Source organism: Equus asinus, chromosome 24 (genome assembly GCF_041296235.1).
Source record: "Equus asinus isolate D_3611 breed Donkey chromosome 24, EquAss-T2T_v2, whole genome shotgun sequence".
Taxonomy (NCBI): domain Eukaryota; kingdom Metazoa; phylum Chordata; class Mammalia; order Perissodactyla; family Equidae; genus Equus; species Equus asinus.
The window spans coordinates 56,853,316-57,911,057 of record NC_091813.1 but is presented as its reverse complement, the minus strand read 5'-3'; the positions used below and the strand labels follow the sequence as shown (position 1 = coordinate 57,911,057).

At 37.1% G+C, this 1,057,742-nt stretch overlaps 1 protein-coding gene and 1 pseudogene across 4 annotated transcripts; both read right to left on the bottom strand.

Annotated features, from left to right (window-relative positions):
* Window positions 1-88,492: 88,492 nt before the first annotated feature.
* Window positions 88,493-95,576, bottom strand: LOC106838728 (protein lin-28 homolog A pseudogene; annotated as a pseudogene).
* A 4,512-nt stretch (window positions 95,577-100,088) lies between these two features.
* Window positions 100,089-1,019,628, bottom strand: NKAIN2 (sodium/potassium transporting ATPase interacting 2). Of its 4 annotated transcripts, XR_001399934.3 has the most exons (8): window positions 1,019,428-1,019,628; window positions 595,848-595,985; window positions 522,959-523,039; window positions 267,255-267,455; window positions 126,914-126,974; window positions 106,825-106,906; window positions 106,091-106,179; window positions 100,185-102,640 (listed from the first exon to the last, which is right to left on the bottom strand). XR_001399934.3 is itself a non-coding variant. In XM_014852938.3 (7 exons), exons 1-7 carry the CDS (start codon window positions 1,019,479-1,019,481, stop codon window positions 102,631-102,633), a joined length of 627 nt encoding a protein of 208 aa, XP_014708424.1. In that variant the 5' UTR covers window positions 1,019,482-1,019,628; the 3' UTR covers window positions 100,089-102,630. The 4 variants fall into 4 exon arrangements, 1 of the variants encoding a protein (XP_014708424.1); XM_014852938.3 differs by lacking the exon at window positions 106,091-106,179 and having other exon boundaries at window positions 100,089-102,640; XR_006519185.2 differs by lacking the exon at window positions 595,848-595,985.
* Between the last annotated feature and the right edge of the window lie 38,114 nt (window positions 1,019,629-1,057,742).

The window sequence follows — 1,057,742 nt, the reverse complement described above, 5'->3', positions numbered from 1 at the left end:
GATTTTAGTTTCTCTTCACTTCATCCAATTTTAAATCCTTCAAAAAGGGAGTTCAGAGAAAGAGTGCTGGGGATTATTAGTTCAAATGCTGTATATACAGCTCTCCGTTTCCTGCCTAACGGGGTAGGAAGGATCTTTGAAACCCACAAATAAGCCAACAAGTACTTTTAACCTGCTCTTCCAACTGGAATCCTTGTGGGAGCTGATAACTAATTTAAGATTTATCCGGTTTTCCTCCTCTTTAGTGTTCTCTTAGGAACTTTTTTTAACCCTTTAAATATTCCAAACTGGGTAGCACCTGTAGTAAGATGATCTGGCCTAATTAATAAGCTGAGTCGTTGGTAGAACTCATGAGGCGTTTCATTAGCATAACCATATTTATCCCCCAAACTGTTTCCAAGACAACAATTTATTTGAGCCAGAACTTAATTATGTGTTGATCTGTATTTTACAGGAAGTATTAGTCACCCAGACTGGTGTGTTTTAGTTCCCTAAAGCCAATGAAAACATTTTTGGGAAGCCAACCCTTGTTTTTTCATCTCGAAGGGAATTCAATTTACACATTCATGTAATAGGAAGGAGCTGTGAAGTGTGTAGAATTTTTTTATCTTGAAGTTGTTATTGGGTTGTTCTAAAATAGTTTTCAAATCAAAAAGGGGACTAGCTATGTGGTCCCAAGAAAGCAGCGTAACACGGAAGAGCATCTCCATCAGGTGCGTCTTGTGCTCAGTTGCACCCCAAAGGGATGAGTCGGATCAATCAGTCTAAATGCCACCTCATTTATCAGTCTGACCCAAGAATGAAGAATTCCTATTTGGAAGATTACTGTCATTCAGGGATTTTTTTGATCTTGGCTAATTGATTTACTGGTAACTGCTGTTTTCTCCAAATGATACTGCTAATGTTTGTTGTTTTAAAGGCAGGGACAAGAAGCCCACATGAGTGTGCCTTTTGTGTATGCCATCTGAAAACAACTCCTTTGTTTTTTCAAAAGAAGAGATATAAAAGATCTGTGTTTTCTAGGTGACAGCAGGCCTAAAGTAAGACCAGGGTAGCAAGAATGGGTGCAAACAAGTATATCTCCATGTAGGAATCTACAGGAATCAAACCCCTCAAGGTCCTCCCTTAGTTTGGGGGATCCCTCCCCCACATTCAGTTGTCATAGGTGTTCCCAGAACTTGTTCCTGCAGTGCCCACCATTTTATTCCTCATCCTTCAGATTCCTGTTCACTGGCAGTGGCTTTCCTTGCCACAGAACCAACTAGAAGTCACTGCTAGAACTCCTGAAGGCTGCCCACAGTTCTGTGCCCTTCTTGCTGTGACTTCCTTCCTAGGGGATTCATTGGCCTTTGTGAAAATAGAACCATGGCATGCCATATCTTCACCCAGAGAGACACAGACTTGCCTGAATCCTGGGCCTAGTACCCCTGGTGTTCAATCTGGGACCCATGGAACCCCAACAGCATGGAGATGAGTTAAAATGCGAGGGTAGAATATGATGCTTCTATCAGTTCCCCTGAAATGAAATTCATGAAGCGTCTATGATGATTTGCTGATAGGGTTCATTTCTTTAAACGATTGGTTGAATGTATAGCTACCATAGCAAAAATTTCACTTATCTACCACAAGCTGAATATTCTCAAAACTCAAACCATCTGTTCCATGTAAGCTATAAACAGTTGTTAATACAACATGAGCACTATCTCCCACTACCAGTTTCAACTCTGAGTATCTCCTCACCTGCAGTGAGCTTTGCACAGTCTCTAAAGGCAAAACCAGTATCAGGAGACAACTTTCAAGAACTGACATAGTCAACTGCTTTAGTCATTAGTAAACGTTATCTTTGCTATTACCACCTTCGCCATCCTGGCCTTTAAACGTGACTTGTTTTGGTTACCTGGAAATTTTTATTCAGACGTTAATTCAAAAATGAAAGAGCCTATATATATTAACTTGTTAGAAAAATGTTATGAGATATCAAAAAAGCTGTGAATCATTTTAATTTTACATATTAAAGGTAAAACTAATTTCCTCTTAACTGTTGTGGAGAAGAAATACATAATGTTTAAATACCATGAAATAATTATACAGCAAATACCTGACTTGTTTTTCTACCTGTCCTTCAACTATCAGAACAGGTAAAAAGAAATAGAAATCATTTAATTTTTTTAAAAGTTCACTTCCTGAAGAGGAATGAGCTCTGGTTTTCTGGGTCTGTTTCAGAAAGACAGAGTGGAATGGTGGGCCTCACCTTCCTTTTCTCTCCTCTTCACCCGGAGGAAGAGAACTCAGAATCATTAGGGACAAAGGGCATCAAGTAGAAAAGAAAGGAAGACAATCGTTTCACTTTCTTTTTCCACCTAAAATTTCCTCAGGAAAATCCATATAGCATACTTTTATGAAGTAAAGTTAAAAATAAAATAAAACAGTGTATTCCTTCAAATTATAAAATAAAAGCCCAAATGCTTAGAAAGCCAAGAATAAGGAGGATGAGGAAGGGGTAAAAAGAAAGAAAGGAAGGAAGGCAGGATGGAAGGAAGGAACGAAGGAGGGAGGGAGGAAGGGAGAGAGGAAAGGAAGAAAGGAAGGAGGGAGGGCGGGAGGGAGAAAGGGAGGGAAGAAAGGAAGGGAGGAACTTCATTACCCACTACCCAAAATAAACACTTAAACTACTTTAACCTACAGTTATACTTCATTCTAGTGTTTGCATTTGTGTGTATAAAAAATATGTTAAATGGTATATGCTCTTTTTTCTGCCTTTTTTTACTTAATAATTTATTCTGAACGTTTTTCATACTATCAAAACATCTGTATGTCATGATTTGTGACCACGTAGAATTTTATTGTATAAATGATCATAATATATTTAACCAATTCAATTTTATTTTTAAAAATTAGATCCTTTATGATTTTAAGAAAATAACACAATATATGTTACTATATGTTATAGTAACATATAACATAACCTTTGTGTACATTCCTAATGTACCGTGGCATAAAGTCCTAAAAATTAAATTGCTGCAGAAAAGTGTAGCTGTACTTTCGAGGCTTTCGGCACACATTATCAGAGAAACTTAGCACCGGTTTATAATCCCATCCATAGTGAGGAGAGGAGAGAGTCTACCTTCCTAATCATTCTAAGGAGATTTTTAAAAATTAAAAATGCTATAAATAACATCTCAGTTTTTAATTAATGAGCACATTATTTTAAGCCAAAAGGACAAAATCAAATATGAACTGTTGATTCCCCTTTCGATATTTACGATTAGCACTACATGTCATGGATCTCTGTTCCTGAGGTTATGGTTCTGACAGCTTCCCTTCCTCCTCTTGGTTTGAATTTCCTCCTTACCTCTTGCAGGGACAATAATGCTCAAAAATGTTCAGTGATAAACTCAGTTGATATTTCTCAGTCCATAATACCAATCCCTCATTTCCAAAATACAGGTGAGTTTATTCGAGTGCCCCAAACTCATTCCCACATGAATACTGGGCCAAAGAAATCATCTTTCAACCTGCCCTGTGGAAGCTCTTTGAATTAAGACGAGAGGAGGTCCAGGAACAGTGCCAAATTGACCCTTCCTGACCTGAGAGAACCAGTTCCCTCTTCCCTGATAGAGTCACCAAGACCTTGCAGTTTAAAGGCAACTCAGAGTTTCCACTCCAGTGGCTTTGGTTTACCAGAAAGATGTCAGCCTGGCTCTGCTTTTAGAAATCCCCAGTTTCCTCAAGACACATAGTGACATGGACACAGGCACGTTCTCTCTGTTCCTCAGCTTCCCTTTCTGAAAGTGCTGTTAAGTCACAGCCTCCCTGTGACAGGCTTTGTTTATAGCAGGAGTCAGAAAAATTTACAGCCTGCCTCCTCCCTGGCCCGGAGACTGGAATCCCTCATTGGTTCAGTAAGCAAGAGCAAGCTCAATCTCTTCTTGCATAGCCCTCAGCGCCATCCTTGCTTGGCAATCACAGTGAAGAAAAGAAAGGATCAAAGTAACATCAAAGTAACAGCGCTGAAGATGCGCTTGTGCGAAACGACACTTTTACTTCTGAAAATAGTAGAGATATTCTTAGCAAAGGAAAAGTACATCTCTTCCAAATTAGGGAAGAAGTAAAAGGTGATTTAGAGAAGATTTATTTAGAACAGTGGAGAAATGCTTACAAAACTACTTTAAGCGAAACAAGGCAGGACCAATATAATGTACAATATGATTACAGCTGTGTAGGCATGCATATGATAAAATAAGGACAAAAGTAATAGGAGTTATTGTATAAGGGTGACGTGGTTATGATTCTCTTCTCCACTTCCTAAAATTTCTAAAATATTGTGTTGCTTTTATAATGGACAAGAGAGAAAAGGAAGATTTTTTTGTTTTCGAGTGAAACAGTTTTCATCCTAATGAGCAGAGAAATATGTTAATAGATGCTAATTGCATGCACACTCATGACAGTTTAGGTCAGCAAGTCCTCCTATTTGTGTTACAATTCAATTTGACAAGCATTTCCTGACTATCTATTAGATCCTGTGTCAAGCTCTGGAAAATTCAGTTTACTAATTTATTCAATGAAGAAAATAATCCTCTCCCCAAATTTTCCTTTACTATTAACTTTATAACCTCTGTGAAAAACTTTAAGCTGACCAGAGCATATCTCACCTACAGGTGGAAGCCTAGTTGCTAGCATTCTGCATATTTAGTTTATTTATATTTATTTTTATATATAATTATATATTTTTTTATTTTATCATATTTATTTAGAACATATTTAGTTCTCAACAAAGCATTTTTAAAGGACAGAAACACCGAAAAATGGTCCTCTGTAGTAACTTCAGCATTATATAGAACTGTGGTTCTCAAGCTATGTGCCAAGGTGCCCTGAGGCACATACCCCTAAATACGATAGGATATTTAAAATCCTGCAAGGAATCACAGCATCATCTGTTGGACATCATGCAAACTACTGCTCTTCAGTTGTTTGGACCTAATTACTATTAGGAATTTCTTTTGGCCTAAAGGGCACCATGAAAAATAACTGAGACACAAGGGTGCCATAAACCAAGAAAATTTGGACCCTCAGATTGCAAACTTCAGGTATAGGACAGAAACAACAGGATAGAGACCCTAATTTCTTAGAAATTTATATTTTAAATTTATAAGAGACACTTGTATAGTAAAGGATTAACCTTGCCTAAAGAAAAGTTGGTCCGCGTCTCCAGCTCCTGGGAGGTAACTTCTAGATCCTGATTGCAGGTGAGTCTCTTTGTTTACTTGGGGTCCTTAGGCCATGTGACATAGTCAATGTTAACAATGTGATTTATGGTGGGGGCCTTGGGTCACATCATATCAGATTGACCTCTGGAGGGGCTGAAAACTAAGGTCAGCCACATGAGTGGTCAGCCATGTCCACATCACTGACTTCCAATAAAAACATTGGACACCAAGGCTTGGTGAACTTCTGTAGTGGGCAATATTCCATGCATATTGTCACGCTTAGTTGCTGGGGGAAGTAAGTGCTGTCTGCTCAACTCTACTGGGAGAGGACAACTGGTGGCTCCATTCCTAGTCTCTCCTGGCCCCTGCCCCATGTACCTCTGCCTGATGCTGATTTTAATCTGTGTCCTTTCACTGTAATAAACCATCACTGTGAGCAGACAGCTTTGCTGAGTTCTGAAAGTCCTTCTAGAGAATTATCGAACCTGAGGGTGGCCTTGGGAACTTCCTGAACTATACCACTGCAAAAATGGAAGTTCATTAACTTTTATAGGTTTTCATTTTTCTTGTTTTCCCAAGTAGAAAGATGTCATTGAGAAGGTATGGTATCCACTCTTGCAACAATAAGGCAAGTTGAATATAAAAAGAGAATCAGAGAAAATGCGTTACCTTGTTCTTGTGGCACAAGAAAGTTGATCCTCAGATAATATAGATAACTAACTGGCTCTTTTGATTTATGGGCTGCTTGAAATTGGTTTTGGCATTTTGCTTGACAAAATCCAGCTAAGGATTAAATGATTCTGAAATTTTCTCAGCTGATAGCTGAAGTCGTTCAGCTATATTTCTTTTTAAATTATGGCAAATAATTTGATCTATTTGTCTCTTAACACACTTGCTACCAAGTTGGAATGGGAGAACCCAGCTGCCTTTGGGGGATGTTAAATACCACAAGCTGTTTCTCAAACATTGTGGAATCAATAAAGCTCAAAATATTTTCTCAAATACTTTTAAAAAATTTCTCAAATTGCAAGTATCTTGAAAAGCTTTCTATTCACATATTCCTAACTCATTTTCATTTTATTCTTTCTTATCTTTATAACACTTTGGAGTTATGAGCTTTGTAAGAATAATGCTTTATTCCATAATTATATAATGGGTAAAGCACCAGACTGGGCAAATTAATGTCTGTATCCTCATTCTATTTCCATTAATTATCTATTTCTTGGCCTCAGTTTTTACTTCTGTAAATGGGAAGATTGAACTGGGTGACTCTAAGTTTCATTTCAATACTAAAATTACTATTTTCAATTTAACCAATAAGTATTAATCCCTATTTTGTGCTGACTGTTCTAAAATGTATAGGGCTTATACATGGTGAATATAACTCATTCCATGCCCTGAGGAATCTTGCAATAAATAGTGAAGACAGATGACTAACTACAATATCAGACAGATTTTGGTGGATGCTATCGTAGGACTATAAACTCAGGACTATGAGAGTTGTAATGTAGGGAGGATCTCTGCCTAGGTGGCTTGTAGAAAGTGTCATGGGGAGCCTGGAAGATGAGTTCGATTTTTACAGATGGAGAAGGTGGTAAGGATAGTAAACATTTCAGTAGGGGGACTATAAGAGCAAATACATGATGGCAGAACATGTGTGGTGCCATGAGTGGCAACTAATGGTCCTGGGTGTCTGATCATATGCAACGTGGAGAAAGGACAGGCGATGAGACAGGAAAGATAAGTTGACACAATTGTTTAGAGATTTTGTGCTAGATAGTTCTATTTGTTCCTTTAGATCCCTTTCTGCTTTTGTCTGCCCTCAGTGCCCCTAGAGGCTTGACCCATAGGGGCACACATCAGTGGCCTCAATTGCCCTCTGCCTGCCAATGCAGTTCAACCAGGGGAAGGCACTGGCAAGTCATCAGAGGGTTGGGGTGTTTATTTTTCTGACTTTCAACCTGCCGGGTCCCTGTGTTCTGTCTGTGCCCCTCTATCAAAGGCCATAGGGACTATCATCTCTGGGTTATGAGAGTTCCTCCCTTCACGCCAAAGGGAGGCATATTCCTTTCCTAGGGTTGCTGTAACAGAGTATGCAAACTGCATGGCTTAAAACAACAAAAATTTATTATCTTGTAGTTCTGGAACCTAGAAGTCTAAATCAAGGTGCCAGCAGGGCCATGCTCCCTTAGAAATCTGTGGGGGAGGATCCTTCCTTGCCTCTTCTAGCTTTCTGTGTTTGCTAGCACTCATTGGCATTCCTTGCCTTGTAGGAGCATCGTTCCGATCTTTGCCACTGTCATCACATGGTCATCTTCTCCATCGTGTCTCTCTCTGTTTCTTCTCCTCTTCTTATATGGACATCAGTCATAATGGATTAAGGGCCCACCCTACTCTGATATGACCTTATATTAAGTAAACACATCTGCAATGACCCTACTTCCAAACAAGGTAACATTCTAAAGTACTGAGGGTTAGGAATTCACCTGTCTGTTTGGGGGACACAATTCAACTCATAACAAGAGGTAAGGCTCCTCACAGTTTCTAATCCCAGGGTACCCCTCTATCTCTTATGCAAGTCCTAAACCCTGTCCACACCTCTGTAGTTTGTCCCATTACTAAGCTTTCCTATGTTACCCAGTTTGTTTGTACCGTCCGTTTTCTTCAGAGATTCTGATGCTGTAGATTTGATTGCCTTGACTGATTTGACCAGGTGTTTGTTTTGTTTTAGATACTGGGCTATATTTAGTAGAAGAGTAATGATCAGTTCTGGTCTTAAGAAAGACAGATATTGTGACAAAGTACAATATGCATTAGGGGAAATAGACACAGGAGGCAAGATATGAGATAGTAGCCTTTTGTTATGTTGAGACATGATGGGATCTGAAGTGGGAAGGGGCACCAATGGCTTCCTGTACCGCAGAGTAAAATCCAAGACTCCTTAAAGCCTTTTGTATGGTGCCCCCTTTTCCCACCCCCGCCCTCACTCACTATGCAGACTTACGGGTCCTTTGCTCTTCCTCAAATGTCCCAATCATGCTCCTACCCGGGGTCTTGATCCATGTTCCCTCTGCTTGGAGCGTTCTTTTTTTTTTAAAGATTGACACCTGAGCTAACATCTGTTGCCAATCTTCCTCTTTTTTTTCTTCTCCCCAAAGCCCCCCATACATAGTTGTATATTCTAGTTGTGGGTCCTTCCGGTTGTGCTATGTGGGAGGCCACCTCAGCGTGGCCTGAGGAGTGGTGCTGGGTCCGCACCCACGATCCGAACTGGCAAAACCCCTGGGCCACCAAAGTGGAGCATGCAGACTTAACCACTCAGCCACCAGGCTGGCTCCTGGAGTGTTCTTGCTTCTGTCATATGCAGGGCCCCCCCTCACTTTCTTCTGATCTCTGTTCAAAATGTCCCTTTGTTACAGAGACCCTCCTTAACCAACCTCGATAACTGCCATACCCCGATACCTCATCCCCAGTCATTTCTAATCCTTTATTTTTCCTTATAGTACTCACCAAGTGACATAGTATATATTTATTTATTTATTTGTTATTTGACTCCCCCATCTTAGATTTTAAGCTCCATGAGAACAGGGACTTTTTCTGTTTTGTCTGCTCTTCTGTCCCCAGTGGGTGGAACTATGCCCTGGCACGTAGTAGGTACTCAGTAAACATTTGTTAAATGACCATCACCATTAGAGATAGAGTCTGTGGGATGTGGTGGGAAGTGTAATATGGTGACAAGGATGACAGAAAAGGCATTAAATATGGCTCCAAGGGATTTTTTTCCTCTTACGTAAACCTGATTTCATACAAGTAATTTTTATGCCTTTCTAAAACAAGATTTGCTAACCCAGTTTAATTACTTTGCATTTTACATTTTAAAAAGTTTCTTTCATTTCCAACGTCATTTTAAAAATCCTAAAGTTAGTCATAGAAATCAGTAATTCCTATGAGAAATGTGAGTAGGGTGTGAGTCATAAATGCATTTTTAAGATTGTGCTTCTGATTTGTATTCTATTAACAGATCCTATTGATACTGTTCTATCTGTGGGTTGTGGCTGAGAGTTCTAGGGCTTTTTTTTTCTTTCTCTTAACTTCATGTAACAGTCTTATTATGCCTATGCTTTATCAGTTGACTCTATGCTTCCCCCTCTACATCAGATAGTTAAGTTAGAGAATCAGTCAATGTGTTTATGATGATTATCCAGCTTGTTCGGTGATGCATGATATTTGTTATTTAATTACTTGCTTCCAATTTTAGGCATGAGTAAGAGACGTTGTGAAATTACCACACAACAATGCTCTATGGCACAGGCTTTCCCACACCTAAGAAACCGTCTGGCATGGTGCCAGCATTTCTCAAAATGGCATCTGTGGATAAAATTCTATGGGCATATGGGCACACAATCAACTGACCTCCAGTTGTCATAGTGAGTCAGGGATCTGCAAAACCTCTCAGACCTTGTAATCTAGAGAGTATTTATGTTATTATTTTAAGAATAATCCATTTAAAGTCATAGGGAAAATTAAGTAATAAAATTAGGATAATGTTTAATGTTACCAGTGATAAATAACTGTCAGTGAACTTGAATCAAACAAGACTTGACTCTTGGGAAAACTACCTTCTTCATTTCCCCCAGAAAATATTATGATTAATGAAGCATCTTAAAGTCTAGATATAATTCTTACTTATTTATTTCTTTTTTTGCTGAGGAAGATTAGTCCTGAGCTAATATCTGTTGCCAATCTTCCTCTTTTTTTGCTTGAGGAAGATTAGCCCTGAGTTGACATCTGTGCCAATCTTCCTCCACTTTATATATGGGTCACCACCACAGCATGCTGACAAGTGGTGTAGGTCCCCACCCTGGATCCGAGCCGGTGAACCTGGGCCACCAAAACAGAGCACACCGAACTTACCTGTTACGCCATGGGGCCAGCCCCTTAATTCTTACTTTTTGTATTCATTAAAATGCAGCAGTGAAGACTCAGAATGTATGATCGTTCATTTTATTATTTACAACACTCCTTTGAAAGACTATTAAACAAAAGTTAAAAGTACAAACTTATAGAGAAATTCAATTTTTTATTGAAAGATTATGTTAAAATAAAATTGTTTAAAAAGTCAAATGATGGCACCTTCCTGGCTAGGGAGGATTATGACTGTTGGTTTTGTGCCGTGTTTCTCTAACTCCAAAGCAGCTAGATTATTTTTACTAAGGTTAGCTTTGGAAGAATATTGTGAAGTAGGCAATGTGTGTGTTGGTGTTTCCTCTACCTTGCCTTGCTCATGGTATAAGTGCTGGGATCTTATACTGGTACTTAGAAAATAGTGTCGCACACCACGTTAATCTGGCGAGACTCAGAATTTTCCTTCATCATTCATTCCCTCCATCAAAAATTACCTCACCGATGTTCAGTTCTCTCAGGCATTTGTACTGCCCTTCAATTGACAAGGGGTAATTATCATCATTAATAATAGTATCATGCATATCTATAGCATGATTTACAATGTATTTTCACATGCATTGTCTCATCTGATTCTCCAACATTATACAATAGGAATGTCTAATATACAGAAATCAGCAAACTATAGCCCACCTCCTGTTTGTGTATAGCCCTTAAGCTAAGAATGGTTTGTACATTTTTAAGGTATTGTTAAAAAAAAGAGAGAGAGAGAATATGGAACAGAATGTTGCCCACAAAGTCTAAAATATTTACTGTCTGCCATTTTATAGATAAATTTTCCCTATCTCTGGATTAGTACTGTAATATTTATTAAAAGATGCTTAAACAGAGGCAAAGCTACATATAGCTCAAGAGCAAGAAGTCTTTTGATTTTAAATCTATTAACAATGCCAAGAAACTAGTGTGCTCGCTTTCTTTCTCTCTCTCTCCCTCCATCTCTCTGTCTCTCCAAGTTTCTTTTGCTTAGAAAGGAATGAGAACAACTGCTCTCTTCTCATTATCCATAGCCTGAGCCCCTTCTGACCTTATCCTGCTTACTTATCTGTCTCTTTGAAGCTGTATTAGGGAGAAGGCAATGGAATAGCAGAGATAAACAAGACAAGAGGAAAAGAAAGGATAGGAGTATGAAAGAATTGTTCTATTTGAGAACAAGAATAAAATAAAAGATTCCGAAAAAGAACAGGAGTGCTACTTTCTCTCGTTCTTCCTGAATTCGGCTGTGTCCTGAGAGTACGAGCGATTAAAAATAAGAAGGATGAGAAGTGGGAAGAAGATGAAGAATGGGTACTTATTGAACACTGACCTTGTACCAAGAACTTGAGGATGTGCTTTTATAAACATTATCTAACTTAATTCTTAATTTATACCAGTATTATCCTATGCATATCAACTACTCAGGAATGTTCTTTGATTCTTAGCAGCTCATGAATATGGTCCTAAAGACATCCAACAGAAAGATAGGGTACACAGAGTTAGAAATATGTAGTGATATACTGCAGAAGCAAAATCCCTAGGATGTGATCCAAATCGCTCTTATTGGACATGCAACATCAGGAAACTGTCTAATTCCCATCTGTGCTAATCTTTAAATTAACATAATCATTTGGTCTTCAATTTCTCAACTGCAAATTAGCGGGTTTACCTGGATCACTTGAATCTACTCCATCTCTAAGGGCTCTAAGTCTGAAATGCCACCATGGGCTAAACTGTAGATAATTACATCCTTCCAAGTCTAAAATATACCAGGAGTTAAGAAAATAAAATGTTGCAAGGGGGTTGTATCATCACTTTGACTCTCTTGAAGGTATAAAAATAAACTGGGATCAAGTTCAATAGAAAATACAACTTTCAAAATTCACATCTACTTTCCTTGACATCTTAGACACTATAGTTGAACTTTTTCTCCTTGAGACATAACAGTTCTACATGTTTTTAAAATTTCAGAAACTGACAACCAAGTTCTGCTTCCCTAGCCATGTAAGTTCCTAGTGAACTGACCCCCCCATATAAAACAGCTATAAACTCTGAGTCAAAACCAAAAGCAAAACAACAGCACGAGACCAAAAAACCCTCAAACAGCTACTTGAAAACTCTAGGCAGTGAGCAAAGCAGGCAGATTCTGGAAGAGAGTTGACATTGAAAGAAGGAGCTGGCTCATGATGAGTCTTTTGTTACTATGGCTTCAAGCTGAGGACAGACCTATGGTCTGTGCTACACAGGGTGACAGAAAACTTGTTAGAAAACTCAGAGGTTTGAAAGACCAGAGGACAGTTTAGGGCAACGTCAGCTTCCAGAAAGTGAGAGAGAAATCCCATAAAGAGAGAGTCAGAGGGGAAAGCCACAAATTCTATGGACTAATTCTACCAAAATCTCTGAGTGACCCTGAAACACACATGTATGGGGCAGACTGTAAGCAGCCCAGCTAAGGGTAAAATCATTAAACTGAGATGGAAGCTGCTACAAAGAGACAGCATTTATAGTTTGAATCCAGCCAAGTGAAGTGTTTGCTAAAACAAAATCAACGAGCAATTAATAAACATTCAAATCCAAATATCTCAAAATATCAATTTGGAGAAATATGAAGAATTGAGAATTTCTACAAAATATCATTCCCAATGTCCAGGATGCAATCCAAATTTCCTTGATTTGAACACCAAAGAAAAATGACTCATTTTCAGAAGACAAAACAATCAACAGAGACCAAATACAAGATAACCCAGATGTTGGAATTAGCAGACAAGAACTTTAAAGCAGAAATTATAATTAAAGCAGACGTTATAATGAATTTTAAAATCTCAGCAAAAGTACAGAAGCTGTAAATCAGAACCAAATGAAAATTCTAGCTGAAAAATACAATATCTGAAATTTTAAATTACACTGTATGAGCATAAAACTGAATAGAGATGACAGTGGAAAGAGTCAATAAGACTTGAAGATAAATGAATAAAAATTGTTTAATCTGAAAAAGAGGAAAATAATTTTTAAAAAACAGCAAGAGCTCCAGCTACCTGTAGGACAATAGCAAAATATCTAATTTTCATGTAACTGAAGTCTTAGAAGGAGAGGAGAAAGGTTTGGGGATAAAAAATATTTAAGAAAATAATGTCAAAAATTTTCTTAACTTAGGGGCCGGCCCGGTGGTGCAGCGGTTAAGTTTGCACTCTCCGCTTCAGCGGCCCGGGGTTCATCGGTTCGGATCCTGGGTGCGGACATGGCATCGCTTGTCAAGCCGTGCTGTGGCAGGCGTCCCATGTATAAAGTAGAGGAAGATGGGCATGGATGTTAGCTCAGGCCAGTCTTCCTCAGAAAAAAGAGGAGGATTGGTGGCGGATGTTAGCTCAGGGCTAATCTTCCTCAAAAAACCCAATTTTCTTAACTTAGTAATCAAATATTTCAGCAAACTTTAAGCAGAATAAATAAGAACTTCTGCTCATTATAGTCAAATTGTTGAAAACCAAATATAAGAGAAAAAATTTAAAACAACCGGAGAAAAATGACGTTACATACAGGAGAACACTACTTCAAATGATCACTGACTTATCTGAAACTATGGAGGCCAGAAGATACTGGAACAACATGTTTAAAGTGTTAAGAACACTAACACTAAAGTGTAAAACAAAAATAACAGCAACAACAACAAAAAAACCCCTGTCAACTCAGAATCATATAGTCAGTGAAAACATCCTTCAAGAATAAAGGTGAAATAAAGACATTTCAGGTAAAAGAAGGAAGAGAAGTCATTACCAGCAAAGCTACCTATAGTATAAGTAATGCTAAAGAAAGTTCTTCAGGCTGAAGAGAAAGGATACTAGAAAGAAATCCCTATACTAATGAGGAAATTAAGAGCGTCAGAAATGTGAAGCATTATATAATTTAAGTATAAAATATTTTGCTTTTTAATTTCTTTAGACTATGCACAAATGTTTAAAGCAAAAATTTTAACATTGATTTCTGAGAAATCTCTTTTGAGTTTGTTCTCTCTTATTTTTCATTTTTAAATTTTCTTTCTTACAAGACAAGAGTGTCCACTTTCACCTTTCTAGACATCATTATATAGAAAGTCGTAGTTAGTTCAGTAAGGAAAGAAAGGGATATTAGAGAAAAAGAAGCTCTCCTGCCTTTATTCACAGATTACATGATTTTTTACAAAGAAAATCCTACAAAATCTACAAAAACGTCTTTAGAAATAACAAGTGTATGTAGAATGTCATAGCATACAAACTTACTATATAAAAATGTATTATATTTTTATGTATTAGCTGTGAACAATTATAAAATGAAATTGAAAAATCATAGTGTCAAAAACATAAAATACTTGGTAGGAAATTTAACAAAAGATGTCAAAGGCCTCCACATTGAAAATTACAAAATATTGCTTAGAGAAATTAAAGAAAAGCTAAATAAATGCAGAGAGAGACCATGTTTGTGGATTGAAAGCCTCAGTATTATAAAGAAGTTAATTCTGCTCAGTTCATCTATAGCTTTAATACAATTCCAATCATTAACCCAAAGGCTTTTTGTTTTTGTAAAAATTAACAAATTAATTAAAAAATTATATGGAAATGCAAAGGACCTGAGCATCCAAAGCAATTTTGGAGAAGAAAAACAAAGTTGGAGGACATACGTTACCCGACTTCCTGACTCATATAACTTCGTGACTCTTCATAAATTAAGACAGTGTGGTATTGGCATAAAGACCAACCAATAGAGTAATGGAACAGAATGAATATCTCAGAAATAAACCCAGGTTTTAAACAGTCATTTGACTTTTTACAAAAGTCCCAATGGATATAATGAAGAAAAAAGGTATTTTCAATAAATTGTGCTGGAACAACTGGATATATATTTGGAAAAAAACGAACTTTGACCCTTACTCTCATACTATACATGATAATTAATTGGAGTTGGCTCTTAGACTTAACTATAAAATCTTTAATCATTGGGCTTTTAAGGAAATCATGGGAAGATATTTTTGTGACTTGAGCATAAGCAAAAACTTCTTAGAAAGATTATGGAACACAATAACTATGAAAAACAAATAGTAAATTATCAATTTACCAAATTTAAATATTTCTCATCAAAAGACACACGTTAACCAGCAAATTGATGTCTGGGAGAATATATTTTAAAAACATGTGTGTGATAATAAAAGACTGGTATCCAAGTTCTATAAGTAACTTCTCTGACTTGATGATAAAAAAGTCAAATCACCAAGAAAAAACAAGCAAATAGAAAATTTCATAAAAGAAGATATATGAATGACTAATAAGCACAAGAAAAAGTGTGTCCGTCATTAGTTGTCAGAGAAATGCAGATCAAAGCCTCAAGGAGATGCCTCTGCATAACCATCAAATGTTTGTGAGGAAGTTGAGCAAGTGGAATTCTCATACATACTTGCTGGTAGTGTGAAAGGGTATAAATACTTCATAAAAAGTTATATATAACAATTTACTATAAAACTAAACATATACCTATCCTACCCAGTAATTCCAATCTAAGTATTTACCCAAGAGAAACAAAAACATAGGTCTACAAAAAGACCAGTACAAGATTGGTTGTAAGAGTTTTATTCATAATAACCAAAAGCTGGAAGTATAAGGAAATGCATTTAAAAATCTATGGTATATTTATATAATATAAATAATAAAAATTTAAAAAAAGAATGAACTATTGGTACACACATTAACATAGATAAGATTTTTAAAAATATGCTGAGAGACACCTTACACAAAAGAGTACCTACTGTATTATGCTGTTTATATGAAGTCCTACAACAGGCAAATCTAATACACAGTAGGAAGGAAATCAGAGCAGTGGTTGCCTTTGGGGATGGAGGAAGGGATTGCTAGGAAAGGAACACGAAGAAATTTTCTGATGGGATGGTACTGTCTTGGTAAAGGGTTGGATTACACCAATATGTTCATTTGTCAAAGCTCAGAAATAAAACAATAATGGTAAATAAATATCACACGATAAATATGCAAGCTCAAATACTTGACGGAAAGGTACAGATGTCAGTAATTTACTTAAAATTGTATCAAAAACATAAGAGCGATTGATAGATGGAAAGTTGAATGGATGGATAAATATGTGACACAACAAGCTTATAAATGTTAAGGAATTATATTGTGGGAATGACCGAAACGTCATCTTATTTTAAAATCTTCACAACTAGAAGGACTTACAGCTAAAAATACACAACTCTGTACCAGGGGGCTTTGGGGAAAAAAAGGGAAAAATAAAATCTTTAAAAAAAAATCTTGAGTTTACTTAAAAGGCATTTTGGAAAGTCTCTTTAAAACCTATGCATCTATAAGTACTTGAAGGAAAATTCAATTCCATATTAATCTATAGAATCTTAAAGTTAATTCTAAAGATATTATTCTAAAATTACAAACAACCCCCTTAGTAATTTACAGTTAAAACAAAACGAATTCTTTATAAACGGGAGAAAAACGTACAAACAAGATACTATAAACTGAATGTTTGTGTCTCCCCAAAATTCATATGTTGAAATCTATTCCCTCAGTGTGAGAGTATTTGGAGGTAGGGCTTTTGGGAGCCCTCATGAATGGGATTAGTACCCTTATAAAGGAGACTCCGGAGAGCTGCTTTGTCCCTTCCATTGTGTGAGATTACAGTGAGAAGACAGCCATGGAAACCAGGAAACAGGCTCTCATGGACACCAAATCTGCTGGTGGCTTGATCTTGGACTTCTAAGTCTCCAGAACTGTGAGAAGTAAATTTCTGTTTATAAGCCACCCAGTGTATGGTATTCTGCTATAGCGGCCTGAATGAACTAGGACACTAGGCCTAATTGCTTTATATAGAAGTTCAGGTTTAATCCAGAGTGAAAACTTGAGAAGATGGGCTCTGGGAGAAATGTGACCAGACAGGTTCTCGTATGAAGAGAAAGCTCAGGGCCCCTGAAAGGCATTGTGCAATAACAAATGTCTTCTTTCTCTATCTGGCTGTCTACAGGAATTTAGACATAAAAGCATGGAATATATTTTGTTTTTTTAAAATATAAATGTTGTAATAATTGCATCTGTGCAGCTCCTTTGATCACTTAGAAAAGGAATTTTCCAGCTATTACTAAACCATCTTATGATTAGCCTTGAACCAGAAGACAATAAATGATCTACTAAGCAGTTGGCATACGTTTACAACATGTCTCCTATGCCTGAGCGATCACAGGATGTATGGCCTTCCTCACGGAGCGTTTTCAGTGAAATATTTTAAGTAACACTATGATGCTACTGATTTTAGATACTTTTCTTTTTCTCCAAATATATATTTTCTAATGAAAGTTCTGTTGCATTGTATTTTATTACCTATCAACAGCATCACGTTCTCAGTTTTAGGAAAAGAAAAATTTAGTTAGTTGGAATAATTGTGTCTTTAACTAAACAAAGAGTCCTGTCATTTTTCACATCCTCTCTGGCTTGATTTGAAGTTGTTCTTGGGTTGCATCCATGTTCACTTTCACTGCTCAGTGCTTACCTCTAACGCAGCAATTGTTTCACTATCTTGTAATTATTTGTTGGCTCATCTCTCTTCCCCAACATACCATAAGCTCCTTGAATGAAGGGCCATCACTTAGACATTTTTCATCACCAGTTCATAGCATAGAATCAGTTGGATAGTCAGAAACTCAATAAATGTTTGTTGATGAATAAATGAATACAGTTTGTTAATTCACTCAAATTTAACTAAGCTCTTACATGATGATATAAAGCTAAGAAAAGTCACAGTGGAGTTGCAAAAAAGGCAAACAAAGTAAATATTAATTTATAGTTTGATCCAAAGATGAAATTCCAGGAGTCCCAACTAATGCACCAGTTTGCTGAGGTCCCTCCCTAGGGCACCTCCCTTCCTTGTATCAAGTACCAGGAAAGCTGAAGCTTCAATCTGGAGATGGCTTGGGTATATATTTAATCTAGCCTCTGCAGAGGCACCCCTCGTCTGTAAAGAACACATTTCTCCAGTGATCATCTTCATGACCCTCAGATCCGTTGTCTCTGAGCTTTAAGCAATACTGGCTAAGCCTTGACAGATATTGTGTTTCTGAATGTGTCCCTTTTGCTAATCATCCAGTTTCTAATGACACATTCAGTAAATGTGTTTATGTTGTGGAATGAAGCATTAGTATCATAAACAGTGCAAAGATTCAGATCTCTGATTTTGACAAAGACCCACGTGATCTGGCTCTTGTCCACTCTTTCAACTTCATCTCACAATGTCCTCTCCTTCCCACACTGTGCTCCATACCTATGGGCCTTCTAGTCTCCTAAAATGCCCACCTTATTCCTACCTCAGGGCTTTTGCACTTGCTATTTGTCTGCTTAAAATGTGCTCCTCCAACACCCATCTATGCGTGGCTATTTTCTTCTCCACATTCAAGTTTCAGCCCACATGTAACCATCTCAGTCATTCTCCATCACATCACCCAGAGTCACTTTCTTCATAGCACTTACTGCCAGATGAAATTATCTTTTTTATTTATTTGCTGACTTTTCCTTTTGAATGCAAACTCCGTAAGCACTAGGACCTCATGTATTTTCTTCAATGCCATAAAGCCAGCTCCAGTGCTTAGAAAATCATCTGACATATAGCAGACCTCAAAAAATTTGTTAAATGAATGACTAAAGATAAAAGTCTGCTTCCTCCCATCACCTGTTGACATTTAGACTGGCTTTTGTAGTCCTAGGAACATTTTCAGCATACAACCTCCTTACCTTTTTTACACCCACTAATCTCTTCAATTTATTCCTAGCTCCTCTGCCAGTCCATCCATTGTTATCTCTGGGTAATTGTAAGTACTTCGAGGTTTAGGTCTTCTTTTTAAGTCTGCACTATTGTCTCTCCAGTAGTGAATGTGTGTTTATTGTTTGATGGTGCTCCATGAAGGGGATGCCCTCTGGACAGCTGGAAATATGGAACTACTCTGTGGTAAGGAACAGGGCATTCAGATTGGGATTATTGAGATAGGGATGAAGCCATGGGGCAAAACTCTCTTGGGCAGTTGAGTTCAGAGGGAAAAGAGCAGAGAATCCTAGCCAAGAACACTGTGGAGGTAAAGCACAAGAGATAAGAAGGAAAATAGGAGCATACCCACTTGGTGGAAGAGAAAATGTGGGAGTGGGGAAGTAATGTATAAAAGAGGATAGAATTTTAAAGAGTGATGAATAGCAGTGGATTTGACTAGAAGAAATAGTTTCTCTAAAGCCGTGGAATCAAAACATTGCTACAAAGAGTTCTGGAAGAGGGTGAGTGTTCAGCCAAATATTTGGCATTAAAAACTCCTTCTTTACTTCCTTAGCAAGCAAAATATTGAATAAATTATTGTGACTTAATATACTAAGTTGTCTGATCTGATTTTCCAGAATGAATATCCACACAAATGTATTTCTGTTGCCTTGGATTTATTGGTTCCCAATGTAATTGTATCTGGATGTTCTCCATTTATCTGCGCTTTTATTCATTTCCTTTTTGTGATAACTTCATACTCTTTAATGCCTTCCCTTTTGATGTAGTCCTGCCTCTACACCACTCCCGAAGTCATTTTAAAACACCCAGTGGAGTTGACAGTTCTTTGAGAAATACTGAAGAGATCTCAGAGAAGACACTTAATGTCCATAGAGAAGGAAGTGAGCTACAGTAGATAACATAGCTCCATTCTGCCCTTAAGAAAGGAAGAAGGATGTGTCTACTGAAGAGCTACCCAAGGTATGTTGGGATGCCCTTGAGAAAATGCCTGGGTGGAGAGAATATCTTTCCGGGAACATTTGACCCTTGGAATGAATGTGAAAAAACAGGTAGAATTGTACCTCTTTTCAAAGCAATTAATTTGTCAATCCTTTCAAGTTGAGGTTTAGCAGGTCATAGTGGTCTAGTACCAAATCTGTCATGAACTGGTTATATGATTTAGACAAGTCATTTAGCTTTCGTGTCTTTAGTTCTCATGTATGAGTGAGAGCTGTTGGGCACAGCAATCACTAAGGTCTCATTGAGATCTAACATTCTGTGATTCCTTGGAGAAGAAAGTTTGAACATGGCAAAATCAATAATAAAATAAACAGCTGGACAAATCAGCCTGTTAGCTTTCCTGTGTAGATAGAGAGTCCACTGAACAATCTTTCTTTTTTTAAAGTTTCCACATTTCTAGATCCCTTAATCATTTCTTAATTTTTCAATTATTTTCATTGAGAAATTTTAAATTTCTTCTCTTTACTGCCAGATAAATAAAGCACATAACACACTAGAAAGAATTCTTAAAAACTAATGGAGAAGACACAACTAGAAGGACCCACAATGAAGAATATACAACTATGTACCGGGGGGCTCTGGGGAGAAAAAAAAAGGAAAAAATAAAATCTTAAAAAAAAAAACTAATGGAGAAGATAAATGGCAAATACAAAGTTCCCAACTCAGGTTTTTACTAAATTATGTTTATTGTTAAAGACTAAAACTTCACAGTCAAAACAAAAGGGGGAGTTGAGGCAATGATTTTGGTTCCTGTAAAGATAAAAGGAAAAAAGTTTCCAAGAATGATGCAACAATGTAGAGAGACACATGCTCCTCCTGTCTAGTCCTTTGAATTTACTGAACCCCTCCTCCCTTTCCCAAGTAGCTTGTATTCTTTGATTGCTAGCAACATCGAACGTCTTGGCATATCTTTATTCACTCTTCGTAGTTTTCCTATCATAATCTTTAGTCATTTTGCCATTTATTGATTTATGTATCTTAAAGATATAACCTGTTGTCTATATGTATAAAACCTGTTGTCTAATATATTAATTTGCTTTGTACAGCAGCAATTTAATGATAGCCAATCACATTTTATTTTATTCACTAATTGTCTCTTAAAGGCATTCATGATTTTATCCTTGCAAGAAATCAGATTTCAGGCTGTAGGTCAGTAGTCATAGGAAATATCTCTACAGGTCTCACATGCACTTTTTAATAAGCTATAGTTTTCAAGCTCTCCCATTACTAACTCAGACTGGCAGGATTATAGCACAGTGCTTTCACTGCAAATCCAGTTAAGCTGGCCTCTACTGCCTCTCTATGCCTCATGGCCCCTTCCCAAATACCCGTGTTTGATGTGTTATACTTATTCTATGAATACTCCCCAGCATGCAGGACTTTATCCTTCAAGAATTTGAAAGTATTAAAATTGCCAGAATTTCAACAGGGACCTGAAAAAAGAAAAGGAAAGAGAAGAACCATTGTTGGCAATGAGGGCAAAGAAATGGAAGAGACTACGATAGATGAATTATCTTGACTTTATGTCACCACTCAAATAGTCCAGTAAAATGAGAACATAGTTTTAGAAGTAGAATTGTAGAATCAGAATGAATAGATTTTGCCCAATTTTATGTTCTTTGGAAAAGGTTTTAGAGAAATCTAAGGTTGTGATCTAATTTACTGGGAGCTGCAATCACATGAAAAAATCCACACACTAAGAACAATTTTTTGTTTTATAAAGAAAGAACCATTGGGCAATAGTTTTTTATTCTATATTGAAATTAAAAATGTAATACTTCCATAGTATTACATGATAAACAGCAGGCAGACAAAAACTGTAACCAAGAAGCAAACGAATTATAACAGAAATCATTAAATTAACCAGCTGTTCATTCTAATATACAAGTGAATGTTGGAATAAATTAAGAATAAGTCACTGTATTATCCAAATTAGATCTTGTGTAATTCTCAACAGAACAGCTTATCATTTCCCACTTTTCTTTCTTTTTTTTCTTACTTGAAGCCTTATTAAGCACCGAACATTTGTAAAAAATTCATTTAGAGTAATAACATTACAAAATCCCATTTCATCATTCAGAACATGAGTTTCACAATATTAATAATTTAAAAATATTCTAGAAGATAATCAAATTAAGCAATTAAATATGATCAATCTGTATGATTACATGGGATGGCTCAAATTTGCCATTTAATTATATTTCTCTTCTCCTTCAGGCAAAAATTTCAGAATTAGATGAAAAAAAAAATTCCTTATACTTACATGAATGGCTGAACTAAAACTTCCTTCATCACCTGAATGCATATAATCTGTTTCCTAAAGAAATTTACTTTCTTCTGCAATGCTTCTTTGTTAATTATAGTATGAATCTTCAAACAATGAGTTAGCAGCTAAATTTAAACAAATTTAAAGTTAATTCCTCATGTGATATAAGTCCAAAAATTATATTATCTTTGAATAATGAGGTAAAAAATTGTAGTTTACGGACTCACTCTTATTTCTTTTGAATAGCTTAATCTCCAGGACATATAGTCTACATATCTTTTACATTTCATTTTAAATAAGTCAATAATGTCTTTAAAAACTGACCAGGTAACCATAGTCAGATTAATCACAATGTTAGAAATGATTTTTAGATTGAATTTTTCTCAATTTCTTTTTATGCCCTAGCACATGTAAGCAATTCTGGGGAAGGTCTTAGTGGCCTGGTCCGCTGGGATGTACTACAAACTGGAGCTGGGGTGATGTATATCTCCCCCACCCCAAATTAAAATCACTCTTCTATGTCATTGCTTCACAATTTTGTATTTGAGACACCCATTTGAATACAAAAATGTTGTTGAAAATTTGGAACCATTAAAAGGCTCAAATAAGTCAGCAAAACTGACAATAAAAACATCCTGCATATAACAAGATCCCACAGAGTTTAGAAAAGCATGTATAAAAACCTCATTATTTATTTGATGGCTTTCTGAAATATGCCTTTGATAAAAATTCTTTACTGTTCTAAGCTCTGTCGTACACTCACAAAGCAAATTTCATGGCTATCCATGTAAATACGTGATTTTTCTCTAACATCAGTTGGACATTACATTAAGCTTTCTTATCTTTTCCTTAGAGCCAGCTCTATCTCATTTTATCAAACCTACTCCTCTAAGTGCTCACATTGTAATATTATGTAGCTTCATTTCCAACAGAACTGACTTTTTCACACCATAAAGCATTTCACAGTACTCTACAAAGCACTTTGAAGTTCTCAGTAACACTGTGGATCACAGCACGTATGGTTGAGAAACACTCTTGGAGAATCTAATCTGCTTATGTGCCGGTTTCCTTTTCTCCTGATTTGTGCTTTTGTGCTTTATCTAAATTTCCTATTCTTCTGCATCAATTAATATTTTCCAGACATGTAGTGAACTTTGCTTCATTTCCTCTTTCTTGTTGCTGTTGAGCAGTCAGCCTTTTTAATTCTCCTTTTTCTAAATCCACTACAGATGATTACTTTTCTTTGGACTAATTCCAACTTTTGTAGTTGGTGTCTAATAGAGGTAGAAGGGAGATTAAGAAATCCTTGGATCTAGGCTCCTCTGATAGGGGCAGAGAGACGTATTGGTATTTGGGGTATGCTCTTCTTTTCCATTCCTGACATAGTCTAAAATCTAGACCATCCGAGTGGTTCTGGAGGGAGTGCCATTTAGGGGCAGGGAGACTTGGCAAACCAAGGTCCAAAACCACAGTGTTACGGGGTCTCCTGCGTCACGAGCATGACTCATCATGACAAAGAAACCGCTCCACTGTACAAATACCAGTTTTCAGTACTATCTGGGCTCTAACCCTTTCACTCAAGCAAGGGCGATATTGTACCTTGCTTGCACTGCCTGTCTGGAAATAACAGTGCGAACAGCTTGAGGTCTGGATGATGGCCAACCTTCAGCCTTTCTAAAACTGCCAAAGAGCTCACTGTTTTTGCGGAATTGTGTCTGTGGACCCACATTTCCATTAGACTGGAGGACCTCCAGGTGTTTGCTTAAGGAAGTCATTGAAATTCAATGCAAATTAAGGCCAGATTTCCAGGAGAAGAAATTGAGCAGCAAGAATTTTCCAGGCCCAAGGTTTCAAGAGACATTATTTAGATGTTTAATATATGCTTATAATGTGAGGAGTAGAAATAAGTTTTAACTTTTAAATATAAGCCCTTTTGCAGTTTGAAATAAGAAACACTTTGATTGGGGTATATAATACAGCATATAAAGAAATTTTTAAGTTCAGGTGAAATTTGTTCAATGGAGATATAATAAAATTGTATCATTTTCCAGAGACTTGTTGAAGATGTAATTTTCCACTGAGAATTTAAAACAAATAAATTGTCATATAGAAAAATCAAGAAAGTTTAATTTTAGAGGAATGTAATAAGGATGAATAAACAAATAATATTAATTTTAAAAATTCATTTTTCACTCTCCATGGGGCTAATCAGGTGTTACCTATGAAAGAAGACCTGACATAAAATGTTACAAAACCAATAAGTTAAGGGACACATTGGAAAGTCAGACTAAAAGACTAAATGAGTAAATGACATGCTATATAAATGCTAAGTTGAGTGTTTACAACCTATCTAGATACAATATTTCTAGAAAAACACCTATCATTTTCCATCTAGCATCTTCATTTTGTAGATGAGGGAAGCCTAGGAGGAGATGGGTCAGAGATTCACTTGCTGTCACACAGCTGGCATGGTTGAACTGACTTCTTGGCTCCTGATCTAATGCTACGTAGATCAGATCATAAAAAGTTATGCATTAAAAAATAAATTCTTGAGCCAGCCCTGATGCCCTAGCAGTTAAATTTGGCATGCTCTGCTTCAGTGGCCCAGGTGTGGTTCCTGGGCATAGAACCACATCACTTGTCTGTCAGTAGCCATGCTGTGGTGGTGGCTCACATAAAGGGACTAGAAGGACTTACAACTAAAGTACACAGCTGTGTACTGGGGCTTTGGGGAGAAAAAGAAATAGAGAGAAAGATTGGCAACAGATGTTAGCTCAGAGCAAATCTTTGGGAAGAAAAACCCAAAAACCAAATTATTCAACTAATAATGTTAAATAGTTATACATTTGCAGCATTTTGATTAGAAAACATATGTTTTACATGTTTGTAGTAATTAGTTCCCAATGACATCCTAATCAATACATTCATATGAGTTTTTAAGCAAACTTGTAAATACTGATAATAATATGGAGAAAACACATAAAAAACATTGGCATAACTAAAATGATTGGTTTCATTAAAAAATATTAATGTAGCATATTTAATTGCAAAAAATGCCACATCATCCTAAGACATACTGAAGCTGAGACTATTTCCCTGTCAAAAATTTGAGTTATTTTCTCTTGCAGGTGTTTTAAGACAGAAACAGCGGTCTTTTCAGAAAGAAGATAGGTGCTTGGGAAAAGGCACATAGAAAAGATAGGCACAGAAAGCCATAGAAAAGATAGAAAGAAAAAAACAAAAGAACACACAGTTATCCTTTGTAAACTAGTAGTTTAAGAAAGTCACTGTTTTTTAAAATAAAGTAGTTTTTAAAAACAAATCAGATCAAGGGGCTGGCCCCGTGGCCGAGTGGTTAAGTTCGCGGGCTCTGCTGCAGGCGGCCCGGTGTTTCGTTGGTTCGGATCCTGGGCGCGGACATGGCACTGCTCATCGGACCATGCTGAGGCGGCGTCCCACATGCCACAACTAGAAGGACCCACAACGAAGAATATACAGCTATGTACCAGAGGGGCTTTGGGGAGAAAAAGGAAAAAATAAAATCTTTAAAAAAAAAAAAAAATCAGATCAAGTCTTGCTCTTGCTCAAAATTATTCACTGGCTTTCTGAAGCTAAGTAAGTAAAACAAGAAGTCTTTACCATGGCCTGTAAGGTCAGTCTGCCTCCTCTAAGATGACCCTTCTCCCCTCCTGCTCCACTGTGGACACCTGGGCTTTCCCCCCCAAGTCATTTCCTCCTTGGGGCCTACCTACTTCTCTTCCTGCTGCCTTTCATGCTTTGCCCCCAGACATCAGCATGGCCGACTCCTGCACACCAGTAAGGTCTCTCCACAGATGTTGCCCTTGTAGAGCTCACTTCCTTGTCTAGAACATCCTTCCCACACAACTCTATCCGTCTTTATCCTGTTTTATTTTACTGCCCAGCACTTATTGCTACCTGGAATTAGGTTATCTGTTGCCTGTATCTCTCATGAGAATATAACCTCCCTAAGGGGAGAAAACGAATACTTTATGAGAACATATATGCTTTTGCTTATATGAGAATAGTGAGATTTCTTTTGCATTTACTGTAATCCCTGCATGATAAGCGCTTTCCATTCGTTTTCTCAGTTTATCTTCATAATAAGCTTACTAGAAAAATACTATTATCATCATGATTGACAGATGGCAAAACTATAGCTTGTAGACATTAAAAAATTTGCTTTAAGTCACACAGATATTAAATATTTGGGACAGGAGTCACACGTAGGTCTTTTTGGCTTTAGACCCTGAGCTGAAAATGAGAGAAATGGGGTTTCAAGGCAGGCAAGTGACATAATCACCCTTATATAATATACAAAGTGGTAGATCTTAAAGCAGAATGTAGGTGTAACACTCTCAGGCAATAGGATCACAAAGAGAAATTTTTCATAGACTACTAAAAAAAGATGTATTACATCATCTAAGATAAACAGAGCTGAACACATAGTAAGCTCGCACAAAATGGTTGCTTCCTTGATGCAAAAAATTATTCATGCTATTATCAAGTCAATTATACCATCATGTCTGAATACAGAGTTATAGACTCTTAGAAGTGGACAGTGTTTTAAGATCTCCTCATGCTCTGGCTTCCTACATCATTGAGGCTAACATCTAAAATATCATAGACAGACTGCTTTCGTATATTAAATATTCCTGGAGTAGATTTTTCTTTTCTTCCTTTTAATCGAATAAATTCTACCCTCTTTTAACTTGTACTTAACTTTTCTGAACAAAGTTTCTTTCTTTGGATGAGTGTTTTTGTGGAGTTGGGAGAACAATAGATCTGTGTTTCCCCATCATAACTCATCTTGGTCATAGGTGTACTTCTATCTAGTAGAACTTCGATCCTCTTCTACTGGCAGTAAAGAGACTCTTTGACTGCTCAGTAACTAATTCCTCCCTTTTCATGAACCATATAGCTTAAGAGCTGCCTGCCCGGTGTGCGAGAGTATCTCTCATCAGTGAAGCAGGTGCGAAACTGCACACTGGTTTCTGGAGTAAGCATAGTTTCTTGGTTATCCCTTTGAGATTCTCAAGTATCCCTGGTACATCATCAGAAGACTTCTTGGCAGCACAAAAACTGCAGCATCAACTACCAGTCATCAAATTATAGGACTGGAATGGAAGATGAATACATTTTGGTTGAATAAGTCTGGTCAAAACTAGTCCCTCCAAGTCAGCCTTCTGTTTAAATGCACAAATTATGAGCTAATTATTCTACATGAAACACAACTTGCTCATTTGCCTTTTGATGCTCAAATGGAAAACCAATAGTGTAGATTGGTTCAAACTAACTTCAGTGAATCATGCATCCTATAGAATTAGCCAAACAATTACATCTAGTACTGGCCCAGACATGCTCTCAGGGATTTTTGAGTAAATGACATAGTGATTAAGAATGGGAGCAATGGAGCTAGACCATGCAGGCACATCTCTGCTAACCGTAAATATTTCTTTTCATAGAGCATAGAGTAATTCTTGTCTTTAAAATCTCTCATGAAATCCCTAAAAGCACGGAATATAATTAATTCAGAGTTTTTCAGATGATTGAGGTTGTCTGTGTGAATAAACATGTGGTTCAATTGGACTGGCTTACAAATTCCTTGGTTGGTTTGTCTGTATTTGCTCTTGCTGCTCAGAGTGCTTTAAAATGGTCCAGTGAAATCAGACTGTCCAAATGGTGAGGTTGGCTGTTTGATTTACCCATGCCGCATGAACCCACACAGACTGTCATGAATGCCACATTTGAGAAAATCTCCCATTTGTGAAAACTTATTGGGTCACATTAAAAAGGAGATTAAATGAATCCCTTTTTCAAAAAGTTTTTGGTAGGTAGAAAGGAATGCTGAGGTGACGCCTGTGTAATGGCAGAACTACAGATGTCTCTTTCTCCTGGAAATATGCTCTTTGAGGTAAATTTCATCATATGGGGGAGGGGAGAACTATAAGAAACATGCTTCAAATTACCCTGAAATGGAAGCCTGGCAAATTAAATCCTGACCTTCTGCAGGGTATTTACAGTGCCGAGCAAGAAACAGCCCACACATTTCCAAAAGAAACTCCATTGTGAGCTTAGCTGTACCTTAGCACTGCCAGGAATGCTGTCCTTCACTGTTCTACATCGTAGAATGCAGGCAATTAAGTGTGTGGCCCACTTATTTTACTCCTATCATTTACTGCAGGTACACTATGTTTAAAAGGTCTCAATTCCATTGCTTTTAAAAGGAATTATAGGGGCGGGACCAGTGGTGTAGTGGTTGGCTTCTGTGGCCCGGGGTTCACAGGTTCAGATACTGGGCATGGACCTAGCACCAGTCATCAAATCACACTATGGCAGCATCCCACATAAAATAGAGGAAGATCGGCACAGATGTTAACTCAGGGCCAGTCTTCCTGACACACACAAAAAGGAATTATAAAGCCAATGGATTTAAATGTATATGTAAGTGTATCATGCGGATGTGTCCTAAGTTAGATAAGATGGTGTTTTATAGAAACCAGAGTGTCTTCCAGAGTGGACTGTGCCACAATGTCCGGCAAGGTGCATGTGAGAGCATAGGATGACTAATGACTATTTCTGGGGACCTTAATTTATGGGGAACACTGGGGATGAGGAAAGGGATGGGATGGTCAAGATTGAGCTACATCCTTCAATTTAGGGACTCTCAATGTAGGACCAGAGTCAGGCCCTTAAGGAATGATTCTCAATACTAGGAGCTCTGTTGTAAGTAAAATGATACTGATCAGATAAATATCTTCAATTTTCTTGAAATAATTACTCATAATCCTAAAACTGAATTTTAATTTTAAATTAATTTTAAATTTCACAAGCAGCTAAAAGGTTTAAGTGATGTACCATTTATTAAAATGACTTATTTGTGTCCTTTAACATAATTTGCTTATCAAGTGAGTCCTATTGGAGTCATATCACAGCTACAGTTTCAAACCATTACTACGACTACTGCATTGTTGGAGTTTAATGGGACAAGACTTGTTCATGTTGCTCTTCAGGAGCTCTGTGTTTAGTAAACTTCTCACACTTAATTTTGTTTTTGCCCCTTTAATATTACAAATCAAGCTATTTTCCATCTGGTCTAATATGTCATTTAAGGTCAATGTTTTCCTATTGATTTTCTGTCTGGATGATCTATCCATTGATGTAAGTGGGGTATTAAAGTTTCCTACTATTATTGTATTTCTGTCTATTTCTCCCTTTAGGTCTATTAATATTTGCTTTATATATTTAGGTGCTCCTATACTGAGTGCATAAATATTTACAAATGTTATAGCTTCTTGTTGGATTGACTCCTTTGTCATTATGTAAGTCTTTCTTTGTCTCCTATTACAGTCTTTGTTTTAAAGTCTATTTTGCCTGATATAAATATAGCTACTCCAGCTTTCTTTTGGTTTCCATTTGGGTGGAATATTTTTTCCATCATTTTACTTTCAATTTGTGTGTGTCCTTACACCTTAAGTGAGTCTCTTGTAAGCAGCATATAGATGGGTCTTGTTTTTTTTAATCCATTCAACCACTGTATGTCTTTTGATTGGAGAATTTAGTCCATTTACATTTAAAGTCATTATTGATAGGAACGAATATATCGCCATTTTGTTAATTATTTTCTGGCTGTTTGGTATTTCCTCTGTTCCTTTTTTTTTTATTAATGTTATGATAGATTACAACCTTGTGAGATTTCAGTTGTACATTTTTGTTAGTCATGTTGTGGGTACACCACTTCCCCCTTTGTGCCCTCCCCCCACCCCCCCTTTTCCCTGGTAACCACCGATCAGATCTCCTTGTCAATATACTAACTTCCACCTATGAGGTGAGTCATATAGAGTTCATCTTTCTCTGACTGGCTTATTTCGCTTAACATAATACTCTCGAGGTCCATCCACGTTGCTGTGAATGGGCCAATTTTGTCTTTTTTTATGGCTGAGTAGTATTCCATTGTGTATATATACCACATCTTCTTTATCCAATCATCAGTTTATGGGCATGTAGGTTGGTTCCACGTCTTGGCTATTGTAAATAATGCTGCGATGAACATAGGGGTGCAAGGGACTCTTGGGATTTCTGATTTCAGGTTCTTAGGATAGATACCCAGTAATGGGATGGCTGGGTCATAGGGTATTTCAATTTTTAACTTTTTGAGAAATCTCCATACTGTTTTCCATAGTGGCTGTACCAGTTTGCATTCCCACCAACAGTGTATGAGGGTTCCTTTTTCTCCACAACCTCTCCAACATTTGTCGCTCTTGGTTTTGGATTCCTCTGTTCCTTTCTTCTGCTCTTGCTTTCTTCCTTTGTGGTTTGATAATTCTCTTTAGTAGCATGCTTAGATTCCTTTCTTATTATCTTTTGTGTATCTATTATAGGTTTTTTTCTTTGTGATTACAATGTGGCTTACATTTAACAACCTATATTTGTAACAGTCTATTTTAAGTTGATAACAACTTAAGTTTGAACACATTCTAAAGCTCTGCATTTTTACTATCCCCCTGTTTTGTGTTTTTGATGTCACATTTTTCATCTTTTTATTTTGTATATCCCTCACTTAATTTTTGTAGTTGCAGTTATTTTCACTACTTTTGTCTTTTAACCTTCATACTAGTTTTATAAGTGATGAATCCACTACTTTTACTATATATTTACCTTTATCAGTGAGATTTAGATTTTCATATGTTTTCCTGTTACCAATTAGTGCTCTTTCTTTTCAACTTAAAGAAGTCCCTTTAATATTTCTTGTGAGGTCAGTTTAGTGGTGATGAACTTCTTTAGCCTTCACTTGTCTGGAAAATTTTTATTTTTCCTTCAATTCTGAATGATAGCTTTTCTGGGTAGAGTATTCTTGTTTGGAAGTTTTTTCTTTCAGCACTTTGAATATATCTTGCCACTCTTTTCTGGCTTGCAACATTTCTGCTTAAAAATCTGATGACAGTCTTATGAGGGTTCCCTTGTATGTAACAAGTTCTTTTTGTCTTATTGCTTTTAAGATTCTCTCCTTGTCTTTAATTTTTGACATATTAATTATAATGTGTCTTGGTGTGAGTCTCTTTGGGTTCATCTTATTTAGAAGTCTCTAGGCTTCCTGGATCTGTATATCTATTTCCTTTCCCAGGTTATGGAAGTCTTCAGTAATTATTTCTTCAAATAAGTTTTCTACCCCTTTCTCTCTCTCTTCTCCCTTTGGGACTCCTATAACGTGAATGTTAGTCTCTACCTGTTCTCCTATAAGTCCCTTAAGATATTTTCACTTTTTAAATTCTCTTTTCTTTTTTTGCTACTCTGATTGGGGTGAGTTCCTCTGCTCTGTCTTCTAGTTTACTGATCCTCTCATCTGCTTCATCTAGTCTGTTGTTGAACCTCTCTAGTGTATTTTTCAGTTCAGTTATTGTATTCTTCAGCTCTGTGACTTCTGTTTGGTACTTTCTTATGTTTTCTATCTCTTTGTTGAAATTCTCACTGTGTTCATTCCTTCTTCTGCAAAGTTCAGTGAGCATCTTTATCACCATTACTTTGAACTCCTTATCAGGTAAATTACTTATTTTTATTTCATTAAGGGTTTTTCTGAGGTTTTCATCTTCTTCTTTCCTTTGAAACATATTTCTGTGTTTCTTCATATTGCTTGACTTTCTGTGTTGGTTTTTATGCATTAAATAAAGCAGCCACTTCCCCCCGTCTTGAAGCATTGGCCTTGTGTAGGGGATGCATTTTATTGTTCAACCCTCCCTTAGCTCTTGGTTGTCTCTCAGACCTTTGTGGTTGTCCAAGCAGCCTATTTTATTTTTAATGACTCCCAGCAGTTGAGGGTGTGCCAAGATCAGTCAGTGTTCCAAAGGGGAGGATCTCAACCAGCACCAAGATTCAGACTGATTAGAAGCCAGACCTTTAGGAAGCAGCTTCTAAAGAATGCAAATATATACAGTCAGATGGGACCATAAGTGTAAGCCCCACTGGCCACCAGAACCAGGTGATCTGGAGGTGACTTTTGGGTGGTAGTCACAAAAATTGGGACTCCAGGTGAGTGCATAAGCACTTTTCTGGGAGATATTGGTGAGCTGTAGTAAGGCTGAGGGAGAGCGCAAAGATAGGATCCCCCAGCCTGTGTTCCCTGAGATCAGCTCTGCAGCTTCTAGATATGTGCCAAACCTGAAGTCTGCCTGAAGTCTGTCCTTAAAGCTGAAGCCTCAGAACAAGCAAGTATGCTTCTTTCATAGAAAGTCTGGGGAGGTGTTTCACTCTGCTGTCGGTGCAATGCCCTAGGATGGTAGCCTGCCAAGAACTGTCTCTCTGATTGTTACAGTCCTGTGGGACCCAGCAATGCAAGCTTACCTGGCCACCAGAGCCAGGTGATAAAGGGGTATTCCCTGGGTGACAGCCACAAAAACCAGGGCACCAGACATAAAAACTGGAGTAGAAGACACATATAAGAGCTCCCCTCTCAGAGAAGCTGGTGCTCTGGAGCACTGCAGAATAAAGCTTGAAGATAGTGCCTGTCCTCCAAGGTCTCAGGAAAGGTTTACAGTCAGCCCTTAGATGTGTGTTTAATTAGAAGCTAGCCCCTCAGGCTGCAGCTATGATGATAAGCTAATAGATCTCTTTCTCAGAATGACTGAGCTCCTGGGTTTGTTGCCTCTTGCTGTGCCCTGGAGGTGGTAGCTGTTTGAGAACTCTTTCTCCATTGGTTACAGTCCCGTAGGATCCGCCAGCCACTAGAGCCAGGAGATGTAGAAGTGTCCTCTGCGGCAGCTGCTTCAATGTGGTTTCCCTCTCATTTGCCTGATGTGAAGACATTGCTCTGCCAGTTTGTAGGTTTCTTTCAGAGAAAATTGTCCCATATATAGCTGTAGATTTGGTGCATAGGTGAGAGGAGGTGAGTTCAGGATCTTCCTATGTAGTCTTCTTGAACTGGAGCCATCAAGCTATTTTTAAACCCAAATTCTTAGTGTTTGAAGCACTAATTTCATAGAGTGAAAAAGACCTAAGCAAAAAGAACAAGCTAATGTTGTTTATTGTTACAAATTTTCCCTCTCAGACAGGAAGAAAGTGGGAAACTCAACCTAGAACTGGAAAGAAAATCTTCTCTCTGATCCATTTGTCAAATCCTTGACACTGTTAATCTACCCGTATAGCCCAGACGAGTTGAAAATCAAACACATATGAAAGGTACATTTCATTTGTTAAGTCTCTGGGATTGTGTCTGCAAGACCCTAAACATGTAAAAGAATATATGTAGATGAGAATGGATATGGTACATTTGAAGGTGTGTCTGGAGGGTGGCCAAACATAGCAAAAACATGCCTGGCCATGGGTGGCTTTAACAGTAGGGGCTGCTGGCCAGGCAGATTCCCTTAGTAGCGGCATGAGCCTGGTCAACATGGAAAGTGTCCTAAACTCAGCATTATATTTCTAAAAGAGACAATGGATCTTGGAATGCCACTCCCTACAGAATAGTCTCTGGTGTCACTGATCTGTATTGGGCCTTATCCAAGAAAGTACTAGGTAGATGTATCAAAGAGATTAATTTGGTTTTCAAGTGATTTCTCCCAAAAGGCAGATACATTGCAAGGATTTAAAGGTCAGCATGATTATGAGTCTATTGTTTTATTTTATTATTTGGGAATGTACAATTTAGCTCTGTAACCAGCTGCCATAATAGGACTATATTTTAAGCAGTAATTTAATTCTTTGAAAAGTGGTGATAACCTTTATATCAAGAGAATATTTTCGTGAGTTCCTGGCATGTAAGGGTGGAAAAAGATAATAATCTTATTTTCAAATTCCAAGATCATAACCAGATTTTTTCCCCAAACAGATGGGACCTCATACATTGTTTCTTAAAGGTTACAAAATGTTGAAAACAGACAAACAGAATATCTTGGCAATAGAACTTATAGCAGAGGTAGAATTTACTAAATTACATATTTCATGATAGCACAACAACTTAAATATATTGCAGAATAAATTTAGAGAATAAATGTAAAAGTTTACCATATCAATTATAAGAAGTATCTGAAAAATAAGAGAAACATTCAAAGGAATTCCTATTAATGTGTGCTTCACTTCCAGTTTACAATCATGACTCAAACGTTTATTTGAAATCTCAGGACTTAGAGACAACTTTGTAAAAAATCATTCACACACAATCAATCTTCCATCTATCCATAGAAAATTTGAAGATGTGTATAAATTGTCTAAAAAGTGGCAATGCTTAGATAAATACACTTATCATGGCTATTGTTCTGTGCGATGATCTTTTTAAAAATAAAATTAACAAATACTCTTTGAATGCATGGAGAAAGCTTGATAATACATGATAGGCAGATGATCTAATACTTTTTTCTTTTTAAGGAACTAACAATCCTTAATAATACGAGACAATATACCCTAAGGAGTCAAGTAAGTGGTAGATGTGGGGAATGTCGTATAGTCAGTAGAGGAGTTCAGTAGGGGGTGATCCATAGAGAGGAGGATCTAATTGTAGAATGATCAAGAAGAACTTATGCAAAGAATGAGGGTTCCAGTTGGATCTTGAGATGACTGAGGGCCCCTCCCCCCGACCCAGTGAAGGAATTTAAGTGAGACGTGGACAAGAGAAGACTGCATAGGATCTGCAAAAAAAAAAAATAGAAATAAAGATGGTGATTTCTGCCCTCATGGAACTTACATGTAACTGAAAGACTATGTGTACAGAAAAAATCCCAGGAAATACTTAAAAGAACCATATTTTATGGACAATGCAAATTAATATTGTGGGCTCTCTACACTGCTGAGGAAGCCTTAAGATGGCAGCGACATTCTGGGGTAACTTCTGGGAGGATTGTGGAGGAACTGGGTTTAGAGTTACAGTTTAAAGAGAGCCTTTGGTTTGAATTTCTTAGACTTAATTCAACATTCTCACCAAAGTATTTGACTGTCCAGTAAATATATCTTGACTGCTCATTTTGTCGCAGGTTTTCAGACCCTAATAAACTGAATTTGAAAGGTTTTTCCTTTTATTGTTCATTATAAATGTAACTTGTAATTGCTACAATGAACCATAATTACCTGAAGCCAGATTAGATGAAAACTAAGTGTCATTACTATCTTCCTTAATTAGAGAAGGCAAGCTCAGGGGAAAAGGAAATGGATCCTGTGATGCTGACTTTTATTTAAGCAGAGCAAGGATACTCACAGGAAGTCAGACTACAATATTCTAATTCCAACTTATTAATGCATTAAACATTTACCATGTAAGAACTATGATTACTGCTATTCTGAAGTCACATCTCAATTCCCCGAAACCTCTAGTTTGGCTTTTTCTGTAAAAAGCTTTTTTTAATGGGTGTGTCCTCTGAAAATCCTTCTTCTGACAACCAAATATAGAAAGAGAATGACTTCATGATTGGAACCAATGAATGGGCTTCCCAAATTTTATATTTATGTAGTTCTTTTTCTTTTAAATCATATGCCAATTTTTTCATGTTTTTCCAGTATTCTGATTTGTAAGGGAAGATAATTCTAACCTAGCTTAGATGGAGGAGACAAAAGAAATGGCCTTCTGTTTTTGTGCAGAGAAAATAATTCTGCCAACGTAAAGACTCGCCGTATTTGCTTTCTTCTTCCATAGCTCTCTTTTATTACTGAAGTGGTAGTAAATAATTCTTAAGGAATTATATAGATGAACTGCTTCCAACTTTCAAGAAAATAAAACCCAAACCAAACAAACAAGGCAAGAATGGTGCAGATTTTCAACTTGTGCCTCTCAGAGCATAATTTCCCCACTGTGTCTGTCACGAAGCAAGATCTTCCCATGCAGCCCAGGTTCCTCAGGGACTGTCATCACCGGTCTCAGAAGGCCCAGCAGGAGCATTGGAACATGTTTTATTACAGCTGGGAATTTTTCACTTTTCTTTCAATAATCAGGGTTTCATTATGGTCACACAGGGGCTCAAGAACTTTTTCTGATGAATTAGTCAAAAGAGGGTGAAGGAGGTAAAGACTTCTCTTCTGCATATTTTACACTGGAGTTGGGATACAAGACAATAGGATGCCTAAGCGTGTAACATTTGCAGTAAGAGAATTCAGGACCTGAACTACTCTTGCTGTTTGACCTTGGAGATCTCTCTCTTTTTCTTTTAAGCAAAACATTTCTGCTACAAAACAATGCCTTACAGATCACATCTAACAAATATAGAGTAAAAATTCATAATTTCTTTTTGTCTTTCACTCTTACTGTCTAGAGGAAACCATATTTACAGTACGACCATAGGGACCTTTTTCTATATACATCCTTTTTCTATCACATGGATGCTATTTTTTTTAAAACAAAAAAGGGAATTTCATTTACCTGACAGAAATACTTCTACTGAAAATTTATGTAATTTTGTGGGTGGATTATTTAACTTCTCCAAGCCTTGGGGCCCTCAACTTTAAAAGGGGATGTTAATTCCTATTTCAAAGAAGTTTGATGAGGATTTGATGAGTTAACAAAAGCAGAACGGTTGGCAGAGAGACTCAAATATAGAAAGAGCTCAATAAATACTGAATGTTATCCACAGACCTTGCTCACTTTCTCTTCTCTGGTTGCGCATCACTTCCAGGGTTCCGGGGTTGCACAAGCCTGTGTAACTCACCTACAGCTTCCTAAATCCTGGAATTGCCCACAGCTCAGGGAAGATGCTTAATCAGTGATTGCTGAGTGAATGAACACACCAAAAGTCTAATACATACTAAGCTGCTTTGCAAAGATTATGTCAAGTTCCTTTCATGCCGAAAGCTCCTTGAAGATAGTCGCTTCCTTGTCCGTTTTCCTCTGGTCATCACACAAAGTGGGTCTTAACCAATACTTGGTAGACATTGGTTTTAAGCATGCTCCTAATCTAGTCAGGCCCAGAGCTAATCTTTACTTCAGTGGGAAGGAATCTGAAGGAGTACATTCTAAGCCCTATTTGGGATAGAATGAGAGCCTCATAGCCTCATTTTTCTCAGGCAGGATGTCATCATTTTAAAACACCAAAGAGTCCTTTCCAGCTCCTTGTGAAATTTTGTATTTAGAATGTTTGAGGACTACAAAGGAAGGGGGAGCTGATGCCCAGACAAATGACTCATCTTTGAGAGAAGCCACAGGGGAGAGAGGATTCATTGACAGTTGAGAAAAAGCCAAAGGTCTCTGGGTCCTTTTGGTTGATCTCCAGGCTTGGATTCAGTTCTCTCCTATACTCTTCCGGATTCTTGGAGAAAAAAATCTTGACTGAACAGAAGGCACTATCTCTTTATTTTCATTTTAAAGATTGCTCTAGTTAACTAGCTTTCCAGTCTGGGTATATAGCCCTTGGGATTTATCCCGAGGAATTAACTGGTTTTCAACATATTATTTATATTAAAATCTTCTAGTTGATTTTCCAGAATTTCCTAGAAGCCCTTTTGTTTCTTCCTAGTGCCACATCATCTGTTTACCTACCCTGGAGCATAAACCCACTGATACAAGCAACAATTACCAATATTTCTAGATCCCCTATCATAGCCTCCATATGCCCCAGAAGCCTTCAATTACATGTAATTTTTTATTCTACACAACATATGTAGAAGTTTCCATTTAGTAAAATATTATTATATTTGAGACAATAAAAAGGGCTTTTAAAAAATTAGTGGTAAAATATACATAATGTAAATCTTACCATTTTAATCATTTCTTTTTTTTTCTTCTTCTTCTTTTTTTTTTGAGGAAGATTAGCCCTGAGCTAACATCTGCCGCCAATCTTCCTCTTTTTGCTGAGGAAGACTGGCCCGGAGCTACCATCCATGCCCATCTTCCTCTACTTTATATGTAGGACGCCTGCCTCAGCACTGCTTACCAAGCAGTGCCGTGTCCACACCTAGGATCCAAACTGGCAAACCCCGGGCCACCAAGAAGTGGAACTTGCAAACTTAACCTCTGCACTACCGGGCCGGCCCCTTAATCACTTCTAAGTGTACAATTCAGTGGCGTTAAGTACATTCATAATGTCATGTCACCATCACCACTACCTATTTCCAGAACTTTTCCATCATTCCAAACAGAAACTCAAAACAGCTTTTGTTTTCTTTTTTTTTGTTTAGCAGATTTTATTTTTTAGAGCAGTTTTAGGTTCACTGTAAAGTTGAGTAAAAAGTACAGAGATTTCCCATATACCTAATGCCCCCGCAAGTTACCAAAATCGAAATGGATTCCCTCCTGGTGAGTTAAATCAGACTCTCCACCAGCTGTAGTTGTCTCACAAAGTGAAATATTTTTGCAGAAAATCGGAGACCATGAGGAATCACTTCCAGAGTCATGGTGTCCCCAAACAAAGGGAAGCAGGGACTTTTATTTTGGATGGGGAATGAATATTCAAAGGGGAGAAGTGAGTATTAGCTTGTGCAGGCTCAGTTGGAAATCATGCTTCCACATACAGTGAAGGTTATGGTAATAAAGCATAAACTCCTCCTGGAGAGATCTCAGCATTAAAAATAAGGCAAAGGTCATAGGCATTTCTCTTGTGGTGAGGCCTGGTCTGGTTCAGGGAGATTGGTGATTGCATCTCCTTAACATAACAAAAGGGAAAAGAACAATTTGGGAAAACAATTAAAATATCCAAACCCAACCCACCTTTGAGTTCCTGGGGGTAACTAGTCAGTGACACACACGCATAGCCTCCCCCATTATCAACCTCTCCCACCAGAGAGGCACATTTGTTACAAGTGATGAACCTACATTGACACATTAGCCAGAGTCCATAGTTTACATTATGGTTCACTGTTGGTGTTGTACATTCTGTGGGTTTGCACAAATGTATAATGACATGTATCCATCATTATGGTATCATGCAGAGTATTTTCACTCCCCTAAAAATCCTCTGTGCTCTGCCTATTTGTTCCTCCCTCCCCCTAGCCCCTGGCAACCACTGATCTTTTCACTGTCTCTATCGGTTTGCCTTTTCCAGAATGTCATATAGTAGAAGTCATATAAAATGTATCCTTTTCAGCTTGGCTTCCTTCACTATGTCATATACATTTTAGGTTCCTCCATGTCTTTTCACCGCTTGACAGCTCATTTCTTTTCAGTGCTGAATAATATTCCATTGTCTGGATATACCACAGTTTATTCATCCACCTATTGAAGGATATCTTGATTGCTTCCAAGTTTCAGTAATTATGAATAAAGTTTCTATAAACATCCATGCACAGGTTTTTGTGTGGACATAGGTTTTCAGCAATTTTGGGTAAATACCAAGGAGCATGATTACTGAATCATATGGCAAGAATTTGTTTGGTTTTGTAAGAAACTGCCAAACTATCTTCCAAAGTGGCTGTACCATTTTGCAGTCCTGTTGACAATGAATGAGAGTTCTTGTTGCTCCATATCCTTGCCAGAATTTGATGTTGCCAGTGTTTGGAATTTTGGCCATTCTAATGAGTGTGTAGTGATATCTCATTGTTTAAATTTGCATTTCCCCGATGACATATGGTGTGGAGCATCTTTTCATATGCTTATTTGCCATCTGTATATCTTCTTTGATGATGTGTTAAAATAGAGTTAACATTGTATAACAATGTAACAATGTCAACAGTGCAAACAATGTGTTAAACATTTTAATAAGATTTTTGTTTTTAATCAGTAATTCAGAAAGCATGTTGAAAAAATTTATGCAGTTCTTCCTCAAAGATGGGAAAGCACACAATGAGACAAAATATAGAATATTATCTAAGCAGTTATGTTTCCTTTTTTAATTGCAGCTTTTAAAATAATGTAAAAGCAGATTAGAAATATCCTATCTCGCATATAGAACAAAGGTAGAAGTAGAAGGCAGAAGAACCAATTCATCAACAAATATACCTCTCCTCATTTTGGTTTCCTATTTTTTTAGACTTAGTTCAAATTGTACTTCCTCAAGGAAATCTTCCTTGTTAGCCTTCCTTAGAAATAATTTCTCATTTCTCTGAAATCTACTAGTTATTAGTTTCTTTCATTGTACTTTTACTTTGTATCTCATTTAGAATACATTTTCCTCACCAGAGAACTAGCTTCTTGAGAACAAGTTCCTATTCATTCATGAATAGAATATTCTATTGTATGTCTATGATAAAATGCTTACCTTAATCTTACCTTTAAGTATGTTTACTTCTGCATTAAAAAATTATTTTTTCCCTAATAACCGAAATAATATTTAAAAAGAAGAAGAAATTTGGAAGTCTCACACTTTCTGATTTCAAAATTTACTGCAAAGCCACAGTAATCAAAGCAGTGTGGCACTGGCATAAAGACAGCTGGATAGATCATTGGAACAGAATAGAAAGCCCAGAAATAAATCCTCGTGTACATGGTCAAAAGATTTTGGAAAAGAGTGCCAAGACCACTTAATGGGGAAAGGGCAGTTTTTTCAACAAACAGTGTTAGGAAAACTGGATATATACGTGCAAAAAAATGAAGTTGGACTCCTACCTTACACCATCTACAAAAATTAACACAAGATGAATAAAAACCTAAACATAAGAGCTAAAATTATAAATCTCTTAGAAGGAAACACAGGGAAAGATCTTCATGACATTGGATTTGATGATGATTTCTTAAATATGATACTAAAAGCATAAGAAACAAAAGAAAAACATAAATATGTTAGACCTCATCAAAATTAAAAACTTTTATGGATCAAAGGACACTAGCAACAGAGTGAAAACGTAACCCACAGAATGGGAGAAAAAAATTGCAAATCCTATAGCTGATAAGAGATTGATATGAGGATATGTGAAGAACTGATACAACTCAACAACAAAAAAACCAAACCAGGGGCCGGCCCTGTGGCCAAGTGGTTAAGTTCTCCCACTCCGCTTCGGCGGCCCAGGGTTTGGATCCTGGGCACAGACATGGCACCGCTCATTAGGCCATGTTGAGGCGGCATCCCACATACCACAACTAGAAGGACCCATAACTAAAATATACAACTATGTATTGGGGGGATTGGGGGAGAAAAAAAAAGCAGGGAAAAAAAATTGAAGATTGGCAACAGTTGTTAGCTCAGGTGACAATCTTTAAAAAAGCAAACAAACAAACAAAAAGCCAAACCATCTGATTGAAAAATGGGCAAAGGACTTGAATAGACATTTCTCCAAAGAAGATATATGAATAGCCAACAAGCCCATGAAAAGATGCTCATCACTTGTCATTAGGGACACGAAAATTAAAACCACAGTGAGATACCACTTCACACCCATTAGAATAACTATTATGAAAGAAACAGAAAATAACAAGTGTTAGGAAGGATGTGAAGAAATTAGAACCTTTGTGTATTGCCGGTGGGACTATAAAATGGCTCAGCTGCTGTGGAAAACAGTGTGGCAGTTCCTCAACGAATTAGACATAGAATTGCCATATGATCCAGCAATTCGGTTTCTGGGTATATTCCTCAAAGAAGTAAAACTCATATTGATATTTGTACACTCTTATTAATAGCAGCATTATTCACAATAGCCAAAAGGTGGAAGCAGCCCAAGTGTTCATTGACAGATGAATGAATAAACAAAATGTGGTATATATACATACAATGGAATATTCAGTCTCAAAACGGAAGGCAATTCTGATACATCTTACAATGTGGATGAGCCTTGAAAACATTTTAAGTGATAAAGCCAATCACAGAAATATAAATGCTGTATGATTTCACTTATATGAGCTTCCTAGAGTAGTTACATTCTTAGAGACACAAAGAAGAATGATGGCTGCCAGGAACCGGAGGAGGGAGTAAAGAGTTTCAGTTGGGAAGGAAGATGGAAGAAGATGAATGGTGGTGACGTTTTCACAATAATATGACTATACTTAATGCCACAGAACTGTAGACTTAAAAACAGCCAACTTGCAAATTTTATGTTATGTATATTTTACCACAAAAATTTCATTTTTGCTGTTCAGTCTTATATGCTTTATTTTCCCTGATGTCTAAAAGTAGATTTGATGAGAAGTAAAGAGAAATTTTTTCTCCTTATCTTTTTGTTCACTAGCATCTTCTGGACCTTGTCCTTGAACAAAGATGATCTAGTGAGATTTAATCAATTACACTCTGGAAGCATCTGTGATGTCTATAATTTTTCCCAGAACGGAAAATCAGCAACAGAATCCTTGAGCTCAAAGGTAATTGAATCTAACTCTGAGGTTTACAGACAGAGATGCTGAGACCTCAGGGATTTCATGACTTGAGGAGATAACACAGCTGCTCTCTGATGCTGTGGATCCACTGGCGTTCCTGCTTTAACAGAAGCCAGGAGGTTTACAGGCTGTGTATTACTTGTGGTGCAAATCATATTAGCTAGGAAAACGAAGTACTTACGAATTCAGTAAACAAAACAGCCATTAGGAAAACAGGATTAGGAAAGGGCTCAAAGAAGCCTCAAGGCAGCACGTTTTATGATTTCAGTCTTTGATCCCCAGTCTCAGCCCTCAGCAGTTGCAAGACCAAGGGCTCTAAACTGCTCACTTCCATCTGCTGCAAACTGAGTTTAACTGCCGGGCATCATCATGGCGCTCCCACGAGGTAAACTGAGATAGGGCATATAGAGTGTCTGGCATGGAATGTAAACCCTGTTAATGTTAGCCTTTGCTATATATAATCCAGTTATCTATTTCATAAGGAAAAAATGAGCTGGATCTTTTGTTTGCTTTTCATAAATCATCAGAACATAAGGGAATTATTTAATGGCAATACATTCTTGAAGAGTAAAACTATTTTCCCCTGGGAGATCAGGTCAGACTCATGTAAGAGGAAATGGCCAGGAGCACAGGAACTGGAACTTTGGGTAAAGCCTCCTTTAAACTGGCCCCTTACCTTTTGTTTTCTGATCGACCTCAGGACCTTGCAGCTTCCTTCCCGTCAACACTGTGACAAGCTTCCTGTGGCTCCTCTCTCCCATGGGCCAGCCAGGCAAGAAGACATCATATCTCAGACGCCCCTTTCTTGGTGGTCACTAAACAAGCATGTGAGCCCTTTTCATTTGAAGGGTTTCATTACTGTTCACTAAAGAAAAACAAAATAAGATGTTGAAGAGGAGTAAAAGTTTAGGGAATGTCAAAGGCTCTCACAGGAGACACGCCCTGGGTTATGCTGAACAACAAATGGAATTAGGTTTGCCTTCTCCTGAGCCGGTTTCTTCTTTTAGATGGCCCTGTGGAATGACCTATTATTGCTGTTTCTGATTCTTTTATTCTGACAATGGAGCAACCCAAATTCATAGAAAAGCTATGATATCATAACCTTAACAATGTGAAATTATTGTGCTGCCATCTCCACTTCTCTTTTTTCTTATTTATGGATTTTGTTCACCAAATTGCTGCCTTAAATGTCTGGGAGATTGTGCTAAGAGATATCATTCTTAGATATTCTCTGAAGTGATTGAAAGACTTAAGAAGTATTAAATAGCAAGCTTATTCATAATACTTATACCTATTAGAAACTAACTAGCCATGGTAACTTGAGGTTTGCAGGTGCAACCCAAGAGTGGACTGTAAGATCTTTAAAGAAAAGAATATCATCTCATCCATCTCTCATAGTAGTTGTATGCCAACAATAGATGTTGTTGATGGTCAAATAAATAAAAGGATGAATAGAAAAATAATGATCTGCCTGTTCATTCCTTATTAATATTGATAGAGCCTTGATTATTTTTTCTATTGCACATCTCCCAGGCATCTTTTATGTACTAGCATTTTGATTAAGTTCTTTCATTAAAAAATTAGTTAAGGCAATATTGCCACAATACTGGGCATCCTTTAACCCCAGGCTCAATATCTCTGTTCTATGGGAACAGATGAATCCTAACCACAATCCTGTATCCTGTGTCGATTAACAACATTTTGGGTCATCCCAGGGATTGAAGTTGGCAAAAGAGCAGGACATCCCAGAATGAATTGAAACAAGGAATTTTTTAGGTATGCAGGACTAGGTCCCAGGCTTCTGGTGACATCAGTGAGGGTCAGATACCCATGCGGACTGGTCTGAAAAAATTGCCAACTGGTTTTCTTTCTATCATGAACGTGCTTTCTTTTATGTCTTTAGCCATCCTAATCGATACACTTTTTTACATTAATTTATATTAGTCTGATTGTCAATTTTTTCTTTTCCTCCTCACTTTCTGTTTTTGGTCATTTCCTTTATCATAAAAAAGATAAAATTTCCTTCTAGCACCATCTTCTGTTCCTCAAAGCCTATAAGAACATTCACAAAGTGCAATTACTTTGTGAAAGAAATGTTGCAGAAATCTAACGTGATTTACAATCGTTTTGGAGCTGGAGCAGGACCCAGAGCTAGTCATGTAGAGAAAAGAAAACATTGTGTTTGCTGCTGTCTGGGAAACAACTACTAAGTCTACTGTTCTCTATGATTCTCCTGAAACTTTTCCAAGAAAGGGATTACTGTCATCACAGAAACTAAATTTGTGGTCATATATCACTGCTAGGAAAAATAATTATTATCTCCATTTGACAGAAGTGTGTATAAATGTTCAGAAAATATAGAGGCATAATTAAATAAGAAATTTCTAAAAGCCTAGTCGGCTAAACAATTTCATATCTGAACTCTTTTACTTTTAAAATAAGAAGAACTTTAGGAATTTGGTTGATGGGAAGGAAAGCAGAGAGTGTCAGGACCTCCGTGCCCCTCGCGATGTCTTTCTCGAGCACCACATTATCAATAACCTCACAGCCCTCTCGTAATTCAGAAGTGGATTCAGTCACTGAAATTATCTCCTGAGAATATTGGCTCACGTTTCTGTTTTCTAACTTTCCCATTGTCTATTTTAGAACTGGTCCATCTGAAGAATTTCGTTTTTCATTCCAGAAAGTGCTACTTGAGTTATTACTGAATTTCACGTTACCTCCATGAAGCTCCCCTTTCAGTGCATGCTGACATCAGGTTTAGGGGCAATATCCAGATATAAGGGCTGCTAGTTTCCCAACTACTCTCTGCCAAGGTTTCACTAGCATTTAGTTAAGGTGATTCAGTGACGAGCATGGGCATCTACTCACCAAGGAGATGAGTGCAGTCGGCAATATAGCGTTCAAGGGAATAGTGGAGGAGCTCATCCAAGGACATGGAGAATGTGATGGGTGGAAGCAGGTGGCAAAAGGCACCTACGGAAGGGCTGCTAATTATTTGTCCTTGATACAAATGGAGATTTTATGATAATGAAATCTCTCTCCTAGTGATAGGCTTGCTTGTTCTAGAACAAGATGGAGGCCAGGGTAGCTGGAGGGGAATGAGTGAAGGGGACGGATAATAGGAGTTTACATCAGAGATAGGTAACAGGATCACTCTAGCATCTGTGTTAAGAAAGGACAAGAGGCAAAAAAGTAGAATCAAAGATGAACAGGTAGGAGACCATTACGATAAGCCTGTGTAGAAATGAGAGTGACACAGATTCAGTGGTAAGTGGTCAGATACTGGGTGGGTTTCAAAGGAGTCAACAGGACTTGCTGATACATAAGATGTGGAAATTGAGAGAAAGACAGGATCCATTCTCTACTTGTTGAGTCAGTATATGTGTCAGACATTGTGCCAAGTACCTTGGCCTAGAAAGATAAAAAAGCACAGTCCCTCCTTTTAAGGAGCAGATGACCTAGCACTTTTCAAACTTTTTGACTGAAGCAGTAAAAAATAAATTTTATCTTACGACTGAGTATGCACGTACATATATCTGCATAACTGAAACAAAGGTTTCAAGAAATTATATTTACCCACATAATATAAAACAGAAAATTAATGTAAAATAAGATTTTAGTAATATAAAAATACAATATTGTTTTATATTCTATTTCATTTAAAAAATGCTGGTCACAATCCATTAGATCAGTGGTTCTTAAACATTTTGGTCTTAAGAACTCTTTGTACTCTTAAAAATGGTTAAAGACTCTAAAAAGCTTTCATGTATGCGTGTTATACCTCTTAATATTTACTATATTATAAATTAAAATGAGTAACTAAAAAATTTAATTTATCTAAAAATGACAATAATAAACCCATTATACGTTAACATTACTTATTTATTTTTTTTTGGTGAGGAAAATTGGCCCTGAGTGAACATCTGTTGCCAATTTTCCTCTTTTTGCCTGAGGAAGATTGTCCCTGAGCTAACATCTATGCCAATATTCCCCTATTTTGCGTGTGGGATGCCACCACAGCATGGCTTGATGACTGGTATGTCTATCCACCCCCAGGATCCAAACCCTCGAACCCCGGGCTGCCGAAGCTGAGTGCGTGAACTTAACCACCATGCAGCCAGGCCACCCCCAGCATTGCTTATTTTTAAAGAAAAATATTTTTAAGGAAAGCCACACAAAAAATGGTGAGAAGGGACCTTATTTTACATTTTCAAATCCCTTTAACGTCTAAGACAGCTAGATTCTCATACCTGCTTCTCTGCTCAGTCAGCTGAGATGTGTTATTTAGACTGAAGGATGTGAAGAAAGTCCGGCCTTACACAGATGTGTAGTTAGAAAAGGGGGGTGGCGCATTTTACTAGCCTCTCGAAGATAATTGGGGATATCCCTCATTACACCAAAATTTGATGAGTGTTAGTTTCTTAAAGGTTACTTGCAGCATGAAATCTGAAACTGTGTCAATGAACTTTCAGTCCACTTTTATTAAAATCCGTTGGTCTGTCTTGCATTTGCAATGGATCTTTTACCCATGCAAGATTTTGGAATATCATGCATTGGTCATTTGGAAAATATTGATTCGCTAAGTTAAGAAAATTTTTATACATTTTATGTTTATACATTTCATTATAAAATATCAAAAAATTACATTTCTTAGTATCACCATCCATCTCATCAGAAAAGTCATTAAGTAGCAGGAAGTTGTCAAGCTCACAGTATTGAAGACAAGTTTTTAAAAATTCCAACTTTTGCTAGAAATTTTGAATTTTTATAATGGCAACAATGATTTGTTCAAATTCAAGACAGTGGTGGTCAAATACCCTGGTCTGAGTGACAATAGTTTCTCAGTTGTTCTTTCAGGTAAAAATGGTGTGTCATTTAAAAAGGTTGTGGTTCATCTCATAGTGCAACTGCACAAGAATTTTCCTTGAGACAGCATTTTCCTTCGCTATTGCCATATTGTCACTGAGAATATTGAAAGGATGCACACTTAAGGTTGAGATTTAATAAAATTAATACTTTTACCGTTTCATCAAGGACATCCCTAAAGGAAATTGGCAATTTTTTTTTAACTGTCTGTGCATTGCAGTGAAGAATATAGTGGCTCCTAGCAGAGGTTGGTGCTACTCCTTTGATTTTTGCTAAGGGCATGCAGTTTTACCCACTGTTTCTTCTGCACCATGGTTTTGGAATATCATACACTGTGTTACGTGTCAACACAGTGGGAAAGGCAAAGAACATCTTAGGATTATTATGAAAGTGGTTTTGACCTCATGGATCCCCTGAAAATATCTTGGGACTTCCCTGCCCAGGGTTCCACAGACCACATTTTGGGAACACCAGTGCTAAATTGGCTTGGCAACCCACTAGCAAGTAGCAAACCATACTTTGACATAGAGAACACACCAAGGCAGGAAAATAAAAAAATATAGAAATTTAGAGGAAATGAAAGAAACATAATTGAACTAGACTTTAGTTTTATCCCCACCAACTGGGTCATGGCAAATAATTGGATGAGAAGAAATTCAATTTAAGTTTACCCAATTTAAAAGACCATATTTTTTTCCAATATAAATGCCATTCTTTCAAAGGAAAATGCTGTGAAAAAATAATCATTTACTTTTTCAAAAAATATTTATTTAGTACCTGCTGTAAGCCAGATGTTATTCTATTATCAGGATTCCTATTATTCTAGGTATCAAAACAGGCAAAGTCTTACTGTTTGACCAGTGGTAGCGATATTAAAAAAAACAAGTAGATTAAAACCAGAAACAAAATATTATCTCAGATAGTGTTAAAGTCTATGATTGGAGTGTAGGAAAGTTAGAACAGTACCACCAAGACCCCTTACTTTAAAGGACTCCACGATGGCCCTCCAGCCTTACCTCTGTCCACAAAGCAAGAAGTCCCTGGGGCCAAGGGTCATGTCCACCCCACATCAGCAATCCCAGAATTTCCCACTCCTGGGGCCTCCTAATGGTGTTTGTACTCTAAAGGGTGTGCTCTACAGGTGTGCACATTCCTAGGACGATTTCTGGAAGCACGGAGGGTGGACTGAGCTATCCATAGGTAAGAGCGTGGGGTCTTTCTTGGTACAGGATGAAGTGGAATGGGAAGGAAAGTGAGCATTGGGCAAGAGCCTCCATTTATACTCTGCCTTGTCCTGTAAATGTTGAGGATGGTCCCAAGTAAAGGGATAGAGAGACTGGGTACGTGGTTTGGAACCTGCTTTTAGTTACGTAGATCAGTAGGTTACATGTGAAGATAGACCAGACCCTCTTGTAGGGGCCCCATCTCACATCACATCAAATGTATCAAAAACGTACACATTTTATATTAATTTTAATTTTTTAATAGTTTTTTTTTTTTTTGAGGAAGATTAACCCTGAGCTACCATCTACTGCCAATCCTTCTCCTTTCGCTGAGGAAGATTGCCCCTGAGCTAACATCTGTGCCCATCTTCCTCTATTTTATATGTGAGATGCCAGCCACAGCATGGCTCGATAAAGGGTGTGTAGGTCCATGTCCTGGATCTGAACTGGCTAACCCTGGGCCACTGAAGTCGAGCATTCTATCTTAACTGCTATGCCACCAGGCCAGCCCCTTATAGTTTTGCTTTTTAATAGAATTTGGCCATAAGAAACTCACTTAATTTACAATTGGCTATGATTTGATTTTTTGGCAATTATCGTGTATACTTGGAATTCTTGTGAAGAGGAAAAATATAAACAACAAATTATTTGGAAACATAATGTAATTTTCCTGAGTTCTTAAATAATTTTTAAAAATGGACAAAATATGTTTTGCAATATTTAAACATGTATTAATTTTGATTTTGAGGTTTGTTGTTATCTTGTAATAATATTTTTTCAGCCCTCATATATTTTTCCAGGTCCTTGAAAATCTTGTTGTGTTTAATGGGTTGAACCCTCATAACATCATTTGATAGCCTAGGGCCCAGACTTAGACTAACTACATGTGGCTATTTAAATTAAAATTAAGTAAAATTAAGTAAAATTTAAAGTTCATTTCCTCAAATGCATTAGCCACATGTCATGTCCGATAGTCATGTGGGTTTAATGGCTACCATATTGAGGAATACAAGTATAGAACATTTCCATCATCATAGACAGTTTTATTGGACAGTACTGATCTAGGCGAATATTAGCCCTGGAAGTACAGACACTGATGCTATCTGTAGACTAGAAATTAAGTTAGTTATGAAGTATTCAAAGTTCTCTCAACTGGATTGTAACAGAAAAGCGTGTGAAGAAGACAGACAATGTTTGCAGAATGCTTTGGAGGATGGTCTCCAAACCAAGTGCAAATGACGTAGAACCGAGTCCAGAATGAAAAGAAAGGCTGAAGGGAAATATGAACAAAGAAGTGAGTGGAAAAAGTGATATTAACAGACAATAAAGAAAAATTCAAGACTGAAAATGAGAACTTGTGACACATAGGAAAATGAGAGCCCATTTAATCAAAGACCAGAAAATCTGATTCAGGTATCTGTCTGCTGCACTGAGAGGAAGGAGCAGATCTTGGAGATAATACAGAGGAAATAGCAGCAGAATTTGGCAACAGATTAAGTGTGATGAGGGGATAAAAAGCTTTCAGGAGACTGAAGAGAATGGAGAGCTGGTTCTATAGAGTTGGCACAATTGAGAAGAGTCCTGTTTGTGAGACTGGACAAATCTTGGGAGGAAATGGAGACTTTAGTGTTTATCCTTTTCAATGGAGAGGGTGCTTAGAGGGTGTCACCATTCAGAAAACAGGAAGAAATGTGGGACTTGATGGGGTCAGGGGTTAGTGAGTAGATCATTCACAAAAAACGATGGTTAAAGACCTGAAACAGATGGGCTTTCTCAAGGAAGGAAGAAAATAACCCACAATTCTTGGTCGGAGGGTGCTCTGCTTGGTGAGAGGAAGGAAAAGCAATGCCAAAAGGAAAGCGTAGGAAAGGTCAGTGAGGGTGGAGAGTCCAGAAGAGGAGCAGTTCCGAAAGCCATAGGAAGGTCTTAGGGAAAAGGACTGACATAGTGAACCATAGTAGAAAAAACTTTGAGATTAGAATAGAAAATGAATAGACTTGCACTTACAATTACACCACTGAAAACCTTTCTCATAGTGCTTGACTATGAGGCAAGAAAATGCCTTGGCCCTAGGGCATGATGGATCACATAGAAAATTCTGGAATCAGGACTTTTCGTCACAACAAGGACGTGAGCATTGATTCATGGGGTGAGAGCAGAGGGGATATGCTTCCGTAAGCCAGTGTTTAAAAGAGTGGAGGCTATGATTACGGTTATTTAGTAAGAACAACTAAAACTTGCGAAACACTGTTATTGTTTCTAGAGTGCTCTTCTTGAACATATTATCTAAGTTTCTTCATGCATCCTGTAAAAAAGGCATTACTCTTACACCCATTTTGTGCATAGATAATAAAGTAACTGAGATAAGATGATTATTTGTTTGGGACTATCAATTCTATCTTTGTGGCCCTTCTGGTTCTTCCTTCCACATTCCTAAGGCTGCATTTAAGGGTTTGTAACATATTTCCCTTGTAATAACAACATTCCACCTGTCTGTTTTTTTGAACCTGCTGAATTGAATCTAACTGCCGCAGGACTATGTAATGCTTTAAAAATTCACCCTTTGCCAGGAAAATGTAGAAAGAAAAGAGTTTTCAAAGTTGCTTTCCTGACTGTGTTCTTGTGTCACAAAAGTGGTTTATATTTTGGCTCAAACCTATTGGGAGTGCCTTAGGCCTGGTGTAGATTTTGTATCTTTCTGATCTTAATGAGGCTGTTTTGTCATAGAAAGAGAGGAAGGGTTTGGACCCCTACTGGCAGCAATAGACTTTGGAATAATAAAGGAAACTTACAGTTGGACGAAGCCACACCTTCCTGGTAACTCCTGCATAAAAACTATTGAGAACAAAGCATATTTCTTTAAGAGCAAAATAGCGCAGCAATTTTCATTCGAAAGCGTTAATCAAGACTAGTTCTCTCATTAAACACAGGACTTGAAACTTGTGCTTTTATTTCTGTTTCTGCTGTGAGCATAAGAGATGTGAAAGAGAGTCAGAGGCAGTAAATCTGATTTAAGGGTTTCAAAAGACTAACTAAGGGAAAACCGTTAATTATCACTAACAGTTTAAAGAAGATGAACAGCACCTCATCACGTCACTTCTCCAGTTAAAACATTCCTGGGACTCTTATCTCCTACAGGGAAAGATTTAGATCTCTTAGCTTGGGATGTTGCTCCCAACCTCTCTTTCCAGTCCCATCTCCTGTCAGTTTTAATCTTTACTCTGCATCTCAACCACACAGAAAACCCCAAACACACAACCGTGTTTTGTGCCTCTGTCTTCAAGATCCACCTCACATATCATTTCCTCTGTGAATCTGCCAGAACTCCCTGAGGCTGAGTCTTTCTCCATTATGCTCACACAGAGCTTCCTATGGACTACTTCTCCAGTGTTTATTACTCCATTCAGTCACTATTTGTTTATGCATTTTCTCCATCTCTAGTTTTTGACTCATGGAGGCAAAGGATCCTGCCTTAATAACTTTTGTGGCTAAATGACAGCCCCAAAATATTTTAATACCAAACATCATTTGATTTATAAACTAGGTGAGCACTGAAGAGAGCCATGACACTATGATAGTTGTTGAGTGAATTTGAAAGAGAACAGTCATGTCAAGGAATTGTAAGGGAGATAGCAGTGTTGATGTCTGTGAAAAATTTGCTCTAGTATTTCCATTTTTAAATAGTTCACATGCAGTTGACTTCATAAATAGTTCAATTTGAACGGAATTTTAATTGGTGTCTCATTCTGATAAGGCCTAGGCCTTGTGTTTTGGGTCACTTGAAGAAGGCACCTATGGTGGTGGTGGAATCGCTCAGTCACTTCAGTGGAAGAACTCATATGGAAGAATAACAAAGCCTCTTGGGCCGAACTTGAAAACATACTTTAAAGTGGTGGCAAGTGTTGCAGCAGCCAAAGCATAGCGGCCCAATGTAGGGGGCTAATTAAAAAAAAAAAAAAAGTAATTTTTAATTTGAAAATTAATGCCAAATGCTTTTAATTTGATGATAATTTTTCTTCTAGTGCAGTTTAGGTATGCTCTAAATTTGTGACTTCTAAAGAGTGTTTTAAAGAACACAGCCTCTGTAGAGTATTAATAAGTATTACGCTTTTTAAAAAAGTTCATGGTCAACTTTGGGAAACATTGGGTTAAAAGGAATGACGGTGGTTTCTCTACTATTGTTTTAATACTCGATGTGTTATGAATCTCCAAGAGGTGTATGTGGGGTAGTGTAGCTTTACATTTTCTTCACAACAGACCTCTCTCTCTTTTTCTCTCTTTAATGTGACTTGATGTCTTAGTCCGTTCAGCTGCTGTAACAAGATACCACAGACGGGGGGGTTTATGAACAACAGAAATTTATTTCTCACAGCTCTGGAGGCTGGAAGTTTAAGATCAAGGTGCCAGTACGGTCACGTTCTGGTGAGGGCTCTCTTCCTGGTTCGTAGATGGCACTTTCTCGATGTGTCCTCACATGGCAGAAGATGTGTCCTCTTTTATAAGGTACTAATCCCACTCCTGCGGGCTCCACCCTCATGACCTAAGCACCTCCTGAGTCCTCATCTCCTACTCCCATCATTTTGGGGAATTAGGATCTCAACGTATGAATTTTAGGCAGACACGAACGTTCAGATCATAGCATTCGAACATCCCAGAAAGCTGTCTGTTATGGGTGCTCATTTGGATATAAATTGTAGAGGCATTTACTCTTCTGTCTTCCCCTGATTTAAAAGGAAAAAAAGAAAAAGATGTAAGCAAATTGACATTACATGATGCCGTGGGATTTTTAAGAGATGTCCTTTGAACTATAATCATTCTTGGCCTCGCCAGCAGAAGTGAGAAGCTGGAGGCTGGATACGTAGTGTTTATACATGTTTGCTTGAGACAAAATGTTACAACTGGTATAATATGTGTTTATGTGTTGTAGTTGTAGGGAACTAAATTCTTATAAAGCTTTTAATTTAGAAGAGCATTTCCCAAAGAGTGTTTTATTCAACGGTAGAACCCTCTAGATGTATTATGAGAGATAGAAGGAGAGACATCGTTTGACTAAAGAGGCAGTGAACAAGTCAACAATTTTAAGGAATTTTTGGGCTTGGGACATACCAAGAACACTTTGAGTAGGCAGAAATAGCTGAGACTTTCAGGCTACTGCTCAAAGGATTTGAATAGCCCTGATATGGAAGTATTAAATATTGTAAATTAGAGGTAGAGAGAGTAAGAGCGAGAGAATCATCTAGATAATAAGGCAAAGGATCCATCTAGTTGTATGAATTTATTTTTTTTCAGTTCTGGTGTGGAAGAACATTTTAGAACATTTTCCTTTCTTAAACTAAACACCCACATCTGTGTCAACTGAAGATTTCCTACTTTCGCAATAAACAAAACAAGGTAGGGATGAGAATGGAGAGAAAAAGGAATGTTTTTTAACAATAAATCACCCTGGACTTGATAGAAGGTGTAAACCTTTCCAGAAGTGAAATTTATTTTGAGCAATGGTTGCAAGATGGAAATGCCAGTGTATTTCACAACATAAGTAGAGTATTTGACCATAAGAACAGTACAATACAAAAGCAACCACGTTAAGAACGAGATTATTGTGGAATAATGCTTGTCTCTCTAATAAAATTTTCCTGATCAAATTTCACAGGACAATTTGTACCTTTCTATTTTGGGCTGTTTGGGGGATCTTCCTTGAACGAATCTGACAGGAAATGATTCTTGCCACTAAGTCAAAGGGGGTGTATTTACATAGTTCCTCATGATGTGACCAGGAAATCCTGTGTAGAAAAATGTTGCAGAAAAAGGAGGAAAAAAATGTAGCCTGCTTATGTTTTCTTAAACTTCTCCTGCCCCACCCCTGGAGCGATTTAAAATAAAGTCTCACTGTTTTTTGTGTTCTAACCATAGATGTCAGTACCAAGGCTCATATTTCTGGGTTCGCTTGTCTCTTGTGGATAAAAACCTGAGAAGGTGGAGATTTCAGTAGTGTTTTTTTCTCCTTCCTGGTGTGTCCAGTCCCAACAGGGATGGCTGGATCTCCATGTGCAGGCAAGGCCATTCCTGTTTTGCAGATTTTTAATCTCTTGCCTGACACACCATCAGGTCTCCTGCTGACGTCCGTGAGCTGCACGTCAAAGGCAGAAAGGATACAGACTCTGTGATCTCTCTCCTGAATGACAGTGACACTACCAGCCAGGAGGGGGCTGTCACTTCAGATTCCACAGCAACTTGAGCAGCTGCAGCTGCTGCCTTAGGGAAAGCCAGATGCACCAATATTTTGAACGTGTTTCCAGGTTTGCTAGGAATGTACAGACTTGTTGCAGTTGCTTTGCAGGATTCTGGTGTTTGAAATCTGTCACAAAGCCAATTCCAATTTGGGCAATAATATGATCGCTCTTGAGCACTAGGTGCCATGTACTAAATTTCACATGAGGGTTCACACATTCTTACTGACAAGTTCTGTGAATCCCGTGTTATAAATAGGAAAACTACCCAGCATGTCTAAGGACACTCGGTGAGTCAGTTCTATAAATGGTAATCCGGTGGCACATCTATTCTCCCATAACTTTCATCCATTTGTGTTCCACCTATAACATATTCTATTGTTGGGAAGGATGGGGGCCATTTATTATTACCACCTGGGAATGAAGAATTAGCAAGTTAAATCAATTGCTCTAGAAAAATTTTATTTGGAAGGAAACATTATTACGTGATCCAAAGACAGAAAATTGCGCCTTTTATGTTATATATATTTGTTTCTGGTGGTTATTGGGCATTCAAATGGCACTCACTCTCAAATCCCCTTTCTTTGTAAAGAAAGCAGACTTTGTTCTCTCCTGATCAGATTCTCTCCTTCCATAGTTGTTTCAAAGTTTGCTGTTTTTGTCACTTTAGAAAGTGTGAGCCTGACCATTTAAGAAGGCCATCATGCTTCCTTGCTTTATTGACCGAGTATCTTGACCCTCAACCTGAGTGGTATATGATACTTTTGAAACTTAGTTGAATTCTTTGATCAGCTAATAAGGATTTTCATTCAGCAAAAAGTCCTAATGTGATGAACCTCCCTACAGGAAGAGTTTATCTCTAAGGAGAAGACGTGAGCGTGTTGCATAAACAAGGATGCTGTGTGCCTTGTTCTCCTGTATCTCTGGCACATAGAACAGCTCCTGGCATAAAGTAGGGACTATCTAATATTTATTGAAAGAAAGAATGAACGAATGAATAAGCAAATGAATAAATTGCAGACATTCATGAGGAGCATTTGATGTTAATCTGGGAAGAGAAAGGAAGAAGACTGGGAAAACTCTTCCAGCCATTTCTTTTTTCCTCATCTTTAATAGCATAAATGTATGTTGCCTGCAGGAGAGGGGCTAAGATAAGATTGCTGCCCTTGAGCCATTTACATAACAGCTACTGATTCAGATGGCGAGCTGCAAGTCCTTGGGCATTCCCAGTAAGTGTTCTCCTATGCTGTTCCCAAGACTCAGAACGTGAACTTTGTGGTTTGCGTCATTGTTTCTCACTGTGGGGTTTCCTGCAGCTCTAATTCCTTATACATATTTGGTGTTCTATTAGTATTATGGTTGAGCTGAATTACTAAATTTCAAAAGCATATTTTTAAAGAAAGCTATAATAATATTTCCACTTAGTATAAATAGCTGTTTGATCACTTTCTGCCAAATAAGGATGCTTAGAGCATCCTCAAAAAGTTCCTTTACCATTGAACTTATTTTACATGGGCATTAGTAAATTTTTTCCTGTGTATATATTTATTTTTTTCTTTCCAGCTTCAGTGTCATGTGTCTTTTTCTGACTCTCGGTTTCCTCAGGTATAAAATGGGGATAATATTTACCTTCTGAAGAGTTAGCAGTATTCAAGTCAGCCCATATAAAAACACTAAAACTCCTGCACATTATAAGTACTCTGCTCAAAGTTGCCAATTATTAGTATTATATGGGATTACTATGTGGGATATTGGGATATGCCAGAGATACTAAAGTGAAAAACACATTGACTTTACTCTCAAGCGGTAACCGTCCCAGCACTTAAATGATTGAATCACAACACAACTATGCGATAATAAGAAATAAATAAGTTCTTAGGCATTTAGCGATGAACTTCATCAGGGCTATTCCACCAAGACTTCCCAGAGCGTGGGAATTTTGACTTCAGACTTGAAGAATGGGTATAAGCGTGCCAGGCAAAGAAAATTAAAAGGGTCATTGTGGGCAGTGGAAACAGATTCGCGAAGACTTGCTATATGGGATGTTCATAAAATAGAAGTTCAGAGTAACCGGAACTTCAGTGAGGATTCAGACAGTGGTGGTTAGGGAGCTGTGGTTGAAGAAGTGGGGAAAGTTTGTTGCAGATAGGTTGTGAAAGAACTTGTATGTACTTGTATGTAAGGTACCCCAAGGAATTCGATTTGATTTTCTGTCATTAGATCTTTGTTTTAGGAAATTAGCTCAGGAGGGAATGTGGATGCTAGCGTAGTGATTAAAAGGATACATTCTAGAGCCAGAGTGCTTAGGTTAAAATCTTGCCTCAGCTGTTTACTAGTTTATGAATTTAGGGCAAGTTACTGCAACTCTCTGTGCCTCAGTTTCCCCATCTGTAAAATGGGGATAGCAGAAAAATCATACCTCATAAAGTTATTGTGTGGTTTAAATGATTTACCCATGGTTAGAACAGTAGCAGGCGCATAATAAGTGTCATATATAGGTGTTGCTTAAATAATTATATAAAGCAGAATGTGCGTAGCATGAAGGCAAAGCTCAGATGAGAGGATTTCCAGTGCACCAGGTGAAGAGCAGGTCTAGGATGGACAGTAATTTCGGTGGATTGAAGTAATGCAGAAGGAAATTTCTCTGGTCCAAAACATAGAAAAATCTGAATAAAACACAATGTTTCTTAAAACACAAATGAGCTTGAAACCATCAGTGAGTGGGTGCAAATACACAAAAACGCATAGGAGGATCCAAACAAATCTGGGTCCTCTTGCTTAGGACTGGGACCAGCAAGAGATGGAAAAGCCAAGCTCCAAGACATGTGCACATAGAGAGCTGAAATTAAGCTATCTGTATAAATCTAGACGCAGCGAAGAGCTACTCAAGCTATGAAAATGGTGCCAGAAAACCTTTATGTATTGGCCTGGGACATGTGACAAAAACATCTTTATTTTGTACAGTTCCATAAATGGAAAAGTGTCACCTGCAAAAAAATAGGTATGCAAAGCAGCTATGGGATCCTAATTAATATTGCCACAACGTATGGAGATTTTAAGCCAATAAAATGAACATAAAAACTTTTCCTGAACAACTCAACTGTATGCTATTTATAAGAAACACACTTCAAATTCAAAGATGTGGATATTGAAAGTAAAAAGATGGAAAAAGATATACCGTGCCAATGTTAACCAAAAAGAAGGAATTGTTCTATTAATATCTGATAAAGTAGACTTCGGAGCAATGAAAATTACTAGCACAAAGGAAGGATATTACATGAAGATAAACGGACCGACTCGCCAACAAGACTTAATAAAACTCATTGTATGCACACCAAACAGCATATATGAAGAACAAAAAAGCAAAAATGATAGAATTGGAAAGGGATGTAGACACATCCTAAATTATAGTTATCTGGGATATAGAAGATATAAACAATACAATCAACCCGTGGGAGTGGTTGACATCTACACAGCACTTCACTCAACGACAGCAGAATACACTTTTTTTTAAGCCTCCATGGAAAAGAGGAACCAAGATGGGCCATACTCTGGGCTATAACACGAAGAACTGAAATCATCTGGATTCTGTATTCTCTGACCATAATGAAATCAAACAGAAAGTAGTAACAGAAATACAGTAGGAATACCTTCAGACGGTTATAAATTAAACAACACACTTCTGCTAATCCAGGGGCCAAAGAGTAAGTCCAAAAGGAGAAAACAACAGCAAAGAACAGAACGATAAACGAAAATGCAGCACATCAAAATGTGTGGGACGTAGTTAAAGCAGTGCTGAGAGGGAGATTGCAGCATTAAACACTGACATGAGAATGAGGGAAATTGTCAAATCAGTAAGGTAAGTTTTTACCTCAAGAAACTAGAAAAAGAAGAGCAAAATAATCCAAAGCAAGCAGAAGAAAGAAAATAATAAAGAAAAGAAATCAACAAAGCTGAAAATAGAAAAACAATAGAGAAATTTAATGAAACAAAAAGTGGGCTTTTCAAAACAAAAACAATAACATTGATAAACCTCTAGCAAGACTGGTAAAAAATAAAAAGTGAAAAACAGAAATCAACAATATCAAGACTGAAATAGGTAACAGCACTTCTTATGCTGCAACCATTAAAAGGATAATAAGAGAATATTGCAAACAATATTATGCTCATAAATTCAACAGTTTGAAAGAACAATTTCTTTCGAATTCTTTAAAAACAAACTAGTACAACTCAACCATGAAGAAATAGTTAGGGGGCCGGCTCCGTGGCCGAGTGGTTAAGTTCTCGCACTCTGCTGCAGTGGCCCAGGGTTCGGATCCTGGGTGTGGACATGGCACCGCTCATTGGGCCACGTTGAGGCAGCGTCCCACATCCCACAACTAGAAGGACCTGCAGCTAAGATATACAACTGTGTACGAGGGGGGGTTGGGGAGATAAAGCAGAAAAAAAAAATTGGCAACAGTTGTTAGCCCAGGTGCCAATCCTTAAAAAAAAAAAAAAAAGAAATAGTTAATCTGAGTAGTCCCATAACGAGTAAAGAAATGGAATTTATAATTAAAAAGCTCTTATAGGAAGATATCTAGGAGCCAGCCCGGTGGTGTAGTGGTTAAGTTTGTGCTCTCTGCTTTGGCGGCCCAGGGTTCTCAGGTTCAAATCCTGGGTGTGGACATATACACCACTCATTAAGCCACATTGTGGCAGCATCCCACATAAAATAGAGGAAGACTGGCACAGGTGTTAGCTCAGGGACAATCTTCCTCAAGCAAAAAGAAGAAGGTTGGCAACAATGTTAGTTAAGGGTCAATCTTTCTTGCAAAAAAAAAGGAAAGATCTCTAGGCCCAGGTGGTTCACTGGTGAATTATACCAAATATTTAGAGAAAAATTAACACCAATTTTATACAATCTCTTTCAGAAAATAGAGGAGGATAGAACACTTGACAATTATTTTTATGAGGCCAGTGTTACTCTGATAGTAAAACCAGACAAATATGGTACAAAAACATAAAACTACAGATCAATTTCTCTTATGAACCCAGATGCAAAAAACATTAGCAAATGAAATCTAACAATGTATAAAAAAATTATACACTATGACAAAGTGGGATTTGTTTCATGTATGCAAGGCTAGTTCAACATGTGAAGATCAATTAATGCAATCTAACAGACTAGAGAATAAAAATCATATGATCACATCAGTTGACACAGAAAAAGGCATTTGACAAAATCTAACAAGTATTTATGATGAAAAAAACTTAGCTCATTAGGAACAGAGGAAATTTACCTCAACTGGTTAAAGAATAAATACAAAAAATCCATACCTAATTTCATATCTGAGTTGAAAGACTGAATAAGATAGAGAATAAGGCAAGAATGTCCACTATCGCCAATCTTAATTCAACATAGTCCTGGAAGTTCTAGAGATGGTAATAAGGCAAGAAAAAAGAAATAAAATGCATGCAGGTTAGAAATGAAGAAATAAAACTGTCTCTATTTGAAGATAAAATTATTGTCTATGTAGAATATGCCAAGGAATTTACAGAAAAACTCCTATCACTAATAAGTGAGTTCAGCAGAGGGTTTTATGATACAAGAATCAATGGTATTTCTGTATTTGAACAATGAAGATGTGGATGCAGAAATTAAAAAGGAAAGAACGTTTATAAATATTTAAAAAAATTAAATACTTACATATACACTTAACAAAATATGTACAGTATCTATATGCTGAAAATTAAAAAATGCTGATGAAAGAAATCAAAGAAGACCTAAACAAATGGACATACCTCGTTCATGGGTTGAAAGACTCAACACGATAAAGATGTCAGTTCTCCTTAAATTGATGTATTGATTCAATGCAATTCTTATCAAAATTCCAGATTTAGACAAGTCTATTTTAAAAATTATGCAGAAGGGTACAGGACCTTGAATAGCTAAAACAATCTTTACAAGCTATTGATAAGGCTCACCACAGCGCTACAGTAATCAAGACCGTGTGGTTGGCACAGGGGTACACACAGACCAATAGAACAGAACAGAGAAACCAGAAATAGACTCACTCAAATGTGCTCAACTGATTTTTGACAAAGGTACAAAACAATTCAACAGAGGAAGGCTAGTCTTTTCAACAAATGGTGCCAGCGCAATTGGACATTCACAGGCAAAAAAATGAACATTCACATAAATCTCACATTTCATATGAAATGTGACTCAAAATGGCCTTAAATGTAAAAGATAAATCTATAAAACTAAATATATATATTTATATGTGTAAATAACATAAAACACACAGAGGGTCACAGAATTTGGGCATTTGTAAAGCCATAGGAATGTGCCCCTAAACTTTAGCAACCAGGAGAAATTATAGAAGGGTGTGACAGAGGGAAAAATGACACCTCCCTTCACAGTTCTCAAACATTTTTATAAATCAAAAATGACATATCGTAATACACTGGGAAATCTTTTAAATACTTGTGTATATTCAGATATATGAGTGGACATGCTGTTTATAAACATGCATTGGAAGAAACATTCATGCTAATAAAATGAGAGTTCATATTGCATTTGGAACAAAAAATAAATTATTCCATATTTAAATCTTTGAATGTAGACTCAGAATTCTTTTGCTGTCTTTATTTTATAATTTAGGTATTTGTGGTTCAGAATTTGCTTATTTGGAAAAGTTAATAAAGTTTTAGCTTTAAGGTGGCTGGAGTTTGTATTCCAATCTTAGAGCGCCCTCGTCTGGTTACTGGTAGATAGGAGAATTTCCGAATTTTATCAATGGATTCCAAAATTTGTGTTAGAATTTCTATTTCCATATTTTTATAATTAAACTTTTGAAATGTGACTGCAGATCACTAGTTTTTATAGTTAGTGATTGACCGGTTTACCTGAAATCCAGTGTGTGATGACCAGGCACCATCTGTATGCACCAGGAAACTCTAAGAGGCTTATATCTGGGACCAAGATGCTTTGAATTTCAGAGGTCAAAGGGGAACACCATAAGGGAAGAAGAAAAAAGGAAGAAAACTGATATAATTTGGCAGTTAGTATATGCCAGGCAAAGAACTAGGTATTCTGTAGCCATTATCTCAGAGTCCAATGGCTACTGGTTTGACAAAAGGGAAACTGACGTGCAAAGAGTTAAAACCACTTTCCCAAGATCACAAGGCCTTCTTGGTCCAAATCCTGTCCTCTCTCCACTAATACATGACAAAGGGTAGAGAAAGAGAGTGATGTACGACAGAGAAGAGTTTGTGCCTCATTTATTCAATTACTCATTTTACTGCATGATTAGATTGGTAGATTGTAGAGTATATATTATTAAAATAATTTAAATATATTTTAATTTGTAATATTTTAGTGGGAAGATAGATTGAGTTATAAATATTGTTGGATGTCAGATAATGTCGTCATTATAAGTCCTAACAAATTGTGTTCTTCTTATTTTTAACACAAAAAATTGTTTTTTTCTTATCCCTCAGGGGAGAGAGAAAGAAAAAGATAGAATGGATAGAAAGACACTGATTTTTACGTAACGCTGACTAGATGCTAAGCCTTTTATGTATTTTATTTTAAATTTTCTCAACAATCCTGTGGTGTGAGGAATTGATTTTTAATTATGCTGACAAGATAACCATACATCCTGGCTTGTCAGACAGTCTTGGTTTACTCCTGGTATCCCGGAGGTAATTATCAATAGCACCAAATTTCACCCTTCAAAATATCCCAATTTGGACAATGTGTTATCTGTCCTTCTAATTATCCATGTTTTATATTTGTGGGAGGCGAGGCCCAGAGAAGTTAAGCAACTTGCGCAAGGTGACCAGTTGGTGAATTGCCAACTAAGGACCAGGAGAGAATCCTACCTGATCCTAAAGGCCATACTCTTCCTGCCGGAACGAGGTTGCATCTGTCGAAACACCTTCAGGATTTCTTCAGGGCCTTTTTGGCTCTCCCTTGCCCATGAGGCATATGATTTATCACTTATCTTGCAGGTGTTATAGGCGAAGTTGTAACTGTGATTAAACTTTCCACATAAAATAGAATTCCATTTTCAAAATGAAACACAGATCTTGCTGATATGACTACTCATGAAGGCTAACAGCTTTTTTACCAGCTACATTTGGTTTCTTTGAAAAGTGATCACCATACAATGCTTTACTAGGTTGTATCAAAAGGCTCTTAGGATATTAACAGGCTGTGTAATCTGTATTTGGTATCCTGCCCTTTCTGGAGAGATCTATCACTTCAAGGTGTTGAATAATAATTCTATGAACGAGCTCCTGGTAAAATTGTGTCATTGTCAGAGAGGTGAGAGTCTTTTGTATTAAAACTTTCAAGGCTGGGGTCATCAAATGGATAGATCCTTGAAATTAACCCTCAGGAAAATTGTGCAAGGCTGAAACAGACTGTATGAAAAGAGGGTCATTGGTGGAGGATGGGGAGAGCCCCTTTGGGGAAAGAGCTCATGAAAAGGCAGCCTAGGGGGCATATAAGAGGTGTGTGCCTGATGAGAAGCAGTTTCACCTCCTTTTTCTTAAAGACAGTGGGGAGCTCCGAGCAGTCGGATGGTAAGATTCTCTACTTGATAAAACTCATTGACTGTAATGTGACAACACTTTTCTTCTCCCAAGAATATTTGAATTTTAAAAAATGATATGGTAGACAGAACTCTGAGCACTGGCTGACAGCCTAGACAACGATATGCGCGTATTTCAGTGAGGGATCTGCCTGGAAAGTCTCAATTCCAAGGTGAGGGCTAGCTACTCTGACAATTGCTGGGTGCCTCCCAGGACAGCGCTGTGCATTTAGATAGCCTGGAAGAAACATTGTGAATGACGATTTTAAAAAGCTGCCCTCTTTCTGGGTTTCGCTCGTGACATAAGAATCCAAATCATATACTCATTTTCTTTTCTCTCTTGGCTGAAAATAACATATACATAACACAGGTATGTCATAAACTTTCTTTCTTTCGTGTGAGAAACACTTTTGTATTTTATGTGGTGGGAAAAGGACGTTTTTGTGGATAATGAGGGAGAGGAGAGAGAAATATTTCAAAATCTGTACCTCGTATGGAGAAAAACCATCCTGAATTTTGCAAAAGCACTTCTACAAAGTCAGCTAGCTGAAAACCTGTCCGATTTTTGCAAAATCCAACTGGAAAAATTCCTCTACCATTTTATCAGCATCTTCTTTTACGGATTGTCAAAATGTCTTCCAACGTACATTAAAAGAAGCCTCCCTTTCTTTTTCTACCCGCATGTCCTGTGTCTAGCCTCTTAATAGCCCATAATCAGGTGAATTGTTTATGCTGCAGTTATGGGAAGACGGCCTTATCCTGGAGGCACCCTGGTGTGTTGCCATGGAAATGCCACGATCACTGATTCAGCATTAGGATTTTTGGCCACACTATGGAAATGAGCATAGAGAGAAGGCAACTTGAGATTTTCTTTAAAAGGATCCAAAATAACCCCAGTTATACTTGTTCCCTGCTTATGCAATAGACATGTCCTTTAAAGAGTTTATTTTTTATATATAACTTAAAAAAATAAAAGCCTATTGTAGATTTATTAAAGTAGCCGGAATAGCTATAGTTGGCTAGTCTGGGAACAAAGAGTATGGCGGTTTTTGTTGTTGTTATTGCTGTTAGCGATGACAGTACCTATCCCCTGGTTATATTATTTTAGGATAATTAAATACCACAATGTATGGAAAGCATTCAGCATGGCTTTTAACCATGTTGTAGGCAGATTTCTAAAGCTGTTGCCTTAAGATTCCCATCCTCTCATTATTCAACCAAACCTTGTCTCCACATTTCTGTGAAGAGGATCTACAGATGTAATTAAGGTTACTAATCAGCTGACCCTAAAATAGAGAGATTGTCCTGGATTATCCGGTTGGACCCACTGTAATCTTATGAGCCCTTCAAAGCAGAAGAGGAAGGCAGAAATGTCAGCCACAGAGGAGGCAAAAGAAGAAGTCAGAGATATTTGAAGCACGAGAAAGACTCAGTCCAGCGTTGCTGTGAGCCGAGAGAATGTGGGTGGCCTCTAGAAGCTAAGAACAAATCCTGGACAACAGCCAGCATGGAAACAGGTATTCCAGTGCCACAACTGGGTGGAACTGAATTCCAGCAACAACCTAAGTGACCTTGGAAGCAGATTCCGCTCTGGAATGGAATGCAGCCCTGCTAACACCTTGATTTGAGCATCGTGGGACCCAGAGAAACTATCTGAACTTGTAGGACTTCTGACCTCCAGAACCATGAGAAATAAACTTGTATTGTTTTAAGCAGCTAAATTTGTGGTAATTTATGATGGGAGGAACAGAAAACTAATACAGACACAAAGGAATGACTAATAGATGTCTTTCCTTTTCTTCCTCTTTCCTTGCCCCCATCCCTGTTTCATCATTGCTATCTTCCTCCTTTATCGGTATCATTAATTTTCTTGCTGTTGCTCACACACTAGCAAGCAGAGGGAGTGAGAGAAAGAGAAGCCTTGTCCGTTTCTAGAGGGCCCTTCTCAGAGCGCTTATGCTCCCACATGCCCCCTTTTTTCCTCTCCTCTTGTCATGTTTATTCCCCTCTTCCCCCAGCAGGTTCAAAGTGATAGATAGGTTGTTGTGGCTGGGAGTAGACCAAAATTATTTGGGAGACGGGGGAAGAAACATTTCACTTGTTTCTTCATACACACAAAAAAATCCCGATACCCTGTTCTTTAGGTTAAAGCAAATCTGTGATAGAGAGGACTCAGTGTGGGGCGTGAAGAGATCTGAGTGCTGCAAAAGGTCTATTACAGCAGATGCTCTTTTGCCCCTCGCCACGTCTCCTTGGTCTACGTCTGATTTCAGTCATTGGGAGGTGGGCAACTCTATATGAGCTCACGCTCAACTGGTGCTGTTCCATCTTAAGGGTGTAATGTGTACCTTTGCACTTTCAGGGTTTTCTCCAATGCCATGAGATCCTACTTGGTGCATGGGTAAGTGAAGCTCAGCAGTGCAGGGGGATTTAGAGTACCCCCGAGGCAACACTCATCTAAAAGGTGATGATGGGAACCAGAGGACGAATCCTCCAGATTCCAGTTCTCCAAGTGGTAGTTTTAGGAAGGTGTTCTCTACCCATCTCAGAGGATCAGAGGTGAGAACCAAGTCCCTATTGCCAACAGCTTTTGTTTCCTTCCTGCTTCCTGGGATGAACGTCCCAATAAACAGCCAGCTTCTAAGCCCTTGAACTCTTTCAGAAAGCAAATGTAGCAGAAAAGTAACGACACCAATGCTGGAATTCACCAGAAGATGAATTTGAAGGGTAACTCCTATTTGCATATTTCAGTTTATGCGTGTATCTTTCAAAATGTGTGACTAAATAATGTATCTTTTGGGAAGGTCTTCTACACGACAACAGTTTGACTTTAGTTCTCTTAATATTATTAGTATCTTTGAAGTTGCAGACTGTAAATCTGCACAGGACTTTTATACGTTTTTGGTGATGTATGCAACTTGAAGAGCATATTTGTGTATGTGACTCATGATAAGGTGGCTACTTATCACTTTTTAAACAATTACATTTTACTGGATATTTTCTCATAATTACTTTATAAACTGGGTAGATATTATTAATTTCTAGATTCATTTTTATGAAGATAATGTGCCTTAGAAAAGGTAAGTTTCTTTCCTAAGATCACATAGCTGTTAAGTGGCTGAGACAGAATTTAAGTCTAGGCATTTCTGTCTCCAGTGTCCGTATTCTTATTATATCTTAAAAGACATTATTAGGAAACCCTAAAATGAATGTTTATCATGCCTGGAATAGGTATAATCAGACCTAATATTTCCTAACATAATCAGAGCAATCATAGAAACAAAATTTTGGAGATGGATGAGAAATAAGAGATTATTGAATATTTTATTTAACCATCACTACATAGTTGATGGTATTGAATATATTAATAACAAGATATTAGATAATAACAGTATATATTAACACGTTAAGTGGCTTTTAAAATTTTACCTAGAGTCATTCAGGGAGATTAAATCATACTGCAAATTTGCTAACAAAAGTAGAGAAATAGTAAATTAATGGTAGACTTTCACCCAGAGAAGAGTCAGAGATCCTGGGCAATAAGTCATCTGGGATTGTCACCCACATTAAAATAACAAAAAACTCACTATTTTGCTTTCTGATTTTATTTGATTTAAAGGATGGACGAAAATCAGTGAGTAAAAGACAGACTCACCATACCTGAGAATTTAGAGTCAAATAATCACACAAATGGACATAAAAATTTCCTGTGGGAGAGAGGGCTCTGCCCCAGCTTTGAGGGAGCTTCCTGTGGGATGAGGACTTTGAGCAAGATCCCTTTAGTATCTAACGTTGGGTAACAAATTAGCACAATTTGGTGACATAAAACAACCATTTATTATGCTCATAAATTCTGTGGGTCGTGAATTTGGTCAGAACACACTAGAGATTTTTGTCTCTGCTCCACGATGTCTGGAACCCCAAATGGAAGACTTTAAGGCTGGTGTGTGGGAGTGGGTGGGTGTGGTGAGGTGAATGAGTTTTTAGCCTGGAATCTGGAATCATCAAGTGCTCAGCACTCAGCTGGCTGAAGGCCGGGACTTCAGTTGGGAGTCTTGACCAGAGCAACCACATGCGGCCTCTTCATAAAGCCTGGACTTCCTCATAGCACAATGGCTGGTTTCCAAGTGCAAGCATGTTGAGGGAGAAAAAGCCAGACAGAAAGCTGTATCATGGTGTTGCTTCTATTACATTCTGTGCTCAAGGCAGTCACAAAGGTCAGCCCAGGTTCAAGGAAGGGGAAATAGACTCCACCTCTTTATGGGAGAAAGACAAGGTTCTGGGGAAGCTCATGTGGAACAGGAAGTATTGTTGTGGCCATTTTTGTGAAGAACAACCCTCCACAGATCTGAAGAATAAGTGGAAATTAACTGAACTAAGAAGGAGGGAGTGAGATGGGATGAGGAGTAAGACCATTCTAATGGAAGAAAAATGGATCCCAGGCTCTACTTGAGGGGCTGCATAGTTTTAAAGCAGGGAACCAATAAAGGAGGCAAGATTATTAGGTAGGCAAAGCCAGGGCATGTAGGACCTTGTAGACCATGTTAAGGATTTTGCCTTCATTATAAAAGAAATGAGAAGCCTAGAAGCATTCTAAATGGAAGTGAGCATGTGCATGTGTGGGATGTTGTGGTGGAGGAGGGGATAATGTGGCTGATCTGATTGGCATTTTTAAGATATCACTTTGGTTACAGTGGAGTGTGGAGTGCAGGCAGATAAGGATGGGTGGCATGTTAATAGGCAAGTGTGATGGACCTTTGGTAACTCAGACCTGAGAAGTAATGAGAGAGATGGAAATAAATAGAGTAGCTTGAGTGTGGTCAGAAGATGAGACTGTCAGCAATGTTTGATTTACTTGTTTTACAGGGTAAAGAAGCAAGAACATTCAGGAATGACTCTTAGGTTTCTGATTTGCACACCTGGAGGGAAGAGTGGTACTATTTAATGAGACAGGAAACACTAGTTTTGGGCGAAGATCAAGTATAGATCTTGGGTTGAAGGTGCCTTTCAAACATCAAATGCAAACAGCAGTTTGCAGTGCCAGGAGCTCAATATATTTCTTCAGAATATATCAGATAGATTTTCTGTGGTTTGGTCCCCATTTAAGAACTGTACACTGCAGCCTTCACTACATTACTGTCTGTCATATCAAGACATCTGATCATTCCTTTATCTAACAAGTATACGTTGAGCACAATATATACCAGTCACTGTTGTAAGCACAAGGGTTAACTGTTGGGAAGAAATCAAAGTTCCTGTCCACATGGAACTTACATGCCAATGATGGAGACATTCAATCCACAGGCCAATAAATATAAATTATGATTGTAAGTGCTATGAAGAGAACGGGTAAGGCAGGTACAGTAGCAGACAATGACAGATGGCAGTCATTTTAGACCTTGAGGGAGGACATCTTTAATAAGATGATCTTTAAGGGCAATCTGCTGACAGGGATCATGGGGGATGAGCTAACCAAGGCCAACGGAGGCCCAAGGGCGCTGCTGCATCATCTCACCTGGGCAGGACTCTGTTTAGAGGTGTTCAGTCATAATCCCACAGATGGTAGCTTTGCCCCCTTGGCTCCTCAGCCAAGCACATACATCAAATGGTGATGACTTGATTGAAGTAAGAGTGCCAGCCTGCAAATATCTGGGGACACAATGTTCAGGGCAAAGGGAAAAGCAGCTGTCAAAGCTTGAGTTAGGAGATTCCTAAATATTCGAGAAAGATCAAGGGGCCAGGATGACTGGAGAGAAAGTGGTAGGGACTGAAGTTGTCGCTGGATCCAGGGATCAGCTCATGGAGGGACTTTTAAGACATGGGAAGGAAGGTTGTTCTTATCCTAAGTGTAATAGGAATCTATCAAAATGTTTTAGGTCAAAGAGTGAGATTTAAAATGGATCCATTTGGCTGCTGTGTGAGAACAATCTAGAAGCACCAAGAATGGGACCAAGGAAGCTGGTTAGGAGTTTACTGCCATGATCCAGGAAGAGAAATAGTGGCTTGGACCAGAGTGATGGAGGCAGAGATGCTGAGAACAGTCAGATTTGGGGTACAGTTTGGAGGTGAAACCTACAAAGAAGGCTCTTTCTGGTCATCATGAGCCATATCGTTGTTTCTATCTCACCCCACTCACATTCACCACCCCAAATGAGCTCGTTTTAATTGCTTCCCAGGCCACTATGCTCATCTCATGCTGCTCCCTTGGTCCATAAAATGCCACCTCCCGTCACATCATATGTTGCCTCCCTGAAGCAGGGAGAACATAATTCCAGCCCCTCAGACACGACTCAGGGTGCCGGCCCCAGCATGTGTGCCCTGACTCTGTGTTTCTCTAGAGTGATTTTTCTCCCAAGGATGCTCCTTGGTCTCTCAAGCAAAAAGACCCTGTTGATCCCACCCCTCTGCTCTCCAGGCAGTCCTGAATGTGTCACGTTGGGACACTATCCAGTGACAGCCTCCTCCCCAAGAGCCAGCTGAGGTGGTGTGGGCAAGAGAACACTGAGAATCTGTGTGGTATAGTTATCTTTAAGTTCTGGTATATTTGTTAATTATTTTCAAAATTGTAGGAATCTTAGAACTTTAAAAAATAAGACTGGCTTATCGTGAATTGCACAATGAAAGATTCCCTGTCTCATATCTGAAAGTATTTGCTCCTCCTCTCGTAATGGCACTCATTTATTTAATATTCAAATGTTCTCCTTGTCTTTGCCTTCCTTTGTGCTTTAGTCTGAAAAATTGTCCTTTAAATCTATAAAATGCCCCAAGGATTGTTGGAATCAAGAAATGACTTCAATATTAAATGAATGAACAATGAATATCCAAGTAAATAAACTACTTTGCCTTACAGGCTTTGCAGCGAAGACCTAGAAGAAAGAAACAATTATTTACCTTACAGAAGAAACCTTCACGAGGCATCTTAAAGCTTGTTTTTCATGTACATGAAAGGGAGTAAAGCCTAATATTGATTTTCTTTGAACACAGGGCCTCAGAAAATGATCCCGGGTGTTTATTATAAACACCCAAGAATAGAAGAGGTATTTGTTAGGAAGAATTTCTGTACAGAGAAAATTGCAAAATATTGGAAAGGATTAAGGAAGGTAGTTGTGATTGGGACTTTTTAGAAGATTCTTTAAAATAAGTTGTTTTCATCTGCTTGACACTACTTGATGGCAATTCTTTGTGGAAAAGAACATAGAATAGATGGGCTAAATAAAAGTGATTTTTACAAATGAAAGATGTAATTATTATGTGACTTTCCAATTTATTTTTGGAAAAATAAAAAAATAACATACAGTTTCAAAATGTTCCAATGATAAAAATTTTGGTATGTAATAGCATTATATCACATTTGAAGCAATTTTTTTTCTTTTTCTTTTTTTGAGGAAGATTTTTTTTGAGCTAACATCTATTGCCAATCGTACTTTTTTTGCCTGAGGAAGATCTGCCCTGAGCTAACATTTGTGCCAGTCTTCCCCTATTTTGTATGTGGGTGGCGGCAACAATGTGACTGATGAGGCGGCTAGGTCTGAGCCCAGGATTCCAACCAGCGAACTTGGGCCATCGAAGCAGAGCGTGCACAATTTTAACCACTTGGCCATGGGGGTGGCCCCTTGAAGCAATTTTTAATGGGAGATTTAAAGGAAAAAATTATGACTGATGAGCAAGACACAATATCTAGTCAAATTTATGATTCTTTTTCTTTCTTATTGTCTCTATAAAGCTTGAGGACTAGTGTTCTAATTGACTATAAGTAAAAATTGACAGCCTAGATTCAACCATCCACTAAAACCAGAAAATAATTTAGGGTCAAAGATGAATAATTCAAGAAATATTTCCGTAAGCTCTTTTAATATTGCAACTCTAATCAGCAGGTGGAATTTAATAGCACCCGATAAAGCAGAAACTAACGAGGTAAAAATTGCTTCCTCTCTCTACACAACAGTTTTCTCATTTGCAGTGGCTCTTTTTAAAGGGAGAAATCACTCAGAGTGAATTTATTGAGTATCTAGAATGTCTAGCAAAATAGTAGGAAGAAAAGATGTGTACTTATGGATCAGAGATGAATTCACTGAAAAATGCACTCTTTTGGGTTCTAGTCAGAGAGGCTTATCTGTGTTGCTTGTCACTTAAAATACACAGATTCTCGCGTACACCCCCACACACCTGCTGCTACTGATGCTATCTGATATTCGGTTTGAATCAAGGAAATTTCCAGCCAGGCACTACTCACTTGCTTGAACTTCCTGTTCTCCTTCCCTGGGGTTACCTGGAGTTCAGCAGGCCACACTGTTGACTGATAACTTCTTGAAATAACTTGTCCAATATTTCCATAACTTCCAGGTGGACGGTAAAGATTTAGTTCTATAATACCTGGTATAGTGGCTGCTGGCCTGTGCAGGCCTGGAGTGGACTGAGCAGTCTGGGAGTGGTTGCCCCTGGAGAGACAGACAAACTGAGAGGTGGGTGACTGTGTGACCAGGTCTCCTAGGGACTGAAGAGTGAGCATCGGCTGGGCTCAAGAGGACCAGTGTCCAGTGAGAGTCATCGCTCCGTGCCACTGCTGCATCCTTAAAAAAGCCTCTGTGAGCCGAAGGGAGTGCAGTGTGTTACTCTAAGTTTTAAAACATTAACCTGGAGTAAAAACACCATGATGTCTTCGGGATCTTGTGGCGTTTGTAGCACGTGTTGCTTTTAAAAAATTTGTAATTTGTTTTGATTTTGTTTTAGTCTAAATCCTCTGAATATAAGTGTAATATGAGTTCAGTAGCATGTGAATTCAGCTGTTTTATATGGCCAATGAATTAATAATAAAGGAGGCGAAAGGATGAGTCTGTTGCCTATCTGTTATTTCTCATGTTGACTTTAAAGAAATGTTTTCATTTTTAGTTTTATGTTTCACATATAACAATAATTAGTTCAAATAAACCCTTGTTTTGTTAACCTAGTATTGTTTGTTATAGGATAAAAATGGGAAAGCCAAACAAGCTATGTTATTTTGATAAAATTAAAGAACTTAAGCATCTGTTTTTGGTGACGACGATAATAAATCTACTGATTTACTGAACAATATTTTTGCTTTTAATAGAGTTATAAAGTTAGTCATCAACAATAAATTATTATCTAAAAAGATGTCATATGCAGCTTAAATTCAACTATATTTGAATAAAACATATCCTTCTAGACCTAAGAGTCTACAAAGAGGGGCTTCCCCGTGGCCAAGTGGTTAAGTTCAGGTGTTCAGCTTCTGTGGTCTGGGGTTTCGCCGGTTTGGATCCTGGGTGCGGACCCAGCACCACTCGTCAGGCTATGCTCAGGCAGCGTCCTACATAGCAGAGCGAGAAGGACCTGAAACTAGAACATACAACTGTGTACTGGGGGGCTTTGGGGTGAAGAAGAAAACAAAAAAGATTGGCGATAGATGTTAGCTCAGTGACAATCTTTAAAAAACAAAAAAAGAGTCTCTGAAGAAAGGGTATCTGGTTGGGCATTTCCATGAGAACTAATTTCTTTGTCTTATGGCACCTGAGGTTCCAACTGACATCTCCTGTCAGAGTAGTGAGAGAATTTCTCCTATTGCATGAGAATTAATTTAATTTAATTCCTAGAAGCTTATGTGGGTTTACAATAATTATTTTATTGTCAATATTTAACGTAAAATCTTGGATGTAGATTTAGAACCAAAGAATAGATGTTGACAAATAATTAAAACTAAATTGTGTGTTTATTTATTATATCTTTGACGTCTTTTAAACACTAGATGGCACTAAAAATATATCATGATAAATTCTGTCATTCATCAGACGGGACTAATTTATGATCTCATAAGATGATGCATTCTTTGTTTATATTTTTTCAAATATTTAAAACAGTTTAAGTAAGTGCTACTAGGGCAATTGATCACTGAAATAGCTAATCAGATTTCCAAATGGTGGAAATACATAATTCATAATTACAATTATTCTAAGTGTTATCTCAGTGGCCCACAGACAATGCCTTATCACAAGCTTCTTCATCATATGAAATTGCTCCCTCCAAGTTCACTAAAGGAAAGAAATATGCTGCAAATGGAAAGAATGTATAGGTGCTTGAACTGTCTGATAATCTGATTAACAAAGGTATGAGTCATATGAACATACTGATAAAAGATTTAAATTCTTAACATGCAAAGCTTCCTCCACAAAGATAACACCACTACATGAGGACATCAGTGACCCATGATTAATTTGTCATCAAGCCAAGGAATATTTACAATTAGTCACTGCATAGAATACTTTGAAATGACCTGAAATCTCACATTTTAGAGGGTTTCCGAAATTTGATAGTCGCCCTAAAAATTGACTCATCATCAATAATATTTTGTGAAACTGAAAGAAACGTTTAGATACTATTGATAATAAACAAATTTTGGTCATTTGTGACAGAGGAAAGGCTGTTGCCTTCAGTGTCATCCGGAGACGCGACTGAAGAGTGTGGCCTGTCAACGGGGAGAGGTGCGTCAGACAGCAACACAATCCAAGTGCTTCCACAGTTTCGGGATCTTGCGATATTTGTAGTATTTGACTGCTTTTAAAAGTGTCTAGTTTGTTGTAACTTATTTTCTCATTCCAAATGCATATTCATTTTTCTATGTAATTTTGCATTCTTTTTCTCAAATAGGGCTCAGAAAAACTGTGTAAACTTCAGGCTGTGCAAACCTGGATCCCCTCTGCTCCAACCCCTTTTGTAAGTCCTGCTAATGCCTTGGTCCTACTTCACTCTCTGGTCTTATCTACATTCAGCCCTAACCTTGTGTTCCTATAACAGGTAATTATTCGTTGTATTCCACACAGTCTATGCCTTTTTTCTCTTATTGGACTTTTGCTTATCTTGTTCTCTTTGTTTGTGATGCCCTCTCTCTTCATATTGCCTCTCTAATTTCTACTTGCTGAGGTCTACAAGACCTCGTTCATATATTATTTCCTTCACAAAAGGGGCTCTGATCTCTCTCCCAAATCCCCATATTTTCTCAAGCCAGTCAAGAGTAATTTCTCCCTCATCTAGAAAAATGGATCCTTATTTCTTTTGGGACACATTCCTTGAATACCTTGCATTATATATATTTTTGAATATACGTTATTTTCCTTATTGGGCTCTTAGCTTCCTGGTGAAAGAGTCTAAATCTTCCCCATATTTGCATCCCTTATGGTACCTAGCACAGTAACTTATTCATCACGGGCAATCCACAAATAGGTGTAATACAAATTAATGAATGCGTGAACACTGTCTGATCTAAGAGTCACAGCGTATGTTTTTCTCCACCTGCTTACTTGAACTTTCAGTACTTTGACCTTAGCGGCTGCTTATATGTAACAACCAGAGAGTCATGGAGAAAATAAGGAAGGGTGTATTCTTCTAAGTTTACAGGAAAACATGGCTCTGTCTCGATATACACAACTTTACCAGACCATAGTCACCTCTTCTACCATATTTTTAATCTCTATCAGGACTCAGCAAACTACAGCCCACAGGCTAAGTCCAACCAGCTGCCTGTTTATGTAAATAAAGTTTTATTGAAACACAGCTACACCCATTCGTTTTTGTCCTGTGTATGGCCAATTTCAAGCTACAACAGCAGAGTTGAGTAGTTGAGACAGAAGTCTCAGTGAGCAAGTATAGTGAGCAAGCCTAAAATCTTTACTGTCTAGCATTTTAGTAAAAAAATTTTGCTGATCCCTGGTCTAAATCTTTTTGGTACCACTAGGTAGCCAGATGACGGGTAAAAAGAGCCCAAAAAGTTTTCTTTAAAAAAAAATCAGTGGGGAATGAGAGAATTACTACAATTTCATTTTTCGATCTTTCATGTTTTCAGAGTGAGAGGCTAGTGTTCTGTTGGTGCATAGACACCCCATTGGATAGCAGGAATTGTTCCACAGAAGAAGGAGAAGGAAGTGGGGTATGCTAGCGTTTTTGTTTCTCTTTGCTCAATTTTGGCTTTAAATCAGGGTTAATTTCTCTTAATGGAATCCAGACGTAAATCCTGAAATAATTCACCGGATTTTTCTTAGGCCTTTTGGAAATGGATAAAGTTGTACCATCTCCCCTAAAATAGATGATGTATTCATAGCCAAACCATGAGTACATTAACATGAAATATACCCTTTCCTATAGTGTTAATGAACTAGTGTGTTATAAACTTATACATATTTGTAAATAAATGCAATAGAAAGAAAGCTGACACCAGATTTTTATATATATATACACTGAAAGAATCTGTTTCTTCTTATATATCTTAACTTAGTGCTCTAAAAATTGGCTCCTGAGCACTCAGTTTAAAAATCCAACCAGCTGTCTTAGACCTTATTTTTTATGATTTCCCTAAAACTTTTATCACTGTTGACGTTCTCCGCCTTCTCCAAACACCCTCTTGGCTTCTTTGATGTTGCACTTTTGTCATCTCCATCCACCTCGTGGATGATCCTTACCTACGTGGCCTTTTGCCTCTTCTTCTTTCCCTGAAACTATCAATGTATCAGAAGCCTCAAAGCTGGTCTTATGTTTCTCCCTTTATTCTCATTCCTAGAGAGCTCTTCTTTTTTCGTAATTTCAGCTTGTATCCCTCTGTAAATGATCCTCAACCTTTTATTTCTATATCTCTTTTTCTTTAATTTCAGCTCCACAACTGTAAATGCCAACTAGAATGTATAAATTCAACTATCTTGCCACTCAGGAACCTCCTAATTCTGTCATTTTCTTAGTAATTAAAACTCAAAGTGTTATCTCGGTCCTGTCTCTGGCTTCCTTCTTTCATAACATCTCATCATCTCCCGCAGTGAAACAAAGGTTTCCCCAATATCTTTGCTAGCATCTTGGTCCAAATCAAAATGATTCCACACTTGTGTGATACTGAGTATTTTGACTAGATTCCCTGACTCTTTCCGTACCCAATCCATTTTACAACTTATATTCAACTTACTTATTTAATACAGTCAAGTGCCACAGACTGACATTCTGGTTCATGACAGACCACATATATGATGACAGTCCCACAAAATTAGTACCATAAAGCCTAGGTGCACAGTAGGCTATACCATCTAGGTTTGTGTAAGTATACGCTATGATGTTCGCACAATGATGAAATTACTAACCATGCATTTCTTAAAATGTATCCCTGTAGTTAAGTGCTGCATGACCGTATTTGAAGGGAAATAAAGATTCCAGAAAATGCATTCTCTTCATTAATATTATTCATAATTAAATCAAGAGGAATAATTTAATGATAGAGGGTTTGTTCATTCATTTAATATTTAATTTAATAGCTTTGATATGCCAGGTCTATTCTAGACTCTGGAAATAACATAATAAATAAATAAAAAAAAGTCTCTGCCCTAATGGAGTTTATGTTCTAGTTGGAGTAATAGATGGGAAATGAGATCAAGAAATAGATTTATGATATGTTAATTATATGTCCTAGGGAGAAAAATTAAGAGAGTAGGAAGATATGAAATGTCGAAGGAAGATTCCACTAAAACAGTGACTCTTCAGTAAAGAAAGGAAGAAAGTATAGGAGACAGCCATGTGAATATATGGGCGAAGAGCATTCCAGGCAGAAAGGCAACCAAAAACAGAGAAAAGATGCCTAACATATTTAAGGAATAACAAAGAGGCCAGTGTGACAGGAACAGAGTGTACAAAACTGAGAGGATTAGGGACGAGGACAGAGAAAAGGCAAGGGGGCCAGATCTTGTTGGGTCTTGTAGGTCATCGTAAGAACTCTGGCTTTGTTCTGAATGAGAGAGGGATCCTCTGGAGAGTTTTGTGCAGACAAAAGGAACATTATCAAACTTAGATTTTAAGAGACTTGCTCTGACTGCTGTGTTGAGAACTAGGGGAGAAAGGATAGAAAGAGGAAGACCTGTTAGAAGGCTACTCCAATTCTGTTGTTTAATTTAGGCTTCCCGGGAAGCAGCCTCTGAGATTAGTGTGAGAGGTTTATTAGTTCTTTTGAAACTGACAACTGTGGAAGGGAAGGGAAGAAAGCAGGATTGGACAATGGCAAGGGTTGTGTTGTCATGTAATGTCCACAAATTCTCAGCCAACCCAGAAGGGGATGGCCACTCAGACTTGTCCTGCCTTAAGGTAAGAGGACTGGGCCTCTGTCCTCCCATGTTGGCTAGTGACTGCATGTGGGATGCCCCCAAAAGAGAATATGACCTTGAGTGAAATGGCTTTCTTCAGTGAAGGCAATTTCCAAAAAGGGCCAGCAGCTGAGTTTCTGTCTGCCAGAAGAACTCCCAGTGGCTGGGGAAACTAGTCCTTCAATCCTGAAGGGGATCTGGGTGGTGCATCACTGCATCCACTGCACCAGGTGAGAGATATTGGTGGTTTGGACTAGAGTATGGGCAGTAGGGTGATGAGAAGCTGTCAGTCTGTGGATACGTTTTGAAGGTAGAATACGTAGGGTAGGATCAACTTAGCATGTTCTGATGGATCAAATTTGGGGCCTGAGAGAAAGAAAGGAGACAAAACTGACATCATAGCTTTTGGCTTCAGCAATTGGTAGAATGGATATGTCTTCAACTGAGGTGAGGAAAACTGTAGAAGGAGCTTGTTTGGGAATGGATATCAGGAGCTAAGTTTACACATACTTAGTTGTGGATATCTACCAGGCAGTGAAATGAATATACTGTTCTGGACTTCAGTGAGATGGCCGGGCAGGAGATGTAAATTTGAGTTGCCAGTCACGAGACTGGGTAAAACCCTAAAGGTGATGGCGTAAATTGACAAGAAAAAATCCAGGGACTGAGCACTGGGGCACTCTGACATTTGGAACCTGGAAAAATAAAGAATAACTAACAAATGACACTGAGAAGGGATATTTAGAAAGCTAGGAGGAAAATCAGTTGAGTGTCATGTCCTAAAAGCCAAATGAAGAGAATGGTTCAATAGGAGAGAAGGCAGTGTTTCAAATGCTTCTAACAGGGCAAGTAAGAGGAAGACTGAGAGGTGGTTTAGCAATGTAGAAGTTTAGTAACTTTGACCAGAGCAATTTTGGTGTAATGTTAAGGGCAAAAACTTGTTTAAAATGAATTAAAGGGATAACTGTGGAAAGCGTAAGTATGTACAACTCTTTCAAAGAGTCTTTCTCTAAAGGGAAGGATAAAAATCGAGCGTTAGGTAGAGGAAAAATAGGGACAAGAGGAGGAATTTTTAGATAGAAGAAATAACAAGTTTTATATGCAAATGAGTAATGATCCAGTACAGTATGAAAGGTTGATGATAGAAGAAAGAGGTGACTTGCTGATGTTTATGTAAAGCTATATAATTACTTATATTTAGTAAATAATATTAAATATCTGGTAATGATGGCTTAAGATACAGAACCTACACTCATGTGCACATAATGACATGGACCACATATATGACAGTCGTCCTATGAGATTAGTACCATATAGCCTAGGTGTACAGTAGGCTGTACCATCTAGGTTTGTGCAAGTACAGTCTATGATGTTCATACAATGACTAAATTGCCTAATGACACCTTTCTCAGAAGGTATCCCCATTATTAAGCGACATATGATTGTATTTAATCTTTTACTTCAATACATTTCTATTATTTTATACAATGGAATATAAATTATTGCTACAAGAAACTTCACATGCAGATCATTGTTTTACCCTGGCTTCCTCTTAAAGCAACTCTGAAACACAGGCTGGAGTGTAGATAGTTGAATTGGAGGGTGATCCCATCAAGCACAAGTGCAGGCAGTGGGGTAGGAAACAGAGAAAATAAAACAGTTGGTAACATATGTGATGAAAGCTGTGGGCTCTGTCTGTGCCATTAACCAATTTATTGCCCCTTCTCTCCAAATCCACCCTTCATTACCCACTTTGCGATAAGGGGTTGGAGCCTTTAAGCATGTCTCCTCTGCAACAAGCATGATATTAAGCTTCGCAGTAGAGGGTGCTGGGGGACCTTACAGGAACAAGGAGATTCTCTCTCTGGTTCCAGTGTGCTCCTCTCAACAGCTTCCTGCAGCGTGTTCTTTTTTTGGTCTTTGATGGGTGGCCAGCAGCACACAGCGCCCTCTTGTGAGTAGTTTCTCATGTAGAGCCAAGGTTAAGGATCACTGATCTGTAAGGTAAACCCAGATAAAGTTCAGAGAATTCGCTGAACTTCAACACTTATGTAAACTCTCAGCAAACTAGGAAAAAATGGAAATTATTAAAAACGATAAAAGGAATCTACAAAAACCTTATAGCTAATGTCCTACTCAATGTTGAAATATTCATCACTTTTCCCTTGAAATTGGGGAAAAAACAAAGAATACCCACTATCAAGATTTCTACTCTAGACTGCATTAAAGTTGCGAGTCAGTACCTTTATTTAAAAAGTCAATAAAAGATATTGATATTGAAAGAAGGAAATAAAATCACTGTGTTGCGGAAGATATGGTTGTGTACATAGAAAATACAAGAAAACCTACAGATAGGTTAATAAGTTTAGCAAGATTTCTGAATACAAAGTCAACATACAAAAACCAATTTTATTTCTACATATTAATTTCTATATATTTTGTTTTTGTATATTTATTTGTGTATATACACACATATGTAAAATAGTACACAAAAACTATCAAATACTTTGTAATAAATCAAAAGAAAGATGTACGGATTATACACTGAAAACTGAAGTATTTCTGAGAGAAATGAAAGAAAATTCAAATAAATGGGGAGATATTCAGATACATTGACTGGAAGACTCAATTTTCCCCAAATTCATGTATAGATTCAACATCATACCAATCAGCATCAAGTGGATTTTATTTTGATTTTTTTAAAGAAATTGGTATGCTGCTTCTGCCTTTTATGTGGGAATGAAAGGGACCTAGACTAGCTTAGGTAACCTCGATGAAGAACAAAACCGTAGGACACGTGCTACCAAACGTCAAAGCTTTTGATAAACTTGGAATATTTAGGATGATGTACTGTTGCTGCAAGGATAGACAAACAGACCAAGGGGACAGAATGCAGAGCCCGGAAGTGGATCCAGATATATACAGTCAACTGGCTTAAAATAAAGGGGCAACTGCAATTTAGTGGGAGAAGAACGGCTTTTTTAATAAATTGATACCAGAGCAATTCAATATTCACTTGGAAAAAAATGATTCCTTACTCTTACCTCACGCCACACAAAAAAACCAATTCAAAATGTCTCGTAAACCTAAATATTAAAGGAAAAGGAATGAAGCTTTGGAAGGAAACATAGAATACCTTTACGACGTTGTGGTAGGCAAAGAGTTCTTAAACAGATATGAAAAGCACTAACCCTAAAAGGAAAGATTGATAAACTGGACTTCATTAATTTAAGAATTTCTTTTCATTAAAAGACAATGGAAAGAGAAAAAGACAAGCCAAATCACAGAGTAGGACAAGATATTTGCAATATACATATTAAAAAGATTTGAAAGAGAAATATATAAAGCACAGAACAAAATAAAAAAATAAAGACTTTGCAGAAGAAGATATCCAGATTACCAAGAGGCAACTGAAAAGGTGCTCAACATCACTAGTCATCAGGGAAATACTAATAAAAACCATATTTAGACACACTACATATCCACCAGAATGACTAAAATTATAAGGGCTTGCGAACAATAATAACTCTTGGGGAGGATGTCGAGTATCTTTGCTGATTGGAGAGTAAATTGGTACAAAAGCTTGGAAAACCATTTGGCAGTATCTTTTGGGAACAGAAAGATAGGGGCCAGCCTGGTGGCGTGGCAGTTAAGTTCGCATGTTCCACTTCTCAGCGGCCCAGGTTTCGCCGGTCTGGATCCTGGGTGCGGACATGGCACCGCTTGGCAAAAGCCATGCTATGGTAGGCGTCCCATGTATAAAATAGAGGAAGATGGGCATGGATGTTAGCTCAGGGCTAGTCTTCCTCAGCAAAAAGAGGAAGTTTGGCAGTAGTTAGCTCAGGGCTAATCTTCCTCAAAAACATACAAAAAAAAGATAGACAGTGACAGATAGATAGATAGATAGATGATAGTTAGAGAAAGGATAGACTGATAGATGATAGATAGATAGATAGATACTGCCAAGCAGTTTTCAAAAGAACCAATTTGTGTTTATATATGTATCCAATATTTGGTGTCTATCTATCTATCTATCTATCTATCTATCTATCTATCTATCTATCTATATCTATCTCCAATATTTGAGCAATTCCACTCCTGAATATGTATCCATGAATCTTTGTTAGCAGTGTTATTCATAACAGCTTCAATCTGGAAACTACCCAAGTATCTTCAGTAGCGGAAGGAATGAATACATTGTGGTACATTCACACAATGCTGTGTTAAACAGCAAGAAAAATAATCAAATACAGCCTTTGGAAACAACCCGGATAATCACAGACATAATATCGAGCAAAAGAATGCTGGCACAAAAGAGTGTATGCTGTGTGATCCCATTTACATGAAGTTCAAGAATAGGCAAAACTAATTTATGATCATTGAGACTGGAGTAGTGGTTTATTTGGAGGGATAAGGAAGGGGCATGACACACAGATGGGACAGGAGGGAGCCTGCTGGAAATTATATCTTGATCTGGGTGGCTGTTACACAGGTGTAATCCGCATAAAAACCTTTTGAGCTAAACACTACAGATTTTTATAGTTTACACTATGTAAGTTATACTTTAATTCAAAAGATCATGTACTGAGAATGGGAGGGGAGTAGCAAAAGAGGAGGTTTTGAGACATACGCAGTATATTTGAAATAGTTACTGTGAAGACTGAGAGAGTAAGCTAACCAAAACAAAGAAGGGCCATCGAGAGCCCAGTGCAGTTGAAAATCATAGATTTTTACAGGAGTTCTCTCACTGCCTTTGGTATAAGTCTAGAGATGGTACATAGTTGAATCTCAGATAGATTTAGTGGGGAAACATTTTGGAGTGAATATCAGATATTTGCAATAGAGGGGTTAGAATTCTGCACCTTGGAATTTCCCTGGACAAGAAAAGCAGTAAAGACAGGGGAGAATGATGGCAGTGATGAGGCAGAAGAGTCAAGGAGCTGGTGATTTATGTAATCACTAAACAAGCGTAAAGGGAATATCTTCATGAGGGGGCTGAAGTGAGAGAGCTGTAGTAAGAGAGAGATTTGGCTAAACTGATATTTCAAATACGCAACAGTTTTAGTTATTAATATGGTCACAGGTCAATTTTCCTAGGAAGCAGTGTCTGAGAGAGAGAGAGTAGAGTGCAGGAAATTTACTGAGGAGGGCTCTGGGAATTAACATCTAAGAGAGAGTGAAGGAGCAGGACTGGGCAGAGAGAGAAGTTGACCTGTGACGCAAACAAAACAAAAGCCTCAGTTGACTCCACACGGAGCTACGAGGTTAGTATGATGCTTCAAAGCTGAGGCAAGGGGGCTGGGCTTTTATGTTTCCATACTGAGCAGTCATTGATTATGGGCTTTGGTGAGGGGAAAGTGGTGTGATCTTGGGTTTGGTGGCTTTCTTCAGCCAAGGAGATGTCCCAGGGAAGGTGTTGGTAGAAAGCTGTGAGCCACCAGTGCTTTCAGGTTCTGGAGGAATGAGTGCTGCAGCCCTGAAGGGAGATTCAGGATAGTGTGCCACAGCATCCCCCCACTGCTGATAGTCTAGGGTTGGCCAGGAGCTAGCTAAAGAGAAGGGTGGGAAAGATCCCTAAAGATCAGGCAATCAGAGAATCGAGAGGCCAGAGGGTTGGACAGATTATTCACATGGATATAAAGTCATCAAAGATGACGTAAGGAAAAAGGAAATGTTACGAATTGAACTAGGTGCTATGTTCTCATACATTACATTAACTTCACGGCTGGGATGTGGTTAAATGCCCTCCTTATTTCCCAGGAATTGTTGCTTCATAGACCTTGATTTCTCCCCACCCCAGCTTCAGTTTTATGCTAATCTGCTAGGCTCACATCAGTTCCTCCTTCATCAATGACCTCAGCTCAATTATGGGCCTCTGGATCATGATCTTCTTTAATATACAGAGTCCACAGGTCATCCTCAGTAACTCAAGCTTCCATGTAAATATCCCATCAAATAACCTAGCTGCTTGGTTCCTTGACTACCTTACTTTCAATGACTTCTGTCTGCACCCACTCCAACTTAGCCACCCACACTCCCATGGCCACATAAATGCAAGAGTGACATAAGCATCGAAGTAAAACCATTGATGGGCAGTGACATAGACCCATCTGAGATTAACGAGTATGAGTTTTTAGTGGCACCAGTCAGCAAGATCCTAGAATTTTTTCTTTTTCTTTTAAAAAAATCTTTAGCAGTATTTAACAAAAAGTAGTAGAGAAAAGTTTTGCTCCATGAGAGTGACTGGAAGCTAAGTATGCTGAATAATTCAAGGCACAGCTAATGGTCTGGGAGCCCATGATAACTAGGGAATTAAGAAAGCTCAATAAGGAATTGATAGTCTAGGAGATAATGGAAGGATCAGTGGACTTCTAGTCTCATCTCTCTGAGATGAAAGGCTGCATAGTGGTCTTGGGGACATGAGAGGACAGCAATGACAAGAAAGTGTGGTCAGAGTGGACAACTGAGGTTTAATGTTTCTGGGATGGAGCAGATCCTGGTTATGACAAAATCTAGGAGGTAGCCTGAGAGTAGCTGGAGTAGAAATGGAGGTGACAGCTCTACTCTAGGTGGGACCATCACTTCTGGTGTTTGGATGTATAGAAAGAGTTCTGATTGCTGCCAGAACTTCCCTGAGACTTGTGGAGAAGAATGTGTACAGTTTGGTGGTGAGAGGTCTCTAACCCAAGAAAACTAGTAATCTGAAAGCTAATCCCTCTTAATATTTGAAGAAATGAATTCTTTAAAAAGGTTGTTAAATTGCTTGCTCTTTCCTTCTACAACTCTTGAAAATTTTATATGACTTCAAGTTAGCATTTAATTATATACATTATATGCATATATACATAAAATGACTTTTAAACTGTTTCTTGTAATTTAATTTTTATCCCCCTTGAGATAGTATACCTCTGGATGGCAGGAAGTTTTATTCAAATCGCCAGAATGATTTTTCTATTTCTCTGGTTTCTTCCATAAAGATAGGCCTGAGAAAGGATATGGAATAGGGATACAAGAAATACAGGACATTTTGGTGGTTCCAACTTTATTATTGTATGCTTTCTGCACATATATGTATTTATAATTATTGGAGTTGGCTTTAACCTCCAGGGGACTATTGGCCTAATTGGGTCTTCTGGACAAGCTTCACTTTATCGTGAGGTTTAGGAAAGTGAACAGGTTAACTTGAAGACCTTTGCTCTCACCTTTGCAATCCACAGTTAACGTTTTCTTCAGATTTACCTTCTCCAGGAAGGCATTACTGACAACATCCTCCCAATGCCAATTGCTCCTTTGCCCCGGTTCCATTTATCCTTGTGTAATCACTTCCTATGAAAATCACATAATTTTATTTTCTATTTATAAATGTATTTTGATTCATTTTTTTCTTTGGACTATAGGTTGTGGGATGTAGCTTGATTCTTCCTCTTAAGCTTGGGTATCAATACCAGATAATTTATGTTGGAACTTGGAGTGACATGAAAGATAATGTAATTCACATTATCTACCCCTTCATTTTATAAACATAGAAACTGACACAGAGAATAGGTAAAGGATTCAAAGACTTATCTGTGACCACACAGCTTGTTAGTGTGTAATCTCAGTTGTGCAGTGTATATGCTAGGGCATCCCCATGGTCATTCTGTATGTTAAACCCTGTCAGAGCTAGCCCTCAGCAAAGGATGGAGGGGTTAGGGTACATTGCAGCAAGTAGCTGGATGGTAGCAAAAGGAAGATCAATTTAGAGCAGGTGAATCAGAAGAGACCCAGAAGGAATATAGGAAATAAAGGCTGAGCTACAGTGCGATGAACCAGGCTTCACAGTCTGAGAGCGGGCCTTGGCAGGAGGATGACTGGGCAGCAGAGATCAAGAGGTACTGGATCTCAAGGCAACTAGCAGGAATATGACCTTAGGAGAAACTGATGGCCTCAGAAGTCAATGAAGGAAGAAACCAGGGTGAAGGATGGATCATCTACACGGATGTTGAAGTCTTCAGGAATAAGGGTGGAATTAGGCTGGAGAGAGAGACTGAAGTCAACACTAAAAGACGGAAAGAGACTAGGACATACAAGATGATAAGTACATACCTACAAGAGTGGGGTGTGGTAAAGTCTAACTAATGAGCACTTCAGATGATCTGGGGCTTTCGAAATAAGAATGACGAGGAAAGGAATGGAGTGTTGTTGGTGAGAAAGGATACACTCAACCAGTATGCCCTAAGAAATGGGAGGTAGGGGAGAGAAAGAGCCTTCACATGTGAAAGGAAAGTGAGCCCTCAGACATTTTCATAGGGAGTGGTCCTTAAAATGTGGTCCTTGGATAAGTAGCATTGGCATACTCTGTGAAAATTCATCGCTTCATCCCCACCTACTGAACCAGAATCTCTGGGAACGGGGCCTGGGACAATGTTCTAACAAGCTCTTCAGGTGATTCTTTTTTTCAGTACCACTAAGTCTTTATTTATTCATTGTATTTTCCCAGGGAAAGAGAGGGGAAGGGAGAAGGGTCAGCATGTGTGTTACAAAATGATAGCAAATGGGAAAGGAAACACTTGGAAATCAACCATCAAATAAACACTCCCCAGTGATGAGGTCACCAAAAACAAGGGCGCTCAGTCTCCTGCAGTTCAGAAATGAGAGGACGGGCTCAGGGAAAGAACAGAGAGGCATATGTTTTCCTACCCTCCCTCCCTCCCCATAAATTCAGGATATCACACAAAGCTTTGGTTTCTAGCAATAAACAAGGAGTTACAGCCATCTCTCTCCTATAAAAAAATCTTGTGGCCACTTTGACATGTTTCTTACACTTGTATGAAAGTTCCTGAGTGACTTGAATATACATTCATTTTCCCTTCCTTGGTCTTCTATCCCCACTTTCTACATGGAAGCCCCCCTCCCCTCCTTTGCTTCTCTCTACTCTATGATTAGAGATTAAAGGAGAGTTGATCCGTCCAAATAAAGCAGAGTAAGTGTTTGGAATGAACCATGTCAAGGAATGGTCTTGACTCATGAGGTTGGAACAAGAGATAGAGTGTTTCTAACTTCTTCAGGATTTTTGTGCAAATCATTGAGTTGTGAAGACATCCCACAAATTAAATGTGCATGTGTGTGGGTGTCTGGGCTTTTTGGGAGGAGATGGAGGAGGGAGTAGAGTAGGATTCAAGTTTTTAGGACAGAAGAGCTGGTCAAAAATAGAAACTAGGGGGAGGAGAAGACCAAAGAAAGGATGGTTCAAGATCCGCACTTCAAGGAAAGGAGCCCCCACCCTTGTATTTCAGATCCTTTGCCTAGTGCAGAAGCTTTTGTCAAAGATGCTTTGGCCATTTGTCTCTCAATACAAAAGGAAGTCTGTAAACAATAAAACCCTAAAAGAACATGGAGAAAGACCAAATATATTTACACAAAGTAGGCCACCTAGCAATCACCAAATCAACGACTTGTGAAGTCCTACAAAGCTCAGAGGAATACAATAACCAGAGGGGGCAGCAGATGAGGGAGACAAGAACCCAGGATCAGACACACGTCACTGATTGTTTTCTATTCCATTCTCCCTCTTCCGACACAGTGAGGTGGGTTTGCGGTGATCTCACAGAGTGTAAATGAAACCCCGTTTTCTCCTTTAGCTCTCAGGACATTAATCACTGTTGCAGCAAGGCAGGACCCTGGCTCTGGGCACCACAAAGAAGCCATCGCTTATGGTCTGGAAGCGAAGGAAGAAAAGCCTAGAATTTGAAAAGGTTAAGGATTTTAGACCTTACTTCACGTGTCCATCCCTGGGCAGCACAAGATGAGTACAGGGGTATCCTTCTTAAAACCTATCCTTACCAATTCACATTTTTTACAAAAACACACACATACACCCTTTGTGCATGGTAGGCCTGGCCCAATCCAGTGAAGGATGGATCTTCTATGTACAGTGAGTCCTGGGCCCTGGGATTGGAGGTCTGGAACAGGAAGCCATTATTAAGGATGTAGACACCCTTCACCCAATCTTGGCTTCCCCTCTGCACCGTCCACTTGGCCCAGGCTCTCCTAACCTCTCTGTACCAGCTTTCCTGGTCAGACTAATTTCCAATCTTCCAGTAGGAGATAAGTCATGGGGAAACCCAGTTTAAACCTAGTCTCCTATGAAACACTGAAGGTGAAGGGATTTCAAGCACACTATGGCAGAATATCCAGCTCTAGCTGGCAAAAATGAGGAAGTTCCAGAGGCTACACACTCCGAACAGTTGTCTCTGTGGTGATACAACCACAGGAAGTATTCCTGCTGTGCAGACCAGAGCTGCTCCCACTTATCCCTGAGATGCCTCATGTGGCTGAGAACACAGTGTGGGAACAAGGGCCTTAGATTGAAATGCACAAAAATACTAAACCAGAATGTTTATATTAGAAAAAAAGGTTAAAATGAGCAGGATGCAGCACTCGCAGAGGGCAAGTGCAGTTGGACCGCTGAGAAAGTGGGACCCGAGGTGCAGTTATTCAAAGGAGCAAATGCACAAATCGCATTGGCCCAGAAGGGGGTGGGAGCGAGCTTAGGAGCAGCCATCTGCAGCTCTTCCCACAACCACCCCATTGCCTATCGTCACAACCCAGTGCTTGGGACTGTTCTTGGTGCCCCAGGCCAAGGGTGGGTTATGAAAGAACAAGACGGTTATGAGGGAACAAGACGTGGAAAACCCCTGCCTTACCCCTGAGAAAGTCGCTCCCACAGAAGGTGGTGGCTTGTACCCGTCAATCAGGCGTCAGGCTTAATCTTTTCACTCTGCTATGGGAAATGTTATAACACATCCTGCTTTAAAAGGAAAACAGCTTCCCTATCCAGGCCACTTTCAGAACCTGGAGATTCTGGGGCTGGAGACTCAGATAAAACATGCAGGGAGGAATTTGCCCAAAGCCCTCACATGTGTTTTTGGTTAGAGCACGGATGGAGTAACTTTGCCTCAATCCCACAAAGAGGGAAGAGGAGGTGATGTTGTGGACACTGGCCTGAGGCAGGAATCAGTGCCAGCTGCCCCCTATCCACCCTGTACCTACTTTCTCCCTTCTGCCAATGGATACTGGTCCCTTGAAACTTCCTGATCCCAAAAGCATAGCCCCTGTCTGCTGCAGCTCATTTTTGGGCCTCTGGGAGCAGGGCAGGGCTGTGAATCTCTTCTTCCTCCCAAAAGTAGGCTGGCTTTCCCTGGGAGCTGGGGGCCAGCGGGCCTTCAGTGGACACGAGGCCACCAGGTGGCCGATTCTCCTGCAGAAGGGGCACTTCTGGGGCTGGGGTGGCAGCTTGCATTCCTTGGCGATGGTCTAGTCCTCCATGATTGTAGCATCTGTCTTTCTTTGATTTGTGCTTCTGCATGTTCTTCCCTTTTGGACGCCTCGCACTCCCAAAACAGAACACCACTAGGTTCAGAGCCAGAGAACCAGAGAGACTGTAGCCCTTAGCCTACTTCTTAAAGGTGGACTCCACTGCCTCACCCCCTTCAAGCTCTGGAAGCCCTCCATGTGCAGTTTACTCTGGGCACAAAGACGTCCACCCGAGGGTCCAATCTGGCCCCTGAGCCGGTGGCCGTGGACAGGAAGCCCAACCCCACGCACACCGTGACCTGCTTACAGATTGCTGCACCATGCTGCAGCTGCGGCTCCTCGGCTGCCCAGGCCGTGTCCTCCCACCCTCCGCAGCCTTGGCGCTCCCACCTGCAAACTGCTGACGGGACACGGAGCCCACAGCAGTCGGCTGAGCCCGTGGTCCTGGGCCCCTGGTCAAGCAGCTGCTGGCCCCTGAGAAGTCCGGAGGCAAAAGGGTGGCGGGAGAAGAGGCTGTGGCAGCTTCTCCAGCACTCCAGGTGATGCTTATGATGCAACCATTTGAAAACCACCACGGAGAACAAGAGGGTGAGGAGCATGTTTAGAGAAGCCTATGAGGATATAGGAGAGTTTGCCTATGATAGACCTGTGGACTCCAGAGTGCATACTGGATGGGGTCCGGGGAGGGGAGGGGGAATGGGTTGGAGGTCAGATGGGGTGATGGGCAGGACATAGATATTTAGCATCTGGACTCTGGGACAGCTCTGGGAGGGCGGACTTGGGCCCAAGGCACTTGGGAAGAATCTCACTAACAACCGTTAGAGTCCACGTGTCTGAAATATTTCAGATCAGAATAAGATGGCAGTTAGCTGTGAAAAACACACTTCATTCAAGATCAGGTCATAACGGTAGATCTACTGGCTCCCACCCAGGTCTCATTGCAGTGGCACCTAATTGAAGTTTTTATTACCTGAAGAAAAACATGCCATTCAACTTCTCGGGTTTTCATCTTCAAGTGTGTCTAACATGAAAACTAATGTATTTTTTCTAATATCTGAAATAGAGAACATTTCATTTTTAATTTTGAGCCCCCTTAGGTCTGAATCCTCTAGAACTAGTCAGTTTACACATGTTGGTGTCGAGCCCTCTGGCGTGCAATAAATAGAACCAGCACAGGGGTTTCTGATTCTCCAGCTATTTTGAAAGTAAGACAAAACAATACAAAAAGATAGAAAACCTTTGCTTAATTGCAAATTATTTTGCTCTATGCTTCTCTCTCTTTCTCTCTCTCTCTCTTTGTAGTAGCCTAGAGGAGAGAGACAAGATGGGATAGGAAAAAAATGAGAGAAAAATGAGTTTTACATTTTCTACAGTTGACTGCTTTGTTCTTTCTACTGTTTAATGATACTAGATTATGAGCAATTTCTAAGTTTTTTTGTAATGTAAGTGCCTGTCTTCATCAGAGGTATTTTGAGGTGTTTTATTTTTCCTAAGACCATTCACTCTTGTTTAGCTAAATCTCAGTAACATGCATAAAAAACAAATCATTGAAATTTAGACCACTTGTTTTTAGCCATAAGTGGCTCTCATGAGAACTCACGTCTATTGCACTCAGTGCATATTTACTACGCATTATTAATTCTTTATGTTCACTAAGGCAGATATCTCAGTCTTAAAACTCCTTTGTATTCCATCGGAGTTCATAGTACATAGATCCTCAATATGTATGAGTCGATTTGTGCAGCTATGAACAATAGGATGGGTTCAAATTCATTGATCATCCCAGTTGGAAAATTTGAGATCTGTTCACTGCACATGGCTAGGTTAATGAGCATTTATAAGTGAAATGTCTGGTGAATAATGTGAGATAATGTGAGAATATTCCAGCAAAAAAAAAGGATTTCTGAAAAGTGGGCAGTTATTCACACAAGAAATTTACAAAAGAATAATGATATATTGCAAAGTATAAGATTTGTACTTTTAAGCATTTTCCAAAGTTAGAGAAAAAAATATCTATTATAAATCCTTTTTGGAATCAAATATGTGTTTGACTACACTCTTTATTGTAATTTGCATACATCTATACTCTGCAGAGACCTTTTGTTATCAATTTCTCCTTGTTTATTTATTTATTTTTCTGAGGAAGAGTAGCCCTGAGCTAACATCTGTGCAAATCTCCCTCCACTTTATATGTGGGTTGCCTCTGCAGCATGGCTGACAAGTGGTGTAGGTCCGTGCCCAGGATACGAACACCCAAACCCAGGCCACTGAAGCAGAGTATGCCGAACTTAACCACTATGCCACTGGGCCAGCAGCTCCTGTCAATTTCTCCTTGTTGATGAAGACAGAGCAGTTGCTGCCTCCCTTGTGGACCTCAACTTTTACCCTTACTGCATCTGTCAGTCACATGGTATTTCTCTTCTGTGTGCCCCATCCTAGAAAGTACCCATATATGATTTTCTTTGCCTTGTTTCTGGACATAAATGTTTCTCTTGCTTATCTGTTACATCAAAGATTGGGGTTATTTTGAAATATTAAGAAACAAATGGAAACCCATATGGCAGAGATTTCTTAAAGAAATATTTGTCACCCCTTTTGGAATGATAAGCAGCCATTCTGTCCTCACTGAAGACAAAGCCATTGTCCATATGCTTAAGTTGCTGGAAAGTGCACTTAGAATTGGCATAAAGAAGAGTTTCTCTGCAGAGCATGTGGCTGGGCCCTCGGATGGCTGGCGTAATTGGTAGGTCGAATCAGAATAGATTTTTATTAATAAATCTTGGCTGGCTTCCTTAATAAAATCTGAATTATCTTAGACAAAAGTACATTTCTCATATTTTGGAAGTAAAAAAAACAAAACAAAAAATTATCACCAAAATGTCCTTCTTTAAAAGGCCTCAGTTCTTCCTGGAGCTGGTGATAATCAAATCGTGTAGAGCAGATTTCACCGAAGACTGTGAGGGCTGCCATGGAAAGATCATCAAGGTATTGTGTTAAGTAAAAAAAAAGCAAGACGCACCCAGGGGATGTCTAACTACGGCTGCTTCAAAAAGAGAAGTGGGGTGTTAAAGGACAGGGTTGTGAGAGAGACTTATTTGATTTTGAACCAAGTGCATATATTACCTATTCTGAAATAAATGAAAATGAAAAAATTTTTTAAAAATACTAAAAAAAACCACCAAAAGGACAAAACCACAACCCTGAATCCATCTAATGTTGACCAATAGGGGAATAGTTAGATAAATTATTGTGCTCTATATAATGGAATATACTCTGCATCTATTACAAAGGATTCAGTTCAGATCCCGAGTGTGGACTTACACACTGCTTGGCAAGCCATGCTGTGGCAGGCGTCCCACATATAAAGTAGAGGAAGATGGGCACCGATGTTAGTGCAGGGCCAACATTCCTCAGCAAAAAGAGGAGGATTGGTGGCAGATTTTAGCTCAGGGTTAATCTTCTTCTTCTTCAAGAAAATGAGGTAGATGGGCATAGATAAATTAGTAAGTGATCAAAAGAAAAGCACAGTTTGTACACTTTCTTTCTGTGCATTTTTAAAGTTCACACAAAGAACATTATGTACATTTGCTATTCTATACATTAATGTTCTTTTCTAGAAAAACACACATGAAAGGATAAATAGGGATTACCCTTAGGGAGAGGAAATAAAGTGAATGTATGGGGAGGATGACTTTTATTTGTCATTTTATACATTTCTGTAATATTTGTATTTTTAATGTGTATATATTATTTTTATTTAGTGAACACTTAAAAGTTAACTTGTCATGCTTCTGCGAAAAATGTTCAATGTCATATTCCATATTTTCCTAAGCTGATCTTAATCCAAATGGATGAGTCATATAATAGAAAATTTCTGTAAAATTTTCTCAAGGAGATAGATAGCTAATCCATTCTAGAGACCTTCTTTTTCTTTTCTTTTTTTCAGTCACAGTCTGTAGAAATAATTTATAAAAAATGGGTTGGATTTTACAAATTATTAGCAGCAGTATGATGAGGTGGAAATAGCAGTGGCCTGGGAGTCTCCCTGTGGCTCTTCCACTTGGGCGCCTTTAGCCTAAGAGAGGACAAGCTCCTATATTAAAGGAAGGGGGTGACTAATTCATCTTTAAGATTCTGTCCCACCTTAGAATTCCAGGATCCTAACTCCTATTGCTAGAAAGCAGAGGATTTGATGCTAATTTAAGCAGTTCTGTGAACCCTTTAAGTTTTTAATGTCCTGCATGATATTACATGTCAGCAATTAGGAATGCTGACTCTCAGTAGGAACATTGTACTCCAAGGTGTGTTGAGCAGTACCTAAGTAGAGACTTAGATGATTATGGTCAGGAGAACGATGGCCTCCAATGATATTCGTGTCTTCATCCCTGAAAACTGTGAATATGTTACCTTACGTGACAAGTGGACTTTCATATTCCTTTTTGCAGATGTGACTAATTTAAGGATTTTGAGATGGGAAGATTATCTTGGATTATCCCATGTAATCACAAGGGTCCTCCTAAGAGGGAGGCAGGACGGTCAGTGTCAGAGAGGGAGATGTGACCACGAAATCAGAGGTCATAGAGTCAGAGAGAGATTTGAAGATGCAATACTTCTGACTTTGAAGATGGACAAAAGGGCCTCTGGCCAAGGAATGCAGGCGCCCTCTAGAATCTGGAAAAGGCAAGGAAATGGATTCTTTTCTTGAGCCTCCAAAAGAAAAAAACCCTGATCTCCACAAGAGTATCTTAATATCTTGATAAGGTTATGTTCTTTTAAATCACCAAGTTGTGGTAATTTGTTACAACAGCAATGGGAAATGAACACAGTGATTTATATGTAGAATTAAAATTTGAGGGTCATATAAATTGTATGTGTTTTCATCTCCTTTAATACAAATAGAAATTGTCAGCCAAAGCAAAACTGAAGAAAATTTGTGGCCACCCACTAACAATCAATAATATACATAAAATGCTGTTGTCTTTTATGGGCAAGCTATAAGAAAAGATCCATCAGTAGGTAAGTATTTTTAAGAAATATGTATATATTTTTATTTTAGTTCAGATGCCTGGCTTTTAATTGTAAATGTACACTATTTAAGAAGGAGAAATTGCAATAGGTATTTGATGAGACTAAGAATGAGGAAATTCAATTATGCTTGCTGTGAATGGTGGAAAACTTTAGGGAATTGTTTCAGTTTCTGTCTAGCCTTCTAGTGTAAGTAGTCCTTTAGGAAGATATGACATTTTTAGTGATATTAAATCCTTTCTGTAAGAATGAATGACACTGGCAACAAATACTTAACAAGTCCTGGTTTACTGCCCAACCATAGCCCTTTTTACTCTGGCTCAGCACTTCTCTGTTAGTTTCAATTTTATGTGTCAGGCACAACCAAAGTGGGACTTATGGAGAAAGGAATCTATAAACACAATATATTACAAGTGTCTTGTTTTCCTTCAGAGTTGACCAAGTTTACCAAGATTTACTGTGCTTTTATTTCTCGCTGCACAGACAGGGAGAGAACGTTGGTGAGAGAGGTCTCAATGGTCTTGATAGGACTGTATTTAAGCCAAGGTGACTCTTAGGGAGGGATAATTCCAGAGTCTTCCCCTTAAGTCCACCCTCTGCCTAATGGCCTTTGTTGTCAAGAAATCCCATTTCATGTCTTAATGGAGGGCATGTGAGGAGGTGGAGTGGATGGGAGGAAGCAAGTTCCTTGAACAGGATCAGACTACATATTCTGTGAGTGAATGAAAAAGGATCGACTATAACCAGAGAGACAGATCTTCTTCGATGTCAAAGGAAAACATATCTACACACACCTGCATACTGCCCTCTGGAGATTTTGTTTATTAGAGGTTAAAACTGTGGGCTCTGCAGACAGACTGTGTTTGAGATTTCGATCTGTCACTTACATGCTGTGACCATGTAGAGTATTGCATGACACTTACCATATCTTTAATATTATCTTTCATTGCAGAATGTTGAAAAATAGAAAAAGGAGTAAGGGAGGGGACTTCGCCATACTAGTGCTTCCAATATATGCCCACATAGAGAAATATAAAGGAAGAAACTATCCCTCAATTACATAAAATACAGTCATTTCAATTCACTTTTTTGACGCATAGTGTTTTGACTCATGATGCATTGTAATTAGGTATGTTTTCAGTGTCTAAATGCATTTTAACAATAAATCCATCTTATTTTAAATATATTGGATATCACTAACCTTGACACTTCTTATTTTAGAATTTTCGTGGGAAGGATTGAGAAACAACCATTGCTGTTATTCTTGAAATTTATTCTTAAACTTGCGTTACTAGATTGAATTAGAGCCATGAAATGTTGGTGCCCATGCACTGTAATGGGTTTCAGTTATCCAAACAAAATCTCTTTCTTTAACAGACGTGTAGTAAAAACCTGGCTAATTATGCATATAACCAGATATTTGATCCAATTCATTGGAAAGTCTGAAGATACTGACCAGCCTGGATATCCAAGGTATCTAACCTATTCTTTTTGTATTTTATTCTTTTTTGAAACATAATCATTCTTTCATTCTTAGAAAAAACATCCCAGTACTGTTTTTAATAATAAGTAAAATATGTCCTGATTCCACTTATTCCAGTTACAAAATGGGGGTAAGTTTGAAGTGGGGGTAGAGGTAAAAGAATTTTTTACTCTTGGCTGCTATAGCAAGCAGGGCTGGCTTTATGGGCTTGTGACATGTGTCATCGCACCTGGTTCCCATGCTCAGAGGAGTTTGGTGCTTGGTTTTAAGCTCTACTATCCTCTTGATGAAATTCTTAATATATTATTTTTGAGCATGTGGTGAGCAGAGGAGATATCCCGGGGTGACAGCCCTTGTGAATGTTTGTGATCTACCAGCAGTACCCCATGGTTCTGGCTCAGGCCCGTGGGCACAGTGTGCAGCATGCAAAGCAACTGGCCTGGCCTCAGGGCAATCCAAGGAGCCACTGGGCTGAGTGGGTGACTAGGGAAAGACTTGGAACCAGACTGGCAGTGTTGATAGTGGCAGCAACAGCAGAAGTGGCAGCTGCACTCCAGGGGAAAGCAGAGGGCCCTGGCAGCCCCAGGAACTGCGGGAGGCCAGCGTGTCCATTCATTTCCCAGGAGAGCTGGTCCCTGAAGCTTCTGCCAAATATTAACTATGGTTTAGCGCTGGGACAGGAACTGCTGGTGCTCAGGCAGTAAACTTTGCTGGTAAATTATTACAAGATAAAACATACACGTGGACATTGCAATGAAGCAAATCAGAAAGTCATTAGAATTAGTCAAAGAGTTTGAGTCTCTGGTTTTGAAAACTGCCACAATATTGTGAAACAAACATCCATAGGCTTGCCAATAGCAATTAAACTTAAAGACTATAGCATTAGCAGTAGACAGAAAACCCTATTTTCATATGAAGCTTCAGATGAACAAATTATTAACAAGGAAGATGATTTTTAAATTATTTTCTTGTAATTGAAGATATAACAATAGAATACATAAGTAGGTGTTTTCAGTTATGGAGAAGCCATGAAGCCATTTTGAACTTCCTGAATAACTCCTATGAGTTACAGAAAATGTCAGAGAAAATACTAAAATGCCACAGTATAATTTTTATTTAAAATTAAATTCAGACTCACACAAAACTTATTTATTTATTTTTTTTGAGGAAGACTAGCCCTGAGCTACCATCTGTTGCCAATCCTCCTCTTTTTGCTGAGGAAGACTGGCCCTGAGCTAACATCCATGCCCGTCTTCCTCTACTTTATATGTGGGACGCCCACCACAGCATGGCTTGCCAAGCGGTGCCATGTCCACACCCGGGATCCAAACTGGCGAACCCCTGGCTGCTGAAGCGGAATGTGCAAACTTAACCGCTGCGCCACCAGGCCGGCCCCCACACAAAACTTATTTTTAAGAAGAGTTAAATCTTTTTAGAAAAATTGCTCTGTGAACTATTAACTCAAATGACTAAAATTTGTATTTGAAAATAATCTGTCAGAAATTTATCCCAATGTTATCACTGTTTACAAAATATGCTTCACAGCTCCAGAAGGATTCTTCTCAAAATTAAAAATTATTGAAAATCAATTGTGATGCATTTGTCAAAACTGATGGACATCATATTCACTTATATTGATTGAAAATGAATTGGCTAAAGTATACATTTTGATGAATTCATAAATAAAGTTGTAGAAAGGTTAGTTAAAAATCTTATGATCAATCAAGATATCTCATTAATAAAGTATTCATTTATTGAATTACTTAAAATTATAACACCAAAATATTATTTTTATAGCATATTTTATATTATTTGTGTTACTATTACTTTATTTTACAGGAATAAAATATTTTTAAAGAAAAATCTTTATATTTTCGTACCTTCAGCAGCTCTTTTCCCTACTCTTTGAACAAGTGGCCCTACATTTTCATTTTGCACGAAGCCTCACAAACGATGTAGCCAACGCTGAAAGCAAGATTTAATGTTGATGTTCCTTTCCAGGCATCTTCTCCTTGAATCCTTGCTTTTTACAACTTAAACTGACAGGCCCAGTAGAAATAGGAATGTTCCACGTTTCAGAACATTTGCCTTTCAGCACCCAAAACAACGTAATCACCAAATATGTTTTGTTTTCTTTTGGATTATTAGCATAGCCCCCAGCCTCTCAGCCCTCTGGCTCTGTCCTACCTACCTGCTTTTGGAGATGGGAAGGCTTGTTCCCGGGTATTTGGAGCGCAAGGTTGTTACATTCTTACCCATGGAGGATTTTTTGTGGTCTTCTCTCAATTTGATACTTGCCTGTCGACTTGCCATTCATTACTCAGTGTCCGGTTGTTTGACTTCGTCCTGAGAGAGTCTTGGTCAGCTGGAGATAACAATGACAAGAGGCTCAGGTGTTCTGGTGGCCTCCAGTTCGAAGCTTGGAAGATTTATGTCTAGACAGCTGTGTGCAAAACCTCTCTGCACATGGAGATCAACATATCCCCAAAGGATATCACGAGTAAAACTAGGAGAATAATGAAGAAAAATGACAGGCGCATGGAAGGGGAATAAACAGGGTATGCTTCTGGTAAATAACTCCCTGAAGGACTCTTAGAAAAGACTTACTGATTAATTGAATCAATCCATCATCCTTGGGGGTGACAGCATCAATTTGCAATCTTTTTTTGGAAGTTGTTTTATTCCATTGCTGCAACAGTTTAAATTCGTAGGAGTGTAGAATGAGAGGTTAAAAAATATACCTGTTTTATTATTAAGGTGCTACAATTCTGTGCTCTCATTACAGAAAAGGCTCACATTAATTTTAATAACCGTTTAGACTGTGTCAGAGCATCAACATGTGGCTTCTAAAAGGAGTTTTCCTCTCTGAATTTATCTTCAGAAATCAACTTTGATTACCCATGAAAATTTTAAGCTCATCTGCTTCTAAACTCCATAATGTTTAAGGAATTTTTAAAAACAACCTTCACTATGATTCTAGAGAATGTAAAAAGATCTGCCTTTATTTCTTTCAGGAGGAACTCACTTTGTTTTCTTTGTTGTCATTGGCAATCACGACTCATGACACTTCTGCAGATTTTGGTGGTAAATGAGACCCTTGAAGGTATTATCTAGTTGAAGTTTTTGTTGAATTAAAAGACATAGAATATATAAAAGTCTTAGAGATTTTACTCTCATAGCTAGCAAAAGTGATTGTTTCGAGATGCTACCCTATTGAAATTGGACATAATGTATCAATCACAGATTTTGTTCTCTCTTTTCTTGGGAGTGGGTGCAAGGTAGATGTAATGCAATGTAAACAGGATTGAACATGGATCCTAAGCAAAGACTCACAGGTGGTGAGAAAAACGGGGGCTTCATTTTTTATAATTTAAGGATCTTGACATCAAGATCTAGCTCTCAAATATTAGCTGTTCGTAAATGTATTATAAAAGAAGTAGAAAAACCTCTAACCCTGAAACTGAACATAATTGATGCATTAATATACAAAAATATATCATGTATATGTTTACATATGGGTATGAGTTGGTTTTTAAAGAACTATAACGTAACAAACCATATTTAACATTGAGCCTATACTGAACTGAGTACACAATAATTCAGAAGCATTTTATGATCTTATGTTGTTTTAGGGTCTTCCATGTCAGAGTTCATTCTGATTTACACAGTCCCGGGCCAGTTGATAGTGTCTGGGATTTATTTTCCTCTATTCTGATCAGAGTACACATACTAGAACTTGTCGTAGAATGGTGAGTTATTTGCATTTTCAGTGTATATGGTAATCTTGAGTAATTTCTTAACCTCTGTGTTCCTTAGTTTATTGTCTCTATAATGAATGGGCTTGGATCTCACAAGTTTGTTCTACAATGTGACCTATTTAAAATGAATTTGTATTTCTGAGTTTAAAGGGTCCACTTATTATAGTACAGTGGAATGTTGGCTATTCGCTTCACTGTATCAGAGATTATGTTTTTTAATAGTTTTCAGATCAAGATCTTGCTAGGTACCACCTGTTATTTACTGACTGCACACCCTATTTAACTGAGAACTCCAGAAGAAGGAATCTTTTCTTCAGGGTATATAAATCATTGCTCTATTAACTTTGGTCTCGTTATATGCAACTGAGATGTATGCATTTGATCTCACAGTATGAAGTGACCTCCTGACAACCATCCACATCTTCTTCAGTGAACCCACATCAGCAAACTGTCACACAGGGAACAAAAGTGAAAACAGCCTTGATCATTTACAAGGCTCTCACCATGTGGCCAAGAAGTCAAATACTACAAGGTGATCTTCAACTTCTTGGAATGCTGCCTCAAAACCTTCCTTGTTTTCAATCAACTTCAGCATTTTGGCTTCTGGGGGCGGACGTGTGTCTGTGTGCAGTGAGAGGAAGGGCACGACCCCACCAGCAGCCCAACTCTGCTGCCCTCCATCCCTTTAGTCCATACAGTGAACCTCAGCTGACATTATGGTTGTAAAATGCCAGGGGTTAACCTTTTCTATTTGTCTATCCTACCCCAACATGTTTCACTAGAGGTGTCATCAAAGACTATGTCATCAAAGAGCAATAAATGAGGATCTTAAATTGTTTTATTTTTCATAATTTCACCTATAAAAAGCGAAAAACCCTACCTAGGTTAACCAAAGGTTTTAACAGACTGCCCTAACACCTCTGTCAGCTATTAGCCTGATGCTAACTCTAAATTCCAGAGAGATGGAAAAAAACATTCTCCAAATGACAGCGAGTGTATTCCAGGCAGTCTTGTAGAAGAACCCTTAGTGTCAGGAGATAATGAAAGCACGTGTTACCTGTGACTGAGCTCAAATGGTGCCGTGACCCGGCAATTTCTTTTTACTGCTGGCACATCCCTGCACAGCATAGGACATCAGCGTTGCCTTCATGTCAATTTAATAAGGTTTCTCTGTCAATGACATAATCAAATACACAGTGGGAAGGAGCAGGGGCTTTCAGGGATGGCTCGGAAACTTTACGGTTTTTCCATTTATTTTTAAAATGCAAATTACACTAGTAAGTCAAAAAAATCACTCTGTTAAAAATACATTCAGAATTAACAAACGCAAAAACGAAAAAAAAGACACATCAGGATTGTAACTCTTGCCTTCTGAATATTAGGTTTATAACAAAAGCTCAGCCTAGAAAAATAGCATTCTTCACCGGATTTTGAGGAGGATACAGCCGTACAACTTAGGTGTTTTTCCAGATATAATCACGCTACTGTGCTCACTGCTCTCAAAAAAAGACCTGTCCACTGATTACTTTTTAGTAGTCAACAACTGTTTTTGAAAATTTTGGTGGTGATGATCGGAGTGATTCGGTGGTAACTTGGCTGCAACTCAAAGCAGGAATATGAGGGCTAAATCTTTGTGCACCGAACTCTCTATCCATATACACGTCCTAGAAGGTGGAATCTCATCACAGCATGAATGTACAGTGAAACCTCATTTTAATAGTCACATTAATAGTCACGTTAGAATAGTTTCTGGCATGTATAGTATTTATATTTTAAGAATCAAAGGACAATACATTGGTAAATAGTTTTCTCATACGTTAAACATGCATGTCACTATAAAATTATCATATGAGGTTTCACTGACATGATTTAATTGGATATTTTATAAGTGTATGTATGGACAAACATATACAAACCACTGAGAAAATTCAAGCACAAGAGCTGGAACCTTTTTTCGTAGTTTATGTTCCAGTAGTAACCTTTGTTCCTTTATCATTTTCAAATGTATATGTGTGTATATCACAGACATCCATGCAAACACAGTAATGGGACTGGTTTATGTGGGTCTGGATGGGTTAAGGTCCAAGGTAGGTTAACCCAATAACTTAAACTTCATAGAAACCAAGAGAAAAAGTTGCTCCATGCCAATTTGTAACTTTTCAAGTCTGAATTTCACCGCATTTAAGGATGATGTATTAGTTAAAAAAAAATTGATTTTAGTGTCTCAGGTGGATCCAAGAAAAACCATGACTCATCTGAGTTCCTGACAAGCCTGAGCTAATTATGTTTCCCACTAGTGAAAACCAAATAATGCTTGAATATATAGAACAAAATTTCCCAGGAATCCAGAATATTCCATAAACACATTGATCTACTATTAAGTTTCCAAAGGCATCTTGTTGCCAACTACGTTAACAGCACAGTTTTTCTGCCACAATAATACAGGAGGATTAAAATACACTCTAACACGCAACAGATCCCCCGAATACCACAAAGAGATCTCAAATATTTCACCAAGGTAACTATTGCTCCCCCCGCCCACCCAAAAAATAATCTCGTACGCTGAAGTTAGGAAAAAAAGTTCACCTACATAGGGTCTTCAATTTGAATTAGATATAAAAGAGTAAACATAGCTAATACATATTCAGTTGGCCTCTGTCGATAGAAATCCACAGCTGTTTCTGTGTTAGTAAAAGACATTTGTAGATACTTTTAAAAGCACCTAGAGTGCGATAAATACAATCAGTGAGTTAAGCCATTGCTGCTCTCTGCTTCCAGTAGATTAAGGAGTTTAGTAGAGTAATAAGTTTTACTTTGTCCCACTCAACCCCATCAGAAGACCATGGTTAAGGATTATAAAGATGACGATTATTGTTGTTGTGGTTATTGTTACTTGTCTCTTTTTGGCCACCACGGAGGCTCAATGGGAAAGCACTTTGCTGACAGCTGGCGGTTTCGTACACAGACACACTGGAGCTGCTGAGCTAAGCAGTCTTGTTCCTCGACATGAAACACACAGACTGGAACCCACTCGGAATTAATAGCAGTGTGTTAGCCTAAAGGAAGTGACTCGGGGATGTCTGCACTGAGATTCTTGGGCGCACAACGTAGGTGGGTTAAGGCAAGTATGTACGGTACAGCCTTTAGGGCCAACAACCTGCCATTCGGACTTGGGTGACAAGGGCATCATGGCATGTTTTGTTTGTGGTTTTTGCAATTACCTTGCCTACATAACCATGGTGCTATCAAGACGTATGGAGTGCAGAAGACAGGGCTCTCAAACTAATGTGCCCTGGATGACTTCACAGCTCACAGAGGCCGACGGGCTGGGCTGCGGAGGAGTTAGTGACGGCCAGCAGAGGGCACCAACATGTCTCCTTAGGAACTTTCCAAAGGCCTGGGAGAAAGAAACCTGCTTTCAGGAAATCCAAAATGGGCCTGTCCTGCATATTTGTCTGTTTCAGTTAGAAAGAGGAGGCCAAGAGGAATTGGTGTGTGCCTGTGTTTGTATCTGTGTGTGTGTGTGCGTGTGTGTGTGTCCCAGTATGGAAGCTTTATGTTTGTTTTGTAAATATGTATGTATATTTAAACTCAATTGCTTCTTGCTCTTCATAAAATGCAGGAGGCCACTGCGAAACAAGTTCTTTGAAAGGTCCAGGAGCCGACGTACTGAAGCCATCTGTATTATTTCGACCTAAGAGAGGGAGAGAAGAGAGGTTTTAGTTGAGGGGGAGAGCTCAGCACCTTTCCGCCCCACCGCCAAGCACAAGAACAAGACCCCGCCCCCGAAAAATGAAGTCCAAGCCCCAATTGTGCTTAAAATAGACAATTTTCCTCTCCTTTTCTTTTTTTCTCAGTGTGACCTCCTGGATAGAAAGGCCACTCATGGTAATTTAAAATCCACTTCTGGGGACAAATGAAATGAATATGTATTGCTGTACAATTAGGCTACCAAAAAGAATGTGATGTTTTCAAATGTTGTCTAACAGACCATGAGACATTCTCACAGTTGATGCTGCAGGGAGCCCAGACAGACCCACACGAGCCATGGCACACAGGTCAGCGGTCGTCAAAGCAGCTACTTTGTTAGAAAATTAACCTGTGGACACGAGAATGTTTTTGTGCAGCAACTTCGTAGCTATTATTTGTTTCTAAGAGGCTTACCAAACTATAAGAAAAAAACGAGTGAAAACCTTTCCTTTTTAGATGGATTATAGATCATCTAAAGAATTACAGGCCAAGAACATTCACTCAACTTAACGGAAAAAAAAAAAAAAAAAAGAGGACCGTCTATTGATTGACTACAGGAACTGAAACATAGCTGTGAATGGAAATCAGTAAGGGCAGTGTTTTCAAAGCTTTGTCCACGCTCTCGGCCACAGAAGATTTGCTGGGGATAATGGAACCCCCACAGCTAAAAGTGCACATTGCTTTTAAGCGTTTGCTTCCTTCTAAGGAACAGCTTTTATTTCCAGTTGCTATACAATATCGTTAGAGTGCTTGAACTGGCCCATGATGTTCAATTACTCTTAATTTACAACACTTATTTATGGTAGGTTGACAGGAGGAGGTACACCCCAAAGGACAAAGACACGGGAGACGCTCAGGTCTCTGCCTTTCAGCAGCGGATGAGGGTTATGTGTGAATCAGTTTTGGTTTTTCATAGGATTTGAGTAGGCAGTGGCTCTCCAATAATAGGTTTTGAGGGCTCCAAAGTTGAAAGAGCCCTTCATTCCGCACTGTATAATGTTTTCACGTTATATCCCATGAAATTCACATGAAATCCTATGAAAAGGGAAGAAAGGGAATGCAGAAAAAGGGGAGGGGTGCAGGCAGGTATGGAAGCATGGCAGCTACGTTAGCGTGGAGAAGGACAAATAAATAAATTAAAAATCGGGGGATGTAATGCCAGCGCACACTCACAGTCCGTCTGAGAATTTGGAAGAAACATTGAACCAAGGGGTCAGGAAAACTGGTTAATAATCAAATTGTGTGACTGTTTTTCTTTCTCTTGGTTCATTTTCCTCAACTGTAAAATAAAACCTTATGTTCGAGTATTTGAAGGGGGGTGCTTTGTGGAAGGGATGGTAGTGGTATTTTGGCTGATTTGATATATACCTTAAGTATTTCTAGTTTCCTAAATTTGAATTCCATTAAACATTTAACTTATTTTATGGGCAGTGAAACTGGGAAGCTCTCATATAGTTTTACCATTCCCAGACAGTAAGCAGAAAAAAAGTATTTTTATTATTTTTGGTTTGGCATTTAAAGGATTCTATTTAATGCAATCGTGGGAAGGTTTGTCCTCCAGGAATTCAATGCTGGATATTAAGTTTGCAGAGTCCCCTCTTTAAAGACACTAGAATTATAAATGCCGGATTTGAAACCATATACTTGATTATAAATAGCATTCTCAGGTTTTTATCATAGCTGGTCCTTACATAAGTGGTTACATCTAATTTATTATAGCTTGATCATATTCACCGATCATTCCTATTGACCAACATAATGAAATACTATGTGATAAAAATGTTATGTGATATTGTCCGAAGCGAGCAATTGCAAGCCTTGTAGATGTTCTGATCTACTCTTGAGCACAAACATATTGTGACATGTTATTGGGCTGATTCGTATGTAATATACTGTTTACAGAGAAAATCCTTTGGGAATGAAATATAGCATATGTTTGATTTCTGACTTGATAGTCTTTCCATGAGTAATATTGGTTAAAATAAGCATTGTTCCAACTAATGATAAATTGTTTAGTAAGCTCTTACTATGTGACAGGTTTTATGTTTTATATGCTTTACATGCATTATTTCATATAAATTCAGAACAACTATATGAAGTACATATGCTGTCATCTCTACTTTGCAGGCGAGGACACTTAGACTTGGCGAGAATAAATAAAGTTATTCAAATAAAGGTATATGTCCAAGGTCATGAAGGATTTTTGCTCAGGCAGTCTGCCTTCAGTAGGTCGTCTTAACCACTACTCCTTACTGCTTTGCCTTTGCTTTTTAATAGAACACTTTACACAAGGCAATACTGATACAATACTGAGAAGAATGGTAAAGAATTTAAAGGATTTATAACTTTTAATTTTTGTTTAAGCTGTCAAGTGTTTCTGGGAGGATAGGAAACATATGGTATAAATAGAAAACAACTGTAGTACAGGGCAAAGGAAAAAAGAGATGTTTTATACGGGAAATATATTTTAAGATACAATCTGAACGACAGTATGGTTTCAGAGTAGAATTTGGAAAAAGAGATGTTTGGTGTCAAGAGAACAGCATGGACAATTGGAAAAATACATATAATACTTGCAAAAGGCAAGAATTCTAGCTTGTCTGGAAAAAAAAATGGCTAAGGGGAGAAATTAGACTATTTATGTCCTCAGTAGATTTGAAGCTTCAGGAGGACGGGTGCCAATTCTTATTCATCATTACATTTTCCTAGTGTTTCCCAGCATTATCTGCGTATGGTTGGGACTCAAAAGTTATTAAGAGTTGAAGAGAAGGATAATATTTCAACAGAACATTGGGGCTGGATCACAGTAGACTTGCAGGCTATGCTAAGGAGTTTGGACATTGTTCAGTAGGTAATAGGGAGTCATTGATAGTTTTGGGGCAGGGGAGTCAAATTATCAGAGTGGTATTTTAGGAAGATTAATTTGGCAGCCACATGGAAAATGGGATAGGGTTTCCAAAGTAAGAAAGAGACTGAAAAACTTAAGGCAATGAATGCCCAAATTAAGGTACTGGTTGTGGGGGTGTAAAAGAGGGCACGTATGGGTACCGTTTACAGAGGGAATGCTTTGAATGACACACAGTATTGGCTGATTTCTGAACTGATAAAGTCTTTTTTATGAGTGGTGTTACCAAATGCTTCCAGGGAACCACAAGGGACACAAAGAAAAATGCAGGCATGATGCATTGATTATTCCCTTTTTAAAGAGAAGCTTAAAAGCAGTATATAAAGATTACTTTAATCTCTCTGGAGGATAAATACTCCAAAAATCCATTTATTATCCTACACACTAACAATATCTAAAGGTAAAATGATTCAATGGTGGAGGACAACGACGACAAACACATATCTTCAAAGAGAGAAGCTCACATTTCAAAATGAATTGGAATCTTACTTTCTATTTTGATCTTCGCTTGCAATTCAGCATATCACTTGATGCTGATATATAGAATTTGTTATCAGTTGTTATCCAAGGGAATTTGCCTAAACACAGATATAAAAATCAGGCTTTGATTGTTTGTCTGCTCTCTTGAGTGCTAGAGTTAAGGGTCTGATAAGTTTCAGGGTTAATATTCTGGTTTCATTTTCACTTTTCTCAGCAGAAAAATGCTAGAGAAAGAGTATTATTGCTCAGTTTTTGATATTTTTAACACTGTATAACTAGGGTGATAACCTATCACTTATCATCCAAACGAGAACATTTTCGGGAGTAATGAGTGCTGGTAATAATATACCAGGGCACCCCACGTAAACTGAGACTATCTTGAGAAAACCAGAACATATGGTTTATATAGTTACATATAACCACCTACAATGTTGTAACATTTTCAAAATATATAACTTTGGGTTAACGCAAAGAAGCCATATATTATATAGGTTTTTTAGCCATAGAGTCAATACCATGACTAAAGGTTATTTTAGAGATGGCATTTCTGATAAGTTAAATTTTAAGAAAATTATGAAGGAAATGTTATTAGAATTATCCCAATCAAAACAATATTAATAGAAGGGAAAATACTGGAAGTAAACAACTGAAGGAAAGCCGCATGCATCTATTTTGTGCACAATGTCGTTTACTTAATCCTCTTTCAGTATCCCAGAAGAACACCTCCAAAGTAAAGCACTTACATGTACATAGGCTGTAGTTGTAAATGAGATGTCTTCTGAGGGCCTTGATAGCCATAAGAGTCAAAGCCACCTATGAAATCAACTGAAAAGGGACAATTGCCTTCATTAGTTAACTTTTCAGAAGAGATAAACATGTACGTTCAAGATCTCACACAGGTTACTAATATAAACCTTTTAATAATCTATTAAACTCAAAGTGACTAATTGTGCAGAAAAAAATCCTTCAAGATAGTGATTCCCCCCCTCCGCAACTGTTAGATTCAACTATTGCTTTCCAAGAATCTATTTACTTGGGAGAAGGAATTATGTACTCCTCTCAAGCATCCAGGACATAATTGGAGCAGAAATTCACTTGCACATTAAAGATGCTGTATGTCTTTTTCGTTAGCATGGAAATTTTCTGCAAAACATTACAAATGTAAAAAATAATGATCGCTCAAATGCATGTATCTATCAGCAATTGCAGTGCTAGTAACAATATTATGTACTATGATTGTCAAAGTACAAGGTGCTGCGATGGAGCTCATGTAAATTCACTCAACACAGCTGTCCCTGCCATTATGTGGTTTATAATCTGAAATAGACAATCAGAAATAAAGATGTGGAGCAAAGTCTAACCAAACATTCAAATGCAAAACATACCTAGATATTTAAAGTAAATAACATATAACGAGAGTTACTGTGGTAGATTTTATTATCCAAAATGGCTGCAACAATATCTCCTATTCCATATCTGCTTGCGATGTGACCTTGACACTCTTTCCATCTGGTGGTTTGGGCCTATGTCCCTTCCCCTTGAACCTAGGTAGACCTTTGTGCCTGTTTTGATCACCAGTAGAGTATGGTAGAAGTGATGCCATGTGACTTCCGATGCTAGATCATATGTCATGCACTTCCCTTTGCTCTTTTGGGATGTTCTCTTTTGGAACACAGCCCCCATGCCCAAACTAGGAATCCCATACTAGCCCAGGTGGAGAGATGAATGGAGAATCCGTGGATATGTATTTTGGCTGACAGGGTAGCTGAGGTCCCAGCTGATAGCGTCTACCCTCAGACGTATGAGAAAAAGTGCCTCCAAATGATTCCAGCTCCAAGCTGTAGAGTCAGTCCAGACTTGGAGTCTTCCTGGCTGAGGCCCCTGACATCAGGGATCAGGAACAAACCATTCTTGCTGCCGTCCCGTGGCCAAGTGGTTAAGTTTGCGTGCTCCACTTGGTGGCCCAGGGTTTCCGTGGTTCGGATCCTGGGCGTGGACGTGGCACCGCTCATCAGGCGGCATCCCACATAGCACAGCCAAAGACACTCAAAACTAGAACATACACCTATGTACTGGCGGGCTTTGGGGAGAAGAAGAAGAAAAAAAGAAGAAGAAACAAGCCATTTTCACTGTGCCCTGTCTGGGTTCTTCACCCACAGAATCCAGGAGCATAATAAATGGTTTACATCACTAAGTTGTGGAAGCAATAGTAGCTGGGACACTGAATACTAAGAGGTAGAGTGAAAAAGTTTTGCTTTTGTTTTTTCTTTTCCTCCTGGATATAGAGCTTGTGTGATGGGGATAAAAGAGGCAAGACAACAGAAGGCTGACAAGATAGATGACAGGCGGGAGAAAGAAATGGAAGTAGAGGCTGAATTAGGATGCCAGAGGATAACCTTACTTTTACTTGGGCTTAGCTTTGACTAGTTTCTGTTCTCTTTTTAACATCCTAAGTGCTACAGGTAGGAATTAGAGCAAGGAATGAAGTAACGTAAAGTCCATGATGTCTATTTGTTTGTTTAGTAGGGAATTTTTTTTATTAGATTTTATTTTTTAGAGCAGTTTTAGGTTCACAGTAAAATTGAGCAGAAAGTACAGAGAGTCCTATATACCCTCCCATCTTCACACAGGCACAACCTCCCCTACTACCAACATCCCACACCAGAGAGGTGCATTTGTTACAATCAATGAACCTACACAGAGATGACATCGTCACCCAAAGTCCATTTACATTGGAGTTGACTTCTGGTGTTTTAAATTCTATGGGCTTTGACAAATGTATAATAATATGTGTCCACAATTTTAGTATCATACAGAGTAGTTTCACTGCCCTAAAAACTCTCTGTGCTCTCGCTTTTTATCCACCCCCCCTTAACCTCCAGCAATCACTGATCTTTTTACTGTCTCCATAGTTTTGCCTTTTCCAGAATGTCATACAGTTGGAATCATACAGTATGTAGCCTTTTCTGATTGGCTTCTTTCACTCAGTACTATGCATTTAAGGTGCCTCCATGTCTTTTTTTTTTTTAAAGATTTTATTTTTTCCTTTTTCTCCCCAAAGCCTCCCGGTACATAGTTGTGTATTCTTCGTTGTGGGTCCTTCTAGTTGTGGCATGTGGGATGCTGCCTCAGCGTGGTCTGATGAGCAGTGCCATGTCCGCGCCCAGGATTCGAACTAACGAAACACTGTGCCGCCTGCAGCGGAGCGCGCGAACTTAACCGCTCGGCCACGGGGCCAGCCCCCCTCCATGTCTTTTTATGGTTTAATATCTCATTTCTTCTTAGCATGAAAATGCTTTTATTGAAGCAGAGTTTCTCTTCTCATCAAAAGTGAAAAGAACAGAGACCATGATATTAGAAGGATCAGAGTTCAAATACCGCTTTGACCACTTGCCAGCTGTGTGACCTTAAACAAATCACTTAACATCTCTTAAAACAGGAATTGTAATACTTATCTCATACAATTAGTGTGAGGATAAAAAGGATAAGGAATGTAGAGCTCTGGGTGAGACATATTGTATGGAAGGAGAAAATTAAAACCCCTGAAAAAATTCAGCATTTTCTTTATAATTCTTCTAAGCCACACATTGTAGGAGAAAGACAGACAGAAAATGTTTAATTTGAGACAACTATAGAACTATACAAGAATATTTTATAGAGGATGAATTAAAAGAGAGTGAATCTCTTTTATTTTCTGAATTGCCCACATTTGCTAATTAGCTAATGTAAATGGTACCAGAAGAGTTATACAATAATTGAATGGTGACTATATTTAAAGTTGGTGTTTTGAGAAAATGTTGTCCAATATTGAGAAATATTGAGAAAATATTGACTGGGGATTCGTTGAAGATAGTGCTTAAATTCCCATTCATTTGGTTTTGCTCTTGTCAACATTGAGACTTAATTAAGGACTAGCTTGATGAAAAGTATTCACAGCATTAGAGTTTCCTTGTTCTGAGGTTCCCTTTCAGTAGCGTGGTCCCACCTTGGTGCTGGAGAATAAAGGGCGTTAGATCAAGATCAGGGCGAATGTAAACAGTAAGGTCTCCTGCACTGAAATCGAGATCCAAGTCAAGCTCAGGTTTATCAGTGTTGTTGTTTTGAAATATCTCCTTAGCTTATTTCCCGGGGGTTTGAGATGGATGGCAGAAAAAGCCAGATGGTAATTACAAGCCGACAACTGTAGAGTGAGCTAAGGAAAAACCTGAAGAAACCAAGATGAATCTTCAAGACCAATGGATAGAACCAGGACCAAAAATGGGAAACAAAGCTTGAGTCAGGAGCAAAGAATACTTTCCTAAGACATGAGAAAAGGCCAGAAGGGAAATGAGGTGTGTCTTGAACATGGGTTGTGATGGAGCTTGAGTTGTCTGAGGCTTGCTCTTATTAGCCATGTTCTGTCTCGTGTGTGGGTTGGTAGAGCTGGCTACAACTGCCCAATTGGAGAGAATAGCTCTAAATCTCTGATGGAAGGATTGTGATTGTTTTGATCATTCTGATCATTTAGATTAGCCCGGGCCGTGGAAGAGGATCCAGCAGCAGGACACTCAGAACCAAGATGAGGAAAGAAGAGGATCTGAATGTAACCAGGGTGGATTTTTACCATTTCACCCATAAGGGGACATTCAAATTTATACCAGAATCAAAGGGCATATTTTCTGTAGCATATTTTACATACATGCCTGAGTTCACAGCCAAGGAAATGCGTAAGGTCCATTTCCACATTCATTCATCCTCAGAAACTGCTTAGATGTCTTCCTAAAGACCTCGGGGAGAGGAATAGGAATACGTTGGCTTCAACTGACCACTACAGTTAGGATTATGGTGGTCAGAGTAGATAGACTTGATTCCTAGTGCTTTTTGCAGAAAGGAGCTTTAACTCCATCTGGAAATCTTTGGGGTACCATTTGGGTGAAGAGGAGAAGTAGGAGAAGCTATTTTTTTCTCTCTCAAAAAACTGAATTACTAGGGTGAGCTTAAATTTTTGAAATACCCTTAATGCGACTTTGGTCTGTTTTCTATTTCTTTTATATAATCACATTTATTTAGGCCTGAAGAGGTTACTGCATCCTGTAAAACTTCTGAGCAACAGGGCTCATGAAACATCTGACCGGTCCTTCTGCAAGTAATTGTGATGGCACTAGATGTTCGGCTCATAGCTTATCTCTGTATTATTTAGAAAAAAGTACTTTTTATTAATCAGGAATCTCCTTAATTCCTGAAAATAAAAACAAAATAAATTCCTGACAATTGCAAAATACTTAATAGTTCCTAAGCCTTTTCAGGTGACATCATTTATCTTTATGATAGTACTGTGAGGTGGGTAGCAACAATTATCTTCACTTTACAGATAAATACAGATTTACCTGACCGCTTGGGGATACACAACAGCTGAGGACGGGATTAGAAGCCAGGTAGTCTCTTTCCCTCCTAAGTATATTGAAAAAGTGATTTCTGCTTTTTACCCATGCCATTCCAGTAAATTCCTGGAAGGTTATCAAAGGTTTTGCATCACATTTTGGATTCAGTCTAAAATCTTCAGGCTTTTGTTTTCTTTTAATATTATTCATTTAATAAAAGTTTTTGAGTTTTTGCTTTGAGTCTTTTATTGGCTGTAGATGCCTCCCTTTGTTCTTTATTCTCCAGCATCTTTCCTCTGTTCTCTCTAGAAAATTTACTCTTCCATCTTCGTCTCGTCTCCAATCTAATACGCTAGGTGTATCCCCACGGGAACAGTAATCGATGCAAAACCACCTGTGCTGGGTTTGCAGGTGGTGGTTACTAACAAGATGTCTTGGTTTTCTGTAACATATCTTTAAGAGGGGATGAGGCCAGCATCCTTCAAGGTTTAGTCCATTTCTTTTGTGTCTGATAACTTCTGCAGGACACCATATAAACATTTAAGCAATCCTTTCTTCTGAAAATTATTTATATTCTCAGCCCCATCTTGCATAACTCTGATTACAGTGATGTTTTTCAAAGTAAGGAGGGATGTTTTCTTTACAGCCACTTGGCTATTGTCTATGTTATTTCAATGCTTATCAGAAAATGTGAAAGACGGAGGAATTACTGAAGGCCTGAATTAGAATTAGGAGAATGAGAAAGGAAAGATAACAATGAGTGCAAGATAAATGGAGAAAGAGGTAGAAAACAGAGGACATGCCGAGTTTTTGAATATGGATGAAGGGATGGAAAAGGCAGGATTTAAAGCTGGCTCTTAGAAATTTGTTGGCTAGGGGAATGTTGCTGCCTTTAACAGGACAAAAAAGAATGTCAGGAGGGAGTTGGGGTTTGACTTCATTTGGAAATGTAGTAGGTAAGTTATAAGTGGCACATGCAAGTGGCAAGGACCAGGAAACACTTGAAAAAGGGAAATGTAACTGTGATTGGTGCAAGGTGAATCGGGGACACGCCGGGATTTTAGAGATGAACTTCTTTCTCCTCATTCAGCTTTGTTGTGCTTCATTGCAACCTATCTCCACCTGACCTATTATAAGTCTACTTGTTTCTTTGCTGATTCCATCACGACAATGTCAGCTGCATGGGATTTACTGTATATTACCGTTTACTACAGTAGCCCCAGAACCCAGGACAGTGTCTGGCTCATGGGAGACCCTCAATATGTCTTTACTGAATGAACTCTGTAGACCCTGTAGGCTGTAAAGAAAAAGGAGGAAATCAATTAGAGCATGGAAGATGCTGGTAAAATTTCTAAGGGAAATCTGAGTGCTTTCACCTTTTCCTCCATAAAGCCTTGAATAATAACAAAAATAAGACCTTTTATAGAAGATCTAGAATGTTAGTTGTGGCCTGGGTCCCGTGAGATAAAAGAAACTCTTTTATACCAATGGAAAGAAGCCACCACTGTAGTCTCTTTGGCCTGGAGGAATGGAAGGAAAGAGGCTAGGACATCCTTTAGCATGAAAATGGCTGGAGTGAGAGGGTCATTCATTGACAAATGCTATCAAGTGTCACAAATGTTGATAAAATTAGTAGGAAAAACATTGTTCGTTCTCTGGCCAGTTCAGAGTATTGTAAACAGAGGTACACAAGTGAGCAGAAGGTGACAAAACAAAATAAAATTGGAACTTGCTTAATCTTCGCCTCATTGGGAAGATTTGCCTTTGGTTCTCTGAAGACAACTCAAGAACGTTATCATTTTCTTTGCAATTGTGACAGCGTTTTCTCTTTACCTTAGTTTTCTTATCTGCAATATGGGTATGTTTATATCTACTGACCTATAGAGGCACAGGGTGGTCCAATTATTTTAAATTAACAAAGTGCCATATCAGTTTAATAACTGTGATCTAATAACATTAATAATAATGGAATTTAGAAATTACCTAGTAAGAGAAAAATGCTTTTTGAATAAATATGCTTCACTAAAATATATTCCCTGTTGTGAATTTCCCTTTCATATAAACCTTTTGATCACGAATACTGAGTTCAGTGAACCTAAAACTGCCTTTTAAATACATGTTGGCAGCGAGGTATTGTAATAGAAAATTGTACGTTGGTTGTTAATGACAAAGCCACTAGTCAACATACTCTGTTTTGGAGACAGAGCTGGAAAAGACCATGAGGGGAAACTTTAAAAGGCAGTTCACAGAAAGCTAAGCCTAAATATTTAGAAGAACTCATTGAAAGACATGAAAGAGTTTGTGTGTGCCTATGAAAATGGAGCGTATATCCATTATCTCTGCAGGTAAGAATTTTAGGGGTACTTATCTCCAGTTGCACAAAAAGAACTTAGAGCATAACCAACTGTAGGCCAAATTCAAAAGAAGCACCTTCCCCCCGTGCAGACTTATTTGGTGATGGCAATTCAGCTTATTGTGTGAGCCTGAGGTATTCGGTCTGGGCTAAATGCCCTGAGTGGACTCTGAACTATTTTTTTTTTTCTAATTAGGAAAACACAGCCCTTTGTAGGGGTACTTTATCTGGTTGTTGCCTGAAAGGTCACTAAATTGTTTCGCTACAGAGAGCTTCTGGCAGGTGAAGCATGTTGTGAATGAAATGAGACGACTTAGCGAAATCGCTGCCCATGCTTCACTTCCTAACCTGGTTCAGCAAATACATTTCCTCAGGGTCCCTCTGAGTTGTATCAGAAACAGATCTTCAATATTTTAAACTTGGTGACACATTTACATACGCTAAAAAATGAAAGTGAAAAGCAATGACTACAATGGTATCCGAATAAATAAAATATTTCTTTAGTTAGAACTAGTTTGAGTAATCACTTTAAGTTTTTGGGCCTAAAAACTCCAAAATGAAATATAACTTCTACTTGATAAGCTTTTTTTTTTTTTTTTATTCTTGCCCGTTTCTGCCAATTCTCAGGGAGGGCGATGCCTTAGGTGAGATTTGGTGAAACACATACTGGTATTCTGCTGAGACCAGGATCCCGGCATCTGATAGTTTTCTAATAATTGAAGCCACCACTGGATACATCACAGGGAAGCTGTGACGTGGCGTAAAGATTGAGGGCTTTGGAGTCAGAAGACCTGGGCTCATGTTGTGCGTGCACTTCTTAGCAGCGTCGTACCCATAAACAGATCACAACTGCTCCGAGCCTTCCTTTCTTCCTCCATAAAGTGGGGATAATAAAACACCTTCAACTTCACAGGGTTACTGAGAGAAGCATATGTGTGCCATACTTAGATGCTCGTATATTAAAGATACGCTATGGATAGATTTGGGATCTCATTTCTTTTTGAAAGGGATTTATACAAAGAGAATGATTTGAATTATGCTTTAAAATGCATATTGAGTTTCTTTACTGAGAGGATGAGAACTTTGTATTAGAATTTACTAGAATTTTGTGTAGAATGACATAAGCACAGAAGGCATCAGCAGAAGCTGAGGAGAGCTGAGATAAGGCTGCGGAAACCCTTGAAACGTCCATTTAGTTGGTTGAGAGGACTGTGGTCTGAGAAGAAAGAGGAATAGCCTGTGTGACACATGTAGAAAAAAAAGGGAAGATATTTTATATTAAAAAAAAAACTACATAGAACTGAGTTTCCATATTTTCAATGTTTTTGGAAACTACCTCTTATATTATTTGAAAGGACAGAGACAGAGAGACTGGGACCAGCGTGGTTTGTGGTCCATGAGGTCTGACCCGTCTGTGTCCAATGGAGTGGGTGAGAATAAAGACGCTGAGAGCCCGTCCTCCTGGTTTAGGCAGAGGGGATGAGGTCAGCGCTTGGTGGAAGGACCACTTGGAGAGGAAAAGCTTAACTGTTCCTCTCAGACTCGGGCAGGGCTGTGAGGAGACAAAAGGATAATTCCAGTACAGAGAATTGTTGAAGATCTGGGGGAAAAACAGAAGGACTTTATGTTTGATAGCTTTGATGTTCTCAGGTTTGAGCACTAGGCTTATGGAGCCCAGAAAGGTTTGGATCAGGTCTTGTGGCAAGTCAATGGGAGAGGAGTGAAAGCATTGTCAACAACAGAGGAGTGAAAGCATTGTTGAGCAGGAGAAAGTATCCAGCAGAGTTTGCTGACTTTCTCCAGCAATATGCAGCAAGCCAGAATTAGAAGTGGGGAAACTGAACCTGAGCCTCGTCAGGCACGGATGTCGGAAATCCAAGCATGATGCAAGTGCAGGCAGGGAAGGAAACCAAGGGTGCTAGAGAAAGCATCACGGCAATTACTAATCCTGGAGATAGAGGATGAGTTGAAAGAGCCCAAGTATGAGAAAAACAAAGGTTCCAGTGGAGGAAGCTCCTAAATAAAGGTGAAGAAAAATTTCTCCAGGAGGGCAGCAGGAAAGCAAGGTGGGAGAAAAGATAGAAGCGTACAGTCAGGCAGAGAATTTAGAATTGGTGATTTTGGGGAAGTCTCCCTTCTCCATAATGAAGGAAATCCAAATGAGCCTCCCTGATGAAGGAAATCAAACAGGTAGATGAAGGGAGTGGTGATGAGGGTGGTAAGAATTGAGAAGGCCAAGAAATTGTAAAGTGAGAGTCAGAAAATCATGTATCCAGGTATCTTTAACACTTTGGATAGATGTGGAGAAGCATGCAGAATATGATGAAATAACTAAGCAAACTTCACCTTAGAGATGCCTGGGCTCACTTCTTGCCAATGCCATTTGGGTGGATTAGATTCACAAGTCCTTTCTTTTTTTGGTGAGGAAGATTTGCCCTGAGTTAACATCTGTGCCAATCTTTCTCTGTTTTGTATGTGGGAAAATCGAAAAAGTAGTCCCTTTAAAAAAGGTACACTTATTTTTGTTAAATTCTATGTATGCCTCTGATTTATCTCGGAGGTTTCAGCTGAAATGTCACTCCCTCAGAGAAGAATTTCCTGGTCTTCTTAATTGGACGAGGTGCCCCTGGGGTGCATGTCCACCCCACCTCTTCCTTCTCCTTGTCCAAGCTCTTAGTACACCTTAGTATAATTCCTCGTGTGAGTTGTGTGCTGGACCGTAAGCACCATGAAGGCAAAGGCAGCATCTGTTTGGTTTCCTGCTCCTCTAGTGACTAACACCCAGTGTACCAGAGAGTGGTTACTCCATAAATATGTGTTGAAAGCATCTATTTCAAGTACCACAGTGAAGTGATGTGGGAAGTAACCTTAGGAGATTTAAGTTCCACTCCCGGTTCTTTCTCTACATAACTGACTTGGAGCAAGTCAATTCGAGAGTTCCTTTCCTCAATTGTAAGATCAGGAGATTAAAGGAGGTAATTGCTAATACTGTTCATAGCTCTATGCTTCTGCGCAATTCCATATTTCTGGGATTGGTTTATATACCAAAGGTGGCAATAAAATATTTAAAATGAGCAAACCACCCAAAGGCATAGTGAATGGGAAAAATTAATACAGAGGAGTTAATTCCCTCTGGCTGTCACTACTATTATGCACTGACTTTGGTAAGCAAGTTTCCAGGGAGAGGAGCTGATGAATACAATACATAAATATATGGCCTTTGGAACCAGAGACATGGCAATTCCCAATTGGAAAACAGTGATGTAAACGGTGGAATCTGGGAGAGGGGAGTAGGATTGACAGGTTTGGAGCCAACAGAAATACTGCCCCCCATTCAATTTCCCTCCGTGAGGAAGGTGTGTGGATGTGTGACTCTATGCTTCCCTTTGCCTCTCTCCTCTTGGGAATTCCTTTACCATCAACTTCATTAGTTACAAAGGCAGCAATCCATATCCAATTTTCTTTTTGTCAGGACTGTTCATGTATAAACTAGTCTCCTTTGTTGGAAACATTTGCAATTAATCCTATAAACCAACAAACAAAAAATGCAAATCTTGTGCTGCCTGCCCCAGCCAACCCCAAGGACTCTAAGGCCTGACCACCATCTATTATACACAAAAACGAACTGAAAGTCCCACTTTGGGCCTAACCTAATTTTCAAGTGATAATAGACATGCATTCCCAGAAGCTCTCTATGCCTCTTGATAGCAACATCCTAATTTCCTTTCTGGTAAATGTTTTAAATAAGAGTTTAGCACCAAAGGAAATTAACCTTTAAATTAATTGTAATTATAAAATGCCATCACTGATTTTTGTCTTCAGCCTAATTACTTTCTATTATTTAAACAAACCTCACCTCCGGTGAGCTTTAAGTTTGTTTCTCTTTCATTCCCGGCCACACAATGCCAACCAATCCTAGCAAAGGCTTCCCTGAGTCTCTGCCGCTAGAGCAGCCTCATTTAAATGTCACACAGGATGTAGGGTTTGCCCCGTGCTCCCTGGTTTACGAGACCCTCGTTCAGCGCTACGTGAAGGCTGCTCAGCTCAGATGTTTTCGTTCTGCATACCTAGCGGCCATGCTTAGAGATGCAGTGTGTTTCAGTTCTCCTGTTAAGGAGCTAGCTAAGCCCAGCCTTCTGTTTCTATTAGATGTCACTTGCAAAACTAAAGCACAACTGGACGTAATGAAGTGGACACGTGCCAGCATCATTTATCAACAGACTTTGAATGTGCAGTCTTCTTTCTCAGCATGTCTCTGCCATGGAGGGCTCTCAGAGTTGTTTCCTGTGCCAGCTCTTTGTCTTGTTCTCATTTATTCTTTTAAGATGGGACTAAGGGATCCCAGCAACTTTATTTTGTGAGCATGTATATCTACATTCGGGTGCTAAAAGCATCCTATTCTTTTGCCACTTAGCTGCTTCCTTTCTCATGTTGTTATCAGTGTGAGTCTAGAGAGAGATGGAGGGGAAATGAGCAGAGAGCACCCATTACAGGTGGCCTGGGTATCTGCAGAATTGGAATAAGCAGCAGAATAATCAAAATGGAAGATTTTTCTTCTAATCGTTTCTGTAAATTTCACCACTTCTTCCATTCACATGCTCTGGCTTTCTTTTCTGTTGAGGCTGATTAAAACAACTTAGGTGGTCTTCATCAACTGGATAACTTCTGTTCAATCCGGACAGAAATATTTTCTGCATAAAATAACTCCGTTATTACACCCTAGTTAAAGGTCCTTCTTTGTTAGTCTGAATTGTGTTACCTCAACATTGATCTAGAAACAAGGTCCTGATTGTTCTGAATCAACAGAGGATAGAAAATGAATCAATTTCTTTCACCCATATTTTTGACTTAGGAATATTAGATTTACTTAAAGATGATCATAATATGTGTGTGTGTGTGTATGAGTGAAAAGCAGTATAGTATAATGGAGAAGAAATTATGAGAAAATAAGAATTAGTGGGTGCTGAGGAATCAGACTCAACTTTGACCCGAATATCTAAATTTAAAAATAAAGCTCATATATTTTCTCCTTAGTACCACAAGGGGGAGTAATTTAACAGCAGGCTGAAAAAGAGACCAGTGCAAGCTAATTTTGAAGACAATGGGAAAACTACACGTCTCCCTGTTAGGCAATGCTCTTGTCACCGGTGGGATCCTGCGTGTGATTGACAGGAGGCAAATGTGTATGCAGGGGTTTGTTTCAGGTGTTGATCATTTATTCAGGCTTTTATTTTCACATGCGACAACATTTTTTTTTCCTTTTCTTTCATTTGTTTAGAAAATGACAAAAGGTGCTTTATTATAATTGGTTATTGATTTACTTAGAATAAACTGGGGTCTAAGGACACGTCACATTTGTTCAGCAGTTTCCATATAGTCCAAGAAATCTTTGTGGAGAGCTGACGGCTTGATGCATTTATTTCCCAGATACTTATTGAGCTTGGTTCCAGGTTGGGGATATGCTAGACGCTGAGGATATAGCTGTGGTCAAGACAGGTGTGGTCCCTGACGGCCTTCCCTCAAACTCTCTCATCCTGAGGGAGTCAATAGGTGCTGTATTCGTGTCAGAAGCTCACGGATAAGCTCAGTGACCTTGGGAAAGTCACTGAATCTTTATGGGTCTATCAAATTAAGGTGTTGAAATAGAGCAGTGGGCAGTATTCCATCATCTAAAACTCTGCAGTATCTTAGTCCAAAAGAAATCTTAAGCAGAATAAAAAGTTGTAAAATTAAATAAATGCAGAGCTCCTGTGCTTTGGGGGTTTTGGGAAGGAGCAAGGTGGCACTTTCTATCTTGGCCCCACTAAAATTCTGTAGAGCATAGCTAGAGATTAGTAGTGTTCAAAGTCTGGGGCTCCAGGCTCTAATAGTATGCGTTTCTGTTGAGTGATGGGGAAAGAAATGGCAAGTTCAGGTTTTGTGGGAGGCTGGCAGATGCAGATAAGATGATTTTATTCAGTCACCTTCAAAATCACAACACAAATGTTATAAAGAGATCATGAAACAATAACATACTAACGATATATCACTCTTTCATTTGATTGCTTGAGTATGATACTTGAAAAGTAAAATAGACACATCATTCTTACAACTCTACCTATCATCCTGGCACCCAAGACCTTGGCACCTTTTTTGAACTGCTAATTGCCTGTCCCTAAGGTTACCTTTGAAGAGCGATTTATAAATAACAAGAAAGAAAGCTCAAGTTACCAAACAGAATGTGTAGTATGGCCCTAACAACCAGATAGAGTGGTAGATAGATAGATAGATAGACAGACAGATAGATAGATAGATAGACATGGAAGGAGGGAGGGTGGGAGGGAGGAAGGAGCCGGAGGGGAAGGTAAGAAGGAAGGAAGGAAGGAAGGGAAGAAGGAAGACTAGGAGAAATATAATACTCTGAAATGTTACCTGAGAACCAGAATTCAGAATTACGGGTCATTCTAATTTTCTATGAGTTGTTTTTGTTTGTCTGTATTTTCTCTACATTCTGCAGTAAACTTGCATTCCTTTATAAGCAGAGAGAAACAAGTATTTTTAAGTGGGGCGTCCTCCTCCTTCCCCCACAAGTGAGAGTGTGTGTGACTGTGCTCAGAGAATCGCATCCAAACTCCAAGATCATGACAGACTGGAAAAATGATCAAAACATAGAGCGTGGAGTTCAATACACAGAAGTGTAGGCCAGCAGGCTTTAGAGGAAAAATCAAACAAAAATAACAGAAAATTATTAGCCTCAGAGAAGTGAATAATTTCCTGTGGTTTGCTTTTCAAATGAAAGAGTCTATCAATCGATCGAGACTTTTATCCCCAGGCCAGTTGATTTTGGAGAATTCAGGACAGGTTTTTGTGCATTTGTGCTTGGTTGACGGGTTTGTGCATGTGTGTATCTACAAGTATAAACATCCAGAGTTCATTTTTTAATGTTTTTTTTTCAAAGTAGGTCCCCTTAGGATATTATTTTTTTTAAAATAACATTCTGTATCTTTCCCCAGATGATTTGAATATTTAATAACATTTGCAAATACGTTGAATTTCTTTTAGTAAAGATAGTGACTACTTAGAAAAATGGACTCATTTTCCAGAGGACCAGTATTCAGTTTTAGTTTAACTATTAAGCCAAAGGTTTATGAGAAAACATAATAAAAATTGAGAATTCATATGATGATTTTTTCTATTCTGGATTAGTGATGTTTTCCATGGCTGCATGTCTTCCTTTCTTTCTTTCCTTCTTTTTTTTGTGTGAGGAAGATTGGCCCTGAGCTAACATCTGTTGCCAATCTTCCTCTGTTTTATGTGGGATGCCACCACAGCATGCCTTGATGAGTGGCGCTATGTCTGTGCCCAGGATCTGAACCTGGAAACCCTGGCCTGCTGATGCAGAGAACATGAACTTAACCAGTACGCCACAGGGCTGGTCCTGCATGTCTTCGTTTTTGTTTTCCTAAGATTGGCCCTAAGCTAACATCTGTTGCCAATTTTCTTTTTTGCTTCTTCTCCCCAAAGCCCCCCAGTACATAGTTGGATAAGCTAGTTGTAGGTCCTTCTGGTTCTGCTACGTGGGACGCCACCTCAGCATGGCACGATGAGCGGTGCTAGGTCCGCACCAGGATCTGAACCAGCGAAACCCTGGGCCACCAAAGTGGATCTTGTGAACTTAACTACTCGGCCATGGGGCTGGCCCCTGCATATGTTCCTTTTAATTGTCACGTCTAACAATGATGACGAAGCAGAGAGATAGATTCTTAGTTCTATCACTTTAAGTGGACATCCAACTGTGGAGCAGAAGAGCTAAGAATTGAGTGAGAGAAGAGCCACGTATATAATAAAAGGCACAGCGGAGAATATTGTAAAAGAGAACAAGTAGAGGGAAATGGAAAAGGCTGGAGGTCAGAAGGAGAACAGCTTGGCTGGTAACATGATACAGTGAAGAGCCATCCACAAAGAAGCTCAGCGAGGGACGCCCGCTCTCCTGGAGAAAGCCTTTTCTCTTAAGACATATCACTGCCTTTTCATGAACAAATATATCAAAGTATGTTGTGATGGTTGTCCCACTCAAATAGGGTTCAAGTGTCCAGGCACACCTTCTGGAGCAGGGTCCCTGCTTTTTTACTGGTGAGGAGTTACTCATCTGAAGACAGATCACCCCACCCTACAGCGGGAGATGCTGACCGGAAACTCCTGCCTGGTGGCCATGAGTGTGGAGCCTGGGAGGCGGGTAGCATTACAGCCTGGAGCCTCTTACCCACAGGCATTTGATGAGCCAGGGAGCCATACCTAGTCCACTCTGTTCCCCACAGGTATTTTCAAATATCCAGGAGTCACATGGTGTGTGTGTGTGTGTGTGTGTGTTTGGATATGGGATGTTATGGATTGAATTGTGTCCCCCCATATTTATATGTTGAATGCCTGACCACCTCCCTACATGATGCATTTGGAGATGGGGCCTTTAAAGAGGTAATTAAGGTTAAATGATGCCATAAGGGTGGGGGCCTGGACTGGTGTCCTTATAAGAAGAGAAGAGACACTGAGGGCATGCACAGACAGAGAAAAGGCCATATGAGGACACAACGAGAAGGCAGCTGTCTATAAACCAAGGAGAGAGGCTTCAGAAGAAACCAAACCTGCTGACACCTTGATCTTGGCCTTGTAGCCTCCAGAATGGTGAGAAATAAATTTCTGCTGTTTAAGCCCCCTAGTCTGTTGAATTTTGTTATTCCAGCCCCAGGTAACTAACACATGGGGGCAGGTGTGCCCCCATCTTCCTATTTGGCACCTCTGCCCCGAAGGTGGTTGTTGTCTCCTGGCAGGCACAGCAGAGGGCAGTGGTGGTCTGTGAGCTTGCACATTGGCCAGCTATCACGCTGCGGCTCTGGCTTAGATAATGAAAGGGCTAGAGATGGAAACTTCAAGGTCCAGTCTTTTTCATTGTAAAAACAACAACTTTGCATTAAAGTATCTATATAAATATTAATCAAACTTGGCTCTAGAAAGGTAAGTGTGATACTTTTTAAAAGGAGAAACAAAGAAAAGAAACTTCTCAGGCATTTGCTGTGCCCGCAGTCTTACTCCCTATAGGTCAACGATGAGTCATTGCTGTTTCGTGGAGTCCCGGTTTGAGTCTTTGCTGATGGAGCCTGAACCCTCTCCACTGCTCCCCAGAAGTTTCTCCTCTGAAGCTATCTGGCTACACTTGCTGCTGAGGCCTGAAGTATCAGAACAGAGCACATCGCTGGTCAGCTTCCTATTAACATCAAAAATACTTTACTCTTTCAGTTGCCACAATTGGGCCCTTATCTCCACAATCCTTTCTCAGCACAGATGCAGAACCAAAACCGTTCTCTGTTTCTCACGAGGCTCTGAGGAACGGAAACTGAACTAATTAGGCAAGCGGAAAGCTAGCCCCTGCCCCTGCACTCCACTGCCATCTAGATGCTTCACTCAAATCCACAGCAGGTCTGAATAGACACACAGAGATCCCTTCCCTGTTCACATAGACACTGAACTTTCCCCATACTTTAGGGCTTACTGTCTGAGAGCATTTGTGTGTATTTTACTTTCATTTTGCCAGAATGCTTTCAAAGGATTAAAATAATTTTCTTTATAATATAATGACCCAAAATTAGAAATTTCAAACCTTTTTTATACTCTTGAGCATTGGAAGCCACATGTTCTAGGCAGTGTCTGGAGGTGAACATACAGACAAGTGACCAAGACAATGATAATACATGGGAAATATCAGTCCACAGCATTGTTCTCAACGAATACTCATAACTGTCTTGTGTGAATGACCACAAGTAAATGTACCTAACTGGACAGAGATTTGGCCCAAAGGAGCATGTCCTTCAGGCTGGTTAGTGGCCCCAGGAATGTCTTAGGTAAGCTTCAGTCTACTTGCATGTAAAAATAAAAGTAGTTCCTATCTTACCCACTGAGCAAAAAGACTAAAATTAGAAAAATTATCTATGAGAAGTCTGCTTATGTTTTAGATTAACAAAGGCAGATAAGGGGTTGCGGTCAAAATATATATAAAGACATAAGCATTATTTTTTGGAGTTTTTGGGAAAATAGTTTATTAGATGCTTGAAAGATAAAACTGACCTTCCAAAAGGTATTTGTGACTTCACAAACCCTTGGATTTACACGGCTTTGGTCAACATTTGATCTAGAACAGAATTCCCTAAAATAATTCCCTTATTCTCTGGAACATGAAGATTTCTTGTGAAAAAGAGTTTTGTGTTTGCATGTTTGGGATATTAACCAAACTTTTGATTTCTATAAATTGATGCCTTAGCAGCTACAAAATGACCACTGGCTGCTTCCCAACTAAACTTAGCTCACCTAAAACCTCTGGCGACTTTAGATAGCCTCAAGCCATATTCTCTAACAGTTGCGGGAACACGAGTTTCATGGGGTGCCCCTTTCAAACTGCTGGCCAATCCTGAACCCACTTACTCTGCATTCCTTTCCCTGGAAACCACAATAAAGGCGCTTGCCCACAGTTCTGCTCTCTCTCTGCCTTGTCACCAAACCTACTGCTTCCTGAGTGGCCCCGCGTGGCATGTGATGTTCTCCCCAGGGAACTGTGAGTATAATGAAACTGGAAAACTCTTTCTGGTTTCTCTCTTTCATCTGCATTGGCTTCTCTCTACCTCACCCACATAATATGGTTAAAACAAAACTGTGAATTAGGAAAAATCAAACATATTTCTTTACTGCAGGACTCTCAGAGATGTTAATATGTAAATGTGCATTCTAAATTTTCACTGATAAACTTACTTGGCTTTGGAATCTCTTTTGAACGGTATATCTTATGGATCTAGCTTTACTGAGATCCCCTTGGGGAGGCACTATTCTAGAGAGATACTGATTATCTGTCTAGGAGACTTGGTGTGTCAGTATTTTCTGAAGACAAAAATGCACGGGTATCATTGTGAAATGAAATCAAACTATATAGTCTAAGGAAAGCTCAACTCCTATATAAAATTTAATCTGTAGACTTTCCCTTCATCAAGGATTTGTCACAGCAAAGACACTGAATGGTGAAATCTGAATCAACTTACATAGTTTGTGGAGTCCATACATTATAAAATCCATATATCTATTACCCTTCCTAACCTTTGACTAAATCTTTTGTGCACAAGACAAGTGCTTACTAGATGCCTTGTCTTGTATATTCATAAGGCACCTCAACCTCAACTTGTTCAAACTGAACCAATTATCACATCCCCGTTCTATTTTCCTCAAGAGCACTTCCACTTACCCACTCACTCATACCAGAAACCCAGGAATCTTATCAGTCTCTTCCCTGTCCCTTACATGGTACCCATCCACAGCCCCTTAATCACTTTGTTTTAGCATGTCTCATATCATATCTGTCCTCTCCATTTCCAATACTGGTCTTAGTCCGGAACCTCATCATCTTGTACCTTAGTCATTTTCATGGTGTCTAAGTAGACTCTCTTGCCCTAATCTTGCCCCCATCCCAAAGTCTTCCCTTCATACTGATACCAATGTGATTTTTCTAAAGAACATTTCTGATTATATTACTCTCTTTTTATAAGCTACCTGCTAATTGATTTGCCAGCATGTTATACAAAATAAAATCCAAACTCTTCACTCTGTCATAACCATTTTCTACTATCTCATCCATGCTCTCTTTTCCACTCTTCTCTGGGTGCCCACCTCTAGCACAGGATACAATCCAGTCATATTATCTGGCTGCTCTGCCCCCAACATGGCAGGCTGTGATATGCCTTGGTGCTTTTTCACTTTTTGCCTGGGTTCCCTTACTCCCATATCAGGTACCCAACAAATGCCTATTCATCTTTCAAGAGCAAGCTCAAGAGTGTTCTTCCCTCTGAAATCTTTCCTAGTCCCTTTCCTGTCTCCCCTGAGTATGCACTCCATGAAGTTTTATTGTACTTATTTGTTCACGTGTTTGCTTTTCCCTACTAGATGGCAAATTCCTAGAGGTGAAAGATTGTGTATTACTAATCTTAAAATCTCCAAAGCCTGACACAGCACTTGACACACTGAGGAGTATTTTACAAATGTTTATCTAAAGGACCATCATTTCCTTTTACACACAAAATAATGTAAACTATGCATTGTATATTCCTGATTTTCCATCAAATTGAGTGTGATTGAAAAAGAGCCTCTTCTAATTCATCACTTGAGACTGCCTCCTCCTTTCTAGTATGATTGGAAAGTGAAAAAGAAACACACATTTCTCTTTGGGTCTTTTCCTCAAATCATCCTGTGTCAGAGCAGTGGACTCTTGTCTTTTTCCCCACTGTCGAAACCCCAATTGTTAGGAATATTTTTGGAAACCAAGAAAAATGATTCCCAACTCTGATTTTTCCTCAGAGTAAATATAGCTGCACGGGTAAGTATGCTTGATATACCCAGAGAACAGAATTACTGCTTCCAGCCCTCCTATTTCACATCCTCAGGGGGCAAGGAAGGATGAAACCTTCTACCTGCAATTTTTAGAAGAGCAGAGGACAAGGGAGCCACTTGGAGGCTTGTAAGAGAGCATCGCGGTCGACACCCTGGATCAAGCAATAGCACTAAATGCTGAAACTCAGACATAGAGTTCTGGCCATGTGTATCAAATTGTAGGAACAAAAAAGAAATAACGAACATTTGGTTTCCTGAAGACAAATTTCTTGAATTAATCTGAAGTCTGTTCTTTGGAGAATTTTAGTAACTATTGCAAATGGTTGATTATTGAAATTTGTAGCCCTGGGTGAAACTGATTAGTTATCAATACCTAATAAATGAGTTATAAAAAAGAAAACAGGTTAACCACATTTAAACATCACTTCTGTCTCCAATTTCCTCTCTATATTCTCCACTAGCATTGTCATAAGAGGAATAGACTAAAAATATTTTTCAATGAAAAGAAAGGAATATGTTTTCCAAACGGGTGTTTCTGCATCTCTTCAATATGCTGGATACTTTTATGAAAAACATTTCAGCCCGACTGGTACAAATGGCTTATCCCCTGTTCTAATGCTGTGTTGGGGAATATTGTTTGAGAGGTAGGAAGGCTTGGTAGAAGGCAGAAAAGAAGATGCTTTGAACTTGAAAGAAACAGAATAGAGCTTTAATACTCACAGCTGTCCTCTTCTTCAGTTATACATTTCACAACATAACAGGCGTAGATGAACCCTGCCAGCTGAAACAAAACAAAGACGCTTTAGACGTGAGGCAAAGGCAACAGTACCGGACCTCACTGGGGGGTGGCTTTTCAAAGGCATGCAGTTTACGACTAGATTCTGCGTCCAAAATGTTTTATCAGGCTGGATCTTGACTCCAGTGTGGATTCTTGATCCAAGTGACCTCTCTGCCTTATAAACAAACATATTGCTCTGTTTTTCTCTGACCTGAATTTTTGTGTAAGATTTGTTAATTGCCAAGCAATCTAAAATAAGTTATTTGAGGTGCATGAAGAAAAAAGAATTATGGTCATTCGTTAATGTAATAGCATTTCCATTTGTGCCAATAAACTTCTCATTTCCCTTCATTTGCCAAGAGCCTTAGATTCTAAAATTGGACTCTCACTGACCATCAGAAAAATGTTTTGAGGGAAAAATATTAAGGAGGTTCCATGGTATGTTGCATGGACACTTTGTAAGTAAAAAAAAAAAATCTTATTTAGACTTGGACCAGGAACCAAAGCATCCAAGGGTAATTAGGACAACATGCTACAGAGAAGCGCTGCGGTGGACCCTGTGGGTAAGGAGCATCACAATGCATTGAACTGGGATTGCACACATCAAATCATCTTTTCTGAAACATCCTTACAGAAAGGTCCCTATGGTCAGGGAAGTCTTTGCTCAGGGAAATTGGTACCTGTAAAGGAGCATAGCGAAGTCTTTTGATATCCATTCCCTCAGATTGAGCGGTTTTGTATTCCCTCATATCAGTATAATATTTATTTAGTCAATATGAGTGTTGATGGAAAGAAGGAAACTAACATAATTTCCTGATAAGCAGAAAAAAATGTTTTTTCCCCAAAATAATACAGTTTGGGGGAAAATCTTTAAAGATATGCCAGTTTCATCAGAATGATGATCAGAACAGTGATGAAGATTATTCATGATGACAGTTCAGAAAGGCATTGCTCCGGCTGAGTATTGACTCTACATGGTAGTATTTGGTGTGGGGAAGGGGCTGTTAGGAAAGGCTGCAGTCTTCCATCAGGAGGTTAAGGCACAGAGAAAAAAGGAGCTGCCCTGATGGCCTAAGGAAGCCTAATGAAGCTGTTTTTCATCAGCTGAGAGATAACGATCTTTTTGGAAGGTATGAGCAGAACATTTTACGTCAGAGAGTACACTGATAGCTATTTAATGAGCACAGAACTGTTTGGAGACAAAAAGAGATCCAGTTAAAAGGAACTTCAGAAAATCTTTATTGGGGTTTGAAGGAGAAAGCATGTTCTGGCAGATTCTAGCTCTCTTCCAAAGAGAACTAGCATAGGATCAAACAGTGGCTCCTGGAACAGAAGCGGCGACCTTACTTGGGGGAGGAAATGATGGAATAGAAGACCTGCGTAACACATTCCTCAATGGCCTTTCTTTTCAGATCTGGGAGAAGAGGGAGTGCGCACTCCCTCCCCCTCCCCCCGTGTAGTATCTGACCCTGAGCATATGACAGAGAGAGAAATGAAAACAGCACTGATGCTATATTAGCAGTTAGTTTTCTTTTTTAAAAAAATATCAAATTAGCGTTTTTCACTTTGACTTATATGTTGCTGTTGGCAATAAAATAGTGATAATAAGAACTCTTTCCTTATATAAGAGGATCATCAGGATCATTGTTTTTATCTTTAGAATACAGAGTACTATTAAAAACCAGTGTCTCCCATTTGGCTTTAGAAAAGATTTTGATTTGCTCAAACAAAATCACGATTTATAAAAAGAAAACAGACAAGTTAACCACATTTTTGTGATTTGGGCATTTTTATGGGTACTAGAAAAATAGACTAGGCTAACACTTCTTAATTTTTTATCCACAAAGACCCATGAAAATGCTCTAATCACTGAGTGACCCAGTCCAATGGGTACTCTGTCATTGGTACCTGGATCTGGCTATGGTTAGGTGAAGAGGCTATGCATTTTGTTCAGTCCCCTGGGTACTGTCTATAGCTCCTCCCTTTCCTCCACATGAAGTCCTCGCCATCATGGTTCAGTGCTGAGGATTTATCAGTAGTTTAGCTCTTATTTTCCGTTTTAGGTACTTGTTACTTGCATTATCTATAAAGCAATTTTTTCCCAATCACGATTTTTTTTTTGATTCTTACTCATCACTTCATTCCTTTGAAATAAAAATCTAGGTAAAGAGCATTGATGAATTCTGAGATTCAGGACCAATAAGTTTAGATTCCTCATTGAAGTGTTACTAGTTTCTAGATTATTAACTGAACTACTCTCCCAGATGCAGCCCAGACACTGTATTCTGCTCACCAGAGACCTTTTCATTGTATTTGGTTGCATTCTTTAACTATCAGGGGACCTCCTTTGATATAAAAGGAAATCCTACTGCATTTCATTACAAAAGCTTGCTGATTAAGGGCACTTTAACTTTTAAACTGGTTGCTTCTAAAGACAGATGGAAATTTATTCCTCCAAAATTAATCAAGATTCATAAACCTCTGTTATCTTCCAATTTTCCTACATCATATAAATTTCTATTTAATTTTTACTTCCTTATAGCATTTATAAAATTTGCCTACAGAAAAGGGGTTTCCAATCATTTTTAACAACTCTGAATGCCTCCTGTGATGTGCAACTCTGCTATTTGCTACCTGGGCTGTAAAGATGAGCTAAGCCAAGGTTTCTTAACCTTGGCACCATCGACATTTTGGGTTGAGTAATTCTTTTTTCGTGGGGTCTGTTCTGCATTATAGGATGTTTAATTAGTAGCATCCTACAAACAAGACAGTTGACAACTGAGACAACAAAAGTGTCTGCAGACATTCCCATATGTCTTCTAAAAGGCAAAATTACCACAGGTTAGAGCCACTGCTTTAGACACAGTCCTATCCTGATGGAATTTGCAATTTCATAGCAGGGATATGTGTGTGATTGTAATTTGAAGTAGATTAAGATAAGCACCAGGAGGAAGGAAGAAATTGATTGTCTAGTAAGTGACAAACAGTAAACTGGGGGCTTTCACACATTAGCTCATTAATTCTCACAACCACTCTTGGAAGGATGCTATACGTTTTTGCAGAGGAGAGGTAAAATGGCTCTTGCTTTTCCAGAGTGAGTTCAAGTGGGAAAGCTATGGGTTGTGTTCAGGGAAGAGCCAGTAGTTCCATCTGAGAGTTTGGGGACCTCATACTAGAGCAACAGAAATAAAAGCTGTGAAGGCACATTTGGGCTATAATTGGAGAGCTTTGAGTATGTATCAAATTGCAAATCTGTCATTTTCTACACAATATACTTAAGGAGCACCCTGTCTTCTACTGAAAAAGTGTAAAAGTTTTCATGAAATAAACATCCTTCCTAACGTGATCCTTAGCTCCTTTTCTAGCCTCCTCCCCATCACTCCCGGTCTCAGAATTGATGCTGTGGGGACCTGGAATTGGCCACCCCAAGATATGTCTCTTTGGCATCAGGATTATTTGAGGCTGATTGCTTTTGATAAACTGGGACAGGCAAGGAGGCTCTGAGGAATGGAACTTGCCCTTTGTTAGGACACCTTTACATTTGTAAGGTAATCTCTATCTGTAAAAGGTGCCTCCCTCTCTGTACCAGAAAGAAGAAAGGAGATGACCTTCTCTCTAAAAACTCTTAATTAATACTAAAGGCAAGGACTTAAATCTGCATTTTATTGTGCTAGTCTGGTAACCTCCTGTAACTAACTTCCCTCCCCCTCCCAACGTTGGCATTTCTTTAAGGATTAAGCATCTTTCCTTAGGCTAGGAACTGATTGCTGCGCTCACCTGTGACCGCCCAGCTCCAGACAATAGACTTGCCTCCGGCTACGCCCTCTGAGATAGCCGACCACTACCTGCTGTGTCCATCAGGGCAATCTTGTGACTATTGTGGGAGGGACATTTCAATCACATGTGAAACATCCTGTTTGGGGGTATATAACCACTATGTGCACCCCACTTCTTTGGTGCCCTTTCTTCCTTTGGGAAGAAAGGCCCCGGGCCATGGTTCCTCATAAAGCTTTGTTTAATTTTCTCTTGCTATTCTGTCTCATGTGAATTTAATTCATTCTCCAGCCAGACGAACCCCCATTTGGGAAGAGGAAATGTTCTCCTCCCCTACAATGCCAATATTAAGCTGTTGGTGGTTTGTTAACAAATATAAAGTGGTTTCCCTCCTCTGTTCTTTAACTCATTAACATATTCTGCCAACAAAGCTTGCGAATGCTCTATACCTGCTCCCTCCCCTCCTTGCTCAGCCTTGCACCTTTGAGTAACTGGAACTCATCCTCTAAGACTGAATTGACGTGTTGTCTCCCCAAGAACTGGCAAGTCGTTCCCGGGGTAGGTTGTAGGTTGCACTTTGGAGACGGACCTCGAGAGGTGGGAGGGCTTTGAGAGGGAACGACAAGGGGAAAGCAGAGGACACGTTCCAAGCAGAACTCAGGACAGCTCTGGGAAGACGTGGATTATGTTCAGAGAGGAACAAGTGGCCCCAGGTCAGAGGAGCTGGGTGAAGTGAAGGGAGTAACGGTGCCAAAGCAGAGAACAGTGACCCATGTTGTCATAATAGATCTGAGTACCTGGAATTAAAATAAAATTATTTATTTTAAAGATAGAATAACAATGAAAGGTACCAGAGGTATTACACTAGGCAAACATACAATTATCCACGTGTAAGAAAACCAAAATATTACAGTTGTCTTAGTCTTTGGCATTCAAAGCAGAGCTAAACCTAAATCTTTTTATTTTTATTCATCTTTTCACCTCAATACATATAATATGATTTGTTCACTTCTAATTCACCTGATGGGGAATTACTATCATCTTGATATCATTACCGGCTGAAAGAAAGGATATTTTCTCTCTATAACTAAATCAGGTTAAAATTCTTTTTCGTATCTACAAACCATATTATGATTGTATGTCCCAGAAATTCACTTAGAAGCTAATAGATAAGGGGAAACCAAAGCCTTTGGTAAGTATTTAAAAAGATTCAATTGTAGTAATTGAAAATATAACAACCTTAGTTTCTAAAATAGTATCTTTTGGACTTTTGTTTCCAGGAAGTTGGAGTAGACATCTTTTTCCCCAACCCTCCCAATAAGTACGACTAAATCCCCTGGACATTACACACACACACACACACACACACACACACACACACACACACGTATATGTAGATAAAACACACAAAGGAAGACCCCGAAAGGTGGAAAGAAGGTAGACTGTTTAGGAATCTTGGGACCAAAGGAAGGACATGGGACTGAGTTTTCTATTTTTCTTTTGTCTCATATATACTAGACTTGGAGCTCAAGAAGCCCACAATCCAGACATGCCAATGGGCACAGATAAAAAAGCTGAAACAAAAGCCTGCTTTCTGTAGCCAGAGAATCAGGAAAGGGATAGCTTAGCAAGACGAAAAATTTTTAAGATAATAACAGGTCTTCTTTAGCCAACAACATGGAAAAAACTGCAGCCCCCCTCCCCAAGCACAGCAGCAAATAGTGGAGAGCAAAGATTCCTCGTCAGGCCAGGCTGTGGTGCTGAGAAGTCAGGCAGGAAGCCTAGACTTTTGTTCTTGCCAGGAAGGAGGAAGTCCCCCTCTCTAGTGTCAGTAGGCACCACATGGGGCATCTAGACTTCTAGCCTCATCCTGTAGTAAGAAGGCACTCCTCCCCTCCTAACTCTGGTGGTGTCAGAGGAGCCCTACTGGAGAATCAGAACTTGTATTAATGCCGAGCAGTATTAAGGCCAATCTCATGCCCCTATGGTGTCAGACGAGCAGGAACAAGGCACTCCTACCCCTCCTAGCCTTAGTGGTATCAGTGAAAGCTGAGTAGAGAGCAGGAATTTCCACTCCGTCTCAGCCTTAATGAGAAGCCCTTCCCTCCTTGGGTCTCAACAAAGTCTGAGTGGGGATCCTGGACTTCTAAACTCCACTTGGCAGAAATGAGTCCGTGTCTCTCCTTCCCGTTTCAAAGTGGTATCAAAGGAAGCCAACTAAAGCAGAAGGTTTAGGGAAAATCTAGTCTCATGACACAATACCCAAAATGTCCATGTTTCAATTTAAAATTACTCATCACACCAATAAGGATGAAGATCTCAGCCCGAATGAAAAAAGACAATGAAGGGAAGCTAACACAAAGCTGCAGGACAGAGATGTCAGAATTTCCTGACAAATATTTTAAAGTAGCAATCGCAAAAATGCTTCAACAAAGCAATTATGAACGTGCTTGAAATAAATAAAAAATAAACAGTCGTAGCAAAGAAATAGAGGATATAAAGAAAAACCAAATTGAAAATTTAGAACTGAAAAGATGCAATAACCAAAATAAAAGAAACAACTGCAGAATGGAGGATACAGAGGAAAGAATGAGAGAACTTGAAGACAGAACAATAGAAATACAATATGGACAAGAGAGAAAAAAGTAGACTGAAGAAAAATGAATAGAGACTCAGGGACTTGTGGGACTACAATAAAACATCTAACATTTATGTCACTGGAGTCCTGAAAGGAGAGGAAAAAGAGAGCAGTACAGAAAAAGTACTTGAAGAAATCAAAACTGCTTAAATTTGACAAAAGACCTGAACTTACATATTCAAGAAGCTGAGTGAAACCCAAACAGCATAAACCCAAAGAAATTCACACCAAGATACATGATGTTCAAAATTTGGAAAACCAAAGACAAAAATCTTGAAAACAGAAAGAGGGAAAGATTTATGTATAGCCACTTTGGAAAAGAGTTTCGAGGTTTTTTATAAAAAAACTACATATACAGGGGCTGGCCCCGTGGCTGAGTGGTTAAGTTTGCGCGCTCCGCTGCAGGCGGCCCAGTGTTTCGTTAGTTCGAATCCTGGGCGCGGACATGGCACTGCTCATCAGACCACGCTGAGGCAGCGTCCCACATGCCACAACTAGAAGAACCCACAACAAAGAATACACAACTATGTACCGGGGGGCTTTGGGGAGAAAAAGGAAAAAATAAAATCTTTAAAAAAAAAAAAAAAAAACTACATACACAACTACAATACAACCCAGCAATTGGGCTCTGGGTCATTTGTCACAGAGAAATGAAGACATGTTTACACAAAAAACTGTACACAGATGTTTATAGCAGCTTTATCCATAATAGCCAAAGACTGGACACAACCTAGCTGTCCTTCAGTGGGTGAATGGTGAAACAAACTGTGGTATATTCATATCATGGAATACAAGCAATAAAAGGAAGGAACTATTAATATATGCAACAACCCGCACGAATTTCCATAGAATTACACCAAGTGAAAAAAGCCAATCCGAAAAGGATTGCACAACTCCACTTACATAACATTCTTGACATGACACAACTATAGTCATTATAGATTAGTGGGTGCCAGCGAAACTGGGTAAAGAGTATATAGGATCTTTCTGTATTATTTCATACAATTGCATTTTGTATGATAAAATACAATTATCTCACATAAAAAGTTTAATTTAAAAATACTACATTTTAGGGTACTATTAGTTATGTTAAAAATATTTTGTATTATGAGTTCTAAATTTGCAAATATATTTAAACAAGGTGGATACACTTGTTTTCTTAAGTACAAAGACACATTTTAATTCTGAGTCCTTAGACCAGCATAGAAGGCCACAATAGTTTTTGATGTTGATACAATGTGGAATCCTTATTCAACACTCTTTTTTGGCTGGGAGTGGAGATGGGGAATAGCAAACACCAGTTTTTATCTGCAATTATCTCATTCTCATATAAATTAGTTCTATATTTCATTTAAATTAAATCATCTATTTTTGTTCTGAATTCATATCAGACGCTATAAGCCCATGCTTTTTGTAATATGAATTTGAACAGAAGGATATTATGCCCTCACAAAATATACTTTTAAGTTGCAAACGATTTTACTTGCTCTTTTGCACCTTATTCCATTTCCATAATTTGAGAGAGCTTCAGCAAAGGATTCTAATATGATTATATCAGTGTTATTAATGAAGGTCTTTTATGTGAAATGTTTTTTATGTGGGCTGGTGTATCATCTCTGTGGTCCACCAGATGATTTTTATCCCATACTATTCCACTGGCTGGACTCTCAGGAGCATGTTGCAAATTTTCTTTGCTACGAGTAATCCAGGTGCAGTTATCAACCTACAATAACTCATGGAGGATTGCCTTTAGGGCTATTGTGACTGTTCACAGCCTACTGAGTCAGAAAAGCTTTTCAGAGGATCAGAAACATATCTTAACCCTAGCCTTTAGGTATTGCGCCGCATCATCGAGCATGACTGTATCAAACACTTTTTCAAAGATTTAATAAAAGTAGACGTACATGCAAACTTGTATCATCTACTGAAGGCTGGGAAATGGACTGAACCAAATGCAACACTGGCTTAACCAGTCATTCCCGTTATAAACTGCCCTCGGGAGACTGGGAGATTTCTTCAGGCCAAACCCACCAAAAAGTTACCCGAGTTCAAATGAGTCTAATGTATTAGTCAAGCCAGCAGAGCAGAAGGTATTCAGGCAGGGTGAAAGACAGCTAACAAAATTCAAATGTCATCATGGTTAATACCTCTCTCAGAGTTTAAATATCTGATTAATTTTAAAAACTGTATTGACAGCAGTAGTTCAACGATTCTATACATATGTCAGTTGGGAAGAGATCAAACAAATAGCTGATCTAGTGCAACAGAACAGCCACAAGATGCATTCAGTTTTTGAGATAGGAGCCATAAGGGGAATCCTTAACTAAAACTGCTCATTGAAAATAATTGGCATTATGTTGTACACCTAAAACTAATACAATGTTATATGTCAATTATATCTCAACAAAAAGAGAAAATGATTGGGAAATGCAAAAAGCAACTTATTGACAACATCCTACTATTTTAATAGTAAAACTAAGTTTAAGATTATATATATTTCACATATTTGGATCCTGATTCATTTATAATGAAGCATTAGAGAAAGAAAGTGCAATTTTAAAATGTTCTGTAAAATGTAAACAATGAATATGTCTGGCCGAAATTTTGAACAAAATGAAATGAACACCTCCACCCATGCTAGATTAGTAAATATCTCTTATTCCTCCATGTTAAAGTAACAATGATGAAATGCAGCAGGCTAGTTAACATTTTGGGCATGATAAATAAGACACTATATTTGGTCTCTAAGATTCTGTCTTGTCCACATTTCTAGAGGAATCTGGGGCCATCTAGGATCCCTAGAATAACAGAGATGTATATATGTGAGCAAAAGGCCCCTGTTTGGGTAGAAGTCATTCCTTCCAATTTCATCTGAAGATATTAAGTAGATTCAATAGAAATCTTTCTGGAATTGACCAGTTGTCATCTTCCAGACTAGAAGTTGACCTCCATTTAAGTGTTTCTTTATATAAAAAAGGGCTGAGTCAAGAAATATAGCAGAGATTCATAAATCTCACTAGGCAAACTATAAGTCTGCCCTAAAGCTCCTTGCTGGTTCTATGGATTTTTGGCATGGACAGCTGGGATGTCCCTATGGCTTAGAAGCACATGTTATTCTCTCATAGTTCAGAATCCTTGGTCCAGGCTGTTTGGTTATGTGGTAGGATGTAAGAAAGAGTTAGTTACCCAACTTTGACGAATCTTCATAAAGCATCTTTTCCTTTGGCAGATAATGTGTGCCAGAAGAGGTGTTAAATGACAAACTCATCATTATAAAAAATAGTTTATTGATTAACATTATATAAAAATAGTGCCAACAAAAATAGTATTCTCACTGTTCTAAAAAGAAAAATCTAAATGAAAAGAAAACATCAGAACATATCAGCTAGAGAGAAAAGTTGCTTCAAAATGTTATAGTACACTTAGATGTATTATTAGGGCTTGGAAAATATAGTTAAGTAGGAACCTTAGAGCAGTTGGTCTCTTTACCATGACATCTGTGGGAATAAGCTTTATGAACTACGAAAAGGTATTTTATGTTGCATTCAATGAAGCTGGCTTCTGAAGCAAAGTACTTGCTGCAATATGTGGTAGAGGAAGATGAATGGGAGTGAAGAGAGTAACAGAAAAAGATCCCCCAAGGGGAATAAGATGTGCATTGGCGAAGACACAAATTTGAAGACTATTTTTTTCTCAAAGCAATTTTAAAAGGCACGAAACTGAATCAAAGTGTCACATAAAAGGCCTGTCAACCCTTCCCATGTGTAGCAGTAATCTAGGTAGACTGAATAACTTTGGAGTCAGAACTTGGCTATGATTGGTGTTCTTCACTGACTCTTTCTTCCCTTCTATCTGAGTTACCTTCTTTTGAACATAAATCCTAGATTATCTTCTTCTACATAACTCATAAACAAATAGGAGGGTGAAAGACAATGCATCAACTACCTCAGAATGAAAAGATTTCACCAGTTACTGGTAACATGATCATTACCATTTGGGAATAAACTAGGAAAAACTGTAACCATATTTGTATGTTTTACTTTTTTATTTTCCACGTTTAAATCTCAAAACAACCAGTCATCTAACTAACCACTCACTTCCCAGGAAGTAGGTAAGGAAAGGCTAATGATTAACAGTCAAGGTAATAGTTAGCATCGCTGAAGTGCTCACTATGTTCTGGGCACATGCTAACAACTTTATAGCTATTGCCCTATCAATTCTTTCCAGAAAAAAGGAGAGAGTTTCTGTCATCATCCATGATTTATAAATGAGAAAACCGACACTTACTGGAATTAAGTGATGTCCCAAGATAAAGAGATAGTTAGGAGAGGACTTGAATCCATGTCTACAAACTTGAAATCCTGTATTTTTCACTCTTACATGGCATTGTTAACTTATCCAACAGGCAAAACTGACAACACTTTTAAGTGAAGGGAACTTGAGATTCTAAAAATCTGAATGGATTCACATTCAGAAAAAAAATCTTAGAGACTTCATTATCATGGTGGCTGAGAGGATTCTTTTTGTCTATCCCCTTCAATCTATAACAAGTAGAACATCTATAACCCAACAAAGGCTACATTGCACAATACACCAGGATACTGGAGAGATCCACACATTGGTACACAAAATGGTGGGTGAATTAAAGCACATAGAGGAGGCTAAATGGAGGAATAGCAGAGACAGAGCCCAGGATCCTGGATCCCCAGCTGCAGTAGCTGACCCAGCTGCCTCTAGCTATAGAGGACTTAGTGGGCATCATCAGAGGGCACACGTGTGACTCCAGCCAGAAAGCCACAGTGGCACCTGTGGCCATGGGAAATGGAGCAGCAGTGGAGGCAAAGCCCATGCTCCTGGCCTGGCCATAATTCATAGCCTAGTGTTAGCAGTGGAGGTACGCACAAGATTTTGCTATCCCAACAGCAGTGGTGTCTGTCGTAAGGGGCAATAGCTGAGGCAGTGCCTGCAGAATGTGGCTCCCTCTCCACCACCCCCAACACCGCCCCGCCATGGTGTGGAAGCCTCTAACCCGGTGATCCTGGATGCATCAGCCATCCCCGTGCCCCTGGCAGCAAAACCGGTGACTGCTGCAAGACCAGCAACAGCAACCCATCAGTGACCCCAAGAGGTGAAGGGAGTAATGAGGAGAGTGCTAGTGGCAACCCAAATAGAGGGAGTGGAGGGTGGAATGTGTAGATCCTCAAATATAGCCAGAGGCAGCTCAGTTAAGAGAAACCAAAAGCTAGTGCTATAGCGCCATCTATTGAAAAATAAAAGAAAGTCTTGTAACCTCCAAGTGGTTGAAAAGTTTGAATCAAAACAAACAAAGCTAATAATTAACAAGACAGGGAACAACAAGTGTTGGAGAGGATGTGGAGAGAAGGGAATCCTCGTACACTGTTGGTGAGAATGCAAACTGGTGCAGCCACTGTGGAAAACAGTATGGAGTTTCCTCAGAAAACTAAGAACAGATCTACCATATGATCCAGCTATTCCACTGCTGGGTATTTATCCAAAGAACACGAAAACACAAATGCGTAAAGATACACACATCCTTACATTCATCGCAGCATTATTCACAATAGCCAAGACTTGGAAGCAACCTAGGTGCCCATCAAGGGACGAATGGATAAAGAAGATGTGGTATATATACACAATGGAATACTACTCAGACATAAGAAATGATGAAATCTGGCCATTTGTGATAACATAGATGGATCTTGAGGGTATTATGCTAAGTGAAATAGGTCAGAGGGAGAGAGTCAAATACCGTATGATCCCATTCATAAGTAGGAGATAAAAAATGACAAACAAACATATAGCAATGGAGATTGGACTGGTGGTTACCATGGGGAAGCAGGGGGAGGGAGGAGGGTGAAAGTGGTGATTAGGCTCATATGTGAGGTGATGATTTATAATTAGTCTTTGGGTAGTGAACATGATGTAATCTACACAGAATTTGAAATATATTATGATGTACATCTGACAGTTATATAATGTTATAATCCAATGTTACTGAAAAAAATTAAAATTTTTTTGTTGTTTAAAAAAACACAAAACAAACAAAGCTATACCTAAATAAGAAATGTGTTTGCTACAACAAAAGTGTTGGCAGAGGAATAGCTCAGCAAGCACCACAAAAAGCCCCAGTAACATGGGATCTCACAAAGAAAATAATAGCTCTCCAGAAACCAAACATAAAATCATGGAAGATTGTTATCTAACTGATAAAGAATTCAAAATAGCTGTTGTGAAGAAACTCAACTAGTTACAAGAAAACTCAGAAAGGCAGTTCAATGAGCTCAGAAATAAAACCAATGAACAGAAGGAACAGTTTACCAAAGAGATTAAAACTCTTAACAAAAGAACCAAACAAATTCTGGAGCTGAAGAACTCAATAAATGAGATGAATAATGCAGCAGAAAGCATTGGAAATAGAGTAGATCATATGGAATAGGGAATTAATGAGCTTGAAATGGAAAACCAGAAATGATTCAGGTGGAAAAGGAGAGAGAACTAAGACTTAATAAAATGTAGAAATTCTATGGGAATTATCTGACTCTACTAGAAAAGGAAACATTAGGAGAATGGGTATCCCAGAAGGAGAAGAGAGAGAGAAGGGAACAGAGAACTTAACTAAAGAAATAATATCTGAGAACTTCTCAAACCTGGGGAAAGAACTGGTCATACAAATCCAGGAAGCTAATAGAACACCCAGTTATCTCAATTCAAAAAGACCTTCTCCAAGACCCATGATAATAAAATTGCCAAAAATCAATGACAAAGAAAGAATATTAAAGTCAGCCAAGAAAAAAAGAACAATAATCTGCAAGGGAACTCCCATTAGACTATCAAGAGGTTTCTCAGCAGATACACTATAGGCCAGGAGAGAGTAGAATGATATATTCAGAATATAGAAATATAAAAACTGTCACCCAAGAATACCCTATCCAGCAAAGTTGCCTTTCATATATGAAGGAGAAATAAAGACTTTCCCAGACAAACAAAAGCTAGGGAACTCATTGCCACTAGATCTGATTTACAAAAAATGTTGAAAAGAGCTCTCCTACCTGAAACAAAAAGGCAAAGGTTTACAAAGCTTTGAGCAAAGTGATAAATAGACAGAATCAGAAAATTGAGACTCTGTATCAGAATAGGTTAGTAAACAATTGTAACATAGAAGCCAAAGGGAAAAGAAGCATTAAAAATAACTATAACCACTTCAATTTGATAATGAATTCACAATACAAAAAGGGATAATTTACAACAACAAACACATAGAAAGGGAAGAGGAAAACTACAGAACCTGCAAAGGCAACTGATACTATGATGCTATCAGCAGAAAAAGAACTATTTATCTATGAGAGCTTTTATACAAACCCTATGGTAACCAAAAAACAAAAATTCAGAGCAGAGACACAAAACATAAAAAAGAGGAAAATGAGATACATATCACAGAAAACCACCACACTGAAGTGGCAAACAAAAAAAACAAGGAAAAAGTGAAAAAAGGAAAGATAAAATGGCAGTATTAAGTCCTCATATATCAACAATCACCCTAAAAGTAAATGGATTGAACTTGCCAATCAAAAGACAGAGTGCCTGGATAGATTAAAAAACAAGACCCAACAATATGCTGCCTCTAGCAGACCCATCTTATCTCATAGGTTCAAAGTGAAAGGATGGAAGATGATACTCCAAGCAAATGGCAATCAAAAGAATGTGGATGTAGTCATACTTATATCAGACAAAATAGGCTTCAAGCCAAAAAAATTAACCTGAGACAAAGATGGACATTATATAATGATAAAAGGGGTGATCCATCAAGAAGATATAACATTTATTACCATATATGCAGCTAACATAGAAGCACCAAAATATATAAAGCAATTATTAACAGAACTAAAGGGAGAAATTGACCTCAACACAGTAAGAGTACGGGACTTTACTACCCCACTTACATCAATGGGTAGATCATACAGACAGAAAGCCAACAAGAAAACATTGGCCTTAAATGAAGCACTACTCCAGATAGAATTAGTAGATATACATAGAATATTCCATGTAGAAACAGCAGAAAACACATTCTTCTCAAGTTCACATAGGACGTTCTCAAAGAAAGACCATGTGTTGGGAAACAAAACAAATTTAAGAAGATTGAAAACATATCAAGCATCTTTTCTGACCACAATGGTATAAGACTAGAAATCAACTACAAGAAGAAAGCTGGAAAAGTCACAGACATGTGGGGACCATACAACATGCTACTGAACAACTATTGGATCAACAAAGAAATCAAAGGAGAAATCAAAAACTATCTGAAGACAAATAAACATGAAAACACAACACACCAAAATATAGCGGATGCAGGAAAAGGAGTACTAAGAAAGAAGTTTATAGTAATACACTATAAATTTTTTGTTGCTTGTTGCTTAAGAAACAAAAAAAATCTCAAGTAAACAATCTGACGCTACACCTAAAGGAACTAGAAAAAGGACAAATGAAGCCCAAAGTCAGTAGAAGGAAGGAAATAATAAAAATCAGAGCAGAAATAAATGAAACAGAGACTGAAAAGACAATAAAAAAGAACAATGAAACTGAGAGCTGGTTCTTTGAAAAGATAAACAAAATGGACAAACCTTTCGCCAGACTCACCAAGGAAAAAAAAGAAAGACTCAAATAAATAAAATCAATAACAAAAGATGAGAAATTACAACAGATACCACAGAAATACCAAGGATTATAAAATAATCCTATGAGAAGCTATCCACTAACAAATTAGATAACCTAGAAGAAATGGATAAATTTTTAGAAGAATATAAGTTTCCAAAACTGAATCAGGAAGAAATGGAGAATCTGAATAGATTGATCACTAGTAAGGAGATTGAAACTGTAATCAAAAACCTCCCAAAGAACAAAAGTCCAGGACCAGATGGCTTCTCCGGTGAATTCTACCAAACATTCAAAGAAGACTTAACACCTATCCTTCCCAAACTCTTCCAAAAACTTGAAGATGAGGGCATGCTTCCTAGCTCATTTAATGAGGCCAACATTACCCTGATACAGAAACCAGACAAGGATGATGATACAAAAAAGAAAACTACAGGCCTGTATTGCCAATGGACATAGATGCAAAAATCTTCAACAAGATATCATCAGATAAATACAACAATACGTTAAAGGGATTATACACCATGAAAAAGTGGGATTTATTCCAGGGATGCAAGGATGGTTCAGCATTCACAAATCAATCAACATGTACACCACATTAACAAATGAAGAATAAAAAATCATATAATCATCTTGATAAATGGAGAGAAAGCATTTGACAAGATTCAGCGTTCATTTATAATAAAAACGCTCAATGTAATGGGTATACACCTCAGTGTAATAAAGGCCACATATCACAAACCCACAGCTAACATCATACTCAAGTGACAAATTGAAAGCTTTCTCTCTAATAACAGGAACAAGACAAGGATGCCCATTTCTGTCACTCTTGTTTGGCATACTGTTGGAATTCCCAGCCAGAGCAACTAGGCAAGAAAAAGAAATAAAAGAGATCAAAATTGGAAAGAAAGAAGGAAAACTGTCAATGTTTGCAGATGACATGATTTTATATACAGAAAATCCTAAAGAATACACCAAAAAACTATTAGAAATAATAAATACAGTAAAGTTGCAGGTTAAAAATAAGCATACAAAGTCAGTTGTGCGTCTACACACTAACAGCAAACTAGCAGAAAGAGAAATCAAGAATACAATCCCATTTACAGCTGCGACAAAAAGAATAAAATACGTAGGAATATATATAACCCAGGAGGTGAAAAACCTGTATGCTGAAAACTATGAGACTGTTGAAAGAAATCAAAGAAGATACAAAGAAATGGAAAGATATCCCATGTTCATGTATTGAAAGAATTAACATAGTTAAAATGTCCATATTACCTAAAGCAATCTATAGATTCAATGTAATCCCTATTAAAATCCAAATGACATTTTTCACAGAAATAGAACAGAGAATCCTAAAATCTATATGGGCAACAAAAGACCTCAAATAGCCAAAGCAATTCTGAGAAAAAAGAACAAAGCTGAAGGTGTCACACTCCCTGATTTCAATGAATGCTATAAAGCGATAGCAATCAGAACAGCATGCTACTGCAGAAAAACAGACACACAGACCAATGCAACAGAATCAAGAGCCCAGAAATAAACTCATACATTTATGGACAGCTAATTTTTGACAAAGGAGCCAAGAACATATAATGGAGAAAAAAATGTCTCTTCAATAAATGATGTTGGGAAAACTGGACAGCCATGTGCAAAAGAATGAAACTAGACCACTATCTTACACACCACACACAAAATTTAACTCAGAACGGATTAAACACTTGAATGTAAGACCTGAAACCATAAAACTCCTAGAAGAAAACATAGGCAGTATGCTCTTTGACATTGGTCTTAGCAATATCTTTTAGGATATGTCTCCTCAGGCAAGGAAAATCAAAGAAAAAATAAACAAACGGAACTACATCAAATTAAAAAGCTTCTGCACAGCAAAGAAAACCAGCAGCAAATATTTTCAAATTGTATATCCAATAAAGGGTTAATATCCAAAATATAAAAAGAACTCATACAACTCAACAACAACAACAAAAAACCATTAAAAAATGGACAGAGGATCTGAACTGACATTTTAGCAAAGAAGATATATACACAGCCAACAGGCACATAAAAAGAGTTCAACATCAGGGAAATGTAAATCAAAACCACAATGAGATATCACCTCACACACAGCAGGATGGCATTATTAAAAAGACAGAAATAACAGCTATTGGAGAGGCTGTGGAGTAAAAAGAGCCCTTATACATTGCTGGTGAGAATGTAAATTGGTACAGCCACTATGGAAATCAGTATTGAGATTCCTCCAAAAATTAAAAATAATATTACCATATGATCCAGCTATTCCACTTCTGGGTATTTACCCAAAGAACACAAAAACACTAATTCAAAAAGACATATGCACCCCTATGTTCATTGCAGCATTATTTACAAAAGCCAGGACTTGGAAATCATGCAAGTGCCCATCAACGGATGAATGAATAAAGGAAATGTGGTATATATATATATATATACACACACACACACAGTGGACTATGACTCAGCAATAAAAAAGATGAAGTCTTGCCATTTGTGACAACATGGATGGAACTTGAGGGTATTAAGCTGAGTGAAATAAGTCAGACAGAGAAAGAGAAATATCATCTGACTTCACTCATACATGGAAGATAAAAAAAATAATAAACACATAGATACAGAGAACAGATTGTGGTTACCAGAGGGGAAGAGGGTTGCGGGGAGGAGAAAAGGGGAAAAGGGGCACATTTGTACCATGTCAGATGGAAATTAGACTTTCGGCGGTGAACATGATGTAGTCTATGCAGAAGTCAAAACATAAGGATGTACACCTGAAATGTATATAATGTTATAAACCAACGTTACCTCAATAAAAAATAGATTTAAAAAATCCTAAAATTAATTTCACCTAGTTTTCCAGGCTGAAAATTTGAATACAGAGGATCGTATTGAGCTTTGGGTGAGCAGAATTTGGAAATCAGCAACAAACAAACTGGCTCAGCTACCAGACAAACCACAGAGGACTTGAACGCCGCTCTTGGGAAACCTGGAGCTTGTAGAAGAACTGGCCAGTTCCTCCCGCTCATTTAATTATCATTTCACTTCTGTCTCAGTGGTTCCAACTCATCATGATTTTATAGTCCTCCTCTGAATTGTTTATATGTGCTCCTAAACACCAGAGTGGGCTTCTTTTATTAGAAATATATTGGTGAGCCACTAATTACCTTCAGTTTACTACTGGTGAGCAAGGCGAGCCTCACATTAGGTGGATAGTCACAGGAGTGGTATGGTTCTAAGAGCCTGAAAATCTAATCAATGGCTCCCCTTGCTCACGAGATAAAGAACTGATAACAAAGCATCTAAGAATATATGTGATTTGGCTCAAGCCTACCCTTCTAGCCCCAACTCTCGTGGCTCCCCTTGAATTTCCCACATTAAATCTCCAGGAAGTTGCCCCAATATACATGCCATGCTGTTTGATACCATCATGCTTTTGAATATGGCATTTCTCTATCCAACAAACAAAATTTAACAACATTTAGTGAGTGCCTACATGCACATGGGCTATTTCAAGACTACTTTTCAGGGAAGTGTTTCCTAAATGTCAAAAGGCACAGATAGGTACTCTTCGCTCTGTACTCACATAGCACCCTGTTAAATACCTATATTATACAACTTAATTTATTTTATTATGATTCATTTTCTGCATATTAACTCTTAAACTGGGCTATGAACATTCTTAAGAATCCCCAAGAATATGTCCATTATCTCAGAAAGTTCGCCCTTGACCCTTTTTCATCACCATTCCTCCATCCTCACCCCAGCCACCAGGCAACCACTATTCTGATTTTAATAACCATAGAATAATTTTGCTGGGTCTTGAACTTCATAAAAATAGAATAATGCTTTTTGTCTGGATTCTTTCATTGAGCATACTTTTTTTGACATTAATCCAAGATATTGCATGTATCAGTAATTTATTCTGTATTATTTTCAACTGGCATTCCATTGTATGAATATTCATATATCAGTTAACTTTTGCTACATAACAAACCACCCCAAAATTTAGGATTTGAAACAACAGCCATTCATGTTTTGTTCATTGTTCTGTGGGTTGGCAATTTGGGCTGAGTTCAGATGGGCAATTCTTTTGCTAGACTAGGTTGATTTCACTCATGCATCTGTGGTTGACTGTCAATCATCTAGGCAGCTCTTTTCCTCTGTGTTGGCTGATTGTTAGTTGAGGTGATGAAGACAAATGGACCACATATTTGTGGTCTCACATATTTAATCATCCATCAGGGCATTCTGGCTTACTCAAATTGATGTGGCAGTTTGCAAGAGCAGTAATAGTAGGGTGAATTTTTCAAGTCTCTATATTATCTTTGCTATCATCCCAATGTCAAAATGAATGGGTGACCACTACAGCAAAATTCTCCCATGATATCTCAATTTATTTATCTATCTATCTATTGAAGCACCTTGGAGTTGCCTCCAGGTTTGGGCTACTATGAATAAAACTGCTTTAAATATTATCTATGGATCTTTTCGTGAACATATATGTTCATTTCTCTTAAAGAAATGCCTACTAGTGGAACTGCTGGGTCATTGCAGGGTAGGAACCTGGCTGGACAGAAGTGGTCTGGGCTTCTGGAGATAATTAGTAGAGAGAATAAACAGTAGATTCTTCAGGAATATAAATTGCTATTGTCCAAATTTTATTTTAAATTTTTGGTATGTTTATACAATGTGATCATCTTCCCACCATCTCATTACACTCGAAATTTCAGTTAAGTTTTGCCATGCATTCTTGTGTGAGCAGCACTTTGTGGAGCTGAAGGAATCAAAGTGACAATGTACACAGATGAAATGTAAAGAGATAATCGAGAATTCAGTTGAAAGAGTGGAGTTAGGGGAGTCAAGAAAGGTCCCAGGAATCCTCCAGGGGTACTCCAGAATACTTTGTATACGAGATGGGAGTTTGAACTCTTTTTTAATCCCAAAGAACAAGTTGATCCCAGTGGATGGAAGGCTTTTGCTGACAAATACATCATAAGCATAATGCCTAACATTTAGTGAGCTCTCAAGCAAGGATCAGCTAGTTCCTGTTTCCAGCTAGTTCCAATCTTGTATCTTGCTCTAATTCATTTAAATAACCATATTTTAGAATTCCTGATTAAATAGTGAGAGGAAGATATGTTCCACGTAGTTTACAGGTCCATGTGAAGATAAATGAAATCTTAACTATGAATGTACTTTGAGCTCCTAGGGGAAACATCGTATGATCCAGTCATTCTCCTCATCGCTAAATGTTCATCACACTAGACTCTATGCAGCCATCTCCCGAAAAAGAAAGGTGGTCCCTTTATTTCTTTTTTGTCTTCGGCATTTGTTAATTGTCTCAAATGATTTGCTTTTTTTTTTTTAACTTTAAGGGTGTAGAAATTGAGAACTGTCAGCTAATTTAGAGATTTTTAGGGAAACACCTTCTACAATTGAAGTTTAAATGTGAGATTTAGAATTGTTTCTCTTACCCCCCAAATTTTAAAAGTCCTTTAAATAATAATAAGTGAATATGAATATGTATTCACTTATTATTTATTGGCAAATGTCATTCATATTTCTAAGGTTTAATAGCTTTAATTCTTTCTATACTTATGTCAAATTAATTCTATATGGATTATCAGTTCTTATTTTAGTGATAAAACTTTATCACTGGTTTTTCAATATATTCTTGTCAAAAATCATCAAAGAGATTTCAACATTGATGACTCCATTAAAGAAATAAGAAGGGAGGAGAAAACAAAAGAGAAAGAAAAGGATTTCATAAGTATGTAAAGATATTAAAAAAAAAAAAAAAGAAACTGCTGGGAATGGCTCCCATGCAGGGATTAAAAAAAAAATTCATTTTTTAAAAATTGTGATCCAGATGCTGTAAGACCCACGTTTTCATTCCTTTAATTGAGCATATTAGTATTTACACTGACTTGTAGTTTTTTTCACCCTAATCCAGGAAAATATGTTTTTTTATCCCATTATATATATTTTTATTACATTTGAAAAGATACAAAAAAGCATGCTCATCTTAGCCACAGCATCAGAACTCAGAGGGAGAGAAAGCCATCTGCTTTCGTCCTATACTTAAAGATGCTGTCGTTATCTCATTATCTGTTGTCGTTATCAGTTGTTCTCCCAAAAAAGTAAGGCTTCGGGACAATCCATCTCTACACTTTACCTTAATGACGTCAAAACTGCTGAAACCTCAGGGCTGAATGTCATTGCTGTGTGCCTGTGTGTACGTGTGCACATGTGTGCGTCAATGTGGGTCTTAAGAAAGCAAGAAATACTGAGAGAGAGATGACATTCTGTTGATGTTCATGGTCTCTTGTGAAGGTTGACTGAGTTCTTCTAAAATTAGCCTCCATCTGCTTTTGCAGCTCAATTTCCTAAAATTAAGTCTAAGAGATATTTTTCTACATCTCACTGCTCCCCTCCACTTCAAAAGTCCCCATCTAGAATTGGTTTGTGACTAAGTGTGATTCCTTTTAAATCCCTTTCTTCAGAAAGCTGATTCCCAACTACTTGCAATGTCACTATCCCTGTCACATGCCATGTTCAATCTTTACAGCTTCCTGAAAAGCAGGTGGATTTTGCTTCCTTGTCTCTGATGAACAGAGTCAATCTGAGTACTAGTGACTAACAATAATTAACATTTATATAGCACTCAGTTTGTGCCAGGCAGTGTTCACACATAAACTCTTTTACTCACAATCACCCTATGAGGTAAGTATAATTGTTATACTCACTTTATAGATGAAGAATTTGGGGCATAGGGGGGTTAAATAACTTCTTAGATGCCACCTGCTAGCAAGTAATAGAGCTGGAATTCAAAGCCAGGCTGGCTAGCTTCAGAATCCATGCTCTTACCCACTACACTATGCTGCCAACCCAGCCGAGAGCCCAAAGGCTGCATTCTCCCTGGCACAATGGCTTTTTAGAATATCTACTTCATGTATTAAAATTTGTCCTTTGAAATGCAGCTGGCAATAAAAGCAAACATAAATAAATACCAAAAAGCATAACTTTCTTTCTGGGCTTTAACATTATTTTTTTATTAGAAATCCTGAATTAGGGCCCAGCCCAGTGGTGTGGTGGTTAAGTTCATGCACTTTCCTTCAGTGGCCTGGGGTTCATGGGTTCCAACCCCAGGCACAGACTTAGGCACCACTCATCAAGCCATGTGGTGGCGGCATCCCACATACAAAATAGAAGAATATTGGTACAGATGTTAGCTCAGGGACAATCTTCCTCAAGCAAAAAGAGGAAGATTGGCAATAGACATTAGCTCAGGGCAAATCTTCCTCACCGAAAAAAAAAAATCCTGAATTAAAGACAATATATTTTCTTATATTTAAATCTCCAGGCAATTAAAAAAAAATCTGACCACATGACAATATATTTTCTTGACTACATTTTATTTTGTAGAGGTAAAAACTTCAAGTTCACATCAACTATTTCTACTTACGAGTGACAATTAATGGAACAAACAGCTAAGCCTCTAACCTAAATGGCATTATCTACAAGTAAGATGAAATAATCTATGATAAAGGTGAAACATAGACATTCAGCAGGAGAAAGAAGAGAACTTTTAATTTTCCTAAAGGTGAAGTAACTCAGAAAAAACGACATGGCACAAAAATACATAAATAATTGTTAACATAGAGTTCCTATAACTTGAAGGTGCACTTTCTCCCTTACCTTTGTGTGGCTATGATTCCTTCTCCCACTCTAGGGGGTGTATTGAGTAACTGGAGGGTGAATGAAGAGCAGAAGTGAAACAGTCTACTTATTCTCAGTTCTTCTAGCCTAGAATTTCCATTCTTTTTCAAACTGAATAATGTCAGCCTCAAGTATGGTGTCTTCAGTAAAAACGGGGAATTGGGTACAATAAACTCGAGGGCACTGGAATTATCAGAGAAACTCAGATGTTATACTTTCGGGTAGAACTATGAAGTCCATAGTTAACGCAAATATATCTGTGGAGGCTGAATGAACAATCAAGGCAAATTAGATGTAATCATTTCTCACAGGATGGACTGAGTGTGAACACGGACCTCTGCATAAGGTTTCAGAACAAAAATTCCGCAAAACAAAACTGCAAATGGGAGGATGGGAGGATGAGGTTTGATTTTCTTCTCTGCCAGAGATGCCAGCCTCACTCAAAAGGAGCAGAATATTGAAGCTGGCACAGCAAGTTGGGGCATTTTCACACTATGGAATCTTCCCAGGCTGGACCACTTTAAATTTCTCTTTTGGTCCTCTTGGCCCTGACTCTTTGAATGCTCTTGGTACTTCAGCAGCTTGACCTCTCTAAGAGTACAGAAATGTTCGGGATAGTAAAAGAAAAAAAAAAAAAAAAGGCTTTATTTCAATTAAACCGGTGTCAAGAGGACTCTGAAGCCGCCCCGTGCAATAACCCTGATTGACAGGGTTTGGTTCCTCGCAGCATTATCACAGCTGAAATGGCAGGGTCGCTGCTCACGTTGAACGAAAGATTGAAGCTAAGGGCGTTTTCCTACTTTAGAGATAATCTCTTTATGTTCACATGGAATTATAATACATTCTTTCAAAATAAATCGCAAAGTTTTACCTGTATACAACTCTGTCCTATTCAAAGAGCTCTTGGGGAAAAATGAAGTGGGATTAAATAAACAGAAATAATGTTTTCTGGCTGGTCAAAGTTTCCTAAATAATTTAGAATGTAAATATATTATTTGAAGATAATCTCAATTTATAATGTAGGTTTTTAAAAATCTGTCATGTATGAACTTCTTACTTAAAACCAGTAATCCAATGGATGAAAATAGAAGTTCCTTTGAGACTAAAGGCTGGCTTCATCCCAAGACAGCTGCAAAAGAAGGTTCAGAATGACTTGGCCCAATTAGTCTCCTGAGAAATGGGTATATGCAGAACTAGCTTCTGAGTTCCATTTTTGCCTGTGTCAAAAATCATCTGAACACATGCTCTTGCCTTTACCGCTCAACCCATTGAATACTTAATATTCCCAAATCCTGTAGTTAGAAGAGATGAAGCATGTTCCCTTCAGGGAAGTAAAGAACAGTCTCGAATTATTTGATTATCAAATATTGACTGAGCCCCTTCCGCATGCTATGTTCAAGTGTAGTGGGCTTACGAAAGATTGAGGGGTCAGGAAACAAAACCTTCCTCTTCTGTTCCCTGTAGAATTGGAAACTTTACTTTTAAAAGTGGTCATCAAATTCCTTGACAGTATCTCTGGAGCTTCATAGTTGTGTTTCCAACTGCCCACCACGCATCTCCCCTTTGGTGTCTTAGACTTTGCAAATTTACCATGTCCCAGAATAAACTCCTGCTCTTCTCCCTAATGCTTGAGTGTACCCACGGCCTTTCTGTTTCCAGTGATGACAATGCCGTCTTTCCAGATGTTAAATTCCAAACTGTGGACTCATCCTTGAGGCTTCTTTCACATCACAGAACCAATCTGTCAGGAAATACTGTAGGTTTTGCCTTCAAAGGTATCCAGAATCTGACCACTTTTAACCACTGCTGTCTCCTAGGTCCAAGCTGACATTTCTTTCACCTGGATTAATGCCACAGCCTCCTAACTCATCTTCTCCCCACTTCCAACCATTCCCTTCCACCTATAATCTACTTGCAACACAGTAGCCAGTGTGATTGTTTAAGAATCTAAGTTAGATTCTCTGTTCAAAACCCTCTTTGGGTCTCCAGTTTACTCAGATTAAAGGCCAAAGTCACCAGATCTGTCCCCCCATTAACTCTCTGATGGGATCTTCACCTCTTGTTTCCCTTGCTCACTCTTCTCTAGCCATCATGAGTTTTCTTGCTATTACTTGAACAAACAGACCCATGGCAGCCTTTAGGCACTGGATATTCTCTCTATACCTCTTTTCAGGTTTTGTTCAAGTGTCACCTTCTCAGTGAGACTTACCTCTCTGCTCTATTTTAAACTAATCTCTCCTTGGCACTCTCAATACCTCTAACCCTTTTCTGTTATTTTTTCATAGTAATTTCATCTGCTGCATGAACAAGTCTTTTTTATTTCTTTTCTAAAGTTAATTATGTGGTTAATCTGGGTTATTTTGGCACTAATAGTGTGGATAGAAATTTCTTGGTCTGGTCCCTGTTGGGGAAACTGGATATAAGTTGTAGTTTAGTCCTGTTATCCTACTTAGAGAAAACACTCCAGAATTTCTTCCACATTCAAAGTTACCTCCAACCCTGTTCATGCTGAAGGCCCATGATCCCATTTCCATTCCATCTTCATCCTCTGGGCCATAGTTGATCCTTTTACCATGGTTCAGATGTTGCATCCTCTTGCTTCTTTTCTTCATCAACTACCTTTACCTCCACCTCTACCTTTAAATGTTCCCAATCCACTGTTGGAAAAAACACTGAAATTTTAAAAAGCTCTCCATTGATCTCTCTCTCTCTCCTCTTCCCATTTATAGCCAGGCTTTCTGAAGGTTTATTCTACACTGCTCTTCATATGTCTTTCATTCCACAACCCAGAACAGTCAGGCTTTCACTTTCTGCTGTATATTAAAACTTTCCACACTAACATGATATCCAATGACTTTCAGGATACTAATCTCATGGACAGTACTCAGACCTTATTTTACTTGGCTTGGCTTTAGTACAACATTGTTGAAAACCCCACTGTGAGTTGAAATTCTCACATCTCTTAGCCTTAATGGATGGATTTTTTCCCATCTATTGGTAAATTTCATTCTCCTTTCTGGGTTCTTCTTCTCTTAACAGAACATTAAGTAATTGCGATCCAAAGTTATCTCCTGGGCCCTCTTTGCTATCACTTCACATACTCTCATACGTTCACTCTCACAACTTGCACTGCCTATGTGCAAGTTCACATCTGCTGCCCAGGTCTACCACCAAGGCTACAGACTCTGATGCGCAGCTTTCCATGGCACCACCATTTTCCTGAGTTGGGGCTATCTCAGATTGATCCTATTCAGTACTGGGCCCTCTTTGCCCTCAACTCTAGCCCTCCTCTTTTGCTCCCGGTCTCAGGAATAGCATTAATCTATTTCACTGTATTAGCCTGAATCCCAGAAATTATCACTGACACTTGCACCCTCTCCTCCAACCTATGAAGTCCCGAGTTTGTACTTACAAAAGATCTATACACTCGGTTCTCATTTTTCCAACCACATCGCCACTGCATTCATCTAGGATCTCGCTGTTTCTTGCCCAGTGTACTGTAATAGGTTGCCAATTTATTTTCCACAGTGCTGCAAAAATGCAATCCTATCATGTCAGTCTTCCTTTAAAAAATCCTTCACATTCCTTCAGGACAAAATTCAAACTCTTTCACCTGGCATATGTTGTATTTCAAGATTTGTCTCCTGCCTGTCACAGCAGTTTTATTTCTATTGCACTGTTTGTTCTAGCCACACTGAGCTACTTGCCGTTGTTCACAAAGATCATGCTAACAATGTCCCCAACATCTAACAGCCTCGCCCCTGCTGTTCCTTCTGCCAGAAAGGGAATGACTGCATTTACCTTGTGAACTCTTCCTGTTTCTTCAAAGCTCTGCTTAGATGTCACCTCCTCAGTCTTTGTAGGAGGTCCTTACTTAATGAGACAAAACTTTTTTTGTTTTTGAGGAAGATTAGCCTTGAACTAACGTCCACTGCCAATCCTCCTCTTTTTGCTGAGGATGATTGGCCTTGAGCTAACATCTGTGCCCATCTTCCTCTATTTTTTATATGTGGGATGCCTGGCACAGCATGGCTTGATGAGCTGTGTTTAGGTCCATGTCTGGGATCCGAAGCAACAAGCCCCGGGACACTGAAGTAGAGCGCGTGAACCTAACTGCTACACCACTGGACCGACCTGACAAACCCTTTGTTTTAAAATTTGGTTTAAATTTCATTAAGTTCAAAATTAAGTTATGCTCACTCCAAAAACACCAGAAAGAGAAAAATAGAAATTACTCATAATTCTGCCATTTACTTAATCTCTGTTAACATAGTTTTGTCTATCTTATCTATCTAATAAAATGCTTTTCTGATATACACATAAAACCTCAATTTTTCAAAAATGTTAAATACTTTTGTATTATATATGCTATTTGAAACCAATCCTTTTCCTTCAGCAAACATGGTGAAAATCTTTCAATGACAACAAATGGAACTCTTGATCATTTTTTTGTAATGGTCACATATATTTCATTATATAAATGGAGCATAATTCACTCAATTCCCTATTATTTTCAGGTAGCTTTAATTTTTTTGATTAAAGACATCCTATTAAAACACACATGTTGGTTCAATTATCAAATTATTTCTTTGGGACACATGCAGAATGGAATTGCTGAATCATGGACACTAATACATTTCACACCTTTAGCAAAATTTCACTTGATCCTTCTATAAACAATTTCAAACTCCATTTTAAACATAGCTTAAACTTGATAAAATAGATCATAACACTTTTAGAACTACTTCAAAGGCACAAGTTCTCCAAAATGCCTGTGGATGAAGAAACTGTCTTAGACAACACTCATTTTTCTGTTAGTTCTTGAGGAAATGAGGAGCAAGAACTCTTAGACTGGTCAAGATGCTCACGGAGTCAGGACCTTCAGAGGAGCCTTAGGGGATTCTAGAAGTATTAAAAACAGAAACTCAGAATTATCAGTAGCTGTTGACTTATGGTGAGAAGAGCCATTCTTAGATTTCCTATTGCTCTCTTTTCTTCACAACTGAATAGTCCTCCCGATGTAGCAAAAGGAAGATGAACTGTGGATAATATTTTTTTGGTATTATTTTAATAACAGGGATGATATAGTGTATGCTTGGAAAGAAAACCTTAATGAGGGCATCAGATAGAAGACAAGTGAGAATCACGGGGCTAATGTGAGAGTACCCATCAGTTCTCTGGAGGTTTAATAGTCTTTTAAGTAGCCTCCGATGGACTTAAAACAGTCAGATGATAAGAAGTGAAATAATGAATCAGAGAGCAGTTAACAAGAGAAGGAAGGCTTTTGGCAGTAAAGAGAATAGGGGAAAAAAATAAAAAGAAGAGAAGAAAGGAAATTAAAATGTGTAAATTACAAATGAAATCTTGAAATAGATGACATTCAGAGGCAGTTAAAATAAAAGATACTGTCATCCTGAAAAATGGAAGCCAAACCACTTAATATCTCACTCCAGGAAGTCCAATTCTGCAGGGAAATGGGATGAGATTTTAAGGTGTTTGTCAGCACATTGTTCAGAGATACACAGCTAGAATTTTGCTAAGAGATTCCTGAGGTTTTATCACCTCCTTTCCCTCAAAGACGAAAATGAGTTTCAGGGTGTGAATGGAGACCAATAGGCAGGAAACAGAAAATTCTCAAGGGGAAGAATGGCAGGAGAGAAGCCGACCCCAGTGGGGGAAGGGTTGGAGTCATGCCTAGGTAGGTGACACCAACATCATGTTGCAAGATTTAGTTAGGCATTTTTAACTTTACAACTTGATGCTTTCCTATATTTAAAAGAACGTGCTTAGTTTGCTCTTGTTTTCCTCTTTTTCTGCTAAAGCAAATATGTACTCTGTTTTCTCTCACCCTTATTGAATGTGACTGCTCTCATTTGAGGGAGCTATTGAAGTGCTGACAGATCTGGTCTCCAGAGAGGAAGCCTACCTGCCTTCAACCAAGTTGAAGGTAATAAAGGAAAGGAGTTAACTCCTGAATTCCCCAAAGAAGGTGAAGGATAACATTATATACACCATCCGTCCTCCTTCCCTGCTCCTCTACCTAAAACAAGAGTGTCAATATAGAGTGTGCTCCAGGGACCTCAAAACTGTCTACCCAAGTTATGAATCACCATGTTAGGTTCAGGATTAAGGGTTTGCTGTTTAAAAGCAAATAGGTCTTGAAGTTGCCAGATCAACCCATCAATCACTTGTAATTAATCTAGCAATCTCAACTGTCCTGAATATATTTCAGTTCCTTTACTGTTTAATGCGCAGGAATGAGAACAATAAATAACATGAATTAATAAAATGAATGAGTGTGTCTTTTAGGCATGTTGCTTGAAATAGGGAAAACAAGCTTCCTCATGGGGAGATGTGGAAAATTCTAAGCCCTTTTATAATCTTTCAAAGTTAATCAAGTTGATATTTCCACACAGCAGACAAAGAAAAGAATTCCCAGTAAATAGATATTTAAAAATTATCGTTCTTCCCTTTCTGAATTCTTTATTAATATGAAAAACTATAGAGGCAGAGGGTCGGGGCTCGAGGGACAAGAGCACACACAGCATGTGAGAGTTCTGTTCTGAAGGGTTTTTCAGCACTAAGCATTCTAAACATTTTTTTGTCTACTTTGTCTTTGGAGAATGCTACAGAATAGTTTAATCATTTGGCTTTGGTATCTGACTGCCTGGGGCAGCTGTAGGCTTTCTTATCATTATGTCTCACGGTGTGTCACCTTTCCCAGACAGCTATAGGATCAGGACAAGAAAAATTGTTTCTTTATGCTGTAGATCTAACCAAACCACAGGCTGCTCACAGCCCACCAAATGAATGACTAGCATTTAAAATTGACCTGAATTAAATGAAGCAGTTGATTATAAATGCTAGACACTCAATTTAGAAACTGCGGCTTAAAGAAAGAAACAACATATGACTGTGGAGGGTTCATTTTGCATGAGAGGAAAAAAAGAATGTTATGACCAGAATGAAATATTTTCTGAGAGGTGAGTGAATTCCAATGATTGAAGTGACCCAAAACATCTTAGTAAATGTGACAGTGTAATACGGGTATTTAAATGGCAATTGCATCAATATTTCTATCTCTGGAAAGAAGCACAGGCCAGTAAAGGACAAGATATAAATTTTTATTTCATATAACATGCCAATTATTAAAATGCTGCAAATAAGGCAGAGAAAATAACACAAAAGGTTTTTTCCCTCTAGGTAGGAAAATTTTGTAGTCTGAGTAATTAGACAATTCCTATATCTAGGAAATGATTGACAAGGTTTACTTGGTGATTGACATTTGTTTATAGTTGCCTCGAAAGTGTTACATATGAAGATTTTGATATTGCTTTTTAGCTTAAGGAGCACTGTAGGATCAGGACAGTCTGGTTTGTTATATTTCTGATAGTGAAGGTTAGGAGTCTGGGCTCTCAAATGGCTAAGACAGAAGGACGCTTCATAGAATGGCCAGTGAGCGCTGCTGAGATGACAGATTAGACTGATGTCTTGATAGAGAGGAAAGAACTTAGCCAAGATGACTGTTCAGCATTCTCGGTGGGAAAATTTATTATTTCTCCACACTGACAGAAAAGTCGAGTTTGTACATGCTTTCCTTTGCAATAAGGTTGGATATAGAAGCTTAAGAAAGAGTTAATTTATTCCATCCTGATCTGTTATATTCAATACTGTCACACATTATGGTAATACACCATCCAAAAATGACATAAATTTACACTTAGTTTTTTAAGACATTCTTTTGAATCTAATGATTAGAATTTTTATTTTAAATGTCTTACGCTTTTTTTCTATCTGTAGAATGGGGACACAAACATTCTATTTTACTTTTAATGTATTGCAAAGATTAATTTGATTATAATTTTAACTAATATAAATCCATTGTCACATGGCATGATCTAAAATGTTAATAGTTAGTAACTACTCCTGAAAATCTACTATTTGCTATGCGTGGCATCATGTATTCAAATACAGTGGTGCCAGATAAGGAATTCGTTTTTCCAGAGAAGCCAGGCAAAGATATAAGTAAACTATGAACGATCCAATAAGTAAATGGGCAAGCACAGTGTGGATCAGCTAAAACTGAAGAAGAAAACCAAAGCCTTTTTTGCCTCAGAGGTCAGAGGATGGGTTCAGGACCTCCAGAGTGTTGGAAAGGAGAGAGAAACAGTGAAGGATACCAAAGTCTACTTATAAAACTCTTTCAAATCCTTGGCTAACTCCTTTCCTGCATATGTACATATGATGTTCCAAGTTGTCCAGGGAGAAAATAATGGCTGCTTCCATTATTTTTAGCTCTTCCAGCTGAAAGAGCTGGGCAGAGAGTTCAACTGCAGAAGTAAGAAAATTTGGAGTTCAAGTCCAGCCAAGCTGATGGGGCTTGGTAAATACTCAGACTTTTCATTCAGAATAAGGAATCCATCCTAGGACTAGGTGATTAACTTGGATTAGGAGACAAATCAATATAGTCTCACTCTAACAAAGAAGAAAACCAAACCTCTACAGATTTAGTATAATCTGCCAGTCATTTAACTCCTTGGTAGAAAAGAATGCATCAATCTTTAGGGGAAATTGAAAAAATCCTAAGATTTTACAACACATTATTTTCAATGTCTAGTATACACCAGGAATTACTAGGCATGTGAAGAAACAGAAAATGTGAGAAAGAGGAAAATAGAAACAGAATTAAAAATAGCACAGATTTTGGAATTTTGCAATAATTAAAAATTACTATTAGTAATATGTTAAAGAATCTATATAAAAAGATTGTTATAATAGATGAAGAGATAAGGGAATTCCAGGAAAGGTTTTTAACAAGAGCCAAATAGAAACCTTAGAACCAAAAAATGCAATATCTGAAATCAAATATTTGTTGGATGAGACTAAATGCACTCTATGTAAAAACAGAAGAAAGGATCATTATACTTGTAGACAGTACAACATATATACCATCCAAATTGAAGCACAGAGAGAATAAAATGAAAACAATTAAAAGAGAGATTCAGTGATGTTTGAGATAGTATCAAACTGTCTTACCTAGATATTATTGAAGTCTGAGAAAGAAAAGAGATGGAGGATGGGACAGAAAGAAAACAAAGAAATGTTGGTAAATATTCTTAAATTTGTTTAAAAAAATTCACAAATCAAATAAACTCAGTGAATATTCAATACAAAGACATGCAATTAAAATTAAGCCTAAATACAGGTGAGTCAAACTGCTAAAAACTAAAGATAAAGAGAAAATCTTAAAAACAGCCAGGGGGAAAATGATAAGAAAGGTCATTGACTTTTCATCAGAAACAATAGAGGCTAGAAGACAATAGAATGTCATATTTAAAGTACCGAAGGAAAAAAAAAATTTGTTGATCTAGAATTTTCTATTTTTATGTCAAGGGAAAATTTTTTTACCAATAAAGAAGGTGATAAATTTTGAGTAAAATTGTTGCCAGCAGATCTTCACTATTAAAATTGTTAACAGGAGTTTTTCCACTTGAAGAGAAATGATACTAGGATATACATTAAAGAAGAAAGATCACTGGAAATGTTAGACATGTAGATAAACATAAAATATTATTTTTCTCTCTTTTCTTCCATCCTTTAAAAGACAATTGGTTAACACAGGCAGAACAATGAAAATGACCCCCTATCTTACACCAGTCACAAAATTAACTTAAATGGATCAAAGATTTAAACATAAAACCTGATACTATAAAACTCCTAGAAGAAAACACAGGGAAGAAGCTTCTCCACATTGGTCTTGGCAATGATCTTTTGGATGACACCAAAAGCAGAAACAACAAAAACAAAACTCAACAAACGGGATTACATTAAACTTGAAAACTTTTGCACAGCAAAAGAAACAACAAAATGAAAAGGCAACCTACAGAATCGGAGAAAATATTTGCAAATCATATAACTGATAAGAGGTTAATATCCAAAACAAATAAAGAACTCATACAATTCAATAGCAAATAAACCAAACAATCTGATTAAAAAATGGGCAGAGGATCTGAATAGACATTTTTCCAAAGAAGACATACAAATGGCCAAAAGTACAAGAAAAGATGCTCAACATCACTAATAATCAGTGAAATGCAAATCAAAACGACAATTAACTATCACCTCACATCTCTTAGAATGGCTATTATCAAAAAGACAAGAAATAACATGTTGGCAATGATGTGGAGAAAAGGGAACCCTTGTGTACTGTTGGTGGGAATGTAAACTGGTGCAGCCACTATGGAAAATAGTACGAAGTTTCCTCAAAAAATTACAAATAAAACTACCATATGGTCCAGCAATTCTACTTTTGGGTATTCATCCAAAGGAAATGAAAACACTAATTTGAAAAGATATATGCACCTGCATCTTCATTACAGCATTATTTACAATAGTCAAGACATGGAAACAAGCTAAGTTTTTGTAACTGTGTATGGTGATGGATGTTAACTGGATTTATTGTGGTGATCATTTTGCAATACATACAAATATCAAATCATTACATTGTACACTTGAAACTAATATAATCTTGTCAATTATACCTCAATTGTAAAAAAATGGTCTTATCTTGAGCTTATTTTGTTTTTATGACAAATCTTTAAAAGAATCTTGCTCATGCAAACATCTGAATAATTTTTATCTGGGTATTTTATGATTTGACTTTATTAAGTGTTTACTCATTTATTCTTCTGGAATTCATTTTGGTGAGAGATATGAATTTAGTGTATATTGCACATAAATTACTGGTTTCTCAAATTATTATCCAGCTATCAACTTGTTATTTAATAAACGGTTTTTCTCTTAAAAATATATATTGTGAAATTAATAATGTGTTGATTAATAATCGACATGTTGATGAATAATTCCTATCCAAAAAATGGGAATTATTTAAATGGGATTGTGTTTTTCTTTAAAGATTTTTATAATATATGTGAAATAGTATAGTTTTAATTTATGTTAGACTGTGGCAAATTAAGGATGCATATTGTATCTTTACAGTAATCCTTATATAATACAAAATGGCATAGCTAAGAAGCAGTAGAGGACAGAGAATGGAAAATCTAAACATAAAAGTGTCAAATTCTTAAGTATTTAAATTATACAGAGTATGTTCCCTGACCACAACATAATTAAATTATGAATTAATAATAAGATATTTACAGAATTATTAGATCTTTAGAAATTTAACACCACACTTCAAAATAGCCCATGGGTCGAGAAAAATCACAAGGTAAACCAGCAAATATTTTAAAATTAATGTCAATGAAATCACAAAATGATAAAATTTATGAGACACAGCTAGAGTTGCGATTAAAGTTACTTTTCTAGCTTTCAAAGAAGAGAGGTTTAAAATCAATAATCTAGGTTTTCACTAAAAATTTTTCAAAAAAGACAAATAAACCCAAAGAAAATAGAAGAAAAGAAGTAGTATAGACAAGAATGACAATTAGTGAACTGGAAAACAGCAAAAAAATGGACAATATCCATTAAGCCAAATGTTGGCTGGAAAGATTAATGAAATAATTATTAATAAATTTGACACACCCCCAGAAAAATGTATCAAGAAAGAAAATCAAAGAAAAATATTGCCAGTATCACAAATGATACAGGAAACATCACTACAGTCCCTGTATTTATTGAAAGACTAATAAAAGAACATTATGCTAATAAATTTGACAACTTAGATAAAAAGGAAAAAATTCCTTGAAAAACACAAGAGCAACGTACCAAGACTAACGCAACTACGCTGAGCAAGAGAAGGCAAATGTGGAAGAATACATATGGTATGATTGCATTTCTATCAAGGTGTTAGCATTGGCAAATGAAGTTATACTGATAGAAATAAGAACAGCAGTTGCCTCTGGTGGTGGGCTAACAAAGATTAATTAGAAAGAGTGCACAAAATATGTCCATTCTATTTTATGTAAATTATACCCTAATTAAAAGAATAAATATAAATAGACACAATATTTCAGATAGTGATAAATATTATGAGAAAATACAAGGGGCCAGTGTGATAAAGGTTGACTGTATGTGTGGGAAGAATTAGATTTGGGTTGGGTGTCACTGAAGACTTTTCCGAGAAGGTAGCATTTGAACTGAGACCTAACTGGCAACAAAAACCAGCCATGGGAAGATCTGGTGACAGAGCTTTCTAGGTATAGGGCCAAGCAAGTGTAAAGGCCCCAAGGTAGGAAAAATTCTGGCATTATTTGACACCAGAAAAAAAATCAGTGGAGTTAGCACTTCTTCCTGAGTGTGGTGGGAGCTGAGGTTGAAAGGGGAAGCAAGGACTAGTTAGGAATTTTTTAAAAAGCCTTAAATATAAGAACGTGAATTTGAAATGCTGTTTTAAGTCTATAGGAGGATATCAGTACTTAATTATATCAGTAATTGGCCATCTACTTTTTACATATCTGAACACAGCTAAGGGTTCATCTAACATTTTTACCTGGCATAATTAAAATTAGCAGATGAACTCTTGGAACCTATATAAAGAGAAATTGTGTGAAGCTGTCTAGTTGGCTAGAATGGCAGAATACAGAGAAAAGATGGAGGAGGAAGGAAAGGGAGCACATGGCAGAAAGATGGCACTTGAGAAGAACCAGGTGAGAAGAAAAGCATTGCAGAATCTTCTACAAGTGGTGTATGAGTGAGTGAGAGAGAGAGGGAGGACGAGCACGGGGAAGAAGGAAGCATCTTTGAGCACTTGACATCTTACATACCCCTCCTCCAATATTTACAAGTACAACAAACAGAATATTCATGTGGAGTTTGAATGTGACATTGTCCTTAACCATGAAAGCAAAAGCACATTCCATTGCCTTCTTGCTATGAGTACTTCTTGGGTGGATAAGACCATATGGAATCGCAAAGCAAAATCTATTTTACATTGAGTAGTGTTTTAGAACAGCATTGTCAAAAAACAGGAAAGGGAACAGTGTTGCTTCTTTTCCTTCTTCTCCCTCATTAAACCTGAAGTAACACAGGAAGTTGGTGTGAGGCACAGTTTGAGACACGTGGAATACAAAGTGTGCCCTGTACTTCACAAAAAAGGCGCCTCAGAGGAAAATACTCAAAGATGAGGAAGGCTTCTCAATCGTCTCTGTTTTCCATTCCTTTGCCTAAAAATTTTAAACTCTTCCTTCTGTTAAATCTGTTAAAATCTCAATCTTTGGATTGAGAACACTTAATCAAGAGAGTCAGTTGGAAAAGCATATAGTCTAGAGCCTATCTTCCTGCATGTTAATATTTTACTACATCAGAAACTGCGTCAGCAAACATGAAGCAAGGGCTGCCTGTACTTTTACAGTCTCTGCAATATGGGCAACGTTCTCTAAGTGTGAAATCACCTCAGGGGTGGGGGACTGGAGCACTAAGTGTCCGAATGAATGTTTCAGCAGAAACAGAAAGGAACGTCGGCCCTTACCCAATACGAGACTATGATTCTGTTGGTAGGCAGAGGAGAGCATGTGTGGAAGGGACAAGTGGCTGAGAACGAGGAGGCCTCAGAAGTTGGTGTGTGTGTGAGTGGAACTGAGCACCACACAACCAGGGCATCTTGTCCCTGTGCCCACTCTTACAAGGCAACCTTAGGTCCTCTTCCTCTCAATGGGGCAACAAAAGTAAAATTCATCTTGACAACCTCAACCGTCTGAAGAGGCACTTTAAACAAGTGTTTTAGAGAAGGCCCCGCAGTCTCCTGCGAGTGCAGGTGCAGCTGGCTTTTCATGGAAAGCTAGTACCTTGGTGATAATACGGAACCCACCAAAAGCTCAGTTATTATACCTGATGTTTTCTTTAAAATAAAGGCCCATTATCTTAGTTGTGTCCTATGAAACATTCTGATGGGGGAAGAAAAGTTGAGGCAGAGTGCAGGATGCAAAACATGCCAAATAGCAAATATCTAGATAGCTCACAAAAATTTAATTTTAATTTAGATGTGTAGCAGGATAGAAACCATTTTATACAAACACAAGATAGAATCAATTATTGGTCCTCAGAGCCCCCTAAGAGGACCAATTTAAGAGCCTCCGTTCAGCTCCTGTATGCCTGATCTGAAATTCAGTTGGCACAGTGCTATAATAATATAATAAAGGGAATCTCGCCTTTAACATGTTTTTGGTAGTGCTATAATTTAATTTAATAAGATTAAAGAGGACTCCTCAGTTTTTAGAGATTCAGGTAATAGTACACAAAGGGAGGAACTTCTGCAAAGAAATTCAGTTATCTACGGCAGAGGCTGGCAAGACCAGGCATTAATGCTTGTGCACGCTCATATTCTCCATGAGGCCTTCCACATGATTTCAAAGAAGAGCTTAAGAGGAGTGTGACCTAATCTCAGCCCGAACCTCTTTGGCAGGAATAAAGGCTGGAGAAGATAATTTAATTGGCAAGACATAAGAGGATCCAGTGTGACTCTGTGAAATGGTATCCAAGTCACACAGGCGTCTTTCAGCCCAGAAGTGCTGTGCAGCAGCTTGATAAAACCAGGCACTAAAGTGAGCCAAGAAACAGCAAAACACACATTTCCTTCTTGATTGTTAAGGTCTCTCTGTCAATGCAGTGAAATCACTAAGGAAGGCTTTGAATAGTGTTGGACACACTAGTCAAGGGCTCATTTGATAGAGCCGTTGGAATTTTAGCAAACTCCTCACTGAGACTTTATGACTTCTCACGGAAAGGAAGAGGAGCAGGCATTTCCACTGCAGCACGCTTTGATTGCATTTTCCTATGTTCCAGTCATTTGAAAAGAATGTCAAATGTTTCGGTGAGATCCGAACATCCAACTATTTGCGAAAGTAATAATGATTGTAGTTTGTACTTACATAGCAGCTTCCATCTGAGGAGCTCAGACATTATTTCATTACCTTTAAAAATATTATCTGGAGGCTGGTTAAGTGGAAGCTATATATTTACATTTTATCCCTAGTGGAACTCAGTGAAAAGATGTGCCACAGAGTTGCAAGCGTTCAGGCAACCTTGTGATAAGTTCATTCAATATGCTGAATTTCACTTCAAAGTAATAAAAACCAAGAGAATAAATAAAGTGTTTTTTTGCATTAACATTTAATTGATGGAATTTTCCTTAGTGTGCTTTACTCCTCTCAACCTGATTTCTTCCTGCCTGTTCTGACTCCAGGGTAAACTAAATAAAAGAATCCATTTACAGTCAACTTTCAAGTGATAAGAAGCTGTCTAGGAAGGCTCAGAGGGATCGACTCAAAGAAGTCTGATAAATACAGAAATACATGGTTTAGTAGTCAAAGCAAAAACCTCAATACAGGTTTCTTACAGCAAGGAGGAGCAATAATACAAGGAAGGTCTCTCCCTCTCCCAATACCTGATTAATATATGGACTCCTTCTAAAGCATCGGTTCTTAATCATTTTTATCCCATAGACGCCTTTGGCATTCTGGTGTACCTTACGAAACTCTTCTCCCAATAATGTTTTTAAAAGCATAAAAATTAAACTTAAAGGCTTACAGAGAAACCCAATTATACAGAATTATAATAATCAAAATATTTAAAAAATCATAATATTTAATATAAGTGCATCTTTATTAACTCAATAAATAATAGGACCTAGCATCAGGTTTGACAACTTCTACAGTTTTGAATTAGTGATGAGCACAAAAAATATCCAAAGTTTTCACAGTAATTGTAATGCCCTATCAAGTTATCTGCCTGTTTTGCCATCAACATTCATTTTAGAAAGAAATGTCATCTTTCAGTTAGAAATTAGTGAAAATAAAATATGTAATTATTTTCTCTTCTGTCTTTAAGAACTCCACATTAAGAATCTATAAGCTAAAGAAAAATTATTTTCTTCAACTCCTGAGAATAACTCCATGGATGCCTAGGGAACTAAAGGCCATAGTTTAGGAAACACTGATAGAAGGGACCCAAGGGTGTTAAAATTTGTGAAAGGCGATCATGTGACTAAAGTAAATCATTGGTTTGGGCTCTTAAGGATTAGAATAGGAAAATTTCAACTGAGTTTGGGGTGCTATTATGAAATATGAAATGTTCAAACATTTGGGGGGAGCCAAATGTTTTATGATTTAGATTTCATTAATACAGAGTTTCAAAATATGAATGATACATGTAAATAACAGAACCATCAAGAGTACTTTGACCTTAATACTTTCCTGTTACTGACAGAGTAAAATCCAAATTCCTCAGCAAGAGAGTGAAGCCCTAGCCAGCTTTTCCAATCTTTATCCCTCTACACTTCTTCCTACCCAAGGGGCACCCCTGCTCCTGCTCTTGCAAATCACCACTCTCCAATATTCAACGTTCCAGACAGACCAATTCTCTATTCTTTATCCTACGCTTTCCTGCCATTGGGGATGTGTGCAATTTATTCCCTTCATCTCTTCTCCCATTCTACTGCGTAGTCCTATCCTTGAAGCCAAATTGTATCCTCCTGTGGTCTAACTCATATCCCACTACTTTCCAATAAGAAATGACAACCAAACATCTAACCAATCATGACAAGAACGTGCCATACGTATTATTCACTATATTTATCATAACATACATTGAATTATATACTTCTGTGATTGTATTGTTCTCTACCATGAGCTGTTATGAGCTGAATTGTGTCCTTTCAAAATTCATATGCTGAGGTCCTACTCCCGGTACCTCAGAATGTGATCAGATTTGGAGACAAGACCTTTAAATAGGTGATTATGTTAAAATGAGGCCCTTAGGGCAGGCCCTAATCCAATCTGACTGGTGTCCTTATAAGAAGAGGAAGTTTGGGCACAGAGAGAGACACCAGAGGTGTAAGTGCACAGAAGAAAGATGATGTGAGGACAAGTGAGAGGGCCATAATCTGCCAGCCAAGGAGAGAGACCTCAGGAGAAAAGAGGCCTGCTGGCACCTTGATCTTGGATTTCTAGAATCCAGAACTGTGAGAAAACACATTTCTGTTGTTTAAGCAGGTATAGTCTATAGTATTTTGTTATTGCAGTCCTAGTAAACTAATACAAGCTATAAACGCTTATACATTGAATACCTGTTGATTCTTTCTAAAGACAAAAATAGAGAGAAGGCAGAGAGGAGGAGGGAGAGTGAGAGAGAGAGAGAAGAGCTGAATGACCCTGAAGTCAGATAAAGTGTGTATCTGCACATTTTGAAGACATCCTTCCCATTTCTGTTTCTCCAGAATTCAAGATGCCTTAGTCAAATGGATTTATAATAAAAATACTACAGAAGTGATTATTAATATAAAATTCTAACTCCCTTTTTTCTCATTCAGATTGCTAATAGACATTGTGTGGTTATCATCACAAAGATGTATGTTGCAACATACTAGTTTGATAAATTATATTGCACTTATAAATAGAAATGCTATAATGAAAAGAGAAGTCATGTTAGAGAGTGCCAATTAAAGAAAACAAAGTAAGAAAGTGCTAACATGTTTGAAAAAATATTTCTCAGAAGGTAATTTATAGGAGAATTAAGGGACTATTTGGCATAAGAGAGAAAGAAAGGCTTTGTTGTGCAAAAATATGTAATATTATGCAATAAGAAGAAAAGACATCCTTGAGAGCTGATGAGTGAAAGCCTGTTGATGAGGGTCAGAAAAGATTATTAGAAAACAGATGAATGGCATCTTTCCACTAGTGGCAGAGTACCTTAGAAATAGCAAGAAGTTAAGAAGAACCTCAGTGTGAAAGCATGATGTCATCTATAAATAGGGTCACATAAGGTCAGGTAGGGCCAAGCGTATGAAGCAAAAGAGAAGCACGTAGCCAGCTCATCATGTGCAATAACTATTCTGAATCTGCAACAACAAATCAATAAAGTGATAGCAAGATATTTCATACTATAATTTTAAAAAGGGATTTTGAAAGGTGATTATTATAAGGAATTTTGTTATTATTATCAGCTCATTCTCATGGCTGCAAAATATATAAATGATTAAATCAGCAATAAACTCATATTAAAGTACACAACTCTTGTATCTTTACTGATGATACAGACATGAGAGAAACAACTGAGGGCAAGACTTTTCATAGATTGGCAATGTTTCGTTTATTCATTCACACAATAAACATTTATTGAGTGCCTACCATGTGCCAGGAGCCATCCTACGGTACTTGGATGCAACAGTGAAGAAAGTGGAGAAAAATTCTGGTTCATTCCCAAGGTTTGTTGACAGCCCCCATTTGATAGGCTGTAAACTCATAGAATATTAGGAAGTGAATGAAGATTTGGGGGGGTGGTGTGGTTTGAACAACTCATTTCTATTGCAGATGTGGACAGATAGCCTCAAACACCTTTCTAAGATTGTCCCAAGCATTGGCTCTTATACGAACTCATTGTAATATTGGATATATCATTCTTTACCTGACTCAGCTGCAGGGGAAACTTATTAACACGCAACTCCCACACAACAGAGTAATTTAGTGTCAGTCACAGTTGATTAATAGACTAATATACACTGAACTCCCACAGACCCGAGGGTGGACTGAGAAAGTCCAATTGGGATGGTCCTGAAGGCTCTTCCTTTTAGAGAGAGTAATAGGAATCTAGCTTAATGGAAGCTGCCTATTTCTAACAAGGCCATTCTCTGATCAGGAGCTCTCATTGTTAACAGTCAACTAGGTGTTCCCTGTTCCCTCCGCATCTCCTGAGATTATGTAAAATAGCTCAAGGGTAATGTTCCTTTTTAGTTTGTGCATTCAGTCCAGGTTTGCCTAAGCTTGCCTCTCTGTGGGCTAATGAGGGTGCATGGGATCATGTTTCTTCTGTCACTTCTCTGCTTGTAAATTTCCTTTTCAATAAGTACTATATTACATTTACTATGGTGCTCTATTTGTGCAAATATACTCTTTGGATGTAACTGTTCTCATGGAATTTACATTCTGGTGGGGGAAATAGACAATAAAAACATAAGTAAGCAAACTATTTATATGTTGGATAGTGGTAAGTGCTAAGGAGGAAAATAGAGCAGGAAAGGGAAATAGGGCGCGCGCGTGTGTGTGTTGCAATATTAACTAGGATGGCTGGAGCAGACCTCGTTAAGAAAGTGTCATGTGGGCAAAGACCTGAAAGAAGTGAGGAGAGAATTAAGGGAATTTCTGCAAGAAGGATAAGCATTCCAGGCATAGATCACTTGAAAGACTAAATGTTAAATTAACACTTTATATATTTATAGTCTAGATTTATTAGTTAACATTTATTAAATTAAAATAATTTTGTGGATTCTTGCTAGGACTTGGTGGTATACAAATTTTTTATCCAAACTATGTTATAATATGAGATTGAAGAATTTTTTTGGACTTAACTTCTGAAATTCTATTGTAATGTCAGTAGCATTGTGCTTGGCACATATTGACTATTTGACAAGTCTTTGTTGAATACACAAATAAATAGATGATCAGCCACTGTTTGCCTGGCACTGTCCTGGTTACTGTGGGAGATGTACTCTAGAGTTAGATGCTATATCTACTCTCCCAGAGCAGAAGTGTGGACACCAGGGACATGGCAAATAGAAAACAACCAGGACACAAAGTACAATACAAGAAGAAAAAATGATCGGTTTGTTAAGAAAGGAATATATGATTGAAAAATTAGAAAACTTGCTTTTACAGAGATAGTATTTAAACTCTTGTTGAAGGATAGGCTCCTGACAGAGCCAAATAAAAATGATGCCCTGGAGCAGAGAAAAATACTGGAAAATGTGATATAATACAAACTGCTCAATTTGCTGGAATATAGAGTTTGAGTGAGAGAGTTGAAAGTGATATGCTGAGGAGATAGGTTGGAGCCATATTGTATAAGGCTTGGAGTTCTGGGTTGAGACATTTGTAGTTAATTCAACAGAAATGGGGAGCCATTGAACGTTTTTGAAAAGAGAGAAAAATAAGACAATCTGAGCTGTAATTTAAGCAGAATTTTCTGGCACATTGGACGGTGCAGAGAACAGAGAGATTAACCAGTGAGCCTCTGCCATGGGTGTGAGGTAGATACTGGGGTCTTATCAAGGTGCAGCTTCTGGAATGCCTTTGTTGGTAACAAGGAAAATTAGAGGGGAGGCCATTGTGCTATGGCGGAAAGGGGGCAGGTGCTGGGTGGAACTGTTGACAGCCATTTGGATACTTGGCAGTTAGAACTAGAGTTTGAACCTGAGTCTTCTTTCAAAACGCTAAAAAAATGTAAGCCTTGGATAATGCACTCACAACACAATAAATGAAATTTGGGGATATATCACCCTACTGTTCATTTGCCAGTTTACTTACTGGACTGGAATGCTTACAACCATAAAAAGAAATTCAGAGACTGTAGGTATTCACACTTTGCTCTCTTTTATATTATTCTATTTTCCCTTAATAAAGAGAATCTCATAAAGCAACAATACTTTATTTGTTCAAAACTCAATAAATATGGTATTGACACTTATATTGAAGTGTAGATTATTTTATGCTAAACTTCAATAACAGTGACTTTTCTTTAACATTTCAATTTGAGCCCATGCTGTTTAAGACTATTTGGCTCTATTTAATTTAGTGTGCTGGCATATTTTATATTTCCAAGATAACAAGTCACTCCTCATTAGAGTAGCTCATTTCTGGATAACCCTACACAAACTTGTATGCCCCAGGATGCTCTACTTCCATGGGAACCATTATCTTTTAATGACTATAGCCTGTCATGCTTTACTGCTTTGGAAAATGTAACATGTATCCTAGAGAAGCCTGTTTTAATTCTACAGACATACATCAGTATACAGGTTGGTCTAAACTTAGATGAAACATCCTATCACTGTCATACTTACTCTTGTCTCCGATGAACTACAATTTACAAGTGGATGTATCTGGTTTCATTTCTGATCATGTTTACTTGAATAAAATGTAAATGGTATCTTGTGAATCCTTCACAAGGTACATGCATCTTGGAAATTTGGGGAAAAAATGAGAACACGGATCCCAGTACATAACAATATGAATCAATATATGATAGTGACAGGAAGGTTGAGGTGTGCAAAATAATAGCAAGGCAAATGAGGTCCCTAAATGGCCAAACAAATCTATACTCTAACAAAAGGAAATGCAGGAAAAACAAATGTGGAAAATGAAAGGAAGATAGCATCAGAGGTCAGATAAATAAATGATGTTTCAAATACATATTTTAAAGCTAGTAAGGGATGAAATGACCTCTGATATAAAATTCCAATTTGTTAGCAACAGAGTTGTTCTTTGCCAATAAAAAGGAGGAAGGTAGAAGGAATAGAAAAAAAATGACAAATAAATACATAGAGTTCTAACAATGTCTCTAAAATTTTCTTCACACTGATTTTATACAAAATATGAATGCAAAGTAGGAAAAACAAAAATGAAGCAAATAATTTATTTTTGAACATATGTAGAAAAATATTGAAAACTATATGAGAACAATATAAATACTAAAAAATAAGCAAATATTTTTAAAACATTTAAACGTTTCCAACCAAATATCAAAGAAATAAAAATAAATGAGATGCTTCTATAGTATATAACATGAAGGAAGACCAATGACATGAAAGGAAACAAAGATAAAGAAAAGGAAAGAAAAACTTTCAAGAGTCTGAAAATTCCAGAGCTTATGGTTTAATTACGGCCACTTCTCTGATCTACTGCAAATTCCACCACTTTACTTCTTGATTTTCTTTACTGTAAGTTGCCTTTTCTCCATTTAAATATTCTTTTAGTATCCACTGGTATAGAGGGATAGCACTCTTGAGTTTGGGTATTTGCAGAGGTTGGTCATAGCGGGAGAGTAGGGAAAGTCCTAGATAATAATCTTTCCCCCTTTTCCAAAGAAAACACCAATGAGTTTACTCCAGTGCCTTTAGAAAGTCTAGCGTTGAAAGCAGAGGAAGGACTCTTTCCTCACACTATGGCCTCACTCTCGCACTTAAGAATGAGGAAGGGGCCCCAGGAAATCAGCCCTGGCTTTTAGTTAATTTAGGCTTTCTATCCAGAAACTCTGGAATACAACAAGGTGGAAGAGCTTGGGTAACACATCGAAACCATCACTTCTTTTGCTTGTTTGCGTATTTATTTACTTATTTTATTTAGAAATATATCTTTTGTAATGAGTACCTTGAAGCAAAGGCACAAAGTGAGCTTATGGAAACTAAGGCAATCTACTGAATGTGTTAGTCTCTAGCATGGACATTCATCCATCAGTTAATTCATTCAATAAATATATATATATGTGCCAGACATTGGTTTAGGTATCAGAGCATGAAATGAAAGAAAATACATAATCTTTAGCCAGAAAGCATTTCAAAGAGGGTAGAAAATCAGACCTTATTTAGTATTTTCATTTTTTATTTCCAGCAATTACTTGGTGACCAGCAGATAGGAGACTCTGATTAAATTCTAATGTAATGAATTAAAGGATGTGATGAGAAATCAAATGAGACAAGGAATTCAGTGTAGCAATTAGACCAGTTTGCTGTTAGCATTCTTCAGAACTGTTTATTATACTGAATTTTGTATTAACTACATTTACCACCATAAATACCGACTGAGCTCATCCCAAATGACTTCTGGTTCCCAAGGTTCTCGGGCAAAACTCTCAATAGTTGCAGTGCACACTGCAAGCTCAATTAATTGGAACCTGCTACTGATGCAGGTGCATAGTAGAAGCAATTGAACAAGCGTTTTGAAAATTGAGCCTCTGAGGAACTTACTGAAAGAGTCGTGGAAATTAGAGCTGAGAAAGATCTGAGTGTGCTATGTAATTCATCCATGAGGACTGGTATGAGATTGTCTTTTACAGTCTATTTTTCCATATATTTTCCTACTTGAAGTTTGAATGACTCAAACAAAAGGCCTTCTAATTCTTCCATTGGGACAATATTATAAAAGATCTCATTGTTAAGAAGTGTTTCCTGATATATATCCTGAATTTTTCTTTGCTTAATTTCATCCCATTAACCCCAATTACACCTCCCTGGGGCAACAATAAACAATTTCAGCTTCTCTCTGAAGTTACACTCTGCAGAGATTCCTCATTCCTTCCTGGCATGATGCAGCCTGGCTGTGCACCTTGGTTCCTTGATTTTGTGTTCATGAGCCAATTGTGGCCTTCTAATCACTTTTACTTCTTTTCTTTGAATGCCCTATAATCTCTAGGAATTTTGACTCTTGGTATAAATCCTCATATACTTTATATCCATTGTGGTCCGTGCATATGAACCCTGATCATATAATAAGCCATTTTTCTCCAGGTTGAATTGGTAATAGGAGTGTAAAAAATATCTTAGTGTAAATGGCATGCATGAAAAACTAAACTGACAGAAATCACATTCTTGTTAGGATTTTCATCTTGCTGAATACAATTTTATGCTAAAGAGATTATTTTAGGAGGTTGTGTCTGCAGTACTGTTATTGTACTGGTTGATTTATAATCAGAGTGTGCTATTTAGCAAAGCCACACGCTTCATTCAGAAAGAGATTTTGCTCTACAGACAAGGTGACATAAAACACTTGCCCTTCTAAAAGAGGATTAGAGACTTTTACATTTTAAAGCCCATTTTAGTACAATCGCTAACATGAAGCCAGTTTCCAATTTCACATGAGAAAGATCTCTAAGGAGATATCCAGCTTAATTAACTGAGAAATGACGAATGCGACAAAATTTCACACTGATAGAGTGTGACTTATTGTAAAGACCCTAACCTCACCTGACCTCTTCACTGAGAACTGGTTAAAAAAAATTATGCCTGAACATTGGCATTAAGAGCAAAGACAGCAAGAAAAAGAGGAAAGAGTAATCCAAAATTTAGATATTTTCGTGTTCATTTTGTTGATGTGTAGTCTATGAGATACTTGAAATATTCTTAGCATATATGTCAGAATTCATTTCACAAGCATAATTTCATTAATAGCATTTATTTCATAAAAAGAATTCATTCATTTCATAAGCAGAATTCATTTCTCCCTTTATAGAATACGTGCTTAGACATATAGACTTTTGTTGAATCTGTCATTGTATAATGAGCATAGGAAGGTGTGTATGAGCTCTGCTGACCTAACCAGAGCTCTAGTCAAGCTCTGCCAAGTGGTCATTAAGTAGCAGACAGGTAATCGTGGGATTGTTTCCCTATATAAAATTAGTTGGTTATTATAAACCCTCACACTTTCCAAACATACGGGCATGAATGCACACACACACACGTACCAATATATCATTTGATAACCAGAAAGTTTGATCACCTTCAGAATGGAAGAAATAACAAGGAGCAGATGGGAGTATGAATGGAGAGAAAAATAAAAGAAAACCAGAGGAAAATAAAAGAAGATACACTGGGAAGAAGAGAAGCAAATAACTTTTCTCCCCGTACTTCCCACTTTTTACTTAATGCCTGGGGTATGTTTCAGGAAATTGTAGACTCAAGAACTTTGACTAACTGTGAAGAGTAAAGAAAAAAAGCTTAAAATATTAGGATTTGAAAATTCTTCTGGAAGATGCCTAAGGTTAATTGCAATGCTCTCTCAAGAGCAGTATCTGAGCTCTCCCTTCTATATGACTCGCTTTTGTAACTGGAAGAACAGAAAGGAAGTGAGGACATGGACCATCTAGTGAGACTATGACCTCCACTGCCTTTTAGTTGAAAATGGGAGTTGAAAAGCAAAGGTATATATTTTCTGAAGCAATAACATTTTCTGATATATAGACACTTCTGCATATATGTTCATATGAAACCAGATTTAAAACTCTATTTTTTAACCCCAGTATTTCTTTACACCTAAGGATTTGGGCATATACCTACACCAGCTCAGCCAAGGGCTTGCTTGGTTCAATTTGCTTGTCAACGGACCTACTGAGGTGCACCATGATGGGTAGATTCTATTAAGGAATTTACTCACCCATGCCTATCCTGTTTTTCAAGGGACATGTCTAACTCATCCCCCCTGATCCAGAAATAAACATTTAGGCTTTTGCTCACCAAGAGGGCCTTAACATTCCCCTCGGCTTGACTAAAGTTTAGATACACTTCTTCCAGACTCTGACCTCCCTTTCCTTAGGGCACTTACTTTACAAAATTTGTATTTGTAAATTCTTTCTCTGCCCCTTTAGGATGTAAATCTTTTTAAAAGCTTCTTGCCAGTTTGACAACTCAGGAATGTCTTTCTCAAGGTCCTGGGGAGCCATCTCTTTGAAATAAAATCATCAAAGAAGTATTACCCCTATCTCCTAGTTTCTGTGGGAGGATAGGAGCTTACCTTCTTGGGCATCTTCCACCAAGTTGTAAAACTATCTTGTGTCGTAGAAAGTTTACTTTTCCTTTGGCTAAGGCCAATTAGCAAACACGGGTAGCTTTGATACTACGAACTCTCCAAATATTTATTATGTTTAGGTGAGCTCTTGACGCTTTCCTGTGTACTCATCTGGCTTTCTAAGAATCAGCTCCTGCCTATCTAGAAATCCTAAATATTAGCTGTGTTTTCTTTTAAATCATAGCATCTTTTTTGATCACTCTGTCAAACTGCACTGAACACCCACCATGTATAGAACGCAGAGCCTTGTTTGAATGAAGGTAACAAAGAAACGAAAGACACAGGCTTCTAGAAATTTACTATGGTTACAGGGATAAAAATACAAAGACACAGACATCGACATTTGGTAAGCAAGACAGCAAAAGAGATAGAAAGATAAAATAACACATAGTCAGAATGGTGTACTTACAAGATAGGTATATTTAATTTCAATTCAGCATATATTTATTAAATATGTACTTCGTATTAGTTACTGTGCTAGGTTCTATATTCATCCATGCATCCATCCATCCATTCATCCATCCATCTTTCCATCCATCCAAAACTTTTATGAAGTGACTAATTTGTACCTTTTGCTGGGGGCAGTGGTCAAATGACAAATGAGACATTCTTGCACTCAAGAAGTTCAAAATGTACTAGAGGGCACAGATAGGTGTAGACATTACCACTAAAATATGATAGTACTAACTACACATGCTCATGGAAGAGCAAACGCTGAAGCTTAACTATATCTGAGGAGTATATCTGAGGACAACTTGACAGAAGAGGCAGTGAGCTGAGATCTGCAGTAAAAATGAGGTTTTTTTGGGGAAAACAAGAACTAACATTTAGTCAAGGCCTAAATATTACAGATATTGTGTTATATGCTTTTATGTACATTGTTTCCAAGCCTCAAAACATCCCTGGGAAGTAGGTTTTGATAATCCCATTGATTCCCCAGGCAAAGGAGGCTTCAGCGGCTTCAGGTCTGGTAAGTAGTAGAGTGAGTAGTTCAAATGCAAATCAAAGTGGCTTCCAAGCTCATGCTATTTTGGTTATACCACACGTCCTCACAGAGAAGGGCAGAGGAAGTTCCGTCCAAACAGAAAGAAGAGGATGAGCAAAAGGAAGCATCAAAAGACCCAGAATTTTGCAATATTTTGGTACGTTGTAGGTGATGAGTAGGAAATTGTAAGAAATGGGGCTATTGAGTAAGAAATGGGCCCAAATTGTGAAGAATCAGATTTGACGGACAAAATAAATTGGAGTTTATAGTGTGGAATTTGGATCTATAATAAATAATTTTAGGCAGAGGTCTAGGGTGTGAGTTAACTATGGCTGCTATCTGGAGGTTGCATTGGAACTGGGAGAACATTTGGGGAAGAATTCAATAGACCAGGTGTACAAACACAGCATAGACCCCACCCTAAAAGCTCTTAGAACCTTACTGGAAGTCCTCATATAAGATTAGCACCTTATCCAAGGATGAAATTTAATAACATATTTTTAATATTCTTTTTTACCCAGCATAAATTCATGGACTTCTTGTTATGTTAGGCAGAGTTAGATCCCTAAAGATGTCACCTCATATTGCCTGGAGCCTGTGAATGCTACATTACATGCCTAAAGGAACTTTGCAGATATGATTAAAGTTGCAGATCTTGAGATGGGGAGTTAAGTAACCTGTATTATCCAGGTGGGCCCAGTTTAAGCACATGAGTCCATAAAAGCCTTTCCCAGTGAGGGTCAGAGAGATGCAGCATGAGAAGGACAGCATCCACCTCTGCTGGATTTGAAGATGAGGGAAGGAGACCACACGCCAAGGGAACTGGTGGCATTTAGAAGCTGGGAGGAGCCGTCCGCTGACAGCCAGGGAAGGGGGCCCTCAGCCATACAACCTCAAAGAACTGGATACTTCCAACGACCTGAATGAGCAAAGACACAGATTCTCCCCCAGAGCCTCGAGAGAATAATACAGCCCTGCTGACACTATGAGTTCAGCTCAGTCAGACCGTGTTGGACTTCTGACCCAGAGAAGTTGTGAGATAATAAATTTTTGTTGTTTTAAACCGTCAAGTTTACGATAACTTGTTACAGCAGTAATAGAAAATTAATACACTTGTATACTTAATGTCAGAGCTGAGGAAAGCAACCAATGGCTCCAGGAAAAGATTTAAGAAGCATTTTCACAGAGGTACAGTAAACCAAATGGGGGAAAATAAAGGTACAGGACCCCAGAGTTTTTATGATCTCCAAACAATAGGAACCAAGAGGCCAAGTCTATGCTTTATTCTGGAATCTCTTAAAGGAAGTGAGGAGAGCATGGGAGCTGGTCCAGGCGTTAGACAGGTGCTCAGAGGCCTTAAACGCGGAAATGCTTATGTCCCTTTGTGCTTCATTCATTCATGCATCCATCCACTCATTCATTCAATAAATACCTGCTGAGGACCTCTGAGTGTCAGGTGTTGGCTCTCCCTTTACAGAACTCCCAGTCTAAGGTGGGGGGGGGGGGTGTATAGAACTATAGACAAACAGCTACAGTGTAGAAAAAGCAGAGAGAAGTTCTTTTGTGGTAACTGTTGATCACAGTGCTATTCAAAATTGCCTGTCTGGATGTTGTGTGTTATTGGTCTGCGATGGCAACGTGCAGAGCTAAACGTTAAGAAACTTGATAGCAAATTGACAGAGTGATTTCATGTCTGCTGAATCTAATAATAAAAATGGACTTATTTTTATGTTTTTTTAAATTTAATTTTTGTAGTAATTTGTTTTTCCTATGCTTTATAAAAACATCCATTGGGATTGATTGAGAAAATAAAAAACCCACAGAGAGTTTGAGAAGCACTGGTCTAGCATTTAAAATAGGTATCAAGACTGGGTGGAAATAGAGGGAAAGAAGGGAGGTCAGGGCTGTCCTGTCTCAGCTTTTGCTTTGGCCTGCATTTTACATATTTTCACGAGGTCACGTTATGGAAAATTTTGCAGAAGCAACGCTTCTTCTCTGTTAGCGTAGGGGCTCTCTCTCCTTTATTCGTCCTGTTGGCCCAGTTCTTTGGAGAAGCTTTCATATAGCAAAAATTTATGCAACTATTCATCCCATCAATTAAAGATTTTCAAGTAATTCCTGTTTAAGCAACACCCACACACTAGCTGAGCATGTTTTCCTCTTCGCCTTCTGTACTAGGAGCTTGTGCTAATCTTCCTGGCACTTTCACACCCCTGGCTTCAGCATAACTTCTCTCCTTCACACTAAGCTATTCTCTGATAAGGTGCAGCTGGGGAAATCCGTTGCTCTCTGGACCAGTCAGGTTTTCACATCAGTTAAGTTAATCGACAGAGGGCTTAACATATTTCTTAATTATGGCTGCAAAGTCATTACCGGAAGAATCCCCAAATCATAGAAAAACAGTGTTTTCTGATTAACTGGTTAGGAAAATGGCACACACAAAAAACTGCAAGCCACAACCTGACGGGATTGTTAGAAGTGAGAAAGGGCAGATGGAAGTCAGGGATCAGGGCACGTGCGTTCCCCCAGCTCAGACCTTATGCAGCATCTCTCCACCTTGGGTGGTGTTGTCTACAAATCTTACGGGGCTATTATTAAAAATATTGAATACCGTCTTTGAAATTGTTTTGGAAATTTCATATTATTATGAATAGAGGGAAATGGCCAGTGAATCGTGGTTTGCTATATCGCCTTAACGCATATGCTTAAAGCATATGTGATAACTCTTGTTGCTACTAATACTTCAACTAGTCTTTGTTTTCTTTGGGTATCACGTGGTTAGTAATACATTATAAATTCATAGGATTATAGAGTGAAAGTGACCTTAGGAGGTGACGTAGTTCAATTCGCTCCTTTTATGGATAAGAAAGCTGAGACTCAATGAGATTAAGTGACTCCTCATAGGTCACTTACTTATTAACGGTAGAACCAAGTCTAAAAGTTTTCCTATTTCTTGGCCTTGAAAATTTTCTTTGTGTGCTTATAAAAGTGGTACATACTCCTTGTAGAAAACTTGGGACCTACAAAAGGTATAAAAATAAATGAAAATCCTGCATAATTCCACAATTTGGAGCTAAGCATCCTGAATGATTTCTTACTGTGTGTAGGTATAGATATAAACTTTTCCTCTAAAATTGAGATTTAATTGCATAGTTTGGTATCCTCCTCTTTCACTCAACGTTAATCTGTCAAAACTTTTTTCACAGTCATCAAAAAACTCTCTAGCCTGTTTTTAATAACTGAACAATACTCTTTGTCAGCGTGGTCCAATAAGTATAAATATCTTTGGTCACTAGTGAAGGGAAGGCTTTTAGCTCCTTGTACTTTTTTTAAAACTAGTCTGTTTTTTCCTTTGTCTATTTTGCTTGTTTTTGATCATGTAATTCTTTCTCAGTGATTTATAAATGTTCTTTACCTATTAAGGATAATTCTCTTTTCTCCCAACTTCATAAAGAGAGTATTAGAACGTTTTAATTTGTCTTATGACTCAGGATCATGGTTTTGAATTTCAGCTCTTACCACAGGCTCTATGACAGGTAAGTAACTTGCTGAGATCATACAGCTAAGAGGCAGACCTGTCACTGAAGAGCAACAGTCACGCCAAAACCTAGCGCTTCTTGCCACACCACACCGCTTTTCCGTACAGCTGAGATCTAAGGTAGGGCTTCTACCCAAATTGCTAGACAGCTACTGAAAGTTCTACAAGACAACTGGTAAACCATTCTGACAAGAAGTAACTGGCAAGTCAATATCTTGTTTTTACTTTTCATTTTAATTCTCTTTGATTCCTGGAACTGAAAACATCCCCATACTGTTCAATCTTGAGATTGGCATTCAGTTAATAACTCTTAACTTTTATTTTCCGTTAATGCCATACAATGTCTCAAGATTAATGAACAACTTAATGACATATTTGTTATTATTATTTTGATAAGTGGGCAATTTTATACGATTTGTGCACTAATGATTTGTCTGATCTTTGGAACACAGCAATGTCTAGATTAAGAATATACAGAAATACAATTGAGAAATAACGGTACCATTCATACCTTTTTGGAGACATGAATGTTTTTCTTATTTCAGTATCTATGATTGTACTAAATTTGATATTTTGTCACAGATCTCAGAAAACAGTTTTAAAAATAATATTTAAAAGAAAGGACGTGTACAGTAATTTGAAAATTTGTGATGTTATCATGTTTTTATTCCATAACAATTTTTGTTTTGAAAAATAAAGACAATTTAAATATTATTACAGATTCATATTTCAAAATATAAGGAGATTTCAGGAAAATTCTGATACCCATAAAATTTCCACTAATGGGAAATATCCTAAATATTAGATTCATCTTTAAATTTAAATTTCAGAAATTCTGTCATATTAAATGTTAAAATACCATCAGGAGATGGACAAATTGAATGCCTCAAAGTGTTTGTACATCTTCTCTGATATATTCATTTTTTAAGCCTTTTTGTAAGATCATTTTTAACTTTAAGTATGTGAGAATATTTACATATTCTGTCATTCACTTTCCCAGTTTGATCTAGTTTCGATTAAATTCCTTCCTTTGGGAACTGGCCATATCTTTTGCAGTAATTGAACATTTTACAGTATCCTGCATTAGACTAATTTATCTTCTCTGCTACAGTATGAGGTGTCTGAAGGAAATTAAATGGGAAAAAAATCAGAAGAGAATCCAAAGATCGCCAGCAATTTGAAAGTGGTTGGCGCTCAAGCCAGGCATTTTATGGGCTGATGGAATCTTTGTTAATTGTGTGACATTTGCCCTTTACTGGAAAATGGAGTTAACATGTAGCCAAGGATGACATCTTCCCTGTTTGAACTTGACCATCTTAAGGACGTTTCTTGGAAAACATTTTAGTTTTATGTTTCTAAATGGATAGCATCTATCTCTTTAGTGCTGATAAGAAGTGCTGATAGAAAGATGTGTCGGAAAACATCTCTGCTAAAATCTGTGTATTCCACAATCATGACAATTTTTATCCTGGTAGAAAGGATTTACACCATCATTCATCAATTGATGGGGCCCCTATGTGACCCCAAAGGCACAAATAAAATAGATGTAATGTTACTTGCTTTTAAAGTGGTTTGGAATTAATTTATAAGTTATAAACTTTCTGGAAATGTCTGATGGTCACTACATGAGTATAAAGTGAGGCCTCTCCCCACCCCCAAAGTTTGAGAGAAAACAGAAAAAATAAATAGATGCAGGCCTACTAATTTTTTTTTTTTTTTTTAACAGAGTAGCAGAGGAAATTTGGGAAGTCACAAGTTCAATCAAGTCATTTGGATGAAATATGAAGGAGGCACTACAATGTGAGTAACCAGAAAAGTTATACATAATCACTATCATAAGTGACTCAGAGGTCTTCTTGTAATCCAGATCCACCCCTCTCCCACCAAATAAAAAAAATAATAAAAGGACAGAGAGTAAGGATTTGTCTGTGTTCCTTCAGTACATAAGTACATAAGCCAGGGGAATGTGTGTGCAGTGGAACTAAAAATGTTATTCTAGTTTATCCCTACAGTAGCAAGGGGTGTTTAGACTACCCTGGTATTATTTGTTTTTGTTTTTGGTGAAGAAGATTCATCCTGAGCTAACATCTGTTGTCGATCTTCCTCTAGTTTGTATGTGGGTGGCTGCCACAGCATGGTCACTGATGAGTGGTGTAGGTGCATGCCTGGGATTTGAACCCACAAACCTGGGCTGCTGAAGAGGAGCAGAACTTAACCACTGCACCATGGGGCCAGCCCTAGGGCTACCTTGTTTTAATTCCATCAGCCACTAATCAAAGTAACCATTATACTCTGTTTCTAAGCTCATCCTCAAAGAAAACAGAAAAAAAAGGAAACAAGAATTTTTCTTGCTATAACCTGCTCTTTAATGTAGATTTTTCTAATAAAACCAGCTGATTGGGGGCTGGCCCCAAGGTTAAGTGATTGGTTAAGTTTGCACACTCCACTTTGGCATCCCGGGATTTGCCAGTTCAGATCCTGGGCACAGACCTACACACTGCTCATCAAGCCATGCTGTGGTGGTGTCCCACATAGAAGAACTAGAAGGACTTACAACTAGGATGTACAACTATGCACTGGGGCTTTGGGGAGGAAAAAAAGAGGAAAATTGGCAACAGATTTTAGCTCAGGGCCAATCTTCCTCACCAAAAAGCATACCTTAAAAAAAAAACAAGCTAAACATCTTTAAAAAAAAAAAACAGCTGATCACAATTATCTTGTCTTCTGTGTAGTTTTAGTTTTCATTATAAATTAATAAATTCATCATTATTAACATTTTTATAAATTAATAAATTACCATTGGTTTTACAGCAAACTCTTCCAGCTGTGGTCTACGTCAATGAATTTAGTGAGTCTCTTGACTCTGATTTCCTCTGGCAAACTTGAATGTCTGAGAACCTTGAAGCCTGAGCTACATAGCGGACTGTGATGGTAACAGATAATATCCCCTTCTTTGGGTTGGAGGGGCAGTGAATTTACCAAAAAAACCTCTAATTTCAACACTGCCTCTAAGGGACACGGAATTCATGGAATGGGAGAAACAGGATAGACAGCAGAAGCAGCTGCCTAAATCTTAGCTCGGGTGCACCATTTTGAAAGATGGAATAAATGTGGAGGCAGTGATTTTAACTCATCACATACATAACATTCTCAATTCATAAATAATTCACCATCAATATCTAAAACACATTGAGGTCTCACAACATTTTAAGTTTTATTTGTGTGGTGATATACTGAATCTAGCAAAAATCTGGCGCAGGTACTATCTGTTTTCACAGACCACGATATTGAAGTACAGAGAGGTTAGGTAATTTGCTAAGGTCACATGGCTAGTAAGGGGCAGACGGATGGTTTGTCCCAGTGGCTCTGACACCACAGTATGTACTTTCAACCACTATACCCTGCCTGCAAGATGCCACGGTGTCTAGGTGTCTATTTATTGATGGTCTACAATGCGCCGGGCCTAATGCCAGATGTTGAGTATGAAGCGGTGAACAAGACTGACAGGATCTCTACTCTTAGGCTCAAGTTAACACTTCTGAATTCTGAAGGAATTAATTTTTGAATTATAATTTTACTGTTTTGATCATGTTATGTTACAAAATCTCCATTATCTTTTTTTTTAAATTCTTTTTTTGGGGAAGATGAGCCCTGAGGTGATATCTGTGCCCGTCTTCCTCTATTTTTTTTTTCCTTCTTCTCCCTAAAGCCCTCAGTACATAGTTGTGTATTTTGGTTGTGGGTCCTTCTAGTTGTGGCATGTGGGATGCCGCCTCAGCATGGCCTGATGAGCAGTGCCACGTCTGCACCCAGAATCTGAACCAGCAAAACCCTGGGCCGCCGAAGTGGAGCACGCGGACTTAACCACTCAGCCACAGAGCTGGGCCCCCCATTATCTTTTTTGAAAATAATAGCCCTGTGCTTTTAAAATCTGACCACCTTCCAGGAAGCAGAACCTCAGACACACACGGGCAGGGGCTGGGCTGATGTCCTGGGCGGGGGTGTAATGGAGGAGGTGAAGAGGTGCTTGCTGGAGATCTGCAGCGGAAACTGCTAGGGCGAGGATGTTTCCTGAAGACACACTGCATTTGTGATAGCAGTCGGGTTAAGACAATCGACCTAAACTATAAAATCAGAGCAAGAGACACTTGTAATCCAGAGAAGGCATCATTTGCTGCGTTTTATAGGGTAGCTATGGCTTGGGGTATGAGAAGTGAGGAGTCAATGAGGGCAATATCCCAGCCTTAACATTGACCCTGTCAGAATATGAACCCTCTACTCTTGTTGTTGGCTTGCTGGATATCAAAGGACAAGTCGATGATCCTCCCTAGGCCTCTACTCTCTGCTGATAAAATTAAACTTGTACCATTTACCTATTAACTGACTCAACTTGCTCATTATAAAACATTGTTGTTTTGATTTGTGTTCTAAGGAGGATCAAAGTGGCTTACATGTTAAAATACATGTGAATTAGAACAATAAAAAAAGACCGAAAGGCATATAAATAGAGTAGACTGTGATGGATTAGTAAAATCAATTATAAAGCAGTTTGCTTTTACAAATTGCAATGTAAGGGTACAATACAGAATCATAATCACAGTAAATAACAACAATAGCCGTCTTCAGCTGCTTTTGCCCTGAGGTTCAGTGGAAGTTCAGCTCCTCATTTTCTATTCTCACCTGACTTAGTGTTTCTAGGCAGAGATAAGCACACATTGCATTTCTATCTGAGGGGCTGCGTATTTTGATAGCGGATTAGTCAGAGCCTGGGGAGCAGTATTTGTGATTCACACTGGTATTATTTTCAGCCTTCATCTCCAATACTTAAAAATCTTGAGTTATAAGTCCTGTAAAATCAGGGAACAGTTTCTAGACTAGAAATTCTAGAACTAGAATTTCTACTTTGATTTCAAATGAACTTTAATGAAGAAAATTTGAGTCATTATCTTTTAATATTCAATCTCATGGATCCAAACAATATCCAAATACTGATGAATTCCAAATTTCTATTTCCAGCACTGACCTTTCCACTGAGCTCAGCTTAATATAGTCACCTGCCTGCTCAGCCTCTCTGCTTGGTTGTATCATAGACATCTAACTTGAGACGTTCAGCAGAGCATTCTGATTTTTCTTCTTCTGACTCTACTCCTTCACATCTTCCCTGTCTCAGTAAACGACGTCACTATTCAACTGTCGCCCATTTACAAGTTATTTGTGATTTCTCTCCTTTTCATGTGCATGTTTTGGGCAGATTTCAATATATAGCCAGAATCTGAACCTTTTTTGCCACCTCCTCTGCCCTACCATCCTGGTCTCAGAAACCATCTTTTCTCAGCTAAATTACTTTAATTGCATCCAAATGGGTCTCTCTGTGGAATTCCACTCTTGACTTCCCACAATCAATTCTTTGCACTGTGGTTCAAAATCTTTAAAAAGCTTCCTATTAGATAATTAGATCAAATCCAAAGTCTTAATCACAGCCTTCACTGTCCCACTTGATCTGGATTCTTCTCTAATTTTATCTTCTACTATGTTCCTTCTCACTCATTCCTCTTCGCAGACACTGGCTATCTTGCAGTTTCTTGAGAATGGCAAACTCGTGGCCATCTTAGGACTTGCTCTTTCTTAGCTTGGAACTTTCCTTCCATAGATAGTAACATGGTTCACTTCATCACTTCATTCAGGTCCTTGCTCAGATGTCATCAGAGATGACTTCCCTGCCCTTCCACATCTGAATAGCCCCTCCCACCATCTTCCTTTTGTTTCTGTACATTGCTCTATTTTTCTTCATAGCACCTGTTGTTACCTGACATTATATTATGTCCATGTTTATTTCCTATCTCCTTCATTTGAAAGTGAGCTCCATGAGGGTAGGGCCTTTGTCTGTCCTACTCTCTAAGGTATTCTTTGGGCCTCAAACAGTGACTGGTACTTAGTAGGCACTCAAAAAAATATTTGTTAAAATGAATAAATACTTACCTACATAAGTTCTCTGGGTGTAGATTATGTGGGCTATGAATTAAGCTTGTCTTCACTATTGGCTCCTTACCATTACTCTTTCTTCCTTAGTTATTATAATACTTACACTGCACATTTCAATCATAGTTATGTGATGATGGAAAGGAAAAAAGAGGCATAACCAAGTTTTGGTTATTTTGGGTGGGAACCTTTGAGGGAAGACTAGAGGAAATGCAGTTGACTTCTGTGCACAAATGGAAGCACCAGCCATTAACTAAGTGCCTCTCTAGGCCACTTTGTCTCAGACAAAATGAAGCTGGAGGGCAGCCCCAAGACCACAGAGCACTCAAACCTTCCCCATGCTTTCCTTCCTGCTGGGAGCAGTCTACCTCCTATCCACCTTTCCCTTGCTTGAAGGTGAAGGAGCTTCTCAGACACCATGAGGCCTCCTTAGGAACCTGAACCATCCCATAAAGAGACAACAAGAACACACAGGCTCTTTGTGAATCATGAAGTGTTTTGGTCTGGTGGCCTAGCATCAGGGTGTTTGTAGTACTTACCTTTTGATTCCATTTCTGACCTGGTTGAAAATATCATAAGCCAACCCATCTTCAAGATGTGTATGGTGCCTCTTCATTGCTTTTCATTGCTCCAAATACAGTCAACTAAGCCACATGTCGTCTACCTCCCCCTACCACCGCCAGGACACATGCTATGATGACAACAGAATGTGTAGCCCTGAGCTGGCCCCAATGATTACTAGTAATGTCTCAATGATCACAGTATGGAAGGGCCACTGGCCACAGTGCTCCATAACCCACCACTGCAAGTCACTTCCTAGTTATTTGTGAAGGATAGTACAAAGAGACACACACAAAGGGAAGAAAACAGAGTTTACCTATGATTAAATTTTGCCTATGCTCACCTTGGCTGCCACTGCCTCCAGAATCAAAATCTGGAAAGGCAATGATAATTCTTCATAAATTTTTCAATAATTCCTTTTGGTAGTCATAAGCATTATGTAGTATGTAGTATGTAGCCAGCCATGGTGCTCTAGTGGTTAAGATTTGGCACCCTCACCACTGTGGCCTAGGTTCATTTCCAGGTCAGGGAACCACACCATCCATCTCTCGGTTGTCATACTGTGGCAGCTGCATGTTGCTGTAATGCTGCAAGCTGCGCCATGAGTACTTCGAATACCAGCAAGGTCACCCATGGTGGACAGGTTTCAGTGGAGCTTCCAGACTAAGACTAGGAAGAAGGACATGGCCACCTACTTCCAAAAAAATGGACCTTGAAAACCCTACGAATAGCAGTGGAGTATTGTCTGATAAAGTGCCGGAAGGTGAGAGGATGGCACAAAAAGACCAAGCAGGGCTCTGCTCCACTGTCCACAGGGACACGAAGAGTCAGAATCGACTCTACGGCACTAACAACAAAGCGTTATGTCAAAATATCAATTTAAGAGAAGGTATTAAATAAACTGATAGACAAACTGGAGTTAATAAACATAGCTTTGAGTTAAAACTCATCGGGAATCACTGGGGAAAATACTCTTTTAAAAATAAACAAAGAAATATAATAATTGCTAACATGCATAGGACATTGCAAGTTTCAAACCATTTTCTCACACAATTTATCTTTTAGCTCTTATAGCAATGCTACACTGGAGATACTGAGCTCCATTTTATGATGAAGAAAATGAGATTGAAAGAGATTAAGTGAATTTATCAAAATGACTCTCAGAGCCAGGACCCCAACCAAGGTCTTCCGGTAACTTCATAGATGCACAGGCTAGGTGAAGAGAAGTTGCATGCATACTAAAACTTCATGATTGATAATTAAGAAGAGTACAAAATATTGCTAAATGATACAGCAATAATTTCCATTGTTTTTCCACGTTTAGACACAAAAATATTGCATTTACAAGGTATTATTTTAATTTTGCTTTGTGGAATATAGATAGGGAACATATTGTTTAAAGGCTATACATTACTGAAACACTTGTTGGACATTTAAAAATAATTTTATTTTTAAAGTTCTTTTCTTTTTTTTTCTTGTTATATTTTATTATCCAAGGGGAAGAACTATATTCATACTATCTTGGCTTATTTAATTAGATTGCTTATGTAATAACTTTTCAAATGACAGACATTTTGCTAAACATAGTAAAAATATTTAAAAAATTGGTTGAGCTTGCTGTTTGTTATAGCCAACAATATTACCACTTTTTTAATATTCAAGGTTTGATGCAAATTGATCTAATGCTAATATCAAATTGGATATGGATGGAGATAAATATGAAACCAGGATTTTCTTTTTTTCTTTTGAGGAAGATTAGCCCTGAGCTAACACCTGCCACCAATCCTCCTCTTTTTGCTGAGGAAGACTGGCCCCGAACTAACATCTGTGCCCATCTTCCTCTACTTTATATGTGGGATGCCTGCCACAGCATGGCTTGACAAGCAGTGCGTAGGTCCACATCCGGGATCCGAACCGGCAAACCATGGGCCACCAAAGCAGAATGTGCGAACTTAAGCACTGTGCCACCAGGCCGGCCCCAAACCAGAATTATTTTTACAGGATCCAAGTTCAGGGTTAGATCACGTTTTTTTAAATATTCCTTAGACCTCAAAGACCATTTGAACCTTAAATCACGTTTTACTTTACTCTATTTTCCCTTGAAGTATTTATGACCTCATTTATTTGCATTATCCCGCTCTTCCCCTATGTTTGCGCATATTGTTACTTATTATGTTGTTATAATGCCGTTGGGATTTGATCTTTGGAATGGCTTCTTTAACTCAGTTTAATATATCTGACAAACTGAATGAAGTTCTAAATTCCTAGGGTTTATTTTTAACCATGGCAAGCCAACACATTATAATCACTTTTTGGCTAACCTAGACTGGAAGATACTATCTGACAGAGTAACTATCGTTGGCCGATCCATGTGGATAACTGCAAGTGAGACTACATCATGCTGTGCAGCTCAAACAATTGGTTTGCTGCTGTTATAAACGTGGGTTACAGGTGAAAATAAGAATTCTTTTCTCAGGAGGGCTCCTCTTACCTGCTCTTCCTTATATATTTTCACACAGTTCTAACAATTTTTGAATTTTGAGAAAAGCTATTTGTGAAAGTGTTGGTGTACCATTTTGGATGCTTCTTGTCAAGGTTAATGATGTGTTTGCTTAACTTCCACCAAGACTGGAAGGCAGCAATTTGTTAGGACTCACAAATTGGAAGTATATGTTATAAAATCATTTTTATTATTGAATGTTTTGTAATTCTGCTTTCTTCAAAAGATTCTGGTTTATTTTAATACTTCACTATACTTGTTTGCAAAGTACATTTAAGCTTAATGGGAGAAAAATGCTAAACTTCGCTGTCAATGAAAAATCGTGCTAATTCTGATCTCCAGGCCCCTAGTTATGTAACTAACACCACCCCCCACCACCTGACGTGTACTTCCTGTTCTTCTGGAGTCCATAAGGTCCTCCCCCCCGTCAATCTCACTTCGTCTGGTCTCTTCCATCAATGGACACCTATAATTTTCTCTAACAAGCATTTGGCATGCAATTATCTCCTGCCTCCCAGGGTTACTTAGCTGCTTCATGTCTGGATCACGCTTCTGAAGATCACGATCCCTTTTCATATTTTTCATGTCTTTATGGCATCCCTTAGCATAATGCTTAGAAATTGCTGTCACTACACGTTCAGTAAATCAAATTGTACCATTTGCTACTTCTTATGTTTAAGATAGTCAAGTAATAATGGACAAGAAAATAAGTATCTCATACTTCCAAACAGAATGGGTTTATAATTTGGATAAGAAAACTGCCAGCCGAGCATCAAGCAGGGGCAGAATTCCCCGAAGGTGGGCATTTGGCAAAAGGAAAGAGAACTGTGGCAGCTGTGCCAGGAACTCTTTGTGATCTCGAGTAACTTCATCTGTGATTTACCTCTGTTCCTCTGTGAAATGAGGAGGTTGGTTTAGATCTCTTTAAGTTCTGCCTATGGATCTGTGAGTATTGAGTACCTTTTCTACACCAAGGACTGTGGCAGAGACTTTTACAGATATTATCTCAAGGTCAACAAAAATCAGAAGAAAGGTAATAGCGTTGAAAAGCATATGGAATTATTCAGGCAACCTCAGTTCTGGTCCCAGAGACGCTTATGTGAAAATGCAAGGAAACAGCTGAAGAGCAATATCCCAGATGGCAGGGCACCCAGGGGGCTGTGCAATAGGGGGAGATGGGAAACATCATTCAGTCAATGACTTCAGCACAGTGGGCTGTATTTAGCTTGGAAGCAGTTCTATTCCTGCCAAAAACCATAACAGCACTCAAATCCTTCCAGTCACCCTTGCAGGCAGGGCTGGTTTCATGGGCGAGAGATCTGTGCACACAGAACCTCATGCTCAGGAGGGCCCAGTACTGGATTTAATGTGCTGCTGTCCTCATCTTGAAATTCTTAATAATTTTTGAACAGACTACACATTTGCATTTTGCACTGGGCCTCACAAATTAGGTGGCTGGTCCCCTTTGCAGGTCAGAGCGAGACTGAATAGAGATGAGTGAGCATAGAAACAGAGCAGGCACAGATCAGCTTGAGAAAGCTGTCCAAACTACAACGGGTGCCAGGCTTTTGGCAGAGGATATTCTTCCCAGTGAAACCTCGGCACAAGCCCAGACAGGAGTTAGCATCAAGAGATAATCAGAATTATTGGAAGATAGTTGGGGAAGAACCTATACTTCATGTTTCCAACTCTGAGCCATTGCAGAAGGAAGGACAGAAAATGCTGGGCAATTAAAATAAAACCCAGGTTTCAAAAAAGTTATTTTGATGCAAGATGATATGGTGCAGACACAGGATAGAAAAGAATAAGTGAGAAAGAAAGAATGACAATGATTAAAAAAACAAAAAGATAAGGATTTAAAAAAATATATATTTTCACTGTATTTTTCTAATGAGTAAAGCATATGTCACATTATCTAATTGTATAAATGTATATTAACTCTACTTTGTGTTATTTACATATACTTTCTTACATACATGTTCATTCACTATGTATCTAGAAGTATGTACCTAGGCATGTATGCATGCATATATACATATAAAGTAAAGGTAACTTAGTTTCTCTCTTTCTCTCAATTTCACAGCCTGGATTCAGTCACCACATCACTCTAACTCTGTGACTAATAGCCCTGTGAGTCCAGGCAAGTAATCTGACTTTCCTAGGCTTTGGTTTCCTCATCTATATTAGGAGAAAATTAAATTAGATCTGTCAGGTTCTTTGTGTATGTAAAGTTTTGTTTTTTTTTCTCTGAGGAAGAGAAGAAGATAGTAATCTAGTCATTTTCAAAATGTGCATATTGTTAAAAATAAGAATTTCACTGCAGGAGGGACAGAAAGCTGTCAGCTTAAGGTCACCCAATCTAACTTTTGGCTGGTGATAAGAGAATATGAACTTGGCTCCTGGGCTCCTGTTCCTCACACTGCTGGGCAGCTCTCTCCCTGAATTTATGAACAGAGCCAAGGGTTGTTAAAAGGTTGTATGTTGTAGATCTCTTTTCTGTTGTGCCTTTGTGGTCCTATGATCTCTCTTTAATAGAATGCACTGTGGAACCTCCCCATTCACACAGTCACTATGTTTCTAGAGCAGCGTATATTTTATGCTCTGTGAATACATTCTGTACAGTACATTTGCACTTTTATAATCTTTTGTTCACTTTTAATAACCTCTCAGCAGTTCTACCCTGAATTATGCCCTCTAAAATATGTTTCTATTGTGCTCTAAGAGTTTTTCTTGGCCTATTACAAAGTAATCTCATGCTTTACTTTCATTTTGCTTGTGAATTTAGACTATTTTCATCTTGAATGGGATATTTTTCTCTGAAGTACAATAAAATGTTTGTGTATTTTCCTGGGGGGGACCAAAGAGAATATGAATCTCATGAGTCTGTTCTCTTGTAAATTTCAGTACTACCAAACAGTGAAACTTCTATGTGATTTGACTCTTTCTAAAATTTTATTTGCATATGTTTCAAAGAGTGCTATATGGTAACTTCATTGCTTATATAAGGACGAGAAGTGTATCTACTCCTCTTTCCTTGAAAAATTAACAACAAAATCTGCTCTCTCTCTCCTTCTGTGTGTTTGTATATAGTACCTACATGTACATGTCCATATAACCATATACACATAAATATGCACAAACATGCAAATATATAAACACACATATAAACACATATACGTATTTTGTATATGCGTATATAAATTCTGAGCTTCTCTATAGATCGAGAGATAATTGAGGGAAGGATGCATGCCATATTCCTGATATTTAATATAGTACCAGGCACAAAGTAGGATAAATAAATGTTTAATGAATGAATAAATTATTACCTATGATTAGCTACTTAATCTTATCTTTAAAAAGATTACTACATTATGACATTTTAGCAGTACTCAAACTTGTCATTTTGAACTAGTTGTGATAGCCCATAAGGTCATTTAACTTTTTGAACTTAGTATCACCCCTGATTAAATGGGAGATTAATCCCACTAGCATCCTCATTGGCAACAATCTTGATATCAGAATGGAAAAGCATCCGTGAATGTCTACCAGGAACAAAGAAATATGCCAGGGTAGAGGAGTAAAGCCCTTGCCTTAAAGCTCCTATAGTTTTGTGTGAGGAAAGGGAGAATAAACGATAAAAAATAAATAATCAAATTGTTCCATGTTACATGAGCCAAGTGAATGAATACGAAAACAAGTGCCACACGTATTTGGAGTGAGAAGTTTGCAGGTGTCAGTGAAGCTTCATGGAGGAAGTCTAACGCTTTCCACTGAGATGCTTTGAAGGACTCTGAAAAACCAGGACTAAGTAAACATAAACCAAAACTTCGGTTAGAGAGCTTTTAAAAACAGGCTATAGCATTTAAATTTTATACCTTGGGCAATGGGAGGCCACTAAAAATTTTTGAACAGAGTGGCAAAAACGCACTGCAGTTTGCCTTGGAAGGAAAGATAGGCTAGAGTAGATGTGAAGACCCTTAGTAAATTATGGCAATAGTTAAAACACTAGCATGCAGTGCACACCACAAAGAACCTGATGAATGGGTGCAGACAACGGAGAACCAGGAATACAAAGGTTTCAGAAATGTCAGCAAGGATTCTAAACCTAAAGAACTGAGTAAGTCCAGAGGAGGAGATGATTTGATTAAAGTTTGATTTCAATAATAGTTACAGGTTGAAAAGAGATGTTGACGTGCTAACCCTGAATACCTGTGAATGTGACCTTATTAGGAAATAGGGTTTTGTATATGTAATCAAGTTAAGATGAGGTCATTAGGGTGGGTCCTGATCCAGTATGATGATCGGTGTCCTTAAAAAAGAAAGGAAATTTGGACAGAGAGATGAGAATATCACATGATGGAGAAGCAGAACTTGGAGTGAGGCAGCTACAAGCCAAGGAATGCAAAAAATTGACGGCCACCGCCAGAAGCTCGTAAGAAGCAAGGAAGGATCCCCCTTACGGGTTTCAGAGGGAGCGTGGTCCTGCTGACACCTTTATTTCAGATTTCTAGGCTCTGGAACTATGAGAGAATACATTTTTTTGTTGTTTTAAGCCATCCCAGCTTGTGACACTTTGTTATGGCAGCCCTAAGAAACTTATACAATAATTCTGAGCCTGAGGTCATAGCAGGATGTCTACGTGGAAATATTTTCCAGGTAATTAAAGACAACAATGAAGTTAAGAAGTGGGTTTAAGGCTAGAATTTTTTTAAAACCACTTCATTGAGGTATGATTGACATATAAAAAGCTGTACATATTTAATGTATGCAACTTAAGTTTGATAAATATACACCTGTGGAACCATCACCGCCATCAAGGCTATAGACATATCTATCATGTCCCAAAGTTTCCTCTCACCTCCATTGTTATTATTAATAATGGGTCACTACTATTATTGTGTATGTGTATGGACAAGAAGACAATATAAGATCTGCCTTCTTAGAAAATTTAAGTATACAATATAGTATTATAAGCTATGGGCACTATATCGTATAGTAAATCTCCATAACTTATTTATCTTGTATAACTGAAACTTTGTACACTTTGACCATCACTTCCCAATTTCCCCCTCCCCACCAGCCTCTGGTAACCATCGTTCTACTCTCTGCTTCTCTGACTTTGACTATTTTAGATTCTACACAGAAATGAGATCACAGAATATTTGTCTTTCTGTGTCTGGTTCACTTTACTTAGCATAATGCCCTGCAGGTCTATCCAGGTTATCACAGATGGCAGAATTTCCTGCTTTTTTAAGGCCGAAAAATATTCTATTGTATGTATAGATCACATTTTCTTTCTCCATGCATCCATCCATAGACGTTTAGGTAATTTCATATCGTAGCTATGTAATTCTGCAAGGAACATAAGAATGAAGTTATCACTTTGAGATCCTGATTTCAATTCCTTTAGATATATACCAAGAGGTGTGATTACTGGATTGTATGGTAGTTCTATTTTTAATTTTTTAAGGAGCTTCTAGACTGTTTTTCCATAATAGCTGTACCAATTTACATTCTCCCCAACAGTGTACACGTGTTCCCTTTTCTCCACATCCTTCCCAACACATATCTTCTGTTTTTTTATTAATAGCCATCCTAACAGGTGTGAGGTGATATCTCATTGTGGTTTTGATTTACATTTCCTTGATAATTAGTAACATGGAGCACTTTTTCATATAACTGTGAGCCATCTGTATGTCTTCTTTGGAGAAATGTTTATTCAGATTCTTTGCCCATTTTAAAATCAGATTACTATTATTTTTGCTATTGAGTTGTATGAGTTTCTTATATATTTTGGATATTAACCCTTTATGACATATATAGCTTGCAAATATTTTCTCCCGTTCTGTAGGTTGCCTTTTCATTTTGTTGATTATTTCCTTTGCTGTGCAGAAGATTTTTAGTTCAAGATATAGGAGAAGTTTGAGTTTAAGTGAGAGTGGAAACCATGAGAATGGATGAGTTTCTTAAGGGAGAAAGCTCACACCGAACCAGAGTTAAGGCTTGGGCCAGTGATGTGCTCATAAATGTTTACGCTCTCCAAGAAAAAAAAGCCCTAATTTCCAGCATTTGTGCATTCCACATTGTAAATACGTCCATCATGGCTGATGTCACTGGCTTTCAAAATTCACAAAAATGTTACAGTTGACTCCTTGTCAGCTGGTTCCAGCACATCACTGCTGTGGTATATTCATATTTAGGGCACATGTGGAGGAAATGGTACCAAGGAAGTGGCTATACAGATACTAGGACCAGGATGGTGATGATCACAACGGAAATTGTAAGAAAGATTTTTAACAGGATAGTTTAGGCTTTCTATCCTTTATTCCTAACTTGCATCTAATATTAACAGCACAACCACGCTCCCTAGAAAAACTGATCTACTATTTGTTTCTTCCAACATTCCATTACTTTTATTTTTAACTCTGTACCTTTGTTAGCATTAACAAAACAAAAGGACAATGGCATTGTTTTTAAATAACTAAAATTTCTAGAGTGATTACTGTGTGCTAGAATACTTTGTAGAAATATTTCACGTATTCTTCACAATAACCCTTTTGTTGAGAGATTATTATTATTCCAACTTTATAGCTGAGGAGAGTGGGGTACAGAGAGTTTATCTAATACGCCTAGATCAACCCTGTTGGTAACTGGCAGAACCAAGACTCAGAAAAGTCTGACTCAAACTCAAATGCCTTCAAGAGGTGAGTCAGGTAAGTAATTGAATGGATTTGGCCCTATGCAAGCGCCACTCTGTTCTCATTGAATGTTGCCGTGCTGAAATGAAAGCTCTCGATCACAGATCTTGCCATTTTTCAAGGGAGGGCAGAAATCAGATTTAAATGTAAATTCTCCATTTTTTAAAATGTTGCTCAAATTTTTATCACTTAAACATTGTGGTGACCAAAAAACTATGAGTGTGTGCCATCAGATTAAATTCTGCACTATTAATGGTTGTGCCGTTCAGCCTTTCTAAATACATCATGTGAAGCATTTTCAAAATTCTGAAAGAGAATTTCAATGCAAAATATATAAAGCACATACTATGTGTAAAGTAAATTATTATCTTTTCCCATGAATGGTGACATAAGCAGTAATGACCTTATATCCATTATCTTACTTTTTTGGATTGATTTCAGTTCTCTACAATAAATATTTATAGAGCATTACCTATTTATTCCAGTGCCTGGAAATAGGTGGTGTCTATCATTTGCCTGCTACTAATTTTCTTGTTATTTCACCAACTTTCCTCATTTATTTCCACTACCTACTCTTGGATTGTCAGTCAATGTATGTTAGGAGGTCTCTTCTGGAAGTTCCCTGGATGTAAGCTGTTTTTTTCCTGGTTTATAGGATGTCTGGGTTCTGTCAGGGAAAATACACTGATAAAGTAATCTGGGGTCAGATTATAAAGGGCCACACTAAGGAATTTGGGGTGTGAGAAGCCGTGTAAGAATTTTAAGCAGAAGAGAAGCATGGCGAGGCCTACATTTGAAGAGGTGACTCTGGGTCACTTTGTAAACTACAGTGAACTGTATTTAAGGCTGAAGGCAGGGGGCCCAGTTCTGGGGCTCTGATAGTAGTTCAGGGGGAGATAATAAAACCCAGCACAGATAATAGTACATAGGGTCAAGATCCAAAAGACGTACATTTAGAGTGGAATTGACATACATATTAGATATAGGAAATGAGGGTTATAATCCAACACTACTCTTATGGGCTGAATGTCTGTGTTGCCCCTCCCCCTGAATTCATATGCTGACACTCTAACTCCCAATATGATGGTATTTGGAGAGGGGGCTTTTTGGAGGTAATTAGGGTTAGATGAAGTCATGAGGGTGAGAACCTGAACTGATGGGATTCATGTCCTTGTAAGAAGAGGCACTGGAGAGCTTGCTCTCAATGTGTATGCACTGAGTAAAAACCACATGCTATAGTTTTGCCTTTTCCAAAATGCCATATAATTGGAATAATACAGTATATAACCTTTCTAACTGGCTTCTTTCACTTAGTATATGCATTTCAGTTCCAACTGTGTGTTTTTACAGCTCATTTTCTTTTATTGCTGAATAATATTCCATTGTATGAATGTACCAGAGTTTGTTTATCCATTCCTCATTGAAGTACATATTGGTTGCTTTCAACTTTTGGCAATTTTGAATAAAGCATTTATAACATTAGTTTGCAGATCTTTGTGTCGATATATTTCCAAATCAGGTGGGTAAATACCTAGTAGAATGATTAGTGGATGACATGGAAAGATTATGTTAGCTTTGTAAGAAATTGCCAACTCTCTTCCAAAGGGGCTGTACCAGCTTGCATTCCCACCAGCAATGAGTAGGATTTCCTTTTTATTCATATCTATGCCAGAATTTCTTATTGTACATTAAAAAAAATGTTAGCCATTCTCATCAGTGTGTAGTAGTTACTTAAACTTTTAAAATAATTGTTATAATAAATACAAACAGAATACTTACTTTAAAGCCTGGCAAAATCCTTGTATTCCAGTTAATCAGAGTTAGGCTATTTTCCAAGTTGAAAGTCATTGTAAATACATTTAACTTTTCAGTCCTTTAAATTAAACCCAAGGGTTGATTAAACACACTTATGTGGGGGATCAGTAGTATAAATAATCCAAAGGGGGATTATCTAAATATGATTTGTATATGGCCTTTGAAGCATTTTCTGATCTGTTTTGTAATGGCAAACTTACTATTATAATTAACCTTAAGAGTCATAGCAATATGTTGCCGAAACAGCTGGTGAGTAGAGGTTCAACTTTTATTATGAGTTTCTTAATCTATACTTACCAGTTCGCATGGTTAATTTAATTTACTGCTTTTATCTTTAACTTTTTGAGTTAGCATTGTATAGCTTCAAGTTTTGGCAAAATTAAAACAGTTGTTGTGTTCTTTCTACACATCAACTAACAGGAGCAGATGGAGTGATGATTCTAGAAACCACCTTGGATTAAGCAGCTCCAAAGATACCACAATATGCAAGAAGCAAGAGTTGGCTACATTGGATTTCTTACGGAAATACACTAATAAAAAGTTAAAACTGAACTAGATGCTGAAGAATTGAATTCCTATCTTGCAAACATATTGGTGACTTTTAAGAACTTTGTTTATGATATAAACAATTCTACAATATACTGATTTAATCTTAGTTGATGATATAAGATTTGATGTCGATAATTCATTATCATCATCACTAGAGTCTTAAAATTTAGCATAGTGGAAATTTAAGATTCTCTTGAATATTATGTATGTTTATTTTTATGAAAATAAAATTTTTGCAACGTAACAATTTTTATTGTTATACAATGAAAACTTCAAAATAACAGCAAAATAATATAAATATTGTTTCAGTGTATTAAGCTCTGCTCATTTGGAAAAAAATTAGATATTAAAGTTGGAAGATCCAGATGCTCCATTAGAAATTGAAATTGATTTTAACTTATTTTATGCTGTTATTTATGGTTCCTATTTCCACTTCAGCTCAGTTTCTTATCTCTACCTCATTATATTGCTGTTCTTTCTGAGGGAGGTATAATTTAAATAATGGCAATTTGCTAATGATGTGTGGGTTGCCTGCACCCATTGACCTAACTACTAAGTATTGTTCTATAACATCTAGAAGTGGTGCTAAATAATATGAAATATTTTATTTAAACAAATGCCATACATAGAATGGCAATAACATAGAGTCAAAATCAGTAATTAGGGTGAGCAGTAGCTAGGAAAATGCTGACTTCTCATTCAAGGTGAACTGAACTCTTACTGGGTGTCCACAAGGCTCTTGACTTTGCGGTCAACTTTGCCATGGCTAGTGTCTTCTCCATATTCCCAAGCCAAGCACGGAAAACAGCCACAAATAATACAATCCATACTTCTAGGCTTGAAATTCCTCTAGATTTTAAAAAAGCAGCCAATTGATAAACTCTTTGTCTGCATTAGAAAGTCATGTGAATTTCAAACCATATTCTAACACAGAGATGTCGGATAAAAATCCCATGAGTCTAGGGTACTCTAGAGTGCTAATGGTACTTTTACTCTTTGTCGAAGCTCATTTCTGATTGCAATCTTCCTGTGGAAGGACTGCAGGAGGAATAAGCAAATACCATTAGTTCTCTGGTGCTTATCATGCAGGGAAAAAAATGTGTGTAGATCAATGTGCTAAGGAAACCTTTCATGACTAATGAGTAAAAAATGTCATCTTGAAACTGCTCAGCGGTTTTCCTAAGAGACCAAACTTGTAGTATAGCCTGCGAATAGAGTGAGGGACCTAAATGTAAGAAAAGAAACCATACAGGTACTGGAAGAAAATAGGGGTAAATTGTTCTTTAACATAGATGTATAATGAAAGGCTTTCTATGACTCAAACTTCCAGAAGTAAAAGTGAAAACAGATTAATATCTTTGGCTACACAAAATTATTTTTTTACGTAATTAAAAACACAATAAATAAAGAGAAAAGACAAGCACAATTAGGTCAAAATATTCACAACATATATAACCAACAAAGGGCTTGTATTTGTAATATAAAGAATTCCTGAAGATTGAAGGTATACTTTTTACAGTTTCCCCCAAAGGTAGCATCTTGCAGAACTGTAGTAAAATATCACAACCAGGATATTGACATTGGTACAATCTACTGATCCTATTCAGACTTCACCAGTTTTACTTGTACTCATTTGTGCCATATGTTTTTAATGAGGAACTACAGAAAAATGAAATTTTTGCATCTCATTCTGCTCATCTATAAAATGAGGAGTAGTAATACCACCTTTGTTAGGCTCTTGAAGAGGTTAAATGGTCCAATCATGGAGCATGCTTACCACAGTGTTTGGCCCATGGGACCATTCAAATATCCATGTTCCATGCCATCATCATGACCAATCCTCTGTTCTTACTCCCCTCCTAGCCTTAGCCCTGTGCTTCATTTGTCTCCTATTTCTCATTTCACCAAACTCTGTCCTATTTTTTTGTTTGGTTTTTTGGTGAGGGAGATTGGCCCTGAGCTAACATCTGTTGCCAACCTTCCTCTTTTTGCTGAGGAAGACTGGCCCTGAGCTAACATCCATGCCCATCTTCCTCTACTTTATATGTGGGACACCTACCACAGCATGGCTTGCTGAGTGGTGCCATGTCCACACCCAGGATCTGAACCGGTTGACCCTGGGCTGCCGAAGCAGAATGTGAGAACTTAACTGCTGCACTACTGGGCAGGCCCCCTTTTTTTTTCTATGAGATAGATTGGCCTTGAGCTAACATCTGTTGCCAAACTTCCTCTATTTGCTTGAGATAGACAGTTGCTGAGCTAACATCTGTGCCAATCTTCCTCTATTTTGTATGTGGGACACCAACACAGTATGGCTTGATGAGCAGTGTGTAGGTCTGCAGCCGGGTTCTGAACCCATGAACCTTGAGCAGCTGAAGTGGAGTGTGTGAACTCAACTACTATGCCACTGAGCCGGCCCCCAAACTCTGTCCTATTCCCCATGTCCCTGTGAAAGCCTATGTCTCCACTCCTTACTCTGTCTGTCGTATCTAATATGTTCCAACAGTTCTGGTCCAGAACACCTAGAAATGAACCAGAGTTGAGGGAGGTGGTTCCCACTCAAAAGGCAAAGAGAGGGCAGGAGAAGGGGGCCCTCATTGTGCTAAAGTCAGAGCAGAGACAGATGTGTTTCTTTCATCCTTAGTTTGAAGTTCTGTAGAATTTTCATGAGAAATATTTTGATAAATAGAGGTTAGAGCATATGATACTGTACTCTTAGCATAATAATTCATCCACATGTACGTTAAGTAAAGTAGGCTTTTAAAGTATTGCCTGAGATCCATTTATTATTTTCATTCTAACAACTAACATTAATTTAGTCCTTACTCTGTGTTTATTTTATATTGACTTTACAGACACTGTTATGTACATATGACTCATAGTTATATAGACACTCTTGTTATAGATATTGTTATTTAGACACTGAGTAAACTGAGTGATTCAACATGGCTTCTCAGAGGAAAGGCAGGCAGATGATTGGCAGCAGCTACAATAAAGCAAGTAAAGGAAGTCCCTACCTTCATGAAACTTCCATCTTAGTTTTTATTTGGACTAGCATTCTGGGGTTTAAACAAATGATTAAACTCTCAGAATACAACTCCATTGCTGCCCTTGGAATACTCTTGCTTTAAAGGAAATGTAATAGCCAGGCTTGTGTAATAAAGGAAAGATAACTTGGAATATGTTATCCAGAGGAAGATAGGATAAATGAGAAGTCTTTTCTTCAAGAGAGAACTAGAAAGAGAAGAGGATACAGAAATGTTCTGGGATGAGGAAGCTTAAGTAAGGGATAGCCCTCAAACATAGCATAATGCCAACAGCCAAAGCCAGTTTATCAAGATGCAAACCATGAGCTAAGAGTGGGGTATGTGTGGTAGTGGGGATGGGAGGATGCTCTGGTAATGCAAGGTAGCTACTTAACAGGCAGGCTCCTTGGAAAAAAGTGCAGGTACCCCCAGTGGGTCTAAGTCAAAAGCTATAGAAAAAAGCAAGAGAGAAGACAGAATCCTTAGTAGAGTCCAAGAAAATTGCAGCAGAGCTGGTGAGAGAGGTGCATAAAAAATCAATCATTGTAGTTTTATAAGAGACCCCCAACCCTAAGAGAATAAAACAGTGATTAAAAGGGAATAACTCAACCCGGGACTGGAAGAATTTAGGGTAGATTATCCAGAAGAACAAGAAAGCCAAGGGCAAGTTCTGTGAAGGTTTACGTACCAAGGGAGAATATTTAAACCTAGATAAAACTAACCCAGCAAACTCTGCATAATTCATTCATGCATTTAGAGATTACTACTTTATTACATGCACAAACTGTGCTAAACACACAGGGTGTATGCATATAAATAAAACGTAATTCCTACCTTTAATTCTTTATATTATTAATGAACTACTCCCTATTGTTGTAACTGTGTATATATCATCTCCTTTACACACACATACGTGTATATATTCCTTTACACTATAGTCAAAAGTAGTTGAGTACACTATCTGTGTAAGCTGTACTGCAGTGGATTGAACTAGAATAAAGGGAACAAGCAATGAAGAAAGGCAGGGACATACAGAGTAATCAATAGAAGGAGAAATAGCTTTAATTTTACCCTTGGGCGGAGGCACTGAATGGTGAATATGAAATATATTCTAGTAAAGATGTAATAACTTATAATATCTGTTCTTTAAATACCTCTGAGAGCAAATTTTTCTGCAGCGAATTGGCAACTGCAATTGTTAAGCCATGACGGACAAGTCGAGGTGCCATCCCATGCTGTGCTCTGGTTTAGGTCAGTGGTTGCTTTTGATCAGAAAATTATTCATCAATTTCTAAAAGCCACATAGAGGCTTAGCATTTAAAACCTCCGAGAACAGCAGACTGTTTAGTTGGAATGATATAAAACTGGAACAAAAGGCAGCCACTCTTCCTGGCTGCCTTGGCGTTGGCTCATTGGATTCCACGGTTCAGCGACTCATATCCGAACAGTGCGAAACTTTATCACAAAGAATTTTATTCTGCTTTAAACCTGCAGACGAAAAGTAATTTAGTTCATATGCTGCAGTGATGCAAATCAAAACCCATAACGTTTTTATTAATTGCTGAAAGCAGACAGGGTTTCAGAAGCACAAAAGTACCAGCACAGAACTACAGAAACAATAAATCTGAAGGCTAGGTTTGGAAAGATGCCCAGTATCTTGGAAGTGAAGGATCTGCTTATACATGATTTTATAAGTGTAATTTTGCTGATGCAAAATCAGTAGAAGTAGGCTAAATTTTTAGAAATTCTTCAGCATAAACTAAAGCTTCTTAATTCGAATCTTGACATAAAGCATCTTTTAACTTATTCTTCACTTACAGTGAAAAGTGATTTTATTCCTGTGAGGACTATGTTCCTACCCACTGTCATTTTGGACACAGTTTCATTTTGGTCCCTCAGGTCTTGTCTCATGATAAACAAGCACCTTCCAAATAGCTAAGGTCTAAAGCACTGTCTTCTCTGTTTGTAGAAAATAAACAGTGCCAGCACAGTAGTTAGTGTGAAGTACTCAAATGACAATAAAAGAACTGAAATGTCACCTCTGATTTTTACTGCTCAAAAGAAGGGAAATGGATAAAAATAAAAATCTTTGCCAGTGCAGCAAGTCAGAGATCATTATATAGGTCACACATACACACAAACATACCCCAAATGAACACGATGGAAGTGCTTATATTTTTCCATCAATTCAGTGATGATAACAGTAACATTCAGTGACACACAGTAAACTGTCACTGTGTGGCTCAAGGACTTAGTTATGCTTGTGAAATTACACATCTATATAGGTGACAAATTGCTAGTTGTTTCTATATAAGCTCTGTTTATTTATCCAGATAAACAGTGAGAGTTTTTATAGCAACTATTCTACTCTGCACAGTATCTGTAGGATTGGCTGGTGTATTCTTTCCTACTTTGAGGTATTTTCACATCACATCCATCCAATATGGTAAGTTGCATGTCAAAAGTCCCTAAAAGAATAACCTAAGGAACTCGTTAAAATATTGCTCAGGCCCAATCCCCAGAGATCTGATTTCAGAATCTGGCTGTTTCTAATATGTTTATGAAGTGATTCTAATCATGTCATTTGCAAACCACACTTTGAGAGACTGTCTAAAATAGTAGGTCTAAATATGAGCTGCTGCTTCTCACCCCTTAGGATGGCTACTCTCAAAAAGACAGAGAATAACGAGTATTGACAAGGATGTGGAGAAATTTGAACGCTTGTGCATTCTTTGTGGGAATGTAAAATGGTGTAGCCAGTAAGAAAAACAGCATGGCAATTCCTTAAATAATTAAAAATAGAATTACCATATGATCCAGCAATTCCAGTTTTGGGTATATACTTAAAAGAATTGAAAGCAGAGTCTTGAAGACCTATCTGTACACCCATTTCATAGCAGTTTTATTCACAATAGCTGAAAGATAAAAGCATCCCAGTATCCATTGATGATGAAATGGATGAACAGATAAGCAAACTATGGTAGACACATACAATGGAATATTATTCAGTCTTAAAAAGAAAGGAAATTCTAACACATGCTACAACTTAGGTGAACCCTGAGAACATTATGCTAAGTAAAACAAGCCACACAAATAAACAAATACTATCTGATTCCACTGTTATGAGGTACCAAGAGCAATCAATTCATAGAGACAGAAAGTAGAATGGTGATGTCAGGCTCTAGGTGGAAGGAGAATGGGGCGTTGTTGTTTATTTGGTATAGAGTTTCAGCTTTACAGATTAAATAAGTTCTGGAGATTGGTTACACAACAATATGAATGTACTTAACACTACTAAACTGTTACACCTAAAAGTGGTTAAGAAAGTACATTTTATGTCATATTGTCTGTGACAGGAAAGTGGGGATGGGCAGCAGTTTGAAGGAGAATAAAGATGACATTTCTTTTTCAAATGGAAGAGAATTAAAAAAGGCTGTAAAATGAAGGAAAGGATTCAATGAAGAGAGAAATGTTGATAATGCAAGGAATATAAATATAATATAATACATGTGAAATACATTTTTAATTCACAAGTAAAACTTGGTACCTAGTAGGCTCTCAGTATCCTTAATCCTCCCACATGCACTTTGCATCAGAGAGTGAATTAGGTGAAACGTTGCAGGGACTCTAACTTTCCATATTTCCAAGATGTAAATGAAAGTGGGCAGGTATCATGGTTAAAAGTCCTTCCTGCTTATCTTACTGGAACCATGCTAGCATTGAAATACAGAATTTATTACAATGTTCAGAAATGCCAAACAGGAAAAGAGGTTCACTTCTTTGTTCTTGCACTGCACACTCCTCTTCATAAAGTGAGTTAATGATACTGATTCCATGAATAAAATGGCGACCAGTATTTCAAAACGTAATGATCTTGGCAATTCCACCATACTGCTGAAGATAAAAAATACAAATTCCAATATTGGCATCAAGATTTAATTTTATCTCCTTCAGAGTTTACAAATATTCTTATACTGAAGTTTGTAGATCCTGCCATTCTTTTCTGCAATGGAACAGCCTGCCTCCCAAGCTTCTCTGGGCTTTGGGGAGGCAAGGTCATGTGGTGCTGAAGGCATTCTCTGCCCATACAATGCTGAACTACAACATCCACTTAGCGATCTGAATGTCCAGCCTCCTAGGTTTTTAGAGAAAATCTAAAGAAGTCTCTATGCTTAGAGCACCGTTAGAACACTGTGAAGTAGATGCTATTTTAAGCGTGGCATGTATTTCCCCTAAAAATTTTAAAATATGCTTGACACAGTGAAAGGTAGCAATTCAGATATTTCAAGGTTCCAAATAAGCTTAATTTTGCGTGTGTTGAAATCATTTAAACCATACATATCTCTTTTTTCCATTACAATTTGCTCCACTTAATTTATCACAGCTTACAATTAATTGATCTACTCTCCTATACTTAATGAAACAAACTAACTAACTTGTCAATTCTTGGTTGAGGTGAGATGCCCCCAATGAGTCCAGTGAATCATAAAGAGGACTAAAATTTTCTGACAGCTACGTTGGTCTTTGCAAAAAGTTTAAACTCCCTCCCATCTATTACTATAGAAGAATCTGACATATGCTTCTTGTGCTGCTTAATTACACATTTCTTTTCCACTCCAGTTAACATATTTCACTTATTTGTCATTTCTAATATTTTAGCTAAAATTATGCCATTTTTCTTCCTTTCAGTTTGACTGATAGCATGAATCTTGATTGCTAGGAAAAAAATGGTTCCTTCCTTTAAAGAAAGAATGAGGATCTAATCAACGAAAAATCCTGAAAGAACTTGACATTCTCTTTTGAGGATGATTGGCCACCCATAAATGGGAGCATGTGTGGGAAACTTCCTTAAGTCTCTGTTATTTGATTAACTTGTAAAGGCTAAGATCAACTGACAAATTCAATTATACAGTCAAATTATATTTCTAAATTGGCTTAATTTTTTAAAGTGATGAATGAACCATAGGGGAAAAATTCCATTACGATATGAACAAGGAGAACTAAGTCCCACCACTAATACCATGCCTGTGCACACAAACTTCCCTATTTCTCTTGATTAGCAGGATAGGCTTAATGAACAGAAATATACGGTTTATAGGTCAAATGTGGTGTTTACTTTCAAGGAAGATAAAGCTTTTTAGTGTACAAATGAGAAAAAAAATGATGATGTCCTTGGAAAAGCAATAAAATGTCCTCTTGGGCTGGTTTTACCCTAATAAAGCAGACCATAAATAAAGAGAACTATCTACAGATTATCTTTAAAGGTATAGAATTTGCTAATGTCTGCCTGGTAGGAACAATTCGGAAGAAGTCATTGCTGATTGCTAAAGACATTTCTGAGTAGATTGTAATGCAGTCACATGGTGATAAGTAACATGTTGCTAAACATTGGCCCCCTCTAGAGACTTAATGTACCATAGTTAGAAAAAAACGAGTAATATGCCCTGTATATTCTCATATGAAAGTTCGAACCATTGTCAACACTTGAATACAATAAATTTGTATTTATGGAAAAGGAATAAATTCCTTTTATGGAATAGGTTAAGACAAGACTGTTTCATAAAAATTGATTTTTACACAAAATGGAAATTAACAATTTATCCTAAGAAGGTTATTGAAAAAAATGGTCTATTTGACTTATGATAGATGATAAATCACACTACTATTTCTCCTTTTTCCTTCTATATTGATAAATTAGCACACACAAAAAACTCAGTGAAATTACACTTAAACTCATAAGCATTACTTAAATCTTCTTTACTAGTCAGTTACTTTCATTCGTCAAAAACGGCATGTTAAATTGAATTTTTACTCTATTAACAAATGTTATGGAGTGAAGTTTATTATTTTTTATTCCTCAAATTTTTCCTGCAAAATTTAGATTATTTAAATTGACCCAGAAAGGGAGCACTTCCCAACTAGCCATCTTGTAAGTCAGCTGTGAAGACAGACACGGGCTAGAATGTTTGGAAGTGTTTTGAGTTTCCTGCATAAAATCACTTTTGAGTACTTACTTTTTGCCAGGACATGTTGCAGATTAGAAAGTAGATTTATGGTTCCCCCTTCCCTGGGAGGAGGCAGGGATGGGGAGTGACTGCTAATGGGCATGGGGCTTCTTTTTGGAGTTATAAAAATGCTCTAAACTTAGATTGTTGTGATGAGTGCACAAGTGTGATTATACTAACAATCATTGAATTGTACCCTTTAAATGGATGCATTTTATGGTTGTAGATATCTCATTAAGATGTTAAAAAATAATTCCCTTATTAAATGTCACAATGATCCCATGTTTTCTCTTCATTTTACAGTATTAAGTAGATGGGTCCTTAGAGATGAAACCGTTTAACTCAGAGACCAATTGTGAAATGCCTGGAAATCACACCTGTGCTAGAATTCTGAAAAAATCAGCATTCCTTCTCATTCCCCTTTACTCTCTTGTTTTACAGAAAATATGCAAGGTAGACCGTCCTCCAGGAGACCAGGAGAGTACCCTCCCAAAAGCCAGAATACGAATGTGCTAACCTCTCATGCTTATGAATCCACAGAACACACAATTAATTCATAGAAATAGGCCTTAAATGGTAGAATTCCAGTCATCTTGGGAGAGAGATACCTTTTAATATAATGTGGCTAAATTAGTGCTATTCCTTTCAAAATAATAACCAAGGAAGGGTCTGTACATTCTCTAAATATGTCTATTGATTTAAATGCTTATTATTGCTACAATGATCAATATTACCACTCTCTAATTGTTTTAGAAAGTTTTTATACTTTCTCTTGAATAGTGGAAATAACTAATTCTTTGGGCTGAATTTTATTTTTGAGATATTCTAAGTTATTTGAACTCAAAGCAAACGAATATGACTAGTAATCACAATGAGTAATGCCACTGGGGTTCAGAAATCCATATCTATCCAGTTTCTCCAAAAGAAGAATTTCCAATTATTTTGGGTAATTGCTGTGTAATTCACTTGATATTTTACATATATTTATTAGGTATCAACAATTGTCTTAGACATTGGGAATATGTATTGTTATACAAGGTGACCTCAAAATAGAAAAGTAATAAACATTTATTGGTACAACAATTTATAAAATGATTTTATATAATTCATCTCAAAAAATTCTTCAAAAACTCTGCAAGATTTTTTTTATCCTGCTTTAATTGAATGTGAGGAAATTGTACAAATACTGTGGTGAGACAGTGATAGAGCAAGGCTCAAAACCACGTGTGTGCAGCAGTTCTGGACTTTTCTCTTTAACTGAGATATTATCTTGTACTACAATTTTATAAGACACTTGTTTAGATACACCTATACATATACGATGGTACTCATTCATTCAGTCATCCAACAATTATTTATTGAAGGCCTACTATGTGTCAGGTGCTGTTCTAGGTGCTAAGAACAGCAGAGAAAAAACAAGCAAAACTCCCTGCTTTCAAGGAGTTTACCCTCTAGCAGAGAAAACGACCATAAACATGATAAATTGGTGAACTCCACAACATGTTAGATGGCACAAGTGCTATGGAGGAAAAGAAAGCAAGAAGTGAGGGAGAAAGCCATGTGGGATAAGCAGAGGAAGAGAGGTGTAGGCCGAGGGAAGAGCCGGTGCTCAGCCCTGAGACCAGAGTGTTCTTGGTATGTTCGAGGAGAGGTGGTCAGAGGGACAACAGGGACCAGATGATGAAGGAGATGTAGACACTACATTGAATTTGGCTTTAACTAAGTGATATGGGGAAAGCCTTTTAAAGAGACAAGTGTTACAATTATAGCCATGCTTTAAAAGGACTGTTGCTGCTGTGTTTAGACTGAAGTGGAAAGGGCATGTTTCCTAAGGATTCATCTCATTACTCTGGATCCCAAAAGATATTCTCAGACTTGGGGTTTTTTTTTGAGGAAGATTAGCCCTGAGCTAACGTCTGCTCCCAATCCTCCTCTTTTTGCTGAGGAAGACTGGTCCTGAGCTAACATCTGTGCCCATCTTCCTCTACTTTATATGTGGGACACCTGCCACAGGATGGTTTGACAAGCGCTGCGTAGGTCAGCACCCCGGATCCCAACCAGAGAACCCTGGGCTGCCGAAGCGGAATGTGCGAACCTAACCACTGCACCACCAGGTGGCCTCTCAGACTCAGCATTTTTAATACTCCTCAAGCCACATTTTGGACCCAGGTGTCTCTTGCTTTGCCCATTCCTAAAGTTCTCCCAGCTTCTCTGGGTGCTGCTGTAGGGAGTATGTACAAGGTTGTTCAGGAACACAAGGAGCCTACAGTGGAAACAGCCCTGTGATTCCTATATCTGATGGATGCAGTAGATACGGGCAGAGGAATGTCCATAATTTAAAAATTATGTCCTGAACCTTGAACCCTGATCACAAAGCAAGATGAGATCTCAATTATATAGGTCTCCTGATTCTTTTAGCATCTTATGTTATCTGTGTGTGTGTGTGTTTTAATAAATAACTTCTGTGTGCTAATAGATCTCCAATCCCTGGTTTCAGAGCCTATTGCTATGAAAAGAGGGACCAAAAAGAAACTTTATCAAGCTGATGGCAAAGTACCAAGAATAGCCCCAATGGGAGGTCTTACTTGTAGACATTGCTGTTATTCTGGGGGAAAATGTGTGGTGGAATTATTTCAGGGAACAGCTCCTCCAACCACCATATTTCCTTAGCCCTAGGCAATATGCAGCATGAACGTAATAGCTTTTGCCAGAATCTAGATGTTATATTTTGCCTTTGGTTTTTGTTATGTTGGTGGAAGAGAGGAAGAGCAGGGAAGGCAGAAGACGAGAGAGATGGAAGGAAACCAGGTGGCAGTTATTGGAAGTCTGGTGGGAGCAGTGACAAGGGGCGGAGGTTGATGGGCAAGGGCTGTAGTCTGCATAGGCCACTAGGAATACCCATCGTGACGTGATTCTCTCAACCGGTGCCCCTCAATGACTCTTCCCTGATCATGCTGCTGACTGCCTTGGGTGGGATTGCCCAATGGTGTCAAAACAGCCTGATTTCAGAAGGGACATAGTCAAGGCCCTCAGCCCAGGCCTCTTCCTGGATTCTTTCTAGATCTGCCTACAGAGTGACCGGTGGTGGGAGGGTGGGAGGCTCATGGCAATAGAAGGTGATCAGAGCTCAAGGCTGATCCTCCAGCTCTGGCAGCACAGGGAGGGGAGAGGAAAAGGGGACATGAAGAAGCAGGGCAGAATGAGAGAAGCAACTAGGTGGTGGAGCAGCCCTCTCACCTTTCACTTCCAACCCCACCCCCTTCCTCAGAGAGGTGGGCAAGCATCCATGTCTGGGATGGCAAGCCTTGTTGAAGATTGTTCTGGAGTATGGAGGGAGATTCTACAGCCCCTTCTCATTCTTTTTATTGTGTGTGAAGAAGACTGGTCCTGGGCTAACATTTGCCACCAGTCTTCCTCGATTTTATGTGGGACGCTGCCACAGTGTGGCTTGACGAGTGGTGCTAGGTCCATGCTTGGGGTCCGGACCTGTGAACCCTGGGCCGCTGAAGTGGAGTATGTGAACTTAACCACTATGCTCCCTGGCTGCCCCTACACTTCTCATTCTTAACAGCAACAAACTGGGGAAAGTAGCAAGTGTAACCTGGCCAGGAGAAGAGAAAATGGAAACTGTCTGTCCTCTAGAGGGTTCCAGGGATGAAGAGCCACAAGGTGGAATGGAGGGAAATCCACTTTTTCACAGCATTTGTAGGAAGTGGATGGCATTAATAGGGTTAAACTGCCTAATGAATTCTGGAGCCTGAGTGTTCAGCACTCTGAATCATTCTGTCTTCTCACGGTTCCTGGGACGGCTGGCAAGGCTCCTCTGACATGAAAAAGTGCCGCCTGCCACCACTGGGCTCTGGCTCACCCAGTTCAAATGAGGAGCCTCCCATTACTCAGTCAGGCATCTCTGCTTCCTGCTTGGGAGCCTCTGTTTCTTGGAAATAGCCTGTCAGGTCCCATCTGCTTCATGAAGCTGCCAGTCCCCTGAGAATAGGACCTCAACTCAGATCTCCTGTCAGATGCTGGAAACCCAGAGGGGAGTAATCCTTCCAATCTGCCAGAAATTGCTTTTGTGATATCAAGGCCTGCCTCAGGGAACCACAATATACTGTACTCAGATGAAAATTAGATTTGTAAGGACACACTTTCTTCTCTGGGTGGCTTGCAAAACTTCTCACCTTCGTTTGTAGGGAGGGCTGCAAGAGCTTTAAATTTATACCCATTAATAAGCAGGATTCTGCCAAACACAAATATTGTTTTCCTAGATCAGGCAGGTGCAGAGAAAGCCCCAGAATAGACAAAAGGCTTTTCACTAGTGAAAAATGAAAGTTAAACTTCCACGTCAGCTCTAAGCATGAAGTGGATTATAGCAGGTGCAATTAATTGCCATTACATTTATTGGAACCTTGAAAACAATTAGCAAGTGTCCTAGTTGATGTGACAGATTCATTAATCATTTAATATATTCCTGCAAATTGACTTATCAATCAAATAGCTACCCCTGGTTGAATAACTCATGACTGTGCTTATGGCTCTATTCATAACGCTGGTTTTCTAAAGGAAACCAAGAGGATTTAGCTTAATTTAGATCCCTCAGTTTCAGTGTGTCGTTACGTAGATTACATCTCAGTTTCTTGATGTTAGAGCCACCACAGCAATAGAAGGGGCTCACAAAGTAGACATTTAAAAGGGCTGCAAACAACGTGTCAGGGTCAGATATATGTTCTTCAGGGGCAGAAATGGCATTGACAGAAAGGACCTATTCAGGAGAATGTCTTGAGGACAATGCAGCTGGGCCTCAGGAGCAGCTAGATCTTGTCCAAGTCAATTTTAAAGTTGCTAGTTGAGTAAATAGGCTTCTTGGAGGTTTAAACTACTCAAGGTCACTTACCCATCCTCCTTATAGCATCTCTGACAGGTGACCAGACAACATCTCCTTGAATCTTTATATTGATGGAGTGCTTACTTCCATTATATTTTGGAATGATTTTGATTATCAGAATTATTTCTTAGTCAGTGTAATATTTTGCCTCCTACCCTGGGAACTACACAGTGAACCTACACTTCTTCCAGGTGACAGCCTTTCTAATATTCAAAGACAGCCGTCCTAGTCTCCAGAGTTTACTGGGCTCAAGGACACGATTTTTCACGCATGACGGCTCTCAAGTCTCCTCCGCATCTCCATTTTTAGATGCATTTCCATTTCCTCAAGTTTCACCTAACACGTGATGTCCAGAAGTGACCACCATACTCTAAATGTGAAGGAGTGAGCTCTAACCACCTCCATTGTTTGAAAGTCTGAGATCTTTTAATGCACCTTAAGCCTGTTTTATCTTTGTTTGAAAATTTTAGTCACATTGGTTACTCATATTGAGCTGGTTTTCAACTAAAAATTTACAAGGCATTTTCCTGTGATCTGTTAAACCATATATACCCTACTCCTACTATATTTGAGGCTATTCTTACAAGCTTTTTGAGGAGGGAACAAAGCTTAATGCCAGTTTATTACGGTGATTAAGAGAAAGAGTTTCTGGATTTGACAGTATGCTCTTCTACTTAACAGCCTTGACCAGATATAAGGAACTTAACCTTGCTGAAGCTCGGTTTTCTTATTTACATAACAAGGATCATAAGAACACCTATATCATTGGATTGCTGTGAGGATTAAATGAGCTTTGTAAAGTGTTTCTTTGGAGTGTTTGATACATAGGAAGCACTCCATAAATGTACACTATTGTTATTATTTTAAATGTTCACTCTGTCATGCATCACATTGGTTTTTTCTCCTTCTATCTCTACTATTTATTTATGTAAGGCAGAGATAAATATGTTGAATATAACTGAGCAAAACCCCCCCAAAACCATAATTAAAGACCTAAGCCTCTTTTTTTCCTACCTACCATGAAACCTGACCTCTCTTTGTGCATAGTTAGATGTAATGCTATTTTGTTTAACAAATAGAATTTCTTAAAATAAAACCAGGTGTAAAAAAAGAAAAATCCCTTTAATAAGTTCAGCCATCCTATCAATTTAATTTAATTTAACGAATTTCTTTTTTTCAGTTGGACACTCATTATGTCCCAGGTATTGTGCTAGGGTTAAGTAAAAGTCTGGTGCCATGTTGTTGTGGGGGCCACACTGAGTGCCTTGATGCTCTTTGGCAGTTTTCTACCTACTTCCACTAGCCCTTATTCCTGCATTCAGCTCCTTGGGTCTGAATTCCTTTGAAAGTGTCAGTTTATTCACTTTATTCCCTGGAATTTCCAGATTTTCTGATACCTCTGCCTGGATTTCCTGCCATTCACTCTTTTTTCTTGGGACCTCCACAGAGCAAAGAAAACTATCTCAGTTGTCACAGAATCAGGCTTCTGTCAAGATGGAAAGTTGCTCATTGTTGTAAAAGATCTAATAACACTGGTAAAGAGCTTAAGGCTTTGGATCAGACAGCCTTGGACTTGAAGTAGAACTTCCCTATTTATTACCCTATTTATTAGGGGTGACCTTGGCTAAGGACCTGCCTAAGCCTCATTTTCTTATCTGTAAAATAGAGGTAATAATAATTACCTAGACCTTAGAAGGTCGTTGTGATGATGAAGTAAAATAAGGCATTAGAAGATGTTTAGACAATTCTAGATCAGTTATTATTATTAGCTATTATTCAACTAAATTAAAACATATTGATGTGGCACTAGGTACTAGGTACTGGACCATACCAAGGAACAAAATGAAAATGGTTCCTGTCCTCAAGAGCTTATGGATCAGTGACCCTACCATCATCACCATCATCATCGTCGTCATCTTTGTTGCTGTTGTCATGGTCCTCATTGCCTTGTCTTTGTTGTCGTCATCATCAATCTCTCTAAAGACCCAGTGCCACCAACAATGCATGTAGGGGAATCTGTGGGTCCCTTAATTTAGTGAGTCACATTGTCTCTAAGCTTTCCTCTGCTGCCTTAGTTTTTAATGCTATTTCTTTCTCTTTTTTCTTATACATGACATATGCTTAATTAAGTCATTTCCGTCAACTCTTTTCCAGCCCTTACTATTTTGAGCTTTAGTGATTGCCATCTCCATTAGGTGTTCAAAATCTCGAGTTTAATAGTATATTTTATGATTTTGCTGTGATGCTAAAAAGCTTATTTGTCTTTTTCTCCCTTGAGAAATCTTCTTTTTATAGCTTTTGAAAATCAGTACATAATTTCCTGTTTCTAGTCTTCCAATCCCTACATCTTTATAATTCCCCCAAAGCTACTGATAGGATCTCAGCAGTCTTCTTCCCAAACTTTTTCAATATGCGGGGATGCAATTTTTCCTCAGCAAGAGACTTGAATCCATGTAGGGTTTCCAGGCACTCTTCTTTTCTCCACTTAGGGTTCAATTCTCTCTTACCAATGTTCTCTTTTCCCCACATCAGTCCATGACAAAGCAGTAAGAACAAGAAAGCAGCTGGAAATGTCTGCATTTTCCATGTCATCTCATACCATTTTGTCAACTATCTTAACAGCAGATTATTCCTCTCTTATTTGCATCTTGTTCTAAACATACTAAAAAAAAATTCATTTTTCCTATTCTACTTATTTTTCAAAAGCTTCAGCTTGCTCTACTTAATAACAACTGAAGTGCTTCCAATCTTCTATCTGAATTCCTTTTCCATGAGAGCTCATAGAGAACATAAATCCAGAATCATTCACCTACTAAGCTAACTACTCCTGATATTATCAAATTTGTCCTTGTATGATCAGGATTTTGTTCTGGGGAACATCTAGTTCCTTTCTGAGCAATATTCATTTAAGAGCTTTTGCCATTGTCTCATATCTATCTTTTAGCAGAACTTTTCAAAGAGCAGAGGACATATTTGTGACTAAATCAAGCGTTTCTTTCCATGGCTATTATAAACATTAAGATCATGTTATTACATTCATAGAGAGTTGCCATGCTTCCATTTTAACTATTAATTGGTCCTTGGGTGGTCAGGATGAAGTGCAGATAACACTCCCCCTGTTGCTTCCTCTTCCTGCTGAGAGGTAAAATCATTGGGAAGGTAAGTAGTGTGTTAGATGCTGTGGTTCTTTCGGGATGTAAACCATAGTAGAGGTCCAGATAATGAAAGTCTGTCAGAATGAAGACATTTTGTCTTGTATCTGGTATTAGGAGAATCTAACCATCTAACCAGAAGGACTGTAGCGTACTTTCATCGTGGGGTCACTTCTCTTGCAATCTCTCTCTCTGTCTCACTCTTGCTCTCACTCTCACCTTTTGTTCCCAATCAAATGCTGTCCATTATTCTCCCACAGTAGGATTATGGTTTGCCCTTATAGTTACATATTTCTGATATACACTCCTTCTTCTCCATTAAGATCTTTTGGGGAACCAGTTAGCCTTCCTTTGCCGTTCACTAGTCACAAGCCATTCTGGTCAGTCTTGAGAATACCTATGGGATTACGTTTGTAATCTTGCATTTAAATTTCAGTTTACATTGTTTCTTTAATTTCTATGAATTGGAATATAGATATTGTAGTCACAGCATTTGTGACCAGTGCTTTTTATTTCTTCTTTCTATAGTCTTCTCTGATTTTTTTCCCGAACGTTTTTGTAGGAAGTTCCTAACACAATGTCTGCTATATAGGATTATGTCAATAAATGATTGAATGAATATTTTAATTTTTATGCTTCAATCTCTGACATATTTCTCATTGGTTTTAGTTCAGTGAGGGGGTGCATTTTTCTCTTTCAAATTCTCTTCAATGCTTTAGCGAGCATCTTCTTACAATATTCTTTTGGGCCATCCTTATGATTAATGTGAGTATTTTCTAGGAACTCCCATTTTGGTATCTGCAATCTTGGTCCAGAAAAACAAATACCACTCTCCAGCTTTATATATATAGTCCGTACTTTGTTTCTCCCTTGTTATTTATCTACTTTTTGTCCATATGCACTACTTTCAAATGGTAGAGAGAAAAGTCCTACATAGGTGCTCCAAAGCCTTTTTCTTTCCTATATGACATTGAATTTACTAAACGTTATTTCCAGATCTTTTCTGGCACATTCCAGATTTACCCACAAACTAGCAGAAGTAAATATCTGATAGTGAGTTTTATGTTTCTTGGTAAGTTCTCAATTATGGCTCACATTTGTACTCTGGCAAGATAGCTTATCTCCTAACAGACACGTCAGAGCTAGTGTAGGGTATTTCCTTACTCCTAAGCTAAAGGAACTAACCCTCATGGCTAGTCTTGTGCTCCTGGGACTAAAAACTATTTTCCATACACTTGACAGAGCTGCCAGTTTTTAGACTGTACAATCTTACAGGGCTTTTTTCCCCTCTTGCTAGTAACCCTGTAGATTAAGGAACAGTTGAACGCATGAATTAATGTAGCTATTAAAGCACCACATGAAAATCAAAGAAATGTGTGGATTAAATAAGCCAATGAAAGAGCAGAATTTTCTGCTATATAAAAATCATCATAGTCAAACAACTTCCAAAGTTGCCCAAGAAAGGAAAGGATGGTAGGGAATAATCAGTGCTCATGGTTCAAAGATTACGGCGATTTTTTGAGGTCTGATTTTTTGAGTTCTAGAAGAAATGTTCCCACAAATTAATTGCTTTTGCTCTTTATTTTTTTCAGCCATTCTCACTTTGGAGACCCCCACAGTAAACCCGTCAAAGGTAATCTTGAAGGATCATTGGTTTGTTCCAGATCGGAGTTTTTGTCTTTCGGTGACAATACATTTGTGAAAGGTTTATGACTTTCCTGACAGACACAATGCTGGCTGAATCTAAATTTAAATACACCCAGTAGAATGATGGAAACAAGTAGTAATGTCCTTTTCTTGCATGCAACATTTACTCTATTCGGCACATGAGCTCAAGATGACTTCCAAGCCCACAGAGCTTATTTTTAATTCGTTTTTAAATAAAAATGTTATCATGTGAGTAAAGCAGCGAGCCAAATTTAACTGTATGAAACCATATATTTAAGGAATATATTCGATTTGGAAAATTACCCACATAGCATTGAAATAATCTCACTGTATTTCTAATGCCATGTTTGCATTTTTAATGACTAAAGAGATTCTGACCACCTTTGAGGCACAGATATATAATGACCAATGTCAGGGCATTTGTGCTGTCAGTTCAGCCTTTGAAATTTTTCATTCTGCTGCTCCCAGAAAGCTAATAAGCATTGCCGATTTAACAGGAAAAGGACAGAACTAGCATCCAGGCAGGCGGACTGGGAGTGTGATGAATATGGAAGTGGGAATGAAGGATCATGAGTCTGTTTTTTCTCCCCCTTCTCCACATTTCTTGGCTACAAATTGCCTTTTTCTGACACTTTACTTAAACTCTGTAATGTATCTAAAGAAGCCCCATTGTGAAAGAAAATGAAAACAATGTTGGCAAGAATTTGCTGGCCGTTCCTATTAGCCAGATATGAGATCCATGAAGACAATTTTCAATGCTTACTAATCATTCAAGTCAACATGAAGGGTCTTTTTGTTTTTTGTCTGAATACATTTTAAGTGCAAATATGTCATACTCCAAAAAGTAGAACTTTCATATTTAGGATTTGTAAGATGAAGATTTCCATGAAATTCAAAACATGATATACTTATCCATACAGAAAATAGATATTAAATATTCAGAAAGAATTCTTAAGCAGTTCAGAATGCTTCCTGTGTCTAATTTTGGTATTTTATGCCATTTTCTTCATGCATATTTAGTATATAGGCAAATATGTACGTATAGCAGTACTTGCATTTATTTGTATCTGTCAGTTAAACGTAACCCAGTTTTAAACTAGTCTCTGAGGAGGAATGTTTTAAACATATGAATGGTTAAAATTGTAGCCATGTCTGAGGTCTCTGAAGCTGTCCTGTGTGGGCTCACTGTAGTTCCAGAGGTCAGCACTAATTCCTAGGCCAATTTGGGATGGAAGTACAGAGCTAATCCCCTTCCCAAAGCATCCTAAAACCATGTAATGCCTTTATTAAGACATGCGCTACTGGGTTATGCAATAATCCTGGTAAGTACATAAAAACCAAGTGATTGGTCCTCATGGCAGAACTGGTGATGGACAGAAGTAATTCCAAAAGCTTTTAGATTCTTCATGTGAAAAACACAAAGACTCAACTTTGGTAACGACCCAAAGAAAAGTAACATATGTAAATGTATGTCACCGTTGATTAGAAAAAGAAAATTTTGTTTACATTTATCATCAAGTTTCTTTTTCATCTGAGAAACTGTTATTAAATCAGTGTTATAAATAATAGATCTAACTTATTTCTTCCACTTGCTTCTCTGCTTCTTTTAATTAGTTGTTTCTCAGTTTATGTTTTGATTGTATTATGTCATGTTGCTTAATTTTATAAACCTATCTCAAATTTTTCGTAGACAGAGAACAAACTGTAAATAAATACACGCATAACTATATTTTTCAATAATATGTATAAAACTCATATGCACAGATGTTTGACGTTAAGCAGCTCAAAGAAAGTCATGGTCAATGAATTGTCCTTAAGAAAGACTTTCTAAGATCACACAGTTTAATGTCCTTTCTCATAGACCAGAGGAAATGAAACAAAGGGGAAAAAATTATAAAAAAGAAATGAAATCCCAAACTTGTGGCCCATTTTATATGTGTGTGTGCGTGTGTGTGTGTGTGTGTGTGTGTGTGGTCTGGTTTGCATATGGATATATCTTTAGTTTTATCAACCAGGATTTCAGTTTTTATGCTAAGAATTCTAGATGACAATATTCCACCAATAAATAAAATAATTTACAAAAAGCATAGTTTTGAAGGTTTATGGGACTTAGTCTCCACAGTTACAAAATTCTAAAGCATATTTTAAAATGTTCTAATTTCAGTATTTATATATCAGGAAAGCGATGATTTCTCCAGGAAGCGCCTGATCCAGCATATTCCTTTATCTTGAAATCCAAGGAAAGCCCCCTAATATTCTGTTGTCTGAGTTTGGAAAATGAACTTCCGTGTTAGGGCACCCAGTTATTTTAGGTATATTTTTCTCTCTTAGTTTAGTTTCTGTCAAGTATTTTACGTTTTGCTTGCTCTAAATGCCTGCAAGCCAGCTTCTAGGTAAACATCAGTGGGCTGACTTGCAATTGTTTTTTGGGGGCATGCTTTAGCATCTTCGGTCAGTGATGGCTTCTATCATATAGTGTTCATATATTAGTTCATCTTTGAAGAAGGCTGGTAAAAATAAAATTATGTATCCATTTGCAAACTGAAGCCCAAGTCAGTTATCTGACATTCACAAGGGGCTGAGCTGTGTTTGGGACATCAAGTCCTCCATCTCGTGACTATAATTTAATCTCTCAGTTGTGACGAACCTCTTGCTTTTGGCAGGGTTAATGATATAACTCAACACCTTGGGTTTTCATTAATGAGATTCTGAGTGAACAAAAGTAATACTAATCAATTCAGAAGGAAGTATATTTTTAAATGTTCTTTCCCACCTCTGGGTGAGATCTTACTGAAAATTTACTGCATGGGTTATTTTTCCTTGTGACTCCCATGATTTTGCCTGATTTTCCATATAATTCCCATAATGCTCATCTGTAGAACAATGATTAGAATCACTCACTTAAAGAGTGAAAATAGGTTATTCTAAATATTAGCAATGAAGTGTGTTGGAAGCAATCAAAATGTGAAATTAAACATATATCAATTAATCATTTTTTAACACATTTCTTTTAATATTTGCTATGAGCAAAGAATTCTGATAGATTCTAAATCCTCCTTAACCACCTCAGCGCAAGAAAACGTAAAGAAAACTTAAATCTCTCTCCATTTGTTTTTAGTTAGAATACCGGTGAAACTGTACTTTGTCAACATTGTTTATCTTTACTATTTTTTGGCAGCATTTTTGGTTATAAGAATAAGATTTTGCATATCAAATTGAGTTCTTTTTCTGGCAATGTGACGTTCAAGATAAAAATATTATGCTTTGACCCAAGAGCTGTTTTAATTTTTTAAAACAAGATAATCTTTTCATTACTTCTGTAAGATTTTATATATACTATTGGGACTGACTCATTACAGACTGGAGATTCCACATGCCATGGCCAGTCCTCACAGGTAGAGGCAGTGGGGGACTAGTGAAGGGGCACAGAAGGAATGTATTGAGATTCAGCAATAGGGAAAGCTGCTCCTTAAGAGGAAGAATTCCACAACCTATAAACTATGAAGAATATGAAGAGAGTGAATAATTACATATTCACCCAAACACAAAAAATCAGGAAATGTTTCCTTTCCCCTGTCTGCAAGAGTAGGCACAGATTAAAAATGTTAATTTTGAAATACTGGAAAAAAAGTGATCACGGTTACAAAGAGCAGAGATGATAAAGAGATCAGGATACAGTCCAGAATATTCCAGAATGTACCTGGAATATTAATACCCAATATTTATTGAGGGCTCGAGATATGCCAGGCGCTGTTCTAGATATTTGCTTAGTATTACTAACTCATATAATCCTCCCCAAACTTTATGAACTAGATACTATAATTGTTAGCCTATGACAGATTTTATTTTCCAAATATGATTACAATGACCTCTTTCATCCTGCATGCTCTTCTACAACATGATCTTGCCACTCCCTCGAGGATGTGGTGTCTAACTCTTCACCACATGAATCAGACTTCCAAGTCTAGGTCATAAAAGCCTGGCAGCTTCCTCCTGGGTCTCTAGAAGGCACTCCCCTGGGATGCTTTCTCTCTCCAAGCTAAGCTGCCATGCAAGGAGAAGTCCAAGTACATGGAGAGGCCATGAGGAGGTGCTCTGGTTCACCTCCCAACTGAGCCTCCCGCAGCGGCTAGTGTCAACCGGCACCCATATGAACCATCTTGGATGCTCACTCCAGATGACTCCAGTCCCAGGCCCAGCCATCAAGTCAGAACCACCCAGCTGAGCCTGGTTAACGAACAGAACTCTGAGAGATAATTAATAAATTGTTGCTTTAAGCCACTAAGCTTCAGGGCCAATATACAACTACAATTAACTGGATTGCATTCCCCTTTTACAGATAGGGAAGCTGAAGGGCCAAAAAGTTGAAAAATTTGCCCAAAGTTACACAGCTAATAAGTGGAATTGCTAGGACTGGAACACAATTAACTTAACTCTCAACCTTTATCCTACACTCCCCCTCCATCTTTCTAGAAAACATTCTATATTGTTACCGGCAGTGACAGAACTGTGGACTGCATGGATGACTCTGATGACCTTCTATGACAATTCTTCTGCTCCTAAATAACTTCCCTTCCTGTTTTCTATTGACAGTGACTTTTTTTCCCTGATGAAACATTGGAGTTGGACAGGGAAATTAAAATGGCAAATCTGATACAGCTTTGAAAAATACAGTACATAAATTACGATCACATTAAGATGATTACAGCACAGGAATGACAGTCAAAAGTAATGAGAAAAAGACCTCTTTTCTAGAGAGCAAAGCAATTATCCTGCATGATTGTAAGTTGGCTGTAAATCTAAGATACACTGCCTGCCTACTTCTCACGCAGATCTGGTGTTGCTATGTCATTGCTATGTTATTTAATGATACCAATTATTTAAAAATTAAGCACAGGGTACTTCATGACATGGTATTTATTATATCCAAGTGGAGCTGACTTCAACTTTGCTTCAGGGTAGCACAGGCTTTCATGACTCCTTCCATTGCCTTTCTTTTTTTCCCTGGAGCTGTATTTTTTTATTCTACCACATTTAGTGGAAATTTCTGACATAAAAAATTAAAAAGGTCAATTTTATGATGAAGCATAGTAGCTTAGATATTCTAAATGGCACCCTAGACTCGAGAAGCTAATTGCCTTTTCATAGCACAACTCTCTGAAGTGCCCACACTGCAAACTGGTCTGGACAAAAACCAGGATGCATCTCTCTCTTCTGTTTCAAGGTCCACTGGGCTTTTTTGAGATGAGTGAAACCACAAAAAAAATAGACATTGCCTGGTGTCTATGAAAATTACAGTCGAGTAAAACTACAATTATGACAATCCTAATCCATCTGTCTCTGTATATTCACTCCACATGTCTTCACCTGTTTGGTCACAGGTGTATATTTAATCAAATCAGAAATGTCTTGACCACCCCACCAAACTAAAGCTTCTGAGTGTAGGACACACACGTGTCAGTTATGGCTCATTTAGATAGACCAGCTGCAGAGATGGGTCACAAGTACATGCACTGCCAGTTTATGGGATACAGAAACTTTAAGGGCAAGACTAAGGGAATGCCTGGCTTCTTCCTAGAGGAAGTGTTTTAGGAAATAATCTCTTACTGACTTTTGTTAGTATACAATATAAATAGTACTATCTGTATCCTTTATAGGAACAATAAAATTTGCAATTTGAGGTAGAAAGAATATAGGCAGGAAAAGTTAGCTGAAGTGCTATAAGTAACAAATGCCTGTTAACCTACATTGATTTTGCAGACCTGAAATCCTACATTAGTTTCTGCAGGAGTTTATAAAAGCCTTGCTTATGCAGAGTAAGTGTTCAAGTGTCACACTGTTTATCATTTAGGAAGGCTCTAGTGTGATAAGGACACATAAGTGCACTTATAACTTCAATATAAAAAATAAATATTTCATATAATAGAAGAAATTATGAGCTAAAAACTCAAGATCTAAGTTAGGAATTAGATGGCTAATGAGCCACTAGATTAAAAACCTATTGAGTAAGCAAAGATTAACTCAGAAATACTATCATGTCCTTAATTATATTCATCAAAACAAAATGTATTTTCCTTATTCTTCTTCCGATTCCCACACCTCATTCTGTCACGATATTTGTCATATTTGTTGCCTTTGACCAGTTACCTTTCCATTCTGAAAATCTGGTTGATTTTTTTGGCCACTTTAAGGCCTAGGGATTCTGCAGAAGCTCAGGTTATGTGTTCAGACTATTAGACTTCTAATGATTTTACTGCACTTGAATTTTAAAAAGTCCTTCAAGACTTAAGAAAACCCTGGGAGAAAACCAATTAATATTATGATTTCTGGTTTTAAATGGAGATGACAGAGGCTATGTGAAAACAACTCATGGACGGCCATGCAGTGAGTCAACAGAAAAGATTCCATTTTTCTAGCCTTCTTTGCTTACTGAGGCTCTCACTTACTAAGTCCCGAGCGAGCTGTTTTGGAACCCACATTCATAAAAGTGACAAACAAATAACAATAGTTTAAATAAGTCCTGGTCCTGCCAGCTGTTGGATAAATTCCCTAAATTGTTTTATTTCAATCTTGACCTATACAGCCATTGCTAGTTACTTTCCTGCATGAGATAGATCCCTTTACTGTTTTGTACATATATATACAATCGAACCCATGAGACAATGTGTCAGTTGCTTTGGTTCTCAAGAAGGGATCTAAAAGTGGTTGTGGTTTCAGCAATTTAACTTGTTGGGGGAACACAGAGAGTTAAGTGTTTGTTTCTGTTACTGGGGATTTCTTTGGCTTCCCATGAGGACTGCACAAGAAAGGCCTGCTATCTAACACTATCAGGCAGGGAGGGGAACTCCCATTACCTACCCGAAAAGACAGCAAACCTGAGGGCGTATTTTCAACCCCACAGGCCCCAGGGCACTGGAGGTAGCTCGTAGCAAGGACACAGGGCATGGAGAAAACTCTGAAGGGAGATCAGTTTGGCCCCTTTCCTATATGAACTCTCCCACTTTGAGCCCTCCCACTTTGGCAGAATTTTTCTTTTCTTTTAATGTGATTCTAAAATGGAGTATTTTTTTTTTGTATCATTGTCTTTTGGGAATAAATGCCCTTTCAAGTCACAAGGCAGGTTGCCCAGAATCCTCCAGGACTCTTGGTTTAGGATGGACACAGTCTAGGATTTGGTTTCTCAGGGCACTGTTATCAAGGTGGAACTCCTGTACTTTGTGAATGCACAGAACAATATTTCACTCTTTTAAAGCTCTCAAAAATCAAATCAAGAAGTGGGATTGCATGGAAAATATCTGGAAGAGAGTGATGGAATGTTTATATTTTTCTGAGACTCATTCCATTGGCCTGGTAAGACTAGACTTGCCCTGAGAATCCCGTCAGTGAGTTTAGGAGGCTGGGATTCTGGGCTAGTCCAAGTCTCTGATATTTGTATATATCTAAATTTTCTGCAAAATAAATCATTTTCAGAAGCAGAGGCAGAGACGGCATTGATTGATTCCTAATAGACCACAAGGTACTGTGCATATTAACAATCTGTTTTTCCTGAACTGGCTACAGAGGCAGTAAATCCTATTAACCTGGTCAAAGTCAAATGAAGACATTAAAAGAAACAGAGAACCAGTCCTTCCAAGTACTAATGAAAAAACACTGCCCACAAAGAGGGAAGGAGAGGAGGTTGAAAGGTATATATTACATATGATAAAAGTATTGCTAGAGTAAAAACGAACAAAAAAAACTCCACAAAAAAAGAAAACAAAACTGCTATTCACCCATTCATATATTTCAGGTAAAACAAAATTCAAATATTTCTATTAAATCTACTGGCACACTTAGCTGACTGTGCAAATATAGTCTTCACTTTTGTCAATAAATATTCATGTTAATTTTCTGCATAAAAAAACAATTTCATGCTAGCTGGAAGACTGTCGAAAGTGGCTAGATTAAACTATGGCTCCGGGCTCCACGTTTCCAGCACCAAAAATAACCATATGGCATTGAATGTGTGCAGGTCACTCTGGAGCTTCACTGTAATTATGTCACGATGTGCTTATTGTTACGGATTCAGCCGCCTTTCTTGCCTCTCTACCTGCTTTGTTCCAGAGCAGCTGCTGGCTTCAAGCTGTTGTCTGTTTCCAGCACAGAGGCTGAATGAAGAAATGCTTTCGAGGGAAGTCATGTTCCAAAGCAGGAAAGGCAACAATAAACAGACTCAATGGGGGAACATAAAGTTCACTGGGCAAAAGTCTAGTAATCAGCTGGTGCTAATTTAATGCTGCCAGTTCCAATTGGTAAATAACACTGCCTATGCAATTTATGCAGAGTTGAAAAGGATGGGGGATGCATTTAATGGACAGAAGAATAGAACACTGCCTTGCAGAGTGCCTGATTGTGATGGTTTCATTAAAGTGATTGCATGAGTGAGTCTCAACTACCTTTCCCACTCACCATATGTGCCAGAACAGCAGAATCGTGGATGCCAGGGTGCAAAGCATTCCTCTATTTTTTGCTAAAGATAATGCTCAATAAAGATATATATACACCCATATACTTGTTTAACTACATACCATATATTAAGTGTTCATATATACAAACAGAGGTGCTTTTAAGCAAATACCTAAAACCCTTGATAGAATGGCACGTATGAGACACAGATTTATGGTAATTGCTTTGGGTTACTGATTTTAATGGTATCTGTTTTCCCTCTTTTTTTAAAAAAAAATGTGTTTAAAAATTCTTTAAAAAATGTGCCTTTGTCTTTCTTACAGTTTACAAGCAAGTAGGTAGGATTGAGACAGCTGCAACTCAGGGGACTTTATTTCTCATGTCAGGTCCCTTTGGATTCTTAGGGTGTCCTGTCCCCATGGGTCCTTACACAGAAAGTGTATAATTAATGAGGGTGATAAGGAATGACATGCTCACATGTGCACATCGAGTGTCTCTGGTCCTCTTTGGCTTCCACCAGTTGTCTCCCTCAGTGCACTGGCAATGTTCCAGTCACACAAAGCCTGGCCTTTTCCTTTTCCTCTTCACCTGCTGCTTCTGGATAACTCTTTCTCATCCTTCCAGACTGAGTCACGGGTACCTCACCCACACCTCTGCTTTCCTAATCTCCCCCGGGTAGAGTAAGTGTTCCTTATCTGATCCCATATTGTCTTGACTTTTTTCCATAACACTACTTGTCACACCACCCGGTAATATTTTTCTTCAATCTGGAATACACTCCCAAGGGCAGGGAATTTGTTTACAAAATGATGCTGTCCTTAGTGGATACTTTTCTAAGAATGTGACTTGAGAGAAATGTACAGCGTACATCACTGCAGTAAAGTAGAAGCTAGATCGTGCTTCCCTAACACCTGCATTGTGACACGGACCACTCATTGTAATGTGTTCAAATTATACCAGTTGCTCCAAAGAATTGGTTGGGTATTTAAAACCACAAAAAATTACAGTTCTCATATCAAATGCATAGCTTATCTTGTGTTAACACTGGAGCCTGCACCATATAACGGGCTTTTTCATAGTAAGTGATTATAATATGTGGGGTCCCAAGAGTCTTCATCATAATCAGAAAAAAATCTTAGTTTTTATAAGGAAAAATAACCACCTTAGTTTTTAAAAATTACCTCATTTCATGCCCACTTACCTCACTTAGCTTTATGTTTATTTTTAGATTATGATATGGGAGAGGGGCAAATAGTACCTTTATGAGGATATGAATACTTTGTCAATGACTATTATGTCATCTATAAAGCCTGAAGTCATTTACATAAAACTCTGAGAAAAATGGAAGGATATTTTGTTTATTCCTTCTACCCTACTTTTATGCCTCATGAAAATAATTTAAAAATAAAGCTTTCATGGAATATTACTTCTCTGATACATTGGTGAATTATAACTAACTAGTTAGAATAGGAGTTAAACTAGTATTTCAAACAGAGGCAAAATATATTAGTAAATGTAGTAGTACATTTTGTAATAGAGGTGGTTTTAGGTCCCTTTGATAAAAGATAGATAATACTCAGTTTTATCCAAATATTGCATTCCAGATTTTTACCCTGTACCTTTAAGTATCAAAATATAACTAACATTTTAGTTATATATATCAAAATAAACTAACATTTAGCATTTTGATCATCTGATGACTATGGGGCAATCACAGCACACCAGACACAGGGAAGAGGTCTGAAAGCAGTGATCTGATTCCTTTAAGACCTATATTCAAAAGAGAAGCTATGAAGAACATTGCTTGCTACCATGTGCTTTTTTCCATTTTGTGTTTCCTGACTGGGCTTGTTCCATTTGTAAGAGGAGGTGGCATGAGGGAGGGCTCACCTGTTACCACTGGGGTGAATATCTTGCAGTTGAAAGATCAAACAGGTCAAACTCTTCTATGGGTAATGATGGGTGTATGACTTTCCCCATCCTTATTTGGTCAGGGTGAACTTTCTGAAGGAGTAGACATGAAAAGTAAGCTTGGGTGATGCAGAAGAAAAAAGAGAAATGTAAAGTCGCGAACTGATGCAGGAACCAGTGGCTATACAACCCAAAAATAAGGGATAAAGATGGAAGCAACATAAGAGACCATGGACCTTCATTTGCTTGAACTCCCTACGGAGGCACTCATCTGAAAGGACAGAAAAATGAATTGTGAAGAATTTGAATTTTATACAGAAGTGACAGGGATTAAAAACGGGGTTTAGGAACTGGCGGGCAATAAAGCTGGCTTTGGCAGCAGTATTTTGTGCCGATTGGAAAGGAGATAGGCTGAGAGCGGCGAGGTTAAATGGAAATTAAGTTGAAGTGGTCCAGGAGTGTAGTGATGAGAATGAAGATCACCATCTGGTCAACGGGGATGGAGAGGCAATTTCTAGAGAACTTTTGGTAGAAGGGGTCCGGGATTTTTGGACAGTTTGAATGTGGCATAAGAAAATATGGAGGTAAAGACAAGCCTAATTTCATGCTTGGAATAAAAGGAAGGTTTCCTATAATGCAATTTGGAAAAGGGGAAATTTAAAGAGAAATATAAAAAATTACAAGGTAAACTGCTGTCTTTCTTGTGTCCTTTTTCCTTTTCCTTTTCCTCCTTTCCTCCCTCCCTGTCTTCCTTCCTTCCAGCCTGCCTGCCTGCCTGTCTGCCTCCAAATCATTTTAAACACCTACTCCAGGCAGAGTGAGAAGTTGGGAGAGTAAGATGGGGAGAATGGATAGAGGGTCTTGAATATTTAATTCTGAAATGATAGGTAAAAGAAATCCATGTGACGGTATGAACACAGTGCCTAGGAGGAAAAGTGTGACTATGATGTATAGAACAACAGAACAGAAGAGGGAGGAAGTGGAGTCAGTATTTTCGAGGAGAAGCGTGTTATAACCACCCAGGCGAGACGCGATGAGACAGCAATGGTGGTACTAGGGAGGAAGGCTCCACCTAAGATGCACTGTAGAGGAAGAACAGATGGGAGGAGCCCAGCTGGAGCAAAAAGGGACAGGAGATAAAGTTCTCAAGGTTAAAAAGACCTGAGAAACCAGAAAAGGGTGTGGCTCAAAAAGATACATTCAAACTTAAAGGCAGAGTAGAAGGATATAAAAGTCAAATAAGTTGAAGTAAAGCACCAAATGTGATAAAAGAAGAATACTTGGTGATATCGTTATTTTTGTTAAAACTTGGTAAATAGCAGAAAGCGAAAAAAAAGTTTACAGAAAATCAGTGATATCATTCAATTGGGGACATTAGAAATGTTTTGTATCAAGAGGACCCTCCTACTTAGAGCAGAGGAAAATTGACCTGTGATGAATAACGTTGGTTACTAAATTGTTTTCCAAAAAAGTAATAGTCAGTTGATTGCTGGAAGCAAGAAAAGAATAATTAATCAGTGATAAAAGAGCAGGATTATTGAATAAATGGGAGTTCTATAAGACAGATAGCAGACAGACTCTAGGAGGGTCCCCATGATTCCTCCCTTCTGATGATCACGGCTCTGCATAGTTTTTGAGTGTGGCCTGAGACTTGCTTCTGAATAAAAGAATACAGCAAAGGTGATGGGAAGTATGTGATTACATGTTCATGATTACCTATAGAAGATCTTAAGGCCTGTCTTGCAGGAGTCTCACTCTTGCTTGCTGGCTGCCATATTGTAGGATGCCTATGTCAGGAGGTGTCTTTGTCAGTTTGGGTTGCTATAACAAAGTGCCATAGACTAGTAGCTTATAAACAACAGACATGTATTTCTCACAGTTCTACAAGTTGGAAGTCTTAGTTCAGGGTGCCAGCATGGTTGGGTTCTAGTGAAAGCTCTTTTCTAGGTTGCAGACTGCCAACTTATTGGCATTCTCACATGGCTGAGAGCAGAGAGAGCTAGTGAAAGCTCTCTTCTCTCTTCTTATAAGGGCACTAAACCCAATCATGTGGGGTCTACCTTCATGACCTCATTACCTCCCAAAGAACTTACCTCCTAATTCCATGACACTGGGGTTTAGGATTTCAACACATGAATTTTGTGGAGACACAAACGTTTAGTCCATACCAGGGGGCCCACAAGATGATGAATTGCAGGCAGCCTCAAGGAGCTGAGGCTTCTGACTGAGCCAGTGGGAAACTGAAGCCCTCAGTCCTATATCCACACAGAACTGAATTCTGCCGCCAACCTCACTAAGCTTGGAAGTAAATCTTTCCCCAGCTCATCCTCAGATGAGACCGTAGCCCTGGCCAAAACCTTGATTGTCACCTCGTTGAAAAATTCTGAAGCAGAGGACTCAGCCACACTGTGCCCAGAATTCTTTCCCACAGAAACTGTGAGATAATAAATTTGCATTATTTTAAGCTGCTAAATTTCTGGGAAATTGATATAGCAGCAGTAGATAATTATTACAGACGCCAAGGTTTATCGAAGAAGTTTCTGGCCTAGTGAGAAGAGAATGGTATTTTAGTAGTCAAGGTACTTTACCTGAGTCATGGTTTGTCTTACTTGTAAAATGAAGGAGTTCGACTAGAATAACTCTCATTTCCTGTATAGTCTGAGTTTGATCTAAACAAAGGGTTCTCAGGATCATCTCAGGATGATCTAAAGAAGAGCATTTATCATACAGTCATTTTATAATGTAGAACTTTTCACATTGTGTGTTTATATCTTGTGCCAGGCTCAATGATCATCGCTTTTCATACATTTTCACTTTGATTTCCCAAAACTCTTTATTGTTATCCCCATTTTAAAAGATGAGAATGCTAAGGTTAGAGGACATTCAACTATTTAACAAATGCACAGAGCTGGTGAGTGTTGGAACTAGGATTTGCATGTGGATCTGTACAATTACAAAGCCCATGCTATTAACGGACCTCTTCCTTGAGAAGATACAATGATTCCAGGACTATGTAGGCCAGAAGTAAGCTTTGTCTTTATGGATTCCTGAGGAAGCCAGGGCCAAGGAGACTTCGGGATAGGATCTATGACGTTGACATACAATAAACATGAATGTAGAAATTCTTTGAGGACATTACATGTATGTCATATCTCTTATACCAGTTTCTAGTTTCTCTGGTCAAGGGTCTAATAACTCTTTTTATGATCCTGGTTTTGGGTTTGTTCTCCATGTTTGGCTTTTTCTTTTTTTTTTAAAGCAACCTTTCTGAAGTTACCTCACTTTCATGGCAGGTTGACAAAAAAATCTCTTCCAGTTTCTATGTTTTAAGTTTGTATCACAACTAGGTTGATTCACTTTGCACAACTTCTTGCAAGCAATCTCATATATAATAGGATTTGCAATTTTTAAGTGTCAGTTTTGAACAATGACAAATGGATCTGCTTGATGGAGAAAGAGGAGTGCGAGCGGAATAATGTTTTAGAATAAGGAAAAGCATGTTCAAGTTTCAGAAGCACCAAAGCATAGAAAGTGAGACGCGTGAAGCTGGATCTTATGTCCTTAGGGGTTATGGCAGTTGGATATGATTATTTGTCCTTCCCTATTGCTTATGTCCAAATGTAGCAGGTACCCAGTAAATATTGGTTAAGTGACTGGCTGGCTAATGAACGAGCCTGGGACATAGACGGGGAGCATACTGTGAAGAACTTTGTGTGTCAGACTAAGGAACTTATATTTTATCCCTGGGTTAGAAGAAACCCATTGCAATTATTAAATTTGTCAGATTGTCTAGATTCTCTTTCATGGGTTCTTATATGTTTTAGGAAATTTCTCTCTATTCACTTTCGCCCCAAATGTTTCAAAATAATATGTGGTGGGAACGGTTTATTAACCTTTTGCTTTTGCTAAAGCAGTGGTTGTCAAACTTTAGTGTGCATCAGACTCACCTGCAGGAGCTGTTGAAACAGATTGCTGGGCCCCATCACACAGTGTCTGATCTAGCAGTCTGGGGTGGGGCCGGAGAATTTGCATTTTAACAAGACCCCGGGTGCTGCTGATGCTTCTGGTCCAGGGGCCACACTTTGAGAAACCCAGTGCTGAGGAAACTGCTCCAAGTTGTTAGGCTAACCGCTGTTCTATATATTTTTTTAATGTAAAATATTTTCAAAACATCCATGAAAACACAAAATTTCGAACAGAGATATAGTTATTTTGTTATTACCTTTGAAGACATCAGATTGCAGGTGTAACCAATTTTATGGAATTGGTACATTTCTGCAACTTTATTCATATGTTGAATTCCATTTTACATCACTAAGAAACAAACCTTTAGTTGAATCCTCAAGAGAGAAAAATATTTTATGATATAAATGCTCAGCACTAATTTGTTGGTTTGTGTGTTTTTATTTTTGAAACTCAGTGGTTTCTTACGTGGAGACTCACCTGTGAAGAATCCATCTTCCTTTAGGAAGGTAGAGATTTTGACTGGATTGGAGGGAGCCCCGCTTTCCATAGTACTCTCAGAATCCCACGTAGATGAGCCAGAACCATGTGGGCTGCGCCACTTACTGTCAAGTCCCAGCTCTCTTTTCATAGTGACTGTTTTTCCCACTTGCTGTGAATAAGAACAGCTGCCCCTTTTGTCTCTGCTTTTGAAGCCAGTGCATGTGCTTGAGTGATTGAATAGAGGCTGATGTTGGCTCTTCATGTGCTAAAGCAGGAGGGGGACCAAATGCGGTGCATGCACGCTGGTCAAGCGCCCACCCACGAGGCTGATTAGGATGTGTGATGAGCCGCTGCTCAGCCCTGACAGACTGTCCTCCATAAGGGATTCCTATCTCTCCGAGCCTTTCATGTGGAATCTACTTGGTAGATGCATTACCAAACTCCCTTTTTCTAGTGAACTCTACGCAAGGAAAGCAGCTTCTCTGAATTGAGGACTGACATGTGGACAGCACAAGGAGATTGAGATGACAAAGGGTTCAGAGATGGATGAAGAGAAAATTCAGATAAACACAGACAATTGAAAGCATATGGAGATGTAAAGTAGTCTTGTTTAAAAAGTCCCCATTTGGGGCCGTCCTGTGGCTGAGTGGTTAAGTTCACGTGTTCTGCTTTGGTGGCCGGGTGTTCACCGGTTCGGAGCCTGAGCGCGGACCTCCACACTGCTCATCAAGCCATAGTGTTGTGGCATCCCACATAGAAGAACTAGAACGACTTACAACTAGGATATGCAACTATTTTCTGGGGCTTTGGGGGGAAAAACATCCCCATTGGGCCCACATTAAAATACCTAGACTTAACCTGCGGCCCACAGGAACAGAAGTTTCTGTTCTCTGTGGCTATGTTAAAAGCCATGGGAACATGTGATCCTTTTTCTGCTAATGGCATGTGACCTCAGTAGTGAATTAATACTTTCTACTTATGGTTCATTCTGGTTCCATGAATGGCACAGGTAATATTTCACTCGTCAAGTATTCACTTATGTTTGTCCCAAAATGTGTTTGAGGAAGAGGGTGGGTGGGAAATCGAGCTTAATCTTGATGAGAGAACAGTGTGTCTTCTCTCTACTTAGAGAGTTGAAAATTTATCATGACATATGCTGGCTGCACAGTCAAAACTTATCACCTCCCACAACTTCAGAAGCACGACAGGAGAACTCTGTAGGAGCCGCTCCCTCGGCAGATGTGGTTTGATATGTCAAATGCAGGACCTAAGTAATGCAAAGAGGTAGTCCTTTTAGCTGGGCCTTCCCTATGTATGAAGTGACTAGGGAGGTTTCATTAATCTTGCTTCATAAAATTTTTTTTAAAAAGCGTTGTTTTATCCAGTTTATAGTTCTGAAGAGAATTGGTCATGATTTTAAGTTGGACTATATCAATCTTTATATTAGGAAACATTGATTTATACTGTCCTTGAAAATGTAGATCAAGAGGAAAAATTTTATTCAAGTCAGCAAATTTTGTTTATATTTTATCATAGGTACTGGGAGTATTTCTCCCTCTGGACTGACGTGACTTCCAATACTATTTTGCTTACACAATCCTTTTTGGGACTTAATATTAAGTTGATATAATAATATCCTATGGTTGTGAGTTTTGAGAAAGATATTGGCCTCTACCAGCAGAACTTTATGTCACATAATCTAAAAGTTAAAATTTCAGCTAATAAAAGATTTTTAATGTTTATACCCCTAGTCAAACATTGTGACCTTTTTATATATCATAAATGTTTTAACAGATTAATATTGTGAACACTTTCAAGTATATGGTGTCAGCATCTCTTTCAAAGAGGCTTTTTGAAGTTTTCTAACTTATGACCACAAGGTTCTCCTTCCCGCGCCAGATACTAGTCATTAAAATTTGGGAGCTCTCTGATCATAGCTCTCTGGCTCTTTAATGATTATCCATTTCATGATAATTTGCCCTCTGAATCTGTTCACCATTTCATTTAAGTGTGTTACTGATAATTTTTATTCCTAAAAGAAAAGCTTGGATTAATAATGTTTTTGGAATTTGAAGTAAACCTTAGCTTCTTTGAAGGATACGTGCATTGTATCCTTTTCCAGTGCTGGCTCTCTTCTTTACGTTTCTCTGACATTTTCCTTGCCTTTCCTATGCCATTGTTTCCTCCTTCTGTTCTTTTCTTTCACAGTGTTTCTCTTTCCTGCAAATTTGTCTGCTTCACTGATGCTCCACATATCAAGTCTGAATTTCAACTCTCTCTTAAGCCTTTATTTCTACTTCTGGCTTCTCACCTGTTTACAGGTGAGGGTGCTTAGAACGATAGACTTACAAGAAATACAGAAGATTTTCTCACATGGAAAGGAAACCAGAGGGATTCTAAATTACATCCAATTATAGATTTTCCAAGCATTCATTTTCTCCATCCCCATATGTCTCAATCTCCACTCTTCGTTGCTATCTATAGCAGCACAGCATAAATGCTGTGTATATTCTTTGGCCATATGCAAAGTAACGACGGTAAAACAACATAAAAAAATTACCCCCTCTGAAAACTACATCATTCTACAGCAAGCATAAGTCAAAGGCCACAGAGACATTTATCTGAAAATACCAAATAAATTACTAGGTTAACAGTATACCAACATACTGCATCAAATTACTGTTCTACAAACTTAGATATTTGAACTACACATAATCTATATTCATTCTGAGATGTTCTTTTTTCTAAATAATGTTTTCCCCAAGAATAAGTGGAAGACAGTTAAGTGATGTGATCTATATCAAACAAGATAATATTCTTAGTGGGAGGGAGAAAGGATGGAAAAAGGATGTTAAAACAAATTTCCACTGCTTTATGGTTGACCTTGGAATTAGATAATATGTCAATAGAGCCCTAGGTCATATTTCTTACTGTGTTAACAAAATAGTATGTGAATTTTAAAATCGATAGAAGGATTTGCAAAGAATATAGGGCAGCAGAATAGGACTGAGTTCTAGCTCAGTCTCGAACTAACTAATGGACTGGTCAGCAAAATAGGGTTTTCATAGACATGTAACAGGGAAATATGTACTGTTGGGGTTTTATTTCTCTATATAAACACCTTGCTTATCTTAAATTGCTTCTTAACTAAGGTCATTAACTAGAATGTGGTCACAAGTCAAGAAATGTGCAAAAAGACACTGAGCATCTAAAACATTTCACCAATCCTGTGCATTTTATTCAAGGGGAGGCCCTCCGTGACTCAAAAATGAATTATGGTTTTTTTTTAAATAATTCAAATAATCTCAGTTTTCCATTCCACAGAAGACTAAAAATAGGAAGCATATAGAAGCTGAAGAAGAGGAAAAAGATAATTTTGGTCAAATGAGGCAGAAGTAACTCAACAAAAATGACTTATGATCAACTCATTGTAAGAGAACAGACAAAAATATAGATAGCATATATAAGGACACAAAAATTCCTATCCATAGCCATGTGATTTAAGAAAAACATCCCAACACATTTCCAATTGGCCTTGAATATGCTGTCGTATTTCAAAATGCTTCATCAAATAACGGATATCTTTACTGAAGGTCTATGGTGTAGTATGTTAGTTGCTTAATAGATGTTACTTTTAATTTTTCAAATAACCTTTTCAAAATCTTGAAAATAATGTTTGTAATAGTATCTAAAAATATTTTAAGGTAAATAATATAATATTCATTTTGCATATGGAGAAACTGGAAACTGAATGGTTATTTGCTCAAGTGTCAAGAGCAAGCGGCAGAGCTGGACCTAATATTCCATGACAACAGTACTCTTTTTCCTATATCTGGTTTGGAAAATGATTTTTAAAAAGGATAGAATTATATCCATTTTTGTCTGTTTAATAAATCATGAAGATTATAATATATTATAGAACAACTTCTACCAAAATCATTACCGTCATTTATAAGAGACTCTTAGTCAATATGGTGAATGGAACATATACGGGAATTCCCTCAGATAAAATATAATCAAAATGAAAGCCATAGGTGCTGACCCATGGCCGAGTGGTTGAGTTTGTGTGCTCTGCTTTGGTGGTCCAGGGTTTCACAGGTTCAGATCCTGGGCATGGACCTAGCACTGCTCATCAAGCCATGCTGAGGTGGCGTCCCACATAGCAGAACCAGAAGGACCCACAACTAGAATATACAACTATGTACTGGGGGGCTTTGGGGAGAAGAAGAAGAAGAAGAAGAAAAAGGATTGGCAACAGATGTTAGCTCAGGGGCAATCTATAAAAAAAAAATGAAAGTCACAGCTAAGTTTAAAAGGAAAGAAAGGCCAAAAAAAAAAAAAAAAGGAAAGCTTTAAGTCCAATGCACAAAGTGGGATCTTCAGAGGCAAGACATGCATGGTGCTAAAATTGTAATTTTTAGGGGTATAGAGATTAAATATGCCCCCTAGGGTATAGAAGAGTTTTATTATGCCATGGGAATTGGGATCAAAAGACCCAGGTACAATGAGGAAATGGAAATATGCTTTCTTCCAGAACAAGAGGGGAAACAGAAAGTGATAGTTTTGATCCTGAATGTGGACTGACCCAAGGATTGGCCCCTGAATCAGAAGTTCATGGAGTCAGTCATCATGAAAACGGAAGCCCTGTGCTTCAGCCATGCATGAAAGTGGGGTCTAGATTTGGACTGCATGTGTGGCTGTGGGATATTAGGCTAGGGAAATGCAAAACTGCCTTCCCAGCTTAGTGCAATGGTAGAGCCTTACTCAAGACAACTCCTGATAAAGAGATGCTCACAGATAGTGACTACAGCGTGTGTAAGGTAACCCTCAGCTACAGAACAGATAGCAGATGTAGCAAAGATCCCCAGTCCAGGAACTGCAGATGATGGAGCAACTAAATTATACTTTAAAACCAATGTGGTTAAAATATGCAAAAAAGATAAAGGAATAAACACCAAAAGAAAAAGAAAAATATTTGAGAAATAGAGCAGATTTTTAAAAGAACTAAGAAGAAATTACAAAAATATATATATTCATTAAAATTTTAAAAGTTCATCACAGAGAGAAAAAAGATATAAACATGAAATAAAAGTTAAGAACAAGAAGCTTCAACACAGAGTTAGATTTCCAGAAGATAAAACAATATTTGAAAAGAAAATGGTAGAGCATTTTCCTGAATTAAAGAAGGATGTGAAGAGGCAAGTGCTGAGGGTTGAGTAGGAAATGATTTTTAAATACCCACATCTAATTATGTCCTTCAGTGATAGTTCAGAACATTAAAGAGAAAGACAAAATTTTTAAAAGAAATAGACACATTACCAACAATGCAATGACAAGTGGACTCAGAGCCAACTTCTCCTTAGGAACAATTGATTCTAGAAGACAACAGAATAATAGTTCCAAAGTGCTTAGGAAAAATAGCTATCAACCTAGAATTCTATACCAAATAAATTATTATTAAGAGGTAAGAATAAAATAAACATTGGTTTGATATATGAATACTGAACATTCATTACGCACAGAAGCTTGTTTAAGAGAGAAATGACATACTAGCAATAAGAAAATTGCTTGTAGAAGAATAGAAGGGAACACTAAGAAACAAGAGAAGACAAAGAGTTCTTCAAAAATGTGGGACAACATAAAAATTTAAAATAAAAAAAGTAATAGTGAATTAGGAGAGTTATAAAAATAAAGTAGATGTAAAATAATAGATGACAAATCATGGGATACAGAAAGTTAGGGTGTTTGGGGGAACTTAGAGCATTATAAATGCTTTGCATGATTCAGGAGGATGCTGAAGATACTGATCATATACAGTTTTGTTAAGGATGTAGGGTAAAACGTAGGGCTAACCACTGCTAAAAGCAAAATAGAAAATATAACTTCCTATGAAGTACAGAATAAAAGAAGAATGTAAAATTCAAAAATCCAAAATAAGGCAGTCAAAAAGAAAGTAAAATAAAAGGGGCTGGCCCAGTGGCGCGGCGGTTAAGTTTGCATGTTCCGCTTTGGCGGCGCAGGGTTCACAGGTTTGGATCCTGGGTGAAGACCTACACACTGCTTGTCAAGCCTTGCTGTGGCAGGTGTCCCACATATAAAGTAGAGGAAGATGAGCACAAATGTTAGCTCAGGGCCAGTCTTCCTCAGCAAAAAAAAAAGAGGAGGATTGGTGGCAGATGTTAGCTCAGGGCTAATCTTCCTCAAAAAAGAAAAAAAGTAAAATAAAAACTCCCATAACGTGGTAAATAAAAAACATGAAAGGAGATAGTAAGTAGGGTAAACATCTCAGTAATTCCTCAGAGGTGTTTTTAATCCTGCTGTATACTGTTTACATAATGTCATGGTACTGAAAATAAAGTAATAGAATTAGATTTGTAAGCAAAGATTAAGAAAAAGCTGATGTGGCAATAATAATTCTTGGCCCCAAAGAATTAAATATGAAAGAATTAATAGAGGTAAGGAACCACTATATAATGATAAAAGAATAATCCATAAAAAATTATTAGGTGTTTAGAATTTTAAAATAAACCCAAAACATATAAAGTAAATACTGACTCAATTGTAAAGAAAAATAAAAAAAATCAACATATTCATAAAGATAATAAGAGTTTAACAAATTATCAACATTTGATATACTAAGAAAACTAAAAAAAATAGTTAGGATATAAAAGCTTTAAACAATACAATAAGCAAATTTATATGATAGCTATGGTACAGAAGCCTGCATCTAATATAAAGAGAATATACTTTATTAAAAAAAAAAATAGTACATTTACAAGGATTGACGATACAGTAGGGTACCATGTAAGCTGAACAAAAATACCTAAGGAAAAATTATCTGATCAAAATGGAGCAAATTTTGAAATAAAATAAAACCCTCTTTATTTTTGAAAACCAAAGCACAAAACTTCAAATTAATGCCTGAATTAATGTAAATTACTAATTGTTTAGAACTGAATGACAAAATATTATATCGCAAGTCTTCAGTAAAGCAGCTAAAAGTATCCTCAAAATTTTTGAATTAGAAAACAATGCAGATAATAGGGCAAAGTTATAACTCAAAGAGCTGGAAAAATAATGGCAGAAAAAAATCCAGTAAAAGTTAAAGTAAATAATGATAAAAGAAGATTTCCTGAAGTTTTTAAAAAATAGACAAAAGGTGATTCTTTAGAAAGAATAATAGACAAACTTCTGGAGAGATTAATAAAGAAAAATAAATTGAAGTCAAAACACATAGCATTATAAAAAGAGGACATCATTTATGAAATGCATATTTAAAAAAGTAAGATAGGACGAAATATTTTGCCAAATCTTTTCAGAATTTAAATAAAGTGAAGAATTTTTAGAAAGGTATAAATTGTCAATTTCTGTAGTCTCAAGAAGCAATAGAAAATATGAAGAGATATATATAGTCATGCCTCACTTAATGATGGGGATACATTCTGAGAAATGCATTGTTAGGCAATTTCATTGTTGTGTGAACATCATAGAGTGTACTTACACAAACCTAGATGCTATTGCCTACTACACACCTAGGCTGTATGGTATACATCTTGTGGAACCACTGATCGGGTCCACCGTTGACCCAAAAGTCATTATATGGTTCATGACTGTATAACAATTAGGTATATTAAATTCATGGTAAGAAATCTGCACCCTCACTTCACTTCCACAAAGGGAGGAGGCCAGTATTTTTTTCTGGCAATTTTAATGAACTTTGAATATACAGAAAATATCTATGCTATATGACCTCTTCCAGGATGTCGAAAGAGAGGAAATATGATCCAATGTTTTTGAGACTCTAGTACGGCCTTAACACCACTAGTAGTGACAGATTGTAACATAGAAAATCATAAGACAATTTAATTTATAAATACAGATTAAATATCCCAAATAAAATATTATCATATTTAATCTAACTAGTTATCGATACCAAGACAACAACAACATGAAAATGTATGATTTATCCAAGGAATAAAGGATAGTTCAAGCTAGAAAATTTATCATGATTAACCACACTAAAGATTCAAGGAGATAAATTATACGATCATCAAGATAAATGGAAAAATGTTTAATAAGTTTCACAAATACTCTTAGCAAAGAAGGAAGAGAAGGGAACTTGACTTGATAAAGAATATAATACAAAAAAAAAAAGCAAAAAAACCCAGCAAACATCTTCCTTAACACTAAATTTTAGAGCATTTACAATAAAGGCCAGAACAAGACAAGCATGCCAGATTCCTACTATTAGTTCTATAATTCATTATCTTTCTGGCAGATATAAGACCACACAAAAGTATAAGGTCAAAGGAAAAGCCAGGAAGGAACCATATTATCATTATTTGCATATGATGTGTCCACCTACATTGAAAATCCAAGAAAATCTACAGGCGTACTTTTACAACTTAAGAGTTCATCAAGGTTGCTGGACACAAAATCAAAATTATTCCTAAATCCCAATATTTTCAGTTAGAAAAAGCAATAGAATTTTTAAAAATCAAATTCATAGTTCTAATAAAATTTCAGTTATCTAGAGATTTTTCCTAGTATAATAAGAGCTGTGCTAGTCTTTTATAGAAATAATTATTTAATTTGTTGAATTACATAAACAAAGATTTGAAAATTGTAGAGATGTAACATTCATAGTTGGAAATAATTATATAATGACACAAATTCTTTTCTACTCAACATTGTAAGATGTTATTTATCCTCTAATCAATCTGTATATTTAGTGAAACTTCCAACAGTGATTTTCACAGAACTTGATGCACTAATTTCAAATTCATACAGAGGCATGAAAGCCTATGAAGAGGCAAATGATCTGGAAGAAAAAAACAAGAAATGAGAACTTCCTCTATCAGATATCAAAATATATTCAAAGGCTATCGTAATTAAAGGATTTAGTCATAAGTACAGGGATGGCTAAACAGATAGGTGGAACAGAGGAGAGAGCCTGGAAACAAACCCAAGCATACAGGTAAATATGGTTTATTACAGAAATAGAATTACCAATCAGTTGAGAAATAAAAGATTTTTCACTAAATGATGTCTAGTCTTACAGGAGAAAAATCAATTAGGTATTGTTCAAATATCATACTAATAAAAAAAGTAAATTCGAGATAAAGATGTAAATGTGACAAGCAAATATTTAGAACGTTTGTTTTAGGACAAATATGAGTGTATTTTTTAGATATCTAGGTGGTAAAATATTCCTTAAATAAGACTTAAAAATCACATGCCTTGATGGATATGTTTGATAAATTTGACTACATCAAGAGAAAATATTTTGCACAATGGAAGACAACATAACAAGGCTAAAAGACAAGAGAAAAACTGGAATAATAACCTCAAAAAGATGAGTTTTCAGAATATGTATTTAAAACTAACAAATAAATATTAAAAAAGTAAACATAGGGCCAGCCCAGTGGCATAGCAATTAAGTTGGCATGCTCCCTTTTGGAGGCCTGGGGTTCACAAGTTGGGATCCAGGGCACGGACGTAGCATTGGTCGTCAAGTCATGCTGTGGTGGCATCTCACACCAAGTAGAGGAAGATTGGCACAGATGTTAGCTCAGTGACAATCTTCCTCAAGCAAAAAAAGAAGATTGGCAACAGATGTTAGCTCAGGGCCGATCTTCCTCACACCCTTGCACACACAAAAAGTAAACAAACCAACTGGAAAATGAACAAAGGTATGACTAGCGAGTTAACAGAAATGTAAATTTCTACAATGCATACGAAAAGATCCTTATCTTTCCTAGTAATCAAAGAAACACAGATTGAAACAAGATAACGATGCACACCTGTAGACTGCCAAGAAATTTAAAAGTCTAACATTTCTGAGCTTTTAAGGCCCTTGAGAGGACGAGAGCTACATTAGCATTTGTCTTGGTTTTAATCATTTCCTAATTGACCTGTCAGCATTCAGAGGCATCAGCCAGCTGCACAACAGGGTGGGTGGTAACAGGAAATGACGAATGGAAAAAGATTGTGGTGGTGAGCGGTGGATGTGCCCAGAGCTTGGGAAAGAAAACTGCCAAGTGCTGGCCTATTGTTTGGGTAAAAATCTCCAAAGCGGGCCTGATGTGAAGTTGGCACCAGATGTGGAAAAAACTTTTTCCTTCTGAAAGGACCTGAAGAATGACCAATGTTTTTAATAAGGGTAATCAAATCTTGCTGAACTCTTCATAGGATCCCTATATACTGGTAATAAATGACTGATACACACAGCTCCAGTTGGAGACCCCTTTATTTAATCTCCCTCAACATGTGTTCTTATCATTTAAAGACTCACTCTTTGATTACAAAATAAAAAAGCAAAATAAAAGTGAAATAGAATTTCATCATGGGTGAAATTTGTAATCAAAATGCCTCATGGGCCTGCAATCTTACCCCAGACAGAGGATACAAAAGGGCGGGATAGACTTCCCTTTGGCTGGACTGGAGCCTGGGCAACACTCTGAGACAGGGGTTTGAGAACATGATCTTCCTTCTGCTTCCAGCCAGAGTGAACAATGCCACCTCTGGGATACAGGAGCAAATCCCTCAACCCGCTGGAGATTCCCAACTTCAGCCTGAGATGTGAAAGTTGTTTGGGTAAAAAACTAATCATCAAATGTGTTGAACTCTTCTGCCAGTCTCTGTTCTTGGTGCAATGAAATGTCCATCAATTTCCAATTAAATAATGAAAGTATTGTCTAGCTCAGAGCAGAGTGGCCTTTTCAAGATGGCAGATTACAAACCAGTTAGTTGGACAACATTTGCTGAGCTGGGTTTGTTTTTGGACAAGGCTGCTAATGTTAAATTGCTGACTCTACAGGGATAAGACTCCATAGTCATGAAGGCCCAAAACCACATCCCCTCAGGGATAATGGATAAACTGAAGGGCAGTTAGCTTGGAGAAGAGAGCCTTGGTAGAAAGGGAAAGATAGAGGGATATAATAGTACCTAGAGCAGATACGTTTACTGGATGCTTTCTATTAGCCAAGAACTATTTAATGCCCTTTACAGGTATTAAGTAATTTGAACTTCACAATAATCTTGTAAAGTCAGTCCCACTATTATCCTCATTTTAATAAATGAAGTATTTAATGAAAAGGGATTTGGGAAGTATCTGGCATCATGAAATTTCAGTCGAAGGTGGTGATAATAATGGTGAATATTATTGTTGTTGAGTAGTGTTTCCAATTGTGAGAAAAAGGTAGTCAGCCACAGGGAATGATTAAAGAATGCCTTGAAAACATTCTCCAGCCAGAAGCAACATCCTTATTTCCTGCCATGGTAACTCAATTCTACTATCAAAATTCATTCTTCTGCCTTCTAAAGAATTTTCTTCATTCTAGAATCCTATATTGATTTGCAAATTTTTTACCCCTGTGAGAAGTTGGCTAGCGTATGTTCCCGATGTCATAGCTGGCTGATAGTATTCTGTATCTTAAAATAAATATTTATTAAGTACTAATCAATTCTAAGTAGTAGCTAGGTTTAAGCGATATAAAGATGCTCTATCCACCATTTCATCTGGAAGGAGAGCAGGAAGCAGAATGAACATCTGGGTTTAGGAGAGGGAAGGGCTCAGCGGCACCTCCCAAGGAGGGGAAAGAGACCTGAAGGAAGCTTCTGAAAGCAATTTGTGTTCATCTTCTCTTTTCTCCTATAGTCAACATGGTTTTCAACTCTTTGGTTTTATAAACAGAAGTCATAAAATTTTTCAAAAGATATTTTTTCTATATGAAAGATAAAAGAAATTGTTGACTAAGGAAATAACCTTTGGAATTTCAAAGTAAGAATGGAAGGAATGTGTCTTGTGGCACAGAAGACCATGCTTGTAGTCCCAACCCTGGAACCTCTCAGCTGTATGACTCAGTGTTCTCATCCCCGAAAAAAAGAAATTACACTAAATGCTCTCTATGGTCTGTTCCAGTTTTTGATGCTTTAGAGTAGTGTTTAGAATGAGATTAACTGGAATCATTTGTCTTATATTGCTATCTAGCTGCATATTTTGGCTTACTTTTTTTTTAAGTATGAAATGAAAGTATATCTTAAATATACCCATTTGTCAGTTTCTTTTCTTATTTTATTTTATTACTATTTTATAATTGAAGTTAGGTAAAACGTCTTACTGCACTTCTAAGGGAGAGGACGATCACTTTGAAATTTGCTTTCAGTCCTAATTCAGCACAAGTATTATTTGCAGAGTATTGCAGAGTATTATGTGTTCTATAAAACTCCTTATTTCTTCCTGTGGAAGTATGAAGTAAAAACAAGAAAAAACAAATATGCCAAATCCTGGGCTGTCTTGTACTTCCTTTGCCTACCTGTGTGGATGATGTTTTGTATGTATGTGTTCAGTATTTGAATTTATAAACATATTTCAATTTGTGTGGTCTTTCAAGGAGAGTCATCTGAGTGCCAAGTACCCCTGAGAAGTAAAATCTAAGAATTTGGTACCCGCTTGTGGGCACGTTGGCATCCATGCCAGTATACCGTGTGGACTAGAAAGTGTGATTGGCTCTGATGTAAACTTTTCATACCTGAGTGCTCTACTTTGAAAAGGCTCGCAACCAGGTTTCAAGCTAATTATTCACCATTAACTAAATGGAAATTCCACTCTCAGACATACACTGATTCTGTCTTTGACTCTGGCCAAGTCACCAGCAACCAGGATAACATCTGTTTGCCTCTCCTTTTGGAAATTTGAAGGAATCAACACGTCTTGGAAGGTCTGTGATAAACTTTCTTTAAGGAGAAACATTCTATAAATGGTGAATGCTATCACTAATTTTTCCTTTTTTAAAGTCCCATATTCGAATAGTCATTGAGTTTTGGGTTTTACTTAGGTCATTTTATAACTGGAATATTATGGAGGAATCTTTAGTATAATAGAGGAAAAAATTAACTATTATCACTTAATAGAAAATAAGGTAGGTAAGTAAGAGAATGATAAAAAATTTGGTGGCTCAGGATAATGAATAAACAAAGATATCTCTTGTCTCCTTATCTGTTCAGGAGCTTACAGCAATTTCTCTCATCTTTAAAATCACATCTAAGCATTTTGCCTAACTTTCAGATTCCTTTATCAAATGACACCCTCGAATTTCTTAACTCCCTTGTGAAAATCCCTAATGGTCACTATTTTTGCTTTTTCCAAATAACCCTGTCTGCTTCTTTTCACACATTAATAATGACAACAACAATAATAGCTAATTTTTACTGAATACATATTCTGTGAAGGAAATGGAGATGTTTTTAAAACATTCATTATCTTATTTTATTCTTACACACAAAAGAGGTAGGGTTGTCAGGTGATGTCAGAGATGTCAGCAAGATGGTGGAATAGGAAGCCCCAGACCGTCCTTCCCTTCAGAGACATACCAATTCAACAACACAAGAGTAATAAGGAAACAGAGAACTTCAACAATGCTATAGACCAAATGGTTCTAACAGACATATACAAAATATTCCATCAGAGAGCAGCAGAATGCTCATTGTTCTCAAGTGCACGTGTAATCTCCAGGATAGATCACATGTTCGGTCACAAAACAAGTCTTAACAAATTTAGGAAGACTTATGTCATATGAAGTGTCTTTTCTGCCCACAATGGAATGAAATTAGAATTCAACAGCAGAAGTAAAACTGGAAAATTGGCAACATGTGGAAATTAAACAACATATTCTTGAATGACTAATGTGTCAAAGAAGAAATCTAAAGGGAAATTAGAAAATACGTTGAGACAAATGAAAATAAAACCACAATACACCAAAACATATGGGATGCAGCAAAAGCAATACTTAGAGGAAAGTTTATAGAAGTAAAGGTCCACATTAAAAGAGAAGCAAGATCTGAAGCCTGGCCCAGTGGTGCAGCAGTTAAGTTCACATGTTCTGCTTTGGTGGCCTGGGGTTCACCGGTTTGGCTCCTGGGTGCAGACATGGCACTGCTTAGCAAGCCATGCTATGGCAGGTGTCCCACATATAAAGTAGAGGAAGATGGGCACAGATGTTAGCACAGGGCCAGTCTTCCACAGCAAAAAGAGGAGGATTGGCAGCAGATGTTAGCACAGGGCTAATCTTCCTTAAAAAAAGAGAAGAAAGATCTCAACTAAACAACCTAACTTACACCTTAAGAAACTAGGAAAAAAAGAATAAACTAAGCCAAAACTTAGTATAGGAAAGAAATAATAAAGATTAGAGCAGAAATAAACAAAATAATAGACAGAAAAATAAGAGAAAAAATCAATAAAACTAAGAGTTGGATTTTTAAAAACATCAACAAAATTTTAGCTCATTTTAGTTCGACTAACCAAGAAGAAAAGATAGTGCTCAAATAAAATCAGAAATGAAAGAGGAGACACTACAACCGATGCCACAGAAATAAAAAAGATCATGACACTATTATGAAAAATTATAGGGGGTCGGCCTGGTGCACAGTGGTTAAGTTCACATGTTCTCCTTGGGTAGCCCAGGGTTTGCCGGTTTGGATACTGGGTACGGACCTAGGCACCACTTGTCAAGCCATACTGTGGCAGGCATCCTACATAAAATAGAGGAAGATGGGCATGGATGTTAGCTCGGGCCAGTCTTCCTCTGCAAAAAGAGGAGGATTGGCGGCAGATGTTACCTCAGGGGCTAATCTTCCTCAGGAAAAAAAAATTATATGCCAAAAAATTATACAACCTTGAAGAAATGGATTAATTCCTAGAAACATACAGCCTACCCAGGTTGAATCATGAAGAGACAGAAAATCTTAACAGACATATAACTGTTAAGATGATTGAGTCATTAATCAAAAACCTCCCAACAAAGGAGAGCCCAGGACCAGATGGCTTCACTGGAGAATTCTATCATACATTTAAAGAAGAATGCCAATCCTTCTCTAATCTTCCAAAAAATTGAAGAAGAGAGAGCACTTCTAAATGCAGTTTATGAGGTCATAATTATCGTGACACCAAAGTGTCTTAAACACTTTGGGTGGTTATAAATGAATACAACAGGTTGAGTGGCTTACAAGCAACAGAAATGTATTTCTCACAGTTCTGGAGGTTAGAAGTACCAGATCAATACATCAGAAGATTTAGTGTCTGGTGAGACCGCACTTGCTGGGTGCAGATTGCTGACCGCTCCCTATGCCCTCAATGACAGAGAGGGTGAGAGAGCTCTCTGCTGTCTCTTTTATAAGGGCACTAGTTTCATTCACGAGGGCTTCACCCTCAGGACCTAATCACATCCCAATGACCCTGTCTCCTAATAACAACACATTGGGGGGTAATATTTCAATATACCAATTTTGGGGGGACACAAACATTCAGTCCATAACATGCCACTCTGGTTCCTCAAAATTCGTGTCTTTCCCACATGAAAAATACATTCATTCTATCCCCAGCCATAAAAGTTTTTATTCATTCCAGCATCAACTCTACAGTCTAAAGCTTAAAGTCTTATCTAAAAATCAAATAAATCAGATATGGCTGAGACTTAAGGAACAATTCATCCTGAGGAAAATATTAAAAATCTCTGAAAGTAAAGAGTTACGTACTTCCAAAATGCCTTTAAAATTCTGTTCATGGTTATTTAGGTTTTTTTCCAGCATGTACCTCAAAACTCTTCCAGCCTCTACCCATTGCCCAGTTCCAAAGCCACTTCTACATTTTCAGATATTTGTTACAGCAGCACCCACTTTTCAGTAGCAATTTCTGTCTTAGTCAGTTCATGCTGCTATAACAAAATGCCATTGATGTGTGGCTTACAAACGACAGAAATTTACATAGTTCTGGAGGCTGGAAATCCAAAATCAAGGTGCCCACAGATTTGGCGTCTGGTGAGGGCCTGTTTCTTGTTTGCAAATTGCTGACTTCTCTGAGTCCTCATATGGCAGACAGGCTAAAAGAGCTCTCTGGTGTCTCTTTTTTTCTGTTTTTGAGGAAGATTAGCCCTGAGCTAACATCCACTGCAAATAGTCCTCTTTTTGATGAGGAATATTGGCCCTGAGCTAACGTCTGTGCCCATCTTCCTCTAATTTCTATGTGGAATGACTGCCACAGCACATGGCTTAATAAGTGGTGCATAGGTCCACACCTGGGATCTGAACTGGTGAACCCCGGGCTACCAAAGTGGAGCGCACTAATTTAACCACTACACCACTGGGCTGGCCCCTCTGATGTCTCTTTTATAAAGGCACTAATCCAAGTCATGAGGGTTCCACCTTTATGACCTAACCACCTCCCAAAGGTACCATCTCCAAATACTATTACATTGGGGGTTAGGATTTCAACACATCAAATTTGGTGCTGGAGGGACATAAACATTTAATCCATGATACAAAGTCAGACAAAGACACTATAAGAAAAGAAAACTACAGGCCAATATCCCAGAGGAACATATGCAAAAGTCCTCAACAAAACACTAGCAAACTGAATTCAACAACACATGAAAAGTATCATACACCTTGACCAAGTGGGATACAAGGATGGTTCAACGTGAAAATCAACAACGTTATACAACACAATAACAGAATGAAGGACAAAAATCATATGATCATCTCAATAGATGCAGAAAAAACATGTGACAGAATTCAACACACTTTTGTGATAAAAACATTCAACAAACTAGGAATAGAAGGAAATTATCCCAACGTAATAAAGGCCAGTTTTGAAAAGCCCACAGCTAACATCATATTCAATGGTGAAAAACTGAAAGGTTTACCTCAAAGACCAGGAACAAGGCAAGGAAGCCCACTCTTGCCATTTCTATTCAACATAGTACTGGAAGTTCCAGCTACAGCAATTAGCTAAGAACAAGAAATAAAAGGCATCCAAATAAGAAAAGAAGAAGTAGAATTATCTCTGCTCACAGACGAATATGTTCTTATGTGTAGAAAATTCTAAAGATTCTACAAAAATACTGTCATAACTAATAAATGCATTCAGCAAAATTAAAAGATACAAAATAGACATACAAAAATCATTTGCTTTTCTATACACTAACAGTGAATTATCTGAAAAGGAAATTAAGAAAACAATTCCAAATCTGGGGATGGCAGTGGCCACTGAGCAGACCAAAGTGGCTCACTGAGGCAGGTGAGGAAGCCCAAAGCAGACAAAGTGGGAGAAGAGACCACCAGTGCAGATCTGTCTGCCATGAAATACTTAAAAGAAAAGAAAATCCCATTTAAAATACTATGAAAAAGAATAAAATACTTAAGAATAAACTCAATGCATGAGGCAAAAGTGTTGTATACTGGAAACTACAAACATTGTTGAAAGAAATTTAAAAAGACACAAATAAAAGGAAAGACATCCTGTGTTTTAAACCGAAAGACTTATTGTTAAAATGTCCATAGTACCCGAAGTAATCTACAGATTCAGTGCAATCCCTATCAAAATCCTGATAGAGTTACGGGTCACTTAACGACAGGGATACATTCTGAGAAATGTGTTATTAGGTGATTTTTGTCATTGCACAAACATCCTAGAGTATACTTACACAAACCTAGATGGTATAGCCTGCTACACATCTAGGCTGTGTGGTACTAATCTTATGGGACCACTGTCATATGTGTGGTCTGTCGTTGACCAAAAGGTCATCATGCGGCCCATGACTCTGGTATTTTTTGCAGAAATAGAAAAAACACTCTAAAAGCTGTATGGAGCCACAAAAGACCCTGAATAGCCAAAGCAATCTTGAGAAAGAAGAGAAAGCTGGAGGCCTCACACTTCCTGACTTCCTAACATATTACAAAGCTACAATAATCAAAACAGTGTGATACTGGCATAAGGACAGACATATAAAACAATGAAACAGAGTAGAGAATCCAGAAATAAATTGATGCATATACAATGAACTGATCTTCAATTAGGGTGTCAAGAATACATAATGGGGAAAGGATAGTCTCTTCAACAAATGATGTTGGCAAAACTGGATATCCACATGCAAAAGAATGAAATAGGACTCACTTCTTAGACTATACACAAAAATCAACTCAAAATGGATTAGAGACTTAAACATAAGACCTGAAACTATAAAACTCGTAGAAGAAAACACAGGGGAAATGCTTTGAAACATTGGTCGTGGCAACAATTTCTTGGAAATGACACTGACAGCATAGACAAAAAAGCAAAAGAGACAAGTGGGTCTACATTAAACTAAAAAGCTTCTGCACAGCAAAGGAAACAATCTACAGAGTAAAAAAGCAACATACAGAATGGAAGAAAATATTTTTAAGCCATATATTTGATAAGGGGTTAATCTCTAAAATATTTAAGGAACACCTATAATTCAATAGCAAAACATACTAATAATCCAATGAAAAAAAGGTAAAATATTGGGCCTGCCTGGTGGAGTAGTGGTTAACTTTGTGTGCTCCTCTTCAGTGGCCCAGGGTTCACAGTTTTGAATCCTGGGCATGGGCCTATACATTGTTCATCAAGCCATGCTGTAGTGGCATCCCACATACAATAGAGGAAGATGGCACAAATGTTAGCTCAAAGCCAATTTTCCTCCCCAAAAAAGAAAAAGGTAAAATATTTGAATAAACATTTCTTCAAAGAAGACATACAAATGGTCAACAGGTATATGAAAAAATGCTCAATGTCTGTAATCATAGGGAAATTTAAATCAAAACCAAAATGAGATATCACCTCACAACTGTTGGGATCACCTCACAACAATTATTAAAAAACAAAAAAGACAATAAATTGGAACACTTGTTCACTGTTGTTGAAAAGGTGAAATGGTGCAGCCATAATGGAAAATACTATGGAAGTTTCTCAAAAAAATTAAAAATAGAATCAACCCCATATGATCCAGAAATCTCACTTTGGGTATTTATCCAAAAGAATTTAAAACAGGATCTCAAAGAGTTATCTGTCATTCTGTGTTCACAACAGCTGACAGGTGGACACAACCTAAATATTCATTGATGAACGTATGGATAAAGAAAATGTGGGATATACATACAGTGGAATTATTCAGCCTTAAAAGAGGAGAAAATCCTGTCATATGTGACAACACGAATAAACTTTGAGACATCATGCTAAGTGAAATAAGCAAGTCACAGAAAGACAAATACTGCCTGATTTCACTTATATGAGGTATTTAAAACTGTCAAACCTACAGAAGCAGAAAGCAGAGTGGTGCTGCCAGGAGCTGGGAGGAGGCGGGAACTGGGAGTTGCTGTCCAGCAGGGATAGAATTTCAGTCAAGCAAAATGAAACACTTCTAGAGGCCTGCTATACAACCATGTACATACAGTTAACAATACTGTATTTGTACAATTAAAATTTTTTTAAGAGGGTAGGTTTCATGTTATGTGTTTTTTACTATAATAATTAAAAAAAACCCAATGACGTAGACACTCTTGCTATGCCTGTTGTGGATGAGGACACTGAGGCTTAGAGAAGATGCCTAATGTCTGTCTCTGTGCCGTTCACACACAGTTTCAATCATCTGAAATGGCGACTCCTCTCCTTTGCCATCCATATACATATTTTTTTTACCTTATTCAATATCCAGTTACACCTACCTCACTCAGTCCTCTCCCTCATTCCACACTCAGTAAGGCTCATGGTCAAAGACTTACTGTTTCTCTTTTCTTTTAACATTCCCCGGAGAGCCCTGAAGAATATTTGGTATAATTACTCGTTAAAGTTCATCTAACTGACTTGCAGAAAATAAAGACACTTCAACTAAAGGTCCTCTTGTTCTTGGGATATTCCCATTCCTTCCATAGTTTCAATGACATAATGTTACAAGCACTGTCCCACAGTCACAAAATAGAAATCTGATTGATTGACAAGGATTCAGAAGCAGACATAATTTAGCAAAACCCAGTCCAGGGTTTGTTTTTCCAAAAAATTCCCTTTTATATGTTAGAAAGGTGAAAGAGATGGAACAATGCTCACATTCAACATTCCTGGAGACTACTCTGGCAGGAATTTATTTTGTACCCAATATTCTTGAAAATCATCATCGTAATGATGAAGGCGAAGATAAGGGAGGAAATTTAGTTTCCTGGCTCACAGGATTTGATTTCCTCTATTCGCTGGAGGCATGCATCACTGCTCAAGATTTGAAAGTCCTTCATATCACCTCTCTGAGTCTTATAGCAATATCTACAAGCCTCACCAAAGAGTGTTAATGAGGCACGAAAAGATGGTCAGTGGACTTTTCTCCTTCAGGCTAAGAATCTAGTCAGTGGTAGAGGAGTTAAGAATGGCATTCTTGTTCACCCCTTACATATTTAGACCAGTTTCCTCTCACTTTTTCAAGTATGTTCATTGTCAGGAGAAAGCAAAATATTGTCTAGTTCTTGGTGGCCGATCTAATATTAAAGGTAACTGTCCCTCTCTGTACTTAAAATGACCTCAATTTGTAAGCATCTGGATTGCATCCAGAGTCATCTATAATTTGATTATATTTATCCCAGCTCACCTAGAAGAACTCAAAATGAAATGGTGACTTTGGTTTGTGAGGTCAGAATCAATAGCTATTAAGAGAATGAGGAGATTTTTAAATCTAGGAAAACAGCAAGTACTTAAAATATCCCTTGCATCAGCTTCAAAATTCTGGGCACTCAGACAAAGCAGATATGATGGAATTTTATCATGGTGCATGATCCAGCTTTAATGCCTGGAAAGGTAGGAGTTAATGAAAGAACTGACTGTCAATCAGAATAAAAGCTAAAAGTTCAGCTTTCAGAGTATTTTGGACTTCTGCGGCACATTTAGAGAAGCAGACAGATCCTGAAGAAGGACTGAAATAGACGAAAGCCATAAGATAAGAAGAAAATTCTATGTAAGCCAAGTGTATGCGTTTCTCTAATCATGTCATTGGCATCATGAAAATGCCAGACACCATTTTATACACGGCTTAGATATAGCAGATGTTAGCATTTAAGTATAGGTTGCTATGAGAGAAAATTGCCCTTGAATGGAAGAGGAAGTTTACTGGCAAAGAAAAATGATTTTCTCAGTTAACAGTCATAACCCCAATAATAGAATTGTTTTCAACCAGAGGTTGCAGGGTGGGAAAGGAGGAGAGATATAATGATACCTCAATTCCAATCTAAAAAAGAACGAAAATCAGCTTCAGCTTAAATTGCAGATGTGCGGGTTGTATACATAGAACCTTCTGCTCCCTCTCTTCTCAGACCTCAAGACTTCATGTTCAATGGAACAAATCACATCCTTCGTGGTTCTGCTCTGTTTGGTACAGCTGCTTGCTGCAGGTGGTGCCCTAAAAATATATTGCTTGTTTATTTTCAAGATAGCAGTCTGCAGAGTGGTACCTAGAAGTGCTCCAGCTCTCTTCTTTTTCTGTCAGTGAACCCAATGATGAAAGATGGAGACCTCTGCCAAACCTAGCATGAAAGGGCCCGAATAAGAGGCCCAGGTAGCGCTCCAGCCTCCGCGCCCAATAAGTTCCATTTTCTTTGGATTCTTGAAGCAAAGCTGACAAGCAGACTATCTGTCATCAGAACTCGGACTGGGTTTCAGCGAAGCAGAGCCAAGCAACAAACCACCTTTGTCGGGGAATCATTGTGCTTCCCTGGAGATTAACATCCATAAGCATAGGGGGTTTAAAGGGAAAAAGAATCGCTAACGGATCAGAAAAAAATAAAAGTGGAGGTTAATCTCAGGTAAATGTTCATGCAGATATATTTAAATAGAGCTTTCAATGATTTTTTTATTTATAACTTAAATGGTCAAATACTTTTTTCAGCCACACTGGCAGGACTCTCAGAGTTAATACTGTTTACCTCACAGAGTTGTTGAACACAACACAGTAACATATGCAAAAATATTTTATATACTATAGTTAAAATAATCACACATGATTTAGATTTTCATGAATACTGTTCTAGACTTGTCTGATTGATGAACCTTTAAAAAACCCCTTCCTCCCCCAAATTTCAAGGTTTATATAAATTCATTGGTACAGAGGGATCACTGATGATAATGAGTCATGCCAATCAATCTTTGGCAAGCATCGTTTACTGTAAAATCTTACTTAACATTAAGGGAATTGTGATGAATGGATTTTACAATCTAATAGATGAATAAGTAAAATGGAATACTAAGAGGGATTTTCCAGAAAAACCTTGAAAAATATTGACTTCTAACAAGCAAATAACTAATGTTACTCTAAAATTTAGTGAGGGAAATGCATTTGAATTATTACTATGGGAGGAGAGAGAGCACCAGAAGAGTGAAGATGATGTCATGATTCCAACCTTCAGAAACAGGGATGATATTGTTTATCATGACAGTGATGGAGAGAAGGATAGAGGGTGAATACTTGAGTGGGGCGTAATAAGATCACCGTCAGGATTGTCAGGCAGACAGAGACAGATAAATGGAAGAAGACATGGAGTGTAAAAAGAGTTTAAAAAATAAATCTAAGAGGGCTGACCCAGTGGTATAGTGGTTAAGTTCATGCGCTGCTTTGGCAGCCCAGGGTTCATGGGTTCAGATCCCAGGCATGGACCTACACACTGCTCATCAAGCCATGCTGTGGTGGCATCCCATATACAAAACAGAGGAAGATTGCCACAGATGTTAGCTTAGGGACAATCTTCCTCACCAAAAATCAATCAATCAATCAATCAATCAATCTAAGGCCCATGCAAATGTGGGAAATAGAAAGTGGGAGAATGACCAGATTCTGAAGGAAAAGTGTTGAGCATTTTAAAGAAAGAGAAAAATTTAAATAGACTGAAGGCAGAGAGAGGAAAAAAGAGAGATACAGATAAGCCAACCTACTTTTGAGGATGGTGACCGGGCTTTACTGACTGTAGGTTGGCGACTAGGTTACACATGGTCAGAGCTCCAGATACACTCTCATGAGCAGAGATCACTCTCTTTACTTTTCTCTTACCTGGAATGTTCTTCTCCCAAATATCTACGTGGCCCAGCTCTCACGGCCCTCAGAACTTGGCTCAAAAATCACCTACCAGAGTGTCCTTCCCTGGCCACCTCTGGCAGCTCTCTTTTATCCTACCCTGCTTTACTCTTCAGGAGAGCACTTGTATGGGGCATACTATATATATTCATTAATCCCTCCTGGTAAGAATTTAAGCTCTATGAGACTAGGGGGAGGCATTCAGCAAATATTTGCTTAGTGACTGAATGAATGCAAAGCTGTTTTTCGCTCCAAGCAGTTGAAAGTACGGAGGAATAAAATCCTTTTAAATTTGAATCTTTAGATTGAATCTGCACAACCTTAAACTACCACTTAAAAACCTCAAACTTCTACCCACTGGTAAGGCATGGTGTCTAACAGACTTCACTGAATTACGGACTGTATTTTTTAATTGAATGATTAGCTTGGCTTTGTGTCATTTCAGTTTGGCCTCTCTCCCAGGCGCAGTATGTCAGGGGAGAGCTCTTTGGCCTGCAATACAGAGCCCAACAGGTGACGAATTGAAATGAGAAAAGGAAATTATCTTTCTCTATGGGTGTGAGTCTATGTGTCAATTCCATATAAATGAAATATGTGTGCAGGGTTAATAACTGAAGGAAAGGTGCATTTTGCATAGAGCTCAGTTACGACCACTGGGAAAGGAATAGAAATTCGAGAACATGCGGGATGACCAATCATCTGGATTTGCTCAGAACCATTGGTCACCCTAAATCCAGTCTCTGATGAAGCTCCTGAATGTATTAGAAGATAGCAATTATGACCCATTACTACACATGCTATCCTGGCAATAAGTTGTCATGGGGATCCTATTATATAGCTACAATATTTTGCTAGTAGATGAATCCATTCCACTTCTGGAGTATGGTTCCTCCAACTCAGTCCCTCATTAAGTACCACAGCAACTCCGAAGGTTTTAGAGCATAAATTTGAAACAAAGGAAATGTGGGCACTTCCTGGCTATGTCATTCCAATTCAGATCCCAGACTGACCGTTAAAGGACAATAAAAGAGTGGCCAAACACATTTTCTCATCTAGTTTTGGCCAGTCCTTTGCTATCTTTTTAGTATCCAGCTTCCTTTGATAACTTGTCTTTAATATTTTAATTTGCAAGCAACACAGAATTTCCTAAATTTGTGAAATAAATACATTGGTGAAAATGAATGCATGAACATCTATTGAATCTCTGACATGGAACTTTTCTGTACCTCGTGGTATAATTTCACTTAAAATTGGTTTACATTGTAACATACATAGTATATTAGTTGAAATCAAATTAAACATGGCATGTGACTAATAGGATGGCGTGAAATTACAACAAAAATTATTTGTAAGATTGAGAAATTCAAAAAAGAGGGAGAATCTACCCATAATTCTGTGATGAAGAAATCAGTAAGTTATGGAAAAGGGGTAGGAAAAGTGAAGATAAGTGACTAGAAGACACTTATGGTGAGAGGTAAAAGGAACAATCTGTATTTATAAAGTTGCTGATAAGAAGCTGATGAAACTTAAAAGGTGGAGAGATTGAGAATCAATAAGGAGAGTAGAGCAATGCAGACACTTTGGAATAAAAGAAGAGATAAAGAAACCCAAAACATCCTTGGAGCTATGATACCCTCTAATTCAGATCTCAACTTTGGAGCCGTATTTGCAATTAGCATTAACCAAGCTAATCATGGGACAAAAAGCTGCTTAATTAAGTACAATAAAATAAAATATCGTGAATTACTTAGGAGAAGATTACAAGTGATAAACATATGTGTGTAAAAAGTTGTGATCTTGACTCTCAGAGTTACCGCTTTAAACGAATTTAACATTGCGTGAGAGGCAGGACAGAGGTCAGAGAGGAACAAATGGCAGGAACAGAGCACAAAGGCGGCCAGGATGCCACAGGATGGGAATAGGCAAGAGAATGATCAGACTAGGAATCATATACTCAGTTGTGTTGAAGAATGTGTGGATTGCAAATAGAATTTAAAATGCTATTTACAGGATCAGTAAAGCAAAGGTACAGAAGGCATATTACAGATGGCTCTTTTTCTACTGTGTAAACACTAGTTAGTTTAAGTGTGTTTGCCCATATTTTTATTCTTTTTCACTCAAGTATAACATGCTAAACAATAAATTATCCCTCATATTATAGCTGTCATTATACATCATCTTTACATCCTTCCTTTGAGAATGCCTTGCTGTTATCTGAAAACATTAACACCTTTTACTATTATGATTCTATCTATCACTGCATTTAGAAGTTCCTTTGAAGAGGAAATTGCCATCAAAGACTTATTTCTTAAAAAAATTTTATCATAGTAATTGATCATGACTGGAAAGACATTCTAAAAGACAATGATATATATTACAAAGGAAGATGGTAACCTTTTGTTCAAGCCCAACAGCTTGTCATATTTTTCAAAAAATACTCTATTTCAGTATATTTACATGTATTTTATTCCTTTCTTTCTGAAATAACTTATGATTTAATATATTTTACTATTTCATTCTGAAATAATTTTATAATTATAAAATTCAATATAAGAAGTGAGTTTGCACATGGTTCATTGCATAATATTCTATGTAGACAATTTCAACTTAAATCTCATATTATTAAAGAAAACCCAATTACTGATGATTTATTGTAGCCTATAATCCTCACCACCATCTTAACTGTATTGATATTTTTATTCCATGATGTCTCCAAGCATTCTCATAGGTCAAATGATATTATGCTTCAGGGGCAAGCCAGAGCTTCAAATATTACATATAGAAGCAGATATTGCACACTGATGATAATGGTTGACATGGGATAAACTGGGCTCTGGGTAGACTAGTGTGTCGGTTCTCTAAATAGTATCATACTGGCCTTAAGAATCACCGTTCTTTCTGGGGAGTAAGTAAATTTAGTAGGATTTAGTTCATTTTTGCACATCACCAGGAGTTAGCCTGAAAAAATAGTATTCTCAATGAGCAGTGGAAGAAACTGAGCTAAGGAGAAAATAAATAATACCACCACCTTTATTGTTTTCAAGGCAGTTTCTTAAACATTATCTCATTTAGTTCATAATTACAAAATAGTTTATTATACAGCTGGGTGTAAGATTTAAGGATTGTTACTCCCAAACTGTGAATATTTTACCTTATATTTCTGAATTTGCATGTAGGGAATACCAGAGAATATTAAAGGCAAAAAACTCTTAGACTTAATTTGACTTTAGAGGCTGTTCAAGTTCTTGCACTCTGCTTGTTCATGGGCTCACAGAAATAGTCACCAATTTACAAGGACACCTTTCAGGATTAAAGCAAAATAAATAAAGGGCATGAGAACTGATTCTTCAGGGTTTATTTTTACCAAAGCTTGATTGACATCTGTGGGTAACGCATGGGGGTGTTATGCTCTGAAGATATAGTGTTCAAATGACTCTGTTGTTGTCTAGAGGAATTGAGAATAGGTACAAAATTAAACATGTACCCATTTCAGAAGTAGCAATAGGTCTTGATATTTCTTACTATTCAGGGATAAGTCCAGTTGGGGTTCTAAAATTAGTTTGTGGATCTTTTTTTATATGTTTTACAGCACTCAATTGTGCCAAGAAGTGTCCTTTCGCGATTCTATTTACCATCTTCATTCTCCAATTTCAGAAACTTTGTCGTTGGAAAAATCCCCTGTTCACAATTGTGATTTGGTTCTTATATTTTTGTGATTATCTGAGTAAACTATTCTGATTACAGAAGAACGGATCACATTTATTTTGCTTGTTGGGTTATTACTTTTTGACAAGTAGGTCTGCATATCTGAGTACCCAGGAGAACTAGAGTTGGGGCGGCATGTATAGTATTCAAAGCCAAGCAGTAAAGCTATTCAACCATCGTGGGAGCCAAGAAAGAAGCCGAGTGCTTGTCATTCTGCCCATTTCCATCTCAGGAGCAAGCAGTTTTGTCCTAAGAAGAAAACTGTTGTACAGTCTTGGACACTGGACTAGAAATCAGAAGACTCAGTTTTCAGTTCCAGCTCAGTTATCAGTTCAATTCACTCTGTAGTGTGGAGGTACAGTAGACACAATGTACGTACACGGATTCAGTATTCGATAACAGGCTAGTTCTGTGACAGGCTTGACCCTGCAGTACTGGACGGGAAATGACTCTGAAGGCCCAGAAACGAGTTGATAGAGCAACCGGAGGTGAGGGACCATTTTGGTATTATACATCTTCCTGGCCAAACACCATGTGTTCCTGAGGAATTCAGGGCAATAGAGGGATCAGTAGTGAAAAGAAAGGGAAGGCACTAACATTTCAGGTGAAAATGTTGAAAATTACACCAACTTAGGCCCTACCTCAGGCTTAAGGACACAAAATTTCCAGAAATAGGTCACATTTATGGCAATTCTTTAAACAAGTGAGAAAGTAATTTCTTTTCTGAGCTGGCATTAAGAACCACTGCTTCAGAGTAGTGGCCTTGAAGCATTTCTACTCCCTATGTCCTGAAAGAATTTTTAAAAATTCACTTGAAAACAGTGAACGTTTGAAATTGATGTTTGATATTTTTCATCATTAGTTTAAATGGCTGCAAAAGGGCTGTTTATTTGAACACATTATAATTATTAATACATTTTAAAGAGATATATTAGTTACTCTTTTAAATATATCTGCTGAAATTTGAATACCACTGTGATTTGAAATTCACCTTCTTTCATTTAAAAACACATGTACATATTATTCTCTTATGATCATAAATTGTATGTAGTTGCTTTTCTTTTTGAACTTGTATTTCCATGTGACTGCTTCCACAGAAATTTCTCCTAATGTTTATTTACTTGAAAGCTTTATATTGATCATTCTATCATAATTTTCTGCAACAATTATATATGCAGATACGCAAATTTGTATATGTGTTAAATTAAGTAGGTATAAATTTAAATTTGATTTTTCTTTCCCATGTCATAAGGCATTGTGTTAAAAATGCATTCTTTCTTTTTGAAATTTTAAGTTTGTTTCAGCTTTATTTAGGTATAACTGACAAAATTGTAAGATATTTGAAGTATATACTGTGGTGAGTTGATATACAAACATTGTGAAAGGATTCCCATCATCTAGTTCAATAACACATCTATCATCTCACATATTTGTCTTGGTCGTCATTGAGAACATAAAAACGCATTCTTATTTGAGTTATCGTCACAATTAAGATTTTACACACTTGATCAACACAACGTAGGCTACTACAAATGTTGATCAAAAGCGCTTGGTACCAAAATAAAATTTTATTTGAAATGCATTTCTTATTAGTACTAGAATGAAGCAGAGTTCAGCATGAATTCTATTCTAGGTTTTTAAAGAATTTCTTTAAATTTTTCAATTTAAGCATGGAAAAACCTTATCCTCTAAAAAAAAGGGAAGTATTAGAGACATTTTGTGATAATAACCTCACTCAACTCCTACAACTTCTGAGTTGGGTGCCACAATTTACATAATTATCTATCATAAAAGTTATTTCAAATAATCTACCAACTGACAAATCTATTAGGTTTTCCTTCAATTTTAATGAAAGCAAAGAATTGGAAATTGCCCAGTTTGCAAAAACAATTTCTGGAAAATATGCCCAAAACACTATCAAGGCATAATAAACAACCATTAATTATGCTCCTAACTCTTTCTCTTAAAGGCACCTAAGTTAATCTGATATATATAAAAAAAAGTATGGGAAATACAGAAATATTATTTAATTTCAATCTATTTGTTGACATAATATTTTTTGTCAATTTTTAAAAAATCATGTGCTTTGAGAATATTTTTTCATTAAACTGTGGAGCTGCAGATCTGGCTAATTTAGTTTGTAAAAAGTGGCAAAACCAATAACTTATAAATTAAATGGCTAAATAATTTTTCATTGTGAAATAAATCAAACATTTTTTTCTTAAAAATTCTGTCAGTTTTTTCAATTCAAATAAATGTGACGAAGAATATTCAGCTGGCAACTACGTCACTTCTGAAGGCAGCAGTAGAGGGTCATCAGCTCATACCACTGCCCCAGTCATCCCTTTAAAACAATGCAAGTTCACAACTTAGATTTACTATTTACCACTTTAAGAGCAATGTCCTAGGCTACTTGAAAACCAGGACTCAAATCTTTGACAATCAAATCTTCGTGAATGTGTTTCCAGATTAAAGGAGGAGTCAAAATGCAGCGTGAGTAATAAGGCCATTCACTGTCATCCATGCACCACACACCTCAGCAACATCCAAAGAAATCCTCATGTCATCTCACTCCCAACACAACCCCAAAACAACTGGGATAAAGGCATTCACAGTTTTGAAAATTTCTTCACCATTGGTGTTCCTAGGCAAGTCTTAGTAAGCCAAGTGGCAAATATATATCGCTAACTGGGAATAAGTGGAAACTTCTGTGACCCCATCCATGTGAAGGCATATATTTTATCTTCAAAAAATTTTTACCATGGGGCTGGCCCTGTGGCTGAGTGGTTAAGTTTGCGCACTCTGCTTCAATGGCCCAGGGTTTTGCTGGTTCAGATCCTGGGCACGGACATGACGCCATTCATCAGGCCATGCTGAGGTGGCATCTCATATAGCACAACTAGAAGGTCCTACAACTAGAACATACAGCCACGTACTGAGGGGCTTTGGGGAGAAGAAGAAGAGGAAAGAAAAAGAAGATTGGTAACAGATCTTAGCTCAGGTGCCAATCTTAAAAGAAATATATATTTTTACCATAATCTGTTGAATGATAATTTCCATGTACTCTAAAAAGTACAAAGTTTTCTCCCAAAGAATACATAGGAAGACTAATAGAAATAATTAACAACCACAGTAAAGTTGCAGGGTACAAAATCAACTTACAAAAATCAGTTGCTTTTCTATACCCCAATTAATGAACTTACAGAAAGAGAACTCAAGAATACAATTCCATTTGCAATTACAACTAAAAGAATAAAGGACCTAGGAATTAATTTAACCAAGGAGGTGAAGGACTTATACAATGAAAACTGTAAGACATTACTGAAAGAAATTGATAATGACATAAAGAGATGGAAAGAGATTCCTTGCTCATGGATTGGAAGCATAAACATAGTTAAAATGTCCATACTATCCAAAGCAATCTACAGATTCAATGCAATCCCAATCAGAATCCCAATGACATTCTTCATGGAAATAGAGCAAAGAATCCTAAAATTCATATCAGGCAACCAAAGACCCCGAATTGCTAAGGCAATCCTGAGAAAAAAAGAACAAAGCTGGAGGTATCACAATCCCTGACTTCAAAATGTACTGCAAAGCCATAGTGATCAAAACGGCATGGTACTGGTATAAAAACAGGCATGCAGCTCAATGGAACAGAACTGAAAGCCCAGAAATAAAACTGAATATCTACGGACAGCTAATCTTCAACAAAGGTGCCAAGAACATACAATGGAGAAAAGATAGTCTCTTCAATAAATGGTGTTGGTAAAACTGGACAGCCACATGAAAAAGAATGAAAGTAGACCATTATCTCCTGCCATACACAAAAATAATCTCAAAATGGATCAAAGACTTGAAGATAAGTCCTGAAAATATAGAACTCCTGGAAGATAATATAGGTAGTACACTCTTTGACATTGAACTAAACTGGATCTTTTTGAATACCATGTCTTCTCAGACAAGGGAAACAAACGAAAAAATAAACAAGTGGGGGTTCATCAGACTAAAGAGCTTCTGCAAGGCAAAAGAAACTAGACTGAAAACAAAGAGACAACCCCCTAAGTGGGAGAAAATATTTGCAAATCATATATCTGACAAGGGGTTAATCTCCATAATATATAAGGAACTGACACAACTGAACAACAAAAAAACAAACAACCTAATCAAAAAATGGGTAGAGGATATGAACAGACATTTTTCCAAAGAAGAGATACAGATGGCCAATAAACACATGAAAAAATGTTCAACATCACTAATCATCATGGAAATGCAAATCAAAACTACACTAACATACCACCTTATGCCTATTAAAATGGCTATAATCACTAAGATTAAAAATAACAAATGTTGGAGAGGGTGTGGAGAAATGGGAACCCTCATGCACTGCTGGTGGGAATGCAAACTGGTGCAGCCACTATGGAAAACAGTATGGAGATTCCTCCAAAAACTAAAAATGGAACTACCATATGACCCAGCTATCCCACTACTGGATATCCATTGACTGATGATTGGATAAAGAAGATGTGGTATATATATACAATGGAATACTACTCAGCCATAAAAAGACAAATTCATCCCCTTTGCAATAACATAGAAGGAACTGGAGGGAATTTTGCTTAGCGAAATAAGCCAGACTGCGAAAGACAAACACCAGATGATTTCACTCATATGTGGAATACAAACAAACACATGAACAAAGAAAACAGTTCAGTGGTTACCAGGGGAAAGGAGGTAGGAGGTGGGCACAGAGGGTGAAGGGGAGCACTTAGGTGGTGACAGACAAGAAATAAGGTACAACTGAAATCTCACATCAATGTAAACTATCACGAACTCAATAAAAAGAAAAAGAAAAAACAGTACAAAGTTTTATGAATAGGGAATAGACACAATTGAAGGGTGAACTTGACCATGAACCTATTTTTAGCTACTAACAGTGTACCAGGTATTAGAACCTTTTCTAAAGTCTTCTACGACTTTCCTGCTAATTTGTATATGGTTTCTAAGCCAATTTTAACAGCTGCGGGAACTAGTAAGCTTATTTACGTTTTTACCAATATCCTCTGCTGCTCTCCTAAAAATATTAACAGGCAATCTGCTATGAACTTAAAAATGTGTTGGAAGTAAAAGAAATAAAGAATAACAAAACCCAGCAATTTGGGTTGGAGAGCCTTATATTAAATTTAGAGATATTGGTCCTCTGGAGGTAGCTAGAGATAAGAGGGATTAAGTATTGCTTTTGGTCTTTTCCAATGAATTATTTGGAATTTTAACATATATTCTAAAATATAAAGTTACTTCAGCCATTGTAATAAATGTCTTCCCTTAAAGCTTCATTTATTTACATTCCTTTGTGAAACAGCCTCCCTTTTCATTGTGTTGGTTACAGGAAGTGAGGTATAATGTGTGCATAACAAATACAAGGCACACACACCTCCATTCCCCTCACTCATGGCCGACACAGCTATTCAATCTTGACCTTCTTTGCCACTGAAGAACTCCGAATTTTTGGGTTTCAGGAATCTGTTACTCATGAGCTGGTGCTGGCATGCAGGTTGAAGCCTATTTCCTATTCTTGGTACCAGAGAAAGACTTAGGGCATCAGGTCCATCCTCCCTATTTACTCGCTAAGAAATCGTGGGAAAGGTTTTTAACCTGTTCTGCTGTCCTCCCTGGACTGTTAAACAAGTCAAAGATTTAATTTCTGTGAACACATTTAGTAAGTGTGGATTTTTAAAATTTTTGGTTTTATTAAAACTCTGCACACCTGTATTCCTTTTGAATGTGATCTCTGATACTAACTAAAAGAAAAAGCTGCTGGAGAAGGAAAAAGCTGGAAATCTCACACCTGGCTCATCATTATGGGGTTCTGGCAGTCCTTTCTGCTTGGTTGGAGGCTGTGTGATTAATCACCCCTCTTCCCAATTATACGGATATTATGCTCGTCTTCCTTTGGCTGTAGATGGAAGATATCTTATGTATGTGCCATGCAAATGTGGGCTTTGTGAATGCTAATTTCAAAATCAGCTAGGAGGTGATTGACACAAAACTGAACAATAGGGTGACAGGCGTGCCAGGGGTCAGGAATCTGTGAAAGAAAGGCTGAGTGAAGGTGGAGAAAAAGAGCTAGAGAGATTTAGAGTTAATCAAGAGCAGCAGCTGGGAGAGCAGCAGTTTATGAAAGCAGATCTAAGACAGATATCCTGGAAGAGACGGCAGCTTCAAAGAATGGTAAAAACAATGAGAAGAGCGAGAGTTTAGCTGACTTGACAAAAAGCAGGATAGAACTAAGAAGCCAACATTATGCCTTAAACTGCACAAACTATATTCTCTGTCTATTACATCCCTGAAATGTGCCTGTTTGCACCTGGTCTGTATCCTGAGGAACCTCGCCCCATTTTTGACTGTGACATCCTCAAGGTCAGGGATCCTGTCATTTGTTTCTCAAGGTGCCAGCAGGAGACCAGCACTCAGGAAGTATTCACTGGACTGGACTGAACTGAACATTGGATTGTCAGGGGGATAATTTGGGCAACATGAAAAGGTGAGGAGCAGAGATTCAAGACACTATTTCATCTCAATAATGACAGCAGAAGTGGTCGGAATGACTATGGGAAAATGTAGTTGGAAATTTTCCAACAACTAGGTGGAGCAAATTGTTCAAGATAAGCCCCATTTTGGTATGCATTCTGAAACTCTAGTTAAGATTTGCTATGTTTTCTGCACAGCAGATGCCTTCAGCCCAAGGCTGGCTAGACAATACCAGCCCAAAGACAGACAGGGGGTTGAAACTTCTCCAAATAACTGGCTGGGGTACAATGTTGCTAACTTATTCTCAGGTGATCCAACCTTGACATTGCAAAAGAAGAATGCCCCTGAAAGGAAGAACAGGTGGCAAGGGGAGAGGTAAAGATACCACATCCTGGGATGGTTTGCTCAAACCATTTCTCCACTCAGTTGGGGGCAATGTAGACAGAAGTGAGAGCCAGTCGCTTGAAATATTGGTCACATCTGCTCTTAGGGACACTCCATCCATCTTCTTTGCACTCTAGCCTATTTGCTTTTATAGATGGTTTTTACTTATGTAAAAATGTTTTTTATTTGGGTGGTGTGACAGCCTCAACATATGCTTCTGTGTCCAAATGTATTTTTTAGCAAATTACCTATGCGACAAAATTTTACGTGGGGTTTAATAAATCTGTGAATATAGTTTATACATACACACATCAATTCAAATATCTCTCTGAAATAGTCACACATAACCATCCATGCACATAAACTATATCTTTATATCATCCTTGACATATAAGTGGAAGTTTTCCAAAAAGTGTGGGTGCAATAAAAAAGGGAGTTCCAACAAAGGAATATTTTCTCTAAAACCCCTGTCTAACACATATATGAAGACATATTATCTGCCCCAAATCCCAGAAATATTTCACTTTTCCTAGGTGAGAATGAATCCTTCATTTAAATGGATTTTAAATACTGAAATGGCTACTTCCATCCCATCAAATCTAACCTATCTTTATTTCAAGATAATAAAAATGAACAGTTTTACAGTTTAAAAGTATATAGAAAAAATTATTTATTAAGTGTCTCAGGTGAGTTGAGTAGTCTTGAGAACACAGGATCTCAGCAACACCTTTCTCACTCTGTGAACCTTCTAGAGCACGGGGCCTGGGTCAGCACCATGGACAGGTCCTCCCTATTCCATGGGAAGAGTAGATCCCCTCTCAGTTGACCCTGGGCAGAGCAGACAAGGCACGAAGGCCAGAATGAAGGCTGAGCTAGTGGTGACCATCATAGGACAGCCATGCAGCTTGCACGTATTCAAGAGAGATCATTCGGTGCTTTAGGCAAAAACGTAATTCAAATATTGTGGAAATAATTTATGCTGATCTCTAAGCATTTACAGTTCCCCATCTTCCTGCCATTTTGTGATTGGGTGGGGCTGTGTGACTAGTTCTGGACAATGAACTGTGAGCAATGAGCTATTCCTCCCAAGGAGGAGCACTTTTGGGCCAATGGAGACACTCCACATCTATCTTTGCTCTCTGGTATGGCAACCGATGATAATTGAGATGGTTGCTGCTCCACTGGCCTTGTTTCCTTAGTGGCAGTGGTGACACTGATTGGTAGAATTTTCTGCTAATCCACAATAAGAAACCTTTGTGGTTTTTAGTTACAGGGATTTGGGAAGTATTTACCAGAATCGCATACTTAGCCTATTGTAATTTATTTAAATATGTGTGTGTCTAGGTGTATATATATTCCTCACTTAAAAAAATCTAATATCTATATATTAGTTATCTAATCTAATAAACACATACTTGCATAGTTTTTTTTTTAATTCCAGAAGAATTTTATGTGAACTAATTGGAACCATTCTACCTATAACCTGTTATGTTTTGTTGTTTAAGAACTGTGAGTTAGTATCATTCTGAAAGTAATTAAATGAAGAAAGAAGTAAAAAGCAGATTTTGCTTGCATTATTTGTTCTTAACAATTTTAAGACTATGCACATCAATTGCAGATCTACATACGTTCTAAGAAAAATATAGGTAGATCTGTACATATAGTATCTGCAATAAATAAATGGAGACATATACAATAAAGTTGCCTTCACTTTATAAATTCCACAAAATTATGCACTTAACCTTAGTAAAAGTTCTTCTTGAGAAAAAGGTGTGTTATTTATCTCTCTGTCATAGTGATACAATGTAAAATATTATGTTTTATGTAACATAGGCATATATTATACAAATATGCTTTACAAATACACAAATACAAAGGAGTTATTTATAACTCCTACTGACTCCTGGTAGAGGGAGAAATCTTTATCAGCATAATACCATGCAAAATAAGGCCATGATAGTCTAGAAGTAGAATTGTTAGAAAAGCTGAATTGTTTTGAAAAAGTGAGAGAAAATAGAAGGTGACGGATGGTACCTTAGGGAAATTTAGGAAGAAGTAGATAGGGCAAATGGAGACGAGAATTCCCCAGGACCAGCAGCACAGCCAGAAAGAAGCATTGGGGGAGAAAATATCTACTGAAATCTTATAAATTGGGGACTGTAGCATGTTAGTTGTGAAATCTCTCTGATCTTCCTTCCAGAATCTTTGGAAAACTCTACCAAAAGCCAAATAATCAAACCTTGAGTGGTTGGATTTCTTACTTAAAATGCTGAAGATGCCAGTCTATTTACTGATTGCTGACAAAATTCGGCACACTCAGTCCAGGGCCTGGCCTGGTGTAGCCTGACGAATCCCTACTAAAAGTGGCATTAATTAGGAAAAAGCAAATAGCCATACTTTACCAGCAGATTCCATTTGTGTGCACTGAGTTTGCACAGAAATAAAGCAATTCCGGAAGCACTAGAAGGAGTGGTTGGCTGTCAACACTTACTGCGAGGACAATCTGCAGGGAACTATGAGCCACTTCTATGTACTGGTACTCCAGAAAACACCCTGAGACCGTGATGTAGCGATGGTCTTCTGGGGCCCAGTCTGGGGCGGGTGTCACTGATGTCACCGTACATCCTGGTCCATTCTCCATCCACCAAGATCGGTGCATTGAAATATTAAAAGTCAGGATAAGGTCTGTTTCCTGCAAGAAGGCAATTTATAAGGATGAGAATTACTTTATAAATGTTCGTTACTTTATTTGGACTGACTTGCTTTCATTGGAAATGTGGTTATTTTTCCCTTCCTTTACTGTATTTTACAGGCAGAAATGAAGCATCTGAAGAAGAGCTATCAGTTCCACCTGAAAATTATATCTATGGACTCCAGTTAGGAAGGTTTTTCTGCCTACAATAAAATAAATAAAACGTTTTATTCATAAAATTATAAATGATTTACATTAATTGTAACAGTGAAGATTCCTTGCCTTTTAGGACTTGTAAATACTACAAAGGGAGTGATTTACACTATTTTATCAAGCGAAGTTCATCTTATTTTAAATCTGCTATTTTCCTCTGCCTCAGAATATTTACTTTTTGCATATTTTAAATATTATAGTTATACTTCAGTTTAGCAAGATTTAACATAATGTTGTGGCTAATGCTAAAATTTGGAAGACCATAATTTATAAAACACAGTATTACTTGTCCCCAGCCCCTTCCTATTGTTTGAGCAAATCAGGGTCTTTTCAACTTGCCAGCTCCTACTGTGAAAGTAGTCATAATATTGCCTAGAAATATCGTTAGCAACATCTTGCCGGGTGGAGATAGTAAATCAATAAATCTTTAGATTAGGATCAGCATGGCGTGTGGTCTGCACGATAAATGAAATAAAAGGTAGAGTGTTGGCACTTAGAGAGCTTGCAATCATATCCACAAATGTGGAGCTATCAATAGCACATGGACTAATGTTGTTTTCAGGAAGAGAATGGCTAGAAGGAATGTATGAAGCACATTCTATTACTCAGCAAGTCATGAGGGAAGATGAATTCTAATAGGGAGGGTCAGGGGTGGAAAATGGAATTATTTTAGCCTCAGTGATAGAGCTGCAACATAATAGATGCCAACTACTCTCACTCCAAAAGGAGGTGCTAGGCTGACAAGGAAGATCCTGCATAGAAAATATCTTACGGCAAGTTTTGTGACCTCGAACTGCTCCCTCACACTGGACATATGAAAGAGTTGAGCTGAAGTGGCCAGGGAATTTGGAGACTGGAAGGAGGATTCCTTGGGAGAGAGCTGCGTGATGAGTCTTATCATTTCCTTAGGGAGGTGGTGGTGGATGGTGTAATTTCTCTTCTCCTCAAGCCTATTGAGAAAGGCTTCAAGTATCCCTTGGAACCTGGGAGAGACAGCGGACTAGTATCTGACTCAGGCCTGATGCATCTCAAAATAAAGCCTGTGGCAGGAGTTACTTGCTCGGTGGCCATATAAAAAGTAGGCTATGTCTGGCAGGAAACTGCATTGCTATGATCCTTGGGAGCAGATGTGGGCCATCATGAGAGAGAGCTAATATGGGCTTTTTCTCAATGCTTTCAAGAAGACTAGAGGATGATGTGATAATGGCCGAATCTGTACTGCACACATCTCCAGGGTCTAAGGAAGGAAGTGTAATAGAGTAAGAAGGGAGGATGTACCAACCTACCGGTGAGATATTTAAAGTAATTCAGGGTCTCTGAAAAACTCAGAAAAAAGTCTTGAGAAAGAATCAATTTCTCCACCCATCATTCTGGTAGTACCCATTCAGGTAAGAACTTTCCTGTCCCTTATCTCCTCTCCATTACTCCAAGTAGGGAGGAAGCTTAAATCTCAGATAATAATTGCGAGATAGGGAGGGAGTAGGTTAGTAAAGACAGAAGAAGTCAAACACGGAGCATACGACTCTTCTAGGAAAGGAGAAGTTTAATTTTGAGTGAATTTTGGACTTTTTTTAAATTATAATGCCAACAGCCACATTAATTTCTGAACAGAGACTATTTGGGGGACTACAGTGACTTTGGATGACTTCATCTGAGAGTCATCACAAAAAGAGGAGCCCTGCCATGTATTTTATCCAGTGGCAGCAGAAGAAGCAGGTCCATAGGTAGGCTTGCAGGGGCAATCGTGAGAAAGGAATAGTGTTTGTTTCTTTCTCAGAATCTTGATCATTTAATGTGTTGGTTACTAAAGCAAACTGGATAAGTCACAGGGTCTAAGAGAAAGAAGAAGACGGTTCTAAATGGCGACCAAGAAGAGACTAAGTTGTGAAGACAGCCAGGCTTGGACAGTCCAGCAAGAACACAGTCTGGTTCCTAATGACTAGTGATATTTAACATACATTGCTCAAGGTCTCAGCAAACCTCCCTCTCTCATAGGATGCCCAAGACAAGCCTCATATGTAAATTCCCTTATTAAACCTGCCACCCACCAATCTGAAGAGGTCCGCCTCTCTCTTCAGTCATTCCTTGCCCTCCATGTATGGAGGCCAGGTTTCGAAGTAACAGCTTGTAGAGTCGTCACTCAGAACTCTGCCTTCATCTCACATGGCATTCTTCTTGTGTACATTTCTGTGTCCTAATTTCCTCTTTTTATAAGGAAGCCAGTCAGACTGAACTAGAGCCTCCTCTAATGATCTCATCTTAAATAATTACATCTGAAATGACACTATTTCCAAATCAAGGTCACATTCTGAGGTACTGGGGATTAGGGCTTCAATGAGGCAGACGCAATTCAACCTATAACATGGACCTCTAATTTCTAAAGATCATTTGGGCTTTAATGTTTGGATGACAAATACTATATTTTATTACTTCATATATTTATTTATTTGCTCTCTTTATTATTTATTTTTTATCTAGAATACTAATTATACATAGTTTAAAAACTCTAATTACCATAAAGCATTCCTTTTCCATGGTTTTCTCCATCTCCTGGTACGCTGTTGATAAGGCAAACAGTTTCACATTTTAAAACTGTTTCTTTAAGTATTTATTTTCATTTTATAAATATTATGCTCATTTAACATTATTCATTTATCATTTAAATGTTATTTACTGATTTCTACTATGGAAGGTGTAAGTAGTATTCTTATATTGCATACTTCTCTTTCTCTCCCCCATTGTGCTGTACAACTTTCTCAAAAATTTGGTTCTATCAATGTAATATTTATGACTATATAAGTATTTTTATGGCTGAGCCAAGAAGTGAGTTATGACAGCAATTCCTTTTTCGCATAACTTTTTGTTTTCCCTAGAGTTAATAATTCTTTCATATTTTTAAAAAGTAAACTTTTTTAGAGCTGTTTTATGGTCACAGCAAAACTGAGCAGAAGGCTCAGAGATTTCTCATATACCCTCTCCCTGCCACGTATGCACAGCCTCCCCCATCCATATCCAGCCTAAGAATGGTACATTTGTCAATTAATGAACTGTCATCGACACATCATTATTACTCAAAGTCCATAGTTAACATTAGGGTTCACTCTTGGTGATGTGCATTCCATGGGTTCTTGACAAATGTATAATGACGTGTATCCACCGTTGCAATGTCATACAGAACAGTTTCACTGACCTAAAAATCCTCTGTTTTCACTGTTCATCGCTCCCTCTCCCCTAAACTCTAACAATCACTAATCTCTTTATTGTATCCATAGCCTTTTCCAGAATGAAATATAATTTGCCTTTTCAGATTGACTTTCTTCACGTAGTAACATGCATGTAATATTCCTCCATGTCTTTTCATGGCTTGATGGCTCATTTCTTTTTAGCACTGAATAATATTCCATTGTCTGGATATACCACAGTTTATCCATTCATCTACTGAAAGACATCTGGATTGCTTCCAAGTTTGGGCAATTATGAATAAACCTGCTATGAACATTGTGTGCAGGTTTTTGTGTGGACATATATTTCCAGCTGGATCGCATAGTAAGAGTATGTTGAGTTTTGTAAGAAATCTCCAAACTCTCTTCCAAAGTGTCTGTATCACCTTCCATTCCCACAAACAGTGAATGAGAGTTCCTGTTGCTCCACATCCTTGCCAGCATTTGGTGTTGTCCATGTTCTAAATTTTGACCACTCTATTAGGTGTGCAGTGGTATATCATTGTTATGGAGGAGAGGTAAGAGGGGACATCCTTGCCTTGCTCTTGATCTTATCAGGAAAGCTTCTAATTTATCATCACTAAGTATTATGCTAGGTATAGAATTTTTGTAAGTATTCTTTATCCAGTTGAGGAAGTTCCCCTTCATTCCTAGAGTTTTTATCATGAATGGGTGTTAGATTTTGTCAAATACTTTCTCTGCATCTATTGATATGGTCATGTGATTTTTCTTGTTTAATTTGTTGAGGTGATGGATTACATTAATGAATTTTTGAATATTGAACCAGTCCTACATACTTAAGATAAGTCTCACTTGGTTGTGGTGTATAATTCTCTTTGTACATTATTGGATTCATTTTGATAATTTTTTTTGAGAATTTTGATATCTATATTCATAAAAAGTTTTGGTCTGTAGTTTTGTTTTCCTGTAATGTCTTTGTCTGGCTTTGGTATTAGATTAATGCCTGCCTCACAGAATGAGTTAGGAAGTTTTTCACTTGCTTTTATCTTATGGAAGAGATAGCATAGAATTGGTATATTTTCTTTCTTAAGTGTTTGGTAGAATTCACCAGTGAACCCATCTGGGCCTGGTGTTTTCTATTTTGGAAAGTTATTAATGATTGATTTAATTGCTTTAATAGATGTAGTTCTATTCAAACTATTTCTTCTTGTATGAGTTTTGGCACATTGTGTCTTTAAATAATTTGTCTATTTCATCTAGATTATGAAATTTGTGGGCATAGAGCTATTAATAGTATTTCTTTATTGTCCTTTCAATGTCCTGGCTTCCGGAATGACGCCCCCTCTTTCATTTCTGATGTTAGTAATTTGTGTCTTCTCTAATTTTTTCTTAGTGAGCCTAGCTAGGGGCTCATCAATTTTATTGATCTTTTCAAAGAACTACATTTTGGTTTCATTGATTTTCCCTATTTATTTCCTGTTTTCAATTTCATTTATTTATGCTCTAATTTTTATTGTTTCTTTTCTTCTGCTTTCTTTGGATTTAATTTGCTCTTCTTTTTCTAGTATCTTAAGATGGAAGTTCCGATTATTGATTTTAGATCTTTCTTCTTTTCTAATATGTCCATTCAACTCTATACATTTCCCTCTAAGCTCTGCTTTCACTGCATCCCACAAAATTTGGTACATTGTATTTTCATTTTTGCTTAGTTTAAATAATTTTTATAAGTTTTACTCTCTTGAGATTTCTTCTTTGACCCATGTGTTATTTTGAAATGTATTACTTAATCTCCAAGAATTTTGGGATTTTTCCAGCTCTCTTTCTGTTATTGATTTCTTCACATTTTTGTGGATATTTTTTACTATGTGTCTGTAGCATATCTATCACTAATTCTTTTTAAACTGATCAATAGAATTGTAAAGACTCATTCAATATTAATTTCTACATGGTTTAGCACTTTAGAATCAATCAATTCCTTTTTTATTTGTTTGTTCTTTTCCTGGGGACCACTGACCTAGAATCCTACAAGCTTCTGTTCCCATCAAGCTCTATGTGCTTGATGGATGGAATTGGACATGGGACTTCACTAACATCATTAGTTTTCTCTTATGCTGGATCCTCAGTTTCCTGCTTGACTAAGATGAGCTTAACGTTCCCTTTGGTTTGACTAAACAGGTTTCTTCTTTAGTATAGAACTCTGACCTCACTTTCCTTCGAGCATTTACTTTAGAAAACTCGTAATTGTAAATTCTTTCTCTTCTCTTTCGAGACGTAAATTTTCTAAAACTCAAGAATGTTTTTCTTAAGGCCCTGGGAGCTATTCCTTTGAAATGTAATTGTCAAGAAAGATAGCATCCATCTCTCAGTTTCTGTGGTTGGGTAAGAACCTAAGATTGATAAGCAACAATTAACAAACATGGATGGTCTAATCACATTGACTAACTTCCCCTCTAATGTCCTCTAGTATTTTTCCATTAGCTCACCCCAGTGCTCAAAAATCCTTCCAACTTTTGTTTCACTGGAGTTGAGTTCAATTTCTCTCCCCTATTACAATGGTCTCAAATAAATTCTTCCTTGCCGGTACAACTTGGAGTTGAGCTCAGTTCTATACTGAAGTCTCTCTTCCCTACTGCAACAGTTAAAATAAAATCTGTCTTGCCATTTTTAACAAAAGTCCAATGCAATTTTTTCTTAACAGCTCTATGTCTTTCTCTTACTTAGTTTGCTCTCTTGTTTTCCAGAGTACATAGTTCACTAGTTTCTTAAGAAGAGGTGAATGATTTTAAGTTTGACATGTTTTCATCCTACTTTTATATTAAATGACTGATATTTGGGCTGGATTTATGCTTCTTGGTTGGAGATCATTTTCTCTTAGAACTGGGTGGACATTTTTCCATTATCTTCTAGTTTGCATTATTACAATTAAGAAATTTGATGTAATTTTGTTTCCTGCAATTTTTTATGTAACATGTTTTCTTTCTTTTGGTCTCTTGCATCTTTTTGTTTTAAATAGTAAAATATTTCAAAAACAGTGAAAAGTGTAGAGGATATTATAAAAACGTCATCACACCTACCACTCAGCTTCATTAAATCTTATATTTGAAGTCACTTTTTAAATAAAATTTTATACATATAAATGACGTCTCCTCCTATAAAATATTTCTCTCTCTCCCTCTCCACAGATAAAGACTATCATGATTTTGGTATTAACATTCTCATGAAAGTGTTTTGTAGTTTTACTAAATATTTACATATTCATTAATAATATAAAATGCTGTTTTTGTTGGTTTTAAAATTTATATATACTCCATAAATTTTATTGGTTTCATATTATATTTTTTGAGGTATATCTATGTAGAAAATCTTTTCAGCTTCAGGTTCTGAAATTCTGTAAGACAGTTCCTTGATGCGTTTTCTTTTTTCATTTGGTTTGTAGTGTTTCTGGCGGGCTTTTCAATGCAAGAGTCCTTTCCCTCCAATCTTGGAAATATCCTCTCTTATGTCTTTAATTTTTTTTTCCTCTATACTTTTTCTGTTACTACAGGAACTACTATTAGTCAGACATTGGACTTCCAGGATCGACCTCTTATGTTCTTATCTTTTCTATTGTTCATATCTTATATTTCTTTTTATTCTCTTGGAGATTATCTTTACCAAGTCTTCCCAATCTTATATTGAACCATATCCTTTATTTTTAATATTTTGAACATATAAAAGTTAATTATTCTTTTCCAATTGTTGTTTTTGTATAGTTAATATTTTTGAATTGTTTCTGGACTATACCTTTTTTTAGTTCTCTGAATTATTATTGTTTTTAAATTGTGTTTCCTACATTGTTTTTGCTTTACTCAAGTTACACATTTTCAATAAACAAATAAGTATATAAATGAGTAAATAATATTTAAAATAATTATCAAGGGTCTACTATGTACCATAGGCAACATTCCTGACCTTATGAGTGTTCATTTTGGGATGTGGGAAATGAGTAATAAATATGTAAACATATCAAAATATCTGTGAAGTGATTAGTATACAGAGAAAAATAAATTCAAGTAAGGAAATAGAATGACCTAGAATTGTGTAGTGGGGGAATGTAACAAAATTTTAGATAAAATGGCAAGAAAATATACCTCATTATTTTGTACTTGAACAAATTCCTGAATGAAGTATAAGAGTAAATAGAGCAAAGATTGGGAAGAAATTTTCAGCAGCCAGTGGGAATGTCATGAATATTTTCTATTATGTTTATTTTTGTGTTTGACTTTAATGTTGGAGCCTTTCTTTAAAAGTCTGGTGATCCCTGGTTGTCTTTTCATATCAAAGAGGAAAAATTAAAACTTGATTGGCAGTTTGTTATGTGTTAGTGGACTGGTCAACTGATATTCTTCACATATGATGACTGAGCAGTGCCTTCCAAATGCTAGATCTGTAAGCAAATGTGGGACTTTGCTCTGTGTCTTCCAGTTTATTTATGGGGTAGACACCAGACCCCCTCATCCTTGGGCTGAACTCGGAAGGAGCTGGTGCTTTTGCTACATAGTAAGCAGATTTTTTTTTTCAGTATGCAGTCTCCAAATTAATCTTCATGAGTTCAGAAACTTAGCTCATGCCTACCTGTGCCTCAAGAGTCTTGTCTGTCCAGAGGAGAAGCCTGGCTGTGTAGACCAAGAGAAGAGCCTGCGGCAGTCTGACTGCTCCTCGGAGATTGTTCCATTCATTCTTGTTTTCCGTACTCTACCTCACACCCTTCTTCCACTTCTAAATTCTGATTTTTGGAGGGTTTTATGGGTCAAATCTGGACATTGGAACCCTCCTCTGCATGTTCGTACATTTTAGGTTTTTCCACTTTGCTGTCATTAACCAATCCTCCATCTACTTTCTTTCTTCCCAAAATTGTTGACACTTCTTGTCCAATTTGTCCCTCTCTCATTCTCTTTGTACTGTGGGTTTATCATTTTTTATTCTTAGTATCACTTGGTGGGGTTTCAGGATGAACTGTAAGCACCTATCTTCACCCAGCAATCATTAACTGGAAGATTCCTAGCATTATCTTCTATTTTCATTCATTCATTCTTATAGACATTTAAACAAAAAGTCTCTTCATGTATGTGCATATGGCATCATTTTAATCATAAAATATAAATTCTTGGTTGTAAAACTGACAGTAGAAAGGTCTGCTTCGAGTCCTCTTTTAAATACAACAGGAATTCCTGAGTGTGATCTGCTCCATGCAGAATCAATAGGTTATGTAACTCCCATATATTGTGTAATTTTGAGCTAAAAATTATAAGGACTTTTGAGACAAAGAACAAGTCTTGATAGCACAAAATAAGGCAGAAAACCACGAACCAAATCTTGTATGTTATGGATGAATTCATATTGAAAGAAATTACCAAATGGGTTCAAAACTGTGATTCAAAAACTTGTAAATCTAAAATAAATTTACTTAATTATATGTTCAGATCAGTATAGTGACAAAAAAATCTTTGTATCAATATAGTCATTCACCTCTCTTAGTAAGTCTTCAAAAAGTTCAGATAAAAGGACCCCATCATTCGTCATGTCGTTTTTCAAAATAACAGGGTCTGATGTGTTACATGAAAGCTGTTATTAGCACTAAAAAGTTGTTTCTGACAGGGCTGTGTGTATTCAGGTCAACAGAAGAAGCCTAATTGTTCAACAAATAATGTGTTTAATAAAAAAAAAAGTTGACAAGTAAATGAGAAAATAACACTAGTAACATCTCAGAATTTCAATAAAAATCTAAAATTTACTTTCTCAGTTTTATGGCATTTGAATTAAAGCACACATGCATTTATTTGTTGTGCTAGTAAGCAGTGGAGGCTGTATTGCAGAGATGAGAATGTAGAGGGTGAGAGAGAGAAGTTTTGAGTTGCAATTCAAAAACCTGAAATATTTTCTTAGATTTCTAGACTTTTCTATTACTTAATTCTTCTTTTGGAATAATAATATTGAAAATAGGTACTTTCTCATTTCTGGACTGCTTGTGTGGGGACCTGGAATTGGCCACCCCAAGATATGTCTCTTTGGAATCAGTATTATTTGAGGCTGATTGCTTTTGATAAACTGGGACAGGGAAGGAGGCTCTGAGGAATGGAACTTGCCCCTTGTTAGGACACATTTACATTTGTAAGGTAAATCTCTATCTGTAAAAGGTGCCTCCCTCTCTGTACCAGGAAGAAGAAAGGAGAAGACCTTCTCTCTAGAAACTCTTAATCAATACCAAAGGCAAGGACTTAAATCTGCATTTTATTGTGCTTGTCTGGTAACCTCCTGTAACTGACTTCGCTGCCCCTCCCAACGTTGGCATTTCTTTAAGGATTAAGCATCTTTCCTTAGGGAAGGAAGTGATTGCTGCGCTCACCTGTGACTGCCCAGCTCCAGACAATCGACTAGCCTCCTGCTACGCCCACCGAGATAGCTGACCACTACCTGCTGTGTCCATCAAGCACTGTGCCGACAGAGCAATCTTGTGACTATTGTGGGAGGGACATTTCAATCACATGTGAAACACCCTGTTTGGGGGTATATAACCACTCTGTGCACCCCACTTCTTCGGTGCCCTTTCTTCCTTAGGGAAGAAAGGCCCCGGGCCATGGCTCCTCATAAAGCTTTGTTTAATTTTCTCTTGCTATTCTGTCTCATGTGAATTTAATTCGTTCTCCGGCCAGACGAACCCACATTTGGGAAGAGAAAATGTCTTCCTTCCCTACGCTTGCTTACTACCTGAAAGGCTAGAAACCGTACTTCTTAGTAAATGGAAATCAGGTTATAGTTATTGGTATAGTTACTAACTAGTATTAATTATTGATACACCACATGCAAAGCACTCTACCAGGCCATAATGAGGTGAAGAGATATATGATGTGATCTCTAACATTATGGGACTTGTTGTCTCTTTTGGGGGACAAGGTATGAAGAGAAAATGTAACAAGACAAGGAAGCATCTGATAGGTAGCTAACGAGAGGTGTGAACAAGCTATTCAGAGGAATTCAGAGGGTAGGATGCTTGTGGACTCTGGTGGGACAGCCTCCGAAGGATGGGAACTCTAGCTAGGGCCTGAAAGAAGGGTCAGGCTTAAATAGGCCCACAGGCTGGGAGAAAAAGACCATTTTAAGTAGAGGGGACCAACTTATCAAAATTGTAGAGCTGTGACAACTGGTATATTTAAGGACCAGTAAGTGCCTTATTTTTATGCGATGAGAGTTTGGAAGAAGGAATAGTATAAAAGAGTTTTGAAAAAATGATTTGGGGCTAGGTTGGGGAGAGACCTAAATGCCAGACCAAAAATCTTGGCTTATTGAAGGATTTTTGACCAGGAGCAGACATTGGCACTGTCAAACATGAACCAAGAGGTATTACAATAAACACAATCCAGTCTCTTTCAGGACTGGATCCACAATGCCGTAAGCGTGTGGTAAGACTAGTGCAGGTGCAGTATTGAACAACAGTCATTAGGGAGGTGAGGACACCGATGCTATAAAATCCAAAAGCTTGAGCTGAATCTTCCCAGACTATTGTCCTGAGTTCCACAAGGGTCCAGGGAGGTAGGACCAGGACCATTGCTTTCAACACTTTCAGAGTAAGAACAAGAACAAGTCAGCATTCTCCTTACCTTAAAACATACTTCTTGTGATGATATTAGAGGAATGCCAAGCACAGTTAATGGAAAGAAGCAAATTTTAACAACAGCAAAAATACCCTTGGAGGTCAAAATGTTTATATTAATAAAAGAGTGTATATTTAGTCATTAGGACTAGGAGAAGTAGTTAGGAAACTCTGTGATTAAATGACATCCTGTAATTAGCTGAGGATGCAGGAGTTGACATAGTGGAGAAGGCTGTATTTATTTGACACTAAGAATCACTGTTTTCAATGAACTCTTATTTATTTACAACCAATATACACTGGGTTAAAGTTTAAAATATCAGGAAGCATTGTGCTATATCTCATTGCCACTATCTACATATAGATACTAATTCATAGGAAACTGAAAAATCCTTAAAAATTATCATTCATGGTTTGTTTCTTGTTCATGAACTTAATACTCTAAACCCAAACATCACCTTTTTTCATTAATATATGCATAGATCTATGCAAACCTGCTTATACATATAAAAACCCCAATGCTAAATTTATCTTAGTAACATGAGAATCAGTGAAAGCAAATCATATTGTTCAAGATGCTAGGAGGAAGGAGCTGAGAAAATATGGTTTTGAGAAGATAAGCAAAATTACAAATGCACTTCATTTAACAGGTTGAATGAATGTTGCTTATGCTGGAATACGGCCCACGACATAAGGAAGTTCATATCTACCAACTCCAAAATCCAAAGATGTGATTCATCCTACTAGATCAAGAACTTAAGAGGAGTAGATGGAGCATGTCACATACATTCATGCTCCTACTTTTTTCTAGAGTCTTTAACCATGGGCAACTTTGGGATTTGGCTGAATTATTGAATTATGAATCATAATTCAACACTACCCCATAGCTAGTGCTAACTCAAGTCCCTGGGTCCCATTGTTAGTTATTCAAGAAAATATTTGAAAAACTGTTTGTGTCAGCATGGAAAACTTTACAAGGATTGCTTTAAAAACAGATGAGGAAAGTCCAATGGTATTTGAATTTCTAAAATCTAAAGTCTTAAAACAAAATGTCTTTCTCCCCACTATGTAGAAAGATTCACTAAAGATTTAATATAAAACGTTTAGGGTTCATTGCTATTAAGCGTTTTCATTGTTTCTTTGCTGAAAACAAGGTTTCTCTTGTCTGTGTTCCAACAAAGGCTGTTATTTCACTTTTCTAGATCTTATCCTGACTGCCTTCTTAGCCCAGACAAATGTTTTATGTTATTCCATACTTGATCTGTAACTTCTGTATCCAGAACATTGCTGCAAAAATCGCATTTTAATAAAATTCTCCTGAATACCTCCTATTAACACCTTGTATATCTCTCTGCATTTAAATTAATACTTTGGGCTACCCCCCCAGGAAGCTTTTCGATTAATTCCACTCTTTTTTCAACATCATAATGTTATACCTAGTACTTCTTTGTATTTATATGAATAGCGGTATTATCTTGGTCAATTGCTTTCTTCCTATCTGTAATGGAGTATGTTAAGCACAATATAGTCCCTGTTCCTGCTCAAGAAATGCAGATTAACTCTCAGATGGAGAAGAAAGTCTGCATCTGGAACATAAAGAATTTTATTTTATGGTGATCCTTGTAATGTTCTGAAAGGGAAGGAAGGAAAGAAGATAAGGAAGGAAAAGGAGAGGAAAAGAAAGAAAGAATTCAGTAAGGAAGCCTCCATGCTTTGTTAAAGTTAATTGAATCTCCATCCTCAAAACTCTTAATTTATTTTACCTCTAAAGTTAGGACTCATCAGCTACGAGTGGGATCTAAGTTTGGCAAAATGAGTCTTCTCTCTTTCACACCCTTCCTAGCAGATGCTAGAGGCAGAATTTTCTCAGCTGGTTACAATAGTGAAAGATCAACTTCTCACTGACTTTATAGTTTTCGATGTACTGAAACCTCTTCAGGCAGCTTTTCCTGCTGTTCTCTCACTTTCCCATTCGTTCCCTCCCTGCAGGTATCTTTCCCTGTCTTGAGTGTCCCTTTCCCGTGTAAGAGCTCTGAAAAGTGATCTGCATTCACTCTGGGATCTCAGGGAGGCAAAGAACATGTTGGCTATTCCAAGAGAAGATGTTACCGCCATTTTAGCAATCACCTGAAGGCCACCATTTCATTTGTTTTTAAAGCACATTTATGTGGATTTTTAATTGGTAGGGAGGCATAGATGCATTGATGATATTGAAGACTTGGAGACATTTAAGGAACACTGATATGTCCTCCTCAATAGTCCCCCACCATTACTGCAAGCCATTATCCCACCTACATGTGCAGCCTACCCCTGGTATTGACACTATCATTTTCCCAAAGTCAGGCATTCTGACTCGACTAGCATCTGTGCTTGTCTCCAAGGATTTCAACTTATCAACACAATAGAATCGGGAAGCTGATCTCATTTTGATCCATAGTTCAAAATGTCTCTTGGTTAAAGTTTTTAACAGAGATGCTAATAAAGTTGTATGTCCTTCCCTTTCTTCATTCATTTTCTGGAAGACAACAATTCACGGGAAGATGACCAAAAATGATAGCAGATAGAGAAGAGTGAAGTGTTAATATAATTGGTGATAGACATCATAGTCGTTTTTTAGTTAGTGAGAATGGCCATAATTGGAGATGCAATGAAATACTAATTAACAGAAAATTTCTCTGCAAAATCTCTATAAATCTTTTTGTTTTGAAGATAAGTGTATCTCCTAGTTCATATAAATTCTGCAACTTATTGTTAAATTCGAGGAAATATATACCACCACAAAGAAAGGAAATAAAATTTATGTATTCACTACTTCGTATATAATACAACATTTAGAAGTAGGAATTACTATCCCTATTTAACAGAAGAGAAAACAAGGCTGAGAGTGCATATATAACTTCATCAAGTTATTTTTATTAGGGATGAGACTGGGTTTCAAACCTATTTTTGTCTGACTTCATGCCTTCCCACAGAACCTTGTTGCTTCTTAAGGAAATTCTCTTGGCCACCCAATCAATCATTGCCAAGACACCATATTCGTTACTCTTTAGTGAAATGGACTGGAATAAAAAATAGTGGACAGATAATTCATACAACTTATTTCAAAAATTTCCAAATACTATTCAAAACTCTTCTCAGCACTATAAAAGACCTTTGCGTGTCCTCCTAGATGTTTTGCCAACTCAAATCCAAAATTCATTGTACCCTGCATTTACAGGAGAGTTATATTTGCCACGCATTCGGATGAAGAAGCTTTTAAAGATATTTTAGTTGTACTTTATTCTCATGAGAGAATTTTTTTAAGTGGTAAGATTTGTCTCTTGTCTTGTTTTATCCTGGCAAGTACATAGATCAATATTGCTTAGAATTTGTGGAGACAAATATAAATAAACCTCTAAATCTAAATAAAACAACTTTAAGTATATGTACCTATTTTATTTGGATTGCTTCCAAACAGCTCTTTGCAGCTTTTGTAACACATAAGGCTACTGGTGGAAAGGTCACTTTCTAGAAAAAACATTAAGAAACAAAGAAAAATATTCCTCATCACTTTTATATGGAGAGAACACGTAGTTCCCTAGTCTGCTTCAGGAAGAGAGGATATTTTCCCTAGCAGTACAGAAGGAGACAGAAGTGGAAATTGGGGGCACAAATATGAGGAAAGAAACAATTCAATCATTTTGTTGCAGTGGTGGAAAGATAAAGGTGGATGGGGATGGTAAGCAAGACAGTAGTTCATTCTAGAATTGGTGCTGATATTGCAGGAGCATCAGCCACAACTTAGTCCTTCTTATTTTAAAAATGTGCTTCCTTCCAACTCCTTTTTTGATTCATTTTGCTTACAGAAATCATCATTATTTATCAAAATATTCTTTTCTATTTATTGATGATTTTTCTTCTTCTTTTTTTTTTCGTGAGGAAGATTGGCCCTGACCTAGCATCTGTGCCAATCTTCCTTTATTTTATGTGGGATGCTGCCACAGCACAGCTTGATGAGCAGTGCATAGGTTTGCACCCAGGATCTGAACCCACAAACCCAGGGCTGCCACAACGGAGTATGCAAAATTAACCACTATGCCACTAGTCTGGCCCTGATGATTCTCTTCTTAAGAGTTCAAAAATGACTTGAGAAGTCTTATGAAAAGGAATAGCTTAATAATTCCTCATCCAAAAGTGGTTGTTCCTAGCCATAAGCCAAGGAGCCATTTGAATTTACACCATATATGTTAGCATATCCAATATGAAATTGGAAATCACATGAAGAAAAACATTGTGATATGATTTTAAGTTGTAGGTAGATTTTGTTAAGCTGCTTCAATAAAGGAACAATAAAATAACCAGCTCTTTTCCTACAGGGGCATAGGAACTGTGTGACATCTCATCTTGTCATATACCTAAGAGATCTTTTATAGGTTTCGGAGCAGACATTGTTTTGGGGTTTGCATCTGACACTCATGAAATTACATACTGATTCTGTGTGCAGGGCGGTTGTGGGAGCTAAAAACAATATCATATGAGGAACTTTGAGAGAATTTTGTTTGAATTGTCTGGAAAAGAAAGGAACAAGAGGGATCTTCATAATTACCTTAAAATATTTAAAGAAATATCAAAAGTCGGGGGGATCAGACTCGTTATTTATAGTTAACTCCAGGGAGGCAGTCAAAGATTCAAGCTGATGAATTTATCTAGAAGGTAAAGCAGACGAGCCCAAAGGATTACAAGTGCCCCCAAATAGAATGGGTGGTTCTCCGAGTAACGAATTCCTGTAGCGAGCGGTATTCAAACAAAGGTTGGATGGCCCTTTAAGAGTGAAGGCTGCACTCAAAATGTGTACAATCTCTTCCCAAAATGATTCTGTGATTATATGAGTAGAGAGAGACTAAAGATTGTATATAACATGATTTCCTGTTGCCTAGGTTTCTTCAGTACTACTTAAATAGGGGAATGTAAACTTCTGAGGTGATCACTCTGTCCAGCTCATATGAAATAAGTTAGAAAAAGCTCACTTAATTTTAAGTCTACAAAGGACCAGTGTATGTCCAGCTGTTAATAATCTGCTTCCACTGACAAGTCCTGCTCTTCGCTCTTAAATACCGCACTATGCTGTATTTGACAATTATACATAAATTCTCAGACTCGGGGCACTTAAAGAATCTCTTTAGGAGTATCAAAAACACAAACACTCTTGTGAAAAGGAACAATTTCACTAAATTTTCACCAATCAGTGATTGCTCACAGCTAGAACCACGGGATCCACTCAAATTTACACAATGAATATGAGAAGATTCCTACAAAAATTCAAGCAATTTAAGAATTAATCTAGTTAGAAAATTTTAAAAGTTCCTGTTATAGAATACGGCTACATGATTTTGAGTCACTTTGCACTTTAAAAAGTTCAGTCACAAAAGAACTGAAATTTACTGCAGATCCTAAGGCTAAAGTCAAACCTGCCATATCTGACTCCTTTTACTCTAAAATGCAGTAATTAATTTTCCATCGTGCTATATTGTCACTTAGCATGGACTGAGGCTTTAGTTTTTATTCACTGCATAATTTGATTTCTCCCTAGTTGAGTCCGTGTTAATCATTCTCCATAAAGAGAGATGTATGCACCTGACTGAGATCATTGAGAATAAGAGAAAAGGAAAGAGTAAAAGTATTTCATGTTCAGGAAAATTTTGAAAGAGCTCGTGTAATTCACAGTAATCACTTTTTTTTTCCTAGTGGAAATTATCCAGGTAATTATGTAATTTCTCTGCTCTGTTTGCCAGTGGAAACTAAGAGAGTAGGGCTCGTGAGACAAGTAAGGGACTGAATGAGAAGACATGAGCTAATGACCAACGGCATCGTTCTCTATATTGCTTCCTCATTCAGTAATGCAAAGGAGAGAATGACAATCCCTTTCCAGGTAATTGAGTACCAGAGAAGTCAAATGTGGATCGTTACCTTTAATCAGGATGAATTTGGTCTTGGCGGGAAAGCTCTGTAGGATATTGAAATAATGAGATATCTGATGATTTGTAATAGTTAACCATTTTCATCTGAAGAATTCTACCTTCAAATGAGGATTAGCACGGAGCTTGAGAACTTCTTCCCAACACTTGAAGACACTTCCTACTACAGTATAGGACAGTCTTGACATGCTTTTGTCAGTATTGCTGCCCAGATCCTGTTCCCTGGCTACTCTACTTGGTCTCTTTGTCCACAGTGCTCCCCGCGCCCCTATCCTGACCCCTGCCTAAGTGGAAGAAGCTATATTTGCCTGCGTATGTTTCTAAACAGAATATTGGCTTCTCTGCGTTGCTCTAAACCTTCTTCTCTCCACTCTAACCTAACACCCCAGACTCCATATGGGGAACTGTAGTACTGCCATGACGACTCTTCCTATGCTGCTTGTATTCCTGCCTGTAACTTCCTGCCATCAAGGTTGTCTTCAGATCCTGGGCCTGACAGTCCTTCACCAACTGCTTTCCAAGACACAATGCACATCAGCTTAGAACCTAGAGTCTAAACATCGAGTCAATGTGTCTCATGTACGTGCAATGAATGTATTGTGGTCGTGCGAGCTCTGTCTCTTTAAGACTTGGTTTAACAATTCTTTTCGACTAAAATGGATTTCTGGAAAGTATATCATTTTTTTTGCAATATCTTAATGTTGGAAAAAGCTTTATGTGTATCAGATTTAAGCCATAAACAAAAAGAGGCTGAAGGAATTGAACAAGAAACTTGTGTTCAATTAGATTAATGACTACCAGTAGGTGTGTCTTTACCTCTCTTAAGCTCCAGGGTACTTATTTTCTTCCTCAACATAAGCAGAAAACAATATTTCTCATGTGCACAGGAGTAAATTATTCCTTCCCATGGGGAAAATAAATAAGAAAAAAAATCTTGATACACTAGTTTTTTTGGGGGGCACAATTTGAGATGGGAAATAGAATTGAGTATGAATTTTGGAGCTGGAGGAGTCTGATAGAAATCATTTCAGAGCCTTCTAGAGGCAAAAGAGAAACTATCAGTGTCTGAGGAAAACACCTAAAATTGCAAAAGTTAGGTTTGGGGTCAAAAGCCCCCTGAATGTGGGAGGACTGTTCTGGTCAACTTCTGATCCTCTCCCTTCTGCAGATTATTATAACCCCTTCTTAGACTCAAAAGATTAGCAGAAAAGAAAAGGTACTAACGGCCCACTTTTCAGCTTTTCAGAGATGAAAAAGAATTTCCATTTCATTCCTCCTCAGGGAAAAGGTTGGGAGAATATACCTCCCACGTCTCTCTTTCCTCTCCCTTAGCTCCAACACTGCCATGCAGAGTGACTTATTTGATGGATACGTTTGGGAAACAGACTGAGCATACTCAGTTCAGTCACCCCCTCCTCTTACTTGGAGCCAGCCTATCTGTAGAACGCACACAATTTTTATAACTTCATGGGGTGACATCAGAGGCATATGCTATACCATTTTTGAGTAAAATTCATATGGATATTTTAAAAAGATATATTCATATTTTTATATTGTCATCCTTTATAAAAAATGCAACTCAACTAAATTTATGCCTGGAACCTGAACAATACTGAACTGGAGAATGGGGCATGGAAACAGGAGGCCCAAGGAAAGTATTGGAGAGAAATCTATAATACTCAAAGGGCCCGCCATACCCACAGCCCCTGTCAAGGAATGCTGAGTTTCGGATCCCAAATCCCTGCCTACAGCTATTGGATTATGCATGTAAACCTTATAGTACAAAAAGCAACAGAATGTTAGCTTTTGTCCAGGTTGAATATAGTACATTCAGATGCAATTATCTGTATATCATTAAAGATACATCTCCAAGTCATTTAAGGTATTCTAAACATGTCTTGGTTCCTGGGGACCTAAAGGACCTAACTATTTCATGAAAATTAACTAAGATTATAGTTCTTCAAGGTAATGAAGGCCATCACTGTGAAGGATAAAATATAAATAAGACCTGATTCTAGCCTTCAAAGACTGTGCAGTCTGATATGCAGGCAAACAATATGAGTAACTCCATCATAAGGTAGAATATGGCTATAACCTGAGGAAAGATTTAGACACCCCTACCCCCCACTTTTGAAGTTAAGGTCACATCCCTTTACGTTATCATGAGAGGCTTAATAGGGAAGTTGATGTTTTAACCAGGCCTTAAGGAACAGAGAAGATTTAAGTAGGAAGGGATGTAAGATGGAATTGTGAGCAAAAGAAGTTACAAAATGAATTACTTAAGAAATGGTAAGTTGGTCTTTGGGGCAACAGTGGTTTGCTTTTGTATGTGTGTGAGTGTCTATGGGCGTGAGTGTGTAAATGTATGTGAGTGAGGGTATGCATGTGAGTGTGAGTGCATGAGTGTGTGTGTATGCACGTGCCCCCGGGACAGTCACTCTGGGGCGGTGAGGCAGCAAGTGGGGTGCGCTATGGGGAAGATGAGAATCATGGGGCACTAAAGTAGAAACTAAACCTAAGATGACCAAGTACCTTGGGATCGATGGAGTATCCTTTTGGATGTTACCCACATGAACCCAGCACTTTGAGTTTGCACAATCTAGAAGCCAGCTTGGACGACTGAGGATTTAGACTTGCATTGCATCAGGAAAGGTGCTGGATGGAAACTAACATCTGTTGACAACTTTATAGACATAATCTCATTCCATTCTTACTACAGTCCTTTAGATAAAACATTCTTACATACAGCGAGAGAAAATTGGAGCTGAGCTATGAAGTGACTTGCAAAAGGACAACTAGGACCTGGACTGAACTCATATTCATCTTTTGCCATAGGCAATGGTTTCCCAATACCAGTGACCGTCGAATTTTAATTGTTTACGTAATATCTTCCTTGGTTTGCCTTTCTACCAGTTGCACTAGTTTCTTAATATTTTTCTTGTAATTAAATCACACATAATTTAATTAATTTATTTTGAAAAGGAAATTCAGATCACTATTTGATGTGCTGTTTACGCTTTTCTAATACAAACTGAACATTCTAGTATAAGATGGCAGCCTGCAGCTAGCATATAAGGTATCTTTTGCAATAAAAAGCTCCCACTCCCGAGGATGCTGGCCTGGCTTAGCTCTGACTAAAGATATAGGGCTTGCTGAGCAAAACTAAGACCGTATTTCAGCCTCCCCTTGTCCCTTCAGGCAGGTGCCTTGGGGTATCATACAACCTGCACAGCTGGAGGAGGTGACCCTGAATAACTGAAAAAAGCAAAAACAAAAAGCCAGCCTGGCCATGTACCCCATGATATAATCTAGCACGCTTTCGGAAATACTGCATTTCACAGAATAATGGGGGTCTGTCAGTTGTTTTGATATCTGTGAACTCCTCATTTAGACTACTACTTACATACGGGAAGCATTTAATGATGCATGAGTCATTTCACAAAATGGATTTCCTGGATGTTTAATGCATCTTTAAATGCGTGTTAAATAGATGGATTTAGACACTTGGATATGTAAACGCTGCTTCTTTGGTCCATGAATCTCCACTGTATTACGTCGATGACGGCACAGGTATCCTTGGACCTGCCCCCTAATATGACTACATCATGACTGTGACTCATTTACTATATATTTTATCAGAAGTTTCAGAAATTCCTCAATTCAGAGTTGATCTCAACACTCCCACAAACTCAGGAGAAAGCTTTTTGAAGGGGACTGTTGGAACCAGACCCTTGCTTCATGCAAGACGCAAAGAATATTCTTTTTTTCTATTTTCAAGTGGTAACACAAAGTAAATCCACGTTCTTTTGTTTTTTTTAGGAAGACAATGTATTACAGTAGAAAGAGTAGGGACTTTAGAAAAAGACACTTTGAATCAGGCATTTGGTGGTTTCTAACTGTGTAACCTTAGCCAAGTTAATTAACCTTTCTGTCCTCCTCTTTAAAATGTGGATGACACTTTTAAGCTTTTCTGTGAGACCAAAAAACAAAGTATCTGCAGCACAAAGTAGGTCCTCAATGCAAATAAGGTCTTTTCTCCTTTTATAACAACTTTACGTTGTAAAAGTGAAGTAAGTTATTCAAGAATTTTGAAAAATACTTTTGCTGTACCAGTGGTTCATATCTGACTATTCGGCATTATTAAACTAACCGGATATTTCCCATTTGCTATCATTTCAACAAACTACTCACCTGACAAAAAATCAAACAAAGGACTATGATTTCACATTCCTGAATTGTAAGTTCTAGCATTTTCCTTCCCTGGTCACTAGAGTCACAGCCCCGGCAAAGAGCAGCACGTGCTTGGGCACCTCGCTCCCCTGCTGTGGCAGGGGTGGAACCTTTACTCAAGAAACCAACATGTAGTCAAATCTTCCATCCAGCTGCTCCCTGTGTGGTTTAAAGATTAGATTTTTAAGAGAAGATATGTCCCAGGGAAAGAAAAAAATTATGCTCAACTAGGGCTTCATGATTTATGTTTAGCCTTTTTGATGATTGTATTTAGTGCCTAAGTGGAATGAAGGAAACTCTAGTGTCAGGAAGATAGAAGAGGCAAACGCAGATCAATATTGCAGGGGATGCTCAAGGAAATGACTTTTCTTCCTACTTGGTATTTTTGATACATGAATGATGCATCTTAGCAATTTAATTCTCTTAGTTTAGAACATAGCCAATAGAGAAAAACTGGATTTGAGAAAGCTATAAGTTAAGATGGAAAATTTTCAGAAACTAAGCAATACAAATGAGCCACTTTAGTCTATTTAAAAGAAATGAGAAAATACAATGATGGATTTCATTTTTTATTTAAATAACTTATAACCATTTGCTCAAGTGATATTTTCAGATCCAAACCTTCAGTTTTAACAGGTACATACTCTGGTTCAAGACAAACACATACCACAAATAGACTCAAACTTCTTGAGGACAATATATTGCCAGAACTAAAAGTTCTATCTTAAAAAGGTGTAATTCTTTTTTTTTTGTTTTTTGGCCAGGAAGCATTTGCCTTGAGCTAACTTCTGTCACCAATCTCTCCCTCTTTTTTTCTCCCCAAAGCCCCAGTACATAGTTGCATATTCTAGTTGTAAGTCCCTCTAGTTCTGTGTGAGCTGCCGCCATAGCTTGGCTACTGACAGACGAGTGTAGGTCCACGCCCAGAAACCACACCCAGGCCGCTGAAGCAGGGTGTGCCAAACGTTAACCACTAGACCATCAGGGCTGGCTCTACAATGTGTAATCCTGTGCGAAAGTATAAGTGTGAAAAATAAGTAATATTCCGGCCATAATTTGTAAGGTTTCCTCAGATTTGGGATTTTTAAAAAAAATTTAGGTGTAACTATGAGAAGATCTTTTGCTAAACTTATATCCTTTCACTTCAAACCATCCCACCATCTCATGGTAGGATAAGAAAATTGCTATTTAAGCACTAGAACTAAGCTCACTTTATTTCCGTCTTCTCCGATTTGTGTAATCCTTGGTCTTAAAGTCACAAAGGACCTCCGAAATTATGTTATGTGCTGTAAGTAGCAGAACCAAAGGCAAATCCCAAATCTCCTAGGTCTTAATCCAGTATTCCTTTTTATACTTCGATTCTTCTGGAGTGGACAAATACGCATTCTTATCCTATTGCCTTTACAGAGATCATCACTGAAGCAAAATGCCCTCCCTTTTCTCTTCCTTTCTTCAACGGCTGGAATTTGCTATCTGTAAATAAGCTCACTAATCACTTCTATTGATCCCTTAGACTGATGTCTTCACTTAACATAAGAGTCCAGGAGGCTTGCTCTTCTTACGAGCATGTAACTGTGTATGGGTTACTATTACTCACTTGACACCCATCTTTCTTTTTTCCAATAACAGGAATACTATGTTGTTTTGAGAACTGCCTTTCCACGTGATGTTAAGTTGACCAAAGTGCTTCATCTTCCTAAACACAATGATTTGTAAAAAGGAAAGGCCCTGTTTCAAGTAGAGACAATCAGAGTTTATCTGGGGGACTGAAACGGACCTCGGAAGAAAGAGAGTCTCTCCTGAGATGGAAAATACTAAAGACTGAGAAAGCCTGCAGAGGCCTGGTGCCATCTCTCCCACCACATTAGGAGGCACGTCTGGGAGTGAAGCAATAACACAGGGGCAAACAAACCAGAAACACAATGAAGAGAAGGAAAGACAAATTCTTAGGGATTCACACCCCTCATATCTTTAGATTCTGCTGATCCTGAAGTTAGCACCACCTCCTTAGACTTTTCCAGTTCACGAATCAATACCTTCACTCTTTTTCTCCTAAGCCAGTTTGAATTGGGTTGTTTTACTTTGGTTTCAAGAATTTTAATGCAATATTATTCTTTCTTTACAACCTCAAATTTTCTACAGCTAATTGTACTTGTTATTACACGCAATCCTCATTCTCTACAACTTTAAGAACTAAGGAACTATGTCACTTCTTTTGTGTTTCCTTTTCCTCTTACATTTTAAAGTTCAGTGTTGTATGTGGTGCCCTGAGGAATTACTTTTAGTTTTCCACAGAGGAGCTGTACATGCTCAGGGAGCTTCCTGTTCTTACAGTTGAGTGTTCCCTTTCTCTACATTTGAGATGTCTATGCTACTCCTTCTGTTGCAGCCCTCTCATGCACGTGACTAGCCAAAGAACAGTTCTAAAGTGAAAACCTAAAATGTGTCTCATTTCCCAGGATAAAACGGCCAGAAGCTGAAGGGCAATGAGCATTGTAATGGGTTAAATGGTGGCCTCCCCCCCATATCCATGTTTGAACCCCTAGAATCTGCGAATGTGACCTTATTTGGAAGAAGGATCTTTGCAGATGTAATTAAGTTAAGGAACTCAAGACGAGATCATCCTGGGTTATTCAGGTACACTCTAAATCCAATGACAAATGTCCTTATAAGAGCCAAAGGGGGAGAAGACACAGACACAGAGGAGAAGATCATGTGAAGACGGGGGCTGAGACTGGAGTTATGAACGCCAAGGAATGCCTGCAGCCACCAGAGCTGGAAGAAGCAAGGAAGCATTCTTCCCCAGAACCCCAGTGGGAGCATGGCCCTCCCAATGAGCACACCTTCATTTCAGACTTCTGACCTCCAGAATTGTGAGAAAATAAATTTCTGTTGTTTGTGGTAATTTTTTACAGCAGCCACAGGAAACGAATACAGGCATTATAAAACATAAAGGTGAAAATCAATTATTTCAGAACCAATGAACGTACAGGTTGTTATTTTTGTCACTGAAGTTCCCAGCCTGGGACACATCCCTGGTCTGCCCTTGGACAGAGCTGGCTCTGGAGCAAAAAGAGGGAAGGGCAAGTGGTTGCGAAGCAGTGAGGAAGGGAAGTGACTGCAGCCACAAAGTTGGGAGAGGTTTCAAATATAAGCAAAGTCTTTTTTAGGGATCTCTTTATTTCCTAAATTCTTCACTAGGAAAGAAACGTTTTCTTCCGGTCAAACTGGTAATATTTTCTGGAGGCAGTGCTGTATAATAAAAGGTGGCTGAACACTTAACCAGACAGGTCTGAGTGCAAATTACAGCTCCACCCTCAACTCTGAGATCTTGAAGTCTCTGATCCAATCAGAGCACAGGAGACTTCTGATCAGAGTCTGAGAAAGAAACCCTCGCTCCTTTTACGGATTTGAACGTGAGAAGAATGAATGTCGAGAGTTGCTGACTTATCTTCTGACTCTGAAGGGACATATTGTCTTAGAATGGAGCCAACCAGGAAAATTGGAACAGATTTGGGGAGAAGGGAGACATCAGTTATATGATTTAAGATTTCAGGTTCGGTTCTGCTATGTCCCCAGACTTTTTAGTTACAAGACCCAACAAACTACATTTTGTTCAAAACACAACCCAAAGAGCATTGCTATACTATGTAAAGCCACTTAATATAATCCCTGAAATGTAGTATATACCTTATAAATATTAGTATCCTATTAGCATGGAATTCCATCGATGTCTTGCCAAAGGAGTTGTCTTAGAGTGGTGGTGTTTCAGCCTTGGCTATGCAATAGAATCACCTGAACAGTTTTTCAAAATTCTGAATCCCAATAGCATTCTATACCGATTAAAACAGAGTTTCTGGGGCTGGCCCCGTGGCCAAGTGGTTAAGTTCGTGTGCTCTGCTTCGCCGGCCCAGGGTTAAGCTTGTCCGGATCTTGGGCGCCAACCTAGCACGGCTCATCAAGCCATGCTGAGGCAGCGTCCCACATGCCACAGCTAGAAGGACCCACAATTAAAATGTACAACGATGTACTGGGGGGTCTCTGGGGAGAAGAAGAAAAAGTAACAAATAAAAATAAATAAAAATATAATCTGAAGAAAAACAGAGTTTCTGGGAGGGAGGTTCAGGCCTCACTATGTTCTTCAAGTTTCCCAGGTGATTTCAATGTGCAGCCACAGCTGAGAACCACTATTTGGTGGCTGACTCGCAAAAAGGATTTGTAGGAAAAGAAAAAGAAAAAGAAGGCTTTTACTTTAAATAGCAACCCTAAGTATTGCCTATTTATTGTGTCAAGGTTTTGAAGTTCACTACCTCTGTGGAGACAGCTTCTAATCTTGTTTTTTCCCCTCTGGCAAACTGTGGCTCGTTTGCTTTCGCAGGAGTTAAGGGAATATCTTTTTAGCCTCGGTAGGCTACGTTCATTTATTTTTATTCTTTGACAACCCCTCCAAGCTTTTGAGCTTGTTATTTTATTAGGGACTAATAAATTTAACTTGACCATACACACTGCCCAAAACCTTAGTGTTTCATGTGAGGCAGGCCAACAGACTGTGTTATCTTTAAACTCTTCAGCTTAGTTTACAAAAAGATATTGTTGTTACACTAATAGCCGATGTCAAATTGTAGGCAAGTTATGGATTTCTTAAGTCCCAGCCTCTATGAGCATATTGTACTGGAGATCACTTAGGATAAACCTTGGAAACTTCTAGAACAGTGGAAATTTGAAGCTAGCATGTGGCAAAAGAAAGAGCACTGGATTTAGAGTCGTAAGACAAGTCTTTTTACCACTGAGGAGCTGTGTTTGCCATTCTGAGCTTCAGTTTTTTTCATTTTTAAAATGAAGTGAATACTATTTCACCCATGAATCTTACAAGATAAATAAAATGTAATTATTTGCATGGAGGAGGTTTGTAAACCAAAAAATAAGGATAAAATATGCTAGAATTTTTTGAAAAATAGGATTACCGTACATGTAAGTTTTGCCTGTATGATTTGAAGAATAAAGATGGTTCAATAAATGCGAAAGTAATACTTTCCCAAAAATTGTGCCTCATGGATCAGAGAAGAATCGGAAACCTGCAGAGATTATCTGGGTCTATGGTGTTGGCCACATGTTTCTGTTCAATGTCAGCCACGTCAAAGGGAAAAGGACTCCAATATCTGTGGGCATCTATAATGAGCCAGGAAGTTTGAAAACATCATTTATTGGTTCAACATTATTTATTTGAGTACCTGACACATGCCAGACACTGTCCCATTTAATCCTCACAACAAGCAGGTGAGGAACTCAAGGCCCAGGGATGTGAAGAAACGCAGGGTTATATTGCAAGTAAATGGCAGAACTGGAATTTAAAATCAGTTCTAACTCCATAGGCATTTGCTCGCAGTGATGTCACACTAATTCTCAGTTCTAGCACATAGACAGTTTCACCTAAAAAAGGGCTAGGAAACACTGACACACATTATCACACATTTTTTTCCTGCCAATTATTTTTTATACTTCAAGTTTAGAAGGTAGAATTCAATGCAGAAAATGCGCTGGTTGAGATTTCTTGTTCCCAAAGCCAAACCACTTGTCAGATTTTCGTTTGTCATCTTAGCATCTCTGATGCTCTTATCACCAAAGTGGTAATGCTTTTCAGAGACACTGGCCTCTGTAAAAGGACATGATTTTACAAACTGTAGGCATGCTAGTTTCTAAGTCCAAATATTCTCTTAGGAATTTTGGGCTTTCCCCCCTCAAGTGAAGTGGAATTACCAGGTCAAAGAACTGAATGCTTTTAATATGTATTGAACTTGTTTTAGAGACCATACTGTGAAAATGAAATATTTTATTATCTCAGTTTCACAACAAAGATTTGAGGCTTAGAAATTTGCAGAAATGGAAGAAACATATCTCAGAACCAGTTAAAACCATTTCTTTACCCACAATCCAGAAATAATCCTGTTGGCTCCCAAGGAGTATAGAAAAATGATTTATTTGGTAGAAAACCTCCTCTTCCATTTTAACAGGAATGGAATTATAATGATAACATGGCACAGACTGAGCATCTCTGCAAACCTAAGGAAATGTGGTTTCCCCACATGCATACCCACCCTTGAGCTCAGGGCCCTATTGTATCAATTTGATCTTCTGGTAATGAATCAAAATTGTATATAATTTGGTCTTCATGTTCTAATTACGCAATGTGATTCTCTTCCTTTAATGTGATGATTAACGTGGAAACCTTTCCAGGAACTTTTGGGAGAAGAGGAAGTTTTTTCCATTTTTAGGAAGTTTTGTAGAAATCTTACATATAGTGCTTTCTTATTTTAAATTCATCTAAAGGAGACCAGGTTTTTACTTTAAAAACTCATTTACACAGAAACCCCTGGCCCAGAAGATGATTAACATATCAATAAGGTCACAACAAACTACTCAGAAGAAGTGGTTTATGAATAAAATATATGAACCACTTTTATCTCTGTCTCCTTCACATTTAGTGGGCCCACAATCTTGACATGCCACAGTCTCAAAAGTATCTTTTCATTAGCTGCTTTTTCCACCCTGCTCATCAAGGCATTAAAATAATAAACAAATTGCTTCTCATAGCCACAATGTTCCCCTTCTTCTATTTATCTCTGTCTTTTGGAGTTGTACTATATATTGTTCCTGTCAAAATTTAGATTCATCGTTAAGAGAATTCCAGACTTATTGGCTCTTGCCTTATGTGGAGAACAACTTTATAATGGCAGGAACTTCTAAGTATCTAGCTATGGATAAGGAAAGGAATTTGTAGGGAAATGCAAAAAAAGAAACTGTTCTTTATTCAAATAATCCAAAATAAGATATTAATAACCTTACTACTGGAATCACTCAGTGAAAATTAGTGAAGAATTGCTGACTTTTAAACAGGTGCAATTGCTGATATGAACTTGGGCAGAAATTGCGCTCTGTGATTCATTATATTCATTTTTTGAATAAAATATTTGCTTTTGCATTCATTTGTCCAACTGCAAGAAACAAATCCTTCATCCTTTGCCTTCTCTACTCCAGAGCTGTCTTAATTAGATTGTTCTTTAAGCCCAAGTAACCCTCAGAATTTTCTTATTTGGATGTTTAGGTTCAGCTGGCTAATGGAATCATCCACAGATAGTTATAAATAAGAAAAAATTAATCTTTTATTAAGCCCATACTTATTAATATACTTCCTCAATATAATTCTTCTAATTTGTGGTACTCAAATCACAGAGCGTTATCATAGTTACCATTTGTGACCATACTAAGGTTTTAGAATTCATAATCCCAATCACGATTTTTATAAGCAGCATGTATACTATTTGTTCATTCATCCACTGAACATATTTGATGTGAGTGAGTCCTTGCACTGAAGGAGCTGGTAATTCAGCAAATAAGGCAGCTAACCTATGCCTATAAAGTATTATAACATGACCTAGAACCTAATAGGAACATAACATAAAATTATGTTGAAGAGATTCACAGGGAAGGAAGATCATAGAAGGATTTGGCGTGGATATAATATTTAAGCTGGTCCTTGAGGGATATTTAGGAATTGATCAAGCAGAATTGAGGAAAAGAAAGAATGGTTTGAACAATGCTATTGTGCTGGGCAAGTGTGAGAGACATGTTTTAGTTATAGAGAACTGTGTGATTTGAATTGTGTAGATGAATAAGAAAAGTATCAGAATAGATAGGAAATTAATTTGGGACCAAATCAAGGAAGACCTTGAATCTAGGAGGAAGAGTTTTGTTTTTGTGTCTTCTATTTAAAAACAGCTGCCAGTTACTAGGCACTGACTATATACCAGGAACTAAGAGAGCCACTTTATTTGTAACATATCTGTCAATTCTCATAAAGATTCTTTGAGATACACATTATTCTCCCTATTTAATGTGATAAAATTAATACACAGGTGAACATTTTGCCCAAGGTTGGTGGCAGATCTTGAACTCAAACCCAGATTTACTTGATTCAAAAGGCTACGTCCTTTCCATGTCTTTTCCATACAACCACACTCTTGGAATTTATTCTTTAGGAAATGGAGAGCTGTTGAACACTTCTGAAGAAGGGCATATCATGACCAGAGCCATTCTCTTGCACAATCTTTAAAAAATAACATGACCATAGCTATGCACCAAAGAGGATATTCTGCCAGTGGTATGTTGGATGAGGAGCAAGTGTCTTAAATAAACATACGCACGAGGTAAGGAGAATTTTACTCCAAAAGATGGCAGGAAGGAATAAGTTCTAGAGGAAATGAGAATTTATGAAAAATAGGATTTAGGCAATGAATACTTTCAATTAAAACAAGAGAGATTGATTTAGTTTCTGATATAGTCAAATAAGTTCCTACCAGACCAACACTCCTTCAAGAACAACTATAAACTTTAGGCAAAATACAAAAAGCATAAAAGAACTGGAGAGTGAAAAAATGCAGGTAAAAGTGGAGAAAAGTTGACAGTTGGAAGAAGGGAATGGCATACTACATGCAGTATATAAAATTCTAATAAAAACTCATAGAGTTTTTGGGTGGAAGAACCAGATGACAGGGCTCAGGGCAACTACAGATGCAGGAAATAAATATAAAAAAGGAGACAGCCAGAGAGGTATACCCCTAATTTCTGTGTGCATATCTGCCCAAATCTCTGGCTGTGCCTTGAACCACACATGCACAGGGCAGAGTCCAAGCAGTAAGATGAAGAATTGAAGAACTAAATGGACATTTGATCTACTGCTCAAGGAACAGAATTTGATTTGCAGTTTGAACCCAACCAAGTTAATTGCCCTCCAAAACTAATAAACAATGAAAAGTCAACATCCTCGGAGTAAGATAACAGAACCCCAAGTTTCTACAATATAAAAATGACAACATCCAGGTTAAAGTCCCTAGTAAACCCACACATTAAGATTCAAGAAAATATCACTCATTCTGAAGAGGAACATCATCAACTTAAATCAGCCCTCTGGTAACTCAGATTTTGGAATTAGTGGCAGGATTTTAAAGCAGTTATTATAAATATGGTTAATGATAGAAATGAAAATATGCTCATAGTGAAGGAAAAGATAGAAAATATCAGCAGAGAAGTAGAAACCGTAAAAAAAGTTTCCAAATGGAAATTCTGGAATCAAAAAAAACAATATATGGTGAAAAAATACCCACTGGACAGGCTTAACAGCAGATCAAGGATGGCAGAGAAACAACTCAGTGATCATGAAGACAGAGCCAAAAAAAAGTTTCTAAACTGAAGAACAAAGAGAATTAAAATGGAAATGACCAGAATCTTAGGAATTTATGCTACAATATCAAAAGGTAATGTCCATGTTATTGCAATCCCAAAAGGAGAGGTAAAATAGATTGCATGGGAAAAAAATACTTGAAGATGTTATAGTTGAAAATTCCCAAATCTGGGGAAAGACATACAAATTCAAGCAGCATAAATACAAAGAAAACCATATCTAAGCACCGCATAGATAAGCTGCTAAAAAGCAAAGATAAAGAGATTTCTCATGACATACTTTGCATCAGAAACAATGGAATTGAGATGACTTGCTTAATATTAGCACAGCAATGAAATTGAAAGACTGAAGTGGTAGCAAGTGTGAACAAGCCCATTTATTCCACATGTATTTAATGGCATCTTCTATGTTTCAGGCACTGTACTAAGTACCTGACAAAGAGTGATGAATAAAAACAAGTCTTTGCCTTTCTGAATCTTACATTCTTGTGGGAGATAAAAAAAAAATTTATTATTTAGTAATTCTGCTTGAAGTCCTGACATATATTGGGTCAGTATAGCTTGAAAGATACTCATTGTGCCATCATATTTGGGCATCCTTCTACTCCAAATTTAACTGGGCCCCTACCTATATAAAATAAGATTATTTAGATTCTCTTGGTGGAATTTCTCTCTGCACTTATAAAAAGCTTGATAAATGAAGTGTTATGTAAAGAAAAGTCAGTTGAATCTGAGTAAGAACTCACTGGGCAGTGCCTTGATTAACTGCCTCATCCAAAAATCTGGCCCAGTGCTTTGAATGACCGGACATTTCTTGGTATCCATCACTTCTCACGCCCTGAGTGTCGATTTTGTTAACTAAATGTCGTATAAGATTGGAGTATTTATTTATTAACTTATAATGAGCAATATACTTATATATAGAATAGTCTGATCTCCTGGCCTGATGTCCTCCCTGTGATCAAGCACATGGGAAGCCAAATCATAATCAGAAACCCATTTTAATTTTCCACAAGAAATTATGGTGATAGGGACAGGAAGCATTCAAAGGGTGTATCCTCACTGCACTTTCTCCCAGTAGGCAGTCATGCATGAAACGCTAGCTTATGATCAGAAAGTAGCTTGGTGAGCTGGAAGTCAGAGCAAGGGGAGTCGGATGAATGGAAAGTCTAATAGCATCAGGGTAAGATAACCTGATGTATTCATCTCACAATGGGCTTGTTATTGACATGGAATTACTTAAAGCACTCTTCTCACTTCCCACTGGATTATGCTTGCATGGGCCCTGCCACCATTTGTGCCCTAACTCTCCTTTTTCTATTCTTCCATGGCTGATTAATTCTACTACTGCACATTCATGCTTTGGATATATTGAAACATTCAAAAAGTTACACTGCCATCCCGCTGGCATGAGAGCCACCTGCTCTCCTTTAGGTGACTTTGTATTTCTCGGCTCTTGAACATGTTGATTTGACAGTGTAATTCCCAAAAGATTATCCTATTTCCTTCATTTTTGTAGTTGGTTCTCCCAGCAGTCAGATGTTCCTCCAGACTCTCCCGTGGAAATAAGAGATAATAAACCATATCAGTAATCATCATCAGAGTTACATAGCTGGAAATGATTTGAAGCTATACGCTCTTTAAGATTTCTACTCATTTGGGGGCCTTGTGATTATGTCTTTCCTGGACCTTTATTTTATTCTTTTAATCCATATATTCATAAAGCTTAAAAGTGACCTTGGAGATCATCTGACTCAACAACTTCTCTTTATAAGAAAGAAAAGTGCTGCTCCAGAGATTTTTAAGCCATACAATATGTAAGGTGTACATAGTGGAAACTAAAGTCAGGGTCCACTGACTTACAGCCTCCCCTATTCTCTGCTGCCTTAGGGGCATAAGACTTCAAGAATTAGATTTCCACAGAGATTTCTCCTGTATTCTTTAGGCTGGTAACTCCATCTTTTGAATATTTGTGTTTCTTAATACCTCTACCATAAAAGGAAGTAAGTTCAAGCTAGTCAATATTTGTCAGTTATGTGAATTTAATTTCTCTAAAATAAATTGCTGCTGTATCACAAAACATAAGGAAGGGGAGAATTTCTCTTTTAATTAATGCAAAGCAACCTGTGTTACTTGACTCTGGAATTTTTTCCTGGCAGTTTTCACATAAAAACTGTGTTCCTATAAATAAGACCTTCATCTATTCCAAAAACATGGAGTGATTCAAACGAAAACCCAACACAAATTATATAGTCAAACCAAAATGCCTATAAATTATGGGAAGAAGATGAATATTTATTTAAAATATAAATGGCAATCTTCACACGAACTTTGAAAATGAATGGTAGTTCTAAGAAGTAAGAAGAAATGAAAAAAACAGTGGAAATACCCACTACTTGTCTCTCCAGGTGTGAGATTGAAATTCAATTGATGTCTACATACACTGTAGAATTTAAAGTTAATAAAAGAAATAGTTTATCTTCTAAATTATACTGAGAGTAAAGCACTCAAAATTTCTCCCACCTTGAGTCCTTGTCACACTCTGGAGATCTCAGGAGAGAATGGCATGTCTAGTTTAGCCCATACAGATGCCTCAAGAGAGTCACACTTAAGTAATCTTAGCAAAGCTCATTATATCATAAACAGCCAGGGATAAGGGAGACCAAAATTTCTTTTAGTATATATGTCTACATATCTCTTTGGTTACATATATCCACACACACACACAATTATTTCATCCTGCCCTACCTATTCTGTCTGTAATTTAAAACAGAATGTTCACCTAACTTGTTTTTAATGCTCTTTATTTTCTTTATCTCTTTCTGCTCCAAAGTAAGTGATTCCCATTCCTTTAACTAATGTCTTAGGCCAAATTTCCAGCCCTATAGTCCTGATGCACTAATGTCACTAAAAAAGGATGACCAAACTAATAACAACAGTAGTAAACTAAAGAAATATTATTTTAGAAGTAGAATAATATTTAAATGAACTAGTTCCAATTTAAAAAATAGAGTTAAAGATGCTTGGTTGAAGTTTTTCTGGCATGAAACAGTGTTTTTTAAACTTTTCTGAGTGGCCTTTGGTTAAATGCAAGTCAGAGCGTTTTAGATTGAAGTCAGGAATTCAACTATGACAAGAAAATTCTATCCTTTATGTGTATATTTATTAAAATAGGTCAATAATGATGCATAGGTTACAATGGAACTTACTCTGAGTCAGCTTTTCTGATATATAAATATTCTATTGATGGTCAAGCATCTTTCTTTGAAAAAAAGTCGTAAAATATACTGCATCAGGAGAAGTGCCACTTAGAGTTTTACTCATTTTTTATTTCATCTACGATGTGGTCAAATTTACTGATCTCGTGAGAGTGAAGTAAGTAAAGTTGCTATGTGCTTCCTCTTTCAATGTGAATCTAGAGAGAACAGGGTTATGAATGGGAGATAAGGCCCTAATGAGACTTTTGTAGTCCAGAAAGCTATTGTCAAACGCAGCAATATTATGAACTTACAGCAGAGCATGTGAATAGATTCTATTTAAAATTGGAAAAGTTAGAGTTTACTAATGAAAGGGAGAGAAATGGTAATATAAACCATTATTTTACCCAGTACAGATAATATTACTGTGGAAAAGATATCAGAGCACCTTTTGCTATGACAAATATCAAGTCAAAACCACAAAAACACAGTATGGGTTCCAATGTACATTTAATCTAAATGCAAGGCACGAAATAGCGTGAGACTCAAACTCCCCACGCAGGTCCTTACTCATTCATTCATCAAACTGACATATTTTGAGGGTCTGTTATGTGTTAGGCACTGGGATAAGTTCTGGATAATACACCAAAAGGATGTAATCTTGTTTGTTCTCTGAGTAGCCTACAGTTTAGGAGGATGTGTAAGTAAATATTATAATACATCATCTTCAGCATTTGTGAGTAAAAGGTCAAATATAGCAGTTTCTTTTAGACAGCAGGTGCCTGACAGTGCTATCAACCAACTTTGGCTTAGGACTCAGGTCCAGCTTCACAGAAAAGGGGATGTGAGAGATAATAAGAAGTCTTGGCACTACACTCTGTTTAGTACCTGGCTAGAACTCTTCTAAGCCTTTATGTCTACTAATTAATTTAAGCTCCAAAGCCTACCCTGCAGGTAGGTACTACTATTGTCTTCATTTAAAGACAGGAGCCTGAGGTACAAGGTCACATGGGGAGGAAGGGATGGAGACAGAGGAAAAACCCAAGGCAGTCTGGCCCCAGGGTCTGAGCCTCAACCATTACCTCATTTTGTCTCTTTTAATGCCTTTTGGAGATGGATTTTGAAAGATGAACAAAGGAGTTTTCAGGTAGAGAAGAGTCTCAGACACGTGGATGCAAAATCTGAGTTCAAAAAGGGTGTGTTGTGTTCATGGAAAAGTAAGAAATGTGGGACTTGTGGAGGCTGGCAGCACATTAGTGAGAGCAGCAGAGGAGGCAGGAGGCGAGTGGGGGACGGAACAGGAGATGCACGTTCATCGTCTTCCCTCGTCCTCCCACCCCCCCATGCCAAACTTTCCAGGTGTCTTTTTAAAATTTCCCCTATATCATAACGTCTAGGCAACTGACAACCAAGTGAGTTTTAGAAATATTCTATTAAAAAATTTCCAACATTTGAAGATTCTATGATTTCTCTTCATTCCGGATTCTTTCAAATCATCCTGTAAAACCATCCTAGGGTGAATGATGAAAGAATAAAGTAAAACTGACTTTAGCCTCCAGCTTTCTAAGATTGTTTTGGCTGTCTTTCTTTTCTTTTCTTTTCTAATTTATACTCTCTAAATATGGCCATAAGAGGATTTTTGCCTTCTCTTGGAGCTGTGAGAAACAGTATTTGTTTTTCTTCATCAAATCACTTAAATTGAAGGGAAATATTGGTCAAGTAACTAGGAGTATTGTTTGTGTTCCAGACAACAACTGAAATTAGAAGTGGCATTCTGGTTTCCTGACTCACCCATACCTCTCCTCCCTGAACAATTCTTATATTCACTTACATTAAGGTTTGCAAGCTCTTAACCCACAAACACTCCTAACCCAGAGTTTCACCAAACAAACCACAACGACAAATAAGAGTCAGCTGTTTTTCAGCCATTATGAGAATATACCACAGACTGACGGATCTTCATGGACATGTGCATTTCCTGACTCAAATGTCATTAATGCTACTACCCTATACCCAGGTGACAGCAAGGTGAAGAATTAGAGTTGATGGGCACCTGCCTGTGGCCAGCAGTGCTGCCTAATAAACACACTGACCCTCTTGGTGGGCTTTTCCATTCCCCTAAGTGAGGTCGAAAACTGTCAGCCCTGGGACTGGCTGTGAGCCAGAGAAATATTTTGTCAGGGGCAGCGTTTTTAAAAGTATTTCAAATTGTTTGCCAACAAGAAAAATCAGAAGTTTCCACATAAACATTGGAAGGCCTAGCTCTTTGGAACCCTGGGAAGATTTGGCAACATGGGGTTCTGCAGGAAATCAATCAGAACTGAGTGGCCCCAGCCGCATTTAGGCCAAGCGTACTGGCTCCACTCTCATCACCAGCCCCCTTCATGGCCAGGCTGCCTGCTGAGCTCTAGCAGATCTTTGAACTATTGCCCTCGGTTGTTCTGCTACTTCAGATGGCTATATCTCCCTCCCCTCCAAATATATTACCTTCTATTGTCTCCATCTTTTTGAAGGGGATGATAAGGGAGACAATTCAGTTCAATTCATGAAACATTTACTGAGTGCCTGGTTTGTGACAGTAATATTTTAAGTGCTAAAGACAGGGGGAACTTGACATGAGAAAAATGTAATTTTTATCCTTAAAGAGCTTATAGACTAATAGTAGAAGGGAAACAAACAATATTGACGAGAGATCATGGTAAAGCCGAAAAGTTTGATTCATTTGGTAATGAAAACATGAATGTTATCCCAGGTCGTTCCTTAAGCAGTTACTTCTGCAGCTTATGCTTGTGAGAAAGACATCTATATCTACACATCTATTTATCTTTATATATATATAAGTATATATACTATACATGTATTTGTTCATATACAAACACATATGTACATATACATGTGTGTACAACAAAGATTAACTTTAGTAAGTTGAAGATCATAGATACACAGTAAAATCATACTTTATCAGCATTTGAAATGAGCATTAGGGTCTAGTGTCTTTAGAGAAACTGACTGAATCATTCCAAAACTAATATACATTATAAGTTACAACAGGTTTTTATAGCATTTCAAGTTCATTTCTCTCTATTCCACTTCATTTTTATTTTCCAGGATAACTCTAAGTCCAACAAGCTTCAAACTTTCCTGCCACGATTTCACTTTTCTCTGTTGCTGACAGCTCATCCCAGCTCACATTGATGAAGGACCTGACAGTGCCATCTGCCTAGTAGCCTAGGAAATGATAATTCCCCATTTATGTGAGCCAACTGTTGTCCTATGTAATTGTTAACCAATTTAACCAGGGTCCTTTCTCGAAATGTAGTTCAAAATTATAAGCACGGATTCTAAACCCATTCTTTGGAAGGAGCAAGAATGGGGCTGGTGATGTAAATAGAATCACACGGATGACAAGGTCACTGATTTACTCTTACTAATTCTATTGACTATTACTCTTAGTGATTTGCTCTTACCATTACTGACTGACTTCATGAAGATAAAACTATTATGAATTCTCTTTCTTTTTACTTCTCCACTTTTCTTCATTTCATGTATCTTGCTATTAAAGTGTATTTTTGAAAGAACATATTATTATTTCTATTATTGTTATGCATTTATCACTTACATTAAATGCTAGAAATTTCAAAATTTTGATTTTTTTCCTCAGTGCAAAGTTCTCTTCCATTTGGATATGTCTAATAGGTGTACAAGAAAGAAGATTTTTCATAAGTTTTATGAAGCTGTTCAATACTTCAATGTAAAACTCCCTTAATAGTTGTGTTTTTACACAACTATTTTTACTAACTAAAAGCAAAGAGCAAGTAGACCTGTGATTTTGAACTTATTCAACCTTTTGCTTCTGTTCCTTCCCTCTGTAAAAAATAACTTTCCTTTGGACAGGAAATGAGGTTGGCAGGAAATTTTTTTAAAAAAAGCAGAAGTCTCCTGGGAAAAGTCATCCTGGGATGCTATCTGCTTTTCTTTGCTCTGAGATCACGGTATTTCCAAGAAATCAAATATTTATGAATACAGAGTTGTAGGAGGTGAGGGGAGGTACTACCACTTTGGGAAGATTTAAAATAGAGGCCGAGCGGAAATTTTAAATATGTATAAAACCGAAGTGGTGAAAAATAGGACCAACCTAAATTGAGATCTTTGCTTTGAGAAATTCTTTCCTCAAGTCCAAATCATTATGTTTCAAAAGCTTTGGCATCCCCAAAGAGTTCATCACAAGGAAAGATGTGGACAGTGGGAACAGTGCCCAGCAACCAAACCACTGGAGGCGAGGGTCGCCTTGGACTCCCTGCTGTAGCAACTCCACTAAACAGACTGTCCCTGTCCTGCAATATCTTTAAACTAAAGGGATTTGGTACAGACATCGTCAGCAAACACAAATATTTTTAAAGGAAATCATGTTGTATAATACAAAGTTGTTTTTTTTTCTTTTAGGTAGCTGTGGTAGCCTGTCCTAAATTCATGAAATAGAGGATTCTTCAAAATAATCTACAAAGAAAAACTCTGATACAGAATCACATTTTCTCATCATGTTGAGCTAATAAATCTATTGGGGAAATACCCCCAGGATATTCCCCGTAATAGAATTTGAAATCTTGTGTATTCCATCTTCAATTAATTTTGGCATGCTTCATTATACTGGCAGCCAATATCAATCTTTCCCCCTCTGACTTCTAGTAGTTTGGAATTATTAATGGAAAATGTGCTTAATTATATCCAATTTAGCAATTTGCTGTACACAGTCTTATATTGCTCCTTAATTGTGCTCTGAATCTTGCCTTCCATCAAGGTTGCATGCTACAGAGGAAGGGAATACGTCATGTACTTTATCTCTTTCAAATCAACTATGCCATTTTTAAATAGTACCATGCAAACAGTAAGGGCTTAATAAATGCTTAGTAACCATGCCTCTCAAAGCTTCGTAACTATACCGCCAACCTTCTCACAGTCTCAGGGAATAAAAATAATAACGAATCTGTACGTTTCCTGGCAATACTTCAAATTATTTGTTTCTACAAAACATTCTCTTTTATTTTCAAAGTCATAACACCTACAAAGGTTGAGCCTAGTTGTTAAAACTATTGTTACAAAGCCACACAGAGCAGTCATTATTCTTCTCCTTTGTACCGTGAAAGGGTCTCTTTATGCTTTTGATTCGCTCTTGAGCCCAGTGTGTCAAGTTAACAGGAAGCTCAGGTTTCCCTTCTCCTCTGTTCATTCATTTGACAAATATTAATGGGTGTCTTCCCTGTACAAGACATTCTGCTAGGAGCTATTCAGGATACAATGATGGATCAGCAGAGATCTTGCCCTCAAGTCTCATGATGCTTTGTTGTAAGGAGTACTGTCAAAGCCAGGTGGCAAGGCCACTGAGCCTCGAGGCCTGAAATCTGTAACCCACAGATTTCCTACAGCATTACATGCAAATGAATAAAGTGACTGGGAGAGCAGATTTCATTTTTCAATTCAAATAGATAAAATGCTTAGAGGAGTACCTTTTAGTTGGGGAAAGGAGTATATATTGACACTTTTCCATTTTATATTTTTATTAATGTTTATTAAAAACACATTTTATATTTTTCTGGCAGAGAGAACGAGGGAAAATGATCAGGGATGGAGAGAAAGATCTAGTGATGATCCATCTATTTCTTATGAGAAGAGGAAGAAGACAGAAAAAGGAAAGAAAAGGAGAACAGAAAAGAAGGGAGGGAAAGGGAGAGACAGAAACACTAGGAAAGAATGAATTTTAGAAAGCCTGAAAATGCTTTAATTCAACTCAAATTTATGGGTAAAATGCAAATTAATGGAAGGTTTTGACACTTGTTAAGAGCACAAATAAGCCAAGGAAAGGGCTAAGAAGGAGCAGTTAGGGATTACACTATATTATTTTAGTATTTGTATTTAATTTAAATCAGCGGTTCTCAACATGCAATATGAATATGAATCACTTACGGATGGAGTCTGGGACTCACCCAGTGGTCCTCAGCTATGAGAACTACAAGAAACAATGCTATGAGCCTGTTCTGGTTTCATCCTTGGGGAGAAAGCTCTCATCTTGATCCTCCAAGAAAAAAATGCATCCTTCACACTCTTTATATCTCAGGCCTACAACTGTAACATTGCTGTCCTCTGAGAGCAGCAAAACCAATAGCCGAGGCTGTCTTGAGAAAGCGACTAAGCCCCTGTGAAGGTGCAGTTTTGTGGTACTGCATCTCCTGAGACCAGCATTGTGGAGAACTCTCCTGGACTGATCTTTCCAAGCATAGGTAAGGGGACACAATCACATTCATTTGGTCTAATGTGACATCGGTCTACAGTGACCACGTGTCTTGGTTTGCCCAGGACAGTCTGCTTAGCCTTGTTCTCCCATTTTCTTGTCCCTTTCACTGTCAAAGTGCACCAGTTTGGACAATAAGTTATATGGTCACCCTATGTAAACAGAAAGGAGGGGAAACTAAAACTGTGAAAACTCTAATTTGTAGAACAACTCAATGAGGAATAGTAAATTTTGAGGCAGTTTAATTCATCAAATGTTCTATCATTTTATATCATTTTGAGCTGACATATAAACACAGAATGCGTTAAATTAAGGAATTAATTTCTTAATTTTATATACATGAGATCCTGATAGTTGAAATGAGTAATTCTTGATTGAATTCTCTTAAGAGAATTAAGTATTGTTAACCAAAATATATGTAATTAAAATGGATGTGCAGAAACTTAAGGAAAATCAGTTATCAAAATTGACTATCAAGAAAACCATTGCAAATGACAGTCATAATTTGAGTATATATATATTTCCATAAGAGCACCATTTTGCTTTGAAGGCAGTCATGACATGCTACCATGCAGAATCATTGTCAGTAGTGTGGAAGAGAGAAAATATCAGGATACATGGAGTTATTAGATCTTGTGAAATAAAAGCTATGTGGCTCTTGTGGGTTTGCATTCATTTAATCTTTGTGACGGTCCTTTTCTTCTTCTGTATAATCGGGACCATATGTCCTAACAGGGTTGTTGTGATGATTAAATTTTGAAGGTGAAATAAAGTAGCATAGATCATAAATGCTCTATAAATTCTGGTTGCAAAGCACAAGCCTTTCTAATCTTCACGGTCTGTTATGTCCATTGTGCAGTGTTTTGTCACTAGACTCCTTAATGAGGTATGACAGTAGTTGAAAGTTCTTTTCAAGTGTACTGATTTTAGATCAAATATCATTAGCAGCAAACTATTATTCCATGACGAGGACAGTGTGGAGACAGAGGGGATGTGAAGGGGCTTGGTTTTGATGAGCTTGTGGACAATGAAAGCACTACATACCAGAATGTGGGGGATGCGGGTAAAGAACTATCGGGGCCATTTTTATCCTCAAATACATATATTAGGAAAAAAAATGCAGATCAACAAAGCCTGAGTTTCCAAAGTAGGGAGTTAAAAGCAGAACAAAGAATAAAAGTGTAATCCTGAAGAAAATAAAAACAAAAGAAAACAAAAATTCCTTCACCATCATAGTTTTGGGACTTTTCCTTAGCTTTTTCTTTTCTTTTTCCTTTTCATATCTTGTCTTCTTTTCTCCTTTTCTTATGCAGAGTACTATAGCCATGCCTTTATTTCAACCTTCAAAGTTCTAAAAGTGGCTTGAGATGTGCTATCAAAAAAAGTTATTTCTAAGCGAACCCTGGTAAGTAGCTGTTCAGTAATCATCACTTATACCTGTTACAAATAGGTATAAATTCTGGTACAAAAATGAACCAGAATAAAAAGATGTTAAATATAAAATACAAACATAATTTTTATGCAAAGAAATCTTTAAGACTGTTTAGCCTTCACGATATCAAATAGGAATTCTTTTCTCAAATGCAGTTAGTATGAAACATCTACTGATATAGCTCAGTTTTAAAATTACAAATACCTGAGACCACATAAAACCTTAGAGCCACTGTACTCCACTCATGCATTTATCCACTCATCAATCCAATGTACCTTCAGATTTATAGAGTGCCCATCACATGCTAGGGACACAGGTAGAGGACCCCAAACACAGCGCATGGGCACATTCAGCCTCCAGGCATGTTCTATGATGCCTACACAATGGTCCCAATACCTAGAAATTGGGAGATTCACATCAATATCCAAATGTACACTTTTTTTTCTAATTAGAAGGAATGACAGCACTAGTTCTAAACTCCTACTTGGGAACAAATGGCTGGACTTGAGCTGCTGCTGCTCCCATTGGTTAGACTCTCCAGGTTTCTATAGCACCAATCCTCATTAGGAGACTGTTAAGGACACACTTGTCACTCATTTGCTTTACAAGCCTGGCCCATGTCAATTCTACAATCTAAGCATCACTGGAATTCCTTCATTTTCCATACATCTCCATTGCGTGTGCCCTAGTCCAAAGCGCCGTTATCTGCAGATTGGATATCTTCAGCAGCCTTCTAACTGGTACCTCTGCTTTCACTCTTTCCCCACCAGAGACCCACATTTCCTAACCAAGTAGCTACTCTTCAGACACACTGCACTTCCTATAATGAAAATCTGACACTTTACAATGGCTCCCCTCTTCCTGGACTGGGCCTTCTATTTACTTCTGCAAAGTCCGTGGTTGGCGCTTCTGAATTGTACACTCTAACCATGGGAAATAAGCTTGAAATGTGGTATTTCTAAGAGTATTAAGATAAAAACATTTGTCTCAGATGGACAAGCTGATTAATTTGAACAAAGAGTTTACTGGCTAATCCAGCACTTCAGTAGCCCAGAATCGTGTAAGAACTAGGCAGGATAGTTGTCAATGGACACAGGCATCAGAGCTTCAGTTCAAAAGATCAAAATCGATAGCATTAGAGGGCATTCTTTTCAAAGCATGGTAATGGTATAACTCCCATTGGCTTTAATGGAAGTCATGAAGATAACATGCCATGTAACCTTTTTAAAATGGAAGGATTAGCATTCAACTGGAGCTGCCTCATGGTGCGTCTATTGACAGAGCATTATGCACAGAGCTGGAATTGATCAGTGACTTAAATTTCTTCTCTTTCCTCTTGTATAAACCGAGTACCATATGATCCTCCCTACCTATGTGATAATGATTTGGACCTTCGGAATGGAACACAATGGGGATTCAAAAAATACCACCTGCAGCAGGAGGTCTATGTTTCTAATATATGACTCATATAGCAGTAGAAATGTCATTTGGGAAATTATATTTAGATCATCATTTTGTCTGGTGGTGTTTCTCCTTCACTGATTCATTTAATAAAAATATAGAGAAGGCCTATTAAGCACAGAGCACCGTTATTTATTAACAAAAATACTACTGGTCAAAATTGAGAGACTATCTCTGACTCTTCTACTTATGAAAATGTTTGCTTTCCAAAAGTGTAACTGAATTATTATCTACAAAGGATTTACATAAATTTTTTTCTTGAGTAAATTATGAAAAGGGAGTTAATCAAAATATTCTGCTATTGTAAAAATTCAAATATCAAAAACACTCTAGAGAATTTTAACCCTTTGGATTTCATCTGCAGCTACCCATGGATTCTTCAAACACTGAAATAATTTCAAAGTAAATTATCTTCTTTTAAAAGACCAAACATAAAAATGAGAATACAAAAAATGAACTGTAAACATGGATTCCTGAAAATAAATATATTTAGTAGGGTTCTGGGGCAGCTCACTGTCACATAAAATGTTTCATATGACATAAATCATGATTCAAAAATAAATTTCCTTTGTAAAAATAAAATTTAAGTTCAATAAGGTTGACTGCTTTTATATTATAAGAGCACATAAATATGCCATTGGTTTCAGATGCTTTTACAGGTTGGCTTGAAAAATAGCTGTTTCCACTTGAAAAAGCTACATATATGGATGGCATTTAGAACTTAGCTGAATGCTAACCTCTAAATGTTCACTAACCTGTGGGTGTCCATAAGCAGTAACGTGTTACATCCTTCTATAAACAATATCCATAACTGCAGTCATGGTGTGCAGTCACATCACAGCTGCCTGCTTCACTGAAGTGAGTATTAACACTCTCCTTCACTCACTGTAACATGGTTCTGACTTAAAGAGTGGCCCAATCCTTCTGCTTTCACATATATTCTCCAAGATAATGAAATCCATTTGGGACCCCTGGGAACCTTAACCAGCATAGATTCAAGAAGACATGCTGCCAGACCCCTTAACAGGGTATTTGATGCTCTGCCCCACTTTTGATTTAGACAGAGCCTCTGACACAAACAGGGCATGCCTCACATATTCCAGAGCCTTGTGTTCTGTTTCATCATACTCCAAGGGTGTCACTTATCATCACCGTTGGTCACACAGAGCTGAAAGAACAGGAGAGGTAGATGTGCTCTGCCATTCACAGTTGGTCCCTTTTGGCTGCAAAAGAAAGCTACTTGACACATTGTGGACCATTTCTTAGCCATTCGATGATATTCTAAGAAGAACAAAGAGCACCTTTTATAAAAATGATATTTCAACGACTCTATCTTTTCTGATTTCTAGGCCTCGTCGAAGAAGTATCCACCATCCTAAGAGAGCTCAGTTTCGAAGGGTGCTCAGGGTACAAGGTTCATGGCTGTGTCTCTGCCCTCACACATAGATTAAAGGTAATTTCTATTCTGAGCTGTAGTACCAGGTGCTCTTTTTCAGCAGGGTATTTCTGTGGAATCTCATAGCACGGCTAAGAGAAGAGACTAAATGGAAGTATGATGTCTTGCACCAATTAAAAATGTTTTGCTAAAATCCACACTCACTTCAAGCTGTGAACAGATGATTTTTTTTTACAAAAAATCTCCATGATTCAGTCAGTTTTTATCTTCCATACATCAATCTACCTGATTTACCTTTGGTTTCTCTTACTCCTCATCACCTTTTTTAGTTAGAGTTATTATTTTTCAATATTATTTTTATTAAGATAAAAAAATGTAAGATCAAATGTCCAGGACTATAGGGGTTTGGTGGGAGATAAAGACAGGAAGTAATCATTAGCTTTTCCAGGAAGACATCGCTGGTTGGCAAGAGGCTGTTTGCACTCCCTGTGATGAGATTTTAGGTTCTCTTTCATGTTAGGTTTTAGGTTTAGGTTGATTGTTGTTCAATCAATAAGTTTGTGTAACTCGTTTTCTTTACTGGTCCATGAATTTGAACATTCATGCGCCACATAGCGATGTTTCAGTCAACAACCAACTGCATGTATGATGGTGGTCTCTTAAGATTAGTACCATGCAGCCTAGGTGTGTGGTAGGCATTACCATCTGGGTTTGTGTAAGTACACTCTATGATGGTTGCACAAAGACAAAGTCACCTAACGATGCACTTCCCAGAGCAAATCCCTGTCATTAAGTAATGTATGACTGTATTAGTCCCCTTAAAGTGATTCTAGAAATATTTGATTCATTTTCTTCCTGAACAAAGAGATAGAAGGGGGTAACATCTGTAAGAGAGGAATTTGAGAAGCTACAGTATTTAGGAGCATGTCTGCCCATATCCATAAGATGGGGTCAAGTACAAATGAAAAGAAAATCTATGAACAGATAATTAGGAAGCTGTGTTCCAATCATGGCTTTATTAATAACCTACTTGTGAATTTGGTCATGTGGTTTAGTTTCTTACTTGCTTTGGGCTTTAATTTCCTATATTAAATAGCATGATTTTTTTTTCTTTAAAATACTCACTGACTACTCTGTTGGGCTCATCCCTACAGAGCCCTCCTGGGTGCCCCTCCCTGTGTAAGGAGTATACTTCCAATCCCATTGAGGTCAGCTGTGGCTGTGGACTTGCTGTGGGCAATGGAATGTGAGTTGAAGCTACATACGCCACATCCAAGCAAAAACTTTAGACCCATCACGTGGTTCACCATTACTCCTTTTTCCTCTGCATCAAGAACCATACATCCCAGTAACGGGATATTAAATATGAAGAGAAAAGATGCCAACAAAGCCCATTTGTCTCAAGAGTGTTAAGCCTAATGGTAGTTTGGACACCGATTAATTCATGAAGTGATGTAGAGCTGACACTTTTATGGATCATGATAAAACCAAAGAAGTTTTATGCTCTTGATTCCTTCTGAAAGAAAAAGTTGATAATTACAATTTTAAGTGTTCAGTTATTTAGCGAGATTTCACTAGTAAACATAGAGATATTTCAACTGGCAAGATTCACAACTAGTTTTTCCTGGAAATGTAGTAATTAAAATGGTTTCAATGGTAGTTTCTCAGAAGCACTTTTGAAGGAAGAAGTCACTCTATCTAGGTAATTTTTCATAAAGTGAACTTACACTTTGAATTTTCTCAGAAAAGGTTAGACAGCTTCAAAGTTAGATGTTTTAAGAAGACAGAACTAATGACTGCTTGACAGGTTTAAAAAGTCGTACTTGACAGCATGGTTATAGCGTTTGATAGTAAGACTTAGATGTTCTGCTTTATTGAATGTCAGGCAGCAGAGCTGAAAGATCATCCGAATAACTTCTCTTCTTTAAAAGCAGCGATTTTTCATTAAAATCACAGGAGTAGTTTTAATCAAATGATGATCCCTAATATCCTTATAGCTCTAAAACTCTATGATTTTATGAGCTCAAACCATTTGTTCGGGGTTAGAAGAAGCCAGAATTTCAGTTCTGTTATTCACTCTGCACTGGAAGTCCGGATATCCTAACTCCCTTAAAATTCTGATGGTGGCTCTGAGGTGGGGAATTAAATAATATTATAACTTCCTTCTCAAATGTTAACACGTAAACAACATGCATTATTGCTTGCTATTCCCAATATGTTTCCATTGGAACAAACGAAAGAAATACAATTATTTTTTGTATATAGTGTGTCAAATGAATGAAAAAAGCACGTCTGTCTCATTTCCTAACTCAAATTATTACTCATTTTGGTATAGGGAATGGTAGTAGGGTTGCCAGAAAAAGTAAAGGATGCCCAATTAAATTTGACTTTTAGATAAATAATAAATAATATTTTAGTGTTAGTATGTCTCAAATATTGCATGGCTCCCTTAACATCTTGGTCTGATTAAATAGGTTTTCAGGCATTGTCAGCTTTTAAGAGTCTTAATCTAATTACGAAGACAAATTCTGTTCATTCTGACATTGGGATTGTGTGATAGTTAATTTTATGTGTCAACTTGACTGGGCCACAAGGTGCCAGATATTTGGTTAAAATTATTTTGGGGTGTGTCTGTGGGAGTGTTTCTGGGTGAGATCAACATTTGAATCAGTACACTGAGTAAAGCAGGTTGCCCTCTGCAATGTGGGTGGGCTTCATCCAATCTGCTGAAGACCTGAATAGAACCAAAAGGCTGAGTAAGGGAGAATTCACTCTCTGCCTGACGATCTTTGAGCTGGGTCATCGGTTTTTCTCCTGCCTTTAGACTCAGACTAGGACTGGAGCTCACACCATTGGTTCTCCTAGTTCTCAGGCCTTTGGACTCAACTGAAGCTATACCATCAGTGGCTCTCCTGGGTCTGGACTTGTCAGCCTCCATATTCGTGTAAGCCAATTCTTCATAATCAATCTTTTTATATATATACATCCTATTGGTTCTGTTTCTTTGGAGAACCCTGACTAATAGAAATGAGAAAAAGAAGAAAAGAAATACCCATTCTTTGTATAATTGATGATAGCAAAGTTGCTATACCCTCTATTGGTCTGCTCCACTGATCTCACTTACTGTGTATGGCCTCGTTGTGGGTGGGTGGAGACCTCTGTATGGTCTGCTGCTGGGAGGACTCAGTCTCAAAGAACTTTCCTAAGCATAGGTTGTGTCTTCTGACTCACAGCCACAACTAGCAGCCTACTACCACCTGGCGTTCTCCACAGCATTCTTCTGATGTGTAAGTCTTTCTCCCCATCCTGCAAGTCCACAACTCCCAATCTCAGCTAGGACCCAATTCTGGGCAAGCATGGCAAGATTCACCTCACAGACATGTTGGGCACTGGGAAGTCTAGGGGGTAATATTTGATGTCCTCCACCTGCCTCACCAATGTTCCTCCCCATATTTAGATAGTAACTGGGCAAGTCATCAAGGACCAGGCTAAGCAGACACCAGTTGGAGGACCAAGGCATCAATCCTTTCTTCTTGCAGAAAATCTAAGTATTCTCAATAACTGTTGTGGTTCCCATTTATTTATTTATTTTTTCTCTAAGGAGAACAACTAATCCAGCCTCTAGGAGGTCACTGCTAGAGGTGAGAGGAGATTTTATGGATATTGTGCTCTCCCAAATGGAGAATTCTTTGCAGTCCCCTCACTCCCTGCCCCTAACTTTAAATCTATCATGGTCAAGGCTGCTAAATCAGTTTGGTTTCTCTAGTTGCTGGGAACCCTGGTAGTTACACCTTAAAAAATAGGCCTGGTGTGAAATTGGCCCTGGCGAACTCAGTAACATCATTCTTGACGCTCCGCTGTAAAATCTGCACTACTCACTTCTTACCTGGGTGGGAAAGACATCAATAAGTAACAGACAATGTGGTAGCACCAAAAAGAGGTTAAATTTTATTGGAAGGTGAATTCCCTATTAATGTTTAATTTTGTTTTTATATTCCCTTCCCTTTTCCCAAAGTTTATATGTTAAAGTGAATTTAACATTGTTTTGGGGAAAAAATAACGCCAAGAAGTTCCTGGAGATATCTGGAGACACCTCGGGTTTCACCGAACCAGGAATGGTGAGCGCTTGCTCAGAAAATGGTTGTTCTTTCATATCCTCAAGTAGGTCTCGGCTGGGGGCCTGACAACCAAACAAGAGCTTTCCAGCAGTTGTCAGAATGTCAGGGGGATCAGAAGTCAGGTCCTACAATGTTAACACAACCAGGAAGGAGCAGGCAGGGTCTGTGGACACGGCCAGATAAGAGGTCTGGAGTCGCAGTTTGAAGAAGTGCTGAAGAGGCGTGCAGACTTGCGAGGCTGGGGTCAAAGGTGAGTGGTCCAGGTAAAGGGGAAAAGCACAGAGATCAGAACCTAGACTAGCAGTCCAAATGAGTACCATGGGCATCAGCAGTCAGAAGAAAGAGTCATCCTGAATAACAATTGATGCTGTGGAAAGAAGCCACCGCAAATTGATGATTTCTAATTTTAGTTGGGTCCTTAGGATGACCCCAAAATCTTCTTACATAAACCTAGACAGCTCTTCTTTTACTCTGCTTTTATTTCAAACTTTCAGATTTCTCTTTACATTTTCAACACAACTACTTTTCACCTGTCTCTCAGTTGATGACTCCAACTCTCACTTCACTGAGCTCATCAGGAGAAAAGTATCTCGATTTTCTTCCTTATCAACAATATTTATATCCCTCCCTGTGCTTATCTTCTCTCCTTCCTTCTTGTGACAAAGGAGGAGGTGCTCTTCTTCCTGTCTGATGTAATCCCTCCTTGTCTCTGAATCTCCATCCTCTCCTCTATTCCCAGGCTCCTCCACTCTACCCTCTCTTGCTCTGCTACAAGCAAGTATACTTAAGTCCCTCTACTTAAAAAGAAAAGAACTCACATTTCCATCCAGCTACACTCTCTTATTCCCCTCCCAACAAAAATGTGCAGCTCTTATTTTCTTATTTCCTCTTCTCTGCAGACCTCAACATGCCTAAATCAGGTATGAAATCCTACTACTCCATGGAAATATCCCTGGCTATATCAACCTCCTCTTTTTGACCTGATAAAGTACACACACTTCAATCCTTATTCTAATTGAACTTTCTGCCACATTTTACAGTGCTGACATTCATTCCCTCCTTTTTTAAACTCTTTTCTCTTAATGCCAGTGGTTATTGTCTGAATTTCTATCTACCATGTTTCATCTTTCTTAGGCTCCTCTCTCTGCCTCCTCCCTAAATGTTGATTTGCTCATGGCTTTGTTTTTGGTTCAGTTATCATTTCATTCCATTTACTTAAACTCTACTTAACTGTGTTTACATTTAAGTAGATTTAAGGACTTAAATTCAAGACTTTCACTGTACTTGAGACTCTTCAATCCGTGGTTCCAGGCTAACGTATTTTGTTGAGTGTTGAGTTCTGCATATCTGACTGGATGTCCTGCAGGGGCCCCAAGTCTAACTCAGCAAATCCAAAACTCAATTGATCATCTGTGTTCACCTTTCCTTGCTCCCTCACACTGACCTTAACCCCCAGGTACAGTCAGTATTTCTGCAAATAAAAGACTTCATACCAGGAATGGTTTAAGGCACTTTAAATGTACTAACTCATTTAACCCTTATAATAACCCTATGACTTAGGAGCTCTAATTATGACAAAATATAATAGCATCAGTATTTACCTACTTGCTCAAAACAGAAACCTGGAGGTTACTTTGGGCTCCTCTCCCATCAACACCCTAGACATTCCCCAAGTCTTTGTTAATCTACTTCCATAATATCTCTCAAATTCTCCCTTTATCTCCAGTCTAATTGGGTATAGCCTTAAGTCATGTGTAGCAACAGTTTCTGGAACCTTCCACAATGTAGTCATAGTGATCTAAAATTCAAATTTGATTACTTCTCCCCAGTGTTCAAAATCCTTGAGTAGCTCCCTATAGCTTTGAGAATAAAGTTCAAATTTCTCAGCTTAGACGACTCTTCATGAACTGATCTCTTCCTATTTTTCTGCCAATTTTCTCACTTTGGAAGAAAGTTTCTCTCCCTCTTTCTACTTCCCTAGAGGTGCATAAACTGTGAACTCCAGCCCTTTGGGAGGTGACAGAATGGAAGCTTCTGCCTTCTGCCTACACTGCCCACTTCCTCCTTTCCCTTTCTCAAACTAAGTAATAAGACTGGGGAAAAGGTTAGTAGGAATTAATAATTAGGATATACGCAGAGTGGTACTGCCTGATGACATAAATCTTGGGGAAAGCAAAGCTTTTAGACAAGAGGGTAAAAGAGCAGGGTCACGAAGAATAAGAAGAATGCTGAAAATCCTTTAATCTTTCTTCATCTTTTTGGCCTATTGATAGGTGAGGCACAAAATCCCTCCTCATCTTCTTTGGACGGCTGAGCAGAAAGCACTGTACTTAGAGTAAAGCTAAATTTCAGTTAAGAAATTGAGGTAGAAGAATTGTTTTGGGAAGAGACTAGGGGTTTTGAAGAGTTTGTTTACAAGGAAAGTGAAGTTCCAGAGGGCACAGAGAATAGGATGTGGACAATGGGCAACAAAGGGAGGGTGTTAGCAGAGTGAAGAATACAATGGTTTGCTGATAGAATATAAGAAAGTAGGGATCTTTGGAGGGACTTTCAGTTGGACTTTGGCGGAGGAATAGCTAGTTTAAAGTTCAAAGTAATTATGATATCTAGCATTTTTGAGTTCTTACTACATGCCCAGTACTTGCCCAAGCACTTTACATAAAATATTACGCTTTCATTTTCCAGGTGAGAAAACTAAAGCAGAGGCCCATGCCTAAGTTTGCACCACTGCAATGTGGCCACTCCAGATCCAAACCTGACCACTGCATGATAAGAGAAGTGTATTGTGAGGTGAGCATATTGCTCGCATGGTTTGGGCCCAAGTATTGGTGAATAAATACTTTCATTGCCTCTGCAACTTAACTCTGGGTGAAAAGAGAAGGTGAATTAGATCTCTTTAAAATTCTATAAAGTAGAGGTTTCCAAACCTTCATAGCTCAGGCAAACTTTAGCTTTCCTCATAGTCGGTCTATGCCCTTCCAATAGTTAAGTGTTAGGAATCACAATAATTATGCAAAAGAGTTTGCAAAATGACTCTAGTATGGTTTAAATAATGACCTGTATATTTCCGGGGTTAAGAGGTTCCTCAATTCTTGCATTTTGCCAGTGACAGTAGCTGTGTATTAATGTAAACCGCCACTGAAACATTTTCTTACATGTAACAGATAGTGAAGAAAATATTATGTATATAAGTACATGATAATACAAAAACAATTATCTAAAACTCTGAAAACTGGCCCATACTTAAAATATTTTTGTTGTTGTTGTTTTGTTTTTCCCTTAAGGAAAATGAGTCTAATCTCTATGAGACTCCAAATTTAACGCAAACTCTATAGTCAAGGACATTTTCATTAGAGTGGACTTTTTTCATCCTCATCAAAGTTGCAGAAGCATAAGGCCTTGACTCTTTTGGGTCTATTCTCTGTAGAAGAAAGGTTGGTCTAGTGGAAAGTGTATGGATTTTTATTCATCAAGACCTAACCTTAGCTTTACACTTTACTAACTGTGTGAAACTATGTGACCTTAGGCAGGTCACTCATATTCTAAGCTGTGATTCCTTAAGTGGTTAGGACTTTAACAGAGAAGATATCCTTGCTTAGTTCTTTACCCTTCCCTCTCCTGTTTCGCGCAACCCCTGTGACAGGCTTTCCTTGGAATGTACTCCCTGATAAACCCCACACATTAAATCTTTGTCCCAGACTCTACTTCTAGGGAACTTGGCCTAAGACACTTGGCGCACTCCCACTCTTGTTTTACTGTTAGTGTTGCTGATAGTGGTGGGGACTTTGCTTTGATTTGGTTTTTAGCTAAGAATGTCCTTTTCTGTGAACACTTGGCTGATTCCCTGACCTTGACCAGTGCTCTTTCTTCTAGATTTCTGATGTACTTGGAATAGACTTAATATTGTAACAATTATGCATTTTCATTGTGATTCTGTGCATATCTCTCCCCTAGACTGTCCGCTCCAAGAGGACACTGCAATCACTTTTCCTTTTTTTAGCTTCAGAGCTTGGCAGAGTTCCTTATTCATGGAATATGTGAAATAACAGTGGAATACACAAGGACAGAGGGGAAGAGAAAGAAGAGGAAAAATATTTATTACCTGTCTGGCTTTCTATTATTTTTATTGATATCCTCAACAACAGCAGCATCAAAAACAACAGGAAAAATAAAACCCTTTCAAATTGCTTTGAAGAGAGGCAGAAAATTGTATGGGCAATGGGTAGTGGCAAGGATTGATAGGGAAAGGGAGCAGATAAACCAATCTCGGCTGAAGAAAGGACAGAGTGTGGCTGGAAATGTCTCAAGGCCGTGAAACATCCAAAAAGAACATAAGGTCTTGAAGGCTTGCCTCTCACAGTTCATCACTCCTTCATCCTCCTGCCTTCTTCATATTGAATTTCACACTCTCCCTAGAGTTTTTGTCTCCAGCCCTCACACCCAGTCAGATCAGTTCTTTCCAGTCTGTCATATGGACATTTCTGTCATCCTTCTTTCAAGAGTTTCTTGTCCCAGGAGTTGTAAACAATTGACTTATAAATAGACCTTTGGCTAAATCTGTGTTTTTCCTTACAAAGATGGTACATTCCAGGTTGTGACACCATGGACTTTGAAAACAATCCTGTGCTTGTCATTTCTCAACCCTTCTAGAATTTCCCAAGTTCTTACAAGAGAAGTGGGCACAAATGGGCTCAGACTCAAGAGATCCTTATCAAGAAGCAAATCAAGTCGTCTTTATCTCCCTCCCCACTCTTGGTGATGGCTGGGATTGCTCCTTGTTGCTGAAATAAGGGATAAATCCAGACACCATGTAACCCTTGAGTGATTACATTCTCTACTGTTATCTTGTTGATCCAGTTAGAAAATCTAGGCCTTTCCAAAATTTCCCTTCAGGCACTCCAGTTACCAGCTAGAACCTTGCCACCTAAGTGGAACCCCACCCTGCTTCTCTGGAGCTTGAAGACGTTGGCCAGCATTGTCATCTACTTGGGGTGATGGAAGTTCCCTCCTTTATTTATTTATTTATTTTTTGCTGAGGAAGATAAGCTTTGAGCTAGCATCAATTGCCAATCTTCCTTACTTTTTTACTTGAGGAAGATTTTCCCTGAGCTAACATCTGTGCCAATCTTCCTCTACTTTATATATGGGTTGTTGCCACAGCATGGCTGATGAGTGGTGTAGGTCTGCACCTGGGATCCAAACCTGTAAACCCAGGCTGCCGAAGCAGAATGCGCCAAAATTAACCACTACACCATGGGTCTGGCACCATGTTCCCTCCTTTCTTAAATCCCCTGTGAAGCCACTGGCTGAAGTCTTGTCATGAAGAACCCACGCCAATGCTTTCTTCATAACTTTCAGAGTCACCTCGGACTTCGTTTCTCACTCTCTCTCACTCCCTGGAAACACCACTGTAATACTTGCCACAGATATGGGGCACTGTTCCAGGGGCCTCAAGGCCACTGGTCCTGGTGGCAAGGTGAAAGAGACATCCCGTCCCTCCTTCTCCCTAGTTCCTGTTTCTCACATATCCTTGTCCCTGTGATCCCAGTGTATCTCCTGACAGAGCCAGCTCTGAAATGAAGGTATAGAGTGTCGACATTTCACATATTTCTTTCAAGCAATGAGAGCACAGGACTGTGCAGACTTCAGGAGTCTACATAAAATGCCTTCAGAAACCCTAATGTAGTTAACGCCATTCATCCAGGGTGCAAGTTCCTGGCAATTCTAGTCCATTGGAATGTAGTCCTGACACTGGGTATGATGCAAAACCTTTGAGCAGAGAAGCAGTTGTCACAGAACTTCAGCACTGAATGATGACCTTAGGGTCTCATGGAAGAAGACTCTGGCTGCTACAATTTAGCACATAATTATTGATTAGTTTGCTATCTGCCTTTCCCAACTTACAGCCAGCTGCTCAGGGAAGAAGCAAAATAGAAGGGAACGGACAGGAGTTTACACTGGAGGCAAAATGAGTGAGAAGTGACAACCGAGAATCCAGTGACCAGTGAGGAGAGGACCCAAAGAAAGAGCAATTTGCTGCATATTGGAGAACATTTTAGGAATTAATACAGGGTTTCTGCATTTGAAGATGTAATTTCCTCACACGTTTTAATGCTTTGAAATGGACACGTATGCATCTTGTCAATGAGTGTATATAATATTGCTGTATTTGGTTTTCTTGGAAGACTTGTTTTTGCAGCAACGGTACTTCCTAATACGAAGAAGTCACCCCGTGGAGAAAATATGGTATTAATAGTGACCCCAAATTACCAAGAAAAGTTTAAATTGTGGTCAAAATTTTTACTTAGGAAGATCTTACAATATTTAAAAAAATATTAGAATATCTCCCACAGGGGAAAGACGTTAAACAAGTAGTTTTGAAGATTATTGAAATTATAGTTCAGATATCTGGAAAATTCACTTATGGAATTCTGCAGCAGGAGCAGAAAAGTGAAGCTTTATGCTGAAAAAAACCTTTGCTTTAGCGTTTGTTCTCCTTTAACAAGTGAAAAGAAAACACTCTGCAAAACGACCTGTATTGTTTCAAAGCATTTCTGCGCAATTTCTGTTCCTTTTGATACTGATTTATAAAAGATTAGCATGCCATATTTAACCACAAAAACATATATTTCTCTGATTATGAGTTTATCTTTTGCCTTTTGCTTTTAAAGGATTATATACCAGAGAGATGTTTGTATTCTATATACAGATGAACAAGGAACACAGCATCACTATAAAATGACATTAAGGAAGTATAATGTATTATTTACCATAATGAGAAAATACCCAAAATAGGTCACTGAAGTAGATTTTCCCAATTGTGAACCATACTTTTTTATTATAAGTCAAGATAGGAAATATTTTCCAGAGGCTGCACAAACAGACTAAACCACAGAAATAACATTATTTCAGATAAATGATCAATCTCTCTACGGTTCCCGAGGCTTATTTTAAAGGAGCTTTCAGCTGGGGGTACACTAGAAAGTCTGTGATGCATGTAATAGAATCAAGAGCTCCATTACAATCCCAAATTGGAAGCACCTCTGAGTATCTCTGGGCTCACTTTCTTGAGAAGGATATATGGGCCCCAAGTCCCAAGTAACTTACCATAGCTCACTCAATTATTAGTATACATAATTGAAAGGGAATTGCATTTATTGAGCTGACCCGTCCTACAGGTTCATTTTTGAACCTGAAATATCATTTAAAATGGCGGCAAAAATTCAAAAATAGTGAATCCAAAGAAAACATAAGTATGTTCAGTGAATAGGTGTATGGTGATTACTGTAATAATTATTAATTTAGGTTTCAGATTTTTAAATTCCTATGGTCAATTTTTCCCAAGTTCTCATTGTCCATAAATATTTTCAAATAAAAGGTTTTCTTAAATTTTAAGAATCTTAGCAAATTCTTGGGAGCAGAGGGATGTGATGGGTGAAGAAAATCAAACTACAGGAAATTCATATTTACAGCTATAGTACACATCATCATTTTAATAGAAGCAATTTTTAATTAATTATCCCTTCATGATACTGTATTAAACACTATTCATAGATAATTAAATAGACATGATCCCTGGCTGCTATAAAATTTGTACCTATGTGAAATCACCGAGACTTAAATGACACGCAGTCAAGTGGATATTGCATTGGAACCTACATCATTTACTCGGGCCATGAATAAGCAATGGAGCATGCTCATTTAGTGATTTCTTACAGGAAAAAGAGTTTCCTAGAGATAGTGCTATTAGGAGGATTGGGCACTTGCTGCAACATGCCCTTTTTAAAAGCACTGCAGTCAAGTCAATTGATAGAAAAGTTCCATCATCCCCAAAATTCCCCTGTGCCCCTTTGTGGTCAACTTCTCCTCCACCCCAGGCCCTGCAAACCACGGATCTGTTTTCGCCTCTGCAGTGTGCTTTTTCCAGAATATCGTCTAAGTGCAATCACGTCAATGGAATCGTACCCTTTTTAGTGTGGCTTCTTTCACCGGGCATAATACATGTGAGAGCCCTCCATGCTGTTGCATGTATCAGTAATTTGTCCCATTTTATTGCTGAGCAATATTCCATTGTATGGAAGTATGGAAGTTTATCCCTTCAACAGTGAAAGGAAATTTGGGTTTTCCCAGTTTTTGATGACTATGAATAAAGTTGCTATAAATATTTACATACAGATTTTTGCATGACCATAAGTTCTTATTTCACTTAGGTAAATATCTAGGAGTGCAGTTGCTGGGTCTTACAGTAACTGTATATTGAACTTTATAAGAAACTGCCAAACTGTGCTCCAAAGTGGCTGTACCAATTTGCATTCTGATGAGCAGTGTATGAGAGTTCCAATCACTTTGCATCCTTGCCAGTACTTGATATTGTTGTTTTTCTCCATTTTAAACATTCTAGCCATTTTAACAACTGTGTAGTGATAGCTTACTGTGCTTCTAATTTGTGTTTCCCTAGTGATTAATAATTTTGGACAGTTTTCATATCCTAATTTGCCACATGTATATCTTCTTTAATCAAGTGTCTGATCAATATTTTGCTCTCTTTTTTTAAAAGATTTTATTTTTCCTTTTTCTCCCCAAAGCCCCCCGGTACATAGTTGTGTATTTTCAGCTATGGGTCCTTCTAGTTGTGGCATGTGGAATGCCGCCTCAACGTGGCTTGATGAGTGGTGCCATCTCCGTGCCCAGGATTTGAACCAGCGAAACCCTGAGCTGCCAAAGCAGAGCGCACGAACTTAACCACTCGGCCATGGGGCTGGCCCTGCTCATTTTTTTAACTGAGTATTTGTTTTCTTATTTTTTAGTTCTGAGAATTCTTGATATAGTCTGGCTATAAGTTCTTTATCAAATATATGATTTGAGAATATTTCTTCTTTATTTGCTTACCCGTGTTTGGAGAAGAACAGAGGTTTAAATTTCGACAAAGTTCAATTTATGATAGTTTTCTTTTATGGATAGTGCTTTTGGTGTCTTATCTAAGAAATATTTGCCTAACCAAAGGTCATGAAGCTCTTCTCCCATGTTTTATTCTAAGAGTTTTATAGTTCTGGGTTTTACATTTAGGGCTATAATCCATTTTTACTTATTTTTTGTATATGTTTTGAGGAATGGATCTTCTTTGACTCACTACTATATTCAATAATTATTAATTTCTTAAAAGTTATTTGCAATGTACAAATATTTGCAACACTACCAATGAACTTTTCATTGTTTGTTACAATAAAATTTGTTGGTTTATCTTACACTTACATGAATCTTTTACCATCCATGATTTTGTGAAATTATATATTGCTCATTTGGAAAATATTGGTTCACTGAACTATTTAAATTTTTCAAAATCTTGACACACTTAATTGCAAAATATCAAAAAATCATATATTTTAATATTACCAAGAATCTCATCAAAAATGTCTTTGCATATTTCCAAGCTGTCAGGCTTACTGCGGTTGATGTAAGTTCTAATTTTTGCTTGAAAGTTCGGATGTTATCATTGGCATGAAATTTGTTTTTTGCCTTGAAATGACATGTGCTTTTGTTCATTTTCTCAAAAATGTCTGCCAAATATCTAAGTTTGTATAACATATTTTATCTGTCAGTTGTTCTCTACAGTAAATATCATGTTCTGTGAAAAAAGTCCTTAGTTCAGTTTGCAACTCAATCACACAAATGCTTTTCCTTCCAGACAACCGTCATACTCCCGTATCCAATAGGAGTGTTTTATGCATAATTACCATTTTCTCACATAGAATATTAAAAAGATGTGTCATCAGGTGTTGAAATTTAATAAAGATTAACAATTTTTACTGCTTTTGCTGCTTAGGATATTACTAAACGAAACTGGCTTTCTTTTTCTCTTCTGTGAATGCATGTTGGTAAAGAACACAGTTTCTACTAGAACCACTGTCTACTCGTGCGAAGGTGCCAGTAGTTTAATATACCATTGCTTTTGCCCCTTCAATGCACATGTTAACACTGTGAAAAAGGTAAATAACATCTTAGCATTAAAAAGAAAATAATTTGTACCTCATTGCCCCCTAAAAGATTCTTGGGACTCCCAGGGGTTCACGGACCACACTTTGAGAACCACTGGCCTAGGATATTGAAAAGAGGAGGAGAATAAGAGAGAAGCAGCACCAGCTTGAGAAACATCAACTGAAGCTTCATTTCAGGATTCTACTGAAAGAAATACAGATGACGAAAGAATCTTCCTTAGAAGGCAAGTTTCATAGGCATTAGCAATTCCTTTGCAGGAGGCATAGGAAGCAGGCCTGGTGGCACAGGCCTGAAATGGCTGCTCACAAGAGAGAGCAGAGCCATGTCACTAGACAGAGCACACACTCAGTGCAGAAGCAGGGTGCCAGAAAGTCATGGCTGAAAGGGAAAATGGAAAGTCAGGAAGTTTCAGAAGGCAAGCAACCACCTTAGAAGTGGCCTGAGGACTGAGTTCCTACCATTCCTGGATTCTAGACATTGCAACAAGGCAGCGATTTTGCAAATACCACTCAAAGAGAAAAGACAGTTTGCATGGATGAATTTATTTTTAAATCCAGGGTATGACAACTGTATACACCTGAAACAACATACAATGGAAAGATGGGATTTTCAGAGATCTAAGAAAATAAACAATGGAAGAGTTGAGGTTTTGATGCCCCTGGCACTGTGAGATCTGTAGATCTCGGAGGCAGGACAGATTCAGAATGGCCATCTTCCCTAAGGTCTAGCGGCCCAGTTTTAAACAATAAGCTTACAAAAGGAAGTTGTTTCCCTTCATTTTTTTTAGAAAAAGAACTTTGCAGTTTAACTCTAGATGATTTAAGCAGGGAAATAGTTTGGTTTTATATCTGGTATCTCTAATATACACCTATGGCAGATTTTTATACACTAATGTGGAGGTGCTCCATACTGCGACGTTCACAGAAGAAACTCTAATCCTTCAGCCCTTGAGAGACATTCTGAATAAATCTGTAACTCAATGTATCTTACAATGCCGACAGGCAGACGAGTAGTGAAAAGCAGCATTAATCCACCCTTCACTACGTACTAGGCATTTGAGTACTTTAAAAAGAAAGTAGTAATTCCAATAACCACATGAGCTGTGTTGAATTTCATAGATGAGGAGACTGGGCTTAGAGAGGTTAAGTAGCTCAAGATGCCACTTCCAATTTAATTTAATTGTAATTAAACCCAGATCTGTCAGACCACAAAGCTCACAAATTTTCCATTTTCACCAGTATTTTTCAACATATTTTTTGTTTGTTTTAGCAGACAATTTTTAAAAAATAAAACTTTAAGCAGAACACTAAAATGTTCAACTTCCTTATATAGCATCAGCATCCATGAAATTCTAATCAAATATTTAAAGAACCTCAAAAGCACTTCCAAAGGGCTCTCCACATAGAAAACAGCTGCCCCGCAGCTGCCTACACTATGTGCTGTCTCTAGTTTAACATCTGCTACTTGTTTTTTTCGCCTGTCTCTCTCTCTCTTTTTTAAATCGCCCCCAACGCCTAAGATTGTTCATGCCGATGCATGGAGCTTTTCCAATTTATATCCAAGCTGAAGGAACTGCTTCTGGTTAAATCTACCTTTTGTAGCTTAACTGAACATGAGTAAAAAAGCTTCTGTTAGCAGAGCAAATAAGCCTTTACCTCTTTGTTATCCAAACTGGAATACACAATGGCTTTTCCACCCAGCCTAACTCAGAATAAAATTAGTTGCACGGTCAGGAGGATTTGAGTGGAGCATTTTACCTAGAAGGAGGATTTAACATTAGTGCAATCCCCTTCTATATATCACACACTGTGCTGTACATCATCTACAAATTTAGTATATGTAATACTATGCTGGGTGCTCTATGTATTATGTCAGGCCTCAGCTTCATATGCGAGAGGGGATGGCGCTGGATTATTCTGCCTTAAAATGCATCTTAAAATTCTTTTGATGCGAAGCTATAAAAAAATTCAAAACAGGACGAAAAACAGGAGCAGTTTTGCATTTTAGAAGTATCATTTTGTCAAGAATTTAAAATGATAATTAGACAGAGATAAGGTTAAAGGCAAGAAAACCATTTCAAGAATCTGGAAAAAGAGGTAAGATATGAGGAGTTAGTTTCAACAGTTGAAGAAGAAGGCAGAAGAGGGAAGTGAAGAGTGAGAAAGTCAGGAGAGAGGAATTAGCAGGTCTCAGTGCGTGGAATGGAAGAAATAACGAGGAAGACTTCCTGGCCTTCTAGTTCTTGGTTCCACCAACTCCAATAGGAAATACTGAAGGAAGGGCATATGCTGGAGCCAGAACATCCCAAACAACATTGGATAACAGTGAAATCACACGCAACGCATTGTCCCACGTCTTTGTGTCTATGGTGTGCCATTGACTCGAGTTAAACAGATATGCTTTCTGTTAGTAGTTCAAAAGTATTCATAGTATTCAAAAGTATTCAGAGTATCCAAAAGTATTCATAGTTCAAAAGTATTCACAGTATTCAAAAGTATTCACAGTTCAGAAGTATTCGTTGCATCCAAAATTATTCACAGTATTCTTGGCATTCACGGTCCAAAGAGCTTTTTGCAGAATTGGGTATGAAATCTTATTAAATACTTTTATTAAATTAATTGATATAATTATATAATTGAAGCTCATATTATAAAATATCTCGATATTGATCTAACCTTACATTCCTGAGATAAACCTTACATAGTCAAGATAAATGATGAATTCTTATAATATAATCAGATTACATTTCATAGGGCTTTATAGACATTTTTAGTGCAGCTATTCATAAGTGGAGCAGTTTCTCTTTTTGTGCATGCCATTTTTATCACTTTGGATGTTCAAACTCTGTCCTTGTAAAGGAAATTGGGATTAGCTGCTCTTTGAAAATAAGAAATAATTTACCAGTAAGATTATCTGGGATCCCACATTTTCTGAGAAGTATTTCTTCAATTATTTTCTGGATTTCTTGTTTAATTATCACTTATTTTACTTCCTCTTGTATTAATTTGGTAAATTTATACTCCACAAAAATATATCTTTTCAATTTAAAAATGCCCAATTCTTCTATAAGTCTTAAATTCCTCTGTGTTTGATAGAACTATTGGTAGCCCTTTTTTTTCTTTTTGTCCATGTTTTATTGAAATACAATTTCCTAGGTTGTTTATAGCATTTTTGTACATTTTTTATTAATTATATCTCTTGTAAAGAACAGATTAGATTAAAACCAAAAGATTTATTACTCTTTGATAAGGCAGTTTAACTTGCTTATATTTACTGTCAATACATGAAAGTTGGTCTGACTTCTCCATCTTTGATTTAAATAATGTTTTAGTTCTATTTTTATGTTTTGTCTTTTTTTAAAAAAATACAGGTTTACTTCCTATTCTGCAAAGATTTGGAAATTAGACAGTCTTTTAAAAAATTTTTGGTTGTAACTTATTGTGTTACTAAATCTTATTAAATCAATATTTATTTAATTCTAAAATTTGAAAATAAAACAATAGCTGAAGAATTCCATTTGTAGAAGATGAAGAGTTTAACTATTTTACCTTCGCTATTCCGTTTTCCTTTGTCTGGTCTCTATTTATTTTGGGATCAGAAATCCCATTTGAAAAATTAAATTTTCAGTTTCTAGATTTCTTTGACTACTTTTGTGTTCACGGTCAAAGCAGTCATTTCATCTGTGTGAGATCAAGAGTTGCCTTTCCTATCTGGAATCAGATAGTAATCTGATTTCAACACCTCACACCCTATCTGGGATGATGAAAGAGTGTGTGAAATGTGTGCCTAGTCTATGCTGGTCTAGACTGAGAAGCCATGACTCCCACTAGCTTTGTAGGCATCCCTCTGAATCAGTGGCCTTCCAGTGGTGCAGGATGGAAATCCAGAAAAGGTAGTTGAGTGAGCTGTCAAAATAAGGAGGCCGAAATGCACATCCCGAGAGCCAGAAAGTTCAGCCAACAAGAGTAAATCAGAAGGAGAATTTTGCTGGGTAAATATCTCAGATGAGAATGTCTCTTTCTGGCACATATTTGGGGGAGGACTGATTGCCTTTAGGGATTCTGGAATGGGGCAGAAAAATACATTTATATTTTAGAATCCATTTCTTCTTCACAGCCACATTATTGAGTTTTAACTTTGACTCATTTCTTGATAATTTCTTTGGAAGCTTTCCCTGAACATTTTTCACCTCAAACTGCTTCCTTCCTACCCCTGCTACTCTCATTCCGTATAGAATCTAGCTAAGTCATTACTTCTCTGCAATTCCTCCAAACTTTGTGGGTTATTTATTTCTTTACTGCAGTTATCAAGTGGAATTCAGCAACTGTTTACTTTCTGCCACTCCTGCCAGACTATGAGTCTGCCAGTGTTGGGTAATATTTTGTTCATCATGGTATACAGTGGCTGGGACCAAGTAGGTCCTCAACAAATGGTGCTGTATTGAAAATCCTTATGCATTACTTAGAGAAAGCATGCAGAGAGAAGAGGGGAGAAAATGCTTGTATGTTGGCAGGAAGAAGAGAAGCCACCAGAGATAGAATAGAGAGTCCTAGAAGGTAACAGAAGAAGCAGCAGAGTGCAAGAATCAAGAGAGGAAAAGTGGGGCGGCCTGGTGGCGCAGCAGTTAAGTGCTCATGTTCCACTTCGGTGGCCCGGGGTTTGGTGGTTCGGATCCCGGGTGCAGACACGGCACTGCTTGGCAAGCCATGCTGTGGTAGGTGTCCCACATATAAAGTAGAGGAAGATGGGCATGGATGTTAGCTCAGGGCCAGCCTTCCTCAGCAAAAAGAGGAGGATTGACAGCAGTTAGCTCAGGGCTAATCTTCCTCAAGAAAAAAAAAAAAGAGAGGAAAAGGGCTTGAGCTGAAACATGTAGGGTGAAATACTGAGTGTTGTCAGAGAATGAGGACTAGGAAAATATCACTGGCGTTGGTAGTGGGCTGGTCACTAATCAGTTTCAAAGTAGCAGATCAAACAGTGATGGAGACAGAAACCATACTGCCAAGGGCAGAGTGAGTGAGAGAAGAGGAGAGAAATAAGGAGAAGATAGCCTATTTTTGAAAAGCACTGTGGTTAGAAGAAAGAGAGATTCTGAGTCAGTAGCTTGTGGGAGTTATGAGGTTGAGAATTCTTTTGTTCTAGATTAAGAATACATGTATATGTTTACACGCAAAAGAAAAGGAGAAAAAAGAGAGAATGGAATGTAAGAAAAATGGATAATTGATGGAAAGTGATGGAGCTGGAGAGGAGGAGATGAGATTAAACAAATGTGAGGAGAAGGTGAACACAAGATGCAAGGAGAACACATTAAATTTTTTCTAAGTCAAAATAAAGCTAAATAGGGAAGTAGAAACTTTCTTTGGGTTTTCAGGTAGAAAGAAATCTGTGAGAGTTGGCATCAGATGGTATCTATCTCAGTGAATTAGGAGTGAAGCCATCTCCTGGGGTGGAGTTGGTGGAGTGGAATTGGGGTCTGCAGAATACAGAATTTACAACAGCCAGGGGGTAGGCGTGGGCTTAGAAGCAATCAGTAAGAAAAGAAGGGCAAGATGAAATGCAGCAATGAGGGCCAACATAAGTGTCATTAGTGTGAATCATTTGTGGTCTCAGATAGGGTTTATTGAAAGTCTCCAGCACTTTTTGTCATCCTGGGTAGCATAGATGATCAAATGAGTGTGAGATTCTAGATGGTAAGTGAGGGCAGTATCGACAGGATTAAGCCTGGATTCCAAACCTGATGGAGATGGAATAAGGCCCAAATGGGAAATTGCGTAAATGTTAGGAAATGGAAGAGAGAACAGATTAAGAGCTTGTGGTCAGGAATAATGAGTGTTGGGTGTTTATTCACCCCTTTTAAATGTGCTTAAGTATTTATGGATTTATTTTAATAAAGCCTTTCCAGGAAGTTCCTTCTTTTTTTGACACATTTCTGGCAATAATATCAGAAAACAAAAGCTGAACAAAGATCTTTTTTCCCCCTTTCTGTTGACATCATCCTTAGTAAATAGCCTACAGAATCCCTCTTTCACCACTAGGTGACCACCCTGCCTTTGTAGGAGGCTACACAGATTGATTTCATGGAAGCCAACCAGGAGCGATGGAAATGATGTGTATTGAGAATGATAAATTCAGTATTATCAGGGGTGAGAAGAACTGAACCCAGATTTTGGAAAGTGACAGAAGTCTAACTTAATATTAATTGACCCCAGAAAATTACTTAAACTCTGTGAGACTCAGTTTTCTCACCCGTAAGTGGAAATAATATTAGCCATCCCAAACAGTTGTTATAAGAATTGGAAAAGATAATAGATGTAAAAATGTTTACCATGGCTCCTGTTTGCTGTATCTTGACCATGGTTAATTTTATAGTTATTGCAGAATTCCTTCCTTCATTTGTTAAATACTTATTAAGGACCTACTGTGTGTCAGTTGCTCTTCTCAATACTCAGTATACAATGATGTGGGGGGATTGATTATTGGTCCCAATTCTTTACCACTCGCTGTATCCATACCCTTTGCTACACATTTTTCTGTCCTTCTACTACAGGCAAAGTGAGCCTCCCACAAGGAGAACGTGGGCTCAGCCAAGTGACTTACTTTGGCTAAGAGTAAGGGTTGAAGTCTCAGTGACCCAGTTCCAAGCTTAGGCCTTAAGAGGCATCATGTGTTTTTACTCGTTCCCTTCTGCTTTCAACATTGCCATGAGAAGAGCATCCCCGGGGCCCCAGAATGCACACTTATGAAATGAACCAGAGCCTCACCTGCAGCAAACAGTCAAGCTCAACTAGACACACAGCTGGAAGCAGAGGTGCCCAAGCAAACAGTCTAGATCAGGGGATGGCAAAGGATGGCCCAGGGTCCAATCCAGCCTGAGGCTTGTTGTTGTATGACTCACAAGCTAAGAATGTTTTTTGTATTTTTAAAGAGTTGTTAAAAAAAAAAAAGTAAAATATGTGACAGAGACCATGGTTGGCTTGGAAAGTCTAGCATATTTACTACCTGACCTCTAAAAGAAAAAGTGATCCCCATGAGATCAGCACAGCCGCCCCTGCCAAATTCCAGTTATGAGAGAAGCAAATGCTTGTGGTTGTCTCTCACCATGGCTAATTGTTTGGCAGCATTATTGTGACAAATGCTAAGTGGTAGAAATGAAAATATGCATGGACTCTACCCTCATGGAGCTCATGTTTTGGTTAGGGAGATAGCTATTAAATAGTGACAAGAACAAACACACGAGCATAAATTTGATAAATGTTATGAACAGAAATGTGAGAGATTGGAGGTTTGAAAATGGAAAGTGCGTGTTTGAAATAGTCACTGAAGTGAATGGAGAGTGAAATGATCAGAGATGCACAGTAGGATTGCTGGATAGCATTGAAGGCCCAACTAACTGGTGATCATGAATTTAGAGTGATACCCATCTGCATTGTGTCCCATTGTTCAGCTACAGCACATTACTGGTTTCATCCAGGATTGGGTTTTCCAACCAGGGTTTGATAACAGAGCCAGAATATATAGGAACTTAGTCAAGATTATTGAAATGAGAATGGAATCTGAGCCCCAAGAAGAGGGCTGATGGATTGGGAAAATCCTGAGAGGTCAGTGGCTTAAAGGCAGTGAAGAATTTAAAGAACAGATTGAATGAGTACAGCTCACAATGAAGCCAAAGAACAAGAGTTTGTGGTTAGAATACACGTTTCCATTGATGACTGTGGATTGTACATTTTTACAATTAATCATGGAAATTCCTTCCTTCATTCCCTCCTTCCTTCCTTCCTTCCTACCCTCCATCCTCTCTCCCTCCCTTCCTTTCTTCCTTCTTTTCTTCCTCCTTCCTCTTTTTTTCTTCCTTTTTCTTTCTGAACATCACAGAACTATACTTCTTGGAAGAATTTGTGTGTGTGTGTGTGAAATACTAAATTACGGCTTTCTTTATATTCAATTTTGCCTCCCTAAGAGTTCACCCTAGTTTAATTCTTGAAGATTTAAAATACATATTAGTATATTAAATTCTAGGAAGTCCTGCAGTAGAGAGTCTTGTAAAGGTTTGTTTAACTCAGCATTTCACAGACTTTTTTGACTACTAAAATCTTCTATTGCTTAATGCCCACTAATATCCTGCACAGGAAAACATTTTAGTAAACAATGGTGTCAGTTAATCAATTGTATTAACGTAGCTGAGGAAATAGTGTGTCAACTGGAGGAAAGAGGGATTCGCGGAGTCAAAAAGAGGCACCCTGGAGCAATTCATTTACTGATTCACCCATTCAATATTTTCTGAGCCCCTGTTATATGCCATTCCCCATGGAACACAAGGAATACAACTTTTTCTCTACTCACAATCTAATTAGAGAGATAGAGACACAAACTAACAAAAAGAATTGCCACAAAGAATAGGGAGCACTAAAAAAGGTTTATGCTGAGTTCTCTCCAGGAAGAGGACCTATGCCTCTGGGTGGTTGGGGCTGAATGAGGACAAGAAAATGCCTTTAGGAGGAGGCAAGACTTGAATTAGGCTGCCATATCTGTGATTTACTTTAAAATGCTTGAATACGGGCAAGGGGATACTAAGTGCTGGTTGGTTTAAGTTTGCATTTTGGGAGCAATCAGTATCGGTGAGCATCCTCACTCCGGCAGTAGTTAGTAGCTAGTTTTATTGCTAAGGGACGCTCCAGAAGTGGCTCCAGTAGAGGTGACTACTAAGTCTTCCATTATCCAGATCTTGTAGTTCCAGATCAGCAGTCTTTACTGCTTAGCATAGTAAATACGTTTTTATTTGAGATCTGAAGAATTTACCCCTTGGAATCAAACTGCCAACACCTTCCCATAGAAATCCTGTATCCAGTCATCATTATAAGCTTTCCTGTCTCACTCACCTCAAGCTTCTTTATCCACTACCCTAACCCACCAAAAAGAAACCTAGCTAAGGCCAAATCATGGGGGGATCGGTGCCTAACAAATTCTGTAAAGATGCAGAAGCATGAAACAGCACTATAAAGGCCAGGAACTCTAAGTAGTTTCACACAGAATGAAGGAGGAAGTGAATTGAAAGAGGGAGAGATTAAGTCTCTAGCACTATCCCCGGAAAATTAGGTCTTAATCAGATATTGAGATATAATATCTTTTTAGAATGGCAATAGACACATCAGGTTACTGTAGCCTGATAAAACACCCATTTAGATGATCCCGTTGATTTCCTTTGCTTTGATTATATGTTGGCTTCTCATGTAGATTGTATTAAGGTAAGCGAATGTACTAACCAGTTAACGCAATTATTGAAGTCTGTTTGGAAGTCATAGTACTCAGCAAAAGGTAATGCACTTGCATTCTAGTTTATGTGCAGTCTCTTTGGGGAGCTTAATATCAAACATTCCACGGAGTCTGGTCAATTCCACCTGCACTCAGAGAATCAAGTTTCTGTGCAAGCAAAGTGGAGGGTCAGAACCTTTGAAACAGTCCCTGCAGTGCCCTGGGAGACCCTCCCTGAGCCTGAGTTCAGCGACACTCCCAGCCTCTGCTCCCAGATAAATCACTTGCCCTTAGGGTAACAGTTGGAAAAATGGGAAAATGTGGGAACCTTTATAGAGACTGGTGGGATCTGAGTGGTCAAATTTGAAAAGTTGGTAGTCTTTTAAGCAATAAAAGTCAGTCTGAGAAAATTGGGGGAGAAAGAGTAACTGGAGTGATAATATTTCGGTTCTATTTCCTTTACATATATTTAACGTGGAGAAACAGTCTCTAAGAAGATTCATGTCTTGCCTTCTTGCAACTATTTTGCTAATTATAAACACATCAATCTTGCTTTCATCCTGGAAAGGATGAGAGGAGGGTATGGACCGGAGAGAATGCAATCCAAGAAGAGCTTCAGAGAAGTGAAGTACAATTTTAAGGTGAAGTACGTTTTAAAAATAGAAAGATTACCTTGAAACAAAATATGTCAAGGGACTCGATTAGTGCTACTGTTGTTTTAGGTGTCAGCTTGCAACTAATCAAAATAATACTAATGATCACAAATTATCCAGGGATTCAAATCTGGGAAATCTCTACAGAATCAAGTGCGGAGATCTAAAAGTGTGATCCAGGGACGCTTTCTTTGAAACAATTTTCATAATAATACTTTGACTTCACTTGCCTTTTCTGTTCTCTCCTAAATGCATAGAGGAGTTTTCCAGAAACTACCTGATGTGTGATACTGCAGATATCAAACATTACAAAGTGAATGCAGAAACAGATATCAAAATGAGGAATCTTCTATTAAACCAGACGATAAAGAGATTTGCAAAAGGTAAAACAACACCACTCTTTTCATGAATGTTATTGTTCTAGAAAATTATTTTTCATGAAATGTGTTGCTTATAGTAAACTATAATGGGTTTATTTTTGATCTTTTTAAATAAATTGATAGATAACATTTTTAAATATTTTTAGTTTTAATTGTTAATATGGTAACTGATAAAGGCTGAGGTCCTCAATAATTTTTAAGAGAGCAAAGAGGTCTTGAGAACAAAAAGTTTGAGAACCTCCAGTACAGTCAAATAAAGCTTTCAATATTTGACATTATCTATTTATTTTCTTCTATATTAAATAAACTAAACCATGGGGGGAAAAATCAGTTTCATGTGTGTGCCTTAGCTATTGTAGTTGTTGATCTAAGAGAGTCTAAAGGTATTGGCGAGTTTGCACTTCATTTTTTACTTGAATAAGATGGTGTCTCAATGGCACTAGCATGGAGGAAAAAACCTTTTTAGTCTTTGCACAATGGTAAATTTCTCTTTTTGATGACTTAGCATATCCAGCATCCATTCCACAGTATTATGTGAATTTCCAAGCGCTGAAATTTAAAAGGAATTTGTGTTGATTGTTAGACCCTCAGAACTAACTTGAAAAGTCACTACACATTTACATGACTATGAACCGAGCTTTCAGAAAACTCCCAAGGGCACCAGATTCCAGAGACTTAAATCTTAATGGTAAATTTCTCCCCAATGACAGATACTAAAACGCTGCAGAGATAAAATATGAGATCTGCCCAGACTGAAGTCAGCTCACTTGAATGTAAGGCGCTGTGTGCATTGCTTTGACTTATTATGTGAAGAATTCACGGCCATGCATTTGCTGACTGCTATCCAGAGAGCGGACGGCTGCGGATGGATCTTCTTGTTGTTAATAGTGCAAAGTGCAGAGGAGGCACCCAGCATGTTTTAAAAACATGGGCTATTTCGGCAGAAAACAGTACGAGACTTGTGTCCTTTTAGGATATATTTACTATGAAAATAATACAATGGAACTACACAAAAAACTGTCTCCCACCTACCTGCCCCAGTTTGTAGGGTAAATCTGTTACTCTTCTTTTTCCAGTCAGACATCAACAAAAATACAAAATAGCACATCTTATTAACAGTACACCTTATTAAATCTTGTTATATAGAGAATGGTATGGAGAGAGAGGGAGAGAATGAGAGAGAGAGAGAGAGAGAGAAAAAATGAGAGAGACACTCAGCTAAGCAACAAAAACAAATTTTACTTTTTTTAAATATTTTTTTCTACAGACCAGATTGCAATTTACAACCTTGCCATTCCATCAAATGCTATGACACTTCACAATGCTGCCTAAATGCAAAATTGGCCAGGTTTAACATAATAGTTGGCTGCGTGAAACATGAGATTGCAAATGTCACAGGAAAGAGATGATGAATGTCTGTGGGGTATTTATATACACTATATAGATATGTTGGCTAAACTGCTTCAAGAAAATCTGTTAAAACCAATTATTTCAGTTACAGGTTTGGACCAACAATGGTTTCTGGATTGCAGGCATTTAGGAACCTAAGGTCTCCTAGGGTAGGATGGTTTTACTTTTCTCTAGTAATTGCTCTGTTTGCATCTATGTTGTTCTGTGCCCCGAAGCAAGACAGTGACTCACATCCAGGCTGATGAGGGCACTGTTGAGAACTTAGCCTTTGCTTCCAGGTGACCTGCCCAGAATCTTGCTTTCCTATCACCTCTGTGTCTAGAATGTTGCTAGGCCTGGTTTAGAATGTCTGCTGCCTTAATCATCTGCTTACTTCTGTAACTTCTTCCAAGAAGCAGTCACATTCAGGATGTGAAAGTATTTAAATGATCTTGGCATTAAATGATATGCTCATTCTCTTTCATTACATTAGTTTGATGTTGGAATTTTTGCATATAGAATTTAGTGTTATGACAATAATAGCTAATCGTTGTATCATGATTACTATGTGTCAGGCACAGTTCTCGTTTAATCCTTACATTATACACATGGGTAGCCTCATTGTTATATTCACTTTAAACATGAGGAAACTGAGACATGGAAAAGGTAAATATCTTTAGCAAGGTCACACAGCTAATGAGTATGAGAGTCAAGATTCAAGCTCAGACTGGCAAAGAGTGAATGCTTTTAATTATCATGCTGTACTGCCTTGTCAATAAATAATACAATAGTCAAAAACATAATGCCGCATTTGTAATATGATATATATTCACTAATCTCATCTTCTGACCTAAAGGTCCCTTGAATGGATGCTAATATTCTGCTACAGGACTTGAGGCAGCACAAATTGAAGTGTGGGCAGACGTATGAGTCACAATAGGCTAAGTTATGCTGTGGTAATAAACAGCCCCATTATCTCGATAGCCTAAGGCATCAAAGATTTATTGCTCACTTGTGTTGCATGTCTATCATAGGCTAGCCGGGAGCTCTGCTCCACAGTGCCATTGTCCTCACACCAGAACATGGGATGACCCTGCACTTGGCATCCACACCATTGTAGCACAGTTGGGGGAAGAAAGAATGTGACAAAGCATTTGCCAACTATTAAAGCTGCTGCCTGGAGGACTTGTATGTCTTTTTTCCTTACGTCATATTGGCCTAAGAGAATCACATTACCCCACTTAACTCTGAGAGGAAGTATAATCTTCTCACGTGCCCAGAAGGAAAGAAAGTTGGGATATATGTAAGGAATATCGCAGCAGAGTCACCATGTTGAAGAGGGGTGAGTTGAGACAGCAAAGGATAGTCTTTCACCAAGGCCTGGGAACATTGATCCATGACACTTGAGAGTCACCTTAGTCTCAGCTAGTCACTTCTTTGGGACAGCTTTTATGACTACTCAAAACTAGGTTAGATGCCCTGTTATATACTCTCACAACACCTGCTTCCTCTTTGATAGCTCTCATCATATTTCTCATTATTTATTCACTTCTGTGGAAGATTTTATATAAGCTCCATGAAGGCAGGGAATGAATTTGTACTAGTCATTGTTGCATCCAGCCACCTTCCACTCAACCCTGATACTTCAAGATTCAAATTAGCCCAATAAATATTTATTAAACCAGTAAATATGTATTAAGCTTGGAAGAGTAAACAAGAAAAGGAATCTGTGCCTGGCACACGCTGACTTCGTAAGCCAGTTTCACTTAAGTACCTTAAATGATTAAACAGACCCATCCTCTCAGTTGGCCAGTCTAAATCTTAGCATAATTTCTGAGACAAAGAGAAGGTTCTTTTCTTTCTGCCCACCACTCCTTAGGCCATCTTGAGCAGGATACCAGGTTTTTCCTTCCACGAATAGAGCTTAAAGGAATAAAGGTGCAAATATCTAGGAGAGTTAACTTATCAACATGAACTACAATCAAAGTAATTATTTTCCCGGTTTGATAGAAAAAAGAAAGAAGAAAAAAGTAGAAAAAAGAGTCTGGAGGTAGAAGACTAATTTGGAATTTTAAATGTTGCCATAAGCCTCAGCTAAGTTCACCTATTCAACCAAACATCTTCCATTACGTCTCAATTCAAATGTAATTATAATTTCCTATTTCATGCAGTGTCTGAATACCTTCATGGGAATTTTAGGCACTATACATAAATCACGAGCAAGACTGGAACCTGATGCAAAGAAACAAAAGCAGTATGTCTGGCCTTTTTCAATAACATCGCCACCTGTTGCTTTCCGCCACCCAGCCCCATCACCGTCATAAACTGCGCAGAGAAAGGTTCAGATCTAGACGAAGTTCTCCTGAGAAAGAAGAGTTAATGGATTTTGGAGCACAAAGCGTAACACACTGTCTTTTTTTTTTGATCCAAAAAAGGAATGCATTCCATGTCGTGTAATACATGGGTTACTAGGCCATGTGCAAATTTAGGGTGATTACTAATATTTAAACTCAGATTTCTGTGATAATTTAAAACCATAGCACCTTCATTTTCATCAGAATAAGTCACTTTAGAAATCTAATAGTATTAAGTGAAAGTGATGCACTGTTAATAACAGAGGGGGAAAAAGCTTTTCTAATAAGAAAGCCTTTTCTTTAAACCAACCCTACATAAAAGAACAAGGTAGGAAGCTTCTAGTTTTCGTAAGCAGTCAGTCATCATAAATTATGTTTCATGTCTGACCTCAAATAGAGCAGAATTATCTCAGAGGACAAGCTAAATAAACATTAAAAAGCGCAGGTTACACAGAATCCTGCAGAAAGTACCAAGGTGGAAAAAAGTCACTGATAGTGCACCTTGAGTCCTCTTTTTTTCCCCATCAAGGTTCACATTGTCTATGGGGACAGTACTAATCCGTTAAAAAATCAGTTAGAGTAGTTTGGGGGCTTTTGTTCTGGTCTGTTTTGTTTGGCTTAATCAGCACAATTACTTGAATCAAAAGGGAGTCTTTGTCCACACAGTCAGAATAGTAGGATTACCTTGAAAAAGGAAAATTGTGCCTTTAGTGTGAGGTTATAAAGCAAAATGTAACTCAAAGAGTTTTTTCTAGGGAAAGGCAAGCCATCTTTAGAAAAATCTCTATTTCTTTGTACCCTGAATATTAAATTCTCAGATGGTAAGATCACATTTCCACTATGAACTGTTTGATGAATCAAGGAGTAGAGGCATTTCTCCATAATGGGACTGTGCTCACCATGAGTTATTGCAGCCAATCTGTAAAACCACAAGAAAGTCATCAATATTTGCCAATGTTAATGTTATGTGTGAATCTTCTATATCTTACTGTGCAATATGTATGTGGTATTAGTGTCAGAAACAATAGTGACCAGATCTCTGTTCTGTTGTTTATCAAAGTCAATTATTAACTAATGTATTAGCTTAGATAGCTTTATATCATGCAAGATGCTTTGAAACAATGATAAAGAGAAAAGAATAAGATTTTTCAAACATATATAAGCATATTTTCAAACCGTTTCTCAACTGTAAATTTTTTTAAGTTATAAATTGAACAGTTAAGTTTTGGTTGACTAAGTGGGGATTTTTGTTTGCTTTAAAATGGAAACACTCATGGTGGAGCTGAAGGAGTACTCGATATAGCGTTTGAAAGCTGGATTCTTAACCCCAGCCTTACCAATTACTGGCTACAGGACCTTAACAAACTAAGAAACTTTATAAATGTCAGTTTCCTCATCTGTAACACATATAATACCTACTTTGTGGAGGTTAATTTTACATTAATTCTACCCTACCTCTCCCTCAAGTTTGCAGTGGCTAAGAAGGACATACGTGGAACAATATTAATTTCTAACCTGGTGTCTTTGTTTTGACTCTTTGTTTCTTTCTTTGACTCCCTTCGGATTCGAGTAACTTCTGATTAAGGCAAACAAAACAGGAAATGGAAATGATTAAGCATCACATTGGTCTTTGAGCTTCCTGCACATCAAGATAAAAGTGGAAATAGGAGAAATACACAGACTAATAGAACAAGGAGGACGTAGGCTAAAAGTAGGCTAATTTCTCAAAAGATGCAGATGTTTTCCTATTAATAGATTCTATATTTTCACATGGAAAACTCAATAATATAATGGAAAATATTGAAGCAAAATTGGAAGAAGTTTTTATATGACTTTCCTATTGATAAAAGCCAAGGGCACCATTTAAAGAACTCACTAAAGGTCAAACTGAGTATCATTCAACTTGCTGGTGACTTAACACATAGGCGAAAGGCTAAAGCATGGTGACATCAACCTTCACTTCGATAAAAGTTTCCTTTCTTGGTCTAGTTTTGACAGGAGCTACGTAGAAGACAGTTTTCGTTCCTTTAGTCCCTCCAGATCCTTTAGTGAGAGCAGATTGGACCAAATAATTTGTGTAATTCAGAAGCCAGCTTAGGTAGGTTGTCTGGATTGACAATCAAGTGTAATATGTTTTGACCACCTTAGTACGTTTTTTGGTCTATTAATGTATTTGCCTTCTCTTCAGCCAGGATCATCCATTTGCCTTTGGGAAAATTAGGATACTTGAAGCAGAAATGCAAAGAAAAACAAAAAGACAGAAGTAAGTGTTTGAGATATGAAAGAGAATTCTGAGTCACAGGAATACATCATTTTGAAATCCATGGTTTAGGGAAAGAGAACATGATTTTGGATTTTTTCCATCATCTGCTTCTATGTTAAGAGTCAGGCTTTGCCAAGGACATTGTAGACTTTTACATGGGAGGGGTAGAGAGTACATCATGGAATTTTATTGCCTATCAAAGGTGGAGAGAACTTTGGTAAGTCCTTGCCACAGAGTATAGGGAGATAAAGTCTACTTCTTCACCTCTGGGGACTGTGCGACAGAGGCAAGAGAGACAGGCTGTCAGTCACGTCCAAAGTCCCAGAGGCAACAGGTGTTTGAGAGGCTTCATGGAAAGCTAAAAGCAGGGGGGGACTCTTGCCATGTTCTCTGTTTGGCATCCAGGGACCAACAGCCACCCCACCGGGGGTAGTCCTGCACCGAAATCCTGTTCACAGCATGGAAGTGATCGTGAGGTTGCTATGGAGCCTAAGAGGGACCGGGAAAGAAGCTGGGATTCTAGGTGAGGAAGGTGCCGAGGGCCTGCAGGAGAAGCGGTCCCAGATCTGAAGGTTTCACTGTGGGCTGTTCAAGGAGCCTAATAAGAACCAGACCCAGGGGGCATTTGGAGCACAGATAACAAGAAGTGATGGCCAAAGTTTCAAGGCAGAGACTGGGCTCTGAGTTGTAGCAGCCCGAGGGACTCAGCAGCAGATGCCAGCAGGATGCACAGAAAGACCACCTCCTGGGCTTGCAGATGAGACCAGCAGGCAGACCACTGCAAAATCAGAGGCTCCTCCTTTGCCTGCCTTTAAGCCTGAGGACCCTGCACTGGCCCTTCCTGAAGCTCAGAGACCATCTGGGGAAGAAGGAAGAAGAAAGGGGAAACGGGGCTGGTCCTGAGCGGAATTTTGAACTGGCAAAAATTGTAGCAAATTGAACCTATTTTTAACCGAAAAGAGATACCAGTAACTGGCAATTTTAAATTAAGTGCTTTCCTTCCCATTGTGGTGGGGCTCATGAGGAAAAACTAGCATCAGGTATGGAAAATAATAAATTTACGTTTTCCTACAACATCTGGGTTGTGTGGATAAAATATCGACAGAAAATTCAAGAAGACTAAACAGTGCCTTTTGGATTCTGGTGCTCTTCTGGGCAGGAGCACATAGCCAGGCTACCTAGAGGCAGCCTAGGGTCCCTCTGCAGGAGGAAAAGTTTAGATCGGTTTGGGCTCTTAGATAAACATATGACTGAAACGCCACGTTCCCTTCAGAGAACACAGCAGAAATGGTTTTGGCTTAAAAGCGCTTCACACTGGGAGAACTCTCCCCGACACTGGCAGCAGAAAAGCGGCAGCAGGGCTTCTAAGAAATGTCTGATTTAGAGCAGCCCTGATTCTCAGTATGCCAGCCAGGAGCAGTTAGCTGTGAAACGCACCCCCAGTAAAGGAAGGTTCACTTGCTTGGTAGAGTTATTTGGAACTGACCAATTGAATTCTGAAGAAAGTTTTAGCAAAACCAATAATTTTAGTTTTGGCATAATTAAAGTTGAGCTATTCGTTCTGTCTGTGGTTTTTTACCATAATCAACTGCCTCTGGGGGATGCTCCTGTTTAACATAGTAAAGTTTTGTCATTGGCATAAAGGAGAAGACTTATCTTCCCATTTTCCTGTTGTGAAAGGGCATACTCCCGTCTTAAAAACAATGCCAGTTTATTAAAAGTATATGATAAAGAGAGGATGGTCTTTTGGTGATTTAATGGAATAATGTTTTAAGAGGTATCTGTACCTGTCAAGATATACTCTCCTGTCCCCCCTCACAACCTTTCCCAGGAAAACTGTTTGCTGAATCAAAATACTTTCTACTAGATGCAGGTAAAACCTTTGGAGTTGGATAGAATAGGGATTAAGATAAACTGTGCTGTGTGACATCGGCCAAGTTACTTCCTTGATGTAAATGCAGCTGAATAATGGGGCTAATGTTCCAATAACATATCTTTCATTGGGTTTCTGTGAAGATCAAGTGAGATAAGTGTATAAGATTCCCAAGTGTCTGGCACAGCATAAACGTTCTGTCCCTCTTATCTACTAGAATATAACCTTGGCCAAAATTCTGACAACCAATCAGAAATCATTTGAAGTTCTGCCCAATAAGGATTCGTTGCTGAATTTCAAAGCATTTTGCCAAACGAACTCTGATTTTGAAATTTCCCCTCTACTTGTTATTAAACATATTTGAGCACAAAGAAAGGACTAGGAAATACATAGCATTTCTGTTTCCTTAAAAAATTTCAAGGCTGGCCCAGTGGTGTAGTGGTCAAGTTTGTGTGCTCCGCTTCAGTGGCCCGGGGCTCATGGCTTGGATCTGGGGTGTGGACTCACAAGTCATGCTGTGGTGGTGTCCCACATACAAAATAGAGGAAGATTGGCACAGATGATAGCTCAGGGACAATCTTCCTCACCAAAAAAAAAAAAAGTTTCAGAGGGAAGATTTTGGTTTTGTTTTTCAGTCAAGGAGAGGAAAAGAATTAGATTTTTTTTTACCCTTCTCTTTGCCTTGTAGAGTACATTCTTTATTTGAGCAGTTTGAAGTAAATGACTGTGAAATATAAAATTATTTAAATAATGGCCCCAGAGCAGCATTTCTTTTAAATTGTTATGAATTACTAGTTGGATAAATATGTTTTGGACCAAGTATTATGCCTAAACTTAATCCACTGGGATGTTCAGGCTCTGATCTGTAGACTGGGAAATGAGTGATTAATTTGTTTTTCAGAAAGCTAATTGCTTGACCCTTAGACTGTGATTCTGAGATTCTCTTTCCTTTTGTTGGCCAAGTGAGCATCAAGAAGATTGTTTTCTCTCTGAAAATTCAACTCAGTGGCTTCACTGGCTGGGCTTCACTAGCTGTATATTATTGGGAAATTCATTTAACTCTCTTTGGATAATTTTTTATCCCTTTATATAAAAGAATATGCCAGACTAGACAGTCTTCAATGTTTCTTCCACATCTAAAATACTGTGAATCTGTGTAGACCTATCTGTGTGTAGAAAGAAGTGGTCTGAGTTGGCAACTAACTTAGATTCAAAAGAATGTGAAATAAAGATTGTTCCAACTTCTTTAACTTTGGATATCAGAGAAGTGCTTGTCTGACTCGTTCTGATTTAAGTGACTGCCATGCGGTCAGCATCTGCCAGACTCTGAGAATCCAAGGAAAACAGTCTCTACTCTCGCGGGCTTTGAAGTTTAGTTGAGAGAGGCAGATATAAAACTAACACGTACCCTAAGGTAAGTATATGATTTAGTTAGAGCACAGAGAGAGCGTGAGAATAATACCTGTAGCATCCCTGATAGATAATTGAAATTAGAGTTTCTGCATGTCAAGGAATGTTTCTTTTAGCAAATTTTCTCTTTTCAGAGCTGTTAATAGTGTTTTCAGGTCAGGACCAAGTCCAGTGAGAAGAGGGTGGATAAGACTGAGACTTCTGCTCAGTATGCTATTGTGCAATGGGTCATGCTCAGTTTCTAACGATCATCAAACTGGAAACCAACTTCATTAACCACTGAGTAATTACTAGCACTCTCATGAATAATGGTCAAGGTAATTTTAGAAACAGCCATTTAGCTGACACATCAAAGGTGACCAAACATGTCTCACAAAGTAATGACTCTGACCAGTGAAAAATTAAACCACATCCTCTCATCAATTTGTTTTCACATCCGTTAATGGAGTCTTCTACAGGATAGGTTTTATTTTTACTTTTCTGGCTTTATTTATATGACCTTGATTGGAAATAGAGGAAATGTATTCAGATAGAAGATTGGCAATGATGCTGTCAGTGATTCTCAAACTTGTTATTCTGATGACCTTGTGGAAGCTCACCATGATTTCCCAAGCTTAATATCACCTTCTCCCTGACAAAGACTTGAGTGAGATATCTGTGACTTTGCAAGCAGGTATACCATTTTTTCTTTTGCTTGCTTCAACTGTTTAGGAAATGATTGTGCTCTCACCTGAGAAATGGTCTTGAAGTATTGAGATTTGGTAGAAAAAAAGGGTGATGAAAGAAAAGAAATGTCAGAGACTAAGACAAATAAGAGATAGGAGGTCAACTGATAAGGTCAAGGGATGAAAACATAGGGAAGATGGTAGCACTGCCGGTATGGACTCTATTTAAAGGGAAAAGAAAGAACCTGATAGAGATTCTCTACCATTCTCAATTGCAGATACACAGTCCTCACCTAAATTATATACATGAATTCTTAGCTATAAACAAAACCAATTTTTTTTCCTATGACAACAGATTGATAACATACCACCATTTTATCCCTTCTATTCCCTTATTCCTTTATCCAGTTTAATCCCATGGTTCACCATTACAACACTGAAACAATGACTTACAAATACCTTTCTCTCGCTTGCCCACTTCCTTCTCAATTACGGTTATCTGGAAAAACCTCAGTTCTAGGTTAATCAAATTTATCTGCCTACTCCACGCCTGCATCAGACAAACATACTGTGACATTTTACATTTATGACCATAAATCCCAAAATGGCAATCCATGAGGCCCAACAGTTCTACCTTAATTCCTTAATATATTAGGTTTCATGCTCTCCAACACCTTTTCTCTCCTCAAATTTCCATCACTTTCCTCCTTCACTTTTAGCCAATGACCTTGCCTAATAATTCATTAACAACACCAGAAAATAAATAGGAACTTTCTCACTTTCTACCAAAATTCAAATCTATTTGAATCTAAGCCAATAGTCTCTCTTTTCCTCTGTTAGAATGAACAGTGACCCACTTTTTATCAAAGGCCAACCTCTCCACTTGTGCTCTGGAGCTCATCACCATTTCCTTCTCAAGGAGTTTTTTCCTAAAAGTATTACTACTCCTCATAATCAATCTCTCACTTTCTTTTGGATAAAAAAGGTAGATACAAAAACTTTTTTATCTTTCATCTTAAACATCCCCCTTGAGACCTGAAGCAATGACACTATGGTAGCAATGAGCACACCTAGGGCCAGAAGGCAGTTTCTAAATACTTTTCTCCAGTAAGGGAACCAGGGCTCCTTGGAGAATTGGTTGATTCCAGGGCTGAGTTGGGGAAATAGATGATGAGCATTTTATGGTGCCAGAAAGTAAGAAAATGTACATACATACAAGTACACACACACACACACATAGAAAAGAAAAGATAAGAAGAAAAATGAAAAGAATTGGGGCATATAAAAAGGTCACAGGAGGGAACCTGAAAGAGTCTCCAATGGGTAGAGTTGAACAACCTGAACAACAGAATAAATATTGATAGTAATGGATTATAAGCAAAAGAATATAATAAATACCCAAGAGTTCATACTGATATAAATTAATAACGAAATAACTAATGAGCTAACTAAACAAATGAGGAAGAAGCGACATCTCTTCCCTACAGAGGAATTTCAAGTAATAAGTGTAGAATGAGTGAGGAAAACAAAAATTACCATTAGAATGCCACAGTAATATTTGCCACAGGCAAGATCCACCAGTGGAGGTAAACTTAATGAGCAAAAGTTTAAGGAGAAAGGAGATCCTTGCATGCTCTCAAAGAATCTCCACCAAAACATTTAGTGATTATGAAAGGAAAAATAGTGACTTCACAGAGGAAAATCATGGAAGACACCACCTTAGTCGAGTAGTCATGGTCAACATCACCAGGAATACAGTTTGACATCATGTCTTCCTGATTTGATGCACTGAGAAGGGCACATCGCCTTTGTGGTATCCTCTTCAGTAATACGTACCCTCAATCCAATCATGAGAAAACATCAGAGAAACCCAAACCGAGGGACGTTGTATAAAATAACCAACTTGGACTCTTCAAAAGTGTTAAAGTCAAAAAATGCAAGGAAAGACTGAGGAACTGTCACAGATGGGAACAGACTAAGGAGGCATGACAACTAAATGTGATATGGGATCCTGAATCTGATCCTGGAACAGAAAAAACGTTGGTGGACACACTGTATTAGTTATGCACGTTAGTTAATAATATTGTACCGAGGGTAATTTTTTAGTTTTGAGAAATGCCCTATAGTTATATCAGATATTAACATAAGAAGAAGATGGGTAAATGGTATACAGGACCTCTGTACTATTTTTGTAATTCTTCGGTAAATCTAAAATTTTCTTAAAAAAAGCCACCCTTAACCTAAAATCTCCTTCCAGCTACCATTTAGCAAAGCTCCTTGAAAGGGCAGGGCGTGTCTCCTGTCTCTGTCTCCTCACCTCCCATTTCCCACACTTCTGTCAGGCTTTGGTTGGACCTATTGTCTAAAACTGTTATCAATCAGTTCCATCTTTGGCAAAACTGATGGTTCTGTCTTTAGCCTCATCTACTCTGTATTTCAGCCTCAGTAGTTTACAAAGTTGGTAACACCCTCCTCCTTGAAAAGCTATCTTCTCTGAGCTTTCATGTCTCCACGCATTCTTGGGTTCCTATCTGGCTTACTAGGGGCTCCTTCTCCATCTCTCTGATTCAGTCTCCTCCTCTGTAAATGCAGGAGTTTCCAAAGTTTGGTCCTTGGCTCTCTTCTCTTCTCTGTGCTCCCTCTCTCCATTATTTATCCACTCCCATGGTTTGAAAAGCTGTATATATGCTTATATCTCCAGCCCTGACCTTCCCTCTCCCTATACGAAGGGAACAATCTTTGAATGCCTGAAGGATGCTGACTTTCTTCTTCAGCAATGAGATATGGATGAGGAAAGAGTGGGCACCTGAGTTTTGTGGCTGTATCTCTGGAATATTCTCCAAGCTTCCTTTTCAGGGAAGGGGAAGGGAAGAGCTGATCCTTTCAGTATTTTCTAGGACGAATATCATATGCCATTGGAAAAACTTAATTGCATTCTTTGCCCAATCCTTTTAGGACTTGCACCCATGAAATCTCATCCTTTCTTCTAGTTGCTTCATTTGTAATTCAAAGAAACAGGAGGACACATATACTAAAAGCACAAGTTAGTAGGATTCCTATACAGATGAATTTCTACTTCAGGGATGAGATTATTTATGTTTTATTCCCCAAATGATGATTTGGACTGGACTGGATCAATTTCTTGGCATGTTTTGCTTAGAAAACGTGGCAATATGGTAATAGGCTCTGCTGCCATAAGAAAGAGGAAACAACACATGGTTAGCATCATAGGCCTTTGAGGGTTCATTTTGAGATTTTACTGCAAATTTCATATAAAAATAACGTTGAATCCAAGAAATACTAGGAGCAAATTTGTAACATTATCAAAAAGAAATTCATGATTTTCCACTGACCTGAATTGCTATCAGTTTGCTTGTGTTGATGTCGTGGTGGGGGGGGGGGGGTGGCGGGAGGAGGTGGAAGAGGAAAGGGGAATGGGAAGCAATTAGTCAGGCTCCTGGGCTTTAGTTCAGGCAATGGTGTTAGAATTGAACCAGCAGCACCGTAAGTGAAAAGAGAGGCACAGACGCTACAGACACATTAGACCTTACTCTTACCAGGTTATCAAGCACCCAGACTGATCTCCGCCCCTTACTTGATTCTTACAGAAAACTTTTGAACACCATTTTCAGGAGACAAAAACATATACCAAGACATCTGACAAAGAAATAATGTACTACTGGGGTTTAAGTGCAATTTTTAAACTACTGCCTCTGTGTATTACAAATGTCAGTTTTAGGCTCCAGCTGTTCCAAATAGGTTTGTTCTTAAGGTACTGGCTGAACAAATGCAAAGGATAATTGTTTTGTAATGTTCCAGACTTTAAAAAATTTCTGTATGTATTTATAGTTGAATGGTCAATTCTTCCAAATGTTATTACATACCCAAAATGTTATAGCAAAACATAATTTAGAGACGCTGAATACTTCATATCATTCAATTAGTTTTTGTGTATTGGATAATTCCATCAAAAAGCAATAGAATGCTCTTTTTCTACTTTATTTAAGCTACTAATAAATCAAGGATTTTAGCAAAAGCAAAAAAACCCCACAAAAACCTGGTCATATTTTAACAGTTTATGGTTTCCTTGTCCATTTTAAGCATTTAGCTTTCTCAAATATGTTTTGCAATGAATAACAATTTCTTACTTTGTTTCCCTTTACAATGTAAAAAAAAAATTTGTTTTCATATGATTAACTAAAAAGAACCACGTAGCCTGTGTCCAGAAGAAAATGTGAAACAAGATCTTAATGTTCATTTAGAATAGCCCTATGACTTGCCAGAGGTTCATCCATGTTCAGATATTCGGTGTGCTGAGTTCACCCGGCTTGTCCATTAGGAAAGGAAACATTGCTCTGCACTTCACATTCAGAAACTTCAGTGATCCTCATCTCAGAACTGTGACACTGAGAACGTCCCTTTAGATGCTTTCAAAATGAGTCATCCACTTTCTCTTAGTTGCTTCTCCACCTGGAATATTCTTCTACTCACTACTGCCTCCCCTGTCTGCACCCCCACTTTCCCAACCAAAAGCATTATTTCTTCTTTAAAGCCCAATTTAAATATTTCCTGCTCATTGGTGACTTGAGTTGTCAAGCCACGAGTTCTCTCTAGTCTCCCCTAAGACTTTGTTCAATCAGGTTGCAAATGTCTTGAGGGTGTGCTATGGACTGGATGTTTGTGTCCCCTGAAAACTCAGCTGTTGAAGCCTAACCCCCAAGGTGGTGGTATTTGGAGGTGGGGCCTCTGGGAGGTGATTGGGTCATGAGAGTGGAGCCCTTGTAAATGAATGCCTTTTATAAGGAGAGACACCAGAGAGCTTACTTCCAGTCTCTCTACTTTCTGCCATGTGAGGATACAATGAGAAGACTAACACTGCAAACCAGGAAGCAGGTTCTCACCAGACACCAGATCTGCCAGCACCTTGGTCTTGGACTTCCTAGCTTCCATAACCATGAGATATAAATATTTGTTGTCTAAACCCTTCAGTCTAGGGTATATTTGTTACAGCAGCCTGAACTGTCTAAGACAGGGTGGAATCATATTTACTTCTATTACATCTTTGTAGTCTCTCAACAAGTTCAATAAAGAAAGATGTACTCAGATTATACTAGGTGAGATAGGATGGAGATTATATATTATGCTAGATAATTTGAGATTCTTATTCAAGGACACAAGTTCTGACTTTGCTGGAGAATGTGGCTTGCTGGTGATATATAAAAAGCAGTTACTCTACAAGTGCTCAGCAGTTTTCTTAACTCAAGGTGGATAATATCTGCATGGAGAGTATCACCAGTAACTGCTTTCCATGTTTGGCAACTGAGGAACCACACTGGGGCATTAAGGGAACAAACTGAGAGAACAAAAGCCACACCAATATGCTCCTCTTCTCCTGCTTCTACTAAGTTCTGTATCCTCGGCTCAACAAACCAGAAATTTGATGCATGTGGGAGCTCAACAATATCACTTGCACCTTGATCCATATATTATTCCTTATCCATACTGTTCTTTCATTTTATATACAACACCAGAACTTTGATCAGAAATAAGGATGAAAAAGAAATCAGGAAGCAACAAACTTGTGTTTTTCTGCACTGTTATTATTATTTTTTTTTCCGGGAGAGCTGGTTCAAAATAGAACATTAAAAATAGTTGGAGAAGAGAGAGCAGTCTTTGAATTCTGCTGTTTACTTCTAATGTGTCATTAGAGTATACAGTATCTGTCACTAACACAGAATCAAATAATCAAATTTCATGGCAGAATTCCTGAGACTAATGTTTGTGTCATTTCATTTTGTAGTTGTTTTGCGGGTAAGTGAAAGCCAATTTTACCAATTATATTACCATCATTTAGAACATTGCACATAAACAACTATATCAGTGTCATCAAGTAAAGTGGTTAGCATTTGATGGGTGCACACAAAGGTAGGGAATCAGCTCTAATAATAAAAATAATTATATATATATATATGTATCTCCTAGATATATACTCTGCAGATTATTCATTGTAAATGTGGAAATGGAGAAAATAGTTAAAAAGTTGACTTAAATTATGTTTGTCAAATAATAAACATGTAGAAAGGACAAAAACTACCTGTGTTGTAAATAGTCTCAGTCATCTAAAGTATCTCACTATAAGATTTGCTGCTATAAGCTAGCTGGGTTGCTGACACGTCTTTGATGTTACCCCACCAATAATCTTCTCTCTTGCATGGATTTAATCCATTGCTTGTCTTTATGGGAAGACGTTATAGCTTTAGCCAGGAGAAGAGAATAACATTCTTGAATTATTTTTCATTGTTTCTAATGAAAAGACGCTAGCTCCCTTCCTAAGCGTTTGAAATTATTTTCAAGTCAAACAGCTTCCGGTTTCCACTTAAAGAGCAAGTGACTCAAAGTTAAGCTATTTTCAGGGCAGGCATTGGAGCAGTGCTGTGTACACAAGATGCACCTTAGTAAATCGAATTCAGTCCCAGACCTCTGGAGGCAATTCAATTGATGTAAATTTTGGATAATTTTCCTCTCCTTTTTAAATGAAGTGAGAAGGGCTTACAGTATCCTAATAGAAGAGTTTTAAGTCACTGCCCAGAGAAGGAAAATTATTGATTCTTCCATAATTCGCTTGATTTGTCACAGACTTAAAGGGATCTACTCATGCAATTGTTTGTCATCAAATTATATTCATCTTCATCTAGAGACACACAAAAGCACTTTTGAACGGTACTAGGATTTAAAGTGCACTTTAAAATGTTGATTCTATCGCTTCATAGTCCTTAATTTAAAAGCTAGAAATCTTGAGTTTAGGAAGTTTTGAAATTATCAGTAACCCATTTTTTGTTTAACTATAAGAATTGTAACTGGTATGTTGAAAAGGTAGGACCCATTGAATTTAATCAGACACCATCTAATTTTTTCCTCCTCCTTTCACTTCCAATTTATTGAGGTGAGGAAAATATTCCCTGCGCCTGGATTAGAACACAGGCTGTTCTGTGACATTTCTGCTCTCTGTTAGTTACTAAAAAGCTCACTCTTTAAGTGGTGAAACACAAATTCCATTCTATAATTAGAATGCCCAGTTCCATACAATTTTCAAAAGCTTTATATTGATCCCAAATTGCTGTTGCTGCACTTTCCACAGCTGTACCTGCTAAAGGAGAAAACCTGGGGCAGATGAAGAGGGGGCTGGGGGCTGCCATTCTCTACTGCACAGATCCTTATCCTCCATCTGGCAGAGAGAGATTCCTGACCCTTCTGAGGTTGGAGATCTAGCTGAGCGGTGAAGAGTGAAAAGAGAAGCAAGGACGCTGAAAAGTTCTTACTTGACTGCAGTGTCACGGGCTGGCTTCCTGCTCTCTGGGCCTGATAGCTATTTGGAGCTGGGTCTCTGAGGGTTCTTCAAGGACCCCAATCCCTGGTGGGTCTCTCACCATGCAGTTTATTTGACCAGTGCAAATGCACTCTATTCCACCCCAGGATTCTAATGGCCTACTTGCAGTTCCTTCTCTATCAAGAACGCTTCACCTCTAGGAGGCATCATTTGATAGAATTTAATGTGATGCTTGGTTGGTTCTCACTCTTAGGGGTGACCTGCATCTGCTCCTTGGAAAACAAACATGCATCTTTATCTCAAGAAACACTGGGAACTGGCTGATCCCAATGCAGAAGCAGCTCTTCTCGCTGTTGGGTCAGCAGTCCTTGCTTTGTCTTTGTCTTAGACACTTCTAGGCAGGGGTCAGATACTAGCCCAATGTGCCCACTAATTGCAGAGCTCATAGCTCAAGTTTTCCAAGTGGCCCAGTGGAAGACCCTTCTAATCTTCAGAAGTACCACATCCCTTTCCTTGGGGGTGTGGGACTTTCCTCCTACATGTCTCCATTGAAACCCTCTTCACTGTCTGCTCTCAACTCCCATAATCTCACCCCCATCTGCTTAATGTAGACTAGAGTTTTTGTACTACTTTTCTAAGTCTACATATGGTCTTGTACCATTTCAGAATTCAGCATCTTTTATGTTTTGGCGCATCAGACAAAATTTCTAATTTAACACTGTATTACACTATTTATTTAAATCATCTAATGCTAGTCAACAGAAGACTTTTCCCCTTAAGAATTTTTATTAAACATCAATTGGGGTCATAGATTGGTAAACTGTATTTTGTTTTGAAGTTATATCTGATAAAAATAAACATCAGTTTTCTTATTACAATGAAGAGCTCATCAAACATGTAGGCAATTAGTATTGAAATTAAGTGCATAATGAGTCATTTACTAATCTATATTTTATGATGCACTTGTAAAGGTATTAATTATTTGGTTAGGTAGTGAAAGGATCAGTTGTATAACAGCATGTAGGGTTTCCCAAGGAAAATGGAATGCAATTTTGATTAAGATGACAAAACATCAACCACATTTCTTAATTTTTAGAACAGTTGGTATGCATAGTGTATACCATTTAAATTCTGTTAAAATTGTAAACATGGGGGAAAATATCTAGTAAAAAGAAATATTCCTTTGACTTCACAGTGGTGTTTTGATTATTTTTTATTATTATTTAATATCCACCGAGCAGACATGCTGAGCAAAGCTCTAATTTAATGTTTATCAAGTGCTGTGAAGTACTTAAATAAAGGGGACCAATCTAATATTATCGTATTTCGAAATTCAGACTATCTATTCATCAAAATGCTTGGTGAACACATAGTTTTCTTTTTTTATTACTTCTCATTTCATTCTTTTTCAAGTTTGACTATTACGAATATTATGTTTTCACAGCCACCTCTTTCTGTAGTTTATTGATGACAAGATAAGAACTGTAGTAGCTGTTGCATTATACTGATGACCGTGCACTTACGATAAACAAAGTGGAAGGTAAGAGGCTACTATATTGGATTGGGGCCTGTAAAGACTCTTTTGTAGTCATCCAATCTCTTCTCACATCTTTGCCATTTTAAACAAGCAATGTTCTTATTGCACTGAGGATTTTAAGACTGAGAAGGGCCTTTATCTAATCTAAACTTGTAGTCTGTATCTTGTTTTTCATTTTTTGTTAGGCAATTGTGAAGATGTTCAAAAGAACCTGGAATCAGAAGACCTGGGTTTGTGTTTCTGCTCTACCTTTTACCAGTTGGCCAAGACACCTATCTGTGTTTCTTCGTTTAAGTGAGGCTAAAAATACCAAACTTTCAGAGACAGGAAATAATTTATACAAACAAAAACTATAAAATATTATGCCAATGTTAAGTATTTTTATTTTTTCGCTTTGCTTACCACCACAATTTCTCTTCCTTGAACCTAAGAGAAAACAAGAGATTCTAGAGTATTTTGACTTTTAAACTCTAGTTTTATTTAACCAAAAATGAATGGCATAGCTATAAAACATGCTATATATTTAAATCATGAAAATAAGGCTGCCCCTAAAGGTGGACAACACGTATTTTTTGCAAACATCTCATTTTCCTTTTACCTTAAATTTATATCAGTGTTTATCAATTTTTCTTATGTTTTGAAATTCATAGTCAATTTTATTTATATCTAAAATTTAGTTTTTAAATAAATTTCTTATATTCAGAAGACAAATTGCTAAATTTATAGTTGTCTCCTGTCTAGATAGTCAACATGCTCAGTCCTTATGCTTATATCATTAAAAAAGGGGCATATATCCCATGAAGCATTATTTATTATAAACAAGCTTAAAGGTAGAATGAAAAGCAAATGTTGTATTGTCTGTCAATGAAATTTAGCAATAGGCTGATCACATATTGGTCCCATCCAGATGCAACTTGAAAGATGTTAACACAAGACTCTGACGGATGTCTCCAAGGAGACGGATGCCAGCGTTAGAAAAATGACTTAACCAACTGCTAACTGGGGTCTCTCTAATTTGTGTTCCAGACGGGATTGGCAGAAAATATTGGTGGGTGTTTTAAAAACATGACCTAATCTTTCCCTAATTGAGGAGGCTTCTAATTGTGTAATAATTGGTTTTCACAGTTGAATGTCACAGTATTGAAGACATTTGCCAATGTATTAGCACTCACACCAAGCAAAGCCTATACTTTCTCTCAAATGCATCTTTCTATAGACAAGTTTGCAATGTTTATCTTATAAGAATGGTCATAATTATAGGAGATACTGTTAACTGAGTACTTAGTATGTTCCATACATCGGGGTACCCCTTCATATGGATTAATCCACTCAGCAACTTATAGAGTTCCGTTATCTTTTTCATTGTAAGAATGAGGAAATTGGGGTTTAGAGAAGTTTAGTTGCTCATGCTGCTGTCTATCTCACCCTTATGTATCTGACTGAAATTATCAAGGTGCTAACCTCTATGGTACACTGCCTGCCAGGCTAACAGTTGCATCATTCTCGTCTGGAAAGGATTGTAAGGAGTCAATAAGCAAAGTATTTTAAACAATCATTAGTAAGAGCATACATGTTTTAGAAATACAGGTTAAGACAAGGGTGTCTACGTGTGTGTGTAAAAGTGGAAATAACTCTAGAAAGAGCTAGGTAATATTTACGGAATACTAAATACTACACATCTCATTTTCTCTTCATAAAAACACTATGGAGCATTTATTCTTATCCCAGTTTCACAGACTTGTTAACCGAGGCTTAAAGGAGCGGGGTAACTTAGATGCTATGGCATAGTTAACACATGCTAAGCTAGGATTGAAACCTAGATCTGCTTGACGGCAATACTTCGTTCTCAATCACTCTGGTGAACTCTATTTCCTTAAAAGAAAAGGAGCACAGATCATTACAGACATGCAAAAATTATTAGTGATAACAAGGAGAGAGAAAGACAGCTTTCTAAGTGCTGGCATATGTAATTGAAGGAAACTATTTTCCAAGAAAAAAGTAAATTACAAAACCAGCTGATTTAGACCTATGAGCCTTAATTTCTTAATTTGAATTTTTTAATTGCCTATCAGTACATCAAAATAACTGGAGCTGTGCTCTGTGAGGAAGTTGCCTTGTCATTGGAAATTTGTCTGAAATTTAATTCATGAAACTTTTAAGTATTTGCACAAATTACTTAAATTGGTTTCTTTATAGCCCACTATATCCTGTTATGCTTTCTGGCTACATCATTAATTTGCTTAGAAATCAAATGTAAAATCCACATCCTTTCTGCTACAGAAGACACTGAGCATGTTTAATACATAAATATTTTAAAACCTGGGTGTTTAAATAACAAATTTAAGGTTGACTAGAATATGGCTTGCAAATTCATAATGGATCTTGCCATTTTCTTTCTTTAATCACTGTTAAACCTATTTATTAAAACAAATAAATTAATCAAAACATACAATTTTTCTTGTTGAATTTTAACAAAATATTTATTTTAAAGTAACAAACACATTACTAAAATTTACTTCAAGTTATAAAATATGATGCTATGCGGAGAATTTATTCCAGATAATTAATTTGATTATTTTGTATGCATGCAAAAGGAAAATCCTAAAAATGAAGGAAAGCATACACGCACGTATGAATAAATGAAGGACTGAATGAAAAAAGAGTATTTTCTTTTAAAGAAGATTTTACTTTTTTCCTTTTTCTCCCCAAAGACCCCCAGTATACAGTTGTATATTCTTTGTTGGGGGTCCTTCTAGTTGTCGCATGTGGGATGCCGCCTCAGTGTGCCTTGATGAGCAGTGCCATGTCCATGCCCAGGATTCAAACTGATGAAACACTGGGCTGCCTGAAGCAGAGCGTGTGAACTTAACCACTCGACCATGGGGCCAGCCCTGAAAAAGGAGTATTTTCAGGCAGAATAGAGTAAAGGCAGCTGGAGAGGCATTTGCTTCACTCATAGCTCTGACCCAGAGTATCTGTTTAACTGAGAAAGTGAGGGAATTAAGCTGAGTGTCAGTGCTCTCATCATTGAACAAGAGCAGTAGCAGACTATGTGCTCTCTAAACTCTAGATGAACATTACGTATCTCTGATTATTCAAAAAGAGAACATTGATATATTTATTCATGAAACATTTTTCTGAATCTCTACTAAGTGCCAACGTGTGCTATGCAGCAGAATGTAGAGATGTAAGATATGACCCTCACCTTACCTGTCATTCCAAATGAAATTTCATGGAAAAGTCTAACAGATTATGTAAAAGTATATTAAGAAGCTCCATGTGATAAATGAAGGAATAGCTTTCATGAAGAAAGAGCAATACTGGGGCCAGCACCCTGGCTGAGTGGTTAAAGTTCCATGCACTCTGCTTCATTGCGCTGGGTTCACGGGTTCAGATTCCAGGTATGGACCTACTCCACTCACCAGCCATACTGTGGAGGCATCCCACATATGAAAAATGGAGGAAGCTTGGCACAGATGTTAGCTCAGGGCCAATCTTCCTCAAGCAAAAAAAAAGAGGAGGATTGGCAGCAGATGTCAGCTCAGGGCAAATATTCCTCACCCAAAAAAAAAAAAAAATAAAGAGCAAAAGCAATATTATAAAAGAAAAACAAGTAGAAACAAAACAAGAAAAATTGACTATGAAATATACAATTAAATATTTTGAAAGTTAAAAATATAGTAATTGAATAAAAAGGAACTAAATATGTAACAAATATATTAGAATATAGCACTGCAGAATTTATTCAGAACACAGCATGAAAAGATACAATCGTTAAAATTATACTAAAAAGTAGTTGAGACACAATTAATGGTCTGAGAGTTTTTCCAAAGGCAAAAATGAATTCCCAATAAAGAGAATGGAGGCAACGGCAGAGAAACAACATCTGAAGAATAACAACTGAGGATTTTCCAAATGAGTATGTTCTCAAATCGAAAAGTGTTTTTCAAACATTAGGTGGATGCTACATCTAAATATACCATAATGACATTCAGGGTGAAAAAAGAAACAAGCAAACTACAAGATGGAAAGGAAAGACTATTTGCAAAGCAATGACAAGCAGACCAAGAACAGATTTTTTTCACATGCAACAATTGACGCCAAAAGAGAACAGAGTAGTATCTTCACCCTGCTAAGCAACCTTAGACGTCTTTACCTAGCTAAACTATCATTGGGATCAACGTAAAATAGAGACACTCTCAGAAAAGAACTGAAGCAGCTGGCCCTACAGACCCTCCCCTGAAAAATCAATTATTAGAAGATGAACTTACCAAGAAGAAAAGTAGACGCAGAAGAGAAAATGGACCGTAAGAAAAAAGAGAGCACATACAAAAGCAGACTTATAAAACTTGCTAAATGTAGTTAACTAGGGTCTATAAAAGGATGGGAAAAGAGGACATTAATTAAACTATTTGAAATAGCTGAAAATACAGCCATAATGACAATAAACTAAGTCAATTTGGCTTACATTTAAAAGCAGAATTATAAAAGTGAATAAATCAACAAGATATTATTTATTATTATACTCATTGCTTAGAAAACATATATGTAAAAACCCCAAATTGCATGAAAATATTAAAAATAAAGCAATTAAAAAGATTTACCAGGCAAACACTAGTGATAACAATGACAGCCACCACCAAGATGCAGCAGCATTATTCTCAGTCATTACAGAATTTAAGCAAAAAGCATCAGTAGGGATAAAAAGGCATACTACATATGAATAAAAGGAAATATTTACAAGAGAGATATAATCATGATAAACTTGTATCTAATGCATAGCCTAATATAGATAGATGTTTGCATGTGTATGAGAGAGAGAAAGAGAAATGGGTAGGAAGAAAGAATCCAGCAGAATTTGATAAAACAATTGACAAATCCACAATTATAATGTCAGAAAGTGAAAAAGAAAGCACACACAAAAGATAGTAAACATATAGATTTGAACAACAAACCTGTTTTAACACCCACGGAGATGTACACATATATACCTGTGTGGGCATAAAATTATTTCACCCAATAAAGTGAAAATGTGCATTTTTGAAAGCATAAATAAAATATTTAGTAAAGCAAGCAACAGAGTTCACAGAAAAAAGAAAATTTGTGGGGTCATAATGGGGGACACTGACCCCAGATTTGAAGCAGGAAAGCACAGGGGCTGGCCCAGTGGCGCAGCAGTTAAGTTCACACATTCAGCTTTGGTGGCCTGGGGTTTGCCAGTTCAGATCCTGGGTATGTAGGTCCGCTTGTCAAGCCATGCTGTAGCAGGTGTCCCACATATAAAGTAGAGGAAGATGGGCACGGATGTTAACTCAGGGCCAATCTTCCCCAGCAAAAAGAGGAGGATTGGCAGCAGATGTTAGCTCGGGGCTAATCTTCCTCAAAAAAAAAAAGGAGAGGACAATACTGAGTCTGTGAACATTAAGTTATTATTTGTCAATTTTATCACATGTAGAACAGACTAAATCAGGATCAATAGATTAACACTCCAGCTACGCGCTATGATTTGAGGAATTTTAATTTCCTCTTCCACCAGCTCTAATTCTCAATTTAGGAGAATTTTCCAACATTCTTTCTGAGACCCGGTTTGTCAATAGGAATGAAGCAGTAGCGAGCTCCTGGTGTCCATGCATGGGGAGACAATAGCACAGTGGCTTTGCAGACAAAAGTACAACACCTATGGGCCGTTTGTCTCCATTTTATAGGAACTGTCTCTCCCCTTCCACACATTCACAGAAGTGGCAGCTGAGGTAACATTAGTTGGGGCAGGGGCAGCCATTATTATTAAAGTGCGTCCAAACAGTGGCCTTTTCTCATAAAGCTGAAGATTCAAATAAGTGGCTCTCACCCCTGGTTGCTAGCTATGTAATGCACACTTCACTGAGAGTCATGCTTATTTGCTTTTGTTTTGAATTTGTTTTGCCTTTTTTGTGTATTTGTTTGTTTGCCACATGGATCCCTAGAGGAAGATATTTCATGGAGACAGAAAAAGATGAAACCAAAATCTTGTGAGATGCAGCAAAGGAGCCTGAGAGAGAGTCTGAGGATCTGCAATTCCAGTCTTTGAAGCCTAGCAGCCTCCTAGCTCTTGAAGTGCATGAAACACCCCTGCATCCTTGTGATAAATTCTCCTTTTGGGTTAGCCAGCTCATGCATTTTTCTGTTAGTAGCAATCCAGAGAGTCCTAATGATTCAGGCAAGATTCAAAAAGAATGGGGCTGACATGCTTGGCAGGGGTCGGGAGACAGGAAGGGTTCAGGGCACAAGACACCGGGCACAGCTATGGAGCATCCCCACGCAGGACGTGGGGGTTCAGCAGGCAGCACAAGGGCACTGAGGAGGCTTAAGATGAACCCAGCTAGAGGACCGGGAGGACACTGGAGGTCGTCATTTCTACTTGAGAAGTTTTGCCCAGAGTTGACCTGCTGAAGGTGTAAACAAATAAATAAATCATATACAATAAAGACAGTTGCAAAGAGCTCCAGGGCAGAAAATATTTACGAAGACTTGACAAAGAGAAACGATTTCATGTTCACAGTTTTATAATTCTTCCTCATTGCCCTTGTTTCTTCTGTTTCTTGCGTTCAATAGTTATTACTTGGGAGTTTGAATTTTTTATTGAGTAATTTCTAGTTCAGTAGTTCTCTTTTACTTGCAAAGTCCAGCGTTGCCCTCTGCTGCATCGATCCGTGGAAGGGCAGTCTCCCAGGCCTGCTCTCTGACCTGCCATGACCAGCCGCCCATCAGCAGGTTGTGCATCAGCATCTTATGCCTTATCACAAACGTAAAATAATGATTCATTTCTTCCTCAGCCAGAACTGTTGCTTCCTGCCTGAGGGAAGCAGCAAGGAGGAAGAGAGAGAATTCACAGGCCTGTCTTCCTGAACTGCTCCTGCTTCTTCTTGACTAGGCCAGCAAAAGGGAAACTTGCCGGCTGCTGGCAGTGTAGCAATTTGAGCTCCAGGCATCTTTCAGCAAAAATTGAACTTTCATCAGAAGCAAACTTACGTGACAATTATTTCAGGTCACTGGTATTATCATTGTATTCTTCAGTGTAAATAGGCACATGGAAGTGACAGTAAGTCTAATGAACTATTGGTTTTGGAGGATTTAAACAGCAAAAATCCAGTACTTCTTAAGGGCAACCTGGTGATTCATACACTGTAATTTCAAAGGCTTTCTAATTAAAGGAAGTCGTTGGCTTGGTTTACTTTTTCACTCCAATAAACAATTCAGAGGTTCTGCACCACAGTTGACACTCTGCAACATAACCGTTATGCTTTAAAGGCCAGTGGTAGAGCATTGCAAAATATAACTACTGACTTGAGTACTGACTACAAATAAACTAGTAAATTGAGCTACAAATTTAGAAATTCAATGTGATTTAATTAGTAAACCCGTCTTTGCTCAGAGCCTCCTGTGAACTCAGCAGTGTGCTAACTACCGTCCTAGATAAAGAATGGATTGGATGTGGTCCTTGCCCTGAGGCAGCTTAAAATCTAGTTGAAAAGATACAATTAGTACAGGTAAAGCCTTAGTGGAAAAAGATAAGAGCCAACTGTTATGGGAAGATTTTCAAATGCAATAAGAGTTGAGCGCCGCCGTTAGGGTGGGCTGGGGAAAAGAGAAAGTTTCATGAAGGCAGTTGCTACTAAAGGACTGATGAAGTGGGACAAGGGAGGGAGAGAAGGTGGGGACGCTGGGCAGAAGTAAGAATGTGAATGAAGTCCAAGCATCTTTCTTACACATTCCAAAGTCTGCTTCCTAGGACAAACACTAAGCTATCCTGAAATCCAAACCAACTACCTGTCATTCTCAGAAATAGCTATCAATTTTTGGTATCACATGCATTCAGTAACCAGCTATTCTCCACGAAGGATTGGGCTAATTTCAACTTAATTAGGTGGAAAAGACAAAAACACACATGCAGCGCAGAAGCACTGATGGCCGTTATTTCCGGGCAATTATACTGGCCCAAAAATGCAGGACCGAGCATCTCTGTGCTGAACACTGGGCCAACTACTTCACATACATTATTTATTCTTCACACTCTGAGTTAGGTATTCTTATTAGATCCACTTACAGAAAAAGAACCTGAGGTACTGACAGGTGTCATACAGACACTGAATGGTGGAAGAAAATATAAATCCTGGCCACTAACCCTCTCTTACCACCCATGGAAGGAATGTCAACTAATCAGCAGGAACTTTTCAATTGCCATTATCTGCCCAACACTGCCCTAGGTGCACTAGTGGATACAAAATATATTGTACCTTACTATGCCTTGTGCCACTTATTTACCTGAGTTAAAATGTACATATGAGAAAGCTAGTGATAAAATATATGTTAGTCACGGGGGCAGGCAGAAGGTTTTGAAGGAACTCTGAGAGAAGCAATATGGGTTCCAGTAGGTGAGAAAAAACTTGGATGACTTAAGCTTCAGAGGATGTGTATAGTTGGAGAGCTGATTGAGACAGGCACTTCAGCGGAAAGACCAAGAGAAGCAGGAGACAATATGAGCATCTAATGTTCATATGACATTTTATTGGAATAATCATTATTACTTGTAGACTACAAGTAACCCAGATTAATCAAAGTGGAGGGAATTTGTTCGCTTGGGACAAGTTACGTGTTTCAAGACTAATCAAAGTGGAGGGAAGCTTGGGACAAGTCACATGTTTCAAGAGTGGCATCAAATTTTAAGTGCAAGGGATTGGCTAAGCCAGGAGAAACTATAAAAAGACAAGCAGTGAGACAAGGCAGCAGAGCCAGAGGCCACCAGTCGCTAAAGAGCTAAGTGTCCGGGGCGAGGGACACGTTGAAGTGCAGCAGACAATCTCCATTAGATCTTCACGCATGTGAGGGAGAGCTTTGAAAAAACCAGGAACAAGGCAGGTATACCAGACACCTATTGTCTCCGCCTCACATCCTCTTGGCCTCATTTCTGACTCCATCTCTGGCTGCAGCAGACAGTTCCAATACAGCTTCACTGTGAGCTGACATCACCTTGTCTCAAATATGCATTACTGTCCTTTGCTTTCTGGTTTGGGGTCTCTTGGGAAAGCAGGAATGTCTGTGCCCCAAATGAAAATCATCTACAATGGTGGAGGGACCCATAGCGACAAGCTACTCCCTGTCATCCTCAGGCATTCTAAAGATTCCTCAGAAGGTCCTGGTGAAATCTCACCCCGGTTGCCTTGTGAACACAATAATTCACCTGCTTATTAGCTTTTCTCCTTCTTTATTTAATTTTTCTGGTCTCTCATTCCTGCTCCTTGGGATCACTTCCCCAACAACTACTCGCATATAAGTCTTTGTTCACTTTTTGCATTTGAGGGGTACCTAGGCTGAGCACAAAGCAAGAAGAGACCCCAGAAGGGAGGGCCATTTATTAAGGAAGCGGTCAGGTTAGGGGTAAGGAACACTTGCACCAAGGGAAAAATCTAATATGATTCCAACTCTCACCTTGTAGAAGGACACCTATCTTCTCAGAAGGAATCATGAAGCGTGAGAACTGGAAGAGTTCCTGGCAATCCCAGCCTCTTCATTGTGGGCAAGAGGACACCCATGGTGGTGAATGCTAGAACTAGCATGCTGATCTCTGGAATCTGAATCAGTGCAGTGACCATTGTCTCATGATGTCTCCACACTCTTTCATGCTGTCTCTAATAATCTCCAAATCTGGCTACCCAAGGATTTGGGGATTGCATGTAGAACAAAACAGAAGTGCCTGTTTGGATTAGAACAAGAGGGTCATTTCCTAATAAGGAATAAGTTTGAGTTAGAAAAAAGGACCTAACACAAAAAAGCCTATTTGGGGGCTTAGTGATAAGAGTTGGCACAGAGACAAGGAAAAATTGTGATGTGAGTGGTAAAGAAAGAGAATCACAAAACTGCAATGTAGAGAACATCTGCTGTTTTTACCGGACCATTATCCATTGCTCCTTCTTTTTCTGCTGAGATCACCACTGTTTTCCCTTAGAGGGCCACCTTGTCATCAGTCTTAGTCTAAGTGGTTCTAGTCTGCTGTCCAGGAATATGCATGTGATCTGAGCCTGGCCAATTAGAGTTTTCCCTCCCTCAGACATGGTACCATTATGCAGGGTGGATGGGAGGGATATGTAGGGACATGCATGTAGAGGGATAAAGGGAAACTAAATCCGACTCTAGTGGCCCCAGGTAGTCCAGTGAGACCAAATTCTGAGTGTTTTCTGTCACTACTGGGTAAGAGAAGCTGGGCTTTACTTGCTGAGTTATTGAGCTGATTGACTGAAGGGAAAACCTGTCTGAGAGTGAAGCCAGTGCAGAGAGATGAAGAGAAGTGAAGTCTGGGTAACATTGTTTGAGCCTCTAGATCCAGTTGGGCCCCGGACTTTTGGCAACATGAGCATCCCCTTCATCCCCCTGCCCCTGATTTTGTTTGGTTGCTCATCCTAGTTTGAGTTGAGTTTCTGTTACATATACATTAGTAGCAAATGTTAAGAGAGAAGCTGACGATAGGCACTAAGATTAGTACCAAGGTGTAAGAGATGATTTCTTTACCCCAAAGAAACATGTAATTGACTATTGCCATGGTAATCAATCACTATATTGAGTCTTACAGGAATATAATCTTTCAATGAAATACACCCCAAATCACATTCTTGAGCACAGAGGGCATATGTCTTTTCAGTTGTCTGGACCTTTAAATTCAAACAAGCTCTAGCTTTATTCCTAATAAACATTTCTATCTGAAAACTTGATTTCAGTAGTCCTTTCTTACTCTAAAATTCTTTAAATCTGTACTCTGAGTTTATCCTGTATGGTATCTTTAATTGATTTAAAAATAATCATTTTTGGATGTTGATTTTTATTGCTAGGTTCTGCATAGTGAAGAATAGCTTACCTTTTTACCCAATTAAGTGGTAGGTGCAGTTGAAAGGATTTTTTTTTTTCTAATTTATTGTTTCCCTTTGAGGATTTCTCCATACTTGGTTTCTTTAAAGGATACAGAAAGTTATTACACCTCTGAAAAATTAGATAGTATCACAGTCCCTTAGGCACTGATTTTTGAGAAAATTACTACACCAAGCACTTGATAATATTTCTGTATACGTGGTGATCTCAGTTATTGAAACTATTACAGGGTAGCAGGTTTTTTTAGAACAATGGGCTAAAATGATCCAATGACAGTCAATTATATTTAAAGACTGCATTGGGTAAGCAAATACTTAACACATTTGCACAAGGTGTCAAACCTCTTGTGAATGTTTACTTAAAAAGACAAAATACTATACTACAATATTTGACCCATTGTTTAATAAAAACAGAAAATATGTCCATCAGTATATATAAAAGAATCTCAGGGAAATAGAGGGCAAAACAAAGTGATGAGATAAAATGATGAACACTGTGTTTTCCGTAGCAGAAGCATCTTAATTCCCTTTGATTCTCATTTCTTCACAGCTGTTGAATACATCTTTCTGCCACCATCCCATTGAAACTATCTTTGTTCAGGCTCTCAGTATCTCTCTATGGGTTGCTTTAACAGCCTCTTAATGGATCCCGCTATTCCAGCCTTTATTTCCTCCAAGCGAATCTCACATTGCTGCCGATCTACCCCAGTGTGAAGCTAATCACATCACATTCCTCCTTACCAAGTTCCCTTTGGGTGGAGTTTAAACTCCTTGGCATGAGACACAAGATAGTTAATAATTGGGCGGCTGTGGAACTCTCCAACTTTGCTTTTTGCCAGTAAAGTCTCTCCACCTCCCTTCACCTGTGCAACCTCTACTCATCCTGCATGACCCATTTCAGGGATGTGTGAAGCCTTTCCTGGCATATTCCCACCCACCCTGCTACACTCAGACTGGGTGATTTACGTCTCTGTAGTGTCCCAATAGCTTTCTATTGACCCAAATCATAACATTGACCATGATCTATCATGTCTGCCTTCCCTGAATGACCACCTGACTGTGTATTATGTGATTTATTGTATGTGCTCAATAACCATTAGCTCAATTTAGGAGCAAATGAATAATTTTATCTTAGCAAGTTGTTCACAGAACAAATGAATGTGGAAGCCATCATTTGGACCCCCACAACAAAAAAGTCTATAATATGAAACAGAAGTCAGGAACAAATTTTAGTATTAATGATACACCTTCAGAAATGTTTGCCATCGAGAGAAGTTGAGGAAAAGTAGACTGTGCTGTTGAAAGTAGAGCTTGTGACACTTTAGTCCTTCAGATATTTCAGAGCGGTTGTTTTGAACAGGGCTTAGAGTAAGAACACAATGGCCAGGTGGAGATCATATTTTTTCTGACATTCTTAAATGTTATGTGATGTTTTTGCCACAGTAAGCACAAAAGGATAATAATTCAAGTTATACCAAAAAAACATTCAACTAAAAAGTCATTGCGGTTTGCCCTGATTGCACATGGAACCATATTGACTATGCATCCAGTGATTTTGTAAATACAAGACCTCGTATTGACGTTCCTGTTTGTTCTAATTACACTAAAGTGTAGGTTATACAGTAGATAGTTCTGGGTAGGGTACTTATTTCCAGTTTTCTAAAGGAACAAACGCTGTAGTATTACTTTCCAGGTTTCTAGGTAACATGGGAGTTAGTGCTGCAGTACTTAATTCAATATGCAAGGTACACAAAACCTTTTCTACAACAGCTGAAGTTCATAAGGAAAAAATAATCAAACCAGAAGCCTGGTCCTGAAGATCTATCTTTTTGGGTATTGTATTGACAGTTGAGTATTACACATTAACATAGAAACTCATGACACACACCACCCCTCCCCCACTGCCCCAATAGTCATGCAAGAAAATGGTACTAGCCCCTATACTTCTTTGACTCATGCATAATGATTAGATCTGTGCCTTCTACAAGATGGTGCTCAACAAAAACTGATTAGTTGAGAGAATCATAAATTCTGGTCATGTTCAGTTGCATCATCCTCCTCATTCCTTGGGCTCAAATATCATGGATTCATTTTTTAACAGAACTCTTTTCTCTGACTTGATCAGAGATAACCCATTATTAGGTTCTATTATCTTTTTCCTGGGAATGTCTCTGAGACATACGTCTTTCTATTTCTTTGGAGCCCTCTTATACCCTTACAGCAATTATCATGTAAAAGGCCTGGGGGCATTCACCTCTTCCATTTGGCAGAAAGAAGGAACCTCATGTGGTCTTCAGTTTATCCAGTATTTTGTTTCACCTGTAAGATATGTTTAACCCATGTAATTGTCATGTTCAAGGCTTTTCAAGGGCTCCCTTTTGCCTATCATAGTAACTCTAAACTCCTTACCTAACCTCCTATGTCATCTGTGGCTACTCTCCCCACCTCCTGTCCTGCTATGTGCACTTGCCTTATGGATTTTTAACCTCATCTGAGGATCACTCTTCCATCCCAGCTTCTCTTGACGATCTCATTCGTGTTGCTTACCATGTACTGGTTTTACACTTTTTTGTATATTTTGCCCCTTTCTACATATTATCATTCCTTCTATCTAGAACGCACCCACTACACATTCTACTTCATGTGCAACACCTACCTCGACATTTGAATTGAAACTTACCTCTCCTGTAAGCCTGACCCATCCCACCATCAATCTTTTCTTTTTTATTGCTCTATCTCTACATGTTCTGAGCACCCTGGAACTCATTTTATGCTATGTTGACTTGCACTTACTGATAGGGAACTTGGTAAGTTTTCTTAAGCCCTTTCCTATGTGTTTATTTTATCTTCTCAATATACGTTTTTTGAAAGCTTCTCAGGTTTGGAGCCACACATTTCAGGTTCTTAGTATCTTTTACCCTCAGAGCACTTCCAATAATGTAGTGTTTTCTGAAGTCCTCACTCTTAAGCCTATATTTCCTGCATACGTAACTTAATATTTTAAAACAAAACAACTATAAAAACTCTTATATTCCTTTTATACCTCCATATTATGGTAGAGAAATTAAAGTTGACCTCTAGGTATACATTATTATGACAGAGGATAACATCCTCATCCATGCCGGAAACACTATATGATGCAAAGGAGGATGTCTGGGGCCGTGTAAGGCTATTTCCATTGCTCTTTCTGCCTCTCATCACATTATGACTCACATGAGGTTGCTAGAACCACGAAATTAAAAGTTGTACAAAGAGCCAATTTCACATTCTGGCTAGTCTTGCTTTGTTTATGATGCTACAAGAAAAACAGCAACTCATAAATCTTTTCTGCCATTAATAATAGAAAAGAATTTTATCAGAAAATACCTCATTTGGGATTTTTTTTACAATATATAAGAAAAAAAGGTTAAGCTCCCACTGCCTAAATGAGATAAGTAGACAGTTCTAATTAATGGAAAAATCAATTCTGAGTCCGGAGAGAGACACACATACAGTGTATAAGGTCCTGTTGTGACCTTTCAGATATTCCCATCACATTCTCCTTGCTGTCTCTCTCTAAGCTGCTGTCTCATTTCGTCAGTGGTTCACTGGGCTACAAAAGATACCCACAGAGCCTGAAAAGAAGCTCAGCCTTTCTCTTCAGAAACCAACTGTGTCACTTAACTGCAGCTCTCACCCTCCCAGTCTAGAAATCTGGCAAATTCCACTCTGAGGAATGTCTGCAGGCTGTGCTGGTGTTCACTAGCGCAGGTGCCCTTCCGTGGAGAGTTCACCTGGCGTCTATGTATGGACGATGTGAGGACTGGGGATAGGTATAATACTTCCAAAAGTTCCTCACTGGTGGAACCTCAGACTCTGGTTCCTTACCATCTTACACTACAGACCGCCTGTAATAATGTCAAAATTGCTATGGTAACTCACTATGTGAAAAAAGTATCCTTATTCAATGAAGCACAGAGAAGCATCTTGGGTGAAGGTGCACGTTAAAAGCTAGGGAGTCTGGCGAGCACATGCAAACGCAAGAAATTGATTCATGAGTCTACTTCTGTCACCAACTGGCTCAGTCAGTTTGAGGAATTTCCTTGAATTTTTGTCACCCAAATGTACTCATCAGACAAGGGGATAAGAACACATGTTCTACTTTTTTCTTGAGGTTTTTCTAGGGCACAAATACAACAATGTATGTGAAAATATTGGAAAAATATATATTTGTAGAGAGAGACATGTATGTATAGTGAGCTTTACATAAAAATGGTAGTATTAATACACTACTATTTTTGTTATTTTTGTTAAAATGATAGAGTGAACTTTGATGTTAAGCAGTGTTTTAAGTTATAGTATATTAATTATATAAAGTAGGCCAGTAAAATTTCTTCAAGAAAATACATAATCTAGCATTTGATAAATAAATAATGTTTACAACATTCGTAAAGGCTTATTTGTATTTGCAGATGAACAATAAATACGCTATAACATGTAAACAAATTTGGGCATTTCTTATAAAATTTGTGCTTATTTGCCATAGGATAATTCCAAATTTATTTTTCTAATAACCTAGTCACTGAGTAACTATAATATACATTTATGTTGTTTCATCTAGATCAATACCACATTGCCAAGACAGATTTTCAGTTTTCCCATACACAACATCTGAAAAAGTATTAACTGATGAGTGGAAATATTATTAAGTTATTTTAAATGAGTAATCATTTACATAACATTCAAAACAAAACATGCCATTCTCAGACTCTCAATACATACAGTTCTATTTGATCCACTTATTCTAGACTAGTTTACTATGGAGCTGAGAAATTAATTCATTAATAACCAGACTATTGCCTGCTATGACTTACAATATTACAGGAACACTATATTAGGAGTTTCTTAAACACAAGTAATGAACGAAGATTTGTGTCTTCTTTAAAGACCTCCTGATCATGATAATACTTTCATAATCCGTGTTTAAAACCTTATGAACATTGTTTTACTCCTCTTCATTTCCTTTCCTTTCTGGCCATGGTTTTGGTAGTTGGCCATGGTTTAGAGAAGACAGAAGTATAGTTTCTCCTCTTCACATATGTCCCTGTGGTAGTCTCTCTTTTATACATCAACGTGACAAAGTTTTATTAAAGTGTTTTTAACTGCCACGTTCCGAATGACTATAATCATCTCGCGTTGATAAGACGATTAGAAAGCATCATTGTGTTCACCATACTTATTTTCTTTCTACCCTAACTTTCCATTATAACTCACCTTTGTTTCTCATTATCAGTGAATCCTTGGGGAAAAGTGTGGAAATGGTATCTTTTACAGAATAATACCTGATACGTATAGCCACACTCAATATGTGTTGTGCCCCTTTATACATATTATCACCTCTTCCATGATGTTGCCAAAAAATCATGGTTTAAGAAACAAAGGAGTATAATGATAACCATCTCCATGCACTTGACAATATGAAAGGACCCATTCCATTCATTTCTATGAGGCAGACAAAATATATGAACATAGTCCTAAACTCATTTTGTAATATAGAAGCTGGTTATTCTTAACGAAAGAGAGGATTATGGAAATGAAGAGTAATATAATGAAAAACAATGTTTGCTTAAAAATCTTTTTTTTAACCTAGAGAAAAACCTCATAAAACTGATATGCTCTTTCTCCCCTGAAATAGTAATAGGAAAAGAGTTTTATCAATATAGATTTTCCATCTTGATTTAAATGGAATCATCTATTTTAAAGTAATGGACTTAGAGGAAACTCTGCACATGGATCAACCTTAGAGTTCCTACAGAACTGCAAATTCATATACAAGATGAAATCTGTAGACAGTTTATGTTTTGCTAGGTTTCTATTTGTAATAGAAAATAAGAGAAAACCACAGGTTTTCTGTCACTTAAGCAGGTGACACTATAAGCTGACAAGAAAATCATAGTACCCAGCTGGAGAATAAACTGAATGGCAATGCTCCACTCACTGAAGCATTTGTATCTCTTGCCATGCACAGCCTCATCGAAAACCTATTATTAATACATCTACCCCAGAAAGAATGCTCACTATTTCAGGAATCATATTTCTTCAAATTCTCCTCTGAGAAGCCCTTACAACTACACTAAACGGCTTGCTGTGTACAATAAAGAGCATATATGTGATTGAGTAGTAGCATCTTATATTTTACATTATATAAAAGCAGTTTTGCATTAGTTTAGCACCATTCTTACTAGAGAATATGACATAACTTTATAAATACTCCATTCTATGTGGTAGTGACTTTATGTATTGAACTCTGGGTTAGAAAAGTATCATTTAATGGTTTATAGCAATTCTACAAAACAATTCATTATCCCTAATAAAAGCCACTATAAGCAAGTGAGTTGTATGGGAGAAGGAAAAATATAAAGAGTAGAAGGCCAAGAAGCAGTTGAAACATCTGGTGGGATTAGTATTGAGAAACGTTCACTAAGCAAGATATGTTTCCATTGTCTATTAGCGATTAGGAAATTAAACTTAAGGGGGATCACTGAAGGGGCAAAAACGATTTTAGGGATAGGAAAAAGTATATATACACATTGAGACACACACGTACCTCTAAATAATTCATTTGCTAAAAATGAGCATTATATCTCTATGCTTGTTTAGTTTTTTGTACAGCACATACTCTCTGTCCATAATTCACTTATTATAACTGAACATTTTAAGGGAATAATTGGCTCCATATATAAAATATTTTACCTAGTCTTGATTTTAAGCTTATAGGGAGAAAAATCAGACCATCAATTACCTATGCATATAATTAATCCTTTTTGTATATTTGCAACCTAAAATGCATTGCATAGACAAGAATTGTACTTACAGAGAAGGGAAGCGAAGCATATAACCTAGAGAATTCTGAGCACCTAGAACAGTGCCCAGCATTCTTGTATTAGTCACCGAATAGGTATTTATTAATTGCCTACTATATTCCAGGTACTGTGCTAAATGGCAGGGTAGATGACAAAGGAACACTGAGGGAGATAACTGCAAATGGATAATTAAAATACAATATGATGACTAAAGAATAAAAACTATATGATCATCTCACTAAATGAAGAAAAAGCATTTGAAAAAATATACATCCTTCATAAAAACAATTCACTGAAAACTAGGAACAGAAAACCCTCCCTTAACCTAATAAAGTATATTTAGAAAGAACCTACAGCCAACATCATACTTAACGGTAAAACACCGAATGCTTTTCTCTTAAGATGAGGAACAAGGCAAGGATGTCTGCTCTCACCACTCCTGTTTGATATTGCACTAGTTGTTCTAGCCAGTGTAATAAGGCAAGAGAAAGAAATAAAAGTCACAGAAATTGAAAAGGGAGAAAAAAACTCTATCTATATACTCCGTGATTTGTCAAGATAGAAATCCCAAAGAATCTACAAAAAAAGGCTACTAGAAACAGGTAAGCAAGAACCAAGTTACCAAACCAAAATACAAGTTCATATACAAAATCAATTGTTTTTCCTTGTACTAGTAATGAACAATTGGAAATGGAATATTTAAGAGTTTGGGTTTAAAGAACTCTTTTTCTTCTCCTGAGATTCTGAAGCAATTTCACTCAGATCAAATCAACAAAGGGTGTATCTTCTTTGCTCAGACTATGTAATTTCCAGTGTCCTGTTTGTTGAAATAAGATAATCAGGTCACAGAAATTTGGAGCAGGAAGAGATTTCCATTTATGTAAATAATGAATAAGAATTCAGAGAGGTAAAGCGACTTAGCAAACCCACATAATTAGTGCCAGAGTCTAGACCACTATTTTGTTTTTTTGAGTCTCTAACTTATTTGGGATGTTTCCCCTTCTGATGACTCCTGTTAACGCTGGCAAATATGCTGATGTGAAAACCAAGTGGCGATACATTTTAGGTCTTCTTCACGGTCACCTTTTAAAAATAACTGTGAAAGTGGTTGTTGGTGTTGATGAAAGTATTGCAATTTTAAAACAAAATCCTAAATGTTATTAACGTTAAACAATTTTATAATTACTAGAAATTATGAACAGTCTACCCATAATTCTTTTTTTTTTTAAATACTTGCAATTTTTTTTTTTTTAAAGATTGGCACCTAGGCTAACAACTGTTGCCAATCTTCCTTTTTTTTTTTTTTTTTTTTAAGGATTGGCACCTGGGCTAACAACTGTTGCCAACCTTTTTTTTTTCTGCTTTATTTCCCAACCACCCCCCCCCCCACCCCCCACCTCCCACACCCCCCACCCCGGCCCCGGTACATAGTTGTATATCTTAGTTGCAGGTCCTTCCAGTTGTGGGATGTGGGACGCCGCCTGAACGTGGTCTGACGAGCGGTGCCATGTCCGCGCGCAGGATCGGAACCCTGGGCCTCCGCTGCGGAGCGTGCGAACTTAACCACTCGGCCACGGAGCCGGCCCCCTACCCATAATTCTTCATAAGAAAATTGTGCAGTAGCTTTTGGACACCTCTCAAAAGTCAATGGGAAGAAATTTATCTTTCACCGAACATAAATGACATTAGAAGAAACATCTTAATCAAGTGTGATGGTAACAAGATCACGAGCATCACTGAGGAAAAACAAACAAAAATAAAGACGAACTCATTATGCCTTTTAGCCTCTTTTCCCATACCTTTCTAGAAACTAAATTACACATTTTGATAATACATAGGGAAGGCTCCTTTTCTTGTTGGCCCTTCTGTTTTTCTATCTTGCTAGACGATTTATTGTAAGGGTTAAAAACATAAAGCCTAGAGCCAGCCAGACAGGCTTGCATCTGCGCTCTGATACTTACTACCCCTGACCTTGCGTGAACCTTCTAGCCTCAGTTTTCTTGTTTCTAAAGTGTGTAGCAGTAGTTACCCCAATAGAGGCGTCATATGGATTAAATGAGGTCATGCCAGTAAAGAGCCGGGTATGGTACTGGGTACACAATAACAGCTCACAATATTTTATATATTACGTCTCCTCTTTTGACAGTCTACATCTAAGTAATAAGATATGTATTGAGATATAAATGTAGGTTTGTTCTTATATGTCTTTTGTAAATTAGAATGGCTGATGTTGAAATCTGCTACCTAAGTTCTTTCAAAATTCTTAAATACTCTATTTGTAGAGTAGGTCTGGAATTCCTCCTCTGTATAGGTGCTTTGGTTAATTCTTCAGTATTGCAGCCAGTCGTTCTTAATTTAATTCAGACTCCAGAAACTTGCATTAAGCTTTGAAAATCTGCAGGGGTGATTACGCTTACTTGGAAATTTTGAGTTGCTTAGCTACAGTAATCTTGTTCTAAGCGTGCTGGAGAAAGTAAGGTTATGATTTCTACATCTCAAACATGAGATTCTGACTCATAGTTTTTACACCTACAAATCTCACAAATTCTCTCTAACAGAGTAATTCTCGTGTGCTGTTTTCATTTTCTGGAATCCTAACTCCAATTGTTAAGCCCACGCAAATTTCCACCAATTCATGGGCAGTTCTTCTCGACTGCCAGCCGGGAACCATGGCCTACTAACAGACATTCTAGCCAGTTCTCGTCCTTGTTCATCCACCAACCATCTTAATAACTCCTGTACTTATGTTGGTTCTTTGTTATATGTGTTTTTTGGTCTGGTTCTGCTTTGCTTATATTTCTGTTATGTTTGCTGTCTGTGTTTCGTTGTGAGTTTTTTTTTCCCCCACCTTTAGCTCATTTTGGTCAAGAAATTGAATTAATTTTCTGATTTTGTTTCACTGATCTCACAAATAACTTTGCTTCACTCAGTCTCTGCTGTGTTTGTCCCAAGGCCTTCCAGCCAATTGCCTGGCTGCATCTGTCTTGATGACCTCTTCCCCTCATCAGCTAATTCCATCCTGGTTCTGGTTCTTCTAATTCTTCTGGGTCCAAGAAGAATTCACTTTCTTTTAGGAATTCCTAAATGTTGGTTGAATGAACGGTGTTCCATAAAGAACACATTCTAAAGTGCCTAAGATCACAAAGATGCACACATCATTATATCAATTAAGTCAAGCGATAATCTCTCAACATCCCCTCAGTCTTTCTCTCCCCTTCAAGCGAATCAATACTGTCAAGATGATCAGTGGCAGAAAGAAGCGTATACACGCAACGCTGCTGGGGCTAACCTCAGCTCCCTTTGCATTAGAATCTGAAGTACTGAGCCTCTTTTTTTCTTTTCCCTTTTACTTTTTTACTAGAGTCTGCACTGATTTCTACCTTAATGATCTAGGCTTTATGAATTCTTATATTGCCAATTTTACAAATATGGTCAGCTCAATAAAACATGCAGAGAACATTTTTGCCTGCTTGCACAGTGAGTGTAATGAATGTAACATCATAATAAAATAAACTGCTTCTTAAAAATAAACCTTACCTTTCATGATACAATGAAAGTTTTGTAGAAAAATAAAAACCTAAACTGTGTTTCTTAGATTGTATTCATTGAAAATCTAAAATAAATTTTATCTCAGTGTATTTATCTCTATATTCCTCCCTTAAAATATTTATGATACAAAAATGTAGTCAATTTAACAAGAAAGTTTAAATTATTTCAAATAAAGTGTTATTTACATCTCTTAGAAAGCTTTATCCAAAAAAAAAGTTTCTAAATAGAAGATAGTAAATTTTAGAATTACCTCTCTGTTGTAAATACCATAGAAAATAATAAAGCAGAATTAATTTAACACTTATTTGTACTTAAAATCCAGCATCAAATGCAATATGATTATTTTTCTTCTGAATATTTGTTTCACAGAAATTTACAGTTACATAACCTCTTTGGATGAACAGTACAAAATAAGGTGGGGCTGCCAAGGAGGCGAAGGACAGACGGCCGAGGGGGCAGGGGCCTAGCCTGGGCCTTGCCCTTCCTGTCTGCTCTGCCACCTGCCAGCCTCCCTCAAAGCGAAATAACAAAACTGATTATCACTGTCGATGAAGGACATTGCTATGGAAGTCACTGTTTGGAGTACTTTGGGCAATCTGGGAAACCAATGTGGGAAACCAAAAATAAGTCAGTTCTGGGAACAAAGATCAGATTTTTTTGTGTGTGAGATTTGGAGCTCATCAGCTACTGTATCAAAGAAAAAGAACTATAAATTAAACTATTCTTCTGCCCTAAAGATGGTTTATATTATTGCTCCCTGTTTAGTTTTGGAGTGACTCCCTAAAGAACCACTTCTAATTACTGAAGATATAGCAAGATTTATTTCGAATGTTATATATACACTCATGGCCAATAATTTAGTTGCATCACCTGTGACTTCTGTGAATTTCACTTGAACTTAAGGGCTTTAAGATATAATTACTAGAAAAATCTAATGTGGAAATCTAATCATGATAAGCCTCCCAAGACACATCTAAAACTGAGGGTGGGAGCTGTTCTTCAGAGTAGAGGCAAAGGAACTCATCACAGATCCCATCCCATGTGTGGCAAAATCCAGCAAAATGCCCTTCACAGAGTAGACTCAATACATAGCTGTGGGGTTAATTAATTAAATTTTATGTTTGAAGATGTCTTTATGTACCCAACATTAACAAAAATTGGTTTGAGCCAGAGTAAAGCCGTCACCCTCATGCAACTCTGAGATTCTAGTCAAAAAGCTCATTGAGGGCCTGGCCCCATGACATTGTGGTTAAGTTTGCACACTCTGCTTCAGAGACCCATGGTTCACAAGTTCAGATCCCAGGTGCAGACAGCGCCACTCGTCAAGCCAGGCTGTGGGGGCATGCCACATAAAATAGAGGAAGATTGGCACAGATGTTAGCTCAAGAGGAATCTTCCTCAAACAAAAAGAGGAAGATTGGCAATAGATGTTAGCTCACAGCCACTCTTCCTCACCAAAAAGAAAGAAAGAAAGAAAGAAAGAAAAGCTCATTGACTTGATGTAAGGTGATTGGGTTTGAATTCTTTAATGAACAGAGGAGAAGAGCACTGGTGGGGCACAGTGTCATAAAGACACACATACACACAACCTTTGGATGCAAAAAAACATAAATATGGTTGGTGAAAGGCAAATGCAAAAGCCTGCCAAGATACTGCCAATGACAACACAATAATTACCATGTGAACTTTGTGATTTCATAATGCTCCACGGAAAATGAACAAGCACGAATATCCTAAGGCAGGAATTAATTATTAGCTTAAAAAATCTATTAACATGGAACATGTTGAAAGGTGGGAGTGGAGCAGTCCAGAGTGATTGGGAAAGCATTGCTTTTTTTCTGTACTGTAATAAACAAAATGAAATACCTTTTCTTTTACTTGTTATCCAATCTTTCATGAAATATATTATCTGATATGTTCTTCCCTCAAATCATTGCACTTCCTTCTCAAGTCTTGACTCAAATTTTCCCTTCTCTATGCCACCCTCCCTAAGCAGCTATTTAAAATTCTCATTCCCACCCCTGTAGTATCAATCTTCCTTACTCTATTCCACTTTCTCTTTTTTGGTGAGGAAGATTTGCCCTGAGCTAACATCTGTTGACAATCTTCCTCTTTTTTGGCTTGAGGAAGATTAGCCCTGAACTAACATCTGTACCAATCTTCCTCTATTTTGTATGCAGGATGCCTCCACAGGATGGCTGATGAGTGGAGTAGGTCTACGCCTGGGATCAGAACCCATGAACCTAGGCCGCTGAAGCCGAGCGTGCTGAACTCCAACCACTTGGCCGCAGGGTCAGCCCCTTCACTTTCTCTTTTTATTGCACTTATCCAAGTCTGTACTTTTCTAACATATCTATACTGTCTTGTATATTGCTTAGTGTCTGTCACTCGGCCCACTGGGATTAAGCTCCCTCACGGGCAAGATGCTTGGATGCTTTGTTTCCTGGTGTGTCCTAAGCTCCTAGGACAATGCCTGGAATGTAATAGGAATGCAATAAAAATGTTTGAAGAAATCATCACAGAACTATGAAAACTGCCATGACCCTCAAAAAGGTAGCTCCGTATGGGGCTGGCCCCGTGGCCGAGTGGTTAAGTTCGCGTGCTCTGCTGCAGGCGGCCCAGTGTTTCGTTGGTTCGAATCCTGGGCGCGGACATGGCACTGTTCATCAAACCACGCTGAGGCAGCGTCCCACATGCCACAACTAGAAGGACCCACAACAAAGAATATACAACTATGTACTGGGGGGCTTTGGGGAGAAAAAGGAAAAAGAATAAAAAAAAACCTTTAAAAAAAACAAAAAAGGTAGCTCCGTAAATATTTAAGTGCAATAACTGAACATCGAGGTCTCTAAAAGAAAGCATTTTTTGATGGTCGAAGAAGGTTATCACGTGCCGAAGGTGGAGTAGGAGACAATCAGAGGTTGGAAAATGGCAACAAAGGAATAAGAGAAAAAATGAAGAAAATGAAAAGTAGGAGTGTCTTGAAGGAAGAGAGAACAGTTTAATGAGATGCTTCAAGGTTTTGAAATACTGGAATATGACGTGAATAATGATCCTAGATTCTGACCCTTAATCTCTCTGAAATACCTATGCTCCTCAGTCATTACAGAATAAAATTCTTTAGGATTGTCTTTCTAGATAGAAGTTTCAAAAATGCCATGTAACCTAAGAATAAAGTTAGATATATTTTAAAAATATATTTCCCTTTGTTTTCTTTCGCTGTCAAAATTGTTTCCGTTGCCAGCTCCCACAGGCTCTTAGCGGAAAGGTCGGTGAACCACTTTCTGATGCAATAGTTTCAAACTTGACTGCAGATTGGAATGACTTGGGGAGCTTCTAAAAGAGCCTGACTAGTTAAATGAGAACTCTGGCGGTGAGATGCAGGTATGGGTGATTTTTTAAGCAACCCAGGTGCTTCCAATATGCAGTCAAGTTCGACAACCACTGAAAATTTCCTATGCCAATATGCAGCATTGACTTACTGCATGAAGGTTTGTCAATCCTCGAAATTCCATTTCCTGGAGAATCTTCTGATCCTGGGGACTAAACATTATCTTAGGGCTAATCAAGCATCTACCCCAAGCTGAAACTGCGTGAGCAAACACTCCTCTAACTTTAGCATACCTTAGAATGACTGGAGAGCTACTGAAATGTGGATTCCTGTGCCTCACCTCTAGAGATTCTGATTCAGTAGGTCTGGGGTAGGGCCTGAAAATTTTCCTTCTAATGAGTTTCCAGCTGATTCATCTGCAAACTAGACTCTGAAAGCCATGGCCCTAGAGAAAGGGCATTTTGGGATAGAAGCTCATCAGGCCTGCTGGGATAGTGCTGGAAGAAATCCAGTGGGGAGTATTATCATATCCCTACTCCAATCTTCTTATTCTGGATCTCCAGTGAAACTCAACAATGGACTTTCAAAATCCTAGGTGACTAAAAATCTTCAAAATGGCCCAGGTCAAAAATGGATGCTTTGAAAGAACCGTAGGCTGGAACAGTCCACAATCCCTTATGCGTAACAGATACAGCCATCTCCTGTGTCAGTCACATGCACATGTGTGATGTATTTCCAACTTCTGTGATATGTTTCTGAACGCTTGTCCTCTCTACGTTTCAGTAACCTTTGATTCATGAATGTCTCTCTTCAGGCACCTCACGAATACAGCATAGTTAGTACCTCTAACCCTTGCTAGACTTTGCGCTGCTTGGAGAAGGGCCTGCTGTGTTCATCTTCAAAATCCCACCTAGCAGAACAACAAGCACACATTATATGTCTACAGGATTCTTCACGGCAATATTCTTGGTTCCCACAGTTTGGGTAATGATTCCACGTGAGCTGGTGAGGTACAAGGATATAGAACCAGCACTGGTTAAAACAATAACTATTTAGGGGTCGGCTCCGTGGACGAGTGGTTAAGTTCGCTCACTCGGCTGCGGCGACCCAGGGTTCAGAACCTGGGCGCGGACATGGCACTGCTCGTCAGGCCATGTTGAGGCGGCGTCCCACATCCCACAACTAGAAGGACCTGCAACTAAGATACACAACTGTGTATGGTGGTGGGGGGGGGGGTTGGGGAGATAAAGCAGAAAAAAAAAAAGAAGATTGGCAACAGTTGTTAGCCCATGTGCCAATCTTTAAAAAAACAAAACAAAACAAAAGAATATTTATACAATCAGCTCAATAGCTCACTGAGGCAAAAATGGTTCTCAGCCTTCCACACACCTGTCAGAGTGACCCTTTGTGATTCTGTTCCTATTAAATATTTCCTCTATCATCTTTATAACTTTATTTAAGCCACACAAAAATATTGGTGGGGGATACAAAGTGGTTTGCCCAAATACTTCCATTGTTAATCATGGTTCTAGATCCATATGGGATTACATTTCTCCTTAACACAGAATGGTCTTGAATAAGACTATTACTTAAAGCAGAAAAAAAGGGGAATCTCTATCTGGGACTAAACAGAAGAGTTAAAGGAATTCCCAGGAACACTATTAAAATAGCCTCCTGATATCACATTGCCACTAAATAGTAGTGTGTACAAGGATGAGGCTTTGTCACTTGCTATTTATTTTAACTTTTGCTAAATTACCTGCTTTCCTAGTAAGTGTGTTGGAAGGGAAAAATTCAGGAGAAGATTTTTGTGTGGTAAAAATTCTAGTTGTTTTCCAATACTAGCTAATGCAAGCAATATTAACATGAGATCAAAATTCCATACATCTCTATAAATGTGAACCAACATAGCTTTCGTCATACATTAGAAACTTTTCACGTAATTGCAGTTTAGTATTTTTCATAATATTTTGCTATTGACAAGAAGTTTACGTGGCTCCACTACCACAGTAGAGTCCACAATTCTTTTTCATTGATTCATATTGCTTTTATCTCCTGGAGGACATTTCTGCATTCTCGGGTAATGAACCATGGCTGGAAAAAACCCTGCCATTGTGCTCATTTTTCCAACAGACTCAGGATGCTATATTTTCTTTCTTTCTAATTTGGATCTTGGTAACACCTTGATTTTTTTTAACAAGTCTGGAACTACCATTTCTCTGCACTTCTAATTGTCCTTCCTACCAGTAACAACAACACAACAACCTACAAACTGCAGCAAAATTCTCAGAGGGGACCCAGCAACTTCCATCTGACAGTCCTCCCCAGATTTCCACCAAAATGAGACACAGACCACATTTGTGGCAGAGGTCCAGGTGCACGAGGCTGTGCACTGCAGCGCGGTCAGACAGGCTGTGGCTCAAAGCAGAGACCATATGGCAGCAGGCTGACTTTTTGTGTTGAGTCTTGCACCCGTTACCGGGTGGGAGGATGTTCTTCGAGTGTTTATGTTCTTAGAGCTATTTTAATTTTCCTCATGGCTACTTCTCTGTGACTCACCGTTGGCCTTCTGTTCTTTCTGACTACTTTCTAAAATTCAGATAATTTAAGCAACTGAGAATCATTCAACATAAGTTTATTCGGGCCTCGCCTTTCAGCCATTTACATTTATTTTTAGTCTTACTGCAACATCAAGGACATGCCCTCTTGGTTAAACTCTTCTCTGATCTGCCAATGAGAGACAGGGATTTGAAAACCCTGTGGAAGGAAGTGGAGCCTCTCGGAGAGATAAAATAGGAAGATCCTCACCCCATGGGGTGTTTGGAGGCAATTCTGCTTCCTGTGAGCTGCAATAGGTGGTGAGACTTGTGGATGTTATCAAATATATATCCTTTCTGTGATTCTCCAAAGGATGACTACAGCAACTGATCTGTATAAAAAATGCTTTTATGTACCTGCGTTAACCAAAAGGTCACTTAGGCCACATTTAAAGTAAAGTAAAACTTGGCATAAACCATCTCTAGAGCAACCTCAAGAATAAAATCAGTGAGGGGAGCAAAAGGAAATTATTTCTGAACTCTATCACTTTTTCATATATATGAATGGTTTTATAAATACATCTGAAAAATTCTTTCCAAAGTGGTGAGCCCCCTTGAGGGTCAGCAAGGGTGTGTGTGTCACCATGCAGGGTCTGTCAAATGAGGGAAGGTTTTCCACTTCTCCTTTCACTGTATTTGGCTGCTGGGTTATGAGTAACAGCAGCTTGGAAGGGGGTTCAGCAGGGTGAATTCCTTGCTTGTTGGCTTTTTTTTTTTGACAAGTAAATTGACTTAGTGGGATCTGGGGAGCACAAGGATGAACACTTCATCACCCCCAATACTTCCTCCATTGGAATGCCAATACCTGAAATCACGCAAGACCCAGAGGATTTACTCTTATTAAAGTACCACCTGGAAAAGTGATGACTCACTTATGTATTAGTTTGAATTATTTTTAGTTATTTAGTTATCATTATTATTAGTTTTGAATCATTTTTGTCAGATATTTTCTGAGAACAGTTTTTAGAAATATGGTAGCTAAAGAAAATATGAAGACAGGTTTGACTGGGGAAGGGTTAGAAATGTGCAGAAAGGAGAAATCGAGTAAACTGGCTGGAGGGAGTCCATTTTTCTATTTTTAATTGCCTTGGGCTCTTGTGTGGGTCGTCTCTGGAAGAAAGAACAAAGTGACCTATGATTTTCTGTCCTATTAGAAAAAAAAATCCTGAACTCAGGGCACAGTCAGCTCTAAGAATTGCTCTAGGGTAGAACTCATCACATTTTTACCAGAGTTAAGGTTAAAACATGGCTTTAGCCTGTTTTTCTCTCTATTTGATCTAAAGCAGTATTTATAGTCTCTAAATTAAGATACTGAAGATGTGTAATAGATATAAGTTTGCAGGTTTTTAAAACCAATCTCTGGTCTGGAAATAACCCATAAGTCAACTACATTTTTTCCTGCTGTGGACTTAGGATATATCATTAATCTCTCTTTTTTCAATCTTCTCATGGCTGGTGCGACTCATTTGAAACCAGTACTGTTAATTCTGTTCTTGGCAGCATATGGGTATCAGAATATATGCAGCAGTTTGCTTCCAGGCCTCCCTAGAACACATTAGATGTATGTTGAGATGAAGTCATTGTTTCATCATCAAAAAAAAGTACACTTTAAAAATGTATTTTGTATATGTTTATTAATAGTAATGCTGGAAAAATGCAGCTAGAATTCTCCCTCAATATTTTGTGGGAAGGAATTACCTGAAATATCTTCTACATGTGGGTACACATATAAATGTTCAATAAAATGTCTTTTTTGAGCAGTAAGATAAAAGAATTATGACCAGACGAGCTATTAATTAAAATATCATGCATAGCCCCTATAATCACCATTTAATTCAAAATTAGCTCAAAAGAAGCTGAAAGAATTGAGGACTCAAATGTCCATGCTTTATAAAATGTCAAGTTAAACGCCTAACTGTGAACCAGATTGCTTACGATGCAGGCCTTTCAACTGTAAATATCAAATACATAAAGGACAGCATGAATCTCTTAACTTTATAAAGATGGCATGCAGACTCTAACATTTTGGGAAAATTAAGTTACTTACTAACATTTATGAGGAAGCATGCATTTAAGCATCACACGGGACCCCTCTTGATCAATTATATGGATGTCAAAATGTCATACATCTGACTCTACCATGATGTTAAAGGTCTTGGTAAAGAAAAGACTCAAATGACTTCTCAAAGTAATTTCAAATAGCATTGAAAATAAGAGCCTATTCAAATTCTCCTAGATAACAAGTGAAATTCTATTTTTACAATAAATTAAAGGAACTTGGTTCCACAATTTCAAAACATGGTCATTTCTAAAGTTGTATGAGATCCAGCATTCCATATAATTATAAATGTTATTTCTTTCACCAAAGCACTAAGGATTTTACCAAATTTCAAAAATCATGGTAATTATTCCTCTGAGGACATTGTCCTTAGTTGTTCTCTAACAGGAAAATGACAACGATTAAATGGATTGTTCATGGTTAAAGAGGCTTTCGGTTTGAATAGATTTAGAATGACATCACTTTGTGTATGTCTCAGTAGTTAGGTAATGTTTCTTCTGATATTTGTTCCAAAGAACAATTTCAAATCCCAAATCTCTATTTACCTGGATCTTCATTTCAAAATGAGCATAAAACTAATATCTTCAATTATTTGGCTATATCCTCTCCAAGTCCAATTTTTATAATGTAGTCTTCCTAATATGCTGCTTTTTAGAATTGGGTTCAATCACACAATGAAAACAAAATAAGTGAGGGTAGACTTAGAAGACATCAGCCAAACCACCTGGCTCTGCATCTTGCTCATTTTAAGGACGATGTGAGAAAACTAATTACTTTAATCAAACACCTTGGCTTCTTGCTCACAAATTACTGGGTGGGTATATGTATGTAAATGAAGTAATTTCCTGAATGAGTGGCAGATGGTTAGTCAAGTCACAGGCTCAGAAAACACTTTTGTTCAGAAATGTAAGTGTGGTAGTGGAACAAAATAGAGTTCTAACTAGCAAGATAAGCCATAGGAAAAATAATTAACAATAGCCTAACAATGACCTATAATAAAGTAGTTTATTAATTATGCTGATAGAAAAACAAAACAAAACATATATCCAGCAAAGTCATGGGTAAAGTTTACCACTCATCCATATAGTGGGCATTGCCTTCTTTCAGTTCTCTAGGATCATAAACTTTGCAGTAATTCCTGAGTTATTTCCTTCCTCCACCATTTCTAAACCCTTTTGATAACATCACACTCTCCTGAATCTTAATCACCAATGGAATGGTCTCCAAGCTGATCCCACAGTGAAAGATATTCCCTCTATCATTAAACTGAATGTGCACTTATCTGCTGGGGTAGGAAAGGGTGTAGAAATCCTTCTTGAATGGTTTCCATTGTGTTATTTGCCAGTGGTAAGAGCATGTAATTGTCCTGTTAAGGAATCAAAGTGACCACCAACTCCAACTTTAATCTCATCTGAATCATCTCTGCCTTCAAGAGCTCTGTTATGGGTTGAATTGTGTCTCCCAAACAGATATGTTGAAGTACTACCACCGGTACTTGAGAACATGACTTTACTTAGAAATAGAGTCATTGCAGATGTAATTAGTTAAGATGAGGTCATACTTGAGTAGGGCAGGTCCTTAATCCAACAAGACTGGTGTCCTTATAAAAAGAGAAGAGACATACAGAGGAGCATCTTGCATGAAGAGACAGGCTCAGAGAGAAGACAGTCATATGATGACGGAGGCAGAGGTTGCAGTCGTGCGGCTGCAAGCCAAGGAACGCCAGGGGTTGCCTGTAACACCCAGAAGCTGGGAGACAGAACATGGCTCTCCCAAGATGCTGATCTCAGACTTCTAGTTTCTAGAACTGTGCAAGAATAATTTTCTGTTGTTTAAGTTTCTGATCCTGTGTTACAGAAGTCCTGGAAAATGAATACAAGTTCATTTAATTTTCTATAATTGGGAAACATGTATCTGAGTCTGCTTCTTAAATCTAACTTAAATTTTCAGTTTTGTTGCAATCTCCCTAAGAGGAGAGCACATGAATTCTATTTCCTTCATTTTTCCTCACTGTGAATCCCTTTGGACCATGCCACTAGGCGTGGTACCATGTGGAATGCAGGGATTCAATAGATTTTGTTGTCTTACTGAACTTCATATTACAAATGTGGTAAAGAGAAACCAGAATAGGGTGGAATGACAGAAAAATGCTAATATGCTAATATTTTGAGTGTTAAGATCAAGTCCTCTTTCCTTATCATATGCCTATAAAATAAGTGATATGGAAAGCTGAATCTCTTTTACATCTATATTTATTATGAAAATATACATAGAATGCTGTAAGAATTTGTATTATAGTTGAGAATTTGATAGAGAGAAATGCTTACATATAATTCAAGATATCCACCAAAAGCATATATTTAAACTTAGCAAAAGGCAACCATGATTAAGATATCATGGTACTGATGTCAGAATAGAAAGACTACCCATGGAAAAAATGCAAAGTTCAGAAGCTCTGTAATACAAATATAACATAAAGGTAGCATTTCAATTCAATTCAGAAAAAGAAAGTTATTCATTTACTAATTCTGGGAAAATTGGTTAAGTATCTAAGAATTATGAAAGCTAGATCCTTACTTCATACCGCATCATGTGAATTAACTATGCAAATTTCACCATTTAAAAAATAGTAATGCCCAACACTGACAAGAGTGTAATTGAAACAGACTCTTTCATACTCTGCTGGTGCAAATAAAAACTGGTACGACCTTCCTGAGGTGCAATCTGGTAATGTGTGGAAAGAACTTTTAAGATGCTTGTCTTTTCTTCTTCACTTATTATATCTTTGGAGCTATTAACCTTAGTAAGTATTCTAGTAGCAGGAGAGCGATGTCACCTCAACCATAGCTATCCAGATTTAATGTGCACACGAGTCACCTGGTGATCTTATTAAGATTGCAGATTCTTGTTGAGGAGCCCTGGGGTGGGGCTGGAGATTCTGCATTTCTGTCTAGCTCCCAGGTGATGCCTATGCATGTAGTGGAGGGGCAGGGTGCACATCTTGAGTAGCAACGCATTTTAGATTATCGCCAAAAATGCCCTGCAAAGGCCCAAGTTACACCTTCAGACACATACATATGGAGTCTCAATAGCTAGTGAAGAACATTTATTTCCTAACCTTTTCCCTCTTTCCTCCTCCTACATGAAACTCTGATATCAGTAGTTTACAGAGAAAATAGTTCCACTAAAACAATGTCCGCTGGGCTTTAGAACTCATTATTTCTTTCCCTGGGAAAGTTCCCACTTGCAATTGCCCTAAACACATTCTGAAACCTGGGTCCCATCACTGAGTGGAACTTTACTGTCTGAGAAAGGAGAAAGGTATGAAAAGCTCAATTGGGGCCATTCCAGCAAATTTAACAGCTCTTCAATTCACTGACCCTTTTGGGATGAGCCGAATCACTATCACTCCTGTGGAGAGACTGCACATTGAGGTGGCCTTGATCAGCCTTACAGCTCTGCACTCTGAACAGCAAAGCTTCATAGACACTTCCTTTGACCACCTCCAAATTTGAACTTGACGAGGATGTAGTTCAGGTATATAGCGATATAAAAAGCAAGAATAACTTTGAATACAACACCTTCCATCCTAGAGAAATGGAAGATTCTGACTCTTTTATACTAAACAAACCTGGAGGTAACAACCCTCATAGTGGCTCACTAAGGCTGTCATTAGAGGTGTTGAGTGTTGTGGGTGGGCAGTTAGCTAAAGCAAGAGCCTGTAGAAATCTGGGGAGAAGGCCAAAATATTTCGAAAAATACCTCAAGTGATTTGGACATGCCCCCCACCCACTTGCAGCCACAATGCTTCCCTGTGGGTCCTGAGTTGTTATTCCAAAGAGAGACAACAGAATGAAAATTGCATTTTGTGTTAAAAGAGCATCCAAACTTATGCCTCTTTTTTTGGGATTTTAACATGTTTGACAGATTCAATATGGTGATAGAACTTAGTCACTTACAAAAATGCAGATCATTTACCATGCCGAACCCTGTGTTGGCCTTTGAACACATTTTCTAACCTAGTAGAAGTTGCCAATTAAAGAGCTATCTCAACATGGAATTATTTCAGCAAACCTTCTTCTTTATACACAAGACGAAAGCTCCGTTCCACAATTATGAATGGCAATTTGGTGGAAGAGGTTTCGATATTAAAATACATTTGATGTCTTTTTCCTGGTCGGCTTTATAACATATTTTCATTTAAATCCATTGAATTTGTTAGACTAGCTACCCGGAGCTCTCCATATTGAAGAGGGCCAAATACCACTTGAACTTCAAGGATACGTTAGGAAAGTGAAATAAGGCAGAGTATTACACACTACGTTCACTGAATATAAAATACAGAGAAGCATGAGCATAGTTTTTCTTCTCAAACATGAAATGGGATTTCTTTTAGTTTTTATTTCTTGAATGCATATTTCAGAACCCTTTGGCATAAGTTGCATTTTCAGTTTAGATCTAATTGTCACCTTGTGTGAGCTGTATTCTGATATGTAATGATAGAGTTTAGGAATGGATTTATAAACCTTTCCTTCCACTTCTGTGATGAATGCATCATAACTACCAGGGTTGGAAAGCAGAGTTGGTGAGTGAGTCCTTCAGTAAGATGCTCACCTTGTAGAGAAATGTGTCTACATAAAGGACATGCAAGGATGTAGGCAAAAGTATAATCGCCTCGGCTGCTACTTCAAATATGTGGTCCTCCTGAGTACTCCGATGTTAAACTAGGCATGATCATTTAGTTACTACTTTCCAGAGTCAACTCGTATGCCTAAAACCACTTATATTGTAATAACCTGGAGCAAAGGATGTTCAAACCACTGGCTTTCAAACTTTTTTGATTGCAATACCAGTATAAAAGATCTAATGCATACTGTAGGTATAAATCCTTACTCTTACTGTGTGCAATGCCTGCTGATACTTTCAATTCACTTCACTTCAATTTTATTTTTTCTATTGTAATATGATGAGGCATAGTTGATTATTTGAAAAATGACTAGCTTCTGCTCAAAATAATTTAAAATGTTCTTGTTTTAAAATTTAGAATTCAGTGTTGAGAAACAATAATATCAGTATGCCGTTGATGAGTTATTCTTCTATCTATTTGTATTCAAAAAACAGTGAAGTAATTTTAAAGGGTTTTATAATCATTATAAAGCAAAAGTTAAAGCCAAGTTTTTTCAAATAACATGCCATCATTCTCTCACAATGGTACTGGAAATCAGCTCAAGTATGAAAAGGAAAAACAAATGAAGCTTTATCAATGTTGTCAAAGTATAATTTTAATAAAGTTAAAAACATCATTCTCATCCAAAAATATAATGAGCTCATGTGAAAGGTTATTTAGTTTATTAATGAGGGAACCAGTAGAATGGTACAGCTGGCTCAAAGGAGGATAGGAGAAACTGATAATGACTCATATACTGTTATATATTGTTTATATGCATATATATATGCATATATGTTTATACATATTCAGTGGAAAATAAAGAATGTTGGAATAGGCTTGTTAAATTAAATATAAAATAGGTTAATGTTCCACCGAGCAATAACACCACAACCTCTATGATTCCATTAGAAATCATTACATCTCTACTGCACAAAATCCCTCACTATTTATCAATCTTCTCAAATTAATGTGTGATTTATAGAGTCTGTGCCCTAGTCAGTAGGAAATAGTAAATCAAACAAAATTATCTTTCCATTTAGAGTGTCAAATTTTCTTCAGTCAAAATGCTCTGCTATGACATTGAAAGGGCACACAGAAATCTTTTAGCCTAATTTCAAGACTTAGACTATTGTTCTTACAAATACGAAATGTTCATTGGCAATAACTGAATCAGATTTATTTTTGTTTCTTCAGCACCTAGGAGAGTGACTGGAATATAGAATGTATTTGACGACTACTGCTCTAGTCAAGAACTACTAATTCATACATGGAGGAAGGGAACTTCCAATCGACATAAAACTCTACAGGAAGACATTTGAATATTAGTGTATCCCTAATACTGTGTACTGCCTAATACTCTTTTTATCTATATGGACTGCTTCACTTGCCTTATCTTTATTTTGTGAAAATTATGAAAATATTTGGGGGTACTTTGGGGCTATTTTCACCTCTGCACAAGTAATTTTATCGCTCTAATTTACACTTATAAAAAAAAGAGTGTGCCCAACAGAAATCATAGCCTGAAGGTCTCCATGAATGTATCTGGAGGAGCATTTCCAAGGTACTTTCTGAAAGTGGCAGTCTTGAACTGAATCTCTGTAATTTTCCTTTTAGTCTTTGCTTGACTGGTTGCTTTTTGGGCAGGGTTAGAGAATTCATTGTAATGTACAAACACTAGTTAAAAGTTATAATTGACTAAATGCCTCATTAAAATCAGTGACAAGACAAACTATCTAGGAATGTGCAACATCTACTTGTAGAAAACCTTAAATGAACACTGAAAAAATAGGAAGACATACTATTTTCTTGCATAGGAAGACTCAACATCATTAAGGTGTTAACTGTCCCAGAATTAATCCATACATTTAATGCCACTCTAATAACATCATATGATTTTTTTCTAATCCAGGCAAGATGATTCTAAAATTCATGTAGAAAAATAAGAAGCAAGAATTGCCAGGAAAATTCTGGGAAAGGCTAGTAATAAGAAGTGACTATCCTTAGCAGATATTAAAACATTTTAGCATGGATAAATCATAGAGAGAATGATGATGCACACGAATAGACAAACAGATCAATGTAACAGCAAATAAAGTCCATATAAGACTAAAGTTTGAGATTCAGGGAGCATTTCAAATTAGCAGTAAAATGATGGGTTGCTAAAGAAACAGAAAAAACTTCTGAAAAAAATTAAGTTAGATCAACATCTCATATCTTATCTGCCAAGTATCAAAAAATTAAATATAAAAAATAACCCATAAGTGTACTAGCTGAAATGAGAATTTTTTTCCTAATACCTTAGGTAAGTAAAGTCCAAGCATGAAACGTAACTCAGAAAACAGACAAATTTGATAGCATAATAAGTTACACATTTCTGTAAGAGGAGGATTTGCATATGCATATAGTTCTCTCAAAATGCACAAACTATATCTGGAAGAACTCATAATAAACTGATAACAAGTGGCTGTGGGACACTCAACAGGTGGCATGAGATTTCACCATGCATTCATTTATCCTTTGAATATATAGCACTTATTATTTAAGAAGTCTGTAACATAAGAGAAAATGCACATACAACTCCAAAATAGCATGGAATGACTGCATCTTTAAACTGCAGTGTAACCAAGACAACCCAGGTCTGAAAGAAGAACCTCCTTCTTAGCGTGCTGCTAAGCACCACTCTTTCAGTTGCCTCTTGGTGTCTTCACCCATAACTAAAGAGGTCTCCACATCTTTACATTTATATAATACGACCCATGTTCATATGTACTACCAGACAAAGAAGGGAAGGAGGATATTCCCCCACGTGACATGGCCCAGAGGTGGAAGTTCATGGCACTTTCAGAAGTGCAGACTAAGGGAAAGGGAGTGGTGGGTGAAAAAGCTAGAGATGTCAGGACAGGCAGGGCTCTGTAATCTATGTCAAGGGGACTGGACTTGATCCTGGGGGCTGTGGAGAGCCATTGAAAGGAGGAATGCCGTCATCTGATTTGCATTTTAGGAAGATAACTCTGGCTTCAATGTAGAAAACTGATTGTGTGGAGGGGGTGAGAAGGTGGCAATATCAGGCAGTAATGGGCTGCTGGACGGTGGACTAGACTATCTCCCGTACTACAGTAGGTTAAAAAGTCTGTTTAATTAACACCTTGAAATGTTTTCTCTTCCATCACAGTTAATTAGAGCTAACTTATTTACTGCACACTAATTATGCGGCAGTCACTGTTCTTATACTATTTCATGCACTTCATTTATACTTCGCAACAAACTCATAGCACAGATAACATTCCTATCCCCATGCGGTGGATGGAAAGCTATCACTGAGGGCTCAGGAACATGCCCAAGTTCCCACAGTAAGTGATGGAAGTGGAGTGTGAGCCAGCACTTGGATCCAGAACCACTACATTCCACTACTAGGCTGCAGTGGTTCTCCGTGGGCCAAGACTTCTGTGATGCCAACATGAAGGTCTTGGCTGACTCCCATGACTTCCAATTTCAACCCAACTGACCACACGCTTTCCAGCGTTATCTGCACAAAGCACTGCTTTCATCACATCACTTTTCTGCTTTGTATTGTAGAGTAGCTCCCTATTGCTCATCACTGAAGTTTTCTTCAGCTATTTAGCATCTTTCCTATGTCCATATCTTTGCCTCTGGTGGGCCTCCTAGTCTTTTAGGCATACTCAAATTCAACCTCTCCTTTCATGAAATCATGAAAATTAGATTTTTAGTCTATTTTTTTCTCCCATCTCCCATAAACTACCGCATTCAGCATTGTGTACTCCAGTCTGTGATTATATGTTATCTTGACTTATTTTGTGTGCATTCGTCCTACCTCCCCATTTTAGATTTTTTCCTTTAAATAGCATTTCTGTCTCACTTCTTTGTATGTGCTTCAGCCCTTAATGCAATGTGGACACGGGACATGCAGCAGGAAGTCAGTACAGACACAGTTAACTGAAATGTCTTTACTCATGAGCTATTGCTGGACTGATATTTCCCAAACTTGATTCTCCACTCATTCCATGAAAACAAGTCTGTTTACATTTGGAAAAAAACTAGTTAAACAAATTTTAACAGGTTTTCAGAAACTTTCATATGCTAGTAATGAAAGGGAGTTAGACTAAATCGTGTTTGGTTTTACCACAAAGCTCCCTCACCTTTTAAAAGGCACAATATAACAATAGCAATAAAGACTAGTGACATTTATTGCACATGGACTATATTTCTGAGACTGTGCCCTTGCCATGCATCACCTCACTGAGTACTGTTTATATCTCTTGGAATTCTACTCCCTCCAGAAAGGTAGCTTGGAAAAACCTCATCCAGATGCATTCATAAAGGCACTCAGGTTATTATTTCTATTTGCATACTCTTTGTGTCCAAGTCCAAGTAAGTAGAATGTGGAGAATCACTAATGCCCCAAAACTTGAAAGCAGAGTTTATTTTTAAATAAATTGCAGTTTTGGGAATTCCTGGCTCTGAGAGCCTTTCTTCCTTCCAGATATCTAATGCCGTATAAATCCTTCACAGAGCTTTGGATATGATCACAAAGACTTTTAAATCTAACTGAGACCAAGGGTCTTTCCACTTTTTAACCTTGTTTATCCTCTGGGATCTCAAAGCCTTGAGAATGGGCACAAAGGTTTTCTTCGGGCTTTAGCTTAGCTGTCCACCTTTCCCGGATGGACAAAACTATTGGCTCTGATAGTTGTGAGTTGGCCTATGTTTCTGAGATGAATTGTTCTGAAGATAATATGGTCTTCATTTCAGCCAGAAACACAAGAGAAATCATATAACTGGGGTCATAATAAGGGAAAAATAATTTCAATAACTTGGTAATTTAATAATTTGTCAGCTTTTGACTTTATTAAGCCCAGAGAGACTACTTAGCATATGGAGCTCTCTAAACTTGTGAATTTTTTTTTTCTCTCTTATCTTTGCATGGGCTACAAGATCCATAGTTTCCAATAAGGTCTGTCTACAAGTGTTAGGGGCGTATATCTACCTGTAAAACAGAAAGCCAAAAATTCTAAGAGTTCAGAAATACAGTGAATCTATTGATGACTAAGATTATAAAAATGTTACATCTAAAAGGATTTGTAGCAATCATCTATTCCAGTCTTTATTATGTGAAGATTTTACCTAATGACATGGCCAGTTAGTAGATGGGATAGGTATAAATATTGTTTTCCTTGCTGTTTATCCAGTGAGCTTTTAATAGCAATTGGTTTTGGCAGTACTTTAACTGATGAAGCCATGAATTTAAAACATATATTCATTACCAGAAATGTCCGAAGTACTCCCTATGGCATGGGAAATACAAGATGAAAAAGAGAATAATAAGAATGGATAAAATAATCTCATACATGATAGAAAAATCTTTTCCCAAGAAGACATTCAAATATTCTTTGATTTTTATCTTGATGAAAAATTTATGTTTTCACTATCAGTAACAAGTTTGATCTCTATTTCACAATGTATGTGTCTGGTTCCATGCACTTTTGAGGGTTCTATCATATTCCAGCCAATATAATTATTCCCTTTTTTGGGTCATTATTTTGAGATGCTATATAAGTTCTACCATTCAAAACAATCCTACTTCAGCCCTCCTAGGAGAAGTATGTTTTTGAGAATTTATGATGCGTGACTTTAATGGAAGTAATATTAGACTTCCTACTTGCTCTCTTCTTTTAACAGCTTTGCCTGTTTTTTGTTTTAATTGGTGTAATTTAGTAGTAATTTAGTATAACTCATTTACAATTGGTAATAACCACCATCAAATGCAGCACAAAGTATGTTTAAGGAATTCAGGCTGTTTTTGTAAAAAGTTTATGAAAAGCTTTGGATAACTATTAGCCGATTATCAGGTTGAAAGCAGTCAATAAAAAAGTGCCTAGTATATGCCAGATCTCCATGTGCTTCACTGGGGATAGAGCTAAGTAAACGAAACAGACATAGACCCTATCCTGTGAAACTCACAATCTTTCTGTAGACCAGCAATTAGCAGGCCAAGTATTTGCTGAGCTATGCACTTCAGTTTTGCTAGTTTTTACGGCATATCATATCATGCTCACCTCTGCCCACTCGTTTCCTGCCAGGTCCTTCCCTTCACCAAAGTCAAAGGGCATTTGAAGGCTCTAGACTGAGAAGACAATCCAATCTGCTTGCTTGGTTACAAAGCCCTTCATGTATGGTCACAATCCATCTTTGCATCTCGTCCCTGTGCTGTACATCACCTGACACACTCAACATTGCATGAATGAACAAATTACTGTTTTGTAACTTTCCCCTATTTCAAATTTTCTCGCTTTTCTTCCCCATTTAGGCTTTAAAAAAATGGGAAGGTATATTACCCATCCTGTCCTTCTCAACTATATAAAGTCTCCATGAACAGTTGATATGGCCACTTGGTTGGGTTGGGGAGAAAAGAATGTGGAAACATAGATTCTGAGAATTTCTTATAAATTTAGAGAAGCTCAGGTTTCCCTTAATGTGGGGACAACACCCCTTTGGGGCAGAATGCTTAAGATTTTTGAATCTTTTTGTCTATTTTTTCTTGAAACAAATCTAAAACCGTGAAATTTGAAAAATTAGAAATACATTAATTAGAATTTGCCTGACTTAATTACTGGTTGGATCTGCATCTTTTCCTTTTTAACTTTGAAGCTTGTCAGCAACAAGAAAAGAAAACACTTAGGAGAAATAGTATATAACATGCAGTAAATGTTGAGAATTTTTCTTTATATACACTATATGTTTTATCTCAAGACAATTATTTTTCCAACATCTTTAGCATTGTGTTTCAAACCAACTCCTTCCACCTTTTTGTTACTGAATTCTAGAAAAAAGTACCAGACATTAATACCTCAGCTGGAACAACCAAGACCACATATTATTGAGGTTTCTTATTAAAAGTGGCATTTTCATTAAAATCCTCTTCTTTGCTGTGAAAAGCCAGGACGATGTATTATCTATTTTGAACAAACATGCTGCAGAAAGTGCCTAGGAGGTAATAACACAGTTTAAGAAAAAAATTAAATATGATGGCTAGCCAAATGCAATTTACACATTTGCATTTTTTGGTGGCAAGGTGTATATCTTGTAAAAAGGGATGCACCTGAAGCATGAGTAGAGAAAAAAAGTTTGTAGGTTATAAAAATAAAAATATGTAAAAAGAAGTTGCACAAAATCCAGATATTTTAGTACAAAAAAATCCCTAAAGCAAAACCAAATGAGTGTTAAATGATACCCTTTATCGTTTTTTCAGATAAAAATCTGTTTCCTTTTACCCTCTTGTCCCTGGGGTACGAAGTGATTCCCTCTCCCTCTGAGCACCCAGGAGTGGCTAGGAGCCTCCTGGCTGTACAGAAGGGGTGGAGCTAGGATCCAACCATCACTATGCTTGAGGGTAGAACTGGGAGCCAGGAAACTAGGTTGAGAACACAATAGTGCCATTTATGAGCCATCTCATCTCCCCGTGCCTCATTTTATTCAGCTGTAAAAGAAGACTTTGAGGGATGTGAGTACAAGTCGAAACCCTCAACTTTCCAATATAACCTCTCCATATTCTAGTGTCAAGCTACTTTCTTCATACTTTAAATACAATGGTCAGAACCACAACAAAAAGACAATATGTTATTCCCCATGCAGCATCCCTTGTTTTCCAACTCCAGAGGTGTTGCTATAGCTCCCCATGCCCACCTCCAAATTCTGTTCATTTTCAACGTCCAGCTTTGAAGCTACTGTGCGGTGGTGCCTTCTATACCTCCCCGACGCTGCTCTGGGCTGGAAATCATCGCTTGTTTTGATAACTTCTCCCAGTATGGGATCTACAACTCACTAAAGCACTTATTCCTTTCTCCCTTGCAATTCATGCACTTGTTCTTATCTCTCTGCTACGTTATAGCTTCTCTGAGGGCAGTGTCATCACTTATTAATCTTTATATCTTCCTTGGTACCTACCATAGACTTGCCTGTAGCAGGAATTTAATTAACGTTTATTGTGTCAATGAATTTAAAAAAAGGTTATCTATACTATTTTACTCAATAGCAAGATAAGATGATATAAGATCAGAGATGTGAAAGCCTTGGGAAAGTAAAAGTTTTATTGAAATGAAAGGCCTGATGGCTGGAATACCATACAGGCACATTTGACAAGGGAATAAAACTCCTTGAGGGTTATTCACAACTGACAGAACTCCGAGGTGTGACTTGGCTACTAAAGAAATTCTTGGGCCTAAGTGTAGCTTTACGAAAAGTTGAGATAACGTGCTTGGAGAACACTGGAAGATATAAAATGCCAAAAAGAACAGCTTTTTCAGAGCTGTCAAGGCGTCTTAGTTTGTTTTCATGCAGAGAGACTTGTCAAACTGCCACTAACTATCTTGCCTTCTTGTCATAGCTAAGTTTCTATACGTTGTGCCAACTCCACTTTCTTGGTAGCCAAGAAATTTCACCAAAGTTTGATAAAGCCACTGCAGCAAGCCAATGTGTTAGAGTGTCATCGCTGAAGTCATCTATGGTTTGGCACCATGCCTGGTGGAAAGTCAAAGGAATCAGAGATGGATTCTGAAAAGCTGATGCTGACGGTCTGGAATGAAGGCCCAAGCCAGGTAGAAGGTCACAATAACGCTGCAGAGGCATTGTGTCTTGGAATCATTCAAAATTTCCTTTATTTGAAAAGAATTCATGTAAAGACTAATTCTGGGACCACAAAGCATAAGTAACTCAGACCTTGCCCCTTGAAGTGTGGTCTGCAGACCAGCAGCCTCGGCATCACCCTGGGGCTACTTAGAAATGCAGGCTCTCAGGTCACTGTTCCCATTTACTCAGTGAGAACCTGCATTTTAACAAGATCCTGAGTGCTTCATACTCACGTTAGACTTTGAGAGGCACCACTCTAAGACAAGATGGTCAAGGAAAAAAACCCAGCAATTTTTATACCTCATTGCAATTGCGAAAGGTTTAAAAAATACAGAGGCGAAAATTTCCCATTGAATTCATCTAATGAAGATATTTTTATTTAAAAATACCTTTCAAAACTAAAGAAAATAAAGCTGTATAATTAAGATGAAAACAAAGGGGGAAATAAACCCCTACCATAAGACATTGCTTGTGAAAATCCAAAGTACTTCATTTCCTTTCCAAAATGTTGTCATCTGGATATAGAATTACTGAAAATATATAAGTACTTGCAGAGAACATCCTAAATTAGTCATTAGATATGCTGGCTGTCTGCTCCTTTCTAGTCAATTATAGTTAATAGGCATTTATTATAACATTATCATAAAGCATAGAATTAACCAATGACTATAGAATATTAATTCCATTGCAATTATAGAGAAATATTTAAAATCATAAGTACAGTATTCTTCATAATATTAGTAAGAACAAAATGGCTTTGGAAAAATATTCAGATGATGAGTTCCTGCTTTCTCATTTTACTAACACTAATGCCTGTTTTTATCTTCTTCTGAAGAAAGTTCAAATATGGATTGAAAAGCTAGGGTTTTCCTTAATCAAGGCAACATTCACAGAAATAAACATGTGCCCACTTAACAATATACAAAAGTGACAAATGAAATGACTTTTAGGTACTAACATTGTTTGTGTTGTTTGGAGTTCAATTCAAAATCAAATATATTTTGCTTTCCTCATTGTATTTAGACCTAAACTGAATTCACAATTCACTTCATTATGATTTGTCTGCCATTATTTTAGATCTACTTACAGAGATTTACATGTTATAGTTTATCAAACTGTATGTGTGGTATTCTCCCATTAAGAATCATGCTAAGGGGGCTGAGTGGTTAAGTTCACGTGCTCTGCTTCGGCAGCCCAGGGTTTGCATCCTGGGTATGGACATGGCACTGCTCATTAGGCCATGTTGAGGTGGCGTCCCACATGCCACAACTAGAAGGATCCACAACTAAAAAAAATACAACTATGTACTGGGGGGATTTGGGGAGAAAAAAGCAGGAAAAAAAAAAAGGAAGATTGGTAACAGTTGTTAGCTCAGGTGCCAATCTTTAAGAAGAAAAAATAAAAAGAATCATGCTAAGTTCATGAGAATCCTTATTAAAGGGTCATAGGTTTAATAAATGCCAAGTATTCTGATTTTAAAATGCTGTGTAAGATGTTTTTTTGGAAAATTAGAATCTTATTATACTTGAAATATTGCTGCTTATATATAAAGGCACTTTTCTGTGAATATTCTTGTGCATTTGAATGAGTATATAAAAAAAGATTCAATCTTAGGCTAATATGGAGGAGCATATTTTGAGTTACTCACTTAGTAAATATTCATTTAGTAACTGATATGTGCCAGGCACTCTGCAAGGCCTTAAAAATCCAAAGAGAATAAGACAATATCCCTTCTCTCAAGAAGTTTAGTCTTCCAGGAAGAAAAGACAGCTAAACCAATGCAACACCTGGCAGTCTGCATTATCATGGAGGTAATGGATTAGGTGTATCCATGATGCAGTTTGCTGTCTGAAGACTGATCTAGAGAAATCAGGGAAGTTATCAGGGGTTGGATTTTTGGAAGTAGAGCCTGAGACAGGGATTCTTGAGAAAGTGATTTCTAGGAAGAGCGCTCTCAGGGGAAGGGGATGGGAAAAGAAGACTAGGAGGGGGAAAGCTGAAGACGGATGTGGTCTCAGCTGAAGATCAGTTTCAGCCTGGTCTCAGAGGAGGATTTTGTATTTATTCCCCCTACAGTGAGGGGCTGGGTCACCCCATCATTGGTTTTGGGTTAGTGGGGGTGAAGGACATGGTGGCAAGGTTCTCCCCAAGAGGATGAGCAGGATTGGTAATGTTAGAGTTTATCAGGAAATAAAAAGAAGACACATCTAGCAAATGTGATAGTATAAGGTGGAGAGATGCAGAGATATGAAATAATATATGTAATGGTCAAGGGATTTCCAAAAAGTACGGAGCAAAGATCGTTCCAACTGACAATTAGCTCTTAACTATAGAAATTAGTTCGTGTAATGTTGCAGGCTAAACCCAGAGGACATGCTTCCTGATCATTATCAGTCAATTATATGATAGCACGTCTAATACGGTTTGAATGTTCATGACAAAACCTATTTCAATTTATATTACTTTGAATCCACAGGAGTATTTCCCAACTGAGATAATGCTCAAAACGTATTTCTTCTTCTTATCATTTCTATAATGCAGAAATAACCCTATGACATTTCTATAGGTTAAAGTCGTCATATTCACTGACTTCTTTAATTCATCTGAAGGCTTAATATGTGCCAAGCATTATACTTAGGCTAAATATGTGTTTATGTACTTCTGATTTAGCTCATTATGCTTTAATAAAGCTCCACTGTAATCAAATAATATGTAATGGATTCAATTCTCCCTCAAATATTCTCATAATAATAATAATAGCTAATATTTTATGAGTGTGTTCACTATGTACTAGGCATAGTGCTAAATCCTTTACATTTATTTACTAATTTAATCACTGTAACAACCCTATAAATAGGGATCATAATTAATTCCATTTTATTGATGAAGAAATAGGCTGACAGAGGCTAGTGTCTTGCCTGAACTTATTTACCTGGTGTGCAAGATTGCTTCTTGACCACCGTGGTGTGCTGTCCCCAGGAAACCAGAAGGACTGAATTTTCAGGAATTGACTAGATGCAAAAACTTTCAGTATGTTTGTTTTTATTCAAGTTGATCTTGTTGGAAGTTTCAAGTTACATTTGATGTGTGTGTGTGTGTGTGTATGTGTGTGTTAAAAGTATGTCTTAAATTTGATTCTGGCATCTGTGAAATAAGGTTATTTTACATTAAATATCAACCAAGTTATAAAGACAACTTGTTGTAAGAATCAAAGGAATTATATACAATAAATTAATTTAAAATCTAGGATATGGACTAAAGCATAATAGCAAGACATATGAATAGAAATATTATTTATCAAGTTAAATGATCTACCTAGCCCTCAGAAATCTGACTCCTGTCTCAATGACTCTAATGAAATTGTTTTTTTAGAAATAATACCCACTGCACAAAGTTATGTGAAGATCATGAAAATGTATTAAAATACTTTGTAAACTATAAATGTAACAGGTTAGTGATCACAGTCAAATTCAAAGGTTTTTCTTTCACCTTTATTCTCTTATATTTTTATTGATACGAATCTTATTTTTTTTTTAATTTGTCATTATCATTAGCCTCCTTGGTCCCCAGACACCACGACTCTTGGCTGCCGCTTCTCTATTGTAAATTTAATCTAAGTTCTAGAGGATTTTCTCAGACAAATGTAAGCATGTCCTCAAGAAGATGCTACCCTTTTGGTTCTGTTCTTTAACATTTTAAGTTTACTGCATACAACCAACTAAAATATCCAACTCTTGTTGACTTTCATATGTTGTCATTAATCTCAATTACAGATTTTATTACTTACATATTTTGGAATTGAGAACATTTTCTACCAAATCGACTTACTTAGTAATGTGCAAATTTTAGATTTATTGATATTGTTGAACATTCACTTCAAAGGCTAGACATAAATCATTATCCATATCTCTGATTATTCCTTGAGGATGTTACTAGCTATGGGAATACAAGGTAAAAAGAGGGTACAAAACTTTTAAGGCCCTTGATTCACGTTGCCAAATTGCTTCCAAAGATCATGCCCATTTGCACTCCAAACACAGGACATGATAGTGCCTTTCTCACAGCATTCTCAGCATTATTCAATAGCATTTATTTTCTGAGGTGGCAGGAGTGAAAATACCCACTTATCAATCAGAGAACTGAAATTCATAAAGATTAAATTATTTTTCATCATCAGTGGATAAGATCATAGATAGACAGATAGATATGGGAACAAAACACAGCACTCGGGGCTAAACTGCAGTACCATACAACCCAGCTCAAGCTCTTGAGCCATACTAATGGGTTCTCATCCCTCCCCTGCCACTCATTGTGTGTGACCCTCATCTCCTCATCTGTAAAATGGGCATAACAGTAACTACTTACAAGTTACTTTGAAAAGTAAGTAGATAACACACGTGTAGCACTTATCTAATGCTTTGTTCACAGAACGAGGGCACATCATTTTCTAAAAATTGATATTTATTGTCTCTGAAGACATTAATTTGAACAAATTTTAATCTAGGCATTGAAACCAGAAATTTCTAAACAGAAAATTATGTATTACAACTTGCCATATGCTTCATGATAACAACAGAAAATAGGTAAATTGCTTCCAAAATAAATGAGTTCTCTCTAGGAAATATCTTCCATCCTAGAGCTTCAGCTAAATATTAGATACGATCTCTAAGACTTAAGAAACATCACCAACAACTTTGAATAATATAGCAATTAGACAAAATGGGCACTAGTCCTTTGCTCTCATTCACAGGAAGATGAATATAAGATCACATTTTTTTCTACTGGTATTGCACTGTGTTCTCTTTTACTAAATACTGTCAATTTCCATGCTCAGGGGTTATAATGTAGAAGGTATTCTAAATGAGATTTTCAAACTAATTAGTCTCCTGCCTGACATACTCAGCAACAAGAAAAATAAACAGTACATTGTGATTCATTTAAACTCACATGACTGAAATTAATGGTATTACTACTTGCTACTTTACCACATACGAGAATAATCTACAAAGCAACATAACTCCACTACTGAACACTTGATTATTTCTATTTAAATGCAATTTTTTTTCACATTTTAAACCATTAGCTATCAATGCGATAACAAGGATATGGTGAACCATGAGCAAGGATTATTAAAAGAACAAATCTAAGATTCTACATATTCTTTTTCCTCTGAGAGAAATCCCACAATCCCTTGCCACATGCATGTATTCCATTTCAAAACTACTCACTTGGCCTCACTCTCTTTCACGGGTGCTGATGACATATCAACGTATACTCTACTGAGAACTGGCTTATTTTCTTTTTTGTTCTGTCTTATTTTGTTTTTGTTTTTTTCCAGGATGCTCCAAGGAACATGATTGACTTATAAACACTTTGGTTGATTTTCTTTTTTTTTTACAACCACCACTAAGCATTTAAAATTCTACTGAGCAAGATCAAAGTGTAGCCAGGGCCAAGTAATAAAGCCAATCTAACCTTGGCCCTAAGAGCAGTATATATTAACAGACCAAAACCCTCACAATCCCATACACGCCCATTTGATCTTTCTAGAAACACCTGTTCACCTGCTATTTTATGTTGTCACGTCCAGCTCTTGTATGATTGTAACAGTACATGTAGCTTTAAAGAGTGAAGTGCAAAGATGGTGAGGTCCTGAAAGATCTGACCTGTGCCCCATTTGGTATCTCTCATAGAGAAAGAGGGTCAGCAACACAGTATGGTTATATCCCATGATAAAGAAATGTGAATATGTTATGAATATATTTGGTGACTCCATCCACATGTTTTCAGTACTTTGGGGCTACGAGTGCATTAGACAAGACAACAGCGATGAAGTCAGAAACCAGAGCTTGAAAGTTATAATTTGAGATCCAAATTTTTTTAACACTAAAAGAGGCTGTGGAAGCTACAAGTGATATGACATGATATGACTGCTCAGTTTCCATCACCGAGCCTTTTAACCCATACAAGGATGCTTTCGGGAAACTGAAAAGTGAAAAATTGAAATTTAGAGTTTGTAAACCATGATATCTGAACAAAATACATCTCACTTCTTTTCATTAATTTTTAATTCTTTCAATAAACGTTTATTGAACCCCTATTTTGTACTGTGTACTATGCTAGGCATTTGGTGCAGTCTTGGAATAAATCATAGTTCCAACTTACAGAACTTACCGTCTAGAGGGAAGTGGGGCCTGAAAATAATATTGGTTATAATACATAACAAGTGCTATCGGGTTACAAATGATTAAAACAGAGAGGAGCAAATGATTAATCCCTCTTCCCATTTTATTAACAAGCATCTCCTTCTAACTCCATTTACCATGCTCATGGGAAATTAGTACATATACAACAAAATAATCCACACAAAATAGTCCTAGCATAACACAAATTTTATGAAAACCATAATGGAACAATAACCAAAAAAAGGTAATTTTATTATATTGCTTCCAGGATTCATGGTTGTCTCTATCAGAATCTTTACCATCCTGTATAATCAAACTAGTAATCTCTCTTCATCTGCCTATCCTCTTAAAGCGAGATTGGAAATAAACCTAAAGCCATGTAGATATGCTTATTTGAAGCAAACATTCTTATCCTACACTGTGCTCTGCTTTCAAATGTAACAACCAGTTAACAAAGATGAATTAATTGGTAATTACTTAAGGCATTTGTGATGGACATACCTGGATAAATGGGTAGATAATCCCAAGTAGCTTTATTTTCCTTTTGAAAACTTACTAATGAGATAGTTGGTTGTGCTGTTTGATTCTTTTTTCCACTGTGGTTTCTGCTCTGAGCAGATAATGTGATTACAGCATCAAAGTACAAATACCTCATATTGCCTGGATAAGGTTATGGCTTAATTTAATTATAGTAATTTACAGCCCCATTGCACAAGGTTGTTAAAAAATGTGCTGCTTGCAATGGGCAGTAGGTTGACACAAACTAACAATGTACATTTAAACTAAACTACCTCATTAAATTTTAGGATGCCATTATTCCTTGTCTTATTATTATTCTAAATACAGTATTGTGGCTTCTATGACTCATACAGAGTGGTTCATGACAGAATTAATTTTGATGCATGCTGTATTAGTCATACTTTTCTCTCAGTTTAAGTGATGTACAATGCAGCGTGTATGGCTGTCAAGTTACTTGAGGAAATTTCCAGTGTATTAGCTGACATTGTCATTGACGCCAAGAATATAAACAAACATCACTCTGAATTACTCTTGGAAGACAAGAAAACAAAATAACTCAGCTTTTCATTTTTATACAAGAACACATGAAAGGGGCCACATTGTAAAGGAGAGAGAACTGGACCTAGGGAGAGGTGCTATGTTGGCACAGTCTTAATTTCCTCCGTAACCTTGGGCAAGTACACTTTCTGGGACTCAGTACTCTTGAAACAGATATTCTCTGAGCTCTCTCTTCATCTCATTACCCCAAAATACCAGAAAGGCATTACCTTATAAAAGTAATCTCTCACTTGCTTCTAAATATAAAATAGAAACACAAAGGTGAGCAGAGCATGATGTATGATATACAAGGATACTGCTAGTTCTCTTCTATAAAAAGGTGTATTAACATGCCACAACTAGAAGGACCCACAACGAAGAATATACAACTATGTACCGGGGGGCTTTGGGGAGAAAAAGGGAAAAAAAATGGTATATTAAATGTCTAAGAATTACTGCTGTCAGTGTTGGAAAATAAGCAATCCAATTGTTCAAATAGATATTCCTCATGGTCTTGCCACATGGTCTGCAATTCTCATATTAGTCACTCCTTTGAAGTCCCTTGTTAAAAGGATATGTCATTTGGGAAGATTAATATATTGAAGTTCTTAGTAAATTAAACTGATGGAATTTTAAGAGTGGGCATATTTGCATGGTTCAGAAATTTTCTAAAAGGAGGATTTTCTTGGCCCAAATAGCTGAGTCTCTTATAATTAGATAAAGGCTATTCTAATAAGATCAGAGTCTCATCTTCTTGCAAGGTATTACGGTTTTCATGTATCGAAGGGACCTTGGTAAATAAGACCATCAGTTCCTAGAGTAGAGACCCTGAGTGAACAGAATCATAGGAAGTAGAGCATCTAAATATATCAATAATCTAAGTGAGAAATTTAGACACCTCTGGGCACAGTGACCAATAATACTGTTGACTAATGGGAAGGGACATTAATTTTTTCTATGATGATTTATTTTGTCAAATAGTTTAGCATCTCCTTAAGTCCCAAGTTATGACAAGGCACACTGCTTGAAAGTTACTTTGAGGTGACCAGAAAACCTCCTCGTTCTCAATTTGATTCCAGTCTTGAGCCTACTGACTTGATGCTTAACCTACCAAAGCCTTATCAATCACCTGGGGAAAGCTGATACATTTAAACCACTGTCTCAGCTTAAATTAGATTATCATAGTAGTCAGAAATAAGATTTGGGAAGAAATACACATGGGATAAGAAAATGGTAGCTTCAGAGAGTGGGCAAAGCAAGGATTGAACTTGATGGCCATATCCAGTGAGGTGTCCCAATTGGTTCTCTGAGGAACTAAGAAAGAGCCTGAAGGGGATGGGTACATAGGGAAATAGGAAAGGCAATGAAGTTAAGAAAAAACTTTCCCTTTTCACATTCTATAAAAACTGGTCCCCAAATCCTTTTAAACAGAAGTTTACTGATGATAGTAATAAAAAAATCAGAAATTTCTAGCATGTTTGACGTTATTAAGAATGGATCACACTCAACCTATAGATTTCTAGCTCATATCAGAGAATTTCCTGGCTTTTAAAAATATGATTTTCGTATAAAGCAGTAGAGAGAATTGGGAAAGCCAAGATCAATATTCAAACATACAGGAGAAGAGCAAATAAATGTGAAAAACTCTTACTGAAAACAAACAAAACCAGATACATTGCACACATCTAAAATAAAGGAGTAATGGTTTTTTCATTATTTCTCTATTAGAGGCATTTATCTACTTCTCATTTCTATTTACAAACGATCCCTTTTTTATTATATAAAATATTTCATAAATGAGTTCTTATGAAATCCTGCTATTATAATATTCTGATGTTGAGGAGACAAACTTTATATTTCTTTCAACTGACTAGCAAAAGAGTTTTAGGAAATATTCAGCACACTCCCTGTGTTTCAATCTGTTTCATTTTGTATTATTGAAGTCCATACTCTCTTAGGACTCTCTATTCCTTATAACAAGTAAAGGATGAGTGAGAATAGCCCTGGGTTAAGAGCTAACATAAGAATGAAAATCGAAACTCAGAAATCTTTAGCATCAGCTTGTTAAAGATGAAGGTGGCACAGAGTCAATAACCAAGGCAACACTCTTCCACTCAGGTTTCTGAAAGAAATCCACACTTCTAAGTCTTAAAGTCAGAGTCATCGTCCAGGTGATCACACCTCTTGTGGATCTTCATGGCACTAACCTAGCTGCCAGTACAACTTACAGGACAGGAGACCGTGGAAGAGGAGCTCTGACATCAACTTGAAGATATGGTCCTGCCGAAATGCCTCATTCTGTGGATGGGGATTTGAGTTACCTGACCTGCTCACAGGTAGGGCTTTCTTACAGGAGGGCTCAGGCAGAAGTAAATGGAGATCACAGGATTAGGAGGTCATCTGAGGGAACCCCATGAAAGCATAACCCAGTGTCACTTCTCTGAAGTGGTCAGTAGCAGATGTAACACTTGGAAGAAATTAAATGAATAACATCAGGCTGAAGAAACTTTTTACTCTTTATAACGCATGAATGTCCTCACATCTCTTCAGCATGTCATGGTAAATTCTCTTTGGTTGAGAAACATAGGGAGGAGGAAGAACAGAAGCAGGAGGAGGAGGGAGTCTGTTCTCACTAACTGCTTATCATTTGTTAGTGTAACGGGGAGTGGAACGTGGCGTAGGGCAGTGGTACTTCAGCAAGCTTGGAGGGCTGGTTAAACACAGATTGTTGGGCTCTATCCAAGAGTTTCTGATTCAGCAGGTCAGGTGTGGGGCCTGAGAATGTGTATTTCTAACAAGTTTCCAAGTGATGATGCTGCTGGTCTTGGGAGCATCCTTTGAGAATTACTGGTGTAGGGCATGGCGAGAACCAGACCAAGAGCAGCTTAATGTGTAGCAGAGCGATTTTTGATGCCCACCTCAAGGAATGAGTAATGGCAGAAATCTAGTCCTGAGCCCTGGTCTGGCTTGGGTTAGCCAGGAGGAACAGGCATCTTTTGAGAATGTACTCATTCAGAAGGAGTTCCTTTTTTATCCTGCTCAAGGTGCCTTCTATGCTGGCAGAGGCCGTGCTGAAAACAAAAGAAGCTATCTTGTTTAAGGTATTTCTCTATGCCAAACACTCTGCTAGAACACACACAAACACACACAGAGCACATGTTCTCACATATGCATGTGTATTCATAGACACACATATGTATATTCACACATGCATGCATATACATGTGTATTTATGTATATGTTCTCTTATCTTTGAAAAACCCTGCCTTGGAGGATTTTTATAAATACGTATATATGTGTATGTGCGTGTGTGTAGTCTATGTCACAAGAATCCTGTCTTGGAGGTTTTATACCCTGTTTTACAAATAAAGAAAATGAAAGTTTGGAGCCAGAAATTAAATTGCTGTAATCACCCAACCAGTAAAAAGAAGCAATGGAATTCTGATCCAAGTCTTTTGACTGCCACAAAAATCCCCAGGTATTGCTACCAGTTATTAGTAATTTGTCTTTTCCACCTCCACAAGGTGGATGGAAGCCCAGAAATTCTGACTGTGGAGTAGAGATAACAACAATAAAAGCACTAAACAATAATCTGGCCGTCTGTAGTAGTGACTGGTTTAGGAACAGACTTGTGATCCTAGATCACTCAAGAGCTTCAGGGTTTGACTAGTTACATGTAAGTTTCCCTTTGAATTTGGTTGGTTGATTTGTCCTTGAGTAAGCTTGGACCTATTTGTATTCCACAAGTGTAATCAAGTACAAAGATTCCATGTGAATTCTGCTTCAAAATACAAGTTCAGATGATCCATGGTACTCAGAATGAACTTGGTACTCAGAAATACAGAACATAAATATCATAGAGGAAAGGAATCTTTAAAATAATCCCAATTCGAGGTTCCTGAACCCTGAGTTCATGAGACCAATGGGTCCTGAGGGTTCCACAAAGTGGCTTGAAGGACATACAGAATCTTCCAGAAATGGAAATATTTTGGAATATGTGGATTTTTCTGAGGAGCTATTCCATAGCTTTTATCATTTTCTTAAAGTTGGCCATGATCTAAAGATTTCAGACACAAGCATCCAGTCCAACTACTTCCTTAAAAAAAAAAAGGAAATGTCCCCAGAGATGTCACTCAGGTAGTTATCAAGAGCACTTTACCCCCAGCGACTCTAGTCTGGTGCTCTTGACACCCCTAAGCTACCTCCAATCTAAAATGGCTATACTTTGTGCTAAGCTCTTGAGCTGCTGCAGATTTCATAGCAAAATGCTGGGGAATTATCTGTAGTTTTAATCACTATTTTGGTTTTTTTTAAACATGGCAATTGATTATAAAATGTTAAAAAGCTATGTCATCTAATTTTAGTTGGTTTATATAAAATATTAATTACAGTATTTTAGAAAATCACTTATTTGTAATACTGGTTGTTATATTTTTGTTACTGTACACAATTTTTATTTCCTTGGAGATTCTAAAGAATCAAGATTCTCATGCAGTTTCCAACTTTGTCCTTAGATTTAGAATCCAATTTTATAAACTGTGATAGAATATAGTCTATATTCTTATTCACAGTTTATCTTATTATTCATATATATTTATTTTCTTTATTCTACTGCATGACATTTTTTTCTAGTCATGAGCACAGACAAAACAGGTTCCTCTTTTTTTCCAGGTCCGAATTAAGAAGTCAAAGTTTAAAGTATATTTACCTTCATTTAAATTAGAAATATGAGTGCTAAGATATGCCTTAAGGCTGAAAGTTGGAAAGATAAGCTGTAATGCTATTTTCACCATATTTTCTGATTTGATTTACTCTATTACCTGCACTTATCGTTTTGGGACTCAACATCCACATTTCTTAAATGTGATTATCTCTTAGTGAAATGCATGACACATGGATGCAAAACATATTTTCTTTCCTTTCATTCTTTCACAGCTGTGGCATATGAAGTGATGGCAAAAGAACATTCACATGATCAAAACTTGACAGATCCACTGCAATAGAAGCATTTTACAATGATGCAGTTATAATTTATGCTTTGTTAGTATGATTGGTATTATAGTTTGCATACTGCATTTCTTATAGAGTGTAGCTGCTTACCATTGTTATTAGCAAAAAGATTTAAAATAAATAACATAAAGGTAAACTGCTGCCACATGAAACTATTTGATCATATCCCACACACATGTATTTTCAACAGAATCAAATATTACACCAAAATTGTGCATCTTCCTTGGTAATTAGGAATCAAAGAAACCAGTCTTTAAATATAAGAAAATTCTTAGTTTTCTTGAACATACTTACAAGATGGAATCAGTTCTGAGGATGGCAACTGTTAAAGGTTTTCCTTAAACATAGAATTAAAGAAACAGATCCTCTCAAAGATCTAGCTTGTCAGAAAGTAAAACTCCCAGGAGTTCACACTAGTCCACACAAACCCGAAGTGAAGATAGAGAAGCATGCCGCGTGAGACCAACACTTCGGTTCATGGCTTAAAAGGCAGTTGGATATATTTTTAGAACTTCAGCGTCATGTCTTTATTATATTATAAAGGAATTTTATTGTACATTTTAGAAATACATGGGACTGACACTGTTTTTAGAGTGAAAAAAGGAATCATTTAAACTAAAGTCTATTATGAGGTGCCAACTATCATCAGTGTCAATTAGGCTCGTGAAGAATGTTAGAGGAGCTCAGTCCTGGAAGGAATCACTATAGTTAAAGATCCGTCGGCATGTTCATTACAAGTCTAATTTTTGAAAGGTTTATAACTCAGCCAGTTTAATTTGCTTTGGGAAGAGACCTGGCACTCTGCTTTCTAACCCAGATACATTTTTGAGGGCTTAAAAATATATATCTAAATCGCTTTAGCTTTTCAGTGATTTGAATTTTTCTTCACGATTGCTGCCCTAACAAACCATTTTAGATATTTTTTTCCTAATCAATTCTCATAAAATTTTAATATCACAAATATACTCCTATTTGTTTATGTTCTAAGGCTCTTTGGAAGGCCTCAAACCATTACAATAGCTAATTTTTTTATCCTACCCCCCCCAAAAAATAAACTTTGCTCTCCTGGGAGAAAATAGCAGCCCCTTTGAACAGGCATGATACATACAAATGCTACAGGTCTCTTGGGATCCACAGCTTTCAAGATTTTTCTACTTATTAATGAATATATAAAGAAATTTCTCAAAGTCAGAGTAAATTATGTAAGAATGCAAGTTCAGTTATGACTTGCTTTGATATAAAAAACCTGGTAAAAAGAACCTTTAAAAGTAGCATTTCATTAGATCTTTGAAATAGGGAAAACTTTGTACCTAAATTTCCAAACTAACAAAAGTTTGTATCAAAGATTTGGAAAATAAAATTAAGAACAATTGCTTTATTAGCAGGCTGATTACTTTTACAAAATGATATATAGTACTGATCATTTTGTAAAGAATAAGAATATCTGTGTTTATAGGATAAAATAATTTTAGAGTTGGAAGAGATCTTGTAGTCTATTCTTTTTAAATGATGCAGAATCTGAGACCCAAGGATATTTCAGAGTCATATAACGCCAGCTGAAGGCTGGGAATAAGATTTTCTTCTTTCCAGCCCAGAGAAGTTATCATAATTCTTAAGATAATTTCTTTCCTTTGGGGTGTCCCAATGTACAAAAAATCAGTAACTCTAACATGCCAGGAAATAAATCACTAATAAACAGTTTAATTAAGATGCTATTTTAAGATAGTTCTCCCCCGTTCCAGAAACATGATTTCTCAACGTAAGGTGGAGTAGAACTTGGCATGAAATTCAGGAATCTGAGTCTACGTTTTCAGGATGAGGATGTCATCTTCTAAGAGTCCAGTGTCACCTCTACTAAGAGTTCACAAGCATCTATAAAGCCCCTTTCAGTTGCATAGTCTCTTCTTGACATGTGTTAGTCTCGTTTCAACTGATGATTTACAAGGGAACGTAAGGCTTTATTCTTTTTAGATTCCCTGAAGTTACCGGGTTTCAGAAGTTTGTTATTGATAACCCTTTCATACACAATGAAGCAATTTTAGAAATTAGTTTTCTATTAATACGTCAATAATAATAAGTAGAATGCCAGAAAATATTGAGTAAAAATATCTCGAGTCAATTTTTCAAAGTAAATTCAAATGGAGGACCTCAAAGTCCTACTTCTAGTAAAGCTGATGATAAAAATGAACTAATAATAATAAACAATAATAACACCTCAACATCTTGAAAGTAAATCGAGTCTAGAGTTGCATTTCCAGTTACAAGATGATATAAATTCTAGTAATCATCAAGAAAAGGAAAAGTATAAGCCAAAAGGTCAAACACTGGTATATATCTTAACAATATCTGCTCGTTTCTGTCTCACATGCTCTTTTCTTCTCCCACACTGTAGGCTTTTCCTAATGTGCTTGCAAACCTACAAACTTTGGCCTGGAGGGGCTGTAAGAGTAGCCAACGTTGAACTCCTTTCAACTTTTTCTCTTTATAGCTGATGAGTGGTAAGTTGTAGCTGGCAGTAAGCCACCTGCTCACTAAATATTTTAATCCCTGGAATGAAAAGCCTCTCAATATGCTGTACAGACATTCCAAAAAATAAAAAATAAATAAAAAAAGAACTTCATTACCTCCCTTACACTGAAGCGGCATTTAACAAGGTCTGAGCAACGTCTGTGCATTGTAATGAACGAAAAGCAAGTAACCTCAGAAGCTAGAGATGGTGCCAAAGTCTGAATTGCGTCCAAAATAAGAGTGTCTTTTTCTCTGCAATCTGTTTGATGCAGAATGCATTAGCGTCTCAGCCTTACACAGCTGTGATTCCATCCAAGGAGAGGAAGGTCTGCTCTCAGGGTTTTTGTCTTCTTTGTCATTTGTTGGTGTTGGTTTGTTTTTTAAGGTTCCTTCGAATTGGGTTTAGTACATTTATCTGAATTCAATCTGCTACTATGTTTTCTTTTTCTTTTTCTTTTTTAAAGAAACAACTGCGTATTAGCATCCCTTTACATGCTTGAACTGAAAAAAATATATATTAATAGTAGTTACAAGTTCTCCGTAAGCTCTCAAATTGTATTCCAGTACTGACTCTCAATCAAACAAGCAAAAAAATTGAAGACGCAAAATTACCATTTAAGAAAACATGCTGCTTCCAGGTTTTCTCTTAATTTCTTGCTATATATTACTCTGAGCAAGCGAAAGTTTCAATCAGAAACTTTAAAATTTAAAGCTTTCAATTCTTAATGCTCTCCCATGTCATGATTTTTGCCACTGACAGAATTCTTTCCATCACACCACTGTGTAAAGGCCTGAGTCGGGCTTACCGTAGCTGAAACAACGGGGTGGGGCAAGCTCAATGAGGTGACTTATTCCATCCTGTAGATTAGTTGGTTACCATTTGAATTCTTAAAATAAACTTTTATTTGAGAAAACTTTTAAATTTACAGAAAGGTTGTGAAGATAGTACAAAGAATTCCTATATACCCCACAATCAGTTCCCCTATTATTAGCATCTTACATTAATATGGTACATTTGTCATAACTAGTGAATGAATATCGATACATTATTATTAACAATATTCATACTTTATTCAGATACCCTTATCTTTTACCTAATATCCTTTTTCTGTTCCAGGATCTCACCCAAGGGACCACGTGACATTTAGTCATCTTATTTCCACATACTCTTCTAGACTGTGACAGTTTCTCAGACTTTTCTTGTTTTTGACGGCCTTCACAGTTTTGAGGAGTACTAGTCAGACATTTCGTAGCATGTCCCTCAGTCTGTGTTTGTGTAATCCTTATGATTACATTTGGGTAATATGTTCTGGGGAGGAAGAGCACAGAGGAAAAGTGCCATTCTCATCGCATCATATCAAGGGTACATGCTATCACCATGATATATCACTGTCGATATTAACCTTGATCACCTGACTGAGACGGTGTTTGGCAGATTTCTCCACCATAAAGTTGCTTTTTCCCCATTTCCCTACTTTACTCTCTGGAAGGAAATCACTACGGGCAGCCTCCACTTAAGGAATGGATACTTATGTTTCACCTCTGTGACAGCAGAGTATCTACAAATGTTATTTGGAAATCTTCTGCACAAGAGATTTGTCTATGCTCTTCAAGCTATTTAATTATTTATTTATATTGGTATAGACTCATAGATACGTACTTCACTTTGAGTTATAGTCCAACACTACATTACCTATTTTGTCACTCAAATTGTTCCAGCTTTGACCATGTGGAGCTCTTTCTGTTGGCTCCCATGTCCCTTTGACATACCTTCATTGTTGTGTGTGTTTTATCACTGTCTTACTTTCTGGTGCTAGAAGATGCTCCAGCCTCATCTTGTACATGCCCTGCTGCAGCCCGAGAATCAGTCATTTCTCCGAGGAATCCTGGATCCTTTTATTTGAGAATGGCATTTAAAAAAGACAAATCTGCATGCTGCGTATACTATTGAATTTTTATTTGATAAATACAGTAGTTTTGAAATAGCATTGTTTTCTGATCTGACATTGCAACTAATATTAAGATAAATAATTTTCTTTCAAAAGCCATTTCCTTAAGCCTATTAATATAGAACACATTCAACTTAACTCTTAAAAACTTGTCTTTAGAGAAAAAATTCTTTGTGCTTTGTTGAAGAAAAGGGTAATCATTCTAAGACGACCACAATATTTATAAGAGAAAACATGTGCGTGGGTGAGAACTTTCCTTTTCGTCTCTCACCCATGTTAGCAGATAATTGGCTTTGTGCTTACTGCCTCAAAGGAGAAACGTGGCAGGGCAAAAACCCCAAATAACCAACCAGTCTCGCCGGGTTTGTGTTCAAAGCACTGAAGCTTTTTGTAAAAGGATGTTCATTGGAATTTACAGGGAGTTTTGACAAGAACAGGAGAGAAAACCCCGGGATTCTCTCTTACATGTCAAAAGAGAAGGAGAGAGAGGGAGAAATTATTTTGGAGGATTAGGGATGAGGCATGGGGAGTACTACTGGGGAAGCATCGGACAGGTACATCCAAGCAGACAGGATTATGTACAGCCTTTCAGAAAATTCTCAGCTCTCACAGGTAGCACAAAGTAGCAGAAAGCTAGCAGGACCTGAAGAAGCTTTCAGAACTGGAAAATAGGCATCTCATTGGTAACCTGTGTGGGCCACTGACTAAAGGAGACAGCATATCTTCCTCCTCCTCCCCAATCTCCTAACACTGGAGGACTCCAAGGATAGAGCAGAAACCTCGTGCTGGCCACAAAGGGAAGCTGAGAGCTAGAAACACAGTTCAGTTACAGGGCACTAAAACATATTTCTAGTTCATTTGTGTTTGTGGACTAAGACTCATACCCACAATACCTCTGAGAGTCTCCTTGCTCTGATGAAGGATTAGAGCAAATCCACCACCTCTTGAAAGAGCTTTATACAGGATGCCTTTTAAGTACTCTGGATCTCTGATGAAAGAATTAATACAGAGTGGTATAGCTTTCTCCTTTCTTCTTCAGGATTATCTAATTGGGGTTGGAAGTCCAAGACCCGGTATTTATAAAGTGCTTTCAGTTAAAAGGACGACACTGATTAAGGCAGTTGAGTATGGTGGTTAAGTACACAGATTCTGATGTGGTCAAAATAATTGTGGTAAACAGAAGAGTGCTTAAATTTATATCCAGGGTCCCCCACGTTCACGAGCTGGGGGACCTTGGGCTGTCTGTGCCTCAGAGTCACATGCATGAGAGAAACACATAGGGGCCCCAACAGTTCCTACCTCACAGTTTTGGGAAGAGGACTAACTGAGTTCATATTTGCAAAGAGTTAGAATACAGTAAGCAGGATATTAGTGATTGTTAAATAAAAATAAATTATTTGTGCTATAAAGATTTGGTGCTGTCTTCAGATACACTTCTTTTGTTATGACAGTGCATATAGCATTGCTTTAGAAAAGGAAACTGCTGTCTGAGCAAGTTGAAGTCCCAGCTCTGACCATATTGAATTGGTTTCTAAACTTGGTATCTGAGAATTTTGATTATATTTTTTTGCTTCTGATTGCTTTAGCAAATGAGACTATGCCTTAAAAATGTCTGTCAAAAATCAGAAAAGTATATTTTTTCTTATGCTCTCACACATGCATACACGCACACACATCTGAATTCAGTAAAATAAACAGGTGTGATTAATTTAAAGCTTCTTTCAAGCCTTTTGAAAGAGATTCAAATGCCTCAGAATTTGACCAAGAGGCAGATGCTAGTAAAAGCTTAGCTTATTTAGAAAAATGTTTTTTCTTGAAAGACGCAAACACGAAAGAGATATAAGTGTTTACTTCTAGGCTGAAATGACTTCCATATCTTGCCAATTAGAAGGAGCTTTGTTTTAAAGTCCAAGGATAAGAAATTCTTTTCCTGTGCATTCTTTGCCCAGAAACACACACGCACCGCCCCCCCCCCCCCCCCAACACACACACACTTCAGTGTTTGGAAGCTTTATGCACAGGCATCTCTTCATATTCAAGAATTGGAAAAAGCTATCTTCACATAAATGTCTGAGAAGCCCTTTAAAAATCAGTGCTTTAAGTTTTTCAAAGATTTATTTATTTATTTTTGAAAAAAAGCAAGTACCTCATCAGTTCTCTCACAAAAATCTTCAAATGCTTTTGGGAAAGAAATGAATTTTAAAGTGTGTTCAGTCATACTCTATTCAAGCAAAGCAGCAAAAAAAAAAAGTCTTTGAATCAGAACTACAGCTCACCATAATCTGGTTAAAATTATCTCCAGCACCACCTGTCGTTATTAATATGCAGGAAGAGGAGAACTACCTTCAGCCCAGTTACAGCGCTGTGACTGGGGCCCTCAGCACGTCCGGACTCTGTCTTATCATAATGGCAGTTACGTTTCCAATCCTTCTTGAACTTTCATACAGCTGTTGAAGGTAGCTCGCGGTTTAATTTAAATGTGTTTTAAGGAACATTTCATTAGATTTACATCTACTCATGGAAGAAAATCCACAGGTCTTTTACATTTTTTCTCTTTAGGTTTTGTTAAATTTTCAAGCTTAATCATTTTGCTTGGCTTAAAAAAACTGCTATGTTGTTTTAGAAAGTGCTAATATGCGGTATCATAAGTACCAAGGTTGCAACTGTTAGACCGATTTTTAGCAGAATCTAGAGATATGTGCTCTAAATGCCTGGTCCTGAAAACAACTCACAATTAGAAGACAGATCAAGTGAGGCCATCCTGCTCAGGCCCACAAACGAGAGATGCATATGTTAATTGAAATCCATCTTCTGATTTTGATGATTTCTGATAGCGTCCAAGTCAGTTGGGTTGCACGTCTAAGACTCACTTCTTATGTCTAGAGAAGTCTGTCCACAGACTTTCAAAGAGCCTATTTTGGGATAGCTCTAGAATGCTCTAGTCTAGACCAATGTATTTCTTTTCTTTTCTTTTTTTTTTTTTTGAGGACGATTAGCCCTGAGCTGACTACTGCCAGTCTTCCTCTTTTTACTGAGAAAGCCTGGCCCTGAGCTAACATCGTGCCCATCTTCCTCTACATTATATGTGGGACGCCTAGCTCAGCATGGCTTGCCAAGCAGTGCCATGTCCGCACCCGGGATCTGAACCAGCGAACCCCGGGCCACCGAGAAGCGAAACGTGGGAACTTAACTGCTGCGCCACCGGGCCAGCCCCTAAACCAATGTATTTCTTGATGTCTAACTGGGTAAAAAAAAAAAACCCATGGATCTACTCTTGAGAAAATTATGTATCTGTACAGGGATAAAAAAAATCTTCTTCTAGACAGATAGAGAAAATATATGTCACAGAGAGGCTCCCAAACAATTCTATTGCTTATAATTTGTAGGCATGGTTATTGACAAAAGTTACATCAAAGAAAGTTACTTTGACACCTACAACATTTATCAAATACTTAACACCCAGTATGTGCTAGTCATGGTGTTCTTTTTGCCTTCTTTAAAATATGTAACTTTTTCATTTTTTTAGTTGAAAGGGTATATGTGTCTATAAAAAGTGTTTGCATGCGCCTGCACACACACACACTGCTAGAACAAACATCCTGAGCACAATGATCAGAGACCTTTTTGAGTGCAGGAGGTGGCTCTGTTTGAAGAATCACTTTACTCTCCCAAATGGGACCAGAGATGCATCAGTCAGCTTGGATGGCATGTTCATGGAGACTATAGCCAAATCCCAGGGGAAGATGCTCAGAGGGTGTTTGTTTTAGCTTCATCTGTGCTGATTCCGCTCAATTTCTTTATTTCCTTTTCCTTCTTTGTGATAAAGAACTTAAAATGGCTTACAAAAGGGAAAGGGCAGCTTTAAAATGATGAAATTTGGCAGATACTACCTTGAACAGGTGGAAAGTTTTTTTCCTTTAAATACAACTCTAAGAACATCTAAAGCATAAATATTTACTGATATTACACTTTGGCTCCCACCGTCGTGCAGCAGTGATTTGAATTAGTAGCTGATAAGGCTGCCTTTCATGTTTCCTCATATATGTGCATTTGCTGAAAAGAGCTATTATTGGTTAGCACCTGAAGACTGTCCTTTCATTTGTGGTTATAATTGCTGCTTTTAACGGCTCTGCACACTGTGTCACGAGGACTTTTGTTTTGTTTTGCTTTTCCCTAGGTTTTTTTTTTTAGAAAGGTTTGTTTTTTTTTTTTTGGAGGAAGATTAGCCCTCAGCTAACTACTGCCAGTCCTCCTCTTTTTACTGAGGAAGCCTGGCTCTGAGCTAACATCCGTGCCCATCTTCCTCTAGTTTATACGTGGGACGCCTACCACAGCATGGCCGCCAAGCAGTGCCGTGTCCGCACCCAGGATCCGAACCAGCGAACCCCGGGCCGCCGAGAAGCGGAACGTGCGAACTTAACCGCTGCGCCACCGGGCCGGCCCCTACTTTTCCCTAGGTTTTAACACATGGTTTAGCGGAAGTGATCTGGAACCAGTGCATTCAGTGAGTTCCAGATGGACGGTTAGATGTGAGGATGATGCTGGATCTGCATCTTACAAGTCCCCAGCCTTAGACAGAAGGTCTACAGAGTCTCTTTTTAGGAAGAGCCACCTAACTCGTCAGCAGTGAAGCATACAGGCCATGAAATTGTCACGGACGTTTCCAACGGCATTTTGACTGTCTTATTTAGTCTAGAGCATTTGTGGAGCATTACTATAAAGGAATGATCTTATACTAAAAATTTGCCAACAAATATGAGAATTTACTCTTATGCGAATTTGCCCAGCACAGCCAGAAGCACCCATAGCTAGAACATACAACTATGTACTGGGGGGGCCTTGAGGAGAAGGAAAAAGAAAAAAAGGTTGGCAACAGATGTTAGCTCAGGTGCCAATCTTTTAGAAAAGAAAAGAAAAGAAAAAGGGGGTTGGCCTGGTGGCACCGCAGTGAAATTCACATGTTTGGCTTTGGTGGCCCGGGGTTTGCCGGTTTAGATCCCAAGTGTGGACGTATGCCATGCTGTGACAGGCATTCCACATACAAAGTAGAGGACGATGGGCACAGATGTTAGCTCAGGGCCAGTTTTCCTCAGCAAAAAGAGGAGGATTGGCAGTAGATGTTAGCTCAGGGCTAATCTTCCTCAAAAAAAAAAAAAAATTGTATAAAAAGGAAAAAAAGAATTTGCCCACATAAATCCCAAAAAAACCCCTGGTTATTTCAATGAATGAAATAAATCTCAAAGCCACAAATGTTCTTGAATTTAGGAACTGCAATCTGTGTATCTCATTAAATAGTGCAGTACTTTTCAAATTCTAAAGCAAAGGAGTACTTTATATTAAAGTCAGTCTTACTAAGAACCTTACTCCAGTTTGACTTGTGAAACTGCTCTCATGGAAGCCGGGCCACCTCATCCTGCTCACCTCCTGGGCAGCTCCCACCTCGTTTATTAAAGCCTAGAGTCCCAGTGAGCACCTCTAAAAGACAGTGATAGTGTTTGAGAGAGATGACCTGCAAAAATGCAACTGAACAGTCATTAAAGTAATTGATAATCCCAGAGCCTTTTTAGTGCAAATTGTTTTTATCATCCTGTGCTAACAGAAATTAGTTATTTTAAAAGCACTATTTTAAGTCTGGGTGTTTTAATTGGTGGTTTGTCTAAGGGAGGGCTTTGCTTTTTCTCAGATTCTAAGTCTCGATGGTGAGTCCTGCTGCTCTCCAGCAAGGGCTGTAACAGGGACAGGAGGCAGCGGGAATGGGATTCCAAGCCTAAGTATCCCAGTTCACCATACAGCTCCTCTCGAACGAGTTCTATTTCTGTGTCTAGATAAGACACATTCATCCCCTCTCTCTCTATATAAACAAATATATATGTATATACGTGTATGTGCTTGTGTGTATAGTATATGTGTGTATACATACATATCCACTAGACTTAACCATGCAATCCAAAAATCTAAAATTTAAAAGAAAAAAAATCTTAAAAAATCTAGTCTTTAAAAAAATAATTAAGGTGCTTCTGCCCATCCTATCCTCCCCACCCTCTCCCACAAAAATCATGATGAACTGATGCTATTTTCTAAACCCTCTCCTGTTCACCTAGGCCTATATCAACAATCGTGCTGTTCCCTATTCTCCATCCCGGTCCTTGTCTGCAAGGAAAACTTCCTCTGACCCTCCAAGGCTCAGCTCCCCACGTCCTCCTGCCCTGCTCTCTGGTGAAGCATCCTTGTCTGTGCTCCAAAGCCTGGTGTATCTACTGCAGCAGATGGCTTACGTACAGATGAGCATGCAGCATTCTTCACACTGCGTCGTAATTTTTTGCATTCATCTTATAAGTATTTCTTGAACATCAGTTATTTGCTCTCTATATACTGTGCACTCCTTGAGGACAGGGTTTTACCTTCTATTTTAATATTTTGGATACTATCACTATGCCTTATTCAAATTAGGTGGCTAACAAATCATTTTTGCATGAATAAAATTCATTGGGTTTTTTTTCCCCAGGGATTGGACTAGCACATCCCCTCAGGAAGACCTTTATTTCTAGAGCATAAGCAACTCTTAAGTGCTAACTATAGATATTTTGGCATGTTATCAGTAAATCATGTATAGTATAATTTAATTAAATAAAATGTGGCAATGACAGGGGAGACAATACTTCTAATCTGATTTGCCATTCATTTCGATGCTCTAACTATATCAAAGGGATGAAAAGAAATTGAGGATCTTTGTAATTGCCTACTGATCATTCCATATAGTAAAATCTACTTTAAGAATGATTTGATCATTAAAAAAATTCTAGGTAGGGGGCCAGCCCTGTGGCGCAGCAGTTAAGTGCACACGTTCGGCTTCAGAGGCTGGGGGTTCACCGGTTCACATCCCGGGCGCGGACATAAGTACTGCTTGGCAAGCCATGCTGTGGCAGGCGTCTCAGATATACAGTAGAGGAAGATGGGCATGGATGTTAGCTCAGGGCCAGCATTCCTCAGCAAAAAGAGGAGAATTGGCACCAGATGTTAGCTCAGGGCTAATCTTCCTCAAAAAAAAAAATTCTAGGTAGGAAGAATAATTGAAAAAGACTAACTATATATGTCCATTAAAAATTCTCAAAATGTAAAATAATGTATTATTTTGATTACTTTCCTCTGATAAGTTACCATTGCCTTATAAAAGTAATGGCACGAAAAATATAAAACATGCACACAAACATATGATAGAAAACATATATATGAGCTTACCTATAGCTAAATATTTGTACTTAAATTATTGAACAGAAGTTCTTATGAGTCCCTTAGATCAAGAGATTATTAGACTACTTTGTATAAGAGAGTAGGCTTTCAACAATATCAATGCTTTATTATTACCTTTGAGATGAAACCTTGTAATTTATTCCTCAGTAAAGCATTTAGACTCAGCACACATTTTGGTGCATCAATATTTTCCTAATGTTTTAATAAAGCAGCTGATGTATTGACATGGAAAGTGTGCAGTAAAAATTGAGAGTTATACATGTAATCATCTTGGGACTAAGTCTGGCTTTGAATATGCCAGAGATTGACTAATGAGGTACACATTAGAAAAAAAACAAAACACCAGATAGCATAATTTAAAAACAGTGGAGTAGAGTGCTATTTATTCCAGGGCCCCAAAAATTACATATAAAATTACGTTTGTTTTAAAGAAACAAGAAACTCATATAAGGCAGAAGACAGAGTTTTTCAAAAATATGCTTTGTTATTATGTATTTACAATTTACTGTTTTGGGGCCTCATGCACATGGTCAAATTGCAAATACAAAATACATCAAATTTTATTTGAATGGAAGGAAATAAATGATCTTATCAAACAACATTCAAGGAAGAGAGACCAAAGGTAAAGAAAAGTCTTTCAACCAGAAGTCATCAAGCTCTTTCTATAAAGGGCAAGATAGTAAATATTTTAGATTTTGTGGGCTTACATTTTCTGTTACAACTATCCATTCTGCCCTAGTAGCCTAAAAGAAGCCATAGACAACAGATTAATGAATGGGTGTGGCTGCGTTCCCATAAAACCTTACTTACAAAAACAGCCTGAGGACCAGATTTGACCCTTGGGCTGTATTTCACCAACCTCTGTTTTAAATAAAAAAGAGCAAATAAAAGTTTAGTAAAACTAAATGAGTAAGCTTAAATCAATTAAATTGAAGGATAGAATTTTACAATGACAAAATTCACCTATTTCTCCATTAGACTAATATTATCTTAATGATTCTAAATTACGAGAATATTTACTGTGTATCATGGAGAATATCTTCACTTTCTTCTAAGTTTGGGGCTCATTGAGTTTCTATTCTCCTAATTACAAATATGAGCATCTCGATGACCATTCTCTAACCAAAGATTTTCTATTTCTGTATGTGTGTTCAATGTAGTGACCTAATTGTTTCTCCTAAGTGCAATTACAGTAAAACCTGGAAGTTATTCTTGACACCTCCTTCGCCTTCTTATACAGACTAGGCCTCCAGTTGATTTACTCCCTTAATAGCTCTTACTATTTTCACCTCCATCACTTCTTGTTTAGACTCCTGCAAAGTTGCCAATTTGGAACCCAATCCCCATCCTTCCTGGACACTGCAGCCCCAGTCTACTTTCAAAAGGCAAAGCCACTCTGCTTAAATTCTTTCCCTTTAGTTAATACAGGAAGTAAAGTCCTTCACGAGGCCCCCACAGCTCTGCCTGTCCAGGTTCCTGCAATCCTCTTCTGTCTGGTCTCTCTCCTGAGCTTTATCATGCTTTGGGCTTCAGTCACAGTGGCTTCCTCTTGGTTCCTCATACTTGTCATACTTGCTGCCAGCACAGGACATTTGCACATGCTATTCTACCTGGAACTGTCTCCTCTACTTCCCCTTACCTACTTAACTCCTACCCATCTTTCAGAGCTTATCTTAAGCTTCACTTCCCCAGCGAATCTCTCCCTGACTTCACTGACTGGCTCACACCTCTGCTATTGGGACTCTTTGCACATTAGGGCTTGTGCTGGGGTGAGGGAAGTGAGGCACTAAGGTTGTTCTCATGCTCAGCGCCCTGGGAATATGGGGTTATTGTCTTCAGGGAGGTAAGAAGAGGTGGCAGAGAGCAGCCGTCTAATCACTGTGTAATTCCAGGCCAGTTCAGGGGCCACATGAGGGGATGAGACACATGTATCATTCTTCTTTTTAAGCCTACACTTTATGTCCTGTTGTGGGTCTCTGGGATCCTTATCGTGAAAAACTGTCCCTGTAAAACTGACAAAATAAGATCTAAAGGAGAGTTCTGTAGGGAATTTGAATGGAATGTGATTTTTAAATGTTTTTAAATGAAACACTTCTCAATTTTAAACACATTTATAAGCAGGTATATAGCATCATTGTTTACATTAGGAAAAAATATTAAAAAGGATCATAATAGGCCTTTGTTACATTCAGTGATCATCAAGATAACACTGGAAAAAACTGGCACAAATTAGAACTGGAGAGTTTTTCATTTCCTGAATATGTACAGATTGAATGTACTCATCTACATATCACACACACACATGCACCCCTCAAACCCTTATATTTTGGCAGCAATTGCAAAGTCCACCATCTGGTCTTGGAATAAAGCGTCCAAACACGCAAGGAGAAATATGTATTAATCAATTAAAATGAACTACTTGAAGAGATAATTTGATTTCTTTAAAGGGTCATATAATTATATCGACCATGGTCTATTAATGTACCCATTCCGTCGAGAAGATCTTGGATATCTTGAAAAAGAAAACCTTGCTGAGCAGAATGATTTTTCATAGGCTAGTTGATTTTTACGTTGTTTTATCTTTTTGTTCTAAAATTTATTGCCAAAATATAATAACTTTGTAACACCATAACTCTGCACATTTCTCTATAAAAGAAAAATGAAGAAGGAAAGAAAACAATCACCTAAGGGAATGCTTTGTAAGCAAGAGTTACTCTGAGATATAACTAGGATCATGGAAACAATTCAATCAAGTATTCAGGGCACCTGGACACAACAGGGCTGCTGTATTGAGCAATTCCAGAGCCAGCCCTGGGGGAATATTGGTCCCTGGTGCTATGCAATGTGGGCAGCCCTGAAGGGCACAATTGTTATCAGTAGGTTAGATTGATGCTGTGAAGCAGACAGAGCTTCATCTTGAGCTTTTATATAATTACAAGACAAAAATTAAACTTTCAAAAGAAAAATAAGCCACCTTTCACAGGAACTTTATTAACACTCTCTGCTCCTATGTCATAGCACTTTCCAGTCTCATTTTTAGTTTAGTTCAAGACACCAGTGTACTTGCTTGCTACAGTACAATTGTACTCTGCCTCAAGAAGCAAGCGCCACTCTCCAACAGCAACTTTGCCCCCATAAGTTTCATTGGTCAGTGTTTCTTACACTCTTTTTCAGCATCTGGTAGAACCAAATGCAAAATGTAAATAATTAATAGAGCTATCATGTTTTTATTTTTCTTTCAAATTATGAAATCAGTGGAGCAAAAGTCTAACTATATGTGCATCCTGTAAACATACACAGCTAAAGAGGGTTGAGTAATAACTGTGTGTAATAGAAATTTTATGCAATCTGAGCTAAAACAACTTATGTAAAGACATTTCTGTTTTACCATCATATTTCACCATGAATTTAGAGAAGTATACCTGTAGAACAAGACATGAGAAGAGTTTGAATTGCAAACATTAGCTAAGGTAAACAATAATATTATGGACCTCAATATTCAGGGCTGGATAGGTAGTGCCATGTGGATCAACACTTACATGGATCCATTTTAACATCTCACTGGGTATTTGGCACATATTAGATTCTCAATAAGTGTCTTAAAGTAATCAGCATAAGAATTCTCCTTGAGGCACATAAACTAAACATCTAATGTCATTTTCCTCTGAAATAAAGGGTAGGATTATTGGAAGGGTTAAATAAGGTAATATGCATAAGGCACTTAGCATAATTCCCGGAGCATAGTAGAATTGCTCAATAAATTTAGTTATGATTTTTCTATTTTGTTATCATTTCCTCGATTCTGGAATATGATGCTCACCATTACGCACCCTCCCCTTCTTTTCTTTCACTATCATAGTAATGTCTGCTAGTTAGGGGATCTTGTAAATCAAGATTTAAGAATTTTGCTATCCTTACATTTCCTTTGGTTGATATTTACAATGTTTAATTGGCATGGGTATAAGATCATCCAGTACAACCACATCATGCTGCTCAAATTTATCTTGAAAATTTTACTGAGGCTTTAAAGCATATAAAATAGGTTGCTTACTTTATCAACATTGGAAGATATAAAATCTGTATATATGGAGCAGGCCTTTGGCCGAGTGGTTAAGTTGGCGTGCTTTGCTTTGGTGGCCCAAGGTTTTGCCAGTTCGGATCCTGGGCGCGGACATGGCACGGCTTGACAAGCCATGCTGAGGCGGCATCCCACATAGCACAGCCAGAAGGACCTACAACTAGAATACACAGCTATGTTCTGGGAGACATTGGGGAGAAGAAGAAGAAGAAAAAAAATTATTGGCAACAGATGTTAGCTCAGGTGCCAATCTTTGAAAAAAAAAAAAAAAAGGTGGCTAGGCCAGCATAGCATTCCTTTAAAAAAAAAAAAAAATCTGTATTTTGCATTCATAAGACTTACTCATGTTATTCCACATAGGTGTTAAAATAAAGTTGGAAAAATTTCAGCTTACATTTATTGAGCACTAACTACAAAGTGGCACTATGTTATTTACTTTAAGCAGTATTTTACATTTGGTCTTTACAGTTGCCAGACAATGAGGAGGTTCGGTTCCCCCAAGCTTATCCATGAGGAAACTGAAGCTTAACGAGGTCAAATAATTCCCCCAAGGCCACCAGCCAGTTAAGTAGTGGGAAATTGGAATACACGTTCTTTCTGAGTTGGCTCAGCTTGAGCTTTGATCAATTAAATGTCCAATAGTATTTTCACAGTAAACATTTTCTTTTAAAATGAATAAAACATGAAATGTTGTAATTACTATCCTTTTGATGTTTTATTTGTACCAGATGTTAAGAATATACTTGTTCTTCACAGACCCTTTTATAGCTAATACTAAATCCATGTGTATGAGATTGGTTATCCTAGAAATTAATGTAAAGATGATAATTTTTGCAATGGATGATCATGAAATTTCCCTAGACCTTGAGTCGTTTTTAGAGAGCACTGTCTGGCTTTTCCTTGTAAATGGAGCAACTGGTAAATAGACAACAGCACTGACTTTGGAGACGAGGGCATGCTATTGCACAGCTGTAGTTATTGGAAGCATATACCTTTATACATATGCCTGTAGTGGAGTCTTGTCTTTTATTTACAGATGATGGTCTTGCCCGGCACTGGTATTAAATAAATCACAATAATACAGAGGATGATTTTTATTTAGTCAGAGTAAAATCTCTGTAGTCCTAAATTGTGTTAAAAGCCCTTTAGTCTTAAACTTGTCACACTCATTCTTATTCCTGATATTATTTTCTTGGCTAATTCTAGAAGAGGAATGGGAATTTACCAGGTAATTTGCATGCACTCTTATAAAAAGGAAGCATCACACCTGATACTTCCATCAACTTTCCATAGTAGTCAGGGATCACGGGAATTTTCCTCAATACACTGAAAAACAGTGAAACAATGCTGACTCTTAGATACTGAATATTGCTGCTATAGTAGTGCTCATCATATATTCTTCTTAATTTTTCATTTATTCTCATAAAAGCAGCCCACCCTGTGGTTACTTAGAAATGTCTTCTCACTTTTGTAAAATAAACATTTTTTGTAGTAATGAAAATTACATCATTACTCATACATTTTGTTAGTATCACTACTCTTCTTTTTGGGAATTCTTTCTAGAGAGTCAGAGTTAAAAATGTTTCATACTTTGAGTCATGGAACTTTTCATGAGAGTTGAAAGGAAACAAATTGTAAAATTATTGACTTCCATTAAAATTTTTCATAAATGATTTTAGTTGATTTTTAGAAGATCTAACATCTTTTACTGATTTTTTTTTAACTCTGAGCTTAAATGAATTCTCTTTTTGACTCCATATGTTACTTTGAGAAATATTACAGAATGCCTGCAGTGACGGCATCTTTTTTTACATGTCTTATTATATGTTGCTGTGGGTCTCCACTGAGAAGACCTATTTTAATTCTCATTTTCAGACTCTCTCCTGAGAAGGAGAGCGGCCGTCTTCTTTCAAGGTCACAGGATTTGATGGATGAGGAGTACTAACAGAGATCCTAGTTTCATTCCAAATTGAAAGAACAACAGAAAAAAAGATTAACCTGTCCCAATTAAGCTGAAATGAGGCCAAGGGCAGGGGATCTTGTAACAACTGAACACTATCATTTTAAAGTTCAATTACTGGTGTTTTTCTAAATTTTTCAAGCTCCTTGTCATTGCATACTTAAAGTAGCTTATATTTCATATAAAGATCCTCAGTTTTCAACCCTTTTGTCATTTAGAGTAGCTTGTTGTCTCACTGAACACCATACTGTGAAATTTACAATGTCATGGTTAGCAATAAGCGACTCCCTTTTATAAAACTTGGAGTAGAATTTATTTGCCTTTGATCAAGGATCAGAGCTCCCTGGTGCCATCCAGGGATTTGTGCTTAAATGAGGATTTTGAATCCAATTGCCAATTACTGTCAGCCAAACACTGTGTAAAACATTACACTGATCCCATCACTAAAGCTGCCAAACAAACCTATTAAAGACGTACGATTTATAATGTAAACAAAAAGGAATGTATAGGAAATATTGATATGTGTCTATCTGCGAGTTTGGTTTCATAGAACTCTTTCCTTGACTGGAGCACAGATGAAATATTTTTTAGCAAATCTTCACATATTTAGAATTCCATTAACTCATCTATACACAAAATTATAAATGCTATTTGCATGGAATCATTTTCTAGTAGTGCAAAATATTCTAACTATTGATGCAATATATTGTCCTTTTTTGCATATAACCCTTTCTAGTTAGGCAAATTCCCTCTTAAGGCTGTGAGGCTTATTGAATAATAAAATTACAGCAATTTGGAAACGGATGTGACCACGTAGTTTCTGTACCACTATCTTGTATAGACCAGGAAACCGAGAATCATCAGTATCAAAGGAGTTTCTTGAGGGTGTTTTTTTACAACATACAAACTGCTCTCATTAGGTAATTAATTAATAGTCTAATAAAGGTGGAATGTATACAATGGACATTAAGCCAATTTGGGGATAAATATACCTCAGTGGGAGGAGAGAAGCAATAAATTGAGGGTCATCAGTTGCACTTCCACTAAGTAACAGTTTAGTTTTGGGAAAAAAAAGTTTACAGTTCATCACTATTTTTGCCATGAAAGTAGAATGGCAATAATGACTTCCTAACGCCGTCCCAAACATGTAATAGAGAATGTGAGATTTTATTTTGTCAAGGACTCTGGGATCATCAATTTAAGGGTGCCATCTAAATGGTTTCCTGTACCAACCTTACTATCTGTAGAGCTTACAAATAGCTAAATTGATGTTTTATGTATTTCTAAAGATTGTATTTTAGATTGAAACCTCTCAGGATTCAAGCACAATAAATATAACTATGTTTAAATGACTTGGAAAAGAAATAACATGTTGAACAGCAACCAAAACACAAATTAAATAGTGCATTTAATAATATATATATATAATTTTATAGTTAAATGCTATGGGAATTTATAAAAAGGAGCATTCATTTGGGGCAGAAGAGGTTAAAGAAGGCATCATGGCAGAGAGATGGCACAAAGTTGGCTCTTTAAAGAATTGGAAGAATTCAGATAAAAGATGAGGTAAGAGGAAGGCATTGCCGGAGGTAATAAGGGAGGTGCACAAGCACATGGAGATGGAAGATGGCCAAAAGTTTAAAGGACAAGATGGGAAGAATGGCGGCTGGAGTGGATTTTATGTGGTGGGGAATAAGTAGGAGATAAGGTGGGAGTGATGTAACGGGACCTGATGGTAGAAGACCTTTATTGTCAGGTTAAGAAGTTTAGAATTTATCTTGGATCTGGGAAGATCCAAAGGGAAACAAGACCTGGTGTGTTATAGTAATTGTGTGTATATATATGTACATAATTGGTAGAAATAAATAGCAACGTTTCTAGTTAGTGGCAGCAACAATTAAACATTCTCTTTTATTGTACTTTAGTGGGCTATTTTATGTTACTCAATAATGAATTATTCTTTAAACTTAGGTTATCAGATAAGCACATGGAACACACACGTGTGCGTGCACACATACTTTTATTTTATTCATTTATATCTCAGCTTTTCCAAAATTCCATCTTTTAGATTGGCAAATGATTTAGGTTTAACTCCGTATAGATCCTTGATTCAATTCCCTTTTTTGGGGAATCATCACTCTGCTGGCTGATTTTCTCTGCTGACAGGCTTCAATCTCATTATTTTCTCACATTTCTGGCTCAGAGGTTCCGTGTGAAACTGTTTTTTGCAGAGTTGTGGAATAAATGCTCAAGATTTTCTTCTTAAGATTCACTTTACTTCCATTAGGCAGATTTCAATCATAAGTCAGAGTATTGTGTGATCTCTGCAAGTCATAATATTCATGTTCTGTATTTTCTCTGATGTAGTACTCAGTAAAGATATACATAGATGGACATACAGATGCACGTATGGCAAATATTTCTTAGGAAATGTTTTGTAAATCAAGTCCTCTGCTATAGAATCCTAAATAAGTGCACAGTATTACAAAGTCAAAGAAAGATTTCAAAAATCTGATGTGAAAGGAACTTCTGATATTGAGCTGTCAAAATGCTAGTTGTTGATTACCTGTTCTAGACTACTGGAGTCAGTCAACCTGAGCTTTATAAAAGTGGTATTACCTATTCTATGTTTATTACTGTTTTCATATTTGGAAGTTCTAATATAAAGATCTCAAGAAGAAATAAAAATGAGGGATCTTTATGGGGAGCGTGGTGCTTTTTGCCCCATGGTAAAGGTTCTTACTTGGGAAAATGGTGAGAGATTTCTATCTTGAAGTAAATGTGGATAGCCTATTAAAAATTTTTTGCTAAGTACTCATATTTAAATTAGTAAATCTATTGGTTAAAAAACTCCCTCAAATTATCAACAAAATAAGTCCACTCTCTGTAGTGAAGCTTAAATGATTAAATGACAGAGTTTTGTTGAATTATGATGCTTTTAGTTTCTTGAAACAATATATTGGCTCCCACCACATATATTATCTCTCTCTCTCTCTCTTTCCTTCTTTTCCCTCCCACCATTCTCTAAATTTATTTTGCTCCAAAACTTGCAAGTCATTTTTTGAGAAGTCAATGCATCTTCTCAGGGAGCTAAGATTGTAAATGACAGATCTATCTCAATGAGCATATTGAAAATCTTTAAAATTTACACTGTAGCTGAAATATTATGCCTTTTTGATAGAACTTAGTATTGCTGTAATATCACCAGCTAAGCAAAACAAAATGAAAAAAAGGAAGAAAGAAATAGAAAATCTCAAAACGTCTTGAATTCAAATGACTGCGGTTAATAAGGAATAAAGAAGCAACTAGAAATACTCAGTAAAACCAAAGGGGACTTATGAGCATTTCTAAGTGAGTAAAAGTTGAAATCTATATAATTTTTTCCCTTAATTCTATTTCTAATTTTCCGGTTTTATTTCTAATGCTTCTTCCCTATTAGTTTATAAAACCTAGATGCCAAGCGGCAGGTCGAATCTATCTTTACTTCTCCCACAGCTCTCGGTAAAATACTTTGGTGAAAATAGTCCTTGTTCAACAATCGCACAGGCCAATTAAGTATTGTCAATATTCTAAAGGGAATTTCAAGGCATTCTGAAGGGTTTTGATGATGACAGCACTGTTTTTTATTGTTGTGCTAGTTTTCAAAGGTACAAATAATTGTTTTAAGTACAAAAAGCCATAATTTAGGAAACCTTTTTTTTATAACTTGAGTGGAGAGGCCGGCCAAAAGAGAGTGAGAAAGAGAAATGTTCTAAAAATAATTAAGGAAGAGACGAAATACAAAAGAGATTAAGAAAATAGTGTAATATTTAACTAATAGCTTTGAATTTAAAGTTCAGGAAAAAGCAAAATGTGCCTAAGAGAGAAGTCGGAGATGGAGCAGCATAATCTGTGTCTCCACAATTGATCGGGAGTTTGGAAGGAAATGGAACTTTCTCTATATTTTCATGTGTTTACACACGTGCACAAATGCGTGCACACACACACACACAGAGGACGCAAATGGCTACAATTAAGCTACACTACAGAGAAAATTCTGTGTGTGCCCACTAATTTTGTAGGATCATCTTCTACTTTCAGCAGTTTTCTAAGTCAGGTTGATTTTGGTGGATCAAAGAATGGGAAGCGTTTTGCTGTTTCTCAGAAGCTTTGGACATTGTCTCAGCATAGCATGAAGTCACATCTTGTGTGACTATTTAGTATAGAGAATTCAACTAAGTCTAATATAAATGACTGCAGGTTGAGCTAATATAAATGGCCTATCTCCTGTTACCAGTACCTAGAAATGTTGAACACAATTTGAATTTTAAAATTTAAAAAGACAAATTGTTGAGAAAGAAAGGGAAAGTTCCAGGTACTAGAAACCTGAGGGAACCACTCAGAATGCAGCAAGAAAAATTAAATCGAGGAAAAATAAGAAAGTGTATATAAATGAAATAGAAGCTATAAAAATAGATTCAATCTACACTGAATAAGAATTCCAGATGGTGAGAATATATAGAATGAAAGGGAGGCAGTAATCATACAGAAAATGATTCATTATTTTCCTGACTGAAGAAAGACATGAGTCTTCAAGTTGAAGTAGCATGCCAACTTTCAAGGAGTGTAACAAAATTTTTGAGAATATGGTGAAATTTTAGAACAAAAGGAATAGCCTTAAAAGCAATAGAAAAGAAAAGCACATCATCTATGAAGGAATGTTGAACAGACTGACAGTAGGTTTCTCATCAACAATAATAAGAGAGAAATACAATGAAATAATATCTTAATAGTTCAGAGTGAAAAGAGGTTTTGTATGTGTGTGTGAGGAAGATTGGCCCTGCGCTAAAATCTTTTGCCCATCTTTCTTTTTACTTGAGGATGATTGTCACTAAGCTAACATCTGTGCCAATCTTCCTCTATTTTGTATGTGGGATGCCACCACAGCATGGCTTGATGAGCAGTGCGTCATGTCCATGCCCAGAGTCTGAACCCACAAACTCTGGGGCGCAGAAGCAAAGTGTGCAAACTTAACCACTACGCAACCAGACTGGCTCATGAAAAGAGTTTTTTACCTAACTATCAATTCTGAATCCATACCCTGCACAGTTAGCATTGAAAAGAATGAGGACTAACTAAAGGGCTAACATTATCAAAACCAAAAACGTGTTTCCATTTATACAACCTCCCTTAAGGAACTTCTAAAGGATGTACTATAGTAAGAAGAAAATTGAACTCAGAGTGAAGAGATAGGATGCAAGAAGCAACTGTGAGCAATTAAATCATTCAACTTCTTGATTAATGTAATAAATATTGTCAAAAGAAACAATTACTGTTATGGGAGCTTTTTTAAAAAAGTGAACCTAGAAAACTAAATAACATAAGGTTGGATGGGTGAAGGTCAAATTTGGAGAACTCTAACATTCCTCACATTATTTGGGAGGAACATAGTGATACTGATCAATCAAAGGTCTGTTAAGTAAGTAAATATGTTTTGTGTCAACCTGGAAAGACTAGAAATAGAATATAAGCTTCCAAACCACTGAAGAGGAAAAGGGAGAATTAAGACGCTTTGTAAATCCAATATAAAATAGGATGGGAGATAAAGCAAATAAGAAAAGAGCACAGTGCATAAACACACACATCTACATACACATGCACATAAAATAAATTGTCATTTATATTAGTAATGATAATAAATCTAAACAGATTAAACTTGCCTCTTGAAAGATAGAAAGTCTTCAAAATAATAATAAAATAAAATCCAGCTACAATGTGTAGAAGATACACTTTAGCAAAATGACCTAGGGAATTTTACATTATAGAGAGGAAAATAAGTTATATTATACCAATTGAATGAAAGCTGATGAGGCAATATTAACATCAGGGTAAATAAATTTTAAGGAACATGAAATTTGACTCAAATGCTCTCTTTTCATAATGAAAACATGGATCATAAGACAAACTTACAGAGCAATATCTGTTATAAGTAAAATTATTCAGAATACAGATAACAATATCATCACTTGGGTGTCAAGATGGTTTTTTCTATCCTCTTTAAGCTGTCATTTGTGATTACTAGTCTACTTATAATCATGACAGAATAGGATTTTTAACACGACACTTATCCACAGTTTTTTTTCCGGATAGTATGCCAAGATTTGCAATCTTATAATCTTTTGATATCATTGTCACATTTTAAAGTAAATGTGCTAATGCAATTCATGTTACAATGCATCAGCAAGCTGCTTTGTTCAAGGACACAGGTAAGCTGCAGAGCCAGCTACTTGGCTTTTTTGTGGACTTTGGCCATTGAATTCACAAACACAGGACTGTATGAAAGAATCAGTCCCCCAGTGTCTACGTTGATTTATTCTTCTATTAGTCCCTGGGGACTCCCTCTCCCTTCATTTCATGGATCTAGAAAGCAATAATGTCTGGAATAAATTTTTTAAAATGTATTAGCAAAGGAATATTAATTTGTTGGTGTTATACTTGTCTTTGGAGATCAAAAACTAGAACGTCAGTCAACATTCAGTACAGATCATTAAATTGCAGAGATCAGTAGTCTGGTGGCCTGACCCAAAGGTCTTAGTCAGAAGTCACAGGGACTTACAGAAGAAAGTCATTTAGTCCCTGCAATGGTTGGAACCTGATGGCAGGAATGGAGGCTCTGCTTGGCCCCTTCTCTGCATTCGATCACTTGAGACCATGCACAGACTTCAACACACGCTCCCATTAGGCAGCTGTGAAGGTCAAGTTTACACACTTGTTGCTGGTCCTCAGCTTTGAGGGTGGTATGACCAAGTCCCATGCAAATCTCCAGTGTTACAGGATATATTGTGTTGTCATGAAATAGTCTCAAGAGGAAGGGGTGGAGGAAAATGGCGGGGTGAGCTGACCCGGGACTCTCTCCCCTCCAAAATACAACAAAGGATTGGAAAAACTGAATTTCAGAGAATAAATCTAATGCCAACACGTTAGAGACCTACAATACCAAGAAGGCGGAGATCATAAACCTTGCTGACGGCCTCGGAGGCGCTGGAACAGTAGGAGAGAACATCGCTCCCTCCCCTAGAGTCTGCCATCACTGCTGTGAGGGTCCGGGAAGGAGCGGCGGAGGGGCCGTGTGACCGGGGGATCATCCAGGACCCCTGCCGCTGGTTCAGTGGAAACCCGCTGATGGGGGGAAAGCCTCCGTGGGCAGGGACCCCATAAACCCAGGGCCTCGGGAGACCAGAGAACAGAACTGATCTGAGTCCAGATCGGCGCACGAGAATAGCAGCCCCTCGCTCCCAGCAAAGCCACTGGGCACAGCCATCTTGCCCGAAGGCGGAGAGCTCAGGACACACGGCTCTCAACCCCCATCTAGTGGCGACAGGCTGTAACTGCAACCGAATTCTACCACCATGTGAAAAAACCTCTCCTCTACCATCCAGCAATTCATAAAAGCCCCAGACCAGAAGGAGAACAATAAAAACATAGAATTAAGTCCTGAGGACTTGGAATTAGGTAAACTAAGTGATAATGAGATCAGAGCAGCTATAATTAAAAAACTCAATGAGGTAGAGAGAAAAATAGAGAAACAAGCCAATGAGTTCTGGAGTTACTTCACAAAAGAGATTGAAATCATAAAGAAGAATCAAACAGAATTACTAGAGATGAAAAACACAATGGACCAGATAAAACAGAATACGGATTCCCTGAATGCCCGTGTAGACGCCATTGAAGAGTAAATTAGCATAATTGAAGATAGACAGGCTGAATGGCTCCAGACAGAGGAAGAAAGAGAACTAAGAATTTAAAAAAACAAGGAAAACCTCTGAGAGATAGTGGATTCAATGAGGAGTAAGAACTTAAGGATCATAGGAATTCCCGAGAACGTGGAAAAGGAAAATGGAGCAGAAAGTGTGCTTAATGAAATTATTGAAGAGAACTTCCCAAATCTAGGGATTGATGGAGAAACGTGTGTAGAAGAAGCTTTCAGATCTCCTAGATTTGTCAATGTAAAAAGACCTACTGCAAGGCAAATAGTACAATTGGAAAGAAGGAAAGATAAAGAAAGAATACTCAGGGAAGTAAGAAAAAAGAAGAGAATAACCTATAAAGGAGCCCCTATCAGACTTTCAGCGGATTTCTCTACAGAAACCTTACAAGCTAGGAGAGAATGGGGTGACATATTCAAAGCTTTAAAAGATAAAAATCTTCAGCCAAGAATACTCTATCCAGCAAGAATTTCCTTCAGATATGAGGGAGAAATTAAATCTTTTCCAGAAAAACAAAAGTTAAGGGAATTTGTAACTAAAAGCTCTCCACTCAAGAAATCCTCAAGAAGGCTCTCATATCTGAAAAAAGAGAAAAGGGAAAAAGGGGTCACAATCCACAGACTAGGGAGACTGATGGATAGAACCAGAACAGGATAGCAAATATTCAATATAGCATTAGGGTAAAGGTAAGGAAACTACCAAAGCAAGGATGATCTTATTACTCTAACTACAAATTCATAACACGAGTTGGAATAAGAAATGAAAATAATTATTTAGGTGGGGAAGAGCAAAGGGTCTAAATCAGTATTGGCCAAGTAAGTAAGAGACTATATTATAGACTATATAATAGACAATATATAGGGAGAGAATAGACTATATTATACATGAGATTCTAAATACAAACTTCAGGGTAGACACTAAAATAAAATACAGAACAGAGTCACAAATCATAAATAAGGAAAAATCTAAGAAACCCAGTATAAGAAATTGCAGTATTAAATGGGTAGGCTAAAGCACACAGGAAAAGAAACACAGGAAAACAAGATAATGAGTGACAGATTGACAGCATTAAGTCCACATGCATCAATAATCACTCTCAATGTAAACAGATTGAACTCTCCAATAAAACGACACAGAGTGGCAAAATGGATTAAAGAACAAGATCCAACAATTTGTTGACTCCAAGAAACACACCTCAGTCCCAAGGACAAATACAGGCTCAGGGTGAAGGGGTGGAGGACAATACTTCAAGCTAATAGCAAGAAAAAAAAGGCAGGTGTTGCAATTCTTATATCAGACAAAGTGGATTTCAAAATAAGACAGGTAAAGAGAGACACAGAGGGACAATATATAATGATCAAAGGGACACTTCATCAAGAAGAAATAATGCTTATAAATATCTATGCACCCAACACAGGAGCACCAAGATTCATAAAGCAACTATTAACAGACCTAAAGAAAGATGTTAAAAACAACACAATAATAGTAGGGGACCTCAACACCTCACTCACATCAATTGACAAATCATCCAGACAGAAAATCAACAAGGAAACAGTGGAGCTAAATGAAAAACTAAAACAATTGGACTTAATAGACATATATAGATCACTTCATCCTAAAAGAGCTGAATACACATTCTTCTCAAGTGCACAAGGAACATCTCAAGGATAGAACATATGTTGGGAAACAAGGCAAGCCTCTACAATTTAATAAAATTGAAATAATAACAAGCATCTTCTCTGATCATAATGCTACAAGGCTAGAAATTAATTACAAGAAAAAAGCTGAGAAAGGCACAAAGATGTGGAGACTAAACAACACACTACTGAACAAGCCATGGATCATTGAAGAAAGTAAAGAAAAAATCAAAAAATACCTGGAAACAAATGAAAATGATAGCATGCCATACCAACTCATATGGGATACAGCAAAAGCTGTATTAAGAGGAAAATTCATCACAATACAGGCACATCTTAACAAACAAGAAAAATCCCAAATAAGCAATCTTAAACTACACCTAACTGAACTACAGAAAAAAGAACAAATAAAGCCCAAAGTCAGTAGAAGGAGAAAAATAATAAAAATCAGAGCAGAAATAAATACTATTGAAACGAAAAAGGCAATAGAAAGGATCAATGAAACAAAGAGCTGGTTTTTTGAGAAGATAAATAAAATTGACAAACCCCTAGCCAGACTTACAAAGAAAAAAAGGGAAAAAGCTCAAATAAGCAAAATCAGAAATGAAAGAGGAGAAATAACAACAGACTCTGCAGAAATACAACGGATTATAAGACAATACTATGAAAAACTATATGTCAACAGAATGGATAACCTACAGGAAATGGACAAATTCTTGGACTCCTACAAGCTCCCAAAGCTCACTCAAGAAGAGGCAGACAATTTGAACAGACCAATCACAAGGAAAGAGATTGAAACAGCAACCAAAAACATCCCAAAGAATAAAACCCCAGGACCAAATGGCTTTCCTGGGGAATTCTACCAAACTTTCAAAAAGGATTTAATACCTATCCTTTCCAAGCTATTCCAAAAAATTAGGGAAGATGGAAAACTTCCTAACACATTCTATGAGGCCAACATCACGCTGATACCAAAACCTGACAAGGACGCCACGAAAAAAAGAGAACTACAGGCCAATATCAGTGATGAACATAGATGCAAAAATTCTAAACAAAATTTTGGCAACCAGAATTCAGCAATTCATCAAAAGGATCATACATCATGATCAGGTGGGATTCATACCAGGGACACAGGGATGGTTCAACATCCACAAATCAATCAACATGATACACCACATCAACAAACTGAGGAATAAAAACCACATGATCTTCTCAATAGATGCAGAGAAGGCATTTGACAAGATCCAACAGCCATTTATGATAAAAAACTCTGAAAAAAATGGGCATAGAAGGAAACTACCTCAACATAATAAAGGCCATATATCACAAACCCATAGCCAACATCATACTCAATGGGCAAAAACTGAACGCCATCTCCCTGAAAACAGGAACGAGACAAGGATGCCCTCTATCACCACTCTTATTCAACATAGTACTGGAGGTCCTGGCCAGAGCAATCAGGCAAGAAAAAGGAATATAAGGAATCCAAATAGGGAGGAAGAAGTGAAACTCTCGCTGTTTGCAGACGACATGATCTTATATATAGAAAACCCCAAAGAATCCATTGGAAAACTCTTAGAAGTAATCAACAACTACAGCAAAGTTGCAGGGTACAAAATCAATTTGCATAAATCAGTAGGATTTCTGTACTCCAATAACGAACTAACAGAAAAAGAACTCAAGAACACAATACCATTCACAATCGCAACAAAAAGAATAAAATACCTTGGGGTAAATTTAACTAAGGAAGTGAAGGACCTATATAATGAAAATTACAAGGCCTTTCTGAAAGAATTGGATGATGACCTAAGGAGATGGAAAGACATTCCATGTGCATGGATTGGAAGAATAAACATGGGTAAAATGTCCATTCTACCTAAAGCAAGCTACAGATTCAATGCCATCCCAATCAGAATCCCAAAGATATTCTTTACAGAATTAGAACAAAGAATCCTAAAATTCATATGGGGCAACAAAAGACCCCGAATTTCTAAAGCAATCCTGAGAACAAAACGGGAGGCATCACAATCCCTGACTTCAAAACATACTACAAAGCTACAGTAATCAAAACAGCATGGTACTGGTACAAAAACAGGTGCAGAGAACAATGGAACAGAATTGAAAGCCCAGAAATAAAACCACACATGTATGGACAGCTTATCTTCGACAAAGGAGCTGAGGGCATACAATGGAGAAAAGAAAGTCTTTTCAACAAATGGTGCTGGGAAAACTGGAAAGCCACATGTAAAAGAATGAAAATTGACCATTCCTTTTCAACATTCACCAAAATAAACTCAAAATGGATCAAAGACCTAAAGGTGAGACCTGAAACCATAAGGTTTCTAGAAGAAAGAGTAGGCAGTACACTCTTTGACATCAGTATTAAAAGGATCTTTTCGGACATCATGCCTTCTCAGAGAAGGGAAACAATAGAAAGAATAAACAAATGGGACTTCATCAGACTAAAGAGCTCCTCAAGGCAAATGAAAACAGGATTGAAACAAAAAAACAACCCACTAACTGGGAAAAAATATTTGCAAGTCATATATCTGACAAAGGCTTAATATCCATAATATATAAAGAACTCTCACAACTCAAGAACAAAAAATCAAACAACCCAATCAAAAAATGGGCTGGAAACATGAACAGACGTTTCTCCAAAGAAGATATATGGATGGCCAATAGGCACATGAAAAGATGCTCATCATCACTGATCATCAGGGAAATGCAAATCAAAACTACACTAAGATATCACCTTACACCCATTAGAATGACAAAAATATCTAAAACTAATAGTAACAAATGTTGGAGAGGTTGTGGAGAAAAAGGAACCCTCATACACTGCTGGTGGGAATGCAAACTGGTGCAGCCACTATGGAAAACAGTATGGTGATTCCTCAAAAAATTAAAAATAGAACTACCATACAATCCAACCATCCCACTACTGGATATTTATCCAAAGAGCTTGAAGTCAGCAATCCCAAAAGTCCTATGCACCCCAATGTTCATTGCAGCATTATTTACAATAGCCAAGACATGGAAGCAACCTAAGTGCCTATCAACAGACGAATGGATAAAGAAGATGTGGTACATATATACAATGGAATACTACTCAGCTGCAAAACAGAACAAAATCATTCCATTTGCAATAACTTGAGGGAAGTATGTTAAGTGAAATAAGCCAGCTAGAGAAGGATAATCTGTGTATGACTTCATTCATATGAGGAATTTAAAAATGTGGACTAAGGGCAGTTTAGTGGCTACCAGGGGAAAGGTGGGGTGGGGGGTGGGCACAAAGGGTGAAGTGGTGCACCTACAATACGACTGACAAACATTAACGTACAATTGAAATTTCACAAGATTGTAACCTATCAATAACTCAATAAAAAGAAAAAAAAAGAAATAGTCTCAAAAGGGGGTCATCTCAAAACATTACAGTCCTGTAGTTTTTCTCATGCTACCGGACAATATCAGGATTTAAGTTGTGCTTACTTTTCCTTTTTCTTCTCGAAGAGTAGTTCATTTTAAATGTAAGCACACTTAAGTCCCAGTAATGATAACGGTATGATACAGATATGTGCATAGGTACAAATATGTACAGTATTCCCTCAATGGGTCATTTTGTTTGCAATTAATGATATGCAGACCCCACAGCAGATTAAAAGCTGCAGTCCTACACCACTCCTTCCATCAAATACACTGCTTCAGTTTCCTTTGAGAATGCACAAAATAATGGTACCCTTTTCGATCTCTACAACTTTTAAATATCCTGCCAGAGTGTCAACAAAAAAAGAATATTAAACCTGTGACACCAATTTATTTAGATTTACTTTGATTATTTTATATTCTACCTTAAAACAATTAAGTCAGAAAATAGCTCTACAGAATAGTTCCTTGATCATATGGCTTATTTACTTTTTAAATGATTCTGTAATATTTCAATAAATTGTATGCTTTCTTTTTGCAATAAACTTCTACAGAAATGTATGCAGTAAATCTAAATAAGCCATACTAAACACAGAGCTCTGAAAATAGAACTCTTAAGCAAACATGACAAGGAAGCAACTTCTATCCCAATGTAAAGGCTATCAGAAGACAAAGCACAAATACTTCTTATACTAAAAAAAAGTAATTTCCTAAAAAGCAACAAACTCGATCTTTTACGTATCTCTTAACATTAAAAAATTATGCACCTTTCATGCATACAGGTTACTGAGTAACTGATTTAGCAAAGTGGATTTGATTCTAAAATTAAGAAAAAATCGTGTTCTTTACACATTGCAGAGGGACTCAGGACTCGGGACTGGAAAGGAAGGCGCCAGATCTTATGAGTCCAAATGGTCAGCACCTTGCTTGGCACTGGGCAATGGGAGTAATTAACACTATTAATTAATACATGGGTATGTGGGGCCATAGTAAGAAACACTGTCATAGTTGAAAGTGGGTATTCATAGTGTGTATCCTGTGGAATAACTTGAGAAATCCAGATCTGCGTATCATAGCACGGCTTAGTCTCAGAACATCTGACGTTTCTAGAACATTAGAGAAGAAAGGGGACTCAGAGATCATCTAACCCAGCTTTTCACAAATTATCATTTTTTGTGAAATTCTCTGAGGGAAACAAAAGGATGTGTGGTTAGATAAGTCTAGAAAATACTGCACAACACATGTAGATTCACAACACACGTTATTGTAATGGCTTTGAGAAGGCCTATGGTAAAAAGCAAAGCAAAACTCTCTCTCACACACACTACTTGTTTATTTTTCTTTAATCCAGTACTTCTCTAATTTATTTCACTTTTATTTTCTTAAACATCTTATACAACCAGTGCTTGTGAGAAGACAATTTGAGAAATGACAAGGTGATTGATTCTTGGCTTCTCAGGCAGAAAACTGAAGCCTTAAACATCAAGTTACTTTAGTGGGGTTACTAATTAACTATCCACTGGCAGAGAAAGATCTAGAATCTAGGCTCTTAACTTGTCAGTGTTCATTCTGCTATATAGCCCCACTTCCTGTGGAGGTAATATAGACAGGGCAGGCGCTACTACCAGGAGTTGCAACTTAACCTAATCCAAAAGGCAAAAAATAAAAATTAAAGTAAATTCATGGAGAGCTTCCAATGTCCCAGGTATTTTTCTAAACGCTTTAAATATACTGACTCAAGTAAATCTCCGTTTAATACCATATACCACAATAAAGAAGAGAGATTAAGGATCTGAGAATTAACCAACAAACCAGTTAAACACTATGTAAACAGAGGAGAAATTTTACTATGTATTTAAGTGGACTGACTTCTTAACATAAATGTATAAAATATCACAAAATTTATGGTAAAAATACCAGTGGTTAAATCAAACAAAATTTAGAATCAACAAAGGTCTAATATTAATAATGTATAAAATAGTTCCACAAATCAATAAACCAGACAATCTATAGGAGAAATGGGCAGGAAATACAAGCAGGCAAAAGATCAATAATCATATTCAAAGATATTCACTGTGAATTCTAAAGTGAAACTAATATCTCCATGTGTTACATCAATTAGATTGATAGAATCCAGGGTTGGCAAGTGCACGCATAAATGGCACTCTTCATACCTAAAAAAATTTACCTTGTGCATACGCCATGACAGTCAAACCCCACATGAGGAATCTACTCTGCAGAGTTATGAGAATGAGTTGGTAAAGAATTATAATTATATATTCATAGGGAGATAGATATTTTGTTTTCAGAATGGTATTCAATAACAAAAATCCAGGAATAATGGAATGATCACCAAAGAGGGAAAGTGAAAATAAATTTTGGTGCATTAAGGCAGATGGAATATTATACATTGGTGAGAGGGCGAGGAAGAGCTTTATATATATTGACATTAAAACTGTTCAAAATGTATTGAGAAGGCTAAGCAAGAAGCAGAAGTAGATAGGCACTGTTATTTCAAAAGTGTGTGTGTATGTCTAGTGAGGCTTGTGGTGTGAATATGGGTACACCTAAAAGAAAAGAACATTGGCCACTTAACGCAATCCCTGATGCTGCTTCTGATAAAGTGTCTCCACCCCATCACTATCCTTCACCACTCCACTATGCTGCATCTCACTTAAAAAAAAAAAAAATTGAAAATCTGGTGAGTAGTCTGTCCACACCGTAGGAAATGGGGCTTTAATTTTATTTTGGGACTATTAAGGCAATGTCAGAAGGCTTTTAGCCATGGGGCCAATCAGGTGGAAGGGCTACCTGTTACACTATATGTTTGTTTATATGTTTGTGGATATGTTTATATAGATATATACAAAAGTCTGCAAGAATACACACTAACTAAACATTATTTCCTCTATTTGGTTTTTATAGTAAACTTATTGTTCTTGTAATTAAGAGAAATATTACTAATTTCTAAAAGAAATAAAACCAGAAATACTAAAAGGGAACTCTGGGGCTTTTCGCCAAGGTCATCCTAGTGGCTTTCCACTGATGTGTTTTCTTCAAATACTGTTTACCATTGTCAGGGCTTCTCTGAAGTATAAACTATTCATTTTCCACTTACTCATTTTCTCTAAGTGCTCGATATCATTTCAAAAACCTGAACAACACTAGTTGTATTTCCTAATGTGTTTACACTTCAGCTGGCTGTACCTTTGTTTCAAGTGTTTCATCTCAAATTCTCTTTTTTAACTGACAAACGCCAGTACACATATGTGAGCGCTGAGCAGTTCATTCTGAAGGTCAAGCCAATTTGCAGGCACTCAACATCTTTAGCATGACTATTTCCAGACAATAAAGGCATTCATCCTTATTAAAATTAAATATTCATTGTTTCTTAGTGATGTCCGACATGAATATCTGATGCGCATGTTTCAGAGGGTGACTGAGCAACCTGCAGAGGTAAAGTTCAAAACCTCATAAATGTCACTTCAACACACATGACAGTGTTAAGATGACCTTGTATGTTTGATTTTAATATAAAAACAATCTAAATAGTTACAGGTTGATAGAGATAGATTGATAAATAGACAAAATTGGACTGCTTATGTTTCATTCTCTTCTTCAGGTAACTTGTGGGTTGTCAGAAGTTTGCGTGGTTGTATTTATAGAGATATTTAAATACATATCCAATAATTAAAGAGAACACCATTTGTTGTAAGTGCTATTAAGTAGCCCTGAAAGAAGGCGAATGGTAATAGAATTCTCAGTTTCATTCAGATACATTCCAATTCATGACAAGACAACCCTCCCCTTTCTACTCATGTGCTCATTAGTCCTACCGGAAGAACAATTCGATAACAATAATTCAATAATTCTCTGAGCATGTTTTCAGAAGATAAGATCCTCACTACACTGATTTGTGTGTGTGTGTGTGTGTGTGAGGAAGATTGGCCCTGAGCTAACATCTATTGCCAATCTTCCTCTTTTTGCTTGAGGAAGATTGTCGCTGAGCCAACATCTGTGCCAGTCTAGCTCCACTTTGTCTGTGGGATGCTGCCACAGCATGGCTTGATGAGCAGTGTGTAGGTCCACGCCTGGGATCCAAACCCACAAACCCCAGGCCGCCAAAGTGAAGCGTGTGAACCTAATCACTATGAAACCAGGCTAGCCCCCTCACTACACTGATTTTTACCTAACAGAAAAATGTGCTGCTATTCATAAAATTTTCTCTTTTAAAAGAGAAGACAACTTATTTTAGCCTACATCAATAGATTTTCAGCTTTTAAGTTTCAACCAGAAACCAGAGTTTGGGTTTACCTAGGTAATGTCATTCACCTCAAGTAATGTAAAAATTATCACATATCACAAATGAAATTGAGACTCTTACATGCTTACATGTTATAGTATTTGACACTGCATTTGCCAATTCACTTTGCATTCTACAATCTTATCTATATTACTGCCGTATTTATAGTCATAGAATTTGTCTTAATTAAGACACAAGTGAATAAAAATTATTTTTATGATGAAAACTAGAAGCATATATCATATGCATAATACACACAGGTCTCAACAGAATCTAGTTCAACGTCACAGTCTAGTCGCTAGTCTAGTCCAGTCCATGAAAGTCAGCACATAAAACAGTAACTTCAAAAGAAACATATGGAAGAGCTAAGTATTTTGACATAATTAAGCTCTTCTGGTTCCATTGAGGAAAACTCTTTGCCACAGTCACTGGATAACATATTTACTGGATAATATTAATCCAGATTTTCTGGCTTTGAAGTTATTTAGCCCTTTATTTCTCAGCTTATTCCCAATAGATTTACTTTTATACACTTAATGTTAAAATTTACTTTTATATACTGAACTTTGTCTTATGTATGCCTGAATGAGAAATCAACATTTTCTTTAACTATGATGGTGCTAGATCTATTAATCAATGTGGGATTTAAAAAAATCTGCTTCCCTCTGGATGAGGAAAATCCATAGCCCTCATCCAATAATTTGTTTCATTGTTTTCTCTTGATTTTAAGTAGTATAGAAACACTTGGTGATCATAAAGATACAAAATTTCAGCATCATTTGCACTGTAGATCACAGCACTTCTAGCAAGAGCTCTTAATATTAAAAACTAAAATGATTGTTTTTTTCTCTCTTTTAATAGTCTCTGGTTAACGAATGCTGAATATTGGAAAGGACATTTTGGAAACATTTAGCTAAAAATATTCACTTTTTTGTCCTCAGCATATAGAAATTCTTTCAGAATCCAATATAAAAGCAAGAGTGACATTTACTTATGTAAATTGTACATCACACTTATTATTCATATTCTTTCTTGTATATTCATTGCTTGATTGGAATCTCCTGACTGACATCAGAAACTATGTGTGTGTGGTTTGGGCAGGTGGTGAGGAAGAGAGGAGAGGAAGACAGAGGGAAAGAGAGACACAGATGGAGATGGAGAGAATGCTACTGAATAAGGATGAGGGAGAAAACAAGCCAGGTAAGAAAATTAAGTAAATAACTCTCAGGAAGATGAAATTAGGTATGGTATTGTGAGATATGGGTATACTCTGTTGGAGTACATGAAAGTGAAATAATACCACATCCATCACAGAACTTGGCAGGAGATGACCTAAAACTGCCCTTTTTGGGCACTGAGATGAGAATTGTTGTCTCCCTTCTTGGCATCTATGGAACAGAGACTAAGATAGCCAATTAAGCCTAATTGTGATAAATTATGTGCTTTATATTCATTCTAATGGAGAACCACTGCCTAGCAGGTAATAACCCCAAACCACTAAACTAATTGTGGTTAAAACCTTGGGTTAGATGTAGAATGACCCTAGATGTGAAAGGGCAGTGCTTCATCTATGATGCCATTATAACTGCAATCCAATTTACATACACAATTAATTTTCTGACAACGTATGAACTTATTAACATTAATATGGCTAACAAGGCCTGTCCTTCCAGTATACTCTCAGTGTTTAATCCCAGCATTGCATTATTGGCATGAACTTGAGAAACATAAAAAGCTAAAGGTTAAGTTGTCTTTGAGTTATCCTCCATTTCTGTCACAGATATATGAAATTCCAGCGCAATTATTCTAAACTAACTTTCCTCCATATCTTCCTGTCTTCATTTCAGTGGTCCCCCCAATTTTTTTTGATGTCACATCCTTATCAATAAAAATGTATTATATTTTTTTGATATTTATAAATTATAAACACGTATCTATAAATCATAATCATGCATAACGGTACTAATATTATATTGATCATTAAAATGTATGAAAATAGTAAAGTAGATAAAATAAACCCTGATAAGAGTTCTAAGGCTTTCTTGTTCCATCGCTATGGATCGTCTTGCACATCCCTTGGGGTGGGGCCACTTCTCTTTGCAGATCAATGGTCTGGTCCACAAAGTGAGGCTGACAAGAAGATCAATTCTGCACACACTGATTTTTTTTATCTGAGTACAACTCCAGATGTATAAAATTAAGAGTTGGAAGAGATTTTAAGGGTTCATCCAGAAAACCTCATTTACCACATCCGTGACAGACGGAAATTCAGTACAAGACATACTTACTGTATTGTATACTTGAAATTTGCTGAGAGAGTAGATCTCAAATGTTCTCACTACACACACACACACAAATGATAACTATGTGAGGTGATAGATACGTTAATTAACTTGATGTTTTAATCATTTCATGATGTATACATATATCAAAACATCACATTGTATACCATAAATATATACAATTTTTACTTGTCAATTACATCTCAATAAAGTGGGGGGAAAAAGACATAAACAAACAAGAAGAAACCTATCCCTATAGATAGGATAGATATCTATCCCTATAGATCAGTGGATCTATGTCCATTTAGTGACCACAGGTTTGGTCATTTATGAAGAAACAAATCTGTTCGCTCTTCCAGGGTAGCCTTTCACATATTTGAAGAAAATCTATCTAAGCCTCCTCATATATTGTCTCCAAGTTACAAATATTCACTTGCTTCAACTATCCTTTATGAGGTATGTTTTCTAAGCCACAGTTGCTCTCTCTCCCCTTCTTTGAGTATCGCTAGCTTGTGAGTATATATCTGAAAAGAGGAAACCAAGAAATGCAAAGAGCACTCTAGATAGGTCTGACAACTCCTTTGGATTTAGAGAAGTATAACCTCCATCGATCAATAACTCATTTTATACAGTTAAATTAAACAAATACTTCTTCTTTGGGAATATAATTATTTGTCTTCATAAGTTTTAAAGGCAAAAAGAAAATTCATTTCATCACAATGTTGTATTTTAAACATCTGCTGTGGTATGGTATTAAAAACAAAAATCCTACTTCCAAGGAATAAAAATCAAAGGACCTAAAATAAAATGGAAGAATAAATATGAATCCACTAGGGCCCTACAGATAATGCAGTTGGCTTTTCGTTCAATGAATATAGATAAATTATTTCATGTGGAGGGACCTAGAATAATCATGATAAAATTACTTTACAGAAAGGGTGCTTGGGCTAAAAGGTTCAATTATTTTAGCTGATTCTTCCCATTTCTGGTTTCACTGATATGTATGATTTAGTCTCTTTTTTTGCATTCTTGCATAGCTGAGTTAGTATTTTTTATGCATCATTACTGACTTTTACAGTATCTTCCCAGGTAGTAGATTTATAAACCTTAAGCAATTTGAATGATATATGTTTAAATTTTTAAACTACACGGAGGTAAGCAACTAGTGGAATTCAAACAAACAAAAAAATCATTTCTTGACAGGAAATGTGAAGTTATTTTGGTCAAAATTAACTTAAAATTATGCATTGTAAAAACAATGTTCAATCTAACCACCTCATGTTCAAATGTAAGGAGTAAATTGATAGTTTGATATTTCTACTGTATTTAAATGTTTGGCCAATCTCCGAATCAATATTCTTATCAAGATATGCTGAGTCTATTAAATGGAAGTGTCTCTTCTTTTGCTTTCCATTGTGAAGAATTTATTTTTGTTATGAAAAAAAATCATCCTTACAGAAGTGAGAGTTAAAATTTTAACTGTAGGCTTACATTAATATGATTGTCTTGTTATATGACACTGTTGATGTGGATTATTAATGTTTAGATTAATACCTTTAATCATACAAAACTTTGACATCAAAAATTTATCATACTTACACACATAAGAAGGGAGTTTTCAGATTAAAATAGCGAGGTTTTAAGAATTGCAAATGGCCTACTTCTGATACTTAGGAAACATAAAATATATATACATATAGACACATTCTGAAATTTTCCATATGATGCAGGATGATACAGAAATGAAAATTAGGTCAGACATTTATTCTATTAATATTTGGTAGTCTTCCAAGTAGTCGGTTCAGTGGATCATAAAAACTAAATGCCATATTTTGAGAGATGTGATAATGAGGATAAACTTGAGAGGGAGAAAACAGCTAAAACTGACTATACAGTGATATTGGAAAATATCATTTTTTCCTTCCTATTTGAAGATGCAGCTCTTCCTTTCAGTTACAATAAGAAAATCCAAAATTAGCATTGCAAGCTAATGATTCATTTTGGAGAATATAATTTACTGATTGTACCTACTTAAAGTCAAATTTATTCAATTTAAATTACCTCCATCTTTGGCTATACTGGACTGAAAATCAAAGCAAATAAAACAATCTAACCAGCAAGTGACAGCTATTTGGTCAATCTGCTACTTAGGGACAATTTATAGTCTAAATCCAAAGATCATTTCCTGATATAATCTACAGCTCCACATACTTGGTCATATAAGTATTCTAAACTACCATGACAATACCAATAATTATTTCAGTTACATTATATAGGATATCTTCAATAAAACTTCATAATGATTCACAACTCTGAAATTTGATGTGTGTGTGCATGTAAAATTTTCTTGAAATTGAAGGATGCATTGCTCACAAGGTCTAAGCATAAAATTGCCCTCCCAAGTCCCGCAATACTTAATCTTCATCAGCACTAACTTGTGTGCATCCTTTGACAGACTTGAAAGATGACCTGTTGACTTCGTGATCTCTAGATTTGTCATTTATCCCTATTTTTTGGTCATGTGTAAGAATGGTGCATGGTTCTCTATTGCTTTCTACTTAATCATATCGCTTGGTGATCTGAAAGATATCCTGGGTTCTGGCTGGTGCACATTTGTCATCCCTAAGGATGCCTGCTGATTCCTGCTTAGATATGGCTTAATGTCTCAAACAATTCTTTCTCAAAATGTAGTCATTATAAAAACCAAAAATTAAAGTCAGATTAAATTACATTTTATGAAAAACAAGATTGAAAAGACACCTTACGTAGATAGCCACTTTATAAAACTATAAATTGCCACTATGAAGCACTCAAATACTTCTCATATTAAAACTAGGTATCATCTGAATTCCTATGAGTTTTTTAAGGGACCTACCTAAATATAAAAATATTCATTAAGAGAGTTCCCTAAATATTTATGTGGCTGCCTTTGAGAATTATGGAGCATATTCAGTAAGGTAGCCTTATATATCTATTTTCACTTATTTAAGATGTTATTTAATTAACAATTCCCTGTCCCTCAAAAGTATACATGTATGTATATCAAAGGGGACTGACAAATCTCTCTTGGTGTGGTCATTATTTGAGTGCAAATCATCTGCGTGGACATAAAATTAGCCTAGTTCTGCCTACCTGATCAACCCCTTACGTGCACATGCAAAATTGGAGCAGAGATTTCCCTTATTGACGACAGTCGTAGAGTTAAAGGAGATGAGACCTATGAGTAACCTTAGAGATCATTTATTCCAATGCCTCACTTTACAGATAAAGAAACTGAAGCCCATGGTAGCAAGGTACTATTCACTTGACACTCAGTACTATGCAAAGTGCCACTCAGTTGACAAATAGCAGAGCCTGAACTCAGACCAGGTATTCTAGAAAGCCCAGTGTACACAGCATTGCAATGGAAACTGAAAATTGATCCCTGCCCAAGAGAAACTGGAGAGTGTGATGCACTGCATCACTTCACACATCATATGAGCAAATTTTCTCTAGTGCAAAGGGCAAGCTAACGGCTTGAAGGGGTGATGGCACTTCACAGAGCAATGTGGAAACAGGGGTCAGAGTGTTAATGCGTGCCATGAGGGCAAGGAAGGGAGAGAATGAGTTTCAGTTACATCTCCACAAACTCATTGACGTCTAAAAACTTTCAGTCCTAGAGAAGCTCCCAGCGTTACTGTGCCCTGCAGAGATAGGAGGCAATTAAACAGAAGTCGGGCTGAAATGACTACAGGATAGTAGAATGCTTAAAAGAGTTGAAGGCAATTAAGATGCTACGACCTAGTCTTGTATCATCTCTGTGCTACCCAAGTGCCATTCAATCACTGTATTCTACATCTTCTGCATAATGAAAACACCTGCATCTGCATAGGCTCTGATTTAACTTGCAAACAGAGTACTGCTTTGTTGTGATTGGAATTTTATTTCCTATAATAGGTCATCTCCCTCCTCCTCCCAATTTCATAATCGTCAACCTCCTGGATCCATTTCAAGAATAACTGATTGAAGGCATTTGCATCCTTCTTTCATAAAAACATCAAACAAAATTCAAACATATTTTAACCTTTAAAAATTTGTCTTTATTCTGTTAGTGTTTAACAAATAATTATTGAGTGGCTACCATCCACCAGGCACAAGGGGTACAGTTGCTTGAAGGAGCTCAAGGTCTGGTGGCAAGATATATATGCTACTAAATATGACAATACAATATTACAACGGAGGCATCCACAGCAGAGTTCTATGCAAACACTGATGAGGAGTCAGTCAAAAGGAAATACTTTAAACATAAGTGACCGTGTGGTCAAGAGGGAATCATTGTAGAAAGAGGAATTTTCCTGGGAACGGTAAGTGGTTTTGTGTGGATAGGGGTCTGAGTCAGATATTGAAAGTAGCAAGAGTTAAAAGCAGTCCAGGATGTCTCAACCTTGGCACTATTGACATTTGGACCTGATAATTTTGTTGTTGGGACTATCGTGTGCATTTTTAGCAGATATTTAGCAGAATCCCTGGTATCCACCCACTGGATGCCAGTTGCACACACTCCCCACCCCCACACCATAGTCATGAGAATAAAAGTATCCCCAGACTTTTCCATATGTCTTTTGGTGGGAAGAGTCATTCCTAGTTGAAAACCATCAGACAATTGGTAGAAGCTAGATCACCAAAGGTCGCATATGCCATGCAAAGGAATTTATTATGCTATCCCATACAGAGTCAATGAGATGCCAAGATGTCACAGAGATCCCATCGCCTTTAGAGTACAAGTATTTATAACACTTGACATTTTATAAAATTTTAAAAAACTCATATATTTTGAATATATGCAGTTTTGGAGAGAGAGACTTGAGCTTTGCCCTTTTCAAAAGTGATCCAAATTCCTAAACTAACGTGAACCACTAGAAATGGTTCTAATTATTGAATATTCCTCATTTATGCAACATTCTTATAGAGGCAGCACAGAGAAACAAAAGAACATATAGAACAAAGAATAACATAGTGTTTGCTTTCAAGACAATCGAGTAAAATAATAAATAGGACGTGGGTCCTGCCACGTCTCAGTGAGCAGCATTCCTGGCAGAGCAAGACAGCCAGCAAGACCAATGCCGTGCAGTTTCTCTGTAATTAAGTAAGCAATTATATCGTGCAAGGGATTTTTTCTCCCTCATTTTGAATGCATATAAAATTGAATGAAAATGACACTTCTTTGTTTTGATTTGATGAACTCTTACAAAGCAAAAAATGTACTAATATGGATAGCAAGAATTAGCCAAATGAATGACCCTCTGGTAATTTTATACATATTTCTTGCAAAGGCAGTGAAGAGGCCACATGGCACCTTTTCATGGCATGCCAAGCCTGGGCAGTAGCTCCTGGTTTTTTGTTTTTTTAACGTCCCACTGCTTGGCAATAATATTTGGTTTTCAGCCAATGTTTCTTTAAGCATTTATTATATCATTGTTGCTATGGTAAAAGATTATAGGTGTTAATCACCAACAGAGTGCTGTTCCATGAGATTCTGAAACCTGATCCAACAGTGGGATGAGAACTGGGAGAAATTTGGGTTGCATGTTCAATATTGAAATAATGGTGGAATGTTCTTGATTCTTTTGGAGAGTTGCTCTTCCAGAGGAGATAAAATATTAAATGATCCGAGAAGTGAAATATAAAATAAAAGGTATTTTCAGATAATACTCTAGAACCTCATGCCTTACCACATATAGGTAAAATTAAAATATTTATTTCCTGAAGTAATGGAATAATAAGTATTTTTTAAATTAAATTAATTTTTGCAATAAAGTAATATATGTACAACATAAGAGCTTATACAGTAAAGACAGGCAAAAAATAAAAAGTGAATGGTATCTTCTCCCCTCCAACTCCTAAACCCTTTCCCCAGGAAGCAATAACAATTTTTTGTATATCCTTCCAGAAAGTTTCATTCGCACAGAAGGAACATTCCTACATAGCGTTACTCGACATCTTGCTTTTTCACTTAAAAACATATGTTGCAGAGTTTTCCATGTTGTAACTTAAATATCTACTGTATTCTTTATAATGACCTCATAGTCTTCAAAATGCAATACAGCAAAATGTTGCATATATTCTCTTACATGCACATACGATTTGTTTGTAACAATTCAGTATTATGGAGATTTGCAGATTTTCGAAAGCAAAAAGATAAAACCAGAGACAGAGCATAGGGAATCTGAAGATAAATCATACTATTTCATCATTTGGAAGGTGAACATCCTTTCTGCTCAGGTTTACATCACTAAAATTGGAATGCGGTGTATAATCCTTATGATAAACAACACTGTGCTATAGTCTTTCTTCTGTAGTAGTTGAAGGGCATCAGAACGTGTCACCCTAAAATACACTGCCTTGGCATCTTGATAATTTTGAGCTGAAGGCACTTGAGAAAGAGCAGATGCATGAAGAGCTCTCTGACCTCCCTTTTCTACGTAAAGGCAGGGCATAAAATTTCCTGTGAGAAAGGTGCCCTCCCTGTACCAGGAAAATAAGAACATTCTTATCCCTGAGACTGGGAGTCCATGCCCCAATGGATCTGTACAAACAAACCTACTAAAATAATCTTTACCTTTCTCTCCACTTATTTCCTAGTCACTGTCCCACAATTTACTGACCCTAGTCCAAACCCCTCTGTTTTGTCATTTCTCCACAAATTTATCATGTTTTTGCTTAAAAACTATATAAGTTCTTGGTACTAACTGCTTCTTTGATCTCTGTTTTCCTTATGAAAACTCCCACGTGCATGTAAAAATATTAAATAAAATCTGTATGCTTTTCTCCCGTTAATCTTATGTCAGTTTAATTCTCAGGCACAGCCAAAAGAACTTAAGAGGTAAAAGGAAGTTTTCCCTCCCCAACATAGTATATTAATTAATGATTTGTCTTACAGCCAACACACAGTAGATTTGTTTAAAAACAAAACAAAATAAAACAAGGGAGGAGGGATTTAGAATCCAGACTTGCTGGAGTTTGGAGGAATTTTAAAGGGCTTAGTACAGATGCTAAGAGCAGTGGAGAGATATTTAAGCAGGAAAGCTTGACATTATAAGATGTGTTTCTGAAAAAACATTAGGGTCTACTGTATGAAGAAATAAGGGACCGTAAGCTCATGAGCTGGTCTTCTGTAGTAGTCCATGAATAAAACAGATGACAGTGGTGATGTCAGAGATAAAGACAAGTGGATGGACAGATAAATTTGAGAGATATTCAGCAGGTGAAATCTACAGTACTTAGATTCCAGGTAAACATGAGGAGGAGGCAGTACTGAATTTAATGAATAAAAAGTATACTGTGTTTCAAGAAATTATAACAATAGAAAAATAAGCGTTTGTGAATTTGGAAGACTGCATTTAATTAGCAAAGTCCTCATTTCTGGTATTTCTTACTTGAGCTTCTTCTGAGAATAACGGACACTATAGAGGGTTTGTTTTTGGGCTAATTTTAATAAATGGAATTTTGTCGTTAAATCAAAGTATATAGATTATAAATCCACACAACACTCCAGCATATAATTTCCATCAATGTCCCAAACGGAAGCACTTAAGGAATAAAATATTTCAGCTGTTGATAAAGCAGAAAGACAAAACTACATGTATTAAAAATAAAAACTGGCATGGTTAGTACCAGTCGTTTGACTCAATATCGTGGTTAGCTTAAGTGTAAAAAGTGATAAAATTGAGTATTTCTTCCACAGAGAACTTTACATTGGGGCTTTTGAATTCAAGAATTATGAAGAAATTACCTATATTGAATCTAGAATTTCATTTTAGAATTTATATTTCTGAAGACTAGACTACCAAGAAGCAGATAATATTGGGTCTCCCTGGACTACATAATATTAGGCTTGGACACTTTCTAAGATAAAGGATTCGTTAAGCCTACGAAAGCAGCAGTTGAGAAAAACATAACACTTTGTTACTATTTGATCTCAGTGGCATAAGCTGTCCACTGCAACTCAGAAAAAATGTCCAGGAAAGATTTCCTCCAAGTCCATGACATTACAGGGTTAATAAAAACACTGACATCATAGGGCTACTGTGAAGACTGAAATATTTCACATGTATATAAAGTATTTAGAACCGTGTTTGGCTCATAATAAAACTCCCTTAACATTAACTATAATTGTTGAGAATGCTCATCAACAGAACATTCCTTTTCCTCTTTAAAAGAATCTTATTAAGTGTATCTGACTCCCAGGGGCCAGGAAGAGAACTTGAGGGCGTCCACTTTAGGCCAACTGAATGTTTTACTGAGATCTCTATGGTCTGGCCTCCGGCTTTCTTTTGATTTCTCAAACATACTAATCAGTTCCTATCCCAGAGCTACTGTACTAGGTATTTCCTCCTCTGGGAATGCTCTTCCTGGAGAGGTTTGTATACCATATTCCTTCCAGTCCTTCAGATTTCAGTTTAAAAGTCATTGCCTCAGAGACACGTCCTTGAGTCCCAAACTAAAATCAATAACCGGTCACTCTATTTTACCTCACTCTGATTAGTTCTCTCAAAATATTTGTGACTATCTGAAACTTTTCTTGGTAATTTGTTTTTATTTCTGTCTCTCCTGATTAACTTGTAAGCGACAGGACTCAAAACTATTCAGAAAAGCAAGAGGAGTTCCTGTACAAAATATTTGCTGAATAAATATTTGTAGAATGAATGAACAAACAAGTTAAATCTCAAAGTTTTTATTTCCTTAGTTTCAAATGTTCTGCCCATCCTTTGCATACCTGACTCTATGCACAATCTCACAGACTCACATTGTCCCACGTAAGTGCCTGGCTTGGGCAGCCTCAAACCTATACTGCTAACAGATTAAAGAACTCACAGTGCAGAAATGACTGGTGGTCAGCAACCAGCATCATATGCATGCATGTAGAGGAACATATTTTTGTTCCATACTTCACTGGACTGAATGTTTAATTTCTTAAGAAAGGTTAAAATTTCATCATTCATTGAAGCAATCTGCCTACGTATTGCCTGTAGAAAGGCAAATAAAATATCCAGCAGCTCCCACATTTCCCCCTGATTGTATGCCCCAAATTTCCCATATGTTCACAAAACACCTATCATCTTTTTGAACCAGTACACCAAAGATTACAATTGGGAAAATGAGGAAATAGATAAGGCTTATGTGAAATCATCTAGAGACGAATTTGAATAGAAAATAAACACTAAACTTCACCCTAGAGATTTTAGAAATACATTTTCCTAGCTCTAGAGAGCAAAGGTTAAATGTGCGTTTTCTTTTTAAAAATAACCCTACCCATATGAAATGTACGGAGGTAAGACCCCCTCCCACTAAAACCCAATGTCTCAAGGAAAAGAGCCCATAATAGTTTAGAATTTACAAAGTTATATATTCCTACTTCAAAGGAAATCAACAGGAACTATTTTTAGGCCTAATCTAAATCCATCCCCACCTCTCCACCTTTTGTTTTCCTGGAGAACACAAGCAAATGCCATAGATCAAAGTCTGTTTTCTCTGAGCACATAGGGGGCTTGAAGGCTGTCCCCTCACTGCCACTGTGTCAGATGGATAATGACAGATGCAATGTATATAGCATCTCAGTAGATGAGGGATTTTTCACTTCATCCTATAAGGACAGAGGGCAATGAATTAGCATACTGCATACACAGACTGCCAAGAGGAACACGCCACCAGCTGGAGCAGCAAAAACAAACAATCCCAAATGTCTTCGTGGTTTACAAGTGGTCATTTTTCAAAGAGATGCACATGGATAGAGTGGAGAGGCTCTTAGGAAATGGAAGAAAAGTAATGCTATGTTTCACCAGCATTTCTGGGAAGACGCTACCATCAAATATTCATGGTAGCCTCATGTCTATATGAGCCTGGTTGATAGAATAACAGTGCCGATTCACCTGGCACCAAATCTCAGCCCCCTTCCCATTCTCCAGCTAGTAAATCTTGGCTGTCAGTGATGGGAGCTGATGGGAAATGATAGCCTTATTGAGCTGCCTCATGAACTGTAACTCATTTGTTCTCAAGACCCAGACTGACAGCCCTTGCATTTCTCCCTTCCAGCAAAATTGAGCATAAATCACTTTATCATTTTTCCACATGACAGTTTATCAGAATTCTGAAATTCTATATGAAGTCATAGGGACTGGTGATAGCAAATGAGACAACTTCTATCCTGTAGCAGAAGAGGACTGCCCTTCCAAAGGCATTAATGCAGCCATAAAAATACAATTGGGATTCAGTTAAATACAGATTCTCTCCCCTTTTGACAGACACCCCATCAGCTTTCTTTTCTCCAGAGTTTTCTGCATAACAAATATGGGGAGAGTGGAGTTATGAAATATAATTATGCCTTTGTTCTAATACGCAAGGAAAAGTGGCCCAGTCCAGTTTAATGCTTCTACTACCTAATTTCAGCACTGGTGTCTCCAGAGTGAGAATGGTCAGAGTCAGGAGCTGATATTGAGGCCTTACCAGGTTTGCCCTGAAGAAAATCTGTTAAACTAATTTAGAATAACCTGCCAGTATGCCTTTCTTTCTTCAAAAGTATTTTACAAGTACATCACTCTGCTGCCAACCAGGGATACAAAAACAATTGAGATATCCTGAATATTTAGAGGCTCCCAATTTCATTGGTGTGAGGGGGGAGCCAGGAAAGCCAACCTACAAGGAAGATGGCTCTCAGATTAGCTGCATGCACAGGGTATACTGGTGCATTTGAGACACAGGAAGGATGGTCACTTGTTGGGGTGAGGAAGGAAGGGGTCAGGAAAGATCTCTCAGTGAGAGGACCATGAAGTCCAAACTGGGAAGATAATTCAGTGTTTCCACCAAGTGGCCCAGTGAAGCTGGAAGTCTAGTCACCTTATTTCACCTTCATTTTAATCTAAACACAAGCCTTTCTCTGCTCAATGGTTCACTCAAACTTTACATAATTTTAAATAGAGTCCTCCAAAAATGTTCAGCACAACTTGATTGAACATGTATATATTTATATGCTGAGGATCTATCATATCACACATCTGAACATCCAGTTAGGGGACAGAAAACACTACATAAGTGTGGTTTGGCAATCACACGCCAGAACTCACATTCCTTGCAAGAGAGAGAAAGCCTAGATGAAACTCTCCTTCATTGCTAACAGTACATCGTGAACGTTCTGACTTGGACTCTTTGACCATCTGACCTGGAACGCGGCTCCACATGACTATAGCATGGGTGGATCTGAAGCATGGCAATAAATACACTGTTTTAATATTCAAGACACAATCAAAGTTGTGAAATCTACTAGATATCCTTCTTGAAATTTGCTCTTTTCAAAGATCACTATTCAGATTGATAAGGGAGTTTAAAGGAGTTTGTATGTTCTTATGTCCAAACAATGGCTTTTATTTGCCACGTTTCTCAAAGTTCTCTTTCTGAACATTGATTCTGCCCTTCACTGATTATTTCAGTGTCTGAACTATGTAAATTTACCCCTTACTCCTCTTGTTTTCTTTGGCTGGCAGTAGGAATATCTCTAGGTGTTACACATAGATATTTAAACACATGAACACAACTATATAGATGTGCTAGACACAAATACTTGGAAGATGTTGATATTTAAATATGCATCTCTCAAATGGCAGTGGTACCTCTGATCTTCTGTTTTAATTAAATAAATCATTAGATTAAATATGTACCTATAGGAGGTGTGTTGCAACAGAGGTGACCTCACCCCCAAGTAAGAAAAATTAGTTCTTGGGGGGATGAAAAATTCTTCTTCTTATGTATGAAACACAGACATATATACAATATAAACAGATATTTAGTATATCTGTGGTATTAAACCTCATAGGTGGGGGAATCCTTAGGGAACAAAAATGGAAAAAACAAAAAGATTGAGACCACTGCCATGAATAGCAAGTAACTGCTTTAAAACATATATATATATATATATACACACACACATATGTATTTATATTTTTGAGGAAGATTAGCCCTGAGCTAACATCTGCTGCCAATCCTCCTCTTTTTGCTGAGGAAGACTGGCCCTGAGATAACATCCATGCCCATCTTCCTCTACTTTATATGCTGGATGCCAACCACAGCATGGCTTGCCAAGCAGTGCCATGTCCACACCCAGGATCCGAACCGGCAAACCCTGGGCTGCCGAAGTAGAATGTGTGAACTTAACTGCTGCACCACCGGGCCAGCCCCTCAAAAATATTTTTAAATAAAGTAATCCTGGTGACTGCTTTGGCTTTCAAGGTTTTATTTTGATTTGCTGTGGAGTGATAGCAGCAGCAGTCATTTTTCTGAAGAGAACCGAAAATAAGGCATAAATAGAAAGTCTACATGTGGGAATCTTGCCAGAGATATTGCAGTGACTAAATAGAGAATAGGGACTGGGAAAAATCAGTTATCCCGTCAAACAAGCCCCTGGATGCAAAACAGTTGGCAGTTTCTGTTTCCCAAGAAACCTTTGCCTGTGATAGAGTATTCGAATGAGTATCTCAGTCCCACTGCAATCATATGCACTTTATATAATCCATCTAGGAATCAGTCTTTCTAAAAATAGGCAATGAAGAAGTTATTATCTCATTCTAATTTATTGCCATTTTCACTTGATAAAGTTCCATTTAAACGTCTATGGAGGTCATGCATATTAGCAAGACGTGAGCAGTTCTAAAAGCATGTCTGAATCACACTGAAAATTCATGACACCCAAGTAATTGAAAGCTTGTAAAGAATTGGGAGAATGTGTGTGTGTTTAGATCTGTACTTGAAAATGTGTATGATGATTTCAAAAGTCCACCCAACAAGAGGAGGAGTCTATGTCACTTCTCCTTAAACCTGAGAGAGTCTTTGTGATGGTCTGGATAAACAGATGTGGTGGAAGGACACTGTATGATTTCTGAAACCATAAAGAAAATGCACTTCCATCTTTTTGGGGATACTCAACTTTGGAGCTCTGAGCCATAATTTAAGAATCTAGTCTGAAGCCACGGTGTTGGATAAACCACATGGAGATTCTACAAAGAGACAGAAAGAGATGCAAGAGAGCCCAGGTCGTTCTGGCCCTCAGCTGTTTGTGTCTTACCAGCCAAGTGCCACACATGAGTGAGTGTGCCTTAGAAGACTGAAGCCCCAGCCACCCTCTGACTGCAACCACATGAAAGACTCAAGTGAGGACAGCCTACGTGAGTCCCATCAACCTCCTTTGCTGTTGTAAATCTCCGAATGATGGAGTTTGGGGATAGTTTGCTGTACAGCGATAGATAATGGGAACATGATCACACATACCAGTGACAGTGATTCCATGATGCTCATATATTTCCAAAGAACCTTTTATCCTTTATCAAAATAATTTGGGCAATTTTCTGGAATAGAGCATAAAAGAAGGCTTTTTTTTTTTTTAACTAGAATGGGTCAATTCTCTATATTATAAGTTTCATCAAAGAATCATACCAATAGTTTATTTTTTAAAAAAATAATTGAACTTGGTAACTTACATTATATATTTTATCTCTTAGGTTTACCAAAAGATTGAAATAGTTGTCTTTATGGCACAGTCTTTGCCTTTGAAATGTTTCTTAGATCTTTCCTCTTGAATACGTCTTTGCCTCATTTCATCTGCCTAATTTTAATGTCTCTTTGACCATGTGAATCATTAGTTCAGTTCAGACCCTGCTGCTGATTCTTTCTAGCATCAAGCACTTTTTTTTTTAACACGTTCAAATGATTACCCGGGCAGACTCCCCAGTAATTCAGGATTGGCCGATGGATGCAAGGAGCCCTGGCAACAAGGATAATAGTAGGGCCAGTGACCAAATGGTACACTGACATCTGAGATGCCAGCGCCAGCTCCTCAAAACCCCTAGAGTATTGCGCTTGTCTTCGGCCTCTTGAGGTCCCGGGGTTGTTCACTGACTTATTTAGTCATTCATTCCAAAAGCCTGTAAAGAACACCAACTACAATGCCAAATACTGGCTTAGCATCAATGACACAAAGGAAAATAAAATGTGACCTGTGTCTTCAAAAGCTTCCTTCTGGAAAGTGTCAACCCCAGTGATTCTGATGAACGGTTGGTCAAAAGGAAGTATGCGTAAAGTGCTTTGGGAACACAGTGAAGGGAGTTCCCCAGTCAGCCTAGGGAGATTGGAGAAGATGAATCAGATAATATGAGACTGGAAGTGATCATTAAAGAATGGAAAGTCAAAAAGAAAGAATATGAGTTCACATGCATGAGAATAAGATGGATGTCAAAAAAATAGAAATAGAAAGTAGCTGGTTCTGCTCAGGAAATAAAAAGTAGCTGGTTCTATTGAAACTGAAGGGCTCGGGAGGATACAGGCTATGAGAAGATGGAGTCATGTGCTGGGAGAACAAGTGAGTAAGGTTGGGTGGTAAAAGCCTTGCATGCTGTGCACAGTCTTCACTTCTCTTATATAATATAATATACAAACCCACACTGGCACATGGGCACGTGTGCTCACTCACAGATGCACAGACTTTTAGACCCAAAGTGTCATTTGGCATTAAAATTGGTTTAGTAATACCAGAGATTCAAGTTGTAAAATCCTGCACCCAATATTGGAAAAGATGTATTTCCTTCTTCCTCTCTCTCCCAAAGAAAAGATATTATTCTTAGCCTTAAATATTTCCTCAGGTTCCCTGAGAATATCCTTTGAATGATTAACTCACTCTACAATTATGAAGGATTTCCTAATATTTTGCTTCCCTACTTCCCTGCTCAGCTTTCACTTCGGCTGCCCTCACTGACAAATGAGAATCATCAACTCCTAACTTATTTATAACATCCTTTTATATATTTGCAGGAGAGCTCAGGGAGCAATTCAAACAGAAATGCAGCTGCTTTCAGTTCAACTAAATAAAAAACCAAGCCTACTTAGTTTGCTCTTTCGGATATGTCATCCTGGCCCAGTGATGTTGTTAATAGAGTTGTGTATGGTATGGAAGCATCCTTGTTATCGCCAGCAACCTGCGGTTGGGGTGAAACATGTTCCCACCTCTTTGATAGTATTTTCTGTTTTGTAAGAAGTACTCAATCCATGGAAACATGTTTATACACTTAGTTATGGTACTTAGGAGATGGTAGGATTGGAAGGAATTCCAGAATGAAAGATTCTTAAAAGCAGTAAAATTGCTGAGTAATAACCAGCAGTGGAGAAACTGCTGGATCCATTATGTGTAGGAATATAGAGGAGACATTCTGCTTAGCTGAAAAGCACTATAGTGGTATAGAATCTAGACACAAAGTAAATGAGAAATACGGAAAATGTCTTTAGAAGGGTTCAAAAAAAATCTGTCTTTAGCCTTCTATTCTCTTGAGGTAAAATCTAAATAATACATCATTCTAAATAATTATTATTATTATTATTTTTTTTTTTTGCTGAGGAAGATTCAACCTGAGCTAACATCTGTGCCAATCTTCCTCTATTTTGAATGTGAGTTGCTGCTTCAGCATAGCCACCAACAAGTGGTGTAGGTCCCTGCCCAGGAACTGAACCCAGGCCGCTGAAGTGGAGCACACTGAACTTAACCACCAGGCCATGGGGCCAGCCCCATTCTAAAAAAATTCTTAAATTGCAAGTAGGTAGCTATACCAGATACAAATTTTTGTAGCCCAAGACAGGATCTTTTTCTTTGTTCCATGCGACTGCAGAAAGGAGTAGATTTCCATTAAATCAGGGAGAGATGTGTTCCATGAGGCCAGTGAGGAACCTGCTGCCTCCTCCTACATATTCTAGTAACTAATTCTTATACTGTGTTCCAGGCACCCTAAGAGGTTTACAGAGATTAACTCACTTAATAAACAGACAACCATGACAAGCTTTGTAGTTAACACTATAATTATCTAAGTTTATAGGTAAGGAAACAGGGACACAGAGATCAAATAAACTGCTGAAAAGTCATAAGTTAGTTAAGTAGCATATCAGAATGTGATTCTCCAAGAATTTTTTGCTTTTTTCAAAAGCAGATTTCCTGGGGTATAACTGACATACAATACTGCTTATGTTTAAAATGTACAATTTGATAAGTTTGGGCATATGTATACAAGTGTGAAATCAGCATAATCAAGATAACGAACATATCCATCATCCCAAAAAGTTTACTTGCGGTCTTCTGTAACACTCTGTAATCCTTCTAGTATATCCACACCTCTAGCAACCACTCATCTGATTTCTGTCATTATAGATTGACTTGAATTTTCTGGAATACTGTACAAATGAAATCACGCAATTTGTATTCATTTTTTGCCTATCTTATTTCACCTAGGCTAATTATTTGGGGATTTATCCCTGTTGTTGTATGTATCAATCATTCATTCTTTTCATTGTTGAATAGTATTCTATTGTATGGAAATATCACAATCTGTTTATCGATTCATGTGCTGTTAGACGTTTTGGTCACTTCCATCCTTGGCTATAACAAATAAAGTGCTATGAACATTTATGCACAATTCTTTGATTTGACATTGACTTTCATTTCTTGGGTAAACATCTAGGAGTGGAACAGCTGTGTTATAACATAGGTATGTATTTAACTTTTAAAGAAACTAATGAATTATTTTTGAAATATTTGTAACATTTCAGAGTCTCACTAGAAGTGTATGACAGTCCCTATTCCTCCAACATCCTTGTCAACATTTGGTGTGGTCAGTTTTTTTAATTTCAGCCATGTGTAGTGGTGTCTTGTAGTCGTGTGTTGCATTTTCCTGGTGACTAAATCAGGTGCTTATTTTTCATCTGTATATCTTCTTTGGCAGAGAGTCTGTCCAAATCTCTTGCTCTTGTTTTTATTTTCTTTCTTCTTTAATTCTTAAATTTTTAGAGATCTTTACTTATTCTGGATAGAAGTCACTTATCAGATATATGATTGGCAATATTTCCTCCCATTCTGTGGATTATATTTTCATTCTCCTGTCTCTTCTGAAGAACAAGTTTTAACATTAATAAGGTCAGATTTATCAAGTCTTTTTTTCTGTGGATCATGCTTTTAGTGTCATGAAAAAATTTATCTCTAATTTAACATCACAAAAATTTTCTCCCATGTTTTCTTCTAGAAGTTCAACAGTTTCAGCCTTTATATTTAGATCTGTGATCCATTTTAAAATAATTTTTATATGTAGTATGAGGTATAGATTGAAGGGTTTTTTTTTGTATATGGTTATCAATTATTTGAACACTATTTATTGAAAAGGTAATCCCTTCTCCACTGAGTTGCCCATATATGTTTAAAAAAATACCGACCATATATGTTTGGGTCTATTCTGGACCCTATATTCTGTTCTAATGATTTGTCTGTTTTGATGACATGACATCATTATCTATGATTTGGATGACAATACCACACTCCCCTTGATTACTATAGCTTCATAATGAGGCTTGAAGTCTGGCACCATAAGTCCCAACTTTATTCTTTTCAAATTTGTTTTGTTTATTCGAGGTCCTTTGCATTTCCATATACATTTTAGAAGCAGCTTCTCAATTTCTTTAAAAAAGCTGTTGAGATTTTGTTTAGGATTTTTTTGTATCTATAGATAAAATTGGGAGAACTGACATTTTAACGATATTTTGCCTTCTGAATCATGAAAATTACATATCTCTCCATTTACTAAGTTCTCTTTAATTTCTCTCAGCAGTAGTTTTTGTTTTTCAGAGTACAAATATTTAATATATTTTATGACATTATCTTTAATTATTTCAATTATTTCATATTGTATACAGTATTGTTTTAAAAATTTCATTTCCTGGTTGTCTGTTGCTAGTATATAAAATACACTTGTTTTTGTAGATCACTCTTGTATTCTACCTTGCTCAACACAGTTATTAGTTCTAGTGGCTTTTTGTAGATTCCGTAGGACTTTCTGCATAGAAGACATGTCAGGTGCAAATGTACACAGTTTTATTTCTTTCTTTCCAAACTGGATTTTTTTTTAATCTTGCTTAATGTACTTGCCATTTCTGGTGCTCTTCAGTCCTTTGTGCAGATCCAGGTTACACTGTTCAGAACTTCTAGTGCCATGCTGATTAGACATGGGAAGACCAGACGTCTGTGCCTTGTTCTTGATTTTAGTAACAAAGCAATTAGTCTTTCACAATAATTGTGCTGTTAAATGTACTTTGTTTTTGTTTTTTCTCATAGATAATCTTCATTCCTGAAGTGTGTTATTTTGGTTACAGACATTGAGGTTTTTCCAAATATTTTTCTGATATTTATGTTGAATTTAATTCCATTGTACTTAGAATCCTTATGCTAGGATCCTAAGAATACACTTTATATGACATGAATGCTTTTAAATTTGTTAAGAATTTTTAGGGTCCATAAATGATCTGTCTTGATAAATGTTCCATGTGTACCTAGAAATAATTTGTACCTTGATACTGCTGGTTGTTATACTACATAACTATTAATTAGGAGGGTATACAGGGCTGTTCAAGTCTTCTATATAATTACTGATATTCTTTATACTATTAAGAGATAGGTGTTGGGGTTGGCCCCGTGTCTGAGTGGTTAAGTTCGTGTGCTCCACTTCGGGGGCCTGGGGTTTCGCTGGTTCACATCCTAGGTGTGGACATGGCAGCGCTCACCAGGCCACGTTATGCAGCGTCCCACATGCCACAACTAGAAGGACCCACAGCTGGGATATACAACTATGTACTGGGGGGATTGGTGGAGAAGAAGCAGAAAAGAAAAAAAAAAAAAAGAAGAAGAAAATTGGCAACAGTTGTTAGCTCAGGTGCCAATCTTTTTAAAAAAAAAAAAAGAGGTGTTGAAATCTCAGACTATATTTGTAGATTTGCATTTTTCTCTTTTCAATTCTACTGGTTTTTGCTTTATATATTTTGAAGCTTTGCTATTTATCTATAAACATTCATGACTTTTAGATTTTCTTGATGAACTGACTCCTTGATCATTACGAAATGAACTTCTTTATCTCTACTGATATTTTTTTGCTCTGAAATACACTTTGGCAGATATTAATATAGCTACTCCAGTTTGCTTTAGGGTTTACTATGCATCTGTAACCTATTAGATTATATCTTCATGTGATATTGTACTATTTCATATATGGTATAAGATCTACACATTACACCAGGGTAACTGCCAGCCTTTGTGTTGTCATACTTTTTATTTCAAATATACTATAGACTTCACAATATATTGTTATCATTTATGCTTTAAATAGTCAATTACCTTTTAAAGAGATTTTAAAAAATAAGAAAAACATTATTTTATAATTGGCCATGTAGTTACCATTTCCAGGGCTCTTCAGTCTGTTATGCAGATCCAGGTTTCCATCTGAAATAATTTCAGTTTGGTCTGAAGGACTTTCTTTAACATTTCCTGTAGTGCACGTCTGCCAAGCGACTAATTCCTTCAGCTTTCTAATTTATTAAACAAAATCTTAATTTGCTTTTAGTTTCAAAAGACGTTTTCACTGGGTGGAGAATCTAGGTTGACAGATTATTTTCTTTCCATCCTCTAAAGATGGTGCTGCTCCACCCCTCATTTGCGTTGTTTCCAGTGAAAAAACTACTGTCATGCTTATTTTCGTTCCTCTGGATCTAAAGTGTCTTTTTGTCTGCGGCTGCCTTTAAGATTGTCTTTTAAAATCACTGATTTTACCCAATTTTATTATGATGTACTGTGGTATAGTTTTACTCATGTTTCTTTGCTTCATCTTTCATGTTCTTGAGCTTTGTGACTCTTTGCGCTCACAGTTTTCATCAAAGTTGGAAAATTTTCTGCCATGATTTATTCACGTATTTTTTCTGTCTACCCTTTCTCCTCCTTGTGTTAATAAAATTTAGGTAATATTTCCAGTCATGACAGCAAACAAAATATGTGCAGAAAAATACATAGAAAGCATAGAGAAAAAGGCTGTGAATAAAATCATTCTGGGCGTCAATATTTAAAGGGCAGCAGGAGGAAATGGAGCCTGTGATGGTGATGGAGAAGGAATGCCAGAGACAAGGGGGAGACGAAGAGCTCTTACAACAGATAGTCAGTTCTGGTTATACTTTTGCGTAAGAAATCACTCCAAACTTAGTAGCTTAAAGTAACAGAATTATTTTGCAATCCCTTACAGGTTCTGTGGTCCAGGAATTCAAGGAAGGATGAGCTGTATGGTTCTGGTTTAGCATCACTCATGAGTTTGCAGTCAGACAGTAGCTGGAGCTTGCACAGATGGGAGTTGAGGTAGCTGGAGCTAGCTGAGTCTCTCTTTTCAACGAATCTCAGGTCCCTTCCACATAGTTTCTCCACATGGGGTAGTCTGAGCTTCTGCACAGCATGGCAGTTTTAGGTACGTCATAGCATCAATCTTGGCTGAAAGCTTTAAGATCACTTATTCCATAGAGCAAGGTGGAAGCTATATTGCCTTGGAAATCACACAGCATGCTGCTGCTCTACTCTATTGGTCAAAACAATCGCAACAGCCCTCCCATTTCAAGGGGAATGGATATCACCTCTCCATGGAGCAATTATAAAGTCATATTGTATATTAGGGAGATGCAAATCAAAACTAAAATGAAATATCACCTAACACCCATCAGAAGGGCTATAATTAACAAGACAAGAAATAACAATTGTTAGAGAGGATGTGGAGAAAAGGGAACCCTCATACACTGCTGGTGGGAATGCAAACTGGTGGGGTCACTATGGAAAACAGTATGAAGATTTCTCAAAAAATTAAACATAGAAATACCATATGATCCAACTATTCCACTACTGGGTATTTATCCAAAGGACATGAAATCAATAATTCAAAAAGACATATGCACTGGCATGTTCATAGCAGCATTATTCACAATAGCTGAGACGTTGAAGCAACCCAAGTGCCCATCAATGGATGAATGGATAAAGAAGATGTGTTATTTATATATATGTATGTGTGTATATATATATACACACAATGGAATACTACTCAGCAATGGAAAGATGAAATTGTGCCATTTGTGACAATATGGATTGCCCTTAAGGGTATTATGCTGAGCAAAATAAATCAGACAGAGAAAGACAAATACCATATGATTTCACTCACATGTAGAAGATAGACAAACAAACATATGGATAAAGAGAACAGATTGGCGGTTACCAGAGGAAAAGGGGGTGGGGAGAGGGTGAAAGTGGTAAAGGGGCAGATATATACGTATGATGATGGATAAAAACTAGACTATTGGTGGTAAAATGATGCAGTCTATACTGAAACTGAAATATAGTGATGTACACCTGAATTTACATAATGTTGTAAGCCAGTACAACCTCAATAAAATAGTTAAAAAAAAAAAAAAGGGCATGAGAGATGGGAGCTCTTAATGCAACCATCTTTGGAAAATATAATCTGCCACATAGTCCAAGGGAGGAGACAGGTTTAAGAAGAAAAAATAATAAAAGTCACAAGCAGTAATTACCACTACAGAAAACCTAGGTAATATGAACACTGAAAATTGACAATTGTATTTGGCCATTAAGTTTTCATTGGCATATTTGGTCTGAGCAATTTTATCCTTGTTAGTTACAGCAGCATATAAATAAAAATAAATTATACAAAAACAAAAAATTATAAAAGCATGAGAATATTTTGAATAATAAGTCAAAAGTGTTTACAACAGAATAAAACATATTACAAGAGTTCAATTATTTTGTCTTTATTGTAATACTGAAATAAATACAATTTTTGAGGCTGTGTTGTGCTAAGTACATAAATACGCACTTTGAAACTTTTATGATGTCGGTATTATTATTAAGTACATTTTACATCCGGGGAGCCTGATTCTCACAAAGTTTACAAATATTGTCCAAACACATAATTAATAACAGTGCTCATTTCAGAGTCTAGGTCTTTCTGACTCCAGAGCTCCCACTTTTCCCTCTATGCTTGATTGGCTATAAGATCAATGCTTGTAAATTCTCCTTCTCTTTATTATTTATTGACTGATATTTACAGTAATAGCCCATCCAACTATTTAATCATTTTAGTCATTGAAAAATGAAAAAAAGTAGAAAATTCAGTTTCCAGCACGGCTTCATCACTTTGAATGTTCAGAGAAAAGAGCACACGTCTGCATTTGCACCCGATCGTCAACATCAGCAATAGAAATGTTTAAACTATTTAGATTTTTTAAAAAATGCATTTAAATCTAACTGTTTTTCTTGACTGCATTGCTAAAATATGCATGTTTTCTCATGTTCACTTTGGGAATTATTTATTACTTTGAAAATGATTTTCTTTCGTATGTCATGAAGTTGAGTCTCAGGATTTACTCAACCATTTATAATAGGATCCTGAGGAACACATAGCAAATACTGAAACAGCCCCAAACACAGGCTGTCTGTAGGAAAGGTCAGACCCTCACAGGATTTTCATTGAACCTTAAAAGACAAACAACTTCAAGACGGCATTGCTATGTCTTGGCTCAATGCAATTCCAACCCTGCTGAGAATAGTAAAATAAAGAGGATATTTGACCCAGGTCGCAAGTGAGCTGCTTTTGTTGTTGTTTTTTGTCATTGTTGTTTTGTTTTTTAGTTTTCTTTGCAGGCAAAGGCCAAAGACAAAATCCAGTTCATTCATTAGTTGGGCATGAACAACCTAGTGAGGCAAATTTAAGTGTGCTAAACTCACTTCCAAATTCAAAATAAAGACCAAAAAAAAAAAATTGTCTTTCTGAGGTAGCACATAGCAATAATTTGTACAAGGGAATTAACAGTCAAACAAGCTACCCATGGTTAGGCCATGCAGACAACGATATACACCTTTCTTTATATGTTCTATCTTTAGAAACACATTCCAGGTTTTCATAGCCTTTCTATTTTGGCCCTGAAAGTATGTAGCTTATTTACTGCTGTCTTTTCAATTTGGTAAAACATGTTTAAAACAGCCCCCAAAGAAGTCCGTCATCAGTATGTCCTATTCAGCTGCCATTAGATAAAAAGTTCAAATTAAATTAGTGTCTTAGGCCAAATAACAGAATCAAAGGAAACCAAATGAATAATAAACCACTATAAGATTATTTAATATTTGGTATTATGAACTATTTAATCCTACCACATCAACTCATACTTCTCTTTTTCCTGTCATTCTATAGGCTATTTCATTTGCATCTTGATTCAACGTCTTCCCGTAATCCAATTCATCCATTTATTTAAAATAATTTACTATTAAGTACTAGGCATTATGTTAACCACAATTTACAGTTCCCATTGTGCAGTAAACAGTCCTCTTTGACTATTGCTATTGTATTATCTTTTGATCTACTAATTCCATCTCTGTAACTAGGGAAATGTCTTCTGAGTTGCATGTGTTTGCTCAATACGCATTGAGGACTATATATGATAATGGAAAATAGCTAAGACTTCATACTACAAAACAAAAGAGATCTATGAGGAGGACAACAAATGATAGTCCATTAAAGTGAACTCACTCAAGGTGCTGGTTCACAGTACATCTTTAACCCTGGTATGCGATACAACACAGAACCACAAGTAATCATCTCTCTAGTACATAACAATGAAGAGATGTTAATAGCAACTCATTTTGTTTAATTCACCTCATTCCATTTTTTTCTAATCATCTCCATCTGAAAACTCAATGTGTTACCTTACGTGCACTTTGACACTCAAATGCCTTTAGGAGACTGGGTTTCTAGGCAACAATAAAGAGATGAAGGCCAAGACAAAGGAAATGGTTCCTTACTTCAACTGTCAGAACAAAGGGATTCCTTCATAATGCATTAATGGCCATAGAACTGGTGGAGTATTTGATTTAATTTTTCATAAGCTGTCATCAAAAACCTGTCTTTTCAAATAACTATTTTTCTGAAGTTATTGTTTGATTTTTTTCTTTTCCTTTTTTTTGAACAGTATACCGCCGATTTTAATGATCTTTAATTCACCCTGGCTAACTTCCCAGTAGTGCTTTCCTAATTCTTCCTCATCAGTTCATCTTCCCTTTATACAAACACTGTTCAAACGATCATATTCCAGAATAATCAGGACGAATAGGAAGACATCTTACTGACAAGACAGTGTGAAACCTTCTCACACTATCGGCAGTGCATCCGAATATCGTATTTGCAATTAAAGGTATCATAAATACAGGGAGATCACAATTAAGGTCATTTTTTGCTCCTTTCTCTGGTAAAGGGACTTTTAAAAACTAATTTGTGCCACAGAAAGGTTAAAGCATTGGCAGACCTGGAAAGCAATTCAGGAAGGAACAAAGAGGGAATGCAGATTACTATTTGCAATAAAATACTATCTTACGTCTTCCACTACTTCTGAATCAAAGGGTCATTTTAGAACTATGAACTTGCTGCTTTCCGAGTAACAATATCAGTTAATCTTGATCACGGAAAGAGATAAGAGTCTCAGCCAAAATGTAGATGTATTTTTCTAGTATGAAATTTGGAATTCAGCAGCCTTCAGTCTTAGGCAACTATGTGTCTGCTCTGTTTAATGTCTGTTTAACTGAACCAAAACACAGTTCCTACTCCCCAGCAGCAGAGCACCTTGGTTATAATAGTCCTACTAAACTGTAACGAACAAAATCCTTTAGCTATTGAGTTTCATTTCACACAGGAATTTTAGAGAACTTGTCATGACTGACGAAGGGGATCAGAATATGCTAACCCCAAATGCCACTTTCACATAAGGATTATTTGTGCTGATGGCAATTGAGAGTCAACAGATGCAGAAGGAATTCTCCCTGCCCCTTTATCTGCCTAAGCACAGGGCATAAATTTTCCTTTGAGGAAGATGCCCTACCTTGTACCAGGGAGAGAAGAGTGATTCTTATCACTGAAGACAGGGAGTTGACACCAAGATAAGTTTGCATAAACAGACATAACTAAAATGGCCCTTATCTTCCATTAGTTCCCCCACATACTTCCTAGTCACTTCTCCACAACTTACCCTCCCTTGAAGCCTAACCTCTTTCCTTTCTTAAAAGGGTATATAAGCCCTAAGTCTCACCATTTCTTTGAGTTTCACTTCTTTTCTGTGAATTCCCATGCACATAAATATTTTTTAAAAACTTGTGTGCCTTTTCTCCTGATAATCTTTCTTTTATTAGTTTAATTTGTATGTCCCTTTGTCCAGAATATAAGAGGATAGAGGAATAATTTTTCCTCCTGACACTGACCTGCTAATAGAGGTGTAAAATACTATGGCAGGTGATCAGATGTGACTTCCAAGTCATTGGTTATATACCAGTAGTACTCATGATAGGAAAAACTTTTATAGATTAATAGAGGTAACTTTACAAATAACAAGAGCAATGAAGGTTGGAGTATGCCGAAAGACAAAGAAGAATAAAGAATAAAATAGATGCACAGAGAAATGCTGAGAAGAGAGAGAGAGAAAGTGAGTGAGGATTGGTTGAATTCCTTCATGAGACACAGCTGCTTTCAAAGGGGGGAGATTAAATTTACTTTATCCCAGTTTGAGAGAAAACAGTGAAATGGGCAGAGTGAGCGCTAATCACAGAATGGAAAGCAGACACACAGATAATGGATTTTCATTGCAGAGAGAATCATTCCTTGGTTAAAACAAAAATACAGAGGAAGAATTTTAGAAAGAGTCTAAGGAGGATGGAAAGCCTCCTCAGAAATCATTTGATGTAGACGAGGTGTAATGTGAATCATTCAAGTGTGCAAAAGATTAAGCACTAGTAAAAGAACCAAATCAAATTATCTATCATTCTAGCCAGGACAACATGGGATAAGAGGGCTGAAGGCACACACATCAATGATCAGTACTGGGATAACACATTGTTAGGGGGAATTCAAAGAAACAGAATATCTCATTATCTTGGACACAAGGGATAAGTAATCTTTTCAGTTTCTGAATGCGGAGAAAGCACAGGTTAATAGCACGAACTACATAATCTTTCTAGTTTGTTGTGTATTATATGCCCAAGTTAACTATATAGTAATATATATATTTCCCATTTGAAAGTTAATCTAACTAAATGGTAAAACTCCAGTAATGGGTTCAGTTACTCTAACAAAATGCCCTGTCATCCTCAGAGAGTCCCATGGTATTGGTGTATAAAAGTAGTCTTGGAAGGTCCTACCGATTTTTTTATAATAAAATATTATTTCCTGTTCAAAGAAAGAAAAACTAGGCAAATAGTCCCTTAAAGTATTCTGTCTTAACCTGGTTTCAAACTGGTGTTGCGTTAAGCTATTCTGGCTTTTCAAGTTCATAACGTTTTTGTTTTTTACTTTCCATAAGACAGAAAATGGAGCTGACATTTACAAAATGACTAATATGTCTCTCACTTTGCTAAAATTTTATGTATGGGGGAGACTGGGTCATGAGCAAGCAGTTAAGTACCTTGTCCAATGTCACACAGGGAGTGGGAGTGGTAGAATTCAAACTCTGACTGTCTGATTCTGAATCTCATTCCCTTGACTATCATTTTGTATTTCCTCCAAAAATAATTGATAAAGGAAGGGAAATCTGGCCGTTGTCCATCTAAGTGTCTTTTAAGACCCTGCTACCTATCAGGCAGTCACATACCAGCATTGGAGGAGGGAGTAAAATAGAGAATGGGAAAGAGGTTCTGGAATTGCTATTTGACAACTCCAGGGCCAAAGTAAGCCTGAGACAAAGGAATTGTCCACTCTGATTACCTTCAAGTATCGGGTATACTCATCAGTTCTACTTAGAGTGTCCTCAGGGACAAGTCACAAAACAGAGAGAAGAAGACCTATGATACTTAGACTTTTCCAATAGCTACAAAGTCTTCATCATGATATCAGGACATCTGGTCTACAGCACCTATGATATTTTAAGGGGAAAAGAACACCTATAGCCAAAATAAAAATATCAAATGCTTTAATGTTAAGAAAGAAATGTAGGGGCCGACCCAGTGGTGCAGCAGTTCAGTTCTCACGTTCTGCTTTCGTGGTCCGGGCTTTGCCAGTTTGGATCCCAGGTGCAGACCTACGTACTCCTTGGCAAGCCATGCTGTGGCAGGCGTCCCACACATAAAGTAGAGGAAGATGGGCACAGATGTCAGCTCAGGCCAGTCTTCCTCAGCAAAAAGAGGAGGATTGGCAGTAGATGTTAGCTCAGGGCTAATCTTCCTCAAAAAAATAAAAAAATAAAAAAACCATAAAAGAAATAAATGTATAAGCTAATTTGGGAGAGAACAGACATATGTACAAATATTTTTTAAAAAAATATCAGATATAGTCTATTTTCTCTCTTGTTCAGATGGGGTAATTTCTATTATTTTCTCTTCAAGTTCACCAATTCTTCCATGTGTTTTCTCTATTCTGCTTTTGAGGCCATCCACTTGAATTTCAAAAAGAACTTTTTAGTTCTAAAATTTCTATCTGATTCTTCTTTATATCTTTGCTAAGACTTTCTGTGTTTTCACTTGTTTCAAAGGTGTTTGTAAGTGCTTGTTGAAGCGCTTTATGATGGCTGTTTTAAAAACCCTGCCAGATAATTCTAACTCCTATGTCATCTGGGTATTGGCATTTATTTATTGTCTTTTCTCATTCAGTTTGATATATTCCTGATTCTTATTATGACAAGTGATTTTTTATTGAAATATGTTCTACTTGCTATTATGTTATAAAATACTGGCTCTTATATATGTTGCCTTTCAGCAGGCCTCCTCTGACACTGCTCCATTGGGTGAAGAATGGCACCATCTCACTACTGCTAGGTGGGATAAAAAGTATAGTTTTTCCATTTAGCCCATGTTGACATTCTGGGCTGTTGAGGAGGAGGGGGCAGGCTTCCTTGTATCTGTTGGGTGAGGGCGGGAGTTCAGGATGCCTACTAGATCTCCACTGAGGCCACTTGGCTGGAAGGTGGGGGGGAGGACCTCATTACTCTTCCAATGTGTCCTCTATGGACAAGGGATGGGAATGGAAGTATTGCCCACCTTTTCACTGCTGAGTGGCGGTGAGAGTCATCACTCTCCACTGAGCCTCCTACGACACCACCTTAGTGAGGTGCTACTGAATTCCAAATTTCATGGAATAAAATGCACACACAGTTTGGGTGAAGAGATTCCTATCTCTTTCCATGATCTAGATAAACTGTTTTTGGTACCTAGTTTGGGATATATAAAGCAAAAAGAAAACCCAGGATACTCACGGCCATGCTGGCCATCCTGTTCTTGGGGACATGAAGGGGTCTGTCTCTTCTCTCCACTATTCAGAATTTTCTTATGTTTGTTTATATTATGTCCATGGATTTTAGTTTTCTTTAGTGGGAGGAATAGGGAAAAGTGTGTCTACTCTATCTTTCCAGAAGTAGAAGTCCTGTACAAATAGACTGAAAAAATGAACAGAGCCTCAGGGTCATGTGGGACTATAGCCAAAGATTGAATATTTGTGTCGCTGGAGTCCCAGAGGGAGAGGATTAGACTTTTCCTTATACTATAAGAAACTAGGAAAAGAAGAGCAAATTAAATGCAAAGAAAACAGACAAAGGAAATAATAAAGATCATGGTGGAAATTAATGAAACAGAAAAGAGAAAAACAATAAAGAAAAATAAATCAAACATAAATTTGGTTCTTTGAGAAGACCAATAATTTTGGTAAATCTCTAGCCAGACTAATCATGAATAATAAAGAAAGACACAGCTGACCAACATCAGAAATGAGAGAGGCGTCATCACTACAGATCCTTCAGCTATTAAAATGATAATAAGGGAATATTACAAACAACTTTACACCAATACATTCAAACCCTTAGGTAAAATGCACCAATACCTTTAAAGATACAAATTACCAAAACTTACTCAAGAAGAAATAGAAAACCAAATAACTCTATATCTACTAAGTAATCTCCCAAAAGTTTTAAAACTAATCTCCCAAAAAGAAACTGCAAGCCTAAATGGCTTCATTGGTGATTTCTACCAAATATTTAAGGAGAAAAATAATACCAATCTCATAAAGATTCTTTCAGAAAATGTAAGAAGCAATACCTACTAATTCATTGAGGCCAGCACTGTTCTGATATCACACTGGATAAAGGGCAATACAAGAAAAGAATGCTATATATCATTATCCCTCATGAACACAGAAAAAGTCTAAACAAAATTTTAGCAAATAGAATCCAAAACTACATACAATGAATGATATCCCAGGAATGCAGGATTTGTTTAAAATTTTAAAATCAATCAATGTAATTCATGATGTTATCAAACTTAAAAAAAGTCATATGATCATCTCAATAGATGATTTGACAAAATCTATTTATCCATTCTGATAAAAACTCTTGTTAAAGGAGAAATAGAAGGAAAATTTCTCAACCTGATAAAAAACATTTACCAAAAACCTACAGTTAACATCATATTCAATGGTAACGGACTGAATACTTTCCCCTTAAAATCAGGAATATGACAAGGATATCTACTCTCAGCACTTTCCTTCAGCACTGCAGTTCAGTAACAGACACAAGCAACAATAACAACAAGGCAAGCAGATTGAAGAGGAAGAAGAAAAACTGTTGTTTTTTTAGATGGCACGATCATCTGTGTAGAAAACCCCACAGAATCTGCAAAACATAGTTACTAGATCTAATACCTGAGTTTATTGTGGTTATAGGATACAAAATAAATATAAAAAAATCAACTGAATTTCTATATATTAGAATGAACAGACATTGAAATAAAAATACCATTTACAATATGAGCAAAAATATGAAATACTTAGGGATGAATTTGACAAATGATGTGAAAAACCTACACACTCAGAGGTGCAAAACACTGCTGAGAGAAATTGATGACCTAAGTAAACAGAGAGGTACACTGCCTGTATAGTTCAGAACACTCAATAATATTAGAATGTCAATTCCCCCAGACTTGATCTACAGATTTAGCACAATCTCTATCCCAATTCCAGGAAAATATTTTGGAGAAACTGACTAATTCTGAAACTCAAACAGAAATAAAAGAGATCTAGAATAGCTTAAAACATCTTTGAAAAAGAACAAAGTTGGAGGATAAATACTACCTGATTTTAATAATTAAAATTACAGAAATCAAAACAGTGAAGTACTGGTATAAAGATAAATATGTCAACGTAACCAAATAGATTCCAGAAATATACACACACATATCTGGACAATTGATTTTAGACAAAGGCACAAACCAGTGAAGAAAAAATAATCTTTTTAACAATTAATGCTGGAGGAATTGGGTATCTACATGCAGAAAACAATAAATGTCAATTCGTACATCACAACATGTACAAAAAATTAATGCATAGTTAAGCATAAATCTGAATGTAAATTCTAAAACTATAAAACTTCTAGAAGAAAATATAGGATAAAAGTTTTGTGACCTTGAGTTTTGTAAAAGTGACACCAAAAGAATGATGCATAAAAAAAATAATTAACAAATTTGATTTCATCATTAAAAACATTGTTCATAGAATACAAAGATAAGCCATTGACAGGGAAAAATACTGGCAAATCATATATCTGATAAAGTAACTGTATCCAATATACATAAAAACTGTAAACACTCAAGAAAAAAAATGGGTAAAATATTTGACCAAAAGTTTCATGAAAGAAGATACGGAGGGCAAAAAGGCACATGAAAAGATGGTAAACATCATTAGTTAATAGCAAAATGCCTATTGAAACCACAATGATATAGCACTACACACCTATTAGAATGGCTAAAACAAAAAAGACTGACCACAAGAAGTATGGTAGAAGAAATGATGTAGAGGAAATCTAATTCTTATTCACTGCTGTGGGAATATAAAAAGGTATAATCATTTTGTAAAACCATCTGGCAGTTTCAGTAAATAGTAAACATACAATGGTTCATATGATCCAGCCATTCCATCCCTAGGAATTAACCCAAGAGAAATGAAAGCTTATGTCCATACAAAGACCTGTACACACATTTTTAGCATCTTTGTGTTCAAGTCTTCATCTGGATGCTTTCAACATAGAAACCACCCAGAAGTCCATCAATAGATGAATGGATAAACAAATTGTTGTATATTCATATGGTGGAATTCTAGTCAGAAATACAGAGAAATTAACTATCAGTATATGCTTCAACATAAATAAATCTCAAAATAAACACATTGAGTCAAAGAAGCCAGGAAAAATAAAAGAGTACATACTGTATGTTTTAATTTACATAACATTATGGAAAATGCAAACTAATTTAGATGACAGGAAAAAGATTAATGATTGCTTTGAGACAGCTCAGGTGGTGCTGGGAGGAACAGGAGTGAAGAATTACAAAGGGGGATGTGGAAACCATTCAGTGGTGATGGATATATTCATTATCTTGAGCGTGGTGATGGTTTCTCAGGTCTAAACATATGTCAAAACATATCAAATGGTATACGTTAGATATGGCAATTCATTGCATGTTAATTATGCCTCAATATTTAGAAAAAACCCTAACCTATTTCAACAAAATCACACACACACACACACACACACAAACAGTGGCAGTAATGAGTGAATGGGGTAAAGAGGACAGGTTTACAATGAATCCAGCTAGTTTGAGGCTAGATTTAATTTAAGAAAAATACTTAAATTTTTAAAGAAAAATTATTTAAATTTAATTTAAGAAAAATACTAATTTTAGACAGCTACAATTTCATTCAAAGACCTAATAACGAAGTAATGTTACTTGATTTTTCTGCTGTTGCATTGTTTTACTTTGTCTTAGAATTTTCAGTCTTGGCACTGCAAAATGCATTAACCTTTATGTTGTTTGAATTTAAGGTAACATTTTCAGGGAGAGTCTATATTATTTTTCTAGTGGGATAATTAATTTGGGTTTCCTAATATTTTAGGATAACAAAAAGTTTCTATGTTATGTTGGTAGTGTAAATTCATAAGATTTTCAAAATATCATCAGTGGAAACAGCTTCTATACTGAGGCTTAAAAATAACTATTCTTTCCTGCATATTTGGATGAAGAAAAGAATAAGACCTACAGCCTGAAAATTGTCCCACAAAACATTTCTCTAGGTTCCTTAGACTCTTGATAAGCATCCATAAATTTTCTGGAAACATTTTTATTAGTTTCTATCAAGAATCCAAGTATTGTTGAGATTACCTGTGGTTTTTACCATACTTTGCAAACCTTAGGCTAAAAAAAAGATATATTTGCATAAATTTAGAACCCAGTAAATCAAGAAAAATGGCCTTATACTCAACTATATTTATAATTTATGCTAGAAAATTCTTCCAGTATGATCATCAACCATTTTTATTGAGCATGCAACCTGTCAAAAGTATTGGAGTGGGCATGATTATAGAAACAAATAGTCTGAATACAGCAGTCATTTATTCAACAAATATTCATTTGAGTTTCCAATGCAGACCAGGCATTTCACTGGGTATTGGGGTTTAAGAGTCAACAAGAAAGACATGATCCTGGGCTTTATGGTGTTAACATTGCAATGGGAGGATATAGACTAAATAATAATTTTCTGTACTAAGTATACTTAATTTGGGAATGAAATTAATGAAAAATATCTTGATAATTTGAAGACGGGATTTACATTTTAACTATATAGTAAAAAAGTAAACATCTTAAATTCTAATTTATATCAATGTAAATTTAACAAGGTTAAAAGTATGTATATGTGCATAACTTATAACTTTTTGAAAGTATACATAAATTATTTTAAAAATAATCTTTTTGAGATATTTTAATTCCATAACCCTTTGTATTTTATATAAACAAATAATTCTTGAAGACTTCCCTTCCAGTAATAGTGAACTAGGTAATTCTGACCAATTCTCCGACCAAAAACATCTAGAAAAGCAGAATAAATTGTAAAAGCATCTAACGGAATTAGGGCTCTGACAGGATGGGGGAGGGTTTACTAGCTCAGGATCTGGAGAAGAGAAAGACTCAGGGAGGTGGTGCCACTCTTCCTTTGGGAATATTTGCTGATTCCTGAGAGGGCTGCTGAGGGGAAATTTTTGCAGCCTCTTTTGGCTATGGTACAGTGAATGATGTTCAGAAGTCTTCCCTTGGGAATCCTCCATCCTTTGGATTCTGACCTCAACGGATCCCCCTCCAGGAATAAAGGTTAGAAGTAGAGAAATCCTTCCAACTACAGCAACTTACCTTCTAATCATCTCTACTCCTGAAGATGGATAAAGGTGATCCAGGATTGCTAGGGCAATCTAACTAACAGAAGGCAACTAACAGAAGCAAATGTAGATCCTCTACAGAAGATGACAAAACCATCCTACACCCTAAATTATTTCTACAAAGTACTTCCAGATTCAATATTTTGTATATAGTATAAAACAACCAGATGTGATATCATAATGATGACTACATGTCATTATACGTTTATCTAAACCCATAATATGTATACCAACAGTGAATAGTCATGTCAACTATGGACTTTGGGTGATTATGATGTGTCAGTGTGGTTCATCAATTGTAACAAATGTATCACTCTGGTGGGGAATGGTGATAATCGTGGAGGGTATGCATGTTTGGGGGCAGAGGGTATATTGGGAATTTCTGCACCTTCTCCTTAATTTTGTTGTGAACCTAAAATTGCTCTAAAATAATAAAGATTTAATAAAAAATAAAAGAAATATACCAAATATACAAGGATGCAACATGAATTAATAGAAACAATAAAAAATAAAAGCATACCCATAGGTGCTCTAGATATTGGAGTAAAGTTACCTACACCTTATAAGAATTCAAGAAATAAAATAGGATTAAGAATTTTAGCAAAGAAATGGAAACTATTAAAGAAAAGAAAGAATAGATTTGAAAAGAACCAAACTGAAATTCTAGAACTGAAAATTATGGTTACAAAACTTAAGAACTCAAAGGATATTTTAACAGCACATTATACACAATAGAAATAAAACAGGAGACTAACAGCTAAGGCAGAAGCATATACACAGAATGAAGGAATTTATTTCTTCCATTTGTTTTTAGTCTACCTCCTCCCACTATAACATAAATCCCCTGAGTCCTGGGATCATCTCTTGCTCACTGTGGCTTCACTGGTGCCTAGTAGAATCCTTAGCACATAGAAAATTTCTGTAACAATTGCCACTGCAATACTTTTGACAGCATGTATGCTGATTAAATCTGGTTGACTATACAAAAATAATTTTCTAGAATAATTCTAGAATAAATAATTTTCTACAATAATAATCATAATGAAGGAAGGGGGAAAAAGGAAATAAAAGGTATTAGAATTGATGAGGAAAGAGAGGGTGGGAGGAGAGAGAAAGATATAAATTAACCATTATTGTTATTGAAAGATAATATGATTGTCAATGTATGCTATCCAAAATGGTCTACATATAAATTATTAGAATTAGTAAGTGAATTCAGAAAGTTGCTGGATTTAAGATCAAGAGACAAAAAAATCAAATTCATATATCTACACTAAAAATAATTAAGATATGGAATTTTAAAAGAGCGAACACAATAGCATCAAAATGTAAAATGTCTGTGAAAAAATATGAACATAGACGTGTAGACTACTCAACAGAAAGGTATAAAAAAGGAAATAAGTTCTTTAATAGGAAGAGCATATTGAAAGAAAATGGTCTACTTATATGCAGACTTTATATAAAGCTGTGATATTTAAGAGAGGTTGACTGGTACAAGATTAGACAAACAGACCAAAGCAATAGTATGGCAAGCCCAAGGAACTCTCCACACATGGACGCAACACATGACTTGTCACAAAGCAGATGTGATGGGAAAGGAAAGTCCTTTGAGTCAACGGTGCTAGGACAATCAGATACATATATGGAAAAAAGTGAAACTTAAACTCCACATCATTCATAAAATCAATTCTTTTGTAGATTATGGATCTTAATGTGAAATGTAAGTCAACACATCTTTTGGGATCAGGTTTCTCAATAGCAGCACTAGTATTTGGGTCAGAGAATTCTTTGTTTGGTGGTGGTGGGGGGGAGGGGTGTCCCGTGCATTGTGCTATGTTTAGCAGCATCCCTGGCCTCTACTCACTGGATGCCAGTAGCACACCCTCAGTTGTGACAACCAAAAATGTCTCCAGACGTTGACAAACGTCCCCTGGTGCAAAATTTGCCTTCAGTTGAGAACTTCTTGTCCAGGAGATAATGTAGAAGAAAATTTATTTAGCATAATGTACAACTTTCTAAACAGGACATGAAATGCTCTAACCAAAAGTAAAAACTGTTAAATTTGACCACATTAAAATATAAGAAATACTATTCATCAAAAGACATCATCAGAAGAGTGACTAGATAAGCCACAGAGTAGGAGAAAATAATAGCATTCTTACCAGCAAGAGGCTCATAGCCCAATTTTATAAAGAACTCAATAAGAAAATACAAAAGATGCGGCTGGCCCAGTGGTGTAGTGGTTAAGTTTGCGTGCTCCACTTCTGCGGCCCAGGGCTTGCAGATTTAGATCCCAGGCACAGACCTACACACCGCTCATCAAGCCATATTGTGGCAGTGTTCCACATACAAAATAGAGGAAAATTGGCAATAGATGTTAGCTCAGGGCTAGTCTTCCTTAACAAAAAAAAAAAAAAAAAAGAAAAGAAAAGAAAACACAAAAACTTAATAGAAATGTGACCAAGACTTCACAAAATGAAGATATCCAAATGACAAAGAAACACATGGGAAACTGTTCGGAATCACTAGTAATCAGGGAAATGCAAACAAATCAAAAGAAAATTCTTCATCTCCACCAGAAATGGTGAAATGGAGAAGCCTGAAAACACCAAGAATGAGCAAGGATGTAGAGCAGGGGTTAGCAAACTTTTACTAGAAAGAGATGGACAGTAAATGTTCTAGGTATTGCAGGCAATGTGGTCTCTGTCGCAGGTACTCAGCTCTGCCGTTTGTACCACAAAAGCAGCCCCAGACAACGGGTAAATGAATGGACATGGCTGAGTTCCAGAAAAGTCTCATTTTTAAATATCAGTGGCAGGCCAGATTTGGACAGCCAGCCATGTTTGCTGGCTTCTGGTGTAGCCCAACAGGAATGCTCATCTGCTGCTTGTGGGAGTGTAAATTGGTACATGAAACTTGGAAAACAGTTTGTCATTATCTTCTAAACTAGATATCTTCCAATTTACCCACGCCTTCTCAGCAATTTCACTCAGTTTATATACTCCTCAGAGATGTAAGCAAATATGTACTCAGAGATAGGGACAAGGAATTGCTGGCGCTATTTTTGATAATAAAAAGGAGTAGAAGTATCTCATACATCTATTAACAACAAAATGGACACATATACTGTAATATATTTAAAACGAACTATTTTATAGCAACAAAATCAATGGACCAATGAGTTGACTCAAACAAACATAATGATGTTTGAAACAAGACAGAAAAAGAGTACCAACTGTACTCTTTGATTTAATTTTTCATAAGCTGTCATCAGAATCTTGTCTTTCATACTTTAAAAAAATTATATTAATGTGTTTAGTAAAACTATAGTGTTTAGAAAAGCTAAGTTTATATAAAAACATTAATTAAATGAAATAAGTATTACCACAGAAGTCAGGATATTGGTCTAAGACTGGAAGAAGGCACATCGAAGTGTTCTGAGATGTGCCCTGTATTCTATTTCTTGATCTGAATGGTGTTTACAGAAGAATTTGCTTTGTTTCATGCACATATGCACATTTTTGTTTGAGTGCTATATCTAAAATAAAAGGAGTTTTTTAAAAAAAAATTGAAATTTTAGAATTCCCCCTTTTTATTTTTTGGAAAAAGAGAAGGAATATGAATATCCATGTAAGGCAGACTTGGATTATAACAGACGCCCAAAGTAGGAAGATCCTTCTCCTACAAGTGCGGCAGCCTGGGCCAAATCCATAGCATGCCAAGTATTTCTCTTCTCTTGTGACTATATCAAGCCAAGTAACAGAATCTTACAAATAAAAAATTTATAATGTAGATCATTTTCCCAATTTTTCCAACCTTACTATGCATTTTGCTCAATACTTGGAGGAGTCACTGGTCCTACGAAAAACACGGTTTTGTACCAGCGAGCGGTGAAGTGCTGACATTTATCTATCTCAGGGCTTCTGAGCCCTGGCCGCATATTAAAATCAGCTGGCAACTTAAGAAAAAAAACAGACCATGGCCTAAATCTAGCTCAGACTAATTAAATCAGGCCGTCTTGAGGTGCGGCCCAGGTGTTTTTAAAGGTTCGCAGGAGATTCTAATGCATGGCAGGTTTGAGAACCACTGATCCATCTGATGCCCCCCTCAGAAGAATGTATAATTAAGTCAGACTGTTCAACCTGCCTCAATGTAGTCAATTAGGAAGGAAAAAATAATGGTTTTGGTAAATGCCAAGATATCTCACATAGCCTCCAGTCTATTTTTGTCAAATATGAGAAGGCATTCCTTTTTTTAAAAGCTTACAAATTAAAATATATATATATATAGTTCTCTCCTTTCTGAATATTTAGCATTCATTCATAAAAATTGTAAAAAGAAAAAAATAAAAATAATTCACTGATCCATGTTAGCAGATTTTTATTGTAGAAATAGCCCTTATTGACGGAGGGTACATTTCAAGACCCCCAGTGGATGCCTGAAACAGCAGATTACCGAACCCTGTGTATACTATGTTTTTTCTATACGTACATACTTACGATAAAGTTTAATTTATAAATTAGGCACAGTAAGAGATTAATGATAATTAATAATAAAATAGAACAATTATAACAATATACTGTAATAAAAGTTATAGATCTTTAGCAACCTCAGCATATGATTTTGTTTCTTTCCTTATTAAGTTGAGAACTTTCAACCTTTCCCCTAAAGGAAGTACTTTACGGCTTCTCTTTGGCCTATCTGAATTGCCAGCATCATTACTCTTGTGCTTTGGGGCCAATATTAAGTAAAGTAAGAGTGACTTGAACTCAAAGACCTGCAATACCTTGACAGTCAATCTGATAACTTAGAGGGCTACTAAGTGACTAATGGGTGGGTAGGGTGTAGAGTGGATACGCTGGACAAAGGGATGATTCACATTCTGGGTGGGAGTGAGTGGGACAGCAGTGAGACATCATCGCACCACTCAGAAGGATGCGCAGTTTAAAAATTTTGAATTGTTTATTTCTGGAATTTTCCATTAAATAATTTTGGACCACGGTTGACCGAAGGTAACTGAAACTGTGGAAATTGAAAACTCAGATAAGTGGGGACTACTGTACTTTGGCCCCAGCATGCTGTTTGAATCTTTCCAATGATGTAGTCCACCTGCATTTGTCAAGAACCGTATTTATAAAGAAGGAACCATTAATTGTACCTAATACTTTGCCAAAGCTGTTCCCTTTAATGCTGCCCTCTGCTTCACTAAGAAATCCCCATCTGTTGGTGGCACTTAGACATATACTAAGAGAGGCAAAGTTTGGCAAGGTTTGCAGTGTATTTCTGAAATGCTGTGCTTGCCTGACCCTTCTCCCCAAAACCCCAACCCTTATTCTACCCGCTGAATACCTGTCTGTAGGCTTCAGGAGGGCTTTCACCTGTCCAAAAGCTGAGTGGTTTCACCCAAGTTTAATTTCACACAAAGGCTCCATGGGGTGCTGTAACTTTCTCTGCAAACCTTATGACCCTTATTTCTTAATGCACCCTGTAGATTTGGATAATGCCACTTGGCCCCAAAGGAAGATAATCCACGAATCCCAAGTAATTGACCTTCAACTCTTAAAGGAGATTCTAAAACCGCTAGGTGAACCTCCACCCATCCTAAAATAGAAATCTGCCAGGCCTCATAAACATCGTAAAGATACGTATAACCTAAAATCGCACATTTTTTAAGAATGTCAAAAGAAATAGCTGTTGATATTTTTCAGAAATTTGAAAAAATCTGCCAGAATAAATTTTAAACATCTTCCCCTTAGGAGCACATACTCAGTGATAAAGACTTAAAAGCCCATTATATTTGTCTTTCCACATTTTCTGTACTTCCTTTCTGACTAGTCAACTAGTAGACTTGATTATGTCTTTTCCATTCCATCCATTACAATTTCTAACACCCTAATTCAGGTTCATAACATCCCACTTAAATCTGCACAATTTAAAATAAGCCATAAATCTCCATAAGCTATTCTCCATAACACTGCCTGATTTAATTGTCGTAACACTCTTAGATGCGCAAAACTCTTTAAGGCCTCTCCAAGCCCAAGAGTGAAGTATAGACGCTTGAGATATGAAGGTGAGCTTGCAATCTGGATCTGCATAACTTATCACAGCTTATTTTCCACGCTACTTTTCATTCTCACCTCTGCACAACCTGTCCATCAACTTATCTGATCTCTGTGACTTACCTTAGATTTCCCACGTAGGCGCCTTTGATCAAATCCTCCCCTCATGTCAGCCCTCCCAAGTTCTATCTATCAGTGGGTATTTTGTCGAAAGCTAAATGGAGACCCATCTTCATCAGAATCACCTGGGATTTGAGGTGCTGGTCAGGTATCTTTATTTTAAAGAAATTCCCCTGAAATTTTAAGCACAATAAATTCGTCGAACTTGGCTTTAGGAGCAGTTCAGGACTTTCTTCTTCTAATAAAACTAATATAATTTAAAAAATAAAAAATAAAACAGCGTGTAAACTCTCACTCTGCCACTTCAAAACAGTTTTGACTCTGACAATTGATTAATCTTCCTGAGCCAAGTTTTCTGGTTTGAAAGGGAGATAATAACACCTGTCTACCTGACATGCTTGTTACACGGATCGATGAAAAAAAATTTCCATGAGAAAACAATTTGAAAGGTACACAACTTGAATTTTTCTATTCTTTTCTTCCTCATTTCAGCACCTAGCCTAGTATTATATAATATATTGGTTCAAATCCTTGGATGCAAAACCTGGTTGCAAAAAAATAACCTGTCTGTGTCTCAGTATCTTAGTCCATAAAACAGGAACGACAGCAGTATCTATTTTAAACGAGACAAAGCATTTAGCCCAATGGCAGGTAAACAGTGAATGCTCAACAGTTGTTAGCTGTTAATGAGTTATTTTTTATCCTTGTTGCTCTTAGAGATCATTATTACCGGTAAGCACTGAACAATGCTTGAATTGAATTCTACCATAAAGTGCTTTAGAAAAAAGAAAATAATTATTATTAGTTGCTAAAAAATTACATTTTTATTTATATTATTTAAATCACATTGCAATTTATCCAAACTCTTTCTAAATTAGCTCCCTTGAACAAAATTTCAAAGTAGGGACACTATGCTATGAATGTGAAAGCCATCATCACAATCCCCTTTATTGACCTGTTGAAATATCAAACAGTGGTGTTAATAATATGGTCAACTGCTGCTGTTCTAGATGGGGAATGAAATTATTCTATAATGCATTTCAGTATTTTCATAAACATAAAAACATAAAGTTCTAACGTTCTAATGACAACCACTACTACTCATAAGAAAAGCTAAATGATGTCTGACTGTCTTAAAGCCAAAAATAGATGTTAAAAAGTGAAATTCCTCTGTTTCCTATGTAACATTCCATGACTGTGGAAGATGCTACCATCTATCATGTCCTCAAGCCAAGCAACTTTCTAACTTATCTCTGATTCCTCATACTCCCCCCACATGGAATTCTAATTCAACAACATCTCTAAGAGTTATTTCTTCCTTTCCATCTTTACAAGTTCTTCACAATCTCTGACCCAAATCGCTGAAACATATTCCCTGTCAGCAGCTCTGCTTCTAAACCTTCTCCCCTCTAATTAAGGCAAACGACATGACTGAAATCACATTTCTGATTCACTACTGTATTCCATTAAAACCATGCCCCTTAAATTTCTCCACTAGTTAGCCAACACCCTTTCATCAAATTCAAATAACAACCCTTATCCAAACCTCATTGCATCATTTTTTTCCAATTCCTTTTTCATTTCAAGCCACTCTCCTTGCTCCAAAAAATATTCTTTATATCTTGGTATTATCTTTCCTTTTCTCATATTCCATTCTAGTATTCTCAATTTATTATTAAATTTTCATCCTATTCCTACATGGTGAATGCGGCATATCTTACAAAGTATTGTGAGATATACACTGCCTTCTTTAGAATGGTAAAGTACCTCTACCCTTCTGTATTTAATGAGATGAAGTTCTAGAGTGCAAAACAATAGCACTTTCTGCCTGGACTGGAGCACGTGAAGATGTAGGCAAACACAAAATACCGTGACCACCACACTAGAACGTAAGCTCCTTAGGGCTGGCGTTTTGTCTTCTTTCTTCACTGCTAGAGCCCCAGAACCTGTAGGCTTAGAATATAGTAGTCACTGGATAAATACTTCTTGAATACACTGAATGAATAAATCAACAAGCATATCCCCACGTGATTGATCCATACTTCCTATGTAGAGACTCTCCACAGAACACATGACAGTATTCTCTGCATGCAATGTAACTCTACCTATTTTCCTGTGATGCAAGCTCAGCAACTATTTATCCAGATACTTGCACATTACATATCTCATTCTATATATGAAAGTAATTGTCTTAATCTGCTCAAGCTGCTCTAACAGAATACCCTAGACTGGGTGACTTATAACCAACAGAAATTTATTTCTCACAGTACTTGAGGCTGGAAAGTCCAAGATCAAGGCTCCAGCAGATTCAGTGTCCAGTGAAGGCCCACTTCCTGGTTCGTAGATGGCTGATATTTTTGCTGTGTGCTCACAAGGCGGAGGGGAGCAGGGGAGTTCTTTAAGGCCTCTTTTATAAGGCACTAATCTCATTCATGAGGCGCTCTGCCCTCATGATCTAAACACCCCAAAAGGCCCTACCTACTAACACTATCACACTGGGGATTAGATTTCAACACATGAATTTTGGAGGGATTCCAAAATTAGCAGTAATCAAGGGAATAACCAAATGAAAAAAACTTGCTGATGTTGCTTTAACCTAGAAATGGAATGGGAATAATTATTTGAAGGGTTTGGGAGAAGGATTTAATTCCAAACTTCTATAAGTCATATAAGTACGCCAAATATCAGTTATGGCCAAGATATTTATCTTTCCAAGTTGGCTAGTATTAGAGACACCCATGAGCATCATGATTTTATTAATCTTTTTTCTTTCTTTCTGGAACATTAGAATGCAACATTATGTGTTCATTACTGCATCAGGTGAATTTGTGGGTTTAATTTTGTCAGTAACTTATTAGAAACAAATAAATTGTAAATATATCAGTTTTTAACCACAAATAAAGCACACACTATTTGATAATTAACCAGAGGAAGATTTTTCATAAAAATATTAAATTCAACAAACAACAGATGAAAGCATTTCACAAAGATTTCTGCCTTCACTCATCTATGTCTTGAATTGGATCTGGGTGGTCATTTTGTGGGAACTAAGGACAGACTAAGCATATTGAGAATATCAGCAAAATGGGGGCATTCTCAGATTTTAAGCATTGAAATGATCTTCATAAGACGATCAGATTTCTTTCGATTTCTTTGTACTTCTTTTATGGTTTAGTATTGTTTTTATTTTTAATTACATAACAAAGAGGTATTATAAATCATCTTTAATGTTCATTCACTTAAAGGTCTTATTCTGGCCCTCTGGTGAGAGGTTGGAGAGATCCAGCTGATGTTCAAGAAGTCCAAGCCCTTATTGCTACTCTTTCCTGATGCCTTCAAAGCCATGGCCAGAGACAGCTTCCCTGAGCAATCTGGGGGTGTGGTAGGTAGTTTTATGTGTCAACTTGACTGGACCACGAGGTGCCCAGACAGTGGGTCAAACATTACTCTGAGTGTTTCTGTGACAGTGTTTCTGGATGAGAATAACATTTGAGTCAGGAGACTGAGTAACACAGATGGCCCTCCTTATTGTAGTTGGGCCTCATTGATCTATTGAAGGCTGGAATACGACAAAAAGGCTGAGTTAGAGGGTACTCCTCCTGCCTGACTGATTGAGCTGGGATATTAGTCTTTCCTGGCCTTTGGACTAGGATTGAAATATTCGCTCTTCTTGGGTCTCAAGCCTGCTGGCATTTGGACTGGAACTTACACCATAAGGTCTCCTGGTTCTGAGGCCTCCAGATCCAGACTGGAACTACTCATCAGGTCTCCGAGGTCTCCAGTTTGTTAACTGCAGATCTTGACACTTCAGACTCCATAATCTCATGAGCCAATTCCTCACAATAAATCACTTTTCAGACAGATAAATAAACAGAGAGATAGATACACAGACAGAAATACATAAAGATATATCTCCTATTGGTTCCATTTCTCAGGAGAACCCTGACTAATACAGGGGGCATTTATTATTAGGAGGTCATAGATTACTTTTTTTTCTTTTTGACCCTATAATATAATATTGTTAAAGGAAGCCAAGAAAAAGAGTGGAGTAATTGATAGAGAAAGTGTGGCTTTAAAATTCCCTTACCAGAATTACAGAACTATAAAAGCTGGAGAGGACACAGCCAAGTCATTTTACAGATGACCTCATGGAGCCCAACTTCTTCATATGGTTTGTCCAAAGTCATTTGTGGAGAGTAACGAAACATTATAATAAGAAAAATAGAGAGAAAACCTACATATTAAGATATAGCCCATGAAATATTGGGTGACATACGTGTTATGCCCAGAACATGGTAGGCATGCTTAGGTGCTTAGGCCCTGAGTATACTAGGTAACATCATAGACTTCAGACTTAATAAGCCTGTGCTTCGTCTTTCTCTGCTGCCTAAAAATTACCTAACCTCTGTCTTTACCTCTTTTGGCTTTCATTTTCATTGGGGAAATAACATCTACTTTTTAGGTGTATAGTGAGGACGAAAAGAGATAATACACAAAATTGTCACTGAGTGGCATATAATAGGCACATAAAGCATGGTCCCTGTTGCTATTATGCAACTGTATTTGTAGGCCTATTATGTATGTGTGACTAACACTGGGCTCCGGGGTGGAACTTAGTGTCCTACTATAGGTGGATATGGCGTAGGGTGAGCTTTGGAGATGTGACTTCTCACCAGTGTCTACAAGTACGTGTCATTCCATCATAATTCATTTCTTTAATCATTTATAGTTATAGAATTCTTTTTAGCCATCACTCAGTTTCATATTTGAAATTTCAGCAATGATCTGAGTATTATTTTTGCCTTATGTAAGAATTATAAAAGAATCTGTAACTTTGGAAAGGAAAATGACTTCTCCACATCATAAACCTAGCAAATGGTATAGCTAAGATTAGAAACCAGGTCTTCTGATTCCAACTCTTCCCACTACCCACAGTCTTGGTAATATATAAATATCACTTCAGAGAGATTGCATGAGATTTTTCCATAATGAAATGAAACACATCCTATAAGTGACATGAAGAATTATTCTCATCATTTCATAGTTGCATCCCATGTTTTGGACCATTGTGTGACAACGATGCTAATGAATATCTGTGTGGTGCTTTATGTGTCTAAGTTAATTTATAGGTATAAATTAATTTCACATCCCTTAACTTATTTGAGTTTTTCCTATTGCTCAAGTGAGAGAGACAAACTAAATCTGGATTTCATTACTCTTTGCCCCAACAACATTCTACTAAGTCATAGCTATTTCCAGCTTCACAGTTTTGTTTACTTATTGATAATCTGACAGGAAGCAAGGCCCCCCCAAAAAAGGGAAACATCACACTTTTTAGAGAAGGAGGAAATAAGGAAAGACTAAGAGCATAGTGTCCTAGCTAGTGACTAACTATATACCAGAGAACGTATTTTGCCTGAGATAAGACCTCCAGGCTTTCACTGAATAGTTTTAAAATTCCACTAAATTCTGAGATTTCTGTTAAATGTAGCAACTTTTAAATTGTCCTACCCTTCAAAAATCAATAGAAGGAAGAATTGTATTCTCTTCTATGATAAGTACACTTTTTATTTTTTCATGTGTTTGGAACAAAGCCCTGAAATAACCAACTACAGTGAGCGTGTTCTGACAGCTTTTCCAATGGAGACTGCTGCAATCAAGTGCAGCCCTAAATTCTTCAGCTCAGGGCAAAAGAAGTATTTCTCACTGTGCCCTCTGCTGGAAAGATCTCATCTGGTCTTTCTGCTTTGCTCAAGATTTCAAAACCTTAAGAGTCACTTCTGTCCAATTTATTCTTCTGTGTCTATAGCTAGGAAGTAATGGAAGAAACAAAAAGCATCACAAAGAGCATTCATTTCTTAATTTAGCAATATTTATTACCTATTATGAACACAGCATTATATTACGTGATAGATACTATGGTAAATCAAAAAATAGGGGCCCCACAAAGCTTATATTGTGTGGGAACTATTATTCTAAGAATTCAGTTGCTCTGAATGAAGTCTAATATTTTAAAAATAATTAGAAATTAAAAAGATACCAAAGTGTATTTTCCAGTTTTTAAAGTACTTTCAATTCAGGGGGAAAAAAGATGCAATAGTGGTATTAGAAAAGGAGACATAAACACCATTTATATAATAGACACACTGCCCTGATTTCTGCCTATATGAAGAAGCACAGGTGTTCAAAGAACTGGATATATCAGGTGAATTGGTTATTTGGCATTTAAGCACCAGATAAATTACTTTTTACCTGGAGATTCCAGTTTCATAGAAATGACCATAGTGCTGGATTGCTAAATAGAGTTTAGTAACCAACAGAATTCATTAAATCCACTCTCTAGCTTAGGCAGCAGGAAGGATGACAGGGTTGGGGACAGGGAGTTTGAAGGGTTCAAAAGATCACCAGAAGTTCAAGTTTTGACCATGTTCTGTATAGCACCAAGAGTAATTTATAAATAGACTCAGTCTCTTCATACTCTTTTCTTGCTCTTTGAGCTTCCTCTGGGAACACTCAGTTGAAACTAGGAACTCTGAAGCCTAGACGATAACTTGAAAAAATTATATTTAACCTTAGACTCTGTAGTCACTGGGCAATTTTTACTTGGTGGAGAGGTCCCTCTGTGTGTTCTCTTTTGGATTTGAAGAGGCCAGGAAGCCGAAGTGACTTCAGAATGGCTTAGAGTCTATTGCTCTGCAGAGGTATATGCTCTCACCTGTTACGGGCTCCTCATTCACTGAACAAATATTTATCGAGTAGCTACTCTGTGTCAGGCCCTGGTGAACAAGACAGGCACAGTCCTGGACGGTAGAAGGTCACATCATGCCAAATTGCCATTGACAGATTAAGAAAACAAAAGGCCAAAAGGACAGAATGACTACAGATACCTGCTAACCCCTCTTGCCCACACATATACAGATCACATCATCAGCCGACAGGTATGTTTGTGACAAGAATAATTCTCAGAACATCAACCGTCATTGCTGTCTGCTTCTGACTTGGAGCTTTAGCCGAGAGTACTCAGTAAGCATTCATGTTTGGATTGTTTTATTCTGGATAGCAAGGCTTTGATCACTCAATGTGTATTTAATGATCATCTATACCTATGCATAGCACAATACTGGGTTATTGGAATATAGTTATTTATCTCATGGAAACCAGAGCCACAAAGTGAAAATTTCCTTCAAATATTTTGTATCAACTAAGAAGAATTTTCCATCAAAATGTCCAAACAGTCCTAGAAGTTTGGCCTTTTAATCTGTTTTTCAGATGCCTCTTTATTTCTCTTTGCCAGTTCCCCCCAGTACTTGTAATGGCCTTTGTCATATCCTCTGGCTTCCTAGCCTATAATAATAGACCCAGGACCAGACTAGTCCCTTCCTTACTCCATAGACTTAAATTCTGGATGTGCAGCTCTCGTGCTTTCTTCACACCCTCAGTCCCATGGATACGACTGCTCCTACCAGTTCAGAGGCCATGAAACGGAGGAAGGAGCACATCACCATCTTCTGGGGAAGGGAAGATGAAAAAGCTCCTTAAGTGATTCTAATACGTTCACCCTCCTTTCAATTTACAGTACTTGGCCTGTCCTAATCTATTTTTTAGGGAATATTTCTTAAAGTTCTGTTCATGCATATCTAACCTTGGGACTGGGAGAGAAAATACAAAGCAGGTTTCTGTCTATTAGAAAATTTTCATCTGCAGATGTTATTTCTTCCTTTGGAAAAGACAGAAGTCAAATCTAGCATTCAGATATAGCATCTTAAAAAATAAGTCAGGGGGCCAGCCCAGTGGCACAGCAGTGAAGTTCGCACGTTCCGCTTTAGCGGCCCTGGTTTCGCCACTTCGGATCCCGAGTGTGGACTTACACACAGCTTATCAAGCTATGCTGTGGCAGGCAGCCCACATATAAAGTAGAGGAAGAGGGCATGGATGTTAGCTCAGGGCCAGTCTTCCTCAGCAAAAAGTGGAGGATTGGCAGCAGATGTCAGCTCAGGGCTAATCTTCCTCAAAAAAATAAAATAAAAAAATGTCAGTCTTCTACCGGTTAGCACTCCTCAGACAGAATAATGTTCTGATTCAGTAAATTTGTATTCATAGCTGGATTCAGCCTGTCTAATTGTTAGAATATTGAATACTTCTGAACAGTTACTGACCCAAGCTCTCTGAGTGCTGTGCCACAGTCCTGGCTCCTCTTCTAAGCTGTCTCCCCCCGATCCTCCTAAAGACCCAGCAACGGAAATTTCACACATAGCACAAGGAAGGGCTTCTGAGACTCTGCTCACTCTGTGTTTGGCTTCAGTTCTGATGGGTTTGTGCTCAAGAAGTATCCATGTTTATACGTTTTGAATGTTAACTCTACTTATCTCAAGTAAGAAAAAATAGTTAAAATCCCCTGCTTTAGTCATAGGTGAGAACAAATTAACAAAAGATAGCTTCCCATCCATCTACTTCTGAGTTTTTGATATGAGGGCTTTTGAGGGAAAGGACTAGAGAAAAACCTTTGCACTGGTGGAAAAGATGAGAGAACAAGATCTGTTTTCAGACCTTTGGGATATTTACTGGGTCTACTGCAGTTGACCTTAACCTCTATCCCCTCAGGCTGACTCTACCAACATAACCTAAGCCTTCAAATGTCTTCATGGAGTGAGAGATGGGGACCCACACACAGCTTGTCCATGATCCAGGAATATCCATTACCATGATCTCTTCCGTAAGCAATATCCACCTATGAGAGTTTTCTACTCTGGGGCCAAAAGTGAAGCTCCAACAGAATCGGAATCTAGAAATGGATAGGGAATGGAAATGCATCATTGTTTGGCAGTGGTGTCATGTCATTTTTTCCCCTTTTTCTGACATGCCAATAAGTCGGCTTTTATTTTCTCCCTTGGGTTCACTGGTTCAAAAACACTTAATTCAGTTGAACCATTATAATTGGTTCAAACTCATAGACACACACACACGCACACACACACACACATATGCACACACGCAGAGAAAAATAGGATTTAATGGATTTGACCTTTTGCCAAAAAAAAATCATTCTGTAACTTATCTTTTCTTAACACTGACTTGTGAAGAGACCCCTTTTCTCAGGGTTTTATTAGGTTCCAGAGAATACTCAAACTAATCCATGCTAAGATGGCAACGTCCCTCCACAGAGACAACATATTTGCATTTGAATAAATTTATTTAGTAATATTTTGTAAACACTCATTAAGTACCCACCACTATGCTTAACAAAAGAGAAACCAAATGAATATAAAATACAAACCCAGCCCAGCAGGGCAATACAAAATAGCAGCAGCAACCTTGTTGCAGAGTTTTTTTATTACTTAAAATGTCTTGTGGACAGGAGGAGCTGTTTGAATGCAAAGAAAGGAAGCTCTGTGTACAGGACAATTGGGAAAAGTAGCAGGGAAGGTGGGTGAGAAAGATCTGTTTATGGTCAATTCTTATTACTTGCAGTAGTTGTGTTCTATAAAGTCACTGCAAACATTGAGTTAGTGACTACTGAATCATTGCTCCTACAGGAAAATAGGGTTGGGTTCCTGTGAGCTTCTGGTCACAACATTTCCATCAACTCAACTCTTGTTTTACGTGTGTTTCTGTTTAAAGACATCTTTTGTCATACATGTATTTTGTATTCATTAACATTGAACTCACAGTGTTCAACACTATTGCCTGAAGGAAACTTATCTAATACACATATCTTCTCCACAAGGAACATCACAGCATTCTTGTGCTTAGCAACCCTAGTCACCATTTCAGCACTATGTTTGGGGGCCGTTTTGACTAACAAAACCACCAATAAAAGCAAACAAATGCAGAAAACGTGGCTCTAAATAGCCTGTGAAAAGGACACTGGTTTATGGTATGAGAGCCGAAGCAAGAAGGCAGAGAGCATTGCCTTGTTCAAACTGAGCTAAGAACGCATGCATTGGGTGACTCAAATATTTTGCTGTTCTCTGCATATGTGCATGAATGACCATGGAAGCAGTGTGAGTATTGGTTTTTAGGTTAAAAAGAAATTTTAGCAAGTAGGAGAATTTGAAAATATGGAACCCATTAATGATGAAGATTGATTGAATTTATAAAGGGTTGCAGACACTCTTCATTAAAAATGACCTGGGAGAGGGAGAGAAGCATTGCAATTTCAGGAATTTGTGAAGAGGTGGGTCATGTTGCTATAGATTGGTGTTTTCCAAAGTGTGTTGCCTGGACCAGCAGCATCAGCACAACAAGGAGACTTGTTAGAAAGGCAAATTCTTGGGCCCCCTCCAAGCCTGCAAAATCTCTAGGGAAAGGACTCAACGATCTGTGTTTTAACAAGCCCTCAAGGTGAGTGTGACATAGAGGACCACTCATCTCTATGGTTCTAGCTGAAGAGTAATAATAGGAAATAAGGGTAGGGAGGAAGGGTATAATAAGATTTGTCAATGTCCTGATGGCCAAGTCACTGAAACTGGCCTTCATCCAACACTAATAAGAAGGTGAACTTTTTCTTTTTTTTTTGCTTTACAGAAGGAAAATAAGTTTGTCAAATTGATAATTAATGTTAAAAAAATTGGAAATAATACAGATCTACAGTAATGATCCAGAGCAGAATCTGTCAATCTCGGCACGATTGACATCTTGGGCTGGAAATGTTTGTGTTGTTAGGGGCTGTTCTGTGCATTGTGGGATATTTAGAGCATCTCAAGACTCCACCCACTAGGTGCTGGTCACACGTCCCCTCAACTGTGACAACGAAACATGTTTCCAGATATTACCAAATCTTCCCTGGGAGGCCAACTGCCCCTTATTGAGAACCACTGACCTAGAGTAAAACTGTTTTTATTTGTTTATTAATGTATTCAGCTTAATTCAGCTAGTACTTATTAACCACCAATTAGGTCTTGGACTGGGCTCGGGGTAGGGATGCAGAAATAAACAAGGAACAGTTTATATTGACTTTTCTCTGAGGTCTTAAATTTTAGAAACCAATTAACCCATCTTTAAAAGGTGGGAAATAAGTATTCTTATTCTGATTGTATAGATTAAGCCATCAACCTATAGATTTAGTTGTTGGCACTCTGGGAAGTGAGAAAAATCCAATTTTGAAACCACAGGGCTGTCCACAAATGTTAGACTGGAACTTTTTTACGGATACACTTTGGTTTTTGTGTGGTCAGTTTTGTCATTTCAAGCTTCATCTAATTTGTGCTATCACTGAACACAAAGCAATGGCTAAACAGGATGGGAAGTAATCAGCCAGACACTGGCATACTATTCCTTTGCCTGTGAGTTTATTAAAATGACGAGGGGCAGGTGCGAAAACATTCTGAACTCGTTACGTTCTGCATGCAGTCTCATGGAGGGCGCAGGGGGGTTCTTTCATATACTCTGTAAGAATCTCAGTGATTGAAGAAAACTTTAATTAGGCCAAAACTTCCATTTTACAGCATAGAAGACTAAGGACCCAGGATGTGACTGCTCACTTATCATTTCTCTACTGTGGAATCTTTTTTTTTTTAAAAAGTATGTATGTGTTTGTATACATGTATGTCACACACACATATTTTGTATATATATACACACACATACACAAAGGACATTTTTAGCAAGAGGTCCATAAATATGGAGCTTAAATATGAGAAACAGTAGTTGACAGAAAGTCGTTTTTTTTTTTTAAGATTGGCCCTAAGCTAACAACTGTTGCCAATCTTCTTTTTTTATTTTCTTCTGCTCCAAACCCCTAAGTACATAGTTGTATATTCTAGTTGTAGGTCCTTTTGGTTGTGTTATGTGGGACACCACCGCAGCATGGCCTGATGGGAGGTGCTACGTCTATGACCAGCATTCGAACTGGTGAAACCCTGGGCCGCCAAAGAGGAGTGCATGAACTTAACCACTCAGCCGCGGGCTGGTCTGAGAGGAGGTCTTGATCTTGGCCTCCTGACACAATTACCTATACACAGGGTAAATATGTAATTTATTATTTAAAGTAGGACATTGTTGGAGTGAATTACAGCAGAATAACAAGGGAAGATCAAGACTGACCTGGGCAAACAAGGATTTACGATCACTTTAGCTATAGAGAATTAAAAGTTCAAATTTGCCGTTTCAGGAGACACTGATTCAGTTGAGTCTGGCCAGGAGTCTGAGAATTTTTATGTTTAAAAAGATCTAAAAGTGGTTATAATCGTGCATTGCTGAGACAGACTGGCTGCATTGGTAGAGAGCGACATTAGACACGCAGGTCAATAAACAGCCTGAAGGAATTGTGAGAGTGCTGTCAGTGGCTAAGGGACTCCTATTTCTCCTTTCACAGCTTCTCAGAGCACCTCGTCCATCTCCCTGACATGCCCAGTCCTGCTGATCGCCTTGTCCTGCAGCCAGCCTTGTAAAACGCCCCACAGAACCTTTTACACCTCCTAGCCGGCTACAGGAAAACATATTCTGGTATCGAGCCTTTTCCACTTGTGACAAGTCTCATTTGGCTAGACTTTTGGCACCATGATGTTATTTTCTACAGCAATTATCTCCTTTGGACTCTATTCTTGCAATTTCAGGGATATAATTTTAAACGGTCAGCAAAAGTGAAATTAATGAGTCTTGGCCACTCAGTAACATCAGTGGCTTACAGTTAGAAATCAAGGGAAAGGAAATTTAAAAAGTGAGTAAAAACATCAAACTACTCTAAGCAATTGTGTGTTACAAGCAAATACTCCTGCCACACATTAGCCCTCATTCATCTCAATAATTTTTGTGATTAGTATGGACTATCAATTGTACCTTGATAAAGACTCATGTCATTTAATTATTAAGTGACATTGAATTATCAATATAATCTTATGTAGTCTTATATAGCACCATTTATTCTTGATGAAGATGACCCAGAGTAACTCCGTGCAATATTTTAAATCCTACTTGAATACTTCTCAATTCCCTGCTCATGCCAGCTTTTTCAGGTTGCTGCCATATTCTGCTTTTCTTTTCATTTATTCAGATAACATGTATCGATTGCCGCTGGCATGCTAGGTGATAAGATCACAATAGGAAACAAGTTTACGAAGTTCACTGTTCTCATGAATTTTAGTTTCTAGGCCTGGGGAGACAGATACTTAATACATATAAACAAGATAATTGCAGAGAATCAATTGTGCAAGATAATTGTACTATGTAGAAAATTCATTGGGATAAAAGTATTTCTATTATGTTCTCAGAGAATAGCTAATTCTCATAATTCATGTTTATTGACTACTTTCACTTATAAGCCCATAAGTAAGAATGTTACTCCCATGAAATCATCTCATATTTATATTACTTTCTGATATTAGTTTAATTAGTATTCTTATTTTACTAATGGAGAGACTAAGAGTTAGAGAAATAGAGTCACTTGCTTAAGGTCATTCGAGTAGTAAGGGGAAGGGCCAAGATTTAAAGCCAAGGTTGCTGATGGTCCAAGCTTTTCACTGCAAGTCCATGTATGGAAGACAGAGCAATGAAAACAAAACAACTGAGAGAGAAGTATATGATAAGTGCTAGAAGTATGGAAGTGGAGAGGGGTGGGAACGTAAGAAAGGAGGATCAGAAAATCTTTCCTGGAGACTGGCATTGGAGCCAAGTGTGTGGTTAAATAGAGTTTAGCCAAGAGAAATAAGGATGAAGGGGCACTGAAGGCTGCGGAAACAGCATGGAGTGGCGCAAGAGCATGGCCATCAGATCCAGTATGACAAGAGTGTAGGGACAAGGAGCTGCAGGAGGTGGGGGAGGTCGGGGAGTAAGAGAAACGGAGATAGGCAGAGGTCAAACTGTGAAGGGCCTTTACACCATGCTACAGAGTTTGATTTTATTCTGTAGCTAACAGGGAGCCACTGAAGTGTTTCAAGAAGCTAAATGACCTTATAGGATTTGCCCTTTTAGAAAGATCACCCTGTTGCCAGTGTCGAAAATGGATTAGAGAGAGTCAGGCCATCAGGAAAACAGTTTGGAAAAGTTATCTGTGGATCAGCCAACAGTTGATGATTTATGTCTGCCAGCAACTGTGGGGATGGATATTATCTCTAGCAATGATATAGGAGGCAAAATTATATGACTTGTTGACTGTGAGGGAAAAGGAGCCTGAGAGAGAAGTGCTGGTGGATTCTAGTTTCTGGCTTGAGAGGCTAGGTGAATGGTGATACATTTGGAGGAACAACAGAATTGGGTGAAGTCACTCAGGTAAATTGCTAACTATGAGGCTTCAGTTTCCTCATCTGCAAAATGAGGAGAAAACTAGTATTCACCTCATTGACAGTAATGAGAACTAATGAACTGTAAAATATCTATACCATTTAGGACAATTTTGGGTACATGCCAGAAAACCATTAACTATTTTAATGCTACAAGCAACAGATCTTACATAAGATTGCTGCTCACTCTCTTTTTCCCACAATGGTTAAGGATACGTATTCACGATTAAGTTATCACCCCAAATAAACTGAAGTTAGTAATATGAATTTAAACAAAGAAATCTGAAATTTGTAACAGGAAACAAATGTTGTTGCTCTCTGTGGGACATATAGCATGTTTTAGTCCCGTTAACAGAAAACCAGCCATGGTTTTCTTCTGTGGACTCTGTATGTGGGACATGGTTGAGGATGGAGAAATCCCAAAGCTCCACCAGACTTCCCTGCTTTACATTCTCTGCCATCAGCTCTGAGTTTCTGACAGAGAATCGCATGACAAGAACTAGTGCAATATTGTGTAGCTTGAGCAGACGTGAAAAGACCTATCAGGGAATATCCTCAAGCTAAATCTTCACACCAGAATGGGCCTGGGCCCCTCAGACAGAGCAGAGTTTTAGCCCACATTTGTTCCAATTTGGCCAGGTGCCTGTCTGCAGATGATTTCAGTTACAACAGATAGAAAGAGACAGTTGAAAAATGAATAAAATATAGATTGCCATAAATTAATTTTTCCTTTTTTCCTTGTGGAGAGAAAGCTTGCATCAAGGATATAAACAATATAAACGGTGCTTTCGTCTTCCAACAGTCAGTAGTCTTTCAAGTAATGTATTGATTTGATATAGGATTACAGTAAAGCATTTGTCTTACACCTTTTATTTGAATGCAAGAAGAATTAGGAAACTGCTTTATTTCAATCATAAATCTGACAAAGAGAGAAAAAGAAATACTATTCCTAGAAACTATCTACAGTCCAAGATACCTCTAAATTCAAATACACCATTTTGGTTGCACTGTTTAATATGGAAAATAAAGCGATCAATTAGTTTGACGTGTCTGAAAACAAAGAGAAGACATATTTTCATTGCCTTTCGGTTAGATTATAAGCACAAAATGTGTGCTTTTATACTAAAGTACGGAGAGGCTCAGAATCAAATAATGCAAATGTTAATGTATGCAAATACTCATGTCTGGCTTAAAAGTAACATTTACAGATGAAGATTCCTGACCAGTGTTAAGTAAAAATTAAATTATTTTTTGTCCCTAAAGAATACAAGCAACTAGCATTTTTCAAAGTTCTCAAAACCTTTCTGTTTGGCTGATCTTTACTATTTGGCAACCATCAACCTACTTTCCTTAATATTAGACGTGAAGATAGTCAAGTCTGTATTAACTTGATGCTACAGGTGCTACAGAGAAGTTCAGTTAAATATATGACATCTCACTCTTGGCATGGGCTAGCGATCCCAAGGGTGTGCATTAGTTTGAATATAGTTAAGTGATGTAACACATAGACCTCATAATACATAACGCCTCAAACTCAATAGAGTTTACTTCTTGTACCATAGCAGTTCCTGATCAGCAGGTAGCTTTCTTCCACAACACTGGTTCTCAAAGTTTTTTGTCGCAAGACATATTTATAGTCTTAAATATTACTGAGGGCCCTAAAGTGCTTTCGTTTACCTGTGTTATATCTATCAATATTACAGATTTAAAAATTAAAACTGAGGAAAATTAAAAATACATATTAATTCATTTAAAGTAATATTAAACTCATTACATGTTAACATAAAAAATATATTTTTACGAAAAAAACTATATTTTCCCAAGCAAAAATTTGGTGAGAAGAGTGACATTGTTTTATGTTTTTGTGAATCTCTTTCATATCTGACTTAATAGAAAACAGCTGGACTTCATATCTGCTTCTTTATTTAATCTCTCATGACATGATGTTTTGGTTGTAACATAGTTTAAAAAATATAGTCTCACAAAATAAAATGTACTAAACAAAGGAAAGAATGATTTCATAGCCCATTCAGATATCTGTAAATATTTCAAATAACAGTGGATATTCTTCTTTGATATTATACCCAAACTTGACAGGCGGTAGTTTTTTAAAGGTTAGTTGCAGTGTAGAATCTAGACCATATCAGTGAACTTTCCTACTCTTTTATATTAAAATCTACTGGTGTGTCTCACACTTTGAATGGATCTTTTACCCCGGATGATTTCTAACATCATGTGTGGGTCATTTGGAAATTATTGGTATCTGAGTTATGCAGATCTCCCAAATGTTAATTTATTTCATTACACAATATCAAAAAGTCACATTTACTAATATCACTGATGTTTTCTTCAGTGTTATTATAAACATAATTTTGAGTTCAAAGATCTCTGGAAAGGGTCTCTGGGACCCCCAAGAGTTCCCCAATGATACTCAATGCACCACTGCTCCCTACAAGGATTCAGAGACCTGGATCCTTCTAGTTTGTGGCTTCACCATGCTCCTTAAGGCTCATCATTTTGTCCATGTAGACCCAGTAGAAGAGAAAGAGGTTAGGTAGCACACCTGATTCTTAAAAATCCATTTCCCTGAAGTGACACACATTATTTCTGCTTGTATTCCATTAGTGAACTATTTATGTGGTCACATCTAAATGTAAGGCGGGTGGGCAAGAAATGTCACCCCTGGGAAATATCTTCTCATCTTGTTGCTAAAATGCTCTCATATCACAGCTATCTATGTGTTGGGCTGCAGGAGGAATTCTTTCAACCTTAGTGGCTTGACAAGCCCATAGTTACTTCTTCAGGAAGTTCTAAATGTGAGTGAACAAAGAGAAGGTAGGTCCTCACAAATGAGATGCAGCCGTAATTCTGCGGCATCACTGAATCACTGGGACACAAATGGCCACAGCAGCTCTGCTTTATTTCTGTTCATCCTTACATTAACCACCCAACAACGGAACAAAATTCTCAGGGTTTCTTTCTTGCAACTTTTTGAGAAAAGTAATAAGTGCGTGTAGTCAAAATGTGTAAAAATAGTTTCAAAGGATATATAAATTGAAAAGTACAATTCTCCCTCCCCTCTAGTACTTGGTCCCCTATACTTCTCTTTGGTAAATTCAGTAAAAATTCTGGCATTTTCTCCCAGAATTTTTATTTATTTCCTCAAAATTAAAAAAGTCATGCCAGCAGAGAAATTACTCTGGTAAGGGACAGTGAGATTTTAAAAGATAAAGAGGCTATAACAATATTTCACAAAGATAAGACAAATTTCTTTGATAATGTCTTTCCTGATGTGTAAGTGACACTGCAGCTCTAACACAAACTTCTTGATGGATTTTTCAAAAGGATATCTGATGTGCTTTCTTCTGTTAGAGGTATTTTCTCATTATAGAAATAATAATCAAGTACAGTACTGATTCTGCAATCAGAGAATTAAGTTTCGATACTCCTAGACGTTTTTCAAGCCTACAAGTAATATCCTGCCTTTTTCCTACATGGAACTGTTGTGCCATTATCTTTACTGTATATAAAACCAGTTAGCGTCCAATCAGAAACATGGATAGTACTTTAAGAATTGGACATTGAATCGATAAAGCAGGGAATTGATCATATAAAGGGTGAAAAAACTGAGAAGCCAAACTGAGGATGTTGAGGACAAACAGAGACTAGCAGCAGCAGAAAGCTACTCCCAATCCTAGGCTGGAGGCAGACAGTGGAGGCAGTGCTAAGGGAGCCCATTGGGTTGCTGTGAACAAGCCTTTCACATCTCCCATTCTTAATGACTGGAAGCCGCTGTTAGAATCTGGAACCACAGAGGAGATGTAGTCATGGCTGAGATCTCTGGCACACAGTGAGAGGAAAAGAAATATCTAGATTCTCATTTCTTTTTGCCAACTTTCCGCCAGTCTTGAGTACCTGTCATTGGCTAAGCTTAGAAGCCAGATGACATGGAGCCTGAATGGATTGGCCCTCTTGATATTTAGAGCAGAGCATTAATATCGCGGGGTCCTATTCCTGGTTCTCAGAGACTCAATGACAGGAGATCTGTCAGGGTAGAAGAGCATGGGTCCAGTTAATGCCCAGTCGTTGGCAAAGGGTAGAAGGCCATTGACATAAAATTCGATGAGGCTGGAAAGAAAGGACACAGAGTGAAAAGAAAAAAAAAAAAAAAGAAAATGGAGGAAGTGGATCTAAGTATCAGAAGTGATAGAATCTAGACCTCCTAAGTCCAGCCTCCACTAGCAAAAAGATGTTTGGTAGGCCTTCTATTGTTTGGGTCTTGGGCCTATTAGAGTGTGAGGAATTTCCACCAAGCATAGCTGAGATATTGCTTTCCCTGTAGAATCAGTTTGTCTACTCCAGTACCATGCTGGCAGGCAGACTAGAGGTCCCAGCCTTCCCCACTGCACTCCAGAATTGACCTTGAGGGGCAGCCCTCCAAGCCTGGTAACACATTCCTTCCCTGTAGCTTGTACTAAATCAGAGTGACTCAGCTATCGCTGGGTTCACGAAGGGTTTCACACTTTCTGGAGAAGGACTCATAAGCTCTCTCACCTCATGAGGAGGGCCTCACTGCCCCACAGCCTGCACCCCTAGTTGGAGAGGCTCATCGCTGCCTCATTCTTTAACTGAACAGGACTCCAAAACCCCGCAGCTCTGTAGCACCACAATCCAAATTGCAGCTGCCTCACCATTTCCTTCCCCACCGTCCAAGAGGGTTCCAGGGCTTGTGCAAGAAGCTTGGTTATGAACTAAAAAATTATCCTGAAGGGTTTGGCCAGTGTAGCTGGATGCCCTTTAGTAAGTGTAACTAACTGCTATTGGAGCAAGAAGTCACATTGGCACTGATAGTGTCCACAGGGACTGGAAATTTCACTCAACTTCTGGGATTCAGATCATATCCACCAGCCAGCATAGTTGATACATGTGGCAGGGTTCAAATAAGCCCGACTCTTCCCTCTTGAGATTCTAGAAGGCACTGGCAACTCCAGATATGTAAAAGAGAGGAGGCTGGAGCCTCAAAGGAAGAGATCTTAGCATCTTTCCCTGAACTTCAGTGAGGTCCCAAAGCAATTTCCTTCTTGCACATGCTTTATCATTATACTCATCGCACATCATTGCAAATACGTTTTAACTCCCTGTCTTCGCTGCTAGACTTTAGAAAGCATGTGCAGAAGACCTAAGTCTGGCTTGCTCACTGCCGTGACCCTTGGCCCAGGGCAGACAATTGATGCTCAAAAATATTTGCTGAAAGAAAGAAAGGAAGGAAAGAAGAATGGAAGAAAGGAGGATAGCGATGATTGAATACTGGTAAATGACAAAATCCGAAGATTTTTAGAATACTGTTTTAAAGTATCCAATGTCAAAGACTGCACTGACATTGAATGACACCTGTTTTTAGTGATACTATATTTTTCCATCTAGAAGGTATGGTATTAAACTCCTCATTAAAACAACATTTTGCTGGTTCCATAGATCAGGAAACTTTATTTGTAATCCAGAATCCATATTAAATGGATAACATATTATAATGTTGTGTACCAAGCAATACCAAAGTTCCTTCACTGAGAACAATTTGTTGATCAAGAAGTTAATTTGTCGGGAAGTATGGTCAAATTTAACCAACAGATCCATTTTAAAGGCAAAATGTCTTCTTTTATAAATTAGGACACTTCTAATAAAAACAAACATCATTAATAGCATTGATTTTTATGTCATTTTCCCATGAAGGACTAAAAGTCAAAGTAAGATAAATTTTATTTACTAACATTAGAAAAATAATTCAAAAAAACTCACATGGTTCTAAGAAGCATCACATTATTCTGTCTTATTTTGGGAAGATTGGGGCTGGGTGTGAAGAAGACATTGAAGTGTGGGGTAAAGTTAAACAAAGGCACTGATACGAGAAAGTTTAATCCTGTCATATGTTCTCCGATTTAGTAAAGAGAGAAAACTTTTAAATTTAGAAATACGGATCAAATTAAAGTTGCTTTGGGGAAATATGGTGCATACATTCAGGGCTAATTCTCCCTGTAGGACAGATTTAATGCAATCTTTAATGTACTAATGTATTTCACGCTATGGGGTTCTGTCTGCTTAACATTTGCCTATTTTTTTTTAATAAAAACATTTTGCATTATTCAAACTGAAAAATAAACATAGAGCAAAAACAACTTATGGTCTTTACTGTAAAAATTGTGAATCAAGTGCACTACAATAATCTCACCAAGCAGCCATTTTACAAATCTCATTCACTCACACTCGGCTGAAAAGAAATCATTTTCTGTGTCTTCGCATGTGTGCATGGGGCTAAAAGGAACTGGTTATGGATGTGTTTTAGCAGGGCTGGTTTCAGTCAGAGTTGTCAATTTGTAACTTTTTTCTTTTAAGCAGCATTATATGTCTAAATAGGGGCCTCTCAAATCTCAATTCTTCTGCAGTGTCCTTCCCATCCAAAAACTTCAAATCTCAAAACTGTTCCTTGCTCCTATGGCCTTTCTGGCTACCTACAATTGGAATCTTCCCTTACATTCTACATTGCTACTCCAGTGGAAGCTCCACACAGGCGCCCTCAGATATTATATCTCTCAGGGGTGTATATTTGAACCAACAGCAAAGGCTTAACCTAGAGATTATGCTCTAGACAAAATATAAGGCAGGCCTGGGTTAGCGTTTTTGAGCCATCTGGTTCTTGAGGGAGGTCTGGGAGTCATACTCTGTCAATAGATGTGTTTATTCTGACTGGAAATTTCTCTGCATCTTCATTTAGAAATGTCCTTCTCCCCTTTCTTTCTAAATTCTGTATCCTTTTCGCTTCCTGGAGAAGACAATGGTATCAACTACCTCTTCTCATGAGCTTCTCATGAATGATACTTAGAAGCTAAAAGAGAATATAATTACTCTGGCTGAATGGGGAGCCACTTTTCCGATTTCCATCTGCTCTACCTCAATATTTTTCTGGTTTGAGTCTTCATCTGTTGTGTCGAGTCTGTGCTGGTTCTTTCGGGGTAGTTACTGATACCTAAATGAAGCGAAATCTTTCTGGATGAGCAAAAGCAGATCTCAAAGCACAGCTATATCTTTATACAAGTTATTAAAACGTTATTACTTCATTAGTTCATTTTAATGAAATATTCATTTAAGGCATTCATTCATACAATTAATCAATTCATTAATCTGTTTATGTAACAGATATATGGTGAGCACCTGCTGACACTGTTGTCAGTGCTTAGAAGAAACAGATAAAAAACAAAGCCCCTGCTTTCACAGGAGAGACAGACATTATACAAGTGAACAAATGAATGTAAAAAGTAAGGCTAGACTATGATAAGTGCTATGATTAGAAGTAGAGATAGGTAACAGGAGTGAAAGCTGGAGCAGTCATTTTAGATAGAATACTCTAAGAAGAACCTTTTGAAGAGGTAACCCTTAACTGGAGACCTACATGAAGAGGAGTTGTGGTCATGAGAATGTCTGAGGAACAAGGGTCCGGGCAGAGGAAATCACATGTAACAGGGAACTGAGACAAGAAAGGCGTCGGAGGGTTGAGAGGTAGCAGAAGGGAGCAGGCTGGAGAGAAGTCTGCAAGGTGAAGAGGGGCAGGAAGGATCTGGGGAGTCTGGCAGAAATCATCTCAGTGCCCTGCGTGCCATTGGGTAAATGCTTTCTTACAGAAGTATCTTTATTACTACAGTTTTAGAATTATTTTTATGATTTTAAAAGGACTGTAAAATAAGCTACATATGAATATATCATAACTTATTTAACTATTCTCTTACTGTTGGATATTTAGGTCATTACCAGATATTTTCCCCTAATATATAATGCTTTTACATCTTTGCATGTAACACTTTCTCCCAATTTCTAATTACATCTATGACAGGACACTTTAAAGTTGCCTTTTAATTACTAATAACTTGTGTAAAAACAAACAAAACTTAAAACCTTGCATATAAGGAACCAACAAAGAAAACTGATGCTAAATAATCTTATTCAGTAGTCAGTTCTCTGAGTCTGATTTGCTTAATTGGTTCGAAAGAGCATGAATGCTGATGTGGTAACAGTTACAGGAGAATGGCTGTGTTGGCTTACAGCACTGCGGCTCAACCTAACTAGCAGGCATCCATGAGTTCCATAGGTCATAAGTCACACTTGGCAAGCATGTTGATGGCTCAGCACATTTGTATCACTGTTATTAGAAAATCAATGTTAAGTTCATTCTCGTGGGTCACTCCATTCATATACACTTTCCTCTTTTTTTTTTCAAAACCCTGACTCTTTATCCTTTTACCACTCAAACTGATGACTCACACTCCTTATTTTATGGAAGCATATTGGAGCATTTAAAAGAGGGGTTCTTTACTGTCTCACCACTAAATCTATCAGTCTGCCTGCATTTATACCCATTGGTTCTGCATTTTCTCCTTGCAACAGATAAACTGTTCCTAGCCAAGGTCAAGCCCTCCACTTCAGCACCAGACCCCGTCTTCACCCAGGAACTTTGCTCCTACACCATGAGTTTCTTCCTCTCACTAGATTGCTTCCACCACCATACTGACATGCTCCAATGCCTGCCTTCAACACAACATATAAAAACAAACCAACCTCCCTCTACTGCCCTAAGTCTCTTTCGCTACAGCCTTATTTCTCTGCTTTTTACAGCAACAGTCTTTGAAGAAGCTGACTTTATTCACTGTCTTCATTTTTGTACTTCAGCTCATTTAATAAAGCTTTCTTTACTATTTCGCCATTGAAATCACTTTTTTCAAAGTCAACAATAACTTCCACTTTGTCATATTTGATATTAAGTTTTCAATCCTCATTCTTGTCACAATTTATCATCCCTCCACCGTAAGTCTTTTTAACCTAACCTTTCAGACGCTAGTCTCCTGGCTTTCTTCCTGCTTCACAGTCCATTATGGTCCTTCGCCTCCTTTCCTGGCCCTCTTCTTCCAGACCTTGTAGATCCCAAGGCACAGTTCTCAACTCTCTTCCTTTCTCTCTGTGTCTTCCCTAAGAGATCTCAGTCTTTCGTGTGCCTTTAAACTCCATTTAGATACTGATGACTCAAATTTATGTCTACTGCTCAAAAGCTCTTTTGAATGGAATGCAAGACTCACATATCTTACTGTCTATTTGACAGAATTGCTTGGGATGTCTAATGGGCAGCTCAGATAGGATGTGGACAAAATAGAGCAACTGGTTCTGCTCACATACCCCTCCTCCTTTCCCAAATCTGTCCCATGTCTGCTCCCAGCTCAATAAATGTAAACAGCTAATTCTCCTAATGGCTCAGGCTATTAGCCTAGAAGGAAACCTGATCATTCTGTTCCTACATCCCACATCCAGGACATTAGCAAATCCTGTTGCCCTAACCTCATACAATATGGAAAATATAACTAGATATAATCTTAAATGGCATCCACATACATAGTTTTTACTATCTCCACTGCTATCTCCTCAATCCAAGCCAAAAGCATCCATCATTTAGACGCAAAAGTATCCAAACGGATTTTCTTTGTTCTACTCCTGTCCCTCTACAGAATATATTCACAACAGTCATGGTGATATTTTATAAATAGAAATTACACTGTATCATTCTTACCCTATTCCAAGTCTTATTATGCTTAAAATAATGTCCAAATTCCATATATTTTCAGACAGCTGAGAAAAATTAGGAGTTATTTTACATGGTTTTAAGTGAACTTTAAATATGAACATCAATCTATACTGTTCAAATATTGTTAACAAAGTTAAAATTTAGGTTTTTAGTGAAGCATATTTATAAGATATATAAATAAAAAACTGAACAAGAATTAGAATGATGATGAAGAATAGTATTTGCCAATGATTAAGATGGATATAATTTTGACACATAAACTAAGGATATACTTTGAAAATACAGGAAAATTAAATGTAAAGTCACCAATTATGGTGATTTGTTTTTATTAATGTTAACCTACTTTTTAATGTTTTCCAAAATGTGTAAATACGTTTTCCTAGAGAGAACATATCAGCCCGAAGTAAACTTGAGTTTCCTTACTTTTAAGGCAGTTTATTAATTAAAATAAACAAATGAAAAATCATTAAAAATCCTGAGGACAGTAATCCGAGTGAGTTTGAAAGAGTGGCTTTCCTCTCTCGGGGAAGGGCAAGCTCCTCACATCAGTGGACAGCTGCAGGAAAATTAAACGCAGATCGAACAGACCCTGGAGATCTGAGGAGTGACAGACCTCACAGACAGAGGGCTTGCCTTGGCTGCTCAAAGTATTGTCTTTTCATGTTGTTTTTCCTTTTAACACATTCCAGGAGAATACTACTTGAAATTTGGCCAAAAACATGCTCAAATAATGACTTAGATTACAAAATATCCTGTGAGAACATGAAACTCTGAAGCCAAATTTCCCCCATTAATAATACTTTGTGTGATCATTTATATTATTGTGTCATGAGAGCTTTCTGTACCAATAAGTTTATCAGCCAAACCATTCCAGTTTCTCCGTTTTTCTGAATATGCAATTATTTTATTCCCCTCCTTTTTCAATCTTCATATGTCTTCAGATTTAGTAATTCTATAGTCGTCAGGGAAAATACTAGGGTTTGTTTTTCCTTTGCATTTCAGCTTGATTGTTTGATAGTGTTTTCCAAATGGGATCATGTTACTTGTGCCCCTGAAGAGAGATTTTGATCTCATGCAATACTCAAGAGAATGGAATCATTCAGAAAATAAAATGCTTACAATCAGGAAAGTGATCTAAACCTGGAAAATGTTATAACCCTTATAAATCACATTTACAATGTTCTTTTTTTTCATTTCCCTAAAGGAAACCCATAAAGCTATTACAACTTGCATTCTTAATAAATGACGGCATTAGTCACAGACTGAGGGCCTATCTTTCCAGAATTAGCAGATTCCTCTGAAATACTCTTTTCTCATTATTCCATAAGCAGTTAATACTTTATGGTGTTTGCACAGTACATTTACATCGTTATATCTATTAAATAATATTTTGCTATCCTTGTTTTCAAAACTGTGCTTCTGGCTTTCCATTTTCTGAGGCATTAATTCAAAGAGAAAAAATATCCAGTAGCATTAATTATTTGGCTATTTGGCAATATTAAACTTAGCTATCTTTTTTTGTTTCCATTGAGAAGAAGGAAACAGGAAGCAAAAAGACAAGAAGAATTGGACTTATTACGCTGCGCACTATGATGCCACAGTTAACAGACTATAAACGCATTAAAAAGTAAGTAGTGGGGGTCTGGGTGTACAAAATGCTTAATGGATTAATTTTAGTGCTCATAAAATCGGAGTGCAAAAGCTTGAGTCCATACATTTTACGGGCTTCCTGATGAATCTAGTGTATGCGGTACACCCCCAGGAGGGTCACAATCCTTCCGAGTGTGTAGCTAGCTACCTATCTCTTCAGGAGCAATTGTAGAGTGTGCCAAATTGTGTGATATTGGTTCCCCTCTTGGGACTAATTGAGAGCACCAAACTCATTTTCACTTGTGATTCAAATAAAAGATTTGAGGACCTGTCACTAGAGATTTTTCTTTCAGAGTGGAAAAGGGACAGAGTGCCCCTATGGTATCAATGCAGCTACTTTGCTACAAAATGCCTAGATTTTACACTATGAAAAAGATGACATTTCTTGAAATATCTCCTAATTACTTCAGTTTTATATGTTATACTACCTATGAGTGTGAAAACCCTGGAGTTCTGCAATTACCATTCGACTCATTCCTCTAGCAGGTTACATGAGCTAACGAAGGAAAAGAAAACTAATTATAATTCTATAAATGGCTGTTTATTAGTGAGCCCTCCTCCTCTTTTTACCCTTCTAAGCTGCTTTTTTGGTTGCATCAGGCTGTGTACCCATTTTGCTTAATTAAATGTCAGAAATAAATCTTTAAAGAGGAGGAGGGGAGTAACACTTTAAGTGCTATGTTGGAAAGTAAAACAACTTAAATATTTCAAAATTTCCTCATACAATTCTCAATCAGCAGAGAAATTTAGAAAGTCTCATGTTTTTGGTATTGCTTTACGTCTAACAAAAGTATTTACTGAACAGTGTTCCCTGGTTACCTATAGTGTACTGAACTGCTAATCCAAGGGTCCAGCTGCATTTGTAACGTAAATTTTAAGCATAGGTCGGAATAGAGAAGGTTTGCTATCATATGAAAGGCGTGGAAAATATCACTTATTTGCTCTTTCTGGCCAAATAACCCTGGATGCTAGAAGGAGAGAAAATGGATTTATTTCACTATTTAATATCCCTTGAGTTGTATTTTTATGTAATTTCCCATAGTTCATCAAAGCACCAACTATCCCTGAGTGATTCCTCAAAGAGATTGACATTCTGCCCTCCAAAGCTAATTTGGCAAGTGCCAATCCCAATTTAGTTTCCAAATGAGTTCCAGGAGTCATGGTAGGGTGATGGCCTACAGTGAAGGGGGTGATTTTGACAAGGTTAACACGGACTGAGGGAACACTACAGGCTGGGGTGGACTATGCTGGATCGGATATAATTTTCAAGTAACTTCTGCAACTACTTCAGGAATTTAGGGCCCAGTTAATATGAGATTATTCTAATCTGGACCAACTATTCCAAGATTGTAAAAAAAATGTAGTGGTTTTCAATTTTTTAAAAAATTCAAGTGTTTCTAAATTTAAAGCCATGGAACTCTTAATGCAAACATATTCTTGTATTTCTACATGACTCTGCAAATAATAAGCATGGCTGTTTTAATTTGGCACACAGTAAAAATTGCTGTTTTAGGATGATCTCTACAAACCAGGCTTTAGAGAACAGGAATGGCAATTGCTTAGACTATGTTTCTATCTGCTTTTTTAAAATTTCCAGCAGGATATTATCCTGGAATATTAATCTCTGTGCCTTTATTTTTCAGGCTCACTTTTTGCATACTTTGCCTAGTGAGTCAGCGGCATCCTTATTGCTGAGAGAATTACCATTGTTTTAGTAGGAATGCAAAAATTAATGGTTAGTGCTTGAATTTTTATTTTTGTCTTCCAAAAGAGACTCTCAAAGTCCACGTCAGAAATAATAGCTTTGAAAGCAAAGCTTTTGATTTATAAGAGGAAATAAAAGGTTACTGAAAAAGAAAGATTGGGTAAGGAAAACGGCACATAGTGTATTTGTTAATAACAGATTGGAAAAAGGATAGATAAGACCATACAAGTCCAAATGTAGAGAGAATGGAGTAGGAGAAGTTGGAGTCCTGGGACAGGGTGTGCCTTTGAATGGGGAGCAGGGACTGGTCAATGTGGAGAGCAGCTGAGTCAGCATTCTGAGGCTGTCATATTGAACTTTGCCAGCAGCCTAGAGACCCAAAGGAGTCAAATCAACACCTGAAGACCATTCTGCTATTCCAGGGAACTTCTCAGAATGCCTGTTCTCATTGCTCTCTGGGAGGACCTTCTACCAACATTTTACATGCATGATGCCTCAGAATCACACAGCAGAAATAATGCTTGCTCATGCCCAAGATTTTGCTAATGCTCATGGGGATTATTCTATGTGGAAGCTCCTCCTTTCAATGTCCAAGACTACTTTAAGCCCCACAAAAGAAAGGATAGGGTTCTTCACACTCAGAGGGACATTTGGAGGGGGAACCAGCACGAGGGAAAGACATGAAAGTAACAAAGTACAAATTAGAGCAGTTAATTTACTAGAGCCATGGAAACTATATGTGCCATCTAATTCTTATAGATACAGAGAAAGCCACTCAACTATTAGAGGATACAGGAGAACTGTGAAATGAATCTTGAAAAGGACTGATCTAGGTAGCCAGCTGCTTGGATTACTTTCTTTGTGCTTGCTACCACCACAGAGCACTGGGCCAGCCCTGAGAGTTATGCATGCGCTAGCGGAGTAGAAGGGAATGCCTCTAGCAACTTTCTTTGGTGGAGCTATTCAGTTACTGAAATCCACTCTCTTAGGATTTGATTTCATTCCAATGGCATCGTTCGCGTGTCTGACATTTCCTTCACTCTTGGGAATGAATAAAACATTATCACACATTGGAGAAGGGACAGTTAACTAAAGAAATTATTAGAATATATCGATAAGAGCAACTTGTTGCATTTGTTTTATGATGTATCAGATGGGCTTATTTATAAATATCTAAAAATGCTCTTGATTCTATAATTCCTTGCTGCTGTTATGGCAGCTCAGTGACAGTCTCCTGAATAATGATGATAACATATGACCTTTTAGCAAACTGAAGTTTAGTAGGAGAGATGGAAATATAAATAAATATTACAATGTAGTCTGGAAATAATATATAATTATATAGTTATGGGGAGATATTTAGCATTTTTTCTTTATTCTTGTTTACATTATTAGATTTTAATTCAGTAATCTGTAGGTCATTTGACAATCACACCTACCTCCAAAAAGCAATGTTTTCTGGTCTCATAAAATGAGATGGAGGCATTCCCACTTTACTCTTTGAAAGAGTTTGTGTAAGATTTGTATTACAACATTCTTAAATATTTTTAAGAAGTCACTAGTGAAGCCATGTGGAGATGAGGTGATTTTTTTTTCCTGTCAAAGGTTTTGATTAATGATTCAATGTATTTAATGAATAAAAGACTATTCAGGTTTTTAATTTATTTCAAGTTGTATTTTCCAAAGAATTTGTCCGTGCCATCTTGATTATCAAATATATTGGCTTAATCTTGTTTATAATATACTCTTTGTCTCACTATCTAATCTGTAGGGTCCTTTGTGATATTAGTAAAATGTATTTTTTCTTATTTTTTCCCTTGATCTCTCTTGATAGACTTTTTATCAATTTTATTAACATTTTTAAAGAAAAATTTGGCTTTATTGATTTTTTTTTTTTCCTGTTGTACGTTCATTGAGTTCTACTCTTATCTTCACTATTTCAATCCTTCTATTTTTTTGGGGGGGGGAGGTTTCATTTGCTGTTCCTTTGCTAATTTCTGGATACGGAAACTTAGATCATTGATTTTCAGCACTTCCTCTCTTTTGATATCTCCATGTAAGGTCATATATTTTACTCTAAGCACCTCTTTAGCTTCATGCTCCCAAGATTTTATCACTTCAAAATATATTCTGATCATTACAACCTATTGGGCCCAGAGGCTATCTAGAATTGTATTGCTTAATTTATAAGATGCTGCTGGTTTTTTGGCTTAATTCCATAGTGGTCAGATTGCAAATCAGTCTATATTTTGACCATTCTATGTTTTGAATCATTTTATGATTGAATGTTCTATATGCCTTTGAAAATAATATGTATTCTTTTACTGTTTGGTGTAATGTTCTATGTAAGTCAATTAGATTAAATTTGCAATTGTGTTGTGTAGATACTCTATATCCTTTTTGAATTTTGATCTGATTGATGTATTCAGAGAGGAGTGTTAAAAATCTCCCACTGTGATTGTGGATATGGCTATTTCTCCCCTTAATTCTGTTAATTTTTGCTTTATATACATCAAAGTTATATTATTTTATTCAGGCAGTACTGATTGCAGTATCTTCATATGGGTTGACTTTTTTCTCATTGTGGCATACCATTTTTATTTTTCATAATGCTTCTTGCCTTAAATACTATCTTGACTGATATAGAATTATTACATCATTTTTTGGGTGTATGTTTACATGACAAATATTTTCTACTTTTTCTTAACTTTTTAATCTAAATCCTTATATTTAAGGTGTATCTCTTATAGCCAACATATGATTGGGTTTTGTGTCTTTATCCAGACTGACAATCTTAGTCTTTTAACTGGAGTATTTAGTTTACTTACATTTAGTGTAATTATTGATATATTTGGGATTATAGCATCCATCTTGGTATTTTTTTCTTGTTGACCTCTCTGCTTTTTGTTGTTTTTCTCCTTTCCTTGTTTCATTTGGATTAATCGATTATTTCTATTATTTAATTTTTTCATCTATAGTTGCTATTTGGTAGCTATGCTTTCTTTTAGTCATACACTAGAAATTATTAACCCTTGGAATATCATAACCTAAATATAAATATTACCTTTACAATTTCCATGATAATACTAGCAACTTAGAACGCAAACTCTCTTCTACCTTTTGTGTTATTGTTGTCATCCATTTTAGTTCTACATACATTTAAATTCCAAAAAACTTTAATACTATGGTTTTGTATTTTTTTACTCACATACATATGAGTAAAATACATGTTTTCTATCCTTTAAAAAATTTGCTATTCTTTTAAAGGCAAAGGGTCTTTTATCTTTGGTGGCTTTTAAGATTTTCTCTTTGATATTCAACAGTGCTACTAATTTATACCTGGATGTGGTTTTCTTGGTATTTAGTCCACTTGAGATCTGAAAGTCTTCTTAAATCTATGGGTTGATGTATTTAATCAGTTTTGGAAAATTCTCTGTCATTATCGCTTCAGACATTGCTTCTGTCCAATTCTATCTTTCTTCTGGGAATTCAATTGTTGTGTATAGAATCTTAAGCTGAGCCCCATATGTTTCTGACATTCTTTTCTATATTTTTATTCTTTCCTCTTTGTACTTGTTAACCTATCTACATGCTTCAGTTGGGATACTTTTTATTGACTCATCCTTCAGTTCACCAATCTTGGTTTCTAATCTTTTAAATCTACTATCAAACACCCTTAATGAGTTCTTATTTTTAAATACTATATTTTTCACTTCTGGAATTTTCATTTGATTCTTTATGTAGATCCAAACTCTCTGACAGTAAATTTTTCATTTTTCAATATATTACCTTTAGTGTTTCCCATTATTTTCTTCATTATACTGTTTTTTTTTTTTAAGTCCTTATCAGGTAATTACTGATATCTGAATCATCTGTTGGTCTTTCTCAATTGTCTATTTTTTTCTTCACTTTCAGTAATGTGGTTGTCTCTGTTAGCATGTGTAGGAATTTTCAATTGCCTGATATCATGGACATAAAGACATTGTAAAGGTCTGAGATCATAATATCTTTCTCTTGAGATGTCTCCCTTTTCTCTCAACTAGGCAGGTAAAGTGATGGCTGACCAGCTTATTTCAATCAAGGACTGTGCTGAGTTGAGCCTGGATTTTAGTCCTCGTAATGTTTAGTGTATATTTCCTTTGCTCCTGGCTTACTCTCCAGGTTCCTCAACTGTAAGTCTAGTTTATTCTGTAGAGGCTGCCTCTTATCTTCAATCTCCAGTTTGCAAGACTGCCAAGAAATTTTCACTCTGCTTTTCAGTCTTTCCATTTATATTTTTAGCCTTACACGGAATTCATCAAATGTCTAACAAGAAAATTGTCCATATGCTTGAGGCCCTCTCCCTTAAAGCTATGCTGATTTATACATACCCAGAAATAGCCTTCTAAGGGTTCAAAGCCTGGATTCTTAGCTTTCTGCCCCAACCGGAATCAGTAAATGCCCCCAGGGTATAGCATCTTCAAAAGGTCAACTCATCCTTTGAGATACTTAGTTTTCCAGAGTACCATTACTTTGGAAGATCTTTACTGTTTTTGATTTATTGGTGTCTGAAGTTTACAATGCACACACACACACACACAAGCACTATGTAAATAATAAAAATATACATTCCTTGCTTCATCTCATTGTCCATATATAAAGATTTCTATAACCTACACCCCCCCTTAATAATTCTTTTTCCTCTTTTATGCATTTTTTGAAAATGAATTTTGCATTTTTTTCTTCTCTGAGTAAGAAGTGAATTAAGGAAGCTGGATTCTTTGGGGATGATGATAGATCCTTTTGGATATGCTGAATTTAAGGTGACAATGGGATTGACATGACACCATCGGAAAGTTAGAGATGTAGGACTTTAACTTAGCAACAAGCTCAGGATTGGAGATGTAAATCTGGTGGACACATGTGAAGAGATGAAATTATGACAGTGGATGGTATTTTCAAGTGAAAGAATGTAAACAGAGAAGTAAGAAGTTTCAAGGACCCTAATCCTCACTTTAGGACTATTAAAAATAAGTGGAAAGATTAAGCAAATGAAAGAGAATTGAAGAAGTAAAAAAATAGCAGTTTAATTCAATACATTATTAAAGAAAACAAGAGAAGAGAGGCCGTGACAGTTTGACCAAATTACAATAGGTTGGTTCATTTCTATTTTGGGGAAAAATTACTTTATATTTAATTATTAATAACACGTAGGACACTTTATTCTACATCCTAAAACAAAATCTATTTTGATGGTTGGGAAAGGAAAATTTTTCCAATTAGTTTAGTAACAGTTAATTGAAGTTTTCTTAGACTATATACATTTTACAGCGAGAAAAGCAAAATAAAATATATGAATCCAATCAGCTGTCCTCTTGATATTTGTTAAATTTAGTCTTAAATCAATTACAGAAGGATGCTTTGTTTATTAGTAATTGCATAGATATTTTTACTTCTTGAAGAACAGCATTAATTCAAATAAAAAATGATTATAACAGGTGTCTCTCCACACCACCTTTTTCCATATGAAATCATAAAAGCAAATTTCGATACAAGCACTGATTTCATTGAGCAGAAAATATCCAAGTATAGGATACCTCTTTTTAAATGAATAATACATTTTTTTAATAGAAAGAATAAACCTGGGATTGTTGCAATAGTACATTATTCTACACGGCACTCGCATCTGGTTTTAAGGATTTCTTCCCTATTGCCTAGAGTGAATGACCGGTTTTATCTTCTTCCTGTCTCTTACATTTGCAAGAGTGCAATTTTATTCCCCAAAGCTTAAATAGGCCACATTCTTACATGGCATTTTTATATATCAAATTTTTTAAATGAAGACTTATATCTAGATCTCAGAAGCAACCAACAAAATTATTAAAATATGGCAGCTTTCTAGATATTGCTATTAAAAATGTTCATTGTAAAACATACATATCAATAAGTATAATTAATTGCTTTAGGCTAGCTGTGTTTAACTAGACAGGTTTCTGATAATAGAACGAAGCCTGAGAGATATGTATCTGCAACCCTAGACTCGAAGGGTTAAATACAAACAAATTGGCTTGTTTTGAGTGTAAAATAATCTCTTGGTTACTCTTTCATGATCTGTAAGTTTATTGTTTTATCTCTAAAAATAAGTGCATCACTCACTAATGGTGCCCCACAAATTACAAAAGTAGAAACTGAGATATCAAAATAGTCATACAAAGAAAAGTGTTCGAATATTTCAGCCCAAGAGTAATTTACAATTATATCACATCCAATAAAATACAGGCTTTTGCAGGTAACCAAAAGACTACAAATGTTTTCCTTGTGCATTACTATTCAAAAACTACTTCATAAATTTCATTTTCCCAGGTGATGAACCTAATAGGTGAATTACCATATTATGTGTTTTCCTTCTGCTATGCACTTTGAAGTCAAAAATTACTACAGAACAAACAGCAGATCTATTCTTTTTCAAAATAACTCAACTCAGTTGATAGCTGGGATTAGTTCCCATTTCTCTGTGTTTGATATGAGCAAGGGAATCACAACTTCCTAGAATAATACAACAGAACAATAACACTATTTATGTGATGAATTCTCAAAACGATTAATCCAATAGTCCTGGTCACATTTAATGCTAAAAGGCAATTGTTAGAAAGTTAGCATACACTTTTGGTTACAGACTAATGTCATCTCTGTTTCCTTAGCAGGGTATGTATTAAAATATCAACCCAGGAAGTAACACACTGTAGGATGCCTTAGGATCTTTAGTTACAACACTAATATCTACACCATTAATGTAAATAATGTGGAAAACATTATAATGCAATGTAAATGTTTATTTGTTGCTATCATATTATGTACCATTTCATATTACATTCCCATTATGTTAATTTCACTGACATAAAATTTTTAAAAAGCAGTTTCTCTGGTTGATTAGTTTTAATTTCCTTTACTTTCATGGGGATAATAATTAAAATATATTAATTGATATTTTAATAATAATGTTGGATTTACACAGAATTTTTGATGAACAAAACATGATCTATACAACTATGGGTTTAAAGAAAACTGAACATCACACAGTTCGGTCCTGTGTATCATATTATAGTAATTAAGCCATTTCATCACTGAACGTACACACTGAGTTGGTTAATGACTCTAATCTCTTTCATTCATAACTACATGGTGGAGAGCTTAGCAGCAAAAGCAGAAAAGACACTGAAAAATGACAACACAAAATTCTAAACTCTAACATGTAACTAGACTTTGCCTTAATATTTTACCGCTTTTTATCTCTTCTGGCCAGTATTCAATACGAAGGAATCACCTCTTTACAAAACGTTTTATGGAAATAAACCTTTCTTTCACATAGACGAAGACCACTGAATTTTCCTCCCTGATTCTATTTCCCATATTTCTCCCTCAACCTCAAACAAACTGACCCATTCATATGGTCAAACTATTTTATTTGTTTTGGTGGGATGAGAAAAAATCAGTTTATATTCTGTAATCTAAGTATTATCAGCAGTTTCAGGAGTTCTATTTTTGAGTTTTCACATATCTGTGTGCTTTTCAATCACCATTGCTTCCTTCTGGCACTGTATTACTTGAAGAATGTGAGACAGTTGCAGAAGCTAAAGAAATAAAAAGTTTAAATACAGCTTTCTCAAACCCTTTGAATGGGTAAGGGAGGAAAAACCCCATACGGAAAACTATATAACTTTGCCCTTTATGGTTTTCCTTTAGATTATTTGTTAAAAGGAAATTATTAAATTTTCATGTGCTCTGCAGAGCCTAACCTTGGTTTATAAGATGAAAAGAAAAGGAAATATTTTTAACTGCTTCATTGCCAAAGGACAATCATTACCTGCCTGAGTCCATTAGAAGAATTAGTCATTTGGGTTGCAACTGTCTTGAACTATAATGTTTTAGGATGTTCCCTCACTGTGGTTTCAATGCCCATGTCCACTGCCATGAGATCACAAGCTTTATTCTGTGCCTGCAGTCCACACGTGAAGCAATGAGCACAATTACAGAACATCGGTGCAGCCAGCTTGGTTCAAACCTCTCTCTTTTTTTATATATATTAGGTAAACTCTGATCTGTTAGATCATTTTACTCAATATGCCTGAACAACTGCCTTCCAATTTTAAAGATGATTGTTTAAAACAGAAAATATCATTAAAAGACATTGTACTGTGGAATTGCTTTGAACAAAGTGGATTATAGAGAAGCCAAGGTGTATAAATTGGGTAAGTAATTCAAATCCTGGGAAGCACGTATGCTTTTCTGGCATGGAGGGAACGTGAGTTTTAAGCAGCAATCCTGTCTGCGTCCTTCTAGAGCCACCTGAAGAATTTCTTTTCATTGATCACGGCATCTTCCTGTTGCCAAGAGTGTGGAGGACAAGGCCCTGCAAAAGTCACAAAAATCTGCCATCCACCAGGGCAGATTTTGCAGAAGGCCACAGTGAGGACTTGCCCAAAATCTGATCATGAAATCACAGACTTTATTTCTTGCTGTAATGTCACCCTCTTATTTTATCTTTCACCATTTGCCATTGAACACAACAAATCAAGATTTTTAATACTTGATATAGAGCCACATAGCACAGTTAAATAATAAATAAACATCCTTGAAAATACTCGGAGTGCTTTATGAAGCTCCTGTATGACTCCCATCCCCCGCCCCTTCAAATATATAGCCCTGCAAAGTAGTTCCTGGAGAGTTTTTAGCTCTTTTAAAGCAGATTATCATCTCTGAGTTTTAAAAATGACAACGTCTTTGCAGGGTCATTTTGCTCTAATAAGGGACAGATAAAAGAACATTTTGCAATCTCTGTTTTTTTTAAAGTTACTTCAAGCTTGCAACTCTCTCACGTTTCAAGCAAGATTTCCTACTGCTTTGAATGCATTGTCTCATTTGATTCATTTACTGTTAACTGCATTCCAGTAAAAGAAGGATGCTCATTTTAGAGATCTAAAAACTACATTATTTCAACAGTAATGGCATTCTAATAGCAATACACACACAGAAACACACAAATATACACACAGTCACACGAAGACAGCACACAATAGAAACTGAATGAAAAAACAAGTATTTTAAGTCTTTCCTAAACTATTTTAGAATCAAATGTTTACTTTATCCATTTATGTAATAAACAGCATTCCTCTGGTAACAATTTTATTCAACTAAAATCAATTAATTGTTTGAAGTATTGCATGGCTATTTGGGTCCAGTCAGGAAAATCTTTAGTAGAGTAATAAGCAAACTAAGTGATTTCCAAAATCTTCAGGATTTTATCTTTGAAAAAATGCCTATTCTGCTTCAGAAATCTCTCAGCAGTCAATATGTTAAAAGTACTCAGCAGCATGGTCACTGTAATGATCAATATGTACACTGGTTTTGTTTAAAAAAATAAAAGCACATTTTGGTGACACACTAAAACATACTTTTGACAGTAGAAATGCAGAGACTGAGACGAGGACATCTTTCAATTTACCTTCATTTGAGGTGCATCTAAGTGACAAGAGCAGGGTGGGACTCTGCCTGACTTAGCAAGGGGCTTGTTAACACACTACTGATGACTCAGGCAAATCAGATGGCAAATTACCTTTGAGAGGTCCCCAGCCTCCAAATAGAAGCAGATAACAAACACATTCCACGTAACCCAGAGGACTAGCCAGACAGCATACTGTAGAAAAGCAAGAGAGAAATAACATATAATTAATTTTGAATCAGCTGAGTAGGATTTAAATAGATTTGAACTTGTGAACACCCAAATCTTAAGATTAGTGGGAAATATTAGATATTGCTTCTTTCTAAGGAACAGGATGAGATGTAGATTTCTCTCTCTGTTGATTTTTTTCTCACCGTTACGGACTCTTAGAGTATTACAGCTCAAACTTACTTAGGGATAGTTTTTAGGTTTCTAGACAAAAGAAGTAGCAGCCCACATTTCTGTTTTAAAGGGGAATGATTACAGTTTCTAGACAGCTAAAAAAAGTGGATGCTCCAATAGATAGATCAAATAAAACTCATCAAAAAGACAACTTATATCTGCCTTGAGCAAAATCAACCTCATGTTTGATAACATATGACCTTTCTCCAAGTTATCTAGCATCATCTTCAAATCCATCCCCATGTTTTTGTCCTATCTAATCAGCTTTCTTTTCTTTAGTGTCTTTTTTTTTCATTTCTCTCTTTACCTTCTTATTTTATCCTCTTCTGATGTCCCGTCACAGTGACCATCTAGTTACTATCCCTAATTTTATTCTGTTGTCTATTCAGTGTGCTTTCTTCACTGACAACAAATTCTTCTCACCAAGACATTTCTGAGCATTTGGTCAACTGAAATTTATTAAGCATCTAGACGGCAACAGACTAGGAAGACATTAAGGATACAAAGACCAATGATAAAGTCTTCCTGAATTCAAGTCAAGTGAGAGAGAGAGATAAGAAAAGAGATGATTATTATACAAGAATCATCAAAAGATTTATAGTCTGAGCACAAGAAAGGAAGATGGAAGTATTTAAACTACCCCGAGGAAAAGTAGTCCTGCAAAGCTTAATACAAGAGGTGAAACACCTTCCATAAGAGGTGAAGCAAGCTAATTTATGGCCTTTACCGAATAGAATGGGGGGGGGGGGGTTGGAAGGGCTATGGTGGGAGGAGCTGTAAACAAAGAAAACATCAGGCGGAAATTTTTTAAAATGGGACAAGAGGCTATTATGTCATTTCTCTGAGAAATGAATACCAATGGCTCTTATTTTTTTATCTAGTGAATTCCCAAATCTTTATTTTATAGTTCAAGGACCTCCTTGATCTTGTACCGTGTTATCTTTTCGGACACATGTTTCAGTTCCTCTCTCAAGTCATTATGGATTACAGACACATCCGATTACTTGCTGTTCCACAGACATGGAAAGCTATTTCTCACTTCTGTGCCATTTTGTATGTTATCCTTTATCACTTAATAATTTTTCTTTCCCCTAGGTACTCCTCTGACCACCTAGCAACATTTTATTTTTCTTCCAGGTCAATTTAAATATCACCTTCTGAGTGATATCCAATCAGAATCTTCCTAGCCCCGATTAGTACTCCAATAGACCTTGCTTGCCCTAATATCATTCCAAATATCTTATATCCAATTATTTGTATATTTTCATCCAGCACCCAATGACAAGGTGTTTGAGAAAAGGAGCTTTTTAAAATTTATGCTTATATCCCTAAATTGCTAACTTAGCACTTACACAAAATAGCTACTCAGAAATTATTTTGTAAATCAGTGAATGAATGAAGAGCAATATGGAGATAATTTTACTATTTTTGGATGCAGAACACTTTCCCCCCTCCAAGACCTGGTTTATATGAGAACACTATGCTCATTCATGTAGTATGAGGAGTAGAGCCCACTGACACAATGCATAATAATGTAATAATAGTGACTCAGCTGGTTTCCAGGGGATGAGTTTATCTAACTGCTGAATATGTGCATTGCTCAGTGAGAATACAGTGAGGGCAAAACTAAAGAGTCCAAGACAACAGAAAGGATTTGAGAGACTGTATCCGGGCTGGGGACTGGAAACGGGGTCAGGGAGCTGAGCAGGCTGCAGAAGAGAACTTCAGTTCTAGAACAGAGATCTAATGAGACATCCAGGTTTGCTCAGTATTATGAAATGTGAATTCATTTCACAAAACTTTTTTAAAAAACTAAAAATCTAGACCTAGCAACTGTTTAGCAGATTTGGATTTTAGTTCTAGAAATGTAATGAAGTGCTAGGGCCCACTTTAAGGGTAACAAGGTGAGAAAAAAATAAAGAATGCCTACCATCTCCAGTGCCTTGGTTTAAGTGACTGTAAGATAGAATGAAGCAATGACTGATTGAAGTGTTTTATCATGTCCTGTGTTCATAGTGACATACTTTGCCCACCTTATTTAAAATGGAGAGCCAAATAAGCACTATTTACTAAAAGCCAAAAGAGTAGCATGAGTGAAATATTTGTTAAGAGCTGAGGAAACAAACTGTAGGACGTATATTAAATATGCCTGAAAATTCGTCACTGGCAGGCGTGCATCCTGATGGGGCATTAAAGAAGGTCAATGCTGTGGCTTCTCTATTTCCCAACTGAAATTATATTTTAAGCTCATTAAATATTAAAAATGTTACCTGTATCCATGAGGTATACATAGCATAGTCACTTTTCCAATATTATATATTGAATACATGATAAGAATTTGGAATTTTCATCCAGGTTAATTTAGCTCTCCCTCACACTTAGTTACTTGCATTTATGGGTATGTGTAAATATAAATTATGTTATATTTAAATAGTTAAAAAGTTATGTTTATATTTTAAATAGTTAAAAATATCAAGTTGAAAAATTTATGTTTTAGTCACCAAAATTAATAATTTTATGGAAGGATAGGTAAGATAATGGGTCACATGCAAATAAATAGCATATAAAGATTAAGAACTTGGGACCTAAAGTCTGGCTCTGTCACTGAGGAGCTCTGTGGCTACGTTGAAGGCACGTGTCTCACTACACTCCAGTTTCCTCCAATGCAAAATAGTCTTAGCAATAGTAGCATGTTCACATAATCTATATGAAGATGGAGCACCAGAATGTTTGAAAGGGGTCACTGTTTGAGTTCTTACTACGTGTTGCCATTTTATTACGATGATTATGTTATGTCATTACTTCTCCTTTTTCAAGTAGTACAGCAGTAATTCCCAAATTTTCATCTCCTTAGGACATTACAAAATATACTTTCTACAATAACCCATGCAAAACACTCCTCCATCTAATTGAACCTGCAATCTAGACTTGTTTCCTGAATGCCACATAGTCTTCCCTAGAATATTTTCTCTTTTGAAACATTAATGACAACATTGATATATGGATGGCATTTTATAAAACAAACCTTTCTTCACTTAGATAATTAAAACAATAAGTTTTTATTTCTGGTTTAGCAAACTACATAAGTGGGTATGAAGCATTTTCTATATCTTCTTTTGTGAGTTACTTTTTTACAGTATTTATTAGTAAGGATTTTGTTCTCATTTTTATCCCTTTTCTCCCAGAGTAATCCAGAAGGACATGTCCAGAAGGAACATAATAAATCTGCCTTCCATATCTTTGCACTTACTTATTATCATTTTATTGTATACTTCATTACAAACCAGTTAGCCTCACAATACACTTTACTTCATTAAAGATTTACAAAAGAGAATTATCACTTTTACTGGTGTGGCAACTTTAATCAACACAGAAACCCACACTCCTGCTCAGGAGGCTCAGCCCTGCTTTGCGTTATTATCCAAAGGCGGGCCTTTACCTAATCCAGCTTCATGTCTTTTAACTTTACTCATTAACTCTCTCTCCTGTACCTTATACCTCCTTTCTTCATTCTCCTCTTTTCTTTATTCTTTTTCATATTTTCTTTTTTATTTAGTAGCTGGCATTTATCAAAATCAAATCTTTTCCAATTAGGTTCCGCCTAGTTGCCTAAACATTGACCATTTTGTTCTCCCTTGTAATTTGGCCTATGAATGTTTCTTGTCAATAAACCCTATCTTTCACACTGTTCTTAAAATTACTTGTCATAATTATTTAAGAACGTAAAGATCTGTACTAACGTCTTGCCAGTTGCTACAGCGAGTTGATGGAATATAATTGACAATTGCTCAGTTTGAATATCATTGAAAGTGATATCCTGCCCAGGAGAAAGAAACTAACAGGATAACGAGTATCATAGTTGCCAGCTATCACCTAACTTGTTTTCTGCTAAAAAAACTATTTTTCTTTAGCCTCATCTTTTCTTGTGAAAAAAAAAAAACCCTGATATTTTATGTTTCAGTAAAAATTACGAGATATTATCTGTGATGATAGACAAATCCCATTGTATGGTGAAATTCACTCTTTAAGGGTTGATTTTTGCAGCACTAAGTGGACCATTTGAGAGGTAGATTGAACTTGAGTCTCCAGCTAAATGGTAAAGATTATCAGTTGAAAAAGGTAATTGAATAATCATGGTTTCCCTGTTGTATTTGTGGCTCTAATGATAAAATCAAATTAGCTGTAGAAAATAAAAATTAGTTAAGGCTATCAATCATGATAGGCCAAAATGTTGGCAAAGTTCAGAGACACAGTGCTTTTATATGCATGGTTACATAATAATTAGAAAGGCAGAGCCTCAAAATAAAAGGCTGATAAACATTTTATTGGAAAATAATGTCACATCTTAATGATACTGCCAGTGTTTTTCCACCTTTCTGTTTTACAATAAAGCTACCTAAAACTAAACTCTGTATTTTTTTAATTCTAAAGTACATTTAATATACACAAAGCATATAAATTTTAGCATCAGTTTTTCAGGTTTTCATGTACACATATACACAGATACAACTTTTTAATTTTTATTCGAATTATATTCAATTTAGAAATTATTTTGAGAAAAGCTGGAAGCTTGATGGCATTGTATTTACAAAATGACTTCCTCTGCTGGAAAAATTCTGGAAAAGGAAGACTATTATTTAAGACAAGTGAATTTTCCTATCTTTCTCACAAATTCACAATGATTCTAGAATGAATTTTAGGAAAAAAATGGGGTTACTCATTAAAGTTCAGAAGCAAGCATTACTTGAAATGGAGATTTAAATTTCTGTTTTATCTGGCTTCTAATTTCTTATTTCTTTTTCTCTAGTGTTTGGGGAGAGAGATACATATTGGAATAATGTATTAGTAAAGAATATTCAACTTTTCAAAGGAAATATTTCTATATTTGCTTACTTGTGCCTTTTTTGATACCAGAAGACTTCTCATGCAAGATGTTACTAAGTGAAATATTGAATAACAACTATATCCATTTTCTAATGTTTCACTTTAACTTACATTTTTAAAAATTTTATGTATAAAAATGATTTTTCTCAGACCCTCAAGGAAGCATCTTTCTTGCAAACTATTTCATTATTTGTTTTCTATCTTTCTCCTTCCTCCCTTCCTTCCTTCCTTTCCTTCCTTTGCCTCCTTTCAAATATTTAGGTTGCAGTTGGATTGTAAACTCCAGGAGGGCAGAGACAATATTTTTTGTTTACCAGAAAAATGCCTGGTACAGTGTGTATATATGTAGAAGAGAGAGAGTGCAGACATATATAAATATATATATATGAATGGACTAAATTATATTAGTGCTTTCTTTAAAATTACCATAATTTAGAAAACCACTATTCAGTAATCTTAAAATAATTATTAGAAGATGAAGAGGGTAGTACAACTCAATAATGGCCGCATGATGCCATAAGTGCTTCATTAGAAAAGTTGGGCCAGTGAATCAGTCCACATTTATTAAGCACCAGTTGGATGCAAGTGACTAAAATAGATGCTATAGAGAAACATTACAGGATATGACTGAGTCACTTACTCCCTTAAAATGATTTTTATTTGTCATTGATATGCTCTCGATGTAATCTGTGGGAAGGTTTTCAAGAATGATTATTTTTACTAGGAAGTAAAACTCATATCAGCTCACCATCACCAGTGATATCACGCTGCTAATACAAAAGTAATAATGTAATCAGTTCTAATGCATTGTGATAGAAGCATCCTTAAGAAGCATTGTATTAGCAAATCATGTCTTAAAAGCAACTCCTTTAAGCAAGCATTTCGAATTATTAACAATGAAGTGTTTTAATATATATAAATGTATACTCAAAAAACAAATGTCATTGGCCAAAACGATTAGACTATATTCATCTTTTGCTCAGACTTAATTATATTTCAGCTTAATTTGCTCATCTTCAACAGTGGTATCATTTAATCTGCCTAGGCATTCTCATCCTTTTCTCATCCATTGTTATGATTAAAAGAAAAAGAGCAAAAATGGCCCAAATAAAGCAGCTTATTTCCTAGTTCTTGATCACTTTATCATTAGTAACAAGTAACACTGTGCTTTATGATTTAAATCCCATCTCCCACTTCATAAATCCTGTTGTATCTACTTCGTGCTATAAAAACTTGTCCCTTAAGGACCATACCTACATAAAAATACACTATTATTACAACTTCTAGTTTGACCAGGGATGAAGGTCTGATCAGTTAATTAGCCAGAATGTGATAGAAATCCAATTCTAATCATAGATGATGTGGGAGACCATAGAGTAAGGCCAATTTCTACCTTCTTATTTTTTACCAATGCTGCTGTCATATGATGAAGGTTTCTTGTGATTTTTAAAAATTATTTTATTTTATTTTTATTTATTTTTGTGTATGTGTGAGGAAGACTGACCCTGAGCTAACATCTGTGCCAATCTTCCTCTATTTTGTATGTGGGACACTGCCATAGCATGGCATGATGAGCAGTGTGTAGGTCTGCACCCAGGATCCAAATCCGTGAACCCCAGGCCACCAAAGTGGAGTGTGTGAACTTAACCACTATGCCAGCGGGGCAGCCCCGCCTGTAATTTTTATATTTACTTAAACATTTTAAAGATTGCTTAACCTTTACTTCATTTTAAAATAAGATTTATTATGCTTTCCTCCCAATTACAAAAATTTCTTATTGTAAAAAATATTCAAAATTTCAAACATCAGAAAAGGGAAACAGAAAATACCATACTTAGATATAACCACTGGTATCACATTAGTGTATATGTTGCCATTCTTTTTTCTATGAATACATGTTTTGTTAAATAGGAATCTTGCTCCATATTGTTACCCGATTTTTTTCACTTGGTTAAAAAGTCTCACAGAGTATTCTGCAACATACATGTCAAGCAAATGATGCACTATGAGTTACTCAATTAATTTTCTATTATTTAACTTTTTGTAATTTTCTTATTCTATTTTGATCAATTCTATAAACTTGGATTTTGTTTAAAATGTTTAGTTTAATTTGACATATTCAATCATACTGAAAATATTTTGCTTAAGCAGACTATTTCTAAGTCTAAATGCTAGAATACCCAACGGGCATTATTTTAATGAACATATAAACATGCCTATTAAATTTTTTGCAACTCTGAATAAACCTAGTATCCCTCAAGGTGTTTTATTCTTCTCGAAGCAAAAAAAGTAGAAAATAATTCCCTTTGATTGAAAGAACAATGATACTCATTTGGCATGAAGACACTTGTATATGACTGATTTCTTTCCTTTTAACTCATGGAAAATATTTCATAGGAAGATATTTACAGCCCTAAGGCCGGGAGGATAGACTGAAAGGACTTTTGATACTAAATAATAATAAATCAAGTTATATAGGAACATTCTAATTTATGTATGCAAATAAGGAATTTGAAAGGCTAATAAAACATAAGAACTAGTATAAAATTCCAATCTATACTTTTAAAAGCTGACAACTTGACAGTCTAAGAATTAAATAGTGATTTTTTTCTTCACATATTTTTTTTGTATAGCAGTGTTTTAGGATGCAGATTATACAATGCAGATCTGAAAGTGATAAGTGATGAGAAAAGAATCTCGTTCAAACTGTTGAAAAGCCAACTTCTGTTTTACGGTCACATATTGATCATCACTTGTGCTTACAAGTGACATCAAAAAACAGTATTTATTTTTGCCAGTAAGTGAATAATCTAAAAGTCATTCATACTGATCTCTTTGGTGTTCGTAATCACTGTTACAAAAGTTAAATAAGAGTCGTTTTCCCTGTGTTGAGCTTTCTTGGACGAGCCCAATAGCACTAAAGAAAATGAAATTGCCTCTGGTTAGTGTTTTGGGTCTTTGAAGATCACAATCAAGAAGATATTATTACGCATTTTTACAAAACTAATATCACATGAATTTGAAAAATTTTATATCATATATCTAATACTGTCTTTATTTCATTACTTTGCTGTTCCTTCACTCCCCACACATAAAATGGAAGACTGAGAAATGGCCCTCCCAAAGATAATCCATGGAACCTATGAATATTATTTTATATAGAAAAAACAATTGTTAAAGTCTTTGCAGATGTGATTAAAGATTTTGAGATGGGGAGATTATCTTGGATTATCTTGGTGGGCTCAAAGTAATTGCATGTATCCTTATAAGTGGGAGGCAGATGGATATTTTATACATATAAATAGGCAATGTGAACAGAGCAGAGTGATATTTGAAGATGCTAGGCTTGAAGACCGTAGTGATGTGGTCACAAGATGCAGCAGTTACTAGAAGCTGGAAGAAGCAATGATGAAATTTTCCCCTCGAGCTTCTGGAGGTAGTATGAGCTCCGTTTTTGACTCAGGGATACAAATTTCAGACTTCTGGACTCTACAACTATGAGAGAATGAATTTGTGTTGTTTTAAGCCACCAAGGTGGGAGATCTCATCAAGATGGCAGCATAGGTAGACGCTGAAATCACCTCCTCCCATGAAAACAACTAACTTACAACTATTCTTAGAAAAATTACCCCAGAGAGACAACTGAAAACTGGATAAAAAGAACCAACCACAACAAGGGACAGTCCTGACTGAGGCTGAAGAGGCAAAATTCACTCTGGAGAGGAAAAAAGCCACCTCTGTGAGCTGTGGAGCTTCACAGCTGGCCAGCGGGAGACACTATAAGGTATGCAGCCTTCCCTGAAGTAGTGGGGACCTTAGCGGGGGCATATTACCACTATAAGGATCCTTCAGACTCAGCACAAGTGAGACAAGTCTCATAATACATGGCTTTGCTAGCTATTAAATGCAATGGGAGATACCCCAGAAAATCTATTGGACGTAAAGCAAAAAAAGCCAGCTTCTAAAAGGCCCACACACAAATTCACTCAACTCACAGTGAAACCTAAAATCACCTGGAAGAAATTTTAACAGTCCTTTGGTGGAGGGAGACTCATCTGGTAGGCTCTGGGTGCATCTTGGTGAGAGGTGAGACTTCTCTGGAGACTGAAACATTGGTGCCAGCCACTGTTTTGACCTAGTACAGGTGTGCTGACACAATAGCAGATGCCATTGGAGTTCTTCACCTGGCTTATTAGCCCAGGGGTCTGCCAGACCCATTGGGGCACAGACTTAATCCAGTACAGCCAGGGCAGGCAGCCTGCCCTACGGACTGGGCCCACCCAACAGCAAGCCCTCAGGCTACTTTTTGGCCTGCATAGACTGGGTGCCTTCATCCTCTACAGGCAGACAAGTGTGTCCACCTCATGGGGCAGGGCCTGTGTGAGGAACAGGTGAACTGTGGGAAGCATTGGTGGAGAGTGTGGGGACCTCTGCAGTGAGGTGACTGGGTATGCTCCAGGGGATCAGGAAGTGTGCACAGGCCAGAACTGTGTTGATGGTGTGTGTGGACCTGTGGGGGGTGGGGTTTATTAGTGGCAGAAGACCCATGCTTCAGAAACAGCCACAAAGGGGATCAGCCCTGCCTTCCACTGCCTGAAATAATTGGGTACTCCTGTGCCTGGGGCTGGCCCCACTCAGCTGCGATCCTAACACAGCTGACAACAGCCTTGTAGGCCTGAGGCCTAGAGCAACTGTAAGCCCCTGAGTCTAGCAACCAGCCACACTGGGTGCCTACTCACTTAACAGAAAAACTGCAACAGAAGTGTGCTATTAGACCTTGCAGCCAAGGGTCCCAGGGATCCCCAAACCCAATTTACAAACAGCCAGCCAGGGAGGGAAAGACTAGACTCCCTGGGTACCTGCAGTAAGAGAAACCCTGCCACAGAAGAGGGTCACACGTAGCCCACACAGGGGTCACTCCTGGAACAAGTGGACTGGTTACAAGAGGGAAGCACACTGCTGGGCCTCAAAAGGAGTCTCTTACAAAAGGCCACTTCTCCAAGATCAGGAGTCATAGCTGACATAGATATAAGCACAGAAAGAAGCATAATTAGGAGGCAAAGGAATATGTTCCAAACAAGGTAACAGGACAAAATCCAAGAAAAAGAACTAAATGAAACAGAAATAAGCAATCTACCTGACAAAGAGTTCAAACAAAAACTCATAAGGATGCTCACTGATCTTGGGAGAAGACTGGATGAACACAGTGAGAACATCAACAAAGACTTGGAAAATATAAAAAAGAACCAATCAGAAATGCAGAATATAATACTGGAAATGAAAAATGCACTAGAGGGACTTGATAGCAGAGTAGAAGATACAGAGGAATGGATCAGCGAGCTGGATGAAAGACTACAGGAAATCACCCAAGTTGAACAGATAAAAGAAAAGAGAATTAAAAAGAATAACAACAATCTAAGGGACCTCTGGGACAACATCAAGCACACCAACATTCATATTGTGGGTGTTCCAGAAAGAGAAGAGAGAGACAAAGGGAAAGAGAATCTACTTGAAGAAATACTATATGAATACTTTCCTAATCTAAGGAAGGAAACAGACATCCAAGTACAGGAAGCACAGAGAATACCAAACAGGATAAACCCGAAGAGGCCCACACTGAGACGTATTATAATTAAAATGTCCAAAATTAAAGATAAGGAGAGAATCCTAAAAACTGCAAGAGAAAGGCAACAAGTGACACACCAGGGAAAGCCCATAAGGCAATCAGCAGACTTCTCAACTGAAACCCTATAGGCAAGAAGAGAGTGGCATGACATATTTAAAGTGCTGAAATGAAAAAGCCTACAAGCAAGAATATTCTATTCAGCAAGGTTATCACTCAGAACGGAAGGAGAGATAAAGAGTTTCACAGATAAGCAAAAATTAAAGGAGTTTATCATCAAGAAATGCTGAAGTGCTGAAGGGACTTATTTAAGTGGGAAAGAGAAGACCACAAACAGGGATATGAAAATTATATATATATATATATATATAAAGCAGGCAATAAAATCACTGGTAAAGGCAAAAATACAGTAAAGGTAGCAGATCACCCACCTATGAAGACAATATGAAGGTTAAAAGACAAAAGTACTAAAATTATCTATTTCAATGATAAGAGGGTAATGGATAGACACACACAAAATAAGAGATTAGATATGATTTCAAAAATAAAGTATGGGAGGAGGGAAGTAAAAGAGTAGAGCTTTTAGAAACCAGTCAAACTAAAGAGCCTATCAACTCAATATAGATTGCTATATATGTTAAATATTGCATATAAACCTCATGTTAACCACAAACTAGAAACCTATAATAAATAAACAAATAAGTAAGAGAAAGAAAATCAAACATATTACTAAAGAAAGCTCTCAAATCACAAGGGAAGAGAGCAAGAAAGAAGAAAGGAACAGAGAAGAACTACCAAAACACCAGGACAAAAAGTAACAAAATGGCAATAAATACATATTTATCAATAGCTACTTTAAATGTCAATGGACTAAATGCTCCAATCAAAAGTCATAGGGTGGCCAACTGGATAAAAACACAAGACTCATGCATATGCTGCATACAAGAGACACACTTCAGACCTAAAGACACTCACAAACTGAAAGTAAAAGGATGGAAAATGATACTCCATGCAAATGGCAAAGAAAAGAAAGCTGGGGTAGAAATACTTATATGAGACAAAATAGACTTTAAAATAAAAACTGTAACAAGAGACAAAGAAGGGCAATACATAATGACAAAGGGAACAATCCCATAAGAGGATATAACACTTGTAGATATCTATGCAACCAAGATAGGAGCACATAGATATATAAAAAGAAATTATTAACAGACAGAAAAGGAGAAATAGACAACAACACAACAATAGTAGGGGACTCTAATACTCCACTTACACCAATGGATAGATCATCCAAACAGAAGATCAAAAAGGAAACATTGGCTTTAAACAACACATTAGATCAGACGGACTTAGTAGATATATATAGAACATTCTGTCCAAAATCCACAGAATACGTATTCTTTTTGAATCACATGGAACATTCTCCAGGGTCGATCACATATTAGGCCACAAAAGAAGTCTCAATAAATTTAACAAGATCAAAATAATACCAAGCATCTTTTCTGACCACAAAGGTATGAAACTAGAAATCAACCACAGGAAGAAAATCAGAAAAGCCACAAAAATGTGGAGATTAAACAAAATGCCATTGAAAAACAAGTGGATCAATTCAGAAATCAAAGGAGAAATCAAAAAATTCCTGGAGACAAATGAAAATGAAAATACAACATGCCAGAACCTGTGGGATGCAGCAAAAGCAGTTCTAAGAGGGAAGTTCATAGCAATTCAGGCCTACCTCATCAAACAAGAAAAATTCCAAATAAACAATCTAATGGTCCACCTAAAGGAACTGGAAAAAGAAGAACAAAGCCCCAGATCAGCAGAAGGAAGGAAATAATAAAAATCAGAGCAGAAATAAATGAAACAGACACTAAAAAAAAAAAACAACCCAGAAAAACACAATGAAACCAAGAGGTGGTTCTTTGAAAAGGTAAACAAAATTGACAAACCTATAGCTAGACTCACCAAGAAAAAAGAAAGAAGGCTCAAATAAATAAAATCAGAAATGAAAGAGAAGAAATTACAATGGACACCTCAGAAATGCAGAAGATTATAAGAGAATACTGGGAAAAGCTATAGGCCAACAAATTGGATAATCTAGAAGAAATGGATAAATTCTTAGAATCAAACAACATTCCAAAACTGAATCAAGAAGTAGAGAATTTGAATAGACCAATTATCAGTAAAGAGATCAAAACAATAATCAAAAACCCTCCAAAAAATAAAATTCCAGGACGAGACAGCTTCCCTGGTAAATTCTACCAAAGATTCAAAGACTTAATACCTATCCTTCTCAAACTCTTCCAATAAACTGAAGAGGAGGGGAAGCTTCCTAATTCATTCTACAAAGCCAACAATATCCTGCTACCAAAACCAGACAAGGAAAACACAAAAAAACAAAATCTCAGGCCAAAATCATTGATGAACATTGATGCAAAAATTCTCAACAAAATACTAGCAAATCAAATACAACCATACATTAAAAAGATCATACACCATGATCAATTCTTTCCCCAGGATTCATTCCAGGGATGCAGCGATGGTTCAACATCTGAAAATCAATCAATGTGATACACCACATTAACAAAATGAGAAATAAAAATCACTGATCATCTCGATAGATGCAGAGAAAGCATTTGACAACATACAGCATCTATTTATGGTAAAACTCTAAATAAAATGGATATAGAAGGAAAATATCTCAACATAATAAAGGCCATATATGACAAACGCACAGCTAAGATCATTCTCAATGGAGAAAAACTGAAAGCTATCCCTCTAAGAACAGGAACCAGACAAGGATGCCCACTTTCACTACTCTTATTTAAGATAGTATTGGAAGCCCCAGCTGCAGAAATCAGGCAAGTAAAAGAAATAAAAGGGATTCAAATTAGAAAAGAAGAAGTGAAACAGTCACTATTGGCAGATGACGTGATTTTATGTATAGAAAACCCTAAAGAACCCACTTAAAAACTTTTAGAAATAATTAAATGAATACAGTCAACTTTCAGGATACCAAATCAACATACAAAAATCGGTTGTATTTCTATACGCTAAAAACAAAGTAGCAGAAAAAGAAATTAAGAATACAACCCCATTTACAATTGCAACAAAAAGAATAAAATACCTAGGAATAAACTTAACCAAAGAGGTGAAAGATCTGTACAGTGAAAACTATAAAACATTGTTGAAAGAAATTGAAGAAGACACAAAGAAATGGAAAGATAATCCGTGCTCTTGGATTGGAAGAATTCACATAGTTAAAATGCCCATCCTTCTTAAAGCAAGCTGCAGATTCAACGCAATCCCTATCAAAGTTCCAACAACATTTTTCACAGAAATAAAACTAAGATCCCAAAATTTATATGGAAAAACAAAAGACTTCAAACAGCCAAAGGAATCCTGAAAAAAAAGAACAAAGCTGGAAGTATCACACTCCCTGATTTCAAACTATACTACAAAGCTATAGTAACCAAAACAGCATGGTACTGGCACAAAACAGACACACAGATCAATGGAACAAATCAAGAGCCCAGAAATAAACCCACACATTTATGGACAGCTAATATTCGACAAGGGAGCCAAGAACATACAACGGAGGAAGGACAGTCTCTTCAATAAATGGTGCTGGGAACACTGGATAACCACATGCAAAAGAATGAAAGTAGACCATTATCTTACACCATGCACAAAAATCAACTAAAAATGGATTTAAGACTTGAATGTAAGATCTGAAAGCATGAAACTTCTAGAAGAAAACATAGGCAGTACGCTCTTGGACATTGTCTTAGCAGTATTTTTTCAAATACCATGTCTGATCGGGCAAAGGAAACAATAGAAAAAATAAACAAATGGGACTCCATCAAACTAAAAATCTTCCGTACAGCGAAGGAAATCATCAACAAAATGAAAAGACAATCTAACAGGTGGGAGAAGATATTTACAAACTATATATCAGATAAGGGGTTAATATCCAAAATGTACAAAGAAAACATACATCTCAACAACAACAGAACTAACAACCCAATCAGAAAATGGGCAAAAGATCTGAACAGACGTTTCTCCAAAGAAGATATACAGATGGCCAACAGGCACATGAAAAGGTGTTCAACGTCATTAACTATCAGGGAAATGCAAATCAAAACTACAATGAGATATCACCTCACTCCTGTCAGAATGGCTATAATTAACAAGACAGAAAACAATAAGTGTTGGAGAGGATGTGGAGAGAAGAGAACACTTGTACACTGCTAGTGGGAGTGTAAACTGGTGCAGCCACTATGGAAAACAGTGTGGAGTTTCCCCAGAAAATTAAGAATAGATGTACCATATAATCCAGCTATTCCACGCTGGGTATTTATCCAAAGAACTTGAAAATGCATGAAGATACATGCACCCCTATGTTCATGGTAGCATTATTCACAATAATCCAGACTTGGAAGCAACCTAGGTGCCCATCAAGGGACGAATGGATAAAGAAGATGTGGTATACATACACAATGGAATACAACTCAGCCATAAGAAATGATGAAATCCAGCCATTTGTGACAAGATGGATGGACCTTGAGGTTATTATGCCAAGTGAAATAAGTTAGAGGGAGAAGTCAAATACCGTATGATCACACTCATAAGTAGAAGATAAAAACAACTACAAACACATAGCAATGGAGATTGGATTAGTGGTCACCAGAAGGGAATGGGGGAGGGATAAGGGCCAAAGCGGTGGTTAGGCACATGTGTGTGGTGATGGATTGTAATTAGTCTTTGGGTGGTGAACATCATGTAATCTACACAGAATTCAAAATATATTAAGATGCACACCTGAAAGCTATATAATGTTATAATCAATGTTACTGCAATAAACAAAAATAAATTTAAAAAATAATAAAGTTAATTTCCTGGTTCATATTGCTTTCTAAAAAGAAAAGAAGAAAAATATTTTGGCTGAAAAAAGTCACCAAGTTTATGGTAATTCATTACAGCAGCCACAGGAAACTAATACACCCACCCAACTCTTCTCTTCTCTCCTCCAAAATGTCTCTGTTAACGAAATGTAACCCTGAAGGGTATAATATCTAAATACTGTGGAGATGTGTAGTTATCTTCAAAATTGGGATCCACTCCTTTTAGGCAATCATGTTACTGTTTCAGAATCAGTCCACTGCCAATCTTTGAATGGCATGCAAACAGAAATATCATTTTTTTTTTTTTACTTATTTGCCTCATGTAATTGCTGTGAAAGTCTATGATAAGAAAGGAGGTACTCTTGTTTTATAAGCATCTCAACCATTTCTTAGTATATTTCCAATATTCTAACAATACAAGACTGTTTATTATTTTCAGAATTTATTGTGTAAAGTTCTAGGATGCAGAAATCAATAAATTTAAAGTCATGAATATTTCCAGACTTGTAAAAATTGTCAAAATGAGTTAAGTACGTGGAAAAAGATACAATTTCAAGTAACTTTTTATTGTAACTAATTTTGAAAGCAAGGAAGGGAAAAGCAAGTGATAGCCATTATCAATATGATAAAATAACACTCTTTAGTTGGAAAAATGTATTACATGATATTCAAAATATTAAAAATTCTAGTAAATAGCAGTCATAAATTTATTAGCCATCATAGTTACCTTGAAAGTTTGAAGAGGTGTTAAATTACTCATTATTTAATATCTGTCAATCCAGTGTTAATACCAAATATTCTTTGGTATCCCTTTTTTAGCAGATATTTAACACCAAGTGAATATTGCCATATATGGCCCAGTGGATTGAGTGAAAAGCATTAGTTTTAGCTATATGCATATATTTTTATGACCATTTTGACTACTCTGAAGGCATCTATGATTCTAATTGACTAAAGTACAGTAGAATACCTAAAAATGTTGTCCTCTTTTCTTATGACAAGTAAGTAATTTGAACAAGAAGTATTATTACCTATTTCTTGAATTGTAGCCCTTAAACTGTGTTTCATGAAAGAATTCATGGCAGATATAGACAATGGTACTATTTGTAATGTGCATTATCATAAACAAAGGAGATGTCTTGCAGCTGAAAGCAACTGACTCAGGAGCTCTGGCCACCCGAGGTTCCTGAAGGGATCTTCAAGCCAGTACATCTGCAAACTATTAGCTGTGACACTGTTGGCAAGTTCTGCTCAGAAAAACATACATAATACACAATTTCTTTTCAAAAAGATTGCTTGCTAATGCATCAAAAGTAAAGTCTGTATGCTCAACCTGCTCAATAGGGTATCGAGTTTCCCCACAAGTCTTGATATTCTATACGGTCATCTAAAGGATGCTTTTGAATATCACATAGCTGATCCAATTAATTGTGCAGCAATTGTAACTCACCTGGACAAATCAATGAGTCAATTTTCAACTCAGTGGCCACAAGTAAACATAAATATATAGCTCTTCTATCATATTCTAAACTAGGGGCTGGGTACTTTTTAGATTGCAAATATTCCTTTGGAGGGTGAAGTTCAAAATTTACAGATGCTAATGCATCTGTAAATGATTAATAATGAAATAAAACTACATAGTGTTTTCCCCATCTTAGAAACACTTTTTTTTTTTTTATTTTACCAAATAGCTTTCCATTTAGTATCTCAAAAGCAGAGTTCAAATCTACTACCTTCAGAATTACTTTGGAAAATGGATAAAAATGTAAGCAAAATGTAAAACAACAATTTCAGTTAGGAAGACTTTTGGCTGCAAGTAACAAAATATTGAACTACAGTTGGTTTCAGTACTAGGGTTTTTAAAATCTTTTCTCATACATGAAATCTGGAAGTAAGCTGCTGTTCGTTCAGTGGCTCAACACTGCCATGGTTCTAGATCTATAGCTCTGGCAATTTCTTTCAAATTCTCACACAGTTAACACACTCTGCAGGCAGAAAGGTGCTGGGCAGGAAAAGTCCCTTCTTTCTGTAACACTTAATTCTTTCAGGAAAGAAAAGTTTTCCCTGAGGCACTCAGCAGACTTCCTTACATCTCATATGGTAATAATGCGTCACATGCCTATTTTCTTGAACCCAATCACTGGCAAAGAGGTTTAGGATTATCATGGTAGTCTTAAATCAATTGTAATCCATCCTCTGGACCTGAGAGAGGATAGACTTCCCTGTGAGCTTTGCTGATGATCCAAATATCTGAACAAAATTTAGATTCTATTAGCAGAGAATGGGGTGGGGGTCGGGGGCAGGGTTTTCTACCACTGCAACCTATGCACATCCTAATTTTTTTTAAATATGCAAAAGGAAATAATTTCTATTTAAAATTTCTTATGAGTCTTATTCGTTTTCTAGAGAAATGCCCAACTCTTTACTTCAGTACGACTGTATATATTCAACTAAAAGAAAAGGTAATTTAGTATCAGACCCAAAGTAAGTACAAGATTTCAGATGATCCATGGTGGAAGAGCATGATCAGATGGAGCGTCTTACAATCTACAAGATCCCATTGAGGGGCATACAAAGAGGAAAATATCATTTATAGTATTGGATGTCTCATTGGAAATGTAAAACATCTCTGTCATGAGGAGGAAGAAAAATATTATGAGAAATATTAAGAATATTAAAATAAGGAAAGCAGGGGCTTTCCAAAAGTCAAAAGTTCACAATGACACTTTCAAAATTTATATAAATATGCTTCACTAAGATGTAATAGATGTGCAGTGGTTGAGAATTTTGATTGAGTAAGCGCAGTCTACTAGTTTTTCCTTTTTGAATTAGAAAAATAACTGGTCTCCTTCAATCAGAACGGTTTTAATCTTTACCTTTTCTATCCCCCTGGCCTTCGTTTCAAATTGAAGGCAATTTTAATAGTAAGGCAAGCAGCCTTCTAAAATATGTAAATTATTGTAATTGGGGGATATAGTAAATCCATCGATATGACCTTTAAAAATGCCTACTTGCTGTTCTTGGTTTAAAAACACCCAAATACAGATATAGGTCTATATATATTGGTCTTATTTTAGGCTGACACATTAAGGAAACTTCATTCCTTTTGGGTCCTTTATATAACATTATATTGTAAGCGTGGACTGAGTATAAAGTTCTCTCAAACATTTAAAATTGCTACAACAATACAATTTCCTAACTCGCTTTTGGATAAGGAGATTTCCATCAAAACTTTTACTGGGTGCATTTTTTTTCTGCCTACATAAGTGACAGGATAGACATTTACCAATATTTCACATGATATGTGTCTTCTGAATATCTGTCTTCTTGGTTAGATACTGTCAACAGTAAAAGCTTAGTCATAGCATATCTGGTGAATACTGCGTGCTATGCTGGTATTTTGCACTCAAGAGTTCTGATGTGCTAAGAAGCCCAGAGAAATGAAACCTCTCAAAGAGATAACCATATATTCAAATCTAAATGTTATTAATTCAACATTAGACAGGAAAACTTAAAATCCCCAGACTTTTAATTAATTAAATATCTGTGTTTAAATGCACACTATATAAAAAGAAGCAATGAATGTAGAAAGCTTACCATCAGAAGAGCTAACATAAATCATCAACAAACAGAGGAACTATTCTTTTAATCAGTCAGTTTAAAAGGAAAAAAATCTCTTAGAAGCATTTGGTCCAATACAGAGCATAATTAGTTTTAAGCTATGCACCTTTTGGCTATGCAAAAGATATTCTGAAAAAAGTTGGTTTCCAATAAAAATGTCCTTTTGATTTCATTTCTAGTTTTTGAGGATAAAAAGGTAAAGTGATAGACTTATCTTATTAATTAAGGCCTTTGGTTTTAAGTGCAAACTTTGATTCATAAATGAAATATTAATCAACCAAGTGTGATTTTGAAAATTGATTTCGCATTTTTCTTAAATTCATTTAATTTTATTTCTTATTTTAATTGTGGTAGGCAGATTGATGGTTCCCTAAATGTGTCCCACCCTAATCCCCAGAACCTGTGAATATGGCGAGCTATCACTCCTGGGATTGTGTTATGCCATAGGCAGAGGTGACCCAAAGTAGGGAGATCATCCGGGCAAGCCTAGGCTGATTGCACAAGTCTTTGAAAGTAGATAAGTTTCCGGTTCGTTGCAGAGGGCAAGTCAGAGAATCTGAAGGACCTGAAGGACTTGATGTGCTCTTGCTGGTTTTGGAGATGGAGGAGTCCACTTGAGAAGGAATGCAGGGGGCCTTTAGAGTAGATGAAAACCATCCCCAGCCAACAGCCAGCAAGGAAATGAAGACTTCAGGCCTACAACCAAATAGAACTGAATTCCACCAACAACCTGAATGAGCTGGAAGCTAACTGTACCCCACCGGCCACTGACAAGAGCCTAGGACAGTCACTATTTTAATTTCTGTCTCATTAGACCCTAAGCACAGTACTCAGCCAAGTCCACCTGGAACTCTGACCTACAGAACACTGAGAGAATAAACAGGTGTTATTTTAAGCCTCTAAGTTTATGGTATTTGTCAAGCAGCAATAGGAAACTAATTTATTAATTTTGAGGTTTTCAATTTTTTAAAAAAGATTTTTAACTGTCAAGTAATTTCGCACAAGGGCCAAGTGCTATAAATACATTGCATATGAAGTAGACTAGATTTAATAGAATCTTTCACACTGACTTTGGTATACATATTTCCTTTTGAATTCTAAGATATTTTGATATAGTACACTAACTTGCCTATACAGATTTCCAGAAATACAACTGTTAATATTATTTATTTAAATTCGTTACTTATTAGAAAGTTATGTCAAGAAGATAGGAGACCTGGGTTTAAATCCTAACTCCATAATGAATCTACCTCTATAATCTGGAAAATATTGGTATTTCTATCTACTTTTTAAAAAAAATTCCTGGATGAATGCAAGGTGATTTTATTGCTATTTTTCTGGAGAAGTATATCTTTTCTCATATAACAAGCATTAGCTGCAGTGCCCATGGGCTAGTCCAACAATGGCGATAGCAATAAACAGAATGTTTCATTCTTATGTCAGCCACTTAGACAGTCAATCATTTTTATTGGAAATAATGATTGCAGAATAATATCAACCAAAAGTATTAGCACTGGCAATCATTTTTTGTATCATTATACAAGAACTCTTTCATAAAGGATGTATTCACAATTTCTTAAGGAATATATCTTGAAAAAAAACCCATCGGATCTTCTAATAGCCATCAAGTAGACACTTCTTTGCCAAACCAAAACTATTTGATCAAACGTGTTGTTGTCAGTAGATAGGACCTCGTAGAATATGTTAAAATAATGCCCAAAGTGTGTAAGTTCTAATGTACGTCTAGTACTAAAATGACTTTTGAATGAACGCTCAATATATATTAATTTTTACAAAAGGTGAAAAGAAAGTCAAATAATGATGAACTGCAGATACCAATAATAGACAGTTATGTTTCATCACACATATTAGTTTCTTCCAGTCTTTAGTTTGTCTTTTTTTTAAATCACCCTAAAGCTAAAATTACTAATTCACAGCTTACACATAGAGTCAAGGATAAAAAATTTAAAATCTATCTTCCTCTTAAAAATGTTTTCCCTACTCAAGGCTAAAATAGAGCTTAGTCCAAATCAGCATAAGAAATCAAGTTTACATTTGGCTCTAGAAATAGTTACTTTATCTTCATCAAATTACAATGCAAGTCTGACCATTTCGCCCAGGTGTTTAGAATACCCTACTAAAGAGGCCAAGGTTTTGGATTAGATGCCCATGAAGACCCCTTAGAGTGTTTCCTGCTCATTGTCTACAGAACGTAAGTTGTAGCAGAGACATATGTCTTGCAGAGGCAAGGCTACCACGTATAAAGTAAGTAAACGTGAGAACTGGTGAAAATCCACCCCAACAACTTGTAAAATCATGTGACATATTTATTGTTGGTGCATTACTAGTGCCATATTCATGTAAAAATGATATTTTTTCTAATGGATCCTACATGTAAGTTGAAAAAAATTTATCAACTTATTTCAGTAGATATTTATTTCTACATAAAATTTCAGGGTGATAAACAGGTATTTAAAAGAAATAGAATTCAAAGAAAGAACTCTAGAACTCAGACTGTATGGATGCTGTGGGCACTGCCCAGGCACCCCTTTAGCACCAAGGTACTAATCATCATCCAGCTGCCAGAAGTGTTGCCTGTTGACAGTTTACAGCCAAGTCCCTTCTCGGGAATTACTCTTGGTCAAAGTGAGCTGCTTTGCTTATGATTATGTACACCTTCAGGAGCAAGCCTTCTCTCATGACTGGTTGATGATGACGTACAAAGCTCCCAGGCCCTTGTCAAAATTCTGGATACTCATGAAAGACCAACCCAGCTTCAGCGCTCCACATAGGCTCGGCTGAGGCTTCTGTTGCTACTGTATTGCAGTTCACCTTCTCCTTCTGACCTCTCCTACTTCCCCACTCCATTACAGATGTCTTCCTGAGAACACTTCCCAGTAAATCACCTGCATGTGAATCTCCATCCCAGAGTCTACTATTAGAGGAACCTGACTAACAATCACTAAAATCAGCAGTAGTCCTGAAAAGCAGACATTAAAAGAGGACTTTTGACCTAGCTCACCTCTTGATGGCTGGCAATGAGGACCTCAGCACTTGGAACAGATGGTGTAATGATAGCTCTTAGGCATGTAGTAGCACTGAAACTATTAATATTTTTACTGGTGGTGAACTGGGAAGGCTTATTTAGCCATAGCTGAATAACTAACCTGTCAGGAACAGGGCAAAGCTAAGCCCCCAGAATGGCATCACTCCTTGAGAAGAGTAACAGCCAGTCTGTAATAGATGATTACACTGGACCCCTTCCACTGTAAAAGTGGGAGGGATTCATCTAGGCAGAAATTGAAACATTCTGAGTGTGGACTGCATCTCCAACTTATAGGCATGGAAAAACCACTAACTAAAGGCTTAGAGAATGTTTGATTCACCAACACAAGATCCCATAAAACATTGTATTGGTGCCTATAAGGGACCTACTTTATAGTTAAGGAAGGGGGGAGGTCAACAAATGCCTATGGGAACATTGGCCCTATGGCACCTAGCAGCTGTCAGTCTGACAGACCCATTTGGCTTTTGAGATGCAGATGAGGTGCTAATAACTTGGAGATGTTACTGTGAAAGGTTAGGTGTCTTCCTCCAGGATGCAGTAAATGCCCTACATGAGTGAATGGTACATGGTCGGGTCTCCGATAGGTAGAATCCATGGGTCTTGGAATGGAGTAGTAGAAGTAGGAGTAGCCCTGCTCACCATCATTCCCAATGACATACTCGGGGAATCTGTGCCCCCTGTCCCGACAAATTAGGCTCTGTGGATCTAGAAATCTTAGGTTCCAGAGGAAGATGCTTCCACTAGGGGATAAAGCCAGAGTTCCACTAAATTTAAGCTATAGCTGCCACTCAGTCACTTTAGACTCTTTAATCCAAGAGACAAACAGTGAGGAGAAAGAATCACTCTCCTGGAAGGGATAATAGACCCTGATTGTCAGTGGGGTCAGGGAAGAAAGTGTTTGGCATCCAGGTGAAATAGTGGGACATCTCTTGCTAATCCCTACCACAGTTTTGATGGCAATGTATTGGAGGAGTAGCCACGGCTTGACAGGTGTGGTGAACAGTGGCTTAGCCCTCAGGGTTGAGGGTCTGGATGACCCCGGTGGATAAGCCACCTTAGACAGGTAGCTGAGGGTCCAGAGAATATAGATAAAATGGATGGTTGAGGTTGAAGATGATGTGTATCAATTGTTGCCCCAAGACCAACTGCAGCAGTGGGGCTGTGGTTTGTCCAACTAATCTTGTAAGTTCACCTTGGGAAAGAAACCAAAAAGAAACTTGGAAAAGTACTAACCTGGGGAGGCTGTTTCCAGATGGGATGAGAGTATTATCTCAAGCAAGTGGATCTATGGAGTGCAAGGTAGTGACTGAAGAGAATCCTATCGTGTGCCCCCTAGATCTCCCCTTTAGCATTAGCACTTATTCTTCCAGTGTGGCCTGCTGATGTCTCACAGCTGAGTCCCTCTCAAGGAGTTGCCCCCTGGTCAATGACAGTTGCTTCACTCAAGGTTACGTCCTGCTCCTCCAGGCAGCCTACATCCAATAACAGGTCCATGGGGGAATACAGAGGCTGGCCCATCAGTGCCCCAATTTTGGACATATATAAAAGATCATCATGGCTTTAGAGAACCCCATAACCCAAATGGTGCCTGTGTTGCAACTGCAGTGCAGTTCCAGTTTTTCCTCTACCCAATCCTGTTTTTGCTCTTAAGAGCATTCTACAACAAACTTGCTGCATGTAGATCTCAGTCTCTGTGCTGGTATCCCAGGGAAGCTGACCTGTGTGTGGAAATCACTACAGGTTATAGCAAAGAGGAAGCCCCTGAATTTCTCCCGTGAAAAAAAAGAGAGATATTTCATAAATCACTTTGATAAAAAGACCATAAACATAAATGAAATAATAACACCATAAGAAATAAGCAAGAACAGGGCTCACTTACATGTGAAAATTTATAAGCCAGGATCAATATCTGAAACATTTTATTATTTTACAAATACATTATAGATTTTTTGTTAAAGTCACACAGGTTATGACTATTTTAAAAGGTATTCAGTCCAAATGTCCAATAATATATTAGTAATATCTGTACCATAATCTCAATGAAGCTGGCCCCCAGAGTGCAGTACACACAGACTTTTCCTAAATAATATATCCTTGCATTCCCTTCTGGCTTCTTCAGTTGGATCTTCTTTTCTATTTAGATTGTTTTTCCCCTTCCTTGTTCTTTCGCTCCCCATACACACTTACAAAATCATATGCTTTCCCCATACTGTAGGGGAAATGATGATATCCTGTGCTTTACAAATTAGCTATTATTTTAAATATTTAAACTTAACTAGCCTTTTTATTTTTGAAGAGAATGATATGGAAAACCAGGATACTAGATATCTCTTTTTTATTTCAAACATAATCTCTTTCTTAGTGCAGAGTAGCCCAAAGTGATATGGTTATTTGTGAAGGCATCCACATATACATTCTAACTATTATTTTCTAAGATGTTTAATTTATTTCTGCCATTTTATACTTCTGTGAATATAGCATGGAATGATTTTACTGACATTTAATAATAGCTATCATTTATTACCAATTCAATATGTACTAAATACTGCTAAAATAACTTTACATGATTGCCTCATTCAATTTTTAAACCAACCTATCAAGTAGATGTTATTATTATTCCCACTATACAATTGGGTGAATAGATACAAGACTAGAATGCTTGCTATCACCTCTTCTAGTCAACTTTACACTAGATATCCTAGGCAGCAGAGGAGAATGCAGGAAATAAAAAGTTGGGAAGGAAGAAGTTAAAATTTCATTATTCATAGATGATATGATTATTTACAAGAGAATTGGTAGACAAATTATGAGAACTAATTAAGTGATAATGAAGGATGATCAACATAGAAAATCAATTGGGTTCCTATACACGAGTAAAAATAGCAAGAAAATACCATTTTAAAGCTATTGGTTCTGGACTTCTGGTTTATATTCGAGATATAGCTATGTAGTTTTTCACTCTTTCCAAAATTTCTATAGAAATCAAATATATCAACAAATGTAGGCAAAGAAAATGACTAGTATCTTCAACAATACTTGCTGACAGGGAATCACCATATATAAACACCAGAATTTGGGTGGATGTGGCCAAACCACTACCAGAACTGAGCAATGAAACTTACAGGAAATAAAAGGGAATTTCTGATGAGTTCATGAGCCACAGAACCTCAGAAAAATACGTAAAACTCACCTCTACAAGGCAAGGACCTCTCATTAAACAGAATCCTGGGCTTCAGGTTATTGAAAAGGTCAGTAAGAGGGGGAGAGTCATGTGTAGGTACAAAAACTGAGTGTCTCAGGTCACTAAATGAGGGGAGGGGAGCAGATGGAGAAAATGGACACAGCTGTGGCCATATGTGCCCTCCAGGAAGGATTACCTGATTCAGCAAAAAAAATCTTACATGGGACACATTAACACTAAAAAAATCTGTTTGTTATTCATTGGAATACCAAATTGTACTAGGCGTCTATATTTTATCTGGCAACTCTACCTCCAGGATCTCAGAAATGTCTATAAGTATAGAGCCTCACCCTGAAGGAACAGTACTGGAAGTCAAACCAAAATGAGCTGAGCAAGTACACTGGGGATAAGGGAGAGAGAAATACTAGAGGGAATGGGTCCAGAGATAGAAGATCCCAGAAAGTCCCATAACTGCTCAATGCACCATCTAAACATGGGAGCACTGTCTTGACACCCAAGACTTGAGGAGATAACCTTCCTGAATTAGCTTAGCTCTGAGAGACAGAGACAAGGCTACACAGAAAGGCCATAATCTGAGTCACTCATGGTAACATGGAGGAGGCACCCCTGGAGTGGTGATGCAGTGGAAGCTATGTTGATCCATCTCTGCTTTCTCCACAGGAACCTCTTCCTAAAAGTCCTGGAAATTCTATTTTATTCAAACTCGCGGGAAAAAAAAATAAAATAAAATCACCATAAAAAATATGTGGGCTCAAAAAATGAAAACTAAATTCTAATATTTCTAAATGAGCTAAAAGAAATTAAGAAAGCAGGGCACTGAAATTGTAAGAAAGAAATTAGAAATAGAAAAGCTTGGAAATTAGATGGTTAGACAATGGGAAGATGTGAGACAAGAACTGCCAGTTCTCAAGAAAGATTTAGAAAAAAATATTCAGAAATTATGATGGATTTAAAAAGTGCACAACCACAGAAAAATAGTCCGTAAGGCAAATAAATGGTGCATAGAAAGTCTAAAGGATAAAACAGAAATAAGGAAAGAGGTAAGAAGGAGCCAAGGAAATATGATATGCATATATGAACACACACACATAGAAAACAGGAATCACCAAAGAATAAAATAGAAAAATATTTAAGCCCCTAATTCAGTAAAACTTTCTTGAAGTAAAAGAGAACTCAATTCCACACATTAAAAACTAAAATCAACTTAAAACATAAAGGGGATATATGCCAGTAAAAGTATTGATTTTTTAAATTCAAGTATAATTTATATATGATAAAATGCATAAATTTTAAGTGTGCAGTTGTATTAGCTTTAACAATTATATAAACCCATGTAAGTATCACCCCAATTAAGATAAACATCTCTAGCACCCCAAGAAACACCGCCAACCTAAGGTTCTACTGTTTTGATTTTATCAGTAAAGCTTAATTTTCCCTCTTCTAGAACCTCATGTAAATGGAATCATAAAGTATACAGTGTCTGCCTTCTTTCACTTGACATAGTGTTTCTGAGATTAATCAATGTTACCGCATGTGTCAGTAGCTTGTTCTCTTTTATTGCATTACATTTTATGAATACATCCATTGTGTTTACCCATTCATCTGTTGATGGATATTTGTTTTTTCCCCCTGCTTTTAAGCTATTATAAATAAAGTTGCTATTAATATTCATGTACAAGATTTTTTGTGGACATAATTTTCAATTTCTCTTGGGTAAATACTTGGAGTGGGATTGTTGGGTCATAGAGTATATCATTAAAAGAAATTGCCAAATTATTTTCCACAGTGTTTGAGCCATTTTACATTCCTGCTAGCAATGCATGAGAATTCTGCTTGCTCTATATTCTCTCCAACAATTGGTATTGTCAATCTTTTTAATTTTAGTTATTCTAGTTTGTGAAGAAGAATCTTAGAGAGTTTTAATTTGCATTTCCCTAAAGTTGAACTTTTCTTTTCATGTGCTTAATTGGCCACATATTCTCAATGAAACAAAATCTGAAGTCTTGAAAAGATCAATAAAATTGACAAGAGCAACAAAGAAAAAAAAGTGAGGAAAGTGCCAATATCATAAATGAACAAGGACTTCATTTCTGATATTCAGACATCTGCAGACATTAAAAGGCTAATATGAAAATACTACATACAATTCTATGTATATAAATTTGAGAAGTTTAACAAAATGGACCAATTTCTTGAAATGCACAAACTACCAACTCACCCCATATGAAATAATTTGAATAGCCTTATCATTATTAAAGAAATTACATTCATAATTTAACAACTTCCAAAAGGAAATTCTAAGCCCGGATGGCTACATGGGAAAATTCTTCTAAAGGTTGAAAGATGATTTAACACTGACTACAAAATCTCTTCCAGAAAACAGAACATGTGGGAACACTTTCCAATTAGTGTTATAAAGTCAGTAAAAAAAAAGAATTACATGTGAATATCCCTCATGAATAGAGATGCAAAAATTCTTAACAAAATATTAGTCCATGAAACTCAGCAATATGTAAATATAATAATCAACTATGACCAAGCAGTGTTTACTCAAAGAATTCAAAGCTTATGCAATATTCAAAATTGATCAATATAATCCATTATACTAAGAGGTTAAAGAAGAAAACAATTGCATGATTATATCAATTGATGCAAAAAAGCATTTGACAAAATTCATCACTAATTCAAGGTTTTAAAAGTCTTTGAAAAATAGGAATAGAGGTGAACTTCCTCCATGTGATAAAGATCATCTGAAAAACACCTACAACTAAAATCATACTTTATGGTGAAAGACTGAATGCTTTTCCCCTAAGACTGGGAATATGGCAAGGGTGTTTGTTCCCACCATTCCTATTAAACATAGAATTGGAAATTCTAGTCAGCACAATAACACAAGAAAAGCAAATAAAAGGAATAAAGAGTAGAAAGGAGTGAAGACAATTGTCCCTATTTGTAGATGACATGATTGTATATGCATAACTCACAAGGAATCTACAAAAATCCTCCTAGAACTAATAAGTGAGTTAAGGTAGGTCACAGGCTACAAGGTCAATATGCCATATTTCTGTATATCAGCAATAAACATAGAATTAAAAATACAATACCCATCACTCAAAAAACCCAAAATATTTAGGTGTAAGTCCAAAAAAGCATGTACATGATTTGTATGGTGAAAACTATAAAGTGCTGATGAGAGAAATCAAAGATGATCTAAATGAAAGGAAAGACCTACCATGCTTGTGGATGGGAAGACTCAACATAGTAAAGATGTCAATTATCCTCATCATACGTCTGATATGCAGGTTTAAAGTAATCACTGCCCCAATCCCAGCAAGACCTTTTACAGATATAGACAAGATTATTATAAAATTTACATGGAAACGTAAAGGAGCTAAAATAGCTAGAGGAATGACTGTCCTGATATTACAGCTACAGTCATCAAGACTGTGTAGTATTGGTAGAGAGATAAACATATAGATCAATGGATCATAATAATGAACTCAGAAACAGCCCACACAAACATGTCCATTTTTTGACAAGGGTACAAAATCAGTTAATTTGGGGAAGGAGAGTCTTTTTAACAAATGTTATGGGAGCAATTAAATATCCATAGGTAAAAAATAAACCTTGATCTAAACGTTACACATTATTCAAATAAAAATTCAAAATGGGTCGCGGATTTAAATATAAAACCTAAAAGTTTTAGAAGATGTTGTAGGAGAAAATCTTCAGGAAGAAGGACTTGGTCCTGAGAGTTCCTAGATGACACCAAAAGCATGATCCATAAACAAAAAATGGATAAATTGGACTTCGCCAGAATTAGATCTTTTGTTCTGTGAAAGATCCTGCCAAAAGGATGAAAAGATAAGCTGCATAGTGCGAGAAAGTATTTGCAAAACACATGTATGACAAAGAACTCATATTTAGAAAATATAAACAACCCTCAAAATTCAAAATTAAAAAAAAAACAACTCAATTAGAAAATGAGCAAAGACGTGAGAGGCATTTCACCAAAGAGGATATATAGACAGGAAATAAGCACATAAAAAACATTTCCAGCATCACCAGACATTAGGAAAATGCAGATGAAGAACATGATGAGATATTACTACAGCCATATTAGTATAGCTAACAATAAAAAATAAAAATAAAACTCATGGCCACACTCAATGCTGGTGAGGATGAGGACAAACTGGATCTCTCATACATTGCTGCTGAGAATACAAAATTGTACAGCCACTCTGAAAGCAGTTTGGCAGTTTCTTAAAAAACACAAACCAAAAAACCCTACTACCATATGATACAAGAATCACACTCCTGGATCTTCATCCCAGAGAAATAAGAACTATGTCCAATAAACACCTGTATATGATTTTTCATAGCAACTTGATTTGTAACAGCCTGAAATTGGAATCAATCTAAATGTCCTACAATGGGGGAATGGTTAACAAAGTGTGGTACATAACATACCATGGAATACTACTTAGCAATAAAAAGGAACAAATTATTGATGCAACAACAAGGAACAAATTATTGATACACACAACTGCTTGGATAAATCTCAAAGGCATTAAACTGAGTGAAAAGAAATCATTATCAAAAAGTGACATAGTATATGATTCTATCTACACAATATTCTAGAAATGACACAATTATAGAGATGAAGAACAAATTAGTGATTGCTAGGGGTTAAGGGATGGTGGAGAACAGGATGTGACAATAAAGCAATTACCATGAGTGAGATTTTTATGGGGATGGAATGGTTCTGCATGTTGATTACAGCAGTGGTTACACAAATCTGTGCCTGTGATAAAATGGCATAGAACCGCACACACAGTGTGCCAATGTCAATTTCTTGTTTTTGATATTGTAGCTTAGTTTTATAGGCTATAAGCACTAGGGGAAACTGGGTGAAGGGTGCAGGAGACCTCTAGACTATCTTTGAAACTTCCTGGAATGCATAATTATTTCAAAATATAAAATTAAAATCTATTATTTTTTGTTAGTCATTGATGTTTACTAACTATAGCTAGTGTTACTTACAAAATAATCAGCCTCAAGTGTAATGTTTTAAAATTTTTTCTAAATAAGTATTTTTATATTAATAAGCAAAGACACATGTGTATTCTAATAAACCTGATTTACAAATCTATTTAGTGAAATATGTCTTTGTTCATATAGAAGGTGCTTATTTCTTGGTGGGAGTTATTAATATGTGGCTCTACGTGAAAACCCATTTTATCATGTGATGGCTATGTTTAGATTATTGTGGACCTTCATTTACTAAAAATTACAGAATTCCTATAACGCATTAGTAACTATTAAAGTGAGCATTTAAAAGCGAAGCGTAGGGGCTGGCCCAGTGGCACAGCACTTAAATGTGCGTGTTCTGCCTCGGCGGCTCGGGGTTTGCTGGTTCGGATCCTGGGCGTGGACATGGCACCACTAATCAAGCCATGCTGTGGCAGGCGTCTCACATGTAAAGTAGAGGAAGATGGGCACGGATGTTAGCTCAGGGCCAGTCTTCCTCAGCAAAAAGAGGAGGATTGGCAGCAGATGTTAGCTCAGGGCTAATCTTCCTCAAAAAACAAAAAAAAGTGAAATGTATTATATTCCTACACATTTTCTGATTATTTCCATTTGAAGTAATAGTTGTTAAAATGTTAAGCCCATATGGATATAATCAGATTATCTTATCTGCTTGTAAGACTTCAGCCCAGCATTTTCTGAGCAGCCAAGCCAATGTTTTCATCGCTTCGGAGTGGCTGTACCACAGAGTTTGCAGGGTGGGGCCTCGAAGTCCAGGGATTCAGTGCATGCCCTTGAGAGAATCACTTAGCAATCTCAAGCCCAGACTGTTCCTTTAGAGAGTGGAGGCAATATGACAAGCTCTATCCTGGCTCTTCAGCAATGTTTGTTGCAAACGTCAATAAAGCCCACCAAAGCACTAGGAGCCTGCAGAAATGTGTCACTATGTAAAATTAAGCTATTATACTTTTGAAGAAGCTTCCTCCATTAACTACTTGCCTTGTAAATGCAATGCTTTATTTATGATTTTAACAAAACTCTTAAATACAACTACCTATATGTTTGTGAGAATAGCGAGACAGCTTTATGAGTTTCTTAGGAAAAGAGTAAAAGAGTCACTGGAAATTTAGAGCAATCCATGAAAGGCAAGATTGACATGGTTTGGATGATTTCAGTGAAATATCTATTCCAATCTATTTCTACTTCATGAAGTGCCCAGGAAATGCTGAATTATTAAACACTTAGTTGTGTTAGGCACTCTGGCAGGTACTAACTTTGGGACAAATCCCCATACCACTGCCTCAGTGCCCTCACAGGCCACAGGCATGAAAATGCTGGCTAGTTGTAGATTATTTAGTAGTTAATGTGATTACCTAGATTAGTGTGATGGAAGCTAGCTCAAGGGGCACCAGGAACACTCAACAGGGCCCTAACTTTGTCTTGCTCGGGAGAGAAGATTCACTCAGATCACCTCAAAAATCAGTGAGCCGACAAATCTCTATTTCCCTAGCTAAAGCTGCCTTTAATGTCCTCATTTGTCATTCTCTGCACTAAAGAAGTTCTGGTTTATGAAAGAAACTATTAGTTGTTTTGGAACTCACAAGCACCCTAAAAGTCATCACAGCTCCATCAAGATCACCACTTCAAACAATAGATTAGGCACTCAGGTACCTCGGGGTATTCACTGAGTATCACAGATGAAGATGGCTTTTTTTTTTTTTAAAGATTGGCACCTGAGCTAACATCTGTTGCCAATCTTCTTTTTTTTTTTTTCTTCTCTTCAAAGCCCCCCAGTACATAGTTGTATATTCTAGTTGTGAGTGCCTATGTGGGACACCGCCTCAGCACGGCCTGACAAGTGGTGGCATGTCCACCCCCAGGATCCGAACTGGTGAAACCCTGGGCTGCGGAAGCGGAACCCATGAACTTAACCACTTGGAAACGGGCCGGTTCCAGTTGAAGCTTTCTAAATCAAAAAGGTCAACTACTTTTACTATATTCTCAGCATTCTGGCTATTTGTTCTCATAACAAACATTTACTGAGCTCATAAATTGAATTGGGAGCTGTGGATATAACGAGAAATAAAAAACAATTTACCTTCAAAGATCTCAGTCTTTTTGGGGAGATGGGCAAGCGAGTGAATGATTTTCATGTGTTCAAACACGTTCCGGGGAATAAGGGGTAGCTCTCTCGGCTTAGGATGAATCTTGGAATTCATCTTGGGAAACTTGGGAACCCTTGGAGGGTTGCAGAATATCATCACTCAACTGCCTTTTATCTCTTTTTATTTTAAAGACTTTCCAAAGAGGAAACTCATTTTTAAAATTCTCTCATTTGAGCGGGGCTCTTGGTTTTGTGGAACTGGACCGAAATTACTAGAATGTGTTTCTTAGAACGTTAGAGATAAATGCCATTTGGGATAAAAATTTAAATAAAAAACCTGATAGGGCAAGAGGCAACTAAATGAGAGCAAACAGCTGACACTTTAAATAAAACAGGAGTATATCCAAATGTCGAGGCAATATTGATGATTTTAGCAATTAAAAGAGCAGTAGCCTTCCACACATTTCACAAAAGAGCAAGTTCAGCTTTGCCTCAATTAACCCAGATATCAAGTCAAGGGCAGGAGGATCATGAGCCAAATGGATCCTCCACCAACCCCACAGCGAAAGCGTAACATCCTAGATCTGGTCACCTTTCAACATATTTCTTAAAGCCCATTTTTAAACTGTGGCTTAATTTATGGCTGCTAATTTCTCTACCTAACGATCTGGCTGCTACTAATTAAAAACTTAAAATTAAATGTGAAAAATATAGAATTAGCAATTCAGAAAAATGGAAGATAAGAGAGTTGACTGTTTTTCAAAATAACAAAGGGCAGAATGAAAATGAATTTGTTGTGCCCTTGTACCCCGATGCATAATAAGAGATTGAGGGGACAAACTCAATGAAATTAAAGGGCAAGATATTTAAAATGAATGGACATATTTATTTGCCCAGCATGTATAATAACATTTTAACACCCACAGTTACTAGAGGTCATTGAAAACAAATAAAAATACCTAGGATTCAAAAAGAACAGAATAATTTTCTAAGTAATGAAAACATTTATAGCAAAGATAATGGCATAGTTAATTATATTGCCATACTTCAGGGAGCACTAAATAAATCATCCAACAGAAATCACCCCATCACCAATGAAATGCAAGCAGTGTTCTCTACATGTATTTGAAGTCTTTGGAATTTTCTATTGCTGAGTGAAGAGGTAACCAGAGCTGTCTAATTTGTTAGCTGATAAAATATGTCCCTATATTTTGGGGGGCAAAGTGGGTATGGAATCAGCATTGGAACATCAAAATGGAACATGCTGAATATTGATGATGACTAGAAAGAAAGGTAGGCTTCAAGCTAGATCTTGATTTAAATGTATCCTCTTCTGTGTACTATTTTCATAATTTTCTGAGAGTCACAGATTCTATGGGCCATAGTTTTGCTATTTATAAAATGGGTTTAATGAGCTTATCACTTACTCCTGGGAACTGGGCAGACAGACAGCAGCTTTATCTTTGTATGTTAACTCAATAGGGCACAGGGGCGTAATTAGGACCTGTAGTCTAGAAATAGCCTGGATAACCTATCATTGCTCATAGTAAACAAACAAAGTACCTCTAACCACAATCTTTGCCAAATATGCGTAATAATAGTAAATGAGAATAAACTCTAAGGAGGGAAATGTTCATTAATGCCACTTGGTTTAGTGTAAGCCCCAGAGTTGTTTACTCAGCGAGCTCAAGAATCTTTCTCCTTGAGATCTGAGAATGAGAGGCAATGATCTGCCTTTTCATTTTAGGGTCAGGATACGGGGCTAAAATACTTGCTCCCCTGATTGACTGCACTCTATGTTTTTATATTTAGCATTATGCTTCTGTCCTTTTAGTCTCAGTATAACTGCCTTATCTGGTCCAGAAGTACATCTTGGGTATTCAGATTCTCAGTCAATTGAAAAGTTTTAAGTCAAAGAAGAAAATAAGTTGAAGTAAAGAAAATAAATGTGAAGAGGACAGGGGAAAATTTAAAAAGAAAATCAATGATAGAAAGGGGTGAATAGTAAGATATTACTATATATTAGTATAATAAGGTATTATCTGAATGTAAAAAACACCCAAAATTCTATCAAGAGGCCAACCTTGTCTTAAGAATTATCAAGCATGATTTATTATACATAGATGAGGAAAATGTTGCTAACATAAAAATCCATAATTTGCTTCACTCTCTCCAAAGATGATCTGGAGTAAACGTCAGAAACAGACATAAAACTCACCAAACAAGATGAATTATTATTTTGATTTCTGAAGGAAAGCATGCCAAAGTCTGACAAAATTTTTAAATTGTTAGGGGGAGGGGCCTAAACCCATAATAAGGATAAAACAGCAAAATATCAGTACTAATTTATACTGATTTATACATTTGTAATCTCTTTAGGTCCTGGATAACATTTTTTTTTACAAGAAGCAAAGTAGTATTGCTCACATTTACTATGTAATCTATGAAAACCCCATAAATGCCAAAACTATTTCATGAGGCTTTAGCAGAGGAAATGGTACTGAAATTCTGAATAGAAATGATTTGTACTTAGCATTTCTCTGGCATTAGAGAAATGATTGGAATTTCTTCTTTTAATTAAAACGATCAGCATGGAAGGATTTAAGGATGATCAGAGCCAGCAAACTTCATTAGCCAAGAAAGTTACAGGAAAAGTAAAAGGCACTATTTACTAGTGTTATAAGAAATGGTCTACATATTAGGCATATTTGGTGGTTATAAATATATTGAATCTAATCATGAACCGAATGTTGGAAATTCCTCAACTAAAGCTTTGCGAGTTGTGAATAACCAAGTATTTTGAAGATCAAAACAATTGAAAGAATATTTTGCTCTAGTATTTCTCTGGCCATGATGAAATGTATACATTTTAGAGCCCTGTAACTTAAAATTAATCTGATTTTTTCCTCCCTCCTTCTTAGTTTGTGCTAAAATAGTATCTACTAAGATGATAAGGAATGATTTTTACTGTAACCTAACTCAGTTACCCCAGTAAAACTAAAAGGAAGAGCAAACCATCTCATGTATTCAAAGCCACGAGCGCAGCATGCTTCACACTGCACAACCCATTTCTCTTGTCCTATTATTAATGTCATCAAAGTAGCAGAAATGCAAAAAGTCGTTTAGAAACACTAAATCAGTACCTAGGGTCTAAACTGGCCCCTCCAAAATTTTTTGAAAAACAGAGAAAATTCTTCCCTACACTCCATGTTCAGGATAAAGTATAGAGTTGAACCAGAAGAGCTACTCAATGCTTTGATATGGAAATTAGCATTAAAACTTGAGAAAGGATCACAGTGCATTATCTGAACAAGCTTTGGAAAAATGCTAACTAGGGCCCAGCCTTCTCTAGTCACATGCATCACTCCTGAAATCTATCACCTCAAGAGCCCAGCAGAAGTCTCCTTCACTGTGCTTCTGGTAGCGCTCTGCTGCCAACGAATGACAGCGTCTCTTTACCTCCCATGGCCACCAACAGAAGAACACCAAGCAACACAACACATTTAACATACAATGACGCTTTCCCAACTCACCCGAATCTTTAAATTCTGGAGGGTATTTTGAGTGGAGTAAGTCATTTTATTGCACTTTAATGTAGCCTCTCTCATAGCACATCTGCTACTAACGTTTAGAAACTTTTCCAGAATATTACAATTGCATTGAGAAGTTGTACCTGAAATTCCTAACTTTTCATTTTCTTAACTTTCTCTTGTAATTTTTATAAAACTCATTAATATCCCTCATTTTCACTTTTATTTATTTTTATAATGTTCATTCAGATTACAAAATTACTTTTCTAATCTTACGATTATCAGAGATTCAGTATATAAAATGTGACTATGCAAATTATTGTGTATATTAATCAGATGGTATACATCATACAGTCGGCTTTATTTACACTGATTACACTGACTTCATTCAACCATCTAGCAATCATCTCTTTCTATATCTTGATGTTCATTTCTGTGTCACACAGACATACATCCAGTTATGAGAGTGAATAAGAAATTTAATGACCATTTATTTGATTACAATAACTCCGTTAATTTTTCTTTCTTGATGCTGAGCTTCTTAGATGCAATGCTCTAGAAAAAAATTCACCCATCTTATGATAGAAATATTTTAAGTTGGTCCCATCAATCCTCTGAGTGTCTAACAGCTGTTTTTATTTTAACAGGGAAATAAGAAGAGTTATAAGCAAACGAGTTAATGGTAATATGTCTGCACATTTTCCCATTTCTCACTGGAGTACAGAAAGAACTGGACATTGCTCTAAACGAGTATTTTGGGAGGCAAAAGCAAGGACATCTAACAGGATAGCATCTTTTTCCACTGCATTCAGAGAACAAAGGACCAGTGCAGTATAATTTATATGAGGAGATTCAACACTTTGGAACATTAATCCTCTGCCAAGTCTATTCATATGCTAAGTCCTTACACTTGAAGTCATGTCTTCAATATGTTGATTCCTTGGAAACTAGAAAAGATTTTAGGCTCTTAGCAACTTTTGATCCATGAATAATTTTACACATGTCAATTGCATCCAAAATTGTAAGAGTTTCTTCAGTTTTATGAGGTTTTCTTTTTTGTGTTGCTATCCTGAGAGAAATCACTTTTTAGTGCTTTCACTGCCTTCTCTGACATTGTTACTATTTCTCTCTATAAATGATTCCTGCTCATTTGCTTTTTGCAATATCCTATTGGAAAAAATCCATAGCTTTATCTCTGAATTCCTGTCACTTTGTAGCCATGTGCCTGGGAAGCTTAGATGGCCTTATCGATTAGTTACAAGCACCAAATGCCAAACGTTGATTGTGGACGCACTAAAGATCTTACCAATGTAGAAACACCTACCTCATCATCTAAATCAGAAATGCAGCTCTTCCTAAAATATAGGTTCTATGGATTTTCATTAATAATAATATAGTGAAAATAATATGCAAACTACCACTTCTGGCCAATACTAATCATATACCATATAAAGAACTTACATGATTATTATATTAAATATTCCACATTTGAATTTTCATTTCACACTCAGAGAAATTGAGGCAAAGTCTCTTTATATAAATTGAAATGTTCATACTTTGTGCCAGGCATTCATGAGATATTTGATTAATGTATGTTCAAACAGAAGCAGCCTACTCTAATGGAATATTAGAATGAATTCATATGCTTTTCTCACAGCTGAGTCTCTCACTGGGCATTGCCCTGGGTCTCAGGCAACTGCCTTGCCGGAGGGTGTAGCCCTTTCCAGAGGATGGACTTCAGCTACTGAGTGGCTGATGTAGGGACAGAACATCCCCTGCCCTTGCATGGCCTCAATGTGGCACCACTCTGAAGGGCTATGCCTGCTCCAGAACTCTCTGTAGGATGAGCTGAGGCCTCACTTGCGATAGGATTGCAGCTTCTCCCTCTGCCCTCTATTTCCTCCCTCAATTCCTTGTTATATCTCCAAGAGCGCTTCCCAATAAGTCCTCCACATCTCAGAGTGTTTCCAAGTAGCATAATCAAAGAAAAGTTCTAAATCTTTTCCTTTTGCAAAACTTCCTAGGAGTAACATTTAGCGGAAATTAATTCAAAGAGAGCATCAAACACAAAAGTACCAAACAAAAAGTCCTGAATGTTTTGCTCTCTTTCCATTAATGATTTGTTCTGATTTAAAAGGTAAGGCAAATCCCTCTGTGACATTCTTTAATTTCTGCTTCTGTATGGATGTTGAGGAAGACTTGTCCAATACTGTAGAATTGTCTGACGCTGCTGGGAAACAAAGACATGGAGAAAGTACTTCACATTCTAAAAAGGATAAAAGCAATGGGTTTCTACACCTCTGGCAGCCAATCCACCTCTGCTCCCTCAACCCTCCCATTCCAGCCTATTTAGGCAGAAAATGGAAGGTCTGAAGAGCAGGCCTTGGATAAGTGAGAGAATGTCACAGCTTTTCCCAACCTTCTGCCTTCCCCAGGAGATCCAAGAGAATCCCTTGTAGATATCTGAGATTCTCAAAAAGGAAGAGAGGCTGGTATTTCATTCAATAGGATATTTTGGTAGTAGAATCACTAATGGGTCCTCAGTGCCTTGAAGTTGTGGGTGGGGGAGAGGGAGAGGTTAAAAGAAGTTGAACCAGAGTGGATTTTCTGCATTGAAGATTGATTTGCGTCATGGAAGACTGCTGAAGGACCCTTCAAGGAAATGACACATACGCTAGCAAAGAGCCAGAATGGGGTCACCAGCCACACAGAGGGTATAACTGGAGAAATTGCAATAATCAACATGGGAGAACTTTAACACCATCAATTAAGTAAGAGATATTTACTCCTTTCTCCCCATCTCCCCTCTGGTCACCAGTACACTGGAGAAGAAGGAATCCCAGAAGAGGAAGGAAGTGAACAGAGGCATAAAGAAAGCATAGAAAAGTGGGTCAGGGCTTCTTCTGAGTGCAGCTTGATGAATTGGGAAGGGAAGCTGATGGAGAGGATAAGTGACAAACTGGATAAGTGACTGAAGTTTTCAACCAGCCTGAAGAAGAATATTAATATCCGAAACATTGGGAATTTATGAGATCTTCCTGAGACGTTTTTAAGAAATGGGAAATAGGGATCAGATAAAACACAGTCAAAGGTAATGATTGAAGAAAAATAATGTTATTTCCAGCCATTGGGTTAAGACTGTGTAGGAACCAGTTGCATTGCATTTCAATAAAGATAGGAGAATGTTAGCCAATTTCATTGGAGAAGAATGATTAAATTAAAAACATCCACTCTTCTACTTGACCAGATACACCAAGTGAAGGACAAATTTTCTGTTTACTAAAGAAGTCAGCTAGGCATCTTTATTTTTATTTTAAAATCTTCATATACTTACATGGAAGGAAGTGTGTCCATAGCATAACTTTGGGTGAAAAAGAGAAATCCACAAAGAAATTATCTTATTTAGGCAAATTAAAAGTAAATGATTATATGTTCGTACATGTTTTCTAAATTTATATCTCTCTGTCTCTCCAAAGGTTAAAACTAGAGGTTAACAGGAGTTAGTAGCGTTACTTGGGAGGAAAGCAAGACTGAATTATTGTTTTATTTGTATTATTTATATTTTTTATAACACATACATTTAACTTTTGAAAGTAAAAAAATTATATATTTTTTAAAAACAGGAAAATAAAGAAATAGATTCACCAGGCAGGCAATGGTCTCTTATCTGCATCTGGGTCTCTTCAAACATTTGTGAAGATGTCATGACTTTATAACCACTAGAGATACCAATTAAGAATGGGCTCTGTTGAGCATATAAAAGCAAATCCAATAAGAAACCATGCCTGACACTTTATTAACTCTGCTTTTTGCTTCCTGCTTACATCTGTTTTCACGTAAGTTGGTGCAGTAGATGCAGTGTTTGGAGACTGGTTAATCAGCAATTCCCAATTTTTAAAACATGAAAAACAAATCTAGGATTTTCCATGGTGGCAGTGGATATATAAACATTTCCAGAGAGCCCAGAAGTGTAACCACCTTGGAAGTATGTGAGCACAAAGTGACAGCCACATGGTTGTAGGAGTGGGGAATCTTTTTTCCTGGGCCTTAATTCTGTTAAAGTGGATTTCTAAAGGGAGTTTGTGGCATTTTCTTCTCTGTAATATTTTTCAAATAGGATACAGTTTTATCTGTCTATGAGTGTTAGTATGAGATCTTGTCAAAAATTGGGGCTTCTCAGTATTCTCGGACTCTGAAGAGGTGCCATGTCATGCTGTTGCTATGGATTGATTAGGGTGGGGGTGGTCACACTGGTAGAGTGGGCTCTTTCCCCTCCCACTGCTTTCTCTTGAGTATCTCCACTTTTCTTGGTTCTATATATTGAACCCTCTTCTAATAAGTCAATGAAAAAGGGAATCAACTGTTCAAATTTTTATGGAAGGACATTTGAAAGTTTTATTACCAAACAACTTTATTTTAGGAATGAGAAAACGAAATTAGTTTTTGTTTGTTTGATTATTAATGAGTGATTTGTTCAAAGAATTCTGTCCAAACGTTGCAGTGTAACCAACCCCGGTCAAGCATTTCCTTCTCAGGCCAGGGTGTTTCACTTTACCACACTGCCTCCCTTTTGTGGCTAACTTCCTTGTTAGTATCATTTCTATCTTTCAAGTCCTGGGATTCTGAATATTTCCAGTCAAAATAATTGAGAGAGGTGTGCCAGAATAATTTAGGAGTCAAGACCATAGTTGCTTACTAACATTAACGCTAAATTTTAGTAGAGATTTTGGTCATCTTGGGTAGAATAGCTACTTTCAGCCTTCAGTCAATTTCCTCATGAATCCACTCATCCTGTGAGAATTATACGCCTATGTTCCAGTTGCACCATAGGTTCATAATGTCTCCTAAGAGACAATAATATTTTGTAGTCAATCCTAACAAATCATAACTCAGGGAGCTATATTTGGTGTTTTGTGAGTTGCAGATATAACAACAAAAAATAATCTATAGCCAACATACTGTTTGTTAAAACATCGAATGCATTTCGAATATTAACTTTCCAATCATGATTTCAGAAAGAGTGTAAAATATTTGTCTTATGCAATTTAAAAGTCTTATCACCAGTGATATGTCAGCAATACCATTGTAAGCAGGGATGGCAATTCAAGGCACATCCAATGCCGCTGCACAAATAATAAAATTAAAATCACAATAAAAGTTATATAAGTAAAAGTGCTAACTTAACTATATAAATCACCTTCTGTTGCCACGTTAACCCTAGTGAAACAGATATGTGCCTTTCAATGCATTTTTCTTCATTTGGCTTAGTGGTTTGATCTCATTTTAGCATTTAATTGGTTGCATGCTTCTGTAATGAACACACTGGGAATACTCTCTCCAGCAAGCCCTACCCATCTGAAAGAACTTAAAGTTTCTACGAAGCACAGGTAGTTTAAGTCTGACATATGTATCCAAACAAACTTAACTAAGCAGATTGATCTCTTTCACTATTGTTGAGATTGTAAATCCCAGGAGCGACAACGAAGGTGAGAAGAGGCATCAGAAGTTGAGAAAAAGAAAGAAAAGAAAGTCAGAAGGGATGTTGTTTGATCAGCAGTTGGGGTAAAATGTATGGATCAAGGAAGACTGGTGCATGTCTTTAAAAGAGTCCAATAAAAATGCCAAAGAACGATAGGATATTGTGTAGAATATTGTGACTGGAATGAGTCTATAGGATCACACTGTTCAAGTCAGTCATTTCACAGTTGAGACGACAAAGAGCCTGAGAAGAGTGGTCTTGCAGTCACACAGTCATTAAGCAGCAGAGCTGGGAACTCTAAATTCTTGGTGTCTAGCCCAAGGTTCTTAATTGAACAAGAAATATAAAGAGAAGAGCTGCAAGTAATAATAAATTATTTAAACAAATATGCTAAAGTAAGCTGTCAGAATAATAGTTGGAAGTATTAAGGAAACAAAAAATTAGCAGGTATAGGCTATTTAAAACCCCAATGAGAGAAATGTCTACAACATAGTCATAAGTTCATTATTCATTAAAATGCCAATTTGGGGTCAGCCCAGTGGCGCAGCAGTTAAGTTCGCACGTTCCCCATTGGGGGCCTGGGGTTTGCCAGTTCGAATCCCGGGTGTGGACATTGCACCACTTGGCAAGCCATGCTATGGCAGGCATCCCACATATAAAGTAGAGGAAGATGGGCACCGATGTTACCTCAGGGCCAGTCTTCCTCAGCAAAAAGAGGAGAATTGGCAGTAGATGTTAGCTCAGGACTAATCTTCCTCAATAAATAAATAAATAAATAATAAAATTCCAATTTGATCTCAGAGATAGACATGCTATTATTTCAAACTAATAAATTAGCCAAAACAGATTTTCTATTTAGAAAATACTTTTGGTGTGACTTATATTCAATAGTATGGTGTGACTGAAACACTACGAGACACCTAATTCTAGGCTTCAGTCTTTTACAAGATCTGTACAACTTTCAGCAAAGGATTTACCCTTTCTCAGCTTCCAGTAATTCATTTAAAATTAGCAGTTTGGATTTGAGGACTCCTAAATTCCTTGTCCACTCTAACTTGCTGTAAATTAAATTAGAATGTAAGTAAGCTTCAGTTTCTTCCAGATTTAATAAATTTCTTCTTTCCAGAAAAAAGTTAAACTTCAAATCTAAAATATAACATGAAGGGTGCCTTTTCTCAGGTTCTCTGATCTTAGCCATTTTCCAAATTAAAAGGTATTATTCTGGAATCATCTTTCTGTTCAACTCTCCACATAAAAGATTGAGTTGATATAGTGGATTCTACTGTACCATATGTTAAATCCTTAGTGACTGGAATGGAAAACTCAAGTGTGGTCCTTTTTCTAGAAGATTGTGGCTCAGGATTCATATTTCCACCATCGCAACCCTAAATAAATTTAAATGTACAAATTAAACAGGTACCAGATCACTCTTAATGCCCAGCCATGACCATAAAATAGGTGAAAACAGTTAAGAAGAGAATGTAGATATCTTTTGCTAAAATAGGCAAGAGAGTACTAAGATTAAATAACTGGGTCTGAACCTCTTTCTAAAGTAGAACAAGCCTGCATTTTTCATTCCAATGTTTTCTGTTGTGGGAGAAAAAAAAAACCTCAGGTCAATAATTACTCAGGAAACATTTCAGCTGTGAACTTGTATATCTGTTTACTAAATATTAATTTTGATTATATTTAGATCTCATGTAAACTTGGCTTGTCTTTAGCGGATAAAATAAATATCATTCCCAGGGCACATAAAAATTGTGGTTATGGGGTTTGGTGAATCCTCCATCAAGTGACACAAAGGGTGGATAACTAATGATATGGAGAACTAGTTGCTTATAGTTTTCATTTAGAATTATAAATACATTTCCTACCACGCTTACATTTTATATGTTGAAATGATAAATTCTGGCAATTTATTATATTTAGAAAGAATATCTATATTTAGTCCCAACAAACTTGTTAAATTTGTTAGACTAATACAACATTTCTGAGAAGTGCTCATTTTGAATAATTCTTTATCTGACACACTCATTTTTAAAAGTACAACAAAACTAGCATATTTTAATAAATAATTCCAAGATATAGTAACTTACATTGCTTTAAGAGGATATTTTCCTATGGATTATGGTAATAAAGAGCAAGAAATTCAATTGTAATTGTCAGCCTTTATATATATTAAAAGCTTTCTACTTCCATCAGTGACGACCACAGGATATGCATGGCTATTGATTGTAGGCTATTTGTACAGGATGGATTAATGGTTTCTTCTCCCGTAAATATAAATATTTCAACCCAAGTTCATCAAACCTTCAAACTGTTAAACAACCATTAACAACATCCAATCCCATTCACCCACCTACCACTCTTCCCCAGAGATTTCTGGAAATAGTTCCTTGGGGAATAAGAAATAAAGTGATGAACAATGATTTAAACATAACCATATTAATTACTTTACATATCCTGACACAACTGAGTTGTTCAAGAAATTATATTTTTCTTTACCTTTATTTAGCCAGAACATCTCACAGCTTACTTTGATCAGTGAATTGTTAAAATATCTCCTGGTTGCATTAATAGAAGCATGGACAGACCTAACTCATTTGCTTTGTCTCCTATCTATTATATAATTTGCTATCAGAGGAATAATCCTATCCATCATAACTAAGATATATACTGAATTTATGTCAGAAAAACTATTTTCATATAGAGGCTTTCCATATGTTAGAGCTTTTGAAACAAAATATGCGTTGACTTTTATTTTCTATTTAATGACAAAGATTAGATTAAATTAAATTTAGCAGCAAAAGTCTGACATCTATATACACATATGTATATGCATATTACTATGTGTGTACATATATTCACTAAAGTATTATTTAAATATAAGTTGATATTGAAAGATGAAAAAGATAAGAAGAAAAAAGTACTTCCCATAAATGTTCATATACATCAGGACATGGACTTGACCTTGGGTTGAGATCTGAGTGCATTCCTAGCTATCAAAAGACTCAAAATAATCTCATGTGGCCATCAAGTCCCCTGGTACGAGACAAACTTTTATTTACATGATGTCAGAACCTTGGGCCTCTCATTTTCACAAACATCTTGAGAAAAAAATGACTTGTTCCAGTATTTATAATCATAGTCAATACTTATTAATCCTGTGATTTTGAGCTAGTTAAGAGTAGGAGACATCCGTTTCCCGACTGTGTGATAACAGAACTCAGCATATTAAAATGATAATAATATATAAAACTTCTGACACTTGTTAGACATGGAATAAATGGAAGTTGCAATAATAGTAATAAAAAAGAATACATATGACATGACTGGGCATTAGAATGATCTGGTACCTATTTCATTTGCACATTTAAACCCTCAGCATATAAATTTCAAAGGCAGGTTACTATATTGATAAATAAAAGTGCTGAGTCATGGCAGATATGGTTTTCTTTAATCATCACTTGCTTAGATTAAAATAACACTTGTTCACATTAAAATTCCTGAAACATCTAGTTTATGCATGAGGAGTAAAGGTTCATATTTTGTTTTTTAGATGGTAAAATACTCTTGCACTGATTTTCACAATCCTTCTCTCATATACATTAAATACTCATCTTCACATAGGAGCAAGTTATAAAGGCTATTTACAGTTCACAGGTATAAAGGTTATTGAGATGTTACCAGTCACCTATTTCTTTCTATTTACAGTTATAATGGCTATTGAAATGTTACCTAGTCACCTAGTCTTTCCTGGGCCTGTGGAAACTGCAACTTGGAAGCCACCATAGAGCAGACACTTCTTTTTCAAAGGCCCCCTGGCGAAATCTCTTGCTTTATAAGCAAGGAGTAATTTACCATATTAGAAGACTAAAGAGACCTCCTTCTTGAAAATATCTAACAATCTATTTCAAAAATGTTTCTGCTCAATAAATGTTTGTGGACTTTGATTGTGAAAATCAAGTAAACTAATCTGGAGTTGCTAGTGACGGTGGAGGTAATGATGGTAGACATCATCTCTTGGTACCCGGAAGAGCAAGGCAACTGGGAGGAACTAAATATAAAACAGAGGTCCCAAGATTGCTGAAGGGATGATAAAAAGAAAGGAAGGAGGAAAGAAGGGAGGAAGCAAGGGAGGGAGGAAAAGAGGAAAGTCCGTAGAACTCCTGTTACTTTCATTCCGAAGCCCTGGGCAGGAGCCCTTTTAACCTTGTAAAAATGATAAGCTATTTCTTGCCTCTTTGCCTCTGCATAGTCTGATCCCCTTCTTAGATTCTTTTCTGCCTGGCAAAATACCACTCGTTCTCCTATTTCAGCCCAAATTTTACCTTCTTTACAGAGTCTTCATTAGCTTCCTCACACAGGTAGGGATGTTTCCTTTTCCCGTGTTTCTCTGACATGGTACATCACATTACTGTTTATTTGTTGTGTAAGCCCCTTGAAGTTGAAAATGATATTTTAGGTGCTGTATATCTTGTATATAGTAAAGTATGTACCTGGATTATAGTAGAACATCATTTTTTGTATTGTTTTAATTAATTTTCACCTGATGATAATAGTAGAGACTTACTATGCAAAAATCAAAGATAGAGTTTCTTAGTTTGAATGAAATGGCTATTCCACATATAAAACAACATTTTAAAATGTCATCCATATTGACATATTAGCATATTCAAAATTATAAAAACATATTATCAATGAGGAATAATTAACAGACATGTCTTCATTAAAATATTTATAATCTATTGTCTGTGTCATGGAAGAAAACTTTCAGTATTTGTAAAAAGCTGTCATAAAGTCTAGAAATCTAGGAATCAGAGGATTTGGGGGTTGGAAGGAATATTAAATAGCATCTCTTCCAACCATCCTGCCAGTTGTAAATCCTGTATCCTACATTTCTGCCAAGTGAACATTGGGCAATGCTAGGTTCCCCCACTCTTGCCCTTGGGGATTGATCTGAGAAATGCCACAATCAGGCACAGAGTGAGATCAGGACAGGTTTCAGAATTCTCTCTCATGTGAAATAAGGTGAAACATCACACATACTGTGAAAAAATGTGAAACAAATCATTTAACAAAATACTTGATTGCCAAGTTATACTTTCAAATGATATATTTTCTATATATTTTAGTAGACAACTTTAAGAAACTTTTTAGTGAATAATTTAACCCAATTTAATTTAATTTAATAATTTAATTTAACTTCAGTCTTTATTCAGAATAAAAAAATAGGCGATAATAGAAAAGAGAAATGGAACTAGAAAATAAGTGATAATGTACACTAGCATGGGAAAAGTTGAAGAAAGGGCATGGAATTTTGAATATATGCACACTGATATCTATGATGATCTCATTTTTATGACATAACAACAATGTTTTCCTTATTCAAAGAAATTTGCTCATCTTCACTACTGTCAAAATACAATGTACATCATGAATTATCCTTGGAAATGCTACATTTAGAAATCTCTCTCTTTTAAAAATGTCATTTTTCTTTTCAGAGCAATGGTCTGATTTCGAAAAAAATATAAGAAAATATACCTACATAGAAAAATGATACTCTAGAATCCAGTAATAGTTTAAAAGGTCTGTGTTTTATCAGTTTCAATGCTCAAACTAAAGGTGATAGGCAATTCACAGAAATCTATGTAATTTCCAAAAAGAATTTCAGAAATTGTACTTACTACAATTTTGTTTCCCTAATTTCCTCATTTACATCTCCTAAGGACTGATATTCAGAGCTCTTTTGTGCTTACTATTACTATTACTATTAATGTAATCAAGGTCCTTCATAAAGAAGCCTTGTATTCTCCAAGCAGTAGCCAACTCTCTGTAGGCATTTTCCAAAAGTAACAGAGCACCAACACCTCTTTGTGCCTGGTAGGGCAGTGGACTCCTCACCTTCAGAAACAATTAGATCTAAAAACATTCAAGAGGATAAAGATGCTTATTCATCGAATTTAGCAAATGGGAAGATTATTTCTTTACTGACCACAAGGCCCATCCATAAGTTACACACATGATTACTTTGGAGAGACCCCTGGTACATCATTAGGCCCTGGGCATCTTAAAACTACATTACTCTCTGAGAATTTCACTAAATTCCTTTGCATTACACAAAACCCTCTGCTGCACTATTCTAAAATGGTTTAATAATAGCATCTCTACTGATAACAGATACATTGTCACATTGCCTTCGATGACACTTCCAAGCATTGCCAATTCATGCATTATCTGCTGAGTTCACGGAAAACATAGAAACTGCTTTTGTGAGATCTTTATCATTCTATATTTTAAAATTATATACTATTTATAGTTCTGTTTATCCCAGATGAATGTGCGTGGCCTTACTATCTATGCCTGGGTATAGACAATAACCCATAAAAACAATCCCCAAATAAATAGTGCTGTTGACAGATAAATTATGGAAATAGTGAACAATGGACATTTTGGAACATCTTTAGTGCAGCAGTTTATGATCATACATGTTGTTTATCTTGCTTTTCAGTGTCAGATTGAAAATGTTTCATTCCTGGTAATGGTACTCATGACAACAAGCAAGCTTTGAAAAAGTGGTGGCCCTTTTTCTGCTGAGCCTTGAATGTTGGAAATCATAATAGAAACATTAAAAACGGAAAGAGATATAGACTAGGAGAAAAGCAGTTCTATTGCTACTCAAAGTTTTGTTGTAGACTTGTGACAAGGAGAGACATGAAGAACATTTTTAAATAAAATTCTAGTAGAAGAGTATTGGAAGCCTGGTCAGAAAGGACTAAAATAATTTTGATTATCTCTTAGTTCAGAAAGTTTTTCACTCCTAGTGATCTGTCTCTGCTACTGTCTAAGTCTCAGAAAAACGTGCCCAAAGATGATGTGGAAATAGACAAAGAAGTGAAACTTTTTAATGTAGTAGATGATTATGAGATGATCATTTGATGATCATTTGTGCTTACTCATGCCAGGCAGAGGCTCAATATTTTATATTAATCGTTCATTCCAGACTCGCAGTGACTGATAATTGATATGAAGAACAAACTGAGGCTTAACGAGTTTATTTGATTTGCATAAGAATGGACAAGTCAACACATTTCAGAAATGATAGAGCCAGATCCTCGTCATCCTATTCCAGAATCTCGTTTCTTACTAAATTTTATGATTTTTAGAGAAAAAATATATTAAATTATGAGCAAGTGGCAATTTCCAGCCAAATGTCTAATGTCCCATATAACAATGGGAAGAAAAATATGGCTTCAAAAATTACTGACCAATAAAACTCTATTCAGTAGATATGTGCTTAGTGTTCAGATGTTCTGCAGGATCTCTCCACTGTGTTACAGACTGTCCAGGGCAGGCTAGGCATTAAAATTGCTGAAGAATGAAAGCATCTGTTTGGATGGAGGGGAGGTCTCTGTTTACACCATTAGTGCAAACTCTACTAGTTCTATTTACACTGTGTTCAGTTGTATAAGGCAAGTACACACTTAAGCTCACTTAAGGTCAGTGGAGAAAGTGCAACTATAGCAAGATCTACTTTGGTCAGGCAAAGGCAAGTGCTTACAGGTTGTTGGCTAGCATGTAAATTATTCAATAGCCGTCCTGCAGGAATCTACAAGAATATCTTCACTGACACAGACTAAAACAATTCCTATGAGGATGGAGATTAAAAGGGTCCCCAACCCACTTCCTTTCCATTTGAGAATCATCATTGTTTGAACATGTCTGATCTACTAGGATAGCCCCAAGTGATACTAGATGACAGGAAGAAAAACAGCGGTCCCTAGAAGAACCTCAACACAAGGAAAATGTGGACTAGTGACCCAAGTGTAATACTAGGGCTTAGGAAATCAGAAGGAAGTGCTGGGTTTAAGAATAAGGTATATTTGGGGCCAGCCCCGTGGCCAAGTGGTTAAGGTTGCCCGCTCCACTGCAGCAGCCCAGGGTTTTGCTGGTTCATGTTCGCCGACACGGCACTGCTCGTCAGGCTACGTTGAGGCAGCGTCCCACATGCCACAACTAGAAGGACCTGCAGCTAAGATATACAGCTATGTACCAGGCGGGATTTGGGGAGAAAAAGCAGGAAAAAAGAAAAAGAAGATTGGCAACAGTTGTTAGCTCAGGTGCCAATCTTTGAAGAAAAAAAAAAGAAAGAATGAGGTATACCTGATGTTCTAACCCTGCCAAACTCAGGCACACCGGAGGCGCTTTAGAAAGCTGAGTGAATAGTAACAGTTGTCCCACTTGGGACAAGGTAAGTGATAAGTCCAGCACAGACTGGGCATGGCAGACCTGGAAGGGTTCCTTTGAGGATGAGTTGCCATCAAAGCGTGGATGAGTCAGCAGAGACCTACATTAGTGGCTGTGGAGGCTGGAGTAACAGTGTGACAGCAGGTATTGGGGACACTAATCTCCAGCCCTGGCAGTGGCAGCAACAAAGATGGAAAAGGGCAAATTAACCAGCCTGTGTGGGTGCAGTCTTTCTATTACAGCAGGTGGTGTCATTTTTGGAGCACCCAACACTCTTGGGAGATATGCTGTGGTCCTTCAGCGAAATGGGAGTGTTATTTGAGTACTGACTTCATCAGTAAGGTAAAATAATCAGGACTAACTTCCTGGACATGGATAAGCAGCGCTGGGCAGACTGGGACACAACAAGCAAGGGGGTGATGGAGTGGAGGAAACTGCTCTCTATGCTAATCTGGGCAGATATGAATTTGGAGTCTATATAATGTTTTTTATGAAAGGACATATGCTTTTATTTTGTTGCAAGCTGATGAGGTCTAGGGACATCTACATCCCAACTTAAAGTAAGTAAACTTGAAGCCATGACAGTTCTGTTCATTGGCAGGTGGCAGAGGTCCCAGGAACGTTCCGTATTTAAAGGATTATGATTTAACCCTACAAGCTGCCTTGTTATATCAACAAGACTTGGTTCAGCATAATTCGTTTTGAAAGCAAGGAAATAAGTAACGGGGAATTTTTTAAAAATCAAGTTGAAAATAGCACCAACACAGAGGGTGCCTCTAACAGACTCTTCACCAACATTTTAGAAATTAGATCACTAGATAGAATCAAGACAGATAATCACCTTCCTATTTAGTTATATCCCCATAACCTGGATCAAGTTCAAGGGCTGGTTATAACCAAAAGCAGTGAACATTTTTAGTATACTTTGACATAGATTATTTTTTATGATGTGTTAATGTCTCAATAAATTATTCATCTGGAACACCAGTCACAAATTATTGTTCCTGTGCCAAATGTAAAGAGCAAAGTCACAGAGACATGCCTTTTAATATGACAGTGACAGTAAACTACATATTTTTCAGAATATTCACTTTCTGAGTGAAATTACAAATCCTAGTGACAAAAGAGTAAATCAAAATATCAAAAGGAGTCAATTTAAATAATGAAACAACATCAGTTTACTGCCATGGGAATATAAATAGTCACAATACTTCAATTTTGTACAACTATTCTCCCTAAAACAGAAAATATATTGTCTGCCTGTGGAGTCAGAGTGAGAAGATTTGTTGCAGATGGTAGTGTGTTGCTCTTGAAAAAAAATGTAGAAATCAAATTACCAAAGTCAGGGTAACCATGATTGACTGAATTCTGCTAAATTGTAACTGAAATTCTAAATGCAGGAGCCCAAGTTTATCCCCTGTGCCTGGGCAGCCCACAGGCCTACAGAGCTGAGAGTGAAACAGAGGAAGACTGAGCCACAATAGGGTGGTAAGGAATGGCTTCATCTGAAGGCTCTTCCCTTTTCTTTGGTCCTTCAAAATTATCAAGAGCTGTCTTAGTTTTTATATAATTTCATTCCTAGGACTGAAAATTTTTCTGTGATGACACTAAATTTTTAAATGGCAAAATCAAATAAAACCCAAGTTCGGTGTTTTTAGGTATAACCTACTCCTAAGGTTATGATCCTAAAGGATGTTCCCACAGGCTGGCAGTGTGGCAGTCTCCTCCTTTCCCTCATGAAGAAAGTAGAGAAAATACTCAGTACTTGCATTACAGAAAAGCAAACAAGAGCCTTGCTTTTAGCCAATACACCTAAAACAGTATGACCATAAATAAAAATAACCAAATGATTGATCAATTTACAGATTAAAAATAACCTATTTTCCTAAATTACACTGCAGGAAAATAAAACAAAGCAAAGCAAACAAACTAAAACCTCTTGTAAGTCACCCCCGCTAAAAGATGTCATCAATCTTGACATATCAGATGTACCTGGAGGGCTTGTTTCAAGCTGATGGCTGGCTCCCACTCCCAGCTACTAATTCAGCAGGTGGGGTCTATGGATAATTTGCATTTCTAACAGTTGCCAGGGAATGCTTTGAGAACCACTGCTTTAAAAAATCTTGATTCGTTTACCTGAGGGATGATAACTTTGCCCAGCAACTTGGAGAGTTAGGAAAATCTATTCTGGAAAAACACTTATCTACTGACTCATCATTTGTTAGCTGGATGCCTGAGAGCCACTCACTTAAAAAAGCTGTCTTTCAAGGTCGACACATACTCCCAGTCTCAGAGGGATTCAAAGAAGACAAGTTAATTGGTAAGATTGGTTTGTACTGTGAAAGTCATCTTAATTAATTTTGGAACAGAGTAAGGGTATAAGTATTGTTATATGTATGTAAATAAATGCCAAAACAATGCTGGAATTGAAAAAGAATTAAAAGTACATAGGCAACAATTAGAAGGACCCACAACTGAAATATACGGCTATGTACTGGGAGGATTTGGGGAGAAAAAGCAGGAAAAAAAAAAGGTTGGCAACAGTTGTTAGCTCAGGTGCTAATCTTTAAAAAAAAAGTACACACACAAAAAATCTCTGAGAAAAATAAACGTATAAAGACAGAAAAGAAAATGGTTCACTACTAAATCATCTTGCTTAGAAAGGAACTTAAATTTTCCCTTTATAAAAAAATCGTGTTCTTTCATTTATTTGCAGTCTTTTTCCACACCATAAGCTTCACAGCCTCTTGCTTTACCAAGAAATTAAGAAAGATACAGATCTATATCTTCCAAAGCCAAAACAGAAAACGAGTACAAGTAACCACGAAAGCAATAGGAACGCTGTTGCCTAGGGGATTAAGTGCGCTGACTTAGTGTGATATTGTGGTTATAATGGGCCCACTAGGTGATGCTGCTGATGATGACGATTGATGATGAACTGGAAAAGACTTGATAGGTATCTTTAGGGAAGAGAGGGGAATAAAAATTGGAAGAACTAGTTTTATTGTTTTTAAGGTGATAAATTGGCAGACTATCTCTTCCAAAAAAAGTGTATTTTGACTCAGCTATTTCCTGGAATATGAAATTGAATTAAAATAAGAGTTCATATTCACTATATATCACAACCATAAATGTATCAAATGGGTGAGCTAGATGAAAACCTAAGTATAATAACAGAAATGTCAGGGTTTCCTTGACTGTTGATTATTAAAAGACAAAATAAAATCAGTAGGGGGGCTTGAATGCTTTCACATACTTAACAGTTAACTGGTCACCAATATCTCATAAATGAAACTTTGCACTGCGAAAAATCATCTAAATATTAAAAGTGCTTTTCATATTAAACTTTCTAAAAATTGAAATTTTATTGTGTTAAATAACATAAATGGAATAATTAATAATTTTTCTACTTCCAAAAATAACTCAAAAATATGTACAGTTCAGCAATCCTAAACTGATTTCATTTAAAAAAAAAAAAAGCTCTACCCTACCTCTCATTACTTTACAACCCAAATCAAGACAAACTTTGGAAAACAGATCCATTGAATACACTTTGAAAAAATATGCATAGCCATTTATGAAAGAAGAAAAATGTATTATATATAACATATAAGAGCTCATTCATCTATCCTGATTCCTCTGGGAGCAATCTCCATTTCTTTCTTCTTTATTTATTATGATTTGTTTTGTCCAGATATCAGAGCTATAAATATGCTGATACACGAATCTGTAGCCAATTTAGCATCCATTTAATTACTTCCCAAATTTTCGAATACATTTGATGAATGTCACCTTTATATTCTTACATACCTCTACAAAAGAGCTTGTAAGATGTGCTTTTTAAAATTATTCTTCTCCATGTAAGGCTATAATTACCAAAACCCTCTAACTTTCCAATGATTAACAATAGGCTGCAGGAGCACTAAAAATAAGTTGTGAAATCAAATATATTAGTGTGATATAAAGGAAGAGCAGCATTAAAAGAAGAACAGGCTATTCAGAGAATAGAAGTTTAAGGGATAAATGGCAGATGAGAGTTATAACATAATTTACACTTAACTTTCATGTTTTTAATAGACCTTGCAGCCCTTCAACTTTAATATAATTGAAGAAGTTGAAAATGTTCAGATAGTACAGTGAAGTGGTTGAAGCTCAGGAAACAATTCTGTGAGTAAAAGAGGAAAGAAGAAATTATTTGCTACGTGGAAATACACTGAAGAAAAAAAATGTCTTAAGTAGTGTTTAACTTGCATTTTGAATATCAAACCAAAACAATACATGGAACTTAAAATAGTTCTTTGGCTAGTCATTTAGCAGTATTTGCAGGTTCTCACCCCAGGAAATTGTTTGCTGATTCACCTGGATTTAGATTATGCAGAAAAACATGCATTTCTTAATAGACGTGATATTTATAAATCATACTAGCATCAGCCTCCTGATGGTATCATTCCGAATATTTGTGCTTTATGCTTTCTAAATCTTTTTTCTGCCTACTTTTGGTAGACAGAGTAATCATTAGTATCCCCATTTTACAGCTTAGGAAACTCAAAGAAATTAAAGTAATTGCCCCAGTGGAACCCACACCTAAGTGTACATGAATGAATACAATTCTCAAAGAGAGAAGACCAGCTATTTTAACCATAGTTGGGGCTGCTGACAGGACCTAGCAATGGGACACAGAGAGTAAAAGCTTTCTAAGCAACAGGGAAATTCTCAGCAGGGGGTTCTTTTCCTACCTTCAGAGCCAGTGAGACTTTTCAAATCCACACCGCAGCAATTCTGCAAAAGCTGCATTGTGTATTAGGTATTAGCTGAATTTGTCTACACTGGAGGTGGGTGACACAACAGTGTTACAGACCCACAAAGATCTGTTCAAGGGGAAATGGGAGCAGCAACAGAGCAGTATAAATAGAGTTCGTGAACCTGTCTCTTAAGGATTTTTTCTAGACTTTAAGGAATTGGAAATTTAAATGCTAGAAATTCTTTACTGTTGTCCTTTGGGCTCTGAAATCAGAAGTAATCAGTCTGATATTCGGCAGCATGTGAACAGAAGCATAGAACGCAGAAACGTGGAATGCAGAAGTCAGAAGGCAGAATCTGGTCAGATACCATTTGTGGTTCAAGGTTTCAGGGGACGTGTTAGATTGTAGGAACTGATAATTAACCCTAGAACTACACTAGTGACTTTAGTATGTCATTTGTAGTTCGTGTGTGTGTTCTGTGTCATAACCTGTATGCGATTTGCTGTTGTGTGCCCTTTCACTCCTTGGAGAGGCCAGGTAAACTTAGAAGAAAAGGTGAGAACTTTGAAGACAGATGGATGCATGACCAATCCAAAGAGTCTAGGTTATAGCAACATGATATACTGGGAGAGTTACTTAACTTCACTAAGCATTAGCTGTCCTCTGTAAAATCAAAATTCTACCATTCCACCTTGAGTGATGACCTGAAAGACTTATACGACAATTTATATATATGAAAGTTTCCATTATGGTAAATATTAGCACATATTAGGCAACTTGACAATTGTTATTATCATCATTATTTCAGGTTTTAATCATTGTCTAGTAAAACTTACGCAGTGTCTGTAAGAGAGAGAGACACAGAGAGACAGAAAGAAGCTGTCTTAGTGCAGGTTTGACTGACCTCTTAAAATGTGTTTAAAACAAGACAAGAGGGGGCCAGCCTGATGGAATAGTGGTTAGGTTTGCATATCTTGCTTCGGTGGCCCAGGATACCGCTCATCAAGCCATGCTGTGGTGGCATCCCACATACAAAATAAAGGACCATTGGCACAGATGTTAGATCAGGGACAATCATCTTCCTCATCAAAAAACAAACAAACAAACAAAAACCAATACAACAGGCCCAAAATGGAGTTGTTTATGCTAAGCTCCACGTCACCAAACTGAGCTTGACTTAATTACAGTTTCAGCTCTCCCAGAAATGGAATCTTAAACCAGTCACTCAGGAATCACCTGATCAGCACTAGTTAGGTAATCTGCCTGATAGACCCCTGTCATCCCTTAAAGGAAAGTAACCTTGCAGTAACTAACCCACTTTTTTGCCAGTACAACATACATGTTCCTGCTCCCTTCTGCCTATAAAAGCTTTTCATTTTGTACAGCTCCTCAGAGCTCCCTTCTATCTACTAGATTGGAAGCTGTGTGATTGAATGGATTTTTGCTCATATAAACTCTTAAAATTTTTAATATGCCTCAGTTTGTCTTTTAACAGAAGCATACTATGAAGGACTTCGCCTAAGTAGAGAGTATTCCTCTTTGTGGGTGTGCAAATAGCACATCTAATACCAAAGCAGATGATACATAGAAGAGTAGAAGAGAAGATAGATAGACACCCCAAAAGGGTCATGGATCTTAGTTCAATGCTTTTCTCCTAATCAATTTTTAATTTCCTGATTTTATTAATTGCTTCTAATATTTGTAGGAAAGCTTAAATTTATTTAAATTTGTTTCACTGCTTTAATTTATTCACAGGTCACATTGCAAAAATTGGTATTTTGATGTGGTCCTTTGGATAGAGAGTCTTTATACTCTTTTATTTTTGTAGAAAAATTGCCATTGTTTTGTACACCTTCCCTCAACTTTTATGTAACCTGATTTTAACGCAATTTTATTTGCATCATTTTTGCAACAATTTTATGAAATTCTCGCACGTTTCATGAGAAAATCCAAACTCTTGTACACTCCTATGAACCAAATTATGATATAAATAATTTCTGCTTAACCATTTATTTATATACACCTAGCTGCATAAAAATGAGGAAAACATTAGAAGCAATAATATAAAATGTTTTCAAGAACTATCAAATAAAATAGATCATCAAATACATTTTAAAAGAAAAGATAACCGAAATTTTTTGATCTAGCAACTTCATTTAGGTCCCTGTTTCTTGCTTTATAAATTTAAAACTTATACTTCTATTCAGTACATATCTTATTATGACTGAAAGTAAACTAGCACTAAAAAATTGAGTTCATCATGCTCTGGTATACAAGAAGTGACAGCTAAATAGAGGTTCAATCATGAACAAATTTGAATCCAAACTGATTAGTGTAAAAGAAAAAGTAATTTGGGGAGAAGGATACTTTACCTAAGTAATAATGAAAAGCTAAAATTTAAAATTTTTAAAAAGGAATTATGCTATTCTTTGAATATTAGCAGTGATGTTACATATTGAAAATGAGGTGAGTGCTACAATAATAGATAGCCTTCTTACCATAATGAAGGGGGTGGCTATGGTACAGGGGTGAAAGCATCATCAGATAAACAACAAAAGTTCCTTGAGGTCTTGTTTATTTTAGTATTTTATGAAAAACAGTGAAAGTGAGTTCAAAATGAAAAATTGCCTTTGGTGGAAAAGAGATACAATTTTTCAACATTTTTCCAAGTTTGTTTTATATTTTTAGTTCAGAAAAGCCTTAATCATATTAAGCCTTGGGAAGAGGTGTTAGTATCAGATACCTAAAAGCAAGTGTTCTATCTGGTTTACTGAAATTCATTCACTTTCAACCTCAATGCATCAACAGTAGCAGGGGTATAGAAAACTACAAATGCCACGAATTTCTCCTTGAATACAATTGTATTAGGCTTGCTAAAATTGACTGCTATGGGGTCGGCCCCATGGCTGAGTGGTTAAGGTCGTGCGCTGTGCTGTGGCGGCCCAAGGTTTCGCTGGTTTGGATCCTGGGCATGAACATGGCACCGCTCATCAGGCCATGGTGAGGTGGCGTCCCACATGCCACAACTAGAAGGACCTGCAACTAAGATATACAACTTTGTACAGGGAAGGTTTGGGGAGATAAAGCAGGAAAAACAAAACAAAAAAAGAAGATTGGCAACAGTTGTTAGCTCAGGTGCTAATTTAAAAAAAAAAAAAAAACCTGACTGCTACATTTCTTAACCTCTTCTTCATCAGGGAGTCACATACCCACAGCGGCCAGTGTTAGCAGTCACTCCATATTGTTGTACACAAGCAACGCACAAAAGCAGGTCCAAGACATTGTTCTAGACTGACCTAAAGCTATGGGGCTAAGTCTATCTTAATTTTACAAACTTGTCAGCTGAACATCACTGTGCTAGAAACCTTTCAAAAAGTCCACGCACTCTCCCGTGCTTTTGATTAAATGTTCTGCATTAAAATAATAAGAATAAAATAGTAATAGTAATAATAAGAAGAACAAGAAAAAGAGGAAGAGAAGGAAAAAGAAACAAAGGTTTTAGAAGACATAAAGAGAAATGTGCCAAATTTTAATTCTGCCTCCTTATAAATTTTTAGACACAGACTACTCTGAAAGTGTAACTTTCAATGTAAATGTAAGCATTTAACCCCTCCATCAAACAATAATCTTTCAAAACAATGACAAGAGAATTAAAATAAGACAGCTTGTGGTTCCAATTTTGCTGTTCTGTGAAATGAAATTATTTAGAAAATAGCAGCTTCCCGTCCAAGGGGCATTTTCTTGTACACACATACCAATTTTTCACTCCATGACAGCCCCATAAAAAATAAATTCTAGACTAAATGAGTTTAATACATGCAGTAAAACATTTCTTTTACAAAATTCCTTAAACATGAGTGGTAGCTTTAAGTGAAAAAAAAGAGAAGGAAAGAGAAAATTGATTCCATTGTGTTCCAAAAAATGCCAGTCTAGGCAGACAGAGGTTTAACTGTGGAGTTTAGATAACATGTTCTTGTGCATCGAGTTCCCAGATGAGTCAACATTTCCAAAAACCACTGACAAGATGTCTACAAATACAACACAGACATGACCAGGAAAATGACAACTATTCCATTAAGGAGACAGCTGGGCAGTCAAAAAGCGTCCTGCAACTAAAACTGTTCACAAGGCTTCTGAAGGGGCAACTCCAGAATATTTTGTGATATTGCTGCAGTGAAAGATTTATTTTGAAATAAGCAGTATAGAAAATATTACACAAAGGTGGTTTTGTAGTAATTACTGCTCCCAAAGACCGTTTCTTCATTTATTGGCAGGCACGGTAAAATGGAAATTGTTAATGAATTTCAGAATTAAATAACTTGAATAGGAAATTCATTGTCCAGTCAGAACCTTTTTAAAAAACTGATTATTTGTAATTGTTATTTGACACATAGACTATGCTAAGAAAATTCAAACCAAGAAAAGTCACAAATCTACATCATCAGTTTGCTAGCTCCATTGACTTAAAAATTAGCAAACATCCTGGAGATGGTGCCCCTGGCATGTCACAATCTTGCTTGCTTCTTTCTGTCATTGTGGAATGAGGGAGGAGGGCAAAAGCAGGCATGAGATTCCTTTGATCTTATTTGTTTTCACTTTTCTCTTGATTCAGAAACAATAAAAATGGAACGAGAACAAAAAGGAATGAGAAAAGAGATCAACCCAGGGATAAAGAAGAGATTTTTACAAAGAAAGAAATCAAATATTACTGGACTTTATGTCAATAACATATCACAAAGCTCCAGAAAATAGATGCTCTGTCAAAATTTATGCTACCAAAATCACGCAAGAAGTGGAAAACTTGAAAAGATCAATTATTGTAGAATAGATTGGAAAGATGATTAAATAGCTACCATTCATGAAAGTACTAGGACTAGATAATTTCATAGAAGAGTTCTAGGAAATATTAATAGCTCCAATCCTATTCGAACTACTCCAGATCACAGAAGGAAATCTCCCAATTTATTTTATGAAGCTTGAATAATTTGCAAAATATTACGAGTGAAAAGCTATGAATCAATCTCATTTTTAAATAAAGATGTAAAAAAATGGAAATAAACATATTGGAAGTAGAATACAGCAATTGAAGCAAAGAATAATATATTATAACAGACAAGGTATAGTCTAGTAAAGCAAGGTTGCGTTAACATCAGAACATTTATCAACCTAATTGAATACATACAAAATTTTAAAAAGATATATTATCACAGTAATATAGGTCAAAAACATTTAATGCCATACATTGCCATTCTTGACAATTGAAGGAAACTACTTAAATATGGCCAAAGGCTATTAACTTAATACCAATAGCAATTACACAATAAATAACAAAATAATAAAAACTTTACATTTAAATTCAGGATCTTGACTGAGATTCTTGCTTTTGTCATTTATATTTAAGATTTTATTGGAGAGTCTTGTGAATGCAATTAGAATATAAAATAAATACTAGTAATATTAGCCAAAATGATGACAGTTTTTCTTTAAAAATATTACTTAAAAAAAGAGATGCTAGAAAAATCTCACTGTATTAATAAGTGAATTCAGACATGATAAATATGCCAAAGCAATATATACGTCCATTTTAATAATAAGCACTTAGCAAGGGAAAAATATTCCATTCACAATTGTTATAAAGCCTACAAAATATATAGGAATAAATTTAACAAAAAAAGCATAAAATATATACGAAAAAAGTCTACTATGTCTTATTAAAGATCAAAATGAAGCAAAAGATATTAGCATGAACTGACACACTAAGTTCTTGGACAGGGAGCCTAAAACTCATACAGTATCCCTTTCGTCAAACTCATTTTTTGAAAAAGCAATTTCAATTATAATCCTAATAGGTTTGGTTTTGTTTTGAATTGAATAGAATGATTTTAAAATTAACATTAAGAAATAAATGCTGGAGAACAGCCAATGAAAGTATGAACAAGTGAAATATTGAGCAGACTTGTTTTACCATCTGATGGACCATAACGTAAACCCACTGAAATCACCAATTAGGTAGTGACATAGGAGACAAATGAATCAGTATTGAATGGAGAATTGAGGAAAAAAAATCCAGTATATACGGCAACTTAATATAACAATTAAGATATTTCAATTATTTGGGAAAATAAATGGTGGCACAAATGGTTACCCATATGGAAGAAAATAGTGCCTGTGCTCTATTTAATATTAAATATTAAAATGCATTCCAGATGAATTAAAATTTTACTAAAAAAATTAAACAATAAATATCTTAGAAGAAAATATAGGAGACTAGATGTATATAGGACACAGACACTATAAATATTTTATTAGATAAAAATTAAAATAAAAATTATTTTGGCCAAAGTGACCAAAATAAAAACATATAACATAAGAGAGATTTGAGGAAATTTTTAATACATATTGAGGGATGACAGGTTAATTTCTATATCAAAACAGTTTAATATCTATAAATATAAACTAACAAGAAAAAGATAACCACCTCAAAAAATGGGCAAAGATTTGGACATTTTACAGACTGTAAATTGATTTAACATATCCAAAGAGCAATCTGGCATTATTATTAAACAGAAAACGTTCATGATAAGTGAAAAACAGGTAACAAAATAGCATGTATAACAAGATAAGAGTTTTAAAAATAAAAAATTAAAAAATAAAAAAGTTGAATAAATAGAGAAATGTTTTTTTTAAAATGATAATACAATTATGTCCGGTTATGAGGGTTTTGAATGTTTTGGTTTCATTTTTATACATTTCTCAATTTCTTTTTTGTACCCAAATGCCCTTATCTTTCTTCTGTCTTCCCCAGGTTAACAACTGGCAATTACAGTCTACCACCTGCTATTATTTAAGTGTAAAGGAAAAATAATTGTCAGCTCAGTAAAGAGAACTTACTAAATATATAAAATATAGATATAGATATATTGTGCCATCATCGCATGACCTATTAAATATTTACTGCCTGTGGCTTGTCTGTCTTCCCCGTAAGAGCTCGGATTTGGTCTCTTCACTGTTGAATGCAGTGCCGAAAAGAGTATCTAGATACAGTAAGTGCTAAATAAATATTTGTACAGTAAAAGTATAAAGTATTACTTTTATCAGAAAACAAATCTATAAAGCTTTTTTATGTGTTTCTTCGGAAAAACTTTGGCAGTTCACATATTTAGTCTTAAGATTACTAGTGGCCAACGTTTAAATTCATCAGGACCTCAAGAGAAAACAATCTAAGGCACAAGGAAAGCAACACTATGTCAGGAGTGAGACGTGAGATAGATTTTTCTCGTGAGTCTGTTTAAAGCAATGCTTTCAACAAAATCTTTACAATAAATAAATGACATAAGTCTGTTTCTTATAGAATCACTTAATGTAGGTTAACTGACATATTGTTAAAATGCAATTCAGGAGTAAAAACTATCCTGCACGAGGTAAACTGATGCAGTATCAGTATGGAGTGCTGTTTGCATTATAGAGGGTCTGGAAGAGCACATGGACCACTTATCCTTTAGGCTATCCTCCATAAGTATCATCTTCCTTAACTGAATTTTTGGTAAGTATTGAGGGGCAGTGATTTGAGGTTTTACTGAAAAGTGCTAGGAATGCAGATAGTCTAATACTGGTTAACTGGATGCCCATGTGCTTTAACTGGCAGTCACCTGGTGGTTGGAACGATATCAGGAAGTTGAGGAGTCAGACAAGATTGTAAGTGACCAAAAATCCACCTACTCTGGCTCACAACCAAGGTAATGAAGTACCACAGCAGAATCATGGTTCTTTTCTAGAGAAAACATTGGGTTTACCTTCACAGACAAAGGGACAATTTACATCCCACAAAATCCCCACCCTAAAAATTTGCCGCAATTGATTTTAAACTAGACCATTGTTTTGGGTGCATGCACCCAAACTCCTCCTTTAGTCATAAAAAGAATGCCAAGACACTGCCTGGTGTACCTTATAAAATAATCTGGTTGCAAAATGCAAACCTAAGTAATTACATTATATAAATCTGTGTATAGGATGACTAAATATAGGCTAGTGAAATGTTCGGAGGCTTCTCCCCATATGCTCACTGTCATTTTAGAAAAATAGAACTATTCATTTTTGATATTAAATACTTAACATACCAGGTGTCTAATAAAGACACTCAGTAAGACACTCTTAGTTTTGGATAATAAAATCGTGTCATCTACATATAATAGAGCATTTACTATTTTTATCTAAAAGTGATATCAAGTTATTAGGAAATAGTCTACAGAGGGTCTAGGACACATTCCTATTTGGTCATGCCTATATAACTAATAAGAAGTTGAAAAGTTCAAAACTGAATTCTTAAACTTTTCCCGCAAATTGTTACTCTTGCTTTAATCCTTGCCTTGATGAATGGCTCCAGCATTACCCAACCTCCTCTAAAAACATCTACAAACCTATCTGTCTTTTCATCTCTCCTTTCTCCCATGTTGCTAGTAGCTTGGGACCATTCTCTATATACAACCCCAAATTATCTAAAGAATGTGTCCTATACAATCAATTTAGCACAGCCAATTATTTTCTTCACCATCTGTTCCCTGTCTACATTTTGAGCTTTACTTTCAACCAGCCCTGGTGTAGCGGCCATGTGGATCTAATATAAATTAATAAAAATGCAACAATTAAACATCTCCCCTCCGTGCTTTTGCTTTTGTTATCTCCACCTGGAATTCTCCCCTTTTCCTGTCTTCCCAGTGATATACCACTCATACTGTAAGCCTTAGCCCAGGTGTCATTTCCTCTATAAAGCATCTCCTGAAACTTTCCAGCTCCCAGGTTGACTTGCCCAACCTGTTCTCCAGACCCTGTTATATCCTATCCCTACTTCTCTCTTTGATATTATGAAAAGTATTGGATTTACTTGGTTACATATTTGTTTTCACCTCTGTCAAAATATAAACATTTTGAGGCTTTGTTATTATGGTATACCTCCTGCATGGCATAGCACTTATCATATAACAGGAGGCTTTTTAAAAGGTGAAGAGATTCTAATAGTCATCGGATGTCCACACCTTTGTATGACAATGTCATTTTCTCAGATGTCATTGAGAAAAGGAAATGACTCCAAAGTAAAATATGCACTTTAATAGTTATTGTTCCACTTTTGATTCAAGAAGGCAAACTGAGCACGCAACTTGTACAGTCCTGTAACTATTAGCAGTAAAACATCAGCAGCAGAGGTATTTCAACCAATTGCTGGAAGAGGAACACTAGACTATAAGTATTGATTAACAAGCAGAGTGGAGCGGTTGACAGTCTACGATATGTGTGGATGGGCAACAGACACAAAGGAAGCTGCACGGCTAGGCAGAGTTCTTTACACTCTGGAGACTTGGGGGGCGGGGGGAGCCTGTGAACAAAGGTGAGTATAAAAAGTGGGCCGGAAAACCAGGATAATGCCTCTACCACTTTTGGAACCAGCCACACATTTAACTCTCTGGAGGAAAGAAAATAATAATAATAAGTTAACAAACAAACAGCTATAATACATAAAAACTGTTAAATGAAATTATCTGTGGCTAACAAAGACAAATGTTCAAAAACACAGAGAATCATGAAAAGGATGCACGCGAAGTCCAAAGTTGAAGACATTCATGTTTTCAAATCAAAAGAGCCTATGAAATTTTAAATTAGGTCCACACAGTCTAAGTGTGGACCTAAGATGAATATTTCAAGAACTTTTTAAAAAGTTATGTACAAAAGAATGAAGAACCCATTGATAAATTTCATAGCAGTAACACTGCTTCCTAGAATGAAACTGAACAATTACTTCAGTGCTCTAAGGAAAAACAGTTCTCAACTTTGAATTCTGCATCGAGCAAAATTATTGCTCAAGCGTATAGGTAAAATAAACCCAGGAAGTTGTGAGAAGAATATCAGAAAGAAAACACAGAGGATGGAAGAAAGCATGACTCTAACTCAGGACAGCAGAGCGGGGAAGACAGAAGTCTAGCAGTCTAGAGAGCGACCGATTTAGATAGGACAGCAGGATAGAGTACCAGGAGAGCAATCTCCAGGGAGAAGAGCATCTCAATAAAACAAAAAGATGCAGATAAAATCATGGTCAAATCTAAATGCCAACAGGAGAGCAACAGGTTTCCAAAATAACAACAGAATGAATACCAAGCAATAGTTTTAATGAGTAAGAATTGGAAGTATATTTAAAATACAGTTTTTTTAAAAAGGCCAGTTTTCTCTATTAAAAGAATAAAAGACAACCAGAAACTCCCGTGTGGGGTAGAGGGGACTATAAAAATAAGGGGGGCGGATTTCTCTCTATTAGACTATATATACACTCCGGAAGAACTATGAAGAGATTAGGACCAGCTAGAGAGGGGTAAGTAAAAGGACTTTATTTTACCACAAGTCAAATTTTACTTTTTGACTTTTTAAAAATATCTACATGACTTAATTTGACTTTTTATTTTAGAAAAGAAACTAGTACATACACATATATATCACAACATGTCCCTTTTTCAAAATTTTTTCCAAAAATTATCGTATGATTTACAAACATGGATTTAGACTGTCAAAATATAATTACTTATATTTACCACATTCTATAAATCTTTAGTCACAGCCTAACACCAAAATGTGAACACAAAGCATCTTCTTGTAGAATAAATGGCCCACATTTCCCCAAGGGAGCACATCCTTTTGAGAATAAATTGCATTCACCATGTTGCATTATTACATTTATTTTAGGACTACAGGCTAAATCCATAAAACTGTAATGATATTTTCTTTTCCCCTCCCAGGCTTATGGTAACAGACTTATTTTCACAACCACTCTAAGTCATTAGAAGCATTGTTAATTTACTACTATCTCAAGTCTCTTCATCTCTAATCTGCATTGATTTTCTGTCCTGAACACAGAAAGTGCACATTTTTAATGCTTTAGTGGCAATAAGTTTTCTTTTGGATATTTTTTTCTCCTAGAAAAATTGAATAAAAAAGGCAAAACAACTGCTTGAACTTAGATTAATGACTTCCTAGAAGTGACCATAAGGAATACATAAACTTTTAGGGAGTAACATTATTAGAATGAAAGAAGCATATGACCTGGAAATAGGACATAGGAAGTGCTTCTCATTTATTGTTGTTGGTTACATTCTCTATGGGGACCTGACCTCCATGAACAATTAAAATTCAAATCATGGCCAATCTTCAGTAAATAGTAAATTCTAGAAATTTAGAGAAGTTCTCTTTTCCACACATATTGAGTATGTGACTATTCTACTCTGAGGTATCTATACATTTCTCAAACTGCCATATCATGTTTTTACAAAACAGGTCTTAGCGTTGTCTTTTGGTGTTCCAGTCACCATGCGGCCACTAAGCCTTACCCAGGATGACATGGGAATCCTTGTCTTCAGTATGTGGGCTCATGGAAAGGCAAAATTAAGGAAGCCAAATGAGGCGATGCCTTATCAGAAACTGCTTCATTATTGTCTTTCTATTCTGTGCCCTCCCTCAACCGGGAGAAGAATGTGTGTCAATTTACAGCAACGCTCATTGTCAAGTACATATAATACATTTTTTAAAAAGTAGTAAAATAACCCAGAGTGGGCTAAATTGAGAAACCAAAATTTAATACTATGTATTTTACTATGTAAACTAAAAGGAGTATTCAATTCTTTTCTTTACTATTTTTGAAGAATGGACAGGGTTATACACTGGTCCACCCTTATCCAAGGGGGATACATTCCAAGACCCCAGTGGATGCCTGAAACTGCAGATCGTACCCAACCCTACATATACTATGTTTTTTCCTATACACACATACCTATGATACCGGTTAATTTATAAACTAGGCACAGTAAGAGATCAACAACAACAATAATAAAATAGAACAAGTATAACAATATACTGTAATAAAAGTTACCATAGATCTTAGAAACCTCAGCAAACAATTATTTTTTCTTTCCTTATTAAGTCACGAACTTTCACCTTTTCACTTAAGGAAAGCACTTTACAGCTGCTCTTTGGCATATCCAAATTGCTAGCATCACTACTCATGTGCTTTTGGGCCATTATTAAGTAAAATGAGGGTGACTTCAATACAACCACTGTGATACCCCGACAGTCTATCTGATAACCAACAGGCAGGTAGCGTGTACAGCCTGGAAACACTGCACTAAACGATGATTCATGTCCCAGGCAGGATGGATTGGGACGGTGTGAGAATTTATCACACTATTCAGTGCGGCACACAGTTGAAAACTAATGCATTGTTTATTTCTGGAATTTTCCATTTGATATTTTCAGACCTCGGTTGACTGAGAGTAACTGACACCATGGAAAGTGAAACTGCAGATAAGGAGGGACCACTGTAATAACATAGTCTAATCGTTTAATATCCTTGAAACACAAGGAATGAAGATTCATGAATATTGGCTTCTCTTTCTAATCATCACTGCCCTGCTTTGTCAAATTAGCTTTAACTACATTATTTTAATCTCTTGATTTTTCAGTAACAAAACAGAAAATCAATCTCTATCTTCCCCACTCATTCAATTTTAGATTAGTTATTGTAGTCTAAACTGATGTCATGGAAAACTCTGCAATAGGTGTGATAATATACGTACATACATATTTTTGGTACATAATATGGGTATTTTTTCAATTACATAGAAACAAATCCCTCCATCAGTTATTTGAAGCTCTTTATAAGTAACAAATGTGGAAAGAGATATTTTGTCATTAATTAATATAGAATAATATATATTAGGTAAAAATTATATGACATATATGCATATATATGAACTACCATAATCAAAATGCTGATTAGTATCAGAAAAGAAAAAACACCATTTTAATTCACTATTTCTGACAATTCTGTGGTATTGTTCTTACACAAGAATAAAATGTCCATCACCAAGGATTTTCTCTTCTTAATTCTTGAGACATGAGATCATTTCCTCATTAAATGTAGAGCTAAAAACGTAATCCTTGATACGGAAATGGCAGACCACAATTTAAAACCTAAATGCTTTTCAAATTGAGAATGCCATGGTAGATTTTTAATTTGCCAACAACTTACAAGTCCCGTTTTCATTTGTCAGTTAGATTGTGGCTCTCTGAAGTGAGCTCCTCACAGGCAGTTCAATGCCTTTGGTAGTAGCATGATTTTGGCACTCAGGGGGACCTGGGTCCACATCCTAACTCTGTGATTGCCTAGTCATTATGAGTTTGGACAAAAGTTTTGCGAAGTTACGACGAGATTTCCAGGATTTGTAGAGGAAGGTAATGTAGGCTCCTCTGTGGAGGGTAACAGAAATGGTAACAAACATAAAGAATCATGATTGTTAACAAATATTACTGTCCTCTTCTCTGTCTTCATGAAATTTGAGTAATGGATTTTTAGCTATTTTGAATGTGTTTCTAGTTTTGGGACTAGATTTCTTTGGTTAAGCCAGTGGGTCCAAACTCTGTAAGTTATTCTTTTTTCTTTCAAAATAACTGAGTCAAATAGAAAGAAATAAAGAAAGGGATGGAGGTTGGGAGGAAGGAAGAAAAGAGGAGGATAGGGAAGAAGGGAGGCGGGAGGAAAAAGGAATAAATCTTTTTGAGTGTTATGGCAACACGTCCTTTGGCAATATCACCAAGAAAATTACCGTGCCTTTAGCATTTAGGAACATACACACTCCTCAGATTATTTTAGACAATGTAAAGCAGTACAACTCGTTAACAGTTGTTTGTCATTAACTAATAAACACTGGATATCCCAAATCACATTCTGCTTGCTGGTGTCTTTAGCCTAAATGAAGATGCACTGGCCAATTCCATTTACAATACAAGGTAATGCTTTCATGGAAGCCACTTTTATGTATTGATTTATAAATTATTCCCCCCGAGTTAATCTGGCATTTCTTTGAGATTTGATGCTATCAAGAATTATAGAATATAGATGCTTTCTATGGATTCTGGCTTCAGATTTCCTTTGCTTGGAATTGAAATCATCAATTTCATTTTCCTTTAACATACTACATTCCTTGAAACGCCAGAGGCCCTCAAAGGGTACTAATGAGTTCTTGTTCCAATTAACAGTTTTCAATTTTTCTTCTTTGCTCTTATGAAAGAGAAGATTAGTAAAAGAAACAAAAGTCATTACCAATACTCTCTAAATTTTATTCATTGCTATCATTCTCAGTGTTGCAGAGGATGTCCATATACTTTTTTTTTTGCATTTTTTAAATCAAAATGTCTCATCAATAATTCGAAACTCTTTACAACTAGCAAATGTGGAAAGGGACACTTTTTCCTTAAACTCTATTTCAGGGCATCTGCCTTTTTGTTTTAGCAAAATTAGACCTAACAATAACAAAGCCTCACGTTTACACTTTTCAAGATGATATTTAAATTTTATGATTTTTAAAGCAATAGAAGTTATCACAAAGGGAAAGGGAGTTAATTTTAATAAGAGAAAAATAATAAACATCAAAATGAAAATTTATGACATTTAAAGGGTAAATATCTTTACTGTGTGATCCGTATATAAAAATTGTTGTGATAAACACTAAGACTCCAGGGAAAAAATGGGCAAAGAACACCTAAAGACAATCCCCCAGAAAGCAAATAAAAATGGTTAATAAACATATGAAAAAGTCCAACTCAGTAAAGAAATGCAATTCGAAACAAAAATGATGTTTTTCTCCTATCAGATTAGCAAATATGAGAACAGATAATACTCAGGATTCGCGAGGGTGCAATGAAATAGACTCTGCTGTACATTGGTGGGAGGATAATTCAGTAGAATAATTTTGGATAGGTAATTGTCAATTATATACTAAGAGCTTTCAAATTGTTCATATTATTTAATTATACCTAGGTGTTTCTCCTAAGGAATGAAATCGCAAATGAAGATGAGGGTATTTTTTATGGAGATGATTATAGGGAATTATTTATCATAAAAAATATGGGAACAATAATGTACAGTAATATATAACATCATAATTTACAACATAAATGTTATATATGTTATATAGCATAATATATACCAACAGTGTAAAAGGTTAAATGGACAATGGAATAGTCATATGAATTTCAAAATTGTTTGATATAACCTTAAATAAAGAAATTAAGACACATATTTGAGATGTAGCACAATCAGACGTTTCATTTGCTCACACAGGAAGGAAATATGGAAAAATATTAATAATAATTTTAAGTTGTGAAATTATGAAATATGAGTAACTTTCAGTATGTGAAATTGGCTCTATTTTGATACCAAATTTTTTATAATTCAAAAATATAAAATGACAAATGTAGAAATCATAAAGGCCTACATTTTTAGGGGAGAGGAAAATAAATTTCCTTGTTAATATCTATTTCTCCAGTGCAGAGAGCCCGTAGATATTTCTTAAGTGCATCAATACATTATTGTTAGTTACAGCTTGCCCCCAATTATGCATTTTTCTGCTAAACTCAGATCCTTCATTGACCAGCATTTCTGTTATCTATGATTCCATTCAAGTTTCTTTTAATTGTAATTCCCTTTGCCATCCTTGGGCAAACTGAAAAATCTTAATTCCATTTTTATGGCAAATTCTCTATTTTCCTGAATCCACTTTCGACCTTCAACATGGCATTACAGTCATTAGATATCATGAATTTCGTTATACAGAAATGGTTCATTAGGGAAAAATTACACAGAAATAGATAACTAGAATAGAAATTAGAACCAAAGCCTGAGTGATACTGTAACACAAACCTAAAACACACAATGTTGGTTTTGAGGCAAGTGAGGAGACTATCAGCGAAGACAGGAAGAACCGTCAGGAAGTTGTTTTTGAGGACTGCAGAAAAGAGGATTCACGATAATTACTGTCAGAACAAGTAGCTTGACTATTGCCTGCAAATAATGCAAAGATAGAAAATATACCTATAAACTTGTGGATCTGGCTCAGGGGATTTCCAAGCAAACAGTTGACGGTGTTGTCATCTTTTAGCCATACATAACATGATATTGTAAGAGAGAGATGAGCTGAAGAAGGGACAATTCAGTTTTCAAGCAGAATTTAGAGAACATATTTCCAGCTCAAGACTTTCTGAGTTGAAAAATAAAAGTCTCACATTTACAGATCTCCAGCCGGCAAAAGGTTTTCCAAGAAAGACATTGTCTCAAGGAAAAGATCAAATTCAGAATGCTGTCTGCAAGTCAACATCAAATCAAAGATGTAGCTCTAAGACACATTGTTAAGACCTCTGAAAGATTTCAGAGACTCAGCTCTACAAAACTTCTAACAATCTTAAATGTGTCCCAAGGCACCTTAACTCTTAAGTAATGCTAGAGGCAGCAGCCTGTTTTGAAAAGATTTGTGGGTGTGTCTTTCATCTAAAGTGATGGCAGTATAATTTAATACATAGAAATCCCACAAAATATTTTTGAGAAATAGCTTGGAATAACAGGGACAGAAAGAGTTCAACGAATAGCTTGGAAGACCTTGCTCTATTTTAAATTGCCTGTCAGCCTATTGCTAGTCTGTACAGTTTAGTCTTATTTTCAAATGATAATAATAACAACAGGGAAAGAATATTATGGCGAACATTTATTATGCACTTCTTAAACACTAAGCAGTGTGTTAAAGACATTTTATAGAATATCCCACTTCCACCTCAAAACTAACCTCCGACTACAAGAACTTCATCAGAAATGGAGATGACATATTTGTATGATGATACTCAGAAGGACATTATTTATAAGAATAAAATCATGGAGGAGCCTCAAAGTCTAGTGAAAGAAGAAAGTTAAGAATTTTTCATAAATAGTCTATAATCTTTCATATAATGGCTTATAGAACTTTCACATTTACAGCATCGCCAGCAGCAATGAATTCAAGCATTTGAGTTAATCGAATTATTACTTTCATTTTAAAGGTGGGAAAACTAAGGATTGGTGAGGTTATGCTGTCCAAAATCACAAAGAATTTGGTCGATGCAAGATTTCAATCCTGGTATTACAACTTTGGAAGACTCACTCCCAAAGCCTGTAATACCCTCCCTATACTGGGTGAAATTAAAATTTATATAAGATAATGAACAACGCTATTATATCTTGTGCATTGAAAAACTTCACTCTGCAACAGAACCCATCTTACTTTTTACAAGATTTATGCATCTCCATACCCTCAGAGGTGACACACACTCACTTCTGAGCATGCGCCTGGAGGAGAAGACTATGGGCTTTTCCCTGATCCTTAGCCAGACAGTGGATCCCTTGGTCCCAGCACCCACCTTATTGCTTGTTTCAGTACCAATGAGCTTTATCTGGGTTCCAGATGACAGAGAAAACAGGTCATAGGAGGGCATCTTTTATGCGAAGGAGGCCCCGTGAAACCTCAGAAGGCCTGTTGGGTTTGTGTTGAATAAGGCAGAGCTTTTATTGCACTATCTTATACACATGCCTTGGCCACAAACTTGCTTTATAATTTTAAACAAATGTCTATGGACTTTTCCTTTGTCAAAAATAGAAGAAATAGAAAAAATGATGAAACTAAAAAAAAAAAAACTACATTAATGAAGAACTATAGCTGAGATCTGAGGCACATACAAAAGCAAAAAAATCCTAAATTATGGTTCCCATAGCAACTGCAACAGTCACATTTCACTTTATGATAAGTAAGTTTAACTTGAATGGGAATGCAAAATACTTCCTCTGAGCCAAAAAGAGAATTATGGAGAACACAGAGACTGCGGGCCAGACTACTCTGGCTTTCAAGTAGGTTAAATATTAACCCAAATATATATTGATATTTTCACATCAATAGCATATGCTCATTTGTATTGATTTTATACTATCCTTATTCAATTTATAAAATATGATTATTTAAAATGGGAAAAATTCCCATTAAAATCCCTTAAATCAGAGACTATGACTTTATAATTTGAAAATAAAGGGGCACAGTTCTGCTTCTAATTACAAGAGAATATTTGCTGAAAGTACAATTTATGAAAATACAATCTGATTAAATTCACTGTCATGTGCTTTAAGCTCGACATTTTCAGTGACAGTAGATGTAACCTGAAAATATCAAAAGAAACACATGGTACTTTAAGGAGAGGATATACATATAATTTTTCAAGACACTGTGGTTTTCATATCTTTCTCTATTTCAACAAAATTTTTAAAAGGCAGGAAAGGTACTTACTCCTGTTATGTACCGAGGTCTATATTGAATTGTTCCAAATAAACCAAGAATGACGATAATAATATGTACAAAATTTGCCAGGATAGGTGCCCACTGATATCCAAGGAAGTCAAATATTTGCCTCTCCAGCACACAAACCTGGAACAGCAAAACAGGAGATACAGATGAGCATAGCGGTGAGAGAAAAAAAGGATCACATGGATGCATAATTAGCAATTACAACTGTGTTACCATATCTGGCACTTGTCTTTATATCTAACAGTGAGAATGACATTTTCAGGGATATTTCAAAGGAAGACTACGGAAGCTGTGGATCCATAGACGGATACAATCCTTTCAGAGAAGATTTTGTGGAGGCATCAAGCAGTATTCACAGGATGTCACTGTGCAGTCACAGGGTAAATTATATTGTCATATGCGCTGTCAAACACTTGAAGTCATCAACCAGCAAGTTTGGGAAGTCTACAAGAAGGGTCTGTTGTTAGGATCTGCTCAAATGTCCTTGTAGAAGTTGGGACTAGAGCAAAGGAGGTTGATGTAGAGGAAAAAGAATTCTTCAGCAAAGTCAAGAGACCCGGATTCTGGATATAGGCCTGTCCCTGAGCAGCTGTAGTGCCCCAGGCACATCATTTCCATTCTCCGAGGGTCTGATTCCTCATTTGTAAAATGCAGGACTTTGACTAGTATCTAGGGTCCTTCTAACCCTAATATCATAAGATTATATATCAAACATGACTTTTTGTCATAGCCGGTTACCTAAACTAACTAGGTCAAAGAAAGGCCCTAGAAGGCAATTAAAACACAGAAAACAATAATAAAGCATCACTATTATACAAGCAAGGAACTGAAGTCATTTCAAATTATCCTACGTTCATCTGTGCTGACAACTTCACAATTAAGACATATGTAAAAATCTAAGCAGTGAGAGCAAAATACCAAAACCAATCAACCAACTAACTAAACAACCAACCAGACAACCCAAACCCGAGATTGGCCGGTAGTCCAGAAGTGCCACTTTATACTGAAAAATGAAACCTGGATAGCTGGCAAGTCTCTCATCAGAGCTAACAACACTAAGGGGATAGTGTGTGTTAAACCCAGCTGTATTCTTCCTGCCTGTCCTCAGGTGGAATGATAATAAACTATCTGCTCAGAGTAAAACATTGTAAGAGAATCAGATGTTTTGCACAAAGATTCAACAATTTTTTTTCAGCCAGATTTTAAATGAAAATGATTTTAAAACCCCTCAGTTACTAACATCATTATGCTTTAATGATATTTCTTGTCAGAAAGACATACTAACTCTTGAAACAGTGTGCTTTTAAATTAAATACCTGTAGCTCAGTTTGAAGATTTCTTGAATGAGCATTATCCCCACTGTACTTCTTTAGCTGAGCAGCACATTTTCCCATCAGGCATTGAAAGAGAAAATAAACTCATGACAACTGTTTGCATAACACCTCTGTTTCCTAAGACACACTGGGTACCATGGAGTAGCTTTAACAATAACAGTCCAGCCTCATCAAATCTTCATTTTCACTTAATGTGGGCAGTGACTTTTAAAAAAGAGAGAATCTACTTCTGTTCTACTCTGCATATTCCAAAATCTACAATACCCACTAGAGTCCCAGAGTGGAATGCAATATTCCAATTGATAAATAAACAGATCGTCATTGAACTTGCGTTATGACCCCAGCCTCATAAACCTTAACCTGCCTTCTGTTGAAACATTCCTTCAACTGTTATCATGCAGTCAACACTTCATATAAAGGAGACCCATTTGTGATGTTAGGCAGTATCACGTAGGCCTTGTTTTTGAATCCATCAATGGTACCAAAAAGTAAGTGCTTGTTCTCAGAATAGCATTGCTAATCATCTATATAAAGCTCACTCCAACATAGAAACATCTTATCTTTATCCCATGAATAAACAGTAAGTAGGAATGGAAAACAGCAGCAAGACGACTCTAAACTCCATAAATTTTGAGCACCATAATTGTGGGGACGCAGCAGGGAAAAAGTATAGAGGATGAAGTGCATCCGTCAAACAGTGGGAAATCTCTCCATAAACACACCAATTATGGAAGAAAATAGCAGTAATGTTGTTAATTATAAAAAAATATATAGATGATAATATACTTTCTAAGTCTGCAGTGCTAAAATGAAGTTACATCACATGTATCAGCCTGTTTCATGACAGAACTAATAGTTCCATCAAACAGTACTTAGAAGCTCATGCAGACAATATGTTAATGTACAATCCTTCACTTAGCGTATTTCTGCTTTTTTTTTTTTTTACCTCTTTTTGATTGGCCCTATTAGCTGTATCACAGGTTCTGTAATTTAGAGCTAGGACTGAAGAATAGAAGATTTTCTGAAAAATTCAGTGAGTATAAACAGAATGATAATTTATAGAAGTAGTTACGATCCTTTCCTACGAATTCCTTCCAATAGGAAGTATATTAACTATGAAATTTCTGCAGGGTTGGAGAGAAGAGAATGAATATCTGTTAAAACGCTTAACGATGTGCTGAGCATTCATACCATTCCCCAGTCATATATTATCTCATTGATTCTGCACAAAACCCAGGGAGGTAAGTACTATTGTCTTATTTTCAGATTAAGAAATCTAAGGTGTAGTATGGCTAAGCGATTCTCCTGAGATCTCAGAGGTGCCGAAACAGGAATTCAGGCCTCTGTGCAGAGCCCCTGCACTATGTCCCTACTTATGGACTTGAGTTACACCTGGTCCAAAAACAAAAGGTTTCACGGTTCATTCTGCAGGCCTATGCTGGTGAGAGGATATAGGTTACCTTTTACCTTCCTCATTTATTTATTTTGGAATGGTGTAGAGAATCTCTTTGATAATACTTGTCAGTTTACGACATTATATCAGCATTGGTCAAGGCAAGCTCTTTTTTATTTTGTTTTGTTTTATTTTCTTATTTGCCTCCTTCAACCCATGTTCTCAGTGTTACTCCCTTTTTGCTCATTGGACCCCCATAATGTATTTACTTTATGTCCTTTCAATCACCTGACATACAGACATATGTATATGGCCTTGAAAACCATACACTGCTGTTGTATGTCATTTTCACTAAAAATTCTTATGGTATGAGCTTCTTTCACTCTTATCTATTTTACTCTATATAAATTTTGGTTCTTTGTGTTTGGCTTCTGCACAGTGGCTAATTATAAATGCATAACTTGTTGCTTTCCATAAAGAATTCTATTTGCTTCTCTTACTATGTTTTATGAGGTATTTACTTTTTAACATAAACAGGGGCTAATCTTTATCAATTACTATTTCTGTGTCTATTGAGATAATCACTTTCTTTCCTTGTAGATCAATGTGATTGATTATATTGACAGGTTTTGCCATGTTCAATTGTGCTTTTTGTTTTCCCCCTGGAAAAATCTCTACTTGGAATATTATTTTTATCATAGTTTCAGTTTGAGTTAAATAAAATTTTATTTAAGAGTTTTATATCTATAAACTGACCTATAAGTAAATTTTCTTTTTCTCTCTGGTCTGACTCTGTTTTGAAGGTTGCTCTGGCCTTAAAACATAAGGTGCAACATTTATTTAAACACTTAAACTTTGAAGAAACCATCCAGTCCCACTCACTTTCCCCAAAAGAAACTTGCGTCAACCCGGGGAAGCAGTGTTAAGTGCATAGCTCTTCAGGAAAATATTATCAGGAAAATAAGACGCCAGCATATAGGCAAATATCTGTCACATACACGCATATGTAAATTCTTTTCACATCATTTTATCTACATAAATGGGATTGTAATGTAGATATGGCTTTTCACCTTGCACTTCTCACTTAGCACATCCTGCATTTATAGATCTACCTCATTATACCCTAATAAAAAATTCCATTTTAACAGATATTTAATTTGTTTCCAATTTTGGCTATAACACACATAAGTGTGTTAAACCACCTTGTATATAGTGTTGACATATCCATAGGCTAAACCCCACAAAGTGGAATTCTGGGTCAAATTCTGTTTGCAAAATCCCAAATACTATAACAAGTGTTAATTATTCTTTGATATCTATGTTCGTACTGGTAAAACATCAAAATTACCCTTCTCTTTTGCGTTATAGTAAATGTGAATTCTAATAGTTATTGTTCATCTAGTAGAGTATGCTTAAGCTAAAAATGTTTTCAAATACCTTTCTGATAATTACCATTAGGTAAAGTTTATCTTACTTTCGATGACAACAAATTTCATAAAGAACTCCTGTGAAATTTCCAAGATAAATAAATTTATTGACTTTCAAACTGGAAGAGACTCAATCCATACTCTTCAATCTACACCCGAGAAATCTGAGCCCAATTAAGTTAATAATTTGTGAAACTAAATTTGACCTCTTAATAGGAGAGTATTCAGTCTGAAACACATTTGCTTCAAGTGTTTGCATGGCAAGTGGGAATCCTACATGGGTTTCCTAGGTAGCCATTGCCATTTAACTTTATTAACAAGGAAGTCACATGTACATAAACACATTAAAATACTTTTTAATAAAAAGCCAAAATGGCATGTTTACAGCTAGTTGTTTTCGACTGGTGGAACCCAGAATAGATTTCTTTGAGACATTGCGTTTTGCAAATAAAAACTAAGATTTCTTAGTCTTAAATTTTCCTCCCAAATATTATTATAATTTTATATGCTTAAAATTTAGCTTGTGAGTTATTACAAATAATACAAAATAAAACTTTTATATGGCCTTTGAGAGGAAAAAAATAGGCTTTCTATTCTATCATGGTGGAACATGGGTTCCTTGATTAAAAAAATAAAATGAGTGTGTTATTAAAGGCTAGCAACAACCAAATTAAGTTTCTAGTGCTAACCTATAAATTGAAATTGAACTTATCAATGGGCACCCCCTGTCCTCCTCCTGTACTTTCCACTCTCTCCTTCAGAAACCTGAGCTTCCAGATTGTCTCAACTCTCAAGTCTCTGCGGAAAGATGTAAGATAGACTTAGATTTGGACGCTAGTCGAGTGGAATGCTCCCATCCAAAGTCCATTTGCCTCGTCCAAGTGGACTTCAGGGAAATGACAAATCTCGCCAAAAGTAATAAAATATACACTGTGGGGTTCCAGGAATCAATAAAGAAATGATTTGCATTTTAGTTGTTTGTAGGTGAAGATAACTTACCTGACAACTAAAATTAGCTTTGTTATACATGAAAAGTAGGAAATGCAAGGGAAAATCAAGATGAAAATTGAAATGGGCATAACAGTTCCCAGAATGGGTCTGAAATTCTTATTTCTTCTGTAGGGACCATGAAAATTTAGATAAACTTCCAGGCAGACCTACAGTATGGCCACCTGTTTGTCAGAATTTTGTCAATAGAAATTGCTGCTGACCTTTTTCCCCACATTCCAGTCAAGCATGGTCAATTTCTTGTTCCCAGTTGTACGCACTCTTTGTTTCCTGTTCCATAAGGAACTTAATACTGCAGGAGAGAAGGAAACAGTTCTGGTCCTGTCTCCTTGATCCATTCAAGGACTCCGCTTCTTCAGCGAGATGTTCTTGCCCTGAGATCTTGCCTTGGACTCAGGTTTCTCCCCTGCCCGACTCCCAGGTGCAGTATTTTCTGTTTCTTGGTTGTCTGCTCACTTTGGTAAAGCTGCTAATTCTTATGTGTGTGTTTATTCTGCCCCTTTGCTGGATCTTACCATGCTAGATCTCATCCACAGTCTGGTTACTACTCTTCTCTGCAGTCTCCTAGCATGGACTGTAATCTTGAGCATACTCTGGACCTGTCTGCTCCAGAATCAGTAAAGATACACCCTGTTGATTTCTCTTACTTTTAAGCCAATCTTCAGGAAAGCTGTAAAGACTTTAGAGGTATTTTGGGCTTTTACAATATTGCTGAGGTGCTGATGTGTTTATGATACTGTCTAAAATATGATGATATCACAAAGTAAAATTCTCTATAAATAGGATTGATGATGTTCCCCCTTAAGATTCTCTGTGTTGTTCATAGTGGACAAAATAATTGAGAACATACATGCCAGCTTTTAAACATTATATGCAGGAGATATACTAGAGATAAATTTCTTCATCTCACCAAGAGACTGATTCATACATGAAATGAAGAGAATAAACTCGAAGTAGGGTCTGCAATGATTATACACGGAAGATATGGAGGAAACCAAGCACAAGCACACAACCAAGGATTTTCTATCTCCTTCCACATAACTGCTTTTCTTTAAAAGCAAAACAAAGAAATAAACCACAATAACAAACAACAAAAACACCACCAAAAAGAGATTTGGCCCTAATGGCTCTGATTATAACAGAAGTCAACACGTCATCGTGGTTCAGAACTCAAGTTTTGGAATTAGAAAATCATGTTTGATTCTAACACACCATGTGACCATAGTAGGTCACCTAATCTCTATGAATCTCATTTTCTTCCTCTATACAATGAGGATATTGTGGTACATAGCTCCTAAGATTTTTGTGAAGATTAATGCATTAATGTACATGGAGTATTTGTTTAAATGCCTAGGTTGCATCCTAAGATGGCTGCCGTTATTGATTCATATTTCAACAATGCATAACAAGTTTGGACACCGGTATTTTAGAACAAATATTATTCTATATTTATACCTTTGTCAGTATATTTCATTTAATGATGATTGAATGTTTCTTATTCTACAGGTCACAAATGCAAATAATAACATGGCAGACATAGATAACCTCAATTATTCAGAGGGGGTCTTTCTTAATGAATGTTTTGCTGTCTGATTTAACACCTCATGTGTCTAACCTATCCTAGTACTATTGTAAAAGAACAGAATTCAAACATCATTATTTCCTCTGTGAATTTCCTTCACTCTTTACACCTTTCAAATGTGACAAAAATCAACATTTATTTGAAAAACTCTGTCTCCATATATATAAGCACAGTAAAGATTTTCAAGAAAATACTGGAGAACATTTGGTATAAAGTCAAAGGAACTAAATAAAAACAAGTATTTGCATTTCTTACAAAAGTACATTTTCTTACTAGCTACATTACTGCAACAGCGTACATGGTATTTCTTAACAGATCTTTATTGAAATGAGGTCAGTCACATATTTCTGAGGTTGAATTTAATGAAGTTATTTAATTGACCCACATAATAGAGTATTTTAAGACATTTCCCACTATTTTGTGTAATAATGCCACTTATATATAACTCTAAATATGCCAGCTAATATTATAGTTGTTGTGATAACAGAATCATTTATTATTCTCACAGCTGTTCATTCTGCAGAGCAATTTATAACCATTTCATAGTTAACACTCATGCTATCAAAAGACAAGTTGATGACTAGCATATTATACTAGATTTAAGAAATAGAAAATAGCCTTCTTAAAAAGTAGCACAATAAGTTAACACTAGAGCAAAAATAAAAATGTTTTTGGACTGTTGTTGAACTGAACTTACCCAGTCATACGATTTTTTGACATGTTTCTGCTTATGCCAAATTGTGTGTGTGTGTGTGTGTGTGTGTAATCACTAAATGTTATTTGATTTTTAGTAGTGGGGATTTAAAAAATTTTTACTTATCTCTTTATTATACACAAATCTGTGCCCTCTGACTGAATAGACAGTGAGTCTGGATTCTGATATAAAAATAATTAAGAATTGATTGAGTGCTTATTATATCCCAGGCACTATGATAAGCACTTTAAAATGTTACTTAAGCTAATGCTTACTTTTAAATCACACATTCTACAAGGATTATCTGTCGCTACCTTTACTGGACAGATGAGGAAATTGATGCCATGACCAAGATCATGACTGTAGAGCTGGGATCAAACGCTAGTATTCTAACTTCAATGTCCATATTTGCAACCACAAACAATTCACACCTAAACATACTAGGACCTTATGGTGTTTTTTCAAAAGTTTTAAGGGCATTATTTCTACTTTATTACCAAATATTTCCTTAATTCAATAAGCAAGTAAACAAACAGGTCATTGGTCTCAGCACAAGATAAAAGATCAAAAAGATACACTAACTATTTTTATATATAGCTGTATGGTTTGAAAAGTCACAATCATTACAATAACCCATTAAAATAATCATTATTATTGCTATTACTCTATTACTACAAATTGTGCAATTCACTCTACAGACAAGTTTACAGTTAGGACAGAGCTTTTTTGAAAATAAAATAAACTGAAAGTTTATACTATTGATGCAGTTAATAGACTAACAATCCAGCAAAGTCACAACAAAATGACATTTATCAGTTGTGCCGCGAAATAGTTTCATACCTTAGTAGGCAAACTCTCATTTGTTTAAAGTCTCCCTGTACTCGTCTGAAATGAGCTAAAAAGATCACAGTCCAGGTCCTCTTGGTAGATGGATCACTGTTTTGATTTTTCCACAGAGTCTCTAATTTTACTCAGTGGAAATCTAACTTTCCAGAAGAATCAGAACACATCAAAATGACAGCTGTTTTGGGCAGTTTTCACGGCTCACTCAAGGCACATGACAGGCATGAGCTAGGAAGTTTAATGTGTCCATTTGACCTTGAATTTCCTGTATCCCCATAACCAAGTCTTAACTGATTTGAGGTCAACTCAATACACAAATAGGTTAAGTATTCATAACACAGGAAGAAAATGTCTAATGGTGAGAAGACTGTGGCCATGGATTTTTTTTTTTTTTTTTTGAGGAAGATTAACCCTGAGCTAACATCCTCAGCCAATCCTCCTCCTTCTGCTGAGAAATACTGGCCCTGAGGCAATATCCATGCCAATCTTCCTCTATTTTATATGTGGGGCACCACCATAGCATGGCTTGATGAGCAGTGCACAGAACCATGCCCAGGATCCGAACCAGCAAACGCTGGGCCACCAAAGTGGAGCACGAGAACTTAACCACTATGCCACTGGGCCAGCCCCAGCCATGCATGACTTTTAAACCAGGCATTCTACAAGCACTGATAATATATTGTAAGTATTGAGCAATGCAAAGCACTGTCTGAGGCTGTAGTGAGGTGCGGGATTGGGAAGAAGTGATGACATGAATCAGACAATTTTCACATTGAGAGAATCAGTCCTACACTATGAGATATGCTAATATCTGAAATCGTTCTTAGGGCAGAAATTCTCAAAACTCTCAAGAGGGCCCAGGTGTAGTTGTTCAAATGACATGCCTGCTGTGGATCTATATATTTGGCTCTGATCCATTTCCAAACCTCCAACTGCTCATGCAGCAAGTGTTACACAAAAAACATCATGATGTGGCTAATATTACCAATATACAGAAAAGCAGATGAGGGTGAGTTGACTATATTTTAATAAGGGACTCTAGGAATTGGGTAGAATAAGCTGCTTAAGTTCATCAGCAGCAGTATCTACTTGTTCAGTACTGATTTTTTATTCATCAAGAGCTCAGTAAAAGCCAAAAAACAAAAATAGCTTGCAATATTCTTATTTTCATGTATCATATGGTGTTGCTTTCTCATAGAAAATGGCTTTTCTCTAGAGAAAACTCTATTGCTATTTTTTAACAGCACAATCATATTAAACATATTAAAGCTGCCATCTGGAGAATTTGAAATTTGTCAACTAGGTAAAAATGCAGATTTTTTTTTCTGAAAAACTGACGAAGAGTCCAAAAACATTCCTCATATATCATTATCAGAGAAGCAGTGTCTAGGCAGTTTTCAGTGTGGATCTTAATAAATACGGTGCATCTCAATATAGATATTTATTTTGTGAATTCAAAGCAAGGTAAAATGTCACTTCAATCCTCCTGGCCTCCCCTCATCTAAGGCAGTGAATTAATAACGTCTTTACCATGGTTGATGTTCCCTGTTTAGCAGATACTGTATATTTAACAGGATTGAAGGTGGAAGCATGCCCAGAAGTGGGTGCACAGTGTCCTGCACTCTGGGGTCTTTCCTGTCGCCTTCCCCTCCCATCTCCTCTTCCCCTCCTTGCATGAAGGCCCCAGCAGAGATGTCAGGGCACTGTTTCTTTGACTACAGTAAGGCAGCCATATGGAAGATGTCAATCAAACCTCTCAAACTCTAAGTTACATCTCTTTCATAAAATTCAATTTCATAAGGACAGGAGATGGAATGACAGCCTCACTTACTGTGACTGCTAACGGTCAATCAAGAGTTGAAATGAAAGCAGAAATGTTATCAAGACTACTACCATGTACTGGCAGTCACTGTGGCAGTAGGTTTTATCAGAAATTGCAACTAGGAATACTAGAGAATACCATTTCAGATGGCTACAGGAACATTTTAGAATTTGTCATGAGGTATGCTATTTCTGGCATGGTGAATACCATGTGGTCTGTGCCCTTTCATGTAACCATATTATTGAATTCAACACAGATATGGAGATGGTCTGAAAAGAGGCAGTCATAATATTTGTTTTCCTGTTGACAGATGTCTGTGTCTGTCCGTGGGTGAATGTAATAAGAGATGATATTCTCTATCAGCTTTAGGAGTTCTACCAGAGACTACATTAATGTAGCATAGATAACTGGTACAGGCTCAAAACGATAAATTCTGTCAAGCTACGAAATGTATTTCATACCTTAAACTTGAAAATTCAAAGCATTACAAGCACTCTTATATCACACACATGGTTTCTCTGTGTGCACGCACACATATTTTATATACTACTATTACTATTTATAGTGCAATTTAAGCATTTTACAGATAGCTTATTAATGAAGTAGGCAATATTATCATCCCCATTTTATTTTATTTTATTTTTTCTCCCCAAATTCCCCCAGTACATAGTTGTATATTTTAGTTGTGGGTCCTTCTAGTTGTGGCATGTGGGACGCCGCCTTAGCGTGGCCTGACGAGCAGTGCCATGTCTGCCCCCAGGACCTGAACCGGGGAAACCCTGGGCCACCGAAGCGGAGTGTGCGAACTTAACCACTCGGCCACAGGGCCAGCCCCTCATCTTCTTTTTAAAGATTAGAAAACTGAAGCAAGAGAGAGATTAATTTGCTCAAGGTTATATGACTGTTTATAGATAAAAATGATTTGTCAAGAGTCCAAGTTTTGAACCAAATTATATCACATCTCAGGTGATATTAAAATATATATGCATACATAATACATATATATATAGAATATATGTGTATATATGTTGTACTAATGTCATTATAGATACAAATGTATACATACATACTTAGTTATACTTTGTTTCAAGAACGATTTTTTCTCCTTAGTTTCATTAACTCATCATACCTTTTCTTTGCAGTAGATTCATTAATATAAAGTTGATGAAACCACACAAAACATCACCTGATACAAATTTTTAAGTAATGGAATTTTTCCCACTTTATGTAGCCCTTAGTATGGTACCCACATTGCTGCAAGGTTATCAGTGTTCTATCTCCCAATGATATGCAGTTTCATGCCACTGGCAATGTGGAAAAAACTAGATAATACCTCTGAAGTGATGCTATTATCTGGAGAGAAATTTAGGACGCTAAATATGTTTCAGTGGTCCATTTTACTTATGAGCTGTCCCAAACACAGAACTACTTACAAATGTGAATATTCTACTGATGTCTTGAGTTCAACATCAAGCAGTAGAAGTTCCGTAAAACTTGCTCATAAGCAGTAGGCTTCCCAGAGTACTCTCACATGCTCTTGCTCTGTTAGTTGAATTGCACGCTTATGTAGAGTAAGTCTGCGTGTATCTGTTCCCATCACTTGAAGTATATATTTTATACACTGCTTGTTGTAAACACAAACTCAAACCTGGTCACGTCACTTGTACTTGTAACATGTATCATAATAATAATAATTCAATTATTACATATGCAATTAACTTATGAGTGCAAAAATATAATTTTTTCAAAAAATAAAATCTAAGTTTAACATATTGGAAACACTATATAAAGGGACAAAAGTGAGTTTCTAAATGATAGTCGGAAAAACAATGATAAAAATCTAAAAGGACTCTTTTTCCAAATGATTTTAAAGTCCTTAAGTTCTTATTACACTGTAAAGAAATCAACACATAAAAATCCACAGACAATAAATTATGGATTTTTTAATGAAAAAAAGGAAAATGTCAAACTCCAGCCACTGATTCCACGCACAAAGAAGAGTCCTTAGTCCTAGATCAAAAGAAGAGTCTTTTACAGTTTGAGTTAAAGTAAAATGTGTCAAGTATTACTTCTATAATTCACTGCTTTAAAAAAATATTTTGGATTAATTGGCCCAATGTCTAAAGACAGAACTGTATCATTTTTCTGGACCCAACACATTTCTGCAATTCTACATATAAAATAAGTAACGTATCCACTGCATTACACCATAATCTAGAGGATTCAAATGATTCTGTAGGTCCTAGTTCACAACAGTGTTCAGGAAAGATAAACTCTGACCAACATCTCATACCCTGGAGCAAATAGAAGCCAGAAAAGTAGTAAGTCAGCATTCTTGGCTTCCTTCATGAAAATGACTTTAACTTTTTGAAAGTTATCAATTCTTTTCCTTGGATCCATAGATAAATAATTACTCAGGACTTTACATCCATTTGCTCTGCGTTTGATAACCTCAGCAGTAATAACTATCAGGTTTTAGGGCTGTATTGTTTTCCAAGTTCTGACAATCTGATTATTCCAAAATATGCCATAAAGACTCATTTGGTAGCAAGCTTTCTTGGGATTTAATATTTTCTTTTCCTAGAGTTGGAAGAGTTAAAGAATGCTGAAATGTCCATGCGGTCTTTACATAATTCCCTTATAATTAGGTCGAAGTTTCTTAAATCTTCAAGTATGCTAATCATGGAAGAGAAATAAGGGCTTGAAAAGGACAAGTAAGTAGCTTGTTCCCTTTTATTTTAAAGATATGGTAATTAAGACCAAAAATTGTGTGTGTGTCTATACTTAGACATATACACATACAAATATATACGTGTTTATCAGACACCATAGTTGGTATCTCATTTAATTGTCCAATCATGAAAGGTAGATCTTAGAATCCCTATTTGATGGATGGGAAACTGATTAATCTGAAAATTAAATAACTTATTTAAGGAAAGTAAGTAATGGAGATGGGATTTTAAATTACATCTGATGACTGAAGGCCATACTCTCTCCCTTATGTTATTCCACCTTACTGAGCTAAACAGTGTTTAAGTAACTTGAGTCTGTATAAAAGCCTTCGATACCTTGAAAATGTCTTCTCTTTTTCAAACTAACCATATATCTTGGAAGGAGATTGGCCAAGTAGTAAAATGTTATTGGCAAAAGTTCAATTAAATTTGTTGTATATTTCAAACTCTTGAAAAACAGTCTAAAGATACCAGCAAATTTAACAGAGTTAGGAGAAAATACCAGAGTAAGTAAAAAAAAAAATGTACGTTTGTATAGAGATAGATATAGATATAATAGCATCCCTTACATAAATACAGTAAGAAGCCAGACATATACATAGAATTTTACCTAACAGAGAGATCATACTCAAAAGTGTTAGAGAAAATTTATAAGAAATTATTTGTCAATAAAAATCTTTAAACTGTTCCTTTATGCAAAGTATCATTACGGGTATTATGGGTCACAGATTATGACTTAGAGTCAAAAAAGCTATTACATTAAACTATGCAAAAGATATTGTGCTTCACTCTGAACAATCAAGTCAACAATAACAAATGTGGCCGAGTCTCAAAAGCATGGCATTTACTACCACTTTTCCTTTTTCATCTCAAGGTTTATCTTCGCTGTTTGTTTTGTTCATTCTCTCTGATTGGCTTTATTTGCTTCACTGACAATCACATTTCACATTTTGTTTTGAAGAAAACAACGTCAGTCCCAGACTCCAGCGCCTGAGCTCCAGCTGAGCTCTGCCACGCCCACCATGAGTCACTCAGCTTTTACCAGCAGGATGTCACCAAGGTGCTGCACCCTCCTGCACTTTCCCATTCCCAGTTGTTCCAAGGCACTGATCTCCTTGCTGGCCCTGCAAAGTCCACACTCTCACATGTAGTTAGAGTCCTATAAATGCACAGAGAATCAAGAAGCATCATGGTGGGAATTAGAAGCAGCCTGGTCAGTAAAGCGCAATCTACTAATTACTTGTACAGATGGGTTTTCTGTAAGAAAATAACCATGGGTCTTTTCATAAAAGGCAAATAAAATTAGTCTCAACCCCCTTCTATAATCTTATTACAAAATAAGTTGACAATTTTAGGCTATCTCTTTCAATGTATCCATTCTGAAAGTTCTAAGTTTGAATTATACTTTAAAATTGGGTATGTTTACAATAATGATATATGCTACAAAGCCTGCATTGATGTCACTTTGACTAATTTGGTATACAATAGTATTGGAAATAAACTATAAGAAAATAATATATTTAGAGTCTAATATATCTAAGGCTATGATAATTTTAAAATTATAAAATGTTCCAGAGGTTGTTTGTATTTTTGGAAATAATCATGGATCAAGTTATTTCTTGAGAATTCACAAATATAAACCTAAAACATAAACATGATGTAAAGTTTAACTAACATAATGAAAATTATGTGCTATCTTTCTCTTAATTTTAGCATATTTGAATAAATTTACTAAAAGAGAACCAAACACCATAGGTTTCAATGAATTCTGGAAATTTATATGTACAGATTTATTTCTATTATCTACATTTCTATATCAATGTCTATGTCTCTATCTACCTATTATATAATATACATGCAGTTTATATGTCCACATATTTTGCATGTGGACCTGTCTGTATAAAAAAGTGACATTTCCACAGTGACTTCTATCAACAAATAGATCATGCAAATTATAAGGTATAAATTGTGACATGATTTGCATTTAGAATCTAAACATATTAAAGGTTGCAACTGTGTTTTATTCACCACTTTATGTAGCTGGCACACGAAAGTACAAATATTATTGCTATTAAATATTAGTCAACACTAAAGAAGATGTACATTTTTAAAATAGCAATAGCAACTGAAAATTGAAAACTATACTTTGATGCTGGACCTATTCAAGAATCTACCAAATAGCAACTGTGAAGTGAAGTGCTACCTCTGTGATGCAATGGATATGTTAACTAGCTTGATGTGGTAATCATTACAAAAGGTGTATTTATATCAAAATACCATGGTGAATAACTTAAATATATTCAATTTTTTGTCAATCATATCTTGATAAAGCTAGAAATAAATAAAAACATAAAAGGAATTTATTAACATTCAAAAAGTACAAAAATGGTAAGTCATCCCAACCTGCTATTCAGCGTCTATTCTCACTGAGGGTTCCATACCATTCTAAGGTTACTGAGTAGCATCAGTTTTTGCATTCCACAGTAATCGAGATTTTGTGATCTTGGAGGTTTTATATCTATTTTATAGAGCAATTTCATCAGAAGTAAATGGCCAGTTGGAATAACTAACGATAGATTTTTTCCACATTAGGCTTACTTTTGATTAGAAAAGTAACATGATTGCTCTCACAAATCAAACTGAGATTTGGAAATGTATAAGTAAAAAGTTAATAATTTTTAATCAATATTTAAAGTTTGATGTATATTTGCCAACTATGGCTTATCATTGTACACAGTGTTCAGCATTTTAGCGCTTGACTTGAGTAAGACATCTCCCAGATTGGGCCCTGACAAAGGTGAATATAGAAATGGTTGAGGAAGTGAGGCATCTGCATTCTAGAAGCTATGAGATTCATGATCTAAAAGGAGAGTTTAAACCAGTTGCTATTAAATAAAACTTGAATGTGTAATTTTTGTGTGTGTGTGAGGAAGATTGTCGCTGAACTAACATCTATGCCAATTTTCCTCTATTTCATGTGGTATGCCACAGCAGCATGGCTTGACGAGTGGTGCTAGGTCCACACCCAGGATCTGAACCTGCCAACCCTGGGCTGCCAAAGCAGAGTGTGTGAACTTAACCACTATGCCACTGGGCGGGCCCAAATGAATGTCTAATTTTTAATATAATTCTCCAATTTTGAAAATTTTGACATTCTACTTCCTCTTTGCTATACACATAAATTGACTTTCTGAAAATTAAAAGAAACTTTTACTCTGTGAAGCTGTGACGTCTTGAGCCCATATGAGCTGAGGGAATGCAGTAGATTGAACTTTTAACGTCAAAGGCTAGGAGAAATACTAACAGGTAGTTAGGAACAATCCACAAGGTGATCTATTTCCTTCATTGTGTACAAAGACATATTTTTATCAGCTCCTTCTTAACATTCCTGAAAATGCATCTGATAGCTGCTTCAAAATTGCTGTCTTCTATTGCCTGCACATCAGAAACAATAAACTTCACCCATCATGAACTACTTGATAAAGCATAGATGCTTCTCGAATTCGAATTTCGTTATTGACCAAGTGATACTGTGCATGTCTGAGGAGTAGTATGACAAAGATCTACATGTCTTAAAGAACCATGGCGAACACAGAACATTTGTTAAGCTGGCAGATGGTGTTGACACCTGTTATTATAAACAAATGGAAAACAAACAGATACTGTAAGATAGGTGATATGATTTATAAACCAGTTGTAATGTTGACCTTATCTGGGCTTTTAGTTTGATAGAAGCCTAGAAATTAACGACATGATGAATTTTATTTTCTTCTCGACAAGAAGGTAACTTTGTAAAATGTTTCAACATTACCATATTATGAAACTACGAGTACATACAGAGTGCCACTTCCATCAATAGGTGAAATATAGGTACTGTGTCTGGCGGATGAGGGTTGGCCCTGCAGAGCCCGGACAATGAACAAATGTTATTTATACTTTCCGGCTTTATAATGCCAAATGTTATTTTCTATATGTGCCATGTGGTTGCTTCAGTTCTATCCTAATCTTCTGAATTCAGAACAAAACTAAAGAGAATGAGAGCTTCACAATTGCATGATTTTAATAAGTCTAGTAAATTCAAAATCCATTAATAGATAGCAAACCAGTGTTTCCCCATTGTCTTATGACCTGTTGCATGTGTATTTAATATGCAAATATATGAAATGCACTAATTAGTCATCATACCAACTTATACCCTAGAAGCCTTAGTATTCATATCTGTAAAATGGGTATAAATAACGCATCTCCCTTGTATGGTTTTTATGATGCTTGAATGAGATATTAATGATAATAAACAACACTGAAGTGGTTACTATGTGTCATGTTCTTTACATGCATTACTTAATTTAATACTTACAATCCCCCCATATGTAGGTTTCATTATTATACCCGTTTTATAGATGAAGAAACTGAAGCACTTAGTAGTTAAGTAACTTGTACAAAGTTATGGAGACCAAAAGTCCAGTCCAGACAGTCTGGATCCAGAGTCCATATTTCCAGCCACAACACCACACTATGTGATATCCATCCCAGCTTGTTATTAACTTATCTAGCCTCCCAGCATTTGGTCTCTTCCTTTTCTAATCTCTCCTCCATATGGCACCAAAATGACCTTTCTAAAATGCAATCTTCATTCATTATTTCTTTACAACTTTTAATCTGGTTTCACTAAATCTATACAATCAAATTCTTTCTCACATTTCACTCTTTTAGCTTCCAGCTGAAGTTCTCATCTCGCTCACTCAATAAGCTCACAAACACAGCCTAAATTTTATCTTAAGAACTGACAACACATTTTATCTCATATCTCTACAGCTTTCTATATCCTGTGCACATTTTCTGTAACAAACTTTCTCCTCTTTACCAGACAAAGAATATCCACTCTTCAAGATCCTGATCAAACTTTTCCAGTGAATCCCATCATGGCTTTGACAGAGCTGAGTAGCCCTCCTCTGGGCTGGCCATTTCTCTTAAACTTCTTATAGTCACATCCCACTGTGTCGCAACTATGAGTTTTCAGCTATCTCTCCCTCACTGGACTGTGACATCCTCCATGATGAGAATGGAGTTTGATATATCCTTAGGTGATAAGTGCCTGAAATCTGGTAAATATTTGGGTCTCGAAAGCATTTACTCAATGTCTATTTGTTTTCCATTTGAAACTCATTTAAGTACCATGTGAGCAGCCAGTTCAACAGTTTAAGCAAATAAACATTTATGGAACACTAACATCTGTCAGGCACTACGGTGAGTGTGAACAGGTGTGAGCCACACATGGCCCTGCCCTCAAGGAGGTGGCAGAGTGGCACAGACACATTCTCAGTTAATTTTGATACATTCCACCAACATGGTTATACACAGAGGGGTTAGGTGAGCACAGAAGCGAGACACTTAGCCCAGCTGAGTAGGGAAGAAAAGAGCGTGGATATTAAGGCTGTTTCCCCACAAATTGCCATTTAAACCTTAATTACTAATGAAGTAGAATGCTTGCCACTTAGCAGCTGCGGTGCTTCCACATCTTGATAACCCTGACCTTCAGCTAGGTTGCTACTTAGGTAGTTCCATATGATTCTAAGGATGCAAAGATGTAAGGCAGTTGTAACTAGTCCTATTGAAGTGTTCATTCCCTGATAATCCAAATTGGAATGTGGCTAGTCATTTGCAAATTTAGCAATTTGGCAAACTCTGCAATTAAAGCTGCCAACAATAGACATCAACATGCTTAGCTTCCTCTGATAGTAAAAAGAGAGGGAGAGAAGAAAAAATAAAGAGAAATAAAACAAGACCATATTGGGCCACAGATTTATTTGGTTATTTCTCACATCTGAAATATTTATGGATGAGATTTCTGGCCTAAGAGTTTTCATCAGAGACCTGAAAACCACAGCACCATAGCCAATCCTTTATATTGCCCTTCACTGTCAATGTTCTAGAAGTCTACATACTGACATGTTCTACCATGGCTTCTGAAAGATGAATTTCTTGAACCTCTCTCTGGTTCATCAGAGTATTACTGTTGGTGCCAAAAAATGCATCTCACACATATTACCCTCAGCACAATTATTGAGTGTTGAGTGGATATAATCATAAACGTAAAAGTTAGAATTTCATTTTGCAAAATTCTCAGATTGCAGTAAAACAAAAGGAGAATTTATAGAATTATAATTCAATGAGTCTTGACTACATTAAAATTTTCTCTGTAATAGCTCATCAATTAGAGAAATTCTACATGCCCTTGTTCCCTTGCAGTCTATTTTCAAGACAAAAGCCAGCATGCTCCTCTTAAAATATACTCAGATCATGTCACCCCTTTGCTCAAAATTCTCCAATGGCTTTCCATCTCAGAATAAATGTACTGGCCTGAGTCCTTGCATTATCTGCCTCACCACCTGCTTCTCACCTCTTTGACTTCATCTCTTGTAACTCTCCATGGACTCACTCCACTGCAGGCACACTGGGCTCCTTGCTGATTCTTGAACACAGCAGGCATTCTCCTGCCTCAATGCTTTTACATGTTCTGTCTTCCCTACCTGAAAAACTATTTTCCCCTTACCTGTGTGACTCACTCCCTTATTTCCTTCAGTTATTCACTCAAAGTTCATCTCCTCATTGAGACCTTTCTAGTCACCTTATCTAAATTTATAATCTCACCCCGTCACGTGTTCCAAACCTCCCACTTCTGCTTTATGATGTCTCCTTAGTACTTACCACCCTCTAACATACTATGTATGTTACCATTTTATCTTGTTTATTTCCCGTGTTCCCCACTAGAATGTGAGCTGCATGAGGGCTGAGATTTTTCTCTTTGGTTTACTAACATATACCCAGTGCCTAGAACAGTGCTTGAGATATTGCAATTGTTTGATATAGACTGCTGAAGGTCTGGATAAATCTCAATAATATTAACAAAATATTTTTTATAATAACAAGTGTTAAAAATTAGGAAGGGTATTTGCTTGCTACTATAGTGATATGTAGATGCTGTTCTAATTCTTCACTAGCTATCTGATCATTACTAATCACTTTGTTCACTATTTTCAACAAAATCATTACCAATGAGAATCAATAAAGAATATCAATCATTAATCTCATCTATTATACTTTGTCAGAAGGCAGAAATATGCCTGCATTAGGATGTCTAACTCACAGAATGGACCCACAAAACTTTATTTTTGTGTATAAGCTTGAGGAATTATGAAAGAGAAGAAGACAGAAGTGTCCAGAAAAAGCACCCCACCTCAGGCATGGGCTTTAATCTGGGTTTGCAAAGTACTTTACGGAAGATTGAGAAAACTTAAATTATCCAATTATACTAATGACATCATACATATTAGAGGAAATTCCATTGCTCTCACAATGCCTTGGCCCTACAGAACTTACCGAACGCTTGACCAGGATGCATGGAGGGGAGCTCTCCCCAAATGACTAAGATTAAATTTTTCACCAGTTGGGAAGAACGAAAGTTCAAAAAAAGAAATTCAGAGTTTTTTTTATTGAGGTCTTATTGGCTTATAACATTGTTTATATTCCAGCTTCTGTACAGACTGCATTGTGTTTATCACCAACAGTCTAGGTTTTACCCGTCACTGTACATATGTGGCCCTGTACCCTTTTGCTCTCCTCCTACCCCCTACCCTCTAGGAACCACCAATCTGTTCTTCTTATCTACGTGTTTGTTTATCTTCCACACATAAGTGAAATCATATGGTATTTTTCTTTCTCTGACATTTCACTTAGTATGATACCTTCAAGTTCCATCTATATTGTTGCAAATGGCACGATTTGTCATTTTTTATGGTGAGTATATATATACAATGGAATTGTATAAATATGCAATGGAAATTCAGGGGTTTCTGCAGAAAGTGAAGAAAGTATCTCTTGCTCATCTGAGACTCATACATGCTACATGCACACTACTTTATTTCTTCTTTGAAATAATCCCATGTAGGGAGAACTATTTTTTCCCCAGTTTACAGTTGAGAAAATTGGTGCCCAGAGAGGTTAAGTAACTTGCCTAAAGGCCTGACTGGTTCCAAAGTTATGTTCTTAAGTTCTGCATTGTACAGATTCAAATGTTGTCAATTTTATGCTATTATATATTAAATAGTTTCAAGTTATTATTTTGATTTCTGTAGTTCCCTGGATGTACTGAAACAAGAAAGTAAGAAAATAAAGCCTTTTATAAAATCATGACTTTGATAGTTGGACTATTTTTACATTAATCTAATGCTTGCACCGAAAAAAAATGGAAGAGTGAATGAAGAAAGATCCCTTCCACAAGGCAAGTTCTGACCTTTCACCTCCTTTTGAAGTAGGGCATAATGAAACAACCAAATAATGAAAATATACAAATGTACAGGGCTGTGTGAGGCTGACTTTGGAGGCATATTGCCTGGCTTCCAAACCTAGCTTCACCATCTAGCAACTGTGTCACTTTGACCTCTGTAATTCCTCTGTCTATACCTCAGTTTTTATAATCTTTGAAAAGAATATCGCAGTAGCACCTACTTCATGTGACAGTTTGAGAATTAAATGTCAGGTGGACAGGGGAGTGCTGGCACCTAGCGAGTGCTTTAAAGTGATTGCTAGGTTTACTCTCTCTCATATCTGGGAAACAAGAGTAGAACTTTCTAGGTCTTAGGTAAATCACATTTGGTCATGTTGTATTTCAAATGGACTTCCATAAATGGTTCAGGAAAATTAAGGAATTTTCATTGACACTAATAATTTCTAATTTTATAATTATGAAAATTCTAATTAAATAATATGGTATACTCCAAGAGAAAATTCAGTTTTCTGAAAATACTGGGTGAATAAATTAGTTCTAGGTGATGTGAAGGATGAATTCCATACTCTGAGCCCATAAGAGCTGTGGAAGTTTGGGCAGCTTGATCCCTGAAGCAAATCTTAAACCACAGACCTGGAACCTGGCTCCATCAGTTAGGAGTTTCTGTCAAAGGAGCATTTTCAAAAAGAGCACACAAGAGCAACCAAGGCTTGAGGGTCGAGATTCGCGGAGAGTGTTTTACCCTTTGGTTAGTTGACTATAGCATAAAGGAGGCGATAAAAAACATTAGCTCTAAATTCATTGGTCATCTGCTTTCATCCATCTTGACAATGGACTGGAGTTTTTGGATGACCACCCTGATCAGGGATGTGGAAATTGATCCTCTAGAAAAGAAATCCATTCAGTGACACAGCCTAAGAGAAAAGCATTGGCAATCTCCAGCACAAGATTATTTTCCTCTTACTTCTAAAAGAATTTAATGATTTTGTATGTTGCTGAGTATTGTTTCTCATGTAACTCTTTATCCAGAAGAAAAATGCTAATTCAGACACGGTTTATCCCAGGAGGAAAGACATTATGGAAAAAATAATGTGAAGATGAATTCTATCCTCTTGACATAGCCACACATAAACCTTGGAATATCTTACCTCCACTTTACTCCTCAAGAATCCTAAAAGATAGGCTATTAACTTGTTGCACACATGAAGAAACTGAAGTACAGATATTTTAAGTAAATTGCACAGGACCAAACATTAAGGAGAGATTTAAAACCAAGATTTTCTAGTTCCCAAAACTATATACTCTTGATAGTCATGCTAAGCTATTAGAGAAAACAAAATGTTTGTGGGATGGAGCTGTTAGATTTAGGACATGGTTTTTCTTTTCCTTTTTTCTCTTTTTCTGGTGGTGGTATTGAAGTTACACAAAATTATTAATGATTGTCAGTTTCCCTCTAGTTCCTGGGTTACCTTTCTAAGGGCTCAGAAATGGCAAAGATGGGTGGTTACATTTAAGACGGATCAGACAGCCTCACATTCTTTAGCAAGGGTATGAATTATACATAGGCATGTAAGGGCTCTCTGCACTATCTCATTTTTCACAGAAATACGTGAAAAAAAACCACGCTTCATCAGCAACCAATGCAGTTTTCCTAAAACAAATCTGTGACCTGTATCTGTGGGTGAAGACCTTTTGGATTTTTGCTGCATTTCCGTACCTTCAAAGTATTTTGCCCAAATGATGATCTCAGAGCTTAATGATTAAACTTTCCTTTTTGCCAACTTACTTGCTGAAAATAGAGTAGCATGTCAATACTCCACGGGGTAATTACTCTTGTAAAAGGTGATTTAATTAGATAGCTAAAATGAACTTTCCATTCCATATCCATTTGTTCAATAGAGAGGGGCTTCCAAAGAAACGGGATGCTGCTCCTTTATGATTATTAAAGGTTTTGAAGAGCAGCAGATGGAGCAAGAAATTGATGCCCAGAAGACACCAGCACCACACAGTGTCTATGACTTGGGTAGAAAAAGGGAAAACAGAACAGAGAGTGGGATTTCTAAACCAAAGGACAAACAAGAGTATCTTTTATTGCAAGCATCCTATAACTCACTATGGCTAGGGTGATGGTTTCAATTATGGTTTGAGCAAATAGAGCTTCATGTGGTCTGTTTGGGTATCAGTGAGCAACACAAAGAACTCTGAACATTCTGATCACTGACTGTGATGGGATTTCTCTCATTTAGTATTTACAGGTGAGCCTCCCTTTCTCTTATTTTCTGTTTGTAACAAATATATAAAATGGAGACTTTCCTTTTATTGCTCCATGACTGGCTGCATGAAAATGCAGCATCCTCTGCGAGATAGGATTACATGGTTATCCAGCAGCTGTGCCTCGTTCAAAACATCAGCATGAATTAACATGCATATTATCTTTACAGAGTGAGGCTGCAGACAACCCCTCTGCCTCTTAGACCCCCAAGTTGACACTGTTCAAACAAATATTTGAAATTAGACAAGTATTCTTTATTCTTAGCAGACTGTGGAAGAGTCACAAATCCTGGTATATGAGCACATAAACATTTCATCATTTCACAAAAATACAAGTGTGAAATGGCTGTCATAAATACAAATGTTCATAGCTGTATGCAAGATGGGGCCAACAACATTACAGCAGCATGCCTTCTTGCATTTTATCACAGCACTAAAATATGCAATCCTTTCCTTGAAAAAGCACCGTTATGGGCATTATAAAGAATTGAGCCACAATGTGGTCCGAGCAATTATCACCCTGGAGGGGAGCACAATGATGCACCTGGACAGGAATAGCTGTTTAGACAACTAGATTCTACTAGTACACTATCAGAGCCAAGGGGCCTAATTCATCACCTGGCCTCAATTTTAGGAGAATTCCATTCAGTGTGAGGACTAAAGCAGTCAAGGGACTTAATGAGAAAGTCTATTAAGCACAATAAAAAGATGACCATAAATAGAGGTGACCACATTAGAGGAATAATTAGATGGTCGTGAAGAGATGAGATGTATGTTAGGTTGTACTATTGTTTTGTAATTTTTTTTCTGCTTTATCTCCCCAAATCCCCCCTGGTACATAGTTGTATATCTTAGCTGCAGGTCCTTTTAGCTGTGGTATGTGGGACACTACCTCAATGTGGCCTGATGAGTGGTGCCATGTCCGCGCCCAGGATCCAAACCAGCGAAACCCTGGGCCACCACAGCGGAGCACGCGAAGTTAACCACTCGACCACGGGGCTGGCCCCTGTAATATTTTTTATTAAAGCATTTCACTATTCACTTTTAATCTTTCTAATATCAATATTTAAAGCTAAGGATTGAGACGCAGTGCTTGGTGGGAAACTGCATCAAATTGCAGTGTCCTTTTAACGATGAAGTAATGTTGTAAGACTTCCAAATCCTTCACAGAGGACATCTTCAGAGTGAAAATCATTATCTTGTGTTGCACCAAGATAATGATTGGTGCAACACAAGATAGCTATACTTATCATACTTATCATTTTTTTGGAAACTCCCATTATTTTGGCTTTTACAGTGAAATAAAAACCAACTACAGAAGAAAAGGAAGAACTACAAATCAATATACACAGCACCGCAGCACTCTCCAGTCCCCTAAAAAAATAGGAAGAAAGCAATTCACCATTTCCTAAAAGCAGTCTCTGTAGAAACCAAAGTACAATGTTTGGCAGACGTCTGTCTCTTAGGGCTGCCCTCCAACATCAGCTATATATGACAAAACAGGAGTGAGAATTTGCTAGACTGGGAAAATTACTTCAATTGAAAGTAGAATGCTTAATGAAATAACAGCTGCACATGAACAACTAACATTAAAGAAAAGATGATACAGAAGAAACAATTTCAGAGTCACAGAGTGAGTTAACATATGCTAGAAGAAAACAGGTATGTTATGGCATCCTTTCAAATAGTGTCCATGGTTCATCATGCAAATTTTCTAAGAAATGCTAACCAGGAAGTAGAGAAGGCTTGCTTCTGATTTTCAGAGTAAATAACAGTAATGATCTGAACACACACACACACAAACACACCCCCCTCACCCTAAGGAGTAGAGTACTATTGGATTAGGGAGGAGTTAAAGCAGACTCCAGACTAACAAACTACCCGAGATGGGCTAATACTGAATCTTTATGCTGCAAGGAATGCTCTAAAAATGTAACCCCTTCCCCATCTTATTTTTCCAATCTCTTTATTTGGAGAAAAATAACATTATCACTATTTGCAGAAGACACGATTTCTTATGCAGAAAATAAAAAAGAATCTATGATAATTACTAGATTTAGAACATGAAGTTAGCAAATTTGCTATATACAAAAGCAAATGGTATTTATATTCAGCAACATTTAAAAATGGCATTTTGGTAAAAGATATATTCTCAATAGCAATGACTTTATCAAATAATTAGAAAGAAATGTAATGAAAAATTGTGCAAGACCTCTACACTGAAATTCCTAAACATAACTGAGAGAAATGACCATTCTAAATAAATACAGGGATAGACCATGTTCATGAACTGTAAAAAGTAAATATTGTAAAGATGTCAATTCTCCCCAAATTGATTATACATTCAATACAAAACTAATTAAAATATTTGTCACTATTTTCCCTATCTTTGTGATCCTATGGATTCTGAGATGCATATAGTTACAGTTGCTGGAAGGAAGACAAAGGAATTTACTTTCATACATTTTATTTAACCAACACTTACAGAGTTGTTGCTCTGTCTGAGGCATTATTTTGAATGCTTTACGAATATAAATTCATGTAATCCTCATAACAACCTCATGAATTGGGTATTACAATTATCCCTAATTGAGAGATAAGGTTATGAAGCACAGAAAAGCTAAGTCATTGCCGAAAGTCATAAAGGTAGTATAATGAACCCAGGGTCTCTGAGATTCTGTTTTTAACCATGGCACCACAGTGAAGAATGAAGAGAAGCAACTGAATCTCCTTCCATCCTACTCTGTGATAAATGTGGAACGTACTAGACATCTCACACTTTTTAGTACATGTTTAATTGTGAATTACACGTAGAAGTTTATGCTATGCATGAATATAAAGTATACATGTACATATATATTTTAAATAATAAAAATGCCTATCAAGACTAATAAATTGAATATAGACAGTAATTCAGGAATCCCCATGTGCCTACCCTTCTCCCATATTATTATTTCGTCTTCCTGCTTCAGGTAACAAGCATCCTAAAATTTATGATAATGATTCCATTGCCTTTTTAAATAGTTTTACCACTTATGTTTATATCACTAAACAATATATTTTAGTTTAACCTTGTATTGTACATTATAAAAATGATTTATAGTTTAGATATTCTTCTACGATGTGTTCTTTTTGCTTGAAATTATGCTTTCTATATTGGTCATATGATGCATTTAGCTGTAGTTTTTTCCATCCATTTTCACTGATGAATATGACATTTATTTTTCCTTTCTCCTACTAATGGATTTCTGAGTTGTTTCCAGTTTTTGGTGTAAATTTGCGTGAGTGTGTATAAGCATGCATGAGCAGATATGCACACACACTGTTACAAATGTTACTGTCATAAATATTATTAAACATACCTTCTTCATAGGTGCAAGAATTCCTATAGGCTTTAAATTTAAGGGTAGAATTGTTAGGCAATAAGACATACAAACCTTCAATATTTTTCAGGTAATGGCACACATTTTTCCAAAGGGTTCCATTTAATATCCGTGCAGGTGGTTATTAACAATTTTAATTTCCTCTTTTGTGAAATGCTTGTTCATTTCTTTAGCTCATTTTTCTACAGGGTGTTAGTATTTTCATAGAAGATGTTAACATATTTGGGAAATTAATATTTTTGTTGTGGTGGCGGTGACGTTATTGAAATAACTTTTTCTAGGTTTGACATGCCTTTTCTTTTTATAAGTCTTCTGCCAAATAGAAATATATTTTTCTGCTAAGAATACAGATATGTCACTGTTCTTTTGGACACAATTTATATGGTATATGTTTTTCTGTCCTTTGACTTTCCATCTCTGTCTCTTTATATATGAAGTTGGGCTAGAATAGCTGAATTTTAAAAAAAATCTGATCTAACAATATTTTTCTATTAACTAGAGGGTTTAGTCAACTTCTGTACATTATTATTTCTAAAAACTTGCTGTTGTTATTATTTCCACAAAGTTGTTTTATGTTTTCAATTTCTCTCTTTTTAAATTTATTGCCCTATTTTGAAACACTAGAATTTTCCTCATTCCATTTTTTTATTTCTACTTGTTTCGAAAGTTTACCCGTGTCTATACTTTTAATAATTACCTTAGCTGTTTTAGAATGCATCCTTTATTTATCATTATTTAAATTGAATATCTTTACTTTCCTTTGGATGATACCAAGCCCTTAGAATCCAAGACCTCCTATCACCTCTTTCCAACATATGTCCTATTTTTGTCCATTATTCTACTCTTTTTCCCCTTCATGAGTTATGGATTATTCATTCAACGTTTGCTTAGATTTACTCAGATATTTCCCCATAGCGTTACTCACACCATCTTCTTCAATCTCAGACTATCCAACAGCAATTGTATTCCTTCTCTCTGAGTACTTCTTTCAGACCTTCCTTCAGTGAGTATAATTTATTGAGATATTCTCACGTCTTGGTTGTTTAAAAGAACTTCATGTTGACCTAATGCCAGCAGGATCATTTTGCTGGGTATGGAATTCCAGGTTCATAACGATTCTCTCTCAGTAGATTGAAAATGCTATTTCACTATCTTCTTGTTTAATTGTTGCTATCGAAAAGTCTGACATCAATTAAGTTACTGATTCTTTTACATGATATGATTTTTTTCTGGAGGTTTTAAACATCTTCTGGATTCTACAGTTTTACTATGATATGTCTAGCTGTAATATCTTTTTATACTTGGAATTCTTTGGATTGTGTATTTTAGGATTGGGGTCTTTCAAAAATTCAGTTAAATGTTTACCCATTATTCCCCTTTCTCTCTATTAGTGCCTTTGAAACTCTGAATAGTCATAAATGAGAACCTCTCACTTGATCCTGCCTATTTTTTTATCTTTCTTTCCTATTTTTCATCTTTTCATGTGTCTGTAGACTTCTTTCTGCATTATTACTTTGAATCAATTTTCCTGGGCACCAAGTTAGATCTTTATCTTTGTCTAACCTGCTGTAATTCATTATTGTGTTTTTAACTTCAATATTATATCTGAATTTTATTCTATTTGATTCTCTTTCAGTCTGCTTGGTTGTTCTTCAGAGTCTCCTGTCCCTTGTTAAACAAAGTAAATGTATGTATTTCATATTTCGTGGTTTCCAATATCTGAATTCTCTATGGGTCTTCTTCTCTTGCTTGTTTCTGTACATTCTCGATTATCTTGTTTACTTGGTGTTTTCCATAAACTGCTCTTATTCTTTTAACTGGATCTATGGAAATTCTTTGAAACCTGGGTAAAGTTGAATCACTATTAAAGGAATTGTATGTTTTATTCTTGTTGGCTTGGGAAATAACAAACCAAGAATAACTTTAAATTCTCTCCTGAGATTTACCCTCCCACACAAACAGATAATTATTTGGATTAAAAGTGACATAAAACTTTGTTTTATTATGAATTCTCAGCCCCACAAAGTTTGTGGTTATGATTCTCAAAGTGCACCTGTTCTGCTTATCCTGTATCAAGGTCAAGACTGGAAAGTTTCTTTGCTATCTCCTTCTATGTGACAGGGCTTGGTACTCAATCACTCTTATACAAGGGGCAGTCTTTTGGGCTCCCAGCTTTTTGTTGAGATCTCATATTAGATCCCCTACATTTGGCCAGCTCTAGGTTTTAACTCCTGCCCTCTGTGCCCCAGGCAGCCTCTAAAATAGAAATCCCAGTTCTTGAGAGTCCAGCACAAACTTTCAGGATGAAAGCAATGTTGGTGCTCACTCAACTCCCAGAGTTCTAAGTTCCAATTAATTTATTTCAATACTCTTGGATTCTTTCTTGTGTGTGTGTGTATGTGTGTGTGTTGTCACAGCAGTGCATTTTTGAATGGATTTTTAGAAATATTTACATCTAGCATCTTATTATTTCGATAAGAAGAGTTGTCTGGGTAATCTAATCCATCATACTAGTGGAAATGGAAGCCACATGCTACCTTCTTAGCAGGAGGACCTGGAACATGAACAGACATGCATAAAACATTGCTTTAATGATCCAACACAGTGGGATTCATGTGACTAAACCCCCATACCTCTCTCTAAAGAGAGTCTTGTCTTTTGACCTACCAGCAGTCTCTTCCATCCTGAGTATCAAGGACATCCTTTGATTATATGTAATGACCTCTGTTTTGCAGAATCCATTTACTTTGAAAAAGGAGGGAGCAGGTACTTTGATGTCAGGCAAACCTTATAGCCTGAAACCATCATTTAGTGTCTGAAACACACTTTTCTCAGATTAGACTAACTCATTTATAGAGGTGTTACAGCTACATAGTAGATTCTCAAAAATTGTAGCTAATTGTGTATTGATGGGCTCTGGCTTTACCTGATACACTTCACAATACCTTGCCTTAAGAACTAGACCAAACGGTTCCTCCTTCACTATTTACTGGAAATTAGAACCTGAGTTTGTACCTCATCTTGTCTTTAGAGCATTTAATCTATTTGCCTGCCATTCTCACTTTATTTCCCAACATCTGAATACAGAATAGGATGCTCTGAAGGGATGGTTGTGCTCTGAGGTTATATAATGTCAAGCGCAAGAGGAAGTTTCCTATAATTTTTTCCCTTTCCTTGTCCAGTGTTAGCACATTGACGTCTGTAAACAGACTCAGTTCATTAATTTATCTCTAGAATTTAAATCACAAGCGCATATGACAAGAAGCATGCCTGTACAGCCGAGCACTGCATCGTCAATAAGGATTTAGGATGTGCTTGTTAGATGTTCAGTGGCGTTACACTAGGATAGCCATATAGTTTGACCCTTCAATCTACTATAGGCAAATTACGTCTACATGTATAAAATTATAGCTAAACATAAAGTAGTTTATAGTTTAATAATAAATATTCAACAGAGTCTAAGGAATTTGTGATGGTGTTTGAAGCATAAAGACATGCCTTAGAAGCAGCTTTTTTAAAATCCTTAGGGCTTAATAAATCATAAGCATAATTACTTAACTCACTTTTGAACTATAAGAGCAAAGTACTTATGAGATAAAAGGGGGAATAGCAAGATTAATTTAAAAACCCACAGGTGTACTAATTAACCATGTAACAGTAGGAAACATCCATGCGCGAAAACTGCTCGAGTGAGCTCTGCCCAAGTACCAGACATCAGATGTAAGTGGAAGAGCAATTCAAAAACCATTCTTCTCATCACTCCATTTTAAAGATGAAGAAACTAAGGCCAAGAGAAGATAAGTGAAAAAATTTACCTGAACCCTAATCTATCATTTGAGCACCAAAATTGTAAGAAAAAAACCTCCTTGTTAGGATTTTATAAACATAATGGTCCATAAACTAAAATGTATTCTGGAGCTCAGTTCTTCTTCTTTTTCTCTCTCTTACATATATTCACAGGAAATTCTTCATCACTCTAATGAAGCCAAGTCTATAGAAAAAGTGGTATCATAAAAAGGGGTAATTTTTTTCAAGTGCTCTGTGCATTATTTCAATTATAACAACTTATACTTCTTTAATTTACATTAGAAGAATATTCCAACTTACTTCAATAAAATTAATGGCATAGTAAACCCTTAATTTAAAGATGCTTGCATTATAGCAAAGGAAAACTGATGTGATAAAATTTAGTCTACTGAATGCATACAAAACATGCTTATGATAGTTTGAAATTAATATATAATTTAATCCACAAAAAAGGGGGAATAGTGGGCCCATCGCATAAGTGTACATTTTAGAGTCTATCTGCAGGGAGTGTTGTTACACACAAGAGAAACAGCCCACTCTTGTTGCTTCCATACTGCGGGGCCATCCTCCACTCACCCATGGCATGTCTTCAGAAGAATCCTCTTTTCACATGAGTATAAACCCAAGTGATTTCACATACTGATCGAACAATATCACACAGATCTGAGCACTTGCTCATTCAAATTATTTTATATGTTAAAGGAACTAAGCTAAAATCTGTAGTTTACGGGGTTGAATAGAAGTCCTAGAAAAGAAAACAATAACAATAGCTTTATAGCTTCATTATTATTTCTTGTTATTAGTTAATATCTGTTGGTTTATTTTCAGAGAAAAATCATGTTTTTTAGATGTCTAAGCACAAACAGACAAACACAGAATTCCGAACTCTTATATTCCTCAAAAGAAGAAAACATCCTGCAGCATGGCAAGAAACAGCAAACATTTTCGCTCCTCATTATGCCATTAATAATTACTCATGCTGATGCATCATTTAGCACCTATGGTAGCTAGAATAATGGCTCCCAAAGATGTCCATGACCCAACCCTTGCAACCTGTGAATATACTGCCACACATCACAAAAGTAACTTTGCAGATGTAATTAATGTTAAGGACCTCAAGATGGGGAGGTTCTTCTGGATTCTGGGCGGGCTCAAGCTAATCACATGAGTCTTTAAATGTGGAAAACCATTCCCGGTTGTGGTCAGGAAGAGATGGCAGCATGAGAATGACACGACAAAACATTCTTGCCGGTTCTGAAATGTGGGAACTATGTGCAAGGACCTCAGAGAGGCCTTTAGAAGCTAAAAAAGGCAAAGAAATGGATGGTTCCTTTGATCCTCCAGAAAGGAACTTGGCCCTGCCAAGTGAGACCCCTGTTGAAATTCTGACCTACAGAACTATAAAATAACAAATTTATGTTGTTTCAAGTCATTAAGTTTGTGTTATTTGTTAGAGCAGCAAAGGAAAATTAATTCAAGGGCTGGCCCAGTGGCATAGTGGTTGAGTCTGCATGCTCTGCTTTGGAAGCCCGTTGTTTGCTGGTCCGGATCCTGGGCAAGGTCCTATGCACTGCTAGTCAAGCCATGCTGTGGCAGCATCCCACAAAGAAGAACTAGAAGGACTTACAACTATTTACTGGGGCTTTGGGCAGAAAAAAAAAAAAAAAAGAAAAAGAGGAAGATTGGCAACAGATGTTAGTTCAGGGCCAATCTTCCTCTTCAAAAAAAAAAGGCCTGCAGAAAATTAATTTAGCACCACATCCCCAGAACAACCTCATAAGGTGGGGAAAAAAAGTTGATGTCTCCCTTTTACAGTGGAGAGAACTAGTGCTCAAATTGTTGAGAGAGTTTCCCAAAGATCCATCTGCAAATGGGCAGTTGTGCCAGGATGCAAAATGCTGCCTCCAAAATCCTAAATCCTTCTAATCCTCCTCCAAATCCACCACGCAGCCCCTCAAACTCATCCCTTTAGAGAAGAGGACTTGAGGCTATGCTGACTAGTGTAGATTACTCCAAAACACTAGTCACAAAGACAAGGAGGTGATAAGACGCAGGTATGAGGATAAGTGAATGACGGGTTGGGGATGCAGGCTGGGCATAGGCTCAGAGGTGTCAAAAGTCATCCTGATTTGGAGGAATGCCTGGAGATCCAGTGTGACTGGCCCTTGCGAAACAGTCAGGGGGGATGGGTCATGGTGATGTGAGTCAGGTTGGGTGATACTGAATGCCATGGTAAACATAGACACTGCATTCAACAGAAAATGGAGGGGCATCAGTGGCTTTTGAACAAGAATGTGACTTATCAAATATGTGCATTAAAATGATCAAGCTGGTGACACTGTGGAGAAAGAACTGCAGTAGGAACAGAACACAAATAAGAAACCCCTAAATTATTGGAACACAAAATAGTGTTATTATTAGCTCCAAGGAAGTGTGATGAAAACTGAAATGATGACTAAAGCAGAGGAAACAGCAGTTTTGAGATACCAAAAAACAAAACAATAACAACAAAAAATGGCTTGAGGAGGAGTGCTGAATGCAAGATGCATGGGGAAACGGCATTTCATAATCTCGGACTTTTACCAACCATCATTTTGCGAGTACTCTTTTAAGCAGCTAATATAAATTCTATCAGTAGTTAATATTCGTTAAGCCCTATGTTCTGAACTCTGCTTTAAATAAATATATCATCTCATATTCACCTCACAACAAATTTATGAGAGAGGTACTTTTAACATGCCTCTTTCACAGATCTTCATATGAAGGTACAGAAAGGACACAAAGCACGCTAATGATCACAAAACTAGCAAATAACACAGACGGGATTCAAACTCAGAGCTATGTGAGTTGAAAGTCACAACCATTAAACCGTAGACATGTTCTTCCAATTCCTGACACAATGTTGTATTACACTTTGGTAAATGTTTGGATTTCAGAGGAAGCTAATCTCATTTTTCTCAATATCAGTTACTGAAGCATCAAAGATATTTTTTACTTTGGTTAACCTGCCAACTAATGGCAAACACAAGTTGAAGCTGAGAATACTAAGAATCTCTTTATTCTTAGCAAATGAAAATAGCCTAGTAACTTGTAGTAGCTAAACTGTAAGATCTGAAGCTAATGAAACCATAAATACATATATACCACTCCTGTGGATTCTAAATTCTGTACTAAATTAAGTCAAAATGCTAAAATTACGGAATTGGCATAAATTGCCAAATTTTATTTCTCCCAGAGTAAGATTCTTTAAATACTCACTAAGCTGCTTAGTATCTTTGGAATCAAAGAACTTTTACGATACACCGAAGTGATAAAATGGGATGTGTAAGAGCTAAGGTAATAAACCACATGGATTAAATGTCTCTCAAAATACTAACAGGTTTCAAAGATAAGAGGAACACACTTAGATGAAAAAAAGAACACAGGAAAATGTCACTAGGATTGACCAAGAGCAAACAGAGGAAAAAGAGCTTGAGACATGTTTCCAAACTGAAAATGCGCTAGCTTATCTCCATCTAATTAATGCTCCAAAGAATTAGAACTTTAATTAAAACACACTTTGAGATGGAGCCAATATGAAGCAGGAATGGATACAGAGTGTTTGCACCATGGATTTAAAAAACTGAGTAATTATAGTTTTAATTTTTTGAGGAACCTCCATACTGTTTTCCATAGTGGCTGCACCAGTTTACATTCCCACTAACAGTGTACCAGGCTTTCATTCTCTCCAACACTTATCTTTTGTTGTTTTGATAACAGCCGTCCCAACAGGTATGAGGTGATATCCTACTATGGTTTTGATTTACATCTCCCTGATAATTAGTGATAATTAGAGATGCTAAGCATCTTTTCATATACCTGTTGGTCATTGTATGTCTTCTTTGGGGAAATGTCCATTTAATCCTTTCACCCATTTTTAAATTAAAAAGTTATTTGCTTTTGTTTTTTTGCTATTGAGTTGTAGGAGTTTCTTACATATTTTGGATATTAACCCTTTGTCAAATATATGGCTTGCAATCATTTTCTCTCATTCTGTAGGTTGTCTTTTCACTTTGTTGATAGTTTCCTTTGGTGTGTAGAAGCTTTTTAGTTTGATGCAGTCCCACTTGTCTATTTTTGCTTTTGTTGTCTGTGCTTTTGACATCATATCCAAGAAATCACTGTCAAGACTAATGTCAAGGAGCTTTTCCCCTATGTTTTCTGCTAGGAGTTTTATGGTTTCAGGTCTTAAATTTAGTCTTTAATCCATTTTGAGTTGATTTTTTGTGTATGGTGGAAGATGAAGTCCAATTTCACTCTTCCACATGTGGATATCCAGTTTTCCCAGTACCATTTATTGGAAGGATTATCCTTTTTCTATTGTGTGTTCTTGGCACCCTTGTAGAAGATTAGCTGACGATTAATACATGGGTTTATTTCTGGACTCTGTATTCTGTTTCATTGGTCTATATGCAGTACTTCTGGATATATATCCAAAAGGAACTGAAATCAGGATCTCGAAGAGACATCCACACTACCACGTTCATTGCAGCATTGTTCACAATAGGCAAGACAGGGGAGCAAACTAAACATCTATTGAAGGATGATGGATAAAGAAAATGTGATGTACGCATAGAATGGAATATTGTTCATGATTAAAAAAGAAGGAAACTTCAACATTTCCAACAACGTGGATGAGGCTGGAGGGCATTATGCTAAGTGAAATAAGACAGACACAGAAGGCCAAATACTATATGATATCACTTATATGAGGACTCTAAAATAGTCAAACTCATAGAAGCAGAGAGTAAAATGATGATTGCTAGGGGCAGAGGGAGAAGGAAGACCAGGGAGGTATTAGTCAAAGGGTACACAGTTTCAGTTGTACAAGATGAGTAATTCCTAGACATCTACTGTCCTATATAAAGCCTATACTTAACAATACTGTATTAAATACTTAGAAATTTGCTAAGAGAGTAGATCTTATCTCACACACACACACAAACACACATATAAATAACAATAAATAAAGAGGTTGGGAGGGAACTTTTGCAGGCGATGGATATGCTTATGGCCTACTAAAACTATTTTCATATTATCACCATTGTAAATAACAAGATATGCTGTTTCTCACAAAGACTTATAGTAATATTTTGAGAAATGAATAATACTTTGAGACCAAAATCTGACATGTGATTGTAAAATTCCCTGTACATAACTTGGTTACTCTATGGGCAAAGTCTACTATAGATAAGAAAAGCAAAAACAGTCAAGCTAAAATTGCTGAAAGCTTCACCTTATCCAATAATCTAGGATTCTGTTCTTCTGCAGCAGAGTAATTGTAGGAAAGCCAAATCAATAAAACACTGAGTTTGATCGGAGGATTCTTGTAGTTCTTCCCACACAAACAATTATTATCAAACAATAACAACATTTATGGAAGGCTGTGGTGGCAGCAATCTTGGTGATTTCAAGACCCATGTGGATGACATTCCCAATATCCTGATTGCCGAACTGCTCATATTTCTCAATTCCAACATCTTCCCCTTCGTGTTTTCTTTACCTTGTGTTTCAGAACACATCCTAATTGTTAGCAAGCTTACTTCTCCCACTTCTGTCCTTGGACCTCTCATCAAATCTCTTCAGGGAACTTTGTCCGTCTCCGCACTCTTATCTTTTATTTCTCATTCTCAGTTTTTCCTTCTCATCTTTCCTATATTTGAGAAAATCTTTCCATGGAGAAATTACTATAAATTTCTCCTTGTAAGATATCTTCCTTTGTGAAACCTACTTAATACCATCTTTTAAAAAGCACTACTATAATAAAAATGAAAATGTATCTGACACATACAAGCAAACGTAACATTTAATAGAGTTGGAAGACGTCATCGCAGTAGTAGAATTATTGAAGATTTTTCGCTATATTCTAAACTTTTCTTTAACATATATTTTTTATATTTCAAAGCCTTCCTTTTTTATGTTACTCTCTAGTTTTTCACAATCAAAATTTCAAAAAATAGTCTATAATATTCATTGGCTTCCACATTTACTATTTGCCTAACACTCATCCTTTAATCTATTTTAGTCTTCTTTCCTTTTTTCCTACTTAATTAAAACAACTTTCGTGAAGGTATCCATTAAAAACCGTAAGATTATATATTTTTAAATTTTCCTTTATTCTTAATATCTTAGCTATGTTTGTTATAATTAAAAACTGTCATCTTTTTAAAATCTCTCCTCTCTCGGCTCTCTTCTGTATCTCCAGGATTTCCTCTTTGCTATTCCTGCTCCTTGCCAGTTTCTCCCCTGCCTCACCTTCAACCATTTACCCCTCAGATGTCAGAAAACAATGAGATGCTACTAACCTTTTCCCCTGTCTCTCTTTCCCGCTGCTCTGTTGCTTTGTTTTATCATACCTCTTTGCAAACGACTGTTAAATAGTCTCTGCCAGCATGTTGATTCCCTGGAGCAGTACATTTAATTGTCTCCTGGATATAACTTACAGAAGCCCTCACGGAACCTCAAAAACCCCACCACTCAAGGCATCACATCATCTTTCTCTTCCATGCAATCCTCTTCTATGCTCCTTACTCTTAAGAGAGCATCATCTTTCAGTTAGTTATGAAGCTCAAAATATCACCTAAGAATCCACTTCTTGTCCCATACATTCAGGACACTGCTGTATTGTCAATCAAGCCCCATAATGTTTAATGTAGTTTAGTCAAACTTTTCTAGTATTTTTATTTCCTTTCTTCACTCAGTGCTGTTTCTGTGGAAGTATCCCTCCTACATTTTCAATACTCTATTCCATTGGAAAGCTGTCCTTAAAATACACACACACGCACACACAATCACATATATCTAGCCTTCACGGGTATAGTTCCTTCAGTTATATTTTCTCTCACTAGCATTTCATTTATTTCTTGTCCTACTGTTCCCTTCCACAACAAAATACAACAGAAGATAAATGCTGTCTACACCTTTGCCTCTGCTTGCTAACTAGTCACTCATTCCTTAATCAAATGCAATTTTTGTTCCAGGCTCTCAAATGAAAAATGTCCTTCCTCTAATTATTACCGACTTCTAGAACAGCAAGTGTGAACTTTTCTAAGTCTCATCTTCCTTGATCAGTCTTCAGTGTTTCACATTGCCAATTATACCCAGTTTCCTAATTTCCATGACCTACCTCCACCGTAGCACTTCCCTGCTGGTTCTACCAGGTTAATATCTCCTTCTTCATGCATTACACCCTCCTACTGCAAAATGGAGATATTGGCAAAGTTCTTCATTTGAATTTTTTCTCTTTCTGTATTTCCTCTCAGAGATCATTTGTTTCTATATTTTAAACTAGAAAACAGATGGATCATCCAAAATCTTTCTCACTTTTAAGTGTCAGAGTTGTGATCACAAATACCTAATAGACACTTCTGTCCAGGTGGCCTTTTAGAACTTTAAATTCCACATATGCAAAACCAATTTTATGTTCTAGGTCAAATCTAGTAGCCAATTGACTACCTATGTCTATTATTCCACTGCCCATTCCAACACCTTTATTTTTCCAGTAGAAACTGTTGTCAACTATACCCCAATTTTCCTTGGTCCCACACACTCAACTTCTTGCGAAGCCCTAAGAATTTGACTTGTCCAATATTTATGTCACATGTCCCTCTTTTCCATTGCATTTTCAGCTCCACAACCTATCTTTCCTCACACCAGAGGAATCTTCTAAAAGCACTCATATGTTATTATATCATTTATCTTTTCAAAAACCTTTAGTGTCTTCCCAGTGCTCACCAAATCAAGAACAGAATTTTTACTTCTTACCCTAGCATTCTGGCTCTCTCAAAAGCTTTGTATGGACCTCTGTTCAGAATCATCTGGGTCACCTTTTAAACTAACCTCATCAAATCCTGACTTTCAGAATCAGAGTTGCCTTTGACAAAACCAAGACATCTGTATGTTTAATAAGCTCCCCAGCTGATCATTCTGGGCATCCAGGTTTGGGAACCATTAGGACATAGTTTAACTCCGACTTGTCTGCTCTGCCTTATTTGCATTATTTTCTTATTCATGCCTCCATTCTAGAAACTCTGTGAGCTCCTCAAACACAGAGACATATTTAACTTTGCATATTATATCACAAATAGGACATTGCCTTGTATATATTAAGTATATAATAAATATTGAAGAAAAATGAAATTACTAGATTTAACTCATTCACTCAGAAAAAGTCACTTGCTATTAAATATGTTAAAATATAGTCCTTACTACAAAGAGAACTGTCTAGTGGTTACCAGGGGGAAGGGGGTTTGGGGGCAAGGAGTGGGCACAAAGAGTGAAGGGGCACACCTTTATGGTGACTGACAAATAATAACATACAACTGAAATTTCACAATGTTGTAAACTATCATAACCTCAATAAAAAAAAAAATTAAAAAAAATGTAGAGGGTGGAAAAAAAAATAGTCCTTACTATTTGCCAGTCAGGAGTAGTTCTCAAATACTCAGGGAAAGGAGGGCAATTTCCCTACAAAAATTTTATAATTACATACTTTTTGCCTCTTGTATGGTTCTTAAACATTACTGCATTATAATGGCACAGAATAGGCTGTATTACAAAATACTTATGGAAAAGTAAATAGAAAAAAACTAAAATGTTAATTCAAAAAGTCACCATTTCCATCCACAATATACAATATTTTCCCTTGCATGCAAAATTTAAAACTGGCAGCCCTCTATTTATCACAAATTATGTTATTTATTAGTATTATAATCTTGCTTCCACGATGAGTACCATCAAAATCTAAACCTTTCAAACTATTAATAATAACAAAGAGAGGCTGTCTTTAATGCATTTAACAATTCAATGAGCATGAAGTATACTGGTCCTCTTTATATGTATTATTCTTTATTACATTCTGCTTTTTGTAAAACTGTCAGAGGTGAGATATTTTCCATAGATAAAGTATAAAAGCCCAAGCCAGAATTCAGCTGTTCAGAAGGAATAAACCAGTGTGCTTTCTTAAAAAAGGTGAGGAAAGATGAGCACGTGGTTTTGACCTGAGAGATTTATAAGCCTCCTGTAAGCTAAAGTATAAAGTTTTTTTAAATAGTGTTTAAATGGAGAAAAGTGTTTGAAGAGTATATAACAAAACCCACTCTGCCCTTTAAGCCTTGGATAGAAAGTAGAGAACAGATGGAAAATTCCATTGTGTGCTTTCTCAGCCACCTGTCACCACCTGAATGGTAGCCAGCATCACAACTCTACCTTATTAAGTGGCATGACAGAAAGACTGGCATTACCGGGGAACTACTCTTCTTGAAGGTAATGCTACTTAAAGCTTATAATACGTGTAAAAATACAGACTGCACTTGCATTGAAAACTTGGCAATCAAACATTCCTCATTGAATCAATAAAATCGAAAATCTGTATCACTGTTTTGATAGTTATAGAATATGATTTAGAATTTGTGGGGGGCACTGAGCTAAGTGTGTCTACACAGTTAGTAAAACTTATGTGGCCAGACCCCATATAAGCTTATTACCTCAGGCAGACAACACTGATGGAAGATGAAGAAAAACGTTTAACAAAAATGAACACGAAGTATGTGAATGATTAACATTTCATCAGTACATACAGAAACATGCATTACATCCAGATCGTGCGTTGGCTCCAAGGCTATGGTCATGATGGGCAATAGGTTAAACAGGAAGAGATAAAGGAGGATATAATACTTACTTTTTAAGGAACATATGAAATGTACAGTAGAATTTAGCACTTGATAACGTACCTCTAATTGAGCTCTTTGGCTGCTTAATTTGGAATTCTTCTTTTTTCCCTACTAAATCCTTCTGATTATTAAGGGCACACATCAATGACTTTAAGGACACAACTAACATCATGCTTAACCCAAACAGATGATTAATAAAGTTCATGTCCAATTAAATTCTTAATTGCTTGAAAAAGGACTGTGAAAGAAATAGCATTTTAGGAGCTGGCCCCAAGACCTAGTGGTTAAGTTCAGCCTACTCTACTTTGGTGGCCTGGGTTCAGTTCCTGGTCATGGACCCATACCACTCATCAGCAGCCATGCTGTGGTGGTGACCCACATATAAAATAGAGGAAGATTGGTAACAGATGTTAGCTCAGGGCGAATCTTACTCAGAAAAAAAAAAAATTAAAAAATAGCATATTAGGAAAGATTTACATGAAGGGAGGAAGAACTAAGTTTTGGGGAATTATAGCCCTGGAATGTCATGTTCAGATTCAATGATGCTTTAGAGACAGAAATGGTTAGACAAATCTGATGCTGAAAAGTAAGTGTGCAAAGACTCCTGAAAAGAAAGAACCAGACAAGAGGAAGAGCTAGAGAATGTGGGCAAGTTAGGTTGGCCTGATGAAGTCCTGGGATGCATACAGACATGATCTAAATTCCAGGATAACTTTGAAGAAGGGAACGGTCTACAGAGCTGAAGGCACAGAGGGAAAGGTGAATGATATTAAGAACCAACCACTCAAAGTAAAGCTTGTGTTGATTAATAATTGAGGAAAATACTTTAAAAATAAACAGTGCTCTATTTGAAAGATTTGGGGACGTTCACGTAGTACAGGGAGCGAGCATAATTTAGTGTATAAACAGGTAGGCTTTAGAAGATCTCATTTAGGTTATTTCGAAATTTTTGGAGATCCCTATACTTTTCCTGGGCATTAGATTAGACATCGTATAAAAATAACAAGCTCATATGTTACAAAGTTCCTGAGGGCATGGAGAATAAAATCTATACAGAGTCAAAGTATATCATATCTTAAAATTTGAAGAGAGTAAAGATAGCTTTTTTGGACCCATTTTCACCACGTTTTCTTATATGTAAGAGAGAATTCAGAGGAAAGGGAGACAAAGAAAAGGAAACAAGCATATTGCCAGCTCCTTCTAAAGCCTTCGAATGGGAAGATGGGTCACAGGCAAGATTTCACTCATCTTGCCTTGGCAGCATCACAGTCACCATCAGGGCTCACTGTAGGGAACAGAACTGCAGAGCTGGGACACCTGGATACACAGGTGGGAGAGGGCAAATGCGTCATCCTGTCAAGGAGTCAGTGGACTCAGCCAATTGTGTTTTAATGCTAGTGCAGAAAATGTTATGATGTTACATAATGATGGTTTGTGTAGAATTCTCAAAATTAAATATAGTGAGAACTTCTGTTTTCTCTTCAGACACCTTTGTCCTCTATGATTAGCTCAAGAAGGACCAATATTACAGTTTAAAAGGCGATGTATAACACACAGACATAACACAAATGACATCAACTGTCAAAAATTAGTTACAAGGTTGGGGGAGCCGTCTACAAGGCTAAATTTGTACAAGAAGGAGATGGAGAGAAGTACTGGGAGGAACAGAATTTACAACAAGACAGTTTTTCCAGTCTTCTCAAAACAGGATTAGTTTTCCTCGAAAATCATGCCAGTCATGCAATTACAAGCAGAGCTATCGGAGAATATTTTATGTAAGCAAATTTCAGAGAGAAAAATGTAGATTTAACCAGGAGAAGGGGGAACTATTGTAAGGATAAACACAAACTTGGATTAAGGACCAGTATCTTCTCGTAATCATCACATAGCTTCTAGTGCCTCGTGCCTCAGCTTCTCTCTACGAATCTGCTCTTTTCTCTCAATTCCAATTGCCTTATTCTTTACTCTGAATTTATATATTTTTTTCTTTATCCCAAATATTCTGCTTATTTGTAGTTCTTTAGTTCCCTAGCACTTAGGCTTGTCATGATTTTTCATGGCTGATGCTCTATTATGGCTCTTCTCTATATCGTTCCTTTCAACCTCAATTCCCACGAATAACCATTTCATTCACTTGGCATTTTCTAGTTCATTCAACAAATCTTTCAGACCAGGCCATTTTATAGGTCACCGAGCAATCCATGGATGAAACACCCTTGAGCTATATTTCCACTGAAGTCTAGTCAATCACACCCAGAGGAAAAGCTGGGTCACGAGGCTGCTTGGAAGGACTGGGATGGGAAATCAGCTGGCTCTATGGTTGGCATGTCTAATACCAAGCTGAGAAATTAGGTGGGAAAGGGCAGAAAATACTTGAATGCTGACATTTAAAGAACCCCGGAATTCTTCTTTAAATCATGTTTGCCTATAAAAAATGGAGTTAAGGAATTTTGATATCTAAAATGCTCTGTTGTAACTAGTTATGGAGGATAAAAGAGGGAAGACAGAGAAGGTAGAGTCTAAGAAATGAATAAATGTCTTTCTTTATGTATTTTTGAATATTCTTTCCAGATACATGCTTATTTATATATTTTTGAAAATACTTGGAAATAATGTGAATATAATATACTATTAGAAAACAAATTATATGATTTTATACATTATGACAAAACATCTTCATGATAAACTTAGAATTAAGGCCCCAGACTAGAGATTGTCCTGCAGGTGGTCCATACACTATGAAGACCAGGTAAAATAAATTTTCAATTCGTTTGGATTGAATTGATATTAAATAGCTGCCTGCCATGGTCATATAAGTTCATTTTTATTTGTGAGTTATTAACTCATGTCATGCTTGCATTCTCCCATTTCTTTTACCTTTTGTTACTTTTCTTCCATCTTCTCTGCCAGTCAGAAGATTCGTATCTTTAAATACCCTCATCTGAGCTAGGCTAGTGTAGAAAATAGTTTGAAATATTCTGGATACCTCCCTATCAGTGCATATCTTTCCCTAACTTTGTGCCCACAGTGACTTAAGAAACACCTTTTCAACTGTGCTCTATTTATTACTTGACTAATAGTATAATATGATCTCTCATCTTGTAATATAAGGGGTTTGCTTATTAGAATGTCTTTGCCTACTATGTTCTTGTGATAAAAAGTCATCCATCGTAGAATGAATGATATTAGCCAATAGACACTATATATTTTTTTCTATTGTATATTACTTGGCATTGGTGAATAGTTTTTAAATGCCATTTAATGTTAAAATTATTTTGTTGCATATTAAAGATTAACTTTAATGAAACAAAGTAAAGTCTGGCATTAGACCTGTAGTAAACACACAGTGGGCAGGAGACTTGCTTTCTAGAATGCAGGAGCTCACACTCAATAGTACTGTTGAGTATATAACAGGCTTATAAAAGACTATAGTACAGATTTCAGCAAGTGGGAGCCAGGTAATTGGCCACCACCATGGCTAGTCTCATATCTATTTTATTTGTCTCCCTCCACTTGTGTATTCCATGTTGGCTCAGAAGGTCCCCCTTCTCTCGACTATGAGGCATTACCTTCCGTGATCTAAGAAGTCAGAACTGAGCCTGAATTCGTCATTACAGGGATGGACTGGGAAAGGTGCATGGGAAACTGAGTCTACCCCAAAATAGCAAGTCCTTAAAGAAAAGAGGATATCAGTGAAATTTGTGGCATTTTTGGAAAATTGGGTAGTTTATGACTATTTATTAGAGAGAAGAATGTTCTCTAAATCTAAAATGATAACATTAATATTAATACCACTCCTTTAATTTAAGAGTGCTTGGATCTGCAAATATTCTAAATGTTTTACAATAAAAAACAGATTAAAAGATAAAATAGTCACAAAGCTTACAGAAACACACAGGCACTGAAATCCTTGGAGAAGTGTGTGTAAATGTAAATGTCAGCTTCAATATTAGAGTGGTTTTGCAAAACAGCAAAGTTATAGCTCTACTTTCTTTTAAATCAAACACATCGACCATCTCATAGAAAAAGCATCAGCTACACAGGATCTAAAATGCAGGGAAAGTCAGCCCACCATCAGCATGAAAAGGATCTGACTAGAAATGTGTGATTGAGTCTCTCCTAGTGGCATAAATACACTCAGAAAGGAGGTTTAACTCTAGGCCACCAGATTCAGAGTAGTATTAGCCTTTGTTTTGGGTCTTTAGGAGAGCAGCAATGGTGCATCTCCCAAACTTGGAGAGACAACTCTCTGAAAGAGCTAAACACACAAGAATAAAAATGTGTGGTTTCAGTACCTTCACCTGTGAAATAGAGATCATAAATTCTCTATTTCTATTTCTTACAGGGTCATTCTGAGAACTCAAAGATATTTGTAAAGTGCTTCTTACAAAAAGACTCGTGTGTAAGTGCTAAATTCATCGTAAGTAATAACACAATAAATAAAATTGAAATACCACCCGAATACCTCCTAAAATCTTTCCTGGCAGATTTATTAGCATTACTGAAAACAATTCGTATTTGTTAAAAGAAGACACCACACATTCTCGTGGTCAAGAAAGGAAAGAGATTGGCTCTTTGCCTTACCAACGTCTAGACTCTCTGACAACCGTTTGTCAGATAAGGAGATGCAGGAACACTTCAAGTCAAAAAATAATAAAATAAATATAGAATATGAAGAAGAAGAGGAGGGGGAGGAAGAAGAGAAAACAGAGGCTCAAAATAATAATGGGCAGGAATTAGATCTAATCATTGGGGAAAAACTGTGCCTTTCACAATAGCACTTACCCATTATCTGCTGTTAATGACTCAACAATAGAACTCCTACGAGGGGAATACAGGTCTTGAAAAGCTGAGAGAAGAAATGTTGAACACTGAAATTGGAGCACTTTTGCAGGGGAAAAAAATTTTTAAAAAAATGTACTTCTTGGAAATTTGTATATTATACAAACTGTTATCAACAACAACAACCAAAAAGATTCTGATCATAAGTGATGTCAAATTCCACTGATTTACTACTCAAAGACATCTTAGTTTGGGAGTTCTTTTACAACCTATCAATACATCCAACAAATAAACAGTTGTCTCCTGGAAGACCACCAACTGTTAAGCTCATATCAAAGAAATTTTTAAAAACTTCACAAAATAGACACAGACCTAATAGCTTACATAGGAAAAAACACAAATTAAAGGTTATTCCAAAGCTATTAGTAGGAAAAAAAAAATTTACCTCTACTGGAATTAAGAACGCCATTTTCTCCTATCTTACCTGACTTATTCTTTGACACGTTCAATTACTTTAAATTCTGCTTTCCAAGTCTCAACATTTTATAGTAAATAGAAAGCACAAAATATAACTGATGTCTCCCCATCTGTTTCCTTAATAAATGGCCTCTGCTAGAATGACCAGTGTACAAACAGCAAAATAGAACCACTCATCATACCACATATCTCATGCCACCAGAGAAAAGAGCTTTGTTTTGATAAGGATTTTCTGGATGGTGTGACATAATTCTTCCTGTGTCTCGGGGGTATTTGGGCATCTGGACAAGAAATTCTTCAACTGAAATAGAAAAAAAAAAATCTCTACAAACTAGAGATGCTTATATTTTTATAGGGATGTTATACACATTTGAAAATAACCAATAAAAATAAGTTTATCTTAAGTTTTTATACATTTATACATATATTTTCATATTCAATTTTATTTTTAAAAAATTCCTATGGCTTTTGACAATATCATATGCTTTGTAATGTCATAAAGATTCCAAATGACAAGGACTAAAGAGGAATAATTTACTTTCTGATCCTTAACTCAAGTTGAAATTAACAATAATTCTAAAAGACTTTGCTTGAAGGGCAGGGATATCTGAGAGAAAAATAAAGTTTAAAATGGATTTCTTTAGAAAATGAGGGCAGACAGTAACAGTGAAGTAGGACAGAAACATTCTTATCATTTCAGACAATCAAGAAAAATAGCTTAATATGAAACGTTTATAAAGACATGGGATCAGAAATGACTAGGAAAGAAAAACAGACAAACATAGAAATGGAATTAAAATTTTTCTGCCAGGGCCGTCCTGGTGGCACAGCAGTTAAGTGTGCATGTTCCGCTCAGTGGGGTTCACCGGTTCTGATCCTGGGTGCAGACATGGCACCCCTTGGCACGCCATGCTGTGGTAGGCATCCCACGTATAAAGTAGAGGAAGATGGGCATGGATGTTAGCTCAGGGCCAACCTTCCTCAGCAAAAAGAGGAGGATTGGCAGCAGTTAGCTCAGGGCTAATCCTTCTCAAAAAAAAAAAAAAAAAAAATTTGCTGCCATTTTATACCATCTTAAAAAATAAAAAGTAACATTAGGGTAATTTAAAAATCCTTTCCTGAAGAAGTTTGGCCTCTGCAAAGTAAATTATAAGTTTTCAAAGTTACAAGCTTTAATTAGAGAAAATTTATTACAACAAACAGAAACATTTTAATTGAACATCTTATAATTTCACCTCTAATTTTTGTGAATAGACAGCTCTTAACACAAAGCAATCCATAGTGAATGCCCAATAAACATGTATAGAATGAAAATGAATGGATGATCAGATAGCTGTAGCTACAGGATACACATATCAGCCTAGAAGATAAATTTCACCGTCTTAGTTACCTCAGGGGCCTCCATAATACTTGACTGCAGTATTTGATTGAGGATTATGAGAAAAACAGCTTCTACTCCCAAGTTAGCCTTTATTCCTGCTCAAGGAATGACCACATCCTAAAATACTATACCCAATAGTCACAAACACTAAAATGGAATTGTTCAAACCTAAATATCCAAAAAGGTTTGAAGGCTTATAGAGATTTCAGAAAAGTGAGAAAGATACCACTTCTGTTAATGCCAGTGATCCACGTCTTAGGGAAACAATTTTCATACAATGTGAAAAAAAAAAAACAAGATCCCTTAAAACCTTTGGACAGAGAAGAAATTAAAAAATCATTCTCGAGGTATGTTTATTCAGGGCCAAAAAGGAGGCATCTGAGAGACTGCTTGCTACGATTGTCATCAATCAGAATTGCAATAATTTTTTTTTCCAGAACAATATTTCCCAAGTAAATGAATCTAGGCTATTTCTGGGAAGTTACAGATTGCTTAGCAGCACCTAGAAACAACACAAGAATGAGAAAACATGCAATTTTCAGACAGACAATTTTATTGTCTTAGGCTTCCTAAACTTATGTCTCAAAAAAACACAAAAGCAGTCTTCATTAATCAATATATGTTTAAATTACTTGTCTCTTATATACATTATCAGAACCATTCTTATAATGACTTTGGCTCAAATAATTCATTTGAGGTATGACTATGCTTTGGTACAATTATAATGTTTGGCATCACTAGCTTTAATTATGGAACAGAGAGTTATCTACGAACCACACTTAATTAGTTCAACCAATAGGAATAATCAGTAGTCTCCCACTCAAAATATAAATACAGCTATATACACATGTATGTGCACCTACATATGAATGTTTGCACAATAATGTACGCATGTATGTGGCTGTGCATGTATGCATACACACAGACGCACAAAAAGAAGTTTAGTTTTCCAACAGTCTCTTATTCTTGACTATGGCACAGTGGTTAAGTGCGCACGTTCCACTTCTCAGTGGCCCAGGGTTCACCGGTTCGGATCCCAGGTGTGGACATGGCACCAGTGGGCAAAAGCCATGCTGTGGTAGGTGTCCCATGTATAAAGTAGAGGAAGATGGGCATGGATGTTAGCTCAGGGCCAGTCTTCCTCAGCAAAAAGAGGAGGATTGGCAGTAGTTAGCTCCGGGCTAATCTTCCTCAAAACAAACAAACAAACAATAAAACAACAAAGTGCAGGGGCTGGCCCTATGGCAGAGTAATTGGGTTTGTGCACTCTGCTTCGGTGGCTCATGGTTCACGAGTTTGGATCCCAGGTGCAGACCTACATGCTGCTCATCAAGCCATGCTGTGACAGCATCCCACATATAAAATACAGGAAGTTTGGCACAGACGTTAGCTCAGAGACAATCTTCCTCAAGAAAAAAGAGGAAGACTGGCAACAGATGTTAGTTCAGGTCCAATATTCCTCACAAAACAAAGAGGAAAAAACCCTCCAAAATCCCATACTCCTAAAATTATAGTTTTATATCTCAATTAGACTAACAAAACTATACCCTCCCTATGTACCATCTCATTTTAAACATTTTCCCTCTGCATTCTTTTCTGCACATAAATATATACAGCCAGTAAACATTCTCATTCTGTTTTCATCTATAGATCTTAATATTTTCATTGTCTTTGATATCAAGTGAAAGGTGGTAACTATCCCAAGTCAGCAGATGATTCACTGGAAGCAAATGTTCTAACTAAATCTCACTGGGAAGAATGTCTAAACGGGAGTTACAAAAATAAAACACTATTGAGTTTAATTCGTCCATGCGAGTTGCCAAAAGAAACAAACCAAGAAACTGAAGTTAACTTTATATTTTGTACAGAACCCTCAAAATGGCCCAAACAGAAGATTGCTTTGTCTGTTTATCTGTCAATATGAAGCCCTAAGAAGAATTAAATCTCAGAAAAATACTTAATGAAATTCTTGCACATGGTTTTACAATAGTACTATCTTGTGTAAATAAGAGAACAAAAGCAAAGAGTGAAGGAAGGGTGGGGAAGGGATATCCAACTGGTAGAAAGATGCGCACCCTCGGGTCTCCTCTCTTTCACTTATTCCGGGACTTTGCTTTAGCAGTTCTTGCCCTCTCTCTTGCATCATCAACAGTATTCCTCTTTCTGGATCTTTCCCATTAGCATACAAACATGCCCATATTTCTTCTCTAAAAAAGAACAACAATAAAAACTCACTCTTGTCCTCATTTCCCCCTCCAATTACAACTTCATTATTCTCTTTCTCTATGGCGTAAAATTTCTCAACATTGTTTATATTCACTCTCTCCCATTCCTTTCTTTCGATTCTCTTTTGGACATGTATCAGTCAGGCTTTCACTCCCACCATGGAACAAAAGTGCTCTTGTCATCATCAATGATTGCCACATGGCAGAATGGTCAATTCTCAGTCCATATTTTACAAGACTGAGCAGCAAGTGACATGATGACTCTGCCTTGTAGCACCTCCTTCACCTGGCTTTCTGTATAAGTCACTCATCTGGGTCTCTTCCTACCTCAGTGGCCTCTCCACATCAGTCTCCTTTGCTGGTTCTATCTCATCAACTTGACCTCGTAAAGTGGGAGTAAGCAGAGCTCAGTTCTAAGAGCTCTCACCGGACCTCCAGGTCTGGGTCTGTGGTCCTACTATTTCCTTCGCCTGTAACACACTTTCCCTAGGTGTTCACTTGCCTCGTTCCCTGTTCTCCTTCAGGTCTTTAACCAAATGTCCCCATCTCCATTACTCAATTTGAATTTGCATCCATTCCCACCAATTCTTGCAACTCTTCTCTGTTTTACTTTTATCCATAACACTGTCGATGAAAATAATCCATAACCAATCTATAAATGAAAATTTGGGTGAGTTTATTCTGAGCTGAAATCTGAGGACCATGGCCCGGGGCCTTTCTTCCCAAAGGAAGAAAGGGCACCAAAGAAGTGAGGTGTACAGAGTGGTTATATACCCCCAAGCAGGACGTTTCACATATGATTGAAATGTCCCTCCCACAATAGTCACAAGATTGCCCTGTCAGCACAGCGCTTGATGGACACAGCAGGTGGTGGGTCTGCTATCTCAGAGGGCGTAGCAGGAGGCAAGTCTGTTGTCTACAGCTGGGCATTCACAGGTGAGCACAGCAATCAGTTTCTAGCCTAAGGAAAGATGCTTAATCCTTAAGGAGATGCCAACGTTGGGAGGGGAAGGGAAGTTGCACCTTTATCTCAAGGGTTTGTTCTTGCCATAGGGAGTATCTAAAGCAGATATACAATGCATGCTCAACAGCCACGGTCTGGCCCTTTTGGAAAGACAAGGTCAGGCCAAATTAGGTTTATACCAAATGGCTTCCTCATATTCTCCAATATATCCTATTGCTTGCCATTTTTATTTCTCAACACTAGTTACCATCTGGCACATTTTCTCTTATTATGTATGTGTGTGTGTACGTATGTATTGAATCTAGTCAATGATTTAATGATTTATTCAGTTTTTAGTTACTTTATTGTCTCTTTTCCCCAAACCAGACTGTAATCTCCATGAGGCCAATATTTTACGCTTCTTTTTATTGACTGATGCAACTAATATTGAATTAAATGAGGCAATGACATAGATAAGTCATGATTGCAAACCCACCCCATCCGGACAGTTCAGAAATCTTGTCCTTGTCTCTTTCCACATGGAACAATATGGAACTTAACAGAAGAAGGAAATAAAACAAAAACACCAGTGATTTATGCCATAGGAGTGTATTTGCCTTTTCCTTATTAGAAAAGGAGTTTCGTGGCAATCAGGGATAACTACTCTTCTGTACCTAACATGCTTTCCATATTTAACGAGGGTAGAACATCTTTATTTGTTTCAAAGGCCTAACTGATATTCAACTTTGGAAGCTCAGCAAATTTCTATATTCAGACTGCCTCTGTACTGGCTTCTCCCTAAGGAATTCACCCCTTAACAAACACTTGCCTTTGCTTGTTGCTCTTGCATCGTAATACAGGTTTTCTAACAAGTTTATTTTAACTTCCTGGACCTATATTATCCATCACCAGCTGCCTATCCATATAATTCTTTATGGGACAGGTAGAAGTTAGTTGTCTGATGAAAACATATAATGCTAAAACAGAAACTGAGGTTTGTCTCCCTTCCAGACTTAGACAGAGTGAAAGGGAACAAATGTTGCTCAAGGAGATATTAATTCCTCAGTGAAAAGGTACAAAAAGAGATCTGATTGACTCCTGTCCCTGAGTATATTTTTCACAGAAAACAATTTTGTGATATAAAGACAATATGGAGAAAATAAAGTAACCTCAGCCAACCAGTGCAAGCTAGAGTGAATGCTCACTCTTTCTAACTATGAAAATCTACTTAATTCTAACCACATACAGCGGCATTTTTATAACATGCATTTTCCTCAGAATGGCTTCTCTCTATGAGTGTCTTAACATAAGAGAGAGCAAATAAGATAAAGATGGCGTCATAATTCCAGATGGTTACAGCCTCTACACATATGAAACTGAGGGTCACGGAAATCTGTGATCCACTTTCTGGCTTTATTTATGGCCCTTTAAACCCAACAGCCTGTTTTGTGATATTAACATAGAGTGCTCTATACCAGTCAGTTTTGCTAAGTAACAAAAACTTGCATTGGCAACTCTCTATTTTCATTATCTATCTTTTTACGTAAAAGCTAATTTTCTTCCCAGGAACGGCTTCTGGTCTTAGCACTTGGTTGGAATCATACCCAGACACATTTGTTTAAAGGAAATTTATGTTAATTATTTTGGTTTCTCACTAAGAAAGATTATTTATTTTATAGATCAGTCATAAAAATACAACACATACATATATCGCTAAAATTCCTTTATATATAATTTGCAACAAACTTACTAGAAGCAATTCATCAATATATATGAAGAGGCTTAAATATGCCAAAATATTAAACAGGCACCAAACATTCCTTGGTGACATCATTAATATTCTATGAATTTATTTTAGAGAAATATCAAGAATGTACAAAAAGATATGTATTATACATATGTATACATATACATATGTTAATCATCACAAAAATATTTATATTAGTACAATTTTATAAATAACTTACATAGCCAACAAAAAAGGAGATAAAATAAACGAAGAGGCATACAAAACAGGATGTTATAGTAGAGAGCCATTAAAATTGGTGCTGTACATACCTAAAGTCATGGAAAGATGCTTAGGAAACAAAAGATAATATATACTATTTTTTTGCATTCCTTTATCTTTTGTATTTACAATTTATTCTGTATTTCCTCACGTTTTACAATGTTCTTTAATTTGTTCAAGTATCTCTTGTTCAATTTAGATCGTAAATAAGGACGTATGAATAAATAGGAATATCCTGTCCCTGAATCATTTCACTCTTATTGTTTTTAAAACCTCAAAATCTACTCTACTTGAAAGTCAGCCTTTAGGACTCAGGCACTGTTTCCTTCCTATAAGTTCCCACAGTACCCCATCATAGCACGATTAACACAGTAGTACTCATGATTTTCTTTATCTTCTGCTTATATCCTCTACACCTAGCAGATTCTTGAATTATAGTGCATATTCAATAAATGTTTGCTGAATGAGTTAATAAATTGGCCTGTTTTTTTTTTTTAAGATTTTACTTTTTTCCTTTTCCTCCCCAAAGCCCCCCAGTACATATTGTATATTCTTCGTTGTGGGTCCTTCTAGTTGTGACAAGTGGGACGCTGACTCAGTGTGGCTTGATGAGCAGTGCCATGTCCGCGCCCAGGATTCGAACCAATAAAACACTGGGCCGCCTGCAGCGGAGCGTGCAAACTTAACCACTCGGCCACGGGGACAGCCCCTGGTCTAAAATAGTTTTAAAAATCTAAAATAGAGTTCTAGAAAAGGATTAGTTGGCATATCCAATTTACAGCTATCACCAGGAGTTACACTTGATCTCCCTGTACCTTAAAGAAATAAAAGTCAGAGTAGATGATTTTTCATAGATCTAATTCAATTTTTCCATGACATATTAAAATTGACCACAGATTATGTCAAAACAAGTCAATTCCCTAAAAAGCAGTCAATAAACCCACTGAAAATAAATATCAACCAAGTGATTTTTTATACTATTTTTTAACAATTAGTGGTTGATAGACCAAATTTCTCCTTATTTAATAAGTTATTTTGTTGTTTTCCAGACGTGCTGTAAATATTGGATGAAAATGAATGTGCAATGAAAAGGTGTTCTGGTAAGAATAAAGAAATGTTTTTCATTCTTTTTTGCAAAACAAGATGTTGAAAAGTGTCATTTATTAGAGAATAAATTCATAATGACACTCATTTGTTTCATCATCTTTATCAGCCATGCAAGTATAAACTCAAAGTAAATTGAAAATACAGCAAGGATTTTCATTTGCAGATTACTTTTATTTTTATTTTTCATTTTAGGAAAAAAAAATACTTCACAAACAGGATAACAAGTTCCATGTTCTTTGCCATTTATCTTTTAAGCCCTAATTATATTTAAATTACTCTTCAACTTCTACTACATTAACATAATTGTGTGTCAACTAGCAAGATGTACTATTGAATGAGGTATTTTTAGAACATTCTGCAAGTCCATAATGCCTTTTCTGTTTTTTTATATATTATTTTGCCAATTATCTTTTACTAGAAAATTTCCTCTTTTCCCTTTTGCTCCTCTGGAAATGTAGCTTTCAGAAGTTTCAACCAAGCTATTTCTCTATACTTATTCCATAGAAATAGTGTTAGTGGTATTACGTAAAGCTCAATTGAGTTAGTTTTATGTATATCTTAGAAACTATGGGCAAGAAGAATATCTTAGTGTAAATGTGAGCTTTATATACGTATCTGCCAGCCAAGATGCAACATTGCCTTGCAATACATGATGCAATGAAAGACTAAATTCAGTAGAATCATTTATTCATGCATTTGAGAATGTAAATTGAAATTCTAAGACAAGAAAGTGATCTAATTAGTCATGCTTTCACAGTAGCAAATGTCTAACATACTTTTGGGTTAATAAAGAAAATACAAGAAATCCAGAAATACGTACTTTTAATCAATATTTAATTTCCAATAAAATAAAAATGCAATCATATAACATCTTACAGATGGTTTTTAGTCTCACACACACACACAAACCCTGAACGATTTTTCTTTTCTATCATGGATTAAAAAAGAATCTTTATTTTAAAATCTAAAGTGTTCTACCTGTGTAGTTGGCATTTAAGTTTTAATTCTGTTATCAAAACTGCTAATTTTTAAAATATTAATTAATTTAAGATAAGTAAACACTTCATCATGATTTAAAATCACATGTAATATCAAAATTTCTATTACAGATTCTTATATTTTTATATTACTGATTCTTGCTCACTGCCCAGTTTGCTTCCATAAACCATCATGTTGGAGTCTTCAGTTGTTTCTGCTGGTATTTAACTACATAATCATAAAGAATATGCTTATATTGTTTTATTCCTGATATTAATTTTAGACATTCTCAGTTACTTCCTATTTTGCCTCCCCTCGTAAAATTTTACCAATATGGTTATATAACAAATTTTGATCATATTAATGTTAAACTTATAAATTTTAAATTTATTAACAAAAATTCTTCATTGCCAGGCCAAACAGAGTCATATACAGTGAATTCTTATCATTGATGACAATTATGTTCTATAAACTAGCTGCAAACACTGCTGAGTGAATACTGAACCAGTGCTCCGAGGTGCAATACAGCCTTAGGTTCCTGTGAGCCTCTCTTCACAACATATTCATCAATCAATCAACACATACCTTGTTTATGTGTGTTTCTGTTTAAAGACACCTTATTTAATAATATTTTTGAATCATTAACACTGAAGTCATGTCCAACAGTGCTATAGCCTGTGCTTAAATGAAGCTTATCTAACACCTGCATTTTCTCCATGAGTCACATCACGGCCTTCTTGCCCTCAGGGACACTAGATAGCACTTCCACATTGCATTTGGAGGCCATTTGAAATAGTGAAATCACAAACAAAAGGTATAAAATGCAAACAGTGCGGCACTAACTAGACAGTGAAAAGGACACATGCACGGTATGAGAGCAGAAAGAAGGTGACAGGCAGAGTGTCACCTTGTTTGACCTCAGCTGGGAATGTGCATGGCGGGCAACTCAAATTTGCTGCTCTGCATGTGTCTATGAAGGACTGCAAAAGTGCTGTGAGTATTGATTTTGGAGTTACAAATAAATTGTAGCGAGTAGGCAAATTTGCAAATATAGAATAGTGAATAAGGAGAATATATTATAATTATACTTCCTCCAGGGAAACTTTTTCTTTTCTCCCTGGAGTTCATTGCTTTTTCCTCCTTGGCTTCCACTACCTAATTCTTTTCAAACTTTGGCACACATCTCTAAACACCCCTACTCCCACTCATGCTCTTTATCTAGACTGGGTACTTCTGGTGGGGTCTGGGGATTATCTTTAACCAACCTTCTGGGAGTGTTCTTCTAGATCCTTGATCTCAAGTCCTTTTACATGATTTTGTTGGGATCCTCCAGTGGATTCTTAAGAAAGGACGTCATATAGGTAAAATTTTAAGACCCTATATATGATCTTTATTACACTCTCACTCTTAATGACAGTTAAACTGGTATAAGATTCTGGATTGAAATAATCTTTCTTTAGAAGTTTAAAAATTTTGTTTTGTTGACTTGTAGCATTCAGTGGAAAACCTAATGCTTTCTTATTTCCAATCACACCTGTTTTTGTTTTTGTCTTTGCTTTTCCCTATGGACATCTTTAAGATTTGGTGGCTCTGAATTTTCAAAATGATGTACGATGTGTACAATTTTTACATTGATAATATGCAGCATATGGAGATTGGGTTCTTCATAAGGCAGAATCTTATTCTTCAAATCAGGAATTCTTTTGTGTGTTATTGTGTGAAAATCACTCTCTCTGTTCTGTCTGATCTGTATAAAATTCCCGTAAACTAGATGTTGGATCTTCTTGATTGGTCTTCTAATTTAAATTATGTTTTATGGATTTTTCATCTGACTCGGTTACATTTTCCAAGAGATTTGATTTATTTTTCAAAGATTCTACTTATCTTTAAAAAATAAATGGCGATAATATTTGAGTTCCAAAATGTTTTTCCTATTTTCTTAGTAATAAAAATTTTGGTGGGGCTGGCCCGGTGGTACAGTGGTTAAGTTTGCACGTTCTGCTTTGGTGGCCCTGGGTTTGCAGGTTTGGATCCTAGGCGCAGACCTGCCTACTGCTTATCAAACCACTCTGTGGCAGGCATCCCACATATAAAGTATAGGAAGATGGGCACAGATGTTAGCTCAGGACCACTCTTCCTCAAAAAAAAAAAATTCTTTATGTGCTATGATTAGTGCTTTTTCTACACCATCATTCTCTTGTGTCATGCAAACACCTCTATCTCTCTTTCCTGAGTTTTCTCCCTTCTTTCTCTTACCTTTGAGTTTGTTTTTTGTTTGTCATTTATTTTTATCTCTGTCTCACATATTGAATGCTTTTCTTTAAAACTGCCTGCGTTTGGTTGAGTCTTTATACTTAAGAGAGAAGCTCTAGAAAACTTAATGTACATAGGCAAGGGCCTGCTTCTGCAAGGAGGGCACAGATAAATGTCTGCCTGCGGCCACTGGGGTCGGGTATTGGGGTAGGGGAAGAGAATTTTGAAAGGACTTTCAAAACATTTGCCTGTTTATTTCCCACCCTCAAGCCCATTTACTTTGAGATCAAATATGTTTACGTTTTGATCTTTTGTGAGATCTAATTGTTAATTTTTCATTAATTTTGCAAGTTCATTGCTAAACACAGCAATTATTACAAATCAAATTATATAATGTACTATTAAATACATTATATTAAAACATAAGTACACATTCGAATAAATATATATTCTAAACTCATCACTTAATTATTTTACTAACATTTTACTACTATTATTTACATCTGTGCATCCGTATGGTGGAGAATGCTACATAACGGCGAGCTACTTCATATCTCTTCCCAAATTCACATTCAGTGACATCACAGCTTGAAATTGGCCATGATGGGAGTATTTACAACATGGAAATTGGCAAATGCTAGAAACTGGGCTTGATTTATTGTTTTGTCAATTGTCTAGATTTAAAAATGTGATGGAGAAAAATGTTAATAATGCAGATTAAACTTAAAATGTTAGCATATCTGTAGCATTACGTTGTGGCTAGTACAACAAATTGAGGAAATATTCTTCTAGTATTTAAAAGTTATTATCCAATTCAACAAAGAACTTGCTCACTTTATTATTAAAACAGTCAAGTTCCCACAAACACATTCACTATTTAACTTTCATCTTACTCATTCATCTAAACATATATGTCAACCCCATTCTTATCAGAAGTAGACCAGTATACCATTTGTAACAATAGATTGACTATAGATACCAGAATCTTATGAAAATCAACAAAGATGTTCTGTGAGAATCGAATTATTATATGGATTTTACAAAAAGTATATTATATATTTTATTATTATTTATTACTACTTATTGTTGTATATTGTTTTGTTATTTGTAAACTGTACCGATAATAAACTTAAGCACACATACACATGCACAAACTTTTTAGACAGTCAGTTGTTAAATACTTAATAGCAATATTGGCACTTACTTTGAAGGTTTCTTCCTCTGATAATCTATTACGATTTCTATAAACTCCATGTTCAAAAATCTGTTTCTCTCTCCTCTGCTTTCATTTCTTATCTATTGTCTTTGTTCTGGTGGGTGTGGTTTTAATGTTAGGATTCTCATTTCTTTACTCTAATTTTAATGGAGTTTTTTGAGGGAGGATAAAAATAAAAATGTCTGTATACAGGTGCTGGCCCTGTGGCTGAGTGGTTAAGTTCATGCGCTCCGCTGCAGGCGGCCCAGTGTTTCCTTGGTTCGAATCCTGGGCGCGGACATGGCACTGCTCATCAAACCACGCTGAGGCAGTGTCCCACATGCCACAACGAAGAATATACAACTATGTACAGGGGGGCTTTGGGGAGAAGACGGAAAAAAATAAAATCTTTAAAAAAAAAAAAAGTCTGTATACAGCTGTATTTAACTAAGAGTCCTGTAACAAATTTAATTTTAATACAGCTCCATTCGTTCATTTATTCAGAACTCAACAGTTATTTATTGAATATCCAAAGTAGATTTATAAAATAAGGAATCTGCCCTCAAGAAATCCAAAATAGAGAAAGGAAAGAGCTATGTCAATTACTATAATGAAAGGAAAAATGTGTACATGCCATGAGCGATCTCGATACCGTGCCATGACAAAGTCAGAGAAGGTGATTATCAACAGCTGGGGAGATCATTAACTGTCTCATTGAGAATGATGTGATTTGAGATCTGAATTTGAAAAGATAGATAGGACTCAGATGGGACGAGAGGAGACCCACTGGCAGAGGCGTTATTGCTTGAAGGAGGCTGAATAAAAGCAAAGAAGAATGCAAGGACATCTAGGGAATTAAATGTGGAGTAGGTCAGTTTCCTTCAAGAATATGCCTAGAGGAGAGCTAGTAGCAAACTGATTTTTGTTCTCTTCTTTCCTTGATAATTCACGAATACCATTCCTGAAGTCTTTACTACTTTAACGAAAAGCTAAAGTTGAAGTTTCATGATTTTGAGTCTAATAATTAAAGCAAATGAATATTGAGTAAAATAATCACGAAATTAAGTATAACTTCAAACACTGTAAGGGTAATTTTAATTCATGGCCCAATGCCTTTCATTATATTAAAAAGAGATTTGTCAGAGAAATTAATGGTCAATTGACTCAATATTCACACTAAATCTTTTTTTAAAAAATATATTTGAATTCTGAACTATTGTAATGTAACAAGACAAGATTTTCAGATTTAGAATTGTGGAGATCTAAAATGATGCCTATGAAAGTCTACAAATGGTTTGTTACAGATACCCACTGTGTTTCGTTGATATTGAACAGATCTGCAGAGGGCTGCACTGTGATATTGTCCTCCCGGTAGCTGCACAGGACCACTCCCTAGGAGAGAATGCCAGAAAGCAAACCCCTCTAAGGCTCCATTAACTAGTATTACTGAGATGCGATTCAAGACCGACCAAATGATACTGAGCGTGATCTATAATGACTATTGTTTATGAAGCCTTCTGCTTCATAAACTACATTGTAAAGGCATCCCTTTTTTCCCCCTTTATTTGAATGTTGCAGTTGAAAGCATTAAAATAATTTAAAAGAGAAGCATATATTACTTTTTAAACAAAAATAGTCAGGGAAATTAAGAAAAAAAAACTGTGCTTAAAATAAAACCAAAAGTAATGACAAAGTGATTATAATGAATGGTTTAGGCAAGTCATTGCAAATGTCACCAGAGAGCTACACTAGGTCTAAAAAGTCATTTGAATTTACATTTACTTTTTAAAAGCAATGTATTCTCATGTTTATTTTTCATATCTTATTAAAACAAATGCTTATAGTATTTTCTCATCTAATAAACTGTAAATCCCACAAAACCAAGTTAAACTAACACAAAATAATCCATAATAGAAGAAAGCCCACTCATTATGTCAAGCAGTTTTAAGATTGACTAAGACTATATTTGAACAATACCCCTCATCCAAAGAAAAGTGAACATATCAAATCGATATTTGGAAATGAAACACGTGTATATTCGGCATTACTTAAGCAAAGCTCATGATTTCTTTTTTTTTTTTTTTCTTTTTCTGCTTTATCTCCCCAAACCCCGCCGGTACACAGTTGTATATCTTAGTTGCAGGTCCTTCTAGTTGTGGGATGTGGGACACCACCTCAACGAGGCTTGATGAGCTGTGCCATGTCCACGCCCAGGATCCGAACCCTGGGCTGCTGCAGCGGAGCGCGCAGAGCCGGCCCCCACAATTTCTTGACTTTTTATATTTTCCATAAAATATTTTGTCAGTGTGCAGACAAAAAGCCAAAGATCAACCACAGTTTCAAGTATTAATAGCCATCCTCTCTTTTCACTGATTGAATGTATTAGATTTTCTATCTAAACTCAAATTTTAATCTATTTGCTGGTGAATCATCTTGTTGGCAACAGGCTATTGTACCCCCAAGACCTCAAAGAGGCCCTTGGTTATGTGTGCAGGGGACAAAGAACTCCTAGACATTTCCAAGATCTACCAGAATCATCCTACCAAATATTTAAATGAATTAATTTAAAATAAAACCTTATCTTACTCACTGCCAAACTCAGTGTTTGATAGCGTCTAGCAAATATTAAGCACTCTGACATGTCGATCATTTCTATTATTCCAGAACAGAACTACATGGGGTCAGGAAAACAGCAGTTTGTTAGGAGATATTTTAATGACTTGAAAGATCAAATCTATTTCAGTTCTGTCACATTTTCTGAATACTTTCTATGTGCAAAGCTCTTTTTAAATATATTTCCCATGAGGGAGGATATTATATCCTGTGAGAAATCAGATCATTTTATTGGCAAAATTTTGTTATTTTGGAGAAGAGTCAAGAAAATTTCAATAAATATTGATCAGCTTCTAACATTTCTATTATTCTAATCATATTTACCAAGGTAACACCTTCTAATCATATTCTAAATTATTTTCCCCATGCATGCAGGGGAATAATATATATTGGAGTTTCCATTCAAACACACTTCTTCAGAAAACCACAAAAAAATTTATAGAAATAAAGACATATTTTAATTAAATTTTCTGTAGGCTAAAAATATAGTATAACAAACATAATATGATATATTGTGTTGTTGCAATTTAATTATCTACTCATTGAAATTATATAAAATCTTTTTAATATGTAACGTACATAGACATGTCACTAAGACATTGGAAAATTTGTATAAACCTCAAAAAAAAAAAATCCCAAGCAAACCTATCAGTATATGAAAAGAAGACCAAGTTATGGATCATTCACTTTTCTGGCACACTAAATAAAAACTTGTATTCTATTGTTCAGATTTCACCGCATCAGTGGGCATCAGGTGGATAACCTAAATTTCTATTGAAGAATGTGGGGTATTTGTTTGCTAATGCAGTTTAACGTATTAACAACAACAAATACTGTACTACTAGCTGAGTTACATCAGGTGCTTAACACGAGCCAGGGACTGGACTACATCTTGGACCCACACAACTACTTCATAATGTATTATTAATATTAAGTTTTACAGACCAAGAAATTGAGTCTGAGATGCTAAATAAGCTACCCAAGATCTCACAGCAAGCAGCCTAGCAACGGAGTGAGAATATGAAGCAAGCCTATTGCAGTCTACCGCTTGAGCTCCTGTTCTCCATGTTGTACCCTCCACAGTTAACATAGGAACAGCCATCAAGACAAAAACTCTACACAGGTTTTTCTGATATTTTAAACATAAATTAAGTAAATTATCCAAAAGCAAGTATCCAAGACAAGTCTAATGTTCACTGGCCGCTGAGTCACTCTGTAGAAAACAACTGTATGGAATAAGATAATTGTTACTTCAACATAATTAACTTTTTCATTGTTTACAACTGCAATTGGGTAATTAATGCAAAATTATTTGTACCCTATTCTGTAGTATACTGTTTACATTGTTGTCTTGGTAACAAATATTTATTGACTTTACTAAAATCAAAACACAATAGGGTCTCTTTTATTTAGTGTAAAACAGATAGTCCTTTCACTATTGTCTTTCCAAAACAAAAACATGGTAAATTATGCAATTAGGAAGAATCAATGTTTTTTAATTCATTTATTCATTCATTCATTCCTAAAATATTTGTTGAGCACAGTTATATGCCAAGCATTGTAGAAGGCATGAAAAAAAATTAAATAAAATAGAGGGCCTGTCCAGGAAGTACTCCTAAGAAAATAAATGGAACAATGAAATGAACGCTACAGCACAAATATGAAAATTATGTGGCAACACAGAGAAGGATGTAACTACCTGTATGGAGTGTAATTGAGAGAAATTGTTTAGAAACACACACTTTATTTATTTCTCTAAATAGTCACCAGTTTCCAAGGAACAAATAAAGTTTAGAATCCTTAAACAAATTTTAAGCATCCTTAAAATTAAGAAGAGATTGAGATGAGAGCTCCTTGATAGATTGCCTTTAATAGATTTATAATAAAGTTCCTTATTATTTTTAAGTGATCTTTGCTTATTCATTTATTCTGAGAACATTTTCCGGGCACTTGTATGAGCTAGGTTATATGTTAATTCAACGTGTTTAGTTTAATTGGAAATGTGCTCCCTGACCACATATATTTGACATATCTATTGAGTGTTAGTCCCAAATTCACAATTTTTCTTAACGAAGAGAGAGGATGGTAGATGCTAATCCCGTATTTTGAGCCTAGGTGAAATATTATCACCATATCATGTAGAGATCCAATCTAATATTTTTGAGGCCAAAAGCCAATCTGGCCAAATGACTATTAGTAAAAACAAAAAGATGCTATTTTTATGGATTTCTATTTTTTATCATTTAAACTTAGCTTCTTTAGATCATCATTAAAAGGGTATGTTAGAAAAAGAGCTAAAGATAAAAGGCACAAAAATTAGAAAAATATGAATTGTGAGCAGAAGTAGGAATATGACTGAAGAGAGGAAGGTAGGGGATATGAATCCACGTAAATATTTTTTCTGCTACTGTGGATGATGATTTAAGTTCAGGAAAAAAAGAATGATAATATGAAACTAAAAATAAACACAATACTCAATAGTGTTTAAATTGTTTTCAAGTCGATTGGAAGCCTACACCACAATGTATGTAGGTAGAGTGTAGTATATTAAAGAACAATCTGTGACACTTGGCATTCTTGAAAGTTGGTGTATTCCAATCGGAAAATCTTCTAGTTTATTAAAGTATCTGTGTTCTCTAAGTAAAGAACTACTCTCAAGCTTGTTTCAAACTCTTAATCTTTATTTTATTTTTTATATTTTGTTCCTTACAACAGTGAGATCAAAGCTGACCGTATTAAAAAAGAAACAAACAAATATACAAAAAAACCACTAGTATAGTATATGGTAAACTCCTTGGGCATGGGCTTGTGCTTAACAATGAAGGAGCAACACATCGAAAACTACACTTGAACCTTAGCGACAGGAGTGCTGGAGGTGCTCAGACACCACTGGAAATGTCTTAATCACCCAATTACCGTAATTGAGAAAGAATTGTAGGTTTGTGTGTAGGTTTCCAGAAGAGTTTATAGGCCACGACTATTTATGACCATTTGCCCCAAGAAAATCAGAGTTAGAAGAGCAATATGTGTTTTGCTCTAGTGCAAAACATTTATGTTTTTTGTAGAATTCTTTTACATGCATACTAAAGTATATTATAGATAAATTTATGTCTGTTCTTTAAAAAAGAAATGTATGGAACATGAAAGGCACTTTTGGTTAAGCAGAGCAGGTATTTGTATTTACTTAAACAAATTTGTAGAGCAAGCTTGGATATATTCATACATGAAAGAGGACTGCGTTCTGAAGAGATTGTCAGACTTCAGCCCAAAGATATCTTCCTAATGGCTTTCCCTCTTTACTTTCTGTTGTGGAGATCCATGCTCTTGAGTTAATTCATGATGTCACAAAGAATACTCTTTAAATGTAAATATCTTTAGAAGTGTTACAAGTTAACCTAGTAGCCACTCAATGTGAAAAAGGATATTAGCTTGGTTTATAGATTTATACATAGACTATTAAATTGAAAGGAACGGTCTATTTTGATGATTGGGTTAAAAGATATAGATGAATTAGGGAAAAAAAAAATCAAATGCTTGAGATGCTTTTTGGAGAGATAAACATGAAGTGAGTAGCTTGAAGTTCTGATAGAATAAGGATTCTGAAATGCATGAGTAAGATGCAGAAGGATGAGATAGGGAACCATCAATGCACTACATAAGAATTATGTAAGACTTTACCAAAGAGATGCCAATTTAAGGACCTTGTTTCTTAGCAACAGAAAAGTACAGAATAACTCAGAGTATCCTATAACTGCTGTGTAACATTTTAAAAACTGGCTACTACAGATTTTGAAAATTCCCATAAAATCAAATCACCGGATAGAACAAAATAAATTGTGACCTTCTTCAGATATAGTCCATATCTTACTTATCTTCATAACTACCTCCATCTAGCATGGTATCTGGTCTACGGTCTATTTTCAAAATATCCTTTGGGGAATGTTCAAATGAATTGACTAATAAAATACAATATGTAATTGTAAAACAGTTACTTAGGATGTTTCTTTCTTTTTGTTTTTGCTGTCTATATAACGAATCAACATCACAATAATAATGATTTAACTAAAGCTCTAAAATTTGATGTACAGGCATTTGGGACTCTTTTTTAGGTATAAAAGATAACTGCTTGATGTGCTTGATATGAGTAAATGTATTGACATAAAAAAACCTCTTTCAGAGAATTTCCTACAGTTGTTTAGCAAGGAGTCTGCATTATTATAATGTTATACTAAGGAACTCTATTCTCCAAAGGATTAAGAAACACTCTATATTAGTTGCGATTGGTAATCACTAGATATAACCTGGATTTGAATTTCATGATTTCCAGATCATACTTGTCCAAGCGAAATTTCATTTTGATAACTGGAATATGCCGGTAATCTAATCACGAACAATTTCAAAGTCACATTAGACACCCAGTCTGATATTAGAGCATACCTCCTGATTAATAACTGTACTCTGACAGTTTCCTCACATCCTGTTGTTAGCACAGTTGTCCCATTTCTTACATTAACCACGTAGTCCAAATAAGGCAAGATAAGAATCAGGTCTGCTTTTAGGTACATGTATGTGTAAATAACACTCATCATTATTGTCCACTTTTAATAATAATTACACTTAATATGCTATTCAAAAGAAGGAATAATCTCTTTGATCCTTATTTCTCTTGTTAATTATGGTTTTAAAGTGAATCATTAAAAGAGTCCATCTGATTGAAAAACCTAAGAGATCTGCCATGTTCCTGGCCCCCACATGTAAATGGTTTATTTCTAGATGCTATATTGACTGTCATTGGTCTATTTGTTGCACTGCGTGCCAACACTACTCTGCTTTAGCTATAGGGGAGTGAGGGAAGGGAAAGAGGTTAAGCAGGGGATGTTAGATGTATCTTTAATCTTTTATTTCTTAAAAATAAAGCTACCTGAAGCAAATATGTCCAAATGTCACTATATAAATCTGAGTGGTAAGTTTGTGATAACATTATGCTATTATTTTTTAGACTTTTCTGTGTTTTAAAAATATTGCATATTAAAAAATTTAAATATCCGATTTGGGTTGAGTTAAACTATAAACAATTGTGAATATTTGACCATTCTTGACATATAAAAATGCTTAATTTAATATCAGAGGGTTTGTTAGATTTTAATAATTCTTGAAGATAAATATTAGTTAATAAAGTGCTCTTTTTATTTTTTACATTATTGGATGCAACTTATTTTGAAGCTACTTTTTAAATTTTCAGTTTTAATTTATGGTTGCCAGTGATGTGTGATTATACAATTTTCATTCTGCAGTAACTTTTGAGGTGTTCTTATATTCCCTTAATAGATACATCTTTGTTTTTTTTTCCACTGACAATTCTTTTAAAAAAAGAATTATTCTTAACACACACAGTTTAAAATGTATTTATGTATTCAACCTTATTCACTATATATTTAAAATTATTTAAGTATTTTATTTCATTTCTTTTGTCAACTTGATCTTTCAAGTTGTGGAGCCTTTGAAACTCCCTCTACCATTACGGTTCTGAGAATTTCCATTTGTATTTCTATCTTATTTTTAAAACCAGTTATTGCAATACCATATTATTCAGTGTGCAAAAATTTGTAACTGTTCTCCAGCGTAGATGGTTCCTTTGTCAATACAGAATTATCCTCTTTATTATAATTAATACCGTTCTCTTTGAATTCTTTTATCTGATATTAATATGTCCACCTTTCATTTTGTATTTGTGCTTGCTTGATATACATGTATCATTTAAATTTAACATTTGTCATTTTACTAGGTAAATGTCTTGAAAATAGCATAAATAGCATATATTTTGTCCCAACCTCTACATCTTTGACTTTTAATAAAAAAATTTTAACGTATAACCAGATATATTTGTTCGACTTACTTTGTTTTCTGTTTTTGTTTTATTTTTCCCTTCATGTTTCTTAATAATATCCGTGTAACTGGGCTAGCATGATGATTAAATAAGCTGATATTTATAATTGCTGGCAAACAGAGTTCACTTAATAAATGGTAATAATTTATATGTTGGCCTTTTCTGTCCTTTCCTACCTATTCTATGCTTTAGTGTCTGATAAGTTCGGAGGTATGAAGGACGCTATTGAAGATAACTTTCAGTTTTAAATGATATATTTGCTTTTAGGTGAGGGCAAATTATCAATATGGAAAAACTAAGGGTAGATATAACTTCAATAGTACTTGGTTATGTGTGCGATTTATTCCCTTCTCTACCGAAATAATTTCTTCAACATATCATGTCTTAATATGAAGCTATTTTTATTTACGTCTTTTTCCATGATTTTTCTCCTACACTAAATTTCAGTGAGTTACTACAGTAAACTTTTACAACAGGCAGAATGTCTCTTTAGAACTAGTGTTTAGTCTTACGCTTTCATTAGTCTTGAGACAAATATAGATAATGTGTGCATCAGCAACTGATTTCTCTTTAATCATGCACAAGATTGTTGAAGTCTGTAGTGCAGGTGCAATAAGAGCAGTGGGATAGGATGCCAGGCCAGAAAGTTAAATACATGGTTTGCACTGGATTTATCTTTGTATTGGAACAGATGCTGCAAAAGTACGCACACCACAAAATAGTATTGATCTCCTGTTGGATGCTTGCTTGTGAGTTTAGGATTCACTCAGAAGTGAGGCAATCCTTTTGCAAAAACAGTTGGCAGTTTTACACGTCTATTAAATGATCTTATTGTCATCTTAAAAGTTGGCTCAATTTATTATTTTTTGGATATCTCATTTTTCATGGTGCTCAAACCTACTAAATTGGTACTTCAAAAAAAAAAAGGATGTGTATAATGTTGTGAATAGTTATAACTTGCTCAGATTTCATACTGTATCCTCTCTCTAATTCTCACTATGACCTTTTCAGAAAATGCTTGCCCCACTGCTGTTAGCAGGCATAACTTGGATATTCTGTAATAGAAATTTCCAGATGTATCCTTGGAACCAAAGCACTCTTTCAGCCATGGCACATCACTCCTACGCTCTACTGCCCTTTCAATTTGTACATCCTTATTTAGACTTAGCTATCAGGGCTATGATGGGCAAAATTTGCCTTAAAATTCTCCGAAGAAAAGATAAGAAAATTAGAATATTTCATAATTAATACTTTGAATTTCACCTGAGAGTTAGCCGCTAGAGAGCACAAGTCTGGGGGTGCGGTGCATTTTGGGGCCTATGATGGCCTACTCAAGACTCCCATGAAACAGCAGAAAAACATAGTTTTAACATGGCTCTCTCAAGGACAACAGCCTGTTAAGGCCATGTATGGTTTTTCCTTCTTCAGCTATTCTCTATTCTCAAATCAGATAACAGATATCACTGATAATTTCATGGGTAGAAGGGCTGGAATAATAAATAATGCTCCAATACCATGTGACCCCTCCACAAACCAAATTAGCCATCTATACAATTCTAATGATAATGATAATACTTATATTCTGTAGGGGAAGTATTTTACTCACTCTTAAGGTACCAAATAGATGAGTGGAGCTGGAAGCGAAGTTTTAAATAAAACCTAAAATTCTGTTTTCATATTCTATTTTGAACACTTAAACAGACATGACACATTACATGACAGAGATATAATATATGACAGAGTCAACTTAAAATTTCAGCTAACAAATACATCACATGCCTATAATGTTATTTTAGACATTCCACAGGAATCTTTATTCATCTTCTAGATGCCAAAATCACTACCAACAATTCTTTCTTTCTTTTATTCCTTTCTGTGTCTTCAGCTAAGAAAATCTATATAAAGCCTACAAGAACACTACATGTAACTACCTCATAAGTTTCTCCTGAAGCTCTTGTGATTCTTGCTGGGTCTGGAAATATTTTTCATTCATTAAAGAATGAATCATTTGTTGAGCACCTATTGTGTGCTTCTCCAGTCATACCACTGCCACTTTGCCCATGAGTAGACATAGTCTTGAGTATTTCTTACAAGTAAGATGAAAATTACAGCTAACCACATTTGTTGATAAAATACAACCAATAAGGTTAAGGCAATAAACTTTTAGTTCCAAACTGAGAACATTTTGGTTCAAAGAAATCACCTAAGAATATAGGCAGACCACTTAGCTACCATTTGAGGATTATTCTTTTATTTTTCCCATCTTTGTAGCACATGCTTGAAAAGACGTGAGCAATAATATTGCATCTCTATGTATGCCCACAGGAGTAAAGTGCTATCCTTCCAACTCTTCTGAGGTTTTAATTATGAGAGTAATTATGTTGACATAATGTGCAAAATGTTGCGATATTTCATTTTCAATTATTTGGTACTATTGGCAGACTAGGGCATAAGTTACAGATGTGCATACATTTGTGTTCCATTGCCAAACATTACTAAATTTTTAAATTATAGTTAACAACAATAGGTAACTAATTTCCCTTAAGTACTTCTCCTGCTAGGATTCCTACTAATTAGAATTATTGAAGCTGACTTGAATTTTAACACTAATATATGTCTTAAAGGGTTTAAGTTTTATTCTTTGTCTTACTAAAGAGTCAATTCATGGGTCACTATATTTAAAATTACAAATACCTTCTTTTTATAAAGGTAACTCTATTTGATTGAGCCTTTGGTTCATATATTTTCCATGTCAAAAAGCAAAAGAACCATTGATACAGACATTTTAATTATGATTCTATGTACATTTAATGTAATATTTAGCCCCTCCCCCACATATGTAAGTCTTAGAGTAAATAAGACACCAAAGGAAAGAATCCAGTTAAAAATATGTACTAGTAACATGAAAAGGCTGTGTATTTTCTATTTTTTTATGCTTGCAACTTTATTATGTAGGTGTGTAATTAGATATGGAAGTACAGTTTAATCTACGTTTTGTTCGAAAATTCCTATAAATTTTCAAAGCACAAACTAAACCAAGAACCACTGCTGACAGCCAACTTTGACCCTGTCCTTGTGATCCTCTTGGCAACATAATTTGCACCCTGTAGAAATGAAGATGACTTTATCCTATGACAAGACTGTGTTCGACACTGGTTAATTAGCACACAGATGGCAGGGAGGCTGCCCATTTTACCCCCTACTATACAAACCGCACATTTATATGCAGCACATATTGCAAAGTGGAATATTTGCACAAGTCGTATGGCAGTAATCAGGTCTTCACTTTTGAAAGTTAGAATAAAAAAGAAGGTAATGATTATGAACTTCAAAGTACAGTGCACTCAAATAATTGGACAAGCTCCATTGAGAAAAGACGAGGCACAATTTATTGTGCTGTTCTTATAATTTAATTCTTGGAAAAGGAAATGTACATATGAAATTTATCTAAGATACCTACGAATTGACGGGCGACACAAATATAGCATGTTTTAAAGGAAAAGTGGAAAAATGCCATATATACTTGTTTTAGGAATGCATGTTGAGGGCTTTGTTCAATATAAATGTCTGATGATGAACTCACAGCACTTCAATCAGAGAGGTTTCATTGTGAAGGACTGAGACTGAACAAAACAGAGCTGAAATCCTTTGCCTAGAGCAATACATTCTTTGTTTCTTACGCCATATCCGAGATAGATAGGATTTCCCCTCAAATTGATGAATGGCTTTGAAAAGTTTAAATATTTATGCTCTTATAAAAAATATTCCTGAGTTTAAGGAAATGACTGTAGATATGGTTTCAGAAGGCTTCTCCTGAGCATCAGCTGCCTTAGGCAAATGAAAGTAAATAAGGAGTTAGTGAGCGTTCATTGACAAATTATTTTATAATTCACTTTATTCAATTGTCGTCTGGAGGTGAATATTGAAAATCTGACAGAGCTTATATAAAACATGCAACATTCAAATCTTGGTTAATTGTGAACAGGGTCTCTTTATTGATTTTTTTTAACTAACTTTCCTCACATATTCTATCCTTACTTACATTTTTAAAATCACTTAAAAGAGGATTAGAGAATGTGAAACAATAATATTTAAACAAGATTTGTAATAAAGAATATTTATTTCAAGACTATATTTCTCCGTGAAGACATATTTGGTTTGGTTGAATCGTCACTAACATTATGAAACAATTAAGAAAATCAAATTCTTTATGTAGAAACGCATATCAACACTTTTTCCCTTACATTTATTTTTTGCTCCAACAAGACCAGACTTTTCTGTAAGTTTTCCAAGACAGCCTTTGGGACTGACTATATCTTCATGCTTCCCTGGCAATGACACTTTTCACTTTGAAGATGTCAAACGAGGAAAGGAAGCATCACATAATTTAGGAGTGAGAATGAATGCGAGCCCTGAGCACCGGTCATCCTTGAAGCAGAAAGCTTAATGTGAATTCCAGACGAGAAATCTACTGCAGAGGGCGAGGATGAGACCACAGCCAGATCTTACATTGGCCTTTCACAATTCTTTAAAGGACCACACTGTACCAACTCATTTGGAAGGAGGCTTATTACTAGTGGAATGGATTTTTCTTTTCCTTCCTTTTTTTTTTTGATTATATACAGCCACTTTTTAGAAGAGGTACTGTCATTGCTGCTGTTTGTGCAAAGTATAATCCTGTCATCTAACTAAAATTTTAGTAGGAGGCTTTGAAAAGTAAATCTAAAAATACCATGCTGATGAAATAAGTTGTGGGACACCCCACTTCATTATTATAAAGGAATGTTGCTTAGAATATATTTATAAGCAAAGAGCATATTATAAAAAGGGGGGATGTAGACTTCCACTTAGGAGATAAAAAGTTGTAAAAGTGTGCCTCCCACCTAAACAACGAAAATAGGGCAGATATACTAGAAAATGATAAATTTTCTTGAGTCCATCAGAAAGCTGTACTCATAATGCAATGAAGAAAAATGAATTCCAAAGAGGGACAAGGCCCTCCAAGGAGATACAGGACTCACAAACTACCTTGCCTGTCAAAAAGTACGGAAGGAAGAGGCAGGGGCTCCTACAAAAGTGAGACTGAAAAAACGAGCTAAAATTTGAACAGAGTCCAAGAAGTCTGAGCTAACATATCCATTTGGAATAACTGGAGACACAAGACACCAGGGGAGTTCAAACATCATTTGCAGGCTCTCTCCAGGAGTGTGCACCTGGTGCTAAGTAGAAAGCCTCAGGGCAGGACAGGAGTCTGCAGAGACCCCTTGGGTGGGCAGGCAGCCTGGAGGAGGTCTTCAGCAGCTGTGGGTGCAGGCACTAAATGCCTTGCAGTTCTCTGGACTCTTCTCTCATGCAAACCAAAAAGCCTTAAGACACAGGGGAGAGGCAACGAAAATGCACTGTGGCTGGGTAAAGGGTAGCCAAAAAAAAACCCCACTAGGCTCATCACCAACTACTTGCCCTGAGGAACTCGTGGGGGTTTGGAAGCATGTAAGTGTTTTTCCAAATGGTCTTTTTCCCTTTTGTTACATTAAGGAGATGCAATTATCAACCACCCTAAACCAGATCAAGCCTCACCACAAGAGCTATGCCTATGACCTTTGCTTTATTTTTAATGCTAAAATCTCTCCAGGAGGAGCTTAGATCTTCTTACTGTAACCTGCAGTGTATGTGGAAGCATGTTCTCCAACTGAGCCTGAGCAAGCGCATACCCATCTCTTGCTTTTAAATATTCATTCCCCATCAGAAATAAAAGGTCCTTGCTTCCCTTTGGGGACGCCATCGCTCTAGAAATGATTCTGCATGGTCTCCTATTTGCTGCAAATATACTTTACCTTGTGAGACAACTAATTCTGGTGGAGGGTCTTGTTTAACTCACCCCGAGGTGAACCCATTTTGATTTTGGTAACAAGCTTATGGGAAGGGCAGTAAACTGTCATGGATCTAAGATCCTACACCTACTCAAAGCTTATATCTCCTATCACCTTGACCATTCAAGGTCAAGGTCAATGATACAAAGCAGAGAGAATTTGGGCATACAGTATAAACACACAAGTTGAAACCTGTTCCAAGGTTAATAGGGAGTAGCACATGGCAGTTGAAGGCTCAGGCTCAAAAGTAAGACCAAATCGATTTAAATAATGAGTGTATTATATACTATATGAATTACAACGATAATTTCTAAAATCTCTGCAAGCATCAGTTTCTACATCTATAAAAGGGGGACTATAATAGTACTCTTCTGGTTTATAGAGTTGTTATGATGAATAAATACAGTACTTGCCACCTGGAAAGCATTCAACATATGTTAATTGTTGCTGTTGTTGTGTTATTTACGACTAATGTTTTGTTAACATATAGAGACAATCAAGCACTGCATTTCAAGTTTCACTTACTTGGATAAGATAACTATGTGATCAAGATAACCCTTTGCTTGTTTTAAATAGTCACTAATAAATGAGAATGAGGTAGTATTTTAAAAATATGTTTGAATATAACAAGACTGGAATCTCAAATCAGGGAATGCCAAGTTTAATCATCAGTTTGTTAGAAAGCAACAGCTTTTCTTAAGTCCATAATTGTTCTTAGTGACAGATATGTACGTCTCTTCATTAAAGACCAAAGAAATTATGATACAAGTTTAAAGGAAAATCATATATTGGGGGAATAGGGTTAATATTAATGTTTCTCAAGCAAACTGGAAGAAGCAAATTAGAAGAGAGGAAAGGGGAGTAGGTCCTGGAGGCAGCATTTAGATAGGAGCAAGAAATGAGGCCGAGAGGGAAGGCACTGGGAGTTGACTATAAAGCACACGCACAAACACAAAGAATAGTCATTCAAAGTTATTTAATGAAGGAGCAAATTAACTCCAATAACTCAATAGCTCATGGATCCATCACAGCTTTTTGAGACCAGGCAAAAATTAACCTTTCCACTGAGAAACTTATGAAAATAAAATAGAAGAGGGAGAGTGCGAAAGCCTCGCTTGACCCAAGTCGCACTATTAGTGATTCTCGGTCTTTGGAGAAGCTCTCAACTCTGAGATCGGGTTTACTCCTATGCAAATGAGAAGCCTTCAGGATTCCTTTCAAGAAATATATGTTTGCACGTGCAACTCAAATCAAATGCTGAGCAAGTGTTTGCATGAACATTTGCTTTATCACTTGGGCAAGATAGTGAATAGGAGTGAAAACAGCACCGAATTTCTTTCTCATTGTAAAGAGATTCAAACTTGTATCCACTCCATTGAGTTAACTAGTTTTAAGAAAATAATGCAAGTTGTTGTGTTTAAGCCTGACAAAGTAATCTTAAGAATGGATGCATTCTATAGAAATTGATCTGGTTTTAATGAGATCTCACAAAATTGAACACAATTAAAATGGAACTGATTTGCTCTACAGTCATTATGGAACAGGGGCACGTTATTTGTAGAGGCTGATTTACCCTTAAAAATGTTCTCAGAGAAAGATAAAGACGAAAATTATAAATACAGCAAACACCTTTATTATTGTCCAACATTAATTATAAATTAATTTTTATAAATATTTAACACTGAGAATAAGACATGAATAATAAAAATTTATTACCTTTTTTAATATTATCACACATAAAAGTGCAAAATGAAAAAGTCCAATAAAATTATAAGACAAATAACATGAAACTTCCACTTCTCATTTCCACAGCCTTATACATAGGTACCCCATTGTTTCCAATATTTTACAGGCATCTCAAACCGTGTATGTAAAAAATTAAGTCCAAGAATGCCTGCTTCTTATTCTCCACTATGCCCTATTCCAGGAAATGGCATGAGAGCTTACCAAAAATTTGAAAGTAATTCTTAACTCCTCTCCTTCCCTTACATTATATGTAGGAAAATGGAAGCCCTATTAATTATATCTTATAAATTGATCTAATAATAGCACATGCAGAAATAAAAAGACCTAAGATAACATGGTGTGTTACGGAAATCTCAATCAATACTCAAGCCATTTGTGACCTAGAACATAGAGAACATAAAATAAAATATGAATAAGTATTGATTAACCCAAAAGGCAGGAAAGGAGCAACAAAATAAAAGACCAAAGGAGATGTATGAAAATCAAATGATAACATGGCAGATTTAAATCCAACTGCATCAATTAAATGTAAATGTAGCAATACTCTAATTAAAAGGGAAATATTGACAGACTAGATAAAAAAGGAAGATAACACTGCAACCTGTCTACAAGAAATGCCCATTAAATATAAATAAACAGATATGTTGAACGGAAAAAAGATAAAGTATGTAAACAGTAAGCCTAAGAAAATGGTGCAGCTATATTAATATTTAGAATCAAGTCAAAAAATATTATCAGAGAATAAGGAAAAAATGAAAAAAAGTGGCACTTAAGATGTAACAACCCTAAATGTGCATAGGCCTAATAACAGAGCTTCAGAATGCATTAAGCAAAAACTGATAGAACTAATGAGAAAAACAGACAAAATCACAATTACAGTTAGAGATATTAAAATTCCTCTCTCAGCAATTGATAGAATACGTAGACAAAAAATCAGTAAGGATATATAACATCCAAACAAGAATATCGATCAGCTTGACCTAATTAACTTTTATAGAACACTACATGCAACAAGAGAGGATACACATTCTTTTCAAGTACAAAGAAAATATTCACCAAAATAGACCATATGCCTGGCCATAAAATAATTCACAATAAATTTCAAAAGACTGATGTGTTCTTTGATCAAAACAGAATTTAATTAGAACTCATTAACAATAAGATATCTAGAAAACCATCATATAATTTACAAATAAAATACTATTAAATAATGCATGAATCAAGGAGGGAATCCCAAGGAAATACTAGAACATCTTCCAATGGAACGATAATAAATATACAACATATCAATGATTCTAGGATGCTGTGAAAGTGCCTTTAGAAGGAAGTTATAGCCTTAAAAGACTAACGCAGAAAAGAAGAAAAATTTAAAGCAATGGCCAATTTTCTACTCCAAGAGGAAAGTAAGAAGAGCAAAGTAGCCCAAAGTAGGTGGACAGAAAGAACTGATTAAGAGCTTCATTTGAAAGAGAAAGCAGACAAATAATAGAGAAAATTAACATAGCAAAAGTGAGTCCTTTGAAAATATTAACAAATTTGATGAATTCCTAGCAAGACTAATTAAGAAAAGAGTGAAAACAAAAATTACTAATATGAGCAGAAAGGAGGGAATACCACTTCAGATCTTACAGATATCAGAAGGACAATAAGAGGATATTATGAACATCTTTAGGCCAATGAATATGATAAGTTAGATAAAATGGAAGATCACCTGGGGGGAAAAAGGCAAATTACCAAAACTAAGAAGAAATAGAAAAATCTCAGCCTTACATATTACAAAAATTTGATTTGTAATCACAAATCTTTACACAAAGAAAACTCAAAGCACAGATTGTCTCTCTTGTGAATTCCACACAACATTTAAGAAAAAACAATATCATTCTTACACAAACTCTTACAGAAAAGAGTAGGAGATATGCAGATTGACCCTAACACCATAATCTGTTAAAATGTTACAAGAAAAGAAAATTACACATGAATATCTCTCATGAACAAGACACAAATATTCTCAACAAAATATTGTCAAATAGAATCCAGCAATATTCAAAAAGGATAAAGCATCAGGTCCAAGTGTGGTTTATTCTATGAATGCAAAGTTGGCTTAAAAATGGAAAAAAAATCAACGCAATTTACCAAAATAGCCAAATGATAGAAAAATAACATAATCATCTTCATGGATGCAAGAGAAGCATTTGACAAAATTCAAAACTATGCGTGAATAAATCTCAGCAAACTACTAATGAATAGATGTGAATGAAGTTCTTCAATTTTACAAAAGCCATCTGAAATAAATAACCTCTTATTATTTATAGAGGCTAACCTCTTATTTAATGGTGAAAGACTGAATGCATTCCTAAGATCAACAGAAGGACATCTGCTCTCACAATGTCTACTCAATACTATACTGGAGATCCTAGCCAGAGTAGTAAGGCAAGGGGGAAAAAAGCATAAATATTGCAAAGGAAAACACAAAACTCTATTCTCCGAAGACATGACCACCTCTGTAAAGAAGCCTAATACTAAAAACATAACAACTAGAATTAACCAGTAAGTTTACAAGGTTGCAGAATACAAAGCTAATATGCAAAAACCAATTACCTTCCTATAAATTAGCAACATAAAATTTTAAAATGAGTAAAAAGCATCAGTTATGGTAACACCAAAGAAATGCTTATGATAAATTTAACAAAAGATATGAAAAATCTGTACTAAGAAAACTACAAAACATTGCTGACAGAAATTTTAACAGACCTAAATAAATGAAGACTTACCTACCCCATGTTCATGGACTGGAAGACTATATAGTCTATGCAATTCTAGTTAGAATTTCTATAAGTTTTTTTGTAAATCAACAAGCAGATTCTAAAATTCATATTAAAATCCAAAGGACTTTAAATAGAAAAAATAATTTTGAAAAAGAAAAACATTAGAAGACTTAGTCTTCTTGACTTTAAAATTTACCATGATACTAGTATACAGTATGTGCACAAGGATTAATCTAAGGTCAATGGAGAAGAATAAATAGTGCAGAAATAGACCTACACATACACAGCCAATTGGTTTTCAATAAAAATCTCAGGGTAAGTCAATGGGGGGATAAAAAAGAAGAACTTCAATCTCTAATCCAAAATTTTCCATATACGAAACACATCACAGACCTAAACAAAGTGTTTGAGTCTTAAAATAGGCAAAGATTTTTAGAAATGACAGCAAAAACAATAATCATAAAAAAAGAAAATGATAAATTAGACTAAGTGAAAAACAACAAATATAATATAACACAATCATACACACAGACTGAAAGAGATTTAAAAACTCATTTTAGACATTTACCTGAATGCTCAAAGTATAACATTACATATTGCTCCAGATTTTGTGAAATTGCTAATATACATAACTCTATATAGAAAATTAAGTAACCTTTCAAATCTTTTTGCATTAACTTAGATACAAATTTATTTTTGGAAAGTTTTATATCCACTTTAAAAATGGACACAGCTACAAGATCTGTGTGAGAAAAACTACAAAACTCTGATGAAATAACTCAAAGAAGGACTACATAAATGGAGAGATATTCCATGTTCATGGATAAGAAGACTCAATATTGTCAAGATGTCAGTCCTGCCCATCTTGATCTATAAATTCAATGCAATCCCAATCAAAGTCTCACCAAGTTATTTTGTGGATATCGAAAAACTGATTGTAAAGTTTATATGGTGTCTCAGTCCCTTTGGGCCACCATAACAAAATACCATTAAACTGGGTGGCTTACAAACAACAAAATTTTATTTCTCACAGTTCTGGGGGCTGGTAGTCCAAGGTCAGTGGACGAGCATGGTCGGGTAAGGGCCCACTTCTAGGTTGCAGACTTCTCATATCTTCATGTGGTGGAAGGGACAAGAGAGATCTCTAAGACCTCTTTTAAAAGGGCACTAATTCCATTCATTAGGGCTCCACCCTCATTACTAAATCACCTCTCAAAGGTCCCACCACCTTATACTATTACCTTGGGGGTTAGGTTTTAACATACGGATTTGAGGGTACACAAACATTCAGATCGTAGTATATGGAGAGGCAGAAGATGCAGAGTCAATAAAATATTAAAGGAGAAGAACTAAGTTGCAGGGCTGACAATATGCAACTTCAAGACTTACTATTAAGCTACAGTAACCAAGACTGTGTGATATTGGTAAAAGAACAGACAAATAGATCAGTGGAATAGAACAGAGAGCCCAGAAACAGACCCACATAAATACGGTAAACTGTTCTTTGACAAAGGAGCAAAGGCAATACAGTGGAGCAAAGATTGTTCTTCAACAAATGGTACTGGAACAACTAGACATCCACATGCAAGAAAATAAATCTAGACAGAGACATTACCCTCTTCACAAAAATTAAATCAAAATGGGTTGCAGACCCAAATGTAAATGCAAAACTACAAAGCTCCTAGAATATATCACAGGAGAAAATCTAGATGACCTTAAGCATGGCGATGACTCTAGATACAACACCCAAGGCAGGATCCATGAAAGAAAGAATTGATAACACCAAAAATTTCTGCTCTGTGAAAGACGATGTCAAGAGAATGAAAAGACAAGCCATGGATGGCAAAAAAATATTTGCAAAAGGTATATCTGATAAAGGACTGTTATCCAAAATAGAAAAATAACCATTAAAACTCAACAATAAGAAAACAAACAATCCCATTAAAAAATGGGCCAAAGATCTTAGCAAATACTTCACACCTCACGCTTAATAGACACCTAAGAAGATATATACAGATGACAATCATGTGTAAAGATGCTCCACATCATATGTCATCAGGGAAATGAAAATTAAAATGACAATGAGATACCACTACATACCTATTAGAATGGCCCAAATCCAGAACAGTGACAACTCCAAATGCTGGCGAGGAACAAGGACTCTCATTCATTGCTAGTGGGAATGCACAGTGATGTGGCCACTTTGGAAGACAGTTTATCAGTTTCTTACAAAATTAGACATACTCTTATCATTTGATTCAGCAATTACACTCCTTGGTATTTACGAAAAGGCATTGAAAACTTATGTCACAGAAAAATATGCACATTGATGTTTATAGCAGATCTATTTGTAATTGCCAAAACTTGGAAGCAATCAAGATGTCCTTCACTAGGTGAATGGATAAACTGTGGTCCATCCAGGTAATGGAATATTATTTAGTACTAAAAAGAAATAGACTATCAAGCCATGAAAAAAATGGAAGAATCTTAACTGCATATTGCCAAGTGAAAGGAGCCAATCTGTGAAGGTACGTGATTCCAAGAGGCTAGTATGATTCCAACTATAGGACATTCTGATAAAGGCAAAACTATGGAGACAGTAAAAAGGTCAGAGGTTGCCAGGGGCAAAGGGGGAGGGAAGATAGGTGGAGCACAAAGGATTTTTAGGGCAGCGTAACTATTCTGTATTATACTATAATGGTGGATAAATGTTAGTACTCACTTCTCCAAACTCAGAATGTACAACATCAAGAGTGAACCTTAATGTAAACTATGGACTTTGGGTGATGATGATATGTCAGTGTTGGTTCATCAACTGTAACAGATGTACCACTGTGGTGTGGGATATTGATGGTGGGGGAAGCTGTTCACGTTGAGTAGAAAGAGGGTACACAGGGTCTCTCTTTATTCTCTGCTGCATTTTCCTGTGCTAAAAAATTGCTAAAAACTGCTCTAAAAAAATAAAGTCTGTTAAGAAAAGAATTTAAAAAATTGACCACATATCTAACTAACAGTGGGGTGGAACTGGCAGGGTAGGAAGCGCCAAAAATGAACTCTCTTAATGTCTTAATCTTACATGCAATTTTTCTTGTCTGGCGCCCTGTCATCTGAGAAGATAGATATTTTCTGGTTGAATTTACAGTGAATCACTTAATGCCATATATGCTTATTAACAATCTGGGTATACACTTATTAACAATTTGCAGTTCCAAAAACATTGCCATACTGAAGATATTTAATGCAAGCGGAAATTCAAAAATGTCAATTATAGAGCCACCGGAAAAAAAAGAACGTATCTTTCAACAAATGTCTTCACAGAACAACCTGCCAGACTAGTTACTATTTGACAAGATGTTCCAGTATGTTCAAAACAGTTACATGATGTCAAGTTTCCAAGGAAGAGTGAGAAATTTAATCATTCAAATTTTTTGTCTACATGATGGCAAACATCTGCATACAACTCTGAATACCTCCCTTTTCATCTGAATGGTTAAAATTACTTAACATAATGACTAACATTTGTGTTGTGTTTTATAATTCACAAAGTGCTTTCCACGTCTCTTCTCATTTGAGCCTCAGATAACACTGTGATATCTAACAATTAAGCATATTTCCTGAATAAACAAACTGAAGCTTAGAACGAACAGGTGGGTTGGCTAACTCCACATCACATTAGGAATTGGAGTGGTTTCCTTGAAGAAAAAGCCACCAGAGGTAGAGCTCACCTGGGTCTACAGGGGAAGGTCTTAATGGTTTACCAGTTCCACCAAAGACACACTTTTATGTTTCTGTGTGCATGTGCAGGGAGTTTTAGAACAAGGAGACAAGAGTTAATACATTTTGCATAATTACCGCTTTTAGGAAACCTGCCCTCCAATCCTCTTTTGTTTTTAGTAAAAGGAATAATCTCCAAAAGATAATATAGACATCAAAGTACCAAGTGTCCATAATGTGAACGCTCATTGTGTGCCTGACATTCTGTTTTGCTATGTCTGAGTTGGGGGAACAATGATGAAAAGCTTCCCTCTCTCCGTGTGCCACATTCGGAGGGCAGTAATTACCACAAAAGAGGAAAGACGCACTTGTTTCTGGCATTTTGCCATTATTCATTTGTCCCAGGACAGTTTTGTACCAAGTGTTTTGCATTCTTTTTTAAAATGGATAATCACATTTGCACAGTTAGCAATTGTTTTTGCAATATTAAGAAAAAGAATCTTGGTCCAATATGGATTTCCATTTCTATGGGTTTCTGTTTATTTAAATTGTCAAAGGACACAGCTGGTTCAGAGCACAACCCCTTGAAAAACCATTCCCATTTTTCACAGCAAAATCATGTTATACGTATATATTACTAATTTATTATATTCCTCTCGACAATCTCATGTTTTGTTTCTCGGGTGATTTCTGATAGCACAAAATATGTTTTTTTTCTCCTTCATGTGAGCACGTTAATACAAAAAAAAATTCCTAAGTGTGTATGCTTTCAGTTGACAATAAAAATGATAATGAGGTTGTCCTTTAAATCAGTTATGTACAAGGAAATCTGATGTTTAGTTAAAATGTTTCTCCAAGTTATTATAAATCCTTCAGGAAGAATGCTTTTTAAAATTTGTCCAAAGCTCTTTGTAAGTAGTCGTGTTTCCCTAATCAAGCTGTGATGGGAGGAATCAGGACAAAGCTTAAGAGATTTTCTATAACTGTTAAATATTTAATTATATTGAACATGGCATTTAAGTATGGATTTTGATGACTTTGAGAGAGCCATTAAAAGACTGAAAACACAGCTATAAATTTTATCAACTATTGACCAATAGGCTCACCAGTATATCTTAGGCTTACAGTATTCTCTGGGGGAATAGTTCCCAGAAAAAGGATAAACTTAAGCAGGTATCTCAGACACATAAAAACTTCTATTTAGGAAACAATTTACTACAAACACCAATACAGAAAGCACTATATCAAATAAAAATGTACATGTTGTTTGCCATGGTCTTTTCCACGTGCTAATTTGGCCGGGCTGCAGTCTCTAGTTACTCAATCAAACACTAATCTAGGTGCTGCTATGAAGGCATTGCGTAGATGTGATTAAAGTCCATAATCAGTTGACTTTGAGTAGGGAGATTATTTTGGATAATCTAGGTGAGCCTGATTCAATCAGCTGAAAGGCGGAACTGAGGATTCCTTAAGAAATTTCCCCTGTGGACAGAGGCTTCAGTCAGTGCCCAAGAGCTCTAGTCTGCCCTTCCTGACAGCATGCCCTATAGATTCTGATTGCCTAACCAGCTCTCACAGTCAGGTGAGCCAATTCTTTGGAGTAAATCTCTCAAGATGTTTCTCCTACTGATGTTGCTTCTCTGGTTCAATCCTGATTCAAGGCTATAAGGACCAAATTCAGGCAAAGTGTAGAATCAAGTTTTTAACATGTTTTTAACTCTTAACCTTAGAATTATGAAGAAATTTTATTTTCTGCAATGGCTGCATATCACTTGTACATTATTTGAAGTAAGGTAGAAGAATAAGGTTATTGAATCTATGGTGGGGAGACAAGGAAAGCCATGGCTCTCTATTGGTTCCATGACACAGGAGACAGGTAAGAATATGCAACTTCATTTTGAGTATGATTGAGATCAAATGGTATTATTCTCATGGAATAACCTCTTGGTTAAGGAAAGCACATAACTAAAACAATCTGGAAAATCGTTAAGGATCTGTGGATATTCCTTGACAGAGCAAAAATTCAAAATGGTTTAGTGAAAATTCTTAGAAGGAGGGTCAAGAGGAGAGAGATGGTTTGGGCAGAGGAAAACTGAACTTGATAAGGAGAGTTGTGTGGGATATTCCACATGCAAGTACTATGGATGGCAAATTGAGGTTAAAAAAGAGAGTCAGGCAGTGAGATGGATGACAGTGAAACAGAAAGTGGGATTAAGCTGTTTGATGTGAAAAAATATGCTTTTTGAAAGTGTTCTTCAAACTTTAGTTGGAAAGGGTGTTAAAACTACAGTTTCCTGCGCCCTGCCTTCAGAAATTCTGGTTCAGTACGCCTGCAGTAGGGCCCCAAAATCCTCAGTTTTTAAGCAAATGCCCTTGATGATTCTGATGCAAGTGGCAGAATGATTATACTTGAAGAATCACAGCTTCATGGTTTCTGCTTTTATTTCTCAGCAATTCTAGGCCTTTCTAAGGAAAAGCCTGCAGATTTCACTTAATTTTTTCACACAAGTTTTATTACCCTTGATCATTATTTTCACATTCCTTTTTTTTTTTTTTTTTTTTGAGGAAGATTAGCCCTGAGCTAACTACTGCCAGTCCTCCTCTTTTTGCTGAGGAAGACTGGCCCTGAGCCAACATCCATGCCTATCTTCCTACACTTTTTATATGTGGGATGCCTACGACAGCATGGCTTGCCAAGCAGTGCCATGTCTGCACCCGGGATCCGCACCAGCGAACCCGGGGCTGCCGAGAAGTGGAACATAAGAATTTAACCACTGTGCCTCCGAGCCGGCCCCTCACGTTCCTTCACTTCCTAGGAACATACTTTTTGGTCTCATCATAAACTGCCCAGTCTACCCATTTTGATTATAGTCACTGCAATAAAGAGTGCTATAGAATGGGGTAAACACTTAATGAAGAGACATCAAGGTTTTACCTATCCATAAATTTAAAACAGCACAATATTGAAGGATCCATAATAAAAAGGAGCACCTTTACAAATCATGTTGTTTTTTTCTGAATCATCTTTGAATGACTAGCAGGTATAAAAATCAAAGAAAATGCCAAGGGAGGTCGTGAAGTCATCTCTCATCCATCCACAGTAGGTTACTGAGCATTATCAGTAAAGTCTACATGAAGAAAGAGATTAAAGGACTCCACTAAACAAAGGAAGACTAAAACAAAGTAAAAGAAGACAATTCTTAAGGCTTTTCTAGTCATCTATGCTCTAATCAAAGCTACATGGAAGGGTATAGAATAGATAAATCCCAGACAGCTCCCAGAAACCATTGTTTTGTCAGTAAATCTACAGAGCACAGTTTAAGTAATAACAACAACAACATAACAATTAAAGGGAAACTTCAGTACTTTTCTCATCAGTCAAAATGCTTTTTTTTTTCTTTAACATATCCTGAAAGGATAAAAAAAGTCAGCCTCAACAACATTTAACAGAACAGCTCGGAAATGCACAGCCCTGAGTCAGTGCCCCCAACAGTTAACATTGTTCATATTGTTTCCACAGAGTCAAATATTTTTTATTGTAAAGTCTCCTTGAAGCTTTTACCTACCTAATTAAAAATAGATACATAGATTCTCCACAGGACGCACATTAATTTAACACTAAATAAACCTTTTTTAGCACAGTAAATTCAATGAAGTAATATTGTGGGGTAGTAAACACATATATTTATATCTGACAGTTAGATTTCCTAAAGATAGGTGCGTACTTTCAAACGCTTAATTTGCTTGATAAGGACTGTCACAGACTTTAATAATTTTATCATTTTTGTCTTCAGGTCTGTATACACTTAACAGTACACATATAATCTACATACATGAAAATATCATTCTGTTCTTTCCCACCCATCTCCATAGGTCAAGTGTCAGGTCCCTCAGAGGCTGCCTCACTGTTCCCTCCCTCCACCACTGGCTCCCTGACACACCCTCACATTCATGATGGAGAGGTACTTTTCCAATCCTCTTTTTCTGAGCTTCTACTGTACTTACTTTAGGCAACACACAAATGCTTTAAATAACAACATAGTAGTAAGTGTTATTTGTCTTTCAACAGAGAATTATAATCCAAGGAGAAATGTTTGCCATTTGCATTTTCATATGTCTTCCCTAAAGTATTTGACGTTGGTATCATTTCTGTATAGTACCTAATATTGTCATACAAGGAACTCATAAAACTTAACTCCAAACAAGAGGAGCCTCAAGAAACAAACAGCTACTTTTAACCATATAAAGAAGAAGCTGGAGGACTTTGGACTATCATTAAGAGCTTTCATATATTGTATACAAATAACAGGCATATTTACACATGCAAAATGCCTACGTTTTGAAATATATGAAGGGAGAACTCCAACATTCTTGAATTTTCTAGAATAACTTCCTAAGCAAATGTGCTCATTGGAATAATCATACAGATTAGACTTTTCAGATTTCTTATAGCAGCAATTAGTGCAGAAAAAATATAACAGACACTAGATACAATCTTTCATTGCTCATTATATGAAGTTCATCTTTCTTTGAGCATAAAGGATATTCTTTGTATCAGCGTTTATTTTTATGATTCGATGGGAGACGGTTTTTCTGTTAAGATCCCTAGGGCTTTCTAGCTGACACATAGTACTTCTGTGACTTCTACAATTTGACGAATTCCCCAGAGAACCAGAGCTCATCGTTTAAAACTGCATTATGTGAAAATTGAAAATGTTTTGTTTTAGATACAGTACTAATGAAACGAATAATTTACTTGCACAAAACTACTGTAGGATAACAATATATCTGAGAGTTCCACAATGTGAAATAGTTCAATTCAAGGTGAAGATATTAAATATAGTAGCATTTTGCTATGAATTTTCATTTCCAAAGTAAAAGGCCTGGAATAGCCAAAATATAGATATGTTTTACATTTAAATTGTTATATTGGAAGCTAATGAACACATGGAGTAAATGATGTATTTCAAGATAGGGGAATTAGTATGTCATAAATTTTAATAAGAAGAAAATACTTTCATTTGTTCTTCTAACCAATGATAGAAATAGATGTACATTGTGTAATAATTAATTCAATTTTCTACTAATTAATTCCCTTTTCCCCAGTCTACTGCTCCGTCCATTAAAATCCGTGGTTAACAGTTGTTGAAGAAATATAATTATGTAAGTCTATATTTAACAAGGATTTACTCTAGATTTGTCCAATCCCTTTAATTTTAGTACTAAATAAAAACGTGTTGTTTGAGCTTAGATTTTTTTCCAGAATTAAAAGGACATCTCTTTAGGCTGGACTGTTGAAGTATAAAGCTATATAAGTTGTTTCTCTCCTCAGAATTAAATCAATCCATCATGAAAACAAGTGAGTTCACGGTGAATTCATCAGTAAAGTCTTCTCACTTCTCTTAACACTCAAGGAGGGCAGCCTGCCTCGAGGAAGGAGAGTATAGACAGTGAAGGATACTCGGAGTTGTCAACCAAGATACCAGTGGTGGAGGATCAAGGGATGAAGAAAGTCTTCAGGTGGTGGTAAAGCAAAGCTAACTGGCTGATAATGATGCCCAGGATGACATAAAAACAAAACGTTGATAGAAGGAGCTTGATAGACTAAAACATAAGGAAGGGTTTAAAAATCATGAATTTATTGATGAGATTTGTAAACATGGGCAGAAAATGAAATGTGAGGAAATAGTCACAAAAATGCTTTGGGAGCCTTTGAGAGCTTCAGGATTCCAAGGAAGAGATAGCCCCTTGTTTGTGGCAGGAAGGCTGACAGAAAAGAGGAGATGAACATGGAAATTGAAGAGACGCAGACATTTTGAGACCAGGATGCTTGGCATATCCCTGAAGCAGCAGTTAAGTCTACTAAGTTAGATTCTTTTTAAAGTTTGTAGTAAAATAGTGTCTTGGCTTAGTTTGAACATGAAAGGATAAGAGACAATGGCTTTTCATCATTCTGTGAGCATCTGGCCATTTCTTACTGTCTGATGAGCTCTTCCTTTTCTTGTTGTGATGATCTGACAGGATATGCATTAGGCCAAAGTACAAATAAAGTCATTATCAATCTGTATGTGTGTTGGCAGATGTCTGTATTCATCACTATTTCTGCAGTTTTAAATGACAATCAAACATGCATTTTTAAAAAATATTTTCTGTACTGAAGGTGACAGTGTAAAATCTCAATCTCAAAAAACTAACAGGGTTTTCTAATGAGATACAGGAACCTGCAAATGAAATAATCTACCACATTCTGATATTTTATGGTTATGTGGAAAAAGTTGTCGGACATGCAACTTCCTAGATGAAACCTAGCATCTCAGTTAATTAGGATGGATATAAAATGAACTCTTGAAAACCATCAAAAGATGCTACATCAATAATTTACAGTTTCAAAGGAAAAAGAGAAAGTGTTTAAGAAAAGAACTTTAGGAGAAAATTCTAAAAAACATTAACATGAAAATTAATGATTATCCATCAATTACTAAATATAAATTTATATCTCGAGAAAATAATGAGCCTATTTTGTAGAACATAACAGGAGATAATTTTGCCATGCAAAAAAGATACATTCAGGGCCAGCCTGGTGGCACAGCAGTTAAGTTCTCATGTTCCACTTCGGCAGCCCAGGGTTCACCAGTTCAGATCTCAGGTGCGGACCTATGCACGGCTTATCAAGCCATGCTGTGGCAGGCATCCCACATATAAAGTACAGGGAGCTGGGCACGGATGTTAGCTCAGGGCCAATCTTCCTCAGTAAAAAGAAGAGGATTGGTGGTGGATGTTAGCTCAGGGCTAATCTTCCTCAAAAAAGAAAAAAGAAAAAAGAAGAAAGAAACATACACTCAAGGATTAAGTTTTCAACTGTAATTAACATGCTCAATACAGAGACTATAGTAAGTCTAATAATTTACTCTGATACTGATAATATTTCTGACATAAATTATCTCAACTTGTTGCAATACTTTTATTAGTAATAACAAGTAGAGAACAAACAAAATATACAAGTACTAAATTAGTAATAAATATAAACAAAAATATTTATATTTGTGTGTGTGTGAATTTGAATAAGATCATGGGGGTGTAATCATTACTTCACTCCTAAATTCACACTTTCCTTATGACTGCAAGTTCTGATTCTATTTTCCCCTTCCATTATTGTATACCCATTCAGCCCCTTTTATGCCAAAACCTATAGAAACAGGATCTCTGATCACTTAAATCCAGTGTGAAAGCCACCCAGGAGATTCCTACCTTGACATTTCCCATAGGGTAGACAGTCATAACTGTCGATCTATATTTTCCAAAGGCAGATAAAGGTCATGAATAAGTGCACTGGTGTTAAAACAAAATGATAATGATTAATTCCCCATCTCGCAAAAATATCTCTTTCACATATTTAACATTTTGATTCCAGTAATGTCTAGACTTCATCGTTGTAATAAATAACACAGAATCTACTAATAGGTATATTCTATAAACACTAAGATAATCGAGGATGCTTTCAGATTTCTCATACGCTGAATGCTTTTCTACATGTACTTGCCTGATCTACATTTTTCCAGTAATTTTTAAAGCGCTTAAAACAGTGCCTGGCATAAGTGTCCATTATAAATGTTTGCTAAATAAAATATAATTACCATCTGCCCTTTGTATTATCTTCTCAAGCAGGCCTATGAGTTTCAAGTCCAAAATATTAAAATCTGGATATAGATGTCTCCTCTCTGATCTTACAATGAGAAAAGTTGGTGATAATTTATAAAGAAAACCACTCAGAATTTAAATTTCCCAAATAAAAAATGTAAGTAAATTTAATTTCATAAAAATCACTTGGATAATAACAGTAAAAAACAAATCAATCCAATTCCGCACATGTTTATTGAGGACCTACTGTGTTAAAAATATTTTACAGGTAACTTCAAAGAATACACAGTTGAATAAGATAAAGTCCCTTTCTGTGGTGCAGTACAGTAACTATTATGGGCTGTTTGTTGTAATTCATAATGAAGCAGTGAATTTTAAATATTTGTGATTATAAAGTGATTTGCTATTATAAAGCTCAATTGGATATTTATATCTTACTTAGATTGATCTACCTAAAATCAATCAATCTATCTACATACCTACTTATATATCTGCCTACATATCTATGAAAGGAGAAAAATCCATCTGAAAAAAGTGTCATCCAGGGCAGTAGGAAATTTATTCAGAATCTGTGGCTCTAAGCACCGTGCAATATTTAAATCTCTTACTGCTCTAAATCGAGTAGTGTTTCAAGCTCTCATAGAAAATAAAAGTTCAGTTACTGCCAAAATTAGACATAGCTAATTGTTAAAAATGACAACCAACATCTTCAAGTGCCATCTATTATTTAAGAACATTTCCAATGGAGGAGTACTTTGATTCTAATAGAAAATTCTCTGATGTTTGCACAATGCTTCACAGGAAAAGAAACAAATACAACAGTCACAGTAACAATTCCCCTCAGAAAGTAATACTTTGGATAAAAGACCTAATATCCAGGGCCTACCCTTGGGTAATCTATGAAATGGAGAAAATGCACCTTGAATCATTCTACTCCCTGTGGTCCCTCTGCTGTCTGGTCACTGTTTTTCTACTTCCTTCCTCCCTCCCTTTCCCCTCAACAATACTCTTGTAACTTCTCCGATTCTTGATTTAAACTTTAATTACCAAAGTAATTACACTTGCATAGAGCTTTGCATTTCTGTACAACATTTTTGCATGCCTTTCTGTTATTTGATCCTACAGCAAATGACAGGTGCTATAACACTTTAAGACATTAGCCAACTTAAAGTCATTGTGTTTGAGTTCACATCTTCCTGATTTCAAATCCCTCACTGCTTACACATGTTCAGCCAAAATGTTCAGATTTAAACGAGAGATGTAAGGCGGCCTGAGAGCTTAGTACCTTAATCTCTCATCTTGGTTTTGAATTCTTGATCTTGGAATTTTTTATGTTATTATTTTATTTTTATTTGCAAGTCAACACTATTACGGTCTTTGCTAATTTTAACTGCGTTGGGTCAATGGCCACCATCTGAAGCAAATGTGCATTCCCTCACCAAACATAGCACTATACCTGGTACAGGTTATTTAAAGGTCTTGGTTTTGTACTATATTTGAAATTTGAATTTCAAATTATTGTATTCTAGTCAGAATTGGATCTTTTCTTTTTGAGCACATTGTGCTAAAAATATTTTCCGAATTACTCTTCCAATCCAAACTAGCTAGTCATGTGGAGAGCGTAAAGTCTAGAGCCAGACTGCCCACTGTGAATATTGGTTCTTTAGAGGACTAGCTCTGTGATCTTGAGAAAGTTACTCAGCCACACTCTGCCTTAGTTTCCTCATCCATAAAACAGGGGTATTTAATAATATCTGCTTCATAAGGATGATGTGACAATTAAAAAGTTAATGTGTAAAACACTTAAAATCGTGTCTGGTATGCAGCAGTCTCTAAACAAGGAATAGCTTTTATTATATGTTCTATTTTCTCAGGATAACTGTAATAATGCATGATATATTGGTGATGTATGTTATATGAGTGATAATATGTTCATGTCATAACTCTTTGTTTTAATGAGAGTTCTGAAAATCAATATCTGAGCCACAATGAAGGATACCAATGGTAGCCATTTCCAGAACTGTGTCAGGATTACACCAGAAGTGTCAGTCTTAAGGAAATCACATTGAGTCAGGAGCTGCCATACTCTAAACCCACAATTGCCCAGTTCATGCTCAACATTTTCTGTTTTTCCCTTATAAGGAAATGTCTAAACCTTACATATGAAATAAAATTTGTGTTGCTTCTGTCTATTCTTGAATTTACTTATCTCCAAGATCACCAAAACTGTTCAAATTTTTTTTAATGTTACTGACAATTTATGATGTGTAATTGGTAATTGGTCTAAAATTCTCCTGCATTCTCTTGTAAGGGTTTGTAAAATTTCCAAAAATATTTTGGAGAATAACCTAATATCACTCATTTTTTATTTTACCAAGATAGAAACTTTAACACAGGATGTGAAGCCAAAACAATAAAGTGAAAGATAAATTTTATGACACAGAGTTTAAAAACTATATGGAAAAGCATTAAAAAGAAAAAATGACTAAAATATAAACCGCACTAAAAAACACCTTTACAAGATATAGGATACACAAAGGGTAATAGTCTTAATATTATAAGCTACATATTAACGAAAAAAGACAAACAGAAAAATGAAAAATAGACAAATATATGAATAAGAAACTGACCAAAGAATACATAAGGAAACATATGAAAGATATTCACCCTCACTAATAATCAAATTCTAGTTAAATTAGAATGCAATATTTTTCCTCTATTATATCATGTTGACACAGACATTATTTGTTTTTAAATTATGTATTAACATGCCCAAAATCTTTATGCTTATCCTATCTTCTATAAAGCTGCTATTATTTTTTGTTTATTTTTACTAAATCTAGAACAAGGGAAAATACTTCAGTTGACAAAACTATTTAAAAGCATTACATTTTTCATAAAGATCAGAAACACGAAGAGGATGTCTGTGCTCACCATTGTTATTGAACGTTGTATTGAAGTTGTAGCCAAAATAATGAAGCAAGAAAAAGAAATAAGAAGTAAATTGGGCAGGAAGAAATAAAATGATCTCTTCTTTTAGAAGACATGATCCTATATACAGTAAATCCCAAAGAATTCACACACACACACACAAAAACTTGTTGAGCTAGTTGTTAAAGATTGACTATTTCTGAAACCCAAGCTATGAACTACAGAATTTCTGGTGAGAGAGGATCATGAAGCAGTAGCCTTAATACTTACAAGAAATTTTAAAAAACAGATTATGATAACATAAATATATCCATGTGATAAAATAGAGAGAATATAAATACACTGGGAAAACAGTTTTTGTAGAGTAACAAGTTTATTTAGCAGATTGGAAAATAATGTTGAAAAGCCAGTGAGGCCAGATTGAAGAAAATCTGGAATGAAAAACTAAAGAGTTTGGAGTTCATTCTGTAAACAGAAGGGAAACAGTGAAAGATTGAGGGTATGGAAATACTTCTATTATTAACTTCCCATTGAATAAAGGTAACATTACTTGTATCTATTAAGCGGGTGGTCACTGAAATGTGTGAACCGATCAGATCCCAAATGCATGCAATTCTCATTTTCCCTTTAGGCACAGGCAATCTGTATTAGTTGGAGCTTCTGTGATACATTTTACGCAATTGTTTTAACTTTTGAATACGTTTGGAGAGTTCAACTATTTAAGTTTATGCCAGATGAATTAAGCAAATCTTTTTGGAATATTATCTCAACTGTCTTAATATTGACTTTGGCTATTATAACATTCCTAGCCTGAAGCATAATACTGTTTGGTTTTTCTTTTGACAAATGATAACACGCCTTTACAGATGTGCTGTCCAGTAGGGAGAGTGCTTATCTGCCACCCAGGGTGAACTACAGGTTTATACAAGCACTTCATAGTTGTCTATCAGATGAGAGTCACACAATAACTGCTTCTTAGTAGAATTCAAAGAGCAAAGAAAAGCAGCTGTGTGAATATCATTCAGCACCCACATTTTAATAACCCAAGTTACAATGACACTTAAGAAAACATTTCCTATTTATCGTTTCAACTGAAAATGGCCTTATTTTAATAAGTCAGATACAGGTACTGAAGAAGCAAGAGAAGAATCATTTAAGTAGTTGGAATTCTTATTAAAATCCTCAGATTTAATTGCAAATCCACACATAAATGGCTCTTCATTCTTACTTAAGTGGTGACATGTACGTGGTCAAAACAAAACTAGAGGGATAATCTTTCAGTGATAGCAGTAATCTGTAAAGTCCCTGGAGGAGAGACTAATTTATCACCACACACATTTTCCTTCCTCCTGGGTACAAGCTTACCTACATTTCTCTGCTTCCCTTGTTAGTTGGTATGATCACATGACAACATTCAGGCCAATCAAATGTGGGCAGAAGTGGTAGCTAATTCTAAGTCTGGCCTTTAAACACCTCCTAATGCAATCCTCCTCTCTCTCTTCTTGCCCATCCCCTAGTGGAAAGGACTAGAATTATAGGAATCAGATAAAGGCATAGAGATGCTGGCTCCCAGAACTCTGTAGAGCAGTTTACTACATCCGATCCAATGTAACAAGAAATAAACACATCATTTTCAGTGTTAACTCACTGAAATTATGGGGTTGCCTTTTATAGTAGTTAGCCTATCCTGCCCAGTACACTACTGCAAAGTAGGGAGTGTGTCTTTTTTACTTTGTTTTCCATGAATCTAGAATTTTGCCTTGGATTTAAGAACGTACTTGATGAAGTTTGGTTTAAAATGATGACTAATCCTTTGAGCTGAAATCTGCTTTTGGTGTGAAGTTGGGATGGACAAACTGTGAGTTTCCTTCCAAAGCCAACATTCTGTGACATTTCATGAGTTGAGGAGTAGAATTACCTCTCTTTTGTAGGAGCTCTTTTAAAGAAGCTTTGCTAAGTATACTTATTTATTTGTTTAGCATAGATGTCATTTTGCACATATGAAACATTTCTTTAAATTCTATAAACACCCATGCTCAATTTCCCTCTGTTTAATACATATTAGGCTGCAATGATACCAGAATGTAGAAATAAGACATAAATACTTCAGCATAATATCCCTTCTGGCCTTAAAATGTCCAGATAAACAAAATCTCTATTGCATGCTAGAAATAAATACGAACAGAATCAAATCCTTCCTCCTGAACATCTTAATACCATACTTTTATAAGAATAGCTATCACCTTAGAAACCAATAATCAATTATCATGATGTCATTCTCAGGAGAAGTTTAAAGAACTGAGGAATGGGAAACTAATATTGCTTGCTCTACTCTATTGCATTAGCCTTGAGAAGCTAAAATAATAATAATTATTATTATATCATAAGGAAGGAAAATATTCAAATTATTTCATTTTCCCTATACTTTCCAAGAAAACATGATAAAATAATACTTGCTATGGCTATCATAAAATCAATATTTACTGAAATTCAACTTTAAGTATAATTTTAGAAAGAAATGGATTTGTAGCAGTGTTAGCAAGATATATCCCTCTTTTTTGTGCCTTTGCAGCTTTCTATTTGAAATTTCTCCAAAGGGCCTATGACCATTTTGCTAAGAATCAATTTGGTATTTTGTATGCATAACTTTTTTTGTTGCTTCTTTAAGGCTCAATTTTTTATGACATTTAAGCTTTGAGAGCACAAGTTTTTGAGATAGGGATAGGTTAGCTCACTTTATAACTGTAATTGGAGTAGTAGCCTAAAGTTGCTGGAGAGTGGAAGACAAAAGCATTTCCAGCCAAACTCACAATCATGTATCAAAAGTAATATATGTAATGTCTGTTATGTATGCTAATACATACATATTGCATGTTAAATATATGTTAAGTGAATGTTATGTATGTTACACTAATGTATGTTAAAATGAAGGCACAGAACAAGGTTGATGTCAAGGAATGTTAAGAATCAACCCAATCACTTTCAATTTACATTTAAAGGCTAGTCACGCTTTTATAAAAGCAAGAGAGTGCCTTATATAATTGTATCTGAATTTTATATCATGCAACTAGAGAATAGGAAATATATCATTATTTGAGACTAGACTGGCATCCATTTAAACAGAGTTTTAGAGGAGATGTTAAGATAAGTCCCAATCATATTCCACTTTAGTTATAAAATCAACTGATGGTTGAGCTAATATAATTGTCACTTAGCCATTTAAATGAAAAGTTCTGAAAGTATATGGATGTAATTCCAAAAATATCTTTAGAAGAAGCCATCTTGCTCATGTGGTATAACATAAGAAATCAAAGCTTCAGCCAAATTCTGCTGTTTCCAAATTATTCCCATACGACATATTAAACAATAGAAACTGAATTCTGAATGTGAAAATCAAGGTGATTTTTATAATTGACTTGAACTCTAGCAAGTGAAAATAAATTGCTGTACACACATATAATTCACATATCAATGTTAAACTTGGACTGAATTCAAGGCAAATCTAAAGCACGGAAAGGAACCAAGCAATGATTCTCCATCTTAGACAGATTCGCCTAGGCTTTTGACCTTTTTTGACTTCTACTCACAAGAAGAAATACAGTTTAGATTGCAGCCAGGATATTCTATCCTATTTACCCTTCTCCAGTGTTCTGTTCTCTTCTATTCTGTCTTATCCTATTCCATTCCATTTCACCTAAGAAAATACAGGTTTTGATACATTTATTTCAAAATCCAGTAGTGTATTCCATAAAATAGTTTTTTAAAACCTCGTACAGATCATTTAAAGAATTCAAAAGCTAAAATATTAAAATCAGTGTTTCATAAGGCAAAAAAGACTTGGTCAATTTCTCTAATAAAACTGGTCCTATCCTAGGAAAAACTAACATTGTTTTATTAGTAGTACTATGGCAAATATCTTAGTTTTCTAATTGCCCACAAAACCCCTCATATTAGGAAAGAAATTATTCTAGACAAGACCTCAATAAACTCTAGAAATAAATTCTCTAACCTATATATTTCATTCTTATGTCAAACCTTGCCATTTCACTTCAAATTACTATGACCAAACTGAAGAGATGAAAATCTCTAGGTTCTAAAATTTTAAAATTGGAATGATACGCTAGAGAGCAAAACCCAGGGAAAAATCTCAGTGGGTTTCTGACACCAGAATTAGCTCTCAAGACAGAAAATAAAGTTCCTGGACAATATATCTACAAACAGGCATAATATTCAATGACATGGACAAGGCTATGGGAATTGTGCTAAAACATATTTAGTGGCAAAATGCTAATCAAGTGATAGTCATTATTTTATTATTTTTCTCTCTGACATATCTAAAGTCAGATTGTCCAAGAAAAAAAGTCTGGCATTATGAAGATGTAGGTTTTCTTGCTTTTGTTTCTGCTGAAAAAATTTGCCCTGAGCTAACATCTGTGCCAATCTTCCCCTATTTTACATGCGGTTTGCCACCACAGCATGGCTACCTCTGAGCAGTGTAGGTAGGTCCATGCCCGGGAATGGAACCTGGGATGCCAAAGCAGAGTGCACTAAACTTAATCACTAGGCCAGCCCAAGATGTGCTTTTTTTTTTTTTTTTCTTTTTAAAGATTGGCACCTGAGCTAATAACTGTGGCAAATTTTTTTTTTTTCTGCTTTATCTCCCCAAATCACCCCTGGTACATAGTTGTATATCTTAGTTGCAGGTCCTTCTAGTTGTGGAAGATGTGTTTTTTTAAAGACAGTGACAAAGCTCTTGAAGAAATTACATCAGATTTCCTTCACCACGGTCAATAGGTCCACTTTGAGTTAGGGAAAGCTTATGAAGAATTTATGACTTAATTATGAATAATTCTATCAGCAAATAATCAGCTTACTGAAAAAGACAAAAGATGTCACTGGATTAGCTAGTCAGCTTAGCTAGGTATCCACACTCTACATACTATCAAATGTGTATAAAGAACATCCATGGAACTAAAACACACTGCTCTCTTTGCAATTATATTTTTATGGTCTAAATGCACATATTGCTCATAAATTGTGGCTTCTTCAAGAAAAAATTCACTGTACTTACAGAAAACACCAAAGGATTTTATCAAATCCAAGAAGCCATAGATCTGCTTGTGTAAGATAAAATCAGTTCTCTGTGTGAGCAGGGTGTGATAGAGAGAAACGTTGTATAATGAGTTACTGCAAGCTTTCCTTGTCCAACTCTAGCTATTAAATTTAATGGTTTTGCCACATACCAGGGATACCTGCCCCTGCACGCTTTCCACCTAGTGAAGATAAATCCAAGTTAGGTTAAGTAAAGACAGCTATATATGGAAATGACACAGCGTCCTCTTTTAATCATTCACTCACCAAATATTTCTAGAATACCTACTATATGCCAGGGACTGAACAAGACAAATTCCTGTCCTGGAGATTACGGAGGGCCACACAATAGAAAATAAACAAAGGAACACTTAAATAATTGCCAAATACTGCTGTGAGGAAACGATAAAGCAGAGTAAAGTGATGGAGTGTAGAGAGGAGAGTGGAAACTATTAGATGATAAGGTCATATTAGGGCTGAGATCTGAATAAAATGAGGAAGCAAACCAGGTTAGGATTTACAGGAAGGGAGAGTCCGTGAGAGGAAAAGCGAGAAGCCTGAATGTGGAAACTAATTTGGTTTCTTCTAGGAAGTCCTTCCACCATTTAACCCTTAAATGACAAGGCTGCTAAGGAAATTATTTTTAACACATTTGATAAAATTTACAAGAGGCTATTATTATTCACTATAATTATTCTGCTTGATTCTCATTTCAAAATAAAGTGTTGGTGGCAGGGCTTATTTCACTATACCTAAATATCAACAAACAGAGAATGTCTACGAACTTAATATTATTCAAAGAATGGTTTATGATAGATAAGTAATTCCTAGAGTGCAACCACAAATTAAAAAATAAAAACAAATGTAACAGATTTTTATTCCTTACATACATTATTTAATATTTTTTACATAAGGAGAAATGATCTATAACCCATAGGTAATTGTAATTTAATGACTTTTAATATTCCACGTATAGCCAAAAAAGTTCTCTTTGAAATTCAGTATACACACAACAGTATTCCTGCTCAACTGTCACATAATTCTGAACCATTACTTAAGCTAGGATAAATGAAATTTCAAATAATTCTATTACAGTCACAACACCCTGAAATGCCAAACCATTTTTAGAAATTTAAAGTATGGTTACTCTGACAGCATCTTTACTGGGCAGCTGCACACGACCCATTTTAAGTCATTAGTCTCCCAGTTACCCTATAAGGATTTACAGAGTGTTATGGCCAGTGTATATGGCAATAAGAACTCAAAGTGACAGTGATGTAATAGGATCTTACCTGTTATTATTAAAAATTTTAAATGTTCAATTTGAAAAAATATTATAAGGCAGGACAGATACTAATTAGATTTTGCTTCAAACTCTTCACCTCTGATTCAAATGTAATGACAAGTAATTTGATATCGAAGCGGAATAAATGTCTGATTTTCCTGTGAGCAACAGACGGGATTTGGATTCTTAAAAGCGAAGGAAATGGTTAGGAGTACATCCCTGTGGTCACATGTACTTTGAGAAACATTACACTGAAATATTTTAGAAACTCAAAATTGAGCCCAACTAATTAAATAAAAATAAATGAATCTGTGATGTATCATTAAAGTCAAAACACATAAACTGACTTTGAGAGTTAGAAGCTACACTTTACTAACAACCCAGCATATTGGGAATACGTAACAAAAGAGGAAATTAAATAAACTGTAGAATTACATCCTTTCATATTTTCTCACCACTGGAAGTTTTAATTCAGAGTTAAATATTCCTGCCTATTGGCAACATTTTATTAAGCCTATAATTAGTGATTCTAGTTTTTCCTCAAGGGACATTCCATTCCTAATTGAAAGAACTATTATTAAAGAAAGTGTCTTGATATATCTCAAAGCATGTTTATATATCTCAAAATGTTTACATTTCTTTATAAGGTCCTAATAAATGCTTTTTACTAATACCACAAAGATAACAGCATGGATATAAGACATAGGCTATAACTAAAGTATTCTTATCACCTATGAAATTCTTGGCTTTAAAGAAGTAATAAAGGCATCTAGATTTTGCAAGGTATTAACTATAACTAACAAAAAATGTCTCCAAAATCCCACAGAATTGACTAGAAAGGGCACTGTCTGATCATAGAAGTAGTTTAAGCAAGCAATTAAATTATGGCCTTAAATCTCAGATTCTGTCACAAATTTACAATGATTAAGTTCAAACCATACTTTCATCAATGTAGGCATATTATAAAGAGTATGAGTTGTGCATTTTGCTTTAAAACAAAGACAAAAAAATAATGGAGATTCTCAATTTTCTGGTTTCACAGTGACCTTTGTGCTTTATAATTTTTTCACATAAATAAAAAACATAACAGTTCAGTTTAATAAGTAAAGTCCAAACAACTTAATGAATAATTATAATCTAACACCTTAGTGGCCATTTGAAAAAGTAACACACGTACATGAGAGAAAAAACAATATGCTCTACTTCATTCTTAACCACACTTACTCACTAACAGTATGCATGTGCCTATGGGGCGCTGTGCGACTTCTTAAACCTTGGACTCAGATTAGACACGACCACCCTTATACCCTGTTCCACATTGATTTTCCCATGGTACTTGGATTTTTATCTCAGAAATGACTGAAAACCCAGCTTCTCAAAACTACGATAGCATCAAAAGGAATTATTGTGTTCTTATGTTAAATCTGTAAACTACCCGGAGGTGGTAGTTTGTGTGGTGTCTAACAGATGTCGAGCTTCACTATTTTCCTTAATTTTTTTAAAAAAATCCCTGTTGCTTCTGTGAGTTCTCTATGGTGTCCTGGTGTGCCTCAATACATACGTCATTTAGCTGTAGGGTTTCTAATTTCCATGGCATAATATGAACATATATCAAGAGTTTACTTGAAAAGTTGATTTGAAGTGCTGAAATAAGTGCACCAAAATATCTCTTATAATCTCCTCTACAATTCTGTCTCTATGAGTTTTCACAAAACTCTTTTACAATTTACAAAACCTTTTACATACATTACTTTGTACAAACTGATAGTAGGGGGAAAAACATGTCCAAATACCACCCAACGTTGACTGAGTCAAAGTAGAAATAAGGATTCGGTTCATTCTAAATGACTTCAAGGTTGTTTATAATAGCCTGCTCATTCCATTTGTCTTCCTTCAATTTCCAGTTCATTTTGTCTTAATCCATCATTTGTATAAATGGAGCCTAACTGTTCTTTCTCTTCAATATTAACGCCATCCTGTAACTGAACCTCACTTTTATCTCTTTCCAAACTAAATGACCCAATTTCCCTTTAATCTTCACACACAGGTTCCACTTTTCATTCCTTTAATTATCTCTGTTTCTCCTCTTTAGAGTACCTTCAATATCATCAAATTTCTTCAATGTGATGTCAGGATATTTTGCTGTTCAGAAACATAATCATATGGGAAAATTTTAGAGGATCCCAGATTAGGAGTATAGGTGGGAAAATTCTTGCTTTTTAAAAATATTTCCCATAAAAATATAGAATAGTAAATAAAAAGAATACCAATGAGACATTCTCGTTGGCCTTTTACAAAACTGATTTTAACTGTTTAATACATTTCTTATGGACATGTTTTAGACTCACTAACAGATATCAAGCAGCATTATTCCTTATACTCTGAGCATGTTTACCAGGAATTTTTATATGTTTGTTTTCTACCTATAGTATATTTCTTTCCTTGAAAAAAAAGAATCACTTGCTTGCTTTTTTTTAATATATATATTTAGAAGTCAAATGTCTAACTTATTCTAATTCACATAGATTAAGAAGCATTTTGTATCAACGAGTATGTGATTTTGAAGCACAAACTAGTGTTCCAATATTAATAGTGCAAAGATCAAAGACAGTGTATTTTGTTTGGTGTATAAATGTGATCAACATTTTAGAAATCAACTGTGTAACAAGGGTAGAATCAGAAAACCAGGATACTGCAAGCTAGACAGTATTCAACCGCAACACAGACTTGGACAGCAAAATTTATTTCTACTGGAATAAGAGTATTCTTATTTAAATAGTAAATCTATATGCATTAGGACTCTGCCTAAAAGGACTTCATGTCTGGGCATATTACCGTACTAAGTGCTTAAACTTAGGAATTCCTAAAAAGGTACCACACTACTAATAGCCCTAAGTGTTACTCCAGGGGCTGTAAATTGACAAGCTACAATATCTGGCGCTCAGTGTTTGGCCTTAACTTCCTATTGCTCTTTTCATTAGGATGACTCTTCTTTCTGTGACCTGTCTGGCCCAAGGCAATTTTGAGTTTGTGATCAACGTGCCTCACCAACCCCACTTTGAAATGAAGTCTACATTGTCAAGTATCATAGACATTCTGCACCTGGAATGCCTGAGCAGTTGTGAAAAAGTGAGATGTTATTTGCAGCTACCATCCAGTGTAATTTCTGCTCCTTTCTGTTATGCACATGCATAGTTCAATTCCTCTACGCTGTACTGTATCTGTACCAATTTTTATCCTCAACAGGGTAAAAATAACAACAACAATTTTCATCCATTCATGTTGAATACTACATCATTCAGTGAGTATCTATTTCTTGATGTCACAAAAATAGAAGAATCTAGAGGACATTAGATTATAAATGGATGATAAATCAGATAGAGGATAGTAGTTCTCTCTCACCCATTCTAATTGCTCTTATTCCTACGGAGCGCGTACCATGTGTGTCAGTACTCACATATATACCATTTCAACTAATCCCCACATAAACCTAGGAAGTATCTACTAACATCACCACCTCACCACAGACACTGATGCTTAAAGACTTATCTGACTTGCTTGAAACTAAGTAAAGAATCAAGCGGGATCTAACACCAGATCTCTCTGACCTCTCCCGAAAAGAAAAGAAATTTAAAATACACTTTAATTTTCATTTTCTAAGGCTAGCCCAACACACTTGGAGTCCCTGTTAAGCTTCAAATAATTTTAAAATCTAAAACACAGAGCCACGTTCTCAAAGTTCTTATACAACATGTCCATGTCAATGCTTTTTTTCTCAATATTTCAATTATTATAAACTTTAGGTTTCAGTTTATAAAGGTGAAACATTCGTGTCATTGCTATTAGCAATGGTATGAGTATTATCATTAAAATGCATTGCAGAAATTTTACAAAATAAAGTCAGCTTGTTTTTGGACTGACTTTCTATTAATGTGATAGTCTGCAACTTAATAATATACAGACAACTTTCAACTGTCCTTTCAAAGACAATCTCATTTAGTGCAAATATAATAGTTCAGAGGGGAGGTGACCATCCCCCCCCAAATTTTTCAATTAATAATCATTATATAGAAATTTTAATACCTAAGAAAGTCCTTACTGAATGACTTTTACCAGACAATAATTGGATCTTGAAATTCAAATAAAGGAATTTCTATCTGTTCATGTAAAACTCCTATGGAAAAGAAAATACCTTAGAGATAAAACTAAAATTTCATTGCAGTTTGATTATAAAATTGAAATTTCAGATATTTCCCCAAAATTCTATAAAAACATTCATAATACATGCATAGATATACTTACATAAACCACTCTTCTCCTAAATCTGAAATTTCTAGATTTGGTAGGTTATAATAGCATTGCTATCCTTTGTTTTAATTACTCAAATTGGTTATTCTGGTAACTGGAATGTATGCAAAAACATTGGTTTTAAATGAACGCTGATCTCGTACATAAATTAGAAATGTATTCAGAGGCCTAGTTTAATATATGCATATATACAGTATGTAACATATAATAATGCATATGTTTAAGGTGGAAAATAGAGTTGTTCCCAAATACAGCTGTTCCAGAAGAAAACCTGAATATATTTGACGGGTAGAATTACTCTTGTACCCTCTTGATAGCTTGCAATATACAAGCGCACTTGGGAGCAATTGGGTCTTGGCTTGAGCGCCAGAGTGGCATTGAGAATAGATTGCTGCTTTTAGCATTTAGTGTGAAAGAGAAGAGACTGCTGTGTAAAGTGAGGGCTTATTTTTCCTCCTCTACGGCTCTGTCCTGTTTTCGCTGCAGATCACCTCACCCAACTGAATAGATTTCCCACTAGGTATATTACGTTGAAGGAAGACTTTTCCTAATCGTACTCTGATGGGATATGCAAGCTAGTGTTTATGGCCTCACCCTTCCCCCTGCCAAACGAGTCTCAATGTTTTACTCAGAAGAAACACCCTTGCCAAGTCCCAACTCTCAGGAAGGCTTCAAAAAGAAGCAGTAAGAGAGAAAGAGGGGAGGGCAAACCCTGGCTGACTGTGGAAAAGGAACACTCTTCCCCCATTGCCTGGTCCTGGTTTAGGATTTGCAGCTTCAGAGGCTGGACAGCTGTATTGCATGGTCAGCTTTATTTACATTTTTCTTCCATAGGCATAATTTAGATATGCCTAAATAACTAAAACTTGACAGGTAAGAACAGCCTCTTGCTCTTGGGTTTCTGAGGCCATTTCAAACCTTATGATTCTTGGTTCCTCAATTTTGACAATTCTACTCTTCTGAGACCAACAGGTGAGTTCACTATTCAAATTGGACATGATCCACTTTCTCCCATCCTTCTTTTTTTGCTTTGCCAAGGACTTGCAACTCTCTGAGGGCAGGCATTTCTGAGAATAGGCAAAAAAAATGTACAGTATAAGACACTAGACAAATATTAGTTGATTTGGGTTTGAGTGTTCCTGAGTGGTTTTACCACATCCTGTCACAATCAAGAAATTTTTCCTTAGGGTAACGCAATAAATGATTAACACATAAGGATTTGGTATACAGTGTTTGTATACAGTGGAATTAGGACAAACTTGAAAGATAAAGGTCTCTGGAGGTCTCTGGGATACTGAACCCTGCTGAAATGCCTAGCAAAAACGTGAGGTCCTTTTATATTATTGTAAGTCAAATGGATAAACAAATATGGAAACATCTACAGGGGAAATTGTATCAGAAGTGAGTGATTAATTGAGTATAAGAAGGTAGTCTATCATATCCTTTCATTCTATTTGCTCTAAAATCGAGGGAGAATACACACCTGTGCCAGGATTGACATTAACAGCATCTTAACTAATCCTCACGAAACCCTTTGAGATATGTACCAACAAGCCTATTTCACAGATGAGCAAACTGATGCCTAAGATCAAGTGGCACAGTTGGTATATAAACTTAGGTCTCTCTGACCCCCAAAGTTTATGCTTCTTTCAAACACAGGACACGTGTTGGGTACTTCTGTAATAGCTACTACAGTTGTATCTGATGACCTGGTTCTATGCAATGTGAGAATCTGGCAAGTAGGAAAGGTTCTGGACTATAAATACAGTGAGATTAAGATTTGTTTTGTCCAACAGGATATTGCATGGTCTTCAGTAGTCAAGGGGAGTTCATGCCATTTTATCTTTTCATTTATGCCCATTGCCTTGTACACTTAAAAATATCAGCTTTAGTAATCTTCCACTCACTATGCATCAATTATCTGTTTCTCTATTATCATCATATGTCAGTTCTCCCAATTCAGAAGTCAGCAGCATAAATCTGCTTTTTATTTTCCTTCAAATTGTTTTTTCCATTTATCTCCATATCATACAATTGTTAAATCATATCAGAAGTGCCTCTCTGACACTGCATAGCAAAAAAGACAGCAGACATTATACGTATATGCTTTCATCATTGATTTAGAAGGAGACTTTCATTATTGCCATTTCCTGATTTCCCAAATTATAAATTCCAAGCTCCTCCTTCACCAATCTTTTCATTCTATCATTCATTCAACATTTCTTGAGCAATCTTCTGGAAACTTGCTGGATGTTGGGATAGCCAAGACAAAGAAAACAAACAAAAAAATCCATATTTTCAAGAATATCTCACATCCTAGTGACTTAAATTCCAATGGCCTCTAATCTGAAGCTATCAAGAATTTTGAAATGCCACAATACATAACTCATCATGTAGTTTCCACATTTTTATGTCTGAAACAATCTCTTGCCTGCCACATGACAAAGTATTATGTATAAGTTATTTACAGTTCTTATTAAAGATCACAATGGTACAAATCTCTCCCAATTACTTCTTTTATGACCAAAAAACTGTCACAAATAATTTGGAATATTCATTTTTATGTGAATTTACAACATTTCCCTTTTTGTATATTATTATCTGACAGATATTAATATTATTTGTACATTATAATCTGTCAGATAATCTTTTCAGTTAAGAATGTGATTTCCAAGCAGGTCCTAGAATTTGGCATTAAATCCAAAGAATGTAATTGCATGGTCTGGACTGCAATCCCAAGAAACATTTGTCAGTGGAGATTAGGAATTACTTTAAGCCTTAAAAATGAGCATAAGAATCACCTTGCTTATAGGAAGAAGTAAGAAAGTGTGAGTATGAACAGAATTGAGCGACAGATAAGTTTTGCACTCTCCTAATTTGAGAGACATTTTTTTAAAGAATGCCCAGTAATAACATTCAAATGAAGTATTAATATTTATTATCAAAGTAAACATTTTATATTTCATGGAACTTAGCTGGAAAATGGATAATACATTATGACCAAGAGAGTCTTATTCCCTAACTACAAAATTTAACACTTGAAAATTAATCAAGACAATTTGCCAGATCATCAGAGTAAAAGTGAACAATCATATTATTATTTCAATAGGTACAAAAAAATCATTCGATAAAATTCAACACTCAATCATGCTAAAAAGTTTAAAAATACTAGGAATATAAGGGAACTTCTTAAATGTGATATAGGATATCTACAAAAACATGTAGAGATAATATTCTATTTAAAAGTGAAATATTAAACCTTCCCCTTGAGGTTGGAAATAAGACAAGAATGCACACTATCACCATATCTATTTAATATTATGCTGCAGTTTCTAGCCAGTGCAATAAGTTAAGAAGAAGAAATTTAAGGCAAAAGGATTTGAAAAAGCAAGACTAGCTTTATTTGCAAGAGAATCTATAAATAACTAGAATTAAGTGAATTTAATGAGGTCATTGGAAACAAAATAAATATACAAAAATAAAGAGCATATCTATGTTCCAGAAACAAATTATTGGGAAATTTTTTAATATTCCAAAATAAAAGACAACACAAGTGCTAAATAATTGAAGAATAAGTGAAATGGAATATGTATAAGACTGCAAAAATCAAAATTACAAAATGCTTGCTGAAGGAAATTGAAAAAGACAATGAGGAATATAACCTGCTCATGGATTGGGATACTCAATAATGTTAAGTTACTTCTCTCTTACTATAGCTATACATAAATTCAATGAAGTCTCAATCAAAATACCAGTTGTTTCACTTTTACTGAAATTGCAGTTCTTGTTATTGTGGAAATTGAAAATCTAATTCTAAAATGCATGTGGAAAGTTAAAGGATCTAGAATTCCATTGCAACCTTTAAAGAGAGATCCAAAGATGCAGGACATATACTGCCAGGTTTCAAGACTTACTGGGAAGCTACGCTAAATCATGTGGTGTTGGTGCAAGGACTGACAATTAGACCAATGGAACAGAATAGAGAAACTAGAAGTTGACTTTTATGTTTATAGTCACCTGTAATTATGACAAAAGTGTCATAGTAATTCAGTGACAAAGGGTCTTTTTAATATAAGGTGTTGGATCAATCAAGATCTGTTGGGAAAAAAACAAAGTCTATCTCACACCACATACACACAAAAATAAGTGAGACAGATCATAAACTGAAATGTGAAAGATAAAATAATAAGTTTTCTAGAAGAAACCATAGGGAACTATCTGCATGGTCTTGGACAAACAAGGATTTCATAAACAGAATAGATAAAACACTAACTACAATAAAAGATGATTAATTGGACTTTATTAAAATTAAAAATTTCTGTTATCTAAGAGTTGTCATGTAAAAAAGCAAACATCAATACAGGAAAAATATGTAAATAAATGATGCATATCTCACATATATGGATGTATTTAAAAATTCCGATGAATCAATATATAGGCAGTCAACCATATTTTTAAAGGTCAGCAAATCTTGATCAAATACTTCATGAAATACAATATCCAGATGGCCAATAAGCATATTAAAAAGCACTTACATCAGAAATCATCAGGGAAATAAATAAAAATACAATATGATAATGTGACACATCATTTAAAATGGCTAAAATGAGAAGGGTAGACAATATCAAATGTTTGCAAGAATGCAGTCTAACTGGAAATCTCATACATTGCTGTTGGGAGAGTACTGTGGGAAATTCTTTGGCACTATCACCTAGAGCTAAATATATTTACCCCTGTGACCCAGCAATTACACTACTGCACGGATACCCATCAGAAATAGTACAGATGTCCCAACATCATAGCCCTAAACTGAAAATAATCCAAATGTCCATTAGCAATATACCCGTGAGGGTGAAGGAGGGATCTGGAAAGGTGGTGAATCTTGATTGGGATATGTATATTGGGACATATACATAAGTAAAAATTATCAGTTGGAAACCTCTGATCTGTATTCAATACTATATGTAAATTATACCTCAATGAAAAAACTAAAAATCAGGTAAAATTGATTAATGTTAATATTGAAAGAATATATTTGAATTTTGTAACTACTGGCTACTTATAATGGTTGACAAAGTTTTCCTCCTCCCTCCTTCACTACAACCCTGGCCAAATGTACATGGGTAATCAATTTTCTGTTTGGGATGATCTGAAGATTCCATTAGAGAAGTTATGCTGATTAAGTGATAGATTTTATTCTTCATTTTCTAACAGATTGGTTCTCCCTATACTTTTCTTTATTTACATTACCTGAGCAGCCCAATTACTCTTTGTTTATTCCATAATAAAAAAGACCATGAGGAGAAATTTAAAGGAAAAGATTCTCAGAAAAATATTCTGAGATACATATCATCTTTAATTTGTCTCACAAAAATGAATTATGTTTCACAACATGATATTGCTTTTCAAATTCAAGAGTAAGAGACAATAGTGCTCGTGAAAGTAAAAGTCGACATACATATTACTGTGGAATGCAGTGTCCTACCAAAGTTTGAGATTCTGAGTAGATTTCCTTCATTTATAGAAGCACATGTAGGTTAACACTCAGGTTGCTCATTTTTAATAGGATGGGAATAATATTTACTTGACAGAGTTGTTGATAGGAGTAAATTAGTAATTACTATTTTTCCAAAGCAAAAGAAACACCTGACAAAGGGCTAATTTCAATAATATACAAAAACAGTTGTAAATCAATAATTTCATTAATCCAATAGAAATACAGAAAGAGAACAAGAATAGAGATTACACAGAAAAATAATTACAAATGACACAAATTTAAAATGCTCTGTCTTATATTCTATTAAATGTATATCCAGACAAAAACGAAAATTTTTTTTACCTACAAATTTACAATTACCAACAAAATTTGATAATATATAGGGTTAATGAAGGTATAGAGAAACTGTGTAACTTTTTGAAAGCTTGCACGAGTGTTACTAGCCTGCATCTCTACAAAAGTAAAACGCCCATATATTTGATCTGGGAATTCAGTTTCTAGGAATTGATCTTACTGATACGCTTGTACAAATTTACAGATATTTGCACTAAACATATTTACTACAGCATTGATTGTAATAGCAACAACAAAAAAAGGAAACATAAAAAACAAAACCATAATTAATCTAAATATCCATCATTAGGGAACTGGTTAAACAAACTGTAATTCATCATTATAATGGAATTCCATACAACCATTTAAATAGAGTAATGATTGGGATGTGGCATAAGCCCCAGGTTATATTGTTAACTCATAAAGCAAACTACAGAAAAGTTTGTACAATAAAACATTTATAAAATAATACATGCATTTATAATTTGTGGAATGATACACTGTTTGTTAGTGGTTTCCAGTGAACAGTCACGTCTGAGTGACTGGAGTGAGAAGGAGACTTTCACTTTTTAATCCATTATGTTTTGTAGTCCTGGATTTTTTTTTTTTTTAAATCATAGACTTTCCCCAAGTATAAATATAATGGAAACTCATGAAAAGAATACTTCTCTGCAAGGGGCCCAGAATAGCCAAAAGAGCTTTGAAAAAGAAGAACAAAATTGACATACCCTGATTTCCAAACTTACTATAAAGCTACAGTAATCAAGGTGCTGTGGTACTGGCATAACGATAAACATACAGATCAATGGAAAGAAATCAAGAGTCTAGAAATAATCCCTTCCATTTATGGCAAACTTATTTTTGACCAGGGTGCCAAGAAAACTCAATGGGAAAAGAATAGTCTTTAACAAATGGTTCTGGAACAACTGGATATTCACATGCAAAAGAATGAAGTTGGATTGCTATTTTACACCATACACAAAAAATTAACTCAAAATGGATCATAGAGCTAAAATTATAATCTCTCAGAAGAAAGCACAGGAAGAAAACTTTGTGATCTCGGATTAGGCAATGGTTTCTTAGGTATAACACCAAAAGCACAAGTGATAAAAGAAAGAACAAAGCTTTTGTGTTATAAATGTTCCCATCAAGAAAACGAAAAGACGATCCACGGAATGGGAGGAAATATTTTCAAATCACATAGCTAATAAAGGACTTGCTTCCAGAATAGATAAAGAATATTTAAAATTCAATGATAAAAAGACAGTCATTTTTTTTTTAATGGGAAAAGATCTAAATAAACACTTCTTCAAAGAAGATATACAAATGGCCTATAGGAACATGAAAGGATGGTATACATCTATCGTCAGGGAAACGCAAACCAAACCAAGAGTGAGATACCACTTCTCACCCACTAGCACCACTATAATCAAAATAAACATGATAACTGTTGGTAAGGATGTAGAAAAACAGCAAGCGTCAATCTCAATGTTGCTAGCGGGAATCTAATATAACGCAGTCACTTTGGAAAACAGTTCAGCAGTTCCCCAAATCGTTAAACACAGAGTTACCATAGCAATTCCACTCAAGTTATATATCCAAAAGAAATGAAAACATACTAATATAAAAGTTTTTACATAAATATGCATAGCAGCATTATTCATAATTGCTAAAAAGTGGAAAAAAACAAGACATCCATCAATTGATGAATGGATAAACAAAATGTGGCACATTCATACAGTGGAATATTATTCTACCATGAAAAATAAAGTGAAGTACTGAGGCATGCTATAACATGTATGGACCTTAAAAACATTGTGCTAAATGAAAGAATTCAGTTGAAAAGACCAAATATTATATGACTACAACTATATGAAATGTCCAGGATAGACAAATCTCTAGAGACAGAAATGTAGATCAGTGGTTGCCAGTGGATAGAGGAAGAGAAATGGGGAATGAATGCTAACAGACATGGGGTTTCTTTTCAGTGTGATGAAAATGTTCTAAACTTAGATTGTGGCAATGGTTGAAAAGCTCTGTGAATATACTAAGAACCACTGAATTGTATGATAAAAAGGATGAAGTTCATGGTATGTGAATTATATCTCAATAAAACATGTAAATATTAATCACACAAATGCAATTTCTCTAATGTTACATCTATCTCATATTTCTTTGCAGAAAGTAAATGTCTAGCAGAGGTTTGTTGAATGTTTAAAGGACTTGAATGAACAAATAAAGGTCTTTACTCAAATATATCCAGGCAGAAGGACACTTATTCAGAGAGCAGAAATTAAAAATTAAAAAGGAATGATTATAGAATATCTGTATCAAATATTGTAATCTTAACTAATATGAGGAAGCTGCAGTAGAAACTACAGAGAGGAGAAAAGCTATGTCCAGGGTAGGTATTTTGGGCCTGTGTTCTGTTATTCTGAGATGGGAGGGGGATTTACGTATACATGTAAATATTCATGGCCCTTTATATGAAAAAAAAAAAAAACCTGAAATTTAAGTGTTTCATTACTTCAAAATATCTTCCTACTGATAGCTTTACTAGTGCAAGTAATGGCCAATTAAACTGAAGGATTAAAGGAACTAGCTTGTGGAGGCAAAATGAACAAACTTCAACAGAAAACACGAATCACTGAGATGTTTCAAAATTACCAGAGTTAATAAAAAAGTCACTTTCATAGCATCTTTCTTTGAGGAGCTCAGCTTTTTTTTTTTTTTTTCCCAGACATTACCTAATTAAATCTCAAAATATATAAGGTTGTGTAATCAACTTTCAAGGTTTTTTTTTTTAGAATCTTATTGGAAAAGAAACCTTTCATCTGAGCATTTATTTTAGTCTTTTTATCTCTTTTGTTCTAGGCAGAAATTGGGTCTTAGCACTATTCTGTGTAGTATTTTTGGCTTCCACTTCTGAATTTGCAACCTGTTCATGTATGAGGGAGCTTGGTTTCTAGAAGTGACCCTTCACTACCACGGGTCAGAAGGGAAACTGCAGACACCCATCCGTGCAATCACTTGTTATTGTTTACTGTTCTCAGGTCAGTGAGGATGACCTCAACACTCATGATGATGGATCTGAAGGTCACACTTTTCAGTGGATCCTGGATGAATACACAATGTGCTGGAAAAGGTTAGAGAGAGTGTTTTCTAAAAATCCCCAGCATGTTCCATCCTGTGCTAACATGGAACGACCACATAATGAAGGGGGTGAAAGAGTGCATTACAAACATACTGAAATCAGTGAAAATACAAATATTACCAGGGAAGACAAGACTTTAAAGCAGTGGTTCTCAACCAGGGGTAATTTTGCCCCTAAACCACCCCCCCACCCCACCCCATAGACACATTTGGCAATATCTGCAGACATTTTTGGATTTTAAGTCTTGGGAAGGGATGCTATTGGCATCTAGTCAGTAAAGGTGCTGCTAACCATAGGACAATGCACAGGATAGCCTCCCAGAACAAAAAGGTATCCAACCCAAAATACCATTACTACCAAGGTCGAGAAACCCCAACTGAGAGTGTAGCCAAAGAGCATAGCAAGTGCTACTGTCATCCTACAAAATCTTGAAAGGTATTTCTAGCAAACAAGCAATTGGGTGGTAATGGTACCTTCTATTGTAAAATACATCATTCATAAAAAGGAACATATGTAATATATATTTGGTGGTTAAAAGGTAAAAGAAGTCTAATACCACTGTAACCATCATCCGATTGAAGAAATGGAACATTAACAATATCTTTGAGTCCTCCCCACCCCCTCCCCGGTCACAGAGCATATTCCCGAATTCAATAATTGATCATTCCCTTGCTTTCCTCGGTAGTTTTCTTTCCACTTATGTAGGCATTCCTACATAATATATGGTTAGTTTCACCAGCTTTGAAATTTCTGAAGTGGAATCATATTTTCAATTTGTATTTTTCCTCAACATTCTCTGTGAGATTCCTCTACGTAAAGAGTATATTTATTTATTTTAACTTAAGAATTTATTTTAATCATGAGCGGTTGTTAATACTTTTTTTTTTAACTTAAAAACACTGCATTCTGGAACTGCTTAAACATATATTTGTATTTACTTATGTGCTTAGGTCTTTGATAAGTGCTATGGAGATTTTAAAGATGTAAGATGTTGTCCTTGCTCCTCAGATTCATGGAAACTCCATAATGAGATAAAAGGAAGTAGGTTGAGTCACTCTCTCAGAACACAGTATAACTGTTAAGTCCATGGATTTTGGAGTCAAGAGGTCTGGATTTGGATCCTTGTTTTCCCATTTATGTGTTGATTCATCTTGGCTAACTCTTTCATCTCTTTTTGCAAAATTTTTTCATTGATAAAATGGAAGAGGGAATTATCAGCTTTATTTAATTGTTATAATGTTTATAAAATGAAAAAATAGTAATTGAGAAAAAATGAACTCTCTATAAATGATAAGATTTGCTATAATTAGAAAATAGGCATCCCCTAATTTATGATCTAATTATTTTTCTTTCTCCCTTTAGGCACAACATAATAAATTGGGTTTCCATTCTTGAAAATAAGAATCATAAAATCTAAATTCTTTATGAAAATAAGTCAAATTAAAACGCAAAGATATTATTTCAAACGTTTATTGAATATGTAAATTTAACTGCAGCAGCATAACATTTTGATATCCAACTGTGTGGGTTTTCCCATTAATTTTTCCCTTCCCTCATCCTCTGTCAATAGAGACACCACATTCAGGAAGAGCTGATAAAATGAGAACAATAAACACACTTTGGGCTTTTTCACTCTTTAAAGGACTTGGGAAAGTATTTAGTAGAAGTGCCAAATATTCTTAAAGGCTATGGTTTTCAATTATAAGAAAACAACTTGAGAGAAAAAAGTGTTTTGTTTTTGTATTATTTATGCTGTAAGACTTAAAATATGGTAATCACAGCCAAAACATAGGATGGGAAGGACTTCATGATTACCTAAGAAAAAGGTGATAATAATTTCACCAGTGAGTAGGAAAAGAATATATAGTGATGTTTACAGGATATATATGATTTCTGATGTTGGATCCCAGGGCCCCATCCACTGCAGAATCCCAACAGAGAGGTGAGGCAGGACTACTGAAACTCCAGTATATGTCTCAATAAGTTTTGGGGTAATCTCAGCATAGAATAGTCATCCAGGATGCTGTGTGAGATCTGGAAGTCTTACAGAGAACGTGCAACTAACATGGCACCTACAAGGTGGAAAATCATTGCCTGAGGAAAGTGCCTAGATAGGGCCCAAACATAGCCTTACCATGTCCTGTACAAACCAACATACTGTAGGGAGAAAAGCTGAGAATTTTGAGATGTCAGGGGAGTTGTGAACTGGTTGAGATACCAAAATTATCTGAAGAGACATTGAGGTTGGGTCCAAGAAGACATGGTGCATATGGACCTGAGAAATGGATGCTATGGTGAGAACTGCATCTCAGTAATAGATGCATCAGGAACATAAGGAACCATCCTTGATCTGATAGTATGAATCACACCTCAGCAGAAGCCAGCAGTGAGAGAAGATAGCCAAGAATCAATTGCAAACCTAGTTTCCACACCTATACTGTGTAGTAAAACTCTCCGGAACTCAGAAGCTCCTAGGGCAGGTGGGGGAGAATGAGCAAGAAAGTAGAACATGAACTGACCATGTTATTCAAAAATTGACTGAATTTTCAACCAGAAGCAACTAAGTTACTATCAATGGCAAGATTAGGCTTTCTTCCTCAGAGTAGCAAAGCAGACTCAAGCTAAACTGTGCTTCCTGACAGTTAATATTTTATTATATTTTTCCAATATTTGATTTTTTTATAACTGTGTAAAATTCAAATCCACTACAAAATGAAATAAACTTTTATGAAGACTATTTCTTTGTTTTTCTTGGGCTAGACTGGCTGAAACATTTTAAGCTAACAGTCCAAGAAGTTTAGAGCAAAAGTATTTTCTTTTCGTTGTAAATCTCCCTGAAATAAGCACAGGCAATCTTCACTCACCCCAGGAAACTAAAGTCATACATCTTGATTTTTTTTCCTATTTCTGATTCAATAAAGGTAAATGCCTTCTGATATCTTCGAATGATAAATGCTAAGGACAGTCTCCCTAGTGGCTTAATTTCCAATGATCTCTTGCTCAGTCAACTCAGTCCAACATAACCAGTAATCTCACACAGCCGTGGTCACTACAAGTTTTGTCCTAACTGAAGAAATATATTCTGTAGGAAAGATTATAAATGCTGAAGGTCTTAGGTTGAACTGCCATACTCTCGTCTCCACATTTTTAAAAGTATTGTTAATGACTAGAGTTGAGTCTCTGATTTGCAGAAGCAAATTCATTACAGGAATGCTTTATAATTGTAGTCAAGCTAGAAGGATGATACAATCAAAACATTTTATATTGCCAAATGGAACTATAGATAACCTTCCCTTATTTGTTAATTTTGTATTTTGGAATTTAAAAATGTTTCTACAATGAATGTAAATTATTTGGGTAATAAAAATATAATACAGAAATAAACCTCATATTTTAGAGCTGGATAGGAATATAATAGTCAGCTAGTTCAAACGCCTCATTTTAGAGGCCAGCTAATTAAGGTCCAGAGAGTGTCCTGGCCCTACGTCACACAGCTGGTTGCGAAAAAGATGGCGGTCATTCCCAAATGCTGTTTCCATTAACCCACTCTAGATAGGAACTGGTAGAGTAAAAAAGGTGGCACACTATTTGGATCATTCTTGCAATAACTGAGCTCATAAAACTCACTGCAGAGATCATTTTTTTAAATGTTTTTACCTGCATCTGATAATGGATAGCAAATTGTCTCACACCCAGAGAATTGTCAACATTTCAAATGATGAATAAATGTGATGCGTATTGTGAATTTATGCTTTTCAGTTATTCAGAGAACTGTCGTTAACTTTGCAATCTACATACTGTGTATTTTGCATTATTCTTGATGCCAAAATAAAGATATTATACTTGAAACCATAGCAACATTTCAGATTATGCAAAAGGAAGATCTCCAGGGTAAAGATTGATGTCTGATAGTAACATGTGACGCTTTTGCTGTGTTTCATCATTCTAATATTCCATTATAACTAGTTTCAGTTTAAAGACTTTCAGTATCGCCAGTTTCCTTCTGAAGTTCCTACTTCTTATTTCAATGAATTTTACTTGTGACATTAGCTAGGAAGTGTTAGCTGAAGCTCACAGTTGATACTCTCCCAGATTCGGTTTTCCAGTGATTAAAATAGACATTAGTGAGATCTTAACTTCTTGAAATTATGTCACCTTATGAATCACAGATCTTAAAACTAAGCCATATTTTTGGCTGTAAAATTTTTATTTTAATAAACTTTACTTGGGGCCTCAACTTTTATTTTTCAAGAGGAAGGGAAGGGTGTGTTAATACCCTGCTTCTCCCAAACACTGTTGTTCTCCACTCTTCTCTTGATTTCTTCAGTCTATTTAAGGAAGAATGAGATGAATATGATTCAAGGTAATTCTCAGAAAAAAAATTACAATAAGACCCTTAAATAGTTGATTAAAAAAATCATAAAGGAGAAGATTTTTATTCACAAATCTCAGAGTGATTTAGTGATTTTATTTACACATTAAATTCAGTTTTGAACTTTTTATCAACTATGATGGTAAAATTTTATTTTTCCAATTAAAGATCTATCCCAGTTAATTTGGAGAGATCATCTTCTCTATGCCTGTTAATTTCTAAAAGTGATCCATCATGTGAATCCTTACACAAAGGATACTGAGTAATATAAACTAGCTTTTAAGCAACAAATCGTTATCTCACATAGCTGCTACTTTTACTAACTTATGGTTTGGTGGAGGATCTAATTTTAAAACAGAACTCAGATAAGGCTTTCTTGTGGAGGGTAATGGAATTCTGGTTCATAATTTTAAGATGTTCTAAAATTCATTGAACATAATAACTAGCACAGCTCTTAGTATGCTTTTGTCAGCACTGATAGTCTTCAGCAAACTGTAATAAGACCTGGCAGACATCAATCAGGCCAAGATAGGACCCTTGCACAAGTGCTGGTGTGCAAGTGTCCTTGTTGCTAACTGAACAAGCAGCTTGGTTTAGCAGTGTGTGAATTGTCCCATTTTACATCCCAGATAAGATCACCTATTACCAGTCTCTAGCCATCATTTCCTGGAACACACAAATTAAACTTTTTTCTGTTCTCCAAATAATTATTTTATACATTTTGATATAAACGCAATCACAATCATTTTAGAAAATGTCATTCTAAAAGACAGGTGATTATTGCCCTCAATAATTCAAAGAAAGTAAAAATGGGCAAGGAGATTGATCTTAGGTGCTGGATTTACACACAAGAGATCAACATTCTACAAAAACTGAATGAAAAACAAATGCAAATATTTAATTCACCTATTACACTTATACCATGCAGTAATGCATTAAAGCTGTTCCTATTTACAAATGCCTGGAAATACAGCACGAGAAAGCAAATATATAAATACAAATTTATTTTTATATCTCGTCCACATGAGAGAGATTTTAAAAGAAAGTATTTAGTGGTTGAAAGAGTAAGAAACATCAATTTCACTCAGGGGTTATAAAAGTTTTTATCGATGAAGACTTTGAGATATACCATGAATGGTGGATAGGTTTATCTGATGAGCTTAGTATATGGTCATTGTATTTCAGGTGAAAAGAATAACATCATCAAAGTTACAGTTCAAAATATGGTTTAGGTTCATATCCTTTAGAGTGGACACCTGGTGCATTTGTTTATCCAGAGTCCTGCTCCCCTTGTGTGGGTAACAGCACCCTAATCCTACTTTGGGTACCAGCTTTCCTACACTCTCCCTCTAGGGTCTACTCCTCTCCCCCAGCAACAGTCATCCTAGAGAGGTGAATACGTGTCTAAAGCCGGGCCAATCAGAATTCATCATGGACCTTTGCTAGGTCTATTAGAAAAAAGTGATGCTCTTTTCACTGAGATTGCAGAGACTAAAATTCATGTAAGCCTAAAGCTGAAAAAGGCCATAATCATCACCATATCCAGATAGCCTATGTGAAAATAAAATTTACTCGGAAGAAGGAAAAACCAAGAGATGAGGAGTGGCCAAGTCTTGATGCCATTTTTTTGTTGTTCTAAGTCTGGAGTAGCAAACTTCGAAGACTTTAACTGACAAGGAGGTGATATAAAAGTGCAAAGCAATACATGTAAAACAAAATGGACTGGTGGGATATGTGGGGAGAATGAAGACATACGCCAAACACGAACAATTAAGTTTGATTTTTTCAAATATTATTCTGATCACAATAACTTTGTAGCCAGATCTGTCCTGGCAGGTACCAGTTGTGACTTCTGCATGAATCCTAGAGGGGTTGAGATGATCTATATCTGAACTTGTGGTGACATAAATCCATTTTCTTTTTTCTTTATTTTTCTTGCTGTCTTCCCTTTCTCTTCCCTCTCCCCTCCCTCCCTCCTTTCTTCCTTTCTTCTGTCCTTTCCTTCATTATTTTTCATTGGATTTTTACCTCTTGGCAACAAGAGAATTCATATACTATTTGTGTAACATACACGGCAAGAAAATAATGATGAAAGACTATGTCTTTCATTGAAAGAATTTGAGAAGTATTAACAATTCTATTTGAAAGTCAATTAGCCTAGCAGCAGACTTGCAAAGTGGTTTAGGGCAGTGGATCTCCAAGTGTGGCCACTAGGCCACAAGCAGTATCAGCATCTCCTGGAGCCTTGTAGAAATGCAAATTATCAGGCCCCACCGCGGACCTCCTTTATCAAACAACCTCCTGCATCCCATGTGCTTCTGGTCCACACTAAAGTCTAGAAGCACTGCTTTGGACAAGTGGTATGAGGATCAGGAAGCTATGCAGTGATTTACACATTCAGTGAGCCTGTGCTATTTTACAGGCTGTGGGAAGTGGGAAGAATATAAAGCCTCAAGAGGAATAACTAACATATTTTATGGATAAACAGACACGGTAATAAACATACACAAATAAATGAATGAATGTGAGCAAGAAAGGAAAAAGAGCAAGATCAATTTAGGGTTTAAAGACAAGAAGACATAGTTGTTTAAGCTCTGTGCATACACTGTCCAGGCTTAAATCCCAACTTTGCCATTTCCTCCCTATGCTAAACCTCTCTCTGCCCCGGTTCTCTCAGTTCTATAATGGGGAAAACAATAATGGCTTATGATTCTTATGGGGATTACATGAGTTAGTATGGGTGATGTTCTTAGATTAGGCCAGGCACATGATACCTGCTCATTAAATGTTAGCTAGAGTTTAGTTCTAGAGTTGCCTTACCATATTGAGGAACCAATACATACATGTGACAATTTAGATATAAATTTGAGTAAATTAAAATGTTTCATTAGCCACATTTCAAGTGCTCAACAACCACATACATTATAGAACATTTTCATCATCAAAGAAAGTTCTACTGGACAACAGTGCTCTAGGCTGTGAGATTTTTATGCTAATGATAGAGCCACAGAAATGTGAGTTAAGGGACCTGGTTTGTTAGGTGAAAAATGACTCTCAGGTATGCATGCTATCATCACATGAAATGGTAACCATCAACCTCTTCAATTACAAGGCCGAGTCCCTTCTCACAGGGCTTGTGGTCTCCTCCTGGGACCCTGAAGCCCAAGTAGGCTGAAATGTAAACTGAACTGGAGCTCTGGGCCATTCACCGGGGCCGCCTCCTGTGTCAACCAGGTCTGTCCCTCCTGCATCTCACTTAATGAGTGAGTAGAAGTTCGGCGTGCCAGGCCCTACCCACTGTTCACCAAGCCACCTGCCTCCATGCCGCTGACATGTCTTTTTCCTTAATCCTGAGATACGATGCATGAACTCAGTTCAGGTAGTATTCAGTAGAAATCCAAAGGAGATATGAGTCTAAGTGTATCCTATTCTCCAATCTCAGCTCAAAAAACACCAAATTCATTAGTAGATATTTCCATGTGGACGTTCTACTATCATCTCGTATTTAATTCATCCAGGAATTCAAGGCCATCATTAAGCAGAATCCAAGTTTCCTTTCCTACCATGTCTCCTTTTGAACTCTTTCATGAAGCCTCTATTCTAGTTAGTCAGGCTTCCTTTCTGACCCCTGGTAACACAAGCTCATTCACACCTCTGCACATTTGCTCAAGCTGTGTCTCTTGCTTGGAATGGCTGCTTTAATTCTCTCTCCATATATCCAAATCTCTCCATCCATAAATGTCCAGATCAAGTCTTATTTTCTTGAAGCCATTTCTGAATAGTTCTCACATCACTGATGCTAAGCAATATGTCTATAACAAGTAATTTAGATTTTATTTATATAATACATATTCTCATATACATATACATAACATACATATTCCTCTCACTTAAAAACATATACCTTATATTATCCTCCATAGTAGGTAAACTGATCTTGATTTTTAAAAACTAACATTGTAATGCACTGCATTCATCTATTGTAAAGGAGGACTGGGCAATAATTAATTGCTAGAGCAGTGTCCTTGAGTAGGCAAGGTGAGTTCTAGCAGACTTCTGGAGGGAGTGTGGACAATTCACCGATAGTAGATACAGCTCAATCACAGACAGGTGTTTAAATATGATGACAGTGCTTATAGAAGCTTTTGATAACCTCAATTTTCTCAGTGAGGCAAGAACAAGTTGGCCTGGTGGGATGGTAGATGGAGGAAGAGATGGTTGAGTTTTGAAAAATCAGGAAAAAATGTAAATCTTTTGAGTAAGTAGGAAATAGAATGGACTAGGAAACTTGCATCTTTGCTGCAAAGGCAGGACAAGAAGATGAAGAGAGAAGTAAAAAGTCTGTGGGTTCAGATTCTTGGTGTGATGGAAGCATTCTGGAGATGGAGTCCTAGAGGGAGCAGATGGAAAGATAGTATTGTGGCTGGGAGATTAGGCAGTTTGGAATTGAGAATACAGAGTAGTTGCAGGATATGATCATGAAGTGAGTTCCTGAGTTTGGATAAGGACAAGATATCGGAGGAGGGTGGGTCAGTGAGGTCTACCTGTGAAGCTAGATAATTGCATGGGTCATTTCTCTGAATGCTGAAATCACCAATAATTATGACACGAGTAGCGCTGAAAAGACAGATAGTGAGCCAACAGCTATACTCTGCAGGGACTATGGAGGAATGTGACCTCGGGGTGAAAAAGAAGGAGACTGGGTGGTTTCATATGACAGTAGGTCACCCACAGCTGCATACTTTTGTGGAGGAGTGAGAGAGGAATGTCTGGAAGAGGCAATGGCAATGAAGGATAGGAGTATACCAACCCCCACCTGATGCCCAGCAGTATGGGAGGCAGGAGAGCAAAGAGCCGCCACCACAGTGAAAGCTCCTGAGAACGCAGTGCTATCAGAAGAGAGTAGGAAGGGGAAAGAATGTTCCCAGAAGAGGAAGAAGACATAGATTTTTACTAATGATTTTCTTTTGTATTTTTTGTAAAAACTAAATCGAACACTGTACAGCATATGAAATAAGACTCCCACCTTTCTGTCAAAGGTTCTAGAATTTAAATATTCTCTCAAATTGCTGATGCATGCTGAAGTATACTATAGACAACTTGTGAATTAGAAAGTAGAAGGGTACATATCTGTATTACAAAATTTAAAGAAATGTTTAATAATTCTGGTTTTTATTCATAGTAATTGGCTATTTTAAAAAGATGGCTCTGAAGGGGAATCATTTATTCCCGATTTGATTCTTCCAGCCCATACTGCTTCCCACCATGCCATTAGTCATCTTGACTTAACTATGTTGCCCTTCTTAAAATATGGAGGGAATAAAAATTGATAGCTTGTAAACACAGATTAAAGAGTAGTCTGAGATTTATAGAAGAGAATAAAGAGGAATAGACAAAGGCCCACTGTGGGTAATGCTATCACACAGGTAAAATAAAATAAGCCAAACACACAGTACACAGCTGGATGCACGTGTGTGTGTGCATGCGCACACACAGAAAACTGACATGTGACTCAATTATAGGAAGTTGTTGTAAAACCCTCACAAAAAAATCAAATATACTGTTACACATAACCTGTCTTTTTATGGAAAGAACGTTTTTCTATATGTTTTACAGGCACTGCTATTTAAAAATATTTAGAAGTGACAATCAGGCAGGTAGAACATCGTTACAGCTAAAAGATGGAACGACTTAGCTATAGATGATCTTCAAATGAGTAGAAGCTCCTAGTCTCAAAGATCAACCTAAATGAAAAGGAATGTTTTCGCAACACAAGGGAATAGATACAAGGTGCCTATCATCTATTATTTGAATAGTGCAGAACCTGACTCCATGTTAGCTCTATTTATGATGGAAGTACAGAGAGGAAGGCAATAGTGGCAACACTGAAAAAGACAGCAAACTGTGGACAAGGATAAAGAAGTCGAGAGCTATCAGCTTCCACCTCCACAATACTTTCAAAGCAGATATCAGCTGCACGTCGTGACTCAGAAGAACAATATTTACTAAATCACGCAGTGATGCATATGGGAATTGAAGGAGAAAAATACTGATACAAAGACAGACACCAAAGTAAAAATTATTTCAATTCTATTTTATGTAATGGTTCACTAGGCAAGAAATTAGCCTATATGCAGAACTGAGTAGAAGGCATCTCTGAAAATCCACATTCTTGTCTTGGTTAAGATCTGTCTCCCCTTCCACTGGGCAAACAATCAGGCTGAACGACTACATCTTGAAGAAAAAAATATTGTAGGTATATTAAAGTGCACGACTATTATTCAGAATAAATAATAGATTTGTCATTTTCAAATTCTGGATATACTTTAGATGATTCAAGTTTCCATGAACAATTTCCCATTAATTCTGCTTTGTAACTGGAAATGCAATAACTTATATAATCTTTATAAATGACATTAAAAATAAGTGATTTATTGATGTAACTACTGGAATAAAGAAAAAGACAATGTAGCTGTATATATTGATAGACAAATGGGGATGCTGTAAAATCTCCTCTTTCCCAACTATAAACAAAAATAAAGCACCTTCCAGTGTAATATTTTAATTAAATCCATCCTTCTTGCAATTAGAAATGAACAAAAAATGAGATTAATAGATTCTGTGAATTTTTTAAAAAAATCAATAAATTGTGAACATTTTCAGGCCGATCAAGTAGGGCAGCATCATAACTGCATCCTCTAAACGTGAAAGACAGTAATAAAGTAATACGCATGGAGGGCTGTGACAGTTCATCCTAAGTGGCTAGTGATATTGATGAATCAGTATCCTGCATCGTGAGACCAACTAGAGAATCCAATTAACTGAAGTCAAGTCTTAGATTTCTCTCTCTCAACATCTCTTAACATTGATTAGGTAATCAATTTCATCTTAAAATACAATGGCATCTCCTTGTAGTTTTGAGTGTTTTTGAGTTACCAACTACAGACAAGAAAGGATAACACATGCTCAAGAGCACAGTCCCTGCTATTAGGTAGTATATAATGCAAGAGATCAACTTTTACTTATAGCATACTTATAGCATAACCTCATTATAGCATAACTAGGACCACAAAGTCATTATCCAAACTAAAATGAGAAACTCTTTCCTTTAATTTATCACCATCCAATCTCAAAAATTGATCCTAGATAGTTTTTCTCATCAATTGTGTGATGATTGATCCATAATCTCTGAAATGACAGTCTTAGATTTTGTTATAAATGTGCAACAAAGACACATCTATGCAAAAATCTCTTGATTTCCATAATATATCTAGGGGATAACACCAGAAAATGGAAAACCACAAGAAAAGAGTATTTTAAAGAATATTTTTTCTAGGAAAAACAAAAATTAGCTAATCTTTACATACCGGAATTTCTTTCTGGCTCCTTTTGAGTCTCCCTAGTTATTTACATCTGCTTTCTCTGTCACCAACATAACCATGTTTCCCTAAGAGCCTTCCTTGTTTCTACCCTTCCATGCTCTACAATGCCCATCTCCCCACTCCGCGTTTTTGGAGCCTGTCATAGCAGCCTTCCAGCAGGTAGTCAGTCATGCATTCACTGGGAAGCTATTTCTTGCCCAGCATCACAAATTTTAAGGTGAACTTTAACATATTAATCCAATGATTGAAGACCGTAGATTTCAAGGCATCCCAGTAAGCCAGTGGACTACAGTATACATTTACACTAGAGATAGCTCTAAATGGTCAAGCTCAAAAAAAGGAAGCTTATTTTGAAATATGTTACCTGCTTTTTTTTTAAAATAGAGTTTAAAATCATGGGCTCAATGATCAGTACTATAAACCACCTTAATAAAACTCATTTAGAAAAGTTCTATGCAACTCACCTATTTTCTTTCTTTTTTTAAACATGAAGGTGGATATTGGATATATTCAGGAAGAGAATAATGAATTATGATGCTATGAAAACTTCTTCAATCAAGGGCAGAGACTTATGACTTGAAGAGTTTTATCAATTTGGAATATTCTTATTGATTGTTAATGGCCCAAGATGGTCTGGAAAACCTAAGTTTAAGGAGATTTCTGAAAATGATTTGAAGCTGTAGGGAATCACCAGTTTTTTAAGAAATACTACAGAATTTTGGAGTGTTATTGTCAGTTGTAATTTGTACAATTTAACTTGTTCAAATGTGCAAATATCTGGAGCCACCTGAGCTCATGGTATTATAAAAGGCCTAGTAGCTTGTGGAGTCAATAAATAGAAGGAGCGATATAAGTATTAGAGTTTAAGTTTGTCCTTTGTGATGTTATAATACATTACACAATATAGTGAAAGGTTAGAGGTATGATAATTAGGTCTTCTTTCCTCTTGCTGAGTTATATATAACAATACATTTTCCTTAAAACTACAGACTATACAACTCTCCTCTCTGAAGTCAGTCTAATAAGATGGATACATGAGTCTAAGTTATGTGAAATAAACAATTATTTTATTGATAAAACTATTGCATATGTGCTTTCTTATCTATCCAGATTAAATACCTTGTTTTTAAAATAATGACATGTTAATGGTGTCCATTCTAAGTGGGAAAGAATTGAAAACTATATATACTACACAATTTCAATTTTATATGAAAAAAATTGTAAAGAAAAAAGGGTAGAAACATTTCAAGTTAAGTAGTTAAAAATATACATGTAATTAAGGTGATTTTAGGTCATATTTTTCATACAAAATTTTCCAAATTGTCTTCAATTACCATGAACCATTTTCAAAACCAGAAAAACATATGTTATTTAAGAAAAAAACCTTTTTTTCTAGAAGAAAATCATATTTTGATTTAATGGAATAATATTAGTGAAACGTGAACATTTAGGCATGGTGATGAATTCTTCAAAAAGATATCACCCTGAAGACATGAATGGAAAAATATTACTCTGAAAAACTCACAGTTAAGATATTTGTGGGATAATATAATAAGAGATACCTAATGATGCCCATCCATCGTCAGTACCTATAAATACACCAGAGGGACAAATAAGGCACGATCAGAGGGTGACCCATTTAAAGGCAACCCCAACTAATTCAACAAGGCTTTGAACTTGAGACTTACTAAGAACATCTTAAACAAACTTCACAGCATACTACGACCTCAATTTGCTTCCCAGATCCACCAGTCCCTGCCCTACACCCAGCCACCTGGAACGAACCTTAACTTTTCTCTCATTGACCAACCCCCACATCTGATTAGTCAACAGTCCATCAATTCCATCTCAGCCACACTCCATCTTAAGATACACTTGAATTCTTATAGTTTCTGGAATCTGAATGCATCTTACAAAATTTGGCATGTTGGATACAATATTTATCTTCTCTACCAAAATCTTTGATTGCATCAGTGGTGCATATTATAATTAACGGCATCCCAGTATCAATGAAATGCAGTATGTATATACATATATATTTACATTCGTGTATATATCCATACACAGTACTAATCATCAGTTATAGGTGATAATATTTTAGTATAATTATTTTGTGCATTTGTTCTCCGTCAATCTACTGAATAACAAATGTCTTCTTCTAACTTATTGACCATTGTTAGATCTCATTGAACATTTTCCCAATGCTCTGTCATATTTTTTTCCAGCAGTAAATTGATAGTCGGTACTTCTTGGGGCAAAACTATACACAAGACTCCAGGGAAATGTGGACAACAATGACATGGGGACAAGGGGAATTAAGGCATATCTATTTCTTTATTAAGCACTGCTAAATTTCTATTACTTTGCAGAGAAGATTTCAGAAACATGAAATTATGTGTAACTTTTATTGATGTTTCTTGGCCTTTATTGCTTTAAATAAGGAGCAGTTTGAGGCTAATCAGGACCTTCAGGGACTGATATAAGATATCCGTGCCTTAAGAGGTCCGGCGTATCAGTGTCTTTAGAAACAATCTCATTGTTTTCACATGTCAAAATTGTAATGTAGCTTTGTTTCACAACCTCTTTTTAAATTTTATCACAATTCTGTGAATCTACTGAATTAGCCAGATACATGTCCTGGAAAAAAGGACATAAAAAATAACATATACTTCTCTACTTTTATTAAAGTTTTATACTTAAAGCTCGAGTTATTCTCAATAGGCAATTTACCTTTATACATAATTATTGAGTGAAAGAAACATGGCCCAAGATCATACTAACTTTGATATAATTTGGGGCACATATGCTCCAACTTTTACTGCATTTAGCCAAGACATTGGAGTCCATCAGCTAAGAATGAGGGCTAAGGGTCTTGGTTGCCTTACTTAGCAGCTATGTGACCTTCAGCAAGTTATTTAGCCTCTCTGTGCCTCATTTTCATCCTTTGCAGGATAGGGATAAGAAAAACCACTTCAAAGGATTTCTGTGAGGGTTAAATGAGATAATCCAGCAAAGTACTTATCCATTGCCTATAAGTATTCCATTGATCTTATGTATATTACTCTTGATACTATCGTTATCTAGCAATGCTATAGAGAAGGTTCAGTCATCAGGTGATCAGTGGATACTATTTGCAACAAATTTATCTAGAATGTTTGTCTTAAAATTACAAGTTAGAATGTTAACGGGAGTGTTTCTCAAACCTTCTTCTATGGGAAGAGTGTGGGTAATGGCTAAGTGGCCTCAACTGCATGGAGCATTAAAACTAAAGATGATCGTTTTAAAATTTTTTATTTGTTAAATGAATTCGAGAAATCTGTAGCATACCCTCCTATCTCAGAGACTGAAACTACACTTTAATATATGAAAGGATAATGAGAGGCCCACAGGAAAGACACCTATTTCTTGGCTTCTTTCAGCCACCCTAAACTTAGTTAACCATAGACTTCTTTTATCACAGAACTCCTACTACTTGATTTACATTCTCTCTAAGACGGCAGTCTCTGGGGTCCTAATGAGAACCATGCAAGTAATGTAAAAAATGAAGTGGACCAGGTGTAGACAAGGAAAAGAAAAGATGTAGACATGGTACCAAGAAGAATTTTTATTTCTTCTGGGCATTGCAAAAGGAAAGCAGCAGGACAATGTGGATTACGAATGGCAGCAGAGCCCAGCCTGAGCATCAGGGAGACAAGGCGTGCTGGTGGGGGCTGTGCAAATGGAGGCCACACCCCCTGCTAACATGGGCAGTTGACCCTTTCCATCTCATACTGCAGGTCTGAGGCAGCCAGATTCTCTACTTCTTTTTCTTTTCCCTAAAATCCATATTTTCATGTACAGTCACCATTTTTTTTCATATTTGCATTTCAGATGCTTATATGGCCCATGTTTTGCAGGGCCAATTAAGCATTTCCAATCAAGCATCTATATGTTGGATACAGTCCCCTGGCCAACAATTTCAGATTTCTGGCATAGACTTCAGGGCCCAAACTATTATCTATTAATGCATATGAATCACTCAGCTAATGGCTAATTATTTTGCTTCATAGCAACCCTGTGAGGAAGGAATGGTTACACCCAGTTTCCTGATAAGGTGGTCAAGTTATAGACAGGCAAAGTAACTTGCTCAAGTCACAGATCTGGCTGGTGGCAGAACCAAGGTCCACACCTGGCCACTCCTTGGTGCACCGTATTTATTAGTACACTTTCAATGTCCCAGGCATGAGTACACATTTGTTCTTCTGTAAGATGTAAAATTAAGGACGGGGCAGGGAATGTTAACCCTGATTGCTTGTACTCACTCAACCTCCCTTATTCAAGGGTGAGGTGGCTCTGGTTAAATGATTTACTTTTCAAGTGAAAATGTCAACCAGCCTTCTGGTCGGGAGACTACACCCTATGTTACCTTTACGTGGTAACAGAATTTTTGTCTCAGGTCCTCAACTTGAAAGACATACATACTTTAATTTCTAATCCTTGCTTTCTAATGCTTCTTAAAATTTTGTTCTGACGAATCACAGACATAGAGGAAACTCTGAAATGAATAAAGTCCTTATTTCTCTACATCAGGAGTTGGCAAACTATGTTCATGAACCAAATCTGGTTCACTGTCTGATTCAGTAAATCGGGTTTTATTGATGCACAGCTACACCCATTCATTTTCACATAATCTGTGGCTGCTTTCATGCTACCACAGCAGAGCTGAATGGTTGTGATGGAGACCATATGACCCACAAGACCAAAAATATTTACTCCCGCCTGTATAGGACAAATTTGCCAACTTCTGCTCTAGATGTTTTAATTTTTTATCCTGGGAACAAAATCAGAGAATCATAGCCCTTTGTCCTTAGAGATCACTCTTTACAGACCCTCAGACAATTACTTTTTACTGAGTTCTATGTTCCTGTCACCCACAGGCTCACATTAAATATAGATAATAAGAAAAACGCCTGTAATAATTTTTACTGTAATCACTGGAGAGGTATTGTTGAGAATGTTAACCTTATCACAGTGCTCCCTAGGAGGACAATATATCTATAGTTGGAGTACAGGAAAAGGTCTTTTTTATTTTTCCTCATGAGGAATTAGTAAGCATTAATAGCCTGATCGCTTCAAATCTTGCAAATAATTTGTTTTCTCTTTCCTTTTAGAAGCTGGAAATTCTAAAGCTAAAACTGCCATCTTCTAACTCGCATTACTGAGCACACCTTTCAACTTACCAAATTTACCCTTGGTTTCATTTTAACTTCCTAGGGTAGTTTCCTTTTTGCCTGATTTCTTTATTCACTTTATGTTATTTCTTCATTCACTATGTGTTATTGCAATGTGCGCATTATTTTAGCCATACCTCATGTTTTTTTAATTAAGATTGGACATAAACAAACAAGAGTATCAGTTATATAGAAAAAGACCTGAAAGAAAAGATGCTTGCCCCTTCTGCCCCGTCACAGGAATCGATTCCTATGATTGCATCAGGCCCCATCCCCAGGGTTCAGTGTAAGCCTCCAGAAAACAAGAAGGAAAGAAAATACTCTGACCCCACAAAGACCTCAGCTGGAAAAATCTGTGGCTCTGTTCTCACAGGGCTGTATCTTGAGGAGAAAGAGAATCACATTCCTTAAGTTAGTTAGAATACCTCTAAGCCATGGTCATCTTGTCCTGATGGTTTTAAGGACTTTTCTATAGAGATCCAATGAGATTTAGGACTGAGTACCTGCGATAGTGGCAGCTTTATATGGCACTGCAACACAAAGTGGAAGGGGAGATGGTGCCAATACAGAATTATACTGATGATACTAAAATCAGAATAGACTACGGCACAGGCAGATGTTCAGGTCAGCTCTCTGTCTTACTGCCAAATAAATTACGCAGGATGGTGCTGACCATTTAGCCCTGTGGCTTGCTTCCTGGGCAATCTGAAGTGTTGAGAGAGAGACCATCAAATGCCTCAGAGAGATTAGCTGGGAGGAACTGCTTCGACTTTTGCTTAGATGTAAGTAATCTGGTACTGCTGAACTTCATTCTGGAAGCCTCACTATAGTATACAAATACATTGGCATTAGTTATTCTACTGTACCTACCTGGAGAATTTTTCTATGAAACATTTTCTTACCTTAACCCAAACTGAATTCACTGCTAATCCAGCATTGGAAAAAAACAACTGACTTACCCCCACCTCCCATCTCATCTTTACCATGATGGGAAAATTGAAATTAGAAAGGTAAATGAAATTTGACTACTATCTTACCCATACCCAAAAATTAACTCAAAATGGATTAAAAACTTGAACTTAAGACCTGAAACCATAACACTCTTAGAAGAAAACATAAATGGTAAGTTCCTTGACATTGCTCTAGGTGATGATTTTTTTAATCTCACCAAAAGCACAAGCAACAACAGCAAAAATAAATAAGTGGGACTACATCAAAATAAAAAGCTTCTGGGAGCTGGCCCTGTGGAGCAGTAGTTAAGTTCAGCACTCTCTGCATCAGTGGCCTGGGTTCACAGGTTTGGATCCTGGGTGCAGACCTGCACCACTTGTCATCCATGCTGTGGCAGTCATCCACAATACAAAATAGAAATTGGCACAGATGTTAGCTCAGGGCTAATCTTCCAAAGCAAAAACAATTAACAAGATAAAAAATAAATAAAAAGCTTCTGCATAGCAAAGGAAACTGTCAAGAAAATGAAAAGGCAACCTACTGAATGGAAGAAAATATTTGCAAATCACATATCTGATAAGGGACTAATATCCAAAATATATAAAGAACTCACACAGCTCAAGAGGAAAAAGACTCCCAACAATCCAATTAAAAAGTGGGCAGAAAGATCCAAAGAAGCCAAACAGATGGGCAACAGGTACATGAAAAGATGTTCAAAATCAATAATCATTAGGAAAATGCAAGTCAAAACCACAAAGAGACATTACCTCAACATCTGTTAGAATGGCTCTTATAAGAAATAACAAGTGTTGGTGAGGATGTGGAGAAAAGGAAATCTTTATGCACTATTGGTGAGAACATTAATTGGTGCAGTCACTACGGAAAACAGTATGAAGATTCTTCAAAATATTAAAAATAGAACTACCATATGATCTAGCAATTCTACTTCTGGGTATTTATCCAAAGAAAATGGAAACATTTAACTTGAAAAGATATATGCACCTCTATGTTCACTGAAACATTATTTACGATAGCCAGGACATGGAAACAACCTGTGTCCATCAAAGGATGAATGAATAAAGAAATGGTGGTATATATACAGAATAGATTATTATTCAGCCATAAAAATCTTGCCATTGTGACAACATGAATGGACCACAAGGGCATTATGCCAAGTGAAATAAGTCAGAGAAAGACAAATGCCATATGATTTCTCTTATATGTGGAATCTAAAAAAACAAACTCAGATACAGAAAACAGACTGGAGTTGCCAGAGTCAGAGAGGGTGGGAAAAAATGGGTGAAGGGGGTCAAAAGGTAAAAAGAAAAAAAACTGAAAGAAACGTGGAGAGGTAGAAAGGCAGGAAAATGTAATGCTATGACATTTACTAGATATGTAACCTCTGGCAAGACTTCCCCAATTCTGTTTTCTCATCTACAAAATATGTCTGTAACACAAAATGCAGCTCTTGTCTCTCAAAGCAGCTAACATCATCGATATCATTATACATGTTCTGACCCAGCCTGGAATAGAAATGAACCACCCAACCTTATGCTCAGAGACGGTATGGTATCTCTGCTCTAGCAGAGTTTACTGCAGTGTGAACAACTGCCAGCCCTGTAAGCCACACATCATTAACTTGGGGTCAGGAAGAGAGTGGCCATGGAATTTTCTGTTACTTTTTCACTGTTTTTACCTCACATAATAAATACACCGACTCATTTCACCAAAAAAAAAAAAAAAAAAAAGAAGAAGAAGAAGAATTAGAAAGGTAAATAGTTCACATCAAGAAAGCATTTTATACTAAACACTTTAAGAAATGAAACAGAGCTTCATGTCGCTCCCACATTCTCCTACGGAAATACTTCCATGTGGCAGTCTGTATTTAAGTCCTACTTAGTGTTTTTTCAGAAAGAATACCTGTCTGCTTCACTCACTAGAAGTAATAATTAAGAAGTAGTGACTACTGAGATTAAGTAATCCCTGGATCTTCACCATTTTCCTTTAGTCCAACCTTTCCACTGGATGGGTGCTGCTATGATGACATGGAGCTGGCATTCAGTAATTGGAAAACCATCAAGCTTACAAGTCACCACGTGTTTTGGTGTTAGCTTTTGTTAGTAGCTTCACAGCTACTTCTTGAAGTGCTACTTCCTTCTTCTCCACTGAAATTACTTACGGCTCCAATCCAGCTTTCCACTAGATGTTCACACAAAAACAGTGTTCATTCAACTGCATTTTTACAGCCAAGTTTTTACAGTTTTTCATAAGAGAGCCTGAATTAAAGCTAAAACATCCTTAACTCAGCTATTTTTAAGAGATAATGCACTATCATCACATAAGTCACAACACGATACCACATTAATCAACATTACACTAACCTCTCAGAAGTGTGCTGTTCCCATGACAGTCTAATATGACCTGAAGGCAGATCTTCTGATAATAAAGATGGAATGCACTGACAAAATCCATCCATAAACCAGAAGGTACAAGAAGTGTGTGAACTCCTTTACAACAGCCAGAAGGACTTCTCAGTGCAAACTTGTTGAGGGCACTGCAGATGGAGTATTAAGGACACACGGTATTCTCTAACATACTCTTCATATACTCTCCATTTTCTTACTAACGGTCAAAAGAAACGGCCTCAGTGCAAAAAGTGAGGAATAAAATTTTGCCTGGATAATTGATATCAGCCCAATAAGCTATTTGTTACTGATCTCAAGGAGCTAAAGGTTTTGAAAAATTATGTAGGGAAAACATATAGCTATCCCCTTCAGACTGTAATAAAAATAAAACTTTTATTTTATTTTTTTAATTTTAAATTTTTAAATTTTTAATTTTTTTGAGGAAGATTAGCCCTAAACTAACATCCACTGCCAATCCTCCTCTTTTTTTGCTGAGGAAGACTGACCCTGAGCTAACATGCATGCCCATCTTCCTCCACTTTACATGTGGGATACCTTGCACAGCATGGCTTGATAAACAGCACATAGGTCCGCACCCAGGATCCTAATTGGTGAACCCAGGGCCGCTGAAGTGGAGTGTGTGAACTTAACCACTGTGCCACCGGGCTGGCCCCCAAAATATAGCTTTTGCATGAAAAAAAAATTTGATATTCCATAGAAAAGTCTGTGCTTTCAATAATACAGTTATCTGCCAATATGGGATATTTTAAAGATACACAGCCCACTAAGACACCAACGTTGTTAAAAACAAGAAGTTGAGAGACTACAGTTTTTAGTTACTATAAATCGTTTTTTTGCATATTTTGCATATTTTAACATTTCTAAAATCAGGATGGGTCTTGAAAGTTAAGGCATTCATAGTTTTAATGGCAGCTTGCTATCTAAAATAATGGTATATTTGATAATAGATGGTATCTTAGAATCCATGAAATATAAGCCTTCACTGTAAATTAACTCCAGTTTTTTCAATTTCAAACCTTTTTCCCGGATTACTCTGCTGTTGAAGCAGTGCTACATTGTCTCATCACTACTGTTCAAGTGGGACTATTAAATTCCACTCATTTGTTTTTCCTTAATGTCTTTCTTTTTCTTAAGGGAAGTATATGGAAATGTCTGTTTGGCAACACTACAATCACGCGACGAGGTTTGGAATTCTCTCATAATTCTAGTCTCTCCTCCTTTGATGTATATGCTCTATGCAGAATATGTGAAGGAACATGGTATTTAAGTGTTGCTTACCTTTGCTAAAGTGGAGCAGTCTTCTTTATTTTGGTTGCTATTATTTAATGCAGATTAGAATTAACTACATTTTTGGCAAATTGTTTGTGAGAAACTTTACTGGAAAACATTGATAATCTAATTGGCAAACCAAAGTAAGTATGTGGTCAACTAAATCATTAAGTTCTGTAGATATAGTCTAATATTAAAGTATGACTTTCCTTGTGCATTTAGTATATTAGACCTAAACTCAGAACTTACTCTTTTTACTCTTGTTAAATGACATGTTGATAGATTTAACCTATTATTCTAGCTTGTCATTAATTTGTTTATACTTAAACTTTTTCAAACCATGTATCATTTGTTCCAAACACACTGGCCTTTCTGTCCCTTAAGATCCTTTCTTCCTGCGATCGTGTCCTTCATACTAACAGAATAATTGTCGTAATGGTCATTGCCCAGACATTTCCATTATTAATAAACGGAACCCTATATACTATCAGTTCAAGCTTCTCACTCTCTGACCATCATCTCCTGTCCCCCTAATACCATAGCTGCAACTGTCATTCCTTTAGGCAGCACTGGTCACAGTCCATCACTCCCTTCTTATTTAAAACTCTCCTTTCTTGGTTTAAGAATACCACACTCTCATAGGTTTTCCTGCTTCCTCTCTGCTACCTCATCTCAAAGTCTTTCCTGGTGTCTTTTAACAGATTCAATTATGGAGGTCTCCACAGCTTAGTACTTAGAATTCATTTCTTTTCCACTCACATTTAACTCCTTTAGCAACGTCATCAAATTACATGGCTTTAAGTATCACCTAGATGTTGATGACGTCCAAAGAGACATCTCTCCTGAACTTAAACTTTTATCACCAACTTCCTACTTGACATCTCCACCTGAATTTACCTAACAGGAATATCAACTTAACACATTCCAAACTAGATTTTTGATATTCCTTCCCTCCTCCCATCTTCTCCTATTTCCATCATTCCCATCTCAGTTAACAGACAAGACAACTTTCATTTAATCAGGCCAAAAATCCTTAGAGTCATTTTTCACCCTACTCTTTCTCTCATAACCACACCTAACCCATCATAAGATCCTATTCACTCCTCCATAAAATTATATTTGGAAGAGGCTAATTAAAACCCCAAAGAAACTCTAATCTACACATATTATAATTGCTAAAATTAAAAAGAGTGAGAAACACAACATGTTACAAGGATACATAGCAACTGGAAATCTCATAAATTGCTGGTAAGAGTATAAATGTTAATACATTTTGAAAAACTGGAAGATTCTTAAAATATTAAATATATACCTATCCTGTGTACCAGCAATTATATGCTTAGTATTTACCCAAGAGAAAGAAAAATATATACCCACAAAAACAATCATACAAGAATGTTTGTAATAGCTTTATTCATAGAAAATACAAATGGAGAATAATCTAAATGTACACCAACAGGAGAATGAATAAACAAATTGTAGTATATCCATGCAATGGAATACTACTCAGCAATAAAAGATAGAACTACTGGTATCCACAGCAATGTAGATGAGTCTCAAAAACATGATGCTGAAAGAAGAAGCCAGACATAAGAGATTACAAAGTGTAGGATCCTACCACACACACACATACACACACACAAAGGAATGGGCCAGATTAATCTATGGAGTAAGAAATCATAACAGTAATTGTTTATGGTGGCATGGAGATTGACAGGAAAGGGGAATGAGGGGCCTTTGCAGCCATGGTAATCATGGTAATCTTCTATAACCAGATTGGGCAGTTGCCTGGATGAGTGTACATATTTGCCAAAGCTCACCCAATTATACAATTAAAATTTGTGAACTACATTGTATGTAAATTTTACCTTAATAATAAGACAACAAATATCCATAAATTGAGCATAATTACTGCTACCGTCACCTCTTACCTGAATTATTGTAATAGATCTCTGTGCTTCTGCAAGCTATTTTTCCTACACTGCTTTCTACCTATCAACCGGAATCATATCCTTTAAAAAACAAGTCACATAACACCTGTGCTTCAAACCCTTCATTGACTCTTCTCTCTCAGAAGTAAAGCCAACATTCCTTCATGATTTACAAGGTTCTGCAAAATCTGGTTCCACCCCATCCCTCTCTGATCTCACATCTAACTAATTCCTTGCTTACTCAGCTCCAGCCACACCTGATGTTGCTTGCTTCAGGCCTTTGAATTTTCCCTCTGCTCTTCCCCCACGTATCTGAATAATATACTCCCTCACCTGTGAAGTCTTCATCACATGTCACCTACTCTTTGCTCTACCTGACAACTATACACAAAATTGTAAACCCTCAGCACTTTCTATCCCACTTCCTTTGCTTTTCCCATAGTACCTATCCCTAATGTGCTATATAGTTTATTTGTTCATTTTGTGGGTTTTGGTAGCTCTTGTCTCACATTTTAGTGTAAAAATTCATGTACGCAATGACCTTTTGCATTTTGTTCACTGCTGTATTCCGTGGCCTAAAATAATGTCTGACACCTAAGAAGTACTCAGTAAAAATGAATTAATGCGTAAGTGAATAAATGAATGGATCTATAAATAGGATCACTCTCCCTCCAATGTGTTCTTCTATTACTTATTAAAATGTTGATGTGGACAGAGCGAAGGGCAGTCATAAAACATAACAGAGAAATTCCTCCAACTTTATCTAGATAGAATAATCAACATTTGCTTTGGATTTATTTGCTAAGCTTAAATCATTCTGCCTTTCCTACAGTACAAAATCAACCCTATAAGTTTTTATCAAAGTAGGATTTTCAGCACAGTATAAAGTCAAAGCATTTATCAATTGCTGTATTGATACTATTAAATGAATTTATCTCAGTATATCTCAGATACAAATTGTAAGTGGTCTCATTTGCCCTTTAATTAAAGCATACTGAAATAATAAATATAGGAATTTCCCCAACAACTACAACAACAAAAAATCATAAACTCTTAAAGAAGAAAGATTTTCTCAGTGTTTTCAACCTCTCCACTCATTCCAGGTTGTCATATGATCAATCCACAGCTATTAAAATCCACCAACTATTCAATCATGTTAACTAATGTCACTGTAATTCTGCACCAGCTTATAGAACAGGGAATTTCAGACGGAAGTTCGATTTAAATAAATCACTTTAACATATTCACGGAGTACAGCAGTATATTTGTTACTAAAGCTCAAAGAAATATGCCATGTGATAATCATATAACATGTCCTAGTGTCACATATTTCTCCCAGTAGTGAGCTTAATGTGGCTGAGCACATGCAACACCTGGGTTCAAATCCCTGTTCTACCATTTACTAACTGTGGGATCTTGGGCAAGTTATTAACTTTCCTCTGCCTTAGTTTCCTCATTTATAAAACATACATAAAAATAAGACCTTGCCCATAGGCTGTGGAAATGATAAAGTAAGATAACGAATCTCAAGTATTCAACAGAGTTTGCCATTATGACAGATGTAATTGTAAGGGAAGTAATTACGTTTTCTGTCCTTATGAATTCCCCTTGCAATCTGATGACTTGGTTTTACGAAATACTAAAATAAGAAAGTAAAAAATAGAATAAGAAAATAAATAAGAAAACCTTGTACACGTCTAAGTTAAATAACTCTTGATGGGATTGGGTTATACTTGAATTAAATAGTTGGTTGCCAGGGTTGACAGTGAAGAGGTTGGAGTCTGAGTGCCTGAAATCCCTCTTTTCATAAAACATCAGTCTACCTTGAAATACAGAAGTCTTCGTGCCTCTCCAGAGATCAGAGATTCAAGACTCTAGCACGTGTCTCTTTCTGCCCAACTACCTTGGGCTGACTATGAGTCTTGTTTACCCTTCTCTGCTAGCACAATGCTAGACAACCACTGATGCACAGACCTTTGCCCCCACTGGCTTTCCATCACTGTTAATGCAAAGATACTGATGCTGCCATTCTCTCTTTCTAGCCAAACCAGAACTCCGTCTTGCCCCCATGGCTCTATTTGAGCCCCTATACCCACCAAAGTGCAGATCTCTACCTATTAGACCAGGCAAACCTCTGTCAACTGCTCCCGTGCCAAGAGCCCCTCTGAAACGTAAACACTTTCTGCGACCGTGCTAGGATTAAGTAGATTTGCTTGGATTCATATGCAGAAAGTGTGGAAATTTTTTTTCTTGCTCACACACTTAGACCTGTCTCGGTGGTTGTACCTGTGGCCACACAAGCTATACCATCCTGCTGACAAGGTCAGAACTCTTTCTTTCCAGAGAATGTTCCCCCATCTGCAACCCTGCTTTTTTCACAGTACTTCACAACCACAGTGCATCAGATATGTTTGTATATAACAAACTCCAACTGTGGATAGAAGTCAAGTCTCCTTCACTGCCAGAGGGGTCTCACTCTCCAGGTGAATCAGTGCATCTAAATGGATTTTGAGGAGAGACTGTTGCTTTACCCTACACACTAGCCGCATATGTCATAGCTCAGGCCAGCGGGTATCCCATTACAACAGAAAAACTGCTAGTGGCATCCCTCGGCTATTGTAGATTAATGCTGTGCAGTAATTATAAAACTGAGCAAAGATAAGAAATAATCTCATTTACAACAAAATTAATTTCTTGGGTTAATCATTAGTATGAGCCCTATAGTTATTCACGAATCTCCAATACTATATTGTCTTCCATGTATTTCAGAAGCTTTTCAAAAGAGTTCAAGTAAATTTTATTTTTCTTAACATTAATGCAATATATATGGATATTACATCCAATATATGTACATTACACCCATATATGCATATACATGAATTGTGGAAATTTAAAACCTGTGTATAAATCCTAAAGAAGAAATTATAAAATATCCATAATTTCCTAATCCATATATTATCACTAGAAAAGATTTTTCATTCTTAACTTGAAATGAAAAATTATAGAAACATAAAAACATGCCATTCTTGATGAGGAAAAACATTAAAATGAGCATTTCATTTTAACTTTTAGGACACCAGTATATCATTATCTTCAACAATCTTGGCAACACAAAGAGAGAGCTTCTCTGAAAACTTCAGGCCATTTGAAATGAGCATATCAGAGTTCAAGCTGAATTCAAATTTTTTTCCATGAAGATAATCAATCCACAACTTAGGCAAGAGAAAAAAAAGGATATACATTAGAATGAGAAGCATTCCTTCACTGCTTCATATTACTGCATCTGAAGAAAAGAGGGGAGTGAAAAGGAAAACCACAAAGTTCAGATTTTTTTAAAAAATCATCATATGACTAAAAAAGGAGAAAATGGCTTAGGTCACTTCTACTTTATTATTCCATTATTTACCATTTTAAAAATAAGGAAACATTTTTATGCCTCACTGTCAACAAATGCTTGTTTTACAATGTAATATAATGATTTCACTAATTCTAAAATTATACCATTTAATAGTTGCCATTCAAATAAATTCAGTCATTATTAGAAAAATAATGCCGTGAATGACAGGGTAAGACATTCTTTAGCTCTATAATATCTGTCACCAGATAGTTCTAATGAGCTTATATTACTAAAGATACTATAGTAAAATGCTGTGAAGTGTTAAATTAATAGACCCTACAAGACAATGCAGACATAGATTTTCATACTGCACAGGACAGCGATGTAGCTCACTCTTTCATTGGTTTTCTGGAAAAGGGAATATGAATACGTACAAACTCTTCAAAATAAATCTCATATGTTGGTAATATTTTAAAAAAGTCCTTTTATTTGGATTCACAGTATATTTTTCATGTAATCAAATTGCTGTGTAGATTATATTACATGACATTACTCAAAGTGGGACTGGAAGCAAAGTCTGGCTTCCTCTCATTTCAGTCTATCTAGATACCTGAATAAGTTCTGTTCTATACAGGAGCAATTTTTTTTTTCTTTCTTTTTGAGGAAGATTAGCCCTGAGCTAACATCTGCCAATCCTCCTCTTTTTTCTGAGGAAGACTGGCCCTGAGCTAACATCCATGCCCATCTTCCTCCACTTTATATGTCGGACGCCTACCACAGCATAGCTTGCCACGTGGTGCCATGTCTGCACCCAGGATCCGAACCGGCAAAACCCCAAGCCGCCAAAGTGGAACATGCGCACTTAACCACTGCACCACCAGGCCGGCCCCAAAGGAGCGATTTTGACCACAAACACTTTACAGCATTTTTATTTTACAGCTAAATAACCTAGTAATCATCATTTGTTCAAGTCATACAGAAATTTATACAGTTTTAGGATCAAAACTTTCAGTTCACTGATTTCCAAACTACTGTTTTCTGAGTACAATGTCACACACTTAATAACGGTTCTCAGGCAATGTGCAGAATTCTTCAGATAACTGATGGACAAAAAAACATGGAGGTTTTGATCACAACTAGGCCTAGTACTGTGTTAGGGCTCTCACAAGAAAAACAAACGCAACAGGACAGTCCTCCCTCCCAATGTTCTAGGAAAACAAGAGTTACATATTTGAAACAATGAAAGACTATTAAGCAAGGACTGTTTAAATGTTCAATTACATTTTTCCAGTTGCATTACAGGATTTTTTAAAAGGAAGCAATCGATTGATGTGGAAGAGTTCTAAAAGGCTCTTTGAAGAAGCACAATACACTCACAAAAGAGGACAGGCTTCGGGGAATTCTGTGCACAGTCACACGCTTCATTTGAGCATCACTGTCGATCAATACAGAAACACACACCCACCAACGCACATCAGAAGTGCCTTGTGTTGTAATCACAATCTTCCCTCTTGGGGTATCCTGTCACTGCTCACCCGGAGAGTCAGCCCACCTCCAGACTGTGTCTGCTTCAGCACCTCACCTTCATTTTCCTTTGGATCAAACCATTCCCAGTTTCCAAGAAAGGCTAACACCTCCTGCACCCCTCCACATCCAAACTCCTGGCCCTCATTTCTGATGGAAACTGGAGCCTGGAATGGAGTTAGATTTCCAGATCCAGGCCTGAGGTGCTCAGCCACAGTGACTGGCACCAAGCTTAGGCCTAGGCTTCTCCATGGCCAGCTGAGGCTAAGGTGACCCAGATGGCCTGCACCACCGAAATGGCAGCCCTCCTCCACACCACGTTGTGTTTTCCTGACCCTGTACCTGAGCAGCTCCACTCCCCAGGTTCTGAGGGCTCGCTTCCTTCTCCATTCCATCCACTACCTCCTCTCAGGTGAGAGTCTGCCTGGCACACGCCAATTTCTTCCTTGAAGTTGGATCCTGTGGAAAAATTGTCAAATCTCCTAGAAAAAGTCCTATCACCTGCCCAGATCCTGAGTGCCTAGCTGAACTTGAATACTCTCCTTGTTTACTTCAATGTCTTGGTACTGACAGCCTCCGGAACAGGGACTCAGTAAGTTTTGCTCTACAGAACCTGTACCAAGACTGCCTGGTGGCCAAATGCTCTTCCTTCAGTCCTTGCCCTGCCTTGCAAGTACGTTTCTTCTCTGCTTATTTGTCCATATTTGGGACCTGTGCTTGAGGGCTCACCAGGCCTTAAACCCACGGCTGCTTGACTCACCCTAAGTTGGTCACTGACTTTTTGATACACGAACCCGTCACTGTAGCACTCAGTAAGTTATTGGCGAGAACACTGAGTTACATCTTGGTTTACACCCCATCCCAAGTGCTCTCGTTTCATGATGCTCATACACATTTTAGCTATCTCACAACAAACTGAAAGGCAGGTTGGTTCTTAGTCCCAATAGAGTGAAGTAGAGAGAAAAAACTACTCTGTCAAGAAGCATAACAAGAAATTAATAGAAATGATGACTCCTGACATTCTGTGCTCAGCAATGGTCTAGCTAATTGGATGTTTGTGATTTCCTGGAGGATTTACTCTTAGAGCTATTATCCCTAAATGATAGTCTTTCCTCCTGCCAGCTTGCTGCCTAAAGCAGAATGGTCACCGACACATCCTGGCGGGGTCTACGCTGGAGGCCAGATTCTCCCAGCACTTTTCCTCAGGCATCTGGCAGGTTTTCAGAGATCACCAACTTTCAGGACAAACCATCATTTTCTTTTTTTTTCCAGACTCCAGAGGGCTGCATTAGTCCTGCATACTTTAATGTCTAAGTGGCCATCTTAGGGGGCCTAAAATGTCAAACCTTATAGTCTCTTAGATCAGTTCTCTCACACGTTGGCACTGTCTACTCACTGCTTTTGAAATACTACATATGGATTTACTATGCATTTTTTTGGGTACTACACAATGAATGGATGACATCAGGATAGATCATTATATCAATGGGGGAAAACATTGATAAAATATGAGCAATCCTACTACACCAGTAAATATATCACCTACGGCAGAATAATTCATTCAGATAAAACCTTGTCATCTTCTTTCCATATTTTGTCCCCATCCTAAATTTCAAGAAGACAACCAGCCTCTTTGTGCTCCCTTGCCTCAGGGAAGGTTTGTGACACGGGGCAGGAAGCAGAAGTTGTAATCAATATGTCAGAGAATAGTGAGTGTGTGTGTGTTTGTGTTTGTGTGCACGTGCATGGTGGGGGGATGGTGTTGGTCAGGGCAGTTAGGGGAAAGATTCTATAAGACAAAGGAGGGGCCAGAAGTCCAGGGATCCCATAACTATCAGAAGCCCGCAGCTCAATTTACTGGTTCCTTCTAAAAAAGCAGAACTGCCTACTTTAAATTGTCACGTTGTGACATCAACATCCATGAAGCAACAACAGATTTTTATTTATACTTTTTGGGATTAGCACATGAGGTAAAGGCATGAGAGAAAACCTCTTCTTTCATATTAACATTGATACAATCACATCTTAAAAAGAGTCATGTCTGAATTACAGATTGAGATTAATATTCACATAAACTATTCTATTTGCTGCTGAAGATGTTGCCATTTGAAGATGTTGTCAAATATGTGTCTGTTGAGTCTTTATAAACACTAGGTACTAAATAAATGTTTGTTAAATTCAATATATATCAATGATAGGAATTACACATATACGTTTGGAAGGCAAAAGTAAATTTTATATATCTGTATCTACTTTTTAAACACGATAAAACTAATTTTTTTCTAAAGAATAGTATCTCCCAAACCATCTTCCTTCTACATAAACTTCATTAATAGTGCTCTTTTTAGATTTAAATTACTTTCTAACTTCATTACTTGTCTTGCACACACTCAAAAATCTGCTAATTCAAGGGAAGCACTCAAGCATCCCTTTATGTCTCAAGGATCAGGAAATCTTATGAGAAACAATAAGTGGCTTTGTCAGGTAGTGAATGAGGAAGAAATTTCTGCAATAAGGAATAAACCCTGTTCAATTTTAACATGTAAAAGAACATTTCTTTAACTTGCTCTTGATTTAAAATCCAATCACAAGAACGACGGTCTTTAAAAATTAAGATGTCTCTTCTAGAAGACGATCAGTATCTTAGAAGGCACCAATCCTGGTAGTAATTGATCTTTTAACCCAATGGAAATTCAAATCAGAACAAACAAGACAGAAAGAATCCAGTGAAGTGTAGTTTCCATACGAAGGCTTTAACCCAGTTTTTCAGCCTCAGCACTATTGACATATTGGGTTGGATAATTCTTTGTTGTCATGGCCTATAATGTGCATTATAGGATGTTCAGCAGCATCCCTGGGATTTACCCACTAGAGGCCAGTAGCATCTCCCCTCCCTTTTTCCCCCTCCTCCCACACATTGTGACAGTCAATAACGTTTCCAGACACTGTCAAATGTCTCCTGGGAGGCAAAATTCCTGCCCCACCCTTCACCCCACCCCATCTCATTCCCTTCTAGCTAGTTTCTCAGTGGCATTACCTCCATATAGCTGTTTATTGGGCAAGAAAGGATTTGACTTTTAATGCTTATAAAAATAAGAAGGTGCAAAGACTGAATAATGTCTTTATATTGGTATCTAAAACTAAAAAATGTGTCAAATCCAATCAATGGATGCTTTTTGAGTTCTTCCCATCTAGGGAGAGTATAATTTGGTGATTAAAGGAATGCCTGTGCTTTGGGGGTCAGAAAACCTAAATTCAAATTTCATCTTTAACATTTAGAAGCTGTGTAGTCGTGACTAAGTTGCTTAAATTCCTGACATCTCTAGTCTTCATATTAGAAAGGCAGATAACAATAATATTTCTATTTCACATTATTATAAGAATTAAATGGGATAACATCCCTAAAGGCCATGCTATATATTAGATAATCAATTAATTATCTTATGCTTATAATCATAAAAGTATAAAAATATCACTTATTGTATGTGTTCTGTTTTTTATTTGAAATAGCATATTTTTTCTTCTAGCTTTTTAAAATTTTTTTGAGAATGATTAGCCCTGAGCTAACTAACATCTGCCACCAATCCTCCTCTTTTTGCTGAGGAAGACTGGCCCTGAGCTAACATTCATGCCCATCTTCCTCTACTTTATATGTGGGGTGCTGCCACAGCATGGCCTGAGAAGCAGTGCATAGGGCCACACCCAGGATCCAAACTGGTGAACCCCAGGGCCGCCAAAGTGGAACATGCAAACTTAACCAATGTACCACCAGGCTGGCCCCTCTTCTAGCTTTTTAATAACTAAACTAGGAGTATATTATTTGGAATATCCTCTAAACTGAAAATGACATTTATTTCATGTTGCTTTTATGATAAAACAAGGCATAACTTTAGCAGTTTCATCTTTCATCAAAAAGAATCTGGTTTATTTCATAAGCCAGCAAGAGAAAGATAATCTGTGTATGACTCCACTCATATGAGGAATTTAAAACTATGGACCAAGAACAGTTTAGTGGATACCAGGGGAAAGGTGGGGTGGGGGGTGGGCAGAAAGGGTGAAGTGGTGCACCTACAACATGACTGACAAACATTAACGTACAATTGAAATTTCACAAGATTGTAACCTATCAATAACTCAATGAAAAAAAAAAGAATCTGGTTTATTTCAAACATAGTAATTAACAGGGAAACATTCTATTTTTTTTCTGTTGACACGACTTCTTTAACTGCACTAAAGAATTAATTGGATTGCCATTTCTTACAAAACCATCCTGAAATCCAGTCCTAAGCAGTTGTTTAACACCAATGAAACACATATTATTAACTAGATATTGAATGTGATATATCACTCAGTATTATACTCCAACGGGAATCACATAGGGCACACTCTATTTTGTCTACAACAGTTGAACCTGTTGAGGCATTCCTCACATATGAGAAATTCAAATAAGGCATGATCCTGTCCTCAAGAAGCTTACACTTATTACATACTAAGTAACGTGGAAACTTATGCTTTGCAATTCTTTATTTGCATCACAAAAATGATACTCTAATAAATGCATATTATCAGGAAGCAATTAACCAAAGTAGAAACAATATAGATAACACAGTCATCCTGTCCAGGATACATGATCTTCTCACGTGGCTAAAACATTCCTTTCTCCTTTCACCAGGCTAACATGCTCCAGATCCCCTTGGTCTCATCCTTTGCAAGGATTCATGGACCTAGCCAAATCATTCCTCTCTCACAGGTGACTAACCCAGGAAAAATATGATAGCATAGTCCATCCCTCAGCCAGATTGAGATCCTGTCAAGTAATATCCAAGGTATTAGGACTCAGCTTCACTATTAGCTTTGCAGGATACTCTTCCCTGACCTTGCCAACCAGACCAGGTTAGTTCCTTCTGCAGTAAGGTTTCTTTCACGCTACAATTTTCCTGTGGAAACTTTGCACAAATGAAATATAATATGCTAATATTCTAAAAATTAGTGCCCAAAGCCTAAGGCTATGGCCAATTCATGGGTCAGCATTTCCATGTGTAGGATTATCGACTTCTCATTTATTCTGAAGTTTAGCCAGGCTGTTGGCCTCATCACTGCCCACAGTTCTGCTTTAAGGAAATACTCTTGCTACCTGCACACAGATAACAACTGAGCAATCAGGTCACTTATGAATAAAAAACGCCAGCAAATAGCAGAAATGATAGGCTAGTTTTTATCTACTAGGACAATCTAATTTGGAAAATGCTCTAGTTTGCTACCTAAAAATGAAATTTACATTTATTTCAGTTTGAGTTTAAGTTAAATTACTACTTACATTCTAGAAGAAAAACGAAAGATAACTTTACTGAAATTTCTTGTGTTAACCTTGATCTTGATCTCAAGTATAATTAATTATCAGTAACAAAACATGCTTTTTTATTAGTTGTTCTGTCAGGGAGTTCATCTATTTTCCTAAATAATATTCAGCTCAAGAAACATTTTTTGAAACTAAATATGAGTAAAAAACTGCTCTGGGTGCTGGGCTAAAAAGCCTAGTGAAGAAAACAAACACATAATAATAGATCATTTTAATATTATGTAAAATGTAAAGGAAAAAAAAAGGTATCTACAGCCTAGTCTGCAGTTCAGTGAAGGATTCCTGGGGAAGACGAACATGGAGTAAGCCTTAAAAGATAAGGAAGAATTTTTCAAAAGATAAGAAGGATTTTCAGAAATAATATGATCAAAGTTGTAGAACAGGATGGTATTCAACTGTAAGTAAAAATGATTTAGAATTAGGAGAGCTGAAATGTGAGGAGTGAGGATCCCAGAACAGTGGTTTATAGAGCCATTCATGGACTTGTTCATTAAAACATCAAAGCAGCATGCTTTCCAGATGTGTATCACTTTGAGAAGTAACTTTTCCAATTAGGCCACAGAAGGACCAGATGGATTTCAACAAGCTAGTGGAAGCGAAGGAAATGGCTACTCTTTGACAATTCCATTTGATTGATAATATTAGGCCATTGTGTACAATATTTTGGAGAATATCACATTATAGGAAATGCAAAGAAAATCCTGGAATTGTAATATTTCACCTCAGTTCTCGCAATCAAAAAGAGTAGCAAATAGATGCCGTAATTACTTATTCATGAGAAAACTACTATTCACTTCATTAGATCAATGTTTCCTTGTTCCCAGGTTTTCCTACGGTCTTGCTTTCCACTCTTTGCTCCTTGCACACAGAAGAATAATTTTCCTGATCTTCCTAGGTTAATAAGATATTCTCTCAAATCAGTCACAGCAAAGACATCCCTGGGCCCAGAGATACACATATATACACTATCACCTGCATGCACGGCTACAAAGACAATGCAACTTTAGATTCTGATTTCCAACAATTATCCCAGTTGTTATAATAGTATATTTAACAGTACCCAGGGGAATGAGTTAGGTTGATGTTTACTGCAAACCAGCTTGTTGAAAAATATGATCACTTCATATTGTATTACAAAGCAATAAAATAAAAAGGAGGCCCCAGGGAGATATCTAATGGATATTCATAGAGTTTATCTTATAGGGGTTGTATACTTATTAAGGTAAGTGGAATATAGTACGAGAAAAATTCTAGGCCTGGTATTTCCATCAAAATTATGTAGAATATGAAATACATTTGAGTATAACATGAATACATATCATATTAATGTTAGGCTGCAAAGAAGAACAAAATCCACATTCTGTTTAAATTATTCTATATATGTATACTTTTGAAATGTGGTATATATAGATGTTTACAATAATATACTAACATTTCATTAAAAGTAAATACATGTAAGCCATGTATAAATTTTTAGGTGAGAACGCTAAGCCTTATATGGATTCAGAACACACCACAAGATTCTATGTATGTAGGTCTCCTGCTCCGCTGTGACCTGAATAGGTCTTATTCACAAGTGTATGCTTGAAACAAGAAAAACTGCCAATATTTGTAGCATTAGATGAAATGAATTATGTCAGTCTGAACATTATCTAAATAGGTTAAAAAGTTCAAAAGCATCTAGCCACCATGTTTGTTTACTCTATCATGACTCAGTTATTCATGGAACTGTTGGGTTAACATGACATCATCTAGGTCAGTCATTTTTCAACCACACTGATCACCTAAGAGTACTTCTGAAGAAGAATCTCTAACTTCTTCACCACACTTGTTATGATAATGCTACTGCTATCAGCTGAATGCTTGTGTCCCCCTAAAATTCATATGTCAAAGCCCTGATCACCAATGTGATGGGATTCTGAAGTGGGGCCTTTGGAAGGTAACTGTGTTTGAATGAAGTCTTGAGGGCGGAGTCCCCATGATGGGACTGGTGTCGCTATAACGGGATGAAGGGACCAGAGGGCTCGCTCCCTCGCTCACTCTCTCTCCACAATGTGAGGGTACAGCAAGAAAGTAGCTGTCCATAAATCAAAAAGAGGGCCCCTACTAAGAACCTGACCATGCTGGTCCTCTGATCTCAGACTTCCAGGCTCCTTCTGTGAGAAATAAATGTTTGTTGTTAAGACACCCAGTCTATGGTATTCTGTTATAGCAGCCTGAACCGACTAGGACAACTCTTAAGTAGGTTTTTTAATGTCTCAATTTTTCAGAGAAGTAAATTGAAACTTAAGGAAGTGAAGCACCCCAGTCATACTTGCACAGACAATAAGCGGAGACAAGAGTCTGGAACTCAATAATCCTAACTATATGTAACAAAAAGTAAATCTCAAATCTTTCATAAACATATGGATCACAATTTTATAACAAGTAAGGAAGATTGGCATGTTATAGAGGAATGAGGTGGTTCCTCTAGTGAAGGATCTTAAAAAGGTATAAGAATTTGACCTAGGTCTGTTTGATTCCAGAAACTGAGCTCCTAACTGCCTCACCATGTAAACCACATTGACATAGACTGGCATGGGGGACATCAGCAGGCAGTGAGTCCTTTGAGTTATGGTGCCCAAAGAACTGAAGGCCAAATGACAGAAAGCATGAGACGTTCAACTATGTGATCGGAAACCAGTCCCAGTAGTTCCTGCCCAATAAAAACTGAAAATCTCAGAAAGCTCTAAAAGCTGATCTGTGATCTTTTTAACCCTTCTGCTCTCATTTTTAGTCTTCATAAAAAAAAAAAACACAAAGAAAAACATCTAAAGTGTAGAGTTTGTAGATTTCTTATCCTGTGATTGTCCTAGGCACTAACGCAAAGACAGAAGGTCTGGGGAGTAAGAAACATCAAAGACACAATTACTGGGTCAATCTTTCACATCAAATATCAACTTAAAAATGTTCCAGAATTGGGATCAGAAATAAGAGAGATTGAAAGAAGATATAAGATAAGGCTGTGGTCCTCAATTTTAATCTATATGAGGGAATGGACCTTAAGTATATGAAACCACTAGAGAATAAGTCTCTAGTTCTTAGACAGAGTGTTCAGTGGCAGAGAGTTAGTAGAAATAAGAAGTACTGTAAATATTCACAAGAGGAGAAGATAAATACTTCTTAAAGCCACGTTGGTATTGGGTGCCACATGACAGACTTGCATCATTGTTTTTCTGGGATGGACTGAGATCATCGAAACTTCTGTCCAGACAGCGTAAAGCATGAGAAAGACAACAGCTCAGTTCCATGTATCAAATGACTTGCATGCCAGTTAAAGTCAGGCCCTTAAAATCACATAAACATTGATTTTTATATTTAAATTCCTTTCTTTAAGATAAGAAACATCTCACAAAAACAGATGATGCTGAAAACAATCCTTTTCCTTGATGTTCTTTCCTGTTGATATGGTCCATGAGATGCATTATTCGATGGAGCAGGTGTGAGGCTGCAGGTGTTCTCATCTTAATAGCTATAGGAGTCTGCTTTATAGAGTTTTACATGGCCCTATTCTTTAGGGTGCTTATAGATTAAAAGAAATAATAAATTCAATATTCTCATTTATAAATTTTGCTAGAACCATGAATTTTGTGTGAAATTGCATTTATTAAAACTCATATATTAGGTACATCAAAGTATACATATTTTTGAGTCTTGGAGAAATAAAGATGCTATCTTCTCCTCACTGTCTATTTAAAGGATTACTCTAAAAATATCTGTGAATATGTTAATAATAATAACTAACATTTGTTGAAGGCTGACTATGTACTAGGTGTTACTTTAGTTGCGTTACCACATGTTTATTTAACCCTCAACACAATCTTATGAGGTAGAGGTTAAGCATCTTGCTCAAGGTTACATAGCTAGTAGATAGTGGATCCTGGACAGGAACCCAGCTAGTGTGGCTTTAGAGCTCACACTCTCACACTATCATATTTACCCCAATTCTCTTGGTAGCATCATTACAACAATAAGCAGCTCATCTGAAGGTGGATAAGGATCAGATTCCTCTTGACCTGGACTGTACATGTATTTTTCTATCTTATATTTATCCATGTTTCCATAGACACATATAGCAAAGCAAACTTGAATTTTTAGATTTGAGGGAGGAGGAATTCAATGGTTTAAAAAAATGCCCAGAGGGAATCATGCAGCTAAAATGTGCACAACATTTATAACATTTAAACAGATGAGAATTAGGGACTATAAGACTTTAAAATTCATACTGGCAGGAAGCCGCAAGCAGTGAGGATAAAAGAAAACAAAATGATGCAAGTTTAAGTGGATTAAATAGACAGAAGAATCAGTGGGGGGTGGGGGAGGATCTTTAATCAAGCTGCTGTGCTGAAGACAATAGAGGCTGATGATGTGGAAATGGTTAATAGTTTATCTACTCAGATCAGCCCTATTCAGGTGATTATTTCAGTTCTAGTTCTTGATAACTCACGCTGGTAAGCCAAGAATATGCAGACTCCCAGGACTGAGATGAACTCCACATGCAGGAAGAATTTCATTTAAATAGGCTGACAATTTGAGAGCTAAAAAGGAATTTATACACCATCCAACCCTATCAGGAAAAAAAGTGAGACCAAAAGAGGTTAATTAAGCTTATTCAAGGTCACTCGAAAGTTGATTAATGTAAGCTTGAGTAAGATAGTTATATAGTGGCAGTCTAGAGTGAAATTAAAAAAAAAAATCTAACGTAGTGTTCCATAAAGAAAAGGACTACAGAAAAAATCTCCTTAATATTACCTTTAAATCCTTTTGAAATCAGCAGCAAAGATAAAAGATGTTAAATTATAATGATCATTAAAAATACTTTTACAGAAAATTTTTCCTTATATATTTTCTAAACTCTGATGGTCTCTGCATGTTCTCATTATATCTGGAGATGAAACCAACCACAAAGAAGTTCTTCTCAGTTTCTCACACCATGGGCAAGACATAAAATATAAAATATGGGCAATCAGAATTTTAAGCTTTTAAATGCAATTTTGACTCCTTCAAAAGTACTTGGAGTGAAAGGGCATATGGCGTACAGACATGAAGAAGACTAAAGGATTTTAAAAGCCAAAGAGTGAAATTTAAAATTAAAATGCAAAGATGTGAAGAGTGTTAGGTGGAAGGGAATAAAATGCCCTGAATGAGTTTGCATGTGAGATTGTTGAATGAAGCAGAAAGTCAAGGTGAGAAGGAATGGAAGATTTGGCTATGATATGGGAAAGAAAGAATAAAGGGATGGAAATGCAAAAGGTAGAAAAGATGGACTTCAAAGCACCAGAAAAAGGGAACCACTGAAATAAGCATCGTGATGTAAACATTATTTGTGAGAGGCAGCAGCCTGATATTAAATGGACCACCCAAGTGAGAAGAGAGCCCAAGTATGGAGAAAACGATGCTTCAGCCAGTCCTATTCTGTAAGGAGAGCAGCTGACGGGCTTGCAGTAAATGATTCAGAATTTGATAATGATATTCGATTCCAAACATTCAGCCAATTTGTGGGAAAAAATATTATTTTCAGATTCCCCATTGTCTTTGATGGAAAACCAATGTTTGGAGACTATATCCATATGAAACTCAGTTTTCTCATTATCTGTATATAGGTAGCTCTACCAATGGTTATATTTTACTTTCTCAAATCCCATCTCTTTGACTTACACATTCACATTGTTTGATATAAACATATGGATATAAGCATATGGATAAGTTATAATATGCCAATAAAAGAAAAGTCTTGCCATCAAATCTTATGTTGTCCAACTAGAAAGTCAAGTGTTTATGCCTGCTGCTTTCATAATCTTCCTAATTTATAGCCTTGGGTTGCCACTTTGGCCTGGTGGATTATAATGTGGTCTCAATCTTTTATGTAGCATACAGCTTTCCCAGACCTCACAATGCTTTACTTAAAATCCATTTAATGCCTATTTCACATTCAATTTGTTAGTCTTTTTACTTTGAGTCTTGGTCACATAGACCATATCAACAGCCATAGTAATGTGCTATACTAATTTCCAATTCAAAACTGTATTTAAAATGTAATAGGCTATTAAGTTGTTATGACTTAGATTTAAAGGAGTGTGCAATTGGAAGAACTTATGGATGTTTATCTGCTAATATAATGGTTTATAGCTACCATTTATTTATAGCTTGGTACACGCCAGGTATAGTGTTATAGGTCTTATGTTCATTAGTCTTATGTTCATTATCTTACTTAATTCTTCAACTAACCCTATGAGGTATATATTGTTATTATTTATATCTTATAGGTAAATACACTGAATAATTATTATAGTTCAGCAAGTAATATGAGCAGGCAATATGCTGAGCACATTATGAGTGTTCCGTGACTTAATCTTGACAAAAAAGCCTGAGATAGGATGTATCTTTATCCTGGTTTCACTGACATTAAGAGAATTAAGTAAGTTGCATAGTTAATAAGTGCCAGGTCCTGGCTCAAGGAAGTTAAGTGACTTTCTGAATATACAACTGAGCTTAGATTGAAAAAGATGCATGCTGACTTGGAGGCTCTGGTCTCAACCACTAGAGCAATTGTCACTTAATCTGACTCCTGCCTCCAGATGGACAATTTTCACACCATCCAGAAGAGAGTGAAAGCTTCATTATTAATTTATTCAAGAGGTGTTATAACTTCCTATAACTATCATCCAATTACATGAAAATTATTATTTTCTTTTTTAAGGTTTTATTTTTCCTTTTTCTCCCCAAAACCCCTCTGGTCATAGTTGTGTATTTTTAGTTGTGCGTCCTTCTAGCTGTGGCATGTGGGACGGCGCCTCAGCATGGCTCGAGGAGTGGTGCCATGTCCACACCCAGGATCCGAATGGGCGAAACCCTGGGCCACGAAATCAGAGCACGAGAACTTAACCACTCGGCCACGGGGCCAGCCCCTACATCAAAATTATTTTAGTCAGAAAGTTTATACCTCACCGGACGCACATGCTAACTGTTTCCTGTTAGGATATAATACCCTGAAGTCACTTTCTTTTATATTAGAGGTCATCTGACCTCTTTCTGTGTCCTTATACCAAAACTTTGACTTCAACCAGAAGTTCTAAAACAAGTTATGTTTAGAAGAGCTGAAGGTACATGCAAAATATTTATAAGTGTCTCAGAACAAGATTACTAAAGCATTCTTAGAAGACGTGGCAAACTTGGAACGTCTCAATTCAACAATCATTCTGTATTTGCAAAGCATCTATTAAATGCTGGTTAGTACTGTGAATACCAGGGATATAAATACAGTCTCTGAACTCACGAAAATCAATATTGAGATGGGGGAAGAAAGACGTAATGGTGTATACATATGTGACTACCTATAATACAGTCTCTAGATGTACAATAGCAAGCTGGTTAAGAGGGACGAGTCTGAAAGCAAGTTCTTGGGTTTGAATGATGATCAACTACTTTACCAGCTGGATAAGACTGAGAAACTTACATAAACTCTATGTAATTCAGATTTCGAATCCATAAAAAGAAGATAAAAGCATTTACTGCATTAGGTGATACTGAAAATTAGCCAAGATAACACTAGTGGCTGATAATTAGTATATAGGTATATGTGTTATTTATTATCATGGAATGTGCTAAACGTGTATGAATAAAGTCATACAGAAACCCAGACAAATGGCCAATCTATTCTTTCTAGGGGGAAAGGCAGGCAGCTCGTGTTAGGGAATTCTTTGCAGAGTTTTACCTTCATTAATCCTGTGCCTTGATTTGGTTGCATGGAGAAGGGAGCAGGAGTATAAAGAGAGGGGACTACTTAAATAAGAGCATAGAGAAATAGAGATGCATGATCTACTGGTGAAGTGGTGGTGCTCCAATGTGGTGGAGCATAGGGTTTGGATTAAAACGCTAGGGTTACAAAGGTAAATGAAACAAGTGCTAAGAGACAGATTACAAAGACATAGAACAAATTCAAAGAAACAAGACAGCAATGTCTGTCAGCAGGGACCCTCGAATGTCAACTGAATTACTAGATGCTAAACAATTCAAGGGGAAAGTCCACAACTCTCAGGCTCACTCATAGTACTGGCCCTAATTTGCTAGGTAGAATTGTGGTTTGTTCAAATTAAGTTCTCAGTAAATGCTTGTTGAACACAATTGATGAATAAAGCAAAATAAGATAACCACCAACTGATCTAACTTGTTTTGTAGCTCCTGCTGAATATATTCTGTAAGCAACAACTTAGTGATAATAGCTCGCCTTTATTTGATAAATTTTGTCACTAACTTCACAATTCTACAAGAAGTACATAAATTAATACTTTCATTGGATCAACATAGAGTATGTCATGGGCATTGTTTTCAAATACCCTCCATTTAAAGACGGAGAGAGTTAACACATTTCGTATGAAAGTTTGCAGATTGCTTCTTTAATCTCAACTTATCTACTCAAATAGTTAAGCAACAAATATTTCTGCTAAAATTCAACATAAAAAGCACACCATTTGTTTAAAAATAAAAATAACATACACTGTCTTAAATTAACTCTGCCCCTCTGCATTAGCATGGTGACTTCAAGGTAATTCATATGGTTATATACAGCCGGTTTTGAAGAAGTGGGCTACAAGTACGCACTGCAGTTAATTCAATCAAGCATAGTACACATTACCAATTAAGCTGAGAGAAACTAACCTGAGTGTCTAATTTCAAAAGAAATTAGTCCCAAAATAGGTGATATATTCAATTAAGTCAATGGTGATCGACTGACTTTCTTTTGTACTCAATCCAAATTATATCACAACCAACTTCAAGCATTTTCATCATGATTTTACACATTTCTTGAGGAAGAAGAGGATATTTTTCAAAAGGTTAAAGCATTTACAAACGGCTTATAGATAAAATCTACAGCAACATTTCTCACCATTTCGCTAAGATGAAGTTATATGAGAATAAAGTTCTCTAATACTAACGAACAAAATAGACAACGTATTTAGGTGCTTATTTGTGAATTTTATAAACTCAAGAATTCAGAAGATTTTAGTACACAAATCCTACTAGATGCTTTTGTTCAACACAAACAAATGGTAATAAATAATGTACCATATGTAAATCAACTCACTATCTTATGTAGCCAATCAATACATCAATATTGTTTTCTTCCTATAGACTCTCCTTAAATCATTAAATCCAGTGAGCATTTTCTAGATTTCTGTTTTGATCAGGTTCCATTACTTGCTAAAGGAAACAATGGTAACCAGAGATGAGTGTATTGAACAGGTGAGAGCTAAATCATGTTTTAAGAACAATGAAAAACTTTTTAGAAACCAAACTGGTGAGTGAGTTAACAGGTGACTGATAAAGAGAGTTCTGAGATCAATGCCAATTTTCCATTTCCCTAAATTGAGCTACTGTCAGTGTTTTGAATTGTTATTTCTGTGGCAGAGACATCTGAAAGATTGTCTTCTGCAAATAACCGGATTTATTTTTCTACAAGACACATTTTTGCACCATACAGACCTTTCGCATCTTTACGTTACTCGTCTGCTTTACTACAATTGCTTTTAACAATGTGGGACTCTAATATATACTGCTGATTCTGAAAGAAATCCTGAAAGCAAAAATGAGAATGCATGTAATATAAACACTCTCTAATAATTGTGGTAAATACTTAAGCTGTGTAGTTTTGGATTCCACTGGGATATGATAATTGAGTGATTCCACTGTAATAAAATCTTCAGAGTGTTAACTAACATTCTCAGCTGTGTATGCTCTCTGAGTACAGCTAAAACATTTTCCCCCAAAGGAAGTTGTATGCCAACTATTCATGTCTACCACGGCTAGTGAGGTATACTAATTTGGTTAAGATACTAGAGGTGAATACAGTATACAAGATTTTTATGTGGAACTCTTTCACTACTATTACATAAGCAACCGTGGGAGATTTTTTTCTTATTTTTTTAATAGACTTTATTTTTTTAGAGCAGTTTTAGGTTCACAGAAAAACTGAACTGAAAATACAGAGTTCTCATATCCACCTGGTCCCACACGCACACCTCCAACATTACCAATATCCCCAACGACAGTGGTATATTTGTCCCAGTAACTGAACCTACATGGACAGATCACTGTCACTCAAAGTCCATGGTTTACACTAGGGTTCATTCTTAGTGTCATACATTCTACAGATTTGGACGAACGTAGAATGACATGTGTACATCATTATAGTCATGCAGAATAGTTTCACTACCCCAAAAACCCTCTCTGCTCCGCCAATTCACCCCTCCCTTCCCTCAACCCCTGGAAACCACTAATCTTTTTACCATCTCTATGGTCTTGCCTTTTTCAGAATGTCATAGAGTTGGAATCATACACTGTATAGTCTTTTCAGATCAGCTGCTTTCACTTGGTAATATACATTTAAGTTTCCTTTTCATGGCTTGATAGCTTACTTCTTTTTAACACAACAATATTCCATTGTCTGGATGTACGATAGTTTTTTATCCATCACCTACTGAAGGACCTCTTGGTTGCTTCCAAGTTTTGTTAATTATGAATAAAGCTGGTATAAGCATCCAGGTGCAGATTTTGTATGGACACATATTTTCAACTTCTTTAGGTAAATACCAAGGAATACAATTGCTGGAGTGTATGGTAAAAGCATGTTTTAGTTTTGTAAGAAATAATAAAACTGCCTTCCAAACTTGTACCATTTTGCATCCCCACCAGCAAATGAATAAGAATTCTCATTGTTCCGCATCCTCACCAGAATTTCGCGATCTCAGTGTTCTGGATTTTGGCCATTCTTATAGAGGTATAGTCATATCTCATTGCTTTCTAATTTGCATTTCGCTGATGACATATGATGTGGAGCTTCCCTGCATATGCTTATTTGCTATCAGTACATCTTCTTTAACAAGGTGTCTGGTAAGATCTTTGCCCCTCTTTTAATCAGGGTTTTCATTTTCTTATTGTTGAGTTATAAGAGTTCTTTTCATATTTTGGATGATAGTCCTTTATCAGATATGTCTTTTGCCAATATTTTCTCCCAGTCTGTGGCCTTTCTTCTCATTTTCTCCACATTATCTTTCACAGAGCAAAAGTTTTTAATTTTTGTGAAGTCCAGCTCATGAAACACTTTTTTCATGGATCTTACCTTTGGTATCATTTCTAAAAAGTTATCATTACTATTCCAAGGTCATCTAGATTTTTTCCTATCTTATCTTCTAGGAGTTTTACAGTTTGTGTCTTACATTAAGGTATGTGATCTATTTTGAGTTACTTTTTGTGAAGTGTAAGGTCTATGTCCAGATTCATTTTTTCACATGTGGATGCCCTGTTGTTTCAGCACCATTTGTTGAAAAACACTTTCTCCACTGAACTGCCTCTGCTCCTTTATCAAAGGTCAGTTACTATATTTACGTGGGTCTATTTCTGGGCTATCTCTTCTGGTCCATTGATCTATTTTGCTATTTGTTCACTCATATCACACTGTCTTGATTACTATAGCTTTATAGTAAGTCTTGAAGTAAGCATCAGTCCTCCGATTTTGTTCTCTTCAATATTATATTGGCTATTCTGGATCATCTGTCTCCACATATAAGCTTTAAAATCAGTTTGTTGATATCCAAAAAATAATTTGCTGGGTTTTCATTGACATGGTATTGAATCTATACATCAAGTTGGGAAGAACTAATATCTTAACAATATTGAGTCTTCCTATCCATGAACATTAAATATTTCTCTACTTATTTGGTTCTTTGATATTTTTCATCAGAGTTTTGTAGTTTTCCTCATATAAATAGATGTATGTTTTATTAGATTTATACCTAAGTATTTCACTTTAGAGTGTGCTAATATAAATGGTATTGTGTTTTTAATTTCAAATTCTACTTGTTCACTGTTGGTATATAGGAAAGTGATCGACCTTTGTATATTAACTTTGTATCCTGCAAGCTTGCTGTAACTGCTTGTTAGTTCCAGGGGTTTTTTTTTTTTTTTTTTTTTTTGCCATTTCTTTTGGATTTTCTACATAGACAATCAGGAGATCTGTGAGCAAAGACAGTTTTATTTCTTACTGCCCAGTCTGTAAACCTTTTGTTTTGCTAATCTCGTTGCATTAGGTAGAACGTCCAGTATGATGTTGAGAAGTGGAGAGAAGGGACATCCTTGCCTTGTTTCTGATCTTAGTGGGAAAGCTTTGAGGCCCTCACCAGTAAGTATGATGCTAGCTGTAGGATTTTGCAGATGTTCATTATCAAGTTGAGAAAGTTCCCCTCTATTCCTATTTTGGAATACTTTTATTACATCTACTGATATGATGATGTGTTTTTTCTTCTTTGGCTTGTTAATGTGATAGATTACATTAATTAATTTTCAAATGTTCAACTATTCTTGCATATACGGGATAAATTCCACGTGGTTGTGGTGTATAATACTTTTAATACATTGTTAGATTTGATTTGCTAATATTTTGCTGAGGATTTTTGCATCTATGTTCATGAGAGATATTGGTCTGTAGTTTTCTTATAATCCCTTCGGTTTTAGTATTAGAGTGATGCTGGCCTCATAGAATGAGTTAGGAAGTGTTAAAAAAGAAGTAATAGGACCCACACGAAATCAGTCACCCCCACAATAACAGCAAACCGGGATTTAATTACAGTTTTAATTTATTCCAGGAATGTGACATTTTTAACAGCCAATCTGAAATTTCCTGATTAGCACTAGAAAGGTAATCTGCATGATAAAACCCTGGCCTTCTCTTCCCCCTAAAAGAAGACGTCCTGGCCTGAAACAATCTCTTATTTTCTTTTGCTAATAACTTCCTATGCAACCCTCCTTCTACCTATAGAGCCTTCCATTTTGTACAGCTCCTGGGAGTAACTCTCTACTAAGTAGATCGGATGCTGCTCAATTCATGAAACAGTTGAATAAAGTTAGTTAGATCTTCAAATTTACTTGGTTGAAATTTTGTTTTTTAATAGACGTATTCCCTCTGCTTCTATCTTCTGAAAGAGATCGCAGAGAATTGGTATAATTTCTTCCTTAAATGTTTGGTTGAATCACCAGTGAACCCATCTGGGCCTGATGCTTTCTGTTTTGGAGAGTTATTAATTACTGATTCAATTTCTTTCAAATATATAGGACTGTTCAGGTTGTCTATTTCTTCTTGCAGGAGTTTTAGTAAATTGCGTCATTCAAAGAATTGGTCTGTTTCATCTAGGTTACCAAATTTTGGGGCACAGAGTTGTTCATAGTATTCATTTCTTATCCCTTGTCCACAGGATCTGCACAGATGTTCAGCAAATGTATTTTAACTATATTCCTTGGAGTTACTTTGAAGAGTTTAAATTGTCCTACACACACTTGGTAATAGTTACAGTCCACAAAAAAACAAACAAGGAAAATATATACAATATCCACATGAAGAAAAACAAGAAGAGGAAAGAAATATCTATACCAAAAAGGTATACTGCTTGCAATATGTTTTAAAGTTACTTAGCTCTCACCAGCAACTTACTGTCATGTCTAATGCCACTGGTTTCTCCAGAAAATCAGAGAGCCAGACAGCAATATAAATACAGAAAATGTCATCTGAAATTTATATAGTTTATTTTGCCAAATGACTGCACAGTACAGTAATAAGTCATATTTCAAACACAAAAGTCCAACTATTATCATCAAGAAATTTTTATATCAGCTGGGTGCTACAGAGGGGTAAGGCAACACTTGGAGCAGATGTGAAAATACCTATGATAATGGATAATTAGAAATCTATAGAGCCTTTTGAGAATGAAATAGTTCTTTAAATCTGAAGTGGTGATTGGGTCAATATAACAGTAATGACCTGTAATAATAAAAATCCTTATCCTATTTGAAAACTGAGGGATCTGAAAGCCACTTTACCTTTAAAATGCAAGAACACTGACAGTGTTTAGTGTGAAAGCAGATTACCCAGGAGAAAGAATACAATGGCTTTAGTTTTGTACTTGCATCTAGAAAAAAATTCTTGTCGTTGGGAGATATAGGAGATGGATGAGATTTTTAAAAATAACTGTTTCTCTCCGTGTAAGTAAAAGCAGATTGGCTAAATCTTCACAACCTCTAATTCACAACTAAAATATATTAAGCATTCATGCTGGACACTTTGTGGAGCTCTTGACATGTAAGCCCTGCAGAAGGGCAGGTATCCTGGTTTATCCACTTAAGCATCATAAGCATCTAAAGTAGTGCCTGGCACATAGTTGTCCCTCAATATATAGTGGTGACACGCATGAAAATGTATAGTATTTAATCCTCTTAGAACCATATAAAGTATTATTATCTCCACTTTACACGTGAAGAATGGAGGCCAACAAAAGTGAAACATACGCCAAGGATAGCAAGCCAGACATGGGCAGATCTGGGATTTGAGCCTAAGTATGCATCTGCCAGATGCAAAGGCCACTGCTGCCTATTCTTCAAACGTGCCTACACCCCATCCAGTTCTGCATCAGAGCTATACATAGACACATTGACACATAAATGCGAGTTCCAGCTGATGAGCATAAAATAATTTACTGAACTGTAATCATAATCTAGTAAAAAAAAAAGAATCTTTTTATGAGTTTGCTTTCTCATCATTGAGGATGACACTGTGTCAGTTTTTCACTACAAAATACACTATTTACAGCATTTCTAATTCACTTATAAAACGCATGCAGAAAATTGACATGTAAGATCCTGGTGTGAGCCTCCCTTTAACAAATTTTAAACTCTTTGAGCAAATATAATCATAGCATTTACCTGCTGTGCACTGCTTTTTGGTGAAAAATTCTCTTTGGGTTTCCCAGCAAGATTAGCAAGTTTTTAAGCATAGAACTATTTTTTCTTTTATTTTGCTAGGAAGACAGAAGAGCTTTGTAAATCATGTTACATTCTCTTTAAGTAAGCTTTCTTTTTGTCCCAAAAAATTCTTGTGTGATTATAGTACAGTTACCTAGACTTCAGTTCTAGACACTGATGGTATGTGTTTGATCTCTGAGCCTTGATTTCTACAAGTGGATGGAGAGCATTCTCTCCCCCTTTTCTCATAGTATCTCATGGATGAGATGAGGTAGCACGTGTGAAAGCTCTCTGGAAACTCTCAGGCTCTATCAAAATATAAGGTTAATACTGTCCACAAAAGTTGCACAGGAGAATATACACTCTTGTTCAGAGATATGAGAAACATAATATCCCAAACTGAGAGCATTCATTCCCTCCAGCCACTCCAGTTGGTTCCATATCCTTTTACCTCTCTTGTATAGGACATACCCACCAAATTACGCAAGCCAGAAACTTGAGATCATCTAAATCCACTACACCTACTTCACCCCAAATGTAACTACCCTAACTAGCTAGCAACTCTCTACCCCTCTATATCTTTACGGTCACCATTTTAATCCTTGCCTTCATCACTTCTCATGCAGATGATTGTAATAATCTACTCACTAGGATCCTTGCCCCTTTAGTTCGGTATCCTAGGGCAGCAAAAATTGCTTTCCTAAATGGAAAATCTAATTCTGTCACTTCATTGGTTAAAGCCTTCAATTGGTCTCTGTTGCTCTCAGGATCAAGTTCAAACCCTTTCTTATGTTTTCTGAGGTCATTTTGGATCTGGCCCCTCTGTAGTGCCCTGCTTTTCACTCTAGGATACAGTGATGCTGGAACTTGCAATTCTGTGAAAACATCCTGTTCCCTATACCCTTGGGGCCTTTAAAAATGCCGTTACACTCATGTCAGTTGAGATCTGACTGTCGTCACAGTCTCTCTTAGACTGAAGGAGCATTAGCACATTTGAGAAAAGACTTTTGCCTTTTTTGCAAATATTCTAATTGAGAATTGGTCCCTACCAAACTTTTGCATAGAACAGGAAGGGAAGAGTCAAACACTTTGGTAAACATTAATAGATTGATTTGGAATTCCTACATATGAATATCAATTAAAAATTCTTATGAGCATATAAGGAGGATAAGAATTGAGGAAGGAATCCGTTGCTAAATATAAATTTTATATCATGGAAATCTGAGATATAGAGAAAAACTAAAACAGCCATTATCATCTTCCACCAAAAGAAAAATAAAATAGATACACGGATAGTATTTACTGATATTTTTATGTTTAAAAAGGTAATGATGAAAATGATAACAATGATAGAAAGACTAGTTAACACTTGTTGAGCACAATTGTGTGCCAAGTACTCTACTAGATGTCGTGCATAAATTATTTAGTTTAATTCTAGAAACAGCCCTATGAATAAATTCTATAAATATCTGATTTTATAGATGAGTACATTGATGTTCAGAGATGTTAAGTAATTTGCCCAAAGTCACACACTAATAAAAATCTGAATTCAACTTATTATAATCCAAATTAATCAAAACAAATATATATCATATATTATTATATATAATGTATGTAATATATAATATTAACTTCCTTTTTGGATATAAGTTCTCATAAAGAGGTGTGTGTTCTAGTATGAGTTTATCAGGAATCAAAATCAAAAAGCAATCTAATTTTCTTCCAAATATATTTCTTTCACGTTCACAAGACCTTGTCTTGAAGATAAATAGTCGATACATATGAAAGGCACCATGGTCATTTGTTACAATAATGAACACTAAATAATAATCTTAAGTATTTTCACTTGCACAAATAGCTACTTGTTAATATGGACTGTATAAATAGCATATCTGGGGCGTGTGGCTTGTTCAATTCTCAACACCATTAGGTGGGTGTCTATTTTATAAGATCCTATTCAGATACAAATATCATACAGAAAATCTATAGACGCTGGCTTATAAGAAGAAGTCATTTGAAATTTAGATTCTAAAAACTTGTGACACTGGCACCCTAAACTTGGAAGAATTCTAATGAATATCTTATTTGTTTATATTGGCCATTTAATAAAAGCAAATATTTGGAACAGGTATGTAACTTATCTTTCTAAATGTTTTGAGTTCTAATAAAATAGCTTTTTTATCTAAAGTTCTATTTCTCAATGAATGAATAATAAAAGGAGTCCACAGGGGAAAACAAAACAAGCAAGCAAAATGCCATGGATTCATCAATTTGAAGTGTATACAAGTCCATATTAGGAAGCAATTATCATATCTTTATATTATGTTCACATGCAATAGGACCTGTCCACATTTAAATGACTCTCAAAGAAAATTGTACACATATCAATATCTTGTAATGTTAAGTAACTGGGAAAAAAGGAACTAGTAAATATCTCAAATGATAATACTTTGATTCTCATTGATTTTTAGCATAGAAATATAGTGGAAAGATTACTAATGTCAGAGTTAGAGGACTAATGCTTCAGATCCAGTCCTTGCCTCTAACTCAAAATCCAGAATCCAGTTTGGGGTTCCCTTTGTCTCTCTCACCACTCATGGCCAAGGTGTCGGCCATGCCATCCCAGCATCTAAAGCTGGATTATCTGCCTCTTTCTGTGAGTTCCTAAAACACTTTTCTCATAACCTACTCACACTTAGCCTTGGCTTTCTATCTCTCTCCCGCACGGGGTCAGGAGCTAGATCATACTTACCTCTATGTTCTATTTGCCTAGTTATAATCTTCATAGAGCTACTCAAGATGCTGATTAGCTCAGGTTTTTAATTTACTGATAATGGCTAAAGACATTTAACATAAAAGTAATTGTATTTGATCCAACTAGCATTATCATTCAACAAAAACATCATTCAACATTTTGGGGCCTTATATTCCGCATCTTGTAAAAGGACATGTTTTAACTGGATTTTCTAAAGTAAATGCCTCAAAGTCTACTGATACTGCAAACTGGCCTCGAAGAGTCACAATTTTGATTCTCAGTATTTTCAATAACCGTCACAGTATATTTAAAAATTTATGACTCTGCTAGAAGATTCAACTCAAGTTGACTAAATTATAGCATGTTTTACTAAAAGTAATAAGTATTTTTCTCCTTAAGTTCCTTTTGCAAAATGTATCTGCAAAAGAAAACAGAATTTATGAGTAATTAGCAAGTTCTATACATAAGGACTATACTTAGACACTCTAAAGATAACACCATTCAATTTGAGTACAGAGCAGAAACAGAGTCTCTTATATAAAAACAAATGCAAATCTTACCTAAAATCTAAATGAATGAAATATGAACATTTTAGTAAACTAGCAATATAACCCTACTTCTGATTCCACCAATTACACACAAAATGGATTTCATTACTATAGAGAAACACCGTACCTTATATTTTCTGCAGTTATGTTGGTAAATAAAATAACTTCGTCAGTCACCAAGGGTTTCTTGGCAGATAAAAATGTTTGAAATATAGTTCCAAGTAAAAGTGACATATAAGAACATCAATATGCAACACAAATCATTTAAGATCAAACTAAATGGTTCTTTCTTAAGACCAGGAAATTTATGTTTTATTTTACCAACACTATCACATGCCAATGAATAAAATGTATCTTTGAAACCAACTGCCCTGCAATCCAGTTTCATTACTGTGGTGATATTTACACTGATGAAATAAGTTTATGATAAAAAATTCAGTCTACAAGGCCTCCCGATTTTTCTGATGTTTGTGACAATAGGACATGGTATTATGGTTCTGAAGTTTCCAACAATATGACATATCTGGCAATATGGTATTAGAAAAAATGTCAAGAATTCATATTCCCAGAACGTTTATTTCAAAAATATTTTTCTCAGTTATAGAAATATAAGGAAGAGGGGCCTGCCCGGTGGTGCAGTGGTTAAGTGCGCACATTCCGCTTTGGTGGCCCAGGGTTTGCGAGTTCAGATGCTGGGTGCGGACATGGCACTGCTTGGCAAGCCGTGCTGTGGTAGGCATCCCACATATAAAGTAGAGGAAGATGGGCATGGATGTTAGCTCAGGGCCAGTCTTCCGCAGCAAAAAGAGGAGGATTGGCAGTAGTTAGCTCAGGGCTAATCTTCCTCAAAAAAAAAAAAAAAAAAGAAAAGAAATATAAGGAAGAAGGGAAAGTGTATAAACGGCCTCCTATAATGAGCTTGGAAAAATGTTTTTGAGAGTAGTTGTGTGTGTGTGCTTGTGTACAAGAAGGGTCATTAAATTAAAGTGTGAATTATCTTCAGTTTATTTTCTTCCTTTTTCTTTCTTTTTTTATTGAGGAATTTAGTTGTTAGAATGATTTTTGGTATAAACTCAATGGAAGTAATTTTATAGCTGTTGGAAGATTATTACAAACATCATCACTAACAGTCTATATGCATAATATATATAAATTGGAAATTGATAAAACAAATACTTAAGGGGCCAGCCTGGTGGCATAGTGGTTAAGTTCATGCTCTGCTTCAGCATCTTGGGGTTCATGTGTTCAGATCCCAGGCATAGACCTACATACCAATCATCAAGTCAAGCTGTGGTGGCATCCCACACACAAAATACAGGAAAATTAGCACTGATGTTAGCTCAGTGACAATCTTCCTCAAACAAAAAGAGGAACACTGGCAACAGATGTTAGCTCAGTGACAATCTTCCTCAAACAGAAAGAGGAACACTGGCAACAGATGTTAGCTCAGGGCCAATCTTCCTCACCAAAAAAACACAAACACAAACAAAAAAACAGACAAATATTTAAGATACAAAGGAAGAAAATGTAAATAGTGATATTCAAATTTTTCAAAGTATCACTGACCGTGAGAAGTATTTAAGCAAAAAATAATGAAAGGTGTAACTTGAGTGGATTTAGACTGGTAGATCTAGAAGAAATGGCAAGAGACCAACTAACCCAGTTCCAGTCTTCCAGGAACAAGACAGCCTTTTAAGTCAGACCTTGAAGAACTCAGCAAATACCTGTGGCAAATCTTAGCAGTATCTTCGACTTACAGATGTAGAACTACAAGGAAGGATGGGAAAAATACCTCAGCCTAGGTTGACTCAGATAAGATGCCCAGCGTGGGGAACGGCCGTGGAGTCTCGGAAGACTGCTGAGCAAACCTCCTGTCTCAGCTTTTCTATCAGACAGGTTCCCTATGGGCGTTAATGTCTCATTCACGCTTCTTTAATCCTTTAGTGCCCAAGCTTCCTTTCCCCTCTAGGTCTGTAATCCTGTTCCTCCCAGTATTTCTCTCTGAGGACAAATTTTTGTGTGTTTTTTTCCATCTGAATCGCCGTTCCTTCCTCTCAGCCCACTACCTTTAATTTTGCCTGGAGTATTTTCTTCTCTCAGCGACAGGAGAAAGGCAGGTTTCCTGTGTCTCAGGAGACTGTCACTTTAGGGTAAATTATGCTTTTATTAATCCTCCCCAGTGCTATAGGCTGAGCAAAATAACTAGCATGCCCAGAACAAGAAGTTTTAAACTGAAATAGCCTGTTATCTATTTCTATGCCAACTTAGGGGAAGTGCTATGCAGAAAAGAAAAAAAATTGAGGATGGTTACAAGTCAGTAAACTATATCTTGCTACAGCTATATGAAACATTAGAACACTGTTAATGTTTTCAAGCGATCACATTATTATCTGACTATACTTTCAAAACTAAAATGTATCCCTCTTTCTCTCTGCCTCTCACACACACAGAGGGAAAACAAAAAAACTCTATACTTTCACATGGAGGACAGAATAGAATTCAAAATAAAAAACCAAAATATTTTTTGCTAGTGATTTCTACCTCATACTGAAAAATCTATCACCAATTCCACTGAGTTTTGTCAAAACTGAGTAATCTGAAGTTTGACCACTTTCTTTGCCCCCACTGCTGATGCCTGCTAAAGACATACAAGTAACAAAAAATAACAACACAGATAGTAAAAGGAAGAAGGAAAGTAATCCAGGATACATTTTTGTTAAAATTGCCAGCACAAATAACTTCAACATTTTCATTAACTTAAGAAATGATAATTATACTAGGAATACAAGATTTAAACCTATAATCTACTACTATTTCAAAATATATAAAATCTCCATTTTACTTGGTTTATAATTGCAAACACACAGAAATAATATGTGCTTATCTTCAGTTTGTTCACTTAATGTGTCATAGGTAAAATAAATATGCTATTTTCGAAACTGGTAAAAATATTTAATATCATAGGAATTTCAAAAAACGATCAAGAGAATTTCTTTAGACTAAGATTATGACATGAGGAAGATAAGAGGTTTTCAATTTGCTTTTCCATATAGATAGCTCTCAGGTTTGATTAAGTGCGTGGACTGTGGTGTTAGACTATCTGGGTTCAAACTCAGCTTTGCCATTTACTAACTGCGACCTTGGTCAAAGTACTTAACTTTTCTGTGCTGTAATTTCCTCATCTATAAAATGGGTTCGGTACTAGCATCTGTCTCAAAGGGTTGTTCTAAGATTCAATGGGTTAATATTGGTAAAGAATTAAAAACAGTGGCTGGCACATAGTTGGCATGTTAATAAGTTCTTGATTTAAAAATAGATTTAACTTCTACTGCTGCACAATGAATCCTTAGGAGATTATTTTCAGCTAGGCCAAATCTTCATCAAAAGTAATAAATGCAAAAGTCCAAAAATACAGAAAATAGCCCATTCATGCAGACAAATTACACTAAAATGGCTGGTTTTTTAATGGGAATACTTGATTAATTCACATCTTCAAGGTCTGGTCCCCACCCCCTTTTATAAAGGTACTACTCTACAAACCTGATAAGAAATGAACTATATTCTATTCCCACAATACATATCCTAGATGAAAATGGGATTAAGAGGACTCAGGCAAAAATGGAATTAATGGTCACAAAGAGTAAAATGCAAAATAAAAGAAAAATTAACCTCAATGCTAAGGTATTTCCCATAATTAAACTTTCTGTTTTTCATAATGAAATATAATTGAATTAAGAATTTAAAAGTTTGGCATATGATATTCATTGCACTAATAGAAAGAAAACTAAACTTTTAATTTGCTTCCTTTGGCTACTGCACTGATGAAATTTTTTAAACCCAGGAGTCAGTCATTTTAAAAGGCCACAAACGGCTCCATGTCCAAGTGGTTAAGTTCACACACTCTACTTTGGCAGCTGGCATTTTATCAGATCCTGGGTGTGAACCTGCACACTGCTCATCAAGCCATGCTGTGGCGGCACCCCACATAGAAGAACTAGAATGACCTACAACTAGGGTATACAATTATGCACTGGGGCTTTGGGGAGAAAAAAAAAAAGAAGAAGAAGAGGATTGGAAACAGATGTGAGCTCAGGGCAAAGAAATAAATAAATAAAAGGCCACAGAGAAGATCAAACAGTTATCTCGTGGACCATGCAGAAAACCTCACCCACCTGAATCAGAACTGAACCTCTCACTCACTTCCTGTGAAAGTGCTCATTCTCAGCATATACACATTTCTCTCAAGTCTCTTCTATGATTTCCAAGCTAACGGCAGCTTCTAAGCAGCAAAATAGAATAATGAGAAGATGGATACAAAAACCTTGACAAAAATAAAATGCCTGTGTGAAAGAATAATCACTGAAAAGATCCGAAGACTCAAAAGGCCACTGGGTATGTGTGGGCACGTACACATGTGCCTGCTTACACGCAAATTGTCCTAATGTATTCCAACCACACAGGAGGCTCTTGATCGTTGCAGCACAAAACAGTAACTGATGCTCAGAGTGATGGCTTTGAGTTATCAAGAAAAAGCGAAGATGTCTCAAGTATAATTCACTTCACAAGGCAAATGACAACTTAACGTTATTTAGTACTAATTGCCTTATGCGGTAAGTGCTTTATATACATTCATTTAATAAACAGTTATAAGGTGCGTACTAACTACTGATTTCATTGAGTCTTTGCCTGGCCGTATCTGAGAATGGGTTTCTAATCTCCTATTTACGAAGGAGACAATCAAGGGTAAGAGAGTTTGAAACCTGTGTGAGGTCACAAAGCCACTGGACAGTACAGTCAGCATGTGAATCCAGACCCCTGTGGTCCAGGTCTGTGCTTACATTTAGGAGATTTTTCAAGGATTAAGCCCAAATGCAGAAGGCTCAGTTTTCTTGATTACCATCTCACATGCAAGAATACTCCATATCAGTGAGGTCTTAATGCATTTAAGAAATTTTTATAAAAGAAAAACTTCCATTATTTCTATATTATAAACGTCCACTATGTTACACAATCCAGTTTTCACCTTCAGATGTTCTGTCCGAAGCATACGTGCAGACAGCACCATAGCGTGGATTTCCTCTCCACCTCCTCTTGACTTTCTCCTTTGTTTAGTAATCTGCTCATAAACAGCCTCGCAAGACAGAGACCTTCAATCCAGTAATTATCTATGCCACCAGAAAAGGCCTTTGAAACAAACAAATGAAAAGAGCCCTTGGGAATGTCAATCACTCTCAACTCTGCTTCCCATTCCTCTCCAGCCAAGCATCTTATCGCTCCATTTGTTGAGTCGCGGTTTCCAGCTCAGAGGATTGACATCTGCCTCTACTTTTTAATACTCTTTCTCCTGGGAAACTTTCTTGTTGCTGCTGAATCCTCATCCTCTCATCTCCTCCAGTTATAAATTGTTTCAGAATGAACTGTTTCTAACCCAAACTATGAACACTAGATTCAAGAAACATGTTTTCAATTCTACTGTTCGTTGGCAGCTAATTCTGGGAGTTACAGAGATACTCCCACCTGCAACTTCATCCGGCATCTTTTATGTTAATCCCACATACAGCCTGCCTGTGGGATATACAATACATGGATGGTCTCTCCACTTCTTTTTTTTTTTTAAGATTGGCACCTGAGCTAACAACCATTGCCAATCTTTTTTTCCCCCCTGTTTTTTTTTCTCCCTCAATCCCCCCAGTACATAGTTTTATATTTTAGTTGTGGATCCTTCTAGTTGTGATATGTGGGATGCCACCTCAACATGGCCTAAAGAACCACGTCATGTCCATGCCCAGGATCCGAACCAGCGAAACAGTGGGCCGCCGGAGCGGAGCGTGCAAACTTAACCACTCGGCCACAGAGCTGGCTCCCTCCACTTCTATCTGTTGTGTGTATGAACAAATATAGACAGACACAAGTGTGTGTATGTATTCCATGTGCCAAGACTGGAAGTTTTAAACAGCTATACTTCCTCAAGTTTTATAGAAGCAATTCATGACATATCGCTGAGTCACAGAATTCTCAGCAGGTCGGCTTGAGTTACAGCAGATCTTGAAATGCATCTGAAAATTACAACAACAAAGTTAATAATGCCTATTTTAACAACAGGTTTCAGAGCTTTCTGAAAATATAATAAAATGAATCTAACTTTGGTTAACGCCAATTAAGATATCATGCTTTATGCACAGACATGAAAAATAAATGTTACAAAAAAAGGGAAACATCAAACAGCTTCCTTCTCATGGCATACATCGATGCATGAAAATCTACCCAAGCCTTTCATCAGCAAGTCTATATGGGTCACATAATTCCCTTGTGACTCTGTTGTTTTTTTTAATTGATGACTTGCTGCTAAGGGAGACTGCCTAGAGGTTTACCAATAGAGTTAAAGCCTTGAGGACTGGAGCGGAAGGTTTCCTCATTGCACTGTTAACACAGGTATGTAACATGTCTCAGAATATAACCCAAATATTTAAGTTAATATCCATTGGAGGACTAATTGCAGCGCTTCGGTAACCCTGGTCAATATTAGCAAATACATCATTCAACAAATATTAATGTAAGTCTGCTCTAAGCCAGGTACAGTGTTAGACATGGGAACACACAAGTGAAGGATAAACAGGTTTTGCTCCCAAGGAGCTCCAGTCTCACGGGGCACAGAGGGAGGTGATTAAGTGACTACTATGCACAATGCAAAGCACTATACTAAGGAGAGCTCAGTTCACTATGGGTTCGCAGTGGAAGGCAAAGTACATCAGAAACACAGATCCACAGACTTCCAAGAGGATGTGACACTCAAGCTGAAAGCTAAATGAGGAATAAGGGTTTAGTGAGGAAAGGAGCAAGAGTGGTTCAGGATAAGAGACCAGCACACACAAAAGCCAGAGGTGAGCAAGAACTTAGTGAGTTTAGGTAACATAAGGTCCCAAGATGGCTGGAACCAGAGAGGCACTTACACTGAAGCCAATAAAGCTTCAGCTTCAGGGCCCCTCACTTGCACCAGCCCATTCCAGGGCCATAGGAGGAGGCCCAGCAATGGGCTCAAATGTTGACGTGTACAGGAAAGAGTTTACCTGGCAGGCCTGGGACTGCTAGCCTTGGGAAGACTTGCTTGCAAGGTTGGCCACTGGCTGGCACCCGGGAATTTAGATTTGGGGAGGGCTCCCACAATTCCATAAATGATAAGAGTGGCTCAACTGCACCTAAACTGTTTGTACAAACAAAATGCTTTATGCTGAACACTTGCTTTCCTTCTGGGAGTTTGGAATTTTGGCACATGCTAGGCAGAGTGTGTCTGTGTGACCAGCCTCCCAATAAAAGACCTGGGCACTGAGTCTAATGAATTTTCCTGGTGGGCAACATTTCACACTTATTGCAATCCATTGCTTGAAGAGTTAAGCACATCCTATGTGACTCCCCTAGGAGAGGACTCCTGGAAGTTTGTGCCTGGCTTCCTCTGGACTTTGTCCCATGAACCTTTTCCTTTTTGTGGATTTTGCCTTGTGTCCTTTCACTGTAACATATCCTAGCCATGAAGCCAGGAGTACAATTAAATGCTGAGTCCTATGAGTCCTCCAAGCATATCATCAAACCTAGGAATCCTTGGAGACCCCAACACAATATTTTATAAAATGTCCAAAGGCAAAATATCTTTGTATTCCTTTTCTTTTTTTTTTTCTTTTCTGAGGAAGATTAGCCCTGAGCTAACTACTGCCAGTCCTCCTCTTTTTGCTGAGGAAGCCTGGCCCTGAGCTAACATCCATACCCATCTTCCTCTACTTTATATGTAGGATGCCTACCACAGCATGGCATGCCAAGCGGTGCCATGTCCTCACCCGGGATCCGAACCAGTGAACCCCAGGCCGCTGAGAAGCACAACGTGCGCACTTAACCGCTGCGCCACCGGGCAGGCCCCATGTATTCCTTTTCTTAAAGAGGGATCCCAAATCATCTAGTCTTTTAGCCCCACAAAATCTGGATCCTTCTCTGACTGGGTGGGGTAGAGGATAGTAGTTCCACTGGGATGTATAATAAGACATTAAATTGGAGACATACACAGCATGACAGCCATTGCAAAGATCAAAACACACGGTAGAAAGAGGTAAGTATCACTTTTTCAGTAAATTTATCTACATGATTTGGGGCATAAGTTAAAATAAGGAACTGTCGGGGCTGGCCCCGTGGCCGAGTGGTTAAGTTCGCGCGCTCCGCTGCAGGCGGCCCAGTGTTTCGTTGGTTCGAATCCTGGGCGCGGACATGGCACTGCTCATCAGACCACGCTGAGGCAGCGTCCCACATGCCACAACTAGAAGAACCCACAACGAAGAATACACAACTATGTACCGGGGGGCTTTGGGGAGAAAAAGGAAAAAATAAAATCTTTAAAAAAAAAAAAAAATAAGGAACTGTTGTTTTTAAATTAAAAATAATGGAATACTTCCTGTAGGAGAATAGCTGAAAGAGGGCATGGCAGAGCAATAAGAGGTCTTTTGTGGCCTCTATAGGTCATGGCCAAACTTGTGTATGCGAAGTTTGCTTCATAAAGTCTTAGAAGTTCTAAGACATTTCCGAATCACATTAAATACAGTTTGGTAAAATATTCACTGAGCCTTGGCCATCTGTAAGTCTTGGTCCCTGTGCAGTGGAGGCTGTGGGTGAGCTGCACTGGCCCACCTTCAGGACTGAAATGCTCATCCCCCTAGCTGCTGCTGGGAGTTTTGGCAGCTGAGAGCTAAGAGCTGCGTCCTTCTTAGAAATGGCCTGGTCCAAAGGGAGCTGCTTTCCCCAGTGTTACAACTCCTTCCTGGATGCCTGCTTCATCCAATGACTGGCCAAGGTGGGAGGAGAAGAGTCTAGCCTCCTGGCCTCAGTGTGGGGAAAATGAAGTATCATCCATGCTAGAGAGCTCCGCTGGGATTGGCTGAACCTTTGCTGCAACTTCATCACTTGAACTTTTGTTCAACTGCTCCCTGTGCTCAATTCTGCTTTCCTCACTCCCTCACAAGTGTTGTTTCCAAGAGGACTAGTCAATAATCTACCTGCAAACAAATCTCCATTTCAGAGGGTATTTCCTGAGGAAAATGCCCTAGTACGCTCAGTACAGATGGACTAAAAATGATGTAGACATTGTTCCCGTGCTTAAGGAATTTAGAATTTAATTGGGATTTGAGGTAAGGCAAGAATGTCCATTCCATGAAACCAGGGATCAATGATAAATGAATAAATAAAAACATACTAAGTAGACCATGGTAAGTACAACAACAGGAGGGCACAGGTCAAAGGAGGAAGAAATAAAACATGGTTTGGTGAATAAAAAAATACTTCATTGAGAAGGTAGATTTTGAAATATTCCTTGAAAATCTGAAATTATTGGCATTTTTATAGCGTGAGTCTTTGCCATTCGGGCAGGAAGGACAGTGGGAACAAAGCGAATGGCCAAGAGGTCTGGTATATGGGGTAGATAGAGGGAAGAAATAGTATATATGGCTGGGAAGGAAGGTAATGGCCAAATTGTGGAGGCTTGTGAATGCTATGGGAAAATGAAATTTCTAATAAGCAATGGGAGTCATTGGTAGGTGTTTGAACATACGTATGATATATTCAGATTGGGCTCAGAGGAATGGACAAAGCTGGAAGTCAAATCTCAGCAACATGGCTCTAGAGTCTTCTCCAGTTCTAATCCACTCCAGAACTGCCACTCAGGACAGGAGGCCAAGAATTAAATGCCAAAGATTCTTAGAATGGTAACAATAAGCTAGAGTAAGGCATGGGAGAAAAACCAATCCACACTGGTTAGTGACGTCTCCATCAAATCACTCTCAGATGCAGAATGAAGAAACACGTCTAAGTTCGAAGAATAAAAAGCAGGCGTAAAAACAAGTTCAAGGAGTTTAGAGCCAGTTGGAAGTCAATCCATTATATAGAGAACTATACAAGCCTCTGGCTGATGGTAAGAGTCTGAGCATGGCCAGAACAGTAATGACTGCTTGGAAGAATTAGAAAAGGTTGAAGGCCTGGGGTCATGCTCTGGACAAAAACAGATTTATTAGTTTCCTAAAATGTGTGTACAATCAATAGAACGAAAGCTCACAAGTGGTCTAGCCGAAGGAAAGCAGTGAGCATTGTGGCTGCGACAGGTGAGAAGATATAAATGAAATGTAGGCTTTTGCCCTCAAAAGAGAGGCATGAGCCGACTGGTGTGGCCAAAGGTAAAATGTAAGTAGATACTGATTTGTTAGGTTAAAACAATGTCAATAATTGCTCTCCTATTTCCTAATCCTGGACTCAATAACATTTTGTACCAGGAAATTGACAAGTATGTAGAAAATGTCATAAATGACAGACACAACCATGTCTGGCCACAGCTTACCCTGGCATGGAATCTGAGGTCAGCTTCACAAGAGACCATCTGGAATTTGGTATGAGTGTCAGAAGGGGCAGGATGCCTCCTGGCTGGCTGCTGAGCTACCACTGCCATCAGTGATGCCCTTGGTTGAGGCAGGTGGCACCTGCTAGCGGGACTCAGAGAGTAAAAATAGCGACGTCACCTCTATGCATGGCTCTCCTCCATTCATCGACAATTGAGCCATATCTCCACAGGCTGGGACTGGGCAAACCACAGACCCAATCTGGACATGCTGCAGGTCACCTGTCTAATTAGACGCCAGGAGCTGCTTCTGTGCTAGAGCCATCTTCCCACTGTGCTCCTCTGGACTACACAATTGAAAATTCACACCCAGTTATAAAAATGGAATGGGGTTGCTTTCCTGAATGACTTGAATCCAGGTTTATTTTGCATGCTCTTGATTGGCGTGACTACAGCAGCCAGACTAACCGGCCAGCTGCCCCAGGTGGATGACCCTGGTAGCCGAGGCAGCCAGACTCACAGCCTCTCACTCAAACTTCTCCCGAAGCTCAGGGATTTTAGCATACAATTCAAATGAAGGTATGTTCACATGTGAAAATTTTGCTAGGCCATTGCTCCATGGAATTGAGTTGACTGTGAGCAATTTCTAAGAGGAAATGTTAAAAAAGAGATAATAAAATGCAAAAGAACTTAAATGATAAAGATGAAATTCCATACACAGTAAAACAGTGACAGCTGATTGGGTGGTCAACTGTGTTTGCAGAATGGTGACACAGAATTCCTGAAATGCAAGAAACAGGGAACCAAGGATGTTTTCAAAATGTAGTGCTTGCTGTACAAAAAACAGAATTTTAAAAGGAAACAGAAAAAAAAAAGTCATGGTCTCTGTTGAGAGGAGCTAGAATAATTTTGAGGAGTCACCGCAGTAGCAAAGCATGACTAACACTACTGACTCCAGTCTGTGATATCCCAAGTTGTGTCACTTCCCACCCAGGCCCATGGACCAGATGACATGGGTTAGAGTGTTCACACTTGACTCCTCATCTCGCAGAAGGTCCCTTCTCAAGGAAGGCTTCCTCCTTTCCTCCCCTCGGAATGCCAGCTGTGTTGCCCCTTGGAAAACAATAAATGGGTTGGTTATGTTGGTCCCCGTTCCCCAAATTTAGAATTAAATCATCCTTCAAAAGTAAGTTCAAAAGCTGAGTGGGCAAGAAAATGTTTTTCCTCCTGTTGAAAAATATTCCTTAATGCTGCCCACATCCACCAACTAACTGCCCTATTAGATACAACTGGGCTCTCCTATGGCTCCCCCAAAATGAGCAAAGATGGAATATGCACCTGCCTGGAGGACATTACTGACATGTGAAATACAACCACCAATACGAGGAAAAACTGAAAGCCAGGCTCGTTGAATAGTCTTTCATAATCATTGGCTGAGCTAGAGTTGCTAAATTATTTTAAGTCTAAGTTCCATTGACACACAAAATGTTATATGTTATCTCAAACTCAGGCTACCAAAAATCATGAAAAGAGACTAAGAATTATTAACATACACTATGTATCTTGCAAATTATATCATCTTCCTTAACTCAAGCGCTGCTGTAAGAAACTGCATTTCTCTAACTTACTCATTTTGTTCTAGTGTAACTATTATTAACAGAATATTCAAGAGGTTGGGTGGTGGAGCCAGACCACTTAGGTTTGTATCCTTAATCTTCCACTTATTAACTACATAACCTTGAGTAAGTCACTAAAACTCCATAAACCTCAGTTTTCCAACATATGAATTGAGAATAATAACAGTGCCTATTTTATCAAGTTGTATTATGGATTACATGAGTTAGTAAAAGTAAAGTGTTTATAACAGTGAGTGGCACACACTTCTATTATTCTCCCTTTATATGTCCATTTTCCCAACTAGATTTTGTTTTTTTCCTGATTGTGACCTCTCACACTTATATACTTGCCAAAAAAATAGGTGCCTAATAAATATCTGGATAAATGAATGGATTTGATTTAATGCACACACTGGCTCTGTGAGGTGGATATCATCATTTTGGGATTACACCTGGAGAACTTGTCTTTTCAAGAAGAAATGCATATGGAAAACAGCATGGAGGTTCCTCAAAAAATTAAAAATAGGACTACCATATGATCTAGCAACTCTACTTCTGGGTATATAACAGAAGGAAATGAAATCAAACAGATATCTGTACTCCATGTTCACTGCAGCATCATTTACAATAGCTAAGACAAGGAAACAACCTAAGTGTCCATCAAGAGATAAATGGACAAAGAAAATGCAGTGTGTGTATGTATATATATATATATATATATATATATATATGTATACACACATAATGGAATATTATTCAGCCATAAAAAAGATGGAAATTCTGCCATCTCCAACAAAATGGATGGATTTCAAAGGCATTATGCTAAGTGAAATAAGTCAGACAGACAAAGACAAGTACCGTACAATCTCAGTTAAATGTGGAATCTAAAAAAGTGAATTCATAGAAATAAAACATATTGGTGTTTCCAGAGGTTGGGGGGTGGGAAACGGGTGAAGGTGGTCAATAGGTCAAAACTCCCAGGTACAAGATCGATAAGTATTCTGGGGATGTAACACAACAGCATGGTGAGTACAGTTACCAATATTGTATTGTATATTTGCAAGTTGCCAAGAGAACAGATCTTAAAAGTTCTTATCCTCCCCCAAAATTATAGCTATGTGTAGTGATAGATGTTAACTAAACTTATTGTGATCATTTTGCAATATATACATATATCAAATCATTACATTGTACACCTTACACTAATACAAAGTTATATATCAAAAAAAAAAAAAATAAGTGCAGCTAGATAGGAGACTGGAAATCTGAAGCCAAGAGTTCACGCTTTCCCACTGTGCCACACAGAGAATTTGATCACAATGGAAGGCCTTGCTATTCCAAAACAACCGCATGAAAACTTCACTTGGGGAAATGTCCAACAAACACAGTTCAGTACAAAGCGTTTTTGTGTTGTTTCATTTTAGAGATTCTTATTGTAATTCAGTAATTGGGTATCTCATCCTCAGACTTCTATTTCTAGCATTTGTTCTGTTGCTATAATGAGTATATCCAAGTGAAGTACAGTGAGAATCAGGATTTCTCATAACGGACTGTGGTATTAAAAAAAAAAAAATAGGAAAGACTGCAGAGTGAAAAGGAAGGGAAGGAACAAAAGGAGACATAAATATAGACAGACTTAGGAGAATGGTCTTCACAAAGCGGTGAGATATGATGCTACCCACATCAATGTTTTCCTTCGAGAGGGTTGAGCATAAGAGATATGATTCAAAAGTAATATTATCCCTGCTGGGTCTGTTCTAGGAGGAATGCCCAGCTGTAGCACTAAAGTCCAACCTGCTCTGTCAGTCTGCCTCAGACTCTAGAGAGATCTTGGAAGAGGCTGAAAAGAGCTGAGTAGCTGAGAAGAAAACAGATTAAAAATATTGGGAGAAACCTGGCATGTGATGCTTGTGGAAAATGCCCATTACGAGATGCCTCTGTCACGTTTCACACATCAGCCAAAGAGAGGATACTCTTCTGGCCTACGAAAGTTGGCTTAGACTGACAAAAAAAGGGCATATTGCATTTAAGATATTCTCAAGCCAGGAGTGTATTTGCTGCTGTTAACACAAACAAAAATGCAGCACAGTTGAAATACACTTTCAAGTTGCATCAATGTGTTCTGAGATAGGATCCTTACAATATGCTCTGCACTCCAAGGATTATATGCTTTCCTGCTTATTAAAGTGGATACAGAAGCAAAAGGAAACCATTCTAAATAACAAGATTTTCACGTATAAACACATATGGCTAAATCATATGCTACAATTTTATTTTTACAATTAAGCCCTGCTGTCTCTAGTCCTCAAATTTATAATAGTCTTAGGACCTGTTATTACTGAGAGGTCATTAACATTCTATTTATAAAGACTCAATTCTAATTCTACTATGCATATGCATATATGAGCTATGAATCAAGATCCATAACTCTTTTCTAATAAATCTATAGCGCCTGCTGGAAGTGCACTCTAGGTAAGTACACTTTACTGCTCTGCCGAAGCAATTAATTAGCGAAAGATGTGCCTACTCCTGCCCATGCAATCAGGAGCCACAGCCAGACAAGGAGGGAGATATAGTGACAAGAGAGGAGAGCCAAAGGGTGCCATGCTGATAACATGGCTCAGGACACAGAAAGATAAAAATAATTATCTGTAGGCCCCAAATATACCTATAATTCAGAAAAATAGCATTCTAATAAAGTGATGGGGACAGAGAAAGAGGTCACACCCTTATGCATCGTTCTCAATGGGACAAATATTTCATACTCCTGGGTACCAAGAGCCAGAGAAGGCAGTCAGAAAGGTGAGATGGTTCGGAATGCTAATAGTACAAAGCCAAGCCCTATGTAACTTAGGGTGCCTTGTTCCTCACATCCTACACTGTGTTCCTCCCATCTAGACATTCACCTACAGTCTCACTTCCACATACACTCGCGAGGTTACATATATGCAGTTAGATATATACAGATACATGTTTATGTATTTACAAATACACACATGGATACATATACACACTGACTTTATTCTATTAATGGAAACTATGAAAGCTATTTATACTATGCAGTTGGTGTTTAAGAACTTAAAAGTGAATGAATTCAAATCAATAATATGCAACTGTATATACTATGACATGTGAGTAAGATAGAAGAGACAGGCTTGGCAATTACTAGGGCAGGGTGCGGGGAGCTGGTGCATGTGGATGTTGTATGTGGAAGGAAGCTAGTTAGCGTGTAGTCAGAGTAAACCACGTGGAAGCCACGGGAGCTCTTCTGTTTCTAAGTGTCTCGTGTGTGTGTGTGTGCATGTGTGTTCCCCTGACAGGCATGAAGATGAGAGACAAAGAAAAGAAAAAGCAGGTGGCGGAGAAGATTAGAAAGTTAAAGGAAATACTGTGAAGATCTTTACTTTTGTAGAAATGATGAAAGGCTGGACTCTGTGTAAGGCTGTGATTAAAAGTGCTTAAGGGAAGACAGAAAATAAAAACACATAAAAGTTAGTCTATGGGGTTTTCACAGTTCACTTTCTAAATCTGTCTCACTTTCTGCTCATTGAAAAGAACAATTAACTCAGGATCAGGGACTGCTAAGCACTGAAGTTAGGGACCAACCTCCAGAGTAAAGCCTGAAGATAGAAAATTGGTCCAAAGCAGGCAGATAATCGAATATAAACCACCAAAGTTCCAGGTGCAACGTTATGAGTACTATCCTGTGTAACCAGAGAGGAAGAGGAGAGAATATGACAAACCACATTTAAAAAGACTGTTTTTCTTCCTAGGCTGTTACTACTGGAAGCTATCTGAAGATCCTAGTGACTGACGTTTAAAACAATAATAATAGTAACAGCAAACATTTAGTGTTGACGAGGCGAGTGGCAGGCACTTGTAAGCACTCCCAAATACAGGAAATTGTTGAATTTTACCCTCAAAATAATCCTGTGAAGTAGGTATCATTATTATCGCCTTTTTACAGGTGAGGAAAACAAAGCACAGAGAGGTTAAGTGCTGGGTTCAAGGTTCACACGTGATCCTTGTGGAGTGGCGATTTGAACCCCCTGGTAGTCTGATTGCCCACAGCAACAACAACAATGGTTCAGGGCTTACTATGCATTAGAATCTGCTCTAAACAATCTACTTATATAATGTAAGATTTTCTTGCAGCCCCATGAGGAAGATACCTCCACTTGTGCACACATGAAAACTGAGGCTTAAAATCTGCCAAGGTAATAATCTTCTAAATGCCAGAGATTGGGCTGAAACCCAGGTCTGAGAAATGCCCAAGGACCACCTGGCGAGAGAAGGCCCCAGTCCTTCCATAAGCTCGATCAGCATCCCTCCTCTGTACCTTGACATGGACTGCTGACATCTCCCTTAGAGTACGTGGCCCCACGTTGGGCTCTCAGACCATTCAAATAATTCTGCCACCCCAACCATATATATGCTAAGCTCATGTGTTTAAATTCATGAAATAAGATATACCCATACTTTATTAAACCACATGTGTTTAAATACCACACTTTTCTCCCATGGTCCCCACCATTTACTATTTATTTATATCTAAAATATTTATACCCAAATTGGCATTCTCACTTGGTCCAGATGTTCAACATCAGCTTCCTAGAAATATCTTGAGAGAAGAGTGAATTTCTTAAAGTCTAGACTATGGTGAATTTTTTAGTTTATTGATGCTGAGAGAAGTGGATTTGGAGATTTCATTTTCTAGTTTTGACTAACCCCACCCTCAAAAATGGCCTCAAATATTTCTGCAAAAAACTTCACAGATTGAAAGTAATATGAATAAAGCCAGTGACAGCAAATAATGAAAAAGAAGAAAAAAAATACCCAGAGGTAGTAGGAGTTCCTTGTCTATCAGAATACAAGGTAAAAATTATAAAATCTTACCTTATATGACTCTTATGAAATATATGCGTAATTTTTAGCAAAAACATAAATATTTTGTAACATTTGCCAATCATATAAAATGATTATTTAAAATATTATTTCACACATGAAATTCTACATATTTCATATATAATCTGTTTATAAGTAAATATTATGTTTTATAAGTACATAATATGTTAGCACAGTATAAGTAACTATACATATATTTGTAGTGTGTGCTAGACTATATTTTATTGCTAGGGATGAGAGATCAAAGAAGTTTACAATACTCTATTCCATTCGAGAAGTTACATTTCACTACATGTTCCTTTATCTTACTTTCAGGAGCAATTAGATACAAAATAAATATACTGAACTAAGACTGATTTTCTTTTAATAAGAAAAAGAGTGGTGTAACAGAAAAAATAGTGAACTAGATACATGGTTCTGGATTTTTGTCTTAATTCTCTCAGTAGCTAGCTAAAAATAACATTAAAAGCCACCATTCACTAAATGGCTGTGACCATGCTTAACACTTGCTAGTCCTTCACAGATATCAATTTAACAATATCAATTTAACAATCACAATTTAACAATATCAACATAACAATCTTATGCCATAAGTAACTGATCCAGTAGGAGAAAAGAAGTGGAAGAAAAAAAAGAAAAACACCTGTCACTAATCAAATAAATGATAGTTAAACAACATGAAGCTTTTATTTTTCCCATTACCTTTGCAAAAATAAATTGTAATATATTTTGTCTACTATTAAGGAAGACATGGAAACTGGTACTTTTATTACCACTTATTAACTGTGCATCCTTGGGCAAGTTAATTAACGTCTCTGGGGTACAATTTCTTCAAATTCAATTCTTCAATTTCTTTTTATATAATGAGAGCAATAATGCCATATATCTTAAGGACTATTGTGAGAATTAAATATGCTAATTAATGTAAAAGTTTATTCACAAGAATGCCTGGCACATAAGAACCCAATAAGTTAACTATCCTACACTGCTGATAACAGAAATTTTGGAACATAAATTGGAATTATGTATCAAAAGCCATAAAGGAGGTCATTAACAATAACCCATTCCTGCAAATCACTCTGTCCTAAGGAAAATATACAATATTTTGGAGAAATACACATGTGCACAAACAGAAAGCCATTCATTGTCACAGTATTTATAACAGTGATAAAAAGTGGTGAAAAGGAAATACCCTACACTAGAAGGATTACATAATAATATATGGTCTTTCCTCATTAGAAAGATAAGCTAACACCAATAGTGACCTTGATCTTGATCCAAAAGTCTTGGTCTTTAGATCATATTTCATGGAAAGTATGAAAAATAATTTAGGCCATAATCTTAACTGAAAAACACAGGCTAGCAAATTTCACATGTATGTGTATATTTTTATTTACATATCATTATAATGGACAAAGCTACTTTGGATAAATGATTGAAGGAAACTTTTAAAATTATAATGGTGGTTTTATTTGGATGGAAGTGAGGGGAGCAGTACATACTACCTCCAAATATGTCATTTTGGCATATTAATTATTTTGAATTAAAGTTACTTAAGATATAGCCAGGGTAAGAAGGACATTCTAACCCTCCTTTGTCCGCCTGAAAGCAGGAAATAAATTCTTCATGTGGAGGGTGACCTCCATGCACCTATTGCCAGAGACAGGGACTTCAGGAGCAGGAAGACTGTGTGAACAAAACTTGCTGCTTCTTCACCAACTACCCCTAGCCCAAACCCCTTTGCTTTGTCAATTCTTCACAAATTTATTGTTTCGTTGTCTACAAGATATAAAAGCTGCCTGCTTTGGCCATTTCTTTGAGTCTCATATTTTTATGAACTCCTGTACATACAAAATTAAATCTGTTTTTCTGCTGATAATCAATCTGTCTTAAGTCAATTTAATTATTAGGCCAGCCAAAGAACCTAGAAGGAAAGAAAGGAGAGGTTTTCCTCCCCTCCAGTGAAAGGATGAGTGGACTGTTTGTTTTCCATTAGCAAAGGTGTTCCAGTTTCTGCACTGTTTATGTTGAAACACACCCGTAGTCATACTTTGTGATTTTCTCCACCCTCTTGTCTCCAACCCCACTTCACTCAGCTTAATCCTGAAAAACCAATGAAAAATGTTTTTTTGAAAAGGCTGGGATTAATACAAACATCATTTCTAAATTTTTCTTAATTGAATGAGTATTATTTGTAAAATATTTGAAAATAATCTTCTGAGATTTTTATTACTACATTTCTTCTTTCGCCACAGCGTTCACAGTCTAAGGCTGCTAAGTAGGGTGAGCAGTATGAAGGGTTTGTAGATAGTGCTTGGGGACAGCACATCTCCCAATATTTAAATTACCTTTTAAAAAAATTATTAAAACATAAAAGCATCCAAAGAGTAGGAAGGGAAGGAATATTTGAACAATTCTCCCTTTACTTTCTTTCAATACAAAGCCTGCTTGCCTTTTCATAAAAGACACTAATAGTGTAAGAAGGTTTTCTTCATTTGAATTATATCTCAGTTAATGGAATCCCCACTACAGAATCATATGCATTATCTAATTTTTAGCAAAGAGAAAGACTAAAGACCTTTTGAGAAAGTTTTGAAAATATGCCTCGCTTCTACCTTCCCCATAAAATAGCTTGAACGTTAACGAAAAAGATTATGTAATAACATTCTAAACTGTTTAGGAACCAATCGTTATAAACATCTAGAGAATGTTATCACTATTAAGAAGATTTCCCCCTATCTCTAGCATAAAAATGGTGTTGGATTTCTACTTGTCTTGAAGAAGCATGTGTTATTCAGCCTTGTTCTTTCAATACCCAAAATGTGCAGCAATTTGCGAGCAATCTTAGCCAATCAGAGAAATAAATATTTAAAGCAATTTCCTAAACACTGTATTATTTACCATCTTTCAAAGGTTGGAGCTCTTTAATCAAATCACATGAACTTTTATTTTCAATGTGTTATATATACTGAAAGCTTTCTCCTAAACTGCATGTACTTACAATAAAAAGCCATATTTTCATTAATCATTATAGCAATGCTCTTTTTTTCAACCAAGTTTTTCTTGTAGTGTGGTATTTTTCCATTGCTGGATGACATTTTGTTTTTAGTGGATGAATTTTTTCATGCCAAAGCATTTGACAACATCCCAGAGAAAACCTTGTGCTGCATATTTCCTAATTCTTCTCTTGCTAAGTTTCATAACTTTTAAAGCTCTGCTTTGAAGAGTTTTATAATTAAACATTGAAGATGAAATTTTAATTTTTACCTACAGAACCTGCTAAACTTTATTGGATGAGTAAGTAAGCAAAGAAGCAAGTGTGAAAGTCATTCTTTCATGCAATACATATTTATCGATTCCCTACTGTTCTAGGCACCGGATTTATAACAAACAATTTGTTAAACAAGGTAGACATACTTCCTCTCATGCAACTTACATTCTGGTGAATGGTTTCCAGTTCTCTTTTGGAAGCTCTAAGGTTAGGTGTTTTTCCAAATGTGTAGAAAATAGACCACAGGGTTTCTTCTTACCTCTGCCAGAGTTGGAGGAGACTTCATCGTTCCATCCTGCCTTTCTGTCTGCTCTTCTATGTAGCCTCAATTTGGAGGGCGAGGGGACACATAGAACAGTGTTGGAGGAGGTCATTGAGAGGACTTGACCTCCGGTTGACCCGTGAGCTGGACCAGGCAATCAGAGGTTCCTCATCCCCTCCTCTGTCCTTGGAATGTGAATTCCACCCACCATTCCCATACTAGGAGCTGTTTTCGTAGTGTGGAGAGAGTAAGGTGGCGCTGAGACCATCTGGACGGTCCATGTGACGGCGCCCAGATAGGGCCTCTACATAAACTTTAGAGATGCTGGCAGGCAGATGTAGAGATCTACTCGTCTTGTGGCCACCCAAGACAAGGCTCCTATGGAAGTTCGCTTGCTCATTAAACCTGCCACTCACCAATCTGGAGTGGTCTGCCTCTTCAGCCTCTCCTTGCCCTCCATGTACGAGGGCCAGTTTGCAAACCAACAAACAGGAGAAACTTTTTTTTCCTCTTTTCTCAAGTTCCACCATTGATTGCTAACAACCACAAAGAGGCTGAGATGATGTAACTCTTCTTAAATTGATCACCAAACTAACAAAAATGCAAAGAAGAGAAGCCTGTGATGGGCACAGGGCTGGGGTGCCAGGATTAAAGGATGTCTCTGAAAGCCAAACGATTTTAACATTATCAGCAATTATGATTGTTTTTCCTGACACTTATTCTGTTATCACGGAGTGTAATAGAGAGTTAATCATATTCTTCATTCATATATATTCCTTGAGCACATGTCCCTGTCTGCTCCAGTGCTGTGCTGGATACAAAGGAAAACAGTTCAAGGGCCGGCCCAGTGGCGCAGCAGTTAAGTTCCGACATTCCACTTCAGCGGCCCAGGGTTCACCAGTTTGGATCCCGGGTGCAGACCTACACACCGCTTATCAAGCCATGCTGTGGCAGGCATCCCACATATAAAGCAGAGGAAGATGGGCACGGATGTTAGCTCAGGGCCGGTCTTCCTCAGCAAAAAGAAGAGGATCGGTGGCAGATGTTAGCTCAGGGCTAAACTTCCTCAAAAAAATCAATCAATAAATAAAAATTTAAAAAAGGGAAAAACAGTTTAAAAGTTATGGCCTCTGCCCACAAGTAGATTATACCCTAACCTTGGAACCTCTGATAGCCCTAATAATTAAAAACAATGAAGCATAAGCTCAAAGGAAGCTACTTGTATTATAAGGTGCTGTGCTCCTCTTTATTCTTTGAGGGATGTACATGATGAATAAATGAGGCCTGCTCTGGAAGCACCATGACAGAGAAGGGTTGCTAAGATTTATACACAAAAAGTGCAGGTGACAAAAAAACACACAAAGCAAAATATGAAAATGGTAAGAACAAAGCAATCAAAAAGATAGTCTGTGCCCAGAGTCCACCCAGACTAGACACCTAGACTTGTGTGAATGCCAAACTACCCATCTAGAGCCAAAGACCTGTTGGAAGTGCAGGATGAGAAGAGCAGTGGGTGGAACCACCTACGCGCTCAGCACAGAAGGAGTGACAACAATGCAACGGAGTCAGGAGGATGCATTCACATAGACTGAGCTTTCACTCCATGTCAGGAACTGTGGCAGGCCCTGGACCTAGCCACAAAGGCCAGGAAGACAGGAAAAATCCCTGCTATTGTGCAGCTTGAGTTCTAGGTTTCTGATAGTGGCAGTTATAAGGAGCTAATAAAATGGAATAATGGAATGGAGGAGGATGCCAGGTTGAATAGGGTTAAACAGACTGAAGGGCCAGACTTGCAAAAGTCTGGGGCAGAGCATTCCAGGCAGAGAGCATTGCAAAGGCCCTAAGATAGTGCCTAGCTTGATATTTGACTGGAACAGAAAAGTGAGTGTAAGTAGACCACTGTGAACAAAGGAGGAAGGTGTTGGAGAAGCTAAGTAGAGAGCAGATTACATAAGGCCTTGTATAGAATGAATCTGCACATTACTCTACCAGCACTTGTAAAAATTTAACACAAGGAGAGAAACAGTAAGATTTACACTTTAATAAATTACTCTAGCTGCAATCATTTACATGAAATGATTCATCAGTTTTTTCACCACCCATAACTCTAACATGTTTCTCTCTTGTTGTGCATAATAACTATATTGAAGGTGACCGTACTTACTGGCTCGCTCAGGATATTCTCAGTTTATACCTGTTACCACAAATTATCAATAGTACCCTCACTCACTCACACCTGTGTTCTGGTTTAGACTAGGGTTGCCCAATTTTTTCTGTAAAGGGCCAGAGAGCAAGTATTGTAGGCTTTGTAGGCCAGATGGCAATGAAATTCTGCCAGTACAGCACAAAAGCAGCCACAGACAATACATAAACTAATGGATGTGGCTGCGTTCCAATAAAGCTTTATTTATGGATACCAAAATTGAATTTCATATAATTTTAATGTATCACAAAATATTATTCTTCTTTTGATTGTTTCCAATCATTTAAAAACATAAAAACCATTCTTGGCCCATGGGCCTTAGGAAAACAGGTGGCTGGATTTGGTCCATGGATTGTAGGTTGATGAATCTCCCATTTAGATGATAAATTAGATGATGACCCTTACAGTCACTCACGTTTACTGAGGACTTCCTATGTGTCAGTCAATCCTCACAACAAGCCTATGAAGTATATACTAGTATTATGTGTGTTTTGCAATGAATAAATAGAGTTATAAACAGAAGCAAGTCTAAGGAACTCACTACCCAAGATATCCATGCTAGAAAGTGGCAGAAAGTCTACTTGTAGAGTCCACCATCTTAACCACATTGCTAAGTAATACCACAATACACTTCATTCTCACCCTCCCAATGGGCATTCTTCCTTCTCATCATTTTTCTAATTCTTACATATTTTTAGTCTCTCTTTCTTTCTTCATTACTCCCTTCTGCTTTCTTTTTTCATGCCCTCTTCTCCCATCCTCTATCAAAATTATAATTATAACCTGGTTATATGCCTAGGACCAGAAACAAACAAACCCAAAATTAGATTGCACAGAATAAAGAACAGTGCTTTCAACCTCTATAATTACCAAATATTTCTACTTTTCTTTAGAATTTCTAAACATAATTATTCCCTTCATATTCCTCAAATCAAATCTCTTTTTTCCTCTAAGCACTGGCTTTCTAGGTAGAAATGTACCTATTCTCTTATTTCATTGTATTTCTCTTTTAACAACCAGAAGAACAGTTGTTTTCTTTGCAATTGTCTTGTGAGAAAACTCCTAATTCTCTCTCTCACTCTCCTCCTATCTATAATGAAATGGTGCCAGGTTAAACGAGATCCAGATAACTTACTCCACATTCTTATATCTACGATGTTCTATAGTGCTAGTGCATTAAACTGGGAATTTTACCACCATATTGAAGAGCTGAGGTTCTATATTTCAAACATCTCTCTTTACAAATGAATTCTTGGAACACAGGTTGTTCTTAAATTGGGGGCTTTCAGTATACTCTGCCACAATCCTTCACAGTTTAAAGCATTTGACAAGTGTTTATTTAATGGTGGCTGTCTATTTTGATAGTACAGATGGATAAAAAAGGAGTGTACTTAATTCCAGGACCACTTTCACTCTTGAAGCTTCTTGCCAGCAACAAGGCAGCAGTGGAGCTCAAACAGTTTATAAATGTCAACAAAATCCCATGAACAAATTACTGCCTGAGTCATTTTTTTAAGTGTCTTATTTGGAAAAACATATACTTTTTAAGAGAGGAGAAAAAAGATGCCATTTGATTGTTGACATACACTTCCATTTTCCACTAAATTGTTGTTAACAAATAAAAAACCAAATCAAGTTGAAGCCGTTGATTTAAGTTGCTCATTCCATACCAATTTCTGAAAATGTTAGGGGGGCATTAAAATCAAAGATGCACTTAGGGAAAAACATGCACTTAGTTTGGAGGGATGAGTGAGAACAACCTGCTTGGTTCATTTTAAGCTCGCAGATTTATCAACACTGGGCGCACAAGGGAAAGACAGAGTGAGTGTTTATGAGCTCTCGAAAAGGATTGATTTTTACAAGTTTCTGATTTAGCTGGAAGGGGTGCCTATATATTTAGTTAGCAAAAGGGTTAATGGATTCAACCTTTTGAAAAATGTACTTCTTGACATGCATATAACATGATGGATAGTTAACTGAATGCACATACGTAAACACAGGTGAAAACAAATTAATTGGAAGGTATAGGGTTTATTGTTTATTTTTTTCTTGATAGATGGATCTCATTATTTTCCTTGGGCAGACAAAGCCATAACAGTTCCCAGAGAAAGGAGAAGTGACAGCTTCAGGAAACTGCTTACAGATGGACAGCCAGCAGGCTAAAAATATTACTTGTGTCCACCTCATCAATAAGATGGCTCCATGAAGAGTGGCAATTATTCTTTTCCTGCTTGTGCTGCCCTTTGAGAGGCCTGAAGATGATTATTGATAACTGGATATGTAGAACACAATATATACAGTAACACTAACTCATTTACTATGGCAAATCCATCTCAGAGAGCATCGCTGCCTTTCATGCCATTACTTAAAGTGGCAACATGTACCCATCGATGTCTTAGAGGACTATGCTGATACTATGTTTTGTTACAATACTATTAATTATTAATGATACACATTTATTATTCACCTATATTTAGAGAGTCTGTATTATGCACCGCAAAGAGGGAAAGAAACATCCCTGAATTGCAGAAGGTGAGTTCTCAATCTTGCATACATATAAATGTCACCAGAACTGGCCTTTATCTTTTCCTTGGCTATTTCAAAGAGGATCTTGAAGTTTCTTGTGACAATAATACCAAAATAAATGGATAAAAATAAAACTTTATGTAAATCACAAACTATCAATCCGTGTTAAGAATCAAGAAACAAGATACATAGCTTTATTATTTTTTTAATGTGAGAAAAAAACTGTAGTACCAATTACTGTGTGGAAATTAAAAAAAAAAAAACCTTCTCAATTAAAGGCACTACAAAATAAATGAGAGTTTCCAGGCATCAGCACAAAGCTAACGGGATTTCAATGGCATCATTACTTTTATTACCCTGCATTGCTCAGCCAAATCTACTGCAAGGTTGTGTTTTGGCATAAAATCTGTCGCGTACTTGCAGAAATGTGGGCAATGGATCAGCTTACCTGAAATCAGTGGAACAAACACGCAAAATCAGAGCACAGCAAATGTTATATTCAGACAGTTATCCTGCTTTATGCAGATAGGAGAAAAGGTATTAACCAGGGAGAGAGTTAATAGAAAAATGGAAGACAATTTCAACCATAATAGTCAAATCTTGACATGTTAGATCATCTAGTTTAAGGTATTTGAGGCTATTCACATTGCCTTTCGTTTTTGAATATCCCATTTCCTGGCATTTATATTCTAGAATAGATGAAAATGATGCACATTTTTGTTAATTTCAACAAAGGAGAGAATAGCAAAGTGATTTTCTAAAAATCAGTCTAAATGAGAGAAAATGCCCCATACTCCACTAAATTTTTCAGATTCTTCCTGGGCCTGAAGGTCATAGTAATTAACTGTGCTCTATTATTCTAGAGTTGCACAGTTATCCAATAATCAGGGATTCCACCCAGAGCTGCCATGACTTGACTAAGGGGACCCTTGTTCCCAGTTTTCCTAAACGTCTAGTCTCTGAGGACGAAAGACAGGAGTTCATTCAAAGGTGAACTGTCTTGCTGAGTTTAAAAAAGCAGTGGATAATTAGAAAAAAATAAGCAACCATGAAATATCCTCCATCTAATTCTCAAATCATGTGCCCATTTTTTATTTCAACCTCATAAAACTAATAGATTTTTCAGTCTCTGATACAATTATTGTTTTTCTTATTTAAAAGATTCCCAGGGCACTAGTATCTGAAAAGAAAATATTACTCATTCAGTAGTGCCATGGTGTTATTATATTTTAAACTATGCATTTGTTCAATGCTGCCTTTTGTAATTTCATGAGAGAGCAACTAAATGCAGTGGTATTTATTTTAGGGGAAAGATACTAAAACCTTTGCGGAATTTAGAATGCAAGTTGCTTCTCTCACCTCCTTATGATGAAAGAAAACTATAATTCTGTTCAGATGGCAGGATTTTTTTTAAATGGGCAATATAGAAGACCTTCTAGATGAAATAATATTTGAAATACATTTCACCTGAATTTAAGCAAAATTTGTAAATTATTCATTCTACCTGAAAATTAATATCCAATGGCAAATTAATAAGGAACATTGACATATTCTTTATGTAAAGAGGTGTCCACTGTAGATAAAGAGCCCATTCCTTCCTTGATCTCTGTGCCCAGGGATCTGAGTCACAGGGAATCAGGTTTACTGAGAGACAAAATCCCCGAGTCCGACCCTTTGGCTAATGGAAGGAGGAAGGGAAGAAGTTGTCCAAAACTCACAAAATGCTATTCTCAGAACCCTGGGCAGAGAAAGCACTAGGTGACATGTTTGTTGAATGTTACCAATGGACTAAAGGCAGTGGATATTGGTACGTTAGGTTTCTTCTCTATCCAGGCTAACTATTATAGTTTGATCATTTATCCCATAACATTATGACATGATTAGAAGAACTCAGAAATACTCCTGCAATATATTCACCAATTTCTAATAGCTACTGTCTGAGTAAAACTTGCACAATGAAATTTGTTTGCCTGGACAAGTTCTTCCTCTACCACAAAGCCAGCTCTGTCGAATTCTCAATACTGTTTTTCATGTCTACTGTTACCATAGCCTTCGGCACAAATCCTACCATTTCCCACCACTTCTTTTCATCCAGCTCTGTCCTATCTTCCATCCCCAGGCCTCTTCTACCCGTGTTCCAGGCCAATGACATAGCAGAATTCCCTACTAGATCTCTCATCTGTATTCTTTCAGCAACTTTTCCTTAAGAGGTAATGTGAAGTTACAGGAAAAACAAGGCTTTGACTCAGCAGACCTGTGTCTTGAAACCTATCTCCCCACCTGTATCCGATGTGCCCTTATCCAAACCACAATGATTTTCTCAGCTTGACTTCCCTTTTGAGTGCTCTTGTGATGACAACATAAATAATATATCTAAAATGCTTTACCAAATACACATATTAATTCTTTCTATTCATGCCATCAATTGATTATAATGCTTTCTTTCCTTCCTTATAAACAGGCTGTACCATCTCCAATACCCTTACGTTTGTAAGCATCAGTCTTCCTGTTGTTTTCTCCATCCTCAGGGGCTTGAAATCTGGAAGAATAACAATTCTAACATACTGAACTCACCGTTCCTAGAATCTCATAACTGCCAGACTAATCCAGATTAAACATTTCATGATTCTTGGACATATTTTCCTCCTCAAGCCTTTTAGAAACACTTTCATATGCTCATCCGTGCATCCATTCCAAACTTTACTACAGAGAGGAAACCATCTTCTAGAACAAAAATGATCTAATTACTCATTGGACCAAATCTACTGCTGAAGAACCTGGCCTTCATTGTGGCTTAGATGCACACAAATGATCAAGCAGTGAGCACTGGTTAAACAACATCACACTGCCTCTCCTTGGGGGATTGCCAGGATCATAACTTGTCTCTGTCAAGGACACAGGAATTTAATAATGCAAGGATTCTCCCTACACCTAGAAAGGTGTAGCAAACAGCCCCTTGCCCGGGGTTCTGGTCTAAGACAGGCGGTATTTAATGGTCAGTGAAATGCTGACATCGGAAACAAAGAAGGTATAACTAAAAGTGTGCAGTGTCTTGCTTTCAACCATTATTCCACCACACATTTTGAGCTGTGAGCTTTCTCCTCTTGTTTGGCGTTTTTACCTGCTTATTGTATATCATATACATGTTGGCCAGTGCCCCAGATGTTAAATTTAACAAGTCAATCATTTTTGCTCCTTCTCTCACCTCATTCATTCCACTTCTCCCTCTCCCTTCTCTCCTGGTCCCTGACTCCCACCCGCTTCTGCCCACCCCCCCCCCCCCCTTCTCTTCAGTTTGCCTCCATTCTAATTTCTGAGCCTTCACTGGCTCACTCTTCTCTATTTCCCACATTCAGACCACTGGAATCGGAGATGAATCAACGAATTTAAGCCCCATATATAAAGGCCTATCTCACACATGGTTCTATTATGAGACTTTTTTTCCTGCCTTTCCTCATCCTCATGTTAACTGAAAATGATCTTTGGCATTCTTTGAATATCATTAAGTACTTTTTGGTGAATCATTTTGGACACTTACCATATTCTCCTATCTGTTAGAGATTCTCGACAAATAGCTTATCCTTTCTGTACAGCTTATCTTGTAAAGCTTGCATTTTTGTACTTTTGGGAAAAGGTGTTTTATTAATTTGTATGTTTTATTAATTTTTTTAACTTTTGCATTAGGCTGTCCTTTACCAATAATTGAAGTTTCTTTTGGTTAATTGTTTAATAAAAATCCTGTCTAGTTTCTACTTTCCAGTAACTTTTGCTTTCCAATAGAAACATTAAAAAAGCACTCAAGCAAGTGCTTAGAAATATACATATATATGTGTATATATAAAAGCTATGCTCCTGGACATTGTTTTCCTAATTGGGCATGTTTCTTCACATTTGTGTAATACTTGCAAAAGGGCCTGGATTTATTCCATCTTACCGCAGGAGTCACAAAGAAAGTAGCCTTTTGGGGTCAGGTATAAAGTATCAGCATGTAATTCTAACCCTTTCTTCTGAGATCAATACAGCCATGGCTTGTGACATTTGCTTAAGACTTGTTATTTTAAGTGATGATGATAAAAATAGCTACCTAAGCTGTTATTAGTATGGTTACATAGACTCAGCCTTACTGTTTATGAATCAAATATCCATTTTTAGATTTTGAGTATTGCCTACAAATTATGTACACAAAACTGTATTGATTCAATCAAGTATAAGCCTCAGTTAGTGACACTGTATCATCAGATGTCAAAATAAGGACTTTCTTGTGTATTCCCTTTATCTCTCCATCCTCAATTCCACGTTCCATGGACAGTTACTTTATGTATTTAATATACACCCCCCCAAACTGCCTACTTTGTATATCTATATTTACCTATGAAAAATATACTATTGGTTTGTATATGTGATTTTTTTGTGTATGTATGTTTTATATATAACTTTGAATCTACAGAGTTTAGCAGTTTATGTATTCTTGTGAAATTCGCTATTTTTACTAAAACTCACATAATCTCCATGCATGTTGATAAAATATGGATGTCATTAATCCCTTTTTATTTTTGTATCTTATTTTATTATATGATTTTACCATGTTTTACCAATCCATTCATCAACTAATGGACACGCAAGGTGGATGTTTCACTGTTACAGACAATACTGAAGTGAACATTCACGGCATAGGTTTCTGTGTGTACATTGTTTTATTTGTGAAATTTTATTCATTTTTCCCTTTTGAACATTTTTTTATTTGTGAGGGTCATTTTCCTTATAATATTTCATGCTCTAAAGGACAAAATGTTCAAACAAATTAAACTATGAAAATAATACATTGCTCTATTTTATCCATTATTAATATACACCTGGTGTTTAAAGGATTTAACATCTGAAAATACATGAGGGAAAAATATTATATTGTTTTTCACTGAAAAGACATTGTAAACCTAACAGTCACTTCAAAGAGAAGCTGACACCATCTTCTACCTAGGGAAAGTATATAAATCAGTTAGGACATACGACACATATAATTAAGCAATTCCTGCAGTGTCTTCAAGATAAAATAATAATACAATAAACTTACAGCTACTTATTTTTCAATGAATGAGTTGCAGAATAGAACAATGGAGGACTACTGAGTCAGTATGTCTCAAGGGTAGTTGAATTACACTTGGAAAGGAAGGCTTTCTTATAAACTCAAGCTTTGGGGGCTGCTATAAGGAAGAAGTCAGTGAAAACAAAGAGATAATAAACATGAAGATGTCACTAGATCAAATACGTTGTGCCATAGGCTCACATTACCACTTGCTCTAGCTTCTACAAGTGTGAGCGCTATCGTAGAACTGTGTACTGGAATGAGCACCAAACTGGATTTACAAAAGTGGGGTTCCCATCCCACCTGTGCCTTTTACAGATTGTGGATACAGATATATGTGGTAAGATCATTCAATTATTTGAGCCTCAGATAATTCATCTTTAAAATGGGCATAATAGTACCCACCTCACAGAGTTATTCTGAGTATCAAATGATATATGTGTGAAACTTCTGTAAAATTCAAAGTGCTATAGAAAGAAAGTTGTTATTGAAATTAATTGTCATTATTGCCTCATTTTAAATATACCTTAGAGAGATATGGACTATAATTTACCACCTACTCTGGTGGTCTGCTATCCCCACCACCACCAGGCAGTCAGTAGGGGTTGGGAGTGACTTATTGTCATGTGCCACTTTTGACTGCTTTGAGCTTCCTACCTTAGTGACACCACTTCCAGTTCCCCTAGACGTGTAAGAAGATCAATTCTATAAGCTTTATCTGTTTTTGGCCTTTTATTGGATACCACTAAACCAATGCTTCCAGGGAGGCCAAGGCTAAAGTCATTCCATTCTCCTAAATGAACTTAACCAATTTGATCAAATCATTTTGGTCCTCTTCATAGCACCCCGACCTGAATCTTGGTACCACAAACTCCTAGTTTCTTCCCCAAGATATTTAATGGAGAAAGAAAAGAAGGAGACTGTCCTATTAACAGAATTGTTAACAGGCCAAATGAATAAACGACCATTTGTAACATCATACAATGCTATTTCTCAATGGCATTTATGAGTCGCTATTAATAAAAAATTGCTCTTTCTGAACTCTCACATAGCTGTCTTTGAAGTCAATGATAATCATTTTTAACACAATGCTCATTCCCTTCCTCCACAAAGCTCTAACCACCAGGGAGACATTACCTAATTAATCCTAATGCACACAGAGAAGCTCCGAGATGGTGTTTAGGAAGACAAAAATGTCTATAAAGCTCACCATACTAACATTAAAATATTACTGTTCAAATGCATGTACAAAACACAAGGCTTTAACCACAAGAATTCACTTAAAGTAATTTAAATAGCTTTAATAAAATAAAATGGATTTCTATTCACAACTATTATATGCTATACATTTAACGTGGTAAAACAAATTATTTAAAATGAATATCCCTGATATTTAAGATATGTTGACTGACATGTATTTCTTCTTCCCCCTACAAAGGGACAAAAGAATAAGTATTTAAAGATCTTAATCATCTGAAAAATTCCTAAAACCTCTCACTGAGTCAATAGGTACAATTGGCTTTGAACAGTTTTGGTCCTAACTTTTAGACTTTGCATCATTTGAACCACTCAAGTTGTAGAAAGATAGGGAAACTTAAAATGCTTTCGAATGAATTATATTTAAGAAGTGTTGAATGAAAAAGTGGATGAATAGCCCTACCTAAACTAAGGAATAAAGATGATTGTAAAAATAAGTAAATTTAGCTTTGTGCTAAGGGCAAAGGCACAAATTGACCACAATTTAACTTAGTTAACCACACTGACTGGGGAAAGTCAGGTTATAGAACACAAAATGAACTCCATTTGCCAATCTCTGTGTACAGCAGAGTTTTCCAGGGAAACCCACTGAGCCTCAAGCCAGGCTGAAGGGAGCCTGCTGACCCAGTAAGGTACATTTCTTAGTAATGGAGCAAATATATCAAGGCTGGGGAAGAGTGATGTAGATACTGACCCTGCTTATTATGCCACTGGAGGATGTGCCCCAGGGTGTTCTCTTTAAGTTCACTGAACGCAAGATCATATAGTTTACTCCTTCTGTAGACACCTCATCCAGTGCCCTGATCATTCAGACTAAGTAAAATCCCCTTGTTATATGTTTGTTAATAAACTACCCCAATGAATTTCTTCTTTGGCAAGACTCATCATCCTTATAATTACTCCTTCAATGTATAAATGTTCCAAAAGCTATGAAGTCCATGCAGTCAAGGGCAACATTTCACTCTTCAGATCCCGACGAGCACACTGTTCGGCGTAGTATTGAATACACTCTGACTGAAGGGTGGATGGAGGTTTTGATGGATAGATAGATAAAGCGGCCACATTTATTGACTTTGCCACCAGGTACTCTTCAGAAGCCCAGGGGAGTTTTGCAATGGTTGGGAGAGATCTGGAAGAGTCTGAGAGGAGGGGTCACAGGAACTTCCAGAGCCTTCCTTGCATCTCGGGTATATATTGGGGAATATTTCCATACATTGTTTCCAGTTGAGAATGCATAAGGCCCTACTTCTCATAATCATTTAGTATTCATTTTTGCGTCTGTGTGTTTCAGGAAGATTGGCCCTGAGCTAACATTTGTTGCCAATCTTCCTCTTTTTGCTTGAAGAAGAGTGTCACTGAGCTAACATCTGTGCCAATCTACCTCTTTTTTTTCTTTTTTTTTGAGGAAGATTAGCCCTGAGCTAACTGCTGCCAATCAATGCTCCTCTTTTTGCTGAGGAAGACTCGCCCTGAGATAACATCCGTGCCCATCTTCCTCTAGTTTTTATGTGGGACGCCTACCACAGCATGGCTTGCCAAGCAGTGCCATGTCCGCATCTGGGAACCAAACCGGTGAACCCTGGGTCACCAAAGTGGAACGTGTGCACATAACTGCTGCACCACCGGGTCAGCCCCAATCTTCCTCTATTTTATGGAGGATGTCACCAAAGCAAGGCTCAATGAGCAGAGCTAGGTCTACACCCAGGATCCAAACCTGTGAACCCCAAGCCACTGAAGCTGAGCATGCGAACTTAACCACCATGCCACCAGGCTGGCCCCTTAGTATTCATTTTTTAACATCTGTTATATGCAAGAAACTATGCTAGGCCATGTGCAAACAAGCATATAACTCAAAAAGAGTTCTGTATAAAAGTCCTTCCTTATAATTCTAAATATTAGTATTTCTGCAATTGTGAAAATAAAATACAGAGACTTGACTCAAAAATTGCCAAGGCCATGACAATTTAGAAATCATTATTGACTATAATAAAGTGGGCCTTAAAAATTATATGATCTTATAGGAGCCTGCTCCATGACACAGTGGTTAAGTTCAGCGTGTTCTGCTTTGGCAGCCTGAGTTTGTGGGTTCACCTACACCACTCGTCAGCCATGCTGTGGTGGTGACCCACATATAAAAGTAGAGGAAGACTGGCACACATATTAGCTCAGGGCCAGTCTTACTCAAGCAAAAAAAAAGAAAAGAAAAGCATAAGATTGGCAACAGATGTTAGCTCAGAGCTAATCATCCTCAGCAAATAAATAAATAAGTAGTTATAGATTCTTATAAAAAGAACTGGAGTCTAAAACAATAAGCACAATAAAAATATGTTTTCAAACAGCTCCTATATACTCTCTTCAAGAACATTTGATAAATTCATACCATAAGTCACGTTCAATTCATTAAGTATTCCAGCCTTTAATGATCACTAGAGTCCATTATACAGACCTAACATGATTGAGAGATGCACTTAGGAAAATTAGTGTAACAGCATTAAGTAGTTTGCCGTGTGTCTAAAAAAACATTGCATTTACTTTCCTATTGATAGTTGAACTTTCCAATAATTCTTTACATTAAAAATTAAAATAGCTTACAATCAATTGATAAACATCACAGAGACTCAAAAATATCCGTAAGAATTTAGAGACCACAAGGCATTTTATTCTCTTGTGCATTCTCACAGTAACTGTCAATCTTCTGTAGATGCTGGCATATTTTCCACTCCTGGAAGGAAAGATTGATCAGTCAGAAAGAAATGTTTACTCACACTGTCTGAACAGCAGTCAGTGCAGAAAATTCTTCCTGAAATATTGAAGTCTTCCTCATTCTCTTTATACCAGTTATACAGAAGCCTGTTATAATTGTGTACACACAAAGCAGGTGATCTCCAGGGCTCTGTCTTGCTTTTCGTTTCTGATTTAGTACATTCATGGAACCATCTCAGCCACCCTCATAGCTTCTTTTACCATCTAGATAATGATTACTTCCAATGCTGTAACTCTAACCCATATCTCTTTCCCTTCCCTGAATGATTCTATCAGAGTAATTTTCCCCAAACATAAACCTCATTATATGTTTTCCCTATTCTAAAGCCTACAATGGCTCCCCACTGAAGATTGGAAAGTCCAAAGTCCATATTATGTCACACAAAAGCCTTTACAATCAGAGCTCAGACTTTTCTGTGGCGTAACCACTATGCCTACATTATATTACCAACTCTAGGTATTTCAGCTGCCTCAAAGCCTGTACATCACAGGCTGCTTCTGTCTCTCTCCTTCTCTCATGTATTGTCCCCTCCTGGAATGTCTTCTCCCACCCCATCTAACTGGCAACCACATACTCATCTTAAAGAGTTATTTTGCTTTCTAAGGAGTGTCTCCTTGTGATCATATCAAGAAAGAATCTGTAACTCAAATAGTCAATTTTTCTTTTATCTTTGTCAAATACCAGATAATACAAGCATTCTCATTCATCATACTTCCTGCTTCAGGGCTCTCTTTTCCCTTTCAGTTTCACATTCCTGCATCTGAGAAGATATATCTTGAACGATACTATTTTCACCCTTTACTCCTATATCTTTCTTACATTCCTTCAACTCTCCTTGTTTAAAATGAATTTTAAAGTGTTATGAAGTAAAAGGGCTTGAAGAAAAGGTTGTGATGGAAGTTGGGCCCATTAGAATTCAAAATATGTGTCAGGGATGATGAAAGGGTCAATTCATTTTTTACCAAAAACTCAAGTTCCCAATCAAACTGTAAATCATTTTCTCTTTATACAATATTTTGAACGACTGTTCCATTATATTTTCCTTGATTTAGAAATCCTATTTTCACATAATTAGAAAAGTCATAAAGATTTGTATTCTTCAGCTACAGAAAGACAGGTGTCTAATCTGAATATTTCTCATGTCATTTCTGATCCTTCTTTTGATGCTTTCCTAAGTTTTAGACATTTAACAGTCTTTGTGTTCCTACTGCTACCTAAATATATTTTTTTTTTATTCTTGTCTTCATAACTTAATGAACACTCATTACTTCTGTTGAGGATGTAAGTTAATAGTAGACATCTATATTTAATTGTCTATACTTAGTATCTTTTGTTTTTTCTGTAAAGTAACAATGAACTAATTACCACAATTCTAGACTGTCCTTTTTTCCTTGTCCCTTTCAATCAGTGCAAAGATTCACTCTGTAAAGTTTCCTTGAAATATCTCTAATTAATCTTAGATATTCTCTTCAGTGAAAAAAACACCTCATTTTCTGGAATTACAAAATGTCAAAAATGTGCTTAATTTTATTTTAAGAAAATAACTTTATTATTGTTGTTTCTTAAATATTTACCTTTGAAACATTTATACTCCAAGCAATCACCAAAGCAGCACAAATCCACAAAATGTTTTGAACATTGATAGAAATTGATGATTCTGCCAAGACTCTAATTTTGTATGGTCATATTGTTAAGTTACCAAAAATGCTATTTAAATATGATTTATGTGTGTGTGTGTGTGTGAGGAAGACTGGCCCTGAATTAACATCTGTTGCCAATCTTCCTTTTTGCTTTTGCTTGAGGAAGACGGTCCCTGAGCTAACATCCATTCCAGTCTTCCTCTGCTTTGTATATGGGATGCCACCACAGCACAGTTTGATGAGCAGTGTGTAGGTCTGCACCCAGGATCCGAACCTGCAAACCCCAGGCCACCAAAGCAAGATGCACAAACTTAACCACTCTGCCACCGGGCCAGCCCCTAAATATGCTTTTTAACATATGTGATATGACTTACACACCATATATTAATTGGTGGTTTAAAAAGAGATATTATAAACACAAATACTACTAAATCTAATCTAATCTTTCCTTGATGATTCATCAGGGTCTTTAGGATCAGCACTTCAGAGACATCTTCAGGAACTTCAATCAACATTGAAATGCATCCATATGATGGAAACAGAGACATTAAAAGTCTATTCACCAAGATTTTTTGATATATGAGAAAACAGGCAATGCATAATATTAAGCTAAACAAGCAGCAAACCAATCTAAACCTCGCATTCAAACATGTAATGTATGTGAGTGTGTATGCAGAAAAAAATGATAGGAAAACAACTTAAATAATAGCAATCTCTGGGTAATGGCAGTGGAGTCTATGAAATAAGTTTTCTTCAATTCTACAAAAGAAGCCATTCGAGCAACAGGTTTGTTTATGAAAATAAAAGAGGCAAAAGTAAGAACTTAGTATAGGCTACAAAAATAGTTTGATTCCTACAGTTAGAATGTGACTTGATATGCTTGTGAGTATATTGGGAAATATCCCTGTTCAGAAGCAGGAAGAAAGCATGCACAGATGGACGGTGTAGAAGTGCTCTGATGGGGGTAGGAAGGTCAGAGAGGAGACTGGAAGCTATTGAGGCAAGTGTATCAGAAAGTCTGAGGTTTAATTCTACAAAGATATGAAGGATGCCCACTACTAAAGCTATATAATTGATATTCATGGCCATATTACTCTGAAAGTGCTCAAATACATCGAAAGCACAAAGTTAAGTCCAGCTGGACCTAGTGAGTAATTGCTTCACAGGCCTGGGATCCTGAGAACCCAGGGAGGTGTTCTGGGTCTATGAAAATGAGAAGTAACACCTCTTCCTAGGCAAGCCACTGCTGTGATAATTTATACAGCAATAAGGTAAATATTGCTAGATGCCAGAAGACAGGCTGATCAAAGGTCTTCAATTTTTCTTTATCCCTGTTAAATCTAGTGCCAAGAGTTAGCTGGGTATTATACACACTGCTTCTGCTGTCTGCTGAAAGAAGGAATTGGTCACTCTCCAAAATATCTTGGGCGCCAGAGCTGGTATCATTCATTGAGTCTTTAAGAGCGGATGACAAACGGGTTGCCTGGATTTACAGCAGAGCCTCTTAAAGCACATCCTGGCAGGCAGAGGAGAAGCTCTGTGTCCTATAACATTGCTTTCCTCGGTGTGGTACTGTGGGGCCCGTGACTACTCTCTTACATCATTAAGATCATGGAGCTTGCTCTTTAACTACTCATTTATAGAGTGAATTTTCCCCATTTCTTTATTCTCCTCTATATTTCACTCTCTCCACATTATTGCAGATACAGGAAAAGTAAGCTTAGATCGCCTTTCAACAAAGGGTCCAATACATGGGATTTGGAGATGATCTATAGAGTCTGTTTTGCAAATACAGCCTGTTTTAAGGAAAGGGCAGCGATATGGGAGGTACCACATTGAGCAGTGCAGTCACAGTTCTACAAGAAGGAAAATTCGTCTCCAGGCAAATTCAAAGACCTCCTACCTCACAAATTGAACTTATCTTGACGGTCTTCCACGACAGTAATCAGATTGTAAAGGGTTAACCAGAAAGTATCTCTCGAGGAAATAGAAGGAGTATAGGTGTTGGCGTTTTGCTGCAAACCTAAGATTGGTCATATGAGCTCTGTCTTGTCTGACATAAAGAATGTGCTTTTTATAAAGCAGGGGTGGCATTTGGAATAGCTTGATATATTCTCTGTCATCATGACAGACACCACAGGACTACCCTACTCTACTCCTTGCCAGCTTTCCAGCAAGCACTTCAGAGATCGGGTTGTAGAGCCACTCATCACATGGAGAGAGTAGAGAGCTAACAGTCTGCACTTTCAGGCCAGGTAGCAGAATCTTTTCTCACAGCATTACACCTGTAGGCCAGTGGGCTCCAACATCTAGCATCCATCAGAATCACCTAGACAACTGATTGAAACTCAGCTTGCTGGGTACCACCCTCAGAGTTTTGGATTCAGTAGGTCTGGGATTTTGCATTTTTAACAAGATCGCAGGTGATTCTCATGTTGCTAGTCCAGGGATCATATCTTGAGAAACACTGCTATAGACAGGGCTCTGAAATTTCTTTCTTGGTTCAGTGACTACCTGACCCGCACATTACTTTTACCTCCATGTCTCCCTCCTTTTGTCTTTCTCTCTTCTCTCTCCCTTTCCATAAAATATTTTTGATTTGGAAGCTGTGTTCATGGCACAAAGTTGAATAAAAAAACACCCTTCTATTTTCAGGGCAGGGAAAATACTCTGTATGATACCATATTGTTGGATACATGTCATTATACATTTGTCCAAACTCACAGAATGTTCAAGAGTGAACCCTAAGGTACACTACGGACTTTGGATGATAATGATGTGTCAGTGTAGGCTCATTAGTTGTAACAAATGTACCATTCTAGTGAGGGATGTTGATAATGGAGGAGACTCTGCATATAGGGAGGGGGCAGGGCATGCATGGGAAATCTCTGTACAGTCTCTAAATTTTGTTGTAAACCTAAAATTGCTCCAAAAAATAAAATTTTCAAAGAAAAACAAAAACACCTTTCTTATATTTGAAGAGCACTTTTTCTTTACCAAATGTGTAGGAAAGAAGAAACTAAGCAAATGTGTAAGACCTGTTCTTTATCATTTAATTCAAACTCTCCTCCTCTGAAACCTACTGTAATGAGAAATGTTAAAAGGGCTTAGGAAGGATCAAGAAGGGTCAAGAGCTCAAGACAGTTCGAGAAACTCTGGGTTAAGCAAGGGGAATAACTTTCTTTAATGGAGAACTTGTTAGAGTGTTAAATGAGTTAATGTGCATTGGGACTCTCCAAGAAGTAGTAACATTATTCTTCACTTACAGAATTTGCTTCATTATGGAATGGTTTTTGGGTGGAATACTAGTGTTCTGGGAATATAATTTGTGAAATAGCATCATTTTAACCAAGGACTCAGATAACTGACTGACTTAAACTAGGTAGGATCATTTTCCTCTTAATTCACTTCAGAAAGAAAGGTATTATTTATATATTAGGATACTGCATACATGTGTAAACAGATTGATTCATTTTTAAGAAAAGTTTACTCCAATAGATTTAATCCCACAAATGAAATCAGGTTTTATCAGACCTATTATGGAATCCAAATTCCTGAAAATCTGCAGAAAAAAAATTGTGAAATACATTGTTCTTTTCCCTCTTTGGAACTGAGGTAGTTATTATTAGAATGTTTAATTAGTTAATTTATTCTGTACCTGATGGCTAAACCAGAGATTCACAAAAGACTTACAAGTTTCAATTTCCAGACAGATCCAATTCTTAAATAAAATTTGTGGATTTCATAATTATTTCCATTTAAACTCACACATGTCTCTAATACTGTATCAAAAGATCATTAAGCTATTAAGCTAAACATTGGATATTTACTGAAAGGGTCAGAGATTGATAAGGATTACTGTTAGTAACCTTTTAAAACCATAATGTATCAATTTCAAATTACAGAACATGGTTTAAATGTCATTTATACATTGGAATAAGCTGAAACACATAATCACTGTCCCCACGAATCACCACTTAGCCTCATTTCTAATCCTCCGATGCAGACAAAGGTTACTGGGCTACAGTCCTTGTTTTCTCTTTGATGAGCATTAAGTGTTTAATTTTGAGGATTTCACTGATCTCTTATACAAGGGCAGACACCAACTGTTTTCTAAACGAGAGTAAAAACTGTATTTATAACCAAATCTGTAAAGATTTCCTCTCCATACAAATGTGTTTAATATTAACTGGAAGTGTAAAATAAACAAGTTCTTATTTATTTATATGTCATTACATAAATTCCACAAAACCTTTCCATTTTTCCATGGCAAGGGGGCATGCCTTCTTTCATTAATTCATTCATTCGTTCACTCAGTATTTATTCAGCTCCAAAGATATGCATAAGATGATACCAGACCAGAGAACAACAAGAACAAAAAAATCAGAAACATACACCAAAGAATATACTATATATATATATATATATATATATCATATATTCTAACAGGATGGTTTTGACTTAAAGAAATAACTATATCTAAAGCTGAATGGCGCCATAAAAGAGAGAGCTTCATTAATGGAGAGACAGCTTTTTGATGAACCTACAAAATTAACTCAGCTGGATAATTCCCAGCATGAAAGCAAAGTCTCTACTCTTGCCAAGAATCAGAAAACCCAGTTCAGGCTGCTTGAGGGAGTCAAAGTGGGGTGAAGAGCAAAAGACTTATTCTTTTCCTTGCAGTGACTGTGTTCTCAACTCCAGCTCTACATATTGAAATGAAGTTTACTGCTGATTTCATTTCTCTATTGCAGGTGAGAAAATTCCAGCCTTAACATCTTTCAGCGATAATTTGAGGATGTTGCAGAAAATACAGATAACTGATCAGCACTCAGGAGAAAGGTTAGTATTCTGCCAAAGCAATTGACCTGCAAAGTAGGAGGTCAAAACACACCATTTAAATTCTGTCTAGGTGAATGACCTTGTTTAATGCACAAGCAATAGGAGAGAAAGAGCACCGAGAGAGCCCTAATGGAGCCTGGAGCTTCAGCAGTGTTTGGGGCATCACAACAGACATGGATCCAACACAGCAGTGCGATGAATGGGGTCCAGTACTCAGAGGGAATTTCCAGTCTTCCTGACTGGTCACTCATAGGTCCAGTACTAAAAGAAATGTCCACAGCCAAGCGGCAGCAGCTACTGAGGGGAAAACTACTGCAAAAGGCAGGTCCTGACACTCCTGAGGTGAGCATTTTCTGAGATGGGAGAGCAATAAGGGTGCAGATCAGAATAATCCCAATGTGATTTCTGTGGAAATTGTTTCTACAGATTTTATATTTGGGGAATTTTTCTGTCCTCTTTCGTAGTAGCCTTAGAACTTGGCTATAGTTGAAAATGACTACTTTTGCTTTTGTTCCAAAACTAATTTCATCATAAATAGTGACTCCTTAAAATACCTGGACCATGTTGTATAAGCCTACTATGTAATAAGGAGGAGTTGCAGCCCTGCTGGTTAATGCAATTATAAGGCAAAAAAAATCAGAACCTGAACGTTTTACAAGGAATCCCAGAGATATTAACTTCTTCCTTTGTAATCTAACTACGGCTGAAAAATATTAAGTAATTTGCTAAGGGTCACAGGTAGCGGATAAAGGACTGAAAGCAGGGGCTCGACTGCCAATCCAAGTGTCTTTCCACCATACCACGGTGGCTCAGTAGTTTTAATCTAGAATATTTGTCTAGACAATAATGGGCAGAGAACTAGTTACATTTCCTGCCTTTTGCAGTAAACTATAGGCTGTCTTGTTTCCATTCACCAGGGAAGTCAGTGTTTAATGATGTATATGGTCCATGGTTGGACAACACTCCAAATGCTCCATCTTCAAGAGAAGAACACCTCATTCTTCCTTATATTGTCAGTGCCTGATACACTGTCCTGTTCAGCCTAGGTACTCAAAACAGATTTGTGAGAGTTGAACATTTAAGGAATATAAGACAATCTGCTAAAAATCTTCTCCAAACTCTATAATATTTAAAAACCATAATTCTAAAGACATATGATCTCAGCTACCATCTGGTTGTTTGGTCTGCCAGGTGTCTCAGCATGTTCTGTTTTAAGAGGTATTATTTTAAATATTCTCAAAGTGGATCTTGACTGTCAAAAGGCTATAGGACATCTTGTTTATTGTGAGTTTATAAGCAAAGTTAATTTTTTTTTTTACCTCTTTCTTTTTTTTTTGGTGAGGAAGATTATCCCTGAGCTAATATCTGTTGCCAATCCTCCTCTATTTCATATATGGGATACCACCACAGCATGGCTTGATGAGTGGTGTGTAGGTCGGTGCCCAGGATCTGAACCTGCAAACCCTGGGCTGCAGAAGGAGAGCACACAAACTTAGCCACTATACCACCAGGCCCTCCTACTTTTTCACCTTTTTAAAAGAGCTTTGATATCTGTAGGAAATACAAATTTTAGATTAGTTGCTGTCATATAGGGTATAACTTAGATGGTGGACCACTGAAAAGTTTCTAAATTAGCACCCGGTCAAATTAATATCCTTTAGCTATGTACTTAATGTTTTAGTAGAGACAGGTAAAAAAGAGACTTTACTATTAAAAATGTTTAATTCTCCATCAAAATAAGAGAATTATTACATGTGCTACGTATATCCAAGCAAGTTATTCTACTTGGAGTTAAAATCATTTCACAGGCTTTTCTCCACTCATCCAAACAGAATGAGAAATTCCTCTCAGAAGGAAAAGTCTAATATATGTGGACATGATTGCAAAAGTCTTTTTCAAAACATAGTTTTTCTAGCTTTCACTTGGACACTGTAGGTATTTCAGTTTACTTTTAAAATTTACTCTGATTCTCAATAGTTTTCTAAATGCTCAAAAATTTAGAAAAAGAGAGCACACAGTTTATTCCTGTTAACCAGCTCTACACCATGCACAAGATTTCTGTGGGCTATAACTGCCAATTTCTGCTCCCTGTGAACTTTCAGGTCCCAGAATTAGGGCAAGCCCTACAGATGCAGCACCAAATTTGCAGGGATAGACAGGGAGTAAATATACGCTTCAGAGATCAGTTTGTGGATCTTTTCTACCCCTACCGCAAGTGAAGTGAACACTGAACCCAATTTACATTTCCCGAGTTATGTAAGGACTAGAATGAGGAAACATGAATTAACTGGGCTTCTATTTTCTAATTAATGTAACCATGTTTTGGAGGCTTGGGCAGCTAGTGGCTGGGCCACCCATTAACATGATTCTGTTGTCATATGCTATGGAGCTTTAGGAACCATATGCCCAGTCAGGAGAGGTATTAATACTTCTGCCAAGCGCTATCCTTGTAAGTTCCTCGAACATGCTTCTTTCTATTCGGGCTTCAAACGCCGTGGCCAACAAGCAGGTGACTATTGACTCACTGTATACAGAGTACATAAGCAAGGACACAAGAGGATATTGGGGAAAAGTGAAGGACCCTTCTGTTTCGTTTAACATACACTCTAGCCTATGAGCAATAATTAAGCCACACTTTGGATCTAAGCTTTCTTTTCTAGTAGTAAGCCCAATGTAATCAACACCAGTCCCTTCCATTATCACTATGGGATTCCCCAACATCCTTCAGATGGTGAAAACAAAGGAATCTTTTCATTTATTCCATTTTTTTTTAGAATTGAGAAGTAGCAAGAATATATTTTTGGGGGGCCAGCCCAGTAGCGCAGCAGTTAAGTTCACAAGCTCAGCTTTGGCCGCCCAGGGTTCACCAGTTCAGATCCCGAGTGCAGACCTATGCACTGCTTGTCAGGCCATGCTGTGGCAGGTGTCCCACATATAAAGTAGAGGAAGATTGGCAGCAGATGTCAGCTTGAGGTTAATCTTCCTCAAAAAAACATAAAAAGAAGAATACATTTTTTGGTTTGTCCAAGTCAGGAAAAGCATGGACTCCTTATTTATTCCTGCAAATGATTTAACTAACTAAAAAAGAGCCAATTTTCAGGAAACAAATTATTCCTTAGAGGAATCGTATCAATGAATACCTATTGATTAGATAAAAAATTAACTTGGTTTTATTAAATAATTTAAAGTTTTATTAATTTAAAATATATATACTTACACTTCATTTATTATACTTCAATGACTTCATCTTTACCCAATTTGAAAGATTGTGAAAAGTGAAGAACATACTCCTAAATTGTTTTCTTTTCCTTTTTATTCATTCTCTGCATAGATCTGACAGCCAATATTTCTTCTTCATTAATAGCAACAAAAACGCCATTTTATATTGTTCAGTGTAAATACTTTATAGCAAAACTAGCAAAATGAACAAACTCACCACAAATATAGAAATTCAACCTCTGAATTGTAACAGAATCTCACTTCACTTTAGCTGATATGAACCTAATCTATCTGCAATAATGTTTGTATTTCAAAGCAGGAAAGCAGAGCTAAAGTGTTGAATGATAGCAAATCCCAAAGAATGTCAATACAATAAAATTAACAAAATGTAAGTATTTGCTTTAGTTTGAACAAACTCAATTTGCCTTATGTTTTCAGGATTTCTGCTTATCCAACACAAGTCTAAAAGGTGGAAGTCTCCTTTATTGTTTCAGTTTCTATACCCATAAGGTCTCAATGTCCTCACAACAGTATAAGATGATACGCAGATAATTATCATGAAAAGCATTAGCCATTCAGTTCATAATATTGACAGGAGTGGTGCTTACACTTATGAGTCAAAGTCTAACGAAGGCACAACAGATATGGAAATAACAATAAAGTAGAGGATGCTCTATAACAATAGCTCAATCAAAAGTATATTCACATGACTTCCTACCATGTGGCCTTATTTACACAGAATTACAAATTCACCTCCTAATCTGTGAACTATCCAAATGAATAAAAGTACACAAAATAGCAAACTGGGAGTGAAGCCCAGCAGTAGTAGTACAACACAGACCGTAAGACCCTGAACATTGCAATCAGGCTCTGGTTCTCTCTACTACTCATTGACTATGACCTTGGACAAATACATATTATTATTATTATAAATTATTTTGTTATATATTATTATAATTGTAATTATATATCATTAACCAGAATAATAATGGCTAACACTTTCTATGGTAATTATTTACCTACATTACATCATTTAATTTTCATCTCATTAAAATAAGTACCACTTTTGTCCCTTTTTCAGAGATGAGAACACTGAGATTAAAGATGTTAAGTAACTTGTTCCAGGTTATATGGCTTTAAAGATCTGAACCCAGGAAGCTAAAACCTAGATAGAGCCACGTGCTTAACCACAAATGCCATAGAGTAAGTCCCAGAGTTTCTTTCTGAAAACACCTATATCCCAGATGTCTGGGGAGCATTCAGTGATATCATCAAGCAAAGGCTTAGCACAGAATTTTGGGCTTGGTAAATATTTAGCAAATGTATGCTAAAAAACTAACAAATAATAATAAAAATAACTAACGATAAATCAGGAACCAAGAAAAATCAGAATGTCTGCAATATAAAAATTATGTCCGAGATAAGTCTGGCAAAGAGGAAATCAAAAAAAACACCCCAATACAAAAACCTGTGAGATACAGCTAAAGCAGCATACAGAAGAAAGTTCATAGCCTTAAACACATTTATTAAACTAATAAAAATTAAAATAGCTGTATAATTTATATAATGTGAGAATTTTAAAAAGAACTACAAAATGAACCTCAGGAAAGCAGAAAGGACATATAATAAAGATAAAGGCAAACAGTAAGGAATTGGAAAACCATAAATAAATCACACTTATGAATATTAATGAAACTCATAAACAAAATATTAGCAAATATAATCACACAATATATTAAAAGACTAATAAAATGTGATCAAGTCAGGCTCATTTAAAAAATTTAAGGATGATTCCCCATTAGGAAACCTGTTAAGAAATGGCATGTATTAGCCTAGGTCCTGATAAAGAGAAGAAACAAACCTCTCACAAAGTAGGAACAAACGGATACCTGACCTAGATCACAAACACACGCTTACACTATATGTGCACGTGTTGCAGGACAGGGTAAGGCTGGAGATGTATATGTGTGCATCTCAAAACAAAACCCATGGTCACGCCTTGTGAATAACAGGAAGCATTCTTATTAAAGTCAGGATATCCACTAATATTACAGTTGTTTGGGAAGTAGTCGTCACTGCAATCAGGCTATAGAAAGAAATAAAAGATAACGATAATTGAAAAAGAAAGACAAATTTATCATTTTTTCTTTCTTTCTGTTTTGTAGAAGCTATGAGTGTAGGTAAATATAAAGCTTAAGAGAAACAACCAAAAGCCTATTTTTAAAAAGATGTAATTTCAGCAATGGGCAGGTTTTACAACTAATATATAAAAAGCAATTACAATTACCACAGGGGAAGGGTGTGGAGGGCAAACGGGGTGATTAGGCTCACATGTGAGGGGATGGACTATAATTAGTTTTTGGGTGGTGAACATGATGTAATCTACACAGAATTTGAAATATATTACGATGTACATCCGAAAGCTATATAATATTATAATCCAATGTTACTGCAATTAAAAAAAAAGAGAGAGAGAATTGCCTCTTCTCTACAACTAAATGCCCAATTTCTGGAAAGCACTCAATAGATATTAATTGAATAAATAAATAAGCGAATGGTTAAATATAAGTAAAACCAAAAAATATTTTTCAGTTAATGATAGCAACCTTAAACAGCAAATACATAGGATTAACTTAAGAATAAATGTATCTAGTGTATATGAAGATGTAAGATGTAAAAGAATGAATGAATGAATGACCAGGTTCAATATTATAAGTATACAAAATACAAATATATATACATATTTACACACATACATATATGACTGTGTAACACATTCCCAGTAATCAACAGAAATCGTTTATTTGGTAATTCTAAAAACCCTTGAAATCAGCCTTAATATCTGAAATAGAAGATTGCTGCGAGCTACTTGCCCTATCACATATTAACTAATACTATAAAGTCACAATAATTAAAACAGTATGATTGTGTGCTGCAACAGAACCTACATATTGGCCTATATAGAGAGTTATCTCTAGGTGCTGGTATTTCCAATTTTTTTTTTTATTTTTATTGGTAATATTTAGCCAACTTGCTTGTATTTTTTAAAAAAGCATGCATTAATACTTTAAAATTAACAGATGTTTAAAAACTTATGAAAGAATGTCCTTTTTAAATGAGAAACACAACATATATGAAAATAAAAAGGATCCCAACTATTATTCATGACCATGAAAACCTGTCTGAAAGAAGTCTTCAATTTAAAATTGTCAGACTTGTCAGAGATCTCCTGAGGGAGGGAAGACAGTGCTGGTTAAACACCCTTGATTCTAAGTGCAACAACTTATAAAATATTGAACCCTTCTGTTAATTTGCTTTTGATGGAACTAAAAAAGTATCAATGTGTACATAGTCCTAAATAAAGGTGCCAAGATCTTATGTACCTACCCATTAAAATGAAACTTCTTGGGTGCATTTCATTAAAGTTATATACCACAGAAACTGCCTTTGAATCTATTCTTATCTAAGTCAGTTATGGTACAGGAACTGTAAACTAAATTCATAGGAGGTGACACATGTGTGAGAAGAAGAGGAGAGTATGGGGGAGGTGAAGAGGGAGTGGAGAAAGTAGAAAATGCATTACCAAGATATTCTGCTAAAAATCAGGATTCTGCAGCCACTAGTGATTTCTTGAATTTTACCTCAAATCTTACAGTACAAAACATAAAGTTATTAAATATGCCGGTATTTAGATACAGTCCTTCTTGGATCTCATATTTCCGCTTAAGAGTATGTAGTTTAAGTGTCTTGGTCAGTTCCAAGTGGAAGCTGGAGTCTATAATGATCAACAACCAAATAAAAATGAAACTTCACACATCAGCTGAATTGCGGCCTATCTCACTAAACTAACCATCGTGTTTCAGCCTCACCTAAATTAATGTGAAATCTGTGGTCAGCTTGGTTGATTTCAAGATCATAAAGAGGAGGGATCTTTTCAACCCTCATTTTCAGTGTCAATACAAGCAAGCCCATGATTCTTACCCCTGCAGAGGACACACACATCCAAGACTCAGGCCTCACCAGAAAACTCACGAAAATCATGATTCTGACTTTCACAAAATAGCTCTGCTTTCAAGTACATCCGTTTGGTCTTGCTGGCCCTTCTAACTTCTGCCCAACTGGGGACCTTTCATACATTCAGCACACCTTTAAAGTTGACTTTTGCTCCCATTATTCTACAGAAATTTACCCATCTTATCACACACCCAGAAAGTTTCAGAATTCCAAAGCCCAGTCGGCTATTCTAGTCTTTGGATAAATGTTACTATAATGTGACACCCAAAGATCACCAAAACCTCCAAGGAAGAGCATGTGGTTTCCAAATCAGCCTCAAGATGCTCTTTGATGCATGTGGGACATAAGACCGGTGTAGGGGAGGAAGACATTTCCTCTTCCCAAATGTGGGTTCGTCTGGCCGGAGAACGAATTAAATTCACATGAGACAGAATAGCAAGAGAAAATTAAACAAAGCTTTATGAGGAGCCATGGCCCGAGGCCTTTCTTCCCGAAGGAAGAAAGGGCACCGAAGAAGTGGGATGCACATAGTGGTTATATACCCCCAAACAGGGTGTTTCACATACGATTGAAATGTCCCTTTTACAACAGTCACGAGGTTGCTCTGTCAGCACAGCTCTTGATGGAAACGGCAGATAGGTCTGCTGTCCCAGGTGTGTTGCCTCAGGCTGGGGTGGGGTCACAGATGAGCACTGCAGTTGGTTCCCAGCCCAAAGAAAGATGCTTAATCTTTAAGGAGAGGCCAACGTTGGGAGGGGGAGGGAAGTCAGTTACAGGAGGTTACCAGACAAGCACAATAAAATGCAGATTTAAGTCCTTGCCTTTGGTATTGATTAAGAGTTTTTAGAGAGAAGGTCATCTCCTTTCTTCTTCCTGGTACAGAGAGGGAGGCACCTTTTACAGATAGAGATTTACCTTACAGATGTAAACGTGTCTTAACAAAGGGCAAGTTTCATTCCTCAGAGCCTCTTTCCCTGTCCCAGTTTATCAAAAGCAATCAGCCTCAAATAATCCTGATGCCAAAGAGACATATCTTGGGGTGGCCAACCTCAGGTCCCCACACTGGTTTAATCTGATTTCGCTCTATGATTAAATTTAGTGTGTTAGAAATTTTTTTAGAAGGAGACAACATCTGGGAAACCCTACATTACACAGGTTTTTAGGAGCTAATAACTATAGGGATTCAGAAAAAAATGACATTTGTGAAATATTATGAAATAATATACGAAATAGTATGAAAAATTTCACTGCTGCTAATTTATGAGATTCAAGAAGAGAAAGACAATTGATATAAAATCATCACTGGAATGATCAGGGTCCAAATTCTTCCATTTCAGAAGTCATAACAGGGACCAGAAAAGTAAGCCTCCTTCTTGACAACACAGCAAAAAGTTTCCGAATTTCCTGAGTTTTATGGATCTATTCATCTCATCATGTATCTCTTCCTGCTGGTAATTTCTGTGCAACTCTCTCCCATTCTAACAAGGGCTGAAGCTGTTGTTGGGCCTTCTGGAAGTGAAGACTGCCTCCCTGACCATCACAATGTGGGCGCCCATCTCTCCGCCTGGCAATAGGAGAAAGAGTTAACCAGCGCAGGTGGGCAGGGCCGTGGCAGGGAAGGGAGCACATCCTAGTTTGAAAGTACCAGACACAGGCTTGTCAATTCTAACCTGACTCGTGTTCTCTCAGGAATACTGAGCTGCAAGATAAGAACGAAGCTTTGATAATCCAAATGCACTTTGATAGAACATCAACTGAATTTAGCACCAAAGAGCAACATTTTTAAGGTTCTAAATTTTAGCTGGAGGCAGAGGGAATACCAGAAGGAAAATAAATGAAAGCTGCTTGCCACTTCAAAAGCTAATCTTTGTAATGCTTTCATTAGCAGTTTAAAAAAACCACATACACACTTTTGAAGTAGAAAAGAAATGATTTTGACGCCTGATTGCTATGGGGTGTAGTTTAACTTCCCAGTCTTTCAAAAACAGGCAAGGTCAGGAATTTCTTTTACTGCTGTTGGGCTTGTAAAATATTTTGTTTGTAAAGGAATCAAAATACATATATAAGAGAGAGATGAGCTGAGGAACTGCTCATTTAATCCCCTCAATAAAAGATAAGTATCTGTTATATGCAGAGTGAAAAAGGAGATGAAAGGTTCTTCTTTCTCAAGAAACTATCCGCTTAGGCTGGGTGTAAAGCCACTATTTTCACTTTTAAACAAACACAGTATAAAAATATTTGGACTAGACTATAGAGAAGACGAAATGGGAATGACAACTAGGAAAATCTACAATCTCCCTTAAACTTCAGCAAAGGAGAGAGGTGAGGAAAACCAGGAAAAATATTGTTAACTGAGTCTAACAGGAAAATAAGTGTGTATCAAACCAAAATAAAAATTCAAAGGTCATACAAGTTTGTAAACAAGAAAATAAAGTCAAGATCATGTTCCCAACACCTGTACTCTGAGATTTCCTACCAGAAGATCAGGCCTCTAGAAAACTCCTGCCTGCCAGATACAATGTGGCTTTTGTGGCTATCAGATCAATGATATTACGGATATAATGTGTGGGCTGAGGTGTAATAGAGAATTCCTAATTACACAGTATCCACGTGATATCAGTCTTAAGGAAGAGACAATATCCATTATTTATTCTTTTAATACCAAGTAATTCTAAGCTGTTTTTACATTATCACAATGACATGCTTTTAAAAACACATTTCTAGCCTCCTTGTTATTTTCCCTCCCATTATGTCATCAAATATTCCTGATTGACAAGTTCCTTTGTGACACCTGGTCTGCCCTTTCTGCTATCACAGGGGAACCTCACACATTATTTCCAACTCATAAGCAGTCCTAAAACACAGTGAATTTACAGTCTTGATGAATACCATTATCAAAAATACAGTCTTGAATTTCTTGTGCACAATGTTAAATAAAAATGTTCTACTCACTACTTAAAAGGATATTGCTTTGAATGGCGGCAAAAGGGATGTGGGGCATCTAGGGCAGAAGCAGCATGAATCAATTCAGAGTTAAGAATGATAATAAAAACACTGGCTAGTAGTTATTAATCACTTCTGTATATCAGCCACTATTATTTAGACCAAGTCAAGGATGAAGCAAAGGGACATAGGGATGAAGCAGGAACTTGCAGAGAATCACACAGTAAGCAGAGTAGCTGCGAAAGAGCAGAGCATCTCTGAAAAAACAATGTCCAGGGAAACTGGAGGAGAGAGATGCAGATGACTCTGAGGGGAGCTGATGCAGGTTCTGAATGCCAGAAGATGAAGATAATTCTTTCATCCTCCATGTATTAAAGGGATGCTAAAGGTTTGCTTAAGCAAGCTGAGGAAAAAAGTATTCCTCAAGATAAATTTGCTATATCCACAAAACGTGATATAACTCAATGTCAAGGCTTTCTTAGTTCACATGCAATGCTCTTAGACCCATATTTTAAGCATTTAACTATTTATAGTCAGACTATTGGTTTTGTTTTGGAAAGATCAAATCCTAATTTATGAACCACCATTTTATAGCCCTCTTCCACTTCAAGTTTATTAGTTTCTTGCAGGAGAGGCCTAATTTCTCTATTTTCTTGTCATTCTGTTGATTTCAATCATTATAAACATCTGTGGTAAAGCATTATTAGATGTTTGTCTTCACATATTTATGGTTACTACTGGGGGTCCAATCCTGCTGTCAGAAAGTCAGCTTTTCTCAGAGAAAATACATTGGATGTAGATTCTCCCAGGCTTCTTTTTATTTTTTATTTTTTTTTAAAGATTGGCACCTGGGCTAACAACTGTTGGCAATCTTTTTTTTTTTTTTCTGCTTTTATCTCCCCAAGCCCCCCCTGTACACAGTTGTATATCTTAGTTGCACGTCCTTCTAGTTGTCGGATATGGGACGCCGCAGTGCCATATCCGCGCCCAGGATCCGAACCCTGGGCCACTGCAGCGGAGCACGCGAACTTAACCCCTCGGCCACGGAACCGTCCCCCCCCCCCCCCCCCCCCCCCCGAGCGCCCCAGGCGTCTTTTTAAACGGCAGTGACTAGAAAAAGGGGTCATGAGAATGTGAATGTGCCTGACTTTAACAGAAACTTTCAACTACTAGGAAACTTAATCACTATATGATAATGGGTCAGTAATACATTATCAAAAATGAGTAAGTAGCACATCCTGTTAGTTATCAAAACACAAATTTCAAATTTCAGTTGTGAAAAAATATTTTCCTTTTGGATTATAAGCATAATACTCTAAACCTAGAGAAATATCTTTACTACTACAAAATCAACAGAGAGGTATATGTAAGTTAAACTAGAAAATATGTTCTTCACCATTAACCTTACTTTTAGAAATTCCAGATTGGCCATAAGACAATCAAAAGGAGCAATGCTAAAACCATTTCACAAGAAGACTATGCATTCAGTTGCATTATTCCTGTTTCCCTGACAACCTGCCAGCATTCATGACCCAATGAAATTCCCAACAGTGTTACAGAACAGGCTTTTAATAATGCAAAGGGCTTTCTTTCTTTTGATGAGATGATGTTCTCTTAGTGAGAATGGAATCACACATCAACAATCTGTTCATCAATTTTCCTTTCAATATCCCAAATGTGATTCAACCTTTGTTAACCAATTCTCAGATTATGTTACACTGGATGCTAGTTAGAATGTACATTTATAACGTGATACAATTGATGTCCAAGGGCTCTGAATAAGTAGCCGCTTGAAACACAATGGTTGGCTTTCTTCCATCTTTTCGTATATCACTAATTTATTTTAAGGATTGCCTACTAATGGTTATAACTAACAAGACAAGGGCAAAATAATCTTTACTGAGATACGTTCTATCAGGTACTTAAAAACTAACCTGGTTTTTACATAATCATCCAAGTTATTTTAAGGCTTTAATGGAACACATTTAACTCTACATAATAGAACACTAATTTTCATCCATTTTAAACTCCCCAAGAACCAGACAATATGCTACTCTTGCATACTTGTAAACGGCTAATGCATCCAGTAATTTTGAATTTTTTTTTCAACTTTTCATATTGTGAATCACTTGACTTTCTATTCTCTACATTTTTGCTAAAAGAAAGAGAAGCAAGCTCCCTTTCCTTTGGCTCAGCATTTTACATTAAAGAGTGTCTATCACGCCAGCAATAGGCAAAGTGGTTCTGTTTACTAAAACATGCAGGCTGGGTGTTGTTAGTCAATGGCATTTTATTGATTTTTTTCTAGAGATCAAACTAACACAAAGTATTATATACAAAAATAAGGCACTAGGCAAACAGACACTCCCTGAAGGAAATATCGTTATACTATTGCAATATAACATCCATTGGTTTGCAGCCATGACAATACAATGAAGGAATCATTAAATAGGTATACCTTTCAGGAAAAAAATCTCCACTTTGAATGTTCTATTTTTTAAATTTTTATGATATTTCAATTGGGAAAAATCAAATGATGTTAAAAATGTTGTTATTCCACTCTTACACTAACATGGCAATCTTGATTATTTTTACATTTCTTTGTAGTCTCTGCCTTTGAAAATTTAATATTATTAGTGCCTTTCCCCCAGGCTTTTAATAAACGTGCCAATATAAATGAATTATCTACATACCTGCCGACCTACTTACTTTTATCAAATAATAGTAAAAATGACAACAAATTAAAAGGTAGATAGAAAGATATTACTTTCACAAGATAAAGTTCTAAAACTCCACTGGCAGATAAGCGTCAATTTCTTCCTAAAGATCTTTAAAAAGATGGGCTCAACACTCCAGAGACAGACCAGTGAAGATCATAGCGGAATGATTACTTCCTGGACCTGTCCTATTGTACTGAAACATACATACCAGTATAGTAGTATTTGTCCTCTAGCTTTAAACTCACCCACCCCTACCGCCACCCCATCCACCCAACATGACCCCTACACATGGTTCAGCTTCATCTTTTGTTTCGGCTTGTTTCTTTCTTCCAGAAGATGATTTAAAAAGTCCTACTTCTTTTCATTCCAGCCCTCAGCCAGCTCTGTCACCACACACACCAGAGAACCTGGTTGGTTCCTCTAGAGGATTAAGAACCACCACTCAACTAGAAACAGCCAAAGAATCATTATCTGGTTAACAATCACTAAAAAGAGAGCAGGTGGGTTTTTTCCATTTCAGATACATGTAGTGTTGACCTCCAGTTTAGTTCAGTTGAACAAAGACTTAATTCATTTCAGGCACTCAGCCGGGCTCTGAGGATACAGAACTACATAAGAATATGTTCATGGTGCTGGCCTGGTGGCACAGTGGTTAAGTTCATATGTTCCACTTTGGTGGCCGGAGGTTAACTGGTTTGGATCCCAGGTGTGGATCTATGCACCGCTTGTCAAGCCATGCTGTGACATGCGTCCCACATATAAAGTAGAGGAAGCTGGGCACAGATGTTAGCTCAGTGCCAATCTTCCTCAGCAAAAAAAGAGGAGGATTGGCAGCAGATGTTAGCTCAGAACTAATCTTCCTCAAAAAATAACAAGAATATGTTCACATACTCCAGGAACATCCTATATAACATATTTGAAGTTGTCTGCCCCAAAGCTAGTTTTGACAGTTAGCAGAGTTAACATGTTAATTAGCATCTCATCTTAAGTGAGATCAGTTTCTAAAGAAAGCACATTTGGTACCTAGATACAAAATTATCATTGTAAATTCCTTAAATCATCCATGAAATCCAATATACAACATCTTGGACACCATTGTGGTCCTAATGATTTTGCATTCAACATCTTGAGAACCACTGAGTAAGATTCAAGGAAGAACCAAAAACAAGTTTTGTGGAGGTAACTGGATAGTCCGCAGTTTCTGTTCATAATTATTAAGTGAATGGGGAGATGGTAAAAGATTTTAAAGAATCCCTAGTTGCCTACTTACTTGATTCAATTTAATATAAAATCTCACTTCTTTAACCTAAACAAAGGTTGATTTTGCTTTTGTGAGGTTTAAACATGACAATATATTTAAAAGTATCTAACTTATGGTCCAGCACACAGTATGTACCAAAAAAGGTTTGCTAGATTTGATCTAAATCTTTACCAGATCTACAACTTTGAATAATATGAAGAACTGGCCATGTGCTTCTTTGTCTTTCCAAAGTGTCACTTACCGCTGCCCTACTTAATAACCATCCCTCTCCGGCTATTAAATCCTGGACGTGACAGAGCAAGTCCTATTATTTCACTCCTCATTGGGAATCAGATTAAGAAATCGGCACCTTAAATTTTGAATATTTTTTTAATATAAATTTTGAATATGAGTATGACGTAACCCGCTGCAAAAAATGCTATGTAGGTTCAGAGAAGAGGACTTTAGTCTAAATCGAGACCTCAGTGAAAGTTTTATAGAGTAGACGAGGCATATAGAGAATCCTAAAGGATGTGGAAGTTAGACTGGCAAAACAGGAGAGGGTATTCTGGATAGTGCTATGTGTAAAAATACAGTCATGAAACATCATGGTTTGTGCAGAGAACACCACACCTTCCAGGGCCATTTTACCTAAAGACCCAAAGATATAGTTAGGTAAGAACTGAATCATTGAGGGCTGTGTGTTCTATGCTAAGGAGATTGGCCTTTAGTTTATAGGTGTAAAGGAGGCATTTAAAGATTTTGATTAGGTAAATGACATGTTTGGGTTTTCAATGAAGATACATGTATTTTTTCTTTAGCTGCACTAGCAAATATAAGGGTGATAGAATGATAAATTAAGAGACAAGTTAGGAGGTTTATAGGATTTAGGGCAGTGGCGACAAGAAATGGAGAGAGGGAACAGAATTAAGAAAATTGAAACTCATTTGAAACTTAACAGCTGATTCAGTTGAGGTGAAGAATAATGTGTGAAAGAGTGATGGCCAGAGTAGCAATCCAGGCTTGACCGGATGATGACGGTGTTCTCTGAAAGGGAGACTACAGGAGGTGTAAATGTTACATGTGAGTTTCCTGTGGGTTCTCTGAGAAGATACGGCCACCAGGAATTTTGATAAACAAGACAAAAAAAATATCTGAGAAGAGGCTAAGGTAGAGGATGTAGACTTGAGAATCTTCAAACTATGAGTAATAATTAAAACTCTCAGAGAGATTCACAGAGGACATGTGAAAAGTGAGATCCACCATGGGTCAAGGACATCCCAGGGAAACAACTGTTAAGAAGTGGGCAGCTCACGAGTTGCCAGAAGACAAGCAGGAAGAAAAACAGAAGTGACAGTGGGAGGGAGCTGAGGAAGAGAGTTTGAGGGATAAACACAACAGCAGCAAGATAAGAGCTGAACGGGAGCCCAGTCTCAGGATTACCTGAGACTTGCCAGCACAGTTGCAGTGGAGCCATGGACACAGAAGGTAGGCCACCATGGCTCGAGCAGTGAATGTGAAGTGAAGGAGTTGGGAGAGCTGGTATAGATATTCTTTCCAGAAGTTTAGCTAAGGAAAGGAGACATGAAGTAACTGAAATACAAGGTGGGGTTAGGGTTTGGTTTAATTTTAGGATGAGAAAGTTTAACAAGTTTACAGAAAAGGGATATGAAACAGGTTTTAGTGTGTGTGTGCACTAACACGGATCAGTAGTGGCTGTCTGAACACAAGGTCAGGAACAACCGCGGCACCTGTACAGTTCATTGGGGGTAAAAGCAATGATTGATGGTGAAGTCTGCTACGAGCAGGAGAGGGGAGCAGTTGCATGGAGGTCCCAGATTTGCCATTCCTTTATAGGCTTACACCAAATATCTAGGGTTATCCACAGATGACATGGTGGTAAGCATCAAAGCTTTCTGATTATAAAAGGCAAGCAAAATTGAAGAACAAGGTAATCTTGGGAACGAGTTACTGTGAACAATCAACTGAGATACTATGGAAAAAAGCTTCCCTAGGATCCATTATATCGGTTACTCGAATGTCAGAGAGACACAAATATGAAGGCATCATTTTCCTAATTAACAATGTGTTTGACCTTTTTAAAAAGAAAAAGCCTTGCTTTAAAAAAAGAAAGAGAATAAGGTCACTTATTTAGGGTATTCATTTTTTCTGTTTTTTGTTTGTTTTATACATGTATTGCTTCTTATCTAGACTTTGCTGCTAAGAAGCTGGGAGGGGGCCTTTATGCTGTTGTGACATCACTGTTTCTCTAGAGTTGTGGCTACATTAGGTTGGGACAAGAACAGATCCTCATGAATCACAGACCTGAGTCTCCTATGGCATCTATTGCACGTCCCAGGTGATCAATACATAGTAGGATCTGTGAAATGGGTAATGGAAAAATAATGGCTACCTCAAATCCTTAACCCCAGAAACAAACAGAAGAGATAGATGGAGAGAAAAATGAGACTGTATTACTGAGTTTGGAACAAAATCTCTACCAAGTAACTGGCCTTGGATTAGTTAAAGCAAAATGCACCTGGAATGGGCCTGGTGGAACAGTAGCTAAGTTCGAATGTTCCGCTTCGGTGGCCCAAGGTTCGCCAGTTCAGAGCCCAGGTGCGGATCTACACACTTGTCAAGCCATGCCACAGCAGGTGTCCCACTTATAAAGTAGAGGAAGATGGGCACAGATCAGGGCCAGTCTCCCTCAGCAAAAAGAGGAGGATTGGCAGCAGATGGTAGCTCAGGGCTAATCTTCCTTAAAAAACAGAAAATGCATTTCCTTGTACTCTAGCTCTACTATCCACACAGCTGCAAGACAGCTTATCCTTAACACGAGCCATCTAGAAAATGGATGCGTACTAGTAAGGAATTATCATAAAATATACTTGAATAATTTAATTAGGAAAAGTACGCTGTTGAAGTGGCAGAGTTGTGATTTTCTTTAAGTTTCCTAATTATTGTTTGATAATCATGTACAATGTCACATAAACAATTGACCATCTTAAAGCCTGCTTTATCTAAAATTGATAATTTAAGCATAAAAATAAGTCAATGAGTGTATATTAAATTCCATATGTTACTTCATATATCTCCTTGCATTAATTTGTTTAGTATCCATTTTAATTTTCCCCCTTCCTTATTTTTAAAAATGTATTCTCCAGTGTGAGAGGGCTTGTTTTGACTATGCAACATAGAAGGGGAAACCCCCACATTCAGCAGTTATGTTTTTCTACAATTCACTCTCTGTGCGTTCTAATTCATTACACATCGTTCTATAAACGCCACTCAATAACGTTAAATATAAGTGATCTAGATGTATAAACTATTCTATCTAGTTAATTTTTGGAGGGCTAAGCTGTTAGGCTTGATTTAATATACAAGCAATGTAATATACAACACAATTAAATGATGTGTTTATCACTTCCTGAATCGGGAATATAACCTATTGACTGAATCAAATGATACTTCACATTACAAAATCAGAAAGCTTGAAACTCTCTTCTTGTACCAAAAGTCATCTGGACATTGTTTGAGTACAGGACATAGTTTCTTTCATTGACAAATAATCACTATCTCATTTTTAAAAATTAATTGTACCCCATAATCCCATTCTTTATGTTTTAATCTGAAATATATTTTAATTGTTTCCTAACAATTCTTAAGGATATTATACTTTGTTCTACTACATCTCTAAACATCAATTTCAGATGGCTTTTCCGTATCAATCCTTTCCTGTCCGTATCCCATCTGGTACTCTGCTTATAGAAGTTACTTCTAAACTCTAAAAGCCACATTGGTTAATTTTCCTCGGTAACGGCTAGCCCAAATCCCTTAACTATTTGGCTCCATATCCTGGAACTTTTCAGTTTCGAAAATGTGATACGAGCATACAAGTATCTTTTTTTCAGCAACATAGTGCTTGGCAAAATAGTATCTGTATTTTAGCAGAAATAATGAGAAAACTCAATGTAAAGTTAATCTATCCTGCAATAATGAGAAATTCTCTAGAATCTCATACATTCTTTTAAATATATTATTAATGAAACACCATTTCTTAAATAATGTAACAATGATATGTTATTAACATCAATGAGCAACACTTCAGAAATATATATGTTGATATAAAAACGAACAAAAGGGGGACAGTCCAGTGGTGTAGTGGTCAAGTTTGCACACTTCACTTCAGTGGCCTGGGGTTCATGGGTTTGGATTCTGGGTGTGGACCTACACACCGCTCATCAAGGCATGCTGTGGTGGCATCCTACATACAAAATAGAGGAAGATTGGCAGAGATGTTAGCTCAGGAACAATCTTCCTCAACCAAAAAGAGGAAGGTTGGCAACGGACATTAGCTCAGGGGCAATCTTCTTCACCAAAAAAGTAAAAAACAATAAGGCACAAAGCAGGATTATATAGTTTGAAAAGTGGAAGGGGATTGCTAAATTAAATAAGGGGGAAAAGCTTTGAAAATTAAGGAGAATGGGCAGTATGCCAACAGACTTGGAAACGTGTAAACTGAAGGAATAGTTAGGAAAAGGTGAGCCAGAGAGATGAGAAAGGAAAACAAGCAGAGTATCATTTGGAGTATGACTGTGCATGTGTATATACCCATCCTACCTAACATGCACATACATACACATGTAATATACATTATATAATACACACAAGTACACACATATATACATACACACATTTTAACTGAAATATATGTGTATATACATATATGTATGTATGCGTAGCAGAGCCCATACAGCTGCAGCAGGTGTAATAATGTGACTGTATTTGTTTTCCTTTCAAACTCCCCTGGCCTGCAAACTTCCCCGCCTGCTCCCAGGAATTCATGCAAGGCACTCACACTCTGAAGCCTGTGGGAGGGCAAGGGAAAGAAAGGGATGGGCAAATTAGCTATAATTGGATCTCATTAACTTAGTCATTTAAATTGCTAATCTGTTTCCAAGTAGGCTCATTTGTAGATAACTCATCTTTAGCTGACTGAACTTGGCTTCTCTAACCCTTGCTTGTAATTGGAAAAGAACGGAATAAGTTGTCATTTATCTCTTTTTCATTTTGAAAATAAATACATGGTCAAAATGTCTAGACCCACTAGAATTGGAACTCAGTTGTTTTATATCTACCCTGTTAAAGAGTACGATCAGGAAATGACTATATTTTACGTATGCTCAATTTACTTTCGAAGAAATCTCAGGCAAATCTAGATGATATAATTTAAGGCAGTAAAATGGGGAGTGGAGGACAATTCCTGAATAAATTTCCCAGCATAAGCATACAAGATACATGCCTATAGAGCAAACCTACAAAGCAAAAAATTTTAAAAATTGGGTTTTTTTCATTATGGTGAGGAAGATTGGTCCTGAGCTAATATCTGCTGCCTATCTTCCTGTTCTTGCTTGAGGGGGATTGTCGCTGAGCAAAAATCTGTGCCAATCTTCCTCTATTTTGTACGTGGGACACCACCACACAGCCTGTGTTAGGTCAGCACCAAGGATCCGAACCAGCAAACCCTGGGCCGCCAAAGCAGAGCGTGCAAACTTAACCACTATGCCACCAGGCCAGACCCTGCTTTTTCTTTTTAAAATAAATCTTTCTGTGGCCCAAAATTCTATAAAAATGCAAGGTAAAAGAACAGAAAACTTGACTTCCTGGGTCACTTTTAGAAGAGAAACTTTCTGATGATTTGAGAGAATTTGAGTATTTATGGTGTATAACATTGAAATATTGAGAGAAGTAACATGGGAAATCGGTTATACAAATTGAAATGACATAATATGGGTAACAATCCTACTAGGTTTTAAGCTTATGAGAGGAAAGATTGTCATCTCCTTTTTTTAAAATGCTCTATCTTCAAAACTTACAACTGTACCCAGAATGCAGGTGTTCAAGAAACATTTCCTGAATGAACTCAATTCATTAATTCACTTAATAGTCAATATAAGATGAGCCTTTATGTTTCTTTTCATCCTCCTTCAAAAGATTAAATATTGCAACGTAATATATACCGAGCCCTTTCCTGAAATATATAGAGGTTGGGGCAGGAAATTCAGATTTTACGTTACTTCTATTTCAGCCTATACTGAAGATACACATAGAAGTTAGCACACCAGCAAGTGTTGTCCCCGATCTCCAATTTTGGATAACCTCCATAGGGAGAAATGATGCTAAGAGAATGGACCCAATAAAAATGTCTCAAAACTCTGTTCTAATATTAATATAAAAAGGACATTGATCAATGATAGGATATCCATTCATTTTGGCAGGAAAAATATTACTTCTTCACCAAGAAAGAATGACCCATTTTCACATTGCCTTTTGGAAATACAAAGAAGAACAAGCATGGAGAGCAGAGCATAGATGTACACTTCACAGGGTCTCAGGGAAAAAAGTCATCTCTGCTTCTTGCTGTCTTCTCTGTTCAAATGTTTTGAAGAAGAATAGATCACTCAAAATGATATTATTTCAAGCTGAAGTGAACAATAGTATTAAGAGAATGAATAAGCAATAAGATGCCTATCTTCCACAGCACCTAGACTACACAAGTTTACTAAAAAAATAGCCACTAATAAATCATATTTTAATAGCTTCCACTGAACATTGTTTTTCACCAGAATGAATTTCTAGGTGTAATATCTTTAACATGAAAAAAAAGTTTGTTTAGTTACAATGGACAAAAGAGGTTATCTCAACCAGGGGTGGGAGGACAATTAACTTTTTACTGTGATCATACCAAGAATGTTACAGTTTGATAACATTAATGTATGAATTTATCTAACTGCAGATGAAAAAAGAACTGAATTTTCATACTTTAGATGCACAGTTCCCTCCAAACAGATATGTTTATGTTGAAATTGATCTAAAAGCTTTATTTTTTCTATAAGATAAGCCATGATATTTACTAATTTTTACTAAGATACCTTATTTTCCCTACAAAAATGATACATTAGGTACCGGTGACCAAGAACAGTTTATTACTCTTGAAAATAGACTCATGAGAATTCAGAAAAAAATCTTATGTTTTCAAACCTGACAATCTAAATGAAACTGCAAGATCAAAGACCTTTAAGACAACAAAATTTCAGAGATTTTCATGATTCAGATGCCAAAAACGATTCCATTTTTCTTCAATATGCTTTCTTTCCACTCTCATAGTGAGGGAGGCAGGAATTATGTTCCGAAAAATCAAGCACTCCCACTACAAATTAACATTTTAAGAGCTGTAGACAAAGGCAGGAATGTTAAGGGAAAAACACATGTCACTAATCAGCTACATTTTATGGTGGAAAACTGTACGAGACTGGGTGGGTGTGATGTTTCGATGGACATGTTACAGTCCTGGGGCGTCATCTAACCCTAACACAAGCAGTGGGCATTTGCAGCAGTGCGCACCTGCATTCAAATACTGACTCCAATGCAGACCTTAGGCAGCCTAATTAATCAGCATCTCTGGTCTTTGGGTATTTTTCTTAATTTGTAGAATAGAAACAAAAGAACTAACCTTACATAGCTGCTGTAAGGACTATGAGAAAAAGCGTGAGAAAGATTTAAAACTATGCCGGCAACAAAAGAGATGGCGAATAAAAAATTTTTAAAAAGTCGTCCCTATAGTAGAGGGATGGTTGTTGCTGTTGTTGGGGTGGCTAATTTACGTATACAGAAGAAGCCTGCAGTCCAGGGAAGGAGCCTCAGAGAAAGTGAAATTATTTGAAGGAAGAAAGTTTGGCAAAGAAATTGTATTTCAAAGGCAACTTAAAAATACAATCTCAGCTTCTTCAAAACTGATTAGCATTGTGGACTGTGGCATGAATTCATAAGGCAGTTCAATCTATTTTGAGCAAAAACTGATCACTGCTTTCAGGGAAGGCATGCGCTAAACTTCCAAGTTAATCAAGGTACGTCAAGCATTGCATATAAATGCATTTTTTTTTTAAATCCAGCAATTCACATTATTATATTTATGCTTAACTAGTTCTTGACAGTACAATTTCTGGAGGCTTTAACAAATTTCCTCATGAGTTTTAATCTTGCAAATTTTACAACAAAACCTGCCCACGATTCCCTGGCCTTTCATTAATAATCATAAAGGAATATTTGGGGTCTTTTGCACATGTGACATTTGCCAAGAGAGGTTTAATATTGGCAGTCTTTACCCCATTTATTAAATGGTAAATAATATTCCCTAAACTGTTACCTTAAAAAATTTTGTTATAAAATTTAAAATAAAATTTAAAACGTAAAAATTGGGAAAGATCTAAATAGTTTTCATGCAGATTTTTTTTTTAATTTGCAAGTTGTTCTATAAATTGATCACTGAACACACAGATCAAAATTGAAAATATCTGGATGGAAAGAAAAAAGTCTTAGATTTATAAAACAACTGGAAAGGTAGGAAATGTGGACGAGAGGAAGTTCAGCAGTGTAGATCGACCTCACACTGAGAGGTGGGGAAGATGAGAGAGAGACAGAGAGACAGAGAGAGACAGAGAGAGAGAGACAGAGAGACAGAGAGAGACAGAGAGAGAGAGAGAGAGAGGGCCCAGGCGCGCCCACAGGGCTACACAGCGCATTCCAGGAGAGAAACTGGGTAATCACATCAGTCCATAGTGCTGGTCACTATAGATGGTGGACCATCCCCGGTGTACTTAGGCGGTTGATTAAAAGCACACCTGGAACAGTACTTTCTCAAGAGAAGAGCTCATAGATACTGACTCTTGTAGGAGGTGCAGAGAGGAAAATGAACTGAACTTCTCTGGACTGATGTACATATGAAAGGAGATGTTATCATTACTAATGGCCCAGTCACAGCTAATGATTTTATGAGCAATCAGAGGCCTAAGTAGTTAGGCTAAACCTACAGAAGGGCTTTGCAGCACCTCATGGTGGTTTTTATTCTCAGCTGAACCATTAAAAATGTGGTTCTTTTAATGAACTATGAAATGACCCAATAAGCTCCTCTCAAGCATGAGGCATGCTCTGACTTCATGGTGATGAGATTGAAGAAGCTGGGACTCAATTTGAAAATTTACAGGAATGAGGAATTAAACTTAAAAACCCTACAAAAACTATCACACATACAGATAAATATAATAAGATTTGGAGAGGGAAAGAGGAGCTCACTGTTTCCCTTTTGAAAAGCAAAGAAATCTCCCCCCTCCCCCGCCCCCCCAAAGAAGAGTTGGGCACAACGAGGTTATGATCCCATCTCTAAAACATTCACTGACAAAGAGAAGAGGATTGACCATGGTTGACTTACACCAATCAGAATTTATCCTCAAGAAAGGGAAAGCATCCTTTTCCCTGAGTTGTCAAAGCCCAAATATAATATGCATTCTATAGGCAAAGAAAGTGAGAGAAATGGTATTTGAGCAGGCAGACAGCATACGCCCGCCCTTCATACTCTGCTAGTTATGATCTGAATTAAAACTGCCTTGAAGACAATTCGGTAATGTGAATCCAAGTCCTTCCAATTATGCACCCCACTGAAATAGAAAATTTACCTCTAAATATTTTATCATAATAAAATCAGATAAAGTATAAAGTATGTATACTTTTATGCACACAAGACTACTGATTTCAGAAATATTTAAAATATCGAATATAATGGAAAAAATTATCCATTTGCAGGAGATACGTTAAACAAATAATGGAATGTTTAGATGGCTGGTAATATGTAGCCTTTCAAAATAATGACATACAAATACTGATGACAGTTTGTTAAGCAATCATACTAAAACTTTCTTATGTAAATATATGCTCGAAAACAAAAACTCAAAATGTTTGATACCAAAATGTTAACAACAGCCAAAGGTAACTATTTTCTTATTTATAAATTTGAAATTTTTTCTAGAGCATTTTAATAAATATGTATTTTTAATCAGGTAAAAACAAACTATAGGAAGGAAGGAAGAGAAAAAAAGAAACTTCTAAATATTAAAGGCAATAAATTTATATACTTTTTATAATAGCAGAATATTGACAACAATACCCAACATTAGAAGCATTGTTGAGGAAACTTGCAGAACTATGTTGGCTGTGTTGGCTGACATAGAAAGATGGTCTCAACACATTATTGAATAAAAAGAACTGGTTACAATACTGTATATTCTATATGTTGCCATTTTCACTTAAATATATATATATATATATATATTTGTAGGTAGACATTATCTCTATGTGGTAGGATTTCTATGAGGTCTATTTTACTGTTTAAGCTTTTATCCTTGTTCTCTAATTTTAATACAATGAATATTCATTTCAGACTACTCTATTATTCATTGAAAACAGAAAAAACTTGCTAAGTAAAAGTAGGTTTTTGTCTGTTTAATAGAAGGAACAAAGACTAAAAATGAGAATATGTAAATTTTATGTTTTCTATTGCTGCTGTCGCAAATTACCACAAATTTAGTGACTTAAAAAACATAAAGCTTATTATTTTACATTTCTATAGGTTAGAACCACGACAAGATCCCACAGACTATAATCCAGGTGTCAGTAGGGCTGTACTTCTTTCTGGAGACTAGGGGAGAATCCCTTTCCATGCCTTTTTCAGCTTCTAGAAGCCACCTGCATTCATTGGCTTAAGACCCTTCTTCTGTCTTCAAAGCCAGCAAGGTCCTATCTCTCTAATCCTTCTTCCGTGATTGCATCTCTCCCTCACCTAAGAAGGAAAAGGTTCTCTGCTCTTAAGGACTCATGTGATTAGACTCGGCCCACCTGGATCATTTTCCCATCTCAAGGTCCAGAATTCCCCCTTGCCTGGAAGGTAACATATTCACAGATTCTGGACATTAGGGAATGGCCAACCTTTGGAGCACTATTATTCTGCCTACCACACAAATTATCCGGGATACCTGTTTTAAATATGTTCTTTACTAATGAAACTTTAATTTACAAAAAAAAACCTCATTTACTAACAACTCACCTCACCTTAGATTTCTCATATCTTGATACAAAAAATGATGTGCATATCTATTTAAATCTTAGAACTATAAAGATTTCTAGACAAAAACTTGGGATAAAATCTTTGCAATTCTGGGTTAGGCCAAGATTTCCTGAATAGTACAACAAAAGCACAATCTATAAAAGAAAAAAAGTGATAACTGTACTTCAAATTATTATTATTATTTTTTTTTTGGTGTGGAAGATTGGTCCTGAGTTAATATCTGTTGCTCATTTGCCTCTTTTTGCTTGAGGAAGATTGCCCTCAAGCTCACATCTGTGCCAATCTTCCTGTATTGTATGCGGGATGCCATCACAGCATGGCATGATGAGTGGTGTGTAGGTGTGCACCCAGGATCCAAATCCACAAACCCTGGGCCACCAGTGCACAGCATGTAAACTTAACCACTATGGCCACTGGGCCAGCCCCGATACTTTTTCTTTATAAACATCATTCAGAGAATGAAAAGATATAATATTTGCAAAAGACTGGTATGCAGAATATACGAAAAACAGTAAAAATTTTAGACTAAAATTTCCAATGAAAAATGGAGAAAAGATTTGATTAGACAATTCACCAAACAAAGTATACAGCAAGTAACACACAAAAGATGTTCAATATCATTAGTCACTAGAGAAATGCAAATGAAACCACAATAAGGTACCACTACACACCTATTTAAATGGCTAAAATTAAGAAGACTGAACATCTCAAGTGTCAACAAAGAGGCAGAGTAACTAGAACTCTCATGCACTGCTGATGGGAATGTAAAATGCTACAACCATTTTGAAAAGCAGCGTGATAGTTTCATAAAAAAGTAAAACATACATCTATCATATGACCCAGCCTGCCATCCCTAGGTATTTACTCAAGAGTAAGGAAAGCATACATCCATAAAAGAATTGTACACAAATATCCATAGAAGCTTATTTTTTGAAATCCCCAAACTAAAAATAAGTGAAATGTTTATCAACAGATGAATGGATAGACGAATTGTGGTATATCCATAAAATAGAATATTATTCAACAATAAAAAAGAATGAACTGTTAATAGGTGCAATATAAGAATAGCTCTCAAAATCATTATGCTGAGTGAAAGAAGCCAGGCAAAAGAACAGGCAATACTATATGATTCCATTTACATAAATTCTATAGAAAGAAACTACTCTATAGTAACAGAAAGGATCTCAGTCACTATCCAAGGGTGGGGATTGGAGAGATGAGAGGATAGGAAAACAAACGCACACAAAAAAAGGTACTTTTTGAGGTGATGGGTAAGTTCCATATCCTGATTATGGTCATGGTTCTAATGCTGCATATATATATTAAAACTTAGATAATATATTTTAATTATGTACACTTCATTCCATGTCAATTATACTTCAATATTTTTCTTTTTTAAAAAGATAAGTTACCTGTATAAAAAGAAGGAAGAGTAAGAAATGAAGCTGAACAGATAAGCTAGGGCTCAGGCTGTCATACAACTTGTCACAGTTTGAATTCTGTCCTGTATGTAATGAGAAGCCAGCCAACTGAGATTGATAAAATGGGAGTGATCTGAGCAGACGGTTAAGGAACACACCCTGATGTAAGCAATGTGGATTTTGAACTTGAAAGGCAAGAGTCTGGTGATAGGAACATACTAGTTAGAAAGTTCTTTAATCAGAATTTGATGAAGGCTTAAGCTAAGCAGGGCCAATGAAAAAGAGGAGGAGACTGATTTGAAATAAAGCTGTAAAGTATAAATTCCGTCTATGAGAATCAATGACCCACTAAATGTGAGGGCATTTGGAGAGTGTTAGAAAAAAGACGAACCAAGTTTAGGAGGCTCAGTACATGATGATGTCAGTAAGACTGAGGTATAAAACAAAGTTGAGAAAGGAAAATAATGATTTAGGTTTTGGACATGTTGACTAGGAGGTACATGGATGATATTCAGACAGAGACCAGGAATCAGTTGGAAATACGAGTCTGGAGCTTAAAAAAGGAAGTTGGGACAGAAGTGTAGACAGAGAGTAAACACTTTGACTAGGATAGTTCAAAAAGTAAAGGATGGACAGTATCATTCAGGAGGAATATATAAAACAGAAATGAAAGATGACTTCAGTTGGGCCTCTAGATCATCAAGGTGGGTGGGTGGAGTGGAGAAAGACTCCATTCAACACTAAGAAGGAAGAGAGACACACAGGAGAACCAAAGGAGGAGGAGATGCTCAATGAGGAGCAGAGAGAAGCCAAACAGTTCTGAACCAATGTCAAAGTAGTTTTTGGATTCAGCAAATAGGTGGTCATTAAAGACCTTAGTAAGTGCAGTAGCCATACAGTTTTATGAGCAGAATCTAGTCAAAAATAGTTTAACCAATGAATCAGAGTTAAAAGAGAAAAAAAGTGGAGCTAGTAATTAGGGATTACTCCTTAAAAATTTATCAGTAAGTGGGTCAATAAAAATTATATGAGAGTAAAGAAAGAAATGGTGATATCTATCATCCTGAAGATTAAAAACTATACTACAGAAAATAGAAAAAAAAAAACATTTGCAGTCATTTTCCATTGTTTTCAAATAGTTTCTAAGAACACAAAGAATCATAAGATAATAAATGCTTCCTCTATACCAATAACTGCACAAGCTAATTTGACTGATCCTTATTACATTCCAGTCACTACTCTCAGCATACAGACATACACTTTAATTTCCAAAAAGCCACTGTTCTGAATAACTATTATTATCCCTATTTTACAGGTGAGGGAATTGAAGCAAAGAAAGTTTAAGCAACTTGCCCATGGTTAGTACGTGACATAACTGGTGTCTGAGTCTAGGTAAGACTCTTGTCTACAACACTATGGTATAAATATGACTCTAAAGGAATCTTAAAATATGGAGAAAAAAAGTGTAAAAATTCACCAAGGCCATAGTTATGAACTACTGAAGTGATGATCACGCAGTTACTATTACAACTTTCTTTTACTTTAACTGACCACCAGTATTCAGAGTAGGTAGGACCCTTGTCAGTTAAAAAATGTCCAGGGCTATGGGGCTGGCCCCGTGGCCGAGTGGTTAAGTTCGCGCGCTCCGCTGCAGGCGGCCCAGTGTTTCGTTGGTTCGAATCCTGGGCGCGGACATGGCACTGCTCATCAGACCACGCTGAGGCAGCGTCCCACATGCCACAACTAGAAGAAACCACAACGAAGAAGACACAACTATGTACCGGGGGGCTTTGGGGGAGAAAAAGGAAAAAAATAAAATCTTAAAAAAAAAAAAAAATGTCCAGGGCTAACTTTGATCTGTTCTCAGGGGAGAGGAAGGTCATCTTACAAAGTCCCTTTGATTCCTTCAATTCTTCAGACAGCAACCTCTCAATTAGAAGTGCAGTGGTCCACCCTGTTCAGAGGGGAATGTCTGTCTCTCACCAAAGAAATTGTACTTCCTTGAAATTTTAAACGAACAGATTTTGTAGTTTGGGCCCCATAAGAGGCTAAATCAAAACCTGGGATATTCATTTAAAATCAAGACCACAGTATCCTATAGATGCCAATCTTATTTATTTGATGCACTCTGACTTTGGTTCGAAAAAGAGAGAAGCAGGATTAAGAGACTGGTGCTCTAGACATTTTGACTGGGGATGAAATTGTTTTGAAGAAATTTTGCATAATCAAGCTATGGCAAGATACTGCTACTGGCTAAAAACATAGGTTCTTTACCCATCACACACGAGGGGCCAAATAAAAACCAGAATGCCAGGCTTATGGGAAGGAAAGAGTTTTTATTTCAGGTGACGTCAGCCAGGAGATGAGAGTGAGCCCTCAAATTTATCTCATCTCCTCGAAAAATAGGAGGCAAGGGGTTTTAAACGTTGTGAAGAATGTGGCTGCTTGTAGAGATGGGGAGCCTATGGCCTTGCTAGTTGGAGCTTTCCCACCAACCAGGGTTTGGTCTTGTAAGGCTGCTTGAAGAGAGGAGGATGGCAAGATAAGGGACTCTGCATGTGAATGTCGTTGGTTGTCTGCCTCTGTGGTGGATGGTGGATTCTGGAGCCAGGAAGCTAAGGAGTAAGCAGGGAAAGGGGATGAGTGCTTTGGTTTTGACCCCATATATGCTGGGTCTAATGTAGGGGAACTGATATCAGGGCTGGTATCAATATCACTTTCTATAGAAGATTATCTGACTTCGTATATTCCTGTTAAGTCAACTTAATTTCTTTGTTATATTATTTAAAAAATCAATTACTTCAATATGATATATTAGACCACTGTTCTCAAAATTATGGTCTCAGAAGCCTTTTACAGTGTAAAAAATGACTGAGGATCCAAAAGACGTTTATGTAAGTTATATACATTGATATTTACATCAGAAGTTAGAAAATTTTAAATATGTATTTATTTTAAAATAACAAAAATAAACCTATTATACGTTAAAATATATTTATAAAAACAACACTGTTTTCCAAAATTTTAAAAAATGACAAAAGAGTTACATTTTTATATTTTTTTTGTATATCTTAAAATGGTAGGCTTTAATGAAAGAATGTCTGATTCTCATATTGGTTCTCCATTCCATGTGCCATTTTGGTTGAAGAATACGTAGAAAATCTAGTTTCATTCCGATATGTACATAGCTGGGAAAGGGAGGAGAATTATAATAACCTTTCATTATTTTTTATACTACACCAAAAAATGAAAGTTGCAGTTTAAAAGTTAAGTTGTAATGTACATCTGAAACCATTATCAATACAATTTTTTCAATATTAAAATCAATTCATGTATCTTGCACTTTGAATGGATTTTTTGCCCATAAATAATTTTGTAATATCCTGCATTGGTAATTTGAAAACAATAGTTTGCTGAATTATGCAGATTTTCCAAATGTTGACTCATTTTGTTAAACAATATTTAAAAGTCATATTCATTAATATTACTGTCTGTCTCATCAGAAAAGTCCTCAAGTTTTGGGAACCTGTCAGACTCACGATGGCAGAGACAAGTTTTCTAAAACTTGAAAACTGAAAACTCGAATTTTATCATTGACTACAATCAGTTTTCTTCCTTGAAGTGAGAATCTCACTTTATCCATTTTCAAGAAACTGTCTGAAAATATCCAACTCTAAACAATCATGGTTTCTCATTGTTTTTTAAGTAAGAGTGGTGTTGCCCGGAAAAAAATGTCCAGTTCAGCTTGTAATTCAGACACCACACAAGTGCTGTTCCTCCAGACAACGATCATACTTCAGTGCACAGCCAGCGTGCTCTGTGCATGCTTCCCATCTCGTCACACAGATATTAAAAAGATGTTCACTCAAGGGTTAAAAGTTTACAAAATTAATAGCTTTTACTGCTTCATCAAGGATTTTAAATGAAGCTTGCTTTTTTTGTTTTAACACACACTGTGAGTGCATGGGTGGTAAAGAACAGAACGACTAGCATTGTTTAGTGCCATCGCCTTGATTCACCCTAAGGGGACTGTAACGTCATTACTTTTTGCGCTGTGAGCACAAAGCTCAACAAGGTGAATAAAGTACACAATGTCTCAGTATAATGAGGAAAACAGTTTGAGCTTCCTGACTCTCTGAAAGCTCCACAAATCATACTTTGAGAACTGCCATTAGACAATAACAAGTAAATGAGTATATATTTATATAGTACTACTACTATTATGATTCTGATTTCTTTTTTCTTCCTCTCCCCAAAGCTGCATATTCTAGTCGTGTGTCCGTCTGGTTGTGCTGTGTGGGATGCCGTCTCAGCATGGCCTGACAAGTGGTGCCATGTCCGCGCCCAGGATCTGAACTGGCGAAACCCTGGACCGCTGAAGCGGAGCACGTGAACTTAATCACTCAGCCATGGGGCCAGCCCCTATGATTCCGATCTTAAATTCTTGAATATTGAGAAAACATAGAAAAGGCACACCATCCCCCTTTAAATTACACATGCCTATTTATGTTAGGACACATTGACTGTTGTTAGCAAAGCAAATGGACTGAAAGACTTATGGGCAAACGCTCCCATATTGCGTGTGCGTGTGTGTGTGTGTGTGTTTGTGTGTGTGAGAAAGACAGACACCGTACACGACAAAATGGACACTTTCAAAAAACCATCAGGAATAGTTTTTAAACACTACTCAGTACCACACATTGCCTGGGTTCGTTCACATTGATCCTATTATTTGTTTTATTAAAAAACCAGAACAATTAACTTTAGAATTAGAAAAGTCTGCATATAAAATGGCTACACCTAACCATAAGCTAATTTCTGTTTCCAGAGGTGTAAAGACAAGTGGAAATGTAAACAGTGAAAGTCAGAAGTGCCCATTTGGGAAAAGAACAATCTACAGGTCTCAGTCCTGAGGGAGGGGGGCAAGGCGCTGCGAGGTGTCGAGTGGCAGGGGTGACAGGTCCTCTTAAGTTGCCGTTCAGCATTATTTCTGTGCATTTGTGAAGGGAGTGCCATTTTCTTGGTAGCATAAGCAATAAAGCAAACTACTCACAACTTAGAATCCTCCTTAGCATGCAATAATCAGCTCTGAGGACTGCCTGCCATTTATGTGTACTTCAGTTCTCAATATCAATCGAAAATATGAGCCAGCCAGATAGCTAAATAAATAAGTAGATTGGGCAGTCTTCCTCTTCAGAGAGACAGAGACAGATAGAGAGAAGAGGCAGACACAGACAGAGACAGACAGAAACACAGACAGAGCGACAGATAGAGATAGAGATAGATAAAGAAGAGAGAGAAACTGAAGAGAGTGAATATGAGAAACAGGCACCTCAAATTAAACCAGAGAGGGAAAGAACAGAGTTTTGTATTTCAGGGTTACCATTGTTCAATGTGATCAATATTAATTTTGACGTATCAAATGGAGTCCAGCAATCTATTTTGTTTCTTTTTAATTTTAATATAAAATTTTCTTTTACATGCAGAAACATGAAAAATCATCTTAAAGCACATACCCAAATCTCATGAGAGGTTTATCACCTTTTTTCCAAGACTAGCCACAGAGACTGGCAACACACTGAAGTGCCTATTTCTTAGCAGTGACACATCTTGGTTAGACCCCCATAGGGTCCATGTAAGGATCAACCATGCTATTGTTCACCCAGGTGCATTAACAAGTTTACCTGATCTGGCCGGTCAAGTGTCAGTTTCAACATGCTGTCTGTTGCCAAGACAGCCATTTATCAGGGTCACTTTTCAGGATGACAAACATGAGATTTAAAGCTTGACCCAGTTTCTAGTTATTGAACGTCTCCTTTAGAAGCAAGGGGATCAGCACAAGTTTTCACAAACATGCCTCCAAGCGAACACACTTTGCCACGGTCCCTGCTACTGCTGAATTACTGACTTACAGCTGGTCTTCTCTAAGGCCTCGTAATGGGATTTGTTCTGATTCTCTGCAACTGCTTCACACATGTCATTTCCTCTCCGACCCATGGGACTCTGGGGCAGATTGAGTTCTTTAGGGAAGAAAAGATACAACAATGCCTTTCACATCCACACACTTACTGAACTAATGATTCTCAAACATTTTACAAAGAGAAGTACACTAGAGTTCTATTTTTATAAAAGAGCTCATGACCTACAATTATCTGGTTCCCTTTGAACAAAAGTGTTTACATTTTGTTTGGTTTGGACAACAATTCTGCTCTTTAGCTGTTAAGAAAAAAGGAACTAAGCTGTAAACACACCATTGGCTGGCAGGCAGTGGGAATGCAGAGTGGAGGTAAGACGAGTACAGGCGAGATGAAAGATCACATTCCCTTTTTGACATCATTGTAAAGCATCTGACGGAAGCAGAGCCATCGGAGAGCTCAAGTTTAAAAAACAACAAAAGCCAGTGTTCTTCATCCTGACTATACCCTCCGCCCTAAATTGACTCACGGGTCATATCTGGGTCAGCACGGCCACCAGGGGACAGTCGACAGGGGCTTTAAACAGGACATGGTCCTAGATGCCACTGTCTATTTGCTCTTTATTGAATTATCAGGTGCACAACTCTTTCAATCTTTTATCTCCTTTTCATTTCTTTGCCTTTTCCCCTATAATCCCCAAACTCAAAGCCTCAGAGACATGAGGACAAGGAGTTGGCAGGGTAGAGTACAGCTCAGTGGAATGGAGACACTCCAGTGCTCTCACTCTCCTTCCCTGTGTTTTCTGTGTTCAGGGTAAATAGATTCGAAAAGCATTGACACGATAATCCAACTTGGTCTTTTGAATCTGAAGAAAAGTCAATAAAGATAACAGTCCATAGAGTCCAACTGCCTGGTTCAACTTTCAGCTGGTTCATATACTAACTGGGTGACCTTGGGAAAGCTACTATCACGTCTCTGTGCCTTAACATCCCCATCTGTGAAATGGGGATAATAACCACTTCAGGGAAAGAGGATTAAATGAGGTAATATATGTAAATTGCTCAGCACTCAATAATTATTAGTGAAGAAAGAAAGGAGAGGACGGGGAAGAGGAACAGGCATAGCGAGAGAGAGAGAGAGGAGAGGAAACGGGTGCCTTCCAGAAAACGGCTTTTAAACATAATTTTTAAGTAAATTCAATTCCCTATGTATTCTATGATAAATTCAGAGATGCACTTTGTGTAAAAATAATCTATAGATACAATACAAACACACTGAGATCTAACCAAAAAAACACATATTGTAAAATAACTGTGATAAAATATAAGTATTTACTAAACTCCACCCAGCAGCTATCGCAGTAACAAAACAGGGGAATAAAATGCCTACATGCTTTAAATTAGTGGTTTTCACAACATTTTTAACAGTAACTCACCAAAAATATATTTACGACAAACAAGATTTTTGAAACATGAAACTAAAGTTTCACAAAACAATCCTTACACTGGTTAAACGTTTTAGTTTTAAAAATCCTATTCTGTTCTATTTTGATTTTTTCTATAGTTTTATTTTCAAAAAGGTGGTTATGACCCACTGAATTGATATCATGATCAACTAACCACAATTTGATACAATAGATTTAAACTGTGATGTGTGTATTTTAATGATCTTTAATCCATAGTCTAAGGGTGGTTAGCATTTGTCATGGCCTGAACAGGAATAAACTCTAAGATAGTAAAACTAAAGACTTCAAATATCATTACCAACAACTACACCAGAGAGTATAAAGGATGCAAAAAAATGCGTTTTTTTGGTGATATAAGAGGTGTCCAATATAAGCAGTTGGTTAGAATGATCTGCCCTTCCACCAGTCTGACAAACTCCCACGTAATAAATATTACCACAAGTTGAGCTATGGAGCCCCTTTAGTCCTGCACCCTTCCACTTTCACAATGCCATTGTCACCTGAGCCAGTGTAGTGTAAACCCTGACAACTGGCTTTCTTTTTGCAATACAAGTGCTTTGATTGCCACAGGCATCCATTTCAAAGATGGCTATCTCAATAAACACAAAGCCAGCCACAGGACTAGATAGAGCCAGGCCTCACCAGCAAGCCTCCTTCCACTCCCAGGCTCCTTTGTTCTAGACATCTTGGTTGATTTCCATAACTGACTGAGCCACTTGTTTTTTCTCTTCCCAGGCTTTAAATTCTCACTCTTACATTTTAAATCTAACAATAGAGAGTGAGTCTGTGTAACCCTAGGCCCCCCACCCTCGACCCCAATTAAAGCAGAACCTCAGGCTCTGTTCTCCCCCTCTCTCCCTCTCACTGTGAGGCCCCAGGTGTGCCATGTAATTTCCAGGACTTGTAAGTAATAAACCCTTTTTTCCCCCCAAAGTTTCCTGATGGTTATTGCTGAGGGCATTTTGCAGTCATAATGAGAACCCCAAGGGTCGGTCCAGTCACAACACTGGTTGTCAATAGGCTGAGACTGGCACACAACAGACAGCTAGAAGTCTGGTTAATCCTGCCCTAAAGACATCACTGCATCTGCCTCAGAGAAAACCTTCAGTGCAGGGTGCTAGCCAGGCGCCTGTGGGCAGAGAGTGCAGCTGTCCCTGAGCTAGGACAAAGGACTGCAACACAGTTTTGTGACGGCTTGACAATAAATATTTGTACATTTAGCAGAATTTAATCTGAGGGTTGCTTTCATTGTGAAGGTTCGCTGGTTGCAACCCCGCAGTTGCAGAGGTGTGGGAAGCATATAGCCCACTTATCTCTAACCAACCAAGACTACAGAAATTTACCAGAAGAATCTAACTATTACTAAATGGCCAAATTTACTTAGGGCAGCTGTTGGTGGTGCCATCGAGTGGATTCCAACCCCTAGCAACCCTGTGTAGGGCAGAGCAGAACTCTGCCCAGACTTTTTGCACCATCCTCTAACCTTCAAGTGCTGTATCCCACAATGCTCCTCTGCTATTCTGAGTTCTCATGGCCCGTTTTTCCAGAGGTGGGTGGTCAAGTCCTTCCTCCTACTCCATCTTAGTCTGGAAGCTCTGCTGAAACCTGTCCACTGTGGCTGACCCTGCGGGTATTTAAAAACTAGTGGCATAGCTTTCAGCATCACAGCAACATGCAGCCGCCACAGTATGACAACCGAAAGATGGGTGGTGCGGTTCCCTGATGGGGAAACGAACCTAGCGCCACGGGGGTGGGAGCACCAGATCTTAACCACTAGATCACCGTTTGGTCAGTTAACCACAGCTATTTTACTACAGAATTCAGCAGAGAAACCTAGAATGACTTCTGTTGATTTTCACTGCTCACACTGCTCTTCTCATAAAAGCTCTCTTTCCTTTGGAGGAGCCCAGACCTGCTCTCCTCTTAGCCCATTTGACTGTTATGTCCAGACCCCACCCGAAACTTCAGGTTCTGTGCACACAACCATTGGAGCCCTACATCCTGCCAGATCCAGTTAGATGCAACCTTTGGGGTTTTGCTAGAATAGTTAGAAAACAGCAGCTCAGTATGGCAAGCACTAAGGGCCTAACTCTGCTGGGTCCCAGAGGAAAGGGGAGTAGAGGAAAGGGAGAGCTTGACTTCCAGTGTTCTCACATGTAGCCATTTTGGTTCAGCAGGCCCTAATGCCAATGCTCCCCTAAACTTCTCAGTTAGGTAAGTTAAGAAAAATTCCCCCTTTTACATTTTAAGCTAGATTTGAGTTGTGTTTCTATCACTGGAAGGTAAAAGAGTACTAACTAAGACATCCCTCCTGGACTCTACTCCCTAAGGCTTACAAAATGAAATTCCAATTCAGCACGACAGCCCTTTCCCCGCACCATCTAGATTAGAGCCACATGACAACTTTATCTCCCACAAATGCTGGGACCTCAATCTCCGTTTGCTCACCATAGCTGCGAAAAGCCAGAAGTATTAAAACCTTGTTCATGACATTGCTCTTCCCTGGAATATGTTCCTGTGTGAATTCTACTTGTTCTTAAAGACCCTGTGAAAAGTACACTTCTTTTTTAAAATCTTCTTAACCGTCCTCCTCTTGGTAGCACCTCCGAGTTTCTTTCTTAAACCCTGTGAGGCTTTTATGGTACACAGACAGAGTACTATTTAAAGTCAATTCTATACCAACAACATAAAACAGCGGTGCTTTGAACAGACTAACCTTGTTGGACTATAAGGATGGATGAGCAGGGAAAGAAAAAGATGCAGAGGAACTGGTAGGAGTCTATAAGTCTCTGGTAGGAATCCCATGGTGAGGTGACAGAGGTCTGTCTCAAGGGCGACAGTAGGAATGAAAAGAAGGAACAGTTATGATTGAGGAGGGATTGATGAGATTGGTGACAGATTGCCCAAGTCGTTGAAATCTTAATAAAGATACAATACCAAAAACTAGGTCTCCTGAATCTTGTTGCATTGCCACCCTGGTATAACCACACCACACTATCAGGTAGGGGAGGCAGACTTAGTCCTCTACTCTCTAGGTCCTCTGGCTGGTCTAAGAATTAAACTGACATGAGAGAGAATAATGGAGAAAGTCAAACCAAGTTTAACAACACATACACATGGGAGAAACCCAGGAAAACTGAGTAACTCAGCCAAAATCACCACCTTAAATACTATCTTCAGCTAGAGACAAAGGAGGATGTTCAGGATACTGGTTTGGGACTTCAAATGGGAGGAAGGCAATTCACATGGAGATGGAACTGCAAATGTTTGATAAGTGTTTGTTGGGCCATCTATAGACAATTAGATCTGAGAGACAGAACTTTGATAAAAATGGACTTGCTTATGCCTTTCTGTCTATCACACTTATTTTATATTATATGATAATTATCTTATGGTATTAGTTCCTTCCTGAACAGACCTTCTATCTTAAATTCTTTTAGGCAGTTACGGGGCAGGTCAAAGTTTCTTTCTGAGTCTTTTGTTCTTAAAAATAATCAAGCTAAAGGGACACATTTGGTGATGGTAAATTATGATCCCCCACAATCAGAACTAAAATTATTTTTCACATGTTGATGGACACTAAATTAGGAATTTCCCTCAAGGAAACAAATGATTGGAGTCAGCAATAGAAATACATAGGTCTACAGTTTTATTTTTGTTACTTAAATGACTATGCTATCTCCAAATAAAGTAGGCATTTTGCCAGAATTGATGCAAAAATCACAAAAAGGACAGATATTTAAGACACGAACACAAATATTAAATATTTCATACCTAGGAGACATATTACCTTAAATACTATAACATAGCATATGGTATACATAAAAAGATATATAAATTTAAATAGATTTTAAACATATGTTAAATAGATTCTAAGAATTCATTTATAGTAGTATGTTTTAGATATTTGCAAATATTTGTAGTTGTTCTATAAGTTTTTTTTGCAAAAAATATTAAGAGGAATTTAGGGAAGAATTCATTTGTCTGAATTAGATAAGTGAAAATAGGTTATTCTGTTTTCCTGAACATTCTTTCAGTCTTTAGTTTACTTTTGGAAAAAAGAGGTTGAAAAAAAATCTTGAAAATTCAGTTATTCCACTTCCTCTCTCTTTTCTGCCTAGCTTCCCTTTTCCTTCTCTTTCCTCCTTTTTTCTTTGGAACTTCCCTCCTTCTCAGAATTTTATTGCTGGCAGTTACTCAAATAAGTTATTTTCTTTCTCAGAAACGTACCTGAGTCCTCTTGGGCTTCATTTCTCTTCACTGAAGATCAATCATATAACCAGACATTTTAGAATAAAAGGACATGATTCTGATTGGTTCTTCATTCAGCGGAACAGTACCACAACTATACTATCCAGATGGCTACAACAGGCCCCCAAAGGAGACTCGAGATGGGCATAGCATCCAAATAATGTTTTCCAAGATTGGCTCATTACCCAGTTTGGAAAATCATTTATCTAATAAAGTTAGTGACTAAGAAAATAATTAGCAGATGTTATTACCTGCTTTGGAATTAGCTCAGTGTTTTAGTCCACACAAATTATGGACATGCACACAAAAATCCACACATTTTCTCTGCGCACATTCAGCTCTAATCAGTATTAGAATTTCCTGTCTCAATTTTCAGTCTGGTTTCTGCATGCTGCCTTTGAAGTCTGGAGCTCTGGCCAAAGCCTGATGGTGATGGTCTGCCTCACTGATGTAGAAGGATCTAATACTGTATTTCCCATTGCTGAGCTCATTCTCCCACTGGGATCCCGGCTGCCCCATTTGGAGCCCCTGCAGCTGTGTTGCTGCTCTGAGAACACTGTGTCCCTTGTACACTGTCTACTGCACCTCTCTGTACCTCTGAGCTCAGTGGGCAGAGGTTGCGGGCAGTTATCTTCCCCCAACAGCCAATCTACTTGGCCCTACTGGGTATATTTTGGGCGATTCCCACTCACTTTGCTACACCTGCCCTGTCTTGGTATGCACAAAATCCCATGTCTTATCAATGTCCCTGGCAGATAGGACACCCAGTTAGTAAAACAGTACCAGACATGCTAAGTACTCCTTAGAAAAGTATTTGGTGAACAATCACATTCCATCAGAATGTTCCAAACAGTCTGGCATTACCAAAGACAAGAACATCAAGTGGTAGAAGATGATGATACTATCAAAGGTGAAATTTGGGTTTTTTAATCTTGAGTACATATTAATATCATCTGTATGCATCTATAGCCATGGCATGAATAAAATATTAATTTGGAACATATAAGATAGTCCCAGACTATCATGAGTGCTTTTCAGAAAAATATAACACATGTAAGTGTCCAAACTTAGGTCATCAATTAGTAAGCCTATGAAAATGTGATTCTGGATCTCTATCTACATCCCTGCTGTTACCACTTTCTGAAAAATGGCTGACAATGAAATGAATCCTTGTGCCTAATTTTGTTCCTTTAAATAATAAAACATCATTTCCCTAAAGAAGATCAGTTGAATTTGTCTGCTTTGGGTCAAGAAAGAATATCAGAATTATCCTCTGAGGAATGAAAGTGGTATGGGGAGAAAGTCTAATCATGAATTCATTGTACCTACTTGGCTAACACAATGCTCCAAACTTCTGTCTCATCCTTGCATCTTTATAACTCACATCAGAGCTGAAGCTGGTTCATCATGCCAGCAGAGCTTTGCTCAAAGCTTAGAGCACAGTGTGGGCAGTTCAAAGCTTGCCAAAGTCTATTTATAATCCTTATGAGGCCCCTTCTCATCCTCAGGGGATTTGCAAATTCAAATACAGTATAATACTGCAAGGGTTGTCAATTCTCTCTCACTAAACTTTTCATGATTACTCAATTCTTTTTTGCAATAAGCAGAAAAGAAATTTGGCACTTTCTTCTGGATGGAGCAAAGGTAAATGAGAATGAGCATGTAGCCAGGCCAGGTTTGAATTACCTTAAATGCCAAAGTAAAGCAGGTAGAGCCTACGCTCCAGCGTAAGGCAGAGCCATGGAAGACTCATTTGACAATGATACGCAGAGTGGATTAACGATTAGGATAACACTCTAGTGAAATAATTCAGGAAGAAAATGAAAGTCTGATTAGGTAGATGGTGAGGAAAAAGAAAAGAGACAGATAGGACAATGAGTTTAAAAAATAAATAGGAGGACCTGGATCTTTGTGATTTTTTCAGTGATCCAGCACCAGCACAAAGTTTTCTTGTCTCTTTCTTTTTTAACTATTTATTTGTTTTTTAAATATATGCCACTTTATATTGTTATCACCTTTTTTAGTGTTTGTCCTCTACCCCCAATCATGTATTACAGTCTTGGAATGTCCAATAATACTCAGGCAACATATAAACCTGGAGTATCTTACTCAATTAGAAGGTGCCCCCCAAAAGTGTCTATTTTGGAGGCAGAATGTACAAGTAATGAGAGATAGAAGTTGGTTATTACTGTTATATACTAACATTTTTATTGGAAGTCAAATATGAAAATATATCCTTCTTTAACTAGAGGCTCTTTCAGGACATGAATTTGCCTCTGTATGACTGCTGTGTAGCACTCTGATACTGGGGTCCAATAAATGTTTATTGAATGAATAAATTGCATACAATTGTATTCAAACTAACAATGACTATGATTCAATGTAGCAATACCAATACAATCTTAATTAATACACGGAAAATAATGTTTTCCTTTGAGTAACTAACCCGTATTTGCAATGTGCATTTATGCTTGCATATATAGTAAAATCAGCACCTAAGAGAACATCTTATACATTCTGTTTAGAAAGTGGTATAAATACTGATTTGTATCACTCTTCCTTTTACAATTCACTTGATTTTTAGGTGCATGACTCACTGTTCACCGTTCTAAGCAACAGTTCCTTGAGACATATCAATTTAGTACCTAAATAAATTCTCATTTACTTCATAAGAGTTGACACCATTATCCATAAGTCCATATATTTTTATTTAGTTGGAACATTAGTGGAGTATTTTAGAAAATACATTGATTCATTATGACTTTAAAAAAAAAAACAAACCAAGATGTCTGTAAATGAAAAGCAGTGTGTGAGATTCTACGTAGGAAGGTGTCAGTTTTTTAAGAAATAGTATACTACTTTGCCCTCTTTGCTACTGTTGAGAGTATTCGTATGAAAATGAAGTTAGATCAACTATCAACAGTCCTAGATAACTGCAATTTTCATATAACTGATCTTACTAGCTCAGATCTACTACAAAATTGCTCATCTCATTTTTCACTTTCTCTACGTACACATAGTGTTTGTTAGTCAGTTTTCAGAGCTGATTAGTTCTTTAAATAGTGCAATTTCTAATCTGACACTCCCTTTAGTGAATGGGAAGTGAAGGAAAAATAAAATTTATGAAACAAAGTTCCACTAAAAGCAATGAAAAAACAGATCATAACGGGAGTTTGTCAGCACCACTAGATGGCCTCTCCAATTTGGCCTGCTCTAGACCATTCTAAAGAGAGGTTCTGTCGTATGTCAATGCTATTAAAACCAAGTCACGTGACGTTTTACTATTCTGATCATCCACTATGTGCTAGGTTTTGTGCTATGTGACGGTGATTCAGTGTTTACTTCAACGATGAACAAGTACTTACCTTTATGGATTTTACAGTTTAGTGGTGCAAAGAGACAATTAACCAAGGAATCACAATGATGAGAGAAGGCACACCTTGTAGTAATGCCACTAACTAACAATAATCATACTGTCCTTTTGGTGCAATTTTGAACTCCTTTCCTAATGAACAACAAAAACAACAAATAACAGGATTTGGCCCACCAATGTGAAAGAAATCTACTGGCAATTCAGGGATGTTTAGGTTAAAAAGATGCAACCCATCACCTAGTGAGAATAACATGCTCACAATCTATCTTTATATTTAAAGGCTATAAATCCTACAGAGTATGTTTTTAGGAGATAATTTAAGAATTCAGATTCCTAGACACACATAGGGGAAAAAACCTAGTACCCACGGGGTTGAAATAAAATGGAAAAGAGATGACAAGGCTGTCTTCTTTCCTCTGGTTTCATGGAATTTATATTGTTCACTACACTAAAATCCAAAGTATTTATGGAATAGATTTGCTAGTTCCCAACTTCCTGGCATAATTTTATTCTATTCATCTTTACTCCTGAGGCTCTGTTATAGCTGAGTAAAAGCTGATGAATTCCAAGGTAAGTACAAGACAAATATTCTATCCTGGAACTTCAGCTGATTATTCTCACTTTGGGCTCATTTGCATTTGTTAAAATTCAAGTTCCGGGCACTACAGTTTGTCTGTGGACTTTCTGCTTTAATTAACAAAGTAGACATACATGTGGCAAGAATCGGAATTCTGAGTCTCTTAAGGACAGAGAAGTTATTCCTCGTTACTATATCCTTACCAAGCCACCAGTTGTCACTTTGAGGTTGCTAAGAAAGTGGTTTTTAGAACAGGATGAAATGTTAATGAGATCAGGGTTTTTGCTGGTTTTCCTTATTAACTAGGTTCCTAGAAATCCATCTTATTATGGTATTCTACTAAGAATGCCTGCACTGTTATCTTCTAATTTAAATAAATTTTAAATTAAAGAAACATTATGTTAATAAAGTGAGTATGCGAGATCCTGCTTAAGTGTTCTTATGCCTATCTGGATCACACCAAAACTCAGTGGCAGCAATTAAATAAAATATAGGAAGACACAGATAGACAGGCAGAAATCCAAAGCACCCTACCAGAAAAAGCTCTAATATTCCCACATTTCTCTCTCTAACATGCTAATGGGAGAGAGATAGTCTCTGACCGCTCATTCCTGGAAGGTAATGTCCCCGTCCACAAGAAACAGCTTTCTAGAAGTAGTACTTAAGTTTTACCTCTTTACCTCCAAGCCAGCAGCAGTCTTGACAAAATAAAAGCATATTGTATTTCATCAGCACTAAGGTGACTTTTTTTTCACATTTTAACATCGTTGAAATTGGGATGGATCTTTTAGTTTATAAAAAGTCATATTCTAATTGGAAGTACGCTTCCTTTCTTAGTGGTATAGTGAACATAACGCATCTTTGAATTGATGACACCTTAAAATGGATGAAATATGATTGCTCTCGACTTGCAGGGGTTTCAGATATGGTAGCAATAAACATTAGAAATATAGTGAGCCAGATGAAAGCACTGTGGATTTCCTCTGAACAAAAATGAAGCAGAATAGCTTCTCTGCCCACATGTCAGGTCGATCCTAGACACACACTGACCTTTATACTGCACCTGCACAAAATAAGTAGCTCCATCTCCTAGAACAGCACCCTAGAATATAAATATCAGGATCTCATTTTCATAAATAATGCAGGCACTCAGGCTACTTTACCTTGATTGCTTATTCTCTATTCTCCAAAGCTGATAGCTTATACCCAAATGATGTAACCTTACCACTTGCATTAATTCATGGATTTGAAACCGACCCTCTACAAGTTCCCTGGGGTAGTTTAGTTTCATTTGTATGCATGTAAATAGCACCAGGACTGACATAAAAATTAATGAACTATTTACTTTAGGAGCCTATGCCTAGCTTCTAAAATCAAAGAAAAGCTTAAGTTTATTAAAATAAAATTAAAGCTATGAAGTCTTAAATCATGAAGACAGTGTCAAAAATCAGAGGGATTTAATTTTGAAAAATGTAAACTGAAAGCAGACGTCAGAAATAATTGTGGAGCGTTCATCTCATCGTTTTGATGTCATCACCCCTACCCCCACCAAAATATAGTCTGATTCTGGACACTATAGAGTTCAGGAGGCAATCTAACAACTCACACCAACCAAGAATACCGCTAGTTCAAAGGATCTAGGGCTTAGGCCAGAGATGACCAAATTTTTATAACTGCCTTTAATTAGTGACATTACCTGTTGCCATTTTTATAGCCCTGATTATAAGTGCCTTGTCATATAAAAATTTTTACATTTTATTAATTTTGACCATAAATTCCTCAAAGACAAGAACTGTCTAATTTGACCATGACTCTTTAAAATGCTTCCCAATAGATGTCACTGCCAACACCCCGTAAGAATTAACCTTACATTTGACGATTTTACCCATGATAATTCTGTGGAACTTCCCATATCGCTCTCTCAACGCAGTGTAATTTCAACTTATTCTTATCTTATTGGACGCTACTCTTACCAAATACATCTTGATTTCAGGATCTAGATTTGCCCCTAATTTTGAAATTGCTGAAGTAATCATTTTTTCCAGTTTTTCATTTTAAAGCATACAACACAGCATAGCTTTCTCCAGTTCTAATTGCTTTAGGGAACCAAATTGGCAAGAGCCAAATTCCTCCACCTCAAAAAGAGGACACATTTTTCATTGTTTAATTTGACATTGCCTATATATGCTTATTAATCTTTACTATCTTAGTACATAAAGATTCTTAATAAGAATATACCGATACATATCCTTCCCTTGGGGGATTTCTTCTGAGTAAAAGGAGAATGTATAACTGAGAAATTCAGTATTAAATAATCTGTTTATACTATCAAATTATATTTTTTGGTAAGTCATCTTTTCTCCCCCCTGCCTTTGTTATACTGAAAAATCAAAGCCAAACTAATGTGCATTATTTAAGGAGCAAAATCCACAATTCTAATTAACATAAAATGCACTTGATCAAAAAATAAATAGTAAAAAAACAAAACGAAATTTAACTGAGGTGTGGAGTGTAGAGGGAACTGGGATGAAGGACTGGGACACACAAGTGCACACAACTGTTCATCATTCCATGTGAAAAAATCAAGAGAGGCCAAAAAGCAAATTATTGTTTCAACAAAGAACAGACTCCAGCTAGGGACACATCCTGGTTCAAAGACAGAAGAACTTGAAAATATCCCCTTTGTAAAATCCTTTCTTGTTCCACATAAGATCATTCACTGCCTCCAAGTAATTTGCTAAGTGGTGCTGGTCGAAAGGACCATTGTGAATTGGCAGGAGGCCAAGACAGTTGGCCCTGCCTATCACCTGGAGGCCACTTGAATGTTACAAGAACAGCAGACCTGATGTTTCTGGATTCCTACCACATGGCGCAGCCATAAATGGGTAGCAATGAATTAAACGAAACACATTTTATAGGCTAGTTCCATTTGGCCATGTTTATAGAGAATAGTCACAGGAATATTGCATGAGAAAATGCTTGAAATAGATTGTATTTAATGCATGATATCTGTGAAAGCTAGAGCTAGTTATTGAAAACATATCAGCCTAAAATAAATCGAAGTTTATTCAAATGCCTTAATATAATACCTTTATCTTCTGATCACACAGTATATTAGATACCGTTGATAAAATGGTTGCTGTGTGCTGAAAGTTGCTATGCATCAGATATGCGTAGCTCAATTATGTCAAATCTCCAATATTCTTTCAAGGAAAAATATACATACTTTTAAACAAAATAGAAGTCAGCACTTCTAAACAACCATTTCAAATGACAGTATAAAAATGTATTCACAAACAAAATCCTCTGTCTCCATTCATAAATGGTTCAATTGAATTTTACTACGTTAGTAAGATAAAATTATCTGTCACACTAAGTAGTCATACACTGAAATGAAGCTCAAAGGGTCTCTTAATCAGAATAATAAATATCTTTCTTTTAAGAAAAAAAGAGTTTCAAAGATTTGACAAGCTATACATTTTAAGAAATTTCTCACATGTGCTAATCTCAAATAATCGAGTTTAGATTTAAAGAGAAGGACTCCATAACCCATAATGTCAATAAGAGCAAAGCATTTTCAGATGCCCCAGACACAAAGGAGGCAAAGGCATTTAGCACTGAAATACTGGAAAGATCATATTTAAGACTGTTTACTAAGTGATAATTTGAAATTCTTTAAGAAAATATTACTTTTGAACTTTAAGCATTCAAATTGGAACATCAAGTTTGCCATCATGTGCTCTTCTTTGCACATTAATCCTACTATAGGCATGCATCACTCAACGACAGGGCTATGTTCAGAGAAACGCATTGTTAGGCGATTTTGTCATCATATGAATGTCACCGAGAGTGCTTACACAAACCTAGATGGTATAACCTACTGCACACTTCGGCTATATGCTACTAATCTTATGGGACCACCACCATATATGTGGTCCATCATTGACTTTACGTGGCGCATGACTGTATGACATATTACAAGATTGTTAGCTAACTTTCAATTTCCAACTACCAAGGAAACCATTTTCTCGATTGGAAAATAATCTATTACGTAAGAGTACAATGGCATAATATTTACTTGAAATTTTTTGAGACTAGCAGGCTACAGTCAACATTAATGAGCAAGTCCTGAAGGCCTTAGTAGGGAAAAAAAAAAGCTTTGTTTACTGTTTACCCTTAATAACTGATCTGAGCTTTATTCTATCTTTCAGTAGAAGCCAATGCAGGCAAGAAAGAAAGATGAAAAGAAAGAAGGAAGGAAAGACAAAAGGAGGGATTAAAAATAACTGAACATTGGGCTGGCCTGGTGGCACAGAGGTTAAGTTTGTGCACTCTGCTTAGGCAGCACAGGTTTCTCTGGTTTAGATCCCAGGCACCTATTCACCACTCATCAAAGCACGCTGTGACAGGCGTCCCACGTATAAAATAGAGGAAGATGGGCACAGATGTTAGCTCAGGGCCAATCTTCCTCAGCAAAAAGAGGAAGATTGGCATTGGATATTACCTCAGGGCCAATCTTCCCCAAAATAAATAAACATTTAATGACAGGCATCCATCTATATTGACCTATTTATACATGTTGATTGTTCTCCCTTTTGATACACTCTTCTGTTGCTTCAAATATTGTCAAGATACAAGCTTTTAGATTTTATACCTAGATCTCACTGATCCATGAAGATTATAATTAAAAGTGAAACCTTCCCATTTATCAAGATTACAAACTAATTTGTTGAAAAATCAAAATAAATTCATTTGAGTATGTTTGGTACTTGACTTCAACCATAAATCTTATTAATGCTTTGTAAAAATTAGAACAATGACAACAATAATAATGAATACAGAAATATAAGGTACACTCAGCCAACTGATTGTATTAGAGACATTCAATTTTTTTTTTTTAAATCACCAACTTCTGGAGTATTTAGTAACTATTAAAGCATCAAGCAAGAAATTCCTCAATAGACTTATAAACAAAATCTTTCTATAAATTTACAAAAGAGTTAGCAATGTTTCTGTAAATTTACAAGAGTTACTTTATAGCAAAGATGGTTATTTTGACCTCTATCTGATGGAGCAGACTACATCAAAAAGGGCCAATTCATGTGACTACTCACTCATTTCTGATCATATTTAAATTGCATCATCTTTAAAACAGTGAGTTTGCTATTAAGGAGCTTGTAGTGTAAAGGGATAAAAGAGAACTTACTTTTTTTTGAGCAACCCCACATACCAGGCTTGGTGCCTTACATAAATTATTCTACTTATCCTTCAGGAAACCCCTTAAGTAGACAAGAATCATTAATCCTCAAGGATAGGATTCTTGTCTTTCTTCTCTTTGGGTTCCCAGTCTTGTCAACATTGCCTGACACATGGTAAATATTCACCAAATGTTAACAGAACTAACAAAACTCCCTTCCCTATCTTGAGCTTTTCATTTAGAGAGCTAAAAAAACAAAACAACAGAATTTGAACTCTCTTTGTCAAACTGGTCCTTCATTATGTTTGGCTTTCACCTTTAAAAAGTAGGCATAACATTTAGCTCTCATTCAATATGCTATAATACAACGTAACAGCAAAGTGTAGTTTCTAGGGACCTTGTTATAACAAAGCAGACTAATGCAGTTCACCAGTTTTAAATTATTTCTACATGTAACACACTAGCACACACCTTTGTAAAAGGTGTGGCTCTTTAACATATTACGGACAGATATCACATTTAACAATCAAACGTTAATTCTTTTTAAAAAGAAAAAACACCCAATACACTGTTTTTAATTAAGGCAATAGAGAAGATGAGGCAGGAGAAAGACACCTGTAGCTGATGTGGGGGCAACCTACTGGGTGTTGGGCGGGGAGGTTGTGAGAGGACAGCAGTTGTAACTGGATTATGCTTCTCTCCCTGGTGTAAGTGGAGAGCTCACTGACCCCTGGGGAGAGTGTCGTGAGAGCCTTACTACTTGCTTACAGAGCAGCTGAGCACAACCTCCAGTAAAGTGCTAAATTACGTCTAGATTCAACACTCTAATCCTACTTTCCCTTTCGGGCTAGAGAGAGCCCAGACATGTTTCCTCCCCAAGGCAACATTGAGAGGATAAAAATTCTTCCCTTCCACCCACAGAGGTAAATATTTGAGGAAGTTTAGGAGCAAATTGATTTTTAAAACAAACAAAAACAAAACAGCCTTTCTATGCACTCTTCAGTGTCCCCAGAGGTACACTGAGCAGGTCGGTGATGTATCTCAGAATCTGAACAAAAATCCTGGTTTCTGTATCCCTCTCCCTTCATCAAACTGAGATTTATCTCAAGGAGCCCTGTGGGCAGAACAACCAGATTTAGAGCCACTGTTACCCAAGGACAAACAAATTCTAGTCTCAATAGAAAACCTTCCAACAATCTGAACTCTCTCTGGGGAAGTAGCGGAGGTGACTGTGGGCATTCTGGTTCTAAACCTGTAATCTCCACTTGGCCAAGGCAAAGTGAGTTTTATTAGCCATTTCAATACCATGGAAGGCCACCCAAATTATGATTTTTACTACACTTAGCATACTGCACAGTCATAATATATTTCAGTTACAGCACAGTCCCATAGGAAAAGGAATGAAATTCTTTCATAATTCAGAAATATCATAAAAACTACTTTCAGTGTGATCCTTAATACAAAATGGACAGTTAGCAGTATAACTGAGGGCAGGCACACGGACATAAAGGATGTCCTTTTGAAAAATATTGGAACATAAAACGTTATATGAATCATAAATAAAATTTATAAGCAATGTAACTCTGAGGAGAAGGCACACTAGACGTGGATCACCCCGAAGCACTGATTGTCAAAATAACTGCCTGTTTGGCTCTCATTTAATCCGTGGTGTTTATATTGTCAACAGCAAGGGTCAAATATTTAAGTGTTTTATTTAAGGATGATAAGTAAGCAAATTAGATGCCAATGAAAGACATATTATGGGTTATGCCCATACATATCTTGAGGCCTGAAAAGAAAGTGTCCTCTTCAATATATTAAGGAACAAAACGTTAAATTCATTAACATGTTTAATAAAATTTTAAAATTTATAGACTACTGTTGATCTTCATCTAGAGCTGGTCAGACAGCTGAAGTGAATAGCTGTTTGGACCATGTTGAGTCCCTTGCAACTATCAAGATGAGTTTTTCATACCCCAGTTGTATTATCACTTATTAATTATAACAAAATGAATTAGATTAATTAGCACAGTGTAACAATGACAGAAAATGATTTGCACAGAGATAGGTGAATACCTCTGTGCCTTAAGAACCCTATGAAGCAAGTTAATAATAACATGTTACAACTATTGAGTGCTTTCATATGCTATGGAGTAGACTAAGCTTGTTATGTAATTTATCCTCTTTAATCCTCACAACCCAATCAGATAGGTATACGATTACCCCTCTTTTACCAGATGGGGAAAAAAGGCTTAGAGAGTTGATGCAATTTGTCTGGGTTCTCAGAGCTGGTAAGCTATAGACCTGGGCCTCACAGCCCGTTAGTATGACTAAGATTTATGGTCTTGTAATAATTTTGTTACACAGCTTATTTTAGAGGCAGACAAAAGTAACAGGCCTTTAATTAGGTACCACAGAGGAACAACATAGAAACAAGGGACACAATGTATCTGGAAGTAATTCCACTTAGCTCTCCTTAATAAAGATCACCTTCTTGGTCATTTGACCTGTTCTAAGCTTTGTTTCTTCCAGTCCCAGATTTGCCTGTCATTAAATGTTTCATAGTTGATCTGCTTTAAGCGATTTTTGTTCATAAAGGCAATCTCTGTGTTTTCTATGTACCTTTTCATGAGTTAATATCTTATCCCTTCAAATCATAACATTCAATAATATCTTAAATTCAATAAATATCTGTTGTTCAGATTTGATTGAATATTAGTATATGCCTTTAAGTTAATTTACTTACTCCTCAAGGAATATTCAAGATTTGGATTAAAATTTTAATATTTTTATCCATAAAGTCCAGCAGCCCTGCTATATTTTCTGATCAATGCATTCCCCCACTTTGCAGACGTTTTCCAAAATTTTCTACTGTCTTCAACCTCTGACTCCCTGGAATGCCCCCGCCCTTCATTTTCAGCAGAAGTTCCTTCATACTTCATAAGAAAATAGAACTATCCATTTTCACAGGAAAATAGAGGAAATTTCTTTCTTCCAGCCACACAGTATTGCCTACGCCTTTACCTATCCCTTCTTGCTTCCACCTGTTATGATAGGTTCCTTTGCCCATGGAAAGTATGTTGTCCCCTCTCTCTCATGGACATCATTCTCTCTCTTGGGAGAAGAGAGAAGAAAACAAAAGGATGCAGAAGCAAGGTCAATGGAAAAGATCTCAGCCTCTTCTCTACCCTCTCCCTTCCATGCCTCCACCTCCACTTTCACCATCACCACTCCTCCACCCAGAAATACAGCTCATACCAGACACCATTTAAAAAGATCTTTTTTGGGTGCAGCGGTTAAGTTCACACGTTCTGCTTCGGTGGCCCGGTGTTCACTGGTTCGGCTCCTGGATGCAGACCTACGCACTGCCTGTCAAGCCACCCTGTGGCAGGTGTCCCACATAAAATAGAGGAAGATGGGCATGGATGTTAGCTCAGGGTCAGTCTTCCTCAGCAAAAAGAGGAGGATTAGTGGCAGATGTTAGCTCAGGGCTAATCTTCCTCAAAAACAAAAAGATCTTTTTTTGATTCGTTCTCACTAGAAGTATGACATAAAAGAACAAAACTGACCACAAAAGACTATCCCTAAATCCTTTTTCTTAATCTATCCAACCTACAGAAAATGAAGTTTTTTCCTCCTCCTTTGAATTTTTTTATGTCTTTGGAAATATATACATATATATTCTGCGTGTGTGTTGAGGAAGATTGGCCCTGAGCTAATATGTGTTGTCAATCTTCCTCTTTTTGTTTGAGGAAGATTGGCCCTGAGCTAATACGTCTTGCCAATCTTCCTCTTTTTGCCTGAGGAAGATTGTCCCTGAGCTAACATCTGTGCCAGTCTTCCTTTATTTTGTACGTGGGATGCTGCCACAGCATGGCTTGATGAGCAGTGTGTAGGTCCGTGCCCAGGATCTGAACTGGAGAACCCTGGGCCACTGAAGCAGAGCACATGAACTTAACCACTATGCCACTGGGCGGCCCCTGGAAATATTTTAAGTTAAAAAAATGCCAGTGGACATTTTTCATTCATTTCATTTCATTTTTCATTCCTCATTTCATTTAACTGCTAAACATAACATGGCACCATCTCTTCCTATTGTTGTCAGTCCCCACATGCTCCAGGTTTTCTTCTCTAAGTATCCTTCTCAGGATCCTTCCAGGACTCTTTTCTCCTCCCCCACCATTATTTAATACCAGAAGACCTGACGTCTGTTCTCACAGTACACTACCTACCCCATTTCATTCCTGCCCGTGACTTCAAAGGCCATCTCTATGTCATTGACTTCAAATAGCAGGATGAGTTCTAAAGTGAAGAACCCTTCAGGAAACACAGGAATCAAGTGTTTAGGTACCCATTAGGCATCTGTTCAACAATATTATAATTGTAATTTTAAACTGCGTTAAAGAAAACAAATTAATATTCCTCAAATAAAAACCACCTCAAATTTGTCTTCTATCTCATTAAGAAAAATGAAGAACTTTGCTTTCTTCACTACTATTATTTGTACCATGTATTTTAACTTTGCTATTAAAACATACAATATGTATATAGATGACCACATTCTGGATATCTATTATCATTACCTTAAGTTTATGACTCGTAAGACATTGTATTTACATTTAATGAAACATGTTATTTTACTATTTGAAATCCAGCTGGTTAATTATTTCATTGAAACCAACTGTGACATTGTATTGATGGTGTATTAAAAGCTCGCCCAAGGTGTGGCCAATATCCAGTCTAACATATGACCAAAACTTTGAAGCAACAACATCAGACACACAAAATGCATCAAATGTTTGGGATGATCAGTGAGGGCCATAGGAGTTCAGAGGAACAAGAGCTACTGTCAATGTCGGAGCCAGCTGGGGCCTTAGCCTATATACAAACCCCATATTGGAGCATTGAGAGAACCAATGGGCCCATGGACAGTCCTTTCCACAAAAGCACTAGTCTTCAAACCCAATGCACCCTTCTAAAATAATTTTATAAAACTATGTACCCCTCATACACTTCAGGGTTGACATTTAATTTTTTCATGATAAGTTTAAATAGCAAGGGATATAAGTCATAGTATCTGAAAACTATTGATGTTTTGGAATAAAACTGACACAATTCTTTTAATTAATCCAGAGTAATCTAAATGCTAGCGAGAACTATATGAACAGGATCTTATTTACAGCTGGAAACTTCCTATCATTCCTACTTCTTTTTGAACTCATATTTCCATCCCCACTGAATTTTATGCTAATATAAGAAGTTTTATGCTTGAAAGTCTCTCTATTGATCACAGTTCTCTGTCACAAAAGTATATATATAAAAATGACTTTTAAAAAGATTCCCTGTGACCATATGACTAAGTGTAAAAAAATTTCTTGTGTTGAATTATAATTATTTGAAGAGTACAATTATTAAAACAAAAACATTTAAAATTGTGGTGAATAATTATTAAACAGAGATCACAATTACTGGAAAAGAATCTCCTACTGAGTTGGACATATTTGGCTTTTTTCCCATTAATTTCATGTATTCCATCAGGGACTATTACTTATTGCTAAAAGAAGACAGCACCCAGCATCAATTTTCTCCCGCTTTTCCTTTTTTTTGGTTTGTTTTGTCTTCATTACTGTAACTGTGGAGATTCTTTGTTCACATAAATAAATAAATAGAAATGAAAGAAACTCCTTCCATATAACAATGTCACTCAATTCCTTGAACTCCTTCTCAGTGAAATGTCAAAAGTCAGTGATCTTTCATCAAAAATTATTTTAATCATATATTGGCTGACAACTCAATTAGACCCTTCTGCAATGTTGCTTAAAGTAGAGAACTGTAAACCATCTATCTGATTTGCAAATGGATTTGCAATACTGTCAATACCGCAAACAAACAAATTCTCTCTCCCTCTCTCTATTTTTTTTGGTAACCTCAAAGCTCTCTGAGTCTAGATACCAGTGGGAAATCCTCAAATAACCCTGGAGTTATGCACACTCTAGTTTAAAGTCCACTGCACAATAGCATGATGGCAATTTATATTACATTTAGATATGCTCAATTCTCCTAAAAATATACTAGTAAGTAAAAATAGAAGACACAGTAGATCTGAATCAAATAGCTTTCAATGAAAGATCTCCCAAGGAAATTCCCATTATCATCAGTAAATAAACACACGCACACCCTCTATACACACACATACACAGTAATGTTTCAAATATCTATGGCAATTTATTCAGGTTTAATACAGATTATGCAGAAATCTTCCGTAGAATACCATGATTTGTTTTATTTTACACAGCAAGACTGCATTAGCCAAACAAGGCAATACATTACTAGTAATACCCATTAATTCACTCATTTATACTGTTTGGAAGACAACTACAAGGTTTATTTCCTTAGTTGGATTCTGAGAAACAGAAAATTGGCTCAGATCTAAACACTGTGTCCTGGCTACGAACACCATCATTTCTCAAAGAGTTACAGGGAATTAAGAAAGCAGCCAAGAACCTAAAGCAAGTGCTGAGCGGTTTCCCAGCTTTAGGAGGCGGCAAGCTGAGGCCTTCCTTGTTCTGTTAAATCCAGAAACTCACACCACGAGATACACTCCACGTATCTGAGCATACCAACAAGTTATTGTTGGTCTCTTATATCAAACAACACAATCTACAAGAAAACAACAAATGTGTGTCGATTTTTATCTGTGGGATGAAGCTCCTTTAGGTACGCTTATTCTCGGTTTGTACTTTTAGCATGTATTTGTCATGAGATTAAACTGTATGAGAAATTTTACTTATTAAGAATGAAAGAGAAGAAAATAAAAAATATGAGAGCACATAGCCTTTGCTAGGTACCAAAATCATAATGGAAAAAAGTTTATACTTTTAATTTATGAATAAATATCTTTCTATGCTTTTTTCCCTATTTTTCCTACAGGAACTAAATCAATGCTGATCTCCCGTCTCCAACGATACCTCTATATACCATACCAAATGAACGTGATACTCAGTGATAAAATGAACTAGTGATATTCTTCTCATTCCTTGCTTTAAAATCACCTTACCATGTGATACAGTCCACTCAGCTTTATACGCAGGGGGTGGGCAGGCTTCTAAGATGATCCTCAACAACCCAACCCTTAATCATCACCTCCATCCTTGTTATGACAGACACCTGTGAATATGATGGGCCACCACTCCCATGATTAGGTTATTTGGTACAGCTCACTTTAAGAAAGTGCCACTCTCTTCAGTGGGTCTTAGCCAATTACATGAGCTCTTTAAATCTAGGTGTAGACATCAGAGAGAAAGAGAGAAGTTGGAGATTTGAAGCATGAAAGAGAAATTCTCAGTCACAGGCTTTGAAGCTGGAGGGGGCCACATGACAAGGAATGCAGGTTGCCTCTAAAAGATGAGAGCAGCCCCAGCTAACAGCTGGAAAAGAAACAAAAATCTCAGCCCTATAACTGCCAGGAACTGAACTCGGTCACAATCACATGGGCTCGGAAAAGGACCTTGCGTTCCAGATGATGATGCCACCCAGCCGACACCTTGATTTTAGCCTTGTGAGATCCTAAGAAGGGAAACCAGCCTCACAGTCCAGTCTTCTTACCTACAGAACTGTGAGATAATAAACAGGTGTGTTTTTTTTGTTTGGTTTGGTTTGGTGAGGAAGATTCTCTCTGAGCTAACATCAGTGACATTCTTCATCTATTTTGTAAGTGGGTTGCCACCACAGCATGGCTTGATGAGTAGTATAGGTCCATGCCTGGGATCCGAACCCACAAACCCAGGCTGCTGAAGTGGAGCACATGGAGTTAACCACTATGTCATGGGCCAGCCCCTAAACAGGTATTTTAAGGCACTGGTGTTTTGCAAACTGGTCCCTGAATATGGGGGTGGGGAGGTGGGAGAAGGGGAGACCGAAGAAAGAGGCAGACCGCTCCAGATTGGTAAGTAGCAGTTATAATACGCAAGGGAACTTACGTACGAGGCTTGTCTTGAGCAGCCACAAGATGAGTAGATTTCCACAACTGCTGCCAGAATCTTAGAAGCTTATATAGAGGCCTCAACTGGCTGCAGTCACATACACCATCCAGATGGGCTCAGCAACACATTACTCTCTCAAGACTACATCCTTGGAACAGCTCCCAATGTGGGAACTGTGGGCAGAATGTACATTCCAAGGACAGGAAAGTGGGTGAAAATCCTCCGATTTTCCAGATCCAGCTCAGGAGTCACTTTGTGGTCACCTCCTCTATGACCTCCTCCTACAGGCACTGTTTGTGGCAACTTGTTATACAGCAACAGAAAACTAATATAAATGCATCCCACAGACAGATCATTAGGGAAATTCAAATACCCTCAAAAAAGTATAAAAGGGCACTACTCCTCTACTTGTTCAGGATAATATGTACATTGTCTATTTATCTACTGTTTTTGGCTCTATACTGTGAACAAAAGCCCACTAGTGTCCACTAAAAGGAAAATAAACTTACTTGAAGGAAACCACAAATTAAAGCTATAATACATTTGACAAATAAGATATGCAAAAGACATTCTCTACTTCTCTATTTCTCATTCTATTTATAAGCCTCTGAACTACAAGTAAACTACACTCTGCACTTTGTTTATACAACCATGTGCTACATAATGATTCAGTCAACGACAGACCACAGGTATGATGATGGTCCCATAAGATTAGTACCATATAGCCCAGGTGTGGAGTAGGCTATACTATCTAGGTTTGGGTAATCATACTCTGTGGTGTTCACAAAATGACAAAATCACCTAACAATGCATTTCTCAGAAGGTAGTCCTGTTATCGGACAACACATGACTATATAAACATTCTAATTTAACTGCCACAACTTCATGATAAAGTCTTCACAGTCTTATTTCACAAAAGAGAAAACTGAGAGTCCAAAGAATTTAAGTTTAATATACTTAATATTATCTTAACCTTATACCTCTCCTCTATTTTATAGTGAAAATGTCTCTCCGCCAAAGACTCTATCTTCATTCAGCATATAACATCTTTCAAATGGCCGCACCCCAGACAACCTCACCACCAAACCGGTCAATGAATGTTGAGACCTCTCATTCTTAGTTCTTCTTTTTTTCTGCTTTTTCTCCCCAAATTTCCCCAATACATAGTTGTACATTTTAGTTGTGGGTCCTTCTAGTTGTGGCATGTGTGACGCCGCCTCAACGTGGCCTGATGAGAGGTGCCATGTCCGTGCCCAGGAACTAATCAGCAAAACCCTGGGCCACCGCAGCCAAGCACGAACTCAACCACTCAGCCACTGGGCTGGTCCCTCATTCTTAGTTCTGACTCAGCTCTTTGGAGTCATCCATTGGAGTGATGCTGTCCCTTGAATTTGCTGTTAGGCAACTTTGTTTATACAACGAAGGTGTTAAGAGGCTAAACCTTCCTAGAGCAGTGATTTTTCAGTCCCCGTTGCACAGGAGAACCACCTGGGAGCATAAAAACATCTGCTTCCTGGATCCCAATGCCTGAAGTGGGGACTGAGTGTGGAAATTTTTTAAATCTCTGTTTTTCTAAGATGGAGCCAAGGTTTAGAGCCACTGATCTAGAGCTGGCTTGTATCTTTGGAAGGGATTACAGGGAATATTGACTGGAAGTGATGGAGGAAGCGAAACACTAGCTAGACTATAGGGTCCTGTTTTTGCCCCAAGATTTCTACCTGTGCACCTGAAGCCTTAAAACAATCACTGAAAGGAAGGTCCGCTAAATATTTCACAGCTACGTTGACACAAATATGCCTGTGGCCTTTCTACAATAGGAGTCTAATTTTAAAAGATTTGCATCGTTGCTTTATTTAATATTTCTACTTAAGTCTATTTAAAAGGAGTATCTTCATCTTCTAAAATCACCGTTTGCTTCAATTCAGTGTAATACATAATGTTATCCTTTGTTTTACTCTTCAACTTAATTGTTTGCAACTTCTTTTGTCTTTTATTATTTTCCTGTATCCTATTTAATGTGTTTCATTTTTTTCTCTGTGATAGTTTTAGCTAGTTTCTCAATTCTTTATGCTGTAATGGAAACATCTTCATTAAAAAAAAATTAGAAATTTACAAAATAGGAAGTAAATTTGCATGTATAACGCCAATCTCAAAGGTAAACCTCTCTTACACTCTACAATCCACTTGTACCTAAGTTTTTTAGTTCCTTGAATACATTAAATCTCTCTGGCCTATAGGCTTTCTTAGATGTTATTCCCTCTGCTTAAATAATTTATCCCTGGTTAATTCTTCCTTTCCTTGCTGGTTTCAGTTCAACATCAGTTTTTCAGGAATGTCTTCTCAGGTGTCTAAACTACTAATGTCCCTCCCATATGCAACCCTTGCAACCTCAATTAAAACCAAACATACCAGAGGGCCTGCCCCAGTGGCCTAGTGGTTAAGTTCGGCATGCTCCACTTTGGCAGCCTGGGTTGAGTTCCTGGGCACGGAACTATACCACCCATCTGTCAGTAGCCAATCTGTAGTGGCAGCTCACACACAAAAAGAGGAAGATTGACAATGGCTGGTAGCTCAGGGTGAATCTTCCTCAGCAAAAAAACAAAAACCAAACATATTAGAACCCAGCACAGTCTATTTTTATTAACTGTTTAATAGATCCCTTTGCCACTACGTTACATACTTAGTATTTAATTGGGACTCACTAACTATTTATTGAATGAAAGAATGCTAAGAGTGTGGTACCTGTTTGACTTTCCAGATTTTGGATGCATATAAATATATTTATAAGTGGGATTGCACCATATATGTTGTGGCTATTTTCACTCAATAGGACGTCATAAACTTTTCCAGGTCAGTACATATAGATCTAACTCATTTTTTAACTTTATAGAATTCCATTTTTTTGTTTACACTCTACTGTATTTACCAATTCACTTGATACAATCTTTTACTGGTGGAACTTATGCTGCAATCAAGATCTTTGTACATACATATTTAGTCACTTGTACATTTATTTAATTAGAGTCCTTCAGGTGGGATCGAGTCAAAAAAATTATAATTTTAATTTTGATACATTTTGCCAGATTTTTCTCCAAAAGTTTTCCCTCCAATTTATACTTCCATCAATAGGGTTATTTTAATTTTTATCTTTTTATTTTATTTATGAAACACTAACTCATTTTCTTTTATTTACTATTATAAAAAGCCATTTATATTTATCTTAATCAATACATATATCAACTGCTATGAATCACTCAGTAATGACCAAAGTGATTCATTTCACAGAACTATGAGAATTGAATAGTGTAAAATATTCATAATTTTACATCTTAACCCACCTGCCGAGTTCATGAAAGCTAACTGAATGGTAGTGACAGCTTTCCAAGGCATTTATACTGCTTAACTCGAACCTAATCTAGTGAAAAACCTCACAGGATCTAAAATTAATTTTCATGTGTGGGAGGCACACAGTTTCAGAAGTACATGTACAAATTAAAAATAAGATGGCAGATCCAACACCATTTTTTTCTTTTTGATATTACAGCGTAGGTCAGCACCACATTTTAGAATCTTACATAAGTTGCGAATTGTACTTATACATATGTTGAAGTTATAAATAGCATACAACTTCACACATTTTCCAAAGCCTTGGAGATCCATAGGAGTATACACAAAAATTTGAGTATAATTACTATTTTAAAAGCAGGAGCTAAAGAATTAATAGGAGTAACAACATTAATAACAATTAAACCACCTGAGCCTTCACTTTAAAGAATCGAGAGTCTCTGACAAAATATAGGTTCACTCTTGTTTCTTACTAGTGGCAAATTTACCAAAAAACAAAATCATTAAGAATATGTGCATAAAATGTTCAGCGTTTTCATTATTACAGAATATCTTAACACATAATATTGTGAATAGAAAATTTATCCTCAATTATTTGCCCCCATTTGGTTGAGAATATGAAGTACCAAATGATACTTAGGTTTTGCAAATACTGCAAATATCTGCTAATTAGAAAAGAAGTCAATGGGTCGTGCAGAAATAGGGAGTATTAGGATATCCTTAGTAGTCCAGACATGATTCATTTTAGAGGCTAAGAAGTTAAGAAAATGATACAGAAAACATCAGTGGATGTAATAATGCTTATGAGGTATGGTCAAAAACAAGAAAAAGAAGCCACAGTATGTGTGTTTGTCTGTCTGTCTCTCTCTCTCACACACACACTCGAGTCTGTAGACTTATAGACTTGTATGGTTAGAAGGACACTGTATCTCATTTGGTTCAAGATCACTAATAACCCCCCATCAGAGTTGCATCTAACATGTCTGACCTAAGGTCATCTTTCCAAGTCATGTCCCTTCCTTGTGACAGGAGTTCCTGGGCTCACCAGGCAGACGGTCATCCCACACAGCCACGGTGATGTCAGGGAGCTCTTTCAGCTCCTTGCTGGACATCTCAATAACAAAGTCCCACAGGTATTTCCAAATCAACCTGTCCAGATTCAAAGTCATTTCATTCCCTGCTGCAGAACTGTTTCTTTTCCTAGAATGTTCCCTGTCACAGTTAACAGCCCCACTACTTCGCCAAGCTAGACCTTCTGGCATTACCTTTAATCCACTCCCTTCCCCATGCCCAGAGCCTGGCACATAGCAGGCACTAAGTGACAATATGTAAATGAAAATGAAAAAAAATGAAAAAATGGAGGAAAAGAAGAAGGGGAAGAACAGGAGAGGGAGAGAACAAGAGACAATGGGAAGGAGGAAGTTTCTTCCATTTTGGGGGTTAAATGGGGGCCCAAATGCATTCTTTCTGTGAGGGGATGGACTATATGCATCAGAGGCCAAAATGCATCAATTTCCACATTGATGACCCTTGACCAGACACTTCTATTTTTTCTTATTGAGTTATTACAATAGCCTTCTAACTTGTCTCCTGCCACTGGCCACCATTCTCTCATCTCAAAACCGTTATCTTGCTATTGAATTTATCATTCTTGCACGTTCTCTCTCATTTACAGTAATGGTCACCTCTGGTTTAAAAATATGTTTAATAGATCCCACTATTTATACACCACGTTCAAATGCCTTAGCTTACTTTGGGCCCTTAAAATCCTATTCTTAGTATGCTTTCATACTTCCATCTTCTGGTAGCCCCAGACCCAACCCCCTTCCTACTCCCATTTACACCAAGGTCATACACAGGCACAACTGAAATGGAATTGGCATCCTTTCCACGTTTCCTCATGCTGTGTTCACAAACTGAACTATCATAACCTGATTCTTTCTCATATAAACCCTATACAGTTAAATCTATCCTAACAGTCAACCTAAAAGTCACCTGTCTAAATCCTTCTTTGATACTTTCAACTCTACCCTCTTTGTGCATCTACAAAATTTTGTTTTTTATAACAGTATCCATTGTAGTCTGAAACCAACAAATACAATATTAATCTAAGGATATAATTTTATAGTCAGGAATCCCTGGGCATCAGCTCCTCTGAGGGTTGACCAGGCTCTGCCACTTATGCATCTCTGCATCTCCAGCACCCAAATCAGAGCCAACAGCTTTGCAAATGTCAGGAAACTTAGAGGACAGTAACCTGGAAGTTTATTTTAGAAAAAGAAATTAAGTCACATACCATTAACATTTTTGATAGACCTAACCTAAAGAAAATGTCTCAAGTTTATCAAAAAGGTTACATAGTTTTAACTTCACCTTTCACACAATACTGCAGTGCTCCAGTGCTCCTATTTGTAATCAGTACCCCCAGACCATGCTGATACTGACCGACTTCAATGAATACTAACCTAGTAAGACATGCTGATCTTGACCCCTAAAACATCCCCTCCCTACCTTCTTCTTCCTGCCTGCTTGCTCTATCCTTCCATCCCTCCCTCCCTCTCTCTCTGTCTCACACACACACACATACACACATCACAGGAAAATCATGGTGTTTTGGACTTAACCCTCTTATTTGGTTCAGTACTCTCTCAACGCATAGTGCTCTTCTATCAATGAAGCAGATTTTGACAATATGTCACCCTCCTGTGACTTTAGTCCTTCTGCCATTAGAAGAAGCACCAGCCAAGTCCTAGAAGAGAAGTATATTATGAGCTAGAACTCCACAGGCTGTAGAGCAGAGTATACTTGTTCTCCCTCTCCTGAGGACATTAAGCTTGATTCCCACACTGGAACGAGCCAAAGTGACTGGGACCAGATAGTGGCCAATAGGAAGGTCTGCATTTAGCGAGGACCCAGGCTAAACCAGAATTCAGTATTTGGGGGCAGGCAGAAGAACATGAGCCCACCTGGAAAATATCTTGGTTTTCCTGGCCGGAAAGGCTCTCTAGATAATCAGACTATTCTGTTTTTCATTTTTTGTTTTTCTTTTAACATTTTGTCATTTTTTACCTTATGTTTTTAAAATTTTTTTTAATTGCGGTAACATTGGATTATAACATTATGTAGCTTTCAGATGTACATCATAATATATTTCGAATTCTGTTTAGATTACATCATGTTCACCACCCAAAAACTAATTATATACCATCCCCTCACATGTGAGCCTAATCACCCCTTTTGCCCTCCCCCTCCTTCCCCTGTGGTAACCACCAATCCAATCTCTGTTTCTATGTGTTTGTTTGTCGTTGCTTTTATCTTCTACTTATGAGTGAGATCATACAGTATCTGACTTTCTCCCTCTGACTAATTTCACTCAGCATAACACCCTCAAAGACTATCCATGTTGTCACAAATGGCCGGATTTCATCATTTCTTATGGCTAAGTAGTATTCCATTGTGTATACATACCACATCTTCTTTATCCATTAGTCCCTTCATGGGCACCTAGGTTGCTTCCAAGTTTGGCTATTGTGTATAAGGCTGCAATGAACATAGGGGTGCATGTATCTCTATGCCTTTGCGTTTTCAAGTTCTTTGCATAAATACTCAGCAGTGGGATAGCTAGATCCTATGGTAGATCTATCCTTAATTTTCTGAGGATACTCCATACTGCTTTCCACAGTGGCTGCACCAGTTTGCACTCCCACCAGCAGTGTACAAGGGTTCTCTTCTCTCCACATCCTCTCCAACATTTGTTGTTTCCTGTCTTGTTAATGACAGCCATACTTACCGGAGTGAGGTGACAACTCAATGTAGTTTTGATTTGCATTTCTAGATGATCAGGACTATTCTGGTGTAGATATAATGCCCAGTACTAGATGACACCATACCTTTAGCACTGGTTAAATGGTCTACATAAATTAAAACTTTTGCATACATATTATCAGATGCATATAATAAAGGGTTCTTCACCATTAGACTATACCCTGTTCAGCAGTTGTATGAACAGAGATATGAAGGGAAGGATAAGCAGACAAAAAAGATACAGAAGCATAGAACATCCCACTTAATCCCAGGATCTCTCTTTCACTTCATTCTTCTTGGATCCTAATTCCACACTATGAAAGTCCACTGAGAGATCAGAAGTCCGACAGAGCATAAACATCCCCTAAACATCACTTAAATAATTAAACAGTATCAACTTGATCCTTCAAAAGCCTTTCCTTCGCAAAGATGACACTCATTTTAGTATTCAAGTCTTGTGTGGAAGTCAACTCTGCTTCCCGAATTGCAGAATGCCTTCTGTTTTGTAATTCTAACGTGTCATTACTCTTGGGCATTAGTGACATGGTAGAAACTGCAGGCATTTAGAGTACTTAGCAGTGATACGAGTAAATCAAGACGACGTTTCAGAAACGCTTAGGTTTTAAACCTCTACCTCGCTCACCCTCTGTCCTAGCCATTAGTGATGTATAATTGAAATCTTAATTCTCACTGACTGAGGCAGAGTCAAGCCACTTCAGAAAACAATAATGCTATCGGACATGCATGACCTTTTTGATTAAAATAAGCTGTCACTTTTACAAAATGCCCCTTCCATATCTCATTAGCAGCTTCACAGCCTCCAATCTTCAAAAGAGACATTCATTTCAGGGGATGCCTGGAAAATCTGCTTTACTCTTGGAGGTGTTATTATTGATATTTTACTATTATTATTATTATGTTATGATAAGCAAGAAGTATTCTGGCTTCTATAATGAAACATATCAAAAACCTAACAGCATTTATCAAAGCATCTCCAAGGATACAAAAAGTCTATCTGAACATCAAATTAAAAAATATTCCCAATTTATTAAAAGCTTTCTGAATATGTAAATATTCACAAAACTAAATAGACCAATCACTATCTAAGACCTGTATCATGATGTTGACTGACTAACAATTCTGTAGATAGTTGCAGGAGATAACTGGATGACATTTATGTTACAGAGAGAAAAAAATATATATATGTATAAACACAAAGGAGGTATTTCCTCTTCTCAGGTCTTACTGTCTTGTCCTCATTACCCATTCAAACCAGGCTGAGCTCAGAAGGGTTTTAAGGAGGCACAGCAAACTAAAACCTCATTCTGTTAAGCATTTCTTTGAATTAACTGAAATTTCCAAAAGGAAATGAGGATCATAGCTCAACCCATAGAATAGACGAAGAGCAAAACAATGCAGTGCAATGGGATTTTATTGTTTTAATAATAGTTGCATTTGGTCCTAGTCAGGTAAGCTGGCCATCTTCAATGAAAACTAAAGAAACAGCTCAAGAGACAATTTTCTGGAATGCTGCATGGTATAAACTACTGCATTTACAGATGATTTGAGCACTGCCATCATTTAGTGTCTAACAGAACTAAAGACTTTTAGACATCTCAGAATTCTGATGAAGCCCAAGAAGTCTTAGGGCCTGTCCTGTAGCGTAGTAGATAATTTAGGCAAGAAATCCATAATGTTTGTTCACACATGTGTACACCCACACACCCCAAATACACTTCCCTGAAAGACTGGAGCTCAGTCATTTGATAATAAACATAATCACCTTGTCAGCACCTACAAAATATAATATAAAATTATGGTTTTCTAATGACAAGGTTTTAAGTTGGTATTAAAAATAATATTTTTAAAAAATAAGTAAGCTTTTCTGAGAGTTAAGCATTGCCCAGCTCAAATCAGAATGGATGTTTGATCCTTCTTTAAAAAAAAAAAAGAGAGAGAGAGATGCAAAATATGTACTACTTTATATGTAGCAATATTAGGCAATAGCACAAACAAGATTGTTCAGAATTTATGCCTGGAAGGGATAAATAATTATATTTGTTTCATCTAAGTATATCTCCTAAGGAGACGGTAAGGTTCAGTCCATATTCAAACCCTTGCTTAAACACAATGATTCCCTGTACCCATAGCATAAAGTCCTACTCAGTTACATAGAAATGCTTTGTGATAAAGTTTAAAAAACAAAAATGTGCCATCTTTGAATGAGAAAGCAGTCAGTCCATAGCTATTTAACCATGAAGCTAATTGGCCTGATAAGTACTGAACTCTTGAATTTACTGTCAGTATACTTTGCCCTGTAGAAGCAAGTCAATCAGTTGTGAACAAGCCTTCACAACATATGTGTGTATGCGTAACGTGTGTGTGTGTTTACTCACTCATACACAAACACATGCATATTTGGACTTTAGAAATTAAAAACCAAACAGGAAAAAACCCTTAGTGCTAGTTTTTGCTTTTGATTAAGTTGTTTAATAATGTATTTGTTTTCTGGGAGACAATAAAAGACAAGTTGCATATTCGACACTACGTATCAACACAGGTGGTTAGGACTAACGTTCACTGTTCAGACCCTTGAATTTGCATTGAAATCATATTAATAATTGTTAACAGGACACACTCTGTTTACATTTTGCCCCAAAGTATGAAGTTTGACAACTCTAACATGATTTAAAGTTGCAAATTTGAATGCCTTTACAGACTCATAATTCACAAGGAAAAAATGCTACACGGACTAGCAATTTGTTTAATTTATACTTTAATCATCATTGAAAAACAAATTCTTTGGAATCCAACAAGCCTCTGGAATTCTTCATTGTATTGATCTGAATATAATGTGAGAAAACCAACAGAGTCTAATTGCAATTGAACAAGTAAATTCAAGATCTTATTTGGTATGCATCTAATGTAAACAAAAAAAACCACCAATTCCTACAAGATAAGCTTTTTAAATAAACGTATAGTGGAGAGTTAAGCAAAGGCAAAGGTTGTTTTAATGATAATACAAAAAAGGGTAAATATCAGTAAGTGAAAAGCAGCATTTTACTATTTTAAATTGACACAGACATTTTTGTATTTGCTTATCATGCTCATCTAGTATGGAATGCTCCTCCTCAAAATACATGAGCTACATTCTTTAAAAGTTCCCTTCAATATATTGCCCATCTGTGAAATTTAAGAGTTTGTTCAAATAAATTCAAATATGAATATGTGCTTTCATCCAATGGGAATCAAGATAAAAGAAAGACAAATGAATCAAGTGTTTGACAAAGAAATATAAATGATGCACTTTTTTTTCTATTCAAGGAAAGTACATTCTGAATTTAAGTTATCTACATAACCCATTGTTATTCCTGCTCTGACTGCCCAAGGATGTCTGAGTGCAAACATGACCAGGATTACAGAAGAAAGACTCTGACATTCATTAAATCAACTGCTGGAGCAAAGGCTTTGGCTAGGATAGAGGTAATTAGCAAGAAAATTCATCTTACATGTTAGTTAGCACATTTTTCCTAAATGAGATACATCTCACAACTCCACCACTGACTTTTAGCCTTCCTCTCGAAAAAGAGAATCATTTGATTAAAATGTAACCCTTATATATACAGTCCTCATAAGCCTGAACTAGTTTCATCTCTTTTCAATTTTTAAATCACTAATAGAAAGCTGATTGCCGTCATTTTAAGTCAATATTAACGTTAACGTTAAGAGACACCTATGAATAGAATATTAATATTCTGGAGGCATATCTCTTTTCTGATTGTTCTAAACTGGAGAAAGTCAGACGAGAATGGTCAAGTGGATGGAGGACAGTGAACATCACCACTGTCTTTGCCACCTTCTTATCTGTTCTTCTAAATCCTTAGATACTGAAATGCACTAGTAAAGACACTGAAATAACAGAAGGGGAAAAGTTTTACAACTTTATATACTTAGTTCAATTTGCTTTTATATTTATTTTGGGGGTTTTTTTGGAAGATTAGTCCTGAGCTAACATCCATTGCCAATCCTCCTCTTTTTGCTGAGGAAGACTGGCCCTGAGCTAACATCCGTGCCCATCTTCCTCTACTTTACATGTGGGACACCTACCACAGCATGGCTTGCCAAGCGGTGCCATGCCCATACCTGGGATCCGAACCAGCGAATTCCGGGCCACCAAAGTGGAAGGTGTGCACTTAAACGCTGTGCCACCGGGCCAGTATAATTTGCTTTTAAAACTCATTCTTGTTGTAGAAACTTTTGCTTCCAATAAAGTTGCATATATAGGTAGTGCATCCTAATTTTCGACCATTTGTGAATATACGGTGTGTGATGGTTAATTTTAGCTGTCAACTTGGAGGATGTTTTTGGATGAGATTAACATTTAAATCATCACACTTTGGGTAACACAGATTGTTCTCCTAGGTAATGTGGGAGGGCCTCATCCAATCAGCTTAAGGTCTGAATAGAACAAAAGGATTAGCTTCCTGGAGCAAGAGGGAATTCTCCAGCAAACTGCCTGGGGACTATAACTACACCATTGCAATCTTGGGTCTCCAGCCTGCCAGCCCACACTGCAGATTTTGAACTTAGCAGCCCCCATAATCATATAAGTCAATTCCCTATAATGCATCTCTTTCTATACAGATTTATACACACATCCTATTGATTCTGTTTCTCTGGAAAAACCTGACTAATAAATGGTGTCTAGACCAGTAACTTTTGTAAAAATTCTTTCTATAAAAGGGTACTTTTTAATCCATAATTAAGTTATAGTGCTTCAGAAAGCTCTCTCGGTATGTGAGAAGATCTTTTAGTCATGGTGTGATTCATTTATGCAGTTTCTTACTCACATGCAATAAGAAAATTTTGTACTTTTTTTTTCATATTCAGGGGAGAAAAAGGAAACATAAATTGAACAGTGGATTCCATGAGCATTTATGTTCCTTTTAAAAATATATTATATCTTCAAAACCTAGTTTATTCACCACTTGTTACTTCTTAAAAGTATTTCACTTTATTTTGTTATTTTATTTATGTTATGCTATGTTATGTTATTTTTGTTTAACCTTACAGAAAGATTACCTAAGGAGTAGGTCAATGTTTTCCCTATTACTTGGAATGAGTTGATGGCAAGAAAGGTTAATAAGTTTATTTTCTACTTCTTCTTTTAAAGTTTTCCTCTTAATAACTAAACATAAGCTAAAATGAAAAAATAAATGGATTCAGGTCCAGAAGATTAATTCTTTAATGATGGGGAGCTGCAGAGGTCCAGCACGCCAACATTTCATTATTATAGACATTACGAATGCTTCATTTTCTCTTACCTTCCGCAGGACACACTCTCTGAAAAGCAAGACAAATGTTAGTAAGAGGTGTACAGGCAACGGACTTAGTGTTCTCTAAGTTCTACGAGAAGTTTTTGTTAGAACTTAGAAAACAGAAGATAACGTCTGCCATAATATCAATTCCCTTTTAGGGGTCCCCACTGATGCACTCTACCTCAATTGCATAATCTTTACCTCTGCATCAACTAACTTTTCCTTGGCAAGAAGTGATTATTCTGAAAAGCACATTCTTCAATTCAAATGGCCAATCTTTTCCCTACACAAGCAGAAAAGTCCCAAACCAATGTGCCCATACAGTAGACTTACATTTTGACATTGTTTTTTGGTCTCCTGTTATTCACAGAATCTAAGACAGTGATGCATCACTTAATGATGGGGATATGTTCTGAGAAATGCATCGTTAGGCAAGTTTATCATTCTGTGAACATCATAGAGTGTACTTACACAAACCTAGATGGTATAGTCTATTACACATCCAGGCTATATGGTACCAATCTTAGGGGACCACCATCATATATGTGGTCCATCATTGACTGAATTGTCATTGAGTGCTGCATTACTGTACTCATATGTAATGGACAGTCTACAGTCTCCATTGAAAACTTCACAGCCTCTACCGAAGCCACTAAAAGAAGATGCTTGGAAAAACCATGTAGATTTTAAACTGGTACTGTCATTTCCCCTTGAACATACATAATCTAAAGGAAAAAGAAACACAGCAGGAATCCATAAAGCCTACTGCTTTCCTTATTTCAAAGTTTCATGAGAAAAAGATGTTATTACTTGACTTTTTCCCATCTTTGAGGAAAAATATCCTTTTTAGAAGAATTTCAGCATCACTAATTTTGGAAGTTATAACGGCATTCACCTCAGTAGCTGTAGAAGATCCAAACCATTTTTTGTGCATCCCATAATGCTTCATAATGTACCTATTCAATTTCCTGTCTCTATCGGGGTGTTCTCATTCTGATCTAATAGATCTATAGATGAATGGATAGGCACTACAGATTCATTTCATCATTTATATGAAAACACTTCTACTTTCATTTTTCTTTTTTTTTTCTTACAATATAAAAGTTTCATGTCTATTAGCTATAATATCAAACACTTCCATGAAATTTTTTCCTTCCTAACTTTTTAGGATTAGCCTCTTCCTTAAAAAAAACAATTAGGTCTCAGGGACTTCTTTCTAAACAATTTTATTTTACTTTTAGGGCTCTGAATCTATCACAACATTGAACTATATAAGGAAAATTCTATCTTTTAACAATTCTCCAAATATTTCTGGCCAAGAATCTAACAGAATAGCTGGATTCGTAAATATGGTAAAATGACTCATAGTATCCCATGAATAAAAACTGTGAATCTAGAGTTATGAATAGATAGGAACCCAGGAATCAAACTGTACTCCTGCTATGGTGAGAAACTCTGATATTTACCCTTGAATGTGACATTTGGGAATCTTCAACTTGAATCATCCATTGGTAACTAGTAATCTTCTTCTCCTCTATATAGACATGCCAGGGCCTGCCCCAGACACAAGAAAGATGGAGGCTATATAAGGCTCTGTGCCTTCCCTTCTGCCCTTTTAATGTCTCTTCCCTCTCTCCTGTTATCTTCCCCCATTTCTTTCCCACGCCAAATTCAAATCATATCTCAAATACTACCCTCTCTCTCTCATTCTTTCAGAAATATTTTATTTAACTTGCTGTCTTTAACTACCAATAACAAGCTGTTAGCTTTCAGGGGTATGTCTAGTTTAACTATGGGCATGCAGAGATAGAAAACAATAAGTTCTGATGGTGAAATCAGACATCATGGTTTCCAACAGAAATGATGTATTTGGGAGAGAACATTCCTCTGCCCAGATCACACTACAGCACAGAGAAGACTGCTTAAAGATGAAGCCGGAACTCTCCTGGAGCAATTTTTTAAATGTTAGATTTTTCAAAGAGACAATATTTATTATGGTATCTGGGGAACAAGAAAATCTGGCGGCAAATATAACAGTTATAAAATATATTGATCTCTGATCTTGATAGTATTAAGTACTTGATTAATAATACTAATTTTATAGATACTGTGTCCTGCCCATGTATCAGGCACTATTCTGAGCACCGTATGTGAGTTCTATAACCTATATAGACCTCACAATAACTGTATATCTATCTATGATAGGCCAAAATCTACAGTCCTATGATCTACAGGGAAAAAGATCTGTATCTGGAAGTCAAAGATTAAATGATATAGGCCTAAATAGCAGGAAATAGCCTACGGGCTTAGGAAAACGTCTGTGGGTTTTTAACACTGATGGATATTTTCTGAGTAGGAACAAAGTTGTACCAATATTAATGGGTCAAGAGGGACTTCTCCAAACTAACATTGTGCTGATATCTGATAGAACTTTCTACAGTACCCAAAGAGTCCCACAGTTCAATTATGTATTTTTTTTTATTCAATAATATCCCTGTTCCAGACACTGGGCTAAGTGGCAGTATTCTCAGTTACTCAGATGCTAAACCTTAGTTTCTAGTGCCAATTTTCACAGTGAATTAAGACCTTTTCATTTTGCAATTAACCTTCTACTATGCTATTTGTCACAAGAACCCCTTGAGTTCTGTGATGACCTAAAATCAAAGACATACTGAAAATTCACATTGATCAAATCTGGATAATAATGTAGATTAGTTGTCCAGACCACTCCAGAATACAATTAACTTTTAAAGCCCTTTTTTAACCTTTTTAAAGCCTTTTTAGGAATATGTAAACGTTCAACCATATTAATCTTCACACAGCAGAGCTAAACTTAGTGGAAAAATGGACACATACCCTGTCTGGATCACATTACATTTCACTCGTCCAGGAGGCAGGAGACAACTGATAAGAAAATCCTGCGAGCTCTCCCCAAATCAACTAGCACTTTCTATCCAATGACTGTTTAATACAAATATGATGAGGACAATGAGCTTTCCTAAGGGAGATGCTCTTACCACAGTACTTCAGGAATATCAGCCTAGAATATTAAACGTGTAGGAATCAAACCACAGGTTTCCATCCAAACTAACACGAAGAGGTTGACCAGAAAGCAAAGAATGTGTTCATCTCAACAGGATAGGAGTACTTCCAGAACAAGCACTGTGTGTGCAATCAGAAAGAGCTAACTCCACTCAAGCACATACAAACCCGTATTAAAATATGGCAGTTAAAATTGTTATAATTAACATATATTTTAGATAACACACATATATAATTAAAATCATTCTTGACAATTATTACTTGGGAAAATATTTTACTTTCATATAACCCACTATATTTCGCTTCATGGATTTATTACCACTTATGCACTATGTATACCCTTATTATGTATCTCCATCAACAAGAATATCGTCTTCATCAGAACAAGGACTTTTGCTTCGTTTATACCATAGTCCCAAAGCTAAAACAGCTTCTGGCCTATAGTAGGCATTTAATAAACACGAATCAAATATATGAACAATTTTAATACTTCAAAAAACATGATCACCACAGCTTGGTACTCAAACAGTGAAGGTTTTTTTAAACCATGTCTTATTACAAAATGGCTAATATTCTTAAAAGATCAAGATTGCTAAAGAATGGAGAAAAAATAAATCTTACACAAAATCCTTATCTCTCATAAAGTTCAAATGTAAGTCAAGAGCTGTCTCTGGGTCTTTTTGCTCACTCATCCTGCTTCCTATGTTAAATTGTGCCTCAATGTCCAAGGTCTATGTGGCAATGAGACTCCACCTGTGTTTTCATTTTATGTTCCTTTGAATTTCTTCTCATTAACATAACTAAATTTCAACTCAGTTCCTTTGATGGTTTTTCTTAACAATACACGAAAAGGTAGCATATACAAGAACTCCCTCATACACACCAGCCATGCACTTTTTTATGATAGATGTAAATTTGCAAATAAAGATGAAGTCCCATTTGTGTCTCTCCCCATTATCTTCTTCTTTCCCAAGGAAGGCAATAATCAGGCTGAAGTTGGTATGTAGCTTCCAGTCTGTTTTTATACTTTTATACCTAAACATACCCATTAAAAAATCAGTATTGTTTTGTGTTTTTAATTATATGAGTAGTATAATGTTGTATATGTCTGCTTTCTTATCATTCTACATTGTTTTTGATATTATGTATTTATGATATATTTGTTATGATATTATGTATTATGACACACACATATATATTTATCTAGTCTATGATTTTTATCCATGCACATTATTTCATCCTATGATAGAATTATTCATTTTTCTCACATATCCTTCTATAAGTTAACATCTTCTTTCAATTTATTTACTTTGCTCAACTCATTTTACATACCTGTTATTCTTGCGGCAGACACTGCCGCTTGGGTAGCCCCAAGCCCATTCCAAATCCCATTTTCTTTTTCTTCACTCCACTACAGAGCCTGGGAAAGCAAAATCTTCCTTTTCTTTAGCTTCCCTTGCATCCATCGGAGGCCACGGGACACACATCTGCCCCTCTAGACATTGGCAGCTGTCTGCAAAGTGGATTCTGGTAAAGCTTTTGTTTTCCTGAGAAAGGTGAAAGGTCCCTGTGCAACTCGCCATCCTCCATTACCTTTCGAATACGGGCACGCTATCTGGAGCTCTGGCAGGCATCTTGAAACAATGAGGGAATAACCAAAGAAAGGGGCACAGATGCTGGCTTTGACATTACTGAGCTGGTGCAACTAGGCCATCATTTATGCGTGCATAAATGTGCGCCAGTCTTCTTGTTGGCGAGAACGCTCAACCTCTAGCATTAGTTAAGTTTCTGTTTACTCGCAGCTGAATGTGTTGCTAACCAATACTCATTTCTTCACAATTATATTTATTTCCATTCCATTACCTTTTTCCTTCATTTCAGTAGATCTCTCTTTTTAACTCTGCCCCATCCTCCTTAGGAAAATACACTCTTTTTCACATCATTTCATACCATAATGAGCAAAACTCTCACCATGTATAAATCTTTAACATAAGGAGGAAGGCGGTGGTTGCCACTTTTAATAGAGCAGTAGTCACGGTAAGCCTTATTGAAAAGTGAGCAAAAACCTGAAGACGGTTGATAATTTAGAAAGCCATATCTTATTTTTTCAGAAGATACTGAGATACTCCTAATATTATTTTGTGAGGGTGGGGCCTATACCTATAGGTGAAGGCAATCTAATCTTTACTCAAGTCAGAATTATTCAGACACTATGAAGTGGGAGACGAAGAGCTGGGAGGGAGGTAGCGAGGAGACTTACAGAAGAGGAGAAATAGGACTCTCCTTGTAGAGTTCACAGCCCAAGGGAGAAGGCGAGAGGCAGCCCCAGGACACGGCAAGGGGCCAGATACTTTACAGGCAAATGTAGGTCTTCTGACTTTGGGGAGGATGAAGGCTTGGGTCAGCCTGGGACAATCACTGAACACTTCACCCCGGATTTAACCCTTGAGTTGACACTTAACGATAAGCAGAAATTTGCAAGGCAGACAAAGACATTTCAGAGAGAAAGGAGGGCCTGAGCCAAGACAAGAAGCACCCAGGCAGTATCAGGCAACGGTCAAATGCAGTGTATTCTGAACGGAGCCTAAGTGTGAGCTGTGCTGTAGCAGAAGATACAGGCTGTGCTGGCGGACAAGGACACAGGCCAGGGGAAATCAGGATCCAATTCTACAGGCACAAATAATGAAGAATCCTAAGCATTAAAAAAATCATCAAATGTCCCAAAGAAGTATTTTTAAAATGTGTTCAGATGATACAAAATGAAAAATGTATTTATTGAATCTTCAGATACAGAGAAACATGTCTAATTTCTGAAGTACTACATGCACACTCCAGCTTCAAACTTTCAACTTTTAAATTGTCCTGCTCAGCCCAAGATGGAATCATCGGGATCGCTACAAGTAATCGCACCCCTGGCTCCTTTTTTTGCACAGGTGACTGTGTGCAAAAGGAGGACAGAAGCCAGAGAAGACCCCTCCCTCCTTTTTCTTGTTCCTACAGTATAGAGCCTCCATTTCCTATTTACAACCCTCAGCTGCTTTTCTTTTCCGCCTCTCCTCACAGTGATTACACTGAGAACACATTTGAAAACAAAAGGTTGGGCGAGGATTCCAACAGGTGTAATTAATGTCAAGTGCTCCTGCAAGTGGCATTGCTCTCCCACTGCCTCCCCACCTGCTGCCTTTCGGGGCTGCCTTCTTAATGCCTGTCCATCTGTTGAAAATGCACATCCAGGATTCATCATTTCACATCCTGAGAGGCACCTGAACCCTCTTCTCTTCCTGCGTGAACCCTCAGAGCGTTACTTTACAGTCGCATTAGTTAAGCGTTGTGATGTGAGGGAGATCAAGCACACCGATTCCTCACAGCACTTTGAATATCTCAGAATGGTTTGTTCATATTGAGAGAGCGGGCTTGATACAAGAGAGAGGAATCTCAATCCTACATCTTGCTTATAAGTAGAACATATGTGCTAGGACGTAATATTGTCTTCATATATATGTGTATATATATATATTTATGTATGTGCGTGTGTATATATGTGTGTGTTGTGTGTGTGTGTCTACAGAGAGAGAGAAAGAGAGACTTTTTTGTCATGTTAACATTGGGTGATGACACATTGGCCACATTAAACTTCTGTGCCCCACATAGACTTTTAAGTGGAGGTGAAAAGTGACAGTTAAGATTCTCCCAGTACCATTTTTGACCAAGTATATTTCAAACATGAATTAGGGCATGAAAAGTGAAATTACTGATAGGACAATGAAACAAAAAATAAAACAGAGTAAAAAGAGAGTAATTTTTAAGTTTCTTAAGAACAGAAATGGTGTTTGCCCCAGTGCTTAGCCCATAACTAGCTGGCTGCCCAGTGGTCTCAGCTAGGTGCCTCAAAGAGAAGAAAGAGAGAAATTAATTATGTTCATAACTAATAATAATTTAATGTGTTTTATCCTCTGAAGAGTATTTGCTATTTCAAAGAAAACTCTCAGAGTTGCAGTGGTTTAAAATATACACATGTACACACTCAAACACACAATGTATTTCTGATAGTGAAGTCTGAGCTAACAGAGTAGGTAGATAAGGCAGCTTTTCGAGGGAAATTACGTGAAAGGTACCCCAGTGCTTCTCAAAATATACAGCAAAGTGTTGCCTATTCCAGTTACTCATAAGAGCAGCCCTGTGTTTATGTCTATCTGGACAAATACTTTTTGGGGGTTAGTGAAAGGGAATATAAGTATAGATACTACTATAATGAGCACTCCTAAAAGCTAGCGGATTCTTTTTATTATTTCCAACTACAAGGATTTTTATAATTTGTATGTAAATGATGTCCTTAACATTTTAATGGTTAAAGTAAAAAATAATCCTATTTCAAACTGAAGTGCGTCATGAGATCTAGAACCATGTCTGTGGTTTTCACGGAAGTATTCCTAATACCCGGCACTTGGTACATGATAGGTGATCAATAAATATTTGTTGAGTGGAAAATAGCCTTCTGTGGTAGGCGTTAACATTAGCATTTTAAAGATGATGATCTTGAGGCTAAAAGTTATGTGACTTTCTCAAGTATATTTGGTATTTTTGCTACACAAACAAATGAACTGTGATGTCTTGCTTCTTTGACATCACTAGCTTTTCCTATACTTCTTCCTAAGAAAATCCAACACCTATAAACTCTTTTGCTTAGAGAGCTCAGTCAGTCTCAACTTCAATCCAAGTAGCAAACTATTGAGCACAAAGTGTATCAATTCACTGTGCTACCTACTGATGGATCACAAAAATAACCCTCTGCCCCGGTGAAACATATAATACATATGCAGTAAAATCCTACGAAAAGGTACCTCGGTGGGAAAGCAAATTAGGATGTTAAATAATTGGCAATTGGCTCCTACACATTGCCTGAGCTCCTTCCTCAAACTAGCGAGGGAAGGACATGCTTAGAATTAAACTTTTTCTCTTTTGGAAGGGGTGACTGCATAAATGTGGAGGGCAAGGAGAAGACTAGGCCACAGATGGCAAGCAACTGAGTCTCAGAAAATGGGAAAGTAGAGGAGGGCCCATGCATTCCCAGGCTTCTCCCAGGCAGAGGTCCCTGGGTCAGGGTGACAAAAGGGGCATTAACCAAAGAGAAGATTCCTGAATTTGCCACCATTGTCCTGGAAGTTCCAGCCAATCAGTGGACCCAGAATCATCCCCACTGATATTTAAGCGTTCATGGACCCTGACCAGCAGGTGGCACCAAACCACAGCCAAGATGGGATGAGTGGGTTTTAAGAGCCAGCACTTCCTGGAAACTACGAGCCAGCCAGCTAGCTACACACAGGTTTGCCTACACTTATTGTACTAATCTCACAATAATGTGTGCTGACATTTTAAACATTTTAGCATTTATGAATGTTTTGAGCCCCTCTAATGAATTAGACTGGGTTTTATTGTATATCAATTATACAAGACAAAATTTAAGAATAGATTCAACAAGAGATGCCAAGACAAATTACAATGTGAATTCAAAGGAGAAGAGCTCACCCCTGATTGGAGAAAAGAGGAAATGAATCATGGACAAAGCAGCGTTTGGAATCTGCCTCAAAAGCTAGTATTCTGGTATTCTGATAGACAGAAATAAGGGGATAATTCTAAGCATAAGCAACAAAATGAACAAAAGCACGAAAGTGGCTGTTGTGGGAGATCGTGAAAGAAAGCAGAAGTCAAGTTTGGCTGGATCACAGGATATGAGGAGAGGAATGAAGCATGGAAGGATTTCAAGGAATTTATACTGATCACACAGAGTCTCAAATACTCTGACAAGAACTATGAGCATAATCTTGACAACATGGGGAGACGACAGAGGTTTCTGAGCACGGAGCGAGGAGGCTTAACGTGATAGGATAAGAGTGACGATGCTCAAGCCAAAATTTCTAGTTCTACTCTCTTAAACTAGACCTACAAATGCTGTAAGAACACTTCCAATCTTGCATTTCACTATAAATTAAAAGTCACCTATTGCTGAAAAGTTTGTCTTCCCTACTTCTTGATAACCAAGTTATCCGAGTGCAGCTTTGATTTTCTGCATCTCTGGTTATCTTAGGACATTTCTGGATTCAGTAATGACATAGGTGACCAGGATAGGACTGAGGAGGATCTCACATCAGGGAGTTCCAGGGGCAGGGGGTGGAGGCATCTCTCAAAAAAAGACCACACATGCTATCACAACATTGCAAATACTGAGTGAAGTGGAAGCTAAAGACACACAGATACGCTGCATAAAAGGAAGACCGGCAGCAGAAAACAGGGACGAAGTAACAATAAACCATAAAATCCAGGGAAAAATGGTTATCTGGGCAAAAGATTTAGGCAAGGACTCAAATTCAGACAAAAAGATAGGAGACTGGTGATGGGTACAAGGCGAGAACATGAGCAAAAGGAATAAAACAAGAGCCCAGATAATAGGACCTGACCAGGAAACATGTCTAGCTTGGGTCTGTTAGGTAAGAAATGGCTGCAGGGCTCATTTAGTTTTCAATGTGGGCTGGCCTGGTTCCAGGAACAGGAGTGAAGCTGAGCTTCCAGATGGGGTAAGGAGAGCTAGATGGAGATGGATAAATGTGGGTACAGGGAAGTGGCTGGGCACCACTCCAAATCCATTTGACATTTTCACTTAAAAATTATTTTTCAAACCTTTAATCATTTTTGGAACTCTTCTATACACCCTTTCTACATCCCCATGTCATTTCTGTATGAAATGAGGAAATTGAGATACGATATAGAGATGAGAGGGAACTTATGTCTTTACAGCAGAGATCACTTTTAAGCAAAGATTTTCTACATCTGAGCTGAGATGACTAGGATTTACATTAAAGCCATCAGAGGCCATTCATACAGGCTTCTAAAGCAATCCACTGGTGCTGACACCGGAAATTGATATTAAGTCTAATGAAACTAGAGGCGGTTCAAGAAAAGGCAACAGAAGGATCAAGGGATGAATGGACAGCTGTATAGGAATGATGAAATGCTGACTTAAGTACTAAATTCCAGGCTACTCGAACAAAGAAGGTAAAACTTGACGGCAGAGATGGTTTTCAAATAAATAAAAGAAAACAAAATTGATGTAGGTAATTTCTACTTCGCACCACAATGCATTCTTGGAAATCACACCATAAAACAGCTTGTATTTTCCCCGAGGAGTAATTTTGTAATTGGATATTGTGTTCCTGAACAAAGATTCATTTTTCAAATAAATCAGAGATATGATCAACAATATGCTATAAAGGCAAAGATAGAACAATGTTACCTGTATAATAATTTAAAATATCATTATATTCCTAGTCCTACAAAATGGGCATAAATGAATAGTACATGTTGATTATACAAGGGGCCCAAATGCACTATAAATTGTACACACCACACATAACACTACAACTCAGCTGCCTTATAAATTTGACCTATCTGAAAATGAATATACTAACTATAATAAACATAATTTAAATATTTAATCAACAATATTGAGTGCCTTCTTAGAATTCAGATGGACTATTTGGGGAAGCTAGTATTGGAACTTCAAAATTGGTATGCTAGAAGTTTCCTTGAATATCTGCTTCCTTTTTTACTTTCTATTCATATCCATCCATCCATCCATCCATCTATCTATCTATCTATCTATCTATGATGATTACTATGTTGCAGGATATCTTCTAAGCATTTTATTAGTACTAATTTATTTAATCCTCATAACAACACTGTAATATTGGTATAATTATTATGCTCATATTATAACAGAGAGGTGAATAAACTTTCCTAAGGTCACAGTGCTAAGGGATGGGATGGAGCGAGGAGTCAGAACCAGGATCCAAACCACACTATGATACCTCTCTGGACAATTGCTTTTTCTCTCGAAACTTCCCTGTAACAAGTAGAAACATTCCAATAACATTTGAGGTGTGTTCAAAGGGGGCACCATTCGTTTCAAAAAGTCACTTCAACTTCTCTTGTGAGGATTTGCAGGGGAGAATTTAACCTTTGGTTTTCTAGTTCACCTTTTCCCCTTTTATTTCCTCACTCCAAAAAAAACATTAAACATTACCTGGAAGACAAAAGGGAGAGACAAAAGGTGACCTAAGGAGTGTGTTTAATAAGCGGTGGATTAGGCTGCGCAAGGCCTCAGGCCTGAGGAGGACGGCACTGGGGGACGTGTGTGAGCCTAGGGCTTCGATGCTATCAGTCACATCATTATTTTTCCTCCCTTTCTACAATGTCTTCCTGAATAAAGTAAAGGCCACCCACCACTGTAAGCTTCAACCACCAAGAATAAAATAACAGTAAGCCAATATACGTGACAAAAAGTGAAATTCAGTATTTGTCAGCCAGCAATAAAGGAGGAGATTGAAAAAATGATAAAAGTAGAAGTGTTTATGCACAAGCGATTATCGTCTTAGAGAATCTGTAAGTCTAAGACAGTAGAACCCGAAAATATAAATAAGGTTATAAAGGACTCAGGAAAAAAATCATTGCTCCTAAACAGCTTTATAAGGAGAGAGAAGAAAACGGGAACATATCTGACTTTGAAAAGATGATGTTTTCTCCCAAAATTCATTAATGCCTCCATCAGAGACTTTTCTTCAGACGTTAATTCCAGAGTAGAGTGATGACCGGTGAGACTCAGCATCAAATATACCATTACAGCAATATGTGTTTCAAAACGCTCAAATGAAAAACCAGATATTCTTTGAGAGTAAATAGGGTTTGAAAATAAATGTTAAGTTTTTGATTGATGTGATATTGTTATAGATTTTCATGCATAGAAACTAAATAAGATGTTTATTTTCAAGTTGTCTTAAGATTAATCATAAAATGGTTAGGTTGCATACGAAAATAATTTTATCTTTTTGTTTTTACTAACATCCCAAGATAAAATGGGATAAAGTAACAATATGAACATCTCAGCTGTTGATGAGATTTAATGTTTTTCTTCATTTTATTATCTTTTACTGTCTCAATAAAGTACTAATTTTAACAAAGCTCATACTGACATACTTCAACTATGTTACAAAATTATACTTTAATCATCTGATTATATATTCTTAAAATAATTGAATCTCTAGTCACTAACGGTTTTTGAATAATGTGGGTCAAATAATGGTGTCTTTAGACCATGTTTTGCTAAGTTGCATATACGCACGTGTGTGTGTGTATATATAATCATATGTACACACATGCATATTAGTATAACTTTGTGGTTATATATAATAATCACATATATATCATATGGATATATAATATAGTGATTGAATGCTGGGCAATGATATTAACATAAAATTCATTATTTATATTAGCCAATTTCTGAAATAGATAAGTTTCTAATTAACAGGAAAAAGAGCTACACTGTATCTACCAATTTCATATATACAAACACACGTACAATAAATATCCATAAGTGTCTTATTTTTATTGGAAAAATAACTAAACCCCTCATTTTAAATACAAGAGTAATAGTCTTCAATATACATAGCACTGAATAAAGACAAAAAGTTTATAGCTCCTGAGATAACCAATAAAAGGCAAGCGTTTTTTCTTTTCATTTTGTCTTTTTACTGTGTAATAACCCATTGTCTGACCCTCCTGTTGCTGAGATATAATGTAACTATAAAGAATAGGAATCTTTTAACATGTTTCATTTTCGCCATTATAACTTTAAGCAAATTATAAATCTAATCATACTTTCATCAAGATCACTCCCATTATTTTCTTGTATTTACTACCTACTTAAAATTAAATCACACCCTACGTTCATACTCTTTCTTCCTTTGTATTTCTCTAAGAATATATATTACTCTTACATATAGAACTGGTTGTGACACACAGAACTTTAGAATAAGTTTGCCTGCTGGTCCAACAAGTGTTAAAGAGTTTGAACACGTACTTAAATGGGATCCTTAATTTAGTGTAAACTTTCAAGAACCAGTTTCTTCTTGAACAACTGATCTTGTAGAAGTTTTATTTCAGAATTATGCAAACAGTTTTTTCAAGAGTTCATTCTCTCATGTGTATGTGTGTGTGTGTGTGTTTGTACAGAGAATGGAATGGAGTAGGATAGGATAGGACACTATGAGGTAAGGAGGGGCAGGAGGATGGTTTATAACCACCTTTATTTTTTCCTGATATTTGGGTTGGTGTAAAGCTAAAATTTGTGAAGTATTATTTCAGTCTTTCACTACAGAAGTTCAACATCAACACTAATCAAGATTAACGCAATAATATAAGAAGTTTTAGAAAATGGGAAAAGCTTTATTAGTAGATGTTAAAAATAGATCCTCTCTTCTCAAAAAGAGAAAACAGATTATACCATCTCACAAATGGTAAGTTGCAGCGGTCATTCTTAGTCCAAACCATCATCTCTGAATATAACCTCAGCCATAAAAATAAAATGGTTTTTACAAAGCATCCAATATTATGAATATTCTGATAAGTACATATAGCCCAAACACTGAGATAAAAAGAATTCTATTAGGGATTTGTGTTTGCATATGCCTACAGCCATAAAATGTTCAGAAAGGGGAGTAGACTAGAACAGAAACTGCATTATGCTGAAAAATGCCAATAATAATATGCTGGCAATTGTGCTTTGATTGTTCACATTTCTTCTAAAGTGTTTTTCTCGTCCATGAGCACGTGGGCTTTAAACAAGTTTGATTACAGCCACAAAAGTATTTAATGAATCAAGAATAGCAGTATACGAAAAAGAAGCCTTTATGTACAGTTTTAAGACTTATTTTGTTGTTCTTGTTGTAGAAAATGGGACACAGGAGGGAAGTCAGTGCGTTTACAGCACTATGGTTTTTTTTCTTCTGCTTTGTCTTCTTTACTAGAATGTCACTGCAGATTTACAGTGGCTAACGTGCATTTCTGATCACCGTGAGGAACAGCTACGACTGTAGGCTATAGAACTGTACGAGGGGAAAGACACACGCATCTCCTGCTTTGCATCTGCCACAGCATGTGGCTCTAACACCACCAGTGCAGTGTTTGGAAAAGATCGTCAATCTAGGTAATGCCACTCAGAACATTTTTTCTTTTCATTTTTGAAATATGAACTACAGTTGAAGACATTTCTCTCTGCCTTGACTCCAAAAGATCTTGTCAGTATCGCCTAGGCTGGTAATCTCTAAAAAGAACCATTAAGGGCTGTAGTAACCCCCTCCTCACCACTTCTCACCTTTGTTTATAGGCCTCTCACTCATCTAGAGAGTCTAAAGAATGCTCATTGCAGCAAGAGGGTCTATAGCACCTAGCGTGGGCCTCTGACCATATACAAACTTTCACCTTGAAGGCTGGGCTCCTGCTTCCACCTAATAAATAAACATGGCAAATGCTTGTGGCCCAGGCACAGGAGCATGTGAGAGCACATGGAGGGGTCAGGGTTGGGAAGAGAAGAGCTACTCAAAAGGCCACCCTACGAGGATCTTGGAGTTGAAATCATGAGAAGATCTCATTTCAAGAATGGTTCAAGGAAGTACATACCTGAGGAAGGGCCTCGGTTTGTGCTCACCAGATCCAGCTGAGCACTCTGTAGGAGGAACTATCTGGATAGAAAGAGTTCCTACGAAAGCCTGCTTATTGATGCAAACCTCGCTGAATACTTCAGGGAGATGCAACAGAGAAAATCTGGGGGAGGAATGGTCCCTCAACAAGGTGAATGACAACAGCAAGGGCCTAGGGAGTGCATAAGCGGTGGTGGGCAGGTGGATGGGACCAACACAAAAGATGGATGCCATTAGATTTCCATTAGAGATAGCAAAATGATGACCATAAGCCAATCCCAGTTCACAGGTGTCTTTATTTTGATTAGCTGCCTAGTATTGACCTGCAAATGTCTTTTAAAAGAATAACTAGATGCCTATATTAAAATATAGAATTTTTACATAATATTTCCGGTTTATGTTAAAAATTATATAATCTTGCATCACAGTAAACCCACATGACAATAATCAGCTGGGGCTTGTAGTGTTTATCTCTTTAGAATGGCACATGTTCTCAGTTCCTGAATTTCCACAGCTCCTGACTATGAATTACTTTTTATCCATGCCTATAACATAAAAGGTGAAGGAGGGGGGGATAGATCAGGAGAGAAATGTGCTGTAGACTGAAAATTTCTATCACCTCCCCCCCACCACCAGATTTCTTATGTTGAAATCCTAACCCCCAGTGTGATGATATTAGGAGGTAGGGCCTTTGGGAGGTAATTAGGTCATCTGGGTGGAGCCCTCATGAATGAGATTAGTGCCTATAAAAAAGACCCCCGAGAGCTGTCTTGCCCCTTCAACCATGTAAGAGCACAACCATCTGAGAAGATGGCCATCTGTGAACCAGGAAGTGACACCAAATCAGTGGCACCTTGATCTTAGACTTCCCAGCCTCCAGAACTGTAAGAAGTAAATTCCGTTGTTTATAAGCCACTCAGTTTATGGTATTTTGTTATAGCTGCCTGAGCTAAGATAATATGTCTTTTGGGGGGAAAAAGTCTCATTTCCCTAGCCACTGTAGTCATTTGAAACCTGAATTAGATAATGATTTAGCAAGTAATTTCATAGTTCAATTAATATATTTCTGCTCTATGCCTGATGTTAACAGATTTAAGAAACATAAAACCCAATCTGAGCTGGAGAATCCATTTCTTCATTTAGAAAGGAGTATAAATATACCCATTTGGCAATCACAATAGAAACTGAAGGAATATTGCGTTCAGGGACATATGAGAAATTGTTTTTACAACACCCACTTTCTCGAAATAAGCACTGAAAAGTGAGTACAGTGGTTACCAGTATTAAGTCTCTGCTTCTCATTTCTCTTCCTTATTTCCTCAGTCACTGGCTCCTGGCAGTGCAGGCTGGCAAATGCAGGAAGCCACAGGCCTGTGGCTCAGTGCCTTCTGAATCTGCTGTGTGCTAGAGGACAACTTCATCTTAAAGGAGACATTTATAGAGATAGGTTCACTCCTTAGGCCATGGCAAACTCAGGACCTTGCAGCATCAATGCATTAAATGGTCCCAAAGGAAGAATGCCATCCTCTATCTAATTCTTTCTTTCATGTAGATACCTGGCAAAGCCTGGTTCATTTTCTAGACCCAGAGACTTACTGTATATATAAACTCCCTCTCATAAACTCTTCCTTTCCTATATCATCTTCTCTTCCCAGTCCCTAGCCCCTAAATATTCACACTGATAACTTGACTAAATCTGTCAATTACCTAGGAGTCAAAGCTTTACTGGGGTTGGTCTCAAAGAAAATGCCTCATTAATGTAAGGCACATATTCAACAACAATGACCAATAATTGCCAAGGAAATTATTGGCCATGTGGAATTCCTTTTCTCATGTGTAATAGTTTCTTTTCTTCCACTTTATGAAGAATAAGCACTCATTCATTCACTCAACAATATTTACTGATGCTCTGATTACATGAAGGGCACTCTTGTAAGCTCTAAGGGTAAGGTAAACAATTCATCCCACACTCTTGCATTCAAGAGAATTACATAGATGACGAAATATATAATATCAGCTAGAGGCAAGTGCTTTAAACGAAACTAAAATAGGGTAAGTGATATAGGCTGATGGAACGCAGGGTGCTATTTTTAGATAGGGTGGTTTGGGAAAGCTTGAGTAGAGAATAGAGTCAAAGTGAAGGTCTAGGGTAAGAATATTCTAGTTCAAGGGAACAACAACTGGAATGTTCCTATGGCAAGAATGGCAATATCACCTGGCTGGACTAGAATGAGTGACAGGGAGTGTTAAGAGGTGAGATCAGAAGGCAGAGGCGGAGTCTTCAAAGATCTTGTAGGCCACAGAAAAGAGTTATGTATAATTAGAAGCCACCAAGGGATACTCATCAAATGCATGCCATGATCTGATTATGTTTCTAAAAGATCACTTGTTCTACACTGTGGAAGATAGGCAGTAGGAAGAGGGCATGGAAAGAGTGGCTACTGCAGAAGTCCAGGGAAAAGACAATGAGAGTGGCTTGGACCAAGATAAGTGCTGTGCATATAGAAAGCAGCAGTTGGATGAGGGAAATATTTTAAAGGTAGAGCCAATAGGATATGCTGATCAATAGATGAGGGAGTTTAGAGTTTTCATCAAATAAATTTGTACAATGTAATATTATTAGTAGATTTCCTATTTTTATTCAATGATTTCTTGCTGGGTCATAGTAAGAACTGGAGGTGGCATTGGGGGAGGAGCTGGTGGGCCAGGCAAAGCCAAGTAAATCCTCACAAGCCATGGGAAAAATATGAGTTTAATTTCTATGGGGCCAATATTTAAATCTGGTATGTCTTACATCAGCTGGTCAGGAGAGAAAGATAACTGGACAGAGAAGGGAGCTACTCTGAAAGAACTTTGACTCCCACTTGGGGAACTTTAAATCCAAAATTCAGGGAAACTCAGACATCAAGTACTCCACCAGGGCACTGATGGCCAGGAAGTGAGAGATGGCTCTGTGGGAGAGAGGTGAACAGAATAGATATTGCTGTCCCGGGGCGGCGGGGGGGGGCGGGGGGGGGGGGGTCTCGCCTCACAAGAGTTGCTCACACCTTTCACGGGGATGAGGACAATGGATGGGACAGTATACAGTTTCAGATTTGGTAAACCTATTTCTTCTTTTAATGACTCGCAAATTATTTTCTTTTTCCCTACAAAAGCTCTCTTTCAACTTCCCAGGTCACAGGTACAGCAGGACTCAGAGGGGCCTAAAAGTACCTTCCTACATAAGAGTACCTTCCTACACTGCCCCGTTTCCCAGCTACTGGCAGCTGAGACCCGAAAACCTCTCTTGCTATTGGAAAGCTGAGACCCTAAAACCTCTCTTCTTTCTGCCTTTTCAAGGTCAGAAGTTTAGAAAGAAAATAGCTATGATTAAAGGAAGACATACTAGCAGCAAATATCCCTTTCACTTCTAAAAATACTACCAGTATCATGACACATTGTACATTGCAAATATTACCTATATTTTTTTCTTCTATAAAACAGTCAATCCAACTGAACCATAACAGCATTATGCCCACACTGAATATTTTAAATGACTAGAATTTCAGTGAAAAGAATCATGTAATAAAAACACTCAGGTTTAATGTAAAGAAAAAACTTTAAATTTTAAACTTGTTTTTTTTCAAAGATTTCATTTTTTTCCTTTTTCTCCCAAAGCCCCCCAGTACATAGTTGTGTATTTTTTAGTTGCAGGTCCTCCTAGGTGTGGCATGTGGGATGCCGCCCCAGCATGACCTGATGAGCGGTGCCATGTCCACTCTCAGGATTCCAACCAGTGAAACCCTGGGCCATCGAAGCAGAGCGAGAACTTAACCACTCAGCCTCGGGGACTGCCCCTTAAATTGCATTTTAACGTCTTATCTTCTTCTTATTTTAAGAAATAAACTGTCTTTTTGAGATACTAACTTAAATAATGGCATCTTAAAGACACAATTCCTTAAGAATAAATTGTAACACAAACTACATCATACCTCTTGTACAATTCAAGTACATACCACATGGACACTCTTGTAAACATCTAAACTGAAAACACATATTACATCAGGGAAATAAGAACTGATGTTGAAGAGTTGAAGACCCTTGATAATTATTAGATATATAATCACTCCTTACAATTAAATAATTTTTCAAAAGTAATTAGTTTGATCTAGACCTGTTAAATATAACATTAACCAAAAATGCCCTATTTATTGAAAAACATAGGTATACATCATGTAATTGCATTCATTTATTCAATGTACTTTTCCTGAGTTTCCATGATGGAACCAGCACTGTGCCAGGTGCTGATGATACAAAAATTAAGGCTGAGACACCTTCTAAAGAAGCAGCTCTAGTGTGACATTTTTTGAAAAGATAAAGGAGAGTTAGTGATTCAGTATAGTGATATTTACTTATTTATTTTTAAGTTGAATATTTTAAATAACTTTATTTGTCTATAGGCTGATAATATGTTTGTATAGTATGTTATGCTTCCACAGTCAAATGTGACCCCAAGTTTTATCTATTAAAAAATAATTGATTACAAAGACTTGACAACAGAGTCATAAAAATCTTTAGCTGAATTCCTTTTTATTCTTTCAGCACTGACCCACAGATACGGTAGCCTGATCTCTTCAGTGAAACACTAATAAATGTCATATCAGATCTGAAGTGTACTCTTTTCTTTCTCCTGATTCAACTTGCAACTTGGATGGAATTGTAGGTACTCCCAGGAAATTCGGAGAATCTGATGAGTCAGAGCTGGAAGGAAGAGGCAGCAAGAGAGGGGATATTCCCATGTTCGAACTCATCAATCTTCCTTCCTTCCTTCCTCCTTCCTCTCTCTTCCCTCTTCCCCTTCCTCCCTCCCACCCTGTCTTTCTCTTGTTGCCTCCCTGTCTTCCTTCCTTCCTTCCAAGCCAAGCATCCCAGTATATTTAAAGAAATACATAAGCATTTCATATTTAAGTATAAGCAACTTTATGAATGAAATAATGCTTTTAAGTACAAATGTTTAAATTTAACCCCACAGTAATTTTAAAGGGAAAACATGAATACATAGTTGAATTATTGTAGCTTTCACCAGTACTCTTTACCTAGTTACTTTAGTAATGAATTTGAAAGAATGAATGGTGCCTCATGCAAAATGCCCTACATATTTAAGTTCTGAACAATGGAACATGAAAGTTGAAGTAGATTGAGTATATATGAACAGAGTTTAGTGTAACAATGAAATAAAGTGCATTCATGGTATACATAATCCTTAGTCTGTGGCATGACAATTAGCCACAAATGATGAACGGTTCTCATTAATCAATATATTCAGCTCTACAATTACATAGCCATACAAAGTTTTTGACTTTTCTTCAGTTCTTCAGTATCTCCTTGAGAGTCAGCTGTATACTCTTCTACCTATAACCACAAAGGTGTCACACAATGAATGTTTGCTCTAAAATGCCAATTGAATTAAGGGAACGGATATTCAACAGCTTTGTAAAGACTCCGCAGGAAAGCTCATCTTTTCTGGGTATGATGACATCTAGAAGCTCCAAGACTGGCACCTGAATAATCATTTCCCAGCAGGGAGGGACTGCCAATCAATGGTTTTGACTAATGACACCACTCTCCCTTTGACACTCAGAACATAGGCGCAGCGGGCTTGAACTCTCACACTTTACCAAACATCCAGAAATGGGGAACTAAAAAAGGAAATCAACATAGAGATTTCTCAGGGATCTAGACAATTTGGCTTACAGAATTTACAGGTTTTCACTCTATCACGGTTAGTTTGTCATTTAGGGCTGGCAGCAATTCAGCAGGTTGCCCCAAATTCCAGTTGGTTTTCCTTTGCACAATACAATCAATGATATAACCGTCAGATATAATGTGACATAGTCACATTATATAATTTTTAAGGCAAATAATCTGAAAATGGTGAAAAGACTTCAAGTTCCTTAAGGGAAACATGTAAAATTTCCACGGTGATAATTTCATTAACGCAGCGAGAGTTTGAAGCTCCCTGTAAAATTAGATTTAAAAATTAAAGTGTAAATTTCACTTAAAGCACATCTACCTCATCATGCATATTAGAGAAAAGTATTTCCAAGAAATATATTTTAATAATATTTTATATAGTCAACATTTAAGGGAGAAATATAGACAATAAATACAATTTCAGGGAAATTAGTGACGTGTGCCACTGAAATTACAGGCATTCATTCTTAAAATCATTACTTAAATGTAAGATTCTTTTTAATTCCATGAGAAATACTTTACTTTTCTCTACTCACCAACTAAATTCCTCATTAACCTACCAGAATACAGCAATGTTGTTGTGCAGCTGACAACCCTCCCTTTTTATTATGCAAATAAGACCATACAGGTGGTTACAGATTTTGAAATAACTGTTACTAATTATACATTATTCTCCAACACCATAATAAAAATTGAATGAACTTGATATTGACATAAGGAAAATATGCACTTTAAGGAAATGATATGGTATCCGAAACAGATGTTACCATAAATTACAGTCTAATAATTTAAGGGTGAAATTGTGCTGAAGGCTCAGTCATCCATGGTGAATTTCTTTATGACTTATGCAACAAGAGTCAGGATGAAACTTTCTAAATATGGTTTACTCTCCCTTGAAGTATATGTTATTAAAAGTTTCTATCTGACATAATTGATTAATTATCTGAGAAATTCGCTCGTTGTGTAGAACAACTCATGGCAACACAACTCATGAAGTTCTACTTGCTGAGACACAAGGAGAGGAAGAAGGCAGGCAGTGAGTCACACACTAAAACAGGGTGTACCACACAATGGTGGCAGTTGCACAGTCACCAACCTGACCTCAGAGGTACAGACAGATTTGGGGAACAACTGAAGAGACCAAAGGGTACATGTTAACAGTCACACAATCACTGAGGAAGAAGTTAGGGTGCTAGGCCTAACACTGAGGGGCCAAAGGGCCACTGAGTTTGGGCTTCACCTTCTCGAAGGACCTCAGATTTAGATTTTGATGTCACCTCTATTTGAGATTCACCATAGAGTCACAGATATACTGAAATGAATTGAATGAAAGAGGTGTTCATACTAAAATTACCAATACACCAAAATTTTCATAAGAATACTGGATATTTCCTTATTTTCTAATACACCAGGAGCCTCCACAATGGAAGGGGCTGGACCAGTTTTTACCTCCGAGAGTCCCTGGTAAACCCAGTAACAGAAAATTGCAGAACTGAAGATAAAGCTCTACATTGTTCTAGCTTTAGGATACTGTCATAAATACCATTATTAGGAAGTTTAATAGTACTGACCAACAAAACAAGGGATTTTAGCAAAGCAATTGTTTTCTCACACTGATCCAGGACAAAATAAGCGAGGAAGAAAAACGTAGAGTCCAATGTGAGAGCTTTATCATCTTCAGCATTAATAATAGCTTCAATTTATGAACTAATACTATTTGACCATTCCTTTATAACTCTGTGCAAATATCTAAAATATGGCTCACAAACCTTGAAGTTTCCACATACAAATTTATATATGCATATGTATATGTGCATGATCTGACACTTTCTAAAACACATATGATATTGCTCTTATCCCTAAAATACAAGGTGATGGAAACATAAACATAACAAACCCAACAAGGTAAATAAAAAATCTATCCAAATCTAGCACTATGGCCTTGAGCTAAGGAGTTCAGTGAAAGAGTTCTGAAGACACCAAGGTGTGGTAAATAATCCTGAGAAGTTGCTATCTACCGCCCTGTATCTGCATAAACAGAATGTCCAAGTGGTTGCTTCATGGTTTCTCTTTATCCAAAAGAACATTCTCTTATTAAACAAGAGACTGATTTCTCAGGTTTTATGTTTTTCCTTATCAAATTGTTTGCAACCGACACTGAGCGGAGGTAGGGTAGGCACATGGTTCTCTATTAGGTGTCAGTAAGAGGAGGACATGGGATAAAGCTAGAATTATGGGGGTGATATTAGCCCCAAGGACGGCTGGTAGTAAGGCTTTACCACTATGAAGACATGACTCTAGGCAACTTCCTGAACTAGTTAAGGAATGAGGGACCAAAACATAAGGCTTCATTGTGGGGAGGGGGTAGAGTGCCAAAAGGACAGAGCTGGGATTCTAGAAGAAAGCTGGCTTGGGGGTTTGCCTTTGAGGTAGAGGGACAGATTCTAAAGTCTAAGGTCTGATTAGGGGTTCAAGTGGGAATTTCATAATCCTCACAGGATAAGCCACAGTATCTACCATTCTGGAAGAGTGATTTCAGTCAAAATCTTACCAGGGCGGGGATGAACTGGAATGGGGGCTGGTGATAAGGCTGGTAATTTGCTGCTTGAATCAGAAACTGGGCAAAAGGCACCCCATAAATGAAAAACAAGAGAAAGGCACAAGTATGGGAAAAGAAGAAAGGGCTGACATTTGCCTTTTTTTCTCTTGCTTCAGGCCCAGCAAATTTTGAAAGAAACTGGAGTTATCCCCCAGGACTATAGAGCGAACTTCAAAGAATCCCCTTGGAATCAATTAGTGCCTACAAATATTTATCTAAGGAGTCACTCAAAGATATTTGACAGGTTAATACTTAATTCAACAAGGTCCAAAAACATAGCCCTGTGAACAGAGTGTTTGTGTTTGTTTTTTGTTTTTTAAAGCTATTACAACAAAACTAAGCATTTGATAAGTGAAAGAAAATGGTATTATCCAGCTAAAGTGTTTTGACCTCCATAAAGCATTTCCAAATTGCTCTTCCAGCTATTCAATTCAGCTGAATACCTAGAACAATGGAATAACCAAAGAGGCTGAGTTACATTAAAGTCTAATTTTCAATGAAGTAGAAATAACTATTAAAATTCTATTGACTCTTTTCATGGGGAAAGACTAATAGTTATTGCACACCTACTGTGAGTCAGATACTTCACGAATTTTCTCCTAAAATCTTCCCAACAACCCAATGAGGTGGGCATTATTTTCATTTTACAAACTGTAATACTGAGGGTGAGTTTAGAGCAGAGTCAATAATTGAGCCCAACATATATCCAAAGCAACTGAAATCAGGATCTTATAGAGATATATGCACTCTCATGTTCATTGCAGCATTATTCACAATAGACAAGATATGGAAACCACCTAAGTGTCAGTCAACGGATGAACAGATAAAGAAGATTTGGTATATATATACCATGGAATATTATTCAGCCATGAGAAAGAAGGAAACCCTGCCATTTCCAACAACTTGGATGAACCTTGAGGGCACCTACACTAACTGAAATAAGTCAGGCAGAGAAAGACAAACATGGTATGATCTCACTATACGTGAAATCTAAAACAGCCAAACTCAGAGAAACAGAGTAGAGTAGTAGTTACCAGGGGCTGGGGGTTGGGAGAAACAGGGAGATATCGGTCCAAGGTTACAACACTCCAGTTATAAGATTAACAAGTTCTAGAGATCTATGTATAGCATAGAGATTACAGCTAATAATACTGCAGAGAGAAGATCTTAAATGTTCTCATCACAAAAAAAGAAATGGTAACCCTGTGACAGAATGGAGGTAGTAGCTAATGCTATCATTTTCCAAGATATAAATGTATCAAATCAACACACTGCAAACCTTAAAGTTACACAATATTATATGTCAATTATTTCTCAATAAAGCTAGGAAAAAAAAACAAAAGAATTGAGCCCAAGAATGCCTACTCCAAAATATGTCCCCTTTCTATAAGGGGACAAAGTAAGAATCACCTCCAGAGGAATATTAGGATTCTTAAAGATGGTTTTATCGTATCTTTGCATCAATATTTTTCCTGGAGGACTCAAATAATAATGCAAGTCATAAGAAACATATTTTTAAGCACTGATTTACTATTTAGGGAGAAAGCAAGCTGTACATATCTGTCCCAATTTACAAGTATTTGAAGAAAGAATAGGTGTATTTAATAGGTGATAAGCACCTTAGAAAGTTCTAGATGTACTGTACACAGTTACTAATTATAGCTCAGGTATAACCATGGATTTTTTTTGTAAGCCCAGTGACTATCATCCTATTACAATAGTTTGTCAACTATATTCCTTTCCAAATACCCCTGATGGAAATGTATAATTATTAAAACTATCAAAGTAAATGCATTAGAATGAAAGAAACCACATTGTAAATTCTATGGCCATAAGGTTTGTAATGCACAGGGGATTGAATAAGATGTAATAAGTCAGCTGCTTTAAGAGAGGAAAAATAGTTTATAACACAGCAGCTAAAACCTAGCAATGGTTTAGTAAGAGTACTTGACTCAATTATTATATAAACAAGTATTCCTACAGGAATGAACTCAGTAGTGGTTACAATGAAGTCTCAAATAAAAAGTGAGGCCTTTACAACAGACATCGACTGTTCCAAAGATATTGAGAAAGTTTCTTAATGTAAATCATGGCTCATAGGATAATGTTTAAGAAGCCAGGATGACAAATCACACCTGGAAATCGCCTTCGTAGTCATAAAACCCTAGAGCCATGTAAGACCCTGAGCTGTCCTTCAGCTTCGGCCAACAAAAATATCAGCAACAGGTACTGCTCTCATTCCACCTGCAGCAGAGTCTCCATGAAGGTAAACGAGGCATTCATGCAAGAAATGAACACATGGCAGAAATAATACTGAGCTCCAGGGTAAAATTCAGTCTTGTGTCACGGTAAAAATCAAAGAATACAACTTTAGAATATGAAATCCCTAAACAGTATCTCATTAGTATAATTCAGAACTTTACTCCAGTGACAAATATTTTTTAAATATTTACTTTAATCTTATTTTATCAGGCTCTTTAAGGAATTCTTCACTGTCTAGAACTACATACAAGAAAACTATCGCTTTTTTATTGGTTTTCATTTAGTTATAAAATCTCATTAATAGTATGTCTTCTATTAATCTTAGTGAGCAGTTTGGTTATTCCTACTGCACTGATTTAGAAGGTAAATGAACATTCTATTCCAACATGCTCAGTTTTCGTTTCATTTCATAAGAGGAAAAATAATTTCTAGTGCGCTGATCAGTAACAAATTTCAGACTATGAAACCATTGGGACAACTGCTCTAAGGACTCATCAGCAATATGTAAAAAATAAAGTGATCTAATTTTATACACAGACATAAAATGATGATGTCAGCAAAAGTCAACTAGCTATTTTACAGTGCTACATCTTATTCTGATCCTTTGGGGCTGGTTTGCAGAACCAGGCTGACGCTGAAGCCTAAGGATAGAATCTGCAAAGGGTTTGAGGAAAGAAGACAAGGCACACAGCAACATTTCATGGGTGCATGCCTAAAATAGGACAGAAAAAAGAAAAGTGCAAGAGAATTTCTCATACTATTTCCTTATCCAGACTCCTCTCTGCATTCTGAAGCGACTAAGAAGTGCCTGGAGATGTTGTTCCCAGAAGTTATGGAACAGCAGGGCAGATCAAATAAACATTCTGCTTAATGCTGCTGTGCTGGTTAATTTTAATATTTGCCTCTGAAATTCCTTCCTAAAAAGCCATCTATGTGTGTATACACGTAATCCATGTAGTACACAGCTTATGTGAATGTTTCTCGTGCTTTAAATGTTTTTGCACGATTTCAGCCAATGGCAGTTAGCCTGGTGGACTAAATCCGTAGGTTTCGGCCCATGAGCAGTAGGCAGCTAACACTCTCAGCCAACAGCGGTTTACAACTTTATCTTGGGTGGAATATTTTCTTCAGTGTATGTTTCTCTCACTGTTGTGTCTCTTTCTGCTACTTATTTTCTGTTCTGAAAGCAGTTCAGGCCAATAATGACTGACAAATACACGCTAGACCTTCCAGCAGAAAACAAAGTACACAATGCTGGTTGGCAACATGCCTGTGTTGAGATGGCTCCCAGTGCCTTGCAGAAAACAGCTGGCAAACATTAGACAATGATCTTCAGGACATTCAGGATTGGTGAAAGCCTTCTGGCATTATGAAAGACACCACTGACTTCACTGGATCCCAAAAGGTTGGGACAACACTTGCATGAATGGTAGGTGGAAGGAACTGCTGCTGGAGGAATCCTGACTTGAGGAACTAAAGAAACCCGAAGAGAGAACACCAAAACCGAATATGAATAATGAATCTTCGGGGAACCAAGCCAGGGCTTTCAAACTGCAGGACCTGATCTATTAGTGAGTCATAGAATCAATTTTGCAGATCAAGATCTTTTTTTTCCCCATGTAATAATAGGGTAAAATTAAATTAAATAAAAATATCACAGTGTAGCATTCGCAGGAAAGTTAGCTATTGGCCATATGATTTTCGCTTCCCTTCTAATTTATGTCTTGGCATGTCATATAAGGTCTGTCCACGGGTCACATTTTAAAATATATGAAAGCCAAAAGCCTAAGCATAAATGACCACAAGTAGTGCTGAGTTAGCATCTCTATTTCATGAAATGTACTCCCCCCAGGAAATGGGCTATGAGGACCCAGAAATGGCCCCTCTGGTGTTACAATTCTCAGCTCGAGGAGAGCACAGGGTAAGGAATTTATTTGCTTCTGTGTACTAATACCACCTACACCATGTTGAACACTGGGCACCTGTGTGGTAAGTGCCACCCACCACCACTACCTCCTCAGATAACTGATCTTTCGATTCTGGTTCAGTTTCCTGATTGGCACTCTATGACTTCATCAAGACTGGAGACTGATCCAGATCCCAAACTCTCTTGGTCCAAGCCTTAACATCCTGCCTAGATCCTTCCAGACTCTTCCTCCCATGACAGAGAAGCTTTTGTCCAAACTTGCAAAGTCTACCAGGTGATCTGCTCTGAAAATGAACTGCAGCTACAATGCCCACCTGACATTCTAGAAGCATTCTTGGAACCTCCTTCTGCCTTATCCTAGCCACCAAAATTTTATTTCCTGACAGATAAGTCTGAACTTTACTGTGTTCTTTGGATAATTTAGAGAGATCACTGACTGTTTCTCTGAGAACTACCCCTCCACATGAGTCAGTTCTGCACAACCAATGCTCAGTCTTCCTTTACTAACTTCACTAACACAAATTCTAATATATCCAGCAGCGCCTGTCTGAGTTGAGACAACTTCCATGCTAACTTTCCATGATTCCATACATGGACTCTTTCTCCCAGCTTCCTGGTATCAGGTAGGTCTGCAAAAGTTAGTAAATGCAGGCCATCCTCGGAGTCCACCTTAAAAAAGGAGCTATAGCCTTTAAGAGTTGCTGTTTTACATGAGTTCTGGTCTCATGGAAACTGCAGATTGTTCCATCTCTGGGCACTTGACTGAAGAACTGTAAAGGCAATCACAGTGAAGCACACAATGCTCCAATAAACTTGTAAGAAATCAAAAACAGTCTTTGGAGTGTGTTTTCATGGTATTTAACCTTTCCCTTTTATCTCTCCCCCTCATATCGGAAATGAGCTTATTCAATTCTCAGCCATGTGATTTTAGACAGGAATGCTTTTGGCTATAAGCAACAGAAACTCCAGCTAACAGGAGCTTAAACAAATCAGGGTTTATTTTTCTCACAAAAGAAGACCAGGAGGAAGGAGATGGCTGCTGTTTCTCGTTCACCAACTCAAAAGGCATCAAGGCTGAGATTTCCAGGATTCTCTTGGCCTTTCCACATGCTGTCTCTTCGTGAAGCTCTGTGCATCAGACTCATGCTCAAGACACAAAATTGGGGAGCATAAAGGACAGTGTTGGCCATATCTGATCCCTTTCATATAGAAAAACACTGTTTTGAGAAACCATTACAGCAACCAGACAGGATCACATGGACGCCTCTAGCTGCAAATAACGCTGTACGAATCAGAAAAAGAACTGTCAAGATTAACTGAAACAGATAATAATCCATTGCTTGTGCTGGGCACATTGCCACCCAAAACAAATTGAGTTCTATTAAGAATGAGGACAGTGGAAATGAGTATCAAGTTAGCAATTAACAGAGTTTACCACTTCATGCCATCCCCAGCTACAAAGTCAATGGGTCAAAGAAGTGTAGATATTTTCTGTCTATATTCATGAATAGTTGTGTCTTTATAATGTGAAATGTAAGAAACCACCAAATATTTCTTGGTCCTTAGGTGGGGACTAAATGACTCCTAGGAAATGTCATTCTTGTTTTCATATGCAATGGTATGCTCTCAATGTTTTCATTATATAAACTGGAATAATTGATTCCCCAAGAGCAGTCTATGTGTCAAGTTCTAAAAGAAAGTATTCAAATTTAATTAGAAAAGTAAATGAAAGATTACTGTACTTGGTATTGGAATACCTAGATTCAAGATCCAGTTGTGCCCCTTATCAATAGAGAAATCCTGGACAACTCCCAACCTTTCCTAGAAGTCAAAACCTGTTCTGGAAACCAAAACAGTTCCGGTCAGAGCGAAGTTACATTTAATAATAAATTTGCTCTAGCTCAAAGAATGATTTTAACTTTCTAGAATAGTTTCAAAGATGATTCTTGAGGTATGAGGCAGAGACTAGACTTGGGGCTTCTCAAGGTCCATATAGCCATCACGTTAAAACACCCTTACTGAAAAATCAACGTAACAGCCATCTTCGTGATCCTAGTGTCAGAATAGCAAAGCCTTTTGTGGTAAGGACAGTGACGGTGATGGTGGCTTGTTGCTCCTTGACATCAGAACAGGCTGCTTTACAGGGGTGATAGCAGAGTATAGTGGTCACTGAGCTAGTCATGATTTCTCCAGTACTTAACTGGAACCCATCTCCAGCTTCTAGGAATGATACAAGGATGCTCATTTTTAACGAAGAGATTTTAATTTCAGAAAAACTGATGGATTGAGGAGTTATTTCCTCTAGAATAATAATATGAAAGACCATGTTCTAGAATATCAATTCATTTTGTTTCCCTCTCATTGCTCACTGAATCATAGAGCCTTAAATTTCTGGCACAATTTATTGAGGTAAGTCATAAAACTTATTGGAACACAATTAACAATACTTTAGCATAATTAGCCCTAAAAGAAGAAGTCTTAATTCCTGCCAATTAACCAAATTATTTCCCTGTGCGATGTCTGAATATTTGTGTCCGCCTACTGTCCCCCAAAATTCACATGCTGGAATCCCAATGCCCAATGTGATGGTTGGTGTTAGAAAGTGAAGCCTTTCAGTGGTGTTTGTTAGGTCACGAGGGTGGAGAACTCATGAATGGGATTAGTGCTCTTATGAAAGAGATCCCACAGATCTCCCCAGCCCCTTCCACTTGGTGAGGACACAGCAAAAAGGTGAGCGCTATCAAGGAGGAAGAGAGTCCTCACCAGAAGGCGATCATGCTGGCACTCTGATCTTGGACTTCCCAGCCTCTAGGACTGGGAGGAATAAATTTCTGTTGTTTATAAGCTACCCAGTCTGTGGCATTTTGTTATACCAGCCCCAACAGACTAAGACCCATTGTGAATGTTGTCTTCTTTCAAACATTTAATAGATTATCTTTACATTACTACTTCCACTCACTTTCTAACTTCTTTAAATGAATGCACGTTGTAGATATATCACTTTTTATTTCTGTCAGCATATTATTTTAGGACTCATTTCTTCCTGTGACATCTTTTCATCACCATTGCAGATATCCAATTAGGAAATCTTATTTTCCTTTAGCTTTCTGTTCTTAAAATGTTTTATGCATTTATTTTGTCCCACATCTCAATGTATAAAAGCAATAATAAGAGTAATTAATGTTCTGTTATTTTACTCCTAGTTTATGCAGAGTCATCATTTGATGATCAAATCCATCCAGGATCTGCAATTAGACCCAGTTCTGCAGCTGTTCTCTTCTTTTCCTATAATGCATGTTCTTTTCTTTGTAACTGTTGTTTTCCAATGTGTGTGATGTACAATACTCAGAATGCATCTTCCAAATAAATGTGGCTTCTCTTTCCCTCTTTAAGGCCAAAGTGGGGAGAAAATGTATGGAGCTTTTTCAGAATTACAGTGGTGCTTTTAGTGACTCTATTTTTTTGTGATAGGGGACGCAGTCGGCAGCTTTCTCAATGTGGTTGTCACTGTCACACTAGGCTTTCCAGATGTTCAAATGTAGAAATGTCATGAAATGCCACGGCAAGGATGCATTTCTTTTTATTCTTTTTCTTATCTGTTTCCCCCCCTAAAAAAATGGATGAACAAAAGCACAGCCATGGCAAGAATGGCTATCCACCAATCTTCTGAAATGGCCAAAGAAAATAGCAGGACAGAATCTGCAGGATGCTTCTGATGATTATAAATGCAGCACAACTTACATAGTTAGACAATTAAATTTAATATTTGGATTACAGGAGGACCCTGTATTAACTCTGCTAAAACTCTGAGATATTTTATTTATATGATTAAATGACATTAGATAACTGATACATAAAGATCCAACTTATTTTTCTAACTGTGATTTTTTTAAAAAAATCCTTTCCTCGAATGACATGTAATAAGATTTTCATTTGGATTAAGTTTTAAAAAATCTACTCATACACTTACATAATTATAGAATCATCAATAACTTTTTAAACTGGAAAATGGCCTTAGAAATTATCTAGATCTACTGATAGTTTATCAAAAAATGTGATGACTTTGGTCAATTTATCATAAGAATATCACATGCACATGGGTGTGTGTGTTTGAGAGAAACAGATCTTACATTTCAAATTCACTTCATAAAATAATGGCTTTGATAACAAACAGAAATCATAAGCCAACCACTTGGACACAGCCTCATAATTTCGTATTTCTTTCCCAGGGAAGACATCACTGCATACAGTTTCTCTGTATTACCACTTGTTTTCAGCAAATGACCAAGACAAAAGAAAACTATTGCAATTATACCAGCTTCTTTCTCGTTCCAAATCAACTTTACAGAAACAAGCCTGATAAAGTTACCTTTTTAATTCATTGAAAAGAGCTTTGTAATTTTGTTTAAAAATTCTGTCTTTTAGCTCAAATGTGATTCAGAGGGGGAAAAATTGTAGAAAATAGATTTAACAACTCATACAGAGACTTGTGACAGCACAGCTATGGCATCACATTTCAGATGAGTTTCAATGATTTTATTTAAATTTCAGAAAATAGTTAATCTTAAAGCACTGATATGGAGCCTGACAAAAATAAATTCTGAATGGAAATCCCTTTCTGAAAAGTATTATGGTCCAATCAAATTTAGAAACAGAAGCTAGCTTATTTATTACTTACTTATTCTCTAAGATTTTCTAAGAACAATCATACTTCTTAGACCCCAGCATGGCCATTTTCAACCTCAGTAGAAGACCACAAGCCAGGGAACACTGAAGCTGGTGAAGAAGAAAGAACATGCACATAAGAAGGTGAGTAATAGCACACTGTAGAATATTGCACATAAAATAAATGGCCTAAAACATAAGACCTACAAAAAACAAGGAAAAGGAGTGTTCGCCATGGGCTGGAGTAGTAGAGGAAGATTCAGCAGAGAAGTTAGGCTCTGATATGTGTCTGAGAGAAAGGATGGTACAACTCCCATGATTAGTGAGGAGAGAGTGAGCACTGAAATAGGGGATAACAGTGTGAGCAATACAGGCTAAACCAAAACAGGACATACAATCAGAGACATCAAATAGTCCCACTGGGTCACACACAAGGGCTCAAAGTAGTGTTTTTGAAAAAGTTAAGCAAGTATTTAAGAAACTGATTATAAAGATCTTGAATACTAGCCTAAGGGAATGTTGGCTTTTACATAGGCTCACAAAAATCACTTGCAAAGTTGTTTTTGTTGTGAATTTCAAATATACAAGTTTAGGACCCACTCTAGAGATTCTGATTCGCAGAGGCTGAGACAGGAGACTATTTTTAAAACAATCCACAGATACAGTACTGGCCTCATGGGCCCTAGGCAGTCTCAGGGCCCCGTACTGAGTTTAATACTCTGCTGTAGCCATCATGAAATTCTTAATAATTTTATCATTAACCTTTTTTCTGCTGCCATGCCTTGTCACTCCATTCATAGATAGTATTCACAGTGGCCCACGAGCACAGAATTCCAGTGGACCCAAAATGTGTGGAACACAGTAAGACTCAAAGGGAATACAAGGCAAGCTCATTATGTCTATGACTGAGTGAGGAAATGGGGGTGCTGACAGCTCCCCAGGGGCCATGCTTTCTGCTCAAACCAGAGTTTGCACTGAAGGCAGAAAAAAAGCAATGGTATTCTAAGCAACAGAAACGACCAAGGGATCCTGTCACATCCTTTCTTCCTTGTGCTACTTCTCTGTATTGGCCAACCATTTACACTGAAAATGATGACACAGAAGGAAAAAGAAAAATAGGGCAACCCACATTTTCTTTCCCTTTCAGTTTTTCCTTCTTCATCTGTAAACCAAGTGAGAGTGGTACCAAAATGTGGATGTATCAAAGTTAATTAAAAACATTTCAGTTAGTTTTGTGCAGCATTTCCATTGTCCTGGTGGGAAAGAAATATATACGCATGTACAAAATACAAACTCTGTATTGTCAAAGTTTCTGCATATGAGTTAAATGGTCTTATATTTGCATTTAAAACTGTTACTGTGCAATATAAAGATGAACAATAAAACCCATGCTAATAATTTTAATTTTTAATTTTTCTTTCTTTGGCAGAACATTAAATAGAAATTAAAAAGCACCATGTCAAGTTGAGAGAGAGACCATGGAAGAGCAGAAGAAATTTTATATTCTAATTCCTTTACTTTTTCTCTGCTTTTGAACAAGTGGCTCCACATTTTCGGTTTGCACTGGGTCCTGCATATTATGTAGATGGCCCTGCACAGATAATTGTGGTGATCAGAGCTGAAAACTGCTGGATGTAGGTAACAGACAGACAGGAAAGAATTCTAAAGAGGGAGATATTTCATGAGGTTTAATCTGTAGAGGCCTGACAGGAGTAAGAGAAATGTAGGGAGTCCATTGGAGATGTTTATCCCAGACAGGTGAGGAACAAGCCCCTTCACTCGGGTGAGTGCAAAGGGAAGAGAGAAGAAAGGAAGTAATTAAAGGAAAAGGGAATCTAAAGAAAGCACTAGTGACTCAAAATGGCAGGGAAAGGAAGGGAGAAATAAAAAATGTCTCCAAATGTTTAAACCTCGGTTACTGGCTAACAACAATGCTATCAAAGGAAACATAAAGTCAAAGGTCTCCACTCTACACATGCTGACTTTTTTTTTTGTATTCAGGTAACATTGATTTATAACATAAATTTCGGGTGTACATCATTACATTTCAATTTCTGTGTAGACTATATCATATTCACCACCCAAAGACTAATTATCCTCCATCACTGTACATATATGCCCTATCACCCCTTTTACCCCCTTCCCTCCTCCCTTCCCCACTGGCAACCACCAATCTAATCTCTGTATCTATCTGTTTTGTTGTTGTTGTTGTTTTTATCTTCTACTTATAAGTGAAATCATACAGTATTTGACTTTCTCCATCTGACTGATTTCACTCAGCATAATACTCTCAAGGTCCATCCACGTTGTCACAAATGGTGAGATTTCATCTTTGTAATAGATGAGTAGTATTTCATTGTGTATTTATACCACATCTTCTTTATCCATTCAACCACTGACGGTCACTTAGGTTGTTTCTAAGTTTTCACTATTATGAATAACACTGCAATGAACATAGGGGTGCATATATCTTTACACACTCATGTTTTCATGTTCTTTGGATAAATACCTAGAAATGGTATTCTATTTATGGTATTCCATTGTGGTATTTCTATGGAATAGCTCTATGGTATTCTCATATGGTATTTATATTCTTAATTTTTGGAGGAATCTTCATACTGTTTTCCATAGTGGCTGTACCAGTTTACATTCCCACGAGCAGTATATGAGAGTTCCCTTTTCTCCACATCCTTTCCAACACTTGTTACTTCTTGTCTTATTAATTACAGCCATTTTGACAGTGTGAGTTGCTATCTCCTTATAGTTCTGATTTGCAATTCCCTAATAATTAGTGAAGTTGAACATCTTTTCATGTGCCTGTTGGCCATCTGTAAATCTTCTTTGGAAAAATGTTCATATATCTTGCCTAATTTTTTACTTGGGTTGTTTGTTTCCTTGTTGTTGAGAAGTATAAGTTCTTTATATATTTTGGATATTAAGCCCTTATCAGACAGATGGTTTGCAAATATCTTCTGCCAATTGTCTTTTTATTTTGTTGATGGTTTCCTTTGTTGTGCAGAAGCTTTTTAGTTTGACGCAGTCCCCTTTGTTTACTTTTTCTTTTGTTTCCCTTGCCTGGTGAGACATGGTATTTGAAAAGATGCTGCTAAGACAGATGTTGAAAAGCCTCTGTACGTGTTTTCTTCTAGAAGTTTTATTGTTTCAGGTTTTACATTCAAATCTTTAATCCATTTTGACATAATTTTTGTGTATGGAGTAAGATAATAACCTACTTATTTTTTTTTTTTTTGAGGAAGATTAGCCTTGAGCTAACATCTGCCAGCAATCCTCCTCTTTTTGCTAAGGAATACTGGCCCTGAGCTAACATCTGTGCCCATCTTCCTCTACTTTATATGTGGGACACCTGCCAGAGCATGGCTTGCTAAGTGGTGCCATGTCCGCACCTGGGATCCAAACTGGCAAACCCCGGGCTGCCGAAGCGAAACGTGCGAACTTAACCACTGCGCCACTGGGCCAGCCCCTTTACTTTCATTTTTTGCATGTGGCTGTCCAGTTTTCCCAGAACAATTTATTGAAAATCAGTTTCAATTCTATACACTAACAACAAAATAGAAAGAGAAATTAAGAATACAATCCCATTTACAATTGCAACAAAAAGAATCAAATACCTAGGAATAAATTTAACCAAAGAGGTGAAAGACCTATACACTGAAAACTATAAAACATTGTTGAAAGAAATCGAAGAAGATATAAAGAAATGGAAAGACATTCCATGCTCATGGATTGGAAGAATTAACATAGTTAAAATGTCCATACTTCCTGAAGTAATCTACAGATTCAGTGCAATCCCTATCAAAGTCCCAATGATATTTTTCACAGAAATAGAAAAAAGAATCCCAAAATTTGTATGGAATAAGAAAAGACACCAAATAGCCAAAGGAATCCTGACAAAAAAGAACAAAGTTGGAGGTATCACACTCCTTGATTTCAAAATACATTCCAAAACTACAGTAATCAAAACTGCATGGTACTGGCACAAAAACAGACACACAGATCAATAGAACAGAATCGAGAGCCCCAAAATAAACCCACACGTCTATGGACAGTTAATTTTTTTTTTTTTTTTAAGATCTTATTTTTTTTTCCTTTTTCTCCCCAAAGTCCCCCGGTACATAGTTGTGTATTCTTCGTTGTGGGTCCTTCTAGTTGTGGCATGTGGGACGCTGCCTCAGCGTGGTCTGATGAGCAGTGCCATGTCCGCGCCCAGGATTCGAACTAACGAAACACTGGGCCGCCTGCAGCGGAGCGCGCGAACTTAACCACTCGGCCACGGGGCCAGCCCCGATTGACAGTTAATTTTTGACAAGGAAGCCAAGAACATACAATGGAGAAAGGAGAGTCTCTTCAATGTGTGTGTTGACTTTTAAAGGGAGTGAGACATTGCAGAGTAATGGTTCATTGTCCTGTTGGACAGTCGTACACTGGAACTGAAGGGAAATCTGGCTACCATTGTGGACATGGAGGTTCTGTATGGAATTAAACAAAGGCAAGACAGCTGATGAAGAAGGCAAGCACAAATGCCTAAGCCGTCTCTGACATCACTGCTTAGGAAGCAGGAGGAAAAGAACAGCTAGTACTTGAGACAGATGGAGGCACCAAAGGTATGAGAAGAGCTCGGAGAGCAACTCAGTGAAACCAAGCTAGAAGATGATGTATCTAAGAAGAATTGAGTAGAATGGTGTCTTATGCCAAGAGAGTGTGATTGGATAAAAGTGTTTTAAATTCTTAAGTATATATCATAAGTGACCTTGGAGGAAGCAGTTTCCAGAGAGTAGCTTTTCAGAAATTGTCACACTAGAGAGAGTTTAAAGATTGAATGGGCAGTGATAAAATGAGGTTGCAATTGTACTGCTCATTTTTAAGATGTTCTTGGTAGCAATGAAGTTAAATAGAACAGAGGTGAGCTGGGTTAGTAGAATCAAGTGAAAAAATTTTTTCAAGATAAATAAGGATAAATTTAAAAATGTATTTGTTTTTATCAGTATCTTAAAGTTTTATTTATTTTTTTGACCACCTACAATCCTTTGAATAATCGGGGGACAGATGGATGGATGGAAAGAAAGATAAAAGAAAAAAATGATGAAGCACAAACAAACGTGTAGTCTCTTATTAATCCAACAAAATGTATCTGCTATGTGCAAGGTACGTGAGGGAAAACAAGAATGAAAACATAAGCGTTGCCCTCAGGGAGCTTATATTAAGGATATATTTACAATCCACTGTTAGCTAAATATCAAACAGTCTAGTAAAGGTCAAAATGAAATGAGCCAATAAATAAACCAAACTGTTTCTGGAAATCCCAAAGTGTCATGTAAATACTTCAGTGGAGAGTGAGAAAGGGAAGAATCTGGAAAGGTTACTCAGGGATAGTATTAGAATGGAGAGAAAAGGGACCAAGAATTAAAATACTAATACCTCTTCCTCAAAGACCAGCAGGAAAGAGAGAAGACCATGTGAGGCTACAGAGCGATGTAAATGAGGAGAAGATGCTGTATTGAACTGTTTTAGATGAGGGAAGTCAGGCCAGAAAGCTTTGATGGTCTCAGTGCGTTAACAGGTAACCTCGCCTGCTGAGAGAGAAAGGAACAACATCTGTGAGAGCCTCTACAAAGAAAAGATCAATAGGACTTCTGACCACCTCCGTGTGTTCACACTGCCTGTAACACCCACCCCACCTCTCAGGCAGAATACATGGAGTTATTTTTAAGAACGTGTTTTCCTCTTAAAATCACCTAAGATTTAAGACTGTAACCATACCCAATAATCATACTCCTTCCTGAATTTCTATTATCCTTATATTTTCTTCCTCATGTTACTGCATACTCTGCTGCTCCGCTCTCTAGTTGTTTTGATTCTAAGTCTTATCTGTGCCTGACTAGAAGCTCCTCAAAGACAGGGAGACACACCTTATTCTTGATCTGTCCTTCCCAGTGTCTGCAGAGAAGTTTTTCAATAAATGTTTCCGGACTGACTGAAAGAGGAAGGAAGTATTACAAACATATACAAAGGGAAGATTCCTCTCTTCTCTATTAGTCTAGGGGATTTATAATACTAAATTGTGTATCTAATACATGACTTGTACAAAACAAGATACCACAGAAGCAATGTTTGCAGGATTCAAAACACAGACTTCAAAGTTAAAAGTAATTTTTTCATGGGCTAGCCCCCTGGCTGAGTGGTTAAGTTCGCACGCTCTGCTGCAGGCGGCCCAGTGTTTCGTTGGTTCGAATCCTGGGCACGGACATCGCACTGCTCATCAAACCACGCTGAGGCAGCGTCCCACATGCCACAACTAGAAGGACCCACAACGAAGAATTTACAACTATGTACTGGGGGGCTTTGGGGAGACAAAGGAAAAAAATAAAATCTTAAAAAAAAAAAAAAGTAATTTTTTCACCTGACTAGTTTTCAAGAATTTTAAAGAACATTTTCCTTTAAGATATAGTCTAGATTATAGGAGCAGACTAGGTCTAATCACTCAGTGTACATTATAACCAAAAAAGCAGGATTATTACACTTTCTACCCCCAATTAGAATTGAGGACAAACATTTGGAGATGTGTAATTGAATGGGGTATTAGATGATATTAAATATTTAAAATAAAATTTAAAAACAAGGAATTGGGGACAAAGGACATGGACAAAGTCTATGAGGACAAAGGACTATGGAAAGTTGAGAAAAAGTAGACTGAATAACTATGTAATCTGGATAATTCAAACCAAAATACACTCTGGCTAAATCTATTCTTTAAAATATTATGAATATGGGGCCGGCCCTGTGGCCGAGTGGTTAAGTTCCTGTGCTCCGCTTTGGCGGCCCAGGGTTTCGCTGATTCGGATCCTGGGCGCGGACATGGCACCGCTCTTCTGGCCATGTTGAGGCGGTATCCCACATGCCACAACTGGAAGGACACACAACTAAAAGTATACAGCTATATACTGGGGTATTTGGGCAGAAAAAGCAAAAAAAAAAGATTGGCAAGTTGTTAGCTCAGGTGCCAATCTTAAAAAAAAATATTATGAATAAAATAATTATAGAAATAATTCTGGCCAAAAATTGATGTTTCTAAAATATCCAATAATTGAGAATGTTTTCTTAATTAGTAAAATTATCTCAACTTGCATTTTATTTGAAAATATGAGGTGAAATTTGGAACTGATTTAACCGGGTTGACTGTCATCATGACCCAGAGTCACAGGACAATTATTTCACTTTCATTTGAATTTTGGGGAGTTGTACATTGGTCTTGATTTTAAACACTGGATGGACTGAAATTACTGAGGTTGACGATTTCTACTTATAGTAGATTCTCATCATAAAATTCCTCACAGACAATCACTTCTAGACTACAAGTGATAAAGATCCACACAATGTGTGCTCTACATGCTACAGTGAAGGACGTGCACATCTTTCACTGTGCCAGCTGGGAACCTTATTTGATCTGCAGTATAATCAAAGTAATAGCAGTGTAAATACTTTATAATGGATTTATCATTTAGGCTGCCTATCACCAAAGTGTCTCAGAACTTTGACTTGATTTAAGCATGGACATAGCAAAAAATTGGAATTTTTTTCTTTTAATCTGACCTGAGCTAATGCATAAGGCATTCTCAAAAAAGACATGAAATAGAGTCCTTTCATCTCTTTCTAATTTCTGCATAGAATGCCAGAGCTGGAATGAACCTTAGAGACTAGAGATCAATCTTCATCCTCTGCAAGAGAAGGTGAAGTTCAGAGGGGCTATCCCAGGACACCCATCCAAAGAGCCATGGCAACAAATTATAACCAACTCAGTCTACATCTTTTCTCACTGTAGCATATCAATCTTTCAGTCATTCATTTTCCAACTTTTTTGCTAAAGTATAAAATACAGTTCAACGAATTATCACAAAGTGTATATGCAACCAACTACCTGGTCAGGACATATATAACATTGTCAGTAAACCAGAACCACATCTTCATGCTCCTTCCTGGTCACTGCCCTCTCTTTTTTATGATAAAGAAACTATTACCCTGATTCTAACATTGTACTTTGTTTTATAATTTTATACAAATAGGGTCATACAGTGTAGGCATTTTTGTTTGTTTCTGCCTTTTTTGTGTTTGGGAATGTCACCCAAGTTACTGCATGTAGCTGTAGTTTAATCATTTCCTTTGCTGTATAAAATTTTATAGTATAAACATCCCCCAATTTCTTTTATCCATTATAATATTGATAGATATTTGGGCTTTATTCTTCATTTTTCAGCTATTAGAAACAATGTTGCTATGAACACTTAAGTCCATGTCTCTTGGCACACATGGTCAAGCATTTATACTGGATACATGAGTGGAAATGAAATGCTGGGTCATACGGTAGACTATGTTCTACTTTAGTAAACATTGCCAACCTGTTTTAACAAGTTGGTTGCACCAATTCACTTTCCCAGCATTATTATTTAAGAGTATATTCTTAAATCTTTAAAGAAGCATTTATTGTATACCTACTATATTCCAGAAACTACGTTAATTTCTGAGCCTACAAATATGACTAAGGGACAGAATCTTCTCATGAGGAATTTTCAGTCAAACACAGGTGACAGAAATATAAAAAAATCCATTGTTTATATTAATACCTGTATGATATAAAAATATTATAATAGAAATATCTGTACAACCTTAATCTTGTTTCTGCCTCCATGACAGGCATGTGATCAATACTCATCCTAGCTGTAAAGTATAAGAGACAGCATAGGCATTAATGAGTGACTGGTTAAATCTAGTTGCACACAGGAGTCAGAAAAGTCTTCAAAAAAGTGACAATGTTAAGATTGGCCTTAAAAGATGGTTTTCTGCCAGGGATACCAAGGAAGAAAGGACTTTCAGGGAGGGAAAAATTTGTGAGCGAAGTCATCAAAGTTTTTATCAGCATGCCAGTTAGAAAACTGCCACAGGAGGACTAAAGTCTAGATTACAAGTGATAAGGATGAAAATATTCCAGAATAAGGGGTAAGACCATGGAGTGCAGTAAGTGCTGTGCTAAGGATTCTGGACTCTAATTCATAGACAACGAGGAACCATCAAAGGGCTTTTAGCAGAGGAGTAAAATGATCATACTTGAATTTCAGAAAGATCATTATGGTTTTGAAGGATGGACTCGAGGAACACAATAATAAAAGACCGATACTATGTAAAGATCCACTGTAATAGTCAAAGAGAAAGACGGTGATGATGGCTTATACTGCAATCTTTGCAGAGAGGAAGGGAAAGGAAATGAGTGAAGATGATGTTGACCAGATAGAATCAACAGGATGTTCCATGGATTAGATGTGGGTATGAGACATAAGAGAGTATTATGGGCTTTTTATTTTGTTGACTAGGTGGATGTTGGTGCTGCTTCTCAAGATTTATTAGAGTTTTTGCCTAAAGTGTCAGTGTGTCAGATACCATTAGTTTTCCCCCAATACCCATCATCCTTTTTTTCCTTTTAATTATGGAATGAGCCAAGTTTCAACTGGGCCCATGGTCTCATAATTAAAGACTACATTTCCCAGGATCCCTTGCAGGTAGGTGTGGCCTTGTGATTAAGTTCTGAACAATGGGATTTGGACAGATGTTATTCTACAAGTTACAGGTCATGGCCTTAGTAAGAATTCTTGGGTCCCTCCAATTCCTCGTCCCCTCTCATCAACTGAATACAGAATGTAGTGGTGATGACACATTTTTGCCATGCGAACAACAGCAATATACTCAAGAGGAGCAGACCCACAAGACTGAAGAAGTATCTTGTAGAACAGAGTTGCTCTATCCTCCTGTATATTGTTTTAGACTTCTACTCAAGAAATAAGCATCTTTCTTGCTTAAACCATATCCCCTTTTGGTCTACTAAAACAATTTAAATGATATTCTAATGTGCTTATTTCAGCATCACATGTACTAAATGATATCCTAACACATGGAAGATAGAGCTGGAGATGTTTAACATAATTCAGCATCCCAGGAGCCAGGTTAAAGTTTCAATCCTCCCACCATGGAAATAGAGGTAATTCTTGACCAGAATATAAGATAAGCATATCTACAAAAAGATATTTACTGTACTTGGAGATAGTTTCATTGACTATTATGAAGCTTTTTGATTATCTCCATTCTGCAAAGATTTGGAATTCCCAGGGACAAAACAGAATGTTTATATGAAACATTAAGAAATACTGTTTGGAGACCACAGACGACATCAGACTACAAAGAACTTAGTGGCTTAAAGAAAGAGTTTATTTCACTTCCATATAATCACCCCAAGGTAGAGAGTTAAGGTTGGGGAAAGCAGCTCGGTCCCAAGAAATCACTGAGGCAATTAGGTTCTGCAAGGAATCGGAATCTCTTTGCTTAAGGACAGGAGACTGAAAGAAACTTTGACCTTCCCCTCTAACTGCCTAAACACATTTACAGTAGAAGGTGTGTCCCCAGGACAGGCCATCACCATAGATAACCCTGGGTATCAGTAAACTGTGTGGGTCCTTGCTAAGCCCATTCTCACCAAAATTCTGTCTACCAAACATTTGCTTTTCTACTTCCATGGGAATTGCCTTCCTCCCCTTTGAAGTCCCAAACCACAACATCCTTCTTTCTCTTTAGCTGAAGATGTCTCTGTCTCTTTAAGGTGGCAGCTTCGGTCATTCTGGCTGAGTTACTCCATTTTTCTGGGTTTTGCCCATGTAGACATGTTATAAAGTTTTGTTTGATTTTCTCCTGTTATTGTGTCCCATGTCAATTTAATTCTTAGACCAGTCAGAAGGTAGAGGATAGAGGAATTGTCTTCCTCCCCTACAGTTTCTTCCATTGTCATCTCCATGGTCAAAATGGTTGCCTCAGATTCCAGCCAGAAGGAAGGGAAAAGAGATTGTATCCAATGTCTTAGAGTAGAAACCCAGAGGTGTTACATGTTCATTTTGCTCTCATTTCTTTACCAGGAACTTAATCATGTTGCCTCATCTTAACAGCAAAGAGTGCTGAGAGTCTTGCCTTGTGCCCAGGATGAATAGAATAGATTCTCATGGACCATTTAGCAGCTTCTTCCACATTAGGATAAACGAGAGGTCCAAGAGCGGGAAAAAAATGAACATCAAAAATGGATTTGGGTCAGATTATAAAGATCCTTAAGGACTAAGTGACAAAACAGACTTTTTAAGCACCAAGGTTATAACTGATCTGATTGCATATTTAAAGGTTGACTGGAAATTAACTGGTGGTAAGGAGAGCTTTTGGGAGGCCACTAATTTAGATAAGGAAAGCCTTTATATAATCTGGAGAAAAGTAATGACCTTGAAAATGAAGACAAGGGGCAAATCTGGGGCAATATTATCTCTAAAGAGAATGCGAAAAGAGTGTTGGTGGAGGGGTTGGAGAAAGAGAAGTGACGAAGCTCACTCAAGGTTTTAGCTTAAGAAACTGAGCTAGGAAACAGTGCAGCAGGAATTCAGGGAAGTAAAGAGAGAGCTAGGTTTAACACAGGCTGCTTAAAGATAATTGTGGGCCATTAAAAGAGAAATGTCCCAAAGACAGTTGTGAATAATTTCCTAGATTTCCATAACGAAGCCAGTATTTCATACAGCTGTGACTACACCCATGAATATGCCTGAGCAGGACAGAGGAAGAAGCAAAGAGAACGAAGGATAAATAGTCTGTGTACTGCCAGTGCTTGGAGGAGAACAGAAAAGAAGAATCAATGAGGAAAACGAGAGATCAGCTGGATAGTCGTGAAGAAAACAAGGAATGATATGAGCAGAAAAAGGGTCACCAAAAAATGTCCCCTGCACTCTCAATAATGCAGAGTAATGATTCCAGAACTATTTCATATGCAAACCTAACCAAAGCAATAAACACCAGTTTGCATTTTATCTTTATGACATTTTTTTTAATCTACAGAGGACACCTTGCAGTGTAACAGAACAGGGAAGTGGTGTGGTTTATCCACAAATGCTCCACACTGCTCTGAAACAAAACCAACGCCCCTTCACAAATCTGTCAGCCTATTCATAAGCAGGTCCAAACAGATACCTAGGAGGCAAGTGCAAATTGGAAACAGTTCTAGTCAAATCCACGTTTTTGTATAGCTTTTGGGCATTCCTAAAATATCACTAGTGTTTCTGGATCCAGTGCCTTTTTATTTGGGGCTTGATCCTGAGGTTCTTTTCTTGAATGCAGATTATTTATAACAATGTTTTATATTCAAAATTTGCACTGGGTATAAAAACATGAGCCAACTGTTTCTTTTCTTTCTTCTGCAGGTCAAATAATTCACTCAGTTAACAAATTACATTATACTTACGACGAAAGTTACAGCTTTAAATAAACACACCCATTGTAACACCAAAAATAGAAATTATGGTCACTCACACAAGTAATTAGAAAATCAAAGAAAATCCCCTTCTGAATGAAATACTGTTGAAATTTTATATTCTGTTTTAAACATACTTTCTTTTAGCCTTAGTTATACTTTATTCAATTAGAAAATAATATAATAATTATATTTTACTTATTAATCAAAGCTAATTATTAAGCTTACTAACATATGTATAAAACATATACATTTGCTATATATACACATATATATATACTTAAAATCATCTTCAAATATAACACATTACCTCCTAGTTTCTTTCCTTTTTGAAGTACGTACAAAGAGCAAAAGCATTTCCTTCATTTTTATGATTTTATACAAAAAACAATTCCCAGAAAAAATTAAGAAGATACCATGAAATTATGTTATATTTAAAACTTAAAGCTAGACGGAACCTTTAGACATCATCAAGTTCAATCCATTCATTCAACAGAGGAAGAAAGGGAGACACAAAGCTTAAGTAAATGATCCAGTCCTCCTTACTCTCATCCCAATTCTCTTTCTGCTGTGATGCTAAATCTCCATTACAGCAAAAAGTCAGTCCTTGCGCAGTAAACTAATTCTGCAGAAGACTACGAGTTCTACAGAATAACATCATTTTATAAACACATCACTTCTTATAAATTATAAAGCTCTGATCTCTACGGTAAAATCTATGATATGTGACAAGGGAAAGATTACTTCTCTTTTATAGAAGAGAAAACAGGCTCAGAATGGTTAAGTGACTTACTCAAAGCCACACAGATAGTGAATTCCACATTCTTTCTGATATTCTACACACATATATGCAAAATTAAATATAAAATGGATGTTTACACCACCAAATCATGAAAGTGAAGTCAGGGCAGAGAGCAAAGACTCAATGACAATACTACTACTCTGATGGAATTTTACAAGGTGAGTTGGCTATCAGAAAGCTAGCTTACTTTCAGCCTGTTCTCACACACAGAGTCAAGGTTGAGTCTACCCTCACCTACCCAATGGCCTAAAACATTGTCAAACGCATTTCTCCAATTCACTTGTAAAGGAATGGAAAGATGTCTGACAGGAAAATTTTTAATTGTCAAAGCTACACTTAATCTTAAGCATTTATATATTTAAAACCATCAAAACAAAGTTCACATTTGAAAAGATTCTTGATATTGAAAATCAACATGGTACCTGCTTTAGCAAATTCTTTTTCTCAGATACGGTCAGATTATGTGGATATGTCTGCCTGCCATGAATAGACATTAAAAATCTGATCTGTTAAATGCACCAAAGGCTTTCTTTAGAGACAGTAATATGATGAATGCCAAAAACAAAAACAAAACTCATTTCCTACAAAGCAAGCAAACAGCATCTTCAGAATCATTTAGGGAAAAAAAAAAGCTTATAGTAAAAGTTACAACTGTCAACTCTAATACAAACCAAAATATCCACAGGCTTTATTTAATTGTCAGAGTTATCTACTTTGTTTGTTTTTCCCATAACCAAAATTAAGTTGTTTCCTCAAAGTAATAATGGTAGCTAACATTAACATGGCTATTTATATCTATTATTTCAGTTAATCCCTTCAATAACTCTATGACCCTATAAATTAATCTTATAGACCCCATTAACAGAAGAGGAAAATGAAATACAAAAGGCATTAAGCTTGACTTGATCACCCAGCAGGGAAGACCCTCAAGTATTCTGACTCCAGAGCCCACACATTTAGCCATAAAGCTACACTTCCTCTCCAGTTAGACACCACTGACAGAAAGAAGCTAAGCACGTTCTAAGAATAAACCCAACGTAGGACAAAAAATAATTATACAATATTTGATCTGAAATTTACAGCAAGTAAGCTGAGTTCTAACTGTATCATAGTAAATTTCTTCAATATTAAAAACCAAAAAAAAAGAAGTAAATTATGCTTTACATTTCAATAAAGTAAGAAGAGACAAATTCAGTAAAGTATTAGTTTTCTAATTACCTCCTAACCACCTCTTATATCCAACACATATTCTCAAAACAAGGGGATAATTTAAAAACATGAATGAGCAAACAACAAAGACTGGACTCCTACACACTATAATCTATATAAGGTGAGAAAAGGGAGCCCCACCAACCTTATGACTGTAGCGCATTATCCTAAAATCTGGGTTGCTCTTTCCCTGCCCCAAAACTGACCAAAAGCTGTATATAGGGAAATGCTAAAACTAGGCACCCAGCAAGGGGAAGATTGAAAAAATTATAATGAGTTTAAAATATTAATCTAAAAGTTTACTGTCTATGGGCTTTTAGATCTGGATAGAGTTTTACAAAAATCGATAAGCACCAAGAAGTTATCACAGCCCAATGGAACTGTCATATGTAAAACAGTGCATTCCCCGACAATTGACAACTCATACAGATGAGACTTAATCCAGGTAAGGATTTATTCTCATAGCCTGACTGTAAGCTCTCCGTGTCTCATTTCCACAGATATTCTTTTGTAGAATCCACGTAGCGTGAATTTAAATAAAATAATACTCAATAGCTGAGGAGTTTGGAAACTTATTTAACTATTTAAATAAGCTGCCTGACAGCTAAGAATATTTAAATTTTTCAAATATGCAGCCTCTTAAGAAATAAAAAAGAAGTAATTTGCTGGACAAGTTCATTCTGATTTTAAAAAAAGAAGAAAACATTTATACAGGTGTCTCTGTAATGAAGATTAAAGGTCAGAAACTCTGAGATAAATTAATGGGCACTGAATAATAGTCATACACCTTGAAACAAAAGCACTCAATAATTTATAAACCATTAAACCTCGTTAATATTTGGCAATTTTACAAACAAAACAATGGAATAATGGCCACAAAGAGATAATAGAATTTGAGTCTCTCATATGTGATACACACTATGTGGCCACCCGCAGTAAGAAGACATACAGTAGTTAATGAAATAAGGAATTTCCCCATTTTCCCCTTTCCACAAACTAGTGACAAACTAGATGCAAGCAGAACAGAGAGACCAGAACAGTGAAAGACGTGGAGTTCTGTCACATGAGAAACAAAATAAATAATTTCGGGGCTATAGGACTTCAAATATGTGAAAGATTGTCCTCTGGAACCAGAGCAAGGTACATTCAACACCTGCATAATACCTAACACATTATAGGTATTCATTAAATACTAACTATGACTGAGGGGACGAATCAAATACACAAATCATTTGCTGATTATTTCCAGAGCCAGAAAATTACTCTAGAATCAGAGAATTAAGTGCAAGTTATAGGAAGGAAGAGTTTTTCTTTAATGTATGAAAACTATTACAAATTATAGCTGTCCAACAATGGAAGGGGCTGTCTCCAAAGGTAGAGTGTGCCCCAAAGCTATGTGCATGTCCCTTGGCTGTTACCGAAGGGAGTGCTCTGCAGATGGGCATTCCGAAGTCTGGTTGACTTTTAAAAATCCCTATGATGCTGTGACTTCCTTTCCTCTTTGAGTTTCTCTCCTATGTACCCTCATTTCTCGTTTAAGCTAATAATTTCTGATGTTTTCCTTCTGTCTTGAAAATCCGTTCTTATTTCTATCCTCATCTATGAGCAAATACTATTACAACAGAACAAATCTTGAGCTGCCCATTCATTTCTTCCTACCTCTTCACCACACGGTCCTGTTCCAAGTCCTGGTGAGCAGGAGTGGAAAAGAACCAAAGTGCTCTTAGATTACAAACACCATCCATTGTAGATATATATTTTTCTTCTCTGGTTTATTTTTCAATGATATTATCACATTTTTTACAACTTCTAAAGGTGAGTAATTGAGTAATGACACAGATGTGGCTAACTTCCTGCCTTTGTTCATTATCGTCATCTTGATAGACAGATGGGGTTAATGAAACCAAATACTTTGGTCTTATCCGAACCCGGTCACAATTGCATAGATGTAACCAAAATGTGAATGTAGGTACTACAGGAAGATTTAAAAAATCCAAATTGTTCTCTTATTCTTCATTGGGATGTAGAGGAGAAAACGGTGATGATGTGGACTGGGTGGTTGGGGTAAGACTGAGAATTAAGAAACCTTAGTTTCAGACTGTCATCTCATCACTCTATGCCAGCTTTCTCAAATGTAAAATAGGGAATGGTGACAGCTACTTATCCTCTCCTGCATCCTAGGTTTTTGTGCATCTAAAATGAAATAATAGCAACGGCAACATTTTGTTCCAGCACTTCACACAGATCTCAAGTAGCACTGGCCCTAGGTATGGGTTTAAGATCCATACAGGGTTTCAGGAGTATGCACCCAAAATCAGCCCAATTTAAAACCTGTCAGTTGCTAGAAAGTAGCAGTTAGAAAACAGGACTGTATTATCACCATTTTGGAAATAAAGTACCTATTCTGCCACATTGTTATTGCCACTGATTTCATATATTTCTGTTTAAACTGCTTTGCAAAGACAAACCTACCAACTCTGGAAATGTATAAAATCTGTATCAAACAGGAAACAGCCCTTATGTAAATCTTATGTCACATTGATTTTGTCTTTCTATCAAATTAATTGCAAAGTCAAGTCACACAAAAAAAATCAATAACTGAACATTAAGGAAGCACTGTTCATACAAAGGGCTTACTACTATTTTGCATACCTATTCTTTTTATTTTATTTTCCACATTATGTAATGCTGCAGGTTGGGAAAAAACGCATAACTGAATAAATTAAAGTTAATATTCTCTGCCTTTTGAAGGAGCAAAAACATATTAAGTCCAGGCAGAATCTTCCTTTTTTTTTCCCCCGATGCTCTGCTGGTTCTTTATCAATCTCAATGGCTTAAGACCATATTATCCCACGGCTGCCATTGAAATGAATGGTACTACAGCATCCTGTTATGAAAGGGCATATGATGATTTAGCAGGTGAGAGATTATTAAATCTTGAATTTGAAATGCTGGGGCATTATGAAACTACATACTTCAAACAACTGTGGAATCCACTCAACTCTGTCTCTTTCAGGAGATAAAATGCCATGTTGGTTTCAATGTTCAAGTGTTTTTAGAGGCTTTGAAAACTGAATACCTGCAGTTACTTACACATGAACCTTGCCTTTGTAGAAGAATCCCAATAGCATTGTTCGTGAAAATATTATATTTATTAAACCATGGCTAAACACTTTTAGAGGTTTGCATGAAAAGATACAATGCAGTTACTATTAGCCGTTCTACATTTAATAAACAAAAACTTCAAATCTGTCCTTCAGTTAATGTTAATAATGGATAAGGATGGTTTTTCTTTCCCTATATTAAATATGTTTGATAAACATTTGGGGAAACATGAAAAGTAAGCAGCTTTTAGCAAATCTCACATACACAGAGACAATCGGATTAAGAAGATTCATGCACACCCTTATCAGTGGTTTACAGATAAATATTCAATACCTGGATCTCTGAGAAAGAAATATGTGTGCATATATATACATATGTAAGTTTACAATAAATGTTAGTTATATACAGAATGTGTAGCACACAATTCACAAATAATTTAAAAAGACTAATATTTAATGCAAATTCCATATTGCCAATTGATTTTCACACAATTATTTTGTTGGTTTTTGCCAAAGTCTTGAATCAGTAGCTCTATTAGAGTTCTCCAGAGAAATATATATACATATATTTGTATAAAATATATATGAGATATATGAGAGAGAGAGAGAGAGAGTTATTGCAAGGAATTGGCTCACCCAATTGTGTAGGCTGGCAAACCCAAAATCTGCAGGGTAGGCCAAGAGGCTGGAGACCCAGGGAAGAGTTGATGTCACAGTCTGAAGTCAGTCTGCTGGTAGAATTCTCTCTTTTTCAGGAATGGTCAGTCTTTTTCTATTAAGACCTTCATCTAACGGGTGACCTCTATCTGATGTGGAGAGCAATCTGCTACTCAGAGTCTACTGATTTAAATGTTAAGCTCATCTAATAAATAACTTCATAGAAACATCTAGAATAATGTTTGACCAAATATCTGCATACCATGGCCTAGCCTATCTGACTCATGAAATTAACCATCACAGGAGCCAACCTATGGTTGCAATGGATGAACAGGGTATTTCCGTCATGAATGCTGGTTGATATTTTCTCTTATTTTAAGGAATACTGAGAAAGTGAAATGAAGAAAATTTGTGTCACAATGACATGAGCAACTTCTTGGCTGAATTGGTTAATAGTTTACCGATACTAAAAGAATATTTCTTCAATTTTTGTGCTATTAAATAGTGTAAAACCTATAGCTATAGGACACTTTGAAGTTTAGTCTACACGGTTAACATTTTCTCCAGGACTATCTGAAGTCTAGACAATCAGCACAACAATAAACCAAACTCTGATTTGGAGTATTTGCTAATTTCCATAGTGTAAATATACCTAGCACGGCCAGTTTCAAGCTACCAATGTAAAGTCACTTGAGCGGAGTTTGGACAAGCTGTGCAGTTACACATACCACTCACACAATAGACGAAAATATCCTCAAGAGCATAGATAGTATTGAAACATAGTAGCATAATTAGGACATAATAAGCTTTGAGTATCATCTTTGCTTTTAATATATATTTACCTAATTATAAGTTTATATAATTTAATTATGATTAATAATGGCTGTACTTAACAGCCAGCTATAATAACTCCACAAAATTTAACCATCAGTTCTTGTGAGATGGTATAAACTGGCTCCATCAAACCACTGCAGCCTTACTTTTCCTCAACATGGCTGGTGGATGAAATTTTACAAAGAGAACTTAATTCACTCGGAATCAAGGATTAACATTAATAAAATATAATGAACTCCTCCTGTAATGTGCTCAGCCTTATCAGATATTAACACCTATTATGACTCGCCTATCAGCTCCTTTCCTGAGGGCAGGCTTTGATGAGCAGAGTGATAGCGTGGAGACACGTGGAGGAAGGTGGAAAGGAATATAAGTGGACAAGGAAATAGACGTAGGAGGGGACTCTCACAGAAGGGAAATGTGCCAAATGGAACATTTAGGTTAGTATTGGGTTTTCTTATATAGTTACACATTGGTATGACACAAATGCAAATATGGAGAAATTTCTGCTCAGTTTTACTATAAACTTTTAGATAGAACACAAATTAATTTATTAGAGTTTTTGCCTAAAGTACACATTCTACAGATGATTTGTGATTTTAAGCTAAAATTCAGGGAGTGTACTTAGGATACATGCTTTTATGTCTACTTCAAAAAACTACATTTGCCTATAGAGGATGCAAGCATTATAGTCCCAACCTGAGGCACACATGATTTTACTAGTATATTATATTTATGCTAATGGAAAAACGAAAAAGGGATGAAAACCAAGCTTACCTGCTTTTATTCAATTTATTAAAGAGTCTGTCTCTTAAAAAACTTTACAGAAAGTTTCAAAGTCTGTCTTCAGAGAAAGAGGTTCTAAGAACACTAATAAAAATGACAGACTTGAAAGTAAAAGTAAAAATAAAAGCCCCACCTGTTCTAATTTATGACCGGGTTCTTGTCTTCACACACAGCAGGGTAACAGGCCATTTCTTCTTCAGCAACTTCACAATTTTAAAACATTTTAGAGAAGACTATGACATTGATATTATATCTTAAGTTTAGAGCCCTGAGATGATTCATTTTAGTAAATTAAAAATCTATAGATAGACACGTGTGTGCATGCATATACACACACACACACACCACTATACGTACATATCTATTCTCTACCTTCCTGACAAGGTTAGCAGCTAACAGAATTTGTGAAGGACATAAAATCTGCCTTTAAATCCCCTATCTTCATATCCATGTTTTCTTTCATCTACTCCAATCTTCTGAATCCTACATTCATCTCTTCCTTCCCAAGTATACTGGCATTAATGCAGAACATCCACAATCATCCCAGCTACACCCAAAATTTCAGTTCAAGTTCTTTCATGCTACCCTTCTCACCTCAAAACATATGTGCCCTGGGGAAAGTTCTCATTGCTCTGTACTCTGTTAGCTAATCTATTAAACTCGCTGCGGTAACATTTTCCAGAGCTGTTTAGAGATCACCCCAACCCTCTGCCCCAGGTAAGCTCTGGGAATTTAAAAAAAATACGTTTGGGAAATAAGCCTCCTCCAGTGAACCAATGCACACCAGTGCAGTGAACTATTCCTAAACTGCGTTCACATTAGTTCCTCAGAACATCAACAAAATTATGCAGAAAATATGGGTTTGAGATCAAATAAGTTTGGAGATTGGTGGGTTAAACTACGTTGAATTAGTTATTTTCTTTTTGGAATGTTTACTATGCTAAACGGGCACTGTTTATCTCCAAGATGGAGACCCAAGTGAAGTGCTTCCCAATCAAAACTGACTGTGGAACTTTGTTTAGAGTGTATCTTAGAATAAGCGCTCCATGCAGTGTAAGCAATCCATATGTAACCTACTGTCGGAATTCGGCTTTCAAATAATGTTGAGTGAGGTCAGCCTGTCAGGGCTCCTCAACTTACCAGTCTCTAGGTCATAAGGAAGAGCAAAGCTAGAAAGAAGAGGACAAGGGAGTCTGTCCTGAGTGAAGCAGTGCATGATATCCTTGTAAGAAAGAAAAGATGTCATATGGTAAAGTGAGTGGACTTTACAGGGAGATGGGAGTGGGTGCCATCAAGGCATGGCAGACAATGCATACATCTAGATGGCTACCAGGAAATGGAGCCAAATTATGGAACTGGGAAAATATTCAAGCCAAACAGTGAAAGAGACATGAGGAGCAAATGCTGGCAGTGTTTAGATTGCCTAAAAGCAGAATACGTTTTCTTGGAGAGCTGTCTTTAAAGAGCTTGGTGAGTGTCAACCTTTCTTTGCTGAGCAAGAGCTTCAACATGACCAGTCCCTCACCCAAACGTGGGTCAATCTTCGAACATGTCACCTACCCAAACTGGATGTCTCTTTGAGGAGCAGTGACTCACAAACCTTAGAACACATATGAAGCATTTGGGGAACTCTTCACAAATGCAGGCTCAGGCTGCCACTCCCCAAGAAATTTTGATTCAGTGTGTGTGAGCTGGGTTTGAGAATCTGTTAACAGGCTCTACTTTGAGGAAGGCTGATTCAAAACTAACCAAAAGAGATGGAACACACAAAAAACTAAGAAAGCATGATCAAGTTCATTCTAGATTAGAGAAATTTCACAAGCCCTGTAACTCTAAGTAGGAAATCTGTCTTCCAAGTCTTCTTTTTAATCTGGTATTCACATCACAGAATATCTTTACTCTTTTTACCTTTTCTATGTGATCTCGGGCTAATGCAGAGGATAGAGTTGCAGATAAGGGCATGAGGCTTGCATGAGCTGGCCTGGATTTGAATCCTAGTTCTACCAATTGCTACTGTATGACACTTGGCAAATCACCAAATTCTCTGCGTCTCAATTGCCTTTTCTGTAAACTGGAGATGATTATAATAGAGCCTCATTTGGAGGATGCTATAGAATGCATGGTTGTGTCCCCCCAAATTCATATGTTGAAGCCCTAACTCCCAGTGTGGTTGTTTGGAGACTGGGCCTCTAAGGAAGCAACTGAGGTTAAATGAGGTCACACGGGTAAGGCCCTAGTCCAATAGGATTGCTGTCCTTATGAGAAGAGACACCACAGACCTCACTGTCTCTCTCCATGTGTGCACAAAGAAGAGGCCACGTGAAGACACAGCAAAAAGGTGGCCATATGCAAGCCAGAGAGTCCTCACCAGAAATTCATCATGCTGGCATTCTGATCTCGGAAACTCCAGAACTGTGAGGAAATAAATTTCTGTTGTTTAAGCCACCCAGTCTGTGGTATTTTGTTATGGGAGCCTAAGCAGACTAATACAGAGGGTTATTATAAAGATGAGATGAAAATATATATGTAAAAGCATTTAGAATAGCAAATATTACTTGTTGACTAATACTATGTCTTACAAAATCTTCATTTTAGAGGCAGGCAGAATTGTGATATTAATTATATTTATGAAGATTAATCTATAATCATATAAAATTGTCAATCATACAAGTGAAACAAAACTACTTTCTCTACTCTTCCAGGAACTCCAACCTCCTGTAAAAGAACAAAATGTTCCCTGAATTATTTCCAGTATGGTCAATAAAAACATGGTTCTCTGATCATTTCTGAATTAAATGGTTGACTTTAGGCACTACTAGTTTTCATGTTTCACGGTTCTAATCAATCTCTATAGCGCACCCCATTCTCAACCACGCCTGGCATGTTAGGAAATTATGTTGGATGAGTTGGGAAGCAATTCAACCCAGGTGAACATGTGAGATTCCCCCAACCCTTAGCTTCTCTAATAATATTTTCATGAAATTAACCACCATGATCGGAAAAGGTACAATGCATACCGGCCTGCATTGGCGGGGTGTTATAAAATTGGATTCAGTAGTTTCAGAAGCCTTGAATGCGATGGCTAAGAAACCTACAGGTTTCACCTTAGGGATAATAAAAACAAATAAGAGCACAATGTCTTTAATAAGTAGCCTTAAGCTAAAGCACACTAGTTACTGGATTCTTTAACAGACATTCATGAGAGAATGTGCAAAAGTCAATACAACATTAATTAAAAGAGACACATTTGAACTTAATATCTTATCAAAAACAAGAATACATCCTATTTGGAGCAAAGCAAATGCATTTCTGATGCAAAATTTAGGCTGGAAACCTGTTAGAAACTCACTAAAATTGAAATGAACTCAGGATTAAATGCTATCATGTACTAAAGTATCATAAATTACATTATTACATACATACAAATTTCAAATACATAAACCATTATGTATTACAAAATATGTGTTATGTCTGAATTCCAGTCATTAGTCCCATATTTCTTTTAAGAACATCTTTGACACAGGAAAAAGATTACTAATTTCAGCAATAAAAAGCCCTATAATCACTCTAATTATTATAATTAGAGATAAAATATGGGAGGTGGTTTACTAAGCAAGAAAAGTACCTATCTCCCTATATTTTGGAGAAGAGTCACTGAGCTCTAATGAATACAGACCATCCACGAGGTGAGAAGCATAACTAATCTTACGTAGCATCTAAATTGCTGTTTCATAATTTGGGCTATAAACTTTAGTCCAAAACACAGACTGAACTTAGTGAAAAGTGTCTACCAAATTGGTTGTTTGATGCTCTGTTGGAAAAATTTGCCCTTGGAGGGGGAGGAGGAGAATATATATATGACTATTTTATGCAATACAGATGTAAGACAGTGCTTACAGCTGTAAAATACTATTGTAAAACCTAAAGATAAAGGGGCTGGCCTGGTGGCATATGGTTAAGTTCATGTGCTCTGCTTCTGTGGCCCAGGGTTCACAGACTTGGATCTCAGGCACGGACTTATGCACTGCGTGTCAAGCCATGCTGTGGCAGTGTCCCACACACAAAATAGAGGAAGACTGGCACAGATGTTAGCTCAGTGACAATCTTCCTCAAGCAAAAAGAGGAAGATGGGCAACAGATGTTAGCTTAGGGCCAACCTTTCTTACCAAAAACAAGAAGAAAAAAAAAAAAAAACCTAAAGATAAACATTAATCAAAGATAGGCTTGACCATTACACTCCAAATGGTTGTTCTCCAAATTTGTATATAAGATAACGGCACGGCATGGAAAGAATCAGAAGCAGCTTCTCAAAAGTGTTTAAAGTTTTAAAATAAAAGTATGTATATACCCCTTACACTTAAATACAGATATATGAAAATATCTATATTATGGGTACATATGTATAAAAATGGCAACCTACCTAAAAGTCTGATCAACATAAGGGCTGAATACATACGTTATTAAAATGGTCACTGTATTAAGTTTAATAATGTCCTTTGTAATCTACTGACAAGACTACCGTTTAACTACAAGAGCGAGCTAAAAAGTATAAACAAGAATTTTTTATGACAGCAAAAAGAGCCTCGACTTAAAAGTTATTTTATATTATGAACTCTTCTTCAGGTGAGCTGAAACTTCTAAATTTGAAAGTATGCATTGAATGTATTGCCCTCAATACAAACGATGGTTAATACAACAAATACACATGATATACTAAAGTACCTAAGAATTTAGACTACTTAAAAGGAAGCTACTTTTAATTAGCGGAAAATCCAAAGTGCAGAACATTTTAAAGGCATTTTAGAAATTATTTTCAAGGACATTGTAAAAATCAAATTAATGGCTGCCAGCAAATCTACTTGGCATACTCAAATAGTTAAACCTTATAAGCAGTACTTTATTGTTCACACCCCACCCCACTTGCTTTCTCTTTACAACAAGCCAGAGAAATATTTAGAGCAGATAGAGCAGGAAGCAGATTCAGAAAGGTAATTAACTGCTCAACTTCACACAGCCAGGAAGTGGCAGTGCCCAACCAAATATATAAGGAGTCTGACTCACAAATGATAAGATACATTTTTTTAATTCAGAGCATTTCCAAATTATGTACTGCTAAACTCCTCAAAGACCATTTAAAAGGACCACTGCATTGGTCATGTTATTTTTCGTGGGGAGCTTTTCTTTAAAAATGTCAACTTCACTTTAGCCCAGACTTAATAATCACCCATTATCATTCCATTATAGGAGAGCTATTCATTTTTTTTTTACAAGTAACTATTGCATACACTGTCTGCCAGTTGTTGTGCCAATGGCTTGGGAATGTTGTGGTAAAAAGACAGACAGAATCCGTACCCTTGTAAAGCTCACTACAGTCCAGCACAGACACTCTATTAAAATAAACACAAAAAATATATGTTCACACTCTGTGATGAGAATGATGTAGGACATGTTCAATTCTCTACTAGAACACAACAAAAAGACCTATTCTGGTCTGGGTGGTCAGAGAAGGTAATGTTTGAAATGACCTGACGTGCAAGCTAAGGGAGCCAGCCAAGAAAAGTGAGGTAGGGTGAAAAGATTACTCTAGGCAGGAGAAACAAATGCATGTGTAAAGGCCTTGTGGAGGAGGAAGCATAATGTTTACGTTCAAGGTACGGGATGCAGGTCACTCTGCCTAGCAGACAGAGACAAGGGCACATGATAAGACTCAGAGAGGGTAGCGGAATAGACCATGCACAGTCTTGTAGCCTCTCTTAAGGATGCTAGTCTTTTCCTATGGAATAGCCCCCAAATCACTTCAGGCAAGTAGGTATGGCCAGGTATGACCTACATTTATAAACATTTCTCTGTTTGCAAGGTGGAAAATGAACTAGAGGGAGCAAGAGTGGCTGTGGGGGAGACAGCAGGCTATAAGCAGAACCCAGATGAGAGGTAATGTTAAGATATACTAGGGCAGTGACTGTGGAGACAAAAGGAGGACAGGTTCAAAACGTATTTAGGAGGTAAATTAAGAAGACTTTGTGAGGGCTGGAAACAGGGAGTGAGGAAAGACAGTCGGGATTAGTGAGATCTTACTTAATTAAAAAAGAAAAAAACAACATAGGACATCTGTATTCACAAAAGCTAATTGATGATTCAGGTTAATTACTGTTCTCCACATGTTGAATTTCTGACATAGTTTCTGTAAGCATATTCGGCAACACAACAATGGCAGAGACTGTCATGCCAAAATGAATTGCTAACATATGCAATTAAAATAAATGTCTATGAGACATAACTGTCAAAATAGTAATTACGACTTGGTGAGCCAGAAACAGTCTGAAAACTTATTTGAAATTAAATTCCTGTCCTCCATATAGACTCAGTACATTCCAAACCAAGGAATTAAAAAAAAAAAAAACTAATCAAACCCTTTATTACTGAATATTTAACAACATGATTCAGATAAACAGTATATAACTAGGAACCACTTTGAATGGTTTAATGATTTTGAAATTATGTTCATTTGAAATATATTTCAATTTTGAAAAATAATGGCAAATAAACCACTCGCAATTTTAAAAATCCATGGCCATTTATGACATTCATTACATGTAAATAAGTTTTCTAAGATAAGAGCACCCTACCAAATACTAAGTCAGAACTTTGAACATGTGTATTAAGGAGCATTTACTAAGCAACCTATTAGATTTTGCAAAGTATAAAAATATAATGGAATATGCATGTAATCAAGAGTCCCATATGTGTTTCTCTGTTTGGATATGCTACCAAGAGATAAAGAGCCTTTACAGATAAATAATCACAGTCTTCTGTACAAATGCTATTTAAGAAGAAATATTCTAAAGTATCCTTCTAGCAAATCTTAAGGAGGTATTATATTTCACCAATTCTAAGACTCAGATTTTTTTATTATTATTTTACATTTTTAACATCTCTGAAAATCAAGATGCTGCTTACAATTGATACTGTCTTTCAAATGCTGGGAGGACAAACACAAGGGACAGGTATTACATAGTTGCAATTACCTGCTCTTGGTCACAACTAAGCAAAGTGTCTTCCTCCTAATGGAGCCACGTGCATTTGGTACAATGTGTTGAGTTTAACTGCTATTTAAAATATCTTAAAAATGTTTATAGCATGATTCATCACTGAAACAAAAATTTACTGTTTTTTCTGAAATGCATGGCAACAAAGGACAGGACATAAATTTGGTCTTAGTAAAATATTCTTCATTGGATGGATGACCACAATTACTGATTTTCCTGCAAGGCAACAAACATGTGCTCTATGAAACATGAGAAAGAAAGGTAGCTATAGTTACAGGAAGCTGTGTTATATTTTGTTACTGATACTCGTGAAAAAGGATTGCCTCACACACCATTCAGTGCAGTTCAAGGAAGGACAAATTTGCCCAATCCCTTCAAATACGTGAAAAAAGGTTTCAAAACAATGAGGAACAGAGGTGATGTTTTCACGATTTGAGTGGGACTATCACTGATGAAACTGTCATAATTTTATCGAAAGTGCTTTTTTCTTTCTTAGCGATATGTGAAATGATGGTACATCTTATAATTAATGTCATATTAGATTCAGCGTAATATGGTTACGAAAGAGCAATGAACTGAGAGATTCTAGCATCAGTTCTTTAAACAACAATCTGGAAAATGATGAGTCAGTCCGTTAACTTATTTGGGTCCCAAATTCCTCACTTGTAAAATGAAGATGTTGGGCTAGATCATTGCTAAAGTCTCTTCTAGTTCTATGACATTATACATTTCTATTAATTTTAAATACTTGCAACAAATTTATCTTAAAATATATACAGGAAAATCTGGTTCACTAAAAGTCCTATTCATGCAAAACCCTAATAAACACAAAATAGAAGTAACCAGTATTTTTTCCCATGAATTTTGTATTCAGGCATTTCAAAGTAAAACATGACAGTAACCATACTCATAGGAAAAAAGAGCTAATAGTAAATAGAGTACTGAGTGGGTGCAGATTTTGTCAAATACTTTAAATCTTCAAAACTATTTAGAAATTACCATTCTTCATAATAAGAGACTAGAAGCAATGGAAGAGGAAATGTACTTAATTTTCTTTGAGTCCTTTTAAAATTTGTTATGAATGTATTGCAAATGGTGTGCTATACGTGTCAACAATTTTCAGTCCACCAGGACATTTATTTAACCTGAATACTATATTATCCAAAAATTTTGAGTAAATGAGAAGTTATTACAGTTTGATATAAAATCTTACCATAAAATACAATAAAAATTTCCAGAATAACCTACCAAAGGGCATGTATCAAATTTGACTATAAAACCTCATTTAACACAGACAGTTCCTGAGAGATGATAAAAGTCTGATGAGGTTAAAGGAATGTGGTAATGGAGATATTTTAGGTGCAGGTAAGCTTTTTAATCTGTGGTTGGAAAGTAGTGATAATTAAGGTGGATAATTTCACTAGGATATAATTTACCAAAGTCACTGAAGGTTTATACAAAGGTATGGGAGGCCAAACAAACTTTTTAAAAATAATTCAGAAAAAATAAGATCAAGGGAAATTTTATACAGACAAAATTATTACTATAAAATTCAAAAAATATTTGACAATGATTCTTTCTTATAACAATTTGAATTTCAGCACTTTTAGTTTTAACACAGACTGTTAAAGGAAAATCACAACCATTTGTAGCAGGAATTTAAAAAAAAATTTTACGTTGTTTGAAAGGTAGAAAACAATTCCAAAAGCAATCTTAATTTGTATATGTATGATATACATGTTAAACTAACAATACGAGATCAAAATATATATATTCCATGTATAGTCAAAGATTAAGAGCACTCTTAAATTTGATGTATGGCAGTACATACTAATTCAACCTGGAGTTAAAGGTATTCTTGCCTTAGTTACACTATTTAGAAAATTTTATTGGTAAAACTGGCTCACATTCATCTCCACTGGTGTTGTTTTCCATACCATATATTCTTTTTATTTTATCTGAGTCAGAAACATATACCTTATGCAAGCTTATCAAGAGCCTTATCAGTCCTGGTCATCATCTTGCCATAAGATTGCACAATCACTAGTGCATAGCAAGTATATGAGGAGCTAGATCTCTACAGGTCTCTCTCATTTCTGTACATATTGAGAGCAGAGCAAATGGCTTGAGAAGATGCACTTAAGTGTCTCCCACGAGAACAGAAGGCAAGTCTCCTTACTGCCCAGTATAGTCAAGACAATGACTCTCTCCAGAAAAAGTGGAGGCAGATTTGCTTAGTATCCATTATAAAAGATTCAGGTTCCCTAAACTCAAGTTTCCTCAGATGTAACACAAATCAACTATGTACACTGGACCTATTCATATCATCCCCAAAGCACCTGGAAGGATAATAACTTTCCTGTTGCTGACTGTGTTGTGAGTAATAAACTCTTTGTCTCTGATCCAGGAAAGTCATGTCTCTTGCCAGCAAGTACCATGAAACTGTTGCAGGCTAAATTGTTGGCCTGAAAGTAGGACAAAAATCTCAGAACCTTACATTCTTGATAAGAATCCAAACATTTCTCATAAAAGGAGTGGATAAATTTTCCTAGCAATTTTCCCATTTTTTGGATTTTTAAGAGTATAAAATAGTAATTTGCCCCTCCAGTAATTATTCATAAATATATACATATTATGATTCATTTCATGACTACTGATTTCCAAAAAAATAAAATTGCTGGTCATTTGAGCCCAGATGGATTAGGATTTACAGTACTCACCCCAACAACAGGTCAAACCAGGTTGCCCCCACCAACCCATTCTCTCCTTCTCATCTCCAGTTCAGCAGCTAGTTAGGCTTACATCCAAATGAGGGGGAGAAAAATCTGATCGAAAATTTTAGATGGAGTCTTGCTAATCAACAACCAAGAGAAGTCATTTAGCATGTCATTTCTGAGATGTCAAAACAAATGCATATCAGGTTCATGGACATGTTCGCTGAGTGAAAAGCCTATTAACTATTTAATCACAGACTCTTCCCCCATATACTCCCTATAAAACCCTTTTGCAGAAGTGTCATATTCAAGATGTACTTGTGCATTGTGAGAAATCATTAAAGTAAGGCTGAAAACTGCAAGGATGTGAGGAGGGCAACCTGAGAAACAGCCAATTAGACCTAATAGTTGAGTCTCCTATATTATGCTTATGATAATGGTCAAGATCTACACACAAGACAGGCAGGCAATAAACATTTGATCAATTTCAAGATGACAGGAATACAAAACTAACCTGCCATTGCACCCTGATATGTTGACATTTTGATAAACTTCCATTATGGACCAAATCTGTTAGAAAACAAAAATTGTCAACATTCACTTCCTAAATTTGACACACTTAATGGATTGTTTCTTGCTGTCTTTATAGAAAATTCCATAATGGATTAAAATAGCTTTGTACAGTTTAATAGCAAAAATCATCAGTTGACAATTTTTAATGCATGAGTTATCACATTGATAGAATGTAACTAAATTAGTGTTTATAAACTGTGTTTAAAATTAAGTAGGTAAATGACATTACTACACATTGATTATATCCTGTGCATATTTCCAATATCTGATATAACAAGATAATTAGGTCGACCTTATGAATCCTACCCTGAAGCTTTACTGTATTCCTGATAGTTTGCAGTAAGCGGTACAAAATTCAAGAGAAATCTAGCAATTGCTATGAAGTGAGGGAGAGGGCTAAGTTTGAAAGACAGATAAATAAATGATAATGAGAGCTGCCAGAGTCAACTTTCTCTCTTTTTATGTGGCAGATAGCAATACCACGGGCCACTCTCAATTACGTCCTATATAGAAGAGACTGTGCTAACCTCTGATGTTGAATATCACAAAGCACATCGTCAGACCAAGGAACCTTGATATTCCTCATTATTTAATATTTAATATCTCTTCAGCAACTAAATAAAATCTTTTCCTTCTTAATTTGCAGTCATTGAAAACTGAAAAGCACTTCCTCCATCAGCAAAAAACCAAGTTTACAGTCATGACTCTCCCATTTATGTTCCATTTTCAGCTGCAAGGAATAAAAGCAACAATTAGGAAAGAGCTAACATGGCAGAGGTTTCATGATAGACATCAGTTGCATTGTTTCACATTAGCTGTTCGAACAGCCATCAGAGGATAATGACTTTCAGTCACGATCAATCAATAAATTATTCAGTTGCAATTTCCCATAAGTCATTGCTATTACTACCAGTCATCAAGTATCTTCCTTTGTTTCTTGAAATTAAATTTGAACAAAGCAGTATGACTATCAGTTGATCTTCAATAGCTCCCACCAATAATTTGCCACTTTGGACATTAGACCGTATTAGTAATAGATGAAGGTTCTGCGTATTTTTAAGTCGTGGTGAATTGCAAAGTAATTGCACACGTATTATTCACCCTACTATCAGTGAGTGAAGAGCATTATGCTGCCTAGATGAAGCCAGATTAAAATCAATTAAAAAGATGAGTTGGTTTTGTTTATCATGTATTTTTATAATTTATCTGACAGCTGTTTCCTGAATACCACTGAAGAATGCATATGAAGCAGATATAACCCCTTTGAATAAATTGATGCTTCTTTAAATCTCTTCTTGGAATGTATTATCCCCAAACAGGCTTGTTAAATTAATTCTGCAATCATAATATTCAAGATGGAACTAAAAACTTCCTGATCTGCCAGGTTTTGTACTAATGTTTAATTAGGATTAATTGCATGACTGGAAATAGCGATGTTTCAATATCAATATTACAGAGGTTATACTCTTTAGAATGACATTTAAAATGAAAATAGCAAGGCAATATATTAATATCAACAATATATAGATTGAAGTAGTTGAAGCATCTATCTTACACTAGACGTAGGAATTCCTGTTTAAAGGCAAAATAAAATGAAACATTTTCAGTGGCCTTTTTTACTTTGGTTATGTTGGGTAAGACCAACTGATGCACAGAGGCAGTACAAACACAAAAGCTTCCATTCCTAAGGGCCACTCATGTCCAGTATCAAATCCATCTCGTCCCAAGTAAGGTAGTTTTGTGTAGTTTGATCTATTTCCACATGGGTGTAGTGGCTTTACTAAAAGTCTTAATTCCTCCATTAACAGAGTCATCTTTTCACAAGGTCATTTTTGCACCTAACTTACCATTTGATAAACTGCGTCCTTCAGTATTTAAATTACCTACCACCTTTTTACATTTCCAGACGATAAATGTGAGGCTATGCTTCTACAAACACTATTCTATGCAGTTTTACTTTCCTAAAATTTAACAACCCACTAAAATAAAGCCTTATTTATCATAACTAAGGCCATATCAAGAAAAGTAGTATCAGCCTCCTGATACGCTAAAGTTCTTCATTTCTCAGGGCAAAGAAAGGATGGTACCCAAGTGAAGATCAATTTAACCTCTCTTTTTCTCAATTCTCTAAAATTACCAATTAACTGTATCTTGGAAACTCTTGCTTTACACCAGTTATAATAACAGTTCATTGTTCCTAACACGGGAATGAACAAAAGTCGCCATTCAAAGACATGAAATATGCCCACAACACAGAAACAGAATTGTGTGATGTTTCAAAGTTTCCCATTCAATACATTTTCACTTTCTTTGCAGAAAGATGATTGATATGTAGAGGCAGCAGGAAAAGAAATGTCTACCATAAATTTATTTCTGACCCATAAGGAAACTTTGTGGCAATGACAGAAATCTCAGAATAATAAGAGTATATCTTGTTGAAATTAGTTTGCATCTGAGTTTATTAAGGTAACTGAGAGGAGACAGGCAGAGGAGGCCATAGGAGTGGGCTCCTCTGGGACTCAAGAGGAAGCTGGAGAGAACTTGCACCTTCCAGGTCATGGAATTGAAGGTTAATCTAAGTGAAAAATCACTCTGAGATGTAGCACTGGGGCCCAGATAACAACTAAGACTGGGGTTTACATATGTAAATCGATTGCAAAAGATGAATGATGATGATGACGACGACGACGATGCTTATCCAATGAGGGCAGGTAAACTGAGAGATTAAGTAAACTTGCAGACCTGGTACTCTCTATTCTACACAAGGCATTGAATTGAGTCTCTAATTATATCTTGTTGCCAAGGTAGAGGAATGAGACAGGGAGAAATAAAAAACACCCCAAGAGTCAGGAATCTACTCAAACATTTTGTACGCAAACAATATTAATTAATAAATCATCTGAAGTTGGAGAAAAAGTGCTGTAACATAGGGCTCTGTGTTTTACTTAGCTATTTGTATTTTCATCAGTGATTTGTAAGAAAGATATAGAAAACACACTTGTCCAACTGCAGATAATGTCAAACCAGGAGGGAGAGCACAGGTGTATGCAGGATGAGATCATCAGAAATATCAATTTATTTATTAAAATGGGCAGGGACACAATTAAAGTGGTGCATTTTGGATTTTAAGACTCAATTGCATAAGCATGGGAGTAAAATCACCTGATCTGACAGCTGTTCATATGAAAAAAATAAAATACAACCCCAGGCTTTAAGCGATCACAAGTCAACGTGATACAGTTGTGAAGGGAGCCAGAGTCATCAAGCCTGCATCAATATCAGCCAGTGCCCTTCCAACTCACGGGAACCAATCATCTTACTTCATCCTGCAATGATTTACTATTCTTAGTTCTCATTCCTGTGCTGTAAGTGGAAATTCGGATAATTAGAGGACAATCTATGGGCAGTATGAGGTCTTAAAATTTTTTGAGAAATAACTGAGGGAAATGAGTATATTAGTTTGTTAAGAATGAAGCCTCCCAAGACACGCAAACTTTCTCCAAATAAGTGAGAGCTTGACATGAGATACATTTGTTCTTTGTTTTGCTAAAGTACAGAACCAGCTCAGGTGGATATGTTAGAAGGACCCGTTTGGTTCGGTGCAGTACAACGAGAGGTAGTGAGAGGAAGGGGGTGAGATGGGGCTTTGCAGCTAGCCGTAAGTCAGACATTCAACTATTCATAATTCAAGAATCAACAGGTATTAATGATCACCCTCTTTATGCCACATACTGCTTGGCGGTAAGTTGGAGTTGACATTTAAAATATTTAACAACTATCTGGCATGACCACCAACCATTCAGAACAGATGCCTGATCAATCAGAAAGCATGCCTGCCACAAAGAACAGTAGGACCACCCCAGTCCATACTGCATCTCAGTTCACTATTATCAGGCAAGGACGCAAGGTCCATATGTAATTACACTACACTAAGATATCCGCTTTTTGGAAGTGTAATGAAGAGTAGTAGCAGTCCTGAAAAGAAACGGAATGGCTTAAAAATCAAATAGCATTTGAAAGAGAGCTTACTGAATAGCAAAGTGAACCAGAAGGTGAAGGGAATAACAAAGGAAAAGTTGGAAAACTGCAACAATATTTGTTATGTCCAGAGAACCATAAATATCTGAAAAGTAATACACCATCATGAAGGCTGGAGTGAGTGGCAGATGGTAAGATGAGAAACGCAAACAGAGACCAGGTTATGAAGGATTATGTGTACTATGCAAAGACGTATGGATGCTATCCTTTGGGCTACAGGGAGCCAGTGAAGAACTGTCAGCAAAAAGCAAGATGATCAAAATTCTTCAACAGAAAGATCACTCTAATGGCATTGAGAAAGACAAACTCATAAGACTACTGCAGCCATTTAGGATTGGCCTAAACTAAAGAAATGGCATAGGAAAAGGGGAGATGAATATCAAAGATAACAGTGGGTAGTCACTCAGCATTTGTTGACTCAAGCAGGAAGATGCATAGATTTCTTGCTTGGTAAACTGGGACCATTCACTGATACAAGGAATGTGGGGTGGGAGACACATCTGGAGACTTGAAAATAATGAATTACATATTGTGAGTTTGAGCGTCCCATAGGATTTGAAGGAGGAAGTATTAAGTTAGGTAGGGAATTTGAGAGAGGTGGGGTCTACAGTTATATGTTTCCAACTTTTTACATCTAAAACTGCCCCAAAAAAGTATATTGAAGGAGAAGAAAAAAGAGCTGAGGTCAGAATTAAAAAAACCTAACATTTAAGTAGTGGATTGAGAAAGAGAAGCCAGTAAAGGAGACTAAAGCCATAGCTTTCTAAATGTGCTGCCTTGGGCAAGGCATTTTGCCTCAATGAACTTCAATTTCCTCAACTCATAACTCAGGGATAATAGTACATAGCTCACAGAGTAATAAATCATCGTGCATGGTCATGTCCCCAAACATTAGTTCTCTTCTTTCTTTTGTGGGTATTTCGGGTCTGATTCATCGACTAGCTGACGGCAGCTAGCTAAGAGTAACACACTTAAATTCCAACTTGAAAATTTCTTATTAAAAAAATTGAACAAATTTGTGGTGCATAAGGGGGAGAGCACAAGTTCTGGAGTAAGACAGATTTGGATTCCTCACCCGACTTGGGACAATTTGATCTATCTGAACACGTTTTCTTGGCTGTGAAATAGGGAAAACTGTACCTGCATCCCAGGATTCTGCTGTTTTGGCGCAACAGCGTAAGCAGCTCACCTCTCTGTGTGTCTGTAATTCAGCAGGTATGCAGTAAGCCTTAGTTCTTTCTCCATTGTATCTCTTTACGTCTCAAGTGTACTGTACCAGACATGATAAAACATTTCCTTAATGACTCAGGGTTATCATTATGAACATCAGTTAATGTTACGTGTCTGAGATGCAGATGCAGCTGAAAATTTAATAGAACATCAGGCGAAATGAGCCACTCGTGTAACACACAGTTGACTTGCCTAATTTTGTCATATGCATGATATTGAATCAGCAGCAGCTTGAGATGATTTACCAGGCACCAAAAAATGTGAACAGCTGCCTTTCTAAGATTTGATATCATATAAGCGAGATGAACGAATGTTATAGTGATTCATCAACCTCTCAAGTCCAACGATTGTTTGCTCTTTTACAGCTAACACAACTTCCTTATGCGTCTGGGCTTGTCTCTGATAGATGAAGTATGGAATCTGTGTTGTCCCACACTGTATTCTACAACACTATAGCACAGCTCTGTTCTACTGCATTTGTGTTCATCATCTTACAACACTTTTGAGCTGAAGCCTCAACAGAGATGTCAAAGGATCTCTCCTAACTCCTCATCCCAATCACAGTCTCCTTTGCCTAAGCATCCACATTTCACACCACTGTGACCCTGCCCTGACCCTGCCCCTAGATGAGTGGCCCAAAAATCAGCACCAGAGGCATGGACAGCTGATTCAAAGTCTAGCACATGACACAACCTGTGGGTAGATCTGAAAGGGTGAGCTAAGCCATTGGGATTCTTTGTTTTCAAAATGAATAAAGGGAAACACCAAGAAATTGTGCCAGTCAGCAGTGAGCTAATGGTGGAACAATGCCACGTGTAATCCAAAGTTTGGAGGGACCAGTAAAGATACGGAGAGGAGGGGGAGGAAGTCAGCTGGTGGTAAACAGAATGAATTAGATGTGCAGAGAGAGAGGCAGAACTGCCAAGAGAGAAGAAGGGAAAGGGGGAAGAAAAAGAGAAGGAGGCAACAGAACAGCGGAGGGAGGCAGTGGGACAGAGGCCGGAGAAGAAAAGGAGGAGGAGGAGAGGGGAGGAGAAAAGGCCAGGCCTGAGGAGGAGAAACACATTGAGGAGGAAAGATGCCCTGAGCCCCAAGAGCTTTAAAGATCCACTTCCACTCTGCATTTTTCTTTAAAATACACTGCCTCTTTCCTCACCGCCCCCCCCAACCCCGCCCAGGTAACTTAAGAGGATCTTTTTTTTCCAATCAATTTAGCCTGATTGATACATTACAATGGTATCAAAACACAACTTACAATGCCTCAGTCAAGTTCACCTTGTGTAATGTGTAGAATTCCTATGGTTGCCATGGCTTTTGATTGACCTTAGAGATTAAGTTCGGGTGAATCTCTTTCTCCATCCCCCGCTCCCCTCTCCCCTCCATATATCCCATTGTAGACACATGGTATTCCTTTACAGAGTCCTGGGGAATAAATGGCTAATTTTCTGGTGTTCGGAGTTCATCTCCTCAGAGAGCCCACTCTTTGCTATCCCTCCCACTGGTTCTTTCTCCACAACTGCTGCTCTTCCTCACACACTCTCTTCCCTTTTTCCCCTCTGCTTTTCTTTTCTCGGTAGCTTCTGCCTCACCACATCCCTGAATGCTTCTCAGGTTTCACAGGTCCTTTGAAAACACAGACAGCCAATCTGTGCAACATCCAGCATCCAGCGAACCTTCTCTAACCTTCACAACCTGTGCTCTTCTCTGCTGTTTCCATTTCTGCTGTTTCACTGCCAAGGTAATGGTTTCTAGCTTTTGTTCAGTTATTCTTGAGTCCTGAGTGATTCTGAAAGCCTCTTATGATTCAGAAAGCTAGGGGTTGAACAGCTGGAATTTCTGATAGTGAGGGCACTCAAACCGCACAACTTGCTCTCCCCCAGTGAGCAACACGCGCCTGGTCATGTGGGCTACGTGGCCAACAGCCATGGACAGAACCACTCAGGGCTCCCCAGAGACTCCAGCTATGCCCGTATTTGAGATAACTGGGATAAGAAAAACTGAAAAAAAATGCCAAAATAAAGGTGGACAAATTAAATATATAACAAATTAACACTTTTGACCTAAAAATGTCAGGCAACATTCTTGTGCTACCCAAAGAAAATTAAGGTGAAAATTAAATTTAAGATCCTAGGCCTTCTGTAAAGTGAGGCCCTGGCCACATGGGTGTCCTCCCTCTGAGATAATCTCTGCCAGAAATCTACACTTGTAGAGAAGATAATGGCCTGAGAGCCAAGATATGGGGATGATCTTACCTTACAGCTCTATATTTCTAAGGGTATCACCGCTCTCCCTTTATTTGAATATTTGAATAAATCCTAATTAAAAGGGACAAATAACCCACATCCCAGGATTTGCCCTACGACCAACCAGCCACATGACACTGGGCTTACGAGTCACCCACAAGCTGTAGGCATCAGTTGATTAATCCTTTAAAATGAGTGGATCGACCAGATAACTGATATCACTTAGAGCTTTAAGATTCTATAATATACATGTCTTTGGTTTTCAATACAATAAGAAAAAGAAGTCTGAGCCGAGGGAATCTTTTAGAAGCTACTGTCCTATATTAATGAGCTTCAGTGAAAGAGCTATAAGAGCTAGACATTTTTGTATACAAATTGTTTGAAAACAGAGACAGATAAGGACGTCCTAAATCCAATATAAAGAATCAAAATTCATTTAGTGATTTCGTATTTAGCTCACAGAATTTCAGTTTGCTTCGCCTTCGGCTTGTTGTCCAACTTTATTTCAGAAACAATACGAGAAGACTGAGCTCCATCAACATCAAGGAGATAAATTGGAAGTAAACGACATCTGGAACCCTCACTCTTAGGATAGTGTTGCATGAGGATTAACATTGGGGTGGAGAGCCCACTAGCTACATACACTCACAAGGTCTGCACATGCTCGTGCACCCCAACAAAGTGCAAGTTTCATCTGAGAGATGAAAATCTAGACTTGTTTCCATGCTCACTCCATGAGTGTAAAAAGAAGCATGTTCCTCCCCAAGAAAGGATTAGCAGCTAATCTGATTGGAAAGAGTCTGACAGTCACCAAATCAGATTCTATTGGTAGACGGCATTCATGTGTTAAAGGCCACTGCTCACGCGTAGCTAGGATCAGGTACAGAAAGCAGTTTGACCTGCCTGTGTTCAGGTCTAACAGGCCACTCATTACTTTTCTTTACCTTTTAGGCGCACCTGGGCAGGACCTGCTGTTGTAAAAAAAGAAAGAACACCATTCTCTCTGCCTTCCAAGTTTCCTGAGGCCAGTTGGGTGCGTCAGGTTAAACCTGGCCTGAAAAGCTGGGCTGGCCCACAACTCTGTTCCAAAGCAGCTAATAGGCCACCTGGATTTGGGGTGGAAGCCTCACTGTATCATACAGTTTACCAGAGTCCTACTTTATGGGAGAAAGTAGGTCCTGACAACCAACAATAAGTCTTTTACTTTCATCTCCATTTTATTTTTTTACCTATTCCTTATTTCATTCAAAATACAAAGCAAGAAAGAGAGACTGGGCATTTTCCTCTATATCTCAACTTCTAACTTATCGGTATGATGACTAAGAAATAAATACTAATAAATGACTAAGAGAATAAATACTAGTCTAGAAACTCATGGAAAGACGCAGCTTAATTTGCCCTGTGTTTATTGCTGAAGTTTATTATTGTGGTTACATTTGTTTTATAGGAATGCCTGAAGTTAGAAAGTTTATCAGAACCTTACATGGCTAAGGAAACCAAGTTTTTTTTTGCTGCAGAAGATTCGCCCTGAGCTAGCATCTGCTGCCAATTCCCTCCTTTTATTTTTTTTAACTTAAGGAAGACTAGCCCTGAGCTAACATTTGTGCCAAGATTCCTCCATTTTTTATGTGGTTCGCCAGCACAGCATGGCTTGATCAGTGGAGTAGGTCTGCACCCAGGATCTAAACCCACAAACCCAGGCCACCAAAGCGAAGCATGCAGAACTTTAACCACTTGGCCACGGGGCCAGCCTCAAGAAACCAAGATTCTCATGGGGAGCAAACACCAACTTTTGAGGGCTGGTCTTTGGAAATCAGCACCAAGCATTGAGGGACATTAGACCAATATTCCAAATTTTGTTGCTCTTTATCTTGGTATGCAGGGATAAGGAGAACTAATTTCTTGAAGAAACTAATTTCTTGATTTCTGATGCTTATTCATAAGCTCTTGAAGTGACCAATACATGATCTCACATTGGTTCCGTACACCTTTCTCATGTGGCGAAATATCCATAGTACAAAATTTACCATTTTAACCATTTATACATGTACTATTCGGTGGCATTAAGTACATTCACAATATTGTGTAACCATCACCACCATTTCCAGAATTTTTTCATCATCTCAAACAGAAACTCTGTACCCATTAAACAGCTCTCCATTTGTCCCTTCCCCCAGCTCCTAAGAGCCTCTATTCTACTTCCCGCTTCATGAATTTGCCCATTCTACATACTTTATGTAAGTGGAACCATCCATTGTCCATTTGTGTCTGGTGTATTTCACATAGCATAACATTTTCAAGGTTCAGCCATGTTAGAGCTTGTCTCAGACTTTCATTCCTTTTCATGGCTGAATAACATCCCAATGTATTATACACCACATCTTGTTTATCCATTCATCTGCTGATGAACACTTGCGTTATTTCCATCTTTTAACTTTTGTGAATAATGCTGCTACAAACATTGATGTACAAGTATCTGTTTAAGTCCCTGCTTTCAATTCTTTTAGGTATATACTTAGCAGTGGAACTATTGAATCACATGGTAATGCTATGTTTAACTTTTCTGAGAAACTGCCAAAATGTTCCACACTGGCTACACCACATTCCCATCAGTAATGCATGAGGGTTTGAATGTCTTCAAATCCTTGCCAACACTTGTTATTTACCAATTTTTTTTCATAACCCATCCATGGGTATGAAGTGGTCTACATTGTTTTTTACATAAGATTTCTAATTAAGATGGACACTGATGATTACTTACCCAACATCTATTTCTTTCTTCTTTTCTAAAGAATTCAATTTTACTCAAATCCTAGCTAAATTCACAGCTCTCAGTGGTGATGCTGACTAGTCAGACACTTGGCCCATGGTTTTCCCCATTTCCCTGGACCATGATTTTGGTCCAGGATGGATGCAATCAGACAAAATGAAAGGCTCTTAAGGGCCTGAAAGATGCTCCATGATCTCTCTCTCTTTCCACTTCACCACCCCACACTATAAACAGAGAATACACTGTCCTAGTTTTTGCTGGAGTAGTCTTATAACTACAAGAGGAGCCTCCCTCTGAGGACAAGACAAACCCCAAAGACGACAGTGCAGAAAGAAAGTAAAAACCTGAATCCTTGAGGATATACTCAAACCAAAATCACTCAACCAAAAAACCCACTCTACCTGTGAATGTCTTTTCATGTGAGGTAATAAACTGCTCTATTTTTTAAGACATTGTGAGATGCAGCTTCTGGTATCTGAGGCCAAAAGCATCCAACTGATCTGCAGTAATCATAGCAGGGGACTTTAAATATGGACCAGAAAATGGGCTGAACCACAGAAGAGTGGCAAGATTTTTATCAATGGAGAGATATAGATGAGTGGCAGCCATATATATATCTATGTGACATAAAAATGATGTCATCTTTGTGGCTTACAAATGAGAAGAAAAATAGCAGGAACCAATCTCAAAATTAAGAGGAAACTAAAATCCTTATTGTGTTAATTCTATGTCCAGGTTTGTTTAAAAATTCAAGAATGAAACAGAATTCATTTTAAAACAGGTGAAACCATGGCAGTGAGGCAGCGTGAATCATATGCCTTCTAACCTCTAATACATTCTCAACTCTCATGAGTTGACGTAACTTTAAACTTAATGACTTAATCAGTGTTTTATTTAACCATGTTCTCCTTTGTGCACACTATTCTTTCAAAGAGAAGCCTGAAATAAGCCTTTCCTTTGAGTCCTTTTTACTTGAGGTATACAGGACACACAGTTAAGATGTAGGACAAAAGTATTTCCTCACCATCCCAAAATTCTTTTTTCCTCTTCTTCTTCCTTGCATCCTCTCAGTATTTTATCCACATAGAGACAGCCTGCTCACATCACCTTTAGCAAATGAGCTGTATATTTGACTCTTCTTTCCTCTCTCTGGTCCTTGGAATAAATGCCAGCAAACCTAAATTTGGGCAGAGCAAGAGGTTCATTCTCAACAGAATGAACCCCGTTGTCTTCCATTTCAGGTCATTCTGGGGGAGAAAAGGGCAAAATGTAATGGTCACCCTGAAACCATTCTTAGTCACTTAAGCAAAACACCTCATTTAGAATATGCCATTCAGATCAACTAGCTTCACATATGTCAACTCACAATGCCCTCTAGGAAGCACTTAGTCTAAATAATAACTTGATGATATGCACTATCATGAGATGCAATGGAAGCATGAAATGCTGAGAGATAAATGACTCTTCTAAAATGTTCTGGTTTGGATTTATGATATACAGGTCAAGTATCACTTTCAAGGCGCTGAGAAAGCATTAAAATACAGAAAAGAATATCTCTTCTGTGTCTTATCCTTCCAATGCCAGTCGGCACGTTGTTCTCTAAGGCCAGGTCTACACTTGAAGGTGCACGATCCAGCTCGCCCTTTGGTAGCTGCTGTTACACTCTCCACTCTGTTTTAAAAGCAGCCAGAGCTGAAAATAGCTCACGAATGCAAAGGCTGCATGACGGTGCAGTTACCATTTCAAACACGCACTGAAAATGTTAAGCCTGAAGCTATTTTTCTCAAGTGTAGACAGTCGCTAAGAAAAACAGTGAAAACTTCCCCCTAAAATATTCTCTGCAAATAGAGATCATTAAAAAAAGAGTTAATATAGAGGGATCATTTGGCTTCTAATTAGGTAGAAAGTCCTCAAACCAAAGGAAACAAAGATCAGGGATTTTTTTATTCAAACAAGAACATTCTTTTTTTTTTTTTTTTTAAAGATTTTATTTTTTCCTTTTTCTCCCCAAAGCCCCCCGGTACATAGTTGTACATTCTTCGTTGTGGGTCCTTCTAGTTGTGGCATGTGGGATGCTGCCTCAGCATGGTCTGATGAGCAGTGCCATGTCCGCGCCCAGGATTCGAACCAACGAAACACTGGGCCGCCTGCAGCAGAGCGCGCGAACTTAACCACTCAGCCACAGGGCCAGCCCCAAACAAGAACATTCTTGGATAAATTTAAGGTATTAGATAAGAACTTTAGTATTGACTGCATATTGTTAATAGCTATGTCCATATCTCTCAGGAATTATTGAAAGGAAAGACTAAAGACTAAAATACAATATTTTCAAATGCTGATTTATAAAAGACCAAAATTTAAGCATCATCAATTTTTAGACACAGCTCAGCATTTTTTCCCTATGGTCTCTGTGTACATTTTCTGGTAAGACTTAACATTTTATCTTTGTTATCAAAAACTGTCAATTCAAAAAAGGCCCAATAGAAAAGTATTTCTAAGCAATAGAAAAATAGAGGATGTGTTTGAAAAACGTAAGAGCTGAAGATATGAGGTAAAGATATCATACATGATCTCCATTAATCTTTATAACTTGTTATATGATGCCTATATTTCCTTTATGTTAAACTAGTATTATTAAAACATTGGCTACAATATTGAAAGTGAAATATATGCATCAGGGATAATGTGTCCTCTCTGTCTAGACTGGTTTCCCTCTTGGTATTAGTATTAAAAAACATTTATAGAGCACTTAGTTTATCCCAGGCACTATTTTATTCACCTTACAAATATTAACTCATTTAATCTTCATAATTACTCCTATGAAATGAGTAGTATTCTTATTCTCATTGTACAAATGAGATGGACAGCCAGGTTAAGTAATTTTCCCAAAGTCACAAAGCTAGCAAGGAATAGAGCCAGAGTTTTACCAAGAAAGCCTGGCTCCAGATTCCACGGTCTTAATCACTATGCTATTGAGACGCTTCATTTGCAGCCTCTCAAAGAAGGAAATGATGGATAACAGGGCAACAGAATAAAGGCCTAATTCTGCTTTCGTCACTACCTCTATCTCACCTTAGGCAACTTCCATAAATCCTCTGGAGCTCTTATTCCTCATTAAGGAAATGAAAGGTCTTCATTAAGATCTCTTCTTCCTCTAAAATTCTATAATTCAGAGCTGTTGACCTTCAATATATTTACAACAGTTAAGAACATGAGCAACAGAGTGCCAAAAGCCTGGGCACGTAGACTGAAGACACCAAAAGCGGAAGACACACAGACAAGGACAGAGCATGACCTGCTTTAGAATTAATGCCCTTTAAGAATTTCAGTTTTCCAGTAATTATTCCTGATTTTTCCATTTGGTTTTAGGGTTGAAAATGGCTACTCAACATAAAGATAAGCATCCTAAAACAGTGTCAGTGTAAAGAAACTATGTGAATGAGCCAAACTCTAAAGCCAGAGAGGACAAGAGCGAGCTTCTTTGTAACTATGGGGAACTACAGCATGTCACCTCTGAGTACAGACCCTGTGAATGGATAATATACTTGCACTAAATGTCACAAGTACAGAATCATCATTGCAAGTAGCTTAGAGTCAGAAGTCCTGAACTTCCCATTCTTCTTTTAAGTGCACACTAGAGATAAAAAATTGAGAGAATGTAATTAGTTAATGAATTTCTGTGTAATGCTAGGAAAAAATCTAAAGATCCAATGACAGTCTAACTTCACTTGGTTGTTTGTGAAAATGACATCAAACAAACTCGCATTCTGACTTTTATAATATACAGATATTAATATATAGGCTCACTTGAAGGGAACACCAATTTGATATGGATATTTGCAGTAAATCAATATAATCTGCATTACAGTATATCGCCTCACTGAAGCACAAGGATTCATTTTAAAGTTCTCTCCTGTGGCCTGTTATTAACTTTCACTGACTAAGTATTTTCCAGCAATATTTTTGTCTCCAAAAACATGTCTACACAACTGCAAAACAGCTAGTCGATATAGTCAATTGAGGAATAATTTCATTGGGTCAACTGACAAAATATTTTACTGTTCTAAAGAACTGACCAACTGATTGATTTTGCTTTTTATTACATTGATTGGCTATTTTTGTTGATAATTCCATCAAAAATTAACTTTATGTACTTCCTCTTTTTTTCTATTCAATATGTTCTAGGTGGAAAAATAGCTATTTATTTGCTTGAGTTTTCACTTTTCTTTCTATATGCAATTTTCATTATTATACTATAATTAACACATTTATTGCAGGAAATTCATAACCCCAAACACAAACATAGGCCTGTCAACATTCTCTATTTTCCTTCCACATTTTCTTTGTGTGTGTGTGTGTGTGTAAGGAAGACTGGCCCTGAGCAAACACCTGTGCCAATCTTCCTGTACTTTATGTGGGATGCTGCCACAGCATGGTTTGATGAGCAGTGCCAGGATCATGCCCAGGATCTGAACCTGCAAACCCCAGGCTGCCGAAGTGGAGCTTGTGAACTTAGCCACTATGCCACCAGGCCAGCCCCTCCTTCCATATTTTTCCTATGTACATGTATTTGTACAGGCTTTAGATCCTAACGTGTGTATATATTTAATATATGTACATACATATACATATATATAATTTTTTTTGGTAAGCATGATTGGCCCTGAGCTAACATTTGTTGCCAATCTTCCTCTTTTTGCTTGAGAGGGATTGTCACTGAGCTAACATCTGTGTCAATTTTCCTCTATTTTTGGATGTGGGATGCCACCACAGCATGGCTTGATGAGTGGTGTGTAGGTTCATGCTCAGAATCTGAACCTGTGAACCCTGGGCAGCTGAAGCTGAGCACATGAAATTAAACACTACGCCACTGGGCTGGCCCCCTAAAGTATGTATATTTGATGCCTTTGTTTCATCTAACATTATATACTGGGCATATTTCAATTCTTCAATATTCTTCCAAAATATCATTTTAATGGCTGCAAACTATGTTGTCATGTGGAAATAATATAGTACTCTATTGACATACATTTATAAACAAATAATCATCTGCATTTTTTCATTAGAAAGGTTTCTAGGGGCCAGCCCCATGGCCAAGTGGTTAAGTTAGCATGCTCTGCTTTGGCAGCCTGGGGTTCACTGGTTTGGATCCCGGCTGCAGACCTACACACTGCTCATCAAGCCATACTGTGACAGCATCCCACATAAAATGATCTACAACTAGGATATACAACTATGCACTGGGGCTTTGGGGAGAAAAAAGAAAAAGAGGAAGATTGGCAACAGATGTTAGCTCAGGGCCAATCTTCAAAAAACAAAAACCTCTTATGATCACATAAATAAATAAAGGTGTCTAAAAATAAAACACCTTTATCAAAAACTGTGAACATCTTAAAAGATTATATTAATTTCCGCCAAACTGTCAACTTGAAGGTTATGTGGACATTTACTTTCACCAGCTGCTAAATATGTTCTTCACCATCACCGAAGAGTATGTTTTCATCTTGGCTAATTTTATGGGTAAAAAAGATTTAACCTGCCTGTCTTATTATGAGTGAATTTAAACATTTTCATCTGTTTACTAATCATTTTACTGTCTCTTCTTTCAACTTCCTGAATCCTAGACATTTTTTTTTTACTGGGAGTTTTATTTTTTTTCTTTTGACCTTTGCTCTTTCTCAGCTGGGTTTTCCACTCGTCATTGGCTGATGTGGCTACAGCACCACAGATTAAGAATCTAGGAAAGTACTCTGCCCTGGACAAACTGAAAAAAGTACCAATTTTTTGGTTGCCATTCTTGTTTTTGTTTGCAAAATGCAACATTCGTAGAAAATAAGATGCAATGATAAACTAAAAGGACCTCTGATTGGCTGGCCAACTTAGTCTATAAAACTAATAGAAGACAATATTGTATAACTCAGCAATCCAAACGTCTCTTTCTTCTACTTCCTTTGGACAGTGGCTGTACTTATATCAGAGAAAATATATTTGCCTCGAATTTAGAAATTAGAGATTCCTTGCTAACTGCTCTTAAAACTTGGTACCTATGGTCATTTTCCTAACATATTATTTATACTTGAGTATTTTCAAGTTCAATATTACCTATTTCCACACTAAAACTTTCTGAGAAAATTAAAACATACAAAATCTGATCAACAATAATTTCCACCTAAACATCTTGTTTGCCCTTTTCAATACCAATATGTCAGAAATGATTAAAATATAGTTTTGCAGAGGGACTATCAGAATAACTGATATGAGATAAACACCAGAGCTGTAGGAGGCCAAATTGTGTATCTGCTAATCAGAAGCAAATTTGATACAGGGCTACCCTGTAATCCTATCAGGAGCCAACTGTCCTTGCAGCCTGATTAAAAAGTGAAATCAGACTAGAACCTTTTGACATTGTTAAGAAAGAAAGACATCCAGAATACAGGGCTTGGGGTAAACATGCATAAGAAAAATGGTAACACATTGCTATGTGAGTAAATCTATTAAGAGACACAAAATAAAACAGAGGTTTTTAAAAATATGATTTATGAGTACATCATCACTTCGTTTTGTCACTTAAAATAGGACCAAGCTGGGCCGGCCCTGTGGCCGAGTGGTTAAGTTTGTGCCCTTTGCTTTGATGGCCCAGGGTTTCACTGGGTCAAATCCTGGGTGCGGACATGGCACCCCTCATCAAGCCATGCGGAGGCAGCGTCCCACATGCCACAACTAGAAGGACCCACAACTGAAAATACACGACTATGTACTGGGGGCTTTCTGAGAAAAAGGAAAAATAAAATCTTTAAAAAAAAAAAAATTGGACCAAGCTTTGTGAATTGAGTAGGTTACCATTGCTTCTTATCTGCACCTGAGATAAAGAGAAGTCTAATAGGCATACGGAACAAGGATAGATAATCAACAGAATAAGCTGTACTTTTAATACAATCAACTTTATAGAAATGTAGACACTGTTAAAACAACTGAAATGATTAGGGGATAATCAAGATAATGTCTGTTACTCAGCTATAATAGTAATCTAAAGTACAAGAGAATACCACATTAATTTTGTCACAGACTTAGTCACCAGTCTCTACACTGAGTTGAATAAATGCCTTCTCTAATATTATGACCAGCATGAACCGTTTGTAATGAATTACTTTTATTGTCTGTTCATAGTTAACTTAGAAAGCATGGAGACAGATTATCAGAATTACAGGAATGTAGAAATGGCCACCAATTTTGTCATTACCTTTTCATGGCTAAATTTCTCTCACTCAAGCCAAATCACTAGAGTATTAATTGAACTGTAACCAAAAGTGTAAAAGATTCTTTCAGGAAAGTTGTTAGCCCATAGCTTACAGACAACACACACACACACATACACACACACACACAGTTGGTTTAAAAAAATCTTTTCACTATCTACATTCAGTCTTTACAATTATTTCTTAATTCCTATCTTTGTTTCCTTACAAGGAAGGAATACATATGTATGTGTTTATATATGCTCATGCACATGCACACAACCCAGACAACACAAAAAAGCCTGTTTCACTGGCTTAGTTTCTGACTGATTTTAAAGTATTTTAAATTTACTGAACATGAGACACAGACATGTAGAGTGCAACTACACCTACATATTTGGTTTTGTTTTGATTTTCTCCTTCCTTAAACAAAAGTTTTCATTTTAACTTTCACAAGGCTTTGGGGAGCTCTTCTTAAATATCATTAAACAAATCATCATGATTAACAAACAACAAATTTGGGCTATAAGATTCCACTTATCAAACCACCAATTACACAATTACTTTAGGAATATGACAGAAAATTGACTTTTTTTAATTGGAGGAATGATTTCTGCATTTTTTTAAACACAAAAGTAAGCTTCTAAAGACATCCACCAAACACACACACATCACAAAATTTGGTCTGAATATTGAATAAAAAGTAAGTTTCATTTAATTAAGACAGTATATTATTAAAGTCAGTTCACAATAATATACAAAATATTTTGCATTCAAATTCATTGACAGCACCTGTAAATTACTTACTTCTATTCGTTTTACATAAAGATTCACAAATGATCCTTAAAAACTAAAAGGAAATTATTTCCCCTATCTTAAAGTAGTTTGAGAGAACATTTTTTTTCAGGACGAAAAAGGACACACAAGTCATCTATTTTAATACTGTATCCAAAGTAGCGATTTCTTTCATAATTAATGCCCTAAGTCCCAGAATGCCTTATACCTGAGTTTAACCAAATTATGACAATACATACATATAATCTTATTTTTTAAATGTATGTAATTGATATATTTTACTATGCAAAAACTTGAAGTAAAAGTTAACATTCAATAATACGAAGAGATTAGTCTTTACTGATGGTAGAAATTACCAATTATGTATGTCAGCAACATGAAAAGTTTTAATAATCTAAGTTCTGAAAAAAACTGCATAGATATTTAGTCTATGCATTCTGTGTGTGAATTCAAATACAGTTCATCAGATAAAAGCTAATCCAAAATTTAAAATATGGTAGATTCTATTTTAATAATATGGTATATTGAATTTTAATAATATTATTATAAATAATAACAGTAATGGTAATACTGAATTTAAGCACAAACTCTTATTAAAGATCTACAGAATAAGTTTAAAAGTATCCTGCTTATGGGGCTGGCCCCGTGGCTGAGTGGTTAAGTTCGCGCGCTCCGCTGCAGGCGGCCCAGTGTTTCGTTAGTTCGAATCCTGGGCGCGGACATGGCACTGCTCGTCAGACCACGCTGAGGCAGCGTCCCACATGCCACAACTAGAAGAACCCACAACGAAGAATACACAACTATGTACCAGGGGGCTTTGGGGAGAAAAAGGAAAAAAAAAAAGTATCCTGCTTATTCCAGCTCCCTTGTGTATGACAGAAGGTCTATATACAATCTAATATGTCTATGTTTTTGTTTCATATATATATGTATATCATGAAAGCAGTTTACAGAATTAAACATCAGTCTCATATCAGTCTCATATTTCTGTCATATTAGTTACTAGAGGACTATCCTAATATGATTTCATACTTTAACTGCAAACTTTTTTTATTATCACAGTGAAGCATTATTACGAAATGCACAAATAGGAAATATTTTAAAATGGGCAAACGTACAAAACAGACTCTAGAAACAGTTCCTTAAGAAAGAAAGATGATGCATTTTCTATGCAATTGGTTGGCAAATATCTCTTCATAGAGTTAGAGGCAAGCTAGTTCCCTACTGAGTAATCCAAATTCTGACACTAGATACACTACATCAGGTTTCACCATAAACAGCTTCATTTCATTTCACATACTATATTGCTTCTCCTTTTGCCCTCATTGCGTTCCCATTCAGTGGTCAGAAGAGATGAAACTATTCTTCATATACAAAAACTTGTTTCTATTTTTTTGACTCATTCTTTAGAATGAAATCCCTAGCCACAGCCAACTCAGCACACCATTAGCAGTCCCTGTTGGGGTTTTTTCTTGTTCACAGCCCTGCCATCCCTTAACGTGACTTTGATGGAAATCTGCAGAATCACATCTGGTAATTCTTTCCATTCACACTAAAGCTGACTAAAGAACCACTTCAAATTAGATGCTTTTCGGGAAATATTTACCATTCCGTCAAAGATAACTTTCTACGTTAAAATAGGGATTGAAGATGCAAAATGAGGTGAAAAAAATGTAAACTAATTATCTTTATTGCCCAAAGTTATACTTTCTGTAAACCAGCACTTCAACTTTTATTGTGATTCACAAAAAGCATACCAAGATAGATTATATAAGCATAATTTTTATTCTTGCAAGAAAGGCAATGATAAACTTTCTATGCTTCCATCTTTTTAGATTTCTTTTTAATACACTAAGGTCCACACTCTCCTTGTCAAATATTCAGTCTTTGAGAAGAGATGTGCGACGGGGTTTGATAGAAGATCATCGAATTCCATTCTCTTCTTCACCAGCAATGGCAGGCGCTACAGCTGCCCAGCTATATTGTGAAGTCCTCTTTGCAAGTGCCCCCATGTTACTTAAAGGAATGAAGCAGAAGTGTGTGCCATTTCTGGACCTATGTTGCTCCCCCCCTTGTCTCTCCTGTTCCTTTTAGCCAGAATATTGAGGTGTTCATACTCCAGCTGGGACCGTACCCTGAGGTGATGGTGGAAAGACAAGGTAGAAGGAACCTGGAGTTTCTGAATGATCACAAGGAGCAGAGCTGTGTCAACAACCTGGACCACTCCCTTGAAGAATATTAGATGAGCAATAAGAATTTACATGCTCTTAAAGCCATTGTATTTCAGGGTTTCTTTGTTACAGCAGCTTAGCCTTCACCCTAACACAAGATAAGGGTGACACAAAGCATGAAGGATAAAACAGGAAATTCTGCATTTTGGATTAACTATGTCCTTTGCTTCTATGTATTTGTTAAAAGAAAACCAGACTTCATAAAGAGACAACACATCTGTTTGAGCAACAGACATGAAGCATATTCAGAAAAACAGTCTGGATTATTTTTACTGAGTTCCATTTGATATTGAATTGATGGCATAACTATAATGACTTTCTAGCACCAACAGTTCAATTCAGTGCCCAAGAAGCAAGCCAATGCCTAGAAGAAAAATGCATTTAATATGAATTCACAATAAAATTACCTGCATGTAATAGTATATACTAGGCTTTTCTAGGCTTTACAGGTTAAAAGACGAAAACAATCGAGTCTTCTAGAAAAAAAATAATAATAAGCCACTCAAACTTCAGCAGTGCAATGGGAAAAAAAACAAAGGCACAATTGGAGAATGTAGAAAAAAGCATCCCTGTTAGTGAGGTCAAGAAAAGCTTCCATGGAGAAGCTGTTTTGAAATGAGATCTGGAATAATGGTTTGCTAGGTAAGCAAGGACATGTTATGTGTGCTTGGCATGGGGAGGAGAGGGGAGGGCATGGGGAGGAAGGATGGAAGAGGGGCATTAAAGGTCCAGGAAGAGGGAAAAGAGGGAGAGGAGAAGGAGAAGTAGGAGGGGTAGGACATGAATGGGAAACAGAAGGCAAATTCAGAACTCAGTCTACAGAGTATTCTGTCACAGCCCACCACCATTCTATCACTGTCTACAGAGTCCATGGAACCAAAACTGCAACCTCATAATACTCCTCAACATGGTAACACCTCTTACCACTAAAAATGGATGGTAGTTGGCCTGAAAACTACTCCTCATACACTTTATACGCCCATCTAAATTCTGATTATAAATGAATATGTGGATAAAATATAAGCAATCCAAAATTCAATAATACGTTAAAACCAACAGCTACCATGACCTGGTAAGTAATATCCTAGCAATACAAGGATGATGTGACATTTAAAAGTCTGCTAATCAAATACAACTCAGTTACAATTCAAAGAAAAAGTGACAAATTAGTACAATCTAAAAAGGCATTGAATAACTCAATATGCATTCTTGATTTTAAAAATACTACCTAGGAAAAGAGAAACAAAAGAAATAATTTATTATATTTTAAACAAGTTGTAGGCCCGTAGCATACTAAAAGAGAAAACAAAATATGCATTTCCATAAAATCAAGAACAAAATAAAAGTACTTTTCTTATTGCATCATTTGATAATTTTCTAGAAATTTTAGCCAATGCGATGAGACATGAAACAGAAATAAGAAGTACTGGAAATGAGAAGATAACATTACTGATATCTTCAGTTAATTTTTACACCTGTAAATACAAGAAAAACAAATGAAAAAATCATATATTTAAATCAGCAAGAAAATAGAACAAGTTAAAATTACAAAACTTTATGTTTACCCTATATATACGCAAAATCAATTAAAGAAGTAATCGAATTATTCCTACTACAAATAGCTATAAAGTCACAAGTAACCTAAAATTTTCTAGCAAAAAATAATGGGAGATATATATATGAATACAATATAATTTTACAGAGGAATCTAAAAATAATTTTGCAAGAATGGAGAAATATCTCATATTTGGGGGTGGAAAACATGTATAAGCAGGCAGACTTCTGGGAATATACTAATGATTTCCAGTAAAATCTAATGAAATTTCAGTGAGAAAAATAAGAATCTCAGCAGCATTTACCTGGTAGACTAAATTCACAAAGAATAGCTAAACATATCAGAAAAAATGACTGGAGGGTGCATATGTCTACACTGAAATAATTCAAACAATATGGTCATATGTAAGAATTAACAGAAGAGGAGAACAAAAGCAACTGCCCTGAACTTCCTGGGAATATATATGAACTTGGTATACAGTAACAACAACAATAAAAACAATTTCACAAAGGGTTAGATCATTCAACAAATGATGCTGGGAAGTTGCTAATTAAAACAAATAAAATACCGTTTTTGAGTTCCCAAAATTATAAAACAGATCAATTCTAGATGGATTAAAATTTTAAATACAGCTATAGAAGACCAGTAAATATTTTTCATACTTCAAAGTCTCCTAAGAATAAAAATATGGAGTAAAATCACAAAAGAAAGGGCAAATAGGTTTAATTACATATACCTTAAAATGTATACATATCAAGAATATTTTGGACAAAATTTAAAGCAAAGTTCAATTAGGAAATAATTTTAAAATAAATATGAGAAAGGTATATTCACCTTACAAATCAATAATTAAAACATTTATATTCCATTAAAAACACCAATAAAAAATATGGATAAGAACATCCATGGGCAATTCACAGAAGAAATACACATGTTTATATAATAAAATGTTCAACCTCACCAATAATCAAAGTAAGGAAAATTGAAACAAGCAAATCATATTTTAAAAAACATCAATTGGCAAAAATTAACAAAATATATTATGTTTTCATACGTATACAAGTTATTCAACAATATGTAAAAAGAACCTTTAAAATGTTCATACATTTTAATCAAATAATTACATTTCAGGAATTTATGCTAAGGAATAATCAGAAATGCTATTAATTATGTATTCATAAAAGTATTCATTTCAGCATTCATTTATTATAGTAGAAAAATCTGAATTTCTAAAAATAATGGAAACAACCTAAATGCCCCAAATAGAGAAATTGATGAAATGTATTATGACTATAAGACATAATGCAGTCATCAAATTTTCCCATGTATCTATAATTACATGGAAAAGTGGGATCAATAGTGTAAACACTATGATCTCAAATTCTTAAACTCTATATGTAGTCATAAATACTTTTCATATATTTTATATAGATGTGTGTGTGTACCCACGTATATATATGTATAGAGAGAAAAGATCAAAGAATTACCCAATAATGGTCAAAGTAGTTGTTTTCTAACAGCAGGATTACAAATTGTTTTTATTTTCTTCTTCACAACTTTACATATTTTTCCAATTTTCTACAGTAGACATGTTTTTATAATCAAAAGAAACAACAAAAATATTTTTATACACCCACTCAATTTTTATGAACCATTTTCAGTATAATGTTGTTGTATCTCATTGTAACAAGAATCAATAACTCTGAAAAAATACATTTCTAGAGCAATGAGTTACACTTTTAAATTGCATTAATATTTTTTGGTTTCTAAGAAATTATTTCACTGAGTGCCAAAATAAGTGCCTTCAGGCTCTGTATTAAGAACTATGCTAACTCACATGGCTGCTGAAGTGCATTCAGAAATGTTGGTGTACAATCTCCGTTTTCCCCTAACCATGACTTTTCCCAGTCAGGACTGTAAACAGATGGGTGTACTTCTGAAATCAGGGTCTAGCATTCAAGGACAAGACATTACTTAGATAAACCAGACAATCTGGGATGTTTGTAACATGATTTTTATATCAGAAATGGTTTATGAAGCTAGTGAATTACAGATACAATACAACACAATACAATTGTGTAACAAACTAGGATTCAGGAATTCCGTCCAAGTTTTAGCCGCATCAAAAGAGAGAAGGAGAGCATCTCTCTCCTTAAGGCCCAGCAGGATGCACAGTTAGATGTTCTCCACAGTGGAAAAAGAAGTATCTAATAAGCCACTTCTGATGGCCACACCATAGGTCAGCGTTAAAACCTAGGATCTTAATGGTCTGTCTGACAATGAAATTGGCAACAATGAGACAATGTATTCCCTTGGAGAATTTTCTTGAGAGGAATTAAAAAGGAGCAGATGGCAGGATATGAACATATTTTTTCTTGTTCCTCCTTCATATAAAAAATTACTTTAACCAAACAAAATATAAAACCAGGAAAAAGGCAAAAATCACTAGTCACAAAATACAAAGAGGACAGGGATGAATAGCGTACATTTACCTACAGTTAAACACTGGGCATGATGAAGAGTAAAACAACACTGCTCATAACCACTTGTACTTGATAAGTAAAGACATGAGGAAAGGTCAAAAAACGGCCCAAGCATCCACTCAGTCTCTCCTGCCAAACACCTAGGAGTCATTATTAATGTCACCCTTTCCTCAGCCCCTTATCTAGTCCCCATCAATATGATTGGTCAACTCTAATCCAAAATCATTTTCAGAATCTGCCTATTTATCTCCAACTTCAATAGCATCTCTCAGTCTAGACTAAAGAGATGCCCTTATACACATTCTCCCTCTCTCTAGTCTTGTCCCCACTTTCCATAAAATGTTCAGGAGAATCTTCAAAAATATAAAGCAGATCATGCCACTGCCCTGCTTAAAAACCCTCCAGTGGCTTTGCATGACTCTTAAAGCAAAGTGATAAACACAAAACCCATCCCCATGGCTTTCATGATTTGGCCCTGCGTAACTGTGAGCCTCACCTCTTCCGTTTGCTCTGACATTCAGCACACTGCCTTCTTTCAGATCCTCTAACAACCAAGCTCACTCCTCCCTTAACACCTGAACTCCCTCTCCCTGGATTCTCCCCAGAATCTCCCATGCCTGACTCATTCTTATCATTCATGCCTTAGCATAAGAGGTCTCTCGAACATCCAACTAATTCTTTGGTACTCTATTAATAATCACTTGACTCCACTTTATTTTCTTCACAGTTCTTATCATTATCTAATATTCTCATTTTACTCATTATTTATTGTCTCTCCCCACTAGAATGTATGCACCTTCAGAGCAGAGGCCTCTTCCATCTTGTTCAAAGTGTTAACTTGGCACCAAAGAGTGCCTAGCACAAGGTAAGTCCTCAACAAATACTTGAGAGAATTAATAAGATGGTCCTGAAAAGATGGATGATAGAAGAATATATGACTACCCAATAATAATGTTAGATGGTATAAGGATTCACTTCCTGGAAAGCTAAAAATGTTGGAGTCTTGTAATTATTTACATGCAACTTTTAGGCAATTTTGATAATGTAGCAAGCACTGATAAAGTCTCTTAGTTTGTTTTATTCCTCCATAATTGAATATAGAAGTCAAGTGATTTAGGGGCAATGAATGTCTGATTGAGACTGAAGCAATCTCACGTTCAGCATGCTCAAAGAATACCATCTTTGTGTCAGAGGTACTGGGGTCATAAGACCTATGCTTCTTATCACCTATTTTTAATAAAATAATGCAGCAGATGCAGTCAGAGGTCTGACCATATGTCCTCGCATCCCTAGACCATTTTTGTGAACACCAGTTTCTGGTATACTTTCAGTCTCAACATCACCACTCATGGCTTTTCACAGCAGGGTTACCTCAGGCTTCAAGATCACACCTTGCCTCAGCCCTGGGAATTCGTGTCCTCCTGGGGCTGTCCTCAAGTACTGACCAAAGGATGTGGATGTAAACAATATGGCTCCCTGTCTAATGACTAGAGTAACTCCGAGATGTGCACTGCACTCTCTCCACAGCTTCCTCAGGGGACTCTAGGCAATATCACACCCTTCCTGGCCCCATTTCCTCTCCAGGCCCACTTCTTTAATTTTCTACTAGTTTTCCCTGGGAACACTTCCTAATAAATTGCTTTCACAGGAATTCTCATCCCAGGGTGTGCTTCCGGAGAACTCAACCTAAGACAAATAATATAAGTGTAGGGGAGGAGGACATTTCCTCTCCCCAAATGGGGGTTCGTCTGGCTGGAGAACGAATTAAATTCACATGAGATAGAATAGCAAGAGAAAATTAAACAAAGCTTTATGAGGAACCATGGCCCGGGGCCTTTCTTCCCGAAGGAAGAAAGGGCACTGAAGAAGTGGGGTGCACAGAGTTGTTATATACCCCCAAACGGGGTGTTTCATATGTGATTGAAATGTCCCTCCCACAATAGTCACAAGATTGCCCTGTCAGCACAGTGCTTGATGGACACAGCAGGTAATGGTCTGCTATCTCGGTGGGCGTAGCAGGAGGCAAGTGGATTGTCTGGAGCTGGGCGGTCACAGGTGAGCACAGCAATCAGTTCCTAGCCTAAGGAAAGATGCTTAATACTTAAGAAATGCCAACGTTGGGAGGGGGAGGGAAGTCAGTTACAGGAGGTTACCAGACTAGCACAATAAAATGCAGATTTAAGTCCTTGCCTTTGGTATTGATTAAGAGTTTCTGGAGAGAAGGTCATCGCCTTTCTTCTTCCTGGTACAGAGAGGGAGGCACCTTTTACAGATAGAGATTTACCTTACAAATGTAAACGTGTCCTAACAAAGGGCAAGTTCCATTCCTCAGAGCCTGCTTGCCTGTCCCAGTTTATCAAAAGCAATCAGCCTCAAATAATCCTGATGCCAAAGAGACATATCTTGGGGTGGCCAATTCCAGGTCCCCACATAAGCAAAATGGAAAATGAAACAGATTAATATTAAACATGGCTGGGATTGTTGGTGATGCTACCAAAACCACACAGCACGGTGGGCATGTCGGGAGTAACAACACGCGTAGCTTAAAAACACATCAAATTGGGAATGGACGCGTCAACGGTAGAAGGTGGCGGGAAACATAGAAAATCCAGGATTCACTCCACTTTAAAGAAAAGGAAACAAATTATAGATGATGCATTATAAGTGTGTTTCATGTGAGACTATGACAAAGAAATTCAATCAGGGATTCCTATTCAAAGAAAAATACTGGCAAATGAATGGACATTTATATGTTTTAAATTAAACAAAATGTTTAATTTTTCAAAAATCAGAATGACATCAGACATTTGAACAGCAATATTATGAGCCAGAAGGCAGTAAAAAATATTTTCAAAATCCTAAGGGGAAATTATTTCCATACCATAATTCTATACTCAGGCAACTATTAACTGTGAGTGGAACAGACACTCAGACATGAAAAGTATCAAAATATATCTTTCATGCACCTTTTCCCAGGAAGCTTTTGGAGGTATACCCCATTAAAACAAGAGGATAAAATAAGGAGAAGGAATATTTGGGATTCCAGAAACAATCTGACTGAAGAAAGGAGGCAAAGAGGATCTCCAGAAGGTGATGGCGACCAAGGTTGGCTCTGAGGCTGACTATAGCCAGTTGGAATGTCTCTCCAAGAAGAAACTGAGGGGATACCCAAAGTGTTGGGACATATTGCAAGAAACTTCTATTTCTGAAGAAGTACATGGGGTGAAGTGGTAAACAAACGATATAAATCAATAACGAAAAAGACAATTATTAACTAAAAGGAACAGAAAGCATAAAAAAACAAAAAATATTCACTGAACAGCTATGAACAGCAATTTATACACAATAATATAGCTACTAAATACTTATCTAACCGAAAGCATAATATAACTATATTGGTAAGATGGAGAGATCAAAATTGTACACATACGACGGCATAAAGGAGCCAAATCCTCATTAATTATAGTGGGAAATTAATAAATAATGTATGAAATTGAAAAATCAAGAAGCAGCAACATAAGCATGTTCCTTAAATATATGAAAGTAAGTATCAAAAGAAATAGCTAAAAGAGTTGAAAGTAGTTGCTTCTAAAGATTGGGAAATGGGACTGTAATTGAGAAAAAAAGACTTGCATTTATGTACATATATAACTGGTAAAATGAAATATTAAAAAAAGAGAAAAAAGAGCTTTGGGCAATTTCTCCCTCATCTAACATTTGAGCATTTAATATTTATTTACATCTACTGGAAAGAGTAAAATATTTTCTATTATAGCTGATTAATTCAAACAAGGAACCCTACAGGGCACTAATCAATAGATAAAAGCTTTGAATAAAGTGATCTGAAAGAGAAACTCTAGATTTCCAAATAACAACATAATATGCCTAACATTCATCCAGTGTTTCTTATGTAGCTGGAATGCATATACTATTTAATTTTCACATTATCCCTTTGAGGCAGGTACTACAATTGTCCCCATTTTACAGAACAGGAAACTAAGGTTTAGAAAACGTCAATCTTTGCTCAAAATCTCACACCTAGAAAGTACGGCGGTGAGATCTCTGTTGTCTCTAGTGGGAATGCTTGTTCCCCAGAAATACAGTTAGCTCAATGTCCCAGCTCCTTCACATCTTTGTACAAATTTTACCATCATAGGAGGGTTTCCCTGACCACCTCATTTGAAATGGAAAACAATTCTCTCTCCCTGACACACACACCAGCATTCCCTAATTCCTGGGTACTTAATTTTCTCCATAGCACTTCTCCATCAAACACTACACAGTTCATTTATTTCTATTATTTATTGTCTGTCTCATCAATTAAACGTAAGTTCCACAAGAACAAGGATTTTTGTCTTTTCTTTATCTGCCATATCCTCAGTGCTCAGATGAGCATCTAGCACATAACAGAGTCAAAAAATAATTGTTGAATTCACTGAAAATTCATGAATCTAGAATCTGAGCTCTTTACCACTACCATATTATATTGCCAACTCTAGTTACTCACTGCAAAATGTTGTAGAGATTATCAAGTTTTGTCAAAACACTAGTCCATAAATATAATATCTCTTCTTCCTATGCAAAAGAATGGCTTACAGCAGTGTCTTAAAAGCTAGTGTTTATACTTTTGCTTTTACCAGGGTTATCTTTTGAAGTACTGACTTTTGCTGATAACCAACCATAAGCAAATGCCTTGTTGTGCTAAGTGGGTGCCATGAGTAGAGAACAAGTCCCTTGTCGGGGGAGTTTTTTGTAGGTAAAATAAACAGAAAATATTGCAGAGTGCAATATCAAGTGCTTTCTGTTGGGAGGACTTGGGGGAATACGAATCAAACTGGGTGACTTAAAATGGGTTCCTTTAGATGCTGAACTATGCAATTTGTTCAGCTCCCCGTTAATGACAGGGGTTCTTCCTACTCCTTCTGTATACAAACTGTAACTCAGGACTGACGCAAGTGTAACGAGGTAATAACTCAGCTTTCAAACCAGTTCACAACTGCATGAACTTAGCGTTCTGGAAGGGGCTTTTATAAGGGCTGAAGAAGGGAACCCACTCATTTTTTTGTTGATTAGACTAAAGGACGACAAATCTATCACCTTTTCCAGATTTTACAGCTGTAAACAGCTAGTGACCAATGCAATAACCTCAGTGGAGCAAGACTATCTTTTCATACTTGAACATAATGAATGCTTTCTGATAAGGTCAGTTAAGGGTTAGGAATGGGCAAGTTTAGGGCTATTTAGCAGGTACAGTCACTGATTTTAATGACAAAGCCACTGAAAGCAAATTTCATTTTCCATGGTGTCTTGTTTCCCTTTTGTTGAAAGCACATATTCCTGTTTTTCAATTTGTCTTTAAAGTGCTTTAGATTTAGGATCAAATGAACTAATTCTTCAGGATCTTCTAGTTCTTTGGACATTTAGGATTTAAAGACCAATCAATAACAGACTTTATTTGGGACAAGAAAACAGAAAACTTCTCCTGATAAATTGTGATACTTGGTTAGCAGGTAGTTTTCTTTTCTTTTTATCCTATCTTTTCTTTCTTTTTTTTTTTTTTTTAACTATTCACTATCTACAAAATCAAACAAGAACTGACCAGATGTTTTCTATCATTATTATTATTTCCTAATATTACTCAGAGTTCTGAGTACAAGGTACAGTAGAACATTTGGTGAAGCAACTATTTCTACATAAAATGTGAAAGACCCTAAACGAAGAAACCAATGGGGTAATTTGGTTTGTAATAAACTTTTCCCTACTTATATTCATGTAATACAAAGTAAAGGCAGAGATTTATAAATAATTTTGAGATTGATTAATTTCTACACCATTCTAATCATCTTTTCTCATTAATCAAAAAAGTGATACTGTTAGCAAACCCTGTGTATGTTTTACGGAAAATCTCAACTCGTGACTACATTGTATTTGTGAAAAATATCACAAATGGTTTGATAACTTAAAAAAACAATTAATAAATATTAAAACACTTCTAATGGCAAACCAACAAGGAAACGATGTTCCTGACATATATATATATATATATATATATATATGTGTGTGTGTGTGTGTGTGTAGATATATATCACCCAACCTTTCATTAATTTATTCCATCAGTTAGTCATTGTTTTTTCAAATCTTTATTGAGAATCTACTCAGTACCAGCAGACTCTGAGCAACGCTGCTGGAGAGCAAGAAATGCATGTGACATCTGCCCCCAAGGAGCTTACAACCTCAGAGAAGACGACTGGAGTACGCCAACAGCTAGAACTCAGTATAACAATGAATAACAGAAGGATGCTCAAATACCACAAAAGGTCTCATTTGAACTACAGCGTGGGGCAGGGGAAAGGAACTGGGATGGAGGGTGCTTAGAAAAAGCTTCAGAGAAATGGAAATGCTTGAGCTAAATCTTGAATAATAAAGTGAAGATGAGAAAGTGCATTCCTGAATGGGGAATGGTTTACGCAAAGGCACACATTTTGAAATAGTATAAAACAACCTGGAAACCACAAATAATTAACAATAGCTAACATTTTTGAGTATTTATGTACCAAGCATACTAATAAGCATTCATTTAACAAGAGGTGAAGTAAATATTTTTAATTCTCAGATTTTTTTATAAGGAAACCAAGGCTTGGAAGGACTACACAACTTCTACAATTCCCATAATTCAGACTTGAACTAAGTAATCTGATTTCACAACTTTTACTCTTAATTGATCAACCAATACACTGGACTTTCTAAAGGTAAATCAAAGTAAAGTGACTAAAGACAAGAATCAACATAGCCAAATAATGACGTAATACTCCGCTGAGGAGCATGGACTTGTTCCTACCGGCATAAATAGCCATTAACAGATTTTAAGATAGGGAATTATATATGAAGAAAAATTAGTATAATATTCCAAGCAGGAATAAATAAGATCCAAGGGTAACAGGGGAGAGGGAAGATGAGAGATAACTAATGTCAAGAGATCTACAGGAGGCAGGGTCAAGAAGATTTCACAGTTGACTAGATATAGATGGTGAAAGACAACTGAGATGTCTCCCTGGGTTCCGGCTTGGGCAATAGGTAGATGACACTCTAGCATTCACAATGAAAGGTCTAGAGAGGAATGGGGGAGTTAGTTATGTATAGGGTATGAAGGAAAGTATAATTATGAAAAAAAATCACCATGGGATAGTATGACAATTTTATAAATAGGGAAGGTGGGGTGGTAAAAGTGGAAGTCAAAGGAATACCAAATTTATGGGCTGACAAATTAATTTTTTAACAAAGCTAAAAGGAAGCAACCTAGAGAGGCTGGAGCAAACAAGAGAAAGAAAGTAATGCTATAATAACTAAGGGAGAAGAGCAACTTTTAACATGAGAAGTCCATGCTCAAAGGCTGCCCAGACAATAAGAGAGCCAACTACTACAAGTACACACACAATGTTTGCTAATTAAGGTCCTAGCTTGTTTCCTTAGAACATTTCTTTGGAGTGTCTGGGAAGAAGGAGATTATGATAGGTTGAAGAAGGAAAAGGGACTTGAAGAAGTAGAACAATGAGTGTAAATTATTATTTTAGGAATTTGGCTGCTAAGGATAGGAGAGAGACAGGGTAACAGTCAGATGAGGATAGAGTTTAAGCGAAGAAAGAAAAGAGTCAATATGATAGAGAAGTAGAGGGTACAGGAGAAATGGGAAACTGAATGAGCAAAGGCCTTGAGTGAAACGCCCGAGGGAAATTTACTTCTAGTTATATCTGCCATGGGGAAAGTCAGCTTTACCCAAGCAATAAATCAAACTGCTGGGTTATTCTAGGGAAATAAGACTCCAAAACCACCTATAGAATCCTTCTTAGGTACCCTTGAGAGCAATTCATTTTCTACTATTTTGCAAAGAGAGCTAGATTATTTATCTCATAAAACATTTTGGAACATTGTACAATTAAAAATTTTGAAAATCTTGCCTTGCATAATTCTGCTTTTCAAGTGATTTGCACACTGTAAATCTTCCCTCACTATAACTTATTCAGCCATTTTTGTTTCCTCAATATTCAACAAAGCCATTCTTCTCTTTGTTTGATTGTCTCAACCACTCTTGACCTTGGAACATAGAATCATGGAACCACATGGTCCCTGGGAAGCTACCTAACTGATACATATTAAGGCGTATGAAATTCTGAAGTTCATTCCTAAGAGTATTGGTATTATCATTATTTTTAAAAGCAAATTGTGGACTTATTACATTAAAGATTTGGAAACATTTTACATAGAATAAAATATATAACAAAAATAAGTGAAATAGAATGTATCTGTCTCTCCTCTAACTCTTGTTATGAATCAACCATAAAAAATAAAGCATGGTTATAAGAAAGAGTTAAAGAGGAAGAGACTTTCACATAGCTTAAGAAGTAGACAGTGTAAAAATGTTTATGACTGGAATAAATGCCATTCTACAGTTGTCTTTCCATCAGGACTCTTTCAGAATGAACTGAAATTAAAGACATCTTATCTTGATATAGTTTCAGATACAGCTTTTTATTAACATTTAATGATTTTCTGCAAACTTTTGCAATATTTATCACTTTGAAAAAAGTTCAAGCAACAAGATTAAATTACCAAAATTTCCAAGAGACTTATTTCATAAATGATACAATAGACAATTTATATATTAATTTGTCAATAGCATGCATTGCTCACATTGAAAGAAGCCGTGTTAGACCTTAAGAGATTATTAAGAATATTTTTCTTTTTTTGACAAAAAGGGTCCTAAGAATATTTGATCTTTTCTAGGACAGTTCATTTAATTTAATTTTAAAAGGAACAGAGAAAATGTGAAAGCATTCTTGGAGCACAGATGACCATAAAAATGCAACAAAGCCTCAACAAAAGCAAGGATAATTAACCAGGATATTGCTGCGCAAAAGTTTAATTATTAAAGGTTGATATAACGCTTTTACTAATTGTTCTACATAACCAATTAATTTTCAGGAGGTTAACTGAGATTCAGCTAGCATATTTTTCAGTTTCAGGGGCAAATATAGAGCACTAGAATAGTGAATACGCTCAATTTATCTAATCTTTATTCTTGTTATATTTTAAAAACTTTAATTTATCCATGCACACTCCTACCTCAGGGCCTTTGCATTTATCGCTCCCTCTGCTAACATCCAGATATCCGGATGGTTCCTTCCTTCATTTCACTCAGGAGTTGCTCAAATGTCACCTTATCAGAAACACTTGCCTTGACCACTTGAAATGAAATTGCATCTCCCCTCCTCCAAGTCTCTTTCTATCCTCTTGCCATGTTACATATTTATTTATGGCTTCTCTGCCCAACAAGGTGTAAGCTCCTGCTATGGTCTGAATGTTTGTGCCCATCCAAAGCGCATATATTGAAATCTAATGCCCAACGTGATGGTATTAGGAGGTGGGACCTTTGGGAGGTGATTAGGTCATGAAGATGGAGGCTCATGAAAGAGATTAGTGCCCTTACAAAAGCGACCCCAAAGAGCTCCCTTGTCCCTTCCAACACATGAGGACAGAGAAAAAAATGGCCACTAGGACAAGGGCCCTTACCAGACATTGAATCTGCTGGTGCCCTGATCTTAGACTTCCTAGCATCCAGAACTGTGAGAAATAAATTTCTGTTGTTTATAAGGCGCCCAGTCTATGGTGTTTTGTCATAGCATCCCAAACGGAGTAAGACAGCTCCGTAAGAGTGGGGACCTAGTTTATTAAACTACTATATCTCCAGGCCCTACAACAGTATTTAGTATGTGGAAGACAATTAATAAACATCTGTGAATGAATGAATTCAACAATCCAGAGATGAAAAGATGATTTATTTGATTTTGAAACAGAGAAATCAGGACCATTGAATTTCACTCTGTAAGTTATTCATGTTGTCCTGCCTATTTATTTACAATATAAAGCTCATAACACAGGAACCAATTACAGTCTCATCACTTATAAAATTTAAAACAAGAATGTAGTGATCTGAGAGATACTGACTGACAGATGCCAAAACTTTCTTTTATGCCTTCCTCAGGCTTTCAACAAGAGGAACAAAAGAAAAACAAAACAAGCAAACAACAACAACCCAAAAAAAGCAAATTTAGATTGGAGGAGGTAATATCGGTCTTCAAAAGATTATCAAACGTTCTTTCATATTTTGATCTTTATAGCTGAAAGAAGGAAAAAATGTGTACAAAATGTAATACATAAACTATCTTTTCTTCATTTAAGTATATCTTTCATAACTATGTGATTTGATTTAGGACAGCTTTATTCTTATGGCAGGAATAATTGGGCTTTAGTGAATTAGCATCATTCTCCCTGGCTCAGATGGAAAAGGTGAAGGTGGACAGGACAGGAAGATAGGCCCACATTTATGAGATGGAGAGAGAGTTTTTGCCTTCTGCACACAGCACTGTTGCCCTTAGCACAGAGCAGGGGCAGAGACGCTGGTCTTCCAGGCCCATGAGGAACAGGCAGGAAAGGTGCTGAGGAATGTACCAACTCCACCCCAAGCACTGCCCAGAGGCCAAGAGGGCCTGAACACAAATCCGCTTCTCTGTCAGTTAATGCCCCAGTCATGAACAATCTTCCAAGTAATGAGATCATTTGATCGCAACTTAACTAACGATACACCGGAAACCCCAGGAAGGGGTCAGAACACTTCTTCATCCCTCTTTACCTTAATTCTCCAATTTGTTAGTACAAATGGAAAGTTCATAAATATTGTCTATAAAAATAAGGTGGTACAAAATGAAACTTCACTTGGAAGTAAAAATAAAAAGTAAGGGGGAATAAGTAAGTAAGTTTGAAGTCCAAACTATGGTATTAATTGTTACAGTTACCTGTAAACCTAACGAGGGCAAACCACGGCAGACAGCCTCCAAACTATTCCAAGCCAGTTAGAAAATAAAAATCCACATTATTCAATTTTAATATATACTCCCACCTTAGGAGCTCTTTCAATATAACTCCTCCCCCTCCATCTCCACAGAGCTCTGACTTTATATCTTTGTCCCTGTGGATTCCTGCGGAGGCCAGGTGGCATTAGAAAATGACCATTTTGAAAGCTTTTTTTAATCATGATTTGTACACCTATAGAAACCCACAGGACTAATAACAGGAAAAGAGAGAATTTGAGGATACAGCTATTCAATTGTACAGTTACTCATTGGCCACCTGCTATGTGTACTGCCTCAGAAGCTCCCAGAGACTCAATGGTAAATCAGACTAAGACTTTATCCAACAAAGGCTTTACAGTATAATAAGAGGAAAAGAGAGATACATGATGGACTACAATACACACTAGAAAAAGATAAGATACATACCATGAGGGAAAGGAAGCCAAAGACTCTGAGGGTTCAAAGATGATGATATTGCATGCACTTGTGGGATTCAATATGGAAATAGGTCATGAGAAGTGGATTGCAAGAAGGGATGTTGTGAGCAGAAAGAACCACAGGAGAAAAAAGAAGGAATAGGAAGAATAGGCAGGAATAGAAAAAATCTCAGTTTATTAGACCATAGGGTATATGCAGTGGAGCAGTAGAGAACAGACTGGAAGGTCATACTGTAGAGAGCCACAGATGCTAAAATACTACCTTTGAGCTCAATAGGCAAAAGACAGTACAGTCACGCATCGCCTAAAAATGGGGACATGTTCTGAGAAATGTATCGTTAGGCAACTTTGTCATTGTGTGAACATCACAGAGTGTACTTACACAAACCTAGATGGTATGGCCTACTACATACCTAGACTACATGGTACTAGTCTTATGGGACCACCATTGTATATGCAGTCCATCATTGACCAAAACATTGTTATGGGGCACATGACTGTATCAGAAAGAATCTGAACAAGGTAAGGGTATTGGTGTTTACCCATTATGAATAGTAATCTAACAGCAATGATGATGAACTGAGATGGGGGAGTCAGGAGATATGATGGCTCATTAGGATGCAGTTACCACAGTCCAGGCAAGCTGTGACAAGGGTCTGAAATAAACTAATGATAATCAAAGTGGGCTAGAGAGAGAGAATTAAGATAGATTAGAAAATTGGATTTGCAAAGAATTAGCTACAGGGACACTGGAGAAGGGCATGTTAATGACAATTCTGAGATACTGAGCTCCATTGACAGGCAGGAGAACTAGGCACTCTCCTAAGCACTTTGTGTATGTCATTCACTCCTCACTGTAACGAATGGGTAAATATCCTCCCATTTACAGGTGAGGAAACTGAGGCTTCCAGAAGATGGACAACTGGCATTGTAGTAAGTGATCGAGCTGGAATCCGGATCAAAAACTGCTTGATTTTATTACAACTTCTAGGAGAACATAAGTAGTAATATTACTCCTAATAGAACCATATTTCCATGGTTGTTCCCAGATATACAGATTTATAAGGGACATAAAATTATCAAATGCATGCATTTTTAATCTATTAGCCTTATTTATTTAATTTTCCTCACTTCTGTAATACACAGTTAATTGGAAATGTTATAGTACAAATAAGATTTTGATGCCTATCAGGTATCAAAATAAAGAAAGAGGTCAACCCAGTGGTGCAGCGGTTAAGTTCGCACATTCTGCTTTCACGGCCTGGGGTTCATCCGTTCAGATCCCAGGTGCAGACCTGTGCACCACCTGTCAAGCCATGCTGTGGCAGGTGTCCCACATATAAAGCAGAGGAAGATGGGCATGGATGTTAGCTCAGGGCCAGCCTTCCTCAGCAAAAAGAGGAGGATTGGCAGCAATTGTTAGCTCGGGGCTAATCTTCCTCAAAAATGAATAAATAAATAAATAAAATAAAGAGAAATTTAAAAAGGGGAAATTTAACCCAAAATGTGTGATATAATAATGCTTAAAGTCCAGTTAGGAGGACAATCCAGGGATGAAAAACTTAGAAGTTGCATTTCATACTCTGGTGTTTCCTACATAAACAATGAAATGAATTATCTAACTATTCAATTATTTGACATATTTTCTAAATTTTCCTAAAATGACAGGATTAGAGACAGAAATACTTATTTTAATGTTACCTATGGATAGAATCTCAATAAAATTCATTTTGACTTTTGGGTTATTATTTCTATAAGAGAATGACAAATCTGCCTTTTATCACTTCCAAATGTCTTCCAATAGTGTATCAACAGAGCTATAAACTAATGAAACATCATCATATTATGGCACATCAAAAATTTTAACCTGAAATACGTGAAAACATTTTACATGACTGCCCTTTATAGATTGGTTTAATTTTAGCCACACAAACAATATAATATTAGACCCTGAACAGATATTTAGAAAACTATGCTCCTGACGTCTAGGAAATGCTACTGAAATAAAATGGACTTCCTCTTACTTGTTTCTGACTTCAGTTTACATTTCCTTTGCTTTTTCTGGTCACTATTTATTAGAAGTATTTATGAAAAGTACGCAGAAAATTTAGCTCTGGTGCTGTGAACTGAGCACTTACAAGGAAATCATCATCTGTCCCAAGCACTTTAATAGGTACAGGTGGTGACATACTGTGGAAAGAACAGATTTGAGAGCTGGTCGGTGTGGATCCACCTAGCCTCTCTAAGCCACCCATTCCCCACACCGGCCATCTGTGAAGAATACCCGCTTGGTAGTGCTGGCGTGAGGAGTGGAGACGTCGGGAAGGCACCTGGCGATGTGCCTGGCGCACTGCAGGCACTCCAAAAATGCTATTATTTCTGTTAGGCTTCCTCAAGGAAGCAAACATTCACCGGATTGAATTAGAAGCAAAGAGACATTACATAAGAAGAGAAGTGGAAGAGAGAGAGGAGAGTGTGTGAGTGAGAGCCAGGAGAGAAAGATCATGTTTCATACATGGAAAGCTCTGGGATGTTTGCTACAGATTATTACGTACACTACTATTTAAAATTTTTGGAACACATTGATGTAGTTGCTTCTCAATCAAACCCACACTGTCAACCTGTGTTTACTTTTTCTGGAGGTTACACATTTCTTGGATACCTCCTGGCATATTTTTCATTTTTGAGAAACATTTGCAGAGGGAGATGGGTGCATTTTTTAATTCACATGGATCTCTCTCCAGCCTCTGCTTGTGGGCATGGAAATGTTCTGCTGATGTTTGGTGAGATCCTCAGGACTAGATACCATGTTCTCCTGGGGCATTCAGTACAGCGCTAAGGTTAAATCAGACACTCCGTGATCATAACTAAATACAAGGGGTCATTTTGACAAGTAAACTTGCTTCTCAAAAGCAGACAGGCCAACATGTAGCTGATCACTGTTCTCCTAGCATGATGAATGTGAGAGTGTTACAGATGACATAGGGTGTGGACCACAAAACAAATGGGTAGCCACTTACAAAAATAGTCCTTCTCAGTATGCTCTTGAAAATGCTGCTGGGCAAGACTTGGGGAAATCTGTCAAGTTCTGAATTGGGTTAGCTCTTTAAAATGAGGTCCTGCAACTTACGGGTCCATGGAAAATTTGCTTGGTGTGTCTTTGCACTCAGTGGGCCCACTGGAGCATTTCTGTCATGACTATTCCCATTGATTTATCCAACTCATCATATACCTTTTTGATTATGATTTGGTTTCCTGTGGAGATACAGGAATGACACACTTATCACACAGAATTTGTATTTCTGTTCTTATGACAGTGAATTCTTATAGGGATTCAAAGAAAAGCTTCTATTTGCAATTTCATTTCTTATATTACTCAACAACACATACTAAACAATGTCATCAGTCCTGTGTGATAATTCTTCATTTAAGACAGTAAACTAGCATTCTAGTAACTAAAAGTAATAGTAACTATATATATATATATGCCTACACACACATATATAATCACACAACATATATATATTTATATTTATGCTTATAAAGAGAGATCAATAAAATCTTATCCTTTGGGTAAGAATGTCTTTCAAAAAAATGAGTTTGCCTATCTGAGCACTTAGGGTAATTCTCATTACCAAGGTTGCTTACTCAGTCCTGCTCTCAATTAATCTTCTGGCACAACACCCACTGTTTTCCAGAATTTCCTGATACTGACGTCAGCTGCCTCCACAACCCTGCCTCCTCAATACCGTGTTCAACTCATTTCCTGCTCATTTTTTGCCAATATTGGCCCAATCTGGTCTGATTTTGATCCACACAGTCTGAGTTGAAGTCCATTAGCCTAGACTCTTGAGTTGGACCACGAAGGAGAGAATTATCCGCATAGATCTAAATGGGATATTTTACACTTTAATGAGATCTGGCCTGAGTTCCTCTATAACTCCCTGTTATCCTCTCCCTTAAATGTACACATGTATCTGGGCAAATTATGTTTCCCCTTAAATATTCTTGGCCTCAATTTCCTCATGCGTAAAGTAGGTTTAGAAAATTAAAAAGATAAAGCTGTAAAGGACACTTTAGTACATAATATATGGAAATACATTTAAGTTCCTTTCTCCCCAAGAGTGGATACTTTTCACTTATCAGTTTCATATCTCCCTAACACACTCTCAAAACGACAGAAGAAACAACACATTCACACTATCTTTCCAAGTCATCAGATAAATCTGATGTGTCTTTGTCTAGCAGCTTAGCCTTGTCAGGCCAATAATCCATGTCATTCTCACTCTTCAAATACAATTGTACTGACATATGGGACAGCTGACTACATTTTGGAGAGGTTAAATGAAATTATGAAAGCAGAAACTTTGATCTTCTGGCCTGCAGTGTGTCTGATGAATACAACTGATAGCTCTGTGCTTCAACATGTGTGGTCTTTTTTCCTAAGAAACAGTTATTTAAACATGTCTTTATTAAGCATGTTGAACTTTCAGAAGAGCTATACTATATAGATACATGTGTGCTTTGTCCTGTGTTAAATCAATTTCTGAACATAAAAAATGTCTTTCTTTTACAGAGAAGAATTCTATTGTAACCCTTAAAGAGCAGATAATCCCAAAATTATTTAAAGTAGCTAGACTATAGAAAAATACATAAAATTCCTCAAATTATTTTTAAGGTAAGCATAAATATAATACCAAAACCTGATAATAGCAATATAAATACATAATCAATCTCATTTATAGAATCAGAGAAAATGGAATGCATCAATGTACCAAAAGACACTTGTAAACACTTCTGGAGGAAATGGAACCCTTGCTCACTGTTGGTGGGAATGTGAAATGGTGCATCTGCTGTGGAAAACAGTATGAAGATTACTCAAGGAATTAAAAATATAACTACCATGTGATCCACCAATTCCACTTCTGGGTATATATGCAGAGGAACTGAAAAAAAGTCTACTCAGGTAAAAATTTATCATAAGGTCTTATGAGGTATATCCATGATAATTTGACAATATGCTCTGGTTCAACATAAATTTTTCTCTGGGTTTAGCCTTCCTGTAAACTTAAAAAAGAAATTTTTGAAATTTCCATGGCCTTATTGAGTAAATGTAACCTTACAAAATATAATTGCGTGGTTACACATTGGTGCTATTATGAACTATCTGAAGAACTGTATGGATTTTTTCATTTCATAATTACAACTTTACATGCTTATAGCTCCTTAGGAACCACTACAGACTACAAGTAAATAACATACACATTGAAAAGCCCTTGGTTGCACTGTCCAACAATTATCACATATGCAAAAAGCATGAACAATTTCTCCCTAAATGGTTTGTACGCCAGGCACCCCGAGGCAAGATTCTGTTTATGAGCATTTTTTCTAAAAAACAGCTGAAGTTCTTATAGATTTTATAATACAGAGTAAATCTATGAAAAAAGAAATACTTCTATGTTAATGTCACTTTTAATAATTTTCATGATATCAAATGATAATCTCAAAGAGCATCTTATTAACTACCATTCACTAAAACAGGAATAAATGAAAATCAGATAATCACAAGTTTAGATTGCAAGTACTGTGAGACTGGAGGTGAAAACATAAATAAAATTTATTTTACACTCCCAACTGTGCTTCAGTTTAACAATGACATTTTTTATAACCCTATAATGTTGAGGTTATAGAATCACAAAGTTTTCAGAAAAATTATGAGACTTCCACTTAATTCTCAAATATTATCAGTCTTACATATCTGGGGAAAAAAAGGGAGAGGTTTTATTCCAACGTCTAAAATAAACAGGCCATATAAATTTGACAGCTCATTATGATAAATGAAAAAGTAAAACCTCTAAAGAAATCATTGGCTATAGGCAACATTTTATGCGTTATTTCCAATTTGGTGTCTTTAAATAATAGGTCATTTGAAACTATAAAATCTTGAAATATATTGTGCAAGGATAAAATGCACTTAATTGTAAAACATCAAAATGACATAACCCTGATAATTGCTAAAAATGCATTTACACCCTGCAGGGCACAACTAATAAGGGCAACCTAAAATTTCTCAAAATATAGCCATCATTTTAATCATCTCACAATAAGTCTAAGCAATGCAATTAATTCCCTGGCACTTACGCAGGTTTTCTGTGGTGAATCCATGTGAACTCAGACATTGTCAGGCATTATTTATGTGTTTGGTACACAAATAGTCTTGTCACTCAGGAACTGCCTCCTTAATGCAATAACACCAGCATATCTATCTCATTTCCATCATTCTCAGACGTAGCACGTGCAGCAAAATAAAGGTGGCAGCCAGGAAACTGGAGTAACCCTGGCTGGACTGTAAAAGTATGACAAGGATGGGTAGCAAATTTGGTGCTCTGAGAAGTATGGAGACTTCCAACCACAAAGAACGAGCATTAAATAATATCATTTTTCGTACATCACGTCTGGGTCAATTTGCACTAGTCAAAGCCATTTTAAATGACACTCATATAAAAATATGAATTTAAATGTTTATTATTTGAATTGGTTTCCAGAATCAGCAGGAAATCTGAAGTCACCTTGACAGCATTTTTTATGTGCCACCCAGTTTCTAAATGTCAGACTTTAAAACATCCAGGAGTATTTTCCACTGTTTGCCTCAGCAATATGTATTGTGATAAAAGGGAAATAATATTCGTTTACAGTACTTTAATTCATCAAAATTAATGATGAAATCCTATTAGGAAAATTCATAAATATAGCAAGCTAAAAACCTACAGCAATGGAGTAATTAATAAGGATTTCAGACAATGCAAATTTCGCATAAGATAAAATTTGCTTATGTAAAGGGATACATTTGTACTATTTCCTTATAAAATTATCATACTTTATTCTATCACTTCCCAAACTCATCTCTACCTACTGACTTTGACTTTAGACTACAATGACATTCTGGACTAAGTAAAGGTATGAATGCTGCTCCAAAGACAGTAAAAAGAATGTTTCTGTTTCAGTGATATCAGTTTAGGCCAGGATGAAAACAGGAGTAGTCACTGGGGTCCCGGCCCAGTCAAGGAAAGGTCTGGAAGATCAAAGCTACTTGAGATCTGCCTCAGTGTTCAGCATCCTTAGAGGAAGTGCCTGAAGATCTAAGGAAGTTAATGACCTTATGATTCTATCCCAGAAAAGTGCAGGAAAGTCACACACCCTCTCCAGACCATGAAGCTTCCCCCAGGTGCTTGGACCTGCAGCTCTTCTCGATTAAGATCATGGACCTCACGCAAGTTACCTGTGCACTCTGAGTGTCACCTTCCTCATCTGTAAAATGGGGATATTGATGATTACTATATAAGGATGCTTTGAGGATAAAATGTGATAATGTATGTAAAGCATTTGGCATAGCACCTGGCACATAAAAAGTACTTAAGTATAGCAATTGCTAGCTGATAATAATAATTTTTACTACTTTAATATCCATAGAAAGTTTGATCCATGGAAAATCTCCATTTCCTGCAAACAGTCAAGCATTGCTGTGTGACATTTTTCCTCTATAGAGAAGATAAAGCCAGACAACTTGGCATGCAGCATATGTTCTAAAATTGTATAAGCTACCAAAGGCAATGGAAAAGCAGATGAGAGCATTTTAAAAATTAAAATGCCTTTTGATTGCTCTGCATTATGTCCTATGTTGCAGAGAGGCACTGTCAGAATCAGTAGCTTTATAAATGATGGATTCCGTACAGCATAAAAAGGCATGGTGAAGTATATTTCAAATTTTGTTTTGAAAGCATGGATTCCCATACATCTTTGAAATTAAATTTCCTTCATGGTTCACCTTTAAACCCCTTTTACCCTGCTCTAAGAGAAAAACACGAAAAGGAAAATTTTCCTCTACAATTCCATCCAGAGGTAAACTGCAGATAAACATTAGAAATCACATGAATGAATTATTTTACGAGTCTGATTTTTCTCTACTGAATATTCTCCTTTTTGTCATTACTCCAAGTACTTGAGTGTCACTTGTATTTATTTTTTTCCTTATGTTTTCAGCAATACAATGAAAAGGCTAGTGTTTCTAACATAGTGCTTTGTTTCCACTTATCTGATAATGCAATAACCAAGATTTCATTATAGCACAATAAATGTTTGTGGAATGAATGAATGGAATGTCAGGTGTAACCCTCTTCTTTCCTTTTTATTAACATTAAATTTCGTACAGGTTTTTTCTTCTTTGTGACCACTTCACTTGAGAAATATTGAGCGATTCTTAGTAAGAAATGTTTTTACTGTGTAGTCTGCCTGCAGGCTGAAGATACCATGGAGTTTTTCTATTGTAGATTTGTGAATTACAGATAAAAAGGGCATTGCATTTACGAAACTTGGGCACATATCCATTCACGTTGAGTAAGCTTAAGGTGAAGTAAGATGTTTTTTCACAGGGGTAATTACTAAATTCCCACTGTCACAATAGAAATCTTTTTTTTTTCCCCAGAGTAAAACTAACCAGTTGTAGGAAACTGATCAAAAGTTTTTTTTTGCCATTCACATTAAAACATGTAATTTTACTTATTATACTGTGTGGTGCATAGTGTAAAGAAATTTGGGCTATGAATTCTTCATAGTGCTTATTTAGGATACATCAATGATGATACTCAATATGATGATAATGATACCAGCCTACAGAATGCCTGGTGTTATCATTCAAAGTCTCTAAAAGATGGTGCAACTTAGAATTTAATTAATACTGTCTAATAGCACACATGCGACTTGTTCCATTCTTGATTCCAAAGAGTTATCTGGAGCACCACATCTGCTCTACACACCCAAAATAACTGTAGGAGTTTTCCATGACAAGGTGTATGCATAGTAAAGTTCTGAAATAGACTAGAAATGTTTGAAGTAAACTCCCGGAAGGAGGAGCTTCTACTAAAATACAATGGGAGTGTTTCATGCAAGGAAGAGTTACAGCAACTACGCAGCAAAAAGGGTGTTCCCACAATGAACATGGGTACCACGTCCTTTGATTACCCATTGTCTCAATTCAAAATGCTGTCTCCATGGGTGACATTAACTTGCAGACGCATCATTGGCCCTTAACTTAAAAAAAAATCACTGTGCAACTTATAAGTGCTGTTATCAGCAGTTGTCTTCTGGTCCTTCCCCGTTATGTAGGGGAATATGATTTAGTCCTTTTTACCCTCAGGCATCTCCAGTCAGCTCCCTAAATAACAGCTAATCTGGATTCCTGCCATCCTTGCTGTTTGACCGAGCCCAGGGAGGTGTTCTGTAATGAGTACCGTGAGACAGTTCTGATTACATCCAATAGAGTTCCCAGTGCACATGCTCTGCAACTTGATGTTCAGGACTGGCACAGATATAAAGAAACATTTGAAGAATGAAAAAGAGGGAAAAATAAACCCTGACTCATCCATTCAATCACTGAATAAATACTTATGAAGGCACTCTTTTCAATATTTTGGATAAGGTGTTATAGGGATTAGTGATAGAAAAGAAATTATATAACAGATTTGCTTTCGAGGAGCTTCCAATCCAAGAAGTAATGTAACACATAAGTTAAAAGAATATGGCATCTCTGCCTGTATCCCCTTGGATCCCTTTACCAGCTTCCTGCACACCAGCACCTAGTGCCCCCTCAGCTCCAACACCAGTATCTGCAGCTCCTTCTTGGAAGCCTATGCACAAGACTGCCAGGACTGCTTTGCCTACACCCACTGACAGAGGCAAGCACCAAAGAATTTATGCCACCTTCCTACCCTCAGCCCTTAGCCAATGACGAAAGGGATGAAGACATATAAATATCCAGTGCCCTTGCCTCCTAATTGGGACAACTCTGTGGTGCACCTCACACTGTTGAGATGTCAGCTATCCTGTAAGACTGAGTCATGTTACCCTCACCCGCTTTGGGATCTTCCTGGATCTCTCCCCCTTGTTTATCTCCCTTCCATTCCATGTCTACTTCCCCATCCTGCTAGTGGTTTTTCTCTAGAAACACTTCCTAATATATCATTTTCACATGAATCTCATCTCAGGAACAGCTTCTGGAGACAGGTAGCTATTATTAGTATTATTTCTATTATTACTAACAGTGATTGAAAATGATACAAAGATGAATGAGACAGTTACACAAGATGATAGGACTCACTGAACAAGTACAGCAAAGTAAAGGGACATCAACTTACCAAAATCTCAAAAGGCCTTAAGAGTCAAGAAAATGGGCTTGTAACTTATTTGATAGAAAATGGGAAATTATTGAAAGGTTTCAATAATTTAATAACTTCAGGAGAGGCCATGTTGTATGATTTTAAACATTTAGCTTGAATAATTCAATAGACATGTCACTAAGTCCTAGAGCCTTTCTGTTCTTTACAGAGTAATATAAGCGGGACCTCTTCAACATGAGCAGAGAGGCTGCACTTTGCAGTCCCTTCTCGTCAAATATGGATGCTGGTATGAAGCATACTGAAGAAATATTGCTAACTCTCTGGAATTTTGTCTCTTCTGAAATGCACGTGCACTCTGAAAGTGAGCGCACACCCCTGGTCTCAGGTAAATTATCCCCATCCTTAAATGGACTGTGACAGTGTGCAAACGTTCACACTTTAATGTCATATGAAAGTTGGCATCACTCTGCAGATTCCTTCTCTCTTCTTTAGTATCCCACTGTTTTTCGGCTATTTATCAATCCAAGCTATATACTCCAGTACAGGTTTCTAAAGCATCTTTCATCTTTTAGCCACAAGGTAAAAGTAAAATGTTTCCAGGCACTGATGCATATAGTTTCATAACCAGAGTGTCATACTCTTTGAGGCCGTATTTTCACCTCCATCTAACAGCACCACTGTTATGACTGCTGTCTGATAAAGAATATTTGCTATTTATTTCTGGGCTACAGACGGAGTTCATTGCTCTAGGCACTGGTATGTTGCTGCTTGACCATTTATAAAAGTCCTTATATTTGAAAGACTTGACATTCAAACCAGCAATTCTTACCCTGACTACACAGTGGAATCACCGAGGAGTGTTAAAATACATGTATGAGATTCCCATGCTCCATCCCATCTGAATTACCTAGGTAATTTTTTTTTTTTTTTTTTTTTTTTTTGGTTTGAGGATGATTAGCCCTGAGCTAACATCTGTGCCAATCTTCCTCCACTTTATTTGTGGGTCACCACCACAGCATGGCTGACAAGTCGAGTAAGTCTGCACCCAGGATCCAAACCCATGATCCTGGGCTGCTGAACTTAAATACTACGCCACGGGGCCAATGGTATCTTTTTAAAAGCTCTTCAGGTGATCCTCAAAGTGGCCAGTAAAGAGAACCACTCTTTAGACTGACAGGTCTGAATGAAAGATTTATCAATTTTAACATTAAAATAGAGGTTAGAGTAACAATTGGTCCAACAGTTAAAAACAATAATACATTTGTATAATTCCTGCCAGCTTATAAATTATTCTTTAAAATATCATCCCTATGAGACAAAATGGTATTTATTTTAATCATTTTAAAGAAGAGGAAATAAATCCTAAGAAAGTTTATGTGATATACTCAAGGTCACATAACAATAAATAATAGAACCAGGACACAACTTCTAACTCCATCACAGAGTTCCATCCATCAAGAAACATGCCACTTGGTTTGATGCATCAAAACACAACATCCTAGGGGAGAGGGAAGGATGAATAGGTGGAGGACAGATGATTTTTAAAGCAATGAAACTACTCTATTTAACACTATAATGGTGGATACATGTCATTATAACTTAGTCCAAACCCAGAGAATGCATAACACCAAGAGTGAACCCTAGTGTAAACCATGAACTTTGGGTGATTACTATGTGTTAATGTAAGTTCATCAACTGTAACAAATGTACCACTCTGGGGGGGGATGCTGATAGTTGGAAAAGCTATGCAAGAATGTGGGCAGGGTGTGTATGGGAAATCTCTGCATCTTCCTCTCAATTTTGCTGCAAACCTAAAACTGTTCTAAAAAATTGCCTAGTAAACAAAATAACATCTTTCAGATCCCTTTGTTGAACTGTGCAACTATTTATGTACATTGATTTTTTTTTTTCTGCCTGGTTGAAATGTTTTAATATGAGCTAAGGAGAAAGAGATCATTACTACCATAAGATTCAATCCCTTTTCACAACCTTTCAGCAAATTGGCAAGTATATATCGAGAATTCTCCTAAGTCAGCTTGTGATAAAATACCTTCAAAGACTGTGGAATATGCTTCCTCTTGTACGTGTTCCCTGGGAGAGTACACTTGTTCACTATAGTGGATAAAACATGCATTGATAATGGCGATCCACGCTGATTTAGAAAGAAATGCAAGCACATTTTAGAGTTATTAGCCTTTTAGCCAAGGTATAGAACTCTGAGGTAAAGAATTTGTGCCTAGTCAACAATTTCTCTCGGTTCTTAACCATCCTACACAATACTAGACTGAACGATCCATAAGGTCAAGTTCATCCTTGTATGCCCCCCTCCAGTACAGTGCCTCGCACAAGAGTGGGCACTCAATAGATATTTGTGAATGAAAGAATAATCAAGAGACAGAAGTGTGTGTGTGTGTGTTAATGGAATTGGAATGCCTCTAGGAAAGACGTTTCCAACAGTATTTTCCATTAGCTCCCTCACCAGGAAGCATGGGTTTAAGATACTGAAATGACAAGGAGTCCATGTGCAAATACTGCTTGCTACCTTTTTTGCTGAAGAATTTGCTCCTCTCACATCCTGTATCAACCTAATTTCCTTTGATGTACTGTTGCCATAAAAATCATTTTTTATTCCTATTAACATCCCACTTATTTCATCACAATTGAGATAATATCACCTCTAAAAGGCAAAACATAGGCCACAAAGGATTGGAAGTCTACAGATGTCTGTAGATAGAACAGATGTCTATAAGTTAGACTAGAGAATTTCAAGAAAAGCCCATGGGGTAGAGATTTTAAATAAAAACAGTACATAGCTGCATACAGCTCTCCCTGACTTGGCTCCATGTTCAGGTAAGAATAGAAGCAAGTATTGGGCTCACTTTTTAAGCAATGAGGCCAAACAACCACCCTAGTTGCAGAAACAGGAAGAGGACAATATCTTTCGCCTAAAAGGAGTTAATCAGCAGGAAAACCATTCATTCAAGACAGTTTCACAGCCTTTCCTACCACATCCTGTGTGTGTAAACATCCACAGGTGTATGTAAACCTGGAAATGACAGGGTTAAAAGTCTGATTCCAGCTCAGCATATACAAGTTGAGTTCTGCTCTAAGTTTAGCACATTAACAGGGCAAAAAACGATAGCTCCTTTCTAGTTAGGAAAATAAGGTGCACATAAAACATTCAAGTAAAAATGTAAGCTTCCAAAAGCATAGTTAAAAAATTAGAGTGGGGAGAATTCAAAGAAGAGAGAGATTAGCATGAGTCAGAAAGACTTGGTAAAGCTTTCATGGAAGAAGGAGAATATTGGAAGAGGCTGATGAAAAAAGACAAAAACTAGCTCATATATAAGTTGAACAATAGGAACCAAAGTTTTATATAACTTTGTCAAACTAGTCTTTTTATTTAAAACCTTTATCATCACAGATATGGCCTATTCTCTGTAACTAACAGAAGTAAAAGGTATATAATAAAAATCAACAAAATGAAGAGAAATACAAAATAGGTAATTAATTCACTTGAGATAGCTAAAACAGTATTTGTCATAAGTATAAAAGGAAAATACATCACATAAAGCAAAAACTGTTGTATCTCTAATTTCTCATGCCACTTTTGTATTATTCTTTTCCATGACTGCATGTCTACTTATGAAATGTTTGAAAGTTATCATAGTTTTCCTGTCAAAAGACTTTTAAGCTATTTGAATTTCATCCCTTTTTTCAAAGGATTACAGATGACTGGATTCTTTATATTATTGAATTGTTTTAAGTCATAGAAGATAGCACATTTGATAGTATTTGTATTCAGATCTAATTATCAGCAAATTTTTAAAAAGCACAGGGGCCATCCCAGTGGCATACTGGTTAAGCTTGAGGGCTCCACTTCAGTGGCCCAGGGGTTGCAGGTTTGAATCCCGGGTATGGACCTACACACCGCTCATCAAGCCATTTTATAGCGGCATCCCACATACAAAACAGAGGAAGACTGGCACAGATGTTAACTCAGCAACAATATTCCTCAAGCAAAAAGAGGAAGATTGGCAACAGATGTTAGCTCAGGGTCAATCTTCCTCAGCAAAAAAAAAAAAAAAAAAGGCACATACATTGATTTTACTTCAAGCATATAAACCTATAATCAGAATATCCCACTTAGACATCTATTTATCTCAAAAGCCTAAAATGACCCCTCGAAAATCAAAAGGTATCTATTCAATTGGGATTTAAAGCTGTTTTCCAATTAACATCTTAACACAGATTTCTTCTTGGGTAATGTTTAATTCCTTCATTCGATCTTCCCTCTGTCACTCAAAGTAAGTAATCTAGGTGAGCTTACTTGTTGAGATTTCACCACAGGCCTACCTACAACAGCAAATATCTCCTCAAAGGATCCTTAGTTGGAAAGAATTCTTTCTTTTCTGTATTGAGATATAACTGACATATAACATTATATTAGCTTCAGGTATACAACATAATCATTTGATATTTATATACATCATGAAACGATCACTACAATAAATCTAGTTAGCATCCATCACCACACAGTTACAAATTTTCTTTTTCTCGTGATGAGAACTAAGTTCTACTTTCTTAGCAACCTTCAAATATACAATACAGTGTTGTTAACTATAATCACCAAGTTGTATATTACATCCCCATGACATTTATTTTATAACTGAAAGTTCATACCTTTTGGCCACCTTCACCCATTTCACCCCCTACCCTCACCACTTGCCTCTGGGAACCAACAATCTGTTCTCTGTATCTATGAGTGTTTTGTTTTGTTTTCAGATTCCACATATAAGTGAGATCATACAGCATTTGTCTTTGCCTGATTTATTTCACTTGGTATAATGTCTTCAAGGTCCAACCACGTTCTTGCAAATGGCAAGATTTCCTTCTTTTTTTTTTTTGTTTTGGTGAGGAAGATTGGTTCTGGAGCTAACATCTGTGCCAGTCTTCCTCTATTTTGTATGTGAGATGCCACCACAGCATGGCTTGATGAATGGTGTAGGTCTACACCTGGGATCTGAACCCATGAACCCTGGGCCGCTGAAGCGGAGCATGCAAACTTAACGACTACATCACAGGGCCAGCGCCCCAGATTTCCTCCTTTTTTATGTCTGAGTAATATTCAGAAATTATTCTTGATAAAGAGCATATCTCTAACATTGAATGTATATATATGACACTCATAGGATGATGCAGAAAAACTCAAAACTGTACCCCAGGAATTACTGCATCTGTTAGACTTGCACAGCAAGGGTGGGATCAGACGACCTCTTAGCTCCCTTCCAATACTAAAACTCCACACCACTAGTGTGGTATGAATAAATATGCAAGCTTTGCAATCAAATCTAGACTGGCTACTTTCTTCAGACATGCCATTCATGAGTAAGCATATATGTGGCCATGCAGAATGATTATGCTGTCCCATTCCCCCTAAACATGTGCCCTGGTGTTAATTTAAGCCTACATGGCCAGAAAGTTATTTTGTCTGTTCAGAAAACACATATACATGTGTTAGCCACCTAGGAAAGATTAAGGGGAAGCAAGTAATAGAGTTTTGGTAGAGACTAGCAGCTAAAGGGGATTTTGGTGACAGATGCAGAGTGGAGAGAAATAAACCTACAAAAATGGGGATTCAAATTCATAATTCCAATATCTGGATGACCTTAGTGAAAACCGAGGAGAACTGATTCCTCCCTCATAAGCTGTGTGTTAGCCAGACATGCAGGTCCTCAGTATGTCCTGTATATCCGGTCCTTTCTGCTAGAATCACTTGCCTCCCAGCTCTTTGTCTAATTCCTCTTCATCCTCAAGACTCAAAATATCAGTTTATCCAAAAAACTTTGCCCAACTCTCCAAGTCAAGTCTGGCTATCTTACCATTTTGTTATATCATCCTGTACCTCCTCCTTTTTAACATTTAGCATACTATATTAAAATTGCCTATTTAAATCTATTCCACATCAGATAGTAACTACAAAAATAAATTACCTAGTTAGCTATCAGATCAGGCAGATAAGATATTAGTGTTACATCAGGAGAGAGATTTTGAGGAGGGAAATCTGAATTTCTTATTCACAGTTGTGTTTCTCACCCCTAGCACAGTGGCCCACAGGAGAACAACAAAGTATATTTGTTATCAGAATAAAGAAGTAAAAATAAAAAACCTGTGTCCCAAGAAACCAGTAAACCCAGGCATGGATTGTGACACTGAGTACACAAGACCAGGACCTAGTTACTAGGTCTCGCATATAGGACTGGACCAGACAAGAGGAGGAGGCTCATTCCTAAAGGGGAGGAGAAATTCAGACCCAAAACTCCAGACACACAGACTCAAGGATTCACTAAACTACCAGCCTACAGGTCTCCAGAGGCTCCTAGTTTCTGAACAAGAATGATGTTCTAGCACAGAGCAGGGCTAATCCATCCTTTAGGTGGGGGTTAAATTGAGAGAACAATTGAAAAACAGAATTAAATCAGTCATCACTGCCAAGGACGTCCAGACACTGAAGTGGTGACACTCCCAAGAAGTCCAAAAGAATATATTCTCCTAATTAATCGTACACTGTTATGGATTGAAAGTGTGTGTTCTCCCAAAATTCCTATGTCGAAGCCCTAACTCCCAATGTGACTGCATTTGGAGATAGAGCCCGATAGGAGCTGACAAAGGTTAAATAAGGTCATAGGCTGGCACCCTAATCTGCTAGCACCGGTGCCCTTATAGGAGGAGGAAGAGACACCCAAGCTTGCTGTCTCCACCACGGGAGGACACAGCAAGGGAGAGGCCGTCTGCAAATCAGGAGGAAAATCCTCACCAAGCAGCAAATCTGTTGGCACCTCCATCTTGGACTTTCCAGCCTCCAGGACTATGAAAAATCAATTCTGCTGTTTAAGCCACTCAGTCTGTGGTATTTTGTCATGACAGCCCAAGCAGACTAAGACATATACCAAAATTCATTTTTGTGTATAATGTCTCTAAATTAATTGAATAGGGTTTGTTTGTCTTCTAAGCATTATTTTACTATCTTAGAGGTAGGGAAACAAAACGAAAGTGGATGGCTACTCATGTTGGTAGACAGATACTCCGAAAATCACAGTGGGCTAATTAAGACTTCCCCTCCATCTATTATGGAATCTGCCCATTATCTGAAAACAGTATCCAACAGTTTAGTGGCCAATAAAATTGAGCCCTCAGTGATGCTTTCTGAACACATCCTGCATCTTTCATTCTGCAAAAGTCACGCTATAGTGGCTTCCAAAAATGCATGACTGACAAGGTTACACAATAAGTGATCCCAGAAAACTCAAGCCAGGTCTTAACGATGATAGAGGATCCCTTGGCTACTGCTACTGTTAGTTCTGCTGTTTTTCCTTTTGGTGATGAAAATGATTGAAATGTTCTAAAAATCTTCAGCAGCCTGGCTGTTCAGGGTTATTTAGGACTGTCTCAGCCATTGATGAAGGGAAGTGCTTCCTCTGGCTCTTGGTTGCACTACTGTCTTCGGGAGACAAGGAGCCTTACCCAGAATGTCACATCTGGGAAACCTCCTCAGACTGAGTACAGTCTTTCTGTTGATGATGGATGGATGTCATAAAAGAAAGTTATCGAGGTGTGAATTCCCATCACAACTGAATTCTTCCCTACAGTGATAAGGGCAGAAGCCTGCTTGGTTTTCAAAGGAGCTGTATTATACAGCATTGTAAGGCAGGCCACTCCTTTCAGCCTTATTTGTTCACATTTAATTATTAGGACTTAAAAAAACACACACTATACTCTTACATCTCACCATCACAACATTCACTGCAGGGTAGGGTTTGGTATTAGGCCAGTTTATTTTGGACTCTATCCAAGAGAATTTAATTAAGAAAATCTAAAGTACCTTGTTATGAGATGATCTTACCTGCAGATTGGTCTCAATGAGAGTGTGACATTAAAGTTCCCAAAGACTGGTCCAAAAAAAAAAAGCTTTAAGTTTCTTCTTTTTCCCTTCTTCTTCTTCTTCTGTTTCTTCTATTTGTGACATGTTCTGCTCTATTCACATCTCTTAAACCAGGAAATTTTCTTAGCGCCTATGCAAAAGAGCAGTTGTGCTAAGGTCCAAAAGTGGCTAAATTTGGAGATTGTTACTGGATCTGCCACTGCACTTAAAAACACAAAGGGAAGAAGTTCTGCTGGTTTGCAACTCAGCCAATTGTGAAATGGAAAGAACAGTAACAATCTTAATGACCTAAAAGAAATAATTCATCTTCCTTTTGCATAAAGCTGTAAAATCCTATCTAGAATATACTTTGAATATTTTCCTAACAGCCCTACAGGAAACATTGAAGAGCAGTACATAAATTATTAAAGTACCAAATAAAATTAATGAAGGGATCTACCACATACAAATCCCAGGATGACGAAATGAAGTCTTACTGCACACTTTTTCTCCCCTTTTAATCCCAAAACCAGTAGATTTCAGATATTTAATAAAAACCTATATAATGCATTCATATTTTTTAAGTACTATAAAAGTAATAAAGTATATTTCAAAGCAGGAAAAATACTTCAAATATATTTTAGATGTGTGGCATCCATGACTCACGTGTTCTTTATTTTGAGAATGACAATAATTATACATGCAATTAGTTGGAATTATAAAAATATAACCAGGCTAAAACAATTAAAAGTTTACCCTCAATCTAACATCCCTTTTTGGTATAAGTAGGTGAGTTTTTTGCTTAAATTTTTGCGAGCTCAAAAATCCACCTCTGAGTAAAAGGAAAAACTGCCTGTTTCATTTTTTTCCTATGTGTTGTATAATTTTTTGGCACAAGAGATATAATTTATATGTAATTGTATAAATACAACTTTCATAGTTTAAAAAAGCAGTATTTTTAGAAACATAATATAATCATATAAAGAATACAGCATTTGCCTAAGTACTCTTTGGATCATAGTCATAACTAAACATACATAAACATACATACTTAGTCATGCACATACACACCAAGCATTTGTCAATTACAGTTCCTGCCATACTTATTGAATTCTACAATTTATAAAGAAACTACGGAAGAAACAAGTTTTAGAGGCCATTATATTACCCAAAAGTTTATGTCAAAAATAACTTCTATTTAATAGAAAACAAGGAAAACAAAATCCAAAAGTGTAATAAACCAATTTATTTTCAATCACATCCAGGGACACGTGACAGGGAAAGTTTTTGAGTGGTCAATTTATTTTTAAGGGGGTTATGCTTAGTGGTTTTTTTCTTGACATCTGAAACATTTCTCCAAGCAAATTTGCTTATATCCTTTAAGAGTCTTCTCATTTTGAAAAATGATATTTTGAGCGCGGGAACATCTTTTTTCATAATCATTCCTATATTCTCCCTGTTATTAAGCCCTCAGTAAATACCTTGTGAATAAAAGATGAGACTGGAAATACTTTTTTTTTAAAGACTTTACTTTTTTCCTTTTTTTCCACAAAGCCTCCCAGTACATAGTTGTATATTCTTCGTTGTGGGTCCTTCTAGTTGTGGCATGTGGGACGCTGCCTCAGCATGGTTTGATGAGCAGTGCCATGTCCACACCCAGGATTCGAATAAATGAAACACTGGGCCACCTGCACCAGAGCACACGAACTTAACCACTCGGCCACGGGGCCAGCCCCTGGAAATACTTTCAACTATTCAGTTATTAAAACCAGAATTATTAGCTAACAGCAGTGCTAAGAGAAAAGTAAAGTAGGGCAAAGGTGAAGTTTAATAGCCGATGTGGAAATAAATCTTAAAAGTTGGGGCCAATCCTGTGGCCCAGTGGTTAAGTTCAGTGCACTCCATTTTGGCAGCCCAGGCGCAGTTCCCAGGCACGGACCTACACCACTCGGTGGCAACCAAGCTGTGGCAGAACATACAAAATAGAGGAAGACTGGCACAGATGTTAGTTCAGGGCCAATCTTCCTCAGCAAAAAAAAAAACAAAAAAAAAAACCCAGTTAGAAGATTGGTCTGCTAATGGGAAGTATGAACTCTGAGAAATTTAAAATAATGAAACAAAACAAAGAGATACATGCACACTTTGTACTGTTTAGGTATAAGCCTACAGAAAAGAACAGGATTGGCATGCATACTCTCTCTAGACACATTTAAGCATCTAAAGATTGTTGGCCATCAATATTTTCACAAATGGAGAAATTCTGTAAATCAAGTCAAATTGAAAAGTAGAACTTTTACACATGAGGAGTCTATTAAGTATTTTAACTTCCTTGTATTTCTCTTAAATTAAAAAAGAATTATATTAATTATAAATTTCACAACTTGGAAAATTTACTTTCAAACGGCCTTTTAATTGCCTTTTCTTTTTTTGAGTATTCAGGTTTCAAAGTATCATTATAGCCTTCCAAGACCCTTTTGCCTTCTTCAACTTGAAGACGTGAGGGTGTGCTCTGTCCTGCCAGTCTCTTGAGCTGACCAAAGAGGACCTGCAGAGTCCTCTCCCCCTGAGCAGGAGAGGATGGTGGCAGCCCTCAGTTCCTGAGCTTCTTTGCTCTGCCTGAAGCATGACAAGAGTGACTGTAGCGCAGATGCAGCTGGAAGCCATGCATGACCAGCAATTCTGCAGGTTACTTTGTGAGACAGGGCCTTCATCCACATCCAGGGAAGTACATTGCTAGCAGCATCCTTAGGCATGCAAAGGAAGAAAGAACGAATTCTGTAATCTAACCCTGGGAGGTAAATTGCCTTTTTCTGGCACATAGATTCAAAGAAATCTCACTCTTTCTTTGAAAGACACTTGATTTCAAATGTACATTTAAAAGGTAATTACCCCTTTAAAAAAGATTCCCAGATCCTCAGCCCCCTCGAGTACAACTGTAATAAAAACACTGCTTTAGCATAACAACCCCTCCTTGGGCTGCTGTGTTTGCTTACTGTGTCTCTGTTGATAGACTGTTTTGCCTGAGGCACACTTATTGTTACTCTGTACAGGAAATGAAATAAATATATTAGTTATTTCTTATCAAATGGCATTTTACACTGCAGAGGTTTTTTTTTTTTCCCAAATATAAAATCAAAAACCTTCCTGAGATTTGAAATTTGACGTAGCTCAAATAAAAAATGACTGACTTCATTCAGACAGCAGCAGGATGAATAAGATGATAACTTTTATATCAAAGACTGGCTTACTGCTCTCTTGATCAACAATGGAAGGACAAGGACACTGTTAAATTATATAAATCATCCCTCAGAATTTATGAGGAAATAAAAGCCGAAAAATGTAGATGCATAAAGGAGAGAATTTATGAAATAGCATTCAAAATCATTTCAGTTAATTTCTCATATATATTAGAAACAAAAAGGTTGACTCCAGGACTTTGGCACCTACTTATTCGTTTATTAAAACATCATATTTACTTTAATCCAGTTTTCTTCATCTCAGAGATAAAGACGAAAATTAAAAATCACTGCTGCATTCATGCAACAAACTTTCGGCATTTGATTTCTACAAATCATTGCATTAGGTACTCTAGCAATCTTTTCTGGAAAGTCCTGTTTGGGGTAAACCTTTTCTCCTATTATCTGCCATTGCTTCAGTCTTGCTTCTTTCTCAAGAGCCTATGCAACATGTATAGTTGCACTGGTTGTTTTTATACACTTCTTTTTCTCAAAATCAAAAACACATTCCATCTACAAAACTTCCCACAAGCAGTGCCACTATTTCCAAGCACAAGGACATCTTTGAAAGAATATATTGAATATACTGAAGAATACATTGAAAGGCAGTTTTCACATCACTTTCCACAGGACAGAATTTTTCACAGTGGAACAGAAATGAAAACTATCTCAGGTTTCCTCTAAGCAGAAAGTAGTCCAACACTAACCTGAATATTAAAAATGGGGGGAAATTCAGAAAGAAGAATGTCAAGAGTGTAGTAAGGATTTTGGTGTTATTCTGAGTGAGAAGGGAGGCCAACGAAGGACTGTGAATGGAGGAAAGACATGACCTTTTGTAACACAATCACTCAGACTGCTCTGTTGAGAATAGACTGTGTCACATGGGTAGAAATCGAGCAAGCATTTAAGGGAAGGATGATGAGCTTGGACCAAAGTGGTAGCAGGAAAAGCGAGAAGTAGTTGGATTCTTGATATATTTTGAAGGTAGAGAAAACACAATCTCTCCATGATTGAATGTGGGTCGAAGAGAATGAGAGTTGCCCAGGATGGGTCCCACATGCCTGGTCTGACAACTGGAAGGGGAGAACCCCACCAGCTGAAACAGGCGGGGGGCTGCCGAGAGCGCTCGATCTGGAAGCAAATAACAGACATCCTCTTTGACACTTTGCATCCAGTTATACACTCTTAAAAATCACTTTCTCCAAGAATATGGTAATGATGCCATAATCCTAAATGAAAAAAAATCAGGTATAAATTCAAATTTGCAGCGTAACTCAAATGTTTAAAACATGCATACGAATACATCCTATTTTTTTAAGTGTAGACAGTTAATAGTAATTATTTCTAGATGGTAAAACAAAATAAAGATGATTTTTCTTCTCTATCTGTATAATGAACATATACTACTTTTATAATATGAATAAATATAATAAATCATATCTATATAATATTTAATATTCTCACACCATCTTCTAATATGTCAACATTCATTCATTCACTTATCAAGATTATTTTAAGATGCGTCTTCTGTGGGGACAGAAAAATAAGTCAGAGGTGGTCCTGTTTCTTTGAGGTGTTCATTTTATTTTTTTATATAAACTTTTTATTTGGAAGAATTTTAGATTTACAGGAAAGTTGCAAAGATAGGAGAGTTCCTGTGTACCTTTCACCAAGCCTCTCTTAATGTTAACATCTTACTTAACCATGGGACACTTGTTAAAACCAAGAAACTAATGTTAGTATAATACTATTAACTAAAGTATAGACTCAATTCAGATTTCACCAGTTTTCCCACTACTGATCTTTCTCTGTCCCAGGATTGAAGCCAGGATTCCCCGCATTCAGTCATCATACCTCCTTACCGTCATTCCAACCTGTAACAGTCTTACCTTGTTTTTCATAACCATGGCAGTTTTGAAGACTACAGGTTAGGTATTTCGTAGTTCCTCAATATGGATTGGTCTGATATTTTTCTCATGCTTAGACTAGGGTTCTGGGTTTAGGGGAAAAATAGCACAGAGGTAAAGTGCTCTTCTCATCACATCATATCAGGGGGCATCAAGTAGAGGTTTCTCTACTATAAATTTACTATTTTTCTCTATCCACACTTTACCTTTTGTAATCAAGTCACTGTATCCAGCCTACATTCAAGAGGAGGGAATTAAGCTTCATGTCCCAGAACAAGGAGTATCTATAGACATATTATGACATTTTTCTGTAAGTTAGAGTTGTACCTTCTCTCCATTCATTTATTCAATCACTTATTAATATTAATATTATCGTATGGATATTTATTTTATTCTTTGTGCTATAGTGTGTTATTTTAGTTCACTTCTTCCAGCAATAAAGTAGGGAAGATGCATATTTTATCAGTATTTTATAGATGAGTATATGGCTCAATGCTTATAAATATATACAATTCACAACAGAGATTCAGGGTGAAAACAAACCACAGAATGTTAAGCAATCAGAACCTCAGGGGAAGCCAGATATGGGAAACTTCAGTAGCTGGGACAGAAAAATAAATAAATTATAATGAAATAATACCTCAAGAGATATAGAATGTCCATTAATCCTAGCAGAAGATAAACCAACTGTCTTATAGGTGAACTTATATGTGAGTTCACTCCATTTAAGTCAAGCCTAAAAAACAGCTACAAGATCATAACCCAAAAAATAAAGAATATATGCATTTATGCAATATGATGTCTTTCTATGCTTACAAATGGAGAGCCCCTTCCAAATTGAAGAGTAAACACCACATTTATATCTGTGAAAAAGAACAAAAAATAGGTCACTCTTTTGCCATAAATGGAAAGCACATCCATGGATGTAAGTGCCAACCTTTCTTGACAGATGGACAGAGAGGTAGATAGGTAGACGGTTTAATCTCATTTCCTATTTCTTAAAAAATAACAATAATGAACAGGACACTTTAAGAACTATGCACAAAAAGAAAATACTTAGGTTGAGAACCTAAGCCTGAATAAATTGATCAGTTTGATTAACAAACACGGGAGGGTGGAATTTCAAGTGTCTCTATTTTTGTTTTAGGATTCAAAACTAATGGCAACTGATTAAATAAAAGTGGATACAGGGAAAAGTCAGGGAGATGATTTAATGAATTTAAAATAGAATATTACTATTTCATTTATCCAGTTTAAATGAAGCTATATATAACATATATTTACATATTCACACGTACACATATATATACATATAACAATACTTACATTTCAGTTCTTCCTTATTTCTTACCAACAATTACAAATTATCTTCATATAAACAAACTATCAGTTGCCTTAGAACTTCACCTCAGTCCATGTGATATCTTTACCTCAGTCCATGTGATGTCTTCACCTCAGTCCATGTGATATCTTTACCTCAGTCCATGTGATGTCTTCACCTCAGTCCATGTGATATCTTTACCTCAGTCCATGTGATGTCTTTACCTCAGTCCATGTGATGTTGTCTTTACCTCAGTCCATGTGATGTTGTCTTTACCTCAGTCCATGTGATGTTGTCTTTACCTCAGTCCATGTGATGTTGTCTTTACCTCAGTCCATGTGATGTCTTTACCTCAGTCCATGTGATGCCCTAAGTAAAGGAAACAGGTCTGGGCCCAGTTTACTCTGAGTACAGTTAGCTAGAGAGTTTCCCAACGTTACAGACATACCTAACAGCATCAGGTCACGGAGAACTGCAAGCAATACAATCACTCAGTGCTCTCAGTTCAGAATACATGAATCAGACACAAAAAGGAGTACTCTGATTATATTTCTACATAGCATAGAATTCCGTTTAAAGAAAGAAGAGCTTTACATTGTAAAAACAAAGAATAGAGTTTACAAGTACTATAGTTCATTCTGAATCTCTAAACTCTCCTGAAAAGTTAAAAGAAAATTCTTTTAATGAGAAAGGCTATCCATGCTTCCTTGTACAATATTGATTCTTTCCGACTCAAACGATAAACACGTAACGTCAATTCTGGAGACAGGGAAAAAGCAAGTGATCACCTTCCACATGCTTTTATTTACTTTTTGTATCAAAATAAAAATGAATGGAAGATGCAAAAGAGTATATAAATGCCAAAGATGTTATTACTATGGAAATCTGTATTTTCTGAACCCCAAAATGATTAAACGGTCTAGAAAAAGATTTTTGTTTCATTATAGTGCCCGAGAGGCACCATGGAAATGTAGTCAAAAGGCCAAGATACTGGAAATATTCTTTATAAAGACCTCAGAGCCAAACATTTGATCAGAAGACTTAAGACGAAAATCTAATACTTATGATACCATAGTTAAAACATAGTGTGGCTATCTTGCAAAAGAAAAGTTAAGATTAAGTATTTAGACACTGGAATAACTTCTCCCAGAAATTTAAAAATAAATATGTGATTGCCAAGGAGACTTTTGGGAATCATAGGTACAAAAGATTTAAATATTGCATGATATGCATATATGATACTATTTTCAGCAAATATTATAAATATGCATATATATGCATATATGAAAATATGTGTATATATACATATGCATATATACATAATACATACATATTCAGACATTTAAGAAATGCAAATGCAAGTACATTATTTTAGGATAGATAAATGCAATACTTCAGAAAAGACACTAAGGATATCATTATCTGTAGAATGTCCACTGTAATGGCAATGTATGTTGCTAGGAAACCCAGGGAGAAGAAGAAAAAAAGGAAAGTTTTAAGCATGTAAAGATCTAATATAAATCTCTAAGCAGAACAAATTCATTTCTGGTCTTTATTCTCTAACCTTTGCAAGACTTGCATTGTCCCATAAAGAAATCTTAAATATGCAACTTACAAAAACCATGTAGCTACAAAAATATCAGGGATAGTTTCAGTTCTTTCATGGATCTCTCTACATACCTGCGGAGATAATGCCCATTCAAGCCTGAGCTGATAACACCACCTGATATACAAAATCATTCATTCAGTTGTCATTCACTGATTCATTCATTCAAAAACAATTATTAATCACTGATCATTTGTCAGGTACTGTGAATATAGCCAGTGAGAGAAAACGGAGCAAAGCAGAGTCCTTGCCCACTAAGAAAATAAAATCCAGTGGCAGACACAGATATTAATCCAATAATCACACAAAGAAACATGAAAATGTAATTGTCATAAGTGCTACAAAAGAGAAACACAAGTTGCTTTAAAATTTTTAAATGCGTGAAGTTGATCTGATGTGGGAGGTTGGGAAAAGCTTTCCAGAGGAAGTGACACACAACTAAGATATCAAGGATAGGTAAGTGTTAACTAGGTGAGAAAAAGAGGCAAGCATTGTGAAGGTGAGGCCCTGTGGCAGAGGGTAGCAGGGAGAACACCAGCAGACCTTGTGGCTAGAAAACAGAAAATAGTAACAGAGGGGGAGCCGAGGTAGAAGGCAGGCTATGCGTGTCATCGTAAATTATGTTAAGGAGTTTTGCCTTTACGCCAAGAGCGAGAGGATGGCTTTGAAGTGTTAACAGCAGCGGGATAACGCGATTAGATCTGCATTTTAAACGTTTGCTTTGGCCACTGTGTAAGGAAGACAAGAGGGGAGCCAGAGGACACAGGGAAGAACAGTGAGGCTATTTTGTGATCCAGACAAGAAGGGTGGTGCAGGAGAGAAATGGCCAGTCAATATCTAGATTTAGAGGGCCCAATCACAGGACCAGGTGATCACTGCACATGGCGGGGAGGGACGAGTCAGGGATGATTCTGGGGTTTCTGAATCTCATTTCCTTAACCTTTAAAGTCTTTATTGCCCCAGACTTTTGGTCACTAACTAAAGCAGCAGACGAATTATAGACCTCTTCGATAAAAGCGCTAAGGAAAAGAGGATGGCAAAAACACTATCTACATCTCCAGCCTATGCAGAAATGTGGCCTTATCTGAAATAAGGAACAGTGGAAGAGGTCCAGGGCTTATCCGTCTCTTTGCTTGCTTGTTGGCTACTTTGGGAAATTAGTTGAATTTTAGTCATATTAAATGTGTCATCAGCCAAAGATTTGCACTTGACATTTCATAGTAGGGATTCTTGTGGGAATTAGCTGTTCTACCAAGCACTGAATCTCCCAGGCCTCTGAATCTACTTGGGGCCACATGGTGGGTTCTTACTAGTGGAGTACGTAAAATAGTATTGGGCCACAAAGCTTAAGAAGTGAGTGCGTTTTTTCCATCTCCTCATTCCCCATCCACTGGCCTCATACAAAAGTCTACAAGCCTTAAAAAGAGAGTAAAGTTACAAGAAGGATAGAGTCATCTTCTCTAAATCACCATGTAGAAGACAGCCTGCTCACCAGAAACCCTGAATTGGGCTGTTACGTGAGGAAGAAACCAAGTTTTATTGCGCTAAACCATTGGAATTTTGGACCACATTTGTTACAACAACTAGCAATATCCCAACTAACGCATGAAGGTTGAGGTGCCTTTGAGACATCCACGGGAAGCTGTTAGGTAGACAATTAGATAAATAGATCTAGATCTCAAGGGAGAACTCTGGACTGAAGATTTTAATTTGCAAGTCATCTGGGTAATGGTGTAATTAAAGCTGTTGGCATGGATGACATTGCTTAAGGAGAAAATACAGTTAGAGGGAGAGACCCTTGGATAGTTCCATAGTAGAGAAGACTTCACTTATGCAGGTTCAGAAGGATAAAGTTATCTTCTTCTCATAGACGTAGAGGTACAGCAATTAAATGCATTCTGGTATCCAGAAGTATCATCTGTTCAATGATAGTTAAGTAGCCTTCCTACACTTCTATTTTCACTCCATGAATATTTATTGAGCACCTACTACATGCCCAGGCACAGTCTGAGGCACATGGATGCAATGTTTATCTAGTTCTCAGTAAGATCGCTATGATAACTTCTAACAGTGGACCCTACCAAGCCTGAAAGTCAGGGAGAGTTTTGCAGAGGACCTTTCAAGCTGAGGCCTTAAAAGCTTAGTAGGAGCTAGGCTGGCTGGAGTGAGGGCGGGTAGGTAAACCATTCCTGGCCTGGGGTCAGCATGAAGCTCCTGAGATGTGAGGAGGCTGGAGAGATTTTAGGAAGTGAAAGAGTGACAATGTGGTAAGGTGGAAAGGAGGACCAAAAGTTAAGCAGGGCTCAGGCATTCAGGAACCCTGAGGTTTTGCATGAAGAGTTTTGGACTTTATCAGAAGTGATGAGACACAGTTTGATGGTGTTAAGCAGAGGAAGGTACAGAAATAATAACATCAGAATTTTGCTCCATGTTTGTGATTTTAAGTAGGCTTTTATGAGCTGTTTAACAATCTAACCACCGTGCTTCATTTCTAAGGGAAAACTCTTCCCGAGTGCCAAACACTTTCTTGTAAGCTGTTGTTAACTCAAATTTTTTGTTAGTTGAGTAGTTCTGCACTGTATAAATTATCCATATAAACACTCTTCAGTCAGCAACACAGTGTCACTACAGCTTCAAAAGAACTTCACCAACACAATTTTGGAGTACTCTTTACGCACCTCAGTTAAGTTTAACCACTGACTCAAAAATTGTGCGTTCAACAAACACAGACTGGACCAGGCAATACAGAGGCAAATAAGAGCTAGTGTCCACCCTCAAGAGGCTGTTTAGAGGTAGAGACAGGAAAATAATGATAAGCCAGTGTCATAAGTTCTAAGTTCTTGATAAGTACAGAGGGAAGCTGGTGGCCTCGGGGAAGGGTTCACAGAGGAGGGGATATTTGAACAGGACCACAAAAGTTAAAAAAAAAGTTTGACAGAACGTGCAGAAGAGAGCAAAATCCCAAAGAAGGGGAAAAGCAAAATCAAAGGAGAAATGAAATTTCATGACTAACATGAAGAAGTAAACACTGAACTGGCACGTTGACTCTAGAATGGTCTTTTACGTCAGGCAAAGAATTTTGCATACTGATGGCCCTGCGTAAAATGGCACACACAGCAAACTTCACCTCTTTTACCTTGCTCATTTTCTTTCTAACATAGCACTTACACTTCTAATATATACTTACATAATACATACTGTTTATTTCCTGTCTTCCCCCATTAGAAAGTAAGTTCCATCACCAGGGCAGTTAATAATCTTTGTCTGTTCTGTACATCAAATTGAGTTACTTCCTAACTACTTAGGATAAGTGCCAAGCACATAGTACTCAATAAACATGTTTAATGAAAAATATCACGCTTTGAGTAAGCTGTCTTCAAAATGGTTTTTATTATACATACCCATCAGTTAAAACTACTTGAGTTCATATCTCATATATGTAAATTGGTTTATTTATATCCATATTCACTACACTAACATATGTATACATGATAAAGTCATGCAAAATAGAAATTTCCTTTAAAAAGAGATGAAAATAATCAGAAGTTCTCACAATTTTTCCTTCAGCCTCTCTGCACTGTGTCGTTCTGCATCTCAAAACATGGTTATCATATCCCCTGTCTTGGTGAGAAATCACATAACTTTCCTATATCGCCTACTGGCCAGAACCAATCACCAGGTGCATGGCCTCCTCCTACCTGAAAGGGAGCCTGGGAAAGGGAGTTGTATTGCACGGATAGCATCCATCTAGGCCCATGGAGTCATCCTTCCCACCTTAGGACTTGGGCACTGGGGGATCTAATTCATATAATGAAGCTCATGCTGCCTGGGGTGCTGTGAATAACGAATTCCTTTGTCTCTGACCCAGGAGTCTCATGTCTTCTAATAGCATCCATGAAAGAGTAACAGGGTAACTTTAGCTTGTAAAGAGGGTGATATCAAATCCTAGACCTCACAGAATATTGCTATCATCCTGCTTCTTTTGAAAGTGGCAGGGAAATGTCATCTTTCCTATTGATCTCCTAATTCCACAAGCGTCTGAGTGTGAACACATTTTTTAAGTTCTTCTGTAATTGAATTAAAATTAAATAGTACTAAGCAACTTTATTACATAACGGTTTAAATTTAATTTTTTCATTTTATTACTTAGGAGAATAGTGGTATTTCTCAGCGAAGAAGAAATGAGCTGCTTAAGAAGAATGAACAAAGAAAAAATAATGATTCTACCCCTTTTTCTGGAAGTTTAATGGAAGAGTAAGAGTGAGAGATGAGAAAAGTAGAAGAAATATAATACCAAAACATCAAGAGTTACTTCAAAGAATGGGAAATTGTTTAAGGGATTTACTGAAGTAATTCAAGCATATTTATGCAAGTGCTAAAATACAAAGTTAATTAAGCAGACTGGGGGGTGGCCTTCAAAGTAAGCTGCTTTTTTAAAAAAAATAGTAAAGAATATTGCAGGGGTAAAACAATTTTACAAATCCCTGGCTTAGATTTTCATGCCAAAGTTTAGAAGGTAGAAGAATTAAAAAAACAAAGGATGTTTTATTCCTCTACTCAAATCTCTTGATTTTAAATTGTTTTTAAAGCCTAAAGGTTTTACCACTATTCCCCTAACCTTCAGAAGTCGGTGAAAACAGGATATTTATGGGCCATTAGTTACATCTGCTTTTCAGATTCCTTCCAGTTTTACATATACAAGAGAAAGCTTCCAACAGTCACTTAAGACAGGAGGGTACCTGCATTAAGATTCCCTGAGCAACATTTATTACAAAAGGAAGCAGGCTGTTCTAAATAAAAAATAGAGAAAAGAGAGTTTGCAAGTTTCTATTTTATACCATTATAAATCATAACAGCATATCACAATTATCTCCTCACCCTTCCCCCAGTGCCTCATCTGCCTATCATACTTTTAGTTCAATGTAAAACTTCGCAGAAAATTAAATAAAGTCTTTGCTTTTAGGCCACAAAAGAAGAGACATGGCAGGTTTCATTTAGCAAAACGTTGAGCTTCTTCTTTTGGTAATTCAAAAATTATCTGAGGTAAAAATTACAAACTTCGTGCAATTATTTAGCCTTTTATCCACTAAATGAGCATTTTACTTTAATAGTTTGAAGAGATAGTCACGCTCACACACATTTTTGGACATTTCTACAGAAATATCCCTAATGACATCTCCATCACAAAACACAACACATATTGGCTAGATCATTTTCATCTGTGACAGTATTACTTAAAAGATCTTAATGGAATTAATTTTGAAATAAAAAGGGAAAATGACAAATTCTAATAAAGTACTTAGAACTTTACTTTTTCTTATAATCGTAGCTTCTTGATGCAAACAGCCATTAGTAAAATTACACTTTAAAGGGTTTTCACAAAATGTTCAGAGGAAAAAGTAAGACCCATAAGAGATAATCCGATAATATTTGTAGCTTGAAAATAAAGATTACTTTTTAATTGCTTCTAAATTCAAATCTCTAACCTAAGGGTAAGAGGCTGGGCCATCGAGCATCAAGTCGAAGAGGAAACATCTCTCTTCCTGTCCACTCTTTCCACAGGGAGCATCAGGGCCAGTGCAGGAATTTACCATGTACCTCACGGTGGCTACAGCAAGATGACCCATAGAGCTGCTATGAGAAAATACTTCTTTTCAGTGTTCGAATCTTTCATTAAATTAATCTCTCTCGTTATAATCAACTTCAGTAGCTATATTTGGTTTATTAATAAGATAATAAAGGAACAAAATCATCTTGGTGAAGTCTCTTCACCCCTCTACACCTTCAGAATCTCAACTGTAAAATAAGAGAGCTGGTCTGAACGATCTTCCATGTATAACCAGGATCCAGCATCATATTAATCAGTAAATATAAGATTTAATCATTTTCCAAATAGGTATTTAAAATTAAAAAAAGACAAAGAACTAACTCAGAGTTATCAAGTTATTGAAGTTAACAATACCTACCCCATATGCTTATCCTAAAGCACAGATTAAATAATTTAGGTGAGGTGCTAGAAACACAGTGGGTCATCCATTTCAATTCCCAAGGCCTTTCCAGGTATCTACAGATGACTAACTACTGAATTAAATGAATATCTAACTTCTTTAGGGATGTTAACTTGTCTTAGATTTCCCCACATCTTGCAAACTGCCAAGCACACTGCTGAGGCATCAATCTATGTTCAGTATATAAGGCTGTGAGAGGGATCCTTGGAATATATCGACTCTGACTTGTCAGGGCCCAAAGATTTTTGATGGAATATGTCCAGCTCATCCTCCAGGTTACCACTTCTGTGCCCCACAAATACCTCTCCCACTTCCTTGCTAGAAACACAACAGAATTTACAACAGCAGAACAAACATTTGCTGTTTCTTCAGCAATAATAACAAATAGGAACTGTCGAGTACATACCAGCAGACTGGGAGGGCAAGCCCCAGGAGCTCCAGTGTTCTGCCTCAGTGTCTAAATATCAGAAATCCCCCCCAAAGTTTAAAGATAATACATATGGGATTAACTAGGCTCACATGTTACCTATCAATATTTTAAAATTCAAGAATATCTTTAAAGTTGTTAGTAACTTATCCTTTTTTTTTTTACTTCAACTTTATTTCTAGTAACAATTCCAATATGCCTTTGCAATGCATAAAGTATGAGGCTGCTATCCTGTGATGTTTTCAAAGACTAATTCTATAGTTCAAAACTTTTTAACAGGCAACAATGCTGGGGTTTTTTTCCTCTTCTCTTCCTTTATATTCATCTTCTTGCTTTAGATTTAACCTTTGCCCTTTCAAACCATGAAAGACCTTGGGAAATACTTTTAATATTTCCGGTTTTTACTACGATAATCATAACACTCTCTCATAAAAAATGCTCAAATGCAAAGGACATCTTTGTTAAAAAGTACATATAAATAATTTCTTATATTCCACATTCTTTTAAATCATATTTGTTGAAAAAAGTTATCTAATCTACTGAACAACTTGATAATTTTGATTGGCTGGCACTAACTTCACTAAAAACACAATCTCTCAAGTAGTTGAATTTTATTGGTTTTTTATAATCTGGTACATACATACGCAAGAAATGTTCCAGCAAACCCTAAATTAAGCAAATGAGTAAAAGCTCCAAAGTTATTCCATAGTTGTTCTGGGGCAAAGTAGACATCTAGGCCAGGAACCATTTGTTCAATTTGCCTGATCTCTTGGCAACATTATGAACACTCTTCCACATCAAGCGTCAAACCAGTTCTGCTCAAAACAACATTTTGGGGATTCTCAACTAGTTATATTTTTATTCTTCAAATTTCTCCTGGCAATTTTGGAGGCAAAAGCTGACAAATCTCTCCTTCTCCTGCAGGCTTTGTCATGGATCTCTTGATGCTGAGAGAGCGGCCTTGCTGGGATGTCTTGTGTCAGCAGTGTTCTCCTTTTCAGGCCAAAGACACCATATAATGGGATCACCCCACTAAATCCATGCATTTTAAGAGATCCTGAATGTTCTCCTCAAGCACTAAAAGCAGTCATCTATTTTTAAATGAGGAAATTAACGTAATACAAAATACCATCTATCAGCAAACCGCAGCAGTTCTTAATCACTTTTAATCTAAATCTTCCAAAAAAGTGCTTTGGCTGATTTGAGTTACCATTTTAATGATACTTATTCCATCTCTCCAAAGGAGATGGGGTGCTGTTTGAAAACACATATCATTCAAAATGCCGCATAAGGGTTTTTATCATTGTTTTTGAAGCAAAGGAAATCTTGAAACACACACAGTGGGAGATTTTAATAGATGGCAAGATAAGGTGTTTGGACAGGACCAAAGTTACCAAAAAATATAACAAATAAGTTTAAGTAATTTTGAAAATAAATCTCCACTTGAAATTTTGGTTTAAGGTAGTTGAATATGCGCATTTTAACCCATTCCTTTAATGATATCTAAGCAAAAAACAAGATTATCCATTGTCAACAATGAGAATGGTATGCAACAGTTGGCAGATTTGGGACTGGGTGAGAGCATTCTTTCAAGATTAGGATGTTACACTGGTACCTATTTTTGTGTCAAAATAGGTGTCAATGTTATTATACTTTGAAAACAGAATTTTAGATAAACTGTATCAATTACCTAGTATCAATCACCTATTCCAAGCTAGAAACACCTTTTGAATAGAATTGCTATTTCCCAGATAATGGAAGATTACCTCTTTAAAAATCAATTTTGTTTAGCCTTAATGACTGGAAATCTCTCAAAAAGCATCTCAAGTACTTCCTTGCATTCTGAGTCAAAGCACAACCCACCTTTTCATTCAGGCAGAAAAGCAGAAAGGCAGCTGGCCTGCTCTCCTGACTGCAGATCAGGAGATGTAGTCGTGAAACTCAAACCCTTCACCCGCTAACTGCATTATGGGACAGTAACTTCTACACAGCAGACTACTTTAAGCTCCTATCATAATGCCCTCAAAGGCAAGGCAGCTGAATAGGAGCTGACTCCCCCCAAAATGTCCCCAAACTGCTACACTCTAATTCTTCTATTTGCTAGACTTTTCTTTTGCCCTCTTAGATTTTTACCAGATAATGCAATCTTTATTGCCACCAATGTACCTGCCACGAAGCTCTTTCTTCACCTTGCCCCTTCAAATGGTCTGTTGTGGTTTATAAAACCAGATAACCATGTTCACATATATTAGTTCCAATCCAAGAACAGGCAGTTTCAGTAAAAGCCTGTGGTTCTAGCTTATTTAACGGTACGTGGGCTGTAAAGCATGAGCTTCATGACATCGTCTGCTTGGCTTTTCAGAGGCCTCTTTCACTCCCTTTCAGGATCCTGACAGTGTCGTATAACTATATGCATTAAGACTATCAAAAAGGTCAAAAGTGTTTCCTAAATTTAAAAATAAGTGCTTTCAGTTATGTGTAGATAAATTCTATTAGTAACGGACAAATTGTCAAAGGTCATGCAGTTAATGGCGAATCCAGAACGAAAGCCCAAGGATCCTCCCTCCCAGTTCAGCATTTTTTAAACTTCTTAAAGAAATGTTCTATATATGTTGCCTTCTTTTCCTGATTACTTATTTCCTCCTGAATCCCTCACATTGCCTTTCCCCATTCTAATGAAACTGCTTTATCAAAAATTCCCCGAGTTTTGAATCCAAATGCACGCCCAGCTTCCTCCTCCTCAGCTTTCTCTTCAACGCTCTACCCTTCTAGGTAGGCCTTCTCCTTACCCTGGTGTCATCCTTTGATGAAACACTACCTGGGCCCTCTCCAGCCACTCCAAGTACTTCTTTTCTTTCTTCTTCAATAATTCCTTTCTTTTCCTCTTCCAATCCCATGAGTGGCATTTCTGAAAAGATGGTCCCCAGCCCTCTTCTTGCTTCCCACTCTTTAAAAAAGACCCAAGTCTGAGTTGCTATGCTTGACCTCTAAATAAATTCTGCAACTGTCTGGGGGACATTTCTATCACCTTACTACTGTCACTTCAAGTGCAAAAGAATTCAAACCAAGCTCCTATTCACTCTCACTTCACTGGTTCCCTCTCCCAGCTTGATTATCTCCCAACAGCAATGTCACTCCGCCCCCGCCCCCCTGAGTACTCTGACCAGGCTCCCTCTAAACCACTCTGTGCAACTATCCCATCTGTCACCCCAGCTCAACAATTACTTCCCTGAAATCCTGTGGTATCAGCTTTTTAACTCTCCATTTTCACTCTCACCACATGATGGAAGCCAGCACCACGTTGCCATTTCTTCACACCTGAACTGGAGATATTGTTGTATCAGCAGAGGTAGTTACGTCAAAAGTGTTTTGTAAAGAAACTACAGGGTTTTGTTTTGTTATCATCATTTTTGTTGCGGCTATTACCCTAGACTCTCATTATCTTAAAACTCAGATTTCCGACAATAGCTTAAGAGGTGGCCTCCCTGACTGGAGCCTTCCTTCATGTGAAATGGTCCTGTATCTTCTACCTATTTTTCCTTAAATGTTGTTTTGAACATGTCACCACATAAGAAAGAAACCACCTTGGCTGTATGTTACTTGTCGCATAAAATTCAAACTCCTTTATCAGATTTCAAAACTCCTCATGATGACAAAAGTTGCATTTATTGAGGATTTTAACACATGCCAGTGACTGTTCTAAGCATTATACTTGTATTAATCATTTTAATTCTTCCAACTGCTCTATGAGGTAAATACTATTATCACCCTCATTGTACAGATTAAGAAAGTGAGGCACAGAGAGGTTACTTGTGCAAGGTGACATAAATTGTAGAGTCAGCATTTGAGAATCTGATTCCAGTGGCTAAGCTCTTAAAAACTACATTACACTCTAGAATCCATCATCTCAACTAACTCTAACTGTCCATTCATACCCCCCACTACACCTACATAAACATTTCAATCTAAACAGGAGAGTCACGTCTCAGATCAACCCAGCCTCATGCCTCCCTTCTTAACTTTGATGTGGAATCACGTAAATTTTATCCATGCTTCAACACTCAAGTAGACTTACCACATCAGTGAACCTCCCCTAAGATCTCACCGTTCTCATCTCGCTGACCAGAGGGAAAGCTCCACATCATTATCTTCCTTCCTTGGATTTGATGGGCTTCAGGACATGCTACCTCCTAAAGAGAGCACTTGCATGTTGAATATTTTAAGCTGAAGGAGTTTGAGAAAACAGTAGAAGCTGGAAGGTCCCTCTGACCTTGCCCTGACCCTTCTCCCCTGAAACAAGTCATAAAACCCTCATGTGAGAGATGCCCTCCTTATACCCGGAAGAAAGGGGCATCCTTATCTCCTAAGACAAAGAGACCCAAGAAAAATCCTAATGAACAGGCCTCGCTAAGTGTCCCCCAGTTTACTAGGCTTACCTCGTACTCCTTAACCTTTCTACACCACTGCCCACTTTTCATCAAAACTTGCAGAAACACACTCAGGCCTGTTCCTTCGGGGCTTTGTTTCCTTATGAAGGCTCCTGTCTCACATAAAAATAAATTCCTATGCTTTTCTCCCGTTAACCTGTCTTTGTCAGTTTAATTTCCAGACCCAGGCAGGGACCCTAGAGGGTGGAAGAAAACTTTTCGTCCCCTATATATTCCATAACATCAAGCTCTGTACGAGTCCCATTGTATGTATTCAATCAATATTTATTGACCAACTGATTTATCAACTCCAAAAGGTATAATTCCAATGGCAAAACTTAAAGAACAGCAAAAAGAACTAGGTCTTCGGAAATGCCCAAAGTTAGGAAGAAAGATCAGGAGACAAGAGAGGTATAAAAATGAGTTGTCAGAAGCCTAGGAGCAATTTTTTTCAGAGCTATCCCACTGCAAAGAATTAGGACATTTGTGCAAATCACTTGACTGGATATGGTAAATTATCTCCTAATGTGGTAACAGGAGTGATATTTGTTTAATTCCATATAGGGTTTTTTTTTTTCTCCTTTGCTGAGGAAGATTTGTCCTGAGCTAACATCCGTGGCCAATCTTCCCCTTTTTTTCTTTTTTATATGGGCTGCCAACACAGCACGGCCACCAACAGATGAGTGGTGTAGGTCTGCAACTGGGATCTGAACCTGGGTTGCCGAAGCAGAGCATGCCAAACTTAACCACTAGGCCACTGCCCCCCTATAAGGTTTTTAAAGAGTTAATTTATCTTAAGGGGTTATTTTATTTCAATTATATAGTCTCTAAAAAAAAAAAAAGATTATCAATATAAAAAAAGGATGGCAGAAATGAAAAAATATTCAAATTCAATTAACTCTATAACTGAGTTCTGTATTCCCTAGTTTTCAGATAGCTCAGCCCTTTTACTCTTACCAGCTTTAAGAACAATATTAAAAATCTTAATCAGATTCTAAAAGCCATTTTTCCATATACACATTCAAGGGTCAAGGAGAGCTTATAAGAAAATAGTATTTTTTAATTTGATGGCTCCCTAATCCTCCCACAGCCCCACTCCTTGCCTCTGGCCTCCACCCCCTACCTCCTTCCCCAAACCCACTATGAGTTCAAACTATAAGCCTCTCCTACAGAATGAAGAAAAATAACTGGCTTTGGTGACACAACAGAATCTTCCATTGACAAAGACTGCTAATATTGTGAGTGCTGGGTGTGTGAAGTAATGGTACAGGGTCTCTATCTATATATACTCTGCAGCTGCACGGCTTTGTGATTTCTAACTGAGTACAATGCAAAGTCAAACGCCAGATCAAAAAATATATTTAGAGCCAGCATGATCAAATCAAGGGACAATGATTCCCTTTGCACTATCCATCCAAGCAGCATCTTACATCAACATTAGTACTATCAGCACCTGGCCTGAACCAGCTGCTTTCATCTTCCAAACTAAAAATAAGATGCCTGATCTAACACAGAAGGAGCCATGTTGCATGAAAGGGTTCTTTTAATTTCTCAATGAAAAGAAAGACTGATGAGATATATATGTATATATGTGCGTATATGTGTATATATGTGAATACCCATTGGCTACATAAATGCCTCACTTCTCTTTCAGGTCAGTGTTCCTTATTTTCTTGTAAACTGTCAATTTACATAATGATCTAGTGATACGTGATTGGTGGGCATGTAATATTACCCATTAAAAACACAGCAGCAATGGCCCCACTGAATCCTGAGCAATGTTTCTGGTGTAAACCATCAGCTGCTTTGTTTTTGAGGCCAGATCATTGTGAAACAGCCAGGATGTTTTTCCCTCTATGGTTTGTAATACATGCCTTCTAACTGCTTCTTGAGCAAGGCCTAAAGATGCAATTTTTAATCTGCTATGTATTATTTAAAAGTTTCTGATAGAAGAATGGGTGTAATATTTTAAGTCTTAAGCATTAAGTCAGGTAGCATCTTCTTATAGGCTTTAAACAAAATAAAAATTGTTGAGGAGGTACTGCTAAACAGCAAAAGGTTAGCAACAATATCCTAATTAATTTCAAAGCAAGTATCAAATTTTTAAAAATTCAATTCAGATACAACACATCAATAAATATGTACCTCTGGTCAACCCATGATCTATACTCAGGTCTACAAAAGGACGATCATGGAGAGATTCTGGCTTGGCACAGCTCCCTGGATGCTGGCATGATTTATTCAGCTGTGAAGCATCTGGATGGTCAGCAAGGAAAGGCAGAGGGAGCATTCGTGTCCCACAACGCTGTACTCTACTGCTGCCACATAAATGGGAAATGTATACGTAAACGCGTGTCTAGAGAACTGATCAAGACCACCTAGAACACAGGCAGCTTATTTTAAAATTTCCAACAAAAATTAAAATTTCTCTCCTATCCTTTTTCTTTCATTGTGAAGAGATATGCTCTTTTTTTAAAAAGTTCTTTGTACCAATACTTCATTGCCTAACGCCTGCAGAGAAATATCGAGCCAACTTTGGCTACTTAAGTGGGAGAATGAGAAACTACGATTAATTACTCAATTGCCAGATATCCACCGACCCACAGATCTTTGGCATTGGCCACATCCTTTTTGTCCTTCCTCCTTTTAATACCTTCTGCTTAGTCCAGTGGGTTACACATAGCAGATGTTTAATAAAATGTTTCAAAGCTTTTTTTCTTTATTTTGGATATAGCACTGTTCTCAGCATGGTGTGACTATAAAGACACAGATGACAACTAAACTCCAGGCTACTAAGGACCCAAATATGATATCTCAGTTCCAGGACCTTGCCTTTAGAAAACACACAGAATATTTTATCTTTTTTTTTTTCTTAAGAGAAGATGTTTTTAAGTGTCAGGTAACCATCTAAAATGTTATCAGACTATTCCTTCTCGTTCTGCTACTTTGAACAGTACTATTCAATCTGAAAAAAATAAGGCATAATGTCAATGAGCAAACTGCTCAGTTTAAATTGGTAGCGTTGGTCATGCCTCCCAGCTTTCCATTATGCACTCGTATTCTAGTCCAAGAGTTAATTTGGGGGCTGGCACAGATTTCTACGTTTAAAAGCTAACTCACTGGTGTCCTTTTAATGTCTCTACTGGAAGTGCAACCTAAATAATTACCCCACTGGTATGGGGCGTCTCTGAAGGCACGTCCATAATCTAGCTGTCCGCTGCATTGCTTTAATTGAGTGCTGGTCTTCTTTGTTTCCACTTTTCTTTAAATTAGCAAGTAAGACTGGGAATCCTCCAGACTCAGTTCAGACTCTATTTTCTAATTAGATGATTGGAAAACTTTAATTAATAAGATGACCCCAGCATAAAAATCAGGTCATACTGTTAAGCACTTATACCTTACAAATTTCAGCAAGCACTGACTTTTGCAAGTCGGCCAACATTGTTAGCTTTCAACAATCCTTTAATTAGGCTAGACAGAAAGTAGCATGCACTAATGTGTGTCCTGGCTCAATTCCAGTGGGGGATAACTGAAAATCTGGTCTACCTAAACTTCCACTGGTTTCATCTGAATACAGTAGTCTTCTTCACTCTCTATTCCATTCTGCAGAGATGCTTCACGAGGACTACTGCTTTTCACGCTGAATGCCACAGATATCCAGTTAACATGACCTGCTGAAAACCTACCACAACCAGAAAAACAATGTACTAAGAAGTGTAGAGTATATTCTAGGAAAACCCACTTCCCTCTTCTCACATATATCCGGAACACCTAAGAACACCTAGGAACATTCTGCCCCTTGCTCCCATCCTACACCCACTAAACACACACACACAGACATAAACACACCCCGCACACCAAAACTCTCAGAGGACCCAAGTTCACGTTGAGGAGGACTGCACATAACTGCAAAGAAGAAAAGTTTCACATGCCTTGGGTTCTAAGTTTATCAAGGTGTGCATTGTTTTTTGTTGTTTTTTGCCTCTATTACTGCTATTTCGCCCTGTACCATGCTAAAGAAAAATGTATGGTGTGACCTATTAATTGATCTCTACACAAATATGAAGCTGCAAATGCACCTTCTAGCCTGGATCACCCAGAAAAAAAAAATGCAAGATTTAATCATAAAATCATTGAGCTAAAAGGACCTTCAAGAAGTCATGTAATTTACTCCTCTCCCTCCAACCATGCAAATCAGAGTCCACCAAAAGACTGAGTTACCAAACGAGATCAAGTTGGACCAAGAGAAATCATACAGTCTAAGATAGGATAATTTTAAAGATAAATCTCTGCTGTTTTACTAGACTTCTTTAGCAATAACTTAGCCTTCTGGTGAATCAGGATATCAAATATTAAAATGCTGTTGAATATTCTTGGGTTTGGGGAATCACCTAAGGAATACTAAATAGCTTAAGTATGTTTTAATTGTAAGTTCCTAAAGGGCAGTGGTTATAATTTGTGTGTGTATGTTTCCATAAGAGAAAAAGTTTCCAAATTTTTTAGTCTTAAAAAATATTTACTTTTTCACTTACAATCATGTTATTAACTCTTATCCAACTCCATTATTGAATTAAAAACTCATAATTTGATCCAAAACGTCTCATGTCTTTCTCTTCATGTAAACAATTACACATGTATCTCATAATTAATATGTATTGCTTATCTGAAATCTTTCTTAATTAAGACATTTCATTAAGATATATATGTTGTATACACATTTTAGCAGACTATCAGATTTGGAAGAGGACAAATTAAAAGAGTCAAATATTCATCCACAATCTACTGGCACCAAAGGAAAGACATTCACCAAGTCTTAGATAACATCCACCTGGCTCAAACTAAACCAAGCAAAACAGCCAAGAATGTAAAGGCTTGATTGAGCACAAAATTGACCATAAAAAAGTAGCTTTCAAATAAATCTAGATCCAATATGGGCTCTCCAGTCGATATTCCCACAAAGGCTTACTCAGCACTCTCCTTGCGTAATGTAGGTCTCAACCTACCTCTCAACTCCCTTTTTCCTTCCTCCTGTTTTTCCCATGCCTACTTAGCAGCTAATCCACCATCCTGCTCTCCTCATTTACTACTACCTGTCTGGAAGCACAATAAAATCATCTAGAGAGTTTTCAAGATGCCTACATGGCCAGGTTGCTTCCCTGAAGATTCTATTTCCCTAGGTCAAGGGGCTGGGGGCAGGGGTGCTGGTGTTGGATTTTTAGAAAGCTTCCGATGACTGAGACCCAGAACCACAGAGTGCAGGGCATGACTCTCACAGGTCCACAGCTCAAGGATTCCCTTCACGATTGCCTCCACTGTCCTCTGGACAACTCAAAATCTGTTAGGAAGACAACCTCCTGTTATTTCTAAGTGCTCTTTCTAGCACCTTGCTTTAGCTCAGCAAGGGGGCTATTTTGCAATGTGGTAACATCCAGAGTCAGTTTTGGTTGTCATTGGTATCTAGTGTGCAAAGGCCAGGGATGCTGCTAAACATCCTGCAATACACAAAACAGCCAGTCCCCCACAACAAAGCATTATCCAGCCCCAAATGGCAGTATCGCTGAAGCTGAGGAAGTGCTATGCTTGCAGCCTACCTTTCTCATTCATTGATCACTCAATCACACACTCATTGAACAAACATTTCCAGTCCTCCTATTTCATCCTCCCTGCTCCAGCTGCCTACAGACTGTCCCAACCATCCTTCTTTTCCAGCTCCAATCTCCAGCTGAACCCAAATTCTCCACAAATCCTCCCCAGTATCTACAATCCCCACAACACCCTTGTTCCCTCCTGACTGTGTTCCTTTTCAGTCCCTTATTTCTGATCTTTAACAAAGCCAAAATACACAGCAATGGTTCTTCTAACAGCTGGGCCTCTTTGCCTCCCATCCTTCTCGATAGCTAAACCCTCCACTTGATTCAGTGGTTAATCAAGGGCCTCTGCATCACACAGGTGGTGCTCCCCTCTGAGATCTAAACTTCTCCAGCTGTCCTCTCTCACCACAACCACCTCACCTCCCACCTTTTCTGTTATCTCCCTTCTGATGGACCCACCTCCTCCTTCTCAGAAGTTTGCAATGGCATCCCAGTAACCTAACTACCCCTCCCCATTCTGACATCACTCCTTCCCACCCAGTCCTACCTGGACTCAGACATTTTATTCTCAAAGACATCTGAGAGCTCTCACAAACCCTCAGTTTTGTTCAACCTAAAAACAAACAAACTTCCATTTTCTGCTTTTCCGTTCCAATTCTTAGAAGGTTGGGGGATGAAGGAGAAGTAATTGGTTGCTTTACAAATGCATGCCACCCAGTTTCACTAAGGCCCCTGATGCAATTTAGCAACCCTTTAATTTACTGCTGCCTTGCCCTCCATTCCCCACAGGGCTTGCTCCAAACCTCGGGCCCTCCTTCTCACATCATGTTTCTTATCCTACTGTGGGAATTGGGCCATTCACTTTGAGAATTAGCACCGACAGAGAGGCATATCCTGTCCTATAAAGTTTAGACTCCCTCTAAAGGTACTCAAGTCCATCCACAAACTGCGCCCCTACCCATTCTATTCTCTGCTTCACCTCCCAGTGCCGCCCTGCTTGCCAGGACATCTGACTCTTCCTTGTCCCACACATCCGCTCTCTCCTTCTCACCTTAGTGCTGCTATCACCTCTTCCTCCTGGGATTCTCTTTTCTCCAGTCTCTAGTTAGAAAAATCTTACCTGTCGTATAGCACCCCTTCCTACCTTGTGTGATCAGCCTATGAGGACATAACTGATAGCTTCTCCAAATCTCCTTATACTTATTCTTACTTCTCTTACAGTTCTAACTATTCTGTGTTATACTGTAGATGTCTACACATCTCATTTCATCTCCCTGACAGAGGACCAGTTTGTGCTATCCAGCTCTACACTGTTTCTCACACCTTGCATTACACACGCATATACAGGCACTTACGTATGTGTGTGTAAATATCTTTACAATATATTAGAAATAATGTATATCAAATATATATATAATCTCTTCAAATGTTCCACAAATTTAAAGTAACTGAATTAAAATTGTTGATAAGCAAAATCTCTTGATGAAATGGTAGACCAAAAGTAAAGAAAAAATTTATCAACAGTTTTCATCTAAGTTTCACGGACTAGATTTAAAAATCTGTGAATCCCATCAAGTTGTATGGGTATTTTTCCGGTGGGAAAGTTCACAGATTTTAACAGATTCTCAAAAGAGCCCATGACACACAAAAAAGTTAAAAACTACTACTCTGGAGATATGAAATATAAGGACAGAATTCACTTTATTATTTATATTCTGATCTAATAGAGCCTTTGGAATAGCTAAATAATGTTGTATCAATTGCATTAAATAAAGCTAGATGATATGAATTTAAACTATATGAATTTGCATTTTAAAAAAATGAACCAGGATGGCCCAGTTTACAACAACATTTATTTCTGACCAACACCGATCTTATTTACGGTAAGGTTAAATGTGATCTTCTAGCACATAATGAACAGAGAACAGTGAAGCATTTTTAGCTATTATCATATTAAATAAGTAGTATGGCTTAGTAAATAAACAAATAATAAGGATCAGGTTGCAATTTAAACTAATCTTCAATTATTACAACCACTAGGTATTAGATCAGTTTATGACAGAAACACAGCTTGACATCCCTTTCAGTTAGATCATATCCTAATTGCCAAAAGGGTAGAAACATACACTTAATTTATTCAGCACATGTCATTACGCTATTCATGTGTGGACATTTCATAAATCCTACTTGATGAAGCTGATTTAGTAATTACTTAATTTCCTCCCGCTATTCATTCATTCATTCATTCATTTTAAAACGATCATAACTGGAACACAGCATTGCAGGTTCAGAATCACCTCCAGGTTCATTCCTGGAGTTTTACTGGGTCTTCTCCCTCTCCCAACACCCCAGGGCAGAGCCCTGTGCACACCTGGGTCTCAGCACATGACTAGCAATGGGCCCATCCACTGGCTCCGCTCAAACTACATCAGAAAGACTTTCAGAGTGATGTATTCTGCAAAAGAGACTGTAAAGTCACAGAATGACTTTTCAACCTAATAGTCGACATTTCTCCTATAAACTGAGATCACTGCCTCTGTCGATGCCTTTGCTAACATTTCTCATCCAGGTATTCCCATTACAGTTTGATATGTAACATTTTTATTCAGAATTTAAGGGAAAAGCTAAGATTTTAGGCCACTCTGGGATTTACCAAAACCCTTGAGTCAAAGTAGGTGCAGTAACAGAGCAATCACCATTACCTTACTCCTGTGAAACGAAAGTGAAAACCAAGAGGTTTCCCTTTAAAGACTAAAATAAGAGAGGCATGTAATTAAAGGTCACCAAACACTGTTGCTAGAAGATTTACATTTACCAAATGTAAACTAAACTTATGCCATTTGCCTGAGTTTTAGGGCTGCTTTTTAAACAAAACAAATCTATTCCAAGATTCTCCATAAAATGGTAAACTGGGAAAGCAGTGTCCCATATTTCTAAGAGCCTGTGGAACTTCTCAGGAATGTGTTAGATAAAATCAGAAACACATTCTTGAGAAAACTCACTAATGAATTCACAGTTAACTTCATAGATTTTACTAGAATGTCCTTTAAAAATATATATATCATTTTATGTATAGTAGCATTACTTGCTTTTGAACTGTTAAGATATTCAAGAGTGAGCCACCCGTCCCTTTTTCCAAGCCTGTAAAAGAAAAAAGGAAGTCTTTAACACTAGGCCAAAAGAAAAGCAAAACTTTGGTTCATAAATGCTACCAAACAGCCATAATTTAACTAGTATCCTTGATTGAATAAAATGGAACCACATCTTATAAAAGACAGACAAAAACAAAACTCCATTAATTCTTGTTGATAACAGTAACAAATACATAATTCTATACATAGCTCCAATATTTTAGAAAATCACAAGTTATAGGTTCACTATCATCAAATTTGTGAGCAACCTTTATTAAAAAAGAAGGGAGGGAAAAAGAGACCGGGGTTCTTTACATACCACCTGTGTATTATCAAATCCACAATAGTTTCTAAAGCTTTCAAATATGTAGCTCACTCATTGCTCCCAATAACTGGAGTTAACACATCCAGAGGCCCTCATCTCACTTCTGCACCGCAGAGTAATCAAGCAGAGCAAACAGGTAGCACCTGGATACACCATCTCCGATAAGGTCCATGATCCCCATCTTACAGATTAAGAGCTTGAGGTCAGGATCACTGCGCCCACAGGGACGAACTACAACTTCCAGGAGCAAGCTGCCTCCCACCACTGCAGGTGCCGTAACAGGGGCTCAACCCCAAGGCAGTCAGCAGAGCCTTTCACCAGGGGCCAAGACCACAGAAGGCAGCACACCACCAGGACACAATGTTCTCCTCTCAGTGGGGCCTACAGAGGTCCTCCCAATTTTTTGTTTCTCACTGGCATCAGACACTGTCCTTTATAAAAAGGGAGATCCGCCTTGTATATCCCTATGACTGGACACCCATATAGAGTAGGGTCATATGAATTCCCTACCACTGAACATTTCAGACATCACACTGACCCGTCCATCATTTGACACATAGCTGTCAGTTACAGGATTTGAAACACCTCCTTATTCTGTTGTGTAATAAGCATCATACAAATGCACACAAAGACTTCTGTTAACAGGAGAGATTTGATTCCTCCATTCCAAACTAAGACCCATTTGTTTTCAAAGAATGCAACATTGTTGGGGTTTTTAAATGTGTTACTGTTTTGGAGTGTACGCATTGATTAGAAAACAAAAGTCAGTATGAAGATGAAGGCAAACATTTAGGGTATGATGCTGGAAGAGCAAGTTTGATTTTAGATGTAGGATACAGACATTGCTCCTCATCCACTGCTTTGAAATGAAAGTGCTTCTGCAGATGCCCTCTCCCATGTTCTGAAATTCCAAATATGCTTAAAAACCTATTGCAACGTGGCATCCTCCTTGCAACATCAGCAACTGGACTTGACTGAATTTCAAAGTTAAGAGTTGTGATTTTAGTGGCTGAAACATAATTTTGAGAAACTCAAGAGCTGGCCCAGTGGCATAGTGGTTAAATTCCGGCACTCTGCTTTGGTGGCCTGGGGTTTACTGATTTGGATCCCAGGTACGAACCTACATACTGCTTACCAAGCCTTGCTGTGGCAACGTCCTACATACAAAATGGAGGAAGACTGGCACAGATGTTAGCTCAGGGCCAATCTTCCTCACCAAAAAAAAGAAACTCAAGTAAACATAAAAAATAGTCCTGTATCTAAAAACAAAGTTCTCCTCATTTATTTTAACTGTCATAATAATATGATATTCTGAAACATCTTTATGTATTACTATTTGTTTGACACCTGTTTGATAGGAGTTTTCATATGGAATTTTTAGCCAAAATATTGTTTAGATGATTTGATATTATTGACTTTTAGACTGCCTGATTAGCCTAGAGTAATATGTCACTGAAAAGTGTTCCTGAAAATACTAGTTCCATGGAAGATTAATAAAGGATATCAGAAAAAGAGGCTCCTCAGTTCATTGCAGGCACTTTGTAAGTATTTGTGGAGTTAAGTGGAATTAAGCGGCTGGGGGGGTGGGGTTCTTTATTGCAGGACCTAGGAGCCACTAATATATTAACATATTGAGACCCATAGGGGGAAGGACACAGGATAAAGCCTGCAGCACCCCGCCACTTACCTACCCTCAGAGCTCATGTTTAGTAGAGAATTTTGCAGAACAAGCCCCCACAGAACATGGTTTTCGAAATACTGGCCTGAAGGAGCATGCTGACTGATTTGTGAATTCTAGGTTCAATTCTTAATGAAGATTTAGAGTAGGTCTATCAGGCACATAAGCATATTGTTTTATCTATTTCAAACCATTTGCACCATCCTTATTCATAGAGCCCTCCTCCCCCCCAAAAATGATGGATGGATAAAGAAAAAAGTTTCTATAAAGAAACTAGTCATTGCCACTAGGGCCAGTGGTCAAATGATATATAAACACCCCTAGAACTACTCCTAGCCTCACTAGATGAACAGTTCTGAAACCTTAAACTATTAGTAATTACAAAGATTTTCCAGGGATCAAAAATAACACCACAACAAAGCTTCACCTTGATGAAGCTCTTGCATGTCAACTTTAAGCACATTTTCTCCCCAGATGCTCCTAAGCATCCTATAGGGTAAATGGGTCAGGGGTTATTTGCCCCATTTTTCAAATGAGGAAATGGCACCCAGGAATATAAACGGCTTGAGCAAAGACACAGTTATCCAGTTGTCCAGTACAGAAGCACTTGACTAGGTATAGAAAAATCTGCCTTCTAACTTAGTTCAGTGTTTGTTCAGCATATTCCCCTCTGCTCTCTATCTCCCAGGGCTGTGCTTAGCACAGTGAGAAACTATGGGAGAAATTTAGATTGAGGAGTGAGGCTAGTAAAGAGAGGCAGCTGAAGGAGCCAATTCAACTCCAGCATTAGCAGGCACAGAGGGTAAAGACTAGAGGCACGGAATCACTGTCAGATTATTCTATATCTCTATTCATTGCAAACACACAAATGCTGTGAAAAGATCTTCCTTCTCCCTTATTTAAACTTCTAAATAGGATGAAGCTAGAAGGCAGAATAGGCATACTTGGTCCTGAAGAAAAGTTGTCTTTCCCATCACTAACAGGCCAAAGGAAGAAAGGAGCTAATTATCTAGTTGAAGAATTTCAAAAACAGGTCCCCGCATTCATGCAACACTGTTAAGTGAAGACACCTATGTTCTTGGCCAGTAGTTCTCAAAACCTGGTCCTGGACCAGCAGCATCAATGTCAGCGAGGAACTCACTAGAAATGCAAATTCTAGGTTTAGGCCCCACCCTAGACCTACTGAATCAGAAATTCTTGAGCCTGCTTAGTCTGGCATTAATTACCGCATCAACCAGACATCAGTAGGTAGATACAGCCTTTGTTAGTAAAATAAACATAAGCTACCAACAGTAACGTTTTATGTTACATGGAAGGATGCAGTGCAGCCACACGAGCACAGATGCAGTCTGGCTGAATGTCGGACAGACCTGGGTTTGAATCCAAGTTCTACCACTTCCTTAGAAGGTGACTTAAGAAAGTTGCTTAAACTTTCCGAGAGCCTCCATTTCCTCCTCTGTAATGGGGATATTAACATTTATTTCCCTACCTCATAGGATTATTGGAAAGGAATCAGCGAATAAGCTCACATTTACCACACAGACCAGAACAAGCTTCCAGTAAATACAAATTGTTATGTTCTTAAAATCTAGCTGTATAAAATACTTGAAAACTAAGTATAAAAACACACAAAATAGAAAAACTAGTTTTTTCAAAGTGCACTTAAAATCAGCTTCATTGTAACTTTTCTAAAAGAGTTTTTACAGGGATCAAAGTTAGCATGTGATCCATAAGTAATTTAAAAGATAAAAATTATTAGCATTAGAAGTTACCCTATTCCTATCCCAGGTTGAATATAAATAAGAAATTCTACAGCTTGCATAGAATTCAATGTTATGACTATTTCTATCAATTAGACCCACTGCCTATTTCAGAGTTGAAGGGAAAAAAAAAAAAAGGAAAACATTGCTTTCAGGAAGATGAAGGAAGTAATTCTTTAAATAGTAAGAGATTTCAAATCTAAACACACCTGAAATATTGAAAGAAAAGAAAACCAGTTTATAAATTTCACTTTCCACCCTAATCTGGAGAAAAGAAAATGATATAATTTTATCTTGTGGCTTCATAATATTTAAATGTCCTTCAATTTCTTGGGCTTGGTGGGAACAAATATTTCATACACTTTTATTTCCTCTCTATAGAAATGATCTAGGTGTCAACAAAGTCCTTGCTTCCACTGTTGTTACAGGGGGTGGGGAAAGGAACGCTAGATACATCGTATCTTGATGGCCTATGTATTTTATTATATTGGAAATAATCAATCAAGTTTCTATGGGGGAAAAAGGTGCCAAAATTGGGCAAGTTCATTATACAGGTGGAAAAAAGAATAGAACTATTTCTCCTGCGTGTTTGATTTCTGACAATTGAGTGTCACAAGAGATGGAAAAAGAGTAATTTTCATTATTAGCAATATTAGTTTCAAAACCACTTTTGGAAAAATTACACTGAGCTGCTCAAAATTCTGCAAATAACATAACTGAAATATATCCATTGAAATGTTAGCCATTAGTAGCATATACAAATATTGAATGAAACTGATGCCATAATTTTAATATTTTTATTTCCAGTATAAAAATTGAAGTGTTAAAATGTGCTTCTGTCTCAGATTTTATTTTCGACAAGCACACACATGCACAAAATAGAAACAGACAGAGAAATAAAGACCTTGTATTATAAGGAGTCCCTGGCTCCCATTCTGAAATTCTTGACTGGGCAAGTAGAGAATGTGACCCCAAGTAAAGCAGCATCAGAGAGAAAAGGAAGTGGCAATGCCTACTGGCATTTCTGGGCCAGTGTCCACATATGGGCCCTGAGCCAGAGATGGCTCTGGCAATCTGTACAGGGGACGCTGCCCATCAAAGCCTTTATTGGAGAAAGCAGGGGAACAGTTCGGCGCAGACTGGCTCTTTGAAACTTTGGCTGTATGAAAATAAGAAGCTGCCACTTGGTTTGTGAACCAAGAAAGAGAGCTGGATACTGGAAGAAGGGTCTCCACCTTTCTCGGTAAACATTAGAGCTGAGAAGTGCGAAATTCCAATGAACAAGGAAATGAAAAACGACACGCAGGATGATGTCGGGGTGCAAAAGTAGAAAACACTTAAAAAGAACAAAGGTATCAGCATTTTACAACTTAGCAAACTCTTAGCATGTTCTTGCATCATAAATTTCTGAAAAATTATATGGAAATTTTCAGTCTTCTCCATGAATCAGATCAGTTAACAACCTCAAAATTTTATCATCAATGGCATTTGAATCTAAAATTTTAAATTCTCTGAGAGGGAGGGTTTGTGATCGGTAAAGTTCTACGCTTTTGGAGAACTTTCAAACTTATCAGAAGAATCCTAGGAAAATCATAAGAATCTACCTGCACTTTTCAAGCCACTTCATGTGAATGCTTTATTTTCTGAAAAGTAATTAGAGCATGTAACTATGAACACTGCATAAAATCATGATTGACACCACTGAAATACTCCATAATAATAAAGTTGTTTTTATTTAGCCCATCAGTGCACTCACAGCCTTCTCTAATAAATGTGTACCTCTGAAAATGATTAGTAACTGTGCAGTAGAAAGCAATTGATACTCTTGATTCAAATGTACTTCACACAGCTGCACACACGTGTACTAATCTAATTGTTTCTTGCACCTGCTCCAAGTTAGCCTTCCAGAGAGCTCATGGCAAGAATGACATTTTCAAGTGTTAATCTGTTGAATGTAAATCTACACTTTCTTTCATTAGTTTATGGCACATACACTTTGTGCCACATAGGAGTCTGATGTACAAAAATGTGGGCGATTTTGAATTTCCTTACTTGAAAACAAAGCTGTCTTTTCAATCTAAAATAAGCTACATTCTACCCTATTATAACTGAGTGATTTTTCACTGAGAAAAATGTTTTTCAACATTTATATAAAGTACTCTTTGATTCAATCAAACGTTGGGGGGAATAAAAAAGCTAAAATTCTTTTGCAAGCTCCTGAAAGTTGCAAATAAGAAGTTAAATTGATCTTGTCCTATACCACCACATCTACCACCGCAGATGGAGCGAAGATTTGTGTTACCATCTGAAATCTTCAGTTTCTGAGTATTAGGGACAGCAATGGTAAAAAGAAAATTACCTTCTTGAGATTATAAGCTTAAACTCTGGACTCTGCACATGCAGCAATCTGTTTCCAAAGATCACACCCCTTATTCATAGGAATCACCATACAATCTGAAGTGACAGTAACCATACAACTCAAAGATTTTAATTTATGATATATAGAGCCAGATACTTTTTCAGAAAATGGAAGTTTTGTATTGAATCTCTAGGGGATGAAACTCTAATTTCTTGTCTTAGAAACTCACTGTCTGATTTGTAAAAGAATGCATGTTTATGTACATTTGTAGTCTGACAAACATTAAATTAAATGCACATGTAACAAAATTAAAAGCAAAGATATAGAATCCTGAAAGGCAAATTTCTCTAGAGCTTCTATCTCTGTCCATTACTCGCTAAATGATCAAAACGTTGTGTCTGCTCTGATAGTAACCTGATGAATAAGGCGCCCATCTCCACAATACCAAAAGCTACCTCATCTTCTACTATGGTTAGTTGCAAGTTGATAGAGGTATAAATATTGCTTTATGTCCAATTAAAATATAAATACTCTACTTACAGAATTGGAGATAAATATTTCCAGAAAGTTAATAAAGTTACTTAATAAAGAAACTAAAGTTTCTATTTTGGACACTCTTTGGCTTCAATTAATTTTAACAAATCTAAGGGTTTTCTGTACAGCTGCAAGAAACCATGCCAAATGTTACAAGAATGCACACCAAACATTTCAGAAGTAAACAAAACTGAGCGAACTTTTGTATCAATGAATGGTACATGAGTCAAAACTTACTCTGGAAACTTGGTTACTTATAAAACAATCTTTACTCATAACAGCTCAAAGACACAAAAAGTTTTTAAAGATCTATCAAGAGCAAAGGAAGATACATACACCTACCTACTTTTTGTTCATTGCTTTGCAACTATTAATTTGCAACAGAATTATTTTACTTAAAATTAAATACTATACTTCTAAGAAGCAACAATTACCAGGAATCTCTGAGGCCCTTTAAATGGGATCATTTCACCCTATCAAACCAAGTGAATGCTCTTTATCCTTTGTTTTTTGTTCTGCATCTGCATTAACATGGCTGCTAATTATATTAGCCTGGTGGCACATAAAGTCTGAATGGGAAAAATCACATGATTTTCATAGAGCATAAAACAATCCTTAGGCTTCAAATGTATACTTGCTTTGATTGAGCACTCCTAGGTTCCAGCTACCTCTGTTTTGCTGGAGAACTCAGCCTTGATTCAAAATTCCTGTTTCACAGGTGATATAACACTTCTCCAATGCATCATTGCATGGATGCATGCACACGAACACAAACACACACACACACAACCCCACACATCTTTAGCCTTATCATGCTACTTTGTATATTTAGCTTCCCCACTTGTATATTTGTTTTTCTAAAATTGTCTAAGTTCTTGAGGACTTTGTATTTCTCACACAAAATGCCATATAGAGCTAACGCCTACATTGCCACAATAAAGCCCTACTATGTTCAATGATTAAAAGTCAAACCATTTTTAAAATTTAAAACTGAAAAGAGCATAAGAATGCTCTTACCCACCCACTCATTCTCACAGTTTTATGCTTTTACACAGTGAATCAGCAAATGTATTCTTTTCTGAATCATATATAAAAATAAGAATGTTTTGAAAATGTTTATACAATCTGGCATACTTGGCCTCACTGGCAGTTTAACAAAGTAAACTCTCTCATTGTTCTGGTAAGCTTTATCACTAAGAGTAAAAATGCTTTATTCCAAAACATAAATGAATATGTGGTGCAGAAAAATAAACTGGTTTACACATCACTGAGAAAATATTATATTCTTAAAATTATATTTACAGCTCCATTTTCTTTTTCTTACAACCAAGTGCATTAAGTAATTCACAGATGAAATTATGCATCATCAGATAACTTTCCTGGGAAAGAAAAACATCCTAAGACAATATGGAAAAAAAGCACTGCTTCAGCTAAAATATTAAACCAAACAACAACCACCACCTCTCCTGGGTTTCACGACAACTGATAAACAATGAGGAACACTTAAGGAATTCTTCTACCAGTTTCAACAGCAAATCCTTGCTCCTTTGATCACTTTACTGATCCGACTCTCAGAAATCTCCTTCAGTCTTGTTGTCCTTTCATCCTTTAGGAAAGGATTGTTGGAAGTGTGGGTGGCTACTCAGATTAATTTACACTTTCCAAGGAAAGCTATTTGATAACAGGAGTGAGCAGGTACCTCCCACCTCCAATGAACTACATACAGTGGTATATTTTTCACCTCTAAACTACCCTCAGTTCCTCCTTCTGTTGCCCTTAGGGAATTTAAATTCAGAGACATGATGTTTGCCATTATTGGCTCCTTGCCTCTTTGCAACTGTACAACATTCCTCAGAAAGTACATACAATTCTCCACCCTATGGGATCAGACAACAGTATCTATTTTAGGAGCAATTACATAGATAACACATTTTCCTTGGAATTGTGTGTAATAATTGTGATTTAAAGGCTACTGGTTCAGTCCGTGCCGATGCTGTTGCTGAGTTCATCTAAGTAATTTCTCTTCAATCTACATACTTTTAAAACTCAGTGTGGCTTCTAGAGCAGACTGCTGTAAGGATACTATCAGCTCTACATAGTGGCTTGTTAGAGCATTATACTTATAAGACAATGTACGCCTTGAAAAATAACACACGTCAACGAAGAAGCAAAGATACTGTAAAAACTACTGAATGGAAGAAAAGACAAAAATTCCATACTTCTCTGCTTTAACACCTGTATAATAAATTACAGGTGACAATCACGTTGTTACATTAAGAATGCAACGCATAAAGGAACAAGAGCTAAATCTTGCTTTGCTTAAAGAAATTAACGACAAGTTTAACCCGCACCTGCCAAACTGTCTTCAGACGGACAGAAATAGGTGGAGGTGGAAGGCTCACCTCTCCTGTACCCCACAGTGCGTCTCCCCGAAATCATTTTAAATATAGGAAATATATCTGTCACCTTTTCTCTTTTATTTTTCCTTCCATTCCAATCCATGGCAGACCCTTGACTGCACTCCCCTGCCCACTATCTCAAAGGCACATTACAGAAGAAGAGGACCCAAGTGTCACTTACCAGTTGCATGCCACAGATAAAGATAAGCGTGCACCTGCCACTGCAATAACCCATGGTTTCCGAGACCCCTGCCACAGCCAGACTGTCCCACGTCGGCCACCGTCGAGCCCCCACTTTATCCAATCAGATCGCGGGGAAGAACGGGCGAACCTGCCGAGGGCTCGGGGGCTCCGGGCTGCTGCTGCCAGCGTCCTGGGAAGGGACAGGCATTAGGACCTGCTGGCGCGGCGGCGGCAGCGGCAGCTCCAGCCGCGCCCGCCACACATACCTTCACTCGCTCGGTGCACACGCCGCGCCGCGGCCAGCGCCGCCCGCGGAGACGCGCCCGGGGCCCGCAGGGGCAGCAGCGGCAGCCTCGCAGCGCCGCCGCGCCCTCGGGCATCGGGCCCCGAAGTGGCGCCCCCGCCGCTCGGCGCGCCGGCTCGCCCCACGCCCCCCAGCGCGGCCGCCGCCCGACGCGCGCTCGCCCCGCGCTCCCCGCGCGCCGGCTCCGGGGGCGGCAGAAGCGCGCGCGGGCCGCTGCCCGCCTCCCTGCGCCGCCCGCGGATCCTCTGCGACCGGCGCGGCGGGCCCGGCGGGCGGGGGCGGGGCGCGGACCGGGCGGGGCGGCCGGGCTCCGCGGTCCCGGGCGGCGGCGGGGGCTGCGCGCGGTGCTGCCAGGTCCGCGCCGCGTCCTGCAGCGCCGCCGGCCCTCCCCTCGCCCAGATGGGTCCATCCTCCTCCTGCCACAAATCCTTCCACCTGCTCCCCGCTGCCCCCCCTGCTCTCAACTTCTCCCCGCCCGGCCCGGGCCGCCACCGAGGGGGCCGTGGGCTGAGGTGTCTGCGCAGCAAGGAGCTGCCGTGGTGGTGGTGGTGGTGGTGGTGGTAGCGGTGGTGGCGCTGGGGACCACGGGGCGCGAAGTCCGGGCGGCATGGCCCTGGCCTGCTGGGCTCGTGTGGGTCCTGCTCCCGCCGCCGAGCCTGGAGCACTCGCGCGAGCGAGGCTCATGTGTGCGTGTGTGTGTTCGGGGAGAAGGGACGAAGAGGAGGGTTAGGGAAGGGGGATGGGGTGATGAAACAGGGGTGCCGCCTAGGTGTCCCGACCCGCTGGAGAGTCCGCGTAGCGGAGCAGTCGGAAGAGAGATGGAAGGGGCCCGTATGGCCGACTCTCCTCCAGCAGCCCAGCCCCCGGCTCCCGAGCATCTGCAGTGCCCAGAGCGGGGAGAGTCACGGAGCCGACCCTGCTCGGGAAAAGGGACTGACCGGGTGGCTGCTGGAGTTGGTGGGGAAACTGGGAACCGGAGGGGATAGCGACACAAGGAGTTGCCGTTGCAGCTTCAAACTATTATGTGTTTTCACTCAAGAAATTAAAGGATCAAAGGCAATTTTAGCCCTCAATTACTTCATTCTCACGGGCCGTCTGGGTCCGGTGCGCATTCCTTCTGGTGGATGCTCCAGCCTCCTCGCCGGAGCGCCGGCCAGAAGCTGGGCTCGGGCTCGAGTCACCTGCGGAGACACGCTTCAGAGCCCGCTGCTGCCACCTGCGGGCCGAAAGCTGAAGAGCGGAGCCGCAGACTCAGGTGGCGGCCCCTGGGGCCTCGGTATTCAGGATTCGAGCATTAAGTTTCCTCTCTAGCCCCGGGCTTCTTGTGACAGCATTCCTGACTAACTGTCCCAGGAAGTGAAGGTGTTCTGCCGAGAACCGCCGGGGAACTGTGTCCTTGGAGTGAAGTGCCGAGATTGATAAGAAAAGAGAGCGGTTTAGGAAAGTAAATAGCAAGCATCTTCCCACACCCCCTTAAGAGATTAAGACTGATGAAACCACATCAAGCAAAGAGCTTTCCGTAGCAAGTGGGGTTTGGTCCCGCTGAGAAAATGACATTTGTGTAGGATAACATTATCCTGGCAACCACAAATAAGGATCCCAAAGGACTGCTTTCATTGAGTAAATATTGCGACCTAGCAGAATGACTAAATGTAACGAAAGTGAATAAGGCATAGAGATCCGCGTCTCTAGAAGCCTGGAACTGAATTTTCAGAAATGGTTTGTCAATCATAGCGGAAAAGGAATCTGATTTGTTATATTTATGGAATGTGGATATTTTATTACTATAATGAGAATGCTGGCGTTTACTCGCCCCATTTGTAAATGGGCTTCTCTGAAAAGTACTTTTCAATGTTTAATGAAATTACAAGAACCCAGTATATGCTCTTACCCGCAGCAGGGCTTCGCAAGCAATAGCTGCTCCACAGCCTTTGGTGAAACTGAAGCCAGAGGTATCTAGTGGCAGATGTGTCTTTTAGTTGTTAACTTGCTGTCTTTACACGTTAGCTGTTCAGTAGCTGCTAGGGATGCAGGTATTTTGTATTGCCAAACAAAAAGAAAACTGTAAGTTAATGCTGAATATTGAAGAAGCTGCTGCCGTATTGTGAAATACATTGTACTGCTTTTTTAAATTCATACTAGCAACAATGCATTTATGTGGATCCATCAATAGCCTTGCAGTGGTTTCCCTGCAACCAGCAACAGCCTGAGTAGTCTTTAGGCTAGACACGTATAGGTAAAAGGAAAGCATATGCTGTGTGTAGCTGACTCAGTGGTCCCTGGTCTCTGGATGGGTACCTTTCAGTACATGCCCACCTTCTTTCTGCAAGCACTTGGGACTCTCTGTCTACGAGCCTTTTCTGGCCACACGGAGGAGCTTAACTGAGAGTGCAGTTGCCGCCCTGAGACAACCCTCGACCAGTAATGGATGGGAGCTGGTGGATCAATACGCCAGCTTTCTCAACGCAGAGATGGGAAACCCTGAGACTGCCGTCGTCTACACCATTAACTTCCTCACCAGATTGAGCCCATGGTGCCCGGTGTTGCCCACAGTGGTAACCCGCTCATTCATGCACTCTGAAATAGCTTCCTTTCCTTCCTGCCTCATTTCCCTTCTCTTTTACCAGTGCTTCCTGCCTTCACCTCCGAAACAAACCCCTTCACTCAAATCAGGGCTGCCTCTTGAGAATCGCAACAAAAGCCAGTCTGCAAGGGCTTTCATTCCTGATTTGGCGTCACTGGCACAGTATTCTCCTCAGAACAGTGAACCAGACGCAGGTTCAATGTGGAGCACGTCCTGTGCGCATCCACCGCCTTACGCTAGACGTACATCGTCTCATCATTACTCATAGGAAGCTGATGAGTTGGTGCAATGTTCGTTTCAAAGATACAGAAAGAAAGATTTAGACAAATCGAGTATCTTGATGACGGGTGCACATGTTCTCCGTGGCGGAATTAGAGTGTGAAGGCACGTCCACGGGACGTCAGAATCTGCTTTCCGAACCACGGTGCTGTACTCCTTTATTGTTATTTTACTACACTTCCCTGTCACTCTTTTGAAATTCCTGCAGAGGTGATGACTTAAAAATATTTAGAATGACCACACATTTTTTTTTCTCTTTTTTCCCCACCAGCTTTATTGAGATATTCTTTGATCTCTTAACTAAATTCATGTCACATCCTTCAGATACGGGAGAGGCAATGCCTGATTTATGAAAAGGTGCCTGAGTTAGGGAGGCAGTTCAGATCCTTATGTTGGCCATGCCCTTCCGATCCATTTCTTATCATCCCTGGAGCCTCAGTGGAAAAGACTATAAAGAGAATCCCAGCTGTCCCATAGAAGTGCATGATGCAGAGAGATGTCTCAGACTGGAATGTCGACTGCACCTTTATTAGAATTAAAGTCATACACTATTCAGCTGCATCAGGCTTTCATTGACTGTCTGGTGACATAACTATTGTTAATTATCTTGTTTCTGTAGGGAGAATGTGTTACATATTACACCACTCCATCTGGCTGACCTTGGCATCCTGCTTTAAAGTACTTTGCAAGGTTATTTCACACCTATTATCTCATTTATCTCTCAAAACAACTCATGGACTGCGATAGGTACACAGCCACAAAGTGAGGGGCCTTCTGCTCAATATTCCATCACTTCAGCAAGAGCAAAGCTCAAGCCTCACTTTGTAACACCTCTGAGCAATTTCACTCTGAGCTTTACTCTGTGCATTGTAGTTTAAACAGAAAGGCCCCAATTATCTTCACAATCGCAAAACCAACAAATTTAGTTCAGTGACTACTTTATTAAAAATTGGATTTATTTTTGTTTGGAAAATAATAGTATTTTGAAAATAAATTTAAGAAAAAAAGTAATCATTCATAATCCTTTCATCTAGGGATAATCTCTCTGTCATTTCCCCACAAACCCTCTTGGTTATTTTTTACAAAAATAGGATTATATGTAATATATTTTAATCTGCTTTTTTTCACTTAATAATAGGTCAATAACATGCATCCAACTCATTAACTATTAAGCTCATGGATTCTGCAGCCAGATTGACTTCATATTCCAAGCTCTATCACTTAACCTGCCGTGTAACCTTAGACAAATCATTTAGCTGTCTGTGCCTTAGTGTCCTTTATAAAGGGAGTGAAGTAATAATGCATGTATATCATAGGGTTGGTGGGGGGATTAAGTAAATGTCAATATATGTAAAGCTTTTAGAAAAGTGCGTAGCACATATTTAACATGTAAGATTGTTAATTATCATTATTCTGCATATAACCTAGCTTTAAAGACTATATGATATTCCAGCATAAGCAAGTATCCCAATTATTTAATTCATATCCTTTTCTTAGACATAGAGGTTTTGTAATGGGAGAAGAATGGCCCCTCAGATATGTCCACACCATAATCCCTGGAACCTATGAATATATTATCTCACATGGCAAAAGAGACTTTGAGTATGTGATTAAGAGCCTTGAGGTGGCGAAAGTAGCCTGGATTATCCAAGTAGGTCCAGTCTAATCACGTGAACCCTTCCCAGCTGGAGGTAGGGGAGGGGAAGAGGATAATGGAAGAAGTGGAAGAAGGGTCAGGGAGATACAAGGTGAGAAGTTCAACCCACCATTGCTGCATTTGTAGATGGACACAGGGGGCATGAGTCAAGAAATGTGGGCATCCACCAGTAGCTAGAAAGGATAAGGAAATGGAATTCTCCTACAGCCTCCAGAGGAATGCATTCATGCCCACAGCTTGATTTTACTGAGCCCACATCAGACTTCTGACTTACAGAACTGTAAGATAATTAATATGTGCATTTTAAGCCTCTAAATTTGTGCTTATTTGTTATAACAGCAATAGAAAACCAAGACAGTTTGCTTCCAATGTTTCAATATTATAAAATTTTACAATATTTAAATTTATAGGTATGTTTTTGCCTATGTTATCATTAATTTCCTTATGGTAAATTCCTAGAAGTTAACTTCTGAGTCAAAGAGTAAGAAAAATTATGATGCTTTTGATAAATAATAACAAATTCCTATGAGGGGTTCTATCAATTTATATCTGTAGGGAAAGTGCTTGCCACTGCCCTTAGGCTTTTATCAGTAATGGATATTATCATTTTTTAAAAAACTTTCCCCTCTTCCATTTTAATTTGCATTTTTTGTACACTGGTTATTTGTTAAATACATAGTAAATGTGCTAACATGGACCGTGGCCTATAACTATATCACATTGACTCTCACCTTTCTGTGATGATTTCTCTCGAAAGTTCAATTCCATTTCTAATAATATTCTCCTTTGACAGATTCTGCAGTATAGAATATACAGATTCTACAGTGTAGAATATAGAACCTTAGCAATAAAAGCCCATTTATCTATTTGACCAAAAACCAGGCCTTTAGAGAAAACATTGAAGAGATGTTGATAAGCTGAGGACAAATTATGCCATGATAGAGACCACAGCTGTAGGTATAATTAATGCCTACCCAGTCATGTTTTTGTATTTAATACCATTTGGGACATATCCTTCTAAATTAAATTATTTTCATTTGTAATTTATGTAAGTTTTACCTACAATATCAAGTAAAGTGCCATGAATATGGTGAGATTTCTACCTATTTGCCGGTGATATGTTGCATACATTGACTTGAATATTGGTAACATTTCAATCATACTTAATATGGGATATTCTAAGGCATATTAATACAATTATTTTACAAATGTAAGGCCTAGTTATAAACATTATTTTAGCAAATTATCTTACAGAAAGACTTGGAATTTTATGAATAAAAACGTTTGTCAGAGATTAGAAAAGCCACATTTTTATCTTTATATTTTCTTCTAATTTATGCTGATTTTTTTTAAAACGTGACTAACTGGGAAATAAGTGTAAGGATAAGCCTAGAATCCCAGTTGCTATTGGTGTGTAACACCCTACTCCAAACATGACAGTGGCTTTAAACAATGATTTTTATTATGCTCACGGATTCTGTGGGTCAGGAATTAGAAGAGGGCACAGTGGGGAGAATTTGTCTCTGCTCCACACTGTCTGGGGCTTTTGCCGGGAAGACTCCAAGGCTGGTGATGGCTCCATGGCTGGGAGCAAGGATCGCCTGAGGATTCATTCACTCACATGTCTGGCATACAGGCTGGAGGAACTTGAAGACCAAGACTGCCGAGCAGATCACTTACCTGGGGCCTCTCCCTGCAGCTTGGCTTCCTCACAGCATGGCTGCCTATGAGTAGTCAGACTTCTTCCATGGCAGCTGAGGGCTCCAAGCACCAGGTTCCAGCAAACAAGGCAGAGGCTGCACTGCCTTTTATCACCCAGTCACCCAGCTCCACTCTCACCACAGTCTCTTAGTTACAAGGTAGACACAAACCCACCCCACATGAAGGAGAAAGACCTAGATCAACACCTGTTAATGCTGGAATGTCCACGAAGTTGAGGGCCATGTTTTCAAACCTCCATTGTAACAACTGAATCATAATTAAAAGGAACTTACTGTTTCCTGAAAATTAAAATAGGTAAAAATTAAAATTTAGAAGTTCATGCTATTGTGTCACAATAAAAACGTTACCTTTATACTAATATCTCAGAGAAACCAGCTGATTGAATATAAAAGAAAGTGTTGCTCTGAATTAACCAGAATAAGAATAATAATAATTTGACTTTGGGTTTCACATGGATAAGGCAAGCAGAGAGAATATATTCTATCCATTCAAATGAGTTCACATTCTCAAGAACAAGTTAAAAGTTGGGATTCATTTCCTACAATTATGACATGAGGAATAGAGTATTTAAGCCATTCAATAGAATGCAACTAAACAAATGATTAGTTTTTAGTGAGGCAATATTAATATGTACTCCACATTTTTTTCTATGTAATTAAGATTTATTACACAGCTTCAAAGTATCTTTCCAGATAATGTAGTTACTGAAAAATTTATTTATTATTTGCTGTGTTTTCCCAGTTTATCCTTCTACAACCCTAATAAATACCAATTTAGTAGAATATTAGAAAGTGACAAAGAGAAATGTTATGAAAGTAGATGCAGTGAACTTACTTATAATAGGATTAATTCAAAATCCTTACACAGTGGCATGTTTTGAGCTCTGGAGGAAAGAAAAATAAATCCCTAAACACAGTTGTGTCTTTTTTATAGTTAAGGCGTTCAGTAATTTAAATATGGTATTCTAATCAAATGTTTGTTTTCTTTTGTTGAAGGAGAAAGAGTGAATTCTTTAGTGGGATACTGCATGTTTAAATTATCCTTTTCAAATCATGGCGCGGATGAAGGAGGCAGGTGTGTCGGCTTTACCTTCTTTTGCAGTGAGCTGGAGTACAGAGCCACTTCTTTGTAGATCTGTTCAGGCTCTGTTGCCCATCCATTTCTTTACTCTCCAGTAAAGAACCAGGGATTCTGAGATACTCCCAGGGGCTTTGCCCAGGCATTTTGTAGTAAGTTTGGGTGTTCCTTTAATACCTTCTGAAAATGGTCATAGTGAGGGTGGCATGGCCACTGATTCCCCCTTTCCATAGTATTTTTGTCTTCACATATTCCTTTTTAACAAAACCATGTAAGCACTAACTTAAAATCATAATGAAATTCTCTTTAGTTATAATACTGTTCAGGCCAATAACCACCTCTCTGGGCATCACAACATTGTCCTTGTATGTCTCCAGCCAGACCTGCCAGCCTGACTCAAGATTCCTCCATGGGGCCACAGGGAATTTCTGGATGCCGTTCACAGGACTTAGGAGTCCTGAGGGCCCTGGAGAACTGTACCCAGGCCTTCACTCTGTCCACCCACGTCAACTTGCCAATTTTACTCTGATGCTGCTGCCCACGCTGGGGTCCTGAAGGTGGGAAACGTGGCAAAAACAATTCTCCTTTAGACTTTGCCCGCAGCCTACACCCACCATGTGAGAATTTCAACCTCAACCAGCAGCTTGGGAAGAGACAAAGAAATCCCTTCCCCTCTGTCTGCTCCTCCTTCTTCTGCCACTCATCTATTTTCCACCATCCCTCCAGTGGCCAAAAGTGGTGAATTTCCCTTTCTTCTCCCTGCCTGCTCAGAACCCTCCTCTGAATGATATCTTCTTCCTTCCAAGAGGAGGCAATAACAGAGAGTGGGGTGCAGGGAGAGAGCAGCCAGCAGAAAGGGAACAAACACGTTATACCTGTTAACAGCTGCAAGTTGGGTGAAACGCAGATATGGCCTTTAGGGGGGAAGGTAGGGAGAAATTCTAAAAATTACCACAGCAGAAAGAAAAATTATTGAGTCTTAGATCAGTAGAGGCGAGGACTGAGAGCTATGGCAGTTCTGTCAAGGGGAAGTTACTGCCACCAGGTGAGTCAGGAACAGAGTATTTAATCTGCCTCCAGTCTCAGGGGCAGAAGAATCACACAAGTAGTCAGTTTAGCTGCAATGTAGGGAGCCTGGAGGGGAACAGAGGGCAATGCAGCTGCAATGGCAGGACTGAATGTCGGTCTGAAGAGTTTGGACTCTATTCCGTAGGCAATAAGGAGCCCATTATAGTTCCTGAGCAGAGGAATGACAAGAGCTGTGCCCCAGGAAGATTCACCTAGCAGCTGACCATGAGATGGATTGGAAAGAAGGGAGTACAGCTGTAGACAGCCACCAAAAACTAGAGCCAGAAGTCATTTCTCCATGTGACTTACTAAGGCCAGGATATTTAGAAGTATTTTTAATCTCACATATTAGATAAATCCATTTTATCTCTCTTTTTTTCTTTCAACCCTTTACCAGTGTAAATGTATGTGATGGATTTGATGTTCTACAGATCTTTGGCAAATATTTTAATATTTGAATTCTAAGAATTAAAAACTACGCTTTTGGGACCAGCCTGGTGGTGTAGTGGTTAATTTCGTGCACGCCACTTCGGCGGCCCAGGGTTCGCAGGTTCAGATCCCAGGTATGGGCCTATACATGGTTCATCAAGCCATGCTCTGGCAGCATCCTACATACAAAGTGGAGCAAGATTGGCACAGATGTTGGCTCAGCAACAATCTTTTTCAAGCAAAAAGAGGAAGATTGGCAACAGACGTTAGCTCAGGGCCAATCTTCCTCACTAAAGAAAAACCCCCCAAAACCCCACTTTTCCTATCAATTGTTATAGTCACATATGTATCACCATACTCAGATCCAAATATATCATGAGCTTCATTTCTAACTAAAATATGGGACACATTTTTCGTCTCTCAATAACTTCATTATGCCTTAAGCTTAAATGTATTAAGACATATGAATATATTTATACACATAACTTATTTGTTTTTAATACATTCCCATTAAAAATGTGACTATTTGGAGAAAAGATACGAATCAAATGTGTGTATTTGAATGACAATATGTAATTAGGCATCAATGTTGGACTAAAGAGTGCCATTTTAGAATAATGCACTAAAGAATGTGTTTATGTTGTGGGAAAAAGAGCAAAGCCAGCAAAATATTTGTATAATTAATTTAAGATACAATAAAAATTATTGGGAGTTTATAGTACTTAGAGTTGTTTGTATTCATTCTAGCAGGATTATAGTAATTAGTAATAGCAAATTATGACAGACATTTCATGGTTCCTATGAAGATGGAATGCCAAGTGCTTTTTTCCCTCTCTCTCCTACAGGATTTCAGGATTTGATTGCCCAAGTGGCATTTATCCTGTCACAGACTTTTGTGAAATGCCTTATGTTAATTACAGTTTTCACATTTTGCATGGTGACAAAATTGTCATATTGTCTTATGCTTGAAATCTTTTTAACTAAAGAGTGATTTCTGTAAAGAGATCTTAAAGGAGCAAGTTTTATTTTAAACAAGTGAAAATGAACTTTGGGAAGAGTTTTCTTTTCTTCTTTGAGAAGGGAGGAAGTAGCACATGCTTATGGTATCTTGGATGTTCAAGTACAGGAAAAAAAAGTCATACTATATTTTTACAGATAAAAGATTAATGAAGTAGAATGGTAGTCATGGTCAGTAAAATTGGGTAATGGTAGTAATTAAAAATGAGTAGTTCTCAACAGGTCACAAAGGATTTTCAAGGTTACCTACACAAAAATATTCACTATTTCAAATATTTAATATGTAGTTTACCACAAAATTCATACAGTAAAAACACGTTTTGACATAACTGCTATTAATATAAAGATATTTTGTGATTATGAACATCCAAGTCTTATTTTCTGTGATTTTGTAGAAAGCAGACCACACCCTGTGTCCTATCGCCAAGTTTCACTCCCTCTTTTACTGATTAAGATCCCATTGTGGAGTCAAACAGAAGAGAAGACCAGCCGCCACTGCAAACAGAGGGACCCAGCATCACAGAAGCTACGGTGTCTTCTAGTTTCCTGCACGTTCTGAGTCCAAACAATACAATAGCACATTAGGTGAAACAAGGAAAATGAATATGGCACTCAAAAAAAAAAGTGAAAAGCCAGATTTTTAAGTCAAAATTAGGTAGTAATATTTGCTTTAGAAAAAACTATTACCAGAGTTCCTCTGAATGATGAACTCCTTGTTGTAATTAAATAATCATTTGATTTATACCCGATCTTATGTTTCTTCTTCCTTCCTTCTTTCCTTTTCTGTCTTCCTTTTTCTTTCCAGCTTTATAGTGAGATATAATTGACATATAACATTGTGTAAGTTTTAAGTACACACCGTGTTGATCTGATACTTGCATATTGTGAAATGATTACCACCATAGCCTTAGCACACACCTCCATCACCACACATAATTACCATTTTGTTTTTGTGGTGAGAACATCTAAGATCTACTCTCTTAGCAACTTTCAAGTATATACTACAGAATTGTTAACTTTAATCACCCTGCTGTACACTAGTTCCCCCAAACGTATTCATCTCATAGCTGAAACTTTGTACACTTTGACCGACATATCCTCATTTGCCCCAGCTCCCAGCACCTCAGAAGCATCACTCTACTCTCTTTTCTATGAGTTCGGCTTTTTTAGATTCTGCGTTATAAGTGATATGCAGTATTTGTCTTTCTCTGTCTGATTTATTTCTCTTAGTATAGTGCCATCAAAGTCCATCCAAGTTGTTGCAAATGACAAGATTTTGCTCTTTCTCATGGCTGAATCATATTCCATTGTATATATATACACACTACATCTTCTTTTTTAAATTTTTTAATTTTGTGTGTGTGTGTGTGAGGAAGATTGGCCCTGAGCTAACATCTGTTGCCAATCTTCCTCTTTTTGCTTGAGGAAGATTGTCACTGACCTAACATTTGTGCCAGTCTTCCTCTGTTTTATTTGGGATGCTGTCACAGTGTGGCTTGACAAATGGTGCTAGGTCCACACCCGGAATCCGAACCTGTGAACCCCAGGCCACTGAAGCAGAGCACGCGAAGTTAACCACTATACCACCAGGCCGACCCCTTACACCACATCTTCTTTATCCATTTAGGCACTGACAGACACTTAGGTTATTTCCATATCTTGGCTTTGCTTTTGTGAATAATGCTGTAATGAACTCAGGAGTGCACATATCTCTTCCGGATGCTGATTTCATTTCCTGTGGGTATATGCCTAGAAGTGGAATGGCTGGATCATATGGTAGTTCTATTTTTGACTTTTTGAGGAAGCTCCATACTGTTTTCCATAATGGCTGCACCAGTTTACATTCCCACCAACACTGCACCATGTCCCTTTCTCCACAGCCTCACCAACACTTGTTATCTCTTGTCTTTTTTTTTTTTTTTAAGATTTTATTTTTTCCTTTTTCTCCCCAAAGCCCCCCCAGTACATAGTTGTATATTCTTCGTTGTGGGTCCTTCTAGTTGTGGCATGTGGGACGCTGCCTCAGCATGGTTTGATGAGCAGTGCCATGTCCGCGCCCAGGATTCGAAGCAACGAAACACTGGGCTGCCGGCAGCGGAGCGCGAGAACTTAACCACTCGGCCACGCGCCCAGCCCCTATCTCTTGTCTTTTTGATAACCATTCTAACAGGTGTGCTGTGATATATTGCGGTTTTGATTTGCGTTTTCTTGATGATTAGTGATGTTGAACACCTTTTCATATATCTGTTGGCCATCTGTACGTCTACTTTAGAAAAATGTCTATTCAGTTATTTTGCCCAATTTTTTTTTTTTTTTTGAGGAAGATTAGCCCTGAGCTAACATCTGCTGCCAATCCTCCTCTTTTTGGTAAGGAAGACTGGCCCTGAGCTAACATCCATGCCATCTTCCTCTACTGTATATGTAGGACACCTAACACAGCATGGCTTGCCAAGCAGTATCATGTCTGCACCCAGTGTCCGAACCCCGGGCTGCTGAAGAGGAATATGCAAACTTAACTACTGCACCACCAGGCCAGCCCTTCCTTTGCCCATTTTTAACCTGATTGTTTATTTATTTTATTTTTTGCTATTGAGTTGTATGAATTCTTTATCTATTTTATATATTAATCCCTTATCAGATATATGATTTACAAATATTTTCTCCCATTTGGTAGGTTGCCTTTTCATTTTGTTGATGATTTCCTTTGCTGTGAAGATGCTTTTTAGTTTGATGTAGTCCCAGTTATTAATTTTTTCTTTTGTTGCTTGTGCTTTTGGTGTCATATCCAGAAAAATCATTGCCAAGACCAACGTCAAAGAGCATTTCTCCTATGCTTTCTTCTAGAAGTTTTATGGTTTCAGGTCTTATGTTTAAGTTTTTAGTGCACTTAGAGTTAATTTTTGAGAGTGGTGTAAGACAGGGATCCAATTTCATTCTTCTGCTTATGGTTTTCTAGTTTCCGCAACACAATTTATTGAAGAGACTATCCTTTCCCCATTCAGTATTCTTCACTGTCTTGTCAAATATTAGTTGATCATATATGCAAGGATTTATTTCTGGGCTTTTAATTCTGTTCCATTGGTCTGTGTGTTTATGCCAGTTCCATACTGTTTTGATTGCTATAGCTTTTTAGTATAGTTTAAAATCAGGAAATCTGATGTCTCCAGATTTGTTCTTCTTTCTCATGATTGCTTTGATTCTTTGGGGCCTTTGTGGTTCCATAGAAATTTTAGTACTGTTTTTTTGTATTTTTATAAAAAATACCATTGGAATTTTGATCAGGATTGCATTGAATCTTTAGATGGCTTTGAGTAGTATAGACATCTTAACAATGTTAATTCTTGTGATACATGAACACAGGATATCTTTGCATTTATTTGTGCCTTCTTTAATTTCTTTCATCAAAGTCTTATAGTTTTTAGTGCTTTCTTTCCTTCTTTCTTTCTTGTAGTATTTATTGAGTGCTTATTAGGTCCCAAGTGCTGTGCTAATCACTTTCCATACATTCTCACTCATTTCTCACAATTGCATCTGAAATAGATACCATCATCCCCATTCTATAAGTCAGGAAACTGAAGTTTAAAGAGATTAAGCAATTTGAAGATGATCAAGGAGTTAGAAGAGTCAGAGTAGGGCTCAAAGTCCGGTTCTCTGACTCTAGCACAGAGCTTCTAGGAAACAATGCAAATGCCAAGCTGGGGTAATATATAGAAGAGGGACCTGGGAGTCAGCCGGCCTTGCATGCAAATGCCCCATTGCTGTTTATAATCTATGCAACTTCAGTCATCTCGTTTAACTTTTCTAGCCCTGTGTAACTTTATCTATACCATGGGGACAATAACATGGCACTTACATCATATGATTTCTGGAAAAATTACATGAAATAATCTAAAAAGTTCCAAGACCTCAGAGTAGTAATTATTTGCACAGTATTATTGGGCACTATAAAATAAACTATAGCAAAACAGATATATCCCTTTAAAATTTTTGCATTCCTATTTTCTCTTACCCCCTTACAGTACTGAAGCCTATATATACTATGTTTTTTCCTATACATACACACCTGTGATAAAGTTTAATTTATAAATTAGGCACAGTAAGAGATTAATAACAATAACCACTATTAAAATAGAACAATTATAACAATATACTGTAACAAAAGTTACCCTAGATAGATCTTTGCATCCTCAGCATACGATTTTTTTCTTTCCTTATTAAGTCGAGAACTTTCACCTTTTCACTTAAAGGAGGCACTTTACGGTCTGTCTTTGGCGTATTCAAATTAGCAGCATCACTGCTCTTACGCTTTGGGGACATTATTAAGTAAAATAAGAGTTACTTGAACATAAGCACTATAATACGACAATAGTTGATCTCATAACCCAGATGGCTACTAGTGACTAATGGGTGGGTGGTGCACACAGCTTGGATGCTCTGGACAAAGGGATGAGTCACGTCACAGGTGGGACTGAGCAGGATGGCATGATTTTCATCACACTACTCAGAATGGCATGCAATTTAAAACTTATAAATTGCTTACTTCTGGAATTTTCTATTTAACATTTTCAGACTGTGGTTGACCATGGTAACTGAAATCACGGAACGCGAAACCATGGCTAAGGGGGATCTGCTGTACTAACTGTTCCCAGCTCTTGACAGTGGATTCAGCTCACTTGACCCACAGATGCAAGCCTCCATCTGAGATATCTGAGGCCAGAGAACTATTTTTAAACTATGAAAACTGTAAGAACTGTTCCACCTGAGTGTCCATCAAGCTGAAACTTACCCTCTACGTGTAAGCACGCTAACCACACCACACCACAATGTTTGCTATAGGCAAATAAACAGAGCCTCATTCCTACAAAGGATGTTCATAAGTTCACTCACAGTCCATGGAGAAGGTCAGATTCAAACCAACACCTACCACACACTGTGAACTGAAGACACACTGGTGATGTTTTTCTGAACTCACACTAGTACCCAGGATCCTTTCTGGCAGAATTTGTGTTGCCAACAGATGCTGCTTTTTCCCATGGTTCTGAGTCTGCATAGAGTCATTGCATCATTTATACTTCCACTGCTTCAGTGCTCAAATCCCGATCCAGAAAAATGGACAGCCTATGTTAGAGAGGCTGCCATACAGAACACTTAGTATTTTAATTGCGACACCTGGGATTTTGTCCTGAGATAGTTGGTAATTAAGGCTTTTCTTAAGTAAGTAGCCACATTAAACCACTTGACTTTAAACAGTGCAGTCATCTCTAGGGAACTAGAACTGGATTCCAGTCCTAGAACACCAAGAACTGGATTCGTTGTGCTCGTAAACAAGTCTTTATTCTCTAGGGTTCCTTTCACAGTCTGGTGACAATCTCTCTATTCAAATAGAGTGGCCAGTACCTTGGGGAATTTCAGCAAAAATTCCAGGGTCTTCAAGTCAGTATTTAGTTGGCCAACTTAGTATTTAGGTTAGTATTTATCTGTTGGCAGGTGGTCCTGTTGTTTCACACTTTCCTCACTTTAGATATTAGATAAAGTAAGGGATAAAATGGATATCATGTATGCCCAGAGTGAGATAATTCACCATCTTGTTGTAATCTGAGGGGGAGGAGAGACATGCTCAGAGAAGGTTGCTCTACATCTGCTTGGTAAAGAACACTGGGAAGAATTCCTGATCTAGCTAATAGGGATCACAGAAATAATTGATGAGACTCATAATGGGACTTGAACATGAGGCTGGAAAGAGAAAGAGATGTAATGATGTGAGATTTATTTAGGAGAAGCTATCTGACAGAGAAATAAAGTCAAGGAGATATTGAGGAGGGCCTGTGGGACACAGAAAATGGCCAAAAAGAGCAGGGTCAACATCATGGTACCGATCCGTCTCTAGAGATGAAATTGAGGTAATGTGTCATAGCCTCTTCTCAGCAAACTCCCCATTTACTCCCTATAACTTACCTTGTACTGATTTCTTTATTAATCACTCATTAGGCATAAGTGATAATCTCCATTTATAGGTGCTAAAAATCTTTCAAAACTAAAGTAGTATAAAATTCCAAAAACATTTTGGAACCATTTAGTTTTAAACTTGAAAAAATAGTACTAATAACATAGGTTCACACTGAGCTCAAAACACTTCTACAGGTTCAATATATTCTGTTATGTTTGGAGGAGAGAAAATTGAAGCTAAGACCTTCTTTTAGTAATGACCGTTTTAATGTCTGCTATCACACTGGGTAAAGAATGTAGAGCTTCCAAATTTAGTCATAATAGGCAATCATTTTTCAATAAAAATGGGTCATTTCTCCATTTCAGCTGCCACATAAGTGCCTATAGAATTAAAATGTTGACAAAATACATTGCAAATGTTAGTCATTATGATAATTCTCAAGGATCATATCTTCAAAAGTTATTCTTGAAGATAATTAATTTTCTATAAAGTTATGGCCGTTTCATCTTGGTCTAGAATAGTAAACACTATGGTCTATCTCCTTTACTCTCATGATTAGTGAAAAAACTTTTGAAGAGTTAAGCATGGGGGCCGGCCCCATGATGTAGTGGTTAAGTTTGGCATGCTCCACTTGAGCAACCAGGTTGGCAGGTTCAGATCCCAGGTGCAGACCTACCCACCACTTGTCAGCCATGCTGTGGCAGTGACCCACATACAAAATAGAGGAAGACTGGCACAGATGTTAGCTCAGGGATAATCTTCCTCAAGCGAAAAAAAAAAAAAAGAAGATTGGCAACAGATGTTAGCTCAGGGTGAAACTTCCTCAGCAAAAAAAAAAAAAAAAAAAAGAGTTAAGCATGAAGAAAGGTAATGTATGACCATTAATCTAATAAAAACATGTACATTAAAAAATTTACAGTGGTAGTAATAGACTGTGGGGTTCTTCTTCACCACGCCTTATGTTTTTGTCCACTGGTGAGAGCTCCATGATTATGCCACTGCTGCCCATCTCTGCCCTCTCATTCACTTCTCTGCAGGGGAGAAGAAGGGGCTTAATCTGAGTGGCAAATTCAAAAGGAGAAACTGGACCTATGCAGCCCTGCCATTCCTCACTCTAAGGAGCCAATCTGCACACACACCCTGCTGTCAGTTTTACATACAGCCTCCTGCATGGGGAGGTGCTGATGACTCAACTATGCCTGAGGCTTGTTAAATAAGACTGTCTAATTCAGGATTAGGAATCTCACCTTCCTGCAGATATACTCTCCAATATCAACTTTATCACTGATAAAGGTGTTATGTTGGCTTTAAGTTACCCTACTTATTGTATTATTTCTCAATAAACACTATTTATTAGGCCTACTTCAATACCAAGTGACATTAATTCAGTTGCTTATTTCTCCAGCATTATGCTTTGGTCTATGTGTCATGGGCAAGGGCTTCTGTTTTATTCTTCACACTATTATTGAAGCCTTGGTGAATGCATGTATATGAAGATAACCAGCAAAGCTTGGGAAACAGAATAGGAAGCAAAGAGTCATATACTCAGTAACTATATTTTGAGCATTCACTATGCCAAGAACATTCTGGATACTGGGAATACAGTAGTGAAAAAGACAAAGTCCCTGCCTTCATGGCATCTACTTTCTACTGGGGAAAAACGAACAATAAGCCATATGTATAAACACGTGCAACACACATTCACAGGATAGTAGCTGGTAGTGATAAGAAAATACACAATAAAAATGTTTCACAAAGGATGGGGTCATCGTTTTTTAGGTAGGATGGTTAGGGAAGGCCTCTCTAAGGAAATAAAAGTTGACCTGAGACCTAAAAATGTGAAAGTGGTAGTCACGAGAGTATCCAGGGAGAAAATGATTCCAGGCAGAAGAAATAGAAACTTCAAAGGTCCTGAGAGGAAACACACTTAACAAATGCAAAGAGCAGAAAGACAAGCAGTGGGACAAGAATGTTCTAGAACCAAGAAGCAGGAGACAGTGAGCTAAGAGAGGTAGGCAGGTCAGGGATCATGAAAGAAGACCTTGTAGGCAATGATTTAAAAAAATTTTTAAAAAAAGGATTTTATTCAAAATGAAATGAGAATATATTGTTACAGTTGGAAATGAATGTGATCTGAATTGAGGTTTTTCGTTTGTTTGTTTTTAAGGATTGGCACCTGGGCTAACTGTTGCCAATCTTTTTTTTTTTCTGCTTTATTTCCCAACGTCCCCCCCCCCCCCCCCATACACAGTTGTATATCTTAGTTGCAGGTCCTTCTAGTTGTGGGATGAATTGAGTTTTAAATTTCACTTTGGCCACTTTGGTTGAAAGGATTGCAGAGAGAGCAGATAAGACTCAATTGCAGTGTTTCAGACCTGAGATAACTGCTGCTTTAAGGTTGTGCTTGTAGGGGAGTAGGAGTGGTCAGATTTGAAAAATCCAGGGAGCTAGTCCATAGTACTTATTTACGAGTGACTTATGGACTGTGAGTAGGGTTGTGACCTAGGCATCAAGGATAACTCCTACATTTTTATCCTGAACACCTGGGTGAACAGGGGAACAATACCCAAAGATAGAGAAGACTGATGGAGGATCAAGTTCTGCTTTATCCTACACAAATAGTTCTGTTCATTTCCATATGTTTGTAGTGTCTTTTAGACTACCAAGTTGAGGTACTGAGTAAGCAGCTGGATATATGAGTATGCATCTCAGGAGAAAAGTCAGGGCTAGGGGATATTTTATGTGTTAGTCTTTGCCGTCATGAGTTAGAGAATTGCTGGTAAGTAATGAGATTAATAATATAAAATATTGCACATGGACATAAATGTTCCACTAACATTATGCTAAGCACCAAACACCTCTCATTTAATTTAATCTTCACAAGAACATTATATTATACATGGAGAAACTGAGGTTTAGAGAAAATAATAATTCACCCACAGGCTCACAGATAAGTAGAAGACTAGGCCCTGAATACATGTCTTTCTGACTGCAAAGTCCACGCTCACTGGACTAAAATCAAGGGCGCAGTAGGCAACATGATCCTCCATGCTCTTAGAACAGGGGATGGGGTTTCATTTGTTCCCATAATTAGCTGTAGGACCAGCCCCATATAATCAACAAGAAAAGCCCTGGAATTCAAAGGTTCTGTGTGGTTGATTTCAAAGCCACTAAAAAGGGAGTAATTTGTAATCTGAAAAGGCAAGTTTTGGGGAGGGACTCTTCAAAAATTGGGGGTATATTTCTAAATATACCTGGAAAAAAAAGACCTATAAAAAAAAAGAATTGAGGGTGGATAATAATCAAGGATTCCCAATCAAGCATCTAGAGCTTTTATCAGATTATCCAAGGAGGTTGGCCAGAAATCTCAGCGTGTCCAAAGCAAATCTAACTGATGCCTGTTATCCCAGGATAATTATTAATAATGACCCCCCCCCTTTAATTCTCAAAATTACCTCAGTTTTGACAAGTTATATGGTCACTCAATACTTAGAGGTCTTTGACCCAAAAAGTTATGAATGATTGATAGAGTCCAAATACCTACAAATCCCATACTCTTCTTCATTTAAAGAGGACAAACCAAGGCCACTGAGGTGGCAGAGCACAATTATCACACAGGGGCCCTCCTGCTCACCCTTCATATCCATCTATTGAAGTCCAACCCAGCCTTCAAAGCTCAATTTTGAATTCATTCATTCCTTTTCTCACTCAGCTATCTCTCATTAGTGTATTTATGCCACCCACATGATATTTCCTACGGATTATTTTTTGTAGTATTTTTTCTCTCTTTTAAAATTAAGCTCTATATATCTTCAAATATCTCACTTTCTTATTATTTTAAATATTAAACAACTGCAGAATGCTGTTGACAGAACTGAAGTACTATGCAGGGATATGGGAGACGTGTTTGGTAGTTATTGCTTCTTAAAGAACATCGTTTGGCACGTATGTAAGATCCACTTCTTTGTGCCTTCTGTAGTACCAATGAGCATATCTCTGCATATGAACAGAAAATCTGTTTCAATAATTTTAAGATGCATACAACTGGTGTCACCTTAGTCAAATTGGTAAAGGACAATGGAGACATTCTGGCCCAAATTCCAGAAATCAAATTATAATTTAGGAAGATAATTACATAAAAAGCGTAATGTGACACTATGCTTCATTGGAGCATATAATACTAGGTTTTAACTAACTTTGGTTTTTTTGAGAACTGAAAATGTGCTTTCTTAAATTGAACATGTTATAAGAATTACCTCAAGCTGACTAAATTGACTCAACATACAAAATATTAGTTGTGCCAGTGTAGTACAGAGAGGTTGCAACATTGTTATAAGTTAAACTCTAAACCACTCGTAAAGAATATTACACTACTTTTTGTATATATGCCTCTTATAGTAGTTCTTATTTGAAGCGTTGTTTGAGAGCAACTGAGCAAGGCTAATTAAGGAACAAAAGGAAAGTATGTAAATGTTTGAAAAGTCAAGACTTTTTCCCTTTTTTGGGTGATTTTTCTCAGTTGAAAGGCTTCGGGGAGGAGGCTTGGGATCTGAAGAATTATAAAATGTTCCTGTGTGCTACCACGTTCACTACATTCTGTTTTAATATTAAACATGTGAAACCATAAAATATATTAATTAATATGTTTATTGTCATGAGAATTAAGCAGATATAATAGACTACACTTTATTTGGGGTATAACCTACTATGCTGAAGTTTATGTACATGCATTGCTCAGCTTTCACTGTTATTGTGTGTTAACAAATGACCTGGAACTCTCAGTGGCTTGCAACAATGAAAGGTTATTTCTTACTCAGTTATGTCTCCACTGCAGGTCAGCTGCAGGCTGATTGCACAGGCTTTCTACTTGGGACCCAGGCTGAAGGGTCAGGCTCTGAGCAGACTGTATTGTTATTAGTATTCCAATAATATTTCAATTTAAATAAAAGCTCACTAATGTTAAATACTCTTTGTTTGCTGGCGGGACAAAAAAGAAGATCAATGGCAGAACCACATGACGGCTCTCAGAGCTCTTGGTAGGATGTGGCAACATCACTGCCAAAGCAAGTCACGTGGCCAAATTAATGTCAATAGAGCATGGAGGTAGAACCTCGTACAGGGAGGGCAACATATAATTGGGAATAATAATAGAATTTACTGCAGTGCATATGATACATCTCACAGCAACCACAGCATATGAATTTTGATTATACACTAAAATAGAAATCAGGCATCTCAGATCTAGAAATCACAGAGAGAGAAAATAGCTCTGTTGGAATAGCATCTGCTTGTTTCTTCTACTTGTAATGAACAGACATGGATATGCATTAAAACACGCTGGCAAATACACACACACACACACACACTCACACACACACACACATACACACACTGGTGTTAATAATCAAGAACCTCTGAAGACTCTAAGTTTTGCTGTCTCCAATGCCTTTAATTGGATGCCAGTTAGGTTAACAGTAATTTCTGAGACTAATGAAAAAAACAAATGCCATGAAGGACAGCTGTTATCTGTGACGCCAGGTTCTATGTTCTGTCTCTAATTGACAGCACTGGTTTGAAAGGTGAAAAAGGGTCCTCTTTGTAAGAGAGTAGATTTATTAACCAACAGGAAAAGAATAAGTTATTTTCCAAATCAAAATATTTACCAGGAATATTGTAGGTATTTAAAACAACACAAAATAGTAGTCAATGATGAGGCCTTTATAATTTTTGCCCCTGAGTGTCAATCAGTCTTGCAAGTATTTACACAAAACAGTCAAGGGCCCCAATATATGACTTCAGTGTATGTTGTAACAGATGAAAATTTAATGCTTAGAACTTAAAAATAGAAAGAGGCTGGAATTGAACCTTGTGGAAGAGTAGCAAGAGCTAAGGAGCTCAACGTTTCATAATTTACAGTACCAGGAAGTGGAAAAGTTAGTGACTGAAATAAGTCTTGGAATTAACCAGCCAGAATGAACTCATTAGGTGAAAAACTTTAACAAAATCTGAAGTTAGTATATTTTTCTCATTAGTCATCTCTGGTCCCATAAAAGAGACAATCAAGACGACATATTCCTAGTTTAATAAGGGCTTGCCAAATATAGCTCTTCCAAATTAATTAGCCTACCAATCATAAAAAGAGAAATGAATAGGTAGGTAGTCTCTCTAACATTGAAAATACCCTGAAGAAGCGACAGATCCATTTTATTCTATTTCACATTTCTATTAGTTTTATCTCACAGGATACTAATATTAAAATACTGGATGATACTCTTATTAATAAATAATCTTCCCTTTTTTCTTTATATATCTAATCTTCACGAAGATCTCATCGTTCATGTCTCCACTGAATCAAATCAGAGAATTTGTTTTTAAAAAGTATCCTAAGAGGGGCTGGCCCCGTGGCCGAGTGGTTAAGTTCGCGCGCTCCGCTGCAGGCGGCCCAGTGTTTCGTTAGTTCGAATCCTGGGCGCGGACATGGCACTGCTCATCAGACCACGCTGAGGCAGCGTCCCACATGCCACAACTAGAAGAACCCACAACGAAGAATACACAACTATGTACCGGGGGGCTTTGGGGAGAAAAAGGAAAAAATAAAATCTTTAAAAAAAAAAAGTATCCTAAGAAATAATCAGATGTCAAATATTCAATGGAAATATTTGTGATAAGAATGCAAGCATCTTAGTGAGGCTATGACAATATTTGCCCTTTTTCTCATTGAAGCTTGAGAGAGGGTATACGGAATAAAGAACCCCATTTCACAGTGGAGCTCTAGAAGGCAGCTGAGAAAACAGAGTTGGGAAAGGATGTTAGAAAATTTGGACAGGAATGTGAAAAAGTGACCTAGTTTGGGAAGAAATTCAATTAACAGTTCCAACAACTCTCAATGTTTTACGTGATACGATAGCATCTTTCCTGTGATTTACCAAAGATCTTCAAAACATATTGACATAGAGAAGATCGTTAGGGACTTTTTCTTCTGCATATGCTAGAATTTCATTTTATATGGTTCTTCTTGTAGTCTTAATACATAAGTGAACTAAAGTAACCCCAACACAAATAACTCATACCCGAGCTGGTGCACACAGAGTGCACATGCACACTCACACACTAATCCACTCAAGAAATATCCACTATGCTGCCACTATTTGCCAGGAATGCTCTAGGTGCTGAGCTACAATGTCTATATGACACCTACATGGAGCTGTTAACTAGACGGTTTGCATATGCTAGTCTGGAGCTGAAAAGAAAGAACTGGGCTACAGATATAAATTAGGTAGTCATCAGCATATTGATGGTATTTTGTAAATGGAAATGAATAAGATCATTTCGGGGAGATAGTTGAGAGAGAGAAGGAGAGAATTCAAAGGAGATCTAAAAAATACCAATACTTAGATGTTGAGTATCACAGACAGAGAGCAGCTACTGCAGGAGAAGAATTAGAAGAGGGTGGCATTATAGAAAGAAGAAGAAAAGAGAATTTCAAGAACAAGGGTGTGGTCAATTCTGTCTAATATTCCTGAGAGATCAACTAAAAAGGGCTAAGCAGAGTCCATTGTACTTAGTATCATTGAGGTTGTAGGTGACCTTGACAAGATCAGCTTTGGTGGCACCATGGAAGAACTAGATAGGAACACACAGACACACACACACACACAATTATGACATCCTCTAGTACATATACACTATCTCCAGGATGTTTCATTGTTTGGAAAGCCTAGCATTTCTGTAACCACTGTTTAACTCAATAACTCTGAAGTGACTTAATTCAAAATGGACCTCAGACTATGAGGAAGTAACAACTTATGTCAGCAATTAGTATTTTTCCACAATCAATATTTTGGCCCCATGGATTTAAAATATGCTATCTGAATATTAAATAATTTATTTCTTATATTGCTAAAGATACTCCACAATAATTGACCGCATAGAAAACTATGAAACTTAGCAGGCTCTTTAAAAACCACCAGTGAAGACTAAATGAGAGTCTCCTATGTGGATAATTTCAAAATGACTCTAAGGGCAAAATTAGCTTTTGTGCACATTATTAAATCTTCTTTCTTTTTTCTTAAACTACCCTAAAAATTTTTAGTTCTGAATTTATTGAAAATAATTGCTGATTTATCCATAAAATAATTCCTTAAATTTTAATGAGGTATAACTAAGTTAAAGGAATTTCTAATGTATGCTTTGAACAATATTTTATTCACCCCTCACCATACACACATTGTTTATTTGAGTCATAGACCCCAAGACCACTCACCCAGGAGAATTAAGATTTATACCATAGTTATAATTCATGTATGAACAACAGTGACCTCATGTGGCTAATGCTTTATGCCTGAAACCGTAAGACTAAAAACAACACAAAATAGGTTGTGCTATACATCAAGACTTATGTCACCATAAATGATTGGAGCTGCCCATGCCACACAACATCATTTCTTTTATAAGGCCTCGAATCACAATGCAATCCCTTCCAAGGACCAGCGTGGATTCACTCTATGCATGTGTAATAAGGTTGGATTGTTCAAAGATTAATATTATGGAATAAGGTGTCTTGAGGGCCAGGGATCAAATCTTACTTCTTTGTGTTGCCCAAAGCCCTCAGTGTTGGTCTTTGCACATTGAAGGAACTTTTCAAAGGCGTTTTAATTCCAATCTCGTCTTTCTTGTTCTGGTATTCTATTGTTAAAAATAGATGCCTAAATGGAAGTTTAGGAAATTTAAATGCCTAAATGGAACAGATACTATCGGAGCTTCATTACCCAGCTGTTTCTAATTTTGGGGGAAGGGCTGTATTTCTTTTCTTTCTGAGCAGTTCTCTTAACCCGCTTGAACTATGGTAATATTCAGGACTTCCACTCAAGGATTTGCTCAAAAATATTTTACTGCATCGTCAGCTAGAATAACAACAGTTTCAAATATATTACATAGCATTAAAAATAAAATAAATTCCAGCTGTCTCTTCTTTATAATCAAGGGTAATGTCCTTTATCATCAATTTCAAAGAACTGCTATAGTTAGAGCACAGGTAAGCATCTAATGCTCCAGCAAGATCTTAGCTGGGGAATGCCCAATTAAGAGTAAATTCTGAAGTAACATGACATTCAGTACATGACAGACTGCTGCTCCCAAGACTCTGCTCAGAATTTCCCACTGTATCTCCCAGCACAGTGGTAAAGAACACGACTCTGGAGTGAGAAAATCTGGCTGAGAATCCTGACAACACTGATTTGGCTTTGGGCCATTCACTGTCTTCTCTTAGATTCAGAATACTCATCTCTGAAATGGGAGAGGGTATTAGCATCTACCTCATGGAGTGATCATGAGTCTTAGATTAGAAAATGTATGTATGTATACCATTTTCTTTGGTCTGAATATTCATGTCCCCCAAATTCATATGTTGAAATCCTAATGCCCAATGTGATGGTATTAAGAAGTGGAGCCTTTGGGAGTTCCTTAGGTCATGAGGATAGAGCCTTCATGAATGGGACTGGAACCCTTATAGAGACACCAGAGAGCTCCCTAACCCTTCTGCCATGTGAAGACACAGAAGTCTGTGCTCCAGAAGAAGGCCTTCATCTACCATGCTGGTGCCCTGATCTCAGATTTCCAGCCTCCAGAACTGTGAGAAATATATTTCTGTTGTTTATAAGTCACCCAGTCTGTGAGATTTTGTTATAGCAGCCAGAAGGGACTAAAATAGCAATTCACAGATTTTTGGCACATAGTAAGTGCTTGATATTCTGAGCTACGATTTTTAATTAAACTTCTTTATTTTTTAGTTTTATTTTTCACCTATATTTCTACATTCTTAATTAGAATTGAGATATAATGTGTGGTTCATCATCTCCCCCTCTTTTCCACCACTTTTAACCTAATGTTCTATCTTTCTACGCTTCATTTTCTTTATCTTTCTCTTAGTCTAAGGAAACATCAAACAGTGTGGTTAATTCTTGCTAATATATTATATCTACCTAGCTGTTCCTTGAGAAGTTAAAGTGTGTTTTGAAAATATCAATAGCCATGGAATTCCTTAGTCTGAAATACTGCTAATCTAGAAAGACTTCTTATTATAATTAGATAGACTAGGTTTAATATTATACTTACTGCATAAAGGGTAATATAGCAAAAAAGAAAAATTTTTCTGTGAAAGACAAATTTAAAACTCTCATCTACTTACCTTGATGCTTCAATATATAAGAAACAATAAAATCAAAATATAAGAAATACTCTTAAATAAAATATGTATCATCACACAATAAAATACACCTATATAGAATTTTGCACATTTCATTTTCATTCCTGAAAGGAAGTTTATGTTTAGTTCACTATTTGAATAATCATAAAATTATTTTCATTCATTTATTCAACAAATATGTATTAATATCCTGCTATATGCCAGGCACTGCTTCTGGCATAATGACTCCACTGTAAACAGAATGGAGAAGATCAGTTATTTTGTGGATTTTACATTCTAGAAAGGAGAAGCAATAAATAGTAAATAAGGAGGAAAGGTTGTAAATAAATAAATGTACATCAAGTGGAAGTAGTCATGATGAAGAGAAATAAGTTAGCACAAGGCGATAAAGAGAGATGGGGTATTATTTTACATAAGATGGCCAGGAAAGGCATCTCTTATAAAGACACATTTAAAAAGACTTCAGAAGCTTTAAGGAAGAAAATTTCAGGCAGAGAGAACGAGAGTAAAGACCATGCAGTAGAAGCAGACTTGTGTGCAAGAAATTCTGTGGCTAGAGAGAGAAAACAAGGAAAAGAGAGTTTGGAGGTGAGTTCAGAGACACAGCGGGGCACCAAATCCTGTAAGGCTTTGTAATCTATAGTGATACATTTAAATTTTATTCTGATCCAAATATGCAAAGCCATTTAAGAATTTGATCTGAGCAGGGACATAAACTGGCTTATGTTGTAAAAGTCTCACTCGGGCTTCAGAGCACATAATGGGCCATGGGGACAGGGGGAAAGGAAGATGCGAGACCAGTTAGGAAGTTTCACTAACAATCCAGGCAAGAGATGATGGTGGCTTGGCCAGGATGTTTGTGATACTTATAGGAGAAAATATTCATATATCAGGTTTGATTCAAAGCAGAAATTTAAAGAAACCTCTAATGGATTGGATGTGGAATGTAAGAGAAAAGAGAATTCAAGGACAGCCCAAAGATCTTTGGCTTGAGCAGCCAGAAGAATGAGAATGCCTTTTGTGGTGACTCAGAGAGCAGAATGAAAAATTTAGTTTTGAATACTTTCAATTTGAGATGTCTTTTAGATATTCAAGTACAGATGTTGAATAGGCACTTGGATACTTCAGGCTGGGATTTATGGGAGAATTCCCCAAAAGAATTTAAAAATTTGATAGTTATCAAATTATTGATGTACTTAAATCCATGCAATTAGAGGAGATCACCTGGGAATTGAGTATAGATAGAAAAGTGCTTTGACTGGGCAGCCCTGGGGCTTTCCAATGTTTAGAGATCAGGTTGATGAGAAGAAATAGACAAAAGAGACTGATAAGGAATGAACAGTAAACTCATAGATGATTAAACTAAGAAAGAGTGTCCTGAAGGCAAGTAAGGAAAAATTTTCAAGAAGATGGGAAGCGAATAAGTGTGTTGGATGGTGCTGATTGTTTGAGTAAAATGAGAACTAAGAACTGACCAATGGATTTGGCAATATAGAGTTCATTAGTGTCTAGGTGACTATGATAAGGAGAATGATAGGGACAAAAGCTGACAGCAGTGAGTTCCCTGAGGGCAAATGTAGGGAAAGGAATGGACTCAGGAGGGAGAACTTATGAGGAATCAGAGGAGTTCCACATGAGAGAGGTTTTTAGTAGTGAAGTGGTCTGGGGCATTCTGAGACATCATTTTCAAAGTAAAGAAAAAAGTCTGGTGTCTAGCAATTCCCACCAATAAGAAGGAGGCACAATGCCTGGTAGGCTTCTTTGGGTTTGGAGGTGGCATATTCTTCACTTGGGAATTCTTCTCTAGCCTTACTACGAGGTGACATGAAGCCTGCCAGCTTTGAGTTGGGCCCAGACCAAGAAAGTTTTCTATAGTAGACCCAGGTAAGAGTACAAGCAGACCTGGCATTTGAGCCATATGACACATCAGCATCTACAGTTTTAGAGGCATGTGTGATGGGAAAAGATACCATGTGGAAGTATAGAAAGTTCTAGTAAAAGAATTACAATGTAAACACCTAAAGTTCTGAAGCAAAGCCATGTCATCTACAGAAAAGAATTATATACCATTCAAAAAGAGCCCTTGGTTTGCTACTGGATCCTAAGGAGAAGCACCCGACCATTAGATGTCAAGTGACTATGATGCAAGAACGGTCTATCTTGAGCTAGATATTGTCAGATGGATGAAGGCATAAGTTCAGCTAGCCTAGCAGCAATTCACTGTAAAATAAAAATGGTACATCTAGGATCAGGCATAAGCAGAGCCCCAAGGCAAAGTAAAAGGTACAAAGAGGCGGCCCAGACTCCCATGCCACCAACCATTGTCACACTGGCACCTCTCCCTTGGCTAACATCTATGGCCACTTGGGGTGGGCGGTTCCTATAAGATCAAATAACAGGAGGAAAATTACTGAGCTCTTATAAGGATGGGTGGGCTTGTTATACGTCTACAAGCTGAGAATGAGCAGTAGCTACAGTCCAGCTCTGCTCAGGGGAGGGGCAGAAAGACAACAGTGAAGGAAAATCTTCGGATTAGGCAGATTGATGGTACACTTGGTCATCCCCCTTGCAAGGAAAGAGAATTGGTCCGACTTTAGAATATATGGAACTATGACCAGTTGGGTATAACTTGTCAGGAAGGAGAAAGATTTGGAGATCAGGGACAATGAGGTCTGGGGAAGAGGCATGTGGGTGGGCCTGTGGGAGTGGACTGAAGTGTTTTGTATCACATATTTAAGCCCTCCAGAGAGCACCCACGTTAGAGAAAATATTAAATATCCAATGTGACAAAATAATTCAGCCAGTTGACATCAACCAGCCTTTGTCATTGGCCACCCCAGTGCTGATACAATGGGTACATGAAAGATGTAGCCATGGTGGTAAGAATGGAGGTTCTGAAGAGGCCTTACACATGGGTTCCCTCTTAGCAAAGATGATCTAGCTACAGCTTCTGCTGAATGTCCAATTTGCCAGCAACAGAAATCACTGCTGAGCCCCCAGGATGGCACCATCCTTTCAGGAGATCTACTGGACACTTGGGGCTAAGTTGTTTACTTTGAGCCCTTTTCTGTCAGTAGGGCCTCAGCTACCACCACTATTTCAGGCTTAGAGAGTGTTTGATCTTCTTAAATGAAATTTTATATACAATCACATCAACTTTAAAGAGGTTGTGGACAGATGACCATGGGATCCACTGGTCCTAACACACACTGCACATCTCATAAGCGATCGGATTGACAGAGTGACAGAAAAGCCTCTGAAGGCATAGCTGAGGTACTAGCTTGGAGATTATATCCGGCAAAGATGGGTATCATTCTCCAAGAAGTAGTATACACACAAAATCAACAACCCTGCTATGGTTCTGTGTCCTCAGTAGGTAGAATACTTGTGTCTGGGACTGGGAGCCATGGGGAAAATGTCAGGTGTAACCCCGCTTACCAACACTCCCAGGGATTCACTTGGTGAATGTGAGGGTCTGGGCTGCAGGTCTAGATGTGCTGGTTTCACAGGGGAACATAGCACATTCCCATTAAACACTCAGCCGCGGCTGCAGCTTGGGCACTGGGGCTCCTTGTACAAAGAGACTAACAGGAAGGAACTGAGTCACTGTTTCCACAGGTGGAAGTAACCCTGTCCCTCAAGATAAGGTAGTCCCTGTTGTATAAAGGAAGCAGGGAAGAAAATGTTTAGCCCTCAGGTGATCCACTGGCATGTCTCTTAGAATTTCTCTGGCCAATTGTGATGGAAAATGGACAAATACAGCAGTCATGGCCTGATAAGGGTGTAGTGATCAGGAGCAAAGACACCTCAAGAATCAAGGTTACTTCACCAGGTAAGCCATCTGTACCAGCAGAGGTAACTAGGCAGAGGAAATCTAGAATGAGCAGTAGAGGAGAGAGAAGATGAGTGTCAGTAGTGGCCTCAAAACCAGCCACAGCAGTGGACTATAGTTTATCCTACCATTCTTCCTCCCGCAAATCTCCTCAGAAGAGACCGCAGAGAAACCTGAAGGACTGTTTCTAGATGGGGTGAACTTATACAAAGTAAGTGGATCCAAGCAGCTCACAGATGCTACAGTGTGCCATTCAGATGCAAACTCCTCCTCTCACCACCAAGACTCCCATCCCAGCTGCCTGGATCATTGCCTACTGACAGCTCAGAGCCGAGTTCCTCCCCAAAACTTGCCCTCAGATGAAAGGAGCCACCTTGCCCAAGGTTATGTTCCCCTCTGCCAGTCAGCCCTCAGCTAACGACTGGATCGTGTTGGCAGTACAAAGCCCTGGCTCTTGCCTCAACTTGAGATACTTTGGCACAACTCTGAAGGTATACTCTAGATCCCGTGCTCCCTGTAGGACGGGCTGAGGCTCCTGTTGTGCCTGCATCACAGTGGAATTCTCCATCCGCCCAATCCTGCTGCCCTCATTCCCTCTTAAGTGTTTTCTGGCGTGGCCTCCCCCAATAAACCCCTTTTACACAAATCTCAATCTCAAAGTCTGGTTTCCAGAGGATACACTCTGAGACTGCAATCTATGGTATTTCCTCAAGCACTTGAGTTTTCATCTTAAAATAAATTAACATTATTTTTTAAAAAGTAGACTTCAAATGCCAAAAAATAGAGACATAACTGGCTAAATTAATTCCCCAAACTTGCAAAGACTCTTGCAGCAAAGCATGGATTTTGGGGTGCTGCCTTTGGTTTCAGTTTCCCTTTGGATGCTGCAAAGAACCTCTGATTCCTACCAGTCAATTTCCTTACTTTCCAAGTAGAGTTGCTTATAAGATAGTTCTTCTGCTTCTTTCTCTTGTAATTTAGATTTTACCCCAAAAGCTTAGCTATAGAAAAAGTATTAGCACAATAGAAGCAAAGAGGGAAAAAATACAAAACTTTTGTTTATTCCTAAGTACCCTATAGGAAGTTGTAAAAAGATTCATGCATAACAATAGAATGTAAAGTTAGGTAATGATTTGGATTTTCTCCAATTGCAGCCTCAGCCTTAAAAACAACAGATTTCCTTAGAAATTCATTGTAGCTGAAACATAAAATTCTTGTTACACCGTGGCTAATTGACATTGCACAAGCATGTGTAATGAGTTTTTCAATAAAGAAATAAATACCTTGTGTGTAGAGGGAGAAAAAAGGCCAATATGGGAGAATATTTTAGTAAATGAGTCAAGATAGGGATTTGGATGTTTTAAGTCTTTTCATTTATATTTGCATTTCTATCACTGATCTGTAAAATTTTCAAATGAAAAAGTGCCAGCACTCTGTGACAGAGGCATCCTAGAGTAATTATGGGGAAAAGAACCCCCCAAACCCCTGAGGTCTCCATGTTTAATTAGTGTAAAAACATTAGCCTTGCAAATTTACATAGCTTCATTTCTTCTTTTGTTTTTTGACCCAGGGATATGGGGAAAATAATAACTAATATATAATGTAGATATGGGATGAGTTCAAACCCACTGCTCTCTCAGCCCATATGATTCATTTAGCTTGCTATATTTAAACCATTTCTTGAAAATCTGCTGGTTTCTTGAAAAAATTTAACATGGCTTAAAAGAACTAAAGCAAGAAAAATAAGAAGGTGGGTAAGAGAGCAAACGAATAAGAACAGAGAACAAAAGGAGAGTGGAAGAGCTAAACTGAAGCGAGGAATTGGATAAGTATGCAACTTCCTTATGCTCAGCAGTACATTTGATAGAGGAGAGCTAATTTGGCCTAAAGTTTCTAGCAGCCAGCAAAAAGAGCAAATGATAGGGACTTGATTAACAACCTCTGCAATGTAGGGAAAAGCCAGTGGGTTAAAATAAGTACAATGTTCCTTGTTGCTGAGACCTGAGAGATGTTTCTCCTGCATCCTCCCAAAGGTGCCACCATCTTGCAATATTTAAAAAACTTCAATTACATTTTATATGAAAATTGTTAATGAAGCAAAAGTTTTCTTTAGCAATTTGTTGTTTTCATAATGTCCCTCAAGTTAAGCCAATGTCACAATACTGAAAAGCAAAGTCCACAAATAAAATTTAAAGTTTACCCCAGATATTGTTAAAGAAAAAATTATCGTGATACTTGTTAAAATTGTAAGAAAGAATTTATTCAAGACTATTGCAATAGGACACTGTAATAGGGAGAAAGATCCGGCTGAAGTCCAAGTACAATAGGGAGAAGTGGGGATTTACAGGCATGGGACAGGGTGATGGGGGTCAGTGTCTCAGAAAACTATTAAGAGGAGACGTCAAAGGTAGGGAGATTCTTGCTAAACCCGCTTTACAGAATACTTGCTAAGGCAGATTAAGGACAGACAATAAAGGTAGAGGATGAAGAACTTGATCAGATGTCTAGGGTGGGGGGGATCCTTGATAACCTGACTTAGCAGATTTCTTGCTAAGACTGTCAAAGTTCTGGCAAAGACAGGAAGGATGTGGAAGTCCACATTTGAGGCATAGTCAAGAGGGTTCAGAGGAGACAAGAGTCTGGTCAAGGAGAGAGTCTTAGCGAATATCTACCATGAGCTAACACTGAAGACTACCAAGATCTGTTCAAAGAACTGCTGAATACTTGTACTTTAGTTACTACATCTGCATCTGAAACAATAGTCTGCAAGGAAGCAAATATACCTGCTTTAATACTTTAAGCTGTGACTAAAAGAAACAGAGGACAGTTGTTTCCCACTCCACATTTTTCCAAATGAAGGATCGTCCATTAGATCAATGGTTCTCAAATTTTTTATCTTAGGACACCTTGACACTTTTAAATATTACTGAGGACACCAAAGGGAACTTTTGTTTATATGGGTTACGTCTGCTGTATAAGGTACTGATTTTAAAAATATTTAGTTGTTACTTCATTTAACATAGCAATAATAAACTTTTGACATGTTGACATAGATAATATAGTTTCATAAAATAACTATATCTTTCAAATCTAAAAATTAGTGAGATGGAATGCATCATTTTACATTTTTTGCAAATCTCTTTAATGTCTGAACCTAATAGCAGATAGCTCGGTCTTCAGATTTGCTTCTTATTCACTCGGATGCAATATATTGTTTTGGTTGAAATACGCAAAGAGGATCCAGTCTCACAGAGACATGTGGCTGAAAAGGAGGATCTTGAACACCCCTAAAATGAAGCCCAAGGCATCTTCTGACCCCACTTTGAGAATTACTGCTTTAAAAAAATTCTCCTGGTCTCTGTATCCTCACTCACTCTTCTCCAGGGAAGAACCATGAATTTCCTGATGGGTTACTTAGAAAAGGAAGTGGGCTGCTCTCCATGCCATATATTTTATAATGCAGGACCTCCCAGCGGTGATTTGGGACTGTCCAGTGCAATCTCTGACTGGGTGGGTAAATCTGGTGAATTCTGGGGTGCTACCCTCCATTTTGTACAGAGCTAAAGACACATTTTTCTGGCAAGCATTTATCAGAAAAATAAAAAATTATATATTTATCTTCATCTGTCTGACTGCTGTGCCTATCTCTCAACCAGTTTTGAACACATGAGGAGAAGACATGACTGTTATTTATTGACCTCCTTAAATGCCAGCAAATGGAAGGACATATGCTGGGCTGTCCAAAGCCATATTGCCTTGAAAATACAATGTCAGCTACAATAAGGAAGTAAATTTAAAAGGTTTGTCATTGGAGATGGTGAGTCACATTTTAAGCAATATGTGTAATTATGGATATCAGTAATCTAGAACATACATAAAAATTAAAAGAAACTGGAAAGGAGGCATACGCTCAAGCAAACAACTATGAATAGTTTGGATTTATAAACTAATGGAATAGTTAGTGGAAAGAACACCTGTTCCTTTATACCTATGCAGATTCTGTACCTAGGTAGAGTAGGCACCCAGCATAAGAATCATAAAGTAGCAAATCCACTGATCCAAGTTTGACTTGTAATCTACTTGTTAAACACCAACCATTATTCTAGTGAAACACTTAATACAGATAAACAAAACAAAAACAAACCATTCAAAATACTGTTAAAAGGACTTCAGCAAAAATGTTTGGCATTTTGAGGCTCAAGACATGTAAAATAAGGTGCTAAGAACAAATGCATGAGAATAGTTACTGTGTTTTCATGCACCGAGGAAATAATCAAGCACCTACCTCTGTCATAAGATGGAATTTAACAAGCATGACTCAAAATCAATAATAAAATGACATTGAATTATAGCCTCCCATTCAAACGTAGTCTAAGTGTTCAGTAATTAACATTAAAAGTCAGCCCTCATTCTCACTTGAGAATATGTTATATCTTGAGGTTTCCTAACTCATCTAAGTATGATTTCTTACCTACGAAGTGTGGGAGCAAAACACATTCAATTAGACTATGGGACTCTTTAGAAAAGGAATTGTGTCGTGTAAGTAAATGTGTAGGCTTTAAAATTCGAGTTGGGGTTTTGAATACTTAAAATGTTTTCCACCTGAAGGAATAAATGATTGTTCCTTTAATATAAACTTTCTTGTTAGCTACATCATCACTATTTACAGCTCTTTCCTGAGGACTCTCTGCACATAACGTTCTTCCTAAATTATCATGAATAATCCTAATCCCATTCTCTCCACTATTAATCATAATTGCCAGACCAGATGTTCTTGCTTTTAGATTAGGGTCGGCATTAAAGTGACTGAGTATGGCACTCAATTCAGGTGCAAAATTCAAGGGGGTGTTTAACTCAGTGATCAACATAAACGATATTTCAATGTACTATTTAAAAAATGCATAATAAACAAAATATCAGAATTTTAAATAAAGATAGCCTGTTTGTTTTATGACTTTGTATTATTGTGCAACACAAACAATAATCTTCCAACCAGCCAGTGGCTCCCAGATTCCTGTGCAGGGTGGCTTTACGAAGATTCACAATGGTGTGAAAACAGGCTAAGCAGTATGGAGCTTTACATGTAGTCATTATATTTTACTGTAAAACTTGTATTAACTTTTAACATTGGTTCAAAATATGGGAGGATATTTTGGTAAGTGTGCCAGGGGTGCACATTTTTGCTTTTGTCTTGGACTGGTACGGGGACTGGTGGACATCACAACTAAAGGATTGTTTTCTTTTATTGTCTATGTCCCTTGAGAGCAAAATTTCTCTCTCTCCTTTTGCTCACAGTTCAACTTCTTCTAAGTGGTTTTTACTTCCTCCTTTCCTCATCTTAACCTTACTCCTCAACCCAGTCTTCACTTTCATACCCCTTACTCCACGGGAAAAGCACCCACTAATGCCCTTAAATGACATTCATACTGCTAAATCCAATGGACACTTTTCAGGCTTCATTTTACTTCACTGCTCAGTGTCACTCAATGTTATGGGCTACTCTGTCCTTCCAGACACAACCTCTCTAGCAGCTGCCATGACACCATACCCTCCTTGTTTTCCTTCTGCCTTTTTGGCTACTTCTTCTGTGCCTTGCAGGCTCCTCCTCTTCTACTTACCATTAGATGTTGGCGTCTCTACTGTCGTGGTCTCTTGATATTCGCATTCTTCACTCACTGTTTGACAATCTTATTCACATCTGTAAATTCACAGGCACGTATATACTCTTGACACCTACATGTATTGCTCTGACTCAGATTCAGACTCAGTTGCTTCCTCACTTGAATCTCTGAAAGTCATTTTACTGTCAATTTGCCCAAGACAAAACTCAACTTTCTGTCCCATTTGGTCCTTTTCCATCCAGTAACTCAAACTAGAAATCAAGGAGTCATCTTTCACACATCTCTTCCTTCTCATATCGTCTAGAACTGTCCCTTCCAAATCCGCCCACATCGTGCACCTCTACTGCTGCCTCTTTAATTGAACCACTTCTGAATCATCAAGCCACTTCTAGAATATTGTAATTGCAAGATATAGTAAAGGGCTAGAAAGGCTAACAAGTTACAGATTAAAACTATTCTTGAGAAACAGAAGTGAAGCACATGGACACTGACAGGAGGGCATTAAGAAAAAGGCAGTGAAGAAGCTTGGGCTTGTGGAATTTAAGCATTTTGCAAATGATCATATGATCTGGAAACTGTACAGTTGTGATTTGAGCTCAGGTGTGCCAAGTTCCATAGCAGCACGTTTTCAGCACTTCTTACATTTTAGCACCTAGGTTCGAGGAAGCTGTGCCCTCTTAAAATCTCTTCTTCGATCCTACATCATCCCTGTTTTGGGCTATCCATCGGTTTATTTTCTAAGTCAAAAATGCTTCTTCCTCCTAATAACTCTCACTTCTCTGTCTCAATTGCCAATATCTTAATTCAGTTGCTCATTATTTTCCACGCACACGTGGTTTCTCCCCCTCAATTTAGTTTCCACATTGCTGTCAAATATATGTGCTATTAGCTCCACTATTTGAGATCCTTTAATGTTTATGACACAGCCACCAGCATTTTAAAATTCTGTAATAGGGTCTATGAAACCTTCCATAATGTGATCCTCTTTACCTCTCCTACTGTGCCCCTCTAAGAAATTTCCATTCTCCCCCACGCTTTCTTTCTCAGGTTCAGATTTTGCGATAGATATTTTGCTCTCCTTGCTTAAAATACCTTTCCCACCTGATCTTTTTATGGCGAACTTCCAATTGCTGTTCAAACCTCAATTCCTATACTACTTTCTTCGTCAGGAAGACTTTCTGACAAGTCCCACTCTGAGCTAGCTACTCCTTCTAAACGCTACTGCAGCACCCGATGGAATATATTTTTCATAATGTATTGTCATTGTTCATTGGTTTGTTTTCTCTATTAATCTGAGCCCCGTGAGATCAGAAACTAATATTATATAATAAGGAAACGTAGCCTGGTGATAAAGAGAATGGATTCTGGATTCAGATGGCCTACATTCAAATTCCTACTCAGCCATTTTTTAATTGTTCATTAGTTTCATCATCTGAAAAAAATAATAGTAATATGTATCCAAAAAGCATTTTGTGGAGATTAAATTAGATTAAGTATGTAAAATTAGCACAATGTTCATATGTAGTTAGTGCCCAATAAAGATTTGTGTAATAAATGAACTTATACTTTTTTTGATTCCTTGTATAGCCAAGCTATATTGTACTTTTATAAAGACTATAAAGAATTAAAAGAAAAATTTGATTTTAAATGAATACAGAAGTGAATAATATGATTACTTTCATGATATGTTTTTGATCATGTCTTTATCATATATTCAAGTAATATTAAACCTCAAATTAGAAGGTTCCTAGAGAAAAAGCTATTCTACTGCCAGACACTGTTTCCAAGAAAACGTTAGGGAAGAGCAGTCACTTTCCATGTCATGATTGTCTCTCACAGAATTCTAAATATGACTATGCATCATAATCTTGAATCTTTTTCCTCTTGTTTTGATTATCAATCCCTTCAGCTCTTTGAATCATTATGTTTGTTTAAGATGCCAAGCGGTTTTTTTTTCTTTTTTTAAAAACAAATTTTGCTTGTCTCATTGACCTGCTTATTCTCATTTCTACCTAGGTTTAGTCCTCTTACAAGCCACTTGAAACTCACTTATCCTTCAAAAAGACATTATGCTTATGAGATGTGCTGTGAAGGTTAATTTCAGTGGGTCTGAAATTAGTTGGCACCGGCTGTTGAACGCTGATAAACCAACCTGACGCTGGTATAGGGAAATGTATTCCTGAATGTGTTGTTTTGTATCATGGGTCTAAGGCAAGTTTCACTCCAGCCCCACTGGCCTTCTTACCTGTCCCTTAAACTCACCAAGTTCAAACACACCTCAGATCTTGGCATTTCCAAGGTTTTTCTGGAAGTCTACTGAATTAGCTACTATACCATTGTCCTTTTTTTTTCACTTATGGCACTTACTACATCTGAAGTTATATTATTTGTGTGTGTCCTTATTTTCTATATTCCACACTAGAAATGTAAACTCTCCATTGCCAAATCTTGAAATACACATAAACTGCCCCTCCTCTGCTTTAGCTACTCTGTCCTAGGTGTCTATTTGGGGGCAAGTGTGACAGGCCAAAGCAGCTCTACCATGGCTAAGCTCTGTGTGTGGAGGAGGGTT

Excerpts from the sequence above, each read along its gene's own strand:
- NKAIN2 (XM_014852938.3), bottom strand. The coding sequence starts at position 1,019,481 with ATGGGTTATTGCAGTGGCAGGTGCACGCTTATCTTTATCTGTGGCATG. Across the intron at positions 595,986-1,019,427 it reads TTATCTGTGGCATGCAACTG|GTTTGTGTGCTGGAGAGGCA; the intron begins GTAAGTGACACT and ends TTGCTGTTCCAG. Across the intron at positions 126,975-267,254 it reads CCCTGCAGATTGTCCTCGCA|CTGGCAGGGTTCATCTACGC; the intron begins GTAAGTGTTGAC and ends GTTTTGTTTCAG.